The sequence below is a fragment of the Rhinoraja longicauda genome, chromosome 23 (assembly GCF_053455715.1).
Source record: "Rhinoraja longicauda isolate Sanriku21f chromosome 23, sRhiLon1.1, whole genome shotgun sequence".
In the NCBI taxonomy this organism is placed as follows: Eukaryota; Metazoa; Chordata; class Chondrichthyes; order Rajiformes; family Arhynchobatidae; genus Rhinoraja; species Rhinoraja longicauda.
In genome coordinates, this window is record NC_135975.1 from 15,822,880 (window position 1) to 16,976,312 (window position 1,153,433).

Below are 1,153,433 nucleotides of genomic sequence, written 5' to 3' on the forward strand. Positions count from 1 at the left end.
GTACCTGGTCACGTTCTTAAAACCTATGCTCAACAACTTGCGGACATCTTCAACTTCTCATTACTGAGGTCTGAGGTTCCTACCTGCGTTAAAATGCTATCAATAATACCAAGAAGAGTAAGGTGGCATGCCTCAATTTCTATCAACCGGTGGCACTAACATCTGTAGTGATGAAGTGCTTTGAGAGGTTGGTTATGGCATATATCAACTCCTACCTCAACAAGAACCAGGACCCACAATAATTTGCCTACCGCCACAACAGGTCAACAGAGGATGTGATCTTACTGGCTCTCCACTCTGCACCGGACCACTTGAACAATAAAAACACATACGTCAGGCTGTTGCTCATAGACTGCAGCTGATTGCCTGAGCAACGTCATCATCTCTTCAAAAATGTTTTCCAAGCTCAGGCACCTGGGTCTCTGCACATCCTTCTGCAACTGGATCCTTGACTTCCTCACCAACAGAACACAATCATTATGAATTGGCAGCAACACTTCCTCCTCAATAACCATCAGCACAGGAGCACCTCAAGGCTGTGTGCTCAGCCCCCTGCTCTACTCACTCTATACCCATGACCGTGTAGCCAGACACAATTCCAACTCCACCTTCAAATTTGCCAATGACACCACTGTTGTTGAGCTAATTACAGATGACAGGTCAGAGTACAGGGGGTGATCCATTGACTGACCGATTGATGCCAGAACACCAACCTTGCTCTCAACTTCAGTAAGGAACTGATTGTTGCGAAAAGTGGAAGGCCGAGAACCCACAAACCCGTTTTCATCGACGGGACGGTGGTGGAGGGACGCTAACTTCAAGTTCCTGTGTGTTCACATCTCTGAAGATCTGTCCTAGACCCAGCACGCTGAGGCAATCATAAAGAATGGCCATCAAACTTCTGCTCTCTTAGAAATTGAGGAGAATTGGTAGATGGAGGTAGGCAGACGCTTAGTGGCGGGGAGATAATCAATTGTGCGGAGATGGTCAATGATAGGCAGATGGTCAGTGGCGGGGCGATGGTCAATGGCGGGCGGATGGTCAATGGCAGGCAGATGGTCAATGGAGGGGAGATGATCAATGGCGGGCAGATGGTCAATGGTGGGCAGATGGTCAATGGCGGGCAGATGGTCAATGGAGGGGAGATGGTCAATGGAGGGGAGATGGTCAATGGAGCGGAGATGGTCAATGGAGGGGAGATGGTCAATGGAGGGGAGATAGTCAATGGAGGGGAGATGGTCAATGGAGGGGAGATGGTCAATGGAGGGGAGATGGTCAATGGCGGGCAGATGGTCAATGGAGGAGAGATGGTCAATGGAGGGGAGATGGTCAATGGAGGGGAGATGGTCAATGGCGGGGAGATGGTCAATGGCGGGCAGATGGTCAATGGCGGGGAGATGGTCAATGGCGGGCAGATGGTCAGTGGCGGGGCGATGGTCAATGATGGGCAGATGTTCAATGGCGGGGAGATGGTCAATGGCGGGCAGATGGTCAATGGAGGGGAGATGGTCAATGGCATGGAGATGGTCAATGGCATGGAGATGGTCAGTGGAGGGGAGATGGTCAGTGGTGGGGAGATGGTCAATGGCATGGAGATGGTCAATGGCGGGGAGATGGTCAATGTCATGGAGATGGTCAGTAGAGGGGAGATGGTCAATGGTGGGGAGATGGTCAATGGTGGGGAGATGGTCAATGGTGGGTAGATGGTCAATGGCGGGCAGATGGTCAATGGTGGGGAGATGGTCAATGGCAGGGAGATGGTCAATGGAGGGGAGATAGTCAGTGGTGGAGAGATGATCAATGGTGGAGACGGTTAACTTACACAGGAAATCCAAGTTAAGAGGTGCCTGAATCCTTTTAAAATGAGACAAGGTTCTGAGACAACAACCTAGCCAACACAATCAGAAGGACTAACCTACCTCAAGTGCCTGTAATCAGAGTCTAGATTATGCTAACGTCATGCAAGGGGAATTGAAATGAGGTTAAGTCTGTTCTGGTCTAATGAAATCATTTAAAATATAATTTAAGTCACAATCCAAACAACCGTTGTTTGAATCAGCTGATAAATTATTATAAAATCTGATTACATAACCTTCGCATCCAGTTGCAAGGAAGCGTGGCACTTATCCAAAAAAAATGACTTGATGGTTTTGAAGACCATGACACAATTGTTCAAGGAAGGAAAATCAGAAACATTTGGCAGTTTTCAAGATTATTGTAGATAATTTGACTTTGCAAAGTATGTTGTGAGCCAGCAATATGACCCAATGATTCAGTCATGTGAAAGTGAATAAATCTTCTGAAGATTGTTTTTGGACTGAACTCATGTCCAGGAATCTGCCTTTTCTCCTATCCATTAAGGACGTCAAACTTAATTAACTGGAAGATCAGAATGGATCAAAGTTTTAAACTACATATTTCATGCTTACTGTTGCAAACATTTTTTAGAATAGAGAGAGCAGTAGTATTTATCAATGTCGCTTGGGTCAAATTATTTGCAGTTTTGGAAACTGTACAGCAGGTTCATCAGTCAGAGGAAGAAGCTGGAGATCGAAACTAACATTCAACGTCATGGCATGTCAGTTCAAAGCGCCACCAAGTGGAGAAACGTTCAAGTGGACAAGTCCCTGTCCCACCAACACAACAAAACATCTAATGTTTGGGAAAGGCAGCTTGGTTTGTCCAGGGGAACATCAGGCACATGGACTCACTACTCCTCTGATCTGATAGACTGATGTCCAAATAGTTACTGTGGATTACCTTGTTCAATGGCAAGGAAAGGGAGAAATTATTTTAGGAAAGATATGAGAAAACTATAAAGTGTGATTCATCTGTGTTCACCAGTGCACTATTTAACCACATACATTGGGGCTGATTAATTTCAAAACAGACTGTAATGAATCGTGTTTAGTGCAGAAAAGTGAGGACAGGTTGTTCGATATCCGTCGTCAGAAGGCTTACCATTTCAAAGTTAAGGCATTAGAGTAAAAATCAGTTTATTGAAGTATGTTTTAGAAACATTTTGATTCAGACTTGTATTAATAAAATTAACAATTTCAGTGCAAATATATATTTTTATAGAGTAATCCTAGATTATGGATTACACACCACATAATCACATTGTTGATATAGTCTCAGTATTGGATGGGAAAATTAACGTGTGCTGTAAATGAAAGTCCCTGATAAAGGGACTGGTAAAGTAAGATAGACTCCCGAAACCCCACCCATTCCTTCTCTCCAGAGATGCTGCCTGTCCCGCTGAGTTACTCCATCTTTTGTGTCTATCTTTGGTTTAAACCAGCATCTGCAATTCCTTCTTACACACGACTGGTAAAGTAATGCAGGATTCAGCTGCTCTCCTTACCTTTGGTGCAAGCAGTATATACCAGTGGTGTACTCCTTGCCATTTAGAGGATTGCTGCCTGTAGTGAGTTCTAGTTGGTGTTCAGCACAGTTAGTGAATGGTGAGCACTGTATTAAGCTCACCTGTACCAGTTAAAGCCAGCTTGCAGTCCTTAAAGGGGAAGTGCATTATGGCTGTAAAAGGTATTAGCAGGTATTCTCTGAACTGAACAGGGGAAAAAAAAAATTAAGAATGGCACACCATGAGATATAGAAGGTTCCACAGTTGGCCAGGATTACACTGAAGGCCCTGGTGAGGGAGGTACCGAGGAGGTGTGGTGGAAGCTATACTTGGAGCCAGGGCAACCTTCAGGTACACATTACAACAGCTACAGGAGGAGATGGAGTCAAGATCTGACTCCATTGATTCAATGCCACAGGGACTTCAGTGACTTCACGCACACAAGGCCACACTCCAAGAACCCTTCAACACCACAACCCTTCAACTACACTGCCAGCATCAGACACTCCCTCATCACGCACCCACCGACAATCTGAATCAATGAAGACTCTGATACTCAAACCCCTCAGCTCCCTCAACATCCAGCGCAAATAACGTGGTACATCAGGCCAGTGCATGGCTGGTATTCTGCCTCTCCTGAAGCTTCTGACACACATTTCAAAGCTGACCCATGGTGCAAAGTATTGGGCACCAGAGTTTGTAGGCTTCCTTTTTTTTTTTAACAAAATTAAATTTATTCAATTTACAATAATATTTACACAACAAAACACCTACAGCCGTAAAAATTGCCAAGTATTGCTCACTACTAAACACTAAATTACTAGATTACAATCCTGATCCAGGGTGCAGTCCATCCCCCGCGGATGCCCAAGTGCACGCAGCCAACAGGGCATTGAACGATGAGGGGGTCTGCATCTTGCTCTACCAGTTGGTGTCTGGCAAGAGTGAATGAAATATGGCCAGCCTTTCTGAAAACAAAGTGTGTGCGCATTAATGTAATGTAACGGAATGGAAAACCGGGACAAGGTGCAAATAATTCCAGTTGCATGTTTCCAGCTGAGGGTTGCTTATAGTAAATCTTCACAGTAAACTTGACAACCTCTGACCTGCAGCACATTGCACACTGCAGGAGGCAGATGCACAAGTTGAAGACATGCAGGACAATGGAGGGTGAACAGAGGCATGCACATCCCCCCAATCTGTTTTGTGCCTTTTCTTCATGTGTCATATTTAATATACATAAATATGAGCAAGCCCAATTAAGCCTACAATGTCCACGGGCACCATGGAGGAGTTCCAGGTCCAGCAGGCTCCGCGGGGGATGGACTGCACCCTGGATCAGGATTGTAATCTAGTAATTTAGTGTTTAGTAGTGAGCAAGACTTGGCAATTTTTACGGCTGTAGGTGTTTTGTTGTGTAAATATTATTGTAAATTGAATAAATTTAATTTTGTTAAAAAAAAAGGAAGCCTACAAACTCTGGTGCCCAATACTTTGCGAGGTTGGGGAAAGCGATGAAGAAATTCATCTTCAAAGTTATTTCAAATTCATTTCTTAGCCTAAGTCAGACTTAACTGTCATATCCTCATTTAATCTTATGGTCGAAATGAGACTTTAACCAGGCCAGCTTACGTATGTAAAGCTGCCACAGGCTAAAAGCCAGACGTGGAGATGATGCTAGATTCAATTATTACTTTCTGGACCGAGCTACATTTAAACAAACACTTTTCATTATTGCTGACTGAATTGCATTACTGGGGAAATGGTATCATTTATTAGCAGTTTGTATGCTGTGTCATTGCTTAGTTACTAAAATAATAACATTCTTTCACGGCAAATGGTGATAAATTTTTTCACTTCGTCACGAGTATTCCATCAGCATTTACACTTCAAAAATGCAAAAGGCTTGAAATTTTGGTAAGTTGGGTATTAAATTTGAATGTGATAAGCGGCTAAGCAAATAATATGGAAAATTAGAAACTCAAGGGAGACGAGCAGGAGATCAGGAAAAAATAGTGTTATTGTTATGAAAAGCCAACATGTTCAATAAGAAGTATAAGAAAATAACTGCAGATGCTGGTACAAATCGATCTATTCACAAAATGCTGGAGTAACTCAGCAGGTCAGGCAGCATCTCGGGAGAGAAGGAATGGGTGACGTTTCGGGTCGAGACCCTTCTTCAGACCACGTCCTTCTTGGCCGGATTAGATGGATGGTAATTGACCTTTTGACTATGCTAATCCAAAATGTATGCATTGGGAAAGCAAGAGCTAAGCCATCCTGGGCTTTGGGCAATATTAGGTCAGGTGCTGCAGTAGCTAATACACCCTTCAGAGTGTTGGACCTCAAAACATTGCATATCACACCTAGTTACTAAATGGTTGGAAACCGCTTGCCAACAATTGCACTGGAAGGGTGGATACAATGATCATTACATTTATGAGCCTGATTAAAGCTTAGTGTTCACCATGGATAGCTCAGGACACAAGAGAATGTATAATTTATAAATTATCTACTTTTCTTATTACTTTGCTTGTGACTTCTACCCAAGCATTAAGCTAAAGGAAGTGGCAAGTCAGCTGCTTAAAGACAATGAGGATATGTTTTACTTCTCATTTGTTGTTGTGCTCAGTCAGGGGACACGAATGACACTGAGAATTCGATGCCCATTGCTAATTCATCTTGAGAATGTGGTAATAAGGCAGATTATTGAAGCCCTGCAGTAATTCTGGTGAAGGTCTTTCCACTGTGTGGTAGGGCCAAGAGTGCAACATGGTGCCAATGGTGCAATAGCTATAGGAAATCAGAGATGAGTCACTTAATGCAGGATATTCAATTTCCGATGCATTTTAATAGTCATGGAGTTTATATTGGCAATTCATTCAAGTTCCTTGCCACTGGTGGCTACCAGGCATTAACAGTGAATGTTCCTGTGATATGAATCCAAATGTACATCAGACAAATTTTCTGGTCTGTCTCTTGCTGGAGAAAAGCATTGCCTGGCATTTTTGTGCAGTGAATTTTACTTGCTATGTATTAGTCTCCATTGTCCATGACTTGATGTGTGCAAGGTGATGCTTCACTGTCCATGGAAATGGTTGCATTCAGGTCATCGGCAGTCCAGTCTCAGAATCATTTGGCCAGGTAACATTATCTTTGTCTGGTAACATTATCATTTCGTTACTGTACCAATTAGCAGTCATGTGATTAGTTAAGGTATGGCTGTGGAATGATGATTTTGAGCACAAATCCAGGATTGACACATTCCAGCCCCTCCTTGTCATTGAGCTCAGCATGTAGGGAGTGGCTGAGTACTCTAGGGTTTTCTTTAAGCATCTTGTTTCAAGCATTTTATAATTCCTTTGTAGTCAAGCTAAGGTCATGCTCCTTTTACGAGTTACTTGATGAGGTGTTAGTGTTCTGAATGCAAACAGAGCACAATTGTTGTCAGGGAAATTGAACTGCACAGTGTCAACCCAAAATCTCTAAGATGCCTCTAACAAGAACATCCAAAGCGAGGACCCAGTATTCCAGGTGAAATCATTGTTCTCATCTGGTTCTTATTTTTTGTACACAGTTCCCTGGGGTCAAGCATGACTTAGTTAGGTGGTGATTCTGCCTGACCAAAATACCTGAATTTATCAAAGAGTTAATAAAGTATTCTAACAAGGGGAACGTGGTTTATATAGTCTATTTGGATTTCAGTGAGGGCTTTGTCAAGTTGCAACAGGGGAAACTCAGGTTGCAAATGATTATAGCTCATGGGATTCAAGTCAAGTTGGCAAATTATATTCAAAACCAGCTTGGTCATTGGAAATGGTGGCAGAGGGTTAATTTTGTGACTGGAAGCCAGTAACCAGTTGTATATCACAACGTTCACAACTAGAATCCTCTCTGTTTATAAATATTAATGATCTAGATATGAATGCAGGAAGTATGATTGGTAAGTTTGTAAAATACAGGAAAACTAATGTTATCATCAATACTGAGGAAGATAGTCCAATACAATATTGATCATTCGAGAAGATGGCAGATGGAATTTGATCCTGATAAGCGTGAGGCGCTACACTTTGTGGGGGACTGATAAGGATAGGACATAGGCCAAACACAATGAACGAGACTCCCTGAAAAGTAGCAGGCTAAGCAGATATGCTGATGTAGAAGGAGAACAAATATAGTTGTTTATATTAGCCACTGCATAAAATATAAGATTCTATAGAATATAGAATCCAATTTCTTGATTAGTACAGGTGTCAGAGGTTATGGGGAGAAGGCAGGAGAATGGTGTTAGGATGGAGAGATTGATCAGCCACGATTGAATGGTTGAGCCGAACAGCCTAATTCTACTCCTATCACTTATGACCTTATGATAAGAGCAAGGAAATTATAATATAAAAACAGAAAATCTTGGAAAAACTCAGCATGTCAGGCAGCATCTGTGGAAATAGAAACAGTCAATATTTGGGGTCAACCATAGAGAATAGGAAAGTAGGAAACCTTTCTCCACAGCAAAGATGTCCAAAACTAGAAGGTATCAGTTTGAGGTTAGGGGTAAAATGTGCAGAAGAGATCTGAGAAGGATATTTTTTTATTCAAAGGGTGGTTAGATTCTAGAATTCACTGCCTAGTGGGAAGGTGAAGACAAATACTCTTACATTTACCAAGTAAATTTTACAAACCCTTAAACTGCCAAGACATAAAAGGCTTTGGACTAAGTGCTCGTAACTGAAGTTTGCAGAGGTTGGCACTGAATGGATATGATGAGGCTTGTTTCTGAGAGACAATGAATTTTAAGGAATTTGCAGAGGCTGAGTTTGTAGTATCTCTTCAGTGTCTGGAGGAGTCTGTTGTAGGTCGTGCAGGTTTGATGTGGCTCCCATTTGCAGCATCGAATAAAAAGTTCATGCCATCTGATATTCCATTTTAATAGTGGTTTGAACTGATTATTGGGACAAGCAAATTCCTTCTAATCTGATATCCAGTACAGGGCTATCAAATAACCAACTGTAGGATGAAAAATGTAGTGCTTAATATTGAGTGTTTCAGTTAACTTTCAGTTCAGTGGCTTAATCAGTTTAATATTGCACACTAGCCGAGTGTCAAAGTTTAAGTAAACTTAGCGCAACAGCATTTGACAAACTATGCTGCTCTGTCGTTGGTATTAAGTGCGAAAGCAGCAGTTTAAGACAAGGCCAGGAAATTTAGCTCACATTCCACCTGCATATTTATTATCTATTCCAATGAATGAGGAGTCAAAGTGACCAAACATTTAAAAGAATGGCATGCGCTACAAATCACTGTACATTAACGGCATCTAAATAAACAGACACGTAAAGAGCGATTCTCCAAATCTGAAACAGATTGCACTGGCTGAACCATTAAGATATCTCACAGCAAATAGACTGTAATGTTTAACAAATCATCCAAGTTCACTTGATAATGCTTAAATTTAAGACATCTTCTCAGATGTCTAGCCATTAGAAATTCAAGAAGGATAAGTATTAGGATGGTTAGGTAAAAGTTGAGACTGAGTTTCATTATATTTTCCATTTCCAATTCTCATTACTTTGACCGAATTCATTTATTTGTAAGTGAGATGAATTTCTAATCCTGCATCTAATTCATCAGTCAGCAAGTCATCTAGTAAAATACAAAACATGAATATTTCAGCTTTGAATATCAAATAATGCTAAAATTGGTCTTTTATCATAAAACATTTAAGCATTTTGTCAGAAAACTTTTTAAATTAATTTTTATGGGAAGTTATAAGATTTTTCACAAGATGTGAAATTTCTTCCAAGTATTTTAAACTCTAAATGGTCCCAGATTCAAGAAGGTATTATTTAAGAATGAGCTGCATGTCATATTCTCCAGTTCATCTCCTTTAACAGTGCTGTGTCAGCACTTCTTAATTGCCCCCACTTTATGTATCCAAATGATTCATGCACACTGTTAGCTGAATTAAATTTTATTGCTGGAAATGCAATGGTATTAGCAGGCTTTGGAGATTGCACTGTTTAATTTTAATGACTTTGACAAAAAATGGTGTTCATTGCTTGGATTTTTTAAAATTTGAATTCTAAACGAAGCCTGGCTCAGTGGGGAAATCAGCCTGAGATTTGAAGTAGACTAATCTTCAAATTGATCAGTTTGGCAGAACGCATCCAGAAATCTAGATATGCAAAATGCTTTATGTATAATTGAAATGTATAATTGGAAGAGTTAAACGGTTACCCCGTGTAATATATATGTTTAAAGAAATGGCAAGTCCAGTTAAGACAGATGATTTGTCAGCTTCAACAGTTTGTATGTTATCTGGCGGCTATTTCCAAAATTTAGATTCGGGGTGGTTGGGTGGAGAGAGCGTATGTTGTGGTGGGACAAATTGTTTTGGAACAGGAAGACGGCATCAGCACCTTTCGTCTGCTCCACTGTTTAATAACATCACACCTGGTCTGACCATAACTTGAACTTTACCTTCATGACTACCCGTGCTAATTTTTCGCCCCCTTGCTTACAAGAATGTCTTTACTGCTGCCTCAAAAATATTCACAGACTGTTTCGACAGTCCTTTGAGGAAGAGAGTTTCAAAGGCTCACAACTCTTTGAGAGAGAAAAGAAAATCACATCACCGTCTGTCTTAAGTGGACAACCATTTTTTTAAATAAATGACCACTAGTTCTATTTTTCCACAGGAAGCAACGTCCTCTCCACATCCATACTGCCAAGATTCCTCAGGGTTTTATAAGTTTTGGTCAAGTCAAGATTCTGAAGTCAACAATGTTTAATTGTCAAATGCGCCGACAATGAAATTCCATATTTTCAGCAGCCTAACATTCTCCTCTCACTTTCATAAACTGCAGTTCATACAGGACTGACCTGTCCAATCTTTCATCATAAGATAGCCCGCCCTTTCAGTATTTATGAACCTTCCCTGAACTGCTTCCAGAGGTTCTTTATTCTTCCTTAAATAACAAGACCAATACTTCACTTAGTACTCCAGATGTGGTCTCATTAATGCCAATATTTACATTCAATTCTCCGAGTAATGAATGAAGTACTGTTGGCTTTCCAACTGAATTCTATCACTGCACATTTACCTTTTATGAATCAGGGAGTAAGATATCCTGATCCTGCTTCATCGCAGAGTTCTACAGTATTAAATTAAAGACAATGCATCATCGTTCACTTCTTTTACGATGCTTAGATAAAATTCATCAAGATCTGGAGACCTGCCCATCCACTGGTCCACTTCCATTACTTCCGTAATGTTTCCAAGTTCCTTCCTCCTTTCTAATTCATGGCTAACTTCTATATCTGGGATACTACTTATTCCTTTGTAGTGATGTTCGATGCAAAAAGCTTATATAACTCGTCTACCATCTTCTTATTTTCCATTATAAAGCCATAGAGTTTAACAGCATAGAAACAGGCCCTTTAGCTCACTACATCTCTGTTACCATCATGCCTATCTATACTAATCCAACTTGCCCGCACTAATTTCATATCCCTCCATGCCTTGCTAATTCAAATAATTGTCCAGATGTAGTTAACGTTCTTGCCCCCACCACTCCTCTGGCAGTTCATTCCAGATACCAGCTATTACTTATGTGAAAATGTTACCCATTGGATCCTCTTTAAACCTCCTCCATCACTTTAAATCCATGCCTCCAGTTTTTGACACCCCTGCCATGAGAAAAGAACTGTGGCTATGCTTCTCATAATTTTTTATATCTATCATATCACTTCTCAATATCACCTATCATATCACAAATATCAATATCTCACATCACCTTTTGCTCTTGGGGAATCAAAGTCAACTTATAAAATCTCTCTAATTTAGTTATGCTTTCCCTTTAGTGTGGTGACTAGCACTGCACACAATTGTCCAAGTACGGCATAACCAATGCAGCGTGACATCCCAACTCTTGTACTCATTGCCTCAGTCGATGAAAACAATCAGGCACCGTACACCTTCCTCAGCACCCAGTCTACATGTGTGAGCACTATCCGGGAACTAGGTACTTGTACACTCAGGTCCCTCTGTTTAACAGCACACCCCAGACCTTGCCATTCATCCTGTACATCCTGCACTGGCTTAACGTCAGAAAAAACATCAATTTGCACTTGTCTGAGTGAAATTCCGTCTGCCATCCCCTTACCCATTCACCCTTCTTAATTAGTAGAGGTATCAGGGGTAAGGTAGATCAGCCATGATTGAATTGTGGCATAGACTTGATGGGGCCAAATGGCCTAATTCAGTTCCTATAACCTTGATGCATCTTGATGCATTTCCTGGTGCTACCTTAGACAATCTTCTTCACTGTTCACTAAACCACCAAAATTGATCTCATCAATCAACCATACCACCAAAATTGATCTCATCTGCAAACTTCCTAAACATGTCGCCTACCTTTTTATCCAAATCATTAATACACATGTCAACAGAGGGCCCAACACCAAACTACGTGGCACACCAGCAGTCACAGCCCTCCTGCCTGGAAAACAACCCACTACCACCCTCTGTCAATTTTGCAACCGATCTGCTGTCTCAGCTTAGATCCCTTTCAATTCTAATCTTCTGGATTAGTCTATCATGCAGGACCTACTCAAAGCCTTGATACAGTCCATGCTGTCAATATCTATGGCTCTGCCCTCATCAACGCTCTTGGTCACCTCTTCAATGAGCTCAATCAAATTCTTGAGAGACAATGCCCATGCACAAAGCCATGCCCTCTATCTATAATCACCCCTATCCTTTCCAATTGCAAATAAATCTTGTCTCAGAATCCTTTGCATAGCATTCTCACCACAGACGTAAGGCTCATCAGCCTGCAGAATCTCGGTTTATCCCTGATGCCCTTCTTAGAAGAAAAAGCTCAGCATTAATTATTCTTTGTCTTCTAGTACCTCACCTGCGGCTAACGAGGTAAGAAAAATCAGTATCAGGGTCCCAGTCATCTTGTCCCTGGGAAACCTAGCCGTGCTCACATCTCGCTGTTATCATCGGGAAGAAGGTGCAGGAGGCTGAGAACTGCGATCCCCAGGTTCAACAACAGCTTCTTCCCATCAACTCTCAGGCTCCTGAACCACACCTAACAACCATCACCACCAACGTACTTCAGTAATGATCTACTGTGGACTTTGTTCAAGTTGCACTACATACTTCAGTTTGCACTATTATGGTATAGCTACTGACTATTACTAACAAGATATTGTTCTACAGGGTATTGTTTATTTACTCATTGTGTTGTTGCGTTAACGTGCCTGTAAAGCCTCGCCAAATAAGAATCCCATTGTTCCATTTCCAGTGCATATGCCAATTAAACCCTCTTGACACAACACCACTCTTTCCTGTGGCTTAAAACTTACCTTTTAAACCTAGCGTTCGGTTGTTCAAAGTAATATTCATTTACAGTATGTGTGGCGGTGTCAAATTTTGGTTGTAACACTCCTGTAAAGTGCCATGTAGAGTCTTGCTACATTGGAGGCATTGTATAGATATTGTTGTAGGCAGTGGACAAGGCAGATTTTGAACCCACAAGCTGTGCCTCGGAATGAACGTGTCAAAGGTGAAAAGTTAGTGCTCAACTGATTGACTTGTCCAATGCTGTAATGGGCTATTTTTAATGTTCGCTTGGGGGTTTAGACATTGACATAATTCATTGTAACATGTCCCAATCAGATTTAATACATTGGCTTAACAATAACTCAAATAAATGAGGTAATGTTATTTCATTATAGTGCCGACTGAACTGCACATGCACCTTTAAAACACCCCCACCAAGAACCATGTAAATTTAACGTTCTCCATAATATTAACATTTAGCTGACAAGGGAACAGTCAGCATTCATAGTCCATCTGTACCCCAGCATGAATTCTAATTTTTCTTATAATGAACCACCAATTTTTACTAAAAGGTATTAATCTTGGAAAGACAGGCCTTTCATTCTATAACTTATTGGAGTGTGCTGTGGTGAGACACAGCTGATCCAACAATAATCCATTGAGCAATCATGCATTTTTTGGCTCGTCTCAGTTATCAAACGGAAATAAAGGCATAGTTTTATCATAAGAAAACATAACGTATTTATTTATTATATGGAATCTAATAAAGAACCCTTCAAAAATACATTTTATGAAGTAATATTGAGTACTGCACGCTGGAGCGATGCCCAGAATATCATTGTTACATTTTCCGTCATTGTTGTTCTTCATTAATTGAAACAGCACCTTGACATTTCTAGAAGGAATGCTTTTTTTTGGGTGAAGTATGAGCAAAGTTATTTTTTTAAATGCACAACATTTCTGGTTAAATATTTAATCTGGCAGCAACTCAGTTTACATTTATTTCACAACGTTTGCCTCGTATGTCTAATAATAAAGATTAAATGCAAAAGGGATCAGTGTTGAGCTATTGTGTTCTGTGTCCCAATGAACTGATGCTGAGAGGGGTTTCCATAAATGCTGTCTTAGAGCCATCGAGACATACAGCAGGGAAACAGGCCCTTCGGCCAAACTTTCCCATGCCAACCAAGATGCCCCATCTATGTTAGTCTTACCTGCCCACAACTGGCCCATATCCCTCTAAACCTTTCCCATCCATGTACCTGTCCAAATATATTTTATATGTTTGCACAGTGGTCTATGCTGATAGTTACAATGTTGTGACTTCATCAAATCACAGAAGGAGGCTATGTATAGGCCACGTGGAATTGCCCGATATACATGCTAATTAGGGATACATAAACTGGAGCATTTTTAGACTCTCCAAATCAGTGACAAGATATTTGCCAGACCATGTACACATCTCTTGTGAACAGACACAAAGCTCAATCAGAAATACTACTGGAACTTGAGCCGACAAAGTTGTAGGATGATCTAGTTCATCAGTGATATTGCAGATGATCTAATACAGTGATAAAATGATGCAGTAAATGAATTATTTCCTGCAATGGAAGAATGGAGAGTGCAGGATGTAGCATTAAAACATTAAGTAGCATTGTCAGGCCACTTCATGGAGCAATCAGAAGTGCGTTTGCCACCCAAAGAGTAGTGAAAATTTGAGATCTGCGTCTAAAAGACTGAGGATGTGGGAAAATTCAAGGTGAACAGTGACAGGCTTTTAACTCGATCAGGATCCTTGGATCAAAGCGGACAAACTGAGTTGTGGCAGCCATCAGCAGTAACTGAAATGAATGATAGTAAAGGCTCGAACGGTTAAGAATAACGTTATTCCCTTTATCATGCATCTGCACACTGTAAATGTGTGATTGTAATCATGTTCCACTGACTGGTTAGCATGCAACAAAAGATTTTCACTGTACCTCGCTTCATATGCATATAAACTAAAATAAAGTTGCCTGATCCTGTTCTTCACACTCTATGTGCCTCTGCTCTCCATAGGGATCCAAATGCAAACTATATGAACACAGTTGTGTTTGAAAAGTTGAGGCTGTCGCTACACAAAGAGTCTTGAGGTGCTTTTATTCCAATGTTCAACCTGCCATGGAGTCGTGTTTTGAGTTTCAGGCCACCGAGGCTGTATTTTGAATGAGACAATGTGGCTAATGCATGTGATGTCAAACAAGGATGATGACGAGTGCATTCATTTAGTTTGGTTTTAGTTTAGAGACATAGTGTGGAATCAGCCCTTCGGCCCACCAAGTCCATGCCTACTACTGATCACCCGTATACTAGTCCCACTTTCACATCCTACACACTAGGGGCAATTTACATAAGCCAATTGACCTACAAACCTGCAAGTCTTTGGAATATGGGTGGAAATTGGAGCACCTGGAGAAAACCCACACGGTCACAGGGAGAACATCCAAATTCCACGCAGACAGCACCTGTAGTCTGGATCAAACCCGGGTCTCTGGCACTGTGAGACTGCAGCCCTACCACTGCGTTGCCCATTGATTGACAGAAACATGGGAATGTTGGGGAAAAAAGGAGGTTGATTGGCCTACCCTGTCCATGCTGGTCAAAAAGAAATCTAGGTTGACCCCAATTCTCAGCCCTTAATGTAAAGTGTTGTAGACTCTGGCCTGTTCAAGTGCTAGTCTATGTTCTTTCTTCAATATGGTGCCAATTCCTGCCTTCAGTTGGCTTCAGGCATTGTTCCTTCACATGCACTGGGTGAAATAATATTTTCCTAAGTCATTTTTCGTTCCTTCTCTCATTTAGTACAAATCTCTGCTCCATTGTTGATGATTTCTGCTTGGGGAAATAGGTCCTTTCTCATTACCTGTTTCATTACCCAGTTGGCTTGATATACCATCCTTGTTGGGGATCATTTATAATTCAGTCCGACTTTTCTTACTTACAATCTTAATTATTTGATTGAGATGTAGATGAAAATTACTGTAGATGGTCAGAAAATGTTGCTTTTATCATTGTTCTTTGCAAGCTGTTACAAAGGTGAAGGAGACCATCATCAGAGATTTCTTATTTGCTGATGACTGCGCCCTCAACGCCAGCACAGAGCAGAAGATGCAGCATGAAATGGACTGCTTCTCACAGGCCTGTGACAACTTTGGTCTCTCCATTAGCACCAAAAAGACTGAAGTTATGTACCAGCCCGCACCTGGAAAGCCCTATCAGGAACCACACATCACGGTGAAGGGGCAGAACCTACAGGCAGTCGACAGCTTTACTTATCTGGGTAGTACACTCTCGCGAGTGGTGAACATTGACGCTGAGGTCAACAACAGGATTGCCAAGGCCAGCGCTGTTTTTGGGCGACTCCGTGGGAATGTTTGGGAGCAGAGAGGACTCAGCCTTACCACCAAGCTGAAGGTCTAACGTGCAGTGGTACTCACCACTCTTCTCTATGCCAGTGAGACTTGGACTGTCTACAGCAGACATGCTCAGCGCTCAGTAGGAGGACAGAAGAAACGGTTTAAGGACTGCCTCAAAGTGTCCCTCAAAGACTTGGACATCAACCTCAGCACTTGGGAGTCTCTTGCTCTGGACCGTCCAACCTGGCGTAGCAAGCTCACCACAGGAGTCCGTGCAGCAGAAAACAGACGCACTGCAGAGGCCCAGAGGAAACGCACCGTGCGCAAGGCCCGGGCTACCTCCACTTCCACTGCAGCAGCCATCCACTTGTGTCCTATGTGTGGGCGTGCCTTCCGGGCCCGGATTGGCCTCACCAGTCACTTCTGGACCCACAGTCACCAATCCTCCAACTGAAAGTGAAGTCATGGTCATCTTCGAACCCGAAGGACGAACAACATATTGGCCTAACTTTGATAAATTCCTGTTACACGAGTACTCTACAGAAAATACAACCATCCCTGGGTGCTCAGCCTTAGCATCACAAAATTAGATTTCATTTGAAGGTTGCAATCGTACATGTGACATCTAAGTATTAAGTTACAGTTTATGAACAGAAGAAATATTATCCATCCATAGCAACGGACACTAGCACAACAACAAGTACCAACATACAAAACCTTGGATTACATGCAGGTTGCAGTTCGCCTCAGTTTTGTTCAGAGATACAGCATGGAAACAGGTCCTTCAGCCCACTGAGTCCATGCCGACCAACAATCATCTGTATACAATGTTATCCCAGTTTTGCAACCAGGAGTAATTTACAGAAGCCAATTAACCCACAAACAGAACACTCAGGGAAACCCACGCAGTCACAAGGAGAACATACAAACTCCGTACAGACAGTATCTGTAGTCAGAATCTAATCTGGGTCTCTAGTGCTGCAAGGCAGCAACTCTACCGCTGCACCACTTAATTAACGTTGAAGTAACCTTAAGTAACCTGCTGCTTTGATTAACCTTCCTGCAGTTTGAACAAAAATTGACACCACTCAAATTAAGCAATGATTTGCTTGATATTGAAGATCACTCAACAATTTTTCAATGACCAGAGGACGTTTACAGCATGTCCTGGTCGATGTTTATTGAAGGGCTAGTTTCCGTGCTGCAGGGTCCTATGACCTTATGACTCTAAGAACATGGAGGACAGTGAGATCAGTGTGGAGAAAGATTTGGTGCCATTAGTGGAGGATAAGATAACACTTCTGAAAAGTATCTTCTGCACCCGTTATAATATTGTACATGCAAAAGATATTGAAACAGACTTTTGATTTTGCTTCAATAATCTACAGTTAACACATTAATCAGTTAACACAGTTATCAAACATAGTCGACCACTAATTCAGCACAGAAACAAAACCTTCAATAAAACTTGCCTATATGACCAAGGTGGCCCATTTTAGCTAGTCCCATTTGCCTGCGTTTGGCCCATCCATGTACCTGTACAGATGTTAAAAGTAGATGGGTTGGTTAGTAACTTTACAGATTACACCAACATTGGAGGAAATGAGGACAGTGAGGTTGGCTGCAAAGTATACAAATCAGTTACAGATATGGGTAGGGAAATGGGAGGATGAGTTTAATCCAAGCAAATATGAGGTGGTACACTTTGGGAGGAAGTCAAATGTAAGGGGAATGTAAACAGTTAATGACCAGACCCTAAGCAGCAATGATGTACAGAGGGATCTTGGGATCCAAGCATTTAGCTTCCTGAAAGTGGCAACACAAGTAGATAAAGTGGTAAAGAAGGCATATGATATGCTTGACTTCATTGGTCGAGTCATTAAGTGTAAGAATGAGGAAGTTTAGTTTGCAATTTATTCACCTTGAGTGTCAGACCCATCAATTCTATTAAACCGCACAAACAATAGTTTAAATGCTGCAAAATGTCGTGTTACTGGACCTGAAAATGGGAAAAGTGTTCAATGAAAAAGAAAAACAGCAGATGCCGGCAATTCGAAATAAAAAACCCAGAAAATGCTGTATTCAGTAGATCTGATGGCATCTGTCAAAGAGAAACGGAGTTTTAAACAGAGTTCAAAGGACTGTATCCTTTGAATCAGTCAACCATGAGTTGAGGTCTCACTCCAGAGTGTTGAGAATAGACACCCCAGTGAGTGTCACAGTGCCTGTCAGGGTGGAAGTTGAACCAAGGTCCTGTCCACTCTCAGGTGGGTGTAAAAGTTCCTAAAACAGTATTGATAAAGATGAGCAGGGTGCTGACACCATATCCTGGTCACGGCTGATCCTTCACTCAAAATGACTGAAAATGTTTTTTTTGTCAAATGAGTGCGAAGAATTACTACAGTTCAGAAGCACTGCATTATCTGATGATCACTCTAGGACATGCTAATAGGGAAGTAAAAGATAGGAAGTAAATGTGAGTCTTTCTTTACTTTTATTTTCATTCTGAAAGGTTTACTGAATAAGCAAAGACTAGCTGGCATGGGAGATTAACCAGCAATGTTACAAACATTTCCTTCAGCATTTTATAGATCCCAGTGCCACCTCCCCTCCAAAAATCTATATCCTGGCCAATTAAGCACATCAATTTCTGCTGGAACAGTTCGAGAAGGATTTACTGTATCAGAGAGGCAAGAAATTTATTGCGCGCTGAGCAAACAAGACAAATTCCTCACAGGCAATGACTCATTTGTTTAAACATTTAATTCAATAACAAGGTGTTAAGGAATTCAGAAAATAATACTTTCATACTTGACTTTGTTCTATTATCTCAGAGAGCGAGTGCTGCCAAAAATACCCTCCTTATCTCTGTACAGCCAAGTGGAAAAAATAATGGGTCAGTTATTAAATGCTGAGCACTGAGCCAAGTAAGTCAGACAACAGAAACTGGGAACAATGCAAAATGTATCACAACTCGCATCAGATGTGAACCAAAGTCAGATGCTCATAATCTAAAAAATAAGCAGAAAAAGCTGTGGGCATTAACCTGACTCAGTTACAGATATAGACACAAAATGCTGGAGTAACTCAACGGGACAGGTGGCATCTCTGGAGAGTAGGAATGGGTGACCTATCCCGCTGAGTTACTCCAGCATTTTATGTCTTTCTTCAGTTTAAACCAGCATCTGCAGTTCCTTCCTGCACATTCAGTTACAGATATATAGACTTCAAACCTTTGTGGCAGCTGCTGCGTTGCCTATAGAGATATTCCAGTGGTTTTAGTTTTAGTTGCCCCATGAACTACATTGGTATCTGTAGTTCAGATTAGAGATACAGTGCGGAAACAGGGTCTCTCACCCCACCAAGTCCGCGCCGACCAGCGATCCCTGTATATTAGCAGTATCCAACACATTAGGGACAATTTACAATTGTTACCAAAGCCAATCAACCGACAAACATGTTTGTCTTTGGAGTGTGGGAGGAAACTAGAGTACCCAGGGAAAACCCCATGCAGTCACGGGGTGTACAAACTCCGTACAGCAGCACCCACAGTCAGGATCAAACCTGGGTCGCTGGCGCTGTAAGGCAGCATTACTACTGCTGCGCCACCATGCTGTCCAATGTACCCATTGCATAGATTTGCATCTCTGTGGAGCTCCGTTGCACCAGGTAAAGTTTTAGAGCTTGGTCACAGTGCAATAAGTAGCATGGGGCTGGCAGAAGGAATGGAGGGGGAGGGATCTCATGACATTTCAGGAGAGTATTGGAATCTGATCATGGGGAGCGAGAACTGGAGATGGAAATATCTCAATTTAAAAGCAGGATTATGAAGGCATAGCCTGAGCCAACACAGTGGAAGGTCTATAATGTGCTCAGGAGACAAGTTAGTGAATTGTGAATGCAAAGTTGTACAGCAATGGCAGTTGAAAAAGAGAGGGTGGGATCAAGTCCAGTGCCATGCCATTACTGCGAACATTAATGCTACAATTCTATTCATCATGAAGGCAATTTCCCAATTGCTAGAAATAAACTTTCAAATGACCATGCAGCCGAACAGATTCAATTTTAAGGCACAGTTACTAATGGGGAGAGTGTGGGGAAGTGGAGCTTTTCATGGTTTAGTCAGCAAATGAATGGATGCAGTCACCCACCAACTAACAACCCGACTTTGTTACCTTTGTCATCTGTGTCCTGCTCACAGCTGGTCAAACTGAAGACTGGTCAGGTGCTGGGCAGAAAAGGCCGCAGCAGGAGAATAGAGTAGTTCAGGATGGAGCATGGGTTTAGAGCCGCGGAGGCAGGACTGCAGTGGCACAGGGAGACTGTCGAGATGGAGAGGGCACAGGAAGATAGGGTGGATAAATGTGGGGAGGGGGGAGGTGTTACCGAATATTGGAGAATTCAATGTTCATACCATTGGGTTGTAAGCTACCCAAGCGGAATATATGAGGTGCTGTTTCTCCAGTTACAATGTGGCCTCACATAGGTAATGGAGGAGGCCCAGGACAGAATGATCATGATGGGAATGAGAAGGCAACCATGCGATCCAGCAGGCCTTGGTGATCTGAGCGCAAGTGCTAGGCAAACTGGTTGCGTAGTCTACGCTTGGTCTCGCCGATGCAAGAGAGGACACATTGGGAACACTGAAAGCTGTAGCAAAGATCTGTTGTGCAAATAAATGAATAATAAGGATTTAGTGGGCTATGGGCCAATTGTAGGCAGATGTGAGTATCCCAGTTTGCCGACTGGATCGGCAGGGACAAGGTGGGCCAAGGGCCAGCTTCAGTGTTGTGTAACTCTTGTCTTTATTAGCTGCCCCTCTGCTGCTTGTCTGATACAAATGCCAGTGAATGGGCAGAGCTCATATTGCTTCTATTTTCCCCATTGTCTGAATTAGGTTACAGGGCCACAATGGAAGAGCAGAAGAATTTGTCAACTTAGTTAACTCAACCAAAGAGAGCTCAAAAGTTCTGGCTGACTGTCTTCCTTGACATTCTGTGATTGCATCAACGGGTACATTTCTCAAACCAACAAATACTTGAAAAGTCAAGAGATGAACTCCAATCGGGAAGTGAAAAGGTAAAGGCACAGTCGAGGTGAAAGGATTTAAGGAAGATTTTAAAACCAAGGTGACAGATTGCAAGCCCCATTGTCTCATGAAATGATATCCAAGGCCAGGGAGGTAATGGGTGAAAAGGTCTAGTGGTAGGCTAAGGTAAGCAAAGCAGTAATCCAATACAATATGAGCTAACAATCACAGTTCATGCATCTACATACTAAAACTCGTTTGTTTGTTTGTTTGTTTCTGAACTACAGCCAAAACGGTACACGATAGCGCAACAATTTTAGGCCCACCTTACTCACCGTCATCCCTTTGGTGCTAATGGAAGAAGTTTCATTGAAATCGGTGTTATATTTTTAAAGTTATTCACATTTCAAAGTTTAAATCTGTATCCAAGGGAGAGACGGGGGAGGGAGGGAGGGAGGGAGGGGGAGGGATGGAGGAGGGAGGAGGGAGGGGAGGGGGGAGAGGGGATGGTGGGGTGGAGAGGGTGGTGCACCAATGCAGGAGAGATTTGGGTCCAGTAAAGATTAAAATCAGAAGTTTTCACCAAGATAGTTCTATACCAATAGGAGGAAATCCATTAAAATTAAGGGACACCCTCTGAAATTGGGATCACTTTTTCTATTATGTGATTATTTTAAATCCTTCATGATTTTGGTTTTTAAAAATTCATCTCATCACCATTTTGGTTCAGTCTGATGATATATATAGGAGTTTAAAAAAAAGAAGTATTTAACAAGGAACTATGGCAAGCTGTCAACTGTTTTTGCATTGATCCGTAGCAGTTTCTAGGAGATTGAACACAATATACTCGATTCACTGGAGATACACAGAAGCTAAATATTACTTTTACTCTGATGATGCAGAACATTCATTACACGCAAGGCTGTTGTTAAGGCTTTTAATTACCAACTGAAAGGTGGAAATTAAGGAAGTCTCAGGTATCATTGAAAAGACTCCGTTGACTTCCGTCAGTGGAGAAAGGAATATGCCGCAGTGCACTACAAAGGCTAACAGGATCAGTACGAGTTACTGGCTTTGGCAATTGTTCCAAAACTTTCAACATGAATGTTTTGCCCACAGCAGTACTTATACTTCAAGGTATGTATTTTCTTAATCATGAAAGTTTTTCAGAAAGAGATAAACACTTCCAAATACTTCTGAAAAATATGTTAATAAATCGTAGGAATAGCTATGTAATAATTAGATTAACAGTGATACTGGAGTTAAAAAGGCATGTTGATGTTTGCCAGAAAACATTGGTTGAGAAGCAGGGACCATCTCTTTTCAGAAAGGTTAGTTTTACTCAAACATTTCTGATCTTCACTTTTTTGCAGGGATTTTGGAAATCAGTGCTCAGAGTATTACATTCTCGTCTAACCCAGCCAATTTATCCGAGGGAGAACCAATCGGCACGGTGGTTGCTAGAACATATACTAACTTTAGTGCTACAGAATTTGGAATTATTGGAGGCAACTCGTACTTCGGTATTGAAAATGGTGAGAGTTTGTTTTTGCAAGATACATCTTTCCTCATAGTTTAGCAGCACTATTTCAAAATGTTCAAAGGATAGTAGTCTGGGTATCCTTTCCTTCCTTCTTCCCTGTAGCTATCAAACTGTACAACTCATCCCCCTTCTGTCGTGGGGTAGACTGACTCCCCTTCCCACCCCTCTCCCCCATCCCCAATCTTTGCACATCTCCAATCCTTCCCACTTGTCACTTTAATTTCATGTTTCATGTGTTTTGCGTTTTATGACTGTTGGGAAGGGGAGGGAGGGGGGAGGGAGGATGAGGGGGGATTGAGGGGGAAGGGAGGGGGGAGGGGAAGAGGGGAGGGGAGGAGGGGGAAGGGGGGTGGGGGAGGAGGGGGAGGGAGTGGAGGGGGAGGGGAGAGGGGGAAGGGGAGGGGGAAGAGGGGAGGGGGAGGGGAAGAGGGGAGGGGGAGGGGGGAAGGAGAGGGTACTGCACCAATGCAGGAGAGGTTTGGGCCCAACGGGTCCACGGTCTAGTGTTTATATAATTTAGTATAAGGGAGCACTATGTTTAAATTGCTGGACTAGCATTCATAATCCTTGACTGGTGATCTCTTGAAAATTCCAGGCGAACGCGCTGCATGTTAATGACAGTTTCTGTATTTGTGTCTGATTCATATACAGAACCATTTGGGGTGGGGAATCCCCAGTTTTTAAGATTTGTTTTAAAAGGGAAACTTGCTTTATTCTTTTCTAAATGGATGTGAGCAAGCTGGCAGACAGCACTGAATAAAAACTTATTATTGTTCTTTGTTTCAGGAACTGGAATTATTAAAACCATTGTAAATATTGACTATGAGGCTAGACTACCTAACACAATGTATCTTATGGTAATTGCTGCAACCACTTCAATAACGGCCACACTGACGTTGACAGTGTTCATTGATGACGTTGATGAGCCCCCGATCTGTACCGACAATGCAACAGGTAGCACCAGAGTGTAGAAAACACTCGGCTTCAAATACTTAAGTAAACTGTTGTAAAAATGTGCATCCTTGATATGTATTTAATCATAGATTCATACTGCACTGAAACAAGTCCTTCAGCTCAACATAATATATCAAGGTAGACACAAAATGCAGGAGTAACTCAGCGGGTCAGGTAGCATCTCAGGAGAGAAGGAATGGGTGACGTTTCGGGTCGAGACCTTTCTTCAGACTGATGTCAGGGGAGGGAGCGGGACAAAGATAGGATGTAAATGGAGACAGGAAGACTCATAGGAGAACTGGGAAGGGGGAGAGGACAGAGAGGGGAAGCAGGGACTACCTGAAGTGGGAGAAGTCAATGTTCAAACTGCTGGGGTATAAACTGCCCAAGCGAAATATGAGGTGCTCTTCCTCCAATTTGCGCTGGGCCTCACTCTGACAGTGGAGGAGGCCCACGACAGAAAGGTCAGATTGGGAATGGGAGGGGGAGTTGAAGTGCTGAGCCACCGGGAGATCAGGTTGGTTGAGACGGACTGAGCAGAGGTGTTCAGCGAAACGATCGCCGAGCCTGCGCTTGGTCTCGCCAATGTAGAGAAGTTGACATCTGGAACAGCGGATACAATAGATGAGGTTGGAGGACGTGCAGGTGAACATTTGCCTCACCTGGAAAGACAGTTTGGGTCCTTGGATGGAGTCGAGGGGGGAGGTAAAGGGACAGGTGTTGCAACTACTGCGGTTGCACGGGAAAGTACCTGGGGAGGGGGCGGTTTGGATGGGAAGGGACGAGTGGACCAGGGAGTTCCGGAGGGAAGGGTCTCTGCGGAAAGCAGAAAGGGGTGGAGATGGGAAGATGTGGCAGGTGGTGGGATCCTGTTGGAGGTGGCGGAAATGTTGGAGGATAATTTGTTGTATGCGAGGGCTGATGGGGAGGAAGGTGAGGACAAGGGGGAATCTATCTTTGTTATGAGTAGGGGGAGGGGGAGCAAAAGCAGAGCTGTGGGATATAGAGGAGGCCCTAGTGAGAGCCTTATCTATAATGGAAGAGGGGAACCCCCGTTTCCTAAAGAATGAGGACATCTCCGATGGGTGGATGGAAAGTCTTGATACTAAACATGGTGAAACCACAGGAGGAAGAAGGGTCTGGACCCGAAACAACAACTATCCATGTCCCCCAGAGATGCTGCCTGACCCGTTGTGTTACTCTCACACTGTGTGTTTTGGAGCAATGTATAGCTTTGTTCCTTATTTAATGAAGGACAAGCTTAAGTTGGAGGTAGTGCAGCCATTTCACTGGATTAATTGGGATGAAGGGATTGTTCAGTGATGAAAACTGATGAGCTTCACACTGTAAACTATTCTTTATTCTCTATTGGTGGTAAGAATAGGAAGGCAGAGTATTATCTGAATGGTGTCAAGTTAGGAACAGGGGACGTACAACGAGATCTGGGTGTCCTAGTGCATCAGTCACTGAAAGAAAGCATGCAGGTACAGCAGGCAGTGAAGAAAGCCAATGGAATGTTGGCCTTCATAACAAGAGGAGTTGAGTATAGGAGCAAAGAGGTCCTTCTGCAGTTGTACAGGGCCCTAGTGAGACCGCACCTGGAATACTGTGTGCAGTTTTGGTCTCCAAATTTGAGGAAGGATATTCTTGCTATTGAGGGAGTGCAGCGTAGGTTTACTAGGTTAATTCCCGGAATGGCGGGACTTTCATATGTTGAAAGACTGGACCGACTAGGCTTGTATACACTGGAATTTAGAAGGATGAGAGGAGATCTTATCGAAACGTATAAGATTATTAAGGGGTTGGACACGTTAGAGGCAGGAAACATGTTCCCAATGTTGGGGGAGTCCAGAACAAGGGACCACAGTTTAAGAATAAGGGGTAGGCTATTTAGAACTGAGATGAGGAAAAACTTTTTCAGTCAGAGAATTGTGAATCTGTGGAATTCTCTGCCTCAGAAGGCAGTGGAGGCCAATTCTCTGAATGCATTCAAGAGAGAGCTGGATAGAGCTCTTAAGGATAGCGGAGTCAGGGGGTATGGGGAGAAGGCAGGAACGGGGTACTGATTGAGAATGATCAGCCATGATCACATTGAATGGCGGTGCTGGCTCGAAGGGCCGAATGGCCTCCTCCTGCACCTATTGTTTCTAACAGAGAGAATAATTGCATTTGCCCAATTATTACTCAATAAGCCATTTTCTTGCTTACATTGCCTAAGTTCCTTTACATCCTCATTTCAATCTCCTCACTGACAGTAGGTGGGAAATGGTTCTTTTACTCTGAAAACTGATTTAAGTTGTCTATTAGCTTGGGCCATCAACTCAAGGATTCTCTCCCATAGAACAACACAGGAACAGAACGTAGGCCCACAATGTCTGAGCCGAACTGGATGCCAAGACCATCTCTTATCGACCAATGCATTATCTATATTTCTTTATTCCCTGCATATTCCCTGCATATGCCTATCCAAAAGCCTCTTAAGTGCCACTACCATAGCTGCCTCAACCAACCCTGGCAAAACGTTCCAGGCACTCACATCCCTCTATGTAAAATAGTTGCCTCTCATATCTCCAAACATTGCCACTTTCACCTTAAAGCTATGCCATCTTGTGTACAATGTCTGGTCAACCCTCCTTTGCCTCTTATGTTGTTCATTAAAATCTAGTTCTAAGAGCAACATCAGCATTGAAGTCCTCTTCAGTCTAGATGGAACGGTTCAAAAATGGTGCAACAACAGGGAGATTTTGAGCTATATGTGCACAGCCATTGAATAGCACAGGCCAGGTTGAAAGAACAGTTAAAAAGCTTGGGCTTTATAAATAGACACAGAGAGGACAAGTGGCAGGAAGTTGCTATGATCCTTTACACACTCGTTCAGTCAGAATTAGCATATCTCACCTGGGCTTTGGGAGAGGTGGAAAGATGCCAATAAAATTTAAATCTTAGAAGGGCAAATCTAATTCCAGAAATGAGGGATGTTAGTTAAGCGAGTAGAGCATAAAGCTTGGGTTGTTCTCTTTGGAGTAGAGGAGGTTGCAGAGTGATCTGCGGGGATTTAAAATATAGGATGTTATACGCAGAGAAAATCGAGAAAAGCTGTTCTCAATGACAGAGGGGTCAAGAACAAAAGGAGATGCAATGGTGGTAATTTACAAAAGAGCCAAAGAGGAGACAGAGATCTTTATACACAGTGAAAGATTAGAAACTGAAATACATTGAAGAGGCATAGTAGACACAGATTCAATCATTCTTTTCAAGAGAGGGAACTGGATGAGTGCTTGCAAGTAGAAAGATGTATGGGGTGAGGGCAGAGAAGTGGAATCATCTGAATTGTTCAGGCACAGAAACTCGTTAGGTTTATTGTCTTAAACTGGCACAAACTCCATGGGCACAATGATTCTCTATGTTGTAACCCTACTGTGCTTCAATGGGTGAACGTCCACCTTGTCTACTTTCCTGGCCATTCTCAATATCCCCCGATTCCCCATTCTGTCCAAAAATCTTCATACATCAGCCCTGAATACTTAGCGACTGAGCTCCTGTAAGCCTCTGGGATGGAGAATTCTGCAGAGCTACAACTATCTAAATAAACAAATATCCGTGTGGGTTTCCCTTGGGTTCTCTAGTTTCTTCCCAAATCCAAAGTCAGAGGAAACTACTGAAAATCACACCCCTGCTATAAGTGGGAGGCGGAAGAATCAGGGAGAGGAGGTGGCCATGGGAGAGAGAATCACTACAGGGAGATGTCTGGGCCAGGGGGGTGGGGAATGGGATCATTCTGAGAGCCAGCATTGACCCGAAGAGTTGTTTGACCATCTTCTGTGTCAGAAGAGAATATGAAGAAAATAGAATACAATATTATTAATACTTTTGAAACTTTCTATTATCTTTGCCTAGACCTCGATGTGTCAGTTCCCGAGACCAACATAACTAATGTATTTGTTCATCGTTTCTCTGCTTCAGACCCTGAAAATCAATCATTAACTGTGAGTATGAAATTTAAAATCTGATGTCCAAAAGAAAGCAAATTAAAATCAGTTGCAATGTCTAAACACATGCTCTGGCCATTGTATTGTCACGTCCTCCTTAAAGTCCGCTCCGATCCTGGCCACAGGCAAACGAGCCACAGCTGGATCTGATTAATGGTTATGGCACCAATTAATCTTATCCTTGTCCTTGTAAACCCAGGACTCCAACCAGAGGGGAGAGAAGAGGAAGCTGATTGGGTGAATCCAAGTTTGCCTCTGCCTCCCCACTGATAACAAGGGACTGTACCCTTGACCCTTGTGTGGGATGTGACCTTCTAGATGCTTTTATTTACTGTTGGGAATAAAACCCATTGAGCGAGTTCACTTTACTGTGAGTGCCAGTGTGGTCATTGCTGATCTGGCATCATGACTGACGCCACACCATTTATACAATGACTTTAACACGTTTTAATGGCTGAGTTTTGTATTCAGTGATTCGGGAAATTAGGTTCCTAGTGCCACCCTCATCGTCTTCAAACTCACCTTCCATCTCCTAGGACTGAATAATCATCAACCAAATCATCCCTTGGGAACATCTACTTGGAACTTACTATCCTTCAGCATTCATCACGGATTTACCCTCAATCGACCACACCTTCATATAACCTGCAGGATCGCCCTGAATATTGTGTACAATTTTATTTTCTAGGGGTGGGGCATGAGCCGAGTCCTTAAAGTTGTATTGAAATCTAAATTAAGGAAGATTTAAATCAGAAAATAATTGGCATGCATTGAAAAAGATCAACAGTGCACAGCATCTCGTATCCTAAGCATCGCCAAGGATCACCCATTGATTCAACCCTTAACCGAGGAAGTTCCCCAGGAAGGTCCAACTTTTACCCACTTCTCCCTAGATTTGATCCACCCACAAACAATACACATCTCCAGACTCCCATGATGGCTTCATTGTTCAAAAAATGTCCAGCCACCAAAAGCCTCATCTCACCACCCCTTCCTCTCAGAATAGTTTACCGTCAACTTCAACTTTGAAAGAAAGCACCAGCCAACCTACCCTTCACCATCAGCCAGGCTTGGCCAGGCAGCCTGCTCAACATTACAGGAGAGAATAACTCTCCCTCTGCCAGTGATGACCACAAGGATCACACATCTCAGTTATTGATGCATGTGGCCCATCTGTTCCAATATTTATTAACCCACAAAGTACCAGTCATTGTGCAATTAAGGTTTATTCCAACAGTAACTGTTCTAATTCTCTGCGCATGTGCCCATTAAACTATTTTACAGTACAATATTCTCTCAACATCGACATCTGGATCTACCACATTCTTTACCAATAATTCAGTGGGAGTCATTTCTACAATAAGCACTCTGGATTATGAAGCTGTGAGCAGGGTAGGATGATTAATATCTACTCACATTCAGTAATTTGTATGTAAAGGTAATGTAAGCAACTGTACAACATCTATCATTCTTGTGCATATTGTGATTCATACGAAAAATCATTGGTGGAAGTTGTTTATAGGCTTCCAAAGAGTTGTACTGCTGCAGGGCACAGTATAAATAAGGAAATTAAAGATCTAAGTTCCAGGAGTAATTCAGCATATTTGACAATTAAACCTCAGGTTTGGCACCAACCCTGTGATCTACTGGCCAGCGATGATCCCTGGCTTCCCATACGCATTGGAGACCTAGAAAAACAGATTTCAGGGTGGCATGCAGATCAGCGGGGCCATGCAGCAGGAGAACGCAGAGGCTCACACTCTGTGGAACTCTGTACGTGGCAGAAGGAGTGTAGCATCTCACAAACTGCCCATGCATCAGCCCTAATGGCTGCTATCTCTACCATCTGTGTTAGAGTCCTCGCTATCCACATTTACGTTCTCATGCACCTCAGAATCGAGAAAACCAGAATAGAATCAAGCCATTCTTGAACCCAAGGAACTGCACTAGAAGAAGAGGAATTCAATAGTCAAGAGGATCATTGCTATACATATAGACTTGGACAATTCAAAATGGCAGCAACAGGGTAGAGGATAATTTTTAAGAAGTTATACAAAACAATTATAGATCGGAATCTTAAAGAAACATCTGGGGAACAGACTTTCTCCGATCCAGTAGAATGCAATGGGAAAGAGCTATTTAATAAATTTGTTCAAAAGGGCCCCCTCAGAAACAATGACCATTAAATGATATAAACGTAATACATTTTTAAAAGATGCATTTCAATCTGTAACCAGGATTTGCAACCTAAGCAAAGGAAGCAATAAAGATCTCAATGGCAGTGTGGCTGTGGCAGATTGGAATCTATGTTGCAATCGATGACCGTGGGCAGTCAATGGCTAAAATTTAAAGAAGCAGTGAATAATTTGCAGCAAATATATATTTCTTCACACTGCAAAAACACAACAGGAAATCTTGGATTTCAGAAAAAAACTAAAAGTACTAATAAATACAAGGAAAAGACATAGGGTTATTGGAGGGAAAAAAACTGTAGCTTAGGGATTGGGAACATTTGGGAATTCCACCTGGGATCATCACCAAACTGATAAGGAAAATGGGAATTGAAACTCGTGAGAAACATTAAAACAGAGCAAGAGCTCCTCTGGATACGTTAAAAGGAAAACGACTATTGAAGGCACGTACGGACCTCTTTTTAGTTTAGTTTTGAGATACAGCATTGAACAGGCCCTCAGCCCACTGAGTCCATGCTGACCATCAATCACCCATTCACACTAGTTCTATGTTATCCTATTCTATGAACATGCCGCTTCTTCCTGTCAGCCATTGCTTTGTCTGCTCCCCGCTCCACCGCCACATCCTTCTCCTTCGCCCATTGCTCTGTCCACTTTGTCCTGCTCCCCCCTCCACCACCACCTCCTCTCCTTCTCCCTTGGAGTCATCGATATATTCCACGTTGGAAAATGTCGGCAACTGGGGGTGGAGGTGGAGTGGAGAGCAGACATAGCGACAGGCCGACAGGAGGAAGCGGCAGCTGGTACGAGGGGAGGGAGCCCCAGGGTGACCGAGCACATCCTGTCGGTGGCGGCGACCTGACGAAAGTCCTGTCGGCCAGGGGCTACAATGTGAGCCGCAACAACTGCCGCTTCAACTGACCGTGCGATAGCTGGAGAAGGGCTTGCTGGTGCAGACCAGCGGCATTAGCGCCTAGTTTTAAGGTGAAACGACACAAAGTGCTGGAGTAACTCATCACACTGAATCAGTCTGAGGAAGGGTCCCAAAATCATCTATCCATGTTCTCCAGAGATGCTGCCTGGTCCGCTGAGTTACTCCAGCACTTTGTGTCCTTTTGTCCATTAGCAGTTCTTTGTTTCAACTACATACAATGATCATACCGCACTCGGTTATACCGGACAATGGACAATAATGGACACAATCTCTCCCCCTATGGTCCATTATAATGAGGATTTACTGCATATCAATTATTTGGCTGAGAGGACTAAGTGCGATAGTCACAACTTTGCTAATGACACAAAATTGTGTTGAATGTGAAGGGATAAGAGGCAGCAAGGGGATCTAGATAACTCAGAAAGTGAGAAAGAATATTGAACTAAAAAAGACACAAAGTTCTGGAGTAATTCGGCAGGTCAGGCAGCATCTCAGGAGGGCATGAATCGGTGACTTTTCAGGTCGGGACCCTTCTTTAGAGATTAGTTTCACCATTTAACTACATACCTATTTAACTACTTCACCCAAAATATTCTGAGCTGTTGATGTCAATAATAGTTCCAGCTATTTTTAGTTTTGTTTTGAGATACAGCATGAAAACAGGCTCTATTTTCATGCTATTTTCTCCACAATGAAAGTATGTCTTCTCTCTGCAGCCAAAGCGATATGATGTAGTAGTCCGTGTGGATGATCCAGCGGGACATACCTGCACTGGCACTCTAACAATCCACATCACTGACGTCAATGACGAAGTTCCAGTCATAAGGTTGGTTTCAATTACTTTCTGTAGAACCCATTCCAGATTGCATGTACAAAGTGAAGAAGATGGTTGTTATTTATATAATTCATATTTGGGGAGAAAATTAAATTCATACTTCAAATGGATACTGTTCTACAACAACAGCAGAAGATTTTCCTGTCCCACTCCATAGCTTCAACAGTCTTCTGTTAAAAATAGTTGATAATAGGTTGGTCAGATCTACTCATAACAGGCACTAAACCATCAAACACTTATTCATAGCCTTCTCTCGTGTCTCATTTAAATCTTTCAAGAGTTATGTTTCACCCTTACCATTTTTCTCAAAGTGGAGACATATTAAGGCAACTGGGATTTCAGCATTTTATTTTATTTTATTTTCAAATTCCTGGGTGAAAGTGATCAAACTTGAAAAATAAAATGGAGAAAACAAAAGTGAATCAAGATGAGGGATGTATAAAGATTTGAAATTCAGCGAAGGAGATATCATAATGCATTTATAATAAGACCTGTATGAGACAAAGCTAAACTTGCAGGACACAACATCTTGGCCCAAAGTTATGCACCTCTGGTGCAAATTTTGTCCATGTTCCCCTAAATGCTGTGAATTGTAATCTAATTTTAGATCATTAATAATCTTTATTGTGCCATTGGCTTTAGTAGCTGTTCATAACCAGGAAAAAAATAATTGAGATAAGATACAATACAACTTAGAGTATATAATTGGTGAGTGATAGCACATGGCACCCTAGCCACTCTTTCTCCATTGAATATTCTCCAGATTCTTCACACCAAGTGAAACGTTAGACCACATCGAAAGGATGGGAATTTATGAAAAATATGCTTTTACATTATCAGAACAAAATATTAGAACAAAGTACCCAAATAACTAAATAATGAATTGTCATCCCTTCTAGTAATTGCCCTTCGAGTCCAGTCTTGGTGGATGAAGAACAACCTGCCCTGACACAGGTGTTACATTTAACAGCCTCCGACAATGATGACAACGACGTTTTGACTTTCTCCTTTGCAACATCGGTATCTAAGTTCCAAATTAACGAAAGTAAGCAGGTTAACTTCTTTATGTCATGATTTTAAAATGGGTTCAATATCCTAGAGTGTCATCTTATAGCTACTTCTTTGCTCTGTTTTACTCCCGCCGATAGCCCGCAGATATGTAGTAAAATATGAAGCAAGGAGAATATTGTAACTTGGTCTGAAAAGGTATTTTACGCCTCAAATTAATGTTTCTGCAAACCTCTTCATCCCATGTGAATCATAGCAGTGTAATCAGTGCAATCAACTTGTTAAGTCTAAGCTGACAGCAATTGTATAAAAGGATTATTTTGTACAGGTAGGTAAAGGTTAATGTTAGTCAGAAGGGTGAGAATAATCAATCAGTATACAATAAATAACTAAATCTGAGATACGTTCAAAGTGATTCAATTGCAGCTTATTTGTAATTAAAGTACCGGTTATATTGAAACATTGGGGGCAGGCTGCAATTTCTTCTGATTCCATTGAAGTTCGTTTTCATAAGTTCATAAGACATAGGAGCAGAATTAGGCCAGTCCACCCATCAAGTCTGCTCTGCCATTCAATCATGGGTGATCTATCTTTCCCTCTCAAACCCCATTCTCCTGCTTTCTCCCCATAACCCCTGACCACCCTACTAATCAAGATCCTATCAATCTCTGCTTTTAAAAATACACAAAGAATTGGTCTTCTGTGCAAATAAATTCCACAGATTCACCTTTTTCTGCCGAAAGAAATTCCTCCTCCTTTCAAAAGGATGCCCTTTTATTCTGAAGCTGTGCCCTCTGGTCCTAGACTCTCCCAATAGTTCAGAGTTAACTCAGGTACATACAGATAACCATATAACATCCTGTTGCTAATACAGCAGAAATTAACTATCTTCTATTGGGGGTTTAGGGCAAGAGAAAGAAGATAAAATGATTGGAATTGAAAAATTATTCTGAAAGCAAACAAAAAATTTAGTAAAAGACCACAAGAAAGGAAAATGCAAAAACAATGTAGTGTAGGGTTTGGAAATAGTCATACAGCATGGAAATAGACCCTAGGCCCTTCAGCCTCACTTGCCCACACCAACCAACATCCCACCTGCCTGCATTTGGCACATACCCCTCTAAACCTGTCCTATCCAATAGTCCCTGCCTCAACCACCTCCTCTGGCAGCTTATTCCATACACCCACCACCCTTTGTGTGAAAAAGCTACCCCTCAGATTTCTATTAAATCTTTCTGCTTTCACCTTAAGACTATGTCCTCTGGTTCTCGATTTCCTTGCTCTGGGCAAGAAACTCTGTGCATCTACCTGATCTATTCCTTTCATGATTTTATACACCATTATAAGATCAGCCCTCATCCTCCTGCACTCCAAGGAATAGAGTCCCAGCCTGCTAAACCTCTCCCTTTCACTCAGACCCTCGAGTCCTGCCAACATCCTTGTAAATCTAATTAATATTTGGAGTAGATCTACAGATTTGAGCCCAGATGGTCTAAATCAAACATCTCTGTATACATTACACCAAAATAGAGAAGATATCACGGTCTTACTCGAGAATGAATGATGAACGACAACAACAACACATATTTGAAGTTCTCCGTGAAGCAAGTGTCTTGCTGCTGGTTTATCTTTGCATTTTGTTGATCATCATTCGGGGATACTGCAGTGTTGACCAACAATATCAAATGCAGATAAGATTTTTGTGACATGAAACAGCGCAGTCTATTGCATATAAATTGTCAGCTATAGTTTTCCATTGACCTATAAGCACTGAAGTGACACTCGTCCAGCAATCACTGAAGAGTTGCAATCTCAGCCTGTTCTGCTTGCTGACAATAGACAAGCCTGGCCCTATGCAAGCTATACGTCACTTGCCAATTGTTTATGCATGGGTCCGAAAACATCATTGGCACTTGTATGAGGTAATGGTGTCAACACGGAAATCATATATCCACCAAAATACTGCTTTTCAACAATGTGGGCAAGGTTGAACATTTGAATTCCCTGTTATATATATAGTATACTCAGTCTCCAGGGTTATTTAGTGGTTTATTTTAGTTGACTGGAGTCTTAGCAAATCAAAATTAAACAACATGGAAGTTAACAAGGTCCCACAATGCTCATGATAAATCAATGCAATATATTATCTAATAGGAAATCTATGTGATTTTTGTTTAAAATTAAATTAAATTTCAATCCCTATTATTTTAGAGTTTTATTGCCTGTATTATTCAAATACATCCTATGATTACATTCCAACACATCCTCTTGGATTATGGCTTTATCCAGAATAATCCAGAATAAAGTGATCCAGAATAAAGTGGAAATGTATTACCAGCGCAACATTCAGGATGATCTCCTAGCTTTAGCACTTAAAAGCTAACCGGTCATTCTACTCACTTTAAATTTTTACTTTTGCACTAAAAGTGAAGTAAAGATGAATCATTGCTTTACTGCCTTTCGACATGTGGACCAGGCAACATGAAACTACAATAACATCACAAAATAGTTTCAACCATATAATAGACAACTGCTTCAAAAAACAGCCAATATAAAAGCCAATTGCAGTTTACTTCCACAAACAAATGTTCCACTGACTCCATCTACACTTCATTTTGCCTCAGCAAGGCCACCAGCATAATCAAGGGTGAATCTCACCCCGGACATCCCCTCTTCTACTCTCTACCATCAGGCAAGCGATACAGAAGTGTGAAAATGCATGCCTCCAGATTCAAGAACAGTTTCTTCCCAGCTGTTATCAGACAACTGAACCATCCTCTCACCAACTAGAGAATGGCCCTGACCTACCATCTACCTCATTGGAGACCCTGGGTCTATCTTTTATTGGACTTTATTTTGCACTAAATGTTATTCCCTTTATTCTGTATCTGTACATAATGGATGGCTTGATTGTAATCACGTATAGTATTTTCGCTGACTAAATAGCACGCAACAAAAAAGCTTTTCACTGTACCTCGGTACAGGTGACAATAATAAACCTAATCCTAAACCTTAGGTCACTCTCACCTAACTAAACTAAACTCTCCAAATGTGTTCTCAGTAAACCACATTATCCAATTTGTGTCTCACTTTTAGCCGGAAACGATGCCTGGATTATCACTAATTCCTTGCTGGACTACGACGATGCCTCTGCTAGCAAAAGCTATACATTTACAGTGATCGTCAGTGACCTTGCATCTCACATTGCCACATGCAGCTTGACCGTGTCTTTAAATGCTGTGAATGAAGCTCCTGAATGTGAGGCTCAGTTTGTAGCAGGAACAGGTAGGTGCGTGTTAAACTGTCATGAAGAACAGTGAATAAATCAACGTTAACAATGCTTGGTTTGACATATCCAAGGGGAGGTGTGATAGTCCTGGATGTTTTCACTTATATCTATGGATATAAACTTGGTGGGTGTACAATCAGGGAAGGCTGGTGCTAGACTCGCATATTAAACAAAGCAAAAGTCAAAGCAAGGGCCTGCCTTCTATGTAGCGCAGTTGTGAATCAAATCTTCCAATCTCACACTTCCCTGTTATCTTAATGGTTCAATGGTACTTTAATGGCACGTGTACCTAAGCACAGTGTAATTCATTTTTCTGTATACTGTTCAGTGTATATATATTCGGCACAATCATACTAAGTACAGAGTGTAAAACAGTAGACCACATTGAGTCATGGCACAAGAGTCACCACGTTTCAGGTGCCATCTTGTACCCTTCAAGTCCGAAATATTTAAAAAATGTTCGAGTCTGAACTTGGTCATAAAAGCCCGTTATCCCAGCAGCAGCACTGGGTTGGAGTTGCAGGGATTGTCGTGGCCAGGCGATGTGTCAATGTCAATAGACAATAGACAATAGACAATAGACAATAGGTGCAAGAGTAGGCCATTCGGCCCTTCGAGCCAGCACCACCATTCAATGTGATCATGGCCGATCATTCTCAATCAGTACCCCGTTCCTGCCTTCTCCCCCATACCCCCTGATTCCGCTGTCCTTAAGAGCTCTATCTAGCTCCATCTTGATGTCCTCTGCTGCTGCTCCACCACTCTGTGCCATTCCAGCCCACGTCCGTTCCACACACTCGGCCACGAGGAGCGGCGCCCGATCTCATGGAGCTCCAGGCTGATTCAGGGCCTCCAGCAGCCCACTCCATCGACACCACCATTTGACCAAATAAGGATTCAAGGAACCTTGCAAAACTGAAGTCAAAGCCTCCAGAGGCTGGATTCATATCTCACACAAGGCAACATAGTTATGGTTGTAGTCATGGTCATATTGAATAACAGAGGAGACTCAAGGAGTCAACAGGTTTATTGTTTTTTTGTATATCTATGACCTACCCCTCCCCATTTGATGCAGAGTCTACCACATCAAGGCATTAAACTCAAGAAGCAAAATCAGATCGAAAAACCATCCGCTCACAATGGTTGAGGAGAATTACCATCCATTATTTTCCACTATTTAATCTTCATTTCAATATTTTAACATTGCATATATTGAATCCTTATATACTTTTTAAAGTTATGATGAGCTAAATCAATAATCTAACTTATATTGATAATACATATTTCCATCCAGGACCAACAGTCACTATTCCAGAGACTAGTGCAATGAGTGTCTCAGTCTACAAGTTAAGTGCATCTGATCCTGATGGAGATGATTTATTAGTAAGTATTTACTAATAGGAGACTATCTCTCCTTTTGATGACATTTAAAATGTATACTGCAAGAATAAAAGCTATGTTTTGAATCATTTTAATATTTGACGTATGGTGTGCCTAGATAGGGAATTCCAGATTAGCGTAATCCAAGATGAACAACTCGTCAAAAATGTCCAGCATTGTCCAGCTTGCAGCTACAATGGTTAAATGGTTGATATTCATGCCAATAATGAATGAGTGCGAGTGAGAATGCCCGGGAGGTTTAGGCTTATTATTGTCACGTGTACCAAGGTACAGTGAAAAGCATTCTTTTGGCATGCTATTCAATCAGATCAGTTAATACAATGCATAAATACAATCATGGCAGCCTCAAGGATTATAAGTAGAGAGAAGGGGAAGATACAGAGTACGGAATATGATTCTCAACATTGTAGCACCCCAGTCCAGACACAAAGTCCAATGTCCACACTGGGGTAGAGATGAGTTGGACAATATCCTAGCTTATGGAAAGACCATTTAAAAGCCTGATAACAGATGGGAAGGAGCTGTTCCTGACTGGTGATGTGTGCTTTTATCATTGGTAATATTAATGCCAAGAAAGTTGAAGTTCTCAACCCCTTTCCCTTTGGCACCATTGATGCCGATTAGGGCATGTACTCCATCATGCGGTACTGGCTCGAAGGGCCGAATGGCCTACTCCTGCACCTCTTGTCTATTGTCATGCTTCCTGAAGTTAATAACCAACCCCTTTGTCTTGCTGACATTGAGGGAGATGTTGTTGTCCTAACACCATGTTACTAAGGCCTCAATCTCTTTCCTGTACGCCGTCTCGTCATTGTTCATGATCCGGCCCACCACAACGGTGTCATCTGTAAACGTGTAGATAGAATTAGAGATGAATTGGGCCACACAATGCTGAGTGTGCAGGGAGCATAGTAAGGGATTGAGAACACATTCTTGTAGGGCACTGGTATCGAGATTTATTTTGTAAGAGGTGTATCACCCATCCTCACTGATTATGGTCAGAAAGTCAAGAATCCATTGGCAAAGTAGTCTATTCATCAACATTCTGATCTGGAAAACCATTCTCGGCACTAATATGGGTCATTTGGCACATTCCCCAATTCCTCCTCTCATTCCTAATCTGCATCTTCTTTCCCCCCTTTTCCCTCTTCCCAGGCTTCCTACCTTCTATACCTCCTCCCAATCTACATTTCCATTTTCCTTCCCATCCTACGTTTACCTCTGGAGTCTCCTCCTATTCAGGTTTGGTTTATTACAATTGACACATGCACCGAGATACAGTGAAAAGCTTCTGTTTGTGTGCTGTCCAGTGAAACCAAATTATATTGTACATGGGTACTATTAAGCCATACACAAGTACAACGGGTCGTGCAAAGCAAAAAAATACCAGAGTTCAAAATAAGGTGTTCCACCATTATAGTGCTAAAGACAAATCCCAAGGTCTGCCATGAGATAAATTAGATGAGGACTGCACCGCACCAAGGGGAAGGACCATCCAGTACTCTAACAACAGAGAAGAAGCCGTTCCTGAATCTCCTCATCCATGGTTTCAAGCTTGTGTACCTTCTGCCTGATGAGGGAGGGGAAACAATCCTTGATTATGTTGGATGTATCCCGAGGCAGAGTGAAGTGTAGAAGGAGTTGATGGTTGTGAGCCTGGTCTTTGTGATGGGCTGGGCTACATCAGCAACTCTGCAATTTCCTGCAGTCTCGGGCAGAGCTATTCCCAAACCAAGCTGTGTTGCAACCTGATAGCATACTGTCCACAGTGTGTCTGTAGAAGTTGGTAAGATTGATTGGATACTGGTCAAACTCTTTATCTTCTGAGAAAGTTGGTGTTTTTTTTCAGATGTAGCTTGTATATGGTTGGTCCAGGACCAATTGATGCCTGGAAACCTGAAGCTCTCAACCATTTCCATATCAGCGCCATTGATTTTGATTGGGGCATGTACTCACTTCCTGAAGTCTAAAACTAGCTCCTTTGTCTTGCTGACATTGGGGAGAGGTTGTTCTATTTCTACTAAGCTCTCTATCTCTCTCTTGTACTCCATCTCATCATTGGTCAAGACCCAGCACACTGCTGTGGTGTCATCTACAAACTTGTAAATGGTGCAGAAGTTGGCTGCACGGTTCGAGGCTGGGAATGCATCTTCGCGGGGCACTGGTGTTGAGGATTATCATGGAGGATGTTTTGTGTTCTCTGATCTTTATCAGGCTGCTCCAAATCTTTTCCTATCCTCTCTGATCTCAGTCATCATTTGACTCAAGTTATTGTCCAGATTGGTCGGCATGGACATGTTGGGTGGAAGGGCCTGTTTTCATGCAGTATGACTCTGTGACTTCGACACATCAATGCAGAATGATCTGATCGCTGTTTCTGATCCTCGCTCTTCCCCAATAAAAGCACAACAGATTGAGTGTAGCGTGCAGGCAGTGCCCATGCATGTTGACAACGCAACAATGTGTTTGTTGAACATTACACGTAAAGAAACCCAACCTTATTTTTCAAGTATTCATTTCTGTCAACCTTCTCCACCAACACCAGAGAACGAAGCTTTCACTGACATGAATCTAAATATTATTTCTTCCAAGTATTCCATTCTGCCGAGATCCTCGACCAATACCACCGCTCGATTCAGTGTGGATAATGTGGGTCTAATCTCCACAGCAACTGCTTTGGATTTTGAAAATGGCGACACGGTAGGGGAAACAGTATTCTCACACAGATTTTGGCTCCAGCCATTTTAAAGGTCTGCAATTTTTTATTCCTATTCCTCTTTTCCATTCTTTCTCTCCAGGTATTCTATGCAGTGGTATCCATTGTTGAGAATGTGACAGCAAGCCTCAGTTGCACTGGCACAGTGACCATCATAGTTACTGACGTGGATGATGAAACTCCAACCATCAGGTACATTAAATATCACTCCTGTTTTGACAGAGAACATCGGTTCCCTCTTATATTGATCTCACTTTGGTTCATTCATTGAATGGTTCCCTCATTTCAGCTCCTGCCCATCAAGCACTGTGACCATGAATGAAGAAGTGGCTGCAGGAACCAAACTAATTTCTTTATCTGCCTCTGATGACGATAATAATGACAACCTGACTTTTAGCTTTTTGGCCAATGAACCTGTCTTTGAAATCAACCAAGGTAGGAGTAACAAGGGTCTCGAACCAAAACTTCACCTATTCCCTTTCTCCAGACATGTTGTCTGACCCGCGGAGTTACTCCAGCTTTGTGTCTATCTGAGGTAGGAATATCGTTGAGTGTTACCTTATGACCTTATGACAGCATGGATTTACGAAGGGGAAATCATGCTTGACAAATCTACTGGAATTTTTTGAGGATGTAACTAGGAAAATTGACAAGGGAGAGTCAGTGGATGTGGTGTACCTCGACTTTCAGAAAGCCTTCGACAAGGTCCCACATAGGAGATTAGTGGGCAAAATTAGGGCACATGGTATTGGGGGTAGGGTACTGACATGGATAGAAAATTGGTTGACAGACAGAAAGCAAAGAGTGGGGATAAATGGGTCCCTTTCGGAATGGCAGGCAGTGACCAGTGGGGTACCGCAAGGTTCGGTGCTGGGACCCCAGCTATTTACGATATACATTAATGACTTAGACGAAGGGATTAAAAGTACCATTAGCAAATTTGCAGATGATACTAAGTTGGGGGGTAGTGTGAATTGTGAGGAAGATGCAATAAGGCTGCAGGGTGACTTGGACAGGTTGTGTGAGTGGGCGGATACATGGCAGATGCAGTTTAATGTAGATAAGTGTGAGGTTATTCACTTTGGAAGTAAGAATAGAAAGGCAGATTATTATCTGAATGGTGTCAAGTTAGGAGGAGGGGGAGTTCAACGAGATCTGGGTGTCCTAGTGCATCAGTCAATGAAAGGAAGCATGCAGGTACAGCAGGCAGTGAAGAAAGCCAATGGAATGTTGGCCTTCGTAACAAGAGGAGTTGAGTATAGGAGCAAAGAGGTCCTTCTACAGTTGTACCGGGCCCTGGTGAGACCGCACCTGGAGTACTGTGTGCAGTTTTGGTCTCCAAATTTGAGGAAGGATATTCTTGCTATGGAGGGCGTGCAGCGTAGGTTCACTAGGTTAATTCCCGGAATGGCGGGACTGTCGTATGTTGAAAGGCTGGAGCGATTGGGCTTGTATACACTGGAATTTAGAAGGATGAGGAGGGATCTTATTGAAACATATAAGATAATTAGGGGATTGGACACATTAGAGGCAGATAACATGTTCCCAATGTTGGGGGAGTCCAGAACAAGGGGCCACAGTTTAAGAATATGGGGTAGGCCATTTAGAACGGAGATGAGGAAGAACTTTTTCAGTCAGAGGGTGGTGAAGGTGTGGAATTCTCTGCCTCAGATGGCAGTGGAGGCCAGTTCGTTGGATGCTTTCAAGAGAGAGCTGGATAGAGCTCTTAAGGATAGCGGAGTGAGGGGGTATGGGGAGAAGGCAGGAACGGGGTACTGATTGAGAGTGATCAGCCATGATCGCATTGAATGGCGGTGCTGGCTCGAAGGGCTGAATGGCCTACTCCTGCACCTATTGTCTATTGTCTATTGTCTATTGACTATGTGCCTGTTGCCATGCTGCAACTTTTATACTGCAATGCCTGTATTGCAAAAGCGGAAAGGTGAAACAGCTGGTAGTGTTGCTGTGCCACAGGGCCACGTTCAACCCTGACCTTTGGCGCTGTCTGTGCAGAGTTTACACGTTTTGCCCGTGAGTGCGTACATTTCCTTTGGGCACTCCAGTTTCTTTGGGCACTCCAGTTTGCTCCCACATTCTCAAAAATTGGCCTGTTGTAAATTGTTCCCTATGTGTGGATGGATGTGGAATCTGGGCAGTAGTTGATAGGAATGTGGGATGAATACAATAGATTCGGGCAAAATTAGCGTGAAGGTGAATACCTGATGGTCAATGCAGATTCTTTGGGCTGAGGGGACTATCACCATGCTGTATCTCTCTCTCCCTCAGAATCTAATTTGAGTCAAAAGGGATGAAAATACATTGACACACCACACACTGTAAGTAATGAGCATCAGAAGAGACTATCAGCTCACTGTGAGGAATATGGTGGAACATCTGCTCTTTAGTTTGCAGTTAGGAATGTGCTCACAATGTACTAAAGACTGGTGCATTCTTATTGAAGAACATCTTTTGTCTCTATCCTCACCCATTGTCCATTGTTCGTCGCTGCACGTGTTTAGCATCAGCTGAAGATGTATGACAAGGAAATAAGATGTCACCAAACATTGTTGGATTCCAACACATGCCTTTGTATTACAGCTGGGAACATTGCAATAATCTCAAACACCTTACAGCTGGATTATGAAAACACCTCTGTGGTTACATTCTATACATTGACTATAGTTGTCACTGACCCAGGAGGTAATACAGCAATATGTAACCTGAACATATCATTGAATCCCATCAATGAAGCTCCTGAATGTGCTGCTAATTCAGGTAAGCAGATACAGGTGAATATGTTTCAACTATTATCATAATTAGAGTCGAGTATTGATTACTATGAAGATGACATTTTTGATAGCAATTTTTGAGTCTTCATCATTTTGTTTTTCGTGCTCCAATTGCCAGACTAGAATGGATAAATATCCACCTGTTGGCAGTATTCATTGGGCCAAAGGACCTGTTTCCATGCTGCATCTCTGAATAAACAAAAGGAAATTAAATATCCTAGCCATAGTCTTGATACTTTATGCCCCAGAATCTGCCGAACTCGAGCTAAGCATTTTTTACACAATGACTAACACTTGGTCGACTTCTTTTTATCAATGTCTACTGAAACTATTTCACCGAGTTTCATTGTTAGAGCATTTTTGCAGATATGTCATTGTGAATCATAGAGAGTTTTAAAGTGCCCACAGTAGGAATATATTCATCGACAAGGCATCAGGGTGCAATCATTGAGTAGATAGCATTAAATTCCCTTTCTTATATCATATTGAAATGCATAAGACACTAATATCACTTTAGGGGATGGGCTTAATGGGACATCAGTAGTATCTATCAAACTTAGTTGTTTTATCCAGGTCAAAACGTGACTATCGCTGAGACCATCTCTATTGGAGAATTTGTTCACAGTTTCTCTGCATCGGACCCTGACAGTGATGCATTAACGGTGAGTTTTGAACTTTCTTTGACTTGATGTGATACCTGGACCAAATTTCCACCCCCAGAGCCAGAGATACTCTACTCATTCTTAAGCCCTGCCTTCCCACCACTGGGGCACTGACCTCAGATGCTCCTCCATATACACCCAACAGCCACTAGGAACAATGTGTCTACATCCACCAGGGATCCTTTGTCCTCCATTGAAGCCGAACCCTACACCATCACATGGAGATCTTTACCTCATCCCAACCCAAAGACCGTGTAACGTTAATTAGTTCCCACCCATGCAATGACTAACTTCCACATTTCACTAGCTCGCTCAACAGCTGACAGTAGGACTCACCCACCTACTTCATGTAATGCATGTGATTTATTTATTTCTATGTTTGTTAACCCACAGACTACCATCCACTGTATTTTTATGTCAATCATCTGAAGTTGCTTATTCAAACCGTAACCGTTGCACTTTTCACATCAACCTCTCCGCATGTGCGTGTTTAACTATTTTACAGTACTCTATTCACGGCACGTCCACATCTGGAACTCTCACGCTGTTTGCCATTAACACGGTGGGTGTCATTTCTACAGTAATCGCTCTGGATTATGAATCTACCAGCCAGGTAGGACTATTATAATCTATTCACTTATTTTGCACCCGGTATGTAACGGCATTGAACAATTGTACTAGGAGTTGATCAGACTCATATATTCCTACATTAGAGGTAAGAGCATTGGGGTACATGGTTCAATAAAATTGAAATGCTAATTAGCTCACTGATGAAGGGAGTGGATTTGATCAGCAGCCTATTTTTCCTGGGTTTAACTGTCTCTCTCGAAATGCAGGGTTCACCTCATAGCTTGTCAATCTATACTTTTCGCACTGAGACTGTGAACATGTCTTTTCTAACCTTAAGCTCTCCATTATCTGCAATCTTTATTTGTAACTTTTTATGCCATCCAGACTGTTGCCGAAGAAGTGATTAGCCAAGTAATCTGTCTATCTGATAGTATCCCATCTTAAATCCCTGTCCTAATAATCAAATCTGGAGAAAAGGGGAAGCTTTTTTTGTTTTTTAGACCAAAATGAGTTAAGTCATGAAGAGCACTCATTAAGATTAAGCACACCAATGCCCAAGACCTCATGGACCACATTGTTTTACTAATGCAGCAAGAATAAGAAGGGCTGAAGTTTACAAATAGCTAAAGACTGATCTACATATTGCAGTTAAATATCTAAAAAAATCTTGTGAAACAGAAAAGAGTACGATTATGGTGTAAACAGCCCAACATAGAATGGCAGGTGATAGAGGATATCCCAGGTAATGGCTGTTAGATGGCTTGTTAGTCTTGGCATAGAGTCATTGGCAGGTTCAACCACAAGCATTTTTAAACAAGTTGCAATATCGAACAAATATTAATTTACAATTGTTCCAAAACATAAATCATGAATACAATTTTTGTTGGAAAGTCCATGTCTGATCAATTATATAAACTTCAAGGGCCACTAAAAGGCATAAAAATGTCAGAATCTAGTGTGCTCTAACGTTTGGAGGAACTAGGATTTATCCTGATATTTGGCATTCACAAACTCTTTAGTATTTTACCAAAGATGAGGTGTTAACATCATATCCTAAACTCTCCAGCCAGCAGTTTATGTCACAGGCTGTGGTTATTTCACTAGAATGAATAGGCCAAACTTATATCACAGCAAAATAACTGTGGTGATTATTGTTTGGGAGACCACCAGCCTAAGAGTATCTGCAACCTTTGCAATTAGACAGACCCTGATGCCACTGTCTAATTAAGATCCAGGTCAGGCAGCATCTGTGGAGAGAAATGGATAAGCAGTGTTTCAGGCTGGGACTCTTGCTCGCTCTGAATGAAAGTCAATCTGAAGAAAGATCTCGACCTAAGAATTTGTCTGTCCCTGTCCATTCCTCTCCACAGATGCTGCCTGACCCACTGAGTTCCTCCAGCACTTGCTTTTTTTTAACTCAAGATTCCAACATCTGCAGTCTCGTGTCTCTGGTTAAGGTCCACTTGATTGATAGCTCAGATGTTTAAAAGCAAAATACCTTTAAGGTTATCATGCATCAGCGTTTTAACAATAACAGAATGTTGGCAATGTGACTGATATGTACTAGTGATGTTTGAAGGAGCCAGTAACTGATGGTGCTTAACTATTATGCTCTTGATGACTGTGTCTGTATTTCCTAATACTTAACCATTGGTCAACTTTTACCAAGTCACCAAATTCTTTGACATTTTCTATCTCTGCAGCTGCAGCGGTACGATGTAGTGGTTTCTGTGTCTGACCCAGGAGGCGAAACGTGTTCTGGCACTGTAACCATTCACATTACTGATGTCAATGATGAAGCTCCAGTTATAAGGTTTGTTATTAGACTCGTTTGGGGAAGTCATTTGGTCACATGAACTGGTGAGATATAGAGGTTCGTCACTACATGGGGCGAGGAATTTAGTTTAGAGATACAGCGTGGAAACAGGCCCCAGGGCCCACTGGGTCTACGTCAACTAGCGATCCCCACACACTAACACCATCCTACGCATCAGGGACTATTTACAATTTTTACCGAAGCCAATTAACCTACAAACTTGTACGTCTTTGGAGTGTGGGAGGAAACCGGAGCACCCGAGTAAAACCCAGGCTGTCACAGGGAGAACATGCTGTACAAACTCCGTAAAGATAGCACCTATAGTCAGGATCGAACCCGGGTCTCTGGCACTGTAAGGCAGCAACGCTACCGCTGTGCCACCGCGCTTAAAGACAAGAGTCATGATTTTGGTACATGTAACACTGAAGTGAAAAACAAGCACTTTCAGAATAATTTGCTTTTTCTCTTTATTTCATGTCATTTGGTCTGGACTGCCTAAAACAGCTTTAGGAGACTTACTTAAATGTTTTTGCAGCCACCATTGCTCTCACCATTTACCCCACTCCTCACGCTCAGGTATCATGACAATCAGATAATCCACTGCTGTTTTTCTCTTCTAAATATTTCTATAATTATATCCGATAAACCACACCAAATATACTGTGAAACAAATGTTCAAAGAGAAGGGATTAATGAAAATAATTCTTCACAACTGAATAAGATGCAGCTGCGAATTGATAATATACCATCACATTTCTAGTAGCTGCACTTCGAGTCCAGTCTCAGTGGATGAAGAGCTTCCTGTCATGAGTCAGGTGTTAGCTTTAACAGCGTCTGACAACGATGTCAATGACAATTTGACCTTCTCCTTCGCAACTCCTGTATCTCAGTTCCAAATATATCAAGGTAAGGGGATTGACATTTTTCGTGTAGTTATTTCAGAGAGAGGAGTATTTCTCTCTCTTTACAATATTTAGAGGGCATATATTTAATGTTGTCATTGCTTTCTGCTCTATGTTATACACTATGCCCATTGATTGATTGTCTGCTCAAATACTATACCTGATATCCTGTGAAATAAAGGAAACCTAACTCTGTTCAAACCAGCATAAAGGAGAGGTTAGGGATCTGGAGCTATTTTCAGGGTGCTCTCATTTAAAATATTTCCAGAAATTCCCTCTGTTTCATCGTTTACCTTCCGTCAGGAATGTTTAGGTTTATTATTGTTATGTGTAGAGGTACAGTAAAAAAGGTTTTGAGTTACATGTTATCCATTCAAATCAGGTAATCCTCTACATAAATGTAATCAAATCAAACTCAAGTACAATAGATAGAATGAAGAGAAAGATACAGAGTGCAGAATATAGTTCTCAGAGGAAAATCGGATTGTATCCTAGTTCATGGAAGGATTGTTCTGAAGCCTGATAAAAGAGGGGAATTAGAAGCTGGTGGTGCGTGCTTTCAAACTCTTTCAAACGCATGAAAACTGTCTGTATTCTTCAACAACGATGTGAAATGTTTCAATGGAATGGTTGTCTTCAGATTTTTATCATATAATGATGTGGACACTCTGAAAAGCAAAGGAAAGAATGCTTTGTGCCTTGGATCTCGAGAGCTTATTGCCTTGATCACTTATGCTTGATTACTACTGAAGATCATGGTTCTGACTATCTGTTTTCCCTAACGCTGTTTTTGAATTGTCCTCTATGCAGCTAGACTGATTAACCAATGCTGAGTAACATGCTTCAATTGTCCCTCAGATAAGAAGTCCCTCCAGTTTCTGTGCTGCACGCCAAATAGTTGTTCAAATGAGATGGCAACAAAGATGTGCTGATGCCTGTGCTAATTTCACTGTGATTTATGCCCAGATGCACAGAAAATAATTGGCATGATGCACATTGACAGAGAGGGAAGGTGGTAGAGGTTTACACTCAAGTCTAATTTTCTTATTGAAACAGTTAAGTGATCTGAATGAACCAACTTGCGCCTCACTTTCAGATGGAAATAATGCCTGGATTGTCACCAATTCCTTATTGGACTATGACGATGCCTCTGCTAGCAAAAGCTACCAACTAACTATAATTGTCAGCGACTTAGGCCCCAACAGTGCAACATGCAGCCTGACAGTGACCATAAATGCTGTGAATGAAGCCCCTGACTGTGAGGCTCAGTTTGTAGCTGGAACAGGTGAGTGCAACACAATCGTGATAAGCAAGGTGTAAATTAATACATTGACAGAGATTAGCAAACCATAAAATGCCCCTTGGTGGATTGCTGGGATCAGATTAAGATTGTTAGATTTTAACTTATCTTTTATTATGTTTAAATTATCTTTGATGTACACACTACCCATGCAGTAATCAGACTGCCACACACTATTGAAATTCTAAATAACGCATGTGGAAAATATGAATCCTTTCCACCCATTGAACTAGTGAAAATGAAAAGCCCACCATTCAAAGACACAAAGTGCTGGAGTGACTCAAAGGGTCAGGCAGCATCTCTGGAGAAAAAGGGTAGGCAACATTTTGGGTCGGGATCCTTCTTCAGTCTGAAGAAGGGTCCCATCCCTAAACATCACCTCAGGTTACACAGTGGCAAAGTGGTGGAGTTGCTTCCTTATAGTGCCATAGATCAGAGCTCTCTGGGCAGTCACAGTGGCGCAGCGGTAGAGTTGCTGCCTTACAGCGAATGCAGCGCCGGAGACCCGGGTTCAATCCTGACTATGGGTGCTGGCTGTACGGAGTTTGTACGTTCTCCCCGCGATCTGCGTGGGTTTTCTCCGAGATCTTCGGTTTTCTCTTACACTCCAAAGACATACAGGTTTGTAGGTTAATTGGCTTGGCAAATGTAAAGATTGGTCCTAGTGGGTGTAGGATGGTGTTAATGTGCATGGATCGCTGGTCGGACTGGATCCGTGGGCCAAAGGCCTGTTTTTGCGTTGTATCTCTAAAACTAAAACTAAACTTAGCTGACTATGGGTGATCATTAGTCAGTGCAGATTTGGTGGGTTGATGGGCCTGTTTCCACACTGTATCTCTAAACTAAATTAAACTAAACTAACTCACCTATCCATGTTCCCCAGAGATGCTGCCTGACCCATTGAATTACTCCAGCACATTGTGTCTTTTTTTGTAAGCCAGCATCTGCGGTTCCTTGTGAGTGCAGCCAGACATTTTCATCCTCTTAACAACAACCCCTAACGGCCGACCTAGCAACCCTCATCACGATGCCTCCTGCTCCCTATCATCGCTTCATGCTCCACGGGGCAATTGCAATTGTTTTCTTGTTGCAGTAGGATTATTGCCAGGCTAACATGAAAAACTCTCCTCAAGCTGTTTCATTACTGAATCATCAAAAAGTCTGAAACTCAAACTATTCTACTACCAGATTTGTCTATTGATAAAATATGGTTCTACTATCCTCAGGTCCGGCTGTGACTATTCCAGAAACCACTATTAACGGGGCATCGGTCTATAAGTTAACTGCATCTGATCCAGATAAAGATATTTTACATGTAAGTCATTCAAAAAAAAACTTTGACTCAATTCAAATTAGTCAGGCAGTATCAATGTTGCAAAAGCGTTTGAAACCTTTAACAGCAGTAGCCAAGGCGATCTCACAAAGGGAATCCCAAATTAATGGGTGCTGATAGACCACGTCCAGAGGAAGCAACATGTCTGTGATCAGTGTTAGTACATCCATTCTATTGTCTATTGTCTATTGCCATTCACATTTCTGAGCCATGTGTCGGTGTATCTTTTTGCTCTGACATTCCTTTCTTCCAACAGAATTTTGGATTTGATGTTTCTACATTAATGATTTTGATTAGTGTGGGTTGTCGGGGGTTATAGGGCGAAGGCAGGAGAATGGGGTTGAGAGGGAAAGATAGATCAGCCATGATTGAATGGTAGCATAGACTTGATGGGCCGAATGGCCTAATTCTACTCTTATCACTTATGAACATTAATTATCAGTGTTTTTCTATGAGTTCTCTTTCAAATGATTAAGTGATATTTGATAAGGAAACAAAGCTCCACTAAATGCTTTGCCACAGAATGGAACAGGACACATAGGAATCTAAACATTTTTATTTTCCAAGTATTCTATTCTGCCGACCTCCTCTGTCAATTCCACCGCTCGATTTAACGTGGACAATTTGGGTCAAATTTCCACATCCGCTGATCTGAATTATGAAAATGGCGACAGGGTAGGTGATACGTTATTATCACTGGATTACAAGAAAGTTTATACCAATCATTTAACAGATCAAATACTATGTTCATCAATTCAATTCTTCATTCCAGCTCTTCTATGTTGTGGTTTCTATTGAAGACAATGCGACCACAAGCCTCAGTTGCTCTGGCACAATGACTATCACAGTTACCGACGTAAATGATGAAACTCCGAGCATCAGGTACAGCAATTATCATTACCACTTTGATAATCTCTATCATTTCCGATGTGCAATATGGTATTTTGCTTTATTAATTGGAACATTTATCACACTTTCAGCTTCTGTCCGGTGAGTGCTCTGATCTTGGATGAAGGAACAGCAGCTGGGACAACTCTGGTCACTTTATCAGCCTCTGATGGTGATACCAATGACAACCTGACATTCAGCTTTAGAGCAAATGAACCTGACTTTGAAATCCACCAAGGTAGGAAACTCATCATCTATGGCCAGTAACCAGCGACTACGGGTGTGCTGTCTGTATGGAGTTTGTACGTTCTCCCCGTGACCTGCGTGGGTTTTCACCGATATCTTCAGTTTCCTCCCACACTCCAAAGACGTACAGGTATGTAGGATAATTGGCTTGGTAAATGTAAAAATAAAAAATTGTCCCTAGTGTGTGTCAGATAGTGTTAATGTGCGGGGATCGCTGGTCGGCACGGACCCGGTGGGCTGCTGAGCCTGTTTCTGCGCTGTTTCTCTAAACTAAACTAAATGAGACAGAACAATATCAAACCTACTTCAAAACACCAAATTGCACTTTTTGCCATTTTACGTACCTCCTAAGCTTCAGTTTTTGTGACTTTCTTTTGCCTTTGCATTATGTGGATTAAGACCTCTGCCTCTGCTTTCCACCAGATCCAAACATGTTTCTTAGCCCTGTCCTGCAATGTTTGGCTTTGATATTTCTTTTCCTTATAGATTTGTGGATGTGAGGTTTCCAACAGAGTGTTTTTTACTGTGTGCCTGTCTTTGTTTGTCATGATGTTTCCGTTGTGTGCAGATGTCCTATTGCGGTGATTTCATTTGTTAATTGCTGCTGGGTCTAAGTGAGCATACAAGATACGTGACTTATCTCTAATTGTGCTTGTTGCTTGGGTCGCTTGTACCGATTTAATTTTGTGATAGACACAAAATGCTGAAGTAACTCAGTGGGACAGGCAGCATTCCTGGAGAGAAGGAATGGATGGCGTTTCGGGTCGAGACCCTTCTTCAGAATGAAAGTCATGGGAAAGGGAAATGAGAGATATAGATGATGATGTAGAGAAATATAGAACAAATGAATGAAAGATATGCAAAAAACTAACAATGATGAAGGGAACAGGCCATTGTTTGCTGTAGCTAGGTGAGAACGAAGGCTGGTGTGACTATGTTTCTTTCTGGTAATAATTTGCATCATATGTTTGTGATTGTTGGTATACTGTATCTCACTTGCTCTCTATAGTTGCACATGGCTTGCAACTATGAGACCGCTTTTAGTTTAGTTTAGAGATGCAGCGCAGAAACAGGCCCTTTGGTTCACCAAGTCCGCACCAACCAGCGATCCCTGCACATTAACACTAACCTACACACACTAGGGATAATTTACACATACGCCAAGCCAATTAACCTACATACCTGTATGTCTTTGGAGTGTGGGAGGAAACCGAAGATCTCGGAGAAAACCCATGCAGTTCCAGGGAGAACGTAGAAACTCGGTACAGAAAGCACCCGTAGTCGGGATCGAACCTGGGTCTCCGGCGCTGCAAGCACTGTAAGGCAGCAACTCTACCGCTGCTGAGTTGCGGGACCGCATTCTACCTTCTACCAAAATTGTAACTCTTACCTGAGCTTTGTATGCTTGGATTATATACCTCTTTTTCCTTTTAGTTGGTGACATTGCAGAAATTACCAATGCATTCAAGTTCGACTATGAGAATGCCTCTGTTATCACGTTCTATACGTTAAGTATAGTTGTTAAAGACACGGGAGGTAATACAGCAACATGCAACCTGAATGTAACGTTGAATCCCATCAATGAAGCTCCTGTTTGTGAAGCTAATTTTGAAGCCGGAGGTGAATATAATATAATATATATATTCAGTGCAGTCACTTGTTTAAGGTTCTAAATTTTTTAATTTCACCATGGGAATTCTCATGCACGGGTTGATCCTACAGGTAGTAAGTAATTTGTGTAAATAATAGCATAATTTAAACATCAATTGATTAAGTTTTTGGAAAAAGTAACCAAGACGGTTGACGAAGACAAGGCCATGGACATTGTCTAATTTGACGTCAGCAAGCCCTTTGATAAGGTTCCACATGGTAGGCAGCTCTTGAAGGTTAGATTACATGGGAGAGCTAGCTAACTGGATTCAGAATTGTCTTCATGGAAGGAAGCGGAGGGAAGTGGTGGAAGGTTGTTTTTCGGACTGGAGGCCTTTCTCTAGTGGTGTGCGTCAACATCGGTGCTAGACCCATAACTGTTTGTGGTTTATGTCAATGAGTTAGAAACATAGAAACATAGAAAATAGGTGCAGGAGAAGGCCATTCGGCCCTTCGAGCCTGCACCGCCATTCAATATGATCATAGCTGATCATCCAGCTCAGTAGCCTATACCTGCCTTCTCTCCATACCCCCTGATCCCTTTAGCAAAAAGGGCCACATCTAACTCCCTCTTAAATATAGCCAATGAACTGGCCTTCTGTGGCAAAGAATTCCACAGACTCACCACTCTCTGTGTGAAGAAATGTTTTCTCATCTCGGTCCTAAAAGACTTGCCCCTTATCCTTAAGCTGTGACCCCTGGTTCTGGACTCCCCCAACATCGGGAACAATCTTCCCGCATCTAGCCTCTCCAACCCCTTAAGAATTTTATATGTTTCTATAAGATCCCCCCTCAGTCTTCTAAATTCCAGCGAGTACAAGCCCAGTCTATCCAGTCTTTCCTCATATGCAAGTCCCGCCATCCCAGGGATTAATCTGGTGAACCTTCTCTGTACTCCCTTTAAGGCAAGAACGTCTTTCCTCAGGTTAGGAGACCAAAACTGCACACAATACTCCAGGTGTGGTCTCACCAAGGCCCTGTACAACTGCAGCAGAACCTCCCTGCTCCTAAACTCAAATCCTCTTGCTATGAATGCCAACATACCATTCGCTTTCTTCACTGATTGAGAATTCAGTTGATTGAGAATGTTTGATGCATGATTAGTAAGTTTGCAGATGTTGCTAAAGTAGGTTGTATTGTAGACAGTGAAGATAATTATCAAAAATTACATTGGGATCCTAAACAGCTGGGCAAGTGGGTTGAAGAATGGCTAATGGAGTTTAATGCAAATAAAAGCGAGGTGTTGCATTTTGGGAAGTCAACCCAGGACAGGACCTTCACAGTGAATGGTCGGGCACTGTGGAGTGTTATAGAGTAAGGGGATCTAGTACAGGTACATAGTTCTCTGAAAGTGGCATCACAGGTAGATAGGGAGGTAAAGAAAGCTTTTGGTACATTGGCCTTCATCAGTCAGGATAGTGAGCATGGAAATTGACATGCTATGTTACAGTTGTACAAGATGTTGGTGAGGCCACATTTGGAGTATTGTGTTCAGTTTACGTCATCCTTCTGTAGGAGAGATGTCACAAAGCTGGAAAGAGTGCAGATAAGATTGACAAGGATGTTCCCAGGTTATGAGGGCCTGATCTATAGCGAAAGGTTGGGCTACCTTGGACATTATTCCTTGGAGTGCAGAAGGATGAGATGATCTTATAGATTTGTATAAAATCATGAGGGGAATCGATAGGGTTAATGCACAGTGTCTTTTTCCCCAGTGTAGGGGATTCAATAACCATAGGAAACTTGGGGCATTTTTTCCATTCAGAGACTGGTTGGCATATGGAACAAGCTGTCAGAGGAGACAGTTGTGACAGGTACTATAGGTAGCATTTAAAAGGCAGCTGCATAAGCACATGGATAGTAAAGATTGAGGGGTATGGGCCTATCATTGGCAAATGGGACTAGCTTAGATGGGCATCTTGATTTGCATGAACGAATTGGGTGGAAGGGCCTGTTTTTGTGCTGTGTGACTACGACTCTTTCAGAAGAATGTACTTTACATTAAAGCTATTCCTTTTGATACAGGCTTGACTGTGGCTATTCCAGAGACAAGTGCTATTGATACCTCAGTATATAAATTAACTGCATCTGATCCTGATGGAAATACCTTACAAGTAAGTTTTCTCTGGCTGCAGGTTCATTCTGTTCTTAGTTAAGTTGAAGATAGGTAGTGGAAAAACATATCTTGACCCTTGTGACAGCGATACATGTTATTTCATGTATGAAATTCAGATTCAGATAATTTATATTTATATTTGAATATTTTTAAACATTTAAATTTAAAAATATATATTTCTTAAACTTTTTAATGGAATGATAAAAAAGTTTGAATATTTATGAATATTCAAATTTCATGGATCATGGAACAGTACAGCATAGGAACAGGCTTCTCAGCCCGCAGTGTCTGTGATCAACATGATATCAAGTTAACTAATCTCCTCTACCTGCGTGCATCCATATCCCTCCGCCCTGCACTCTTATGTGCTAATCTAAAAATTTCATAAATGCCGCTATTGGATCTGTTTTCATCTCCATCCATGGCTGTACATTCCACATACCCATCATTCTCTGTGCAAAAAAAACCTGCCCTGCACCTCACTTTTGAACTTTCCCCCTCTGACCTGAAAGCTGTGCCCTCTAGTCTTTGACATTTCCACTGAGGGAAATGGTTCCTGCTGTCTATCCTATCTATGTCTCTCATAATTTTAGATATTTCCACTAGGTTGATCCTCAGCCTTTGACACTGGAAAGAAAATGTCCCAAGTTTGTCCAATTTCTCCTTAATACCCTCTAATCCAGGTAGCATTCTGGTAAACCTCTTCTGCACCCTCTTGAAAGCCTCCACATCCCTCCTGCATCTGGAACTGCCCACTCTACTCCAAATGCAGCCTAACCAAAGTCATATAAGGCTGCAACACGACTTCTTGACTCTCATGCTCAATGCCCCGACCAATGAAGGCAAACATACCATACGTTTTCTTTACCATGGAAATAGAAACCTATTTACTCTCGGATATGTTTGTTAATTGATTTAACCTGAACTTGGCTAATTAGGCTTTCAATGCATTTCTCTGGCTAGGTCTTGTTGAGGCCTCAACTGATGATTGCAGTTACAGTCCTTGTGCACTGGGCTGCACATGACCTAACTTAACAGGTCAGAACAGGCTGAATGGGCAACTGCTGAATAGATGTATAGGGAAGAGGCGAGTGCAGGAGGTTTAATAACAAGAAATTAAGATTAAAATAGAACATATAATAAAGCCATTCATAACATATCTACTCCGGAATGGAATATTGCACTGACAGAAATCTACTTTTGTTATTTTCAAGTATTCTCTTCTGACGAGCTCCTCCATCAACACCACTGCAAGATTTAAGGTGGATGATTTGGGTCTCATTTCCACAGCGACCACTTTAAATTTTGAAAATGGCGACACGGTAGGAGAAATATTGTTACCACTGAGAAGATCTTCAGCGCATGTACTTTATTCCAACCATTTATGAACCCGTGTTGTAGATTTCATTACAATCCTTCACCTTGTTCTTTTCCTCCAGGTTTTCTATGCCGCGATATCTGTCAGTGACAATGTGACCACAAGCCTTAGTTGTACGGGCACAGTGACGATCACAGTTACTGATGCTAACGATGAAGTTCCAACCATCAGGTTCATAATAAATCATTTCAGTATTGGCAAACAGATCAGTTATATTGATGGTTCTCTGGTGAACTAATTGGAATGTTTATGATATTTCAGCTTCTGTCCATTGAACACTTTGGCCCTAGAAGAAGAAACAGCTGCTGGGCAAACACTGGTCACTTTATCAGCCTCTGATGGTGACACCAATGACAACCTGACTTTTAGCTTTGAAGTAAACGAACCTGACTTTGAAATCCACCCAGGTAGGCTCTCCCTATCACTGCACAATAACAACTGGCACTGAACAATATCCAGACTATTTTAAAGGATCAAACCACAATATTATAATTCTCCTGGTTTAGCCAAGTGACAGTCATTCGTCTTAGTGAAGCATTGTTTGTATGTTTGGATTGTTGCATTATAGCTGCAACATTTGATTTTAAATCACAATCATGTGTCTCTCTCTGTCACTCTTTACTCTGATCTTTTTCTCCACTTAGTTCTGTGGATATGGTAGTTCTTCCAATCAAGACACAGAACGTAGAACAGTACAGCACTGGAGGCCCTTCAGCCCACAATGTCCATACTGAACATTATACTAACCTCCTTTGGCTTCACAAGGTCCATATCCCTCCATATCCTGCATATCTATGTGCGTATCAAAGAGCCTGTTAAATGCCACATTCATAACTGCTTCCACCACCACCCCTGGTAGCACGTTTCAGACACCCACCTTGTTAAAAAAAAGGTTGCCCTGCAGATCGCCTTTAGATTTTGTCCCTCTCACCATAAAGCTGTGCCCTCTAGTCTTTGACATTTCCACCCTGGGGAAAAAGCATCTATCTATCCTAACTATGCCTCTTGTAATTTTTTTAAATCATTTTGTCAGTCCCACCTCAGCCTCCTGTTTTCCAGAGAAAACAATCCAGGTTTGTCCAACCTCTCCTGATAACTGATGTGATATTAAAAATGAACTGCAGATGCTGGTTTATCCCAAAGATGGACACAAAATGTTGGAGTAACTCAGTGGGTCAGGCAGCAACTTGGGAGAAAATGGATAGGTGACTTTTCAGGTCGGGACACTTCTTTGGACTTTGAAGTGTCACCTATCAATTTTTACCTGGCATGCTGCCTGGCCCATTGAGTTACTGCAGTATTTGGTGTCTCCTTATAGCTAATACCTTCTAATCCAGGCAACATTCTGGATAACTTTTTCTGCACCATTTCCAAAGACCATATCTCCTCTGCAACAGGGTGACCAGCACTGCACATCATAATCCAAATGTGGCCTAACTAAAGGCCTATAAAGCTGCAACATGACTTCCTGACTCCGATACTCAATGCCCTGACCGATGAAGGCAAACATTCCATATATCTTCTTTACACTCCATCCACTCTCAGGGAGCTGTGCACGTGGACCCCCAGGATCCCTCTGCACTGCTGTAATGCTAAACATAAGCTCATGATTAAATTATAGTAACAAAAAAGAGGGATTATTTATTTAACTATATGAATATTGTTTCTGTTCACTTTTGTTAGTTGCTTATGACTCGCTCTGTTAATATCATCTGTGGTCATCGGATTGATCTCGTTTGTTTATTAGTGCTGTGTACAATGGAGCTCTTGTTTTGATTTGTATTTGTAATATTTTCCATATGATATTGTATTGCAAACTATCTTGTTGTTGCGATGTGTCTTTCTTTCATTGCTTCTCAATGGTCCTCACTGCATTGAATTTTCAAAGTACTGCCATCGGTCTTTCTGAGTTATAATGTGAAAAGGTATATACAGGAAATATTATTTAATTGACCCTCTTCTGTCTTTCAGGTGTTAACACTGCAATAATTACCAATGCATTCAAGATGAACTATGAGAATTCCTCTGGTATCACTTTCTATACATTAAACATACGCGTTACAGACTTGGGACATAATACAGCAACATGTAACATTAATGTAACATTGGTTGACATCAATGAAGCTCCTGTGTGTGACGCTGATATATTAGCAGGTAAAATATAATCAAATTGTCCAACACAACCTAATGTTTAAGGGTGTAGGTGCTTTGTTGGTCAGTTTTTTCTTATTCCTTGTTTTGCTGTTCAAGCTTAAAATATCAGCCTACATTGCATATAAGTAAAAGGCAAATGATGAAATGTATGGGAGTTAGAATATTGCCTCAGCTCAAATTGTTCAAGCGGTCACGGAGGACCACACTTAGATACGAACCTACCGACAAAGTTCAGTTGCAGCAGAGTTGGAGGAGCGGAGAGCATTTGATAAACTCAGTACACTGACAGCTCTACTTCCTTAGAAGGCTTATTAAATTGGGCACATCCCCCAAGAACTCTCACCAACATCTACAGATGCGCCAGATAAAGCATTTTATTGGGAAGCTTCAGGGCGTGGTATAGGAACATCTCCATCCAAGACCGCAAGAAATTGCAGAGAATTGTGGATGCAGCCCAGACCATCATGCAAATCAACCTCCCTTCCATTGACTCCATTTCACTTCACTCTGACTCGGCAATGCCACCAGCATAATCAAGGGCATGTTGCACACCAGGTACTCCTTCTCCCCTCTCCCATCAGGCAAGAGGTACAGAAGTGTGAAAATGCACACCTCCAGGTTCAGGGGCAGTTTCTTCCCAGCTGTTATCAGGCAATTGAACCATCCTACCGCCAGAGACTAGGCCTGACCTACCATCTACCTCATTGGAGACCCTAGGACTATCTTTAATCGGACTTGAATGGAGTTTATCTTACACTAAACATTATCACTATTCCCTTTATCCTGGATCTGTACACTGTGGACAACTTGATTGTAATCATGAAAAGTCTTTTTGCTGGCTGGATAAAACGCAACAAAAAAAGCTTTTCATTGTACCTCAGTACACTTGACAATAGATTAAACCAAACTAAATTAAACTCTGGAGGTGTGACCCAGTAATAAGAATACTGAAATCGGGGTCCATTTCTGTTTTAGCACTCAATTCAATTTAGTGTCTGCAGGAATTGAAACCTTGGGCTTAGAAAATCCCTCAGCTGAAGGGAGGCATGAGTTTCTCTGGGAACCTGGAATTGTTTCCTAACCACGACCTGTGTACCAAGAGGATCAGTACTTCCTTTTGGATGCACACACCAACATCATGTCAAGATGTCTCCTTTCTTCTGTGCCGTCCCTCTGATGGACTCGTAGCCTGGTCCTCTGCTCCCTCCTTTTCTACGAGCACGGGGACAGGACAGGTAATGGCCAAGTCTTCTGTGGCAGGCTTTTTACTCAATACCCAGCCAGCTTTCAAAAGTTATGCCAGCTCCTTTCTTTCAACCCAACTACATGGAGTCCACCAAATACATTCCGGCTAAGTCATCGGACAGGAGGAGACGAAACTAAATCCAGCCACAAAGCCTTTAATCTATAATGGACAAGGCATTTACAATGTAGTTATTTACGACTGCAGGATTCATGAAAATAATTCCTAGGTGATTTCAATAGAGAATCATCAGTACGTCGAAAACAAACTAATGTTGTTTATATTAAATGTATTTCCTTTGGTCCAGGCCCATCCGTTACCATTCCAGAGACAACAGCTGGTGCCTCAGTCTATAAGTTAAATGCACATGATCCTGATGCAAATTCTTTGCAAGTAAGTCATGAAAAACAAATTGTGGCTGCTCTTGATTAAATTTGTTTAATTTCACTGTTAATATTACTGTCCATAAATGCGATCCTACAAAACATGCTGGCTTTTAGCCAGGACAGGTTGTTTCAGAAGTTGCAAACATATACTTGCCTTTCCGTGAATCATAGTCCTGCTACCTGGAATCAACACTGCGCACCAGCTGGTCTTCCTGCTACATATCCTGGGACACCTCCTGGTGTTTCTGCTGCATCTTATGGGGGCACGGTGGTGCAGCAGTAGAGTTGCTGCCTTACAGTGCCAGAGACCCAGGTTCGATCCTGACTACAGGTACTGTCTGTATGGCGTTTGTACGTTCTCCTCGTGACCTACGTGGGTCTCCTACGAGATCTTTGGTTTCCTCCCACACTCCAAAGACGCAGGTCACAGGGAGAACGTACAAACTCCGTACAGACAAGAACCCATTGTCAGGATTGAACCCTGGGTCTCTGGTGCTGTAAGGCAGTAGCTCTAATGCTGAGCCACCGTGCTGCCCTGTACCCATATCTCTAAACATACCATTCTCACAAACTGTCTCAATACCGTGACTAAGTCCAGAAAAGTTTCATCCAGACACAGATTCTGGATGTTAAACTAGTACCTCGGAAGAATAGGATTGGAGTTGAGGGACTTATGCTGTTGAATTAATTTAACCAACTCTTCACATATCCTATTTCCTGGTTTGGCTGGAGCAAGCAAAGTTTTTTTATTTAAGCTTTCATGTCTCAGCTCTTAAACCCGACTCTAAAATGAACTTTGTATTCCCTTCTCTGTGTCAATTGCACTGAAAGATGTGCTTTATCGTTTATGTACACCCCATGACCGGATTTAACATGGAATGAATTTGGAATTGTGGTCCTCTAGACCAGTGCTTCTTAAACTGGTGAATGATTCACCCAAGGGTGAATAAAACTCGAGGGGTGCATGAAGGGTGAATGACTTAATATATATAGAAAATTATACACAAGGGAGAATAAGATGAAAATTACCAAAAAACATAAGAAAATTTAGTCGAGGGCGAATGAAATTTTGTGATAAAGGCTCAAGGGTGAAGGAGTTTAAGAAGCACTGCTCTAGACTGCACCACAGGGGTGGGTGTGTGTGTGTGTGTGTGTGTGTGCGCGCGTGTGCATGTGCGTGTGCGTGTGCGTGCGCGCTTGATGAAATGTATACAGGGATTGGGGTTGTGTTTACTATTAAATTGGTATAGAAAATAGGTGCAGGAGTAGGCCATTCGGCCCTTCGAACCGGCACCGCCATTCAATGTGATCATGGCTGATCATTCACAATCAGTACCCCGTTCCTGCCTTCTCTCCATACCCCCTGACTCCGCTATCATTAAGAGCTCTATCTAGCTCGCTTTTGAAAGCTTCCAGAGAATTGGCCTCCACTGCCTTCCGAGGCAGAGAATTCCACAAATTTACAACTCCCTGACTGAAAATGTTTTTCCTCATCTCCGTTCTAAATGGCCTACCCCTTATTCTTAAACTGTGGGCCCTGGTTCTGGATTCCACCAACATTGGGAACATGTTTCCTACCTTTAACATGTCCAATCCCTTAATAATCTTATATGTTTCAATAAGATCCCCTCTCATCCTTCTAAATTCCAGTGTATACAAGCCTAGTCGCTCCAGTCTTTCAACATACGACAGTCCCGCCATTCCGGGAATTAAACTAGTGAACCTATGCTGCACTCCCTCAATAGCAAGAATGTCCTTCCTCAAATTTGGAGACCAATACTGCACACAGTACTCCAGGTGTGGTCTCACTAGGGCCCTGTAATGGTAATGATGGCAATGGCAATGATGGCTTGTGACTGGGAGTATTATTAAAATGAAACATGTTAAGGATGCATTGGCATGTGAACTTTCCACACTGTTCAGATGAAATCAAATGCAGTGCTTTCAGTCAATGTGCCTGCCATGTTCCCCTGACTCTCAGTCCGAAGAAGGGTCTCGATCAGAAACATCACCTATTCCTTTTCTCCAGAGATGCTGCCTTACCTGCTAAGTCACTCCAACATTTTGTGTCTATCTTTGATATAAATCAGCATCTGCAATTCCTTCCTACATGCACTGCCTGTTATGCAAGCAACAAATTTCTCTGTGACTTGTCATATGTGATAATAAAATATTCATTCATTCATTCATGTCAGGTTACCCACCAAGCCAAGGTACAAGTAGTTATTACCCATGGACCCAGCGCTTGCATTAAACAATCCAGAATTCTCTGACAACTGTTGTTTACTGAAATCTCATTCATTGCATTTGATTTCAACAAATTTATTGAAATAAACTAGAAAAAAAAAATTCCCTAAAAGAATCAAACCTTGTACCAAAATAAATCTAATTTTATTTTTATTTTCAAGTATTCGATTCTGCCAAACTCTTCCACCAACACCACAGTCCGATTCAGTGTGGACAGCTTGGGTCAAATTTCCACAGCAACCGATTTGGATTTTGAAAATGGTGACACGGTAGGAGATACATTATTATTACTGAATAACGTGAAGTCCTCTGCACAGATAGCATAGCCAGTTTACACACCTACACTGAGCATTGCTTTCAAATCCTTCACTCTGTTCTTTTCCTCCAGCTTTTCTATGCTGTGGTTTCTATCAGGGACAATGTGACTGGAGGCCTCAGTTGCACAGGCACAGTGACCATCACAGTGACTGACATAAATGATGAAACTCCTGTCATCAGGTACATTAAATATCACTCTAGTATCGACAGACAAGATCAGTTTTTCATAATGATTGTCCTTTGGTTTATTAATTGGAACATTTATCACACTTCAGCTCCTGTCCATTGAGCACTTTGCTCCTGAATGAGGAAACAGCAGCTGGGACAACACTGGTCACTTTATCAGCCTCCGATGGTGATGCCAATGACAACCTGACTTTCAGCTTTGCAGCAAATGCAGCGGACTTTGAAATCTACCAAGGTAGGAAGGTAACTAACTGTGAATAAAAACCGGTGAGGCAGAGCAGTCTCCAATCTGTCTGAAAGGATCCAATTGTAACGTAATAGTTTTCATGGTTATAAAAATCGCTCAAGATATTGCCCTTGCAATATTCTGTTTCGTGGGTTTTCTGACCATTACATTTGTCTCAAGTACATCTCATGCTTTTGTGTGCTCAATATATCACTGTTCTTATATTTGTTCCTGTACTTTGATTTGTTGAACGCGTTTCCTTTGTTTACCGTGATATGCCTGGTGGATTTATGATGAGCTGCCCCTGCTATATGTCACCAACCTCCAAGAAGTAAGGTCCAGGCTATAATCTTGGACAATGTGAGCACTACCAATATCTCAGCAACCACTCTCAATGAGAGCATTACATCCGGTGTGCCTGCATACCCTTTGAGGAATACAATATTTGTAGATCAAGCCCCCAGATCCGACACAAAATCTATGGTCCGCATGGCAACAGCGATCCTTGGTTTCCTGTGCAGTTCTGAGACCTGGCTTCCTTGAGCAGTCACGTTGAAAGACTGGCAAAATACCACCCATGTTTTCTCTGCTAGATTCTCTGGAACTGATAACATCCCGGGTGTTGAGGTCCGGGTCGTGCTCAGGCATTCTGACGGGCAGATCACGCTGTTTGCCTCTCAGAACAGATACCCTGTTCCATTCCATCACATATTTAGAATCAGGCTGAGAATCCCAAATCCATGCATCAGGAACACAGAGAGTGTCACACGAACAATTGATACTATCCACCCACCAGCCTCATTAAGGTTTTCCTGGCCCAATCTGTGGCCAAAACCCAGGATTTCACATTGGTTCCATCATCTTCCGCAGAACCCACAGAACTGAGGTCGAAACAAATTATCTTCAGTCCCCAGAGATTACCTTAAAAGATGAAGGATCTTTTAGTAATTCCTATCTTTTTTATTCAGTGGTGTGATCTCATTGGTTAATTGGTACTGCTGAAATTGAGTTTGCATAGAACATTTGAAGTTTTGCTTTTGAGTTGGTTTTTGCTCTATTTTGTCTTTTGTAGTCATTTTCTATGCAGTAATTAATTGCAAAATATCTTCTGGTCATTGGCATTGCTATCTATTTTGCCTCAGGGCTCACACCTACAAACTGCAGCTCACAGCAAATCTATATTTTTATCAAATGTATTTACCCATGGTTGTTAATTAAAATACAAGCTTCTCTCTTTTAGATTCCAACACTGCAAGAATTGCCAACTTGTTGAAGCTGGACTATGATGATGCCTCAACTGTCAAATTATATACATTAAATGTAGTGGTTAGAGACCTGGGAGGTAAAACAGCCACATGCAATCTGAACATTTCATTAGTACCCATCGATGAAGCTCCTGTGTGTGATGCTAATCTTTTATCAGGTACTTTTTAAACAAGATGAAAATATTGTTCATCCCCTCGCAATGAATAGTGATTGCAATTACTGTTTTTACCTTTCTGATTGTACTTTGTGCTTGCAAATAATTTCCTTCTGCATGACCCAATGTCCAGGCTGGAATGCACGACACAAGGTGGTGTGGTGAGGTTGTATTCAACTTTGTACGTACATAGAGGAGAGGAGAAAATCTGCCGCACTGTAACGAGTGCAGTCTCGTGCTCTGGTTTTGCACAGCTAGAAATATGAAGGCACTAGGGCCATGGCATAATGGGGAAATGTATTTTCACGTGGACTGTGTGAGCAGACCTGTTGTTGTCTGAGAGGTAGCACATTTCTGGAGATCGTACAAGATCGATTGCAACAATGCCAGGCAGGATCTTGTTCGGAAATACTTGCAATTGTCGGGGGAATGTAAATGACGCAGAGTTTTATATGAGAGTGCACATCCAAACTTGCTAAACTCTTTGCTGGAGTTTTTCCTTTGCAATGTAATGTTGGGCATCTCGGGAAATCCAGGGGGAAAGCTTGTTTTGGCTGTAGTTCTTCCAGAAGCAACAAAGAAATCTGTTCTCTGATCCTGTCCATTGGACGATCTGTTCACTGATTCTGTCCATTAAAGAATCTGTTCACTAAGCCTACCCACCGTGTGATCCTTTCATTAGAAGTCCGTTCACTGAACCTGTCCCAAAGGGTGATCTTTTCATTGGAAACCTGTTCACTGAATCTACTCAGCAGATGATCTATTCACTAGGAATCTGTTCAGCAAACGTGCCCACCAGGTGATTTGATCACCGGGGAACTTGTTCACTGATCCCTTTTGCCAAAGGATCTGCCCACTGAATCAGGTTAGATCTGATCCAGGAACAACAAATGTATTTATTTCAGTGGAAAGGATCAGCTGCAAGCCACCTAGCTAATATTAGGTATTTCACAATTTTGAATTAATTGTTTTCCTAGTCATAGAGTCATAGTCATAGAGTCCTACAGCACAGAAAGAGGCCCTTCGGCCCATCGTGTCCGCGCCGCCCGTTACCAAACAGTCTAATTTTAATCCCATTTTCCCGCATTTGGACCGTAGCCCTGAATGTTGTAGCATTTCAAGTGCCCATCCAAATGCCTCTTAAACGTTGTGAGTGTTCCCGCCTCCACCACCACCCCAGGCAGTGAGTTCCAGACTCCAACCACCCTCTGGGTGAAAAAGTTATTTCTCACATCCCCCCGAAACCTCCCTCCCCTTACCCTGTATCTATGTCCCCTCGTTGTTGAACCTTCCACCAGTGGAAGAAGTTCCCCGCTATCTACCTTATCTATGCCCCTCATGATCTTGTACACCTCGATCATGTCCCCTCTCAGCCTTCTCTGCTCCAGGGAAAACAACCCCAGTCTGCCCAATCTCTCCTCATAGCCGAGGCCCTTCCTAGTTAACTTTAAATTAACTGTTTCTTTTACATTTAATAATCTAAATATTTTAATTAATTTTTCAGTTCTTTTTTTTTAAAAGGATGTGTGTAAGTATATTTTGATTGCAAGAGATGCTCTGATGCATTCATATAGTCAACAAATTTGACAGCTGGCTAATCCTCTTAATGATAGCAGAGTCAGGGGGTATGGGGAGAGGGCAGGAACGGGGTACTGATTGTGGATGATCAACTATGATCACATTGAATGGCGGTGCTGGCTCGAAGGGCCGAATGGCCTACTCCTGCACCTATTGTCGATTCTCTATTGTCCTATGGGTGGGGGTTAGCTGTCAAAATCTCTATCTGATCTAGCCTGACGAAGGGTCTCGATCCAAAACGTCACCCATTCCTTCTCTCCAGAGATGCTGCCTGTCCCACTGTTACTCCAGCATTTCTCTCTCATCAGTTATGTGACTGTTGCTTATTCTTTCCATTGGTGTGACATTTGCATTGTGCAGAGCCATGCCACTGTGCAACGTCTTCCTAAACAGGGTCTGCGCATTACTTACTGGCAAGGCAAGAGTAGAGCCATAAAGGGCAATTAGTGTGTGAAAGTGAGCGCAAAGTGGTTTAAATGTAAAAACAAAGAACCGCAGATGTTGGTTAATAAACACAAGGTTCACAGAGGGGGAGCCGTGAGAGAGGGTCTCATAGAACACCGGAGGGTCCCGACCCGAAACGAAACCTATCCATGTTCTCAGGGATGTTGCCTGACCCGCTGAGTAACTTTTAGCACTTTGTGTCCACAAAGTAGTTTGTTGCTAGGAGCAGGGTCAAGCCCAGCATTTACTAAAATGAATAAGGACCTTACCAATTTAGTAGAGAATAATAAACTAGATTTAACATTTACCAGCCTATTAGAACATTAATCAAATGGTGATCAGAACATTATCCGGTTCAGTGAGGTGCTGAAATGAGGAAATCAAAATGCCTTTTAAGATTCTGGATTTAGTTAAGGCTGATTATCCCTGGACCAAGCCAGAGAATGTCCACATGGATGAATCTATATTGGATGAAACAACAACAGATCAGCAGGAAGTGTAAACTGATAGGTACAGCAAGACCGATCATCTTGTTCACAGAGACTTCCAAGATCTCTCAACCCAAACCCTGATCTCGTAAAACCTTTTTGGACATGAATCCTGAACCTTGCACCCATCAACACTGAAGAGTCCTGGAGGAAAGCTCAGGCTGGAAACACCTCCACAAACAGAAACATTGAAACTGGAGATGTGGGACCTGACTGGCCACAGAGTATGATAACAATCCTACTCTGTATCAATAAACAATAGACAATAGGTGCAGGAGTAGGCCATTCAGCCCTTCGAGCCAGCACCGCCATTCAATGTGATCATGGTTGATCATTCTCAATCAGTAACCCGTTCCAGGCTTCTCCCTATACCCCCTGACTCCGCTATCCTTAAGAGCTCTATCTAGCTCTCTCTTGAATGCATTCAGAGAATTGGCCTCCACTGCCTTCTGAGGCAGAGATTCCACAGATTCACAACTCTCTGACTGAATTTTTTTTTCTCATCTCCGTTCTAAATGGCCTACCCCTTATTCTTAAACTATGGCCCCTTGTTCTGGGCAGGCCGTTGCCACTGTACCCACCAATGACGCTCATTACTTCATCGGGTTGTGCCTGGGTCCTGATCAAACCATGGGGCACAATACATCCTATCCTGACCAAGGCTTCAAAGTGGCATCAGAGGGTTACAAATTATGCTGGAACCTGGAGCAAAATACAAACTGACGGAGAAACCCAGGGGGTTGAGCTGCATCTGGTGGATGGGGGGGGATAAAGGACTGGCTCAGTGATTTGAAGATAGCAGTCACTGTTCCCAAAGCCACACAAAAGGGGGGAGGCATTCAAAATAGAACATGTATGGTAGAACCACTTTATATCCTTCAGCCTTGGGAGCTTCACATGCCAAATAGTCACAATGCATCCAAATCTTCTCTGATTGCTGCAATATGTCAGCAAGTGTAGGCTTTCCTGCCATTCTGCCCTAAAGCCTGCTAAAATAAAGCAACACCCTTCTTACTTTTCCCCAAATACATCTCCATGAAAACCATGGCCTTTCACTATTGAGAAAAAACCTAAATCAGCTAAGAAAGCTTGTATTCAGTAGTCATTACAAATAGAATTTATATTGTTGGACAAAAACAAACTGCTGGTGGAACATAATGAGTTAAGCAACGTTTGTGGAGGGAAATGGACAGATGATATTTTGGGTCAAGCCCATTTTTCTGGACTCCTTTGCTGTTACATTGGGATTAATAGCAAGACTGAAGTGAACACGGTTAAGATTATTTCAATACCAAATCATTGGTTTAATTGAAAAGACGCATTCATTTAGTGCCATTATTACCAATATTTATACATCAATGAAATATAATTTACAATGTGGACATTTCTTTTGGTCTAGGACCAACTGTTACCATTCCAGAGAACACACTGAGTGGCAGCTTGGTGTACAAGCTGACTGCCTCAGATCCAGATGGAAATTCTTTACAAGTAAGTCCTTTTTAACATGGATTGTTTCTGCTTTTGATGAAGACATCAAATTCTGGGTTTTTACATCATGTTGGACTATTTTCACCTACGATGGTGTGAATTAGCGAATTTTAACAGCAAGTTAGAGACTTTCCAAGTGTGAGCCCTATTTAGGTTATAAATTATTTGATCTGACTGGGCTATTGGCATTCCCAAGGGATAAGGGATGGGGAGTTGCAATCAGAAAAAGCAACACACCATCATTTGATGGATGTGGACATTGACCATGCCTAGCTATTCCTGGACTGTCATTTCTACCCCTCCACAGTTGGTAAAAACATCAGGGGCAGCACTCTGGCACAGCAGTAGAGTTGCTGCCTTGCAGCGCCAAAGACTCTGATTCAATCCTGACTATTGGTGTTGTCTGTACAAAGTTTGTACATTTTCCCTGTGGGAGTGAGATTTCTCCGGCTGCTCCGGCTTCCTCCCACATTCCAAACATGTGCGGGTTTTGTAGGTTAATTGGCTTCTGTACATTGTTTCTAGTGTGTAAGACAGAACTAGTATATTGGTGAGCATTGTTTGGCACAGACTCGGAGGGTCAAAGGACCTATTGCTACGCTGTATCCTTAAACTAAACAAATATTTTCTGCCCCATTTCTCTCTCTATCATTCTTTGTTCTCCTTTTTCCTGTTCCAACATTATATCACCTCGCTTCATTCCTATTCTCTCCACTGCCATTCATCATTGCACCCTCTCCCTCGTACCTGTCCTCCCCAAGACCCACCCACTTCCACTACCTTGATTTCCCATCCTCTCATTATCCTCAATTTCCTTCTCCCGTCCTGTTGGCTACCTCCAATCATGGCTTGTCCTCCTCACTTCCCAGTTTCAGTAGCACCCAGTCACCTCCCCATACACAAACACTGTTTGACCTGAGCATTGCACTTGATCTGGACTTGTCCTAAGCAAAGAACATGATAAGGAGCTATTAACCTTAAATGTGTGGTTTGCTTAACAAAATCAGACAGGAACTTAAATGATAACAGCATTAAAATCCAAGTCCATCAGAGAATGAAGCTTTCACTGACATGAATCTAATAATTATTTTTTCCAAGTATTCCATTCTGCCGAGTTCCTCGACCAATACCACCGCTCGATTCAGTGTGGACAGTTTGGGTCAAATTGCCACAGCAACTGCTTTGAATTTTGAAAATGGTGATACGGTAGGAGAGACATTATTATTACTGCATAACCAAACAGTCCTCAGCACAGAAAGTCTAGCCAGTTTCCAAATGCACTGTGTATTTCATTCAAATGCCTTCCCTCTTCTTTTTCTCCAGGTTTTCTACGCTGTGGTTTCTATTAATAACAATGTGAACACAAACCTTAGCTGCACAGGCACAGTGACTATCACTGTTACTGATACAAATGATGAAACTCCAACCTTCAGGTACATTAAATATCATTCCACTGCTGTCAGAGAGGTTTGCTTCCGTCGTGATGGTTGTTTTTCAGTTTAATAGTTGTACTGTAATTTCATCACAGCTCCTGTCCGTTGAGCACTTTGTTCATGAATGAAGAAATGGTTGCTGGAACAACACTGTTTACTTTCTTCGCTTCAGACGGTGATAGCAATGACAGCTTGACTTACCGCTTTGCAGTAAATGAGTCTGACTTTGAAATCCACCAAGGTAGGAACAGTGACAAATGAAAGAGAACAAACTTTACCAATTTAGGGTGATAAAATTGCATTGTTATTTATGGAGAGCACCCATTCACATTATTAATGATCAAGCAAAACACATGAAATCCTTGTGTTACATATTTGTGCCTTGTTCTATCTCTGCTTTTGGACCACATTCCCCAGTGCTTCACCCTGAGTGACAACTATCTTTATTCCAAATGTTTATTGCACCAAATTGACCCATAAGTATAAATGTAGATCCGTAGTTCTTCCAGTATTTCTCAATAGGTAATATGTTGCCTTGTGTATCTTATTATCAGCTCCACTCCAATGGTCCTTTTGCATTCTCTGGTCTGAGGTTGTCACTGTGATCTCACTTGTAAACAGGTTCTCCCGAAACATATGGGATATGGTAGGTGGGATCTGAGCTTTTTCCTCATTTTGTCTTACATTTCTTATATATTTCAGTTTCCAACTCATTGCAGCTAAACTATGAGAATATTTCAGCATTAAGACCATTTGAGGTTTTCCTTTTGAATGTTACTTGTTGGGTCATGCACCATTTTGCCTTTGCAGTCATTTCTTTGCAGTAATTAATTGCAAAATATCTTGTTGGTCATTGGTGTCTATTTTGGCTCAGGCCTCCAACCCTACATATAAAAGCATGCAGCAGATCCGTACTGTCATCGATTGTATTTACTGATGGTTGTTGATTAAAGCACAAACTTCTCTCTTTCAGTTTCCAACACTGGAATAATTACCAATTCATTGAAGCTCGACTATGACATTGCCTCAGCTGTCAAATTCTATACACTAAGTACAGTCATTGAAGACCAGGGAGGTAATGCAGCAATATGTAACCTGAACGTTTCATTAAATCCCATCAATGAAGCTCCTGTCTGCGATGCCAATTTTGAAGCAGGAACAGGTGAACACATTTATTATTAATTTGGACTGTGAATTCATGATTGATTACACGTGTTTGGCTCTGTGTGTTTCTTTTTGAAACTTTCTACTTTGTTCTTGGCATCTTTTTGTTTGCATATCCAAGTACCAGTCCTTGGGGAATTCTGGACGGGACATCAGAGGCACTGACTCCATCACTGCTCCTGTGCTTGTCCCAATCAACCTTCCGCTATGATGCCCTCCCTAGTCAGAGGGTGTTGAATCTGTGGAATTCATCGCCACAGGAGGTTGTGGAGGCCATCAATGGTTATTTTTAAGGCAGAGATAGATAGATTCTTGAGCAGTACGGATGTCAGGATTTTGGTGGGAAGGCAGGTGAATGGGGTTAGGAGGGAGAGATAGATCAGCCATGATTGGATGGCAGAGCAGACTTGATGGGCTGAATGGCCTAATTCTGCTCCTATTACTTATGACCTTTTGAATGCTTTCTTTCCTTCCTAACCTTGCCATTGACTTTCAACTGACCAAATGGTGTCAGGCTTTGCTCTCCACTTATCCAAAACAAAGTTTATCACATTCGTTCCCATAAAAAACTCAAGAAGAAAACAAAACTACACTATACACACCTTCCATCGTCATGAGCAATGAGAATGTGTATACTTCTGCAATGAGATTATTCAAAACCCAAGTTGGAAAAATGTGTTTTGATACTATTAACACTGTCTGAATTGTGAATTTACTTACATTAGCTCTATCTCGCATATAATCAACAGAATATGATTAATGTTAAATTGTTTCCATTGTACAGGGCCATCCGTCACCATTCCAGAAACAACTGCAATTGGTACCTCTGTTTACAAGTTAACTGCCTCTGATCCTGATGGAAATGATTTGCTTGTAAGTTTTTTCAGATTAAGTTTAAGATGTAAAACAGAAGCAAATTTCACTCTAATTTTTGAATCAATTTTGTCCTTATAGAAATTGGATGACAACATTATAATGGGTTAAATTAAGGAAATTCAGAGGTTGGCTATTTATGCCTAGTCCTTCCCTTGTTTTGAGCCATAGTGTTATCCAGGATGAATCCAGATAAGTTCTGGCTGATGATAGTACCCAAGGTAACAACTGCCCAAATTGGGGGTGACTAACTATCTCTCGTAGATGTCAATTGTCCACGTGTTCTTTCTTCTCTTCTATTTTGCTTCTTCAGTCATTCTCATTTCTCTCTTTCTTCCTTAACTTTGCTTTCCGCCCCTCCATCCTCATTTCCACATTCTTGTCCCTGTTTGAATTTCTCCCCACCTCTTTCCCCAAAGTTTGTTCACCTACCCATCCTCATCACCTCTTCTTACTCCTCTCCTTAATTCCTCTTCCTATCTCACACTATGTTTGCTCTCTCCAACACTGCTGGCTGTCGCTCTATCCTTCCCTTCCTCCATTTGGATCCTGCGATCTGTGTGCCCTGATTTATCTCAGGTTGCCCTAAGCAGCAGCACAAATGATTAACAACTACATTTTAACTCAGCTTCAGATTTGACTTGCTATTAATGATCCAGATATGTGATTCAACGATCATAAAAATGAGATTCTAAATCCTGAACAATCTTGAATTGCTATTTCTCGTCTTTTACCTTAACTAATTAACATTGAAGATGGACGCAAAATAGAAACCCTCCAGGGCAATGGCAGAAGAACAACATACTGCAGCTGCTGAAAATTAGAATTAAATTCCCATCAAGTCTCCAAGCATGCACAGGGAGAGAAGTGGAGGAATGTCTCAGGACAATGGCATTTCAAGTTTCATATGCAGAAACAACAGGGGAAGTAGGAGAGAACAAAAAGTAATAGAGGAGAGGAGAGTAGTGGGGCAACGGATGATGATAGAGAGGAGAAATATAAATCTGTTGCTCTATGTCTGAATGCTGTTACACTTAAAACTAAAACCTAACCTTGCCATTATTTTCAAGTATTCTATTCTGCCGGAATCTACAGCCAACACCACTGCTCGGTTTAATGTGGATAATTTGGGATTCATTTCCATAGCATCTGCTTTGGATTTTGAAATTGGCGACATGGTAGGAGATCTTTTATCAATAACAATGAGCATATTTTCAGCACAAATGCTCTACTTCAACCATCCTATGGTGCCGCACTAAATATATCATTCAATCCTTCATTCTGTTTATCCCTCCAGCTATTCTATGCCGTGATATCCATCAATGACAGTGCAACTGCAAGCCTTGGATGCACAGGCACAGTGACGATCACAGTTACTGATGTGAATGATGAAGTTCCAGTCATCAGGTACACTAATTATCATTTTATTATTGCCAGTTAAAACCCAGTCATCACGTCTCATGAATGTTTCAGTTAATAAACCAAAGAGCATTCATCATATTTCAGCTTCTGTCCAGCAAGTACTCTGATCTTGAATGAAGAAGTGGCTGCGGGAACATTGCTGATCACATTATCAGCCTCCGATGGTGATACCAATGACAACCTGACTTACAGCTTTGTAGGAAATGAACCCAACTTTGAAATCGTCAAAGGTAGGAACTCCATTATCTACGAACATTGGGAAGCGAGGCAGTGCAAAATAAAACTCATTTGATTACATCAAACTCCAATGTTATATTTTGCATCACTCGGCAGATGTCCTATGATGTTGTTCGTGGAGATTTTCTGTGTGTGTGTTAGGTTTGTGCCTGTTGTATTGCCTCTGAACTCTGTAATGTAGATCTTTGCAGTAATGTGTTTGTACTTAGGCCTCTCAGTGTGATGGCTCCTCACATTTAATTGTGGTCATTGTGTACAACCCCTTTTTACTAATACAAAGTCTGTTGCATGCAAATAATTCTCCCTCTCCCTAATTTATGTATTTGGCATGATTTGATTTGCTGTGTCATAATGGACATTTCTGAGCATTCCTGCTTTTCATGTATATTTCTGATTTCATATGATAACTTGTTTTTGAAGTATTTTTCTGTGTTCTATATTGTATCTTGTAATTATTGGTCTGATTAATATTTACAAGATAATGAATTATTGGAAAGTAATAATTGTATCACTTTTATTGTATTCCGATTCTCATAATCGTATTCTCAATTTTCATAATCAGCAGATATAAATTGTCCATGTTTCGTAAGTAGACAGCAATTACCCAAGTTTCATTTGGTTGTAACGTATCCCTTTTTGTCTTAGTCACCGAGTCTGCGATAATCACCAATGCCTTTAAACTGGACTATGACAATGCTTCTGTTGACAAATTCTACTCGTTAAATGTGGCTGTTGCAGACCGTGGAAGTCACACAGCAACGTGTAACCTCAATGTGGCGTTGCTCCCCATCAATGAAGCTCCAGTATGTGAAGCGAATTTTGTAGCAGGAACAGGTGAATATATTCAACCTGAAGTTAAATGGTTGTGACAGTGAGTGGGCTTTTCTCTAATGGCGGCATCTTTCTACTCAACAGTTTGTTCGTCATTGTCCACATTGATGTAGTTTACATGGATTTTAGTAAATCCTTTGGCAAATCTTGAAAAAAAGAAAATAAAAGCACGCGGAATCCAAGAGAAAGTAGCAAGTGGATTAAAAATTTGCCCAGTATAAGAAAGCAAAGCGTAATGACAGAGTTTTAGTGGCTGGTGAGATGTGTCTCACAAGGGGGGTGTCCACGGGACTCACTACTAGCAGTTTTGTCTTTCATATGAAATGGACTTAAAAACTCGATCAAATTAGTAAGACGCAACCTGCCATGTACAAAGCCACGCTGACTGTCTTTAATTATCACATACTCTTCCAAATGGAAGTAAATGCTATCCCAAACAATCCTCTCCAAATAGCTTCTCTACCACTGATGTGATGATTCAGCTTGTTCGTCCTCCTCAGAATCTTGTACGGTTCAATATGACCACCTCTCATTCTTCCACATGAATGCAGGCACAGGCTGCTTCACCATACATCAAGAATTAGCCTTGTTAACCTTCTCCACACTACAGCCAAGGCAATCACATCCTTCCTCAAACATAAATATGAAGATCAAACTAAGGCACAGTACTCCAGGTGTAATATCATCAGCACCATCAAAGCCACCCTTCTTTTGTACTCCACAGCAAATGCAATGAAGGCCTGCATTTTAACAGCCTTTCAAATAACTTATTCTACCTGTATGTCAACAGCCTTTGCAATAATTCCTAACCTTTGTACTGTGACATTTAAATAATCTGTTTTCATGTTTCCTTCCAAAGTGGCCCCTGTTCATTTACATTCTCCAACAACCCACATTCTGGTCTGATTAAAGGTCACAGTTCCTCGCCCTGACCTTCTACATTAGGCAGACACTAAATGCTGGAGTAACTCAGCGGGACAAGCAGCATCTCTGGATAGAAGGACTGGTTAACATTTCGGGCCGAGACCCTTCTTCAGACTCAAATTATGAAGAAGGGTCTCCACCCGAAACGTCACTCGTTCCTTCTATCCAGAGATGCTGCCTGTCCCGCTGAGTTACCTCAGCATTTTGTGCCTGTCTCCGGTGTAAAGCAGCATCTGCAGTTCCTTCCTACACACTTTTACTGAAGGCATTCCTGGTTTGACAGACAGGCAGATTTTAAAATAATGCGAGCACTTCTGAAAATCCTCATTATAAAAGATGAAAAACTGAATTAAAAATGCACATGCAGAAATAAAAACAGAAAATTATTTTTTTTAAACTCAGCAGCTCAGGCAGATTCTGTGCAGAGAGAAACAATTAACTTTTCAGAATGGTTCTTATCAAGGGTTCCTCTTTCCGCAGATGCTGCTGGACCTGCTGAGTTTTTCCAACATTTCCTGTTTTAGATTTGCCAAATATATTTTCATGAAGTCAGCAGTCCTCTGCTTCTCTGGCAGAAATGTAATCAGGCCACAGATCCTTTCACCCTCAGTAATCAGGACAATACAATTGATTCACTTTTAACAAGTGGATTGATATCAGACCAGTCTTCTCAGGATATTTCAATACTGAATTATTTGTATGTCAGAACCATAACCCAATTAGCTGCTTTTATGTTAACATTTACATCTAATGAATGGCATATTGTTTATAATAAACACATCTCTTTTGGATAGGACCAGCTGTCACTATTCCAGAGGACAGTCCTGTTGGTACCTCAATTTATAAGCTAACTGCATCTGATCCTGATGGAAACAGTTTACGTGTAAGTCTGCTCTTATGATACGTTCTTTCTACTGCTGATCAAGATATAGAGATAAAATACAAACTTTCAATCTCACTTTGAACCACTGTTATCTTTTTTGAAATGGTTCATCGTGATGGTCCTCAGTAAGAAAATCTCTGCTGATGTATGTGGTAAACCACTCTACACAATGTATCCAGCCCCTGTCATCATCATCATATATCATATCATATATATACAGCCGGAAACAGGCCTTTTCGGCCCACCAAGTCCGTGCCGCCCAGCGATCCCCGTACATTAACACTATCCTACACCCACTAGGGACAATTTTTACCTTTACCCAGCCAATTAACCTACATACCTGTACGTCTTTGGAGTGTGGGAGGAAACCGAAGATCTCGGAGAAAACCCACGCAGGTCACGGGGAGAACGTACAAACTCCTTACAGTGCAGCACCCGTAGTCAGGATCGAACCTGAGTCTCCGGCGCTGCATTCGCTGTAAAGCAGCAACTCTACCGCTGCGCTACCGTGCCGCCCTATCGGTTAGTCAGTTAATCCCTGAAACAATGGCAATTGTTGGTTCATCCAAGGGGTTAATAGTGGGAGCTGGCAATCAGAGCAGATGATTACATTATTTTTTCATGGAGATTGTTGTTATTCATCATTTCTCCTAATGTTCCTTTCTTTCTTTCTTGGCCCCTTTCCTAAACTCTACACTTTTTCCTCAATTTCAATCAAACTTTACAGATGTACTTCCCAATTACCGTCAGCATGTTTCCTGCCCCACATGGGGTGTTCACACCCTAGACCACTGTTATATGTCATAAGGTCATAGGCGTTGGGAGTAGATCATAGGCGTTGGGAGTTAGGCAATTCTGCCCATCAAGTCTACTCCGCCATTCAATCACGGCTGATCTATCTCTCCCTCCTAACCCCATTCTCCTGCCTTCTCTCCATAACCTCTGACACCTGGTACTATTCAAACAATTATCCATTTCTGCCTTAAAAATATCCACTGACTTGGCCTCCACAGTCTTCTGTAGCAAAGAATTACACAGATTCACCACCCTCTGACTAAATAAATTTCTCCTCATCCCCTTCCTAAAAGAACGTCCTTTAATTCTGAAGCTATGACCTCTTGTCCGAGACTCTCCCACTCATGGAAACATCCTCTCCACATCCACGCTATCCAAGCCTTTCACTATTCTATATGTTTCAATGAAGTCCCCCCCCCTCATTCTTCTAAACTCCAGCGAGTATAGGTCCAGTGCCGACAAACGCTCATCATAGGTTAACCTACTCATTCCTGTCATCAGGTATGCCCATTGCTCCATCCCTCGCTATCATTTTAGCCAGTCTGATCATCTGTCAGTGCTGGCCCTGCTGGCTTACAGACAGAAAACGAGGCCCCAAATGAAGAGAGTAAAACAGCAGTGGTCTAATGAGGAGGGTGGTCTACTTCAGAACTGCCTTGAGACAATGGACTCAATCATGCTCAAGAACACTTCATCCAACCTAAATCAGTATACTTTCATCGTCACCAGTATCATCAAGAAGGGCATTAATGACTGCATTTTAACAAAGGAAATTAGCGTCTATCAAAGCAAAATTCTTCGACAAACAGGGAAGTTCACTCTCTGCAAAAATCGAGATCTGAGGCTGATCCTGGACTGTACAAGTATGACCTCTGAAAGACTATCAGGGATGCTAAGTGAGAATTGAAGAACAAGCTGGAAGCTCTATTCAGTCATTTAGATGCCTGGCAACTGTAGCAGGGCTTGAAAACCATCACTGACTACAAGCCAAAATAAAGGGCGATCTCTGGCAACGATACATTTCCACCAGATGAGATCAACACCTTTTAAGCCCATTTTAAACAGGCAAACAAAGTTCCTCCAACAAGATATTTCCTCCACCCTCATACGTCTCGATGGTGGAAGTGAGATATTTTAAACTCTCAGAAATCAGTCAGCCCAGAGGATGGACACAAAATGCTAGAGTAACTCAGCGGGACAGGCAGCATCTCTGGAGAGAAGGAATGGGTGATGTTTTGGGTGGAGACTTTTCTTCAACTGTCACCCATTCCTTCTCTCCAGAGATGCTGCCTGTGCCGCTGAGTTCTCCAGCATTTTGGGTCCATCTTCGGTTTAAACCAGCATCTGCAGTTCCTTCCTACACATTCCGTCAGACCCAGAGGAGTTCCGGGACGGCTGCTGAAATCGTGCTCCAGTCAAACGGCCACACAGTCTTCACTGACATCTTCAACTTCTCACTTCAACAGTCTACTATCCCCATCTACTTGAAGGAAACGTCCATCGTTCCAAACACCAAAAAAAGTAACGTGACTTGTTGCAAGGATTACTGCACTTCAATATAGTCTAACACCAACTGTAATGAAGTCCATTTTTAATGGACCACATCTGTACCAGTCTTCTGGACAATTCAGCCCTCTTGCAATTTGCATATAGGTAAAATAAGTCCATGGAGGATGCCATTTCCCTTACACTGTATTCAGCTCTGGATCACCTTCACAATTAAACACCTCTGCCAGGATGCTATTCATTGTCCGCAGCTCAGCCCTCACTCAGCACATTAGACTGGATAAGCTCACCGCAACTCCTGGACTTGGACCTTGACTCCATCAGCAACAGACTTCTGGAGTTCCTGACCAGCAGATCTCAGACGGTTAAAATAGGTCATAACAATGGTGCTTCAAGGTTGTGTGTGCTCAGTCCATTACTCTAAACTCTGTACGCCCATGTTTTGTGTGGCCAAATATAGTGCCAACTCGATCTTTCTTACGATGTTGTTGACCGGATCAACATCAATGATGAGACGGAGTAGAGGAAAGAAACCTGGAACCTTGGGTCATGATGCCAGAACAACAACCTAGCTCCTATTGTCAGCAAGACATCAGAGTTGGTTGTTGAAAGCCCAGGTGTACGTGTAAGAACAACTTCTTGTCTACTGCTATCAGACTCCTGACTTAATTACCTTTCTTTTACCCTCTTCCCAGAGGCATTGCCAGATACTCTTAACTCTACTTCATTCAGTTATTCAGTTATTTAGTTTTTTCCACTACAATTTTTGCACCATTCTGTAATTCACGTTCGTTATTGTATCTATTGTATCTATCATTATCAAGTATACCGTTCTCAGAGCCTCATACGAACAAGAAATTCCACTAATGGTCATTAGTTTATGACCATAAACGAATCAAGTCCAATTTAATATAATCACCTTTTCTCAGTTGATCATCACTATGTCCTGCCCCAACTTCATCCCATCTTCTTATCTCCCTCCCTATTCTCCCTTGATCCCTTCCCTATTTCTTTACCTCACATTTTATTGTTAGCTTACATTCATCTCCATCCTCTTCTTTTTCCATACTCCCTTGCTCTTACCCTGTTCCTTCTCTTCAGCCTCTTCTCAGACTCTTATGAACTCTACTTCCATTGGAGTTCAATTATCTGCCTGAGCGTAATTGATCTGAAGTCTTCACTTTGGAATTGCCTGACCCTATGCAATAGGGCACAAGACATGGCAGAAAGGGGAAGAATTAAGCAGCTAGCAACCAGAGCTCCAGATGGCCACGGTGGACGGAGCACAGGTTCTCGGCAAAGCCTTTGGTCTCATCAATGTGCAGGAGGCCAGATTGAGAGCACAGAATGCAATAGATGAGGCTGGAGGAGGTGCAAGTGACTCTCTTCCTCATCTGAAAAGGCTGATTAGCAGTGGATAGCAGTGAGGTGGAGGTGCAGGAACATTCTTTGGCTGCAGGTGAAGATACCCGGTTAACGGACTATGAGCCAAATGTGGTTAAATGGGACCAGCATGGACGGGGCATTTTGGTTGGCATGAACATGTTGGGCCAATGGGCCTGTTTCCATGCTGAATGACTAGGATACTCTATGATATCAGTTCCTAACAGAGCCTACTTCATGTTTTCCAGTTATTTAACTTGCAGCAAACAGCATCCGTGGCTGAATTCTGAATGATCGATAATTCTCATTCCTTGCGAGTAATCTCAAACAGATTGAAATAAGACATGAAGTAAAGCTACTTTAAATGCTCCGTTATAGAATGAAGCTTTCACTAACAGGAATCTAAATGTTATTTTTTCCAAGTATACCTTTCTGTCGACTTCCACCACCAACACCACTGCCCGATTCAGTGTGGATAATTTGGGTCAAATTTCCACAGCCGTTGCTTTGGATTTTGAAAGCGGAGACATGGTAGGAGATAGATTATTATCACTGTAGAACAAGAAAGTCCTCAGCACAGATCGTTTAGCCAGTTTCCAGACCTGCGCATTTCATTCAAACTCTTCACTCTTCTTTCCCTTTAGCTTTTTTACGCTGTGGTTTCTATCAATGACAATGCGACTACAAGTCTTGGGTGCACAGGCACAGTGACAATCACAATTACGGACATCAACGATGAAGTTCCAACCATCAGGTATATAACATATCATTTCAGTATTGGCAAATTAAATCAGCTGTAATGATTGTTCTTTGTCGACCCAAGGAACGACTGATATTGGTTTAAAAACAAAAATGACACAAAATGTTGGAGTCTGAAAAAGAGTCCCAACCTGAAACATCACTTATCCATGTTCTCCAGATATGCTGCCTGACTCGCTGAGTTACTCCAGCACTTTGTGTCCTTTTTATGATTATTCCCCAGTTTACTAATTGAAATGTTTATCATATTTCAGTTCCTGTCCTTCGAGCACCTTTGCCCTTAATGAAGATGTGGTTGCCGGGACCACCATATTCACTTTATCTGCCTCGGACAATGACAACAATGATAATTTGACTTATAGCTTTGCAGTAAATGAACCCGACTTTAAAATTCAGCAAGGTAGGAATAGTGTTAACTTTGAACAGTGACAAGGTGGGCCAAATTGGGTTGGACTTGGCTTCCTCCAGGATGTTTGCATTGGCAGACACACTGAGGGCAAGGGCTGATCAAATGGGTGGGCAGCCACGGAATGCAAATGGCGAGCAGCATCAATCAATGTGCACTGTAGACATAACATGATCCTCCTCAGGAGAGTGTACTCCTGAACCAGCAGATACCTGCTGTGTGGAGAATGCGTGCGGTTTAACTAGACAAATCAGACGGTTACACTGTGGAATATGTCTTTCTTCTGCCAAGGCAACCTTTATTCTCTGCACTGCTCATTGCTTCTCGTTGTTCAGAATTTACAGACTATTCCTCTCAACAGATGTGGTGTACCTCGACTTTCAGAAAGCCTTCGACAAGGTCCCACATAGGAGATTAGTGGGCAAAATTAGGGCACATGGTATTGGGGGTAGGGTACTGACATGGATAGAAAATTGGTTAACAGACAGAAAGCAAAGAGTGGGGATAAATGGGGCCCTTTCGGAATGGCAGGCAGTGACCAGTGGGGTACCGCAAGGTTCGGTGCTGGGACCCCAGCTATTTACGATATACATTAATGACTTAGACGAAGGGATTAAAAGTACCATTAGCAAATTTGCAGATGATACTAAGTTGGGGGGTAGTGTGAATTGTGAGGAAGATGCAATAAGGCTGCAGGGTGACCTGGACAGGTTGTGTGAGTGGGCGGATACATGGCAGATGCAGTTTAATGTAGATAAGTGTGAGGTTATTCACTTTGGAAGTAAGAATAGAAAGGCAGATTATTATCTGAATGGTGTCAAGTTAGGAGGAGGGGGAGTTCAACGAGATCTGGGTGTCCTAGTGCATCAGTCAATGAAAGGAAGCATGCAGGTTCAGCAGGCAGTGAAGAAAGCCAATGGAATGTTGGCCTTCGTAACAAGAGGAGTTGAGTATAGGAGCAAAGAGGTCCTTCTACAGTTGTACCGGGCCCTGGTGAGACCGCACCTGGAGTACTGTGTGCAGTTTTGGTCTCCAAATTTGAGGAAGGATATTCTTGCTATGGAGGGCGTGCAGCGTAGGTTCACTAGATTAATTCCCGGAATGGCGGGACTGTCGTATGTTGAAAGGCTGGAGCGATTGGGCTTGTATACACTGGAATTTAGAAGGATGAGGGGGGATCTTATTGAAACATATAAGATAATTAGGGGATTGGACACATTAGAGGCAGATAACATGTTCCCAATGTTGGGGGAGTCCAGAACAAGGGGCCACAGTTTGAGAATAAGGGGTAGGCCATTTAGAACGGAGATGAGGAAGAACTTTTTCAGTCAGAGGGTGGTGAAGGTGTGGAATTCTCTGCCTCAGAAGGCAGTGGAGGCCAGTTCGTTGGATGCTTTCAAGAGAGAGCTGGATAGAGCTCTTAAGGATAGCGGAGTGAGGGGGTATGGGGAGAAGGCAGGAACGGGGTACCGATTGATAGTGATCAGCCATGATCGCATTGAATGGCGGTGCTGGCTCGAAGGGCTGAATGGCCTACTCCTGCACCTATTGTCTATTGTCTATTGTCTAAATTATCCTGTGATAATCTGAAGCCGAGAAGTTCATTAAAATATGAGCCTATTTTGTCTTTCAGTTGGGAACACTGCATTACTTATCAATGCGTTCAAGCTGGACTATGACAATACCTCTGCCATCAGATTCTACACATTAAATACAGTTGTTGCAGACCTGGGAGGAAATATTGCAACATGTAACCTGAATGTATCATTGAATCCAGTCAATGAAGCTCCCACATGCGATGCTGATTTTGAAGCTGGAACAGGTAAATATACTCAAAGTATCAATGACAACTTAAAGGTTAACTCTGATTGCAATGAGTTGGATTTTCTCTGGTACCCAATTTCTTTTATCCATCAGTTTGTTCTTGAAATCCCAATTACGGGCCAAGGAAGCAACCTGTAGACAGGTGTGGTCATGAGCCAGCCAGTTCTTTCACAAGATCCCAGCAGATAAAAGAGGGTAATCTACCACATTGCAGTGTGACAATCCCTTTGTTGTAGTCGATACAGATGGACTTATCCGATAATAAGGCCAGACATGCTACCATGTCGAAAAGGCAGAAAAGAATGAACAAGGATACTTCTGTACTAATACTGGTCACTCCAGCTGATCATGCTGATGGAAAATATAATAAAAGAAAATCAATAGATTCCATTATGGATGAGTGCATTTTAGCAAAAGGCAGTTACATTACCAAAAAAAAAAGACAAATAGAGCTGATGGAATTAGAGATCTTGTTTCAGAAGTAATAAATCTTTGGCTGACAAAATCAACTTTGCACAGGAAGTAGTTACACAAGAACTGCAGGAAGGTTGCAAACGGTGGATATTATTTGACAAGAATTGGAAGCAAACTGTTCAATATGGTGTCAAGTTGGGTTCCTAATGTAAACATTTGGAGCAGTTTATTATTAATATACATGTCCTATTTGTCAGGGTACAGGAACTCATTATATTGATTGAAACTACTATTCATGCTTGAGCGCTGCAGTGAGTTACTTTGTCAATTGTGCTCACAGAACTGTTCAGCTGAGCAGTGGCTGGAATTAGACACTGAATTAGTTTGTTCTTAAATGAAACTGATAATTAATAAGGTAGAGCATACATTTGATTTTAAATTCGAAGGATACTCAAGAGTAAAAAATAATGGACAGTGGTCGTTATGTTTCACCTTTCATCTGTATGCTGGACACAGTGGTGAAAGAGAGAGTCACATACTGTAAGGTTAGTCAGAAATTGTCTCCCAGACATGGAACCTCCTGGTGCTCATTTTATTCATGTCCAGAGGTAGAAAGCCCAGTGTTCGAATCACGTCCGGGAATTGGAACATTTCTCTGTTCCAAGGAGGTAGTGGAAGCTGATGTGATGGTTGTCTGAACCAATGCCATGGGCGCTGATCCCCCAGGCTGGCCGGTCAATGTCCACAACTGCACTGCCTGCCCCTCGTCCTGCCATCATGAAATGATTAAAAGGGTTCTTGCTGGGAACTCCAATCGTTGCACCACTGCCTATTTATAAGGTAGTTAAAATTCATTCAATGTACAATTATTTAAAGATTAAGCACTTGCTCCTTTTGTTTGTTCGTTATTTGCAGCTTCTGCGGATATTAACGAGACCCACGATGTTCTGACAGCCATCTACAAAGTTGCTGCAACTGATCCAGATTTTGAGGACTCCTTGACAGTAAGGTTTTTATTTCAGTAACATTTGCCATTTGGAGGCATTAGTGATTTGAGCAGAACGGGAGCAAGTGGAGGCTGAAGTGATGGCTGATCTTTTTACCTTTATTTTCAGTTTGAGATTGTATCCCAGGTATCTGGCCCTCTTACAGGAGGAAATGCCTTCAGTATCAATCCAGCAACTGGAATTATTTACAGAAATATATCAACGTCAATAGATTATGACTCTGGATATCATGTAAGTTTCTTTCAAATTTATGTTATTAGGATAAATTGGAGATGAAAATCAAGAATGGATGTATAGAAAAAGCACTTGAGCTGAATAAAAGTACTTTCACTATTCAGGGCACTGCTGCACATATTTAACATCAGGAGTTGCACATTATAGCAAGGCCTGAACCAACACTGGACTGATCTTTCAGCAAAGGCCTGACAGATTGGCTGTTAATGAGCATATCACAGTTAAAACAAGAGTGATGAAAATGGCTTGTTTTACCCCTATGGGCATACAGATTCTGGTGGATTTTTTGAGGAAGCAACCTTTGGGTTACATGTGAAGTAGAAACAAGGAACTACAGATCTTGGTTTACATGATACTGGAGTAACTGAGAAAACTTGTCATTGGTCAGTTAAGGCCTGTTGGATTTCCCAGTTACTAATGAATTTAACCCCATTCCTATATTTACCACTCTGTCCTGGGTCTCCTCCATTGCGAGAGTGAAACCACATTGAAACTGGAGAAACAACACCTTATATTCTGCTCAGGGTTACAAACCCAACAATATGAACATTGAATTCTCCAATTTTATGTAAAGCCAACCTCCACCTTTCCCGTCTTGCCCCATGTACCCCACATTCTCCCCCCGTCCCTCCCTTGATCCCCACCTGGACTCTGACCTAGTTCTTCCTCCCCATCCATCTACATTCCTTCCTCTAGCTTCACAATTTCCAACTCTTTAATCCTTTTGTTTCACACCTTATGACTTTTCATCTCCAGCCTTTTTCCAACCATCACCCTTTCAAAAACATCTCCTCACCTGTGTCAACCCATTATCTGCTCGGCTTTGTCCTGCCCTTCCCCTCTTCCAACTTTCTTTCTCCTAATACGATCAGTCCGAAGAAAGGTCCTCACCCGAAACATCACCTCTGCATGTCTTCCAGAGATGCTGTCCGACCCACTGAGTTAAGCCAGCACTGTGTCTTTCTTTGGTTACTTGAGATCCATTTAGCCACAGCGCCCTCCAGTGGGAATCCTGGCACGCGAGAGTTGGACCTGCAATGGGTCAGAGAGAATGGACATGCAGGCTCCAATAATTACTGGGAATTCAGAGGGAGAGTGAGAGTCTGAGAGACTTGCAGGGAGTTTGACAACCCGTGCGATTTTCACTCCATAATGTGCTTTTATTTTTCCTCCTTTCGATGGCAATCCATACTTTTGTCTTAGGGTTTGGATTTTCTCAGAGCTGTTCCTCAGCTGGGATAGGGATCTACTTTCTCCATGAAGCTCTCCTTTAGCTGGCAGGTTTCCCAAAGTATGGGTAAAGCTTAGAATATGGTTTAACTATGAAGCTCTGAGGCACAATATAATATGCATTCTGGTATTTTGTTCTTTACATTACTTGTTGTACTAGTTTATGGCTTGATGGTGCTCATGAAAAGCATGATCCAATACAATGTGGCACGGTGGCGCAGCGGTAAAGTTGCTGCTTTGCAGCGCCGGAGACCCGGGTTCGATCCTGACTACTGACTTTGCTGTCTGTACGGAGTTTGTACACGTGGGTTTTCTCCGAGACCTTCGGTTTCCTCCCACACTCCAAAGACGTACAGTTTGTAGGTTACTTATCTTGATATAAATGTAAATTGCCCCTCGTGTGTGTAGGATAGTGTTAAAGTGCGGGGATCGCTGGTCGGTGCGGGCTCGGTGGGCCAAAGGGCCTGTATCCGCCCTATATCTCTCACCTCAACTAAACAATGGATTGGATTGAATAACATACAAATGAAAGCATTTTGTTGTATCTCAGTACATATAAACTTATTCCAATGCCAATTCAGAAGATGGAATCTAATCTCATATCCACTGCAACTAAAACTTCAGAACTGAATCTTTCCCATCGTGATTAATTCAATTCTTCCCATTTTCACAGAATCAATGATAAAAGATAAAACATCAGCATTATACTTCAATATATAAAACACATACATAAAACATGTTAAGGGAAAAAGGATTGGATAAGAGGATGAGAAGTTACATTTTGTTTAGAGAGGCAATAATATTTACAATATGCTGGAGTAACTCAGCAGGACAGGCAGCATCTCTGGAGAGAAGGAGTGGGTGATTTCCCCATTCCTTATTCAGACTGGAGAAGGGCCACAACCCGAAACGTCACCCATTCCTTCTCTTCAGAGATGCTGCCTGTCCCGCTGAGTTACTCCAGCATTTTGTGTCCATCTTTGGTTTAAACCACATCTGCAGTTTTTTCCTACACAATGATATTTACATACTGAAGGAACGACACAATGTATAAAATATCAGAGAAGTTATTTGACAATGTTTCAAAATTATAATGATGTGAACAATTCACCCGAATGCCTTAGTCCTTAGGTTTTCTGCTATGAAAAGGGAAAATATTGCACATACTCAGCAGGTCAGACAGCATCTGGGGGATAGAAACACAGCCATCAGGGACCTCTGATCAAAAGAAAGAGAAGTTGGAAATAAATAGTTTTTTTACATAAATAAGAGGGAATAGAAGTACAGACAATGGGGAAGATTTTGTGATAGTAGATCCCTGGAGAAATTAAAAGACAAGTGATTATGCAAGGTGAAAGAGGCAATAATGATACAGGTAAAGAAATAAAAACGTTGGTGAAAAGTCTGGAGAAAGTGTCAAAGGGAAAAGCAGAAATATAATTTAAAATCACCAAAGAAACACTGAAAACTGGAAGATTTAAATAACCATGCTAAAAATGTTAATGTAATAAAATGATTAACATTGAATTGTTTTTTTACAAGCCAGCAATTGTGATTTCCTCACTGACTATGTAACAGACATGAAAGACACAGCTCCCTGCACTGTGTGTTGGATAGTGTCAAATGCTGCCAAGTATTCCATTACATTGAGGGTCAATAAAAGGCAAAGATCCAGGAGATATGCATGTGATATGACAATCATTCCAACACAACTGTGTTACTGATAATAGACACAAAAAGCTGGAGTAACTCAACGGAACTGGCAGCATCTCTGGAGAAGGAATGGGTGACGTTTCTCGTCGAGACCCTTGTTCAGACTGGTTAGGGATAAGGGAAACAAGAGATATAGATGGTGATGTGGAGAGATAAAGAACAATGAATGAAAGATATGCAAAAAAGTAACGATGAAAAAAGGAAACAGGCTATTGTTAGCTGTTTGTAGAGTGAAAATGAGAAACTAGTGTGACTTGGGTGGGGGAGGGATAGAGAGAGAGAGAGAGGGAATGCCGGGGCTACCTGAAGTGAGTGAAATCAAAATTCATACCACTGGGCTATAAGCTGAAACATTGCCCATTCCTTCTCTCCAGAGATGCTGCCTGTCCCGCTGAGTTACTCCAGCATTTCATTTCTATCCTGGGTTTAAACCAGCATCTGCGGTTCCTTCTTACACATTTCGTGTTCCTGATAATATTGTTCTCTGCAGGTGTTCTCATTGGGTGTTACAGTGAAAGATAAAGGAAACCCAGCTCCACAGATGTCCTGTGAAGGAACTCTCATCATTAACATCCTTGATCTGAATGATGAAATCCCTGTCGTGAGGTAAAGAGGAGACCTGGCGTGGGGGGCCGCTGTGAACAACGATGATCGATATATAACTAAGATAGACAAAAAATGCTGCAGTAACTCAGCGGGACAGGCAGCATCTCAGGAGAAGGAATGGGTGACATTTCAGGTCGAGGCCCTTCAGTCTTCAGACAGCTTTTGTGTCTATCTTTGGTGTAAACCAGCATCTGCAGTTTCTTCTTACACTATATATATATATTATATATATATATATATATATAACTAGTTACATATAAAACATGTTGCAACTAGTGACGTGCCCTTTGCAAAGTGTTCGGGATATTGTGGAGTTACGAAGAATCATTCTTGTTATGCAGAAATAAATGAGTTAATGGAAACTATGATGTGGGAGTAGTGGAGAATCACTCCCAGTGACAGCTTTATAAAACTTCACCCTTTATGTTAAGTTTCAGCCCTGAAAATCCAATAAATTTCACAGAAGACCAACCCATTGGGACAGTGGTGGTGCGGATGAATTCCACCGATCGGGATGCGGATGATGTTGCATCTTATAATTTTGCTACAGCTTCCCAAGACTTTTCCATTGATCCAAGTAAGGATATCACTCAACATACCCATTTATTTAAAATGTAAAAAGCAAACTGTGGTTGTGACGTGTTCCTTCATATTCCTGCTCTACCCACGATGCACATTGTCAGTCAGATCCCCAAGGCCATTACAATTGTCTTGTAAGTTCATAAGTTCTAGGAGAAGAATTCGGCCATTTGGCCCATCAAGTCTTTTCCGTCATTCAATCATGGCTGATCTATCTATCCCTCAATCCCATTCTCCTGCCTCCTTCCTATAACCCTGACACCCGTACTAATCAAGAATCTGTCAATCTCTGCCTTAAAAATATCCATTGACTTGACCTCCACAGCCGTCTGTGGCAATTAATTCCACAGATTCACCATCCTCTGACTAAAGAAATTCCTCCTCATCTTCTTTCTAATGGTACATCCTTTTATTCTGAGGCTGTGGCCTCTGGTCCTAGACTCTCCCGCTAGTGAAAACATCCTCTCCACCTCCACATTATCCAGGCCTTTCACGATTCGGTAAGTTTCACTGAGGCCCCCCCCTCTTGTCGTGACCATGTTACCACTAGTACTTTTGTTCATTGTTGTTCTCACCGCATCCTTCCTAAAGTTGCAACTGCAAAAGATGTTGCAGTGTCATGACAATGGAACTACCAATGTTCATCGTCACTATTCTAGAAAAGCTGACAGCAACTTGGAATTTCTGTAATTCCAAAACTCCTTTTAGTGATTCAAGCAGATCATGGGAATTCATTTGAACAGTTGTGAATTTAAGATCAAGTCCCACATGAAGTACTCTAAAGATCTGCTTTGTTTAGTAAAGTGTCAATATACTAATAATTCCCAACTAGTAAACTCTCTTCTGCCCCTCCTTCCCCCCCCCCCCCCCCCCCCCAAAAAAAATAATATTATTATGCACTCACAAGAATATTCCAAGGATGTAGATTTTTAATTTCTGCTTTCCCTTCCTGGTTTGCACCCTGAGAGAATTATGTAGAACATAGAACAATACAGGAACAGGCCCTTTGGCCCACAATGCCTGTTGTGCCCATGATGTCAATCAAAACTAGTCCCAGCTGCTTGCAAGAGGTCCATATCCCTCTACTCCTTGCCTGTTCATGTGTTGATCTATATGCTTCTTAATTTTCACTTTCATATCTATCACTCCTCCTGGCACTGTGTTCCAGGCATCTGCCGCCGTCTGTATAAAACATTTGTCTTTTAAATCACCTTTTAAATGATTCCTGCCCACCTTCATCCTATTCCCTCTGATGTTTCCATCCTGGGAAAAATACTTTGACCATCTACCGCATCAAGGCTGCTCATAATTGTATATACTTCGATCAGGTTGTCCCATAGCCTCTTACGTTCCAGTGAAAGCAATCTAAGGTTCAGGGCCTAACTGGTTAACGATGCCACAGCAGCAGATGTCAGAAAGAAGGAAGTCCGTGTCTCAGAGATAAATAGATCACCTCCGCACATTCCTGGCACTCTCTCTAAATCCTGTCTAACTCTTGCATCAAATACAATGCAAACCGCATTAAAAAAATATCAAAGCCCATGTCATGCATAAAAATACGTTTTCTTTTAAAATGTATAAAGTGGTTGAAATCTCTTGCCAATTATGTAATCGCTTGGTATGGTGTTTACTACAAAGCGAAGCCTTTATTAACAATGCACAAATCCCCAATACATTGATGATTTGTGATTCAATGCCCTTCCATTTTGTTTGAGTTGTATGTTCATGCACTTTGAGAATGAATTGATCACAATAGCTTATAGATTAATTGACTATCTTTACAGATACTGGGATAATGACTACAAGGACAGTACTGGACTACGATAACAGCACAACAATCAAACACCATTCACTGCAAGTATTTGTCACAGACAAAGGGCTCCACACTGTCACAGTGACCCTGACCATTGTGCTTCAGCCTGTCAATGAACCGCCAGTCTGCACCTCACAGCTGACACAAGGAACAGGCAAGTTTTAGGATCGGTCTTTCATAGAGTCATAGTGTGAAACATGCCCTTCGGCCCAACTTGCCCACTCCGGCCAACATATCCCAGCTACACTAGTCCCACCTACCCGCGTTTGGCCCATATCCCTCCAAAACTGTCCTATCCATGTACCTGTCTAACCGTTTCTTAAACGTTGGGATAGTCCCTGCCTCAACAACCTCCTCTGGCAGCCACTCCCATACACCCACCAGCCTTTGTGTGAAAGGATGTCTTTATTAAGCCTTTATTAAGGTTTCCATTACATTCAGTGCACAGAGGAATCCTCATTTTATTGATATTGCAAACTGTGCTGTGGCTGCGCCAGGCACAGCTCTTCCAATTCCCTTTCATGACGTTTGATCGGTTTTAACCCAACCTCTGGTGAGGTCACTAATGGCTGCAATGTTGGAACGGCCACAAGATCATTGAACGGAAACCCTAGACACTTGCAGTGGTGAAGATTTCACCACTTGTGCCAAGTTGATTTTGAATAGATGGGATGTGGAAGGTTTACTGTCCAATCGACTTCTCACCCATGTGTGCTTGCTAACAACAATCAGCTGAAACATTCAACTTAATGAACAAACTATTTAAAAAATGTTAACAAAATATAAGCATTGTTACCATGGGTTAAGCTGACATTTAATTGTAAATAGTTATAACAGTTAACAACTTTCGACACGATATACAGCAAAATCACAGACAAATGTAAGATAATTTTGCACAATTCCAAGCCTCAAGTAACAATCTTGTTACTTATAATAAATCTATTATTGATTGTTTAGTTTAGAGATACAGCGTGGAAATCGGCCCTTCGGCCCACCGAGTCCACGCCAACTAGCAATCCCGTACACTAGGGACAACTTACAGAAGCTGAAGAAGCCAATTAACCTACAAACCTGCCCGTCATTGGAGTGTGGGAGGAAACCGGAGCACCCGGAGAAAACCCACGTGGTCACAGGGAGAATGTACAAACTCCATACAGACAGCACCTGCAGTCAGGATCCAAGCTGGGTCTCTGGCGCTGTAAGACAGTGACTCTACTGCTGCATCACAGTGCTGCCCCATTATTAGTTGTTACTGATTACAAACAAAAATGAAATGTACCGAAATCAGGACATTGATTTTAATCTGAAAGGCTTTGACTATCCTTGGATATAATCATTGGAAATTGTTCTTTTTGCCCACAAACCCTCACCCCAATACCTCACTTTACTGTTCTTAAACTCAGCCCAAGTTAACACACCAGGTGCTGGAGTGCTGCCAAGTGGGTTCACTAATCTCTTATGCTTTTGGCTGGTATGGCACGCTTCACCACAGAGCTAGTCTCACTGTACCAGTGCTCAGATTATCACAAAATTAGTTCCATCCTGCCAATAACAGCTGAAGATCCCAACCTTCCACTGTCTCAGAGCTTCTGGTTATTCAATGCCATCTGTTTGCTCAGAAGTAATGCAATACTAGAGTGTTTTACAACCTCTCAGATCAAAGAGAGCATCACTGTGTATAATTTATTAAACATCGATGAATGTCAAAGGTAGATGATGCAAAGCATTATCATTGGGCATTAGCAAGTTTGCAAAGGGGATAGGGCCAATACCTCTGAGGTTCTGTTCTAATCACGGCAGCATGACTGAGATCGAGGGCACGGAAGACCCACTTCCTTGCACCTGGTGATTCAGCAGTGCTAAAGCACACATCAAGTGAAATTAGCAGACATTAAGGTAAATATGTTAACATTAAAGAGCTAAACAGCACAGAAACAATCCCTTCAGCCCAACTCGTTCACGCCAACCCAGTTGCCTAACTGAACAAGTCCCACTACGTCATGGGCCTATAACGCTCCAAATCTTTCCCATCGATGTACCTCTCAAAGTGCTTTTTAAATGTTATAATAACTAACTGCTTTCACCACTTCCTCTGACAGCTCATTCCATATACATATAACTGTATGAAAGATACAGACTGTCTGTATCACAGACTAATACAGCCAACTTATCTCTGTGTGAACAAGTCCCTTTTAAATCTTGGCCCTCAAGTCCCCTTTGAACTCTTTCCCCTCTCACCCTAAACCCATGCCTTCTAATTTTAGACCCCACTTCCCTGGGGGAAATTAAAACTATGGCTATTCAACTCATCTATGCCTCTGCAAGTTCACGCCTCGGCCTTTTAAGCTCCAGGGGAAAGAGACCCAGCCAATCCAGCTTCTCGCTATAACTCAAACCCTCCAGACATGGTTACATCTCAAATCTTTTTAGCACCCTTTCCAGTTTTATTCTATCATTCCTACAGCAGGGCCAGAACTGTACACAATACTCTAAATGTGGCCTTACCGACGTCTTGTAAAAGGTGACCTCAGGAAGTGGACAAGGTGCTCAAGGAAGGCCAACGGAAGCAGAAGACAGGAGGGATTGCTGTGATCGGTGATGTGCAGGAGAATAAGGGAAGGCTTGAGGCAATGGGAGGAGATGGTGAGAGGAAAGGTGTGATGGCATCCATCCATCCATCCATCCATCCATCCATCCATCCATCCATCCATCCATCCTCCAGCAAAATACAAACGCAAACCCACAATATGAAATAAATGCATCCAAGTGTTCAGTCATTGCTGGGAACAATAATATTGCTTTTGTATATTACAGCCACTGTGAACATTGATGAGAATTACTCAAATCTGAAATCAGTCTACCAGGTTACCGCTGAAGATCCTGACGCTGGGGATTCACTGACAGTAAGTCCTACCCGATATCTGAACTCAGAACAATATCAATATCACACATTGATATCACACACTTTTAGGCAGTTGCCAATAATATGGCGCTCCTTGTCTTCCAAAATGTTTTAAATACATTTCTACATTAAAACCTGTGGTTTAGTGTGATTGGAACCTTGAGATTTAGCCCTGCGGTCGATATTCATTTCCTATTCCATTTTATAGCCCAGGAATAGATCGCCAATCAAGGATCATCTCCTAAAACTCATTTATGTAGCATGATCTTTCTAATTTAACCCTTTAAGCTGTGAGAACATTGCTGTAAATTTGCACATGATCTCTTGATGTTTAACATGTCCCTTTCTGAAATGCACCACTTCCACCAAGCTCTGCAATCCTCATCATGTTTGACCAAAAGTATAACTTCCACCCATTTGTATTCCAGCCACATTGGGCCCAAATTCAATTTGACTTTATACCTGTGCACAAGCTGAAAATGATTGCATATTTCACCAAGCAAATTTGTTCACCACTAATCTTTTACCATCACGAAAATGCTCAGATTTGTAAATTCTGGGATACACAGTACATGACACATAGTCCCCACTGAACATCTATCATTCAGCTAATCAGGTTGCATCCATTTGTAAGTTCCGACACTTTACATTATCATTACAATTTCAATCTTACAAGCAAAAATTCCATCACTAACTAATCTTACTCTAGCATTATTTAAACCTAAGTCACTTAACGCATCTCCATATTTGTATTAGTTTAGCATTGCGTCCCAGGAATCTAGTCCAGTTGCTGGAGGCAACTTGTTCAACATCGACCCCGACACTGGAATCGTGTACAGAAACTCAACAACAATAATCGACTATGACCACACATATCATGTAAGTCCAGAAGATATTAACAAGGCAATACTAGATCTTTTTATTTGTGTGTGCAAAGGTTTATTGTCATTTACTAAAATAAATTGCAAAGCATTTTCCCCGCAATGTTCCATGTGGTGCTGTTATACTTTCACGTTAGAATGAACTAAAATTGAAATTCTCCACTTCCTAGCATTTTACCCTGAAAAGACTGGAGTCACAGTCTTCTTCTCTAGTAATTAATTTAATAAAATTGTATATTTCATGCATCTTTTGGTAACTGGAGTGCACTGGAGGTTTATTTAGAGTTGGCCGCAGCCCACTGGTGTTCCAGTAGCTTGGACTGGACGAGGAAGTGCAGGAGGGTGACTAATAAATGGAGAACACTCTCAGCCCAGGAGAAGAAAAGGTGCTTGTAGTTCAAGAGCCGAGGAGGGGATAGGGTGTTGGATTAGAGGCAATTGTTCTGTCAGCAATTGGTAAAAATGTTGGAGTTACTGAAGGAAGAAACGTGTACAGCAGTGTATATTCCTCCAGATATGCATGTTCCAATTCTAGTTGTAGAGATACAGCATGAAAACTGGCCCTTTGGTACACCAAAGGGACATCCAGGCTTCTAGTTCTATGCTTTCCTCCACTCTCATCCATTCCCTACGCACTAAGGGGCAATTTACAGAGACCAATTAATTTACAAACCCGCATGTCTTTGGAATGAAAGACGAAACCAGGAGGAAACCCATGCAGTCACAGGGAAATGGCCAAATTCCACACAGAAAGCACCAGAGCTCAGGATTGAACCCAGGGCTCCAGCGCTGTAAGACAACAGCTCTACCAGCTGCGTCACTGTGCAGAGTTAGATTGAGTCAGTGTGACAGAATATCAACACCACTGTCCTGATCCCAGAGTTTCCTTAGTCCAACATTTATTTCTTCCATGTCCATAAGTTTCACAGTCCAGAGATTCCTAATCCTGTTTCTGCCAACCAATAACATCGGCAGGATTCCATTCAGGTAGAGTTCTCACGTATAAAATGCCATACAAATTCAGATCATATGTCTCCGAAATAGATCATATTGCTGGTGCTAAGAAGGGTAATTGAGTCAGGGAAAACCAGCAGACGTAATATATCATGATGAACGGGATGGGGGGAAACCCCCTCATGGTCAGGCACAGGATGGGTTTCAAGAGGCAGCGAGACTAATACTCTGTCATGATGTAGAAACCGTTAAGAACCTGTTCCCTCTCGAATTGCCATCCAATTCAATTCACCTCCTATCATTTACATTCAAATTTCAAATTTGAACTTCAAACGAACTTCAAAGTCATTTCTGCTTTTCTTAAATTGATGAATTTAATGTGTCGGCAATGAAAGAAATGCAATGCAATTTCACTCCCTTTAAACAGCCCAACTGAAAACGTCCACAGTTTGCAGTGGTTGAAGGTGAAAACAGAGCAAAGAACTTTTTTAAAATGTAATTGTTCCTCGTAACTCTGTTTCAAGAGAAATACTGCAATACAATAGTACAATGCCATAATTTGTTTTAGTTTTATCACCAATAAGGATGTAGGGGCTGTGAGACAAATTTCCAAAGCAATAATGATCAACATACTGCTGTCATGCACGTGCTTTCCAAAGGGCATCTCTGAACATAGACAGGAAACTCACTTTGCATGTCTGATGAGGAGTCAGCACCAGAATCTCAGGCAGTATTGTGCACCGCAACTTTAAGCTTGGATCCCATCATCACTACAGGTGTCAGGGGTTATGGGGAGAAGGCAGGAGAATGGGGTTAGGAGGGAGAGAAAGGTCAGCCATGATTGAAAGCGAAGTAGATTTGATAGGTCGAATGGCCTAATTCTGCTCCTATCAGTTATGACATGACCACTATTGTGACGATAATGGAAAATAATTTTTATGCAGAGGTGTGAAATACAACAATTATTTAATGGAAATGACAAGACTGGGAACAGGGTTAACCTCATTATATTAATGTCCGCTGGGAGACCAAGGGGAATTTCTGACACTTGCCATCACAAGGACACGAGGGCATTTATTCACAAAATGCTGGAGTAACTCAGCAGATCAAGCAGCATCTTCAGACTGAAGAAGGGTCTCGACCCAAAACGTCACCCATTCCTTCTCTCCTGAGATGCTGCCTGACCTGCTGAGTTACTCCAGCATTTTGTGAATAAATACCTTCGATTTGTACCAGCATCTGCAGTTATTTTCTTACAGGACATGAGGGCAAGTTGCTGTGTAAACACATGCAACACTGCTTTAAGGCTGGTGACATTTCAATTCTCTTTGGTGGAATTTGTGGAATGTCTACTTTCACAGAAGGTCTATTGAAGACAGGGCTCAGAAACTGACTTTCCAAATCTTCTGCTGTCAGCCCAGCCCTTCCAGCAGGATTGCACTGTGATTCTCTGCAGCTCTTTATCCTAATTGGTACAGTGCCATGAATAGGGACATCTGCCAGTTAAAGTTAAAGGCAAGTTGCAGGAATTATCCATTCCCCAACATTGATGCCGGTGATTCACAAAAGTCAGTCCTGATTTCAGGGAAGTTTAAGCTCTGTGCTATTGTGGGGCTAGATGTGCTGAACTAAGATCAATAAATCACACCTGTAGTAATTCATTTATTATGTTTTGACACAGTTTTTCACACTGAAGATTGAGGTGAAAGATATTGGAAACCCAACTCCACAACACTCTTGCAAGGGAACTTTGACCGTCGTTGTTAATGACTTGAATGATGAAGTGCCTATATTTACGTATGTAAAGCAAGCTTAGCCTTCAGTTTGTAATATGAAGCCCACTCCACACCATAACAAAGAACGGTTGCACTGAGAATAATGCTGTATATAAATTTGCAGGCATTGATTGATTTTAACCAAGGGTATGCCTGATTCAAAAACCAAGTGCAAATATTAAATAAGCAAGGAAGGTGGACAATAGCCGCAGTGGAGAATTAATTTATGGCATTACAGAGCCATCCAACTCCCAAATGTCCAATGTGCAGAAGTTAGAATATTATCAATGCATTTGATGAGAGTTGTGTGCTTTGTGTGCAAGTTTTGATTTCTTTTACTGTTTACTACTGTGGTAGTTGAAGCCATCTCTTTTTGCAGACCCATCTCCTCGGATACAATAAGTGCACAAGAGGAAGTGCTCATTGGAACTCTGCTGGGGAAGGTGGAAGCTTCTGACTTGGATGAGAATGACAATGTTTATTTTGAGTTTATTGATAATCAACCTCTTTTCATTTTGGGCAATGGTGAGTCTGTCTGAACTTGCAACTTGCACCAACAAATAGAACATAAATAATGCCGACTGAATATTGCTACTCCAAAGGCAATTAGATTAGATTCCAGCCACATTAGACCAGTATGAATGTAATAGGCCACCGATGTTGTCAGTAAGCTCTCTCCAGTGTGTTGCTACTGCTGTAGGTACCCAACCTTATTCAATTGTAGCTGGTGAGCTCCTCGCATTAAGCAGGCACTGTATAGGCAGGACATTCTTAAGCTGCTACGAATAGCTGATCAATGCAGAGGAGCAATACTGATGTTTCCACTAGTGAGAGTGTCTAGGATCAGAGGGCACAGCCTCAGAATAAAAGGACATACCTTTAGAATGAAGATGAGGAGGAATTTCTTTAGAGGGTGGTGAATCTGTGGAATTCATTGCCACAGATGGCAGTAGAACCCAGGTCATTGGGTTTTATTAAAGTGTAGATGGACAGGCTCTTGATTAGTAAGAGTGTCAAAGGTTATAGGGAGAAGGCAGGGTTGAGGGGGAAGATAGATTAGCCATGATCAAATGGCAGAGCAGACTCGATGGGCTGAATGGCCTAATTCTGCTCCTATATCTTATGGTCTTACGATCATCCTGACCTTCCATAAATAAACCATTGCTTTTTAAAAACAATCCCCAAAAAATCTGTTAACAGACATCTTAAACTCTGTTAACAGAGCAACTTTCAAGAAATGTTTTACGGAAGGTAAAATTAATCTGAACGTGTTTAAATCCAGTTTGTCCATTTGTCGGTTGTATCTGTGAAGAAGTGATACTATAGATAGACACAAAATGCTGGAGTAACTCAGCGGGACAGGCAGCATCTCTGGGGAGAAGGAATGGGTGAAGTTTCGGGTCTCCAGTGATGCTGCCTGTCTCACTGAAATACTATAGCATTGTGTGCTTATCTTTGGTGTAATCTAACATCATATCATATCATATCATATATATACAGCCGGAAACAGGCCTTTTCGGCCCACCAAGTCCGTGCCGCCCAGCGATCCCCGTACACTAACACTATCCTACACCCACTAGGGACAATTTTTTATTTATTTTTTTTACATTTACCCAGCCAATTAACCTACATACCTGTACGTCTTTGATGACGTCAGGACAGGATGAAGGCAGTTGTGCCTGATGTTTAAATGCCACTCTCCACCAGGACGAAATAGAAGGAATATCCAGTGTAGAGGAAAATGCATAACAGTAAATGTCACTTCACTCTTGCATGACAACATGGAGGAGATAATATTGTCAACCAAAAAACATAATTAATCACTCAAGTCAATGGAAGTAATGCCAGGAGATATTAACAAAATGGACTGAATTAATTTTGCAAAAATTTCTGTTTGGATTGCTCTAACAAAACTTATAGTTCCTAATTTTGAATAGTTTAGTGCCATGTTCACAGCAGGTTTGGGAACACCATGCGATATGGCAGAATTAAGACTAATTGCCATGATACCACATCACCATAGACATTAAGATTTCATATTGCCTTCATCTTAAGGGTGACATGGTTAATGGTTTTATTTTGTCTTTCCACAGACTCTGGTGATATTATTCTCCAGAGCCGGCTGGACTATGACAGTCCCGATGCTGCACAAGTCCACTTTTTGTCCATCAGAGCATATGATAACAATCAGACGCACTCGTCCACGTACACGCTGACTGTCTCGGTGGTCAATGTCGATGAAGCACCGGACTGTGATCCTGCCTTCACTATGGGAGCAGGTATTTACCTCAAGTCTACAGAGGCAAGGACACTGATGCAGGGTCTGTACCCAAAACATCCACCATCCCTTTGTCCCCAAAGATGCTATTTGACCTGCTGAGTGCCTTCAGAAGTGTGCTTTGTTCTCCAGACATCAGCATCTGCAGTCTCTCGCGTCTCCTCTTTATATTTCTGTACGATGCTATTGATTTCAATGGTTCAACAAGATGATTTGTTTCACAAATCGATAAACGTGACCCTCCAATGCATAACATCCAGTCCTAGCCAGCTGATTTAGTTATGTTTTGTGCTTAAAATCAATGTTCATGTTTACAAATTTAAATGTTTCTGAATGCAAGGAAGCATTGAATTTCTTACAATGATTTTACTGAAAAGTCACACATATTGCTAACGTTACAGCTCGGCAAATAGTGACAGCTGGGTGGCATAGCAGTAGAGCTACTACCCGACAGTGCTAGAGACCCGGGTACAATCCCGACTACAGGTGCTTACATGTACGGAGTTTGTACATTCTCCCCGTGACCTGCGTGGGTTTTTTTGAGATCTTTGGTTTCCACTCACAATCCAAAGACGTACATATTTGTAGGTTAATTGGCTTGGTATAAATGTAAATTGTCCCAAATGTGTGTTGGACCAGTGTTAGTGTGCAGTGTTAGTTGGTTGGATCTCTAAACTAGGTAGGTCCTCTGCAAATCTTCTTGGTAACCACAGTGCTGAAATTTACTGTAAACACTACATTACTTTGTGACGTTACCTGGCAAATGCCACATTTCTGTGTGCCTGAAGTAGATAATTGAGGCACCCATTTAATTGATTTTGTTATGCAATGGTGGGTCCAGCTTCATTGACTGATGCTGCCACTTAAAAATTGGGAGGAATACGATGCAGAAAATGACATATTTTTTCAATAAAACTATTAGCATAACCAAAGGAGATTTGCTGCCTTGCATTTAGAGGGCACTCCAGTACATTCCAGTACATATTAAAAATACAAGTGAATAGCTAATTATTATTGGGGATAAAAATACTGAATGGACACAATACTGAACAGAATGTTAGAGGCATTAATAACTTTAAATGGAAAACCAACGTCACAGGTTACTCCTCTTAGAGTAGAGGCAACTTCATGACCATGACCAGGGTAGCACATTAAGTAAAGCACTGTTACGGCTTTCCAGGTTCGAATTACTCAGGGTTTTTTTTCTCACCAGGTGTTTCACTTGCTATTCCTGAGAACTTTCCAACTTCTGCATCAGTTTATCAGATCCTTGCTGTTGATCCGGATATTAATGATTCAGTTAAAGTAAGTAAATGATAAATTACATCCTGCGAGTGAAATCAACACAAGTGACGTTGTTGTAAAGGAATGGGATTTTGTACCTTTCACATTCTGTCCTTTTATAATTAATTTAGACTATGGACAATAGACAATAGGTGCAGGAGGAGGCCATTCGGCCCTTCGAGCCAGCACCGACCGCCATTCAATGTGATCATGGCTGATCATTCTCAATCAGTACCCCGTTCCTGCCTTCTCCTCATACCCGCTATCCTTAAGAGCTCCATCCAGCTCTCTCTTGAATGCATTCCGAGAATTGGCCTCCACTGCCTTCTGAGGCAGAGAATTCCACAGATTCACAACTCTCTGACTGAAAAAGTTTTTCCTCATCTCAGTTTTAAATGGCCTACCCCTTATTCTTAAACTGTGGCCCCTTGTTCTGGACTCCCCCAACATTGGGAACATGTTTCCTGCCTCTAACGTGTCCAATTTAGAAATAAATCTTTCCATATTGCCCTGCATTTATCATTAGGTTTTCTATCTTTAGTCTTTCTAAACCTCTGCATCATCTTCTTTCAAGCCTCCCTAAATGCTTTTCCTTGAGCAAACTTTAACCTGTCCCAATGCCTTTTCTTTTGTCCTGGTGCCAATCTTCATCTGATCATGTCCCGGTGAAGTTCAGTGTGGTGTTGTCCAGCACTGATGATTCAAAGCAAGTACGTTTTTAAAGGTCTGCACAACATTTCAATGGCATTTGTAACAAATGTAATAAACCATTTACCTTGGTTATCTTCATTCTGACAACTAATATATTAAAATACCATGCATTAATTTCCAACTATGTTGGCATATTCATTACAGAGACCCCAATTTAAACCATGCTGTAACGCTCCACAGGTGCAAGAGGCAAACTTATTTAATCCCAGCAGTGAGATTTTACCATGAGGAAAAAGATTCTGGTGCCTTTGTATTAAAGTTTGTTTCTAACTTTGAATATTATTGTTCCTTTCATACATCAATATATTATTGATTTCTCTCACTTCATGTAGCCCTGGCATTCTCTCTCTCTCTCTCCCTCTCCCCCACCCAAGTCGCTCTAGCTTCTAATTTTCACCTTACAAACAGCTAACAATGGCCTTTTCCTTGATCATCGCTACTTTTTTGCAAATCTTTCGTTCATTGTTCTTTATCTCTCCACATCACCGTCTATATCTCTTGTTTCCCTTATCCCTAACCAGTCTGAAGGGTCTCGATCCAAAACGCCACCCATTCCTTCACTCCAGAGTTGCTGCCTGTCCCACTGAGTTACTCCAGCTTTTTGTGTCTATCTTCTATTAAAATCCCCAGGTTTTTTTTTTGGGGTGGGGGTTGTCAACTTTATATTACTGGCCCAATTAAATTAATAGGTGAAGCTTTTGCAGGTTATGTTTGCTGCAAAACACAAAGGGCTGGAGGAACTCAAGTGGGTCAGGGAGCGTGTGGAGGGAACGGACACCATTTCGGGTCAGAACTGGTCTTCAGACTGATAGGAGTAGGGGAGAGACAGCTAGAAAAGAGAAGTCAAGTCAAGTCAAGTCAATTTTATTTGTATAGCACATTTAAAAACAACCCACATTGACCAAAGTGCTGTACATCTGAAGTGGGGGCAGGCCAAGGCCAGGTGACTGGATACAGATGACGGGGATTTGATTGTCATTTACTCTACTCATCTGCCAAAGGTTGGAGGGGAATAGGAGACAAAGGTTGTCAGAGGAGGTGTGAAATGTGATATCTGCTGCTCTCATGCCTTGCACTGAGTAGTACTACAAAATGTTTCAAAAATCATTATTACAAGAAATCATGGATGTTACTATTAAACAAACAATTCCAAGAAGATTTATATTCCTAAATTCTCCAGAGCCGATGTTGCAAATTTTGTTAGCTTTTTAGAAACAGAACCAAACAAAATTCCAATTTCTTCTATGAGAGAGAATGTGAACCACATCCTGCCTTGAGAGTTGCTTCTGTAAAGGTAGATATTGACAATAAATTCACTTTCAGTGTGTCAGTACAACTGAGGAAAAGTATGTTTCAAGATCCAAGTTTGGTATGAAAGTCACACGTTAAAAGAAAACAACAATTCAAATGGTCTTGTCCAGCTGATGGGCTTCATACAACAGGCACCTCGAAGCACCGATTGATACCTCCAGCCTGTTCATACAAAATCCTCCAATAGTGCTGTGCACATTATCCCAGGCTAATAAACACAGCACTAAGATTCCGATTCCACTCAGATAGCTGCAATGGTTACCTAGAATACTGAAACAAATCGTCCGTCCAGATTTCTTTCCACCTGGTAGAGGATGTTGTCAAAATGTTGAAAAGGTGCAGCATCCTTGTCAACTCATGGGAGTTCCATCCCCAAAAGGCTCAGAATGTAGAAGGAGCATTTTGATAGCATTGAGAACGTGGAATCCATGCAATAGGATCATACAGAAACCCAATGTAAAAGTAAAGGACCTCACCACCCCCCAAAGCACCCACTCCATGGGGAACATCCTGCCCCACTTGTAGTATAGTCTTCAGGTCAGAGGTTGGTCTCATCAGCTATCATAAAACCTTCAGAACTGGGGTGGAACTAATCCTTGATCCCGATGGACCGTCCAAGAAAACAAGAGATAAGACACTCATAAAGCATATTAAATTCAAATCAAATGCGGGTAGATTATTCTTTTTGTCAATGAACAAAATAGCGGTATGGTGGTGCAGCGGTTGAGTTGCTGCCTTGCGGCACCAGAGACCGGGTTCCATCCTGACGACGGGGGTTGTCTGTATGGAGTTTGTACATTCTCCCTGTGACCTGCGTGGGTTTTCTCCGAGATCTTCGCTTTCCTCCCGCCCTCCAAAGACGTACAGTCTTGTAGATTAATCAGCTTGGTATCAATGTAAAATTGCCCCTAGTGTGGGTAGGGTAGTGTTAGTGTGCGAGGATCGCTGGTCAGTGCGGACCCGGTGGGCCAAAGGGCCTGTTTCCGTGCTGTATCTCTAAACTAAGACTAAGCAGTAAATCCTATTGCCCTGAAAGTTGCATGGGATTTAAATGTATGCTTTTGTAAACTAATGATATCACCCGACTTCCCACCCCAGTACACTATAACGGATGCAACCTCAGGAGCTACACAGTACTTCATCCTGGATGCAAGCAGTGGACTCATTTCAAGAACTTCCATCTCTCCTTTAGATTATGAAGCTGGCATCAAGGTAAATGACTGAACTTTAGCTATTTTCTGGCTTGCCAATATCCTGTGCATTCTCACAATTTACCTGTTGGTATATGTTGGTTAAATCTTGGTTGAACAAGACTTGAGTTATTGATCGAGAATCACAGTGCAACATTTGTTATACTCTTTTGAACTACATGGAAAACTGAATTCCCAAACTCCTCTGGATATTTGGTACCCAGGAATTGCAATTGGAAAATTTGTTCCAAGTCTTCTGTGCGTATAACGTATGATACCATGACCCATATGCAGTGGTATGTTATTCAAGCAAAAATTCCTCTGCCCATTCGAGACCTCCAAGCACCACTGGTTATGTACAATGAAGCCGACCCAAGCTTTGGGTAAAGGGTCCCATTCTTAAGATGTATCGCCATTCATTAGAACATAGAATAGTACTGCACAAGAATGGGTCCTTCAGCCCACGATGTTTGTGACGAACATAATGCCAAGTTAAACAAATCTCATCTGCCTGGACATGATCCATATCCCTTTATTCCCTGCACTTCTACATGTCTGTCTAAAAACCACTATTGTATCTGCCTCCACTATCATCCCTGGCAATACTGTCCAGGTCCCACTGTTCAAAAACTTGCCTCGCATGTCTCCTTTAAACTTTCCCTTTATAGTGGTTGAACCAGTAACTCACTTTATAGCTATCCCTGTAGCATTGGATATTTCCACCCTGGGATAAAGCTTCTGACCGTCTACCCCGTCTCTGCCTCTCATAATTTTATATACTTCCATCAAATCTCCCCTCAACCTCAGACATCCCAGAAAAAAACCAATCCAAGTCTCTCCAACCTCTCCCTGTAACTGAACAAATAACTGAACTGGGCATCATTTTGGTAAACCTCCTCTGCACCCCCTCCAAAGCCTCTACATCTTTCCTGTAATGGGGTGACCAGAACTGCACGCAATACTCCTTATATTCTTCACATTTCCTTTCACAACAGAGATTTCAGATGGAAATTGAGGTTGCTGAAGCTGGAAAGAGCAGCCCCAAGTCTTGCACTGGCTCTGTCACAATTAACCTTGAAAATGTCAATGACGAGCCACCAATATTCCTGTAAGTAATTTTCATTTTACCTTCCAAAACAAGATGTCAATCTGCAGTTTTGACCCCTTACTTTTTGAATGTTCAGGTTCGGTCCAGTTGATATGGAGAGCAAGCACACCACATGGTAAAGAAGACACAGAGTCTGCTAGCTTTCAAAGGTTGGGGCATTGAGTATAAGAGTCAGCTTTATGATGCAGCTTTATTGGACTTTGGTTAGGCTGCATTCACTGCATTGCATGCAGTTCTGGTCACCCCATTACAGGAAGGATATGGCTACTTTGGAAATGTGCACAGGAGGTTTACCAGAATTAGGGTAGCCTGGATTAGGGATATTAGCTACAGGGAGAGGTTGGACAGACGGATTGTTTTCTCTGGAATTTGCAGGAAGACCCAAGAGTGGTAGAGTTGCTGCCTTACAGCGAACGCAGCGCCGGAGACCCGGGTTCGATCCCCACTACGGAAGCTGTCTGTATGGAGTTTGTATGTTCTCCCCGAGACCTGCGTGGGTTTTCTCCGAGATAGTCAGTTTCCTCCCACACTCCAAAGACGTATAGGTTTGTAGGTTAATTGGCTTGGTAAATGTAAAAATTGTCCCTAGTGGGTGTAGGATAGTGTGAATGTGCGGGCATCGCTAGTCGGCGCGGACCCGATGGGATGAAAGGGCCTGTTTCAGTGGTGTATCTCTAAACTAAACTAAAAATATTAAAAAGTGAGACATTGATAGGGTAGACGGTCAGAACATTTCTTCTAGGATGGAAGTGTCGAATACTAGAGGACATAGCATTAAGGTGAGATGGAAACGTTTAAAGGAGATGTGTGTGGCAAGTTTTTTTAAATTTTAATTACACAGAGGGCAGTGAATGCCCAGAATGCACTGCCAGGGGTGGTGGCAAGTAGAAAGGATGGTGGCATTTAAGAAAATTATTGAATAGGTATACGAGTATGCAGGGAATGGATTATGTGCAGGCGGTTAAGAGTTGGTCTTATCATCATGTTCAGCACAGAGATGTGGGCCGAAGAGCCTGGTCTTCTGCTGTACTGTTCTATGTTCTATGAGATGCGATGGAAAGGCAGATCCAGACAGATAGCAATGGGCAGCTCACTGGCCAAGTTGCAATCCACTGGCCCAGCCTCAGCATCACAGAGGGGTCAAAGTTAGTTGTTTTTTTAAATCCTTATTTACATATTCATACAAATCTCAATTCATTATTTACAAGTAAACATTAAATTAAAACGTCAAGTTTAAATATTGTTGTCCTGGTTCAGGATGCAATCCACTCCTTGCAATACTCAGCAGTCCCAGAGAGCCTCCAAACAGCCAGTGGACAGTGCAGGCCTCCTCTCCAGGGATACCTGGACACAGGCGTAACCTTGGGAAAGCAGCTGGAAGTTGGCTAGGGCCAAAACTTGGAAACGGTGGTCAGTGACTGGTCATCAGCCATGGCCTAAATTATGGCACTGGACTCATTGTGGAGTTCACCAAAGAAGCAGGAGGCTGAGCTAATCCATCAACATCCAAATTAAACTCAGTTTCAAAAGGGTTCGAGGTATCTCTCCCTGTTGATGTAAATGGAAAGGAGCCATTTCAAGTAACTCATTTCCGAGTTTTGTAACTTAAAAAGACTTATTAACAGTCAGTAGATTACAATATATTTAAACCATTCCAACATTGCTTTATGAATCTCAACAAAAAAAAACAAAATTAGCAAGCCATTCAAGTATTTAAAAAGCTATTTAAATGTGCTTAAATATTTTTTGTTTATGAACGGCTTTAAAAGTCTCAGAAACAGAACTAATAATAGATCTCTGACAAAGCCTGGGGCAAGTGTCAACTATTACAATTCTTTCTTATTTTAGTCCATGATATCTGTAACATCCTGGAGCCCTACGTTCTACAGGGCTTATCGCAAGGGTGCTGCATGTTGAGACTGCGATTGCAGGTATAACCATGCAAGCACAAGCATAGAACGATGAAGCTGCATCTTTTCTCTTTCAAGGCCGATATCACCAAACCCACTAATTATCGACGAGAATCTGCCCTGGAAAACATTCTTAATAAAAATTAATGCCACAGACCAGGATGAGGATGACGTCATTTATTATGAATTTGTAAAGACTCATGCTGGCTTCCTGATCGAAGAAGGTAAACGCACAGTATTTAGATGTAGTGGTCTTTGAATATGATGGATTAAACGATAAAAATTACCCTAATGATCTTTGAATAATAGAGGCAAGGGACTGTAGATACTGGAATCTAGAGTGGAAAACAAAGTGCTGGAGGAACTCAGCAGGTCAGGCAGCATCTGTAGAGAGAAATGGAGAGGTGATGTTTCAAATTGGTGCCCTTTTCAGAGTCTGAAGAAGTCCCTCCACAGATGACCTGCTGAGTTCCTTCAGCACTTTGAATTTTTGAATGCTGTGTGATGGAAACCTGGTAAATGCTAATGGGATGCCTATAATTCAGCAAGTTAAAAGCAGCAAGTTCTATCAAGATGCCACAAACACAAATGTTTTGATGATCAATATCCAACTGACCTGAAATTGCCCGTTTTACAGGTTGCCTTGCATTAATAAGGAGAGGGTATTTCCACGAATGGGAGAATCCAGGACTAGGGGGCATAACCTCAGAATAAAAGGATGTACATTTAGAAAGGAGATAGCGATTTTTTTTTTTAGTTAGAGGGTGGTGAATCTGTGGAATTCATTGCCACAGATGGCTGTGTAGGAGAGGACATTCGGTATTTTTAAATCAAAGATTGATAGACAATAGACAATAGGTGCAGGAGCAGGCCATTCGGCCCTTCGAGCCAGCACCACCATTCACTGTGATCATGGCTGATCATCCACAATCAGTACCCCGTTCCTGCCATCTCCCCATATCCCCTGACTCCGCTATCATTAAGAGCTCTATCTAACTCTCTCTTGAAAGCATCCAGAGAATTGGCCTCCTCTGCCTTCTGAGGCAGAGAATTCCACTGATTTACAACTCTCTGGGTGAAAATTATTTCCTCATCTCCGTTCTAAATGGCCTACCCCTTATTCTTAAACTATGGCCCCTGGTTCTGGACTCCCCCAACATCGGGAACATGTTTCCTGACATAGTTTCTTGATTAGCAGGACGTCAAAGGTTATGGGGAGAAGACAGTTGAATAGGTAGAGTGGGAAAAAATAGATCAGCCATGATCGAATGGTGAAGCAGACTTGATGGGCCAAATGGCCAAATGGCCAAATTATGATCACACCTTTAGCAGCCTCAGAACACCCTATCTTGCACGACAGCCTGCGCACTTTGAAGTCGATGTTGTGAGAAGCTAGATCACACATCAAAAATCAGATCATTCAGCTTGTGTGACATTAATGTTAATTGTCTCTCATTAACATGACTTGTCTGGGCTCAGAGTACTTGTGGATATACCAATTAGGAACAGCAGTTGGCTAGTTAGCCCACATCACTCCATAACAGGTCCATGGCCTCAAAACACGTCAAATTCAACCATGAACCACGCTTTACTTAATGTGATCTTATTAGTTGAAGCCAATTTGCATGTAGCCCAGGTAACAATCCAAGAATTATTACCTTTGAGATTATGTTTAAGTTGGTGCCAAACTCATAATGAAATTCAGGACTTGGTCTTCCCCACATTATTGATAGCTAGAGCTAATCACAACTATTGGATGTTTTCCTCGTTCACTCTACATTCATATGGTGCGATCAAATATATGATCCTAGGCACAAAATTATTAAAATTATGGAGTAATTGAGGCATACAGCACAGAAATAGCCCCTTTAGCCATCATATGGCTGACCATCAACCACCCATTCTACACAAATCTCATTTTTAATTTCCCCCATATTTTCACAACTTGATCCAGATTCAACCATGCAACAAGGGGCAATTTACAGTGGCAAATTAACCTATCAGGGTGGCACAGTGGCAAGCGGTTGAGTTACTGCCCTACAGCACCAGAGACCCAGGTTTCATCCCGACTATGGGTGCTGTCTGTATGCAGTTTGCACGTTCTCCCTGTGACCGTGTGGGTTTCCTCCCACACTTCAAAGACGTGCAGGTTTGTAGGTTAATTGCCTTTGGTAAATTGTTCCGAGTGTGGAGCATAGAACTAGTACTAGTGTACGGGTGGTCATAGTCAGCGTGGACTCGGTGGGCTGCTTCTCCAAAGACCTGCCATCTTTGGGATGTGCGAGGACACCAAAAGGAAACCCATGCTGGCACAGGGAGACATACAAACAGAACACACACAGCACCCAAGGTCAGCAAAGAGCCCGATCTCTGGCATCGAGAGGCAGTACCTCTATCAGCTGCACCACTGTGCTCCTGCCAATAAGCATCAGATGCAAATATTGTTGTGTAGTAGCCCGATTATAGGCATTGCATTTTGGACAAATAACAAGCCAATTCTGGGCTAATCATCTGTCTCCGTGATTCAAGGTCTGTATTTCCACAATGTAAATGACAAATCCTGAACATTTCTTATTATCCCTTGCTGCAATATAATGAGACAGACCATTAATTGTTTTTGTATGCTCAAATGATTCTTCTGTCAACATGGTATAATTAAGGTATCACACAAAGCTGGAGTAACTCAGCGGGTCAGGCAGCATCTCAGGAGAGAAGGAATGGGTGACGTTTCGGGTCAAGACCCTTCTTCAGACTGATGTCAGGGGAGGGGGCGGGACAAAGAAAGGACGTAGTTGGAGACAGGAAGACAGTGGGAGAACTGGGAAGTGGGAGGGGAAAGAGAGGGACAGAGGAATTATCTAAAGATAGAGAAGTCAATGTTCATACCGCTGGGGTGTAAGCTGCCCAAGCGAAATAGGAGGTACATAGCCTCATATAGCCAAATGGTATAATTAAGGCTCAGGTCTATTCAAAAGATAATGCATTCTTTGACACTGCAGTGGTGATTGTATTATTTCTTCCCCATTGTGTTTTTTTTTTAAACAGACACTGGTGAGATCAAAATAGCTTCCTTGTTAGATTATGACGATATCAATACACTCACTACCTCAATACTGGAAATAAGAGCTTACGATTCAGATAGAGTGCATTCTTCCACTGCTACAGTTACCATCAATATTGCTGACGTGAATGATAACCCTCCACAGTGTTCCCGGTACATCTTCATGTAAGTACCAGTTCAAAGACAAGATTACACTAAACCCAAGGAAAAATAAACCCACGCAAAGGCAGCACAGTGAGGCATCGGTAGAGTTACTGCCTTACAGCACCAGAGACCCGGGTTCCATCCTGACTACAGACGCTTGTCTGTATGGAGCATGTATGTTCTCCCCATGACCTGCATAGGTTTTCTACGAGGTCTTTGATTTCCTCCCACATTCCAAAGACACAGGTTTTTAAAAAAATTAATTTTATTTAAATTTTAACAAAACAAATACATGTATGAACTCATAGTACGCGATGGTACCTACATTATAAATCCGATTATACATTTTAAATTCGATTATACTTGTATTGTTCTGTATTATCTCGTACAGGTTTGTAGGTAGATTGGTTTGGTAAATGTAAAAATTGTCCCTAGTGTGTGCAGGATAGTTAATATCCAGGGAACGCTGGTCACCACTCACATGGGTAGGCCAAAGGGCCTGTTTCCATGCTGTATCTCTAAACTAAACATAAACTCAATACCAAGGTTTAAAAATCACTGCTATGGGATTGAAGGCAAAGAGGGAACCGTGTCCTTGGTTGATGAAGATGTGCAGGTTGTCAAGTGTGATATTCAGATCATCTATGAGATGAGCCATCTTGCTCCTCAGTGAGGATATGATGTCCAGGCTGAGTAATTGTATTTGGAAGCTATTAGTAATACACCTGATTAATAGTTTGGTTTACTTATCACATGTTATTTTATCCATTTTAACGCAGGTAAAAAAAATATATATATATATTCTCTTCCTTCATGGCATCTGGCATGACAACACCACCCATCTTCAATCCTGCCTAGGTTACTCATACCAAATCACTTCACATTATCCCTGAGATTATCATTTGTTTCAACTAAGAACATATACAGCTCCCTTTGTTGGATAAAGCATTTTTGCTAGACAATTGCCTATTCACAACTTTGCTTGATTCATCTAGAGAGAAGGGCACTATCATCTTTCAGTTTCTGAGATACCAATAATTGAGACACCAAAGCAGAAGGTACATAATGCATTGCCTTGTGACATTGTCACTGTTAAACCCACATCCTCAATTCCCCTACTCCTGGTAAAAGACTCTGTGCACTCACCCTATCTATTCCCCTCATCATCTTATATACATCTATAAAATCACCCCTCACCTCCTGCACTCCAAGGAATAGTCCCAGCCTGCTCAAACTCTCCCTATAGCTCAGGCCCTCAAGTCCTGGCAACATCCCTGTAAAGCTTCTCTGCACTCTTTCTAGCTTCACAGCGTTCCTCCCATAGCAGGGTGAGCAAAACTGAACACAATACTCTAAGTGCAGCCTCACTTTGTCTGTACAACTATGTTTTGAAATATATTTAATATCAGTGCTTTCAGGCAGAATATTATTTCTTGCTCTTTAAAATTCCCGAACACAAATGGAGCTTCAAATGCTTAAATTGTCTGTATTCTTTGCCACTGCATCTCGCAAAGAAAAGTACACTGAACTTACCTCGTACATAATTTTGACTTGATCATCCACACTTTTGAGAGGATCGTGTTTCCAATTGACGAGACAAATTTCTGGATGGCCAACAGTTTTACTGCTTGGCCTGTTTCAAATTCTTCTGAGCCCAAGGCCGATTGATTAAAGTTCGGTCTTTCTGGAGCCTCTGTTGCAGCGTTAACACTGAGCCAGTTAATGTGACTAAACAACAAATCTTCATAACTTAGCAGCAATGACATTGAATTAACTTCAGTACAGCAAACTCTACCCTCATCATTCCAACTTCTCCCAGCAGCAAACTGCTGCTCCTTTCTTGAAAAGATAGTGGTGGGTTTTAAACAAGGCATTACAGATTGTTTGCCATAACAAATCGCTGATAGGAAATTAACAAGCAACCACAAGTTTAATTTGAGGTGATTCAACCTTGTTAAAATGCAGCTGGTGCTCCATCAATATGTTTAATCTATTAATGGAGATTTCTGTAAAATCATTATCTTTTTGAGTCCATTATCCTGGCACAAATACTACCGTTTGTTACTTTGAAAGAAATGTAAACTCCTAATGGCTGGACTGCCAATGCAGGAATGGTGGGCTTTACCCTTAAATTGGTGGCTTATGCCCATTTTTTAAGTAGTTCATTGATTTTGAATTCCCCTTCCCTATGATTAAGTAGTTCTGGTAAAAGGCAAAATACTGCAAATGATTGAAATCAGAAATAAAGACGAAAAATGCTGGAAGTACCCAGCAGATGCACAGTCTCTTTCCCAGAGTAGGTGAATCGAGGACAAGGGGACATATGTTTAAGGTGAAGGGGAAAAGATTTAATAGGACTCTGAGGGGTAACCTTTTCACACAAAGGGTGGTGGGGGTATGGAACAAAGTGCCAGAGGAGGTAGTTCAGGTAGTGACTATCCCAACGTTTAAGAAAGTTAGACAGGTACATGGATAGGACAGGTTTGGATGTGGGACAGACGCAAGCAGGTGGGACTAGTGCAGCTGGGCCATTTTGGCTGGTGTGGACAAGTTGTGCCGTAGGGCCTGTTTCCACACTCTATGACTCTAGTCATGCAGCATTAACAGAGAGAGAAATAGAGTTAACATCTTAGGTTCAAGGTGCATTATAAATTTGGTGGCTACTCATTGAGTCAACCCCATAATAAAAAAGTAATGCTTGCATGGAAATATTACCACACAAAATAGAAATCAGTACCGAGACTAATTCAGCTTTTAAGATAAGAATAGTGACTAATACACATGTCTGCCAAATGTTCAATTTCCAGTCAATCTTTAGAGTTTTATTCTGACCTTAAAATCAAATATGATATTCCATTTCATGAACATGAACCATTCAAATCAGTTTTGAGCACCAGCCAAGAATATTCAACGCCCAAAATGTTGATATGATTTTAATAAGCATTATGTACATAAACATTTGCACATTTGGGCAATGCTGAAGGCCACTCTAAACAGCCAAATGAGTACAAGTATTGTATTGTTGCAAAATATGAAGAGCACTGAAATAAGTCCAAGCTGGTGTCTGCACTTTCTCTGAGTCTCCATCCACCCTCCACTCATTTAAACTCAATCTATTCCTTTCTCCTTCATTTGCCTGTTTAACTCGTCCTTAAACGCATTTGGAATATCCAGCTTTAACCAACAGTAGTGACATCCGCATTTGCACCATTCTCTGGATTTAAATAAAAGATTCTATTATCTTGCCTTTCATATATACAAATATATATGTTATTTCTTATTGATTCTTGCCGTCCCTTTCCCCACTATCTTTTACATCTGTACTCTGAAGGGCTGATTCTGAAATGTCCTGTAGTTAATTGCTGAGTTGGATACAATGTTGATCTTATTACCCACGTTTATTAGGAAGCTTTAACTTTTAACTACATTTCATTTCCTAGCATGGAGCTTGCTGAGACCTCCCCAGAGGGCACTCCAGTTGTGTCGCTAAACTGCTGGGATAATGACAGAACAGCAGTAAATAATATCTTGAATTACAACATGGTGCTTGACTCATATTCAACAGGAAGGTTTAACATCAGTAGAAATGAAATTACTGTAAGTATAAATATAAGGTCATTGAAATTCTGCAGCAACAAATCTGAGTCTTTATGAGTTACTATAATATATGATCCAAAACAATTTCTGCTTGAAGAAACATGACTGAACTGCCAATTTCAAGCTAGTTGTGACTCTTCGAAGTTTGCTACTAAGGCTGTTGGGCCTTCATTTCTTGACACTTCTAATTATCTCAGCCCAAAGTCCACTGAAGTTCTGTCAGCATGAAATCTACTGCATTAGAACAGCAAATGGTGAGACAACAAAGTCTTGATCCCTTGGAAATGAAACTATCCTGGTTTACTGAACAGATTGGAAAACACAACATTAGTTGAAACCAAGTTGCCTAGTTTATGATAACAACCATCAGATGAAGCTAGTAATTAGAAAAATTTATAGGATCTTTACTTTGATAACAATCGACTTAAATAAGGAGTCCCTCCCACTAACACTGTCTGAAGAAGGGTCTTGACCTGAAACGTCACCCATTGCTTCACTCCAGAGATGCTGCTTTTCCCGTTGAGTTACTCCAGCATTTTGTGTCTAACACTCGTTACTTTACAGGTTGGGTCTTCGCTTCTGCAATATGATGATAGCTCATTCGCTGCTGTTCATTTTCAACACTTGATAATTGTTAAGATAACAGATAATGGCAAGCCTCAATTGACAAGTGAGTTTATCTCTATTTATACATTGTTTATTCAAAAGGTCAATTCGCTGATGCCACGATGAACTTAAAATGAACCAATTGATCCATTTACTTAGGTACGGCCAGAGTTATAGTGAAGGTCACACCGGTGAATGAGAGGAATCCTGTGTCACAATCTCGAACATTTAATGTCTTTGAAGACAGTCCTATTGGGGCTCTCATTGGAACAGCGATTTTTACAGATGGCGACCTTCCGGCTGACAAGATTAAATATTCTATCGTAGGAGGCAACAGTGAAATCCCACCTAGGTTTTACATTGAATCTAACTCAGGTAATGCAAAATCATTCTGATGTTCCATTCTTAATTCTTACTCATAAGAGTTTTATGTTTTCCATTAGAGATGCGATTTAACAACTTTTTTCTGGCTTTATGAAAATTAAATCTATTATATACATCCTATTCAGAAAAGCAGTCTGTTTTTTGTATGCTATATGTCACTTATTATTGCCATTACAAGATTATCCTTGCCATGATTTGACTGCTTCAGGGTTTTAGCTGCTGGAATAGGTTTAAGCTTGGTTTCACTGCAAGCAGATTAAAAATAACTTTAAGTACAGATTTAGCCGGGTTCAAAGAAGTGGATGCAATTCAGCAGCCCAGCCTCAAAAGGAGAAAAAAATATTTGGAACCCTTTTAGATAGACATGTTTGCTGAAACTGGTGTGCAAAAACTGAAGGCTGCATCTTTTTGTAAAATTTAACATGTAGTATTTCGGTAAATATTCTGCAAATGTGACATGTCGATTTATAATAATAATAATTATTTTCTACGGCATTCACGGAATAAATTATGAACATTACCAGATAATCATTTCACTTCAGTTATTTTACACTTTTTCAGGTTAAAAGCTGAAATCACGAAGAGGAAATTAAAAAAAAAATCAATTTACATTATTTGTCTTCAATTTGGTTCAGTATTCTATTGATGCCATTTTAAATGTTTATTGCCTCAGTAGTATATGTATTTTTTCCTCTGACAGGCCGGATTAGACTTCTAAGTTCTTTGGATAGAGAAAAGCAAGTGACTTATATCCTAACTGTCAAAGCAACAGACATGAATAATGATCTTCAAATCGACCCACTGAGGCAGAGAAGTGGCTCAGCCATAGTGACTGTCAACGTGTTGGTAAGGTGGTACTCTGAACCTTGCGTTATAATTACTTGCTGCAAATCACCTAAAACAATTAATACAATACAATACAATACAATACAATACAATACAATACAATACAATACAATACAATGCAATTAAAATACAATACAATACAATATACAATACAATATATCTTTATTGTCATTGTACAGGGGGTACAACGAGATTGGGAATGCGCCTCCCATACGATGCAATAAATTAATTAGTTAGTCAGTATTAATTTAAACAACCCAATGAAACAAATTAGAACAGTTTCAAAACAGAATAAAGTGCAAGTAGATCTGTGCCGGTTCACTGTGCGATGTGACCACCCGGCTCAGCAGGGCCGGTTCATAGCAGCTATGGCCCTGGGGATGAAGCTGTTCCTGAGCCTGGAGGTGCGGGCGTAGAAGGCCTTGTAGCGTCTGCCCGATGGTAGAAGTTCGAACAGACTGTTGCAGGGGTGTGAGGAATCTTTGTGAAAGCTGGTGGCTTTTCTGAGGCATTGTGTGTTGTAGATGCCCTCCAAGGCTGGTAGCTGTGTTCCGATAGTTCTCTGAGCTCTATGGACTACCCGCTGAATAGCTTTCCTCTCTGCCTCCGTGCAGCTGAGATACCACACAGGGATGCCATGTGTTAGGATGCTCTCTAAGGTGCAGCGGTAGAAGGTCGTCAGCAGCTGTTGGGGTAGACCAGACTTTTTCAATGTTCTTAGGTAGAACAGTCGTTGCTGTGCCTTCTTGACCAGCGCAGCAGTGTTATTGGACCATGTTAGGTCCTCCGAAATGTGAGTGCCCAGAAACTTGAAGCTGGACACTCTCTCCACACTGTCCCCGTTGATAAAGATCAGGGCATGTTCCCCGTTGTGTGACCTACGGAAGTTGATGATAAGCTCCTTGGTCTTGGTGGTATTTAGGGACAGGTTGTTATCAGAGCACCAGTCCGCCAGGTTCTGCACTCTGTATTTTGTTTCATCACCGTTGAAACCTGAATTATTTACTCCACTTTTGTACTGCTCAATCAATTTATTTCTGTTGTGGCAGATGATTGTTATAAAGATTTTGTGGGTTGGGTTGCAGTTGAATATTTCACCACTATGCTTTCAATATGCATCCACAGTATCGAAAAGTATACGCTACAAACTGTTGCCCCGACTACAACTAGTGAATCAGAACACAAGAACGCATTAAGGAATTCAAAGGAGCGGTCTAAAACAGAGCTGCTGCCCTGTCGTCATTATCAGTTCAGCCCATTGTCACTTCACTCCTGACAATGGCCAACCACGTAATCCTCCCTTCCAGGAATTACATCTTGATCCTACAATGGATGAATATATGAACTTTGTATGGATATATGTCTGAAAAAGGGTCTTGACATGAAACATAACCTATTCCTTTTCTCCAGAGATGCTGCCTGACCCGCTTAATTACTCCAGCATTTTGTGTTTATCTTCATTTTAAACCAACATCTGCAGTTCCTTCCTACACAATATATGAACTTTTCTGTCTGACTTGCTTTGTCATGCTGAAACCTCCACACCACATTTTGCTTTAAAATTATTTAGCTATATTTTCTAAATATCAAGTGAACCACAGTGGTACACCTGGTATAACTACTGCTTCCCACACCAGAGACCCAGGTACGATTCTGATTTCAGCAGTTGTCTGTGTGGAGTTTGCACGTTCTCCCTGTGACCGCGTGGGTTTCCTCTGGGAGCTCCTGTTTCCTCCCACATCCCAAAGGCGTGTGGGCTTGGAGGTTAAATGGCCCTAGAAAATGCCTCAAGTGTGTAGGATGTGGATGAGAAAGAGGTGGTAACATAGAACATGAATTGTACGGGCGATTGATGATTGCCATGGACTCGATGGGTCAAAGGCCCTGTTTCCACATTGTATCTTTAAAGTAAACTAATGCTGGAATTAAGTCCCTAATAAATTAAATTTAAATTAAATCTGCTGAGACAGATCTAAACAAGGGATATGGGAAGAAAGCAGGAACGGGGTGCTGATTTTGGATGATCAGCCTGATCATGTTGAATGACGGTGCTGGCTTGAAGGGCCGAAAAGCCTACTCCTGCACCTATTTTCTGTCTCTATCTTTCTATGAATACAAATAGAGAAAGGAGGTTTAAATATCCATGTTTTGTCCACAATTATTATTCAAACTGCTCCACAGACACAATCCTAAAAGGACATGTGCCTCTGTTCAATAGTTCAATGCTGTGATAATCCATTCTTAGACTGCCATCTAGTGCTACCTCAAAGCACTTGCACGCTGACATTTCAGCCAAGTGGTTCCATTATTATGGAAAAGTTGTACAGGATTTACTCAGTGGCAAAATGAAAATGAATTACAATTAGAGTTTCTCCAAACTCTTGGCTTTCACACTCACCTTTAACCAGAATGAAGCCCAAACCCAGAGAAAGATCTTGCGAAGAGGTCGATAGCTTGATCTGTAGCCTCACCAGTAAATGCAGGATCTGGGTGGGACAAGATCATGACAGGTGCCTGAAAAAGGTTTAGCAATAAATACCAAATTATCATTATGAAAATAATTCAAAGCAATAACCATTTCTTCAGTGGGCAATTCAATGATACATATGGCTGTTTAAACTCACAGTACCAGATAATTTGTTCAAAGGCAAATGCAGAAACTACAAAATGTCTGGCAAAGAGAGAGGCTTGAAATTTAGTTTAAAGCAGGTCAATGATCTTTGCTTGTACGTCCATTGTGTTTGCCACTCTGCCACCAGTGAGCTGCTCAACATTTTCTGATTTTATTTCAGCATTTCAGCACCATTTTGTTTCATCTGGTCATTTCTGAAAGTGTCTGGAAATGTTTTGGCATGTTGGGGCTCCCTGAAGATTTACCACTGGCGTTCAGGGAAGGGTGCTGGCAACACTCACACGGATATCCCTCCCCTCCCCTCCTCTCCCCTCCCATCCCCTCTCCACCAGCTCATCAGCCCCAGAAGACCTGGTTTGCTCTCATTGCTCTCAAGGTCTCTGCGGACGAACACTAATGCAGGCAGTTCGAAGCCAGCCTGGCCCCAGCCCAAGGACAATGTAAACTCAAAAGAAATATGGAAAATAAGAGGGCATTTTAAGTTGCGCCATTAAATATATTTATTTAAAAACTGACAATATCTTGAAACTTACTTGAAAAAATTATAGTGATAAACAGGAAACACAAAGTGATTCAGCACAATTATTCTGCTCTGCAGATTCCATTTTGATGAGAAAGATTATGAATTAAATTGGTAATTTAAAAGTCTCAGAAAAAATTGAAAATTGCAGATACTGGAAATCTGAAATAAAATGAGAAAGTGCTGGAAATATTTCACCGTTCGGGCAAAATCTGAGAAGTGGGAACCAGAATTAACATTTCAAGTTAATGACCCTTCATCAGAGCTGGTTCTGACCACCCAGTAATGCTGAAAGGTGCAAGTAAGAACTGTAGATGGTGGTCTAACCAAAGATAGACACAACAAGCTGGAGTAACTCAGCGGGGCAAACGGCATCTCTGGCGAAACGGAATAGGCGACGTTTCGGGTCTGAAGAAGGGTCTCGATCCGAAACGTCACCTATTCCTTTTCTCCAGAGATGCTGTCTGACCCGCTGAGTTACTCCAGCTTTTTGTGTTAATGCTGAAAGGTCACTGACTTGAGGGGTTAATCATGTTTCTCTCTCCACACATTGCCTGACCTTCCTGAGCATTTCCAGCACCTTCTGATTTTACTGAAAAATCATTGTGCACTGTGAAATAAATTGCTACTTTGAAAATCTATTAATGTCTTTAACCCTGACCTGAAGCACTGTCCTTTGAGATACATTCTGTAATGTACCAATGCCTTTGGCTTAATGAGGCAGTTCTATTAAAATGGTTTGAAGGTACTCTACTGGCAGAGATCCAGCTACAGTTTATTTTTTTCTCCAGTCTTCACCTGAACCTAAATTTTATTCTGTTCTGTTTTTCACCATCGACACACACCTCACCATAGTTGCTCACACTAACTAACTCACTGAATTTCAGAACGTGAACGATGAGGCTCCAGTGTGTAATCCGGAGTACTACGAGAGCACCATCTACTCCACCATCAACACCCCCTTTGTCCAGTTGCAGTGTTCGGATAGAGACTCTCCTGATGATGAACTCGGCTATTCAATCGTGGGAGGTGAGCTTAAAAATCATGTTCTTGGGAGAATATTTTTACGCTGTTTTAATCATTGTCACCAGTAAAAAATAGTTTGATTGGGAACGGGCGGGTGGCCAAGAAAAGTCTTGAACCCATGTGTCCCAGAATATCTGTGGTCTCGATCATTGGGTTGAGAAGGAAAAATAGATCAGCATGATTCAATGGCGGAGTAGACTCAATGGGCCAAATGGCCTAATTCTGCACCTACAGTATGTCTTATGGTGTTATGTCAAGAATGCACTGCGATATTCCCTGTTTCTACTTCTGCCCTCCACTGTGGAGTCACAGTCTCTTACCACTGTAGTTCCTTTAAGGTTATTGAGAAATTCATTCCAGCAGCTTAAGTGATGGGGAGATAGGGGCGAAACAATTCCAGAGGTTTGGTGGCCGTGGTAACTCCCTGAATGTGTGGTTCCTGATATTCAGGCATTAATCTTTGCCAGCACATTCATGGTGCAAATGTATGAAATCTTCAAAACTGCTCCTATGCAGTGGTGGCAGAGTTGTGTCACTGTTGGTATCTATTTCTCCAAAAGACCACTCACAAGTTGTCAGTTCACCCACTGACATAACATTATAGAGTCATAGAATCATAGAGTGATACAGTGTAGAAACAGGCCATTTGGCGCATGTGGCCCACACCGGCCAACATGTCCCACCTACACTAGTCCTATCGGCCTGCGTTTGGTCCATATCCGTCCAAACCTGTCCTATCCATGTACCTGTCAAACTGCTTCTTAAATGTTGGGATAATCTCAGCCTCAGCTACCTCCTCTGGCAGCTTGTTCCATACACCCATCATCCTTTGTGTGAAACCCTTTCTGTATCTTTTGTGTTACAGAAAATAGACATAAAAAGCTGGAGTAACTCAACAGGTCAAACAGCATCTCTGCAAAAAGGAATGGGTGACGCTTCAGGTCGAGACAAGGAGGGTCTCGACCTGAAACTTCACACGTTTCCCCTCTCCAGAGATGCTGCCTGTCGCGCTGAGTTACTCTAGCCTTCTGTGTCTATCTTTGGTTTGAACCAGCATCTGCAGTTCCTTCCTCCACAAGGGTTTGTTATATGTCCACAAGTCCACAAGCATTGAGGCACAGATGCAATGAAAATCTTGCTTGTGGAAGCATCACATGCACAAAGACACAGCCAACACACAAGAATAAACCATATATATATCACACATAATTTTCTGCAAGACAGTAAAAATACATCAGTGAAAAACACAATTAGAAAAATAAACAGTAGTGCAAGAGATGTCGAGATTGTCGAGGTTGGATTGGATTTGTACAGGTTGGTTCAAGAAGTCAGTCACTTACATGCTTCCTTGAAGACATCACAGTTTGGCATACTTACACATTAGGTACATTAACTTCTGATTGATGAGTCTCAGATTGTAGAAAAGTCAATAACATCAGGCAATATTTGAATTCCAGTTAATTTCCTTAATGATCAAATTATGCGAGAAACAAAATGAGGAAAGGAACTATTCGCCTGCAAAAGGCAGTCCCTCCGTGAACAACATGAGATTATTAGCAAATGGAGCAGTCTGCAGCTACAACTCTGGCCATCCACACTCCTCTGCTCTGCCTTAATCATCCCCTTACAGCAGATGGTTGGGCTCAATGATAGAGGCATGGCCAGCAGTGGGAACTGGTGTGCAGCTGGGAGTGGGGCTGACCGCTGGGCCAGGAGTTTTAGCAGATCACAATGAGCAGTGGGGCTGGGTGTGCAGCTGGTACTGGCCACTAGGCCTGTGGGAAGCTGGGCCAGAGGCATGGACAGATCACACTGGGCAGTGGGGTCGGATGTGCAGCTGGAAGGGGTACAAGCCACTGGGCCAGGAGTAAGGGCAGGTCACACTGAGCAGGGGGCTGGGTGTGCAGCTGGGATGGGTACTGGCCACTGGGTCAGGGGTATGGGCAGGTCACACTGGGCAGGGGCTGGGTGTGCAGCTGGGAGTGGTACTGGCCACTGGGTCAGGGGTATGGGCATATCATACTGGGCAATGGGGCTGGGTGTGCAGCTGGGAGTGGGGCTGACCACAGGGCCATAGGCATGGACAGACCACACTGGGCAATGGGCCCAGTTGTGCAGCTGGGAGTGATACTGATGTCTGGGGCTGTGGGAGCTGGGCCAGAGGCATGGACAGACCACACTGGGCAATGGGCCCAGGTGTGCAGCTGGGAGCGGTACTGACTGCTGGGGCTGTGGGAAGCTGGGCCAGGGGTATGGGCAGACCACACTGGGCAATGGGCCCAGGTGTGCAGCTGGGAGCCGTACTGACTGCTGGGGCTGTGGGAAGCTGGGCCAGGGGTATGGGCAGAGCACAAGGGGCAGTGGGCCCGGCTGTACAGCTGGGAGGCAGGGCCGAAGCATTGGCAGGGAAGAGGAGACTAGATGAAGAGGGGAAATGAGGAGCGGACAATGAGTAAATGCAACCGTGCCTGTGCCCACTTGTGTGAGGGTGTGTGTGATAGTGCACTTGAGCTGAGAGTTGCCTACACGTGTCAAAGGGCAGGAACTTGCTGATGCCGTTTTAATGGCGGTTGGGGCAGCTCCATCTCCAATGGATTCCTGCTGAACACCAAAAGGGAATGGTTAAAGGCTTGGAGTCAGAGAGGGAGCAGGGTTTTGAATCCATAGACATGAGCATATGAGCAGGGGTTAAGTGGACTCAATAGACACATGTGTGCAGTTTTTAGATACTGACTGTGTGACCCGTTGGAGGGGATGTAATGACCATTCAGCCAGAAAGCCATGCAACCCTCCATTTGATTCATTTCAGTGGAAAGGTTTCAAACATCCTGAAAACTGTATTTGGCTAATCCGTAAAAAACAGCCACTCAGCAAACTGCCAAATCCATCAGTGAACCATCTTAATGTTTTGTAGAAAACTCAGAAGACCTCTTTGAGCTTCAGAGGGCTGGCAACGATCCTCCGAAAGTGGCCTCCACTCAGCGGTTTCAGTTTGGCACGTTTCGAGGTATTGAGCACTCCCAGGAGTACACCTTGCTGATCCAAGTGACGGATGAGTTTGGCAAAGACAAACACCAGCAGCTCTCGTCCACAGTGACGGTGGTGATACACGTGGTGCCATGGACAACCACACAGCCGACCACAACCACCACCACGCAGGTAATCCCTGCGCCCGCAACACCTGCAGAGGTCACCTGCAGCTCGGGGATTGTGGCCGGTTACTGGGGAGATGCAGGGAGGTCACGGAAAGCACCACCTGTCACTGTTTCTCAGGGTCACTGTACTGGTTGATGTACTGTACTGCACCATGAGCCCCGGGCACTGCCTCTCAACGGGGATCTCGGCACGAGATGTCACTTGGGGTCCTGCACCCTCACTAGGGGTCCCTCATGCATTGGCCATCCCCGGGGGTCCCAGCACGAGATGTCACTTGGGTTCCTGCCGTGCGCTCACTCTCACCGCCCATCACAGAGGTCCCAGCAATGGATGTCACTGGGGGTCCCATTCCCCAACCATCACTGGGGGATGCATGCATTGACCATCACTGGGGGTCCCATTCCCCGACCATCACTGGGGGTTGCATGCATTGACCATCACTGGGGGTTGCATGCATTGACCATCACTGGGGGTTGCATGCATTGACCATCACTGGGTTTCCCGTGCACCAACCTGGGTCCAGCACCCTCACTGTCACCAGCAGTCCCAGTGTCGGCACAGTGGCTCAAGATGTCGGCACAGTGGAGCAGTGGTATAAATGCTGCCACACAGTGCCAGAGACCTGGTTTCAATGGCTGTGGGTGCATTGTGTGCGGTGTTTGCACATTTTCCCTGTGACCGCGTGGGTTTTCTCCGGGTGCTCCGGTTTCCTCCCACATTCCAAAGTCGTGCAAGTTTGTAGGCTAATTGGCTTCTGTAAATGACCTCTAGTGTGTAGGATAGAACTAGTATGTGGGTGATCGCTGGTCGGCGGGAACTCAGTGGGCTAATGGGCCCGTTTCCACACTGTATTTTAAAAATCTAAAGACGTTCCATGCACTGACTGTCACCGGAAGCCCTTGTACTAACTGTTACTGAGAGTCCTGTGCACTAATCCAAAGCTCTCTCGCATTCACGTTTATTGTTTTTCACACTACAATTTAAAAACATGGAAGAAATTTATGCTCATTTTGAGTGAGAGATTTTGACTGCACTACTTGACTGGCCTCGGCCTGATGGAGATTTGTCACTTTTTTCTCCAGTTCACCACCAGCGTGCTGTCTGTAACCTCCACCTACTGGGCTCCTGAGAGTTGGTTTGTGGCGCTGATGACCCTGGCTGCAGCGGTGACAGTGCTGGTTGTCTTTGGAATAGCCTGTGCCTGCATCACAAGGTCAGTGAAACACCGTCAGTGTAACACCATGACGTTCTCTCCCACAGCTCCACCGTTCTTGCAGCTCTTGCTCACTCCTAAACTTACACCGTACTTTAATTGAATCATTAATAAAATGCTTCAACTTTGGCAACATCCTGATGAATCTCTGTGGTACCTTCTCCGTTTCTTATTTTCCGTTTTTATTTCTTCTTCTAAATCTTCTACAGAATGAAATTTGATATTTTCAAGAGAGAGTTAGATTTAGCTCTTAGAGCTAACAGAATCAAGGGATGGGGGGGGGGGAAGCAGGAACGGGGCACTGATTTTGGATAAGCAGCCATGATGATTTTGAATGATAGTGCTGGCTCGAAGGGCCGAATGGCCTACTCGTGCACCTATTTTCTATGTTTCTATGTTTCTCAGATTAGACATTCCTCGAAACCTCTTTACCCAAGTCTATTATCAGGGCTACAGCATCTCCTTTTACATTTTGCCCATTTCTTCTTAAAGTTGAGTGTCCTGGAATATTCCCGACCTTGGTCATTTTGGAGCCAAATTTCTGCAAAACCTCTTAGATCGAACCCCATTCAGTTCTGTTTCCCGGTGGCACAGAATGTAGGTTTAGAAAGTGTGAGAATTGAAGCTTTGACAAGTTGTTGCCAAAGATGTTGTAGATGTTGCAGCCCACATCTGCCTATCAATAGTTGAGGGTGATGATTGCGGTCAGAAGCCACGATCTCTTTTGCAAAGGCCATGAGGGCAGGAATCTGCTTCCCATCAGGTAGAGAAAGAAAATGTCACTATTGTCCACTACTGGGATCACTATCTCAGAGGCTGATTAGTTAGCTACAGTTCTTAACTGTTATAGCACTGAGTCATTCTAGTCAAAATAACTGGAAATGAGAGCCTTAGTTCGACAAATGTACATTTTGTTTAAGGTTAAACATTTCATCCTGTTCCTGAACACTTACTATCCTGGAATCTATCAATTTTTTTTCAAAGCCAGCATCAGAATGTACACATTTGAGTATAGCTGTGTTAAAAGGGTTGCTTCCTTTAATGTGTGATCTGTTTTAGCATTGGAGTCTCTCTTTGCTTTGATCCTCTGAACAATTAGTTTGGAATGGAAGTGTTTAGATCTTCGTGAATGTTTTTAATTTACGATTATGTCTATTTGAACAATGTATAATTAGGCAGAGACATAAGCTATAGCAAAATGTGAGCAACATTCAACATCTGGATTTCACGTGAAAAAACTTTACATCATTTTTGACGCTCCAGTCCTGTTCAGTGCCTGCAACTCCTTCATCGGTATTCTGGGATCATTCCAAATTTCATCAACTAATCCTCCAGTGGAGCTTAATCTGGTTACTGTTCCAGGTCAACAAAACTGATTGGGTATAAAATTGCTGAAGTCTATCCAGTAACTTATGAAGGTATTTCATAACTTCTATGCCTTCGTACTTTGTCTGTTTATTAAGTCAAGGTCCCCACATACTTTAACAAGTTTATTCACCTTCAACAAGTTCTGCACATGTTTGCAACATTTTAGGTTTTTTTGCCCTGAAATAAAATATCAGATGGTGAAAATTGCTCAAAACCTTTATGTATCCGCCCAAATCATTGCTTGAAGTGGATGGCCATTTGATGACGTTTTGTGTTTCAGAACATCACCGGCCCCAAGCGAGCTGAGATCTATCCTGAGGCCATGATACCCTCCACCACAACCAGAGGTAGTTCCACAAATAAAACATTAAATAACACACTCATTTCTTAATCCCAACAATTTTGCTTTTTTTCTTAGAACTTTGATTGCAGGCATCATTTAATGGAAAAACTATAGATCCAAATAATGTGATCTGCCATGAACAATTGATGTTTTCTATAACAGCAGCTATTCCACATGTTATTTAGGTCTCGGACAGGGAACACTATTAACTTGCCTTTCTTAGTTTCAGGAAATAATGAGATTGGGCTGCGGAAATGGATAAGTGAAGGGTAGAAAACAAGAGGAATTACTGGATGCCAAGAACAATGTGAAAGTGGACGTGAATGAATATATGAACGATTTTATGATGCATTGATAATTTAGTTTCTATGTCAAAGTTTGATGCAATAACAGATTTAATTTTAAAATAACTTATTTATTGACATGCCCTGCAACAACAGAATCACCTCTGTCCGATTTGAAACTCTTTCAACACTTTGAACATTTAACACCAACTATGACTTGTTTTCCTCTGACCGATATGTACCTGCAAATCCTGTGATATGTATGATTTATCATTTAATTTACCAGTAGCAGAAATGGAATCTACTGGGATGAAAATTTCCAATTAATTTGTTTTGACCGAAGGATAGAAAATAATGTCAAATTAAAAATAAAAAATCACACTATCTTCTCCATTGAGTTCACTGGAAGAAAAATCAGGCAATGAAGGTGAACTTTGTGACTGATCCCCATTCTTCTGTTTTACAACACTGCCACGGTGGAGAAAGTTGCATCCAGTATTTCTGCCATTCATTTATCAAATGGTGCTAAAACTAATGAAGTCTTAAGTGTTATTTCCTTTGGTATGATTTTTTGTAAAATGTTTGCGATTGTTCTTGAGAATAACTCAGAAAATATTTTTAAAAAGGAACATCAATTCAAAACAGAATTAGGGACCCAATGTGTGGCCACAAATAACTTCATCTCATAACAACAGCAATGTGATTTTTGAGTGTTAACATAGAAACATAGAAAATAGGTGCATGAGGAGGCCATTCGGCCCTTCGAGCCTGCCATTCATCGTGATCATGGCTGATCATCCACAATCAATAACCCATGTCTGCCTTCTCCCCATATCCCTTGATTCCACTAGCCCCTAGAGCTCTATCTAACTCTCTCTTAAATCCATCCAGTGATTTGGCCTCCACTGCCCTGTGTGGCAGAGAATTCCTCAAATTCACAACTTTCTGGGTGAAAAAGTTTTAAAGTGTTCTATCTATAACAATGGCTACCTTTTCCTGGGAAGATTTCCTTTTCAGTTCTCTTCCTGAAGGTTTCCAGGGATGCCTTTGGGAAACAGAAGGCTAAGCTTGCAAATCGTCCTTGCAGTTTTGTTTCCATGTCCCTTCAGTCCACAGTGCCCATGCCAAACGTGATGCCAAGATAAACTAATCTCTTCTGCCTGCACGGCATGATGTCAAAGCAGCCATAAGGAAATGCTACCTTGATTAACGTTGGACTCAATTACCATATACAACCTCCACAACATAAAAGACAACCTGCTGAACCCTGAGCTTAAGTGTTGAGGTTAATTGGAAGCTTTCAAGAGGACCGAATTCAGAACAGGAGTGGAGCGAGAAACTAATAGTTATTTCCAGCTCTGTTTTATTTCAAATGTCCTACATTTACCCCAGTAATGTGCCTTTCAATAACTTAGTTTTAAAAGAAATGACCGTCCTGGATTCAGCTTCTTGCATGTATCCAATTGACATGTCAGTAAGAGAGAATAATGTCAGCAAAGTATTAACTTACAGGTCACTGATTTAGATCCCAGGAGCTGCCATTTTGTGGCAGCATCCTATTGGTGCAGCAAAGTAAACCCATGAACCACAAAGCTTAAAAGAAATGCTAACTCTTTTTGAACGGATCATGGCTTTACTGGCAGCATGTGTTCCCCCAGATATCATGCTGGCAATTCGAATTAATTGTCTGTTCTCCTTCAGACATACAACTTGACTCATTTGTTAATAATTTGCACATATATTTTTGGCACAGTTTACAAAAACTATATCTTTGCTACAAAAGTATCTGGCAATAAGGATTGGATTTTGTGGTTAAGGGAAGAGAGATGCCTGAAATCAGATTTAATAGAAACAGAAACCAAGATCTAATTAATACATACCTGTATTTAATGTGCGCCGCATGTTTTTATTCTTTTAATCAGATTTTGAAAAATACAGAAAATTTTGGCTCATAAATTACAAGACAAAACAAAAATATAATCAACATACTATTCATCATGCTAAGTGCAGGTATTGCAAACAATGAAAAACCTAGATAGAGTGGATGTGGAAAGGATGTTTCCAGTAGTGGGAGTCTAGGATCAGAGGGCACTGCCTCAGAATGAAAGGACAAGCCTTTAGAGTAGAAATGAGGAGGAATTTCTTGAGCCAGAGGATAGTGAATCTGTAGAATTCATTGCCACAAATGGCAGTGGAGACCACGGCATTGGGCATTTAAAAGAAACGGAGATTGATAGGTTCTTGATTAGTAAGGGTGTTAAAGGTTATGGGGAGATGGAGAATGGGGTTGAGAGGGAAAAATAGATCAGCCGCTATCGAATAGAGGAGCAGACTCAATGGGCCAAGTAATCTGATTTTGCTATGTCTTATGATCATATGAACTCTCAACATAAGCCATTAAAGTGCAGATCCTGACATTGGCTCTGAAATTTGTGGTATAACAAATATGGCGTGTTGGCAGAGTATGATTCAAAATACTACCACAGAAAGAGAATCCAGCAAACTTTCCTCTGTGAGTGCTGACCAAAATGCTACGGCAGGAAAAGCAGTTGAGTCATCGAAAAGGGAAATAGTTATTACTCTAGAAAAAGGATTAGAGATATGGAGCCAACAGGGATTACAAATGAATTGTGGCAATGGCTGAGTACATCTCTGGGCCCAGTAATCTGTTCCCCTTCCCTGGAACTGTGTGATTTCCAAATCCTTACATTTCCAATTAAATAAGCAAAAGTGATTAAAGATTTTCTCTTTTTGCCATTCTTATTAACTAAATGGTTTAGAACTTAGATCAGTGTAGCTCCTTACAGTTTATGTGTTTAACTATGTCAAGTTTTCTTGTAGTTGTGCAAATACTCTCAATGCTCCCGTATAACTGAACCATTCCTTTAGTTGATTGGTGGAGTCTTTCATATTGAATGTATTTTCACCCCAAAAAAAGAATAAAGGCCTCCTTGCCCACACAGCCAGCCAAAAAGAATAAAGGCCTCCTTGCCCACATCAGTTCATATTTTTTGAAACGCTAGTGCAAAATTGACCATGCAATCCAAATATTTCTCGCAGTTACAAGAAATGATGTTGATAAAGAAAACAATGTCTGTAAAAGGCCAATAAAACTGCTGAACTATGGGAAATGCAGCCACCCTCACCAGGTAGTGGTGCATGAGAATTATACCAGAGGCAAAGTCTTTATTGCTTTAGTCTTAAATCATTTTTTCTCCATTCTGAAACCCTGTAACTTACAGTTTGTTCAGTGGGTATTTGCAGCCTCGTGTTATTCCTGTTGTCAATTAAAGTAACGGTTCTCTATTCAAGTTTAAAAAGTTCATGTTGGTAATTTCATTAAAGTTGGGGTTACCATAAAAGAGGTTACTTTGGCTCATTATCTAACACGGGGAGTTCCAACCTGGTAGTGACACAAGTTCAAAGCCTTGTTTGATTTCACATATTCCCAGCCGAGAACGATGAAATAAGTGTTGATGTAAAGGGGAGATGACCATGCTCATTGGAGTGCGGAAATCAAAACAGCTCTATATCACTTTGTGGCACACAAACTGCTGGAGTAACTCAACAGGTCAGGCAACATCTCGGGAGAACATGGATCGGTGACGTTTAAGTCCTTGACCCCAAATGTCATCTATCCATGTCTCCAGAGATGCTGCCTCACCTGCTGAGTTGCTCCACAACTTTGTGTTCTTTTGTGTATTAACCAGCATCTGCTGTTTTTTGTTTCTACATTCTCTATCACATTGTTGTTGTAATTACCCATTTGCCATTTTACAACATGTAAATCTGAATAACGCCCACAACATACAAGGTAACACTCCAAAATGCTTCAAAGTAAAGTCTTTGGAGAGATAATCCTTCCCTGTGTGTGCTCTCAAAGTGAACAGTGCCAACAAGGTTAGAGATGTCATGACTTCAGATCGAAAGCACCATGCTGTAAGGAAAACCCATAGTACCATTGAAAATTGTAAGATGGAATTTTAGATTGACTGAGATCAATAGTGAATAAAGAAATTGTTAACTGAGATCTAGCAAAAGTTTCAATACAGTAGCTGCTTAGTCAATCACAAAAATCCCGACGTGTATGATTATTCAGAATGTTTGCAAGAGCACGTACAAAAAACAAGTCCTTTTGAAGTTAAGTGCAAATTGTGTCCTTAATTGCTTCTGGAGAGTTTTCTCTTGTAGATACAAGCTTTAATTGACCCATCTTCTCTGCCCAGTCCGGCTGTTGAATAAATAGGATTTCCCCGACACTAAACAAAGCAGATGGAATTAATCCAAACTCTTATTATTTTATATTCACTGTGTAGCATTACAGAGCAATCATAATCAGAATCTATTCAGCATTACCAATATAACAATGAAGCACTTGAGGGAGAAATGAATAGGAAGCTACATTGAAGTCATTAGGTGTGTGTGTGTGTGTGTGTGTGTGTGTGTGTGTGTGTGTGTGTGTGTGTGTGTGTGCGTATATATGTGGGGTGGGGGGGGCTAGTGAGGAGTATAAATACAGCAAAGATGAGTAGAACCAAATACTTTTTATTTCCTTCTTTGAAATCTTGAGCAAAATGAATATTAGAGTGCCAGACAGTAAATTTAAACTTTAATGTTAAACTGTCACTGCTTTTACTTAAAGATAGACATAAAATGCTGGAGTAACTCAGTGGGACAGGCAGCATCTCTGGAGAGAGGGAAGACGTTTCGGGTCAAGACTCTTCTTCAGACTGAGTCTCGACCCGAAACATCATCTATTCCTTCTCTCCAGATATGCTGCCTGTCCCGCTGAGTTACTCCAGCATTTTGTGTCTATCTTCGGTTTAAACCAGCATCCACAGTTCCTTCCTACCGCTTTTACTTGGTTCAGTGCGTTGCTGACAAAATGTAGAAACAGATTTAAATGGCAAGGGTAGCTGCTGTCCAGTGACCTGGTCCTCAGGTCTCAGCATCAGACTGATATGTCTTAAGGTTTCATTGCCATTTCCTCTTGCTTTTGTGTCAGGGTGACAATGTATTTTCACAAGGATCCACTGGAATTTGATTCTACAGCTTCCTTAATTTGGTGCCTGTTCAACTATCCCAGCTTAATGATTTGGAATGCAAGAGAGTTTGTATTAATAATACGCAAAAGGGTCAGAAGAATTTAATGTCACCGAGAGGTCAAAGCACAAAAATCATACACGTACTTAAGTGTTATACAATTAGAACTGGTATTTAATCCCTGCATGAAATTTTACCGCAATATATGTTTCGTTTGCTGATTGAAAAGTTAGGAAGTTCGCTTGCTGTATTCAATCATCCTGAGAAAGATTAAAATAATCTTTTCTACTAAAACAATAGAAGGGGGAAGCATGTAACTCGATAATTACCTTCATCTACAGTACGTCCATCAAACTGATCGAAAGACTGAAATTGAAGTTAATAAATCAATGAAGCACACACAGTAACATTTTTAAATTGATAACATATTTACATAGCAGGATCCAACTTGCAGATCAAAGGAATATCAATAATACAATTTTAATTGCAAAAATACCGGATATGCATTTCTATTGTGATCACATATGATCTTCGTATGCAAGGAAGCACAGTGAATATGTTAGCTGAAAAGAGTGACCACTAAAAGCATTATTGCCAAGACCAATTCTGCTTTTATTTCATATCATAGATCATAAGACATAGGAGATGAATTAGGCCATTCGGCCCATTGAGTCTGCTCCGTCATTCGATCATGACTTCTCCCCATAACCTATGATATCCTTACTGATCAAGAACTTATTCATCTTTGCTTTAAAAATACCCAAAGCCTCCACTGCCATCTGTGGCAATGTATTCCACGAATTTACCACCCTCTGACTAAAGAAATTCCTTCTCATCTCCATTCTAAAGGTATGTCCTTTATTCTGAGGCTGTGCCCTTTGGCCCTGCACTCTCCCACTACTGGAAACATCCTCTCCATATCCACTATTCGGTTAATTATTTCATTATTCGGTCGGTCACAATGAGATGTCCCTTTCATCCTTCTAAACTCCAGCAAGCTACATCGATACATTTAACAAACCCAAATCAAACACTTTATCAAACTATCTCATCTCTTTTTCTTTCAAATCACCATTATTATCATTCAAACAAATATATTCCCACGAATGAACCAGGACAAAATACGCGAATAGTATTTTGATGAATATAATAAGAAATGTATATTTAATGAGCACCGTGAGGTGGTAATTCAATAAAATAGAAGATAAATATTTTGATACGTTTTCATTCATGAGCTGTTTATGCCACATGTTGGCAATTAGATAAATAATGAATTTCAGATGCAAGAAAGATGAGTTTACAGGGGTACTGTATCCCGAGGTGGTTTGGCCTCTTTAGGCTGGAGGCAGCATAAATGTTAATTAGTTTATGATGTGGATTGACTTTGAACAAAGACAAAATCATCTTTCCCCTTTAGAAAAATCTAACATTTTGAGAGCAAGTGAAGTTTTAAAAAAAACAGCTGCAGCATCCATATTCACATTTGGGATCAATTAAAGTTAATACTTCTGTGGAACCATTTAGTTTTTGAAAGGAATATTAACAGGAGGCGAGACCTGCCTCTGTACTGTACGTACTGAACTTACAGCACAGTAACTGAAACACTGAAAGTACAGTACCAAGTCCAGTCTGCATCTGTATAAGAAGCACATACAAATGATGCTGTGCTGTGCACTGAGACAATATTTCCCGGTGCCAAGATGTACCTGCCATGCAGCTTCAGGTGGGTAGGATGGTGGGGGAAACTAGCTTGTGTGTAATGATGTGGCTACTATAACACTAAATACATGCCAGCGAAGTGATTCCTCTTTCTAACTCAGCAATGGCAACCGGCTCAGCTAATTTTGCCTGCTGCTAATGGTTTCCCAGCTCTTTGGTTGGGGATGAGACTCATGTTCTGCATCTCCTACCTCCCCTACTTCTCACATAGGTTCCACATAGGAGATTAGTGGGCAAAATTAGAGCACATGGTATTGGAGGTAGGGTACTGACATGGATAGAAAATTGGTTGACAGACAGAAAGCAAAGAGTGGGGATAAATGGGTCCCTTTCAGAATGGCAGGCAGTGACAAGTGGGGTACCGCAAGGCTCGGTGCTGGGACCGCAGCTATTTACAATATACGTTAATGACTTGGATGAAGGGATTAAAAGTACCATTAGCAAATTTGCAGATGATACAAAGCTGGGTGGTAGTGTGAACTGTGAGGAAGATGCTATGAGGTTGCAGGGTGACTTGGACAGGTTGTGTGAGTGGGCGGATGCATGGCAGATGCAGTTTAATGTGGATAAGTGTGAGGTTATGCACTTTGATGGTAAGAATAGGAAGGCAGAATATTATCTGAATGGTGTCAAGTTAGGAAAAGGGGACGTACAACGAGATCTGGGTGTCCTAGTGCATCAGTCGCTGAAAGGAAGCATGTAGGTACGGCAGGCAGTGAAGAAAGCCAATGGAATGTTGGCCTTCATAACAAGAGGAGTTGAGTATAGGAGCAAAGAGGTCCTTCTGCAGTTGTACAGGGCCCTAGTGAGACCGCACCTGCAGTACTGTGTGCAGTTTTGGTCTCCAAATTTGAGGAAGGATATTCTTGCTATTGAGGGCGTGCAGCGTAAGTTTACTAGGTTAATTCCCGGAATGGCGGGACTGTCATATGTTGAAAGGCTGGAGCGACTAGGCTTGTATACACTGGAATTTAGAAGGATGAGAGGAGATCTTATCGAAACGTATAAGATTATTAAGGGGTTGGACACGTTAGAGGCAGGAAACATGTTCCCTATGTTGGGGGAGTCCAGAACCAGGGGCCACAGTTTAAGAATAAGGGGTACTAATCCCTTGATTAGTATGGGTGTCAAGGGTTATGGGGAGAAGGCAGGTGAATGGTGTTAGAAGGGAGAGGTAGATCAGCCATGATTGAATGGCGGCGTACACTTGATGGGCCGAATGGCTTCATTCTGCTCCCATCACCTATGACCTGATGAGCACACCTGCATGGGGAAAGGAAAGTCAACTATTTTTGTGGGTCACTAATGATTACACATTCGCAGCCTTTCATTTGTTCTGAAGTGTATAAATCCCAGGGCAAGAACTGTCCAATTGTGCCGCCCTGGTGATATTTGAATCACTGCAAACATGTTAATAAGTCAGCTTGTCCAAATCAGGCTTTTTCTGTTCTGTTTCGGGAAGCCCAGAATCCTACCTTGTCCAATTGTACTGGAGGAACAAGGTGATTTGTGACAACAGCCTAAACTTCATAAACATGTGTGTTTGTGTCTCTTACAACTGTGCTCATTGTGAAATGTATCTGGCAGTGCAAGGGGCCTGTGAACAAGCGATTGATGAGGGTATTTTCCTCCATCTGCTCAGACTAACAATACATTTCAGTTAATAAGAAATATTGTCCCCAGGAAATGACTGAAATGCGGTCACTGGAGCATGAGAGTGGCCTTTTGGATAATGTTCCAAACAAAATATAATTAAAGAACTTTACTCCAGTAACTACTTTACTTATGCTGAAATGTTTGGCTGTGATGAGTACTGGAAAGGAAATCTCCCTAGTATTGTGCAATATTATATACTTGCTGACGTCTTAATTTACTTAGAGTTATAGAGTGACATAGTGCGGAAACAAGCCCTTTGGCCCAACTTGCCCACACCGACCAACATGTCCCAGCTACATTAGTCCCACCTGCCAGCATTTGGTCCATACCCTTCCAAACCTGTCCATTCCATGTACCTGTCTAACTGCTTTTTAAATATTGGGATAGTCCCTGCCTCAACTACCTCCTCTGGCAGCTTGTTCCATACATGCACCACCCTACGTGTGAAAAGGTTACCCCACAGATTCCTGTTACATCTTTTCCCCTTCACCTTAAACCTACGTCCTCTGGTCCTCGATTCACCTACTCTGGCAAGAGACTCTGTGCATCTACCCGATCTATTTCTCTCATGATTTTATACACCTCTATAAGATCACCCCTCATCCTCCTACACTCCAAGGAATAGAGTCCCAGCCTACTCAACCTCTGCTTATCTCAGACCCTCTAGTTCTGGCAACTTCCCCGTAAATCCTCTCTGTGCCCTATCCAGCTTGACACGTGGCGGCGCCTAACGGCAGCGGCTGACTAGCAGTCTGTCCGTCTTTTTTTTGTTGAGTGTCGGTGTTGGGATGATTTTTATATATATTTTTTTGGTTGTGTATGTGTGGGAGGGGGTGGTGGTGTGTGGGGGGTGGGTGTGTGGGTGTGGGGAACTTTTCTCTTCCTCACGGCGCGGGGTGCGGCTCGGCTGCGGGGCCTAACATCCCCCGGTGCGGCTCAGCCGCTGGACTTACATCGCCCGGTGCAGCTCGGCTGCGGGGCTTAACACCGCCCGGTGCAACTCGGCTGCGGGGCTTAACACCGCCCGGTGCAACTCGGCTGCGGGACTTTACTTTACATCGCCCGGTGCAGCTCGGCTGCGGGGCTTAACACCGCCCGGTGCAGCTCGGCTGCGGGGCTTAACACCGCCCGGTGCAGCTCGGCTGCGGGGCTTTACTTTACATCGCCCGGTGCAGCTCGGCTGCGGGGCTTTACTTTACATCGCCCGGTGCAGCTCGGCTGCGGGGCTTAACACCGCCCGGTGCAGCTCGGCTGCGGGACTTAACTTAACACCGCCCGGTGCAACTCGGCTGCGGGACTTAACACCGCCCGGTGCGGCTCGGCTGCGGGACTTTTCACCGCTGGTGCGGCTCGGCTGCGGGACTTAGCTGCGCAAGGCTTGGTCGCGGGCCTTTCATCGCCCGGTTCGGCCGCGAGACGTTTCAGCGCCCGGTGCGGGGACTGTGCGGGTCGGTCGGGGACGAGCTGTCTGTCCGTGGGCGTGGGGAAGAGAGGGGAAGTTTTGTTGCCTCCATCACAGTGAGGGGGTGTTTGGAGTCACTGTGATGGACGTTTGTGTTGGGGTTATGTGTCTTGTGTTCTTTTTTTTTTCTATGACTGCTATGTAGTTTCGTTCGGTACTTCGGTACCGAACGACAAATAAAGCTCTGTTATACCTGTTATACCTGTTATCTTTCCTATAATGCGGTGCCCAGAACTGAACACAATACTCTAAATGTGGCCTCACCAACATCCGAAACAACTGCAACATGACCTCCCAACTTCTATACTTGTTTAAATTATTCTATAATCAGTTTTGCATATTACATTCATACAATGTGTTTTTATTTTGTGCCAGCTTTGCCTTTTAACGTGGTGAACATAATGAATCACTTTCCAAAATCCAGGTTAAATTCCTCTTGAACATCAGTGATACACAAACCATGACAGAATCTCCAATCTGTTCTGCACTCTATTCCATCGAGAACTTGCAATAGTAAGACATAAACTCGATTAACTATCATTCAATTTGCACCAATACATGGGAGTAATTTTACATGTTGGGGAAGGAGATAAAAACAGAAATAGATGTGCAGAAAATAGAAAACAGAAATGTAATGGTTTACATTCTAGTTTCTATAACCATCAGATAACAAGCCAGCACACATCTGTTAGCTTATCCATCTGGGACTGGTAAAGCTCCAAAAAGAAAAAACGCTTGAGAAATGTCTTGTTCAACATTTATTTTGTACTGCCTTTTCTATGGATCTTCACCTAATTCCCTGGAACCTTTACCCACCACTGTGGCCAAAACCCAAGAGATTAGGGCAGTCAGAGTTTTATTTTCCCTATTACATTAAATGAAAATAAACCCTGGCCACATTCTGTGCTGTCCTCAGGCAAAGATCAATCCCTTGGCAACAAAAGCTATTCCAATTCTGTTAATGCTTCACCACCGACTCTAAACACTTTCATGTCACAGTCTCACCAGTTATTGAACATCTACCAAGCCAAAGAATTCCACTGCTGTCAGGGAAGCCTCACTGGCTGTCGATTATTGCTCCCACATTCACCCTGTTGGAGACAGGCAAAGCACTCATCCATTTGTACAATGTGTTGCTAACTAAGAGAGGTCTCCCCACGTGTTGTACACCAATATTATACTAACTTGTTAAACTTTATTAACTAAATTAACTCCAACAGTCACCAGTCAGACAATTGCTAGTTTAGATATAGGTTAAATTCCACAGGGTTCATTGTGAAAATCCTATGCTGATTTTTAAACATAAATTGATTCAATGCTGCCTCATATTCCCAGAGGCAGATGTGGATGACATGGTTGTTTAATTACTGCTTTGTCATCCATGGGAAAGCGAGTCTGTATCGAAGTGGCTTATTTGAAGGATCACAATGGGATTTTCACAATGAACCCTTTATTTTTACAAACAATATTCTTGCAGGTAATTTAGAGGTATTTTAGCTTCCACATTTGATTTCATTGTCATTCAGTCAAGTGAGTAAGCTCAGCACAGCAGTGTTGAAAGTAGGTATCGTGAGTTTGTGTTGCAAGGCACCATAGTGTCCTTCGATGGGGAAATGAGCAAATGAGAATGAAGTGGCTTTACATTGCTGAAATACAGGAGAAGCTTCAAGCATCAGGATAAAGTAGCAGAACTAGAGTTGGTTAAAGAAAATTTACTGTCAGACAATTCAGATAAGGTAACAGTGATGGATCTCCTACGCACTAAGCAACATGGTTCTGAATGCTACAAGCTCAAGCACAAATAGGATTTTAAACTGACAGAAAACCACACCCAGTTCTCCCAAAGTGCAAAGCGATTTGAGCATTGGCACACCGTTTAAAATGACAACAGGTTAATACCATACTTGGCCAAATCCTGTCAGTGAATCGACAGGCAGTAGTGTCCATTTGTCACTTGAGTTTGTTTTTTCATCCAATGGAGGGAAACTCCTAAAAAAAATGAACAAATACATCATTCAGTGCAGTGTTATGGCATTTATCATCCTCCAAGTGAAGTTAAATATTACGGTACCTCGGTCGTTTTGGGCCAGCTTTGGTGATGTGGTTCCCGGGTGTTTTTTCATGGTTCTCACATTTGGGGAAGAACCGGCCATATCTGGGATGACTGCCAGACATTAAAAGATAGGGTTAGCCATTGGTTTATGATAACAAATGTAATGTTCATGGAAGGGAGAGGACCGACGTGAGGACCTCATTGATGTTAACACACACAGGCAGCCTTACTTCTTGAGGAGAGCCCACGCCAGTACGTAGAGTCCTGCAAAAGCGGATGCTCCTAATAAAACCAGCAGGGCCACAAACCAACCCTGCGGCCTCCAGAACCACGAGATCCGAATCAGCACAGCTGTGGTAAACTGTTACAAACAGAAACATGATTAAAACATTACGATGTACCATAATGAATCTACTTATCATGGCCCTGGAAAATAATCGGACTTGCCAATCAGGTTCCATTCCAGTCAAACTGATGCCGATCAAACTGACGGCAGATCAAACTGGGGAATCCGATCCATCCACTTTGCAGGTTTGTGAATGCTTCAGGCATTCACAATAGACAATAGACAATAGGTGCAGGAGTAGGCCATTCGGCCCTTCGAGCCAGCACCGCCATTCAATGTGATCATGGCTGATCATTCTCAATCAGTACCCCGTTCCTGCTTTCTCCCCATACCCCCTGACTCCGCTATCCTTAAGAGCTCTATCTAGCTCTCTCTTGAATGTATTCAGAGAATTGGCCTCCACTGCCCTCTGAGGCAGAGAATTCCACAGATTCACAACTCTCTGACTAAAATAGTTTTTCCTCATCTCTGTTCTAAATGGCCTACCCCTTATTCTTAAACTGTGGCCCCTGGTTCTGGACTCCCCCAACATTGGGAACATGTTTCCTGCCTCTAACATGTCCAACCCCTTAATAATCTTATACGTTTCGATAAGACCTCCTCTCATCCTTCTAAATTCCAGTGTATACAAACCTAGTCGCTCCAGTCTTTCAACATATGACAGTCCCGCCATTCCGGGAATTAACCTAGTAAACCTACGCTGCACGTCCTCAATAGCAAGAATATCCTTCCTCAAATTTGGAGACCAAAACTGCACACAGTACTCCAGGTGCGGTCTCACTAGGGCCCTGTACAACTGCAGAAGGACCTCTTTGCTCCTATACTCAATGTAGTATCCCATATCAGTGGCAGCTTGGACGCAGGTGAGCCTGGGTCAGGGTTTCTCTGGCGGTTTAAGCTGTCCTGGCACTGCAGCCAGTCACGTGTGTGGAGCAAGGTCCAGTGTGTGGTGCTGCATGAACAACATCTCACTAATGAACCAGGAGCCAGGCTCACAGCAGGAGCGGCCAGGACCGCACTGGAGGATCACTGGCAGAACAGGCAACAAAGGAAAAACATCCCCGCTGCACATCTCCCAGACATGGGAACTCCATCTGTTAATCTTGTGGCACAATCTGTTCAATGCACAATAATATCCTAAAGCTATGCTGATCCTGGCTTCTGCATTGGTAATATAACCATTGCATTACCACCAAATATTATTCATTATCCATTTCTATTACTTTTAATTCAGCTCGTTTCTTTAAAGAAATATTCTCAGAAAATAGAGAGCTAATATTTACACATTTGCAGGTATTCACGCATTGTAAACTGAGGTGAATTCGTTAATTGAAATGCAAGCTGTTTTTTCCATAACCTCTTAACATTTCTATTTTTAGCATATTTATACAATTTCTTGAAGATTTAAATAAACGTGCAATTTTCAAAGGCAGATGGTCCATTATAAATCAGGCAGGTGGGTTTCTGACAAAGCGGCACCTGCTCGGTATTGGAGTGTCGGCCGAGATTTCTAATCTCTGTTCTAGAATGTAGCATGAACTAAACCCGTAGCTGGACTCAAAAGCAAGCTTACTACCCATGAGCTACACATGCCTCTGCCTATTTACTGGTGACACGGTGGTTAAGTTACTAATCCTGAGGCTTGGGCTAACAAATCTGGGGGACCCAAATTCAAATTTCATCTTGACAATGGTAACATTTAATTACAATCAATAATCTGGAATTTTGCATTTCTATTGAATTTTTGTTTTAAGGTGAGAGGTGAAAGATTTAGTAGGAAACTGAGAAGCAACTTTGTCCGCACATGTGGGTATATCGAACTGATAAAACTCAAACTGATAAAATGTTTAGATCAAGCGAGCACTTCCTGGAGTGGACCATATTGTTGATGACTGTAATTCAATAGTGATACCAAACTGACCGGAGTGGTCGGTGTACTGGTGGCCGGTTGTGTTGTTGTCCACGGGATAATGTGTATAACGACTGTGGCTGTGCTGGTTAGCTGGCGTGCTTTGGTTCCTCCAAACTCATCAGTGACTTGAACCAACAATTGATAGTCCGTTGGATCTTCCACACCACCAGGAACGTCAAACTGGAAGCTTTGTGTCGTGGCCACGGACAGAAGGTTCATATCCGTTCTCCGTAGCACAAAACGATTGTGTGTGTTGCCTAAGAACAAACACAAAAAAAGAAACACAACGTTAAGATAAAATACAATCTATTCCAAATCCATGTACAGAACATTGTATGTAGTGTAAACATTCACTGATAGGATCCAATGTATAAAAACCTCAACAGTTTCTGGATATATATGGATATATAGCACATTCACAATTTTGCTCAGGGCCAAAGCTCATAGTCACCAAATGATTGTTTTTTTGGGGTGTGCGAGTCCATGGAAACATTGGCGTGGTATCTCCAAGACTGGTCTCCACAGCAGAATGGGAGATAAGGCCCCTTGGAAGGTTCAAAGATGGGCTTCAGTAATTGTACTGAGCAGCTAATTTTAATCCCAAATTAATGATGAGTTGAGTTAAAGTGCCAGGTTTAAAAGTCAAATAAAGTTGAACCAGGAACTTATTCTGCCTCATCCAACATAGAGAATGTCTGACCATTAATAAACCGATAACGCCAGCAATGCTCATGACAGAGTGGAGCTGTCACAGCAGGACAGTAAATCAGCACTAACACTGGTGCTCCCACCTGAACTGTTCATATCAGGAACATGCTTAAATACTAACAGCATGTTACTTCTGTAATTAAGAATTCCAAAAGTACTGATTGTGCTGGTTGGATTTAGTAATCAAGTAGTTTACATAAGCCCACGATGAGCAATTAAAGTTTCGACTAAATCTTTCTAGCCCAATCCCCATGGATAGTCAATTCAGATAAATTCTTTGTGCAGGAAGAAATTGCAGATGCTGGTTTAAACAGAAAATAGACACAAAATGCTGGAGTAACTCAACGGGACAGGCAGCATCTCTGGAGAGAAGGAATGGGTGATATTTCGGGTCGCGTCTGAAGAAGAGTCTCGACCTGAAACGTCACCCATTCCTTCTATCCAGAGATGCTGCCTGTCCCACTGAGTTACTCCAGCATTTTGTGTCTACTTTCAGATAAATTCTTTGCTTGCGAATAACTGATGTTATCAATGCTGTCAGAAATGGCTGAGTATTATTGTGTTCAAAAATAATATTTTTTTTCATGTCTGCATTACGTCTAGAAACCCAAATTAAAAACACATACCTTATCCTAATCCCAAATGTAGGTGTGCAGTGTAAATGGGATGCATCATATCTGATAATTTAGCTGGATATAAAAATTTGGTGAGACTAAAACCCACCCAACAACAAGTGACCCACAGTTAAAATTAGAAATTAGTCTCCATTTACCTCCCACAATCAGGTAGCTGAGTTGGTCATTGGCAGAGTCTTTGTCTGAACAGTGGAGTTGGAGAAAGGGAGTTTTAATTGTGGAATATATAGTGGTTTCATAGTAGGCTGGGTTGCAGATTGGTGGTTCATCATTTATATTCTATAGACATAGAAGAGGGAAATAGAAAAATATGATAATTTAAGTTGGATAAATCTCAGTAACACATGACAATTATATCCATTTCACTGATTTGGACACCCGGACAGCACTTTGTTTCAATTTGCTTGCTTCGGCAATCCCAATATTTTATATCTGTGATTCTCATTTTGCTGATTGTATGACAAAAGGACTGCAGATGCTAGTTTAAAAAACAAAACACAAAGTACTGGAGTAACTCGATGGGTCAGGCAGCATCTCTGGAGAACATGAATACTGTAGGTGAGGTTTCGGGTCAGGACTTTTCTTCAGACTCAGAGTCTGAAGTAGGGACCCAAGCCGAGATGCCTTCCATCTATTCCCCACCCACCTACAGAATGCTGTTGACAGAACATAAAATTGGGGCAGAGTTTTGCCTTCTGTGAAAATCGCTGACAGTTTTTACATTCAGAGACAATGAAAAACTAATATAAATGAAATAATATATATATTTTTAAAACTATGTTAAAAGCACAGAAGTGTGCGGTTGTCTTTGGTTGGTGGTTCCGGAGAGAACGACTTGACTAACTGCAGTGTGTAGGTCTGGTGTTCCCATCCTCTGCATTAATGTATGGCTGGGGCTGCCTGACCTGTTGCTCCATTGCTGGATGCAGCACTGCCACCCAGGGGCAGCGGTTGGTAATGCTGGGCTGAGAGGCTGGCTACAATACATGACGCACAGCCTGTTCAGTTTAATGCGGTCGCCAAGCCGGTTTGATGAGGTGCTTAATATCTGTGGCATGTTTTTAAAACAAAAATTAAGTCAAATTAACATATTTTCAATCAGATCGACACAAAATGCTGGAGTAACTCAGCGGGACAGGCAGCATCTCTGGAGAGAAGAAATGGGTGACGTTTTGGTTCGAGACACTTCTTCAGTTCATTACCAGAGACATTTAGATAGTGATGGGAAGGCCTTTGCCAGCAAGTGTTGTCAAAGGCCCGCCGGGGCAGACTGCAGTGGAGCACCCACCTGAGGCCCAGCATTGCTCACAGATCCCCTGCCTCACTGGACGTCCCTGGGAGCAGGACCTTCAACTACTGGTCAGTGTAGCTCTGAGGACCATGCAGAGGTGTACGCGAGATGTTAGCCAGCCAAGCACTATCTAACCCAGGACAGGTATTCAAAAGCACCAAAGCAATGCAAAATAGTCAAATAATTAACAAACCTTTCACGTTGTCTTCTATAGGCCCAACATTTGTAAGTTAATTTTGATAAATTTTCCCTAGTGTAGTATAGACGTGCGTTGGGTGTGTGTTGGTTAGTGTGAACTCGGTGGGCCGAAGGGCCTTTTTCCACACTGCATCTCCAAACTAAACTAAACGAAACGAAACGAAACGAAACTAAACTAAACTAAACTAAACTAAACTAAACTAAACTAAACTAAACTAAACTAAACTAAACTAAACTAAACTAAACTAAACCAAACTAAACTAAACTAAACTAATTAAACTAAACTAAACTAATTCCTATTGCAATTCCTCAGATCCTAGATCCTGCACAAGATCTGATGCTGTGGATTTTCGGGCGGACTGGGCTGATCCCAGTGAGTCTGTGCCTGTGGAAGGGTAAACACTAGATACACCCTCACAGTCTCTCTGTAAATCCAGACTCACAGCTGTGTGCATCTGTCCAGGACTTACCTTGGCTAGATTGGTGGCTGACTGCCAGGGGCCCCATTCCTTCTCTCCAGAGATGCTGCCTGTCCCGCTGAGTTACTCCAGCATTTTGGGTCTATCTTCGGTTTAAACCAGCATCTGCAGTTCCTTTCTACGTGTTCCATTCTGAACTGTTGGCTACAGCCAGTGTACTTGGACCCTTTCAACTGAAACTTGGGACATGTTGTGGAATTAAGAGTTTCCCCGGTACTTCTTATTTACTGTATTCTGGCACAGATTGGTGATCTGGCTGCTGAATTACATGTCAGTATTTCACATCATAACCAAGCAGAATTGACCTGCCCTCGCTAAGAGCTTTTGATATAAACTGCAACTCTGTCATACTGCACTCTTAAAACAATAGCCATCTTTTGAACATATATTTTGCTTGTGTGTGTATGGCGCTTTGAGCTACAGAAAAACGATATTATAAATTTCAACATAGCACAAAAATGCTCTTTAAATACACAAATGGGTTCAAAGGCATCCTGATTCATTTAAACACTGTAAATGCTAAAAATCTAAAACGAGAGAGAAAATGCTGAAAATACTCAGCCTGATGGAAGCAGAGTTGACCTTTCAGTCAGTGACTTTTGAGTCAGAACTGATTTATTTATTCAAGAACAGTCTATTTTGGATTGAAAATAAGGTAATGGCTTGGCTGATGTGACCACACATGTAACTGCAGTTAGGTTACCGCAGTTAGGTTACCCGAACCCCGTGACAATTTACCCACACAAATTGCTATCAGGAAGCACCTTGAAGAGTACATCAAACCCGACAGCTACACGCCTTTGGGGAACAAAGCTCTCACTTCCATTTGTAATTTTAGCTCTCACTTTCTCGGTGGGATCTGTGATTTTGATTCCCCTAGAGAGGAAATGGTTTTGCTGTATCTACCTCGTTGAATTATTCTATTATTCCAAGCACTTCAATTAACACACTCCTCAATCCTCAACACCCACGAGAATACAAACTAAATTTATTTAATCGGTCTACGTGTCATTATTCAGCTTTGTCCAGTATCGCTGTGGTGAAACCTCAGTCGAGGTTACCATCTCCCACCCCAGTATACTTATTATCTAGGAACTCTTATTTCCTCCTTTTTCCCAAGAAGTCGCACACAATGTTTTGAGTTATAAAATGTAATGCATGGCAGTAGATTTCTGATACTTTACCAGAATGTTCACCGTGACCGTGGTGAAGCTGGTCCTCTGTTTCTGTGGATCAGACTTGAGATCATTATTCAGATCCACCGCTTGCACAGTCAGGGAATAGCGGGCTGCACTTTCTGCATCCAGCAGGTTCAGCACCTTCAGCTGCCCTGGTGTCCACGCACCGGAAACATTTTGATCACGTCAGAAAATGCCGAAAATAACATACATTTCACATATAAACGTTTCTGACATTTAAAAATGTACTGCGATACAAAAATCAATCTTTATGCTCATTTCTAGGACTTCCAATGTTATAAAATCAATGCAAGGGGTTGAATTAAGTTACTGAGTTTTATATCTGCATATATAAAACTGCCCGAGACTAATTTGTGTCTATTGTTGATGTTCCTGCTGCAATTTGGTTCAAAGCACAAAATCTCTAAATTAACAATCATAGACTGAAGGCAAGTAACCGAAGGACGAAACAGCAATCTCCCATGATAATTGCAGGTTATTGGAGATAAAGCACTTAAATCATCCTCCTGGTTGATCCACCATGCATACGCAGAATTTTATGATTTCATTTTATTTGATTGTATTATTTTACTTGTCTATCCTCTTGGAAGTTGGTCAAATACTCCAGAGTCAGCCAATGTGCTTTGAGGAATGAAAGGTGAAGGTAACCTGAATTGGGTTCCATGTAGAATCTGGGAGGGATATCATTGTTTCCACTGGCAATGCTGTACCGAATGCTGTCAGATGGCAGATCAGCATCAGTGAACTTTACGAAGCCCACAATTGTCCCAATTGGGCTGTTTTCAGCGACAGGGAACGTAAAATCGTCGGATTTGGGATTCCATTCATTTCTACGCGTCACTCGTACAATCAAAGTAGCTGTGCCTGTCCAAAGCAGATGGCAAGACACCAATTAGCAAGTCTTAATGAAAATCAGTGATATTTAAATCTATTCAGATTATCACGAGGTTCAATGCATCATACAATCATTTAAATTCCATGCATAGAAGGAAGCAGCTCAACTCAAAATGGCCGTGACAGCCAAATGAGAGCCACTTGAACTATCCCTACTTTTGTTCTGCAGCCATATTGATTGTAAGTATCTCACTACTTGAGTGTTTCTAGATTTATCTTGCCTGTCAGGCAGGCCTCACAGCACTCTTTGGGAGAAAGACATTTTTCCCTTCAAATCCTTCAATCAGTTCACTGGGAATCCATATTCCCTAGTTACTTTTCTCCCTGCAAAGAGAAAAAATGATCTGTTTACTGCACTTCGGTCTCCTAAATCTATCCAACATGGACACTTACTTGTCAAAGAGGGAGCTCCGCCATCTGAAATCTTGATTAGTATTGTATGTTTGAATTGTTGGCCTTCAAATGTTGACTCATCATAGTCCAAACCCTTTAGGCCAATCTGTAAACATATAAAATATGTATAACATGTTATTTTATAAATTATCCATCCATAATAAATGATATCAATGTTATTTTGCAACAATGATTTTCTAAACGATTCCCTCTGCAATGTTTCGTGTGGAGTCACAATATTCTATTGCTGATTCAGAACTGGACAATTAACTCGTTATGGTGACATCCAGTCATAAAATACAAAGATTACCTAAAAATAGGAGAAAACGTGCACAGAAAATAAACAATGATATCAATGAAAATGACGTCAATGTCTCTTTAAAATGACTACAATTTAAACAGGTGATTTTTTGTTTACTGGCTTTTCTCATAAGTTTTGCGTCACCCTTCCAAATATTAGTTTCTGCAGATGGTCAGTCGTATGTGGCTGGAAACATCTGAATGTTGAACGTGTGACATCACAAAGCATCATTTTATTTTTATTTAAACAATGATAGTTGTAGATCAGAGAGTTGTAAATCTGTGGAATTTGTTGCCTCAGAAGGCAGTGGAGTCCAATTCTCTGAATGCATTCAAGAGAGAGCTAGATTGAGCTCTTAAGGATAGCGGAGTCAGGGGGTATGGGGAGAAGGCAGGAACGGGGTACTGATTGAGAATGATCAGCCATGATCACATTGAATGGTGGTGCTGGCTCGAAGGGCCGAATGGCCTACTCCTACACCTATTGTCTATTGTCTATTGTCTATTGATATCATGAATGAGTAACAAAGGGGTTTTGTTCTTACTGACATCGATAAGTCGATTTCATATTCTCATCTAGTTTTAAGGTGTGAAAGGAAAGATTTAACAGGAACCTGAGACATAACTTTTTCACTTGAGCTGCCAGAGGAGGTAGTTGAGGCAAGGACTGTAAGGGCATTTAAAGGACACTTAGATTGGGACATGGATAGGAATGGTTTAGAGAGATATGGCCCAAATGTAGGCAAATGGGATCAGCTTTGAAGGGGCATCTTGGCCAGTATCGACGTGTTGGGGTAAAGGGGCTGTTTCCATGCTGTGTGACTATGACTCTATGCTGAATCTGCATTGCATTTCTAATCAGCAGAAGCACCGAGCCAATGAAGAGAACTTCCATTTCAATTCAGAAAACTATGGGGTTTTTTCCAAACTACTATGAAAGTGGGATGGAACAACACCACACCTCGTCTCCAGTCTTTCCAATGTTTTAATACTTACTTGTATTTCATTTCTACTATTAGAAAATCTGTTTGTTGAAAAGGAATCCAGCACCAGTGTGTAGGTGAGATGATTATTAGATGGTTCTAAATCATTGTCCCAGCAGTTCAGGAAAGTGACTGGGGTGCCTGGTGGGTCTGTTTCAGCAAGCACTGCACTGCAAAACAAGATGAAATGGTCACCGAATGGAAAACTCTTTCTGACTTTATTGACTCAAAAGCAAGTTCTGGAATAATTTTATGCACTTGAGAATCTGATGTGAGGCCACTTTCGACGGTAGAATTGCTAGATATTTTCAGTTATGTTCAGTTACTCCTTCAGAGTTATATGATGATATATGGTCATAAAGATTAAGAATTGACACAAAAATGTGACATTGAGCAGAAGCTATATATTAGATACAATATCCTTGCCAGTGAAGTTATGCTTACAGGAATCAAAGATCACATTTGGTACTCAGGGTGAAGAGAACAGATTTGCAATATTATGTTTCTGTTCTATTTCATTCAGTTTATTTTCTATTGCCAGAAGCCAACTTGGTCTCAGAGTTTCTGTAACAAGGAGAGGTGTGGTCAGAAGACGGACAACATTAATTAAAAAGAGGAACTCTTTTAAAAAAATCATAAAAGGACTAGACAATCTAGATGCAGGAAAAATGTTCCCAATGTTGGGGGAGTCCAGAACCAGGGGACACAGTCGAAGAATAAAGGAGAGGCCATTTAAAACTGAGGTGAGAAGAAACGTTTTCACCCAGAGAGTTGTGAATTTATGGAATTCTCTGCCACAGAGGGCAGTGGAAGCCAATTCACTGGATGTATTTAAAAGAGAGTTAGATAGAGCTCTAGGGGCTAGTGGAATCAAGGGATATGGGGAGAAGGCAGGCACAGGTTACTGATTGTGGATGATCTGCCATGATCACAATGAATGGCGGTGCTGGCTCGAAGGGCCAAATGGCCTCCTCCTGCACCTATTTTCTACATTTCTATGTTTCCATGAACCAGTGAAAGGAATATCTACCTGCAGAAAGGCTTTAAAGGCATTTAAGAGCATAATGACCGGGAGGGGTCAGGATCACACTGGAGCACATCCTCTCACTGCTTTGAAGTGAAAATAATTGACATTTTAGTACAAGAATAATGAAGGCTGAATAGGCAAAACACGTTTTTCGTAAGTTTATGGAAGGTGTGAGATGAAGTCATTGTGGATTGTGGATGCCTTGGTTCTAAGCTTAATTTCCTTAGAAGTCAATCATGTCAATGCGAGGTCCGAAGGGAACTTCATTTTTCCTAATGATACTCTTCACAAATCTGAACAGGACTTTCCAATAAATCAGGACATTTTCAGTGATTGCTGGAGATGATTTTCAGTGATTGCTGGAGATGTGTATCCATTTTAAGGATTACTGTAAAGTCACTGTGACTGAATAAGGAAACATTTAAAGGTCTGTTGCATTCGAGTAATAATCGTTGGTCTATTGCTGGTTTGACGTTAAGTACTCACTTGTAAAGGGTTGGCTGGCACTGAGGGGCATTGTCATTAAGATCAATGATATTAACAGTTACTGTTGCAGTGACGGAGTGGACCCGGCTGGAGTCAAATGCTCTAATTTCCAGTATCTGTTTGTGAGGAAAGGTGGTGTCTTCATAATCAGGGCAATGGGTCAGTTTGAGTTCTCCTGTATCTGTGAAAACCCATCAAGCAAAACAAGAGATTTAAAATGCTTACCAGGAATAATGTAAATATTTGGAAATTCAAATTCAAATTTGACAATTCAAATTTAAATATTTATCAGTGTGGAAGCTATGATTCCAATATAATCAGATTAAGTACAAAAATAGAACGTGCCAAAGGCAGTAGTACTTGAATGATGAAGTAATTCAGCTACTTTGAGGCCAAAGACCTGGCATAGATCAGTTAAAAGGGAAAATTGGGAAAAATAGAACAAGACGTTAGCAATGGAGAATATTCAAACCAGATACAGAAGCAAAGGATTAATAACAAGTACATATCAATATGAAGAGGCTCTCAAACATCAAAAAGTGTAGAGGTGATTTTATTGAAAATTAATCTGGCCACAGACCCGGCAACATCCAACCTCGCTCACTCGCTCTTCATGTCCAAGTGTTTGAGATATCTCTCACAAACTAACAGCGGTAATCCAAAACACAATGTAAAATGAAATATGTAACACTCACTTTCATCAATGGTGAAGCCTTTGTGCTTGCTAGCAAATTCATAGAAGACTCTGTCATTCACATCTCGGTCAGTTGCTGTGAACTTTGCTACAATAGTCCCCGCAGGCTCATCTTCGGGAATGTTTATAACATCAAGTGGATTTCTTAGAAACAAAGTAATCTGATATATTGTCAACTGTCAAGTCTTAATTATTTAATTATCAGCTCAGTTTCTTTGGAAACCGTGTTTTGAAAATGGATACATTTACACAATAATACACACTTTCAGAGTTAAAGATAATCCAGACATAGGTAATAGAAGGGGAAATGAATATCCAGGATTTATCCAGGCTCACGACATTTATTAAATCCTGGATATTCATTCTTTTCAGCAGCACAGAGGCCACTGTATTTCTATGCTGTTTCCACATTAAATAATGGTATTATTGACTTTCCTTTTGCATTTATTAGCAAGCGGCACTCTGACTGAAATGACTATTAACAGAAAAGATTAACATTTGCAACCTCCGATATCCCACTGCAACTTGCAATCAAAGTGATGAAATAGAAGTGCATTGCAGACTCTGAGGATTTTTGTACATTGAGATCCCATGAACAGCGACTTAGAATGAAAGTCCAACAGCACAAATCGTGCCATTCAACCCACCATGTCTGTGCCGACCTTTTTTGCTCAACTACGCTATTTTTGTTTTCCTGCATTGTGTCTGTATTCTTCGAGACCTTGCCTGCCTAAATGTCTCATAAAGAAAGTGATTTTGACTGACTCACCACCCTCTCTAGCAGCGCATTCCAGATATTGACCACTCTCCCTGTACAAAAAACATTCCTGCAGAACCTCTTTGCAACTCCTTCCTCTTACCTCAAGCCTATGACCACCTGGGGGAAAGATTCCCAATATCTATGCTCTGTATGTATAAACATCTGAAAGGAAAGAATTTGCAGGGCTGCAGGGAGATAATGGGGGTGGAAATAGCTGGTCGAGCAAGTATAGGCTTTACAGGCCAAATGGCCTCTTCCTGCAGTGACCAGTTTGTGATTCAAAACCACAGCAGAGGCATTATCAGGATGTGTTGAGGGGTTGCACGTTCTGCCATACAGGATGTTCTTCAGTCCAACTGCCCGTCCTACATTACACAGTGCAATTTAAACAGAAGATGTTGAGTAAACAGAACAGGTTCACTGATAACTGAATGTCATAAGTCAGGTTACTGCCATGTTGAGTGTTTCCATGATCTGCCTGATTTAGTTCGGAGCTTGTAAATGTGTTGTGTCTTTCTGCTATGCATTGATCTTAATTCCCATCCCCAAAATTTACGGGGTTTTCTGACCCTTTCTGTGCCATACCATTCAATAACTGGAGGAAACCTCACCAAAGGTTTATTAATGCCAAACTGGCAACTACTTTGAGACAGCACCTTCAATCACTTCCCTTCAATTGTTTCTCCCTCACGTTCAGATTGCTTGCTGTAAACATTTACTTCTTTGTATGGTGGTGGTGTTCCACGAAGTAGGCTGAGCTGCTGCAGAGATTCGCATGATCAATACCCTCAAGGTTCAAGATTTGTAATTCAATATCCTATCTCAAAATGGCTGCAAACTCTGACAACAAAACCTTTCAACCATCTACAACATATTGACTGGTTGAATCACAGCCTGGATCGGCAACTCAAATGCCCATGAATGAAGAAGATTGCAATATATGGTGAACCCGCCCAGTCCATGACCTCCCCACCATCAAAGGGATCTACAGGAGTCGCTGCCTCAAAAGAAAGATATACTGAACTTTGCTTGTTGTTTATTATGGTGTTTACAGAGTATTATGTTTACATATCAGTTGTGCTGCTCCTAGTAAGAATTTCATTGATACATATCCAGGAGAGGTTTGGAGGGATATGAGCCAAACGCAGACTTGTGTAGCTGGACATGTTGGCCGGTGTGAGCAAGTTGGGCCGAAGGGCCTGTTTGCACGCTGTATTACTCTATGACTCTCTGATCCGTTTCTGGACAAATGGCAATAAAACACCCATGACTCTTGACGCAAGCCAAAAATGTGGTGGAATAATCTTCCAAGCTCCCACAACACTCAAGCTCGATGGCATCTAGAGCAAACAGGACCAGCAGCCCCTGTATCATTTCAATATTCACTCTCCAACATTTCTGGTGCTCTCCAGCCACATTTACCATCTACAGAATGCACTGCAGCGATTCATCATGGCTTCTCTGACAGCACCTCTTGTATCTATCAGCTCACTGCCTGGAAGTGCAAGGACAGTGTAAAGTCTGACAGTTTCAACCTTTCTCTTTATGATTAATTCACACACTCACTCCTGCTCTGAATGTAAATATTGACTGCTTTGTTCTGACCATGCCCAGAATACAGAGCAAGCTCAGAAATAGGCAAACGTCTTAAAAATGAAACACATGCGTAATGTTCTTAAAAGGGAAATGTAACAAGATAACATAACAGTAGCATGGCAAGAATACTTGGAGCCCATGCCTGGGAACACATCTCTCTCAGCTCCTGGACCACCCTGATTTAATCGTATAATTGCTAGTCTTTTGATTTCCTTTGGTTAACATCCCAGAACTTCCAACCCCAGTATTTGTGGCAGCATCTTCATCAATTAAATTGATTGATTCAAGATGAAAATCATTATGTTACATTTTCAAAGTCAAATAGCGGTCGGCAAAGTTGCTGGATTTTCCAGTAACATCCGGAGAATAATTTCCCAAAAGTACAGGGAAAGATGAGGTAGGACACCACGGTCTAGAAGGCAGTGACATGGCACGGGATTCTCAGGAACTGCTCGATCTTGCTGTAAAAAATGTTGCTTATTACTGAGGTTTGTGGTGCTTTGCTAAGTATATTGAAGCTACCTCAGACAACGTTTAGTACATTCAAAGCAATAATAAAATTCAATTGTAGGCATGTGAATAAAAAGTGTTTGCCAAATCAAAAAGATGCATTTTTGGGCCATTCGTTTTAAATGTGGATAAATTGTTGGTTGAGGCCTGAACAGATGGACACAGCATCTCCCAGACCTAATATGGAGATGGTGGGATACTTTTCAAAATAAAGTGGTTGAAAAAGATAGGACTTGTATTTAAAGTGAAAGGTTATGCACACATCCACACAGTGTGAGAAGAAACTGCTTGGATGGGGCAAAAGAATGGGACGTGGTGAATGTCAAAATTCTAGGCTCCCATACCAAACAACACCATGGGTTTAATTTCAACTTGCTAACCACAGAGACCCAAGAAGATGACTAATTGTTTATTTATCAAGGACAACCAGGAATGGGAAATAAGTAGTGGCAGTTCCAGAGCCAGCTACACAGCACGAAGAATCAAGATAAGTGGCATCAGAATTGACCATCATTGACCAGATAGAAAATATGGCCACCACTTAGGCTCTGGACTCCATTTGACTTGTCAGGAATCTACCACTTGAATAGACTTGTTTCATCTTTGGGTTAAATGTATTTTATTGATTGTACAAAACTAGCATATAAATGGAGGCAGGTTTTCACATCCCAGCTCACGGAAAAGTAATTGAATAAGTATTCCGGTTCCCGATGCGAAATGTTACTCACAAGTAAACTGGAGATTCATCATTGAGGTTCTGGATGTTGATGGTAATGGTTCCCGTGCAAGATTTTGGAGGAGTCTTCCCCACTTCATTCACGGAAATGGTGATCTTGTATTGCTGGCATAAAGAGAATTCAGAGAATTCAGCACTGATTACTCTTGGGATCATGTCAGACCCAAGCAAACCCACCTGATGTCCAAACGTACCTTCAAGCCTTGGTCATAATCAAGTGGCTCGTTAGTCCTGGAGATAATTCCATCATTCGGGTCCAATGAAAAATACTTGGCAGCATCACTTTGATCACTTATTATAGTAAACTGAATAGAAAGGGATGGTTAAAAAACTCAGTTGTACTTCATCGATGAAAACTGAAAAAGTAATATTCTGTAACAGAGCAGGATTGACCAAGGTCTATTTGAAAATACTTTTAAAAGCTAAAAGCTCACTTGCACATGCACAACTCAATCTCCTGTAGCCATCATGAATGTAGAAGCAAGGCCAAAATCTCTTCTAAAGGAGGATTAATGACTTGGATTGAGAAGATACTAAGAACAATGATGGAGGAGAAGGTAGGAAAGGCATAGAGAACAAGTAGAGAAGAGATCCTTGAGAAAGAGGTGGAATGACAGTGGCTTCCCCAGCTTCTGCCAGATGCACATCCCTTTATCCGTTGTGTGAAGACGTGTGTGATCCATGTCACCTCCACTTATCAGCATATTTCTTTTTCATGATAACACAAGTGCAGAAAAGCTACTGATAATATGGATGTGTAGAAGATGATGGTTAAGTTCTTGTTTTGAACAAGGCCATCATTTGTGAAAGGCATGTCGTTATGAAGCAATCTCAGAAGGAAGGATTGAGATTCATTGAAACATTTCAGATCTCGGGTGGAGAGGTGAGAGTAGGATTTGCTGAAAAACACAGGTGTCGAGATCGCAGAAGTTCACGTTAATGCTTGGCTGACCAAGCAACATATCAATGCAATCAAAGTGTTCTTTGATTATCCTTTCAGACTTTATTGGCTTTGTTGTGTAAATTAATTGAGAATATTCATATCCACTTTCTTACTTCAATTTCTCCTTGAGGGTCCGGATCTTTCGCAATGATCCTGTAGACGGTTTTAAAGGCAGGGAAGTCTTCTGGAATCGTTGTGGAAGCACCTGTTCAAAATGTCACAGGTTAACACTAAATGTGAATAAATAGCAGAGTATTAACAGAGTAGGGATTTGCAGCAAGTTTTAAGCTTTAAAGAAACATAGAAACATAGAAAATAGGTGCAGGAGTAGGCCATTTGGCCCTTCGAGTCAGCACCGCCATTCAATATGATCATGGCTGATCATCCAGAATCAGTACCCCATTCCTGCTTTCTCCCCTTATCCCTTGATTCCGTTAGCCCTAAGAGATATATAAGAGCATACATCTGCCAATATTGAAGCTGGCTATTGATCCAGAAAAACAAGTTTGAATCCTACCATGGCAGCTGGGATTTTACATTCTATTAAAAAGTTGGAATCAAAAGAAAAACAAAAGGACGAAATTACAGCAACTGTGGAACAACAGTATTGTTCATAAAATCTTGTCTGGTGTGTGGATGCTTTTACGAGAAGAAATCTCCCTGAACTATGACTCAAGGAACTCAGTGTGGCTGACTCCTCATGTCAAGGCAGTTAGAGACGGAGGCTCAATGCTGGGTCTCCCAGCCATCTCCACGTTTTGGGAGAGGATACACATAAAATAGCCAAAACTTACTGATGTAATGCCAAGTCTTAAGATGGTAAACACACAAACATTAGAAATTATGAAATGGTTAATAATTATTTAACAAAATTAGAACATGAGATAAAATGAGAAGATGATGTTACCAGAGAATACCAGTTTATATAATTACATCAATTGCTAAATAGAGCTCCTTTCATAAACATTTGGGAGACAAAGGTGTTTTTAGTCACTGGAGCTAAAGGCAGGCATATTAATTCATTTCTGCATTAGTTATAATGTGGATATAACTGACTGCTGCTGCTCATAAGCACGTTGATGTCTGGGTATTGTGCTGACTGCTATCATTCAATTATACTCTCCTCCAGAGCTGAATTTCTCCTATCACTGATCATCTTTTGCACCACTGTAGTTGTGTAGGAAAGTAACTGCAGATGCTGGTATAAATCAAAGGTATCACAAAATACTGGAGTAACTCAGCGGGTCAGGCAGCATCTCAGGAGAGGAGGAATGGGTGACTTTTTGGGTCGAGACCCTTCTTCAGACTGTTCTTTAAAAAAAAGTGTCTGAGAGAAATGATCAGAGTTTAAATCTTGCGAATACAATAGACTAATTCCAGTCGAGCTGCCTGCAGGGAAATCAGAACCAAATTGTGATGGATTAAACTCCCTCCAGAATCTTTCGATTTGACAACATAGTAAGTCATTGAAAAAGAATCTGCTGCACACAAATAAAAGCCAAATGGCTCATTTATGTCTATTTGTAATGTTGGTTATAATTTATTAATGATCATTACTCTAGAATTATTCGTCCACAGCAGGGGAGAGACCACACATTTCCACAACAAATCAACACTCCGTGGATTGGAATTTAAATCACCCCATTGCCGTTGAACTCACATTTATCATCTTTCTTCCAGGAATAAAGCAAGATTTAACTTTTCTTCAAACACACAACATATGCTTTCTTACTTTTGTTAACTTTGCATGAAAAAAAGAGTTATGGGAAAACAGTTCCAAGTTTCAGTCTAAGTATTGTCCACAGCTGTGTCAGAGGCTTGACACCGAGAAGCCAAATGTGACATGATTCATTCATTCTACGGTTGGGAAGACAGCTGGTCAGGAACAAGTTGCAACTTGCAAGTGGTTATCTGCGCTGTTGAAACCCATTATTAATAATTTCTTCAATTCGAACAAAACAAATGAATAACATTCTCTGGAAGTTAACCGAAAAAAGTAAATACAGGATTATTATGATGAGTCAGTTGATTCTGAATTAATCCATTTGGCTTAAGAGGCTTAAATTTCTGATCCCCATTCTATGTGCTGTTTGCTACAATACTAGGACATCATTTAAGAAATTACTGTTGGCTTCAAAGTTCCTTCAATAGGCAATATGAATCTGACATGATTTTCTGATCTTGACTGCTGTTCAGTAAAACCTTCCATTCTCACGTGCTAATTTTCTTATCTGACAACAATCCTACAAGTGCCTTGAGACATTTTTATTATGAGGGAATTGCTATATAAATGCAAATTGGTATTCTTGTACTTAGATCTGAGCAAGTACAGATATGATTATGATGCTATCTGACACTTGAAACAAATCTGCACAGAGATGTGAAGAATGGGCTGTTGGACAATGTACATGAAGCCAGAGGGTTGTATCCTGGTGGGGGGATCAACACCTTGTGAGGAAAAGAGATAAATGAAAGAAAAACAAAAAAGTCTTCATTTCCTAAGTTGTTCCCATAGAACAATCCTGAATTAATTGAGTTTACCTTTTCCCTACTTTGTTGAAATCAAATTCAAGCATTTTAAAAAAAAATCACAATTCACCAGCTCCTTGTGCAAATGCAGGATCGCAGATTGGGGCTTCATCCACATCGATTACAAGGACTGTCAGGGTGTAGGTGGAGGTGTGCTTGAGATCATCATCTGACGCCAATATAGATAACAAGTAAACCTCCCTCAGATCAGGGTTGTCAAAGTCCAAAGGTTTCACCAGCCTTATATCGCCAGAATCTGAGGAGAGAAACATGTCATTAAAATAAATGTACGACATTTTTCTTCATCATAAAATCTGTGTTCTCAGTCTTAAACTTTAGTTTACTAAACCATAGAATACTTTAGGTTGAACCTGAAGCACAATTGTGATAATGTAGGACGGAACTGCAGTTGCTGGTATACACTGAAGATAGACACAAAATACTGGAGTAACTCAGCGGGACATGCAACATCTCTGGAGAGAGGGAAGGGGTGAAATTTCAGATCGAGACCCTTCTTCGGACTGAGAGTGAGGGGAGAGGGATTCCAGAGATGTGGAGGGGTAAGGTGTGAAAGCGACAGATCAAAGCAGATGGTGATAAGGAAATGTAGAATGGTCCCTTGTGATATTCAGCTAAAAGAGCTGCATCTGGATGAAACGTAGAAACATAGAAAATAAGTGCAGGAGTAGGCCTTCGGCCCTTCGAGCCAGCGAGCCGACGATCATGGCTGATCATCCAAAATCAGAACGCCGTTCCTGCTTTCTCCCCATATCCCTTGATTACGTTAGCCCCAAGAGCTATATCTAACTCTCTTTTGAATACATCAACGTGATGTTGTACAGCGTGACTGCTCAAATGACCTCTGCGTGGAAGGCAGATGCAGACAATCATAGCTGCTCAGAAGTCCAGGAAAGTCATAAACAAGTTGCCAGTCAATACAACCCAACATAAATTATCTCTGAGTCAAAGGCTTGAAGATCAAACACTTGTGAATCCAATGTGTAGCTTAAGGTATCACATGTTATCATTGATTCAAAACAAGTTGGAGATAAAATTAGGCACTTCAAAAGACAAGACAGAATAACTTTTACTTGTACAAGACCTTACACACTCACCAAGCTCCATAGTTGGACTTACTGCACTCCACACACTCAAACTGTCTTACAATTGTAATATGGATAATAACCTCCCACAGATGTGCTGATGACCAGTTCCATATTGGCTAAAATGCCAGAGGTTACTTGCATACTATTCATCAAAATGGTATTGCATGATCTCTTGCATCCACCCTAGAGTTTTTCAGGGCCTCAATGTAACATGTAATTTGAAAGTCACGCTTCTAACTCTGAAGCACCCATCAAAATTGCAATGGATTATCAACTCTGATTCTTCTGCATAGTTCTCTAAACCAGGGTTTGTATAAACAATCTTTTGACTCAGAGTTAGTTCTTGCGAGGTTTTAATGACGGGAAAACAGAAATTTACTAATTGCATCACGTGTTTTCTGATTTTCCTTGTACTTCTGAGCAGTTGCAATTGGCTTCATCTGCCTTGCCCACATGGGTTATTGGAGCATCGATTCCGTAGGACCTCATTCACATTCTGCTCACATTCTGGTAGATGTGCAGAAGGGGATCCTGTTATGAAATTAGTGGTTTAATTCTCCGCATCATTTAAATGCATTTAGCATGAAACACTCAAAAAGGATGTGTATCTGCATTCTTTCTATGAGACGAAGTTACAAAAAACAGAAGCGGTTCCTCTCCATTATCCTGGTCCTGGATCATCTATATGGTTCATACTTGTATTGTTCTACATTTCTTCTTTACTTCCTCACTTAAATACATACTAAAACAAAACAGTAAACACTGTTTTATTATTATTATTACTATTATTATTATTATTATTATTATTATTATTATTATTATTATTATTATTATTATTATTATTATTATTATTATTATTATTATTATTATTATTATTATTATTATTATTATTATTATTATTATTATTATTATTATTATTATTATTATTATTATTATTATTATTAATATTATTGTAAAATTAATAGTTTAAGGAAGGCAATAAGATAGAAAAATAAGCAAATAATCTGCTGGAACAATAGACAATAGACAATAGACAATATGTGCAGGAGTAGGCCATTTGGCCCTTCGAGCCAGCACCACCATTCAATGTGATCATGGCTGATCATTCTCAATCAGTACCCTGTTCTTGCCTTCTCCCCATATCCCCCGACTCCGCTATCCTTAAGAGCTCTATCTAACTCTCTCTTTAATGCATTCAGAGAATTGGCCTCCACTCCCTTCATCCAAGTCATTATTATAGGTATATTGTAAAAGGCTGCGGTCCCAGCACCAAGATTTGCGGTACCCCACTAGTCACTGCCTGCCATTCTGAAAGGGACCCATTTATCCCCACTCTTTGCCTTCTGTCTGTCAACCAATTTTCTATCCATGTCAGTACCCTACCCCCAATACCATGTGCTCTAATTTTACCCACTAATCTCCTATGTGGGACCTTGTCGAAGGCTTTCTGAAAGTCGAGGTACACCACATCCACCGGCTCTCCCCTGTCAATTTTCCTAGTTACATCCTCAAAAAATTCCAGAAGATTAGTCAAGCATGATTTCCCCTTCGTAAATCCATGCTGACTCAGAACGATCCTATTACTGCTATCCAAATGCTTCGCAATTTCGTCTTTTATAATTGACTCCAGCATCTTCCCCACCACTGATGTCAGACTAACTGGTCTATAATTTCCCGTTTTCTCTCTCCCTCCTTTCTTAAAAAGTGGGATAACATTAGCTACCCTCAAATCCACAGGAACTGATCCTGAATCTATAGAACATTAGAAAATGATTACCAATGCGTCCACAATTTCTAGAGCCACCTCCTTAAGTACCCTGGGATGCAGACCATCAGGCCCCGGGGATTTATCAGCCTTCAGTCCCATCAATCTACCCAACACCATTTCCTGCCTAATGTGGATTTCCTTCAGTTCCTCCGTCACCCTAGGATCTCTGGCCACTAGAACATCTGGGAGATTGTTTGTATCTTCCTTAGTGAAGACAGATCCAAAGTACCGGTTCAACTCGTCTGCCATTTCCTTGTTCCCCATAATAAATTCCCCTGCTTATGTCTTCAAGGGACCCACATTTGCCTTGACTATTTTTTTCCTCTTCACATACCTAAAAAAGCTTTTACTAACCTCCTTTATATTATTGGCTAGCTTACCCTCGTACCTCATCTTTTCTCCCCGTATTGCCTTTTTAGTTATCTTCTGTTGCTCTTTAAAAGAGTCCCAATCCTCTGGCTTCCCACTCTTCTTTGCTGGAATTATATCCTCTACTCTTGAAGTAAGGTATTGAGATATGCAAGATGATTGCAGTCAACACTCCCCAAAAAAACAATGTCAGTTGTGTGAAAACACATCAATATTAAATGTTAATAGAGACCAAGCACCAGAAAGCAAGTAGTGATGCATGTTCCTGGCAAGGTGCAGTGTCACAGGATTCATACGCCCCTCTCAAGTTCCAGCCTCCACAGACTCACTCTACATTTTAATGAACCATCAATAGAATCCTGTGCACTCCTTGGATATGTTTGTCTATTTTCTGACTGAGACATTACACAATGAAAGACCACTTAATGACAAAGAGAATCAGGGTCATGCGGCCCTTGACTTCATGAGATAGCAGGAAACATAATAGTCAGATACATTATATTGTCCCAATTGACTGAACTGATGAGAGTGTCACTGCAGATGTAGTTTGGTCACTTCATCGTTTTAAAGGGAAGTATTGTGTGGCTAACATTCTTGAGCCAGTTTATTTTTGCTGAACAATATCGCAATCAGGATGACGTGCAGAGATGTCAAAGTTCCTGGCACTCCTCCAAAAAAGCAAATGTGTTTGCTTCTTAGAACTAAAGGAAAAAATGACAAACAAAACATAACAAATGCTTTTCATGACCTCTATCTGACCAGATTACTTGTGATCTTTGGCGTGTCACAAATCTCCATTGTCATGTGTTTTACTGTGCATGCATTTTTGAAAGTTTTGTCTATGAGGTGGTGAGTGCTTGCAATATTAAAAGGAAATTGAGATGCGGGCATGATTTTCAGGCAGTGGAGTTCAGTCTGCAAGCCTGTCATCACCGATTTATTCCAGGAGTTATGAATATTTAAATAGAATTGCCGAGTGAATTAAAGGACTTCTATCTGGAGAAAGAAGCAGATAGCCTTGGAATTAGGGCTTTAATAGGAATTTTCAGCCAATCAACTGTTGGAATTATTTGTTTCCATTATCATCAATCTCTAGTGTCCACTTCCCTCAGGTAGGATCTTCTCTCAGTCATGGATCTCAGGGCAGAGTGAAATAGTGATGGTTCAGAACCAGCATCCTTCTCTGGCACAAATGTCCTCAGGGTAAATTGGGCTTGGATCTAACAAGCAACATCTCTCACATCTACCTTCCCATTGCCTGGACAGATACATTCAATGCAGTCCTGCAATCTTATCTTCATGACAATTGGAATCGATTGTAGGTGCCACATGTGTGATCTCGATAATGTGCTGGGCTGACACCACGTGGAAACTCAGGAGAGCATCGGAGTCACTGCGATTTTATAAATGTCATGGTAACACTCTTTGATTTCAATGTCATTTGCAATGTAAACACCCCTCTAGCTTTCACAGTTGCCATGCAGTTGTTAAGAAATATCCTGGACTTTCCTCCTGGCAAAACACAAGGCGCTGGAGTAACTCAGCAGGACAGGGGGAATTTCTCTAGAGAATGGTCCAGGTAACTTTTTGGGATTGGACACTTCTACAGACAAACTGTAGCAGGATAGAGAAAGCTGAAAAAGAGAGGTGAGATTTCCTCACTGGGTTGTAATGGTGAAAGTTATTGAACTTTCATTCACTTGTACTTTGATAAATGCGCCAGTGTCTTCTCCTTTGCTCTATCCATTGCACTTGAGTTTGAACTGATTATATCTACGTATGTGTGGTATACCTGATCTGCTTGGAAAGCATGCAAAACAAAGCTTTTTACTGTACCTCGGTACATGTGACAATAATAAATCTTGTGAGAGTTCTGCCCTCAACACCCTCTTACGCTGTGGGTCCAAATTCCAGATGCCTTTCAGGTGGAAGAGTTCTTCCTCAGATCCTCCCTAAACCTCCAACTCCTTAAACTAAACCTATGCCAAATACTACAGTTTCAGATGAAAACCTGCCCTGGCACTTATTTCCTCTTCTGATCCCATGCACGATGGAACCTGGTGATATCTCTGCCTCTGCTGCTCCAAGATCTTTGGGAAGGATTTTGCTATTTCAAGTGACTCAGACACTTTGAGGTCTTTCCTTCATGTTTGCCAAGAATTGATCTGCATAGTTTGCTCTCAGTCAAGACCAGAACATTCCCATTTTGCACCACGTTTTCTCAGGATTCTCAATCTGTAGCTATAATTTCCTTGGGCTTCATCCATATAATTACAGATTTTTCTTACGGTTGTAATAGTTGTAAATAAGGAGCAAAAAAAAAATCATGTAAATCTTCACCAACATAGTGCAAGTTTTCCAACTGCCTGTAATTCCAACCCGGTTACTGTTCCCTCAATCACTTGAGGCTGTTCTTCCCGGAGGAGCAGGATAAAGGATGGCCTGGAATGTGCATTAAATGGTAGAGGCATCATCACCAACACCATCTTAGCAGCAAGTTAATTCAGCATCGCAGCAATTAATTTATGGGCGGTCACGGTGGCGCAGTGGTAGAGTTGCTGCCTATGCAGTGAATGCAGTGCCGGACATCCAGGTTCGATCCTGACTACGGGTGCTGGCTGTATGGAGTTTGTACGTTCTCCCCATGACCTGCGTGGGATTTCTCCGAGATCTTCGGTTTCTTCCCGCACTCCAAAGACGTACAGGTATCTAGGTTAATTGGCTTGGTAAATGTAAAAATTGTCCCTAGTGGGTCTAGGAAAGTGTTAATACGCGGGGATCGCTGGTCGGCGCGGACCCGGTGGGCCGAAGGGCCTGTTTCCGCGCTGTATCTCTAAACATAAACATAATTTTACTGTTCAATTCGGCATATATTTTCAATTTAGAGCGGGTTGCTCCCCAATCTTCTTTTCACACCCCAATGATTTCTACACTTGATTGCCAAAATCAGCACAAATTCAACCCCCCCTTAACGCACCATTCACCACATTCTCCTGCAAAAATCATTCTCTTTAATCATCTTTTACCCTTCAAACACCTTGTTATTCGTGTGGTCACATCCTTTTTAACCCAACAGGCTATAAACTTACCATAAAATCCGAGTCTGCCTTCTTAACAAATATTTCTGAAAAGCCACAGAGCCATTCCACAGTCTTTTCCTTTTTATAATTGTCGATATAACACGCAAGGGATTTTACATACTGGATTAAAAATCAACAGCAAAAGTAGACTCAGAGTGCTGCTTGCAGTGGGTCCAAGATGACAGTAATTGCATTTTCAGTTTATTTATCCTCATTGCCGATGTAAGTGCTTGATATGTATGATTAATAGGACTAATTCACTGTTCAATAGCTTGTTTTCCTTCATTAGCACAGCATGACACCAACCATGCTTGGAAAGTACACTTTCTTAAAGAGGAAATGTCCACAGTATTCTCGAAATGGAAGTGTACTAAACTATACGCAGTGCACACGTGTATTTAAATAGCAAAGCAACATCACCGGGTGGTACCATACATGGCAGCCTCGCCAACAGCCTGACTCAACTTTTTCTTCTTTTGCTGTTTTGATTTGTGTTTACTTGTACGTTTTTAGTGTACTTTAAGTTTTGTATTATGTGGGTGTGGGGGTTGGGGGAAACTGTTTTTATCTCTTTCCTCGAAGGAGATGCGACTTTTTCCGTATCATATCTCCACCCGCACTGCAGCCTAACATCGTGGAGCTGGCGGTCCTTTTGTTAGGGCTCGACTTCGGGAGCGCCAATCGCAGGAGCTTCGACCGCCCCGATTGCGGGAGCTTCGATCGCCCAGATGCGGGAGCTTCGATCGCCGACTGCGGAAGCTTCGATCAGCCCCGACTGCGGAAGCTTCGATTGCCCCGACCGCAGAGAGAACAGGAGGAAAGAAGGTACAAGTGGGGAATGTGAGGTTGCCGAAAAAACTAGATGGACGTGTTGCCTGCACTGGTGGGGGCTCGGAGGGATTGCTGTGAATGCAGTGATCGTGGGGTTTTGCGGGGGACATGGCTCCATGAGAACATCCCGGAGTCTGGTGCGAGTGTGGATGGCTTTCTGACTGTTTGGGCAGGCAGGGACTGCAGAGAGAGTGACAGTGGTCGGTACAACTCTGGTCACATCACGATGAAGGAGTGCGTGTGTGTGGCCCGGACATTGAACTGATGGCTGTTTGTCTCCACTTATGCTGTGTGCCCTGGGGATTCTCACACGCCGCTGTGGTGGCCGTTTAAGTTTATGTTTAATTTTTATGTGGTTATGTATCTTGTTGCTTTTTTGTATGACTCTTGGCAAATCAAATTCCTTGTATGTTTACATACTTGGCCAATAAATTAATTAATGACTGTTACCACACTGGGTGAAGGTGAACTACTGTACATGGTCATTATATTGCCAAGCAGGCCATGTGGACTATTGCATCCACAATGGTATTTATTCAAACACCATCCGCTCATGTTCTGCACTGAACTTGGCATTGGTAGCTCTTGGGAAGAAAAACCCAAACATATTGAGTCAGTTTCTATCATGGCATTCACACTTCTTTAATAATACCTAAGTGAATTCAAAATGCACATTTTGTTATTTTTATCTTTTTCAGACAATGAATTGAACAAGATTGTGCAACATACAATTCCAGCTTGACTAAAATTTTCAATGAATTGAAATTTGATACTTTGCTTTTGTCCTCAAAATGCAAACACAAAGATTTTGTTTGCTAGTCTGTGACTTATTTTGCCCGATTTGCCACCTTTAATACTTCATGCATTGTGTTCTAATTGCTCGTGCCACATCTGCTAAAAACTTAGCATGGAGTTGTCAAGTTATTGAGCTGTATGGCACAGAAACGGATTCTTCAGCCCAATGCATTCACGCCTACCAGGTTATACAACTCAGCTAATCCCATTTGCCTTTATTTGCCCATATTCCTCTAAACCTCCGCTATCCACATATCTGTCTAAATGTCTTTTGAAGATCACAACTGTACCCATCTCTACAGATTCGTCTGGTAGTTTGTTCCATATGCATACCACCCTCTGTGTGAAGAAACTGCTCCGAAGATCTCTTTTAATTCTTTGTGCTCTCACTTTGAACTAGCCAACTGGATTCAGGAGTCCCCTTCTAGTTGTGGACTCATTTACCTTGGTGTAAAGGCTGTGATCATTCTCCTTGTTTAACCGATGCTCCAGAGAAATATCACCAACCTATCTAGTCTCATAACTCAAGCCTTTGATTCTTGGTAACATCAGGGTAATTGTCCTTTGCGCCATTTCCGGCTTAATTGCATCCTTCCTAAAGTAGGTCCATCAGAACTGTACACAATACTTCAATGTGTTCTCAGCAATGTCTTGTTTAGCTGTGGCGTGACATCCCAACTCCTGTACACAGGACCTTTACCAGTGAAGGGACTTGTGCCAAATGACTTCTTCACCACCGTGTCTACCTGTGGCATTGTTTTCATGGAATTGTGTTAGAGCACCTTCAGGCATCTACGCTCTATTTTACTCTCCAGGGCCCTACTATTTAACCTGCCTTGGTTTGACTTACCAAAAAGCATCACCTCACACTTATCCGAGTTGAATCGTTTATTCCATTTGCCATTCCTTGGCCAGTTTTGCCAACTTGAATCGTGTAAACATAGATAGCCCTCCTCACTGCACAATATCACCAATTTTTTGTGTGATCCTCAAATTTACTAACCACGTAGACTGCATTGTCACCAAGATAGTTCATATAGATGACAAACAAGTGGACTCAGCACAGACTGCAGAACACCACTGGTCTCAGAAAAGCAACCTTCCACTACCGACCTGTGGTTCCCTCCACCAAGTCCATTTTGAATCCAGTTGGCTAGCTCACTCTGGATTCCGTCTGATCTACCACGGCACAGTGGCGCAGCGGGAGAGTTGCTGCCTTACAGCGCTTGCAGCACCAGAGACCCGGGTTCGATCCCAACTACGGGTGTTGTCTGCACGGAGTTTGTACCTTCTCCCCGTGATCGCATGGGTTTTCTCCGAGATCTTTGGTTTCCTCGCACACTCCAAAGACATACAGGTATGTAGATCAATTGGCTTGGTATAAATGTAAATTGCCCCTAGTGTGTGTCGGATAGTATTAGTGTGCGGGGATTGCTGTTCGGTGCTGACGGTGGGCCGAAGGGCCTGTTTCCGCACGGTATCTTGAAACATTTTTTTAAATCTAAGCCTACCATGTGGGATCTGGTCAAAGTCCTTGCTAAAGTTTATATAGACAATGTCTACTGCCCTGCCCTCATCAATCATCTCGGTGACCTCTTCAAGCTACTATCAAATTTATGAGACATGATTTCCCATACACAAAGCTGTGCTGACATTCCCTCTGTCTGAGGACTAGACCAGACCATGCCTATCTAAATCCTTTTACATCCTATTCCTCAAAATACCCTCCAGTAACGTATCCGCCACTGATATCTTATCACTGTTATAGAGTTTCTTGGTTTACCCCTGCTGTCTTTTGCAAATAAAGGTTCAACATTAACCAGCCTCCAGTACCTCCTGTGAGGCTAAACATGATGCAAGTATCTCTGCCAGGTCCATAACTTCTCACAACGTCCAAGCATACATTTGGACAGCCCCCGGGGGATATATTCACCTTAAGATATTTTAAGACTGCTAGTACCTCCCCCTTGCTAATTCGGATATGGTCCAAAACATCATTACTCATTTCCCACATTTCCATTGACCTTTTCCTCAGTAAATACCAATGAGAAGTATTCATTTACCATAGTCCCATCTTCCATGGTTCAACCCACATATGACTATGTTGATCCCTGAGCAAACCTATTCTCTCCCTAGCTAATGTTTTACTCTTAATAGACTTGTAGAATCTCTTAAGATTTCCCTTTATCTAGGGATTAGTTCAGTTTAGTTTAGAGAAACAGTGTGGAAAGAGGCCCTTTGGTGATTACCTAGGGGTAATCACACTAGGTAACCCCTAGTGTGATTACCCCTAAATCACACTAGGGGTAATTTATGGAAGCCAATTAACCTGCATGTCTTTTGAATGTTAGAGGAAACCGGAGCCCCTGGAGGAAACCCACTCAGTCATTGGTAGAACGTACAAACTCTGTGCAGGCAGCACTCATAGTCAGGATCAAACCTGGATGTCTAACACCGTAACACAGCAAGTCTACTGGTGCGGCACTGTCCCACCCAGATATCTTATGTTCTCTGTGCCCTGGTGATTTTGCTGTCAAGTGTAATCTAATATTTCTTATATTGCTCAATGGATTCACTCGATGCTTAAACCTAACCCTAAAATGTTTCTCAGAATGCCCTCCAGCATTTTATGTCATTTTTTTGTGAACCAACACCTGCAGTTCCTGTGTCTCCATGTTTTCCCTTTACTTTTAGTTAATTAATTTGCCAACTTCAGCAGTGCATCCAAGTATTGGTTTTCACGAGCTGCAATATTCACCAGGCTCCTCATTCTTGTTATCGGCAGTACTTGCTTTCCACAACTTCTGTCAGAATCATCTCTGCATTTGTTGCCAAGGTTAACACCTTTTGTTTAATTCAAACCTTCCCCTCTCCCATTAAGAACCATTCGCCACATCTTCTATTGCTAAACTTATCTTTTTTCTACCCTCCAATCATCTTGTTATTCATGTGGCTACATCCCTTTTAATGCGACAGGCCATAAATTTACCATAAAACCCTCAACTGACTTCTTAATAAACATTTCTGAAAACCCACAGAAAACATTCCACTTTTTTCCTTTTTTATACTTGTCCGTTATTTTCAGTGGTGTTAAAACTTTGCGACTGGTGCTGATTAGTTCCATTTTGTTCAAATATTTGCTGTTTTTACCCCCTGTTATTAACTTGAAAGAAACGAAACCAGATTTTAATAGGTTTCCCATGAATGTAAAAGTGTAAATTGTAAAACTAATTTAATTACAACTTCCCTGCAACAGTTAATGAAAAACCTAGTTCAATGTGGTTTAGTTTTTCTGCCATAATTTGATCTTTCATTTTCTCCGCTGTAGATTTGTGCATTATCAATGCGTTCTTGATGGCGCTTTTTCCTTAAACTTATGTGTCCTTGAATAATAATCTTCTAGACCCAACTGCTGGATAGAACCAACCCGAAGGGGTCTCAACCCGAAACGTCACCCGAAACTTCTATCCAGAGATGCTGCCTGTCCCGCTGAGTTACTTCAGCTTTTTGTGTCTATCTGCTGGATAGAACAGCTGGGTCTTGAAGACCTGTATGTCTCTCTGTCACTGTATTGTCGACATTGTTACACTGAGTCCCAACCTCTGCCGTGAACATTCTGTCATGATCAACGATGCTACCAAAAGATGCATTCATCACCTTCTTATTTCCATTTTTTTTTATTGGCTCCTTTGCTTTTGTACAGATTTAGTTTTCTTTCATTTTCATTGTATTTGCTAAAATCTTCCACCCTTTTCATTTTAACTTTGATCTAATCTCCGTATTTATGCATATGACCCCAAACTCTGGCTAGCTCCTTTGTGACTGTACAGTTTGGATTCTTTCCTTTTCCTTTTCTTTCCTTTTCCTCTGTTATGCAACTCTGCGGGTTATGTTTTCTTTCTCGCTTATCTGGAAAAGTTGGGAAATAATTGAGGCCATCTCTTGTCTACAATTTGCCTCACTTTCTGATTTCTGTTCTAATACTCATCCTAATTATACTGTTCTCACCAGTTTCCATGTCCTTCCTTGCTCTTTAAACCACCTGCTTTAATCTACTGAGCCATTTCTAGTTTCTTGTTGGGGTTTTCTGCTGGAAGCCTGTCAACTCCCTGCTCTTTGGTTGAATTGAGGCATACATTCTTCAACTCTTGTGTAGGAAAATAACTGCAGATGCTGGTTCAAATTGAAGGTAGACACAAAATGCTGGTGTAACTCAGCGGGACAGGCAGCATCTCAGGAGAGAAGGAATGGGTGACGTTTGGGGTCGAGACCTTTCTTCAGGCTTCAACTCTTGTTCGCCTGGTTCCCAGCTACTCTGCACCACTTCTAGGATCGTTCACTCGACATGGCCCACAATCACTGCAGTTTCTCATTGCCACAAAGAAATTGTTGAACAAATTTCCCATGAAGTTTAGCGCAGCGGTAGAGTTGCTGCTTTACAGCGAATGCAGCGCCGGAAACTCAGGTTCGATCCTGACTACGGGTGCTGTACTGTAAGGAGTTTGTACGTTCTCCCCGTGACCTGCGTGGGTTTTCTCCGAGATCTTCGGTTTCCTCCCACACTACAAAGACGTACGGGTATGTAGGTTAATTTGACTGGGTAAATGTAAAAAATTGTCCCTAGTGTGTGTAGGATAGTGTTAATGTGCGGGGATCGCTGGGCGGCGCGGACTTGGTGGGCCGAAAAAGGCCTGTTTCCGCGCTGTATATATATGATATGATGATATGATATGAAATATGCTCAAGCAAATATGATCAAACACAAAGACTGCTGGTTACTTCACAACACATCAGACATGGATGGATCACTGCATCTTTCCTCCATTTGATGTCAGCTCCTTATGACAGTGGAGGAGGCCATTCAGCCTGTTGAGTAATGCTGACTCTTAGATCAATCCCATTCTCTCACTTATTTCCCAGCAATGTATTTTCTCCCATTTGCCTACCAACTCCCACCATATTCTCTTACTACCACCGATACCAATGAACCTACCAGCATGTCTTTGGTTTAGTGGAAGGAACCCCGAACCCTCGGGGGAATCCCACTTGGGTCATAGGGAGAAATGTGCAAACTCCATATAGACAGCACAGATCTGGGTCATTGAAGCTGTGAGGCAGCACCATTGCTGATGTCACGGTGCCACCTCATACTGCCCCCAGCAGGGATACTCCGCTCATCAAAGATGCCTTAACTGAAATGCCCAGCGTCCATGTCTGAAACATTGACATGTAATATTACTTACTTTCATTCAGATTAAATCTGTCCACTGGTGTTGCAAACTTGTAAGTGACCATATTGCCATCATCCCTGTCAGAAGCTTCAACGGTTGTGATGATTGTTCCAACAGGCTCGTTTTCGGAAACGTCGACAGTATCTTTCGGAAATTTTCTACAGAAGCAAACAAAAGGTTACCGCTTTAATGATATATTTTGTCATCTTGATTAGTTACGGAGCAGGAGTGGCCAGGATCTTTATCTTTGCCTGCTTTTGCTATCAATATTTTAACTTATGCCTCTCATCCGTCCATTTATATTATTGGGCTTGACATTCTCCATAGGAAGATCAAGAGACTGAGTGTTAAGATCACTTTTATACAGGAAAAGGGGATCAAGTAAACTGCTCACTGAAATCAATCAATGGTATTTCTATTACTTGGTAAGGAGAACTGAAGTTTGACACTTGAGTGTACGTTCAAGGGGAAAGTGGACAGCAACTTAACCCTCGAGGTAGTTGTGGAAAGTTGGAAACTTACTTAAACACTGGTGGTTCATCATTCAGGTCTTGAATGTTGACAGTGAGTGCTCCTCGGCAGGAGAGCTTTCCTTTGTCTTCAACTTGAATAGTGAGCCGGCACGTCTATAAATGAAGGGGTCAGTTTTGATTTCCTTTTGGTCCCATGAAGCACATAGAGTAAACATGTTTGAATGTTAGACCAGTAGATCGATCAAACCACAAAAAAAACTTGCTCTTTCCCTTTCCTTAATATATCATCCTTTGAAGCAGGATAGATATATTCAGTGTAAGTTTTAATCTAAATAAAGACAGCAGGGTAGATTAAATGAAGGACTTACATGATATCCCGCATCATAGTCTAGTGAGGAAGCAATAAAGACAGCCCCCGATGCTTGATCAATTCTGTAAACATTTCCACAATTAGTTGGAAACGTATCCTTGCTTTCAATCACGTACTGCGATTCAAAAGAATCACGCAATTAGTTTGAAATGCTAAATAACACAGTGCAGTCATGATTACAGTACATTAAACACCTGAAAATGTAACTGCTTCAGTTTGTGAACAATATTTTATCCATTATGATACGCAACAAATCCTTCCTCTCCACATGGGGAAGAAATTTGCCTCGTGAAATTTAACAACCTCCAGCACTAAGCTGCATTTCAAGGAGCTGAGAGAGTGAGTGAGAAGACAATCATCTCTCAGACGCTTTGGTCATTGAGGTATCAATTGGCCTGTGGCTCTAATATTCGTCTTCACTTCCACGTTTTCCTCTGGCCTGTCCCCTTTCCTCGGAGATGGGAAGCTTCCCCTTGAAACTATAAAAGAAGACAAGGACAGCTTGGGAGATTTGAGAAAATTGTGTCAAAATCCAAGATTTGTGAAGTTTTCAAAATGCACAGCTACTGATCCACAACATGCAACTACTCTTCAGTCTTGTCACAAAGATCTCGACATTATCTCTGTAATTTCAATATCCTTACTTAGACATCTGCATTTAATTATAAGAAAGCCTACTGATAACAATGCAGTGCATATTGAAACCATGATGCACAATGGAAATGAACAGAAAATAAATACCTACGTTCAGAGTATCTCCACTATCATCATCTTTAGCGTGGATGGTGTAAATGTGGGTGCCGACTGCAACATTCTCAGTAATCTCCACAGAATCTATAAAAAGTTTAAAATATTGATTCAGAGAGGGAAATCAATGAAAAATGAAATAGTCATGGAGTCATAGCCTGGAAACAGGCCCTTCGGCCCAACCTGCTCATGCCGACCAACATACCCCATCTACACTTGTCCCACCTGCCTGGGTTTGAGGAAATGGGAAATCAATGGAATTCGCAGAGTTATCACAGCAATCAATTTGGAACAAGCTCATTCATGTTTAAGTTTGCAATGAATCATTCCAATGTAATTGTGCTGTCAGATAAACCCTGCCATACCTCAACAAGCTAATGAGATTAAAACTTCAATAGTATGTATGTACACTGGTAATTGCACTGGAGACTTGCAATCCATTCAGCGGTGAATCGGGAACCTCCTGATGATCTCAAAACTTTTCCATCAACAGCGAGCAATGTCACAATCTCAACCCAATACTCTCCCTGGACCTGTGTAACTCCAATAACCTTCAAGAAGCCAGACTCCATGCAGGACAGAGGAACAGCCTTCTTGAATTGTGTTCCAACTGGTATATTAATTGTTCAAGAGTCAAGAGAGTTTTATTGTCATATGTCATATGTCCCAGACAGAACAATGAAATATATATGTGTGTGTGTGTGTGTGTGTGTGTATATATATATATATATGTGTGTGTGTGTGTGTGTGTGTGTGTGTGTGTGTGTGTGTGTGTGTGTGTGTGTGTGTGTGTGTGTGTGTGTGTGTGTGTATGTATATATTGTTTGTATGTATGTGTGTATACATATATATGATGTATAATATTTATATATACACACACATACACATAAAAACAAACAAACAATAATAGTGCAAAAAGACAAAGACAAACCAATGCATTGTAGTTCAGAGCTTATTTGAGGTTGTAAGGAAGTAGCTGTTCCTGAACCTGGACATTACAGTTTTCAGGCAACATTTAAATGTTCGTATTTTGTACCACCAATACACCAAGGCTGCGAGTCTGTGTGCTACAAGATGCACTGCACTAGTCGGGAGTTCGCCGACAGCACCTCCTGGGAAGGACTAGGCTCCCAGGTGCAAAGGAACACTAAATCCTGTAATCCACCAAGCACCATGAGTGCATTGTCGATGCTGAGTCTAAACCCTAAACTAGCTGATCGTCACATTTTCAAGGGCAATTGGGGCAGGCACTAAATGCTAGCCTCAGCAGTCATACCAGCATCTGAAATATTGGAGATTAAGAAATATTGAATAGGAAGGAACAGATTATTACTGATTTATTATTAATTTTAATTAAATATGATTATTAATTTTCTGCTGACTGGATAGCATGCAACAAAAAGCTTTTCACTGTACCTCAGCACATGTGACAATAAACTAAACTGCAATGGAAAATCAGCAGTTAAAGCCTATTTCAGGCATCCTTCTTCATAAAAGGAAAAACAGACGCATCTCCTCAGCAGCTTTAGCAGCTTTCACAACATCAGTATATTTGACACCCACTGAAATACATTTGAGTACAGTCACTGTGGTGTGGGAGGAATGGCAGTTTTATTGCTTGCCACAATCAACAATTTGATCATGACAGATAATATTTTGTTTAAGTGATGTTAAGTGTCTGATAAATATTGTCCAGAGTGAAAAATAACTCTCGTGCCCTCCTTAAAATGGTGCCATGAGATCATTCAAAACAAAAGAGCAGACATAGGTTCCTTAAAGGTCTCATGGAAACAATGTCACCTGCAACACTGTAGCACTCCCTCAAACCTTCAGTGAACTGTCAGAGAACATATTTAAGCTTAACTCTCAGGTGATGGACCAGAATTGCAGAAGCACTCCATGGCAATGAGGGGAAGGAGGCCATTCAGCCCATTAAAATGAATGCTAGCTCTGAATAAGCATAACTAGGCCAATCCTACTCCCTTGAACCTCCCCGTGCTCCTGCAATTTTTCCTCCTTTCAGGTACTTAAGGTACTCCCTTTTGAACACTGAGCAAATCTATCTCCACCATCACCCAAGATGGTGCATTCCAGATATTAACCAATCTCTGCATAAAATGGCCTTTCTCACACCACTTTTCGTTCTTTTGCTAAACTCATTCTGAGTCAAATACGATAGTTCTTCATCCTTCCACTAATCAGAGGTTTCTCTTTATCCTTCCAGACCTTAAGGGTCTGTCCCATTTAGGCAATTTTAAGGCGACTGCCGGCAACTGTCAAAAACGTAGCAGATCGCCGAACTTTTCTTTTACCCAATGACAATGACAACGACAATGCCGAGTCAGGTCGAGATTACAGCGTCTTCGGAAACATCGCGAAATTCCCACGCTGTCAATGCTTCTCCGGCATCTTAATTTTCGCTGAAATCACTGACAAGTCGGTAAGTACTTGAGAGTTTTGAACTTATAACATCTTGTATGGGTTACTTCAAAACTAAGCATCACTGTAACAAGGCATAAACTGGATTGACTTCCAGTTTACTAATAGCTGTATTAAAAAAATTTTTTTTTTTAAGTGGTTAAGTGGATTTTTGTAAAACGTGTGTGGGCATTCTTTGAAAATGTACGGGAGATGCATATCTGGTTTCTGGGTTGCATATCTGGGTTGCGAGCCCACTTTAAATGTAATGGCTGATAGCCATAAACATCACGAAATTCCCACGCTTACCTGACCGTCAAACTGTCGCCTCCAATCTACCTGTCAAATGTCCTGACGGTAAATAAATTGGTTAAACACAAGCATTTTATGGTATTTTGAAATGACTACTTATTTTAATATAATGTGCTTGTAAATGCATCTAAGAGAACCTATCAAACCTGGGGACAGCAGGCGACAGCGACCACAATAAGCCTGGCGAGAAATTTCACTCCGGATGATTTCTCAGTGACACGCTGATATCCACTACGATTCTTGGAAGACTCTTCACGATCATGCCCGCGACACCCGGCGAACTGTCGGCGACAGCCTAGTCGCCGGCAGTCACCTTAAAATCACCTAAAGTGGGACAGGCCCTTTATCTATCTCCATCAGATGCCTTCTCAAACTCTTCTCACTTCTGTGGAAAACAATCCTTGCTCCTTTAATTTAGTTTAGAGATACAGCGCGGAAACAGGCCCTTCGGCCCACCAAGTCCGCACTGACCAGAGATCCCAGCACGTTAGCACAAGGCTTCACACACTAGTGACAATATATAACTTATGCCAAGTATACAAAGTGGTAGGCAAGTACAACAACAACATTCAAAACATTTTGGACAGGTACATGGATGGAAAAAATTAGAGGAACGTGGGGCAAATGTGAGCAAATGGGACTGGCTTAGATAGTCGGCACGGATGAGTTAGGCCAATCTATACTGTACTATACTGTACAACTCTATGATTCTATGATTTTATTTCGTCTTTTGCACTGTTCTCTATGAACCAAACTCTCCCTCAACCCCCTCCCTCACATCATTTATTGTGGATCTGTGTGGAAATACAGAAGGAAGACACAGAATAATTTTCAATTTTTGATTGTGCTACTGCATGTACTGCTAGTTATTGAAGTTAATTTCACTGAGATTTAAAAGGAATCCATATATTTGAGACATCGATGTAGGAGGTAGCTATCTATTTCAGGTTTTAAATCATACAAAATTCTCCATTATTTGCATTTTATTCTCAGTTCTTTCAAAAACTAAAATAATTTACCGGTTCCTGCAACAAACTTTGGTTCTTCACATACAGGAGGCTCCTTGACATCTTGGATGGACACTTGCAGAAACTTTTTGTCACGGTATTTGTCCTGGTTCACTTGCACTCCCAGCTGAAAGACTTTTTGATTCTTACTTTCAAAGTCAAACACTTCTGTTGTTATTATGAGGCCAGTCTCTGAAATAAAGGAAGATATAACACTTATTACAACTGCAAGATATTATGTTTTTAGGGTGTTATTGCGAGAGATGTTAAAGCATGTACATTTAATTCACAATTGCTAAGTGTATTTCAGGTTAAGTGTTTGAAACCTGGGCAACGCTGTGGAATGAAACTGCTTTTTAATGACTGTCGGAGATGTTTCCACTGGTGCGCAAATGATCATAACATTTTCTTCATGGTAGCAACAGTTACCACAATTGTCATAAGACCCCAAAAATGTGGGACGATGAACAGCCTGCATTTATATAATCTCCTTTACATCCAACATGCCTCATAGGAGTCATTAAACGGAATATGAGACATGGAATCGCAAGGGCGTTTGATCAAATGCCTGGCCCAAGAGGGATCTTCAAGGGAGAGAGAGCTATGAAATGTAAAGTGGGAAATTCAGAGCCGCAGGCACAGAGACTGGAAGGGACACCTGATGAAAGTGGGACAATACTCAGATTCATTAACAGAAGGAGATTTACAGGGGCCTTAATGAAGTCCTTTGTATCCCCTCTAACCACTGCAGGGTCCCTGACGACTGGAAAGTAACCAATCTTGTTCCTTTGTTGAAGAAAGGAAATCAAGATTATCCAGGAAGTTTTAATGCAGTGTGCCTCATGTCAAATGGAGGGAATCTATTGGAAACAATTCTGTGGGAATTGTTTGGAAGAGAGTGGGATAATTAGAGACAGTCAGCACGGTGTTGTTCATGGCAGGAAGGTGATGAAAAGGATTGATGAGGGTAGCGTGGTGGATATTGTTTACACGGATTTTAGTAAATCATTTGATAATGTCCTTTGTGATGGGCTGATCCAAAATAGCCCTGTACAAGCATTGAGAGTGAAGATAGCCAGTATAAAGAGAGGGAGGGGAGGGTGGTTAAGGGGGGTGTGGGTTGTGGGGGGGGGGGGGGGCGTAGGAGAGAGAGAGCAACAAAGTATTTAAAATCTCAAAATAGGATATGGCACTGGAGTATTTCAGTAATTCCTGACATTATATTGAAAATCAAATGCATCTGGTGAAGGGGCTTTGACCAGAAATATTAACTTTGTTCCACTTCCCACACATGCAGCCTAACCTGCTGAATATTTCTTTATTCCGACAGGCCATTTGCTGAGCCACATTCTCGGTAATTTTGTAGGGTTTCCATGCTCCGCCAATACCTCGTCTTCACGACCTTCCAGCATTTAGCAATAGTCCATGCTGGTGCAACCTGGTGGTGTGGTGCTTAAAGCAACCACTGGGACAGGACCGGCTGGAAGGGTGAAGGAATGTCTGGGAAAAGGCGTCTTCCATCAAAAGGCAGCTCAGTGGAGCCTTACCCTTCTTGGGAATCAGGCAGCTCCGACCGTGCAGGGAGCTCAATCACCTCCTCAAACCCTGAAGCAGAACTCTGCCTATGAGCCATGAAAACATATGGCCTTATGTTCCTTTTAACATGCAGAAACATCTTCCATGGATAAAGTCCTCACTTGCAAACCAGCACAGATGCACATTTTGCCATCACTTGGAATTTATTACCTTGCTGGCTTCCAAGTCGGGTGTAAGACCAAAGGTGGTCTTGCTACACATCCACCATAACGTCAGTGGATAATCAGGCAAAATCCTTCTAAATAGGATTTACAGAGTCCTTCCTGGACACTTGCAGCTGTAGAAATAGGTTTTGTGATAATAAGGCAGAAAAGGGCAGTTTCACAGCAGAAAGGAACCCAGGACATCTAAACATCAAATTATTAAAATGGCACCTGTTGTGCGATATATTCTATCCAGGTTAACATTTGGTAAATTAGTCCTTAATTACTTACCAGCATTGATTTGAAATCCAGCAACTGGAGGGGACAAGGAGTAGGCATAGGGGTCCATGGTTATGATGGTGGCATCTTTGGCTGTGGTCACCACTGTTCCAATAGGTTCATTTTCGTTCACTTCTGCCGGATTGCTCTCAAAGGTTATCGCGGCCTCAACCTCTTGAACACCTTGACAGGAGGACATTGGGATTAGTGGCGGAAGAGGAAGAAATAAAATGAGTTACGAAGCAGCAAGGCCAAAAACATTGCGTTAACTTACGTTGGTAGGTAATCAGCTCAATGATAAAAATCAAGTGAAGAAATGAAGACAACATGTTGAAGTGCTCCTGAGAGAGCAAAGTGTGCAGGGCAGTCATGGGCAGTAGGCAACTACAGTGGAACAGCCAAACAAACCTGGTTGCTATGCTGAGCAGAGTGGTGTCTAGCAAATGGCACTCAAAGATTAGAAAGGTATTTCTCTATTTGTACAGGGGCTGTGACCGAGAGGTCATGTCACCACGTGCATTGTGCTAAATATGATAAAGGATGTTATCAAAAGCTTTTAAAACAATTTGGAAAAATAAGGAACAAAATTAATTGCATCAGTAATGGAGAAAAAATGAATGTACCTTTGGAAATTAAGAACTGAGGCAGTCGTTACAAATAATATTCTGAAGCCAGTTGGAGTAAGGTAATTACCTTCTATTATTCAACCAATGGTCTGAACTCTATGCTTATTATCATTGGTCCAATTATTGAAAATAAGCTTTGTTCATTTATATCAATGGCTCAGTCTCCACTGTCTACCGTCCCCCCAACCCCATCAAGAGAGCCGTGTACTTAAGCCCACTATAACTTCCAGCACACTGTTAAACTGTCATGCTTAATGTTTTAATGTTTTATGTTTTATTGTTAATTGTCTACTGCATATCATCTTGTTACTTGCGAGTAAAGTAGCAAAGTGGCTGTGACTGAAGAGGAAGGACTCCAACTGGGCTGCAAAATGACCAGCAAGAGGGGTAAAAACAGAAGGGAGCGCACCTGGGACGCAATGTGTCGCTGTTGGGCCCTCTGGAGATGTCGTGGGCCTATCAACGAAACACCAAGGAAGGAGGGTGCACACCTGATCACCCCAATGAAGTCTTTACCCAGACCCCCTCTCAAGATATTAAGAAGGTGCCAATTATAGGAGGGATTGTAATATCAAGTCCTTTAAGCTCAACCTTGTATGTGTACATACTTGGCTAATAAAATTTATTCAATTCAATTCAATTCAATTCAATTCAATTATTACTTAATGAGGTTAATTGGGGATATATTTGTTGGCACGATGTGATTCGTGTGCATCACCCCTCATCCTGCCAGACTGAATTTGCACATCATTCTTTGACATTTCCACCAGCTTTAACACAATCTCTCCACCTGCCACATTGTCCCCTCTCCATCACTTTCTGCTTTCCAAGAGGACCTCTCTGTCTACGATCCCCACTCTTATCTCGTACATGTGACAACAATAAATTAAACTAAACCAAACAACTTGGGATGGCACAGTGGCGTAGCAGTAGAGTTGATACTTAACAGCACCAGAGACCAGAGTTAGATCCTGACTACGGGTGCTGTCCGTACGGAGTTTGTACGTTCCCCACGTGATCGCGTGGGATTCTCCGGGTTTCCTCCCACATTCCAAAGATGTACAAGTTTGTAGGTTAATTGGCTTTAGTAAAATTTGTCAATTGTCCCTAGTGTGTAAGATAGTATTAGTCTGCGGGGCAATTGCTGCTCAACACGGACTCGGTGGTGCATTTCTAAAGTCTGAAGTCCAACGTCACTGCATTTAAACATTTAATGTAGCCGCTCACAATCAATATTGAAGCCATATAGCCTTGCGTAATCTTTGTGTTCATTGCCATGTTCTAATGCATGAGCTGAACACAAACAAACCCGTTGTCCTGGAGATAAGAGCTCCCTGTATTTGCTGAAGGTTGGTACCTATTTCTGAAATTAAAGTGGTTGATTTGTTTAAAAGGCACCAATAAATCTTGGAGATGTTTCAGGCAGAATTATTCATATCAATCAGTTTTTCACCTGTTCACTGCCTTCGTTTACCTAACAGGAGTGAGCAATTTCCAGCATAAATGATTGTGTGCTCAGATTTTACTCATTAAAAATATTTCAACAGACTATTACTGAGGGTGAAAGAGTCTGTCTATGAATGTAAACGTGAACAAGCATCAACGTCTGCGTTTCATCGTGAGTAATGGTTTAGGTGCAGATTCTTCAGCAGTTCTGGATGGTGTTGCTGGCTGATAGTGTAGGATAACCACTGATTGATCAGCTCATACTAAGCTTGATAAGAACAAAGCAGTATTAAAGTAGGGAAAGATGTAGGCCACTTGGCCCCTCAAAAGCCTGCTCCAGCAATGAAGATGATTGCCAATTTTCCAGCTCAATCTCAGATTCCTATCCAATCTCCGTGTCTATTGCATTCAGAACTTCAGTTTTACACCTGAAAATCTTCACCAACTGAATGTCCGAGTCCCATTAAGCAGAGAACTCAGAACTACACGAGCCCTGAAATGAAGAAATGTCTCCTCATCAAAGTCCTTAATTGCTTTATCATGACATTTTACCGTTTCTTCTCCACACTTAGGAAAATTCTGCCAATCCAACTCCTAATTTTATACGTTTCAAACAGATCAACTTTCAACCTACTCAAAATATCAGGTGGACTTCAGGTGAGTTTCCCTGCTCGCCAATATTTTGGAGTGTTGCTTATGTGTTCTCTAAATTGTTTCACTGAACCTGCATGGAGGGTTGACCAAAATATTCAAGCCTTGACTCAAAACCTTTTCCTACATTGACGAGTCAAGAGTCAAGAGAGTTTTATTGGCATCTGTCCTGAAAAGAAACAATTAAATTCTTGCTTGCAGCAGCACAACAGATATGTAAACATAATACATTTATTACTCAGAAAATATATGTAGACTGATGCGAATAATGTCCACCTAGGATGATCAAACACATTGAATAAAACTTGAAGTTACTAAAACAATAAACTCTAGTCCTTTTAGGGATTTTTGTCATGGTCAGCGAGTTGCTGATTTAAAGGTATTACAAAGTCTACAATCCTATAATGCAATCCTATAATCACAAACATTGAAAATTAATGTGTTATGGTATAATTAGAAATACAACATTTATGATCTGTTACAGTGATCCTTTTAATCTATTCCAGTAAATACCAGAGTAACGGAACCATTAACAGAAATCTGTGTTTTTATACTTTGGTGGCAAGAACAGGAAGGCAGATTATTATCTGAATGGTGTCAGAATAGGAAAAGGGGAGATGCAATGAGACCTGGGTGTGCTTGTACATTAGTCGCTGAAAGTAAGTACGCGGGTACACCAGGCAGTGAAGAAAGCTTATGGCATGTTGGCCTTCATTGCAAGAGGATTTGAGTTTAGGAGCAAGGAGGTCCTACTGCAGTTGTACAGGGCCCTGGTGAGACTGCACCTGGAGTATTGTTTGCAAATTTGGTTTCCTAATTTGAGGAAGGACATTATTGGTATTGAGGGAGTGAATTCCAGGTTAATTTCCGGGACGGCGAGACTGACATATGATGAAAGAATGGGTTGATTGGGCTTGTATTCACTGGCATTTAGAAGGATGAGAGGGGATCTTATAGAAACATATAAAATTCTTAAAGGATTGGATAGGCAAGATACAGGAAAAATGTTCCTGATGTTGGGGGAGTCCAGGACCAGCGGTCAAAGTTTAAGAATAAGGGGTAGGCCATTTAGAACTGAGATGAGGAAAAACGTCTTCACCCAGAGAGTTGTGAATCCGTGGAAGGCAGTGGAGGCCAATTCACTGAATGTTTTCAAGAGAGAGTTAGATTTAGTTCTAAGGGCAAAAGGAATTAAGGGACATGGGAAAAAAGCAGGAACGGGGTACTGATTTTAAATGATCAGCCATGATCATATTGAATGGTGGTGCTGGCTCGAAGGGCCGAGTGGCCTACTCCTGTACCCAATTTTCTATGTTTCTATAATGTTTCAGACACTGAACATTTTCCAGGGCGGAAACCATTAATAAGTGAAAAAAGCCACAAATTCCAATGGGTTTCTGTTCTAAGTGCTGATTGAACATATTTGCGGTTGTTGGGTTTGAAAGCTTGAAGTCATAAACACTGCTCATTCTGCTCGCTTCAGATATTTCAAAAAATAAAAATAAAAATAAAGGTGAATAATAAACAAACACTGTAAAATAAATTACCCAGCCTGGTACATCAAGATCAAATCATCTCACACAATTTAACAGGTACATTCATGTCCATTATTAGTTATTCCCAATCCTTTAGTTAAGTGTCCTACTGTTTTTGTTAAACATATAGAGAATACCACAAATACTGAACTGCCTGCCATCTAGTTCATTTTTGAAGTCGATAAAGACTATCCATAAGAAGAAAATAAATTCTAACATTACCACATTTTTCACAATATGTTTTCCTTAAATATGATGTGACCTAACCCAAGGTCATGGACCCGTAGCCACAGAAGGAGGCCATTCAACCTTTGAGTCCGTGCAGTTAACACATTTTCTGAATTAATTAATCCAATTAATCATTAAATTAAAATGTAGAAACTGTTTAGAAATTTTGTCACAATGTAAGGTTAACCTGGTTCTGATGAGCACAGGCATCATAAACTGGTATCCAGCACTTCCCTGCTATTCTAATTGGTGCAAAAGGTCAAAAAGAGTAGTGGAAGCCAATTAGAAAATGTTCTAATGTAATGCATTGTGGTGGTAAATGGCACGTGGCTGTGAATGTGCTGAAGGAGTTGAGAAATTGGTTCAGAATTAATGCAAAGCTTTTTCTTGTGCATTTTGTGCTCCATATAAGAAACGTAGCCTTGGCATTAATATGTACGGAAGTGGCGGCGCCTAACGGCTGCGGCTCGCTAGCAGTCTGTTCGTCTTTTTTCCTTTTTTTTTGTTGTGTGTCGGTGTTGGGATGGTTTTTGTTTTTTTTTGGGTGGTGTGGGTGGGGGGGTGGTGGTGTGGGTGGGTGGGGGGGGTGGGTGGGGGGGGGGTGCGTGGGTGGGGGAACCTTTCTCTTTTAGGTCTCTTCCTCACGGCGCGGGGTGCGGCTCGGCCGCGGGGCCTTCCATCGCCCGGTGCGGCTCGGCCGCTGGACTTAACATCGTCCGGTGCGGCTCGGCCGCTGGACTTAACATCGTCCGGTGCGGCTCGGCCGCTGGACTTAACAGTGCCCGGTGCGGCTCGGCCGCGGGGCACAACATCGCCCCGCGCGGCTCGGCCGCGGGGCCTAACATCGCCCGGTGCGGCTCGGCCGCGGGACTTTACATCGCCCGGCGCGACTCGGCCGCGGGACTTTTCATCGCTGGTGCGGCTCGGCCGCTGGACTTAACATCGCCCGGTGCGGCTTGGCCACGGGACCTTCCATCGCCCGGTGCGGCTCGGCCGCTGGACTTAACATCGCCCGGTGCGGCTTGGCCGCGGGGCCTTCCATCGCCCGGTGCGGCTCGGCCGCTGGACTTAACATCGCCCGGCGCGGCTCGGCCGCGGGGCCTAACATCGCTGGTGCGGCTCGGCCGCTGGACTTAGCGGTGCCCGGTGCGGCTCGGCCGCGGGGCCTAGCATCGCATGGCGCGGCTCGGCCGCGGGACTTAGCTGCGGGGACTGTGCGGGTCGGTCGGGGACGAGCTGTCTGTCCGTGGGCGTGGGGAAGAGAGTGGAAGTTTTGTTGCCTCCATCACAGTGAGGGGGTGTTTGGAGTCACTGTGATGGACGTTTGTGTTGGGGTCATGTGTCTTGTGTTCTTTTTTGTGTATGACTGCTATGTAATTTCGTTCGGTACCTTGGTACCGAATGACAAATAAAGCTCTGTTGTTGAACTGTTGACATCTGTGTTCATTTTAATTTTAATTTACTGTTGACTTCACTGTAACTTTTCTTCCAGGATTGCCAGTCCTCGCACTTTTGCCACATTCACCCTCAGTGGTTTTGTTCCTTTCCTTTTCAACTCTGGTGAAGGATCGCGGACGTGAAATGTTAACGACTTCCCTTTCCACAGATGCTGCCGGAGGCAGGGATTTTCCAGCATTTTCTCTTTTGCTTTCAAATTTCCAGTGGACCTGTGAAACATGGCAAATCACATGAACAAGAGCCGGAGCACAACCACATCCCTCTTTGCTAAGAGTGGCAATGTCATGATGGCGAAAATGGCAACTGGATAGCAAAATGGCATTAGGCTGCATGAAGCATCGATGGCATCCAGAGAAATCTAAGATGACAACGTGGTTTATATGCAAGCAGCATATCTCACAGATGTGGTGCAGCAGTGTGCAGGGAAGTTATTCCGGCTGCTCTTAACATGATTTATTTTCCGCATCAAATGAGGGGCACAGAAATCTCAAATCAACACAAGAAATCACAGGAATAATAGAGTGATATTTGGATCCAGGTTACAGCCTAAAATTTCAGTACCTGAGTGATGGGCAGACAAATCAGCAACAGCTCATTGCTCACATCTACGTTTGGACGAGCATCGGGAAGCAAGCTGACTCCTAGGTGCAAATGAATGCAGGCAATGTCTGTCGCACATCCACAATATATGCAGTCAGTTACCAAAGATTCTTTCCCCTGATCTTTCAAGTTATTGTTTTCCATAATCATCTTAAAAGGCTTTCCTTGAACCTCACCATCACTAGTTAAATGTGGAACATTGGAACGATCATTGGCATTGGTATTGTTTTATTCATGGCACGTGACCCGCGATGCAGTGAAAAGCTTTGTTTGCATGCTATCCAGTCCAATCATACTATACACAAGTACATGAAATTCTTTGCCACTGAAGGCTGTAGAGGCCGTCAGTGGACATTTGTAAGGTAGCGATAGATAGATTCTTGATTAGTGCAGGTGTCAGAGGTTATGGGGAGAAGGCAGGAGACTGGGGTTAGGATGGAGAGATATATCAGCCATGATTGAATAGCGGAGTAGACTTAATGGGCTGAATGGCCTAATGCTACTCCTATTCCTTATGACCTTATGGAGTTTTATTCCCTGAGATAACTTGGAAACATTCCTTGGTTTGAAAAATAATTAAATAAATCCTATTTAAGAACTATTGACAATATTTCAGAATTCCATCTCAATCCCTGTTCAGGTCCCAATCATTTTATGAGCTTTAAGTAGCATATTTTTTAAAGTTAAATAAAATGTACACCTTCCACTTGCTTGTTGTCTGTTTGTGGCAACCCTTCAACTAGTTTGATTACTCTGCTCGCTTGATTTCACAGGAACCCAATTGAACCCAATCCTTTCAGAATTACTGGGGAAAAGAGAAATGGGCAACGGTACCACTGCAGACCAGATGTCCAGATCCATTATGCATTTGCCATGGACATTAAACACACACCACATGGATCTGTGAGAGACTTCTGCTGCTCAATTGCCAACGTTTCAGTACATAAGATATATCTGGTTCACTGATGGGGGCTTTCAAGTGAGGAACTGCATCTGGTTTATAAGTGGCTCCAGACCCACAGTAACGTACAAACCCTTAACCAGCCTCTGAAATGCTCTGCAAACGACTGCATCAACTCACATGAGATATAAACAGAAAATACCGAGAAGGTCAGCAGGTCAGGCAGCAACTGTGGAAAGAGAAACAAGTCAACATTTTGGCTCTGAAACTCTTTGTCAGAACATGAAGATTCAAGATTCAAGATTCAAGATTCAAGATAGCTTTATTTGTCATCCAATATTGGACGAAATTCAGTCACCCACAGTCCAACAATAAAAGCATTAAATAAGCATTAAAATTACACAACCCCAAAAAACTCCCAAAACACAGTCCAACAATAAAAGCATTAAATAGGCATTCAAATTACACAACCCCAAAACCCCCAAAACACAGCCCAACAATAAAAGCATTAAATAGGCATTCGAATTACCCAACCCCAAAAACACACAAAAAAAGAAACATCCATCAAAGAAACATCCATCACAGTGAGTCTCCTCCAGTCCTCTCTCTCCTCACTGTGATGGAAGGCCACAATGTCTTTCCCTTCTCCTGCTGTCCTCGCCCGCAGTCAGGTTGTTGTGGTTGCAGGCCGCGCCGGACATTGAACTTGGGCAGAGCCAAGAGCAACAAAGTGCCGCTGGACATACAAATGACACGTCAAAAACATCTGGGGACCCAATGACTTGGGGAGCATTCCCATAAAATAAGAAGCAACAAACTGAGAATTCTCAGGCACAGAGCGTAGCTAATGTGCCTGGGTCTTTATCATGAAGCCTGGAGACCCTTTGTCCCACTGATTGGACACAGAAAGTGTCTGCACATGGGTACACAATGTGGTGGCCCGAGAATCTTCAGCAATGAATCAGAAAACCATAAAATCCTTCAGCATTACATCAAATATGAGCATGGAAACCTGCTGATTATTCCCCTCCATCATCTAATGAGAATATTTATCCTTGACTGAAGCACTTAGCAAATGCACACAGAATGGACTCAGGATGGTACTGGCTCATTATTGACTCATGCACTGAGATGCAATGAAAACCTGTGCTATCCAGGTAAAACATCTGCACGTGAACACAATCAAACCATGCAGAATATGGCATTGCAGCAACAGAAATAGTGCAGATCAAAGAAAGAATGTAACGGCTGCAACAAGGTCCATTGACTGATCAGGAATACATCCATCAGCTTATTGAAGGTCCAATCAAGACTCTGGTACCAGTGCGGAAGGAGCTGTTCCCAACCCTGGTGGTACGAGGTTTCAAATTTTTGTATCTTCTGCCTAACTGGAGAAGGGAGAAGAGGGTCCTTGATTATGTTAACTGCTTTCACGAGGCAGCATGAAGTGTGGATACAGCAGATGGAGTGGGCCGGAGGGGGAGGTTTAAGCTGGAAAGCATTGAGGAACTGGTCTGCATCCACAACTCTGCAGTGCTGGGGTACCGCAAGGCTCAGTGCTGGGACCCCAGTTATTTACAGTGTATATTAATGATTTGGACGAGGGAATTGAATGCAACATCTCTAAGTTTGCGGATGACACGAAGCTGGGTGGCAGTGTTAGCAGCGAGGAGGATGCTAGGAGGCTGCAGAGCGACTTGGATAGATTGGGCGAGTGGGCAAATGCATGGCAGATGCAATATAATGTGGATAAATGTGAGGTTATCCACTTTGGCGGCAAGAACAGGAAAGCAGAGTATTACCTGAATGGTGACCGATTAGGAGAGGGGGAGATGCAACGTGACCTGGGTGTCATGGTGCACCAGTCATTGAAGGCAAGCGTGCAGGTGCAGCAGGCAGTGAAGAAGGTGAATGGTATGTTGGCATTCATAGCAAGAGGATTTGAGTTTAGGAGCAGGGAGGTTCTACTGCAGTTGTACAGGGCATTGGTGAGACCGCACCTGGAGTATTGTGTGCAGTTTTGGTCTCCTAATCTGAGGAAAGACGTTCTTGCCTTAGAGGGAGTACAGAGAAGGTTCACCAGATTGATCCCTGGGATGGCGGGACTTTCATATGAAGAAAGACTGGAAAGACTAGGCTTGTACTCGCTGGAATTTAGAAGACTGAGGGGGGATCTTATAGAAACATATAAAATTCTTAAGGGGTTGGAGAGGCTAGATGCGGGAAGATTGTTCCCGATGTTGGGGGAGTCCAGAACCAGGGGTCACAGCTTAAGGATAAGGGGGAAGTCTTTTAGGACCGAGATGAGAAAACATTTCTTCACACAGATAGTGGTGAGTCTGTGGAATTCTCTGCCACAGAAGGTAGTTGAGGCCAGTTCATTGACTATATTTAAGAGGGAGTTAGATGTGGCCCTTGTGGCTAAAGGGATCAGGTACGGGTTACTGAGCTTGATGATCAGCCATGATCATATTGAATGGCGGTGCAGGCTCGAAGGGCCGAATGGCCTACTCCTGCACCTATTTTCTATGTTTCTTGCGGTCATGGGTAACTGATGAACTTCCTGCCCTTGATCAAGAATGGCTCAGCCATGCCACCCCAACACTAACCAGCATGGTCGCCAGCCTGATCCTGCAGTAAATGGTGGGAGGACCAACGCACGGAGAAAGGACTACTTGGCTTTGTCCGGACCAATCTTCCTGTTGCAGGTGTATCCCCCTTGGTCAAATCCATTCACTAACTTTGAAAAACCTCAAGCAAACTATGCCTGTCTTGCTTTTTCTCAATTATTCCACAATAAGAATTCACCCCAACCATGAACTGCAGTCATCATCTATGAATAGAAGCAAGCGTAAACTGATAACCAATAATGTTTCCTATTGATACACTTCATCAGTCTAAATAGCAGTTAGAATTAATCGCATTTTTACAAAGTAATGCTACTTGTGCTGGGAGCCAACATTAACTATCTTATATGTTACTGTTAGCAGTGAGTCATGAATCAACGCACATCATGTTGAGCATGACAAATGGAAGAATAAATGATGTATGAATATTAAATGCATCATCAAAAAATACCTACGTTGTTCTGCAAAACCTTTAAATTACTCATGGTCTTTTATGCCACTGTTCCATTATGATGATGTTTTGAGGTGAGATTGATATTTGGATTCAGGATTACAACATGTATTTAAGTGCCTCTTAATCACTGGAAAAATAATATTGTGAATAACTTATTCCATTTGCAATAAACAATTTGATATTATGAAAACCATTTACATGGAAAGGAAGATTTAAAGCTGAAATCCTGTTGCGTTTTATCAAAGCAATTTGTTCAGCACAATATACTTTGCAATTATCTTAAGATTAATAAACTGCCAACTGTAAACCAGAATGAAAAATCTCAAGATTTTGGAATTACTCTGCAACAAAGCAAATATTCTGCCAGATCCAAAGGGACTGATAGAAGCTGAACAAAGAAAGAGCCAGCAATGCTCAAGGTTTTAGGTTGTTATCTGTTTTTGCTAATATTTATATAGCAGCCTTAACTAAATGTTTGCTTCTAAGATTGAAAATTGTAGTTTTGCTGGAGTAAATGTAAGATGCTGTTTCCAGAATTTAAAACATGATAGAGAAACATAGTCTCTGATGAATGAGCAAATGTCAAAGTTCAATAGATGCTATAATATTGATAACAAGTAATTAAGATAAAATCAAAACCATAGCAAAGAAGGAAATCAAATTCAGTACCCAGTGTTTAGACTATAGACAATAGACAATAGACAATAGACAATAGGTGCAGAAGTAGGCCATTCAGCCCTTCGAGCCAGCACCGCCATTCAATGCGATCATGGCTGATCACTCTCAATCAGTACCCCGTTCCTGCCTTCTCCCCATACCCCCTCACTCCGCTATCCTTAAGAGCTCTATCCAGCTCTCTCTTGAAAGCATCCAACGAACTGGCCTTCACTGCCTTCTGAGGCAGAGAATTCCACACCTTCACCACTCTCTGACTGAAAAAGTTCTTCCTCATCTCCGTTCTAAATGGCCTACCCCTTATTCTTAATGGCCCAACCCGCTACCTGTTTCCGTAGGCCATGCCAGACAAACCGAGCTGCTACCAAAGCAGAGGTGGAGCGGATGGACGGGTGGCCCCTTGTTCTGGACTCCCCCAACATTGGGAACATGTTTCCTGCCTCTAATGTGTCCAATCCCCTAATTATATCATCATATTATGGCGAGTCCGAAAACTTGTTGGTTGTAGAAGAAGTTTATTGCAGCCGCAATATTCGAATACAGAGTTAAACAACAAGGTACAGGACAACCATCAAAAACTTACTGTCTTCTTCGAAGACTTCGCCGAACTGAACATTTCGGGCGCCAAAAGCGCACATGACCACGCTGGCCAATCAGCGATGTCGCTCCCTGGACCAATCCCCATGGTCGCGTTCACACGTGACCTCGCTGGCCAATCCGAGGGTTCGACGACCTGGACCATTCTCTATGGTCGCTACATGACCCCCCCCAGAACCCGAGGTGCGGAACCTAGCAGGGAGCCGGATTTCGCGACCATAACGAGTACGGAGAGGGACAGCCTGAACCACAGGAGCCGGTGGTTCCGGACTTGGCGGGACTGCCGGAACGGGAGGTCCTGGAGGAACTGCCGGAACGGGGGGTCCTGGAGGAACTGTCGGAACGGGGGGTCCTGGACTGAGCGGAACTAACGGAGGTCGGCCTCTCCTAGGGGTTTGACCGACCAGTACTGGATGATCCGGATCCAAATGTGCAGGTTTGAGCCGGGACACCGAGACGAGCTCACTCTTGCCGCACATGTCTAAGGTGAAGGTAGCCGTTCCCTTACGCAAAACCCGGAACGGCCCTTGATAGACCCTCTGCAACGGGGCGCGATGGGAATCTTTTCGCAGAAAAACAAACTCACAGTCCTTCAGGGAAGGCGGTTCATGTACCATGGGACACCCATGACGTGAAGTCGGAACTGGAGCCAGGGAGCCCACCCGTTCCCGGAGAGATGCTAACACTGATGGGACTGTAGGCAGCTGGTCTGAAGGGTCCGGAAACAAATCTCCGGGTACTCGAAGTGTCGAGCCATATACTAGCTCCGCGGACGACGCACCGAGATCTAGCTTAGGAGCAGTCCGGATGCCCAAAAGAACCCAAGGGAGCTGGTCTACCCAGTCCGGGCCTTCAAGCCTTGCACTGAGGGACGCCTTAAGTTGACGGTGGAACCTTTCTACGAGTCCATTTGCCTGGGGGTGATATGCAGTAGTGGGTTGTAACTTGGAACCGTACAATTCTGCGAGCGCGGCCCAGAGGGACGAAGTGAACTGTGGCCCTCTGTCAGTGGTAATAACTGCCGGGACCCCGAAACGAGCTACCCAATGAAGGGCCAAAGTCCTAGCACAAGACGCTGATGAAATATCAGACAATGGGAAAGCCTCTGGCCACCGGGTGAACCGATCCACCACCGTGAGGAGGTGGGTGTAGCCCCGGGAGGAAGGCAAAGGCCCGACCAAATCCACGTGGATGTGGAAAAAACGAACTGCTGGGACCTCGAAATCCTGTACGGGGCGCTGGACTTTAGCGGTCTGACAGGGAACGCAGGAACGCGCCCAACCCGCTACCTGTTTCCGTAGGCCATGCCAGACAAACCGAGCTGCTACCAAAGCAGAGGTGGAGCGGATGGACGGGTGCGCCAGCCCATGAATGGCATCGAAAACCCGGCGCTGAAGGGAGGGCGGTACTACCGGCCTGGGACGGGGAAGAGAAACATCGCACCAGACTTTTGTGCCTTCCGACCCACAAGCTACCTGGGCCAACTTCAATCCCGAAGTGGTGGACTGGTATTCCGAAGCGGTATCCGCTAGAAGCTGTGCCTCCGCAAGCTCCTGGGGATCCACTTCGCAGTCCACCGCCGAAATAGGGGAAAAAGTAGGTCTAGACAGGGCGTCAGCAACGGCATTAAGCTTACCTGCGACATGACGGACATCGGTGGTGAATTCGGAGATAGCAGTCAGGTGCCGCTGCTGGCGGGCCGACCATGGGTCAGACAATTTTAAAAAAGCAAATGTTAATGGTTTGTGGTCCGTAAAGGCCACAAATGGGCGGCCCTCAAGGAAGTACCTGAAATGACGAACAGCTAAATAGAGAGCCAGAAGCTCTCGGTCAAATGCGCTATACTTCAGCTCAGCCGAATTTAGTTGCCGGCTGAAAAACGCTAAAGGCTGCCAACGGCCACCGACCTGCTGCTCCAGAACCCCGCCCACCGCCACGTCGGAGGCGTCAACCGTCAGGGCCGTGGGGGCGGAGGGGCTCGGGTGGACCAACATGGTGGCGTCTGCCAAGGCTGCCTTAGCTGCTGTAAAAGCCGACTCTGCGGCCGGGGACCATATCAACTCTACCGGTTTTCCTGCAAGGCATTGGAAAAGCGGGCGCATGACCCGCGCAGCTGCCGGAACGAACCGATGGTAGAAATTAACCATGCCTACGAACTCCTGTAGCCCTTTTACTGTGGTGGGCCTGGGAAATGCCCGGATAGCCTCCACCTTCTCGGGCAAAGGGGAGGCGCCGGCAGGGGTAATTCTGTGCCCTAGAAAATCAAGAGCAGGGAGGCCGAATTGACACTTGGAGGGTTGGATAATGAGCCCGTGGTCTTGGAGCCGCTGGAACACGGTCCGCAAGTGGACCTGGTGTTCCTGCACTGAGGGGCTGGCGACCAGGATGTCGTCTAAATAAATAAACATAAAGGGTAAACCCCGGCCCACGCGGTCCATCAGTCGTTGGAAAGCCTGTGCCGCGTTCTTTAAACCGAAAGGCATACGCAACCATTCAAACAACCCGAACGGAGTAATCGTTGCAGTTTTCTGTATGTCCTCCGGTCGCACCGGAATCTGGTGGTATCCTCGCACCAAATCGATTTTGGAGAACACCACCGCTCCTTCCAGCCCAGACGAAAAGTCCTGTAGGTGCGGTATGGGGTAGCGATCAGCCGTGGTGACAGCATTGAGACGCCGATAATCGCCACATGGTCTCCAACCCCCAGATGCCTTGGAGACCATATGTAACGGCGAGGCCCACGGGCTGTCAGACTGACGGACAATTCCCATTTCCTCCATCTTCCTGAACTCCGCCCGTGCCACCACCAGTTTGTCTGGCGGTAGTCTCCTGGCCCGAGCGAAAACGGGAGGGCCTTCGGTGCGGATGTGATGGACCACGCCGTGCTTGGCCGAAGACGTGTCAAAACGTTGAATGAGCAGCTCTGGAAACTCCGCCAGGATCTCAGCATACGAGTCAGGGGCCGCGACGACGGCCTGGACAGTAGGGCTGGGCGGGGATGCGATTGTCGGAGCGACGTGCTCATCTCCGGCGGAGGGTCGGAGGTCGTTACCGCGGACATCAGGGACCAGTGAAAAAGCCCAGAGAAAATCTGCGCCCAGGATCGCTTGTCTGACGTCGGCTATGATGAATGGCCATTCGTACGTGCGGAGGCCTAACACAAGGGACATCTTCCGTATACCGAAAGTGCGAATGGGGCTGCCATTAACCGCGATGAGGGTGGGACCTGTCTTACCCGATCTGGTTTCGAGGTCGGTCGGCGGCACTATACTGACGATGGCTCCCGTGTCCACCAAAAATTCTGTGTCCGTGAATCGATCATGGACGTAGAGGCGTCGGTTCTGGCCAATCGTAACTGCCCCTATGTACGATCGGCCGAGGCATTTCCCGCGAAGGTACAAGGCGAGCGGCAGTTGCGGGATTCGCTACCCCATCGTAGGTGATAATAGCACCAGCCGCGCTTGTGCGGATCTTTTTAGCGGGCTTTCGGAGAATTGGCGGGAGACGCGGCGCCATCTTGATGTCGCTGTGGCGTGGTCACTGATGTCGAGACCTTGTTGATCGAACCGCTTGCCTTGTTTTTAGCCGCTATGAGCGCGTCTGCTTTCGCTGCATATGCTTCGGGGTCCTTAAAAGAACAATCCGTGAGCAGCAGTCGGACATCCTCAGGAAGCTTCTCTCGGAATGCCTGTTCGAACATAGGGCAATCCGTATGCTCACCGGCTAGCATCATCATTTCGGACATGAGAACGGAAGGCCGTCGGTCTCCAAGATCCGGTAGGTGCAGAAGTCTTGCAGCACCATCATGCTTATTAAACCCGAAGGTTCGCAGTAACACTTTCTTCATGGCCTCGTACTTGCTTTCCGCAGGTGGATTAACGATGAACCGCATCACGCGCGTGGTCGTCTCCGACGATAGAGCGCTGACGAGGTAGTAATACATCGTGGAGTCGTCCGATATCTTCTTTATATGAAATTGAGCTTCGGTGTGGATAAACCAAGATTGCGGTGCATGCGTCCAAAACAACGGAAGGTGAACGCTTGCCGCGCTTAACTCCGGTGTGCCCGGCGCGGCCATGAACAACGAGGCGTCGTGTTCCTGCATAGTCGGTGATCGTCCAGATCACGTCGGGGTCACCAATATGGCGAGTCCGAAAACTTGTTGGTTGTAGAAGAAGTTTATTGCAGCCGCAATATTCGAATACAGAGTTAAACAACAAGGTACAGGACAACCATCAAAAACTTACTGTCTTCTTCGAAGACTTCGCCGAACTGAACATTTCGGGCGCCAAAAGCGCACATGACCACGCTGGCCAATCAACGATGTCGCTCCCTGGACCAATCCCCATGGTCGCGTTCACACGTGACCTCGCTGGCCAATCCGAGGGTTCGACGACCTGGACCATTCTCTATGGTCGCTACAATATCATATCATATATATACAGCCGGAAACAGGCCTTTTTCGGCCCTCCAAGTCCGTGCCGCCCAGCGATCCCCGCACATTAACACTATCCTACACCCACTAGGGACAATTTTTACATTTTACCCAGCCAATTAACCTACATATCAAATCTTTATTTATGTATTTACATTACTTCACTCGAAATCGCTCTCCTGTTGCTTTCTTAAACCTCAGGTCTCACTGGTTGAGATTACCTCAGATGTCTAGTTGCCCTTGCTGAACATATTTCCAGCGTGTTACTGAGCTAAAGCTGGCAATGGTCAAATGACTGGCTCCACACACTGCTTCTCTGTCATAATTTCTCAAATATATTATGACATTTCATTTAAAGGTTTGTATACTGGCATATTGTACCATTGTGGCGCTCCATATCTTATATGTTTCAATAAGATCCCCCCTCATCCTTCTAAATTCCAGTGTATACAAGCCCAATCGCTCCAGCCTTTCAACATATGACAGTCCCGCCATTCCGGGAATTAACCTAGTGAACCTACGCTGCACGCCCTCCATAGCAAGAATATCCTTCCTCAAATTTGGAGACCAAAACTGCACACAGTACTCCAGGTGCGGTCTCACCAGGGCCCGGTACAACTGTAGAAGGACCTCTTTGCTCCTATACTCAACTCCTCTTGTTATGAAGGCCAACATTCCATTGGCTTTCTTCACTGCCTGCTGTACCTGCATGCTTCCTTTCATTGACTGATGCACTAGGACACCCAGATCTCGTTGAACTCCCCCTCCTCCTAACTTGACACCATTCAGATAATAATCTGCTTTTCTATTCTTACTTCCAAAGTGAATAACCTCACACTTATCTACATTAAACTGCATCTGCCATGTATCCGCCCACTCACACAACCTGTCCAAGTCACCCTGCAGCCTTATTGCATGTTCCTCACAATTCACACTACCCCCCAGCTTAGTATCATCTGCAAATTTGCTAATGGTACTTTTAATCCCTTCGTGTAAGTCATTAATGTATATCTGCATCATTTTTTAAAAAGCCCTCATGTATTATTTGCAAGTAGCCATAAACCAGTTCTAAATATTCAATCAGTTCATCTGCACAAACTCAGGTACCCCAGTCAATCATAAACCTTTCTCCCAAGTCATTTCCAGACTTGAGCAGATACATATATTTATAGTTGAAAATATTTTTTTCTCAGGAAAGCATCGTTGGTTTCTGATCTCTGCTGAAAATAACAGAAGTTCTAATCAGAGCAGCCCATGTGTATAGGAGAGGACATGAGCCAATTTCAACTATAGAGCTGCATTGTGAAGAACATTAAATGCACGCTGTCGGATTCTTGTTTCAAGAGAACCAGAATTTTGCAGAATTTGCAGAAGGCCATAAATATGCCAGAAATATGAATGCAAGGATATGAATCCAATTTGTTGCTATGTACAATAAGATGACAACTATAGTTACTTGCACAAGTAACCAACTATAAATGAAGTATAGTGTGATTTAGGATATGGATCAACAGAGTTTTGGAGGTAAGGCTTGGGGAAGGCAGATCAGGCAATTGTCAGGTTGGGTAGATAACTAACGCTGCCATTTTAGATAACTTTGGTTATCTTTGGTTATAACTTGAGCTGCCAGCAGATATTGAGCTGAGGGACGAGGTGAGGCCGGGGTTGAACTAGGAGCTCCCTGTTTTGGAGTGGATGTGGGCTTGGAATCTCAGCTCTGGGTCAGACAAGTTGGCAGAACTGCCAGAGCACGGTAGTTTGCGAGAGTGGCAAAGGAACGGTGCTTGTGGAGAGAGCTGAAGGCAGTGACTTTGGTCGGGACACTCTGACAATACTGAGGCAGCGCCTCCACAGCTGGATGTAGTTATAAAAACTTTTATTTGCCACTGAAGTTAATTGTTCTATAAAAAACAAGCAAACTGACTCACAGATAAAAGCATTTCTACAGCAAAGTAAATGTCACAGGTCTGAAAAAGACTAACGTAACTATTTTCATATTTCTTATATATTCATCAACATAAAATATACACAAACATAACATCATACCCAAAACGTCACCCATTTCCTTCTCTCCTGAAATGTTGCCTGACCCACTGAGTTACTGCAGCATTTTGTGTCTACTTTCGTCTTACAAAAGAAATCTGTCAGAATATAACATCTGACAGATTTTTTAACCTACAAATTGATACAGGCCGTTCCATCAATGTTAGAGTGGAAAGTTTTTCTTTAAGAAAACTTAAACATAATATTTTGGCTAACCAGTTACTTTCTTCTTAATTAACACTTCAACGACAGATTTGTTTGGAGCAAAACCTTTTGTTTATGTTCTACGTCTGATTGCAGACCATTTTATAGAGGCATCCCTCATTTATTTGGATGCAATTATATGCTTTATACATGCTTTGAAGAATCTGTCCTTCTTGGTTCATCCTTCGTCTGCAGGCTTTGTTCACACACTCGCTCAGAAACGCTATGTGCACATTCATTTAGCGACTTAAACATCCTAATCATCTGCAACATTTCAGAACAATATTCCTGTCCCCGGTTAATGAATGCCCTACAGCGTATAACATTGTCTTTCCCCCGTAACATCTGTGAGACTTTGTGAGACAAGTTGCTGAATTAAAACATAAAAAAGACACAAAGTACTGGAGTAACTCAGCAGGTCAGGCAGCATATCTGGAGAACATGGATAGATGACATTTCGGGTCGGGACCCTTCTTCAGACGTTTTGCTGAAAGAATGATATGTTAATGGCACAGTGAGGGAACAGAGATCCTGTAACCTGGGAGAATAGGCAGAGCAAGGGGACTGCTCCTAAACCAATTTAACTGTAGGAGCCTGAGGAAACTGGGAGAGGGTCAGAACCACAAAGTATCAGGATAGTGAAACTGATGCCAAACTAAGTCATGTTATTTTAAAGTCTACACAATACAATTCAAAGTTGCAGGCATAGGATAGTTGCAGTAATTATATTTTTGTGGTTGTATTGGTTGTATTAATTGGTTATAATTAAATTTTAACACAACATTAAAGTGTGCATTTGCACAAAAACGACAAATCCCACATACTCAGCAAGTTTAGTTCATTTCTAGTGTGGAGATACAAGAAGAAAAATGCCATTTGGTGCATTCGAATGGTTAAAAAGGTTTGCGAGACATCCTTTCACAATGCTTATCATAATACCCGGATGATTATTCTGAGACGAACGTCCAGGTGATGACATATTAAATGAACAAGCCACAATGTCAAATATAATATATATTGATCTAAATCATTCACTTCTATTGATGTATTGTCGTTCTTGCCCACAAAATGGTAATGAAATATTTCTGTTTGCCCCATTAGTTGCATTGAAACATGACCATTTTTCTCATTCAATGGCCTCCCTGATCTACCCTATCATACACCTTCTCCTTTGTTCTCTTCCCTTACTTACCTCTCTCTCTCTTCATCTAAGAACTTGTTGCACCAAACATTGCTCTGTTTTGGATGAAAGGTCTTCACTCAAATCCTTTGTGACCTTTTCAACACAACCAGCTATCTCTGTCATTATCACAGTAGTTTAAATACAATTGTTCTGTTTCAGAACTTGACATAATTTTACATCTGCAAGTATTAAAAAAGCATATGTTCCAAGTAGTCACGCAAGTCAAGAAATGTGGACCAGACTGCATTGTAATTGAAAGTCACTGGCTGAATCATAAAAATCTCTGTAACGTTTTGCAATTTGTGAGAATTGTTTGTTTCTACAGAAATAAATAAATGTTCTTTTTAAATTTAACAATCCACATTAAATATCCTCCAATGTTATTTGCCCTTTTAAAATATCTTCAATGGTTGTTTATCCCCTAATCTTTGTTTATCATAATATAACATCCTATTGATTCTCTGATAAGAAAGCTCTGTGTCTTAATCTAATTCACGTGCAGTCTATTTCTTTGTTAGGCCGTGTAGGAAAATAACCACAGATGCTGGTACAAATCGAAGGTATCACAAAATGTTGGAGTAACTCAGCGGGTCAGGCAGCATCTCTGGAGAGAAGGAATGGGTGTCGTTTCAGGTCGAGACCCTTCTTCGGACTAATTTCTTTTGTTAGGCTTGTAATTTATAAAGCCTGCATACCTTTGAACCTGGTGGTGCGGTGGACAGTGGAAAAGCTGGTCGAAGTTATAACAGGGCATGGATCAAATGGGCAAGGGAATGGCAGATGGAATTTAACCTCGACAGGTGTAATGTGATGCATTTTAGGAAGTTAAATCAGGGCATATATGCACAGTGAATGGCAGAGCCTAGAAAATGACCTTGGGCTACAAGTAGAAGTAGATCTGCTCTAGCATGTTTCAATTACACAAATCAGATATTGCATGAATGATGAATTAGGGAACATTATGTGCATCGCGTGCGCCAAATTAGTTACAATGCAAGCATTCAATTGGGAACTAGAGAATCACTTAAAAGTTACTTTCTCAATTGGCAAGAAGAAAAATGCTGTTTTGGATTAATCAGTATCCGGGACAACAAAACTGCTTCCACATTACTAGAAATAAATAACGGTAGCTAGGATTAGTATAGGTATGCATGATGGTCAGCATAGGCTCGATGGGCCGAAGGATCTCTCTCTGTGTTGTAAAATTCTATGATTCCCTGACCATATTTCATTAAGCACTTCCAGTATAATGTAAGAAAATGACTGCAGATGCTGGTACAAATCGAAGGTATTTATTTCACAAGGGACAGTAACTCAGCAGGTCAGGCAGCATCTCAGGAGAGAAGGAATGGGTGACGTTTCGGGTCGAGATCTTCAGACTGATGTCAGGGGGGCGAGACAAAGGAAGGATATAGGTGGAGACAGGAAGATAGAGGGAGAACTGGCAAGGGGGAGGGGAAGAGAGGGACAGAGGGACTATCTAAAGTTGGAGAAGTCAATGTTCATACCGCTGGGCTGCAAGCTGCCCAAGCGAAATATGAGGTGCTGTTCCTCCAATTTCCGGTGGGCCTCACTATGGCACTGGAGGAGGCCCATGACAAAAAGGTCAGACTGGGAGTGGGAGGGGGAGTTGAAGTGCTCAGCCACCGGGAGATCAGGTTGGTTAAGGTGGACTGAGCAAAGGTGTTGAGCGAAACGATCGCCGAGCCTGCGTTTGGTTTTGCTGATGTAAAGAAGTTGACATCTAGAGCAGCGGATACAATAGATGAGGTTGGAGGAGGTGCAGGTGAACCTCTGTCTCACCTGGAAAGGCTGTTTGGGTCCTTGGATGGAGTTGAAGGGGGAGGTAAAGGGACAGGTGTTGCATCTCCTGCAGTTGCAGGAAAAAGTGCCCGGGGATGGGGTGGTTTGGGTAGGAAGGGACGAGTGGACCAGGGAGTTACGGAGAGAACGGTCTCTGCGGAACGCAGAGAGGGGAGGGGATGGGAAGATGTGGCCAGTAGTGGGGTCCCGTTGTGGGTGACAGAAATGTTGGAGGATGATTTGTTGGATACACTGGCTGATGGGGTGGAAGGTGAGAACGAGGGGGATTCTGTCCTTGTTACGAATGGGGGGAGGGGAAGCAAGAGCAGAGCTGCGGGATGTAGAAGAGACCCTAGTGAGAGCCTCATCTATAATGGAAGAGGGGAAGTCCCGTTTCCTGAAGAATGAGGACATCTCTGATGCCCTAGACTGAAACACCTCATCCCGGGCGCAGATGCGGCATAGACGGAGGAATTAGGAGTAGGGGATAGACTTTTTGCAGGAGACCGGGTGGGAAGAAGTGTAGTCCAGATAGCTGTGCGAGTCAATGGGTTTATAGTAAATGTCCGTCACTAGTCTGTCTCCTGTGATGGAGATGGTGAGGTCCAGAAACGGGAGGGAGATGTCGGAGATAGTCCAAGTATATTTAAGAGCAGGATAGAAATTGGAAGTGAAGTGTATGAAGTCAGTGAGTTCTGCATGGGTGCAAGAGGTAGCACCAATGCAGTCGTCGATGTAGCGGAGGTAAAGTTCGGGGATGGGGCCAGTGTACGTCCGAAACAGGGATTGTTCGACGTACCCGACATAGAGGCAGGCATAGCAAAGGGCCCATGCGAGTGTCCATAGCTACGCCTCTGATTTGGAGGAAGTGGGAGGAGTCAAAGGAGAAGTTGTTATGGGTAAGAACCAGCTCTGCTAGGCGGAGGAAAGTGTTAGTAGATGGTGATTGGCTGGTTCGAGGAAGAAACGGAGGGCTTCAAGACCATCCTTGTGGGGGATGGATGTGTAGAGTGACTGGACATCCATGGTAAAGATGAGGGAGTGGGGGCCTGGAAACCTGAAGTTATCGAGGAGATGGGGAGCATGTGAGGTGTCTTGGACGTAGGTGGGGAGGGATTAGACCAGGGGGGATAGGATGGAGTCGAGGTAGGTGGAAATAAGTTCGGTGGGACATGAACAGGCAGAAGCAATGGGTCTGCCGGGACAGTTCTGTTTATAATGTAAATGTAACAGTATAATGTAACATATGATGTAACATATACCGTGAATCTGAAACTGAGCATTCAAGAAAGAAATTAATACACAACCAAATTTCACTGCCTTAAACTATTAACTGTGATTTGACTGGGTAATATTTTACCCCAATATTTAAAATTAAGTAATGTTTGAAAAATAATAGTACTGATATGGTTAAAGTTATGGTTCTTTTTCTAAACTTTTTGCCTCACAAATCTTGGATCAAAATTCTATCATAATTCCAAATTTCCAAACCTTTAATAAAATTCTACAGATGTTATAAATTTGAAATATGAACAGACATTTCTGAAAAAAATCAGCAGGTCAGGTAGCTTCTGGGGAGAGACACATGGCAATCACTTCAAACTTCACCCTTCTAAAATACTAACTGTGTCTTTCAAGTGTCTATTCTCACCTTGTGATGTAGAAATCTTTTGTCGAAGCTGTTCGACAAATAGAAGCTGTTTCTATTGATCTGGCTGATCATTAGTGATAGGAGCAGATTTAGGACATTCAGCCCATTGTCTGCTCCGCCATTCAATCATGACTGATCTCTCTCTCCTAACCCCATTCTCCTGTCTTCTCCCCATAACCACTGACACCCGTACTAATCAAGAATCTAACTATCTCTGCCTTAAAAATATCCATCGTCTTGGCCTCTACAGCCTTCAATGCAAAGAATTCCACAGATTCACCACCCTCTGACTAAAGAAATTCCTTCTCATCTCCTTCCTAAAGGAACATCCTTTAATTCTGAGGTTATGACCTCTAGTCCAAGACTCTCCCACTAGAGAAAACATCCTCTCCACATCCACTGTATCTAAGCCTTTCACTATCTGGTTCATTTCAATGATAGATGTACGTTTGAACCTTGTGAAAATTCCCTTCAATCTTTGGATGCATTGCGATATTGTAAACATTTTGTGGGTTTCAAAGATTAAATAGACAAAATGTGCTGTAGTGTTGGAATGCACAGACCAGAAGGTCCATGTTTGAATGTTCTGTTGGTTCAGAAGTTATGGTTCTGACCAGAATACAATTTCACGAGTGTCTGGAGATTTCTTACACCATCAAAGCAAGCAGCAGCACATATTTGCAGTTAAATTGCAGCCCAGTGGGGGAAAAAAATCAGTTTGCTAGCCTCCCGGGACCATCCCAGCCTTTGGAGAAGCAAACAACAGTGAAGAAAACTGTGAAAAACATCTTTAAAATGTCTCGTTAAAAGTTGTGCAATCCACAATGCTATCAGACGCATTTGAGGCAGCTTTCATCACATAGACACTTCTTGGTCTGAGACCAAGCCAGTAGAAAGATGTCTTGCACCCAGCTTTGGACGATGAAAAGTAGTTGGAGTCTTTGCTTCTGAGTTAACCTGATTAAACTTGTTTGTTTGTAGATATTCGGAGCAAGGAGTGGATGTCGCATGCTAGGTGCACCCTGCTCCCAATCACTCTCAAGATTCATGCATGAAGATTGTGTGCTGAAATGAGGCAGTTCAGCCTGGGGCAGAGAATTGTTCTGAATGTCATCGTTGAGCAAGAGGCACGCAATGCTATTTTCTTTTTCTCTCATCAGCCCAATCTCCAATCCAGCACAAATTTGATGAAATAAAATTCTCAAGAGCTGCTACACAGAGATGTGCTGTTGGATACACTGCCCTTGGGTCCAGTCTTACAAAGTTTTGAAGGTGATACAAATGACTGGCCATTTGTATCTATACAGGAGGGTCTACTGTATATTTCTGCTCTATCTTGTTATGCCTTTATTATTTCTCATGAAGGTTCATTTTACAAAGTATAATATTTGTCAATATAAATCACATCCTCTCTGTAATATTCTCTCATCATTTGTCACTTAATCCCTCAGGCACATAATTACCAGCAAGCCTTCAATTCAATAGGAAATATTCAGAAAGTTCATAACTATAACTCTTAAACGCCATTTAATTTCTCTCATCATTACCATTCAGTCCCTGCACGGATACCACACTTATTACAACCGCAACATCTTATAGGTAATTTTATCCTTCTGAGAAGGGGGGGATAATTGAAAACTAATGTGTTCCCTCGGCCTGTATGGTTTGTTTTTAATCTTTGAACTCACTGTGGTGCTTTAGCTTTCACAGAAAGTCATCATATTCACATGATTCGCATCATTATTTGCTTGCCACAAATTAATCTAACCTGCAGATCATTAGGGTCAGAGAAGTTCACGGCTACATTTGTGCCAGTTAATGGCCTGTGGTATAATTGCAATAATTATCTTGTAAAAATGGAAATGTATTAAAATTGACTTAAACATAGAACATTGAAAAGTATAGCAAGCATACCACAGGCCTTCTTAACCACTCGAAAGGACGGCGCTGAATTTATAGTGAAGTAACAAAGAAAGTGCAGGGCAGTGCAGGAACAGCAGGGAGCGTTTGGGAGAAGGATGCAGGGAGCAGGGAGAGTTTGGGAGCAGTGAAGAAAGCCAATGGAATGTTGGCCTTCATAACAAGAGGAGTTGAGTATAGGAGCAAAGAGGTCCTTCTGCAGTTGTACCGGGCCCTGGTGAGACCGCACCTGGAGTACTGTGTGCAGTTTTGGTCTCCAAATTTGAGGAAGGATATTCTTGCTATTGAGGGCGTGCAGCGCAGCGTAGGTTCACTAGGTTAATTCCCGGAATGGCGGGACTGTCGTATGTTGAAAGGCTGGAGCAATTAGGCTTGTATACACTGGAATTTAGAAGGATGAGGGGGGATCTTATTGAGACATATAAGATAATTAGGGGATTGGACACATTAGAGGCAGGAAACATGTTCCCAATGTTGGGGGAGTCCAGAACAAGGGGCCACAGTTTAAGAATAAGGGGTAGGCCATTTAGAACAGAGATGAGGAAGAACTTTTTCAGTCAGAGAGTGGTGAAAGTGTGGAATTCTCTGCCTCAGAAGGCAGTGGAGGCCAGTTCGTTGGATGCTTTCAAGAGAGAGCTGGATAGAGCTCTTAAGGATAGCGGAGTGAGGGGGTATGGGGAGAAGGCAGGAACGGGGTACTGATTGAGAGTGATCAGCCATGGTCGCATTGAATGGCGGTGCTGGCTCGAAGGGCTGAATGGCCTACTCCTGCACCTATTGTCTATTGTCTATTGTCTATTGATGCTAAAATCAAACTGGTTCAGTTTCTGAGGGGGCTTGAGAGGACAGGGACTGAATGATTTTTCTCCTCACGGGGACAACTAGAATAGCTTGAGAATAAGGACTCACCCACTGAAGATAGGGAGCAGGAGGAATTTCCTCTCAGAGGATGGTGAATCTGAAATTTGGAGAGAGTCGGCATTTTGCAGACAGCATGCAGGTGAACACCAATATGTTCACGTTTAAGCTATCAAAACTGCAATCAGCAGCCAGTCCCACAGTGGTAGGAAATGGGCATTAAAGCCATTTAAAGGCACTAGCACCACTCGATCCCGACTGATATGGTGGATCCAACCTCCCCAGAACACAACACAGCACCTGGAAGCATCAGAAAAACCTCCATTGTTCTCAAAACATGGGCGCCTTCACATAAGACTGAAGCACTGGAGCTTGCACCTCCCTCACCATTGCCCCCTAACTCCCACCATCCACCATCCACTACCCCACACCTTCCTGGCATCCCTGTATCCTTCTGGCTGGAGAAGAAGATGGAAGACCTAAGAGGAAGACTAACCGCTAAATGCTGGAGTAACTCGGCAGGTCAGGTAGCATTCCTGGAGAACATTTTGGGTTGGGACCCAAAGACTAAGAGCAAATCTGCTGCATCAGAGGGATATGAAGGACTGCTGTGTACTCTGTTTCAGCAGTGATCCCTAACTCTCCAGCCCAGTACTCCAGCCCAAGGGCTTCTCCAACCACTGAGGGGACGAGATGACGATTCCTGGAATGGATGGTAGTGGCAGCTTCTGCATCATGATAAATCACCGTGGGGCTTGGACATGTTGGTCCTGTCCCATTCCTGCTCCCCTGACCTGAAACATCTGGCAGTTCTACCCACTGAGGGAGTTCCTTGCCATCATCTCGACTGCAGTCTCCTTCCCACCTCAGGAAGACATCAAGCCTAAGGATCAAGATGTGTGAACCAGCATATCCTGGCACCTTCCTCTTCACAGCTGGGGTTCACCTCAAGAAGACGGCGTCTCTGATCAAGGATCCTCACCATCCAGCCCATGACCTCTTCCCAAGCCAAGCTGAGTTTAAATCATGTGCATGTACAGTGATGTACCTGTACAATGGAAATATTGCTTGCTGCAGCATCACAGGCAACATAGACTCAGATAATGCAAAAAAGAGATCAATTATGGATAAATTACACATAAATTCTACAAGTCGAAAAAAACAAGACATTAAACCAAAAACCAAAACATTAGTGCAAAAATACACAACTAGAAAACAAGGCTATGGTAGAGCAAGAAGTGGTTCATTGAGTTCCATTCCTCTGTACCTCCAGGCTGGCAGCAGTGAGCAGAGGGCATGGACTCTATGGTGGAGATCCTTGATGATAGATGTTGCCTTAACCATTGTGCAGGAGATAGAGAAGCCTGAAGTTCCACTCCACTGGATTCAGGAGCAACCACGTTCCTGCAACCTTGAACTGACCTGTGCAACCCTAATCCGACCACAGCCATATGACCACTATTTACATTGAAATGATCTGAAATTAAATACCATTTGTCTGAGGCAATCTTCTCGTGCCACAAACAAATCAGTGTTGGTATACATCCCATTGATTTACCTCAATCCATTTTGATGGCTATCCACCAGCACCAACACCACATAGGTGTCTGTCTGTCTGTATCCCACAGAACCTGATGTCACATTAGCAAATTTGCAGATGATACAAAGCTGGGTGGCAGTGTGAACTGTGAGGAAGATGCTATGAGGTTGCAGGGTGACTTGGACAGGTTGTGTGAGTGGGCGGATGCATGGCAGATGCAGTTTAATGTGGATAAGTGTGAGGTTATCCACTTTGGTGGTAAGAATAGGAAGGCAGATTATTATCTGAATGGTGTCAAGTTAGGAAAAGGGGACGTACAACGAGATCTGGGTGTCCTAGTGCATCAGTCACTGAAAGGAAGCATGCAGATACAGCAGGCAGTGAAGAAAGCCAATGGAATGTTGGCCTTCATAACAAGGGGAGTTGAGTATAGGAGCAAAGAGGTCCTTCTGCAGTTGTACGAGGCCCTAGTGAGACCGCACCTGGAGTACTGTGTGCAGTTTTGGTCTCCAAATTTGAGGAAGGATATTCTTGCTATTGAGGGCATGCAGCGTAGGTTTACTAGGTTAATTCCCGGAATGGCGGGACTGTCGTATGTTGAAAGACTGGAGCGACTAGGCTTGTATACACTGGAATTTAGAAGGATGAGAGGGGATCTTATCGAAACATATAAGATTATTAAGGGGTTGGACACATTAGAGGCAGGAAACATGTTCCCAATGTTGGGGGAGTCCAGAACCAGGGGCCACAGTTTAAGAATAAGGGGTAGGCCATTTAGAACGGAGATAAGGAAAAACTTTTTCAGTCAGAGAGTTGTGAATCTGTGGAATTCTCTGCCTCAGAAGGCAGTGGAGCCCAATTCGCTGAATGCATTCACGAGAGAGCTAGATAGAACTCTTAAGGATAGCGGAGTCAGGGGGTACGGGGAGAAGGCTGGAACGAGGTACTGATTGAGAATGATCAGCCATGATCACATTGAATGGCGGTGCTGGCTCAAAGGGCCGAATGGTCTACTCCTGCACCTATTGTCTATTGTCTCACGGCAACAGATTTGTGGGACATTACCACTTTGGATTAGTGCTAAAATTAGCAGCGTTGGCAGATTGTGTGCTTGCTGGTTAGCTCTTTCAGATCCTCCTCTATTGCCGGTTTAATAGCTAATACAAGCTCTTGCGTTTTGTATTAATAATGCCCATGCTTTTCACTGTACCCTGGTACAGTTGCCAATAAACTAAAATGGACAAGCACTCTGATCAATGCTCTTCCATTGTTCTGCAGGTGCAGCTCCTCTTCATCGTTTGAAGTAGCCCTGATATGGGCAGTCAAGTCAAGTCAAGTTTATTTGTCACATACACATACAAGATGTGCAGTGAAATGAAAGGTCACCCACAGTCCAGCAATAGAGCAATAAAAATAAACAATTTCACACACAATCACAACCAACAGAAAACAAAAAAAAGAAACATCCATCACAGTGAGTCTCCTCCAGTCACCTCCTCACTGCGATGGAAGGCCAGAATGTATTTTCTCTTCCCCTGCCGTCTTCTCCCACGGTCAGGCTGTTGAAGTTGCCACTTTCCAGGCCGCGCCGGACAGTGAAAGGTCTGCAGCGGGCCGACCCAAGCCCCGCGACTCGGGGCGGGCGAAGACGCCGCCGCTGCACGTCGGGGCAGTCGTGGCTCCCGACATTGAAGCCCCCGCCAGGTGGAGAAAAATCCCGCAGCCTATTTCAGGCCGCGCCGGACGGTGAAAGGTCCGCCGTGGGCCGACCCAAGCCCCGCAATCCGGGGCGGGCAAAGACGCTGCCGCTGCCGGAGCTCCTGATGTCGGCCCCCACCCAGGGCAGGGCCTGCGAGCTTCCGACGTCCAGATGGTAAGTGCGATCCGCGGGCTCTGCGAACCAGAGCCCATGTGGTCCCAGCTGGAGGCCGCCAGCTCCAGATGTTTGGCCAACGGTAGGCCGCAGTGGAAACGGATACACGACCCAGTAAAAAGGTCGGTTCTCCGTTCGGAAGAGACAATTTTATATTCCCCCCCCCCCCCACATAGTACACAACCACAAAAAACTACATCGCATCTAAACACTACAATCAAGACAAAAAAACAACATGAAACACAAAGACAGACGGACTGCAGGTAAGCCGCAGCTGCTAGGGCAGCTCACTGATGTCTGAATATTCGCATCAAAACATTCATCCTAATCAGTCCAACTCATACACTTGTTTTAATACTGGATTACCTTGCAACAATTTTGCAATAGAAACATAGAAACATACAAAATAGGTGCAGGTGTAGGCCATTCGGCCCTTCATGCCAACACTGCCATTCAATATGATCATAGCTGATCATCCAAAATCAGTACCCTGTTCCTGCTTGATCCTGTTCCCTTGATTCTGTTAGCCCTAAGAGGTCTATCTACCTCTCTTTATGAATCCATGCAGTGACTCTGTATGTAACTCTCTCTTGAAATTATCAATAGGACGATATGGCCACCATACAATGTCCACCACTGTTAAGACAATCATCCTTTACTGCTCATGGGGTGCATTAACCAAACAATAAACTTTACATTCTAAACATTTTGCAGAATTTGTATCTGTTTTTTCACGGCAATATCCACCCAGTAATTAATAGGGTTTTTTCGGTAATTGGATGCATTTGTTCTAGAAAACAAAACAAGATTATATCATCCAGAAGATATTTGCAGATGCTTGGCAATCAAACAGCCATAAAAGGTTTCAAGCATAATGTATTAAAGCAGAAGTTTCCTTCTGGCTAGCATGCATCCCTTCTACGAATGAAGCAGAAATAACTCATGCAGAATTTTATGAAATATGAATAAATCATCCTGAAGAAATTAAACATTTATGTTATTTAATCACCAATTTGTTCTTCATCGTGACAGGTAACGAGTTACTTTGGTGTCATTGAATCTGAGAATGCAAATAATGTCATGAAACACAAGCTGAAGTTGTTTCCAAATATGGCAATAGAGAATTAGAGCTTTAAACCTATATACTGTCTACTGTATGTTAGAGTCATAGAATAATACCACACAGAAACAGACTATTGGGCCAACTTCATCCATGCCAACGAGATGCCCATTTAAACTAGTCCATTTAAACATTAGCCACCCTTCAGTCTTCCAGAACTTCACTTGTGTCTGAGGGTGATGCAAATATCTCTGCAAAGGCCTCCACAATTTCTTACCCTAGTTTCCCATAAGGTTCAAGGATGTATTTGGTTGGGTCCTGGGGATTTATCTGCCCACTGTTCATTAAAATGGCCAATACCTCTTCTTTGACCATTTACAGTAGATATGGTCCAAAACATCACAACTCATTTGCCTCAATTCCTTAGCTTCACCATCTTCTCCACAATAAAGGCCAATCATTAAAGAGATATATTCTCTCCTGAGCCACTCTTTTATTCTCATTACATCTGTAGAAGCTCTTAGGATTTTCCTTCATCTTGTCCATTCTGGTTGAATTTCTTTACTTTATCATTAGTCCAAATGTTACTTCACGTGCCCTTATTTGTTGGCTGTGCTGAAACGGAGCCTACGTCAGGTGACCCTGCTAATCCAGTGAATGAATCAGCCCTTTGACTAACCTGTCAAAACTCAGCGTTAAATTCAATGTTAAGCCGGTGTTTATTTGGCCAATCTCAGTATAGAGGTCGAACCACAGTGATCATCCACATGATATTGGACATGTGAAGATGTGCATGGAGTTAATGTAACATGGTGGAAAGTTATCCTCTGCAGTACCTGATAAATATTTGGTCGAGCAAGGTACGATTCTGAAGTTCAGCTTCTTTGAAGTCATGGGAGTTGAATTCAAAGCATTCATGTCAGCACAAAGCACATTTATAACCACACATATTGCTACCTCAAAGACGTTCTAGGGTTCTGTTTTCTGTTCAATAAACTGTGCTGGAAGGAATGGGGTCATTTGCAAGTTGAACAGGAATTTGCATGGAGTGCTAGTTTGACCACAGCATGGAATGAATGGGTGGTGTGAACCCAGCATCACAGTGATTGTTATTAGTTTCATGCCAGGCAGGTTAAATTAACGTTGTTTCCCATGTATGAATGCAGATAGCATTGACAAGAACCTCTTCTCTTTCCATGCATCTTACTCACCATAATCATCATGAGAGTCCTTGAGTTCCCTGGGGTATTGCATCTGCACCACGCCCATCACAGCTGTTTGAAACTTCATTGCTAACCTGGAAGGTTGGACCATTTAGCCCCCGAGCTGGCTGGCTGAAGCATGGCAGTTCATCAACCCCGGCAACATCAGGCTATTTGGTGCATAGTTCATACTGTATTTTCCTCAGGACTGCCTGAGTTACGTAATTTTAACTGTAAACAATCCCCACAGAAACCAAACAGCTGTCCAACATTGCAGTAATGACAGAAAATCTGATGCAATATGCCCCCTATATTTCTGCCAAATGTCAGCTTTGACACGGCAACAGGAATGTTTGGGTAGGCTGTCACAGCGGGAGTTTGCTGGATTGCCCACGTCCATCCAAAGAAGAAAACGTACCGCCTCTTTGAAAGGATGCCAACAATCAGCAATTCATTTCTCATAAGAATGTGACCACAAGGATAAGTTCTGCTTTTGCCATGCTATTTGTTTTTAAAAAATATATATTTAGTGGCTAAATTTGTGTTGATCAACCAGAACATGATCAGTTTTCACAGTCTCAGTAGAAACCAACTGGCCAGCCCCTAGCGATAAAGCAGAAAGTGCAGGAAGCACTCAGCAGGTCAGGCAGCAGCTGTGGAAAGAGAAACGGGGAGAACAGTTGCATGTCGCTTTTGACCAAAAATTAGCTCTTGTATCTCTCTCAACAAATGCTGTCTGACCTGCTGAGTGTTTCCAGCAATTTCTGCTTTTACTTCAGGCTCAGCACCTGCAGTTTTTAAGTTCCAGATTACCCACACAGGGCAGCGTGGGAAAATCAACATTAAAAAAAACTGCAGATGCTGAGTCCGAAATAAAAACAGAAATTGCCGGAAACTTTCAGCAGGTCAGACACTATTCTTGAGTAAGGCTTGGTGTGACTTTATTCCAACTGGGAATACAGTTGCGAGGCCTGGGATGGAGGTGAGGGGAGACAGAGAATAGCAGACACTAGAAGGGGAAGCCGATGACTGGAATCATCCACGTGGACTAGTACAGATGTCCGAGGTTGTGGAGAGAAGGCAGGAGAATGGGGGTTAGGAAGGAGAGATAGATCAGCCATAATTGAATGGCGGAGTGGACTTGATGGGCAAAATGGCCTAATTCTACTCCTATCCCTTATGACCTTATGGCTTCCCAGACCACTGACTCCAGATGTAAGCCCCTGGAGGCTGGGTGCAGAGCTGCCCTCTGTGAATGTTGCCCCCAAGTACAACAGGGTAATTGTGCCCAGCTAATTCACTATGATAGACACAAAATGCTGGAGTAACTCAACGGGATAGGCAGCCTCTCTGGAGAAAAGAAATGGGTGACATTCCGGGTCGAGACCCTTTTTCAGACTCTACGATAACATTCACTGTGATAACCCAAATACAGGCAGATTACAGCACTATTTACAAACAGATTTCCAGATTGCTTTGCACATGCCACAAGTTCCTAAAGTTTCACAAAGACTGAGAATAAGAGGAGAGTGCTAGTAGAGGCAAGTCAAACAATGGAGACTGTGAAATACTCTCCTTCTCCTGCTGACCTATGATCACTGCTGGATACGAATGCTTCTGCTCCCTTCAGCTGCTGTGTTTTCCATCCATCAGCCTTTAAGTTTCCATCTGTTGAACATGTGTCAGGCTGCCTCATGGTGAAATAACTGGCAGTCCCATTGATAAACAATTTGCATGAAACCAAAGTGGATGCATGCCCAAGGGATGGTTTCCCAACTTAAACTTCTGCCCACGCTCTCCCGCCACCCCCCCCTGATATGTTCATCTTATTTTGATGGCACTTTGCTTTAAATCTGCACCATTAGATACAGCGCTCAGCAGTTACTATCTAGATGATTAAAACTATAGCTGCATTTGGCATATCTGCTCATTACTTAACTGAACTAAAGTTTAACGACCAGATGCTGAGGCGACACCAGACTTCATTCTCAGCTGCTACCACTTTCTGCACAGAATGTTGCACATCGAACCAAGAACCACAAACAGCCATAAAGTATTGTTAATTATACTTTTATTATATGTGTGGTTCATTTTTGAAAAACAGTATACAAAAATCATTTTCAACAATCAGCTTTCGGATCAATACAGAAGATAAAATGAGGGGATATCTGGACAAATCAGTGATGATTTGGCCGACTATTATAGTCACTTTAGCTTGATGTAGTACAAATACTCTCTTTGGATAAGTGGTTAAGCTCCTCCTGCTCAACAGAAGGAATCAAAATTGTATTTAAATATTTGCAGAATGTGCAATTCAAAAATTATTCAACAAGTTACTAATTGTCTACAGAATTGTGCAACATAGATGGTCTTCACGAGTCTCAGAAAACAGCATTATTGTGCATTTGAACTTGTAAATATTAGTATAACATACAATGCAAGCAGCTTTTCTTTGCAATGGCTTTAATCTACAGAAGTACCACAGAGAGGAATACAGTGTGATTTTTTTTTCATATAGACCCGAATTTCACTCTCAAGTTTAAAATAAAATCAATGTTTTTTTCAAACAGTAAGTTAATTTTAAGCCTAGCAGCTAAGCTTGATACTGCTGTGGAGGTTTTGGACAGTAACATCACAATCTTTGCACTACTTGGCAAAATTAACAACTTTGGGGCATATTTACTATTGCACATTAGTATTAAACAGGCATTGTGGATCTAAAGTGAAAGACCCCCTCTCCCCACCCTCTTAACTCCAGAGTGAAATGGGCAGCACTGTCTCTCCTTCAAGGGTTCATTTACATTACTACACTAAAATATGACCATCAGCAGCACACTTATGGAATCTGCAGGCAGGATTCCAAAGACTTTGACAAATTCAGACAAAAGAACAAAAATCCAACATGTGCATTAAATCTTCCCGAGAGCCTGCCTGCCTGCATGTTTTTTGTTCCATTGGGAACTGGGAAACGGACTGAGAGAAGAAAAGCAAGCAAAATATCTTCAACATTATTTATTTAATCTTATACACTCTTTGACAAAAGAAACCAGTTCTTTGTAAATTGCAACTGCATAGTTAAGAAAAAATCGTTTTTCAAGTGAGAAAGCAAAATAACAAACAATACTTGAAGAAACATATCATCAATGTTCAAGATCATTGAAAGTACTGCTATCAACAAGCAGTAAAGGAGAAACTTGGTAATTGTTATGTTTTTTTCTTCTGAGGCAATACTTCGGTTTCGAGGGTGGCTTAGAAGTGGGTTTTGTGGGTTCCAAGATGACTGATGGGAACCACAGACCTTTCCACAAAGGGGGAAGATGGTGCCAAATGAGCTAAATAATTAGATGGTTTGCAAAAAACTAAACTGAGATGGTGAGTTCCTATCTCCATTTATGGCCATCCCTCAGTGCATAGGCTCAAGGTTCATTCTCCACTTTGTGTGGTAACGCAGTCAATGGAACTGTTGCATTCCTTCCAGGGGGCTTTGATCCATTCCACTATCTACCCGCTTACCTTTTCCCACAACCCAGCGTGGAATGAGGTTCCTGCTTTGGGTCTTTGGTGTCGAGTAAGTGAGTGGTGCGTCTGACGGAGTATAACCAGGCCCTCAATGCTGGTGATGTTGGCAGGAAGGGGTCACTAATGTCAGTTCTAAGATCCTTCAAATGGAATTGGGGAATTGTGCAGAGATTGCATTGGTGGCATCTCTCCAGTGCATTGAGATATCTGCTGAAGGTAATCAAGATCACAGAAGCATTCTGAAGGCAGGGATTCGGGCCACCCAGATGATCAGGGATTGCCTGAGGTTGCAGTTTTCAAGTAACCTTTCAGCATAGAAATGTTGCTGGTGGTTTGAATGTGACAGTGGATATCATCAATGAAGTCTGACTTTGTCAAGAGATGCTTCCCAACATGTGGGAAATGGTCCATCTTTTCGAGTCTTGCCTTGAACCTTTATTGTTGGAGGGTAGTGTGGTGTACCTAGGGCAGGTTTGTAGAGGACCTTTGTCTTTCAGACATTGCAAGGCCCATCTTTTCATATACTGCAATGAACAATGGGTCACTTTGAGCAGCCTCCTCTCAGTCAATCCAAATTTGGGCAAATTTCAATACTATGCTTGCTGCCCCGACTCACGTCAGCTCATGAGAGTTTAGTTGAGGATTAAGAATTTAATATAGGACCTTTACATTTGCATTGGTTAGGATGTGGCCCCTTTGTTGCTTTACCATAGAAGGCACTCAAAATCCGAAAATGATCATCTCATTGCTAATATTTACACAAGGTTTCTGCACAACTATTCTCAAAAGATCGCAGTTCACCTCAATCCAGATGCATTGTTCTATAATAGAACAATACATAGAACTGGACAACAAAATAACATGAACTGGTGGCAATATGCAGCAGTTCGAGCATTTTCTCTGGCAAAAGAAACAAGTTAGTGCAGACAATTAAAAAAATCACTGATCAGAAAACTTGACTCTGCTTCTTTCTCCACAGATGTTGTTAGAATTACAAAGATTCTCCAGCTGTTCTTATTTCCGATGTCCAGCATTTGTGGTCTTTTTGTCTTTATCAACACAGTTATACATCTTGTCACAGTCTGATTTGCCATTGCAGTTTAGTGGAAAGTATCCAGCTCAGGCAGTCAAAGGATTTAATTCTTTTTTTGCATTTCAAGAAATGTTTAACATTCTCTATTCTAATGAAAACGAATCATAGACTAAAGATAGAAAGTTAAACATTGTTATATCCATTCTATCCCCTAATCGGCAAAACATGGAAACAAATGTAATTATAACGACAATGAAGAACAAATGAAACTTGGACATTGCCAACCTGTACTTAACGTTCTACCAGTTTGCACAATGCAAGCTCGCTTAACTAATGTAGAAACAAGGAACTGCAGATGCTGGTTTACCACAAAAGACGCAAAGTGCTGGAGTAACTCAGCAGGTCAGGCAGCATCTCTGGAGTGCACGATATGTGATGTTTCAGGTTGGGGCCTTGACTATCTGATGAAGGGTCCCGACCCAAAACATCACCTCCCGATCTTGTTCAGAGTCGCTGCCTGGCCCGTTGAGTTACTCCAGCACTTTGAGCGCTCTTATCTAATTCCTTGTTGATCAGCTGCAAAGTATTTTTCTTTACATCAGTTAAACAATTTTGAAATGTTAATCGGGATCAGAGAAAGAGCAGTCAGTTGAGAATAAACAGTGTTCAGGATTTTCTGGTATACGTCATAGTAGTCTTGCAGATCAGGAGGCAACAGGACAGAAAATTATTGGCTAGCAGTCAAACAAATGGCTGATGTAAGGAGCATTTACATATTTTACCATGTCCGAGAAGTAGCAGAAGCCCCAATGCTCTAATCACAGTGAATGCTGAAGTTGTGACTTGTCTTTTAGGTTTTGTTCACCTTCCCTAATACAACCTGGGTTTAAACTAATATCCACACCTGACCAGCAGACTTGTAAGGAATTAAGGTTCTCTCCAACCGCAGCTTGAGTGGAGCAGTAAAAGGTATTCTGTTTGCAGCTCATTTACAAGAGTGTTGACAATTTCATTCTGACCCAATTTCAGTGACTCGGTGAATCAGTAGAGACTGAGGTGCTGGTCACCTAACTGGTCTTATTAACAAGACAGGATTGAATAGAAATTTCTGCCTTTGAAAAACTTTAAAACTCAAATTAACTTAAAAATAGAATTAACTTTAAAATCATTTTAGTTCTTGAAGGTGAATACTAACCTTTGCAGCAGAATTTGGAATAGGCACGTGGCAATTGATTTTTTAATGATAGCTTCAAAATCCTAATTAAAATCCATTTCACCAGACGAGGAATTTAAAAAAACCTCATTTAGACAAGTACTTTCTTGGAAAATTCATCTTAAACTATGGAAAAATGATAAATAGAGGCTCAGGTGACTTCAAGTGACTCCAATTCAAGACAGGCCTGGTTTTAATGACTGATGTATATTGTCATGGTGTCTTTACAAGGTCTCATTCAATATCAAGGATTTGGATTAACACTCGATCTGAGCAGGAGAATATCCAAGAAATCAGCTTGAAGTAAAGCATTAAATGTTCTGTAGAACATTTTTTCCAGGACAGAGTAGGCAGCCTTACCAAGTGTGCAGGAGAAGATTTACAATTTCAAACTGCATAGTTGCATAAAACACCTTAATCATTCCTCACACCCAGTGACCATTCCAAAAGGTAAACACACACAGACATAGTCTACTGCATACAGCGAGCAACAGTCAGAGAAATCATTCATCAGGGAAAGGATCGCAAGACTTGGCAAGTATCTGCAGCAATATAGCTCTTCAGTTGATAAGTTACATATTTGATCATTCAGGATTTCTGTGACATACAGTACATTCAGCTCCTTGCATGGTTATTTCTTCTGTACATCTTAATCACTTTATTTATCCACGAGACATAGTATGACACCCTCACAAAAATTCCTGGACGCTTTGGTTTTGCACAACCTCGACCAGGAATTATAACTCCTTGTAGTAACTTCTGTCCACCTTCTTCACAGACCAGAGGACCACCATAATCCCTCTACAAAACAAAAGCCATAGGTATAAGTAATTAGATTCTTACAGCAAGTTCATCAGTTTATTATATGTGTTCTTTTCACTTGATATTGGGAATTAGTAGGCATCTTTTTTTAATGAAATCAAGTAATTTTGTGTAGCAATGGCTAAAGTTCCATGTGCACAGTGCCAGATTAATATAAAGCCATTTGAAAACTGAAATCAATATTACAAGCTACTCAAGCACGAAAAGCTATTTGGTTGAGTAATATTTAGAGTCAAAGGATGGAACTGTGTAGAAACACACATATTGAAAAAATTAGGTTCAGAGCGTCAACTTAAAGAGCCACAGATGCAATAAAACCTATATGGGATTTTATGTTGAAAGTTCATGAAACATGCAGAGTAAACAAGGCAGCACAAAAATGTGAACACCACCCTGAAAATGCTCCCAATCCACCAATGGAAACCAAGCAGGTGGCATAACAATTGTTGCCACAACTTAAATGTTGGGATTCTAACATCCTTTAGCTTTCCTCAAACTTTATCGGCTTTAAAGGCATCAGGTCAAATGATGGTGGGGAATAACTTTAGTCGGCCTATTAGAGTCTGATGAAGAAAAGCACCTTAATTGTTGCAAGGGTCAGTGTACAATAGCTGACAATGCAATTCCATCTTTCACAAAAGATATGAGGTTATAACAGTAATGCATAGACTGTTGGTTCAGCACCTATTCAGATTCAAACGAATGATGGCCATCTATTCTATTTTAGATTGCTGGTATTCTTGAGGCAAATAATAAATTGGTACACGTGACAATAAACCGACCGTTGAAACCTTTGAAATAGCACATTTTTATGTAAATTTGTCCAGAGAATTACAATTAATTTTCAAAGTGACATTAATAGCTACTAATGAGCAATGAAACAAAACAATTATTTTGGTAACTATCCCTGGCCATCAGAGGCTGGCAGATCCTGCTCCACGCAGTTCCAGCATCAAGCCTCCTTCTCTTGTCTGCCAGAGATCACACTCCATAACACTGCGTCCAACTATCTATATTTAAACCTAAACAGAATGCAATTAAAAGAATGAAATACTTTATCTGTCAACACTAATTGTGCCTGCATAACCACAGCCTCCCAATTCTGACTATTAGCAGCACACAGTTTCACCATGAGTTGACTGTCATGTTTTAGATAGCAGGTGTTTATTGTTAACTTATTGTAAAATGAAATGGCTTTAAATCTCAAGGCAAACTAGACCAGCCAGTTATTGTTGTTGCCCTTAGGTTTTGAATCTTTCTCAAATTTCTGACTTTGAGGTTCTGCTAAACAGTCTGGATATGTATTGAAAAATGTTTCTCTCAGTTAAAGAAGTTAATCCCAGCAATGCCTCTTCAATTCTATTCCATCACTGTCTCCTGCCAATTTTCAACTAGCACTGACAGGAAAATAAAATCATCCCCTTCCCCAAAACTAGATGCATCACTTTACATTGTGCTTTGTCAGTAGTTGTTACAGTTAGGAAAGGGGCAAGGAATTCATGACATTAAAAATGTTCTTTTCATATACTTGCACAATCTTTCCATTAAGTTGGATTAATTAAGGATTTGTATTATATCATCTCCTCAGTGCAAGGTATGGACAGAGTGGGAGTGGCAGGGCAGGTTATGGCAATCAGTATCCAGTGACCAGCAAAGGGGAGAGACTTAGCCACCTCACCGGCAACTGCCAACAAGGTTTTGCAAACCTTTGAGTGCAGACTTGCCAGTTGTTGATCTAATACTATACAACACATTGTTCAGAGGGTTTGTGTTATGAGGTGAGATGCTGAAGTCATAGCAAGGTTCTTCTAGCAATCAGACTGTTCTCAAGCCCTGCTGCATATAATCCTGCATCTGTCTGACTCATGCAGTCTATGAAACATATTTATGCCATCGGCCCATGAGGGCAAGGCCAATGACCAGCCAGCCGAATCACACTGTTATATGCTTATCACATTAACAACAGGCCCCGCATTATGAAAATATTGTACTGATTCAAGCTAATCTTCTCTGCTTAAAAACAAGATGTGAATGTAATCGTGGAAGTGATCACAACTTGCCAAAAGTAGCTAAACAAAACCAAAACAGAAAATGACCTTGATCATTTCCAGCGTGCGCAGTTTACTCGAAAATCAAGTAAACATGGGAGAAAGGGAACTCCACGTTTTTTGCTGCTTTGTTTTCTCTGCATGTTTCAACATCACACGCAACACGGGAGAGAGGGCATTCCACGATTTTCCCTCACTGAAAATGGTGCAGAGAAAAGAGAGGAGATGTTCGCTGTCCACAGGAAATTACTGACAGATGCAGAGGAAGGCTGTGGGAGGATAATGCTTTGGAAATGAATGAGATCAGTCAAGCCCCAGGGCCTTGGATGTCGTACCAAATGCAAAGTTTGAAGTCTTCACTGTTGCAGTACAGTTGGGTGGATGGATTTTCAATTACCATATCTGATAACTGAACCAGATTTTCCAGAGCCGTTGTTCATTACATCTCACAGCATCATTCACCACTAACTCTTTCTAACAATTTGGATATCAGCAAACGAAAACAAAATCAAGCCAAACTCTTGTGAACTTGAAGCAACACTGAGCAGCAAGCAATGAGTGATAATCTACAAGTAACTGATGATTTACTTCAACACGGCCGATCTGCACAAAGCCAGTGTAACAGTTGCAGAACTGCAGCGAGTTCACACTCCACCAATGGACTCTACATGGCTTCAACAATGGAGCACAGACATGAGCAAACGACAGCCAACAAGTTTGGGACCTCCACATCTGCACAAGGAGCCAGACCTTGGTGATACTCTCACTGAAAGAATCAGGTAGCATTTCCTTGCAGGTTCTGGTCTTCATTATTTCTTTCTCATTTTAGAATATTTACCTTACCAGTTAATTACTTGTGGAGTTGCAAGTACATTAGGTTAAGATTTGATGCACGAGTCAAACTATGATTAGTTTTAACCAATAAAAGCCAATGAAGGTCATCTTTTTAACTTTTTCACAAATAACATTCTGTGCCAGCAATTTAGAGAAAAGGAATTTCACGCATTTTACTTTGCATGTGACCTTTGTAAACATTTCTTAGGCTCCTAACCTATAATCATTTTTTTGTGGATGTGCTGGGCTGTGGTTTTACAATGATGACCCAGTAGGGGGTGGTAAATGTTATAATATTTCTTCTGTAGGTGCTATTAATAGTAATACTGAAAATTGATCCGTTTCTTGACTAAGTTTTCTTAGTGACCAAGAAAATGATTTTGTCAAACACAAATACAAACTGAAAGATACCTCAAATTGAATCAAATTCAATTCAGTTTATTTCCCTGAATAAACAAAAACACATTTATACACAGCCTGGCCTTGGTTTCTGCCCGTGTTGAATTTACACATTCCCCTTAAAGGTTTCCTCAGGGGGCTCCATTTTCCTCCCAAATCCCAAAGATGTGTTGATAGGTTCACTGGTTATGGCAAATTACCCCTTTGTATAGATAGATGAATTGATCGGGCATGTGAGAGAGAATAAATAGCAGGGTCACAGGGTGATACAGAGAGAGGATATGAGACTAGTGGACTGTTCTGCCGGAAGCTGGCATGGACCTAAAGGGCCGAGTGACCAACTTCTGTGTCTTAGCAATTAAGTAACATGGTTTGCATTTAACAGTTTGTCTGAAGCTTCCATTTCACCTCACCAATGATTCTCTTACCTCACATGTACCGACAGTTCCCTCTTCATCACCAGCACAGATTTCAGTTTCATTAATTTGGATTTTTCCCTGATGGTACTCATTGCATTTCTTAGTCCCAACGATGGGGATCTGGGCTATCTTTAGCTCACCTTCATAGCCTGTACCTGAAGGTAAAACAACAGCATCATGAGTTTAAAATGGCAGCTTATCTGCCAGCTACGTAACTTTCCCAGTGATATGCAAGGAAATAATAGGATGCGGAGAAAACACCATTAATAAAAATTCTTTAAGTAGCTTCTGAAGAAAGAAAGATCAGTAGTCTCTTCCAGCTGTCAGCCTTTAATGTTAATACCTTACTCAATGCTGAAAACAAAGTACATTGTTGATAAGAATAGATGAGAGGTTGGAATAGTAATGGAAAAGAAAGAGGATTGGAACCATTGCGTTATCTTCATGGGCATGGGATACTTAAACAAGTATAAAGAGATGGGCTCGTGATTTCAGTCAAGTCAGCTGAATCTTCCCTTAAGGGAAATTAAAATGGTGCCAAATTGTTCTTGTCAGCAGAAACAGGAATGGTTTGGAAACTGTTAAAATACATAGATCTCTCAACATGTGTCAACAGATTGGGGGGGGCTCATAGAAAAGTACAGAATAGTGAAAGGCTTGGATAGAGTGAATGTGGAGAGGATGGATGTTTCCACTCACGGGAGAGTCTAGGACTAGAGGTCATAGCCTCAGAATTAAAGGACGTTCTTTTAGGAAGGAGATGAGGAGGAATTTCTTTAGTCAGAAGGTGGTGAATCTGTGGAATTCTTTGCCATAGAAGGCTGTGGAGGCCAAGGCAGTGGATATATTTAAGGCAGAGATAGATAGATAGATTCTTAGTTAGTACAGGTTCAGAGGTTATGGGGAGAAGGCAGGAGAATGGGGTTAGGAGGGAGAGATAGATCAACCATGATTGAATGGCGTAGACTTGATGGGCCGAATGGCCTAATTCTGCTCCTATCACATGACCTTATGAACCACGGCAAGACCTCCTCATGGCCACACACATCTCCCCAAGCTAATCATGGCAGCAACATCTCAACGTCCCTCAGCCCCATTTACCCAACAGGCCCCCACTAAAATGTATTTGCAAAACTTCCATGAACTACCAAAGTTTAGAGTTCATGGTAAAATCCATATTCTTTCTTTCCCTTTTCACTGCAGTGTAATGTAATTAATATCTGAAAATGCCTCCAGCAACAACAAAAAAGGCATTTTTGAAATGGACACTTCTCCAGCTGTGATCAATCTAATTTTTAAAACATTATTTCAAAAACTAATCTCCCCCATTAATCATTGTATTATTGTCCACCACAGCCCACTTCCAAGCAAATTAAGCATCTTTTGGCATGAAATACACCTTTTAAAGGGTGCCAACTGGTGGCAGTGTGCCTCAAACTTGAAGACCCTTTTGCAAATGGATGTAAACTCCACTGGAGACAAGTCCTATTGTGGAACCTTGAACCGTTCAGACAAGAGCTTTTGTTTGGCCAAGTGGAGATGTGGCAGGAGCTATCTTCAGTCAGTTGACCAGTGAAGTTCGAGTTGAGTTCTACAGGTTTGTCCAGCTACTTCACCACAGCATTGCTCAGGCAGTCAAGATGTAAGTGCACCTCACTATTTTCCAACATTGAACTCACAGACCCATGATGGAAAGAAGTTTTTCCCTTCACATGACTTATTGAATAATACATTCAGAGCACTGAGAGACTGGTTAAAATATTTAGAATGAGTGGATGACACAAGTTATGCCTTCAGTGCCTGGGATTTAAAAATGAGTTAATGACATATCCTCAGGACGAGCAAAACATAATCATTCAGTCTAATAGGCAAGGACAGGGAGAGAAGGCAGAAAAATGAAACTGAAAAGTAGGGGCAAGATCCCTAATTCCCATCGGCCAGGTTTAAATTAATCTTTAGTATTCATTATGCATAAAAACCAAGGGTCCAATTAATGGGACAGTGATGAATGTACTTCATCCGATGCAGGCCACATCTACCAAGTCGTGAGAATCTTTTGGAAGAATTCTCCAACTTTGAAAATAGACAATAGACAATAGACAATAGGTGCAGGAGGAGGTCATTCGGCCCTTCGAGCCAGCACCGCCATTCAATGTGATCATGGCTGATCATTCTCAATCAGTACCCCGTTCCTGCCTTCTCCCCATACCCCCTGACTCCGCTATCCTTAAGAGCTCTATCTAGCTCTCTCTTGAATGCATTCAGAGAATTGGCCTCCACTGCCTTCTGAGGCAGAGAATTCCACAGATTCACAACTCTCTGACTGAAAAAGTTTTTCCTCATCTCAGTTCTAAATGGCCTACCCCTTATTCTTAAACTGTGGCCCCTTGTTCTGGACTCCCCCAACATTGGGAACATGTTTCCTGCCTCTAACGTGTCCAACCCCTTAATAATCTTATATGTTTCGATAAGACCTCCTCTCATCCTTCTAAATTCCAGTGTATACAAGCCTAGTCGCTCCAGTCTTTCAACATATGATAGTCCCGCCATTCCGGGAATTAACCTAGTAAACCTACGCTGCACGCCCTCAATAGCAAGAATATCCTTCCTCAAATTTGGAGACCAAAACTGCGCACAGTACTCCAGGTGTGGTCTCACTAGGGCCCTGTACAACTTCAGAAGGATCTCTTTGCTCCTATACTCAACTCCTCTTGTTATGAAGGCCAACATTCCATTGGCTTTCTTCACTGCCTGCTGTACCTGCATGCTTCCTTTCAGTGACTGATGCACTAGGACACCCAGATCTCATTGTACATCCCCTGTTCCTAACTTGACACCATTCAGGTAATACTCTGCCTTCCTATTCTTACCACCAAAGTGGATAACCTCACACTTATCCACATTAAACTGCATCTGCCATGCATCCGCCCACTCACACAACCTGTCCAAGTCACCCTGCAACCTCATAGCATCTTCATCACAGTTCACACTACCACCCAGCTTTGTATCATCTGCAAATTTGCTAATGGTACTTTTAATCCCTTCATCCAAGTCATTAATGTTAAAAACTCGATTACTCACCTTTAGTTTCTCCCCATCCAGAAATATTGCAGTAGACACCTTCTTGGATTACACATCCAGACGCTGGTAGACTGATTTTGTGGACACGATCGGTTGATTTCACCGGCCTGGAAAGGAAATTGAAAAAGAACAATATTCCAGGGCATAAAACTAGCAGGAAGTTCAGTGCATGTTTAAATTCAACTACTTCTTAAATATCCAAATTAACAACATTCAGAAAAAGCAAAGATTCATTGAAAAGCAGTACAAAAGTTCAAATCTAAATTTCAATCTGTTATTTTTTTTCTCTAAATATACACCATTGAACCTTTCTGTGGGAATGTTTCTCGTGCCAGTAGGGAAGAGGTAATGTCACTGCTTTCAGCATCCATTATTAATCTCATTGGCCTTCCTTCTACTCTGCTATGATGGATGGGTTTCTGCTTGGGATCAAGGTAGTTTCAATCAGGTTTCTCTGGAGCTTTGCACTGCATTCACAAACTGTTGTAAGACATCAACAAATGGACGATCTACAACAAATTGCACTCTGAAGGAAAAAGTCATGGAAGAGAGACAGAAGAAAAGAAAATCTAATGCCCAAAAATCTTCAAGAATGAGAGCTTGCGGAGGATGTTAGCAGCACAAGAGGAGAGCGTCTTAATCAGAATTGGGTTACATTTAGTTTAGGAAACTGTGTCATTCACAACACAACCAGAAACACAAATTCATGAAATGACTGGGGCTGTGAAGCGGCAGTGAGTGTTTGAAGCACTGAATGAGCGGGCAGTAAGAAAAGGACTCTGTTCCACCCACCCACTGGGAGCTCCGATCAGCTTCCATGATCAAACCCCATTGTCAGAGAATCAGCCAGCTGCTGGCACCAGTTGTACTTCTCACTCAGGAAATCCATTAGGCTGCCTGATATTAATAGACTGGCAAGTACAAAGGACGAGGGTGGAACTGAATAGCAGCAACAACTTTGCAAGCCAACAACAGTGGTGAGATCAAACACTGGGTGTCTTCAGTGCCCCAAACACGCATGCAAGTGTTGTTAAAGTGTAAAGATGGAAATAGCTGCCCGATGGCTTGGACAAACCAGTAACCAAGTGTTTTGGTGTGAACATGGTTACAATGTGAATGTTTGGTTCTTAATACTGTCAACCGCAACTGTCACCTTTATATATTGCCACCTTATAGCCACCTGGGCTGTGGGCCAGCCACGCCAACTCTCCAAGCAGGTTTGGCTCTGGTGCTGCCCCATGTTTAGGCATAACTGGATGTTGGCAGGAAGATAGGTCACTCCCCATAGACTTATAGTCCAGACAACTATCTCTTGGTTGGAGACAGAGAAATGGATTCTTCCGCCTATCATGTCCATAACGACCTTGTTACCCATCTACACTAATCCCATTTGTTTGCATTAATAGAGCAGTATGGTTGTACACATCCATGCAGGGTGTTTGTTAAGCATTCAACAATCAATCCATTGCTCTATTCTCTCCCTTCTGACTTGCTTTGCTTCAAACAGAATAATGTGGTGGTTATGTGGTTGATACGCACAAGTTCAAAACCCTACCACAACAGCTCGGTTCTTGAATAATCTGGCATGAAAATCCAGAACTGTGAACAGTTAACCACTGGATTGTTGCAAACAATCCACTGGGTTCCTTTAGGGAAGGTTACTTCTAATCGTCTACATTCAGGCACATGTGTGACTCCAGTTCCATCAGAAATTGGTCTGTTCCTAACTGCCTTTGAAAATAACCATCGAGGTATTCAGATCAAGGGCTGTTAGCAATTGGCAGGGCACTTCGATCCTAATTTCAATCCTCACATCCCATGACTAAATAAAAACAAAACCATTCCTATATCCCTTAAATCCATTGTAAAAAAACGTCCTGTAAGCAGTCGCTGATCAGAAGTGTTTAGCTGAAGAATAAGCACAACGTACATATGTTATTTCTAAATGGAGAAGTAAAGCTTTGTGTAACATTCCACCACACAGCTCTGTGAAAGCATGCACGACAAATAATAATAGAAAATGCTTTAAACGGACTTTGGCCCAGATTCCCTGCTCCTTGACCATAACATTCAAAGCCGAGTGTTAAATAACCAACCTGGATAACCTCAACATCACGAGGTTGGATCCCTCTGGGCCGCAGACCAGCTGAGAAATCCCCATCACTTGTTTGTGGGACTCTTCACGTTTGTCATCTTTGAGGATTCCCATCACAGCTTCGTATCCTCTTAAATCCGGTTTACTAAAAGAAAAGGCACACATTTTATTTGAAACGACTCCTCCAATCGCTGAAAGAAAAATCTGGACAGAAATGTGCAGATGGCTACAGGTCCATAAACTATCACACAATGACAGTTTTCAAAGGTGAGTGGATGAAAGAAAGTCTCAGCCTGTGTGCTTTTTCAAATCAAGTCAAAATTATCCATTGTTCTCCAAATGCTTCGTTTTTAGTATTTAAAATGATCAAGATAAAAACTAGGTTAAAGTCAACCACATGCACAGTTAACCACACCGAAATGGTACAATGGGCAATGATTGCTTTGCTGATTATTTACACACGATGAAATAATCCTCACACACAGTTACAATGACTTTTAACGCCATTCAAATGTGAAAGTGCTCACATATTTTTAGCACCAAATGTTATCACCACTTCAGAATGGATGCACACAAATGTTATTATTATGGGATTGTAAGATTTTTACTTTTGTATGGTTCGGTAATACACTGACTAGAATTGATTGAATGCTAAGTAATTACTAACTTTTCACCATCATCATCTATACAACTGAGAGCTACTATTAAAGTATTATTGAGTATTAAAGACATTAGGATTATAGCAGCTCCACACTTTTGAAGCTGCATATTTTGTTGGAGCTTTCATTATTACATTGTACGCAAGAGGAACCTGTACCCTCTATCACAAGCCAGATTTTGTCCCGACCCACCTCCTATCTAGCTTTCTCCAGCCTCCTACAATCTGAAAAAGGGTCCCAACCTGAAACGTTCACTTTTCATTCCCTCTGCAGATGCAGCTAAGTTCCTCCAGCACTTTGTGTTTTGCTCAAAAGTCCAGCATCTGCAGTTCCTTGTGTCTCCATTGTTACATTCTACTTTGACTGAATCTCTGCTTTTGCAACGTTTCTCAATGAATCCTGAACTCAACATGATGTTGGACTTTTCTTCTTCATCCATGACCATTTCCTTGGCCAGGAGTCTTTACCCCTTGCTGTGAACAATCCCCCGAATTCCTGACTCATCGGGACCCCTTCCTCTTGATTCTTATCCTTCCTGGACGTATTCTCAGCAGACCACTGATGCAATGTCAACAGCCTTGATTTATCCACTCACTGTGCTCACACAACAGAAGTCCTTCTGAACTTATAACACTCCAGTCAATAAAAACAAAACAAATGTGATGCTTTTACCCCTTGGAAAAGAGTCTTCAATAAGAAAGGTTAATTGATTATCTTTTCACAACTGCTGCCAGACTTGCTGAATGTTTCCAGCATTTTATTTGGTTTATTTATGAATGCTCAGGTGGCACTTAGTGCTTCCCTCCTTTGAAATTTCCACCAACCCTGCTGAGATGGACTTCGGGCTTTAGATGATAACTGACTGCATTAGCTTTGGAACAGATAGTTAAAGTGATCAAGCTTTAATACCATGTGGAGAAACAATGCTTCGCTGTGAGAACCCATTCTGCTTCGATCAGCGACCCTCCACAGAAGTGCACGTCCCTGAAAGAGAGAGGGACATATTTTAATTAAAGTTACAGAATAAACTCAAGCCACCTACAAATCAATAAAGTACATATTGCATTTTCTTCCTTTTTGGAGGTGCAAAGTGTAGGAAATGCTCATAAACCTTTTACACGGTAATATTAGGCTGTACTGTTGGTACAAAGCCAACAGTAACAGGGTATAAATCACATCCATTCAATCTGTAGTTCAACTGCAGGTCAAGCGAGAGCATGGCATGTTGCGTAAATGCACTCCTATAGTTAGAAGGTATCTGGGGTAGGGTAGTGGGCTGTGGGGGTGTGAGGGGTAATGGAGAAGAAAAACATCTGCATTTTCATTCCATTAAAGTCTTTACAATAAGTTCATAAAGTACCCAGGAAGTCTAAAGCCAACCTCATGTTGTACTAGAATGACAAGCCAAACCAGTCCAAAGAATTTCTGCAGGGCATCGTGTGTGGTTTAAATGCATTTACATGTCAAAACAGTGCATGTATACTCAAAGCAGCAAAGTGCCACACAAAAGTGTGTGTATTAGTACAGAGAGCAAATCAATAAGGCTTCATCAGCTTATTTTTCTTAAAGTCAACATTGGGTGAAGATTCAAGTCATTCTACTATATTTTCTTAACTTTCTGAGCACTAGAGCCATGGTAATACACTCAATCCCATTATCTGCTGATTTGCTAACTCACATAGTAAGTCCCATCTCAAATAGACAAGGAGAAGATTGGAAACCCCAGAGGAAAGAGCTCGCTATGGCACAACATTTAACCACACTCAAAAAAAGCATCTGATGGAGAATGCAATGGAACAATCTACACACATCTCAGGGTCAATAGAAAAAAAATCTAAATAAAAAAGCCATTATTTGGATGAAGTTCCCACAGTGGAAATGAAACCAAGGAACGGAACGGAGATAGAGGGGAAAATGCCAAACTATTGGGCATCAGACATCAGTGTTGTTTTTACCATGAGTCCTTTCACAGTGAGGGGGGAAAATGAAATCCCTCACATTTGTTTCTGTCGTCAGGAAGGTTTGTTTGCGATTCGGACTGGCTTACCTGTGCTGCAGGCTGACCATCCAGCTGGATGTTCTGGCTTTGGCTCGAAATCCATTGACTATCCTTGTCTCTGCCTTTATTCGTAGGCATTGAGTGTTGGCTGGTGATTGAACTGAAAAAAAAGATTGATATTAACTTTTAGGCTTTGCATGAATTGCTAAAACCTATTGCAGCCCTCCAATAATATGAAGATTCTTACTGTTAATAACGCTGCATTCAAAAAATGATAAGAATTCCGCCTGCTCTATATCAGCCCCCCCTACCACCACCAGCAAAACCCCCATCTGAACAGTTAACCACATGCCCCCCAGAAAAGTGGAGGGGATGGCAGTGGGGCGGGATGTTAGATCGTGCAGCTGCATTCAATTCGTAGCAAAAACCAAATAGAGATAAATGCAAGGTTCAAGGTGTGTGAATGGTGGAATGGGAGTAAATTACAACAGCATTAACAATAAAAGTCACAAGGGTAGATAAATGTTTTGCACAGTGCACATAAATGCATTTTGGAGAGAAAAAACGTGGATGAGGAAGCCACAAGTCATACAATAGCTACAATAGCACTGGCTCTAAAGAGTTACAGCCAGAGCTTCTCCAAAAATCAAACCGAGTATCCACACAACACAGTATTGAAGTACTCACATGCCCTACTCCCCCCCCCCCCCCCCCCCCCCACCCCCAAACCATTGCATTATAATAGTGGTGTAGAGTTTCAAATGAATTATACTGCAAATAATTCTACTGGGTTTGTATTAAGATATTAAGAAGCACTGCACCCTTTCCTGAATGTATTTCTGAATCAGATCTGAAAACGAAAACAGGTTTGAATGGAGAGTATCACAAGAAACGAGGTTCGTAAGATGGACAATGGTCTGTAGAGTCAGGGAGACAGCAGGGAGAAGATAGCAGCAATTATTTGGAGGCAGGAAAAGTATGAAGATTCTGTTGAAACCGTCGAATTGTAATTGTCAGATCGCAGTAGACTTCTGTTTTGACCGAAGAAACTAAATCAGAATATTTCCATTAAAATAACAAAGGATAAGACAAGTTTACCTGTTGAGGGCATGTTGGCTCTCTTGTCACCTAAATAAAAAGAACACCAAAGTTAATATTCCTTGAATCGAAGGAATAAAAGGCAACATGATAAACATGCTTTTAGTATCCATCAGGAACAAAAAGTACAGTTTTAGGAATGCTGAGAGCTCAGACAAAACTCATCTACCCTGAATTGTTCCAATTTTAGTCAAAACCTTGCTAAAACTATCAGTGGTTCAAACGTGGGATTCAAACGAATCCAAAATGGAATACTTAAAATGCAATCAGATGCCAATTGAGGTAAGCTATGATGCAATGTTTGTGTATCGTAGATCCAATGTTTGTGTAGGCATGCACAAACACTCCGAGTGAAAAGTTTGCTATCCTCCAGAGCATAAAAATAGTTAAATTATGTCTATTCCACAGTTATTGCAAACAATTCTTGCTTAGCCTTGATATCTGCAAAATGCTTTCTTGAGAAAGAATGAAAATCCACTTAAACAGCGAGTCAAAAGTAGTTTATAAATAGTGGCTAAAAGTCTTGGATAGATTATATTTATATCCACCATTGCCATTCAAAGATTGATGAGATCTTAAATGTTTTCTCCGGTGGAGCCCTAGAATTCAGGATTAGAAGCATTGAATATTTATAACTGACTTTAATGAATATATTAGTGCACTTCTATGTGCACTAAACAATGGAAACACCTAAATGTCAAAAAGGTTATAACAAATGCCATCTTCTGTTCCCTAGCCTTAGTTTATGCGGTTTTTGTACGTTGATTAATGGCTTGTGTACATGAGCTGTTATGTTCACTATCTTATCAAAACATATAAGATTATTAAGGGGTTGGACACGTTAGAGGCAGGAATCATGTTCCCAATGTTGGGGGAGTCCAGAACCAGGGGCCACAGTTTAAGAGTAAGAGGTAGGCCATTTAGAACGGAGATGAGGAAATTCTTTTTCAGTCAGAGAGTTGGAAATCTGTGGAATTCTCTGCCTCAGAAGGCAGTGGAGGCCAATTCTATGAATGCATTCAAGAGAAAGCTTGATAGAGTTCTTAAGGATAGCGGAGTCAGGGGGTATGGGGAGAAGGCAGGAACGGGGTACTGATTGAGAATGATCAGCCATGATCACATTGAATAGTGGTGGCTGGCTCGAAGGGCCGAACGGCCTACTCCTGCACCTATTGTCTATTGTCTATTGCCTGGAAACCTGTGCCATACAGTGCAGATTGCTGCATCTTAGGTCCGTTCAGAGAGTTCACTGGCATAATAATTATGCATTCTTTGGAGTCTCCAAAGCTGCTTTATGTTCAGTGGATACAATTACAGAAAGAACCCCAATCCGCGGCAAATCTGCTGGAAGTTGTAGATGTGCAAATAAAGGTGGCAGCCTGGCTGGGAGCAGGATTTCAGCAAAATCAGCAGGATTTTGATTGAATGCTTTCAGTGTGTGTTGCATCACCATGAGAGAAAATGCACAAACCTTGAGAATATTTGGTCGCTATATTTATGTCATAGGATATCAGAAATGAAGGCAAAAACTTCAGACGTATTTGAGGAGGACTCATTTGAAGAATGAGTGTTAACCAACACAATGCGAAACATTCCTTTTTTTGTTGTTGCTGAGTTCAATAATAAAAATAGACAGACCACAGAAGCCGTGCTCAGGTTAATAGATTCCCATCCCCCAGTCTTGATCATTGCTACTGTTGAGCAACAGCATTATAGGCCGTGGATCATACGCGATCCGAGCTAGAACTTGAGGTACTTACAAGGCTCAATGGCACAGTAGTCCCACGGGGTGAGAGGATCATTGGTGTAACACCAGGGGCCATGTATGTCTGTATCTGGATTGCGGCAGTAATTCTTCACAAGGCTGACAGAGTTAGTATGCAGTATGGTTCTGCACAGAGTTAAAGGACAGCAGTTACACAACAATTCCTTTCAAAAGATTACAGCAGGATGCATTTTTAACCTTCCCACACAAACATATAATTTCACATCAACAATCAATAAAAGTTCAGTTTAGTTTAGTTTAGAGATACAGCGTGGAAACGGGCCCTTCGCCCCACGCTGTCCGCACCGACCAGCAATCCCCGCACATTAACACTATCCTCACTAGGGACAATTTACCTTATACCAAGCCAATTAACCTACAACCTGTATGTCTTTGGAGTGTGGGAGGAAACCGAAGATCTCAGAGAAAACTCACATGGTCACGAGGGGAACATACAAACTCCGTACAGACAATACAATATATCTTTATTGTCATTGTACAGGGGGTACAACGAGATTGGGAATGCGCCTCCCATACGATGCAATAAATTAATTAACTATCCGTAGTCGGCACCCGTAGTCGGGAACGAACCCTCGTCTCCGGCGCTGCAAGCACTGTGAGGCACTGCAACTCCACCGCTGCACTACACTTACTAAAATAGGGCCATGTGGCTAGTGCTCTTCAACCTACTGAGGAGGGAGATGATCAGCACTTCATTTGGAAATCGGAATGATAATTCCCCACGGCTATATTGGGATAATTGACCAAGCATTCCATCAGTGTTGTGGAATTCATTCACATTGTAGGAATACCGGCAGCACAAAGAAGAGTAGAGCGGATTGGAAAGTTGTCCGCCAAATTGTGGAGGAATCTTCATGCCTCAACTATCCAGTATGGGCCATTACTGCAGCAACCAGTCACACATTTACACTGCTCACAATGTGCTGTGGAGTTGCACTGTGCACATTCAGGCAATATTCAGAAGTGGAAAAATTTTAACACCAATATCAGCACAACCTTGATGGATACATGGTACATGAATAGGACAGGTTTAGAGGGATCTGGACCAAAAGACTAGTGTAGATGGAACATGTTGGCCAGTGTGGGCAAATTGGGTCAAAGGGCATGTTTCCACGCTTAAAGACTCTATGGTAATTTGAGTTTCACTGTACCTTAATTGGTTCGCGTGACAATAAACTGACCTTTGAACCTTTATCACTCTATAACCCACCACTAAATAACTGCCGATTTCAAGGATTTAAATTTCAAATCAGCACAGAATATGTTTGGAAAATGCATGGGAGGGTAACAGACATGTTGATAATAGATTCATGGAATTTTGTTTTTAATGTTTCTTTCTCACAAAGAAGAATGTGAAGGTATTGGCAATTGATGGCAATAAACATTGCATTAGCTTGAAGAATCCATGTGCACCATGGTTAACTGTTTGCAAGAAGGACCACCCCATTATCCAGGTCACTGCTGCAAAAAGCAGTCATTCAATAATCTGTTGCAAGTCCCACCCCAACAAATGATCAGCAGAAACAAACTTATATTCACAAAGGTTAGAAATAATTAATTGTAATAATGTAAGTCTCACCGTTCGAAAGTCTGGGCATAATTTACCCACGGTGCACATGATAAACCAGCCCGAGTTTGAGCCACAGTTCCTCTGTAGGCAGCTCCAGTCCCCTGGTAACACTCTGCACAAAAAGAAAACATCCATTTTAAGCAAAATCTTCCAATATCAACTCATCTTCTCGATTCATCTTAGAGCTTCTTTTCTATTATCGTTGTTCCTACTTCTCTTAAGACCCTTGACTCAGTGTGGGTTTGCTTTCACAAGGACAACCAGCTTGCCTGAAAGTGTGGGGTACCCAGCGAGCTAACACAACATAACTGTGCAAAACACCCACTGTGCACTTCTTCCACTTTATATACCTGATTATATTCAAAACCCAACTTATATCTGGGGCAACATTTTCCCAGATTTTACTCCATGCTCAGAGTGGGAAATTCCAAAACTAACATAGAGTATTCCCACATCTCACTAGTTAACTAGATCCTGCTGCTGAGTCTGAATTGGTCTGTACACTTTGCCAGGTTCTTCAGCTGTTTGTTAGGCTATCCCAGTTCTAACCCACTAAGAATTCTATGTTTCAATAACCTATGGTCCTGTAACATGTTGGGAATAGATCCGAGACCATTTTACTGAGATCATCACCAGGTTTTACAAGTCAAAACAAAATTCAGTTTCTCCATGTTTGAGAGAAGTGAGCTGCATTGCAGAGGAAAGGTAATTTGGAGCACAGAGAATGAACATGGAGACATTATTTTTTAAAAGAAAACTGTTTTAATTTGGTTTCATCAAAGTAAGATCTATTGAATAGTTTAAAAGATTAAAAAATAGCATTGGAGAATTGTCAGTACCAGGTGAAGATTACAAATTTCTGTGGAGAATTCCTGGTCCTTTATTAATTTCCATAACTAAAACCTAGCAACCTAAATCGCATCAAGAGAGCGATTCCTTGAGGTGGGATGACTTGTGAACAACTTTAGTATGGATCAATGCCTGTAAAGCTCACATTAATGTGCAGCAAAGCCTTTCCACAATCTTTTCGATGTCTCAGAATCACCACGGAAAGGAAGTAAAAAAGGAATCAAAAAAGGAACAAAAGATTTATAAAGTAGGTGTTCTTCCAGAGTTGATTTCTGAATTAAGATTGCTTGAATGATTATTTGACCCCTTTGGGTTTTGCCCCCTTTTCTGTCTCAAGTCAACCTGCTTTGGACAAGTCAAGCCAATTCTATGCATCAGCTGGTATAACATAAAAAAAGGAATTGAAATAGCTGGACAGGTAGTGCATCAACAAATCATTGAAATCTCCAAGGTAATGTGTGTAATGGAGATGCTGTGCAAATATTAGTTCTTGGTTTCTTAAATCCTGATGAAGATCAGAAACACATTAGCTGCTCTCTAGTTCCACAAGCCACTCTCAGACGCTGACTGCCACACACTATGTGAAACCAATATGTTTACTATTCATCAATACTGTATGTTACACAGGAACCTGTGCACAGGAATGTGCAGAGGTCAGGACAGGGCATGCTTCTCCCGTCATCTCATATTTCTAATGGTTTTCTATGTGACTGTCCGAAGTTAATTGCTGTGTATATTCAATGAATTGAAGGAAAACAGGAACCCAGATCTAAAGCATTCATCTCTGAATTTAGAAACATCCCCGTTCAGACTTGAACAAATTCTCCACATCCTGAATTTTTATGTAAGTGTAAGATCCAGAGAGCCGTTCGTCCACTTTACCTTCAGACGATGGGGTCGTATCCTCACATCGTGGGATATGAAAACAGTAGGCTACTCGAATCTCATGGTCTGTCGTGAAACACCAGGGGGCTTCTGCTCCATCAGGGTTCCTGCAGTAATTTTTGTTCAGGTCCCTGTGCAGCATCAATGAGTGAGCATTACATGATGAACAAGGCTTGGGTAATGGAACAGTCTGAATGCTTACTCCATACAAAATGACAAAATATAGCTTATATAACTCAATACACAAGTTCTAAGTGAATAGCATATTCAAATACCAAAGTCTATGATATGCACTTACATCTAAATGTCAAACTCTCCCCTTTTCATGTTATGATTACTCATGGAGTTTGGAGCATCACTGACCTAACAGTTCAGCTTTGTGGCGGCAACAAGCAAAACACTGTCCTGGTTCCCAATGTCCCATGTCCTCTACAATTGTTGGGGCAATTGCTGTTAACTGCCGGTAAGGGGATTGTAACAAATTCCTTGCCAGAAAAATGTAAGGACTGATAATGATTTCACACTGTGCCATTTGTTGTCTTCCACTGTCTCGTGGTGTTTGAACTGATTGATATTACCCTCAATGTATGAGTAAAGATATGACCAAAAGTGTCTCTTCTCATCACGCATAGATAACTCAGTTAATAAAGATATTCTATTTATTTTGAGACAATATTCTAAATATAAATATTTCCATGCTATACCATGACTATTTATTAAAGGGAAAAACAGTGTTAGAATACAATGGCGCGTGGATGCAACCATAAGCTATTAAAGATGTTGGAGAGATTATTCAAAAATGCAAATTATGATCACAAGACATAGGAGCAGAATTAGCAGAATTAATTCACCTCATTGAGTCTCCACCGCCATTCAATTACAGCTGATCTTTTTGCCCCTATCAATTCCATTCACCTGCCTTCTCCCTGTAACCTTTGGCACCCTTACTAATCAAGAATCTATCAATCACTGCTATACATATACCCCATGACTTTGCCTCCATAGTTGTCAGTGGCCATGAATTCCACCAGTTTACCACCCTCTGACTAAAGAAATTCCTCATTGTCGCCATTCTAAAGGTATGGCCTTTTATTCAGAGGCTGAGCCCTTTGGATCTAGATTCTCCCATTACTGAAAACATCCTTTCCATGTCCACTCAGTCCAGACTATTCATTCTCCAGTATTTTTCAATGACATCCCCCCTCATCCGAAACTCCAGTAAGTACAGTCCCAGAGCCTCCAAACACACCTAATATGTCAAACCAATCATCCCTGGAATCATTCTCATGAGCCTCCTCTGGACCCTCTCCAAAGCCAGCACATCCTTCCTTAGAGATGGGGCCCAAAACTACTGACAATATTCTAAATGTGGCCTTCCAGCACCTGATAAAGCCTCAGCATCACATCCTTACTTTTATATTCTAGTACCCTTGAAATGAATGCTCACATTGCATTTGCCTTCCTTACCACCAACTCAACCTGCAAATTAACCTTTTGGGAATCCTGCACCCAAGACCCTTTGCACCTCTGATTTCTGAATCTTCTCCCCATTTAGAATATGGTCTATGCCTTTATTCCTTCTACCAGTGCATGACCATACAATTTGCTAGGCTGTGTTCCATTTTCTACTACTTTGCCCACTCTCCCAACCTGTCCAGTGCTTCTGCTGCCTCCACTGCTTCCTCAACACTACCTGCCCCTTTGGTAATCTTTGTTTGATCCGCAAACCTGTCCATAAAGCCATCAATTCCCTCATCCAGATCATTCACAAAAAACGTGACAAGTAGCAGTGCCAACACTGACACCTGTAGGATACGACTAGTCTCCAGCAGACTCCGTCGACAATGAGGAATGGGAGAACAAAGTATTTATATTTGGGGAGTATAAATACTGAGGCAGTCCTGTTGGGCTGAATAGCCTGATGTTGCATGAAGCATTTAAAAAAAAAAAAGTAATGTGATCTTTTAAAATATATTGTGTGGGAAAAGCAGCCACACCATCTGGAAAAGATTAGAAACTCATAAAAATGAAAGGAAGAACCATACGCAAGGTTTATAACCTCAGCTGAAGCCTTAATTACTCACTTGCATTTATAGTCCTCGGGAACGAAGCTGTGACGGTGAGGAGACTGCGAATCCCACCGCTGGCAGGGGATTCCCGAAGGGGTGGTGTTCACTGTCCCTCTGTAGCTCTCCCCGAGCTCCTTGAAACATTTGGTGGTTGTCTCCACATCGTGATCACAATTATGGACTGGAACATGTTAAAAGAAAATGTCCCTTTTCAGAATTGAGTTGTTTTTGTCACTTGGAGGTTACTAACAAGCTCACAAATGTAATGTCAAGGTATTATTGCCTTTGGCGATTAGCACTGAACATATTCCCATCCAGGTAGTCGGTTTCAATGAAACAAACACCCAGCCCATCTTGTTCCAAGGCGGCCAGGCCCATTTTCAAGACGCTAAAGTGCATCTATCACTGCTTCTTTCAGAAATTAATACGCATCCTATTAAATGCATATCGCAAGACAATTTATTGCTTAAACTTAGAGATTGATGAAATGCACAGAACAAAAGACAAGTTTTGTAGACGCCTCCTACTTTGGAGAAAGTCCCTGGAGAAACTGTGGTTCAAACAATTAGCTGAACTCCAAAGGCAAGTTTCTGAGTCATCAATGTGTAGTGCATGAACAGCGCTAAGGGAAGGGTGATTTTGTAAATAACGCTTATTAGTCAGACTATACATCACTGAAAACAACATTACTTTTGCGATTCATTTTTAACAATCCAATGCAAGAGATTTTCTTCTGATCACCAAGTTTTTTTTTGCAGCAATGTCTTTGTGCATTGAGGAAAATGTGAATCATGCCTTGTAGGATTGACTGCTTTTATATACTTTAGAAGTCACCAGCAACGACTGTGAAATTCAACAGAAATTGGCAGTAGGCATGTGGAAAACAACTTATTTCATGTAATAAAAGAAAAAAATGTTTACTCACCACATTCCTTAATTGCACAGTATTCCCACGGTGTGTCAGGGTCAAGTGTGTAGCACCATGGCTTGGTACGGCCATTTGGATTTCGGCAATAATTGTCATCAAGCCCTTTATCGGAAAATCTGCATATTAAACCATAACAGCTGCAATGGCTCATTTCAGAATGAAGCTTAATACAGTCTCAATGTAATAAAGCATATTGGCATGCAGCTCAAGAAGAGGGGAGTGTTGTACAAAACCAACCGAGATTTTCAAACATGACAAAATGTCATGCCAATTCTGTCCAATGTTTCTAGGAAAAGTGTTAATGTAACACTATCATTTCAGGCAGCCTATACAAAGGGTAAGCACATTCAGCAAGGCTCCATTATTCCATTGGCATGGAATGAGTGTAAATGTATAAACTTGTCACTACGTCAGTCCGATGATCTATTTCCCACCTATTAGCTACCTTCAAGGACACCTTAAGCCAGATTTTCATTTCAGCCTTGTGATTACGTTAAATTAAGGGACCTTTTCTTACCAGTCTTACGCTTGGAACAGAAGCTGTAGAGCTCTATCCAAAAGACTGCTTGCATTCAGTATAAGTTGAAATATATTGATGCATTTATTTATTTGCTAATTTGAAAGGGCTGTGCATTTTTGCCAAGGCAGCATCGAGTATCTCGCAACGGCTAGCTCAATGATCAACTTACTCGTGTCAAGTAAAGCATTTTGGTTGATGAAAGATTGCAAAGTAATCTAAACAAGTGTCCTTGCATTTCTCAGTGGTGTCTCACCGTTCAGGATGGAATCTATGTTTATGTGGCTTCTGCAGGTCCCATCTTTGACATTCCTTTCCAGACATCGTGTGGTCCATGGGGCCTCTGTAATCTTCCCCGTTACACGTCATGCATTCAACTGGATATTAGAAGAGGACAACTTTTAAAAAGAAGCTCGGATCTAAATTTCTTTAAGTCAAAAGTGATTAGTAATGGTGTCAGGGGAAGGCAGGAAAATGGGGTTGAAAGGGAAAGATAGATTAAACATAGTTGAATGCTGGAGTAGACCCGATGGGCTAAATGGCCAAATTCTGCTCCTAGAACTTATGAGCTTATGAAGTGTAGGAAAAGGATGAACAGGATTGAATATTTAAGAGCAAGGGGATTTCCTCACATCACTGATTCAAATCATCCAACCAAATCTAAAATTATAAGAAGGTAGACACAAAATGCTGGAGTAACTCAGCGGGTCAGGCAGCATCTCAGGAGAGAAGGAATGGGTGATATTTCGGGTCGAGACCCTTCTTCAGACTGATGTCTGGGGAGGGGGCGGGACAAGATAGGATGTAGTCGGAGACAGGGAGACTAGTCGGAGAACTGGGAAGGGGGAGGGGATAGAGAGGGGAAGCAGAGACTACCTGAAGTGGGAGAAGTCAATGTTCAAACCACTGGGGTGGAAACTGCCCAAGCGAAATATGAGGTGCTGTTCTTCCAATTTGGGCTGGGCCTCACTCTGACAATGGAGGAGGCCCAGGCCAGAAAGGTCAGATTGGGAATGGGAGGGGGAGTTGAAGTGCCGAGCCACCGGGAGATCAGGTTGGTTGAGACGGACTGAGCGGAGGTGTTCAGCGAAACGATCGCCGAGCCTGCGCTTGGTCTCGCTGATGTGGAGAAGTTATAATTATAAAATTTAAAAATTATAAAATTATAAGAGATGCTTGTTCTAAAAACAGGCACTTAACTTTCCTGATCTATTTCTGTGCACCATATTTAGACATTTACAGAATAGATTTCTGCACAGCTCAAAAGAGAGCACGTTACCTTCAGAACATTGTGGAATTGCACAGCTTTCCAGCCGTATCTTTGGATCCATTGTAAAACACCATGGACCTCCTTCATCATCAGCTGGATTCCTGCAATAGTTTTCCTGCAGGTCCTTATTCCGGTTATTTGAAGGCAAAAACCTTGTTAAACAAACAAAATTTGGTTCAAGTCAAGGATACATGCAGCCCATACCCAGTCACAAAATTATAAAATATATTGGGTTTCATAGTGTGTCATCAGATAAATTAAGCAGCATCTGGACTTTATCAATCTCCCTTTCCTTCTTCCTCCGGGAATTTACTTTTAATGCAGTTCACTCTGGTGTGACAAAATGCCGTCTAGCTATAAGAATGAAATATCTCACTTTGGTTCCACGAGTTGAATTAACAGCACAAAAAAAGGTTGATCAAATCATAATTAACAACTTTATTCAAGGATGCCGATGCAAAATAAAGGACGTGCCACCCAAGTTTCATTGCTGTGCTTTTCTCTGCATTTGATCACACAGTATGCCCACAACAGAAAGTGACACCAATGTTTGATGAAAAATGAGCTATCCAGCATGGATATTTCATTAACCTAATGCGGTTAATAAGAATACAAAACATTTCACAAAGAACATTTGCCAGAAAGCTCAAAACACTGGTCCTCACGGCATGCTTTATATTTGCTGCATTTGTTGTCATTCAGAATTGCAACGTATCCAGCAGGGAATTTTCATTTTTGGGGGAAATCATCTTTAAGATTATGTTAACAATTAATATCTTCACAGCATTAACCACGGCATCCATGTGCTACCGAGTCGCTAGGGTGGGGATATGTGTGGGAGACGACAAATTAGAATAACAAAAAAATTCCTTGTGACTATTTTTCTAAACATGGGCAAAGTAGATGCAGAGTCTCAACCTAAAATATTAACCATCCCATCTCTCCAGATGCCGCCTGACCTGCTGAATTCCTGCAACAGTATGTTTTTGTAAGAGAGTGCTAGGGTCTAAAGGACCAAGTTCTGATTCCAGGGTTAAATTTAATATCGGAAAAAAATATCAATGCCAACAATACTACACCAATAATTTCCAATGAAAACCTGCAAATGCATACTTCTATATCATGAAATAAATACATTTGCACAGAAAGGAGTGAACCCAAGAATTGTGCAGTATTCCACTGGTCATTGTTCACAAAAATATCCCATAGGATCTTTTTAAAGTATGAAAAGAATAGTAAAAGTTTAGTTACAAATGATCTTTATTTTCATGGATAAAAAAGTTTGTTACATGGACATTCTGAAAACACCCTTAAAATTTCAAAGATCGGTTCTTTGCATTTTACAATAAGTAGTAATCAGTTCACAAAATAGTTTTGTGAGTAAAATAAAAGCTTATGTACGTCCTCTCCATTTCCTTAAGAACAGTCATGATAAATATCAGAACATCTGCAAGTTACTAATCTTAGAAGAATGAGAGCATTCTTTCATGAGTGATAAAAAGTATATTGGAAGAATCAAAGGTTTAGCTCGAATTACCTCTCTGGACACTGCCTAGTCTGTGTGTGAGCAGATATCATGTGTAAGGAAGAACTGAAATTTTTGTTAATGGACTTATGAAAAGTATGCTTCTCTTCTTGGAAGATTTATCAACAGAACCTAATTTTTTTTAACTGTTTTTCAATGTACGCTTTTGTGTATATTTTTCACAACGTTTTTCAAAAGTTGTTTTTTTAATACAAAGTGCTGGAGTAATTCAGTGAGTCAAACAGCTGCCATTTTGGGTTGGGACCCTACTTCAGAAGGAAGAAGGGTCTTCAGTCTGAAATAGGTTCCCATCCTGAAACAACGGGTGATCACTGGTCACACATGGACTCGATGGGCCAAAGGGCCTGTTTCCACGGTGTATCTCAAAACTAAACTAAACCAAAATAAACTTGATGGTAGTTTGTTACCTTTCTATCCACCCAATTATTTGTCATCGTTCTCTTGTTTGACAATTTTCTATTCCAACAACGCGAGCCTGTTTAATCACCATGAGGTCAACACAATTAGTATCCTACATGCAAGGTTTTGGGCATAATATTTGAAAGAAAAGGGGAAAGGGAGACAATGTTATGAGCTAGTACTTAAATGATCCCAACTTGAGGTTTAAAAATCTATATATTATGAAACAATCAAATAGTTCCTAAGTACTTCAGCCTTCACTCAGCATAGTGATAGATGAACGTCACACGGGTGATATAACTCCTTTGGAGTGGTTGTCACTGGGGAAATAAGCTCTTTAAATTACCTATGATCATGTGGGATTGTGGAATTCCAGTATTGACACGTCTGGCCACTTTCCGTTACTGACTTTGTACCCTGGTAGTTGTTCCCTTTCCCGATAATGCATTCTCTAATGTAATCTGCCAAAACATAAAATTGTGTTCACACGAAACAAGTATCAATTAATACATTTTATCTGAAGCAATATGGATAAGCATTTTTATTAGATGATGAATTTTTTCATGCACATTAAAATGATAAGATGAGGACTGAGCTAGTATTCCCCTTCTATTTCCATCTGACTCCCAATGTACACGAAGAATTTCAAAAATCACAAAAAACATCCTCTCACTTTATATTATGGTCAACTTTCTTTTAAAACTTTAACAAGGGGATTGTCTGGGTATAAAAGTACAACAAACAAAAGTGAACTGGCAAATTAAGTGGCAAGATCAGCCAAGTGCAATGAGAAAGCAAATATTCGAGTGGATCTGGCAATATTTAATGAACAGATATTCAAAAAAACAGAATTACGTTTCCATATTTTTTAAAAAGAGGTGTTAACAGAATCAACATTAGAGCTGAAAGTGAATTCAGGAAAGTAACAAATGAGAGAAGGAGAAATGAATTAAGCAGGAATGTTAAATAGCCAAGTCGAGCTTGTGCTTAGGAATGTCTCCCTGTTGTAAGGACCAAGGTTTCAGCATGACTTTGGGGGCTATTTGTGTGGAGTTTGCACGTCCTCTCTGGTTTCTACTGAGTGCTCCAGATAACTCACTCCTCCAAAGCTGGTAGGTTAACTGGCCATTGTGATTTACCCCTTGGCCAGGTTAATGGTTAATGGGAGATACGAAGCAGAAATGAGCCCGATGGGATTGCTCTGCTATGAACTGGCATGGACCCAATGAGCCAAATCATCTCCTTCAGAAAGTTGTTGTTTACTGTGAGGGGGATTGAAAACCAATGTAGGGAAGTTATGCTTGAGTTATACATATGGTTTGGCCACCTCTCAAATAACAATGAGCCGACAAGTCTATGTTTCCCAAAACGAATTAAGCACTGCATTGATTTTCATTGAGATTACCTTTTCTCTCATAAAGATCACGTCCTGCAAATTGCTTTCCTTTTACTCCCTTGGTTTTGCTATTAAATGATAGCAAATAGCATCGCTTCTCGCTCTTAGCATAATAAAACGACCTGGAAGTTAAAGCACTTCATTTAGACACATCACACGACAATAAATAAACCAATTCCTGCAGCTCCGATATTTGCTGCAAATAATGATGGAATTCCCCTAATCAGTTGCAGGACCACAGATTATTAATGATACCCTTATGAACATACTGGGTCAGCATTCTTGCTTAGCTGTGTGGGTTTCATTTGCGCAAATCATTGAAAACCCCCCATTAATTTGGTGCAAAAGAATGCACAATTTCTAGTACAAATTACATTCAGCTCAACTCCTGGTTCCATGATTTTCTGTGTTTATTTAAAACCATTGCACTAAATGCAGGCGAGGCCCATAAAACTTATTAAATTGAATTAATCATCATTGCAACTTATTGTAAATCGTGCTCATTTACCGAATTTAGAGAGACTTTAACAATAAATTTGATTCTCTTCAACCCAACAACACTAATTGAAATACTAATTAAAACCCATTGAAATTCATTTTTTTCAAATTTGTGAAGAAACCAAGCACTTCATAGCAAAATAACTTGCAAATAAATCTCTATTTTTTAAATGTAATATTGAACTATGTTTGGTAAATTGCATTAGTCTGGAGAAGGAAGAACCTTTGTGCGCACAGGTAGCTGGGATAAAACGTGAGGAGATGGAAAATCTATGTGCGAGAAAGAAGTGAGGAGGGTGTGAAATGTGCCAAATGGAATGGACATAGACTAAGGCCTTGTCTACTGAGACAAAGAGACGATTTAGGAAGCACTACATCACAGGGAGCCCCGACAGAACAAATGCCATGAAGTGGGAGAATGAAACCGAGTCCTTTCAGGGGAGGTATGAGAAATTGAGTTAGAGTCATAGAGCCATACATAGCAGACCCTTCGGACCAACTTGCACATGCTGATCAACATGCACCATCTACACTAATCCCACCATCCAGCTTTTAGCCCTAAACCTGTTCTGTTCATTTACCTGACCAAATGTTTTTAAATGTTGTGTAAGTACCTGCCTCAACCACCTCCTCTGGCAGCTCTTCCATATGCCCACCACTCTTCCTGTAAAAAAAGTTACCCCTCAGGTTCCTATTAAATCTTTAGCCCTTCACGTTAAACCTATGTCCTCTGGTTCTTGAGATAATGGTATTTATGGGAGTCTGTGGGCTTAGGGGATGTATTGGTTGAAATTGAGGCGCAGAAGGCAAGGGATAAACCAGAGGTGGGCCGGGCAAAAAATGGATGGAAGTTGGCAGTGAGGCCGATGACATTTTCCATTGTGGTGCAAGGCGTGGATTTGTCACTACTGCAGTCATCCTCTACTAGAAAGCAGGAGGGGGGAGCCATGGTAAACTACACTACATGGAACACAGCAACATGTTTTATTTGGAGTATTGGTCTCTCTCTTACCAAGAAGCAGAGAGGGAGGGGTTGGACACCATGAAGATAGTAACATATTCGAAGAAAGGCATTTTAAAGGGACAGAGGGCTTCAGAATAGTTCCAGACCATTCCAGGCCCAACTAACTTCACATACTTCATCAATGACCTACTTTCATTCCTAAGGTCAGAATGTAGGATGGTTGTTGATGATTGCACAATGTTCAATTCCATTCACAATTCGCAGGGTATTATGTAATGAGTGGCTAACCTCTTGATATTTGAAAAAAAACATTTCACTATCTACGAGGCATAATTCAAGAGCTTGAAGGAATTCACTGCACTTCCCCAATGAGTTCAGCTCCATTAAGAAGATCATCACCATCTAAAACAAAGTAACCCAATCCGATCTACCCATTCATTCCCTCCATCATGAGCACATAATGAAGTTAGAAACATAGAAACATTAAAAAATAGGTGCAGGAGTAGGCCATTTGGCCCTTTGAGCCAGCACCACCATTCAATATGATCTTGGCTGATCATCTAAAATCAGTACCCGCTTTTTCCCCATATCCCTTGATATTCCTTTAGCCCTCTGAGCTAAATCTAACTCTCTCTTGAAAACAGAGAAATGCAAATCTGTGTATTCTCCAGTGTTGGCTCCCAAACTTACAACCTCGGCTACAAAGAAGGCCAAGGGCAGTAGGAGCATGGGAATACTCTAACCTCCAGGTTCGCCTCCAAGTGGCAAACTCTTTTGATTAAGAAGCACATCATCTTTCCTTCCACATTACTGAATCTAAATTCTGGACCACCCTAGCCATGGGCACTGTGGGGACACCAAATTAGGAAAGACCACATCAGTTTGAGAAGGGGTTCACCACCATCTTCTCAAGGCCATTAAGAATGGGCAATCATTGCCAGTGATGCCTGCATCAGAAAATCTGCGAAGATACTGGCTCAGGGATTGATGTGTAAAAATAGGAAGTGTTAGACAGGAACCTGCTGAAGTAATTGGTTCACCAGGGTAACTGTGCATGTGGAACAACAGGTTTGTGCGGTGGCGCACTATCTTGGATTGCGTCCCAAATGGAAACTTTTCCCTAAGACAATTCTGACAAATAGCGGCTCATCTGCTATTTGCATAGCATCCGTGTTCTGATCATGAGTTTCCAATCTGAAGCATTAGCTTTGTTTCTCACTCCACCGATGCTAGCTGACCAGCTGAGTGTTTCCAGCATTTTCTGTTTGTATTGCTATTGTAGAACTCCAGCTTGTTTAAAGTGAACCCTTTATACAAACAAATCTCTGCATAAATTCCACATGCTCCTCGTGCTAAATTGCCACTGGTGCAGAATATTAGAATCAAAGCAACATAACCTCAGAGTGTCAAGGATGAGGAGTTCCTGAAAGGTCCTCGGTCTTCATTTATTTTGTGATCAAAAGACCTTTAAACTGAGATTAGCTGACCCAGTGGCAATAAGAATAAATGTGCTCTCTCTCTCCCATGTGCCATTCAGTACAAGAGACTGGAAGATCTTGGATGAGGATTTGTGAGGATTTATCCTGCAGATGATCATGATCTTTCATTTGAGAGAGGGATTCTGGAGGAAAAATAGAAATCTGTGCAACTTGTGTGCAAGTGTTTCGGGTTTTCCAGAGGGGAGAGTAAGAAGGATCTCGACCCGAAGTGTCACCTATGCCTTTTCTCCAGAGATGCTGTCTGACCCGCTGAGTTACTCCAGCTTTTTATGTCTATCTTTGATGCACCAGGGATGTTGAACTTGGTCTCAATTTTTTTAACTCTAATGTTGTACAATAGAAGTCCACTTCAAATTACTTCAAAAATACCTTTTCCAATATTCCCTACCCTAGAAAAAATATTACAGAAGCTAATATTCAAGAAAATATTTAATAAGTCATGCTTTCTTTGTTTGTGTCTCTCCCAATATATATTTGTACTCTTGATTAGAGCACACTAATCTCTTTGCTATTCCCACATATTAATTCATCTGAATTAGAACTGTAGCAAAACATAGATCACTTTATAAAATGGGCTGCCAATCCATCATCCACCATTGAGTTTGTATGTGTATATATAATATTCTATATATATTATATATGTGATATGTAAATATGTTAGAATGTGTGTATATATACACACTGATTTTTTTCTCTTGTTTATTATATTGTTTACAGTGTACTATGTTCACATATTCTGTTGTGCTGCTGCAAGTGGAATCTCATTGTTCTATCTGGGACATGTGACAATAAAACACTCTTGACTCTTATCCAATGTTTTCTTAAACTGACTAACCTTTCAAATCACTTTGCCAATTTACTTGTCCCTCAGATTGCTCTTCACTCCAAAGTATTGCCACCTCTGAATATATTGGCTATTTCACTACTACAAACCTCCCTAGATACTACTAAACAACCATGTATGCATTCAGCAGTCGGAGCCCCAGGCAAGGAGGTGTCACAGATTGACGATCTGAAGTGGGGTCCAGCAGGTATGAGGCAGGGGCACCAGTACTCCCATGATCTCATGTTCAGTGCTGGCATTATATTTGAACCGTAGCATTCAATGTTCATTTACCTGCAAACAAACCCTTTGTGTTTTACACACCGCTTTGCACATTGTTCAATGGAGTTCATCTGTTTAGACTTCTGCGGTAGGGATTTCTTGATTAATATAAATCCAGATGTTTTCAAAAAATCATGAAGGGCATTTTTTCTCGCCATGATCACATCCACTAAAAAGAATGGGGAAACAATAAATATTTAACAGATTGAACAAAAGTTTCTACCCATTAAACCATTCATTAATTGACCACGTGCTTTGCAAACACAGGACAGTGTTGAATTCTTTTGTATTGTTTCTATTAAAATTTATATCAAAATTTCATCAACTTTAATTAAGACATTTAATGGATAAAATAGAGGTCAAAATAAAGCTGAACTACTTATCAAATAAACAAGCACAGTAACAGACCAATCAGCCCATCAAAATCTGTAAATCTTTCCAGTTCCTGATTACTGGATATGGGTCCTATGCTTGTGGAGCTCAATCCTTACATTGACTATCTCTAGTTAAACTTTGATAATTATAGTCGAGGGCACCCTTTATATTTATCAACTTGAAAAGAAAGCCTCAACTTCTCACATCTTCCTTTTCAATTCCAAATGGTCATCTCTAGTCATCTGTATTGAATCGTTATCCAACGTTAATATGGGTGCTTAAAATTCTGCCCAATGTATCAGCCCCTGCTAATATTCTTGCAGAAAATTGAAATAGGTTTTATTTCCCTTGTACCATTTACAGAGGACAATCATGTTTGTACACTCCAGACACTCTTTACAAAGTGCAGGTCTTATCTGTACGCACTATTATGGAAGTCCCACAAGGTGTCGAGGGGTACAATTCATTAACACATTAAACAAAGCCGCCAGGTAGTATCTGTTATTTAATATAGCCATCTCCCCTACTTTTGAACTGCACTCCATGTGGAGTTTAGAAGACTGCAGCTAGTATTTGCCATTTCACATACTCACCGTCATTACCATTATACATCATCTTTTTGGTGTTTCTGAATGTCCTACTGTCCGACTTAACTTTGGAGATATGATCACACACAGCCTTTGACTGAGACACTACTCCCCTTGCGCAAGTAAAATAAACCTAATGTTGATGGTTAATGATTTGAGTCCTTAAGTCTTATTACAGGTCACGACTTCGACACTATTCACATGATATAAAGTGCCACCCTTGAATTGTAGCCTTATATCCTTTATTGCCATTTTCATTTGCATGTCAGTGGCCCTCTAATCCATAAATCTTCTCTTTCCTTCTCATGATCTACCTTAACTCTTGCATTTGACCTTGAAATACAATTCCCATTTAGCTGCCCATGTCTACGATCTGTCAGCATAACTTGTCATGTTCCCCACAATTTAGCAAGTTTAGACTTTGGACAAGTCTTGTGCATTTCCACATCAAGGTAAAAATTAACTATATAAGAGTGGCTCCAAATGGAATTCCATTCTTTCCATTTTGATAAAGATCTTTTTATTATGTTTCCTTGGTACCTCCAAATAATCACATTAATCATGTATTTTAATCCCAGATTTAATCCCAGTAGTAACCTCAAATTATTTTCAAAATCCGTATTAACTCTCTATTCCTGTTGAAATTCCCACTGCACATCATTTATTTAAACGGAGCACCCCTTGGTGCACCCAGAGTTTACACAATTACCCCTGCTTCGTCGGAGTTTCCCTTGGGAATTACACTGGGAACAATCCTGTCTCAGGCTTCAGCGGACACCAGTCCCCAATTGACAGTTCTTTAGTTGTCAGATGCGCTATTCTATTCAACAACAATTCTGTAATAATGCAAAAGTGGCGACTCTGCCACTGATTCACTGGATCATGAATGAACCGATCCAGCCGAATCCAACATCACATCAATAGGGCTCAAGGAAACCAGTTCATTCAGAACTTTTCACAATGCAAATTTAGATCTGATTCTAGAAATCCACCCACATTGATCGTAATGACCCTTCACTGACATGCACAAAAACACACTGATGTTCTGATACGGTTCCTGCGCATCAGAGATTTCACAACGCATCGTTGGGCGATTTACCCGGAGGAATCCAGTGCATCTACTCCGACCCACCTACTAGTCAGTAATGACCTTGGCATATCACTGTTAGTTTCAGCAGAATACACAATCAAATTAACATCCTATAATTACCCGCAGTGTTCGTTTACAATTATGGTCCCTGCAGTCATCATTAAGTTATTTCTAAACATTGCAAATACCGCGTTGATGTGCTGTCGTTATTCAAATTAAAACAAAATTGAACATGTGCAAACAAAGAAAGTGAAATGAAAATATTCCCTCTGTAGGAAACATTAACACACCAATCCTGCTTCTACCAAAGGTTCTGCCTCTCTTCCTTCTATCTGTGTTTACACTTCTAATCGGGGATGTGTGGTTCGCCTTCACTCATGGCCAATCTCCATTCACACACTGGGTCTCAGGTTGCCGAGAGCATCAAGATTAGGAGTGAGGAACAGCAGCCCAAGCCGCATTTCTAAACTGACCGTTTGCTGTAAACTGAGCATTGCAGATATTTCTGGGACAATTGCACTTCAACATAGTAAAGAGTTTGTGGATGGACTCAGACCTCTCACTGAAAGTTAAATAAACAGTCACAGCGTCATTCCCTGTGCTGGATATAAAAGGCAATTTTTCTTGCACACTCCAAGCCTCCGAACCAAACTGCAATCTATTTGTGCACCCCGTGCTATGACTACAAAGCATCACTCTTATTTCTACACTGCAATCATTAGCCGGAATCATGTTAAGCTACAATCAAACTTGTGGAATTGAAGGAGACGTGTAGGTTATTTCCCAAGTGTTGCCAATGACAAACTTTGTGCTTAGGTTTTTTATTATTTTTAAAGACACAAAGTTCTGGAGTGACTCAATGGGTCAGGCAGCAACTCAGTAAGACAAGGATAGGTGACATTTCGGATCAGGACCTTTCTTCAGACTAATTTAGACAAACCCAGGCAAGTGATAAGTGGATACAGGTGAGGGGGGGGGCACAGGGTTAAATGGCAGATGGGTGGACAAAGGTCAGAGATAGAAAGAAGATAAAATAATGCAAAATCAGGAGAAAAGAGTGAAGCCAGAGGAAAGGATATAGGTGCAAGCAGATGAGGGAATGGGAAAGGCAGGAGAGTGGGAAGAATGGGTGTGCATCACTTGAGGATTCAATGTTCATACCATTGGGTTGTAAGCTACTCGTGGAACATGAGGTGCTCTGAAATGGAGGTGGCCCAGGGAAGAATGGTCAATATGAAAATGGGGAGGGTCAATATGTAAAAATGGTTAGCAATTAAGAGATCCAATAGGCCTTGGTGGACCGAGCACAAGTGCTCGCCGAAATATTCACCTAGTCTATCCTTGGCCTTGCCAATGTAAAGGAGCCTACATCGAGAGCACCACATGCAGTAGATGAAGTTAAAGAAGGTGCATGTGAACCTCTGTCTCATCTGGAAGGGATGCTGGAGTCCCTGGATAGATGCGAGGGAGAGGGTATAGGGACAGGTGTTGCATCTCCTGTAGTTGCATTGGCATGTATCTGGGGAGGGGGTGGTTTGTGTGGGAAGGGATGAGGGAACCAAGGGGTTATGGAGGGGCTGGCCTCTACAGAAATTGGAAATGGGTGAAAATGGGAGGATGCGGCAGTCAGTGGGATGGAGTGAAGGTGGCAGAAACGTCAGAGGATGATGTGTTGGATGCAGAGCCTGATGGGGTGAAACTCTATTCTTGTTCTGTCTGGGGAGAGAGGGAGCAAGAGCAGAACTGAGGGACACAGAGAAGACATGGGTGAAGGGTCTCGACCCAAAACGTCACCCATTCCTTCTCTCCGGAGATGCTGCCTGTCCCGCTGAGTTACTCCAGCTTTTTGTGTCTATCTTAGACATGGGTGAGGGATCCATCTACAAGAATAGAAAGAATCCACATATACTGAAGATTTGTAAATCTGCACATTTACTTTGTTTTTAAGTGGAACCTTATCTTGGGGGCAGATGCAGTAGAGATGGTGAAACTGAAAGTAGGGGATGATATATTTGTGAGGGGCAGGGTGGGAAGAGGTGCAGTCCAGGTAGCTGTGGGGGTCAGTTGGTTTATAACAGACTTCAGTCGTTAGTCTATCCCCTGTGATGGAGAGGGGGAGAGATGTCAGAGATATTTCAGCAGAATTAGAGGGCAGGGTGAAAGTTAGTGGCAACGCTAATGAAATCAACTATTTTTATTCAGTTATGCAAATGAATAATCGAAGGTATCACAAAAAGCTGGAGTAACTCAGCGGGTCAGGCAGCATCTCAGGAGAGAAGGAATGGGTGACGTTTCAGGTCGAGACCCTTCTTCAGACTTGAACGTTTCGGGTCGAGACCCTTCCGACATCAGCGACCACCCAAAATAAAGTCTCTGCAGAGTTAAATAATTATCGCTGCGTAGACAAATGGCCCAGGGGTTTCACCTGAAAAAAAATGTTCCTTCACTAGGTCAGTCATAACTTAATTCAATTGTATTCGCTCCTGTCAGTCAGACCTGTCGCTGTCGCTAAGTTAATTACATTTACTACATTCATTAATGCCAGAATCTAACCAGGAAAATGGGTCAGTGTTATTTTCTTCCCTCTGTATTTACTTTAGGATTAAGATCTCAAAGACAGGAGAGGAACGCACGGCTGTCCCATTAGCCCACCCCCTGATAGAGAGAATATTGAGTTATGGACAATTGTAACATTAACAAAGGGTGGAGGGCTTCATCCCGTCTTCTGACCCAGCCCCCCCCCCCCCCCCCCTCCCTCTCTCCTAGGTTTGTGGTAACTCCCGAAGACAGCATCTCCATCTTCCTGAACACCTTCGTGCTTATACTAAGATATTCGGGTCAGGAGCGCACAGAACACACTGACTATTAAGCTGGCGTCTCAAACGGAGCAAATAGTGAATTATTCCTAACTCTCCGACTCCACGAACAGATAACAACAGAAGACATAAAGTGCTGGAGTAACTCAGTGGGTCAGGCAGCATCCCAGGAGAACATCGATGGGTGACGTTTCGGGTCGGGGTCGTTCTTCAGACCCGAAAAGTCACCAGTCCATGTTCTCCTGAGTAACTCGGCGGGACAGGCAGCGTCTCTAGAGAGAAGGAATGGGTGACGTTTCGGGTCGAGACCCTTCTTCAGACCGAAAAAAACCCCTGAAACGACAGCCATTCCTTCTCTCCAGAGATGCTGCCTGCCCCGCTGAGTTACTCCAGAATGTTGTGTCTTTCTTCGGTGTAAACCAGCATCTGAAATTCCTCCCTACACGTGTTATTCCCTTGAGGTACGACCTAGCCCGCTGAGTTACTCCAGCACTCTGTGTAAGAAAATAACTGCAGATGCTGGTACAAATGGAATGTATTTATTCACAAAATACTGGAGTAACTCAGCAGGTCAGGCAGCATCTCAGGAGAGAAGGAATGGGTGACGTTTCGGGTCGAGACCCTTTTCCTTCTTTTGTCAACCAGCATCTGCAGTCCCTTTCAACAGGTAACAACACCTAACTCCGCATGGCCCAAGGTTAAACCTGCATCAATGAACCAATGACTTAAAGTGAAACCAAATGTCCAGCGAGAGAGGCGGTGGGGCTGGTGGGTAACATTTTCTGCAGGATTGTCCCAAAGGACTGGAGGCTCTCAATTCGCTTTAAGGAGAAGGCGCCTGTGGGCATTTCCAACACACAGCCTAGCGTGGGGCGATCTGGCGGGGAGGTTTACTAGCCCAGGACCCATTCCAAGTCCGAGGGACAGCCACTGTTTGTCGCCCAAAAGTTCGCGTTCAACAAAACAACGTCATTAAGGTTATTGGCAGCACGTTGTCACAGTTCTAGTCACTCTCGGAGTTTGACTCCTCCGGGAATATTCATTCGCGACCCACCTACCTACCCACATTGCACATTCACCAGGTATCGAGATAGGATCCACTCGACTCTGCCAGTGAGAGTCCCTGGTCACGGCAACTTTCACTCCGCTACACACACACACACACACACACACACACATACACACACACACACATACACATACACATACACACACACATACACACACACACACACACACACACACAAAGTAGGAAACACCAAACCTGACAGGATGAAAGTGCAGACTAAGAGGAGGATTCTCGTTGCCCCCAGCATGGTGACTGTCAGCGACCCTGCAGAGCGTCCCGTCGCTGCGCCTGGGGTTTTATTCCCCCTTGCAATGTTTTGGAAACATAACCGGGAAAATGCGTTTTATTCCCGTAAAATGTGCTCTCAGGCCAACCAATCCCGCTACATCCCCGCCCCTGACCGATCTCCACCAGTCCCGAAGTGGTTCCGCTGATCTGGAATATTTTGGTCAACACAATTATAGAAAGAGGATCCCAACATAAGATGTTTGGGGTCCCGCGTGATTCCTGGCAGTCTCTGGGGGTGATTTAAACGTGCAAATGCAATTCCCTCACCACGGTCTTGTTGCTAATATCTCGCAATACATTGCATCTCCAGTCAACTGGCGATAACACTAGACTAGCCGCGTTAGATAACGGGTTACATAATCCGCCGCGGTGAAGATATTGCCTGGCCGGCCAATTGTTCAGACCGAATTTAGTTTATACTATTTCGAGCAACTGGAACATTCGAAGTTAGACACAAAATGTTGGAATAACTCTGGGGGACAGGCAACATCTCTGGAGAGAAGGAATGGGTGACGTTTCGGGTTGAGACCCTTCTTCAGATTGAGAGTCAGGAAAACTGGAGATATGGAAGGGTATAAAGAGAATATATATGTATATATATATGTGATAAAACGTTCGATGTCTATAAAAGGTGTAGGTACTGTTTAACTGGTTCTCTGACTTTTAAACATTACGCTTGAGTACAGAGTATGATATAATAATTCTGGCAGTCTATAACGGGACAGTTGATAAATGCAGTGAAATGTTGGACTGCGATCAAGAGAAATGTGCATCTGCTTGCTCCTCAAATCACCCCATTGGCGAGTTTGCAACTTGCTGTAAACTTTGCCAGTCTTGTGTGCACCTCTGGCAAGATACGTAAACGTGTAACGATTACATGAAAAATAAATTCCTTCATCTTACTAATATCTTGCGTTGCTATTGATCTAAAATGATAAACCTGTTTCTGGGCAATTTATTACAGGAAAGCAGCTGTACTTCCATATCATCTCAATGTACACTCAATGTACATCCATGTCATCTGCTCCCAGGGTTGTGCTTCTAGTACTTCTTGCAGCCTTACTGACAGGAGCAGACCAATAATTCTTGGGGCTCTGAGACTACAGATATGTGGGGAATCAGGAACCAATGCCACTTTTCACCATGTAACCCCCCCCCCCCCCCCCCCCTGCCTTAATCGAGAATCAGACTTAGATGTAACTTCTTCTTCTGTCGTATGTCTTTTAGACCTGCAGCTCCGTTGAGGCGAGCCAGATATATTTGTAGTCTACCACAATCTTGCACCATCTCAATACATTCCTAGCAGGTACATGGCCTGTCTTCCACTCTCCACCTATCAGCTATTTCCAGTTACAGTAGGATCTTCCTAGTGCGATTATTCTTTAAAGTTCACACAAAAGTTCCCAATATATGATCCTGGAGTTAAGGATTCATAACCTATGAAATTGTTAATAGGATGCGTAAAATCATACCGCACAGAAACAGGCCCTTGGCCCACCGTGTCCATGCCATCCATCAAGTATCCATCCATACTAATCCTGTTTATCAGGACTTGGTCTTAGCCTTCCATGTCTTGGTGATTCAAATTCTCTCACAGAAAGATCTTGAAATGTTATGATGTTATCTACCTCCATTATATCCTCTGTCTGTGCATTTCAAAAAGCAGGAACCGAGAAAATCATCACCAAGGTGCCCCACCTGGACTACCACCTATTTCTCCCGATGACACGGTGGCGCAGCGGTAGAGTTGCTGCCTTACAGCGAATGCAGCGCCGGAGACTCACGTTCGATCCTGACTACGGGCGCTGTTTGTACGGAGTTTGTACATTCTCCCCGTGACCTGCATGCAGGGCCGTCTTAACGCATGGGCCTGATGGGCACTTGCCCGGGGGCCCACGAGCATAGGGGCCCCATGCTGATCTGTGTATGTTAAGTGACTTGCAATAAATAAATATTACTTTAAAAATGTAGGTTCAATAAGTGCTTTTTTCGCAACATTTTCCATCCCTAAGTGCTTATCACAGCGATCTGTAAGTGCTTTTCGCAACAATGTAGCACCCTAAGTCCATCGCTAAGTGCTTTTCGGTAAGTGCTTTTCGCCGGCACGACAGGGGGGGGGCTGGTAGGGAAAGGGGGTGGGGGAGAGTAACGGTAGGGGCCCCAGTACACTGCTTTGCCCGGGGGCCCATAATGCTGTAAAAACGGCCCTGCCTGCATGGGTTTTCTCCGAGATCTTCGGTTTCCTCCCACACTCCAAAGACGTACAGGTATGTAGGTTAATTGACTGGGTAAATGTAAAAATTGTCCCTAGTGTGTGTAGGATAGTGTTAGTGTGCGGGGATCGCTGGGCGGCGCGGACTCGGTGGGCCGAAGGGCCTGTTTCCGCGCTATATCTCTAAATCCAAACAAAAAATCCCCTCCACTCCCCTTTCTGCCAATTTCCTCCTTCTGGGTTTACAATCCTCAACTCTTCAAACCTGTCTCACACCCTCCTTCCTTTCTTATCTCCGGCCTTTATTCCAACCATCTGCCTATCAAACTCACCCTTGCCTATTTTGACCTATTACCTGCCGTACCTTGTCCTGCCTCACCCCTTTTCTAGCCTACTTCTCTCCTCCCTCCCCCCTCCAATCACTGAAGAAGGGTCTCAACCCGGAAAGTCACCTATCGATAGGCACAAAAAGCTGGAGTAATTCAGCGGGTCAGGCAGCATATCTGGAGAAAAGGAATAGGTGACATTTCAGGCGGAGTCCCTTCTTCAAACTCGGTCACCTATCCATGTTCTCCAGGGATACTGCTGAAGTTACACCAGCACTTTATGTCCTTTCCAGAAAAAAACACCTCTGCACATCTCTTCTAACTCTTATCCATCATGTTAAACTAAATAACCTCTCAGTTAGGGGGAAATGTTTGTCGCTGCCCATTAAGTGTTTCTACACTATGAAGATTCTGTGGTAACTGGAAATAGCGCAGGAGAGGGAAAGGAGGATAAAAGGCCATGGCCCTGTCATGTAAAATTGTGACGTACTACAAATATATTTGCAAGACTGATTTTTTTTTCCAATACTTTGCTCAGATCCCACCAGTGAAAATCCATTTGAAATAAATCTGCACTTTTTCACCAGCTTAGCTGAATGATGCATAGAATACAAGGTTGTGTCACAAAATAGGTCATTTGGTTCATACGATCAATGGAAAGGTAATGCTCTTAGGCTATTCGCACATCTCAGAGCCTGATCTGTGGCCTTTTGGAGTTTACATGTTTCTTCGGCATATCCAGATGCTTTCTAAATGGGTTGAGGATTTCTGCTTCTATCACTCATTTAGATGGCGAGTTCCAGATGGCTATGACTTTTGGATCCAGTAAGATTTCGTCATCTCCTCACTAATCAATCTGTCAAATACATTAAATGTAGTTTGTGCTGAATTCTCACATAGAATGCACGTCAGAGGATTCATACTGCTTGAAGCTAGGCTTGTCTGTAAATTTATTGCCAGTTCTTTGATATCTCTTCCTGTTATCTATTGCTTCATTCTGGATGATGTTCACCTACTTGACACATGTGACAACTTCGCTCTGGGTCAAACTTGCTGGATGTTTATCTCCATTAAATGGATAATTGTGAGACACTATCACAATGAATGTGTTTCCTGCTTTAAACAGAGAGTGTCATTTTATTGTGACACTGTTTTAAGGCAAGTTGTGATTCATACAGTCTCATGGAAGGGACTTTGGATTCCCGTAAACCGTTCCATCAAGTGGTCTATTATTGAATGTTTCAATCACACCAGCTCTCCCTTTGTAAGACTTTAAACTAGAAATGAAAATAATCATTTTAAAACGTGTCATTAGAATGTGGTCCTTGGATGGTGTTCTGCCTTTTAATCATAATTATCTATCTACTAAAACTCTTGTTTGTTTGTTTGTTCCTGAATTACAGTCAAAACAGTACACGATAGTGTGCCAATTTTAGACCCACCTTACTTGCTGTGGTCTCTTTGGTGCTAATGGAAGAAGTTTCATTGAAATCGGTGTTATATTTTTAAAGTTATTTATATTTTAAAGTTTAAATGTATCTTCTGGGGGGGAGGGGGAGGGAGGAGGGGAGGGGGGGGTAGAGGGGAAGGGGGAGAAGGGGAGGGAACGAGGGGGGGCGAGGGAGGGAGGGGAGAGGGAGGATAAGGGGGGTTGAGGGGGATGAAGTGGAGAGGGCAAGGGGGGGAGGGTGGAGGAGAGAGCGGGAGAGAAGAGGGTGCTGCACCAATGCAGGAGAGGTTTGGGCCCAACGGATCCACTTGGTCTAGTATCTAATAAAAGTCAAAGATTCATACAGCACAAAAACAGACCCTTCAGCCCAACTTGCCCATGATGACCAAGATGCCCCATATACACTATTCCCACCTGCCTGCATTTGTCCCATAGCCCTCTAAACCTTTCCTATCCATGTACCTGTCCAAATGCCTTCTAAATGGTTAAATGATGAATTGAAATGAACACTGCATTACTTCACCTCCAATTGTAGACAAGATTATTGGCAGCCACCAGTTTTTGCTCAGTCTTACATGCAAGTTAATTGTAAGTCACTTACCAGCAAAGCAGGGGAGCATGTCTAATCCAATATCACCACATCTCCAAAAGAATGCCTTCTGGTGTGCCAAATGCCAACATATTCAGTTATTTTCAGACAATATAAATTTTCACTCACCATATTTAGATATTGGGTATTAACCCGAAATGTTAAAAAAGCATGCATAAACATTTTGGAAATACAATAGACAATAGACATAGGTGCAGGAGTAGGCCATTCAGCCCTTCGACCCCTTATTCTTAAACTGTGGCCCCTTGTTCTGGACTCCCCCAACATTGGGAACATGTTTCCTGCCTCTAATGTGTCCAATCCCCTAATTATCTTATATGTTTCAATAAGATCCCCCCTCATCCTAAATTCCAGTATATACAAGCCTAATTGCTCCAGCCTTTCAACATACGACAGTCCCGCCATTCCGGGAATTAACCTAGTGAACCTACGCTGCACGCCCTCAATAGCAAGAATATCCTTCCTCAAATTTGGAGACCAAAACTGCACACAGTACTCCAGGTGCTATACCTAATATATACCTAATATATATTAATATACCTAATACCTCAGCTAAGCTTCAGGGTGTAAGCTTCAGGGTCAGTATCACTATTGAATGGTGATACAATGGTCAATGAACCATGTAATCAGCAATAGGACAAAAGCTAAATTCTCACCTCCATCATTCCACACGTTGTGCTGCAAGTGTCTGCTTCCAATGTCCAACATCATTTCTCAAAACGGAAGACCTTGAGTCAGCAACACCAGATTACATTTAATTGAGGAGCGTTGCTTTTCCTTCTGACTTCTTGTGGTCCCAGCACCGAGCCCTTGCGGCAAACCACCAGTCACTGCCTGCCAATCTGAAAGGAACCCGTTAATCCCTACTCTTTGTTTCCTGTCTGCCAACCAATTTTCTATACATGTCAATACCCTACCCCCAATACCATGTCCTTTAATTTTGCCAACTAATCTCCTGTGTGGGACCTTATCAAAGGCTTTCTGAAAGTCCAGTTACACTACATCCACTGGTTCTCCCTTGTCCATTTTACTAAGTACTAAGTATTAACCTCTTTTCGTAATGACCATAGACTATTATATAATGGATCGTATGTACAACATGTATTTGGAATCGGCTCCAAACGAGAAAAAGGGTGTAAACGATGTCCATATCTTATCTTCAAAATGTACTTTGTTTTTTTTTGTCTGTTAGGCTCTGCGTGGTGCGTTTAATAAGCACATGTAACACAATTAGTTCAGAAGGAAGTGAAACCATCTGAAGAGGGGTTTCAGCAATGGAACTGAGGCAGAACCAGCGGTGAGCGTCATTGGCTTGGTGCGGGTACATTTGAGCACTAACTTCATGGCTAAAGATTGGTGTCATGCCAAAAAAAGGAAAAAATAGACCATTGCATGGCAGGCCACATTTATTATCATTGGGGGAAAAGACAGCACCAATTGTCAAATAGATATATGCCGCGGAGGTTTAAATTCGGTCCCCCGAGTGCACGGTTCATTTGAAGGGATTTCCTGAATCAGTATCAGTGTTCAGCCTCTGATACCCCGGTCTAACGGAGGGGCAGCTGTATTCCTTCACGATCGCTGCCCCAATGTTTGGCTCCAACCTCGGGAGGTCTTCGCCCGTGAGTGTGAGTGAGCCGCGGCCGGGCAGAAGGTGAGCTGGGCTCCACATGGACAAAGAAAAAAGCACAAAGCTTTGGTGTCATGCCAAAAAAAAGGAAAACATAGCACAGGTTCTGGAGGACATGGAGAGGCCGGGACCCTTCTGTAGACTGACTGCAGTAAGGGGGAGAGTGTGGGGTGGGGGGTACCAGGAGAGAAAGCCCTTGTACGTTTTAGGTCAATGCAGGTGAGGGGGTGGATTGGTAGATGGATGAACAAAGGCGAGAGCTGAAAAGGAAACCAAGGGGTGTCAGATATGGAATGAAGGGACGTGAATTGTGAAGCCAGGGGAATGGATGGCCAGGAGGGGGGAGGGGGGAGAAGAGTGGGGAAAAGACACTCCAAATGGGGTTCAACAGGGACTGTGGACCTGGCGCTAAATATCCAGCCATGGCGAATCCCACCACAAGAGTACACCCCACTAGATTCAATGGGAATCCACAAGAGTACACCCCACTAGATTCAATGGGAATCCACAAGAGTACACCCCACTAGATTCAATGGGAATCCACAAGAGTACACCCCACTAGATTCAATGGGAATCCACAAGAGTACACCCCACTAGATTCAATGGGAATCCACAAGAGTACACCCCACTAGATTCAATGGGAGAACCTCGGGTAACGGGTGCGTTGTTAACATAAACCTTCAGACAGATGGCTAGTTTAAAAAAAAACACTATTTGCAAATCTGTCCACGCTTTGCCTGTGGGGCTTGTTCTGACCATCTCTGGGGTGGGGGTCAGGCCACTGCGAGCGCTGCCAGCGGCTTTCCCGGGATCAGCCCCGCCGCTGCCCAGCCCACAACCCGCCCCAACATGTTGGCAAGGCAAGGTAAATGGACCCGTGGGCCACAGCTCAGCTCGGAACTACCCCGGGAAAACCTGTTGAAATCAACAATGGCCTAATTCTACTCCTATCGCTTATGACCTAAAATGTAGCCTGCCCAAAGTCCTATAAAGATGCAACATGACTTCCTGAATTTTATACTCAATGCCCCGACCGATGAAGGCAAGCATACTATATATCTTATTTACCACTTTGTCTACTTGTGTTGCATCTTTCAGAGAGATATGGACTTGGACCCCAAGATCCGACTGTACATCAATGCTGTTAAGCCTCTTGCCACTAACTTTGGCCGTTTTTCAACAATGATGTCATCAAAATAAAATATATCAACTGTGACCTTTGTTATTCGTTCGAGGGAAGTTACCCACGTGGACATGATGAAGTGGCCAATGTCAACCAGATCAGAACGTCTGGAATCACCGTCGTTGACCAGAACAACACAGGAACAGGCCCTTCGGCCCACAATGTCCCTGCCCAACATGATGCCAAGTTAATCTAACCACTTCTGGCTTCATTGGGCTTGATTGTAATCATATCATCATCATCATCATCATCATATATATACAGCCGGAAACAGGCCTTTTCGGCCCTCCAAGTCCGTGCCGCCCAGCGATCCCCGTACATTAACACTATCCTACACCCACTAGGGACAATTTTTACATTTACCCAGCCAATTAACCTACATACCTGTACGTCTTTGGAGTGTGGGAGGAAACCGAAGATCTCGGAGAAAACCCACGCAGGTCACGGGGAGAACGTACAAACTCCTTACAGTGCAGCACCCGTAGTCAGGATCGAACCTGAGTCTCCGGCGCTGCATTCGCTGTAAAGCAACAACTCTACCGCTGCGCTATTGTATTTCTGTTGATTGGTCAGCACGCAACAAAAGCTTTTCACTGTACCTCGGAACAGGCGACAATAAACTGAATTGAAACTGATCTGAACATGATTGATATCCCTCCACATTTATGTGCCTATCCAAAAGCCTTTTAAATGCCACTAGCATTTCTGCCTCCACCTGATAGCACACTCCAGGCACACTCTCTGTATGGAAAACTTGTCCCATGCTTCTCCTTTAAACGTTGCCCCTTTCACAAAGCTATGCCCTCTAATCTATGAAATTTCCACCCTGAGAGAAAGGTTCTGACTGTCTACCCTATTCATGCTTCACATCATTAAAGGCACTTCTAGCAGGTCTCCCCTCAAACTCCGCCGACATTCCAGAGAAAACAATCCAAGTTTGCCCAATCTATCTTTATAACTAATAGCCTCTAATCTGGTCAACCTCTTCCTCACCCCTCTCCAAACTCTCCATCCCTGTAATGGGGATGAACAGAACTGCACACGACGCATAAAATAACGTTTACAAGAATGATCCCAGGAGTGAGTAGGTTAACCTATGATGAGCGTTTGTCGGCACTGTGCCTGTACTCACTGGAGTTTAGAAGAGTGAGGGGGGATCTCATTGAAACATACAGAATAGTGAAAGGCTTGGATGGAGTGGATGTGGAGATGATGTTTCCACTCATGGGAGAGTCTAGGACTAAAGGTCAAAGCCTCAGAATTAAAGGAAGGAGATGAGGAGAAATTTCTTTAGTCAAGAGGGTGGTGAATCTGTGGAATTCAGAGGCTGTGGAGGCCGTCAGTGGATATTTTTAAGGCAGAGGTAGATAGATTCTTGATTCATATAGGTGTCAGAGGTTATGGGGAGAAGGCAGGAGAGTGGGGTTAGGAGGGAGAGATAGATCAGCCATGATTGAATGGCAGAGTAGACTTGATGGGCTGAATGGCCTAATTCTACTCCTATCGCTTATGACCTAAAATGCAGCCTACCCAAAATCCTATAAAGATGCAACATGACTTCCTGAATTTTATACTCAATACCCCGACCGATGAAGGCAAGCATACCATATATCTTATTTACCACTTTGTCTACTTGTGTTGCATCTTTCAGAGAGATATGGACTTGGACCCCAAGATCCGACTGTACAATGCTGTTAAGCCTCTTGCCATTAACTATGCACTTTCCCATCACTATCAACCTTCCAAAGTTCAGCACTTCACACGTGCACGAATTAAACTCTATCTAACATTTCTCCACCCATTTCTGTAACTGATCAATATCCAACTGTATACATTGACAACCTTCCTCATAATCCACAACTCCACCAAATATATATATATATATAGGTCAGAACGGTTGAGATCAGCCAATGTCCCGTGGAGGAGGACATCTGTGGACCAGGTGAGTTTTTAAGATAACTCAACTTGATCACCATTTGTAAGACTGGGTTCAATTTTATATTACTAGGATTAATCTCCACAGCTGCCGTAGGATTAGATCTCAGGTCAATGGTCCCAGAGCACTGGTTGTTGTCCAGTGGTGGAGAATTACGCTGCTGATGAGAGGAGGAGACTCCAATAACATCCCCACCCTCGATTTCTACTTCCTTCTGAGATCCCCTAGCATCAGAGGCCAGTCTGCAGTTAATTTGAGTTAATCGCATATGCTTTCAAGAAACAGCTGAGAACTCTGATTTTAACAAAGGCAATGGAACTAGCCAACGTTGCAGCTGTAACAGTGAAGACCTCTGCTCTAGCACTGATTGTGCCTTCAACTAACCAGGACTCCAGTTACAACAATGGCATGTACACAATGGTGTGGAAGATAGCACAGGTATGTGCTGCTCACAAAGAAGCAAGATTATTCCCTCTATCATGTATCTGTACACTGTGGATGGCTCGATTGAAATCATGCATTGTCTTTCCACTGACTGGTTAGCACACAACATAAGCTTTTCACTGTACCTCGGTACAATAAATTAGACTCAACTCAAGTCCAATCCAGATGATTACTCCCAACCTACACACAATCATCAACAGTGACAGAAGCTGCCATCAGTAGTGTAGTCAAGCAACATTTACTCACCGATAATCTACCCACTAATGCCCAGTGGGTATTTTGCCGGAACCATTCAGCTACAGTTCTCTGTTGCCTTGGTACAAACATGGGCCAAAGAGCTGAATTTTAGAGATGAGGTGAGAGGTGGGACTGCTATAAGAAAGATGTCATTAAGCTGGAAAAAGTGCAGAAAAGGTTTACATTGATATTGAAAGGACTCAAAGGCTGAATTATCGGAAGAGGTTGGATAGGCTTGGACTTTATTCCTTGGAGTGCACACGGCTGAGGGGTAATTTTATCGGGATGCATAAAATCATGAGGGGGATACATGAGGTTAAATGTACTGTATACCTTTCCCAGAGTGGAGGAATCAAAAATTAGAGGACATAGGTTTAATTTACGAGGAGAAAGAAATTGAAGACAACCTTTTCACACAGGTGATGGTGGGTATATGGAACAAGCTGCCAGAAGAAGTCATTGAGGCAAGTACTATGATACATTTTAAAAGACACTTGGACAGGTACATGGATAGGAAAGGTTTGGAGTGGTATGGTTCAGATACAGACAAATAGGAAATAACTTGGATGGGGCATTTTGGTCAGCAAGGACGAATTGTGTCGAAGGGTCCATTTCTCTGCTGTGTGGCCCTATTCAGAGCTATTCAGATCATAGGTTCATACAGTATAAGCACATAATGGGGAAAAGGAGAACCAGAGAGATAATGGGACCGCTCAGGAATCAAAGCGGTCAACTCCCTGTGGAGGCAAAAGAGATGGGTAAGGTCCTTAATGAGTATTTCTCCTCTGTTTATACTGTGGAGAATGACAGGAGGACTGAGTAACGTGGGGCAGTCAATGGAAGTGTCTTGACAGCAGTTAGCATTACAGTTGACGAGGTGCTGAAGGTCCTGATGCATATGAAGGTAGACAAATGTCCCGGGCCTGATCAGATGTATCCAAGGATGCTGTGGGAAGCTGAGAGGAAATTACAGGTTCCGTGGCTGAGATTTACAAGTCGTCACTAAATGTGGGTGAGGTGCCGGAAGACTGGAGAGTGGCAATTGTTGTGCCTCTATTCGAGAAGGGCTGCAGGGAAAAGCTTGGCAACTACAGGCTAGTGAGCCTAACATCTGTGGTCGGGAAGTTATTAGAGAGTCATCTGAGGGATAAGACATAAGTGCATTTAGTTGGACAAGGGTGATTAGGGATGGTCAGCATGGTTTTGTACATGGGAGGTCGTTTCTCACGGATCTGATTGAGTTTTTTTGAAGATGGGACCAAAATGTTGATGAGAGCTGGGCTTAGACATGGTATATATGGAGTTCAGCAAGGCATTTGACAAGGTTCCACATGGTAAGCTGCTCTATTCACAAAATGCTGGAGTAACTCAGCAGGTCAGGCAGCATCTCGGGAGAGAAGGAATGGGTGACGTTTCGGGTCGAGACCCTTCTAAGAAGGGTCTCGACCTGAAACGTCACCCATTCCTTCTCTCCCGAGATGCTGCCTGACCTGCTGAGTTACTCCAGCATTTTGTGAATAAATCGATTTGTACCAGCATCTGCGGTTATTTTCATATACTACTGGTAAGCTGCTCTGGAAGGTTAGATCGCAAGGAATCCAAAGAAAGATAGCTGAATGGATAGAAAATTGGCTTCATGGAAGGAAGCAGAGGGTGATGGTGGAAGGCTGTTTTCAGACTGGAGGCCTGTAACTAGTGGTGTGCCTCAGGGTTTGGTGCTGAACTCATTGATGTTTGTCATTTACATCAATGATTTGGATGAGAACGTACAAGTCATGATAAGCAAGTTTGCAGATGACACTAAAGTGGGTGGTATTGTAGATAGTGAAGATGGTTGACAAAAATTGCAGCAGGATCTTGATCGGTTGGGCAGGTAAGTTGAGGAATGTTTGATGGATTTTAATACAGAGAATTGTGAAGTGTTGCATTTTGGGAAGTCTATCATGGGCAGGACCTACATAGTGAATGGTAGGGCTTTGGGGAATGTTGTAGAGCAGAGGGATCTCGGAGTGCAGGTACATAGTTAATTGAAAGTGCCATCACAGATAGATAGTATGGTTAAAAATGCTTTCAACACATTGGCTTTCATCAGTCAGAGTATTGAGTGCAGAAGTTGGGAGGTCATGTTACAGTTATTTAAGACATTGGTGAGGCCACATGTGGAGTATTATGTTCAGTTTTGGTCACCATGTTATAGGAAAGATATTGTCAAGCTGGAAAGGGTGCAGAGAGGATTTACAAGGATGTTGCCGGACTCAAGGGTCTGAGCTGTAGGGAGAGGATAAGCAAGCTAAGATTTTATACCTTGAAGTGCATGAGGATGACAGATGATCATAAAGATGTCTACAAAATCATGAGAGGAATAGAAGAGGTAAATGTACAGAGTCTTTTTGCCCAGAGTAGGGGAATTGAGAAGCAGGGGATATAGGTTTAAGGTGAGAGGGGAAAAGATTTAATAGAAACCTTTAATTGAAACTTGAAGATTTAATAGAAACCTTATTTTTGCACTAAAAATACAGTGGGTTTATGGAATGAACTGCCAAGGAGGTAGTTGAGGCTGGGACTATCCCAACATTTAAAAAAACATTTAGACAGGTACATGGATAGGACAGGTTTGGAGGGAAATGGGCCAAACATAGGAAGGTGGGACTAGTGTAGATGGGGCATTTTTGTCAGTGTGGGCATGTGAGGTTGTAGGGCCTGTTTCCACACCGTATAACTCTATAACTATGAACTGCAGATATTTTCGAGGATTGAGTCTAAATATGCTAAGGGCGCATCGAACGTTCCATAAAGAATTGCTGGTTGATTGCAGTCAACTTGGCAGTGAATTCTGGAATTCCACGCAATGCACTGCTGTGCGGGAATTAGGAATGGGCGGGAGACCAGGTGCACACTCTTCTGATCCAGCAGTGGAACCAGTAATAGTGGAATTCCTCCATGGCCACATCAGGAAATTGCCTTTGGATCGACGCTTACTCACACTGACACTGGATCTGAGACAACATTCATATCAATGGGATTTCTAGACGTGGTTTAGGAGGCAAAAGTGATTTTTTAAAAAACTATTTGCTTCTAATAGAGCATGTTTAGTAGACGGAATAGCCAGGGGCTTGGCAAAGAGAGAGAAAGGACGAATGGTTTAAGTTGCATTTACTTTAATGCAAGAGGCTTAACAGGTAAAGTGACAAACACAAGCCGTGGCTTGGACTGAATTGCCAACAATTACGGTAAGTGGGCTGAGGAATGACAAGTAATGTTCAGGTCAGATAAGCTCCCAGATGATCCCATAAGTGCAACAAGGTATTGCATTTTGGGAAGGCAAGCCAGGGTAGGACTTTCACAGTGAATGGAAGGACCCTAAGTGTGTTGTAGAATAGAGGGACTTAGGAATACAAGTACATAATTCCCTGAATGTGACGTCACAGGTAGACAAAGTGGTGAAGTAGATGTTTAGCATGCTGGCCTTCATCAGTCACTGCACTGAGTACAAAAGTTGGAACAGTATGTTGCAGTTGTACCAAAATGTTGGTGAGGCCGCACTTGGTGTGTTGTGTTGAAAGCTGGAGGCCCAGATGGTATATCTGGGCGAGTACTAAAGTCTTGTGCTACTCAGCTTGCTCCAGTGCTCACCACAATATTCAACCTCTCCTTGGCAAAGTCCGTGGTCCCTGCATGCTTCAAAAGATCCATCATTGTACCGGTGCCAAAGAATGCCTCTCCAGCGTGTTTAAATGACTACCGACCGGTGGCCCTCACCTCGGTTGTCATGAAATGCTTGGAGAGGCTAGTCAAGAAGCACATCTGCGCCCTCCTTCCTCGCAACATGGACCCACTACAGTTCGCATACCGTCCGAACAGGTCCACGGATGATGCGGTCTCCCAGGTTCTACACACCGCTCTCTCTCATCTGGACAGCCAGGGGGGCTATGTGAGGATGCTGTTCATTGACTTTAGTTCAGCATTCAACACAATAGTCCCCAGCAGACTGGTTGAGAAGCTGCTGGAACTGGGGCTTAGCACCCCTCTGTGTGCCTGGGTCCTGGACTTTCTCACTGCCAGGCCCCAAGTGGTCAGGATGGGGGAACACACATCTAGCTCCCTCACCCTGAACATAGGATCCCCCCAGGGCTGCGTCCTTAGCCCCCTACTGTACTCCCTGTACACACATGACTGTAGGGCCAGGTTCAGCTCAAACTCCATCATCAAGTTTGCTGATGACACTGTGGTGGTGGGCCGGATCTCCAACAACGATGAGAAGGCCTACCGGGAGGAGGTGGCTGATCTGGCACTCTGGTGTCAGGACAATAGCCTCCTCTTGAATGTCACTAAAACAAAGGAGCTGATTGTGGACTTCAGAAGGGCTAAACATCCAAGGACGTACACGCCACTGGAGATAAATGGGTCTATTGTGGATAGGGTGAGCAGTTTCAAATACTTGGGAGTCCGCATCGCAGAGGATCTGACGTGGGCAACGCACATTGCCGCACTGGTGGGTAAGGCTAAGCAGCGCCTTTACCACCTTAGACAACTGAGGAAATTCAGAGTGTCGCTGAGGATCCTTCATTGCTTCTACTCTGGGGCTGTAGAGAGCATCCTGTCCGGCAACATTACAGTCTGGTTTGGGAACAGCTCTGCCCAGGACAGGATGGCCCTGCAGAGAGTAGTGCGTTCGGCAGAACGCACCATGGGAACTACACTCGTCCCCCTGCAGGACCTATACATCAGGAGGTGCAGATCCAGAGCAAGCAAGATCATGAGGGACCCCTGCCACCCCAGTAACGGACTGTTCCAGATGCTACGGTCAGGCAAACGCCTCCGCTGTCACGCTGTGAAAACGGAGAGGATGAGACGGAGCTTCTTCCCACAGGCCATCAGGACTGTCAACTTTGATAACCCCAGAGACTAAATTTTTGTCGACACTTTTGGTGCTATGTTTAGTAACTTATTAACTTTATTTATTGTAACTGTAATTATTTTTGTGCACAACCCGCAGGCATTGCCACTTTCATTTCACTGCACATCGAGTATGTGTATGTGACAAATAAATTTGACTTGACTTGACTTGACTTATGCTGGAAAGAGTGCAAAGAAGATTTACAAGAATGTTTAGCAGGACTCAAAGGCCTGAATTCTAGGGCGAGGTTGGACAGTCTAGGATTTTATCACTTGGAGCTTAGATGAATGAGCAGGTCATCTAATACAGGTGTTTAAAATCATGAGGGGCAGAGGCAAGGAGAATGCACTCAGTCTTTTTCCCGAAGGTAGGGTAAATCAAAAGCTAGAAGGCATAGGTTTAAGACGAGAGGAAAGATTTAAAAGAGACGCGAGGGGCAACTTCTTCACACAGAGGGCAATGCATATATGAAATGATCTACCAGAGAATGTGGTTGAGACAGGAACAATAACAATGTTTTAAAGTCATTTGGATAAGTACACAGATATGAAAGGTTCAGAGAAATATGGGCCAAATGCAAGCAAATGGGATTAGTTTGGATGGACATCTGGGGCGTCATGAACAAGTTCTGCCAAGGAGCCCATTTCTGTGCTGCATTACTTTATGGCTCAAGTGTTATCAACATTGTCATTAATTATATTTTTCTATAATTTACTTCAATTGTATTCGTTTTTAAAGGATATGTCGGGGTCATTTAAAACTGGCACTGATGATGACACTGTCATTGCTTTACCCTAACTTTGCCTACTGTTAAAGCTTCTTAGTGGCATTTTAGGGCTGAGGCTGGGATCTCTGCAACTCAAGACCCATGGAACAGCCACCTCCTAGACATTGTCACCCCACTGAAGAGTGAAAGGCTGCAAGATCAGCCTTCCATGTTCAGCCAGGCAAGTGTGGGAATGCAGAAACATGGACCTGGTCCAGCACAGTCAAGTATGTTTTCCAATGAAATGTAGATATGTTCTAAAGGACATTTTCACTGCCATATCCTGTGTCGGCAGAAATAAAAAAAACACAACCTTTCTTAATTTGAGGAAGGACATTCTTGCTATCGAGGGAGTGCTGCGTGGGTTCACGAGGTTAATTCCCGGGATGGAGGGACTGTCATATGATGAAAGAATGGAACGACTGGGCTTGTATTCACTGAAATTTAGAAGGATGAGAGGGGATAATAATAAAATTATTAAAGGATTGGACAAGCTAGATGCAGGAAACATGTTCCCGATGTTGAGGGAGTCCAGAACCAGGGGCAAACAGTTTAAGAACAAGGGGTAGGCCATTTGAGAAGAGGAAAAACTTTTTCACCCAGAGTTGTGAATTTGTGGAATTCTCTGCCTCAGAAGGCAGTGGGTGCTGGTTCATGGGATTGATTCAAAAGAGAGGTCGTAGGGCTCTAGGGGCTAGCAGAATCAAGGGATATGGGGAGAAGGCAGGAACGGGGTACTGATTGTGGGTGATCACCCATGATCACATTGAATGGCGGTGCTGGCTCGAAGGGCCAAATGGCGTCCTCCTGCACCTATTCTCTATGTTTCTGCGTTTCTGAGGAATAACATGGGCCTTGCAGAATTTTAAATTAATTGAATTTCCCTTTAATTTCTACTGCAATCTATTCCACATGTTCAAATGTATTCCCAATGCTAACCTTTAATTGTGGCTTCCTCTGTTTGCAATTACTTTTGTTGATCTTTCTATTCTCTGCTTAACAACAGCGTGCCTTTCAATATTGAATCAAAAGAATCCCAAGGCGATTTTGATGGGGAAGCAAAGTGGAATGAGTCTGGATGCTAGAGCAAGAGGAGGTACCAGAAAAACACATCAAAGACTTATAAAGGTTATAGTGAGGAACAGGGAAGGGAGTGCTTTTGTAGAGAGGCTCCAGGGTAAGGGTCTAGGTAGATGAAGACTGCCACTGTCAGCGAGGCAGAGAAATGGGGCATTGAAGGGACTGAGAGTTGTGGGACCAGGAAAATTGGAGTGACCAGGTGGCACAGTTACAAAAAAGTTACAGAATCAGAGGGTATGGGAGGAGATGTAGGGCAAGTACTTATACTTACTTACTTTACTTTATTACAGACTCAGGATCCAGATAAAAGACAAGACATCACATAGAATAAATTACATACAAAAGCACAATAAATTACATGCAAAAGTGCAATACATGATTTAAAACCAAGAATTTAAAAAAAAACAGTGTCCTACAACAAGACAATTATACCAATGTCTCCACAGCTGGGATTGGTAGCGTGTAGTGCTAAACCTTATGTTTGATAAGGCCAAGATGGTTTCATTTTCAGAGTCATTTAACCGGCAAATACATTTATACATAAGATTTCTTAAGACAGTTTGTAAAGTATTGACTCCTGCAGCCACAAACATTTCACTTGCACTACACCATCTAGGTCTCGTAATATTCAAATAGCATCATTATAAGCTACTTGAAGTCTCTGTGAGCTTGCTTTTCTGTAGTTTGACCAAAAGAGTGCAATATAGTGGTGTACAATATGCTCTGAGCAGAGACATCTTCACTCCATCTGCACACGCATTAAACTTGCGTAAGTGAATGTTTGCTTGTGCATACATCATGCGGCGTTGCCTATAAATATCCTCATCATCTGTCATTTGTTCTGTAATAAAGTGTCCAAGATATTTTACCTTATTACAGACACTAAGATTATTATCATATCATATCATATCATATATATACAGCCGGAAACAAGCCTTTTCGGCCCACCAAGTCCGTGCCGCCCAGCGATCCCCGTACATTAACACTATCCTACACCCACTAGGGACAATTTTTTTTAACATTTACCCAGCCAATTAACCTACATACCTGTACGTCTTTGGAGTGTGGGAGGAAACCGAAGATCTCGGAGAAAACCCACGCAGGTCACGGGGAGAACGTACAAACTCCTTACAGTGCAGCACCCGTAGTCAGGATCGAACCTGAGTCTCCGGCGCTGCATTCGCTGTAAAGCAGCAACTCTACCGCTGCGCTACTGTGTCGCCAGACAAATTAAATCAGACAATTTAAAATCAGGAAATTTTAGACATTTATCCTCTTTGGTTCTACAGATCATAACAATAGTCTGACCGGCATTATATTTGATATCATGTTCCACACCAGGCACAGAACATATAGTAAGGAGCTGTCAGAGACCAGCGCTAGATGGACTAAGGACCACAAAATCATCTGCATACATAATATGGTTCACTAGAGTATTACCAATCATGCACCCAGTATTACAGGCTTTCAATTGCTTGGACAGATCATCAATATAGAGATTAAAAAGAACTGGGACAAAATTCCCCCTTGTCTGACACCATTGCTAACCCCAAATGGGGCTGAGACCCTGTTGCCCCATTTTACTTGCATAGTCTGGTGGGAATACCAGTAAGCCATACTTCTCACAATGTATTTAGGCACCCCTCTTTGACTCAATTTAACAAACAACTTTCTATGATTAACACGATCAAAGGCTTTGGAATAATCAGTAAAGCACATACTGATGCGCTTTATGAGTAGCGCATTAGAGTTTTTACTATATTTGTTTACAATTCCCTTGAAAGGCATATATACACAAGGCAGTGCCATGTTTAGCTCGAAAACCAAACTGCTTATCTGTGGAGTCAACAAACTCATCTAATATATCCAGCAGAATTCTTCCTAGGACTTTTGATAGTATGCTGGCTAAAGCTATGGGCCTGTAATTATCTAGGCTGCCTACTTTACCAGCTTTGACCTTAATGACCAACACTAACAGAACAGACAAGATTGATTCTGGTAACAAGCCATGAATCATAAAGCCAGTAAAACAAATAGCAAAGAGAGGAGCGAACTTCATATTGGCATATTTAAGATGTTCAGCAGAAATATGATCAAAACCACTTGCTTTGTTGTCGGACAGCTTGTTTATAGCTTGGTACACCTCATGTGACATAATCGCCATTGAATCATTACTCTCAATATTATCCACCCTATACAAAGGGAGATTAATCTACATTTTTTCATGTACATGGCAGTTTATCAAGGAGTCAAAGTTATCACCTTTCCCAGTTCTCCCACTGTTTTCCTGTCTCCTACTACATCTTATCTTTGTCCCGCCCCCTCCCCTGACATCAGTCTGAAGAAGGGTCTCGACCCGAAACGTCACCCATTTCGTCTCTCCTGAGATGCTGCCTGAGCCGTTGAGTTACTCCAGCATTTTGTGTCGACCTTCGATTTGAAGTTATTTGCAGTTATTTTGCTACTGAGTGGAAGGAGCTTTCCTGGTGTGCCCTGTATCAACGAGACCGATGCAGAAACTCGGTACTCACACTGTGATGCAGTAGAAATTAAATGGGAATTCAACTCATTTCAAATGCTGCAAAGAGCAGGGTATTCCTCAAAAATTGTTGTGTATTTGAAATTGCTACCAACAATTATTTTACCTAGTACGTGTATAGCACAGTAAGATTGGCAAGAGCCTATCACAGTGGCAGCTGAACTGGTCCATACTTGGGTTTAAATTGTCACACTGTTCCAACACACAGGTATATGTCATTTACATGAAAAATACCTGCTCCCTCTTCCTAAGCTAATTGTCTACAGTGACTGATATACTATCCTATCCATCCGCTTCTCAACGTATTGAGATTGAGAACAGCTTAAATTAAACTAATGGAAAACCTCTTGTCCCATTGCAAGTTAGAAATGTGTGCCCCATACGTTGATGATGTCATCACTTCCAAAGTGACAAGTGTGGAATGACATTTGAGCAAGGCGTGAATCATGGCACAAACTGATAAGCCCAATTTCCAATCGAATGGAACTTTTTCTGCAATTCAGAAATTTTGGAAATATAAAACTAATACTTAACCGATCTGATTAACTACTTATTTGCAGTATCTAGGTTGAAGTTCATCAGGACCTTGAGACTTGTCACCGCTCCAATAAAGCACCCACTACCATTTCTCCGGTGATTGTAATATCCCTGTGTTACTCCTTTCCAATTCTTAATTTACTGCTATAGTATTTCCTCGATGTTACTTGCACCACCTATAGTGAAGCCTGATGCTTGTTTAAATCGTTCCCTGTTGGAAAGGTGGGCAGAGAAATGGCACATTGGAGTTTAATCCAGACAAGTGTGAGGTGGTATACCTTGACAGGTCAAATGAAAGAGGAAAGTATACTGTAAATGTCAGGGCCATTAAGATCATTGATGCACAGAGGAATCTTGGGGTGCAGGTCTATAGCTCCCTGAAAGTGGCAAACAAATAGATAGAGTGGAGAGGAAAGCATGGGTCATGTTAGCTTTCATCGAGTGTAATAGTTGAGTTGTCAAGTTCCAACTGTTTCAAACTTTGGTTCGGCCACATTTGGAATAAAGTATGTGTTCTGATCACCACATTATAGAAAGGATGTTGAGACTTTGGAGAGGGTGCAGATGAAGTTCACCAGGTCATTACCTGGATTTAAGAATATTAGCTCTTTGGAGAGGTTAGACAAGATTGCATTGTTTCCTCTGTAATGTCAGAGGCTTCGGGGCAATCTGTGAGGTTTATAAAATTGTGAGATGCATAAACCTGGTAGATAGTCAGGGAGTTTTACCCAGGGTGGAAATGACAAATTCTAGAGGGCATAGCTTTGAAGTGAGAAAGCTTTAAGGGGAATCTAAAAAGGAGATTTATGTGGCGTTGTTTTTACACACAGAGTGGTAGGTATCTGAAACTCGCTGCCAAGGAAGTAGTGGAAGCAGATATGATTGCAACTTTTAAAAGGCATTTGGACAGTCATATGAGCAGCAAGGGCATTGAGGGACATAGGTACATGCAGGCAGATGTACAATTTAAATTGGCATCATGATCGGCACACACATCACTGGCGGAAGGGCCTGTTGCTGTTCTATGTTCTACTTGACCTTTTACAGGTTTACTGTCTGCAGGATTAGCATTCACTTTGCTAGCTCCTTTCGTTGGAAACTGTCTATGGAAACTATATTCTGTTTTAATATTTCTGGTCAGCTTTACCTCCAATGCTGATTTTACCTTCCTTGTTAATATTTCAGTCATTTGTTGCTGCTACTTATATTTTGCCCAGTCTCTGACTTGTCACCCATCTTTGTGTAATTATTTGCATTTGTTTTAAGCTCGATACAGTATTCAACTTCCTTGGTTGATGGCAGGTGGTCGGTGCTGCCCTAGGAACAGTTCAGAAGCGCTTGTACATCCTTGTACATCTACGAGGACAGGATCCAGTGCAGGAGCATCAGACTGTTAACACAATACCTGTACTTAAGAAGAGAGAAAAAAATAAAGCTGGAGTTCTAGACAGTTCAGGGTCTGGAAAGATAATAGAATCGAAAGACAAAAGCAGAACATTTTGTAGCAACCAAAACTTAAAAGCAAATAATCAAATATACACAAAATGCTGGAGTAACTCAGTGGGACAGGCCAGTGGTATGAATAGTGACTTCTCTGACTTCAAGTAACCTTTGCTTTCCCCATCTCTTCACCCCTCCCCTTCCAGTCTGATTGTCCCTCTGATTAAATGTTATCTCTATATGCTTCGTTGTCATCTTCTCCTGGCTAACAGTGATCTATTCCACATTTTCCTTGATGTGCACCCCCTTTGATGTCTTGTTTTCACACCTTACACTTCCTTATCTCTGTCTCCCTCTCATCCGATTCTCAGGCTGAAGAAGGGTCTTGACCCGAAACATCCTTCTACCTAGATAAGCTGCCTGTCCTGCTGAGTTACTCCAGCATTTTGTGTCTATCTTTGGTGTGAACCAGCATCTGCAGTTTCTTCCTACACAAGCAAATAATCAACTTGGATTTTAAAAAAGTAAAGTCTTGCCTGATTAACATCCTGGAATTTCACAGAGACCACTCCGCCCATTGAATCCATGCTGGATCCATCTTGAGCAATGAATTCATTTCCTTTCCCATGCTCTTGCCTTGCAGCCCGAGAAACTATTTTCATTTGCAAAGAACCCATAGAATCCTGATAGTAACCAACTTTAGGATGGACAAAACTGGAGATGTTCAATACACAATAGCCACAAGGAAACAAACAGGGATGTCCAATGAAACTACTGCTCCCAGAAAGTAGTGAAAACATGGAACTCACACCCGTAGATGAAATAAGTAGTTGAGATGCATTTAAAGTTTGATTGGCACTCCATCCATCACCCTAAACATTCATTCTCTCTACCAGCAGTACACCTTGTTAATTGCAGTTACTCATTTCACCTACTCCAACAGTGCCTTCTTTCATTTCTGCCACCAAGAATAGCAAGGGCTTGAGACACATGGAAACTCAATCACCTGCGCGTTCCCCTTTCAAGTCCAACACCAGCCTGCCTTGGAATTATATTGTTGTCTTTCGTTACCACTGGGTCTAAATCCTGGAAGTCCCCACCCAGCACCACCGTGAAAGTACCTTCTTCAGATGTTCTGCAACACTTCCACAGGGCCATTCACCACTATTTTAGCTGGGACAATTATCAGCAGACAATAAACGCTGGCTTTGTCAACAGTACCTACATCCCTTGAGATGAGTGAATCAAAAAATAGTTTGTAAGTGCACAAGGGAGAAGGGATGTTAGAATTATTATGAAAGCGTTAGATGGGGAGAGAGGATTTAATGTCTCACATCCACCATTTGGGCTGAATGGCTTGTTCCATCCTCCAGCCATAAGTCACAGTCCACAGTGGATACTCCTACCATATCCCAGCAGTGCAGTCTAATGCTGACACTAAGCCTTGCAGAATCAGCAAGAGGATATCTTCTGAAATAGATTATTTATTAGCTGGTAATTCCTTCAGTACATTATTACCCATTGAAGTCAGGATTTCCTTTACACTTGCTTGCCAATAGTAGTTATTTATCTTTTCCTTGGGGAAGATTCAGATTTCCATGTCGTTACAAAAACTAATACAGAAAAAGCAAATGCTTCCTTTAAAGTGAAATCACATTGTGTTTTCAGTAAGAAATTGAAATGAACTCTGCCAGATATTTGTTGGTTAAATTGTGTAATGTACTGCATGAAATCTGTCCTTTCAAATGCCTAAATGAATTGTGGGTTGTGATGATCTGATGGTTTCAAATGTTTATTAATTTCCTTCCAAGTGATTTCATGTTGCTTTGTTTACAGCAGTAATTGAAAGCAATTTCTATTCATTTCAACAGAATGTTGTGTTCACCCTGTGAATCTCATCCTAGCCTGAAAGGGAAGTGCTGTCCAATGGCACTGCAAGAGATCTGGTCCATGTTAACAGTCAGGTGATTGTTGCAAGCAGCTGCCCACCTAAAATGGGAATCCAAACAGACGAGGTGGTCTAGAGGTTAAGGCTAATCTGTTGTGCATCGAACGATAGGGTTTGAAACCCATCCTCCTTGTGAACTGAAATGGGAATCCAGGGGCACCTCCCCGACCTGCTGCCGGACTTGCTCCTTCAGTTTGTACAGACAGACCAGAGAACACCAATGCTGAGCACTGCCTTGTACCTTGGTGAGAGGGCTTGACAGTGTTGAAACCAAAATCCCATTGATCCCATAGTCAGGTCAAGAACCCCGCACTTATAACTACTGGACCTTGAAAATAGCGCCAACTGCAACTCTGTATACTGTCTAAATGTACCACTACTACTATACATTTGTACTGTATCTGAGATGCTCATCTAAGATGTGTTTAAATGCTTATGTATAGTGATAGTTGTTCTGAACTGAACTGAACAAAAATGAATTTCACTGTACCTCAGTACATGTGCCAAATAAAGCACCGTAAGTACCATACCATCCAAGTGCTGCCTGATACAACATTTCCATTTGCAGTTTTTAATTCAGTGTATTGCCTTTTCAGGATGTGGGTGTTGATGTCATAGCAAGTTCTTAATGTACATTCCCAATTGCCCAAAAGGAAGTGTCTTCTGAACCAATCCAACAATAATGTAACTGAATGGTTAATGTGTCAAAGGATCTTTGACCTCCAACTTTGGTTCTGCTTTTCTTTCCATGAGTGATGCCTGGCCTATTGCGAGTTTTCAACATTTCATATTCTTATTTGGAATGATCTTTAGAATCAGAATCAACCACATTGCCACAGTTTGGAGACACACGTTGGGGCAGACTGAGTAAGGAGAGCAGATTACATTCTCTGAAATACATTCGTCAACCAGATGAGTTTTGATGACAATCTAGTTGTTTTGTAATATTTTTATTTTTTAAATCCAGATTGCTTAATAGTCTGAACTCAAATTCAACAATTGCAGCAGTGAGAATAGAACAAACATTTCTGGACTATTAGGTCAGTGTTTGGGATGACGTCTAATAACCTAATCACTGCACCATGACTATAAATGCTTTTATTACCCTGTAACACCAGCCAGCTCCTGGATTGTATCCACACTGAAAAGCATGCGATTGGCACAGGGATCCGTGACATTAAACATTCAATATTTAATGAGGTTCCCCTTTGTACCAGTGCTGATGCTGGACGGGATGGAAGTTCCAAAGACATGCCAGCATGTAGAATTAAGAATGGGCTGGTGGGCAGAGCATTGATTACCTTCCCAGGAGAGGGGAGCTGAGGGAACCTAAACAAAATCTGGTTGCAGAGGTAGGGCAAAGAAAGTTGAGCTAGAATGATCTTAGAATGTGCTAGTCCAGACTTGACGGTGTAAATGGCGTCCCCCTGTGCTATAGTCATTCTGTGTCAGCGATAATAGCAATTAGTCCGTTTTGTTCCAATAGAAAGGCATTGCAACATGTGTACTGGCACTGCTGTCTACCACATGGAAAACATCTGCATCCAATGAAAGGAATAAATAAAATTCGTGCTGAGGAGCTGCTCGAGCTGTAAATTCTCGAAACAACTTTAGGTCGCATGATACAATCTCAGCAACTGGAGGACAAAAGGACAAGATCTCACTGTCGCTGTGCATCACATCTCTGAACAGAATCTAGCCAGGAGTTGAATCTTTCCACAAAAACAAAAAATCTAAAAAGCTTAAAAACTGAACACTTTTGAACTCAGTTTCAATCTTTCATAACAGGTGTTCTGTTTACTTCAATGAAAAAGATAGGCAAATAAACTTTGAGCGTTAACCATTCTCCAATCTTTGTCAAAATTTAGTGAGCAACTGGCTGGAGCAGTCCAGCTTTCAGTACTACTTCAGATAGACAATTAACATTGACTCTGATTCCACGGTTTTATTGCAGTGAAGGTTCATACAAGGAGAAATGGCCCATGGAAACACCAGCACATTTTCAATATTTGTCACCGATAACAGGCATTGGAATTCATATGGACTTCATTCTTAATTCATTTTCCTAAGAAAATAGGCAGCAACAATAGCAGGGAATGTTCCAAAACTGGAAGGTGTATTTCATTCCACATTTTTCAGTTTGCCCTCGTTCTCTGATGGTTTACTCAGGAGTAGGGACCTTCTCACGTTGGAATGCCGTCTGATGGAATACTCACCAAAACAGCCATCTAATTTTCAGCGTATTGAAATAAGTGACTCTTCAAATGCATGTACCCAAGGATTTCTGTGGATGTTGCCTACTAGAAACAGAACTATCAATAAAATAACTCGGTAACATTCAAACTGTCTCAGAATATAAAAAAAAATAAAACCTCATTAAAGAAACAGCAGCTTTTCCTTTAACAGTTTGATGCAGGATGGTTTACAATACTCCAACTTTATTTTCCACATTCTTCTGTTTAACCATCTTACGACTGAGTATAATAGTAAAGACAGAAATCTTTGAAGCAGGAATCAACAGGCAAATCCATATGCATCCATGAACTCGAAACATTTTTACTCTTTGACGAAGAGGACAAACTTATCTTGATATTTATTTGTTCGTATAATGTGACTGTTGTTGACAATGACAGAATTGGTGCTTTACTTACACAAATAATGAGTACGCTGAGGGAGGCTGCTGGGTCTATTCTCCTTGGTCTTATCTTTTCCAGTGGACTTGCAGCTTCCTCCATCCAAGATGCCCAACAACCTCCCGTTACGCTTTTTCTCACAAACCCACACAGTGGTGTAATCTACTGTAGCCAATAATCCATGAACACAGCTTTTTATATAATGTTGGAGGAAGCCAGGGCACCTGACAAAAATGCAAGTAGTCACACAGAAAGCATGTAAAGTCAGCATCAACCTGGGACCCTGAAGCTGTGAGGCAGCAGCATCGACTGCTGCACTTCCATTCTCTCCATCCCTGATTGCTTCCATTAATCAGATTAAACAGATATGGTTACCCATTTCTCCCACTATGTCCCACCTTCCCAGTCACTCTAGATAGACACAAAATGCTGGAGTAACTCAGCAGGACAGGCTGTATCTCTGGATAGAAGGAATGGGTGATGTTTCGGGTTGAGACCATTCTTCAGACTGAGTCAGGGGAGAGGGAGATACAGAGATAAGGAAATGTAAAGTGTGAAAATGAGACACAGGGGGGTAGAGATCAAGGAAAATGTAGAATAGATCATTGTTAGCTCGGAGAAGGTAACAACAAAGCAAACCAGAGATGAAATGTAATTGAGGGCAGTCAGACTGGTCGGAGAACTGGGAAGGGGGGAGGGATGGTGAGAGAGGGAAAGCAAGGGTTACTTGAAGTTAGAGGTTAACAAAGAGTTCCCAGTCACCCTGCTCCTTGATTGTGTTGGGTGTTCTCCTGAGGCAGAGTGAAGTGTAGCCAAAGTCGATGGTGGGGTCCGGTGTGTGTGATGGTGGGGTCCGGTCTGTGGAATGGTGGAGTCCGGTCCGTGTGATGGTGGGTCCAGTCTGTGTGATGGTGGATTCCGGTCCATGCGATGGTGGTATCCGGTCCTTGTGATGGTGGGGTCCGGTCTGTGTGATGGTGGGGTCCGGTCCGTGTGATGGTGGGGTCTGATCCACATGATGGTGGGGCGTCCGGTCCGTGTGATGGTGGGGAGTCCGGTCCATACGATGGTGGGGTCCGGTCTGTGTGATGGATTGAGCCACATTCACATCTCTCCTCAACGTCATGCAGTGTTATGCAGAGCTGTTGCCAAAACAAACTGTGATGCATCCTGAAAAGATGCTCTCCGTGGTGCAACTGTAGAAGTTGCTAAGAGTCATTAGAACTCATCGAACCTCCTTAGTCTTCTGAGGAGTTAGAAGCATTGATTATACTTTCAATAGCACCTTATATTATGCTTGGGTAACTTGCTCAATCATATCCCTTTGTTTCTTCCCCCACTCTTCTCTCTTTCTCTCTCTCTTTCTCTCTCTCTTTCTCTCTTTTCTCTCTTTCTCTCTTTCTCTCTTTCTCTCTTTCTCTCTTTCTCTTTCTCTCTCTCTCTCTCTCTCTCTCTCTCTCTCTCTCTCTCTCTCTCTCTCTCTCTCTCTCTCTCTCTCTCTCTCATCTCTCTCTCTCTCTCTCTCTCTCTCTCTCTCTCTCTCTCTCTCTCTCTCTCTCTCCTCTCTCTCTCCTCCTCTCTTCTCTCTCTCTCTCTCTCTCTCTCTCTCTCTCTCTCTCTCTCTCTCTCTTCTCTCTCTCTCTCTCTCTCTCTTCTCTCTCCTCTTTCTCTCTCTTCTCTCTCTCTCTCTCTCTCTCTCTCTCTCTTCTCTCTCTCTTCTCTCTCTCTCTCTCTCTCTCTCTCTCTCTCCAATTTGCAACACTTCAACTCCGTCTCACACCTCCTGCTTTTATCTCTGTCTCTTGTTTCAACCATCTGCTTATCAACCCCCCGCCTCACCTGCATCAACCTGTTACCTGCCAGGCTTTGTCCTGCTCTCCCATCTCCGAGGTTTCTCCTCTCGCCCTACAATCAGGGCGGTCACGGTGGCGCAGCAGTAGAGTTGCTGCCTTACAGCCAATGCAGCGCCGGACAGGGCCGTCTTAACGCATGGGCCTGATGGGCACTTGCCCGGGGCCCCACGAGCATAGGGGCCCCCATGCTGATCTGTGTATGTTAAGTGACTTGCAATAAATAAATACTACTTTAAAAATGTAGGTTCAATAAAATGCTTTTTTCGCAACATTTTCGGTGCTTCTCACAGCGATCTGTAAGTGCTTTTCGCAACAATGTAGCACCCTAAGTGCTTTTCGGTAAGTGCTTTTCGCCGGCACGACAGGAGGGGCTGGTAGGGAAAGGGGGTTGGGGAGAGTAACGGTAGGGGCCCCAGTACACTGCTTTGCCCGTGGGCCCATAATGCTGTAAAAACGGCCCTGGCGCCGGAGACCAGGGTTCGATCCCGACTATGGGCACTGTCTATACATAGTTTGTATGTTCTCTCCGTGACCTGCGTGGGTTTTCTCCGATATCTTCGGTTTCCTCCACACTCCAAAGACGTACAGGTTTGTTGGTTAATTGGCTTGGTAAATGTAAAAATTGTCCCCCAGTGGGTGTAGGATAGTGTTAATGTGTGGGGATTGCTGGGCGGCGCGGTCCCCGGTGGGCCGAAGGGCCTGTTTCCGAGCTGTATCTTTAAACTAAACACTAATCAGTATGAAGAAGGGTCCCGACCCAAACATCCCTATCCATGTTCTCCAGAGATACTGCCTGACCTATTGACATACTTGTGTCCTTTTGGTGGATTCCTATGTAGGATTAATGCACAAATCCAAGAAGTTCTGATAGCATCGAGAGCCCTAGATAATGGGGAGGTGGGGAAGAAGACACTGTTGGCTGCTTAATGCAGGTAAAGCCATTGTAATAGAAAACATCTGAGAAACAGTGGAGGTATGGGGAGGTTCAAGGGACTTGCAGAAATGGATGCAGGGTTGATTTCTCTGTGGCATTGAGAATTATTCTGAGTTCAAGCTTGTAACCTGCCCTCACTTAAAGTCAGCTTATTTTAAGACTGCAAATTTGTTTAGCTGTCTCAAAAATCCAATCCAATCCTCCGAGAGGATAAATAAGCAGCTTCTTACAAGAACTGTGAGCGTTGCCATGAGTACACTTGGGAACAGAAAAGGTCCTAAAGGTAAGGTTACGTCAATTGAAAAAACATTTTAAAAATATATAATCTGAAAGGACGGTTTGACTCCGAACTGCAGTTTATATGGTACTGTGACTAAAATAAAAACTGATTTTAAAATGTGAGTCTAAACCATTTTGAAGGGATTACAGGAGAAATAAGGTCATAAGTTCATAAGTGTTAGGAGCAGAATTAGGCCATTTGGACCATCAAGTCAACTTCGCTATTCAATCATGGCTGATCCATCTCTCCCTCCTAACCCCATTCTCCTGCCTTCTCCCCTGACACCTGTACTAATCAAGAATTTATCTATCTCTGCCTTAAAAATATCCATTGACGGCTTCCACAGCCTTCTGTGGCAAAGAATTCCACAGGTTCACCACCCTCTGACTAAATACATTCCTCCTCATTTTCTTCCCAAAGGAACATCCTTTAATTCTGAGGCTATGACCTCTAGTCCCAGACTTTCCCACTTGTGGAAACATCCTCTCCACATCCACTTTATCCTAGCCTTGCACTATTCGGTAAATTTCAATGAGGTCCCCCCTCATTCTTCTGAACTCCAGCGAGTACAGGCCCAGTGCCGTTAAACACTCATCATATGTTAATCCACTCATTCCGATGCTTATTCTTGTAAACCTCCTCTGGACCCTCTCCAGAGCCATCACATCCTTCCTCAGATATGCTGCCTCAGATATGGTGCATTAGGTAAGGAGAGAGAGGACTCTTATTTCTACAACTCCTTTCAAGACTTTCCAACTGCATTACACCCAATCTGTCCCTTTTGAAAGCGGGCGGCACGGTGGCACAGCGGTAGAGTTGCTGCCTTACAGCACTGGCAGCACCGGAGACCCGGGTTTGATCCCAACTCCGGGTGCTGTCTGTACGGAGTTTGTCCGTTCTCCCCGTGACCACGTGGGTTTTCTCCGAGATCTTTAGTTTCCTCCCACACTCCAAAGACGTACAGGTTTATAGGTTAATTGGCTTGGTATAAGTGTAAATTGCCCCTAGTGTGTGTAGGTAGCGTTAATGTTCGGAGATCGCTGGTCTGCACGGACTCGGTGGGCCGAAGGTCCTGTTTCCACGCCGTATCTCTAAACTAAACTAAACTAAACTAAGTAACCATTGGGTGCTGAGTATTGAAGCAGCTAATCTGTACACAAACAGCAAGGAGACAAAGAATCAGATCCCCCATTTTTCCTTAACCAGTCTGAAGAAGGGTCTCGACCCGAAACGTCACTTATTCCTTCTCTCCAGAGATGCTGCCTGTCCCGCTGAGTTATTCCAGCCTTTTGTGTCTTCCCCCATTTTTGGTGTGGACTATGATAAAAATTGGTCAGAACTCGTGGCTACCTTCCTACTCTCCCTAAAACACTACTGGGGACACCTTGCGCCAGCTCGCTCAGGAAGACAGGGAGCACCCCAGAAGGATGAATCCATTCAAAGTGCAGTGCTCCCTTCATGTGTCACCAATGTGTCAACTTGCATCACATGCCACGAGAAGTGGATGAGAGTTGAGTTTGTGACCAGCTGCCCGACCGATTCTTCAGGAACCAAAACACGGATTCTGCCAGATGCTGAGAATGGCAGGAAGTGCCTGTGTACAAACAGTACTTACATTTCACTGAACTGATGTGACATTTGGAAAGGATAAAACTATCCAACCTTCGTTCCCCGTAATTTTCCTGCCTTACACAGGACATGTGAACCACTCAAAGATGGGAACAGGAGACAGGCAGTGGGCCTCCAGAGACTGCTTTACCATTCTATTTGATTATATCTGATCAGTATCTCCATCTGTGTGTCTTGGTTCTGTAACCCCTCATCCCCTTCTTGAACAAAAATCTATCCATCTCGGTTTTGAAATCTGCAAATAACTGTACTTCAATAGCTTTGGGGAAGATAGAGTTTCAGATTTCGACAACACTTCACATGAGGAAGCATTTCTTTCCACCTTTCATCGATGGCCCAGCTCAAATTTATGGTTATGGCATCAATACTTTTGTACAGATGCTGCGGCTCTTTGTTCGGGCTTCTCCCCTTAGAGGAAGTAGTCCTGTTTCTATTTCAATCCTTTCATCATGTTAAGCCCCTCAAGTACATCGCTATTTAATCTTTTATCCTCAATGAATGAACTCATAATTGTGTCCTTTTGGGCACGTTTCCATTTATCCCTTCTTCTCGAGTTACTGACCCTGGTTTCTGTCCAATAACCCGCCCAAAATGTCCTCTTTCGATGTCGTGTGGAAGTATGGAAATATGAAATATGGTGAATGAGTTGGCAGTGACTCCGGACTTGGCCTCTGAAAATGTTTAGCTCACAGGTTTTAATTTCGGTATGGACACTCCGCAACCCGTGCTGGGAAAATGTATTCTGAACAGCATTCTCTTCAGAAACCACAATCCCACTGAGAAATATTTCCGTTTTCACTACCAAAGAGCATCAGGAGATTGCAGAATATTTTGACAGTCTCCACTGTAATATGACCGTGTGATGTATTTTTGATTGTTGTTCTCTGATTTTTTTTTGTTGCTTAAATTAAATGAATAGACAAAGCATTATTTGAGTTTCAGTACAAAGATTACAAACTAATGCTTCACAATTCAAAATATTCACAATCTAAGACATTGTTGTGGCGATCTATATATAGAAAGTGGTTCATTGAATTCCACTTTAGTTTTTTATTACAGCCCACAGTAATACATACTTTGATTTTAAAGAAGATTTTTTGTTCGACTGATATTTCGCCATTTCAAAAATAATCCTCTTTAAAATCATAATGATAAGTTTGCCAATGGAAGTACAGTTCCTTTTTTTCCATTTGAGGGATGTTGGTGTCATTGAAAGGGCAATCCTATTGACCAACTATGGTTGCAAAAGATGACGATTTACTTAAATTGCGTATTTTCTTCTGCTTCAATTTTACAGTGGAATTAAATGGCTTGTGAGGCCACTTCAGAGGGTGGATAAAATATGTCCATTTGTTTTATTTTATTTTATTTTATTTTACCTACCCTCTGAGCCAGAGCACTGAAACAGTGCCCATCACACCCATTGTGACCTTCTTGTCCATCTACACTAAAAATCTTCACTGTCTACATCAGAGTCACCAAATCAACAAGGTTTATGTTGTAAAGGAAAGAAAAGGCATCATCAAATTAAAGGGGTGTAGCACGAAACGAGTTCTCCTCCAGCCACACAGGAAACTTTATACTTTTTTGGAGCTTATCTCAAAGTGATACAGTCGGAGAGAGATGCAACATGGATCTGCCACTCAGAAGGCAGTGGAGGCCAATTCTCTGAATGCATTCAAGAGAGAGCTAGATAGAGCTCTTAAGGATAGCGGAGTCAGGGGGTATGGGGAGAAGGCAGGAACGGGGTACTGATTGAGAATGATCAGCCATGATCACATTGAATGGTGGAGCTGGCTCGAAGGGCCGAATGGCCTACTCCTGCACCTATTGTCTATTGAAACAGGCTCTTCCATTCACCGAGTCTGTACCAACCATCAAACACCCACTTACACTAATCCCACATTAATATATATCTTTTAAAGTTCCCCTCACATTCTCATCAACTCCCTCCCAGACTCTACCACCCACCGACAAACAAGAGACAATTTACAGCGATCAACTAACTTACCAACCCACATCACTTTGGGATGTGGGAGGAAACTGGTGCACCTGGAGGAAACCCACTTAGTTACAGGGAGCGTGTGTAAACTTCAGGCTGCATTCGAGGTCAGGATTCAACCTGGGTTTCAGGTTGAATGAGGCAGTGACTCTACCAGCTGTGTCACAGTGCTGCTCTGTGTCACTGCTTTTTCTTTGGCAGATGCCATTTTTTAATTAATCCCAGTAAGGGTTGTGTCTTTGTGTCTTCTCTAGCCACAGGCAAGGTCCCTGAAACATAGAAACATAGAAAACAGGTGCAGGATGAGGCTATTTGGCCCTTCGAGCCAGCACCGCCATTCAATGTGATCATGGCTGATCATCCACATATCCCTTGATTCCGCTAGCCCCTAGAGCTCCATCTAACTCTTTTTTAAATTCACCCAGAGAATTCCACAAATTCAGAACTCTCTGGGTGATAAAGTGTTTTCTCATCTCAGTTTTAAATGGCTTCCCCTTTATTCTTAGACTGTGACCACTGGTCCTGGACTCCCCCAACATCATATCATATCATATCATATCATATACAGCCGGAAACAGGCCTTTTCGGCCCTCCAAGTCCATGCCGCCCAGCGATCCCCGTACATTAACACTATCCTATACCCACTAGGGACAATTTTTTTTACATTTACCCAGCCAATTAACCTACATACCTGTACGTCTTTGGAGTGTGGGAGGAAACCGAAGATCTCGGAGAAAACCCACGCAGGTCACGGGGAGAACGTACAAACTCCTTACAGTGCAGCACCCGTAGTCAGGATCGAACCTGAGTCTCCGGCGCTGCATTCGCTGTAAAGCAGCAACTCTACCGCTGCGCTACCGTGCCGCCATTGGGAACATTGGGAACATTTTTCCTGCATCTAGCTTGTCCAGTCCTTTTAGAATTTTATATGTTTCTATAAGATCCCCTCTCAACCTTCTAAATTCCAGTGGATACAAGCCCAGTCTTTCCAATCTTTCCTCATATCTCAATCCCGCCTTCCCGAGGAATAACCTCGTGAACCTATGCTGCACTCCATCAATAGCAAGGTTGTCCTTCCTCAAATTAGGGGACCAAAACTGCACATAATACTCCAGATGTGGTCTCACTAGGGCCCTGCACAACTGCAGAAGGACCTCTTTACTCCTCTGCTCAAATCCTCTCATTATGAAGGCCAACATGCCATTAGCTTTCTTCACTGCCTGCTGTACCTACATGTTTATTTTCAGTGACTGGTGTACAAGGATACCCAGGTCTCATTGCACTTCCCTTTTTCCAAATCTGACACCATTGAGATAATAATCTGCCTCCTTGTTCTTGCCATCAAAGTGGATAACCTCACATTTATCTACATTATACTGCATCTGCCATGCATCTGCCCACTCACTCAACCTGTCCAAGTCACCCTGTAACCTCCTAGCATCCTATTCGCAGCTCACGCTGCCACCCAGCTTTGAGTCAACTGCAAATTTGTTAGTGTTACTATTAATTCCATCATCTCAATCATTAAATATATATTGTAAATAGTTGCGGCCCCAGCACTGAGCCTTGCGGCACTCCACTTGCCACTGCCTGCCATTCTGACAGGGACCTGTTTATTCCCACTCTTTGTTTCCTGTCTGCCAACCAATTCTCTATCCATGTCAATACCCTACCCCCAACACCATGTGCTCTAATGTTACCCACTAATCTCCTGTGTGGGACCGCATCAAAGGCTTTCAGAAAGTCCAGATACCCAACATCCACTGGCTCCTTCATCCATTTTATTTGTCACATCCTCAAATAATTCCAGAAGATTAGTCAAGCATAAATCCATGCTGACTTGGACCAATCCTTTTACTGCTATCCAAATGCGCCATTATTACCTCTTTAATAATTGATTCCAGTATCTTCCCACCACTGATGTCAGGCTAACTGGTCTGTAATTCCCCGATTTCTCACTCGCTCCTTTCTTGAAAAGTGGGATAACATTAGCTACCCTCCAATCCACAGGAACCTATCCTGAACCTATAGAACATTGGAAAATGATCACCAATGCATCCACGATTTCTAGAGCCACCTCCTTAAGTACGTAGCCTGGGATGCAGGCCATCAGGCCCTGGGGATTTATCAACTTTCAGTCCCATCAGTCAACCCAATACTATTTCTCGCCTAATGCAAATTTCTTTCAGTTCCTCTGTCTCCCTAGATCCTCTGTCCTCTAGTACATCTGAGAGATTGTTTGTTGTCTTCCTTGGTGAAGACAGAACCAAAGTACCTGTTCAACTTTTCTGCCATTTCCTTGTTCCCCATAATAATTTCACCTGTTTCTGCCTTCAAGGGACCCACATTTATCTTTAATAATCTTTCTCTCTTAACATACCTAAAGAAGCCTTTGCTATCCTTCTTTATATTCTTGGCCAGCTTACCCTCGTACTTCATCTTCTCACCCTGTATTGCCCTTTTTGTTACCTTCTGTTGTCCTTTAAAAGTTACCCAATCCTCTGGTTTCCCGCTACTTTTTACTATGTTATACACCTTTTCTTTTAGTTTTATTCCATCCCTAACTTCCCTTGTCAGCCACAATTGCCTCTTACTCCCCTTAGAATCTTTCTTCCTTTTTGGAGACTGGAGAGTCATCAATGTTCCTTTATTGGAATCCAGGGGATTATAGAGCCTCACTTTATAGACAATAGACAATAGACAATAGGTGCAGGAGTAGGCCATTCAGCCTTTCGAGCCAGCACCGCCATTCAATGCGATCATGGCTGATCACTCTCAATCAGTACCCCGTTCCTGCCTTCTCCCCATACCCCCTCACTCCGCTATCCTTAAGAGCTCTATCCAGCTCTCTCTTGAAAGCATCCAACGAACTGGCCTCCACTGCCTTCTGAGGCAGAGAATTCCACACCTTCACCACTCTCTGAATGAAAAAGTTCTTCCTCATCTCCGTTCTAAATGGCCTACCCCTTATTCTTAAACTGTGGCCCCTTGTTCTGGACTCCCCCAACATTGGGAACATGTTTCCTGCCTCTAATGTGTCCAATCCCCTAATTATCATATCATATCATATCATATATATACAGCCGGAAACAGGCCTTTTCGGCCCTCCAAGTCCGTGCCGCCCAGCGATCCCCGTACATTAACACTATCCTACACCCACTAGGGACAATTTTTACATTTACCCAGCCAATTAACCTACATACATGTACGTCTTTGGATTATCTTATATGTTTCAATAAGATCCCCCCTCATCCTTCTAAATTCCAGTGTATACAAGCCTAATTGCTCCAGCCTTTCAACATACGACAGTCCCGCCATTCCGGGAATTAACCTAGTGAACCTACGCTGCACGCCCTCAATAGCAAGAGTATCCTTCCTCAAATTTGGAGACCAAAACTGCACACAGTACTCCAGGTGCGGTCTCACCAGGGCCCGGTACAACTGTAGAAGGACCTCTTTGCTCCTATACTCAACTCCTCTTGTTATGAAGGCCAACTTTACTAACTTGAAGATCTTACTAACTTGATGAAGTATCTTCTGAGGGGATGACAACGGTGATCGATTAGGGTAGGTCAGTAGATATTATCTACATGGATTTTTGTAACGGATTGTAATGTAAGTGTTAAACAGGCGATGTCAGATAAAATGGCGTTGTCAGCCATATTAGCAGCACCACATTTCAAACCCTGCTTAGGAAAACAAGTAGATGTTTTCAAAGAATGCTTAGGCTAACTCGAAGGGACCAGTAAATCATGGGGCCACCTCATAAGTTGTAGGAACAGAATTAGGTCATTTCAGCCCATCAAGTCTACTCCACCATTCATTCATGGCTGATCGATCTTTCCCTATCAACCCCATTCTCCTGCCTTCTCCCCATAACCCTTGGCACCCTCACAAACAAGAACCTATTCATCTCCACCTTAAAAATATCCATGGACTTGGTCTCCACAGCCTTCTGCAACAGCCACCTGCAAGGACACTAAGATAAGCTTTGCCTTCCCAGAGACATCAGAGACAGGCTTGGAGTCTGATCGGACACAGAACTTGTGCCATTATGGTACCAGGAAGGATAGCTAGTTTGATACATAGTCACCTGCTGTTCTCAGCGAGTCAGGCAGCATTTGTGGAGGGAAATGGAATTTAACGTTTCAGGTTGAGATCCTCCGTCTGGACAGTCCAAATGAAGGGTCGTAGCCTGAAACATCGGCTATCCCTTTTCCTCCACGGATGCTGCCTGGCTCACTGGGTCCCCCATGCAGTTCTCCAGCATCTGCCTTCTCTTCCAAACAATAGATGAACGTTTATGTTAATCGGTGTACTCTGAAACCCCCAGGATGAGTTTAGGGAATGGGCTAGCTTGTCACTTAACACACAGTCAGAGACATATCTGTTCTGTCAATTAATATATGAGGTGTTTGTTTATCTTGCAAACCAACCTTCAGTGGTTAAAGAAGGGTTTTCTGGGTGTATGAATTCCCAAGGAAAGCTACATGACTGCTCAGTGATGGTCTTGCCCATTGACATGTACTCCCATTGAGGATTGTCTGGACCCAAAACATTGAAGCAAACTTTGTAATTGTCACAATTTGGAAACAAAAAACTGCAGATGCTGGTTTATACCAAAGTTAGGCACAAAGTGCTGAAGTAACTCAGTGGGCCAGGCAGCATCTTTGGAGCCGCAACCCTTCACTGCCATCTTTGGAGAAAAAGTGTAGATGGCATTTCGGGTTTGGACCCACCCTTCTTCAGTCTTCAGCAGATGCTACGTGATCCGTTGAGTTACTCCAGCACTTTGCGTCCACCTTATGTAATTGTAACTGTTCAAACAGTATTTAATTACCTGTTGTTACCTTTGTGTTTACAGATTATAAAACATCAATGTATGTTGAGTTCAGGGAGACTCTATTGAGAGCCTCTTCCACAGATCTACTCCTGAATGTTTGCTTGTACTGAATAAAGTTCTTTTTACATCCACCATTCCAGTCCACGTGTGATCAGTCATAAGCCGAAGTTTACTCACCACGGCTAAAATTTGTTTTACAGGCACAAATACCTTTTGGTAGTTTAAAGCCATCATTGCATGTCACCAAAACATTGTTTGTGAAAATCATTTAATAAGAGAGATGTGAGGTTCACAGAACAGCTTCGATGGGTTTCTATGTGTAACGTGGTGCTGAAGCTGACACTGTCTGGCTCAGTGAGGCTCATTCCACTGATCAGTTTCCAATCCTCCTGGTTGACAGCACTTAATCCCACAGGTGGGACCACTGCAACTGAATCATCCTGCCACATCTAGAGAGCACTCCTGAACGACTATCTACCTCATTGGTGACCCTCGGACTATCCTTTATCGGTCTCTACTGGCTTTACCTTGCACTAAACCTTATTACCTTATCATGACTCTATACACTGTAAATGGCTTGATTGTAATCATGTATTGTCTTTCTGCTGACTGGTTAGCACGCAACAAAAGCTTTTCACTGTACCTTGGTACACGTGACAATAAACTAAACTGAAACTGAACTAAACTGAATTGCAACTGGCTCATGAAGGAAGAAACCACAGTGGAGGAAACACTCCTTTAGAGACAAGGAATGATGCCACTGAATGAGAGGATTCTGCAGTAATGGAAGAGGGGTGCGGGGTACCTTCAGAGGGAAGCAGTGGAGAACAGAACCTTCATGATCGATGGTCATGGAAGTGCTGTAGGTCTGCAGCCTGGTTCACCAGTGTTGTAGTGCAAGGAATAATACTGCACGAGTATAGTCTGTGAAAGCTTGCACTGGATCCCATGCCCACTCCATCTGCTCCAATGACCTACACCTGGCAATCCGTCAGCTGCTATAATCCCGTCTACTTAGAAGGAAACAAAAAGTAGGTGCAGGAGTAGGCCATTCGGCCCTTCGAGCTAGCACTGCCATTCAATATGATCATGGCTGATCATCCAAAATCAGTACCCCGTTCCTGCTTTCTCCCCAGATCCCTTGATTCCGTTAGCTCTAAGAACTATACTGTAACTCTCTCTTGAATACATCAATACATGTCAAGACAGGAACACCACCTACCCTCACGTCACACTTCATACTCAGTGTATATTGAATTCCTTCATGACCACTGGGTCTATCAATCCTGTAACTCTACCGCACTATCTGGTAGTACCTGTGTGTCTGCACTGGTTCAAGAGAAAACTTATCGCCATTTTCGAAGAAGAAAAATAGAAATGTACTATAAATGATTGCCTTGTCCATGTTCCTGAAAATTAAAGAAAAGGAAAGTGCTGCCAGAGTAGGCTGGCAAGTAAATACAGTGCAATTTATAGACGATACTCAAGTGTGTTCTAATGTTAGAGAAAATGGACATTGTGCGTAATAGTCGGGGTCCAATCTAGCAGAGTGCTTTGCACTGGATAACATTCAGCCTCTTCAGTGCTGCTCAAGTTGCACTCATTCAGGCAGGTGGAGGGTATTTATTACACTTCCAACGTACCTTGTAGGCAAGGGGGAGGTATTGCTGTCATCAGGAGATGTCACTTCCATCAGGAAAACAGATTCTGACCTGTTCTGCTTAAAGTTTTGATATGGTTGGTCAGTTTGACTTTCTGGTATCCCCCAGGATGTTACTCATAGGAGATTTGACAACAGTAATGCAATCGAATATCATAAGTACATGGTTACATTCATCCTCCTTTGAGATAGTCATTTAAATGGGGGAATGGGACTGATAGAATTCCACTAAGACCTGACACAGACTTGATGGACTGACTGACCTCCCATGTCAAAAAAGGAAAATACAAGCCTGGCACTTGTGCAGTGAAGTGGAACTTGGCATTTATTAATTCAAGTGTTAATATTTTATTTGGCCTTGATGGATGCAAGTACAGGCTGCACCACAACCTGGATGCAGTGTATGATTCCAGCAGGTGCACAGATTCCCCCCCACCCCACCCCTCCCCTGACACCCACCAACATCCAGACCATATGCAGTCTTCATTTCACCCCTGGAATTCAAACCTCTGATCCACATTTGGTCTAAGGCTATGATAATCTCTGGAACCAACTGCTCTTGTCAAAACCCAAATGTAACAAGCCACTGGGGATAGAAGGATTTAGGAGCTGTATGGGCAACCCGGGCAACAGGTTGTGGTAATTTGCCTGTCCACAATTTGTAAATCACTACCCAAAGATCTGAGATGCAGAATAAGGTTTGCTGGGAGCAACAGTAGCGTTGCTACCTTGCAACACCTAGAGACCTGGGTTTGATCCCGATTACCGGTGCTGTCTGTGCGAAGTTTGTATGTTCTTCCGCTGACCGCATGGGTTTTCCCTGGGTGCTCTGGTTTCCTCCCACATTCCAAAGACGTACAGGTTTGTAGGTAAATTCAGTAAGATTTGTAAATTGTCCCTAGTGCGTAGGATAGTGCTAGTTTACGGGGATCGCAGATCGGCGTGAACTCAGTGGGCCGAAGGGCCAGTTTCTGCGCTGTATCTCCGAACTAAACTAAACTTGTGTTAAAAAAGTAAATATGTCAACACAATTTTTTCCCCGCCTCTCGTTTCTTGATGCTGTCACAGCTTCACCTTACAGAAACCTTACCTTTGGTGGCACGGTGGCGCAGTGGTACAGTTGATGCCTTACAGAAGTTGCAGCGCCGGAGACCCAGGTTCGATCCCGACTATGGGCTGCTGTCGATATGGAGTTTGTACATTTTCCCCGTGACCTGCCTGGGTTTTCTCCAAGATCTCCGGTTTCCTCTCACACTCCAAAGACGTAGGTTAATCGGCTTGGTAAATGTTAAATTGTTCCTAATTGTGTTAATGTGCGGGGATCGCTAGTTGGAACAGACCCGATGGGCTGAAGGACCTGTATCCGCGCTGTATCTCTAAACTAAACTTTTAAAAAAACTAACGTAAAAGCACGTTTTTCTAGATACGCAACCCTCCCGTAACACTGAGGTCACCTGTAAATGTAAATATGATTGGAACTATTTTATGACTTAAAGGTTTAATGTTGATAAACGTCCAAATGGTCTGCCTCTGCCATCCACATATGTCAATAAGTTTTTTAACTCTCTTGCCTTGGCAGGATGAGCAAAACATGGTATTTATAACAAAAGCTGTGGTCAATCCTTTGTGGACAATATCTTTTTTAATAAAACCATATGTGGAACCACACAGTCCAGTCATGCTCTTTCACTTTACTATTGGGAAACATTGATGTTCCACACAGACGTGCCTGGAGTAACCAATCCAAGATACTGTGCTCTCAGCTGTGACGAACGTTTGCAAACAATGTGCAAGAATGTATTGGCACAACTAGTGCAAGGAGTGTACAAACATAAATTTCAGATCTCTATCTACTGCAGCAAAGGCACCATTCCTGCGTTTATCCGGCAAAAGTACAATGATGAATGAGGTAAGGGAGGTAGGAGCACACTCCCTCCAGTTGCAACAACTAACACGACTGGCCAAGATGCAAGACCAAATGAAAGCTCTTACATGCTGAAAAGTCAATTGTGAATTATTTGGCAGCAGTCAAATTAATCTGCTGTCTATTTGGCTTTCTCTTGCTTTCGAATGCCTATGCATTACTGGAATTTCCTCTTAAAAATAATGTTTGAAATGGCTAAACATGACAATTAATCACCGGCGACAACCAGCTTACAACACATCCTAAGGATGTAGGCTGTACAACACTGATAGTATGTGGTCCAAGCTTAGTACACTCCAAGCAATCACTTACTGAACATGTTTATATAACGTTGTACAGAATAATGGTGAATGATGTTGCGGCATTTAACCACAAGATATGCGATTCTCTCTGGGGCTTCAGCTAAAGGACATGAGAAATGATGCACTGGCTCTTAACATGAGACCGTGACACATCATATCATTGTTAAATGTCACAGAAACAAAACTTCATGGACAAATCCTAAATGACCATATGAAAAACTGAAATTTATATTTGCATTATCCATCATTTACATTATCCACATATTCACCTGAAATCCCAAGGGTCACAGCCATAATTAATTGCTGGGCACTTGCCTGAGTGAACACGACTGAATGGATGATTATTACAAATGCTGTAAAGGGATACCTTGAGAATCGAGTACTTTAGGGGGTAGGAGGATACCTGTGAAATTGCTGAACACTTAAGAAGAGCAAAGTTGGAAATATGATTAAAAAAACATAAAAGACACAAAGTTCTGGAGTAACTCAGCAGGTCAGTCAGCATTGCTGATGAACATGGATAGGTGTCATTCCGGGTTGAGACCCTTCTTCAGACTGATGGTGGGTGGTGGGAGAAGGGGGGGGGAGAGAAGAAAGCTGGAAGGGGGAGCGACAGGACACATTGCAGCATGTAATAAATGGACACAGGCAAGGGATTTTGTTTGATAGGAAAATAGTGGGAACAAAGGCCATAGATAAAAGTAGATGTGTGACTGGACTGAAGAATTGTGAAGCCAGAAGGGGGAGAATAGCAGGAGGGAGTGGGGAAGAAGTAGGTGGGGAGTCCAGGTGGGTCACATGGGAGAGGAGGGGAGGGGGAAAGAAGGGATGAAAGGGGGTGTGTGGGTGCGTTGGGATTTTGATATAAAATTGGAGGGTTCAATGTTCATACAATGGGATTGTAAGTTACTCAAGTGGATTATGAGGTGCTGTTCTTCCAGTTTGAGTGTGACCTAACTCTGGCAATGGAGGAGTGCCAGGAAGGAAAGGTTAGTGTGGGAATAGGAAAGGGAGTTAACATGGCAAGTTGTGTATTAACCAGGATCTGCAATTGCTTGTTTCTAGATTTAAGAAAAATCATAATTGATGTATTATGTGGTTAGAAATCTTCACTGCTTTGGTAAGTATGACCTTTTAATACATTCCCATCATCTGATTTGTTGCATGGTTCAATCCGCTTACTCCATTGATCTCACACACATTCACGCACCATAAGGACAGCAATGATGCTCACAGTGTTGCTCATGATGAGTTTAACTCACATGGGGGGTTTACAAGTACGTAAGCCCCTGTCCATCTCGTGCAGGATGTGTAATGGGTCTGATAAGCATCTTTCCTGAATTCAGTTGAGGCAATGACTGATTGTCTAGACATAGGGGGTGATGTAATTGTGGCATTTATAGTTTTTCGCTTCTCGGCCTTTTGGCTAAGATCAACCCTAAATGTTCAACCCTAAATGTTCTTATAAGAGCAATATCTGTATTGAGTCGTGGCCTCAAGTCGTGGATCATTGGCGAGCAGCGGAGGTCAGGAAGGAGTCTGGTTTAGGGGTGGATCCATGCTGGTTGGGTAACCAACCTAACACCCTTATCCAGGTGGGATGGCAGCAGCAAGTGTAGCGGGAGGGCAGGGTATCCGGAACACCCTGCGTGTATCGGTGAAGGACCTCAGGGAGGGGACCCCTTTCTCAAGGGACCTCTTCATCAAGAAGGTGCTGCTGGAGGCCTGTGGATTCAAGGCCGGGGACATCTTCTGCCTCCAGGACTTCCCAGGTAATGGATATTTTGACGTTACCTTCCAGAACCCGGCGGGATGGCAGAAGATGCTGCAGGACCTCCGGGAGAAGGGGGACGAAGCCCCGCTGTCGTTCCTGAAGGTGCAGCCGCTCTTCACCCTCCCTACCCAGAGGGAACGGATGGTCACGGTGCACATGTTTAACCCACATGTGCCCATCGTGGATGTCCTCACCTTCCTTGCTCGCTATGTCGAAGGGGCCGGGAACTGTGTGGACATAAAGGACTTGTTCGGGATCTGGACGAGCATGAGGCAAGTGAAGGTGAAGCTGAGGGTGGACGGGATGATCCACCCTCCCTCGGTGTTCGCCATCGGAGGGAACCGGGGCTACATGACTTACGTGGGGCAGCCCAGGGTGTGCAGGAAATGCAACAAACCTGGGCACGTGGCGGCAGAATGCAGGACAGTCGTCTGCAGAAACTGCAAGTTAGAAGGCCACGATACAAGGGACTGTAAAGAAAGTAAGAGCTGCAACCTGTGTGGGGAGGGAGGCCACCTTTACAGGGCCTGCCCTAAAAGAGCAAGCACGTATGCACAGGCGATAAGAGGGGCCGCTGCCAGCACCCCCAGGGTGGTCGAGACGCCTCCTACCACGGCAAAAGCCCAAATAGGAAAGGAGAGCAGGGGCGATGACAGCTCGACTACCTCAAGCTCCCAACCGCCCGACAGAGCCCCACAGCCCCCTGCCCAGGAGGGCGAGTCAATGGAAGAGGGGGAACAGGAAGAGGAGGATTGGAAGTTGGTACAGTCGAGGAAAACACTGAAGGCTCTGCGCACCGAGAAAAAGCCGGAGGGAGCAAGCAAGCCCCAAAAAAGAGTCCTCTCCCAGGACGAGGCCAGCAACCTCTCCTCGTTGGAGGATGAGGCGACCGGGAGGAACCGACAACGGAGGCAGAGGAAGAAAACGGGGGAGGAGGAAGGTAAGAGGAAGAACATGTCTGTTGTCCCCCAGCCCCAGGAGACTGGGAGCAGTGGCCAATGGGCCCCAGCCCCAGGAGAATGGGAGCAGTGCAGTGGCCAATGGGCCCCTGCTCCGGGAGACCGTGAGCGGCACAACGGCCAATGGGCCCCAGCTCCGGGAGACCGGGAGCATTGCAGTGGCCAATGGGCCCCAGCCCCAGGAGAATGGGAGCAGTGCAGCGGCCAATGGGTCCCTGCTCCGGGAGACCGTGAGCGGCACAACGGCCAATGGGCCCCAGCTCCGGGAGACCGGGAGCATTGCAGTGGCCAATGGGCCCCAGCTCCGGGAGACCGGGAGCAGTGCGGTGGCCAATGGGCCCCAGCTCCGGGAGACCGGGAGCATTGCAGTGGCCGATGGGCCCCAGCTCCGGGAGACCGGGAGCGGCACAACGGCCAATGGGCCCCAGCTCCGGGAGACCGGGAGCAGTGCGGTGGCCAATGGGCCCCAGCTCTGGGAGACCGGGAGCGGCACAACGGCCAATGGGCCCCAGCTCCGGGAGACCGGGAGCAGTGCAGTGGCAAATGGGCCCCAGCTCCGGGAGACCGGGAGCATCGCAGTGGCCACGCCAGAAAATTCACACTGTGCTGAGGAAGCCAACACCCAGTACCTGTGCCACGAAAAGGTGCTGGAACTCACCCAGACGATGTTCATGCGGGAGGAGAAGGACGGCCTGGAACTCAAAAGGACAATGGAGCTGAAACTGGCATCCTTAAACGTGCGCAGTGTGAAGAGCACTGCGCGATGTGTCAACGCCTTGCAGTACCTGGCCAAGGTAAAGGCGGATGTGATTTTTTTACAAGAGTGCGGGCTGCCACACCTTCGCTGCTATCGGAGGTGGTCGCGATGGTGGCCCCACGGACTGTCGGTATGGTCGGGGGGCAATGATTGTCGTGCGTCCGGTCTGGGGATCTTGCTGCGGGGAGGGGGCTTCACCATCACTGAGGTAAGGGAGGTGGTGGGGGGGCGTCTCCTGGTGGTGGATGTAATGTACCGTGGTTCTCCGCTCCGGCTGATTAATGTGTATGCCTCACCCAGGTGGAGCGAGCGGTTGGCCGTCCTCCAGCAGCTCCCACCGCTGCTGGCCACGTCTAGACCGCTCTTTCTGGCCGGTGACTTCAACTGCATCATCGATGCGGCTGGACGATCCGGCAGTGCCAACCACAGACTGGACGGCACCTCCAAACTCCTGGTGGAGACGGTCAAAGATGCAAAGCTGCGCGACGCCTTCAGTGACCCTGCAGGCGGAGCCCAGACGCGGTTCACCTGGTCAGGACCGAACGGTTCAGCCCAGTCCCGGATAGACTTCCTCTTCACATCGAGGGCCGTCACGGTCAGACACACCGACCACGCGCCGGTGTTCTTCTCTGACCACTGCCTCCTTCAGGCCACCTGTCACCTACAGGAGGACCGGAAGGCGGGCAGAGGGACGTGGAAGTTAAACGTGGAGCTGTTGACCCCGGAGAACGTTGAGGAACTAAAGAGGGACTACGCATGTTGGAGAACTGTGAGGCTCCTCTTTGACTCCCCGACACTCTGGTGGGAGGCAACAAAGGAGAACATCAAGAAGTTCTTCGTCTCCAAAGGTTATTCAGAGAGCAAGACAGGGTAAGAGGGAATTGTGTCAACTCCAGACAGATTTGCAGCAACTGCTCCTTCTGCAGAGGAGAGGGGTGGATGTGAGGGAGGAACTGAGAGAGTTGAAGGGCCGGCAAGCTCGGCTCTTTACCTCTGAATCCTCCAAGATCATCTTCCGGTCCAGGGTCGGCCATGTTGAGCAGGATGAGACGTGCTCACGTTACTTCTTCCATAAGGTTCACAGGGGGAGCTCTGTGATCAAAAGCCTTAGGGAGGAGGACGGCTCGGTAACATCCTCGCAGTCAGACATGCTCAAGATCTGCAGATCCTTTTATAAGGATCTGTACGATAAAAAGACCACAGACAGCACCGCCTCCCAGAACTTCCCGTCCTCCATCACGGAAGTCTTGGACGACAGCAAGCGGGAGAGTCTGGACCAACCACTGACCCTGGAGGAGCTGACTGGCTCCATCCGTTCCTTTGACTCGAGTAAAACTCCCGGAGGCGATGGCTTACCGGCAGAGTTGTATTGGGCTCTGTGTGACTGGGTGGGCCCGGACCTGCTGGAAGTGTACAACGACATACTTCTAGCCGGCAGCATGTCAGACTCTATGAGGAAGGGCAGCATCACCCTGATCTACAAGCAGAAGGGGGAGATAAATGACATAAGGAATTGGAGACCCATCACATTGTTAAATGTAGACTACAAGATCCTGTCTAAGGCCATCGCCAACCGGGTCAAGTCTGCTCTGGGACAGGTGATTCACCCGGACCAAACCTGTGCTGTACCTGGCAGGAAAATCTCAGACAGCCTGGTGCTGCTGAGAGATACCATTGCCTACGTGCAGGACAGACGGGTGGATGCCTGCCTGGTCAGCTTGGACCAGGAGAAGGCCTTCGACAGGATATCGCACACGTACATGAGGGACGTGCTCTCCAAAATGGGCTTTGGGGAGGGAATCAGGAAGTGGATACAACTGCTCTACACCGATATCTGTAGTGCAGTCCAAATTAATGGGTGGGAATCAGACAGCTTCCCCGTCGGGTCTGGATCAGGCAGGGTTGCCCTCTCTCCCCTGTCTTGTTCGTCTGTTGCATTGAACCCTTTGCTGAATCCATCAGGAAGGATGCGAGCATAAGAGGAGTGACATTGCCAGGCAGTGGGGGCACTCAGGTCAAGGCCTCCCTGAACATGGACGATGTCGCCGTCTTCTGCTCGGATCCAGGGTCGGTCTGCAGACTGATCAGCGTCTGCGACCAGTTTGAGTTTTGGCCACAGGGGCCAGGGTAAACCGCAGGAAGAGCGAGGCCATGCTCTTTGGTAACTGGCCCGACCGATCTTCCATCCCCTTCACCATCAAGCCTGACTTCCTGAAGGTGCTGGGGATCTGGTTCGGGAAGGCTGAGGCATGTAACAAAAATTGGCTGGAGCGGATAGCCAAGGTGGGGAAGAAGCTGGAGCTGTGGAAGCAGCGCTCCCTCTCCATCACGGGGAAAAACCTGGTCATCAGGTGTGAGGTGCTCTCGGGGCTGCTGTACTTGGCGCAAGTGTGGCCCGTCCCTCCCTCCCACGCCAAGGGGATCACCCGGGCCGTCTTCCGCTTCATCTGGGGGTCGGCGATGGACCGGGTGCGACGAGCCACAATGCACAAGTCGGCAGACAACGGGGGTAAAGACGTGCCCAACGTCGCCCTCATTCTGATGGCCACCTTCGTGTGTGGCTGCATCAGGCGGAGCATAGAGCCAAGGCACGTGGGCACCAAATGCCACTACCTGCTGAGGTTCTACCTGTCCCCGGTGTTGCGAAGGATGGGCCTGGCGCAGATGCCACGCAATGTGCCAGTCAGCTGGACATTGCCGAACCATCTGTCGTTTGTGGAAAGGTTCTTCCGGACCAACACCTTTGACCACAAGTCCATCGGGCAGTGGCAGCACGGAACGTCCTGCAGGCACTGCAGGGGAATGACTCCATCGATCCTGTGGCGTGGTTCCCAGAGCAGACTGCCCAGCTTGTCTGGCAAAATACCTCATCGCCAGAACTCACCAACAAGCACCAAGACCTGGCTTGGCTGGCGGTGAGGGGAGCCCTCTCAGTCAGATCCTTCCTGCACCGCCGGAACCTCACAACCAGCGCACGCTGCCTCCGGGACGGCTGCTACGGAGAGGAGACGGTGGCCCACCTCTTCACAGAGTGTGGATTTGCCAAGAGAGTCTGGAGAGGTCTGCAGGGGTCCCTGTCACGATTCATTCCGAGCAGCTCCGTCACAGAGGACTCTGTGATCTACGGACTGTTCCCAGGGACGCATTCTGAGACTGACATCGAGTGCTGCTGGAAGGTCATCAACTCGGTGAAAGACGCTCTTTGGTCTGCCCGAACTTTGTTGGCCTCCCGGCAGAATGTTGCCGACTGGCCCGCTGCAGACTGCAGGAGTACGTGCTGAGGGACGCACTGAAGCTTGGTGCAGCCAACGCTAAGGCCCTGTGGGGGAGGAGCACAGTCTAGGGTCCTTCCGCTGCTGGACATGGGGGGCAGGTGTGGTGGAGAGAGACGCCCCTCCAAATAAGGGATACTGGGTAAATGTATGTAAATGTCTAAGTGAATGCCTGTATCGAATGTAACCTCCGGAAATGTTGGATGGGCTTGTTAAAAAAAAAGATGTTTTGTAAATGATATTTATTATTTGAATAAAGTATTTTTTTGATACCAAATAATACATCTCAGTTGAGGTTTGTTACAAAGATTCAGAAATGCTGCAGCATTGATCAAAATTTTGTGGACTGACAGAAAGACAAAGGTTAAGATTAAATGATGCTCTTTGGTTTGGAACAAATTTGGAAAGAGTATCCCACAGAGATGGCTGGTCTCTTTTCGTTCTCTGGACATGTTTCTTACTTGCACTTTGATGTAGAAATGTTGCTATCAAAAGCTATAACAACATTAAAGTAAAGCAGTTGACAGTGAGAAAGACTGCATAAAAGGCGTCAAGATCAATGGTACATGCTTTTCAGTCTGAAGAAGGGTCTCGACCCGAAACGTCACCCATTCCTTCTCTCCCGAGATGCTGCCTGACCTGCTGAGTTACTCCAGCATTTTGTGAATAAATTGCTTCGATTTGTACCAGCATCTGCAGTTATCTTCTTATACTCAATGGTACATGCAATTAATTTGGAAAAGTGTAAGACAAGATACATTTTGGGAAGATAAATAATGAAAAGGAAGCTCATGGTAAGGTGCTGTTGGGATGATACTTAGCAGAACATATAAATAATTGCTGCCTCAGTTAGAGTGGATGTTTGCTCATAGAAAGAACATTGTAGCTGCCGAGATCAAACAACACTGATTTATCAAGGTAATGGTGGAGCTGAGAAATAATAGCTAACAGGAGGGTTTTAGTAAGAATATATCCGTAAAAGGGAAGACTAAGAGATCAGAAAATACGAATATTTAAAATCACAATATAATAAGCAGGAAAAGTTTATATACACTGGTGGAACCACAGTCACCTGAAGAGTTACTCCAGCACTGTTTTGTTTTGCACAAGATTTTGGAGGTTGACAGTTGGTGAGATTCCTTCTCTGGTTGAATAGGTGAGTTCCTACTTGCATTTCATTAGATGTTGGAGAAATAGTGGTAGATAAAAGCTTTTACTTATTAAACCGTGCGAGAAGCTTTGTTAATTTATATTGATGGCACTTTACCTTAATCAGGTGGATGTACTGTTTATTTTCCATGTGAAATGTGACACCAAGGGATGATTGGTGTTTGGAAACCCATTGCAGGTTTAACAGCAAGCTCCACATTCTAGCTGACACAATTCATATCTCAATAGACAATAGACATGAACTGCTATCGTTTCTTTCAAAGCGACATGTTATGCCAATTAACCCAGTTAGGCCTGAAGGATATTTGGCCGTATTGCACGGTTCATCTCATGAGTCGTACAATTCGGTGGGTTCACTCTGCACACGGAATCCTTTAAATGTTTATCAAGTTGCTGGAAGTGTGAGTTCACAAATAGCACAGAAGAAACACGAGTTTCTGGAACATAAACTGCAGAGAAAGCCACAGTGCTGCTCCTTGCCCAATCAAATCAAAGGGCAGCAAAGTTTATAAGGACCGAGAAGCCCAGGCAGTTAGTAGAATATTCTTGCAAAATTAGTGGTGGCATAACTCAACCTGGAAAGCAGTTTGTTTGCATATCTGGGTCTAACCACACGTCCGCCTCCACAACCCGATATTTATGACAAACTGTGGACAACCAAGTTTGAGTATCATCAGCTTCACTTCTAGCCAGCACCGCCATTCAATATGATCATGGATGATCATCCAGAATCAGTACCCTGTTCCTGCTTTCTCCCCTTGATTCAGTTATCCGTAGAGCTATATCTCTATGGCGCAGCGGTAGAGTTGCTGCCTTTCAGCGAATGCAGCGCCGGAGACTCAGGTTCGATCCTGACTATGGGTGCTGTACTTCCATCGCCCGGTGCGGCACGGCCGCGGGACACCATTCTGCTTTAGTTAAACATTTTGTTCAAGATGGCCGCGCCGTTGTGTTTGGCTGCCTGCCACTGTATGTTGTTTCTTTTTTTTTTCCTAATCAGATGTGCAGCACTTTGGTCAACGTGGGTTGTTTTTAAATGTGCTATACAAATAAAATTGACTTGACTTGACTTGACTTGACTTGACTTGACAGCTATTTTATAAAATCTGTACAGTAAAACGAGCCTTTTCAGAGAACAATCCAAAGTGCAGTTAGTTAGTCAGACAAACAGTTTTGTTCTATGGTCATTGGGGGGAGTTTTGTAACACTTTTTGCCAATTCCAATTTACAAATCATATATATTGGCCATGAACAGAGTAACATAATTGGTAGTAATTTCCGAAAACATGTTTAGTGGTTCACAAATGTTTTTAATTCATGGCAGAAACCTCACACATCATGTTAATAGTGACTCTTTGTCCAAGGACAAACCAGTATAACATTTTCCAGTGCCCTCCGGACTTTTGTTTCAAATTTGACTGATTTTCTAGTTTAGTTTAGAGATGCAGCGCGGAAACAGGTCCTTCGGCCCACCGAGTCCGCACCAACCAGCTATTCTACCCACACTAGGGACAATTTACACTAATACCAAGCCAATTACTCAACAAACCTGCACGTCTTTGCAGTGTGGGACGAAACCAAAGATCTTGGAGAAAACCTACACGGTCATGGGGAGAACGTACAAACACCGTACAGACAGCATCCATAGTCGGAATCCAACTCAGGTCTCCGGTGCTGCAAGCGCTACAAGGCAGCAACTCTACCGCTGTGCCATCGTGCCGCCGTTAGGATGCTTGAAACTGGCCATCAGTTTGCAGACCACATGTACTTTATATATTTCAATTGCCTTTTGGTCCACACCAATGAGGGGCAAATTACAGGCAATCCCATTTTTTGCATTAGTTATAGATCTAGCCTGATCTATTCCAGGGTAGCCTGAAAATATATGGAGAGAACAAATATATTAAGCGAGACTGACAAGATTAAGAATTTAAAAAAAATTAAGGTTTTCCTTCAGAAAGGCTTCTAGATAGGCCTTTACATAAGAAAATAAGAGTAGGCTTGTAATAATGTCTCCTCGTTCACGATTCTCCCACTTGTGGAATCTCAACATCCTGTCTTGCTCTCGCACACCTCCAACAAGGATCTTAAATGTTTCACTAAGATCACTCCTTGTAAACTTCAAAGAATATAAATGCAATTTATTTAGCTGCTCATGATGGCACAAACTGCTCATCCCAGGAACTACTCTGACAAAGTCTCTTTTTACCTTTAACACTGGTATGTCCTTCCTTAGATCAAGAGATCTCCACTGTATGTAGCACTCCACGTGTGGCCTTAGTGGAATGTGCAAAGTCCAGCCCAAGCTGACGGTTGCACATTCTCTTAAACTTCCTTCCCATTCCCGCACTAATTTATCTGTCCTCATCCTTCTCTGTTGTTATGGAGAGGCCAAATACAAAATGGAAGAACAACACCTCTTATCCCATTTGGGAAGTTTACAACCCAATGATGTGAACATTGAATTTTCCAATTTCAACTTGAATTTTCCAACTTGCCATTCTCCCTCATTCTCACCTACACACCTGGTTTTCTTCCCCCTCTGTTCACCTTTAGTAGCCACACCTCATCATCCTGCCTTGCCCAGTTCCATCTGCCTTCCATTCTGCTTCATCTGGTTTCACCTATAACCAAGCAACCTCTATCTCTTACCTTCTCCTCTATTCCCCCCCCCCCCCTCCCCCCCCCCCCTCCACACACACACACACACACTAACATACTCCATACTCCGACACACACAATCTTCCATCTTAGTCCTGCTGCAGGATCTTGACCCAAAATGTTCACATACTTATTTTGGCTGCACAGACGCTGCTTGAACCATTGAGTTCTTCCATCTTTCTGTTCTCTGTTACAGATTCCAGCATTGAAAGTTTATTTTGTGTTCTGATCAGTCAATAACAAACATTCTGTGGCAGTATTAATCTGCATGTCAGTTTTTAAGCAACACATTTTTTAAAAGACCTGTCCATAATTTCTCTCGAGAAGTTAATGCTGAGCCCTACGCATGAACTACTGCAGCACCGCTCAACCCAAATGTGCCACGGGAAATATTGCATTATACTCCTGAATAATAGATGTTGGAACATGAGGGTGCCCAGGAGTGAATCAGTCATTGCAGCTTTCTCACCTTTGATCAGGTCTTGCAGGTTTTTGTTGGCTGTTCTATTTGAATTTTAGGGAAATAGTGACTCCAAGATACTGCTGTTATTCTACTAAATGTCATTGGCAATTAATTAGACTCTTTCTTGTCAGAGGTAATAAACACCTGCCACTTTTGTGGCAAAATTGTAACTTGGCCTTTACCAGCCATGCTTAGACATCACTGCAGGAGTTTCACGGGGCGGTGTCACGTGCCAAATCATCTTCAGCAGCCTCTTCAACTGCGTTCCTCCACACGTAAAGGTCAGGTCAGAGGAGGGGATTTTGCTGATGATTGCCAAATGTTTAACTCCATCTGCAACTCCTTTACGCAATAGTCAACTTGTTTGCCACCAAAGATAGACACAAAATGCTGGAGTAACTCAGCGTATCAGGCAGCCTCTCTGGAGAAATGGAGTAGGTGATGTTTCAGGTCAGACCCCTTCTTCAGACTGAAATATAGAGGTGGGGGGGGGGGGGGGGGTGGGGGGGGGGGTGCTACTGGATGCGAGAGATGGCCAGAACAAAGCAGGGCTGGCAACAGATTACCTCAGGACGGATAGAGTCCATAGTAGTCCGTTGTTGGCTGGGGAGGATATGCTAACGACAGGGATACATGGAGTTAGTAGGACAACAATAGACCGTTATGGACTCCACCCTTCCTGAGCCATACTGACTCGTTCCATGTAGGAGCTGAAGGTTCCCTCGGTTCAGAAATGTCTGATATTGCCAGTTGAAGCAGTTACATTATTCCTTTCCTTTTCAGCAATGACACAGCTAAATGTAGACACAAAGAACAGTAAATACTATTTAACAAAAAAAGGCACAAAGTGCTCCTGCAGCTCAGTGGGTCAGGCAGCATCTCTGGAGAACACGGATAGGTGACATCTCAGGTTGGGACCCTCCTTCAGATTCATGTCATGTTGGCTCATGTCAATATCATGTTGAAGAAGGGTCCCCGAAACATCATCTGCCCCTGATCTCCTGAGATTGGAGTTAGGAGGCAGAGATAGATCAGCCATCATTGAATGGTGGAGTAGACTTGATGGGCCAAATTGCCGAGTTCTGCTCCAATCACTTATGAGCTTATGACCTTGTGACCTGCTGCGTTATTCCAACACTGTGTCTTATAATAATGCAGCTAAACCTGCCGCAGATGACACTCCTGTTAAAGGTCAATGACATGCTCACTTGCCTCAGAAGCTTGCTGCCCTATTCCCTTGCATTGTCATGTATGGAAGACTCAGACGAACAAGATCCCATGAAATGATTGCAGGGAAATGAATTTTAGTGTTCCCAGCAAAATTAACATTTGCGAAGCAGAAATTATCAATGACATACAACTATTCTTGAAATAAAATTACCTGAAATTTAATTCTTGTCACAATTGACAGAGTTTTTAAAATTCATTAATGATAAATAAATATGTGTCAAAAGAGATTGTGGTTTCTTTGCATGACAGAACTTGCAACCGAACAGAACCTACACGTATGTTTTCCCTTCCAGCTCCTGCTGTGGACAGCCTCTTCTAATCAGTGTCATTGTCACAGCACTTGGCTCTCTGGTTCAACAGGCAGTCTTGCCACACAGAGACATGTCCATGCACGTGAACACACAAACACACTGATTCCACACAGTGGCGACTGAACCAGCAGCAGAGGAGCGACTAGCTGGCTGTCGCCATTTGCAGCCCACTCTATGAGTGATCTTAAGCTTGGTCACAACGCATATCCACGTGCAAGAAGGGGAATGCATGTAATATGTGATGAGACGGGCCTCACTGTGATCTGGCACCCGCCCAGCTTTTCAAATCCCCGCAGAGTTGTCTTTCTAAGTCGAAAATCCTGGTTCATTGCTGCAACTAAAATTCTTTCGTCTCGTTCAAAACTGTTATGAAGAGACTTCTTGATCTGCAAACTTTTATGCGGACAACTTCGCGATCAATTAGTGTCATCAGGTGAAATTCCACCACGACAAAACTGGAAATTCAATTCATTTCAAAGAGAACAATGAAAAATAAAAAATAATTGCTCATAGCTGAGATAACTGTATTGTTAAAGCCTCTCAGAAAATGTCGCGGTCTGGTCTTCAAGTGAACTCACATCATGCTTGATTTCCGATTGCCATCTGAAGTGATAGAGTCAATCGTACGGCTTGTTTTCCCAGGTCATTGTGGAAATTCAGTAGATTCCACCACCTCCTTCTGAGGGCCCACTGACTTGTTTAAGAAACCCCAGCATTGTAGACAACATCCAAAGTCCACAACGCCATAAGGGATCAAAGGTTCAAAGGTCTGTTTATTGTTTCGTGTACCAATTAAGCTACAGTGAAACTCAAATTACCATACAGCCAAACTAAAAAAAAGCAACAAGACACACAACCTCATAAAAGTTAAAATAAACATCCACCACGGCTGATTCCCCACATTCCTCACTATGATGGAAGGCAATAAATTCTAATCCTCTTCCTCTTTATTCTCCCACGGTCGGGGCAGTCGAACCATCCTCAGCCAGAAATCGAAGCCCCCGCGTCGGGGCGATCGAAACTCCCGCGTCGGGGCGATCAAAGCTCCCGCGTCGGGGCGATCGAAGCTCCTGCGGCTTGGAGTTCCAAAAGTTGGCCTCTAACCAGGGACTGCGAGCTCCACGATGTTAAAGTCCACAGGCTCCCGGGGTTGGAGCTCCGAGGTTGATCCCCGACAGGGACCGCCAGCGCCACGATGTTAAGCCCGCGGGCTCCCGCGGTTGGAGCTCCCGGGCAATCTCCAGCAGAAGCCGCCAACTCATGATGTTAGGCCGCAGTGTAGACGGAGACACGATACGGAAAAAAATCGCATCTCCGTCAGTATGAGATTAAAATGTTTCCCCCAACCCACCCCCCATAAAAGAAGCTAAAGAACACTAAAATATACATTTAACACATAATATAAACAACAAAGAAGAAAGGGACGAGACAGACTGTTGGCGAGGCAGCCACTGCAGCGCCACCCGGTGGAAGGTCAAGGAATAGAATTAGGCCATTTGGCCCATCAAGTCTACTCCGCCATTCAATCATGGCTGATCTATCTCTCCCTCCTAACCCCATTCTCCTGCCTTCTCCCCATAACCTCTGACACCTGTACTAACCAAGAATCTATCCATCTCTGCCTTAAAAATATCCACTGATGGCTTCCACAGCCTTCTGTGGCAAAGAATACCACCGATTCACCACCCTCTGACAAAATAAATTTCTCCTCATCTCCTTCCTAAAAGAACATCCTTTAATTGTGAGGCAATGACCTCTAGTCCTAAACTCTCCCACTAGTGGAAACATCCTCTGCACATCCACTCTATCGAAGCCTTTCACTACTTTGTACGTTTCAATGAGGTCCCCCCTCGTTCTTCTAAACTCCAGTGAGTACAGGCCGAGTGTCGATAAACACTCATCATTTGTTAACCTACTCATTCCTGGGATCATTCTTGTAGGGAGAAAACTCTACGTCAACCCCTAAAGCATCCATACAGGTGCTTTCTCTTAAAATAATTAGAGATACTTTAGTTTTAAAACATGAGCAAATAACATGAGATAATATTCACTTCCACCTCATAATCTGTTTAAACCTAATCCCAAATAGGAGCCTTCTTAACCGTTAATTATTCCCTGGATTCTTACAGTCTTCCGGCGTGAAGATTAAGTCCCGACTTGAAATGCATTATTGTTGATTGTCAATGCTCCTCTGCGATACCCTTCGAAGGGTGGTCAGTGTCAACTGACAATTTACCAGGAGGAGAGGGGAGAAAGTTGCTGGGCAGGGACAAGAGAGGCAATAAAAAGCAAATAAATGGAAAGAAGGCAGAGAGCCCCTGGAGGTGAGATAGAGGAGATTTAGAGGAATTTGAAAGGATAAAATGATGATGTTATGGTTAGAGCAGAGGGAAGGAATATCAAGGACAAATCAGGGGTTGGGTGGATTTAGTCCCTGAAGACCCCTGAACTGATTTCCTTGGTTGCCCTCCGAATCACCACAGTCTTCGTTTGTGCAAGGTATGATGTCCATCGTTGGAGTGTGTTTCTCCAATGCTCAGTGAATTCAGTAAAACCAGGGCTCCTCAGTGTCACACTTGGTCAGATGCTACCTTGACGTCAAGAACATTCACTCTCACTCCCCTCTGGAATTCATGTTTACACCGAGCCTGAGATCTGGGTCTAAGTGGCCCTGGGAAACCTCATTGCTGAACAAGTGACTGCAGATGTTGGAAAGGAATTGTCAGAAAGGAACAGTCCTGATGAAAGGTTTAATCCCGAAACATTGACAATTGCTTCCCCTCCCCACAGATGCAACTTGACCTGCTGAGTTCCTCCAGCTGATCGTTTTATTGCTGAACAGATGATTTCTGAGTAAGTGCCATTAGATAGCACTGTTGATGACAACTTCCATCACATGGCGAGTGATTGAGAGTAGATAAGACTGTATATTTCCTGTTTTGATGTGCTTTGTTTATTGGATTTGATTTAGTTATCTGCGTGCTAATCTTCCTTTTCATTTGAAATAATCAGTCCTTCTGCAAAGATTTTCTTTTCAGCTAGTTAAATATCTTTGGTTTAAACCAGCATCTGCAATTCCTTCCTATGCACATCACCCAGCTGGAATTCCCTTCCATTGACCTCAATACATTCAGCAACCAGCAGAGGGCACGCCACTTTAATTATTACAAATGTAATTTAATCAAAAATACCGATGCTCTTTATTTCAATGTATTTATGATCTTTCGGGACTTTCATTGCTTAAAAATCAGTTCATTAAAAAAGCATTTGAAGTATACTTGCAATCTCTTGTCCATGCTTCTGTGCCTCCAACTTCCCTTCCACTGACTCCATGTGACGAGTTGCACCTTTGCCTCTCTCTCTCTCTTCACCCCTCTCCCATCGGGCAAAAGGTATAGAAGTGTGAAACACCTTCAGATTCAGGGACAGTTTCTTCCCAGCTGTAATCAGGCAACTGAATCATCTGACCACAACTAGAGACCAGTCCTGAGCTGCTATCTACCTCATTGGAGATCCTCGGACTATCATTGATTGGACTTTACTGGCCTTATCTTGCACTAATTGTTATTCATGTTATTCCCTTTATCATTTATTTGTACACTGTGTAGGGCTCGATTGTAATCATGTATTGTCTTTCCACTGACTGGTTGGCATGCAACAAAAGCTTTTCACTGCACCTACACTGTACACGTGACAATAAACTGCACTCAAACTCCTCTTGACTAGATCATCAGCAGACCTCAATCAGTGTGGATAGGAACCAACATCCCCTCCTCAAGGACCATTGCGACAGGTGCATCTCAAGATGTGCTTATCCCCCTGCTCAAATCTCTTCGCACCCATGATGGTGGGCACCCATGACATCTGTAAATTCACCAATGACACCACTGTGGTTGGCCAGGCCACCAATGGTGATGAACCTGTGTACAGGTGAGACAGAGCAGCTGGATGAGTGGCACCACAATAACAACCTCTCCCTCAACATCACCAAGACCAAGGAGCTAACAAAATGTGCAGGAAGGAACTGCAGAAGCTGGTTTACACCAAAGATGGATACAAAATACTGGAGTAACTCAGCAGGACAGGCAACATCTCTGGATAGATGGAATGGGTGACATTTCAGGTAGAGACCCTTCTTTGGATTCAAGGAAGGGTCTTGACCCGTAACGTCACCCATGCCTTCGATCCAGAGATAGTGCCTGTCCCACTGAGTTAATCCAGCATTTAGTGTCTATCCAAGGAGCTATTTGTTGATTTCAGAAGAGGACGTTGGGAGACCAAGCGTCATTTTTTATTGGTGGGTCAGTGGTGGACAGAATAAGCTGCTTCATATTCCTGGGGATTGATGGCTTGCGCCGGGCACATTGATATAATCATGAAGAAAGCATGCTGGTGCCTCTACCTTCTTGGAAGTTTAAAGAGAGTACATATGCCTCCAAATAGTGAAATAAATCTGCAGCTGTATTGTAGAAAGTAGAAACAAGAAACTGCTGGTTTACAAAAAAAGATACAAAGTGCTGGAGTAACTCAGTAGGTCAAGCAGATCTCTGGAGAATATGAATAGTTGATCTTTCGGGTCGGGATCCTTCTTCAAACTTCAAAAAGTATCCTGACTGCTTGCATCATGGCCTGGCATGGTCATTCCAATGCAAAGGAATGCAAGAGGTGGATTCAGCCAGGTCCATCATGGGCAAAGCCCTCCCCTCCATCAAAAACATCTCGAGGAGACACTGCTTCAAGAAGGTGGCATCTATCATCATGGATCCCTAGCTTATGGACCTACCATATACTCTCTCCTCACTGCTACCATCGGACACGAGGTACAGGAGCCTGAAATCCCTCACCACCAGGTTCAGAGACAGCTACTCTCCTCCAGCTATCAGTTTATTGAACTAACGTGCACGGTCCTAATCCCACTTTGACATGTCTGTGATGCTGCTACAAGAAGATTTTCTTCGTACCTGTAACTCACAATGCTTGTGCATGTAACAATAAGTGATTCAGCTCGGCAGCAGTTCCTGATGTAAACTGTTCATGTCACACTCACGAAGGCTTGGACTCCTTGCGGGCATTTAGCCGGCAGTAATTTATTCCTAAAACAAAAACGTGACCTGTATGCAAGCAGAGACAGCCAGTGTCAGCTGGTGATTTAATCGTGAGCCGCAGGCACAGATTGCCTCAAGAGATCATTTCCTCATTCAGTGCCATTAAAACACGAAGCATCCTCACTGAACTCAAAATACCAGCGAGGTTAGACTACGGAGCTGACTAGGATTATTGAATGCCTTATCTTATTAGCCATGACGAAGATTGAGATTCATTTTACTCTCTTCTTTTGGGCCTTGGATGTTCCTTTTTCGGCTCTAAATCCCTCATTAAACAGTTTTGGCCCTGAAGATCCAGTCACATTTGAGTCAGTGTTAATTATACTCTCAGCTTACACCCTGCAAGGATTAAATGTAACTGCTCTCTATTCACATCAACATTTCTCGAGAAGTCACAGTATTTCAATTTTAAATGTTTGCCTAACATTTAGTTTGGAAAACTGATCCACAGGAGGTCCATCTGCTCCATATCTCCTCCACTTGTCAAGAGAGGACGAGACTTATCTTGTCTTACAACAAGCTAAGTAGCAATTCAGGATCCAAGTAGAACTGTATTGTGCCCAGCAAAGTGCACAATTCACCAAGGAACAGATCCTTTATGTGACTGACAAAATCTTTCATGATCGACACATTTGTAAAAAATTTGACAAATTATTTTTTGCCAAATTTTCCAATTGGCAAAAAAAGGCCAGGGTTGAGTGAGATATTAAGACCAAAGATCTCAAACCTGCTCTCAACCAACCTGCAACCTCTAGATTTATAGTCTGGGGGATGTCTATTTAAACATCACAAGGCTGGAGCCTTAGTTCCATTGCCCATTATTCAAATTTTCTAGCAAATTCATTCCTGCTTATCTATTTATGATCAGTCTGAAGAAGGGTCTCGACCCGAAACGTCACCCATTCCTTCTCTCCCGAGATGCTGCCTGACCTGCTGAGTTACTCCAGCATTTTGTGAATAAATCTATTTATGATCCTTCTTTTACCAAAACACCACTTTTTGAATAAACCACCATTTGCTTGGATTATATGCCTACTTCAGAGCCCCAGTTCTATTGGACCCAAACTCTGGAGTTCCCTTGGCGTTGGTGCCATCTATTTCTACCTGAAGGTTTCGTTCCCAAATTTCACCACACCTGTCCCAGGACTTGCCAATCCTCCAGGGGCTGTCACATTGCAGCTGTCTGCAGGCGAGTCTTTCTGAGACAAATCCTTAAGAACCTTGAATCAAAGCACTGCTGGCTGGCAGTAGGCAGAGAAGAAATGGGATTAGTTTGGATAAAGAGGGTTCGGGATTGTTGGCCTGTTACTGTTCTACACTCTGTACCTTTATTTCACTAAGCTGCATTGAAATGATAATAAACCATTTTGGATCATTTTTACATGTTAATAAATGCTGCAAGAGGTCACGATCTCTGCATGCTCATGACAATTCAATGATGAACTTTAGTTCAGTTGATGCCTGCAGCACTTCTATATTTTGTTTTGTTGGTTGTTTCAATCAATGTCAACATCCTAGAGCTTACACTTACCATGTCTGTATTTGCCGTATTATCAATATCCTAGAACTTTCACGTACTATGTCTGCAGTTTCCCAATCCCACAGTGAAAACCTACTTGCAGCAACTTTCACATTCCTCATCAGCAAGTCCATGATCTGTGCCAACGCATCTAAAGAAGAATCTCATCGGACAGTAGGGTGGGATAGAGTCACTGGCTGATGCATGGCCTAGGGGCAAATGTGCAGAGCAAACCCTACCCAAAGAAATAATGGAGAATACGTCTGCCACATCTTCTTCCCAGCAACAGCTCAACCAACTTTCAAGGACTTTCTGAATGTTCCCATACAAAAGATAACTTTACATAGGCTTAACTGGACCCAACATTTCATCAAGTGAGTTTGTGAGTGTTTTGAACAGCGATTACTTGTAATTGCTAGACTGGGGTTTTAAAATCAGTCAACGATGACAAATTAAAATGAATTCATGCTAAAATGTTCATTAAAAATATAATCTCTTTTGTCTGTTTTGGATGTTATAGTTTTGTAAGAAACAATGCAAAATTTCTATTGAGTAACCACACCAGATTATCTTTTAGTGAACTAAATAGGACTTGTCTCTAAACTTAAAGCTTAACCCGGAAATGCAAAAGATAATTGCAATAGCATAAACAAGCATATTCTTGGCATCATGTGGCTGCAATTAGATTAAGAATGGGAAATTGTTGGGAAACAGCAAATAACTATCGTTGCGTACGGTATTAAGGCTGAGCCAAAGTGCAGAAAGGGCGATATACGGTTCTAAGCAAAAAACTGTCAACAAACTAGAAGAATTAGTTTGAGATTCCGTGTGCCCTCTTCAAAGTAGAGGCACCTCATTCCATGGAAATTGATTAATTAGCATTTTTTCCCCAAAGAAATAGGGCATGCTGTGATTCATAAGATTCTTGAAGTGAAACTATAAACTCTGGTTAGGTCATTACATGTATGGTTAGAGAGAGAATAGTTACACTGAATACCAAACCTCACATTCAAAGACATAACAACGTTCTACATACACTTGAAATAACCGTGCCTTTTTGTTACAGCTGAAATTTTCATCTTAAAAGATCTTTTAATGCTCAAACATTAGTCTGGGTTTGTCAGTGAAAGGCATAATGAAGACTATATACAATGTGTTTGCTGTTATTTCCACCATTTTCTTCTACCTTCCATTTAAAAAGAAATCACAAATTGTACACGTTCCATGTCTATTTTTAATTACTGGAATATCAATTTATCACATATGACAACAATGAGAAGTAGCACCACTAGAGCAAAATAGAATTGTTTTATACCTGCACGTCCTGATGGTGCACAATTCACCAAGTTATTGAGCCATGGAGTCATACAGTGTGGAAACAGGTCCTTCAGCCCAACCTGCCCGCCAACCAACATGTCCCATCCACATGTCCCACTTGCCTGCGTTTGGTCCATATCCCTGTAAATCAGTCCTATCCATGTACTTGTCCAATTGCTTCTTAAACATTACAATAGTCCCTGCCTCAAAAACCTCCTCCAGCAGCTCATTCCACACACCCACCACCCTTTGCATGAAATGTCGTCTCTCAGATTCCTATAAAATCTTTCCCCCTTCACCTTAAACCTATGCCCTCAGGCTCTTGACTCCCTCACTCTGGGCTAGACTCTCTGTGCGTCCACCCGATCTATTCCTCTCATGCTTTTATACAAGTAACATATACTCTTTGTGATTTACAAAATCTTTCATGGTCCACACATGTTGCTGACAAATTTTACTTCCAGTTTTCCACATTTTAATCTTACTTTTATTTCATCCTGAATGAATCTGTTTTATGTCAACAATCAATACACCCACAGTGAAATAAATAAGACATTCACAATTTCTCTGAGTTCATACACTATTTAACTCTAAACAAGATGAAACAATACATTCTTCACACAGCATGATTTTCTTTTATACTCTAAATTTCTCCATTGAGGTATTTACTTCAAATTTTCCACATTCTTGAGACTTTACCTTTTAATCTTGCAGGAGTTGGAACATCAGTCCACTCTTGAGCGCCTGCAGATGACATCATTCCCAGCATGCCCTCTGTGTGTCAATAGACATTGGAGAGTCCCTTCATCTTCCAGGGCTTCTGCACTTTTTCTAATGGGCTTTGAAAGAAACTGGAAATTGAACCAAGAAGGATTTCTTTCTCAAGCGGGTCTGGTGCTAATTGAAAAGCAGAGTGACGGCTATTTTCAGTAGGAGAGCTAGACAAGGGATTTATTCACAAAATGCTGGAATAACTCAGCAGGTCAGACTGAAGAAGGGTCTCGACCCGAAACGTCACCCATTCCTTCTCTCCCGAGATGCTGCCTGACCTGCTGAGTTACTTCAGCATTTTGTGAATAAATCGATTTGTACCAGCATCTGCAGTTATTTTCTTATATGAGCTAGACAAGGGCATGAGTATGAAAAAAGGGCCAAATGAAAGGATTTCATGAAGGAGAAGTGATTTTTTGTCGAAGCATAAAGCAGTAAGGGTGAATTACCATTTTTGTGTGCTGCCTCTGAAAATTCTACCTGATCGTTCAGTCTAACTGCTGTGTGTTGCAAATCACTGCTGAAAGTCAACTCTATTGGTTTCAGTGGAACTTCAGAACAGGGAATTAAATTATTGTACATGCGTTTTTACTGCCAACCATTGGACGTGAATATCTCTCACAAATACCTGCAAGACTTTTTCTCGTTGTGAACTGATTAGACAAGTGATACCTCTGGGAAGCAGTAACATAACTCGTGCTTTCCCCAATGGCACAGAAAAAGAAAACCACAAAAGTTTGTTTCATAAATATTTATTTTGGATCGTTTTTGAACTGTACAGAAATTTGGAAATTGAGTAAACAAACCTCATAATTGTATTACACCATTTTCATTTGTTTAAAGAAATTTTAATTGCCAAAAGCTTTAAGTGGACAGATGTCATTACGTCACACACTGTATTTTCTTGGCATTGATAAATGCCAGAAATACACAGAAGCAAATTGTGCAACTCATTTATTCATTCCAAACATTTACACAATAGCTTTGAGGCAGGCATGCTATGTTCACCGGCAGCTGGCTGCGGTAAAATTATTGGGGTATAAGAGAAGCTAGCAAAGGCGCAGAGAGAGGGGACGGTTGGTAGTTTGGAGCATGTTTGAATGCCATGGGTTTAAGGGGATTGCTTTGCCAGCTTTTCCCTAAAGCTTCCAGAAGGCATTGTTAACCAGTAACCCTCAATGTATGTGACTAATCAGCCAAACTCCCTACTGCAGAATGTAAAATAACGGCAGCATCTTTTATTACCTCCTCCGAGATACTGGACAGGTTAACAAGTAACAGTTTTAAAGAGGGACAGTATTTGGATGTAGGATAACATAATGGAACAATAACGATGATCCCTCCCTCCCTCCCCATGTCAAGGAAGAATTACATAATTATGGCGAGTCCGAAACTTGTTGGTTGTAGACGAAGTTTATTGCAGCCGCAATACACGAATACAGAGTTAAACAACAAGGTACAGGACAACCAATACAAACTTACTGTCTTCCTTGAAGACTTCGCCGAACTGACTAAAACGGGCGCCAAACGCGCACATGACATCGCTGGCCAATCAGCGATGTCGCTCCCTGGACCAATCCCCATGGTCGCGTTCCCACGTGACCTCGCTGGCCAATCCGAGGGTTCGACGACCTGGACCATTCTCTATGGTCGCTACATGACCCCCCCCAGAACCCGAGGTGCGGAACCTAGCAGGGAGCCGGATTTCGCGACCATAACGAGTACGGAGAGGGACAGCCGGAACCACAGGAGCCGGAGGTTCCGGACTTGGTGGAACGGCCGGAACGAGAGGTTCTGGAGGAACTACCGGCACGGGGGGTCCTGGAGGAACCGCCGAAACGGGGGGTCCTGGAGGAACTGCCGGAACGGGGGGTCCTGGAGGAACTGCCGGAACGGGGGTTTCCGGACTGGGCGGAACTAACGGAGGTCGGCCTCTCCTAGGGGTTTGACCGACCAGGACTGGTTGATCCGGGTCCAAATGGGCCGGTTTGAGCCGGGACACCGAGACGAGTTCACTCTTGCCGCCCATGTCCAAGGTGAAAGTAGCCGTCCCCTTACGTAAAACCCGGAACGGCCCTTGATAGACCCTCTGCAACGGGGCGCGATGGGCATCTTTACGCAGAAAAACAAACTCACAGTCCTTCAGGGAAGACGGTTCATGTACCATGGGACACCCATGACGTGAAGTCGGAACTGGAGCCAGGGAGCCCACCCGTTCCCGGAGAGATGCTAACGCTGATGGGACTGTAGGGAGCAGGTCTGAAGGGTCCGGAAACAGATCTCCGGGTACTCGAAGTGTCGAGCCATATACTAGCTCTGCGGACGACGCACCGAGATCTGGCTTAGGAGCAGTCCGGATGCCAAAAAGAACCCAAGGGAGTTGGTCTACCCAGTCCGGGCCTTCAAGCCTTGCACTGAGGGACGCCTTAAGTTGGCGGTGGAACCTCTCTACGAGTCCATTTGCCTGGGGGTGATATGCAGTTGTGGTTTGTAACTTGGACCCGTACAGTTCCGCCAGCGCGGCCCAGAGGGACGAAGTGAACTGTGGCCCTCTGTCAGTTGTAATAACTGCCGGGACCCCGAAACGAGCTACCCAATGAAGGGCCAAAGTCCTAGCACAAGACGCTGACGAGATATCAAACAATGGGAAAGCCTCTGGCCACCGGGTGAACCGATCCACCACCGTGAGGAGGTGGGTGTAGCCCCGGGAGGAAGGCAAAGGCCCGACCAAATCCACGTGGATGTGGAAAAAACGAAAAGCCGGGACCTCGAAATCCTGTACGGGGGGCTGGACGTGGCGCTGGACTTTAGCGGTCTGACAGGGCCCGCAGGAACGTGCCCACCCTGCTACCTGTTTCTGCAGGCCATGCCAGACAAACCTCGCTGCTACCAAGGCAGAGGTGGAGCGGATGGACGGGTGCGCCAGCCCATGAATGGCATCGAAAACCCGGCGCTGAAGGGAGGGCGGTACTACCGGCCTGGGACGAGGAAGAGAAACATCGCACCAGACTTTCGTGCCCTCCGACCCACAAGCTACCTGGGCCAACTTCAATCCCGAAGTGGTGGACCGGTAAGCCGAAACGGTATCCGCCAGGAGCTGTGCCTCCGCAAGCTCCTGGGGATCCACTTCGCAGTCCACCGCCGAAATAGGGGGAAAAGCAGGTCTAGACAGGGCGTCAGCAACGGCATTAAGCTTACCCGCGACATGACGGACATCTGTGGTAAATTCGGAGATAGCAGTTAGATGCCGCTGGTGGCGGGCCGACCATGGGTCAGACAATTTCAAAAAAGCAAATGTTAATGGCTTGTGGTCCGTAAATGCCACAAATGGGCGGCCCTCGAGGAAGTACCTGAAATGACGGACAGCTAAATAGAGAGCTAGAAGCTCTCGGTCAAACGCGCTATATTTCATCTCGGCCGAATTTAGTTGCCGGCTGAAAAACGCTAAAGGCTGCCAACGGCCACCGACCTGCTGCTCCAGAACCCCGCCCACCGCCACGTCAGAGGCGTCAACCGTCAGGGCCGTGGGGGCGGAGGGGCTCGGATGGACCAACATGGTGGCGTCTGCCAAGGCTGCCTTAGCTGCTGTAAAAGCCGACTCTGCAGTCGGGGACCACAACAACTCTACCGGATTCCCCGCAAGGCATTGGAAAAGCGGGCGCAGGACTCGCGCCGCTGCCGGAACAAATCTATGGTAGAAATTAACCATGCCTACGAACTCCTGCAGCCCTTTTACTGTGGTGGGCCTGGGAAAAGCCCGGATAGCCTCTACCTTCTCGGGCAAAGGGGCGGCGCCGGCAGGAGTAATTCTGTGCCCTAGAAAATCGAGAGCAGGCAGGCCGAATTGACATTTGGAGGGTTGGATAATGAGCCCGTGGTCTTGGAGCCGCTGGAACACGGTCCGCAAATGGACCTGGTGTTCCTGCACTGAGGGGCTGGCGACCAGGATGTCGTCCAAATAAATAAACAAAAAGGGTAAACCCCGGCCCACGCGGTCCATCAGTCGCTGGAAAGCCTGTGCCGCGTTCTTTAAACCGAAAGGCATACGCAACCATTCAAACAACCCGAACGGAGTAATAGTTGCAGTTTTCTGTATGTCCTCCGGTCGCACCGGAATCTGATGGTATCCTCGCACCAAATCGATTTTGGAAAACACCACCGCTCCTTCCAGCCCAGATGAAAAGTCCTGTAGGTGCGGTATGGGGTAGCGATCAGCCGTGGTGACAGCATTGAGACGCCGATAATCGCCACATGGCCTCCACCCCCCAGATGCCTTGGAGACCATGTGTAACGGCGAGGCCCACGGGCTGTCAGACTGACGGACAATTCCCATTTCCTCCATCTTCCTGAACTCCGCCCTTGCCACCACCAGTTTGTCTGGCGGTAGTCTCCTGGCCCGAGCGAAAACGGGAGGGCCTTTGGTGCGGATGTGATGGACACCGTGCTTAGCCGAAGGTGCGTCAAAACGTTGGACGAGCAGCTCTGGGAACTCTGCCAGAATCGCAGCATACGAGTCGGGGGCCGCGACGACGGCCTGGACAGTAGGGCTGGGCGAGGAGGCGATTGTCGGAGCGACGTGCTCATCTTCGGCAGAGGGTCGGAGGTCGTTACCGCGGACATCAGGAACCAGTGAAAAAGCCCAGAGAAAATCTGCGCCCAGGATCGCTTGTTTGACGTCGGCTATGATGAATGGCCATTCGTACGTGCGGAGGCCTAACACAAGGGACATCTTCCGTGTACCGAAAGTGCGAATTGGGCTGCCATTAACCGCGATGAGGGTGGGACCTGTCTTACCCGATCTGGTTTCGAGGTCGGTCGGCGGCACTATGCTGACGATGGCTCCCGTGTTTACCAAAAATTCTGTGTCCGTGAATCGATCATGGACATAGAGGCGCCGGTTCTGGCCAATCGTAACTGCCCCTATGTACGATCGGCCGAGGCATTTCCCGTGAAGGTACAAGGCAAACGACAGTTGCGGGATTCGTTACCCCATCGTAGGTGATAATAGCACCAGACGCGCTTGTGCGGATCTTTTTGGCGGGCTTTCGAAGAATTGGCGGGAGACGTGGCGCCATCTTGCCGTCGCTGTGGCGTGGTCACCGATGTCGAGACTTTGTTGATTGAACCACTTGCCTTGTTTTTTGCCGCTATGAGCGCGTCCGCTTTCGCTGCATATGCTTCGGGGTCCTTAAAAGAACAATCCGTGAGCAGCAGTCGGACATCCTCGGGAAGTTTCTCGCGGAATGCCTGTTCAAACATCGGGCAATCCGTATGCTCACCGGCTAGCATCATCATTTCGGCCATGAGGACGGAAGGCAGTTGGTCTCCAAGATCCGGTAGGTGCAGAAGTTTTGCCGCACCACCATGCTTATTAAACCCGAAGGTTCGCAGTAATACCTTCTTCATGGCCTCGTACTTGTCTTCCGCAGGTGAATTTACGATGAACCGCATCACGCGCTTGGTTGTGTCCGGCGATAGAGCGCTGACGAGGTAGAAGTACTTTGTGGATTCGTCCGACACCTTCTTTATATGGAATTGAGCCTCGGCGTGGATAAACCAAGCTTGCGGTGCGTACGTCCAAAATAACGGAAGATGGACGCCCGCCGCGCTTGACTCCGGTGTGCCCTGCTTGGTCATCGTCAACGAGGCGTCGGGTTCCTGCTCAGTCGGTGATCGTCCAGATCACGTCGGGGTCACCAATATGGCGAGTCCGAAACTTGTTGGTTGTAGACGAAGTTTATTGCAGCCGCAATACACGAATACAGAGTTAAACAACAAGGTACAGGACAACCAATACAAACTTACTGTCTTCCTTGAAGACTTCGCCGAACTGACTAAAACGGGCGCCAAACGCGCACATGACATCGCTGGCCAATCAGCGATGTCGCTCCCTGGACCAATCCCCATGGTCGCGTTCCCACGTGACCTCGCTGGCCAATCCGAGGGTTCGACAACCTGGACCATTCTCTATGGTCGCTACATAATAATCAATATTAAAATCACTAATGTTGAGAAAAGAATGTCGGCGCTGCCCTAGCAGCAGCAGTCCGTTTGTCTTTTGTATTTTTTTGTCTTGACTGTAGTGTGTAGATGTGATGTAGTGTTTTTTGTGGTTGTGTTCTATGTGTGCGTGGGGGGTCTGTAAAATTAACTCTTCCGAACGGAGATGCGAACTTTTTTCGGGGAGGTGTTTCCGTTCCCGCTGCAGCCTACCATCGGCCAAACACCTGGAGCTGGCGGCCTCCACCTGGGGCCACCTGGGCTCTGGTTTGCAGAGCCCGCGGACCGGACTTACCATCTGCGGAGCTGGCTGCCTTCGGAAGCTGTGGTGGCGCTGCGGGAGCGGCTGCGACTCGCCTTCGGAGGCTCCAGGGCCTTCGGCCGCGGGCCGCGTGGATATCGGAAGCTCGCAGCCCCCTGGGTGGGGGCCGACATCGGGAGCTCTGGCAGCGGCAGCATCTTCGCCCGCCTCGGATCGTGGGGCTTGGGTCGGCCCGCTGCGGACCGTTCACCGTGTGGTGCGGCCTGGAACGTGGCAACTTCAACAGCCTGACTGAGGAAGAAGACGGCAGGGGAAGAGAAAAGCCATTCTGGCCTTCCATCACAGTGAGGAGGTGACTGGAGGAGACTCACTGTGACGGATGTTTCTTTTTTTTGTTTGTGTAGGTTTGTGATTGTGTGTGTAATTGCTTATTTTTATTGCTCTTATTGCTGGACTGTGGGTGACCTTTCATTTCACTGCACATCTTGCATGTGTATGTGACAAATAAACTTGACTTGACTTATTTGTGAAGGTGGCTTCTGCTCAAAAGATGGAAAGCACCAAGTATCTTTTGAATGAAAGGGTGCTGGCCACTGAATTAACTGACTGTTGCTTTGTTTTCAATCCTAGGATCAAGCATTTCAGGTTTAACAACCTGAATTAGGGTCGATCTGACGAATGAGGCATTTTGCTTGATGCTTTGCTAACCATGTTATGCTGCAATCACTGAATCTGCTGTGGCACTAACCAAATGTCTTCATGCTTCGTGGAATTTCTTGCTTGCCTATGGCAGGAAGTTCAATATCATGTGCTTCCCTGCATCGGCTTTCTGGGAGTTCCTCTTCGCTGAAATGTTGATCATCCATCTCAGAGGTATCTCTGTAAGATGTCTACTGACAGGTTGGGCAAACATTTGTGTAGCTGGGAGGTAATTTTGTCATTGAACGTACTATTGCTCTGTAATTCTGCAAAAAAACCTGCAAGGTTCTTGATTTTATGATTGTCATACAGTATGAGCAATCCAGATGAATCTCTCTAATTCACCTTTGGCCCATGATCAGTGAGGAGTAATCATGCACTGTGTGCAATCTCAATTAATGGTTCAATGTTTCTTTATTATCACATGTACAGGCGTACAGTGAAATTCTTTTTGTTTTTGCATACAGTTCAGCAAAATATTGCCTTATCTGCCTTTTGTAAACTTCCTCAGGTCACCCTGAATTAATTGTGATCAGTTATAATTCTCCTTTATTTGCTCAAAGATTCAATCGAGTACCGAACGGTTGTTTTCATCAAAGGAGAGCTGACTACTTTTTAAAAATGGGGAATGCATCATGGTCAGCAATAACCATGAGCATATTATCAGCAGAATATGGGTTTGCAAAATCAGTTCTCGAGTTACTCCATGTCGCTTTGAGGAAATCCAATACTGTTAATTGTGGCATATTTTGAATTTGTATTCAGCCACGAGATTGACCCCTGGGATGGCGGGACTGTCATATGAGGAAAGATTGAAAAGACTAGGCTTGTATTCACTGGAGTTTAGAAGGATGAGAGGGGATCTTATAGAGACATATAAAATTATAAAAGGACTGGACAAGCTAGATGCAGGAAAAATGTTCCCAATGTTGGGCGAGTCCAGAACCAGGGGCCACAGTCTAAGAATAAAGGGGAGGCCATTTAAAACTGAGGTGAGAAGGAACTTTTTCACCCAGAGTTGTGAATTTGTGGAGGCCAAATAACTGGATGGATTTAAGAGAGAGTTAGAGCTCTGGGGGCTAGTGGAATCAAGGGATATGGGGAGAGGTTGGGCACAGGTTACTGATTGTGGATGATCAGCCATGATCACAATGAATGGCAGTGCTGGCTTGAAGGGCCGAATGGCCTCCTCCTGCACCTATTTTCTATGTTTCTATGTTTCTATGAAACAATTCCTGCAAGCCATCTTTTCTTTCTTAATATTTAATTAATTTTTGACTCCTTGATTGCCATCATAAGCTATGACTACAGCATGTTACATAACTGACTGGAATGATGTTACAAATAACTCATAACACACGATTCAAGATAGGTGCAATAATAATTTCAATCGAAACTTTGTATGTCTCTCATCATTTAGGTATTGTTCCTATCCAGCAACTATTAATGCAATCTGTCTGTAATTAAGAAAGGTAGAAAACAAAGTGAACTTGATTCCATATATGATTTAAGAAATCATTCACACAGGTACATTGAAAATCTTTCCTCCCATTCTTCCGCATGCAGTTTGAGTTGACTGCTCTTTGTCTGAGGACTGAGGGTTATTACAAAGCATGTGGAATCTTCCTTCCAGCATGGGAAAGTAGGAGAGAGATGGGATGGATGACAATGTCATCTGGGACTCAAGGTTTCCAGAGCCAATTGTCTTCAAAGTAAAATAATTTGTACTTAAGATATTACTCATAAACTAGTAATTTTTATGAGTAATATATTGAGTACATGTTTATCAGAGGATTCTGTGCTGGCAGTAAGGGTTGTTAGCCACAGGGTAGGAAAGGCCAGAGAAGCAGAGACCCAGGTTATTCACGTGCTGCCTCCTGTCCTTGTGCCAGGCCTCATCAGTTACAATTACAATGACCCTGGTCAGAGAAGGCATGACATAGGCTCCTGTACATGTTTTAGGACCGGAGTTCAAGTCATCCTTTGGCCTTCTAATAGTTATCCTTGGGAGATATGAAGGGCAGGTGAGTGGAATGTTAATAGAATGTGAAATGGGGAAATTAGGTTTATCAGACACTAAAAAAACAAATATTAAGTTGCATGTTGTAAAACAACATTTTTGGTGTTATTGCAATGTTATATTTACTATATAGCTCATCACTGTAACATAGGGTTAACCTGGGACAGAATGAGTTATGGGCAGCAATGGGAATGGGAATGCAAGAGGTGAGAGTGAGAATGAGAGGTGGAGAGAAAGGGGAGTAAAGGTAGCATAAGTAGGAAGCATGATAGAGAGAGATGGAAGCAAGCTGTACGCCAAAGGTTTATGGCCTATTAAGTTACACACAAGCATCGAAATCTGGCCTTGAGCAATTCATTTATATAGAAGTAAGGTTCTGTCTCCTTGCAGACAGGAGCAAAGGTAAATAACTTGAAAGAAATTTGCTGGAATTCTTTGAAGAAGTAAATAGCAGGGCAGACAATGGAGAGTCAGTATACCTAGTTTCAGGCCTAGATTTTCAGAAAGCTTTTGATAAGGTGCCACACGGGAGGCTGCTAAGGAAGATGGGAGCCCATGGTATCAAAGGGCAGACACTAGCATGGATATCAAGTTGGCCGGATGGCAGAAGACAAAGAGTGGCAATTAAGGGGTTTTTTTTCTGGTTGGCTGCCAGACTAGCGGAGTTCCGCAGGGCTCGGTGCTGGGGCCGCTGCTCTTCACATTGTACATTAATGATTTGGATGAGGGGATTGAAGGCTTTGTGGCAAAATTTGCGGATGATACAAAAATGGCTGGTGGGGCAGGTAGTGTAGAGAAATCAGGGATCTGTAGAAGGACTTGGATAGGTTGGGAGAGTGGAATGAGGCGGCGGATGGAATATAGTGTAGCAAAGTGTGCAGTCATGCATTTTGGTAGTAGGCATAGATCATTTTCTAAATGGGGAGAGAATCCAGAGATCGGAGGTGCAAAGGGACATGGGAGTGCAGGACTCCCCAAATCACATGATTCTATCACTTATGACCCTATGATCTTATGAATTAAACAGTTGTAGAACATGCCAAGGTTAATTGAAATTTATCAATACCTAACCTGTAATGAGTTTATGATGAATTTAAAGAGCTCTGCTGAACCTGTGGATGGAAGGGAGGGAATGGTGAGAGATGTGAGCTGCAGAATTGAAGAACATTGCTGAGGATTCCAGTAAGCTGGTGGTGTGGTCAATGGCTATGGCGACAGGGTCTTCTCCACAATGGGCCAAAGGTTGCATCTCTTTACCCCTGAAGTGTCCCACTGTATTCTGCTCACAAGCCAGGGTCAGGCTGACCCTGGGCTGATTGCCTTGCACCCAACTGGGTCTCTGGTTTGTACCCAGGGATTGGGTTGGACATCGGAGCTCAAGGCAGACAGATGGGCCGGTCAGGGAAGAAAATCAGGAAGCAACAGGTTGAACCGTGATGCAGTGGACTCACCAGGGTGCCTTGTGCTCGGGATTCATGACGCGGTAGAATGATTTGGGGAATGAGGTGAGGAGGTTGGGCTGGTGCAGTGCCAGGATGTGGAGTGGAAGGAAGGATGAACTTGTTGCCTCTCCTGAAAGGTATCCCAGTCTAGCAGTGCGCCGGGAAGGCTGGGCTGTCTCAAACTGGCAGACATTCAGAGCATGCAATTCACAAAAAGAAACTTTGCATGCAATGTAATGTAAAACTGTTGATCCCCAAAGGGAAATTGCTTCAGAGGTACGAGGGCAACTCATGTCTGGAAGTACCCAGTCCGATTTCCAGAGTAATGTGAAATGGCCATGATGTTTCGCTCAGCACTGAAGAATGTAACATTATGTAAAATAAATTTTTGGCAATGGCGCCAATCAACATTGCACACTGATCCTTCTTGGCTGATCCTTGCATGATCCTTATTCACACAGCGCATCAAATGCCATTTCAGAAGCAATTCTGCACCGATGGTGCTGAACAAGTAACATGCATTCCAGCCAAAAATTCCTTAAGACGCCACAATAAACAAAGCAAATAAATTAAAGGCCTCGCCATAAGGACACAAAAAGGTTTCGAGTGGTCATTCCACCTCCCCTGTGGAGCTCACTTTCCTCTTCTATGTGGAACTAACAATTGTGTGAAGCATTACAAGGAGGACTGAATATAAATCGGCTAATTGTCCCTTTGCACATTCCGAAACTTCACAATAAAATAAAGCAGCTTGGATGTTTTTCTCAATCTTGGGGATTTAAATTTGAACAACATTCAAATGTTCTGTATAACAACCTTGTCCTCAGAGGAGATTCGGCGAGGTTTGAAGTCAGCTTCAATATTGCACTCATTTCACAACATCTGGGCTGTTTCAGAACAAATGTAATTTCCTACTACTGAGTGCTTCATTTTACAAAGCAGAAACAAGGTCTCTAAATCCTTGGTACGTTCAGCATTCTTTGTTGTGGTTAAAATGATTTCCTTCCCGGGAGGGCAGCTTTCATTGTTGCCGGGACTGTATGACATTTTTTGAAAAATGTTCACTGTTGAACTGTTCCTTTTAATCAATAACCTCTTCCCTATTCCTGCCAATCTCACCCAGATATGAACAATAACATCATATCATCAACCTAACCAAGATAGACATTGATATTTAACATCCTCTGCAAGCTGACTGGATCTAATCTATGTATGGATACATGGATAGGAAAGGTTCAGAAGGATATGGGCCACAAAACGGGTAGGTAGGACTAGTGTAGGTGGGTATCTTGGTCGGCATGGGCAAGTTGGGCCATTGGGCTTGTTTCTGTGCTGTAGGACTCAGTGACTATGTATCTGGAAAGGAGGAGGAGGAAAATCAATGGTTCTTCACCAAGTCTCTTATACTTATGTCAACAGAAGGAGCACAATGTTTATGGTGAAATTACTTTGTGGTCCTTACAAAACTATATTTGAACAGTTGTTCAAATAGACGTAGATGGTATTTTATGGTGAAAAGCCCCATCATTTGTTGCCTGATGCTGATAGAGATATCACATCAATTATGTCGCCATTTCCTACTGCGCCTGTCTTCATATTGTCTCAGGAATCTTGGTCATTTATTCAGTTAAAATGACCTTGTCCTGCCATCAGTCAACCATCAATCTTCATTCACACTGGTGCATGTTCAGTTCGGCACTATTCATTTTCTTTTACAGTCATCTATGGATTTTACTTTTTAAACATAAAACCAGATTCCAGAGCCAGTGCCTTATCATTGGTTTAAAAGTTTGCGTATCTCAGCAGAATTCCAGAATTGATCACACAATCCAAACTGACATCAGTGCTATGCTAACAAAGTCCGACAGTCTCCATCGTTTAGATGAGATTGTGTGATTCAGCATACAGACCCTTCGGCATATGCTGATAACCATATATCTGTCTATACTCATCCAATTCATCAGTACCTGGTCTACAACCTACTAAGCCTCAGCAATTCAACTGTTCCTCCAGATGCTTCTGAAATGTTGCGATGCTCACTTGTCTCCACCACCTTCTCAGGCAGTGCATTCAAAACTTCAGCCATCCTCTGTATAAAAATTCTCCCTCAGATTGCATCTAAACCTCTACTCAACTTAAACCGCAGCCTCTGGGCATTGCTCCCTCTGTTGTGGGGAAAAGTTTCTTACTATCTACTCTATCCATGCCTCTTCTGGGGAAAGCCAACAGTCTCATAGTTCTTTCCTCATAAGGGCAACATTTCGTCTCAGGCAACATCCTGGTGAATCTCCTTTGCATCCTCTTGACTCAGATCCATCCACCTCATGTGAGAACTGTATAGATTAATCTAGCTGTGACCTGGCCAATAAAGTTGTACCAAGACCTCTCTGATCTTTCATCCTGTGTCCCAGCTCAGGAAAGCTAGCATCCCAACTACCTTTCTTACCACCCTATCTTCCTGCACTCCTATCTTCATTCGTTCAACTCTCTGCTGGGTACACATCAGTCATAGTATATGTCCTATGAATATATGCAGTATATGTCCTACCCTTATTTGACACTTCAAAATACATCATTTCACAGTTACCAGAATCAAATGCTATCTGCCATTGCTCTACCCGGCTTATCAGTTGAGCAATATCATTCTGTAACCTAAGACCACCTTCCTCGCTATCAACAGCAAACCAAAACCACTCTATCCTACTTTGTTGATACTATTGTTCATTAACTAACATACAGGGACACTTTAAGAAAAGCAGGAATTTCTACCTTTCTCCTCGTTCTCCTTTCTCTGAAAGACCGCACGAAAGCTTCTTGTAAAATCGTTGTTTGCAAAGGGCTAAAATGAAGATAACAATAGCCACTGCGCTTCAACATGGTTCATTGTGAGCACAGTGTAGTGGTTGTTCCTGACAAATGGCAGATTTTGAAGCCTGTGGTGAGTGCAGTCAGCTCATGGTGCACTTTGATATGAACTTGAATGAGCCAAGGTCCCAGTGGGAAATTGCAGTGCAAAGCTGCTCAGATTCTTTGCGTGAGACTCTACACGCAGGGAGGATCCAAAGTGAGAGAAACCATCCCACCGGCACCAGTCTCTGCCCACAAAAATCTGAGTCAGCTGAATCTTGACCTAAGACATAATTGGAACCGTCCATGACTGATGGAATGTAGTTCAAAGGCGTTAAGAAAGCTTTAAAACTTTAAACATCAAATCGACAAACCTAAACACTTTAATGCAATCACATTTAAACTTACGTCAGTATCTTGAGGAAGTTCAGTCAATTGCATCAATTGGGAGCTCTCCCTAGAACAGGATCCTCTGTCGGGAGGTCAGACCATCACGGCCCTCCAGCATCACAGGGTTGTCTGCTGCTCAGCAGCAAGTCACTGGCAGTAACCTTTGGATGTGTGTCCCCACATGGAAATCTAAAGCCGCTCCTAGTTCAAGGTTAGGCTAGAGCCTGATATTAATAATGTCAAATTTTTTCCATAATTTTCAAAGTCTGAATTCACTAAATAAAATACAACTCTTTTTTCTTTCTGCTAATGCTGAACATCGAATATTTTAATATAGATTCCATTATTTTGAGATCTTACTGCCGGAAGCAACCCTGGAGTGTCTTCATTTCTCATTCAGTCCATTCATGAGGTAAATAAAGGTTCACAAATTCAGCATGGTGAAGCATTTTAATGATTTAACTGATAAATCTTTTATTCTGAATATATTTGCACAAGAATAAAGTAACACAACATTTCTAAGATTATAAACTTTTTTTTAAAGAGTATTGTACAAATTTATACAAAATTTCTTTCAGGCTTGTCAGGTTCCACATAACGTTCAGAAAGCACAAGAAGACCATAAATAAAACAATCCATTAAAGCAGGATCTGGACACTCTGCACTATGGTCAATAACAGCACAATTCCCTTCATTCACATTGTAAGATAGCTTTGCAACTTGCAACCCAGTAAGGCTACAGGGCTAGATGATTATTTATTTAAAAAAAGCTATTTAAACCTCATATAAACACACACAAATGGCAGCATTGCTCTTCACCAATTCATCTAACAGCATAAGCTTTAAAGAAAAATCAACATCAAATTGTACATGTAAAAGGGTCTTCAAAGTTTCACAGTTCCAGCATAACTAAAACTGCTTCATTGAAAATGTGTTGGAAACCAATCTGTCCACGAACTGGCTATATGTGGATGCAACAATTCTGTTTAATTTCTCTCAATTAATCTGAAATAATGACTTTTAAGTCGATGATTAGAATGAGCACTGTGTATTTTCCTATTCACAGTTCTAGTTATATAATCTTAATATTGTGAATTAATATTTTACTTATGAAACATTATGCTTCTTGCTTTGTTTTTCATGGAGGAACAAAGGGAGATAAAAGGTATTTGGTGTCATTGCCAACTTGGTTAAGTGAAATGAGTCATTTAGCCACCAATTGAAGAGTGCAGTGCTTGGTTCTATTTGACAAGTGGACTGAACCAGCCCTTGAGCTAATATAAACTTTAACAAGCTGACCAAGGCCCATTTTGATTGGGATGTACTAAACAGAATAACTTTATTAACTAAGAATTTTCAGTTCCATCGATATCATCGAGCAAAACCCTACCTGTGTTGCATGGTATACAATGTTTATTGGAACACTACACAAATATTAATACCGTGTAAATATGCCGTTTTCTTAATATTTAACAGTCCAGGGGTCCTGGATGGTTTCAAGAGGTTTGAGGACTCAAATCTTGCAAATATTTAAAAAGAGGAAGTAATCACAGCTGGGAAACAGCCAGTTAACCTGACAAGTTGTGGTTAAATTGTTAAATCTTAAAAAGTATGTTTAATGCAGGTTCTCTGAAGAGATTGGAGACAAAAAGAGACACTGCAGGTGTTGGAATCTGGAGCATAAAGCAGACTGGTGAAGTCTGCAGTTGATTCGGGTCAAGCAGCATCTGTGGAGGCAAAGGATAGTCGATGTATTGGGTCATGATCTTACTGTTTCCTTTTTGCTCACCAGTGGTTAGAAATTCTCAAGATGTCATTCAAGAAAAGGAATCATGCACCATTAATCCTGCCAAATTTGTTGTACAAAATACTACATGATGACATTATCTCACACGCTTACTGAAAACCATGTAGTACAAAGTGCCACTTACTCGTCTACAAGATGAGTGGCAATGAAGGACAATTTCTGGAAGAAGCAGGGAAATCGATGCAGAGGACCTCTATAATCACAGCATTTCTGTGTTGAAAGCACTCTGTGTTGAAAGGAGTTTACAGCATTTTGTGTTCGGGAGGTTGAAAAACAACCGTGATTGTTTTCAATTGCCATGTACTCTGACTCACGGAGAGAGAGTGTAAACAAGCGGGCAGGAGTGTTCCTCCACCACTGGGAGTGGGAGAATCAAGGAATCCTGCACGCTACAGGCTCAGCCATAATATGTCAAATCCTCTTTTTACCAGTGACACTCCCGGAATGGAATTTGATCTACACATGGAACGCTTCTCATTCTAACAGAGAATGTCAAAACAAACTAAATTATTTTCAAAGTAAAACATAAACTAAAGAATGATTCTGCATTGTAGCAGAGTGAAATAAATTCTAATCATTGGCAAAGCGGAAGGAGCAAACTCCGACTTGTGTCGGAAGAAACTGCAGATGCTGGTTTAAATCGAAGATAGACACAAAATGCTGGAGTAACTCAGCGGGACAGGCAGCATCTCTGGAGAGAAGGAATGGGTGACGTTCCGGGTCGAGACCCTTCTTCAGACTCTGATTTCATCCTCTAAAAGCTACCAACAAATTTGTACTCTCAGATCAGGGAAATTAGACAATTTTTAAGCCACAACAAACAAGAAAAAAACCGTTGCCTTCAGAATTACATGAGTGCAGAAGAATGAGAGGCGATCTTATTGAAACGTATAAGATTGTGAGGGGCCTTGATCGGGTGGATGCGCTAAAGATGTTTCCGATGATCGGGGAGACCAGGGGCATAGTCTTAGAATAAAGGGGGGCTCTTTTAAAACTGAGATGAGGAGAAACTTCTTCACTCAGAGGGTGGTTAGTCTGTGGAATTCGCTGCCTCAGGCAGCTGTGGATGCAGGAACGTTAAATAAATTAAAAACAGAAATAGATTGTTTTTTAATAGACAAGGGAATTAGGGGTTACGGGGAGCGGGCAGGGAAGTGGACATGAGCTATGGTTAGTATAGTAAGACCTGAGTAATCTCCTGGACAAGTTTTGATCGCCTAGCTTGGGGTCGGAGAGGAATTTCCCGGATTTTTTCCCCAAATTGGCCTGGGTTTTTATCCGGTTTTTCGCCTCTCCCAGGAGATCACACGGTTCATTTGGGTGGGAAGAAGGGCGATAGTGGGAAGGGGGTTGGGGTAGGATCAGCCATGATCGTATTGAATGGCGGAGCGGGCTCGAGGGGCCGGTTGGCCTACTCCTGCTCCTATTTTCTTGTGTTCTTGCTTCATTTTCACTTTGTGGGAGGAATCTTTGATGAAATAAATGTTCCCAGAATCAATAGCTATTTTGGAGATTGATTATTCTGACATTGGTTTTCGTGCCTACTCTATGAATTTATGAATGGCAGCGTTAACTTGTTTCCTTGTTCAGCAAAAAGCATCCGGTGTCAATTGGAAGAAACAGGCACCTTTTTGCAAAGCTGAACCATTAGGAAATTAAAAACGGAACATCAGAAGCAGATAGTTGCTTCAGGAGGGAACATTATGCCAATGCCGTATTGAGGTCTGTGTGTCGTACAAGAATAAAACAAGAACTTCTGCCAAGATCTGTTAAATCAGGACCTCATGCAAACCCTGATTACCTAGATTAACAAGGCAAAGACAATCATGGACATGGAGTACTCAGAGTGAACACCATGCATCATTACAGAGTTAAAACCAAATGGAAAAATTAGAACTTGGGGATTATAAAACTATCTAGAAATTTAAAACTGAAAAACACTTATGGGGAGCAATATTTGGCAAAATGAGCTTGGATGGGAAAATTTACCATGCTGCCACAGTGAAACATAGTATAATACAAACCCTGAAAATGCCTAGATTTGATTTTCAAATCATTGGTAATCACATTGATCTTGCTTATGCTTTTAGGTTGAAGCTTTTTCTTTCATGGTAATACTAGATTTAAATGGGCCGAATCATATGACATTGGTAACAGTACAACTACTTTGTATGCATTAGGGTTTTGACTTCATGGTCGACCAGAGAAAGTGAGTTGAATGGAAGACCCAAGAATTTGTGAAGTGAAGTCGACTGCACAATTTATTTATCAACCTGTGATGCTATTTGTGGTGTATTGCCACACTTTCATTATCTATTCACTTTTTTTGTTGCACATCCGACCCTGCATCGTTTAGGAATAAGTTCTGGGAATAAGTTATTTTACATTACAGTATTAGAATTTTTTTAAATGTTCTTTTTTCAACTCATGGATATCGTCACTTACGTCACTGTGAATGGCCATTCTTTAATGCCAAGACGCAGAGATTGTTCTGTGAATGGATTGTGTTTGTGCGAGTATTTGCGATAAAGTGGCCACAATTCTAAAAAGGTTCCATGGAGGCAGTTTGCAACAAAACCTATTCTACTTCCTCATGGATACGTCTTGGCATTTAACTAATGACATGCTGACTGTTTTAAGCATTTTTTTCTACTCGTTAAAAATAGATGTGAAATAACATGTCAGGGGCAGTATTTCTGAACAGGCTTGTGGTTAGTTAACGAGCTAGCACTACAATTACACAGGCAACTAGTGGTTTTCTTGGGCACGCAGTCTTATTATCCAAATTATAATGGTGCCTGCTAATAAAGCAAACCCAAAACAATTACTGGCTTCAGTACAAAATCCCCTACAGTACGATTTACGCAGGGCAATGTGATGGAGCAATGTAAAAACAAACACAAATTGACCTGTTCTGTTTTGGATTGGAGTAAAGCCGGAACCAATATATTTTTGGTTCTCGGTTCCTTGGCACTTCGTTACTGTGTATCAGCTTTCTACAGATATCTATTGCATCAATTTCGGGAGAAACAGGAAACAGAAAGGTATTGCAGAGTATTATTCCCTGAAGCAGGTGGCTAACACTATCAGTGATGGATTAGCATCATTATATTTGCCACTGAGTGTGAGGCAACCTTCATATTTCATTAACTTGTACCTTGTCAGGTTGTTGGTATTCCATAGGGAGCAATTTTTGGGCCTCAACTTTATTACAGTTTATATACTGAACAGCATTAATTATGTTTATAATGACAAAGGTGAGGAAGTCAATTGCAAAGAGAACATAAGGAAGCTACAAAGGGATGTGGGTAAGTGGTGAGAAGACAAAGATCTGTCAAATTGGGCACAATGTGGGGAAATATTAAAATGTGCCCATTCTAGCAGTAAAAATAAAAAAGGACTTTACCTAACCCTGAAAGATTAGAAAGCAGTGAGATTCAGGGGAATCTAAGTGACCATGAGCACGATTCACAAAAGACTAGCTGGGAGACTAGTGAGGAAAGCCACCTAAATATTATTCTTTATTGCTAGGTCAACATAGCACAAAGATAGGTAGGTCATCCCTCACTTATGTGGAGCTACATCTGGTCTTGTTATTAAAGAAAGTAGGCTTGAGCAACTCAGCAGCTCAGGCAGTATCCCTAGAGAACGTGGATATGTAGTGTTTCGGGTTGGGGCCCTTCTACAGACATTGCAGGGGTGGGGGCAAAACAAAGCTAGGAAAGTCATGTTCCACTCTTCCCTCCACTGCAATCAGTCTGAAGAATGGCCCTGACTCAAATTGTCACCTGCCCATGTTCTCCAGGAATGCTGCCTGACCCATTGAGTTACCCCTGCATTTTGAGTCTTTCTTTGGTTAAACCCGCATCTGCAGTTCCTTGTTTCTTCTACAAGTTGTAGGTTTGTTGAAAGCAACTGAAAGAAGGATTTTTCTACCAGTGCCCGGAATGGGGGAGCTGTCATGCAGGAAAGGTTAGATAGAGTTGACTTGTATTAGAAGCAGTTGAGAAAAGTGAGAGACGACTCAGTGGAAAAAGTACAAGATACCGAGGAGTGTTGAAAAGGTGGATATGGGAGGTTGTCTCCTCTAGTCCGAGAATCTAAAAATAGGAGTCACAGTTTATAAACAAGAGATGTTGAATCAAGAGGCCACAAGGTTACTCCTGCATCCTGTTTGTATGTTCCATCAAGTGGATTAAAGGTTTGATTGTACACAGTTAAAATTAATTGGGCGAACTTTATAAATGTTATTGGCATTCTGAAGTGTTGAACAATGTTTAATTAGATAAGTTCTGTTCTTCTTAATGAGAATGTGGTAGCTGAATGCAATGCAAATGAAAAGATTGGCCCTGTCACTGCACTAAAATATTACAAAGTTTAATATAGTTCCTCCAGAATAAAAGTTTGAAAGATGTTAGAAAATTACGGCTAAGAGGATATATTAAGTGTATATTTGAAGCATACATGTTCTGTGAATAGGAAAACAATCATTTTACCAAATTTGAATCATTAACAACCAATCAGGATCATTGCATACAACTCATTTAAGTGCTTCAAATCAGTAATGAATGACCCTTTTGACAGCACAGTTTAACTATACAATATCTGAAATGAACTATACATTCAACTGATCAGAGGATTACAAGAATCACAACAACCGCTTGCAATTGCTCTGAAGCAACATGTTGGGCAAATATTGATTCAGATCCTTAGAGTCTTCATTGGAATCAATTAATTTGCAAGATTGCAGCTATCATCAAAAAAAGAGACTTGAAAAACATTTACATATCAATCCGGTGCTTCAAGCAAGTAAATAAGGAAAGCAATAATCAAACCATTCCTTGTGATAAACTGCATATGCATCTACTCTAATTTCCCTTACAATGTCTCACCAGGCTAACCTTAGCCTATAGAATCCAATCTCAGTAACTAACTGATTGTGCCACAGAGTTAGAAGCATCCTCCTATAATAATTCCAATTCTTTTTGAAAACTAAGCATCTAGAAGTTGAATAAAATCCAAGGTAGGTCAATTTCTTTGTGAAACCCAAATATTTTAAGGTTGGCAAAGAAAAGTTAATGCTTTCTCTTGAATATTGTAAATTACCTTTTGGCAATGGATGTGTGAATTTGGGAGCTGAGGATGTCCATTCTCAATGATGGCAAATACTTCCTTTGCAGTTCATTCTTGACTAACATCTATTTCTCAGAATCTTAAAGTGAAATTGGCTTAGTGTTTAGGACACAATTTACAGCATAAATGATTTACAGCAATTCCATGTAAGCTATTAAGTGACCAAAGCATAGAAATTTGATTGTTTATCCATAAGTTTTAAAATTTGGGGTGAAGATCCCCAAAGACAATCTAAGCTTAAAATAATGTTTCAAAACAATAGGAAATATATATTATTTCTGAAATCATGAAATATTAATGACAAATTCATTGAAATGCGCCTCCAAGATTAATGAACAAGCTAGAATCTCTTTGATGTGCAAAATTATCTCTGTAAGTTGCCAAAATGTCATGGCTGCAAATCTTTGTATGTTTTGAATGTCTTGCCACCTGTTCTCTCCACACTTGAAAACCTGATCAGCAGTGTTGGCCAAAGTACATGAATAATTCACCCTGTTAAGACAGCATTTGTTTCCATTTATACCTCACGCTGCCTCGGTAAGACCAGCAACATAATCAAGGACGAGTCTTGCCCTGGCCACTCCCTGTTCTCCCCTCTCCCATCAGGCAAAAGGTACAGAAGTGTGAAAACGCACACCTCCAGATTCAGGGACAGTTTCTTCCCAGTTGTAATCAGACAACTTAACCATCCTCCCACAACTAGAGACCAGTGCTGAACTACTATCTACCTTTTTGATGTCTCTCGGACTATCCTTGACCGGACTTTGCTGGCTTTACCTTGCACTAAACGTTATTCCCTTATCATGTATCTATACACTGTAAATGGATTGATTGTAATCATGTACTGTCTTTCTGCTGACTGGTTAGCACAGAACAAAAAGTTTTCACTGTACCTCACTACGCGTCACAATAAACTAAACTGAACTGATTTAAATCAAAGTGTGCTAACATTTGATCTAATGTGAGTAACATTTAACTCATTAGAGAATACTTGCATTCAGCTCAGAGAAAGCATCAAATGGAGGCAAGACCTCCTCACTGGAAGAGGAAGAAAATTTGAGGTCATTCACATGTGCATGTTAGCAGTGCTTGCAGAGAGGGTAGGCCATTTACTCAACCAATTAAAAATGGGACATACTTTAAAAAAGAGAGAAATATTAGCATGGCATGTTACTTTGCTTTACTCACTGCTAGTGTTGTACTCACTGCTGAATTAGGCGTCAATCTGTAAATGGAACCACCAAGGGAACATGTGGACAGAGGATAATACTGCCTGGACAGAGATGAAAAATATTGACTAATTGCAAGTGGTCTAGCTTTTAGATTGCCTAAGCCTGATTACAATTAAAATAACATCTGTGTCCATTGGTTAACCTGTTGCCGTGGCTGCGAGGTACCCCACTGGTCACATGCCGTAAGGATATTTTGACGTGCCCCAAATCAGAGTATAATTTTGCATGGCCTACCACCAGAACACGAGGTCTGGGCACTACATACTCAAAAAACGCAGTGTATAATGTTCTGGGCCATTTGAAATAAAGCAATTAATGCCGAGTTAATGAAGTCCTCTGTTAATTTGACGCTGCAGCAAAGAAAGCTAACGACTTAAAGCCTGCAGGCAAAAAGGTCACAGAAAGTCATGGAATCCACTTGCAGGCTGCTGCCTCTGGCAACATCTCGTTTAAAGATCCCATCCAAAGTGATTTTAACCAGCTGCGCAGTAAAACTAACCTTCTCTTACACAAAATGTATTAAATACTGTTTCCGTACACATTAACATTTTATTACTTACACATCATGAAATACTGAATCGCTCTTGCAGACGTTTTACAGCATACCTCTGTTTTTGAATGAAAATAGATGACCTAAACAACCAAAACGTTGCAGTGATCTGCTGCCATCTTATTATTTTTTTTACTGATGCAGTTTAAATTATTTTGTCACTTTAGGAAAATTCTCCCTCCCTATAGCCCCGGACAGCTGATGTTGACAGAGCAATCATTATATTTCAGAATAAATACTTTGGAGCAATGATTTTACATTGAAATAAAGAAGTTATATACTCTCAGTAAATGCTCTGCATCAAGTCAAGCTGAAGCGTGAAATGGAAATCCTTAATATCAGCCCAAAGTCCTCTATTCAACTTGAAGGCACACCTTTTTGGGTTGGGTTTTGTTGTCTTTACAATGTCAGATTGTTTATCAGCAGCATGATTTGTAGGTAAATAAAATGATTATCTGACTCCGATATGAAATCACAAATTGCACATCTCAGATTCTTTAATTTCCCCATAGAATCAAATGGCTTCCAAATGTCAGCTTCATCTATTTTGCAATAAATTCAAATTTCATTTGCTGCATTCCAAATAATTTGGGAATTTTCCTGTACTTCAATTAAATGACTCACCCAACTCTTATTTCTCATGTTACAGACATTCCTCGGAGGTAGACTGTCATAATCCAGCCTTCAAATTAATACTAGCCATTCAAAAATATATAATCTAAATTTTGTAATGGCTTTTAGTATCATTCCCAATCTTTCAGCCTGTTCACTGCACTTTGAGAGAGGTATGTTTGACAATATTCAGTTGCTTTAAGTGAAACAGTTATATTATATCATATTATCTAAATTCCACATCAACAACATTTGACTCACTCAATCGCCCTTGCACATTAACAAAACTCCAATATTGAAACAAAAAGAGAAAATAGTAGCAGCATCTCATGCAAAAAAAGCATCAGTGTCCAAACTCAATTGCCACAATGACAGCTTTTTCATTCACAAGCCTTAGCACTATTTCTTGTGTGGGGTACAACAATCATTAAGCATTTGCTTCAGCAAACATGAAGGGCGTCAGGCATAGAATTATGGCTTAATGGGAGGAAAGAGGAGGGTGACAGGCATCCTTTGGTAACAGAACAGCAAATGATAACATAATGGTATTTAAAGCCACAGAATAATCAGTGGACTTTGGTGCTTGAAATGGTTGCAATTACTCCTTCGTAATGCTTAAGTTTTCTGATGTATATGACCATTTGGACAGGTGGCCATGCTTACATGTTACCTGCCCATTTAAATAGTGTTAAAATTAGTTACAGGCAGCCAATGTAAGCCATGAACTAAAAATATCCTTCATCCTAATTCAAGTCAGCTAAATAAAAAATGAACCTGATGATAAGTAAATCTAGATTTTTTTAATCATTTGTTTCTTTTGTATAAATGCATTAACGTTCCCATAGGTTGCCTGGCAGGTTTCAGTACTGACAATCCAATTTGCTACCATTGTATGACCATTACATTTCTTTTAAACTCATCAATGGGGCACTTTAACCATTCTTCATATGGAGAGTCAACAATGAATCTTTCACACAGTGATACACCAGGATATGGATATGGTCAGTCTTCTACTGCCTGGGGACAAACGTTTCCCTGGTTTAATCCAAGGCTACAGAGTGGTGGATCTAGAAAGCTGAGATGGATGTCCGTTCTCTGCGGTCATGATGGAGAAGGCCTGGCACTACTTAGCAGCCAGAGCAGAACAAGCTGGATTCCTATCATTGACCATATGGATGGGCTCAGACTAGAGCTCCCGCCACACTCAGTGTCATCCTCCTGTTGCAAGGGGAGAAACGTAAAGTTAGTCACCACATCGCATCCTGTAGCGGCAGTTCTCAATTGATCTCTTAAGCTAAGGCAGCATTTAAGCACATTTATTTTTGCAGTCTTAATACCATTTGCATTGCTTCAATTATGGAGAAACAAGGAACTGTGGATGTTGCTTTACAAAAGAAGACAAGGCAAGTAACTAGGCAAGTCAAGCAGCACCCCATGAGAACGTGGATAGGCCATAGATGTTTCGGGTCTGGACATGGATAGACTACAAAACATGAATATTTGTTGTTTTGGTGAAACAAAGAACTGCAGAAGCTGGTTCTGGAGTAACTCAGTGGGTTGGCCAGTATCCCTGGAGAAAAAGGAATAGGCGACATTTCAGGTTGAGTCCCTTCTTTCTCTTCTTCTTCTTTGAAAAAAGGTCCAGAGCCAAAATGTCACCTATCCTTTTCCCCAGAGATGCTGCCTAACCCGCTGAGTTACTCCAGTATTTTAAATCAATCTTTAGTTGACGTTTTGGGTCTGGACCCTTCTTCAAGCCCATCCATAGCCTCCTAATTTGCTGCCTGACCCGCTGAGTTTCTCCAGCACTCAATATCTTCTTCTGCTTCAATTATGGGGCTTTTAAAAAAACCCACATTTGTGAGTCCTACTCTGACATTCGGTATTGAAAGAATTATGAAACGTATAACATTATTTTGGTACAATTGGTGTACAACTCAAGCTCAGGAAAGTAAAATCAAGCTATCAGCACCAAACATGTCCAAAATATCTACAACCAATTGCCTGAATGTTTAGCACTAGCAACTAATGAAGATTTTACCCATTAATCTACAATATTAAATCTATTTAAAACATAGAATGAATAAACTGAAGATACTCACTTTTTGCCTTTAAGACACATACCAAGTAATTGAATATCCTTTTAATTCCACCTGCCACAAGGTAGGTCTGGATTATTAGAGCACACTTGTGGAGATACAGGGCCTAGAACTTCCTATTCCTATTCCAAGGCGCTAACTCATTCAAGCATACACACCAAAGACCAACTACACAAGGACTTCATGTCACCAGTGTTCAATATGAAAGCAGCCCTTGCAGGTAACAGTTCCATCTCATCTCAGCTGTGACTAAAGTTCCCACACTGCCGGAGAAATGAAAGTATTTTACCCTGCAAGCAGTTATACAAACAGGCCCTTGCCGCTCCCTTCTCAAACTGGTGTTCGTACTCAAGAAATAGGCAATGCACTAACAGCATTTTTTAGATTCTCACAACATAATAAAAAAACTTAAAGCTTCATCTTTTCACCCAGTTTTAAAAATGGCAGTTTTAATTCAATTAAATTATATAAGGAGACTTTGAAAGGAAGCACATTGCCTTTTTTTCTGGTGCGCAGAACAAGGCAAACTACAATGTTTCTCATATTTTACACCTCATCCCACACTCTCCTCAAGCGTGAGTAATTTCCTTTGAAAGTAGACTGCTTTAGGTGGGGTATGACCCGATCATTAAACAACAGGGCTTATTCCCTCTCTTGTGGATAACACCCTGCACCACAGCACAGGAACCCGGATTTGCGGACAAAATTAATTGTTCCGAGAAAAGGAGAAAAACTGGGAAATGCAGAAAAAGAAAAACAATCGTTTCTTTTGTTTTCCTGTGCCAAGCTAACCATGGGAAGCCCAGCTGCCAACAAAAAAGCATGGATATGGGAATAAAATGATGCTGGCGCATTGACTCCTCGCTTGATATTTGTGGTAGTGGTGCGTCTGGCTAGAGCCTTTATTATGAAACCTTCAGTGTATTAAGTAACTTGGCCTGCCGAGATGTAGATGTCCCAGTGATGTGGTGTTAATGGCAGGACTGCAGGTGAATGTCAGGTTATTCCAGTAAAGATGGTGATGTACATTCTAATGGGAAAAATACACAGGACTTGAAGAAGCCTGAATTAGTTTGCAGTGTTGGAGGGGGGGGGGGGGGGGAGGGGGGAAGACACTTATTCCAAATCTGATGATTTCTCTGTGCTTGTTTATAATTAGTATGGAAGAAAGTCAGGAGACTCCCTCCTCACAACCCATGGTCTTGGCCTGGCAATGCCCATAAACCTGAAAGGAGTAGGAAAATGGCTCAGAGCAAAGGAGATGCTGCTCAACTAAAGGTAAACCTAGACCTGGTGTCAGGAAGTTCTTCCCTCCAAGAACGATCTACAGTTGAAATGAGGTGATTAAATTATTTCAGGAATAATTCAATTCTGAATGGATAAATTAAGACAAGCTAAGTAACCTTCCTCCTATGTAAGAAGAAGTATTTTGAAGTTTTAACAATAGTCATACTATTGGAAAGTATTTATGTTGAAATAAAATGTGACAAAGTGCTGCCTAACCTTAAAAGAAAATCATTCATTCCAGTTGCCCTGAGCAGCATCTAGTTGTGTTAAGTATCGGATATCATAACATAATGTGACTGATACAATAAATATCAAACAATTTGAAAATAAAACTATACTTCGAGAAAGTCTAATCAATGCTATATTTTTATTGTCACTTCTTCATTATTTGGATCTTTAATAAAATTGTGACTCTTTCTTTCTAAGCTTTGCAACACAGGTTCCAACTTATTGACTCCCAATGTCCGCCCAAAGTTCACAGCACAGAATTGTCAAGGTTTTTTATTTGAATTTGCATCGCGATTCCAATCCTCAATGCTATTTTTAAGGTTAGGTGTACACAGAGCGGATTGAACTATATAATTTTACAGGATATGGCTAGAATGCGATCCTCATTCCAGATGGTTAAAATAACTATTCTAAATTTGTCACTTCACACCACTTGTGATATTAACTAATGATTTCTCTCTCCATTAGCCTCCATGCCTGACTTTGTTGGGCATGTCCAACTGCCGTGCTATGTACGACACCTTTAGGCTTCATTGATTGTATCATCAACCCTCTCACTTCCTCCATGAACCCCACAGCCACCCTGACCTCACCCTATCATAGGTGTTCCCTTTCTCTTAGATCTACCATCCTCTTCTCCACCATCACCCAGAAAATGGAGAACAAGAAGAGCTTTAAAAGGGAAGGGTATTACCTTGTAACGGGAACTCAGGAGATTCATGGCTACATCAAATCAAACTTACTAAACTAAAAAAACACAGCAAGCTAGTCTTTTGAAAAATCTCATGCTGTCTATAAACCATGTTCCATCAAAAATCTGCACCATCTAAACTTATTTTCCAAATATTATTTCTAAAAGCTAAAATACATATTGTAGTGCTGAAAAGTAGTTTTTATGTCGATTTATGATTTAAGAATACTTAAATGTGATTAATATTTGCTGTAATTATATTTTATCTGTTGGGATAAAAACTATGAACAATTAATTTTTGCCAGTGAAAATAAATTCAAATATATCAATAAAGAACACAGAAACAATGCACGATCAATTACTGAGTTCTGAGAAGCATTGAAAATTGATAGCTCGACGAACAGTTACTCTAGTTCAGAAAGGAAACTTAATTTTAAAAACTAATATGAAAATATCAAACCACTCTAAGTTCGCTCTGGACCACAATTATTTGTAGGATGTTAGTTTCATGTTAATATCACACCTAAGAAGGAAACTACAGAACAAAATCCAGTGAAAGTAACTGACCCTCCGCACCACATCAAAACTTGCAGTAAAATGAAGAGAGGAGCTGGCGCCACGGCAGGGGCACGACTTGTTGTGCATATAGGCTCATCCTATTAACAACGGGCAAAGTAGCAAGAAGGAAACAAAGGGAACACAAAAAAAAAGACATAACAAGATGAGTTCATGCATTTTTTGCAGCTGGCAGAGATAATGTGGGCGTCCACCTAGAGCAGAAATTCACAGTGTAAATCACAAAACAGAAAATACCCCACTATTAACAAATTAAAAAACACACACACAGTCACACGTCAATCAGCAAAGACATCAAGCTTGTGAGCAACAATGTTACTGTACTTTCACGCATCGAATTTATGGGGAGCTATTTTTGTCATCAGGAAAGATGAGGAATGTTCAGATCTTTCAGCTAGTTGTAGGTGAAGCACATGCATCAATACACAAAGTGGATTTTTGTTTTCAGTGACTCAATCCCCAAGCACAGTGGCGCAGCGGTAGAGTCGCTGCCTTATAGCACCTGAGACCCGGGTTCAATTCTGACTATGGGTGCTGTCTGTACGGACTTTGTATATTCTCCCTGTGGCCGTGTGGGATTTCTCTGGGAGCTCCGGTTTCATCCCACATCCCAAAGCCGTGTAGGTCTATACATTTTATCTCTGTTTGCTTTGTTGTAACCTCTTAGCTAACAATGATCTATTCTACATTTTCATTGATCTCCATCCCCTTTGCCTCGTTTTCACACCTTACACTTCCTTATCTCTGCCTCTCCCCTGACTCAGTCTGAAGAAGGGTCTCGAGACAAAACATCACCCATTCCTTCTATCCAGAGATGCTGCCTGTCCCGCTGAGTTACTCCAGCATTTTGAATCTATCTTCAGGTCTGTAGGTTAGGTCTGTAGCTTTCGGCTAAATTGTCCCTAGTGTGTAGGATAGAACTAGTGTATGGGTGATTGCTGATCGGCACAGACTTGGTGGGCCTGTTTCAATGCTGTATTTCTAAACACGTGATGACAGCAATATTCTGTCTAATTGGATTATTGAACTTCATTGCTTCGTCCTCAGGCAAATGGATCTCATTCGGGATCTGCAGCAATGAAGTGTTGACTTTGCATGTCAGGATACTAGCTAGTTTCAACTCAAACAAAGAATTCCTCAGTCATATGAGTGGAAGCCACAGCAGAGGCATTGTAAAATTGCCTCATCACAAAATTGAAATAACTTCTACACGTGAGCAGAAAACGTCTCATCTCCGACAGTGCTCCATTACCACAATCGACTATCTGCCTAGATTTTTCCGCTCATCGATTGGGAAGGGATTGCAACTTAGGATCCCTGAGGATGCTTCCTGCTATAACACAGCTGGCACAAGGAAGTGCTCAAAGTTCACGTGGAGTCATAGATAAAAAGTAGTAAAATCAAACAGACTCTTCAAGATGGCCCATCTATGCCAGTCCCATTTAGAGTCATAGAGTCAATGGAACTAAAGGGAAATTTACAACAATGATTCTTCACACTGAGGGTATTTAGGATGACAAATTCTCCTTACAATGCAATGAATGCTTTGTGGATCTGTAAATATTTAATTTTTAAAAAAAAGAGAAATCAAGCAGATTTCCTTTGCTTATTATCCAACATAGCCAGTACCCACAGAGCCACGGACTGACTTTCTTAAATGGAATTCAGTACAGAAATAGAACGATTTGTTATTTGATTGGCCTTCTTTAGTTGGAGGGTCTTATGATATTGCAGAGACGATTTGTACAGGAGGAATTAAACTCCAAGCACTGGGGACAAAGTCGAGTCACAATTCACCAGATTTTTTTGCCTGAAAGTAGAGTATTCAGAGAAAGGATATCGAAAGCTGTAGTTAATTTTATGTTAACATTCCGAAAGAGTTATGATATGTTATCAAAATAAAAAAACTATGGTCCAGAGCAATGTCACATTTGTGTAAGGTTGCTATCTGGACACATCCTTGCCAGATGCTACTTTTCAAAAGTAGCCAACAGCAATACTCCCTGATGTCCATTCACTTCCCTCTTTTCTGTTTGAATCCAAATTTTGCATACTTACATGGTCATCAGAATCAAAGCATACATCGGGACCTTTCCTATGTCTGGGATTCTTAGCTAAAAAACAAGGATCTGGTCCATCAGCTGCAAAGTCTGATTAAGGAAGAAACACAACACAAGAGAAACAAAAACACATTCCATTGTTGAAACAAGGAACTGCAGATGTTGGTTTACCAAAGAAGGCACAAAGTGCAGGTAACCCAGCGGGTCATGCAACATCTCTGGAGACCATGGATAAGTCTGAAGAAAGGTCTCAACCTGAAATGTCACCGATCCTTGTTCTCTAGAAATGCTGCCAAACCCGCTGAGTCACTCCAGCACTTTGCATTCCATTGTTGCTCATTTTAATTTTCCAGGTTAAAATCATTTTGTCCGTTGTGAATTAATGGTGTAGGTATTTTGGCATTATTTGGGGAGGGACTGCATGCTGAAAGGTTCAAGGGAAATTGGTCAAATTTGCAGGGTTGCCAGTATTCACGCATGCTTTCGATGTAAATGAATTTAGGGCTGAGCAAATGCACCATTTTACTCAGTTCACAGTTTTGGCTGGATGCAACAATTTGTCGCTGAAGTTCAAGAAAATGAGAGTAAAATAAGAGCCACACAATGCAAAGAGAAGTTCCAACAAGTCAACTTAAATAGTTCTACAAAACAAAATCAAATTAAGTACATAAGAGTATTTGCAGAAGTCTTAGGATCCGGAAACTGAGCAGTTTACGGGCCTGTCCCACTTAGGCGATTTTAAGGTGATTGCCGGCGACTAGGCTGTCGCCGACAGTTCGCCGGGGTGTCGCGGGCATGATCGTGAGGAGTCTTCAAAGAATCGTAGTGGATCTCGGCGCGTCGCTGAGAAATCATCCGGTATGAAATTTCTCGGTGACAGCTGGCTTGTCGCCAGGTATCGCAGCTTATTGCAGGCGCTGTCGCATGCTGTCCCCAGGTTGTCTTAGATGCACGTAATATTAAATTAAGTAAAGTCATTTGAAGATACCATAATATACTTGTGTTTAACCAATTTATTTACCGTCAGGACATTTGACAGGTAGAATGGAGGCGACAGTTTGATGGTCAGGTAAGCGTGGGAATTTTCACGATGTTTATGGCCATCAGCGATTACATTTAAAGTAGGCTTCCAACCCAGATATGCAACCCAGAAACCAGATATGCATCTCCCGTACATTTTCAAAGAATGCCCACACTCCGCACAAAAATCCATTTAACCACTTTTGAAATTAAATTTCTTAATACTGCTATTAGTAAACTGGAAGTCAATCCAGTTTATGCCTTGTTACCGTGAAGCTTGGTTTTCAAGTAACCCGGGCAAGATGTTATATTTCAAAACTCTCAAGTAATTACCGACTTGTCAGTGATTTCAGTGAAAATTAGGAGGCCGGAGAAGCATTGACAGCGTGGGAATTTCGCGATGTTTCCGAAAACGGTGTAATCTCGACCTGACTCGGTATTGTCGTCGGGTAAAAGAAAATTTTGGCGATCTGCTACGACTTTGACAGCCGCCGGCAGTCGCCTAAAAAAACGCCTAAGTGGGACAGGCCCTTAAAGAACCCATATGGAGGTGTATAATAGAATGAATAGATCAATCAACCAAAGCTATGGAGCCTTTAGTTTCAGCTGGGTGAGTATGTATTCTGTACAAATGCAACACATCTTAAATAATACCAAGAACATCATCAGTGGACCTTCCTCAAATTTTTTACACAACGGAATTGTGGAGGGGGGGGGGGGAGGTGCGGCAGAGTACCTCAAACAGAAAGACTGCAGTGGTTTACCACTACCTCCTCAGGAGCAATGAGACATGAGCAATAAATGTTGGCTTTGACAACAATTCCATAAATAAAGGGGAAATTCCACATAACATTAAAATTCTAAACCAATTGTGCTAGAAACAAGATACTGTAACATTGTCTGGAATTTTGTGGGAATCAGTAAATACCAGGAATAGTCCAACAAGTTTTCCCCAGACAGCGACATAATGCATCTGGGCAACCACAAAGTCTTAATGAAGACTGAAGAGTGAGCTGTGGCTGCTGCACAATCAGAGATTAGAACTGATTACCATGCTTAATAAATCTGCATGAAAATATCCTTCCAATTGTGATCTTAAATGGCATTAAGAAAGTATTTGGAACTTAGATTTCCGAAGCAATGGCATTGACAATCCAATGGGGAACCTCTGACACAGCACAATTCACCACCGCAAGATCTTATTAAATGCAACATAGAAGCATTCTTCATAATGCAAAATCAGTGGAGTCTGAGGGGAAAATTATCTGAATAAAACAAGCCAAAAATAAACATGACTCAAATTTCAAAAAATGGTATCACTGGTTTGCAGTCTTGGCTAAGATTGGTGGGTTTGACATCGGTGTTGGATCATTTGTGCACTTCACAAGTTCTCTTTCTATTACAGTGTAGTTTTGTTTTGTTTAGTTTGGTTTAGTTTAGTTTAGCAATCCCCACACATTAACACAAGCCTGCACACACTTGGGACAAATTACACTTATACCAAGTATACAAACCCAAGCCAATTAACCTACAAACCTGTACGTCTTTGTAGTGTGGGAGGAAACCGAGGATCTTGGAGAAAACCCAAGTGGTCACGGGGAGAAGTTACAAACTCCATACAGACAGCACCCATAGTCGGGATCGAACCCAGGTCTCTGGCTCTGCAAGCGCTACAAGGCAGCACTCTACCGCTGCGCCACCGTGCCACCCATGGAAGTGAAATACTGTATAATGGCCATCAGATCTGCCATTGCTCATTTTGTTCCTCCATCCAAATTATATTTTGACTCCAAAAGATCTTTCAAAGAATTTTAAAAATGAGGACAGTGGATCACTTAGGCCATTTCCCATATTAGCTACTAATGCCATTTCCCATATTCTAGCTTGGTTTGTGGACTTGCAGGTGGGGGCATCAAGTGATGGACAGTGCCTGCCCCACCATTCTTTGGGTAAAAAAATGTTTCCTCATTAATTATCTGTAGTCAGTGACTCCTAATTATTGGGATGTTGTCCACAATCCTTTTTCCCTCCGCACAATTGGGTATTTATGATCAGTATATTTCATTTCCTTGTTTGCTCTCCCCAAAGGTGTTATCTTGCATTTCTCTAGACTGAATATTTTTTTACACACCCGAACAATTCACTGGTCCTTTCCTGCAGTCACAACACTTTTCCCTCCATTAACGAGCTGGTTTTGGTACTGTCAGCAAAACTTAAATCGCGGTCCCTGCATTTACATACAAATCATTTTGACTGGAGGATACATTTTTGCTCTGCTTGCATGAGAGACTTTGTGTCACATGACTGACATGTATGCTTACTCTCCACCAGTAAAAACACCAGGTTTGTGTTGGAGAGTTTCTCCGCGTGGTAAAGCCTGAAAAATAAACGGAGAAATCAATTTATATTGAAACAAGAACAGGAATCATTTTTGAACAAGAATACATTTGTGATGAATAATGGCAAAGGTGGAATGGCGTGTATCGTTTCATGGTCACTTCTGTTCAAAACTATTGCCACAACTATTTCAACCCCACTAGGGTGAGATTTTCATCAGATTCATGGGGTGGAAGTCGATTTCTACCCGCTGTATGAAATGGACTCTCAGAAAAACACCAACATGTTTCATTCCCTTACCTAATTGTACTTTCCCTTGCTTTCAAGGCATGATGTAAAGTGGGATATTAATTCACTGTCAATTCACTTAATGCTACTCTGTTGGGGAAAAACCCAACCATATTTCATGACCAGATAATCTGCAGTCAATTAAAATCCCTAATGGTGGACAATGGTCTAGTCACACTGAAATCAAGGCCTCAGCCTTAATGTAAAGTATCCCACAAGATTATTTCGTAACACGTAGAAAATATCAACAATATCAAATCTCGGCGGTTGTACCTCTCGGTGATTATATCAGTGTGGTAAAATTGAGATTGCAGTTTCTTCTCAACCAGCTATTGTTCCATTTGTCGGGCATGGGAGCAGTTTTATCAAGAGCAATATAGAGATATTATGATGGTGCCAGGTGATGTCTAGATAGTGTAGGTGGTTATTTCCAGTGCCAAGAGCTGCCTGCCACAGGTAGTCCCACCCATCTTCCCATCGGTCACCTCCTGGCCTCGCTGCAGAAGTGTCTCCAGTTCTATAGCGTCCTCATTTGGGAACTCTCAAAACTGGAGAAGAGTAGTATTACACTTCAAATATATTTAATTGGCTATAAAGACGTGTAATGCATCCTGAGATGGTAAAAGGGGCTGTCAGACTTTATTTCTGTTGCCAAATGGGGATTTTTTGGGGGGTATATTTCTTCTAATGACATCTAGTCGTATGTTTTAGAAACATTTCAGTAGGATGAAATATTGTATATTCTATAAGCACTGACCAAGCCACAGTACAGAGAAAATCCATCGGTGCTACCACTTGCTGTAGTCATACCTTGAGCAGTTGCCACAATCCACAAGTCCATTGAAGGAAGATTCATTGTCATAAAAGTAATACTGAGTCTGTTCAGTGATACAGCTTGACTTTGATAAGGGTTCGGCGAAATCATCGATGTCTGCATCAACTGCAAAGCAAGAACGAAAGGTGAATGAATGTCAAGCTAAATTATTCTGCATTCCAAGAGCAGATTGCGGTCAGTGTAAGACACGTGGACCAGTGAGAAAAATCAATCCGCACAATAAATGTTCTAAACAGCACATTTACACTGCAGTTGTAGAAACGTAGCGAAACCTGCAGGGTCAGTGGAGCCCATCTAGACTGAGGGAACTCCAGCTTTAAAGAATAAATCCACTACACCATTGACTGTACCAATTAGCAAGTTTCCCTTTTCTACTGCTCTGACTATTGCAATGTCTTGGTATTCACAGGAGCTTGCCACAGCAATGGTAAGATTTATTAATTTATTGAAGGTCTATACTATCAATACCAGGTTTATTGTCCATATACACTGATTCTATAAACTGATTATGACCAAATGCTTTATGCTGGCACCAGATTTGCCAACCACAGTATGTCGGTTGCTTTCCACAGCTTTCTCCTGCTTCTGACTAAGCCATGCTAACATGAATATTTAGTTTTTTGAACACCTTTTGCTTATTACAAGGAATTACAGGCCGATGAGCCTGACATCAGTGATGGGAAAGTTTAGTTTAGTTTAGCTTTAGAGATACAGCGTGGAAACAGGCCCTTCGGCCCACTGAGTCCACGCTGACCAGCGATTCTTGCACATTAACACTATCCTACACACACTAGTGACAATTTACATTTATGCCAAACCAATTAACCTACAAACCTGTATGTCTTTGAATGTGGGAGGAAACCGAAGATCTCAGAGAAAATATATGCAGGTCATGGGGAGAACGTACAAACTCCATACAGACAGCATCCGGGTCTCTGGCGCTGTAAGCGCTGTATGGCAGCAACTCTACCACTGCACCACCTTGCCGCCCTAAACGTTACTAGAGTTAATTATGAGGGACAGGATCTACCAGTATTTGGAAGAGAAGGACTGACTGAAGAAAGTTAGCATGGATTTGTATGTGAGAAATTGTATCTCAAATCTGTTTGTGTTTTTGGAAAGGTAACCGAGAGGATTGGTGAAAGTGTGAAAGTGGAATATGAACGTCAGCAAGGCCTTAGACAAGCTAATTTAAATTTAAAGTTACATTTAAAGTTAAATTGCGTGGGATCCAGGGAGAGCCAGCTAATTGGATATATAATTGGCATGATGCAGGCAATTAGGGCGATGGTGAAAGATTATTTTGCGGGCTGGAGGTCTGTGAATAGTGGTATGCCTCAGGGATCCATGCTGGGACCATTGTTATTCGTCATTTATATAAACGTTTTGTTTGAGAATGTACAAGACATGGTTCATAAATTGGCAGATGACATTAAATACCAGGGTAGGACTTTCACAGTGAATGGTAGTGCCTTAGGGAATGCTGTTAGACAAAGGGATCTCAGAGGGCCACAGTTTAAGAATAAGGGGTAGGCCATTTAGAACGGAGATGAGGAAAAACTTTTTCAGTCAGAGAGTTGTGAATCTGTGGAATTCTCTGCCTCAGAAGGCAGTGGAGGCCAATTCTCTGAATGCATTCAAGAGAGAGCTAGATAGAGCTCTTAAGGATAGCGGAGTCAGGGGGTATGGGGAGAAGGCAGGAACGGGTACTGATTGAGAATGGTCAGTCATGATCACATTGAATGGCGATTGCTCGAAGGGCCGAATGGCCTACTCCTGCACCTATTGTCTATAGTACAAGTATGTAGCTCCTTGAAAGTAATGTCACAGGTAGATAGCTTGGTGCAGAAGGCGTTTGACATGCTGGCCTTCATCAGTCGCAGCATTGAATCCTGTGTTATGTTTGGACGTTATGTTGCAGTTGTGCAAGACATTAGTGAAACCACACTTGGAATATTGTGCTCAGCTTTGGGTACCCTGCCATAGGAAAAATGTCAGTAAGCTGGAAAAAGTGCAAAATAGATTTATGAGAATGTTATCGGGAGACGAGGACCAGTTCTAGGATGAGGTTGGGCCGGCTGGGACTTCACTCCTTGGAACGTAGAAGATTGGGGGATGACCTGTTACACAGATGGAGAAAATCACGAGTTGATAAGTTGAATGCACACCATCTTTTCCCACGGAAGAGAAATCAAAAACTAGGGCAGGGTTAAAGGTGAGAGAGGAAAGATTTCAAAGGGACCTGAGGAGTAACTACTTCATACACTTCATCACAAAGACATGTGTATTGGCCTCTGTATGTTGTCCCCAGTGCATAGGGAGTGGATAAGTCAGTGGGATGACATAGAACTCGTGTCATGGGTTGGCATGGACTTGGTGGGCCAAAGGGCCTGTTTTCATGCTGTATCTCCGGACTAACACAGAGGACGATGGAATGAGCTGTCAGAAGAAAGTGGTTGAAATATGTACCCTAACAACATTTAGAGGACATTCAGACAGGTGCATGGATAGGAAAGATTCAGATGTATATGGAGCTAATGTGGGCAAAAGGGACCCAGCTCAGATGGACATCTTGGTCAGTATGGATGATTTGGGTCATAGGTTCTGTTTCCATGCTATACTTAAACTCAGACATGCTAAGACTTATTTATAACTACTATATTGATGTGGAAGAAAGTTCAGTTAAATATTCTCCAAATGTGCAACAAAATGTCTACTCATTTATCAGCTGTTGAATGAGGGCAGACTTTGGTAAAGAAAGATGTGTTAAACAACCAGTGTGGGCAAGCTGGTTGGAGGAAGTCCTGTGATAACAGGCCAGGAATCGATCCAAACCACACTGTCAAGCATCCTGTATCCTTATTAAAGCATGCAATCAAAGTGGAAAATCAAGGTGCAGTGCAAATACACTACGACACATCCCTCTTTAGTCTTTGTCACTGCTAACAGAATCAAGGGACCAGCCCCAAACAAAAGCTCATGTACCTGCTTCCAGAAAGTGCGGGAAGGTAAGGGTGAGGAATAGCTGCTGCAGCAGAGACCTAGACAGCAAAAGAAAGATAAAAGAGTGAATCACTGGGCACATAAGGCTCGTCTCTCCCCCTCACAGCTGTCCGTGGTGGGTGACATGTCCTTTACAGCATTGCCAGATGCTCAACCCCATCCCAGTGAAATAAAGAGCAGACCAAGGGTATGAAGGACATGCCCTTCACTTGCTGCATTCCACTCCTGGTCAGGCAATTAAAGGTGAACAGCCCAGCCCCGTCTGCAGAAAGTTAATGTCAGAACTTGGGAGATCATGAATTATTTACCAATTCCTGAGAATATATTTAAAAGAATCTACACCTGGAAAGTGGTTAAGTCTGCCATATTTTTTCCACAAATACATATAACATAAATTTCCATTGTAAAATGATGTATTCGTATCCCCGATGCTGTGTGCAACTTTATCAGATAACTTCAATTTCTGCAATTTTTTGGTAATATTTATGGTAAGCCCTGAAAAAAAAAATGTGGTGCCAACTAACAAAACACCTGCTCCTGCTGTTACTGCCATTAATCAAATCAGAGTGCCAGGCTGGGAGGTCTATATCAAATCAACTTCACAGTCAGAGTCATCAAACAACATCTATCCTTGCTTGCCTGATCTCCAATCAGTCAACCATAGGCAGAGACACAAGAGACTTCAAGTGCTGGAATCTGGAGCAAAAAAACAAAATGCTGGAGGAGCTTAATGGGTCAGGCAACATCTGTGGAGGGAAATGGACTGATAATGTTTCAGGTTGGGACCCTTCATCAGACTTAAAAAGGGTCCTGACCCAAAATGTCATCTGCCCATTTCCCTCCACAGATGCTGCCTGACCCACGGAGTTCCTCCAATGGTTTGTTTCCTGCACCTTACCATGGGCAATGGTTTAAGTTGACATTAGGCTACAAAGTCTTACAGATGAGGAAGGCTGTAGAAAGACAATAAATTCACCTGAAGCTTCACAGTTCAACCTGACACAGTACTCTGTTGCTGTGGATTTTTTATGCTGACTGAGGTGTCTTTATGGGAGAAAGTTGCAAATTGCTGCATCCCCTTCCCTTGCTGCTTCTGAAGAAATGTCAAACCAACTCAGATAGAAATATCACCTACATCTCACCCAAATGACAAAATAAGAATAAGGGTTCGGCCATTTAGGACTGAGATGAGGGAAAACTTTTTCCTCCAGAGAGTTGTGAATTCTCTGTGGAATTCTCTGCCACAGAAGGCAGTGGAGGCCAATTCACTGGATGTATTCAAAGAGAGAGTTAGATATAGGTCTGAGGACTAACGGAATCAAGGGATATGGGGTGAAAGAAAGAATGCAGTACTGATTTTGGATAATCAGCCATGATCATATTGAATAGCGGTGCTGGCTCGAAGGGCCGAATGGCCTACCCCTGCACCTATTTTCTATGTTTCTATGTAAATCACATCTGTCCCACCAAGCACGCTCTGCAAATGCTAGCAGGTAGCTCCAGCATCCCATAGATGGGCTGGGACAGCAGCAGCCACTCACTCATTTCACCCTCACCCTGCATTTTCACCAATATTTACTTTGCTGTTGGGTCCATCTGTTAGGATTTGGAAAGCTTGCTTATTAGAGCAGTTTGCATGTTAGTCCAACGAAATGGATTCAATTAGTGACGAAGCAATGCTTACAATAGACCTCGCAAACAACATTAACTGCACCAAGCCTAAATGAGTCAATCCAGCAACATTAGGCACCAGTGCAGAAGCAGATTTTTATTCACAAAATGCTGGAGTAACTCAGCAGGTCAGGCAGCATCTCGGGAGAGAAGGAATGGGTGACGTTTCGGGTCGAGGGTCTCGACCCGAAACGTCACCCATTCCTTCTCTCCTGAGATGCTGCCTGACCTGCTGAGTTACTCCAGCATTTTGTGAATAAATACCTTTGATTTGTACCAGCATCTGCAGTTATTTTCTTACAGTGCAGAAGCAGAGTTACACAGGCACTGAGCCCATCAGATAAATCACTGCTACATGCACTGGGGGACGACAGTACTCTCACATTTCACAACGGCTGTGCAGCAAGAACTGCGGATGCTTCTTACACAAGCCAATGTAGGCAAAAGATACACCATCAAATTAGATATTCCACAGAGAAGATTAAAACCAGGAAAAGCTTTCCCCAAATGTCAGGATGTATCCCGTGGTAAACTACGTGTGTGAAATCTTAAACATCCGCACAATAGATTCAGATTACTGGGCAGCCTATCAAGGTGACCGCTTCCTGCTGTCTTCAAAACTCACTAAAGCATTAACTTAGCTCAAACAAAGCAAGTGTGATATTGGAGGACATGAATATTATTTTACTCACCATGCCGCAGTGGATGCCCACCAACCTATATTCAAAATTTCGACTATGCTGGGCTAAAAATAATTTCAGAAACAGCATTATTAATTTAGCACATTGATTCCGTAAGCAGTACCTAACCCACCATAATATTAAATGATTTACATTAACACAAGATCATTCAGGAATATACTATTCCGATTTCTCCTGTGGAACATGTACACCTATGTTCTTAGCCTGTCGTGTCAAACGCCTCCCTTTATGTCCAACCCGAACCTTCCCTGATCTTCACAAAGTCCAGTTTTTCATGGTTTCACAAACTTACTTGGCTGAATGCTGTTTGATGCCGCTCACTGGCATCTGGAACATACAAATATGGGATAGAAACAAAATGCTGAAAACGCCTGGCAGGTCAGGCGGTATCTGTGGAGAGGAGAACTGAGTTCACGTTTCCGGTCAGAAATGATGAAGGGTCTCTGACCTGAGATGTTATCTCTGTATCTGTGTCCACAGCTGCTACTTGACCTGTCGAATATTTTTTATTATTTTCATTATCGTTCTTTATGCCAGGCTTCCAGCCTTGGCAGAAGTTTAGATATTCACACCTTGGAGTTGGGACTCCCAAGGTTTAGTCAGCTACCGGCCATAAAGCCATTTTGGACATAGTGCAGTGGTACACAATTAGATTTCAATGCAGCAGACTATTTCGTAATAGGCTTCTTCTACAACTTCTACGGCTTTCAATTACTCTCTCATTATAAAATCAATAAAGATTACCAAGTTTCTTAAGTACAATAAAAAATTTAATTAAAATTTCCTCAAGATAAGCTAGGAAAAAAACCCGTAAGTGTGTGAAGTGTAATCTGTTCCAGTTTGCCATCCTTTCAGCATGCAGTTTTTTTAGAACATAGGCTACATTGGAATTAATATGGAGAGCATCACTTACAACGTAGACAGAACGAAGTCCTGCTGCTCCTTTTGTCGCACTTTCTGGATCACACACTGACTGGAAATCATAGGACTTGTTGAAGGCGTACAGGGATGTGTTGAGAAGACGTCTCATCAAGCTTGGGTCAATCTCACCAAAGAACTTGCCAATCTGAAATGGCAATGGTAATTGAGAAAATAATTTGAACTGACGTTTAAACTCCAGTGTCAGGAAATTCCTCAGGAAATCTCTAGATCAGTCACCAGAAATCAGAGACCATTTATTTTGTGAATTTGGAGTGACTAATCAGGGGAAGCATCAAGGAAATTCCAGACCTACCTCTTTTGCATGCCATGGTTTCTTAGCGAACACAAGTTTTGAGTCGAAGGTACAAAATGCTGGAGTAACTCAGCGGGTTAGGTAGCATCTCGGGAGAGAAGGAATGGGTGACGTTTCGGGTCGAGACCCGTCTTCAGACAAGTTTTGAGTCGATGGGTTTGCTTCTTCCCCTCTGTTATCAGGCTGCTGATCAGTCATTCCATAAGCTAGGGTACTGTCCAATTCACCTCTACCCCATTGCAGACATTGGACTTTGTCTATGGAACTGATGCGCTGCAATGCTGAGAACTATATTCTGCACTCAGTATCTTCCCCTTTGTACTTGAGTTTGACTTGATTGTATTTATGTCCGGTTTATCGGATCTGTTTGGACAGCTTGCAAACAAAACTTTTTACCTGTAGCTCAGTACACGTGACAATAACAAACCTAAACCTAAACTTTCCTGGACAAAAGGCGCCCAAAAGAAAGTGGAAAAGAGATAATGGGTCTCACCTAAAATAAATAGCCCTGTCGGGAAAGTGCAATAATCATAAGCCCTATTCCTGAGACAAATAATCTCTCCAGAAATGCATTGAGGTGATGTGTTAAGCACAGATGTTCACCAGATGTGGCTAGACATAGGAGGCCTTTTGAGCACAAATGACTTCTGAACAAAGTGGTCAACAATAATCAAGTGCTGAGTGAATCAAAGCAAATCTTGTTGTGATCAGATTTTGACCAGAAGCAGGCCTTCAAGTTACACAATGTCCACATAGGGAAAAATGATGTTAGCAGTCATGATGTTAGCATCATGCACCTTCTTACTTCAGATTGGTTAAACGGCGACAGTCAAACTGCTGTACATTGGTGGAATTGTTGCACCTCATCTCCAAAATATCATGCTCTGAAAAATCAGGTAAAGTAAGTGGGCCATGCCCAGAAACTAAAATCAGGACCCTGTCCTTCCTGCAGAAGAGAGCTTGATCGGGTAAATGCCGTGCGGATGATGTGGTGTCCACAACTCTCTGAGGCAGAGCATTCTGAGATTCACCACCCATCGCGAGATGAAATTTCTGCAAACCATGGGGCTCTTATCTTGAAACTAGGTCACCTCATTCAAGACTCTTCCTGTTATGTTCCTTTAGGTTTCAATATTTCTTAATAAGATCATTCCTCGTTTTCTTAACTCCAAAGAGTACAGGCTTTGATTCATTAAGGATTACAAATTGAATCTCTCTTAATAGGAGGTTACTCTCATCCTCAAAATTAGCCTGATGAATGTCCTTTTGACTAACTCCAATGCTAGTATAGGTAAGGGGACCATAACAACATGCAAAACTCCATCAGTGTCCTAACCAGCAGAGTGGACAATTGCTATACAACATCCTATTTCTCAACTCCAACTCCTTTGCAATAAAGACCAATGTGCCATTTGCCTTTTTAAGCATGCTGCTTACCATATAACCATATAACAACTACAGCACGGAAACAGGCCCATTCGGCCCTACCAGTCCACGCCGACCACTCTCTCTGACCTAGTCTCATCTACCTGCTCTCAGACCATAACCCTCTAATCCCCTCTTATCCATATACCTATCCAATTTACTCTTAAATAATAAAATCGAGCCTGCCTCCACCACTTCCACCGGAAGCCCATTCCATACAGCCACCACCCTCTGAGTAAAGAAGTTACCCCTCATGTTACCCCTAAACTTGTGTCCCTCAATTCTGAAGCTATGTCCCCTTGTTGGAATCTTCCCCACTCTCAAAGGGATTACTTCTTGCAATTACAGAGATCCCTCCGCACTTCCCTCTTTTCCATTTAAATTTTAAGGCCAAACGTCATACGGTAGGAATAGAAATAGGCTAGTTGACCACTGAGCCTACTCAGCCATTCAATCATGGCTGATCTATTTTTTCTTCTCAACGCCATTCACCTGCCTTCTAATAATCTGTATTCTGATTTCTCTTACAAAAGTGCATGCCCCCTCACTTTCCCACATTAAACGCCATCTGTCAAGTTCTCACCCACTCACTCAACCTATTGATATCCCGTTGCAGTCACAACATCCTCATCACAACATGCTCATCCACAAAGACCCACAATGTGACTTATTTCTCCCATAGTTCAAGATTATTGTCAATGTTTGTTCTGGATCAAATTGATACATTCACTTCAAAAGCACACTGTTAACATGTATTAGAGAGAAATAATAGTCATCACCCAAAAGATAACAAAGGTAAATCAAAAGATTAAAGTTCAAAGAGTTGTCGAGCATTTACCTTTGCAATATAATCGTCTTGGTTTGACATTAGCAGAAATCCACCATCATCCAATATTACACAGTCGAAGTGCTGCAAAAAATAAAGAGCACCACAGGTGAACAATAACTTTAGAGAAGAGCTTTCGCTAAACTATAACATAGAAACCTAGAAAATAGGTGCAGGAGTAGGCCATTCGGCCCTTCGAGCCAGCACCTCCATTTGATATGATCATGGCTGATCATCCAAAATCAGTAACCCGTTCATTCTTTTTGCCCATATCCCTTGATTCCGTGCGCCCCAAGAGCTATATCTAACTCTCTATTGAAAACATCAAGTGAATTGGCCTGCACTGCCTTCTGTGGCAGAGATTTCCACAGATTCACAACTCTCTGGGTGAAAATGTTTTTCCTCATCTCGGTCCTAAATGGCCTACCCCTTTTTCTTAAACAGTGACCCCTGGTTCTGGACTCCCCCAACATCGGGAACATTTTTCCTGCAAGCTGTTAGTTGTGCGACAACGCCCATAGTTCTAGATTCTCCAAACAGATTAAATAGCCGACAGGCATTCATCATCTGTCGGCCCTGTTGAGGACATTGCATGTGTGATACAGATCACCTCCCAGCGAGAGCAGGCCAATATTACTCAGTTTCTGCACAGGATCACCAACATGTGGTGGGATTCATCCCAGTCAATCTGCCTTGCATTGACTCCAAGCAAACATATCCTTTCCTCAGTACTTAAGCCAAAACGCCTTCGGTCGAAGCCTCACCAAAGCTTTGAATAATTGTTGAAAAACATCCTCACTCTCATTCTCCAGCACCATAGCCATTAAAACATTTGCTTTTCTAATCGTTTGTATGTTTATTTTTTGTGCCTCATCAGTAAACACATCCAGATCCTCGTGGCCCCAATGTTTACTAGTTCTCATTTTCTTTTATTCTTCTCACATTTTCCATTTAATACCCCACCTATCATCTTCTAGCTCACTTGAAATCCCTTTGTAAACTTTGTATCTTCTCTACACTTTCCTTTCCCTCATAAGGCAAGGTCGTCAGCAAAAGTATATACATCATAGAGGCAAACAGCACAGAAACAGGCCCGTTGGCCCAACTCGTTCATGCTGACCAAGATGTCCTGTCTAAGCTAGTCCTATTTACCCACGCTGGACCCATATATCCCTCTAAATCTTTCCTCTCCGTGTACCTGTCCATCCTTTCGTCCATGTCATTTATATAGGATTGAAAATAGGTGTGGACCCAATATTATTCCATATTTTCTTCTGAGTTAGTCCCTAAGGATCTATGATAAGGAACCTCAACTTTGTTTTTCTGCATTCTGAGATGGCCAGCAGAGGCTAACTGGGTGGTTGGGTAGTTTCTGAGGTGGTGCAAGCAAGGGTCTCCACATTCGGCTGATGAATGGCCATCCAATTTGGAACACAGTACAGCTTTAAAAGACTCTCATGAAGAGATCCCATGAAGATTGTGGATGTTTAAGCACAAATTAGATGAGGTAAAAATCAAGTTTCTGCAATCTTTTGCACTAATTTAAAAACACTGTACGAGAAGCTGTCGCCACTCACAACAAGGGTCATCTCCCCCAAGGCAAATCAATCGGCATTTGGCCTATTGAGCATTTCCATTCATTTGTTCATGGAACAAATCAGGAATCTCTCAAGAATTAAACTAACCATTTTGAGTTAAGGGACACAAGAACCAACATAAAGTGACTTGAAGCAATTTGTAAAAAAAATAATAACCGTGGCTTTGAAATATAATTGTGCGGCACATTTCTTCCATGTGCAATGGGACTGGATTGATGCATTAGATCAATTGCTTGTAGGACCTTATAACATCCATAATACATATTGCAACATTAATTCACATGTCTCCTTGTGAATAGTGGCAGGCACCTGCTAGGTACCAAGAATATAGCAGTGATGGTGATCAGCTGGCATGTGCATTGTGCAAATACATGGTCCATGGAGAGGGCAACAGCACAAAATGAAGAAATCCGGCCAGCTCATGTAATACTTCACGAGGAACTCCGTTGCTTACACATTCATGGGAGAGTTAAATACAGCAACAAGCAGCTCATGCCTATGACCATATTTGATGAGCCAAGTGACAAATAAGTCTATGGAAGCTTCCTCCATCTTTATCACAGTGGTGTGAAATAACCTAAGATGATGATTCCTGGTTTTATATGGGCTAAATATTATACCCCATCACCTTACATTCAGCCGATTCAGCTGGGTCAAGGTCATCTGAGTACAGATAACCCCGTAATCAGTTTGAAATTAAAAGGACAGCTTTGCAAACACACAGGTCATCTAGCCTGTGTGTTTGCAAAGCTCTCCTGTCAATTTAAAACTGGTTACTTCTTTCAATGTACACTAGAACAGATATTCTGAAGTGGCTGTTACTTCCACATAATGTTATAACCCCTGAATAATTTTCAACAAGTAACTCAGATGAGGAATTCCATATTTTTAATGGAATCCTCAAATGTTCCCTCTACCATCAAAATCAACAACTTCTCCCTAGAGTGAAGGGCCAGCTCCTATATTAACTTTTGCCTAGAAGACAGACACAAAAAGCTGGAGTAACTCAGCCGTTGAGACAGCATCTCTGGCGAAAAGGAGTAGGTGATGTTTCGGGAAGAGACCCTTCTTCAGACTACACTAATTGCACCAGTTAATCTCAAACTATCCTACAAGTCCCAGCAACTCCTGGAGTTGACCAGGCTGCTATAAGAGTTCAAGGTACAATGTAATGCAATGTCACTGAACGGACCGTGGCTAACGTGCAAAATTACATTCAGTTAACGTGCTCAATTATACAAAAGATTGTGAATCATGACACTTGCACAGAAAAAGATTTCCATGTGGTACACCAATGAAAATTATTCTCCTCCGGCACACAAACAGTGATGCAGGGGCCCATTGCACTGGCTTATTCAGACACGTTTTGAAGTGAACATGGATTTTCAAGTCTGCTGCACCTCAAAATAACTACCAGATGGTGTTATTTGTTTTTTTAAACCATTTTTAGTCATTTACTATCAGATCGACACGGTGATTAAAATTTTTCATCTTTGTGATAAACTATTTTCAGTTATATTTAAACAAACTCTACCAAAATATTACTCTTGTACAACAAGGAACATATCAAGACCATGTTGTTATTTCAATTATGTATTAAAAAGGTGCCTGCTTGCAGAGGTTCATAGTGGATTTTACATTCAGGAAGATCATGAAGTTGAAGTTAAAGTGAACACTTCTCAAAGAGCTGCAATCTGGGCTGGATTGTCAACTGTGCAAAAGGTAGAAACCCTGAACCCTCCCCCACCCTAGTTACTGTTATCATGGACTGCACGAAGTTGGCATTGTGGATTACGCTCAATGTGTTTAGCGTGTCCAAATGGCTCCAATTGCCATTATTCACAAGTGAATATTTTATCAATCGTCTCTCTGAGTAAAGACACTGATCTAAATGAAGGAAGATACTACAACTATATAATTTTAATAAACCAACAAACTCTGTTGCATTGACTGGCCATAGTCAAATAAAGTTTGTCAGATGCTATTTCACCTTGAAAATGTGTTTCTCCAAGAAAACAACTTCTGGAATAATTATGGGATTTACTGAAAGGTAAATCCTGTGCCAACCAGGCAGAAGGTGTGGTGCATCTAATAGGTAATTTTCCATGGACCAAGTTTAATCAGAGAATCATCAGCAGATGATGGGCACACTGCATCACTTATCTCACCCATCTTTCTCTTAAAAGTAATTGACAAAAGTTACACAAATATTACTTTGTTGTATGGTGCTAAATAGTTTCCTTTCCTGGCTTTCCAATCTGGCTGCCATTGCCTTAGGATTAACTCCATTTCCTTTGGCACAACGCTTATTGATCGTTCACGCTTGTCAAATCAAAGCTATTCGTAGCTTTTTTAAATGATTCTTGTTCGTGATGTGCTATTAGATTACGCTCCCACTATTAAAATCCTGTCCGCAGTTTTATAAATGCTAACTGCCTGACTACCACACAATACTTCTTCATCGTCTCTGGGAAAACAACAGCTGGATTCAATTATTTTTACTTTTTGAAGCAAGGACTGAAAAGCTTGTGTTAAATAATATAATTAGACATTCTGGGCAGTGTACACAATTGACCAGCGAAGGTCATATCAAAACTTTCAGTACAGAAAGGGGTCTCTCCAGTTCAGAACTGGACCTCTGGAGAAAAGTATTGTTTTGGCACAGAAGGCTATTCAGTTCATCAAGCCGATTCTAGCTCCTGGTACTGCAATCCCTTGATTACCATCTCTCCACACTGCCCTTGAAGTTATCCTTTCACAATTGCAATTCCTTTGCATATTCTGCCTTTATAACAAACAAATGTATACAACCAGGTTCTGAAATAGAACTTTTCTTAATTGTTCCTCTCTAATGCTGCCATAATCTAAGAAGTCTCCACTCAATCTTATTTTCTCCAAGGAGACCAACCCCAGCTTCTCCATCTTGACTTTGTGGCTAACGTCACTCAACTCTGGAACCAATGCAGTAAATCTTTTCTGTACCGTCTCTGGGATCTTTACACATTTATTTAAAGGTTAAGCCTTTAGAACAGATACAATACTCAATTTATAAATCACCTACTGTTTGTGAAGTTAAAAATAATTTGGCTCTGCCCTCCTTTGGCTCCCAGGCTCTATTTAATAATCACATTTGCTTTCCTAATCACTCATTCAACTTGCCTACACTTACATGGATGTAAACACACATAGTTAGGTGAGGAAATGGACCCTTTACAACAGAACTGGGATAACCCCACCTCTGATGTGGCTTGCGTAACATCAGAGAACTAAACCCACCACCAGGTAGATTTAAAAACATACCCTAGAAAATTAATCTCTGCAAAATTGAACTATCACCGGCCAACACACGTTGACTAAGTCAAATGATTCCTCTTCTGATTTGACAACAGGGGTGTGTGTGGTCAAAAGTCTTACCTTGCTATTCTTTGTGCAGTCACAGATCTCTCGGTAACACTGCAACAAGAAGCAAATAATGAGTACATTCAAAAAGTCTCCGCAATTTACATCTGAAACACATATGCTAAATTCACCGTCTGCTGCTAAAGAGATAATTAAATCTGCAGCAGACGATGCAAAGGTTCTTGGTGATGCAAAATGGATTTTGGGTATAGGAATAGCTGCATAATGATTATATCGTTAGCACCGGTACTATTGGAACTGGGATCAGTAATCTAAAGATCAGTAGACAGGCACTTATCTCTCATTATGACAGATAATGACATCCTGGATTTGGGGCAAGAAACTGCATTACTACATTTCAATGACATTAAACCAACTTTAGGAATCATCCTAATGCTGTTTATGAAAGTTACAACATGATCAAGATCTTCTACATCGTATGGGGTCCAAGGAGAGATATTAGATTGCATGGGATCCAAGGATGACTGATTGGATAGAGAATTGGCTTTATGGAAGGAAGCATCTCGGACTGGAGGCCTGTGACTGGTGGTGTGCCTCAGGGTTCGGTGCTGGCCCTGTTACTGTTTGTCATCTATATCAATCATTTGGATAATGCAGTAAATTGTGCTGAGGAATATCTAGCACTTTAAACTTAATTATATAAATTAGGGTCAAATGGAAAAACAAGTGACCAGGAAACTGCTGGAATGTTGTGAAACCCTTCAGATCACCCCATGTAACTTTGGGTGGAGTACCTGCACTCACTTGGCATTTCTTTGACAGCTGAACCTGCAGCAATGTGGTTGACACTTAATTGCCCTCTGACATAACCCGGCAAGCCATTCAATTCAAGGTTCATTTGGAATGGACAAGGATCACTGGCATTGTCAGGCGTCCCATATTTCATGGTTAAACTTAATGGGAAACGAGGGATGGAAACTGGGGATACGGTTACAATTTTATCTCAGGGCAGGTGCAAAACCCAGGGAGGAGACTTGTGTTAAACAGCACAGCAAAGTACCCGAATTAACTGAGAACAAGACCACTGAGAAGAGGTGCACTGAAACCACATCTCTTCTCACCGCAGCCATATCCAGGATGCTGTTCCACACACCAGCACACCAGTACTCAGCCTTCAGAAGACCTCAAAGAAACTCACAAAACGCTTCAGACATTGACAGTTTTCTATCCATGTATTTGTTTGGTGTAAGTGTCGCTGGCGATGTTGAGAGATTCTTTTCTGCTCCTCAGTTCAGGAACAATTAAAGGTTAATTACATTGATGGGTCCAGAGTCACAAACGGACCAGCCCAGCTGTCACTTCCAGAGACATCAGTGAGCCAGATGAGTTTTTACAACAATCTGGTCGTCGCACACTTTTCACAAGTCTTGCAGAGATGCCTTTTCATATTCACACGCACGTGTAATTACCAGAGAATGTTGGAAACTCCCAAACTTACCCACAAACACAACTGGCATCATTCCACAACTCATCATTGCCCCCCCACAAAGTTTTCAGACAATGTTATGGATGGTAGAGAATTTCAGGTTCTCAGATTCCACCCATATTCCAGTTTGATCAGGTACAAATTCTCAGGTCCAGAAATTCTAAGGCTTAGATATGTGCTTTGGGAACGGAGCGCGTCAAAGTAAAACAAAACTCACACGTACATCAATGAGAACAATTCACACATAGAACAGCTCTGTGTTAAGAACATCAGTTGACAAGAAAGAATCTGTGACTCATTGTCTATCTGCGCCTGATTGTCTAAAGTATTTGCCATTTTCATGACAATTGTGGTTACTGCTTCTGAAAAACTTTAAAATTAAAAGCAGCTTTGCGTTATGCACACCCACATTCCATATCTGACTTCTGGAAATGGCCAGTTTCGTGTTCTTACCTTGCTCTTACTGACGACTTTTGTGAAGTTTTCCATCCAGGCGTTCACTTCGAGCTTCACTCCAACAACTGCAAACCAATCAGAGATACACGTGTCAGTGTCACTGAGGAGGAACCTACAGGAATTGTGCTTTCTTTCTCGAGTTTATTTCAGTCCCCAAATAATCTGCTTGTTGTTCTTCAAACTTGTGGCGTGAAGGGCCAAATGGCCTGCTCCTGCACCTATCTTAGACAATAGACAATAGGTGCAGGAGCAGGCCATTCGGCCCTTCGAGTCAGCACTGCCATTCAATGTGATCATGGCTGATCATTCTCAATCAGTACCCCGTTCCTGCTTTCTCCCCATACCCCCTGACTCCGCTGTCCTTAAGAGCTCCATCTAGCTCTCTCTTGAATATATTCAGAGAATTGGCCTCCACTGCCCTCTGAGGCAGAGAATTCCACAGTGTCACAACTCTCTGACTAAAAAGGTTTTCCTCATCTCTGTTCTAAATGGCCTACCCCTTATTCTTAAACTGTGGCCCCTGGTTCTGGACTCCCCCAACATTGGGAACATGTTTCCTGCCTCTAACATGTCCAACCCCTTGATAATCTTATACGTTTCGATAAGATCCCCTCTCATCCTTCTAAATTCCAGTGTATACAAACCTAGTCGCTCCAGTCTTTCAACATATGACAGTCCCGCCATTCCGGGAATTAACCTAGTAAACCTACGCTGCACGCTCTCAATAGCAAGAATATCCTTCCTCAAATTTGGAGACCAAAACTGCACACAGTACTCCAGGTGCGGTCTCACTAGGGCCCTGTACAACTGCAGAAGGACCTCTTTGCTCCTATACTCAACTCCTCTTGTTATGAAGGCCATCTTCTGTCTTTAATGCAGGAAGAGGTTTTTCTACATCAGGTGAAGTCCTGGCATTGCTCTCCCCCCCTGTGATTCGAGCTGGCTGAGACGAGAGCTTTATTGAGCCATGTATTATCAGTGAAACCATAAGAAAGTTGTCCACATTCATCAGCTGAAATATCTTTTTTGACGAACTTTCCAACAAACCATCAGCTTTGATAACTGTGCTACGTAACAATCTGCAAATGGATACTTCCAATGGCTGCTGGTCAGAGGGGGTTTTGGAATGCTCCTGTATTCCATCTCCTCTGTAAACACACTGTAAGGCAACAACCTACTGCTTCTTATGAAGGAGTAAGGCTTACAAATTGCTCCTTGCCTTCTTTTGACATTAAAACAGCATTATAGGACAGGCTTAAATAACCTATAATGCTCAACAGATCAGGCAGTGTCTCAGAAGAGAACTACAGTGTCAAAGTTTCAGGTCAAAGATGCTTTTATCAGTACCAGGGAAGATGAGAAAGCAAGTTGTTTTGTTGCAGAAAAGGCAGAGGGGTTGTGGCTCGGATATAAAGAAAACATCTCTGATAAAGTAAGGCTGGGGTTTCCATGGGGAATAAACTGCAGCTGGAATTACTTGATCAATAGGTTAATGAGGAATGAAGGTAGTTGGAGAGAACTCAAATGATCATGAAAGCTGCACGAGGCAGAGCTGCAAAAAATGCCTGGCAGATCAGGCTGGGCATTTGGTGAGAGAATAGAGCCAAGATCACAGGTAAATGACTGCAGCAGCACAGGCCAGTTCTGATACAGAGAAAGTGAGTTAGTTAAGTTAAGTTCAGTTAAGAATTTAACTTTAAGAATTTAAAGTTAAGTTCAGGATCAATAAATGTTCTTTCATATAATTTCTAATTTCTCTTGCTCCCTGTCCTATCTTCCCTTACTAACCTATAGACTGATGATTTCACCGATAGCTCATCCTCAATGCACCCAGGCCCCCACCCTATCAGTTATTTCTATTGTCCTATCCATCGTTATCCTTTTCTGTCTGCAATTTAAAATTAACTTCATTTATCTCTTTGCTGATGTGGAATCTGCGACCTGAAACGTTAGCTTTACTTCTCCTTCCACGGAAGCTGCCTAACCTGCCAAGTGTTTCTGGCATTTTCTGTGTGGTTTTTTTTCCGGATTTGTAACACCTGCAAGTTTTTTTGCTTTAATCGTGAGTCACCCTGAGTAAGGTTCAATTGCAAGGTTCATAGAACATGATGCTGGGTCTCCTTCTGGCGCCCTGTGCAAACCTGACACTGCTGGTATCAGCCCTGCACCCTCTGTGCATGGGTTGTGGTTGTTGAAACGTAATTCAGCAGCTGCAAGCTTACCAGGCCGCTCCTAAAGGGAACTGCAACTGCAGAGAGCAGTAATTTTTATAGCTCTTAGTCAGGAGTACTAAAAAATGCATGATGAGAGGGGATTGGAAGAAGACTCCCAGGGGAGATAAGAAGTGCACAGTGCAGAACAGTGACCACTGGAGACGTGTGGATGGTTATCATCGAGTCTCTCTCAGAAATCAACTGAGCACTCCTGGCCACCAGTGACCACTGAGGATACGAGAGCCGTCTATGAACGTCCAGTTTTTGAGGAAGTCTGGAAGCAGGGGGGGGGGGGGGGGAGACGGGACAGTGAGTGCAGGCTTTTTTGTGCACAACCCGCAGGCATTGCCACTTTCATTTCACTGCACATCGTGTATGTGTATGTGACAAATAAATTTGACTTGACTTGACTTGCTGGAACTGGCAGCAAACTGTTCCAAGTGTTGTGCTGCTGGAGTCTAGACCATCCTGTTCCTCCGGCTGCCATCTCCTTTTTGTTTGGCTGCATTACTCTATTACTCTCTCCTGCCCGAATACCTATCCAGGGTAACAAGCTCAACAGTGGTCACTGGCACATGTAGTCGTAGCTCACTCGTCTCTATGCACATAACGATCTGTATAAAATGCTGCAATGAACTCTCATCATGCTGATCCTCTGGTCCTCTTGTTCCCGTTGAACAAGAGTAAAATAAACAAAGCAAAGAATCCATCCTCTGTAATAATTGGTTATTTTTTAGCGAAAAAAAGATTTAATTCTTTTTCAAGTAAATCCACACCACATCATGGAGTTACAGTATTGAAGTTGACTGAGATGCTGCCTGCCTCACCGAGTTACTCCAGCATGTTGTGTCTACCTTCGGTGTAAACCAGCATCTGCAGTTCCTTCCTACACATTTTGGCAAGAATGGATATCATTACAGTTCTGAAGAGTCCCAACCAGATAGGTCACTTATCCATGCTCTCCAGAGATGCTGCCTGACCCACTGAGTTACCCAGCGTTGTGTGTCTTTTTTGGTAAAGCACCATCTGCAGTTCCTTGTTTCAACAGTGGATACTTGCTTGTTTTTCATTTTTGATACAAATCTTTAAAACAGGTTCACACAGGTCCAGCTGCAGCAGCCCAGCAGCATGGTCTCAGATCCAAGCGCAAATCTCTACTGCACTGATTTTAGATGGGGACACACTGGGGCCTGTGCTGTTGGCCATTACATTCATAGCAGAGAAAGGAGAGACAGCCAGGGCTTGTGTTACTCAACCATCATCCTGCAGCATACTGCCAGAATGATCATGTAAGTTGGTGAGCCAACAAAAGCAGTGGGCACTGAAGATACACACAAAACGCTAGAGTAACTCAGTGGGACAGGCTGAGTTACTTCAGCATTTTGTGTCGATCTTCGATGTAAACCAACATCTGGGGTAGCTTCCTCACACAATAGCAGTGGGCAGCTTGGCTGTGATGATGGCTGAAAAGGAATCATCTGGGCAATATTTGCTTTGAAGTGGAATGACGTTCTGTAAATCAACCTGACATTTTGCTTTTCACTCAATGTGCAATATCCTACACCAAAATACACATAGGATCACAAATGCCACTCACTGCCCAAACACAGTCATGCAATAAGATGGAGAAGTGTCAACACTGTATCTCAGTGCAGAAAGGTAAATGGCTGTTGCCAGACCGATGCATTCACAGTGCATTGATGCAGGAGGGACAACTCTATAGGACTCTATTCCAATATAAGACTGCTCCATTAATTTTGGCTGCTTTATCGAGTTGGGCCAACATCCTTTCCATGGTCAGGGCAGCTCCCTGAACACTCTGCTGTCTATTTGAATCCATGTGGTGAACTGTTACAAGGAGCAAATGCAATGGGACAATTTAAATCCTTGGTCCAGCTACCCTGCACATTTCGCACCACAGCACAGTTGATGTTCTGCAGTGCCTCCAGGGACATGTTTCATGCGTCATACTGAACTACACTCAACAGGACAGTATCAGGATAAAGGAGGAACAGAGCTCGGGATTAGCAACAAGACCGCCTCCAGAATTCAGCCCCAAACTTTCCGCATGGCGCCGTGAAAATGTCAAAAGACAAATACCCAAAGGATTAGAACACAGTGAGAGGGTTAAAGCAACTACCAACCCACCTGCAGGCTTCAGATGTTTTCCATCAATTTTGAGTTCGACCGCTCTGCTGACCATGATGCCAGATTCCACGCTGCTCTGTATTCCATCCCAGGTTTCTGTAATAAGAACGATCGGAGAATGAGAACTATTTTGCTACCTGCAGTAATATTCCGCCATGAAGCAGATTTTCTTTGAGCTACGAAGAACTGAAGAAGTGTAAAATATCGTTCACAGCCCAAAATGCCCACTGAACGGCAGGGTGCCAGATTCCGCAAATGTCACAAGTTTAACAGCGAGAATTTTGCCAAGTCCAAAGAAAGGAAAAGCAGCTATTGGTAACATTTCAATGCAACAAAAAAAAAAACCCGCATGAGACTCGTGTAAATCTGAAATAGGAACAAAAAGTGCTGGAAATATTCAGAGGATCACACTTCATCTGTGGAGAAAGAAACAATAGGTGCCGATGAGAGGTCACTTTCCAATGTGGAAACAGTTTATTCACCCAATTAATCCACGCTGAGTTACCCTCCCAGGAGACCCAGTCCATATGTCCATTGCCAGAGTTGCGTTTCATTCTGCAGCCTCAAGCCCAGATTTTAAAAAAACATCCTGTTCGAGAGGTCGGAGCCTGATGCTGTCATCAGCACTCCATCACCATGTTGACTGAGTGGGGATGTTCACACTGTACCCATCCGGACCATTGCACTCTGATGAGAAACACCAGGGCTGGTTGGCAGTGCTAATGTCTTAGACTTTAAAGATATAGTGTTGAAACAGGCCCTTCGGCCCACCGAGACCACACTGACATGCGAGAGATTACAGACTCTGTATAGAGTTTGTATGTTTTACCTGTGGGTTTTCTCTGGGTTCTCCTGTGGTTTCCTCACACATTCCAAAGACGTGCAGGTTTGTAGGTTATTTGGCCTAGTGTAGAGGATAGTGCTGAAGTACGGGATGCTCACAGGTCATCACGGACTCGGTGGGCCAAAGGGCCTATTTCAACACTGTATCTTTACAGTCTAAAGTCAATAGGTTATGTTGCCAAGTAACCTACAAACCTGCATGTCTTTGGAATGTGGGAGGGAATCACAGGAGAACCCGGAGAAAACCCACGCAGTCACAGGTAAACATACAAACTCTGTACAGACAGCACCAGCAGTCAGGATCAAACCCGGTACTCTGGTTAATTATTGTCACGGGATACAGTGAAACACTTTTACTGGTGTGCTACCCAATCAAATCAGATAATACCATACATGAATACAATCAAGCCTTTGTAAGTTTAGAAATAATCATCTGCCTTTGACTTCTCCTGTATGACCAGTATCCTTTCTGAGTCTGAACAAGGGTCTCGACCTAAAATGTCGCCATGTTTTCCAACGATGCTGCCTGACCCGCTGAGTTACTCCAGCACTTTGTGTCTTTTCATGTATTTACCAGCATCTGTAGTTCTTTGTTTCTCAATCCTTTCTGCACCACCTCCCTCAGTGCTTTCCTTAGCAGGTGTCCATTTCCTTCACACCCTCCCCACTCTCACCCATCAGCCCTGATATCACTCCCACTCATTTCGGTTGAGAGGGTGATTGAAAAATTTAGACTGAGATCTTGGTCTTGAAATTCATATGTTTTCATGATTATCTCATTTTCCAAACTTCATTGGTTAATATGCCCTATTGAGCAAAGCATGGTAATCTTACTGTTGATGTAAGGGGCAGTGAAGATGTAAATGTTGTTGTTAAGGCTTCTTTTGTAGTAGCTTGCTTCATAGGTCTCAGGATTTTCTGTCCACTCCTCTCCAGCACTGCAACAGAAAAAATATTAACATAATGCAAGGCCATACATCCATTTGCTGCAAAACCAAAGATGAAAATGTTTCAAATCCTCAGCCTTGTTTTATAATTTCATGAAATGGAAGGAGGAATTTGCAAATACAAAGTGGTTTGGGACTAAATTGCAGTTTAATAGCCCAATGTCCTTGTCATTCCATTAGATATATATTCACTATGTCATCTTACCCCAGCCATCAGCCATCCAACAGGAAATAAAAAAGACACAAAGTGCTGGAGTAACTCAGCTGGAATAGGCAGGCCAAGCTTGACAGGTAATAGGTTGATACAGGTAAGGGGAAGGGAGGGGGGGGAGTTGATAGGAAGATGGTTGGACAAAAGCCAGAAACGAAAGGACGAAAGCTTAGACAAAAGGATTGAAGGGTTGCGAATTGTGAAGCGAGAGGACGGAATGTAGGCGGCAGGGGAGAGGGAGGGGAGAAACAGGGCTTGTCCAGTGGGGCACAGGGGAGAGGGTGAGGTGAGGGGGGAAAGGATGGGAGGGGGTTTGTGAGAAGAAGGGAGTGTGAGGAGAGGGGGTTGCTCTCCAGAGGTGTTGCATGATCTGCTGAGTTACTCCAGAACTTTGTGTCTTTCTTTTTGTAAACCAGCTTCTGCATCTCCATCCGGAAACAAATCGCTTACTATGTAAAAGACCCAGGATTCCAATCGGACTGTGATATTTCTTTGCTTGGATCAAGGAGTGGTTTGGAAATAAGACAGGACTCCACTTCATGTGGGAGGAGGGAATGCCAGTGAAGCTGACATGGAGGAGGCAGGTCCTGTGGGATTCCCAGATTACCACCGGCATTGCACTCAGAACATCCTTTCAATGGTGTCCACAAAACTATTCAAACGCAGCTGAGAAATCCCCCCCCCCCCCCCCACTACTTCACCAGTTGTTAAACGGAGTGATGGAAAGTGATTATCTTCATCTGAGGTGTTTGCTCCATGAGTGGTATTATGCGATCATCAATAGCTGAGAAAGAGGAGCAATGTTGCATTGCTGAGCGTTTGCAGCTAATGGAGAGGGGTAGATACCATTGATATGGTGTTGCGAGTTTCTACGCTCTGTGCAGTTGACCTGTAAAGCCAACTCTTTCTCTTTTCATGTTTATAAGTTCTAGGAGCAGAATTAAGCCATTCGGCCCATCATGTCTACTCTGCTGCTACTTTTGCATCTACTCTGCAATGCCTCTCTCCATCAGAAACAAAGTCTACATAATAAACAGGTAGATTGCAATTGGATACGGGACAGAAAGTAATCTTTATAACAGATCTGCACCACCGATCTGTGCCTGATTAGAAAGGCACATGAGCAGACAGGCTTAGAATGAGGAATATGACCAAACCTACGATTCCTCTTGTGATTTCAGCCTTGTAAAAGTTAACAGCTCCACATCAAAGTCAACTGTGGTCAACAGCAAATGGCAAGAACCAGCCAAAACCATTAAGTTGGTGTTGCTTCAAATATATCTAGTGGAAAAGCTATAACATGCAATTAATTTGTTCTTAGTACAGATTATTCATCAGTAGTGTTAGGTGACATGCCAGACAGCAATGTGTGGAATGTTAAGAAATACAAAACTGAATTAAACAGTTAAAAGCCAATTATTTGCATTTTCAGATTATTTCTTGCTACCCGGTCTATTTTAACCTATTGACACTCACTTTGCCCTGGCTGTTTTTTTAGAGCTAATTGACAGAGCAGCAACCTGAGCTATCTCACCCACTTACCACAGCCCAGAAGAAGGAAGCACCACTCAGGCTGACCAAGGAAGCTAACAATATATCTAAACTGGGACAGGGACTCAGAAATATGGAGAGAGCATGGGAATATTTGGATTGGCCATAATTAGAACCGATTCAAGGAGCTAACAGATGCATCCCACTCCTGTTTCTGTTTCCTGTGCTCTTACTTTTTATTTGTATTCATTTGAACCCTTCAGAATCTGTGTCTGGTATACTGCTTCTGTCTACTGTTACTTGCATGCCTCAAAATTCAATGTCAATGGTTACAGTGGTACTTTATATGTCACATGTACCGAGGTACAGTGAAATTCATCTTTGAATACAGTCCAGTACAAATATCACTATACTTTAGCACTTGGATACATCTTAGATGAGTGCCTCAGATACAGTACACTTCTCCATAATGAGAAGGACTCGTTTATGATCTTGTTGTTCATCAACTATCAAGTGAACTCGTAGTGAAAACCCGAACATATCTGTGCATCCAGAACATAACATCCACTTTTGGACTGCAGACACCCAGAGGTCCAGTTACATGGATAACCCATGACATGGCAGGAATCAGAGCTCTCATAAACCAACACCTAACAACTTAATCACCTGCGAATTGCAGATCTACAAAGATCTGTGAATTGCAGATCTAATAGGTTGATACAGGTAAGGGGAGGGGAGGGTTAACAAAAAGTTAAAGAATATTTGTTTCTTCCCATTCCTTCCTTCTCTCCCGAGATGCTGCCTGACCTGCTGAGTTACTCCAGCATTTTGTGAATAAAAAGAATATTTGTTACTTTCTTTGTGACTGCTTGTGACCATTATTATGCTTCATTCTTTGCATTTGGATTAAAGTTATGCAAAAGACAAGTGCCAATGTCTCTGTTCTTAACATCCAAATCAAAGGGGGTGCAGTCACAAGTTTATAAATAGTGTGACATACATTCTTAGCAAATTGAAGTTGTTTAAATGAAATAATATGGTTGTTTAAATTTGAACCTTGCTATAAAAAAAGCCTCCAATTCAAATCTAATTCAATATTAATTTGAACTGCAGCACGAGGCTAATTGTTCTGCTCGAAAATACTTGATTATTAGACAAATTGTCATGTTATATTTCTCAGGTATCTTACATACAGCAACAAACACACTTATCCAAATGGAAAAACAGTTAACATTATTCTGTTCAGTAAATATTGGTGCTGTAATTGTGGATAGTGGATTTTGAGTATATTCCAAGTATATGGTGTTGTGTATTGGTAGCAGAGCCAAATTATTTACAGTCTTTCAGCCAGATCACAACAGATGGTTTAAAATAATCCCTTGCATCGTTCCATTACATTTGCTGTGTAATTACAAAGGTGCAAAAGTATTTTTCTTTTAAACTTTGGCATGAACTATGAAGGCAAGTTTGTGAAAATTCTATATTGTGGCAGTGAGTGCAACATCAAAAGAATGTCAGTGGTTTTAGATTTAGGGATGTGTTGAAATCATGAAAGATGCAGCATTAACCTCTTCATGTTGTCCTCCCCTATTTCAGTCATCTCCTCCAATCCTATGACCCTCTCATCTAATGTGGGTCTCCCGTTCATCTGCAAAGGCGAATTGCTTCACCATGGACAGCCAGACTTTCAGCTTTCACATTCCTGAGCTTGGGAATGCCACACCTTTCCTTAAACCTCTCGATCATGTTTTGCCATCCTAAGCTTCAAACTTACCTTGTTGACCATGCTTTACATGTTGTAATGGCTTCTAACAAGACTCGGTGTCGAATTTGGTTCTCATGGGGTTCTGCCTAACAAAACATTGCATGCCATCACTAAAACTGTGTGTATTATTCCCACCACACAATTTGTTTCAGTAATCCTACCTTTTAGGGTAAATCCGTGTGATACCACCATCAGTTGCAACGAATCTGGCAAGAACTCCAGCCCTAATTTAGAAAGAGTTGTCAGATTATTATATTTTCTAGGATACTACCATCTCATCAACCACCATAATCACATTATGGACAATTTTTGTTTAACCAAAACCAATTGACCCTCAAACATGCACGTCTTTGAGATGTGGATGGAAACTGGAGCACCTGAAAGAAATCCACGTGGTCACAAGGTGAACAAGTAAACTCCGCACAGAGCATCATCTGAATGGTGATCAGGAATGAACGTGACTCTCATGCGCTGTGAGGCAGCAGTTCCACCAGCTGCACCACCACAAATATTCTTTACTAGTCCCTTGACTGTGTCATTTATCACCTTGCACTTGAGTGCATTAGACTCAGTTTGCATGAACCACCTGCTGCAAGCCTACCAGTCGCCCTGCTGTCTGCACTTCCTCAGCCGGAACAGAAACTATTCATGTCACTTTTTGCGAAGTTAAATATGGTTCCAAATGCAATTTGAAGCCTGTTAATGCTCAACCATAATACTAGGTTTAAATTAATCACAGGAATTTAATTAAAAGTAATGGCAACCAGAAAAGAATATACACATGTAATTTTGCTTCCAGGCACCTGATATATTTGTGTGGGAAATTCAAGGTCAACGGATGCCAGCATTTATTTTGGAAAGCAGATCAGTAAAATCCTGCTTTACTGCTCATGGAACAGCAAATGCAAATTCCACACTCATCGCCAATGTTAATTTCTTTTTAAAATGAAGTGTCCTGAAATTTTTAACAGATACAACAGTGCTTAACGTTTATTCCACTCCAGGCCTGTGCAAAGTAATCATGTTTTTGTTGCCTTCAACCACTGCTCATTTTCTCTACATTTATGTGTCCATCTGGTGCAGACAGAAGTCCTCTGCATGGGAATGAAGTCAAATTAACGAGGTGCAGTTCATTCAAACCAGAAGCTCAAAACTTACGGCTTTTTTTTGCTCCAATAATTCGTAACCAGTTCAGTTGTAAATCCAGCATCAAGCAACAGATTATTGATCAGGTCAGTCTTGCCTGGAAAATTAATGAAAAAAAATCCTGTCAGAAAATAAATGTACTTAAAAAAAAAAGCAGAATGGCTCATTCTTAAATAAATTCAGGCAATAGTGTTTTTTTCCTGTGCAATCTTTACAGCTTCAGTCTCTGTAAAAAAAAAAGCTCATGGAAGGGTGGTCTTTAACCCTCCTAGATACCGCACATTGCCCAGAACCCTATCATGTCAACAACAACACCCGTCTTCAGTGTGATGAAGAACAAAACTGCAGAATTACCAGATTCATCAGACTTCATGTAAACTAGGGAAGGGCAATAAATGCTGACCTTGCAGGTAATGGTCACCCCCCACCCCCATAAATTCATGAAGAAAGTATTGGTAAAATAACAAATGCAATGCAGAATCACTTTACATTGTACATTAATCATATCTTAGAGTCGTAGAGTGATACAGCATGGAAACAGGCCCTTCAATCCAACTGGCCCACACCGGCCAACATGTTCCAGCTACACTAGTCCCACCTGCCTGTGTTTGGTCCATATCCCTCCAAACCTGTCCTATCCATGTACCTGTCTAACTGTTTCTTAAATGCTGGGATTGTCCCAGCCTCAACGACCTCCTCTGGCAGCTTGTTCCATACACCCACCAACCTTTGTGTGAAATATCAACTCTTGTTCTGTCAACAAGAGTTGTGTGAAATATCAACATTTTGTTCTGTCAAACTGTGCTTGATAAAAAAAGATTACATCTACTGAAAAGAAGGAATATATTGTAAACAGATATATGTTGATCACAAGATATACCAGGATTACCATAATCTTAAAGTTTTACATTGATTGTCCATTGATAACTATCTAAAACTCACTGTCAGAATTGTTTTTCTGTCAAGCGGTATTTGCATAATTGTAATCAAAGGAACCAAAGACAGCATTTTTATAATTTTCTATGGTATCTTTATTTGAAATTGAACAGTAATTTAAAGAATTTCTTTTAGCAGAGTATTGCCCTGGATAAGGCCTTGTTTCAAAACTTAAGCTTTGATTTTGCTCATCAGGAGGAGGACAGCAACTCAAACTTTATCAGAAATTGTTCAAGAAACAGCAACGATCGTGCTAAAGCTTGAGAATGTTTGGTAATTGTGGGTATAGATTATGGAGAAGGAAAGTAAAAAGACAAATTGGAAAAAAAAAATTAGGGAGAATGCAGGAAATGAGACTTGTAAATATTTAGAGACCGAGTTGAATGGCTGTCATATGTGGAGCAGGGGAAAGTCAAAGATTCAGCCAACACCGAGCTTAGACAGAGGATTCCAGTAACTCCGGAGAGCAACAAGACAGTATTTGTAGATGTCACGAAGGGATTGTGATAATAGGTTAAATATGAAGCTAAAGTCGGGGACTCCAATGTAAGTTCCAGTCAGATACCAAAACATTGACATGAGCACCTTAATTTGACTCATTTGAAGATTTTAACCAGGAGCCTCTCACAATGCTAGAACTGACATGAGATTTTACTTGGAAGCAAAAAAATTTACTTGGAAGGATTTGACTTTGATGCCTTTGGACAATCAATTACAAATTTATTAACATCGGACTTCTATCCATCCCAAAGAGTTGCAACAATGAAAACAAAGTTTCAAGCAGAAGATGATGTGTGCTTCATTTCACAGGCTGGTTCACTACATTTTCTTGGTCACAATGACCCAAAATCCAATTTATACCCAAGAACATAACGTTCTTTTCCTGAAATCGATTACGTTTCTTGTTCCACTTCACCGTTACTGGAAATCCAATCCACGTTTATATTGTATTTTCTTAAGTTATTTTTAATTTATAAACATCACCGCATCACTTTCATGCTACTCATATCAGAAATGTTCTCGGTCTATTTTGCTGGATTGTTTCATTAATAAACACATCTATCAAAACCCCTCCATGTCCCCATTTGTCTGCAAGAATGTGGAGTAGAATTCAACATAATTATCAGTCCGGAATAGTGTTTCCTGTGTACCATATTGATTTCAGATAAAGGTCATTTTATTAAAGATCTTCCAGTAAATCTTTAAGAATGATGTGCTGGAACACTTCATTCATGAAAGGTTCAGCCACTTGGATCCCGGATCCAAGGGCACGAGCAAATTTAATTAGCAAGTTGACTCTCTAGTTCCAAAGCATGGATTATCGGGAGAGTCAGAGGTCAAGCATTTGACTTCCTTTCCTGGCAAGATCTTTCTGCAGCAATTCTGTAAGGAGGTCAGAAAGTGAGAGCTCCCGTCTAAAGTTTACTCTTTACTAGTTTCAGAAAAATAATCTTATCCGCAAGTATAATTACCCAGAATGATGTTGCATGCACTATTATTTTGTAATGAAGAGCAATTATTCGATGGCTTCTCTGCTCATTGACGTTTCCTGTGCAATATTGAATCAAGTTACTGGTGTGAGGTTTCACTATACTGTTCATCAGCCTACCTTCCTAAATCAAGAAGTTCAATGCCATCAATACAACTTCAAAGTGTACACAGCTCACCTTGGAAACTCTAAGTTGCAAAGTAGAGATTCACTGTGCAGCACAAAGAGCATAAAAGAGCTCACATAACAGTGGTTTTACTGCTATAATCCCAGACATCTTGTGAAAGGGAACTTTTATGTGGGATCTGGAGAGGTTGTGGTGATGATGTCCATGCCCATACATCACATTATTTATTCTCAAAAGCTACAATATCTGCATCTGCAATGCACAATCCACCACGCACCACGCCGCCCAAACACATTTGAAATACAAAGATCCACCTGCTGTAATTTGAGATATCTACTTTATCTTGGTTAAGATTTTAATCTGAAGATTTTTGGGATAGGGTTTGTCGACCATGCCCTCAGGCCTAGAACGGGGCACTAACTGTGTAACACTAGTTGCAAACCCATGGATCAAGTTGGAATTTTTTGTTGTTTTCCATCTGCCGATTACATCTTTCAAATGTATTGACTAAATCGTACCTAAAATTGTGCCTTCTGTGAATCACCTCTGTTTCATCTGCCATGCTTAATGTTTCATACATAGAACACAAACAAACACTAAAATAGTTTCAACTATTGCCACAGCATTCTACTGTAAATTGAGCTGTTTATCTTGGGGATAGATGGTGGCTTTAACATCCAGGTTCAGGAACAGCTTCTTCCCTGCAGCCTTCAGGCTATTAAACACTACAACCTCCATTCAGCTTTGAACTGCCTGTTATTGTTATTATTGCACTATTATTGTTGTTTTTTTATATGTACCTATGCGTGTACCTGTGTACGTGTGTGTGTGTGTGTGTGTGTGTGTGTGTGTGTGTGTGTGTGTGTGTGTTAGGAGGGAGAGATAGATCAGCCATGATTGAATGGTGTAGCCGTGATGGGGCGAATGGCTATATATATATACATACATATATATATACACACACATATATATATATATATACATACATATACACACATATACACACACACACACATATATATACACACATAAATATATATATATATATATATATATATATATATATATACATACTGAACTTTTTTTCTCATTATTATATTGTTTACAGTGTACTATGTTTACATATTCTGTTGTGCTGCTGCAAGTAAGAATTTCATTGTTCTATCTGGGACACATGACAACAAGACACGCGACCCTCTTGATTCTTGCATTGGCAATAAAGACACTACAAAATTGGATTCTTGGTTTGGATCCAGAATTCTCTACGAATGATCAAAACAAATAATATGTGAGCTGCATACTCCAAATGCTTCTGAAAGCAGCTCGTTTCAGATAATCATTACCCTCTTGCTCGAGAAAACGTGCCCCTCAGATCATCTTTAAATTTCTCCACCTCATATTAAATTTGTGGCTTCTAATTTTAGACTCCTTTACCCTGGGAAAAACATATTCTATTTATCCTGTTTAGGTCCCTCATAATTTTATAACCCTCAATAAGATCCCGTTACACTCCTGGGTCCTGTGAGAATAAACCCAGCCTCTCCAATCTTTTCTTAGTAGTAGTAGTCAATTTGAAAAGTCCGGGAGCAGAGCAAGGACGCCCGTTGGCTGAGCAGTAAAGTAAGTGCTAATCACAGTTCAACAGGCAGTTTAAGTGAGAAGTCAGGTAAATTGGACAATCAGGCAATTTAAATTGGTGATATAAGCAAGGCTCACAAAAGGGTGCAGCCCTGTTCAGGTGCAGCCCAGTGAGAAAAGTGCGAGTCTTTGGCTGCGAGTCTTCGGCGAGGAGGCTGAGGTGAGGAGGATACCATTGTTTTAAGCCAGAGCTGGTTATAGGCACAAGGTGATGGCGGAAAAGTTGGTGCGGTGTGTTTCCTGCAGGATGTGGGAAGACAGGGACGTCGCGGGAGCTTCTGGGAGCTACACCTGCAAGAACTGTGTCCAGGTGCAGCTCCTGAAGGGACGTGTGGTGGAGTTGGAGAGGCAGTTGGATGACCTCAGGGCCATCCGGGAATGCGAGAGTTTCCTCGACAGGACCTATTGTGAGGCTGTCACGCCAAGGGTCCAGGTCGAGCGAAGGTGGGAGACTGTTTCAGGGAGGAGTGGACGTGGACTACAGGAGACCCCGGTGGCTGTGCCTATTGCAAATAGGTATACCCTCTTGGGAACTGTCGGGGCAGAAGACGTTTCCAGTCCGAGTGGCGGACCTGTTGGCAAGGATACACGACAGGGGAGACCGAAGTCTGGAAGAGCCGTAGTGGTCGGTGACTCCATAGTCCGAGGGACGGATAGAAGATTCTGTGGCAGCAGGAGGGACTTGAGGATGGTCTGTTGCCTCCCTGGTGCCAGGGTTCAACACATCACAGACCGGCTTCAGAAAATCCTAGCGAGGGAAGGCGATCAACCTGAAGTCGTTGTGCACGTGGGCACGAATGACGTCGGGCGGAAGAGGAAGGAGGTGCTACAGCGGGAGTTTAGAGAGTTGGGAAAAACGCTGAGAAGTAGGACGTCGAAGGTAGTTATCTCTGGACTGCTACCGGTACCTCGTGCTGGTGAGGCCAGGAACAGAGAGATAGAGGGTATGAATTTATGGCTGAGGGACTGGTGCAGAGAGCAGGGATTTAGATTTCTGGACCACTGGGATCTCTTCTGGGCTAGGGGTGACTTGTACAAAAGGGACGGGTTGCATCTTAACAGCAGGGGGACAAACATTCTGGCAGGCAGGTTTGCTAGTGTGACACCTGTGGCTTTAAACTAAGTAGTGGGGGGGAGGGGTTAACAAATTGTGAATATGAAGATGAGGTAAAAGGGAATACAGGAGATATTGCAAAAGACTTTCGGAAGAATGGGAACAGAAGTTCTAGAGCGGAAAAGAAATTAAGGGCAGGGCCAATTGTGAACGATGTGAGAGGGGAGGTAAATACAGAAGTTAAAGTGTTGTACTTAAATGCGCGTAGTATAAAAAATAAAGTGGATGAGCTTGAGGCTCAGTTAGTCATGGGCAAGTATGATGTTGTAGGGATCACTGAGACATGGCTACAAGAGGACCAGGGCTGGGAACTGAATATTCAGGGGTACACAACGTATAGAAAAGACAGACAGGTGGGCAGAAGGGGTGGGGTTGCTCTGATGGTAAGGAATGATATTCATTCCCTTGCAAGGGGTGACATAGAATCAGGAGATGTTGAATCAGTATGGATAGAAATGAGAAATTGTAAGGGTAAAAAGACCCTAATGGGAGTTATCTATAGGCCCCCAAACAGTAGCCTCGACTTAGGGTGCAAGTTAAATCAGGAGATAAAATTGGCGTGTCAAAAATGTAATGCTACGGTGGTTATGGGAGATTTCAACATGCAGGTAGACTGGGAAAATCAGGTTGGAAATGGACCCCAGGAAAGAGAGTTTGTAGAGTGCCTTCGAGATGGATTCTTAGAACAGCTTGTACTGGAGCCTACCAGGGAGAAGGCAATTCTGGATTTAGTGTTGTGTAATGATCCTGATCTGATAAGGGGACTAGAGGTAAAAGAGCCATTAGGAGGCAGTGATCACAACATGATAAGTTTTACTCTGCAAATGGAAAGGCAGAAGGGAAAATCGGAAGTGTCGGTATTACAGTATAGCAAAGGGGATTACAGAGGCATGAGGCGGGAGCTGGCCAAAATTGATTGGAAGGAGGCCCTAGCAGGGAAGACGGTAGAACAGCAATGGCAGGTATTCCTGGGAATAATGCAGAGGTTGCAGGATCAATTTATTCCAAAGAGGTGGAAAGACTCTAAGGGGAGTAAGAGACACCTGTGGCTGACAAGGGAAGTCAGGGACAGCATAAAAATTAAGGAGAGGAAGTATAACATAGCAAAGAAGAGTGGGAAGACAGAGGATTGGGACTCTTTTAAAGAGCAACAAAAGTTAACTAAAAAGGCAATACGAGGAGAAAAGATGAGGTACGAGGGTAAACTAGCCAATAATATAAAGGAGGATAGCAAAAGTTTTTTTAGGTACGTGAAGAGGAAAAAAATAGTCAAGGCAAATGTGGGTCCCTTGAAGACAGAAGCAGGGGAATTTATTATGGGGAACAAAGAAATGGCAGACGAGTTAAACCATTACTTTGGATCTGTCTTCACTGAGGAAGATACACACAATCTCCCAAATGTTCTAGGGGCTGGAGAACCTAGGGTGATGGAGGAACTGAAGGAAATCCACATTAGGCAGGAAATGGTTTTGGGTAGACTGATGGGACTGAAGGCTGATAAATCCCCAGGGCCTGATGGTCTGCATCCCAGAGTACTTAAGGAGGTGGCTCTAGAAATAGTGGAAGCATTGGAGATCATTTTTCAATGTTCTATAGATTCAGGATCAGTTCCTGTGGATTGGAGGATAGCAAATGTTATCCCACTTTTTAAGAAAGGAGGGAGAGAGAAAACGGGTAATTATAGACCAGTTAGTCTGACATCAGTGGTGGGGAAAATGCTGGAGTCAATTATAAAAGACGAAATTGCTGAGCATTTGGATAGCAGTAACGGGATCGTTCCGAGTCAGCATGGATTTACGAAGGGGAAATCATGCTTGACAAATCTACTGGAATTTTTTGAGGATGTAACTAGGAAAATTGACAAGGGAGAGTCAGTGGATGTGGTGTACCTCGACTTTCAGAAAGCCTTCGACAAGGTCCCACATAGGAGATTAGTGGGCAAAATTAGGGCACATGGTATTGGGGGTAGGGTACTGACATGGATAGAAAATTGGTTAACAGACAGAAAGCAAAGAGTGGGGATAAATGGGTCCCTTTCGGAATGGCAGGTAGTGACCAGTGGGGTACCGCAAGGTTCGGTGCTGGGACCCCAGCTATTTACGATATACATTAATGACTTAGACGGAGGGATTAAAAGTACCATTAGCAAATTTGCAGATGATACTAAGTTGGGGGGTAGTGTGAATTGTGAGGAAGATGCAATAAGGCTGCAGGGTGACCTGGACAGGTTGTGTGAGTGGGCGGATACATGGCAGATGCAGTTTAATGTAGATAAGTGTGAGGTTATTCACTTTGGAAGTAAGAATAGAAAGGCAGATTATTATCTGAATGGTGTCAAGTTAGGAGGAGGGGGAGTTCAACGAGATCTGGGTGTCCTAGTGCATCAGTCAATGAAAGGAAGCATGCAGGTTCAGCAGGCAGTGAAGAAAGCCAATGGAATGTTGGCCTTCGTAACAAGAGGAGTTGAGTATAGGAGCAAAGAGGTCCTTCTACAGTTGTACCGGGCCCTGGTGAGACCGCACCTGGAGTACTGTGTGCAGTTTTGGTCTCCAAATTTGAGGAAGGATATTCTTGCTATGGAGGGCGTGCAGCGTAGGTTCACTAGATTAATTCCCGGAATGGCGGGACTGTCGTATGTTGAAAGGCTGGAGCGATTGGGCTTGTATACACTGGAATTTAGAAGGATGAGGGGGGATCTTATTGAAACATATAAGATAATTAGGGGATTGGACACATTAGAGGCAGATAACATGTTCCCAATGTTGGGGGAGTCCAGAACAAGGGGCCACAGTTTGAGAATAAGGGGTAGGCCATTTAGAACGGAGATGAGGAAGAACTTTTTCAGTCAGAGGGTGGTGAAGGTGTGGAATTCTCTGCCTCAGAAGGCAGTGGAGGCCAGTTCGTTGGATGCTTTCAAGAGAGAGCTGGATAGAGCTCTTAAGGATAGCGGAGTGAGGGGGTATGGGGAGAAGGCAGGAACGGGGTACTGATTGATAGTGATCAGCCATGATCGCATTGAATGGCGGTGCTGGCTCGAAGGGCTGAATGGCCTACTCCTGCACCTATTGTCTATTGTCTATTGTCTATTGTCTTATATCTACAGTTCTCCATCCCAGGCAACATTCAGATTAAGCTCTTCTGCCCACTCTCTATTGATACCACATCTTCCATGTAGCGTGGTGACCAGGACAGTACACAATACTCTCAGTGCTTCTAACCAATGTTTTGTACAACAGCAAAATGACGTCCCATCTGTAATACTCAACACCTTAGACTCTGAAAGCAAGTCCACCGAATGCCTTTTCACTACCCTATGACAAAGATTCCCTGCCATGTGTCAGTGTAATGCTTGGCAAAGTAGATTTAAATTCACCGCCAGATTTTACTCAAGTGAACGTATTTTAGATGTATCAGCACTACACCTCATCTGTTCTCCCTTAGTCTTTTCTGCTTTGCATTATTGCAATGTAGAATTGGTTCTGGAACAGAATAACACGGAACCTAAGTTTGCCCATAATACCTTAAGATCTTGAATCAATTACAAATTATTGTATGAACTCAAACAGCAACAATTGCGTAAAATTGGCCTGGCTGGCTTTATTACCCTCAGGCCTGAACACACAAAGAGCCCAGAAACACTCAGCAATGTGCAATGACAAATACTATATACGATGCCACCTCCATATAACCGGGGTGTCACGGGACAACTTTAACACCCATGCATTAAGTTACCTACATTATAAATTAAACTAACTTTTACCTAATCTCTGTCTCGGGGACATGATAATATCCATGGTACTTCAGAAACTGTGATACAGTGACGCTTGTTGGATTGATGTTGCAGTGTACAATGGACCATGAACATGATATAGAAAGTTAAAAACAATTATGGATGAACATGAAGAAAAAATAAATCTTGTTGTTTTGGTCATTTTTCCACTAAAATATTTTGGATCTCCAGAGCACTAGGGGGGTTTGGGAGGAAATTTAATATTTAATAGGCCTCTTAAGTTAGTTTACTCCATTGAAATATCTATCTTAGACTAATTCAGAGAAATGAATTGTTATAAATCAAAAATGTCCTTTGCAAGAAAGATTATTTTATTCCTTCTGGGCCTGTTTTTCCCATTAAAGATGGTTTATGCTTGCAAAAGAGAAAACTTGCAGTCAATAATTTGCAGGACATCCAGTAGCAACTTTCTTAAGATAGTTTATCGTTTCCTTCTGTGCTTACTCAGTTATTGGCACTCCTTGGCTCAGTTGAATGTACTCTCATCTCTCAGTTGGAAGCTCCACTATGGATACAATCAAGACTAATAGAGCAGAGCAAGATAGACCACTCAATCCTAAAAACCGTAGTATCTCATGGCGCCATTTGAGTAGGCAGAAACTTGCAGAAACATTTTAAAAGAAAAATAACAAAAATCTGTGAATTGATAGATGAGATATATTCTGCATTTTTATGGTATCATCACACATAATGATCCCCCAAAACACTGATTACACTGCGAGAGGCATAACGGACGGCGGGTTTTGCCTACTAAAATGGCTCCTTTGCATAGTACACTTCAGTATAGGTGATTTCGACGGAGTGGTCTATCTTGCTCCACTCTATGATCTTTGGATACAATCTATACTGACTCTTTAATACAACACTGAGTGGAGGGAGGGTCAGGATTGAAACCCAACAGTAATGAAGATCTGGCAACATAGTTTCCACGTTAGGATGTTGTGAGACTTGCAGGTGAACCTCAGATGGTGGTGCAGCCATTCCCCGTTCTACTCTCATACTTTGTGGTAATAGAGAGCATGAGTTTTCAACATGCAACCTCTGTAGACTTTGAGCCACAGCGACCTTAGTTTCTGCCACAGTATTAAAGGTCCTTCAAGTTCCGCACCATCCTGAATTGGAAATAGATCAACATCACTACCCCGGGTCAAAATTCTGGAATTCACAATGAAATAGCACTTGGGAGCATTTTCATCACAAGAATATATGTGACCCACTACTGCTCTCTCAGGGCAGCATATATATTGACTTGTTTTTCAGACGGGGTGTCACTGGTAAGGCTAGCTAGTGATGCCCATCCCTGAGTGCTCGAGAGACGGTGGAGAGCTGCCTTTTTAAAGGCCACTGACCTTCTGGTAAAGGTGTTCCTTCAAAGCTTTTGAGGATGGAGTGTCAGGATTCAAAACCGACAGGACTGGCAACATACTTTCTGAGGTAAACACAAAATGCTGGAGTATCTCAGCTGGTCAGGCAGCATCGCGGGAGGAAAGGAATGGGTGACTTTTCAGGTCGAGACCCTTCTTCAGACTTCTTTCCTTCCCGAGATGCTGCCTGACCCGCTGAGTTACTCCAGCGTTTTGTGTCTATCTTCGATTTCAACCAGCATCTGCAGTTTTATTTTCCGACATATTTTCCAAGTTAGACTTGGAGGTAGACCTGCATATGGTGGTGCCACCACGCCCCCTACTGCTCTCATCCTTCTTGGTCCTAGGGAGCATGAATTTTGGAGACGCTATAGCACACACTTGTGGTCACCATGCATTGGTGGTGATGGTGGGACTGAATAATACGATCAAAGTGTATCAGCCTGTTCATACACACCATGTGAGGTCACCTAACTACATACTCCACCTGTTGTAAAACAATTGTGCAATTTAGTACCTTGCCACGGGGTGGCACAGTGGTAGAGTTGCTGCCTTACAGCACCAGAGACCCAAGTTCGATCCTAACTACAGGTGCTGTCTGTATGGAGTTTCTATGTTCTCCTCGTGCCCCACATGGATTTTCTCCGAGATCTTCGGATTCCTCCCACACTCCAAAGACGCACAGGTTTGTAGGTTAATTGATTTGGTATAAATGTAAATTGTCCCTCAAGTGTGCAGGATAGAGTTGATGTGCGGGGATCGCTGGTCGGCGCAGACTGGGTGGGCTGAAGGGCCTGTTTCCGCACTGCATCTCTAAACTAAAATAAATTATACAAGGGTCTCGACCCAAAACGTCACCCATTCCTTCTCTCCAGAGATGCTGTCCGTCCCGCTGAGTTACTCCAGCTTTTTGTGTCTATCTTAAATTAAATTAAGGTACAGTGTAATTAAAGGGGCTAGACACATTTGTGGTTTCACTAGGATCTATCTTTCTGTTTCGATCATTGGGTTTCAGCATCGCTAACAAGACCAGAACTGAATCGATAATCAGCCTTAAGTTTAATAACGTGCAAGGATTTAAAAGGCACGTTGTTTGTGGTCGGCAGTCAACTATTTGCTACAGAAGGAAAGGGAAGCTGATTTTGTCCTTTAAAGTACACGATGGGTACAGATGGGTTTTACAACAATCAGAGTGGTTTTCTCGACATCATCACACAAGATTAACCTTTTTAACCCGGATTTCCTGACTTTACTTAATTAACTGAACTTATATTGCCCAGCTGCTGTGCTTTCAGATCATGCCCTCGGGCTTCTTCACAGTAATATCATGTTCCGAAACTGTTATTGTATAGACAACTTAACCAAAGGTGCCAAGATGAAAGCACAGTGAAAGACCAGAACCCTTAAGCACCAACAAGACTCAATTCTATTGAAGTTGAGATGTAAGAGACGACCCAGACATCTTTCAAAACTTTAGGAACAAGGAACTGCAGATGCTGGCTTGCACAAAAAGTCACAAAGTGCTGGAGTAACTCAACAGGTCAGGCAGAATCTCTCGGACAACCTGGAGAGGTGATGTTTCGGGTCAGGACCCTTCTTCCAGCTCTCTCCCAGCTTTCTTCCCCCCCCCCCCCCCCCCCCCACACCTCCTATAGTCAGTCTGAACAAAAGTCCCGAACTGAAATGTCACCTTTCCATGTTCTCCAGAGATGCTGCCTGACTCGCTGAGTTAGTCACATTTTTGAACACGATTGCCAACAAAATAACAACTGCATATTTCTGTACGAGGGATTTCTGAATTTAAGAAAACACTTTCAAATGTCAGACACTTGGACTATTTGTTCCAGATCCATTTTGATAACAATTGTTGCTGGCTCCACAAATCAGTGAACAAATTTACAGAATTAGATTCTGTATCAATGTGATTTCAAGGGTTAGATCTCAGATTTAAACCAGATTCTCCTCAATGTTATACACCCAGGTACCCCTGCTTTCAAAATGAAATCACAAAACATTTCAGCATGCTCCAAGCCCTCAGCTATTTCTTCAGTCTGTTATTTCTCCCAGTCAGTCCTGCACCTCTGGCACTCCATCAAAACTTTCAAAGTCAATTCCACGGCCTCTCCCATCAAACTGCAGCAAACGGAATAGCAAGGACCCTGAGATCTAATGGTTCATTCACGTGAGGCGCCAACTTGGCCCCAACAATCATCCCTATGACCTGGGAATGTTCCCATCAAGTTCACACTCATTCATTATAATTGTTCACATTTTTCCATCAAGGCTTTTAACTCCACCAATTGTGGCACTTTGTATTTCTCAAAGAAATAGGCGGCATCATGGTGGCGCAGCGGTAGAGTTGCTGCCTTACAGCGCTTACAGCGCCAGAGACCCGGGTTCGATCCCGACAACTAGTGCTATCCATACAGAGTTTGTACGTTCTCCCCATGACCGCGTGGGTTTCCTCCGAGATCTTCGGTTTCCTCCCACACTCCAAAGACGTACAGGCTTGTCGTCTTGGTGTAAGTCTTGGTATAGTCTTGGCTTGGTACAAATATAAGTTGTCCCTAGTGCGTGTGGGATAGTGTTAATGTGCGGGGATCGCTGGTCAGAGCGGACCTGGTGGGTCGATGGGCCTGTTTCTGCGCTATATCAGTAAACTAAACTAAAGAGGGAATGCAGTATTGAAATGTATTTCTATGGATATTGCTATGTAATTTGATGTGTAAATGGTAAGAGGATGAACTGACATTGTTACGTGCATGTAAGTATGTATGTTTGTGTTCATGTGCATTTGCACTTGTGTACAGGCTCCATATGCAGTCAGCTGTTTGCTGTTAGTAGAATAAATACACTAATATGAAGCACTTGTGAGAGTTTTTTTTGTAAATATTCACTCAGGTGTCAATGTGGAAGCCAGAAAAATGTTAAAGGCAAATGCTGAAGTAACTCAGCGGGTCAGGCAGCAGACAGACACAAAGTGCTGGAGTAACTCAGCGAGTCAGGCAGTACCTCTGAAGAGAAGGAATGGGTGATGTTTCGGGTCGAGATCCTACTTCAGACTGAAAGTCACGGGAAAGGGAAACTAGAGTGATAGACGATGATGCAGAGAGATATAGAACAAATGAATGAAAGATATGCAAAAAAAGTAACAATGATAAAGGAAACAGGCCATTGTTCGCTGTTTTCTAGGTGAGCACGAAAGGTGTCTCTGGAGAACATGGATGTGACATTTCTGGCTTGATTATGGTGGTGGTGGGTGAGGGACCCGGGGGTGGGTGGGGGTAGCAAAGCTGGAGGAGAGATGGGGCAGGCCAAAGGGTGGCAAGTGATAGGTGGATACAGGTCAGGGGGGCGGGAGTGGTGGTGTGTCGACAGATGGTTACACACATGCCAGAGATGAAGAGGCTACAGATGCAAGGTGAGGATGGGATCGTTGTGATTTGTGAAGCAAGAAGGAGTGTAAGTCCCTCCTCCTCCCCCTTCCACCGACCTTCCTTCCTCCTTATGGCAACGCCAGCATTTATTGTCCATCTCAGAATTTTGAGGGCAATTATAAATGAACCAATCGGTGGGCCTGAAGTCACACATAAGCTGGGCTAGATATGGGCAGCAGGTTTCATTGGAATTTACCAGAGATCTAGCAGTATCCAGCGTTTATTTTATGATACTTTAGAGTTTTTTTTCATATTTTACTTTCCTGTCCAAGGCTTGTAAACAGTGGGTTTAATTTTCACATTGTGTCCCACAATGGGAGCCCGAATGAGTAATGTCAATGTCTAGAAACTCCGGCTGTAACAGTACTTTTCATTTGCAGAGCACAGATTGAAATCAGTGAACAGCTAACAAAATAAGAGGATAGTCTGGCTAAGTAAAAGATTGCCAACAGTTTACAATTATATGCCATGTTTCAAATGCCTCCCTGTTATCCTCATGTACTTGATGTTCACCAACGAGTCCATAATTTTTGTGCAGTTAAAGTAAGAAACGATCAATCAGTACAAATTGGCAAATCAGCTGGGGAAGCGATTGCTGGAAAAGTGTGAACTATTGCAATGAATGAGTCCATAAATCAGTGATAACATTCCCAGTCGCTTCCATGAATGTGTGGGCCTTGTTGCTGCCACACATGCATGAATCATTAGACCTTGGGATCACTGGTTTTCCATTGTTGTTAGCTTGTTTGATAGGGAAAGCCAAAGAAAATCAGCTTTTTAAAGCTCTTTTGATAAAGTGCCAGAAGTTCAGACTGTCTAGATGATATTACAGACTGAAGAAGTAGTTGTGGTCTTGAGGGGTGCTGGAATATTTTATGATTTCATTTTGGAACCATTGCCGACAGAATGAGTTACACATTAGACAATGTGGTTTGAGTGGGATCTAAACAATGGAGCCACAGATTATTGAATTGAACTTTGTAATTTTTCATCAACTTTTGCTGCCAGCAAAATGTATCATCTTAAGATACGTTGAATCACTTTAATTATATATTTGCACTTTCAAAAATACCCAGTACAGAAACGTACACTTGTTGTTCCTGTTGACCAGTTCTTCCTTGTGACCAGTGTAATGCAGTTTTATTTAAAAGACCAATAAAGTATCCAAATAGCCATCTAAATAAACCTTTCTCTCAGGCCATTGATTTATACAGAGTATTTAGGATTCTCTTTGGTTTGCAAAATTGGTTCAACCTCCTCCACAGTGAACTTAGTTCTGATATATTTAATTCTGGAACACAGGAGCTTGTACACACGCAAATGTACACAGACACGCACGTGTACATGTACACATGCACGTGCATGCAATGATGTCACTTCGCCCCCCTACCATTTACACAGCAAATTACATTGCAAGCTCCTGAGTTCCAGAATTAAATACATCAGAACTAAGTTCACAGTTGAGGAGGTCGAATCGATTTTGCAAACCAGGGAGAAACCTTAATAAATCAATGCCTCGAGAGTTTGGGCGCAAAGTTTATTTAGGCAGCTATTTGGATACTTAACTCTGCACAATTCTGCAGCTTTCGAAAGGCATCAAGAATAAATTCAATCTCATACAGTACTTAACTTCATTGTCCATTTATGTGCCAGTAGAGTAACCTTGCAATGCTTACTACTCTGAGGCAGAGCTCGCTGGCATTTTGTTGGAAACAAATTACCACCAAGGAAGCTATAAAAATCTGATGTTGTTACATTGTCTCAAATAAATGTGCAGGAAACAGCAGTTCATTATCAGGCACTAATTCTTCCAGTGTTCCATGTGTAGCAAAGATCCTTCTCAACTCTTCAATGGCACTTTTCACAATCACACATGTAACCATATGCTTAACCAGTTTATTTTGGCCAATACACCAAGCTCCCGGTAACAGCCTTTGCGTTGGTGAACTCTGCATGTTTGTTGTGTACCTCACTCACAATTTCTTGTCAGGAAACATTCTGGAATAGCTACCTGATGCTCCTATTTTATATAAGAAAATAACTGCAGATGCTGGTACAAATCGATTTATTCACAAAATGCTGGAGTAACTCAGCAGGTCAGGCAGCATCTCGGGAGAGAAGGAATGGGTGACGTTTCGGGTCTGAAGAAGGGTCTCGACCCGAAACGTCACCCATTCCTTCTTTCCCGAGATGCTGCCTGACCTCCTATTTTATATGTTCATCGGTGTTAATATATCAAACCCATGATTCTAGCTTGCATGTAAAGCTTCATACAACTACTTGTCTGGGCAGCTCCATCCTCACGTGTGTATTTGCAAATCTGCTCTGGAGATCTGCTCTATATATATATATATACACACACACACACACTATATACACACACAGTATATATACACAATATATATACACAATGTATATATATATAAATATATATATATATATATATATATACAGAATATATATATATATATACAAATATTGCTTAGGTTCCTGCGCATCCTTACTGACGAATATCAGTAAATCATAGTCTATAAGGTCCTGAATAAGTATTTATCCTCTACTTTTTCCATTTGGGGACAGTTATCGGAACAGGGGATTTCAATTTCCCAAATATGAACTGCCAGTACTTCCCTCGGTGGGAATGTGATTTTTGCATTGCGTCTGAGAGCTTTTGGATGTTGTATGTGGATCAGTGAATGAGGGAAGGAATGTTACTGTCACTGATCTTGGGGAATATCTTTGATCCAGTGAGGGAATATTTAGAAGATAGTGAACATAACTGTATCTTTTAAAGTGGTTGTGGAAAAGAATAAGGATGAACCAGTAATTAAGGTCTTAATTTGAGCTAATTGCAAATTAATTACATAAGGGAGGACCTGGCAAAGATACCGTGCCCTCCATAATGTTTGGGATAAAGACCCAGCATTTATTTATTTGCCTCTGTACTCCACAATTTGAGATTTGTAATGGAAACAAAAAAATCACATATGGTTAAAGTGCACATTGTCAGATTTTAATAAAGGCCATTTTTATACATTTTGGTTTCACCATGTAGAAATTACAGCTGTGTTTATACATAGTCCCCCCATTTCAGGGCACCATAACGTTTGGGACACATGGCTTCACAGGCATTTGTAATTGGCCAGGTGTGTTTAATTGCCTCCTTAATGCAGGGAGAAGAGAGCTCTCAGCACCTAGTCTTTCCTCCAGTCTTTCCATCACTTTTGGAAACTTTTATTGCTGTTTATCAACATGAGGACCAAAGTTGTGCCAATGAAAGTCAAAGAAACCATTATGAGACTGAGGAACAAGAATAAAACTGTTAGACATTAGCCAAACATTGGGCTTACCAAAATGAACTGTTTGGAACATCATAAGAAAAAGAGAGCACTGGTGAGCTTACTAATTGCAAAGGGACTGGCAGGCCAAGGAACACCTCCACAGCTGATGACCGAAGAATTCTCTCTATAATAAAGAAAAATCCCCCAAACACCTGTCTGACAGATCAGAAACACTCTTCAGGAGTTAGGTGTGGATTTGTCAATGACCACTGTCTGCAGATGACTTCATGAACAGAAATACAGAGGCTACACTGCAAGGTGCAAACTGCTGTTTTGCCACAAAAATAGGATGGCCGGGTTACAGTTTGTCAAGAAGTACTTAAAAGCGCAACCACAGTTCTGGAAAAAGGTCTTGTAGACAGATGAGACGAAGATTAACATATCAGAGTGATGGCAAAAGCAAAGTATGGAGGAGAGAAGGAACTGCCCAAGATCCAAAGCATACCACCTCATCTGTGAAACACGGTGGTGGGGGTGTTATGGCCTGGGCATGTATGGCTGCAGAAGATACTGGCTCATTTATCTTCATTGATGATACAACTGCTGATGGTAGTAGCATAATGAATTCTGAAGTGTATAGACACATCCTATCTGCTCAAGTTCAAATGTCTCAAGACTCATTGGCCGACAGTTAATTCTACATCAAGACAATGATCCCAAGCATACTGCTAAAGCAACAAAGGAGTTTTACAAAGCTAAAAAAATGGTCAATTCTTGAGTGGCCAAGTCAATCACCTGATCTGAACTCAATTAAGCACGCCTTTTATATGCTGAAGTGAAAACTGAAGGGGACCAGCCCCCAAAACAAGTATACGCTAAAGATGGCTGCAATACAGGCCTGGCAGAGCATCACCAGAGAAGACACCCAGCAACCGGTGATGTCCATGAATTGCAGACTTCAAGCAGTCATTACATGCAAAGGATATGCAACAAAATACCAAACATGACTACTTTCATTTACATGACATTGCTGTGTTCCAAACATTATGGTGCCCTGAAATGGGGGGAACTATGTATAAACACTGCTGTAATTTCTACATGGTGAAACCAAAATGTGTAAAAATGGCCTTTATTAAAATCTGACAATGAGCACTTTAACCACATGTGATTTTTTTTCTAATACAAATGTCAAATTGTGGAGTACAGAGGCTAATAAATAAATGATGGGTATTTGCCCCAAACATTATGGAGGGCACTGTATACTGGGAGCATCTACTTGTAAGCAAGTCTACATCTGCACAGTGGGTTGCATTCAAAGGAGAAATTACAAGCGTTCACAGCCAAAATGTTTGTGAAAGGGTCTCCAAACTATAGCTGGTTACTGGAAAATGCAGGATTTTCATTTGAACTTGCAGTGACAATAAATCATTGCAAATCTGACCACAAGCTATTAATTATTCCATAAAAGGACGTTACTCCAGCACTAGCTGCGTTTTGTGTATTAATCAGCATCTGTGGTTTCTTGTTCCTAATTATTGCATCATTTGTGTTCATAAAAAAGTTGTAAAACACTTTTTTACAAATCGATCTCATCTGTGAAATAAACAGGCCCTTCGGCCCACCGAGCCCACACCGACCAGCGATCCCTGTACACTAAAACTATTCTACACACACTAGGCACAATTTACAATTTTACCGAGCCAATTCACCTACAAACCTGTGTGTCTTTGGAGTGTGGGAGGAAACCAGAGCACCCGGAGAAAACCTGTGCAGGTCAAACTCCATACATACAGCAACTGCAGTCAGGATGGAACCCGGGTCTCTGGCAATGTAAGGCACCAATTCTACTGCTGCGCTACTGTGCGGCCCAATTATTCCATAAAAGGACACAAAGAGCTGCAGTAACTCAGCAGGTCTGACAGCATCTCAGGAGCAGCATCTCAGGAGCAGCCTCCCAGGGATGCTGTCTGATCTGCTGAGTTACACCAGCACTGTGTGTCCTTTTGTGTATTAACCAGCATCTGCAGTTTTTCGTTCCTCGTTAATGCATAATTAGTGTTTATAGGAACAGGCTGGAGTAAAGCATGTTTTTCACAAATCAATCTAATCTCTAAAATAAACAAATGTATTTGCATGTTTACTGTGCAAAGCGAACCAGGAAGCAAGGATGTGAGCCATGATTTGAACAGGGCAACATGCTGCGATTTCAACCCACAATCTGGGCTGACCGCTGTAGTAACCAAGCATCAGACACTACATTCCCATCAAGTGAGTAGTTAAAACACCAGATTTAAATCACAATTCGGGGTGGGGGATGTTTTTCTTTTCAGGTCAATTTAGCATGTGTTTTAATGCTTCATTCTTTCCCCTTCTGTATTCATGGCATTCCTGTGCTATGACACCTCTGGATACTTTCTTTTAATGGGAGAGCTAACCAAATGATCCTTGATGTGCATTAATCAGTGGTTTGGAGATGGTAGCTTTCCCGAGTGTGGAATGTAAAATTTCCCATTTCGCTGCTAATACTCACATCATGCAAGTTCGATGCATGACCAATTTTCTGAATTAATTACCCAGGGTGACTCACACTGGGGCACCCACAGTCAGCAGCCAGAGGTCTTCTTCTGAAGTGTCATGCGAGCAATTATCATTCCGTTTCCAGCCCCTTCTACCATCTGGATCCCTTCATTTAATATTAATTCGGTTTTTGTGCAAAACAAAATATCAAGGATAGGTCAATTACATTATCATATTTCCCATTTGAGACAGAGTTGTACAATGCTGTGGCCAAGGTGGAGATTATGCATTCATCAGGTAAGGTTGATGGTTGGAGACAAGAAGAGTGGATACACACTGAAACAAAATCACCAAGACAATGGAATTCCTCAGCATAATTAGGTAAAAATAATAGTATTCAGTGTTTGAAAACACGTATTGCTGGAGTAATTTAGTAGCATGTCTGGAGGAGGGTCCCAACCCGAAACGTCACCTGTCCAGGTTCCCCAGAGAAGCTGCCCGAGGCGTTCATTTACTCCAGTACTTTGTGTTTTACACAAGATTCCAGCATCTGCAGTTGCCTGTGTCTCCAGTATTCATCGTTTGTTCAGGAGATAGCATTCCGGATTACTATTTCTGACCACAGAGAGTAATGCTTTTCAGATGAATACAAAATTAATTAAGAGACTTAAATTTTGTCCATCAAACCAAATCATAAGTGCACTCATTCTCAGTTCATTTATCATTGTAGAATGTCTGCACACAGGGCAAAAAAGCTCACAGGCAACATTTAACTGACTGCCTTTACTAACAAAATCATTCAAGAAAAGGGCCAAATTAAAATTAATAAAAGAAAAAAAAACTGCAGATGCCAAAGGCTCAAACAAAAGCAGAAAGCACGAGCAACACAAAGATCCTGTGGAGAAGCTAGGTAGTTCATGAAATGAGTGGCTATCTTCTTTAAGCCAGGGACAAAATGCTGGAGTAACTCAGCGGGACAGGCGCGAGAGTAGTCTTCAGTCTCTCACTGAAGCGGAGAGTAGTGTGCTGTGTGAAATAAAAGCCTTTATGGAATTTGCCTGGCTCCTTGCCTTCATTCCGGGCCCATTTCACGCACCTGCTACACCCTTCGATTTAAACCAGCATCTGCAGTTCTTTCCTCCACATTCTTCAAGATAGACTCCACGTGCCAGCGGCCTTTACTCTTAACTGCCAGTGGTTGGCCTATATGGTTCCCAGCATTTCTTTGAATTAGACTGAGCAAGCACAATAGAATATATTCCTTGATCAAACAGATCCACCACAAACTCCAGAAAGTTAGTTGTCATATCGAATTCCAACAAACAGTCAAGGTGCACATTTTCTTACTCTGCGCACAGCAGCTGATAAAATGCGCAAAAAAGTGTCACTTTATCTTCAAGCTCACTCAAACAATGCTTTCTTAATGCTCACTTCAATCTAAATCAGGATTCAGACGTTAAGCTCTTTGCAAACAGCAATGTTTATTATTGGACAGCGCCCTCAATATTCACATGGTTAGTGAGGCATGAACTGATGTGATGTGCTGAAATGTGACAACAGTAAATCTAAGAATTGCCAGCAAAATAAAATGAAATGTCTGGAACAGCCTTTCTCAAAGTACATAAAACTGGGATAGATCACAGTTTTTAATTCCAAGGCACGAAATTTAAAACTAGAAAACATAGATTTATGTTGAGATGGGAAAAAATTAATACGGAGCTGAGGGGCAACTTTATCGTACAGAGAGACTGGTATTGTATAGAATGATCTGCCAGTGGAAGCTAGAGAGGTGAGCATAATTCCAATGTTTAAACGCTATGTAGAAAGATATGTTGGATAGTAAAGATTTAGAGGGATATGAGCCAAAAGGAGGCAATTGGGACTGGCTCAGGTAGACATCACTGTTGGCATGGATGAGTTTGGCTGAAGAGCCCGTTTCCATGCCGTGTGACACAATAACTCTGAAAAGTCAAATCTAACAATGAAATTACATTTATAAATGTTCAAGTCTGGTTGGTTATTGCAGTGAAATGCAAATCAATACTGTGCACAATTTGCACCAGAATCAACAGTTGGGTCTGATTCTGGAACTCAGCTCCTGCCTGACATAGTTGGAACCTTGGAGCACAAACTGGATGTTTCTGTTTGAACAGCAGAGACCATTACAGAAATTATTGTTACAGAAATGTCTCTCCACTTCCAAGAACTAAAACCACATGAAAAATGTTACAGTTATGGCCCAAAGCAGTTTGGCACATGTATTCATTTTGCTTGTCCCAATATTGTCTATCGCAGCAGAAAAACACACAGCAAATCGGGTAATTTCCATTTTTTGATAAGAGCACTATCGTGGTCCCAAAAGTGGTAATAATTTCCAAATGATTTCTATATTCTGTCAGAAGGTAATCCAAAGTAATGAGAAACAGGATGTGTTGACTTAACAAAGAAGGATTTATTGATGCTGAATGACCTCCGGCCATAGAGAAGTGAAGAATGAGAAGCATCGTTGTTTAAAGCAGTTTCAAAACAAACCTGTCGTTGCCTTTCAAATCTAATATTCCAAACACATTGCCGCAAAGGAAGAAGGCAAGAGGGTCATTTTAAATCCAATGACAGGCCGACAAGGCTGCACCTGACATGCAAAAGTGATCCCAATCCACTAAGAGCACTTCTGCATCCTGATTTAGGGTTGTCCACGCAACCTGCTCTGCAACTGCAGATTAGGCCTTGGATTACAGAATTCCCACATCTCAAAGAGGCAACAAATGCGATATCCATCAAGCAAAAAGCATCAAGACTCTATGACTATATAAATGCCTCTATGACTCTCTAAATGGTTTTATGACTCCATAAACGTGGGCAAGATAAATAACAGCATTTCATGGGAAATTGTTGGGTAAAATTTAATTGATGTGAGTAATTAAAAAGCGTAATTTCAGGGTATGACATATTGCACCGGGGATGTACTCTGTGATCTACTCTTTAGTTCACTTTATCCAAAGAAGTTCTGTCTCGTAAATCCAGCAAAAAGTCCAAAGTTAAATTCCTGGATGGATGCTTTGACACACAGAAAAGTGAGAAACATTGCTCCAAGCAGGTTAATATATATCACTACAGAGCATTTTCTTAGAGTTGAGTAGGAACCTCTGGGTGGTTGACTGAATTTTGCCCAGTTACATCTTGCTTCTAAACCTATAACAGATCCAACTTGGCCATTTACACCCCTATCAATCCAATCACAATCATCAACATAATAACGTAAACCAGCCCTTCATCCCACTGAATGAACTTCACCATCAACAGCGACTTTGATCACTTCAGCACCATTATCATCATCATTTTCCCGATCACCATTTTCTTTACCCAGTTAAGTGCAGCTCAACCTCACTCAAAAGGCTCAACAAGTCAGGCTGCATTTGGAATATTGTGAGCAATTTTGAGCACCATATCTGAGGAAGGATGTGCTGGCTTTGGAGAGGGTTCAGAAGAGGTTTACAAGAATGATCCCAGGAATAAATAGGTTAACCTATGATGAGCGTTTGTCGGCACTGGGCCTGTACTCGCTGGAATTCAGAAGAATGAGGGGGGGACCTCATTGAAACGTACAGAATAGTGAAAGGCTTGGATAGAGTGGATGTTTCCACTAGTGAGAGAGTCTAAGACTAGAGGTCATAGCCTCAGAATTCAATGACATTCTTTTAGCAAGGAGATGAGGAGAACTTTCTCTAGTCAGAGGGTGGTGAATCTGTGGAATTCTTTGCCACAGAAGGTTGTGGAGGCAAAGTCAATGGATATATTTAAGATAGATTCTTGATTAGTACGGGTGTCAGAGGTTAAAGGGAAAAGGCAGGAGAATGGGGTTAGGAGGGAGAGATAGATCAGCCATGATTGAATGGTTTGATGGGGAAAATTGCCAAATTCTACTCCTAATCACTTATGATCTTATGAACATTATTGCTAGCGACATAGCTTTGCTGTGGATTTGAGAGGTAGCAGCACTATCAATGTGTAGCATTTGTAGCAAGATCTAGACAACTTTCAGGCTTGGTCTGATGTGGCAAGCAACGTGCTTCACAACCTTAAACACTTTTCTTAAAATTGATGGTGTCTACTCACAATTCACTGTGACTGCAGTGTGCATTACCAACAGAAAGCACTACAGCAATCAACCTTGGTGTTTTGGGCAGCACCATCCACATCTACCATCTCACCTGCTGAGAAGAATAAGGGCAGCAGGCACTTGGGAAAAACAGTCCATTCCAAGCACCTTCCTAAGTCTCACACCATTCTGATTTAGAAATGTATCGTTGATCCTTCATCATTTCTAGAGCCCATTCCTGGAACTCCCTATCCACACTGCAGGGGGTCCTTAATCATACAGACCATTGCACCATTGCACAAACTTCTCCAGGGGAATTAGGATTGAACAATGAATGTTTGTCCCGATTCCACGAATGAGTAGTTGAAGGAAAAAAACGAACCCAATGCTTCAGGCTGTTTGCCTCGTGGTACTTTGATGTCTATGAAACATCAAGGATTGAATAGTCTGTGTCAGCATTTTGATTGACAATGGGGAACCCACACCAAGCAAAACTGATCGAAGGAACATTCTTGAGATTTTCAGGGCATCTCAAGGGCTACACTGTTGAGAGCACCTCACTAGTATTTAGTCAAGTCAAGTCAAATTTATTTGTCACATACACATACTCGATGTGCAGTGAAATGAAAGTGGCAATGCCTGCGGGTTGTGCACAAAAATAATTACAGTTACAGCATATAAATAAAGTTAATAAGTTACTAAACATAGCACAAAAAGTGTCGACAAAAATTTAGTCTCTGGGGTTATCAAAGTTGACAGTCCTGATGGCCTGTGGGAAGAAGCTCCGTCTCATCCTCTCCGTTTTCACAGCGTGACAGCGGAGGCGTTTGCCTGACCGTAGCATCTGGAACAGTCCGTTACTGGGGTGGCAGGGGTCCCTCATGATCTTGCTTGCTCTGGATCTGCACCTCCTGATGTATAGGTCCTGCAGGGGGACGAGTGTAGTTCCCATGGTGCGTTCTGCCGAACGCACTATTCTCTGCAGGGCCATCCTGTCCTGGGCAGAGCTGTTCCCAAACCAGACTGTAATGTTGCCGGACAGGATGCTCTCTACAGCCCCAGAGTAGAAGCAATGGAGGATCCTCAGCGACACTCTGAATTTCCTCAGTTGTCTAAGGTGGTAAAGGCGCTGCTTAGCCTTACCCACCAGTGCGGCAATGTGCGTTGCCCACGTCAGATCCTCTGAGATGCGGACTCCCAAGTATTTGAAATTGCTCACCCTATCCACAATAGACCCATTTATCTCCAGTGGCGTGTACGTCCTTGGATGTTTAGCCCTTCTGAAGTCCACAATCAGCTCCTTTGTTTTAGTGACATTCAAGAGGAGGCTATTGTCCTGACTGCAACATAGTTATGGCAAGGCAATGGCCATCTAAAACACTGATTGCAAATGATAAAGCATCACTTAAAATCAAATTTGCCCAAAACAGATGCAAACTCAACCTGCGCCAGAGTATAAACAGGCAGTCTTGGCTCCAATAACTGGAAATTGAAATGCACCATTGCAAATTCTTACAGCCAATGCTTAAATATTCAGGCAGCAAATTCCTTTACTGAACAGGGAGTGCGGTGAGAGAAAATCAGCAGAGAAATGAAGCAACACAGAAAGCAATCGAAAAGGCTGCATTCAGGGAAGAGCAGAAAGAGCATAATCGTAAATGGAATGCGAGAGAGGGCAAAGGCAAAGATGGGGGGGATAAAATATCTGCACCGGAACTACAAGAAAAATACTGGAACTAAGGATCCCTGCCCCACTGCTACCACTAGCACTTCCTAGACCCATGGACTACCAAACAGTGGCAAGTACAGGTCAGAAATATTACCAGCTCACATGGTAACATTTTTTAAAGTAATTGTTTTGTATTATTTAAAGCCATTTGTCTTAAAAACAGAATACTGGCTATTTAATGAGCTCTCCATACCCAACGATTCGTCTCCATAAACTTGTATTGAACAGCAGCAGCAGTAAATTGGAAACATTGTCCTAATCCTCTAGAGCCAAGTCTTCAAAAATTTCTGATCCGCAAAAAACTTAAATCATTTTAAACTTTCTTTAAACTGCTAATACTTCCACTGCTACCAGCAGAAATTTAAAAACTCTCTATTATTTCCCCACAGATCAGAATGATTTGTTATTCTAATTAGTTGCAATTTCCACAAATCTACAATTCCAATTAAGAACTACCTCTGCTGAGCTGTGTGCAGCATTTGGAAGGGGTGAGTGAGGACTGCGTGTGCAACTGCATGCCAATGAGTTTGTGGCAGCATCTGGAGTCAGTCTGACTTCCAGATCAGTTAGCGTTTCATGCACTGTTTGCAATCAACCTAAACTCAGGTCTTTAAGGAAAACAAAATTTTGTAAATTGTAGCAGCCTTATGTAATTCTTATTTCATATCATTCAGAAGGAATTCATTTTTCAAGTTATCTGATGAGTAATAGTTCAACAGTTCAACAGTTCAACAGAGCTTTATTTGTCATTCGGTACCAAGGTACCGAACGAAACTACATAGCAGTCACACACAAAAAAGAACACAAGACACATGACCCCAACACAAACGTCCATCACAGTGACTCCAAACACCCCCTCACTGTGATGGAGGCAACAAAACTTCCACTCTCTTCCCCACGCCCACGGACAGACAGCTCGTCCCCGACCGACCCGCACAGTCCCCGCAAGGGGATGGAAGTCCCCGCGGCCGAATCGCACCGGGCGCTGAGACGTCTCGCGGCCGAACCGGGCGGTGGAAGGCCCCGCGACCGAGCCGTGCGCAGCACAACAAGATGGCCACCATTGCTGGCATGTTTTACACAGGGAACTGCTTCAGTCCTTTCACTCTCCCGAGTAGACACCCTATCTGTAAAAGGATGCCACTCGTAGGCAGAGTCTTTTACTATATAAGTTTATTAATGACACTACACATACATTATGCCCTAGCTGTCCGTGGTCATCACTGGCACTAGAGAGCGAGCTGGAGGTGGGGAAGTTACAATTATACCAGAGACAATGGGGAGTGGTTAGTAGTGGTGAGGTCACTATGTTAAAGGAACATGCACTGATCTACATCCTTCCTCTTGGAAACAAAGTGACCACGGCTCATGCGCTAGGCTCAAACTACAAGCAGACTACTCGTACACACCGTACCGGACAGGCGGCCTGACCACTCTCCCAGAGCGGGTGCGCAACCCACCATCCCCTCCGGTCGAAGGGGCAGCATGAACGGGTGCGGGTACAGAGGCTGGGGAACCAGGGGAAGGAGGAGGACTGGGAAGCGATGCACGCGCAGGCGAGGGAGGGGAAGGTGGCTGGGGCGACTGCGGATGTACCGGAGCAGGAGGCACATCAGGCACCGCGGACTGGACGGGAGGTGAATACGGGATCGCGGGAGGCGGTGCAGGCTCGTTTACCAGCATCAGGTGCTGGCGGGTACGACGGTACACGGTGCCCTCGTAGTTGACCAGGTACGACCGTGGAGAGTCAGCATTGCCGACGACCACGGCCAGCCGGTGGTGACCGGAGGTCGACTCCATCCGGACAACCTGGCCAGCGAACAAAGGTGGAAGGGGACGGGACGACCTGTCAAAGGAGCGCTTCTGAATGAGCTGCTTTTCAGTGATGCGCTCCCTGACAGCGGCAGGGCTCCGAGCCGTGGGTTGCAGGGATTGCTGGGAGACGGGGATAGGGGGTCTAGTGGTGCGGGACATGAGGCGCTGGGCAGGGGAACCGAGCGCGGGGTCCCGGGAGATGTTGCGGAGGTTGAGGAGGGCAAGGTACAAGTCCGAACTGTCAAGCCGGCAACGTTCCATCAGTTCCTTAGCGCTGCGGACAGCGCGCTCTGCAAGTCCATTGCTTTGCGGGTACTCGGGGCTGCTGGTGATGTGGCGGAAGTTCCACCGATTTGCGAAAACAGCAAACTCGGCGCTGGTAAACTGGCTGCCGTTGTCGGACTGGAGAGATGCCGGGGAACCAAAGGTAGAGAAGTGGCGGCGAAGCTTCCCGATGACGGCAGCAGACGTGAGGGACGGCAGCAGGTCCACCTCGAACCAGCTGGAGTAGGAGTCCACCAAGACCAGGTAGTGTTTGCCACGCCACTCGAAAATATCGGCGGCAACAGCCATCCATGGCAACTCGGGAGCCGGCTGCTGCAGGAGAGGCTGGCGCTGCTGATGAGGTAATAGGCTGTTGCAGGCAGCGCAGGCGGAGACCCTGTCCCGGATCTCCTTGACCATGCCAGGCCAGTAAAACTGTGCTTGGGCCTGGGATAACGTGGCCTCCACCCCTGGGTGTCCGTTGTGGGCAGTGTGGAAGTAGTGATCTCGCAGCGCAGCCGGCACCACAACCTTGTGACCCTTCACCACCACGCCCGCGTGCAGCACCAGTTCATCCCGAACCAGGAAGTAGGGCACGGCACCAGCCGGCAGGGAAGACCGTCGTTCAGGCCAGCCACGGCGGATGACGCCCTTAAGCTGTTGAAGGTTCGGATCAGCGGCAGTGTGTGTGACCAGGGACTGCATCTGCCAAGATGGAACGATGTTGACGTTCAACACCATCAGGTCAGCCGATTCGTACGGATGGCGGGAAATGGAAGGTAGTGGGGCACGGGACAAAGTGTCTGCCACGAACATCTCCTTGCCTTTGCGGTACACGATTTCGAATGTAAAACGCTGCAGCTGCAGCATCATTCGCTGCAAGCGGGACGAGGCTGCGTGGATGGGCTTGTTTAAAATAGAGACCAGCGGCTGGTGGTCTGTTTCGATGGTGAAAGTTTTTCCCAGAACGTAGTCTCTGAATTTGGAGCACGCGAACACCACGGCAAGGAGCTCCTTTTCAATCTGCGCGTAGCGCTGTTCAGCAGGGGTCATTGTGCGAGAGGCATAGGAGACGGGCAGCTGTCGGTCGTCGTAGAGCTGCAGGCAGGCAGCACCAAGGCCGAACCGAGATGCATCGCAGGTGAGGACAATTGGCCTGTTCAGGTCGAAAAACTGCAAAGTCGGGGTCCGTGCGAGTCTGGACCTCAGGGCCACGAAGGCCGATTGGTGGTGCGGGAGCCAGACCCAGGCATTGTCCTTCTTGGTCAGCTCCCTCAGGGGGGCACTCAGTTCGCTGAGGTCGGGTATGAACTTACCCAAGTAGTTGACCATGCCCAGGAAGCGCTGCAGGCCGGGCACGTCAGTGGGAGCGGGCATTTCGGTGATCGCCGCCGTCTTCGCGGGGTCTGGCTTCAGGCCACCCGCCGTGAAAACGTGGCCGACGTAGGTGACTTCCTCAACGCGGAACCGACACTTCCTTCGATTAAGCTTGAGGTTGATCTCACGAGCCTTGTCCAGGACCTGGCGGAGGTGTCGGTCATGCTCAGCGACGTCCCTCCCGTACACCAAGATGTCATCCACGATGATGGCGCACGGCAACCCAGCAAACAGCTGCTCCATCGTACGCTGAAAAACCTCGCTTGCCGAGTTGATCCCAAAAGGCATGCGGAGGAAACGGAACCTGCCGAACGGTGTGCTGAAGGTGGTCAGGAAGGAGGAACGTGCATCCAGCGGTATCTGCCAAAAGGAGCTCTTGGCATCCAGGACCGAGAAAACCGTGGCTGGACCGACCTGTGCCGCGACGTCCTCCACCGTCCGCATGGGGTAGTGCGGGCGTTTAATAGCCAGGTTCAGGTCCTTGGGGTTGATGCAGATCCTGATCTCGCTCGCGTCCTTCTTGGCAGCGACCACCATGGTGGAGACCCACTGGGTGGGGGCACTCACCTCCTTGAGGATGCCCATGTCCACCATGCCACGTAGTGTGGACTCCACGCGGCCCTTCATGGCAAAAGACACACGGTGGGCCGGTCTGACCACTGGGTCGACCCCCGGGTCCACAACGATCTTGTAGGCACAGGGCAGCTTCCCCAGGACGTCATCAAATCGGTCAGGGTACTCGATCAGGGGGTCCATGGGGGCCTGCACCAGGTGGATGTCGCGGTGAAATGAGACCAAACCAAAGTCCTGGCATGCACGGGCGCCCAGCAGGGTGACGTTTTCAGATGCTAGCAGGAGGAACGTGAGGGGCCGAGAGGTCTCCAGAACAGTACAGATAACCGTTGCCTTTCCCACGGCAATCAGAACGCCTCCCCCATAGGCATGGAGGCGGGAGTTGTCAGGAGTAACCCTCTCCCCCGAACTTATCTGCTCGAAGAGGCGCACAGACATAACATTTGCAAACGCCCCAGTATCGACCTTGGCAGGGAAGGAGTGTCCATTGACTGTAACATGCACGGATGGATCCGTTATCAATGCAGGTGCTCCCAAGAGCGAAAACACCAGAGAGTTTCCATGGGAGGAAGTCGTATCTGAGCCATGGAGTACCTCATGTTGGTTCCGGGAACCGGTTTCGCTATCATCGTTGGCAAGGTTGTTTAGACTCCCTCTAGGAGCAGGGACAGGTCTCCCACGAGAACGACAAGCTGCAGAAAAATGGTTCTGCTTCCCGCAGGAATTACAAGTTTTGCCCTGCGCTGGGCAAACGTTATACCTGTGTGACGAGAAGTTGCAGTTTGGGCATCTGCGAGGGGTGACCATAGCGGGCGCGGAGGGGGCGACCCGGGTCTGCGGGTCATTCAATCGCCGGCGGCCGGTGAAATTTATGTCCTGGGGCGCCGGCCGAGATACTGAGCCAACAGCAGAGGCCATGCGTGCGGCATGTATGGCGTCCGTCAGCGACAGGTCAGGCTTCATCAGGAGCTCATCCCGCAGCTTAGAGTTTAGGAGACCGTTGACCAGGACGTCCCTGATCATCTCGTCGGGTGTAATCGTTTGAAGGCGGCACCGCCGAGCCATATGTCGTAAAGATGCAATGAAGGCGTCAACGTGCTCCCCTGGAGTCTGACGCCGCGAGAAAAATTTGAAACGTTCGATAATGTTATTGGTGGGTATATCGCACAGGGCAGTGAACTTAGCCATGAGACATACCGGGTCGTTGCGGTCCTCCGGAGGGACGAATTGGAACGACGCATAGCGTTCCATTGCCTCCGGACCAGCCAGGTTGAGGAGCAGGTGAGCTTTTATCGCAGCAGTTGCATCAGGATAGGCAATCGCTATATAGTGTTCGTAGTCCCGCTGGAAGACAGTCCAGCGGTGCACTATGTCCTCATCGAACACGAGCGTGTCCGGACGACGACACGAGGAAGACATGGCAAAGTGGAAGGAGGGGACACAATTGGGAGAAACAAATGATAAACTAAAAACCGATAAACAGGAGACGCAAGTCTACCGATCTGACACCATGTAAAAGGATGCCACTCGTAGGCAGAGTCTTTTACTATATAAGTTTATTAATGACACTACACATACATTATGCCCTAGCTGTCCGTGGTCATCACTGGCACTAGAGAGCGAGCTGGAGGTGGGGAAGTTACAATTATACCAGAGACAATGGGGAGTGGTTAGTAGTGGTGAGGTCACTATGTTAAAGGAACATGCACTGATCTACACTATCCATGAATCTGTTCTGTCCCCCTGGCTATGCCCACTCCTTCTCCCTTGTCCATGCGACACCTGACCAGCCCCCAGGCCCGCCATCCCCTGCACTGCACCAAATCCACAACCAGGATTCTGTGGGAAACACTGAGCAAGCATTTGCTGAGAATTGCTGCCACTTTGTCAGTCTAACTTTGGTTTGATGCACAAAGGAACGAGGCTTCAAGGGGCAGCAGCTCTGAGGAAAGCCTCTGCCCATGATAGTAGCACCGAAATGGGTTGTCCTCTTCTGTGCAGGTTGTTTGTGGGCATCAGTCATCCGTGCCTGTCCCTCACACTTCCATCATTCCATTTCATGCAGTGAAAATGTGAAGCACCAGAAACTGAAGAACTGATCGTTAAAAACGGGATGAACACCCAATGGCTATGGAAGTTCATTTCAACACAACCACTGTGATAGCAAGGCCATAAGGCAACCTGGAAAAGGGGTGGTAGTGATGGGCAGGGAAGAAAGACCACAATTATTCACTGTTTACCCCACTAATCCCACTGCAAGTGCCTCCCTGTGCTTCCAGATAAACACCAATCTTGACCCAGTTCCATCCACAGTCCCTTACCACTTTATCCTCAGAGGCTGGGGGCAATTGGAATGAGCACAACATACGCATCCTAGCTTCACAAATTCACAAGTTACAGGAGAATTGGGCCATTCGGCCCACAAAAAGTCTACTCCGCCATTCAATCATGGCTGACCTCTGCCTTTTGAGTCTATCTTCGGTAATCCCTTTTACCCTGCCTTCTCCCCATAACGCTTCACACCTGTTCTAATCAAGAATTTGTCTATCTCTGCCTTTAAGCTTATAGGCTGGACTTTAGGGGATTGGGGGTGACACTGATGATGAAGACTTGGGTAACCGGTACAAGTGAGCACAACTGGGGCTGAGAGTGGTGGGAGAAGCGGGGAGAACCAGAGTTGCCTGGCACAACATGGGAGCTGGCAGTTCCCACTAAGCAGTTCCATTCATCTTGGAGATCAAACCAAAGATAAATAAATTCAAAGGATGACAGGAACTATGGAAATAATGTTCAGAAAATCATGGCAAAAAAGAATTGTAGTCAATAGTAGATTGAACTGGTGGTTATTGCATCATAATTCATGATCTATTGAAGTCCAGAAGAAGGGTCTCGACCGGAAACGTCACCTATTCCTTTTCTCCAGAGATGCTGTCTGACCCGCTGAGATACTCCAGCTTTTTGTGTCTATCTTTGGTAAATATTTCATGATATCTTTGAATGTGATTGAATCTGAACTCAGTCTGGTCTCAGAGAAATGCAAGAATGGAAATTCATAGCTTCCAGTGCACATGTAGCACAGGCTGAAATGTGAACTGAAATGCATATTGATCAACATGCATCCAAAATTATTATTATGAAGTAAGACCATGCCAAGTGTAGGTGGAAACATTTCAAAATGGCCAACAATGACAATGATCAGTGGTATTTATGTTGAGCGGTGGAAGAAATTCTTCAGTAACCTACTTGGAATCTAAGTGCAGATGTCCAGTAACCACAAGAGAGACAAGAAGTGCACACAAGGGTCAAATGTTTCCCCAGCACTCTCAAGGAGGTGAGAAAATTAAACTCAGCCAGCCCACTGCAGACAGCCGAATTGTCCTCAGATTTCACACAGCTCCTGAAATTACATTGCAGCTACTTAGTGTAACCAGCCCACATTACGTAGAGTAAAAAAAATTATGTGTGATATTGACCTCTTCCCGGTACAACGAGGCTTAGACAATAGGTGCAGGAGTAGGCCATTCGGCCCTTGGAGCCAGCACCGCCATTCAATGTGATCATAGCCAATGATTTATATTTTACATTGCAACACACTGAAATCCATGTCAAGTGGTACATTTCAATCTCAAGATGGCCAAAACATTTCATTGAGGATAAACCTGACAAAACACGAAGATTGAGCAAAACACAAAGTGCTGGCGGAACTCAGCGGGTCAGGCAGCATCTGCGGGGGGAATAGACAGGCGGCGTTTTGGGTCGAGTCCCTTTTCCTGTGCCTCCAAAACGAAAAAACTTAACAGTTTGTTCATTCATATTGCGCAATTAAATTCACTGTGTCTTAAACTATATGATCCACGACAGTTAATGAGTGGCTCTATTTCCCTTCAAAGGACGTCCCAAGCTTGGATTTGTTCTGCCAAGTAGTTTTTGCAACAGCTCTTGTGGCGCTGCGGTAGAGTTGCTGCGCCAGAGAACAGGGTTCGATCCTGACTACGGGTGCTGTCTGTACGGACTTTGTACCTTCCCCCTGTGACCTGCGTGGGTTTTCTCTGGGATCTCCAGTTTCCTCCCACATCTCAAAGGCGTACGGGTCTGTAGGTTAATTGGCTTGGTATAACTGTAAATTGTCCCTAGTGTGTGTAGGTTAGCGTTAGTGTGCAGGGATCGCTGGTCGGCGCTGACTCAGTGGGCCGAAGGACCCGTTTCCGCTCTGTATCTCAAAACTAAACTAAGCTCACAACTGATGGAGCAGACCTTAGACATTCCCACTGCACCTGTGTGGGGCCTGGTTTCATACGGGGACCTCCATTTTGTACAATCAGACATCGATGACAGCTCGCTTCAATTTTGTGCAACACCGTTTCTTGGACAAACTGCAACATCTCCCCACTGACAGCAGTAAACAAGTAGCTCGCAGGCAGGTTTGCAGGAGTTTTGATTTCCCAGCAGTACCTTACAACTCACCAGCGGTATATTTTCTTTAGTCAAATGACAAAAAAATTATTTTATTTCCAGTAGAAACAGGAAATGGCCTCATCGTAAATTTTAACTGGAGGGCAGGATACACAAATAAATCCATCCCTGAAGAACACCACTGGAAATATTTCCATACTTCAGCAACAGCAGATTTACGAGTTTGCTCCAGGTTTCTCCAAATAATGCAATCAAAATAATTTTAGAGAAAGCCCTGAGCTGTTGTTTATTTGCTTATGCAGGACAGAATACAGGAAGTTTTACTCATGTGCACATTGAAGACTTGTGAGATATTCATGCTGGTGACTTGGTACTCCATCAGATTTCAAAATGGAGTAAGATTTACTGGCCTGTTAGTACTAGGACTCTGACCTCTATTTTTATAAGGGGATTAGTATCTGCTGTTTGGAACAATTACCGTCCCCAGCAGAAGGCTGCCTTTCATAGACCAAAAGCGCCTGTTCACGCTTGCTTGGTCAGGCTGGATATATTTGGCAAACAATTTAATTATTTGACAAAAAAGTCGCAAAGTGCTGGAGTAACTCTGTGGGTCAGGCATCATCTGTGGAGAACATGGGAAGGTGAAAGGGACCCTTCTTCAGACTGATTTTAGTGGGAGGAAAAGAAATGTCCCAAAACATCACCTATCCATGTTCTCCAGAGATGCTGCCTGACCCGCTGAGTTACTCCAGCATCTGCAATTCCTTGTTTTCTAATTTAACTCTTAGAACAGCTTGAGAAACTCTTAAAGTTAACTTTAGCATTGCATGAATATCATTGGGCCTGTTTTGTAGTTTTTAATTGTCTCTGATATTGAGATATTGTTTGAACTGCTAAAATGTTATACATAATTTAAATAAAAGTTATTTAGAAAAAAAAAAAAAAAAGAAGTTTATCAAGTTGATTAAAACAGTCTAGAACCTTTGCAAGTTAATAGAACATTACATTAAATTAAACAAGTGGCACAGCGGTGCAGTGCGTGGCAGTGATGCAGTGTGTGGCAGCAGTGCAGTGCGTGGAGCAGTGCATGGCAGCGGTGCAGTGAATGGCACAGTGGTGCAGTGCGTGGCAGTGGTGCAGTGCGCGGCAGCGGTGCAGTGCATGGTACAGCGTAGTAGTGCGTGACAGTGGTGCAGTGCGTGGCAGCGGTGCAGTGCGTGGCAGCGGTGCAGTGCGTGGCAGTGGTGCAGTGCGTGGTACAGTGGTGCAGTGCATGGCAGCGGTGCAGTGCGTGGCAGCGGTGCAGTGCGTGGCACAGTGGTGCAGTGCGTGGCAGCGGTGCAGTGCGTGGTACAGCAGTGCAGTGCGTGGCAGCGGTGCAGTGCGTGGCACAGTGATGCAGTGCATGGCACAGTGATGCAGTGCATGGCACAGTGATGCAGTGTATGGCAGCGGTGCAGTGCGTGGCAGCGGAGCAGTGCGTGGCACAGTGGTGCAGCTGGTAGAGCTGCTGCCTCACACTGTCAGAGATCTGGGTTCGATCCTGACCTTGGGTGCTGTCTGTACGGATTTTGCACCTTCTCCCTGTGACCGCGTAGATTTCCTCTGGGTGCTCTGGTTTCCTCCCACATCCTAAAGATGTGTAGGTTTGTGGATTAAATGGTCTTTGTTGATTGCCACGAGAGTGTAGGGAGTGGATGAGCAAGTGGGGTGACATGGGACTGATGTGAACAGGCGATGGTCAGTGTGAACTCGGTGGGTCGAAAGGCCTGTTTCCATGCTGTGTCTCTCAACTAAACTAAACTAAACTGAAGGAAAACAACTGAAAAATATCTGTTCCTGTACCCAACCTGAGAATCCCTGAAATGAATGGGGCTGATCCTGGGCTGAGTTAATTGACTCTAGATTGAAGAGGCCAATTCCCCAGGACAACCTTGCCATTGGACCATGTCAGAGTGGAGAGACAAATGCAGCCGATCGGCTTTGGCTCACTCCCAGCCAAGTGTCATTGTTTCAATTCTGTCACGGTTCCTTTTCTCTTTCTATCACTTGCCTGAATAATGCATCTTCCTTGTCTAGCTGCATCAATCAATTGAGTCACAGAGCATTAAATGCTCAATAATGGAAGTGCTGCCATCTTCTTGCACCCCTCATCAGGGTCACAATTATTGAACAGATTTAAAAAAAACATAATTTCAATTATTTTTGATGTACTTTTGGAACAGCCAGGTTTCAAATAATTTCAAATATTATTTAATTAAACCTTAGAAATGTCAAAGAGGAAGTTTTATTTTTGTTTTTAGCGATCATCCCATACACCAGCACTATCCTTCACACTCAGGGGAATTTACAGGTGGCAATTAACCTACAAACCTGCACGTCTTTGCAATGTGGTAGGAAACCGGAGTACCAGGAGAAAACCCACGTGGTCACGAAAACATACAAACTCCATACAGACAGCACCCATAGTCAGGAAGTAATTGTGACCATTTCAGATGAGGTACTTACATCTGAAGTAAAACAATGTTCAAACAACTGTTCTACCGAAATCATTATCTCTTCATGGTTCAGCTGTGATTATCAGTCTGTTAAAGGCTGAACCAACCTTTATGATGAGCTTTAAACTGGACACTTAAACATTAAACTCATCCAATTGACAGCTGAAACAGGCTTGGCAGTTTGAAACATGGTGCGATGTGCGGTTTCTAAGTGGAGTACACAACCACAGCCCACACAGGATGTTCAGTTTGTACCACAGTTGGCAGTCCAATATGCACAGAACGTACTGCACATCTTAACCAAGTATCGCAGATAGGCCTGGAAGTGGAAAACCCATAAACACATGGTCATATTCTTCAAAAATACCAATTTGGAAGGTTAAGAAACACAACGCCCTCTGTTAGATTGAAGGGATGATCTACCAAGTCCAGCTAGACACTCTGACAAAGATTTAGATTAGCTCTGGGTCAATAATGTATCTGGGACCATGAATCATATTCATATCCTGTAATGCAACTTGCAACACACAAGAAGCTCAGCTTGATCTGACAAAAAGCAGGCTGCCTGATGACCATCGGAAACATCCACTCTGCCCATCCCTGGGCTTTCCTTCGGCTCATTCCACAGATGCAACAGTTCAGCACAATTCTATAACAGCACCATAAAAAAAACGGTGACCAGAAAGACAATGGCAACAGATGCACAGCAATACCACTAACTCCAAGTTTCATTCTTGGTTGCATTTAATCCCAACCTGGACATATCTCACTGCTCCTTCATCCTTGAATCTTGGAATGCACAAGCTATCAATACTATGGGGATGGCTTCACTATTAGACGATAATTAATTCCCCACCTAGCAGTAGTGTGGGAACATATTTGCTATGATAGTTACAGCAGTTCAAGACAATGGCTCACCAACAAAGCCAGCCTTGCCAGTGACACCCACATCCTGTGAATGAATGTGGAAAATTACTCTCTCCAAGATAGCTTGCAAACTTGGCTCCTCAAGGCCAACTTCAAATGCAAGGCATTATCTTTTTTTAAATTACTTCATAAACTAAAAATAATTATAGCACTGCAAAGAACACGAAATCCCCTTGTATGTTTGCCATAGTGAAGATTGTCCTGGGCTACAATATAACTTTTAGTATGAACGTTCTCTATATATCCATGCATGGGTTCATTATTGTGAACAGAAGAATCACGTGATCTGCTTCCTTTCAGCAATACAACATTGTCACATGTGATCGGGAATAAACTATCTACACCAGAGCTGAAAGATTCAACATACTGTTTAAATGTGTAGGTTTGCAAAGTAAAATACTGCCTCCTTGGATACATGCTGTGTCTCATTGTATTCGTCAAAATATGTTCATCAAGAATTCAACCCATCAATACCTGTCATTGACTAAAATAGAATGAGGCCTTGTATTTTTGCTGCAAAACCATCAGCATTCTGGGCAAATACATGGCAAGTTGAACTTCACCTCCTGAATCAGTGATGCTTTCAAGAGAGAGCTGGATAGAGCTCTTAAGGATAGCGGAGTGAGGGGGTATGGGGAGAAGGCAGGAACGGGGTACTGATTGATAGTGATCAGCCATGATCGCATTGAATGGCGGTGCTGGCTCGAAGGGCTGAATGGCCTACTCCTGCACCTATTGTCTATTGTCTATTGTCTACCCTACGTCTCTGTCAACTATGCAAACTGCTTGATTGACTGCCACTTTCGAAAGGAGCAATTTTTAAAGAAATGCTCTCTCTTCCCACCCTATTAGGAATCGGGTTTGGAAAATTACAGTGGAGTTCTGAGAATTATATTAAGGGGTAAAACTGAATCTGCTTCATAAATTCATAAGTGATAGGTGCTGAATTAGGCCATTCGGCCCATCGTCTATTCCGCCATTATATCATGGCTGATCTATCTCTCCCAAACCCTATTCTCCTGCCTTCTCCCCATAAACCCCTGACGCCCGCACCAATCAACCCTTGCTCGGCCGAGTCTGCTGATTCCAACTGCAATCAGCAGTCATGATTATGATTTGATTGAACATTATGATTTGTAAGTATTCCTCTCATGAATGAAATTGAACCAGATTGTTTCACTGGCATCCGTTGGCTTAGAGTGTAGCTGGGAGTGCTCTAGGATCAATAATTCAGTTGATTTGGTGTATTTTTATGCTTTGCAAGCCTGAAGTCTGTGTCACAAAGATGAAGGATACAATCGTACCCTGATAATCTGAAACAGTGAGAGAGTTATCCACTGCACAAAAATCATTAGTAAAATGATCCAGCTGAACCGGAAGTCTGCAGTCCACAACAAGTGGTGTTTGAAGATGGCTGTGGGATTCAACAAGAATTTCTCTAACCTTTCACGTGGCCTTTTAAATTCAGGTTCAGTTTCTCTGCTGCATGATTGAACATCTTCTGCCCTACAGTTCTTAATCTATGAGCATGTAGCATAACTTTTAATCTTTTGGCATGTTCCTGTCAGTCCAAATTTAAAAAAAACCTTTGACCGCCAAAGACATCAACCCACGGTACTTACAGTTCGGTGAGCTGGGAGTCTGCCGGTCGATAAGATGAATAAAGTTCTCCAGGAACGCTGTGTTGTTGGTTGAAGGAGTCAGTCCATGGCAGTATTCCCTGAAAGGCATTGTTAACACACATACACACACTATACTGGTTTTCCCACACGTAAACAAACATTGCCATGATGAGAGAGGGAAGTACGCACGACCAAACGTTGACGACAACAACACACAAGAGCCGGCTGTACACATCACAGCACACAGAGCACAACAAACATTAAACACAGTTAGTTACTCAACAACACTCTCAGGGCTGGGCTCGAAAGGTGCCGGCAATGGGTTGACAATTCCACTTTCTACCCATCTACAGGTAAGCAATATCGAAAATCTGAACCATTAACTCTGCTTCTCTTTCCACAGATGTTGCCTGACCTGCTGAGCATTTTCTATTTTTCTATCTAAAAAAACCCAAACTACTTTAACTTTCTAGGTAGGATTAGAACGACTTTTTAGATAATCAACTATCCTATCATCCCACATTATATCTTTCTGTGGCATCTGAACACTTACAAAGTATCGCAGTTAGCGCTGTCACTACCAGGGTGGGGAGAAAAAATGGTTCTAATTTAGTTTGGTTTCAAAGTTCCAGAGAAAGCATTTATTTTAAAAAGATACAGAAGTGCTGTAGTAACTCAGCAGGCCTGACCGTTGAGTTACTCCATCATTTGGCATCTCCATCATTTGGTGCTAAAGCATCATCTGCAGTTCCTTGTTTATCTAAGGTATTTATTTTGCTTTCTTTAAAGTAACAGCCAATATTCGGACACTCGCTGAAGGGAGACAACTACATTCCAGGGCATTATATATCTGCCCCATGCTTACATGACCATAGGCAGTGAATGGACTATTCATGGGAGGTGGAGTTAAGTCACACTTGGCCTCTCATAACCATACTTTCCAAAAGAGGCACAGATGGAAACCCTGTTCATTTTATTCCTGGGTCGAACCTTCACTGTTCCAACTACGAAAAGTTGAGATAACCATGAGATTCGACCCGTCTACATTCTTGTGTATTCAACCATTTGGCTAATTACCTCTGCCATAAATGCACATATTTTGCAAATCAAAATGTAACAAAATGAATCTCCTTAACAGCTCGTTCAGCAGCGACTAAACAGATTTTTTTTTCCAGCATCAAAGCAAATTTCTACAGCCTGCCACCAGCATTGCTACTGTTAGAACTAAAAATACTTTGTTTCTTAACAAGAAATGAAGGATTTTATATCTGCAGCAGAATAGGGGCTGAGACTATTGTCTGCAGAGCTCGGCAGAACTGTGCAATGCCACCCCTGCTCCAGTCTATAGCTTCTGCTGCTCTAAAGGCTTAAACTGCAAAACATTTGAATAAGATGATGAAAGACATCTGTCGCAGCGTATTCAATAACACCACTCATAAATATAATTCACTGATTTCCCCATGTGCTTGACACATGAGGATATGCGTGTGGTGTAGACTTAAATGCTTCATATTTATCCGTTTTTCAGTTTAACTATGAAAATTTCCATTTCTCTTATTTAGAGTTTGGTGCTATTTGAAATGAAATTATTTTCATTTTGTTGGATAGATTCAAATCTATATTCAGTAAAGGATCATCAGTTTTCCGTGTTACATTCGGACTGATACTCTACCATTGCACTAATAGTCCCATCTATAATGTTAACCCGTCTGTGTTTCGGGTGTCAATGCTGGGTCATTGTGTTGTCAGTGGGCCAGGAATGCAACTTAATGCTTGCAGTCAGGATCCAGGCTGCAGGTGACCAACCAGATAATCACTGCTTCCAATAGATTCTCTGAAAGTCTTTCAAAAATAATCTGACTTCTTTACTTCAATTACTACTTCTGTTATGTTTGATTCTTTCCCCTGAATTACATTGTTTCATTTCTCATAATACTGCTTCTTTTCTGAATCTACCAATTCCCTGTATTTCTTATATCTCCATTTTTGTTTTTGTCTATTGGATAAGTGTGGGGCAATTAAAATGATGCCATGCTTTAATTCTATCACAGTAGAATATTCTGTTATTTGATCATGTCCCTGCTTACTGTGAATGTAGAATCTTAATGCATCGCCGAGGTCACTTGTACTTAAATCAACGCACGTGAATTGTTTTAAGTTTGATATATTCAAGCACACTGCTCACTTTGGATAATTTCCAGGTTTCCAAGACCACATTTTTGCCAAAAATGACTGCTTGTGCTAGGAATGTTGAGCATTCAGTGACTGGTTGCTTTGAAAATCCTCTTTGCAAATGAAGGAGGGATATCCTTTCTTTTGGATGGAAAGCTGGTGAATTTAGGCCTGTCAAGACAGATGAAACGCAGGTCGAAGAACGATGTTTTTCATCAAGAGTTACACCTCAGCATTTTCGAAAACCTGCCCAAAACTCGGAAACCTGTTGAAGTTGGAACTGGACACCTTCCAAAATCAGTTAGTCCAGTGCCATGAGCTCCCAAGTCACAGCAGATCAAGCCCCTCTATCCCCAAACAGTCATGCTGTACATGCGCTCTCACAACAAAGCATTAAACTGAGCTACCTTGGTGCGAGATATACATATCCTGTAGTTTCGAAGTTATCGGGCATTATTGACTCTAAGTCTGAAAAGAAATAATTGTTAAGATGCTCATTATTGCTTCCAATTGTAGTCTTTGCGTAGCCAGATCTTGACATTGAACAGTCGGAAGAGAATTTCTTTTATCAAAAACTGCAAAAATAATTATTTATCATCCAAGTAAATTGCGCAGTGCAACGTTATAAAAAAATGCAGACAGCAAGCAAGAATTATATAAAATAAGTAAACTAAAGCTATTAATGTAATGATAATGAGACACCAAGAGCTAATAGATAAAAGGACAGACACAATAAACACAGGAAAATATCCAACAGGGGTAGGAGCTCTAGTGCATTACAGTATACTTTAAAAGACAATACAATGAGGAAATTGACTAACAAAAAGATACTTGCCCTTGCTTTTGGCTGTCAGAATCCATCAGAAAGAGAAAGCAGGGAACAGGAAAAAGGGTCAAGTAGAAGGGATTATAAAACAATATTTTATTCAATGAGTATTTGAATAAAAATATTGTGCTATACTGGGAGACTTAATGCACAGTAGAAGTCTGAAAAAGACACACTCGCTTGCAGACTGAAAACTATATGTGATCACCATTAATGTTACCTTCGAGAAACCGCATCATTTAAAGGTCTGTTTACTGAGCATCAAAATGTACTCCAGCACAAAGGTAATACAAGTCTGGTGGTATCCAAGGCCCTAAAGCTCGACAGTATCATGCACAGTGTTAAATACAACAGCATTGCAGCCCTGTGAAAGGGACTTCAGCTTTCAATAAAATTTGTTTCTTCAATCACATGTGGAAATAGTGGTTTGCAAAGTGGATGCAGTGAGATGAGCCACAGACATGTGGTGCCTGTTCCCTCTTTGTCATTATAAATCATCCCAATATTAGTTGTGGGCGCGAGGCTGTTTTTAAAACTTACGCCATGGTCAACAATCTTCCTGCCGATCTTGAAGATCAAATTGATCAACATCTAAACTCAGTCCTTTTAAAGAGCACAAGCAAGGATTGGGATCTACTCCACAAAGATGAAAACCCAGAGGAATCGAATGCTCCAGAGGAGATTAATTTCGAATTTCATCTGATATTTCCAATTTTACACATGGCCTGTAAATAGCATTTTAAATTCTTGAAGTTGATGCTTCTCTGTACGTGCTTGTGATATTTACACTTGCACTGAAGAGCCTTTAATATTGCAAGACCATTTCCAGTAACAAGGTCGTCTTCTGAATGAATGCCAGAGCAGTAAAATATAACAGAAAGGACAATGTGCACCATATACTCAGGAGTGTTTGTCTTATGCACCATGCAGTCATTTTCTGATGTCCAACCCCATAATTTATAAGATGTCTGTTGTTTAGCTAGAATTGTGTAAATATAAAAAAATCTGAATGAGCTACTTATAACAGAGTTCAGTTCATTACAATCAGCATTTGAATCTTCTGAGCCAATGTGGTGTCAAAGGAGTTTCCATCACCCAATGCAACATTTGAAGGTCCAGCCCTCACATTATCAATAATCAAGTCCTATTTTCTTAATTATTATTTAGTCTTCTGCATTGATGACCGTGATAGAATTCTATTGCTACGTACCGATCAAACCCAAATAAATCTCCACATAATGGAGAAATGCCAATGGATCTTAGATGAGGAAACTCCCAAGAGTAGAGAGGCTGAGCTAGCGAGAGAATTTGGGCAGACAAGAACTCTATTCAATGGAGTGCAGGAGGCTGAGGGGCGATCTTACAGCTGTGTATAAAATCATGAGGGGAATGGATAGGGTAAATGCATAGAGTCAAGGGAAAGGAAATCAAAAATCAGAGGACAGGTTTAAGGTGAGAGGGGCAAGATTTAATAGGAACCTGAGGGGCAACTTTTTGACTCAGAGGATGGTGGTATTTGGAACAAGCTGCCAGAGGAGGTGGTTGAGCCAGTTACTATAACAGCATTTTAAAGACATTGGACATATATACGTGGATAGGAACGGTTTAGAGCCAAACACTGCCACTGGAACTCGCTTACATGACATCTTGGTCGGCATGGATGAGTTGGGCCGAAGGGCTTGTTTCTGTGCTGTATGACGGTGTAATTTCAAGAAATCTGCCTGGTAGACCATCACTAAAGCAGTGTTTCAAAGTCACTGGCAGGGTGCAAATTCCCAATGATTTTATGCGATTGTAAATCACTTTCCTTGCAACCTTTGGATTTTTTTTCTGATCAGCAACAGTTTTGGATGAATTGATAGGGTTGTGCATGCCGGGTCTTTGCTTATGCATGTCTAGTTTGCAAGCGAGCTGGAGAAACATTTTAAAAGGCTGTTAAAACAATAAACTAGCACAAACTCTGAAAATTAACAATTGTGAAGATCTGTGATTAGCATTGTATTAATTATTTCAATGGATGGTTTAGATTATTGCCATGCCTTACCCACATGACAAACTATTGTTACATTTATCTTGCCCTGTAACAGGCCAAGGAAAGGACATCAAGTGTAATATCAAGTGGAATTCTCTGCCTCAGAAGGCAGTGGAGGTCAATTCTTTGAATGCATTCAATAGAGAGCTGGATAGAGCTCTTAAGGATGGCGGAGTCAGGGGGTATGGGGAGAAGGCAGGAACGGGGTACTGATTGAGAATGATCAGCCATGATCACATTGAATGGTGGTGCCGGTTCGAAGGGCCGAATGGCCTCCTTCTGCACCTATTGTCTATTCTCCATTGTCTATTTTAGCCAAATATTTCAGAAATTTTGGATTGCCTGTATAACATTTTGTGCTATAGATGCCAGGGTATCTGTTAAGTCAAGAACATGTAAAAGGAACCTTGGAACATGTTTAATTGGCACTTTGGTTTTGCTAAGGGTTGGACAATTTGCGCAGGTGTAAGACTATACCATCGTGCTGCTGACAGGCCAGAGACATTACACATGCAAGAGGAGATTTGTTATTTTATTTTGCTTTTGCAACTCATCTTAAAATGTTTAAAGTACAAAATAAAACAAGAAAAATAAGCACAAGGAAGTGGATGAGTGAGACTTGTATCACCTCTGTGCCCATTTCCCCCGTGGAATTCATTCAAGGTAAAGTCAAATTAACTCTAGAAACCAAGTCAAGTCTTGGGAAATATCGTTCTTCAAAATGCAACTGTTTGGATCTTGCAGTCAGTGGCAAATAAGAGGTGCTTGCTCTTGCATTTGCAGCCAGACTCTGTCGGGGCTTTTGTATTGGCAGCCACGATAGTCACAGCAGCCTAGTGCCCTCTGTTGGGTTGCAGAGGGGAGAGAACAGAACTACTGGGTATCTCCTTCATCAATCAGACCGGGAACTGAATATGAACATAGCAGAGATACGCAAGGAAATGTGTGTCAGTGTAAAAATGGGCACAAAACATGAACTAAAGAGAGAGAAAGATAGCGTTAAGATAAATGGGACAGAAAATAAAAAGTTTAAAACTTTTAAGATCCATGATAATGATTAAAATCAGAAGAAATTAATTTTCAATGCCGAAAAAATTTGCTCATCAGTAATTAAAATTGATCATGGTCTAACTTTCTCTGCCACATTTTGTGGGTAACTAACAACTAAGGCTTATAAATGCATGCTTTATATTGAGCTTTTCAGTGAGATATTGGCCTACCTCAGCTTATGAAGAAGCAGAACAAACTCTAGGGGCATATATTGGTGACATTGATAAAATATGTTGTAAAACAACAAATGTTCTGTCGTATAAGTCAGAGCTGGCTTCGGTAATTGAGCTAACAGACTGTGAAGGACTTAATTGACTTCATTGCGTTTCGATGGAATATTTCTGAGATGTAATTGGGTTATAGATCTGTTTGCAAAAGCAATAACCCTCTGTGGGAATGCTGAAGATGTGATAACTTCAGAAACACATATGCTCGCTAGCAGCAATAATAACAAGCTGATGGGTATAAATTATCTTTGAGGAGATGTGAGACTGGTTGAATCAAATGGATGTTTTCGTTTGATCAGATACTGATTGAGGAAAAGATGTCATCTCTGATCAGTCAAAAAATAATCCATAAATCATTGAAGATTGGTCAAGAACATGCAGATCCACAGTGCATGATCTTGGAACTGAATGATGGAGGTTTCATGTGGATGCATCATTAGGGTGTCGCATGCACAAAGGCTGCAATAACCACTGTATGGGTTGTGATTTTAAATGTCCTCGAAGACTGTGTTAGGATGGCTTCCTTGCACACGGCAGAAATGAAATTTGATTTAGACTGATTATCCTGTCGTGCAGAGAACGATTAACTTCCTCAACAAAGTTGAGCACTGACTTCCTGGATTGGCAGAAATCCAGAAAGTTACTTTCTAATCGACTCCTTAACAGCAGTGGCCATCAGTAGCCTGGCCACATTTACGATACAAAACCTGGGCAAATAATTAAGAATTTTATGGCTGGATTTCTTTTCATTTGACAATAGTAGGCCATTCTGTACAAGATATTTATCAATCAACTGCTATAAACAGACCTTTCAATGGATGCATAGAATGAGAAGGTACAGCAGTACAATGATTCTAAAATTACATGGCAAGGGAAATTGTGCATATTCAGTAAGGGAACTTTGATAGAAAAAAAGCACTCTTACAAGTTCATCCATGCAGTCGTTTACATCCTTGCATGTCTGTTTCTCCAATGCTTTAGAATCATTGCTTCACACTATGGAAGACATCTATCTGACAATCTACTTAATCTTTCAGAAACTTTCAAATGTTATTTTATTTTATTATTGAGATATTTTATTATTTTGCAGCATCAATACTTTGCCCTCTCCTGCATGCATTTTCCACGTCAGCCAGCACCTTTCCAATACTTACGTTTAGCCTGAGTGATAACCTCGTCTAATTTGGCTTTGATGTAGTGAGAACTATAAGGTGGTAACACCAATGCCAAACTGGAAAAAACAGACAGATATTGTCATATAACTAATAGATTCCTGGAAGTGAGGAGTTAGCACATAAATAACAGCATGGATAAAAGATGGCATTGTTACCACATGAAACACACTGCCATTAATGCTCCCACATCCGTTCCTTTGCACGAGTGGTAGCGAACCTAGGATTTGATACGTTAATTTTTCCAGGCATGTTTAAACAACCAAATTGGTTGAATCTATTTCCTCTGAACTGAAGACAAAATAACGCAGATGCTGTAAATCAAAAAACATAATATGCTGGAAGTATGCAGCAAGTTAGGCAGCATCTGGGGAGAGAGAAAGAGTTAACAGTTCAGGATCAACCTGAACTCAAGCTCTATTTCACTCTTCTCAGACGTTACAGGATACTGAGCACTTCATACTGTATGTTCTGAAATATTCCCAGCAAAATCACAATTCTCCAATCCATCTGTTCTGATGCTTAGAAGGTTGGCAGACCAGTGTGGGCATCAAGCAGAACATGTTTTCATTTGCATGCCAAATAAATCTACTTAAACATCAATGAACGCCTTTCACATGAACATATCTACTTCAGATTCACATCTCCAACCGCCAACCCCATTCTTCCAAAGATGCTGAGTCCTTGCTGGGTTAAGTTTCATTGTTGTAGTTTTAGGTGATGCTACTCCATATAGTTTAAGTACATCAACTTTATGTCCCTTTGCTGAACTTTATCCAATGTACCCTTTATGAGAGTTCCAGGCTGATTCATAGATAAGTGCCCATGAGGGGAAATTCTGCCTGAGTCTTCCTGCCTCCCATTTTAAAGGAGAGCCTTAGGACTCAATCATTTGGCTATTGCATAGAGTGATGTATGGAGATCTTTGGAAATCAAACATGTTTTGAACTAAAAGTATCACAGAGTAAGGTTTTAATTACCATTAAAATCTATTTAAGAGCGATGAAGCAGCGGTAGAGTTGCTGCCTTACAGACCCAGAGATCAGGCTTCAATCCTGACTGTACAACCTCCCTGCGACTGCATGCAATTTCTCCGGGTGCTCTGGTTTTCCCCTACATTACAAAGACGTGCAGGTTTGTAGGTTAATTGGCTTCTGTAAATTGTCCCTAATGTGCAGCATAGAACTAGTGTACGGGTGATCGCTGGTTGGCGCTGACTCGGCAGTCCGAAGGGACGTTTCCATGCTGCATCTCTAATGTAAAGTAATCTAAACATGTTCCAAAAACAACAACTCAAGAGGAATTATGTTCATTCCAAACTCGATATGGTTAGACACAAAATGCTGGAGTAACTCAGTAAATGCTGGAATAACTGGCAGCATCTCTGGATAGAAGGAATGGGTGACGTTTCAGGTCGAGACCCTTCTTCAGACTGATGTCAGGGGAGAGGGAGATATATAGATAAGCGTAAGGTGTGAAAATAGGACAAAGGGAATGGAGATCAAGGAAAATGTAGAATAGATACTTGTTAGCTGGGAGTTACCTGCATTTTTTTTAATCTCTGTTCAAGTGACAGTAGAAATAATCAATATGGCAACATAATAGGAAAGGCAAAAAAATACTTTCATTGGGAGATATAATTATTATTCCTTTTTAAAAAACCACGGAACCTCAACCTGGGTGCTTCCTTTCAATGGGAAATGTGTGTGGGTCTTGATGCCATGCTGTGACCCAGCCATTGCATCACAGTAGTTCTCTTTGGTCCTAAACTGGTCATCAGACATGAAGCAGAGCGTAAGGTTCAAGGACAGATTTTCCAACCTGCTGGAAGAGCTAATGTGTGGAAATTGACTCCAGAAATCATAACTTCAGTGCCAGTCTCAAGAGGTTCGAGTTGAGCATGAGAAAGGTACCGAATAAAGATCTCTCTGCATTGATACACAATGTACTTTAACCGTTATCCCAGAAAGACATTCAGTACCACCCCACCAACCAACCCCTGCTCAGCCCCACCCCAACACCAATGAAGAAGTGAGGCATGTTTCATCCCCTCACAAATTTAACTGGACTCCACTGAAAGGCAGATTCAGATTCCATTTAGTTTATTGTCAAAAAACCATGGCACGATGAAATCCCTTGCTCACATGAAGCTCGCTGATCAAACAGTATTCCTATATCTGCATTTCCTACATGGCTTCACTCGACATGAGAACAAACTTGCCTTGTGGTAATATTGAAACTAGTGGCATGAAGACAAATAGTTTCAGGTGACTTACTGCTGCACGCTCAGCATGCAGGTCACTTACCCAAATCCCTCACTGCAAAGTTTTTGCATTGCTCGTGCATCATGTAAAAGACAAACAGAAAGGCTGACCCGCTAGAAATGCATATGAAACCGGCTCTGGACAATTGCATGATAGTCCTTAAAATCACCTGCGTTTCCCTCCCAAGAAATAATGAGTTAAACAAAACTTAAATAGCAATTCTTCAAAAACATTATTGAAGACTCTTACCTATAATCTGTGCTATTCACTTGAGTCCAAGTGTACGTTCGAGTCCCTTTGTCAATATATCGCTGAAATAAGAAGAAAAGGTTATTAATAATGAATATGGCTTTATTTTCAGTATCCGTGTCTTCATTATAATTCATGCATTGTGACCTGCAACTGAACATTGCCTTTATATTATCTCCTTCACCACCTTGAGACATCACCAAAATGCTTAGCAGCCATTGAGGTCTTTTGAAGTGTGATCACTGGTGTTGGAATGGTGTGGCTTATTAAGTGCCCCATTACGAGCTTTGTGAATAATTGTCAGTATGTTAGTGCCATTGATTGTGGGATAAATCTTGACCAATGATACCAGGAGGGCTGACAACTCCAGGGATAACTGAGAGGACTAATTTTATGACTGGTTAGAGAGCTATTGCTCCTGAAGAAAAGAGGCCAATAATGGGATAATTGTCACTGGAACTAACATATATTACTTAAGTTCTTTAGTTTAGTTTAGAGATACAGCATGGGAACATACCCTTCGGCCCACTGAGTCCATGCCAGCCAACAATCACCATATCCTACACACTAGGGGACATTTACAGAAATTAATTAATCTACAAACCTGCACATCCTTGGGATGCAAACCAAGGAAGAAATTATAACGTTTGAATTGCTTTTATTATTATAATGCTGATATTTTCAGCATCATTCAACAGGATGGATTGGTTCAGCCAACTGACTGTGGATATCCACGATCCTCAGTGGCGAGAGTATTTAAGAATAATGCCTTGGTAGTATTTTGCAGCTGGTTTTGTGCTTGGGCTGCAGAGATGGCAAGGGAACTCCAAGTCAGGTACACGGAGAATTAGTCCATGGTGTTCCCTTCAAAGGGGTTGTCAGTTTTGGAGAACACTTGGGGGGAAAAAAAATTAGAATGATCAGACTACTGTTTGTATATTCGATGCATGATAATACACGTGATGCCTCCCTCCAGCCTTCTAATTGTAATGCAGATTCGGCAGAGAGCTACTGAAGGGTTGGGAGTGCTGGAGGAAACAGATTCCTGGGAATATCAATTCCTCAGAAGGGAAGAAAAAACCCATATGTGCACTGCTAACTGGAGGGAGGCAAAATTATGAACAACATTTTTATCATTAGGAAGGACTTGGAAACCATGTCCTAGCTTAATGTCCATTCAACACCAACCATTAACCATTTAATGTCCTAGATGCTTGTGGCAAAGGCCATATCTTCAATATTATTTTTTGTTCACCTCTGAAACGTCATATACAAGGAATGCTTTTTCCTTCCTTGAAACAATTCTTGCATGCTTCATCAAAATAAATCAACATCCAATTAGCTGTAGACTGTACCTCATCATATGATTTGATGAGTGTTTCAAGGGTCCTCTCACCATTTTGTCCCTCTATCATGCTATGTCGTATCTAGAAGACAACAAAAAAAATTGACACCCCTTCAATATTGTGCAAATCTCCAAACTGCTTTGCAATACAACTATTTGTAAACCGCAATAAAGCTTTTTCCAAAGCTAGCTTGCTTCTAAATCTATGATGCAAGGGATCGAGAGTACCACAGCAGTGAGTGGCAGTGTTATGGAAGGAACAATGTATCACCACTCATGCAAAAAAGAATGTGTAAGCTTGTTGTCACATATCACAGATATTAGAAAGCATAAGGATAGATAAATAAAAGAAGAAAGAGAATGGAAAAATAAACATCAATGCATTGTAAACTGAACGAAGGCAAAATAATTAATGATGTTTATCATTAGCAAGGATTAACAAAATATATCCCAGCATAACGTCAATTCAACATCAGCACTCCAACAATATCATCTTTCCTGGATGCTTGTAGTGAAGATTAAATCTTATTTAAGGCTAGTGCATCATAAGGGAATTGCTGGCAAAAAGTTCTGAGGACTGTGGAATTCTCTGCCTCAGAAGGCATCTGTGGAATTCTCTGCCTCAGAAGGCAGTGGAGGCCAATTCTCTGAATGCATTCAAGAGAGAGCTAGATAGAGCTCTTAAGGATAGCGGAGTCAGGGGGTATGGAGAGAAGGCAGGAACGGGGTACTGATTGAGAATGATCAGCCATGATCACATTGAATGGTGGTGCTGGCTTGAAGGGCCGAATGGCCTACTCCTGCACCTATTGTCTATTGTCTATAACTTAAATAAAAATTGTAACACAGAAGTACTGGATGTGCTAGAGTTCAAATGCCAATAAATCCATCTCGTGCTCTGCTGTTGAACTCACCACTGTGCCTGGGGCAACTCTGGGACATCCTTGGCTTACAGTCTGGCCTCTCAATCTGTATCTAACAAATCCCCTTTCATTGAACATAGCACAGTGCAGCACAGGAACAACCCCTTCGGCCCACAATGTCTGTGCTGAACACAATGCTAAAAGTCTGAAGACGGATCTCGACCTAAAACGTCACCCATTCCTTCTATCCAGAGGTGCAGCCTGTCCCACTGAGTTATTCCAGCATTTTGTGTCTATGATGCAAAGACCAACTCTTTATCTGCCTGCATACAACCCATATCCTTCCACTCCCTGTATATCCACGTGCCTATCCACAAATGTCTAAAATGCCACTATCATGTCTGCCGTTTCCACACCTGGCAGCATAGTCCACTTGAACAAGTCAGCCAATCTCCATTAAAAAGATAAGAGAGGGTTAAATATTTGTTGCATTTATTTCTTGTTTCATCTTATATTTAATTAATTTATATGTTAATACATTTAACTAGATTCTTTCGAGCGGTTTAGTTTAGTTTATTGATTGTCACGTGTGCTGAAGAAGAGTGTAAAGCTTTTTAGTTGAGGAAGGAACCGCAGGTGCTGGTTTACACCAATGATAGACACCAAATGCTGGAGTAATTCAGCGGGTCAGGCAACATCTCTCGAGAAAAGGGATGGGTGATGTTTCCGATCGAGACCCTTCTTCAGACATTTCTGTTGTGTGCTATCCAGTCAGCTAAAAGACTATACATGATTACAATCAAGCTGTCCACAGTGCACAGATACATGATAAAGAGTATAACGTTTAGTGCAAGGTAAATTCCAGTAAAGTCCGATCAAAGTCAATTCAAAGGCCGCTGATGAGGTAGATTGGAGGTCAGGGCCGCTCTCTAGTTGGTGAGAGGGCCGTTGAGTTGCCTGATAATGGTAGTCGGACTGTTTGTGGGCATGGCCTCACTTTCTGCCACCTATGACCCAGTGCTTGTGGACCAGTCAGCTTCGTGGGACACTGATGGTAGCAAGGCCTGAAAGGCAGAAGGAGCTATGCAGTAATAAAAGCACAGTGTGGCTGTGGGACTAGCACAGGGCTTCCTGGATATTAAGTGAACTATGGCTCAAAGTGACTAATGTTGCCTTGGGAAATGAAGAAATTGTCATATACTGGAAATATTCCCACGACAGGACGGCCATGTCAAATGTTATAGATTTTGTCCAGTTTTAATCCTCAGCATTTTATTTACCCCAAATATTCTAAATATGAGCTATATCTATCTTGATATGTAAGATGCAATCATTTTTTCGTGATACAGCACAGAATCAGAGCCTTCTGCACACTGAGCCCACGCCGACCACCGATCGCCTGTTCATACTAGTTCTCTATTATCCCACTTTCTCATCCATTCTTTACAAAGTAGGAGTCATTTAAAGAGGCAAATTTACCTATAAACCTCCACTTATTTGGGATGTGGGAAACTGCAGCACCAGAGGAAAACCCACACGGTTACAGGGAAAAGAAGCAAACTCTACACAGGCAGGTCCTTCTGCCTAACTTCCCCATTGCCGAATCTAATGCCATTGGCCATGCTAATGCCAGAAGCTAAAAAATAGCAGTGAAGTGAGCAAATAGAATCATAGAGTCGCACAGCACGGAAACACACCCATCAGCCAACTTGTCCCTGCTGACCAAGCTGCCCCATCTACACTTGTCCCACCTGCCTGCATTTGGCCCACATCCCTCTGAACCTTTCCTGTTCATGCACCTGTTCAAATTCCTTTTAAATGTTGTAATAGTGCCTGCCTCACCAACCTCCCCTGACAGCTCATTCCATATATTCACCACCCTTTCTGTGAGAAAGTTGCCCCTCAGATTACTATCAAATCTTTCCTCTCTCAACCTCAACTTACATCCTCTGGTTCGTGATTCATCTTCTCTGAGTTAAAGACTTTGTGCATCTACTCTATCTATTCCCCTCAATATCCTATGCCCATTGTTTTATTTTGAACAGCAATAACTACGCTTAATAATGATGAGATTATTTGAAGAATATGGATAATTGCAGAGTATCTTTGCCTGGAATGAGAAATGTGCAGCTAAATGAAACGATCTGGGATCACTCTTGGGGTTCCAACGTTCCATTTGTGGGATTTGACCAGCATGAGCAGGAACAGCATCTCATATTTCACTTGGGTACCTTACAGCCCAGTGGTATGAATATTGATTTCTCTAACTTCAAGTAACCCTGGCATTCCCTCTCTCACCATCCCTGCCCCACCCAAGTCTCACCAGCTTCTTGTTTTCACCCAATAAACAGCTAATAATGGCCTGTTTACTTTATCATCATTATTTTTTAACATATCTTTCATTCATTGCTCTTTATCTCTCTACATCATCGTCTATGTCTCTTGTTTCCCTTTCCCGTGACTTTCAGTCTGAAGAACGGTCTCGACCTGAAATATAACCCATTCCTTCTCTCCAGAGATATTGCCTGAATTACTCCAGCTTTTTGTGTCTATCTTCGTTTTAAACCAGCAGCTGGAGATGTCCTCATTATTTAGGAAACGGGGGTTCCCCTCTTCCATTATAGATGAGGCTCTCACTAGGGTCTCCTCCGCTCCCCCCATTCGTAACAAGGACAGAGTCCCCCTTATCCTCATCTTCCACCCCATCAGCCGTCGCATACAGCATATAATCCTCCAACATTTTCGCCACCTCCAACGGGATCCCACTGTTGACCACATCTTCCCATCTCCACCCCTTTCTGCTTTCCGCAGAGACCGTTCCCTCTGCAACTCTCTGTTCAACTCATCCCTTACACCCAAAACACCCCCTCCCCAGGTACTTTCCCCTGCAACCGCAGATGCAACACCTGTCCCTTTACCTCACCCCTCGACTCCATCCAAGGACCACGACTGTCTTTCCAGATGAGGCAGAGGTTCACTTGCACCACCTCCAACCTCATCTACTGTATCCGCTGTTCCAGGTGTCAACTCCTGTACATCGGCAAGACCAAGCGCAGGCTCGCCGATTGTTTCGCTGAACACCTCCGCTCAGTCCACCTTAACCTACCTGATCTCCCGGTTGTTCAGCACTTTAACTCCCCCTCCCATTCCAAATCTGACCTTTCTGTCCTGGGCCTCCTCCATTGTCAGAGTGAGGCCCAGCACAAATTGGAGGAACAGCACCTCATATTTCGCTTGGGTAGATCTTGCTTTCCCTCTCTCTCCATCCCATCTCCCTTCCCAGTTCTCCCACCAGTCTTACTGTCTCCGACTACATTCTATCTCTGTCCCGCCCTCTCCCCTGACATCAGTCTGAAGAAGGTTCTTGGCCCGAAGCGTCACCCATTCCTTCTCTCCAGAGGTGCTGCCTGTCCCGCTGAGTTACTCCAGCATTTTGTGTCCATCTGCAGTTCCTTCCTACACATTTGACCATCACGGTAGTTCACAAGCGGGACCTGGACGGGCGGTTAGTCCTGGGGACCACAACTCTTCGTTGCTGAAAGTTTGCCAGCCATAGTCTGTTCACGATTACACAGACAAGCTGTCACATTCAATGAGAAAGCTGCAGAGATTCTTCAAGTAAACACATGACCTGCACCACACAAAAGGCCAGAACAAAAGAAACAGGTTTGCATATAAATCTGTTCACACGACATTTATTGTGTTTAAACTGAATCCAGGCTTCACAGGGTTAAAAGGTTTAGACATGTCACTCTCGGTAGCCAGTGGCCATTCAAGATCAGCTTACCTCAACCTTAATTTCATTCTCCAGTTCAGCATCTAGAAAATCCAAAGTGACGGGCTCCTGAGATTTGGGATTCTAAACCGAAAGAAATAATCATCAAGCAATAAGTGGAAAATACAAGTTGACATAAAGTTCAACATTTGATCCCGAACCAGTAAAGCACGGATATATATATATTTCTTTCCTTTCTAAATAAGGATGTTAAATAAAAGGTTAGCAGCCGATAAAACAAACATTTGTTGAGGAAATCATTTCCCCATGTAATATTCAGCTTGACTGGAGATTATTATGATATACATGTGCATAATATAATTTCTGTTATGAGATAACTGTTTGGTCTACCAACCCGACTACGGTTGCTGTTTGAACTATGCCCCATGTTAACACCCACAGGCATTACACGCTTCCGACTAATCGTGCTGAAAATTAACCTTTATGTAACAAAAAGTATAATTAATTATACCAGCAACGCTTATATTTTCTACTTCATGAATTTAGTAATAATACCCTAAAAATAAGGACAATGCGTTCTCAGAATAGGAAGAAAGCAATTTTGTTTAAGGCAGCTCAGAGTAAATCTTGCAGTTTGTTATTTAGGCCCGTTGGCAATTACAAAAGATCTTGGCTCTCTAAGGTTATGTCTCACTTTTTGTCCAATCTATCAGCAGTACATCCACACTTTTTATTGGTTTGTTTTATTTAATTTATGACCCATTAAGAGCAAAGCTCCATAAAATTAATCTCCACTAACTATCAGCCACCGTGGAGTCAGGTAATCCATTTTAACTGTCCCTTTGGGATCACTGGGAACATTTATGAGACTGGTGGTATCACTGCTAATGCCGAATATACATTCGACTTATGCACCACTTTCAGCAATTTGATGTGGAATTTACTCTGAGAATTATTTCACACAGGAGGGCCATAGAATTACAAGGCGTAGCCAATCGTAAATTAATCCTAATCACAATCACCAGTGAACAGGAGGTTCAACTTTATTTTGCCAAACACTAGACCTTTGGTTGAAGAATTGGAGAACAATTTTCAATTGCAATCTTACAATTTCATTGCAAGCCGCGTTCTGAGCCACAGACAGAGTTGTTTTTCTTACGTACTTAACCATCGCTCCTCCTAAACGCAGCTCTTTGGATTGAGCTGAAGGCGTTCAAGTGAGAATGTGGGTTGCAATGATGTAGGAAGGAACTGCAGATGCTTGTTTACACTAAGGATAGACACAAAATGCTTGAGTAACTCAGCGGGACAGGCAGCATCGCTGGAGAGAAGGAATGGGCGACGTTTCAGGTCTGAAGAAGGGTCTCGACCTGAAACGTCTCCCATTCCTTCTCTCCGGAGATGCTGCCTGTCCCGCTGAGTAACTCCAGCATTTTGTGCCTATTTTCAAGGGTCCAATGATGATCTGAGCACCATCAGCAGAGGGATCTCATCCATCTAATTCCATGCCACACCATTCACATTTAGTGATAAAGTAAACCACCAATTCAAGCTCAGGGATGGAACTCAAAATCACATCAACTTGCTCCGCTTTCTTCTAACTGCATATGTGCCAACAATAAAAATTAACAGGAGATACAAGGAACTGCAGATGTTAGAATCAAACTCAGCCGGTCAGCATCTGTGGAGGGAGTAGACAAGAGACATCTTGGGTCAGGACCATGCCTCAGATCCTCCTCAAGTCTGGAGAAGTGTCTTGACCCTTAACATCATCTCTCCATTTCCCTCCACCGATGCTGCCTGACCCTCTGAGTGCCTTCAGCATTTTGATTGTTGCTCAATAAAAAATAACACATAGTTTCCATCTGTCAATTGTTCTTCCCACAGCATCAGTGAAACTTGTGTTCAATATAGGAAGTCAAAGTGGATTGGTGGTCTTTGCAGTGTTTATCTATGGATCAACGAGCCCCTTCCTGCATCTGCACAGAGTAGATGTTCCCTTCAGTTCTTGCAGGGAAGGCTGCATCTGCACAGAGTAGATGCTCCTGACATAACAATAGAGGTGTGGGCAGTGTTGCATTTCACAAGACAGATTGCCTTCATTAAATAATAAATGAGACAGCATTAAATGACAACAGTTCCGTGCACTGAAGACCCCAGGACATTACCATCCATGCAGCATGCATCAAGATACGATCCGGCAAGCAGGTCACAACACATTCCGATAAATGTGTGGTCATGGAAAAAAAAACTGAAAGTCAGAAGCAAGGCAAAAACTGAAAGTCACAAGCTTAGACAGCAACGAAATACACTGATGAATTACAGAGGAAGACACTGGGCCACTTTAGAATGACTTTTGGCCAAACATAAAACAAAAGCCGATGTGGGCTGGATACAATAAGTCTGATCAAATTATTTTATTATACATTGTTAAGCACCAATGTAAATAATGGGGTGAATCTTCCCGGTTATCGACAGCACTTCCAAAAACATCTTCCCAGTCCTACATGAACACATTGCAAGTCTTAGATGCCACAGCCTCTCACTCCACGATGCAACACTCCACAATGTCACAGAGAAATTGCCTCTCTGGTCCCAAACCTATCAAATATGGCGATAGATTGGTCTTTCATTTTAATGGTGGTTTTTTGTCCGTGAAATGGGGTAGATAATTCATTTATATTTATATTACGTAACTCTTATTTTGTTTTATGCATTTCAAATTATTTTCCATGAAATGTTTTAAGGTGTTTTAATGAACATTTAAAAGAAAAATTGTTTCCAACTTTATAAGTTTTTCAATTTCCTCTGAATATCTGAATAGCAAAGCTTCCCATTAAAACAGTCTGAAGATGGCACTCGACCCAAAACATTACCTATTCCTTTCCTCTCCATAGATGCTGTTTTATCTACTGAGTTACTCCACCGTTTTGTGTCTATCTTCGGTTTAAACCAGCATCTGCAGTTCCTTCCTGCACTGCAAAGCTTCGTCCTGTGCTTCCTCCTCACCTGAGCAAAGGTGCATGCAAGTGGGAGATGACTGTAGCCTGGGGTGTTAGGTGGGGGATAACAGTGGGTGTCCTGGGGTGTGCATTTATATCAGACAAAGCCTGGAGAAAGTTGGCTTAAGCTGAGAGAGAAACCTCATAACATGCAGTTCCAATTCACATCCCATTTGCAGCTATCCACTGCTATTTACTGCACTGCACTGACACCAAGTGTGAAATGTAATATGGCCAATTTGGCAGAAACAAGCAGTTTAGAGCAAAACTGCACATCAGTGCTACTGCAAAATAATAACATCCTGTCAGCCACCTCAATGTGGCGTAAGATAGATCGGGATGTCTGCTTTAATGTATGATTCATAAAAAAGGAAGGGTAATGTGGTTCTGTATATTTGGAAGTGGATAAATCACCAGGTACGGATGAACTGTACCCAAGGGTACTAAACAAAAATCAATTACAAAAGCTTCATCATTTTTCTTTCCAATGATCCTTAACCCGAGAATTGCTGGCAAAAGATTAAAAGAATCTTCTGTTGTAAAAAGAGAGGAAGTACGAAACTGAGTAATCATTTGTGGAATCAATACTGAGGGATAGTAGAAACATTTTCATTTAAAAAGACCCAGGTTAGTTTGTTTTTTTAAAGGCATGGGTGTGTCGAGGGAAGGTTGTTCTCAGTGTTAACATCAGGGGCTGACTGTATGGAGTTTGCATGTTCTCCCCGTGAGTGTGTGGGTCACCACTTGACATTCTGGTCCCTTATGAAAAATATGCTTACAGGTAAATTGGCTACAGCAAATTAAAAAGGAGATGAGGAAAATATGTTCATTAGTACATGTTGATCTCCAGAGAGCATAATTTATAACAACTCTTCCTCTTGAGATTTTAATCTTCATCACCAGTTTAACTACCTGGATCATTACAATGACATGACATGGTGTTACAGTCTTTACAGATGGAGTGCGTTCAATCAACCAAAATTAAACCATGGACATTTGAAATTTATGGATCTCGGACTGCAACTTAGACACGGGAATCCTCACCTCTTGGTTATAAAACAATCAAGAGAAAATCACTTCACCCTTGACCATCCTTAAGCTGGTTCTATATTCGTCCACTGCTTATTCCACCCCATAGTATAACTACCTAGTATTTTACGTCTGGTGAAGATTTGATAGATCCTCTGCAAATTTTAGAACAATGCATTTCAGAAGTCTGTCTTTCAGGGGGTTTCAGCTGCATTACATGTTGAAATAATTAGTGGGGCTTTTGGCAATTGAGGCACAGGTTTTTGTACAGGCATCTGTCCATTTCCCTCCACACACGTTGCCTCACGCGCTGATTTCCTCCAGCGGTTTGTTTTTGCTCAAGATTCCAGCATCTGCGGCCTTTTGCGTCTTCATAAATTTTCATGCCTAAATTTAGTCTCGGGAAGTGGAGCCTCCAAACTTTTCATGGCAACTGGAGTGGTGAAAACTAGATGTGGAAATACTTAGGGGTTAAAACTTGCATTTGGCTACTGGCTTTGACATGAAGTGAGTGTTGGATCAAAGCTTTTTCACTTTTACACATTCAGCTCCAAATGGACTGAATATCTGGAGATGATTGCAGGCCGCAGCCACTTGCAATCATCCATTGGTAAATGAATTTAATGCCCATTACAATTTATTTTTTAGTTAATATGAAATTCCAAAATGAGTGAGTTCTGTGGCGGGAGCCTCCAGTGCATTATCAGCAATGTATTGCAGATTCCTCAGCCTCTTCCACTGTACTTCAATTAATCAATGAGAACTTACCAAAAAGGTAACAACAGGCAGCAAGCTTATATTGCCATCTCGCACAACACACCCATGCAAGTACTTCAAAGGAACACCTACAGAAAGCCTACAAAAGCAGCACATCAAACACAAAATCTATTGAAAGAATCTATCACATTGATAAATCTATCACATTCAATGGAAGGATTCAAAGCATTTCAGGAGATAGCGTTTAAGTTCCACATGCCCTTGCTCTTTTGCATCGACTTGCACCAAATTTCATGCAAATGCTTTGGACTGCAAATGAGTATGACATTGTGATGAATATCTGACAAGGAAATATTGACTGAATACTAACTTTTCATAGCTACATTTCTGAAATTTCAAAGATATTAGCATGGTAAAAGAGTTTGGAAATATGGTCTGGAAATGCAGTGTACAAAACCCTTAATTTTGTTCTCCATACAGAAGAAATGGTCCCATTCCATTACTGATGAAATTATTTTTAAATGGACAAACCATACATTTGTATATATATATGTGTGTGTGCGTGTGCGTGTGCGTGTGTGTGAGAGAGAGAACAGGTAGTAATTTATTCAATAATATTCAGAATAAAAACAAGATTATTTTGCAGACAGTTATCAAGGATGAGTGAATTTGTTTAATTCCATTTTCATGTGTACAAATCTGCTTTGAATTTTACCTTTGTTTATGAAAAAATCTGTAAGAATTTACCATTATTGCCGAACTAATTTTAACATATGCTACTAATTTGCTTTCAATAGTTTACACCCTAGGGGCAGGCTCTCTGGTGTGTGGTTATGAGGCAGCACAGTGTGACATGGTTGGTTCACAGTTTCCACTCGAGGAACACCTTATTACAATTAGGCCATTAGAGAATTTGGGAAATGCAGAGCAGGTACTTAGCCACAGGCAGAATGTCCACAGATTGTTTATTCAATGGAACAGGACTTAAGGCACTACAGGCACTTTCGTTGGGAAGAGGTCGCTGATCAGAAGCAGGTAAATTGGGAAATTAAATAATTCAACATGGGCGATTAAAGACCAGCAATGACGTTAGATGCTGATACATCGTCCAACTTCTGGATCTCTCAAATGAAGAAAAATTCACAATTTAGATATACATTGAGGAAAAAGTGTAAAAATACTTGTTATACATTGAGAAAAATTCAAAAGTTAAGGCATTATTCACATTTTAAAGCAACAGTTAACTCTTTTGTTGCCAAATATACTTATTTTAACAGTTAGTTGCTGCAGCCTCCCATCTGTTTGAGCGGCATTTACCAGGAAAACGTCATGCCATGGAAAATGACAATGATGGGCTGTCCAAACAAGTCTATGAAGATCTAGCCTGAAGCAGAAAAATAACTGTCCATAGTTTCATCACTACACAGGGATGTGTGCCCTGGCCATCAAACAAATGCAAGGAATGCATGCAGTGTCCATGGTAAACCATTGACAGCACCCGTCATAGACAAAACCAACAACTTTTCTATATCTGCAAGCCATCCATTGTAATCTTTAATATTAACTTTCTTTTTAAGCTCGGACTTTGTCCAAATAGAGCAGCTTACTACGAGAGCCAAGAGCACGATCCCATCTGTTAGCTCTAAACTAGTAAAATAGATTAGTTATCATTGAGGCATTTACAAAGTCATGCTCACGTAATTGTTTCGGTAGCCAGTATCACTGTTTGGCCCTTGCATTGCAGCCTGCCAAAACACTTTCCCAAAGCTTCAATCCTGGCAGCTTTGCAGCACCACTGCTATTGTCACCACATTACCTGTGCCTTCGGATGTCTCTCTCTTAAATAAACCTTTGGGATCTCGACACCAATTGGCTGAGGTAATAAGAAAGCAATGTTTCTGCGTTATTATAACAACGATCAACATGAAATGTGTTTTAATGGCTAAAATGCAGTCCAGTTGGCGGGATGGGATATCTGAGTAAGTCCACAGTTGATCCTCTGAAATCATCCTCGTCACTGCAAGTATTCATTTTAGTTTTAGTTTAGAGATATTGCGCGGAAACAGGCCTTTCGGCCCACTGAGTCCACACTAACCAGCGATCCCTGCACATTAACACTATCCTACTCACACTAGGGACAATTTACATTTATACCAAGCCAATTAACCTACGTCTTTGGAGTGTGGGAGATCTCGGAGAAAACCCACGTAGGTCACGGGGAGAACGTACAAACTCTGTACAGACAGCACCCGCAGTCAGGATCAAAACCTGGTTTCTGACTCCATAAGGCAGCAACTCTACCGCTGCGCCACTGTGCCGCTGTTTGTAAAGAGAGTTTGTGAAATTCAGTCACTGCTCCACTGGAGAATAATTTATTTACATTTAAATATGTTTTGCTTTGCATTATAGATATACTTCAATTCTATTCTCATGGAGAATTGGGTTTAAATGCAACACAAACCCAAGATTAAATATCTCCGGCTTGCAAATCAAGTGATTAAATCCTAAAGCTAACAAGTCAAGAATGCCAAGAATGGGCAAGGAGTGAATGGCCTCCCTATTTCTGCCTTCCTTTTTGTCCAAAATGATCCCCGAAAGATGCCTGACTGTTTTGAACTATTTTTTCAAAGTAGAAAATGACTCCAAATGGCTGGGTTGTAGGCATCAGCTGTGTGAAATGATGATAACATTTCAATACTGCCTCTGAGAGGGTAATTCAGTTGTACAGGCTGAGTAAAAGGGCCAATAAATGAAATACCTTGTATGAAATCAGTGGGAACTCTTCCTAGTTCAATGACGCTTTAGTGATAAAACAGTGCACATCTCATTACCAAAGGTCCAGCCACTAGCTCCTGATTCTTCCCCAAGGACCACTGCCTGAGATTTGCTGAAAGCAATGTTTGCTCCTTCTGCAGACTGAAAAACATAACTTGCCTAAATCGTGAGGCCCAGGAGCCAATTTTGAATTAAGCTTGTGTCTACTCACTGAGGCAAGTGCTGCACCAATATCAGAATTTGATCCCAGCTTACCGGTTTTGAATGATAATCATTCTCGGAAGAAAGGATTTTTCTACCTTTGCTATTTTGTTCCAACACACTTTACAGGTGATCAACAAAAGTTTCACTTGCCAAGAAGTTAATGGATCCTGCCATTGATTAAGGTTTGTTAGCATGCTGAGGTATATTGAAGCAGTTCCTATCGAACTTCTGATTGTGCTCCAAAGTCTACTAGTTATGGCAAGTTTTTAGAAAAAGACTGCCCCAAAGGAAGGAAGGAAGAATGTTGGGAATTCTGCAATGAAATTCCACCTCTTCGCAACTAAAAAATTGAAGGTATTGCTTGTTAACAAAGTAAAAATAAATATATTTTCAATGGCATTATTACAATTAGTTGGGTTGTATGAGATAAATGAGTGGGGGAAAAAAAGAAAAATCGACATTCAGAGTAATTAAGATGTTGAAAGTGTTTGCTTGTAGTTCTGGACTATAAACCATGATTTGCATCAAACAGAATGCTAGCCATCTACTCACTTTAAAATTACCTGGCAACTGCCTAACTTACTGCATCTCTTACAAACTAATGTAAGTTCAAACATATTCAACCTTTATATCTAGAACATTCAGTATGCTTATTTTCTTAGTCCAATGATGAACATTAACATTACATTCAGTATGCTTATTTTCTTAGTCCAATGATGAACATTAACATTGTTTGCAACTTAAGAATTAAACACTTTCAAGCAAAGTTGTGCGATCAAGTTTAAATTGAGATGAAGATGGCCATTTGAAAAGTAAACACACAGTTTTATGACGTAATTGAATTGTTGAAATGTCAGGTTACTTCTATTTTCAAGGCACCTCTGGATCACACATCTTTGCCCTGACTGTTCAGAATTAAACAGCAGAGTTAGCCCCATGTTTCTACTCAATTGGCACTGAGGAAGGAGACTTCTTTCCCTCCTTATTCACTTGATTGTCCCTTTAAATAATCTATTTAAAATGAATGATATCAGGCAAAAATGTTACAACTGTGTTTCTGGGCAAAATTAGTAACTTTAGCTGCTTCTTTAGAAATGGTTGTGGTAAATGCTGTTGAAATGTTTGGGTTAATTGCTTTTAGCTTTGTACTGCATTTAATTCACAGTGTTATTTATGTGGGAGCTTTTTTCTTTGTACATTGACGAGAAAAGGGAATGGAGTTCAGAGTGGATTGAAGTTTGGCAAGGATTGGTTGAAATTGTAATTTGTTCTCATTAACCATTTAGTATTGAACACACTCGATTTATCAACATTTCTACATAACACATCTGCACACTCACGCTCACACAAAACATACGATGTTGATTTACAAACACACGAGTCAGGAAAACTAATTCCGCTTATCGAGGTTGGAATGTGGAAACAGCAGAGTATTGCACAGAGAAAATAAATGTTGGTTTAATTCATCTCCAAAATTTATTGTTAATTTCTCCTCCGGCTTAATCGGTGCTTGTAAACTTTGTTGGCTTAATGCCTGAGATAATGGAACCAGAACCTATGGGAGCAGTGGTGGAGCTCATCCCACTCCCTACAGCTTGATCAAGTGAGATTGTAGAGGTCATGGATTAAACAAACAATGTATAAACTCTTTAAAAATCAAAAATAGATTTTGACAGCAATATCAGAGCTATTGGCTAATCATAGGGATTGAAATTTGCCTTGAAAACACAGCAACTCATTTTTGTAAAATGAAAGTTAGAAGATTTTATGAATCAGGCATTAATAAAGTCTGCATAATTAATCCATAACAAATAATCTGTGTAGTGAATGTCCCCTTTTATTGGTATATCAGTTAGTTCATATTTCATTAACATATCTGCCATGGTCAGGCACTGACTGACACTCCTGATCTGGAGGTTTAAGAACAGACTGATGTTTTGTCCTCCCCATTAATTCATCTGCTTCTTAATCTGGATTGCTGATTCTTTTCAGCTGTCTGAACCTCCATTGCACATGCCAATGAGGTGTTACATTTTTAAACACCTTTAATGGTTGCAAGAACCAGAACTCCCTGTGAATGTATTTATTTATTATTTTTATGACATCAAGGATAAATCAATTACTGCCATATGCATTATTCAAACTGATTCAGTTTATCCTTAAATAAAAGGCTTTGCAGCCATCAGCAATCAGACCATGTCCTATACCATGCCCCAGTGCAGTGTACTGAGTTCCAAACTTGGACACACTTCTAAAAGTATAAATATATTCAAAGAATGCAGGGTCCTGGCAGAATGTCACAAGTTTTGTTTATACTGACAGAAACAGTTTAGATTAAATGCTAAATATATAATTGAACCCAATTTGAACTGCTCATGAACTCCCTATAATTCAGACCTAACTTGAATGATGAAAATATAATTGGCTCACATTTTACAATCAGAATAATGTAACACTGTCAATGTGTGCCATCGTGACACCGTGGAACTGACAGCAGGTTCGGGGGGACTCTGTGTGTGTGTGGAGTTCAACACAGAAATCCCAAAGCTGCTGTCAGCAATCAAGTGCTTCTCTGCAGACGTGCTCTTCTTCAACAGTCCCCACTGCAATCAGTGCCCTGGTATTTAGCAATGGTCACTGTCAATTTAGCACTGTCAAAAGTTATGTTTTCTTGCATGAGCTGGAGTTTTTACTGACATACTGCTTGGCAATTTTGGCTGGCCCCAACAAATTAATTTCATGTCTATGCAGATTAGCATTCCATCAAATTTCTTTCAGATTATAATGATATAATATTAATGTATGAGAGTTGTACCTTAATCTAACATGCACGTTCAATTTTTTATTTTGCACACTCAAAGTGCTCAAAGTATTGTGCCACCTGTGGAAGATTGTCAACGTATTTAATCAAACGGTCAACTTCACTGCGCCATAATTATAGTTGGGGGAAAGAGAAATCGATGCCGTAGCAATCACGAGATCACTTTGCCACTGCTTGCAAAATTAATGCCTATTTAAATTAAACTCTCCAGGAGGACATGAACAAATACCAGGCAAATTCCAACCACGTAGATGTGACAAATATGAAATAATAATAATAATAATATTTTATTTCTGCATAAATATAAAATATTATCATATAATTATAATAACTATAACAATTTCATATCTGCCAAATTAAATTCCTCACCAAAATATTAAAAGTATTTAAATGTTTAATGACCACACAAGTGTAGTGAGAGAGATTTCGGCTGAAAAATCACTGATGAGCAATTGTTTAAAAAATGTTTCATGCTGTCAGGTGGTTGCAAACAGACCATAAGTGATGGTGGTTCATAGATTACATTTACACAGGAAACATTGAAGTAATTTGTGCTGAGTTTGCTTATCAATGGATTTACCATAAAATATATGTTCCAGTGGAATGCTTTTTTCGCAGCAGCTGAAGGATTGTGATTTGAGGATGTCGTGTAAACCTCTGATGTGGAAATGTGAAAACAGGGTGTGAAAAAATAGGAGAGAAGGATATTTGATTAAAAAGAGGCTTGCCCTCAAACCTGCAGCAATTTGACAAAGAAGATTAAAGATTGAGGACAGACTGTCTAGGATTTAGGCTTGAACATTTCAGTTTGCCTACTGTTTTAAATGCATGATAAATCCATATGAAGCTCTATAGGAAGGTGTTGGATGAATTGGCAACATTTCAGATAAATGTAGCTGTGGAAGTGGCCTTGACAGTTTAATTTTCGTTGAGATTGAAAAGAGGTGCTGTTGCCCTGGCAACAATTACGCAGGAACTTCAAAACTGAAAGGGTGGTGATGTCTGAGGAACGGAATGATGAGAAACAATTCCACACTTTAGACACCACACAAGTGTTATAAATTGCAACGATGAAAGATTTATTAACTTCCTAAGGTGAGCAAAACAAAATCAGACAAGCAGGTGAAATTACGGGTGACGGCATAAGCCAGAAAGATGACTATCTAATAGGCCATTCAATAAGATTGAGAATTTATGGGCAGAATTCTCCAGTGCACACAGTGAATGTTTGTTCAGCGTTTTTCAGCCCTGCTTCCCAATATTAAATTCTCACCGATGAGATTGGAGCGTGGTGGCATAGAAGGGATAAGTACTCCATCCCCTCTCTTCTGGCATCACGATTGCTGAGGCCTTGACAATTTTGTCCTTCACTAAAGTTCAGAGATTAAAGACCATGGGCGTTAAGGTAAGGCGGGGATTCTGGTTTGCGGGTGACCACAAAAGACAGCATGGAACAGCCTGAGACACGGGTACAGGAATTTATGTGGAAAACATGAGGGAGTCTCGATTGAATCATGTCCGTGCTCATTTCACGAGGCCGACAGACCAGCTAACAAAAGGACCACAACACATGAGCTTGTCGGCCTCCCCATATTAACCATTGACCAATTTGAACTTACAGGGGCACCTGTTGCTCCCTCTTTAGGCCTATAAATGAGCGGATTATCAAATATTGACAATATCAATAATTTTTTGGTCCCAACACAGATATTTATATTATTGATGTACACCAGTGAGGTAGCGGAAGACTGGAGCATAGCCTCTATTTAAGAACGCCTGTAAGGAAAAGCCTGGGAACTACCAGCTCGTGAGCAGTGGTGTACTGGAGGGGATTCTGAGAAATAGGATCTACATGCATTCGGATAGGCAAGGACTAATTAGGGATATGGTTTTGAATTCATGTTTGGAGGGTTTAATCGCATTAGATCCAAGGACAGCTAACAGGATATGCCAGTGGGTTGAAGATAGCAGACTGACTCATGGTAGATGGTTGTAACAGGTGGTGTACATCAGGGATTAGTGCTGGGTCCACTGTTGTTCATTATTTATAATTAATGATTTGGATGTGAATGTAGGTGGCATGGTTAATAAGTTTGCAGATGACACTAAAATTGGTGGTGCAATGAACAGTCAAGAAGTTTACCTAAGAATAGACCAAGTGGACCCGTTGGGTCCCCAACTCATTGGGTTGCCATTGGGAAAATCGCACGTTTTCCTTTAAAATAAATGTCTTAAAAAAACAAAAAATCTCAATGAAAATCACGATTTTTCTTTAAAATTGTGTTTTTTTCTGCATTGGTCTAGCACCCTCTCCTCCCCTCCCTCACTCCATCCCCTCAACCCCCCTTCTTCCCCCCCCCACTTCCCCCCCACCGCCCAGTCACCCACTCCATCCCCCCTTATCTCCCCCCCCTCCATTCTTAGGGGCTCTCCGGCGGCGCCGCCATTCCTGCCCATCTGGTTTCCATGGTGACGTGGAACATGGAGGTATTACTGCGCATGGGCGGCTGACGGGCACAGCAATTGGAAAAGGGATTTATTAAAGTGTAAAATGTGAATAACAAAATATAACAATTTGAATGTAAATAGGATTTCTCGATGCAGGAATTTTCAACATCAGCATCCTTTCCCCTTTTCACAACAGGAAGGAGTTGTCCAAAATCGCCACAACAAAAGGTAAGAATGCCGCCAAAAGGCTCATCGTTCTTTTTGTATCGATCTCAAAGAGTTCTGTCCACCGCTTCAAAGCTCTTCCTCCTAATCGTCGGGCACTCATCCCAAACAATCAGTCTCACACTCCTGATCAAATGAACCATGTTGGAGTTCTTCTCAATGTTGCACATTGTATTATCGGTCACTTCGATGGGTATCTTGAATCGAGAATGTGCAGTTCTTCCACCAGGCATCAATTTAGCTGCTATACCAGTGGATGCTACAGCAAAAGCAACATCAACTTGACCTCGAACTTTGGAGAGGATCAAATTGGTGAGAATTGTTTTGCTCATTCCTGCTGGTGTATCAATGAAAAACATTGAAGGAACATTCCTTTCCAAGCAGCTGCACACATGGTCATACACTGCTCTTTGCTCAGCATTCAGCAGAGGCTCGTTCTCTTCAACAAATCACTGTTGTTCAGGTCTATTGTACTGCAATTCACTCAGCAATTCTGGATTGTCACCATCAAGGGTCATCCTTCCATGTCTTGGTAGTGGCACATGAAAGTATCCCAGTGTCTTGTTGTAATTCACAAGCTTGTCTTGAATATACAACAGAGCCTGATCATGATGCCTCTCATCAATCATGATATTTGGATCATCGATTGTTCTCCATTCTCTTTGAAGGTAATCTTCAGACATTGAATTCTTGAATCGATTCTATAATTGTCGAGAAGTGTTGATCTCAGCAATCGTCAGCAAAACAAACAAATCTCTCATTGCTTCGGGGAGTCTTGTCCGCTCAGCGTCTTCCATCGTCTGTTGCCAATGGTCGTCAGGTTTGCAACAAACCTCTTTCTATGCAGACGTCTTTGAAGGAAGGAAGAATATGTCCGTCATGCGTCCTCGATGAATCGAAGGATACTGCCCCTTTTACGTGATGGAGAAGCAGTCTCAAGTAGTAGAGGTCACATCTTGGAGAAACGGTATATACTCGTCCCAGAACGTTGGCTTCAAAAATACGTGGATGGTCTTCCACTATCTTCCCAACCTTCCTTCTTTGCCATTCCTTATTGTTCCTTGTGTAAAATCGGGGTACATCAGCGTAGTACAGTGTTCTTGCAAATTGATCTCGAGAACACAATTCCATGCATTCAGTTAAAGTTGTTCTCGTGATATCCTCATTTCTCACCAGCAGACCAGCATCGACTCTGATGACAACTTGTTGTTCTTGTGGTAGATGTACCTGGAGTCGAATGACAGCAGGGCGTCTCTCATGAGTTGGAAATCCAAGGATTGATCCCACTGCTTCCGACGGACCAATGTATCTGCCAGTAAAGTACTGTGCAATTTTTGTCATCCCTGTTAACTTCAAAAACTGCTTGCTCACTCCCCTTCAAGGTGTACTTGAACACGTATTTGACCGACTTTACAGAGGAGCATATCTCAACGTTGATGTGACATTTGAACAAATTCAAGAGTTGAGCATTACAGGGCACCACCCATTCAGAAGTAATAGGTTGATCCCGGCGTCCTTCTTGATGTCCCTGAAATCCTCCCATATCCGGAGATCGTCTCCTGTACAGAGGATGTGACTCATCTCCACACCTTGTGCTTTCGATAAACGGCTTCAGGAATCTCTTTCGGCATCTTCCATTCTTCCAACATAGAGAGGTGTGGTCGCAGAACGGTTCATGAACAGACCTCCCAACATTTGATTTTACAAATTCATAATTTTGATGTCCAAAATTCAGAATTTTACATCAAATTCATAATATGGCACGTAATGCAACTTTTCAGCAAAAAAAAGTATGCACACCAAATGCGCATTCGCATTGTGCTACATTCATGTGTGAAAAATGACTATTATTTCCAACAGTCTGTAGTTCTTGGACTACATGTACAATGTCAGGCCTATCATGAGTATATTCTGGTATTTATAGAAAGGATATTGAACAGAAATGCTTTTTACAACGAAGAAAAAATTGTTTTGTTTTGGTTTTTCTATTTTTGTTTTTCCCGACACATCCAATTCTCTTGATATTGAATAAAAGAACAATGGTAATAAAATGTATGACTAAGTTATGAAGAAAGAGTTTCATTTAAAACTGTACATACCTAAGTTCATTGAAGACCTACTTGCTCTAGTGGTCTTCAACAGTAAATCACAACGGCTCAGCGGGCAGCGAGGTGAGGACAGGCAGGCGGTGAGGTGAGGCGAAGCCCGGGGAGCGGCAAGGCGAGGCCCGGGGAGCGGTTAGACGAGGCGAGGCCCGGCAGGGGCCCGCCGAGCGGCGAGGCGAGGCACTGCGAGTGATGAGGCCCGGCCCAGCGGGCGGCGAGGCGAATCACGGCGAGCGGCGAGGCGTGTTCCAGCGAGTGGCGAGGCGAGTCATGGCGAGCGGCGTGGTGAGTCCCGGTGAGCGGCGAGGCGAGGGGCGAGGCCCGCTGAGCAGAGAGGCCTGGTGGGTGGTGAGGCGAGGCAGGCAGGCAGCGAGGCCCAGCGGACGGCAAGGCAAGGCGAGGGCGGCAAGGCAAGGCCCGGCAGGCGACAAGGCAAGGCCCAGCGAGCGGCGGGGTGAGTCGAGGCCCGGCGAGCTTCGAGGCCCGGCCCAGACTGGCGACTCCGGGCGAGCGACGAGGCCAGGCAAGAGACGCAAGAGGGGGGGGGGGAGGGGGGAGGGGGGAGAGGAGGGGGAGGGGGGGAGAGGAGGGGGAGGGGGGAGAGGAGGGGGAGGGGGGGAGAGGAGGGGGAGAGGAGGGGGAGAGGAGGGGGAGGGGGTGAGAGGAGGGGGAGGGGAGAGGAGGGGGGGAGAGGAGGGGGAGGGAGGAGGGGGGAGAGGAGGGGGAGGGGGAGGGGGGAGGGGGGAGAGGATCAATAAAACGATCATTTTTACCATTAAAGCGACAACGGTGAATAAGGTGGGCCTAAAAATGTCATGCTATCTTGTACAGTTTTGGCTGTTCAGTCACAAACAAACAAACAAACGAGAGTTTTAGTATATAGATTACAATAGGATCTTGATCAACTGGGCCATTGGGCTGAGGAATGACAGATGGAATTTCTTCAGATAAATGGGAGGTGTTGAATGTTGGTAAGACTCAGCAGGGCAGGACTTGCGCAATAAATGCTTGGGTCCCGGGAAAGTGGTTGGCAGGGAGACCCAAGGATTCACACACAAAAGGGGTAAGGGTGGCAAATAAGGGGTAAGGGTGGCTGTCCCCATGCTTGCCTTCATCATTCAGGGTATCAAGAACAGAAGTTTGGACATCTTGTTACTGCTGATAGAACATATTTGGAGTACTTTTGCAGTGCTGGATGTCTTGTTATAGAAGGATGTCATTGCACATGAAGGGTTTCTTAGAGTCATACAGCATAGAAACAGGACCTTCGGCCCAACTTGCCCATGCTGACCAAGAATGCCCCTTCTACACTAGCCCTGCCTACCCGCATTTGGCCCATATTCCTCTAAATGCAGAGTGCAAGAAGATTTACGAAGATGATACCAGGTCTGGAGGGTTTAGTTATAGGAAGCGGCTGAGTAGGCTGGGTCCTTTTACCTTGGAGCCCAAGAAGCTGAGGGATGTATATAATCACAAGGGCGAGAGATAAGATGAACAACCACAGTCCTTTCTCCAGGGTTGACTTTTTTTTAAACTAGAGAGTGTTGGTTCAAGGTGAGAGGGGAAAGATCTAAAAAACACCTGATGGACAACGTTTTACACAGTGGTTGGGACATGTATGGAACAGTAACCACAGAAAAAGGTAGAGGTGGATACAATTATGATACTTCAAAGCACTTGGACAGGTACAGGGATAGGATATTTGCTCAGCGCAAGCAAATGGATTAGCTTGGTTTGGCAATTTGCTCAAGGACCAGATTCATGATGATTTCCCTCCTTTTATCCCCATTATCTTTGACAGAAGAGAAACTTCAGTTTCTGGCAAAGCTTTCAGCGCAATATCTGGAAGCGGATTAAAGGGCCCGCTGGTGTTGCAACATCTCAGTAAAATGCCTCTCTTTGCCTTCATGCATCAGATCCTCCTGTTCCCTGTTGCCCAGACAGAGATTGCAGCTCCTGTCAAACTCCAAGTCTCAGCTCAGATGAATTACATTGCACTGGCTCAGTGTCACTTCTGCCATTAGATGCAGTCTCCTGGGACAAGTCCAAACCCAGTTTATTTGACAATTACATTAAACATCAGAACAAATGAATGAAATTCCGAAGAAAGTACCCTTAGAAGCCTGTTCCTGCATTTAAGATGGGAATTGTTCCTCAACAAGGTAGTACAAAAAAAAAAAAAGTCATATTTTTCCTCTGTCGCTGGTTTCTTTGTGCACACTTGCTCAAGGCACAAGTGTTTTAATGAAATGGTGATCCTGACAGGATGCACAATAATGAATGATGGATTCATGAGGAGATATGCCCATGCTGACAGCTGTGTGGAAAACTCATGACCGCCTGTCTCACCAGCAACAATTAATACTCCTTTGACAAAGAGAGATCGGCGGCAGTTCTTAAAGCTCTAAGGTTAGTTAATGAATGTCCTTTCTGGGTGGGAGCAATGGGTATCAATTCTGTGATTAATGATACAGTACATGGTGAAGCATGGACAGAATACTGGACCTTTACAGCTCGAGGCATGCACTACCAATGTACATGCTGATATCTGTGTAGAGAAACAAGCTAACTCCCTCCTCAGCAAGGGAGTTGAAGCACCTGAGGCCTGAAAAACACGGTGCATTTTATTGACACTCTTGGTAACCATAAACTTTGTGTAGAGAAGAGGCATTGTTTCTATTGAACCAACTGAGAGAAATGGCCAAGAGCCTCCACAATTCTTTGTGCATCCATCGGCTTCTTAAGTAGAATTAGTGGGGGGGGGGGGGGGGTTTAATATCTCCCAAGTACCAATGCCTGATAGCAATCACAGCAGTGGAATTATTTGTGAAATTTACTTTTGTGATGATTGATATTATTTACCTTTTGATCTGGCAAATTTCAATCCCTAATTGTGACTCTTTTAGGAAAAGCAATCTTTCTACTATGTATTTCACACACTCAGGCATGCTCACCTGCTTGTACGATATTACATCGATACATTTAGGTTTAAGAAGAACTTTCTAGTGAAAAAATAAAATTGAAGTTTTCAAGTCAGTACATAATTCCTGTTACCTCCGTCCACTGTTCCTTTGCTATTTAATTAAAGACAGTCAATGCATCAGATGTGTTTACTGTGCACTTAGCTCTGGAAGGGGTTTCCTTCAGCAGCTTCTCGACATGTAGCATAACAAGCAAACTGGCCAAACTGCAGAAGCACTTCAACATTCCTGTTGGGAATTTTACAAAATGGGGAAAAACGAGCTTTTTAAAAATGTCTTCGTCCAATGCCATTTCCACAAAGTTTGCACACAGATTTTTTCCAATGTATTTGCATCTATGCACCTATTGCATCGGGTGTTCCCAATAAGGCCTCCTGTACATCGGCGAGGCAAAGTGTAGACTTGATTACCATTTCGCTGAACACTTGCGTTGGTCCGCCAAGGCCCAGTTGCTAACCACTTTAACTCCCCTTCACATTCCCACACAGAGTCTTGGGCAACCTCCATTGCCAGAATGCAGCCACACACAAATTAGGCAGTACCTCATATTTTGTTAGGGTAGCTTGCAACTCAACAGTATGAATGTTGAATTCTCCAATTTTAGGTAACTACTACAAACACCTCCTCCTCCTCCCCATCTTCCTCCGTTAACCAGTTCACAACTATACATCCCCTTGACCAATGACTGTCTCTTGCAAACAATTGGCCTATCAGGGATCCTCCTTGCCTGAGGTCAGCTGTTGCCAGCCCCAAATTGTGCTGCTTTTTGTCTCACTTCCAGTTCCCCCCACCACATTCACTGTGATGAAAGGTCCCGACCAGAAACGCCACCTATCCATTTTCTCCAGAGATGTTGCCTGACTCGCTGAGTTCCTCCAGCACTTTGTGTCTATCTTTGCATTTACTCATGTTCATTTCTGTCCAATTCAGGACCAGTCTCATACCTTGAACTCACTCTGAAAGGTTTTCTCATCGGCCACATTAACCTGCTGTGGCTGTGCAAACAATGTACAAGTTTCACTGCTGCGTCTATCTTCACTAAGCAGAGTGCTCACAAGCACTGACTCAATCTCAGTTGGTGGATCACAAGGCTTTGTTTCCAGAGTGGCCTGATGGTCTTTGTCAAAGATCTTTTCAACTCTTCCTAAATATCTCCTCTGACCAGAAACATCTAAACGTAGTTGAAACTAAGTTAGATAATTTTAAAATCATTGATACAAAATGTAAATTTATTTCAAAATATACTTAATAATTAACCAATGAATACACTTCTGTCTACTTATCCTTTATTTCCAAGTTAGCAATCTGATTCAAATAACCTCCAGCAAAAGATCAGGAGAGTCAGCATTTGATATCCAGAGGACTCCTGGCTTCCTCATTGTAACACAGCACCACTGTTGTCAGATATGCACAGATCTCCACGGATTTACTTTCCTCACATCAGTACAACAGTTAAAACCTTTTATTCCTTATCATTCCTATTCCTATTATTTATCCAGAATAAAATCTCCACAAAAGTGTTAAGTTCCATTCATCGTTATATTCTGCACATATCATTTATCATGTTCGCCTTGATATTATACAATATAGCACAGAGGAGTGGTTAATTGAGAATATCCAAAATATATCAGAAGGTACTAAACTGATAAGATTAATTGGAAAAAGAACCAGTTAGAAACAAGTAGAGCATACATTTCTAAATAGGTTAAACTATTATCATTACAGAGGTGCCACATTATTAATAATTGCGGCTTCTACATAATGCAGTCACATTCATAATTAACTCAGCACGTTCAGCTGGATATTTTATGAGGGCAAGATCACATTATTGCCCTGCTTCCAAAATTCCACCCAGTATCAAACTAGGCTAATAGGCAATTACACAGAAGTTGCATTAAATTGTTCTGACAGATGAAGGCCAATTCAAAGTAAAGGTGCAAATGTGGTCATTTTCTTCTTGCAGCCAACTAAATACCTGTTCAAATAAAAATTGAGCCTAATCTAGGCTATTTAAATCTAAATGTTCTCTACAGTCCCTGATACTTATATTAATCATTGTGTGGTTAAGAGTATTTGGTACAAATCTAAATCAAATCACCAGGTTATATCCTCACATAAAGCACAATAAAAATGTCATCTCCTGTTGTTCTATTACACTTATGTTCCAATGTTCCAATAAAAATATTTTAGAGTCAAAGGGTTATCACAGTCACACAATAGTTATTGATCTGAATAACAAGTGGTGAGTGTCAAATAACCAAAATCAATAAATATCTGGCATGCTACATTCAGGCAATTCTAGGTTATCCCGTTTTAATGATTTCATTACAAATCACTGTCTTCTTAAAAGCCTGAGGTAGTAGGTTCTCATGCATTTATTACGAGAATCTATTTAATTTTAATGTAACTCACCTTAGGCTGAAGATTTGGATGAAGCAATACATAACCATTAGGATCGATTGCAAAATAATATCCATTAGGCCCAAGCTGTTATAACATTAAAAAGACTTTTATAATTCAATATCACGGATTTTATGCAAAATGAAAGAAAACATTTAAATTACTGTAATGTTATTCAACAGAAAATGCAGATCCACATTTAATTAAAACACAGTGGTACGTTACTAATGTGCAAGCATACACTTTCAGAAGATTACAGCTGAACTTGGTGTTTAGACTCTCTTTATGCAGTGGTATAACTATAATTAAGTATAATTACCTATCAAATTCAAAGTAATTAGTGAACACTCATTATGCGAGTAAAGCCAAGCCTGGATCACAGCACAAAATCCATTAAACATTTGATATCATTTTCAATTTAAGTATTTTAAACTTTGAATTAACTATTCTATTCATTACTTGAACCATTTACTGATGCAAACCTACTCTGAAGATAATGCAATTATATTTTCTTCAACATGTAGCCCATTGGATAGAAGGTGATTCACTTGTCTGTGTATAAAGCAGAAACGCGCAGATAATATGTATAAAACAGGCTGCAAGATAGTGATCATGGACAGGTAGCCCGACCCACTATGGACTAAATACTCCGGTCAATAGTGAGGTACCTTTGCTCAGCATTAGGTCCGCATTTATCAGGTGTAATTTCCCAGCCACTACCTCCTCACCCCAATCCCTATCATGGATGGGCCTGGTGCAGCAGGTGGGATGAGGGATAATGGAAGCAGTGTGGTGAGAGTGGGGTAAGGTGCAGAGTACAGCCATGGCCACCAAATTGCTGGACAATATGACAAAAGTTTGACTATTAAACCACATCCCTGGCTCAGCTAGCAGTCTGACATGGTTCTTTCATCAAGATCACCCAGGAACAAGTGAAATAACTCTTTTATCAATGATTAAAGTTTCCAAAACACTTAAATGGAAATTAAAACACTTAAATATTTAAATAAATTCAATGAAAAATAAAGTATATGAGCTGAGAACTACCTAAGTCCATTGGAGGTCATTGAACTGATAGAGGAAGCTGTTCCTTCAGTAGGAACCAGCTGCCACATTCTCTAATGTTAGCACTGGGGAATTGCCAAGACTTGGCCACAGTCCAGGAATTATTGGCAACTAACAACATGGAAGTTTGGGGCTTGTGCATTCAAACATGCAAATCCCAAATTTGCTAGCACTTTCCCACTTCAGCACAGGGGGCAGCACAGGGGGCAGCACAGGGGGCAGCACAGGGGGCAGCACAGGGGGCAGCACGGTGGTGCAGCGCTAGAGTTGCTGCCTTACAGTGCCAGAGGCCCGTGTCGATCTTGACTACTGGGTTACAGAGTTTGTTTGTTCTCCCCGTGACCTGAGTGGATTTTTCCCCGGTTTCCCCCCCACACTCAAAAGGCATACAGGTTTGTAAGTTAATTGGCTTGGTATAGTTGTAAATTGTCCCAGTGTGTATAGGATAGTGTTAATGTGTGGGGATCGCTGGTCGGAGCGGACTTGGTGGGCCTAAGGGTCTGTTACCATGCCGTATCTCTGAACTAAACTAAACTAAACTAAAGCCAACATATCTTTACAACGTCCACGCAATAACTCAGAGCCAGGGTTAAATGGAGTGGCGAAGGTGAAGGTAAATGTCCTGAGAGGATCTCCAAACTATACTTACAGTGTAACGGGGTGTGAGCCTCTTTACATCAGCTAGGGATACATCAATGCCCATCACGCCAAGAATCAACTGGTTCTGAAAGTTCAGATGGTTAAAATACCACTCAATATATTTCAAAAAAAAGATTGTCCCTTACACAAGGTTCATTTATTTTACATTTATATAAGCATTAGGCACCTTTGAAACATAGTGATATGGAGGCAAACAATGTTTTTAATCATTGGCTATTTAAATCTAAATGTTCTGCAGGATCCTTGATACTTACGTTAATCATTGTGTGGTGAAGAGTGTTTTGTCCAAAACTAACTCAAATCACCAGGTTAAACCCTTGCGTAAAGCACTGTAAAGATTTAATCTCTTGCTATTCTATCACAATTATGTTCTGATGTTACAACAAAAATATTTTAGAGTCAAAAAGTCATCGCATGATGGTTATTAATCTGAGCTCAAGTATGTGGCAGATCTGGGAATTTTAGATTGATTTTACTTAAAACCTTCTTGGCGTTGCACTGTTACAATAAAACTGAAATCAGTTATAACCTTCATCTGAGATGTATTGAAAAAAGAATGAACAACATATTTCATACTTCTAATATGTTTATCCCAAGTGATAACTCACTATATTAAAGGCTCTATAAAAATGCAAGCTGTTCTTTGCTGTATTCTACTTCACCAATATCTTTCATTTTAATTCCAGCCACTAATCTATAAAATCTATTAACTATTTTGGTCTCTTTTTCCAACTCTTTGAGCTTGTTTTTCACTTGTCTCACTTGCTATCAGTAGCTTGTGAGAGGAGCTTGGCAGGTTTTCAGCCAGAGTTCAAATGGATTGATCAATGTCAGGCTAAACCATTTTAATGTCAAGCAAGCAGAAATTCTTACTGACAACTGGATGGTGCATTGGGATGGTGCACACTCTTGAGAGCTACGACCATATTTCCCAGGGTGAAAAACCACACTGAGTAATACGTGAGCACTGAAATGTTGAACATTTCACGGCAGCCTCCCACTGTTATTCCATCACCAGGCAGTCACGCCCAATGGATTCCTTACAGTCCTTCATTGGTGGCTGGAAGATGGATAATGGAAAGACAGGAAAAGATAAATTGCTCGCAAGAATTATGTTCTTGTAGCCAGAGTCAAATTGTGATGAAACATGGAGGACATATTATGGACTGGACTGTCATGGCAAACTTTGTCTCTGAAGGAAGGTATGACCACATGGCCTTTTAAACTGGAGATAAAAAATTAGACCCATTAAAAGGCTATCAAGAGAGACCTTCCGGGTCCGCATTGTTTGGGCTCATCCTCGGCTTATGTCATTATCACATCTGAGATCTCTAATTGTAAAAATGTTTCTTTAATTCCTGGCAGGGTTCAAAGACTGCAAGGCAACTTCTCTAGAAGCTCTGATCAGCACGTTCAAATTATGCTACAAATAGCGGTCTCATCTTTGTTGATAAATATGTGAAAATTTGAACAGTCTTTTACAGAATCTCTACTTCATAACAGTGCCAAGTATAATTTGCAGTAGATTTTTGTAGCAAAACTGTTCCACAATATTTTGAAAAAGGCGGACTCTCCAATGTAAAACATACCTGCTTTCCACTAGCATCTCTCGTTTGGTTGAAGACTGGCAGAGTTCCTGTGATAACAAGACCGAGTTCCTATTGTAACGGTAAAGTGACAGGTACATATAGAGAGACAGGAATATAAGACACACAGATGCACATAAAAATAGCAACAGGTTAGAACATAGGTGGAAATAATCCAATTAAAAAAACATACTAATCCAGTTTAGATGAACAAAAATCTCAATTTGCAATGATTGCAATTCATCAACCGTTAAACTATTTAATTCTTATAAAGTATCATGAACTCTATTATTTCCCTTTTAATTTGATTGTCATTCACTGATGAAGAGTAAATTTGTTCTAACTAGCCTGTACTTCATGAATATAAATACAAGAGAGCCAAAGAAGCAGGTCAAGCAAACCATTTTTAGCAGCTGTACAATTAATTTAAAATAAATTCCTTCATGATTAGCAGGAGAGCAAAAGTCATCACTGGATCTTGTGGAAATTCTTGTGGGGAAGGACCGAGTTTGTAGAAACAAGGAACTGCAGATGCTGGTTTACAAAAAAGACACAAAGAGGTGGAGTAACTCAGCGGGTCCGTCAGAATCTCTCGAGAACGTGGATAGGTGAATTTTCGGGTCAGGACCCTTCTTCACTCCAAGTTTGGCTCCGTTCGTAAATTACAAACCTGAGTTGGTAACCTGATTAAAATGTTGGAGAACTTTCATGCCTAAGTATTGCATCTCACCACAGGTAAGGATGAGTGGTGTGTGCCATGAATGCACTACCTGGAGAGGTGATGCAAGCAGATACTATCATGGCTTTTAAGAGGCTTTTAGAAAGGCACATGGATGTGCAGAGAATGGTGGAATACAGGTCACGTACAAGCAGAGGAGATTAACTTGATGTCATGATCGGCACTGAAATTATGGGCGATGTCATGATCGGCACTTTTCTAAATTCTATACGTGGGAAAGGTTCAGGTTTAGAGGGATATGGGCAAAATGGGGACTGGTGGCACTGGTGTAGATGGGGCATCTTGTTCAGCACAGGCAAATTGGGCCGAAGGGCCTGTTCACGTGCAGTATGACTCCTTGACTATTATTCTAGGAGGGCTACTTTGAAAACAGTAGAAGAAAGCTTTTGAGGAACCAGACAGCTGCTTGCGTTGAATTAACTTTCGATGAGGTGGGGTTAATGTACGGGAATTTGTTGGGTATTGCTTTAACATGGCAGTTACGAACTTGTATGTTGTTGATGTATTGATCAAGCCTTTTGCTTTGCCTTCCACAGTTTATTATCCATCCTATTATCGTCATACCTCCTTTCTAACATCATCTACCGGCATGGTACTGATTGAATGCCCCTGCAGGTTTTGATGATATGTAAATTGACGATCTCTGGAGACCCATCTCACCTTTAGCAATTCTCTTTTTACTGACATACTTGAAGGCGATAAGTGGAAATTACAAGCATTTTACAGATTTATGTGCAGGATTCGGCATGGCTTCCAGAGTCATTAACAGGCTACGGCATGTTTGCTGATACTTCAGCTGTGGTGCATGTGGAGACAACACTATCAAAGACAGACACCTGCATTAAAGCAGAATGTGTCGATGCTTTGACGATGAGTGTATATAAGACAACAGTCACAGGGGATAGACTTTCCTTCAAGATTTTTGAAATGCTAATTGGAATGATTCATTTTAATTTTTGTAAATGTCAGATTGGGATTTCTGCAAAGTAAAGTAATCCCCAATTCCCACTCCAATATGGTAGAATGAACAAGGTTGCTCACTCCAGCTGCAGAGTTTAGGATTGGAAAGATTGTCAATCCGCTGATACATTTTATTTTGCATTAATATCAAAGATGTCCTAGATTTCAAATATTAATGAAAGGAGTGTTTAGGTCAGTAAAAATAGTATCTACTTTTAAACGTGACATTGCTTTTAAGTTAAAGCACTAAATCAGGGAGCTTGGGCTACTAGCTCATAAAGTCGGTACGTGCCCGGATTATAAATACAGTATCCATTTCAAAAGATCAATCTAAAACTCAACAGAAATGCCACAATGTGAATTCAGCTTTTAATCTACAGTCTTTCGAAATGTGAACATGATTTTATCACTCTGCAATCTGCTTCATCAAGTCGAAAAGATAGCCACCTTTTGAAGTTCATCTTTATATTCATACTTCGCTATGCTGATAGCCTAATTAGGTGCTGAGAATTCACTACTTGGGCTTGTGATTACACAAATTTCACCCGCTCAAAGGGAAATGTTCATTTTCTACACTACCAGTAAATCAAGCCTTATTATTGCTATTGACAACAGACATAATTTCATTGTCTCTGTTTTAATGATAGAACTTCTCACAGATAATACTTTGTTGGACAGGTGGCAGGGTAATCATTGAGGTGTGCGTCTTATTTAGGATGGATCAAAAGGAAAAAGTTTAAAGCTGCACGAGGTAGAAATTTTGCTTCCGCTGCATGCGTTGAGCTTACAACACGTGTGTGTGTGTGTGTGTGTGTGTGTGTGTGTGTGTGTGTGTGTGTGTGTGTGTGTGTGTTGGACTTCACTTCTGAAAGTCAGTTTCATTAACTTAAGAAATCACACATTTGTCACGAACATCAAAGCAGCACTTTCTATCTTTACAATCAACTTCTTTTTAATTTATCAACGTTATTAAATGCTATGCTTTAATTGAAATCTAATTTTCCTGTAATATGTAAGTTGATATAAAGCAATAAGTGTTAAATTGATCTCAAAATATATAAAGTCGTGCTCCATATCTTTCATATATGGTTTCAACAGTTATAGAAAACATAGCCCCTTCCCCTCCAATGCTCAACATATAAACTGAGCTAATAATTTGTTCCTTTGCTGGTCTATGCTGTTTAAACATTGCAAAATGTAGAACTAAAGAGAGGAAAATGACAGCACTGCAAATGCTGGCAATCTGAAGTAAATAATAGAAAATTATGAAAACACAGGGTATGTTTGCAAATAACTAAAAATGGTGAAAGCAGGCTAATATCCTCATACATTGTCCACATTGTTTCATTGTACAAGGTATACAAAAATAGTGCTGGAGAAACTCAGTGGATCAAGCAGCAACTGTGAAGGATGATGAACAGACAGACCCAAAACATCATCTGTCCATCCCCTCCCCAGATGCTGCCTGACCCACTGAGTTTTTTCCAGCACTTTGGGTTTGTACAAGATCCCAGCATCTGCAATCTCTTGTGACTCTATTTCTTATCTACCAATTGTCAGTTGTCATTATCAAGATGTTTCACTGACTCATTAATCCAGCAAATACCAATTACAAGACAAAAACAAAGAACACTGGTCGCACTCAGTAAGTCGGGCAGAACCAGCAGAGAAAAACAGGGCAGATGTTTCAAGTCAATGATTCTTTTTCTGAACCAGTTATGAAGAAAGTGTGAAAGCAAACGTGTTAGTGGAAGGTGGCACAGTGGCGCAGCAGTAGAGTTGCTGCCTTACAGCGCCAGAGACCCAGGTTCGATCCCGACTACAGGGATGAGGTTCTCAATAAGATAAATAACACGGGCGGCACGGTGGCGCAGCGGTAGAGTTGCTGCCTTACAGCATTAGCAGCACCAGAGACCCGGGTTCGATCCCGACGACGGGTGCTGCCTGTTCGGAGTTTGTACGTTCTCCCCATGACTGCGTGGGTTTTCTCCGAGATTTTCGGTTTCCTCTCACACTCCAAAGATGTACATGTATGGAGGAACATTGGCTTGGTAAATGTAAAAATTGTCCCTAGTGTGTGTAGGATAGTGTTAATATGCGGGGATCGTAATTCGGCGCGGACCCGGTGGGCCGAAAGGCCTTTTTCCATGCTGTATCTCTAAACTAAACTAAACAGTATAAACTGAGGTCACAGGGAGGAGAGCACAGTTGAGGCAATGAGACAAATCTTTTGGACTACATTCTTTGTCTATTCTTCATTAAGAGATAGGTCAAGTAAATTAGCAACATTTGTGCATGATGCCATATGCAAGTTCAGGAAGTTTGTTGAGGGCAACTGAGTAGAGGTTGAACTGTATGTTTAGAAGCAAACTGAAAACTAAATGAGTCCACACACGGCAGTTTGAACATCTGATTAGCAGATGTCTACCCTCCTTACCATCTCCAAGGGAATTGCTACTAATTTACATTGTTAGTACGTGAAAGAATGGTTCCAGTGGTTGGAGATCTATGTTCATTATTTATTAAATAGTGCTGTCTTTTACACCCATCACCTCTGACAAATCCTTTCTCAGTAATGAGCCTTTACCAAAACCCAACCACCATCCTCTGCCACCCCCAACACAACGGAGGGAAAATTAAACGGGTAATCCACACTCACACAACGTTGGCAACAGACCAACAGCAACAATGACTGGTAACCAAAAATACTGGAAATTCAAAATAAATAAAAAAACAAAGATGATGGAATCATCTGGAGGTCAGGCCATAAGTTTTGGGAGCAATGTTAGGGCATTCGGCCCATTAAGTTTACTCCGCCATTCAATCATGGCTGATCTATCTTTCCCTCTCAACCCCATTCTCCTGCCTTTTCCCCATAATCCCGGACACCATTACTAAAGAACAATCTGGCAATCTCCGCCTTAAAAATATCCATTGACTTGGCCTGCACAGCCATCTGTGGCAATGAATTCCACAGATTCACCACCTTCTGGCTAAAGAAATTCCTCCTCATCTCCTTTCTAAAGGTACATTCTTTAATTCTGAGGCTATGGCCTCTGGTCTTAGACTCTCCCATTGGTGGAAACATCCTCTCCACATTCACTCTAGCCAGGCCTTTCAAGTGCACTTTCACTAAAGAGGAACAGAGTCAACGTGTGGAACAATGAACGGTAGCGAGGGGAATGCATGTTTCAGAAAAGGAAAGTCAAAGGAAAAGAGGAAATCACCAGCTCCCGTGGAAGGATAGCATGCTCTTCAAATCATTTCTGGAGGGGAAAGCTTGATAAAATCAAACAGCAACCGTCCAATATTTAAGGAGTTTCTCCTGCAGCCGCCAGCTGGATAATATCAATATTCTTCTGAACTAATTCTGTGCCGACTTAGATCTGCCACGCGAGAGCAGATGTATTAAACCCAGTGATATGCACCTACTTCCAAACTACTTAGGGAGTTTGGCTAATGGATCTAGATGTGATTGATTAACCACTTTATGGAAATCAACAACCTTGCTGTCATTGGATGCAGGTTACAATATTTGTAAATGTCTTCCTAATGCATTAAAAGCGATATAGGTTTGTCCACAAAGCAGAACACTTAACCCAAACAAAGACTGGATCTTTAAGCTCTTCTGTGTAGGAAGGAATGGCAGATGCTGGTTTAAACCGAAGATAGACACAAAATGTAGAGAAGGAATGGGTGATGTTTCGGGTTTCTTCAGTCTGAAGAAGGGTCTTGACCCGAAACGTCACCCATTCCTTCTCTCCAGAGATGCTGCCTGTCCCGCTGAGTTACACCAGCATTTTGTGTCTATTTTTAAGCTCTTCTGTTGGACTGAGAATTACAGCCATGATTAATGTGCATACACACCACTAGACTCTTGCACATCAAGAAATTAATAACTAATCTAGCCTAGTAATTAATCTAACCTAGTAACTAATCTAGCCAAGTAACTAATCTAGTTTAGTAACTAATCTAGCCTAGTGACTTGAGATTTTTAATCTCTTGACAGGTTTTGTTGTTAAATCGCACCTAGATTGTTTGCTTCTGGATTTGAACTCAAGGAAGATTCTGTTTCTTTGTTGGACTTCCGTGGGTTTGACACTTACATTCCTGGAGTCTGCATCGTCTCCAACTCAGATGCAACGGATTCAACTTGCTTGGTACAGGTGATGGGTAAACTCCCTAATCCTTAAATCATGGCTTGTTGTGCTATGCACATTCAGCACCACGGATGAAGCCCTTCAACCAACAAAATTGCATGAGTGGTTATCGGAATTCATTTTGGAGCTCCAAGTTAACTAAAGTTTACCAAGAATCAACAAAGGCCTTAAAAAACATGGATACAAGCAGAGATCCAGTTCTTGTGATATCTGTAAAATGTATTTAGACTGGAGAAGGCATCGCCTACACACATGTTGAGTCTTTAAGCTTCTCTTAGACTCTTATGAAGTAATCACCCCGCACATGAGATCACAAAGTGTCCACACGGTAGCGCAGCAGTAGAGTTGCTGCTTTACAGCGAATGCAGCGCCGGAGACTCAGGTTCGATCCTGACTACGGGTGCTGCTTTGTAAGGAGTTTGTACGTTCTCCCCGTGACCTGCGTGGGTTTTCTCCGAGATCTTCGGTTTCCTCCCACACTCCAAAGACGTGCAGGTATGTAGGTTAATTGGCTGGGTAAATGTAAAAATTGTCCCTAATGGGTGTAGGATAGTGTTAATGTACGGGGATCGCTGGGCGGCACGGACTTGGTGGGCCGAAAAGGCCTGTTTCCGGCTGTATATATATGATATGATATGATATGATAACAGGGTATTTATGCAATTGGCTACACTGCCAGCCTTCAAAAAGAAACACAAACCTGTGTGTTCAAATTAGAGGGAAAAAAGACATAATTTATAATTAGGAATAATCACACTGAGATAACAAATAATATGCTGAGGGAAACGAGCGGGCCGAGCAGCATCTGTGGTGGTGGCATCCTGATGCAGGGTTTCTATCCAAAACGTTAGCCATTTCTTTCACCCCTCAAATGCTGCTTGACCTGCTGAATTCCTCCAGCAAATTATTTTGTTGCTCCAGATTCCAGCATCTGCAGTCTCTCGTGTCTCCATCATCACAATGGGATTTTATTCCCCCCAAGTTAAAATGTTAAATAAGTGCAAGCTTTGTTCTATTTTAGAGACACAATGTCATACAGCACAGAAACAGGTCCTTCAGCCCAACATGTCCATGCTGACCAAGGAGGACACATCTATACTAATGCCATTACTTTTAAAGAGGTAGGGTCTCCAAATGTTCATTTATATCATATTATTCATTTCATATATCGTAATATCATATCATATTATTCTCTGGATGCTTTCGAGTTAGATAGAGCACTTAATGATAGCGGAGTCAGGGGGTATGGGGAGAGGGCAGAAACGGGGTACTGATTGTGAATAATCAGCCATGATCACATTAAATGGCGGTGCTGGCTCGAAGGGCCGAATAGCCTACTCCTGCATCTATTGTCTATATCACCACCCATATGCTCTTTGAGAGATGAGCACCACTGATGCCAAACATTCCATGCTCATTTTGTGTATTCCCAAACCTTTTTAGTCCCAGTTTTACAAGATGAAAATAAACTCTAAGAATTCATCCTTTTTTTGATAGAATTACATCTTTGAAAAAAATGTGCTCTAAATAACTTTCCAAACGTTCTTAAAGGGGATGTTTAATCATAAAATATGTAAATCAATTTGCAGGGGTTCAATTTAAATGTAGCACAATCCTAGATCATGAGACATAGGAGCAGAACTAGGCCATTCAGCCCACCGAGTCTGCTCCACCATTCGATTATGACTGATCTATTTTCCCCTCCAAACCCCATTCACGTCAACTCCCCATAACCTATGATGCCCTTATTAATCAAGAACCAGTTAATCTCAATTTTAAAAGTACCCAATAACTTGGCCTCCACAGCCATCTGTGACATTGAATTCACATTGAAGGCACAAATTCACTGCCTTCAGGCTAAAGAAATTATTTCTCACTTGTCTTCCTTCCTCATCCTGTTACTCACTTTGCATATTAAGATGAAATACTTTGTTTTTTGTTGATCATCCAAATGTCAGGCTTTTCCAACTGAAATGATTCAGTCGACAGGGCAACCTTGCTGGATTTATTATTACTGCAGTTTATTTTTATCTGTTAGAACTGGGACTAAAAGGATTCATCCTTCCTTGAATAAACGTTTCATTAAGTAGAACTCAAGATAACAGGGTTTTCAAGTGCCCACCAGCCACACATATTGTTTATTTCAAGCAAGTGAACAATGTGTCTTACACGCTTTGTTTCTTATTGTCAACTATCTTTATCCTGCTAAATTAAGACGATAAGCTACATGTTACCAAGATTAGTATTATTCCAGTAATCTGTTGTGGCGAGTCCAGAAGCGGGTGAGTGTTCAAAACGGAGTTTATTTGCATGGGCAAAAAACCCGTAACAAACTCACAACTCACAACTATAGACAACCAACGAATACGTCCTTACCGGACGGAGTTCAACACTAGACTAACTTGTCTCTCCCGCGCTGGCCCAACTCGTGACATCGTTAGCCAATCCGAGGGTTCGAACTCTCAGCCAATCCCTACACTGTACTCTTTAGCAACATTGTTATGTTTCTTTTTAACTGCTCTTAAAATAATGTCATGTATTTGCCACCAGCAGTGAAGTTTCCCACCGAGATCTAATGACCTCTGTGGCAAGATCTTCCCGTTTGCTGTCTGGTGTCAGTTCGGGGGTGTCCCTGGCAATAGCAACATTGACATCACCAGCAGCCCCAGCAGCTCATCACATTGAAAATTGTCCAGACAAAGAAAACCAGAATACTAAATTGAATATTAGACTTTAGACTTTACTTTAGACTTCAGAGATGCAGCACAGGAACAATCCCTTTGGCCTACCGAGTCCACACCGACCAGTGATCACCCTGTACACTAGAATTAAACTGCACAGGAGGGACAATTTACAATTTTATTGAAGCCAATTAACCTACAAACCTGTCGGGTGTTTGGAGCACAGGATGAAACATGAGCACCTGGAGAAAACCCACATGGTCACAGGGAAACGTACAAACTGCGTACAGATAGCACCCATAGTCAGGATTGAACCTGGGTCCCTGGCGCTGTAATGCAGCAACTCTACCACTGCGCTCTATACCCCTAGATGAACACTTATGAAACCAGAATATCATAATTTAAACATTTTGAAATCCCCACCTTTGTGAAATACCCTTGGCATAAAACTGCAATAATCATGTGTCAAGCTTTCTTTCTTGGACTAGCAGTAATTTTGATATTATAACACAAATCAAACGAAGATAGACACAAAGTGCTGGAGCAACTCAGCGGGACATGCGGCATCTCTGGAGAGAAGGAATGGGTGACATTTCAGAAGAAGAGTCTCGACCTGAAACGTTACCCATTCCTTCTCCCCAGAGATGCTGCATGTCCCGCTGAGTTACTCCAGCACTTTGTGACTATCTTCGGTTTAAACCAGCATCTGCAGTTCCTTCCGCAAACAATAACGAGTTATTTTCAGGCTAACTCACATCAGTTACATTTATGTCAGTCCTGGTAATTTCTCATGAGAGAAGGCTGCAATCAGGGCAGCCGATGAATAGGGGCAGGTCAACAGCTCAGAGAATTACTAAAGTTTCCTGGAGAACAGATGGCAAATGTTCGGTATTTGTCACCTTTGCCACTAGGATCAGCATGGTGGCGCAGCTGGTAGAGCTGCTGCCTCACAGCACCAGGGGCCCAGGTTTGAAGCTGACCTCAGTGGCAGTCTGCTTGGAGTTTGTACTTTCTCCTTGATCGCGTGGGTTTCCGGTTTCCTCCCACATCCCAAAGACGAGTGCGGGTTTTTCGGTTAATTTGCCTCTGTATAAAATTGTTCCAAGTGCGTAGGGAGGGGACAAAACATGGGGCAACAGACCAGTGTGAGCAGGTGATCAACGACTGGAGTGGACTCAGTGGGCCAAAGGGCCATGATGTGTCTCTAAACTAAACTAAAATTTGGGCCATTGTTATGGCAAGTCTATGGCAATACAATTACTAGATTGTGCAAGTATAAAGTATTCAAATCATACCAGTATATCCAGGTACACGTTGGTCCACTGAACTTGCTTCTCCTTTGTGCCGGCTAAAACCATCGGTCTCCCCAGTACGTCCAAATATTCCTGAATAAATGAATATGGAATAACGTATCACTGAAAGCCGGTCGGCAGAGATTCTCAACAATGTAAAGCACAAAAAATAACTCTACCTTTCTGGTGCAACTTTCTGAATGTGAATCATCAAGGAAACATCGCACTCAGTGTATTAGTGTATTTTAATCCTCATCCACTGATGGCCCCTTCTCCCGTCTCCAGCAGACCCCCTCCTCTTGGACCCCCCCCGGTTGGCTAACTACCCTCACTAGAACTTTTCATCTCCAACTGCCGGCGTGACATTAACCGCCTCAAATTCTCCACTCCCCTGACTAACTCTAACCTCTCCCCTCCTGAACGTGCAGCCCACCACTCACTCTGCAACAACCCCGACTTACAGTCATCAAAACCAGCTCCAGTGTTTTTTTAAACCATTGTTTGGTTCATCAGAAGCACCAAAGTAGTTTCTTGTTGAGAGACGGTGAAGATTGCGAGTGGAATTTTTGTTTTTACTCAGAGGTTTCAGTTGTTGGAAATTGCCACGTTACTACCCTGGAATTAAAATTCTGGTTTATGTGAAGAGGCTGTTTCTAAATAAACCTAGTAGCTGCTTAATCCAAGAAAATGGGACCCAGAAACAACGGAAGCTTGGCAGGGTGTCAGGAAGGAGGTGAAAGAGCCCAGGGGCCCATGAACCCAAATGTCAGGGTGCAGGGCCCTCCAAATACTTGCATGGGAGAGCCCCTAGATTTGATCAACTTCCACCTTTGAGGATGTCAGGAGTAATTCTCCCAACCGCTAGCTTATGGAGATAGTTTAGGTTTTTTGGAGTATCATACATATAATAGTCATTCGTACAACGTCAAAAGGCTCTCCCATGTGCAAGGCAGCCATCTTAGAGGAGGACAAGCCCTCCTCCTCTCCCCCCCCCCCTCCCCCCCACCTCCCAACACCATGTTTTGCATTCAGCGCAATCTCTCCTGAAGCACACTTGAGCCCTCAACAAGAACTTATTGATCTGCATCATGCAAACTTCAATCGAATCTATCGATCGTAAACATTTTCAGATTTCCTCTGTGTGTGAAAAAGTGCACGTTGAATGTCCCAGCCCTCATTTCGGGAATATCCTGACTTGTTCTGCACTGTCTCGCAAGAAATAATTTCCCTGCATTAATCCATCGTATCCCTTGGGAGCATCATCCTTCAAACTTCGACATTCCACAGTTTACAAGCCAGAGTATTGCAGCCATTAATCCAAGAGGCTTCAATTCCTTTCCAGCCAATATATAACCAACCTGAGGTAAACTGAATGCAGATGGAGTCTGGTCAAGGCTCTGCACAATGTCCGTCCCTGGGGTCTAAGAGAGCAGCAAGTGAATCTCTTTGATATTAACTCCTATACCTCCTGGATTTGCAATAATAGGATCATTACAGCATGGCTTATTGCTCTGCCGTTCAGCATGTAGCTGTGTTTGGAACGACCTGCTCCTTTGAAGTCAGAAACTTTAATTGTGGTTTGGTCAGGGAATTTTTGGAGGGACTTCAGCAGTCTCAGATTTAGTTCAGAAGTACCAACATTTTCATCTGCATCTTGAATAAAATGTCTTGTTCGAACTGCAGTGACTCATGAACTAAATATACTGCTTCAATAAAGTTCACTCGGCCAGTTGGTGCTGAACTCGGCTCTGTGTCTGCACTCACTGCCCCAAGGCTGCCTGCCTGGATTCAGTCTCTCTGGATGTGCAGAATCAGACAAACCATGTCCCTACATCCAAGGTGTCTGACCAGATGGAGTGAACTCTCAGCAGTGAGCAGACATCAGGGACTGATCCCCCTCCCTGTCTCTCAGTCTGATGAAGGGTCTCGACCCAAAATGACACCTATTCCTTTTCTCCAGAGATGCTGCCTGACCTACTGAGTTACTCCAGCATTTTGTGTCTATCTTCAGGGATTGCATCCCTGGTACATCCCAACGACCGCTACAATTAGCTGTTCTGTACTATTTTATCCAGTGCAAATGGATCAAAAGCACAATTGCGATGTTTTAGTGTTGATGGAGGTTTAGTGGGCAATCTGGTTTATCAAAGCTCAAAGTATAGATGTCGGAAACCCTGAATATTATAAGAAAGTTTATTAGTGTGAAATATGTTCATCCCAGAGTTTACATTCTGGGGACGCTTGATGGGAAAAGAGCAACATAGTGAAGGGAACTTCAGGATCATGTTAGGAGCGGCTAGAAATAGATTTGTGAGTGCATTTAGATTCCAAGGCATAGCTAGATGAAGTTAAACTATCGGGAGTTGTAAACCAGGCTGAGAGCAATAAAACTGATCAGGAAATAGTGTATTTTATTGCATTCATTTGTTGGACAAATGGGAGAATGTTTTTTTAAATAACAGGGAACAGAAGGTTAAGGTTAACTCTGGGGAAAATAACGATGAAAGGGTATAGAGACATTGATCAACGATGAATTATTTCAAAAATGTAGCATCCATGTGTAACCATTGTGTTATGTGAATTTACAAGTGCTACAGATCTTTGAAACACTTTGGGTTCTCTCAGAGTGCTTACAGTTACAGCCTTGAATAAACTGACGTGTTTGAGAAACACCTCTGCTCCATGATATATTCTTTGTGCCTGTTCCTAACTAAGCTGTAATTAAGAGGGCAACTGGGTCCCATGTACAAGCCAGATTCAGGCCACAGGTTAAATACAAAATTCCCTCTGTTCTGTACTATTTTATTCAGTGTAGATGGATCAAAAGAACAATTGCGATGTTTTAATGTTCATGGAGGTCTTGACAGCAATCTGGATTATCAAATCTCAAAAAGGATCATTTCAATACAATTGCTCAGAAGAACAGCCCAGAACAGTGGCACGAGTGAAACAGGCCTTCATCTCAACTGGCACGAGGTAGAGCTGGACTTCATGAGCACTGCTTTTGGCATTAAGCAAGAAACAAGATTGGTTAATGTCCATTTACAATGCACAGATAGCACAAAAAACAATTTAATCCAGGATTGACTGCCCCTGCAACAACTCCAGATGGAAGACCCCATGACAAGTGTCTGAGGTTAAGGGGAGAAGGCAAGAGAATGGGGTTAGGAGGGAGAGATAGATCAGCCATGATTGAATGGCAGAGTAGACTTAATGGGCCGAATGGCCTAATTTTACTCCTATTCCTTATGACAAGACCTTGAAATGTTCTGGACAAAGTCAGTGACTTTGGAAGATGAGAACATTGTGCTTACACCAGTCTGGGAACATCGTAAATCAACAGCCACAGCTCAGCAACCAATGGAACCACTATCTCCAGTATATTCCATATTTCTGCTCTGCAGAATGCAGACACTGATGCCTGGAACACACCACTGGTACATATAACCGGCTGGCATTTTTAGATCCCATGGCCAGACATCTGCCCATTCATTCTTGGTGTTCAGGAGATATTCCATTTATAACCAATGCCATTAATATCCCCCATCATGGGACTAACTGAAATACAGGCTCCTCTCTCCACTCACAGAGACCTTGCTTTGTGAAGAACAAACAAAGACAAGAAGCCCAATTCATCAATTGGGCCACGAGCAGTGTTTGGCAAAGCAGCTTCCATCATATTATTTTCCAAAATAATTGACCTCCAGAATAATTGTCATAAATGCTAACAACTGTGCATGGATGAGCTGAAGGCTCGTTACCTTGAGGATTTAGCTCAGATTTATCAAATACTGCATTTCAGAATCTTTGGCCTTGGCAGTAAATAGGTCTTCTTCCAGCAATCTAACTAGATTGAAGCTGAGGTCAGACGTGAAAGTTCACACAGCCCACTCAGTGTGCCTGAACTCTCGTACATTCACCCCAGTCTGAAGCAATATCATCCTTCATAACTAATAGGGATGGAAGGAGGTGAGCAGAGATAAATCTATGTTGACAAAATAAAAACAAACGCTTGGTTCTGGTCAGTTCTTGCTATTCTTTGATATTTCAGAGAATTGAAAATTAATTGATATTTTCACTACACCAAATTATTTCCCAATTATTTCCCAACAAATTATTCTTTGTCCAATTCTGCTCATCAAGGGTTTCTCTCCACAGATGCTGCCCTCGACCTGCTGAGAATTTCCAGCTTGTATCTTTTGCTTGGGGCACGTTTGGCAAAATAGCAAGCTCGACACAGTAAATTACACTTTAATATTACTACCTGTGTGTTTATACGAATTGCTCCAATGGAAGGGATTTCAAAAAAGTAGCCTGAAATATAAAACAAAAACACGTTACACAATATCAGAAATCATTTTGGTGCAAATTGGAATAGGAATGATTAAACAGTGACCAATTAAAAATAGATCACTGTTATCCAAACACACTATTGGTAAAATGTCAGGTTACAAATACCTTTATTGGTGCAGGCCATCCACTGCAACGGCCCTTTATCGTAGTTGTGCTGGCCAACTGAAAAAGTGAAAACTCGCACCTAAAATAAAAAGTGACACTTGTTCAGTATATGGGGACACCAATAGGTTTTACACTCTCATTTGTGCAGGGGGCAGATTCTCAGTGAAGACCGAGAATTATAAAACTATTGAACAAAATGTTTTAGCAGCTCTTCATTGTTTGTTTTTTATGAGGAAGGCACAGTGGCCCAGAGTATGACACAATGGGGCGGCCGGTCGAGTTGCTGCCTCACAGCGCCAGAAACCCAGGATCGATCTTGACCTCGGGTGCTGTCAGTCTGGAGTTTTCATGTTCTCCCTGTGACACTCCTCTGGGTGCTCTGGTTTCCTTCCACATCACAAAGATGGGCGGCACGGTAGCGCAGCGGTAGAGTTGCTGCTTTACAGCGAATGCAGCGCCGGAGACTCAGGTTCGATCCTGACTACGGGTGCTGCACTGTAAGGAGTTTGTACGTTCTCCCCGTGACCTGCGTGGGTTTTCTCCGAGATCTTTGGTTTCCTCCCACACTCCAAAGACGTACAGGTATGTAGGTTAATTGGCTGGGTAAATGTAAAAATTGTCCCTAGTGGGTGTAGGATAGTGTTAATGTACGGGGATCGCTGGGCAGCACGGACTTGGTGGGCCGAAAAGGCCTGTTTCCGGCTGTATATATATGATATGATATGATATGATATATGTGACGGCTTCAGCCTTTATAAAGTCCCTGGCGTGCAGGAATTCAATGCGAAAATGGGAAAACACAACTAGTGTGAATGGATGATCGATGGTCAGCATGGATTTGATGGACTGAAGGGCCTGCTTCCAAGCTGCATCTTTCAATCAATCAATAAATATCTATTGCCACTGAAAGGTACTCTTCGGCGAGAGTTTAGCAACATGCTCTCTCACTGCTCCCCTTCTGTGATTCCTCCTGCAGTCCAATTCTACGACCACGTTTTAACACAGACTCGCCCACTAGTCTTCCTGTCTCCTACTACATCCTATCTTTGTCCCGCCCCCTCCCCTGACATCTGTCTGAAGAAGGGTCTTGACCCGAAACGTCAAGATTTCCATTCCCAAGATGCTGCCTGACCCGCTGAGTTACTCCAGCATTTTGTGTCTACCTTCGAATTTAAATCAGCGTCTGCAGTTTTTTTCTCCTACACAATTTAAATGATGTTGCTTTGTGTCCTCTGCCCTCTTTCAGGTACACTTAGTGCAGATGAAATTGAGATATAGTACACTACAAAATTACAAAAGAAATGATGAACTGATAAGGTTACTCATAGTTGGATCACCTTATTTAACTTCCTACTTCTTTCTCATAAGTAAAACTTGACTTCTGTCTTAATGGTTTCCACGCTCTCTGAAAGTCTGCCCTAATCCAGTACCATCCGTTTGCTGCCCGATTCAACTAGGATTTGATTTTGGTTAATATAAACTTCAAATCAATGGCATGGGAGGGTAACAAAAAAAATGTACAAAATACTTCAGACGTGTGCTGGCAATTTGCACCATAGAAGCTGGAAGGATGAATTGCATTGAAATGGGGATTACCACATTCCTTTCACAACATCTCAAAATGCTTTGCAACCAACCGAGTCAATTTGAAATGCATGGAATCTTGGCACAAAACAAATTAATCAATTGTTGACTCAGACATCAATATTGGCAAGGACACCAGATATAATCGCATTTTCTTTGAGAATGGCGTTGCTTACATCCATCAAGGCCTCGTATGTTCGAGTTTCATCTGAAATGGCACCTCAGACAGGGTAGACCTCCTGAGGCACCCACAGAGGTTCCAGCACAAATGCATGTTCAAGACTCCGACTTGAATGAATGAACAAAGACTATGTTGTCACATGTGACTGGTCACCATGAAATTCTTTGTTTGCTTACCGCGGGCATCCGCGATTATATCCGCACCAGGTCCCCCTTTGTTCTCCCCCTCCCCCACCCCACCCCGCCCCCTCACGGCGTTTCTTCCAACGCAGGGTCCTCCATTGTTCATTGTTCTCCCCCTCCCTCTTAGAAGCAATAGCACAACCAATTGAATGACTGCCGACAGTCCATGCAATCAATTCCTTCGTCTTACTTGCAAACCCCTTTGAAGACTCTTGACGTTGCTTTTGGGTTCTCCCTGGGAAATTGGATTGCGTGTTTACCTTGTGGCATAAGGCCCAGGACCCACTCCAAGAAAAATTGTGTATAAAACTTACTAAACCCCTTCAAGTAATTCATATGCAAAAAAAAATCACATGCCAAAGGAATTGCAAAGACTATTCCAGAGTGCTAGGTCTAAGTGGCTGAATCCTTTGGTGTTTAAATTGCAGCTTGTGGCAGGATGCGATGGTAATATGAGTGAGATGGGGAGGAGGGTTTACGGTGGGGTGGAAAGGTGGCCTCAGGCACAGCATTAACTGGAGTAGGAACAAAGGGCTGAAGGGGTTTGCAGAAGTCATATTATAGAGTCAGGGATGGAGGTAACTTCTCATTCTTGGGATGCTGGGGATGAATTTGAGGCTACTTTAGACCCACTGCTACAAAACCATCTGAGTTGGTTACTCCACATCGAGAGTTTACAAGAAACCCACAAACCTTTGGGGTCTGGAGTTTGAAGGAGTGACTTTAATCAATGTGCCACCATCGCCCCCCTTCCCCCCCCCCCCCCACCCTGCCCCCCACCAACCCTAATAAGCAGACCATGTCTGCTGACTCCATAGCTTGTGAACAAAGCAAGGGTATCTTAAATTAAAGCCTCAGATGGGAGTGAATGATGGGAAGGCATAGAGAGGCATGGGGACGAAGAATAGAATGATGAAAGTCTCAGATGTTGAGATAGCAGAGGATTTGCAAAATGGTTCAACCTCATAGTGTCCAATAAATCAATATGTTTCCCACCTACATTTCACTGCAAGGCTTGAACAAACCAAAAGGCAACCCACTGCCCCTAACATGTCAGTTCATCTTAAAAATTATTTACAGTTTTCACTCTCAGCACATTTTATCAGACTTGACAGCGTTATACAATCACAAGCACGACCAAAGAAGATAAAGCAAACATTTATCTTCTGCTATAACCTGTTTGCAACATGCACATAATGCCAAGAACATTTTTATTTCACAAAATGCTGGAGTAACTCAGCAGGTCAGGCAGCATCTCAGGAGAGAAGGAATGGGTGACGTTTCGGGTCGGGACCCTTCTTCAGATTTGTACCAGCATCTGCAGTTATTTTCTTGCACTATAATGCCAAGAACAGCTAATTTTGGAAAAAGCCTCAGTGAAACCTCCTAGTGGAAGATAATCCAATAAAGATCACAGACTTTTTGAAAGAAAGATGCCTTACAGAGGAGATATATTGTGAAATAATAAACAGAGCCAAGTACAACCTGTCAAAAAGGTGTTTCAAAAGGAACAGAATACATACCTACATGGCTATTTTAATGTAACAAAAACTTGCGCGATGCAGGTGTAAAGTTTAAAGGAGCTGACCAGTGGTGTGGATGAGAAGAGAATGCTGGTTCTTAGGTAGTTGAACCATCCAAGCATGTGGTGAAAAGTGATGATCTCAGGCACAAGTGTAAAATCTAAATTAATTTTCTTTAGTCCTTCAATGATTTCAATACATCACTAGATTCTAGACCTCTAAGTTATATCTGCGCAATGTTTTAAGCAACTTTGATCAGAAATGAATCAGATCCAAGAAAAGGCTGCTAACAACGCATTGACCCAGTTCTCCATTCATCAATGTTGCTTGACTTGTTGTGTACACTGTATCGATCATGGTCGGTTTTTAGTTCAGATGCCCAGGATCCATAATATTTTGTATTCTGGTGTATCTGTATTTTAGAGTCAGAGTCATACAACATGGAAACAGTCCCTTCGGCCCAACTTTCTCATGTCCCTTCGGCCCCATCTATACTAGTCCCACCTGCTGACGTTTGGCCCATTTCCCTCTAAACCTTTCCCATCCATGTACCGATTCCAAATGTCCTGTAAATGTTGTATCTGTATTTTGATCAGCAATGTGTAGATTATGTTGGATTGTTTTAGATTAGTTTCGAGATACAGCATGGAAACAGGACCTTCGACTCAATGAATCCATGTCGACCAGCGATCACCCATACATTAGTTCTATCCTACACACTGTGGACAGTTTACAAAAGCAAATGAACCTACAAATCTGTACGTCTTTAGAGTGTGGGAGGAAACTGGAGCACCCAGAGAAAACCCACGTGGTCACAGGGAGAGCCTATAAACTCCGTACAGACAGCACCAGTACTCAGGATCGAAACTGGGTGTCTGGCGCTGTAAGGCAGCAACTCTACCGGTGCGCCACTCTATTGGATAGGTTGATCAATGATCTTATCTTAATTCCCTTTATCTGGAGAGCGTGGTGAAGTGATGGATGAACACCGACTGGTTACGATGTCAGCAGATCTGCAATTAACTTTTACCAACCAATGGATGGAGATTTGAGGTAGAATTTCAGAACTCATAACCCATCAAATGGGGGAAGAGGAACTCTCCCACCAAACGTGAATGAATATTCCTGCGAGATATTGATCAAGAGGTCAGATGCAGAACTCCACTCCACACTTGCCAGGTGTAACAGGCATGTCCTGGAGATCGCAATTCTCGACTCTGAGATGGGAAGGAACAGGACTGGTACACAAGGGCCTGTTCAAGTTAGCTAGCAGCTAAATAATAATAGAAGGGTCTCGAGCCAAAACGTCACCCATTCTTTCTATCCAGAGATGCTGCCTGTCCCACTGAGTTACTCCAGCATTTTGTGTCTATCTTACTAAAATGCTGCTGGCTATCACTCAAAGGTTACAATTAAAGTGGCCACATGGCTTTATTTATTTACATTTCACATCAAAGGCTAGATGTACATCAAGCTTCCAGTCATTAGATGACCCAATATATGCAACCACACAGAGGATTCTCTGAAACATTTAGTTACTGGAAAAGTCTTCAGTTTGCTAGGTTAGCAAGTTCATGTTCACTTTTAGAATCGGCATACATCCAACTTTTAAACAGATATAGCAAACACAACATAACATCACATCTGGGAAGAGCTAAATAATGACAGAACAGCAGCTTGCGTTAAACAACCGCTCATTTTCCAGCCATTTTGTTCTATCTTGATATTCTTCTTATCCTCAGAATTGCCTGGGATAAATATCGTTAAAATGGTTGGATGACAGCTTCAAATTAAACGTTAAGCTGACTGACTAAAAGCTAAATCTGAAATGCAAAGGTTTTTTTTACTCTAAATCAAATTGATGCTTTACTCACAGTCCTGCTCAAAGTTCATTTTCTACTAATTGTTCCTTTGCGAAACAAGTGGAAGCCACTTACACAAGTGGCTTGGTTAGTCCTGACATTGACCAGGTTAAGAAAAGATGGTCAGTAATCTGTGCAAACAGCCACTCTGTTTTATCGAACGCAACTTCGGCAAAGCTTTGCTGTCTGCGGATAAAGTTATTTCCCCTTGAGAAAGCACTTCCCATCCCCAACCCATCAGCCTTCTGGATTCAAGCAGTCCCACTGAAAAGAAACAAGGAACTGTTGATGCTGGTTTACAAAAAGTGTGGAAATGCATACCTCCCGATTCAGAGACAGTTTCTTCCCAGCTGTGATCAGGCAAATGCACCAACTCGAGAGCGGCACTGAGCTGCCATCTTCCTCATAGGAGACCCTCAGACTACCTTTAATTGGATTTTACTGGACGTTATCTTGCACTAATCATTATTCCCTTTATCCTGTAACTGTGCATGATACACAGCTTGATTGTAATCATGTACAGTCTTTCCGCTGAGTGGTTGCACGCAACAAAAAAGGTTTATGAGCCCAGAGAAATTTGTGAAATTTAAAAATGTAAAAGAATAAAACAAAAATGAATGACAGTACTGCATCTTGCAGTAGGATGAGAGCAAACTGCACAGTTAGTTAGTCTGAAGAAGGGTCTCGACCCAAAACATCAGCTATTCCTTTTCTCCAGAGATGCTGTCTGACCCGCAGAGTTACTCCAGCATTTTGTGCCTGTCTTCAGTGTTTACTACACTGTCTCTTGACTGCAATGTTTGTGTGGGCCTTTACACTTGCTGTGTTAAGTTAGCCCACCTGGTGCAACATCCTCTTAGACCAGTGTGACCAGGAACAGCAGCTACCTCTCACCAACCATCACAGATAAAGAGCCATGAGGCATCCTAGCTAGGAACTGATCACTGAATTCTATGAAGAATCGAGTACAGAAATTAAAATAAATGAAAGGCAGAAATAGAGGCAAATTGAAAGTTAGTTTCACCAATAATGAGAATCAGAAGGAAATAACTCCAGATTTCCTTGCATATGCACACACACTGCCTGCCTATCTGATTTCAAAGCTCAGCCATTCTTATAGGGAGTTAGTGCCCTTTATTCATATCTACAGACTAAATACGTGGCAAGATTATTCATCCTAGTGGAATTTGCTCGATCCACGTCTAATGCATTGATGATGCCTTACTTTGGTTAGTGTTTCTGAACTAATATTATTTGACTGACATGCATACTAATTGAATGGGAGAAGTAGCGTTAAAATAACTTAAAGAATTATGTTGTAAAGTGTTGGTAAAAATTAATGGGATTCCAATTATTGTTTTAGTTCTCCCTTTAAAATAATTTGCCCAGCTCTAGGGCCACAAACTGACAACAAATCTTCCATGTCATTACATTTTGAAGTTGTTCCAAGTAATACTTGGATTGAGATTGGGACCAAAGAAAAACTGGATTAACTTTTCTGCAAACAAGACAAAATATGCCCCCTATTGAATTACAAAGTGCTCCTTATTGCGCCAAACTCACGGTTTTAATTTGGAAATTTGACAATCCGTGCCAATACTGTCAAAATCATTTCTATTATTAGAGTCACGGTATTTTTGTATCAAAACTAATAAGCTTTACAAGTACTTACTTTTTTGTCCTGATTGTATGTTGTAAAGATTTCTTGGGCTCGTTCTTCCCCGCCATCTGTAAATAACATGATGATCTTGTTGCAGTTCGCCCGGGATACATTGAACTACAAAGAAATAATAGGGAACATCTATTCAATTTCAATTTTAAATTGCACAAGGTCCTTAAATCACACAGCATGATATAACTAAATAACGGTACATATTTCAGACATCTTGATCTGCAAGCCTGTGGGATTCTATTACAAAGTTGGAGTTTCATCCTAGATATTCTTTTCAAGTTGAACGTTCCACACCATCCTGTGGAACTTTGTTGAGGCTTTGTTCCTAACAGCCCAAGACAAATTATATATATCCTCCCTAATATCCAAGTCATTTGTTGTAAAGATGGGAACCAAAGAGAAAAACCTCATTAGTGGATTCAAGTCCTCTTCAAATATCATTTTTCATGAAATGATCTTCCAGAAGGCAGTCAACCAACATCACAAAGAACAGGGGGAAGACAATTACCTACTCATCTGATTTATTTGACAATAATCTGCCACATGAATAGAAGTAATCATAGAATCATACAGTCATACAGCACAATAACACACCCTTCAGTCCAACTCATCCATGCCCCATCTAAGCTGGGTCTATTTGCCCATGTTTGAACAATATATCCCTCTAAACCTCTCCTATTCGTGCACCTGTCCAAGTCTCTTTTAAATGATGTTATAGTACCTGACTCAACTATCTCCTCCTGCAGCTCATTCTATATACCCACCATCCTCTATGTGAAAAAGTTGCCCCTCTGGTTCATATTAAATGTTTCCTCTCTCGCTTTAAACCTCTATCCTCTGATTCATGATTCCCCCTACCCTAGGTAAAAGACTGCATTTACCCTATCAATCCCCCTCATGATTTTATGCACCTCTATCAGATCACCCCTCAGCCTCCTGCATTCTAAGGAACAAAGACCAACCTCTCCCTTTAGCTCAGCCCCTCAAGTCCTGGCAACATCCTTGTACATCTTCTCTGCACTTCTTTCCAGCTTAAGATCATTCTTTCTATAGCAGGGCGACCAAAACTGAAAACAATACTCCAAATACAGCCTTACCAACGTCTTGTACAACTATAACATGATGTCCAAAATTATGTACACAATTCCCTGACTGATGAAGGCCAGTGTGCCAAAAACCTTCTTGACCACCCGAGCTATGATGCCACTTTCAGGGAACTACGTACCTGTACTCCGAGATCCCTCTGGTCTGCAACACTCCCCAAGGTCCAACCATTCACAGTGAAGGTCCTGACTTCTCAAAATGCAACATCTCACAATTATAGAATCAGACAGCACAGAAACAAGCCCTTCAGCCCAACATATCATGCCGATGAAGATGCCCCATCTCTCTAGTCTGCCCGCTCACGTTTGGTCTATATCTCCCTAAACATTTCCTATCCATTATTCAAATATAACGACATGGATTTTATTGGCATTAAACTCCATTAACCACCCCTCATCACACTTGACCCGCTGATCAAGATCTTTTTTGATAGATTTAATTGTTAATAACCATCTTCACTGTTTACGACACCACCCATTTTGATATTGATACCCCATTTTTGTTTCAAGCTCCTAATACCTTTATCTCCTTATTTCCTTGACGTCAACAAAACATCTACAATGCAAGTGTGGCATCCACAGGAAGAGGTTTTGCACTGGACCATTGCCATAGCTCATGCTTAAATACAGCCAGAATTCAGAGTCTGGTGATTTAAATACACCTTCATTACACATTGGAAACTCTGCAAGTAAAATTCCTCAGTTCTTAAAAGTACTATTTTAAAATAAATGCTGATAATACGCACGCTATTAAAAAACACAAACACTTAAGGAATTTCCAACATTTGAACTACCTCGATTCCCTTGTATTACTCTGGGACTTTACAGAATGGAAATAAGCAGGTTTCAACAAGGACTCGTGGTCTAGATGGTGCAAGGCTTTGTTCAAATGATTGAAATGTGGCTTCTTTGTCTTATGTTTGTAACGACAACTGGATCAACAGAGAATACTTGGAATCACTGGCGTTAAGCTTGAAAAGACTGAAGAAGCAGCCTTCATTCAAACAGAGAAAGTTACATGGCCATACAGGAACTTTGTCACATGTGACAAGACACAGCGAAATTCTTTGCTTGCGTTCCCACTGTATGCAAATAGCGGCCACCTACAGCGCTGGCAAAGTGACAAAGTATGTCTGCTCCCCCTTTGTTCCTCCCTCACCCCCCTCCCTCCCTGTTGTCCATTATTCTTTCCCCCCCCCCCCACGACGGGTCCTCAATTGTTCTTCCCCTCCTCCCCCACTCTGATCGACCGGCAACCACGGGTTGACCCGCGAGGCATCGCCCCGCCAAATGCCAGACTGTCATTATTGTTATTAAGTCATAGACCTAAGACTGCATAGAAACAGGCCCTTCGTCTCACTTCTGCATATCAACTAATTTGTCATATTGGACAAGTTGTCCCATTTGCACACATTTGGACCTCTAAACTCTTCCTATCCACATATATCTATCTAAATGTCTTTTAAAAAACGAAGTTGTATCTGTTTCTACAGGTTTCTCTGGCAGCTTATTCCGGATATAGACTATCCTCTGAGTGAAAAGGTCACCCCGGAGGTCTCTCTTAAATCTCCCCTCTCTCATCTTAAGCCAATGCCCTGGGAACGGAGACTGTGAGTGTTCACTTTATCCATGCCCCTCGTGATCTTGTACACCCTATCAATGTTGTGCAGCTATTTTAGCACGGACTCCATGGCCGGTACGTCCTTCACTGGGCGTTGTGTATCTTTGCAGCCAGACTGAAATGTTTAGGAGGGAAAATCATCTGGAATCTTGTCGCGGCAGGTACCACTTCCACTGGCAAGCTCTTGTTACTATTGACACATGTTGACAGTGATCAACAGAAGTGTTAAAAAATCAGGTAAATTGGGCAAAGCAGCTGCATGTCAGTAACCAGATGATACATTTTGAAGATATTGGTAACCCAATCTGAAGTGGCACGGTGACAATTGCCGTATATGGTAAGTTATCGTTAAAGAACGATGGACAGATTGAATGATAACATTCAAGTGAGGGTGTGGGGGAAACACATGGGGAGTGGAACAGATCAATCACTCTCCCACATTGTGCTGAGGAATAGACCTTCAATGATGTCTGATCATCTGATTCTGCGATTGCTGACTCTCGATAATAAAAATCTGCTTGGTCTATTGCTCATATTAGTCATTGTTAATTTCTTTTTAAAAATCACAGCATGTTTCAGAACAAAATGTCATTTACTTGCCCCTGAGCTGCTCACTGATCACACAAAAGATGTTCCGCTTTTATTTTCTTTGTCTTTTCAATCCTTAAAATTATTACCGGAATCATTTGCAATAATTCATTGTTGCAAAATAGAACATGCATAACAAACACACAGCCTGACTTCAGAACTCAACTCAAAGTGGTGTCATAATCATTTCAAATAGATTAGCTGTACTTACATTCAGCAATTGCTCAAAGGCAAACGCAAAGCCTTTTTTATAGTCAGTGATTCCCTTCGCCTGGATTTGATTTACTGCATCTTTGAGGACCTTCTTATTCCGGACATTAGCTTGCACAAGGTGTCCGAAGCAGCTCACAGATTTTGCTATGTTGTTGAACTGAAAGTAAAAGTTTAAAGAAATCAAATCAGAATATCTATCTATATATATTACTAAACCTCTCATCTTGTATGTGGGTTTGTGCTGATATTTGTTCTGGAAATACAGCCAAAACGGTATACGATACCGCAACAATTTTAAGCCCACCCGACACACAATTCCCCCGCGGTCTCAGTAAATCAAGTTTTGTTACTTTTTATAAACATTTAACTTAATAAACTTTAATAAATTTGTTCTCTGTCCCCCCCCCCACCCCCGCCGGGAAGACCAGCAGGAGCACCGGCGCCTGTCCCGGTGTGCCCCGTGCCTGACCTTTCTCCCATGGTGCAGCGCGGCGGCAGAGAGTCCAACAAGATGGCCGTCGCCGCCGAGCTGCAGGAGAGGTTTTGGGTCCACGGCTCGCTCTGGCAGCAGCACTGGCCACACGGGGCCGAGGTGAGTGGCTCCCTCTCCTCTTCCCTGTCCTCCCTCGCCCGCCCACGGCCCCGGGGGACACTCCCCGCCCAGCAACGGGTCCACGGATCATCAGTTGGGGGAGGGTTGCCGGGCCTGCAGGAGACGTTTGCACCCTACGGGGGTTGCCGCGCCCGCAGGCCAAATTCATACTAAAACTCTCATCTTGAATATTTGTGCGTTTGTGGGTTTGTGGATAGATTTGTTCCCGAAATACAGCCGAAACGGTACACAAAAGCGCAACAATTTTACGCACACCCTACTCACCATTCCCCTGTGGTCTCGATTGATCAAGTTTTGTTACATTTTAAAAGCAATTAACTTAATGAACTTTAATAAATGCACGCACCCCCCTCGCCGGGAGGATGGGCGCCCGTCCCGGCATGCCCCACGCCTGACCTTCCTCCCATGGTGCAGCACGGTGGCATAGGGTCAAAGAAGATGGCCGTCGACGTCGAGCTGCCGCTGCAGGAGAGGTTTCCACCCAACGGGTCCACGGCTCGCTCTGGCCGCAGAGCTGGCCGCCCGGGGCCGGGGTCAGTGGCTCCCTCTCCCCTTTCCTATCCCCCTCGCCCGCCCTTGGCCCCAGTGGACACTCCCTGGCAGGCAACGAGTCTATGGATCGTCAGTTGGGGAGGGTTGCCGGGCCCACAGGAGAGGCTTGCACTCAACGGGGGTTGCCGGGCCCGCAGGAGAGGATTGGACCCAACGGGACCATGCCCGGCTAGTAGGTCATAAAAAAGGAGAAATAATTCTAATCTCACACTTGAATGCTCAGTTAGTAAGTACAACCTAAACCACACAGGCTAAACCACATAGACAACCACCTAAGGCTAGGTGAATCATTATCTTGTGCTGATTAAAGGATCTCAGGGGGAATGGTTGAGCATCGGTTGATCATCCTGGTTTTGTGGTAGGCGTTCTCTGCTCTTCGCTGCCTCACAAAGACCTTTGCTTGAAATTGTGCCAATGGGATAGTTGTGCAACTGGATGACAGATTGTGACTGAAACCCTCCTTGGGCTCATTTAACTCCAATTTCTGAAGGCATCATCTGCTATGGATTCATGCTTTAGCACTATATCTGGGCTTTTGGGTGGCAAAATCCTCCTCATAACCTACAAAGCCCTCCATAACCTGGCCCCATCCTACCTGACCGACCTCCTCCACAGGCACACTACCACCTGCACCCTCCGCTCTGCTGCTGCCAATCTCCTATCCCCCCACATCCGGACCAAACTCAGATCCTGGGGGGACAGGGCTTTCTCCATCGCTGCTCCCACCCTATGGAACTCACTACCCCAAACCGTTAGAGACTCCTCCACACTCACCGCATTCAAAACATCGTTGAAGTCTCACCTGTTCAGTACTGCCTTCAACCACTGAAGGTCACCTCACCTTCTGTCTCCTTTCTCTGTTCGTTTACTTATTTACTTATTTATCTATTTATTCATTTCCCTATGTTCTCTAAATCTCTGTAAAGCGTCTTTGAGTATATGAAAAGCGCTATATAAATAAAATGCATTATTATTATTATTATTATAAAATGCAGCTTATTGCAGCTTATTATTAAAAAGCAGCTAAGCACTTCTTGTATATATGCATACTTTAATATAAAGCAACACACGTCCCAGTATAACATCTGAATACATAATAGAAATTCATTATCACTGAGTGGTGGATGTAGGTAATGAGGTGTCAGAGAAGGTAGATGAGGCAGGGACCAACCCAACATTTAAGCAGCAGTTAGACAGGTACATGGAAACGACAGGTTTGGAGGGATATGGACCAAATGCTGGCAGGTGGGAAGAGAGTAGCTGGGACATGTTGGCCAGTGTGGGCAAAAGGGTCTGTTTCCACACTATGACTAATACTCTCGCTCAAACAATCTGCAAACAACATTTCAATAGAGAGCAATGTTTGGGCACCATTGTTCGGTACGCTAATAAATACACCAGGCAAAAGTCATTTAATTAAAGTGTAAATTAGTTTTTGTTGTTGTTGTAAGGAATCTTCATGAATATACGATAAATTTACCCAGTAATTTTGCCAATAATAATCGCAATTTGGTACAAAATTCAAGTTTGGCTCAAATACAAAAATGAACAGGGTGGACAAAGAATAACATTGTGTTTGACAAAACGATTTTCATAAAGTTAGTTGTATCAATTTTTAATCATATATTTTAATCCAGAATCTGACTAATATGAGACACCATAACTCAATATAAAGCTGCACAATAATGCCCAGCTAATGCCCAGATATTCTGTGAATTTATATTTTAATTTTAATATTTAATAATGCAGGACAGTTTAATTGCATTACTTTATTAGAAAGGAAATATTTCATTCCAGTAGGCGGTTATAAAACAGCATTATCTTGCAGGGGTTAAGACTATTTTTTTTTGTCTTTTATATTAATTTATGCATTTGTGCACCATAGTTCCGACACATAAAAATGAATGTTGTTACAATAACGTAAGTTGCGTTGTTCATTTGGCCTGCATATATGAAAACCATGCACCAGTTCCACAAGCGTCTCTTCCACATGCATTTCATTCAATGGCACAAAAGAGATCTGTCAAAAACATTTCCCTTTAATATGGTGCCAGGTGATTTTTCTCACCTTACTATCAGTAGGGAAGTAACACCAAGAGTCACAAAGTGAGGAAGGATTTTGCACAGGGAGAAATGGATTACTTCCCTGACAGACTTGTAAGGGTATTTCATCACTCCAGGAACAGTAAGACCTTAAGACGGCTCCTGACCCAAAACGTCTATCCATTCCCTCCACAGATGCTGCCTGATCTGCTGAGTTCCTCCAGCACTTTGTTTTTTGACCTAATGGTTGGCCTGGATATTGAGAACGCACTCAATTAGCGATGCTAAACTGGTTTAAACCATTCTAATGAAGTAGTTATCAATGACATGTTGTGTAGGAAAGAACTGCAGATGCTGGTTTAAATCGAAGTTGGGAGGATGTGGCCAGTAGACTACACATCCTCCTACCCTGCTTACTGTAAAGACTCTATCCCCTACTCCCAATTCCTCCGTCTACGCCGCATCTGCACCCAGGATAAGATTTTCCATACCAGGTCATGGGAGATGTCCTCATTCTTTAGGGAATAGGAGTTCCCCTCTTCCATTACAGATGAGGCTCTCACTAGAGTCTCATCGATATCCAGCAGCTCTGCTCTTGCTCCCCCTCCCCCTGATCGTTCCATTCAGTCTGCCTTAACCTACCTGATCTCCCGGTTGCTCAGCACTTTAACTCCCCCTCCCATTCCCAATCTAAACTTTCTGTCCTGGGCCTCCTCAATTGTCAGAGTGAGGCCCAGTGCAAATTGGAGGAACAGCACCTCATATTTCACTTGGGTAGCTTCCACCCCAGCGGTATCAACATTGACATCTCTAACTTCAAGTATCCCTTGCTTTCCCTCTCTTTCCATCCCCTCCCGCTTCCCAGTTCTCTCACCAGTCTTTCTGTCTCCGACTACATTCGATCACTGTCCCGCCCATTCCCCTGACATCAGTGTGATGAAGGGTGTTGACCCGAAACGTCACCCATTCCTTCTCTCCAGAGATGCTGCCTGTCCCGCTGAGTTACTCCAGCATTTTGTGTCTACCTATCAATGACATGGTATCTGCATCAGTGAGGTGAATGGGAAAACAGTCTGGTGCTTTTGAGAGGATCTCAATACTTCAATTTGTTGCCATTTATCAAAATTCTAAGGCCATTTCACTGAAATTGTATTCATAATATTGATTATGTAGGTGGAATAATGGAAAAGCTAATTTTGTGTTTGATTACTCCCTGACAAACGCAATAGGCGACTTATGTACTCAGTCCCTAATACAACCAAGGCGGTTTGTAATTTCCCAAACACTGTAGGATCACTCCAGTTTACGTTGGAAACAACCCGGCAATGGCGGCAGCACTTACCCAGAACGCCGTGCTCTGCGGAAAGTGCCCTGGACGCCACTGTGACTGTTAATACTTTTTTTTAAACCAAAAATAGATTTATTCAATTACTACAATAATATGTGCAGTACTAAACAATACAAACAAACCCACCACCACAATACAAGTAAAATAAATATTCTTAAATAACTATTTCACCATCCACATCAAGGATACATTCCACCCCCCACAGTGCCCAGCGGTCCTGGATAACCTCCAGGGTGCCCATGGACAGCGGGTAGTCCCTCTTTAGTATCACCCGGGCACGGATGTAACCCTGGAAAAGGGGCAGGCAGCCGACTTAGGGCAGAGCCCTCCTGCCTGGCACCGTGACTCGTGGATGGCCAACTTGGCCAGGCCTAGGAGCAACCCAAGCAGTTAATACTCTCAGTGAGTTATTTTGGGCAGAGGATGGGGATTTTATATTAAATCTGACTTACATAAGGGTTCATAGAACATGACCCTTACGTAAGTAAGTCTGGAAGTGCCTGTATCAATATTGAGGAGAGGGGAAAAATTTTTTTAAATACATTTTGAATTTTGATATTTCACATGAAAATACTTCAACATTATCTGGTTATGAAAGCGAGAATGAGTGTCTTAAACTAGTTAATGGCCACTTGTTTTGTTTCAAGGCAAACGGTCAGCAAGAATGTATGGAAAAGCTCCGATTCAAAGAAAATCATCAAAAAGATAATTATTAGGTTCTTGCTGTTTGCAAATTGCTTGCACCTTTTTCTACATCATTATATGAACTGCACATCAGACAAACTCCATCGCTGCAGAGAACTTTGGGAGATTATGAAAAACATTGAATAAAAACAAATTTTCAGATAACAAAAACAAGAAAAAAATCAATGTGCAAAAATAAATAATGAAGTGCAATTTAGAAAATACAACACAATGCGTACCAAGTGAAGTGATTGGCAAAGGAGGGAAGCGAATTGACAACAGCTCCTTCATCTCCAGATGAGTTATTTTTCCTGCAAAACTAACCTCCAAGTGGTGGTAATGTTAGTGTAACAACTGTAGACATCCATGGGCGTTTAACCTTGTCGCCGTAATAGTCTGCGTCTTGATTCATTTGGATTCAGAGATGCATTGACAATAAATTCCTTTCACAGAAACATAGGAACATTAGACAATAGGTGCAGGAGGAGGCCATTCGGCCCTTCGAGCCAGCACCGCCATTCACTGTGATCATGGCTGATCATCCGCAATCAGTAACCCGTGCCTGCCTTCTCCCCATACCCCTTGATTCCGCTAGCCCCAAGAGCTCTATTTAACTCTCTTTTAAAAGCATCCAGTGAATTGGTCTCCACTGCCTTCTGTGGCAGAAAATTCCACAAATTCACAACTCTCTGGGTGATTTTTTTTCTTCTCATCTCAGTTTTAAATAGCCTCCCCTTTATTCTTAGACTGTGGCCACTGGTTCCGGACTCTCCCAACATTGGGAACATTTTTCCTGCATCTAGCTTGTCCAGTCCTTTTATAATTTTATATGTTTCTATCAGATCCCCTCTCATCCTAAATTCCAGTGAATACAAGCATAGTCTTTCCAATCTTTCCTCACGTGACAGTCCCTCCATCCCAGGAATTAACCTGGTGAACCTACGCTGACTGCCTCAATAGCAAGGACGTCCGTCCTCAAATTAGGAGACCAAAACTGCACACAAAACTCCAACTGTGGTCTCACCAGGGCCCTGTATAACTGCTGAAGGACCTCTTTACTCCTTTTCTCAAATCCTCTTATTATGAAGGCCAACATGCCATTAGCTTTCTTCACTGCCTGCTGTACCTGCATGTTTACTTTCAGTGACTGGTGTGCAAGGACACCCAGGTCTCGTTGCACTTCCCTTTTTCCTAATCTGACACCATTGAGATAATAATCTGCCTCCTTGTTCTTGCCGCCAAAGTGGATAACCTCACATTTATCTACATTAGAGTGCATCTGCTATCTCACTCAACCTGTCCAAGTCACCCTGCAACCTCCTAGCATCCTCTTCGCAGTTCACACTGCCACCCAGCTTTGTGTCATCTGCACTACTTTTAATTCCATCATCTAAATCATTAATGCATACTGTAAATAGTTGCGGCCCCAGCACCAAGCCTTGCGGCATTCCACTCGCCACTGCCTGCCATTGTGACAGGGACCCGTACTCTTTGTTTGGCCAACCAATTCTCTATCCATGTCAATACCCTACCCCCAATACCATGTGCTCAAATTTTTCCCACTAATCTCTTGTGTGGGACCTTATCAAAGGCTTTCTGAAAGTCCAGATCGATTACATCCACTGGCTCTCCCTTATCCAATTTACGTCACATCCTCAAAAAATTCCAGAAGATTAGTCAAGCAGGATTTCCCCTTCATAAATCCATGCTGACTTTTACTGCTATCCAAATGTACCGTTATTACTTCTTTAGTAATTGATTCCAGCATCTTCCCCATGTCAGGCTACCTGGTCTATAATTCTCAGTTTTCTCTCTCTCGCTCCTTTCTTGAAAATTGGGATAACATTAGCTACCCTCAAATCCACAGGAACTGATCCTGAATCCATAGAACATTGGAAAATGATCACCAATGTGTCCACGATTTCTAGAGCCCCCTTCTTGAATACCCTGGGATGCAGGCCATTGGGCCCTGGGGATTTATCAACCTTCAGTTCCATTCTACCCAATATTATTTCTCACCTAATGCAAATTTCTTTCAGTTCCTCTGTCTCCCTAGATCCTCCGTCCTCTCGTACATCTGGGAGATTGCTTCTGTCTTCCTTAGTGAAGACAGAACCAAACTACCTGGTTAACTCTTCTGCCATTTCCTTGTTCCCCACAATAATTTCACCTGTTTCTGCCTTCAAGGGACCCACATTTGTCTTTACTAATCTTTTACTCTTAACATACCTAAAGAACCTTTTACTATCCTTCTTTGTATTCTTGGCCAGCTTACCCTCGTACTTCATCTTTTCACCCCGTATTGCTCTTTTTGTTACCTTCTGTTGTCCTTTGAAAGTTTCCCAATCCTCTGGCTTCCTGCTACTCTCTGCTAATGTTATACACCTTTTCGTTTAGTTTGATTCCATCCCCAACGTCCCTTGTCAGCCACGGTTGCCTCTTACTCCCATTATAATCTTTCTTTGGAATGAAATGATCCTGCATCTTCTGAATTGTGCCCAGAAATTCCTGCCATTGCTGCTCCACCGTTATTCCTGCTAGGATCCTTTTCCAGTCAACATTGGCCAGCTCCTCTCTCATACATTCATAGCCCCCTTTGTTCAACTGCAACACCGACACTTCTCATTTAACCTTCTTCCTCTCAAATTGCAGATTAAAACATCATATTCTGCATTTCATTTTCTGCTTTTTGATGAGTGAGTTTATCTTATGACTGTGGAGAAGCTGTCATTCACAACTCCCTCTCTGTGTGATGAATGGCTTGCATATGTTTGTTTCAGGGCCCATAAATCTTTGAACAAAGAAGCATGAAATGAACAGTGAGTAGACCTGGAGAGTTCTTCAGCATTCTTTCCACTTTTGTCCTTTGCAACCATTGCTTTCCAGAGCTGTTTTTTTAACCCAAAGCTTTACCATTAGACTATCAAAAATTCACGTGTAGTACATAATTCAGTTTCTTTTTTAGAGATACAGCGTGGAAACAGACCCTCGGCCCACTGAGTCCGCGCCGACTCCCGATCACCTGTACGCAAATTCTATGTTATCCTACTTTTGGACCCTACACACTAGGGAAAATTTACAGAAGCCAATTAACCCACAAACATGCACGTCTTTGGAATGCGGGAGGAAACAGGAACACCCGGAAAAAACCCATGGGGTCACAGGGGGAACGTACAAACTCTGCACAGACAGCACGCTTAATCAGGATCAATCCTGGTTCTCCGGTGCTGTGAAGCCACAGCTCTACCTCTGCATCAGCTGTGTCACTCAGTGATATTTATCAATGACGTAGTACAATTTTCTGAATGAAAAATATTTGCACCATATGTAAGCAGGAGTGCCTGAGCATGAAGATGTGTGAAGACATCAGTAAGTTGGTGTGAGAGATATGGAGAAGCTGGGAATTTATGGGGTAACACTTTGAAGTCTCTTTAACAGCTTGTATTAATTATCGCTATTGATATGTAATGTCCATCACAAAGAAGTTACAGTTGGACAGTTTAAAAATAACTAATTTCAGGATGAGGGATGAGCTTTGACCTCTTTGCTGGGTGCATGCGGCTTAATTGTTAAATTATGGATGCTCAGTGAATCACTTCTGTGTAGGCACAATTGTAGATTTAAACAGCTTGCATCGAGGAAGAACTCATTTAAAGCACCAGCCCTCTGTCAAGAAAATAATTCCTCCGACAGGTTATTTTGAGAGAGGCAAGCACAGACTGCCCAATGATTGGTAAGTAGTCTTCTGAACCTGTGATAGAATGATTATATCGGGCTGGAGTGCACAGGCCCACAGCCTGCACCTCACACTCACTATCCACACAAGTCCTGCAATCGCAATACATTTTTGTGGCTGTGTGGTTCCCATTCACCGCCAGCATTGCTGGTGCAGCCCTTTGTTTAGCTGGAGTTGGCCGTGTGAGGAGCAACTAGTTTCAACAACTGGACTAATGGCAACAGAAACTAACGCCTCTCTGCTGTGCCATTGCCGTGGTCTCTGACAGCGCATGCTGCTGCTGCCTCACTGCAAAGAGGCGAGAAAATAAATAAATAAAACGTTAACGGGCTTGTCGTCAGTTCATTACAAACATTACGCAGGCATTGAGATAAAGAAACATAGACAACCGTTTTCTAAATTTTTGCTTTAAATGGTGTCCAGTGACCACATTCAAAAGAGCGGGGCGATGACTCGGCGAGAAGCCCAGGTCCAAAGTGTACCTGGGCTCCTTGGCTCAGAGACTTACCAAATGCCCTGGACTCAAACGTGTGCCAAAGGGCAGAGCAACAGGTCATACAGTAGATACTTGCATACGATCTTCAGTGCATCCTGAATCTAGAACTCACTGCTGTCTTTACAGCAACTAGCTTGCACCTCTCTACACTCCTGCCCACGGTTGAATTCAGTCACCTGCGTACAATAACATTAAAAACTACCTCCTCAACTAGCTCTCGCTTTTAAATTGTCCTTAAAGCCTGTGTAATGTCAGGGGGAGGCATCAAGTGCAAGGAGGGTTCAACAGTTGATGAGATGACTTGTTCACTGAGCAAGAATGAGTCAGTCTTTGGTACCGATACATACAATTATTAAAGGATTGGAGAGGCTAGATGCAGGAAAAATGTTCCCGATGTTGGGGGAGTGCAGAACCAGGGGTTGCAGTTCAAGAATAAGGGGTAGGCCATTTAGGACTGAGATGAGGAAAAACGTTTTCACCCAGAGAGTTGTGAATCCGTGGAATTCTCTGCCACAGAAGGCAGTGGAGCCCAATTCACTGGATGTTATCAAGAGAGAGTTAGACTTAGCTCTTAGCGCTCATGGAATCAGGGGATATGGGGAGAAAGCAGCAATGGGGTACTGATATTGGATGATCAGACATGATCATATTGAATGGTGGTGGTGGCTCGAAGGGCCAAATGGCCTACTCCTGCACCTGTTTTCTATGTTTCTAATAAGAATCAGTAATTATTAATCAACGTTGCAGCCTTATCGCCACTCAGTGCCATTACTTGCATGTCTCAACACCAACGAGGAACTTCACAGGAACTGGAACTGGCACTGCTCAGAGCAATAAGTGTGGTGTGGGGAGAACAATATAATATTAAACCAAGCAGTAAATTCCATTTATGAACCATATTAATTCAAAAGTCGGGAGCCTCGATCGCCTCGTGGCGCCACGGGAGAAGAATAATGACTTTTCTTTGCCTTCCATCACAGTGAGGGTGTGCCTGGAACAATCACTGTGATGGCTGTTTGTGTTCAAATTGTATCTGTGTGTCCTGTGCTTTTTGTTGTCTACTGCCGGACCCTGACGTGAGAGGACGCTGGCGCTGTTTGTTCGCCGCTTCTCCGTCAGGATAGTTTGTCTGTTTGTTTTTATGTTATGATTGTTCTTGTAAAGCGCTTTGAGCACCTGGTAAAGCGCTATATAAAATAAATGCTTATTATTATTATTATTATTATTATTATTATTATTAATTTGGTTTGGAGAACTCAGAAACTCTGCACAGAGTGTGCGCGCTTGTCAGAGCTCAATACGCTGGGAGAATAACTCCAACAAGCTCTCATGTGTTTTTGATTTGGAAACAAGCTCGTCGTTTTGCCAAAAGAGTTTATCACCCATGATTATTGGCTGAAAGGAGCATGCATGCAACTGATGCCGCTTCCCTGTCATTTTCACAGAAGGAAAGAAAAACGAGCCCTGCACTCTGCACGGTGCAGTTCCAAAATGCTTCCTGTCATTAAGTAGCACTGAGACCCAGGGAGAGTCCAATCAGCTCCGTCAACAGCCTCAGATTTCATCAAATAATTCACTGAGATTCATTCCCTTGTCATAATATTTCAGGTAGGCTGACGACTGTCAACCTGAGGCGGTCTGAATCAGACCCTGGGGACAAAACCATTCATTTTCTGGAGAGCCTGATCTTTGGAAAACAACCTCATTAAACCTCTCAGGCAAATTATCTATTTCAACTTCAAAATTAAACAACATCGCTTGTTTGTTGTTATATCTAATGCCTAGCATTCATGTTTTTAAAATATGTTGCCAGATAATTATACTGCAGGTATATAAGAAGATAACTGCAGATGCTGGTACAAATCAAAGGTATTTATTCACAAAATGCTGGAGTAACTCAGCAGGTCAGGCAGCATCTCGGGAGAGAAGGAATGGGTGACGTTTCGGGTCGAGACCCTTCTTCAGACCCTTCTTCAGAACCCTTATTCAACGACATGCTATCGACTTTAGGCTAATAATAATAATGCTGAGTATTATTATCGAAGAGAAGTGTGAATTGAGCAGGTGCATAGAGTCTGAAGAAGGGTCTCGACCCGAAACGTCACCCATTCCTTCTCTCCCGAGATGCTGCCTGACCTGCTGAGTTACTCCAGCATTTTGTGAATAAATACTGCAGTTATAGTTTAGTTCAGTTTAGAGATACAGCGTGGAAACAGGCCCTTCAGCCCACTGGGTCCACGCCGACCAATGATCAGCGTGGACTACAAATTAGGTTTTTATTAACCTAGAAACCTGCCGTCTTTGGAATGTGGAGGAAACCGAGGCACCTGGAGAAAACCCACCCGGTCAGATGGGGGAATATACATACTGCATACAGACAGCACCCGCAGTCAGGATCGAACCCGGGTTTCTGGTGCTGTAAGGTAGGAACTCTATTACTGCACCACTGTGTGCGGTTTTATATCTCTTTTTTTGAATAACAAATGCTAATTGTTGTGGAGGTGCTAAGCTACACTGATACTAGCTCCATGCAAAAAATGATTTCTCAGGTCACAAAGGTACCTGATGGTTTCATCCGAAAAATAGTTAAAGTTAACTGTATTGGAATTTATTGTTTTTATGGAGTTGCACTGATTCAAGGGCATGAGCTTAATAGTGCACCGACTCTCAAAAGCTATTTGGCTCATTGGGTCCATTCTGGATCTATGTATGAGCGATTTCACGAGACCCGCTCCTCTGCCCTCTGCCCATATCCTTGAACATGATGTTGTCTGAGATATTAATCCAGCTCCCTTTTCAATACCACAGTCGGATCCGTCTCCACCACTACTTCAGCAGTGCATCTCAGATGCTGAACACTCATTGTTTTGTTTAGAGGTACAGTGCGAAAACAGGACTTTCGGCCCACCTATCTTTCATTATACTTATGTATTTTGGAAAGGATCATAAGATTAAAGATGTCGCCAATCGCAATAATCTCCTGATAGAACATCAATAATCAAAGCTGTTAGTCTGCAGGTGGTTTTGACAAATCGAATGTTAGAGAAACCCTAATGGTTATGGCAAATGTAACTATCACAAGTCTTATTATTACAATATTTTATCATAAAGAATATTGAACATTTTAATTTGTAATGTTAATTTGTAAGATTACCGATCACTTCAATAAAACACATTCTCAAGGCAGTAACATTTGCAAAAACAGAGGTTGATTTATGCTCGTGTAGCTTGTTTTAACAGCATTTCTAAAAATATAATAATATAACCCAACACTCAGCTAGCAGCCTCATTTGTTAGAGTTTCTCAGTATTCTTAATAAAAGCTAGTAGAAGGTGCACAGCATTTTATGGACACTTGTCCTGAAGCTTTTTCCCTGCGGGTAATTACTGAGCCTCCAATTGATGTCATTGCCCTAAAGGGAAGGCTAAAATCAGGCATCAGCATCGTTGCGAGCAATAGCAGATTTGATAGAATGTAATTAATATCATAATCAAGGGAAATATTCTAAATCATACCAATTTAAATTACTATTAGGCATCCTCATCTGGCATTTCTGTTTAATAGACAGAAGTTGTGGGTATCAGTAATCTGCTTTGTTTTCTTTCCATTGTGAACAAACTATTGGAAAAGGTGGAAATTAAGAGGGACTAAGCCCAGGTGGCAGTGGGTAATTGTCATGTTTGGGCACAGAATTCTTCAACTCTAAAGAGAAACAGTGATAGAAAAAATAACTGGCGACAATCTTGATGAATGCAATACTGGGATTATAAATAGGCAGGAGGAAAAATAAGAATCTACAAAATGGGCATGTTATGAAAAGATGTGCACAATGCATTTGAAAATAAAATGGATTCATGTTAACAAGAGATTCTATCGGCAGGTGCTCCTGTATGGAATGATGAAAATCTTGGTTAAAAGAAATGTCATCAGTTTCGAAAATATACAAAAATAGTTTGTGCAAATCGAAAAATTCACTTTATTATCAGAATGTGTTGTAACCGGGGACATAAAAAATATTTGATATTATCTAGTGCTGCCTCTATTTTTAAACCAAATGTGTTTAAACAGAGCTGTCTGCCCAGCTCACCAGGCACACTGATGGAATGGACTCCTGTCAACGTTATCAGTGGAATTGTTCCTGTGTCGAGGTGCCTATTGCATTTGATACAGACAAAGGATCTGACAACCTGCCAAAATAAAAATTCAGCACAGCGCACATGAAATCATCTTTTGATTTTTCTCCTACGGATTTTGTTTATTTATTCCACAATGGTGTCAAAGGATAACGGGTTACTTTACATGAACATATATTAAGGGAAGGAAACCTGCAATAATTCTTCATCGCCGCACAGCTGAATGTGGATGCATAATGTCGCGCTTTAAGCACTTACTGTCAAATAGATGGCATGCATTTACAAACTGCCACAAATCCACACACAGTTCAGAGGCATTGTGAGAAAATCTATTAATGGAATATTAATATTAATATTAATAAGCTCAATGGAATATGCTAGAAAAATAAACAATAATAAAAAAAAGCTTGATTACTTTTTCTGGCATCTATTATATTTATTCATGTTTATATTTTGTTCAGTCGAAAGACTCAGACAGGAGCTAGCAGCGTGAATGGTGCGTTTTGAAGGATGAACTCTAAAGACTGTCAGGTACAATGGTACAAATGCTAAAATAAAATGCGGCTGTGGATTGCAAGTAGTTATTTCATAAAGAGGGCCAGACAAACCCACCAAGTGCTCACATTAACCATCAAGCTTTCTCGAGTTTAGACTGAATGGCAGAGTAGACTTGGCCTAATTCTGCTCCTTATCACAGATGACCTTATGACTGCCAACCAGAACTCCCTCCCATTATTTCAGTGTTTACTTTTAATTATTTTGTTGCTGGAAAGGAGATTCCCGAGACATAATTAAAAGCATTATAGATTATGTTTTCAACACGGCTGCTATTCATGCAAATGTACTTTTCAACATACAGAACAATTTTCATTTCACCAATATCAGTTCTACTTTGTTGGATAATATGCAAGATGACAATGTACGAGACTGGTACAACCAAAAAAAAAACCAACAATATTCCTTTGAACAGCGTTAGCATCCTGTTGAACTTAATTTACTCTTCAGTATTCTCTGATCGATCTCTTCTTCCCCAGAATCTGATATCCCTTCTCCTGCAAGTCTATCTGAAAATGAGAATTCAGCCCTTACTTTGTAACATCTCCCGTTGTTTTCCCAACTTTTACATGTTCCTGCTTTTTTGACCTTGCACCTTCAATCAACATGATGGATTGAAGAAAAAACTCAACTGATACATTTTTCAGTTGATAAATTGGAACAATTCATTCAAGTGTTAGTTTCAATTTTGAGTCTGTGGAAGAAATGCATGAAAATGTTTAGCATTTGGCGTGGATAAAACTGGAGAGAGGACCTCTGTCTGACCTTGCCACGTTGTCACCTGAAAGCTTTTCTTGCCTTTTCCTTCCATGTTACCAATTTCCTGATCGATATCCTTAAGATAAACTCGGCGAATTGGGCAGCATCCCTGGAGAAAAGCAATCCCTCCAGTGATCCACTTAATCACCTTCCACTGTTTTGATCCCCCACCATCCTTTTGATCTATGTGTCCACTCTTCTTTGGCATTGGTCTCTCTGTAACTGATTAACCCAGCTCCACTTCCTGTCAACTGCGCACCAACTGTTTCTGATTCACAGTGCAGCTCAATCCAACTTCAAGAAAACATTTGAGCTGAATCTTACTGGCAGACAGGCAGCCATTCTGATGGGCACCTCCAGCAATTAGCTGCCTTTGTCTCAAAACGTTTCGGACTGCCATGCAGTTCCAGTAAAGGGTGGGCATTGGATTTGTGTTGGAGCTAGGACGTTATCACACCTGGCTGCCCATGCTGCCACTGTCCATCTTTGAGCCCTGAGGAGAGGGTACAGGGATGCATCCACTGGGTGGGTTTATGTCAAAGGAACAGAACATCCATTCATTTGAAATAGGATACCAACCACATTGCTTCACGTTAATAATCTTTTGTTAGTGCACTCAAGGTTGTCAGGGAGTTTTGGGGGACAGGGCCTCAGCAGCACACAGCTTGAGTGAGGCCCCTTCCCTCAGGTTCTGTGCAAGTGTGTGAGGGACTGCAGTGAGCTGACGATGGCCCCATCAGGACCATCAGACATGCGGCATAAGGCAGGAGGTTAGAGGGAGGAACGTGACTGCTCCTTACACAGCAAGACTTTAAATGCAAGGGAGAGAAAGAGTGCACATACATAGATCACCAAACACAAATAAAATGTTGGCAGATTACACCGTTCAAATAAAACAGAAAATCTGTTGATTTTTGAAGAATAAAAAAGGGTATGAACTTACACAAGATCTGTTAGCCAAAATGTCACAATCTGCTTTAATACAGAAGGATTAAATAAATGTTAACTGACCCATTATGGTGGATGGGAGGACATTATTTGAGATACTTGAAGTGTTTTATCACAATGGAGGAAATGACCTGATTGATATCTTCAACACCACGAAGGTAAATGAGAAGCTAAATAATAATAGATTGCTGGCACTGATCAACTCAAAACTAAGTAGGAAAAAAAAACTGCAGATGCTGCTTTAAATCGAAGGTAGACACAAAATGCTGGAGTAACTCAGCAGGTCAGGCTGACCCACTGAGTTACTCCAGCATTTTGTGTCTACCTTCAACTCAAAACTAAGGGAGGGCACAAATCTATGACCAAAAGCGATGGTCATAAAATATTTTTACTCTCCACGGAAAGACGTGTGATCTAATAATAAAATCCAATATTTTAGCAAAGGACATAAATTCTCTCGAAGGGAATTTGATAGCAGCTTTCTGTTGGGACTGCTGTTTGATATTGGGGACTGAGCACGACACAGGGGTAAGCCCAGGTGGCTCTTGTGGGATAAATAGCATCCAAAAATTGGACTGTTGTGACCTGACACGTTGACATTACACAATACCAGCAGAGGAATCTTACCACACAAAGGTAACTGCAGTCTCAGCAGTGGTGTTTGGGTCGGATGTCATCTTAATGTAAATTCCTTCTTGCAAGATTACAATTGCCTCAACATTCACTCCCTCGGTGGATGTGTTTCATAGTAACCTCAGTGCTCTATACTTTAGAAAAGTTACATAGCAATCTCAGCAGCCTTCACTACTTCCAAAACTAATTTCATTGACTTCAGGGGAATGAAGTTGAGAAACTGCATGGTGACATGGCTACAAAGCAAGCTTCAGGCTGTCAGTGTGGAATTAGTTTTTAGCCAACTTCATCTTACAATAAATATGAAAGAACTCACAGAGTTGCTGATTTCAAACCCAGAGCCCGATGGAAATAGCAGAAATGCAACAACTACAGGCGACAAGAGGAACAATGAACACAGCTGACTGCCTAAAACCAAACTGGTGCAGAAATGCTTTTGGAAGACAAAAATGAAATCAGAAAGCACTGGAAATATTCAACAGTTCCGCAATATTCAGCAGTTGTGGAGAGTGAAACTGGACCATGTTTCAGGTCAATCATCTCTGAATGAAATGGTGTTTCCATTTCTTTCTTTACAGGTGCAGACTGACTTCTTGGACATTTAGTGTATTTTATTCCAGTGTGACTGATCTCTTTGTAGTTATGGCTGATGCAAAAAATAAATGAGCAGATATTTTTTTTTAAAGCAAAATCCGGACTTGAAGGCAAGGAGATGGAACTGATTAGGATGGTCCATTCCCACATTTCCCCATAACTTAATAGTCAGAGGGAATATTGAATTAATTGAAAGTTACAACATGATACCAGGCCCTTCGGCCCACACTGACCGTCGACCACCTGTTCACACCAGTTCAATGTTATCCCACTTTTGCATCCACACCCTATGGCCTACAGGCAATTTGCACAGGCCAATTAACCTACAAACCCGCAAGTCTTTGGGATGTGGGAAGAAACCGGAGCACCCGAAGGAAATCCATGCGGTCACAGGGAGAATTTGCAAACTCCACCCAGACAGCACCCCACGTCAGGATCGAACCTGGGTCTTTGGGGCTGTGAGGCAGCAGCTTTACCAGCTGCACTACTGTGCCACTCTCCATGGCTCATCATATCCACAGACCTTTACATTCACCTGTCCTAACACATTCCATTTCCATTCCTCTAAATTGCCCTAAATTCTCAATTCACACAATGGCCAAAAATGATCGCCCCCTCTCGATAAATGATGGCCACGCACAAACCCAGTGGTATCAGCGAGCCTTGTGGTCTCAGTGCACTTTAGCTCTGGATTGCTGAGAAACACAGCAAAGAGAAAGTGAGAAACGGTGCACATTTTCTCGGACACTCTCTCGCCAGAAGCCGAGGCTGAGGGAGCACACTAACCAACATGGGGTTAGCACTGGCTTTCCTTCAGTGCAGAGCTGATTCAGCCCATTTCAAGCACAGAAAGATCGGGAGCTTCTGAAGACAGGAGCAGCTAAGCATCTGAACAAAAGCAGCATGCAGTCCTTAAAAAACACAGATGGTGCTGACTGTCTGAAAAGGTATTACAATCTCACAAAATCGAGGAAACATTGTAGAGCTCCGTTGGTTTCTAATGCCTGGGATCATTCCATTTAGACCCATTATAGACAGCAAAGGGGAAGAAAAATGTCAGTGATAAATTGATGTAATTTATTGGTTGCTGGTTGTTCTTAGCTCCACATTTGTTTCTACTAAAGGGATCAGAGTCAAAACCTCAAGGTGCATGTGGCCGATATACTCATGCATGTTAAGAGCCTGAGCAAAGGTGAATTCCTCACATTAATAATTTGGGAAAGCTGAATTGAAAAAGATAATTCAAACATTAATCAATGATACCATTATCAATTACCATTTAAATGGTTCGAACCACAAGCTTCAGGTTGTGAACACTGCCCAGTCCATCACCGGCTCTGACCTCCCCATCATCGGACGGATTTATTGGAGTCACTGCCACAAAAAGGCAGCCAGCATCATCAGAGACCCACACCACCCTGGCCACACACTCATTTCACCCCTGCCATCGGGAAGAAGGTATGGGAGCCTGAAAACTGGAACGTCCAGGTTCAGGAACAGCTTCTTCCCTACAGCCATCAGGCTATTAAACACTACAACCTCAAATAAGCTTTGAACTACAATAGACTATTATTATTATTATTGCACTGCTGTTGCTTGTTTTCTGTGTGTACGTATGTGTGCGCATATGTGTATGTATATATAAATGTGTATGTATGTTTATATATGTGTGTGTGTATGCGTATGTGTGTATGTGTGGATATATATATATATGTGTGTATATATATATATATATGTGTGTATGTGTGTGTATGTGTGTATGTGTGTGTATATATATATATACACACACACACACACACAGTATATATAGACCGATCAGCTAAAACATTATGACCACCTGCCTAATATGCTGTTGGTCCTCCATGTGCAGTCCCATACGCAGCAGGATGCGATGCACTGTGTCACATTCCTCCCATGACCACCATTAACATTTTCTGTGACTTGTGCCACAGTAGACCTTCTGTCGGTTCAGACCAGACGGGGTAGCCATCGTTGCCCTCGCGTATCGATGAGCCTTTGGCGCCCAACACCCTGTTTGTGGTTTGTCCCTTCTCGACCACTGTCGGTAGGTACTCATCACTGCTGACTGGGAGCACCCCACAAGCCTTGCCGTTTCAGAGATGCTCTGACCCAGTGGTCTGGCCATAACAATTTGGCCCTTGTTAAAGTCGCTCAGGTCTTTACTCCTGCCCATTTCTCCTGCATCCAACATATCAACTTCAAAAACTGACTGTTCACTTGCTGCCTAATATATCCCACCCCTTGACAGGTGCCATTGTAACAAGATAATCAATGTTATTCACTTCCCCTGTCACTGGTCATGTGTGTGTGTGTGTGTGTGTGTGTGTGTGTGTGTGTGTGTGTGTGTGTGTGTGTGTGTGTGTATATACATATATACTTGTGAGTGTGTGTATACTATATACACATTGAACTGTTTTCTCTCTCGTTTATTATATTGTTTACAGTGTACTATGTTTACATATTCTGTTGTGCTGCAGCAAGTAAGAATTTCATTGTTCTATCTGGGACATATGACAATAAAACACTCTTGACATGAAAACAAAGGAATAATTACACAAAAGAAATCCTACGTATTGCCACAAGAGGGCACTGGTGCAGTGGGTCCCTCTGTAATTCCACTTGGACAGGACTTCAATTTTGCAAACTGTTTAAATATTTATTTCCACTGGGCTTTTAATGTCTATTCGCAGAATGGTACTACTTTTTCCCATTTACACACCATTCAGGATGAGCTTTGCGTAATAACCATTTACAATCTCAAAGGAATTTCAATAAGCATGCTACGCTCGAGATGGAATTGGCAAGAAGTCAGGAGTTACGATAATTACAGTGCAAGCTTGCTTGTGCAGGTGGAATAAATTCAATGTATAGCTCCTACAAAGCCACCATTACTTCTCAAACTCAAGGGACATGGACCTCCTTTGCAATACCCCATCCTCTCTCCCTCCTCCCCCTGAATTCCAGCACTGGTACACTTTCTTCTGCAGTTAAGTAATTCCTCAACTTATTTAGTTTTATATAGTTTAGAGATACAGCGTGGAAACAGGGCCTTTGGCACACCGAGTCCGCGCTGACCAGTGATCACCCGTACCCTAGTTCTATTCTACACACTGGGGATCATTTGCAGAAGCCAACTAACCTACAAACCGGCACGTCTTTGGAATGTGCGAGGAAACTGGAGCACCCGGAGAAAACTGACACAGTCACGGGGAGAACGTACAAACTCCATGCAGACAGCACCCAGAGTCAGGATCAAACCCAGGTCTCTGGTGCTGTGAGACACTGCTCTGCCTTATCGAGCCAATCATTCCCCCAAAATATTTTGGCAAGTGGAATTTTATAAGTCAACATGCTTTTTTTCCTATTTGTTTATCATATTACCTATTGAGTGCCAAGTTTACAAACCTGTTGTGCTGTTGCAAGAAAGAAAGGCATTGGTTTGTTTCAGGAAATAAGACAATGAATCACTCTTGACTCTTGAGTTTTAAAGATTGCTGATCAACTGCCCTGGCACTGAAAATGAACTGTGACAAACATGGGAAAACTATTCCTTCAAGTTGCTCTAAAAAAAAGGAAAACATCTCATCATCAGGCAAAAGAGACTACGCTAGTTATTTATATTATTTTGTAAACAAATACCATGGATATAATGGCAATAAACGTTCAACTATTAATAACCTGTCACATGGGTAAGTGGTCCCAACACGAGAGCAACAGGTAAGCTTCATGTATCCAGTTTTACAAAATCAGAATTGAGTGTTGAGACTATTTGCAAAAAAATACACTGTTAAGTTAGGAGGAACAGCACAAAATGAAAAGTAAAACATTTAGAATGAAAAAATAAAGCACTAATAAGCAAGAAAAATGCTTATAGCTTTCACAGAACAGAAGTGGTGTTACCTAGGAAATTAGGCTCTTCCAATTATTATAAATTTATCAACACACTCTGACAGAGGTGTAAAGCGGGTAATATGCAACAATTCAATCATTAAACCTTTTTTAATAAATCCCTACTTAGGGTGCAGAGGAGGTTTACTAGAATGCTACCTGGATTAGAGGGTTTCAGCTACAGGGAGAGGTTGAATAAACTTGGATTGCTTTCTCTGGAACATCAGAGGTTGAAGAGAGACGTAAAATTATGAGAGGCATCGACAGGGTAGACAGTCAGAACCTTTTTCCACAGGTTGGAAATGTCCAACACCTCTTCAAGGTGAGAGAGGGAAATTTTAATTGAGACTAGACCAAGTGGACCCGTTGGGCCCAAACCTCTCCTGCATTGGTGCAGCACCTTCTCTTCCCCCCTCCCCTTCCCCCCTCCCCCCCTCCCCTTCCCCCCTCCCCTTCCCCCCTCCCCTCCCGTTCCCCTTCCCCACCCACTCCATCCCCCTCAACCCCCCATTATCCTCCTTCCTCTCCATCCCTCCCTCCACCTCCTCCCTCCCCACTCCCTCCCTAGGAGATAGATTTAAAATTTAAAATGTGAATGACTAAAACTATGACACCGATTTCAATGAAACTTCTTCCATTAGCACCAAAGGGACGACGGTGAGTAAGGTGGGCCTAAAATTGTCGTGTTATCGTGTACCGTTTTGGCTGTAGTTCAGGAACAAACAAACAAACAAACAAAAGTTTTAGTATATAAGATGTGTGGGGCAAGTTTTTTTTACACAGATTGGTGGGGGCTTGGAACACATTGCCAGAGGTGGTGGTGGAGGCAGATACAATAGTGGTATTTAGGCATCATGTTCGGTACAAACTTTGTGGGCCTCAGGATCTGTTCCTGAACTGTATTATTCGTATGTTCTATTTTCTATGTTTTAATCAAAGTGGGTGTCAGGCAGCCGATTCTGATATTGCCCATTTTACAACCAAACTGGATTTCGAACATTAGATTCGCACAGATGCAACCCAGATTGTTTTCTCATATTTTTAACAATGCAACGGTGGCCATTGAGTACATTGAGTCCATCCCAGCACTCACACCCCTGCTGCCATTGTCCCACTGATGTCCCTGCAAACCTATTCTCTCTCACGTGCCTTGATTCCCACACCAAGGGGGATGATCAGCACGACACGAGATATGGGGAAAAGTTGAAGGGCCTGGGGGAATTCGCATATGGTCGTTATTATGTAAAGAAATGGAGAATCTACAAAATTATAAATTAAAGTCTTTGAGCAAGAGCAGCACTTACCTGCTGCATCTCCGTGCTGCCCAAAGACTTTAATTTATTATTTTGTAAATTCTCCATTTCTTTACATGCTTGTGGTGTGCTGCACTTTTCGTGGCAAAGACACTACAAAGACGTACAGGTTTGTAGGTTAATTGGCTTGGTAAAATTGTAAATTGTCCCTAGTGTGCATAGGATAGTGTTAAGTGTGCGGGGATTGCTGATCAGCGCAGACTCAGTGGGGCTGTGTGGCCTGTTTCCGCGCTGTATCTCAAAATTAAACTGAACTAAACTAAAGCATGAGAGGAAATGCAGTCATTAAAACTGGCCTCAGATATCAGGGCATTAGCGTACACTTTCACGTCGGGGAGAGGTTGTTTCAGGAAACCTTTGAGCTGCCAAGAATAACATGTAGTTTTTTGTCAGGCAGCATCCAATCTGTCTCACATAACATCACCACTAAGTCGGGCTCCACTAATTGAAGGCAGGGACCATCGACGAGAGTGGGATCAGGCAGAACCGGCTTGAGTACTTCAACAAATGTTTAGCTCAGTTAGTTTAAGAAGATAACTGCAGATGCTGGTACAAATCGAAGGTTTTTATTCACAAAATGCTGGAGTAACTCAGCAGGTCAGGCAGCATCTCGGGAGAGAAGGAATGGGTGACGTTTCAGGTCGAGACCCTTCTTCAGACTGATGTCAGGGGGGCGGGACAAAGGAAGGATATAGGTGGAGACAGGAAGATAGAGGGAGATCTGGGAAGGAGGAGGGGACGGGAGGGACAAAGGAACTATCTAAAGTTAGTTTATTGTCACATGTACCAAGGCACAGTGAAAAGCTTTCATTGCGGGCCAACAAGTCAGCAGAAAGACAATACATGATCACAATCGAGTAATTTACTGTTTCAACACATGATAAAGGAATAACGTTTAGTACAAAATCTGATCAAGAAGACTCCGAGGGTCAGCAATGAGGCAGATAGTAGTTCAGCGCTGCTCTCTGGTTGTGGTAGGATGATTCAGTTGCCTGATAACAACTGTGAAGAAACTGTCCCTGAATCTGAAGGTGTGCATTTTCACACTTCTATACCTTTTGCCTGATGGGAGAAGGTAGATTATATAACAAAAAAAAGCTATAAAAAGCTGGCGTCTCACTAAAAACTCGATTCCTGCTTTATCGGCCTTTCACTTTATGGCACTAAAACATAAATTGGAAATTACTGAAGGAGCATAAGTGATCTGCTGCTGCCCACACTCATCCTCAGCTGCAGTCCTATCATCCAGTCCCTTGTCAAGATCAGAGCCAGCAGAGAAATTACAGAGGCGGAGGATGGGAAGGAACATCAATAAAGATACAATCAGAGACCGAGAGCACTTCAGCTTTTCTCTCATGTTAGCTCTATCTGCAAATTCGCTTCTCTCATGCTGTCAGTCTCCAGAAGATCGCAATGTCAATTCGTGTGACAATTTTGCCAGCATTAGTTGGCGAAGGGTCAGAAATATCACAGCGCTGCTAAGATTAATCCTGTCAACAATCTCATCTAAAAGGCCCAATGTGTCCCTTCAAAATATCAGGGGAAAGTTCAATGAATACTAAACATCGATTGCTCAAGTGATGTATTCGACTTAAAATCGACGGGCAACATTATCGTTCACCCGCTGCGCTGGGAAACTTGCTCATCTCCTGCACTGACACATCTTATGGCAGGTTGGACCTTCTTAGAGATGATTCCCCCCTCCTCCATCTCCTGCCCTTTCCAACAGCTACGTCTGATTTCAGTCCGGTTTTGGTGAATCAAAGCACGGTAGCGCAGCGGTAGAGTTGCTGCTTTACAGCGAATGTAGCGCCGGAGACTCAGGTTCGATCCTGACTACGGGTGCTGTACTGTAAGGAGTTTGTACGTTCTCCCCGTGACCTGCGTGGGTTTTCTCCGAGATCTTCGGTTTCCTCCCACACTCCAAAGACGTACAGGTATGTAGGTTAATTGGCTGGGTAAATGTAAAAATTGTCCCTAGTGGGTGTAGGATAGTGTTAATGTACGGGGATCACTGGGCGGCACGGACTTGGAGGGCCGAAAAGGCCTGTTTCCGGCTGTATATATATGATATGATATGATATGATGATGATATGAAAAACTATTGACTGCATCATTTTCACATGGAGCAAAACTAATGAATGGCAATTAATAATAAAAATTCAGAAAGGCACAAATGTGTGGCAAATTTCCACAACCACGCTGTTTCCATTCTAGGGTGGTAAGTAAGAATAGTGTACATTTACATTTAAGGTGGCTACAAAGTTCACTTAATTAACTTGGATTGGAGAATTGCGCAGGTCACTCTTCCATGTAAGAAAGCCAAGGGAGAGAAACCAGGGAATAAAAACCCAGATGGCCTGTCATCCATTATCTGTATCTTGTCAGGATAGAGACAAAACACATGAACGTTTGTGGGTGATCAAAGACAACCTGGATAGATTTGTAAAAGATTGGAATGCCTGAAAAATCTAACAAAATTCTTGACGCACTGGTACAGATGGTGGACTGAAGGACATTTATTGATGTAAAAGGCAGATGCTGGAAAGCTTAAATAAAAATTAAAATGTATTAAGAATATTTAGCAGGCGACATATGCAGATGCTGGTTTACACTCTGAAGATAGACACAAGATACTGGAGTAACTCAGCGGGACAGGCAGCATCTATGGATAGAAGGAATGGGTGATGTTTCGGGTCGAGACCTGTCTTCAGACTGAAAGTCAGGGGAGTGGGAGTTGCAGAGATAAGGATGTGTAAGAGATCAAAACTCAACCCGAAACGTCACCCATTCCTTCTAACCAGAGATGTTGCCTGTCCCGCTGAGTTACTCCAGCATTTTGTGTCTACCTTAAGAATAGTCAGCATCCGTTTAAACCAATAGAATTAACATTTCAGCTTTGTAAATATCCATCTGAAGGTATCTATGGGATGTCATTTGTATGGATTTCAAGAGGCCATTTATTAATATCCTTCTCAACCAAATATTAGTTAAATTTGTACCTCATAAAATTGACGGCAAACTGTTAGGAAATTGGTAGACAGCCAGAGATAGAAAGCATTATCGGGCGATGGGTTGAGTACACTAATTGGCAATGGTGCCACACAGGTTTCATGTTGCATTTATTGACCACTTAGAGGATGGAAGAAGAGAGTTAGATTTAACTCTTGGGGCTAAAGGAATTAAGGGATATGGGGAAAAAGCAGGAACGGGGTACTGATTCTGGATGATCAACCATGATCATATTGAATGGCGGTGCTAGCTCAAAGGACCGAATGGCCCAATCCTGCAACTATTTTCTATGTTTCTATGTTATAGGTCCTGGTTCATTAACACAAACATAGCTGTAATGTAAGCACAGTTGATAGACGTATGAAATCACTAAAAAATGCCAACAGATTAAGCAATTGACACAAAGATGACAAGCAGGTCCCACTGCAAGCAAGTAATATATTCAGCTGATCTGCTAGGAGCTCAAGACTGCAGAGACACAACACTCCTGAAACAGTGAAAGCTATGAGCAGGGGAGGTCCAGTGAGGCTAGGTTGAGGGAGGGATCCAATTGTAAAGATCACAAAGTTCGTGGGCAAATACAGACATATTTTTCTAATGCACTCCCTCCATTCTGAAGATGGCTTGCACCCGTAGCAGGGAAAATGGCTCTGCGGGGGAAGGCTGTTGCATACCTAATCTTGACTAGGCTCTCCTGAACAAGTTTAGCACACAACATGCATATGTCGGCACACACATACTCCTACCCACACCCGAGCCATGCTCACGCACAGTCTATCCACACACACTCATCCTGTTCACCTCCCTCCCTCCCTCCCTCCCTCCCTCCCTCATGAACTGCCTTCCTTTCACTGCAGTCTCTGGGGAAGAGGCAAGGGGGAGGAACTTGGCTCTGGGAGTATTCATCCCTATGTCAAGATAATGAAAGTCATGGTCCATCTTTATGCAGCTCTGGTTATACACCTGAAGTACTGCTATCAGCCTTTAGCTGCACACTTTAGGAAGCCACCACTAGTCTTGCAGAGAGTGCAGTATTAGTTCACCAGAATGATACCTGGATGCTGCAGCTTCACCAAAAAGGAAAGCTTACATAATTTGGGCCACAGTCCATGAAAAATACAGTCCATGGTTAAGAAGTGGTTTGATCAAAATCTTTTGGCACATCAAGATAAACTGACGGGGAAGATGGAGAGAGACACATGTTTGTTGTTTGGGAAGTCTACGACAAATGCCATAATCTAAAAATTACAGTCAAATCCACAGCAATGAAGTGAGTAAATAGACTCATAGAGTCACACAGCACGGAAACAGGCTCTTCGGCTCAATTTGCCCATGCCGACCAATCTGCTCCATCTACACTGGTCCCACCTGCCCGCCCGCATTTGGCCCATTTCCCTCTAAACCTTTACTGTCTATGTACCTGTCCAAATGACCTTAAAACATTGTTATAGTACCTGCTGCAACTATCTCCTCTGTCAGCCTGATCCACATACCCACCACCTTCTGTGTGAAAAAGTTGACCTTCGGATTCTGATTAAATCTTTCCCCTCTCACCTTAAACCGATGTCATGTGATTCTTGAATCCCATGCTCTGGATAAAATACTCCATGCCTGTACTCTTATCTATTCCCCTCATGGTCTTGTACACCTCCATAAGTTCAACCCTCTGCCTTCTGCACTACAAAAAATAAACTCCAAGCCTGCACAACCTCTCCTTCGAGCTCAGGCCCTCATGTCCTGGCAACACCCTCGTAAATCTTCTCAGCACTCGTTCCAGTTTAACAACACCGTTCCTAATGGCAGGGTGAGCAAAACTGAACACAATACTCCAAATGTGGCCTCACCATCGTCTTGTGCAATACACAAGCAAGCATCTGATCTGAAATGAATGGGCAATGTTGAGAAGTGATTGTTTGCTTATGACATTACCACAACTTTCCTGGAAACCTCTGCACAAACTGCTTTAGATATTGTTTAAGATTCTAATACACTCCTGCGGTTAAACGGAATAATTACACTTTTGACTGTATGAAAGTACTGTGGTCAGCATGAAAAACAACTGAAGTGGAAAAACAAGAGCAAAATTGATTTCTCAGAAGGAACTGCATGAAACCAAAGCATAGAAGCAAGTTTTCCATTTCAAACACAGAAGATAAAATACTGAAGGACTTCTCTACAAGCGCGTGCAACTTTTGGAATTAATATTGGAGCAATAAACTTAATATAATCTACCTGTACAGTATAAAATATGCAACATTTAATATATCGTTATATTATACATAATTTAAGATTGATAATACTGGTTTTGCAAATTGTGAATTGGTCTCAAATTATAAATGTGGATTGATCTCAAATTATAATATGGATTGGTCTTGAATTATAAATGTTAATACTTTCCAAAATTAATCATAATAATTTTTTGAAATTAAATTATATTACCTACTGGAAGATCTTATAAACTTAAAACAAGCAATGAAGGAAAATTTGAAACGTGAAAATTGAGCATCAAATTAAATGTCAGTGAATGCAAAGAGGAAATCAAAACCTAGTTGCTACCACCTTACGATATGATATTCTTTATTTCTATGTCTCTACACTTCTCAGTTTATATCTCCATCAATATATTTGAAATTTGTTTCATTTATTTCACTTCTAGATGTGAATGACATGCCAAATGAAAGTCTTCTATTTGAACCAATGAACAAAAGTTTAGTTTAGCTTAATGATACAACGCGGAAACAGGACCTTTGGCCACCGAGTCCGCACCGACCAGCGATCCCCGCACATGAACACTACTCTACACATACTATGGACAAGTTACATTTAAACCAAGCCAATTAACCTACTAACCTGGACGTCTTTGGAGTGTGGAAGGAAACCAAAGATCGCGGAGAAAACCCACACGGTCACGGGGGGAATGTACAAACTCCGTACAGACAGCACCCATGGTCAAGATCAAACTCGCGTTTTCGGCGCTGGAAGTGCTGTAAGGCAGCAACTCTACTGCTGCGCCACCGTGCTGCCCTAACTGAGACTTTCGAGCCAGATAGACGAATAAAATATTTTTTTAAACCATATGAACAAACTTTTTTTAAAACATGTTAAGGCAATTTCAAATTACCTATAGAACTAGAAGAGATAAATCAGTTCAATGTTAACGTGAACGAAAAAGCTCAAATGCAAAAGAGCCCTTCCAACTCTGGTACCTGGATTCAAAAATAAAGTTATAGGAAGTGAAGAATTTATATCCCAGCATTTTCTTCCTCTTGATGCTTAATGACCAACTCCTTACCATGCTACGCAAAAAGCCGTAAAACCCAATTATCAAGTTTGTTTGGATTTAGAATTGATTATATGATCTTGGCAATTTAGTTAGCATAAATAGAGAGAATTACATTAGTTATATTGATTGAATAAATAATACGGTAAAGAATCAGAGAAGTCCTGATACTTCAAGACTAATTTCAATATGTTTTCCATAGCAAATCTCAGGCCAAAATGGGTGACATAGTTGTGCAGCAAAGAGTGCTCTGCCTCACATCTCAAGCCACCCAGCTGTGATGTGGACTTTAGTGAGATGTGGACTTTGGTGCAATCTGCAAGGAGCCTTCAAGCTCTTGTGCCTTCATGAGTTTCCGCCAGCTCCACTGGTCTCCTCCTGCATCCACAAGATGGCCTGGTAGGTTGATCGACTACTGCAAGTTACACTGACCGTAGGTAAGTGATGAAGGAGTCAAAGGTGGTGTAGCGGTAGAGTTGTTGTCTTACAGCACCAGAGACACAGGTTCGATCCTGACTACGGGTGCTTGTCTGTACGGAGTTTGTACGTTCTACCCGTGACCTGCGTGGGTTTTCTCCGAGATCTTCAGTTTCCTCCCACACTCCAAAGACGTGCAGGTATGTAGGTTAATTGCCTTGGTATGAATGTAAATTGTCCCTAGAACGTGAAGGGAAGTGCTAACGTGAGGGGATCGCTGATCGGTGCAGACTCAGTGGGCCGAAGGGCCTGTTTCCACTTAGTATCTCAAAACTAAACTAAACTAAAGGAGAGGTGATGCACAGTGAGAGAGTAGAAGTTGCAAAGCTACAAGGAAATAATATAAGAATGGGATTTATGGAATTGGCCCACCAGAAGCTAATATGGATCCAAATGGACTGCATGAACTACTTCTGCATTGTAGAAAGTAAGTACTGCACAGGATTAACATTATTTACACTGTCTTTTTCAATTACTAAAATGAGTGAAGAACACTGTCAAAGTTTGATAACTTAATTCTCATTTGGGTTCTATCACAATGACTGTTTAAAGCCACCTGCACCAGTTTAGGGGGGAAAAAATTGACTTCACAATTTAGAATGACTTTCTTTTAAGATAGATTTCAAATTTGGTGCATAATTGGTCATTTAAAATCAATTGTTAAAACTTTCTCCACGTCAATTCCAAATGACATTTTGGGCCACTCATTTTTTTAAAAATCAAGGAGACGTCACTAACGTTTCAAACCTTGACAAACTGAAAATGTGAGTAATGGAGACAATTCAGCTTAATCCATATGAAGAAATGCTTGAGTATTATAGCCAGCACTCTCTTAAATTCAGGATCAGAACAAAGATGTCACCTACAACGGGACCCCACCACTGGCCATATCTTCCCATCCCCTCCCCTCTCTGCGTTCCGCAGAGACCGTTCCCTCCGTAACTCCCTGGTCCACTCGTCCCTTCCTACCCAAACCACCCCAACATCGGGCACTTTCCCCTGCAACCGCACGAGATGCAACACCTGTCCCTTTACCTCCCCCCTCAACTCCATCCAAGGACCCAAACAGTCTTTCCAGGTGAGACAAAGGTTCACCTGCATCTCCTCTAACCTCATCTATTGCATCCGCTGCTCTAGATGTCAACTCATTTACATCGGCAAAACCAAGCGCAGGCTCGGCGATCGCTTCGCTGAACACCTGCGCTCGGTCCGCATTAACAAAACTGATCTCCCAGTGGCCGAGCACTTTAACTCCCCCTCCCATTCCCAGTCTGACCTTTCTGTCGTGGGCCTCCTCCAGTGCCATAGTGAGGCCCACCGGAAATTGGAGGAACAGCACCTCATATTTCGCCTGGGCAGTTTGCAGCCCGGTGGTATGAACGTCGACTTCTCCAACTTTAGATAGCTCCTCTGTCCCTCCCTTCCCCTCCTCCTTCCCAGATCTCCCTCTATCTTCCTGTCTCCACCTATATCCTTCCTTTGTCCCGCCCCCCTGACATCAGTCTGAAGAAGGGTCTCGACCCGAAACGTCACCCATTCCTTCTCTCCCGAGATGCTGCCCGACCTGCTGAGTTACTCCAGCATTTTGTGAATAAAAAGATATCAGCTCTTCCACTGTGGTAAGTACAACTTCACTGCTCAATAGATGGACACAAAATGTTGGGGTAACTCAGCGGGACAGGTAACATCTCTGGAGAGAAGGAATGGGTGACATTTCGGGTCGAGACCCTTCTTCCAGCTTTTTGAGTCTATCTTTGCTTTAAACCAGCATCTGCAGTTCCTTCCTGCACCCATCTTCAGACTGGTCTTCACAGCTCAATGTTTGATTAAACAACAATCTGGCTTAGAATCCACAGGATAGAATGCTCTGTGCATACAATACTAACAATAACTTTCCACATTTTTCTGCAACCTTCAATCTTTAATGTGGATTGCAAAACCATGTAGTCTGGCGATGTCAAAGTGGTAGTACATGGAATACAACCTTCACAGTGTTAGCTTGACCTTTCCTCCTTTGAAGAAAACACAATTGTGCAAATATTCAAGGCAAGAACTTTCTTTCAAACAAGCAAGGTCAAATCCAATGCTTTTGTGTTGAGAGTGGAGTGTTTTTGGAGACACCATCTGGTGTATTTGACTTGCTTATTTTTAAACCATATGCTTAGACGACTCTTTTCTGATTTGATTACTTCACAATAGGGATTCCATTGACATTGCCTGGAACAAATAACACTAATGGTTGAAGGTTTCTCCCCATCAGAGTTATGGTCTGAAGAAGGGCCTCAACCCGAAACGACACCCATTCCTTCTCTCCAGAGATGCTGCCTGTCCCGCTGAGTTACTCAAGCATTTTGTGTCTATCTTCAGTGTTATTATCTTATCAGGATCTAGCTGATGTTTCGGACACTCCAGTTACATATAAAAATAAACAATCTCATAAGATTCTCACTCTAAACATCATTAACATTGGAAATCATTAAGACATCCATGCATTGTTTGATATCTGCAAGCATGTTAAGTTGCTTTTTCCTTTCTGTTTAAATTGTTGTTTTCATTTCTTTGTCCAGTGATATTATATGGCAGTAGAATAATATATATCAAAACAAAATTCCATTACGCACTGCAATTTTACAATATAATTTATTCACATTTTGCTTTCATTTTCTGCATTCCCGCAGACTGTAATTTATCCTTCTAAATCACAATTCCCTTATGACTATTAGAATTGAATCTGCTTTGTTAGAAGTCTATTTTACAATTTTAAAACACCGAGCACGGAGAAGTTGGTTTCTACGTGACATTTAGCTTGGGGCTTCTACACTAATCGCATTCTTGGTTATCTTGTTCTGATTGTACACAGAAAGCCTTGCTACATTCATCTTATTGATCCTCCTAATTATTATCATCCTTTAATCTTGTGTTTTTTCCAACAACAGATGGGGCTCCTTTTGTCTCTCCGTGCAAGCTCATGAATGCCACATTAGTGCACATATCACTTCGGAATACTCCCAAGATCAATCTTTGTGACTTTGAAGCAACTGCTGTAATTACGTACTCAATGTCCTGTCAGCAAATGACACCCAGATCCTTAAACTTGTCTATTTTGCTGTTTAATTATAGTTATTATTTTAGTACTGCCACAGGTTGTTTCAAAATGACTACCATTAACTTGGCCAGTTTGAAATCTTCTCAGTTCCTTGCGAATTTTCTATTTTGCAATTCTGAAGTTGTAGGGAATTGGCAAAATACCAACTTCAGGTATTCTGCTGTTCCCCTACAGTTTCATACAATACACCAACTTGAAGGTGATGGTGGTAATTCAGGGACAGTTTCTTCCCAGCTGTTATCAGGCAACTGAATCATCCCACCACAACCAGAGAGCAGTGCTGAAGCTTTGATGATCCTCGGACTTTCCCTGATCGGACTTTGCTGGCTTTACCTTGCACTAAATGTTATTCCCTTATCATGTATCTATACACTGCAAATGGATCAATTGTGTTTCTGCTAACTGGTTAGCACGCATCAAAAAGCTTTTCACTGTACCTCGGTATACGTAACAACAAACTAAACTGAACTGAAAAAGAAATGACAGTGAAGCACAGGTTGAATAGATTATTTCCAAGCATGAGATCGACCTATGAAGAGAGAATGGGGAAGATGACATTTTGTGGAATGAGAACTGATTCTAGAATTTTATATAAACAAGGTATAATAATAATAATAATAAATTTTATTTGTCATATGCAGGTTGGCACAGGGTCAACGGTACAATGAAATGTATTTGACAAGACAACAGGCCACCTCAGCAATAATATTCCAAGGATAAATAAGATTTTTTTTTAATGACATTAGTAAGGTAAAAAGGCAATATTAAAAATAGGTAAAAAGACAATATTAAAAATAATCAACATATATGATTTGAAATGGGTTTATGAATTCAGAAGCCTGATGGCCTGAGGGTAGAAACTGTTCTTAAGTCTGGTGGTACGCGTAGCCATACTCCTATATCGTCTGCCTGACGGTAACAAGGAGAACAGCCTGCGTGCTGGGTGTCTTCACCACTCTCTGCAGTGATTTGTGGCTGTGGGCAGAACAGTTCCCGTACCAGACTGTAATGCAGCCCATCAGCAGGCTCTCGATGGGGCATCTGTAGAAGTTTGTGAGGATGCTGGCATTCATGCCAAACTTCCTCAGTCTTCTCAGGAAAAAGAGCCTCTGGTGTTTCGCTGAAATGACTTTGAAACCAATGTTTTTAGGCTGGAAAGGGAAAAATTGTCCATAGAAAGGCAGGAAATAAATCTTAGTAATCAAAGAATCAACTTTGAAGCAGAAAGAGTTTATTTTTTAAGTAAGCTCAAAGTGAATAAGAATTAAAATCCTCAAAAGTTTGAAATCAGTGAAGCTTGTTCGAAAATAGCCAAAATTTTCAAATGAAAGACGAGATCAATATGTGCTCAGGAGGGGAATTAACAATAATAGATTCTGGACTGAAGGCTGCATTCAGAGGTGAAGTGATGACACTAAATGGTGACCTGGAGGTAAGTGTCTGAGAAGATCAAACAATAACTGTTGTGTAGCCGTTTGCTTTTCTGATGTTAGTTGTTGTCAGACATCAGTTCCCAGGGATCTCTGGCATGGTGTATTATTATGAAAGTATTGTTCTCACCATATCGCTGTGTGTGTTCATACTGTGATTTTACTGCACAGTAGAGTCATGCAGTGTGCCTGCTCCTTAACAATGTCACGTTGTCACATATATTGTGCTACAGCTAAAAATCTTCTCATGCAAATAGTTTAATGCACTATCAAACCAATAAACAATATTTTGCACATATATGCAATGTGTTTCAAAGAAATTGTGAAGACATTGCAAAATGACAAGGTTAATAACTTTCTCTTGAGAGTGTCGATAACTCTTGCTAAAAGATTTGAGTGAGCTTGTAATACCGAAACCAATTCTTTGCAGTCTTTCCCTGTGGCTACTCAAGTGTAATTACATTTCTCCATCATGTCTTGGCAAAAATACTTGGCAGAGCAAGTCAGCAATGACTCGTTTCTGGGCTGTGACATGCAACACAAACAGATGAAGGCTTGAATGGGAAGGGATAATATGGCTGGCCTGAATGACTACATCTTAAATCTGGGCATGTGTGACCAAAACAGAATCAAACAGATGGAAATACTCTTTAAAGCAAATAAAATTATGGAGTTTGAAGGTGAAATTGTGAGAACCCCCAAAAATTGTAAGATGCAGTGCAAAAGACAATACTTCTGATGGGGTATGGTTTGTATCTTAATGCCACCCTGATATTGAGTGCACAAGGCAAAGATGTCTTATTCACAGCGGATGTACAGGGATAGAAGATGACTTTAATTTGGGGCTATTAGAAATAGCTGAAAGATAAAAGCTTGAGCCAATGAGTCAGTTGCATGAGATAATTGGTGACCACACAGTTTTGTGAAAAGAACTTATCCTTGCATTGTAATTTTACTGCTTGTTAGATCATGCCTTATGAGATTGGAGTATTTGATGAACACATTCAATCAAACGCACGAAACAAGCCATTCGGACTTCCATGTGAAGCTGCTGCACTGAGAACGCCAGCCCTCACCAGTGACCTGGTGCAGCCTCATCCACAGACAGTCAGCCGTGGCAAAACTCAATCTGAACACTAATGGAGGACAGATTTACTCATAAGTGACAGGAGCAGAATTAGGCCATTCGGCCCATCAAATCTACTCCACCATTTAATTATGGCTGATCTATCTGTCCCAAGGGCAGATAGGTCTGTGTAGGAATGGGCAGAAGACTTTCCTCCATTGTCAGAGTGAGGCTAAACACAAATTGGTGGAACAGCATCTTATATTTCGCTTGGGCAGCTTATAGCCCAGTGGTATGAATATTGATTTCTCACACTTCAGGTAGCCCCAGCATTCCTTCTCTCTCTATCCCTCCCCCACCTAATTCACACTAGCTTCTCATTTTCGCCCGACAAACAGAAACAAAAAGCCTGTTTCCTTTATCATCGTTACTTTTTTGCATATCTTTCATTCATTGTTCTTTATCTCTCCATATCACCATCTATATCTCTCATTTCACTTATCCCTAACCAGTCTGAAGAAGGGTCTTGACCCAGAAACATCACCCATTCCTTCTCTCCAGAGATGCTGCCTGTCCCACTGAGTTACTCCAGCTTTTTGTGTCCAGCTTCGGTTTAAACCAGCATCTGCAGTTCCTTCTTACACAAGATTGAGAGAAAACATTGTCTCACAGGAAACCTACTCTGGTGAATTTTGACAGAAATTAGGACAAATTAAGTGCCTCATGCAACACAACAGGCAGCAAGTAAGTGACCCATCATTGCAGCAACCCGTGAAAAGCAGCCAAGTATAATTGGGAAGGACTGAGAGACAACTCAAGCTGGATTGGTCAAATGCTTAAAGCGCTGATGATTTTAATTTGCTTATATTATTGGAAAGATATGATAATATATTCAAAATAATCTCCACTGGCATAACAGGGACTGTGTGCACGTTCATATCAGACCAAATACAAAGTGGTTCCTGCATAAACCCAGACTAAGCCCATGAGCTCTAAAGAGTTCAGTTGAGGAGTTGGATCGGCTAATAGAGAAAGAAGTGTGCTTGTGAAAGCCAGTGAAGACATTTCTCCTTATCTCACTTCTGTCTTATCCAGTCTCCAGACATTGCAGTCTTCATCCAGCCTACTTTTCAGTGAGACCCCATCTAAACACCATTGGATATAGGCTGCAATGACCTCTCCTATCCTCGTATGACAGGAAAAGACAAGTGCTGGAGTAACTCAGTGGGTCAGGCAGCATCTCCAGAGAACATCGATAGGTGACGTTTTGGGGCAGGACTCTTCTTCATCTGCAGTTCCTTGTTTGTACATTTTACAGTCATCCATATTCTCCAGAGATGTTGCCTTACATACTGATTTACTCCAGTTATTTGTCCTTTTTTAGAAAAATCAGCAACTGCAGTTTCTTGTATGTTTCTTCTCAGGAGTCAGCCTGATGAAACCTCACTGCATTCCCTCTGTGCCAAGTGTATCCTTTCTTAAACAAGGAGACGCTAAGGCATGTATAATTGTAGTATGACATCCTTGCCCTGTACTCAAAACCTCAAGCAAATAAGGTCAACAATCTATTTGTTTGGATTAGTTTAGTTTAGAGATATAGCAGAGAAAAAGGCTCTTCAGCCCACCGAGTCCACGCTAACCATCGATCACACTTGCACACTAGTTCCATGTTATCCCACTTCCTCATCGACGACCTGCACACAGGGGGTAATTTACAGCGGCCAATTAACCTACACACCTACATTCTTTGGGATTGGAATGGAAAAGGAGCATGAAGAGGAGGCCTATGTATGCGGTCATAGGGAGAACGTGCAAACTTCACCTAGATAGCTAGATAGCAACCTGAGATCAGGATCAAACTCGGGTCTCTAGTGCTGTGAGGCATCAGTTCTACTAGCGCTGTGAGGCATCAGTTCTACTAGCGCTGTGAGGCATCAGTTCTACTAGCGCTGTGAGGCATCAGTTCTACCAGCGCTGTGCGGCATCAGTTCTACTAGCACTGTGAGGCATCAGTTCTACTAGCGCTGTGAGGCATCAGTTCTACCCGCTGCACCTTTTGCTTTCTGAAGTGTTTGCACTTGACAGAATCCAGATTAAAAAATGTGAATTGCATCTCACGCAAAGAGCTCCGTGTGCATTTCACAAAACAACTTTGCACACCACCAGTGTACACGCGCAGAAACCTTGATCAAGAGAAGATCGATTGGAGATTGTCCAACCAAATTTGGCTGCTAGATCAAAAAAGCAGATTTTTCAGTAAAGAATTAATGTGAAAGAATGTAGCTTCAGGCAACATGTTCTGAGCCACATCTCGGCCCACCACACCTCCACCAGCAAGTTGAGCTCACACAAGGGGAGGATGATCCTATTGTCGACATTGTCAGAACTGGGGGATATTTCATTGAGATGATGATAAAGTCCAAGGTCGTTATGCACATCAAGCGATCTCTGCTGGAAATAAACCAAACATGGATGGCAATGCACTCCTTCACGTCGAGACTGGACCGAGTGCACACTTCAGGAAGTGAAGTACCAAAGCTACAAAAGTCTGCTACAGACATAAAACTTTCCTTGAGTTCAAATTCTGTACCCAATGATCCAATGTGAATTCAACAATAGAAGTGGCAAAGAGTTGAGGAATTCACCTGACTTATTTTCTCTCTTTCCCAGTTCTGATGAAGGGTCTCAGGACTGAAGCATTAACTTTTCCTCTTTGCATAGATGCTGCCTGACCCACTGAACATTCCTGGCATTTTCTGTTTTCAAACACTATTTTGGGAATCAGTTCCACTTCAGCCAACAAGGACAGATTTCTCTCCCCCCCCCCCCCCCACACTGAGAGTATATTGTAAAAGGCATGAAACTTGTACAATGCAAAAACATTTTGACAAGATTTCTCCCTGGGGACTGTGACAGCAGTTCCTGTGGAGTATCAGTGCATCATCGACTTATGCTGCCTGATCCTTGCATTTAACTACCCGCATGCACACCTCATTAGGTGCTGTCAATTTCATGGTGTAACAATGGAGATGGTCTTGCAATCATTGCAACTGCAAAATTCCAGGCCATTTAAACCACTTGTCACTTACTTTGAGAAGAGGTAGAATCAGAATATGTCATTTCTTTAATAGTGCATCCTATGAGATGACCTCTTGAGCTTTAATAATCATAGGATTCGTGCTTCTGTACAATGCTGTCAAAAGAGTGCCTGAGGAAGTCTGATTCGCATCTCTCCTGATGTCTCTTTCCACTGACTTCAATTCCTCTATTACAACAGTGACCACACTTCAAAAAATTTTCACAGAGTCAAAGAGAAATACCACACGGAAACAGGCCCTTCGGCCCACCGAGTCCATGCCAACCATTAACCACCCCTTTACAATAATCCGATGGTAATCGCATTTCTTAATCTCTCCTCATTCTCATCAAATCGACCCCAGATTCTACCACTCACCTGCACTTTAGGGACAATTTGCAGTGGACAACTAGACTACAAACTGGCATGTCATTTGGGATGTGGGAGGAAACTGGAGGACTTGGACGAAACCTTCACGGTCTCAGGGGGAATGTACAAGCTCCACACGGGCAGCAGCCAAGGTCAGAATTATGCCTCAGTCTCTGGCGCTGTGAGCAACTGGTTCCATTGGCTATGAGCAACTGGTTCCATTGGCTGTGAGCAACTGGTTCCATTGGCTGTGTCACTGTGCTACCCCTCCTTTCTTTGCTTGTTGCAAATATGTTGGGATGTCCAGAAGTCATGAATAGCACTCCATAAATTCAAGTTGAGATTCACATAATAAATTCACACTACTAAAGCTGGCCCTGATAACCAAGCAATTTTACTGGAATAGTTTTAGTGTTTGTCTTAGCATTGCAATGAAGAAGCTGATTATTTTAAATCTCACTGGATCAAGGAGGTAATTATTTCTTTGGACTGCTGGTAGACTCAGTGCTTTAATATATTTACCTGGCCTTTAGATTTAATCCTGCCAAAATATTTGAGAGCTAACAAAAAGTATTTTTAATCATTGCTCCTTCGGTATTCTAAAGATCACAATAATGGCTCAAATATTAAGGGAGAATTTTAGGCCTCAATGCAATCAGTTTGTGTTCTCCAGAGATGCTGTCTGAGCTGCAGAGTTACTCCAGTGCTTTATGTCCATCTTCACACATAAATAACTGGCCAGTGTAATGAATGGGCATTAGGACCCAGCACAACAATAGCATTAGAATCATTTCATATACAACTGGGATATAGAATCATTTCATATACAACTTACGATATAGGGGTATCCTAAGGTGCTGAATGCAGCTGTAATTGGACTGACTTTCTCCTCAGTATTATCTTGTGACGCGATTACAAATTGATTGCCTAATTTCCCAGTTAACCATTTCACCAGAAACATTCTGCAGTTCAAAGGACTCAAAACCTTATTCAACGACATGCCATCGATTTTAGGCTAATAATAATAATGCTGAGTATAATTATCGAAGAGAAGTGTGAATTGAGTATGTGCATAGAGTCTGAAGAAGGGTCTCGACCAGAAACGTCACCCATTCCTTCTCTCCAGAGATGCTGCATGTCCTGATGAGTTACTCCAGCATTTTGTGTCTATCTTTGGTTTAAACCAGCATCTGCAGTTCATCCCCACACATTGAGTATGCGCATGGTGCTTTGATAATAATAGGCATGAACAACTAACAGATGTAATCCTGAATTAAAGTTGACCAAAGCAGATGGAGATGCCTGGGCTGAGAATCCTTTGCTGAAAGTTCCTCATCAAGATCTGGATTACTCAGGTACGACAACATTTCTGGTCCCATGCGTTCTATAAATAATGACTCCAAAGTCCCTGAGATGCCTGAGCTGAGAACGCTTTGTTGAAAGTTCCTCATTAAGATTGGGGTTACCAAGGTATTATCAAGATTTCCGGTCCCATGCATGCCAGGAGGATGAGGGGTGATCTTGTAGAGGTGTTTACAATCATGGGAGGAATAGAACAGATAGACACACAGAGTCTCTTGCCCAGACTAGGGGAATCGAGAACCGGAGAACATAGGTTTGAGGTGAAGGGGGAAATAGGAATCAGAGTGGTAGTAAAGGTGGTGGGTATATGGAACAAGCTGCCAAAGGAAATAGTTGAGGCAGGGAATATAGCAACGTTTAAACAATTAGACAGGTACATGGATAGGACAGGTTTAGAGGGATATGGGCCAAATGCAGGCAGGTGTGATTAGCGTAGACGAGACATGTTGGTCGGTGTGAGCAAGTTGGGCCGAAGGACCTGTTTCCATGCTGTACCACTCTATGACTTTATCCTATAAGTGATGACTCCAAAGTCTCTTCAGAGCTGTTGTAAAATTCCTAATAAATGTTACCAGTAATATTTTGTATTCACGATTAAGGTAAAAGTAGCACATGGGCTGCAGTGGTTGATCAGAGGTTCACATTGCTGGAGGAAGAGGCACACATTCTACTCCGAAGATTATACAATCTGGCCCCGATGTACAGTGTAACAATATATGAAAGCTACAGCCAGCAGAGATTTGAATCGCCAGGTTTATCCGTGTTCGTTCACACTGTAAATAAACGATGTTTGCTGATTGCTGTGTCACGTATCTATTATTCCAAATGAAGGCTGGGGTGTGCAGGTCTTTGAAAACAGGAGGTCAGAAGTAGTGGATAAAGTAAGTGTGACAAAAGCACTGAAATGTAACAGCATATCCATCACTGCGTGCTCCAGTGCGAATTTGGTCCTTAACCTGTTTATGCATTTTGTGACTGAACCGCGCTGATTGAATTTTGTCTAAAAATATCAAATAGTTCTGTATCGCAAAATGGAAATTTTTAGGCCATTGAAGCAATTCTATTTTCTGAATTTAGTATCAGTATCACTTATCTTCCAGTAGGTTTGACAAGCAATCTTTACCAGATGCTTCTTAAAGGAATCGAACCTCGGATGAGTGAGCAAACTTCCCAAACAAATCACAGAGTCATTCTGTAGAGGAGTTTCCGGAGCCAAAGTTACTATATAGTTTAGTTCAGTTCAGAGATACAACATGGAAACAGGCCATGCCAACCAGCGATCCCCACGCACTCACACTATCCCAAACACACTACGGACAATTTTACAATTATACCAAGCCAATTAACCAATTAACCTACAAACCTGTACGTCTTTGGAATGTGGGAGGAAACCGGAGATCCCAGAGAAAACCCACGAAGGTCAGACCGAGACCCTACAAACTCTGTACAGACAGCACCCATAGTCAGGGTTGAACCCGGGTCTCTGGCGCTGCAAAGCAGCAACTCTACGCTGCGCCACCATGTCGCACTATGACTAACAGTTTTTTTCAACAATCTAAGGTGTTGCAGAAAAAGACACTACTAGTGTGCTGGAGTAAGGCAGCGGCTCAGGCAGCATCTCTGGAAAACATGGATAGGTAACGTTGTTGGTCGGGACCCTTCTTCAGATTGATCGTGGTGAAGGGCGGGGATGCGAAAAAGTCAGGCAAGTGACAGGTGAATACAGGTGTGGGGGGCATTTGGTAGGTTTTGTAGCAGATGTAATACTGTGTATGGCATAGAAACATAAGATATATATTTTTAAAGATTTTACTTAGATTGAAAATTTGAGGAAGCAACATTCCAAAACCAACATTCCTTTAAGAAGCATCTGGTACATGGTTGGTCAGTAAAGGTACAACATTTTACTGATTTATCTTCTGCCGCAGGTAAAACTGGCAACGCAGTATTTGGTTTACTTTAGCTTAATTTAGTTTAGTTCAGAGATACAGCATGGAAACAGGCCCTTCAGCCCACCGAGTGCACGCCATGGGATCACGACCAGTGATCCCTGCACACCAACACGATCCTTCTTCACATGATGGGTAATTTACAATCTTTACCAAAGCCAATTAGTCTACAAACCTGTACGTCTTTGGAATGCGGGCGGAAACTGGAGCTTCCCAGAGAAAGCCCACACGGTCACGGGAAGAGCATACAAACTCCATACTGACAAGCACCCATAGCCAGGATCGAACCCGGGTCTCTGGCGCTGGAAGGCAACAACTCTACCGCCACACCACAATGCCGCCCAGCACTGCAGAACTAAATGTTGCAAGGATGAATACTCCCTTCAGTCGGCAGGTGTGAGAATGTGCGCACTAAATAATTAATACTGAAATCTGTCTCACTCAATTGACCATAATCAGCATTAGAATAGAGCGGGTCAGGGTAAAGAGAAAATGTGAAGTACTAACCAGCCTTGAATGAATTCCAAAGACTTTATAAATCTTGAGAATGGAGTTCTGACTCACCACAGGACACCTCGACAACCACCACTACATTACTCGCTTGAAGTCACTCCAGGGAATGTTATTATTTTCCTCCAATAATATATACTGTTCATTTTATGGGCAGTTCTTTGGTTTATCCACAATTTTGTGGCCCATGGCTGTCAATGGTGAACCTGATCGTTAACACACTAGAGAATCACTGATGCTCCACACTGTCCCACTGAAGGATTAATGACAGCAAGGTGATCAATGGACAATTCGAGAAGAAATAATCAGTGGTTGTTCGCTGGGATAGTCCTAACACTGATTACATCTGATAAAATATCGACAACATAGCTTCACAATAAATAGGTGCTGATTATCACGTTGCAGTTAGACAAGAACTAAGAAATAAGATGTTGCGACGGAAATGAAGCAATAAAATGACCATTGCTGAAACTGTTACTCATGTCACATGAAGGCAGGCATTATTTTCACAGCAACTACTCTGGAGAACAATTTCCAATTTTGTCACAGAGAACAAGATAATATACAGCAGATGGCTCTGGCAAGAAATCCCATTAAACTGGTTAGATCGGAAAGCTAGACAGAAATAAATTATCACACTCCCATTGAGGAATGGAATAATGAGCAGCAAGGGCTGCACGTACCAGTCACCTTATCTCATTAGTTACAGAAGCTTGCCAATAACTTCATTTCATTCTCAGCTTATGACACTGAAGCACCTCCATCCCTCAAGCCTTTCCCAAGCCAAAGCTGTAATCAAACTCTAATGTTGTTACTTTGAACCAAGAAAACTAAACACCTCTAAACCACTCTGCCTTGTTCTGGATAGGCATGGAGCTCATTCTGGATAATCTTGTGCACTGTTTCTCTTGGAGAGCATGTGGACGTCAATATCAAAACAGCAAAACCCAATGTTTATGTGGCCTCTATCACATTTTCACTTCAGATACTTGACATTTCTTTGCCTCAAGTAACCAAATGCAAGATCAGTAAGTGAACCACGTCCACGTCACTGTGGATTCAGGTCTTGTCTGACTGCAGAAGGTGAAGGTGAAGCCAGCCAGTAGTCCATGAGGACTACTCCATGAGGAATTGTTGATCTTTAACCTACTGATGGGCATTAGTTTGATTACCCGGCTTAGCAGTGCAAAGACAATGAAAGAGATAAATAACGAGTCATTGTTATATCGCTGTTGGGATTAGGTGGGAACATTGAACAGTGTGGCAAAGGAACAGGCCCTTCAGCCCACAAGGTCTGTGCCGAACATGATACCAAGTTAAACCAATCTCATTTGCCTGTACATGATCCATTTCCCTTTGCCCCCTGTATATCCATGTGCCTATCCAAAAGCCTCTTAAATGCGTCAGCCACCACCAATGTCTCATCGGCCACCACCATTACCCCAGGCAATCTGTTCCAGGCCCCCATCATTCTCTGTGTATAAACCTTGCTCAGCACATCTCCATTAAACTTCCCCCTCTTGCCTTACAGCTATGCCCTCTCGTGTTGGATATTTCCACCATGGGGAAAAAGGTTCCGATGGTCTGAGAAGATGAAGCGAGATTCTGCTCAACCTCCATCTTGTAGATAAGCGGAGGCTGCCTCTCACTATCACTTGCTACAAACAATAGAAACAGATTTCAATCCGCAAGATCCTCAGTACCTGGGTCTGAAGAAGGGGCTCGACCCGAAACATCACCCATTCATTCCTTCCATACAGAGATGCTGCCTGTCCTGCTGAGTTACTCCAGCATTCAGTGTCTGTCCTGAGATCCACTTTGCACATGAATTACATGTTGTTAAATTGAGAAAACAACAGAGAAACCGACCATTTGGCCCACTGGTCTACATTGTCATTTTAGCATCAGATCAGGTCATCCTTGATTTAACCTTCATGGTACATTCCAGTCCTTACTCCTTCATATGATCCCATCTTCTCTTTAACATGCTGTGCCACAAGCTTGACGAGCTACACTGGAGCTAACTCTCATTAGATTCCTACCGTGTTTCTGTTGGAGAGTGTCAGGATGCAGTTATCAAAACAAAACCCCACTGTTGTAGCCACCTGTATCATATGTACGTCCAAGCTGCTGGATATTCTTTGCTGTAACTAACCAGGCCTGATTCAACTGCTCAATGCGACAGTGATTCACACATCCTTACCATTCTTTGGGTAAACAACTTCATTTTTTAATTTAAATATTATTTAATCCAACTGAGCATTGAATTTCAGATTAATGTTATTTATCAAAACAGCAACAGGGAGTCTCCTCACGCTTTGAGTGATATTGGAAGTGAGAGGGAAATCAGTTTCGTTTCAATGCTGTGAAAATCCCATCATTTTATTTCCCATCCTGAGTTTAGTGGATCATACAGAGTTAGACTGGGACGCTGCAATGGCTTCAATGTTCGAGAACACTCATTCAGAGATTATTGCACCAATATTTATATGTTCTTTATTCATTCCCGCTGGACATTAAATGTGGAGGAATCAAGAGTAACATTAATCTCAGCTCAAAAGACACAAGCGACAGTGGATGCTGGAATCTTGATCAATAAACCAGAGCGCTTGAGGGACTCAGTAGGTCAGGAAGCATCTGTGGAGGAAATGGACAGATGACGTTTTAGGTCTGGACCCTTCAGTCTAAAGAAGTGCCCTGACCCGAAACATCATCTGTCCATTCGCCCAACAGATGCTGCCTGACTGGCTGAGTTTCTCCAGCACATTGTTTATTTGCTTAAACTCTGGGGGGTTTATGCCAAAGTCACCTGCTGAGTTTCCCAACCAGATTCAACCATCACTAACAACTAGGCTAAGAGCTAGATTAGTGTAAGTTTACTCAACTTACCCCTGCATCCTACAGGACAGAAGACAACAGGAATGAACCCTACAATTTGCAAAAAAGCACATCGGCGTTGGGCAACATTTGTAACTGGTAATTTGTTATTCTTCCCTCTCCCCCACTGTGGCCAGGCCGAACCGGCTCGTGGACACTTCCTCATACCTACCCCTTGACCACAAACCCACAAACGAACAGCAGGCCACCATCTCACAAAACATCACGGATCTCTTCATTCCTGGCAATATCCACGGCGGCACGTTGGCGCAGCGGTAGAGTTGCTGCCTTACAGCGCCAGGGACCTGGGCTCAATCCTGACTACGAGTGCTGTCTGTACTGAGTTTGTAGGTTCTCCCCGTGACCTGCGCGAGTTTTCTCCGGGAATCGCCCGTTTCTTCCCACATTCCAAAGACGTACAGGTTCGTCGGCTAATTGGCTCGGTATATAATTGCATAAAATTATTCCTGGTGTGTGTAGTATAGTGTAAGTGTGCATGCATCGCTGGTTGGCACGGACTCGGTGGGCCAAAGGGCCTGTTTCCGCACTGTATCTCTAAACTAAACTAAACTAATTCCTTCTACAGCCTCCAACCTGATAGTTCCCCATCACTACACTGCCTGTTTCTATTTCCTACCCAAGATCCAGAAAGATGACTACCCTAGTGGGCCCATTGACTCTGGTTACTCTTGCTCAAGTGAACTCATCTCCACGCACCTCAACATTGTCTTATTCCCCCTTCTCATGTCGCTTTCCATCTACATCTGGGACACCTCACAAACTCTCCACCATGTCAAGAGAATTTCAAATTCCTGCCTCATCTTTACCATGGACATAATAGAAAACATTCTATCGAGAGACATCACAATTTGGTTTAGCAATTGCTCTGCCCAAGACTGCAAGGCATTACAATGAATTATGGATACATCCTAGTCCATCACATAAATTATTGCACTCATGCACGGTATCACTTGACTGGATAGTACGCAGAACAAACTCACTGTATCCTGGTGCATGCGACAATAATAAACCAACACTGGCACCAAATCTGGATTTAATGAAGAGTGCTAAGAAATCAGATTATGAATGGAATGCCACCAAGATGTCAGCACAGCTCCCCAGGCATCCGTGGAGCCTCACTCACCCTTCAATGGAAAACCATTACAATATCAAAGGTTCTCCCCTGCTCCCACCTGATTTAAAAGAACCCTCCATAATATCAGTGGAATTTAATCAAGATTTCCAGTTTCAGTAGCTATTCCCTTCAGCAATTTGCATACTCATAGTCATAGAGTGATACAGTGTGGAGTCAGGCCCTTCAGCCCAACTTGCCCACACGGGCCAACATGTCCCAGCTACACGAGACCCACCTGCCCGGGTTTGGTCCATATACCTCCAAACCTGTCCTATCCATGTACCTTTCTAACCGTTTCTTAAATGTTGGGATAGTCCCTGCGTCAACTACCTCCTCTGGCAGCTTGTTCCATACATCCACCACCCTTTGTGTGACAAAGTTACCCCTCAGATTCCTATTAAATCTTTACCCCTTCACCTTAAACCTATGTGCTCTGGTCCTCGATTCACCTACTCTGGACAAGAGACTCTGTGCATCTACCCGATCTATTCCTCTCATGATTTTATACACCTCAATACGATCACCCCTCATCCTCCTGCGCTCCGCAGAATAGAGCCCCAGCCTACTTAACCTCTCCGGAGAGCTCAGACCCTCTAGCCCTGGCAACATCCTTGTTCATATTCACTGCACCCTTTACAGCTTGACAACAGCTTACTCAATTTCATTAAATGAACAATCCTTGCAAATTCACCAGCAATCAATTCCTCATTTACTTATATCTTTTTTATAAGGCGAATGCTCCAATAACTGACTAATATACCATGCTCCATTCCTGTATTGATTTGATGTGGCTCCAAAACTGTACATTTATTAAGTCAGTGCAGCTCACTTCTCAATTAATTTGTGGTTGTAGGTGATTACATAAATGCACTGTTGCCCTCCACTCCATTACACTTATAATTCACCTCAACAATTAGTGACTGTATTCACTTATAACTTGATGGTGCCCACTTGTGAACAAACTGCTCGATTTATTACAACCTACAGTTCCTATTAATTTATTAATTCTATTCAATGATAATCTTCCTTTAATGGCAGCATCCTTTCCTCAGAATGTGCATACAGTGGACTCATGTTCCACTCAATCGCATTAACTAACTTGCACATACACTTTGGACTGAAAGGCCTATTCCTGTACTGTTCTATGTGTAGGAAGCAACTGCAGATGCTGGTTAACACTGAAGATAGACAAAATTCTGGAGTAACTCAACGGGTCAGGCAGCATCTCTGGAAAATAGGAATAGGTGACGTTTCGGGTCGAGACCTTGAAGAAGGGTCTCAACCCAAAACGTCACCTATTCCTTTTCTTCACTCTACTGTTCTTTGTTCTAAAGCACACTCTTTCAGAGGTGCTGGCATTTTGTCCACAATTGCACCATTGGAAGAAGAGTAGAGCCTCTCACTGCAATCCCTTCTCAATGCTCCCCGCTCCATCATGAAAATCACAATGGTTCACTTGGGACTTTGCTGCATGCCAGAGGGCTGCTACACTTCATTCCCTCACCTGGCAGTGGCTGCAACTCAAAGTGAGGAAGTAAATGTATTATAAATGGCCAATTTTCTCTTACTTGAGGTTCTACGTATTTCACTATTGGAATTCAATGACTTTAAAGGTAAATACTGCCCTTTAAGTTCTGTTAATGTTAACATATGATGAGCATTAGATGGCACTGGGCCTATACTCGCTGGTGTTTAGAAGAATGAGGGGGGACCACATTGAAACGTACAGAATAGTGAAAGGCTTGGATAGAGGTCGATGTGAAGAGGATGTTGCCATTAGTGGAAGAGTCTCGGACTAGAGGTCATAGCCTCAGAATTAAAGGACATTCTTTTAGGAAGGAGATGAGGAGGAACTTCATTAGTCAGCAGGTGATGAATCTGTGGAATAATTTGCCATAGAAGGCTGTGGAGGCCAAGTAAGTGGATATATTTAAGGCAAAGGTAGATAGAATCTTGATTAGTACAGGTGTGAGAGGTTATGGGGAGAAGGCAGAAGAATGGGGTTAGGAGGGAGAGATAGATCACCCATGATTGAATGGTACAGTGACTTGATGGGCTGAATGGCCTATTTCTGCTCCTATCACTTATGATCTTATGATAATATCTACATTACATTGGTAATAGTATATATTTTGGTGTTTTGGTGTTCACATTCTATGGGTACCTTCAGGATAAAACACTCCATTTTGTTTTGACTGCCCATATGGAAAAAACATTGTTAAAAAAGAATGTACAGCAGTTCAATTTGGAAGAATTGGTAACTATTTGCATTCTCTTTGAATGCGTGTACGTTATTTTCTCCAACAAGGCAAATCACCACAGGGTGCATTGATAATGTTCTTGCCAGACCAAAAAATAGAGCAACTGTAACAAGTTAATTGATGCTAATTTTATATAAATCCACTGAAGCCAAATACTAAAAATATCGAATTATTTTCCATTTTTCCCATAAAGACAGATGACAATATCTGAATATAATATATCATAGTATGTTGATGACAGGTAACGTGCTGGGGATTTATTTAAATCTGATGATCAGTTTTCAATTTGTGACACTTCTCCTGCAGTGCATAAGCTACATTGGAAATGGAGAATATGATTCAACACACACATTATGCCACCAAGGAATATGGAAACAAAATCTGCTGCAAAGGGATCAAACACCTACAGATCTCCCAGAGAAGCAGATTTCACTTCAACTGAGAACTGTGTTTTGCAAACGCCCTGAAACCTTTATCGCAGATCTCAGACAAAGAGATTGACCATTTTTTATGGGATAATTACCGCAGCTGATCAAAGAATAAAACAGTAATAGGTTAAATGCCATCTTAACTTAAAGGACGTGCTGTAGTCACTTCTTAGCTTGGACTTAAAGAAAGTGACACGATAATTATTCATTTTTACCTTTGCGCCTAAAGTGTACCCAGCAAATGCAGCAAGACGTAAGGAAATGTCATGGATCCACTCCACAAATAGCAAGAATTTCTGCACGGAGCAAAGCATTTACTGCAGCTTTGTTGTCGTCCAGCAAAGATAGACACAAAATGCTGGAGTAACTCAGCGGGACAGGCAGCATCTCTAGATAGAAGGAATGGGTGACATTTCGTGTCGAGACTCTTCTTCAGACTGAGCCTCTGAATAGACCCATTCCTTCTCTCCAGAGATGCTGCCTGTCCCACTGAGTTACTACAGGATTTTGTGTCTATCATCAATATAAATCAGCGTCTGCAGTTCCTTCCTACACATTGTTGTCATCCACCATGGAATTAAAGTCAAGCAGGGTTTGAGAGGAGCAGCCATTCTGTCAGAAGCCAAGTTGGACATTTACATCTGCCTCTTTGGTGTCCCTCGGACTATCGCCGATCAGACTTTGCTGGCTTTACCTTGCGCTAAATGTTATTCCCTTATCATGTATCTACATGTAAATAGCTCAATTGTAATCATGTATTTTCTTTCTGCTAACTGGATAGCCCACAACAATAGCTTTTCACTGTACCTCAATACGGTTTAGAGTAGTTTAGTTTAGTTTAGAGATACAGCATAGAAACAGGTCCTTTGGCCCACCAAGTCCACGCCGACCATCAATCACCCGAGAACAGTACCCATCAATAAGAACTGTAATCTGCGCTCTGCATCTTCCGCTTTGCTCTACCTACTGTACTCGAGTTTAACTTAATGGGATTTTTGTATAGCATTATCTGATCTGACTGGGGAGCATGCAAAACAAAGGTTTCCACTGTACCTCTGTTCACATGACAATAATGAACCTAAACCTCAAACACTATCTGCAGTTTCTTGTGTAGGTTTTAATAGGTGGCCTTTTGGTGAAACTCTTTGCTGCATTAGACAAAGTTTTAAATGTTCAATCAATGACAACGATGGCGTACATGGTCACTGTTGGGCTCGTATGCTGCCCAAACCACCACTTAAACTGCGTGGCACAGTGCTTTTCTCCCTGCAGCCACATATTGGATGCTACTGCTGAGAATTTATTACCTTGGAAGACTCAAATGTACATGAGAAAAACAATTCAATCCAACCTTCCAAATGTATTTACTTCAAAAATAAATGCTTTATTTAATCAAAACTGCTGAGCGATCCTTGGAGCTGATTCACATATTGGATATAATTAAGACCTCCCACAGAGCACAGTTTGACACCAGTTAATGACATGCTTCTTACACTGCATTGGCTCCATTTAAAACTGTGTGCAGAATTATATATAAAATATTTTTTATTCCTTCAAACATGCTCTTTCCAGAGCTTCTGCTGCATCTATTTTCATGCCTTCAGGGTGGTGTTGTATTGTAGACTTTAGATGTACTGATAGGGATTTAGGTCGTTGGGGTCAGGAGCAGTGACAACAGGGATGATGTGTTAGAGTAACAACTGTAGAGCTAAACTGTGGAGTCCAATCCATGACCTCCTGTCCTTTTGCATGTGTCTTCCATGCTGGGATTATGAGGCACGATTATCTGAGCCCCATGCAAAAGGATTTGCTGGCCACAAATACCATGGCAGGTTATCACACGGGCAACTCAATACAACTGACTGCTGTAAATACTCACAGAAACCACATTCACATAGTCATCATCAGAGAGCGTTTCCAGCATTTCAGAGACCGACGTCCGAATTAGTCTCAATGTCAGTCCACTGACGCTGCCACTCCTTTTCATAATGGAAAAGAGAGCAAAGAAATTGTCAGACATTTTAACTTCCACAAGGAAAGTACCAACTGCAATATTTTGCATGTACTTCGATAGTACTTACACATCTACAAGAATCAGCATGTCCTTGGGTGAAGCAGCTCCCTGAATGTACCTGTGAAATGAAACAAATCAGTGAGCCATCACAAACTTTGTAACAAGAGATAATGCATATAAGTCACTTTAAACATAGTACGACTACTTGGAGGTGTACCTGGTGTATTATTGTTTACTTCCAGTCTTGTTCATGTATCAAGTTTTAGAGGCAATACAGAAGCATAGCTTGTTTGGACAAAGCATAATAATGTAATAATATGTCTTCAGTGAAAGAACATTGGCTGGCATTCATTGAGTAGATTTTATGAGGAGACAGCGGGCACTTTGGGCTGAATGAACTCATCTGCTGCAAGAGCCAAGGCCTGGGGTTTTAATCAAGTTGACACCAAGGACGCCATTACTTAGTCCTTTTATAAAATGCACTGGGGGGAAAAAGCGATTAATGCCAATGACAATAGACAATAGACAACAGGTGCAGGAGTAGGCCATTCGGCCCTTTGAGCCAGCACCGCCATTCAATGTGATCATGGCTGATCATTCTCAATCAGTACCCCGTTCCTGCCTTCTCCCCATACCCCCTGATTCTGCTATCCTTAAGAGCTCTATCTAGCTCTCTCTTGAATGCATTCAGAGAATTGGCCTCCACTGCCTTCTGAGGCAGAGAATTCCACAGATTCACAACTCTCTGACTGAAAAAAGTTTTTCCTCATCTCCATTCTAAATGGCCTACCCCTTATTCTTAAACTGTGGCCCCTGGTTCTGGACTCCCACAACATTGGGAACATGTTTCCTGCCTCTAACGTGTCCAACCCCTTAATAATCAATGCAGATGGTAAAGGAAGAAAATGTGGGCCGAGGAATTTGAAAGATTTCCACTGATTTTCCTCAGTAGGAAAGAAACCAGGCCAAATAGAAAAGCAATGTGGATCCTTCCAACAGTTCATCACTCTGTGGATGATATATTTTCCATTTCAGTAACACACATCATGGTGTCAATTCCAATCCACACTCAAAATATCTGATGTAGCAAATGCATGATTGGTTCATCCACTCCTACAACAACCTCTCTCCACCTGGTCCTGATCCAGCAACCCTTTGTGTTCCACGGACACTCCCTCAGCATAAGTACAATCTCCAAGCACAAGTTCCTGGTCTGTGACTCCCCTCAAACTTTGGATCATGGTCACTCCCATCCCAAACCCCAATCTGACACCTGAACCCCATCACCTGCCTATGAGGAACCCTTGACCCCATGCCACTCCGGACTTTTCTTACACCTGATCCATTAGCTGCACGGTGGTGAGGCTAATGTTTCACAGTGCTAGGAATCCGGGTTCAGTCCTGACCTCCTGTGCTATCGGAGTAAGTAAGTTCTCCCTGAGACTGCAAGGTGTTCAAGATTTATCCCACGTCACAAAAACGTCTGGGTTTGTAGGTTGACACAAAATGCTGGAGTAACTCAGCGGGACAGGTAGCAAGGAATAGGTGATGTTTCAGGTCAAGACCCTTCTTCAGACTGATGACAGGTAGTGGTTAATTAACCATCAGGAAGTCCAGCCACATTGGCAGAAGGAGCACAAGACCTCCCAAAGCTCCTGCACAAGTTCACAAGAATTAGGCCATTCAGCCCATCGAGTCTACTCCGCCATTCAATCATGGCTGATCTCTGCCTCCTAATCCCATTTTCCCGCCTTCTCCCCATAACCCTTGACACCCCTTCTAATCAAGAATTTGTATATCTTTGCCTTAGAAATATCCACTGACGGCCTCCACAGCCCTCTGCGGCATTGAGTTCCACAGATTAACTATCCTCTGACTAAAGAAGTTCCACCTAACCTCCTTTCTAAAAGAGCGCACTTTAATTCTGAGGTTACGACCTCTGGTCCTAGACTCTTACACCAGTGGAAACATCTTTTCCACATCCATTCTATCTATGTCCTTCATTGTTCTGTAACTTTCAATGAGGTCCCCCCTCAACCTTTTAATCTCCAGCGAGTAGAGGCCCAGTGCTGTCAAACGCTCATCATATGCTAACCCACTCATTCCTGGAATCATTCTTGGAAACCTCCTCTGGTCCCTCTCCAGTGCCAGCACATCCTTCCTCAGATATGGGGTCCAAATTTGCTCACAGTACTCCAAATGTGGCCTGACCAGCGCCTTACAGAGCCATGTGGCCTGACCAGTGCCTTACAGAGCCTCAGCAGGACATCTCCTTCCCAGCTGCCATCACACCCATGGCAGAGTCTGCTGGTCTGATCCTGGCCTCATCACCCATCTGAGATCCAGAGAATAGGGGTGACAACAAGTCATTCTGAGTCAGTCCCTCAGGACCTACCTCAGAAAAAGACATCCTCAGTCTCTCTAACATGAGCACAAAAAGAAGTGCTTGATATCTATGTTGGGATTTACAGCATCAGGCACCTCTATTTACATAGCACCCCTGAGCACTGCAAACATCCCATGGCACTTTACAGACGAGAACAGTGAATCACAATTTAACATTGGGCCACGTTTGTCAGATGAGCAAAACATTGATTAGAAATTTCAGGTTTTAAAGGGAACTCCAAAAGTAGAAAAGTAAGAAAAGGAGGTTCAGAGCCTTGGGTCAAAGTCACAAAGTCATTTAAGGTGCAGTCAACACAAGTCAGCAATTAAAGTCAGGCATCGAGAGGTCATCAATGCAGAAAAGAAGATGGATGTGTACGGTAACACAACCTTTACAACCCTCAATAGGTTTATAGGAGTGAAGGAGATTTCAAAGACGGGATGGGGCAACGCCTTTGAGAGATATTTATGCCAAAATGTGAATCTAGAATCGATACAATGCAGACAGCAAGTGCAGAGATGATGGATGAAGGAGGTGAAGCAACATACACACAGGAGCAGCCATGATCTTACTGAAGGGCAGGGCAGCCTCTGGAGTGCAGGCTGGGTGTGGGGCTGAACACGGTTCTGTTTCTATATGTCCCACGCTGGGTTTAAGATGACATTAGCTTACAGTGAGTAAACCATGATAGGAAAATGTAGACTGCCTTGGAATAAAGCCTAGAGATAACAAGGGCATGGAAGAGAGTATTAATAGCAGATGAATTGAGGCTTGGCAGTGTCAGACAACTTTACAAAGTCCAGTCACAGTGTCAGTGCAGATATGTGGACCAAAACTCATCTCGAGTTAACAAAAGCACCAAGGTTGCAAGCAACCTATCAGGGAAAGTACAGATTCAATGGGGAGGGAGTGGAGTTTGTAACAGTTCTAAAGAAAATGACTGGAGTCTTCCCAATATTTTGCTGGAAAAATGTTCTTCTCTTCCAGAATTCAATGTTGAACCAGCGGCCTGGGGAATCAGAGACAGCCAAGTGGTCGAGAGGGGCAGTGGTGGGGAGTTGCTAATGTACACTTCAAAACTGAGTCAGTGTTATCAGATGATGGGCATCAGGTGTGAAATAAGAGGAAGCCAGGACAAGACCAAGGGAACACATTGAGGACCCTGCAGAATAATTTTCCTACGACTGAATGGGTTAAGAATGGAACCACGTGAATATGATTTTGTGCAACCAGGCCACACTGAGTGCTGGTGCAGGATGACACAATCAACAACAACAAAAGCTGCAGACAGGTGGAAGGACACCATGGATAGACTTTATGTCCATCACAGTCTGTCCGATGTGAAGTGCCTGCACCTCTTGCCAATGCTTCGTTATACTTTTGGCAAAATCTGCCAGTTTCTGAGTCTTATCAACAAGCACCATTCTGTGAAGGATGTCAAAAATCCAATTCATTTTCTCAAGAATTAGAACTATAATTTGGACGATCTTAAAGGACAATTCCAACTTGAACATACACATTTAATTCCTTTAGAATTACCTTCTTCGGAACGAGAAAATCTTTCCATGGCAAATATATTTGAGAGGTATTAGCAACACTTTTGCCACATTTCAGTGCACAGAAATGATAATTAACTGATGCGAAACCGTGTCTAGCTTCCTGGACCATCTCTTTTAGAAACGATCGTAGCTGCCATTCAGAAATGTGCAGGATGAGTGCTCAGCAAGACATATAGCCGTTCTGATGTATTTATAATTGGCGCTCATTAATGGCACTAAAATCAATTTCAAATGACTGCAAATGCATTTGCACTTGAGTGGTAAGGTGCATGTCCATACTTGTGTCAAAAGCAGTGCAGAGCATCACCTGTAATTTATCTAAGTACCAAACCCTATGGCATTCACCTGTCTAAAGTGTAGGCAGTTTTATTTTCTGCTTGCAGTCATTAAGAAGACTGACACTGACTAACTCCTTCAATTGAAACTGAACTTCTTCCGCTGACAGTTATTTTCAATTGTTGGTCCCATAACTTAATTATTGTTGGAGAGAAGGAATGGGTGACATTTCAGTTTGAGACCCTTCTTCAGGCTTCTTGAGTCTGAAGGGTCTCGACCCCAAAACGTCACCCATTCATTCTCTCCAGAGATGCAGCCTGTCCCGCTGAGTTACTCCAGCATTTTGTGTCCATCTTCGGTTTAAGCCAGCATCTTCAGTTCCACCCTACATACTTAATTATTGTTCCTTTATTTACAGCTTCCCTCTTAACCAGCTTTGAATATTATTCAGAATACATAGGAATAACACAAGAAAATAATCATATACTTCAGGTCAAATTCAAAAGGATGTGTGTTTATAATTTAAATTGTGCCCTTGATCAATGGAGCACTTTTGCACATCATTTAAACTATTTGAGGTAGATTCACTCACCACTCACATTATTGTTATTTTACTACCAATTTTTTTCCAATCCTGATCATGTCTAAATATATGGTGATTTCTACATTGATTTGCTTTTGAGAATTGATGCTGAAATTTCTTACACATTTCATTTGTATATCTATTAAGATTTAGAATAAAGTGCATGCAAAAGCAAAGACAGTAAATATAAACTCTCTCCATTCTGTGATCAGAGAATACCAGTGCCTGAAATTTCCAGGTCTCATTCTAGGAGACACCTAGACATTGAAACAGGGTTGACAGCCCCAAATAGGAATGAGGACCCAGTGGAACTTTCTCCCCAATCAGATCAACTTTACTTGACATTTTCCCATTGTTTTTTTTTCTGTAGTGGCTCTTTCTCTCTGCCTCGCTCTGCCTTATGAGAGTTGTGAAGAAAAATAATTTTGCTACACTCCTATCAATTGTGTGTATGAGACTGCAGATGTGTACTTGTAACAAGAATGATAATACAATATCTTCAAAACAAATTCAAACAAATTGCATCTTTCCCTCCGATAATGTGGTTCCTTGAAGAGCAATATTGCTCGTCTGAGCCCAGGTCAAGCTTTCGCAGCCTTCCCAAGATGTCAGCCCTTTAAGATGAAACTGTCAGCCGGTGCATTTTTTCTCTTCCAGACCCACAAAGAGAGATCTCAACCCTTCACAACACATTCCAAGATAAACCAGCGCAGGGTTTCAAAGGCAGCTTCCCACCTCTCACACGTCGTGCTACATTCTGCTGTTTATCGTTTCCATCTTGTGCAGTGCCAGACCTGTATGCGTTTAACTCAGTGTTACAGTTAATGGCAATGAGGAGCTAGCACCAATCAGCTTCACTGCCTCGAATGCACATTCCATCGCACGGCCAGAAAATTCCAATTTCTAAAACCGTTGGAGCAGGGATAATACAGATATAGATGGTTTAAAAACAGATGTTTAATCAAATAACTCAAAACTGCATTTGAATACTGCAATTAAATGTGATATTTCTTCACCGTAGCTATTCTAATGTGTTCCAACATGCTGCGCAATTAAAATGACTAGGTCAGCCCTTTCTGCTCCCAATTCTTTGGCAATTTGCATAAAATTTATACGGAAACATTTATAGGCTTCGTGGAAATGCAGAATTAAAAAAGAACCCATTGAGCACCTCGAAGACCACAGAACATGATATTATGGCGCGGAGACGAGAGACTCAGGAGGCCTGAGTGCATCATTCATTATATTTGATTGGCACTCCCAACATATTGAGCTGCAAGCAATGTATTAATTAATGGATGATGCCCGGACATTTCTCCAATTCCACCCACACAAACCTCCAATTAACTGGCGAGAACAGCATGCAGGACATTCCCCTGAACAACTGCACCTTCATTATCCCCTTCATCAATTTTTAATGTTATTCCTCACCGCGTGACTGAAATATGTATATTCCTCCCTGCTCATCCACCATTTCCTCCTTCCTTTAGTTAACCTGGTCAGGGTTCAATTTTGCTGTCCATCGTCTTCAGAGATAGTAGTCAATTGCTCCACAAGCCAGTTTGATTCTTGCTCCCACTGCTTCAGTGCAGTTACCTGGGACCTCCCCTGGGGCAAGTTCACAGTCTGATCATGTAAGTTGGCATATTTAGTTAGATAGTTAGATAATACTTTGGCTTTGGGCTTGGCTTTCTTAGTTTGAGCACTTATCCTGGAGTCATAGCACGGACTTTGTGTTTTAATTGTAATGGAGAGTAAATCACAACACCATGGATTTATAGATGTCCCCTCAACCCTTCAATTAACCAACTATCTTGAATGGAGGAGTCCACAAACTGAAATTGATGATACATTAATGAGCTCCTGAGCATTAATTTCTTTGGAGTTATTCTCGCATTATTTACAAGATTTGCACGACAGTAACGCCACAGTAAATGTTGAACCAGCTGCCCACGAGGGGTGGGGTGGGGGGGGGGGGGGGGGAGGTGAAAGCCCAAAGTCCCCATTGTTCATGGAGGCTCAGACTTTGTTTGCTGGGTTTTGGCAAGTGATGGGAAAGGCTCCTCTGTTCGTTAACTGCCCCACCTCACAGCTGGGGAAAACGACATGATGTACACCCAAGTAAATGTAATGTATGGACTGGCGTTGTCAGAATGGTAAGGGGGGGGGGGGGGACAGGGAGGGTGGTAAAGAGGGGAAACTGACAATACTTTTACATTTTAAGCTTATTTTAGAATTCTGTGCAGGTTATACACATTTCCATCATCCACGGAGTATTAATGGCCCAGAGTGTCAGAACAAGGGCGAGTGACGGCATTCAACTTCATCAGCCATACTGTAGGCTCAGGTGACGAACAGACACAAGAATAAAAGGTAATATCAGAAATAGCTTTGTAAAAGCAGCATCCTGTTGATTGCCTCAACATAGAATATTCATTGAATGGTACAAGTTTGCTTTTATGCCTTCAGTTTTAATTCCTGGAGAAGTTTAAAATAAAATCTTTTATATTCCTGCTTCGATGCTCTCCAGTTTTGCTCCTTTGTTACAGGACACAAAAGGAGGCTGTTTACCGCCAGCTCAACAGAGATTATATAGTGAAGTGAATTGAACTAGAGCCCCCTCTGTTCTATGGCTGGGTACTATATCACAAGTTATATTTACATCTGGACCCCACGATGAAAGTGCACTGTGATTCAATCAATGTCTTGTAACAATTAAAGGCTTAAATAAAATCCACACAATTGATTTGAGTACATTTTTATGTTGTTTTCACTTCCCTGAAATGGAGTTGCAGTAAACTAAATAAAAGCACAGCAGAGTTACTGATCTCAACTATGCACTTAGTAACCCTTCCTGTAGCTGTACACATTAGTTAAGCTGCTTCCTGCTGTGTTGGCTCAGCAAATCCTCAAAGCAACTTGCACCACTGCCACGCATCAGCGCTCAGAATGGTTTCGTAAAACCCACAAACAAATGCTAGTTTAATTCTTTTTTTCCCCCTCAGTGTTCCCTTCATTGTAAATAAACATTAAGTACTGAGGAGAGCCAAGAACATGTGTAAATTTCTACCGCCGGTCACACTCACCATGGTCTTCTCCGGACATCGTACAGATCAATCCTGTTGGCAGACTTTGTCAGATCCACCCAGGGAGATGCTGAAAAGTAAAGAGAAGATTGAGCCTGGGTGAAAGCACTGATTAAATCGATATCAACAAACCCTGAGAATTCAACGGAGAAACCAACTTTGTACTGGCTGAAACTTGATGAAGCAAGGGATTTGTGTTCCTTTGTGTGTAACCCATTATCGTGGTTAGTGCTTCTGATGATAAATTGAAGGACGTGGAAAGGATGTTTCCAGTAGTGGGAGAGTCTAGAACCAGAAGGCACTGCCTCGGAATAAAACGACTTACCTTTAGAATGTAGATGAGGAAGAATTTCTTCAGGCAGAGGGTGGTGAAACTGTGAAATTCATTGCACAGAGGGCAGTGGAGGCCAAGAACTTGGGCTTTTTTAAAAGTAGAGATGGACAGGTTCTTGATTAGTAAGGCTGTCAAAGGTTACTCGGAGAAAGCAGGACAAAGGGGTTGAGAGGGAAAAATAGGTAAGCCGTGGTAGAATGGCAGGTTAGACTTGATGGCCCTAATTTTGCTCCTATGCCTCATGGTCTTACAATCTAACTGGGTTATAATTGTAGTTAAAGAACTCCTAGTTTATGTCAACTTCTCTACATCGCGAGACCAAACACAGGCTCGGCGATCGTTTTGCTCAGCACCTTCACTCAGTCCGCCTTAACCAACCTGATCTCCCGGTGGCTGAGCACTTCAACTCCCCCCCCCCCCCCCACTCCCAGTCTGAGCTTTCTGTCATGGGCCTCCTCCAGTGCCATAGTGAGGCCCACTGGAAATTGGAGGAACAGCACCTCATATTTCGCTTGGGCAGCTTGCAGCCCAGCGGTGTGAACATTGACTTCTTTAACTTTAGATAGTTCCTCTGTCCCTCTCTTCCCCTCCCCCTTCCCAGTTCTCCCACTGTCTTCCTGTCTCCACCTATATCCTTTCTTTGTCCCACCCCCATGACATCAGTCTAAAGAAGGGTCTCAACCTGAAACGTCACCCATTACCTCTCTCCTAGATGCTGCCTGACCTGCTGAGTTACTCCAGCATTTTGTGATACCTAGTTTGCTTATGTTTCTTTGTCACTAGTTGCTTGTTTAGATGGTTATTTAATGATTGTTAACCAATGCAAAGAATTACGGAATTAGCCCTGATTAGGATCGGAAGGTGCTCTGGATAGTTTTTTTTTTCATTTTTCTCTCTGTGTAGTTGAATTGTGACACAGGGCGATATTTCATTGAGTCACAACATACAGTATTGCTAGCATTCACAGCATTTATTGTATTTCTCTGATTGTTTTGTGTTTGGCAGCTGATATCTGGAATGCGCTGGCAATGAGGGTGGGATGTTCAAAGACAATTATTATGTTTAGTAGACATTTAGACGGACACTTAAATAGGCAAAATATAGATGGATGCCATCCTAATGTGGACGTGACATTCATGTGGATGAGCAAAAAGGTTGGTTTGTTTGCAATAACATGCAAGCCATTTCTTTCCCTGAAGTTCATGAGTGAAGCATATGGGCTTTTCCGTTTTCATGGACATAGTTAATGTTAAATTTAATGTTAAAATGTTTAATGTTAAATAGATTAAACTTAAATTTCCCAGCTGGATTTGAAGTCACATATTTGGATCAATGCTGACTGCTGATCCAATAGCTCCAGTCTCTGAACAACTGCATTGTTATTCTGGAATACCCGACAATATTACAATATTGCAAATTTACATTTTAACTGCTTCCATTAATAAGATACTGCTGACATTTGAAGGCTAATCTTTCATTAATGCAATTCACAATTTCATACGTATGCCATAGTTTATTACTTTTGTTCCTAAAATGATTTATCACAGTGAGCAACTTGTCAGAACCATTACCACCCCCGACATCATTGCATCACAGTGGTATAATGGATACAAATAGTACAGAGAAAGTTGATCGACTATGGTTGTCTCTTGGTTAAGTTATCCAGTTAGGAGGCTTTGGGCCAAGTGGTGCTGAAAGATGGATTAATGTGGCTGGGTACCCACTGGTTGGCGTGGACATGGTGGGAAAAATGCCCCATCTCCATGTTCATGGACTCTATGAACCACTGCCCTGCTTTATCCAAATCTCTGTAAATTCCTCAGACACTGTTGTATTCCTGAAGAGTATCAGTTCAGCCGTCTGAATCTCAGTTCCTGAGATCCCTAATCATGTCTGATACCAAGTACATTCCTGAGATTAACAACCAAGGAAAGACAAAGTCAACCACCAAGAAGTGCAAAGCTGACCGCACAGAAATGTAAATGAACCACAAAGACAGAAGTGACCTAAATACATTGTTTTTTTTCTCCATTTATTAATTTCCAGTTTGTGAACATTGCTGGCAATCCTATTGTTCATTGATCCATCCGTAACTACCATTGTACCGAGGAGCTACTTAAGAAATTATTGTCAATATTACAGTCTGGAAGATCGGCTAATCTGGAATCAATGCAGGCAATGCTGGGTACGAGTTCATTGCCTGATGGATAGGAGGGAAGCAGATGAGTTTTCATGACAATTCAGCTGTTCCATTGTCACTATTACTGATGGTATTGGCGTTTTACTAAAAAGGACCTGGATTTGTTTAGTTTCGTGAATTTAAATTTTCCAACTACCACTGTCTGTTTTCAACCCGTGGCTCTGGATCATTGGCTCGGAGCTCTGCCTGCTGGCTTAGAAACGTAACCATTCCACATCCGTGTAGACTGTGCGAGCACGAGTGGTTCAAGTCATATTGCCTTGATGGTACAATGATGTTCAAGCATAAATCCACCTACACAGGGGAAAAGTTGAAGGTAAGAGGCATAAAGTCATAGAGACATTCGGTATGGAAATGAGCCCTTCAGCAGAACCTGTCCATGCCGATCAAGATGTCCATCTAAGCTCGTCCCATTCACCTGTGTTTGGCCTATATCCCTCGAAACCTTCCATATCCATGTACCTATCCGTGTCTGTTAAATGCCGTTATAGTACCTGCCTCAACTACCACCTCTGGACACTTGTTCCATATACCCATTACCCTTTGAGTGAAACTGCTGCCCCTCAGGTTTCTATTAAATCTTTCCCCTTTCACCATAAACCTATATCCTCTGGTTCTTGATTTCCCCCTCCCTGTGTAAAAGACCGTGCATTCACCCTGTCAATTCCCCTCATCATTTTATACACCTCTATATGTTCATCCCTTAGCCTCCAGCACTCCAAGGAATAAAGCCCTAGCCTGCTCAATCTTTCCCTATAAATCAGGTCCTCAAGACCTGGCAACATCATCGTAAGTCTTCACCACACTCTTTTACCAGCTTAATGCCATCCTTCCTATAGCAGGGTGACCAAAATTAAACACAATACTCCAAACAATACTTCCAGCAATAGATAAGGTTAGAATGAGATGTGGTGAAAGTAAAGCAAGACTTCGTCTCCTAATTGCCCCAGGGCAAGGATCACGTTTCATACGCCGAGTGGCTATAAAAGACAAAGCTAGATCAGAGAGATCAAGAGCTTGAAGAAATTAACTGCATCAGTTATATTGGTCAAGTTCACGGACATATTTATTGCTGAACTTGGCAGCATTCAAAATTGATCTTAAGCAGACTGCTACTCTTTGGTTCTTCGCAGTACAGCATGTAGGTAAAGGATATGAAAGATCAGAAAGTGTACAGGCTGCAGGTATCACGGGACCTGAGAAAGGTGATCTGAAACACCACATTTGGATTGATGATTTGACTGCTAACCTTGATGAAAGATCTGTCCTCACAACCCTCGAATGTCACATGAGTACCAGGGGAATGAATAGGGTGAACTTTCAAATACACACTCAATGAAGAATATTTACCAGCAGCTCCTCTCAGCTACTGACCAGAAGCAAACAAACTTTGACCTACGACATGTTTAAGTTTATGCAGATCCATTCACCGGAGAAATGACCATCATGGTGGATGGACATCCAAAGGAGATAGAAGCAGTTTCTGTAGCAACTGCACATCTCAGCTGTCAATTTAAAATTACTGGTTTACCAGCCCCAGTCCCACCACTCGTTCTCATTTCTTTATCTCTCCTCCACAATCTCAATCCTGATACAGGGTCTTGACCAGAACCGTCAGCCTCCACAGATGCTGAAGCTCCTCTGGAGATTTACAAAGATGTCGTAAGGAGAATTACAGAAAGACTGCCAGACTGCTGGGTTGCTTTGGTCAGAAGGTCACTGGATGTACCCAGAGGTGGATGAAATGTGATCCCAGACCGGGTGGACGGGAAAGGCCATTTTCAATGGCAGAGAGTTCAGTAACAAGGCAGTTGGAGTTAAGGAAAAGACCTTTGGCCTGAAGGTTCCTGGAGTTCACAGCTTGAAAGGTGCTGGAGGCTGAAACTCTCACCACAATTAAAAGATACCAAGGTGACCATATGAAGAACCATAATGTACAAGGCTACAGAACCAAAAGCCAGCAAGTAAGCAAAAGCAAGTTGTAGGCACAAAACACAAAAGTGCTGGAGTAACTACGTAAGTCACGCATCACCTCTGGAGAACATAGATAGGTGAACATCACCTCTGGAGAACATAGAGCTAGATAAGGATAGTGGAGTCAGGGGGTATGGGGACAAGGCAGGAACGGGGTACTGATTGAGAATGATCAGCCATGATCACATTGAATGGTGGTGCTGGCTCGAAGGGCCGAATGGCCTACTCCTGCACCTATTGTCTATTGTCTGTTGTTTTGGGTGAGGCTCCTTCTTCAGAAGGTAAAATAAAACTAGGTTATTTTGGCCAACATGGGCATGATGGGACAAATGGTCTTTTTTGCACTGGATGATTCTACAATTCAATTTCAGTTTTTCCACTCATTCTGTATTTTGCCAGATATTGGAAAAAGTAGTCGTAGTAAATCAATTGACAACCCATCTGTGTAAACATTTCACTTGCCACCATTCTGATTTTGTATTCTGATGGCAGAGCACTGTGAGATGTCATTGCTTTTCACTTGAAGACCGAGCGGGTCTATGGAAATTGAACTTTAACTGAATCCTTAACTGATGGATCCAGAGTGACAGGCACTTGCTATCTCTAAGGCATCAAACAAGTTTGGCAAAATGCAAATCGCGTTCAGTAAAACAACACAAGAGGAAGGAATTTGCAAGCATTATATAAGCTTCAGGGAAACAGATCTGACATTTTATCTCCATGGAATAAGGTTCGATCTTTGTGTCTTGTGCCCACTCAAGTTTTTCTAAGAATAATAGCCTTGCAATTCCATTCTATTTTTGGCAGTTTTCCAGTTTTAAATCAAGGCAAATTATTTCACTGGCCAGCAACAAAGGTAAAATCTGACAGATTTTTGATTCAAAAATTGATTCTCTTGATGTTCCCTGTGGTCTTACTGTTAATGGCTCCAAGATTTGCCACCAAGCTTTTCAAATGAGGCCCAGTGGAGGGGCAATCTCAGGGTTCCTGGGTTTTCATCAAGGTGCAACAACGTTAAGAAAGGTTAAGAAATATGGGACAGAAATCTACCGTCATCACCTGAAGTATGGAGATTCTAACCCGGAAAGGAACTGGAACTGGAAGTTTATGTGACACCTACAATAGCGAATTGTTGGCCCAGTTTCTTTCTCCTGATATTTAGTCTTGAAAACAACCTGCTTGTTGGAAGCGAGAGGTTACCAAAGACCCACCTTTCACAATCAGGGCTGCTCCCGACCAGTATGCCAATGTCTGTGGGCATCCCTGTGTGAGACACTATCATGCAGGAGCAAGCAAGGATGGAAGTAAAGAGAAGCGGGCAAGACCAAAGTTGAGGGCACTGCACAAAGTATTACCCTCTCTTGCTACCTGAGCATATTGAGAAATTACAAGGCTTTGATCTTCAATCTTCAAGGAGAGAGGAATGTCTGGATCACTCCAGTGCCGAGACTCTCAATCGCTCACCTGAAGTAATCATGGATGTGGTTTTGCTTATTGAGTCAAATAGAAGGTCTTCATTTCTCGCTCAGTTCCTTTCATCAGATTTTGGTCAAAGCACCACCTGGTCACCGCACCGCCTGGTCACCGGACCACCGCACCACCTGGTCACCGGACCGCCTGGTCACCACACCGCCTGGTCACCGGACCACCTGGTCACCTGGTCACCTGGTCACCGCACCACCTGGTCACCAGACCGCCTGGTCACCACAACGCCTGGTCACCGGACCGCCTGGTCACCACACCGCCTGGTCACCGGAGCACCTGGTCACCACACCGCCTGGTCACCGGACCACCTGGTCACCTGGTCACCGCACCACCTGATCACCAGACCGCCTGGTCACCGGACCACCTGGTCACCGGACCACCTGGTCACCGCACCACCTGGTCACCAGACCCCCTGGTCACCGCACCACCTGGTCACCGGACCGCCTGGTCACCGGACCACCTGGTCACCGCACCACCTGGTCACCTGGTCACCGCACCACCTGGTCACCTGGTCAACGGACCCCCTGGTCACCGCACCACCTGGTCACCAGACCCCCCTGGTCACCGCACCACCTGGTCACCGGACCCCCTGGTCACCGGACCCCCTGGTCACCGCACCGCCTGGTCACCTGGTCACCGCACCGCCTGGTCACCGCACCACCTGTCACCTGGTCACCGCACCCCCTGGTCACCGCACCACCTGGTCACCGCACCACCTGGTCACCGCACCACCTGGTCACCGCACCACCTGGTCACCGCACCACCTGGTCACCGCACCACCTGGTCACTGCACCACCTGGTCACCTGGTCACCACACCACCTGGTCACCGGACCACCTGGTCACTGCACCGCCTGGTCACCGCACTGCCTGGTCACCACACCGCCTGGTCACCGCACCCCCTGGTCACCTGGTCACCGCACCGCCTGGTCACCGCACCGCCTGGTCACCGCACCACCTGGTCACCGCACCCCCTGGTCACTGCACCGCCTGGTCACCTGGTCACCGGACCACCTGGTCACCGCACCGCCTGGTCACCTGGTCACTGCACCACCTGGTCACCGCACCACCTGGTCACCGCACCACCTGGTCACTGCACCACCTGGTCACCGCACCACCTGGTCACCTGGTCACCGCACCACCTGGTCACCGCACCACCTGGTCACTGCACCACCTGGTCACCTGGTTACCGGACCATCTGGTCACCGGACCACCTGGTCACTGCACCGCCTGGTCACCTGGTTACCGGACCATCTGGTCACCGCACCACCTGGTCACCGCACCACCTGGTCACCGCACCACCTGGTCACTGCACCACCTGGTCACCTGGTTACCGGACCATCTGGTCACCGGACCACCTGGTCACTGCACCGCCTGGTCACCGCACCACCTGGTCACCTGGTCACCGCACCACCTGGTCACTGCACCACCTGGTCACCTGGTCACCACACCACCTGGTCACCGGACCACCACAAAAATACCACTTGAGGAGTTGCAGAAGAGACCAGAGAATGTTCGGGTTGGAGAGAATTAGTTACAGGAAGAGGGCAAATGGGCTATGTTTGTTTTCTGAGGAAATGAGGAAGGATTTAATGGATATATTTAAACAAAGAGAAGCCCAGAAAAGGTGAACAGGAAGGACTGATTCCACATGGCAGGGGAATCAGTAGCTGGGGACAAAAATTTGAGTTAATTCGAATCAGAATCAGATTGAAGTTAAGTTTGATTTTCTTCACTCAAAAAGCTGTGGGAGTCTGCCCAGAGAGTGGTGGAGACATAAACGCTCATCACATTAAAAATGTGACTTGGATTAGCACTTAAAAACCTGTAACCTTTTTATTTCCTTTGCAGAGAGTCCCGTGAAGTCATGGTTGGTTTGTTTTCACTCCAGTTCTGTGGGTTCTAAGGATGGTGATGCCAACATGGGACTCAAAGATTCAGTCACACGTGGGAGGGGAGGAACCTGATGGAGCGGGCAAGTGGTGCATTCCTTCCACTGTTTCTAATGGCTTTCTTTAGTTTAGTTTAGTTTAGTTTAGTTATACAACGGAGAAACAGGCCCTTCAGCCCACTGAGTCCACACTGACCGGCGATCCCCACACACCAACACTATCCTACGCACACACACTAGGGACTATTTGCAATTGTACCAAGCAAATTAACCTGTAGGTTTTTGGAGTGTGGAAGTAAATCGGAGATCCTGGAGAAAATCTACACAGGTCACAGGGAAAACATACAAACTCCGTACAGACAGCACCCATAGTCAGGATCCAACCCGGGCGCTGTAAGGCAGCAACTCTACCGCTGCGCCACCGTGCCAATGCCACCCATATAGCCCTGTTCTTTCACCATTTTGGACAGTCAAAACAGGAAGATATTGAGAATCTTGGGTTCAATATTCTCAATATTCCCCATTGATGGGGAAGTTACATTTGATCACCCGTTCACACTCCTTCTATGTTATCCCACTTTCTCATCCTCTCCCTACACATGGGGGGTAATTTACGGAAGCCAATTAACCTGCAAACCTACATGCCTTTGGGATGTGGTAGGAAACCAGAGTACCCAGAGGAAACCCACGCAGTCACAGGGAGAACGTGTAAACTCCACACAGACAGCAACCACGGTCAGGATCGAACCTGGGTTTCTGCCGCTGTGAGGCAGCAGCCCTACTGCTGCACCACTGTACCGCCCTAATTTTTTTTAACTTCCCCAAATAACAAATGGGCCAATTGTTGCTAATTCTGAGATACAAGCCAAAACCCTCCCATTTTGCAGTGCCTGTGTTTGTGTGGGTTGTTTTGCCAAATGGCACATCAGTTCGGTCACCTTGAGGCTTAGACTACCAGACGAGGATGATTCTGACTCTACTGGGAGGAATAAAGAGGCAGGTACCTCCGATAGGGCTGGGCAATGAGCACTGGGATCACAAGCCAGAAATGACACTAGCCTGTTTTACCTGGTGCCCCATTGCTGTGGCCCCATTGACATGAATCTCATGGTCAGACAGTGTTACGTACAATGCTGCTGGAAAAGAGGTCCAATTTCTTGTACCAGCTCAAACTAGTCAAGGATAATTTTTTAAAAAGAGCAGCAGATTTTCAATGAGTTGGGAATCCAGCCAAAATAGCAGTGTTGGAGAGGCAACAGCTTGTCCCTAATGTTCACTCTTCAGATTAGCATGCAGTTCAGACAATGAAATGCTGCCTTTGAAGCTCTAGCCTGTCATGACAATAGTTGAGAGAACCTGAAAAATAGATCAATAATTGGTCAACATTGTGGAACTGATCCGAACAACATCAATGGACGGAGATCAGGTGGTGCGGAATCAACACAGACTCTACTGGGAGGAATAAAGAGGCAGATACCTCCAAGACTCTCTGATGCTGTCGTAACTCAAGAAAGATATGTGTGTTTGATGTTCTTCATATCACTGTTGCAAAGAGATTTTTTTTTAGTGTATTTTTTGTTTTTTTTGCATCATTATGTTGAAACAATTAATCACTGCACCATCCCAGACTGGGTACTGCGTGGTGGGAAAGCATTAATAAAGAATCATGTTCCCTTGAGGGGTCCCTTGAGAACGAGTGACCTATACATGATGGAATTCTTCATTAAGATGGAGAGTGAGGGAGCCGACAACGAGACGAGGGTCCTGCATCTAGGTAAAGGACACGGTGAAGGTACGGAGCACGTGCTGACCATGATGGATTGAGGAACGCTATTTAAAGGGTCAACTGTGGACGGGCAATGGCAAGCATTTGGAAAGCGCATTGATGAATTACAACAATCATTCATTCCTGTCTGGAACAAAAATAGAACAGGAAAGGTGGCTCAATCATGGATTTCAAAAGCAATTAGGTATAGAACTAGATCCAAGGGAGAGAAATATATAAAGAGCAGAGAGAGAAGTATGCCTGGGGACTGTGAGCAGTTTAGAATTTAGCAGAAAACCAGGCTTGATTGGGTCGGGGAAGGAGAACACTGCAAACCATACTTTAAAAGCTTCTATTGTAATACAAAGCAAAGCTGATTAGTGAAGACAAATGAAAATCCCTTGCAGGATTTCAGAATATAGAGGATTTATAATGGGGAGTAAATAATTGCAGATCAATTAGAAGAAGGGCCTCGACCTGAAACGTCACCTATTCCTTTTCTTCAGAGATGCTGCCTGACCCACTGAGTTATTTTAGCTTTTTGTGTCTTTCTTCTGTTTAAAACAGCATCTGCAGGTCCTTCCTACACAAATTCCTATTTTGGTTGTCTTGACAAAGAGGAAACCAGAGCACCCGGAGAAAGCCCACGTGGTCGCAGGGAGAATGTACAAACTCCGTACAGCCAGCACCTGTCGTCAGGATCGAGCCCGGTTCTCTGGAGCTGTCAGGCAGCAACTCTACTGCTGCGCAACTGATGTTGACTGTAGATTGTGCATGCCAGTTCACCTTCACTATATATATATAGCGTCACATTCATTATGCATGCTGCACATTCCACACACGATCCAGTCCAGATCTTCACTCCCACCTTGACTATATACGCTGCCGGTCGCTGCCTTCCAGGCAGACCGAGACCAGACTGTGAAGATGATAGATAGCACGTATTGTTACCTCTGCTTGAGTACAAATAAACTATGAGTTGCAACTCTTGTGTATTGGCATGAATACACAACATTGACCTAATCAAAATACTGCTTTGTGTAGGACTGACAATGAGTGTCAGATTAAATAAATTCACACTTCTTCCTACTCCTTTTCGCACATGTTAAGTAATGGATGAAATTCCTTGTATTTCTTCTGTTTTTTTGTTTATTTTGTTTTTTAATTGATGTCTTTTAACATGTTCGAAATAAAATAAAAAATAAAAAATGAAGTGTCAGGGAGACAGGAAGGCACGGCATGTTCTGCTTCACACTAAAGTCTCAGGTCTTCAGTCATGTAGGGATCCACATTTCACCAAGTCACCTCCTGACCAGTTGACCTGAGCATGAATGTTTTCCAGGTGGCCCTTTCCTCCTCACTATCTGCAGCTAGTTGCAGAGTTGCCCCGAAGCCCACAGTGACTCAAGCTCCAACATCTTCGAGGCCCACCTGGGGTACTCTCCCCGGGTGGTTATTGATTTGGCTTTCAATGCATTGATTGTTTGAAGAACATCCTGCCCAAACCAGTCTTTTGGTTTCATGGAGTTTTACTCATATTCCTCTGCACAAGCAGCCATTGTTCATTGGTTTCAGGTACTGAAACTCCTACGATCACTCAGGCACCAGGCACACAAAATATTCTCTTCTATCTCTGCTGTCTTGTTAACATTGTTCTCCTGAGCTGCTCCGGTTATTTCTATGTAAAGTTTATTATCACAGGCTGCAGGGCTGCATCCTACATTAACTACTGGCTACAATGAAATATTATATTTATACCACATCGACATTTCATGGTTTTGTGCTGCATCAATAGTGAAAAAACATTCATCTCTGGGCGGTGAATATATTTGAATTCATTATTGGATTTTATGTAGCAGTGGTGCTCTTGATAAAGATACGATCATCTGTAACAAGAGTAGGAGACCCGCCAATGGCAGCAATACAAACACAAACAACGCTACAACACTTTGTCCCAGCAGAAACATCAATAGCTTTTCAAGCTATTGATATGTAGCTGTAACGAAATACAGAATCCCAAAAATATTCAGTAGTGGAGTCTGAAGAAGGGTCTCGATCTGAAATGTCACCCATTCCTTCCATCCAGAGATGCTGCCTGTCCCGCTGAGTTACTCCAGCATTTTGTGTCTATCTTCGCTTTTCAAGTACACCAGTTTAATAAAATGGTGTAAATAGATTTCTCCATGAAACTAGTATGGTTCATTTTTTTATTTCTCGTTCATTATTTTGTGTCTGATATCACTGAATCTGTGTATATTTTATTGTGTTTTTTGTGTTAATGGACCTGTAAAGCTGCAGCAAGTAAGAATTGCATTGTTCTATTGCTGGTACATATGAAATTAAATGCTCTTAAATGCTGAGGCATTACTGTCACCTGTACCGAGGTACAGGGAAAAGCTTTGTTTTGCATGCTGTCCAAACAGATCAGATTTACTATACATTAATACATTCAAGTTTAACTCAAGTACAATAGAGCAAAGGGGAAGATGCAGTGCAGAAGAAAGTTCTCAGCATTATAGTGCATCAGTTCCATGGACTGCCATTTCTGAGTTGCTCAAAATGGGAATGACGAAGAGCATTCAGAGTGATTTGCACACGATTTGACCTCTTTGCAATACAATACAATACAATACAATATATCTTTATTGTCATTGTACAGGGGTACAACGAGATTGGGAATGCGCCTCCCATACGATGCAATAAATTAATTAGCTAGTCAGTATTCATTTAAAGAACCCAATGAAACAAATTAGAACAGTTTAAAACAGAATAAAGTGCAGTAGATCTGTGCCGGTTCGCTGTGCGATGTGACCATCCGGCACAGCAGGACCGGTTCATAGCAGCTATGGCCCTGGGGATGAAGCTGTTCCTGAGTCTGGAGGTGCGGGCGTAGAAGGCCTTGTATCGTCTGCCCGATGGTAGAAGATTGAACAGACTGTTGCAGGGGTGTGAAGAGTCTTTGTGGATGCTGGTGGCTTTTCTGAAGCATTGTGTGTTGTAGATGCCCTCCAAGGCTGGTAGCTGTGTTCCGATGGTCCTATGAGCTCTATGGACTACATAGAGACTATAGTCCTCCAGTTAGTAACTTTGCAGAAAGCAAAAACTGACTATCATCGATTTTTGTTGCAAATCATTGGCCGATGGAAGCGGCTTGTCAATCTGGCAGCTGAACAATGGCTTTCCTTGAGAGAGCCGATATGTGAGGCATTGACTAATGTTAGCCCCGTACAAACAATCAGAAACCAACTGGGGCATGGAGCTACCAACTGATAGTCTCATTACACTGGACATAGAATTTGCAAACTCCAGCTTTTTGAGTCGATCTTCGGTTTAAACCAGCATCTGCAGTTCCTTCTTGCACATTCTCCAGACATGCTGCCTGACCCTTTGAGTTACTCCAACACTTTGTGTCCTTTTGTCAGAATGGTGTGTTCTTGGAGATGCTAATTAGTGCAAGATGTCTGCATTCACTCTTCCACCAATAAAACTAAAACCTGACTAACTAGTCCTAGAATTTACATCATATCCACTTTAATCAAATCATCTCCATCCTGGCTCAGAATGACATTGATACTATCATTTGGGGTTAATAGTCTTCAATGAAAACCTCCACTTAAATTGGCAAAACAAAACAAACAGGAGCCTGTAAAATAACCATGAAATACTCTGGGTTAACCAAAGGATTCATCTCGTGGTAAAATACAATGCAGCTTGTATTATATTTCATCTGACAGTCCTGAACAACTAAAATCAATCCAAGAGTAAATTAGTGACCTAACTTCAATGACTTTGTGTCAATCACCAATTACCATGATTAACCTTTATGCTGGATCATTAATTTAAGTGCTGAAACTAATTTTAAGGGAAATAGAAACATACAGAATGTATAAAGGAAACATATCCATTTCTATTGCTTGTCAATGCAGTCAATTGGTAAGCTTACATTTTAAATGGAAATTGTTTCGATAGCATTTGCACAGTTTGAATGTAACACCAAAGGCTCCTTCAATGCCATTCCCAGACTGAGGTGATAATTGCAGTGTATGAAAAGTGCTTGCCTGACAGGTTCTTGCCTTCAGTCTTCTCATCAGTTGCCAGGCTGGTGGGGAGAATATGGCATCCTCTCCACTCAAGCCACAAGTTCCCTTGTCTAGCCTATTGCCAATGTCTTTGGCATCAAAATCAAAGGTTATGGAAATAAGAGGTGGAATGGGATACGCATTTTAATTGCATGCCTATTCCGCTCCTGCCAGGTTACGATCAGCCCTTTGGTCCTGACACAGGGTGCAATACCTGTGTTTTGGAGATGTTCTGTGATCCAAAATCCAAACATTCAACACAACTCATTTGGCTTTCGAAAAATCACAGCAATGGTATCTTCTCTGGATCATTTACATTACTGTCAGGAGAAAGCTTCCACTCCCTGAGCTAGCAGGCAGTTAAATACATCAGGCTGATTGCAAATACATCAGATCAACTGCATTGAGGCAGCAGATCAACCAAATAGACAGATTCTTGATTAGTACGGTGTCAGAGGTTATGGGGAGAAGGCAGGAGAATGGGGTTCGGAGGGCGAGATAAATCAGCCATGATTGAATGGCAGAGTAGACTTAATGGGGCGAATGGCGTTATTCTGCCCCTATCACTTATGACCTTATGACCAAATCCTGTTTTGTGGTCATTCTGATGATTACAGAAGCAGCACAATGCTTGGCAAACAAATTTGATATTTAAATTTGAAATTTCTGCAATAAAACGTGGGACAGAAAGTTCTGTCTGAAACAGGGAACTCAGCAAGACTGAAAGTGCATGAATGCTCTAGCATGTAAAGTGAATAATGCAACAAATCAAACCAACCTCTACCTGTAAAAACAGATCAAACAATGGACCAGAGAACCACATCTTAGGCTGAGCTCAAATTTAATAGCAACAGCTTTGAAAAGAATTGCCTCTCTGAAAAGGCCATTCAGTGACTAATGAACCATTAACTGATTTTATTTAATGTTATTCCAGCCATACACAAGAATGCAGAGAGACCAGTGGCATTTAGTTCAGAGATACAGCATAGAAACAGGCCCTTTGGCCCCCCGAGTCCATGCCGACCATTGATCACCCATTCACATCAGTTCGATGTTATCCCACTTTCTTGTCCACAGGGAGCCAATTTACAGAGGCCAATTAACTTGCAAACCTGCATGTCTTTGGGGTGTGAGAGTGAACCAGAGCACCTGGAGGAAACCCACTCAGTCACAGGGAGAACGTGCAAACTCTACACAGACAATATCCGAGGTCAGGGTCGAACCCGGGTCTCTGGCACTGTGTGGCAGCAACTCTACCAGCTGCGCCACTGTGCAGCCCCATTTCAACATCACCAGTAAACTTCAATTCCCAGTGCCATTACAGTAGTTAAATATTCATTTTATAAACTTTATTTACCTGGATAATACCTAGCCAGGCCGGTTGCACTTCCAAAAACCTGCCACATTAACGTAGGATCTTCCATCTTGTTGTGCTTGAAAACAGGCTCGAGTGCAGCTGTCCAGTTGAGTTCATTTAAAACAATAGTTGCTGCAAATAAAAAAAACACTCAGTCACTTATCAGGCTATTACTCCAATAGTCAAACTAAAGACAGAAATCCTGACATCTTCTGGTGAATTATTTATGAACGAGAACAGCACGGAGCCAATCTGCTATTATTGAGAGCCAATGAGCTTCATAATGTGGTGCATAGATAGCCACATACCAACCCACACATCATGGTGTAAAGATAGAGTGCTTGGGTAACTCAGCGAGAGAGAGAAAAGTCAAAACTGTAATATTGTGACTGTTGCTGATTACACTGTCCATGAGAATGGCAACTTTAGTTTAGTTTAGAGATACAGTGCTGACATAGGCCCTTTAGCCCACCGAATCCACACCGACCAGCGACCCCCGCACACTAACTCTATCCCACGCACACTAGGGACAATATACAATTTTACCAAGCCAATTAACCTGTACTTCTTTGGGGTGTGGGAGGAAACTGGAGATCCCGGAGAAAACACACGCGGGTCATGGGGAGAACGTACAAACTCCGTTCAGACAGCACCCACAGTCAGGATCGAACTCGTGTCTCTGGCAGTGAAAGGCAGCCCACACTACCACTGTGCCACTGTATAACTATCATGCAGAGATACATTACTGAAACAATGGTTTGGTTTTGCATTAGTTGGCTGTTGCTCTGATCCGACATAAATCAATCGGAACTTCACTGCTACGGCAGGAAAAAATGAATTGCTGCATCTTTCAATGGGGTCAACAGCAACCCCAGAGAGCGTTCCAGATTAGCATCTCCATTCTTTTATCACCAATAAATGACTCAAAATTGCGAAGTCTAGACAAGAACAATCCAAATTTTGCAATAAAATTGAAATCAATAAAAGAGTCTTGTAGAACTGCTTTCAAAGCAGTGCAGATTAATATAAACAGGTGGCTATTTACTTGGCATGCTCTTCCAGTTATGTGTCGGGCAACACTGAACACCTCATTTCAGATAATTTTTCGATTTAGAGATACTGCGCAGAAACAGGCCCTTCAGCCCACCGGGTCCGCGCCGCCCAGCGATCCCCGCACATTAACACTATCCTACACACACTAGGGACAGTTTTTACATTTGCCCAGCCAATTTGCTACATACCTATACGTCTTTGGAGCGTGGGAGGAAACTGAAGATCTCGGAGAAAACCCCGCAGGTCACGGGGAGAACGTACAAACTCCGTACAGACAGCACCTGTAGTCAGGATCGAACCTGAGTCTCCGGCGCTGCATTCGCTGTAAGGCAGCAACTCTACCGCTGCGCCACCGTGCCGCCCGACATGGCATTGCAGTCACTGACAAGGCTGGCATTTATTGTCCAGTCACTTGCACCCTTGAGAAGATGCCCGAGAATGTTCTGAACTATTGGAGTTCACGGGGTGAAGGTTTTGCCAAGGTTCTGATAAACAGGAAGGTCCTGGCTTTTGACCCATTGATAATGAAGAACTCATGATGTACTTTTAAACCAGGATGCTGTGCAATAGCACAGGAACGTTTATGTGGTGGTGATTCGATGCACCAGCTATTGATTTACTTTTCGATTGCCTAGGTTGTGGATTTTGAGTGGTGGTAAGGGAACTTTGGGGAGTTGTTCGCCAATGCATTTACAGATGGCACACACTGCATCAACTCCTGTTGAGCCACTGGGTCACCAGCTTAACATCTTAAAATGCTTGAATGCAGAAACAAGGAACTGCAGTTGTTGATGTACAAAGTGCTGGAGTAACTCAACAGGTCAGGCAGCATCTTTGCAGAACATGGATAGATGACGTTTCAGGTCGAAAAAAGGTCGGGATAATATGCAACTCTTTAAACTGCATATCCCACACCTGCTTTTATCTCTGGCCTGTGTTTCAACCATCTGCCCATTACAAAACCCCCTCGCCTGTGTACACCTATTATCTCCCACGCTTTGTCCCGCCTCTCGTCTCTCACAGTTTTCTTCCTTCCCCCATACAATCAGTTAGAAGAAGAAGGGTCTCGACCCAATACCTATCCATGTTCTCCTGAGATGCTGCCTGACCCACCGAGTTGCTCCAGATCTCTGCATCCTTTTATCTTTAAAAGTTCTATTGGATACAAAGTGTACAGCTGGAAGATACTCACAGTATCAATTAATTAGATATTATTGATACATCGGTCAGTAAAATATTTTGATCTTTTAAAGTTGTCTAAAGAGTAACTTATAGCATTTTCAAGCAAACACAGTTAATGATTTGCTGAGTCGCGACCCGAAACCTCACCTATCCATGCTCCGAGATGTTGCCCGAGTTACTTTGTGGTTTGATTCACAGAGTCAGTTTGGCAGCATCAAGATAAACAAGGCCATGAAGGACAGGATTTTGGAGAGTAATATTTATGTAACTGAGTCGCTGAGAAAGGGATGACAAACAGGCCTTGTGTCCCATTATGTTCTGAGTTTGTGGCAATTTCCAAGACAAGTTAATAAGAGTATGCACCTAATAAAAATTACGATTTGGTGCTTCAGTAGATCTAACATGACATTTGAGCTGATTATCTAGCAACACCAGCAAGACAAATGCACCACAACATTATGAAAAATAAATTCATTTTTTCTCATCTCCTCAAATTGCTTTCAAAAAGCAAATCAGACATTTTGTGGCTCGTCCATCTGTCACACTGAAAAGAACTTGGACGTGTCAAGCAATTCTTGAGTGTAGATGTCGCAGTTGTTGTGCTGTTAAATCGCATAATTAATTTACAGGCAATAAGTTTTCACAAAGATTATTAAGATAAATGACTAGTTCAACTAATTTGCCGATTTTTGGAGGAACGATGGCAGGAACTTTGGCAACAGTGAGCGGCCTGCAGTGTTTTTAATCTACTTCACCAAAGAGATCATTTGTCGGTTCAACGTATAATGTAAAATACATCATTTCTGCTAATACAGCCACAATAAGTTGCACCTTCAGTTTCTCCCATCAGATTTAAATCAATGACTTTCCAACAGAGTTGCGAGTGTCAATAACTTATATTTAAGAAATTGATAAACACAAAGTGCTGGAGTAACTCAGTGAGTCAGGCAGCATCCCTGGAGATATAGGATGGATGACGTTTTGGGTCGAGACCCTTCTTCAAACTCAGCAAGGCTTTAGCTGTATCTGCTTGAAACTGGTTTCTGTGACTCGTTGGACAAGAGATGTACAAGATCATGGGTGGATTAGATACACAGAGTCTTTTACCCAGTGTTGGGGAATCAAGAACCAGAGGACACAGAGGACATTTCAGAATGAAGAAGGATTCCGAACTGAAGCGTCACCCATCAATTTTCTCCAGAGATGCTGCCTGATCCGCTGAGTTACTCCTGCACTTTGTGTCTATCTTTAGTATAAACCAGCATCTGCAATTCTTTGTTTTGTTCATTTAAAAAATTGTTTTAGTGCTTTGCAATTCAGCAACTCAATGTGTAGCAAATGCACCAGGATCATGGGAGATCGAAATCTTGTTTTTTTCCCTCCTTGACTTTTCTAATAATATTAACCTGCATCCCTGGAGATGTGCAATATTGGAAATGATCCTTAACTGACTCCAAACTAGTGGCTGCCAGCCCTTGGAACACATGCTTTTTGTCCCCATTGTGGCCCAGGGCACTGGCTCCAGCTGGGTTGCTGGCTCTGTGTCATTGCAGAGCCCAGCAGAGAATTCACTCCCTCCCAGGCAAGTGTCGAGTTCCACTCACCGAATAGCTCGTCTCTGATCTGACTGCTAGTCAAACCTCTCACTGCAATGGAATTTAAAAAACACCTCTACCCTTTTTAAAGTATTTTAATATCTTCCCAGTATGCAGACATTCCACACAATATGGATAATGGAAAGTCATATTCAAACATATCAAAGTGACGTTAAGGTTTCTAAAAATATATATATTTAATTTGTTACTAAAGACACGTGCACACATCCGCACACTAGTTGAATTAAATCAACTGAAATGTCTATTTTGAGCTCTCCCAGCAGCTATTTCTTCCAATTAAATCAATGAGGCAATGCCAGAGGGCTCGCCTGAGGGCAGATCTCCCACTCAGAACTTTGAAGACCATACAGCCTTGCTGAACTCCACAGGGAATGCAGATGGATGGCAGCCGGATGCTGCTACCCACTGAAGCCAGCGCGGGTGCTGACTGCAGCACTTCTACAAAGAAGCAAGGACAAGTCCACCAGAAGCACAGGCATCTGGCAGCTGGCCCACCCTATTGTTATCATCTGCCCTGGCCTATAATAGGATCCGATGGCTATTTGATCTGCTTTATTTTTGTCTTTCAGCTTACCGTGTAACCAAAACTTTTGGCATTGCAGATGAATAAGTCTGAGGCCAATTCAATCTGCCGGCAATAACAGCCATGAACGTGGTGTATGGAGGGTCAGCTACCGTAACTAACTCAGTGAACTTGACTGGTGCTCTGCTGAAACACAGCTTGGCTCCCCCTGCCATTGTCAAGCACTGCTGAACCTTGACAGAAAGGCTCGGGAACTAAACAGGTTGAGGATCGCCCAGTTAAACCGATGACAGAAAACAGGACAGCAACACATCTTTTAGCTTTTGAAATAGCAGGACTAATTAGCAAGCTGACACTAAGCCTGCCAACCTGGCAAGTGACATTGCATACTCCTTGGCTCAAAACCCATGGAACTGTTCACCTGTTCCATGCTGTGATATTTACTGAAAATACATTGTTCTTATTACTTGAACATATTCACACTTATCCTGAATAATCTGCTTTTGTTAGTAAACTTTTAAATCAATGAAACTTAAAACATCATGAAAAATCTGTAAAACTGCAAAATGCCTTTTCAATTTCACTATTTCTGTGCATATTTTAAATGAAGCCCATGTGTCTAGAGATCACTAATGTAAAGACTTGCATTGCTACTTCCAAAACAAAACTAATTCCAGAGGAATTTTGAAAACACCATTTTTAATGCCTCCACGATTTTTCTTCTGCTGTACAGTTGAGCTGATCTTCAATTTCTGGTGCCTCCAGAACCTAGAGGGATTTGTTGCTTATCATTGTAAATCTATTTCTCCCAGCAGCATCAAAATAAGCAGAGGTGAGGGACATCTCCAGAGCAGGGGTGGGGGACATGTTCATGAACAGACTGGCACTGCAACCATGATCCATCTCCGCCTCCCACAGCCCAAATCAAAATCGAGACATTTAACTAATTATTAAATCATTAAATCTAATTATTTTCAAGTATAGCAATAAAGCTATCCACCTGATTGTGTGATTGAAAATTAGAGCACGGAATGGCTAGAAGCCATTAAGGTGGAACTCAAATTACAGTTCAAAGTAGGCGGATAAATAAAGAGATTCAACTAGTCTTTCGAGTAGCCTTTTCAACTGATCATTTCTTTTCAAATTTTGTAGTGCTCAAAATATCTCTATTTCAACAACATTATGAGAGCAGAGTACACATAATGAATCCTTATATTGTGTCTTTCAATTGCAATAGATATTGATAAAGTACTGATAATAAATGTATTGTTTAGTGTTAGTTTAGTTTAGGGATACAACATGGAAACAGGCCCTTTGTCCCACCAAGTCCTCACTAGCAATCCCCGCATATTAACACTATCCTACACACACTGGGGACAATTTTACATTTGTATACCTAGCCAATTAATCTCCAAACCCGCACTCTTTGGCGTATGGGAGGATACTGAAGATCCCAGAGAAAACCCACGCGATCACAGGGAGAACGTACAAACTACGTACAGACAACACCCGTAGTCAGGATCGAACCCGGGTCTCTGGCGCTGTAAGTACTGTAAGGCAGCAATTCTATTGCTGTGCCACCGTGCTGCCCCAAATTGATTGATTGAAAGATAGACAATAGACAATAGACAATAGGTGCAGGAGTAGGCCATTCAGCCCTTCGAGCCAGCACCGCCATTCAATGCGATCATGGCTGATCACTCTCAATCAGTAGCCCGTTCCTGCCTTCTCCCCATACCCCCTCACTCCGCTATCTTTAAGAGCTCTATCCAGCTCTCTCTTGAAAGCATCCAACGAACTGGCCTCCACTGCCTTCTGAGGCAGAGAATTCCACACCTTCACCACTCTCTGACTGAAAAAATTCTTCCTCATCTCCGTTCTAAATGGCCTACCCCTTATTCTTAAACTGTGGCCCCTTGTTCTGGACTCCCCCAACATTGGGAACATGTTTCCTGCCTCTAATGTGTCCAATCCCCTAATTATCTTATATGTTTCAATAAGATCCCCCCTCATCCTTCTAAATTCCAGTGTATACAAGCCCAATCGCTCCAGCCTTTCAACATACGACAGTCCCGCCATTCCGGGAATTAACCTAGTGAACCTACGCTGCACGCCCTCCATAGCAAGAATATCCTTCCTCAAATTTGGAGACCAAAACTGCACACAATACTCCAGGTGCGGTCTCACCAGGGCCCGGTACAACTGTAGAAGGACCTCTTTGCTCCTATACTCAACTCCTCTTGTTATGAAGGCCAACATTCCATTGGCTTTCTTCACTGCCTGCTGTACCTGCATGCTTCCTTTCATTGACTGATGCACTAGGACACCCAGATCTCGTTGAACTCCCCCTCCTCCTAACTTGACACCATTCAGATAATAATCTGCCTTTCTATTCTTACTTCCAAAGTGAATAACCTCACACTTATCTACATTAAACTGCATCTGCCATGTATCCGCCCACTCACACAACCTGTCCAAGTCACCCAGCAGCCTTATTGCATCTTCCTCACAATTCACACTACCCCCCAGCTTAGTATCATCTGCAAATTTGCTAATGGTACTTTTAATCCCTTCGTCTAAGTCATTAATGTATATCGTAAATAGCTGGGGTCCCAGCACCGAACCTTGCGGTACCCCACTGGTCACTGCCTGCCATTCCGAAAGGGACCCATTTATCCCCACTCTTTGCTTTCTGTCTGTCAACCAATTTTCTATCCATGTCAGTACCCTACCCCCAGCCCTTCAGCCCACTGAACCCATGCCGACCATCGATCACCCACTCACATTAGTTACATGTTATCCCACTTTCACATAAACTCCTCACATACGTAGGGTGACTTTACAGAATCTAATTAACCTGCAAATATGCACGTCTTGAAGGAATTGGAGCACCAGGAGGAAACTCACATGGTCACCGGAGAACATGCAAACTCCACACAGACAGCACACAAAGACAGCGTTGACCTGGATCTCTGGCACTGTGAGGAAGCAGCTCCACAGAAGCCCATTCACAAAAGTCCCAAAGGCCCATTCTATATATTTTAGTCTTGTACACAGGATTGAAGCCAGCTGCAACACAGTACATATCCCAAATCTCTTTATTCTGAATCCGTTTCTGGTTGTCACTTCCATTGGTTAGTTCTCAGCTTAACATCCATTGCTCCATATCCATTACATTTGAAACTCCAAATTAAACATCCAATATTTCTTTTTATTTTGAAAACACAATTACTAATGCCTCCACAATTTTTCTCCTGTTGACCGCTTGAACTGAGAGCCTGATCCCAATTCCTGTTGCCTCCAGGCATATTCAGATGAGTTGACAGCCTGATCCCTCCATTGATACACAAACCACTGAGGTTCCTTGCTCCGAGGGTCATTTCTACCCCACCCTTAATCGCCTCTTAAGTCATCATTTAGATACCCTGCCTGATATAGAAACAGAAATAGGTGCAGGAGGAGGCCATTCGGCCCTTCGGGCCAGCACCGCCATTCATTGTGATCATGGCTGATCATCCACAATCAGTAACCCGTGCCTGCCTTCTCCCCATACCCCTTGATTCTACTAGCCCCAAGAGCTCTATCTAATTTATCTCCTTACTCGGCTTTTTCACACAAATGTCAGTGTTAACACATTTATGTAAATAAATGGGTTTTACCCCTGTTTGGTGAGCCCTGTTTGGTTACTGTTACCCATGGCTTTTTAACCACACAAATTTCCACTAAGTGGAGCTTAATCCTAGAAATTAAATGGTCACTTGGTTGTATCTAGCTTCAATAGTGTTATGGAATGTGATTAAAGATCATGGAAGGTGATCCCACACTCCTTAGCATTAATTATTGATATGTCACCAAACAAATGCACTATCTGGGCATACTCTCCAGTGCAAATGAAGATCTGCCCTAGTTCTCATAAAGGGCTTCACCTGAAACACTATCCCAGTGTCTCTCTCCGCAGATGCCTGCATGATCTGCTGAAGATTTCAATTGTTCTCCCTCTTTATTTCAGATTTCCAATATTTGCAATTAATTTTCTTTTCAGATGTACACACTGTTGCTAACAAATAAGTTATATTCCTGATCACCATAGTCACATACAGGTGGTGTGCTAAATTACTATTTATACACTTGCCCTGATTGGTGGAGATGCTGCCAAGAGATAATCATAAACCTACATGAGAATTTAAAAGGTAAGGATTCTATGCTGGGTCTTTCACAAGGCTATTTTGCAATCTCCGTTGGCTTTCTTCAGGATTTAAACTACTTTGTTGGCAATACAGCACATGGAACCCAAAGAGTTTGTGCGATTTCAAACATGGGAACTTGGTGAGGTTCTGGTAAACAGCGAGTTGTTTGTTTTCATAACACAATGGCAATTCATTGGATGTAGTGACCCAAGAGTGAAAATCCACCCCAGGAGATCTGAAATTTCCCTCGTCGCCATTTAAAACACGACCGGGTTCAGGAACAGCTTCTTTCCTACAACTATCAGGCCGTTGTATCGATCTGCACAATCCCAATCCTCGCTCGGTAATGGATTGCCATGGAATGCCTCCTGCACTCCACAGACTTTCTTTTAGCTGTGTTGTGCATTTTCGTCTTGTTTTTTGCAGTTTTTATTTGTTTTTAACTGCTTATTGGCAATTATGTGTAATTGATGTCCAATTTATTTATAATTTAAGTGTTGTGTGCTGTCCGAGCCTATATGCTGGTGAAGCTGCTGCAAGCAAGTATAACTCACCGTCCTTATGCGTATGACAAGAAAGTCGACTTGTTAAAACAGCTAATATTATACATATCACATAAGAAACAAATCGATAAACATCTATAAAAGGAATCAAAAAGGCTTTGATTTTTCTCCCCTCGTAAGTGCAAATTATTTCCCCGTTGGTTTAGTTGAACTAAAAATGAGTCCTTCATCATTTGCTGGATCATGTTGTTAAACCGGTAAGCTGCGCAGCACAATTTCAGTGAAAATCTGTTTAACAGGCTTGAAAATGCAAAATAACAGAGGAATTTGGGAACGTCTGTAAGCTATGAAAGAGATCAGGATTTGAAGAAATCTCATTAATCAGTCCACTGTAGTCCAGTCGTACCTGCAGCTCGACTTGAGATATTATCATACCAAATTATTCAGACGATCAAGTCCTTTATAATCTAAAAATTCATTTAATTTTCACGTCTTTTAGAAATTGAACCTAAAATAAAATTTGCAGAGATTTTTGTGCAAACAATATGCACAAACTATAACAAGTTCTGAATACAAAGCAGAAAAATACAGTTTTGATAGGTTTAGCTAAATAATAGATCAATTCAAATAACAATCTAAATGAAAATTTAATGAGATTTTCGCAGATAGGCAGGATCAGTTTAATCTTTGTAATCTTACTTTGGTTGCTCTGCACCCAGCATGGGACTTGAACAAAAGCAGCTGACCAGCTCAGAATATTAATGAGAAATATTGAATGCAGGTTGTATTTAAAAACATCGGGGCATAACATCCTCTTGTGACAAAAGGCATCATGGTCTTCCTTTCTGATCATTTTAATTGCTATCAATCACAAGATGATTGTTTTGTGGTCTTTTCCATTTACGGTTACTAAATTATAAAATAATCCGCACTGTTAAAGGTCTAGTCATGTTCTTTTTTATGATCATTACTAGCTCAGTGATTGTATAGCTCAACGACTGACTGTGTTTCTTTTGCAAAACCTTGAAATGAATGGAAGATTTTCTTTCACTTTACAAGTTATCTTTGCACTGAACAACAAATACTGGCTTGAAATGCTTTGTAGCTTCCACCCGTTTCTTCTCCCGTATTGTATAATGTCAGAAACCTTCACTGGGGTCATAATCATTGGAGAGAAATATTTAAACTCTCATGGCAGGTCAGCAGTTTAAGGTTCATGATATTTCATTGATAAACAACACTACTATCTTCAGAACAATCATTTCCCAGGGGAGGATTCAAACCAATGCACATCTACAGAAATAGTGATGTTTGCTGTTTGTCTTTCACTGGCTTATTTTACAACACCAGTACACACACATGACTCATATAACTACAATGTTATCTATGGAACAGTACGAGTAGTTAGTAGCGAGTTAGACACAAAATGCTGGACTAACTCAGGGGGACAGGCAGCATCTCTGGACAGGAATGGGTGATATTTCGGGTTGAGACCCTTCTTCAGACTGAGTCAGGGGAGAGGGAGATACAGAGATAAGGAAGTGTAAGGTGTGAAAACGAAACAAAGGGGATGAAGTTCTGAAAATGTAGAATAGATCATTTGGAGATGATCTAGAAGAAGGTAACAACAAAGCAAACAGAGATAAAATGTAAACGAAGAAAGTCAGACTGGTCAGAGAACTGGGAAGGGGGAGTGATGGAGAGAGAGGGAAAGCAAGGGTTACTTGAAGTTAGAAAAGTCCATTTTCATACCGCTGGGTTGCAAACTGCCCAAGCGAAATATGTGGTTGTTCCTCCAATAATGAGTTCAGGATTGAAGTCCTTTGGGAATGAATGTAGCCGAGGGGAATATTCTGCTGAGGGATATTGGGATCTTGGGATTTTCTAATGCTCATACATTTGCTAAGTTTAATCAAAGTTACATTCTATTCTATTGCAATATTTTCCTTTGATTAAAATAATCAGTTAATCGGCAACAAACCACAGTACATATAGAAAAAGACTCCAAATCTAGCTACCTAATTCACAACCATTGGCTGGCAGGCAGTGTGGCATTTGTTGCACTATTCTACAGATTGATCTGTGCTCAGTAGCTTATTCTTTTTATTTCCCCGCACAACTTAATTCTCATAATTTGTATTTAATGCCTGAGGTTCAGATAATCACAGCAGGTGCAACGTGCATTCTTACAAACCCGATAGTCATTCGGCAATCAATTTTCAATCACAAAAGTATATTGTAAGCAGAAGGGGAAATTAGCTGAACAGAATGTTAGCTGTGCAAAGTTTGAAGCAAAATCAGCATATAGATCTCAGTTTAAAATTATATGAACGAAGTAAAACAGTTTAAAAATTAATTACAATTATGAGGTAGTGAGAAATAACATAGATCCCAGTCTCACCAGTGCGCATTCCCTGTTACCATGCAAGCAACTGCAGTTCCACATTGTAAGTCCATCACTATACACATAGGCACACGCTCATATGTAGCCATGCGCATACACTTGGCAAGTGGCGCTTTTCACGGTAAAGACATATCTTCTTGGGCTCTGTCTGTTTGGAAGTGAGGGTTCGTGATTTCCATTTCTTGTTACTCCTTAATCACTCCAGTGGTGCCACAATTCTTGTCAATATCATTACTGAACTGACACTCCAAGTGTGGCCTCACCAATGTCTTGTACAACAGTAAAATAATATAAAAACTTCTAGCCGGGCGGCTGAACTCGCTTGGAGTCTCTTCGGACGTGGAACCTGCCCGAAAGCACGTCGGATGTGGAATGGAGCCCCTGGATACATCATTGGAAAGCAAGAGCTGGGAGGACGATGAACAGGGGTAATGCCTCCAGTGCCTTTAGGAAGGCTGCAGGAGGTTGACCCCAGGACACAAGATGGCAACGAGGAGAAGAGAGAGATGACGGTTCGTGAATCGAGCCAGCCGGTCGTGGGCAATGGAGGGAATCGAGAGCCGCTCTGGCAGAACGAACATGCGGGATTCCGACTTTGAACTCGACAAAATAGCGCCACACATGGCAGCTAAGCCATTATTAAACGCAAAATCAATTATACTGTGTAATGTTTAATTGCATATGCGACAATAAATATCCATTCAACCATTGAATCATCCTCGTCTGAGACACAAATGACCGCAGATGGTGGGATCTTGAGTAAAAAACTGCTGGAGAAATTTGTTGGTTAGGCAGCATCCATGGAGGGAAATGGACAAAGAACATTTTGGGTCAGACCCCTTCTTCAGACTCTCAGACCGTGTGAATGTCAGCTCCAGAGTACTGCTGTTGGCAGTTGGAGAAGTTGTATGCAGTGAGGTTAGTACAGACAGCCTGCTAACATGCCGCAGGTCCATTTATAATTACACTGTACCTGCAAATGAGATTGAAGTCCTTTGGGAAATGAATGCAGTTGAGGGGAATATTCGGCTGAGGGATATTTCCAATGTTTATTCAGGAATAATTATTGGATATATTTCTCAGCACAATATTCCCTTCAGCTGCTCGTATAGTGTGATAAAAAAGATCACAGGCCATTCCCCCAGGGTTAAGGAATCTAGAACCAGAGGTCATAGATTGAAGATGAGCGGTGGAAGAATTTATCGGAGCCTGAGGGTTTTTTTCTTTGTACACAGGATGATGAGTGTGTGGAACAAGCTGCAACAGCAAGTGGTTGAGGCAGGTACAATAACAACATTAAAAATACATTTGGATCGGTCCATGGCCAGGAAAGGTTCAGAGGAATATGGGTGAACTGGAGGCACATGGGCATAGCTTTGATGGGCATCTTGGTTGGCATGGACATGTTAGGCCGAAAAGCTCCTTTCCCTGCTATATAACTTTTCACTTTAATAGCTTTGAGGAGTCAGGAACCAAGGCATTCATGTAACAGATGAACCCAACCAGCAAAAAAAGAGGACAGCTTTAGGAACGATGTAGGCATGGAGAGAGATCCCTTATAGGGCAAACTTAGCTTTGGTGAGGCTCCCAGCCACTCTTGGGTCCTGTGGTTAACTATTTCAATCTACAGTCTGCTTGCATGACTCGTGCAGTTGTTTAATCACACTTGTTAACTGGATTTTACTCCTGGATATCTAATTGATATTCACAAAGTACAGATTTCTGCACTCTGTATCTTCCCCTTTGTATTGTATTGTACTTGAGTTTGATCTATCTGATCAGATAGCACGCAAAACAAAGCTTTTCACTATACCTCAGCACACGTGACAATAATAAAACTAAACCTAAACCTCTTTGGTCAGATACAGTCCTACCAGCGCACTCCGTCTCATTCCTTGATGGCCATAACTGAAATAGATCAAGTAGTTGAAATAGGTGAGATTTATGGCGATCTCAAAGCTTTCTTGTTCATTTATCTCCATCTATCACATAAATTAGCTGTTTTATTAGGTCATACGGAATAGGAGTAGAATTGGGCCATTAGGCCCATCAAGTCTACTCCATCATTCATTTCAAATTCATGGTGAATTGTGAACTCCGGTGTTGATCTACTCCAAGTCATTACCCTCTCCAAAATTCAAACAAAGAGGCATTAAATGTCGCATGGTGACCCTTCACAGGGCCTTCAGATGCAAGAGGAGAAGCAATCCGTTGGGTTGATTGGAGGGGGTAGATGGGAGGAGGTGCTTTGATTCATTCATCCCTCTCCTCCACAGCTGCAGAAACCCTCATCCACGCCTTCATCACCTCCCGTCTGGACTACTGCAACAGCCTCCTCTATGGCGCACCCTCAAAAATCATCAGTAAACTTCAATACATTCAAAACTCCGCTGCCCGTCTACTCACCCACACCCCGATCCATGACCATATCACCCCCGTCCTTTACAAACTCCACTGGCTCCCCATCCCCCAGAGAATCCAGTACAAAATCCTCCTCATGACCTACAAAGCCCTCCATAACCTGGCCCCATCCTACCTGACCGACCTCCTCCACAGGCACACTCCCACCTGCACCCTCCGCTCTGCTGCTGCCAATCTCCTATCCCCCCACATCCGGACCAAACTCAGATCCTAGGGGGACAGGGCTTTCTCCATCGCTGCTCCCACCCTATGGAACTCACTACCCCAAACCGTCAGAGACTCCTCCACACTCACCACATTCAAAACATCACTGAAGTCTCACCTGTTCAGTACTGCCTTCAACCACTGAAGGTCACCTCACCTTCTGTCTCCTTTCTCTGTTCGTTTACTTATTTATCTATTTATTCACTTCCCTATGTTCTCTAAATCCCTGTAAAGCGTCTTTGAGTGTATGAAAAGCGCTATATAAATGTAATGCATTATTATTATTATTATTTATTCAACACTCTCACAGTGTAAACACAACACTACATTTCCAAGCCCATGGTGCTGGAGCAGCTCGCCAAGGTCTGGCAGCATAGCTAGAGGACATGGATAGGCGACACTTTAGGTTGCGACCCTTCCCAACCTGAAACACTGCCTATCCATATCCTCGGAGATGCTGCAAAAATCATTGAGTTACTCCAGCACTCGGTATTCTACTCAAGATTCCAGCATTTGCAGTTCCTTGTGTCTCCGATAGATTTTAAAAGGTAGGTTCTAATCTCCCAGAGAATTCACAATGATGAACTTTTTAACATTGAATAATAACCATGGATATAATTCAAACTTCTGTCACTGTGAATTTCTATCCACGAAACTAAGGGCAGAAATTCCAAGCTTTTCCCAAGTTGGAACTTCAGGCCGACTACAGCTGCTGGAAATCTGAAATAAAGACAGAAAGTGCAGAAAACACTTGGTGGATCAGGTAGTATCTGTGAAAAGAGAAATGATTCAGGTCTGTGCTGTTAGTGTAAGAATATAACTGCAGATGCTGGTACAAATCGAAGGTATTTATTCACAAAATGCTGGAGTAACTCAGCAGGTCAGGCAGCATCTCAGGAGAGAAGGAATGGGTGACGTTTCGGGTCGAGACCCTTCTTCAGTCTGGAGAAGGGCCTCGACCCGAAACGTCACCCATTCCTTCTCTCCTGAGATGCTGCCTGACCTGCTGAGTTACTCCAGCATTTTGTGAATAAATACAGGTCTGTGCTGTTGGTCAGTCTACTGTAGGTTATCCATAAAGTCATAAAGTCATGGAGTGATACAGTGTGGAAACAGGCCCTTCGGCCCAACTTGCCCACACTGGCCAACATGTCCCAGCTACACTAGTCCCACCTGCCTGCGTTTGGTCTAATATCTCTCCAAACCTATCCTATCCATGCACCTATCTAACTGTTTATTCAATGTTGGGATTTTCACAGTACCTTTTCTCTCTCCAGCATTTCGAACAGCTCTGCCCTGCAGTTCACAGTTTTTACATGATCCTTCATTTGTCATCTCCCTTTCGAATAGTCCATGAACTAGAGGACTTGCATTAACAACTTCTAACCATGGCAATCCTGGCCCACCCGATCAAATATACTCCCATTTGCCCTGTTCATCATCCCCACATCCTCTCTCCAACTTAAAACAAACTTGTTTCCTCTTTCACAATTCTGTTCAAGGGTCTTTAACCTCAAACGATATCTCTGTTGCTCTTTCCACGAACATTCCTGATCCACTGAATGACTCCAGCATTTTTTAGCTTTTAATTTCAGGATGTCAGACTCTTTCTGCTGAACGAGGTGTTAACATTTTACTGTGAAAGTGGGAACCATGTTGCTTTTCAAAGCAAGCACACAACATGATTGTAACAGTTCAAGCTACGGCCAAGCCTCAACAATTAGCCGTGCAGGAAATGCTTGCGACACTGTGTAATTATTCAACTGGTGTTTGCAGAGACAAATATCAAATGCATCCCAATTTGTGAAGCTGTAATTATTCAGGGGCGTCCTGTTCTCTGCTGAGCATTGTGAAGATTACAGCATATCTCTGTCACCTTTACTGCCTAAACAGCTCTTGGCATGTTTCTGGAACGGATGCAGGGAATAATAGATGATTTATTAGCAGCTCATGGTGGGATTTTCAACAAAAAGCCATGACCTCCGAAAGGAAGCTCCAACGGAAAGCAGTGATGATTGAAGTCAAAATTCATCCTCAGTCTTTGGTTGCAGCAGCAGTTACTTATACAATGATTAAGTGTGCCTTCACTTACTCGATATTTTTTGAATTGGTCTTATTTAGCATCTTGTCGATGCCCAGAAGATTTGGTTATTTATTTGATTTCTCTAACAGGACAAACTTAAATCATGTCACTTAATACTGTTAGAAAAAGTCTTTTTTTCTATAGAATCACAGAATGATTACGTCCCATCAAAGGTCATTCAACCCTTTAATTCCATTCCCTGCTCTTTCCCGGTTAACTTTAGCTGGAACCCCGAACAGAAAACAGCTCTTCCCCACAGTCCGCTGACATCATTGATTGTTTGATGTAAGGTAGGGTATGGTAACAGTCCCTTCAGCTCACCAAGTACACGCCATCCATCGATCACCTGTTCATACTAGTTCTATGACATCCCACTTTCCCATCCACTCCTGCTCACTCGGGACAACATAGAGGACAATTAACCTACAAACCTGCATGTCTTTGGGATGTGGGAGGAAACCAGAGCACCTGGAGGACACCCTCACGGTCACATAGAAACATTGAAAAATAGGTGCAGCAGTAGGCCGATGTAAGGCTAACTGGTTTATAATTCCCTGTTTTCTCTCTCCCTCCTTTCAATACACAATAGACAATAGACAATAGGTGCAGGGGGAGGCCATTCGGCCCATCGAACCAGCAACGCCGTTCAATATGAACATGGCTGATCATCTAAAATCAGTAACCCGTTCCTTCTTTTTCCCCATATCCCTTGATTCCTTTAGCCCTAAGAGCTAAATCTAACTCTCTCTTGAAAACATCCAGTGAATTGGCCTCCACTGCCTGTGGCAGAGAATTCCACAGATTCACAACTCTCTGGGTGAAGAAGTTTTTTCTCATCTCAGTGAATAATGGCCTACCACTTATTCTTAAATTGTGACCCCTGATTCTTGAAACACCCAACATCGAGAACATTTTTCCTGCATCGAGCCTGTCCAATCCTTTAAGAATCTTTTCTGTTTCTATAAGATCCCCTCTCATCTTTCTAAATTCCAGTGAATACAAACCCAGTCGTCTCATTCTTTCATCATTTGTCAGTCCCACCATCCTGGGAATTAACCTGGTGAACCTCCGTTGCACTCCCTCTATAGAAGTAATCTCCTTCCTCAAATTAGGAGACCAAAATTGCGCACAATACTCCAGGTGCAGTCTCACCAGGGCCCTGCACAACTGCAGTAGGACCTCCTTGCTCCTAAACTCAAATCTTCTTGTTGAGGCCAACATGCCATTACCTTTCTTCACTGCCTGCTGTACCTGCATGCTTACTTTCAGTGACTGATGTACAAGCACACCCAGGTCTCATTGCACTTCCCCTTTTCCTAATCCACACCATTCACATAATAATCTGCCTTCCTGTTCTTGCCACCAAAGTGGATAACCTCACATTTATCCACATTATACTGCATCTGTCATGCATCTCCCCACTCACCCAACCTATCCAAATCACCCTGCAGCCTCATAGCATCCTCCTTGCAGCTCACACTGCCACCCAGCTTTGTGTCATCCGCAAACTTGGAGATGTTACATTTAATTCCCTCGTCTAAATCGTTAATATATATTAACGATTAATATATATTAATATATATATTATATATATATGGGGTCTCAGCACCGAGCCTTGCGGCCCCCCACCAGTCACTGCCTGCCATTCTGAAAAGGACCCATTAATTCCTACTCTTTGCGTCCTGTCTGCCAACCAGTTCTCCATCCGTGTGAATACCCAATCACCAATACCACGTGCTTTAATTTTGTACACTAATCTCTTGTGTGGGACCTTGTCAAAGGCTTTTTGAAAGTCCAGATACACATCCATTGGCTCTCCCTTATCTATTCCACTTGTTACATCCCAAAAAAATTCCAGAAGATTAGTCAAGCATGATTTCCCCTTTATAAATCCATGCTGACTTTGACCGATCCTGTCACTGCTTTCCAAATGCGCTGCTATAACATCTTTAACAAATGACTCAAGCATCTTGTAACCATTTAGCCTTACCGATGTAAGGCTAACTGGTTTATAATTCTCTGTTTTCTCTCTCCCTCCTTTCAATACACAATAGACAATAGGTGCAGGGGGAGGCCATTCGGCCCTTCGAGCCAGCACCGCCATTCACTGTGATCATGGCTGATCATTCTCAATCAGTACCCCGTTCCTGCCTTCTCCCCATAACCCCTGACTCCGCTATCCTTAAGAGCTCTATCTAGCTCTCTCTTGAATGCATTCAGAGAATAGGCCTCCACTGCCTTCTGAGGCAGAGAATTCCACAGATTCACAACTCTCTGACTGAAAACGTTTTTCCTCATCTCAGTTCTAAATGGCCTACCCCTTATTCTTAAACTGTGGCCACTTGTTCTGGACTCCCCCAACATTGAGAACATGTTTCCTGTCTCTAACAATACAATACAATACAATACAATATATCTTTATTGTCATTGTACCCAGGGGTACAACGAGATTGGGAATGCGCCTTCCATGCGATGCAATAATTTAAGTAATTTAGACAACAGCAACCCAACGAAACAATTGTAACAGTTTTAGACAGGGTAAAGTGCAAGTTGATCTATGCGTTGTGACCATCCGGCTCAGCAGGACCGGTTCATAGCAGCTATGGCCCTGGGGATGAAGCTGTTCCTGAGTCTGGAGGTGCGGGCGGAGAAGGCCTTGTATCGTCTGCCCGATGGAAGGAGTTCGAACAGACTGTTGCAGGGGTGTGAAGAGTCTTTGTGGATGCTGGTGGCTTTTCTGAGGCATCGTGTGTTGTAGATGCCCTCCAAGTCTGGTAGCTGTGTTCCGATGGCCCTCTGAGCTCTATGGACTACCCGCTGTAGAGCTTTCCTTTCTGCCTCCGTGCAGCTGAGGTACCACACAGAGATGCCATGCGTTAGGATGCTCTCTATGGTGCAGCGGTAGAAGGTCGTCAGCAGCTGTTGGGGCAGACCAGACTTTTTCAGTGTTCTTAGGTAGAACAGTCTTTGCTGTGCCTTCTTGACCAGCGCAGCAGTGTTATTGGACCATGTTAGGTCCTCCGAAATGTGAGTGCCCAGAAACTTGAAGCTGGACACTCTCTCCACACTGTCCCCGTTGATAGAGATCGGGGCATATTCCCCGTTATGTGACCTACGGAAGTTGATGATCAGCTCCTTGGTCTTGGTGGTATTTAGGGACAGGTTGTTCTCCGAGCACCAGTCCGCCAGGTTCTGCACCTCCGCTCTATATTTTGTTTCATCCCCGTTGGTGATAAGCCCGATCACCGTTGTGTCGTCTGCAAACTTGACAATGGTGTTGGTGTCGAATGCAGGAACACAGTCGTGTGTGAAGAGGGAGTAGAGCATGGGGCTCAGAACACAGCCCTGTGGTGTGCCGGTACTCAGGGTGATAGTGGAGGACAGGTGCGGGCCCATTCTCACTGCCTGCGGTCGTTCCAGCAGGAAGTCCAGGATCCAGTCACATAATGACGAGCTGAGGCCTAGCTGGTGGAGTTTGGTGATGAGCTTGGTGGGGATGACTGTGTTGAAGGCAGAGCTATAGTCTATGAATAGCATCCTCACGTACGTGCCCTGTCTCTAGGTGAGTCAGGACAGTGTGAAGAGCCAGAGAGATGGCGTCCTCTGTGGATCTATTTGCCCTGTATGCAAATTGATGCGGGTCCAGTGAGTCAGGGATACTGGATTTGATGTGTGAGAGGACCAGCCTTTCAAAGCACTTCATGACTATCGGCGTTAGGGCAACCGGGCGGTAGTCATTCAGGTTGGAGATCTTTGCTTTTTTCGGCACCGGAACTATGATAGCCGACTTCAGGCACTTGGGGACAGTAGCCAGAGATAAAGACAGGTTAAAGATCCTGGTGAATACCTCAGCCAGCTGTTCAGCACAGTCCTTCAGTACCCTTCCTTGAACTCCATCCGGGCCTGCAGCCTTGCGTGGGTTGACCCTTTGCAGAGCGCGTTGTACCTCCTGTGTGCTCAGTTGCAAGACCTGTCCCTCCGCCTCAACTGGGGTTCTTCCACTCAAGGTGGTTTTGCCAGTTTCAAAGCGGGCAAAGAAGGTGTTAAGCTCGTTGGTCAGTGCCTTATCGCTGTGGGGACAGGCAGGGCTGCTCTTGTAGCCAGTGATGTCCCTGACACCCTGCCACATGCTTCTGGTGTCCGTGGTGTTGAAGTGGTCTTCCACCCGTTGCCTATGGGTGTCTTTGGCCCTTTTAATACCTTTGTTCAGGTTTGATCTGGCAACACTGTATGCTGAAGTGTCACCAGATTTAAAGGCATTGTTGCGTGCCCTCAGCAGGTTCTGTACCTCCTTGTTCATCCAGTGTTCCGGTTTGGGAACATCTTTATCTCCTTGTCCTCCGTGACATTCTCCACACAGCAGTTGATGTAGGAGAGCACAGTCGATGCGTATTCCTCCAAGTCTACCTCTGAACCGTAGGTGGCCTGTTGTGCAAACAGGTCCCAGTCGTGCGATCAAAGCAGTCCTGGAGTTGTAGGGTGGCATCCTCGGGCCATCTTTTGACCGTCTTTATTGTGGGTTTGGTCTTGCGGATGAGGGGTTTGTATGCGGGCAGTAGAAACAGTGAGAGGTGATCGGATTGTCCCAGGGGTGGGCAGGGGAGAGCTCTGTAGGCGTCCTTTACGTTGGTGTACACCTTATCCAGTGTGTTTGAGCCCCTGGTAGGGCACTGCACATGCTGATGGAATTTGTGGAGCGAGGCTCGTAGGTCGACCTGATTGAAGTCCCCTGCAACAATGAAGGCACCGTTGGGGTGGGCATCCTGCTGCTTGCTGATAGCCGAGTGCAGCTGTGCTAGCGCTAGGTTAGCATTAGCCTGTGGGGGAATGTATACGGCCATGATGATGACCACCGTAAACTCCCGCGGCAGATAGAATGGCCTACATTTGAGCAGTAGGTACTCCAGGTCTGGGGAACAGTAGCTCTCTATTGCGGAGTGGTTGGTGCACCAGTCATTGTTGATGTAGATTGGACACTAACGTGTCCAACCCCTTAATAATCTTATATGTTTCAATAAGATCTCCTCTCATCCTTCTAAATTCCAGTGTATACAAGCCTAGTCGCTCCTGTCTTTCAACATATGACAGTCCCGCCATTCCGGGAATTAACCTAGTAAACCTACGCTGCACGTCCTCAATAGCAAGAATATCCTTCCTCAAATTTGGGGACCAAAACTGCACACAGTACTCCAGGTGCGGTCTCACTAGGGCCCTGTACAAATGCAGAAGGACCTCTTTGCTCCTATACTCAACTCCTCTTGTTACGAAGGCCAACATTCCATTGGCTTTCTTCACTGCCTGCTGTACCTGCATGCTTCCTTTCAGTGACTGATGCACTAGGACACCCAGATCTCGTTGTATGTCCCCTTTTCCTAACTTGACACCATTCAGATAATACTCTGCCTTCCTATTCTTTCTTAAAAAGTGGGGTTACATTGGCTACCCTCCAGTCCACAGGAACTGATCCAGAGTCGAGAGAACATTGGAAAATGATCACCAATGCATCCACGATTTCTAAGGCCACCTCAAGTACTCTGGGATGCAGACCATCTGGCCCAGGGGATTTATCTGCCTTCAGTTCCAACAGTTTACCTAAAACCATTTCCTGACTAATTCCCATTCCCTAAATACCATTCCCTTTAGCTCCTCCCTCCCACTAGATCCTCGTTCCACCAGTATTTCTGGGAGATTGTTTGTGTCTTCTTTACAATTAAAACGTGCCTCACTCCATGATAAAATCAAATGCGCTCCTTGCAAAACGTTAATGTCCATGTAACTCCTTGCATCTGTTTATTGCAGGAAACATGAGCAAAACTACCCAATGCTAAAGAATATCAGAAACATTCTATACTTGACCTAGATATGGAAACTGCGTCCACTTCATTAGGCTTGCCATTCTGGATCAGGACCAAGATGAAGTATTAGTCACAATGTATTCTCATTCCCCCTTAGCCAGAGCTACTTTGTGAAATAGCCAAAGGCAGCATCTTCCACAATAGAGACACTGCCTGCACTAAGATGGACTTACATAAACTTAGCACATTGATTGTCAACAATCAATAGAAAGTGTAAAAACAGAGACCAGAAGATAAATCACTGCGTATAAGAAGCATTCTGCTTTCACAAAACAGGCACGATCTAATAATGCCCAACCAGCCCTGCTCAGTTAAACTCTGAAACTTAAGCTCTGCACTAATTGTTTCTGAGACAAAGACAGAACTTTCCATGTTAGCAAATTGCCTCTGGACTTTAACAGTGATGAAAGAGCACCGAAAATGGATGCTATGAGAAAAGGAATGTTAGGGGCATTATTTTTCATTTATCAAACAGGTTCTAAACATTTCTATTACTTTATTAGGTACTTCTATTAAATATTTTATTGCAGCCTATTGTGGTTTTGTTTAACACTGTTGTGAGGCTAAAATGACCCACTTGAGAGTATCCTTTCCAATTTGTTTTAAAAAGTGAAGCAGCATTTGACACTTCTAATATGGTTCTTGTTTTCAAGGATTTTGAAACTGCCTAAACCTTCCCTATGTTACCAGTAACATTACAGTGTGCAGCACATACCATTCACATTGTGGATCTATCAAGTGCACTGGAGTACAGATCAACACAGCACTGATTTGTCAACTTTAATTCAAATTACGTCTTCTACAAACTGATTCTCAACAGTTGCATCTTCTTTAGCTAATTCTGTGTACATTATACACTATTCTGTAAATTAACTCTACATTTTAAATATCTTTATTCTGCATCGTATGATTGCAGTACTCAACCCACTCTCAAATGGGTACACCCCTTGTCTCAATGAGCACATCAGTCACAGTTATACCAATCATACAAACATGTAGAAACATGGTAAGGCAACTTTGATCAGACTGGAGTGAAATTGATTGAAATACTGCACAATTTCTTGCTTTGTTTTGGCATTTTCTCTGCATTTCCTGGAATAGTATAAAGATTTATAATGTTACGTGTAGCATAAAGTTTCACCTTTCATGGATCTGCCCAGATCTGACAATGGTGATTATTTTCATGGTCAACCTCTAAATGTGGGCAAATAATTTTGAATAATTGCTGCTTTATAAGATTCTTGCATCAGAGGAGCATTAAAAGCTGCATTAGAAAATATGCGCTGCTTTTATGGGAAGAGAATCCAAGCAACTAATATTTAAGACAAAGAATTTGAAAATATAGCAATAATCTACAATATATTATATTACTAAAACTCTCATCTTGTATATTCGTATATCAGTTTGTGTGTTCCCAAAATACAGCCAAAATGGTACACGATTGCGCAATAATTTTAGGCCCACCTTACTCACCATTGGCCTGCAGTTCAAATGGTTGTTACTCACTTTTTAAACTTTGAAAATCACCTTTTAAAGTTTAATAAATCCCTTTTCCACTTTCCTTGCCGGCCAGCCGTGCCTGTGCAATAATACCTCCATGTTCAACGTCACAATGGGAACCCAACGGGTCCGCGCATGTGCAGTTGGGGCCCGTTGATCTAATACTTACATAAGATGACCACCGGATCCGCACCTGCGCTGTTGGGGGAGGGTTACCGCTCAATATTGAGAAAGAATGCCGAAAAGTGCAGTAAGCTTTCAATACATAGGTCAGGCTGACAGAAAAGTGGCAAAATAAATGCACTCCATATCTTAGAAACATGGTGGAACCCTGGAGTACTTGTTCACACATCCATGAAAATAACAGAAATTGGTAGGCTGATTGAGCCTTCAGGAATACTTATTTTTCTTATTACTGAGGTATGAAACACGAATGTGATGGAATACTCACTATCTGTCTGAATGAATATTGTTCCAACAACTTCTAAAATTAAAAACAGCCTGTTTGCTTGGTACCCCAGTCACCATGTTAAACATACACACTACTTCTCCCAAGAACACACCATTCCTGCTGTCTGTACCATCCAAAAGTTGTACTGCCAGTATTTGACAAGATATCTTTGCCACTGTCTCCCAAAGAAGGTCTTAGAATGTAAGTATGCACTTACTTCCCTCAAAGTAGGCATGATGGCACAGCATTAGAGTTGCCAGCTCACAGCACCTGAGACCTGGGTTCGATCCTGACTACCAGTGCTGTCTGTGCAGAGTTTGTACGCTCTCCCCGTGATCACGTGGGTTTTCCCCAGGTGCTCCGGTTTCCTCCCTCAGTCCAAAGACATACACGTTTGTAGGTTAATTTGGCTTCAGTAAATGTTAAGTATCCCTAATCTGTAGGATAGTGCGAGTGTACGGGAATCGCTGATCGGCACGAACTCGGTGGGCCGAAGGGCCTGTTTCCTTGCTGTATCTCGAAACTAAACTAAGCAATACACTCAAATGACTTGGAAAAGCATCGTTATTTCTTCAATGTTGCCCAGTCAAGATACTGTAAACTTCCTACCTATTGGGGATTTTCCAATGCAGTCATGCATGAAAGCTGCTCACCAGATTTTGTTCACGGAAATTTAAGGATGGTCAATGCATGCTAACTTTACCAGTCCTCAGATCACACTGTAGAATGAGATGCAGCCGTGAGGCTATGCCGTGAGTGTAAAAAAAATATTTAAAATGTTTAGCAAACAGGTGCAACTAACTACCTAACATGACAGATATATGTCATTTTACATGGAGATTTCAGAGAAGACTTATAGAGGACAATACCAGAAGACTTTAGTTTGGGGGTGAGATCAATGATGCTTGTGGTTGGGGTTCGTTTTGAACAGTGTGGACCAAAGAGAGATTTAACTGCAGTTTTATAAAATTACACAGCACATCTATTGCATGGGAAACCCTACTTCTGATCATCGAGTAATTGGATGGAAACAGGCCAACAAATGGGAGTTGTACACTTGAAGTAATTGGTGGAGGGATTTACAGGGATTTAAGGAGATGTTTTTATCTGGAGACCAGCTGGGAGTTGGAATGAGTGGTGGTGGATGCCGAAACCCTGACTACATTAGAAACGCTACAACCAACAAGATTACAGCAAAACAGCTGGAGAGCGGGATTAAGCAGATAGTATTTTCTTGGACAGCATGGCCATGTTGGGCTGTAATTTGCCAGGATTTCAGGATAACTAGTTTATTCTCTGCAGTAACATCGACATCTGCTGTAACAACTGGATTATATGGATGATATCTAATGCTTGAGCATCGAAGGCTAGATTAATCGCTTTATAAACAGACTTTATTTTAGCCTTTAGAGATACAGCGTGGAAACAGGCTCTTTGGCCCACCGATTCCGCGCCGACCACCGGCCAAACCCATACACTAGTTCTATCCTATATACCGGGGACAATTTACAGAAGTCAATTAACCTACAAACCTGTACGATTTTGGAGTGTGGGAGGAAACAGAAGCACCCGGAGAAACCCCATGCGGTCACAGGGAGAACGTGCAAAGTCTGTACAGACAGCACCCGTAGTCAGGATCAAACCCGGAGCTCTGGCGTTGGAAGGCAGCAACTCTACCGCTATACCACCCTTTTTTTTTTACAAACTACTGCCCCTCGAGGATTCGCACATGAAAGTGCATGGAAATACCTTCTCTTACCAATAATGCTCACATCACCCAAAGTAAACAAAAAGTAGCACAAATTGAAGCACTACATTGTAGCAATGTCACCTTTGACACCCAATATATATAAAGCCAAATTAAAAAGCAAAAATAAGATCCAAATAGTGTGACGATCAAAATTCTCGCTGACTCATAATAGGTGGCGCATAATAAACCATGCAAAGAAGAGCTTTGCCTTCCTGTGTTAGCAGGTCAAGGTGCTTTAAGTTAATCACATATTCCCAATAGCATAATGCCCAGAATAAAATGCTAAAGCATTAGCCTTGCCAATAACTTTCCATGGCCTTTTGTGTAAGGAGTGTGTTGCATGTGCAAGTATAATCTCTCTCTCTCTCTCTCTCTCTCTCTCCCTTTATACAATGGCAGTGCCTGGGAAATGGTATGTTTACCTGCCTGGACTTAATATCGTTATTCAGTGTTTAGCATTGCAACCAGTTTTTTTGTGCACAAGTGCGGTCAACAACAAAGAATCCTAGTCTTGGTTGCCTCGTTTAACTTGAGAAGAGCAAATGGAAGTTTTGCGGTACCAGGTCTTTTTAAAAATTACATTCTAAATTAAATAAGCCAGCCAGAGGTACAAGAAAGAGTGACGACTGGAATGCTGATGTGAACCAATTTAAAAATAAAAACCAATATATTGAATAGATGTTGACTTCGTCTGTTGATGGTAACTATTCATGGAATGAAGCATGGACCATACAATTACATATTACTGCAGGCACTGTAAACGTTGTAAGGCAGCAACTCTACCACTGTGCTACCATGCCGCGATTACATTTGCAGTTCCTTGTTTGTTTGGCTTTCTCCACATTTCTGGACTATGAAACTATTTTGTATTCTCACAGATTTTCCATACTCTCCTTTTCTACTTGCTTAGAGAATGTTTTACACCTCCCTATCTTTCGTTCAATGGGAGCCCCATCACTACCCACTGTTTTCCATGCACATCATTCCTTTGATTATTTAATACTCCTGCTCTCCATCCCTGTGCACCATATCCCCCCACCCTTCCCCTCATCCCCTAAAACACTCCTGGCTCTGCTTTCTTAAACAAGGTTGCTCCTTGCAATATCTGGCAGCACAAAGGTAAAGTCACCCAGCTGAAATGTTAATTTTCTTTCCATCTCTGCTGATGCTGCCAGATCTGCCACGCATTTTCAGTTCTTGCTTACAAAATAAACCACAAGATATTTGTGCAGAAGCTGCCGATGGAGAAAAATGTATCAAGTTACGAAAAGCTAGCTTGAGATAAAGCATGCTCAGCAAGGATCACAACGACTGTGTTATAAGCAAAATAGAAATCAAATTAAAGCAAACAGTACCCCGTAATCTTCACAAGGATGCTGAATTGGAGCTGGGACTGCCTCAAGCTCTGATTTACAATGTGCCTTGTTTGATGACTGTAATTCCTTCAAGTGTCTCCAGCCTCATGGATAGGCGAAGAGCTTTTAACCAATTGAACAAAATGAGGCTCTCGCCATTGACGCCAAAAAACTCTAGTGCAGATATCACAATCCATATCCCTCAACAACTTTCCAAATGTGCTGCACAATGAGCTGGCTGCTATTCCAACTCCCAAGATAAATTCCATTTAACAAAAAAACAATCTCAGGTTCAAAATGAAAAAAGGATATTTGTGTCGGATGTCTTGCTAGTCAAATACAGTATTGATTTCCTTTAATAAAGAGGACATGCTTAACCAACATTGACAAATAAAGGAACCTTGCACTGAATGGGTGCTTTCAGTTTGATGAATATAGTTGAATTTGGCAAATCGATTCCAAATAGGTCTACAAGAGGTGGATATAATTTTATTAAAACCTCAAACAAACCGAACAATGGAGATGGTATTCCAAAACCCAGATAGATGAATGAATATTTGTCTACATTTTTTTCACCCTATTTAGATCACAAATTCCCAGATGTAATATTGCAACTCTAATGATTAAACGGTTTGATTTCTCTCAGGAATTACCAGATTTACTCAGTGAGTGGTCATTCATTTGTTCAATTGCTCCTGCCGACTTAAAGTGTGCATTAGCAACATGGTAGCAGAGGAAATGGAATGTGTTTATTTGCCACATGGATATCTATGGACCCAAACAACAGCCTCCTCAGTTGCTGGGTTTAATTCTGTTCTACCCTGGAGTTTCCTCATAAATGAGCTATGTTGTCCAATTCACTACAGCTCCAAGGAAAGTCAATACAAAGGTCTCAGTGGTGAAGACTAGTTGTACACATTTCTTTGCCACATCTTAATCGATGCCTCAGAGTCCGTTCTTGGCTCAGAATCCCACATCGATGAGCAGGATTAGGCACAAGGAACCACTTCCACTGGTTTACATTCCAAACTCTAAAGGGATGCAACGTTCAATTGGCTTCTCCACAGAGGAGGTTGAAAGGGAAAGTGGTAGCAGGTGAATTGAACAGGTAGCTGCGAAGTGGGGTCTTCAGAGACGCTCACAACCGCATACGAGTTAGTAACTGCAGATGCATGAGTGGACATGCGGGGTTCAGGAGGAAAGAGAAGTGAGGAGGGCAGATGAGTGGGGACCTTTGGATGGTTACATTCAGCTCACTGTTCAGGAGCTGCGTGTGATGGCCGTGTAATACGGGCGCAGAGAACACCAATGCAGAGGAAGAACCCCAACAAAGCCTCAATGCTGATGATGCTTAAGAGATGTGCACAGAAAATAGGGCAAAATCCACACCTCGAAAAAGCTGGGGCATGAAGGCAGTCCTCTTACCCTGCATAATAATGGAAGGATTGGACTTCAGACAGAGATGTTGTGGCCATTTACCATGGACAGGCAGATGTGCAGAGCACCCAGTCAATCTGCATCCAGCAATGCTAAGTACTCCAGCCCTTCTCTCTCAAAAGCATATTGCTTTTTCATTATAATCTGATACTCACGTTGTCTTTAATGGATTTATTGCCAAAGAACACATTCATTTTTATTGCAGTAATTTACTTACTGCTTTGCTGCAGGCTCCTCTCGTCTGCCCTAACCACTTTGACTAAACAGTGATCACTGTCTGATGCTCAGCATTCTGAAAGTGACCTGAAATGTATGAAGGGTGCCCATAGAAAAGGGGTCTGCACTTCATCTTTGATGACTCCAGCAGTGGCGATTACATGAGGATAGATTTCATTTCAAAAGCTTGCTTCCTTTATATTTATAAAATGCTTGCACCTAATCCCATTATACAGGAGATGATTGGAAAGGAGATGTTCTTTGCTGACTTGCTGTATTACAGAAATCAGACTAAATTGCAGAGTCGCAGAGACAAGTCAGGCACTGCCAATTTAATAAAGCCAAATAAAAGTGGCTTAATGTTGTCTGCTGAATAACAATGAAACACAGGCAGCGGTGCTCTTTTGCTTTTAGAAGTAGACGTGGCAAGAATACAGAACTACGTTTGGCTGCTGTTAATCTGTACATTATAATGGCCCAGTACAGAATCATCAATAATACTCTGGCTGAACTGACCAACACAGGGTAGCTAACATTTGCAGAGTTGAGCGGAGTGAAAGATATCAATTGTGCTGGGGGAAAAAAATTAAAAAAATTCTGATTATCTCATCGGAGACTGTGAGATAGTAACCTACCAGAATGCACTCCAAGGAGACGGGATTGAAACATGATGAAGGTCTGTGCTTCTCAGACTAAAACCCGTGGATAAAGGTTATGCATCACCATGCCACAGAAAAAACCCATCTTACAATACAAATTCCACTTGAAGCATACAAAATGGAGACAATCGTAGAAAATGCAGAATCCGCACGTTTTTCTTATCTCTCGGTATATTCTCAGCCATAAATCAATGAATTACCTTGAGACCAAAGACTTCCATAACCTCTGCCACACTGGGAAAGACTAAACTACACACTCCACGTCATTAGCTTCTGAAACAAAACCCACAGACCCCTCGTGATGAAGCTTTCTTCTCCACTGGGAATATAACTAATGAAGTCTGGCAGAATTGATTTTAATTTGACCTTTCCCCCTCATAGAACTGAAAAGCAGCCAAAGATTTCCAGCAAAATCAAAATGTAAATAAAGTGGATCCAGAAATCGACAGACATGAACAGTGAGCACGCACTGGCTCAATACACGCTGGTGAAGGAATCCTGCATCGTATGGAAGCTGCATGGAACTGCAGTGAAGGACAGACACAGTCCAAGTGTCACAAGGTTGGAGGCCAGAGCAGCAGCCAAACCTGCTACAATCCTATAGATACGGATCCAAATCACAAACTGGAGTCAAACCTTAGGAGGGTATGATGAGGGATAGTATGTGGATAATAATAGAGCTAAAACTGGACATACATAGCATAAATGTACATGAAGAATCTAGAGTTTAAAAAATCCCTTCATTTGATTACTTTCCTTTCAGAGAACATTATTCCAGCTTTTTTTTTAAACTTCTTGTTTCCTTACATAATGGTAACATGCTTTGAACAAGAAAATGTGAAAAATGGATGCTTTACATTGAAAAGAGACCAAAACATGATTTACTAAAAATGGCCAGGAAGAAGCTCCAGGCCACATTCATATAGAACCAGCAATAAAAACTTATATGGATATTTCAATTTAAAAATATTTTTCCCAATCAACATTTTGGATAGGTCACACTTTGGGTAAAGACCCTTTTTGAACAGGCTTGGAGGACCATTTGCAGATTGGAACAAAGGACTGTAGAGCAGAAATGATACCAACTCTTCTATGTTTATCAATACATGCGCACAAGGATACCACATGCAGGGTGGTGTCAAACAACAGCAGTGGCCATTAGATGCCACTTGCACAAAGGTCAATGTTACACGTGAGGCAGTAATGTTCAGCCAACTGGTAAATTGTCAAGCAGGATGGTGGAAGTCATGTAATCACTAATACTGGATGGAGTGGGATTCCCTTTATAATGCAAATTTAGCTTATGACTTTTCAAAGGATCTCTGCTAAACACCAAGCTTGAAGATTTATAGACAATAGACAATAGGTGCAGGAGTAGGCCATTCGGCCCTTCGAGCCAGCACCACCATTCAATGTGATCATGGCTGATCATTCTCAATCAGTACCCCATTCCTGCCTTCTCCCCATACCCCCTGACTGCTTTCCTTAAGAGCTCTATCTAGCTCTCTCTTGAATGCATTCAGAGAATTGGCCTCCACTGCCTTCTGAGACAGTGAATTCCACAGATTTACAACTCTCTGACTGAAAAGGTTTTTCCTCGTCTCTGATCTAAATGGCCTACCTCTTATTCTTAAACTGTGGCCCCTGGTTCTGGACTCCCCCAACATTGGGAACATGTTTCCTGCCTCTAACGTGTCCAACCCCTTAATAATCTTATATGTTTCGATAAGATTCCCTCTCATTCTTCTAAATTCCAGTGTATACAAGCCTAGTCGCTCCAGTCTTTCAACACATGACAGTCCCGCCATTCTGGGAATTAACCTAGTAAACCTACGCTGCACGCCCTCAATAGCAAGAATATCCCTCCTCAAATTTGGAGACCAAAACTGCACACAGTACTCCATGTGCGGTCTCACTAGGGCCCTATACTGTTTCCTCTCTGTTCCCCAATATGCCCTCAATCTCAAAGTTGTAAAGTTCAAATTATTACCTTGAGGGACAGCTGGAATTTGGAAAATTCAAATCCAATTCATTTTTCTTGCAAAATAAATTAATAATCATTTTCCAAATCTCCCCTTCTCTTCCTCTACCAGCTGTTACTAATTAGGATGGGTTATATTTCCATCAGCAACTCCATATCGAGCAAATTGTTAGACCTTGGATGTCAATGTAATTGAAACAAATTTTCAATGCTTTAACAACTGTTCCCAATTCATTGCCCAGACTGACAATATTACTGATATATGCAAATCCATTTAATGTGAGACAGTGCAGAGAAAATAGTTTCAATGGAAGATATAAACGCTATTTTCTAGATATCCAGATGCACACCAAAGAAAATACGAATGATTTGAATTTACATACTGTAGTGCCCTTTGCAACATCTCAACACACTTTTGAAATAATGAAGCATTTTCTGAAGTCTCTCTTGTAACTCAGGAAACCCAAAGGGCCAAATGCACACACAAAAAGCAACATAATAATCACAAAGCGATTTCGGGAACATCAGGAAGAAATAGAGACATCAGAGATAACTATCCTGCTTTTCTCTAAAACAGCACCCTGGGAATTTTAATATGCATCTCAGAGCCCAGATGGCACATCGGTATGACATCATTTGAGAGAGGACCAGCCAGCAATGCAACTGGACTGCCGTCCAAATGTCCACATCTAGATCCTTGTTCACAGGCCTTGTTCTCTAATGGCCAGTCGAAATGCAAAATTTCAATCAACCTTGCTTGAAGGTTATTATTATATTAATCTATTACTGAAAGTGCTGCTTCCTTCCATACAAAGATCATCTGCCATTCATCTTTCAGCTGGATGTTTGACCTGGAGTAGATTAGTAAATCAATTAGTTCATCCAAGTGAGATCACCATCCACTCTCGTAATATGAATCATCCTTGTCAAAGACCCGGCAGCAGAGATACAAGTGAAACATACAAATTAAAAGGCTTATCTAATCTGGCACAACATCTCTCTGCAAACAAGACAAAGGAAGGGGTATAAAATCTAAAATTTAATAAAGATGTATTCCATTGGCAATAAAAACCCAGGAGTAAATTTAATTTTAGAATACAATTTTAAGAATAACCTTGCAGATTGGAACATTTATCCTGAGGCGGTGTCTTGCACACCTGCCTTTTAGTTTCCACACTTACACAGCAGATCCTTACTGAACACTTCAAACAGTTACTCAGTATCCTGGATAATTTAGAGATCAGACTTTAGTGCGGAAACATGCCCTTTGGCTGCCGTGTCCACAGCGACCAGCGATCACGCCATACGCTAACTGGATCCTATATGCTAACAGGATCCTATACACTAGCAGGATCCTATACACTAACAGAATCCTATACACTAACGGGATCCTATACACTAATGGGATCCTATACACTAACGGGATCCTATACACTAACAGGATCATATACACTAACGGGATCCTATACACTAATGGGATCCTATACACTAACGGGATCCTATACACTAACAGGATCCTATACACCAACAGTATCCTATACACTAACAGGATCCTATACACTAGGGACAATTTACAATTTTTACCAAAGCCAATTAACCTTTGAAGTGTGGGAGGAAACTGGAGCACCCAGAGAAATACCTCTATAAAGTCACCTCTCAGCCTCCAATGCTCCAGGGAAAAAAGACGCAGTCTATCCAACCTCTCCAAAGGACACAAACCATCCAGACCCAGTAACATCCATGTAAATTATTTTGGAAAATGTCCAGTTTAATGATATCCTTCTAATAGCAGGGCAACCAGAACCGTCCACCCCACTCAAAATGAAGCCTTGTGGCGACTCCTGAGAGTTAGGCCACTCTCGCTACAGCCTTTCCGATGCCTTGTACAGCTGTAACATGACGTCCCAACTCCTGTACTAATAACCTGACTGATCCAACTACAAAATCACCACGTGACATCCAAACTGCTGGGACATTCCAAGCCATTTCCAAAGGTAACAGACATCGTGGGCTATGTTAGGGATAATCACATTGGACCAGAAACATTCAACTGATTGAATGCCTAAAAATGCCTCATATGCAAACTGCTTCAAAACGACAAGAGTTCCAAGGTTAAGAATCTTCAATTTTGGTAATTTTTACACTGTTTAGACCAGTCATTTTATGTTACATCACTCGTGCAGCTCTTCTTTGCTGTCTTACATGGAATAGACAAAAACAAAACAGAAAATTAAAATCTCTGTGGGAAATTTTCTTGTTGCTCTGTAAGACTTACAAAAAGTAATTTTATTATCCTGCACTTTTTACCATTTTACAGAATTTTAGTGTAATTTTATGTACAATGTATGTTTTTGTGCGCTTGTCTTAGTCTAAGTGCCTGTGATGCTGTCCATCACTCTCCCCATGTCATGAGCAATAGAGAAGAATTTTGGCCATTATGTCCACCAGGTTTACTCTGCCATTCAATCATGTCTGATCGTTCTCTCCCTCCAACCCCCATTCCCCTGCCTTTTCCCCATAATCCCTGATACCCATATTAATCAACAATCTCTCTATCTCTGCCTTAAAAATATTCATTGACTTGGCCTCCACAGCCTTCTGTGGCAAAGAATTCCACAGATTCATCACTGTCTGACTAAAGAAATTCCTTCCTATCTCCTTCCTAAAGGAACATCCTTTAATTCTGAGGCTATGACCTCTAGTCCTAGACTAGTGGAAACATCCTCTCCACAGCCACTTTATCCAAGCCTTTCACTATTTGGTACATTTCAATGAGGCCCAGCCTCTGCACATTGGAATTACCATACCAGGCATGATGCAGCCAGTCAGGATACTTTCCACAGTGCATCCACAGTGTGGACGTTTGCGAGAGTATGCGGTGACATGCCAAATCTCTTTACACTTCTAAGAAATAGGAGAATTCCACAGATGCACAACTCTGGGTGAAAAAGCTTTTCCTCATCTCAGTCCTAAATGGCCTACATCTTATTCTTCATGATGACATCTGTGTGCTGGGCACAGGCCAGGTCATCTGAGATGTTAGCACCCAGAAATATGATGCTGCTACTTTCTTCACCACTTACCTACCAATGAAAACTGGCATAATGTCTCCCAATTTCTCCCTGTCTGAAGTCAAGGGTTAGTTCCTTGGTCTTGTTGATGCTGAGCAAGAGGTTGTTTGTGAGCTCAGCAATTGCCCGGAAACCTGGAATTCCCACACAAAACCAGAGGAGGTCATCTTTGTGTACAGGTGGCTCCTGGTGGAGCTTCCTGGTTGCACTCTGACATTTTATGTGGTGGAGAGCAAAGTTGAGCAGAATTCACCGCAATAACACTGGAAAATCTTCCATTGCTTCTGGTTTGAGAACACTGAGATCATTCATAAATGGATGAATCTCTCTGCCATAGAAGGAAGTTTAGGCCAATTCAATGGACGTTTTCAAGAGAGAGTTAGATTTAGCTGTTAGGGCTAATGGAATCAAGGGATATGGGGAAAAAGCAGGTACGGGGTATTGATTTTGGATGATCAGCCATGATCATTTTGAATGGCGGTGCTGGCTCGAAGGGCCGAATGGCCCACTCCTACATCTATTTTCTATGTTTCTAAGGAGAAGAATAGCTGCAGAGATGGCCAAGCAGGAGCTAATTCACTTCTCTTAAATGAGTCAGTTTAAGTAGACTCCTGTGTTTTCATCTTTTTAATTTAAAAAAAGACTATGTTTAGATTTAAGTAACTCGAGTGTTTTTCAGTGGTTGTTTTATGGATTGTTTTAAATGTCTTCCTCAGACAGGGTCAGGATTAATGGCAGCCAACATATATATCTCTGTGGCTGTGGCTTGCTATGTACAATCTGAATGGGCCTTAAACAAACCTTCTCAGCACTTTGCTGCTTGGATCGAGCTGACTTAGTTGAAGAAGCTCACACCCGAGGACCTGCTCCTGGGAAAGGCACTTTCGTGAGTAAGAGACCAGCAATTGTGAGATATCATGGGCCACAGTCCGACTGTGGAGAAGAAACTGCAGAAGAGCCAAAAAAATGGACATGTCCTGTAATGTTCCGGGTGAAGGTGGCATGAAGTGGTGAGGAGGTGAGGGGTGGGGAAAACACAGCTTGAAAGTTTGAGGATATTCGTGGAGGTGGATTAATATCAAAGGCTAGGAGCAGTCAGAGAAAGCAGGGGAAAAGATCATACGGTCAGTATCCAGAAGAATGTGGAGTTGTGAGGAGCTGTGTGGAAGAGGGTTCCACTGTCCGTTCATGCCTTACTTGAATTGGGAAAAACACTACTGCGCTCCTGACCCCAGACGCACAAGAGAGGAAAGATTATTAAATTCACCCTTTCCCACATTCTTTAACCTTCATGGGTTAAAAATCAAGGCTTGGTCAATTTGGAGGATGCAACCTCCTTAAATGATTTCAATGATCAAACATCTGATCACAGTTTAGGAGCCCAGCTCCACGTTAAGCTGAAGTGGGTGAGGTTCCTTCTTCAGATCATAAATTTTTATTAACTCCAAAATAGGGAATTGAAACTGGATTAAATGATGCCAAGCTGCAAACATCTGGGGAAGAAACTGAATTTTAACTTTAATTCTCATGAGGTCATTTATCAATTAAAAATTGAAAATCATCTCACATTTAGCGCAGCTTGACATGGTGGAACCAAGATCGTGGTCAATAGTCAATGTCTGGGAATGCCACCATGCGCCGGATATTCAGTTTAAATCTCCCGAGGCAATAAATTTATGACTGTGAGTAAAATCTCATTTCTATTCTGCATTTCATAACTTAATTTATTCCAAGTTATTCTGTTAATGTATTTCTCTTGGTAATTTGAAACTGCATCAATTTTCTCGCTTGCGCTGCAGTGCTCCATCCATCAGGGTGAGCTCACCAAACACACCAAACATCTGCACAATGGCGTGGGCAAACACGGCGTTATTATCTGTGCAAATAATCAGATTTTCACAGGAGACACAAGCTGGCAGTTTTATTAAGGCTGTTGCCATGGTAGCACCAACAATAGCAGTTGTTTATGAATATATTTATGTAGCTTCTGCAATTGAGCATATGATAAATGAGTCTGCCATTGTATTTCACCTGCTAATAAATAATGGAAAAGAGGTCTAACAACCATTTGATGCTGCTACCTTCTGGCAAATTAGTATGGATTACCCAAACAAACATCTCAAAAAAAGTTCCCATGGAATATTAGGATTAATTACTTTTTCATAAATCTCTCAATCCAAATCGCCTCCGATGCTATAGAAAACGGCAACATAATTTGTTTAACAAGACATTATAGTTTACAACAATAATAAGATTCATTGCTCATGCAGGAAGTGGATATCTATCATATGATTTACAAGAGCCCCTTTGCTTGAGGTGTCTTGCAGTGAAATGTCCATAAAGATGTCCCTGTCCGACCTCAGGGAAGGAAGAATCATTATAAACCCAATCATTTCCTATGCAGTCACAGCTGAGTTGCAGCGTCCAGGGCCAATATTAAGTTCATAAAACCAAGTTGATAGAAAACAACGTCTACTTAAATTTGTATTTTGTTTGTATTAAAACAAAGAAAGATTTTGTATTTGTTTCAAAAACACAGAAGTCGGAGAATACAGGCAGCTACAATCAATGCAGATCGATACGAGACACAAACGAAAGTTTAATCTTCAATTCTGAACGCAAGTGAGATTCTATTGACGTTGTACGCATTTAAAAAGCCACAAGGAAATCAACATATTTAGAGAGTCAATCCATCATTTTAGGTAGGTTGGGCAGGCACAATACAAATTGCATGCAGGAAACATAATAGTAAGCACACTGGCCGCTTAACTCAACATTAGTACACATGCTTTACGGATTCATGGTACAAACTCCTCTCCCTACAGCGTTCTGACAGCCACTTGTAAATGGGACGGATAGTTCCTCACCACTAGAAGTTCAATACATGGATAGGACAGGTTTGGAGGGATATGGACCAAATGCTGGCAGGTGGGACTAGCATAGTTGGGGAATGTTGGCCAGCATGGCGAAGTTGGGCCGAAGGGCCTGTTTTCACACTGTATCACTCTATGACTCGATGAAAAGATAAACGGCTTTCATTCACACAACTTGTAGTCCTTGTCCTTTTGATTGTTGTATTTTGAGATTTCATCACAAGCAATCCTTTGGGGTTTTTTCTGGAGAACGTCTGCAACTGATGACGCTTCAGCAAAGTGTGAGTCAGATTCCAGGTTGTGTAACATGCAGGAGTATCACCAGGGGTAAAGGGAATATCATTTACCAAGTGGATCCATAAATTGTCATTCCGTTCACCTGCAGCAGGATTTTCACAGAGAGGTGATGAAAAATAACATCTTATGAAATGCATTCAAATCTTTGATGCCTCAGTGGCACTAAATCTGCTTGTGATATTTCCGTTTTTTATCAACTTCTAGTTTATCCGTACAAAAATAACTCACTGTAATTTCTCCAGGGTTGCTAGCTTTCTCTAGCATTCATAAATAATGACCACTGTCTGTGTTTTCCTTTCCAATATCATAGAACAGTGCAGCAGAAGAACAGGCCCTTCGGCCCACAATGCCAGTGCCGAACATGATGTCAAGACCATCTCTTCTCTACCTGCACATAATCCATATCCTTCCATTCCCTGAATAGCCATTTGTCTATCCAAAAGTCTCTTAAATGCCACTATCACATCTGCCTCGACCACCACCTCTGGCTGCAGGTTCTTGGCACTCACAAACCACTGTACAAAAAAACATGCCCCATTAAACGTTGCCTCCATTAAACTTTGTTCATTGTTGAAAATACCATTGAAAAGAATATTAAAAATGAGAAACTATTATATGCATCTCTAATGACCACTTGTTTTACATGGAGGATGGTGGGAAAATATTTTGCTGGCAATAATCCCAGTATCTTTTCATTGAGCACAGCATATTCTCTGAATTACTGCAGTCAAAGGTATTTCCTGACGACCAATGTGGCTCTCTCTCCAGAGAGCAAAGCATTGCTGCCTCGCCACCCTGTGTCTGTGCTTCCATCCCATATCTTATCTTCCAATCCAGCTTAGATATAGCTCTGAGGGCTAACGGCATCAAGGGATATGGGGAGAAAGCAGGAACGGGGAACTGAATTAGGATTATCAACCATGATCACATTGAATGGCGGTGCTGGTTTGAAGGGCCGAATGGCCTACTCCTGCAGCTATTTTCTATGTTTCTATATTTTTAGCCCATAGTGTACTCATCATAAACTCACCAAAGAGAGAAGAACAGAGCCTAGGTCATGAAACCCAACTGCAAGCAAGTCAGCACACCACCTGTGGAAACAGGTGAAGTGGGCCAAGCGATTTAAGCAGAACTCATCTTTCGTTTTAATGATTATTTTGTTTGAAGATATTTTTTTAACATTCATTTGGAAAATTTAAAGTGATCGACTCCAAAAAAAGGGAACTGAATGCAGCTGAACACTTCCTGTCATTTTCTCTTGTTATTTTAGTACAGGTTAGAGAGTGCTGATACAGTTTTGCCTGATTGAAATGCCAGGTTACATGACATCTAATAAGTGATGGGAAGGAACGGCAGATGTTGGTTTAAACCGAAGGTAGATACAAAAAGCTGGAGTAACCCAGCAGCATCTCTGAGTAGAAGGAATGGGTGACCTTTCCGGTCGAGACCCTTCTTCAGACTGAGGGGAAAGGGAAACGAGAGTTATAGATGGTGAGATAGAGAGATATAGCCGAAACCTTTCCGCCTTCTGCAGAGACCGTTCCCTCTGCAACTCCCTGGTTAACTCATCCCTTCCCACCCAAACCACCCCTTCCACAGGTACATTCCCCTGCAACCGCAGGAGATGCAACACCTGTCCCTATAACTCCTCCCTCGACTCTGTCCAGGTTTGGACAGAGTTTGGCAGAGGTTCACTTGGACCTCCTCCATTCCTCATCTACTGTATCCGTTGTTCAAAGTGTGGAACATGTCCAAAGTCAAGGCTTATCCTCAAAGCGGATGACAGTAATGCCCCTTGCCTTACAGTATGATCCAGGCCTGAATCCACTGCTGCACCATTAATATTCAATTTCTATAATTCTGAATAAAACATTGCCAATTTTCTTTTCTTTAGACTTTTGCCCAACTACTGAAGCGATCAAAGGTTGCTGAGTAGCTGCAGCTTAAGTTGTAATCTACTCACCACCCACAACACTCAGTGCAATCTCCAACCTGCAAACCTCAAGCTGTCCATGAACTGTCAGTTTCATAGTCAATTTTTGTTTTTTACGTGGTTTCTTTTACAAAACAGGCTGAATCAGTCTTTAAAAATGAAGCATCCACACGGGAAACACAGTGGGCAGCACAGTGTCACAGCGGTGGAGTTGCTGCCCTACAGCCACAGAGACGCCGGTTCGATCCTGATTACGGAGTTTATACGCTCTCCCTGTGACCGCGTGGGTTTTCTCCGGTTGCTCCGGTTTTCTTCCCACACTCCAAAGACGTACAGGTTTGCGGATGAATTGGCTTCTGTAAATTGTAAATTGTCCCTAGTGTATAGGATAGTGCTCGTGTACGGGATGATCGCCAGTCAGCGCAGACTCGGTGGGCCTGGGGCTGTACCTCTAAAGTCTAAAGTAAAGTCTAAAGAAACAATGAGATTGTATACAGAAAAGTATTTTGGTATTTAAAGGTATGTTTCAGTAACCAATCACATTCATATGGTGGTGAATCTGTGGGATTCTTTGCTACAGAAGGCTATGGAGGCAAAGTCAGTGGATATATTTAAGGCAGAGATAGATTCTTGATTAGTAAGGGTGTCAGAGGTTATGGGGAGAAGACAGGAGGATGGGGTTAGGAGTGAGAGATAGATCAGGCAAGACTGAATGGCGGAGTAGACTTGATAGGCCAAATGCACTAATTCTACTCCTATCACTTATGATCTTATGATATGAAGTGTGACTAGTCTGAATATTTTTGGGAGGTGTACACAAAATGCTGGAGTAACTCAGTGGGACAGGCAGCATCTCTGGAGAGAAGGGATGGGTGGTGTTTCGGGTCGAGACCCTTTTTCAGACTCCACTACTGAATATTTTTGGTATTCCGTATCTCAATAAACAAACGGGAAACGACTCTTATCTAGAAACAAGGAAAGGCAGAAGCTAGCTGGTTTACAAATATCCCTGTAACTTTATAAGCATAAAAGTTAAGCTTTAATAACCAAATATATCTGCAGCTCTGACTCTCAGAAACAATGAACAATCTTAAACCATTTCCCCTGTTCACATGCATTCAACAATATGAGAGTTAGTTGGAAAGTCACTGAGCACTCCTGCTGATCTGATTGCTTTTGTCAGCCTCCAGTTGCACCTACAAACTGATCCAATTAGTTCAGTGTGACAATGTCCAATTTCCGGGGAAAAAAAAGATTTTCCTTGTTAAACACTGCCGAGCTGTCACATGGGTTGATTGTATGACAGCTGGCATTTGGCTTAGCTGAGAGCATGCTTTTTAAAAAAAAATAGCAAGCTGAAGGAAGAAGTCAGGTGAAATAATTTTCTTCTGCATAAAATATGAGGTGGAACGACCCATTGAAAATGCACTCCGGTGAGACTGGGCTTGAATGTGGAACATGCAATAAATAGTGCAGGACCGGAATGACCCCTTCGGTCCACAATGTTTGGGCCAAACATGATGCCGAGTTAAACTGATCTAATCTGCCAGTACATGATCCATATCACTATCTGCCTTGCATTCCCATATGCCTATTGAATAGAGAGTTCGATACGCTCTTTGGGCAAAAGGAATCAAGGGATATGGGGAAAAAGCAGGAACTGGGTACTGCTTTTGGATCTTCTTATCGAGTCCACATCACAAGATTAGAATTTGTTCAGCCAGAGAGTTGAACACACTTCTTGGCATCTTCGCTTCTTGTGCTTCTTGTGCGTAGTGGTGGAAGGATTGGTGGAAACAGGGCCGTGACGTGAACGCTCTTTCCTTGACCCCTGCTTTTAGATGATCAGCCATGATCATATTGAATGGAGGTCTGGCTTGAATGGCCGAATGGCTGACTCCTGCACTATTTTCTATGTTTCTGTCTAAAACTCTCTTAAACCCCACTTGTATCTGTCTCCACCTACCCCAGGTAGAGGCCCGGCCTCTGTTGCCCCAGGCTCCATCGACACGCAAGGCTCCGTCGACCGCAGCCTCTATCCACCCAGGCCTCGACCGCAGGCTCTGTCGACCCAGGCCTCGACCGCAGGCTCTGTCGACCCAGGCCTCGACCGCAGGCTCTGTCGACCCAGGCCTCGACCGCAGGCTCTGTCGACCCAGGCCTCGACCGCAGGCTCTGTCGACCCAGGCCTCGACCGCAGGCTCTGTCGACCCAGGTTTTCGACCGCAGGCTCTGTCGACCCAGGCCTCGACCGCAGGCTCTGTCGACCCAGGCCTTGACCGCAGGCTCTGTCGACCCAGGCCTCGACCGCAGGCTCTGTCGACCCAGGCCTCGACCGCAGGCTATGTCGACCTGCAAGGTTCCCCCGCCCAGCTTTGCTGTTCCTCCTGGGAGGCGTCTGCCACCGCAGCCTCTCTATTCCTTGGATGAAGTTCGTGACCTAATTGATTTCCATTCTCTGAGTGGCTGAGGTCACATTTCACTCTTTGGACATTTGTGCAGGCAAGTATGTGCCAAGAAATTGTAAACACAAAGTAGTACGTCTTCCCATTCCTGCACTGGTATGCATTGAATTGCTAGGGTGCCAAGAAAAAAGGATAAAACAATGTTGCTAAGCATAGCCTGTCTGCAACTCTCACATCTCAAATTACTGCATGGACTACACCCCAGTAAGTAAATATGTATTCATGAAAGAATTTGAAACACTGATTAATTGTGCTGAGTTAGTTCACTTCTCGCAAATGACAATGGAAGTCACAAATGCACGAAAGTAGTTTTCTACATAGATCCAACTATGGCTCTAGCATGGGGTAACCCTTTCTTGATGATGAACGTGACATTGGACATGCTGGGCAGGCAATCAGATTAAAGAAATATTTCAGACGGCAAAGAGGGAAATGAGAAAAACAATTGCTCAACTATCAGGATTTAGAGTGTAAAAAACAATGCAGAATATACCAGATCAAGACAGAGGTTGAAATATCAAACTTTAAAAATACATATTTCATAAGTTCATATATTTAATTTGAAAATGCTGCAATATTTCAGAAGGATGAAAATTCACACTCACAAAATGAGGATCTCTTTTGAGCTACAGAAGTTGTTGAAATGCAATTATGATTTAGTCCGTCACTTCTAACTTGCCCAACAAAAGATAACATTTGGGAGATTTTTTAAATATAGTAAGTATAGACTGAATGTCTGCATTTCCACATATAATTGTTTATGTGCCTCCTATTAAAATTGTTTTTGGATCCTCTTAATTGTAAATAGCAAGCACAGCTAGCCTCACCATCAGCTCCCACTGCAAACCACAGATGATACATCTTTTCTTTCAAATCATTGGTAAATTCATATTTCTCAAATAAATGACTACATGATGGGAAAATTATTACATGAGGGGGTATTTTTGCAAACACGATCAAAGTTATATGTTAATTCAATCTTTCAGGAGAATGGATCTGAGAAACTCTATATCCGTTCTCCCAACTTCCCTGACAGAAAATCTACACACAGATCAGTCTGAAGAAGGGTCTCGACCCGAAACGTCACCCATTCCTTCTCTCCCGAGATGCTGCCTGACCTGCTGAGTTACTCCAGCATTTTGTGAATAAATACCTTCGATTTGTACCAGCATCTGCAGTTATTTTCTTATACTACTTGTTGCTCCACTGCGATTTCTACACACAGCTTCTCTTTTTCCCCAGAATTTACTGAAATATGTTTGGACAAGGAGTCCAAACTGAAGGAAATGAACCCCAAAGAGAGGCAGCAGCCTTAGATTTGTTACTTGAAGTCTTCAGGTTAATGTGGAGTTTACCGTCCGAACAATTGATTTTGTGCACAAAGACAAAACCATCCTCAAAGATAGATAGATGAATGGGTTAAGCATGGAAATAAAATAAATATTGTTCAAAATAGCACTTGTTACTTCTGTTAGTTTCCAAGTGCTTGAAGGTTAGATTAGACTATTAAATCTAATGATCTAAACCCACCTTCAAGCACTATCTGTAAAACACAACTGTGCTGTCTGCCTCACCAGAGAAATATGTTGTGGTGCTACGTATGGTGAAACTTTTGTATGTGGGATGAGATTCGATCTAATTGTACATGATTTCTTTTCTAAAAGCAAGAAATGATTTTTTTAAATGACTGTCCTTTGTGCCTCTTAATCCAACCATTCTTTCACACTCTATTTTTCTTTCATTTGTTTGGTCTGTGTTGAATTCACCCGTATCTTTTCAATCCCTGGGCTATTTATTTCCTAGTCTTTGAATCCATTTGTTTAAAGAGAAGCATACTGCATGCCTTATTCACTCATTTCCCACCTTACACAGTTATCAGCTCTCCCCTTCAGTAAATCATCATGCAAAACAAAACAAGGAAACTGAAAACACAGGAGACACTAGTAAATGATCTGCCACAGCAATTTATGACTCAATATTTTTCACACCACATCTGATGATCACCATTTAGCTAATTAAATAATGTGAAGGGGTAAACGGCAATTGCATACAATCCCTAGATCGCCTGAAAGACCCACCCTCTGTCTCAACCTTTGGAGACTGTCTGCAATCTCAGTGATCACTTCATGTTCTAGGTCGGAAACGCTGTCACTTTGAGCACATCGTGCTTCGAAAGAATTATGCCCTGCATTTTGCAGCTGGAATGACAGCAAATCCATCAGGGTTTTATATCTTAACCCGGCAAAAATTTACAACAACTCAGAATCAGTGAAAATATACAACTTAGAAGCTTCAGCCATTCGCCTCAATGCCAGGTCAAAGAAAATTTTCATAGTCTAATCGCACCACAGCACTGCAAGTCATGGCTCTTTCTGCACATCCAATTACTTGTTCAACATGCCTCCACTATTTTTACAGATGGCACGTTCTTGACCTAACTATCCTCTGAGAGAAAACGTCCTCATCCCTCCTCTAACCTTTCCAGCACATTGTGTCTTCCCGTGTTAATCCATACTCTTTCTTTGATCATCTTTATCCTATTTAATATCTTGTACTATTCCTCATTAATACGAACCTCATGATTAGCTGAAAACTATAGCAACCCAGTAATCATGGACATGCAGTTAAACGTGGAAACCCAGAAATTGATGTCAGTCGCACCTTATTCCTCCAGTGAATCCATTGCCCGTGTCTTGGGAGAAGAAATCATTACTGAAGAAATACAGAGCTTTAACTTTTTATGGAGTATTGCTGCTGTACATGTTGTCACAAATATTGTCCTGTTCAACGCATGTCGACTTAGATTTTAGCAATGGACTATGTAATCCCATCTATTCCATGATTAAAATGATGTTGATTTTCATGATATGAATTGTAATATTTTTTAATGGTTTATCGTAAGATCATAGGTGATAGGAGCAGAATTAGGCCATTTGGTCCATCAAGTCTACTCCGTCATTCAATCATGGCTAATTTATCTCTTCCCCCTAACCCCATTCTCCTGCCTTCTCCCCATTAACCTCTGACACCAGTATAATCAAGAATCTATATATCTCTGCCGTAAATATATCCACTGACTTGGCCTTCATACTTTCTGTGGCAAAGAATTCCACAGATTCATCACCCACTGACATTGGAAACATCCTCTCCACATCCATTCTATCCAAGCCTTTCATTATTCTGTACGATTCAATGAGATCCCCTCTCATTCTGCTAAACTCCAGCGAGTACAGGCCCAGTGCTGTCAAACGCTCATCGTATGTTAACTGCCTCATTCATGGGATCATTCTTGTAAACCTCCTCTGGACCCTCTTGTAAATCCTTCCTCAGATATGATGCCCAAATTTGCTCACAATATTCCAAATGCAGCCTGACCAGCACCTTATAGAGCCTCACCCGTTTCACACTCATTCTAGTTATCCCACTTTCTTATGAAATCCCTACGCACTAATGGGCAATTTACCTACAAATTTGCACGCATTTCGGATGAGCACCCAGAGGAAACCCACGCAGTCACAGCATGAATGTGCAAACTTCACGTAGACAGCACCTACGGTCAGAATCAAACCCTGGTCTCTGCTGCTGTGAGGCAGTGACTCTGCCAGCTACGCCACAGGGTTGCCAACAATGTTTTCTGCAATGATTCCATCATTATCTGTTATTATTTCAAATTTCGAGCTACCACAATATCTTGCTCATATAAAAAGCAGCAATTTTGCACTAAAAGCATTTGTCTACTGCTTTAAGTCTTTGTTGTCGGGGCTTAATGTCAATTTTAGTAGACTATCACGAACAGCAGCAGAATAAGGGGTAGGCCATTTAGAACGGAGATGAGGAAGAACTTTTTCAGTCAGAGGGTGGTGAAGGTGTGGAATTCTCTGCCTCAGAAGGCAGTGGAGGCCAGTTCGTTGGATGCTTTCAAGAGAGAGCTGGATAGAGCTCTTAAGGATAGCGGAGTGAGGGGGTATGGGGAGAAGGCAGGAACGGGGTACTGATTGATAGTGATCAGCCATGATCGCATTGAATGGCGGTGCTGGCTCGAAGGGCTGAATGGCCTACTCCTGCACCTATTGTCTATTGTCTATTGTCTATTGTCTAAAACACTACATATTTTCCCTGAATAGTGCAATAAGCAGTTCCTCATGTGGATTGATATCTTTGGTTGCACAGGCTATAGCTGATAATTACTCCATTTAGTAATTTACATGGAATTGCTTTATTTCCTGTGTGTTTCGAACCTTTAGTAAGGGATCTCCAAGCAGGCAGCTTTACAAGATAAAATCTTGTAGGATCAATGGGAAGCTATTACAATGGAACAGAAATTAGCTGTTTCCCTTTGGTAAAATGTTGGTGTTAGCAGCAACAGATTTGCCTGAGGTTTGCAGTTTTCTGATCCACTTAATCACCACTGAACAAAATTATCTTAGCAAGAAATAATTTATCTATGAAAATAAAATCATAAGAAAAACATTCATAAAATATACAACTTACTATCACTATTGTTCACATATATGTTCATGAATTGATTCAATTTCCCTTTTTTTTCCTGAAAGCAGATTTTCTTTGCAGCTGAGTTATTAGACATTGACAGCAAAAGTAAGCAAAAGGTTAAATCTTAAAATGCTTCGATAAATATCAGATCTGAAATATATCAGATATTTAGCAGGTCCCCAGAAATCTCATCCAACGTAGAACAATTTGGCATGGATCGAGGATATACTGAAAACAGAGTAAGGATATATGGATATTTTTAGGGTTTAAACAGTGTAACTGGTAGGGTCCCAACGGGAACTAATTCTTGCATTCTGGCTTTTCACAATCTGCATCAATGATTTAAGTGGACTAAGTGTCATGTATCCAGATGGAGTATGCTTTGGGTAGGAGTCAGCCAGGATCCAGAAGGTGTAGATTAAGTGATATGGTAAGGACATCTCTTATGAAAAACATCCACTTTGGTAGGAATAAAAGTGGACATGTAGAGTATTTTGTTAAATGGAGCTAAAATGAAAGGGATTCCAGAGGGACCTGGCTTGATTTGAACTTGGAACATAGAACAGTACAGCACGGAAACAGGCCTTCCAGCCCAAGATGAGATGTGCTGAACATGATGACTCCTTAAACTAATCCCTTCTGTCTGCATGTGCTCCATATCTCTCCATTCCCTGCATATTCATGTGTCTTTCCAAAAGCCTCTTAAACACCACTGTCGTACCTGCCTCGACCACCACCCCTGGCAGGGCGATCCTGGCACCCACCACTCTCTGTGTTAAAAAAAAAGAACCCCACATATCTCCTTTAAACATTCCCCCTATGACTTGATACCTATGCCCTCCAGTATGTGACATTCCCACTCTGGTTAAAAGCTTCTGGCTGTCTACCCCAACTATGCTTCTCATGGTTTGATAAACTTCTCTCAGGCCTCCCCTCAACCTCTGACGCTAAAGACAGAATAATCCAAGTTTGTCCAATCTCTCCTTATAGCTAATACCTAGAACGTTGCACCTTCTTCACGGCCGCCACATCCTTACTGTAATGGGATGATTCAGTACCAGGAAGATTTTACAGAAGTGAAATTAGTAAATTAGATGTTTTAGAGGCTTTTAGGCAGGCACATGGTTATGCAGGAGATGGAGGGATTTGGATCATGAGCAGGCAGATGAGATTAGTTTATTTAGCATCATGCTTCACCTTAGCGTCGCTTCACCTTATTCTTCCTTTTCTGTTCGTTTATTCATTTATTTTTTATGTCTTACTTAACCATGTAAAGCGTCTTTAAGTGTCTAGAAAAGCGCTATACAAATGTAATGTATTATTATTATTATTATTATGTTTGGCACAGGCATTGTGGGCTGAAGGGCCTGTTACTTTGCCTTACTGGTCCATTTCAAGCCCCAGCACAATACTGATGCTGGTGAACATTTCAAATGTTTTACTCTAACAAGAATTGATTTTAGGCCAATTGTTAATTTTAAATCTGAGATTGACAGATCTATATTGGCCAAATGTGTTAAAGGTTTTGGAAAAAAGAATGTATATAATGTCAGGTCACAAATCAGTCATTATCTCATGGATTGCTGGCACATGTTCAAGGATCTAAACTACCTTCTCCTATTTCCAGATTTTCTACTGTCATAGCAACAAGATGGTGCACTGTTAAATCTTTAAAGATAATTCTTTTTGTAATTATCATATCATATCATATCATATATATACAGCGCGGAAACAGGCCTTTTCGGCCCACCAAGTCCGCGCCACCCAGCGATCCCCGCACACTAACACTATTAACACTATCCTACACACTAGGGACAATTTTTACATTTACCCAGCCAATTTACCTACATACCTGTACGTCTTTGGAGTGTGGGAGGAAACCGAAGATCTCGGAGAAAACCCACGCAGGTCACGGGGAGAACGTACAAACTCCTTACAGTACAGCACCCGTAGTCAGGATCGAACCTGAGTCTCCGGCGCTGCATTCGCTGTAAAGCAGCAACTCTACCGCTGCGCTCAACATCCAAGTAAAAAATTCCAGGGTAATTGCTGCCAAACAAGTAATCATCAAAACCACTAAAATAACAACCTTGAACACTGACAAAACCCAAGATCTATTGATTGTGAAACAACATTAATATTTGGCAACTATCATTCCTAACATCTATTCAATTGTCTTGCAGAAGTTAATGATGCCTGCTTGGAATCAAAATGTACCGCTACTGAATGGGAACATTATTAACGGGATATGAGATGACTTAAGGAGAAAGAAACTAATGAGGGAAAAATTGCCCTTAAGGAGGAGCAAAGTTAATTTTGAAGGTCAGGAAAATGTCATGGGTCAACAATCAGTAGAAAATTTGAGTGGAATTAATGGATAAATACTCAAACCACATGAAAAAAATCACAGCAGGAACAATTCATTAAACACAATTTTAATCCCAACGTCAAGATTATAAATTTAACTAGGTTCCACAGAAGTAGGGTTGCCGATTGTAGTTCTTTGATTGGGAAACTAAGATGTTTTTTTCTCTATTCATAAATAGCCAGCTTGAATACTTCATCACATGCAGGGCTTTTTGTTTTTTTCTGCAGACTGTATAGCACGCAACAAAAGCTTTTTGTTGCACCTCCGTACAACTGACAATAGACTAAACTGAACTATTTTTACAATCTGTACCTATTATCTTTAACTCTCTCACTATTTTCCTTTAATAAAATTAAAAATAGAATATTTTCTGTTTAGATAACTGTAACCATAGTATCACTTTACTGCAAGGTCAGGATTATTCTGTATAAAGTTTTAAGGAAACTACATTAAAACCATTGCCTGAGGCAACAGTCTTTGTTCGTCTACAAATGACTGACCTATGAAGCCTTGCAATTCAAAATAGAAAATTGATTAACCCAAATCCTTCGAGTATTATTAAATGTTTTAACTGCCAAGGAAGCCTCTGGCGCCCAATAAGCAAGAAAATTAGAAAATTCATTACATAGATCATGTGAAATGGACATTGAATATTCCAGCCAACACAATGTTAGATATAGATGATAGACATCAAAGCTGGAGTAACAGCAGGCAAGGCAACATCTCTGGAGAGAAGGAATGGGTGACATTTCGGGTCGAGAGCCTTCTTCAGACTGTCAGGGGAGAGGGAGTTATAGAGATATGGAATGGTGAGGTGTGAAAACGAGAGATTAAAGGGGACAGAATGTTAGCTATGATGGCATCACCACCATGCAAGATGAGGGAGCCTTCATCAAAAGGAGATGCAAATAGATGACAAGATACGTATGTTAGTTGTCACTAACTTGACAAGATACAATGAGAATATGATTGTCCTTCTAATTATTTCTCATTGACCCCCAACACATGGATATTAAATATGTGTTTAACATTTTGCTCATTCCATGCAAATGTTTAGCTTGTATTCCAGATCGGTGTTGTATAAAGGCAGATACATTGCCAGATTAATGTTCCTCATTGTTAATGCCCTCCGCACTTGTGCAGGCCAAGCCAAATTTGGACTTATGTCAGTACAGATGGAGAATGGTAAAAATCTAATGACATATTGGAGATAAGAGTTAATGGACAGGGCCTCCAGATTTTGTGAAGCTTATTAAACACTTTTAAGCAGGTGCACAATCGCTCTGGGTCTTCCATATAAAAAGCATTCTGATAATCAAACAAATTGCTATGTTATTTTTAGATCCTTCCTTTCATTTTCTAAATTTTTTCTCTCAGGATATTGTGGGAAAACTAAGGGAAATATCTCACTGGGCAAAGATGATCAACATCTGGAGATGCAACCCAATTAAGTTAATACAATTAACTTGAGCTTAGTGAACTGGATTCCACGTCCATTCTGAAGCATCTGGAAAATGCAAGCCATCTGAAAACATTGCCATGAACAATGGGATTACATTTTTTTTAAATAATAAAAAATAACACATTTCATTTGTTTAGCATTTTCAAACCAATGAACACTTCACTCCCAATTGATTACTTGCTGAAGTGTGGCCTATGTTATTTAGAGGGTAAACTAGCAGCCAATTTACTGAGAACAAGGTTTCAACAACTGTAAAAGAATGAAGCTGTATTCTGGACCACGTTGAATTAAATATGTTGGGAACATTGTATGAGAATGTGAGGAGACAATGAGCTGATGTCAAGATATATTTAAATCAAGATTATTCCCTCAGGTTCACTCTGCGTTGCATCGCCTAAAGGGAAGATTGTTAATAGTGTGAATATTGACAACTGAAATTAAATATTAAGAAGTCAATTTTCAGTCAGGAAAACTGGGAAGCACACCTGATATTGTCACAGAAATTCTTCAACACAATATCCAAGGCTCAAACTACCTGCTTTAATCACTGTTAACCCTCCATCATAGGGTTAGAAGTGGGAGGATTTGGACAATTGTGCAATGCCCAATTCCACTGTTAATTCTTCAACCAACAAGGTAGTCCATGCTTGCACATTTCAGGACCTGGACAATATTCAGCCACACACATTGGATCATGAAGTACTAAAAATCATCTGAATACTACAGGTAGACACAAAATGCTGGAGCAACTCAGCGGGTCAGGCAGCATCTCAGGAGAGAAGGAATGGGTGACGTTTCGGGTCGAGACCCTTCTTCAGACTGATGTCAGGGGAGGGGGCGGGACAGAGATAGGATGCAGTCGGAGACAGGAAGACCAGTGGGAGAACTGGGAAGGGGAGGGGATAGAGAGGGATAGCAGGGACTATCTGAGGTTATAATACAGGTCATAAGCAATGATCATGCCCAACAAGAGAGTCTAACAACCCTTGACATCCAAATATATTTCATTACCAATGCTGAGCTACCAGCATCAATACTCTACAATCAGCACTAATAGAAATGTTAAATGGAACAGCCACAGCAGCAGGTTAAGGCTCGGTATCCCGTGGCAAATCACTCAACACTTGATCTAACAAAGCTTTTCCGTAGCCTACAAAGCAAAAGTCAGAAGCATGACAAGACAACCTTCACTTGTCTGGACAAGTGCAGCAACAACAATACTCATAACATTGAATACCAACCAAGGTAACGGTGGCACAGTGGCGCAACTGCAGCGTTGCTGCCTCACAGCAACCCAGGGACCCAGGTTTCATCCTGACTACAGGTGCTGTCTGCACAGAGTTTGTATGTCCTCCCAGTTACTGTGCAGGTTTTCTCTGGGTGCTCTGGTTTCCTCCCACACTCTAAAATGTACAGGTTTGTAGGTTATTTGGCTTCGGTAAGTTGTAAAATTGTCCCTAAGTGTGTGTAGGTTAGTGCTAGTGTACGGGATCACTGGTCGGTGCGATCTCGGTAGGCCGAAGGGCCCGTTTCTGTGCTGTATCTCTAAAGTCTAAAGGAAAGTCACCACATATCAATGCCCATCTAAGTCACACATAATCCTGTCTTGGAAATATACAATTTTAATTGCTGGACCTAGATCCCTGGAGCTCACATCACAACAGAACTGAAGAAGTAAAATCACCATGGCAATGGCAGCGATAGAAGCTGGGTCAACACCACCATCTCCAATAAAGTTAGGAGCAGACAACAACGTCTCAGCGAATAAAATATCTCCAACATGCTGTCAGATATTTTTATTAAACTACTACTTGTTTCAGGGAGGAAATATAGAAGTTATCAAAATGATATACATATTTTTTTTTAATTTACTGAAAATAACATGTAAGATGCCCAAGAAAATGGGCTGAGAGCACGCTGTCTGAGACATAGCCGAAGACACAAGACGAACAATGTAATGGAAAGGAAAATTTAAAGAAGCACGAGTTGTACACAGAGAAGGGGCAAACCTTGATGGCCCTGAATGAGAGAGCATTCAAGCTGTGAGACATCATGAGATCACGAGGTAGGAGCAGAATTAGGCCATTCGGCCCATCAAGTCTACTTCGCCATTCAATCACGACTGATCTATCTCCCTCCTAACCCCATTCTCCTGCCTTCTCCCCATAACCTCTGACACCTGCACTAATCAAGAATCTATCTATCTCAGATATCTAATATCACAGACATTACCTCCATGAGACACCCGCAAGATGGTTTAGTTTAGTTTATTTCAGTCTAGTGTAGTTTAGTGATACAGCACGGAAACAGGCCCTTCGGCATGCCGACCAGCGATCCCCCTGCACTAACATTATCCCACACACACAAGGGACAATTGACAATTTTACCAAGCCAATTAACCTACAAACCTGTACATCTATAGAGTGTGGGAGGAAACCGGAAAATGGTCAAAAATCAATCACATGTAATTACCATCGAAGGTCAAGGTGGAGTCAACGCTGATATTAAACAGTTTATGAAAGGACCAAGAAAGGGACAGACACATCTACTACAAGTCCCCAGAATCCCCACACTTCAGCCTCAATAACCGACAGCTCAGATTAAAAAACAAAGTGCAATTAACGGATAGCCCAGTCGCTGGTCAATATCAGCAACCAAACCTCATGCCCACTGAGTGCTATCAACCAAAATCAAATATCTCCTAAATATCAAGCATAAGATAAAATTGTACCTTCTCGCCAACAGGTTGACAAATGCTTTCAATCCAACCAAGTTATTTTACAGCAACGTTGTCTTTAACAGAACCAGCATGGACAAAATCTTATGATCAGCACCATCAGCATGTAAATAACTTTTGACTCTGTTGCCTTCCAGTGGTCCAATGGAAAGGTATAACACGTTTTCACATCTGTTTCTGAATAAACTGAAGATGTCACAGTTTGGTACAAGATCATATCTGACCCCTCTCACCCTGGCCACAAACTCTTTGAAGCACTTCCCTCTGGAAGGCGACTCCGGACTGTCAAAGCAGCCACAGCCAGACATAAAAACAGCTTTTTTCCACGAGTAGTAGTTCTACTCAATAACCAAAGTCTGTAGTCTCTTTTTTGCTCTGGTTTATTTCCACCCACATGTTTGGACTGTCATGTGGTATCCTTATTGCTTTGATGTGGTTATGCTTTATTCTTAATTGTTAACTTTATGTTTGTGTTGTCATTTGTGAGCGGAGCACCAAGGCACATTCCTTGTATATGCACATACTTGGCCAATAAACTTATTCATTCATTCATTCATTCATGTCCGGCAAATTCTCATTCTGACGCGGACATCATCCAACAGTGACATTTAACCACATTAGTAGGCCCATAATCACTCGCATAATTAGTTTTTAGTTTAATTTAGTTTAGAGATACTGTGTGGAAACAGGCCCTTCGGCCCACCGAGTCCACGCTGACCCTTGATCACCCGCACACTAGTTCTATCCTAGACACAAGGGACAACTTACAGAAGCCAATTATCCTACAAACCTGCACGTCTTTCAACTGTGGGAGGAAACTGGAGAATCTGGAAAAAACCCACGCGGTCACAGGGAGAATGCACAAACTCTGTACAGACAACAACCGTAGTCAGGATCGAACCCGGGTCTCGGACGCTGTGGCACAACAACTCTACCATTGCACCACAGTGCCGCTCACAGGTTATCGATGAAAGATTAGTTAAGGATGAGAGATTTACATGCTTAACAAGGACATCAGTGCATCATGTGAGTTTAATCAATAAATAATTAACTGCACGATTACTTGGTATTTATTTACTAGGTGTTACTTAATTATTCAAATTTAAATCCTCCCACACTGGCCTCATGAGCTACCTCCAAACACGCAAACCCAGGGTGGGAGCAGGTCATCCTCAATCCCAAAGGACTGCCTTGGAAGAAGAAAGATGTTAGACTATGATGGGATCCAACCCCATTCAAATACATGATGTGCAATGATTTACAATGAAGTCGGGGCAGGTAAGAATTCTTTGCTTGTCTGGAGATTGGTTCAGCTTTAATTCACGTGAGGTAGGAATATGTTAAAAAACAGATGATGAGCATAGCACTGGAAGACCCCCCCACCCACTGTTGCTTTTTGTAAAGATGGAACCAAATTATGCTGCAACATAAGTGTAAGCAGAGTACCAATTGTTGAACACCTGCAGGAAAGGCTCAATAGCCTCATGCCAATGATCTGCAAATAGCATTGGTAGTTTTCCTTTCCATCAATGAGTTAGCTGCCGACACTGGAACACAGGAACAAAGAATTATTGCAATATCTTTCAGCGTGGTTGTACTGAAGGTTCTTGTTGATAGTGTCAAAGGTTATGGGGAGAAGGCAGGGGAATGGGGTTAGGAGGGAGAGATAGATCAGCCACGATTGAATGGCAGAGTAGACTTGATGGGCCGAATGGCCTAATTCTACTCCTATTACTTATGACCTAATGATGGTTTAGTTGCAGGGCAAAACACACCTTAATTTAAATATTTTAGGTAAGAATTCAAATCATCCTCTGGGTATCAGCAGCAGTTCTCATTACAGCAAGCAACATTCATGTCACATTTTATAATCAAATGTTAGGACAATGCAACTTTCAACCTGAGTGAGACAAGATTGATATCTGGAACGTGCTCTGGTGTTTAGAAAGACTATGCAACTGTTGATGCAGTACTTGGATATCTCTTTTAGATTAAAATGTAGTACAACCACTGCCTATTCCACACTGCACTGAGAAGGAAACATGACGACTGTTCAGCCTCATAGGACATTTGCCGAATGGTACTTATTTGTCAGAAGGCCAAACTGTGTATTGGATGGGAATAAATCTGGTCTATACATCAGTAAACAATAAATCAGATTCCAGTTGCAAAACCTCGTGAACAACCTGTACGGCATGCATTAAAAGCATCAGCTCCTAATGAAAGTGAAAGCAGTCACTTGAAGAAGTCATCATCTTCTCACACAATTTAAGATGAAAACTGACTTACCTGCATTAAATACTGAAAATGGGATGGAAAAAAGCCATGACACAACCTTCGCACAGACTCCCTGTATGGCGTTTATTCACAAAATGCTGGAGTAACAGCAGCATCTCAGGAGAGAAGGAATGGGTGACGTTTCGGGTCGAGACCCTTCTTCAGACTGAATGGCGATGGTGCTTTTGATGGTGGTACTGATTGCAAAGTATAATGGATCCCCTTGGGCACTCAGTTATGGATGGAGGCAGCCTTATTCACACCACCATGGGCCACATTGTTTGCTTGTTACAGCAAAATAGGGACTCATAAAATTAATATAGAAATAGTGGACTGGTCAATAAAAAAAGTAACAGGCTTACAGCAGTAAAGTATTTTGAAGACCATCTCCATTTCTTTCAGATGTCAGTGAACACACAGGCGGTGCAATTATTTACCACTCCAGTATAAATCTCTACTCAGCTTCCTTAAATAACCCAACAGAAAAATGAACCCTGAGATCAAAATTCCTCTGCCAGCTGTGTCCCCTTTAACAATTTCTCAGTTGTCCTTCAAAATCCATATGGAAAAATATTTATATTTGAATAATAAGAACGCGTAGAAATTTGCTAGTCTGTTTCCGAGGGTCTCTTTAATACGTTAAGTCTGCCGTTTTAAACTGAGAGTGCTTAATGACAGCAGTCATGTCTCGCCGAGAGTTGGACACATTTTCCAATGAAACGGATACATCAGGCAAAGAGTGGAGAATACTCACAGCCCTCGTAGATGTCGGTGGGGATGTGGACAGCGGTGTGGTTAAAGTCCACACGACGACGGAAGTCTTGGTTGAATTGAAAATCAGGTTTGATCCTTGGTCGGCTTTCATTTCGTTCAGACTTTTGTTGGGGGGAAGAAGAAGAATCAAAGAATGAATATTTTGCAGCTCTGAGTGTTTCACACAATCCTGCACTTTGAGCATGATCTCAGACAACAAGGACATCGCAGCTGAAATGAGATTACTTTATCATGTCGTTAATGCCTGAACAATCTTGCCATTAAAAGGTTCATTTACAGATGAATACTAGTTTTCCATTAGTTGGACAATGATGACATATAAAAATACAAGGTGATTATTTTTGTTGTTTTGGAAATGTCAAAAACACAAAGAGAAAATTTTAGAACCAGCTAAAATTTTTCAAATCTACGAACATGATTGTACTTTTATTTTCCCAGTTGCAAAGCAAGATATTGCAGAGTTGTGCATGTAGTCCAGTCCGTCATACAGACCAGCCTCTGCACAGTGTCTTGGGAAAGCAGCCAAGATAATCAGGACCATTTTCTCCTCTGTCATTTCCTCTTCTCCCGTCATGCATAAGATACAAAAAGTTTGGAGGGACGTGCCACCAGATTCAGGTACAGCTTCTTCCTTGCAGTGATCAGACTACTGAATGGTCCTCCATAAATAAGGTGTACTCCCGATCTTCCAACCAACCTCATTGCGGACCTTACATTTTTTCTCTGAAACTGTAATGCCATAACACTGTCACACGATGCTCTGCACTTTAGTATTTCCGCACTACCCGTTGTACTTGTGTGTGGTTTGATTGTACTAAATTATAGTATAACAAACCGTGGCATACAAGGGCCTCTTAAATATAGCCAATGAACTGGCCTCAACTACCTTCTGTGGCAGAGAATTCCACAGATTCACCACTCTCTGTGTGAAAAAAAACTTTCTCATCTCGGTCCTAAAAGACTTCCCCCTTATCCTTAAACTGTGACCCCTTGTTCTGGACTTCCCCAACATCGGGAACAACATCGGGAACAATGGGGACAGAGAGGGTCCACATGTTAAAATGCTCAACTGGGGTAAGGCCAACTTTGAGGGTATGAGAGAAGGTCTTGCTCAAGTTGACTGGAGCAGGTTATTTGAGGGGGAAGGAATATCGGCCAAGTGGGATGTTTTTAAAAGTGTGCTGGCGAAAGCTCAGGATATGTACATCTCCGTTAGAGTGAAGGGCAAAGCAGGCAAACGTAAGGAAGCTTGGCTGACGAGGGAAATTGAGATGTTAGTCAAAAACAAGAAGGATGCAATGGGACAGGTATAGGCAGCTGGGATCATGTGCACCCCTGGAGGAGTTTCGGGAGCTAAGGAGTAAACTAAAAAAGGAAATGAGAAGGGCAAAAAGGGGCCAGGAGATAGCGCTGGTGGGTAGCATTAAGGACAATCCCAAAAGATTTTATAAATACATAAGGGAGAAAAGGGTATAGACCGAGCGTGGGACCTCTCAGGAATCAAAGCGGTCACCTCTGTGTGGAGCCACAGGAGATGGGCAAGGTCCTCAATGAGTATTTACCGAGGAGAAAGACAGTAGGATGGAGGAAATTGGAACAGTCACTGGAAGTGTCTTGAGAGCAGTCAGGGTTACTGTCGAAGAAGTACTGAAGATACTGTCGTGTTTGAAGGTAGACAAATCTCTCGGGCCTGATCTGATATATCCGAGGACATTGCGGGAAACTAGAGAGGAAATTGCGGGAGCCTTTCATCCTTAAATACAGTAGAGGTGCCGGGAAGGTGGCACATGTTGTACCTCTTTTCAAGAATGGAAAATGCTGGGAACTATAGGCCGGTGAGCTTAACATCTGTAGTTGATAAGTTACTGGAGAGTATTCTGAGGGATAGGATATACAGGCATTTGGATGGGCAAGGGCTGATTAGGGATAGTCAGCATGGTTTTGAACGTGGGAGGTCGTGTCTCATATATCTGAATGATTTTTTTGAAGACATGACCAAAAAGGTTGATGAAGGCAGAGCTGTGGATGTTGTGTACATGGACTTCAGTAAGGCGTTCGACAAGGTTCCGCATGGTAGGCTGCTCTGGAAGGTTAGGTCGCATGGGATCCAAGGAGAGATAGCTGAATGCATAGCAAATTTGCTCCATGGAAGGAAGCAGAGGGTAATGGTGGAAGTTGCTTCTCCAACTGGATGCCTATGACTAGTAGTGTGCCTCAGGGTTCGGTGCTGGGCCCGTTTTTGTCATCTACATCAATGATTTGGATGAGAACATACAGGGCATGATTAGCAAGTTTGCTGATGATACAAAAGTTAGTGGTTTTGCAGATAGTGAAGATGGTTTTGAACAGTTGTGAATCAATTGGCCAGGAGGGCGGAGGAATGGTTGATGGAATTTAATACAGAAAAGTGTGAGGTGTTGCATTTTGGGACATCGAACAAGGGCAGGACCTACACAGTAAATGATAGGCCTCTGGGTAGTGTTGTAGAGCAGAGGGATCTAGGAGTACAGGAGCATGGTTCCTTGAAGGTCGAGTCATAGGTAGATAAGGTGGTCAAAAAGGCTTTTGGCACTTTGGCCTTCATCAGTCAGAATATTGAGTACAGAAGTTGGGAGGTCATGTTGCAGTTGTATAAGACGGGCCGTGTGGATGCCGACATCGGGAGCTCCGGCAGCGGCAGCGTGTTTGCCCGCCCCGGATCACGGGGCTTGGGTCGGCCCACTGCGGACATTTCACCGTCCGGCGCGGCCTAAAATATGCCGCGGGATTTTTCTCTGCTGGGCGGGGGCTTCAATGTCGGGAGCCACGACCGCCCCGACGTGCAGCAACAGCAGCAGCGTGTTCGCCCGCCCGGATCGGACTTATCATCGGCGGAGCCGGCCGTCTTCGGAGGCTGTGGGAGCGGCTGGGACTCGCCTTCAGCTCGGCCCGCTGCGGACCATCCGGCGCGGCCTGCAACCACAACAACCTGACTGCGGGAGAAGACGGCAGGAGAAGGGAAAGACATTGTGGCCTTCCATCACAGTGAGGAGAGGACTGGAGGAGACTCACTGTGATGGATGTTTCTTTGATGGATGTTTCTTTTTTTGTGTGTTTTTGGGGTTGTGTAATTTTAATGCCTATTTAATGCTTTTATTGTTGGACTGTGGGTGACTGAATTTCATCCAATATTGGATGACAAATAAAGCTATCTTGAATCTTGAATCTTGAATCTTGATATCACATTTAGAATATTATGTTCAGTTCTGGGCACTGTTATCGGAAAGATATTGTCAAACTTTAAAGGGTTCAGAAAAGATTTATGCTGGATGTTGCCAGGACTAGAGGTTGTGAGCTATAGGGAGAGATTGAGTAGGCTGGGTCTCTATTCCATGGAGCGCAGGAGGATAAGGGGTGATCTTATAGAGGTGTGTAAGATCATGAGAGGAATAGATCAGGTTGATGCACATTCTTTTGCCCAGAATAGGGGAATCGAGACCAGAGAACATAGGTTCAAGCCGAAGGGGAATGATGTAATAGGAATCCGAGGGGTAACCTTTTCACACAAAGGGTGGTGGGTGTATGGAACAAGCTGCCAGAGGAGGTAGTTGAGGCTGGGACTATCCCATTGTTTAAGAAACAAGTTAGACAGATACATGGATAGGACAGGTTTGGAGGGATATGGACCAAGCGCAGGCAAGTGGGACTAGTGTAGCTGGGACATTGTTGGCCGGTGTGGGCGAGTTTCGCATAAGGGCCAGTTTCCACACTGTATCACTCTATGACTATCGCTCTATGACTCCAACATTGTTCTGTGACTCACTGAGCAGAATGGTCACTGTCAAAGTATTGAGGACATACAAAAGTGGGAGATGTGTGGCTCCTTGCGCCTGCTCTGCCATCAATAAGATCGATGCACAACCTGATCTTGGTCTCGGCTCCACCTTCTTGATTGTGATGTGCTTCAAAGGGACAGGTGGATCTCTGTAGAAGAGCCCTTCCCATTCTGCCAAAGAGAGATGGACAGCATGCATTTGCACACTGCAGCAATGAGATACCAACTGGGTAACCTATTTTACTGATCCTCATTGAGGAGCAACACGAGGGATTTAATTGCCTTTCTTCACAGATTGGTCACTGGTTCTTTCATGTCTGCCTGAGAGAGCAGGTGGAGCCTCAGTTTAATGGTTTGTCAGACAGCGGGCCTGTCCAGCATTAAGCACAGCCTCTTCATAGCACCCGGGTATCAGAATTGTGTATTCAACGCTCTGCAGTCAAATGTGAAGTATATTTGGATTTTGATCATAAATGGAATTTTTTTCTACACATCACCTTGCCTCACCTATCAACTGAGTAAGAAAATGTGATGACGGTCTTTAAAATATTACTTTCTATTTGAAAGAGAACTACCAACCTTTTCAACCTTATCTGATAGTCATAATTTCCCAATTTTCTGAAAGTCCTTAACACGGTTAAATCCTTCTGTGTTTTTTTATAGGATGGAAGCCATTACTGTGATCTCCGAGAACCTTCCACATCCTGGCTCTCCCTAGCAATGCATCAAATGGGTTTTTTGCTGGATAAACAATTTCAGTTGAGCGCTTCTAGATCTCTCGATGCGTTGATCTCTAACAAGGCCACACCATCAATGTCACTTTAATTTTCTTAGTATGCCACGGTTTGTTAATTCTAGACAGACTTTACACTGCTATTTGCATCTTTAGCACTGGAATTATCTCCCAACCCTCCCTAAAGTGAGAAAGTAAACTGCAGACAGCTGGTTAATGGCAAGGCTCATTTGCTTTTAAACCTAGACGTACAGCTATTTAGGAAGGAAAGGGGAAGGAGACAGAGGTGCATCAATTGAAGAAAATAACCACATGAGAGGTGACAAACAAGTAGGTACACTCGAAGCACAAATGAGCAAACAAAAAAAAGAGAATTGATCACATAGTTAGCGGATTGTGAAAGGATCCCCAAAGGTGGAAAGTGAAGGAAAGAAGGAATAGATGAGAAAATAATCACAATCGTTCATGTTCATAAGACATAGGGGCAGAATTAGGCCATTCAGCCCATCAAGCCTGTTCTGCCATTCGATCATGGCTGATTTATTTTCCCCTCTCATCCCCCTCTCTCCACAACCTTCGACACCTCAGCAAACAAGAACCTATCAATCTCTGCTTTAAAAATATCCAATGTCTTGGCTTCCATCTCACCCCCATTCTAAAGGCACATCCTCCGTGCCCTCTGGTTGTAGACTCTCCCATTACTGGAAACATCCTTCCCACATCCACCCTATCTAGGCCTTTCATTACTCTAGGTTTCAATGAGATCCCCTCATCCTTCTAAACACCATTGAGTAAAGGCCCAGAGCCATCAAATGCTCCTCATACATTAACCTAATCATCCCCGGGATCATTCCCGTAAACCTCCTCAGGACCTTCTCTAATGCCAATGATGAAACTGACCATCATCAGGCAGGTAAGAGGAGCAGAATAGGTGATACAGGCTGATCAATTGATACAGGCTCAGTTATTTCACAGAAGTCAGGCAGTTGTATTCAGAGTGATGGTATATACGTTTGCTTATTCAATCGCATGAGGTCTCATTAGCTTCAGAAAAGTAATCAATGCTGATACTGCACCTCATGGAAAAAGCTGCTCACAAGCAACCACATCATAAATATCAACTAGCTAAGCTGGAAAGAGAATGGATCAGATCTTTCACAACCTTTATTTTCCCAATTCGCTACCCAGATCCCCCACAGTAAAATTGATACAAAATGAATCACTCGCATTATGTTTCTGGGAATTGATCTCAATCTGCAGCAGAATCCGAAATGACAGCTGAACCACTGTGGGAATTCAGCAAAATATAAGCCATATAATTAAGCCTGGACTGATTTAAGACAGGAGAAAACATTCTAGAGGAGCCCAGTGGCACAAAATGGCCTCTTGTCCTCTAAATGCAATTATATTCAAAAGAAATAGATCCATCTCCAGAGTGAACTGAAATGCAATCAAAAAACGAATGGAACGTCCCACATGAAATGGTCCCGAGATTCAATTTTTCATCTATTCCAATTTGGCAGTTAGTTGTTGAATTATATTCCCTCAGACTGGCAGTCTTCAAAGCAGATCATGAATTTAAGGGGAATGGATTCAAAGTGCGATTGAATCGCCACTGAAAAAAACCCGTCACATTCAATCAAATTCCATTTGATGATCACTCTTGTGAAGAATCTGGCCATTTTTAAAAGTTAAAGGTGTATAAATACCAGCAATTTGTGCACTGACAGTGTCACTACAGATTTAGGAGTAATTACTGTAAAGTTAATTGCGAGGGAATTAAATGGCTATAATGGGATACCTTATCAGCAAAAAGAATAAATGGGAAGGTGACAATGGGATGGTTTAAAAAATTAATCCACAAGAGGAATCCAAAATGAATAGATGAAGCCTAATAAAAAATTGAACAGCAAAGTATATGCTAAAATAGGGCAGAACGAATTATCAGGTACTAAGTAGGGTCACGGAACAGAACTTCAAAGCTATGTGGGATGAACAGCTAATAAAATGAGTCACTCTTTAAGGGCAGTAAATGTAATATGATTAATTAAACAGGAGAGTTGAAGCCGATGATAACAAGCAAGAAACCTGCCAACATTCAGGTTACTGTGATATGACCACAGGGAATTCAGGAGGCAGAGTTAAATATAAAAGGGTAAACGGCATTTAGCCAATGTAGGGGAAAAAAGGAAAATGTGGAATAGGCAAAGTTAGCAGTAAAATAGGGTCATGGCCGTGGGAAAGATAATGCAAGCATGAGCATGACAAAAGTACAATCCATACACAAAGGTAATCGATAATGAAAGAACTATCACATGAATAAGGAGTGTTCACACACCACAATAGAAGCCAAGAGAGGTAGAAGAAGAAATATGCAAACAAATTAGAGGAAAGAGTAAAAGAAAATTGAAAATAACCACCACTGGAACATGGAACCGTACAGCACAGGAACAGGTCCTTTTGCCCACAATGTCCATAATGCCAGGTTAAACTAATCTCCTTTACCTGCATGTGTTCCAAATCTCTCCCTGCCCTGCATATCCATGTGCCTATTGAAATGCCTCAAATGCTATTATCACATCTGCTTCCACCATACCCCTGGCAGCGTGTTCCAGGCACCTGCCACTTATCTGTGCAAAACAAAAAAAACTTGCCCCGCACATCTCCTTTAAATTCTCTCAAAGTGCAACATCTCACACTTGGTCAGATCATACTCCAGGAGCTATTTCTCCGCACATTTATGAAGCTGATCTACTTCCTGCCATATGATTCCGACAGCCTTCCCCGCAGAAAGGGTGCAACTCCAACAATTTTACTAAATAAGTCATCTATATTTTATGTCCAAGTCATTTATATTTATCACAAACAGAGGAGCCAGCACAGGTCCCTGCTAAACTCCAATTGTCAAAGACATCTAACCAGAATAACACCACACCATCACAAACAACTGCTGTCTTTTATGAGTAAGCCAGTTCTGAATCCAAATGGCAAAGTCACCATCTTAATCTTCTGGATCAACCTACAATGAAGGACTTTATCAAATGATTGAGAATAGCATCAAAATGCAAGGTGGCATTGTAAAATGGGCATAAAATTGACATAAGAGATTACAGCACAGATAGATGTGAAGTTTATGTTTTATTGAGAAAAATAAGGAGGTCACATATTATTTGAAAAAATGCTAGACCAGCAAAGTAACGTGGAAGTACAAATACACAAATCACTAAGAACTAACTGAGTTTATGAGGGTATTAAAATAGAAAGTAAGCAGAAAGCTTTATTTGAAGGGAATATAGTTCAAAAGTGGAGAAGTCATGTTGAAACGTTTATAAAATCTTGGCTGGACCACTGTTTGAGTGTTAAGAAAATAGAGCTGCTGGAGATGATGAAGATTTACAAAGATTATAGCTATGAGGAGAAAATGAACAGATTTGAAAAGATATAACGTGGCAAAATAACAGATGTATTTGAAATTACGGAAAGCTAAAAATTGTCTCAAACAGCGTGACATTTTTATACACTGTGTAATGCTCCTGCTAAAAGGAGCTATTGGCATTTCAATGTGAGCACAGAATGCCAAGATAAATTAGATCATGGCCATCCACAAGTGGGCTTTGCCTCGACAAGGGTTCTGAGTGCACAGCAATGCACTGTTCGGTAATCCGGGATCTTAAACCTAGGAACAGGCCTCACCTTGGCAATAAGGCCCTGTTCCAGTTTTAAACAGGCCATCGTTCACTGTGGCCCTTGCCTCAGGGAGCCTTGTGAATCCACATGAATGGTCCTGAAGGCTTTAATTAAATTGTTTATTTGGGTTACGTTTAGTTTATTTTAGTTCATTTTAGTTTATTTTAGTTCAGTTCAGAGATACAGCAAGGAAACAAGCCGTTTGGCCCACCAAGTCCATGTTGACCACTGATCACCCGATTACACTTGTTCCATGTTATTTCACTTTCTCATCCACTCCCTACACTCAATGCCTCTGTCATTTACAGAGGCGAAATACGCTACCAACCTGCACGTTTTTGTGGGATGTGGGAGGAAACAGGAGCACCCAGAGGAAACCCACGTAAGTCACGGGGAGAATGTGCAAACTCCACACAGACAGTACCTGAGGTTAGGATCGAATACCTGGCGCTGTGAGGTAACAGCTCTAGAAGCTTCGCCACTTGCCATCCATCGGGGCGGGGTAAATGTTGGAGAATGGCTGTAACTATGGAGATCACAGACCCCAGAGAACACTTACAGTACATTGTCCCATTGATCACTGGAGAAGTGTGGTACTAAAGACCATTTTCCACCCATGACTCTGAGGCGAGAAGCTTTGGGAAACCACCAATCCCCAAACCTCCTATCATGCTGGGAAAAGAGTATCCAAAATGTTATCTTCTTTTGAAGCTGCTTTTGAAGAGCCAGGATCTGCAATACTTACATGTACAAGGCATTTCTCATTGTGTGAATAAGAAAAAAAAATCATCTACAGCCCAAAACAAAGTTGAATCTCCATGTCTCCATGTGGAGAGAGCAAAGCTGGAGGTTTTCAGTCGAAGGTAAAGCAACGTTCTTTATCCAGAGAGTGGAATACATGATTAGTGTTAACAGCTTGGACACATGGTTACAGTTGACAGCTTGGACATATGGTTAAGGTTAACAGCTTGGAAGCATTGAAATGGAGGTATGAAATACACTTGAGGGGTAAATGAATTAGGGATATTCAGTGAAGTTAGTCACTGATGCACGGATGGAACTGTTGGTATAGTACATGTTCCTATATTGTGCTAGTTTTGCAATTCCACATATTACATCAAATATTTTATTCATATCAAGTTGTACCTGCCTGATAAATTTCAAAGAGAGTTTGCAGGGAAACCAGTGAGCAAAAATGAGATGCAATCCACGTAAACAAAAAATAATGTAAAATAATTATTTTTCTATAATCTCTTCACCAAATCAGTTTTTGGCTGAAAAGCAACATTCATCCAATGTTTCAACATCATTGGCACGACAAACCTCACCCAAATAAACACCCAAAAGAACATCTTCTAGTAACAGCTCTTGTACCACAAAGGCCCTGAGCAACTGTCTATAGGTTTGGTGTAAGACATGGCATCATCAGTTTCACTGCTACGGCACAATTAGATGTCAATGCCTTGTTGAAATCGGTGTATTTACAGTTATTGTTCATGTCATAGAAGACAACTTTTGCAATTGAGGCTCTCCATTGCTTGGTGTTTGGGAATCAGTTCAAAACTGTGGTTAATTAGAACTTCCCAACTTCCAACTGGAACGAGTAACTGTGGTTTTGCTCAGCTTCTTAAAACCTTATATCTGTAGTCAGCCATAGGTAGAAAAGGAAGAAGGAAAGTTATTGTTTTGTTTTAAAAGCATCTTTCAACAAGTCTGGATATGGGCGAGAGGATATAGTTGTTTTCTGCCCTTTAGCACCCCATAGAGTGGTGGTCCCGGCTTCTGGAGCTGAAAACCAACGAGTGCAGTAAACCAGCAAAGTGCTGACACATTCTGCAGCATGAGTGGGCATATCATAGAAACAAAATCATGGGGACTTGGCTGCTGAAGGAAGTCAGTCTGTACAAGGGAATATTTTCAGAAATGATAAAAGTACAAACATGTTGGTAAAATAGTCGTTATTTGTAGTTAATCATTGAAATGGATATTAAAAACATATACTTTGAATTTGCAGACAAGCAGTCACAAAAAACAACTTAAACCGGCAGAGTTGTTTTTCGTAAAGCTGCAAAACCTGAGAGTTTTTCTTTTTTCAGTTAATTCTAAGTTTCTTCCCCCAGCCATTTAAAAGTGGAGAAAAGTGGCCTCCAACTAACTCCTTTACATCTCTCTGTAAGTCACAAATGCTAACATTTAATGTTAGCCGAAGTTCTTAGTGCTTCAAAACAAATTGCGTTTTGGAAATGAGAATGTGAATTAATTTGATTGTTTTCTCAAATGAGTTGCATTCCTCCTTTTGGCGATAAACAATATGTTGATTAAAAGGACAAAAGAAAACAGCTGCCGAGCCTGATTCCGTGGTATAGGTTCAGTCTCTGTGTGGGTCAGTCGGTCAGAACTGGGGCTGAGGTGATGCCTCTCAAGGTGTAAGAGTTGGCTAAAACCCACCACCACAGGAAAAACGTGATGGAACCCACAAAAACCAAAACCTAATCAAGAGATGGCAAGCCCATGATTGGAGAGGAGACAAATCAGGAAGTGGTTTTAAGATTATAAAAGGAATGCAAATCTTTCAAAATTATTTTTAGAATTTTGGGAAGTACTTCAGAATTAAATTAAATAAAAACTTCAGGTCATTCCACCTTTTGAAAGTTCTATATCTAGTTGTAATCTAAATTCATCAGATCTACGATCTAATAAATCCACATAACCTTGAACCTCCTGAATCTGTAGTCTTGCTTTAACACCTGTAATAATGAACACTGTTACTGAAGAAAGTCACGGAAATGTACAATTATCAAAGTGGTTATCATATAGTGAGGGTAGCCGATGGGTCTCAAACGCCCCGGTGAGTTTAGGGACTTGCTCAGCCCAGCCTGCGGAGACTGTTCTGGAGGATTGGGCAGAGGAAATCCATTGGAGGGTTCAACAGCCGTGAAGGCGGCTCGGCAGCACACCGTGGAATGCAGAGGGCATGTCAGAGCACGGAAGAAGACATGGCCATCCACTGCAGCCAAGGGTGCTCCCTGCCGTTTCGTCTAACCGTGCCACTGGAATCCACCTCCTGTGGCTGAGAGGGTGGAGTTGCTCGTGTGCAACAGCCTCTCCACCTTCATCTCTCCCACGCACAGGTCTTTGTGCAGTTCTTAAAGAGACTGCACAACCACGCTATCGTCGTCTATGACAGCCCACCACCAGATATCATGTAGTGGTCATCTGCCAAGGGGCAGAGCCCTTTACTGCTGAACTCTAGTAACATGCTTAAGAAATCAACCATAATTGAAATTCAGGGTGGAATTTCCAGGAGCGATATATCTAAACCAAGTGGTGCCCATTTGTCAATAGCCATTACTTAGGCAAATACCATGTCAATCATATTAGCATTGGTCAGAGAGCAAGAAACAGGGGAAGATATAACAATTGATCCAAGGGAAAGCATCAAATTCACACTGAAGCTTCCTTTTCTGTACAACATACTGTTTCAATTTCACCCTCGCTGGCCACAGTTTGTGAAGGACATGGAAGTGTCAATGACACAAATTTCAAATGCAACTTCTCGGCATTGATGCTATGTGACAGGAGACAGCAGTGGTGAACTGAGAATATTACGGATCTCAATAGGGTTCAAAATTCTGAGTATAATTTTAATTCTGGTTCGTATCAGCTTAATTGCAGGCCGTTCATGTGCACTGCACTGCACCCCCTCCCACCACCCCCCCCCGGCATTGTAATGAATAGGGATGCAGAGATCCACATATCATATCATATCATATATATACAGCCGGAAACAGGCCTTTTCGGCCCTCCAAGTCCGTGCCGCCCAGCGATCCCCGTACATTAACACTATCCTACACCCACTAGGGACAATTTTTACATTTACCCAGCCAATTAACCTACATACCTGTACGTCTTTGGAGTGTGGGAGGAAACCGAAGATCTCGGAGAAAACCCACGCAGGTCACGGGGAGAACGTACAAACTCCTTACAGTACAGCACCCGTAGTCAGGATCGAACCTGAGTCTCCGGCGCTGCATTCGCTGTAAAGCAGCAACTCTACCGCTGCGCTACCGTGCCGCCCATATGGGCAGAAACAAAGAAGAACAACTGGAGCTGTTGCAATTAAAAGAGGATTTGCAGTTCCTCAACCTCTTATGCCAGCTGTCTGTATCCATCCTAATAACACAACTGAACATAACTAAACAATTTCCCCACCAATGGGTAAGTGTTAGAATTTATTGTGGCCCGTTTTGTTTTATTTTATTAATGTTGTCGCATGAAAGATAACCATCCAGTACTCTGGTCCTCTTGCACATTTAAGCTCCTTTGCCATCGTTTCCAGGATTATCAGCGCATTCCTCAGAAATGTTAATCAATAATTAGTTATTTCCTCTGGAATCATTGATACCCGTGGCGCCTCAAATATAGGGAAGAGTGAGACCATTGATGGTTTATAACCCTGAATGTAAAACAAAACAAAGATTTGAATCATACTTACACTCATCAGGTCATCTTTTGCATTGTAGTATACAACCTCATTATCCTAATGAAAACAAAGAAAATAAATAATAATTAATATATAAAAAGCTGAGCACTCTTCTTGATTCAACACTCCACAGTAATATATTCCTGAAAGGTAGAGAGCCAAAATCCAATATAATTAAATGGAAATATGATGTGCGTGACAACTTAATCAATCTCCTGACCCAAAGATGTGCGTTGTTTGATACATTTGTCATGTCTGTCTTCCAAACAGCACATTGCTATACACTGCAATCAATCTACCTTGTCACCATTTTTTTAGCCATGTTTAGCATGTTAAACATTTGGTCAAAGATATCATTCAGTTCAAAGTAAAATAGAAATTAATTTGAAATAATGCGAGGTGGAATAGCGGCAAGTCGAAAGCAAGAAACTTGTAAAATTAAAGAAAAATACTTTTGTACTGACTTATGAATGTGGCAGATGCTGAACCACTACGCAGGAAATTCCAGCAATTAAAGAAATTCAATCAAGGAAAACAATACAACTACCACAGTAACTGGTCTGAAGAGGGGTCTCTACCAACCAAAATAAGATAAATATGTAATTTTTTTTTAAAATTACACGACATCAAGGTTTATAAGCAACTTCAATAAGATTTTAATTCAGGTGTTTCATTTCTCCCAAAATCCTGCTGGATTTGGGTATTTTGTAGTTTGACTTTTGCAAAGGCGGCTAAAGGTGCAGGCTGATACACAAGCATGTCCTGGATATGGAGCTTTCCAATAACTAATGCTTACATTCTTCCAGCAAGACTTCAAGAGGTTATTTAACCACAATTCAATTACTTTATTCAATCCTGCTATCCACCAGCATAATGTGTATACCATCTCCTTGTGTATGCTCAAGGTTCAAAATGAAACAAATTAATATTAAATAAACAACACAGGAACAAATTAAAAGCAAAAAACCTACAATCTTCACAAAATAATGAACAAAGTTATCTAGTGCACATGTAATCAACTGTGCACTACAGTGCATAATGCCAATTGTGCATCTCATTCTTAGACCTCCAATCCTGGTACACATCTCCTGTAACTCCAGCTGCAAACTGCTGTGTCAGGAACCTGCTGTAAACCTCCCACCTGCTCCGACTCTCCTGGGGCAGTTATGGAGAGGCTGCCGGTGAGGGTTGGTGTTGCGTAGGCTGGGATGGACAGGAGCCGCTAGACTACAAGTGGAGAGCTGATGGCTGCAGGCGGGGTGGTGAATGTGGACCATTGCTCAGGACTGCAGCAGCTTTTCTGTGTGTTCACAAACCACCCCCGGGTCCTCGACTCTCTCTCTCTCTCCAGGATAGGTGGGAAGATGGAATTGTACAAACAATTCGGATGGCACAGTGGCACCACTGGTTCTGCTGTCTCACAGCACTGGAGACACGGGCTCAATCCCCACCTCAGCCGCCGTGAGTCTGGAGTTTGCATGTTCTCCCTATGACCATATGGGTTTTCTCTGGGTGCTCCGGTTTCCTCCCACATCCCAAAATGCACAGGTTTGAAGGTTAATTGCCCCTAGTATGTAGGCAGTGAATGCTAAACTGAGATAACATAGAACTAGTGAAAATGGTGATCAATGGTCAGCGTGGACTCGAAGAGCCAAAGGGCCTGGTTCCATGCTGCATCTTTCAATCAATCAATCAATCAATCAGATCAATTATGATCGTATGAATGGCAAAGCAGGATCAAGGATTCAATCCTGTTCCTAAATTCATATGTTCACATGTTCCTACGTACCCAGCAGGTCAGACAGCATCTGCGGAGAGTGAAATAGAGTTAACAATTTAGGTAAATGATCTTTCATCAGATCTGTAATTTCTGTATTTATGTTTATTTTGTATATCACAAGCATCTTCTGTCCAATGCTGATGATGTTATAGTCTGTTAACATAACAATCAGCATGCTATCGGACAAATTAATCCTTAGTTCATCTAACAAAGCATTGATTTATTCAGATAATAGGCACAGAAAGCTGGTGTCACTCAGCGGGTCAGCCAGCATCTTTGGAGAAAAGGAATAGGTGAAGTTTCGGGTCGAGACCCTTCTTCAGACAGTTTAAGTGAATGTACCACTGGAACGAGAAACGTACAAGATTTCCCATATCAGGCTCAGTACGGATATGTCTGCTTGGCATACAAACTGTAGAATACCTCAAATCTAAATTCATATGCACAAACAGTAAAGCACTCCTCGCTGATTAATTTTTTTGCTGTGATCTTCAGGATAACCTACCCAGCATCATTCATTTGTATGAGCTAGCTGAATACCGGCAGGCTGTCATGTCCAAGGTTCAATGTACAAAGGTTTTTCTTTTTTAGATTTAGAGATACAGCGCAGAAACAGGCCCTTCGGCCCACCGGGTCCGCGCCGCCCAGCAATCCACGCACATTAACACAATCCTACTAGGGACAATTTTACATTTGCCCAGCCAATTAACCTGCAGACGTGTACGTCTTTGGAGTGTGGGAGGAAACCGAAGATCTCGGAGAAAACCCACGCAGGTCACGGGGAGAACGTACAAACTCCGTACAGACAGCACCCGTAGTCAGGATCGAACCTGAGTTGACGGCGCTGCATTCGCTGTAAGGCAGCAACTCTACCGCTGCGCCACGGTTGTGGACTTCCTACGCAGATGAAGGATTACCAATTTTCACCAGATTTATACCTTGAGTGGTTCTGATTGACAATAACACTCCTTCACTACTTTTAACTGACCTCCCTCAAACTTGTACCTGATGTGTGAAATACCTAACTTCACTGAGTGCTCCTGCAATCACCCTGCTGGGATTGTCTTGATTTCAGAACAACGAGCTGGTTCACAACTCAACACTAAATCCCATGTTTATTATTTCACGACAGGCAAACGATTGTTGCACGGGTCGTGGTGCTCAATTGTTGACGTTCTCCTTGCCTTGCTGTGGGCAAGATCCCATGCAGTAACCGGATGAGACATCATTGCAGAGCTCACTATCTGCAACGACGACAGTTTGCCAATTCCAGCTTGGGCCAACCAGTCAGGGTTGACTAACAAATAAAATTCTGCACCATAATATCGGAAAAAGGAAGAAAACTAAGATTCAGCTACCGTGATGTCTCCTCTAAAAATATGATCTAAAACATAAACAAAAGGGATTAAAATATTCAATTGTTGGAAAATAACCAAATCACTCATCCATGTTTCATCCTAAACCCTCTTCCCTTTCCTGGATAGTGCAATATATTATGCTGTAACCTATAGAAGCAACCTTGATCCTGAATGCACGTTCCCATTTGATATAAGACACAGTGTAATTCTCGCGGAGCTTTGTTATGATCACTACAAATAATATAAACAGCACAACTCTATTTCCACTTTCTTGCAATGTAGGCATACAATCATATTATAACTTCAAGACAGATATGATACACAGGTGGCACAGTGGCGACACTGGTAGAGCTGGTGCCTCACAACGCCAGAGACCCAGGTTCGATCCTGGACTTTGGTGCTGTCTGTGTGGAGTTTGCACATTCTCCCTGTTACTGTGTGGATTTTGTCCGAGTGCTCCGGTTTCCCGCCACATCCCAGAGACGTGCGGGTTTGTATGTTATTTGGCTTCTGTAAATTTGTGGTGAGTCGATGAGAAACCGGGATGACACAGAGCTAGTGTGAATGGGTGACCGACGGTCGGCATGAACTCTGTGGGCCGAAGGGCCAGTTTCCATGGTGTGGCTCTAAGCTAAACTAAAGCCCCAGCTTCCCATTCATTCAATTGCTCCCTCTCCAGAAGAAGCATGGTTTAAACTTCAGCTTAAAAACTCAGCCCCAATTTACTGGATCCTTAAAGTGTGGTTTTCCCAACGACATCAAAATATTTTGACATGTGATACAAGACCACCTTACGTATTCGTCTTTATTTGAGCCTCCACATTCTACCAACCCAACAAATGCTCCACAGTCTCACATTGTGTCCGTAACCCTTGCTTCCAGAAATCCTGTCACATCCCTTTAATTCCTCACCTACAAATACTGTTCCCCCATCTCCAGTTAATATGTCTGTCTTCCATGCCTTGTTAAAATTGACAGTAATTGTTTGGTTTTTTTAAAGTCCAATAAAGTTGCTTACATCCTCCAAGAGGCTGGGACATCAATCTAAAATATGCGATCTGGAAGTTAATTAAAAAAACAAATGTAGTTTTGCAATAACTGAACAAATCACCAAGGAGAGATAGAGTACTGAAGTAAACAAAATTGTAAGCCAACTATTACAGAAGAAAAATTAAAAATTAATGTTCAAACAAATTGTGAATAATTAGGGTACGATTCCAGATGGCTAAGAGATGATATTCACTCATAATGTCGGCAATATTTCATCCCCAAGAGGAAAAGTGCTCTAATGCCAGAGCTCGCCTCAACCTGTCCACCCGGACACAAAAGTCCCCAGACCACTTCTCTCAGAGCAGTGCAGGCTTTCTGGGATTATATTGATATTGGGAATATTGATTTCTCTAACTTCAAGTAACCCTTGCATTCCCTCTCTCTGCATCCCGCCCCCACCCAAGTCGCACCAGCTTCTCGTTCTCATCTTGCAAACAGCAACACTGGCCTGATTCCTTTATCATTGTTACTTTTTGCATATCTTTCATTCATTTGTTCTAGATCTCTCTACATCACCGTCAATATCTCTCGTTTCCCTTTCCACTGACTTGGTGTGAAGAAGGGTCTCGACCCGAAACATCACCCATTCCTTCTCTCTAAAGATGCTGCCTGCCCCTGAGTTACTCAAGCATTTTGAGTCTATCCTTCATCAATAATAATACAGCAGTAAGCCTTCCATCGGTTACTGAGATTTTTCGCACTTTAATCTTGTTTGCACAAAAGTGTTCCTAATCTGTTACCAAGTGTAACAATACTGACTTCCATTACCCAACTTTCAGTGATCAGAAACAGATTTGTAGTATGTGTCTGATATGTCTTGTTTTTTGCTTGCTGCCAAAGCTGAACATGCTACTTACAGCATGCACAGATTAGAGTTGTTTTAATTTCACAATCTCAAATGACTTTCTTGTGGCAAATAACATAATTATAATATTCCATTTTTAAATTGCCATGCCACCTTAATTTAGTATTTTAACTATTGTATGTATGTATGTGTTAATGTTCTCTGGTTTGTTTTATGTGGGGGGTGGGGGGGTCGAGGGAAACTTTTTTTCAATCTCTTACCTTGCCGGAGATGCGATTTGTTTCTGGATCGTATCTCCGGTCGCTCTGCGGCCTAACATCGTGGAGCTGGCGGCCGTGCTCGAGACTGACTTTGAGCCCCACTGTGGGGCCGTGGACTTACCATCGGAGCCTGCGATCCCTTGCCTGGGATCGACGCTCCAACAGCGGCCTGCGGATTTCAACATCGACGAGCTCGCAGTCTCGGGTAGAGACTGATGTCGGGAAGCTCCAAGGTGCAGAAGGTTCAACCAGCCCCGACTTGGGAGTCCAATCGCCCGGCACAGGGAGCTGAGATCCCCCCGATGCGGGAGCTTGATCGCCCCGATGCGAAGGGCTCGGCGCCGTTTCTGGGAGCCAAGATCGTCCCGACAACGGAAGTTTCGAGTGCCCCGACCACGGGAGAACAAAGAAGGGAAGAAATTTGAACTTTTTTTTTGCCTTCCATCACAGTGAGGAATGTGGGGGAGTCGCTGTGGTGGATGTTCATGTTAAAAATTAATTTGGGTGTCTTGTTGCTCTTTATTGGTATGACTGTATGGCAATCTGAATTTCACTGTTTGGTACATGTGACAATAAACAAACCTTGAATCCATCGTCATTCCAGATCTCTTCCAAATTCACTTTCAGCTCACCATTCATTCCATACACACAAAATCCATATTCCTTCTGACTTGTGGTAACTCTCCGCTGCAATTAGTCTATCTTTGTCAGTCTTGTTTACAGATCTTATTTGCACCATTTTCACGAACCAATTGTTACTTCCTTGTAAATGTTCATTCACCCTGAATGCAAGTCATTATTGCAAGTCGGAAACACAAGGAGTCCCAACAGTCATCACTGTAAAACATCATTCTATAGCCTTGCTTGCCCCCTAACACCTACTTTCCCAAACAATTCCCCATCAAACAAAGACCCATTCCTTCTCTCCAGAGATGTTGCCTCCTCCATTGTCAAAGTGAGGCTAAACGCAAATTGAAGGCACATCATCTCATAGTTCCTCCAGCATTTTGGGTCTATCTTCGATTTAAACAAGTATCTGCAGTTCTTTTTCCTACACAATTCCCCATTTTTTCTGTCCTTCAGCAAATTTCTCATCCACTACCGCCCTTTAATTTAAATTCCTACTAACATCGAGGGCCTTCACTCATTTAAAATATTCTCTAGATATGTTGTAATATGTTCTCCAGAGATGCTGCCAGACCCGCTGAGTTACTCCAGCATTTTGTGTCGTTCTTTACAATATTAATTTTCCCTCTGGTTCACAGACATTTCATTTGGCATATTTTTCTATCTTCTCCTTTCATTGGAGTTATGGATTTTGTCATAAGAAGGCTGCTATAACATATGGGCCTAAATCAATCATTGCAAACTACATAATGCATATTCCCCAAAGAGGTACTATTACTATTTTTTTATACCTTAGCAAATAAGAGCACAGTTCCAATTTTTTCTTAACTGTATTAATCCCATGGCCCTCTTTATATTGTAGACTCCATTTCATTCTATCGACCATGCTTTCCTTGAGCAGTCATGGACTGTAAACATGTAGGCATGTCATCAATGTCACTTCTTCCTCTTGGGAGAAATTCCTCTGGCAGAAATCGTTTTGTAGGACAAGTAATTCATACTCTCCCCTCCCAACAAACCCCGTTGTCTCTCATTCACTTCCCTCCCCCAGCTTCTGCCCGTTCACATCAGTTAATGGATGCAGATTAACTTTCTCGTCGATAAAACTGAAGCTGAATGCTCATCTGTCCCACAAATCGCCAGCTCACCTCCTGAAACCACAATCTACCACACCCGCTCCATGCTGGCCAATACTTCGGCCGGTTCTACACTTTTGCTTGTCTCTCTTTTGACTTAACTCTATTTCCGACACATTGCAGGGGGGCTCGCAGTGAATGCACTACAACCAACTTGGGATCGTGAAAGGAGAAAAGGAACTTCAGTCAGAACAATGGAGAGACTGATAGATGGCGGAGGGATCATTGTGGGAAGAGAAGCAGTCTGGTGGACCACGAGTGGGGTTCAGATACAGGATAAAAGTTAAGGTGAACAGCTTTTTGGCGACATAACATGATATCAGGGCTGGAGACACCAGGAACTGCAGATGCTGGAATCTTGTGCAAAACAAAAAGTGCCGGAGTTACGCAGTGAGACAGGCGGCATCCGTGGATGAAAGGGTAGGTGATGTTTTGGGACAGGATACAAGATATCAGGGCTGCAGCCAATGTGAGATAATCAGGTGACAGGGAGACTAAAATGCAGATGCAGAGGGATGAGAATTTTGGGGGAGGAAGTGGACGAGGGTTCAGCCAGGTTGAAGTGGGAATGAGGTACGTGGGGAGTGGATACATCGCTTCTCACAGCAGTGGCAGTGTGGCCGGTAACATCAGATGTTCCAGCTGATGTGAAGTGGGAAGGATTCACTACTGAACTAGGAGCATCATGAGCAACATGGTGGCCAGTACCAAGGTAGGAGCAACCAGTAAAGGAGTGAGACCAACCTCTCATGATGGGCGGCATGGTGGAGAAATGGTAGAGTTGCTGCCTTACAACACCAGAGACCCGTGTTCAATCCTGACTGCGGGTGTTGTCTGTATGGAGTTTGTACATTCTCCCCACGACCGTGTGGGTTTTCCCTGAGTGCTCTGGTTTCCTCCCACATTCCAAAGATGCACAGGTTTGTAAGTTAATTAGCATCTGTAAATCGTAAATTGTCCTTGGTGTGTGTCGGATAGTGCTAGTGTCTGCAGTGATCACTGGTCTGCGCAGACTCGGTGGGCCGAAGGGCAGGTTTCCACGGTGTATCTCTAAACTAAACCAAACCCGAAAGATTGTTCGCAACATGGGACACCCCAGTTTAGAAATGATTTATTGGTTTTGGAGAGAGAGCAAAAAAAGAGTTCCAAAATGATAGCTGTATTCGAGTGTGAAATTACAATGAGAGATGAAATAAACTAGGGACTTACAACTTGGAATTTAGGGGGTGCAGCAACAACTTGATCAACGTTGTCAAGAGAGACTGATATGATAGGTACAAAAATGATGAGAAGCATAGATGAAGTAGACAGTCAGAACCTATTTTCCAGGGTGGAAATGTCAAAGACTAAAGGGCAAAGTTTGAAGGTGAACGGGTAAATTTAACAGGAGCTGTGCAAGGCATGTTTTTTTTTAAACACAGAGAGTGGTGGCTGCCTGGAACCCCTGATAGGGGAGGAGGCATATACAATACTGATATTCAGGGGGCTTTTAGATAGACACCTGGATATACAGGGAATGGCAAGATGTGGATCATGTGCAGGCAGATGAGATTAGTTTCGTTTGGTAAAGTGTTCAGCACAGACATTGTGGGCCAAGGGATCTGTTCGTATGCTGTACTTAGCTATGTTCTGTGCTCTATGATAGAGACAGAAACTATTCCTTCGATTGGAGCAATAAACACCCTGAGCCGTAATGTACAAAGGACTGGGCTTTATTTCAATCAAGTGGAAAATACTTCTATCTGGTGCTCAATAACTTCTTCATTCAATTTTGAAATTCATAGATTTTGGTTAACTGGAATTATTAAGATCTTTGGATGAATGGAGTAAGGTGACAGATTCACAACAATCTCATTAAATGGCAGGAAAGATTCAAGGCGTTATGTACCTTCCTTGCCTCACCTGCTGAAGAACACTACATGAAGAACCTGACAAAACTATGTGCAATCTGGAACTATTCTAATTAGTTGTACGGAGAAAATCTGCAATAACATTACCACAATATATCAGGGCAACACTGCAATATCCTGCCCACTACCGATAATGTAATTCACCATGAATCAGAATCATTGGATTACTGTAATGAGTGGAATCTGAATGCTACCATACTGCTAATTATCGGTATAACTTCAGTGAGTTGCTGTTAATTATCAATGGAACAAATTCCTTCCAGCTCCAACTTCCAGCTCCATTATCCTGCATTCCAATTTCCTCCTCTGCCAGTTCACAGATGCCTTTCCCATTCTCAGACGTCCGGACCACCACCGACTGGCTGGAGCAAAGACACGTGAAAATAAGCTCATAGCATTAATTTTCATTGTTAAAATGGTAAACGCGAGGACATCTGCAAAGATCATGGGAAAATAATGGCAAAAGCATTATCAATCTATGCCCCACCATCTTCTGGCAGTTCAAGTGAAAATAATGAGAGAGCATCATAGAAATCCCAATTTTAAAACTAGCATCCTCAAATTATATACAGGTACCTGAGCCAATTCTAGGGCAGGGAAACAGTTAATTCCCCTGTAATTATATTCACTGGTGAACAGTTTAATCACTGATCCTTGAAGAATGTGTACTGTATTCCTTTCAACGTCAGAATTGCATAACAAGGCTCTCTGCTGGGGATTACTGTTGGTTAATGAGTCAATTTGGAGCACCATTCAATTAATGCATGGTAATAGCGAGAATTAAACAAAAAAGAAAGAAATCACAAGGACATTCCGGTAACAATTTTAAAAGAAAACTTCAGATGTGAAAGACCTCTGTACAACTTTGTTTCTTCGAAGGATTAAAACACAGCCAGTTGTCCGAGAACGGGTAATAACCATCTCAAGAAATCTCAAAGGAGGCACGTCTGACTTTTACATAGTAATTAAACAAGAGCTTAGGAAGCCAATGCCACTCTCAGTGTGAGGCTGTAAAATTCTTAAACCTGTTTAATTTTAAATTCCAAATTTGTATTCAGAGATATGACTGAAGTTGGCAGAAAACTTCACCTTAAGTAACCTACCAGCAGACTGATGGATTTTTTTTTTGCTCCTCGCACAATTAATTTCCACCCTTCCTGCTCAATGATTTTCCTCAATGGAAGCCAAGATCAGCAACAAAGCGGGTGATTGCTGCTCTGAAGTAATTGACAATCAACTTGAAGCGACCTTGCGAGGAAATGCACAAAGGTGGCCATTTGCAATATGCCTTCCAGGCATGGACAGGTGTTGTGGGAAGACTTTGGTAAATCTTAGTGAATTAGATCGACTTCTTTGCTCAAGGTTCATAGTACAAGTATTTCATACATTTAACCTTCGGGAGACATTGCAGCTCAGTGGAGAAACCGCAGACCAGTTTGCTCTGAAGTAATAGAAACTCAGTTGCCAGTATACACTTCACTGAAGAAGTATGAAGAAGGGTCTTGTTCCGAGACATCACCTATTCCTTTTCTCCAGAGATGCTGTCTGACCCGTTGAATTACTCTAGCTTTTGTGTCTATCTAGACGTCACTGAGTGCAAGCAAATTTTAAAATAATATTTACATAACTTGCCAAGTGTTCCACGAAAATTGTTCTCCAAAAGCAACTTTACTTTACACACTAATGCCACTCTGGAACCGAGCAGTGTATACGTCCCCAAATTCTATTTAATTATTGTGGATAGTCCAGATTGAGAGGTGGCCAGTATGTTCACTATATGATACGTCACAAAAAAAAAGAGAATAGAACTAAATGGTAACAAAATGAAGCTAGACATAAAATGCTGGATTAACTCAGCGGGACAGGCAGCATCTCTGGAGAGAAGGAATGGGCGGCTTTTCGGGTCGAGACCCTTCTTTAAACAAAATTGTTATTTTTCTGATCTAAGAGCAGTTCCTTTAATTTGAATTCCTGTTAAAAAATTAATGGATTGTGTTGCTATCAACTCCTGTACAGCAGAGAACTCCATGGTGAAGAAACATCGAGGAGAAGTCCAGGGTATATAATAGGAGGAATCCATTCACTTAAACATTTTTTAAAAGTGGACGCTGGAAATCTGAAATAATAATAGAAAATGCAGGAAACATTCAGCAAAGTGCCAAAACTATGGAAAGAGGAACATATTAATTTAATTCCATAATTGTGCAATATTAGATATGTGCAGTGCAATAACTGGTCACTTAAAAAATGTCTTTGTTACTTGTAAGTACATGACACTTTCAATGCCTTGCAGCTGTATCTTTTGACTGGTGGCAGACCAATTTTAAATAAATTTGCATTGTATCGTAAATCATGTTTCATCAGAATGGTTGTTTGTCCGGAAATGTTAACTGCTTCTCTTTCCACAAATGCTGTGTTGCCTTTTGAGTGTTCCCCGTCTTTTCTAGTTTGATATGTGTTCACTTGAAGTTTGACTGCTACACCAGCAATGAAATGAAATGTTCTTTTAAGAGCTCTATTTCAATGGCAGGTTGGACAAATATCAGTCAGGTTATAATTTGGCAAAGCTCCGCCAAATACAACTCTCATATTTAGCAAAAGAGGATGAAAAGCTGTGTATTTGTATAGCAAATTTCCCTTAGAACATCTTGGAGAGCCACTTGCTTGCTGCTTGAAGGCAGAATCCTCCTTGTTGGAGATATAAAGATGTGATTTGTTGAATGAAGCAATTGGAGCTGCCTTCAACCTGCAGTGAGAAGGGTACAATTGTGAGAAGGGTACAATTGTGACCAGTGTAAATGGATGAAAATTGTTATTTGGAGGAAAGAAGGCCACACATAAACTTGTGGAACAACCTATTTAGTTAGCATGGGCACTATGGGCAAAAAAACCTCCTCATATGCTGTCATTTACTATGATATTATGATTACTAACACTCATCCCGATACCTCAAGGACAACGTACTTACAAGTAAAATCACTCAAAATAGCATGCAAGATATGTTGATATAGCCAATGAAGCAGTAATTTGTCTCAACATAGTTATATTTTTGGAAAACGTACTTATTAAAAGGTGTCCCATGAAATTCCTTGATGTCTCTATCGTGAGCTTTTCCAGATTTCATTCTGTAAACTGCAATAAATGTTTATTTTACAAACTGGAGTTATCCTTCCAGCAACAATTCATCAAAAGCTGTAAAATTCTATTGGAATCTCCTCGAGAAACTGCATAATAAGATTGTCAATTTGTTCCCATGCTTTCAACACGTAAAATGAAAGCCACTGAGTCCACAACGACCATCGATCATCCAACTATCTTTATATTGTCACATTAACTCAATCAGCCTGATTTTGGTGTTCCGTTGCCCTCAACAGATTTCATCTGCTCCTCTGTCAGTACCTTCTAAGGAGCAAGCAACTGTGAAAATCAGGAAGTTGGTGTTGGTACAAGCCGAGTCTCTGTAATTAAAGCATTGTCCAGGGTTAAATTTAGCAGGCAGAATTGAGTCTTTCCAGAGGAGGAAACTCCATCTAATGGTGTAGTTATTCTCTGTTACTGCCAACCAATCCAAGATACTAGAAGTCAAGCATTAAAAAACTGCCGTAGGAACTCACGAGGTCGGGCAGCATCTGTGGAGGAAAATAGGCAGATGACGTTTCGGGTCTTCAAATTGGAATTTAACATTCCTTCAACTAAGGGTACAAAAAATATTTTAGAATAGAACAGCCTTTATTGTCATCCAAAAACATGTTTTTGGACGAAATTACATTACCCATTTTATGATTTGCCTCATTTGTCTCTTTTAAACAAACCCTTTCACTTTATTTCGCTTCTAAGCCTGATTTGAAATTGAATTAAATATTTTAAGCATTGCTCAGAATCCATATTGCTACTTATGTATCAATTTTATTGGTTAAAACAATACTCAATTATTTAAGAAAGACACCAAGTGCTGGAGTAACTCAGTGGGTCAGACTGCATTTCTGAAGAACATAGCTGGACGATATTTTGGGTTGGGGCATTCTCAATTATTGCCTGATCTGCAGCTTGCAGCCCAGTGGTATGAACATCGACTTCTCCAACTTTAGATAGTTCCTCTGTCCTTCTCTTCCCAGATCTCCCTCTACCTTCCTGTCTCCACCTATATCCTTCCTTTGTCCCGCCCCCCTGACATCAGTCTGAAGAAGGGTCTCGACCCGAAACGTCACCCATTCCTTCTCTCCTGAGATGCCACCTGACCTGCTGAGTTACTCCAGCATTTTGTGAATAAATACATAAACACAGATGTCTTGTGGAGAGTACTACATTATTTCAATGTTTCACAGATAGCAACCTGCTGTGCAAAATGGCATGGAAAATTAGCATCCAAGTGCAAGTAAAGAAGTAAAGCAAAATTTAGACTTTAGACATAAAGCGTAGAAACGGGCCCTTCGGCCCACTGAGCACGCGCTGACCACCGGTCACCCCATCCACTAGCACTATTCTACACACAAGGGAAAATTTACAATTTTACGGTAGCCAATTAACCTACAAACCTGCACATCTTTGGATTGTGAGAGGAAACTGAAGCACCCAGAAAAAACACACGTGGTCACAGGAAGAACGTGCAAACTCCGTACAGACAGCACCCATTGTCAGCATCGAACCCGGGTCTCTGGCACTGTAAGGCAGCAACTCTACCGCTGCGTCACTGTGCCACCCTAAAGATGTATACCATAATGTCCTAAAAGCCCAGGTTACTCTAATAAACATCAATGATTAATAACACAAACATTGCAAGTCAGTCACAAACTGAACACAATCATTACACGCTTTGAACAGAAGTGAGATTCTGCCATATATGGATTCTGAATGGCCATGTGGACATGAAATGACACAAACTCACCATCCGCAATCAAAGCAATCGAGGAATTCAATGCTAAAGGTAATGCACTTTTAAATCATATCTCTGGGTTCCATTGATACAGGAAAATCCACACCAACAAAATAACGCAGATCTAATACATTATGTATTATTACATGTAAAATCTCGGAGAAAACCCACGCGGTCACGGGGGGAACGTACAAACTCCGTGCAGACAGCACCCGTTGTCGGGATCGAACCTGGATCTCGGGCGTTGTAAGCGCTGCAAGGCAGCAACTCTACCGCTGTGCCACCGTGCATTTTTTCAGTTTTGGGAAACACAATATCAACATGAGATTTTCATGCTTATCAGGTAAATTATTCAAGGTTTGTTTTCCTACCCTATCATAAAATAATTAAAAATAACATTAATAAGTATCCTAATTGCCTTTTGCAATGTAATTTCATGCCATAATGGAGTTGTAAAATGAATCATATTTGAAGTGCGAAGATATGGAATGCATGATATAATCATTTAAAATCTAAACTGCAAATAAAATATTACAAAGAGTTACAATGAAAACTCAGGAGACATTAAAGTCTGCAGAGCTGCAATCTGGAGCAAAACCAAACTGCTGGAGGAACACAAGTACTTGCCTACACTATTCCAATAGCACTATCAAACCACAGCATCTCATTTCTGATCGAGACCCTTCCTCTGGACTGAACAAATGGAGGGGAGATAAGCAGGATAAAGACATGAGTGGGCATGGCAAGAGCTAGCACGAAATAGGTTGATCCAGGTGAGCAGAGGATGGAGTCAGGAAGGAAGTGAGGGCAGGCACCAAGCTGGGGACATGGGACACCAAGGGGTTCAACAGCAAACAGAATTAAAGGGAACCCAAATACAAATGTTCAAACAAAATGTTTGGCAACAGCGGCATATCACAAACACGAGTCCAGTCCAGCCAGATCGATTGATACTTTATTATCACATGTGACCGTCACAGTAAAGTTCTTTGTTCTGCATACCATACACAAAGTAGGCAAAGATTTGTCATGTATTTGGCGCTGACAAAGTTACTAAAGCGTTCAATGTCCAAAATGGTCCCTCTTTGTTCTCGGCGTCCCCCTCCCACCCCAGTCCCGCTGAGTTACTCCGCTTTTTATGTCTTTCTTCGGTTTAAACCAGCATCTGCAGTTCCTTCCTGCACAGCTCCAACATGGTTTTTGGTGAACACAAACAGAGGTTTCCAGCCACCTACACTTCGGCAGTAGTCGGTCAGTACACAGCTTCATTCTGGATGACACAGATATTGTTGCAGAGGGAAACAGAATGTCAAGCAGCTTTGACATCATGCAGAGCAGTGTTCAATTTGGTACGTTTATGTCACAGATGAAAAAGATGGATGGTAGTGGCTTCCTTTCTCAATTTCATATTTTCATATTTCAGATACAGCGCGGAAACAGGCCTTTTCGGCCCACCAAGTCCGCGCCGCCCAGTGATCCCCGCACACTAACACTATCCTACACCCACTAGGGACAATTTTTACATTTACCCAGTCAATTAACCTACATACCTGTACGTCTTTGGAGTGTGGGAGGAAACCGAAGATCTCGGAGAAAACCCACGCAGGTCACGGGGAGAACGTACAAACTCCTTACAGTACTCCTTACTCCTTCCTTCCCTTATCATCACTTGAGCTTTGTCCTTCAGGTGCTGGCAGCCCTGTGTAGCCATCCATAAACCGCCAATCCTTATTTGTAACTGCGCACAGACAACGCGACCAAGTTGCCTGATAGCTCAGGAGAAATGAGGGAAGGACGGATCCTTCAACTTTCTTTCTCTAGCTTGCTGAGTTAAAGGCAGCTGGAGTAAAACGTTATGATGTTGTACACAAAAGTGCTATTGTGTTCTTTGGAATTGGATCTTTTTGAGCAGAAAGTAAAACAAACTCAAGTAGTAGTATGGCCCACTGCTTCTATTTCTCGTGTGAACAGGAATCACTGTTTTTAGCTTTCCTTTGTTTATTTAAGACTGCCAGTGGGTATTTCTCTCTTACTCCAGTCCTCCAAACGTTCTCTCATAGATGAAGCGGGTGCTAGAACTGTATATGTTCTGGGACATAATGAATATTTTATAGTGACTAGTCAGACTATCAAATCAATGCCAGTTCTCAGATAAGTTCATAAGTTCATAAGTGATAGGGAGTAGAATCAGGCCATTCAGCTCATCAATTCTACTTCGCCATTCATCGTGGCTGATCTATCTCTCCCTCCTAACCCCATTCTCCTGCTTTCGCTCAATTCTCCTCATAACTCCTGACACCCACACTAATCAAGAATCTGTCTCTCTCTGCCTCAAAATCTTTCTTTCCCATCAATCCCATTCCCCAGCTCAATTCCCTGTACCAGATTCTGATCAACTTCCCTCTATTCTCTTCCCACCCGCCTATGCTAAGGGGTAGTTTACAGGAGCCAGTTAACCTGCAGATATGTAACAAAAAGGAACTGCAGATGCTGATTTATACCAAAGATAGACACAACATGCTGGAGTTACTCAGTGGGTTAGGCAGCATCGCTGGAAAAAATGGATAGGTGACGTTTTGGGTTGGGACCCTTCTTCAGGCAGATTATAGTGGGAGAGTGGAGCGGGGTGGGATCACCTCAGTCAAGGAGGTTGCCTGATAGGCCAATTGTTGGCAAGAGAGGGCGTGAGTTCAAGAAGGATACATCTGGCAATGGAGGAGGACCTACACATACATTTCTTTTAGATGAAAGAGGAATCCACAGCACCCAGGGGGAATCCACAGCATCCGGGGGAACCCACGCGGTTACAAGGCAAATGTGCAAACTCCTCACAGCCAGTTTCAGAGGTCAGGATCTAAGCCGGGTCAATGGAGCCAAAAGGAGCAGATTGGCTGTATTAATCTAAGATTTAATGCATTGGGAAATATAGTTGCATTTCTAAAAGGATGGAAGGTAAAGAGAGAAAAATGGCACAGTTGAAATGAAGGAAAAAGGAGACCGGAAATGAAAATCACAGTGATGATGGAAACTGTGCCAATATGAGGCTGCAAAAAGAAAAATGAAAAAAGAATAGGAGGAGGCCATGGTCCCCAAGAGTTGCTTCCATCGTAACTATTCTGGTTTTAAATCCAAACCTTTCAACAAATTCATCCACTTTCACTTTCTGTTTGACCATTTACAATACACAATACACACAGAGCATGAGTATTTTCTGAGTACACCATTAATCAGCTTTCTTTAAAGAGTTGGAATATATCCCAATATATCTTAGATTCCCATTGCATTGAACCAAAGTTGTCCATCCCATGTTCCCAGAATAGCTGCAGTTATATTGTTGGTGACTCTTTCCCTACCCTTTGATTAGTAGGACTAGCTGGGGAAGTCCAGAACAAGGGGTCACAGTTTAAGGATAAGGGGGAAGTCTTTTAGGACCGAGATGAGAAAGTTTTTTTTCACACAGAGAGTGGTGAATCTGTGGAATTCTCTGCCACAGAAGGTAGTTGAGGTCAGTTCATTGGCTATATTTAAGAGGGAGTTAGATGTGGCCCTTGTGGCTAAAGGGATCAGGGGGTATGGAGAGAAGGCAGGTACGGGATACTGAGTTGGATGATCAGCCATGATCATATTGAATGGCGGTGCAGGCTCAAATGGCCGAATGGCCTACTCCTGCACCTATTTTCTATGTTTCTATGTTACAATCCCTGAGGTTCTGCACGACAATTGACTTGCATGGTGTTGTTCCTGGGGGTGACCACTAGGTGATGTTGCTACCATTCAGACACATCTTCAGTTGTGTACCTCAATGTCACTGGGTGTTTTGGCCATTTATCACAAGGCACCCTCAGTCGAGGCAGGCCCACCGCAGGGTGATCAGACCTGGGTGTGTGAAACAATAATGATGAGCCAACTGATTGTGAAACACCAGTTGATACAATGCTGGAAACTGGAATTGGGTAACTCCCCCCCCCCCCCACACTGCCTTTGTTGAATTTCATCGGAATTCGATCATAATTGTCATCCACTTTTTATTCAGTGTCAAAACTCTGGTGATTTGTAAAAGAGTCGAACATTTCATTTGATTTGATTTCCATCTTATTAAAAACAAATACTTTCTAAAGGTGCAGACTTATGGCTTTAAAATGTCAGGCGTTCGTTGTTGAAATATCGTTTGAATATTGTAAACAAGATTCTACTACTCTCTTTAGAGAAGACTATACTTCTATTAGCATCTTTTTTGGGTTAATCATCATTATTTCCTCACATAAAACTGGTATTAAATGCAGCGATTTACTGCTGCCTAAAGTTAAACAATCCCAACGTTTCATTAGTGTGACAGATTGGCACTTGCAACTTTGTTGCATTTGAATTATGCGGTCATTGCTGCGTCTCAGATGAAAACATGTCTAGCACAAAATACCACAATATTCATTATATTGTAATTCATTTTCATTATTACCAGCCTCATTGAGGAACATTTGTCTGCTAAGACTTTAAGGTGATCTATTTTTTCTTATTATCAGCCCTGCAGGTTTCTTGCAAATATCTGTTTGACATTCGTTGGAAGCATCTTCCAATTAGAGTAATTACCAAATATTAAATGATTGAATCAGTGATAGTCACAACACAGGCAAAAAGCCCGGTCCACCTCGTCGCCACATATGCTGCTCAGCAGACTTGCCATTCCGCATGCCCCAGGCTTCAGTCACGATCTGCTTCCCTCTGCAAAACCCACAGAGCTGGGATGTGTCATTTATCCTCTCCAGTTCTGACTCAAAACGTTGTAGTTGCAGCAGAAACAAACATCATAGAGTCATAGAGTGATATTGGCCTTGTGGAAACAGGCCATTCCGCCCAACCTGCTCACACCGGCCAACATGTCCCAGCTACACTAATCCCACCTGCCTGCGCTTGGTCCATATCCCTCCAAACCTGTCCTATCCATGTATCTGCCTTACTGTTTCTTAAACGTTGGGATAATCCCAGCCTCAACCACCTCATGTGGCAGCTTGTTCCATACACCTATCACCCTTTGCGTTCAAAAGTTACCCCTCAGATTCCTATTAAATGTTTTCCCCTTCACCTTGAACCTATGTCTTCTGGTCCTCGATTCCCCTACTCTGGGTAAGAGACTACGATCAGTAATCATTTAGCCCATCATATCCCTCATTCCAGCATTACTGTCAAGTCCGGAGTCATCGCTCGTTCAATGAGGTTTGCAAGGAATGATTCCAACCATGGGGTTGTTTTTGTATTGATACCCATTGACTTTGATTTTTAATCAGGGCTCCAACTGGCCACACTTGATCAAACAGCACTTTGATGTCAAGGGCAATCACTTTCATGTGTAGGAAGGAACTGCAGATGCTGGTTTAAACCAAATATAGACACAAAAAGCTGGAGTAACTCAGCGGGTCAGGCAGCATCTCTGGAGCGAAGAAATAGGTGACTTTTCGGGTCGAGACCCTTCTTCAGATCGATGATCACTCTCACCTTGCTCTATAATACAACTCGTTGGTCCCTGTTTGCAGTGATAGTGCTGCTGCCACAAAGCTTCAGAGGTTGTAGGAGCAGAATTAGGCCATTCGGCCCATCAAGTCTACTCCGCCATTCAATCGTGACTGAAGAAGGGTCCTGACACAAAACGTTACCTGTCCATGTACTCCTGACCCACTGAGTTATACCAGCACATTGCGTTTTTATTTTGTAAATCAGTATCTGCAGATCTTTTTGAATACACGTGATCCCAAACATGCAACATGAGGTTCATTGGTTTAATTACCGTCGAGCTGTTGCGCGAGTGAGAGAGAATAAATGGGACGGTTGGGACATGGGAATCCCGCAAGACCCACCAGAGACTTCAGAAGCTTAATTGGTTTAGATTGGTCTCAGAGATACAGCATGGAAATAGGCCCTTCAGAATTAAAGGACGTTCTTTTAGGAAGATGAGGAGAAATGTCTTTAGTCAGAGGGTGGTGAATCTGTGATTTTTTTTGTCACAGAAGGCTGTAAATGGCCATGTCAGTGGATATTTTTTAAGGCAGCGATAGATTCTTGATTAGTACGAGTGTCAGAGGTTATGGGGAGAAGGCAGGAAGGAGAGATAGATCAGCCATGATTGAATGGCGGAGTAGACTTGATGTAGCGAATGGCCTAATTCTCATCCTATGTCTTATAACCTATGACCATATGACCTTCGGCCCACTGAATCCACGTCGACCATCAATCACCCGTTCACAGTTGTTCTATATCAAGTCAAGTCAAGTTTATTTGTCACATACACATACAAGATGTGCAGTGAAATGAAAGGTCACCCACAGTCCAGCAATAGAGCAATAAAAATAAACAATTTCACACACAATCACAACCAACACAAAAAAAAAAGCCAGTTTACAGAGGCCAATTAACCTACAAACCCACATGTCTTTGGGATGTGGAAGGAAACTGGAGCACCGGACGAAACCCACGCAGTCACAAGGAGAAAGTGCAAACTCTCAGCACCCAAAACCAGGGTTGAACCCACAAGTCTGTTGCTGTGGGACACCAGCTCTACCGCTGTGAAATAAACCATGGGTTAGAACATGGGATTTGGAGTGGAGATCAAACTTTTGGAGAGTCTGTTGGTGCCAGAGAAACAAATTAACAACTGGGGCAAAGAGGGGGCCTGGGAGGTGCGACTGAAAGAGACGGAGGTTCTCAGTGGAACGTGGTATCAGGCGATGGTGCCTGAAGAGCATATATGTGTCTAAACTATAGTTAAAGCAAACAGGGGCCGTCCTCCCGTTCTTCATCTTTGACAACTTTGCAGGGTTAAACTGAGTGTGCAATGGGCAACTAATTCTATTTCACACTATCAGAAAATGTTTAGGTTACCCCTTTGCCCAATTCGCTACTACTGGACTTTACATTTCCCAACTTTCTTGTTTCCGTTTTACACTTATCTTTTGTTCTCTCTGCTCTGGCTTACATGGATTTCCTTCCAACTACCCTTGGCACTAGCAGTGTGAAACACAGCCCTTCACCCTGACCTCTCAATTACAATGAGGACAAAGATCAGCATGCAATTCCAAGGAAGGAAATCATAGAGAAATCCATATTTTACGCTTCAGTGCTGTCGATATGCTGGCCAATATTGCCTTTCCATTCTCCCAGGACACAGAGGGTCAACTGCATCATTCACAGTGCTGAATTTAACAAAGATGTGGAGACTCAGTGCAAGCAAGGGACAGAACTTGGGACAAAAATAATGACTGATCAACTTTCCACCGTCTCTCAGCTCATGTTCAAAGAGCCCTCCCTTTTTAAGCTTTCATGATATTACTTGTTTACTGGTGAAATTCATCACATTCTTTTCAATTTTGGAAATCCCTTTTATTTTCTGTGAAATGTTTACTCAAACAGCACAGGAGGTGCAAGGCATGATGTATTGAGTTAAACGTGATCTTTTTCCCTTCATCAATCCGTTTTTACGGAAGTCTTGTTTAGTCCCGTTTATTGTCACGTGTACCGAGGTACAGTAAAAAGCTTTTGTTGCCTGCTAACCAGTCAGCAGAAAGACAATACATGATTACAATTGAAGGTAGACACAAACTGCTGGAGTAACACAGCAAGGCAGGCAGTATCTGGAGAGAAGGCATGACTTTTCAGGTCGAGACACTTCTGCAGACCCGAAATGTTACTCCTTCTCTCCAGAGATGCTGCCTGTCCCGCTGATTTACTCCAGCATTTTGTGTCTACCATTGAATTAAACCGGCATCTGCAGTTCTTTCCTACACACGATTACAATCGAGCCATTTACAGTGTATAGATCCATGGAAAGGGATAAGTTTTGTATTTATTTATCTAGAAATAAACTCTGTGTATGTGATTATTTTAACCACTGAAAGGCAGAAGGTAAAAGACTCATTGGGGAAAATCAAGCTTCCTCATTCTTACTCATGCTGATTGTTTGAGTTTGGAGGCCATTCAGCAACTGCTCTAATTTTCTTCCATTTATTCGTACGCTAGTAAAATTCAGGAAATAAAAATGTTCAATTGCACATCTGAAAAGCTACTGTCAATGGAAAACTCTGCGAGGACCTTTCAATCTGCCATCTAAAAATATTACTGCACATGACTTCAGAGTTATAATCCTATTAGTGGAGTAGCTGTCTGTTTGATTCAGAGGACAGACGAGACAGGCAATTTTTACCAGACATAGCAAGGATCGCAGTTAATTGGAAATAGGAAAGACAAGGTTTGGCAAACTATTCCATGTAAACCAAATAGCTACAATAATTAAATGAGCAAATAATATTTCTGAATCTATTAAAAATGACCAGTACAAATTGCATACTAATCATGGAAAATAGCAAATTAAGCATGTTTAATTGGTACAAGTACAAGGAATGTTACTAACATCCCACGTGTTAAAATTATCATCTCTAACCAACCATCACAAAGCAATCAAATCCTAAACGAAATGCAATTCTGAGAGGTTGTTAGATGAATGAAGACAAATTCTGTCAAAGCCCAAACTGTGAAAGCAAAATGTTCAGGGGTTACTCTGATGAAACAAATGTCACATTTCAAATTATTGATTAGACTGATGCGCTAATTCTGTGTTAATTACACCAGAGAGGATCAGGAAAGTAAAGGTGTTTTAAAGAAGAAATGACATTCTAGCCTTAGAGGGAGTACAGAGAAGGTTCACCAGATTGATCCCTGGGATGGCAGGACTTTCATATGTAGAAAGACTGGATAGACTAGGCTTATACGCGCTGGAATTTAGAAGACTGAGGGGGGATCTTATTGAAACATATAAAATTCTTAAGGGGTTGGAGAGGCTAGATGCGGGAAGATTGTTCCCGATGTTGGGGAAGTCCAGAACCAGGGGTCACGGCTTAAGGATAAGGGGGAAGTCTTTTAGGACCGAGATGAGAAAACATTTCTTCACACAGAGAGTGGTGAGTCTGTGGAATTCTCTGCCACAGAAGGTAGTTGAGGCCAGTTCATTGGCTATATTTAAGAGGGAGTTAGATGTGGCCCTTGTGGCTAAAGGGATCAGGGGGTATGGAGAGAAGGCAGGTACAGGTTACTGAGCTGAATGATCAGCCATGATCATATTGAATGGCAGTGCAGGCTCGAATGGCCGAATGGCCTACTCCTGCACCTATTTTCTATGTTTCTATGTTTCTATGATAGCCACACTTTGATAGGAAGCTCATGCACAATGTATGAAGTGGGGGTAAACTTTTTCTTGGTAGTGATTCATTGCCCAGAGACATGTTTTGGTGGTGTGCTTTGGTTATGAAGGGTGGCATCGCAATGCTTCTTATTTTATATATATGTTGTCCTCCTGGTTTTGAGAAGATAGGCTGCTGGCACGATCCATCATAATATGGATTTAGAAATTCAGTATTGTTAGAACAGAAATGAAACTTTGGAAATTTTTTGTTGTTTGTCTGTCTGGTCTCAGGCTTCGGGTCACCTCCAGCCAAAAGACAGAAAAACAGATCTTAGGTTTCTGACAATGTGGCTCAAAGCTAAACCCTAAGCTTTCTAAAAAACAAAAAAATATTTTATAACTATCTTAAAAGCTAAAACAAAACTTCAAGAACTAAAAACAACCTCTCCTTGGAGAATTAGCTGAAAATCAAACAAATAATGTTTTCTTTCTGAATAAACTACCAGATTCAATTGAAGGTTGCCTAAATGCCTAGAAGTGTTTTTGCTTGTGATTTTATCAAGGAAGAGGTGAACAACGCAGCTGATCTGGAAGATGAAGCGTAAAGAATTAGTTTCTAATGTCACTGCTGTACTTCCAGTGGAAGAGCCAAACTACTGTGTAAACTTGAAGCTAATCTCAAGAGCCAGGTAAGGTATATGTTGTTGTTGTTGTTCGTCCTTCGGGTTCGAAGATGACCATGACTTCACTTTCAATCTTATTATTTCGACCGCTGATTGGGATCCCCGCCAGCCATGGTACGCTGGCCGAGGTTGAAGTCATGACTTGCGTTTGACTTGGATTTAAGTGAGGGGGAGTTGTGCAGATCATCGGCCTCTCTCTCTCTCTCGTCCTGGCCTATCGGGTTCCAGCAGCAAGACATAGTCAAGACGGCTGGGGACAGGTCAGGATGCAGTGGATGGTCAGAAGTGTCCTACGTATCTCATTCTGCCCTGTTTGCGCTCCACGACGCTTTGCTGGGATCGTCTTTCTACCCGTTGAACCTTCTGGTGGTTTCCTCCGCGCCGAACCCAGGCTTCACATGCTAGGTAGACAAGCCCTAAAGCCGCTGGAACCAACGACTTGCCAACTGTACTTGTGGTATGCACACAAGACAGTGGAGACATCATGGGGGCGGGGGTAGTCCTGCGGCTGATCCCACGGCTTGGGGGGACGGTCGAGACCGGGGCGGTCAAGGTATATATAAGACTTGTAAAGGAATTAGGAGAGGGAAGTGCAGGAAATTGATAAGTTTTCCAAAACACGTTGGAATATCAGAAACATGCTCATATACTTCAAAAATGTACATTATGCTTCTATTTGTTTGTTGAAGTGGACTTGGTAACTGCAGACAGCAAGCACAATGTCCATTATAGAGGGAACTATGATACTTTCATGAAAAATAAGAGCATAGCGTCCAAATAGAAGTCCAAAGTGGCAGCCAAGATAGATCCATGAATGGATGGTATTAGCTAGCACACTTGTGTTTTTTTGATAAACAAGTTTGATAGAGATATGGAAATTGGTGCATTGGACTTCTTTAAGACCTTTTTGATGCAATTGGAATCAAAAAGTTGGGACAGAGCACAAATACATTGATTTCTGGTTCAAATAAGCCAAAGGAGATCCAGTATCAATAGTGCCTATCATAATGAGACTATTCAATGTATTCAAACACTGAGTAAAAACAACACTCACAAATCTGCAATCAAACCCTGTGCAGTTCTGTGTGTGAAACCATTCTGATTTCCTGCACTCATTCACTCAAGGACATTGACACTTGTAGGCCTGGATGATCTGCACGGGGTGGGTCACGTGTGGCTGCGCTTAACGGCTGCAGCTCGCTGGCAGTCTGTTTGTCTTTTTTCCTTTTTTTTTTGTTTGTGTGTCGGTGTTGGGATGGTTTTTGTTTCTGTTTTTGGCTGTGTATGTGGGGCGGGGCGGGGGGTGGAGGGGTGGGGGAAACCTTTCTTTTATTAGGTCTCTTCCCCGGGGCGCAGCTCGGCCGCGGGGCCTTCCATCGCCCGCGGGGCCTTCCATCGCCCGGCGCGGCTCGGCCGCTGGACTTAACATCGCCGGCGCGGCTCTGCGGCGGAACCTAACAGTGCCCGGTGTGGCTCGGCCGCGGGGCCTTCCATCGCCCGGTACGGCCGCGGGACGTTTCAGCGCTCGGTGCGGCTCGGCCGTGGGGCCTTCCATCGCCCGGCGCGGCTCAGCCGCGGAACGGTTCAGCGCCCGGCGCGGCCGCGGGGCCTTCCATCACCCGGCGGGGCTCGGCAGCTGGACTTAACATCACCGGCGCGGCTCCGCTGCAGGACGTTTCAGTGCCCGGTGCGGCTCGGCCGCGGGGCCTTCCATCCCCTTGCGGCGGCTGTGCGGGTCGGTCGCCTCGGTAGGGGTCAAGCTGCCTGTCCGTGGGCGTGGGGTAAGAGAGTGGAAGTTTTGTTGCCTTCCATCACAGTGAGGGGGTGTTTGGAGTCACTGTGATGGATGTTTGTGTTGGGGTCGTGTGTCCTGTGTTCTTTTCTTTTTTGTTGTGTTCTGTGATTGCCGTAATTTCGTTCGGTATCTGTACCGAATGACAATAAAGTTCTGTATAACATCGCAAAGACCCCACAAATGGGTCTTAACAACAGGGGTAATCAGTGTCCCCACAGGGTGTTAGAATTGTTTGTTTTGTATGTGATGCACCATCACTGAACATCTAAATGATACTAAAAGGTTGATGAAGACAGAAAATTGAAACGCCTGAATAAATTAAGCCACAGGAGGGTGAGAAATTTCCTGGGATTTAAGTAGGCGACGGTTGAAATGCATTGTTGTGAAATGGTGAGTGGAAGGAAAATAGCTGAGATGGAAAGTAAGTTGTCTTGGGGGACTGGTCGACATTGCCCAGTAACAGTGAAATAAAGAAAATCAGATGTTGGAATGTATTAAAGGAGATACCTAGCCAAATTTACTCGGGAAATCCTACTACTTTAGTAATCACTGGTGCAACCACACCAAGAACAGGTTTTGTTTGTGAAAATATGGCATTCTGTGAGAGAGCACAGAACTGCAATCAAAATGATTGAGTGCTATGAGGGATTGGATGATTACATAAATTACGCAAAATGCCATGTTGTACTGAAAAAATATGGCTTAATAGATATATTTCACTAAATACTATAGTGGAGTATAGAATGCATGTTATTTGATAAATGTGGAATATTGTAAATGTAGAATGCCTGGCTGATTTTGGACCTATGGTTCAAAGTTTCCATTACTGTGGCCTTCTCCCAACCTATATCAGATGACCGGCAAGTTACCAACTCCTACGTTTTCATGTTCCTAATTGGCAGAGACAGGTTGGTGACTGGTGAGATGTCACATTGCATCTTTGCCAGGGATTATAAAATATTCATCAAGTGCTCACACAACCAGCAAGTTGATAAGCTATAAGGCCTTTAAAAGGTTGACTTAGCCTTTCCTGGCAGCATTCGTTCATGTAAAGAAAGGCACAAAGTGCTGGAGTAACTCAACGGGTCGGGCAGCATCTCCGGATAACGTGGACAGGTGACGTTTCGGGTCAGCGTATACTTTTCACGGGCCAACTTCAGGACAGCTGGCCACTTCTGAATATTTCATTGAAAGATAGTTTGCCTTAAGATCACTGCCGTGAAACACATGAAAAGTACTTGGGTAAAAACTTCCACTGATAAACACTCTCATCTGTGGGGAGATCACACCAATGACACAAGAAACACCCGTTCATTTTGTTGAGCTTTAAAGAAGAATTGACAGATGAGCAGACTCCGATCTAAAATACTATTTTGTTTCCTCTGAATTGCATTCAGTCTCCAAAAAAACATCAGTTGATTTCTTACTTCGAACCTTGAGCCTTGCTCTCCTGCAAGAGCTTCCAGCCAATGAATATGTATGTCAAGATACCGGCAGAACACAAAGAACTATTCTGGCTAATGAAGTCAGCATTACAGTAAAGACCGCAAATGACTGCCCAAAGACTCAATAAATTAAAATCCATAGGTCAACAAGTATCGCTGATTTTAAAAAAAAAGAGCTTTGACTCAATCAACTGCTTATTTATTACAGACACTGAGCCTTTAACCACTGATCAAATTAAATTAAATTGCAAGCATTTGCCATGAACTTTATTGAAGATAATAAGAGAGGACAGGTTTGCGTGGAAATCTGAGGCCTACAAAGGCTGCATTTTAAAAATAAAACATAAATTAAACTCAGAGTCGACTGGTCTGTAGAAATGTCCCATCCCAATATGTTGCCTGCCCTTTCCCTCCACAGATGCTGCCTGGAGTGTTGAGATACTGCAGCACTTTGTCTTTTGCTTTAAACTTGCTGTAAACGGACTAAACTCGCACTACCACAACCAGAGAGCAGTGCTGAACTACTATCCACCTCTTTGGTGACCCTCGGACTATTCTTGGTCCGACTTTGCTAGCTTTACCTTCCACTAAATGTTATTCCCCTATTATGTATCTCCACATTGCAAATGGATCGATTGTAATCATGTTTCTCTTTCTGCTGACTGGTGAGCACGCAACAAAAGCTTTTCACTGTACTTCGGTACATGTGACAATAAACTCAACTGAAACTACATGCCCAAGCCTAGCTGTGCTTTCATCAGGATTTCTTTCATCCAAAAGTACATCATCTTTAAAATTGCTCAGAGGTAATGTTTGAGGTGGCCGCTTTCTTTGATTTCCCTCAGTGGTTTCCAGATGGAACCAACATCTTCCCAACTTTCTCCGGATGAATTATAGTGAACTGCACAGGAAGCCGGCACTGGCTCCACCCACCCCAGTGGGAGAAGGGAGCTGAAGGTAATAAACAGAATTACTGGAAGAATATAAAGTGAAGAAGAAAAATACCCCGCATGTTTACAGAATTTTGTTTATTACAGTGTAATAAAGTGAAAAATACACCAAATAATGCAGAAAAACCTGAAACAAAAATGCTGGGAAATACTCAGCAGATCACGAGACATCTGTGGGGAGAGAAATAGAGCTAATGTTAAATAGAGCGAAGGTCAAAGCCCCTTCGTCAGAACCAGGAAGGAGACATTAGAAGTGTTGTGATGCGGGAAGTGTTGTGATGGGGGCAGGGTTGCCAACTTTCAAACTCCCAAGTACGGGACAAGGTGATGTCACCGCCCGCGTCCCACGTGACCTCACCCAGCCAGTGGCCACGTGATCCCGTTCCACCAATGACGGCCGCCAGGCCGGGAGGCGGGTTGCTATGCAACCTCCGTTAGGTGAACACACTCTACCCCGCTCCCCAAACACACTCGCCCCCCTGCACCCGAAACACACTCGGCCCCGCTCCCCGAACACACTCGGTTAGCCTACACTGTTCAGGCCTACAGCGGCCCCCGGGCCTAATACAGGACAAGGGTGGTCCAGTACGGGACAAACATATTTAGCCCAAAATACGGGATGTCCCGGCTAATATGGGACAGTTGGCAACCCTAGATGCAGGTGCCTCTGAGAGAGCATGATTATGCGGATAAACTGGAAAAAAATGAGAGAAATTAGAGAGAGAACAAATGAAAAAACATGAACAAAAGAATGTCCTTCAATCTTCAATAACTTTCAATTTGAAAGCAACTAGGAGATCCAGAAGGCCTTACAGACTAAGCACAAATGTTCAGCGAAACGATCGCCTAGTTTATGCTTGGACTCGCCACTGTACAGGAGGCGACAGAGGGGACACTGAATGATGTAGGTGTGGTTAGAGAGGTGCACATGAACCCTTGGGACACCTGGAAGTACTGCTGGGGTCCGTGGATGGAGGTGAGGGAGGTATAGGGACAGGTGTTACACCTCCTGCGTTTGCTGGGGAAAATACCTGGGGAAGGTATGATTTGGGTGGAAATGGATGAGTGAACCAAGGAGTTGCCAAGCAAGTGGTCTCTGCGGAAGACGGAGAGGGGTGGAGATGGTAAGATGTGATTAGTGGTGGGATCACGTTGGAGGTGATGGAAATGTTGTAGAATGATGTGTTGGATGCGGAGGCTAGTAGGTTGACCAGAGGAATACTTCATCCCCCACACCCCCTCTCTTCCTCCGCTCTTTCACCTATGCCTCAACTGGACTCACACCTCTTCCAACCATCCCCCGACATTCCTTCCTCGAGCTGCACATTTGGCAATTCCCAATCCTTTTGTCTCACACCTTCTGTCTTTTCATCTCTGGCCTTTATCCAACTATCTGCCCCTCCCCCCAATCTGTATCCACCTATTACTTACCAGGCTTTGTCCTGCCCCTCCTCCCTTCCAGCTTTCTTCCCCCACCCCCCCCCCCCCTCCCATCTCCCACAATCAGTTTGAAGAAGGGCCCCGATTCAAAACGTCACCTATCCATGTGCTCCAGAAATGTAAAGGAAGGAACTGCAGATGCTGGTTTACACCAAATGTCACCCATTCCCTCGATCCAGAGATGCTGCTTGTCCCACTGAGTTACTCCAGCATTTCGTGGCTTTCTCCAGAAATGCTGTCTGGCCAACTGAGTAACTCCAGCACTTTGTGTCTTTCTCCAGAGATGCTGCTTGTCCCAATGAGTGACTCCAGCACTTTGTATGCTTTATGTGAGCCAGCATCTGCAGTTCATTGTTTTTATGTTCTATTTCAATTATGTTTAATTCCAGTCTTATTAAACTACACATGTTTCCTAAATTGCTGAGTTCAGGATGTTGCCCATAAAGAAAGATACTGTGAAACCAGTTCAAATAACATGCCATTTGGACAGTGCATACTTTGGGACTGATAAAGCAGCCACAAAGGACTATCTCTTAATGATTAAACTCTGGAGAATGTAAATGACTTGCAGTAATTAAACCATCACTTCTGCTTGAAAAAGCACAAATACCAGATGCTGATTCTACCCCAGAAAATTGGCCTTTGCGTCAGCTGAGGCGAATAGCTGATATCAACTGGTGATGCAGTGAGATATGTGGAAGCAAAGTGAAATCCTGGAAAACAAAGGGTTTAAATTTAGTGTAGTTTAGTTCAGAGATACAGCGCGGAAACAGGCCCTTCGGCCCACCGTCCGCACTGACCAGCGAGCCCCGCACTTTAACACTATCCTACACACTAGGGGCAATTTTTTAACATTTATACCAAGCCAATTAACCTATAAACCCTGCACGAGGGACATGTGGGAGGTAACTAAAGATCTCGGAGAAAACCCACCTGGTCACAGGGAGAATGTACAATCTCCGTACAGACAGCACCCGTAGTCGGGATCGAACTCAGGTCTCTGGTGCTGCAAGCGCTGTAATGCAGCAACTCTACCGCTGTGCCACCGAGAATCTCAGTTCTAATGCTTTAACTTATTTCTATTACTTCCTTTCCTGGAACAAACAGTTGTTGCCATGTAACGGATAAAGCAAAATATTGCAATGGACAATTGTGCTCTTGGTTTAATTTCCTTTCCAGTTTCTGAGCAGCTTTTAATGGAGTTTATGGGCCATTCTGCAAAAGGAGAAATAAAGAAGTGTCGATAGGTTGTGAACCAGCAACTTAGAATTTGATTCCTGTACTAAGACGTGTTTCTGAAAATTAGGGTGTCAAAGATTGTTAGAAATCAAAAGAAACCGCAGCAAAACAGCAAGTCAAGGAGTCAAAGTCATACAGCATGGAAAGAGGCCTTGCAGACCAACTGATCCATGCCAACCAAGAAGCCCCATGTATGCTAGTCCCACCTGCCCAGCCATACTCTAAAAAATGCCAGAGTTGTAGAGCATAGAAACGCCTTTCATCCCACCATGTCGATGTTGACCATTATCCTATCAATACTAATCCCATTAGATAGAGCTCTTAAGGATAGCGGAGTCAGGGGGTATGGGGAGAAGGCAGGAACGGGGTACTGATTGAGAATGATCGGCCATGATCACATTGAATGGTGGTGCTGGCTCAAAGGGCCGAATGGCCTACTCCTGCACCTATTGTCTACTGTCTATTTGCCTATATTAATTCCATATCCATCTATGCCTTGGTGGTGGAGGCAGATACAATAGTTATGTTTTGGAGTATTTTAGATAGGCACATGGATATGCGAGAAATGGAGAGATACGGATCAAGTGCAAACAGAGGAGATTAGTTTAACCTGGCATCATGTTCAATATGGACATTGTCAGCTGAAGGGCACTCTACTGTTCTATGTTTTATAGGTTCTAGCTATAATAAAAGCAGAAAGCACTGTAAATTCTCAGCAGGTCAGAAAACATCTGTGCACAGCGAAATAGGCAAATAATCTGTTTTTAGTTCAGATTTTGAGCATCTAAATATTTTGTTTACAAATTCTAAGTATACTGAACTAATACTGAACAGCGTCCTAGAGCTGAACAAGTGGGAAGAGAACAATTTGAAGCTTTATGTATTTAATAAATCCATGCCATGCTCAGATATCGGCTCAGGTCTATCAGGTAATGGTTTATGAAATTTAGGAGCCACTGGCGATTCTTTTGCATTAATCATTCCTTTTCCGTCCTTGAATATAAAACGTGAATTGGAAAGCTAGGCTATTCCACATGGAAAACGAATGTGGCACATCGTAAATAATAAAGGGACGAATGGGATTGTTGTTAAATTGAGAGAATTTTATGATGGCCAGAATCTAAATCATCTTATATTAAAAATACACTGTAAATTAATTGCATCGGATCAGCCAACGCAACACTTCAGCACGATCGGCTTCTTGATTTCCAGTTAGTCAAGTAGTAAAGATGCACCGAGTCAACTTGAGTCTTGTTTTTCTGCATCAAACCACAAAAGGGCTTTGCTCAACACACACACTGATCAGAACCCGTCCTAAGCCTAAGATGGTTCAGGTCTTTTCATCGTACACACATTCCCCCATGTGGGAAACGTGACCAGCATTTTGCTCTTCCTTAAAAACTCCACCAATGGTGATTCTTAAGCTTCTGTTTTCCACATAAACAGCAACTATTTTCCAGGAGCCATCATTTACACTGGCTCGACGTCAATCCAATATGCACAGTAACAGTTATAAAACAAGAAAAATAGGCAGGGTCCCAATTCCAATCTGCACCAGTTAAACACGATGTCAGCACCCATATCCGAACTAACGATTAAAATAATGTAAATTGGAAAGATAACAGCATTCTGTTGGAAGTAGTTTCACCTGAGAGGCCCAAATACTACTCGCTGACTGAGTGGAGATGGACAAGGTTGACAGATTGTCACAGGTGTCAGCACAAATGGTGCAGATGAAATATGAAAAGAAAGTCGCCACACAAAGACAGCTAGAAATCCAACCAAGTTAGATGATGGGGGGAAAAGTTTTTAGTTCAGTTTAGTTTATTGTCATGTGAATCGAGGTGCGTGCCAGCCAGTCAGCAGAAAGACGGCACATGATTACAATCGATCCATTTGCAGTGTATAGATTAATGATAAGGGAATAGCGTTTAGTGCAAGGTAAAGCCAGCAAAGACCAATCAAAGGTAGTCCAAGGATCATCAAAGAGGTAGATAGTAGATAGACATAAAATGCTGGAGTAACTCAGCGGGACAGGTAGCATCTCTGAAGAGAAGGAATGGGTGACGTTTGGGGCCGAGACCCTTCTCAGACTGGATAGTTCAGCACTGCTCTCTGGTTATGTAGGATGATTCAGTTCCCTGATAATAGCTGGGAAGAAACTGTTCCTGAATCTGGTGGAGTGCTTTTTACACTTCCATATCTTTTGCCTGATGGGAGAGTGGAGAAGAGGGAGTGGCCAGCCTGCGGTTCATCCTTGATTATGCTGCTAGCCTTGCCGAGGTATAAATGGAGTCAAAAGAAGGGAGGTTGGTTTGTGTGAATGAAGTAGTTTACAGTTCCATCAGTTATCTCTACAGCTTCAATGCAATTCTACTTCTGTACTGGAGGTGCGACCTGACCTGCCTGACCTGCCATGCACCTGCCATGCGCAGGTGCGACCTGACCTGCCATGTCAGAGCCTGCACCTGCAAGTTGTCTATGTCTTGGTGCTTTGCTGGCTTGGGCTGCTGCACTATTGGAGAAGGTGGAAATGGAAATGTACACAGGTCCTCCCCAGGATGCGGCAGTGCTCTCTTCCCGTGAACAATTCATAACCCGGACAGTAAGCAAACCAGAAATCCAACTCTGAACTCCATTCCCACATGGCAGAAGATGTCTGTTGTAACCCACAAAACCATCCCACTGGTCTCCCAAATCCATGTTCATGCTGAATGCCTCTTCATTCATGCACTTGTGGAAGACCTGTATTATGCAATTGGACAATATCCCCGCTTTTGATATCATAATGGAAGAAAATGCTTAATGAAGCAATTAAGAATGATTGAGCACAAAGAAATGAAGAACTCCTGCATTGTCATCTCAGACTTAAGATGATTGACCTCAACCTTTATGCCAAAAACAATATCAGCCGAGAAGTCATTTCTGATTGTGAATAGATTATATTTTACAATAATTCCTTCATGCCATATGTCTGCTTTGAAGATCAAATAGTATTAGTTCATCTCTGGATTTCAACTCTTTTGTCCATGTTTAGACTAAAGCTGTGGATCTGTGGAATTCCTTGCCAGAAGTGGAAGCCAAGCCAGTGGATATTTTTAAGGCAGAGATAGATTCTTGATTAGAAAGGTTGTCAGCGGTTATGGGGAGAAGGAGCCATAATTGAATGGCGGAGTGGACTTGATGGGCTGAATGGCCTAATTCTACTCCTATCACTTATGACCTTATGGCCTTATAGCTGTAATATAGTCTGAAGCTGGGTTTCTCTGGCTGACCATTGCTGACTGAGGTTTGGTTGAGTATTTGCATCTTCAAAGCACTATGAGCAAGACCTTTCACCATTTTTCTGCTTAGAGGTGATAATTGGCTAGTATGAATTTGCCCCCTTTTTTTGCGAACAGGTCAAAACTGGTAGTTTTTCACCACATCAAGTAGATGCGTGCATTATAGTTGCACTGGGAAAGCTTGAGTGGTGTGAGTAATTCTGAAGCATCAATGTTTGTTGTGAGAGAACATAGACAATGTGGCATCTTGTGCACTGAGCTATTTATTAGCATCAAGTGGGATGAATTGCTTTGGCTGAACGCGAGGCTTCTGTGAAAGTGGAAACTTCAAAAGGTGACCAACATGGATGATACTCTTCGCACTGACTGTAAGTGGCATCAAAGGCCTCACCCTTGAATTTAACATCTGAATCTTGGACTCCACCATTGTTGACATTGTAAATGATCAGGAAGGTGTCTCCTTCGCTTACTGTTTTAGTTTAGTTTAGAGATACAACTGGAAACAGGCCGCTCGGCCCACCGAGTCCATATCAACCAGCGATCCCCGCGCATTAACACCACCCTACACACACTAGGGACAATTTTACATTTACATTTATACCAAGCAAATTAACCTACAAACCTGTCCGTCTTTGGAGTGTGGGAGGAAACCGAAGATCTCGGAGAAAACCCACGCAGGTCACGGGGAGAACATACAAACTCCGTACAGACAAGCACCCATAGTCAGGATTGAACCCGGGTCTCTGGCACGATAAGACAGTAGCTCTATCACTATGCCACCCTAACTGGTTGTTTAATTCAGAACCGATGTGCTGGATAGCGTTTCTATGTGAAATTACATTGGATAGGTTATGGGGTGTCAATTTAATAGAAGTTATAAAATAATGGGCATTTAATTTATTAATGAAATGGGCAAGTATTTTTGGACATAAAGTGGTGGGTGCCAGGGGTGGTGGTGGAGACAGATACTATAGTGGTGTTTGAGAGGCTTTTAAATAGGCACAATGATTTGCAGGCAATAGAGGCATATGGGTCATGTACAGGTAGAGGAGATTAGTTTAACCTGGCATCATGTTCGGTGCGGACATTGTCAACTAAAGGGCCTGTTCCTGCACTGTACAGTTCCGTGTTCCATTTTCAACGGATTGATACTGCACACAATAAACTATTTACTACGCATTAACTTTTTAATGTCTTGATTATGTTGCTAACTTTACCTTCCACTCTGGTTGTTTCCACACGCCAACTTTATGCACTGTAATGTTAGTTCCCAGCATTAAAAACAACCTACACCATCACCAAGGTCCTTCAAAAAAGTAGACATGATGACTGGGATTCCAAGACTCCAAAATAATTTTAACCTCTCATCCAGATTACAATTTGCAACTAACGCATTATTCATGCAGCATCAGCCATACTTTCTTCTGGCTGTGCCTCCAGCATGTTTAATATTCCATCAGCATCTATTATCCATTGATATTAATTGTACAATTTTTCGGAGAAGGACTCATTTACTTGCATCCTCAGTGAGCTGCAAATCCCAACAGCAATTTCTTGGTCTGAAGCCAGTCCATCAAATCAAAGTTTAAATTGGCTGCCAGGCATATTCTTTGTGGAAAGAGAATGGGGAAATATAAAGACTGTAGACCAGATGCTGAAAACTGCAATGGCCTGTGACCACACTTAAACAGGATCTCGCTGACAAGACCTTGAGTCTTCACAGTATCCAGGACACCCCAACAAGCCTCTTGTCCGCTGAGTTTAAGTTCACTGCCGAGTCTTCATGGTTCACATTACAGATATTTAAAAGAAGGCAAGGTGAAAAGAAAAGCAATAATCTGAAGTAGGACAGCTAATCCCAGGCCCGTGCGCCTGGACTTCGAGATGTATCAGGAGTCTCTAAAAATCCCTGGAACACATTGGCAGACCTGATATAACATCTACCAATGTTGAGAACAATATTGAGAACAATGTTGAGACACAAATAACTGGTGAAGACACAAAGTGCTGGAATAACTCAGGTAAACATGGATAGGTGATGCTTTGGGTTGGGAGCCTTCTTTGAAGAAGGGTCCCAACCCAAAATGTCACCCATCCACATTCTCCAAAGATGCTACCTGACCTACTGAGTTACTCCAACACTTTGTGTCTTCTATTATAAACCAATAACTGCAGTTCTTTGATTCTACCGGTGAGCACGGATGGTCGTCAAAGAAAAACATAAGAATTTGTTCCTATTAAGTGAAGAACCTCCATAATAGAACATCACCTACCACCTCTTGCACTACCATGAACTTGATTAGTTTCCAATTGTAGTTTGCACTGATATCTTGTGTTTTTGCACTTTCCTTCGTTTAACTGTCTTGCAGAATTTTACGTGTAATTTTCGTGATTTTTATGATTTTGCATGTTTGAGTTTATGTGCCTGTGATGCTATTGCAAGCAAGTCTTTTCATTGTACCTGTACATCACCATACTTGTGCATATGACAATAAACTCAACTTGCCTTGACTTGAACATCAGAACAGAATTATAATCTTTGCAGGAATTGTACCAAACGGTTTACGGTTTTTTTTTAAAAATAGGTCACTCCTGCATGGATGGATGACAGAAATCCGGTCATAGCTCAGAAGGTTAAAACAGTTCTCAGGACAAAAAGAGACACACATTTGTTTTCAACCACTATTCGTTCTGCTCATCAATTGTGGATCCCAACCACCCTCCCAGCAAAACAGAGGCTGCATCACACCCAAAGGGCCACTGGGGAAAAGGGAGACTTTAGCCTTACCGCAAACTCTTCTTTCCATGTGTGTCTTTGCTGAGAATCCTCTGCTGCTGTTGCCAGTCTCTGTAAGCAGATAAAGAAGGCATTTCGTTAACTTTATTGTTGCAGAATATACGTCAGTCTTTTCCCACAAGCAACTCTGTGGTACTATAATGTCACCACCCCAAAAAACTGTGGCTGGTTGTACTTTCAGTCTTTGTGACAATGGCCACAAAATGGCATGTCAAATAAAACCTTTTATAATAAATCGCATCGCCAATGCAACTTTAAAGTTGTTTTTTTTAGCAATTTCGGTTGCTATGTTGATTTTGTAGAAAGCAGTAAATGTAAATATGACTATAGTTTATATGGAGCCTTAAGGCCAGGGAATATTATCGGGACAAAGTGAAGAAGAGACATGAAATACAAAAAGATCGCACGTTTGCTGCCTGACCCATTTCATGTTTCCAGCATTTTTCTTGTTTTCATTTCAGATTTATACCACCCCCAGTATTTTGCCTTTGAAGCAAAGATGTGTGGAAGGCAGACAAAATAGTGGTGGTGAAGAAGTATTGTCACACAGATAGGAAAGTTGCAGCAATATCAAAATAATTTTCTGTGGATCGTTGAAGATAGATCTGAGAAAATGTCTGCTTCTATTAAAAGGAATGTATACATGCATTACTAAATTAGTAAGACGCAAACATCCTTCAAACACATCCACTTAATGCTTGATAATATTATCATAACTTTAAATCAATGCTGGTGTCACTTTTATCATCAGTTCAGCAGCTCAACATTAAATTCAGCAAATGTGACTTGCATGGAAGGCATGGACTCAGTTACCGAGTTAGATTAGAAATAAAATAATACAAGAGAGAAAGGCTTTCATTTTTATGTACCATGCATATTTGAGGGAGGGAAAAAAAGCAATGAATTTCATACAAATTAATATTTAAATGCTGTAGCTATTGGTCTCGCAGCCAATTTGAATAAAGCAAAAATCCCACAAACAATGAGATTAATAATTCATCCCCTTATCATGGCGTTGGTCAAAAGAAGGAGGAAAATCTCTGATGAATGAATGCCTTGGGACCTCTCACATCCTCCAGAGCAGGCACGAGGGGTTTCACTTTCCAATCTGCAATTCAGAGGATAGCTACACCAATTTCCCAATGCAAAAAGCAGCAAAATATTTTTTGGGGGCTTTGAGAACTGCATCCAATGCATTCAAAGAAATATGAATGTAGAAATTTCACACTTTGAGCAATGTGCAAATTTGCAATGTGGTACCACCCACATTCACTGCAGGTACAAACATCAGAATGGCCTCAGACATCATACATGAGTGCCATGGAACCAAAGTTACCACGCCTTAGAAGGCGACTAAAAAAATTGTTGCAATATTTAAAAAAAGAAATTCTCCAGATGTTCAACTTTGATTCTCTGATTTGTCTGGTCATTTATGCCATTGCAAGTTGCGTTACTTTGCAGGTTGACCAGCTAGTCTACCTACATATCACTCTGCTCACTTATCTATCATCTATTGACAGTCCTTTTGCAAATGATAGGCTATCACCTCAGGGATGTCCTCGGGCCCAGCCCATCACGGGTTCTGACCTCCCCATCATCGAAGGGATTGACCGGAATCGCTACCTCAGAGAGGCAGCCAGCATCATCAGAGACCTGCACCAGTCTGGACACACATTCGCTTCACCCATCGGGAAGCAGATACAGGAGTCTGAAAACTGTAACGTCCAGGTTCAGGAACTGCTTCTCCCCGCAGCCATTAGGCTATTAAACACTACAACCTCCAAATAAGCTCTGAACTACATAGACTATTATTATTATTGCATTATTATTGTGTGTGTGTGTGTGTGTGTGTGTGTGTGTGTGTGTGTGTGTGTGTGTGTGTGTGTGTGTGTGTGTGTGTGTGTGTGTGTGTGTGTGTGTGTGTGTGTGTGTGTGTGTGTGTGTGTGTGTGTGTGTGTGTACACAATGAGCTTTATTTCTCGTTTATCATATTGTTTACAGAGTACTATTTTTACATATTCTGTTGTGCTGCAAGTAAGAATTTCATTCTTTTATCTGGGACATACGACAATAAAACAATTGATTTTTAAAAATCTGCCAGAACAGTGTGTGTGGAAGGAGGAATTAGAAAGATCAAAAGTTGACCAATCCTCCATGTTGCCTCGGACAACAAAACTTCATCTGTAAATTCAAATTTGGGTTTGAATGTAAATCGATAACATCAGCTCTTAGCAGAATGTTCAACTATAAATAGTATTCTAAGATGCAAGAATTAACATAGAAAATAACAAAACGGATGGCAGAATCCAATGATTATCGAATTCTGTCTGAACCTTTTAAAATGTCAAGTTCTTTCATAAAAGAACCTCTGAAATGACTTTGTCACCCAGAGTGACTAAAGTCATAAAGCAGTTTAGAAATGTACAATAGTCAATAGTCAAGTTTATTTGTCACATACACATTTATTTGTCACATACACATAAATGTGCAAGGATTCTGCGTTGCACAAAGTACAGGCTTTAAGGCAAAAATTAACAACATATACAAGCATTATTACATAAAATATACATGAATAAAAAAACATGTTCCCTTTATCCTGAACAGCTTGATTGTAAACATGTTTTCATGTATAGTCTTTTTGCTGACTGGCTAGTAAGCCACAAAAAAAGCTTTTCACTGTACCTCGGTACATGTGACAATAATATACTAATTAAAAAACTAAATAACTAAATATAAAAAAGTATGCAACATTTTTTTAAATTTGGAAATCATTTGCCTCTGCAACCATCTTTATTGTCAGCCGATATAGGGGCTGTTTTCCAGACAACTTACAAATGTTCCTCTCCAAGCCTGCATGGTTAACAACATTAAATTTTGCCTCATTCTTCTGCAAATGCTATGCTGAATGCATTTACAAAAGCAAACGGTTATGAAGTCATAGTCATACAATGTGGAAACAGCCCCTTCATCCCATCCTGCCTATGCCAACAAAGATGCCTTATCTACACTTGTCCCACCTACCCACTTTTCATCCATATCCCTCTTAACCTTTCCTATATGTGTACTGTCTCAATGTCTTTTAAATGTTGTGATAGTACCTGCCTCAACTACCTCCTCTCTACTCTGCCAATTCATTCCATGTACCTACCACTCTCTGTGTGAAAAAGTTCCCACCTCCCCCCCAGGTTCCCAATACATTTCTCCCCTTTCACCATAAACCCATATTCTTTGGTTCTTGTGTAGGAAAGAACTGCAAATGCTGGTTTAAATCGAAGGTAGACACAAAATGCTGGAGTAACTCAGCGGGACAGGCAGCATCTCTGGAGAGAAGGAATGGGTGATGTTTCGGGTCGAGTCCCTCTTCAGAATCCTTTGGTTCTTGATTCCCTTAGCCTGGGTAAAAGAGTATACACCTCTAAGATCACCCCTCATCGTCCTGTGCTCCAAGGAATAAAGTCCTAGCCTGCTCAACCTCTCCCTGCAGCTCAGTGCCTTGAGCCCTGGCCACATCCTTGTACATTGGTTGTTGGTGCTCTCAGGGCCGTTTTTACAGCATTATGGGCCCCCGGGCAAAGCAGTGTACTGGGGCCCCTACCGTTACTCTCCCCCACCCCCCTTTCCCTACCAGCCCCCCCTGTCGTGCCGGCGAAAAGCACTTAGCGATGGACTTAGGGTGCTACATTGTTGCGAAAAGCACTTACAGATCGCTGTGAGAAGCACTTAGTGACCGAAAATGTTGCGAAAAAAGCACTTATTGAACCTACATTTTTAAAGTAGTATTTATTTATTGCAAGTCACTTAACATACACAGATCAGCATGGGGCCCCTATGCTCGTGGGCCCCCGGGCAAGTGCCCATCAGGCCCATGCGTTAAGACGGCCCTGGGTGCTCTTAGCAACTATTTAATCTTGTTTCCAGCAAGAACCTTCTTTCCTCAGTGCTCACTGTCTCAGGAAGACTTCAATATGTGCAGCCATCCTTCAGTCAAGATAAGTTAAGCCACAGGATCAGGGCTTACATTTAATTTGGCAACAAGAATTTGAGAAACATCTGACATTTTGTTGGCTTGAAAACAAAAGTTGTTCCAGGGGACAAAAACTATGTTCAGTAATTTGTCCAAAGACCACAGAACCAATAGAGTTAGTTTGTTGGGCAAAAACACAATTTGAGACAACAGGGAATAAACTGCTGGCAAGATTAAGACATTTGTTTTTCAAACTCTGACTTTGGGTCAGAGTAACCTGCCAAAATCATCGACAGCACTTGAAAACAAAATGTGACGGATGCATTCAAATCGGCAAAACAATTTCTGCAAGAATTTAATGTAAAAAAACGAGGTAATGTTCACAAAGTATAATGGTTAAAGTATTCAAGGTGCAAACTAATGATGTGCATCATTATCTCCTCAACTGGGAAGCTAACTCAGTCTGTGCTTGGTAGTCCAGGCAACTGTGGGAACACACATGACTGCTGCCCAGAAAATTGAGAGAAAATAAGCTGCTCCCTGCACCACAGGGTAACAAGACAAGTGCGTCACACAGGATCAGCACTTGACATTTTGGTGCTGTATTGTATTTAAATCTAATTTTGGAAGTCATCTTTCGGGGAGTAATTATCAGGTCCAGCTCCAGAATAAGATGGCTTGATTAAAGTTAGCCCACACAAAGTAATTTCAATAAAGATGTAAATGATCCTATTAGCATACTCATTCGACAAAACAATTTTGCGCTAATCCTCCTAGCTGGCATTTCCGATCATGTTGTTCTCATCATTTTTGATCGCTATTGTTATTACAATTCTTGCACAATATATCAGCAGAAGCCCAAGGGGGATATTGAGCTCTTGTCAGATTGCAGTTGCTGCTGTGCATCTCCGAAGCACTGTTTAAACCCCGTCTATGCCAAGACAGTGAAAAACTTTGTTCTCTGCCAGTCATAATTGGCTCTTACTAATAGAAGTTCCACTTTTCCAGACTATTCCCAGCATAAAAATGGCCTGTAGTCAGCCAGACATTAATTGGCTGTCAGTCAGAAAGCATCATGAAACGGAGGAGTGGGGGTCATGTAAATAAATACATTAGTGCCACAAATAAAGCTGCTGTTCTGATTTTTTTGTCGGGTTGCAGTTCAGTTGCTGAATTGAAATAGGGGTTATGTTTCGAAGCCCAGAACCTCACCTTATTTTGGGACAAAATGCACAGCGTGAGCATAACCGTTAAATGCTTTACCACAACCAACACCAGATGCTCAGTGTTCCCAGAGATGAAAATGATCTTCCATGAATGATGAGAAGACTGCTCTCTTTGGAGGACTATAACTCCACGGTTGAATCAAAGATCGCGGGATGACTAGTGTGAAGGTCAGATCTGTATGAAAGGCTGCAGAACCACACAAGCTACTTGGTACTGAAAGAGTTTGGTTGGACTGCAAGAATTAATCTGGTAGACACAAAAAGCTGGAGTAACTCGATGCTGCCTGACCCACTGAGTTACTCCAGCTTTTTGTGTCCACCTTCTGTGCAAAACATGCATCTGCAGCTCCCTTCCTACAGGATTAATCTGGTCTCTGAATTACAAACAGCCCAAATATGTTTGTAGTTCAAGAAAAAAAAAATACGACCTGTGTTGCTGGAAAAAGAAAGTAAAACATGCCAGCGCTGTAAGGAGAAGCTTTGCTTTGAAACTAATGATGCACAGAGTGTTGAGAAGTGCAACTCAAACTTAAAATAAAATCATTGAAATTCTGAGGTAGGAGACATACAAAATGGGAGCTGTTTTGCCCCTCCAGCCTACTCAGCAATTTAATAAAACCATGGATCGTCTGATGTTGACTTCAGCTGCACTTTCCTGCCTGCAAGCCATTACATTTCCCCCCCCAAAGGACCTAAAATCTCTCCTCAGCCTGGACTCTTTCCAATAATTTAGCCTCCACAAATATTTGCATATAACTCTTTGAGACTCTTTCTTGATTAGTACGGGTGTCAGGAGTTAAGGGGAGAAGGCAGGAGAATGGGGTTCGGAGGGAGAGATAGATAAGCCAGGATTGAATGGCGAAGTAGACTTGATGGGTCGAATGGCCTAATTCTACTCCCATCACTTATGACCTTCATATTAATTGGAGAAGCCATACCTACAAATTCTAGATTCTCACAGAAGAGGAAGCATCCTCTAGGCATATACCCTGTCTAGCCCCCTTAACATTCAGGAGTGCTTTAATATATTGAGCTATCCTTTACTGCATTCCATTGAGTATGGTCCAATCTACTCAGCCATTCTTTTTCAAATAAACCTTTCATCAAGATTGAGAGTGATCAGCCATGATCGCATTGAATGGCGGTGCTGGCTCGAAGGGCTGAATGGCCTACTCCTACACCTATTGTCTATTGTCTATTGTCTATCAAGCGATCAATTTGTGAACCATCTCTGAACTGCTTTGGATGAATGTATTTCTGAAAAGATTTGTATGCTGTACACTAGTTTATAGACTCACCTGTACGGTTAGAATAAGATTTTCGTACTATCCGACTCCACCTCTCAAAAGTGCCAAAATTCCATTTGCTTTATCTGCATCATGTATTGTGCCTACACAATGAACTTGATTTTCATGCACAAGGACACACTATTCTCTCCATACTGCATCATTCTTGTCGTTGCCATTTTAATAAAATGTGAAGAATAGATGAACTGAACAAAATGGATAACCTCGCATTTTTCCCAATAGTCATCCACACTGACTTACCCCATGTATACCTTACAGATTTTGTGGCCGCAGAACAACTTGCTTTCGACCTACCTTTGTTTGATTCAGCAAATAGTCTGCACAAAAGCTCTATTAAATATCACGGTGTGGAGAAACTCAACAGGTCTGGCAGCATCTCTGGAGAACATGGACAGGCAATGTTTCAGGTCAGGACCATTCTTCTTGAGTCTGAAGAAGAGTCCTGACCTGAAACATCGCCTGTCCATGCTCTCCAGAGATGCTGCCTGACCCGTTGAGTTACTCCAGCACTGTGTCTGTTTGTTTGTACACGAGCATCTGCAATTAATATCTGTCCAGTGCCAACAGCACAGCCAAGGTCAAGCACGAGTGCCAGAGAAGGTTGGAACTGGGCACAAGGGACCAGCCCGAGCATGGACAGGTCTCCCATTGGCATGACCAATGGTTTGTAGGTTGAGGCGATTGATGAGGCCAATGCGGGAACCACAGAGGAGACAGACGGTACTGAAGGGAGGTCAGGTCATTTGTTCGGAGGCCCACCCCTTTTGTTGCGAATGCAAGGCTGCTCCTGATGCATGGACTCAAGGTTCTCAATACCAATCCAAACACTCCGCCATTTTGAGTAGCCATTGGTCAGAGATTCCCAGGAGTCAGTACAGATATTCCATTTCTTTCCAAATACGGTGTGCACATCTTGAATCTCTCCTTCAGCCTGCCTTGTTTATCTCTTCCCATAACAGAGTTTAAAATTAAGTGCCTGCTCATTGCTGGAATAAATGTATGAGACCTTATGCTCGGAGATGCTCCACGAAACCCCACGACACTATGCCCCGAAGGCACGCGACCTCTTAGCCTCACATCCTTGATCCTCAGATGTGGTCCTACCAACTGTCAACTTGTTTCTCACAATCATAATATCGTTGGACGTTTAAATCATCCTCTATAACAATCCTCAACACTGGTGCTCCACAAGGATGCATTCTCACCCCCGCCCCACTATACTCCTGATACACTCATTACTGTGCAGCCATATACGAATCCAACTCAATTTACAAGTTTGCAGATGACACCACCACAGTAAGCTGGATATCAAACAATAACGAGATGCAGTGCACAAAGGAGACTGACAATTTCATAACCTGCCGCCAAGATAAAAACCTCTCCCTCAATGTCAGCACGACAAAGGAGATTATGATCGACTTCATGAAATTGAGTGCATACACCCTGGTACATACAGGTAGACACAAAATGCTGGAGTAACTCAGCAGGACGGGCAGCATCTCTGGAGAGAAGGAATGGGTGACGTTTTGAGTCGAGACCCTTCTTCAGACTGATGCGCATAGATGGCGTTGACGTAGAGATGGTCGAAAGCTTCAGGTTCCTAGGAATAAATATCACCAGTATCTTGTCCTGAACAAGCCACATTCAAGTTATGGACAAGAGAGCACACCAACTCCTCTACTTTCATAGAAGGCTTAGGAAATTTGACATGTCCCCAACAATTCTCATAAACCTTTATAGATGCACTGTACAAAGCATTTTATTGAGATGCTTTACGGTGTTTGGGAAGAGCTCCTTTTGAGACTGTAACAAATTGCAGAGTGTTCTGGACATAGCCCAGAATCAAGCAAGCTAACCTCCCTTCCATCTTCATCTGCACATCACGCTGTCTCGGCAAGGCCACCAGCATAATCAAGGACCAATCTCACACCTATCACACCCTCTTCTCCCTTCTCCCATCAGGCAAAAGGTACAGAAGTTTGAAATTGCATACCTCCAGATTCAGGGACAGTTTCTTCCCAGCTGTTGCCAGGCAACTGAACGGTCCTCTCATCAGTTAGTTGGAGTGTGGTCCTAACTTCCCATCTACTTCATGGAGACATTTGAACAATCTTTAATCAGACTTTGCTGTACCTTATCTTGCACTAAACATCATTCCCTTCATCATTTATCTGTACACTGTGTACGACTTGATTGTAAACATGTACAGTCTTTCCATTTGACAGGATACCACGCAAACAAATGCTATTTATTGTTCCTTGGTACACGTGACAGAAAGTAATTAAACTAAACAATTTACCCTAATTTAGGCATGACTTCTTTCCTCCAAATTTAAAATGTGATTAATCCACATCTGGTTGCCTTTCTTCACAATGTTGGCAATTTTTTAACTCCATTGAACTTACATGATAATATCAGAACATTGCGTGGGTTGAATTTGTTCCAACGTTATTCTTCTCTCAGACAATTATTGATTTTCACGAAGATTACTTGCACTGTGTGCTATTCATACAATGTTTCCATGATGAGAAAAATTACACAATCCACTAGTTGAATCAAAACCCCAGGAATGAGTAGGTTAACATAAGATGAGTGTTTGACTGCACTAGGCCTGTACTCGCTGGAGTTCAGAAGAATGAGGGGGGACCTCATTGAAACGTGCAGAATAGTGAAAGGCTTGGATGGGGTGGATGTGGAGAGGATGTTTCCAATAGTGGGAGAGTCTAGGACTAGAGGTCATAGCCTCAGAATTAAAGGACGTTCTTTTAGGAAGGAGATGAGGAGAAATTTCTTTAGTCAGAGGGTAGTGAATCTGTGGAATTCATTGCCACAGAAGGCTAGTGGATATATTTAAGGCAGAGATAGATAAATTATTGAATGGGTGTCAGTGGTTATGGGGAGAAGGCAGGAGAATGGGGTTAGGAGGGAGAGATAGGGTGTAGACGATGGGCCGAATGGCCTAATTATGCTCCTATCTCTTATGATCTTATGAAAACATATTTTTATTGTAAAGTTACAAGGAGAGGCCCATGATTTCTTCAGGCACCACTGACAGACCTTGCCAACTCCAGGAGATCCCAGGCATTTGAGGCAGTTGTCAACCTCCAGGTGTGTTCAGAGCAGTCAGCCAAGTACGCATTAAACCTTCTATAATGGCATAACCATGATAAACTATATTGTTAATTGCTGCCTCACGCTAAACCACTCCTCAGCCCCTTCCACAGTCGGGACCTGATGTTTGCGATACTAATAATGGCAAGACTGTCGGCTGTTACTCCTAATGGATAAAACTGGCAGCAACATCACATGATTTACATGCACCACTGAACGCTGACATCTGGAAGTTGTTGCATAAACACAATAATTTTAATCTCTAATCCTCCCTGTCCCACCAGCAATCAGTATAAACAAATTACAATGCATAGATCTTAAATACTCTTGCACATTAATCAATGCAACCATTCTCCCTCATCTCATTATAGAAACTGGTTCATAGATTTCTGATTATAATCAAGACATACAGCAGCAAATCTCTAGTCTAGAAGGAAATGGATGATAGATAGTATTGGTGGGAATTTTATATTTCACCTGTATTCTGAATCTGGCTTTCAGTGGGCCCCAGTTGCCCTTTTAATTAGGGCTCAGATAGGACAGACAGTTGTGGGCGGTATGGTGACACAGCGATAGAGTTGTTGCTTTGTAGCGCCAGAGACCCAGGTTCGATCTTGACTATGAGTTCTGTCTGTACGGAATTTGTACGTTCTCCGCGTGATTACGTGGATTTTCTCCGGGTGCTCCGGTTTCCTCCCACAATCCAAAGATGTGCAGGTTTGTAGGTTAATTGGCTTCGGTAAAACTGTGAATTGTCCTGAGTGTGTAGGATAGTAAGAAACATAGAAAATAGGTGCAGAAGGAGGCCATTTGGCCTCCTTCTGAGCCAGCACCGCCATTCATTGTGATCATGGCTGATCATCCACAATCAAACCCGTGCCTGCCTTCTCCCCATATCCCTTGATTCCGCTAGCCCCTAGAGCCTTATCGAACTCTAGTGCTCGTATGGGGATCGCTGGTTGGCACTGACTCGGTGGGCTGCTGGGGCTGTTTCCATGATGTATCTCTAAACTAAATTAAGAATATCTCAAGAGCAGTGATGAATCTAGTTTCACTAAATTAAGGCCTTGAATAAACAAGTCAGTTTATTCAAGGCCTTAACAATATACACTGAGATACACTGAGAAAACCCAAAATATTTCAAAGATTCACAGCACCCACAGCCTCTTATATTCTGTGTTTCAATGGTTACACACAAATTTTTCCAAACCAATTAACCTACAAACCTGCTCATCTTTGGAGTGTGGGAGGAAACCGAAGCACCCAGAGAAAACCCACATAGTCACGTGGACAACGTACAAACTCTGTACAGACAGAACCCATAGTCAGGATCGAATCCAGGTCTCTGGCGTTGTAAAGCAATAACTCTACAGCTGTGTCATCATGCCGCCCACAACTGTCTGTTCCTATCTGAGCTGTAATTAAAAGGGAAACTGGAGCCCACATGAAAGCCAGATTCAGAGTGTAGGTGAAACATAAAATTCCCTCCAATACTATCTATCATCCATTTCTTTCTAGACTAGAGACTATATATATATATGGGTGTGTGTGTGCATATATATATATATATATATATATATGTATATCTATATCTATATGCGTGTGCCTGTGTGTGTGATTAAGGATGATCAGCCATGATCATATTGAACGGCGGTGCTGCCTCGAAGGGCCAAATGGCCTACTCCTGCACTTATTTTCTATGTTTCTATTTGTGAGTATACACTGAACTTTTTTTTTCTCTCTCGTTTATTTTGTTGTTTACATATTCTGTTGTGCTGCTGCAAGTAAGAATTTCATTGTTCTATCTGGGACACTCTTAACTCTCTTGACTCTAAAACACTCTTGACTCTTGAACCTAAACACAAGATAAATCTATTTATTGCCCCCCCCCCTAACATCCTGAAGTCTCCCCTTCAATATGTTGGCATCTTTTCCCCACCATGCTTCCACAGTAGGTAAGCTCTCAGATGAAACATATTGCAAACTACTCATCTTTCCTATAATTTTCAGAATTTCCTACATTAGACAACACTGAAGGTGATATGTAATACTAGCAGCACATTCCATTCTGCTTCTGAAATTCTATCCCATTGACTTCAGGCGCCAGATATTACGCTGTGAGTTCACCTACGAACCAAAGATAAATTTCCAAGAAAGCATGTTTAAATTCTAAAATATGCTTGAAACCAAATTTCACACTGGAGTCAGGCCAATTCCTCAATAAACAACTCGATTTAGAATTATTTACAAGTTGAATGATAACAAGATTAAAAAATAAAATATATATACAACACTTTTCAGTTTGCAATCAAGAAGAGTCTCGACCCAAAACGTCACCCATTCCTTCTCTCCAGAGATGCTGCCTGCCCCACTGAGTTACTCCAGCTTTGTGTCTATCTGCAATCATATGATGTTGTTCAAGATAGACACAAAAAGCTGAAGTAACTCAGCAGGTCAGACAGCATCTCTGGAGAAAAGGAATAGGTGCTGTTTCCGATCGAGACCTTTCTTCCGACTGAGTGAAAAAGGAAACGATAGACGGAGATATAGAAAGATATAGAACAAATGAAAGATATAGAACAAAAAGATAAACAAAAAAGTAACGATGACAAAGGAAACAGCCCATTATTAGCTGTGGGCCAGATGAAATCGAGTTGCTGACAATGAGACAACAAGATCACTTTCAAGCTAGTACGACTTGGGTGGGGGAGGGATGGAGAGAGAGGGGATGCAGGGTGACTTGAAGTTAGAAAATCAATTGTCATACCGTTGGGTTGTAACCTGCCCCAGTTAATCAGTTGTTTGTGCATGTTACCCCGCAAGTCTAAATCTGGGGGTTTTATCAGATATTTTTACCACAGAACCAAGTTTTCATTTTGGAGTTTTTGATTCTCTTTACAACCCAACATAGAAATACCAATAAAATTATTATAACTGGAACTGTAAAAAATATATACAGGCAAAGGCTCAACGTCTTACTAATATTCGGTGTCAATGTTCTTTACTCATTATTTAACAGCATGTGCTTCAATAGAAGCAGCGATATCAACCCCTTCTAGCATATTGTATATGTTATTCCCACATTAATGTGACTGGTGCTTAATAGCCCTCTGTATAAATGTTTCCGGCATTGCAGCCAGCGCAAAGGCTCTGTTGGTGGACAACCATAGCCTCGGATCCTTCTACTGCAGGACATAAAGGGCCTGAATCTAGTGGAATCTAGTAGTGTCACCCTTTCCTTCTCTCCAGAGATGCTGCCTGACCCGCTGAGTTACTCCAGCATTTTGTGTCTACCTTTGATTTAAACCAGCATCTGCAGTTTTCTTTCCAGCACATGAGTGGCAAGGGTGTTTTGTGTAAAAGCACATGCTATCGCTACTGAGCATCTCCGGAGAACATGGATAGGACTTGCTTCGGGTCGAAATCCTTCATCAGCCAAAATGCCCTCTCCTTTCCTCTGGGACCTCACCTGATGGTAGGTGGGGAAGGGAAGGAAGAAAGCTGGAAGAGGGGAGAGGCAGGACAAAATGTGGCATACAACAGGTGGACACAGGTGAGGGGGCTTTGGTGGGCAGATGGTTGGAACAAAGACCAGAGATAAAAGGAGAAAGTGTGAGACAGGATTGAACAGTTTCAAATTGTGAAGCCAGAGGGAGGAAAACAGCTGGAGGAAGAAATAGGCAGCACTTACTGAGGTCTGCCGATGCCTAGTTCATTCAGCAACATCAACATCCAGTTGGATTGATACATGTTGCCAAAATAACAACGTGCAGTGAATACGTCCCTTTGATTTCTAATACTAGACACAAACACCTTCCTGGTGCAGTACGTTCTGTATGTTTAAACTCCCACGTCAGGATTTACAACACCTCCTGGAGCCTGTCACAGCATGCTAAATAGTTCATTATCTTTCATTTTTAGGAAATAATATTCATTCAAAGTCTACTCAGAGATAGAAATTATTTTTAAATGATAATGGGTCATCAATCAATGTGAAAGGTTATTTTTATTTTTCATTAAAAGCAGGAGGCAAGATTCCTTAATGAATCCACTGGAAATATTAAATTGGATTTAGTGCAGTCACGCTACAGGAATAACGCATCTTTGATTATTAATTTCTAGCTTGATGATACAAAATAAGCTTTAAATTATTTTTGGTTGATTGATTAATTCCCATCAAAAATTGCAACAAAATTAAAATTTAGATAGCAAGCATATTAATTCTTATTAGAATTCTGTCATTATGGCTCAGCAAATTACACTTCAGGGTAAATAGTTTCAGAGCATTTGGAAGTGAAGGGGGGTAAATTGGATTTTTCCCAAAAGTGGAAATAGGGCTCTCAATGCAGGATTAACTCCTGCCCAGTCAACTCCAATGCAGGCAATAGAACAGATCATGGTGTCTAATAAGTTCAGGGTCCAGCGAACACTACACACTCTGCTCATTATAGCCTCAGTGGGGAGCCCGATTTTATGAGTGGGAAGCACAAACCAAAACCAGACTGCATTATTTAAAGCCAGAGCAGACTTAGGGATGCAGTATCTTGTTACTGCAGCAGCCAACCAGCTTGGCTATCACACCTTAGCCCCTGCTTCCCATGACTTCTGCAGCCAACCTCTGTGGGTCACTAATGGCAGTGCAGCATCACAGCAAAGGCCGAAGAAAGGAACTGCAGGCACTGGTTCACACAAAAGGGCACAAAGTGCTGGAGTAACTCAGCCGGTCAGGCAGTATCTTTGGAGAACATGGAGAGGTGACATTTCTTCCATCTGAAGAAGGGTCCCAACCCGAAACGGCACCTATCCATGTTCTCCAGAAATGCTACATGACCCGCTGAGTTACTCCTGCACTTTATGTCCTCACAACAAAGACTCAACTCCCAACCTCCCAATCTCTCATCGCATTATCCTCCGATACATAATCCCTTCTGCATGTGGGGAGCAGTCACCTCTTTCAATCCTTCTCCCCTCACAGGGGATAGTTAATCTCTGGAACTCTTAGGCCTAGTTGGTGCTGGAAGCTGAATCACTGAAAGTATTTGCATTGAGGTGGATAAATATTTGCTTTATCATGGAATAGAGGGGTATGGAGAAAAGCCGCAGAAGACGAGTCCAAAATCGTATGAAATTGGGGGAGGGCAGGTTTGAAGGGCCAAATTTCCTACTCCTGCTCCTATTTTCTTGTAATCATCACTTTGGTCTTCATCTTGCATCCTTTCAGATAGCCACATGTACAACTAGCCCAGACACTGGCAAGAGGAAATTAAAGATGAGGTCAGGTCATCAATTGGTGCAACGCTCACAGCCATCCGCTGAGATACCAACGTTTTATGTGGTTGAGAAGCAGGATGCTTCCATAAGATAGATTAGATTAGTTTACTATGATATATATCAGGGTGCAATGAAATTCCTTATTCACGTGAAGCTCATGGAGTATACTTACAGTAATGATGAATACAACAATTTGGGGCAGCACAGTGGTGGAGTTGCTGCCGTACAGCACCAGAGACCCGGGCTTGATCCTAACTACGGGTGTTGCCTGTAAGGTGTTTGTACACTCTTCCCTGTGACCACGTGGGTTTTCTCCGGGTGCTCCGGATTCCATTCGCATTCTAATGCCAATGAGTGCAAAGAGAGCAGAATGTGCAATAATCTTTGTGCAACATCCCAGCAGTGCAAAAGAATATTGAGGCATAATAAAGAATAACTGAATGAGGGAGAGTGGAAGGGAAAGGCCACCCTGGAGTAACTCAGCAGGTCAGGCAGCTTCTCTGAAGAACATGGATAGATGGTGTTGTGGGTCAGAATCCTTCTTCAGACTGATTGTGGTGGGGGATGGGGGGGATAAAGAAAAGTCCCAAAACGACACCTATCCATGCCCTCCAGAGATGCTGCCTGACCCGCTGAGTTACTTCTGCACTTTGTGCCCATTTGTATATTAACCAGCATCTGCAATTCTTTGTTTCTACAAGAAAAATGGGGAATTGAATTGCAGTTGTGATTATTGGTACTCATGATCTGCCAGCTCTGGCAGCAATTATCATTGCAAGATCCCCTCAAAAAGCCCAAATCAAACGCAATGCCTTGCATGACAAAGGTGTACACACACTGTTCACTGCCTGTTCACACCCCACACCTAAACAACCAGGGCCATGGGGCCTAGATTTCCAGCCAAATATTCTTCAGTCATACCACGACAGCAGAACTCCAGCAAGCAATTGGACGTGGCCACACACTAAAGGAAACTATTGTAAAGTAAGACTGATTCATGAATATTGCATCACTTGCTGGTCAGTGTAGAATATCACAAAAAAGTAATCAACAAAACTGCAGCCAAACCAATAAAGTGCTGCAGAAAAAAACATTGATTCCATCGCATCCCGAGTCAGTGCCACATAATGAGCTCTTGCACATTTACTTAATGGCGCCATAGATCATTGTTTCAGAATTATGTAAATAGCAAAGGCCCTCATGAAGGACAAATATCAGCGGCATTTAAATTCAAATGGTGGCATTTAAAATGTCACCTCTCTTTCACAGCTAAATCAGTGTCGTAACACACATCCTGTGATCAGATAAAATAATCAACACTTTTGCAGTTGCCGAGAACCACTGAGCCTTTCAATAATTCAGAGGCACACCCTGTGCTTCCTGCTCCACACACCTTCAGGATTTCTCATCAGACATCGCCCGCTCGGGGTCAGCCCAAGGCTGCACTCATCATCTTCTTCAGTAATTGGACCATTGGAAGCCTGGATGGTTAAGTATACAGTCATATTCATTAAACACAAAGCGAGTATGCATCTACCCTGAGACACACCTTTAGGGACCCGCAGTGCAATAATGTGGTGTGGTCTTCCACTGCTGATTAGACCCAACATTGATCAAATTAAGCCCAAACTACATTGTAGCATTTGTGCTGGTGGCAAAATATTATCCAGTCTTCAATTGGAAAATAATATAAGGAGCCTGATCGAACAACACACAGCCTCATTCAATTCCCACACTGACAGCTCAGTGACAAGCAAACTCTTTTTTTTAAAGCTTTTCTGTCAATTAGTCTTTTGCCTTCTATTTTTTCCTGCCACTTAGCTCTACTGTTTTCCTTTGCTTTACACAATGATTTAGCCTGATTGAAATGTTGCAATTGGATCCGTTATGTTTTATTCTATCGATCTGCAGCGAGTCCCTGGGTTTTTAGTCATTACCTTAAGTCGGGTTCAGTCAGGTGAGCGGGCAATTGCGTCTGATCAGACACTAAGTGGTCCAAACTCCAGCATCTATCTATGCTGCTTGGTAGCAGGTGGCCCCTTTCTATTAAAAATACATTTTCTTTGCAAGTCTTATCCGAGCAGCAGTCCGATTGATTTTCAAGACTCTCACTGCACAAGCCTTTCCATTTACAGCCGGAGTTAAGAAATGTTTACATACAACTTCAGTGGATCCCCAGCTTGAAATTAGCTTTCACATTTTCTCATCAATAATGCAGCAGACAGGCTGCAATTAATCCACTTTCACTCAGCCTCACAACATTAGGAACACTCGTGAAATCGCCAAAACTATCCGCCCAACCCAGCTGATTTTTTCCAAAATTTATTAATCTTTTATTCATGCCCACGAGTCCCTTTTCATAAGCAACAATGCCAATTTTTCAGGGCACATGAATGATCTTTGCCATGCATCCTCATTCATTTTCCCACCGGTGATTTTTAAAAAGTGCAGATCTGTAAGACCTTGCTCTGAGCTCACAGCCAAGAGATCCATAGATTTTCTGCTTTGAGCAGGATCCTCGCTTAATTCTCAGTGTCCTCTGCACCCAGTGAATTCAACTCTAAATCTTGTCATTTGCAGCTCTAAAGCAAGAACTATTGCCAGCATTAAGCAAACATTGGACATTGTGCCTCACAAGGAAAGATTAGGTGAGATGGCTAAAAGCTTGGTCAAAGACAAAACCTTTAAGGGATGGCTCAACAAAGAAAGACACAGACAGTAAAAGGCGGGAATTCAAGAACTTAGGCCCCTGGCGGTCAAACGCAGGTTACCAATGGGGGAGGAATTAATGGAAACATTGATAAATTGGAGCAGGGCAGGCTATTTTGTTCTTTCAACCTGCTCTGCCATTCAATATGCTCATTGCTTATCCTGTATCTCAATGTCATATTCCTCAAATGTGGATACACATCCATCTTCTTACCCGTGAGAAACATATACATCTGCAAAAAATAAGCACAAAAGATGCACAAACAGGTTCAGCAAACTGCAGCTAAAATCTAAAGTGCAATAGCGTTCCAATTGCCAGCAGGTATCAGGCAACACTGTGCAAAATCCCAGGCGCCACCGATACTCAATATCGGTAGCAATTCCCAGTGACAGGGACACAAGCTGGAAACAAATCCACTCCTGCATGAAATAAGATGCTGTTTGAGGTTGCAATTAAGCCAGGTTGTTTGGGTCGTGTGGGGAAGTCACTCTGCAGCTAATTATGGTGTGTCAGAGCAGCTTTTATCCTCACTAACGCAATAAAAATACTCCATGCCAAAGAAGTGGGCAAGTGGAAGTGCTTGGCTCAACAAGTCAAAGTTTTCATTACTCATCTGGAAATGTTTTAGAAGGAATTTAACACCATTGTCACAAATATAACCCATTCTGTAGCTACGAATCATCAGGGTGTGATTTAATACAGCAAGACGATGCAAAACCAGAATTGTCTCACTGGCTCACAAGATCGTTGGTGAAGAGGACTTGGAGAATTAAAACGTTAAGAAAAGGTTTCAACCTTTAAAGAAGTTCCCAGAAAAATCAATATGAAAAGGCTTTAATCTGAACAGTCTCCCACAGTGGGCCAAGACTGCAACTAGGAAATGGTGCAAGTTCTACTTTTAGACTCATTGGTCATGAGTGTTTTATTGTCATATGTCCCAGATGGAACAATGAAATTCTTACTTGCTGCTGCGTTTAGAGGTTGCGGTGTTATGTTACGTTTAAACAAAACATCTTTGAGACCACATTTGAAGTATTGTGTTCCGTTTTAGTCACCCTGCTATAGGAAAGATGCTATTATGCTGGAAAGACTGCAGAGAACATTTACGAGGATGTTGCCAGGAGTTGAGGGCCTGAGCTACAGGGAAAGGTTGGGCAGTCTAGGACTTCATTCCTTGGAGTGCAAGAGGATAAGGGGAGATCTTATAGAGGTGTACTGGATCATGAGGGGAATAGATAGGGTTGATGCATAATAGTCTTTTACCCGCAACTTTTTCACACAAGAGCATATGGAATGAGCTGCCAGAGGAGGTAGTTAAGGCAGGTACTATAACAACATTTAAAAGATATTTGGATCGGTACATGGACAGGAAGGTTTTAGGGATATGGGCTAAATGTGGGCAGGTGGGACTAGAGTAGATGGGGCATCTTAGTTGGTATGGACAAGTTGGGCCAAATGGCCTATTTCCATGCTGTGTGGCTTTATGACTCTTTAACTCCTTGATGCCACAGAAGGGAGCACTGGCTCCTGCTGATTCACCTCTGCCCACCATCCAAGGGAATTCCCAAATCCATGAGAATGTTACAGATCCAGAAGCAACGTTCCTTACACCCTAAAATAAGGAGCAATAGGCTTTCTTACAGATGTGACTGAATTCTCTCTTACCAAGTGAAGCAGGTGCAACAGCATAAATGTTTATCAGTCGCCAAACATATTGTTCAGCTTGCACACCGGATGACACAGCAAGTCTTGAACATAGCAAAACTGAACAAGTAACTAATGACCCTGAAAATCCTGGACAGAACAATCGAGATTGTTCCTGGTTATTCACCCATTTGCATCTATTTCTCCCAAAACCCGCCCTCTGATCCACACACACCCCACCCCCACATCCCCTTTGACCTATATGCCTCCATCTGGCTTTACATTTCACTCCACTTCTCTCCTTATCTAACACCCTTTGGTCCTCTTTTCATTTCTAGCTTTTGTCCACCCATCTGCCAAAAACACACTGACCTGTAACCACCTATCATTTGCCAGGCTTTGTCCGGCCCCCACCTTTTTTTCTAGTTTTCTTCCCCCTACTACAATCAGATCAGAGACGGGTCCCAATCTGAAATGTTACATATCCATTCCCTCCACTGATGCTGCCTGACTTGCTGAGTTACTCCATTACTTTGTGTTTTACTCATGATTCCAGCAGCTGCAATTCCTTGTGTCTCCATTATTAACTTGTTGTCCTTTCCCTCTTCTGCCTACATGGGTCAAAGAGTATAGGACAAAAGGGCTGTGGAGGCCGTCAATGGATATTTTTAAGGCAGAGATAGATAGATTCTTGATTAGTATGAGTGCCAAGGGTTGTGGGGAAAAAGCAGAATGGGGTTAGGAGGGAGAGATCAGCCATGATTGAATGGCGGAGTATACTTGATGGGCCGAATGGCCTAATTCTGCCTACCACCTCTGACCCGAGGACAGTCTGTAAATCCCATCAGTCTGAAGACGTGGCAACAACTACACACAAATGTTTATTTCAGGGAATACAATGTACATTTTACCTGAATAACATTTAAAAAAGCTTAAAAAAAGATTTTTCTCAAAAAATTTCTTGTGGAAATGAGAATTTATCCATTAATTATAAGCTATTCATGCCTTTTCTTTTAATTAATTCCCTCTGCTCCTCTGCTAGTACAAATCTGATAGATTTACAGTCTCAACACATCAGATAAATGTCAAGCTTGTTTCATGTTATTAGGGCTGCCAGGCTTCATCATTTAAATGTCTTATTGCAAGATGTTTCTCAAGGCACAATAGGCTTCTCTCGCAAAAGACCATGAACATCTTCTCCGGCTTACATTATGAAAAGAAAGTTTATCAAGACTTTGCCAGGACATCCAACGAGTCATTAGGTCACTTCAATGAAAGTTCAATGATTGAATCTCAGAGCCATTTCGACGCAATAAGGTCATGGAGTCTGAGCGCTATGCAGCATGAAAACACATGTTCTTCGGTCCAACTCGAGTATGGTGTCCAAGTTGCCCAACCAAGCTCATGCCACTTGCCTGCATCTGCATCCAACCCTCTCTTATCCAAGTAGTGATTTAAGTGAATCATCCCTTAAATGTTTTAAGATACCTGCCACTATCAATACCTCTGGCAGCTCCTTCCATATACGCACCACCCTATGTGCTGAAAAGTTACCCCTCAGGTCCCATTTAAATCTTTTCCCTTTCCAAATCTATGCCTTCTCTTTTTATATTCCTCCACGCTGGAAAAAAAGACTCCGGCTAGATATTCACCACAGTTACCTCTTCAAGCAGAACCACATCTCATTGACCAAAAAACACTATGGTACATTCTGGAGGTATTAAAAATACTAAATGAAGATAACACTTTCTTTTTGCCTGAATGTTTAGGTCTTGATTTTCCTAATTAAATTGACAATAATCATTTTATTCCTTCTCTGTCTTTGTTGTAGTGTTTCAGAATGCCAAAACGTTTCCAGATTCCTCAAAACAATGTACAAATCGTGTATGTTTTCTCTGAAAGTGCTATCATAATGGTATCATGGTACAAGTCAACATCAGTATCCATTAGACCATCCAGACTGATTACTGGATGGTTTTATTCAGTTTTGGTTGTATTTGTGTCCCGGCAGTGGAAAGCTGCCAGGACACAGACTCCATGTTGCTGATTTATGAAGATACTTGTGCTGAATGATTAAAAAGAAATCTTTCTCGTACGGCAACATTATTTCCCAGTAACCTAATACAGGTTAAATTAGCCAAATATTGATTGTATGCGAGATGACATTGCATAACGCTCACTGCCTCTCAAAATATTTAAGTTGCAAACAACACAAATATGAGCCTCCTAGATTTCAAAATATTTTGGGCAGAGTTGCCTCAAGATGAACAGGGAATATTCCTCCTCTGTACTTAGGCACTGGAAATTTTGACCCAGCCCCCAGGTAGTGCATATTTTCTGAACGAACAGGGAACTGTGAACTGGCAGACGATACCGATCAGGTTAACACTAACCATTTGTCAATTCAGGTCAAGTCCATTGTCATATGCACTAGTACGGTGGGATCTTGGTACAATGAAAGTAAGCAACATCACAAACACAAAAACTCAGACTCTACACAAAAACATGAATCATATGTGAATTACATGAAAAATTCCACAAGACAGTAAAAAGAAAAACAGATTGCAAAAACACAAGGCATTAGTGCAAAACACAATTAGAAAAAAAAGTACAAGTCTTTGGTATTGCGAGAGGCAGTTCTTAGTGTTCAGTTGCCAAGGTAGGATTACAGTTGTGCGGGTTGGTCCAAAACGTGTTGGTTGCAGGACAGTAGTTGTTCCTGAATCTGATTGTGTATGACTTCAAACCTCTGTACCTCTGAAACCAATGGTAGCAGCCAGAAGAGGACGTGGACAGCAAGGTGAGGACCCTTGATATTAGATGCCACCTTCTTCAGGCAGCACCTGAGAAATACTTTTGATGGTGAGGACTGCTGGGAGTGAGGAGTGGGCTGAGGCCACCACTCAACAAAATTACATACAAGGATAAATTAGAACGCACTAATTAATATTTCCTTGATTCCAACCTAAAGAAATTGTTAAATCAAAATAACAAACAAGCCTATGCCATACGTTTTCTATCCAATTAATGCAATACGTTGTAAATAGTTTGCATATTTCTTTACAACTGAAGTTTCATGCAAGATAACAATCTTATGCTTTATCATCTCAGATAATTTCTGAGGACATAATGTTGTCAAGAGGTTTTCGCTTCCGTTTTGAATGTTGGGATAGGTCCCTGTCAAAGTGTGTAGGATTGTGAGACAGACAATTCAGTACGATTCTGTTTCCCACAGCCAATCAATGAGAGTTGAAATGTACTGAAGCCACATTGGGTGTTATCTGTTGTGATGTATGTGTCCAACTTGTTGACTTAGGGGTGCCTTTGTAGGATCATCACTGATATCACAAGCCTAATATTTCAACAGATATATCTGGCCGCATTAAACAATTCCAGCAATTTCCTGGCAGCTGACAAACATGGCCTTAAATGGATAACCCCACACTTCATGCTTCATCTCGGGCGGCACGGTGGCGCAGCGGTAGAGTTGCTGCCTTACAGCGCTTGCAGCACCGGAGACCCGGGTTCGATCCTGACTAAGGGTGCTACCTGTACGGAGTTTGTACCTTCTCCCCGTGACCTGTGTGGGTTTTCTCCGAGATCTTCGGTTTCCGCCCACACTCCAGAGACGTACAAGTTTGTAGATTAATTGGCTTGGTAAATGTAAAAATTGTCCCTAGTGTGTGTAGGATAGTGTTAATATGTGGGGATCGCTGGTCGGCCCAGACCCGGTGGGTCAAAGGGCCTGTTTCCATGCTGTATCCTAAACTGAACAAAACTAAAATCTCGTCAAACAATCGTCAAAAGAACAACACAAATTTCAGCGTAGAGTTCAAACTACACATTAAAGTTCTTGGGGAAAATCTTGGAAAATGTTCTGCAAATCAAATAATAACATTAAAATTGGAATTAGATGTAAAGCTTTAAAATACAACTGGGCATCTCAAGGCCATCCAAATATCTCACAGAATAATGTTATCCAAACAGTTCATGTGACAGGGGAATACTTTTAATATTCTACATAAATCTACACTTCTAATAATGCAAACCAACTTCTGCCATGTTAGTAACCAAGGCCAGTTTCTAATTGAAAGCAGTCCAAATCTAAAATAATGTTAGCATTGTTACTCATCAATTCCCAGACATTTATTGGGCTAGCTACACTGAGGATGTTCCTGGTTTTAACAGATGTGGCAATGTTATAAAACCAGAAGCAACATTTACATTTTAATATATTTCTGGAAGTAATTTGCTCGAAGAGAAAACCTTCAAAGGAATTTATCAAACAAAGAACAAAATCGAAAAAGTTTGCCATAAATATGGAAGCTGCAAATGCAGTGAAGCAGCAATATTGAATCATAAATTAACTGGATCCACGCTGACTCATTACTTTGATTGAATATTGTATTGCTGATTGAATTATAGGATATTAAATTGCTAATGCGCACCTCCGATGTATTGGAGCAAAACTACTGAATTGTTTGTATGCTGTGTTGTAAAGTGCTCGTATCACACTGTATGAATCAAATCCAATCAAATTACTTTGAGACGTCAAGATTCTTTTAAAAGATTAAAGCACTAAAATACATTTTATTTTATTTCTTTTTAAATATTTTAAAGTTATCAGAATATCTGGACTGCCAGACTGAATTGAAACACTCTGCCATCCGTATTAAATCACTTTCATGCACGGCGATGGCTTGATTCCAAACAAATTAGCAAAGTTCAAATAGAATTCTGATTCCAGGCTGTTTTTGATGTGGATGAATGGTAGACAGCGAAGCATGATTACAAGACTGTCTGGCCTGCTGATTGATTAAAAAGGGCCAAAACCAAGCGTGAAAGTAAAGTTTGATCATTTTGTATCTGTCAAATTTGGCTTGGAGACAGTCAGACACCTCTCTTCCTTGTTCCTCATTCGATTAATATTCTCCTCTGTACCTCGCCGATTTGTTCTACTTCTCAGCTGCCGTTTATGTAATCAGGAGGAAGAGCTGCTCCAGAAGTAACCCTTCAGTTTTCCTTCCTCATATTAAAATGTGGATGCCTGCGAGCTTGCTTCTGTCAGCCCCGCTGAGATTGGAAACTCACCACTCACCCAGCTTTATAACCCAGCACACTGTTCATTAATGCGATCCCTGCGCTGGTTGTTATCCTTCTAAACATAATTGGGCTGTAGAAAGCAACATTAGTATTTGCAATGAACAATAACACCGACCAGACACAAATGTATCATGACAGCGACGCTTAAGAGGTTTTTATATTGGTGCATGGGTGCGAAGAAAATGGAGGGATATAGATCATGTGCATGCAGATGAGATTAGTTCACCTTGGCATCGTGGTCAGCACAGACCTTGTAGGCTGAAGGGCCTGTTCCTGTGCTATGCTGTTCTATATTTTATATGGCAACACCACACACTAAGACCCCTCCTGTCAACAATCTTCGATAAAATCAAATTTTAGCATTTCCATCTTTCATCCATTTGAGTCATAGAGTCATGAAGTGATAGTGTGGAAACAGGCCCTTCGGCCCAACTTGCCCACACCGGCCAACATGTCCCAACTGCACTAGTGCCACCTGCCAGCATTTGGTCCATATCCCTCCAAACTTGTCCGATCCATGTACCTGCCTAACTGCTTCTTAAACATTGGGATAGTCCCAGCCTCATCTACCTTCTCTGGCAGCTTGTTCCATACACCCACCACCATTTGTGTTAAAAAGTTACCCCTCAGATTCCTATTAAATCTTTTCCCCTTCACCTTAAACCTATGTCCTCTGATCCTCAATTCACCTACTCTTGTTCAGAGAGAAAGATCAATTCACATCATGCATCTTTTATTTTATGTATTGCCCCCCCCCCCCCCCCTCCCCAGTATGAACTATTGCTGGGTTCAGAGGTTAACAGCCCTGTCAGATGACACCCATGTAGCCATAATTTAAAGAAAAAAATCATTTGTAATGAGTTTCAACAGGAATTCAGCCAGGAGAGAGACAATGTAGAATAGTATGACCCTATTTTCAGTAGCCATTCACTCACATGTACCTCCTGGCAGTCATCACTTGATGTTCTGTTGTGGGGCCTCTGGTCAAATGTGACTAGGTCTGGTCCAGGCCATGATCAGCAGTAAGAGGCTGCCAACAGTGAGCCACCCCTACTCATTGTTGACCTAAGGAGCAAAGGATGGACTCACTTTTCCCAGATTCTTTGCTGAGTTTTGTGTGACTTAATGCCACATGTCAGAGACAGCCTGCCCACACAACACAAGTTTATTTTAAGACCCACCAAGTTAAACCTCCAGGTTTTGCCAACTATCAGGCTTATCTGACTGCCTCTGAATATCAAGCACATTCACTGAACTGCACTCTGCAATAAGCCAGCAACTCTCCACAAAACCAAAAGCTGGCCATCAGCACTGCCCAGCCCCATTACCTTTACAGTCAATGAAGTATGAACAAGAATTGCTCTGGGTTATATTCAAAACTGATTCTCCAAATTCTGGTGAATTATATGTATAATCCTTTTAAAATCTGGCATTAATTTATACCCATTTCAGGGATAGGTACGTAGCTAATTAATTATTCATTTCACTAAAGTTCTTTGGTGCAAGCAAGTGCCAAGAAAATAGAGTATAAATCATTTAGACAATTAAGGTTGAAAAGTTAAATTATCTCCCTCTCCCTGTGTATACCGTGCTGTGGAAACCATTAAGTCATCCCAACCAGTCAGGATGAGAGCTTGGGTCAGAAACAAGCTGACAGACAAAACTATCAGACCGACAATAAAAGTCCAAACCACTGAAACTTCCGTAGTCCTTCTGTCCACCTACCACCCACTCACCTGGATTATTCTGTCCACCTACCACCCACTCACCTGGATTATTCTGTGACACTAACGCATTTCACGACCAATTTTGCCTGCAACTTAATGTATCTTGGTAATGAAATATTTAACTGAATTCAATCTTCCAATGAGGGTGAGCAACAATCCAAATTACTTTTGCGAAGAAAAATCACATCTGTCAAATCTTTCTGCAGTCAGGAGTGAGCTTTAGCTGCACAGACAAGCCCAGTGTGACTGTGTGTGTGAGAGTGTGTGTGCGAGTGTGTGAGTTTGTGTGTGTGTGTGAGTGTGTATGAGTGTGTATGAGTGTGAGTGAGTGAGTGTGTGAGTGAGTGCGCGTGTGTGTGAGTGAGTGCGCGTGAATGTGAGAGAGTGAGTGCGCGTGAGTGTGTGAGTGAGTGCGCGTGCGTGTGTAGTGAGTGTGTGAGTGAGTGTGTGAGTGAGTGTGCGTGCGACCACTGTCATTTCTTCGTGCCAGCAAATTGCCAGCAAATTGTGACTGTACATGCATGGACAGCGGCTCTAAAAGTGCTGCTGATTGTGTGCTGGTGATTCCCTGTGTCCCGATGGAGTACAACCGTGAGGTACAATTCTCCTGGCAATTCCCCATCCCTTTCACTGGCGAATCCAGGGGAGGACTTGCCTCGGGAAGCGTTAAAACTGAGAAAAACAGCTGCAAGATAATTTCAAGGCCAGCAGGATAATCAAGGACAAGCCACACGGGCAAAAGGTATAGAAGTGTGAAAATGCACACCTCCAGATTCAAGGACATCTTCTTCCCAACTGTTATCAGGCAACTGAACCATCCTACCACAACCAGAGACCAATCCTCAGCTATCAACCTCATTACAGACCCTCAGAATATATTTGATTGGACTTTACCTTGCACTCAATGTTATTCACATTATTTCCCTTTATCGCGTATCTGTACACTGTGAATGGCTCAATTGTAATCATGTATTGTCTTTCTGCTGACTGGCAGCACGCAACAAAAGCTTTTCACTGTACCTACACTGCACACGTGACAATAAACTAAACATAAACATAACCATTTGCGTCGCTTTTTAATTGTTTCAGTTTATTTATACTTTAAATGTTTTCAAGTATAGTTTTGATAATTAACCAATCCTGCAAATTATTTTCTCCCTGATACTTATCCACTTTCTCTTTGAATGCTACAACCAAATCTGTCTCTATTGTAACCCCAGCAGTGCATTCTAATCAATCACTGATTGTATAAAAGAAACATTTCCTCAAATTTCAGTTAGATAAAGCCAGAATGCCAAATATAAAACAAAAGGCTCAACGTATTCAGAACGTCCGCACCTGCAACGATGTACATCAGTACTAATCCAGAGACAGATATCGCAGCCATATTGTGTTTGAATCGAGCTGCCAACAGCAAGTATTCAATATTTTCAGCATGCAAACCCCAGTGTGGAGGTTTCCCTTTGGGCTATTTCTAATAAATGTAATGTTCTGAGGGGGGATCATTTTTAAATTGAGTTAAACCAGATGAAGACCAAAATGTAGTTACCAATCTGTTCTGGGATATTTGTTAAAGCTGGGAGGGAAGGATAGATTAGATCTAGTTAAATATAAGTGTTATAATTGCTTGTGCTTTGCAAACTATTATCTTAAGCACTGCATGGGCGGCACGGTAGCGCAGCGGTAGAGTTGCTGCTTTACAGCGAATGCAGCGCCGGAGACTCAGGTTCGATCCTGACTACGGGTGCTGCACTGTAAGGAGTTTGTACGTTCTCCCCGTGACCTGCGTGGGTTTTCTCCGAGATCTTCGGTTTCCTCCCACACTCCAAAGACGTACAGGTATGTAGGTTAATTGGCTGGGTAAATGTAAAAATTGTCCCTAGTGGGTGTAGGATAGTGTTAATGTACGGGGATCACTGGGCGGCACGGACTTGGAGGGCCGAAAAGGCCTGTTTCCGGCTGTATATATATATGATATGATATGATATGATGAAACTTAACTTAGCACCCTCTTGTTATGCCCCAGTTACTAAGTATCCATAGTTTGTTCTGAGCATTTCATTTGTGTGACAGGTGCACTCATGAAAAGGCATACAGACTTGTGCACTGGTGCCAAGCAGCACACAAAAAAGCTTGCAAAATCTTTTCTCAATTTGGGTGGGCTGAGCCCAAACCTACTTCCACAGAAGCAAGACCTCACTGGAGATATAAGGGCCAGGAAATCTAGCCAGAACTATCACCCCCCCCCCCCCCCCCCGCCCCTCCTCCAATAACCACTGTCCAATTTAGGGACACAAAGTGTTGGAGTAACTCAGCAGGTCAGGCAGCATCTCTGGAAAATATGGATAGGTAACATTTCAGGTCGGGATCCTTCTTCACACTATATTCCAATTTAATCCTTCTCATCTATCCGTGATCTGTATTGATGACATGGCTGAGAGAAACAAATGTGATAATCTATGCTTACTTGGAACACAGAGCTAAGTTGGAAAACAAGTAGCAATGAGGATGCAAAGAGACTTTAAGTGAATAAACAGTGAGTGGGACACTCTATAGCTTGAGTGCAATGTGGAAATGTGTGTAGTTATATATATTGGTAAGAAACAGCAAATGTTGAGTGCTGTTTAAATGCTGAGATGTTGGTAAATGTTGATTTTCACTGCGATCTAATTGTCTTTATACGCATCAGAGAAGGCTAACATGTAGACGCAGAAGGCAATTCAGAAGGCAAAATGCGTGTTTCCCTTAATTGCAAGAGGATTGAGTATAAGAGTAACAATGCTTTTTCTCGAATATTTTGTCCCATTTTCATCTCCTTACCCAAAGATGCAAATCCAGTGAAAACTCAGCACGTATAGATTATTACATTTGGTTCTCTGCGCCAAATTATCAACATAGATATTGGATAGATAAGAAGCGATAGATTAGACAGGTGGGGTTATTAGTTGGGGGTGGTGATCCTGGCTAGTTTTTTGGGGACTCAGTTCACTAGTGTTGACAGTCTGATATTTGAGAAGACTATGAGTAAGCTAGGCTTTTGTGTAGGAAGGAACTGCAGATGCTGGTTTAAACCAAAGATAGACACAAAAAGCTGGAGTAACACAGCGGGCCAGGCAGCATCTCTGGAGAGAAGGAACGGGTGACATTTCGGGTCGAGACCCTTCTTCAGGCCTTTGTTCTCTGGAGTTTGGAAGAAGGAGGGGTGACCTCATTGAACTGAATAATTGGAGGACGCAACAGGGTAGTTGAGGGAAGACAGTTCCCCATTTACAGCAAGGGTTCACCGCCACAAAATGGATAAACCATTTAGGATGGAAATTAGAAGAAATTTGTGGTGATTCTTTGGAAACCACTATCACAGAGGGCTGTAGAGGCTCATTTATTGATTACATTCAAAACAGATATCAGTAGATCTCTAGGTATTAGAGGAAGCAAGGGTTACGAGGCAAGGGAAGGAAATGGTTAATGTAGATCATAGACCATCTTGCTCAATGGCAAAACAAGGTGAATGGGTTAGGATGTGGGACTGAATGTGCAACCCCTCTCTCTTATGGTGTTATGCTCTTTGTTTACACACTGGATGATTTCTAGGCCTTAAGCACAATTCGATAGCCTTGTTACCAATCGAAAGATCCATTAAGACTTTAGACAATATTAAAACTATCACAAAACAGAAAACAAAATTAAAGCCTGCAAACATTTTTCATATTAAATTCCTATGAAATTGTAAGTGATTTTTGTTACTGCGGACTGTGTAATTATACTGAGGCAGTGAGGCAACATTCTGATTCAAGCCATGACTAAAGCTAAATATGACAGACAATACTGCAGTATGATTCAGCTACACCTCCAGCCCTGCCACTGGAGATAAAACATGGAATAAACACCTGTCCCCTGCTTTCCCACTCCACCACAGCCAGGAACCTTACTTCAATTAGTTTACAGTACTGTTGTCACAGCTGTTCACAAGTCAATTGCAGTATCCATGGCTGAATCATGTAATTAAGTGATCACCAACATTTTACACAGGTCACCTCATGAACAAAGATTGCGGCAGAGAGCAATATGTATCATCCAGCGAGCAAACTGAGTGAGACAAAGGATTTGATCCAATCTCTTCTCTTCAGATAACATGCAATCTAATTCACAGTATTAAAGTGAGATGACTGCTGAGGCAATAAATATCACCAATGTAATTTACAGCATCTCTGTGCAAACTGGAGACTTGCTGGCTTGGAAAGGATTGGCTTCCTGATAAGTTTGGGTGAGATTGTCTGTTTCTGCCTCCGTGCATAGAGTTTCAGCTCAGAGATAAAAATGCTGGAAGATTTGGTTTGGTGTTAACATGTGCGTGATACTTTTCGCCATTCAACGATTTTTGTCGATATTCTACAGAAAACGAGAGGATTCAAAATCTTTATGGGCAATATTTTTTGGGGGAACCACGCATATTTACATGGAACTGCAGGCGCTGGTTTAAACCGAAGATAGACACAAAAAGCTGGAGTAACTCAGCAGGACAAGCAGCATCTCTGGAGAGAAGGAATGGGTGACGTTTCGGGTCGAGACCCTTCTTCAGACTGGCTAGGGATAAGGGAAACGAGAGATATAGACAGTAATGTGGAGAGATAAAGAACCATAGAATCGGAGAGCAGGAGGAATCACAGAGGAGGAGCAGTGAGAGAGGATGTTGCAGAACTCTCGTCAGAGAGAGGAGGAGAACTTATTCAAAGTAGACCTTGAGGAGATTTTGCAGTGGAGCACACAAAATGTGTAAGAAGGAATTTCAGATGCTGCTTTAAACCGAAGATACTGCTTTAAACCGAAGATAGGCACAAAAAGCTAGAGTAACTCAGCGGGACAAGCAGCATCTCTGGAGAGAAGGAATGGGTGACGTTTGGAGGAAGAAGAAGATGCCATTCACCATGCATGGATACATGGACATCTACGCCATACCTGTTTAAAGTTCCTGTGTTCACACCTGTTTATTTCCCATAGGAAGATACCCAGTCTGCCAGTTGTGTCTCCTTACCTCAGGATCATGTGTTTCATAATGTGCCACCCACTATAAATGCTTCCAAATACAAAATTAAACCAAGTAAAATATCATTGAAACTCATTGGAAGCAGAGCCTGTCCAATCAACTGGGGTTCCCATTCCCTGCAGCTTAATACGCTGCCGGCTAATCTGGACACACTGCACATAAGGCATTTTCAGAATTTACATCAGCTCGCTTTTTCCCCCCATTTTTAGTCACGGAATTCATTTAGTGCGCTATCTACAAAGTAAAACTTACATTCCAAGGTGAAGGATTGCAAGATACTCTCCACTCCTAAAGGCCAGTCGAAAACATGGACCAAGTCTACGTTTTTGTTTACTGTCATATGGATCATTAACAAAACTAAATATTCTTTGAAAATTAATTAAATAACGTTCTTTTCTTTTTAAAAACCCACAAATACTGGCTGGGGTGATCCCCAGAAGGAGCAGCTTTCCATGTTGCCAATATCCCAAAAGCTGGAGTAACTCCCTCCAGTTGGCAAACTGTATCTTGGCTCAATCCAGAAAGACTGTGGGGCAGAGTACTTGGGCCACAAGAAGACCATGAAGTGCCAGCGTCTCGAACAATAACAGTGAGCCAGGTGACCCGACTAAAATAATAAAGCTCCGCTGAAAACAATTGACACCCACCAAGGTTTTGATCAGATCTTTGCCAGTTTGTCAGTCATTATGAATCACTGATATCCCGAAGGATTTAAAAAACCTAAAAATGAGATATAGAATTTTTTAACATTTTAACATCAAACATTAACTTTTTTAAAAAAAATTAACCCAAACTATTTTTTAAAAAACCATAAAATCAAACTACTTAGTTTTGCAAGAAAAATCTGAAGTAGGGTCCCGACCCTAAACGTCACCTATCCATTTTCTTCAGATATGCTGCCTGACCCACTTAGTTACTCCAGCATTTTGTGTCTATCTTTGGTATAAACCAGCATCTGTAGCTCCTTTTTATTAATTCTCAAGAAAATATTTTCTTTCTCCCGCATCCACACAATCGCCGTGAAAATGAAAGGACTTGCAGATCCCGCACCGCCCAAACTGACACAGGATGCAAGAACAAATTCCCAGGATTATGCTGAGAATCCTCAGCGAGTTTCTACTTTGTCACTGGATTTGCTTCTATTCGGATGAAATCATCCTAAGAATGTCACCGGCCTCTGGCCAGAAACGTTGGAATCAACCAGCCCAGACGCCTGCAGGCAAGGGATCAAAAGCATTAATGTTACTGCAAAATCACTGGCTCACTGGTAATGTATTCCTCACCAAATAATACTGTGGGAAGATGAAATGACATTGCCCTCCCCTGGTGGATAGAAAGCTGCATTAATCCAGAACACAAAAATTCAGCCTTGAACAGAGCCTTATACTGTATATTTCTCCAAACAACCCAAATACACATTAAGGGGACATTTAAAATCTTCTTTCTCAATTTTGAGACTTCCACTAAAAATGAATTTCTATGTGAATAAGAATCATTGAAGGTGTAATTCAAAAGGAACAAAAATACAAATGCCAGATGAATTGAAAAAAACATTTATTGTTCAAATATATTCAAGGATAAGCTGCTGAAATCTTTGTAAAGGAGCCACTAATTGATAAACTTGTTCGAAGCAAGGCTCTTATTTAAAAGCAGATTTCTTTGTTAAACCTCAGCAAAAGTTTTCATTTTTTGTTTGGAGAATTCTGAAGGAGAACATGAAGTGGAACAGAATAAGCTCAAGAAGCCATCGGTGACAATTTGTAAAAACAGAATGCTTTAATAATGGCAGCTCGGCTGCATGTTTTAGCTGTTAAGCTGAGGTCTCAGCTGCTGCATACAAATCATGGGCCTTTAGAAACACCATAATATCATCCATTAAGTCAGAGAGTCATACAGCATGGAAACAGGCACTTCGACCCAACTTCCCCATGCCGACCAAGATGCCCCAACTGCACTAGTCTCACCTGCTTGCCCTTAAACTATATCGAAAGTCGCCAACTGTCCCGTATTAGCCAGGACATCCCGTATTTTGGGCTAAATTGTTTTGCCCAGTACAGGATCGCCCTTATCCCTTATTAGGCCCGGGCGGACACTGTAGGCCCGGATGTTGTAGGCCCCGACAGTGTGGGAAAAAAACTGCAGATGCTGGTTAAAATCGAAGGTAGACATAAAATGCTGGTAACTCAGCAGCTCAGGCAGCATCTCGAGAGAGAAGGAATGGGTGATGTTTAGGGTTGCCAACTTCCTCACTCTCAAATACGGGAGAAGGTGACCTCACCCACCCAGCAGCCACGTGCCGGAAGGGTGAGCCCGCGAGGTGGGTTGCTACGCAACCACCGTGAGGCGGTGCCCGGGCCTACACTGTCAGGCATTGCAGCGGCCCCCGGGCTAGAGTGTCCGGGCCTACAGGGTCAGGGCCTACAGGGTCAGGGCCTACAGCGCCGTCCGGTTCTAATATGGGACAAGGGCGGTCCCGTACGGAACAACACAATTTAGCCCAAAATACGGGATGTTCTGGCTAATATAGGACAGTTGGCGATGTTTCGGGTCGAGACCCTTCTTCAGACTAAAAATATATTTTTTGAACTAAAATACTTTATTTCTGAGTGTTGTTTTGCACAAGCCAACCTTACTCTTCCCTCCCCACCCTCTCCCCAGCCCCACGACAGTCAAGACTGAGGTTAAACAGCCCCTGTAACGCACGGCTCAGTTTGGGCACGGCGATCTGCGGACGCGTCTCGGTCCCCAGCGCTGTGCGGACTGCTCCGTCCCACCGGCCGCAACCTGCCTCCCAGCCCGGGCGACCGCCATTGGTGAAGCGGGAGCACCTGGCCACTGGCTGGGTGAGGTCATGTGGGGAGTGAGGAAGTTGGCAACCCTAACTATATCCCTGGACAGGTACCTATGTTCTGGTCCAAATGTCTTTTAAAGGGTTAACATAGAATTCTCCAGATACTATGATTAGTTTTTAAACCCATGCCAATCATGCAAACAGATTAATTAGCCATCAATCTTATTGCCATTTGTGCAACTTCATGTATGCGAAATGATGCCTTTGACTACATTACAGCAGTCAGTCACTCTCACATTTCACTACATGTGAAATGTTTTGAGCTGGTTTCAGGAGAAAAGATAAGGTGCTCAAACAGAAGCTTCTTTCATTTATCTCCAAGAAATCTTTGCAATTTACAACTGTGAGGCCTAGAATCCCTTACTGCAGAATATTTTTCTGTGTAGCACAAAGAAATTCAATGCAAAACCTGATCACTGAATCTGATCAGTCTGAAGAATGGTCTCGACCCGAAACATCACCCATTCCTTCTCTCCAGGGACGCTGCCTGTCCCGCTGAGTTACTCCAGCTTTTTGTGTCTATCTTTGGTTTAAACTAGCATCTGCAGTTCCTTCCTACACATTCTAGGTGTTGTTTTTGTAGTCAGGCAAAGTGGTTGGTATCCACTGTGGAAGAGCATGGAGGCGTTCAGACGTGGAGCGGGGTCAAAGGGTGCTCAGTGCAAGCTTTGGTAACATTCTATCGTTCATTTACCTTGGTGCTGCCTTACAGCCCATGCATTACAGCCCACGCATTACAGCCCACGCATGAGGAAGGAGGCCCTCACACATCACATCCAACACGAAAAACTGGAGTAACTCAGCGGGTCAGGCAGCATCTCTGGAGAAAAGAAATAGACGGCGTTTTGGGTCGAGGTTCTTCTTCTGACTGCATCAGAAGAAAGGGAAACGAGAGATATTGATGGTGATATAGAGAGATACAGAACAAAGAAATGAAAGATATGCAAAAATCTCTATCTCTATATCTTTCTTTGTTCTATATCTCTCTATATCACCGTCTATATCTCTCATTTCCCCTGACTCTCAGACTGAAGAAGCGTCTCAACCCAAAATGTCACCCATTCCTTTTCTCCAGAGATGCTGCCTGATCCGCTGAGTTACTCCAGCATTTTGTGCCTATCTATGGTTTAAACCAGCAACTGCACTTCCTTCCTTTCCATCACATCTGACATCTGCTTCCTAGCAAGTTAGATGGACCTATCCAAACTACTCCATGGAGCTGACAAATTCGGTGCAAGATTCTTGTTCAATCCTGCTGAGATCCATTTATTCGCCAAAAGAGTCCGAAGCCATCAGTTTATTCTTACTGCAAGCTGTATCTGTGCCATTGAGTGAGTCCTACCTCTTCATTAATGGTTTCCATTATGTGGTCCTCATTTTTCTAAGTCCAACCCAATATAGTGGGCTACTCAAAACATACGAGAATTACAATTATTCAATTTTTCTCTTACCCTTTGTATGTGTTAATCAGATGAATGTGTACGGATTTTTTCAGGTTGTCACGCCATTCTAAAAAAAAACTCATGCCTTTCAAAGTGTTTCACAGTTTTTATATGCTCAAAGATGTTCCAGGTTTTTAGAAATGGAGATTAAAACAAAGTTTAGTTTCAACAATTTTATTGAATTCCTGGCCTGACATGATTTTACATTCAAAGCACATTGTGTTTCCCCATCTCCTTGACACCAGAGACTCCGGGATATTTTTTTTTATGTTGCTTTGTTTACTTCATACATTATTTTCTTTTGAGAACTCTTTTGAAGAGAGCGTTCAAAGCATAAATGTCCCAACGTTTACTGATTATTTATTTATTTAGAGGGGGATTTTGGGCATCTCTGGCAAGGCTAGTGTTCATTAGTTCATGAGAAGGTGATGGTGAATGCTCTTCTTAAACCCACATGAAGACAATAAGCTAATTAGCAATGACACCAGGCTGTAGAAAACTATTGCCAACTGTGGGGCTCAAAACAGAACATATTGCAAAGAGCAGGGAGATTCTTGGGACACTGTCCACAGGGCAGCATTCTGAATGATTCACATCAAAGATGCATCCCAATCTTTGGATCTTTATAATTTATTCTTCCTTCAGTCAGATGCATCCTCCACAGAATGAAATCCCATCCTGCCAATAAGCTATTCCCCAGATTGGGCAGGGAACCAGTCACACTACATCAGATCGAGGATGAAAGAAACCAAGCATTGGAAGCAGCCCAAGAGATTTGATGCATTATAAGAGGTCTTCAAGTGTGCCCGAGGATGTTCCATATAATCCACATTTTCCCCAAGTATTGCCTTTCCAGTCATGGTTTTTGAGAGATGTCGCAACCCGTACATTTTTTTCCCAGCGAAACAGCACAGAAGATTACAAAGACAAAAGCACGAGATTTCTATAAAGAATACAAACTAGTGCAAAACCCCCGTATCAGGGCAGATTGGAAAGGCAAGAGAATATAAACTTTAAAATCACACAGGCCAGATGAGAGGATGAGACATAATTGGCAGAGACCTTTAAGCCACTTTCAAAACAACACCAAAATATATTTTACCACTAATATGAAGTGCTGGAATAAACTGATCCAACATTTCAGAACCACCCACAAACACTTTGGCTTCTGCTCAGGAACTTGCACTAACATACAGCAACACGGCCCAAATTTGTTCTGCAAAGATTGCAGGCTGATCCCTTTGGATTTTTCTTTAAAATGAAAGATCGGGGACGGTATTTTTTTTAAAAGTCACATTGTGATTGTTCCAAGGTTAATAAAATTAATAGGCAAATTCCAGGGTACATAATCACCACTCTTCCCCTTCCAGGCTGGTGTATTTGATGGCTGGCTGATGTACAGAAGAGAAACAACACTGGTATTCAAGTGAGAAAAATATCAGCTTTCTTCAGGAACATAAGACTGAATCTACCTGGTAAAATGCCAAATGCCAAATTAGGAGCAACCTCTTGTTTCTATATTTTCCCTGACTGATGGCGCAGTCAGACAATTATCCATGCTGTTAGCAACCTCCACTGACGATTACTTCTATGCTCTGGGGCCAGATTTCCATCTCCCACCCGTTCAATAAGCTGCCACCCAGCCAAACCTCTGTGCCCTTTAGCCTAACCAGTTCCAATTCCAATTCCCAAGTAGTCAACACCATTGCACCTCTAATGGTCTTCAATTCTAAATTTCTTATCCTTATTTTCAATTGTTTTTCTCCTCAATTTTGAAATCCTCATTTTCAAATTCTTGCATGACCTCATCCTAGCTTTGTGATTTTCTCCATGTACGTAACTCTTCCACATGGCTTTAGCTTCAGTTCCAATCTGCCAATTCTCTCCAATTTCAAGCATTTCAACCATTACCTATGTATCCCAAGTTCTGGATGCCCTCGTAAAAATCTTTCTACCTCCCCTTCATCTTTTCCTCCTTTTTGATGTTCTCTAAGCCTTGGCCCAGCATCTGGTCATGTCCTTTTGTTTCGCTACAGGATTATTTGTTATATTCTGTTCAAAAAGCTCCCCTCAAGAAACATGAGGTCTTACTCAATTGCCAATAACATTGCAAGCTGTTATTTGTACTGTTGTTCGAGGACATCAGGTCTCCTATGTTAAAATCTTTCATTTAGTTTAAACTCTGCATGTGATGTCAACTAATTCTAAGAAAATATCAAGTGATGAAGCTTTCCAGTCACAAACCTTCAACTAAACTCAAACCCTGTTGTAGGGGCCATTTATGCTTAATTCAGTTATTGTCATTGTGTAACGGCTATGTTTTAATATTTTTAGTTTGTGTCCTTTTTGCCTGCTTGTGGGTGTGACTTAATACGTAATGGGGAGTATCTGGATGGGAGGAGGATAGTGTGTCGACAGAGGTTGTGGGTCAGTTTAGACTCGGAGGATGGTGAGCATACAGTTCTTTACCATGCGCTCGCACCAGCTATATTTGTAATAATAATAATAATAATGCATTACATTTATATAGCGCTTTTCATATACTCAAAGACGCTTTACAGGGATTTAGAGAACATAGGGAAGTGAATAAATAGATAAATAAGTAAACGAACAGAGAAAGGAGACAGAAGGTGAGGTGACCTTCAGTGGTTGAAGGCAGTACTGAACAGGTGAGACTTCAGTGATGTTTTGAATGTGGTGAGTGAGTATTACCATACGGTAATAACTATAAGAATTCTGAGATATTGTTTGAAGAAGAAATAGTTGATAAAGTACGGAAAGTGATGAATTACTCTTTGATTTGTGCTATTTTAATAAAAACCAATTAATGAAGAAGTTTGGAAGATTTGTTTTGTCATGTCAGGGTGCGACGTGTGCGTAAGCTATAACTACATTTCATCCCCGAGTAGTAATGGCTATCGAAGTGGGACTTTGAGATGGTATAGAAACTGTCATTACACCTGTGTAAGCAAGTTATTGCCTGCAATTCACATTTTATATTTTACGAAACCCTATCCACAAATGTCATGCAAATAGCAGAAATAAGAGCATGGTTTCTAGGACAAACATGCAATTTCAAAGTCAATTTTTTCATCAGGGAAGGTAAAGCAAAGGCTCGAGCTTCAGGCATATCTCCTAGCAACTAATACCGAGGAACTGCTTCCAAGGGTTCAGATTTTAGGGAACCTGGAAAAGGTGGAGCAGTGAGTCAGAATTGTGGAAAACAAGACAATTAAAAGAATATGGCTGACAGGCTGATGAGAAGCACACTCTTGCATGATGAACAATCATCCTAATAGCAAATCCGTATTTGGTGATGGATCCACTATTTCTCCAGTGGAAGCATAATTCTTCACAGTGAGTGAAGCATTACCTATCTGGGCAAACGCAGGCTACAAAAGTTTCTCATTGACATCGCGCTTTCTCGAGCCTCCTGGGAAAAATTGTTTACTGCCCCAATTGTAAATCAATGTCAGGGCAATATATCACTTGCATTACACCTGCTGAATAATGTAATCCTGGAAGGAGCTGGATGTCTGCTGTGGTTCAGCAAGGGGGCTAAAACATCATGTGGATTGCTTCATGCCATGGTTTTTCCTATTACAAAGAATTAGTGAGGCACTGCAACACATCAATTTTAGTAATCCCATTCGCACATAAGGTACAGAATGCAAAGTAGTCAGTTTGAAGCATCTGTCAGTACCCCAAGCTGCAGAAGACAACGTGAATCTCTGGCCTTGCATTCACTAGTGGTGGATGCAAGTATTCTCCTGGGGATCTCTTTCACTAGACAACGCATGAACAAGTGCTGGCCAGGATATAAATTTATGCTCAGCAGCAGCGGCAGCAATCTCAGGCCTACACATCAATTTAATAATACTGAAGATTTCAAAAACATGCCTTCATTTAAATCCGTACAATACCCAGAGAGGCTGAAATTGCACATCATTCTCAAGCTGTATTGGGAGCAGTAATGGTCAGGGACTTCTTGATTCAATCTTAATATTGAAATGCAATTGTATCTAATCTTGTACCTGTATCAAATCAGGCTGTTGAACAAAAGTGCTTTTTCTGGAAGAGTTGCTTTGATTATGACAGGTAAATATAACAGTCACTCCCGCTCTTCATATGTACTTGCAACGCTGTTGCCCATTGCAAACAGTGCAGTGATCACCGTCCATCCTGTTTCCAGGGTAGCTGATAACAAACTGCCTGGTCTACACTCTCTCAAACCCAGGGCCGTCTTAACGCATGGGCCTGATGGGCATTTGCCCGGGGCCCACGAGCATAGGGGCCCCATGCTGATCTGTGTATGTTAAGTGACTTGCAATAAATAAATACTACTTTAAAAATGTAGGTTCAATAAGTGTTTTTTTCGCAACATTTTCGGTCACTAATTGCTTCTCACAGCGATCTGTAAGTGCTTTTCGCAACAATATAGCACCCTAAGTCCATCGCTAAGTGGTTTTCGGTAAGTGCTTTTCGCCGGCACGACAGGGGGGGGGCTGGTAGGGAAAGGGGGGTGGGGGAGAGTAACGGTAGGGGCCCCAGTACACTGCTTTGCCCGGGGGCCCATAATGCTGTAAAAACGGCCCTGCTCAAACCTACCTGGTTTACTGGACACAGACACACAGTTGAAATGATTTGCTACAAAGGAGTTTTTAGCTTTAAGAGGGTGACCGATGCAACAGAGTTAAGGTGAAATAATGTGTCCATTTAGAACAGATTTCCTTTCTTCCACCTATCACCTCACTAACCTTCTCTACTGCCTCAACTGTTTCTTTCTTTCCGATACTAAGAAAGAGGAGATATTAGGACCAGAGAAAAAAATATTGTGAAAATGAAGACTTTAAAACACCTTAAATATAAAGTGGAAGGCGGGTGATGTGAAGGTGGTTCTGAAGATGAGTCAAAGAGAAGAGAAGAGAAAGGGAAAGGAGCCATCCCTGATAACTGCTGGAAGCTAAACATGGTCTCCATCATGAGTGGGTTATTGGTTGTGTTATTGTCACGTGTACAGCGCTACGATGTTCTACATGCTAGCTACCCAATTATGCCAGACAATAGATCCTCTTCTGAAACATCACACAGAGGCGCCACATTCTGACTCCATCTTGCAACTTCTAAGTCTGTTAAATGTCCGTTCTGCGCCTGAGACTCGGCGGTTCTAATATATCTCCCTTTCAGGCCCAGTGTCCCGAGGCCCTGGATGAATGAGGAATATGGATGGGGGATGATGGATGGGGGGGGATGATGATGGATGGGGGGATGATGATGAAGGGGGGATGATGATGGATGGGGGATGATAATGGATGGGGGATGATCTTGGATGGGATGATCTTGGATGGGATGATCTTGCATGGGGGATGATGATGGATGGGGGATGATGATGGATGGGGGATGATGATGGATGGGGGATGATGATGGATGGGGGATGATGATGGATGGGGGGGGGGGGCTGGCCAGGTCCACGTGATGCCGTCGGCTCCTTCCACCGCAGCTCCATACAGCTGTCACAGGCTGCGTGCGATGGGACTTTGCTCTAGGGCCTCCTCCACCAGCAGCAGGACTCGAGAAAGCTTGGATAGCGTGGATGTGGAGAGGATGTTTCCATTAGTGGGAGAGTCTGCAACTAGAGTTCATAGCCTCAGAATTCAAGGACGTTCTTTTAGGATGGAGATGAGGAGAAATTTCTTTAATCAGAGGGGGTGAATCTGTGGAATTCTTTGCCACCGAAGGCTGTGGAGGCCAAGTCAGTGGATATTTTTAAGGCAGAGATAGATTCTCTTGATTAGTGCAGGTGTCAGAGGTTATAGGGAGAAGGCAGAAGAATGGGGTTAGGAGGGAGAGATAGATCAGTCATGATTGAATGGGCCGAATGGCCTAATAGTACTATTCCTTATGAGATCACCATGGATGTGCTGTCCGTTCTATCCAGCGGCTGCACCTCCGCTTCTGAGGTCAACACGTCCCTCACTGCCGCAGACGCCAAGGGCCTAGGGCTCAAATATAAGCCTCATATCTAGATAACTAAACTTTTCACATAAATGTAATATGTCTTCCTCAAGTTGATAGAAAAGATCCCAGGCTTCAGCTAGGTATAAAATATGTGAGTAAAGGGTTCAATTTTAAAACCCGCCCAGAGACAGCAATATACATACAGCAGGAAGATATAGGAGCTTGAAAATGTCCAGGTTCAGGAACAGCTTGTTCCCAACAGCTACCGGACTATTAAACACTACAACCTCCAAGTAAACTCTGAACTACGTAGACAAGGGCATTGGTTTTGTCATTTTGCAGTGTTATAGTTTATGCATACATATACACACGTATACACGCACGCATACGCACACACACACACATATATATATATATATATATATATATATATATATATATATAAACTATAATAGTGCAAAATGACATGTATATATAATTTTTTTTTTTAAATTTATTATATTGTTTACAGAGTACTCTGTTGTGCGGCTGTAAGTAAGAATTTCATTGTTCTGTCCGGGAAATATGACAATTAAACACCTTTGACTCTCTTGACACCCAGCCCCCACAACCTCACCAGGATTTTTTTACCTCGCCCAAAGATGAGCATGTATGTGTGGAGGAGGAGGATGTGGTCCATATTGAACCACAGAACAAACCGGCAGGAGTTTACTTTTGCTCAATCACATGCTCAATCACTTTTGCCAACAGAAATCTCCCGAGACCTCGGGCAGTAGAGCTTCCGGATTCAGCACAAAATGATGCACCTTTGCCAAATAGGCTACTTCAAACCTGGTTTAAATCCACATTTCCAACAACTCACTGTTATTTTTTTTTTCCTCAAGAAAGCTACCAGGAATAATAAAATAAAGCAATTTCAGGCAAATAAATATTTTAAAATAATTGGTGCTCAGAGGATCATATTTATGAATTAACTATTTTCCTTTTGTTTTCCAAAGGCTGGATAATGACACCACAACTCTTTGATAGCAGACTGATGCCTGCTGTGTGAACTGAGAGTTGAAAAGGGCAATTTCCACTGGATGTAAATATGTCCTTACACTTGCGAAATTGAACAGACCACAAAAACCACCCAATTTGTTGCATATCTATTTTAATGTTTTAATCGCAAGCCACGCTCTTGGAGAAAAAGGCACATTTCTTTGTGCTTATTCTATCTGGAAGCCAGGCAATCTGTGTTTCACGTACAAAGGAAACAATGGGATTTTTCATGTTTACAGAAGCCCATTCCATGCACAGAGCAATTTTTTTTCTCCTTCTCATTTTGAAAATTGAATATTGTGATCACCTTGAAACAACTCCCTCCAGATTCAACAGAACAGAGTAGAGGGCCGCACACAAATTTGGCTGATTCAAGGTTGAGTTTGATCTTCGTGAAAATGGTACTAAAGTCGTTCATGTATCTGGCCCGCAGAACATCTGTCAGCCTCCTCATCTGTCGTCCGAGCCAAAAGGTAATGAGGAGATCGCGAGGAGCTGAAAACCAGAAGCTTTTCTGCATGTAGATCACTGGGATTCAATTGACTTCTTGTCTCAAGCATTCTTAATCATAAGAAGATGACTGCAGACATTGCTCTCTGCGACAGACATTTGATTAGAAGCCTCCGTTAGATAATATCTTGCAATTTATCACATTGTTTAAGGTAGCGGCCGTCTTTTTTTGACAGATTTAACATGTAATTCATCAATTGCTTTGTCTTCAGATTCAACACTTCAAGATCATGCTCCACCCAACTGCCCAGAATCTCTCTGCCACAGAAGGCAGTGGAGGCCAATTCACTGGATGTTTTCAAGAGGGAGTTAGATAAAGCTCTTAGGGCTAACAGATTCAAGGGATATGGGAAGAAAGCAGGAACGGGGTACTGATTTTGGATGATCAGCCATGATCATATTGAATGGTGGTGCTGGCTAGAAGGGCCTACTCCTGCACCTATTTTCTAATCATAACCCACAGTTCAGGCATTTTTTTGGACCAGAGGTGGAAGACCAGCCACAACACAAACAATTGTTTTGGTTATGTATTTACCCCATAAAATATTGCCTTGCAGGTAAAGGAGATACAAGGAACTGCAGATGTTGGTTAATACAAAAAAAGGACAGAGTAAGTGGAGTAACTCAGCGGGTCAGGCAGCATCTCCAGAGAAAATGGATCCATGTCGTTTTGGATTGGGACCCTTCTTCAGACTTCAGAAGTTCTGTAGAAGGATCCCGACCAGAAACGCCACCTATCCGCATTCCCCAGAGATACAACCTGACCCACTGAGTTACTCGAGCACTCCTGTGTTCTGCCTTACAGGTAACTTTGCTTATGTAGTATTTTCTGATTTTGTTGACATTAAGATGGACAAACACAGTGCTCAGATTTAAATGTAATGAATACTTCCCACGTTCCCAGGACCTCTTCCCACATTCCCAGGACCACTTCCCACGTTCCCCTCCAGGAAGGTTTCCACCTCCCCCAATGGGAACTGGCAGATTTCCAAATTTCCCTCATGAAGATTGATCAACAGTCAACAGAGCTTTATTTGTCATTCGGTACCAAGGTACCGAACGAAACTACATAGCAGTCACACAAAAAGAAAGAACACAAGACACATAACCCCAACACAAACGTCCATCACAGTGAATCCAAACACCCCCTCACTGTGATGGAGGCAACAAAACTTCCACTCTCTTCCCCACGCCCACAGTCAACAGAGCTTTATTTGTCATTCGGTGAGATGGGATGTAACTTACAATGCCGTCTGGAAGAATTGTGGATAGGACAACAAGGGTGGTAAACATTTACAAACATCCACCAACTGGGTCAAGGGTCTGGGCCTAAATTTGCCCTCACTTGTGGAAATAGGAGTGTGCAGAGGAAAGTAACTCCCTCAGGAAGCAAAGCATGTTGGACATTCCCAGGCCCTAAATGTTTAGACATCAAGTATCTATTTGATTCGTCTCTTTCCAACAGGCAAATTTTCTTTAGCTTGTCCTGAGAAAACACATGATTTACGATGGAAGTGGCAGCTTCCAGAGGCATAACGGCCACAGTTGTATATACAGCAAGTCGAAAAAATGATCTGAAAGAAAGAACTGGTTAGTCTATTTTGAATGCTCCTGAGAGAGAGAGAGAGAGAGAGAGAGAGAGGGAGGAATTTTGGGCATCGTTCCAAGAAACCTATCGTCTTCAATAATATTTTGGAAGTATTAACTGTTCCAGCACCTCAGCAGGCAGTCAGACATGGGTGAAAACTTCCTCAATGATTCAAGCATTGATACTTTATTGTCACATCTACCCAGGTACAGAGAAATGCTTTGTTTTGCATACAACCTGGCAAAATCATATAGCAAACTTCACCTCTGCAGTACACAATGGTCGCCATGTTTTGAGGCTGACAAAGTTACAAAGGTTCACCAAACAATCCTACTATTTAGTGCTGCAGCCCAACGTGGCAACAACCCCCCCACCCCCCATTCCCCTTTGTTCTCGTTTGATGCTGTCCTCAGAACAGCATCTCTAATATTCCAACTTTTACTCAACCCAACCCTAGAATTCAGCTTAGACTTCAACTTCAGACAGCAGAGGAAGACTTGAATTTATGACATTTCGACTCAGATCATGAATGCTCGTAGCTGTGGCCAATGTCAAAAATGGCGCTGTGTGTTTGAAGTGACTGTGATGATCTGTGGGAAGAAAGCAGCTCCCAACTGCGGCGGCAATGGAAGGAAGACAAGCATCCGAGAAGTTCAGACAAAGGATTGCGACTTCATCTGCAACCACAAGAGGAAACCAGTTCACCCTGGCATCGACCGGTAGCTCCTCGCAACCTTCATGAACCTTGCTGCGAACAATAATTATAGCACGTAGGGTCAAAGTGTTGTCCAGGTGGGGCAGATGCAGCCTTCGATCTGCAGATAGACTCCAGTCACCTCGTATGGTTAATTAAAAAAGCAACAGAGCACAATGTTGGTACTTCACGCCTCCAGAGTTGTGGCAAAGTTAATGAGCTGAAATCCAAATTAGAACATTTACTCTACAATTAATATCTCAATTTCAGAAAAGACTAAAATATTTTTTTTAAAGCTCCCTAATTTGAAGAGATGAACTTTGAGGGGCATCATCGAGTCTGGACTGGAAAAGGCAAGGTATAATTCCAATCTATTTTTTCACTCACATACAACCTGCCTGTAATTTATGACACATCTGCATCATATCACAACCAATCCTCCAATAAAAACACAAGAAATTGGTTCAGGACAAGGCCATTCAGCCCCTCATTTGTCCAGGTCACTTTTCAACCAAGTACAGATTTTAAAACAATATATAAAATGAGAACTCATTATCCAATCTCATTCTCCAATCCTCCTATTGCCTGTCAGAGGTTCAGCGCGATGGTTTGTGCAAAAGATTGGATCATTATTCTTTCATTTGTACTTAAACTAATTTTCTCATTGAACTAAACATAAAGTATTCATATTAGTTCCCATGTTGCTGTAGTAAATTTGCCTGACCAGAATTTGGACTTGTATTTCTTCCTGCAGTATCCGTCATGGAATGCCTTGTTCCATGGTTGAAAATAGGGGGTCTGAGGTTATGGGGAGAAGGCAGGAGAATGGGATTAGGAGGGAGAGATAGATCAGCCATGATTGAATGGCGGAGTAGACTTGATGGGCCGAATGGCCTAATTCTGCTCTATCACTGATGATCACTTATGACCTAGTGCCTGCTGCAGTGTTTGATAACACCAAGGATATCTTTATGGAGTTGCATAAGTGGTGGTGGTGATTAAAGACCTCTGAAAGTAGAGAGACAATCTGTGGGGGGTTTGGGGGAGGGGGGTGGGATGGCAGAGAGAACCAAGTCTTGAACAGGGGCTGGTGAATATTCGTAACAAGCTCCCAGGGACAGCAGTGGACGCAAATGCAATATTTGAAGTTTACTGGTAAACATTCACACTTTGACACTTCCTTTTTTTTTAACTCTGGACTTGAATAATACAAAACAATGTTGGAATCGTGGTGATTCATATGTACCCTCAGTGTAGTCTTCTCTTCCGACACTCTTGTACTGAAGTAAAATTGTGCCTATAAATGGTAAGATTATTAAAGATTGTATGCAAAAGAGGAATTTTGCTGTATTTCGGCACGTGACAATAAAGTACCATTGAATTACCTCAGCACCACTTGCACTATCTCCGTTATCCTTGATGCCCCATAATATACAAAATATTATAATTCTCTGCCTTTAATGTACAGGAATTGAACCTTCACAACCTCTTTGGGTGGCAAATTGCAAATATTCTCCGACCTCAGGGAGAAGAGATTTGTTGTCATTTCATTCCTGAATGGCTGACCGCTTGTCTTGACACTGTGATCTCCGATTCTCAATGTCACAGCCTGAGGAAACATCAACTCTGCATCCCTCCATTGTACAGGGTCCCTCATTGAACAGACCAGACTCAATATTAGATTGAAACTATGTTTCACACTGTTCCTCAGTCTGCTGAAGAAGGGTCTCGACCCGAAACGTCACCCATTCCTTCTCTCCCGAGATGCTGCCTGACCTGCTGAGTTACTCCAGCATTTTGTGAATATATCGATTTGTACCAGCATCTGCAGTTATTTTCTTATACTCCTCAGTCTCAGTCCCTGATACTACTATTGTCAACCATGTCATAAGGAACAGGAGTATAATCAGGCCATTTAGCCCATCAAGTCTACTCTGCCATTCAATCACGCCTGATCTATCTCTCCCTCCTAACTCCATTCTCCTGCCTTATCCCCATAACCTTTGACACACGTATTAATCAAGAATCTGATGTATTCCATGAGGGATACTGCAGGAAGAAATACAGGTCCAAATTCTGGTCAGGCAAATTTATTCCAGCAACATGGGAACTAATATGAATTCTTTATGTTTAGTTCAATGAGAAAATGAGTTAAAATAAAAATGAAAGAATAGAGTAATGATCCAATCTTTCACACAAAGCTTTGCGCTATGAACCTCTGACAGGCAACTGGAGGATTGGATAACGAGTTCTCATTTTTAATTGTTTTTAAATCTGTAATTAGTTAAAATGTGAACTCGACAGATAGAGAAAGAATTGTTTCCATTGACCTAATTTTAAGTGTTCAGATTTCAGATACTATCACCTCCCAAATTTAAAATCAGCTTTTGACAGTAAACATATACCTTTACACAAACGTTGAACAGGGAGGATAGTAATATTGTGGTATTCAACCCTCTGTGAAAAGTGCAACTTGATTCATAAACAAATCGTGCTGAGATCAGTTTTACCTTCAAAAGTGAGAATCATACGGGCAGAAAGCCTCCATCTTAAAAGTCAAGAGTGTTTTATTGTCAAATGTCCCAAAACGGAACAATGACATTCTTACTCGCAGCAGCACAACAGATATGTAAACATAGCAATCATATGAAACTCAGGCCACATTAAATCCCGGTCCTCATCTGAATGCCCCTGAACAAGGCAAAATACTCACAGCTCCTAGAGCATTGGAGTGATACAGGATCTACCCACATCCCCAACCCTCCACCCTCGCCCACCTCCACACGCAACCCCGAGCCGTAATCCATCCAAAGCAACAAGGGAAAGTGACTAAAGAATGGCACGGTGGTGCAGGCGTAGAGTTGCTGCCATACAGCACTTGCAGCGCCAAAGACCCGGGAACGATCCCGACTACGGGTGCTGTCCATACGGAGTTTGTACGTTCTCCCCGTGACCCGCATGGGTTTTCTCCGAGATCTTTGGTTTCCTCCCACACTCCAAAGGTTAATTGGCTTGGTATGAATGTAAATTTTCCCGAGTGTGTGTAGGATAGTGTTAATGTGCGGGGATCGCTGGTCGGCACTGACTCCGTGGGCCAAAGGGGCTGTTTCTACGCTGTGTCTCTAAACTAAACTAAATTATAAAATACCCCAGTGTGAAAACTGGGTATTCTCCTGGAAGCAGAACATTCTGTCAGCAAGCTCCAGCTGACAGTTCCCTTTGAAACCACTGCAGCTGCTCTCAAACACCAATGCAGCAAGGTTGTTTTGGCAGGGCATCTGTGCTTCATAGTTAAAATCCAGCGGGAACGACTGGTGCATCAATAGAATGTGTTTCTGACCTGTTAATTGGAACTCCATTTGCATTGGGTGAGTGCCTGGCATGAAGAATAAAAATCCTATCAGGGGCCAACACCACTCGGGAAAGATGCAAAGAGTTGCGCAGGAGAGATTGTCGGCCTGTTCACACTCAACAGCCAGGACAACAATCAACAATTAAGAGCACCCTAGACTACAATCTACAATTAACAATCAAGCAATTAACCCCTGCAGCTAACAGATTTTGATATTCTTTAATTTATCCAATTTTCTGGCAGAAAAATAACATTGAAGTCATTTACGCGAGGTGAGAATAGGGTTGCCAACTGTCCCGTATTAGTCAGGACATCCCGTGTTTTGGGCTAAATTAGCTTGTCCCGTACGGGACCACCCTTGTCCCGTATTAGGACCATGGGGGTGGGGGGGCTGTAGGCCCGTGCGCCACCTAACGGAGGTTGTGTAGCAACTCCGCCTCCCGGCCCGGGCGGCCGCCATTGGTGGTGCAAGGGTGGGGGTAAGAGTCCTGTCCCATCCCATCCCGGTGCGGGGATGTTCAGTGTGTTGGGTAGATGGCGGTGGCTCCCCCACCAACTGCCCTCGGGGGGCCAGAATAAGTTGCTGCGCCGATGCCGCTGGACTCTGCAGCATGGGGAAGGCGCTGAGCCGGCCGGGGAGAGGAGGGAGGATAGGGGGAGCCGAGGGCAGGCCCAGCGCCAGGCCTAGGCCTCTGCCTCCACCAACGCCCGGCCTCTCCGCCGCCGCTGCTGCCGCCTTTCCCCTTGGCCCACCTCAGGCTCATGGTTACCCGGTCACATGCAGGCCCAGGCCCAGGCTCCAGCTGCTTTCCACGGCACCAGGGCTGGCTCTGCCGCTGCTACGGAGCCGGCAACCCCGCCCTCAAGACGCAGAGGAGGGTGAGGAAAGAGCGGCAGCCGGCGGTGGGTCACAGCCCTGACTACGGCAAAAATACTGCGCAAGTTCTGAACCGGGCAAAGTAAAACAAACTGCATCGCTGACAATGGCATCTGGAATCAGTCTGAGCAAAGCAGGAAATGCATCTTGATTTTTATGCAGAAAAAACATTAATTAAAATGTAGATATAAGTGGAATGTAGATATAAGGGAGCTGCATGAGTGGCACAGGTGTTTTATGTAAAGACAGGTGCAAACACTACCCAGTGTGACATTATTGGCTTCTCAACAGTCATTCGGCTATTAAACACGACAACCTTACATAAGCTCTGAACTACAAAGACTATTATTGGTATTAGTATTGTATGTTCTTATTTAGTACCTGCACTGATGTACAGCACTTTGGTCAACATGGGTTGTGTTTAAATGTGCTATACAAATAAAATTGACTTGACTAGACTATTATGGCACAATTATTGTTTGTTTTTTGTGTGGACATATGTGTGCATGTGTGTATACATATATATATATATATATATGATCTATATATATGTAAATATATATGATCTATATACAGTATATGTGTTTGTGAGTATACACACACTGAACTTTTTTTTCTCTCTCGTTTATTGTATTGTTTAGTGTCCTATGTTTGCATATTCTGTTGTGCTGCTGCAAGTAAGAATTTCATTGTTCTATCTGGGACATATGACAATAAAGCACTCTTGACTTTCTCTCTCTTATTCATTGCGTAGACACTAAGAATATATGAAGAGTTTGTGCATGGTTTTTGGTTTTTGTATATATTTTTTATTACGAAAACAAGTTTATTTCTGGAAGAAAAAGATTATCATCTCGGCACTGGAATTGCCTTTAGTTATATAGATATCACTCTGGGACATTGATTAATTTATATCATTCATAGATAGGCACAAAATGCTGGGGTAACTCAGCAGGACAGGCAGCATCGCAGGAGAGAAGGAATGGGTGACGTTTCGGGTTGAGACCTTTCTTCGCTCAAAACATCCTTACCACACAGTCTCCAACCCACTTGCACCTCCAGAAACTTAGCACTAGCTTGACAATAGTGGTGAGGGGATGAAACATCTGTTTTCTGCCCACTTCTGTGTGATCTTTGAACACAGAGCAACAAAAATCAATTCCACCAATTCAGGCAGATCACAGGCAGCTGGCAACTGTACATTCAGTCAATTGTACGATTTATATCAATTTCCCACTGGCTGCATTTTCTCCTGAAGCTGAAGTTCAGCGGGTGTCATCTGACATTCTGCATCCTGTAGTAATTTAAACGTAGCCATGGAACAGCAACAAGCTGTCACACGTTGCAGTAAATCCCAAAGCTGTCCACATCCTGTGTCCACACAAGGACAATTTCCTGCGCTGGCATTTTCATTTTTATACCAAGTGCAGCCAAGGCAAATCCCACAGACGATCTGTGTCAATATGGAGCAAGGAACACCATGATTATATGTCTCCTTCCAGTGTAGGGGACAGCATGGTGGCGCAGCGGTAGAGCTACTGCCTTACAGCGCCAGAGACCCGGGTTCGATCCTATTTGTATGTCCTCCCAGCGACCCGCATGGGTTTTCTCAGAGATCTTCCGTTTCGTCCCACACTCCAAAGACGTACACGTTTGTAGGTTAAATGGCTTGGTATAAATGCAAAATTGTCCCTAGTATGTGTAGGGTGGTGTTAATGTGTGGGGATCGCTGGTTGGAGCAGACTCGGTGGGCCAAAGGGCCTGTTTCCGCGCTGTATCTCTAAACTAAACTAAAGTAGGTTCGAGGCTTAGCAAATAAATCAAAGTATTGTGAGGTGTCTCTCACACATGAAGATCGGCCGTGAACAACAACTTTCCTCTTGCCACCAGCCATTGAAATACAAAGAAACATGTACTCACAAAAACCACATTGGCCGAACATAGCAATGGCAGACATGTGAAATGTTAACCAAGCCCGCGTGTCACCATTCCCTTGATTGCTGAAAGGAATTTCAAAGCCCGAGTTCAGTTCAGTTTAGTTTATCGTCAGTTCAGTTTAGTGTATTGTCACGTGTACCAAGGTATAGTTAAAAAGCTTTTTGTTGCGTGGTAACCAGTCAGCAGAAGATCAATTCATCCATTTACAATGTATAGATACATGATAAGGGAATACCGTTTAGTGCAAGGTAAAGTCAGCAAAATCCGGTCAAGGAGAGTGTGAGGGACATCAGAGGTAGACAGTAGTTCAGCACTGCTCTCTGTCGTAGGATAATTCAGTTGCCTGATAACAGCCTGAGACACTATCCTAATGGGTGCATGTAAATCTCCTGGATTCTCCCCAATGTTTTTCTCTCTGACTCCCTCACCCACCCACACCCCTGCATTCTTGTTCCTCCTTCACGGGCACGGTAGCGCAGCGGTAGAGTTGCTGCCTTACAGCGAATGCAGCGCCGGAGACTCAGGTTCGATCCTGACTACGGGCGCCGTCTGCATGGAGTTTGTACGTTCTCCCCGTGACCTGCGTGGGTTTTCTCCGAGATCTTCGGTTTCCCCCCACACTCCAAAGACGTACAGGTATGTAGGTTAATTGGCTGAGAAAATGTAAAAAAAATTGTCCCTAGTGTGTGTAGGGTAGTGTTAATGTACGGGGACCGCGGGGCGGCATGGACCCGGTGGGCCAAAGGGCCTGTTTCCGCGCTGTATCTCTAAATCTAAATCTTCACTCCTTTCCCCTCTCCCGTGGCTCCCAGTCTTTCCCTTCTCTCAGTCCGCACCATCAGAAATAAATTCATCGCTTATTCAACTCATTCCCATTGCAGAATCCTGCAATACACAAAATAGTCACGGCAAATGAGTATTGCAATCTCATTGCATTCTAAGTTAGGATTTAATGGACATGCATTTAATTGTAAACATTCCTCTTTTCTATTTTTATTGTTGTTTTCTAAAGTGAACATCATCTAATTTATTGCGTGGTCATAACGTTGTGAAGGAGTTAGACAATATTGAGATTTATTCAATTCTACCCCAATAAATAACCCCAACGATAAATTAGCGACAATTGATAATGACGTGGGTGTGCTGGTACTGCTCTGCCAGTCACTAAAACCAGAAAACTGCTCAATAGTCTGACAAATGTCAGTGGCGTGCGTGTGCAGAATTGTTCCCACATTTACCTGCACGATTGTCACCATGCTTCAAAGCAATTCATTACATGTGGAGCATTTTTGGCTCAAGAAGCAATGAGACATTATATAAAAGCAAGCTTTTCCCACAGCTAACAGAGAGAGTGAATCAGTATTTCACATCAACTATGCCCAGTTGATCTAAATCTGTAATGTTACTTGACATCACCATGTAAATCTTAACGGCCACTCACTACTTCATTCATTTAGCAGCAAGGTATTTTGTAATACTTACATTTTATAATCATTTGAACAAATTGGGACTTCACAGAACTCTGCCTCAGGTCTGGATGTTTATTATAAATAATAATTTGCACATTCTATTATTTATACTCATTGAAGCACATGTTCGGATTGTTTCTCTTATTGCTTCTGTTCTTCTTGGTTCATCGACTGAATTAGAAGGCTGGCATTGTAGAAAAATAAAACCCCATAGAATCATGGACAATTTCCAACTCCGAAAGCCATTCATATTTGTGCCGGCCCTAAGTGGACAACATGACCTAACCCACTCACCAGTATTGGGTCCTCAGTTCTGCAGGCCACAGATCGATTGATTGCATTGATTGAAAAGATACAGCATGAAAGCAGGACCTTTCAGACCACCGAGTCCACGCTAACCACTGATCACTCGTTCGCAAGTGTTCCTTGTTATCCCACTTTCACATCCACTACCCAATTTACAGAGACCAACTAACCCACAAACCTGCATCTCCTTGGGAGGTGGGAGGAAATCGGAACACCCAGAGGATACCCACGCGGTCACTGGGAGAATGTGCAAGCCCCAAAAGACAGCACCCAAGGTCTGGATTGATGTGCTCTGAGACAACAGCTCTACCAGCTGCCAATAAAATCTTCAATTGCACCTAGAAGTACAGAATATAGGAGCAGTCTTGGGCTGAACTGCCCTTCATGCCTGCACTGACATTCAACATGATTATGGCTGAAGTATTGTTTAAAGCCAATAAGAGCTTTAAACAATAGTAAACCTTCTGCCTCTCCCACCATGCTCACTATCCGATAGAGATATAAAAAGGTTTTCCCTTTCTCACTTCCAATTGTTCCACTTGAAAAGCTCTCTGTGTCCTAGGTGTATGAAATATCCCTGACCCCATACCACTCTGATCCAACCTAGTTCCACCTCCAGAACGTGGCCCATAGTTCTGCAGATAACAGGTCTTCAAGTACACATAGAAACATTGAAAATAGGAGCAGATGTGTGGGGGAGAAGAGTTGGGAAATAGGTGGAAGGCCTTTCTTCCCTCCTATAAAATGACCACCATTTCAAGAAATGTTCTGTGTACAATGTTCATTCAATAACCAACCCACCTCTCATCCTGTATAAAATGTCCACTAATGGACATTTACTGCAATGTCCATTTTGTCTCCTTGCACCACCCAGTTTAGAATGCCTTCATCTCCATCACCCCACTCCTCAGTGCCCCATCCCACGCTGTACGTTGAATCCCTCCTTATTTGTGCCACTTTTATAGTATGTTCATCAGTGCCACTTGGTAAAACATGTCCAGCCCCCTCCCCCCACCCCCCCCCCCCCCCCCCCGCAACACTCTGCAGGAAATATCTAAGCCCTCTATTTCTCACTCACACCCTGCAACAATCCCAGTCACTCCATATCAAACTTGCAGTATTCAATCCTCAGCATTGCCCTGCTCAACACACCCAGCCTGAACACGGTCCCAACTTCCCTAAATCAATGGCCAAACAACTCTGCTGTACCATTAATAAAACCTGAGATGGATACAAAAAGCTGGAGTAACTCAGCGGGACAGGCGGCATCTCTGGAGAGAAGGAATGGGTGACTTTTGGGTCAAGACCCTTCTTCAGACTGGTTATGGATGAGAAATTAGAGATATGGATGGTGATGTGGAGAGATAAAGAACAATGAATCAAAGATATGCAAAAAAGTAACAATGGTAAAGGAAACAGGCCATTGTTTGCTGTTTGTTGGGTGAAAACGAGAAGCTGGTGCGACTTGGGTGGGGGAGGGATCGAGAGAAGGGGAATGCCAGGGCTACCTGAAGTTAGAGAAATCAATATTCATACCACTGGGCTGTAGGCTGCCCAATAAAACCTGGGATAATTTGACCTTGGCCTTAGATCCACACCCTTACCCATTTCCCCTGATGTTCAACTCTCTGAGAGCCCCAAAAATGATCTGAGCCTTGAAATTTTTTCAAGCCCAACCTATCTTTGCATTGTTAAAATGTAGCTAAGTGAAAGAGTTTTAGAACTGCAGAGGAATGACTCAGGCAAGAAGTATGTGGATACAAGATAAAATGCTGTGATTAGCTGAAATTGCGATTTTGTGCATGACAAAAGAGACAGATCCAAGGTGTGACAAAATAATGAGATGCCCGATTGTTAAGTAAAACCATACAGGAAGACAAGTCTGGTCCAGAATAGAACTGGTTCCAGAAAGGATTAAGATTATAAGTGCAGAGGAGCATGTCCTAACACGAGGGCCTTTGTTTCAAGGGTGCTGGTGATGTAAGAGGTATGGAACCTCCCCCCAGTATAAATAAGCACGGCTTTGGATCAGACCTTTGTATGGGAACACGAGGGACAGTGAGTATGTAGTTCATACTCAGGTTTGCTCTCCCACATCCGCATGCAGGAATAAAAAGGCATTGTTTCATTCTTAAGGTGTCGAAAGTGTTTTTTGTTGTCTGAAAGTGCGGATCGAACTTTAACAGTAGCATATTCAATCTCTTAATCCAAATTGTTAATATTGTGCATGTAATTCAACTGAACCAATAACCTCGACTCTGCAGACAGCATGAGATCCTCCTGCATCATATAAGCAAACCTGCATTCTGCTTTTGTCAGGCATTTCTATTCATAATACATCCAGGCAGATATTTGGCAACTAGAAGCATATGTAGTCATCACCTCATTGCACCATATACTGTAGGTGGCAGTGTCTCTTTCATGTCCTCAGTGGTTTTGTTCTGCCTGTAATACACGTGACCGAAGCAGGAAATATTCTGTGAGCTTCAACCATATGCTCAACTATGGTGCCGAGCTGCAGAGTATGTTTACTCTGCCCACACACAGCAGCAAACCCGGCGTCTTCTTTTCTACCATAGTTCTCAGACCTTATGTGCTGCATTTGCTAAACATGGGCCGACCTTCCAAGTCAGTCATGTCCAACTAAAGCGACAATTTCCTTGGCTGCTATCTTTAGCTGAATCTTCCTATTTTAATCCAAACCAACAGGCATTTTTTGTGGTGCGAGCAGAAAGCCATTTGAAGATTACAGAATTACTTGTAACCCCACTGTCTCATACTCAGACAGAATAAGGTGGAGCAAGAAGCAAATTTATGAATCTCCTGGTAATACTCACAGAAGGTTTAAAATATATTTGCCAAGGGAACAAACAGTACAGATTCAGTAGAGAATCTGAAGAAGGGTCTCGACCCGAAACGTCACCCATTCCTTCTCTCCTGAGATGTTGCCTGACCTGCTGAGTTACTCCAGCATTTTGTGAATATACAGATTCAGTGTTTAGTGTCAAAGCCACAAACCCATTATGAATGCAGTTTAAATCCAGATTCAGATACAGGTTTAGCTCTTTGAAAGGTAAATCTATCTTTTCACTCCATCTTCACATTACTTAAAGCTTATTTAACATCTTTACACTCCAGTCTCTCATTGTTAGCACGAAGCCAAATATTTTATAGCATGAATGACCATTCAAGCCTCTTTGCACAGTTAAAGGCTCTTGGAACTACACAAATGGTAAATATTTAATTTCAGCCTTATTAGCGAACCAGGGTTAACCTCCCCTGTGAAAAACCATAGCAATAGAAGGTGGTCCATATGGCAACAAACAATTAATAAGAGATACAAAAGAATAAGCCAGATATGCTATGCAAGACAATCCATTGTATAGTTGTTGTTTTTTAACAATATTTCTGGTCAAAAATTAACAAAAATGGTTAAGCGAGGAGATATAATCAGTGAAAGTTTTGTCGTTAACTCTCCATGATCAATTGTAGCTCAGTGCCAATTCGTAGCCACATTACTAAAATCAAATGGAAAAACTGAGAACTCTCAATTGAAACAGAAAGATCAATGTGCACAGACGGAGAACTACTGAGCCACAAAAGTAGTTTTTTTTTAAATCATTAGACTATCAAAGTCCACAGGGCAATTGTTCCTGGCTGTGGAAGTTTTGCTTTTCTGTTCAGATTCAGTATGGAATTACAGTAATCCATTTCACTAAAAGATTAATCTTGAACCAAGCATATATAAATCATAAAAGTGAATACACTGAAAAACACATTTTCTATTTTTGTTAATCCTTGTTCTCCCTTTTTTGAAGATTTAACCTGTTTTCAAACCCACATTTTACCCGGGCCATCAAAATTGATGTAATTGTCATCACAAACATATCCAAATCAATCTTTCATTTAAAAAAAAATCTATTTACCTGGAGTAAATTGTTTAAACAGACCAGATAGGATTCAATAGAATTTATCTGGAGTTATCTAAACACAGGAGTTAATAATGAAACAACATTATTGGAAATGTTACAATAATGTCAAGGGTTATGGGGAGAAGGCAGGAGAATGGGATTGAGTGGGAAAGATAGATCAACCATGATTGAATGGCGGAGTCGATTTGATGGGTCGAATGGCCTACCTGCTCTTCTGAACTGCGACTTATGAACTTATGAAGAACAAAACAGTGCCATCGCACCAAATGACTGTTTAATCTGAAATATTTGACTAATAATTATCTCTTTGGAGGGGGTGAAGGGGGGGGGGTCAATAAGCAGCTTGTGGAGCTATTGGCCAATGGATTTTGAGGGAGCAGGAGCCTTTGACCACTCCATGTCTGGGACACAGTTCTCTCAGGAGATATGTAGAGCTTTGTGATTGGGTTTTCAGCTAAGCCACATATTGCTATAGATTAGGAAACTGAAGCCAATCAATATATACCTTAACACACAGGTGCAGTAAAATGTTGCAAAGCACTTCACAGAGCAGGTGGCTAAAGTCTGAGGCAAATAAGGAACTGCAGATGCTGGTTGACAAATAAAAACCCAAATTATTCCTGGCTGGTTGAGAATGAAAATAAATCAGCAGATTCCCACTCAACTGTAGACCCTTTGCCATAAGTTAATATAGTAGCATCCAGGACATCATTGTTTTCACTGACCTATTTGTCAATATTGCAAAACCTCATGCTGATGTTTTGCTTTGGTTATAATTGGTTGATACTTCCATTATTTAAAAACACCCACAATGTTTATTTCCTGCCATTCATCTAATATTCTTCCTAAACTATCTGTAACTCTGGATCTTAGTTTACCTTTTTCACTGTTGTTTGAAATGCCTTTATTCACCCGTCATCACTTTATTGTGCAGTCTGCAAATCTGGAGGGCTTTGAATCTGTGTCCAACTCCAATGTAATTTACATATGCTGCAATTAAGAATGGTGCCCACACTAATCCACTGCTCATGACTCCTTGACATGTTGATCCGCCTCCATTCACAAATCGCTTCTCTGCTTAAGTCAATTCTCAATTTGCTTTATAAGGTTACCTCCACTCTGCAGCAGAGCTGATCACAATTCAACATGCAAAGAGTAACGAGCATGCCTGGGGCTATAAAAATGCAATTCTACAGGAGCCTCTTAACTAAATCATCAGCCAGCAGCACTGTAAGCTCACGCCAGAGCATGAATACACAATGTTCCTCTCTCTTCTGCAAGCCATGTGTAAGCAGGTCCTGCACATCAAGCAGGTGCTGCCATTTCACACTGATCCCCTGCCCACTTTCGCTGTTTCCACTGACTTCCAGCAATCATATCCTGAGACATTATGTCTTGGACATAAAATGAGACATTCAGTTCCATATTGGCAGCATACAGTTCGTTCTGGATAGCTTGAAGGCCACTGCATTTTTAGCTTTCAAAGAAAACGTGATATATTTTAATACTCCGTCTCCTTTTGAAATGACTTGTTCAATTTTATTTTATAATGAAAGTAATACTACTCCTTTATTGAAGCTCAGTAACCCAAGGCCCTTTTTGCTGCAAAGTGAAGGTTATTTGTGCATTTTTACATTTCTCTCCCGGCTAACTTGGGTTTAATCAACTCTGCATTTCCATCATGACAATAAGTTAGTTCTGGTAAGTGCTGCGAGGGACTCTGTTCCTCTGGCATTGAAGGCATCGACACTTGGGCCTTGAAATTGTGTTGGGTTATTAACATTTAGAAGACATTCTAGTGCAGGGGAATGTGTTGGGATGGCAGAGGGACATGTAAAGCCATCAGCAGCTCTTCAAAGGGCATTTATTTGCTAACAAGCCAATGTGTTATAGGACTTTGTTTTGGCTGCATTTGGTGGATTGTATGCAGTTCTGCTTGCCCCGTTACTGGAAAGACGTGGAGGCTTTGCAAAGGGTGCAGAGGAAGTTTACCAGAGTGATGTGTAGAAAGGAATGGCAAATGCTGGTTGAAACCGTAGATAGACCCAAAGTACTGGAGTAACTCAGCAAGTCAGGCAACATCTCTGGAGAAAAAGGATAGGTGACGTTTCGGGTCGGAACCCTTCTTCAGTTTGAAGAAGGGTTCTGACCCAAAACGTCGCCTATCCTTTTTAATCCAGAGATGCTGGCTGACTTGCTGAGTTACTCCAGCACTTTGTGTCTATTAACCAGAATGATGCCTGGATTAGGAGGTATTAGGTACAGGGAGAGGTTGGACAAACTTGCATTGTTTTCTCTGGGACACTGGAAGTTGCGGGGAGTCCTGATAGAAGTATACTGTATTCAATTATGGGAGGCATAGATAGGGTAGACTGTCAGAATCTTTTTCCCAGGATGGAAAAAAATCTAATACCAGAGGGCTAGTATCTGATCACTGTCCACTGTCCATAGAAAAGTCAAATACTACCCCAAAACCCCTTTGCTCAGTAGCACAATTGTTTTTACAATGTGATCTTCAATAACACAAGGTTTCTTAGGAACATAACTATTGGGATACAGCAGAACTGGCTGCATGAGAGATAGTGAGATAGAGATAGAAAAATGAATGTAAATGGGGCACATAGCCTCTCAAGCCTGCTCCACTCTCCAATAAGATCGTAGCAGATCCAATCTTTGGTCTCAGCTCCCTTTTAGACAATAGACAATAGACAATAGACAATAGGTGCAGGAGTAGGCCATTCAGCCCTTCGAGCCAGCACCGCCATTCAATGCGATCATGGCTGATCACTCTCAATCAGTACCCCGTTCCTGCCTTCTCCCCATACCCCCTCACTCCGCTATCCTTAAGAGCTCTATCCAGCTCTCTCTTGAAAGCATCCAACGAACTGGCCTTCTGAGGCAGAGAATTCCACACCTTCACCACTCTCTGACTGAAAAAGTTCTTCCTCATCTCCGTTCTAAATGGCCTACCCCTTATTCTTAAACTGTGGCCCCTTGTTCTGGACTCTCCCAACATTGGGAACATGTTTCCTGCCTCTAATGTGTCCAATCCCCTAATTATCTTATATGTTTCAATAAGATCCCCCCTCATCCTTCTAAATTCCAGTGTATACAAGCCCAATCGCTCCACGTGATCTCTATACAGCTTTACTCCCCTGTAAAACACATGCACAACGCCGTGCTGTGCTCAATATTGCCTATCAGCTGGGCCATTTCTGGGGGCAATAATTTTTTTTATAAACTCTCCAGAGATTTATCAGTAATTCAAACAGTTGGAAAATACATTCACTTTCATACGATAACTGCTTCGTGCAAAATTGTCATGCATGTGGCACAGCGGTAGAGTTGTTGCCCGACAGCGCTTTAGGCAGCAGAGACCTGGGTTCGATCCCAACCACGGGCGCAGTCTGTACGGAATTTGTACGTTCTCCCCGTGTCTGTGTGGATTTTCTCAGAGATTTTCGATTTCCTCCCACACTCCAAAGACATACAGGTTTGTAGGTAATTGGCTTTGTATAAATGTAAATTGTCCCTAGTGTGTGTTGGATAGTGTTAATATTCAGGGATCACTGGTCGGCACAGATTCAGTGGGCCGAAGGGCCTGTTTCCGTGCTGTATCTCTAAACTAAATAGAAACGGTTATTTATCTTTTCATTTGTTCTGCTCGAGATTCAGAAAGGGGTAAGATGCCAATACCAGTAATAAACAAATACCAATATACAGGTATCCCTGAGGCCTTTCGTAGCCACATTCTGCAGAACCAACCCTTGTTTTTGTATCAAAAACCTGTATTGTTTAACAATGTCAAAGAGATGTGTGTGCACACAATTTTCAAACTTGCAATTAGTAATGACATGATTTCATTAACCACAAGAAAATGTTACCCAACCATGAAGTAGTCTTAATAATTACCTCTTTGATAATTTAACTACACAGCTTGAACTGAAAAAACCATCTGAATACCAATTTATCGGAGAATTCCTTCAACCTTTGTGATACAGCTCAGATAATTCCGCAATCTCTGCAGCCATCCAACTGGAAGATAATATTTGTGGTTTGTAGTCTATTGAAGTATTCTATACATAAATATTCTATGATCTGCACAATATACTATATGAATAATCCATACACGTCAATTCATAACAATGTCATAGTTCCAGCACCTGATCACTGTCCAATGATTCTGATCAAATTCCTCGCTGAGCTCCAAGAACTCTGTCCAATACTCACTGAATTAATTCACACATAACAAAGAACCATCCACAGATACCAAACGTTTACGGACAGACCTGCTTGTTCTGTGGTTAATGGCTCAGCATCAGCCTCCTTTCCTATTTGTTTCCCTCAATGCCTGGAGATTTGGTTCATTTGATGTATTTTTTGGGGGCAATGTTGTTAATGTCAAAGCTTTTGTACAAATGAATGAACTGAGAGCAGGGTCGGACCACTTGGCCCCTGAAGCTTCTTCTGCCATCCATTAGCAGCAGGGTTGATCTGGCTGTAACCTATCTCTGTATTGCCTTCATCACAGTAACCGTTCACCCCCATGCTTATCAAGAAACCATCTATCCTACGTGAAAAATATTTAAGGCTCTGAGGAAAAAGTACGAAAAAAAGCCACTCGCCAAGAAAGAAAACAATTCATCTCAACTCTGTTTTAAATGGGAACCTCCCCTGCTAGAGTCCCCTACAAATGGAAACATCCCACCCATGCCCCTTCATGACCCCTTAGGACCTTATTAAGGGGTCTTGCCTGGGTTATTCCGTAGCTCTGCTCCTATTCAAGTAACATCATCACCATTTCAGGATGATACACAGATACACAGACAATTAAACATCAGCCCATTTTTTTCTCCAAAGATGGCAGGGTGGTGTCAAATGTCACAATTGTAAGGGAGAAACACAATCTCTAACAGCCTCTAATCTTCGCAATACAAGAAACACTTCAATTTGGTATGCAATAGAGTAGCAGGACATGACGACATATAGATGCAATAATTTCACTAATTGGTGGAAATTGTCAGTTCAAGTTTCCTTCACTGTGATCACCTGCCTGCATGCCAAGGTTGAGAAAGACTTGCAAATCGGTGCAATACTTTTCTTTTTGCAAAGGATAATGTTGGAGAGTAACATCAAACTTTAAAAGAAATGTACCTTTAGAATGAAGATGAGGAGGAATTTCTTTAGCCAGAAGGTGGTGAATCTGTGGAATTCACTGCCACAGACTGCAGTGGAGGCCAAGTCAATGGGTATCTTTAAAGCGGAGATTGACAGGTTCTTGATTAGTAAGGGGCATCAAAGGTCACGGGGAGAAGGCAGGAGAATAGGGTTGAGAGAGAAATTTAGATCAGCCATAATTGAATGGAGGAGCAGACTCAATGGGTCGAATGGTTGAATTCTGCTTCAATGTCTTATGGTCTTAAGAAAAGCATGAAAAGCGGTTTCAATGAATGAACAGTCTCACTATTACGAGGATGAACTCCGAATGGGTCAACGGGCCAAAGGGTCAGGCAGCATCTGTGGAGGGAATGGACAGACTACATTTTGGGTCCAGTCTCTTCAGACTGATGGAGTAGATCAAGAAAGCTGGATAAGAGAAGTGGGGTCCGGCCAAAGTCTGGCAAGTGATTCAGGTGATGGGGGTGATCGGCAGATAAGCGGATGAGTGACGAAGGTTAGTGGTGAAAAGGAGTCAAAAGGGTATCAGATAAAGAAAAAAGAGGGACAGTGAAATGTAAAGCCAGAGGTAGGAATATGGGTGGACGACGACAGAGGGGAGAGGAAAGAGGGGATAAAAAGAAATATGGGACTAGGAGATGGGAGAGAAGCATACAGAGAGGAGGAGGAAAGGAGCAGGGTGGCTGGTGTGTTAGGAAACGGTGGGAGAGATGGGTTGCCACCAGGGTGGAGGGTGTGGCAGGGGCAGGAGAAGGGAGAGTAGGGGGTATTACTTGAAATTGTAGAATTCAATGTTCATACCAATGGGTTGTAAACTACCTACCTAAGTGAAATATGAAATTCCAGCAGCTTAATGCTGGGAGGAGATCTCTTGAGCTGCAGGAAGTTTGTGCGGAAAAGCCCAAGCACTGTTATTTAGGCAGGAGGGTACATGATAAAAAAATATAACCACTGCCTTTACAAGTAATTCTCAGTGCTTCTGAGCCTAGCATTTTCGCAAGAAAATGACTCAAAGTCATAGGATGTCCTTGGCAGCTGGCATCATTCGGTAAATCAAAGTGGCCCTATTTATGATTTCATAATTGAATCAGCGAGCCATCAAGTTTGGAAGAGGCACCACAGTCAAACCATCTATTAAACAAGCTGTGTGTTCACTATAAACTGAAACAGTCACATTTCTTCATCATTGCACCTTCCACAAGTTCTAATTATTTCTAGTTTGAATAATTTGGCTTCCAAGATCTCATAAATCCTCCTTCCTAATGCAGTCTGGGCAATATCTCACTCCAGACTCACCAATCCAGTCAAAACTGCCAGAAGAAATGACCCCCACATGGCAATAAAGGTAATGGTTAAAAAAAAAAATCACTTGAATTTCGAGATACGTCTTATATTGTTACATCTTTTCAATAACCTTAATGATAATTTATTATGCCTACTGAAGGAAGAACACCTCTGCCAGAAAGAGTTCATTGAAGTTTGGCATTTTCCCCAGACACACAGCTTACTTGCTGTCCAATCTCACCATATCAAAACAGTGTTGGATCCATGTAACATCTTAATAGAAAACTAGCTCAAAGTTTCCCTGCCTCTTTCTCCCAATTTCAAAGCTTGCCAGTGTTTTGTTGCCAAGGAATGTTCCCTCTGACAATGGTATACTTGGCACATATTGTCTACATATTGTCTACATAGTGTAATCCCAGGTTAAACAGAGCAAACTCGGAGGCAGACTTAAACATGAACATTGCACTTTAGTCCACGTTTACCACAAATCCTACTCATCCAATGTGACAAATTCAATTTATATGCTACCTCAAATGGAAGTGGATCCTATGATCCTATGAATTACAATATATTGTCAGTGCGATTATTATTGACTTGTTGCAGCCACACTTCTGATGGGGAACTAGATCACATTTCTTAAAAACAGCAGGAACAGTGCACAGTGGCGCAGCTGATAGAGCTGCTGCCTCACAGCACCAAAGACCCAGGTTCGATCCTGACTTCGGGTGCTGTTTGTGCGGAGTTTGCACATTCACCCTGTGTCCACGTGGGTTTCCTCCAGGTGCTCCGGTTTCCTCCCACATCCCAAAGATGTGCGGGTTTTGTAGGTTAATTGGCCTCTGTAAATTGACCCTGGGCCTATCATATCAGTGTGTGGGGAGTGGATGAGAAAGTGGGAGAACATAGAACTAGTGCGATCGATTCGGCAAGGACCCAGTTGGACAAAGGGCCTTTTTCTGTGCTGCAGTCAAATAGAGGAAATGTATCCAAAACTTAGCATTCCTTTGCACACAGACAATGGAAAATCTTACCCCAAGGTAACCATGAACCTTCCACCGTACACTCCTGGAGGATTCCTCATAACATGAATGGGCACCGCAAATACAACAGATTGTCCAGCTCTCAGATGGGAAATCCAGCTCCTGGTGCCATAACTGGTTAACCTGCCATAAGTGCCAGGGCCCCAATTAAATCAATGGGAGAAATCTGCTGCCAAGAAAGGTAAATACCGTTTTTTTTTGTGAATTGAAGTTGGCTTCAATGTTGGCTTTTTTTTTTTTAAACTGTGAATGTTTTCAGCATTTTTTAAATAATAGATCTAGAGTGGTTTTCGATATTTACAAGTACCGATAACATTCACAAATATTCAAATGAAAGAAAGGTTTTTCTGGCAAGCCATTCCATCAGCACAGACGACCATGCGAACTGGAAGAGGCTCGGGTGCAGTAATGTGCTGCTCCGGCCCATGCCTTTGAAGATCGATCCCAACGGGAAAATGTTTCCCAAGATCCAAAGACGTACAGGTATGTAGGTTAATTGGCTGGGTAAATGTAAAAATTGTCCCTAGTGGGTGTAGGATAGTGTTAATGTACGGGGATCGCTGGGCGGCACGGACTTGGAGGGCCGAAAAGGCCTGTTTCCGGCTGTATATATATGATATGATATGATGATCACATCGGAAGGAACAGAATGATGCAGAAAATAGATGACCAGACATCTGGTGGTTGCTGAAGGTTCTAATCAGTCACATGCTTACTTCCACAAATTAGCTGGGACGTAAACAATTACCAATGTCTGAGATCACAAAGTGCTGGAGTAACTCAGCGGGTCAGGCAGCATCTCTGGGGAACATGGAGAGGTGATGTTTTGGGTCGGGACTATTCTTCACACCCATTCTGTGGAAGGATCCCATCACCTATGAGTGAATGTTCTTCAGAGATGCTGCCGGACTCAATGAATTACCCCTTCGTCAGGACAATATCTGGGATAGTTCGTCCACACACTCTGGATCTCTTCACTTGCACAGGTGATTCTCATTCGCTTCCTGACCCTTCGTGAAGTCCCGAGTTCCCAGCAGTAACGTGGAGATTGGTCCCTAAGGGAAGATGTTTCTCAAGATTACATTGGAAGGAACAGAATGGTGCAGAAAATCGGTGACCAGACATCTCGTGTTTGCAGATGATCCACCTTATTTTGTCTGTTACCGACTAACCTTTACAACAATCCAAGGATGAAAGAGCACGAGATAATAAGAAAATAGGAACCGGGTGCATCAGGCCTGCCCTGCCATTGAATCTGATGGCGGCTGATTTCAGCTGGCCTCAGCTCTTGTGCCATTTTTCTGTATCCCTCAATCTGAAAATCTTTGTTCCTCTCCGTTTTAAGTCCTCCAATGGTGCAGCTTTCACCACTTGCTGGGGCAGAGAATTCAGGAGATTCACCACCCTCTGCAGGATGAACAGTCATTTCTCCCTCAGTTTTAAATGACCAGCTCCTTATCTTGGGTATCACAAAATGCTGGAGTAACTCAGCAGGTCAGGCAGCATCTAGGAGAGATGGAATGGGTGACTTTTCAGGTCGAGACCCTTCTTCAGATTGATGCTTTTGTCCCCTTGTTCGAGACACTCCAACCAGCAAAAACATCCCAACACTTAAAACCCATAAGATCTTATATATTTAGATGAGGTCATCAATCATTCTTCTGAACTCCAATAAATATAGGCCCAAAGTACCTGCTAAGAATTAGCCTGATGAATTTCCTTTGCACTGCTTTCAATGCTACTATATCTTTTTTAGGTAAGGGGACCAAAATTATACACAGTATTCCAGGGAAGGCCTCCATCCATCCCCAACTCTACTTTCAGTCTGAAGGAGGTTTCTGACCCAAAACGTCACCTATTTTCTTTGTTTCTCCAGGGATGCTGCCTGACCTGCTGACTTACTGCAAAACCTTTGTGTCCATCTTCAGTATTAATCCCATCAAAGCCTTCTATCCATTGTTGATTCAAGATGTCAAATGTGCACTTCTTTAATGCTGTTAGTGACTGCTTCCTCCACTCTCTCTGGCAGCGACTCCGGCTATTCCCTCATCCTCTTGGTGAGAAAGGTCCTCAGATCTCCTTTAAGATCCCCAGGAAGAAACTTACCCAAAACACTTGGTCTTAAAAGTCTTTTGATATCTGATGATTTTGTGAATCACACAGCCCAGCCCTTTAATCATCTGTACTTTCATGCAGCAATTAGGAAACGCCAAGGAACTCTCTCATTAATGGAGAGAATTGATTTTTCTCGTGTTAAAACTGGCTCTAATCAGTCAAATGCTTACTTCTACAAATTAGCTGGGATGTAAACAATTGACAACATCTGAGATCACAAAGTGCTGGAGTAACTCCACGGGTCATGCAGCATCAATGGAGAATATGGATAGGTGACGTTTCGGGTCGAGACCCTTCTTCAGGACAATATCAGGGATTGTCCTTCCATACACTCTGGATATCTTCACGAGGTACGAGTTTTTTGTTCAGTTATGAGTATAGTTTATTGTCACATAGACCAAGGTACAGCAACACGCTTTTGTTGCGTGCTAACCAGTCAGCAGAAAGACAATACATGTTTACAATTGAGCAATCCACAGTGCACAGATACAAGATAAAGGGAATACTATGAATGACGTTTACTGCAAGATAAAGTCCAGTGAAGTTGAATCATAGATAGTCCAAAGGAAGTATTAAACTTGAGTAAATAGCAACTCAAACCTGGTGCAAGCATATCTCAATGCAAACTGCTTTGTGTAAGTCCTCTTATAAATGGTTGAGGCTTCACGATGGCATTTCCCACTGCAGCCCTACTTTCCAAGTGAAACTCTTCTAACTTAGACTTTTCTCCGAAGTTGGATGGACTGTTATGTACTTTCTCACGGATACATTTCCGAATATTGCTTAAATACTGTGCCAAGAACCAGAACTACTTCACTAATCTAGCAGTCACCACTAGGATTGGTTTATGCTGATGTGATAGACCCAGGTTTTCCCTATCACAATAATGGGATGGAATATACACTAATTTTTACATTTTCTCAGATGATACAACAACCTAAAGATAGGGGGAAACGGTTGATTAATTCCAAATCATTCCCAACATTATTTGAGATAATTTGCACTGTATCATTCAAGTTGTACCACCTGATGCAAGTCTGATGTCATCCTATTCCCCCCCCCCCCCCCCCCCCCCCCCCGACTCCATCAAAACGATAACAGGCAGCCTTGGAAGCCTATCCTCCCTAGTCAAACCGCATGTCAAAAACCTTGGCGTGATATTTGACTCTGCATTAAAGTTTGACAAGCAAGTCAACGCTGTGGTAAAAGCCAGTTTCTTCCAGCTTCGTACCATAGCTAAAATCAAACCATTCCTCCAATTTGACGACATTGAAAAAATCACCCACACATTCATTTCCTCCCGCCTAGACTACTGCAACTCCCTATACACTGGGATCAGACAATCATCCCTGTCCCGCCTGCAATTGGTCCAAAAAGCCGCAGCGAGACTCCTGACGGGTACCCGTAAAAGGGACCACATCACCCCGATTCTGGCCTCTCTCCACTGGCTCCCAGTACAGTACAGAATCAACTTCAAGCCCCTCCTATTCACATACAAAGCCCGAAACGGGGTTGCCACCCCCCCCCCCACCCCCATATCAAAAATCTTCTAAACCACCACTCTATCTCCAGGTCCCTCAGGTCGGCCGACTTGGGGCTCACTATCCCGCGGTCTAGGCTTAAGCTCAGGGGTGACCGTGCTTCTGCGGTTGCAGCTCCTAGGCTGTGGAACAGCATCCCACCATCGACTGCCCCCTCCATCGACTCCTTTGTCCAGGCTCAAAACCTATTTCTACTCCCTAGCGTTTGAGGCCCTCTGAGGGGGCGCTGTGAACTGTTTATATATGTGCTGTTATGTTTGTGTGCCATTGTATGTTCGTTCTTGTACCTGAACTGATGTACAGCACTTTGGTCAATGTGGGTTGTTTTTAAATGAGCTGTACAAATAAAATTGACGACTTGACTTATGCTCAGCTTTATGAGAACAACATCTTCCTAATCAATGACATGCATGGATTATCTGAAACTGCTGCTTCAACCATACCCATTATAGAATATTTAATCTTGTCCATTCCAGTCTAAAAAAATCTTTGTGACAAGTGCTGGTTAATGGCAATCAACCTCTTTTACCCGACAACAATGACCACGACAATGCTGAGTCAGGTCGAGATTACAGCGTCTTCGGAAACATCGCAAAATTCCCACGCTGTCAATGCTTCTCCAGCGTCCTAATTTTTGCTGAAATCACTGACAAGCCAGTAAGTACTTGAGAGTTTTGAACTATAACATCTTGTATGGGTTACTTAAAAACCAAGCTTCACTGTAACAAGGCATAAACTGGATTTACTTCCAGTTTGCTAATAGTAGTATTAAATTTTTTTTTTTTTAAAAGTGGTTAAGGGGATTTGAGTGAAAAGTGTGTGGGCATTCTTTGAAAATGTATGGGAGATGCATATCTGGTTTCTGGGTTGCATATCTGGGTTGGGAGCCCAATTTAAATGTAATCGCTGATGACCATAAACATCGCTGTGACCAAAATTGCACACAATACTCCAGGTGCGGTCTCACCAGGGCCCTGTACAACTGCACTAGGACCTCCTTGCTCCTAAACTCAAATCCTCTCACAATGAAGGCCAACGTGCCATTAGCTTTCTTCACTGCCTGCTGCATCTGCATACTTACTTTCAGTGACTGATGTACAAATCACACCCAGGTCTCGTTGCACCTCCCCTTCTCCTAATCTAACATCATTCAGATAAATAGTCTGCCTGCTTGTTCTTGCCTCCAAAGTGGATAACCTCACATTTATCCACATTATACTGCATCTGTCATGCTTTTGCCCACTCATCCAACCTATCCAAGTCACCCTGCAGCCTCATAGCATCCTATGAGTGCATGGTGGCGCAGCGGTAGAGTTGCTGCCTTACAGCGAATGCAGCGTCGGAGACTCAGGTTCGATCCTGACTACGGGCGCCCTCTGTACGGAGTTCGTACGTTCTCCCCGTGACCTGCATGGGTTTTCTCCGAGATCTTCGGTTTCCTCCCACACTCCAAAGATGTACAGGTTTGTAGGTTAATTGGCTGGGCAAATGTAAAAATTGTCCCTAGTGGGTGTAGGATAGTGTTAGTGTGCGGGGATCGCTGGGCGGCGCGGACCCGGTGGGCCGAAGGGCCTGTTTCTGCGCTGTATCTCTAAATCTAACAATAAAATCTAGAAAAATCTAAATCCTCACAGCTCACACTGCCACCCAGCTTTGTGTCATCCGCAAACCTAGAGATGTTACATTTAATTCCCTTGTCTAAATCGTTAATATATATTGTAAACAACTGGGGTCCCAGCACCGAGCCTTGCGGCACCCCACTAGTCACTGCCTGCCATTCTGAAAAGGACCCGTCAATTCCTACTCTTTCCTTCCTGTCCTCCAACCAGTTCTCTATCTATGTCAAATATGAGACCCTGATATGGCATTTAAAAGTCGGTGCGAGATAAATGCCAACGTTACAAATCACTGCAAAATGCGTTTGTGCTGTTTGTTGCTAAAATTAGACAACCTCAGATCATCTCCCATCTGCTTACTCAGTTTGTCAGAAGGCTAAGATACCATATGTCTTTGGGTGAGAATTCAAATTAAGACAAGTGGACCAGTTTCTATACGGTTTAGAGAGGTGTGAAGTGTTGAATGAATGAGGCAAACACCATCACTGTTTCTTTGGAGTCTAAATGAAAAACATCACTGCGAATAATCGACATCGTGACTACCTGTCAGATTCTGTGAACCGCAAAGAGTTTCACTATTCTCTTAATGGCTTCTTCAAATTCAAGATGTCAGAGGTAAAGGATATAATTGGGAAAGCCTTCTTGTGTTGGGAATGTCAGTAAATACCAGTGCATGGGCACCCACATCTTTTACAGCGAGATTTGGCCCCCGAGGGAGGGAGGGAGGGAGGGAGGCACAGTGATGCAGTGGTGTATTTGTTGTCTTACAGCGCCAGAGGCTGGAATTTGATCCTGACTGTGGGTGCTGTCTGTATGTTCTCCCTGTGACCACGTCTGTTTTCTCAGGGTGCTCCAGTTTCCTTCCACACTCCAAAGACGTGCAGGTTTGTATAAGAAAATAACTGCAGATGCTGGTACAAATCGATTTATTCACAAAAAGCTGGAGTAACTCAACAGGTCAGGCAGCATCTCAGGAGGGAAGGAATTGGTGACGTTTCGGGTCGAGACCCTTCTTCAGACTGATTTGTAGGTTTGTAGGTTGATTGACTTCAGTAAAATTGTAAATTGTCCCTGGTATGTAGGATAGCGTTAGTGTAAGGGGTGATGGCTGGTCGGCACGGGCTCGGCGGGCATTCTGTGTCCATTCCCTCCACAGATGCTGCTAGACCCTCTGAGTTCCTCCAGCCTTTTAGTTTTTTTGCTCGGGGGGAATTCTACAACTGTTCTGTTGGGGGTGAGGGGGAATGGGTGAGAGCAGATGTCCAGCAAATGGAGGAAATGCACGCGAGGGCTCCAATGATAGCAGAGGGAAGACATGTTTCATAATGGACGTTTCACATGTCTTAGAGTGAAAAGTCTCATCCCGTGAACACGTATGACAGAGACTGAGAAAGAGAGATAGATAGCATTCTGCAAGAAACAGATTGGCAGGTTGTATAGTTGCCTTTTGATTGGAACCATAGAAGATGCAACACCTGTCCCTACACCTCCTCCCTCACCCCCATCCCGGGACTTAAACTGGCTTGGTATAAATGTAAATTGTCCCTAATGTGTGTGGGATAGTATTAGTGTGCATGGATCGCTGATCAGAGCAGACTCGGTGGGCCGAAGGGCCTGTTTCCATGCTCTCTCTCTAAACTAAACTAAATATTGATCATCCCTTTGCTTCCACACATGCTGCTCGACCCATTTCGTTCTTCCAGCATCTGCAACTTCTTGCGTTCCTAGCGTTTTCTACTTTTATTTCCAATTACAAGCATCTGCAGCTACTCGATTTTTGCTGCATTCCTGGCTGTGCGGTCTTACCACGTCTAATTAGGCTGCTCTGTTTTCCAGATTAATCAAAATTAAGTAATTGGCTGTAAATCCTCATGCTAACCCAACACAAGTCCTATCTCGAGTAACGTGGAGAGAGCAGAGGGTGAGCATCACTGACATGATCGTCAGAATATTTCTGCATCATAACTAAAAAATAGCCCGCCATTCACACCAGGAATTTAATCCTGAAATGACTGCATCCTGATACTTAATCTTCCAGTGACAATGATATTACACAGCATGCCACTGCACTGGTTATCAATGTAGCCACTAATATGGAGATAAAATGCAGAAATCGGCATAATTATGGTTCTAAAAATGATAAATATCCTAATATGAGAATGCAGTGATCTATTTGGGGGATTTTGCTCGCAAAATCATCCAAATGTCTCAATCAGATTGTTTCCTTGACATCTCACTCAAGATCCTTTGTTCTCTTCTGATTTTACTTGTCTTGGAGAAGCAGCCCTTCATTATCCAATGCCAGGCTATAAAAAGGTACAAATTACTTCATTAACACTTCATGAAAGTGAAATGACTGTGTGAAATAATTTGAAAGCAATAGGGAACAGCTGCAATAAATTTAAATTAGTTGTTTCACCGCATCAAAGAACAAGAAATAGCCTTTATTTATGAAAGTGGGAGCATGGTATTGGAGTGTGAATGTTCTGCACTTGATTAAGAACTCTTGTATTAATTTACAGGGTCATTTTGGGGTCGCTTCATATCACATTCACTAACCATGTTAATTTATGTGGAGAGCAGCGACAGTTACATATTGGGAGTCAAAACCAGTTCACTCACCAACAGTATTCGTTTATCAAAAGTGTCTTGCAATGGAGAATGGAGCTAGCAGTTTTGGTTTGGAGCGGGAGTAAAGTGTTAAAAAAAAACATAGAAGAATGAAAAATAGCCTAGACGTTGCAAAGGCGCAATTTATTTCTGTACTATCTCAAATCTTTCTCTGGCAGAAATGAACCTCGTACCTGAAGAAGGGTCTCGACCCGAAACGTCACCCATTCCTTCTCTCCCGAGATGCTGCCTGACCTGCTGAGTTACTCCAGCATTTTGTGAACCTCGTACCTTGTTCCTTCCTTTTCAAACAACCACAATTGATAGATACTACAGCTTCCCAGCACTCAAACACCTCTGATCAACATGCTGAACATCTTAATGTTGCTGCCTGTGTTGATGTACATGAATCAGGAATACATTTATGATTAGTAAGCAAGATAAAAGCTCTTTGGCAATGTTGCCTACATTTTTGATGATATCATCTCATGCCTGAAATGAAGACATAATCAGGTCTATAAACAGGATATAGCCTGGACCAAAAATATTCACTGAACTAGAAGTTACTGCAAAATAAAAATCATTTGCCAAGGCAGGAAGTAGTAGGTACAATTAAATATTGTAATCAACTATAAACACATGTATCAATGCTCTGAAGGTCCATTAGAATGGGGGGTGACAGATTTTTTTAAATTTGCCTGTTGTAACAGTAAGAAAATTAAAATACATATATTTTTCAATATATACATTCTGCAGCTGACATGAACATCTTATTGAAAGTCTGCTAATTTGACACAGTGACCCTTGACATGATAATTGTAATGCTAGTGATATTTACGGTCCAGTACAATTTTATGGAATTACATTTAAATCAGTAAGATTGAGAACTAAAGTGAATGATTTTAATCTCCAAAATATGTTGGTGCTCATTAATTAACTACCAAATTTCTGTCGTTTGCAAACATTAAACAAGCCCAATTGACTTTTTACGGTTATTTCCATGAGGCTTGTTTTGCAAATCTCCAGACTTTCAACTCAGTTTGCAGACTCAGCAATTTAGGCTTCATCAGCGTTCCACTGGGATCCCAGGAAGCAGACAAGCTGCATGGGTGGGAAGTGTGGAGAGGGATTGTAACGTAATGGGATCACACACCTGCAGTGAACTTTTGGCAGCACTGTGCGCGTGACAGGGCCTGCTTCAAATCAGAGATGTCCAAATGACTGGTGGCATGAACACAAAACATACCATCATCGCTAGACATAGCCTGTAAAAATGTACTCTGACAGAAATCACTGTAGCTTGTGAATGGACCGTGCCTCCCTTGCCTCTCTACTTGGCTCTTGAACTCGGGTTAGAAAGGTATCTCCTCAAATATTCAGACTGAAGACAACAGCAAAGAACCTGGACTCTAAATTGGATAGTTCCCCCAATTTCCTGTCAATGACACCTCTCGGCCCACTCCTAACCCAAAGGTACATTCAAATTGACCTTTTGTAAATTGTTTTGTAAGGCAAACTTCCACATCAGTGCTCCATAATTAGTTTTAATGGGGGGGGGGGATATGATAACAAGTGGATTTATAAGTCACTCAGGACAAAGAAAGAAAATAAAGCAGAAGGAAGAAGAAAATTCAAGAGTTGGCCCTCTGCCCACATGATACAATACAGCCTCCGATCATTAGCCATTACCTGTATCTAAACATGTTACAAATCAGAGGGCATTAATGCCAGCAGAGGATCCTGTACAACACGTATCACACAACTTGCTTTAAAATCTGAATTTCAGAAACATGAACATTTTTTGCCAACGCTATAATAACACAAGCACAAGGGGCTTATTGCGCCTCTTAATTCAAGAGCAGAATTCAATTGCAATTGTATGTCGTAATGTAATGATATTTTAAAAATACTGTCTGCAGAAGGTTTCAAACTCTAAATCGCTCTAACTGTCCATTTGACTTTCATACTGCAGGACTTCTTATTTCTTCATGGATTTTATATAAAAGTCGCATTTGCATACGACTGCTGGACACGATGTTCTCTGCAATTCAATTAATTTATTTGCCGCTGATCATTTGGAACATTACTCCAAGTCAAAGAAAATATAACTCAGTCCATTCTGGCACATGGGCTGCCTTTGGCTAATCTTTCTGTCACCAGCTTTAATGGAGCTTTATAAATAATTCAGTTTTTAATAATGCAGCAAGCTTATAACCCAGCGAGGAAAGCAGAGTTACAAGCCACACCACGTCAACTGATTTAGATTCGTATCAGAGAACAATGCAGTATGAAAGAAAGATATTCGCCCCATCAAGCTCCGGAGGAACGTTGCTCAATTAGCCCATTCCCTTGTCAAAATTACCCCGATCCTTCATTTACCTCCATAAAACACATGTCAACTAGACCACTGTTAAATATCCAATTTATCCAATCTTTTTGGGCATTTGCACTTTGAAAAAATCCTATGCAGGTCAGGACCAATATCTGATAGATTCAAGCTCAACAAAATCATAAGGCACTCCAGCAAAGCAACAACTATTCGATGACTTGACCTGAAAAAGGTTACTCTGTTTCTCTCACCACTGTCACAGGACCAACCAGTCCCCCTCCCACCACCCCCTCCTTCATCTGGATGAACGTGTTCTCATGTGGATACGGCATACGCACGGAGTGTGTGCAAATATTCTGCTGAGGTTACGGCAAGTAATCAGGAGAAGCCTCCAATAAGATGCATTGTGCATACAATGGGGCAGCACGGTGGCGCAGTGGTAGAGTTGCTGCCTTACAGTGGTTTTCAGCACCTGAGATCCAGGTTCGATTCCAACCACGGGCGCTGTCTGTATAGAGTTTGTACGTTCTCCCTGTGACCGCGTGGGTTTTCTCCGAGATCTTCGGTTTCCTCCCACACTCCAAAGATTTACAGGCTTGTAGGTTAATTGGCTTGGTAAATGTAAATTGAACCTAGTGCGTTGACGATAGTGTTAATATGCGGGGATCGCTGGTCGGCGAGGACTGAGTGGGCCGAAAGGCCTATTTCCATGCTGTATCTCTAAACTAAAAAAAATCTAAACAATAACATTCAAGGTTTTGCTGATAGCACCAGATGGGATGTGTTAAGAAATGGAAAAATTAATTTCTAATTGAAAACCGCACGAGTGCAAATCCTGGAAATCTGAAATAAAAACAGACAACGCTCAGCATATGTCCATTACTGAAGAAGCAACCCGAGCAAAGGGTGAAAAGATAAGTGTTTAAATTGCAAAGATGGAAGTGGGGTGGCAAAAGCAGAGGGTTGTCTATGCTGGGCCAAGTGACACAAACGGTGATGGTGAAGACTTGTTAATCACAGCCAAACAGTTGGGAGAAACTGAAAATAGCAGATGAATGAAAACAGCCCAAAAAAAGCTACCTTGAAATCAAAGGTGGGAAGAATTTGCTGTTGGAACAGATCTAACAGAGCTTGAGAAACTGGGAGGGTAGAAGAGAGGAGGAACAAGAAGGTGGAAGGGAGATAGTGTGGTGAAGTTAGCTGATAGTGTCTATATGCTTGTAATGGATATTAGTCATGAACTGAAAAAAAACAGGGGGGAAATGTGCCCAGAATAGACCACATTTCTCCAGCTAGTCCAGGGTGGTGGGTGTATGGAACAAGCTGCCAGAGGAAGTAGTTGAGGCTGGGGCTATCCCATGGTTTAAGAAACAGTTAGACAGGTACATAGATAGGACAGGATATGAACCAAGTGCAGGCAAGTGGGACTTGTGTAGCTGGGACATTGTTGGCCGGTGTGGGCAAGTTTGGTCGAAGGGCCTGTTTCCACACTATATCACTCTATGACTCTAGTCATAACTGTTGTAACGTTGCCACTTTCCACACGAGTGCTTTCGAGACATCTTCATTATTCATTATTCCTTAATCACAGCTTCCCCCCCACCATGGTTGATAAAGTTCTGAAACACATCTGCTCCCTGTCCCACATTCCTGTCCTCACCTCCTCTGCTCCTGAGGATTCCCTTCTTCTCATCTTCCACATTCAATGGATCATTCAGTGCCACATTCAAAGAAGGTCCACCACCAAGCACACCTTACTACCCATCCTTTTAGCGCTCTGAATGCACCTGCCTCTCCGCAAAACCTGGTTCACTGTTCCACCTCTACCAACACATCCTGCCTTCTCACGGCACCTATCCATGATGCTGCAAGAGAAGCAACCTCTTCCATTCCCATGATCCAGGGATGGGAACATTTCTTCCAGATGAAACAATTAATCACATACTTATTCCAGTTTTGCGTACAGCATTGGGTGCCTCATTCATTAGGGCTGCAGTACCGCCCATATCTCCATCCCACTTCATCTCCAGCCTCTCTGTGTTTGTTCTCTAACACTGTTCCACCAATACCCAACACCAGCTCGAGGAACCATTAACAAGGCTTCTCACTCCACAGATGCTGACTGGTCTACTGACTATTTCCAGCATTTTCTGTTTCACTGATAAAATTCTGATGCACATTTCTTAAAATGGTAATCAAACAAGTCTTTCAACTTATTTCTAACACTCTAAAGAATTAGGTCTAGCTCTTTAGCAAAATTATAATTAACAAAACCACAATATTCTTAATTATAATTTATGAAATTATGCTCTCATATTTCACAATTATCCTTTTCAAACTAAGGAGAAATGGATTTGCATTCTGTTAGACATAATCCGAATATTATACAGCATATAATGGATGTTTTAAAACCTTTATGACCGCAGTACTGTAAAACATCTCAAGGATAGATTAATTGGTTGAATAATTAAGGATTCATTAATTCAGATAATAATGTCACATTTCTGTATCAAGGACATTTTAAATCACAGTTCTTTTAATCTCAATAAAACAGTGACTGCATTTCAAATCAAGTTAATCTCGACGAGCTGTCGTGTAATTGGTACACAAATGCTCATAGTTCACCAGTAATGAGGAGAATAAGAAAGGCTGCAGCAGCTTATGCTTTGGGCCTTAGAGCTGGGGCAAGGGTGGGGATCGTCGCAGTGCATCTGCGAGGCGGAGAACCTTGTGGAGAGCCTTTGTAGGGTGATCACACCATAGTTTGATGCAACTCCCCTTCAGCCCAAATTGCTCACACAGGCCAACATGTCCCAGCTACACTAGTCCCACCTGCCTGCGTTTGATCCATATCCCTCCAAACTTGTCCTATCCATGTACCTGTCTAACTGTTTCGTAAATGCTGGGATAGTCCCAGCCTCAACTACCTCCCCTGGTAGCTTGTTCCATTCATCCACCACCCTTTGTGTGAAAAAGTTACCCGTCAGATTCCTATTAAATCTTTTCCCCTTCACCTTGAACCTATGTCCTCTGGTTCTCGATTCCCCTAGTTCCATTTGTCACTTCAATTTCGTGTTTCATGTATCTTCTTGTGTTTCATGACTGTTGACAGACCAATTTCCCTCCTGGGATAAATAAAGTTCTAGCATATTGTATCATATCATTTAAGTGTGCTTCAGCAGAAGGCAATGGAAGGTAAACAAGGAGCAGAATGTATGTAGCACAGGAATGTCCCGAGTCAAGCTCACTCACTAACAGATTTGTCCTTTCGGATACCATCTGAGCTTGGCGGCTCCTCATGGGAGTACCAGTCAGAGGCAGGGTCGTAGTGTGGCATCACAAGCGGCTGCATTGAGTAAGATGGAACAATTGTGTACAGCTTTCGTTTCCTTACCGAAAAGGATCTACATCCACAGAGGGAATTCAGCGGAGAGTCACTTTAGCAAAGGTTCTAGAGATGGCAGGTTTGCTGTGCAAGTGGAATTTGAGTATATTCTTACAGGACGTGGCAGATTAGGAGCAAAGATGTTTCCCCTGGCTGAGGAATCCGGGAACAAAGTGCAAGGGAGCACAGAGTCGCTAAATAAGGTGTCGGCCATATCGGAGAAATTTCTCCACTCTCTGCTCCTTCTGTAAACTAGGGTACTGTCCGATTCACCTCTACCCCATTGTGGACATTGGTCCCAAATCAATATTTTTCCCAGCAGGGATAAGCCAACGCAATTGAATGTCCAGAACTGACACGTAGGGAACATGCAAACAGCCACAAAGTATCAGTAAGCATTTTGCTCTTGGTCCCTCACTTTCCCAACTGGGACAAGCCAAATCTTCCCATCCTCATCATCCTAGTCCACATCCTTGATTCAATAGACAATAGACAATAGGTGCAGGAGTAGGCTATTCAGCCCTTCGAGCCAGCACCGCCATTCAATGCGATCATGGCTGATCACTCTCAATCAGTACCCCATTCCTGCCTTCTCCCCATACCCCCTCACTCCGCTATCCTTAAGAGCTCTATCCAGTTCTCTTGAAAGCATCCAACGAACTGGCCTCCACTGCCTTCTGAGGCAGAGAATTCCACACCTTCACCACTCTCTGACTGAAAAAGTTCTTCCTCATCTCCGTTCTAAATTCCCTCTTGCTATCACACCTTCCCCAGCCAACAATGGGCCATTGTGGGCTCCATTCTTCCCGACCTCTCGTCTGTTGCCAGCCCGGATTTGTTCTGGCCTTTTCTCACCTTCAGTTTATTCCCCCCCTCCCCCGAGCCCAACCCACCCCCACCTCTACTTCCAGTCTTAAAAGTGGTTCCGACCCAAAACGTCACCTATTCTTTATCCCCAGCAATGCTGCCTGACCCACTGAGTTACTCCAGCATTTTAAGTCTATCTTCAGTATAAACTAGCATCTGCAGTTCCTTCTTACACAGCCAAATCTTCCTCATCTGTATCAGCATAGGTTATAGCAACAGAAACACCAACTAAATCGAGTGAGCCATGAAGCAAACATGTTAAATATTCATACCGGTTAAATTCTCTTTATCATATTTGCACGATAAAGGAAGGTAATGTATCAAGTGTTGTATAGAATTTTAAAGGACAGCACAATACCGTATGAATGTTAGATTATTGTTTTATTGATCATTACAATCTCTTTGCATGCAGAGCGACCATCACTGCAGACAGCACATTGTCAGACTGACCCCAATGACTGAAGCATTAAATAATCATCAGGAGACATACGAGGGTTGACCGTGTCAATCTGTGCGGTCCGCTGGAGTCAAGGGTGATGGGAGGCACTGAATGTGCTGCTCACAACTTTGTACCATTGAAATAATAGGTAAAATGTACATAGAATACAGCAACATCTTGCGATTAGCAACAGCAGGACAACAATCCGAGATGATAGGAAAGTATTGCCAAGGGGAGATCGTGTGCGAAGGAACCACAGGTGCTGGTTTATACCAAAGATAGACACAAAATGCTGGAGGAACTCAGCAAGTCAGGCAGCATCTTTGGAGAGAAGGAATATGTCACGTTTCGGGTCTGAAGAGTCTCATCCCGAAATGACACTTATTTCTTTTCTCCAGAGATGCTGCCTGACCCACGGAGTTACTCCAGCTTTCTGTGTCCAGCCAAGGGAAGATAGTTCTCTGAAGAGGCAGAATCTTTCATTGCCAATAGCTGTGAGCAGGGCAGAACAGCAGTATACCCCATGGCTGTCTGAACACTGGCCTGCCTCATCAATAGAACGCAGGGAGATAGAACTGTGGCTGAGGTTATCTCACCTGGTTAAAGGGTGACGAACCCAAGATCTCCAACCAAACTCCCAGTACCTCAACACGAGTCCCTGCAGGGAAAGCATGTACCCCCCACAGAAACTCTGCATGTTTTTAAACCATGGCGGTGTTCAGAATCAAACGCATGATGTGGAATTACAAATATTACACATGATTACATTAAAAAAAATTAAAAAGCAATCTATCCATAGCCTTTCAATCCTTACTGATGTGTTCATTTGAGTCAGGTGTGCTCCATTATCTTCCAGTCAAGGAAGTGGGGAAAAGATTGCCTCCTACCCAGGAAGCCCATGACCAGTGCTGGCAAAGCTGAGGATGTCAACCCTTAATGTGTTTTGGCCAGGGCTGTGATCTTGCAGACCCAGGGATTCAAGATGTAGTTTAAATAATCCTGTTCTTTTTTTAAATCAACCCTCTAGATTTACTAACGCAATGGTACCAGAAGCCAGGATATTCTGGGTCAATAGCTTAATTGGCAAATGGGCAGGGCAATAGACAATAGACAATAGGTGCAGGATTAGGCCATTCAGCGCTTCAAGCCAGCACCGCCATTCAATGTGATCATGGCTGATCATTCACAATCAGTACCCCGTTCCTGCCTTCTCCCCATACCCCCCGACTCTGCTATCTTTAAGAGCTCTATCTAACTCTCTTTCTTGAAAGCATCCAGAGAATTGGCCTCCACTGCCTTCTGAGGCAGAGAATTCCACATATTTACAACTCTGACCGAAAAAGTATTTCCTCATCTCCGTTCTAAATGGCCTACCCCGTAATCTTAAACTGTGGCTCCTGGTTCTGGACTCCCCCAGCATTGGGAACAAGTTTCCTGCCTCTAACGTGTCCAATCCCTTAATAATCTTAGATGTTTCAATAAGATCCCTTCGTATCCTAAATTCCAGTGTAAACAAGCCTAGTCGCTCCAGTCTTTCAACACACGACAGTCCCGCCATTCCGGGAATTAACAGAGTGGTAGACCTGGTGCCTTACAGAGTGGTAGACCTGGAGACCCGAGTTCGATCCTGATTACAGGAGTTTGTACGTTCTCCCTGTGACCGCGTGGGTTGTCTCTGGGTGCTCTGGTTTCCTCCCACATTCCAAAGACGTACAGGTTTGTTGGCTTCGGTAAAATTCGAAGTTGTCCCTGGGTGCAGGACAGTATTAGTTAGGATTGCCAACTGTCCCTTAACAGCCGGGACATCCCGTATTTTGCGCTAAACTGGTTTGCCCCGTACGGGACCGCCCTTGTCCCTTATTAGGTCTGGGGGGGGCTGTGGGCCCGGACTGTAGGAAAAAAACCGTAGATGCTGGTTAAAATCGAAGGTAGACACAAAATGCTGGAGTAACTCAGCGGGTCAGGCAGCATCTCAGGAGAGAAGGAATGGGTGACGTTTCGGGTCGAGACCCTTCTCCAGACTGAAGATTTTTTTAAAAACTAAAATACTTTATTTCTCAGTGTTGTTTTGCACAAGCCAACCTTACCCTTCCCTCCCCACCCTCTCCCCAGCCCCACGACAGTCCCGACTGAGATTAAACAGATGCTGTAACGCACGGCTCAGTTTGGGCACGGCGATCTGCGGGCGCGTCTCGGTTCCCGGCGCTGTGCGGTCCGCTCCAACCCACTGGTCACGCCTTCTCCTTCAGTTTGCGGATACTTTCGTTGTCCATGGCAAAGTCGTCGCCGCCCGCCTCATCTAGGTCCAGCAGAAGATGGGTGACGTTTCGGGTCGAGACCCTTCTTCAGACTGATGGGTGATGTTTCAGTTCAAGACCCGAAACGTCACCCTTTCCTTCTCTCCCGAGATACTGCCTGACCCGCTGAATTACTCCAGCATTTTGTGTCTACCTCCAGACAGTGTAGGCCCAGAAGCCGCAAAAAAGAAGGTTGCCTAGCAACCCGCTGGGCGCCATTGTTCGAGCGGGAGCACGTGGCCACTGGCTGGGTGAGGTCACGTGGCGGTGATGTTACCTTGTCCCGTATTTGGGAGTGAGGAAGTTGGCAATCCTAGTGTTAGTGTACGGGATATCGCTGGTCGGCACGCCCTCAGTGGGCCGAAGGAGCCGTTTCTGTACTGTATCTCTAAAGTCTAAAGTAAAGTGCTCCTCGCTGTATCAATCTTTGCACACTATCATAACAATATTAAGTTTACGTAACTAAACAAACATGGTATTTTTCATCCTGGATTTTTCACCGTACAAACTCAGTTCAATAAGTCTCAGCTCTGTGATCTCCCTCCTTGTCGCTAATCATCACATGCACTGCACCCAGCCCAAGGCTGAGTAAGCCAGCATGCGTCTCTGAAAAACAACCCAGCTTCCTACAACGTGTCTTACAACAAACAGCATCAATAATTCAAGGAAACAAAGTCAGTGGTGCTTTCACTTACCTAAATGAATAAATAACTGATGAAAGTTGGCTCAGCGCACCATTCATTCTATTATTAGATAGCAGGAGCTGGCGGGACACTTTGATATGGTGGTGGTGTGTGGGTTATTGAGGTTTGTTGATTTCAGGTCTCGTTTTCCCAGGCGTCATCAGCCGGGGCCTTTCCTTTCTGAAGAATAACCAACAAAACTCTCCCGCTGCATTGGTGAAGGGGCTTGGTTCAAAGGCTGCTTTGCAAAACTCTTTATTCAGAAAACAAATACTGGACGGCACGGTGGCGCAGCGGTAGAGTTTCTGTCTTACGGCGCCAGAGACTCGGGTTTGATCGTGACCATGGGTGCTGTCTGTATGGAGTTTAGACATTCTCCCTGTGACCATGTGGGTTTTCTCCCACACTCCAAAGACGTATCATTTTGTAGGTTAATTGACTTCGGCAAAGATTGTAAAGTGCTCCTCGTGCGTAAGATAGAGTGATAGTGTGCGGGGTCGTCGGTCAGCGCGGACTTGGCGGACCGAAGGGCCCGTTTCCGCGCTGTATCTCAAAAACTAAAAGGTAGCCCTAAACGAAAGGCAGCCCTAATTTAAAGATCAGTACCATCGCTGAAATAATAAGGCTATTCAACTATTAAATTCAACATTAGACAGATTCTTTGCACTGCCCACCCACAAAACCCACCATCAGTCATGTGGCCCGGTCTTTTTTCATCCGTGTAAATGTCATGGCCACACGGGAGCAGAGTTGACTTTCTGCTCCAGTAGCCTCACTACAATCACTGTCAGTTGAAATCAGAATGCCCGTCACACAAATAAAACCAGGCACTTGCACAAGAAGCAACATAGTTATATTAGCAGAACTGATTGCATGATAAAGAAATTAGTCAACTGGAACCCCTACATCATTTGCGATGACGTTACCTCTCAAGTATCTGCTCACTTCTTTGTTAAAAGGACACGCTACCTTTCACCAATGGTTAACACATTTCCCAACCTGGACACGAAGCATGAAGATCTGAAACAGTCCAGGCCTGATTTCCAATTATCCAAGTATGTTCGAGAATTGACTCCATTATCCCAGGAAGAGGGTGGGCAGGTTTAAGCGGGCTACCTCGCAAGTCGGCACCTCAGCAACAATTTCTGGCTCGTAGAGTCAGTTCAAGTTCAGTCCTATCCAAAGAGGTGGCTGCGGATGATCAGTAAGAGATGGTAGACAGTATCTGGATGAGTCTCTAGAAAGTCTGCAAGTCCCACAGAACTATACTGGAGCATGTCAATACCTTCAGGACATGAGCGCCAAGATGAGGAGAGCTTCGAAATGTGCAAAAATAAAAGGCACAACATGGTGGAATAACTCAGCGGATCAGGCACCATCCCTGGAGAACATGAATTGGTGACATTTTGGGTTGGAACCCTTCATCAGACTTCCAAAGAGCAGATCAGCAGGAAAGTCGCTGTCTAACAGTGCCACAGACTTATCATATCATATCATATCATATATATACAGCCGGAAACAGACCTTTTCGGCCCACCAAGTCCGTGCCGCCCAGCGATCCCCGCACATTAACACTATCCTACACCCACTAGGGACAATTTTTACCTTTACCCAGCCAATTAACCTACATACCTGTACGTCTTTGGAGTGTGGGAGGAAACCGAAGATCTCGGAGAAAACCCACGCAGGTCACGGGGAGAACGTACAAACTCCTTACAGTGCAGCACCCGTAGTCAGGATCGAACCTGAGTCTCCGGCGCTGCATTCGCTGTAAAGCAGCAACTCTACCGCTGCGCTACCGTGCCGCCCACTTGGGTTTGATCCTGACTCAGACTTGTCCGAACCACGAAACATCATCTATCCATGTTCTCCAGAGATGCTGCCTGCCCATCTGAGTTACTCCAGCTCCTTGTATCTTGTATTTTTGTAAACCAGCGTCTACGGTTCCTCATTCCTACTCCTTAGAAATTTGCAAGCTCATTTTAGTTGAATAACCCATATTCATGGCAGATGCTTTAATTGCTGATTATCATCCTACCCTCACTACACAGATTGCTACACATTTTACTTTCCAGCGGCCTTAGAAATAGAGAAAAGCAGTTTATAAAGAGGTCAAGTCAAGTCACTGCTGACACAGTTGAGGCACTTCTGACACCATAATAACTGGGCAGAAAGGTATATGTAGGAAAGATCTGCAGATGCTGGTTTAAACCGGAGATAGACACAAAAAGCTGGAGTAACTCAGCGGGACAGGCTCCAACTTTTTGTGTCTATCTTGGGCAGAAGGATATGCTGCCCCATTTCTCCAAGTGTCTGCTGTCATTGACTCACGTTTTTAGTTACGTCTTAGCTTTAGTTTTAGTTTTAGAGGTACAGTGAGGAAACAGGCCCTTTGGCCCACCGAGTCAATGCCGACCAGCAATCACACACACACTAGTTCTATCCTACACTCTAGGGAAAATTTACAGAAGCGAATTAGACGATCAACCCCACGTCTTGGAATGTGGGAGGCAACCAGAGCACCCAGGAGTCATAGTTTAAGAATAAGGGGGAGGCCATTTAGGACTGAGATGAGGAAAAACTTTTCCACCCAGAGAGTTGTGAATCTGTGGAATTCTCTGCCACAAAAGGCAGTGCAGGCTAATTCACTGAATGTATTCAAGAGAGAGTTTGATATAGCTCTTAGGGCTGATGGAATCAAGGGATATAGGGAGAAAGCAGGAACAGGGTACTGATTTAGGACGATCAGCCATGATCATATTGAATGGTGGTGCTGGCTTGAAGGGCCGAATGGCCTACTATTTTCTATATTTCTATATTTCACCCAGAGAAAACCCATGAGGCCGCAGAGTCAAGGGGACAAAACTACACACAGCAGTCATGGTGTCATCTCACCAAGGTCTTAGAAAATTGTAATATGACTTCTTCACTTATGTCATCAAACCCTCTTGTTGTGAATGGTTTAATGTTGTGATGTCATCTTGTTGTGACGACTTCTGTCATCAAACCCTCTTGTTCTCAATCAGTACCCCGTTCCTGCCCTCTCCCCATACCCCCTGACTCCGCTATCCTCAAGAGCTCTATCTAGCTCTCTCTTGGATGCATTCAGAGAATTGGCCTCCATTGCTTTCTGAGGCAGAGAATTCCACAGATTTACAACTCTGACTGAAAAAGATTTTCCTCATCTCCATTCTAAATGTCCTGCCCCTTATTCTTAAACTGTGGCCCCTGGTTCTGGACTCCCCCAACATTGGGAACATGTTTCCTGCCTCAAACGTGTCCAACCCCTTAATAATCATATGTTTCGATAAGATCCCCTCTCATCCTTCTAAATTCCAGTGTATACAAGCCTAGTCGCTCCAGTGTTTCAACATACGACAGTCCCGCCATTCCGGGAATTAACCTAGTAAACCTACGCTGCACGCCCTCAATAGCAAGAATATCCTTCCTCAAATTTGGAGACCAAAACTGCACAAAGTACTCCAGGTACGGTCTCACTAGGGCCCTGTACAACTGCAGAAGGACCTCTTTGCTCTTATACGCAACTCCCCTTGTTATGAAGGCCAACATTCCATTGGAATTCTTCACTGCCTGCTCTACCTGCATGCTTCCTTTCAGTGACCGATGCATGAGGACACCCAGATCTCGTTGTACATCCCCTTTTCCTAACTTGACACCATTCAGATAATAATCTGCCTCCCTATTCTTACCACCAAAGTGGATAACCTCACACTTATCCACATTAAACTGCATCTGCCATGCATCCGCCCACTCACACAACCTGTCCAAGTCACCCTGCAATCTCATAGCATCTTCCTCACAGTTCACACTACCACCCAGCTTTGTATCATCTGCAAATTTGCTAATGGTACTTTTAATCCCTTCATCCAAGTCATTAACGTATATTGTAAATAGCTGCGGTCCCAGCACCGAGCCTTGTTCTCAATCATTCATTCAACTTGAATATGTTAAAGAAGCATTCTCACATCCACCTCCATGCTCACAAACTCACCTAGTTTCACAAACTTGGAAATATGACATTTACCACCAACCCATTATCACCCCCTGCCAAACTGAGAAGAAACCATTTATTCTCACTCTTTGCTTTCTGTCCAACACCCAACACAAAAAACTGGAGTAACTCAGCGGCTCAGACAGCATCTCTGAAGAAAAGGTGTAGGTGACGTTTTGGGTTGAGACCCTTGTCTCAGGACTCTCATGATCTGATATACCCCATATCCTCCTGCACTCCAAGGAATAGAGTCCCAGCATACAAAACCTCTGCCTATAGCTCAGACCCTCTAGTCCTGGCAACATCCTCGTAAATCATCTCTGTACCCTTTCCAGCATGACAACATCTTTCCTATAACACAGTGCCCAGAAATGAACACAATACTCTAAATGTGGCCAACGTCATATACTACTGCAACACGACCTCCCAATTATCTGGCCGATGAAGGCCAATGTGCCAAAAGCCTTTTTGACCACACTATCTACTGCAACTCCACCTTCAAGTCAAGTCAAGTCAATTTTATTTGTATAGCACATTTAAAAACAACCCACGTTGACCAAAGTGCTGTACATCTGATTAGGTACTAAGGAAAAAAATGAAACATACAGTAGCACGCAAACAGTTCACAGCGCCTCCTCAATGAGCCTCAAACGCTAGGGAGTAGAAATAGGTTTTGAGCCTGGACTTAAAGGAGTCGATGGAGGGGGCAGTTCTGATGGGGAGAGGGATGCTGTTCCACAGTCTAGGAGCTGCTACCGCAAAAGCGCGGTCACCCCTGAGCTTAAGCCTAGACCGCGGGATAGTGAGTAGCCCCAAGTCTATGCACCTGCACTCCTAGATCCCTCTGCTCTACAACACGACCCAGATCCCTACCATTCACTGTGTGGGCCCTGCCCATGTTAAACTTCCCAAAATGCAAAACCTCACATTTTTCTGCATTAAATTCAATCTCTACATTTAAACACAAGTTCACTGTTGATCAATGCATTGGTCCCTGCCTAAAGCTACAATCTATCAATAACTGGGAACACCCTTAATGCTAACCATTACTTTGACAGTAGATTCTTATGATACACTGATCCGTTGTTTATAATAATAATAATAATAATGCATTACATTTATATAGCGCTTTTCATATACTCAAAGACGCTTTACAGGGATTTAGAGAACATAGGGAAGTGAATAAATAGATAAATAAGTAAACGAACAGAGAAAGGAGACAGAAGGTGAGGTGACCTTCAGTGGTTGAAGGCAGTACTGAACAGGTGAGACTTCAGTGATGTTTTGAATGTGGTGAGTGTGGAGGAGTCTCTGACGGTTTGGGGTAGTGAGTTCCATAGGGTGGGAGCAGCGATGGAGAAAGCCCTGTCCCCCCAGGATCTGAGTTTGGTCTGGATGTGGGGGGATAGGAGATTGGCAGCAGCAGAGCATGCATATCCTATTTAATTATTCACACTTCTGTAAACTTTAATTAAAAGTTGGATCCTTTTCAAAATCATCTTGTGCATTTTTCTTCCTATTCATTTTATACTTCTCGAAAATTAATGTTAGATTTTCCATCAAAAGATGATTGCAGTTCCCCATCAGAAGAGTCATCAAGACCCATCTATTCTGCAAATAGCTATACCAGCTTTGCATAATGATTGTTGTTCTGTCAACTTCATAATGTAAGTACCATTAAAAGAATGCATCATGTCTCAAAAAACTGATTTTGTAACTTGGCCAACATTTCTGCTTGCTTAATGGGTTCTTGGAAACATTTGGGCGAGTCAAAGGTTGGAGCAAAATGCAGTGCATTTACATTTTGAGCTCAAGGTGGTTCACAGAAGGACATTTGAATGCACAAATCCATTCAAGTCATGCTTAACGTAATAACAAGGAGCTGCAGATGCTGGTTTATACCAAAGATAAAGATTAGATGCAAAATACTGGAGTAATGCAGGTGAGGCAGCCTCTTTGGAGAATATGGATAGGTGACGTTTCAGCTTGGGACTGAAGAAGGGTCCCAAACCGAAACGTCACCTATCCATTTTTGCTAGGGATGCTGCCTGACCCGCTGAGTTACTCCAGTTTTAAGCATGGCAAGATAGACACGAAATGCTGGTGGGAAATCTATATCTTATAGTTCAAATTTATGTGACACTCTTGGGGCAAGAGTGTCAACACCTTCTTCTTGGGAACATACTATCCGGTTTGCGCTTCCACTCTGGTTTTGTCCATTCTGAAATGAATGGTGACACCAATGTGGGAACTGCAGGCTCTTCCACAGGAGGTGCCAGGCAGGGCAGGCCAGTGAGTAGCTTGTGATGTGGTGCACTCCTCCCAACACTTACACTGGGCATCTACGTGCTCCAGATGCAGGCAAGGTTCTCAACGCTACCCAAATACTCCTCGTCTCTGGGTCAAGGATTACAGGAGTTAGTGGGAATGCTGCAATTTTTTCTCAAGGAGATTTTGAGTATGAAATGCCAAATGGAGTCAGCTGAGTATAATTGGGGGTCTCAATGCTGGAGATGCTGGCCTGGGAAAGGAACATCGCATTAATTTGGTCACCATTCAGTGGATGTGGAGGATTATGCGGTGATGTTGGTGGTTTCTTCCCAGAGCCTTAAGTTGAGGATCTGACATGGGCAACGCACATCGCCGCACTGGTGGGTAAGGCAAAGCAGCGCCTTTACCACCTTAGACAGCTGTGGAAATTCAGAGTGTCTCTGAGGATCCTTCATTGCTTCTACTCTGGGGCTGTAGAGAGCATCCTGTCCGGCAACATTACAGTCTGGTTTGGGAACAGCTCTACCCAGGACAGGATGGCCCTGCAGAGAGTAGTGCGTTCGGCAGAACGCACCATGGGAACTACACTCATCCCCCTGCAGGACCTATACATCAGGAGGTGCAGATCCAGAGCAAGTAAGATTATGAGGGACCCCTGCCACCCCAGTAACGGACTGTTCCAGATGCTACGGTCAGGCAAACACCCCCGCTGTCACGCTGTGAAAACGGAGAGGATGAGACGGAGTTTCTTCCCACAGGCCATCAGGACTGTAAACTTTTATAACTCCAGAGACAAAATCTTGTCTACACTATAGTAACTTTATTAACTTTATTTATATGCTGTAACTAATTCTTTTTTGTGCACAATCCGCAGGCATTGCCACTTTCATTTCACTGCACATCGTGTATGTGTATGTGACAAATAAACTTGACTTGAACTTGACTTGACCGAGTCTCAGAAGCAAAGAGAGCACACAGCTGGCTGCCAGATCTGAGGTCTTGATCTTCAAATGCCCTTCTCTTCCAAGGACTATGCTGCTAGATTGATGACCATGGCAAATGCCATGATCAACATCTACTGTCACTGAGAAATGGTTCCCTAGGTATGGGAAGGGCCCTATCCTTTAAGGTTTCTCCACAAACCTTTGTTGTTGGAGGAATATGGAACATAAGACAGTACAGCACAGAAACAGGCTCATCAGCCCACAATATCTGTTCCAAACATGCTGCCAAGGTAAAGTAATCTCTGCCTGCATATGATCCCTACCCCACCATTCCCTGCATATCCATGCATCTATCTAAAAGCCTCTCACACGCCACTATTGCATCTGCTGCCATGATCTAGCAGCGCGTTCCAAGCGTACGATACTCTCAGTGTAAAAATCTTGCCAAGCACATCTCCATTAAACTTTGCCCTTCTCACATTAAAGCCATGCCCCCTAGTCTTTGATATTTCCACCCTGGAACAAAAGTTAAACACCATGTCTGTAATCTCTGAATTTTATATCACATCTCCCATCAAACTTCGGCTTCCAGAGAAAACTATCCAACTCTGTCCACCCTCTCCTTGCAGCTAACACCTTTTAATCCAGGATGCATTCTGATAAACTTCTTCCACGCCCTTTCCAAAGCCTCCACCTTCTTGCTGTAATGGGATGACCAGAATTGCACAAAATACTGCAAATGCGGCCTGACCATCATCCTATAAAGCTGCACCTTGACATCCTGACTCTTATACACAATGTTCCAACCATGCTGTATGCTTTCTTTACCACTCCATCTACTGTGTTGCACTTTCAGAGAGTTATGGACTGGGACTTAAGGTCCCTCTCTCTGTATATCAATGCTGTTAAGGGTGTAGCATACTTTCCCCTAATATTAAACATCCCAAAGAGCAATACCACACACCTGCTTGGTTTAAACTGCACCTGCCATTTCTCCACTCATTTCTGTGGCTGATCTCTAACCCACTGTATATGTTGACAGCCTTCCTCACAGCCTACATCTCCAGCTATCTTGAAGTCATTTACAAGAGGACAGTCTTGAACATTAAGGGATCATTAGTACAGGATCCATGCATTGCAGGCATTGAGTGCAAGACCTAGTCTCTTGTGTTCTTCAGCGAGAGTCAACATTGACATAGAGCCCTGCATCTGAAAGTGCGTTAATGGAAGCATTGTTTGCAAGCCAAAGCTGATCTGCCAGTTATTAACAGACTCTGACAATTACTGTTTATTGTCAGAATCAGCTCAGGTTTCTACAAATGACCAACGGCAGAGTATTTCCCTCCAAACATCTTCTCTCACGCTTCCTCTGCCTCAAGATTGTACTTGGACACAAGAATGGCCTCATTCTGCAAGGTACGTTCTTCAGTACACATGGGGGATTGAATTTCTGTTCCCCATTAATCTGAGGAAGGTTATATCACTGGAAAATACGCATGCGAGATATATTCTGACTTTTACATTTTCATTTAAATATACAGAATATTTATTATCACAAGATATAATAGATCATGATTTGGGTTTCCTTTCAGGAAACTGAAGAGAAGTCAGTATTTTATTCCAAGAACAATTTGTCCTCAAACTGCTGGTCAGTTTGTCAGTAATCGTTTGGTAAAATGGTGGCAGATTCAATGCTAGCTGGTCGCAATATTGAGCTGTTCAACCGTCAAATAATTTCCCAAACTCCACCATTCCAGTTTGCGCATGCAAGAAATTGTTGCCCAAGGAAGATTCCCGAGGGTGGAACGGTGGCTCAGCGGTAGAACTACTGCCTTATGGGCAATTGCCTGGTTTGATCCTGACTATGGGTGCTTGTTTATACAAAGTTTGTACGTTCTCCCGGTGACCTGCCAGAGATTCGGTTTCCTCCCACGCTCTAAAGACGTACAGGTTTGTAGGTTAATTGGCTCAGCATTAATGTTAAATTGTTCCTCGTGTGTAGGGTGGTGTTAGTGTGCGGGGATCGCTGAATGGTGCGGTCTCGGTGGGCCGAAGGGCCCGTTTCCACGCTGTATCTCTAAAATAAAACTAAACCACTGTAACCCATTCTGAAGTAGGAGAGGGCAGCACTGAGAAAAGGAAAGAATTAGATGGATCAGATTAATCTTTGAGCTCGACAGTTGTAGACGACACACTAAGCGGATTTAGATTCATCTCAGGATTACGTAAATCACTTTAGCGGAAACACTGGATTACACAGATCAGTTTCAAAATCAATCTACAAGCTGGGGGGGGGGGGGGGGGGGGGAATGGCTAATGTTGAAAATCAAGAGAAAACAAGAGGACCGGAAATAAAAGGCACAAGGAAAATCACCGTTTAGAGAGTAAAGATAGTTTCAGAATGATTTATGAGGTTTTTACTGATTCATCTTACCAAATGAAGAGATAGTCTGCCCGATTAAATGTAGAGTTAAACATTGATTTTAGTGTTTTCAGATACAGATGACTGGGTGGCAATAATGCCTAAAATTCATTAAGGAACAGGAAAGGATCGTGAGAGGAATGAGAAGAAAGTGCATTGGAGAGTCAGAGAGGGAAATGGGAAAAGTATGGGGTAGAGGGAAAATGTAAGGGAAACTGATTTTAGTTTTAGTTTTTAGTTTTAGAGATACAGCGTGGAAACAGGCCCTTCGGCCCATTGAGTCCATGCCAACCGGCGATCCCCGCATATTAACACTATCCAACACACACTGGGGACAATTCACACATACACCAAGACAATTAACCTACACACCTGTACATTTTTGGAATGTGGGAGTAAACCAAAGATCTCGGAGAAAACCCACGTGGTGACAGAGAAAACGTACAAACTCCGTACAGACAGCACTCGTAAGGCAACAGCTCTACTGCTGTGCCTCTGTGCCGCCATGATGTGGTAGCAGTGGGATTCATTTTCAACCCTGCAGCCTAGAAGAATGTACCCATCTGATTTCCATTCCACAGAATTCATATGTTTATGGGATTAGACAGGCTAGATGCAGGAACAATGTTCCCGATGTTGGGGGACTCCAGAACCAGGGGTCACAGTTTAAGAATAAGAGGTAGGCCATTAAGGACTGAGATGTGGAAAAACTTTTCAACCCAGAGAATTGTAAATATGTGGGATTCTCTGCCACCAAAGGCAGTGGAGGCCAATTCACTGGAAGTTTTCAAGAAAGAGTTAGATATAACTCTAGGGCTAACGGAATCAAGGGATATGGGGCGAAAGCAGGAACGGGGTACTGATTTTGGATGATCAGCCACGATCGTATTGAATGGTGGTGCTGGCTCAAAGGGCCGAAAGGCCTACCCCTGCACCTATTTTCTATGTTTCAAGGAGCAGAATTTGGCCAATCGGCCGATCAACTTTACTCTGCCACTCAATCATGGCTGATCAACCAATGAATTCAATGACACAAGCATCAACCAGGCTTTGGGGAAGGTGGTTGACTTACTCTGCCAGGGAACTGCCAAGGCATTGAATTTTAAAGATACCCTCTGATGGCCTAAACTGACGATCATCTCACCCATTTCTTTCAGGATGACAAGGAAGATATCCAGAATCTGTCTCAGCACTTCTAGATTCTACTTGCATTCCTGACATAATCAAAATCCATACGGGAAAAAAAAATTACTTGCAGGTTTGTCATCAGTAGCAGTGGACAGTTAATGCATCGGCTGATGAAACAATAACTTTGAGATAACCGGAATCCTCTGACTTGAGTCATGACCAGCCAAAAGTATTGAAGCTTGCATGCAATCACAGAAACCTGAAAAATGAACTTTTATGCAAAGGTCTACAAAGTTTTGTCATAGATCTGGCTGCAAAACATCAGTCATTTAAAAACAAAAAATATTCCCGTAAATATCGAGATCACATTTCCTTAGTTTAGTTGTTGAATTTCAAAATCTTACACAAGTCAAGACTTCAGTCAAGCATTTGCAGTCCTGGTGATCTCTGAACCAACAAGCAAGGCTTTTTCTTTACATCTGTTGCATTAAAATAAGTGGAACAAATGTGAAACACAGAAAGATTCAGTGAACAGACAAAAGCATGGTGTCTGATTCTGGATCAATGCTTCCAAAGGTCCTGCCCTGAAAAGTTTACGTTCATCTCTTTCACTTTTTTTTGGAATAGGAAACTACATGTATTTTTCAGTAGGTGAGCCAGAGCTTAAAAGTTAGAGGTGTACAAACTATTTTGTTCAGGTAAAAGCTATTTCATTTTTTAAATTCAATGACCCGTTTCCATTTAAATAAAGGTCATATCCGTCAATCAATGTAAAACCTTCATTCTATGCTTGACCTAATTACTGAATCATTAAACATTTAGCAAACTCAATTTTTATGAACCTCCTGAGAATTATAGACTTTAATTGGCCACACTATTTGAGGAAATGGGAGATTCCATAATATTCATGGTGCAGCATCACACAGAATTGTTACGTGTCAAACTGCACTCGAAATGTTACTACCTTCCTAATTTGTGAAACTTATCAAAGGACAATCTATCCAGATACCACTGCATAGTTGAGCTTTAATCTTCTGGTTGCAAGAGGCAAAACTAAGGAATTGCTAATAACTTCAATGAACATATGGGATTTGTTGCAACAAAAAGTGGAAGTGTCATGAAATGAATTTCCACCAATAAATAAACCTAAGTCAATCTAGGTCCATTAGCAATGACTTCATATTTCATATTTTTTCATATTTTTTCATGTTTCAGATACAGGGCGGAAACAGGCCTTTTCGGCCCACCAAGTCCGCACCGCCCAGCGATCCCCGCACATTAACACTATCCTACACACACTAGGGACAATTTTTACATTTACCCAGTCAATTAACCTACATACCTGTACGTCTTTGGAGTGTGGGAGGAAACCGAAGATCTCGGAGAAAACCCACGCAGGTCACGGGGAGAACGTACAAACTCTTTACAGTACAGCACCCGTAGTCAGGATCAAACCTGAGTCTCCGGCGCTGCATTCGCTGTAAGGCCGCAACTCTACCGCTGCGCCACCGTGTCATACTGGGCCAGCATTAAACAAAGCTGATGACGCGACTGGTTTTTGCTACACTGTCTTACTTTGGCCCATTTTTAATAATTCTTGTACTGTCAAGAAACTGCTGCCATTCAACATGACATTCATGTTTCAATGGCACTAAAATGATACAAGTATAATATAATTTAAAGAAAAAGATGGCACGCACACTATTCTCAGATGTGGTTCAGACATATGGTATATCACAAATTAATCAATCAATTAATTAATTAGATGGACTCTGTGCCAATAAATGAATTTTCCAAAAGAAATCCAACCATGAACTTCGAGAATAAATTATCAGTGCAAATGATAACAGATAGAGTCATAGAATCATACAGCATGAAACAGGGCCTTCGGCCCAACTTGTCCACAGCAATCAACATGTCCAGTCTCCACTAGTCCCACCTTCCCGCATCTGGGCCATTTCTTTCTAAATCTTTCCTATCCATGTACCTGTCCAAATATGTTTTAAATGTTGTAATAGTACCTGCCTCAACTATCTCCTCTGCCGTATCCTCTTCCATATACCCACCATCCTTTGTGTGAAACAGTTGCCCCTCAGATTCCTATTAAATCTTTACCCCCTTACTTTAAGCCTATGTCCTCTGGTCCTTGATTCCCCTACACTGGGTAAAGAGTCTGTACATTTACCCTATCCCCCTCAAAATCTTAGACACCACAATTATCCTCCTGCGCTTCAAGAAATAAAGTCCCAGCCTTACTCAACCTCTCCCTCTAGCTCAGGCCCTCAAGCCTTGGTAACATCCTCATAAATCCCTGCACCCTTTCCAGCATATTGATTATTATCTTTTCATAAAAGAGTAGCTATTCATACTTCAGCACGTAGGAAGCACTGCACATTCACTCAGTGCAGTATTTTAATGATCAGAACCAACTACCACAGCAAATCTAGAAACGGTTCATGTTACTGACACCCACAAATGCAGGAGTATTCCGAATTTATTTTTTTATTATGCTAGCCATTTTAATATAATGCTAGTTTTATGTTTGGAGACACAAGGCATTGCAGATGCTGGAATCCTGAGCAAAAGACAAAGTGCTGACAGAACACAGCTGGTCAGGCAGCATCGGTGGAGGAAATGGATAGGCGACGTTTTGGGTTGGGACTTATTAGGCTCTCACTGAAGAAGGATCCCAACCGGAAACGTCACCCGTCCCCTCCCTCGACGGAGTTGCTGACGCGCTGAGTTCCTCCAGCACTTTGCCTTTTGCACAAGTTTCATGTTTGCAGTTTTCCCTAACTGTGACTACTTGTGCACCAGTTTGATTGAATGTTTTTCCACCAATAAATATGGAGGAAAGACCTTATCCTGTCACAGTAATGAAGGGACTGCCTTGCCTTGTCTTCTGTACATATTTCACAACGGATATCCAAAAATGCTGCATGCCCAGCAGCAAATATAAGATTAAAAGTTGATGAACGTGCAAATTAGCAACAAAATCAACAAACAATGGAGATGCAGCCTGTAACTTAACACTGTCGTGACACTGGTCTGAGAATCCATTGTAAAAAATCCAAAATTGCCAATGAATGCTGGTTTTGCCAGTAATGTTTGGATCCTGAAAATGAACATAATAATTTATGGTTTAACTGCATTATTTCATAATTTATGGCAATTATTACATTCATTTTCAGGATCCAAACATTACAAAACCAGCATTCATTGGCAATTTTGGAAGCCAAATATTAGGATAAAGTAATTTAAAATAGACCATATGATCTAAATTGGCTCACTATTATTAAATGCATTGTGCGCACAATGTTTTTAACTACAATTCTGGACCCAGAATCAAAATGGAATATTGTAAACCTACCGTATTTTCAAACAACTCAAAAGATGAGGTCAGGTTACAATAAATTAGGAACATAGGACAAAAGCCATTACAATTTCGAGAAAATGACATTAAAATAAATTCCTCTGAAAATAATCCAGATGCACAAATTTTAGGAGGGATGAGTAAAAGGATAGACCTTGGTTGGCATTTGAGGTTTAAATTAAGGATTTAAAAAGTATATGCTTTTCAGTGCAGTAACACAAAAGTGCTATTTGTAATTTGGGTATGACTAACAAGTGAAGTGATTCCATTTTAACAGGAAGTCTAGCTTTAGTACAAATATTGCTTCAATGGGTTGTTTTCCGAGCTCCTTCTATGGAAGTGCATGAGCTTCACTCAGCTACAGCGTGATTAAAATCAATTCATTATCAACAATGGCCCTGACTTGTCAGCATGACTGCAGCACCAACAGGGCAGATGACTGGAAGCAAGCCCATTGAGATTCAGTACGGTGGTTATTAAGCTCCACACAAACCCTCTCTCTTTCTCTCTCTCCTGAACGTGCTGACTCTAACTCAGCTCTTGCACTTATTCTTTTAAAGAAGAGTTTTGCTTTAATATAGAACTTAAAAGTACAAAATGCATAGGAAGCAACTGCAGATGCTGCTTTAAACTGAAGATAAACACAAAATGCTGGAGTAACTCAGCGGGACAGGCAGCATCTCTGGAGAGAAGGAATGGGTGACGTTTAGGGTCAAGACAAGGGTTGCCAACTTTCTCACTCCCAAATAAGGGACAAAAGGTGTCGTCACCGCCCCGTGCCGCACGTGACCTCACCTAGCCAGAGGCCACGTGCTCCCACACCACCAATGACGGCCACCCGGGCCAGGAGGCAGGTTGCTATGCAACCTCCGTTAGGCAGTGCCCAGGCCTACAGTGTCCGGGCCTAAAGCGCCCCCCCCGGGCCTAATGCAGGATCAGGGCCGTCCCGTACGGGACAAACCAATTTAGCCCAATAAACAGGATGTCCCGGCTAATACGGGACAGTTAGCTACCCTAGTCGAGACCCTTCTTCAGACTGATGTCAGGGGAGTGGGCGGTACAGAGATAAAATGTAATCGGAGACGGTGAGACTGGTAGGAGAACTGGGGAGGGGATGGAGCGAGAGAGAGAGAGGGAAAGCAAGGGCTACTTGAAGTTAGAGAAGTCAATGTTCATACCACTGGGGTGTAAGCTACCCAAGCGAAATATGAGGTGCTGTTCCTCCAATTTGCGCTGGGCCTCACTCTAAATATGAGGTGCTATCTCTGTCATGGTATAGCCGGCAGGGTTTTGGGTGACTTCAGTTTCATGAAGAGGAGAGTGGGTTGGGCTGGCAAGAGTGGGTTGAAACTTTGAAGAAACAAAATTGTGTGCGATGGTTTCAAGAGCTGAAAGAGTGTTGGAATCAGGCAAAGTCATGGAGATGGAAACTGGTGCTTTCAATTATGCCACAATCTGAAGCTCATCTCAGTCAGATATAGAGGCAAAGTTATAATCAGGCCAGTTCAGTGTCAGAAAGTTGGCAGAGTGCAGATGTCCTCCAGTAGCTTTGGTATCCTCCACCCATGATTAGACCCAGCTCACAATGATCACATCTGGCCAAAATAGACTGCCACAATCTAAATGCTTTTCCTTACAGTAGTTTTGAAACAATAGCTAGTCCATTAAATTTACTTTTATATTATTTCCTCTGTAACTCTCTACCTTCTCTGAAAGTTTTGGTTATAGTGTGAACTGAATGTGCAACTGCATCTGCATGTGGGATACTGGGCAGTGAATCACACAAATTGAACACACATTTCAGCTGTGATCTTGCAATTATCCTGCCATTGTAGTTTCCAACAATGAGTAGTGGTTAGAAGTATTTAAAGCAGAATAGTCAAGCTCCTCTCTAGTATGAATATATTGTAACTATGTTCAGAAGTTACAGGAACAGAATTAGGCATTCTTTCCATCGTCCACTCCGCCATTCAATCAAGGCCGACTTATCCTTCCCTCTCAACCCCATTTTCCTGCCTTCTCCCCATAACCCCTGACATCCTCACTAATCAAGAATCCGTCAATCACTGCCTTAAAAAATGTCCATTGACGTGGCCTCCACTGCTGTCTGTGACAATGAATTCCATAGATTCACCATCCTCTGACAAAGAAATTCCTCCTCATCACCTTTCTAAAGGTACATCTTCACAGTACCACAAATCACAGGACAGAACCTGCTTTACACTTGGAAGTCACAGTTTGCATGGCCAACACCAGACTGCTGAAACGCTGAACATTCTGCACTCTGTCATGGGAACAGATTATCAGGCAAAGGAAAAGATTCAGGATGCACACAGAGGCTTTTTGGAAAAGTGCATTAACCCTCCGAACTGCTGGGATTCTGGCACAGGACCACTGAAAACAGAGGACCATTTAGCACGGTGTTGAGAACCTCAAGGTGGTGCATTGGGAGCACACAGTAGATACCTGGAGTGCGTCACCTCACTAACAACGCATCCACCTGCTCTGTCGACACCTCCTGCACCGTCTGTGAGGAACTCTGCAGCTCCCCTCTCATCAGCCAGTTCAGAATCAACACATCAGTGGAGGAAAAGAATCAATCCATCAGTGGAGGAAAAGTCCCAACCAGAAGAGTCACCTCACCTTGTTCTCCAGAGACGCTGCCTGAACCACCGAGTTACTCCAGCACTTTGTGTCCTTTTAAGAGTGGAAGCAAGTCATCCTCAATCATGAGTGACTGCCTGAGACAAAGGATGTTCATATACATATCATACAATTCGGTACAATTACAGATGTGAGCAATACTTTTTCAGAGCCTGGGGCAGTGGGGAATACTTGGCTTTGGGGATTGGGCAATGAGCCACTCAGTGATCCATGCATGGATATGGTTATGCTGGCTACCTGACCATGACAGAGCATGGGCTTGTTCACCATGTGCCTGTCCTGACTTTATCAGATTGTTTACAGTGTACTATGTTTACATATTCTGTTGTGCTGAAGCAAGTAAGAATTTCATTGGTGTATCTGGGACATATGACAATAAAACACTCTTGACTCTCTTGAGTACCAATGGGTGTGAAAAGATTTGAGTGATGCTGATCTAAAGATGAATAAATAAAATAATCTTAGTACTTCCCGTTCTCCCAGTGACCTGCGTGGGTTTTCTCCCGGATCTCCGGTTTCCTCACACACCTCAAAGACCTACAGATTTGTAGGTTAATTGGCTTGGTATAATTTTAAATTGTCCCTAGTATGTGTAGGATAGCGTTGGTGTGTGGGGATTGCTGGTCGACACAGACTCGGTGGGCTGAAGGGCCTGTATCCACCAGGGGGCGCCAGCAATGGCTGCCTCGCCAACAGTCTGCGTGCCCCGTTCTTCATTGTTTTTTTAGTATGTGTTAAATGTATGTTTTTAGTGTTCTTTAGCTTGTTTTATGTGGGGGGTGGGGGAGGGGGTTGGGGAAAACGTTTTCTAATCTCTTAACTTGACAGAGATGTGATTTTTCCCATATCATATCTCCATCCGCACTGCAGCCGAACATCAAGGAGATGGCAGCCTTTGCTGGAGACCAATTTCAGGAGCGTGGAGCCTATGGAACTTTAACATCACAGAGCCCGCGATCCCTTTGCCAGGGATCAACCTCTGAGCTCTACCGCAAGAGCCTGCGGACTTTAACGTCGTGGAGCTCGGACTTCCGGAACTCCAAGCCGCAGGAGTTTCGATCGGCCCGAGGGATGGTTCGACTGCCCCAACCGTGGGAGAAAAATGAGGGGAGAAGATTAGACTTTATTGCCTTCCATTACAGTGAGGAATCCGCTGTGGTGGATGTTTATGTTGACTTTGATGTAGTTGTGTGTCTTGGTGCTTTTTTAGTATGGCTGTATGGTAATTCACATATCACTGTACCTTAATTGGTACACGTGACAATAAAAGACCTTTGAAACCTTTGTATCTCTAAAATAAACTAAATATTATTTATGTACAGAACTATAATCCTTAGTCAGCATTAATGTAGCAACCATAATACATTCAGAAGCGAGATTTGTCTGACATCATTAATTTTGCAACAGGGAACAACCCATCACTGCACCATTCCATTAACACAGGATTAGCTGTGACCAGGACAGCCTTTTTGGACACACGGCTCATGCCTTCAATAGGCCGTGTGCTCCGACTTACACCCGGCTGCCTGCATCATGCATCTTTAACTCGGGCTGCTGACGTCACAGTGGCTGTGTGGTGCGGAGTGCAGCCAGCAGGCATGTGGACCAGCGGTGAGCAATACACGCAGTCTGCCAGTAGCCTTGAGCAGTGACAGGGAAAACATCATCTCTTACATCTGTGCACCAGATCATCACCACTCACCCATCAGAAACCCCCTCAGTCACCAAACAGCAGCTGTTACAACCATCCACTCTGTAAATCTCCAGCAACGTGCTCTCACAGAACCAAGAGAAAGTTAAAGAAAAACACCACCAGCACCGACACAGGCTTCTCCATTTAGAACCAGCAAAGACCGCCAGCGCTTTCAATGGCAATCGCCAGAGCGTGCTGGTGTAGTGAATTAGCAATATCCAGCTCACCCTAGTTTAAAATCTAAATCTATGCATAAATGATCTTTATACCAGAGTCTGATGCGGAGGGTTTAACCCTCTAGGTGTCATATCTCAGAGATTGCAAAAAGAGAAAACTGCCATAAATTATCTTTCAAATGATGTTGGCTGCAGCCTACCTTTCATTAAAGAATAATAAGACTTAGAACATAGAAGATAGAACGGGATCACACCCTTCGGCCCACAATGTTTTTGTGGCAAACATGATGCCATGTTAGACTGATCTCATCTGCAGGAACATGATCCATATCCCTCTATTCCTTGCACTTCCATGTGCCTATCGAAAAGCCTCTCAAACACCAGTATTGTATCGGCTTCCTCCACTACCCCTGGCCCCTACCACTCTGTGTAAAAAAACATGCCCGCACATCTCTATTAAACTCTCCCTCTGTCACCTTGTAGCTACGGCCTCGAGTGTTGGACATTTCCGCCCTGGTATAAAGGCTCAGGATGTTTACCCTATCTGTGCCTCATAATTTTACATAATGCAGGTAATTACATAACTTCACAACAAAAAACTGCCATAAATTGTCTTTCAAAGAATGTTGTCTGTTGCCTGCCCGTTATGAAAGATTAATGTGAAGCACAGGTATTAGAGTACAATTCCCACCTGGTGAAATGAATTGCATAACGCTGGCCAGCAAGACAAGTCTCATGTCTGCACATCTTCTCATGGTACATCTTTGCAGTTCTAGGAGCCGGCCATTTCAAGCTGTCACCTGTCTGGCTACATTGATTAATTCTAACCCTGACCCACACTCTGGTTGTAAAATCCAAAGCAACACAAGCGCACAATCAGACTGACACAAACTAACTGACATCGGTTCAATTACACCAGCACCACTGTGTCATGACATCAGCAGCTGATGTTCCCGCTCCTCTGCAGAACCGGCTTTCAAACAGGTCCACCAGCTCACAATGTATTGGAATAACTCCAGTTTCAAGCTCCTGGATAAATATCAAGCTGAAATGAACTCCAAAGCAGCGAACTATTGCAATATTTATGTGATAACTGGTAGTAATTGCGTTATGTAATCAAAACAGTATGGATGCTGCAAACTAAAATTAAAACGGAAATTGTTTGGAAACACCCAGCAAGTCCGTCAGCATCTGTGCAAAGAGAAAGGGTTAACCATTGCGTCAATTCTGATGAAGGGACACTGTCGATGCAGGTGCCAGAATCCTGAGCAAAACACAAAGCGCTGGAGGAACGCAGCGGATTAGGCAGCATCTGTGGAGGGTATGGACAGACAATGTTTTTTTGGGACAGGACCCTTCTTCAGACTGATTGGAGCTGAAGAGAGAAGGTTGAAAAATAGAGGTGGGGGAATGACAAAGCTTGGCAAGTGATAGACAGATACAGGCAGGTGAGGGGAGGGGAGAGTTTAATGGGCAGTGGGGGGGGGAGAAAGTGACAAAGGTGAGAGGTGAGAAGAAGACAAAAGGGTGCAAGATAAGGAATGAGAGGAGGAGCAAAATATAAAGCCAATCGGAGGATATTGGTGGAAAGCTACAGGAAGGCGGGGAATGGGGATAAAAGGGAAATGGGGAATAAGTGCATGAAGGAGGGGGAGAAGCAGGATGACCGAGATAAGACAAAGATGTGTGTGTGGGGGGGGGTGGGGGGAATGGGAAAGAGAGGGGAGGTAGGAGAGGGTGTTAATTGAAATTGGAGAATTTAACATCAAATTCAGTCACCCTGCCCCCTGCCCCTTCTTTGCACATCTCCCATCCCCGAATCCCCTATTCCCCCCCTACCTCTCCACCCTGTCCCCTTAAACGCATATACCCCCCTGAGGCTTTACATTTCGCTCCTCCGCTTCTTTCCTTATCTGACACCTTTTTATCTCCTTCAGCTTTTGTCAATTATTCCACCCATCTGCCAAACAACAACCATCCCCTCATGTGTATCCACCTATCACTTGTCAGCCTTTGTCCCTCTCACTTCCAGCTTTCTCCTCCTACTCCTATCAGTCTGAAGAATGGACCCGACTCCAAACATAGTTTATCCATTTCCCTCCACAGACGCTGCCTGACCTCCTGAGTTCCTCTGACACTTCGTATCCTGAAACCTTAATGGTTTTGCATTCCACTGATTCTGTCTGACCTACTAAGTATTTCTAGTATTTCCAGCAATTGCATTAAGTTAATTCAGCTGCAATTTGTGCTATGAAGATGAAGGGGAACAGGACGTGTCAAAGTGAAGGAGCTGCATCACGGAAGGCCAGATTAGCATGATCAGATGCAGAGTAAACCTCCTCAAGGCATGTTTGAAACACAAGTCTTCACCCCAGTATAACTGTGAACCTCACCCAGCACTTTCAGCGCCCAGTTTGTCATCTGCACAGCAGCAGATGAACAGGAAGCAATTCAGTGCTGTGTTAAAGCCTTTGGGATATAGGCTGACTCGGACATAACACAATCAGTTCACAACCAAGAGGTTTTCATCACATCAGTCATGGCTGATTAAGAAGTAGCTCCCAAAAGGCATTATAACTGTGTGCGTCCAATGGAGACACCAGCACAATGATATCAGCAAAGTTTAGAAACACAGCCAGGGGTCTCAGAGACCCTGTTTCAGGGTTTAAACTAGAGTTTGCCAGGGAGTGGCAACCAGAGGGGCGGGTCTGCGAATGGCAGGACTGATGGGAAGGTAGAGGTTATGACCAGTAAGTGTGAAATGAAGGACAGGCAGGGAGAGGTTAATGAACATGATGAAACAGATGTTTATTTCATTGCGAGGAGTATTATCGGTAAAGCAGATGAATTTAGAGTCTGAATCAGTGGATGGAACCATGACGTTGTGGCCATTGCAGTGGCAAGAGGGACCGGGACTGAGCTCAACATTACAGGCTTAGTGTGAAGAAGGGTCTCGACCCGAAACATCACCCATTCCTTCTCTCCAGAGATGCTGCCTGTCCCGCTGAGTTACTCCAGCTTTTTGTGTCTATCTTCGGTGTAAACCAGCATCTGCAGTTCCTTCCTACAGAATGCCATCAAAGTTGGCATGACCCAAGTTCAGAATTTTAGCTTGTGGGCCTGCATTGTCTTTATCCTTCAGCTATTTTCAAGCTAATAGAACAGTGGTCGCTGGTCCCAAAAGGCTTGCCCACAGATACTTCAGTCACTTGCTCTTGCCAGATGAAGCTTCGTCCTTTCCCTTGTAGGGCCCTCTACATAGTGCCGAAGGAAACTTCCCCTCACACATTTGACAAATTCCACCACAGCTAATCTCTTGGCACTCTGACAGTCCCAGTCTATATTGGAGAAAATTAAAATCCCCTACTAGGACAACCTTGTTGGTCCTGCAGCTGCCTGCAATCTCCTGGCATTTTTGTTCTTCGAATTGCCATTGACTATTTGGCAGTCTACAGTACACTCTCAACAAGGTGATTATCCCCTGTTTACTTCTCAGCTCCACCCAGGCAGCCTCCCTGGAGAAAGTTCAAGTAAAAAAAGTATTTCAGCCATTATCCCATAGAAGGAGAAGGGGTGAGCAAGGCAAGTTACATCTGCGCTTTCAGTCAGGGTGAAAAGCACTCAGCTCCTGCTTAAAGCCCACTAATACCATAAGTAGCACAAGTAGCACAAATTGCCACTCTCCCGCAGTAACACCAACTGCACAGAGTGCGTGCTAATGGATAATATTCATCAACCTCCATCTGCTTTTTCATTGAGCTTTTTCACAATTAGTGTTGAGGTCTGGACATTTCCCTGAAGTGAATAACTACCTATCTGTGCTGGCTGGGTGCATCTAAACTAATTTCACTTAGAGCTCTTACAACCAACTGAGGGAAGAGCCTTTCATCTAAATAGTTTGGCTCACGAAGCTGCATAATCCACATACCATAGTGGAATCCTAGCACTGCAGCAGGTCGAACGTTAAAACATTAAAGGTCGCTGGTGTGAGGAAGGAGTTATGTGGAGATCAGATAGGACCACACAGGAAAGGGAAAATCATCTTAAGGAAAATGAAACCCTGACGTTTGGAACTATCTAAACAAAATAATTAAACCAATGTCACCCCAGCGGTATGAATGTTGACACATCCCAGCGGTATGAATATTGAGGAATCACAAGAGATGAGAGGAGGTAAGGGGAGTGTAAAAGAGGTTAGAGTAGGTAAGGGGAGTGGAAAAGGGTCTCGACCCGAAATGTCACCTATTCCTTCTCTCCAGGGATGCTGTCTGTCCCACTAGGTTACTCCAGCATTTTGTCTCTATCTTCAGTATAAATATTGACTTCTCCAACTTCAAGTAACCCTTGCTTTCCCTCTCTCGCCATCCCTCCCCTTCCCAGTGCTCTGACCAGTCTGACTGTCCTCTCATTACATTGTATCTGTTTGCTTCGTTGTCACCTTCTCCCAGCTAACAAAGATCTAGCCCACATTTTCCTTGATCATCTCTTTTGATCTCTTACACCTCCTTATCTCTGGAGCTCTCTCTCCCCTGACACTCTGTCTGAAGGAGAGTCTCGACCTGAACCGTCACCCATTCCTTCTATCCAGAGATGCTGCCTGTCCCGTTGAGTTACTCCAGCATTTGGTGTCTCTCATTCTGGTCTTTCCTTCCCCCCCAAACAGGGCAGCACGGTGGCACAGCTGTAGTGTTGCTATTTTACAGTGCCAGAGACCCGGGTTCGATCCCGACTACGGGTGCTGTCTGTATGGAGTTCGGTCATTCTCTAGTAACCATGTGGGATTTGCCCAGGAGCTCCGGTTTCTTTCCACATTCCAAGGACATACAGGTTTGCAGGCTAATTGGGTTTGGTGAAATTGTAAATTGTCCTGAGTGCGTGTGGGATGGTGTTAGTGTGCAGGGATCACTGGTCCTCGTGGACTCGGTGGGCCGAAGGGCCTGTTTCCGTGCTGTATTTCGAAACTAAATTAAATGAAGCTCAGAAACTACAAGTTCCTAATTACAGGGCCCCGAGCAGATGTCACGGCAGTACAGGTGACTACGGAGCAATAAGCAATGCAGTGAACACAATCACTTCACAACGCGAGTCCGTATCCACAAGGATATTTTTGCCAGCTGACTGTTACAAAATTTATTAGGTATCCCACTGGTTGGACTGCACAAATCACTATTTATCTCTGGTTAACTCTTGCAAGGAAGGCATAGTAATTATGCAAAGTGCACCATTTCCCCACCATTTCCCTCTAATTTGAATGTCCATGTTTACTCTGGGCCATTCGCTGTGAAAAAGAAAGGGCTATTTTAAATCATTCCAGCTAAGTATGATATTTATGAATGACCACACAACTAAAATCATCTCAAATTCTCAGTGAAAGCAGTGCAGCAGGTGTTTACTGATGAGGTAAATGGACATTTCAAAAAATCCTTTAAGAGGATAAAGGTTCATTTAAGAATCCCAAACACATTTAGTGGAAGTCTTGAAATCTATTACTCATGTTCTTTTTGGATTTGCTGGAATTATTAAAGATTTTCCCTCTGATGTCAAGAAAGCCTGCAGGTTTGACAACACAGAACACAAGGTTCTTGAAAGTTTACAGACATCTACTCTCTCTACCCATTTGCAATAGAAAGAGAAAACATTGGAAATACTCAGCAGGTGAGGCAGCATCTGTGGAGAGAGAACCAAATTTAACATTTCAGGTCGAAGACCCTTCCATCAAACTGGAAAAGAGAGAATTTTAAAAATGTAGGTTTAAATTGCCGAGAAGGGAAACAGGAATGATGATTGAACTAAAGGAAAATCTGTGATTGGAAAAGTCCTGGGTAATGTAGGTATAAGTTGTAGAGTTGAGAAATGGAGAAAAATAGGAGCAGGATTACATCTCCCGGCCTTTTGAACTGCTCTGGCGTTCAATATGAAGGTATCACAAAATGCTGGAGTAATTCAGCAGATCAGGCAGCATCTAGGAGAGAAGGAATGGGTGACGTTTCAGGTCGAGACCCTTCCTCCTGCCATTCAATATGGTCATATCTGATCGCCAAAATTCTATATCCTGTTCCAGCTTTTTCTGCATTTCTCTCGACCCCCCTGGCCCTTGGAAACAAATATCCAAATCCTTCCTGAATATGTTTAATGATCGGGCTTCAACTGCTTTTGATTTGCAGAAAATGCCACAGGTTCAAAACTCTGGTACAGAAAGAAATTTTCCACATCCCAGTCAGAAATGGTTTACCCCTTGTTCTTAGACTATGATCACTGGTCCTGGACTCTCTGGCCATGAGGAACACTTTTACTACATCTAATCTGTCCAGAAATGTGTAGGTTTCTCTGACATCCCTTGCATTCTGTTGAACTCTCTTGCCTAATTAACCAAATCTGACACCTTACATTATCTGCCATCACACAAATCACTCCAGTCAACCCTCACTAACCTCTCTCAATGGCAAGAACATCTCTCCTCAGATAAGGGGACTGAAACTGCACACAATACTCCAGGGATGGTCTCACCAAGGCCCTGCCCAAAGACAACATGGCATCCCTGCTCCAATACGCAAACCTTCTCGCTATGAAGGCCGGCATAGAATAGGCTTTTTTAAAATATCGCCTGGTGCACCTGCTTGCTCACCATCTGTAAATTGGTGCACAGGGTGACCCAAGTCTTCCGGTTCCAGTGCTGTGCACACGGCAGCCAGCTGCAGCCTCCTCATACCACACCTTCTTGCCCAGTTTTGTGGCAAACCTGCAGACATCACATTTAATTCCCTCCCCCAAATCACCAATATATGTGTGTATCATGAATAAAGGCGATCCGGCACTGATCCCTGCGGTATCCCTATAACCTCCTGCCACTCAGGAAAAAGACATCTTCAAGCCTAATCTTTGTTTCCGGTCAGCCAACCAGTTCTCCTTCGATATCAGCATCTTCTCCCTCCAATCCCCCATCTTTACTTTTGAATGTTAATCTCATATCGCTTAGCCTTCTAAAAGTGTTAGTAATAGCTTGCTTATGAATGGAGAGAGAAAAACTGAACCCCTATCACATGCGCATGCCTTACAGCAGAGGTGGCTAGTTGAAATTGATTCTTATAGCCTATCAGAAAAATCTTGGACCATTGACAGATCGGTTCAAGATGTTACAGATGAAGTGAATTAGTTTTAGTTTAGTTTTTAGTTTTAGTGACACAGCATGGAAACAGGACCTTCGGCACACCGAGTCCACACCGACCAGTGATCCATGTACACTAGCACTATCCTATGCACTGGGAATAATTTATCATTTTACCGAAGCCAACAATCGATCGTCACTTGAATTTCACGTCACTTTAATTTCACGTCACTTTAATTTCATGTTTCATATTTCATGTTTCCTACCCCGATTGCCTAACCCAGAATCCGAAGCTAAATACTGCAGCTGCTCGACATCTGAAATAGAATGGTAAATGCTCCAAGTACCAAGCAAGTTTAACACTCAATAAGACACAAGTGCTGGAGTAACTCAGCAGGTAGGCAGCATCTCTGGAGAACAAGAGGATAGACACAAAATGCTGGAGTAACTCAGCGGGACAGGCAGCTTCTCTGGAGAGAAGGAACGGGTGATGTTTTGGGTCAAGACTCTTCTTCAGGACAGGTGATGTCGTGGATCGAGACCTTTCTTCTCGACCTGAAACGTCACATATCCATGTTCTCCAGAGATGCTGCCTGACCTGCTGAGTTACTCCAGCACTTTGTGTCCTTATGGGTATTAACCAGAACCCACACTTCTTTGTTTCCAAGTTTGAGACCCAGGCTTACTGAAACACTTCTTTCCAAATAGATGCTGCCGAACCCGCTGAGTATTTCCAGTATTTAGGGGTTTTTTCTACGATCCATAATAACTTTATCAGAATTCTGATATGTCACGTTGCCTCTTTTGTACCAACATCACAAGTAAAGGTTCTGATAAACGTGATCTGACATCAACCGACAATTGGAATACAACATCTTATGACATCATTCTTTTTTGGTACTGATCCCAGTAAAAACAAATCTTGTTTCATCCCCTGTTAAGACAGACACCGACAAACAATTAAAAAAGATCAATAGGTTGTGTAAACAACGATTGTAAGGCTGCAAGATGAACTGTAAATTCTGGTGATTCATTGTGAGCTTGTTATGCAAGACAGGCACACTGTGTGCAGTCAGTCAAATCGCTGATATATGGAAACCTGCCACCTTGAGTATCAGTTTCCAAGCTGAACAATTGAGCCATCCACACAAGTAAAGGTTCTGATAAGCTTGATCTGACATCCTGCATCAGCCTTCCAGCTCTTGTCTGCTTGCCTGTAGGTTTCTGAATGGTGCTTGCAGTGAGAGTACCGAGTGCAATCACCAATATCAACAAAGACAAAGGGCAAATTAACATTTTGGATGTGGTCTCTTTGTTATATTTCTGATGCAGCTCGGAGGTATGTCCTGCCTCACAAATGCTGATATGCCCGGTTCACCAAACTGAACATGAACTGCTAGGTATTTCTACCAGCCTATACTCGTGTTTCAGATGTGCAGTTTAAAAAAATTATATTGGTATAACAAAATTCAGATATTAGATTGGCACAAAGTGCTGGAGTAACTCAGCAGGTCAGGCTGCATCCCTGGAGATGTGGATAGTTGACGATTAAGGTCGAGACCCTTCTTCAGACTGTTAGATATATGATTATTAAATCTGTTGCATCCACATCTCAGGAATAAAACCGCAGCACCCAATAATTGTCATTTTATAGCATTTACATATTCAACGACCCAAATGGTTTCAATACTCAGTATTAGACAATAGACAATAGACAATAGACAATAGGTGCAGGAGTAGGCCATTCAGCCCTTCGAGCCAGCACCGCCATTCAATGCGATCATGGCTGATCACTCTCAATCAGTACCCCGTTCCTGCCTTCTCCCCATACCCCCTCACTCCGTGGAGTATTCTGCTATGCAAGAGCTCTTGGCTGTTTTACTTTGAAAGTGGAAGCAAATGTCTGCAACAGATCAACAATAAAGATACACGTGAAATGGAATTTATAAATGATTACAACCCAGCACTGACTTTCAGTATTCCATTTGTACATAAAATATAAGTTTTGGAAGCAACACAGAAACCAAGCTGAAGAAATATCCAGCTCCCTTAAGCCAGACACATATTGTGCATTCATATCACTGGTTCACATCCATGCTTCACTGCTCATTGACAGCCTGGCACTGCAGCTGAAAACCCACTAGATCTGTGCAAAACTAACAGCCTTCAGCTCCATAGCGCTGTGGGAGGTTAAGAGCAATGCAGAGATGCACAAGTCCCAAACGTATGAACAGCTAACTGCCAACGATTCCCCGGTTATGCTCTGAAGTTAAACTCGGGCAGGTCTCGAGTGGTGAAGTTGACCTTTGACCCCAGGAGGAGCTGCTGCATTTGTTGTGCACTCTGAACTTGATTCAGGTGCACAGTTTTACTTTCCACTTGTATCGACAGAACAAACCTCAGGTATTTATTTCACAAAATGCTGGAGTAACTCAGCAGGTCAGCCAGCATCTCAGGAGAGAAGGAATGGATGACGTTTCGGGTCGAGACCCTTCTTCAGACTGATGTCAGGGGGGTGGGACAAAGGAAGGATATAGGTGGAGACAGGAAGGTAGAGGGAGAACTGGGAAGGGGGAGGGGAAGAGAGGGACTGAGGAACTATCTACAGTTGGAGAAGTCAATGTTCATACCGCTGGGCTGCAAACCTCAGGTATCGGATGACCAAGCGTGTCCACCCATATGTTTGGAAAACACTTTCACCTAAAGATTAGTTAAATGTAACACTTGCACACTCAGAGACCCAAATGGGGTCAAGGAAAGAGTGTTCACGTTGCAGCCCTGTTTCCACCAATCTTTCCACCACTACGTACAAGAAGCCATTGTATGCAGAAGTGGAGAAATGTGTTCTGGCTGAACAACTTCGAATCTTGTGATGTGCACTCGATAAGAAGAGACCCAAATAGATTGGCGATAAATACCTAACAACTCAAATATCTAAAATTCTGAGACAAACCAGGATGGATGTCCTTCAAAGCTCTTTACTGCTCTGCTTTAACATTGGAGAGGCAGATGGTCACAATAGATAAAAGGTGATATGTATAAAGTAAAATTCATTCATTCATAAGACATCAGAGCAGAATTAGGCCACCAGTTTTTCGAGTCTGCTCCGCCATTCGACCATGGCCGATTTATTTTACCTTTCAACCATTCTACCACCTTTTCTACATAACTTTGAACATGCTTGATAATCAAGAACCTATCAATCTTCGCTTTAAAAATACCTAAAGACTTGGCCTCCACTGTCGTCTGTTGTAATTAATTCCAAAGATTCACCACCCTCTGATGAAAGAAATTTGTTATCATCTCCATTCTACAGGGATGTCCTTTTATTCTGAGGTTGTACTCCCTGGTCCTAGACTCCTACTACTGGAAACATCCCCCCCCCCCACATTCACTCTATCTAGGCCTTTCATTATTCAGTAAGTGTCAATGAGGTGCCCCTCATCCTTGGAAACTCCCATCGTATGGGAGGCCCATTCCCAATCTCGTTGTACCCCTGTACAATGACAATAAAGATATATTGTATTGTATTGTATTGAGTACAGGCCCAGTGCCATCAGACGCTCCTCATACAATAACCTAATCATCCGCAGGTTCATTCTCAGAAACCTCCTCTAGACCCTCTCCAACGCCATCATCCTTTCTCAGATATGGGGTCCCAAAACTGCTCACAATGCGCCAAATGTAGTCTGACCAGCGCCTGATGAAGCATTTACACTGGGATATTTACACAGTTTCTTTGCCAGGTTAGAGTAAACTACACTAAACCTGTTATAGAAACAATGAAGCATTCATAAGAACAGAAAAGAATAGCTGCATAGAAGAAAGGTAATTTAATGCATTTTTATTTAACTAAATCAATGTAGTCCAATTTCATTGTTGAAAATGCTTTCAGGTGTATATAACTTTTTTTTTTTAATTCAAAAATAGAGTATATTTAAATGTTTTTAAACGGTTCTTGAATACTTGCGGACATTCGAGGCATTTACATATATTTGAGCTCTAACTCTGAGCAGGTCACTGACTCTCAGAGCATTTCAATGGGATTTACCATCAAACAGGCCCTGCACCATTCACCATCCTTCCCATTCAGCTCAGAGACAGCTTCTTAGGGGTCATGTTCCTGGTAAGAGCAGGCTCAGCCTGGAAGTGACTCCAAGTGCCAAGTCATAATTCCAGGTCGTCATTTTTTCCACAACAAATACACATAATCGCTGCAGATATTCGTTTCACATTGTCAAAAGAACACTCGGATCCGTACAATATTTCTGTGTAAATAGATCTCCAACCTGGAATTTAATACTTTGTTGAAGTGACCTGCTTACATTCTTCCCATTATTGTTCATGCATTTCGTTGGCAGTGCATGCCATGTTACGAACACTCCACCAACTGGGAACAGTTCATGCTGCCTGATTTAAACCAGCCATGATGTGGCCTGCCCTGGACTTTAACAATGGAACTCTTGTACTCACCTTTAGGGCCGTCACTTTGTTGCTCAGCAGCTTTTCGATTTCTCTGGCTGCGCTCTCGACCAAACGCCGCGCATTATTCGTTTCAACGGTGTAATATTGTCTGTTTTTTAAGTAAATCTGCAATAAAACGATGAAAACCATTTGTTGTAATTATCATAAGAAGAAAACTGCAGATGCTGGTACAAATCGAAGGTATTTATTCACAAAATGCTGGAGTAACTCAGCAGGTCAGGCAGCATCTCGGGAGAGAAGGAATGGGGGACGTTTCGGGTCGAGACCTTAATTATCCTTTGGCTTTAGCAAGTTGCATTTACGTAAAAGGGGAGGTAAAACAGCATCGTCAGTGAAGGCACCGTATCTACGGAGCATGTGGCAGCTGAGAACTGTCAGATCTAACAAATGATTAACCTCTTTGTTTAACCAATGTTATATGTGACTCTTTGTTCCTGCATTTCCATACATATTTCCATATTTCTTCATGACAGGCATTTCAACTCAATGAGTCTATGCTGCTGCCCAGAGCAGCCCTATATTTTCCCTTATCCTATTCTCCCCACATTCTGATAATTTTCCCCCAGGTTTTACCACTCACTTACACACTGGGGGCAATTTACAGTGTCCAAATAATCTACCAACCAGCAGTAAACCAGAGCATCCAAAGGAAAACCCTGGGAGAATGTGCAACACCTGAAATCAGAAAACGTCTGGAAGAAATTAGCCCGCAATGAACCTTGAAGTGTTTGATGATCCATGTGAACCATGGTGGTGGTTGCCTGTGAACACACATTCACCTGAATGAGGGTAAAGGATCGCACCATCTGGAGATCCAAATTAGTTGCACTGGGGTTAAGTCAGTGTTGCATGTGAGATTGCCCATTCTGGGTTTTGGTGAAAGTGCTAAGTGTGCCAACCAAATGCAAGGTACACCTTTCTGCAAAAAGCAAACACATGCACTGTGGACTCCATTTGACCATGGACGCAGATGTTTCCCAACCATATTTCACCATTCCCTTGGCTTCAACCCATGACAAAACATTAAACTGAGCTCCAAAAAACAATAATTAATCGATATCTTGGTGAATTGCAAAATGACCCTTTGTTATCAGAGGGTACACTTTGCTGATACACCCAATAACATGCTGGGCATGCAGGAAGATGGGCGTTTGAGAATCTGCCATCATTATCCCTACCTGTTCCAGCTGATCGACTCCACTGGCACTACGGACCAACTTCACAAGATCCTCCTTCATCTTCTCCGCCCAGGACCGAATACTGCAAGACAAAGAGAGATCTCTTCTTTCACTTAAGAGTTGCGGCTTTGACTGTCACAAGTACAAAGACAATCTGACACCTGGGCTTCACTGAATCTCTTTGCTTGGTTTCATTGTGTTGATGGCATTCATTAGTGTCCCAGCTTCTAGTACAGATGACATTTTAAACATTTAAATCATTTGTACCATTGGTGAAGCCAATGTTTCCTCTTTTAATGTCTCTTGTTTGAACTTTTCACTGAGGGGAGATTGGTGTTGCAGCAAAAGGTTGCAAATGTTGGATGATTTGAAGTTTTCGTGACTCAAATTGGCAGATCATGTTTGTTCAAACTTGGTCAAATAAAGTTGAAAACCCATTCAGCCATGAACTAACTGTATGGTCTGGCAGATGTAAGGGGTTGCATATTCAATACCTATATTCTTGCATGTTTATCTGCTGTTGTATTTTATTCTAGCATTCCTTGTCATCAAAATAGATTTGCAAAATGATAGGGATGCAGAACTAATCTGTCTATCCCTAACCTTGAGATGGAAACTGAGGGTCTTTGATTTAGTGTGAGTGTGAAAGGGAAGAGTTTGAACAGAGCATCGAGAAGTAGAAATTAGCATAGAAGGGCAAATGGATGTACTCCACCTATGACAAGTGGAGGAACTCGACAATGGTAATGCCATTGACTGTCAAGGGTGTATGATTAGACTATAAGAAGATAAGTGCAGATGCTGGTACAAATCAAAGGTATTTATTCACAAAATGCTGGAGTAACTCAGCAGGTCAGGCAGCATCTTAGGAGAGAAGGAATGGGTGACGTTTCGGGTCGAGACTGAAGAAGGGTCTCGACCCGAAACGTCACCCATTCCTTCTCTCCTGAGATGCTGCCTGACCTGCTGAGTTACTCCAGCATTTTGTGTATGATTAGACTCTTTTGCTGGAAATGGTTCATTCACAAGGCACAGTTTAATGAGCCACTCAGAGTTGAGGCCTGGATCTTGACCAAGTCATGCAGCATGCAAGCAGGGATTACTTCATTTTCTGAGGAATTGCAAGTAACATTGAACATTGTACAATCTTCAGTGACTATTCCCACTTCTGACCTTGTGACGGACGCAAGGTCATTGAAGTGATTACCGGAGGCTGAGGCTAAGGCATAGCGATGGACTGGGGCTGGAGCCGCCCTCTTGTGCAAGTCTATGCACCTCGTGAGGTTGTGTGTCAGACCATGCAGAATCCAGAAGAAATAAGAAAGGCAACATACGTGACGGGCATAAGAGTTTACCTCAAAGTAATTTCTAATGTGCTTAAATGTTGTGACATGCTTTACAGCTTCTGTGTCCAAATATTTAACTGTCTGACGGGAAGATTCGAACAGAAACTTGCTGGTTGAAGCTAGCCGTCAAAAATCTTCCCTTCTCCATCCAAAAATGAAATATGCAAGTTTGAGAAGGATTTAATCAGAGTAATTGCTCGCAAACCTTCTAAACATTCCAGGAAAATGAAAATGAATGCATGGGAAGTTTTAAACTGGCAATCTAAGAGAAAAAAAACCTCAGTCCTAAAAATACAGGATGATTCCTGAGGGAAAATCAGTTGTCCTAAATATCGCAGTGAACACCATTAACCAAATGGTTTACTGCCAGACATTGTTGTAATTGAACCTAATCTACAATTAAACAATTTTCAGAGGAACCTACAAACTTATTGTCAGGACTACAGTGTAAGGGTTATTTTATACTTCTGACAGGATCTAAACATCACCAACGAACCCAACAAAGCTTCTCATTTAATTCAGTACATGTTTATCTGCACGGTCAGAAATTAGGAAAGGACTCTGTTTGCTTGTCCTGCTTCCAAGATTTTCAGGCAATTCCCAAGTGAGTGCAGCTTCTACCTCTTCCATACAAAGCCAGGGCGAAAGACAGAAATCAAGAAACTCCACAAGGTGAGCCTACTTAAGGACCAGCCATTCAATGGTCATTGCTGGCACACCTCTGCCAGGAACAACGGGCAACTGATCACCAAAAACAGAGGCCACTAAAGTTGTCGGGTCTGGTCGCAGAAAATGAGAAATTATTTTGTTTGCAGAATCAATTTACTGTATTTCCTCGGGGATTATCATTTTTAATGTCTATTAGAAATCCTCAATCTCCATTCCTCAATGATCTGAAATGATGTCTGGCCTTGTCCATTTATGCCAAACCTCCTGCAGTGGCTCAGCGGTAGAGTTGCTGCCTTACAGCGCCACAGACCCGGGTTCGATCCTGGCTACGGATGCTGTCTGTACAGAGTTTGTGCGTTCTCCCTCTGACCGCGTGGGGTTTCTCCGGGTGCTCCGGTTTCCTCCCACACACCAAAGACATGCAGGTTTGTAGGTTAATTGGCTTCTGTGAATTGTCCCTGGTGTGCAGGATAGAACTAGCGTATGAGTGATCGCTGGTCGGCACGGATGCGGTGGGCCGAAGGGCCTGTTTTCATGTTGTATCTCTAAACCAAAGTAAACTAAAATCCAACTGTGTTGGATGAAACTATAAATGCTAGTTTTCACCGAAGCTAGACACAAAAAGCTAGAGTAACTCAGCGGGCCAAACAGCTTCTCTGGAGAAAAGGAAGAGGTGAGGTTTCAGGTCGAGACCCTTCTTCAGACACAAGAGTCAAGGAAGAGGGAAACAAGAGATATGAAAAGGTACACAGAAAGAATGAATGAAAAATATGCAAAAGGATAAATTAAGGCCAGCAACACTTTCCTTGATCATTGCAAACTAAACCTTGGATCCTCTCTCTCTCTCTCTCCTATGCCCCAGCTGGACTCTCACCTGTTTCTCCCCTCCCCCTCACTGCCTACATTCCTTCCTCTTGCTTCACAGTTCACAACTCTTCAATCCTTTGGCCCCATACCTTCTGCCTTTTCATCTCCGGCCTTCGTCCAACCATCTGCCTATGGAAGCCTCCCCTCGCCTGTGTTCATCTATTTGCCAGACTTTGTCCTGCCCTTCCTCCCTTTCCCTGCTTTCTTCGCCCCCTCTCCCACACAATCAGTCGTAAGAAGGGTCCCAACCCGAAACGTCACTTGTCTATGTTCTCCTTAAAACTGCCTGACCCACGGACTTACTCCAGCACATTGTGTCCCACCCCCCCCCCCCCTCCCATAAACTAGTATCTGCAGTTCCTTATTTCTATCTTGGATGATCCTCAAATCCATGGAAATATTCTAAATGGCATCATTCCCGATGTACCATGGAGCTTTCGCAGTGTCAGTAGCCACAAGGGTGTTTGCACTTCCTCCATTCTGGAACCAGAAATCTTAGTTCCACAACCTCCGCGATGTTGGTTCGTAGCAACAGCAACATTAGGAAACAAAAAGATGGCACCTATATCAGGTACTGACATTGATGTTTTAATCTTGCTGACATTTCTGCCTGCAGAATATCAACTCAAAATCCACTTATTTATCGCTGTCATGAATGGAAAAAAACCACAATGGAAGTGCTCCATGTGAAATGTGTATCTCACCAGACTAGTTACTCTTCAATGCACTGCATGACAGGCCCCATCCTGGAGTCTGCTGGGTGCTGTCTTATCTCTGACAAGCCACACAGTAGAAGGGCCAAAAGAAAGCAATGGACTTTACAAAAAGTGCAAGCGAAGATGCTGACACCATTGCATAGTTTCACTTCATAAATGAACCACTACTTGGTATTAAGCCTCAGTTGTGCAGGTGAGCCTGGGCAGATGTAATGGACCAGTTCAGTCCTCTTGTAGAGGTGACTCTGCGACTGAAAATGGACCTCTCTCCTGCACACAGAAGCAAACAATTCCAACAACAGTTCAAATTCAGTCAAAGCTTTCCCTCCCATAATATATATATTTATTTATTTTATTGAGGTATCAACAGCATAATCTCTTCCCTTGGGGTTTCTGGCAGGTGGTGGTATAGTGACTGTATGATTGTCAATCCCACTAACATCACTTGTCCCACCTTGTCAAATGCTTGCCTATCATCAGTAGAGTTATAGAGCTACACAACACGGAAACAGGCCATTTTATGACCTTAACTTCTGGGTAGGTCCTGTTCTTCTCCATAACTACTTTAAACCAATAGAACGTTGGTCTCAGAAGTGAGATGCAATCTATGCTCAAGCAGGAAGCCACATTTTGCCAGCATAAATCTGCAACCATTTCTGTTTATTCTCCTCCCCCCCCCCCCCCCCACCCACCACCATGTCCCTGTCCTGTAGACCCAGTTAGCAGCTGTTCCCAGTGTAACCGTCCTGAACCATTGAACAGGGTTTGCCAGACCCTTGCATGCCAATAGCTTGCCGGCCTCTGAGGTAGATCGTTAATTGTGTTAACAACATTTGCTAAGATAAACATCCCTCCCTCCTCCCACCAATTATGCCACGGGCAGCCAGCCCACCAGCCTCTCACTGACAGCTGCCCTGTGGTTCTGTGGAAGCGCGCTGGTTTGCGTTCCATTGTTAATTCTCTGCTCCTGATCGTGGGCCCTGCAGAGCTGCCAGATGGGCTGCTTCACCCCCACCCGTGAATCACAACGTCAAAAATAGGAACAGGCTAAAAACAAAATGCAGCAAAGCAACAAAGACACATTGGCAACCGTAAAAATGAGAGTAAGTTTTCACATAAAAAGAAAACTCTGTTTTGACTACATTTGCTATCCTCGGACAAGAAATGTCCCAGTGCAGACTGGGGGAAAACAAGGCTATATTATCACTCCAATGGCCTTCTCGTCTCCATTGGTACAATACTGTCCCTTGCCTGCAAGTAGGCAGCGGATGGAAGGACCAGCGGGCCTTGACCTGTAGAGGGAAGCTGACAAGCTGGCCCCTGCTCGTCCCTTGAGAACCAGAAAGGAGGTTGGAGGGAGGGAGGGAGGGAGTCGGCAATGGCGGACGCGAGAGCAAGGGCCGGTAAGAGAGGGAGCTGGGGTATGACTTTCCACGCCCTCGAGGTCGGCTACGGGAGGTGTCCCCGGGGAACAAAGTCTGAAATTGGCCGGACGAGGAGAGGGACGACGATTCTTTGGAGGGCTGGGGGGGAGGGGGGGGGGGCATGCAGCAGCGTGGAGAGCAGCACCCGGATCAGACCCTGCTCCAGAAGTCCAAACACATGGACCGGACTGGACTATGAAAACAGGGTCAAAACCTGGCGACTCTTGCAGGTCTATGGTCTGTGTGGACTATTGTTCAGCACTTTACACTAATCGGGGATTGTGCTGAGGTATGGCAATACTTCACTGAACCGTTTGTAAAAATGGAATTTCACTGTACATCTGTACATGTGATAATAAAGAACCATTGAAGTTTCTGACATGGTTCAACTGTGGGATAAGCAGGAAGAGGATCTTCAAATCATGACAGAATCCTCCAAATCCACTGACGGGATCAGCAAGGCAATGTCAGTAATCTCTTCCAGGCCAACACTGTTTCTTTGATCATACTCAACTAGGAGAAAGAATGGACCACATCATCCATATTCTCACCACCAGCTCCCTATGGATAGGGAAAAAAAATTCCGTAGACACTTTCAGAGTCATTAAAAAATAGCTTCCTTGCCAACTCCAGTTCCCCCCCCCCCCCCCCCGGTCCATGGCTACTCCAGATGACACTATGTGTCGCAAAAGCTGTCACAAAAGGTGTCGACCCATCAGGGTCAAGGATGAAGAGGATCCAATTAATAAGATCTAATTAATTTCTAAATAAGCCTACAATCGCTGTCTCCATTAGCCTTGCCAGAAGCCCATTCTAATTATTCATTGCTCTCTGTGTGAAGGTGTTATTTCCGACATCTGTCTTACACATTTCTTTCAGAAGTTTCAACAAATCCCATTATTCTACTACCAGGCACAGGTTGGCCTTAATTAGCTTCATCTTAATTATGTGAAGCAAGATTCTGTGGTCATCCATTAAGAGTCCTTCTCGTTCTTTTCTTTCCAGGATAAACTACTTGGATTCTTCCTCAAAGCTCATACCGTTTCAGTTATTCAGTGTTCATGACCTAGGCATCACTGACAAGGCCAACGTTTATTGCCCATCCCTAATCACTTCCGGACCCACAGTCACCAATCCTCCAACTGAAAGTGAAGTCATGGTCATCTTCGAACCCAAAGGACGAACAACAACAACAGAGACGTTAGCTGGACCATTTAAGAGTGAACAACCTCAAAGTGTGTGGAGTCACCTATCAGCCAGACTGGGTAAACGTGGCAGTATTTGTTTCTTGAAGGACATATTAGATTAGAATTCAGCCTTTAGCCTTCTCTCTATAATGCCTTGAAATGTCGCTAGCTAAAACTGAATGTCATATCACTCTGGTCACCACAGTACAAAATAAATAAGGAGAAGGGAGAGGCTTTCAAGTCTCCTTGCAGTTCATTAAGAATATTGTTAGCTTGCTGCCTTATCAACATTTTCTTCCTTCACAGGATATGAATGTTGTTGGCCAGGTTCTCACTGTCCATCCTTAAGGCCCTCGGAACAGAATGGCACGGGAAGACATTATGCATAATTAAGCATTATTATTGGTATTGGAATTAGTATTTGGTTTATTATTGTCGCATGTACAGAGTTAGATTAGCTTGAAGATATAGCTCTTCAGTCCACCAAGTCCGCAATGACCATCGATCACTCGTTCACATTGGTTCTCTGTTATCTATTTGCTCATCCATTCCCTGCACACGGGGGAGGCAACTTATAGTGGCCAATTAACCTACAAACGCACACAATTAGAGGATAAAGATGAAGTGAAAAGCATTGTTTTGCGGCTATCTCGGCAAATTATACCATCCATGAGTCCATCAGGTAGTGCAAAAGAAAAAATAGACAGCGTGCAAAATATAATCTTAAAGCTATGGTGAATGTAATGTTTGCTACAGTTGGATTCAGGCTCATGAACCATATTCCAAACCTTGGAATAATAATCCAATAATTTAACCACTCTGTATTAAACAACTCAGCAACTTTTTTCGGGGGCTGTGAATTCCAAAGATACATAGCACACTGAGTGAAGTAATTTCTCCACATTACAGTCTTAAATGACCAATGGCTTACAATGTGATGCCAAGTTCCAGTGTCAGCCACTGGGGAAAAAATGTGGCTGTACCTTTGGTACAACCTAGTTAAGATCCTTAATAATTTAACTTGTTTCAGTGAACATTTTTCATCATTGCATACAGGCCCAGATTTACTCAATCTCTATCAGAAGACAATGTATTTCCCCAACCCCCCTTTCCTATTCACATCCTACTAATCATCTAATACTCTCAAGGTATGTCAGGATTAAGAAGGGGGAGATGTTAGAAGTCATGGAAGGCATAAGGGCGAATAAATCTCCACAGCTGGATGAAGTCTACTTTGAAGAGATACAATGCTGAAACAGGCCCTTCGGCCCACCGTTTCCGCACCAACCAGCGAACCCCACATATTAACGTTATCCCACACACACTAGGGGCAATTTACATGTCATACCAAGCCAATTAACCTTCAAACATGTACGTCTTGAGTGTGGGAAGAAACTGAAATGCAAAGTTCTGGAGTAATTCAGCAGGTCAGGCAGCATCTCTGTAAAGCAAGGTTATGTTTCAGGTCAGGGCTATGCTTCACTCCCAGTCTGTGGAAGGATCCCATCACCTTTCAGTGAATGTTCTTCAAAGATGCTGCCTGACCCATTGAGTTACTCCAGCACTTTGTGTTTTTTGCTCGATTTCAGCTCCTGCAGTTCTTTGTGTTTAAGGTATATGGCATGCTTGCCTTCATAGGTCAGGACACACCATGTACAAGTTAGGACATTGCATTACAACTTTAGAAAGCACTCGTTAGATCTCACTTAGAATTTTGTGTGCAGTTCTTGTGGCCACTGTAGAGGAAGGATATGATTGTGCTAAAAAGATTCACCCAGACAGTACTAGGATTTGAAGATTTTCATTATGGTGAGATATTAGATAAGATGGGCTTTTTTACTGGATGAAGGAGGCCTGGGTGACCTGATAGAGGTATATAGAACTACGAGGTATAGATCGTCTGAATATTTTCTCCAAGGTGAAACAAGAGGACATAGATTTAAGGTGAGAGAGAAGAGCTTAAAAAGGGGAATATTTGAGGGGAATATTTTTATTACACGGAGAGTAAATGAAATCTGGAATTCAATGGCAGAGGTGGTAGTGGAATCAGATATAGTCACCACATTTAAGAGAGATTTAGACAGCTAAATGAACAAGCAAGATTCAGCAGAATACAGATCTAATCCAGCAAATGGGATTAGTGCAGATGGGCAAAAAGGCCATTATGGATGAAAAGGCCTGTTTCTGACCTCTATGGCTCTCCGACTCCATGGTTTAATCTATAAGCAGAACCAATTTCTACAACTAACTTGTAGATTTCGCATTTGCTGGGAAAAAAATGAATCAGCTCCCAAAAAGTCTTGGCAATCAAAATATTTCTGTACGTTGTTGATGAGAATGTGGATAATTGCTAGAATTTTGACATAATCTGTCAGAACAATCATGAAGTACAGTTAATCTTTACCTAACCAAAGTCAGTTATATATCAGGAGAAGCAAACAATATCATTCTCCCGTACTGGCCTCATCATTGCATCATCATATCTCTAAAGAGAGAGGAACCGTGCAGTTCCACGTAAAAACCAGGTCAGTGTCTCGTCGAATCTGCCTTTAGATTCACTGTGCTCAGCTGCTGCACACTAATTGGGAGCTGGGACATCTTCAGAATGTTGCACAGTGCACTTTTGTTATTTTTACATAAGCAAATGTCATCTTTCCTTTTGGATAAAGAGTATAAATTTAGCCTCGAGAGCAGAAGCACAGAATTAACTGCTGTTGCTGCAAACCCATGTAAATCTGGAGCACTGAGACTTCTGTCTGCTGGCTTGTCGGCACCAGAATTGGTGCCAATTCTAAGCTTCCTTCCAGCAGCGAAAGTCAAAAGAACTGCAGAGGCAGGAAATCTGAAATAGAAACAGCAAATGCTCAGCAGACCAGGCAGTATCCATAGAAAGAGAAACAGACGTAATGTTTCAGGCCGAAGCGTTTTCTATTTTTACATCAGCCACTGGATCCATTTGTCAATATGTGCACCCCTAGCAACAGGGACCCAGCAGTATCATCACACCTTCGCAGCGCACCGCGTTGCCATGGTGAGGATCCGCTGATTTAAATCTTCATGTCACAAGGAAGTACAATCAATTACAAGAACATTCGAGCTGCCTGCTGCTGCCCCCAGAGACTGGCCACAGCCATTTCCTTTGCCCCACCCCTCCCCATGTCCCTCTCACCCAGCGTTATTCCCATCCCCCACGCCCCGCCTCTGTACTTCCTCGGGGACCATCACCAATGTGTCAAAACACAGCCGTGCCAACTCATAATATTAGATAACTCTGATGATTCAGCCGGCAGATATCACGCTGCCACAGGCTCACACGGGAACGTCTGCTGCAACGGGAAATTCTGCTCCTTTGTGTTTTCGGCCCTAAAATAATATATTGTGTCGCTTTGAAAAGATGACAGACCACTGCAATGAAAATCTCTACCTGCAACGTGCTTCTGGTGTGCATTCTGAGTCATGCGACACTGGTCCCCAATGCCAGGAAGCTTTGTTGGAATTTGTGGCAAAAAGTACCTTTGGGTATTAATCACTCACAAATTAAAGGGGACATGTATGTCATGACTGTAGCCTACTGTGACACTACAGAAGAAGCGTCCTTGCCCCTTGTTAGAGCCCCAAGACCACATTCTTCCCCTTCCACCTATATCTCTCACTCTGGCTTTATATTTCACTCCTCTTTCCTTATCCAACACCCTTTGTCACTTACTCAACCCATCTGCCAATCAAATCCCCCCTCACCTGTATCCGCCTACCACTTGCCTGACTTTGTCTCGACCCTGCCTCCCTTTTCCACCTCAACTCCCCCCCCCTTTTCCACCTCCAAACCCCCCCCCCCTTTCCACCTCCACTCCCCCCCCCCCCACCACCCCGCTGCATCAGTCTGAAGGGTTCCAACGTGAAATGTCACCTATCCATTCCCTCTGCAGATGCTGCCTGGCCTGCTGAGCCACTCCAGCATTTAGTTTTTTAGCTTAAGATTCCAGCAATCTGCAGTTCCTCGTGCCTCTATTCTTTCTCTCGGTGATCAGATGTGAACTCGATCCAAGTAAGCCAAAGGTTACTGTCTTCTGCTGGTTCAGTTGTCAGTGCCAACAAATGCACACAGGGATGAGCTCAGAGAGAGAGAAAAAAAAAATCAGCCTTTGCTGGATATTGACAAATGGCTTGGATTTCACTCTCCCAGCCCACAATGTCATCTGAACCTTACGCCAAGTTCCTACCTATTAAGTTAGCACTAAATGGAATATCATAAAATGGATGGTTTATGAGAATTTCTTTGCCAACCAGTTGCTTGGCATAAAAGGCAAGGGAATGACCTTTACATCAATGTGACCAATTGGCCATCCTTTGCACTTATATCATATGATTTCTGACTTAATAATGCAAAGACATATTTCGTATTGCTGGTTGTTTTGGAAAGTACATGATGCATGACAATGTAATTAACAATAACTTCTGCGCTCAACAGCCATTCATTTTGCATTAAATAGTTTTGCCGATTTATGATCAATTAGTAAAGATGGGCTGCGACATCGCAAGGATGTTTCATGCGACATCTCAGAATATCAAAGGGAACACCAGCAGCCGATGAATATTTAATGTTTGTGCTTGTACAGTAAATCTTCCATTACCTGCCTTCACTTTAATGTCAAATGTCCTTTTCTTTCATTTTCATTCCATCAAGGGAATTCAATTTAAATATCAGAAGATCAACCAAGCTCCATAAAAGTGCCCATTCTAACTTTATCTTGAAGTTCGTTGTTTTTTAAAAAGAACTGTGACGTTCGAAATTTGCAGACAATAAGGAAGATATTTTACCAAGTCACACTTTCGGCTCAATTCTGGGGTGTTGCTTTCGTTATTTCTCTTTAGGTTTGGAGGGATATGGACCAAACACAGGCAGCGGGGACTAGTGTAGTGGAGGTCGACACAAAAAGCTGGAATAACTCCATGGGACATGTCGGCCAGTGTTTAGCAAGTTGACCAGAAGGGCCCGTTTCCTTGCTGTATCACTCGATTACTCTATCCGGTAAAGTTGATTTTATTTTAATAATTTAAATATTTTAAGCAAATACATTTCCAGTTTCCACAGCAGGTTCCCATGTACGATAGAAAATGACAATTCAAAATTGTCCATTGCAATCCGAGTTTTTATTCAGAGATTTCATCTGCTCTACTCCAATCACATGACCATATTATTCCCACAAACATGATTGGGCAAAGGTTTACGTAGGATACCTGCATTCTTAAAGCAAAATGTGGAGTTGACATTAAGAATTATATTGCCTCCACAGCGTCTGAATTATCGATTTAGGTTTTCCTGGTTATTACTAGTTAAAAACAAAAACAGCCCGAGTTAAGCAGAGCAACAGAGACATATGAAACTGCAGATGCTGGGATCTTGAGCAGAGCTCAAAGTGCTGGAGGAACTCAGTGGGTCAGGCAGCATCTGCAGAGTGAATGGACAGACAACTTTTCAGGTTGGGATCCTTCTTCAGACTCAAGGCAGAACTAAGCAGAAATATAAGAAAATAACTGCAGATGCTGGTACAAATCGATTTATTCACAAAATGCTGGAGTAACTCAGCAGGTCAGGCAGCATCTCGGGAGAGAAGGAATGGGTGACGTTTCGGGTCGAGACCCTTCTTCCTCTGCTGCTACTTCACTGGATCCTGTGATTCTGCCTCTCTTTCTCAAAGTGTTATCATACCATATCATATATATACAGCCGGAAACAGGCCTTTTCGGCCCTCCAAGTCCGTGCCGCCCAGCGATCCCCGTACATTAACACTCTTCTACACCCACTAGGGACAATTTTTACATTTACCCAGCCAATTAACCTACATACCTGTACGTCTTTGGAGTGTGGGAGGAAACCGAAGATCTCGGAGAAAACCCACGCAGGTCACGGGGAGAACGTACAAACTCCTTACAGTGCAGCACCCGTAGTCAGGATCGAACCTGAGTCTCCGGCGCTGCATTCGCTGTAAAGCAGCAACTCTACCGCTGCGCTACCGTGCCGCCCCGTGTTAAGTCCAGTCTACCTACATCCCCGTACATCCAATTGGCACAGCTTCATAAGCCACTTCAGACTGTCAACATCAACAGAACATTTTGACCATGGGGAATATCACAGCTGAGACCTACCCTGCCTTGAAGTGGGATCTTTAAAATGCAGAGATTGTGTCAGGAGGCATCAGACAGCTGTCAGAATGCAAACTCTAAGAGAATGCAAAAATTGCCAAAGAAATGCATGTTCCTACTTTCATCTGAAATTGTTTGGGGTAATCCTGAATTTGACTATTTTACCAATTTAACATACTTGTACTTCTGAGGCTTTGAAGTTTTCAAAAGGGAACAATATTGATGAAAATCAACAAACTGTTACTTAGGTAATAAGGTACAGTAAACACAATATTTCTAATAGCCATCAGTAATACTTTGTCTGAGCATGAGAATGTGTATTGAGACCAGATTAGAGTGGGATGGATGCTTTGGAAGCATTTAAGGCTTTAGTTTGTTGATAATACAGGTAGAGGTTGCATTTGCCCCATCAGGCCGCACAGTACATGTGCAATAGACTCCTGTGGGCCCAGTCAGCGAAACATTGATGAAAGTAGGAGCCCACTTGATAACCCCAATGACGTGTCTGCCCAGCCTTTCTCAACATCGGAGGAGCGTAGGTGAGTTCTTAAGCCTTATACCACCACCGGGAGCAAGTTAAGAGTTGGCACTTTGGATGTTAACATCACGTCCTGTGTATTTGAAAACATCTTTTACTGCATTTTCCTCCACTCAGCGACCGACCCAGTCTAGAATGTTAGGTTGAATGAGGTGGGAATGTAGTCAGTCAGCACAAAAGTCAGCACAATGAACATTTTTCAACACGTCATTTTCTCGACATTGTTTGACAATACATGAATCTTTTCATGCGAGGACCAATTGATGTTTTGTTTCAGGATCCTCTTCAGACCCTTTTAGTCCGACGACGGTCCTGACCCAAATCACTATCTGTCAATTCCTTCCGCAGATCCTGCCGAACCCACAGTGTTCCTCCAGAAATGTGTTATTTGTTTAATTCAGACAAACATTGTGAGGTCGTTCCATTTTATGTTAATGTATAATGGAGACGTTAGTCAAATCTTTCTGAGAAGGAACTGCAGAAAACTACCTGCAATAACATTCTTGTCACAACTTAGCTGAATGTTAATGTTTAGGTAGAGTCATGCAGTCATATAGTGGAGAAACAGGCACTTCAACCCAACTCATACATACTGACCAAGATGTCCCATCAAACCTGGACCCATTTGCCCACATTTAGCCTTCTCCCCTCTAAATCTTTCCTATCCACGTACTTGTCCAAATGTCTTTTGAATGTTGTAATTGACCCTGTCTCAACGATTTCCTCGGGCATCTCGTTCCATATACCTAACATAATTTGTGTCAAAACGTTGCCACTTAGGTTCCTATTAAAGCTTTCCCCTCTCACCTAAAACCTATGCCCTCGACTTGCTGATCCTCCTACACTAGGAAAAATACTTTGTACATTCACCCCATCTATTCTCTTCTTGATTTTATATTCCTCGATAATATCAAGGAATAAAGTCCTAGCCTAGCCAATCTCACCCTATAGCTCAGGCTCTGAAGTCCTCCCAATATCCTTGTGTATTTCCTCTGCACTCTTTCGCTTAGAGTCATCTTTTCTACAGCAAGGTGATCAAAACTGAGTGCAATACTCCAAGGTATAGAAACAAGGAAACAAGGTGCTGTTTTTTTTTTTTTAAAGTCACAATGTGTTGGAATAACTCAGCGGGTCAGTCGGAATCTCAGGAGAAATGGATAGGTGACATTTTGGGTTGAGACTCTTCAGAGAGAGAACTTCTTCAAATTAGCCATAGCTTGCGGAGATGTCACAGTGGAACAGTAAAATGGAGAAAACAAGAAACTGGTTTACAAGGGTCTCGACCCGAAACGTCACCCATTCCTTCTCTCCCGAGATGCTGCCCGACCTGCTGAGTTACTCCAGCACTTTGTGAATAAATACTGGTTTACAAGATGCTGGTTTACAAAAAAAGGCAACTCAGCGCATCAGGTAGCATCACTGAAGGGTCTCAAATCAAAACATCACCTATCCATGTTCTCCAGAAATTGTGCCTGACCCACTGAACTACTCCAGTGCTTTGTATTTTTTGCCTTATACTTTCTATTCCACCCCATCTACCCATGTTACCACTTTAAAAAAACGATGGACTTGAATCCCAAGGTGCCTCAGTTCAATATTCCTCAGCGCCCTTCCATTTACTGTATATGGCCAATCCGTATTTGACTTCTCTAAATTCACCAACTCAATGTCCAAAATGCAGAAGCACACACTTACCAGAGTTAAACTTCATTTGCCAATCCTTACCCCACTTGCCCAGCTTAATAACCATCCTCACTATCTGCTTTACCACTTATTTTAGTGTCATCTGCAAACTTACTAGTCATGCTTTGTACATTCTCATCCAGATTGTTAATTGTAGATCACAAATAGCAATGAATCCAGTACTAATCCCCGAGGCACATCATTAATCACAGAACTCCGGTCTATGATAAACAACCTTCCACCACCACACTGCTTCCTACCATGAAGCCAAATCTGTATCCAGTGAACAAGCTCTCTTTGGATCTCCTGCAATCTCACTGCCAGAGCAGACGATGATGTGGAACCTCATTAAACACCTTTCTGTAATCCATAAATACAATGGCAATAACCCTGCCCTTATCAAAATTCGGTTACTTTTTCTTAAATTCATGAGATATGATCTTTCACACACAAAATCCTGCTGACTATTCCTAATACACCTCGGTCTTCTAAATACATGCTACTCTTGTCCCTCAGAATCCTCTCCAGTAACTTTCCTACCACAGTTGTCCTGAATACCATTGTCTCCAGGATTTTCTCTGCAGCAGATATTGGAGTCACAACATTAGCCACCCTCCAGTATACACTGATGAGCCAAAACATTATGACCACCTGCCTAATATGCTGTTGGTCCTCCGTGCGCCACCAAACCAGAGCCGACCCACCGAGGCATGGACTCAAGACCCCTGAAAGGGCTCCTTGCAGATTCACCTGCACCAAAACTTCATTCTTGTGGTGGAGCTTTGCTGTTCCACAGAGACAAAAACTATTAGCAGTGCATATAGTTCACCTGCGCCATAGTTACATTCGCCATGAACCTCACTTTGTTAATATCGTGTTATAAAAACAAATGCGTCATTGGGGAAAGGGTGTTAGGGGATTAGCTTGTCTTGACATTATGTTCGGTACGTACATTGTGGGCTGAAGGGCCTCTCCTTGTGATATACTCTTTATAGAAACATATAAAATAGATGCAGGAGTAGGCCATTCCGCCCTTCAAGCCAGCACCGCCATTTAATATGATCATGGCTGATCATCCAAAATCAGTACCCCGTTCCTGCTTTCTCCCCACATCCCTTGATTCCGTTCGACCCAAGAGTTAAATCTAACTTTCTTGAAAACATCCAGTGTATTGGCCTCCGCTGCCTTCTGTGGCAGAAAATGCGACAGATTCTCAACTCTCTGGGTGAAAAGGTTTTTACTCATCTCAGTCCTAAATAGCCTATCCCTTATTCTTAAACTGTGACCCCTGGTTCTGGACTCCCCCAACATGGGGCACACTTTTTCTGCATCTAGCCTGTCCAATCCCTTAAGAATTTAATATTTCTATAAGATCCCCTCTCATCCTTCTAAATTCCAGTGAATACAAGCCCAGTCGACCCATTCTTTCATCATATGTCAGTCCCGCCATCCCGGGAATTAACCTGGCGAATCTATGCTGCACTCCCTCAAGAATGTCCTTCCTCAAATGAGGAGACCAAAACTGCACACAATACTCCAGGTGTGGTCTCACCAGGGAGTATTGTGTGCAATATGCTCTATGGAATGCAAATGCAACCCTTGTGGAGATCAACCAAAAAATTATGTTTGCCAAAGAACAGAACAGCAAGACAAGTTAGGACCCAAAGCATAATGTCCTTGATTGGCTTGGAGGAGAACAGTATTTAACGACATGCAGAACCACGATAAGTTTTTTCCAACAAGATTTTCAAAGAGAAAGGTCTTTTCAGTGACAGATGCTTTTATTATTGCAAGCTAAAATATCTAAGCTGTTTGTGACATTGTTTTATATTGTTCAAGAGTATCAATGCACAAGTGGCAATAGAAGGGATTGCTTGTCAATTTCCATGGCCTCCCACAATTAGATAGCAGCTGTGTTCTTCAGGGACAATGGTGTCTAGTTACTGTAGGGAGGTTACATGGAAATAGGCATTTTTTCTCTAGACTGTTTTTTTTCCCTAAGATAGCTTTTTTTTTTCCTGTTGTCAGTTCCTAAAGTAACTTTTTAGTACTCAGTCAAAATAACATTATAACGAAATCGGCCCGAGTAACACAAACAGTGTTCCCTGATACCTCAGTTGAGTTATATCCAATTTGCATTCTTGAAACATGTGTATAGCTGACCCACCCATAATATATGCAATGAGATACATATAATTGAGTGCCTGTAGTTAAAACCGGTGTCCTGCAAAGCAATAGAAGTCATGGTACTTTTGGGTCCTGATCTGTGTCGCTTGTGCTCTTTGGCAGTGGAATTCCACAAAGGGGAAAATAGACCAACTGAATGATCACAGAAGAGCGAATGGATTAAGTGTACAGCTCTGAACAGTGGGACCACGGCCTGTATAATTTTGCAGCATCGTTCTGATAGTGGTTTGCAGTCTCCTGCACAATTGCTAATGTACGTTATGTCTGATATTCTTCTCCAATTACACGTGCAAGTAAGCTGCTCAAACCAGCATAAAGCAGATTAAACTGGAACTTATGATATTTGACTTTTCTCTGGTAGAATTACCACTTAATCCGATTTGGCTACATGAAGGATTTGACTGGTTATCACTGCACAAAATGCTGTGGATAACTTCATGACCTTACCAGTAGCTTAATATCGTCCAATAATCCCCATAACCTACTTAAATTTAAAAAAGATACATTTCACATGCGTCAATGGAATGAGATTAATATTCTTACACTTACCAAATGAGGAAGAAATATTGTGTCATGTGAAAACATAATTTCCTAAATCTGAGCAAGTCTAATCAGAATATAATTTTACATTTTGCTTTCTTTATGATGAGATGAATAAGGGTTTTCAAATAGATAGCTCGCCAGTAAAATAAATTATATTAAGTCCAGTAATTACAAGGAAAAGAGAAAACACCGCACTATCTTTACCAGGATGGAAATGACAAATGCACTGAGTGTGTAGATTTAAGATAAAAGTTTAAAGGGTTTGTGCAGAACATTTTTATTATTATACAGAGCCTGAAAGGTGCCGGAAAGCTTCTGCCATGGGTGGTGTTGGAGTGAGCTAATTATAGTGGTGTTTAAGATAGGCACATGCAATGCAGGGAGTGGAGGGATATGGATCATGTGCAGACATAGCAGTTTGTCTTGGAGTCATATTAGGCCCAGACATTGTGAACAGAAGGGCCTGTTCCTGTACTATACTGTTCTATATTCTGCATTTAATCAGAGATCCCAATTTCAGCATCAGTGACTTTTTTAACCAAGCCTTTGACCTTGTATTTTCCAAATACATAAGCAATTGATGGCTACCTCCAGCTAGCTAACGCTACCTCAACCTAGAAGAAGTTTCTTCTAGCTTACCACAAGCAATCACACTGAAGTTCCTGATGAGACCCGACTGCTTCGAGTCAGTGGACTGGTCCATATTCAAGGGCTCTGTAGCTAACCTGGATGAATATGTCACTGCTGTCACAGACATCACCAGCAAGAAGGGTGAAAATGAGAAACTAGTGAGATAGAGTCCTTGGCCACTTTGTCAGGGCCTGTGTGATCAGCTGGCAGAGGTATTCACAGATATCTTTAACCCCTCACTATTCCATTCCGACGTCCCTTGCTTCAGGAAGAGTACTTTCATCCTGGCGCCAAAGAATAGTGAAGTAGCATGCCTTGGCAACCACTGTACAGTGGCTCTGACATCCACCATCATAAAGTGCTTCAAGAGACTGGTGATGGCGCACAACAACCAAAGCCTCCCAGCCAGCCTCGATCCACTGCAGTTTGCTTCCTGTCTCAACAGGTCCACAGCAGACACCGTCTCCCTGGCCCTAAACTCATCTCAGGAACACCTAGACAACAAAACTCCAGTCTGAAGGATCTCAACCCAAAATGTTACCCATTCCTTCTCTCCAGAGATGCTGTCTTTCCCGCCTGAGTTACTCCAGCTTTTTGTGTCCATCTTCCTACATTAGACTCCTATTTTGTTATTACAGCTTTGCCTTCAACACCATTATCCCATTCAAACTCATCTCCAAATACCTGGTCTCAGGAACGGGCACTCACTCTGCCAGTGGATCCTCGACATTCTGACCCACAGACCACAATCAGTGAAGATAGATAACACATACTCCACTTTCATTCTTAACAACGATGACCCGCAAGGATGCGTTCTCAGTCGTCTACGGTACTTCCTGTGCACTCACAACTACATAGTCATATTCAGTTCTAACTCCGTCTGCAAGTTTGCAGACGACACCACTGTGGTGGGCAGGATCATGAACAATGGCGGAACGGAATACAGGAAGGAGATTGAGAACCGACAAACTGTCGTGGACCGCATTGATGCAACAGCGGAGAAAGCACATCAACACCTTGACTTCCTGATGGAATTCGGCATGTCTACAGTGACTCTTACAAACATCTACACATGCACCATAGAAAGAATACCGTCAGGTTACATCACTGCCTGGTTGCCTTCTACCTACTCCCATCCAGCAGAAGGTACAGAAACTTGAAAGGGAGCCCTGCCAGACTCCAGACAGCTTCTTCTCCTTTGTTATCAGATGTCTGAACAGTTCGGGTACTGACCGATTCACCCCTTTCCCATATGGACACTGGACTTTGTCTATGGACCCGATGTGTTACAATGCTAAGAACTATTTTCTGTACTCCATCTTCCCCTTTGCTCTGTGGTGTTCGAGTTTGACTTGATTCTATTTAGGCATATAATATCTGATCTATTTGGATAGCATGTAAAATATGGCTTTTCACTGTATCTAAACCCAAAGTGCAGAATGGTGATCTGAGGGTAGATCTGAATGGTGATCTGAGGGTGATCTATAGAGTTTGACTTGATTCTATTTAGGCATATAATATCTGATCTATTTTGGCTAGCATGTAAAATATGGCTTTTCACTGTATTTAAACCCAAAGTGCAGAATGGTGATCTGAGGGTAGGCATATTAGATGGAGCTTAATCAGGACTGTGCATAGCTTCTTTCAGCTGGCCTTTAACCTTGTGATTGTTATACAATGACCTGTGATAGAAAGTGCACAGGTGAACACTTTAACACAGATTTTGTGGTGGTAATGATAAGACCAGGAGCATTCACATCCATTCCTCATGAACCTAATGGCAACTGCTGGTGGCAGCAGAGTTAGGTTTTGAAATACAGAGGTTGCTGTTGGTGATCTCCTCCATGCTCAACCACACACTGCAACGTTTGAGTCTGCCAAAAATCAGTGAAATGAAGAGAACTCAGAGTTCACATAAACTGACCATGAAATACATTGGAAACGTACTGGTTCGTTGCCTGATATGCAAGTGAGATTTAACTGTAATTAGCATTTGGCAAAATCCCCAAGGATTAAATTTTAAGTGTGCAGATTGCAATTCCCACAAATAATGTTTCAAGATGAGTGGGACAATGTTTAAAGGAGAGGTGAAGGGCAATTTTGTTTTTGAAATACTCAGAGGGTAGTGGCAGTGGAGACATATATGATAGCAACGTTTAAGAGGCTTTGCGATCGGCACATGGAAAGGCAGGGAATGAAGGATATGGATCATGTGCAGGCTGATGAGATTATACTATAACAACATTTAAAAGACATTTGGATGGCTACATGATGGTTTAAAGGGATATGGATCAAACTGGGCAGGTGAGAGTAGTGTAGATGGGGCATCTTGGTCGGCATGGACAAGTTGGGCTGAAGGGCCTGCTTCCATGGTGTATGACTGTTTTCATTTATCTTGGCACAGTCATGTGAGTGAGGTAAAAAAAAAAAGAGGCAAAGAGCACGAGATGTACAGCAGGGGTCAAAAAACTGGAAAATTTACACACAAAATTACCAGTTAAGCCTCTTAGTGCATTTCAAAGTAAAAACTATTTGGTCTCGCATTCATGTATTTGCCACAAAATAGTCAGATACAAAATGTTCAGTTCTGACCAATTTTCAGATCAATTAAAGTAGACTTGTGAAGTTCATTCAGTGAAATAGGCTGAGAGAGCAACCTACAGCAAGCATTAAAACGAGCGCAGATCATGGGTCAAACTTGAGCAACCCAGAGCCAGGCTGATGGACAGAGCGTTGCATGATAGGTGAAGGATACTGATGGAGGAAAACCACACAAGACAATAAAGTTATATTATTTAGACCATGATAGAGCTTTGGAGTAATAAACAATATTAATCTCATCATTAAAGGGCAATGGTATGAAACAACTAATAAGACATATAAAGGTTAGAAATAATAAAACTAATACAAAATATCTAATGCCATCTCAATTGGACAGTGGCAGTTTTCAACCAAGACTTGATCTTTGTTTGAAAAAAGGTCCCAACCCAAAATAACACCAATCCATGTTTTCCAGAGATGCTCCTTAATTTCAGCACTGGTTTTTTTTTTTAAATGATTTTACTTTGTTCAGTCGGTGATTCTGGACCAAGTTCGATCCTGACGATGGGTGCTATTTGTATGGAGTTTGTACATTCTCCTGTGACCTGCATGGGTTTTCTCTGGGTGCTCTGGTTTGCCCCCCACACTCCAAAGATGTACAGGTTTGTAGGTTAATTGGCTTGGTATAATTGTAAATTGTCCCAAGTGTGTGTAGACTAGTGTTAATTTGCGAGGATGTCTTATCAGTGCAGACTCAGTGAGCCGAAGGGCCTGCTTCCACGCTGTATCTCCAAACTAGATTAAACTAAAGTAAACATCTTTGGGATGAAACAGGAGAACACCGAGAAAATACTCGCTGTCACAGGGAGAATGTGCGAACTCTACACAGATATAGCACCAGAGGTCAAGATCAAACCAGTGTCTCCGGCACTTTTACATCTCTACTCCGACAGCAACATTTCTTACTTTAACTGTGATATCTTTGATCAGACTTTACTGGCTTTACCTTGCACTAAACATTATTTCTTTATCATGTATCTGTACATTGCGAATGGCTCGATTATAATCACGTATTGTCTTTCCGCTGGCTGGTTAGCACTCAACGAAAGCATTGTACACTGTACCTCAGTAAGCATGACAATAAACTAAACTGAACTGGCACTGTGAGGCAGCAGCTCCACCAAGTGCACCATCGTACCGTGCTAGCAGTTTCTGCATTACACTTTATAGGTGGCACACGCCGTAGTAGCAGTGGACCACTGATGGGAGTGAATGTTTAGGGTGGCGGATTGTGTTTCAATCAAGCAAGGTGCTTTGATCTGGATCATGCTGAGCTCCTTTGATGTAATTGGAACTGCAATCACTCAGACAAGTGCAGAGTATTCCGTCACACCCCAGACTCGTGCCTGTGTACGTTCCATCCACTTGAAGACTTCAGATATTTAATTTTACATGTTCATTTCTTTATTCCAGCGTCACGATCCCTTCATACTTTTGTAAATTAATTGTTATTTTTGCGACTAATCTGTACAAAAGCACTTGGGTAATTTTCGCTCTGTGCCATGACAACCCATATTACAGACATCCTGATTTTAAAAATAGAGAGGGATGTAAACGCTGTCAGCTCAGATTCACCTGTTCTGTACCATCATACAAACCCCAGATCCACCCCGGTCAGACTTATTTTTAACCACATTGCTCATCTTAATCAAATACAAAGGTTACAAAAGCTATCAGTGCTCTCTTGAAAACTATAATCATTCTTTCAAACACCCACGCACATGTACATCGCGTATCAACACAGAAGATTTCAAAGGTTGCGAGTCTTCATTTTAAAGAACTGTTGCCAAATAGCTTCTCAACCTTTGCTTTATCTGCTATAAACTTGGCAGTGCTGCCAAAGCTGTGGCCTCATACTTATAATGAGGCCATTCAGGCTGTAGGGTTCATACTGGCTTCCACCAATGTACCCCATTTATCCCAATCCCCCACCCCCCCTTCTTATGTCCCTGCATCCCTACTCTGAATTCCCTCTCGCACATGTAAACCCCCATTTTATTTTTTCGGGCATTACCCTAAAGTAAGGTATAAATTACAAAGGCCAATTAACCGACCAGCAAATCTTTGGGAACTTCACCTTGAGTGTTACCTCCACCTCCTATGGAATCGTAGACTGTCCTCAGTCAAATTGCGTTTCCACACGAACACAGTGGGGTTACAATCTCAACATGTCAAAGACCAAGATGCAAAGCGATATTCTGGCTCACTGTGGCACAGCACCTTGATACAGTGACAAAGTGCTGGAGTAACTCAGCGGATCAAGCAGCATCTCTGGATAACATGAGTTTGGTCGGGATCCTCCTTCAGACACAAGACCCATGCTCTCCTGGGATGCTGCCTAACCTGCTGAGTTACTCCAGCACTTTGTGCCTTTTTTGCACACCATTATCTGTGGTTCCTTGTGTCTCCTTGAAACAATAGCATCCTGAAGTACATGTCGGATAACAGACATCACCAAAAGGTCAGTGATGGCTGTATCCTGATGATCTGTGATAGCTCAGTTGGCCAAATCAACTTGCAACAGAGTCAAATATACCAACTGTACTTGAATTTCTGAAAAAATACCCAGCCAGAGCATACTTGGTGCTGCATCTCCAGGTTGTGAGAATACTGAGCGCGTTTCTGTCCATCTACAACTCACAGGCCTCACCACCATGGTGCGCATTAACATTCTGAGCAAATGAGATGCTGGAAGCTGACAGCCCCAACTGGGTGACTATTCGTAGAAACAAGGAACTGTTGGTTATTACACAAAAGGAAACAAAGTGCTGGAGTAACTCAGTAGGTCAGGCAGCATCCCTGGAGAACTATCCACACACTGAGGAGAGGATGCAAATTTGTAGCCGAGGGCAAGAATGCACACGGGCCGGCGACAATCGGAACCAGCACTCGGTGTCTTTTGGGTGGCAATTCCTCCAGTCCTGATACTCTCAGGACTCTGCGGACATGCACTCAGGGATCTCTCTATTCTTTTAAATGTCTTAGTTTGCCAAAAACAGCATCACTTCACCTTCCATGGAGCAAATTGCACGGGCCACCTAATGACCATTAACACGTCAACATTCCCAATCCAGGTTTCCAGTGAACTATGGGTTTGCCGAGTCAACGCTGGAGGTTACAGAGCACCCAGAGAGCATTCTGGTCAGCAAGCTCTTTAAGAAGAGGACCATTGGTGAAAAAAAGTAATAAAAAAAATCAGGAGTAACTCAGCGGGTCAGGCAGCATCTCTCGAGAAAAGGAATAGGTGAAGTTTCGAGTGGGTGACGTTTCAGGTCGGGACCCTTCAATGCTCCGTTTCCCCATTGGCATTGGGACATGAAACTTCACCCATCCTTTTTCTCCAGGGATGCTGCCCCACCTGCTGAGCTACTCCAGCACTTTGTGTCTACCTTTGGTATAAACCGGCATCTGAATTTCTTTGTTTCTACACAAAATATCAACATCTACACACAGGACAGGCAAAGAATGGCTATTTAGACATTGTTCATTGTTGCTGTTTGATCCACAGTAAACCCTCACCGAATCTAACGAGAGTAAATACCATCAGCTCCAGACACCGGATCAATTTGGCATATCATCGAACTCCAGAACGATAAGGAGAGCTGTGTACACTCATCAGTTATGCTGTGCAAGCTCCACTGACATTTAATAACAGGTTCCTCAGCCGTTTGGCTGCAGCTGCTTTTTTAAAAATTCAGACGCCAACAGATCAATGAAAGCACCAGTGGCTATGACCACTGATATTGTAAATTGCTGCGCACACTTACTTGTATAACTTACTGCATCAAAGAACGAACCTGTGAAGGGTACTTCATGTATTTACATAATGAGCTAGCACATTAAATCCATCAGCGACACACTGCAATTTTATCGATAAAATCCTCATATGATATTAAAACCTTAAATGAACTTTGGTTGCAGACACCCAGGTGTTTACCCATCTTGCTACCTCATTCCTCAGGCAACAAAACAAACATGTTGAATCTTCAATAAATTTTCATTCAATATAAATACTGCCACAGCAGTTCAAATAACAGCATTATTTATTCAGTGCAAAAACTCTGGAAGTCACAGCTTAACTCATTAAAACCTCCGTTCGGTCGACAATCTGAAGCTAAAGCATCCCCATATGTTGAATGGTCGCAGCAAGATTCACCTCACTTTGCCTCCACTGCAGGAAGAAATGCAATTTCTTCAAGTGCAGGATTGAGAACCGGCACCAAGCAGTTGCGCATTTCTTCAAGTGCAGGGCAGCACGGTGGCACAGCGGTAGAGTTGCCGACTCACAGCGCCAGAGACCCGAGTTCGATCCTGACTATGGGTGCCGCCTGCACAGAGTTTGTACATTCTCCCCGTGATCTGTGTGGGTCTTCTCCAGGTGCTCCAGTTTCCTCCCACACTCTGAAGATGCACAGGTTTGTAGGTTAATTGGCTTGGTACAATTGTAAATTGGGATAGTGTTAGCGTGCGGGGATCGCTGGTCGGCGTGGACTCAGTGGGACGTAGGGCCTGTTTCCGTGCTGTATCTCTCATCTAAATGGTTTCACCAGCCACCACAGTCACTAAGCTGAAACTCTGTACCTCGATAGAGTGGATGTGGGGAGGATGTTTCCACTAGTGGGAGAGTGTGGGACCAGTGGGCATAAAAGGATGTACCTTCAAAATGGAGACGAGGAAGAATTTCTTTAGCCAGAGTGCTGTGAATCTGTGGAATTTATTGCCACAGACAGCTGTGGAGGTCGTCATTAAGTGTTTTTAAGGCAGAGATTGATAGGTTCTTGATTAGTAAGAATGAATGAATGAATAAGTTCATTGGCCAAGTATGCATATACAAGGAATGTGCCTTGGTGCTCCGCTCACAAATGGCAACACAAACATACAGTTAACAATTAAGAATAAAGCATAAGCACATCAAAACAATAAGGATACAACGTTACGGTCTAATCATGTGGGTGAAAATAAACCGGAGCAAAAAAGAGACTACAGACTTCGGTTATTGAGTATCATATCATATCATATATATACAGCCGGAAACAGGCCTTTTCGGACCTCCAAGTCCGTGCTGCCCAGCGATCCCCGTACATTAACACTATCCTACACCCACTAGGGACAATTTTTACATTTACCCAGCCAATTAACCTACATACCTGTACGTCTTTGGAGTGTGGAAGGAAACCGAAGATCTCGGAGAAAACCCACGCAGGTCACGGGGAGAACGTACAAACTCCTTACAGTGCAGCACCCGTAGTCAGGATCGAACCCGAGTCTCTGGCGCTGCATTCGCTGTAAAGCAGCAACTCTACCGCTGCGCTACCGTGCTGCCACCGTAGAACTATCACACGTGGGAAAAAAGCTGTTTTTATGTTTGGCTGTGGCTGCTTTGACAGTCCGGAGTCACCTTCCAGAGGGAAGTGCTTCGAAGAGTTTGTGGCCAGGGTGAGAGGGGTCAGAGATGATCTTGCCCGCTCGCTTCCTGGCCCTTGCAGTGTACAGTTCGTCAATGGGGGGAAGGTTGCAGCCAACAACCTTCTCAGCTGTGCGAACGATCCGCTGCAGCCTCCGGATGTCGTGCTTGGTGGCTGAGCCAAACCAGACCATGATGGAGAAGGTGAGGACGGACTCAATGATAGCAGTATAGAATTGGACCATCATTGCCTGTGGCAGATTGTGTTTCTTCAGTTGCCGCAGGAAGTACATCCTCTGTTGTGCCTTTTTGACTGTGGAGTCGATGGTGGCCCCCCATTTAAGGTCCCTGGAGATGATGGTTCCAAGGAACGTAAATGACTCCACAGATGTGACTATGGTGTTGCTGATGGTGAGTGGGGGGAGGGGAGGGGGATCTCTACAATTAGTTCCACTGTCTTGAAAGCATTGAGCTCCAGGTTGTTGCGATGTCACCAGGACGGCAGCTGTGTCACTTCCCGTCTGTAGGCAGATTCCTCCCCATCCTGGATCAGTCCATTCAGGGTTGTGTCATCCGCAAACTTGAGAAGCTTGACAGAGGAGTCTGTGGAGGTGCAGTCGTTGGTGTAGAGAGAGTAAAGGAGAGGGGAGAGTACGCAGCCTTGCGGTGCTCCTATGCTGAGGGTCTGCGGGTCCGAGATGTGCTTTCCCAGCCTCACATGCTGCTTCCTGTCCGTCAGGAAGTTGATGATCCACTGACAGAGGGGTTCAGGCACAGTCAGCTGGGAGTTTGTGGTGTAGTAGCTCTGGCACCATGGTGTTAAATGCAGAGCTAAAGTCCACAAACAGAATCCTGGCATAGGTCCCCTTGTGGTCTGGGTGCTGCAGGATGAAGTGCAGGCCTAGATTGACTGCGTTATCCACCGATCTATTGGCCCTATATGTAAACTGCAGGGGGCCCAGCAGGGGGTTTGTGATGTTTTTCAGCTGGGTCAGCACGTCTTTCAAAGGTCTTCATGACTACAGTGATGAGTGTGACAGGCCTGTAGTCATTAAGACCAGTGATCCTTGTGTAACCACAAAGGTTACAGAGACAGAAGGCAGGAGAATGGGTTTCAGAGGGGAAAATATATCTGCCATGATTGTATGGCAGAGTAGACTCGATGGGCTGAATGGCCTAATTTATGGTCCTATGTGTTATGGTCTTATTGTCACCTGTACAGCAGCAATATGGTGGGAAGCTACAGTCTATGATGACCTATGATCGGGACTATTTGCTTAGTTTGAATTTCAGTTTTCAGTAAAACTGCTTTGGAAAACAACCTTGAAAAGAAACAGCCCCCGAAAGAAAAATGCTGCAAGATAGCAAAATAATGTGAAATGCTTAAACAAAAGCAGCCAAACTGTTACTTAAAAAATAAAACACTAAGCATCACAATATAATGCCCAACAGCATTCGTACAAAGTCAATAGAGGAGGCTAAAGAAAATGGAGTCAACTAAATTAAGGAAAGTAACACGACTGTTGCAGCCAACAGAAAGACAAACAATTTTTATAACTCAGCTTAAAGGTTAAATGTGGAAATATACAGCTGCACTCATGGATGCTTAAATGTGCTCACTTCACGACTGACTCATAAAGCTTGTATTCTAGAAGTCGAGATGTAACATCTTCTGTGAAAACATGTGTTGAATGAATAAATGAATACTTTGTCACGTGACAAGTCACAGCCGACAAAGTTACAAAGTATTCCGCGACAGGTTTTCCCCCCTCACCCCCTCACCCCCCCCCCCCCCTCCCACCCGATGGCGGTCCCCTCATGCCAGGTCCCCCTTTCTTCCTCCTTCGCAGCTAGACAGACTGCACTTTTGCCAGTCTGTAACCTTCTCCTTCTTGATCCAGCCACGGGTGGAAATGCATTATATATTTCAGGTTTTAATGGAAACCAGTAGATCGCTGGTGGCTTTACTTATGGCACGTTGAACTGTTTGCTGTTTTGGAAGCAGTGACCTTTGCCATGTTGTTTATACCAGGGTACATTTTCAACCCACCTGCTAGGCTTAAACTGGCATTGAGGATCAGGGCCAGAGAGAATTGTAATTTCAAGTCATTTTAATTGAAATGAATTTTCAGTTTATACACTGGAGAAATCTTGCTAAAGGTGGGTTTGACTCTCTCCAGCCAGTCAGTGCACTCCAGCACACCAGAATCCGCAGCTATTGTTTTTAATCCAATTTTAACTTGTACAGTTGGGGGCAAACATTCCTTAACCTACACTGGCCTCTGAACAATGTTGAGCAAGGGGGCCCAAAACCTAGTACAATCATCACCCATCCATATCAGTGTCAGCATCTAAAAGAGTCAGTGGATCACTCACACGACATTGGTACAGTATAAAGAGACTACTTTCAGCAGCAGTCATGGATGGCTGTCGAGGGGCCTGCCCATTTTCAGGCCATATGTATCAGGTATCCTTGAGCTACAGGATATTGAATCTCAAAACCTCTTGATATTATGCTGGAGAAGGGTCCTGACCTGAAATGTAACCCATCCATATCTTTCAAAGATGCTGCATACCCTGCTGAGTTACTCCAGCACTGCGTTTATGATATCGTGCCCTTTTGATAGCAGAAAAATAGGTATGATCCTATTCCCGATGTTTGTCAGATGCAGCACAGTTAGCCCCTCGAGTCTGCTCCACAATTAATGTAATTGTACCCTTAACTCTACATCCAGTTGTGGTCATCTCCAACCCCATTGCTTATCAAGAACCTATTTACCTCGACCTAAAAATAACTGGGAAATAAACTCCCAAATATAGCCAGTGTCGCCTCATTATTAAAGGATTTCATTCTTAGAAAACAAATCTGTTTTATGTGCTTTTAAGATTTGTGATATGTGTCATTTGTTTTAATCTAAATGATTGCATTTCTAGTAAACTGTGATATCAACTCCACTAGCATCTGACAGTGACTAGGTCTCGACCCAAAACGTCACCCATTCCTTCTCTCTCTCCTGAGATGCTGCCTGACCTGCTGAGTTACTCCAGCATTGTCAAATAAATGACAGTGACTAGAGATCAGTATTTCTCAACATTATTCTTTGCTGTTTAACTGGCAACAAACCAATGAACTACGACTGAGAAGGAAATTGTTGAGTCAACTGCTAATTATATGTCACAAAAGCCAGTGCCGACACATCCAGGAATTTCAATTGGAAGAAAAGAGATATATGCTGAAATGAGGCCAGTCTGTGATAACTCCCACATCATCTGATTGAACTGTTTGGAGTAGATGTGTCCATTAAGACAAAAGGACATTGATAGTAAACAAAAAATGGCATTCTAACAATTTAAAAAAATTAATATCAAAACTCAAAATTACCAAGTGCCCAGGTTCCCCAGTCAGCACTTTGCACTGGGCTGAGTTTATGTCACTGCCAGTACAAATTGTCACTTTTGTTACACAGTGCGTTAACACTGCTTTGTTCTTCACTGCAAATGACACCGCTGCCTACATAACAAATGATTTAACAGTGAACTACCATTAAAATTCTACATCATTAATTTTGGAAAATGTTTAAATATCAGGGGAAAAAAAATTAGTTGCAATATCATGGATTAAAAAGCAGAAACTTGAAATGTAGGTGACAGGCTAAGTAATCTGGGCCTGTGATGCATTCTCCACACTTTTGTTCTGCTTCACGTTTTGCTGTGGCTGCTATTAGTGTTGTACATCTGCAAAGCTACTGAGCTATTTAGACAGCTCCTTCCTCTTTAAATAGAACAACTCCTTTCAGGTTATCTCCTAAAATGGTTTCAAATTGCAGCCTGGTTGTCAGCTGAAAGGAAAGCCAGATGAAAACAGCAATCAGCAATGTTTAAATAAATGTTTCAATTTTACAATACAGGGTAAAATATTGCAAAGCACCATATTATCAATGGATAGTTTTCTCATTTGCATAAGTAAATTATAAAATGTGTTTAGACCAGCCAGTTTAAATTTAGTAAGATCTGACATCGTTTATATAGATTGTAAAAGAGCACCATTTCATACTTTGATTTTAACAAAATATTGAAGATTCTTGTTTTAATTTATTTTCAGAACCTCATGTAATCTGCATCACGTAGCAGCTACAAGATATTGTTTATGATAACAGGATTAAATAATTTAAGGAAATTGTGTGCTTTGGATTAATTACCGTTTAATGATTTAATGCACGATATGGTTGCATGAATTGATAAAAATATTTTGTGACGAATAGCTATAAAAATAGCAAATTTGTTCTTCAACTCCAAACTACTGTTTCTGATGGTTAGCGAGTTTAACATTCTTTCTTGACATGCGCAGTTGTTGCTTATTCCCCACAAATACATTTAATGTACAGTATGCTGTTAAGATGGAGCATAGGCAAACTGCCCTGTTTATTCTGAGCTCTGTAACAAAATACAACTGACAGCTGCCTCAGTTGATGTATCCCTAGAAGGGAGGAATGAACTTTTATTAGGCACATTTCCTTATGCGAGCTTAATGTGAGCCTGCCGCTGATCCAGCACTGGAACTGGGCTGGATCCATGGTCTAATGCTGAGATTCACCAACATTTCCCCAATAATCAACCCCGTGTCCAAAACTGCCATGGCCCGAAGCTGCTGATGACATCTCTCTGCTCTCGAGGCTGCCTTCTGCTCCTGTACTACACCAATGGAAAATGAAACAGTGTGCGCATTCACAATCTCCATAGATATAGAAGTCTTCACCCAGTCTGCAACACAGCAGACCTGAACAAAGAGGGACCCTCAGGACTATATTGACTACTTTTGCAACTTCATCAGTTCCCCAGACGTGGTGATCCTTTGCATACTTGTGTATTGTATGCAAAACAAAGAATTTCACTGTACCAAGCACATATGACAATAAAGTATTAATCAAACACACCAGTCCCCATTCAAATGAATAGGTGAAATTTCTTGATTAGTACAGGTGTCAGGGGTTATGGGGAGAAGGAGGAGAATGGGGTTAGGAGGGAGAGATAGATCAGCCATGATTGAATGGCAGAGTAGACTTGATGGGTCAAATGGCCTGATTCTGCTCCTGTCACTTATGACCTTAAATTGGCTGCAGGAAGAAAGGTAAATGAAGCTTTTAAAAAAAAAATTAAGTTGGCTTCAAAATGCATCTTTTAGTTTTTAAATGTCAGAAAAAACGTCTACATTTTGAAAGCGCCCAAGTGCTGCTGAGAATTTGTAAAACGCACCATCTTTACACTCACCGCCAGTGGTTCAGATGGCCAGTGGACCTTATGGGGGGGGGGGGGTGCTTGCTGCTGTCAAACCTTGTATGGAGGTAGCCAGCCCTCTGTGCTACCATGGCACCTACAGTGCCCTCAGCCTTGCCAATGTGCTGGGAGCAGGATTCCCAGCAGAAGACTGTGTTGGTGTCCGTGCCAGAGGAAGCAGTGCCTCTGGCATAGACAGCCAGCGATCCCAGGACACAGGACCCCCGATATATAAAGACACAAAGTGCTGGAGTAACTCAGCGAGTCAGGCAGCTTTTATAGAGGGCATGGGTAGGTGACATTTCGGGTCAGAACCTTTCTTCAGACTGATGTTGTTCTCACATCAGCACATTGTGTTATTGTTGTCACTGAATTGTGTTTTTAGGTGGTTACCCCAATCATTTCCACTTAGATAATGGGCAGAGAAACAAGAAAATTAATACCCTTTTCCCTTTGTCTCCTTCGATTTCCATGACTATTTTGCAGTTTGAAACAATAAATACCACCTTGGAGAAATGCGAGGGTGCAGAATTATACAACACAATTGACACAGCCACCAAATAACCGGCAGTTAATGACTACATCTACTGCTGTTCATTCTACTCCCTTGCTGCATCAAGCTTAGTAACTCCAAGCTTACTGCTATCCCGATTTCAGAGGATCAAGCACATTTTTGAAAAAAAATAGATGAAAGCGAGAATAATCACTAAAATATTTTGCATTTTATAATCAACGAAGAACTTGGTTTCCAGAGGAGTGTGAACAGCTGTTTTCCCTTGACCAGCCTACTCTCTTGTTCCCGTTTCCCATGGTTACGACCAAAGCCAGCTGAACTCCCACATTCTTCACTGCTTCCTCACTCTTGAGTTATTGCAAACAAATTGCTCACAAAGTGTTGGAGTAACTCAGCGGGTCAGGCAGCATATCTGGAGAACATGGGATAGGTGACCTTACGGGTCCCAATGCCGCTTGATTCGCTGAGATACTCCAGTACTATGTATCTTTTTTTGTAAACCAGCATCTGCAGTTCTTTGTATCTGCAAACAAATTGTTTATCCATGCTCTGTTCTCACGAGCACTGCTTGTGCTTACTCTAGTATCAAAAAGATGAGATAGTTTGCATACCTAGTGTTCCTTTCAAAACCTCAATAGACAATAAACAATAGGTGCAGGAGTAGGCGATTTGGCCCTTCGAGCCAGCACCACCATTCAGAATGCCCCTACATATGCACTAGTTGCACTCATGTAATAAAGAAAATATGAACGTCAGAGGCTGAGGGGAGACGTGACAGGGATATGAGATCATGATAGACATAGGCAGGGTAGACAGTCACAACATTTTTCACAGGGTGGAAATGTACAACACTGGAGGACATAGCTTCAAGGTATGAGGAAGAAGGTTTAATGGAGTTATGTGGGGGAAGTTTTTTTTCCATACACAGAGTGGTGGGGACCTGGAACGCATCACCATAGGTAGTGTAGAAGCAGATACAATATTGGCATTTAAAAGGCTTTTGGAGAGGCACATTGAGGTGCAGAGAATAGAGGGATGTGGGTAGACATGAGATGCTGGAGTAACTCTGCGGGTCAAGCAGCATCTCAGGAGAGAAGGAATGGGTGACGTTTCGGGTCGAGACCCTTCTTCAGACTCTACCTGAAACGTCACCCATTCCTTCTTTCCTGAGATGCTGCCTGACCCGCTGAGTTACTCCAGCATTTTGTGTCTACCTTCGATTTAAACCATCACCTGCAATTATTTTCCTACAGAGGGATATGGGTAATGTACAGGCAGATGAAATCAGTTTAAATTGGCATCACGTTCAGCACAAACTGTGGCCGAAGGGCCTGTTCCTGTGCTGTACACTATGTGACAACAACTTTATGCACAACAACATGACAATGACACAATGAGCAAGTTTTTTTTAAGTGCTGTTGATTTAAGGATAGATATTAGCCATGGCAGATTTTCCCTTCTCTTCCTCGAAATAATACAAGTACACACAAAACAGAAACAGGAGTAAGGCAACTAGTCCCTCAAGACTACTTCACCATTCAATATGATCATGGCTGATTCAGCCTTGGCCCCAGCACCACTTTCACTTACCCCTTGTAGCTCAAATGACCATCAACATCTGCTTTGGGAAATATCTTGGCCCAAACCATACATAGAAACATAGAAACATAGAAAATAGGTGCAGGAGTAGGCCATTCGGCCCTTCGAGCCTGCACCGCCATTCAATATGATCATGGCTGATCATTCAGCTCAGTAGCCTGTACCTGCCTTCTCTCCATACCCCCTGATCCCTTTAGCAAAAAGGGCCACATCTAACTCCCTCTTAAATATAGCCAATGAACTGGCCTCAACTACCTTCTGTGGCAGAAAATTCCACAGACTCACCACTCTCTGTGTGAAGAAATGTTTTCTCATCTCGGTCCTAAAAGACTTCCCCCTTATCCTTAAGCTGTGACCCCTGGTTCTGGACTCCCCCAACATCGGGAACAATCTTCCCGCATCTAGCCTCTCCAACCCCTTAAGAATTTTATATGTTTCTATACGTGTTTCTATTGTGTGCAGTAACCTTATCAACTGCCTTCTGGAAAATCAAATACATTGCAACTTATGATTCCCCTTCACCCACCTCCTCAAAGATTTCTATCAAATTTGTCCAACACATTTTCCCTTTCCTAAAACCACATTGATTCGGTGTGGTTGTTTTAGAATTGTCTAAATATCCTTCCATTATATTCTTAGTGGATTCCAGCATTTGCAAAATAATTGGTGTTAGGCGAAGTGGGCCAATTTCCTGCCTTCTGTCTTCCTCGTTTCTTGGATAGTGACAGTACATTTCCATTTTTCCAAATCCTCTGGGACTTCTCCAGAATCCAGGAAATTTTAATACATTATCACTACCTCTGTATCCTTTAAGATGTCAAGATGCAGGTCATTAGATCCTGGTGATTCATCGGCCTTTAGCTCCATTAGTTTGCCAAGTACTTTTTTTAAACTACTGATGGAGATTATTTTAGCTTCTTCCCTCTCTGGAGCCTCTTGATGGGATGTTATTATTGGGATGTTTTAAGAGTCTTCTCTCATGAAGTCTAATATAAAAATGATTAGATTATCTGCTATTTCTCCATATCCACCATCAATTTTCCAATTTTATGTTCAAGAACCAACATTTTCTTTAAATATTTCCCTCCTTTTTATATATGCCCATAGAAACTCATTGCTTTTCTATTATTTACTAGTTTACTCTCATATTCAATCTTCTCTATGTTTTTTGGCTGTTTAAAAAAAAAAAATTAATAAAGGTACCCAATCCTCTATCCTGCTCTTTATCTTCACAATATTGGAAGCTTTTTCTTTCAATTTGATACCATCCGTAGCTTCCTTGATTAACCATGTTGCTCATCACACTTCAGGGCATTTCTTTCTCACGGGAGCATACCTTTGCTGAGATTTACGAGTGGATGGGAATGCGGGGAGAGATGATTCCACAGGAAATCAGTGGGGTAATGGGATTTCTCTGTGAGCTGGCATCGATACAATGAGCCAAAGTTCCCTCCATCTTTGTCACAAGGAAAATGGGGAAATTAATTCATCTTGTCTCATTACAAAATAACAGATCCAAAATAGCCTGCTCCCGAGTAGTTTCCACAAAGTATTGTTTAAAGAAACAATTTTGGATACACTCTCAAAGTGAAGATAACATGGAACTGCAGATGCTGGATTTTACCAAAGATAGACACAAATTGGCACGATTTTGTGTCAATCTCAAAATGGTGGCACCTTTTTGATCCACCGGAGAGAGAAAATAATGGGGGTTCAGTTTGGGGTAACCCCGAAAGCTGAGCTCTGCATGGGTGCCACACTGCTTCCGTACGACACTGGGGTATCTGCAGGATAGCCAGGCTTGGACCAGGATCTAAATTCATGCCCTGCAAACTCAGAAATTAGGCAGCCTAAGACTAGGCCAGACCCATGCCCAGACGAAGAGAACTCCTAATGGTTTCCTTTAGCTTTTTTTTTAAAAAAATTTTTTTTTAAACAGTTTAGTTTCGGAAACAGGCCCTTCGGCCCACCGAGTCCGCACCGACCAGCGATCCCCGCACATTAACACCATCCTCGGGACAATTTACATTTATACCAAGCCAATTAACCAACATACCTGTACGTCTTTGGAGTGTGGGAGGAAACCGAAGATCTCAGAGAAAACCCATGTGGTCACAGGGAGAACGTACAAACTCCGTACAGACAGCACCCGCAGTCGGGATCGAACCCGAGACGTTGGCACTGCAAGGGCCTTAAGGCAGCAACTCTACCATTGCACCACCTTGGTTAGTTAGTTTTTGTAGATAAGGATATTACATCCAAGAGTAAGAGTAAAGAAAATAGCTGTATTATAGGCATGACAAAATTACTTTTCAACATTGACAGTGCAGAAGTGCAAATAGATAGTTGTGTCAAATAGTAGACTCTACCATTGTAAAATAGTTTAGAAATGAATTTCCAGAACTTCCTGGAGGTCCAATGGGTCTTTCCTCGAAGGCTGCAGATATAAAGCACAAAGTCCAAAAGGTGTCAGCTCGGACTTCAAGGGGAGTCTCACATAATTTACACTCAGAATTCGATTCACTCCACACTCTCCCGAGTCAGTGTAACTTTCATATTGTTGCCCATATGAAAGCTTGTACACACACACACAAACAACAGGGTAGAGTAGATCTGCTTTGGAATATGAAACCGGGTCAAAGCTGTGCAAAGATTATTAAATGTCACAGAATTCACCTAATTCGAAACACATATTTAGACTTTCAGGTATACCCCTGACACCAAGGCCTGAACTAATGAATAATGCTATGCCCTCTGCTCTGTAGCCTGGCTTTGTTGCATAACATTAAACATAGAAAATAGGTGCAGGAGGAGGCCATTTGGCCCTTCGAACCAGCACTGCCATTCATTGTGATCATGGCTGATCATCCACAATCAGTAACCGGTGCCTGCCTTCTCCCCAAATCCCTTGATTCCACTAGCCCATAGAGCTCTATCTAACTCTCTTTTAAATTCATCCAGTGAATTGGCCTCCACTGCCTTCTCTGGCAGAGAATTCCACAAATTCACAACTCTCTGGGTGAAAAAGTTTCTTCTCACTTCAGTATTAAATGGCATCCCCTTTATTCGTAGACTGTGGCCCCTGGTTCTGGACTCCCACAACATTGGGAACATTTTTCCTGCATCTAGCTTTCCAGTTTATAAGTCTCTATAAGATACGGGTTTCTAGTTGGTAATCCTCCTCAATTTGCCTTAGACACATCTCTGTGCAGGAGCAGAGGACACGGGGCTGAGCACCCAAAGCAGCAATTCTATTAAATTAATCGAAATGCAGACAAATAATTTGAAAGCTGCTCCTTTCAGAACAATATGAAGCTTATTATTCATCATATTAATGGCTTTCTTATTACACCCTTTGTACTTCCACAACTATCAATGATCAGAAATTAATAACTTGATTACAGTGTGAACAGAACTGTGAACAATTACCTTTTTCATTGCACATTATTACCTTCTGGATTGACAACACAAATTATAGCTCAGGGGCCAAGAAACTGGATATAACCCGAATTAGGCACCATTAAACATTGTGATAAAGTCCAACAGAGCATATTAACAATTATTGCAGTAAGGGAACTTAAACCGCTCACTTCAGGTTTGGTAGAGCTCCCTGTGGTTGCTGAGAGCTCGCTGAAGCCAAGAACATGAACATTCATTTACAGTGTCTAGGTGGTCAAACACAAGTCACTTTTGCACAAGCACCTGACTTCATTAGTTATAGGAGCAGAATTAGACCATTCAGCACATCAAGTTTACTCTGCCATTAAATCATGGCTGATCTACCTTTCCCTCTCAACACATTCAGGCTACCTCGTCAGCATGCAGTGTCCCAGCATTAGCTTCAAACATTTTCCACTGACCCTGCAGAGGAGCCCCATGTAATACAGCAGACAACACAATTCCAATGTGGCATATGCACATCACCCACTGTGCCTGGATCCCAAGGTACCATTTTTAGTTCCAGCAATTTAGTACTTTGTGTTTTAATTGTAATTTTCAACTCAACTCACTCCTGCTGACTTGTGTAGCTTATTGCCTGCAGCTACCTCATATCCCATCAAATCCATGCCGACCATCAATTACTTGTTTATACCTCTATGTTATTCCACTTTCTCATCCACTCCCCACGCATTTACGACAATTTACATAAGGTAATGAACCCACAAACCCGTACCTCTTTGGGACATGGAAGGAAGGCGGAGTACCCAGAGATGACCCAAATAGGCAGCACTCGAGGTCTCAGGATCGAACCCGGATCTCCGGCACTGTGAGACAGATGCTCTATCACCTGTGCTACTATTTTTCAAACCTTTCCATAGTCTCTAATTAAATTCAGTATGTCATTGCATTATAATTCCCACAGCCTGGTCATATTAAATGCTAGAAACAAGGAAATGCAGATGCCAATTTACAAATAAAAAGCGCTGGAGTAACTCAGCAGGTCAGGCAACTTCTCTGGAGGACAAAAAAAGGTGGCATTTCGGTTCAGGACCCTTCTTCAGACAGGTTGCAGTGGAGGGAGGGGGGTGGAGGAAGAGAAGAAAACTGGAAAGGGGGGGGGACAAAGCCCAGCCGGTATTAAGTGATGGGGTTTGACAGGGTGGACAAAGACCAGAGATGCAAAGTCAGAAGGTGTGACACAAAAGGATTGAAGAGTTACAAATTATGAAGCTAGAGGACAGAATGACGCTGGAAGATGGGGGAGGGGAGAAATAGATGCAAGTCCAGGAGGGGCACAGTGGAGGAGGGAGCAGGGTAGGGGAAGGTTGAGTTGTGGGGAAGAAGAGGAATATATATCAGGCGGGTCCCATTGTATATCTTGATCTGTCGGGATTATATATATAGGTTGAGTTGTGGGAAAGAAGAGGGATATATATATATCCCTCTTCTTCCCCACAACTCAACATATATATATATATATATATATATAGCCATCAGCCGCGTTTGTCGTCACAATGGGACCCACCCGAGTGATGGGACTGGCAGCCAATGAGGGGGGGCGGGTGCACAAGATGGTCGCCGGGGGTGGGACCTGCCCGTGATGGGAGTGGTGGCCAATGGGTTGGGGGGCGGGAAGTGCCCATCTTTCTGCTCAAAACAACAGCCGTTGCCGTCAAGCTGCCGCTGCTGCCGAGCCATCGAGTTGGGGGGGAGTGCTGGAGAGCCCCTAAGAGTGGGGGGTGAGGGGAAGAGAGGTGATAAGGGGGGGTTGAGGGGGGATGGAGTGGGTGAGTTGGGGTGAGGGGGGGGGAGTGCTACACCAATGCAGGAGAGCTTTGGGTCTACCCTGTTCTAGTATTTACCTAAAATTGGAGAATTCAATGTTCATACCATTGGATTGAAAGCTACCCAAGTGTAATGTGAGGTGCTGTTCCTCTAGTTTGCATGTGCCCTCACTCCAGTAATGGGGGAGGTCCAGGACAGAAATACTTTTCAACTCTCCTCAATCACATCTAAAGTGATTTGAAATATCAAAACTCCAAGCCATCTTTGCTTTTTAAGAAAGTCATCATCATTGTTTTTAAAAAAAAAAGTATTCTGGATGTCAATAAAATAATGAATCTTAATACATTTAGCGAACGGATAAACCACAGTCACATCTTTCTGTTCACCCAGTGTCATTGGGCAGGAACCTGTTATTTGCAGCACATTTTCATGAGCGTAGGGCAAGCCTGCTTTGTCACAGCTTCAGAGACTATCTGAGAATCAATACATTGAATTTTCAAAAATCTACTTATTTCTTATGATTTATGTGCAGCATCTGTTATTCTGCTTATACTCCTGCCACTGGGTTGATTAATTCATTATATTTCTAATTGTGTATAAATTATTCAAACCGCCTCAGTTTCTGCACATTCGACATAAAACTTGCACATTCTGACAGCTCACACTTCCCCATGCAGTCACCAGCACCCCACAACTAAATCAATACCAAAGCAAAGATGAAACAAAAAATAGAATATCAGTACAACAGAGAGATTGGAAAGAACAGGGATGTAACACTGCCAACCAGGGCAGGATTCTCCCCTTGGATAAATAGGATGAAGACTCTGTTTCCCCCCTCCCTTCCCCCCAGAAAAACATTTTGTACTCAACCCAACACAATGTTCAAAAACCTCAACGATTTTCTGAAGATATATGCACAATTAATTCTGTAATTCTTTATTCGGGGTTAAGCGAAGAATCTACATTTGGAATATCATCGGCAGTATCCACCTTTGTGAGCCTAATCCCATTACAATCAATCACTTATGATGTTTCAAGCCGTCATATTAGCAAGTCCCTTCAGTCCCGGCAAAATTACATCCGGCTCCTGGAACAGAAGTCTTAGTTTTAAATACCAGCTCTAACAGTCACTCAATCTCCATTCCTTACAGTGGACCAGTGACATTGTGTTGCTGGGATTGCGACATGGAATATCAGCAGGCCAGTGGAGCACGGTCTATTAACAGCACTATACCCCCCAGGAACCTGTTCCGATTCAGAAACGATTGAAATGTCAATCTACAACATCTGTGACAAATTTCACCCCGTCTTCCTCCCTGTTGGAACCAACTCAGCAGATCAACCTGCTGGAAGTCTACACCCAGGGAATCATCACAATTATCACTGCAGCAAAATAAAATGAATAGAAATGAATAACAAAAGGTTTCATGAAGGTTAGAAATGTGGAATCCACTGTGGTGGATGTATATGTTAACTTTTATGTGGTTGTGTGTCTTGTTGCTTCTCACTTAGTATGGCAACTCAAATTTCACTGTACCTTAATTGGTACATGTAACAAAAACTGACCTTGAAATGGAGTATAAGAAAATAACTGCAGATGCTGGTACAAATCGAAGGTATTTATTCACAAAATGTTGGAGTAACTCAGCAGGTCAGGCAGCATCTCAGGAGAGAAGGAATGGGTGACGTTTCGGGTCGAGACCCTTCTTCAGACTGATGGAGTGATCATCACAAGCATTCTGAATAGGAGATTCCAGAATTGTTAACTTTGCCAGAGATGATATTTTTATGTAATGAGTGTAACAAATCTGTGTTGAAAAGTGATACAACAGGAGTCAGGGGTTATGGGGAGAAGGCAGGAGAATGGGATTAGGGGGGGGGGGGGGGGGAAAGAGATAGATCAGCCATGATTGAATGGCGGAGTAGACTTGATGGGCCATATGGCCTAATTCTGCTCATAAGGGGAGCATTTGAAAAGGAGGCAGCACAAAGTAAAGACATACTGTAGCTAAGTCATTTAAAGGGATATAGAAAAATCCCGACAGATCGAGATATACAAATTCATGATGACTCTAGGTCTGTTGCTATCGATCATGACAATGACATACAAAACTCCAGGACCATAAACAGAGCCCTCAAAAATTGATTGAATAGGCCATTAATTTGCAAAATATGCAGTAATCTTGCCACAACAATCACCCTTGAAACCTTAACTATTCAATGCATCAATGTAATGTGTAAGCAAATATTTGGTTTTGGCATACTTTTATTTTATTGTTTTGGGGCAGCACAGCGGTAGAATTGCTGCCTAAAGTGCCAGAGAACCAGTTTCAATCCCGATTACGGGTGCTGTCTCCATGGAGTTTGTATGTTCTCCCTGTGACCGCACGAGTTTCCTCCCACACTCCAAAGACGTACAGGCTTGTTAGGTTAATTGGCTTAATTGGCAAATTGTAAATTGGCCTGAGTGTGTAGGATAGTACTAGTGTACACCGTTGGTCGGTGTGGACTGGGTGGGCCAAAGGGCCGGTTTCCCCCCCTCTAAGTCTAAAATCTATAGTTCAAAATTTAAGGATATCAGCGTTACTGGCAAGGTCAGCACCTAGAACCTGTTCTTAACTGCACTCTGGGATGGTGCTGATGAGGCGTCTTCTAGCATTGCTGCCGGTTGTCAGGTGAAGTTACCTAATCAAGATCCTATCGTTGATCAAGATCCAACGACAATGAAGAAATGGCAATGTATTTCCAAGTCATGAAGCTTTGTGACTGTGCAGAGAACATTGTTCCCATGCGTCTAGACCGCCTTTCCTTGCTGATGGTAGAGGATGGTGTTGTTGGCGAAACTGAAACAAGTAACTGCAGTGCATTTTGTAAATGGTGCACATTGAGGAAGGGTGCTCCTGTGGTGGAGTGAAAGAATGGCAAGTGTGGTGGGTGCGGTGCCTGTTCTGCAGAATGCTTTGTCCTGCATATGGTCAAGCTCATCTTGGCGATGTTGTAGCCATATTCTTCCAGGCATAGCAAGCACTGCATCATGCTCATGACTCATGTCTTTTAGGGACCGGAAAGGCTTCATGGTGTTAGCAGATTAGTTTACTGTTAAAGCTATTGGCGTTATTTTTAATGTTAAGAGTCAGATTCATGCAGCACAGAAAAAGGACCTCTGGCCCAACTTGCCCAAGCTGACAAAGATGCCCCATCTACACTAGTCTCACATGCCCGCATTTGGCCGATATCCCTCTAAACTTTTCCTATCTACGTACCTGTCTATATGTCTTTTAAATGTTGTTGTAGTAGTAGTACAGGTTCTTGCCACAACTACCTCCTCTGGCACCTTGTTCCATGTGCCCACCACCCTCTGGGTGAAAAAGATACCATTCAGATTCCTATTAAATCTTTCCCCTCTCACCTGAAATCGAAGTCTCCTGGTTCTTGATGAAACTCTGAGTAAAAGACACTGCATTTACACTATCTATTCCCAATATGATCTTATACACCTCTACAAGATTTCTCCTCATCCTTCCTGCTCTTCAAGGGATATAGTCCTAGCCTACCCAACCTCTCCCTGAAGCTCAAGTCCTCAAGTCCTGGCAACATCCTCCTAAATCTTCCCTACACTCTTTCCATTTGAACAACATCTTTTGGCTATAATCTTTTAGCTATTATTCACAGGAGTTGTCCTCAGCCATACAATTTGAATCAGGTTAATTTGTTATATATTACCATACTGTGAGCATGAGGCTTGAATTATCTGGAGTACTGCGGATTAACTTTATTTATGAAATTAACTGATCCAATTCAGAAAAAAAGAGCACCGTTTAGTAGGGATTCAGGTCAAGGAGGGCATATTAGAGCTAAGCCATTCAAAAACTACCTCAGGTACAAGATGGAAATCTGAAACCCATTTAACGAAGCTAGTTCAATTAAAAATAAGATGTTACATTTCGATCAGGCAAAAGTTCAAAAGGTTGTGGAAACAAGGCAAGTAAATGGGAGGGTTGCACAGCAGTAGAGTTGCTGCCTTACACCACTTGCAGCACCAGAAACCCGGGTTCGATCCTGACTACGGGTGCCGTCCGTATGGAGTTTGTACGTTCTCCCCGTGACCGCGTGGGTTTTCTTTGGTTTCTTTGGGAGATTTTCGGTTCCCCCCCCACCACACTCCAAAGACGTACAGGTCTGTAGGTTAATTGGCTTAGTAGAAGTGTAAATTGTCCCTAATGTGTGTAGGGTAATGTTAATGTGGGGGGGAATAGCTGGGTGGTGCAGACCCGGTGGGTCGAAGGACCCGTTTCTAAAATAAACTAAACAGATTACCAAGTTTCATTGTCTTGAAGGTCTGAATGGCCTGTCCCAGCACTTCTTTTGAGAAAACTAAATAATGTTTTGACTTAACTGAAAACATTTTGACAATACTGAGAGTCAGCAAAACCTAGGAACTAAACGTTGACGAGAAAGGAGACCACATGCCAGTTTCCATTGGTAGACCAACAGTGAAGATAGTTAGCAGCTTCAAATTCCTGAGCGTTAACGTTGAGTTAGAGAGTCATAGACCATCACCAACCAAAATGCCCCATCTACCCTCAGCCCACCTGCCTGCATATGGGCCCCAGCCTTCTAATCGTATTCTATCCATGTACCTGTTTAAATGTTTCTTGATAGTATCTGCCTCAACTACATCCTCTCAAATGGCGTGTCCTGGGCCCGGAAAAAGATGTAATCACAAAGAAGGTGCCGCAATGTCTCTAATTTCTTAGAAGTTTAGAGGTTTGGTATGTCACGGAATACTTAGACAAACTTCTACAGATGCACTTCAGAAAGTATCCAGCATTCTCTACAGGAACATTATGCCAGCAAGTGACGTTCATAGTCCCTCCTCAGGATGTGGCTCAAACTGCGTGGAAATCAACTGACTTTGCATAATCTTCACATGATTCCTGCCACCAAAGCAGAACACATAAGTACAAAGACGGATGTGTAGACAAAGCTCATGGACCAAAAGCCTATCGTGCACCAGGAGAGGAAGTAAGGGACCTTGAAGGGAAGAACTACTCTAAAGATCATATCATTTAAATGTTAAATCTTGGGGAGGAGGTTACATTCTCAGTTGTAGATTGATAAGAAGTCTGCTTCACACACTATAATAACCAGAAAGTGATACAGTCTGAAGCTGCTATTATATACTGCAGACTATTATCAAATGGGAGGACTGTAACACCAATTACCCCCTGATTTTAAAGCTGCATTATTCACCAGCACTTGGTTCTTCAGCTCACAGCTATCGCAGGAAGGCAAGTTAGACAGTGGCCAGACCACAGAGGGTTTGTTCAGTTTCAGATCCAGTTAAATCCTAGCCTGGCAGGCAGATTGTGGAGCACATTTAAAGCAGTGCAAGCATTGGGCCTACCCAACCTCAAATGTACAACAAAGATCACAGCCCTCAAATACTTCATCAAAACACAAAATGCAGGATGAACACAGCTGGTCAGGCAGCATCTGTGGAGGAAATGGCCAGAGTTTCGGGTCGGGATCCTTCTTGAGATTGAAGAAGGGCTCAGACATGTTATGTCGTCTGTCCACTTCCTCTGCAGATGCTGCCTGACCCACTGAGTTCCTCCAGGGCTTTGTGTTTTGCTTAAGATCCTAGCATCTGCAGTTCTTGGAGTCTCTCTTTTGCAGTTTTGAACTCCAAATTTGAGGAAGGATATTCTTGCTATTGAGGGCATGCAGCGTAGGATCACTAGGTTAATTCCCGGAATGTCGGGACTGCCGTATGTTGAAAGACTGGAGCGACTAGGCTTGTATACACTGGAATTTAGAAGGATGAGAGGGGATCTTATCAAAACGTATAAGATTGTTAAGGGATTGGACACCTTGGAGGCAGGAAACATGTTCCCAATGTTAGGGGAGTCCAGAACCAGGGGCCACAGTTTAAGAATAAGGGGTAGGCCATTTAGAACAGACATGAGGAAAAAACATTTTCAGTCAGAGAGTTGTAAATCTGTGGAATTCTCTGCCTCAGAAGGCAGTGGAGGCCTATTCTCTAGATGCTTTCAAGAGAGAGCTAGATAGAGCTTTTAAGGATAGCGGATCAGGGGGTATGGGGAGAAGGCAGGAACGGGGTACTGATTGAGAATGATGAACCATGATCACATTGAATGGTGGTGCTGGCTCGAAGGGCCGAATGGCCTACTCCTGCACCTATTGTCTATTTCATCCTCATTCAGTCTATAGGGCTTATCAACGGCATTAGAACAATTCTGATGAAAACTTACTGATCCAAATATTAACTCCCTTTCTTTCTCCACAGACACTGTCTAACCTGCTGAGTATTACCAGAGGTGCGAGTTTTCATTTCAGATTTCCAACATCTGACATTTTCTGCTTTTTGTTCATTTTGCTTTTCTTTGGTCTTCTGAGTAGACAGTGTCCCGCCATTCAGCAGATCATAATTTTAAACAGCTGGAAAGCTTCCTTGCTCAATGCAAAGGGCAGTTCAGTCAACCACATTAACACAAGATCAACTTCAGAGACAGGTCAAACAGAAATGAAAGAAAAAGCCAGATGTACTCAGCCAGTCAGGCAGCAGTTATGAAGTGAGAAATGGAGGTGACTTTTCAGGTTGATGGCCTTTCACCAAAACTAGAAGTTGCAGATCAAATAAATTTTAAGACTCAAATAAAATGGGAGGGGAGGTACGAGCTTAGGGGAAGATTAATGATAAGGACAGAGGCAGGGAAATAGATAGAACTTCATCCTCTGTGGCAGGAGTGTTCTTGCACTCCACTTCCCAAATTTGATTTCACATATGAAAATTGAGGTAAAGATCAAAGCGACCAATAAATTTTGGGAGTTCGACCAAATCTATCACAAAGGTGTGATAAAGGGATGAATGATGAAGTGAAGAGCACTGAAAAGAGGATTGAGCATGGAAGGCAGGAAGAAAAAGATAAATCAAGGAATGCTGGAATGGGCAGTGGGTGGAGAGTGCTTCTGTGCACAGCAGCAGCTGACTGTAAGAGTGTCACACAAAGCAATCTGAAGGGGTCAGACCCAAAATGTCACCTACTCCTTTTCTCCAGACCCGCTGAGTTACTCCAGCATTTTGTGTCACACATTGAATGGATAACAAAGAACATAGCCTGATTGTTCACTTTACTTCACTGTTTATCTTGTTATTATACTTTAATATTATTTTCCACTGCTCAAGTTTACACTACAATCTTGCACCATTCTGCTGTTTTGCACTCTTCATATTTATTGCTGTATTTATCATTATTGGATCCATCCTGTTTACTCTGTGGGCATCATGTGAACATGGAATTTCATTGCATCTGTTGTGTATGACAATAAACTAATCTGAATAATCTTCTAATATCTCAATAATAAGTTCACTCACAGGTAGTAACCATCAATGTCCACAATATACTCAAAATCTTCTGCAAAAATGCAAACAAATGCAAGAATACTTGAACATTTTTCCAAAAGAGCTGGAACAAAGTGTTAAAACATACAATAAAAAGATGCAAATCAATCGAATTTCTGTAGATTTTTTCTTCTTTTTATTCTATCAAAGTGAATAACGGCACATTTTCCCGCATTACAATCGTTTACATCCTTACCCACCCATTTAATCGATCTGCATTCCATTGCCAATTCTTTGCATTAATGTCTGTTGGCTCTCCTTTATCTACCCTGTTTGTCATGTCTACAAACATCGTTAAACACAATTGTTAAGCACAATATTTATTTTATAAAACTTTGTGATGCTTTTCCTTAATTCTATACTCCCAACATTTTCCTGAGAACTGATGAGACTAATTGGCCGACCGTTCTCTGTTTCTTCTCTTCCTCCTTTCCTGAACATCAGGTATATTTACTGTTTTCTAATCTGCTGAGGCTGGGCCGTCTTTTGAAGTTGCCAACTGATTTATCCACTGTCTCTTGAGCTGTGGCAGGAAAATCCCTATGTCTTTTAGAGTACAAGTGATGGAATTAGGGGAATATCTCATCTGAAGTTTCACAAGTCGATTGGACTTTCAGTGCAACAAACAGTCATGTATTTATAAATTGTTTGCTTTTGTGAAACGGCTAAACAGATTTTGTTAGCTTTCTGGTAGGCGTAAAAAACTATGAAATATGTCGTCACCAGCCACTGCATGTTGTGAAACAAACTTTGTGAGGCCAACCAAATGTACAACAATTTATTCCACTGTCAGAGAGAGACCAAATGCAAATTGGGAGGAACAGCAGCTCATATTTTCTTTGGGCAGCTTACAACCCAGCGGAATTAATATTGATTTCTCCAATTTCAAGTAACCCTTGCATTCCCTCTCTCCCTATCCCTCCCCACCCAAGTCATCCTACTAGTTTTACTGTCATCCTATTTAGTTTCACTGTTCGTATCCCCTCGGTATCACCTTTTCCACAGCCACCAATAGACCATTGTGGGCTCCACATTTCCTTGATCGTCGATGTTGGCTTTGATTTGTTCTTTTCATACCTTTCATTCATTTTATACTTCTAATTTCCCTCTCCCCCGAGTCTCAGTCTCAACGTCTGTCATCTTCTGCTTTTTGTTTATTTTGCTTTTCTTTGGACTTCTGAGTAGACAGTCTCAACCCGAAACGTCACCTTTTCCTTTTCTCCAGAGATGCTGTTTGACCCACTGTTTTACTCCAGCATTTTGTGTTTATCTTCAGTGTAAATCAGCATCTGCTGTTCCTTGCTACACAAATGTACAACCAAATCATTCAGCTCAACCCAATGGCACATCATGGACAAGGTAACCCATGGCTGGAGCACATGTCAACCATCTAACTGTGAGCAATTGGCCACGAGTGTCTGTTTATATCCATTTACTCCTCACTTATCCGTATACAGATGTTATCCAAATGCTTTTTTTTTAATGACCACTTACTTGAACCGCATCTTGCATGTCTGCCACACTTTTGAACAAAATGTATTTTAATCCTTTGCCCTTTGTGAGAACAGCCCCCTTCTAGTCCCTCTGGCTTTGTGATTTACAATTCTCAAGCTGGGTCACCAACACCCCCCTATAGTGCAGCTGTGACATTAAAGTGACATATGCTGTCATCGATCCCCTTGTTGCTACTGCACCCAATTGTACTCCCTTTACTGTCAAAACAAAAATGTTATTTGGCATTAATATTGATGGCTTTCCTCTCGGCATAACTCCGGGAGGTAGAGGAGGCAATGAGTGTACAAGTGCGGAAAATAGAATCAGTGGTGGGAATGTCGTTGTCAACAAAGATCGGAGGAATCCTTAACCGACCAGAGAGACACATCAAAACCACTGGTATAGAAGGTGGCATGACAGGACACTGGGGATAGTGATGGAGGTACGAGGGGTGGGCGAGAGGAAATGGTCAGCATTTACTTCAAGCTAGGCTGACCTGCCACAGATACTGGGAGGCACTGATGCGGGGAATTGATTGTAAACTCAAATAAAACCAAATATATCTATCTCCTTGTCAGTATTAAAAGTAGTCTCAAAATTAGCTACTGTACTCACGTTTCTAAAAAATTATAAAAACAAAGATATCCCAAGATACCCAGCAATATTAGATGCCACATTCCCATCTGTGACAATTCTCCTGGATCAGACATTTGATTTGGATATTGGTCAGAAAATGGTGTTGGGTCTGAAGGCAGATAAATCACCAGGGCCTGATGGTCTGCATCCCAGAGTACTCAAGGAGGTGGCCCTGGAAATCGTGGATGCATTGGTGACCATTCCCCAATGTTCTCTCGGCTCTGCATCAGTTCCTGTGGACTGGAGGGTAGCCAAAGTAACCACTTTTTGAGAAAGGAGGGAGAGAGAAAATGGGGAATTGTAGACCAGTTAGCCTTACATCGGTAGTGGGGAAGATACTGGAGTCGAATATTAAAGATGCCATAGCAGAGCATTTGGAAAGCAGTGACGGGATCGGTTAAAGTCAGCATGGATTTATGAAGGGGAAATCATGCTTGCCTAATCTTTTGGAATTTTTTGAGGATGTAACAAGTAAAATGGATAAAGCAGGGCCAGTGGATGTGGTGTATCTGGACTTTCAAAAAGCCTTTGATAAGGTCCCACACAAGAAATTAGCATGCAAAATTAGAGCACATGGTATTGGGGGTAGGGTATTGACATGGATAGAGAATTGGTTGGCAGACAGGAAGCAAAGAGTAGGAATTAACGGGTTCTTTTCAGAATAGCAGGCAGTGACTAGTGGGGTGCCGCAAGGCTTGGTGCTGGGACCCCAGCTGTTTACAATATATATTAACGATTTAGACGAGGGAGTTAAATGTAACATCTCTAAGTTTGCGGATGGCACAAAGCTGGATGGCAGTGTGAGCTGTGAGGAGGATGCTAAGAGGCTGCAGGGTGACGGATAGGTTGGGTGAGTGGGCAGAAGCATGGCAGATGCAGTATAATGTGGATAAATGTGAGGTTATCCACTTTGGTGACAAGAACAGGAAAGCTGTGCTTGTACATCAGTCGCTGAAAGTAAGCATGCAGGTACAGCAGGCAGTGAAGAAAACCAATGGCATGTTGGCCTTCATTGCGAAAGGATTTGAGTTTGAGCAAGGAGTCCTACTGCAGTTGTGGCAAGACCGCACCTGGAGTATTGTGTGCAATTTTGGTCTCCTAATTTGAGGAAGGACATTATTGCTATTGAGGGAGTGCAGCGTAAATTCACCTGGTTCATACCCGGGATGGCGGAACTGACGTACGATGAAAGAATGGGTCGACTGGGCTTGTATTTGCTAAAATTTAGGATGAGAGGGGATCTTATAGAATCATATTAAATTCTTAGAGGATTGGACAGGGCAGATGTAGGAAAAATGGTCCCGATGTTGGGGGAGTCCAGAACCAGGGGTCACAGTTTAAGAATAAGGGGTAGGCCATTTAGAACTGAGACAAGGAAAAACGTTTTCACCCAGACAGTTGTGAATCTGTGGAATTCTCTGCCACAGAAGGTAGTGGAGGCTAATTCACTGGATGTTTTCAAGAGAGTTAGATTTAACTCTTAGGGCTAAGGGAATCAAGGGATATGGGGACAAAGCCAGAATGGGGTACTGATTTTGGATGATCAACCAAAATCATATTGAATGGCAGTGTTGGCCCAAAGGGCCAAATGGCCTACTCCTGCATCTATTTTCTATGTTTCTATGATCTTCGGGTGCTGTCTGTGTGGAGTCTGCATGTTCTCCCTGTGACTGCGTGGTTTTCCTTCGGGTGCTCCGGTTTTCTCCCACATCCTGAAGACGAGCATGTTTGTAGGTTAATTGGCTTCTGTAAATTGCCCCTGGTGTGTAGGACATAGAACGGGTGTGAACAGGTGATCGACTTGGACTAGGTGGGCCGAAGAGCCTGTTTCAATGTTGTATCTCTAAACTAAAGTGTTTAAAATAATGGAGCAAGAAATAGGTGCATTATCTTTCCAAGTTTATCATAAATAAAATGAAGAATGAGGAAACTGCATTTAAATAACACCTCCCACATCCCTTTCAGGAATTCTAAATCGCTTTACAGCCAATAAAGCACTTCTGAAAGTTATTTTTGTAAAGACGTAAATGCATCTAATTCACATAGAGTGAATTATTCTTTAGTAATGTTGACTTAATATTGCTCAAGGATAATTCTCATGATCTTGAAAGAGCCCCGAGATCATTGACATCTATGTTAGAGAGCCCGAGTTCGGTATCTCATCTGAAAAGTAACACTTCTATCAGTAAAGCACTTCTGCAGACCTGAAATAGAGTGCATCTTAAATTTGTACGCTCTTGTTTCTGCAGTGGAATTTTATCCCGAATCTCCACTCAGTGAAGAAAGTACAGCAAATGTTATCACACTGACGCTCCAAATGAAGTGAGCTCGGAAGCTGGGGTTGATTTGGTACTTCAAGAGTTAATGTCGCTGTTCTGGACAATGCCACTGATTGCTGGGACAGCGGAGAAATTCTCCACTTCTTTATTTAGGCAACTCTGGCTTGGCAAGCAAATTCTTCCTAAAATATAAATCTAAGCACATGCACTAGCTAACAGATTTAAAAATATACTACTGCAGATGAAGAGTGACTGAAAGTTGGCCCCATTCCTCCACGCACTAAAAATTCCAGGCATCTGTGACGACGTGGCTAGTTACAACCTTACACCATCTAGGCGGAAAGTGCAATGCAGAAAGGGCCGTCCAAACTACAAACCTAAAACTGAGATAACCTAACCATAAAATGTGGCCAGATGCCAGTGTTGAAAGTGACAAATAGTTGGCAAAAAACCACCCCCAAAAGAATGGAATAAAAATTGGACTTTAACCATGGGTCGTCCAGCTCAAATAATTTACATTGAACTGCTCAATCCCAATCTTCCCGGGGCTACCACCACAGTAGGAGCCACTTGTTCTCAGAGCCAAGGCCCACCTGCCTGAAAGGGCCATTAGATGCCATGAAACTACACGTCCAAACCCTGTACTTCTCTGGCGAAGACCTGTTGCTCAAGTCACTGACCGTGAGATTTGGATGACAATTCAGGGGCTGACACGATGTGCTCTGTAACATCTGTGTCAATGCTGACCTGTGAGGGAAGATCATCCTACAACAGGTACAACGGCCCTGTGCCACCTCTGGGATTGCATGCCGACTTCAGTACCAGTTGCCAGACAGGCACTGCATGTGGTCTGGCCGGCTTCATCAACACCGCAGCAGCCTAATCAGGGCTCCGCTGTAGTTTTGCCACAAATAGCTCGACACGATTCCTTCAGCTTAAATTCTGTAGGGTCGGAACTTGTATGGTATTTATTCTTTGGCCTTCCAATAACCAATGGTCACCAGGGAATACAGTCAACTTTGAGCTGCACAATTTATATATTTTTATAACAACCTACTGGCCAAGACACAGAGCACTGCTCTCACACGCCTCCTAGTGGCTTACTATGATCCTTCCAGAACCAGAGGCTGAAGAACAGGTCACCATCCATCCCAGTGGACCAATAATGCAGGCGGAGAAGACTGGACTCGTTTCTTTGAATGACAATGCCAAGGGATAGCTATCATCAAATCTTCACCAGCAGCATCAAACAGAACAACAGAACTATAATGAAGGCAATACATCGGAACACCAGCATCTGTCACAGGTGCCTGAGCATCATAAGCAGACACTGGTAGTCTGTCTTAATGTTTCACCAATTTAAAAAAGTTATGCTCTGCTCATAACAACATCAAGGTAACTAGCTCTAATTTATGATTCTAATCCAAGCCTTTCCATCAGTGGCTTCTCCCTTTATAGGTTCTCATTGCCTGCACCAAACCCAAAAGATGTTTTAATAAATGCTTCAGATCTCGAGAGGAAAACAGATCAGCCCAAATTGCTTGACAGGGTAAGCTTCATAGCAACACAAAACGCAGCCATAGAGTCATCCATTTGCTCTATTTTGTTCCCAATCAAATGATTACACCAGCAACTGCACACACCTGCAGAACAACCTTTCTCCACAGTTGTGCTGCACAAGGATTACTCTGTTTAAAGAGAGAAGGACCCTGCTGGGTCTTTCACTGAAGTGAAAATAATGTCACATTCTCAATTCAAATAACCTGGGGTTATATTACAGAAACAGCATGGCCCTGCTACAGCGTGCCATCCAAGCAGAAGCGTGCTCTTCTTTGACAGCATCTAATTACGGTTAATGCCTTAAAATTGCTTTTGCTTCCTCCTTCGTAAAGGTTAACCATGTTTTCTGAAGGAACAAAGTTCATTAATTGGAGGGGAGAGATCATAATCACCCACAGTCGTCACTAGATTATCTTATGCCACCGAATATTACAAAATCACTCCCTCCAATCCAGTCATCCCGAAAATCCCAGCTAATTGCCCAATTCTGGACCAACGAACATTTATGCTCTGTATCTCATATCTCTCTATCTCACCATCTTGCACCTCTCATTTCCCTTTCCACTGACTCTCCATCTGACGGGTCTCGACACAAAGCATCACCTATTGCTTCTCTCCAGAGATGCTGCCTGACCCAGAGTTACTCCAGCATTTTGTGTGTAACATATGTGCTCTTCTAGATTCCCTGTGGGGAAAGTAACTGAGCAGACTTATCGCTTTCTGCTAGAATGTGCAGGGGCGGTAAAGAGGAGGATGTCAATGTTCTTCTCAGTGCTTTCACATGGCAAGCAAGTGATGCCACGGTGCATTTCAGCGCAGTGGGCTAATTGCACCTTGTGTTTATAAACAGAAGGAAAATGTGGCAAGCAAACCCTTCACACAGACTGCACGCAGCTCGGTAAGTGTCCATGAGTAAAAGCTGACAGCATCAATCTCAGTGACGCTAGCAAATGCAAACCTTTCCTCCCATCAACTACCAACGTGCTCCTTCTCAACTTCTGCAACAAGTTTCTGTCAACATAATGCAATGCAATACAATACAATATATCTTTATTGTCATTGTACAGGGGTACAACGAGATTGGGAATGCTTCCTTAAATTCTGATTTACAAACCCATCCTTCCATAAAACATGGTAGCTCGCTCGGAATCACTCACAACCTTGCGTTGGATAAATATCGGTCTCTAAGCGACGCTAAACTTTGTTGGATGTGTCTTTACTGATCAATGGAAGTGTTTGGGCGTATAATTTATGTGCACACACTCAACATATTCAGGGTCAGCCAAAAGAGGGGCGTTTCTTTAAGCGTGCTAAACACATCTCTAGGTCAGTGACCCGGTGACCAGATTGCAAACACATCCCAAGGTTGGGTTTTTTCCCCCCCAGCCTCGCTTCTAATGCATTTTGTTTTTTTGAATCAGCGAGACGCACACAGCGAGCTACAGTGAAGCCCTGATGTAACAATCTCTCAGCGAGCGCCGGACACAACACAGCGGGCACCAGACACAGTCAGTCAGTCACAAGGACAAGCAACACACGGGGGTTGTTGTTACTTACTCGTTCGCCGGTGGAAAGCTCTCTTGTGATGTGCAAGATAACATCAGGCACAACTGTATGACTGCTATTAGGCAGGCTGAGCTCCTGGATGTAGCCATCTTCTACCGTCAATGTATCTCACAAACAAAAGTGCGAGGTGGGGAGGAATGTATAAATCCCCCCCTAAAATCAATCAATCAATCTGCCCCAAGTTGGTAACAGGGAGAGAGGAGGAGGGGGGGGGGGGGAGAGGAGGAGGTTCCAGCAGTAGTAATCTCAAACTATCACATTAGCAGGTGATGTGAGGAGCCGCCATCAGACCCGGTTCGATCTCCACAAGAGCTGAGTTTTGTTGTTGTTGTTGTTGTTGTTGTTGTTGTCTCCTGGGTTGGAGGGTTTGGCCTGGGTGTCGCCGGCAGCCAGTGGTTCCACGCTACAGCCGCCCAGTGTCACCCGGCTGCTCGATCCCCGTCTCTGTCTGTCTCGGTCCCGCACCAGTTTCCATACAAGGAAGACCAGGAATACTCTCTCTCTCTCTCTCTCTCTCTCTGCTCCGTGTGCTGTCGGGGAGCCAGCGGCTGATCGCTGTCACACAAACATCGCAGCCAAGCCCCTGGCTTATATCGGCGCTGTTAGAGGAGCAGCGAGCTGCTGCTGCGTCCCGGAGTAACGCCTCGCAAACACTCATTAGGCGGGTTCATCGCTGCGCCTCTTCCTCCCAGGCTCTCTCCTCTTGACAGTCATCCTGATCTCTACACACACACACACACACACACACACACACACACACACAGAGAGAGAGAGAGAGGGGGGAGGGGGGGGGGGGGGGGGAACAACGAACCAACAAATTATTCCTTATAGTCAACGGATCCAAATGCACGACCGACCGACCGACCAGCCAACCACAGGCTGCACACAACAGCCCTGGGGAGTTTGTCCAACCCTGTTATTGTGCAGAGTAACGGCAAATTACACCCCAGCCACATGGCAGCAGTTGGTTCTTTGATAGAGCCATCTCCCAGTCTGACATGTGCAACTGCGGAATAAAACCCACTTCCAAAGGCTAACTTTTAGCAATATGTGCAGCATTGTACATATATATGGGCTTGTACTCGCTGGAATTTAGAAGACTGAGGGGGGATCTTATAGAAACATATAAAATTCTTAAGGGGTTGGAGAGGCTAGATGCGGGAAGATTGTTCCCGATGTTGGGGGAGTCCAGAACCAGGGGTCACAGCTTAAGGATAAGGGGGAAGTCTTTTAGGACCGAGATGAGAAAACATTTCTTCACACAGAGAGTGGTGAGTCTGTGGAATTCTCTGCCACAGAAGGTAGTTGAGGCCAGTCCATTGGCTATATTTAAGAGGGAGTTAGATGTGGCCCTTTTTGCTAAAGGGATCAGGGGGTATGGAGAGAAGGCAGGTACAGGCTACTGAGCTGGATGATCAGCCATGATCATATTGAATGGCGGTGCAGGCTCGAAGGGCCGAATGGCCTACTCCTGCACCTATTTTCTATGTTTCTATTGATAGTGAACAATTATTGTTGCTCTCATGGGTTTCATCATATGACTAGGACCGAGATGAGAAAACATTTCTTCACACAGAGAGTGGCGAGTCTGTGGAATTCTCTGCCACAGAAGGTAGTTGAGGTCAGTTCATTGGCTATATTTAAGAGGGAGTTAGATGTGGCCCTTGTGGCTAAAGGGATCAGGGGGTATGGAGAGAAGGCAGGTACAGGTTACTGAGCTGGATGATCAGCCATGATCATATTGAATGGCGGTGCAGGCTCGAAGGGCTGAATGGCCTACTCCTGCACCTAGTTTCTATGACTAACTGCTCTCAGGATTGCAACAAGGTGTGTAGAAAGTTCCGGGGGGGGGCAGCTTCTGAAGGACTTTGGAATAAACACACGCCACGCACTAGTGGGGCTGTTGGCGTGAATCCTGACCTCTGGTGCTCTCTGTGTGGGGTTTGCACGCTCTCTTTGTGACTGTGTGGGTCTCTTCTCGATGGTCCGGTTCATTTGTTTCCTGCCCAATATAAATTGGCCCTCGTGTGCAGGTGGGCGGTGGAAACTGAGGGGAGGTGGAGGAATGCAAGGGGAATAAAATGGGATTGTTATAAAAGGGTACTGGATGGTTAACATGGGTTTGGTGGGCCGAAGGGCCATGTTCCACGCAATGTGACTCAGTAAATTTATTTGTGTGGTCTGCTCTATGGATTACTGGTCTTTAGAGTTTGTGCACACATTCTATACATTGGCAATACTCTACACTGCCCTATGGATTACTGGTCTTTAGAGTTTGTGCGCACATTCTATACATTGGCAATACTCTACACTGCCCTATGGATTACTGGTCTTTAGAGTTTGTGCGCACATTCTATACATTGGCAATAAAATCACTGCCCCCACCTCCCAGAGCATCCTGTCAAATTTACCCTCCGTGCCACATCTAACAGGCATGAAAACTGACATTTGTGGAAATGGCATCGACAAATGCCAAGTAATCTTATCTGGCACAGAATGCAAGTGGAAACACCATGTCAGGTAGCAGGAGTGGGAACTATGATGATGAGTTGGGGTCATGTGAGTGGTGAGAAAAGCAGGTGTGGAGGATAAATGGAAGGCTGTGAAGGCCACGTCAGTGGATATATTTAAGGATAGATTCTTGATTAGTAAGGGTATCAGGGGTAATGGGGAGAAGGCAGGAGGGAGAAATAGATCGGCTATAATTGAATGGTGGAGTAGACTTGATGGGCCAAATGGCCTAATTCTACTCCTATTACTTTATGATCTAATGAAAAAGCAGCTCCCAATGCACTGGGACTCATACAGCACAAGTAGGTCAATCAGCGCAGCAAGGCATTTCACTTGTAGAAAGCAAGGCCATCTACTCTCTTGATGCAGGGCTAAACAAAGTAAAGCAAGACAGAATAACGGTAACCTAGCAGTAAAGTGGTTGCATCACATCGAGGAGAGTGACCAAGGCAAGGATCGCATTTTAAATAATGGTGATAAAAAGCCATTTCAAAATTAAGGTAAAAATTAACAATCAAGGCATAAATACTGCTGAAAAACTGCTTCATCATGGGAAGGCATGTCCAGTTCAGGATGGCGTCACTAAACAGAAGTACATCGAGGCTGAGAACATATTCGAACAAGAGCCTGAAAATATTAAGACCATTAAGGTGTTGAATTAATTAGATCTGTGAACAGCTGAGAAAAGGTTACAGCCACTGAGTGAAAATTGAAACTCATCAGAGCCATGAAACCCAAAAATGTTACCGAGTCCAGTCATTTATTGCTGTGATCCAATTGCTGCACCTCATTTCTACTGATTTTTTTTTAACCATAGCGTTGACTCCACTTCATCAACCATTAAAGAAAATAAACCATGGTGGAGCAAAGATAAAAGGATAACAATTTGTGCAAGAAAAGTCTCAACAGCAAGCCTTTTCAAATATATTAAGGTTCAAGGTTTGTTTATTGTCACATGTACCAATTAAGGTAGTGAAATTCAGATTGCCAGGCAGTCATACCAATAAAGAGCAACAAGACACCCAAATAAATGTTTATAGACAATAGGTGCAGGAGTAGGCCGTTCGGCCCTTCGAGCCAGCACCACCATTCAATGTGATCATGGCTGATCATTCTCAATCAGTACCCCGTTCCTGCCTTCTCCCCATACCCCCTGACTCCACTATCCTTAAGAGCTCTATCTAGCTCTCTCTTGAATGCATTCAGAGAATTGGCCTCCACTGCCTTCTGAGGCAGAGAATTCCACAGATTCACAACTCTCTGAATGAAAAAGCTTTTCCTCAACTCCGTTCTAAATGGCCTACCCCTTATTCTTAAACTGTGGCCCCTTGTTCTGGACTCCCCCAACATTGGGAACATGTTGCCTGCCTCTAATGTGTCCAACCCCTTAATAATCTTATACGTTTAACATGAACATCCACCACAGCGACTCCCCCACATTCCTCACTGTGATGGAAGGCAAAATAAGTTCAATCTTCTTCCCAACCATGCGTTTATATATGCTTAGGATGTTTCTAACTAGTCAAAAGTGTTTGATTGTCAAATGTATGACAAAAGAACAATTAAATTCTCGCTTGCCGCAGCTGAACAGGCCCTTGTATCAATATGCATAATAATCAAAACATACAATAAATTAATAACCGTAATAGCAGGTAACCATGATTGTTCAATAAACTAAAGTTCATAGTGCCACCAAAGACAATAGCCATAGACGTTCACGGCTGTCGAGATGTGTGTTGAGTGGTGTTCAAGGGCCTGATGATTGCAGGGAAGAAGCTGTTCTTCAACCTGGCGGTTATTGTTTGCAGGCTTCTGCACATTCTTCAACCGGAGGGCTGGGTAGTCATTAGACATACCACAGACAGTGGCTATTGGAAGCCTATTACTTACACCTCACGCACACTGCCCAAAAGCAAAGCAAAAATTGCACAGAGCAGCTTTGGAGTTACAGGATCTTAAGAATTCTAGCTGGGAAGACCATTTACAATAAGATTTTTAGTTTAGTGTAGAGATACAGCACGGAAGCAGGCCCTTTGGCTCACTGAGTCCACGCCAACCAGCGATTGCCGCACATTAACACTATCCTACAAACACTGGGGACAATTTACAATTATACCAATCCAATTAACCTACATACCTGTATGTCTTCGGAGCGTGGGAGGAAACTAAAGATCTCAGAGAAAACCCACGCGGTCACGGGGAGAATGTACAAACTCCGTACAAACAGCACCCGTAGTCAGGATCGAACCTGGGTCTCCAGCGCTGTAAGCGCTGTAAAGCAGCAACTCTACCGCTGCGCCACCGTGCCGCCCCTGACAATTCTGGGACTGACACAATGTGCTCTGTAATATTTATGTCAATGTTGTCCTGGGAGGGAAGATCACCCTACCACAAACACCACAGCCTCAAAATTACTATTGTTGTTGGTAAGGACACACTTAACAGATTTGTATGACATTCCTCTATCTGATTATTCAGTGAAGTCATTTAAAAGCAGAGGGTTAATGCTGGTAGAGATTAGTTTGTTGTAAAATCAGTCTGTTTATTTCACCAACAGCAATTGGTTTAAATCTGCCACAATACATGCTTTTATCGGGAAGACTTTATATCTTGAGTATATTAAACGTGAAGTCTGAGTACAATAAAATAATATTGCCCAATGAAATCAGTAGCAAAGCAATTTACCGTCCTCAATACCACATGAAAGCAATATTTTCAAAGGGAAATACCATAAAGTGAGATTCGATCCTTTCAGAAATCAGTCCACAGTTCGTGATCTTGTGTCAGTGAATTATTTAAGCTTGTTAGAGTAAGAGAATGAAAAACATTCCCATACTTAGCCCTCAGTATCAGTGAGTGATAGAGGACAGTGCACTTTGTCCTCCTCACATAGGCACACGGTCACATAGTTTTCTCACATGTAAACCTTTATGACTTCAAGAATTTATCCCGTCAATTAAAATGAACTTATGCTAAACACCGCATGACACATGTCCCAGCAGGGCCGTCTTAACGCATGGGCCTGATGGGCACTTGCCCAGGGCCCCATGAGCATAGGGGCCCCATGCTGATCTGTGTATGTTAAGTGACTTGCAATAAATAAATACTACTTTAAAAATGTAGGTTCAATAAGTGCTTTTTTCTCAACATTTTCAGTCCCTAAGTGCTTCTCACAGCAATCTGTAAGTGCTTTTCGCAACAATGTAGCACCCTAAGTCCATCGCTAAGTGCTTTTCGGTAAGTGCTTTTCACCGGCACGACAGGGGGGGGGGGGCTGGTAGGGAAAGGGGGGTGGGGGAGAGTAACGGTAGGGGCCCCAGTACACTGCTTTGCCCGGGGGCCCATAATGCTGTAAAAACGGCCCTGTGTCCCAGCTCTTGCCAGAAAGGAAAGGTACATCGAAGGACATGACAATTATATTTCAACTAATTCAAAATGTTGCCCATTAAACTGGTGACAGTTGTGCTGGTGGTGTTGGGATGTTTAACTCCAAGTTTATTCTGGAATGGCAGGAGGGTACTTAACTTTGTGTCAATGACATAGTTCTACCTCAGTAGTTTCTTCATTACTACTGCTAAGATACATTTTAATTTAACAAAGTCTATTTTTTTCATGTTGAACTTCGCAGAATTATTTGACCTATGCAGATATCCAGCTCTCTGACCAGCACACAGAGGTCAGCCAGACTGAACAAAAACCCAAGCACTGATTGGAGATGGTTTGGGTATCAGGGTATATGATGCATATGTTTAAAAAGCCAAGTGCTTTCATTTGTCAAATTATCAATTAATTATAATTGCTTAGCAATGCAGTATGGAGACTGGTCCTTCGGCCAATTAAACTCACATCAACAATCAACATCCATTTTCCACTAATCTTGCATTAATCCTTTTTTATTTTCTCCACAATCTCATCAACTCCTCTTGATCCTGCCACTTATCTGTATACTGGGAGCAAATAACAGCGGCTAAACTGACCCAACAACTCACATCTTTGGGGTATGGGCAGAAACCGAAGCATCCTGATCCTGACGAAAACCATGCAGTCACAGGAAGGACATGCAAACCCATACAGCCAACAACCAAGGTCAGGACTGAACCAGAGTCTTAGCACCGTGGGGCAGCACCACTGACCTGCCCGCTAAGTAACGGATACAGAAATAAGTTGTGGGCGCATGGTGGCGCAGCAGTAGAGTTGCTGCCTTACAGCACTTGTAGCGCCGGACACCTGGGTTCGATCCTGACTACAGTAGTCGGGTGTTGTCTGTATGGAGTTTGTACGTTCTCCCCGTGGGTTTTCTCCGAGATCTTCGGTTTGTTTCCACCCACACTCCAAAGATGTACAGGTATGTAGTTTAATTGGCTTGGCCTATGTGTAAATTGTCCTTCGTGTGCATAGGACAGTGTTAATGTGTGGGGAATGCTGGTCGGTGCAGACTCGGTGGGCCAAAGGGCCTGTTTTCATACTATATCTCAAAACTAAAATAAACTAAAGTCAGTTATATGACTTCAATTGTGAAAGTCAAAATGGCCATGTCTGACGAGAACCTAATGTTATTGTTTATAAAGTTAAATGAATTAAATCGAGATTTGTTTCGCATCATTGCTCAAAAGAGAACAGGAGGTTGCTTTGTCTGCAAGTGATTGAATTTGCATCTCCCATGGGCTTGGCAATGGCAATGGCATATACATGCGTGTTGTGTATGTATGTTATGTGCAAGAGAGCAAGAGATAGTTTATACTTGATTAATTTAGACAAGAGGGAATTATCCAGCACCTTCAGAAGATTAAATTGGAGATATAAAATCTGTGATTGATTAGATTGTGCATCAAATCACAGGAAGACAAGAGAAAGCAGGACACTCAGTATTCCCACCTGCTCAACCATTCAATAAAACCCTGGCTGATCTTTTATCTCACTACTACTGCCGTGTAGAAATTTCATGTAAATCGATTCCCTTAATCTCTAAAAATCAATTGATCTCTGTCCTGAATATTCACAGCAACTGAGCCTCACCGGCCCTCTGAGCTGGTGAACTCTACCATCGTCCGGATGAAGAAATCTAATCTCCTTTATGGCCTGCCCAACCCCTTATTTTATAACTGTCACCCCCCCCATTCAAGACACCACAGCCAGGGTAAACATCAAGTCTGCATCTATCCCATTAACACTTAAGAATTCTGTATGTTTCTAATGAAATTACCACTCATTAGTCTACCTAATTCTACCTGTACAATCTCACAGGCTCATTACAATAAGAGCAAAACAATTCTATTTTTATTCACAAATCCTGTGTTAAAGGCCTACTCATTGCTTGCTTTCCTCATTGGTTGCTGAATTTAAATGTTAACTCTACATAATATGTGCACAGAGATTTGCGCTCCAAGGCCTTTACAATCTCATTTAAAAATCTGTCTGTTTTCTACTGTGGCATTAGTCATGACACCGAATTAGCTATGAATGTGCAGGCACACACAGTAAGGTAAACTCACCCAATGGGCTTTATTTCTAACAGCAAACAAGAGCATCTAGAATCATCCCAGCAGCCTCCTGTCTCTTGCTGGGTTCTTGTGTTTAAGGACAAGGATCAGATTAATTGGTCCAATAAACATTAATCCAATCCAGCTGTGGCCCATTTGCCTATGGGCAGAATCAGAGAAGACCTTAAAAGGGACGTCATCAACACCCACCCCCCCCCCCCCCCTCTAACACGCCCCCACCACCAGGGGACGGGAAGGTGTGACTGGTGGTGGGATCACGTTGGAAGTGGTGGTGAATGATGTGTTGGATAGGGGAGGCTGCTGGGGTGATGGTGAGGTCTTTCTTTGTTCTGTCTGGGAGGGGAGTGAGAGCAGAACTACGAGACACAGAGGAGACATGGGTGATGGATCCATCTGTGATAACAGGGCGGAACCCATGTTTACTAAAGAAAGAGGATATCTCGGATGTCCTAGGGGCCACAGTCTTGGAATAAAGGGGAGGCCATTTAAAACTGAGGTGAGAAGGAACTTTTTCACCCAGAGAGTTGTGAATTTGTGGAATTCTCTGCCATGGAGGCAGTGGAGGCCAAATCACTGGATGAATTTAAGAGAGAGTTAGATAGAGCTCTGGGGGCTAGTGGAATCAAGGGATATGGGGAGAAGTTGGGCACAGGTTACTGATTGTGGATGATCAGCCATGATCACAATGAATGGTGGTGCTGGCTCGAAGGGCCGAATGGCCTCCTCCTGCACCTATTTTCTATGTTTCTATGTTTCTATGAATGGAAAGTCTCATCTTAGGAGCAAATGCAGCGAAGGTGGAGAAATTGAGAATAGGGGATAGCATCTTTGCAAGAAACGGGGTGGGAGGAGGTGTAGGCCAGATACGATGTAGTGGACATCAGTTAACCAACTGTCCCCTGTGATGGGGACAGAGAGGTGAAGAAAGGGGAGAGAGGTGTCAGAGAAAGTCCAAGTAAATTTGAGGGCAGGTGGAAGTCAGTGGTAAAATCAACGAAAGCAAAGAGTTCTGCAGGGGGTGCAGGAGTCAGCGATAGTGGAGAAAGAATTGGGAAATGGTGCCAGTGTTCATATAGAACTAGTAATATGCAACAGAACCAAAAGAGAATTTGTTGAGAGTGACGACAAGTCCTACCAGGTGGAGGAGAGTGTTTGCAGGGAGAAATCCACTTAAGTAACCTGAAACTCAGAATACTTCTTCACACCACACTCCAAAGACATTCCTAAAAAATAAGTTTCATTTCATCAGTCAATGGGAGGTTTAACTATTTAAAGAGTCCAATCCCTACCTACTTATATATTAAATTGCCACTGGGATAGTTTAAGCTACACTTGCCTAATAAGATTTTGACTTGAAACTTTAATCAAAATGTTCTTGGTTTTAATATTAGGAATCACTCAAATGTCATCATTTTTCAGTTTTGAAAAATTGAGACAATTACAATTGCAGCCCACGATCAAAAATTAAAAAATCCATCAAATTTACTTCACCACAGGTTCTATGGCATTTTCATGATGTTTTCAAGGCATCATAAGTGATTTTCATGGCCATTTGACAGCAGTTGGCTACTTTCACACTGTTATTTTTATTCATGTAATTGTAAGGTTAGAGATCCAATTGGATTCATTGCATTAACTTTTCTTTTATTAATGCCTCAGACCCATAACTCACAAACTCATGCATTTCCCATGGGTTAAGGAACTACAATTTTGCAATGTGGACTGCAAGCAATAATTCATCTCTGTGGCTCGTTGCTTTAAATTTTTCAAAAGTGGATTTAAAATTTAAATTCCTTAAGATCAGTTTAAAGAAAAGTGACCCCGATGTGTGAAATTAGATATTCACACTTCTGAAAAGAATGAGGTAACAATTATTTAGTTTAGTTTAGTTTAGTTTAGTTTAGAGATACAGCGCGACAACAGGCCCTTCGGCCCACTGAGTCCGCACCGGCCAGCGATCCCTGCATATCAACACTATCCGACACACACTAGGGACAATTTACATTTATACCAAGCCAATTAACTTACAAATCTGTACGTCTTTGGAGTGTGGGAGGAGACTGAAGGTCATGGGGAGAACGTACAATCTCTGTACGGACAGCACCCATAGTCAGGATCGAACCTGGGTCTCTGGCGCTGTAAGACAGCAACTCTATCTCTGCGCCACCATGCCGCCCATCACCGTGCTCTGCAACAAGGCAGGTTCAAGAGGGCCTTGCTCTCCCCAAATCTGATAACCAGGACCTTGAGCAAAAATCAAAGTGCTGGAGGAACTTAGTGGGTCGGGCAGCATCTGTGGAGGGAGGTGGACAGACGACAATCTGGGTCCAGGGATCCTTCAGTCCTTGATCTACATTTTTACTTTGAAATTTGGGCATTGACAAAAACTAATTCTCAAAGCAAATGTTCCTCGCAGATTCTCCCAGAAGTTGAAATGCTATTTTATTTTCCCACCGTTTCTCAGAAAGTTAATTCCACATCATCACAATCTTCTGAGGAAAGTAACTAAATTTAAATAATATTTGTATCTTTTCACTTCTAACTTTGTCTCAACCTAACCACGGGTGTTCAAAACAACTTCTGACATATCATTGGGGTTCTGTTGCTTTCCACTAACTTGATTCAGCAGTAACTATCTTCTTCTTGACAAGAAGAAAACATCACTCTTCATCTTCCCTTAGAGCTGTAGCATGTTATGTTCAGGTTCATTCTGGTTCCATACTTCTGCACACTCACCTGTCCCTGGATATCCTTGTAATAAGCGTGGCAACATGATTCATACACAGGCTATGCCATTCCAGTATCCTATACAAGTTCATTAACACCCCATGAAATACAGCACAGAAACAGGCCATCTATGCCAGTCCCACTGCTCGCATTTGGCCCATCTCCCTCTAAACCTTTCCCATCCATGTACCTTTTCCAAATGTCTTTTAAATGTTATTATAGTACCTGCCTCAACTACCTCCTCTGGCATCTCATTCCATATACCTTCCACTGCCTTTGTGAAAAAGGTGCTCCTCAGGTTCCCTTTCTCCTCTCACCTTAAACCAATATCCTCTGTTTCTTGATTCCCCGACTCAGGATAAAATACTCTGCATTCACCTTATCTATTCCACTCATGATTTTATACCTCTCTGTAAGATCACCCCTCAGTTTTCCGGAACTCCATGTAATAAAGTCCTAGACTACCCAACCTCTCCCTGTAGCTCTTTCCATGCTGTATCCCTAATCTAACAAAAATGAAAACAAATGCATATATAAATCATCCCTCAGAATCCTCTCCAATCCTCTCAGAATCCTCTTCAATAACTTACCTACCACAGATGTTAGGCTCGCTGGTCCATTGTCTTTATATCTCATCGTGACTTTACTATTGCTAAATAATAGACTGTGGGGATTAGCAAGCTATCAAGTCAAGAGACAAGAGAGTGTTTAATTATCATATGCACTGACACTTGGACGATGAAATTCTTACTTGCAACAGCACATCAGAATTATAAACCCAATACACATAGATAATCAAAACAGACAAAATGTAATAATTCAATTCAGTCGAACATAATTTCCATATTATGGTCTCAAGTTGTGTGCTGAAGGCTTGAGTCATTGGGTTTATTTTCCCACTACACATTTCCCCTTTTTAACCTCATTACCTTGTGGTTTTCCATATTTATTACCATTTGTCCACCTCCCATCTGACCTTTAAATATGTATTTGACCATCACTGTTTGAAATTCTATCCATTCCTGACTTCCTGTCATCCGTAAACCTAAAAACATTTTTTTCACTCCCACGACCTTTAAGTGATTCACATGGTGCATTAAAACATAGGTTCCCTCGTTGATCTCTGAGATTGCTGCCAGGGGCCCTGTGTGCTGTGGTGACTCAGCTCCATTCAAGATTGGTATTTTTGGTTTAAAACGTTTAGTCAATTTTCTCTTCAGTTCAGATGCCACTTCTTATTGCACAAACTTATTATAATTGAAACTAGTTGCTTTTGATTCAAAGCTCTTACTTTAAGTGATTAAAATTTGTAGCCGAGACTTTGCTTCTACAAATCCCTTTCATAAAACCACACGTTCACCTTCTGGTCCTCAATGCACAATAAATATGAAGGCACTGAGGAGAGGCGTTATATTTCCTCAGTGTAGCAAAGGAGAAGTTGAAGACTGAGTCACTCTTGTGAGCCTCTTTATGGTCATTCCAGTGCGTCCCTGGCAGATGGCTGAGAATAGGTGAATGTACATTAAGCAAACCAGCAATAAAAAAGAACAGAAGCTTTCAAATACACAGCTGGTGAAGGGCAAAGTCAACTTCTGACCTTCAGGATGTCTTCAGGAAGACCAATGGCCACTGATAGGGATTGGAGATATGAGTGAACGTTTCGAGTGTAACACAGCTACAATGACCTTTCCTCACTAAACTATAGTTTCTGATGCAGCTGCTTCACCAGTTCTGTTCAGACCACATTCCAGACTGCAGGAGCATGTGCTGAGGGAGTCGCTAAAGCTTGGTGCAGTCAACACCAAAGATCTGTGAGTGAGGACCATTGTCTTGGGTCCTCCAGCTGTGGGGCATTGAGGGACAGAATCCGATGGAGACACACCTCAAACAAGGGAGGGGATATCACCCCAGGGGACATATAAATAGCAAGGCTGCTTGGTTTAAGGACAGGTTGCGAACACTACTGAATATGACAACAATGAATGTATAGACACTGAGAATGTCAAAAGAGCTTTTGCACTGTTCTTGTTTTGAATATGTATTGTATATATGTTTTATTCTGAATATAGTTTTTAATTTAATTGAATTTTTTTTTAAACTTGTCTTTTATAGCCTTCCTTGGATTTTATCTTCAATTGGAGAGCAGCATCTTGCTCTATGGACAATACCCACGTACATACATGTATGTACACACATACTTGACATATTTGACTTGGCTGAACAGCTAACCAATTAAAATATGTTGACAGGTACATTGCAGGAAGTGAAACAATGTTAATTGTCACATTTATACCAAGGCAAAATACTGTAAATATTGGAAATCTAAAATAAAAACAGAAAATAGTGAAAATATTCAGCAGGCCAGTCAGAGTGTGAAATATAGATAACATTTTGGGTTTAAATGTTCATATACTTACATATAATTTGCACGTTTATCTTATTTTCCAGTTCCTGCTGCTTGCAATTTTTTTTCAGAAGTGGGAAAATTAGAAAGCAAGTTTTAAGTTGCTGTGAAAAGGAAAGAGGGGGGAAACAAAAGGGAAGCTTTTATAAATATTTATAAACGTTTTTCAGAGAGCAAAATGAAAAAAAAACTGGGAGAAATACAGATTAAGATGAAAGACAAAATATAGATCATCCATGGGTTACAAACAAACAACATACAAAGAAGCTCTGGTAATATTATTAAATTCAAAAGTCTGACGTATGCACATACATTCGTTCCTACAATCAGCAGAACTAGTTTCATCTCTCTCTCCACTTTTAATCATTGTTCTTTTTTATCAGTCTTATATGGTTTTGATGCCATTTATTAAAACAACAATGGAAGTGTGGCTGCTATATCAAGTGATATTTGTGCATATTCTGGTTTATGGACCAAATCAATTTAACAGACAATTGTGAAAACAGAACTCATTAATTACTAATGAGTTGCCTGCAGTGTCCTAGAGTTAAAGAGTGACCCCCACATAGAAACAGGCCCACCAGCCCAATGAGAACATGCCAGCCATCAAGGTCCCATTCACACCTATTTATACTAATCCTATTGTGATCCAATTTTCTCTATTCTCTTGACATACCAAACAACTTGTTCTAGATTCTACCAATCATCAACACACCAGCGACAATGTGGCCAATTACAGTGGCCAATACCAACCCGCACGTCTTTGGCCTGTAGAAAGAAACTGGAGCACCCAGAGGAAACCCATGCAGTTACAGGGAGGACATGGAAACTCCACACAAATAGTAGCAGAGGTCAGGATCAAACCCAGGCACTGGAGTCATGAAGGAGCAATGCTACCAGCTGTGCCAATCTGCTGCCTATTCTATAAAAACACAAAACCAAAATTATTTTTATCACTTTAAAATCAGGGGTATTCTGAAATATTTATTTCTGAAGGCATTACACATCAACCATAACAATTTAATTCTTAAGGCTAGTGACACTTTGTAGTAGTAATCAAGAGTTTGCATGATGTTATGAAAAGTTCAGTTGCAGTTAATTAAACAAGAATAACATCTTCATTGATTATTTACAGTGGAATAGTGTGGAAAAAATGTGAAGTGAAGTCAGTGCAATGATTCGGTCAATGAAGAGCACACCGGTGTGGGAGAGCAGGGTATTACTGACAACAAGCTGAGCATTTCCTCATCTAGTCGCGCATGTGTAGATGCTTGAAATTACTGTCATATTTTCTCCAATAATAACGGTGACCTCCAACAGGCCCAATACTATTCTTGTTGCAAGTTCAAGCCTGATGTTTTAAGGCAGAAGTTTGGTAAGTTGCGGTTGTTTGCCAAATTTAGATTTAGATTTTTTTTTTAGATTTAGAGATACAGCGTGGAAACAGGTCCTTCGGCCCACCGGGTCCGCACCGCCCAGCGATCCCCGCACATTAACACTATCCTACACCCACTAGGGACAATTTTTTTAAAACATTTGCCCAGCCAATTAACCTACAAACCTGTACGTCTTTGGAGTGTGGGAGGAAACCGAAATAAATATAGTGAGAGGATCTCATTATTACATTTTATTGTCTATTAAGAAAAACAGATTACATTTGAGGCTTCATCTACAATATACAGTACCATATATAATATAACCCACCACCATGTGCAAGTGTGCTTGTTTGCATCTGGGTAATGCATTTGCTAATTGTTTAGTGGGGCAGTAACTTCACAATTCTTTTATCTGACTGATTAAATGGAAAGGTGGTGACATTAAAATCAAATTACCAAAGGACAGATCCAATCCAACCGTGGCAGCTGTGGAATTTAAATTAACTAACTCTTATTAGTAATGATAACTACAAGTCAAAGAGTTTACTAACATATCACAGAAGCAATAACTTCTTCAATGGAGTCAATGCGCTATTCTTACCTGGTTTGGAGCTGATTCCAGATCAAGTAATGCGCTTGACTCTCAAATGATATCCAAAACTTCCTTGCAAGCTGTAAAATTCCACAGTAATCAGATATGGACAATAAACCCTGGCCTCGCCAGCAACACCCAGAACCTGAAACATGAATGTTATTTGAAAGCACCAATCCATATTCCCTTAGGATTAAACATGTCTAAAGATCGTTGGCACATTGATATACTGTATGAAGCCATCTTTAGCTTATTTTTGCTGTTCTCTGTATAGAACGTGCTTCAAGTGATGAGCATCCTAACAAAGAATGGTTGGATAGATATATCTATTTGAGAACTACTTTTTCACGGATGAATAAAACCTTATTGGAGGCAATTCTGAGAGATGGGATCTACATGCATTTGAAGAGGCATGGGCAGATGGTGGATAGACAGCAGAGCTTGGCAAAATGGGGAATTGTGTCTCAGAAATGTGATTGTTATTTGAATTGGTGACCAAGAAGAATGATGAGGGTATTGCAGCAGATGTTCTCTCCGTCGACTTAATCAAGATCTTTGTCAAGGTGCTGCATGGTCCGGAAGGATAGATCATAAGGGATCTATGGGAAGCTGATAAACTGGATATAACATTTGCTTGAAGATAGAAAACAGGTGGTGGTGGAGGATTGTTTTTCTGACTGGAGGCCTGCACTGTATAGTGTACCACAGGGATTGGTGCTGGATCCTTTGTTGTTTGTTATTTATTTTGATGATTTGGATGTGAATGTAAGCGGCATAGTTAGCAAGTTTGTCGATGAAACTTGTGGGCAAAGAGGGCATTTGTCACACTTACTTTCATCCCTTAGTGTATTGAGTGCAGATATTGGGGCATCATGTTATAGCCAACCATACAAGACTTGGGTATGACCACATCTGGACTACTGTATACAGTACCCTTCTATAAGATGGATGTAATTGAACAAGAAAAGGTGTGAAAAAGATTTACAAAGATGTTACCAGGTCTGAAGAATTGTTGTTATAAGAGGAGGCTGCATAGATTGGGTCTTTTTTCCCTGGAGTGTGGGAGGACGAGGGGAGACCTTATAGAGTTATATAAAATGATGTTGGACAGGCAGAAGATGATTTGTCACATTCTTTCCCCAGGGTAGGGGAGAGTCAAAGTAGAGGGCATAGGTTTAAAGTGAGAGGAGAAGTTAAAGGGGTCTGAGGGGCAACATTTTCCACACAGAGCATGTTGCGATGTGGAAGAAGCTACCTGAGCAAGTGGTGGAACCATGTAAAATGATGCCATTTAAGACACTGGGGCAGGTACATGGATAACACAGCATTGGAGGGATATAGGCCAGGCACATGCAAGTGGGAGCAGCTTGGGTGGGCAACTTGGTCAGCATGGACGAGTTGCAATGAAGGGCCTGTTTCCACATTGCATAGTTCCATGACGCATGCAAGGCTATTGGCTTTGATATGATTTTGACATATGTACACAAGTTAAATCGCAAGGATTAACGCTTGTCTCTCCAACAACATTAACTTAGATCTCCTCGCGCTGTCACGTCCTATCAGTCTCCAAGAGAGTGACTCTGGTCAATGCATCCACACCAAGAGTAAGAGAGAGACAAACAATAAAGTTTCATGAAAGTGGCATTTTATATGGCAGATCACTCCAACTTTTAAAGTAGTTGATAATTATTATTTGCAATTGTTATCAATTATTTCTAAAGCCTTTTGTGACAGAAACACAGTATAAAGCCTAAAACTAGTTCTGTTAGCAGGAGCACACGTAGGGTTGGAGAGTGCCATATCCAACTCCCTGCTTCTGCTCCATCTATCTTAGTTTAGTTTAGTTTAGAGATACAGCGCTGAAACAATACCCTTTAGCCCACCGATTCCGCACCGACCAGCGATCCCTGCACATTAACACTATCCTACACACACGGGGCAATTTACACTTCTGCCAAGCCAATTTAACTGCAAACCTGCACGTCTTTGGTGTGTGGGAGGAAACCGAAGATCTCGGAGAAAACCCACGCGGTCACGGGGAGAACGTGCAAAGTCCGTACAGACAGCACCCGCAGTCAGGATCGAACCAGGTTTGCCAGCGCTGTAAGGCAGCAACCACTGCCACTGCTCTTCTACTGTGTTTTTGTGGCCCTGTGGAACCGATCAAACCCGGAAATCTGGGGGTCACCACCACCATCATGTGGCAGAGAGACCAGGAGCAGCAACCAGCCCCAGGGTGGTGGACACTCTGACCCCACCCCGGGCAGTCCTGATGGCCTTTTGACAAGGAATGAACAGAGGCATTGAAAAATTGTTCAATTGTATTTAAATATTAAACATTTTAGAATTAAAATGAAAAAATAAATTTGCTGCAAAACACCCTGTGAAGCTTGAAATTAAATTGTTGAAGGTAACTATAATTAAATGAAACAAATCACATACTTTCATTCATCCTTTCAATCATAGTCGGTGATTACATTTAAACGAATGGGGCCGTATGTCTTCCAACCCCTCGATCATCTTGCCTAGAGTTACGATACGATACGATATGATATGATACGATGCGATAGAACTTTATTTATCCCAGGAGGGAAATTGGTCTGCCAACAGCAATAACATACAACAAGATGCATGAAACATGAAGTTAAAGTGACGTGGAAAGTCTAAGATTTGGGATGTGTAAAGATTGAGGGGGGGGGGGGAGGGGGTCAGTCTACCCCATGACAGAAGGGGAGGAGTGGTACAGTTTGATAGCCACTGGGAAAAAGGATTTCCTATGGCGTACTGTGCTGCATCTTGGTGGAACCAGTCTATTGCTGAACGTGATCCTCAGGTAGACCAGTTGAAGTGCTGTTTAGAAAATGAGTTGGACGTTCATAAGCCAGTATGGAATATTGCCAAGTGTAGAAACAAGGAACTGCAGATGCTGGATTACAACAAAAAAAAGACACAAAGTGCTGGAGTAACTCAGCAGGTCAGACAGCATACCTGGAGAACGTGGATAGGTAACATTTTGGGTCAGGACCCTTTTTAGTTTAGTTTAGTTTAGAGATACAGCGTAGAAACAGGCCCTTCGGCGCACCAAGTCCACGCCGACTGGCAATCCCCGCACATTAACACTAATCAACACACACTAGGTACCATGTTTACAATTATACCACGCCAATTAACCTACAAACCTGTACGTCTTTTTAGAGTGTGGGTGGAAACCAGAGATCCCAGAGAAAACCCACAAAGGTCACGGCAAGAACGTACAAACTCCGTACAGACAGCACCCGTAGCCAGGATCGAACCCAGGTCTCTGGAGCTTTAAGGCAGCAACTCTACAGCTGCACCACCATGCCGCCCTCTTGAGTCTGAAGAAGGGTCTCCCCATAATGTCACCTACCCATGTTCTGCAGGAATTCTGCCTGACACGTTGGGCTATTCCAGCACTTTGTGTCTTTTTTTTAGAATATTGCCAATACAAGCAGTCCCCGGGTTACAAAAGGGCTCCGTTCCTGAGAACTCTCCATCAACAATTTCTCTGGAAGTCAGAGAAACCTGTTACCTCTAGCTGCCCATATCATATTGTGCTCATACACTTGCTATAATTCTTTTGTTTCATTGAATAATCACCCTAAGACTGCCCATAATTAACTTGTTAATTAGAATGTTCATTTATTACGATAAAAGGTTTTGTTATTATCATTATTCCTAGCTTGAAAAATGCTTTGAAAGAATTTGCGAAAAGTCAGATTTCCTTCTGTCAGGTCATTCATAACCCGGACGATCCTGTATTCTCGTTGCAGACATGGATTCTATCCCAAAGATTGCTCCAGTGAATCTGCATGAGGCAGGATGGGCTGATGGGGTCCATTGGTTGATCTGAGTTATCTCACTTACAGATGGAGCAGGGAACGATCTGAAACATATATATTTAATGGCCACGTTGTTGTGCCCATTCACACCCCATGCAGAATTCCACATGTCGTTTAAGGTTGGTGAGAGCTAGGGTGCTTTGCTATTAGATCTTGCAGAGACTCCTCGTGTTGGATGGTTCATTTGGTTCAGGTTTTAATCCATTTATTGTTGCTGTTGACAAACTGACAATAAAATCCCTGGTCAACAGAATATATTTTTCCCTTCGGGTGGACACTGCACCATTTAAAGAAGAGCGGGAGATGGTGCAGATAAGGGGACTAGAGGTAAAAGAACCATTAGGAGGCAGTGATCACAACATGATAAGTTTTACTCTGCAAATGGAAAGGCAGAAGGGAAAATCGGAAGTGTCGGTATTACAGTATAGCAAAGGGGATTACAGAGGCATGAGGCAGGAGCTGGCCAAAATTGATTGGAATGAGGCCCTAGCAGGGAAGACGGTAGAACAGCAATGGCAGGTATTCCTGGGAATAATGCAGAGGTTGCAGGATCAATTTATTCCAAAGAGGTGGAAAGACTCTAAGGGGAGTAAGAGACACCTGTGGCTGACAAGGGAAGTCAGGGACAGCATAAAAATTAAGGAGAGGAAGTATAACATAGCAAAGAAGAGTGGGAAGACAGAGGATTGGGACTCTTTTAAAGAGCAACAAAAGTTAACTAAAAAGGCAATACGGGGAGAAAAGATGAGGTACGAGGGTAAACTAGCCAATAATATAAAGGAGGATAGCAAAAGTTTTTTTAGGTACGTGAAGAGGAAAAAAATAGTCAAGGCAAATGTGGGTCCCTTGAAGACAGAAGCAGGGGAATTTATTATGGGGAACAAAGAAATGGCAGACGAGTTAAACCGTTACTTTGGATCTGTCTTCACTGAGGAAGATACACACAATCTCCCAAATGTTCTAGGGGCCGGAGAACCTAGGGTGATGGAGGAACTGAAGGAAATCCACATTAGGCAGGAAATGGTGTTGGGTAGACTGATGGGACTGAAGGCTGATAAATCCCCAGGGCCTGATGGTCTGCATCCCAGAGTACTTAAGGAGGTGGCTCTAGAAATAGTGGAAGCATTGGAGATCATTTTTCAATGTTCTATAGATTCAGGATCAGTTCCTGTGGATTGGAGGATAGCAAATGTTATCCCACTTTTTAAGAAAGGAGGGAGAGAGAAAACGGGTAATTATAGACCAGTTAGTCTGACATCAGTGGTGGGGAAGATGCTGGAGTCAATTATAAAAGACGAAATTGCTGAGCATTTGGATAGCAGTAACGGGATCATTCCGAGTCAGCATGGATTTACGAAGGGGAAATCATGCTTGACAAATCTACTGGAATTTTTTGAGGATGTAACTAGGAAAATTGACAAGGGAGAGTCAGTGGATGTGGTGTACCTCGACTTTCAGAAAGCCTTCGACAAGGTCCCACATAGGAGATTAGTGGGCAAAATTAGGGCACATGGTATCGGGGGTAGGGTACTGACATGGATAGAAAATTGGTTGACAGACAGAAAGCAAAGAGTGGGGATAAATGGGTCCCTTTCGGAATGGCAGGCAGTGACCAGTGGGGTACCGCAAGGTTCGGTGCTGGGACCCCAGCTATTCACGATATACATTAATGACTTAGACGAAGGGATTAAAAGTACCATTAGCAAATTTGCAGATGATACTAAGTTGGGGGGTAGTGTGAATTGTGAGGAAGATGCAATAAGGCTGCAGGGTGACTTGGACAGGTTGTGTGAGTGGGCGGATACATGGCAGATGCAGTTTAATGTAGATAAGTGTGAGGTTATTCACTTTGGAAGTAAGAATAGAAAGGCAGATTATTATCTGAATGGTGTCAAGTTAGGAGGAGGGGGAGTTCAACGAGATCTGGGTGTCCTAGTGCATCAGTCAATGAAAGGAAGCATGCAGGTTCAGCAGGCAGTGAAGAAAGCCAATGGAATGTTGGCCTTCGTAACAAGAGGAGTTGAGTATAGGAGCAAAGAGGTCCTTCTACAGTTGTACCGGGCCCTGGTGAGACCGCACCTGGAGTACTGTGTGCAGTTTTGGTCTCCAAATTTGAGGAAGGATATTCTTGCTATGGAGGGCGTGCAGCGTAGGTTCACTAGGTTAATTCCCGGAATGGCGGGACTGTCGTATGTTGAAAGGCTGGAGCGATTGGGCTTGTATACACTGGAATTTAGAAGGATGAGGGGGGATCTTATTGAAACATATAAGATAATTAGGGGATTGGACACATTAGAGGCAGAGAACATGTTCCCAATGTTGGGGGAGTCCAGAACAAGGGGCCACAGTTTGAGAATAAGGGGTAGGCCATTTAGAACGGAGATGAGGAAGAACTTTTTCAGTCAGAGGGTGGTGAAGGTGTGGAATTCTCTGCCTCAGAAGGCAGTGGAGGCCAGTTCGTTGGATGCTTTCAAGAGAGAGCTGGATAGAGCTCTTAAGGATAGCGGAGTGAGGGGGTATGGGGAGAAGGCAGGAACGGGGTACTGATTGAGAGTGATCAGCCATGATCGCATTGAATGGCGGTGCTGGCTCGAAGGGCTGAATGGCCTACTCCTGCACCTATTGTCTATTGTCTATTGTCTATAATGTGATGCACTTGAGTAGAACGTGGAAGCAAACCGCATTCATGCACTGAACCACATCAGTTTCTGGAGGGACCATTGGAATACAAAGATGCCATCTCAAAGTGCAGAACAAAATCTCCTAACTACCCCACGTCTTCTGCTGTCTTCCTTTCCAATAGATGGTACATTGGAAGGAATAAAGTATCGTCAAAAGTTTGAGCACAACAGGACGCAATTCATGTGACGATGTTTGTACTGATCAAAGAAGAGCCATCGGCTTTATTCCACATCGCAACTCCCGTCCCTCAGCTGTAGGTTAGTGTGCTTTGAAATCACGAGTATCCAAGTTCATTTTAAATGAAAAGAAGGCTTTTGATTTCACTGCCTTTTGATGCGGTTGGTCCTTTGGGTAAAAAAGCATCTTCATCTTTATAGTGATCCTTACACCAGTTACTTTAAATTTATTCTCCTTCCTTATTAACCACACTGTAAGAAAATCAGACCCCACTCTGTCAATGTCCATCCTAACATTTTGCATGAAGAAGTTTTAGCCCGGGCTCCACGATTCCATAGAAATCATGAAATCGTAACATGCAGGTTTACAGGTTAATTGGCTTTAGTAAAAATGTAAAAAATTGTCCCTAGTGTGCAGGATAATGGTAGTGTGCGGGGATCGCTGGCCGGCACGGACTTGGTGGGCCGAAATACCTGTATCTCTAAACTCAACTCAAGCAATTCGAGGCGATCAAAACAAAGCTAGAATTCTCCAGTCTTTATTTTATTATTATAAATCTCTTCATTGCTTAATGTGATGACAAGAGCTAGACACAGTATTCTAACTGGCCGAACTTGTTTAAAAAAGATCGAATGGAATCTCCCTGCTCATATACTCAAAGCACCTCATAAGCAAAGTTTCCTGTAAGGCTTCCTAACTCTGACCTTCCTGAAAAGTGTAAAGTGATAGACCTGAAACACTAACCCTTGTCCTCTCTCAGAGACAGAAGAGACTGCAGATGCTGGAATCTTGAGCAAAAGTCAAAGTGCTGGAGGAACACAGCAGGACAGGAAGCATCACTGGAGGGAAATGAACAAACATTTCAGATGTGTATCTTTCATCATATTGAAAGGCTGTCTGTCCATTTCCCTCCACGGATGTTGCCTGGCTCGTTAAATTCCTCCAGCATTTTGTTTTTTGCTCTTGTTCTCTCTCCACAGATGCTGCTGGATCTTCATACCCCGTGTAATGCATATTAAAAAATGCATTCCGTCTATTGTGCTCGAACAGATAGAGAGGAAGAGTGAATAATCGCTCATGCAATCTGTTTTTCATATAATTGGATGTTACTCTGTGGTATTCTCAGCCAGCAAAATAACTTTCACGTTTGTCTTCTCTGTTGAATATGGAAACAATGCTGATTCGGGAATTAACTAGAATTCAAGCCCAGTGTATAAATTATTTAAATCTATAAAGTTGCCGGGAATACATTATTTTCACAAACTTTTCATGCTTTTGACATTCTAGTGGAGTCAGAATCATAAATGACATTCTTGCATGGTGCTGAAATTCAATGACTTCACACCACACCCTTATTTGAAGGGAGGTTGCAGAAGCTCTTCAGCCTTATAATTAAACTCCTGTCATGGCATGTGTTCAGGCCAGTAACTAGAACAAGCTGGCTCCAAGGTAATAGAGAGAAGGATTATCGGAGAGCTGCTGAAGATTTGCTTTCACCCAGAGAAAGCAAATCTTCCACAGATGAGGTGGAAATGAGAGGAATAGATTGAGTAGATGCACGGGTAGAGTCTCTTGCCCAGAGTAGATGAATCCAGGTCCAGAGGACATAGGTTAAAGGTGAAGGGGAAACGATTTAATAGGAATCTGAGGCATAACGTTTTCATACAAAGGGTGATGGGTGTATGGAACGAGCTGCCGGAGGAGGTAGTTGAGGCTGGGACTATCCCAACATTTAAGAAACAGTTAGACAGGTACATGGATAGGACAAGTTTGGAGGGATATGGACCAAACACGGGCAAGTGGGACTTGCGTAGCTGGGACATGGTGTGAGCAAGTTGGGCCAAAGGGCCTGTTTCCACACTTTATCACTCTATGACTGAGTGGTGGTGTTCTGGAACAGATTGTCTGAAAGAATGGCAAAAACAGGATCGCCCATCACAATCAAGAAGTGCTAAGAAGAGTATTTAACATCTGGCAACCTGCAGGTCTGGTGACCAAGAGCTGCTACAAGAAACAAGCCAAAATATCTCCCTCTAACCACTGATGGAACAACTTTGGTTCTCTGATTCTATTAAAAGTACCATTAATTGATAAAAACGATGCTGCTCGAGAGGTTAATAATGGCTTTTCAGAACTAGGACATATCCAATCTGGTCTAATAAGATAAAGATCTTTCTATTTCTGCTAACTGCGTAGATCATACAGGCAATTAGTGTAAGAAATTTGTATTCCTGGCAGATGTGGTTCCATAGAACAAAGCTGCTTGTAAATTGTGAATCTCATGACAACAGGCCACAACAATGAATGGGCTGGGAAATTTTGAAAAAAAAACATGACTGTGATAAAACAGGTTGTTCGTCTGAAAGGTACATCTTCCAGGTGTGGCAGACAAGCCCTCCTGTGCATATGATTCATGTTAGAGCTGAAGTTTGAGCCCCAAATGCTTTCATTAAGTGGGAGAAGCAGGAAAATGTTCCACTGTCCAGACATGTCAACTTTTACATTGATGAACAAATTCACCAAGGAACATGAAATGCCTGAACTACTTCTTCTTTTGTACTTCTGCTCATCTTTTTTTGTGTCTTTCTGATTTTTTAAGCTGCTGGAAGGAGGCGGCAGTTTCATCAAGAGGAATGGGCAGACATTTCCAGAGCGGAGCATTTGCGATGGCATTGAGAACAACAAAGCACAGAGAAGCTCTGTTAATGCAGCACAAAGAGCACATGTCCTCATGAACCACCCACTCAACTGCCTCGTTAGTCACCTCCTACCTTATCCATGCAGTTCTCATTTTGGCCTCACTGGCCAAATCAGAACCTAATTAACTGGAGATACGTGGGTTGTGAAGGAAATCATCTCCAATTCTATGGCCTGCCTACGAAAGTGGACGAAAGATGGCTGACCAAGACCTAGTGTGAAGTGGGGAATGGGCAGCAGAATTTTGCAATACCTCACCGGGGCAGCACGGAGGCGCAGCAGTCGAGTTGCCTCCTTACAGCGCTTGCAGCGCTGGAGACCCGAGTTTGATCCCAACTACGGGTGCTGTCTGTACATAGTTTGTACGTTCTCCCCGTGTCCGCATGGGTTTTCTCCAAAATTTTTGGTTTCCTCCCACACTCCAAAGGTTTGTTGGTTAATTGCCTTGGTGTAAATGTAAAAATTGTCCCTAGTATGTGTAGGGTAGTGTTAATGTGTGGGGATCACTGGTCAGCGCGGATTTAGTGGGCCGAAGGGCCTGTTTCCGCGCTATATCTCTAAACTAAACTAAACTCATATTGTAGGGGGTGTCAGATAAAAGGCCAGCAAAGGAGCACACTGAAATAATCACAGCAAAGTCAGTCCCAGAAAGTTGCACGATCAAGTTAATTCTGGTTCCATGGAGGCTGGTGACAGATTCTTCAGCGGATTTGATCAATGTTCCCTCTGTTGACTTTTGCAAGACCTGCCAATAAAGATTTTTTTTTTTCAAAATTAATGAATAACTGGATCCCAAAGAAGTGAGCTTCTTGGGATTTGCTCTCAGTCCTTGCTTATCAGCAATAGCATTGTCATTGCAGATGGCATGATCCATCCCAGACAAATACTTGCAGCACAGTAACTCTGATGGGAGCAGCAGCATTGGAACAGAGACAAGCAACTGCCTTTGAAAAACGATTGTAGATTACAGTTCAAAACGTATCAAAGATCAGGTGTGAATGATAAAACCTTCATTTCAACCAGATAGGAATCTTTGCTCTACAAAGTTATTCAGAATTTTTCTGAAAAATTCTATGGCAATACTAGTTTGATCCAATGTCTGTCAGAGGCATTGAAACCGGGTCTTTGCGATAATTGAACAGCACAGCAGTGCACAGAAATAGGACAAAAATCGTTCATTCTATCTCTGCTTCTGGATGGCGAAAAGTCAGAGGAAATTGTGAAAAGGAAGTGACTTTGGGACAAAAACAGGGAGAGTACATCACGTTTTAAATCACAGGAACTAAGGACAGCTGATCAAACAAGGAATACATTCGTTGTTTGGTCCTATCTAAATTCCTGGTTTAGGTATGCAGATCAGATTGCACCAGTATCATCATGATGAGTTCAATGTTAACTCCCAGAGCAGAAGCCAAAGCCAAAGCCCAAAGAGGTCCAGGAAAGTTCTCCATCTGCCCGAGGCATAAACCTTGGAGTTCTTCTCTTCATCGTTGTTCCGTGACCTTATTCTTCAGATTATTCCTCAGAGGCCTGGTGAAAAGCTCCTGTTTTCACCTGGCAGTCTTATCTTCCCTGAAGCATTTGATCGTGAATGGTGGTAAAATGCTGGGCTTTCTCAACGAGAGAGCCTGTCTCTCTCGAGGCCATCTTTCTGCCTTCAGAAAACATTTACTCATGGGACTAGGGTGAGCTGAGGCCAACTGAGTTTAGAAAGTCATTCCAAAGCAACATATGGTCGGTGATACACAGCACCCATTTTGATCCCAGTTAATTCAATAATTTTATTGAAACATGACAAGAAGGTTGGAATTATTGAAAGGACACAAAGTACTGGGGTAATTCAACGGACAACATCACTGGAGAAAGTGGACAGGTGATGTTTTAGGTCGGGACCCTTCTTCAGATTGGAACTATTGATGTAGACTGTAATTTCTATCAGCCTAAGACTTACTCCAACAGAGAAAATTTCGTATATATTGAATGCAGCTTTTTTTTCTACTAATTAAAAGTATAACATGAGGCAATTATCCCAACAATAAAAGTCTGGCGGGGAATAAAGGTATGCTGGCTATTATTGCAAGAGGATTAAAGTACAAATGTAAAAGATATACAGCCCGAATGAGGTTGCACGCAAAGTATTGACACCTCACCTCACCAGAGGAAGGATGTACTTGCAATAGAGATGCAACAAAGGTGATTCCTGGAAGAAAGCAGATTGTGCTATGAGGAGAGATTAGGCAGCCTGGGCCTACAGTCTCCAAAGCTTCGAACAATGAGTGGTGATCTGAATAAAACAAGCATTTTATTTTTAAGGGGTTTGACGGGGTACATGCAGGAATAATGTTTCCCCTGGCTGTGGCATGTGGAATTTGGGGTCAGAGTCTCACAATAACTTGCCCGGCATTTCTCCATTAAACTTTCCCCCTCTCACCTTACAGCTGTGCCCTCTAGTGCTGGACATTTCCACCCTACAAAAAAGGTTCTGACTGTCTACCCTATCTATACAATTTCAAATACACCTCAATAACTTTTATTTCCTCGGCCTCCGTTTTAACATGGATGCTATTACTCAGGGCCAAACTGAGAGAAAATGCTATCAATGGCACCAGGAGTTGTTGAAGGGAGGAAAAGGCAATTTCAAATTCAAAAAACATTCATTAAGCAGAGCTGCAGCAGTTTGATACATTAAAAAAAAGTAATGCCCGTTGTATAAATGCATCAATTACTGGGCCTTAAATATGATGTGAGAGCAGTAATGGACTCTGGTACCAGCACAAGCTCTTGCATCTCTCAATGTACCTTTACACCCACAATAGACTTTAGACTTTAAAGATATAGTGCGGAAACAGGCCCTTGAGCCGTCTGAATACACATTGATCAGTGATCCCCATACACTAGCACTTTCCTACACACGAGGGACAATTTACAAGTTTTACTAAAGCCAATTAACCTACAAACCTGTACGTCTTTGGAATGTGGGAGGAAACCGGAGCACCCGGAGAAAGCCCACGTGGATACATGGAGAATGTACCATGCACGCGTTCCATACAGACAGCATCCATAGTCAGGATCGAACCCAAATCTCCGGTGCTGTGAGGCAGCAACTCTACCGCTGCACCATTTAAGCTATATTTCAAAACTACTTGGTAATGTTTGAAAATGTTTGAACAGCACAAAATGCTCTGTGTGTTCAATTGTTTTAAACAGGTATCAGGTGACATGGTGGCGCAGCGGTAGTGTTGCTTCCTTACAGCGCCAGAGTTCAGGGTTCGATCCTAACTACGGGTGCTGTCTGTACAGAGTTTGTACGTTCTCCCCGTGACCTCCGTGGGTTTTCTCCGGGTACTCCGGTTTCCTCCCACACTCCAAAGACGTACAGGTTTGTAGGTTAATTGGCCTTGGTATAATTGTAAATTGTCCCTAGTGTGTGAAGGATAGTGTTAATGTGTGGGGATCGCTGGCCGGCGCGGGCTCTAAAAGGTGTCATTGGCTTTATGCAGGGCCTTCACAAGGTAACGTCAGGCAGCTGGCAATTTCATAAACATTTATCATACACTCCCATGTGCACGAGCACCAGGGCGGATGCATCTCTGCTGAGGGAGTTGTGCATAGGCACACAGCAGAGCAGCTGCAGCAACATCTGAGGGGGAGCATGTGGATGGAACCCGGGAGGAACAGAAACAATCCGATCAATCAATGAAGCCGAGGCATTTGTCTGCCGCGGGTTCTGTGATCTAGCGACTCATGTCGGCTTCTTACAGCGAGAAGCACATCAAACAACAGAAACTCTATAGGTAATAAGAGCAAAGATCAGGGGAACACTCAGCAGGTCGGGCATCGTCTGTGGAGGGAGAAACAGCATCAGAGGAGAGAGAAACAGAGTGAACGTGTTGGGGCTCACGTTGTCGACCTCCCCGTGGTGAGCCCTGTCAACTGACCTCAGTCAGGCGAACGACAACAAACAGAGACAGCAGAAGCAGAAGCAGCTTCATAACTTCTGCTGCCTCAAACGCAAGAAGAAGAAGAAGAAGACTAGCCTTTCATTCGAATTAGAAGATAATAAACTAATCGGTAATAGTGCAGCGGAGGAAGGAGGGGTGGAGGGTAAAAAGGAAAGTTTCCATCAGCTCGCTGATATCGAATCAGACCCAAGGAAGGATCATTGACCTGAATCCTTAGCCCTGTCTCTTGATTCACTGTTGCCTTCCATCCTGAACATTTCCAACATTTTCTGTTTAATTTTCATATTTTCAGCAATTGTAGCGTGTACTTTGTCCCTCAAGGTTGGTTATTACTTCCTGAAAACTATGTTGGAGATTTCTGCCTCAACTATCTCCTATGGCAGCTCGCTCCATACACCCACCACCCCGTAAGTGAAAAAGTTGCCCCTCAGGTTAATTTTAAATCTTGTGGCTCTCACCTTAAACTTATGTCCTCTTGTTTTTGATTCCCCTACTCTGGGTAAAACACTCTGTACGTTCACCCTGTCAATTCGCTTCATGATTTATTTCTTCAAATAATCCCCCCAAAAATATTTTATAACAAACTGCTCCAGCAGATGTTTAAAAATTCATTATGCAAATGAAATTCAGCACCTCTGACAAAGCAGTATTCTTTGACTTGAACATCATCTCAGACTATCTGCTTAAATCTTTGACAATGATTAGGGGAATGCCACAGTAAGCAATAGTGTTGTGGTAAAGATATCTACAGAAAATAGTCTGGCGCAAAATTCAAGCTTCAAACACCAAGTGCCAATACAGCAGCATGAAAAACAAAAATGTCCCAGTGCTGCAATATTGAACTGTTTATCATAAATCTAAGAAATTAGCTTCTAAGCATTGGAACATTGCAGAAATGTCTGATTTTCAGGGGGCAAAAATTAACTGATAAGAAATTATGCTGATTTTGAAATAGAACCAATTTCTCAATTAAATTTTTTTTAAATGAAAGGATGACAATGAGGCTTCTACATCTAGAAATTTGGTAAATTATAACCGGTTAATATTGGTACCCTACGGTTTGATAGTTCAGCTGTTTATAAAAATAGAAAATGTTGGAAATGTCAGCAAGTCAGGCAGCTACTGGGCAAAGAGACTCGGAAAGTGTCTTCAACAGAATTGTTCCTAAGGCCATGTGATCGGAGCAGAATTAGGTCATTCGGCCCATCAAATCTATTCAATCATTCAAATGGCTGATCTTTCTCTCCCTCTGAAAACCATCCTCCTGCCTTCTTCCCATAACTCTGATAACCTAACAAATCAAGAATCTATCAATCTTTGCCTTAAATATAACCACTGACGGCCTCCACAGACTTCTGTGGCAAAGAATTCCACAGATTCACCACCCTGTTAATTCTGTTCGCTCTATAGATGCTCCCTGAGTGGTTTTCAGCATTTTCTTTTACTATTTCTGACTTCCAGCATTTACAGCCTTTTGATTTTAATTTATGGTTCATATCCATTGCGTGACTCAGTGAAGTATTTTTCCTAGATTGTCAGATATAAATGATAAGTGTACTATAGACAATAGACAATAGACAATAGGTGCAGGAGTAGGCCATTCAGCCCTTCGAGCCAGCACCGCCATTCAATGCGATCATGGCTGATCACTCTCAATCAGTACCCCGTTCCTGCCTTCTCCCCATACCCCCTCACTCCGCTATCCTTAAGAGCTCTATCCAGCTCTCTCTTGAAAGCATCCAACGAACTGGCCTCCACTGCCTTCTGAGGCAGAGAATTCCACACCTTCACCACCCTCTATCCCATCTAGTTCTGATGTTATTAATTGGACATTTTAACGCAAAAGTAATCAAAACATCATATAGTTAGAGAACACAATCATAAAATTGGCAAAACTCAAACCAAATTATGGATTGGAAACATGATTCATCTTTACTTAGAAAATAGATCGTTTTATTAACTTGTGCCACATTGTTCACAGCTCCTTTTCCATTCTCACTTATAACATAGAAAATATACCTACATGACTGTAAATATTACAGTTACTATAAGAATATCATCTGTGGATTGTATGAGATGTCAAGATTTCTTTTTCTATTTCATTTGGGTCTAAATTTCAAATCTTTATCTCCTCCAAAGTATTTATTTCTGGTTATTTCTAGTCATTGCCGGTGTGATTTTACAAGAACTGAGCTCCATCTATCACATGATCTGTTTCCCTTCTGTATTTTATTCTGCAAAGAATTGATCACGAACTGCATGATTCTTTCTTTTTGTCTAGTCCCTTAATCCCACAACATATAAAAGAGAACAGAAGCTGAATCAAGGAGTAAACTACACTCAGTACCGCAGATGGCAGTACGTGCTTTTGCACAATGAAAACTCATACATTGGATATGATGAAACCATCTCCTCTCCAGGGCAATGAAAAATCAATCCAGCCACCCACTTTTTCTCCATATTCTTAAGTCTTCCCCTGTTTCAAGTATGTTCACTGTTTTTCTTCAAATTATCGAATGGCCTCTGCTTCTCAAGAATTACTTCACATTGCCTCCATATTTTTTCTTCAGTTCAAGCACTTTGGGAAACCTTAACCATTTATTTCCTGAACGAGTTTTGCAGAACCCAAAATATATTGAATGGAACATATCATGAATTGAAAGTGCTGAACAGTGTAGCTGGAAAACAAATCATCATTTTTTCAACTTTTTTTGTCTGCCAATTTAGCCGTGCAATTGAAGAAACAGATATATCTTGCATTGACCCAACTCAAGGAGATAACCCTTACATTTTAACAAAGATGTGGAATGTCTGAACCCAGTGTGAATTAACCTGCATCTGAAACTTACTACTGTAATACACAATATACATACCTGAAATTCTTGCAACAAGTTGCAAAGGTATAGCTTCTATGAAACTAGCAAGCATGAAGTAAACATTATCCAGTTATTGTGTGTAGAAGTTTTGAAATATATACTTTGTGTTCCTTTAATTGTTTTTATCAAAAGGCTAAGGATTCCATTTTAATTGAACAGTAAAGATCACGCACCATTGCACAATATGGAATACTCAATGCTCATTGCAATCTTCTTTGGTAAAGCTCACACCCTGCCATGGGATGGAGGTGGCAGAAAAAAAGAAATAGGGTTGAGAGATTCACCAAGAGGTGAATATAGTCTTAAAACTATGTTTAGACTTACTATGGAAAACTATTTATTCTTCGTCACAAACACTAAATTGTAGCTGGGAATTACATTCTGAAATTCTGGAATTGGAATTTAATGGAGCCAATTTTTGAAAGTGGAATGTTACATATGTGGGCGGCACGGTAGCGCAGCGGTAGAGTTGCTGCTTTACAGCGAATGCAGCGCCAGAGACTCAGGTTCGATCCTGACTACGGGTGCTGCACTGTAAGGAGTTTGTACGTTCTCCCCGTGACCTGCGTGGGTTTTCTCCGAGATCTTCGGTTTCCTCCCACACTCCAAAGACGTACAGGTATGTAGGTTAATTAGCTGGGTAAATGTTAAAAAAAAAAAAAATTGTCCCTAGTGGGTGTAGGATAATGTTAATGTGCGGGGATCACTGGGCGGCACGGACTTGGAGGGCCGAAAAGGCCTGTTTCCGGCTGTATATATATGATGATGATGATGATATGCTTGCATTAACAATCCAGTATATTGCCCTATTTCCAATCTGTTGATAGAATTTGGCAATACACTGTAAAACTGGGTGGAGATTGTTTTCAAACCCTGACTGTATTTTCTATTGATTTGCTGAATTTATGTGACTAAATTCACTTAGTTTCCTCCTGAAATGCACAGATTACACCATGGGGATAGTTTTGCTGATGCAGGTACAAACTTGGAGATATGCAGAAGTCATTTGAAATTGTTTGAGGTTCACTGTCATCGATTGTCTCACTCTGCCTTCTCCTTCCACCTCCCTTGTGCCCTGGAGGCTGTACAATAGGTCACTGAGTTTCAGGGACAGTCAAATTCCCTTAAGTGTTATTTCCCTCCAAATTAAATAATTGCAGAGCTGTCTGATGTCATTAGATCGTTAAATGGATCCGTGAAATATCTCAGCTCTGTAAAACTATTTATTTTTTCTAAAATTGGGCTCATGGTGATTAAATCCTTATTACTGACGATAGTTTCAGTGGCTGGCATTTGAAAACCTTAATACTTTGTTAAATCATCTTAAGTAAATGTTATTAAATTTGCATTAGAGACTCATTCTATTTCTCCATTGTGACACACTGCCTTGCAATGATAGCCTATCAAATAAAAGTATGAACATGGGTTCAATGTTGCGCTTAACTGCCTGGTAACATTGTTCACTTTGTTGTGAGACCGTAATTAAACTAATTTTGCAATAGGTACCGAGCTTCACTTAGATCTGCAAATTGAGCAATTCTAACAAAGAATCAATGGTTGTCTATAAACTGCTTGTGAGATTCTAATAAGGGTTGTTGTGGTGAGGGGGGGGGGGGGGGGGGGAGGAATGGTGGAACATTAATAACTACATTTGATATTGGAAGGAATGGGTGATGTTTCGGGTCAAGACCCTTCTTGGATAACTGGACAAGTTTCAGCTGGAATTTGTGGGTATGTGATGGAGAAAGAATTGTGCATAATATTTTGGCTGTCCACTTTTAAATTTCTTTCACAAGTTCCCAGAATGTGTGTTGGCATTAGAAACATAGAAACATAGAAATATAGGTGCAGGTGTTGGCCATTCGGCCCTTCGAGCCAGCTCCGCCATTCAATATGATCATGGATGATCATCTAAAATCAGTATTCCGTTCCTGCTTTTTCCCCCTATCCCTTGATTCCTTTTGCGCTGGGGGCTAAATCTAAAATACCGTTAAATACAGAACTTTATTGTCATTCAGTAGAAATACCGAACAAAATTACAGCAGTCACAAAACACAACAAAAAAAAGAAAAAAGTACACAGGACACACGACCCCAAGACAAACATCCATCACAGTGAGTCCAAACACCCCCTCACTGTGATGGAAGGCAACAAAACTTCCACTCTCTTCCTCCCACACCCACGGACAGGCAGCTCGACCCCTACCGAGGCGACCGACACGCACAGCCCCCACAAGGGGATGGAAGGTCCCGCGGCCGAGCCGCACCACGTCCCGCAGCCGAGCCGCGCTAGCGATGTTAAGTCCAGCGGCCGAGCCGCGCCGGCGATGTTAAGTCTAGCGGCCGAGCCGCACCAGGCGCTGGAAGGCCCCGCGGCCGAGCCGCACCGGCCGGCCACTCCCTCTTGAAAACATCCAGTGAATTGGCCTCCACTGCCTTCTGTGGCAGAGAATTCCACAGATTCACAACTCTCGGGCTGAAAAATATACATCTCTACTCTTCTTACAACCAAAGAGCTGAGTGTCACAAGTAGTCTGCATTGGGTAAGGATGGCAAATATCCTTCCCATAAGGACATTAATGAACCAGATAGGTTTTGACAATAATCTGGTATTTTGATGGCTACTGGCCATTACTGAAACAAACCAACCATTTTTTAAATTCCAGATTTTTTATTTACAGCTCAATTATTATTTGAAATCACAAATGTATTTGGGTCAGTTGCATTCTTGGTAATCACTATCTAAATTTTAATTATGCTATTTATCCCAATTATTTCCTTTCACTATCAAATTCTGATGAACTGTTATCTCCTGTAATTGCACACTTTGTTGCTTACATAATAGCAACCACAAAGTCTAAAATAAACTGAAAGCAATTTTAAAATTAATGTATTTGTACAGACCATGTAATATTTTCTAAAAATATCATTAAACCTTAACGTGAATATTGCTTTCTTTAATCACAAATTACCTCAGAGAATTTGATGGTCCATAAAAGGAGTTCTCAAGTGTCAGAAATTGTGGCAATGCCCGTTAACAGACGTAGAATGTAAATGCAGGAATATAAAATCATGTAAACAGTTGCACGATGTAAATCAGCAGCACATCACATTGACCATAGACCAAAAGTTTGCTGAGAAAAATAATGCTGCATACTGTTGCTGTCCTGCAATTCAGCAACTGGGGACAAGGAAGAAATGCCCCATGATTTACAAGTCACCTCATGATACTCTTTCCTACTTTTCAGTTGCTTGCCCTTGGTGAGAGTGATGCAGGCCCTGTGAGGTGTTGCCAAGCAACCCTGTCCTGAGCGTGCCCGCAAGCTGAACACAGCCCAAGTCCATGATGTTTGAGGTCAGCGCCAACCATGTGTGTCACATCAATTAAGGTTTTCCCCAAGGTTAGCTTCAGTCCCATGGCAGACTATGGATGACGGTGCACAAGCGATTCACTTGAGCAACCCATCCAAAGAAACAAAGTCTCACACTCCTCCCCATGTTAATCACGTTAGACATATGGTTCAGCATGAGACCTTAGTGTCAGCGATGTGCTTAATGAATGGATGCAAATATCCATCACAGACATCATTGCTCATTGCTGATCCCAGGTATGAATAGGTTAACATATGATGAGCGTACAGATTATGAAAGGCTTGGATAGAGTGAAGTGGAGAGGATGTTTCCACTAGTGGGAGAGTCCAGGACTAGAGGTCATAGCCTCAGAATTAAAGGACGTTCTTTTGGGAAGGAGATGAGGAGAAATTTCTTTAGTCAGAGGATGGTGCATCTGTGGAATTCTTTGCCACAGGTGGCTGTGGAGGCCTAGTCAGTGGATATTTTTAAGGCAGAGATAGATAAATCCCTGATTAGTGCAGGTGTCAGAGGTTTATGGGGTGAAGGCAGGAGAATGGAGTCAGGAGCCAGAGATAGATCAGCCATGATTGAATGGCAGAGTGAATTTGATGGGCCAAATGGCTTAATTCTACTCCTATCACATGACTTAGTTATGACCTTATGATCGTTCGTTGAATGCACCAACTTCCTGTGCTGAAATGTGTGAGACAAACAGGCGTACGGGGAAGGTGTCACATGCAGGTGCACATCTTGTTGTCATAGTAATGTTGGAGCACCAGATGTGTCTGTTCTCCGGCTTCACTCACTCATCCACACTTGAGATTTACCTTTCAATTTCTGCTCCATTGCTTCCACTATATTGCAGGTAGCTGTTAAGATGGACAAATGACTTCAGCTTCACTGCCCACTACCTGGATGTTGGTCTGATCTTGTGGTTGCTCTTCTTCATAGTTTTCACCCAGAAACTTGGAGGTTAATAGAGTAGCCAGATAACTAGCGGATAGAAATGCAATCTCCCGTTTCACTGAGGCCAATCCTGTATTCTCTCAGCAGGAGAGTGGATCAAAACCAAAAGGGTTAATTCCCAAGAGTTGTATAGGCTGGGACCATCATGTCTTTCATACATGCAATAGAAAACTTGTTGCTGTACAATGTGAAATAATAGCTACATTCTTTATCTATATATTACTATAACTCTCATCTGGTATATGTATACGTGTATACATAAATTTCATTGCATATTTGTATGTACCCGAAATACACCCAAAACGGTACACGATAGCGCAACAATTTTAGGACCACCTTAATCACCATTGTCCTGCGGTTCAAATATCATATATATACAGCCGGAAACAGGCCTTTTCGGCCCTCCAAGTCCGTGCCGCCCAGCAATGATTGTCATATTTTAAAAGCTTTTCACTAAATCCCTTCTCCACTTTCCCTGCCCGTCAGCCGTGTTCGACGTCATAATGGGAACCCAACAGCCGCCCGGCCAATGAGGGTTGAGGGCGGGACAGGATCTGACCAATGGAAGCTCGGAGTGAGGCGGGACCCGCCCGAGATCCCCTCCGGGAGTTGAGGGGGGGATGGAGTGGGTGAGGGGGTGAGTGTGGGGAGGAGAAAGGGGGGAGGGGAAAGGGGGGAGGGGGAGTGGGGGAGGGGAGGGTGCTAGACCAATGTAGGAGAGCTTTGGGCCCAAAGGGGTCCACCCTGTTCTAGTTTACAAATAAAGATACCAGGCATACTCAGAACTGTATATGGTCTTATAAAAAAAGCAAACACATGCAAGATTCTAAAAATAAGAAATGTGCTCATAAAATATAGCTCAATAATACTTTAAATTACACACATAAATATATATTTGCTGGTTTTTCACCATTTATGTTTGGACTTCCAGGACATAATAGAATGCCACCCAGTGACTAACAGGCTCCAAAAATTAAACAAAGTGCTGGAGTAACTCAGCAGGTCAGGCAGCATCTCTGAAGAACATGGATAGGTGAGGTTTCGGGTCAAGACCCTTCTTCAGTTTGATTGGGTGAGACGGGGGGGGAGGGGGTGGGAGGGTGGGGGAGAAGAATGCTGGAAAAGGGCAGAGGCACGAAAAAGCGTGGCAGGTAATAGGTCAACATAGGCGAGGGGGGTTTTGATAGGCAGATTGTTGGAACAAAGGCCAGAGATAAGAACAGAAGGTGTGCGATAGGCAGTGATGTGACATTTTGGGTTGGAACCGTTCTTCGGACTGAAGAAGGGTTCCGACCCGAAACATCACCTGTTCCTTTTCACCAGAGATACTGCCGGACCTGATGAGTTGCTCCAGCACTTGTTTCTTTGGTATAAACCAGCATCTGCAGTTCCTTCCTACACATTTTGGTCCATCTCCTGACAGCTTTCGCCACCTAGGGAAGCTTCCACTGTACTCCCATTCAAACCACAGAATGATGGCACATTGCTTCAGAGATAAGTGCTCAAACTGTACCATGGCAGCTGGTAAATTTCAATTCAAGTCATTAAATATGTCTTGACATTTTTTTAATAAGCTAGTCTCAGTAATGGTAAACATGAAACTACTGGATTTGATGTAAAATACCATCTGGCTCACTCCTGTTCTATCAGAATGGAAATCTGCCATCCTTACCTGTTGTAGCCGAGACTTGACTGCAGAACAGAGGATTCACCTCTGCGTCCTCAATTCAGGGCAATTGAGGATGGCCAATAAATGGTGGCATCCTCACAATGTCCACAGCCTGTGAACATATGCACTTTAAAGCCAATTTATGTGTTAAAGAGCATTTTCACATAATCAGACCAGGCATTGTTTATTCTCCAAGCATAGTTTTTTCTTTTTGGTAGTTGTGGTTTAGTTTAGAGATACAGTGCGGAAACAGGCCCTTCGGCCCACTGGGTCAGCGCCGACCACCGATCCCCGCACATTAACACTATCCTACACACACTAGGGATAATTTACATTTATACCGAGCCAAATAACCTACAAACCTGTACCCCTTTGAGAAGGAAACTGAAGATCTCGGAGAAAAGCCACACGGCCATGGGGAGAACGTGCAAACTCCGTTCAGACAGTACCTGTGGTCAGGATCGAACCCTGGTCTCTGCCACTGTAAACGCTGTAAGGCAGCAACTCTACCGCTGTGCCACCTTGGTTGGGAGGTGCTCAGGGTGGAGGAGGAACTGGTTGGTGACCATGATCAAAATTTTAACCAGAATATTTTGCTGTTTGTGTTTTGCGCTCTTTTATTAACCTCACTCTACTGTGGCTCATTCAACAGAGGTTGAATGTGCCCTTGGTATGTGTCCAGCACTCACTAATTGATCTGAAGAAGTGCTAAGTGATTTGCCAACTAATAAAAACTATTTATTAATTTGCGTGAGGTATTTTGAGGACCAACAACAATAAAACAAAGTTAAGACCCATCGGGCATTCCTAGTCCGGTTTATCTTACTTTCTGTTGTTAGTACAAAGATGATCTAGGGACGTCAGATCTTTGTAATTTGCAACTAAAAGAAAAATAGAGCATCTGGCATCCTATATTTAATTGAACATGGAGTCCTGATTAGAGCTCAGTAAAATATGTGCCTCCATTGATGCTCGTTCCCTGGTGGTTACTTCTTCTAAATTAGTTGTGAATCATTAATGGCACGTCTTCATTGGCAACACTCCTTAAGAAGGGCCTTCATTCTTATTCCCTGCAGGAAAACATTTTGCCTCTGCAACTGACAAAACCAAAGTCCGAAACTCAGGCGCAAGGTAGCAGCAGAGCAATGCTGTAGATTCTGTCATCCTTTGCCACAGCAGTGTCACGGTGTGAGTTGTTCACAAATTAGAGTACTGTTTGGTGTTCTTGTCAACATTTATCCCGTATTCAACTGTAATAAAACGTTAGTTAATCATTTTCAAACTGTTGTTGATGGAAGCTTCCTGTGCACAGATTGCGTGTTGCATTTTGGTTTCATTCAACCGTCTTTCTGGCTGAGCCAACATTTAGTTGCCCATCCCTCATCGCCCTTGAGTAGGTGGTGGCGAGTTGCCCGCTTGAACCACTGCAGTGCTTGAGGTGTGGGTATGCCCACTATATTGTAAGGGGGAGAGTGTTGATAAATTGATTGAGAGAAACAGCATGAAACAGGCCCTTCAGCCTTCGAGTCCATGCCGACCATCGATCTTGCGTTCATCTCACTTTCTCATCCACTCCCTACACACTATGGGCAATTTACAGAGACCAATCAATGAACAAACCCACACATCTTTGGGAAGAGGAAGGAAACTGGAGCACCGTGGAAATCCATGAAGTCACAGGGAGAGACGAGCAAACTCCACACAGACTGCACCGAGGTCAGGATCAAACCGGGGTCTTTGGCCCTGTGAGGCACCAGCTCTTTCAGCTGTGCTACTGTGCCTTCCTAGTATGCCAATGCACGCAATAGTATCTACACTTCAAAATTATTTCACCAATTGTAAGGGATTTGAGTTCAAAGGCCACAAAAGCCATTGTAGGTGCGTCTTTTTTTTCAATGGAGCAGAACACTTATGTCAAGTTCAATATTCAAATAAATCCAATATCCAGAGTAAGGTATGATTCAGGGCCACAACGTCAACCCCCACGACAGCAGCAGTAGTGTTTCCATTAATTAAATAATATGGAACAACGCGATTAAAAAAAATATGACTGAATTATTGGAAAAGCCCATCTGTTCACTAAAGTCTTTCAAAGAAGGAAATAATGGCTCATTACCTGGTCCAACCTCTGGAGATCCGCAACAATGTGTTTCCTCTTAAATCAATCAATCAATCAATCAATCAATCAATCAATCAATCAATCAATCAATCAATCAATCATTCATTCATTCATTCATTCATTCAATCAATCAATCAATCAATCAATCAATCAATCAATCAATCAATCAATCAATCAATCAATCAATCATTCAATCAATCAATCAATCAATCAATCAATCAATCAATCAATCAATCAATCAATCAATCAATCAATCAATCAATCAATCAATCAATCAATCAATCAATCAATCAATCAATCAATCAATCAATCAATCAATCAATCAATCAATCAATCAATCAATCAACCAATCAAGTCTGTCTGTCTGTCTGTCTGTCTGTCTGTCTGTCTGTCTGTCTGTCTGTCTGTCTGTCTGTCTGTCTGTCTGTCTGTCTGTCTGTCTGTCTGTCTGTCTGTCTGTCTGTCTGTCTGTCTCTAAAACTCTCATCTTGTATGTCTGTTCCATATGTTCCGTATGTTTGTTCCTGGTATTTCTGTCCCATTGTCCCTGTATGCCCTTCTTATCCATAAAAAAATGGTACATGACCCGCACAATTTTAGGCCCACCTTATTCATCATTGTCCTGGGGTCACATTCATCCAAGTTTCATTCAAATTGCTCTTATAGTTTTTAAGTTAGAGAGATTTTAAAAGTTTTAAAAAGTTTTTTAATTACCTTAAAAAAAAAACTTGCCATGTTCAGCGTGTGACGTCCAATGGGACACCAATGGGGCGCCTTTATTGGTCAGGGACTTGAGGCCACATTTGGAAAGTTGTGTGTCTTCCTAGGAACCACACTATACAAAAAATGTGGCGTTCTTAGAGAGAGTGCAGAAGATGTTCACTGGCTGATACCTGGATTGGAGTGTTTTAGCTATAAGGAGAGGTTAGACAAATCTGAATTTGTTTCTCTGGAATGTCAGAGGCTGAGGAGCAACGTGATAAACGTACATAAAATGACAAAGTACACAGATAGGGTGGACAGTCAGAATCTATTTCTCAGGATAGAAATGTCAAAGACTCGAGGCCATAGGTTAATGTGAAAGAGGAAAAGGTTAAAGTGGATTTGCGAGACAAATCTTTTTTTTACACTAAGTAGCAGATGCATGGAACACACTGCCGGTGTTGTTGTATGTTCTAAGAATTATGTTCTAAACCTGCACCCGATGAACAAACAAGCTCTATATAGGGCAATGTCTGCAAGAGACGTCAATGTTCCTAATCTGCTTGTAAGATTATAGAATTTGAGAAGGAAAGCAGAGTCGTTCCATTGCTCAAGGGCCCAGTTTGTAATGCAGATGTCAACTTGGTAATGCTTGTTAGAGTGATGATCCAGTAGCATTAGGCCTCTGTGCACAATGCATCGAGCTGTCTAATTCTTGAGGCGCAAGCAACCTCTTGTGGTGAATGTCATGATTACAGCTCATTGTCGCTGGATGTAAACACAAAATGCAAAGCTACAGATTCCGTCCAGAACCTCAAACAAGTGCATGTTTTGCACAGAAAGTTGAGATTGCATGTTGTAGTGACAAGCATCAGGCAGCATGTTCACATTGCAGCAGGAAAGCACAGATCACATTCCTTTCTGGCAACGCAAGGCACTGCAGATGCTGCGATCTGAAGCAAAAAGCTAAGCGGTCAGGCAGCATCTGTGGAGGCAAACAGGTGGGCAACGTTTTGGGTGGAGACGGTAACGGTGGTGGTGGTGGTGGCGGCAGGTGCGGCTGGAATCGGCCGAGGATGCCAGGTGGGCCGACGGTGGCAGCTACAGGTCTGGCCTGGGCACAGCCGGCAGCCCAGCCTGACAGCGGCCAGTGTGAACCACGGGATGGTGTCAGCAGCCCAGCCTGACAGCGGCCAGTGTGAGCCGTGGGGTGGTGCCGGCAGCCCAGCCTGACAGCGGCCAGTGTGAGCCACTGGGTTGTGGCGGCAGCCCAGCCTGACAGCGGCCAGTGTGAGCCACTGGGTTGTGGCGGCAGCCCAGCCTGACAGTGGCCAGTGTGAGCCACTGGGTTGTGGCGGCAGCCCAGCCTGACAGCGGCCAGTGTGAACCACGGGATGGTGTCGGGAGCCCAGACTGACAATGGCCGGTGTGAGCCGTGGGGTGGTGTCAGCAGCCCAGCCTGACAGCAGCCGGTGTGAGCCGTGGGGTTGTGTCGGCAGCCCAGCCTCAGAGGGGCCGGTGTGAGCCGTGGGAGCCAGGGGTGCCATAAGGTCATAAGGAATAGGAGTAGAATTAGGCCATTCGGCCCATCAAGTCTACTCTGCCATTCAATCATGGCTGATCTATCTCTCCTTCCTAACCCCATTCTGCTGCCTTCCATGTTTTCAAGAGAGAGTTCGGTTTAGCTCTTGGGGCTAAAGGAATCAAAGGATACGGGGGGAAAAGCAGGGTACTGATTTTAGATGATCAGCCATGATTATATTGAATGGCGGACCTGGCTTGAAGGGATGAATGGCTTACTCCTGCACCGATTTTTCTATGCTGCTATTTTTCTCCCCATAACCTCTGCCACCCGTACTAATCAAGACCCATACTGTGTCGGCAGCCCAGCCTGAGAGGGGCCTTGTGAGCCATGGGTGTTGTCAGCTGCCCGGCTTGGAAGCGGGCAGGAAGGGGGTACGAGCAGGGGGTGGCATCAGCGGCCCTGCCTGAAAGCAGGGAGGCGGTGCGAGTCGGGGGGTGTGATGGGATGTCAGCAGCGTACGGTAGGTCCATCCGTTATAATCAAAATCCGTTCTGTAGAGGTCCGTTATGCTGAGGGTTTAGTGTATTCCAAAAGGCATGTAAAAGAGTCAGAAAGCACAGAAACAAGCCCTTCTGCCCAACTTGCCCATGCTGACTGCAATGCCTCATCTACGCTGGTCCCACCTGCCAGTGTTTGTCCCGTATCCCCTCTAAATCTTTCCTATCCATATACCTGTCCAAATATCTTTTAAATGTTGTTATGGTATCTGCCTCAATTATCTCCTCAGGCAGCTCGTTCCATATACCCACCCTTGAGGCTTGAGCTGTACACCAAGGCACTTAAGTTATAGAATTTTCTGAATTCTTGCCCAAGCTGCAACAATAGAACAGCATATTTAAGGATTAAACATCATTAGAATGGTGCACAGCTTCACACTGCTCTTTAGATTTGCATATTTCAAAATGTATCCTTCTCAAAAGGTAATTAACCATTGTTATAGCTTGGAGAGGTTATAAAACATTCAGCCCATTCCTTACACTATGGCTGAGAGATATGAATAATAGAATTATAGACTAACACAAATCATTGAAATACTGCATACAGAATAACAAGAAATAGCACGATTCTGCTGATAAAGAACAATTTGATTCAATAACAATATGAACTTGTTTGTTGTTTTCATTTTTCATTTGCTAAAGATTTAAGGTGGCACAGTGGCACAGATGGTAGAGCTGGTGCTTCACAACGCTGGAGACGTGGGTTTGATCCTGACGTCAGGAGCTGGCTGTGGAATTTGCACATTCTCTCCGTGACCACCTGGGTTTACTCTGGTTTTCTCCAATACCCCATGGATGTGCAGGTTTCTAGGTCAATTGGCTCCATAAATAGCCCCTGGTGTGTACAGAGTGGATGTGAAAATAGGATAACATAGAACACGTGTGATTGGGTGATCGCTGGTTGGCCTGGACTCAGTGTGATGGAGAGCATGTTTCCATGCTGTACCTTTCAATCAAAGGTGTGGTACATTTTTCAATTATATTTTTCATTTAAATTCAATCAAGCACCCTTCAAAGATTAACTTCTTCTCGCTAGTACGAGTTAACACTTTAGAAAAACTCACCCGTCATTTGCAAAATCTGCATTGGTTATTCGAATTCACAAGTCACACAACAAAATAATTTATCCCTCCAATAAATGTATGGATTCTTTGACAGAGGCATAATAGTTTGATTTGCTATAGCTGGCTTGTGTTTTATAAAACTGTTAAGAGTATGCATATAACCAGTTTTGCACATTTCATTAACTTTTGGAAATAGTTTTGAAGTAATTTTCGTAGTGCAAGAATTTCTTGAAACGACGACAATATCAATCATGATCCAAAGCAGATCAGTGAGTGGTGTTATTTGCCTACCCAACCGAGTCTATTTCACATTGGCAGTGGGAATAGAGACAGTGATAAATCAATTTTCCACAAAAACCCCATTGCTCAAAAATACACATTTTAGATTTCAATGGAAGTAGGTAAAATCAAATGTTACGTCAAAACATGTATCTTTGCCTTTTGAAATATAATACCCAATATGTTTGGGGCCCTGATTACTGTTACTAAAAGGTCAAGCTTAATGGGGTAGAACGAATGCTATCTAAAGAGGAAAATTGGAGCACAATGTCTGCTTTCAGCTTGGGTTCAGTGGAACGTGCATCTGGGAGCACTTAATACAAAGATTGTTTGTTGCATTACCTTCGTCTATTGCAGGATTTGAACTGAATGGGTCATTCATCTGATGAGAAAAGTGGATACTAACCGTTTTAGAAACACAATAAAAACTGGATACAAATGATTATCTGCTTGAAGTGCTTGTACAGATATAAGGAACACACTCAAGTGGCTTATTGCACCTGTCTGATGGGTGCCATTACTGATTTTGAAATAATGCAATGAATGACTAGATTTGATCCTGAAAATTGTGCAGATAAATAATATTTGTTCGCATTGTTCACTGTTCGTTCTGAGTAATAAGTAAGATATATTTTATGTATGCAAATGTTATTAAGATGTTGGTTTTTACAGAGCAGGATAGACCATGTTTAGTTTTATATATACAGATCAATGATAGGAACACGTTATCATTATTAATAGCTATTGTTAACCAAAACCATTTAAATTCTAGCCATAGAATCCTAAACTGATTACTTGAACATTTCAATGTATCAGATAATGGACAAGATCAGCTCTGCTTGATACACTGGACTACACATCTGTTAAATAAGGTGGCTAATGCAACTAATTTGGGAAATTTCATTTTTTTCATTCTATTCTGCATGGGAACCAAATCTTCACAACTAAGTCCTCTCTAAAAACCTGGTCAATTCCAATAATTTACTGTGTGAGGTGATATTGTCCTCCACACTCTGCAGTGTAGCACCACTTCTCCTCCTGATGTCAAAATTCTGATCTTGCATATTTTAAAGGATGATTATTTCAGATGAAATTCAGATTCGACAGGTTAATATCCCAAGGATTAATCCCTTGTTCACCACCTCTATCACAGTTGCAGTGTCCTCCTCTATTTTCAATAGTCATGTGCATGGATTCTCATGAGATGGTGGTGGGGTAGGGGAATGCAACACCATTTCAGGGACGCTTTGAAAACCTTGTTCAATTGTTTCCTCTGTCCATTAAGTAACTCTTGCCATGCCAAGATGAACAAAACATGTATCAGTTCCAGGCCGTTGGATATAGTACTCCAATGAGCAAGATATGTGATTCTTATGCTAAATGGTGTCTGGTTTGCAAACTAATTTGCCCATCAGAACATATGAATATAATTAAGGACTCATGCCGGGAGCGTTGACCTTGAAGAGATACTCCTACATCTCTCCAATCTTTTTAAGATGTTTTTTTTTGTTTGGAAGTGATACATTCAACATTGTTAGATATCAAAACAACAGGAAATAATCATTTAGGAAGCAATCATGCCACAATCATCCACTTAGATCATATCCTTATCTGTAAATGCTTACACTGTAGCAGACTTGATATGAGCTTAACTCAAATGGTCAGACAAGATAACATATAAAAATAGTTGTACATAGTTTCTTGAAGAATGCAATCTATTTAGAAGAATCATTGTGAAAGTCTTTACCAGGGATGATTTAAAATGGTTGCAGACACATCTACATTTGTTTGGCTGTTTCTATGCATAAAGAACTATGAACACAAGTGCAATATGCAGCTGTTATCCAGACTTGCCGCTGTCAGGCATCAAAGTGATCATTGCTTGCAGAGTTTTACCAGTTGCCAACAAAAGCCATGGTTTCCAGATCAATACTGGGATGTATTAACTCCCTGCTGCTATTTAGAAATCTTTCTGAAGTGTTGTTAAGGAAGAAAAATGACTCACGGGCAATATTTCAATGGTTGAGACATGGACTGATGCATACAAGATCTTTGCGCAGCTTCACAAAAAGATTTTGAAAATACAGAGGCATCAGTACTGATCAGGATTTGTAGAACACACCCTCTTAACATTAAGCATAATGAGATCCAAATCAAAATGGAATGTGGGATTTTATTTTAAGAGAATTACCTTTTCAATAGCATTGGTTTGAAGAGTATAATTAGGATAATCTTAATTTCACACAAAATAACTGTTCATCCTCCGAGAAAGTAGGTTTTAAAGTACTGAAGTTGTCTAATTCACAAAAATGAATTGCACCTGTTTAGACTGCAATTTAAATAGATTGGAAATATATACATATCTGATAACACATAGCTTTGTAAATCTTCCTACCTGTTTTTGTAGCTGAAATGACTTCACTCCAGACGGATGCAATAAAAGTTTCAATTTACATTCCAATGTAGTCACTTGATTGAGTTAACCAAATTACTATTTTAAAGCTGAATTAGCAGATGCTGCTGCCATTTATTTTAAGAAAGATTACTTTGACAAATGAAATAAAGTGCATTCACTGCAAACTACAAACAGGCAATTCATCCAGAAAACAAGATGTGATGTGGTTCTATATTTTCTACTTGTCTTTAATCTCACAGAGCAATGAATGCAAACACTGGGAACAATTAATATTATTGTTAATGGCCTTATTTTCCCACTGTCACCTTTGTGCTCAGTTATGCTTCCATCCTCAAATAGCTGATTGGGGCAAACAATTTGCATTCTGAAGTTAATTCATTTGAAAATGGAGCAATATTCTGGAGAAAAATACATATTCTAATTTGTCAGTCAAATCTGGAATTAGAATTTTTAGTTTAGTTTATTGTCACTAAACTAAAACTACAGTGAAAAGCTTTTTGTTGCCGGCTATCCAGTCAGCTGAAAGACAATACATAGAAACATAGAAAATAGGTGCAGGAGTAAGTCATTCGGCCCTTCGAGCCAACACCGCCATTCGACATGATCATGGCTGATCATCTAAAATCAGTACCCGATTCTGGCTTTTCCCCATATCCCATGATTTCCTTAGCCCTAAAAGCTAAATCTAACTCTCTCTTGAAAACATCCAGTGAATTGGCCTCCACTGCCTTCTGTGGCAGAGAATTCCACAGATTCACAACTCTCTGGGTGGAAAAAATGATTGCGATCAAGTGCATAGATACATGATAAGGGAATAACGTTTAGTGCAAGGTAAAGCCAGCAAAATCCGATCAAGGGTAGTCCAAGGGTCACCAATGAGGTAGATGGTAGATCAGGACTGCTCTCCGGTTGTGCCAAGGTTCGGGTTGTGTTACTTAATGGCAAGGCACGATCTTGAACATACTGTTGGATTTTCCCCAACGCTAAGTTTTGCAAAGTGAATATTTTTGGTTTATTTTGGTTTATTTTCACACAGATTAATTTGTTTTTCACTAAAATAAATGGTTTCCTAAAGAAGTGGAACAGTGATTTATGTAAACCATCTGGCTCTTGAGAGCTTGGTTGCCAATGCCCAGCCTCAGGTTTGAACTGTCACACCAGAGCTCAGGGCTTTCTGGCTGCAATATCCAAAGGTAGCCAACTGGGGCAATAACTGTATCCATCCGGTGCATCCAACGGTAGCCAACTGATGCAAGTGCACGCAACATCAGCACACCTGGGCCTCAAGGTCAATTCCCAACTTTCACTGGTATTGCATCTACACAAAGCACAAAAGAAAGAAAGCTATAGGAAGCAAAATAAAGGAATTTACTGTTTGATCTTCAAGGAAGTAACAATATCTAATTTCCAATTTCTGAACTCTCTGACTCCGGAAGGTACAGGAGATTAGTGTTCCCCTGGTGGACAGCACTTTAAACTCAGGGGCATGGGCAAACATGGGCATAAGACAGTTCTAGGCTGAGCAGAGAGAGGCAGGTTCCATGGGCTTCCTGCCCACATGCAGAGCCAACTTCCTCCAGCAGTTCCTTATCCTTATGGTGTAGCACCTTGTAAAGTGATTTAGGTTGGATTTCTATATTCTTTAACCCCGTCGTGCCGTCATAGAGTCATAAAGCATGGAAACAGGCCCTTCAGCCCAACGTCTCCATCTGAGCTAGTCCAATTTGCCTGAGTTTGACCCACATGGGATGAAAGTCCCGTATCGTGTCTCTATATACTGTAAATGGCTTGATTTGTAATCATGTATTGGTTTTCCACTGACGGGTTAGCACGCAGCAAAAGGCAAGAAAATCCAAGCAGAACAATAATATTTTGCACAGTTTGATGCATTGCCGCATTGCCACTGTGATACCATTGCTGAGCATTTACTTTCATTTCCTCTCCACAACCTCTTCCCAAATTATATGGCAATGGACAACAACAGCCCTCCCTGCCTCAGCATCTCCCAGTGACATCAATACCTGATGCTCAAGCACCCGACCCCATTATATTTCAGTGTAAGGAGCTGCAGTGAAATGCATCATAATCCATCAGTTTAAATATACTAACAATTCATCTGGTTCGGGGGGGGATGACTCACCAGCTCAACTGAGTCCAGCTTGTAAGTTATATCTAGCACAATCATAACATAAGCAAAAATGTATTTGAATCTCAGAACCGTGTAGCTTCTTTATTTTTCCTCTATATGATATCAACATGCCAGGCAAGTCCAGCATTGTCGCACAATTGTGAGCCAACAGGCAGAAAATAAATTCCCATTGTACGATCAGCATGCATCATTCACATTTGTGAAATATACACCATGATAAAAGTTGGAAGCTTCTGCCCTCTTATGGTGCAATATAATTGTGACAAATATGCTTTTGCAATCGCCATAGATTCTTACTTGCTGAATGAGAACCAGTCACATTACAGATAAATTGAGGCGGTATTTTATGATGTAGGAGGAGAAACTTAATCCCAGGTGTGTGACAATGATTTCAAACATTGATACAGCATGTCCTTATTCAGGATCGAGAGGCCCAAAAACTGCACATAAATAACATTGGAGTATAAATATTATGTACCCAGCTTAGCTGCACGATTATACAATCATTTTGCTGGAGAATATTGCTGTAAAGGATTGTTTAGTTTAGTTTAGTTTAGTTTAGTTTAGAAATAAACGCGAACAGAGGCCCTTTGGCCCATCGAGTCCACACCGACCAACGATCCCCACACATTAACACAATGTCTACACACACTAGGGACAATTTATACTTATAACAAGTATACAAACCCAAGCCAATCAACCTACAAACCTGTAAATCTTTGGAGTGCGGGAGGAAACCGAAGATCTCGGAGAAAACACTCGCGGTCACGGGGAGAATGTACAAACTCCATACAGACAGCACCCGTAGTCGGGATCAAACCCATGTCTCTGGCGCTGCAAGCACTGTAAGGCAGCAACTGTACTGCTGCGCCGCCATGGTTGCTTGTTAGAAAGTTCCATTGTTGGAAAGTAGGATTACAAACCAGTTCTTTCAAATGCTTTTGTAAGAATGCACAAGGGAAACACATTCACCAGAAATGCCAGTCATCAATTCTGAAATCAAGACGACTTTGCAGGTTGATTCCACTGATTTTATATTTATGATTTTGCATATTGCTTCCAGTACATTTTTGTTTGTTACTTTGTGAATTAATGTTCACCACTGCACAGAAAACCAAAATTTCATCAAGATCTTTTGCCTAGTGTAGATGGTACATGTTGGCCGGTGTGGGCAAGTTGGGCCGAAGGGCCTGTTTCCACGCTGTATCACTCTATGACTCCATTAACCTCAAAGCTAATGCAATAACAGCTGGTTTGGGGTGAAAGTGACGACAATCATCCCTGAGGCCCCCTTCAAAATCGCACCTACTTGAATCAAGACAAAAGCTGATAAGGGGTTGGAGTATAATTGCTCTATTGAGCTGCACCAATTCCTGTTTCTTCATTGCCAGGTGGGTTGGGGCATGCTGAAAGGGAATGCTTTCTTATTTACTAAATATCTTCCTTTCATCCTACTTATTGTGGATGCTGAGGTACCAATCAAGCTCTGCTCTCATCATGGTGTCACGCTTCTGTTGAAATTGATTTTGGATTTGGTAAACAGTAGAAGTTTTAGTGGAAGTCTTTCAATATATGTAATCTTTCCAGTGACGCACTCTTTTCATGAATGGCCTACAGAAAAGCTCCTTTTACCATAATATTTATTAATAATGGTGAGTTTATCTCATCTGTAAGATCCTTTCTGTTTCATTTCTGGGTTTACTTTGGTTAAAGAGCTTATTTTTCAATGCCTACAGTCTGTTTCCATCTGTAAATATAATCCTGTTGACTGAGACGGAGCACATTTTCAGTACAACCAACATGATCATGCATCCAGCCATTGCAGACAGAGAGGGATACAGACTAACCTAATGTAACACTCAGAAAGGAGCGGCGGAGAATAAATTGGAGGAAAGGCAAATCAAACTTTGGCCAAAGCGAAATTGAAACGGAAACACAGCAAGCTTTACATGGTCACGATTTTATTTGTTTATTTAAATTGGTCTCACAGTCTTTCCATACAGAATATACCACAAGACGTGTCGTCTTGCAATGGCCAGGTGAATCCTTATTACCCTAAGGAGTCATTTTATCAGATGTAGCAAAAAACGAAAGAAGCAAATCTACTGTTATTGATGACAATTTATCCTTGTCTTTCCTTTTATTTATAATGAATGATCTCTTGCTATCCACTTTGCTGCTGTAACACTGTAAATTTCCCCGGTGTGGGACAAATAAAGGAATATATTATTATTAAGCTCTTTTGCTGCAATGTGAAAATTTGCGACAGTGAAAATAATTGTTATGTTTACCATCAATGCCAAAAGGCTCAAATCACATCTGACCTACCCACAAAGGAAATTGCACCGTTTTGTGTTTCATTAATGACCTTTCTTCCAAAATAGAGTGGGTGGGGATGGTCTTGAATGATTCACAAGGATAATTCCACTCACAACTTCTTTGCAAATGAAGCAGCCCAATTTTGTGTGCGGTAAGCCCTGGACATCATTCAACCAGCTGTAGTACTGAAGACCTGCACTGCAGAATTATTTGTAATTCCAAGCTTTTCCAAAGCAGTTACAACACTTGCAACTACTTGAAGATGTGAAAGAATTGCCCAAGTGTGCAGGGTGCAGTAGAACTGGGCATTTAGCACTCTGTGGCTTGAAGGTGGTGGTGTATAAATTCAAAGAATTTACCACGTTGAGAATTGTTGTGAAATTATATTGTTTGCTGAAACCACCATAATTCTTACCGCAAGTATCACAACAGGAAGTAGAAACAAGGAACTGCAGATGGTGGTTTACACAAAAGAACGCAAAGTACTGGAGTAACTCAGCGGGTCAGGCAGCATCTCTGGAGAAAATGGATGGGTGACGTTTCGGGTCAGGACCCTTCTTCAGACTGAAAAGACCCAAAACATCACCTATCCGTGTTCTCCAGAGATGCTGCTTGGCCCGCTGAGTTACTTCAGCACTTTGTGTCCTTTTACCACAGCAGGAGTTGGTGCTGTGGTTTTGTTCCAGGGGCCACTGTCTAAGAATAAAGGGGAGGTCATTTAAAACTGAGGTGAGAAAAAACTTTTTCACCCAGAGAGTTGTGAATTTGTGGCATTCTCTGCCACAACAGGCAGTGGAGGCCAATTCACTGGATGAATTTAAAAGAGAGTTAGATAGAGCTCTAGAGGCTGGTGAAATCAAGGGATGGGGAGAAGGCAGGCACAGGTTACTGATTGTGGCAGATCAGCCATGATCACAATGAATGGTGGTGCTGGCTCAAAGGGCCAAATGGCCTCCTCCTGCACCTATTTGCTGTGTTTCTATGTTTCTATGTTCCCTTTCATCAGAAAAATTGGTAACTGTCAAGATTATGTCACCTCCAGCAAACTGTACAATTACCACCACCAGGAGATTGGTGTACAAACTTAAAGCACACGGTATTGAGGGTTCAGTGTTGAGGTGGATAGAAAATTGATTGGCGGACAGGAAGCAAAGAGTAGGAATAAATGGGTCCTTTTCGGAATGGCAGGCAGTGACTAGTAGGGTACCGCAAGGCTCAGTGCTGGGACCCCAGTTATTTACAGTGTATATTAATGATTTGGACGAGGGAATTGAATGCAACATCTCTAAGTTTGCGGATGACACGAAGCTGGGTGGCAGTGTTAGCTGCGAGGAGGATGCTAGGAGGCTGCAGAGTGACTTGGATAGATTAGGCGAGTGGGCAAATGCATGGCAGATGCAATATAATGTGGATAAATGTGAGGTTATCCACTTTGGCGGCAAGAACAGGAAAGCAGAGTATTACCTGAATGGTGAACGATTAGGAGAAGGGGAGATGCAACGTGACCTGGGTGTCATGGTGCACCAGTCATTGAAAGCAAGCGTGCAGGTGCAGCAGGCAGTGAAGAAAGCGAATGGTATGTTGGCATTCATAGCAAGAGGATTTGAGTTTAGGAGCAGGGAGGTTCTACTGCAGTTGTACAGGGCCTTGGTGAGACCGCACCTGGAGTATTGTGTGCAGTTTTGGGCTCCTAATCTGAGGAAATACGTTCTTGCCTTAGAGGGAGTACAGAGAAGGTTCACTAGATTGATCCCTGGGATGGTGGGACTTTCATATGAAGAAAGATTGGATAGACTAGGCTTGTACTCGCTGGAATTTAGAAGACTGAGGGGGGATCTTATAGAAACATATAAAATTCTTAAGGGTTTGGAGAGGCTAGATGCGGGAAGATTGTTCCCGATGTTGGGGAAGTCCAGAACCAGGGGTCACAGCATAAGGATAAGGGGGAAGTCTTTTAGGACCGAGATGAGAAAACATTTCTTCACACAGAGAGTGGTGAGTCTGTGGAATTCTCTGCCACAGAAGGTAGTTGAGGCCAGTTCATTGGCTATATTTAAGAGGGAGTTAGATGTGACCCTTGTGGCTAAAGGGACCAGGGGGTATGGAGAGAAGGCAGGTACAGGTTACTGAGCTGGATGATCAGCCATGATCATATTGAATGGCGGTGCAGGCTCGAAGGGCCGAATGGCCTACTCCTGCACCTATTTTCTATGTTTCTATGTTTCTATGAAGTCATTGTAATTATGCAATGAAATTAGCAGGAGAGCTTTGCGTTAATAAGGAACTGAAAAGCATCAGCAATAGATTGCTCAAGCTTAGTTGTTGGCGTTATTGCACAATTTAGCCTCAATGCGAATTTGTGTGAAACTGTAAAAAAGGTAGAAGATATGGTCTTTAGTGGATTCGCTGTTTAAGTTACTGCATATCAAGGCCACGTGTAACCTAATTCTGGAGCTCATTGCTTCTTTAAATAGACAATCACGAGAAGAGCTTCAATATTGAGTGAAACATTGCCACATCACATCAGAATACAAATGACTTCCTAAACATCAAGCATTGTAAAACCCACTCACTAGTGAAAGACTACTCCATGTTTCGAGTACATTTTCATGAAAGAGTGCTTGCAATACTCGGTATTAGTTTTTAATATCCACAGCTGGATGAGTGTGCAGGGACTGTTCTAGGCAAAAGGAAACTGAAATGAGTGATCACGGCTTCTGCAGAGAATAAATTGATGCAATTGAAATACTATTTACACCATGCTATAGAACTCTGTTATTACATCTTCAAGCAGAAACCACTACAGACTTGCAAAGAATAATAAATATCCTCCAATATTCCTTCCATCTAGGCTTGACATTCACTGGATAATTCAGATTTGTTGTTTTAAAATTCTGCTGGTGCAAAGCTTTTATGGGAGCTGGTGCAATGAAACATTGATCCCCAAGGCTTCAAGATGTGATCAAAAAATGATTCATCTTTATGAAGATTAGACCATCAATTTTTTTTAAATGGAATACAAATGGAAAATGTTTATTCTTCAGCTATTCTCTTTAGAAATATTTTTGTTAATTCTTTTCCATTCAATTCCTGCTCAGGTCCTGAAATTGCATAGATTCTGACGATGTGCACGACATATTTTAACCTATAGAAAAACATCAACAGATTACCAGCAACGTGACCCTGCTGCCCAGAAGCACAGCCATCCACGGCATGGACAGTGAATCAGAATGCATGCAACACACACTTTAACATCACTTGCATAAAATATGGAACCATGCACTCCTGCAAAGGAGAGCTGAGACCTGCTTCGGTTTTAGTGAAAGGGATGCAAGCTGACCTGTTCTGATTTTGTATTCAAGGTCAGCCTGCAAGTTACTCCTTCCTTGCTGTTCCTATCATCGCCAACACACCGCAGCACCACCCTCCAACCTCTCTGTTTCTATCACACCTGGGTAAATCATGCAGACTTCCTGTGCCCTCTCCCACACCCATTGCTGCTCCATCATATGATGCTTTCAACCCACAACTAACCTCAGGCCTGATTCTTAATTTCCCCCAAACTCCCTGCACCATTACCTTCTCTACCATTACCCCTCTCCACGCGGTAGAATGCACTAGTCTGTGTCCTTCTAACAACTTTGTAGGGCCTTGATCCATTGTTGTGCCAGATACAGCCATCTAATTCAAAATGGTTGCCCTCAATGAAGTCTGCTGTCATGAGATTGGCCTAATCTGAGTGCTCATGTTTATACCAAAGATGTTTATAGTAGCAGTGAAGAGACACACAGAGCATAACAACCTCATGTTATATCCTACTGGACCTTCGTTAGCTCTGCAATGGCAGAATTAGCTGAGGGAGATTGCACTCCATCCATGCAGTGTAATGGGTAGCGATGTTTAAATGATTTGCATTCACTTCCTTATTTTCGTTATTTTAATTGAATGGGTACATGTTTTTGCTTGCTTGGTACCATGTAGCCTGTATATTCTCAGTCTGAAGAAGGGTCTCGACCCAAAAACGTAACCCATTCCTTCTCTCCAGAGATGCTGCCTGTCCCGCTGAGTTACTCCAGCCTTTTGTGTCTATCTTCGGTTTAAACCAGCATCTGCAGTTCCTACCCACACTGTATATTTGAAGGCTTGTTGCAGTACAGACGGCTTGTCACTTGGTGACAGTATAACAACATTGTGAAACCTACTACACTACCCAGCGGCCGCTGTACAGATCCCGAGCAGGTTTATGTGTCTCAATCCGCTCCTTGGAGAGTTAACTTTTGATTCCTCCTTCCAGCATGATTTTTGCATCAGTATAAAATGTCATTATGGTGCTAATTGCAAGCGACTTAAATTAACAGATTTGCCCATGGCCGCAGTTCATCCATTCGTAAATCCTGTCCCAACCTAATCTCACTGTAACACTGGGACTCAATGAGTGAAAGACACCACTGCATCAATCACTGCAGTCCATTGCTGGGCTCCATGTGGGGTCTCACGGGGATTCCCCATCATTAGATCTCTCCAATCTACACCAGCCAGACTGACAAAATGTCAGTGACCACAGCAATGTCAACGTGAATTCCTGACCAGCATAATAAGGAGGAAGTGAGTCTTTTAATATAAAATTATTTAATATTTTAATATAATTATTTTAACAAAAAATAATATAATATATATTTTTAATTAAATGTGATCTTATAATTATTAAAGGTTATTATTTTATTAGTTATAATCGGAAGAAGGGTTCCGACCCAAAATATCACCTTTCCATGTTCTCCAGAGATGCTGCCAGACCTGCTGAGTTACTCCAGCATTTTGTGTCTATCTTTGGATAAACTAACATCTGCAGTTCTTTGTTATTGCATGATACTAAAAATAATATTTAATGATTTAATCTGTTCTAATTAATTCCTCTTTTCAGTGTGGTTTAAGTTGTTTTAAATTTCATGTATTTATTTGCACCAATTTTCATCGTCTTTAAATGTGCCTGAAGTCAGAGACATTGGAATAGGTCCAAACTGTCAGCTTCTCCCGTCTGTCAGAGTGCTCCAGGGGGAAGCACCTCAGAACTCCAGCAGCTGCGCCCATCTTCACCAAGGCTGCCAAATGCCTCCGGCTTGCAGAGTGCCGGCAGCAGGTCACCTCCACATCCGCGGCAGCTTCTCGCCACCATGAGAGCAGGTGGTGAATCCAGGCTGTGGGCCAGTGTCTGCACAATCGTTAATTATTCCCCACCTCAAATTTTCTGGACTATTGACTTCCCAGACACTGACTCCATCTGGTGCTTTTCCAAGGTGACAGACTTTATGTATTACTGATAACAGTTGATGGCTCGAATCTTCTAGCAGAACTCCAAAACCATGTGGAGCTGCCTGAAAAATTGGGAAGTGTCTCCTGCCTGTTTTCTGCCCAACCTATTTGCTCCCATTTTAAGGAGACGTAAAGGAGGCTCCCTATTTATAGGTGGTACAATGCAAATTAGACTAAAATACAATTTCCTCCCCTTGCCCCATCCTTCCCACTTGCTGTTGGCTCTTTACGCCCTGCTGTTCAAAGTAGAGGCGTTACGAAGGAATAGGAGGATGCTTTAAAGAACTGAGGAGCAGAAATTAATAACATGATTCTTAACTCCAGTTAGGGAGTTCACTTTTGCAAAGAGTCGTGTATCTGTCATGTTATTCTCCCCGACATCACACAGGTTTCCTGTCAGGAATGTTTTCCAACATCTCACCTTGGTAGAGAAGAGCAGGAGAGAAAGGAGGTAAAGCTGATTGGACGGCACTGAATTCAGTTGGTTCAGTCCTTGCTATGCTCCGTGGTGTCAAATACCAGCAAGAGTCAAGTGTGGTTTTTTGTCATATGTAATAAAACGAAACAATGAAATTCTAACTTTCAGCAGCAGCATAACAAGTTTGTAAAAACATACTCAATAGCTCATGCAATAAACAAACCAAAAAGTTCAATAATTTTTTTAAAAATATATATAATGCAAGAACAAAATAAAGCCCAAAGTCCCTCGTGCAACCTAGGCAGTTCATCGTTCGGAGTTTAGTTGGAGTTTGTAGTGCTCAATAGCCTGATGGTTGTTGAGAACCATCCTGAGCCTCGGCGTAACAGTTTTCAGGCTCCTATATCTTCTTCCTGTTGGCAGGAGTGAAATGAGAGTGTGGCCAGTGTGGTGTGGGTCCTTGATGATGCTGGCTGCCTTTTTGAGACAGCGCCTCCAGTGGATTCCTTCGATGGAGGCGACCATTGGCAACAGTACATGCCCTTGTCACAAGAGCAGGGCCTGCAGAGACTTTACACTTCCGGGGGCTAATACCAAATGCTACGTGATTGCTGCAGTCTACCCACCACAGACACTGCAGTGCCAATGTCATTCAAGGTCACTACCAGGCTTAAATGCAGACAGCAGATGGACAGTAACAGCAATGGTCACTCGACTGATTACCTATGCATTAATCAAGCATTGTTTCATGGAACAGGACTTTTAACAGGACTTTGAGTCTGAAGAAGGGTCTCAACCCGAAACGTCACCCATTCCTTCTCTCCAGAGATGCTGCCTGTCCTGCTGAGTTACTCCAGCACTTTGTGTATATCTTTTATAAACTTCCACACAACCTGGACAAATAGATGAGATCTCATTTTAGTGAATTAAACCCACTTCTAAATTTACAAAAGGGATGTATTTTGTTCAGTAAAATGTTGTAAATTAGAAGACTTGAGCAACATGCATTCTGGTCATGGACACAAAATGCTGGAGTAACCCAGTGGGTCTGGTAGCATCTCTGAAGAGTGGCACAATATTCATTTGAGTGAATGGCAACTTTGAATTGAATTAAATTGAATTTAATTGAATTTTGTAACACGAAAGACTGAAAAAAAAATCAATTGTGTCAGAACAAAAATTAACTTTTTTTTTTTTAATTTTAGAAGTGCACCTATCTGAAAACACAAACCACCAGCAATGCAAGACATTCTCTTACTCAACCAATGGGCCAGCATACAATGAGGCTTGACGCTATGGTTAGTGCCTCAGCATTGAGAAGACAATAACTTGGTCAAACTGAAACAGGGAACTGAAAGTTGCTGGTCGGAAACTTAGCCTTACGGGTAGCAATTAAACTGGTTTTAATTCATTTTAAAATAAAACCCTGGCAATTAAGCTGCTGACCACATCTATTTATTGTTTATGAGATAATAAATGACTTTAATCAGTCAATTATTCTCTGGTGATTGATATGGATGAACTAATTCAAATTATAAGATTAATTTTTGAACATATTTTTAAGAGGTGGCTCCCTATTTATAAGTGGTACAATGCAAATTAGATTAAAATACCATTTCCTCCCCTTGCCCCGTCCTCCCTACTTGCTGTTGGCTCTAAAATTCCTGCTGTTCAAAGTAGAGGCGTTGCGAAGGAAAAGGAGGAGGTTTTAAAGAACCGAGGAGCAGAATTAATAACATGATTCTGGACTCCAGTTTGGGAGTTCACTTTTGCAACGAGTCATGTATATGTCTTTTTTTTCCCTCCCTACATCACACAAGTTTCCTGTCAGGATTTTTTTCCAACATTTCATCTTGGTAGAGAAGAAGCGGAAAGGATGGATGTAAAACTGATCAGACAGCACTGAAGTCAAGTTTCCTAGTTTTGTCCTGTTAAAATTGTTCACCAGTGTTAATGAAATTCTGATGTATGTCTCCGTGTAATTGTTCTGAATGTGATCTCTTTGGTGTGGTGAAGAGGCTTGCGTGCCCCCATGATTCCGAGAGCGATGCCGTCGGAAGCACTAGCTTCTGGTAGGGCCACCCATGGCAGTAAGGTCGAGGATGAGGGTCCAGACTCAGAACGACCGAACCTACAAGACCTCAACGGCGGACCAGTTGGACGAAGTTATCTTGAACTCAACGGTTGTTAAGGCGGATGAAGACTGCAATAGATCTGTCAGCTCCAATCATCTTGGTTCCCTTGCCATTGGAAGTAGTTGATTGATTTGTGAAGGACCGTGTGCTTCTTGGAGTGGAACATCAAGTACACGTTAAACAAACACACGCACAGGCGTCTTCGTTCTGTGAAGGAAGGTAGACCATCATCCTTGACCTTGAAGGATAGCCACGCCGACGACTGAATGTGAATACTCATCTCAGCAACTTTCTCTGCACAGCAAGCATCCTGTTGTATCTCATCCTCAGAGGATGTTTAGATTGTGGTGGTGCCCGGGGGCTAGGCCACTCCCTTGGTCATTCCCCTCGGCACTGAGTGGACAGGGGGGATTAGGCCACTCCCTGGGTCATTCCCCTGGGGACAGACTGGTCTGGGGCTATGGGGTTTGCTGGAAGGGGTTATTGTTTTACTTGTGTGGGTGACTGAGTGAGTGAATGTTCAGATACTGTATTAAAGTTATTGTTACTTCTTACCTGGCGTCTGGCCTGATTCCTGTCGCGTCCAGACTCACTACAAGATTCTTTTTGGTTTCTCAGTCATTCTGACAAGCGGCGCTTGTGTTTCTCATCCCCATGAAGGTCAATGCTTCCTCTACGTCAGATCATGAACCATATTTTGAGATGTATTGCGTCCACTTGCACCATTCGTCTTCTTGAGATTTGTGAATTTCTTTCAGAAGAAATTATGTAAGCCCCCAATACATGTTTCAACCACCCTTCCGAGTTGTGTTTCCCCTTTTCCAATTGTTGCATCTTGCACCCTGAAATCCTTGTTTTGTTATCCTGCACAGCCCGCTATGACTGACTTAAAGCCCCATACAATAGGTAACGAGCAGACTTCAGAACCTTGGAGAAAATCAATGTCAGGGGTCATTGAAATCCTGTTATAATTGTGGTGTGCATTTTGCAGGACAGAAAATCCATATCAGTGACTGGTGGGAATATTAATATTAGAAATAAAGTATGGAGTATTTTCACTGTCACACATTCACACGAACATAAACACACTGTCTCTCTGAATTCAGTTCGTTTAAATGAGGCATTGCAGCCCCATGATGCATGGTAATGCATCATGCATGATTTAACCAGAAAGGGAGGATCACAGTGGATAATTCAAGAACACGTTCAACAACAGGTTTTGTAAATTAAGCTCCCACTACACCCAAGATGTCTTTTCTTCATTTCTCCAAGCCTATCATCAGTCGGGAACACACATTTTGAAGAACGGTCTCAACCCTAAACGTCACTTATTTTTTTCCCTCAGAGATGCTGTCTCACCCACTTTTTGAGTTACTCCAGCATTGCACAACTATCTTTGGTGTAAACAAGAATCTACAGTTCCTTCCTACACTCTGTGTAGTTGCATATCCAGTGCGTAATTTTCTGCCCCTGAAAAAAAGTTAGCTGTTTGAACTAATGGTAACTTCATAAGAAATAAAATGGGATTAGTGTAGGATTTGTGTAAATGGCTGGAAATTTGGTTGACTGAAGGACTCGTATCTGTACTGTATAACTCTGTGATTCAAGAGGATTCTGGGGGAATGGAACTCAACAGTAAGAACCAGGCAAGAAATCCAGTTCTTCTGTTGTTCAGCGACCTCTGCTGGAAGTAGGCATATGTGCACATTGAGTATAGGATGGCATTTAGCTGTAATATCATTCTCTGCTCTACCACACCTGGAGTATTGTTTGCTGTTTTGGATTCCTAATGTGAGGAAGGGCATTCTTGCTCTTGAGGGAGTGCAGCGTAGGTTCACCAGGTTAATTCCCGGGATGGCGGGAATGACATATAATGAAATAATGGATCGACTGGGCTTATATTCACTGGAATTCATAAGGATGAGAGGGGATCTTAACGAAACATATAAAAATTCTTAAGGGATTGGACAGGCTAGATGCAGGAAAAATGTTCCCGATGTTGGGGGAGTCCAGAACCAGGGGTCATAGTTTAAAAATAAGGAGTAGGCCATGTAGGACTGAGATGAAGAAAAGCTTTTTCAACCAGAGAGTTGTGAATCTCTGGAATTCTCTGCCACAGAAGGCAGTGGAGGCCAATTCACTGGATGTTTTGCAAGAGAGAGACAGATATAGCACTTAGGGTTAACAGAATCAAGGAATATGGGGAGAATCACTGTTCTACTGATGTAGAGCCTCAGAGTTAAAGGATGTTCCTTTAGAAAGAAGACGAGGAGGAATTTCATGAACTTGAATGACCAAGAGCTTTGGAACCATCCAAGTGCTAGGAGGTATAATCAGGGGCTAGGTTCAACAGGCACCAACACAGTGGACTGAACGAGCTCTTACTTCTGATTCTGTATGCTGCACAGTGGCACAGCAGTAGAGTTGCCTTACAGTGCCACTGACCTGGGTTTGATTCTGACTACGGGTGCTGTTTGTACAGAGTTTGTACGTTCTCCCTGTGATCACACAAGTTTTCTTCTGATGCTCCGGTTTCCACCTACATTCCAAAGACATGCAGATTTGTAGGTTAATTGGCTTCTTTAAATTGCCCATATTGTGTAGGAAGCAAAACTGGGATAACATAGTATACGGGTGATCGTTGGTTGTTGTGGACTTGGTGGGCCAAAGGGCCAGTTTCCACGCTGTACCTCTAAATTAAACATGCTGGCTGGCAGTGGCTGTGTAAGGGAGAGAGAGGGTGGATATACCCAGACCAGAGTAATGTGGTGGTTAGGGTTTGGTAAGCTGCTATGGTTGCCAACGATCTGGTTCGACCTGCATGGGTATCAGGTGAAGATACAGTCAGCAGCAAGTATTGGAGTTGGTGCAGGAGCCTCACAACAATGGCCTGAACGAAGACGGGAATAACTCCTGATTTATGATGACCTGATTTGAATAACTAAGAACTTTGGAACCATCCAAGTGCTAGTAAGGAAAATCGGGGGCTAGATTCAACAGGCACCAACACAGTGGACTGAACAAGCTCTTCCTTCTGATTCTGTATGCTGCACAGTGGCACAGCGGTGAGGTAAGGCAGAATTGTGTGTGATAATGCACGGCTGACAGTTGGCTGTGTGTGCAGATGAAGTGGGTGAGGGACAGTACAGAGATAGGACAGACCTCGGAGGGTCTGTGTCTGAATGTAAGAGTTAGGAACAGTTAGGGAGTAATCCCATCTGCCCTTCAACAAGATTGTGTCTGATCTATTTTGGCCCCTTCGCCATTTTCCTCCTGACTCACTGGAATTTAGAAGGATGAGAGGGGATCTTGTAGAGACAGATAAAATTCTTAAGGGATTGGACAGGGCTCACGGTTTAAGAATAAGGGGTAGGCCATTTAGGACTGTGATGAAGAAAAACCTTTTTACCCAGAGTCGTGAATCTGTGGAATTCTCTGCCACAGAAGGCAGGGGAGGCAAATTCACTGGATGTATTCAAGAGTTAGATATAGCTAGATATAGGCTAACGGAATCAAGGGAAATGGGGAGAAAGCAGGAACAGGGTACTGATTTTGGATGATCAGCCATGATCATATTGAATGGCGGTGCTGGCTTGAAGGTTCGAATGGCCTACTCCTGCACCTATTTTCTATGTTTCTATGATTCCCAGAGACCTCGGCTCCCCATTGTCCAAATCCATTGGACGGAGTCCCCTTAGCAACGTTGAAGGAATGGGGGGAGGGGGTGAGGTGTACAGAGACCCCAAGTGCTGGAGTATCTCAGCAAGTCAGGCAGCATCTTTTCAGAACAGGGGTAGGTGAACTAGAATGTGGAATACAATTTGTTTCATTGGGTTGTTTAAATTAATACTGACTAGCTAATCAAATTATTGCATCGTATGCGAGGCGCATTCCCAATCTCGTTAAGATAACAATAAAGATATATTGTATTGTATTGTGTTCCCCAGAAGGAATGGAAGATTGATCGAGATAAACTGGGATCTGTTGAGGGAAGAAGGGGATTCTGCAAAGACTTCAGAACAAACACAGTGGAAATTCTCCGAAATATTAATGAGTTTCACATAGAAACCAGGTGCAGGAGGAGGCCATTTGGCCCTTCATTGTGATCATGGCTGATGATCCACAATCAGTAACCCGTGCCTGCCTTCTCCCCACATCCCTTGATTCTGCTAGCCCCTAGAGCTCCATCTAACTCGTTTTGCTGTTGAGGTTTAGCAGAAGCAGTTTAAGCAGAAGCAGCTGCAATCTCCCACACCACCCCACCCCACCCCACCCTTGAATGTGCTGGCGGCGGAGTGAGATGGGTGAGGTGTGTGTGAGGGAGAGGAGTGTGAGCGCTGAGTGCAGTGAGTGCCCGGGATCCGCAGGGCTGTTGTTGCTGTTGCTGTTGCTGTTACTGCAGCAGAGCGGGGCGCCGCCGCCGCCGCTTCGTCTCTCTAATAAAATGCCATTGCGTGGCTGGAATCTCTAATTCAGTTTCGATTCGGCGCTGACTTTATTGCCTCGGAGGGGGTCCGGTTTGATGGAGTGAGTGAGAGGGAGAGAAAAAAAAATGTCAGTCAGGACTGGCTTTTACAAGCAAGACTTGAACAAGACGATATGGGAAGTGCCGGAGAGATACCAGAACCTGAGCCCAGTGGGGTCTGGGGCTTACGGGTCGGTCTGGTGAGTATCATGTCTCAGACCCTCAGTGATCGTCCCCAGCCCCGGTACGGTGTAGGCAGTGTAGTGCAGGCACTGTGGGCATGGATGTCTCTCCCTAGACTCTGCATGTTTGCAATCCTGCTTTGACAATCGCAGGCTCAGATGTTGCAGAATGCTCACAAACACAAAGCAGTGTGGGGTTTGAGCAAGAGGGAGAGGGGTCATGCTTCGGCTGGGCCCGGCTCCTGACAACGCCGCCGACATTAATAATTGAAGCGCTGATGATGTTGAGAAGTGTGAGCGTTGCAATTCCTGCAATTGTGGATTGCGACCCCTTGCTTTTGCCGGGGTTGAGTTGACTGTGGGGGGGGGGTGGGGGGAGACCATGTCGGAATGGGGCCCTATAGGCGTGGTTAATGCAGTCAGTTCACATGGGGGACGTGGGAGTGTGGTATTCTGAGCATTTGAAACAAAATCTGCTTCTTATGTGGGTGGGTGGGGGGTATTAACCGTGAGAAGAGAAACAACGACCGCATCCCCCCCCCCCCCTAGGTCAGGTGAGCCTACAAATTTATACAAGCAATGAATGCACATTTTGGGTTCTCGGAGCCTAGTGCCCCTGGTTCACTGTCAATTGTGTGTCTGACCTGAGACTGTGACTGCCCATCGGCAGAGACCGACTTTATAACGGGGTTGAAAGCACCTTCGTTAAATTCATCTATTGTGATTATTTAAAACACACAGTGCTGGAGTAACACAGCGGGTCAGTCAGTATCTGGGGAGGGAAAGGATTAGGCGACGTTTTGGATCTGGACCTTTCCTGGAGTAAGGGAGAGGAAAAAAAATGGGTAGTGGCGAGATAAAGCCTGGCAAGTGATAGCTGGGTCCAGGCGAGGAGGGTCTGATTGCCAGATGGGTGGACAAAGGCTAGAGATGACAATGGAGACGTCAGATAATGAGAGAAGAGGATTGAAATGTGAAGACAGGGAGGGATATAGGTGGAAGGGGATGGGGAAGAGGGAGAATAGTGGGAGAAATGGCTGCACACTGGGATGGGGGGAACACAGGAAAGAGGGGACTGTCACCCAAAATTGGAGAATTCAATGTTCATACCATTGGCTTTATTTATTTGTTTTCAGTTATCATTTAGTTTGCCATCTATTTATGCCCAAATGTGTCAACGTTTGAGTTAATGCTGTGGCAACTGACTTATTACACATTGTTTTTCCTACTAAAATATGTGAAATGTGTTCCTTGGGTATTTTTTCTGCAAGCTTTGTAACTAAACACAGATATATTGTTGACCTGGTGATTTCCATCTCCATTGGACAAATCTTGATGTGGCGACTCTATCATTGAGCTCTCCAATATTTCTGACTACTGGATGTGATTGCTATATATATATATATATATATATATATATATATTAGCAAGAACCATTGAATGGCACAGCATCAGAGGCTAATCAGCCTTAAGCTGAGCCAATTCTTTGAAAGCCCCTACTTACTTAGTGTGACCCCCTCCCAGGTCCTTGTAGCTATGTATCTTCACACTTTCGTGTTTCACTCCAATTCCTTTTGGAAAATTATTGTTGAATTGCTCCATCTTTCCCCTTGTTCTTTTACCAGTCACCTTAATTCAATGTCTGTCGTTTGCTATTGCATCTGCATGGTAATAGTTTCATTTTATTAATCCTTTCAAAATCCATCATAGTTTTCAACACTTCTATCAGAATCACATTTCCTCTTTAACTATCTCTGTCTTAAAGCAGAACAGCCCCAGACTCTCATGTATTCAATATAATTGAGGACTCCAATCCCTAATACCATGCTAATAAATTCATTCTCATACCCAGAAGTTTACACGTCTTGTGTTTTGTTGGGGCTAGCATTGCTGCTGCTCATTGATGAGATGGACGTTTATCTGTGCATCCATAACATTGTGCAAAACAGATTTTACGAGATAATTACTTGGGAGACCTTGTCCCTTTTACCTGCCAATGTGCACACAGTCCTAAATAAATCTAATTTGTCTTGACATCTTTCCTAAAATGTTGCATGCAACTGAAAAAAGTGTTGCAATACTTTAGAGCAATGCATAAAACTGTGCAACACAAGAACAGGCCCTATAGCCCACAATGACCATGCTGAATGTGGTGCTGTTAAACTAAACTCCCATGACTGCATCTGCACCCTTCCTTCCCCTACATATCCATGTGCCTAACTAAAATCCTCTTAGTTGCTGTTATTGTGTCTGCCACCAACAATACCCCTGTCTCAACAATACAATACAATATATATTTATTGTCATTGTACAGGGGTACAACGAGATTGGGAATGCGCCTTCCATACGATGCAGTAAATTAATTAGCTAATCAGTATAAATTTATACAACCCAGTGACACAAAATTAGAACAGTTTTAAAACAGTATAAAGTTCAAATAGGTCTGTGCCGGTTCACTGTGTGATGTGACCATCCGGCTCAGCAGGACCGGTTCATAGCAGCTATGGCCCTGAGGATGAAGATGTTCCTGAGTCTGGAGGTGCGGGCATAGAAGGCCTTGTTGCGTCTGCCCGATGGTAGAATTTCGAACAGACTATTGCAGGGGTGTGAGGAGTCTTTGTGAATGCTGGTGGCTTTTCTGAGGCATCGTGTGTTGTAGATGTCCTCCAAGGCTGGTAGCTGTGTTCCGGTAGTCTTCTGAGCTCTATGGACTACCCGCTGAAGAGCTCTCCTCTCTGCCTCCATGCAGCTGAGGTACCACGCAGGGATGCCATGCGTTAGGATGCTCTCTATGATGCAGCGGTAGAAGGTCATCAGCAGCTGATGGGGCAGACCAGACTTTTTCAGTGTTCTCAGGTAGAACAGTCGTTGCTGCGCCTTCTTGACCAGCGCAGCGGTGTTAGTGGACCATGTGAGTGCCCAGAAACTTGAAGCTGGACACTCCGAAATGTGAGTGCCCAGAAACCTGAAGCTGAACACTCTCTCCACACTGTCCCCATTGATAAAGATCAGAGCGTATTCCCCGTTGTGTGATCTGCGGAAGTTGATGATCAGCTCTTTGGTCTTGGAGGTGTTTAGGGACAGGTTGTTAACTGAGCACCAGTCCGCCAGGTTCTGCACCTCCACTCTGTAGTTTGTTTCATCACCGTTGGTGATCAGCCCGATCACCGTTGTGTCGTGTGCAAACTTGACAATGGTGTTGGTGTCGAATGCAGGAACACAGTTGTGTGTGAATAGGGAGTAGAGCATGGGGCTCATCTTTCCCCTTGTTCTATTACCAGTCACCTTAATTCAATGTCTGTCATTTGCTATTGCATCTGCATGGTAATAGTTTCATTTTATTAATCCTTTCAAAATCCATCATAGTTTTCAACACTTCTATCAGAATCACATTTCCTCTTTGACTATCTCTGTCTTAAAGCAGAACAGCCCCAGACTCTCATGTATTCAATATAATTGAGGACTCCGATCCCTAATACCATGCTAATAAATTCATTCTCATACCCAGAAGTTTACATGTCTTGTGTTTTGTTGGGGCTAGCATCATTGCTGCTCATTGATGAGATGGACGTTTATCTGTGCATCCATAACATTGTGCAAAACAGATTTTACGAGATAATTACTTGGGAGACCTTGTCCCTTTTACCTGCCAATGTGCACACAGTCCTAAATAAATCTAATTTGTCTTGACATCTTTCCTAAAATGTTGCATGCAACTGAAAAAAGTGTTGCAATACTTTAGAGCAATGCATAAAACTGTGCAACACAAGAACAGGCCCTATAGCCCACAATGACCATGCTGAATGTGATGCTGTTAAACTAAACTCCCATGACTGCATCTGCACCCTTCCTTCCCCTACATATCCATGTGCCTAACTAAAATCCTCTTAGTTGCTGTTATTGTGTCTGCCACCAACAATACCCCTGTCTCAACAATACAATACAATACAATATATATTTATTGTCATTGTACAGGGTACAACGAGATTGGGAATGCGCCTTCCATACGATGCAGTAAATTAATTAGCTAATCAGTATAAATTTATACAACCCAGTGACACAAAATTAGAACAGTTTTAAAACAGTATAAAGTTCAAGTAGGTCTGTGCCAGTTCACTGTGTGATGTGACCATCCGGCTCAGCAGGACCGGTTCATAGCAGCTATGGCCCTGAGGATGAAGCTGTTCCTGAGTCTGGAGGTGCGGGCATAGAAGGCCTTGTTGCATCTGCCCGATGGTAGAATTTCGAACAGATTATTGCAGGGGTGTGAAGAGTCTTTGTGGATGCCGGTGGCTTTTCTGAGGCATTGTGTGTTGTAGATGTCCTCCAAGGCTGGTAGCTGTGTTCCGATAGTCTTCTGAGCTCTATGGACTACCCGCTGAAGAGCTCTCCTCTCTGCCTCCATGCAGCTGAGGTACCACACAGGGATGCCATACGTTAGGATGCTCTCTATGGTGCAGCGGTAGAAGGTCATCAGCAGCTGTTGGGGCAGACCAGACTTTTTCAATGTTCTCAGGTAGAACAGTCGTTGCTGCGCCTTCTTGACCAGCGCATCGGTGTTAGTGGACCATGTGAGTGCCCAGAAACTTGAAGCTGGACACTCCAAAATGTAAGTGTCCAGAAACTTGAAACTGGACACTCTCTCCACATTGTCCCCATTGATAAAGATCAGAGCGTATTCCCCGTTGTGTGATCTACGGAAGTTGATGATCAGCTCTTTGGTCTTGGAGGTGTTTAGGGACAGGTTGTTAACTGAGCACCAGTCCGCCAGGTTCTGCACCTTCACTCTGTAGTTTGTTTCATCACCGTTGGTGATCAGCCCGATCACCGTTGTGTCGTGTGCAAACTTGACAATGGTGTTGGTGTCGAATGCAGGAACACAGTTGTGTGTGAATAGGGAGTAGAGCATGGGGCTCAAAACACATCCAGCCCTGTGGTGTGCCGGTACTCGGGGTGATAGTGGAGGACAAGTGAGGGCCCATTCTCACTGCCTGCGGTCGCTCCATCAAGAAGTCCAGGATCCAGTCGCATAACGACGAGCTGAGGCCTAGCTGGTGGAGTTTGGTGATGAGCTTGGTGGGGATGACCGTGTTGAAGGCAGAGCTATAGTCAATGAATAGCATCCTCACGTACGTGCCCTGTCTCTCCAGGTGAGTCAGGACAGTGTGAAGAGCCAGAGAGATGGCGTCCTCTCTGTTTGCCCTGTATGGAAATTTATGCGAGTCCAGTGAGTCTGTGTAAAAATAATAATAATAGCGCTGCTCATCTCCTTTAAAGTTTATGTAGGAAGGAGCTGCAGATGTTGGTTTAAATCGGAGGTAGACACGAAATGCTGGAGTAACTCAGTGGGTCAGTCAGCATCTCTGGAGAGAAGGAATGGGTGACGTTTTGGGTCGAGACCCTTCTTCAGTCTGAAGATGACAAGAGATGTTACAGATGGCATCAGACCACAGGAAAAGGCTTAAAGAGCAGTAAAGACAAAGGGTTGGGGAAAGTACCAAATTTCCACAAGAGAAGATTCAGGAAATGTAGATCACCAGAGTAAATTTGCAAGAAACACATAAAAAGACAGTTAACGCTCCTGCAGATATGTCGGAATGAGAAAGTTTGCAAAACCTGATGTGTGTCCGTAATGAAAGGAGAAATGATATTGGGAAATCACAAAGGAAATGGCAGAGAAATTAAACAAGCTGGAGTCTTAACTTTAGAAAAACAAATTGAAAATAACATCTGGAAATAGTGAAGAACGGGACAGGCGGCATCTCAGGAGAGAAGGAATGGATGACGTTTCGGGTCGAGACCCTTCTTCAGACTGATGATGGTAGCTTTCAGAAGGAGGCCCAGGTTGATACAGGAGGCTGCACCAATACCAGGAAGCATTTCATGTGTAATTGTGCATCCTTCACTAATAATAATATAAATATTGTTTTCAGCATTGGTTCATTATCAATAAACCTGTTTTACAAAATTATTTGGCTGGAAGCCAATATCCAGGCTGCAACAGATGTTCTGTAACGGATGCTTATCTCTACCACAATATTCCAGTGAAGCACAGTGATGTCAGTTTTTAAGCTAATAAGTAGGAACAGAATTTGATCCATTAAGTCTACTTAATCAATCATTCGATCTACATTCAATCATGACTGATCTATCTTTCCCTCTCAACCCCATTCTCCTGCCTTCTCAAGTATGACCATTCCCAAGTCCCTCTGCACCTCCAAGTGAAAGTTAGTGAAATCAACTGTGTTTCTTTGAAGAGGATAGTTTCCTTCAAACTCTCAACCCACAGTCCAGGTTGTTTGCAAATTATCGAGCACTATCTTTAAAGATTATTGGGTTTGGAAGTCAGTTTCTAAATTCATGCATGTGATATGGTAAATTTTTAATACTTGTCTAGGGTCATTCACAGTTTGAAAAATAAAGTTTACACATGACAATCTCAATGGCTTATCTCAAATCATAGCTGTGTTTATTTTCCTGGAATCGGGTGTTGATAATGGAAAGAAGCACACTGGGACTATTCTCGCTCATATCCTTGATTTGAATCAGGCCCACAAAGAGCCTCCTCTGGATAATACATTTAGAACCAAATTCCAAACTCAACAGTTAGATAGTCTAGGGGCTAGTGGGATCAAGGTATATGGAGAGAAGGCAGGCACAGGTTACTGATTGTGGATGATCAGCTATGACCACAATGAATGGTGGTGCTGGCTCAAAGGGCCAAATGGCCTCCTCCTGTACCTATTTTCTATGTTTCTCTGGCCAAGTTTAATGACAAAGAGCATCGTGAAGTCCAAATTGGAAAGTACCCTGAATTCAACATGGCAAATGGAAAATCGAGATCTGTGAAATGGTCGGGGCATCTGAGGAGCCTGTCTGCAGAAGGGGCTAGAATGGTTAAACCTACATTTTAGCTGCCCTGGGAAGTTCATTTATCTTTGCACAATGCGTGGTGCTTTGTTCTGCGAGCTCTTGTGGGCACCTGCACTAGCAGAGTTTGCTACACTGAAACCCTCCTTACACAGGAACCTCTGGCAGATGGTTGAATATCTGGTTTCCATTTATAGTTCGGCCCTTTTTTTCTTTGTTCTTTATGTCTTGAAATTTCACAACATGCCAGGATGTGTGCAGGCTGCAGATATTCAGTTAGGAAAAAGGCAATACTTGACTACAATTGCGGCATCCACAGTGCATGATAAAGGGAATACCATGAATAACATTTAGTTCAAGATAAAGTCCGATCAAAGATAGTCCAAGGGTCTCGAATAAAGTGGGTAGTAGCTCAGGCCTTCTCTCTAGTTATTGATAGGATGGTTCAGTTGCCTGCTGATAGCTGGGAAAAAAATTGTCTCTGAATCTGGAGGTGTACATTTTCACACTTCTAAATCTCTTGCCTGGTAGAAGGGGGAGTGACTGGAGCGAGACTAGTCCTTGGTTATGCTGGTGGCCTTGCCGAGGCAACGTGAAGTGTAGATTAAGTCGATGGAAAGGAGGTTGGTTCGTGCGATGGTCTGGGCTGCGTTTGGCAATTCTCTGCAATTTCTTGCGGAGTTGTTCCCAAACCATGCTGTGATGCATCCCGATAAAAGGCTTTCTACGGCACATCTGTCGAAGCTGGTGAGAGTTGTTGGGGACATTCCGAACGTCTCAAGGCTTCTAAGGAGGTAGAAGCGTCGGTGTGCGTTCTTGGCCATTGCTTCAATATGGGTGATCCAGGACAAGTTGCTGGTGATATAACATAAAATGTGGGCTTGTTTGCTGAGGCCCTAAAGAAATCAGCTATGCTTGCCGTTTTTCAGATAATGAGCCACTGCATGCCTGTGTGCCCGACCCGTGCCAATGGTGATCTTTAACTTGCCAAAGGCCAGGTACTTGCACATTGAATGCACCTGCACATTCAACAACATCCACAAGCACAAATGTTACCACCAGTGCAGCATGACTGTAATGTGTTCTGTTTACTGAATGCATCATTGCATCTTTCCTGGCTCTATATCACATCTGCTCAATTCTGGAGATTGTTTTAAACAATTGTATAGTCTCCTCCTGGTCTTCCGTGATGTCCTAAAATAAATTCCAAAGACAGACCATTCCAGGGCTATGTGTGAAGGAAGGAACTGCAGAGGCTGGTTTACACTGAAGATAGATAGAAAATGCTGGTGTAACTCAGCAGGTCAGGCAGCATCTCTGAAGAAAAGGAATAGGTGACGTTTGGGTCCGAAGAAAGGGCTCGACCTGAAACGTCACCTGTTCCTCTTCTCGAGGGACGCAGCCGGACCCACTAGTTACTCCAGCTTTTTGTGTCCATTCCAAGACTAGCAAGACCTGGCTTTGTGGCCTTATTTTTCATTTATTGTGACATTGTCTGATGACACCGACATTATTGTTGGGTAGTCATTTTATTTAACAATAGCTGGAACTGACCGCAATTGAATGAGTGCTGTAAAATGGCTGTAAATAGATTTTCATCTTGTAGAAATGAAAATGCAGCACTATTTACATGGTGGCCTTTATGAATCTGAGACAATGACAAATAGATCTTGCTTCTTCAGAGAATCTAGTTGTGATGTTGGAAAATTCATGTCTCAGCCCAAGGAGCCACATCCCATGACAAATAAATCGTATTTCTTCTCAAATGTAAAGTGTGGAGGTATTTTACTGAATAAAGGATCTGACGACTCCTTAAATAATGCTTGTTTTTTCATTGAGCTTGTGAGCAGCTAAACGCTATACTTTTTAAAATCCTAATTAGAAAGCTTTCATCGTACACAGCCCATTTGTGACAGTGGCGATGCAGTAAGATGCCAATTCAGACTTTGGTCTTTCGTTGATTTAGCTCTGCCTACGACACAAGAACATGCCAGAAGGTAGCTATAAAAAAACTATCAAGACCATTTCAATCTCTGATCCATGCAAGGAGAACATACCGCGAGCTGAGACTATTAAAGCACATGAAGCATGAAAATGTAAGTCAATTTGATTCCATACATTGCTGAATATATACAGTACAGAGTTAATGATTTTGTTAAACATGGTGATCCATTTTCTATCCTTACAATTCAAGTAAAACGTTTAGAGAAATGTTAGCAATATAATTCTGCAATAATAACTTCCTTACAATTGAACTGTTGTTTCAAAATCACAAATGTTATTGCCTTTATTCTCTCGGGTATGACTTTCTGGCATTTAAAAAAACAAAACAATGTGAAGACCTTCGTACGATCAAAATGCCTAGTTTCTGTTCATATTCTTTACATATGGTGCTCTCTATTGCCATCCCCAACAATTGGGAAATCATTGGGGATGTAGAAACAAAGGACTGGAGATGCTAGTTGATACACAAAAGGACACAAGTGCTGGAGTAACTAGCAGGTCTAGCAGCATCTCTGGAGATCATGATAGAGATCTGGAGATAGGCAACATGTGGGAGTGAGGATGGCTGGTGCCTGAAGAAGGGTCTCGACCAGAAATATCACTTATCCATGTTCTCCAGAGATGCTGCCTGACGCGCTGAGTTACCACAGTACTTTGTGTCTTATTGGGACTGCATATCAGTTTTAAGTACAAAGTTTCCATGTGGAACACATTTTGGAAAACTGTCCATGTATGCTATACACGAATTGCAAAGTAGATAAATGAGTGATCTCTTACGACTGTACCAATTTAATGTCGTCACGGAATCACATATAGATACAGCTTGAAAACGGATCCTTTAGTCTGCAGAGACTGTGTCAACAGGAAAAAACACACAATTACACCAATCCTATGTTGGTGCCATTTTTAATTCTCCCCACATTTCCACAATCTCCGCCCAGATTTTACCACTCACCTGCACGCAAACCGTAACTTACAGTGGCGAATTCACCTATCAACTTGCACGTCTTTCGGTTGAGGGAGGAAACTGGAGCACTGGGGAAGCCCATCCGGTCACAGGGAGGACGTGCAAACTCCACACAGGCGGCACCCGAGGTCACCGATTGAACTTGGGTCTCTGGCGCTGTGAGAGTGATAGCTGTGCCACTGTGTGAGTCATGGTGTATCACACCCCTCAAAGTGCTGTTTGAAACTTTTCCTCCCTCACTAGCAACTTGGTTTGGAAGAAATGCTGCATCATATTTTAGTTGTCAAGTGGTTGTTTCACAAATGGAACTGTTCGTGTTCCTTTGTTTGCAAACTGTTAACGCTAAATGTTCATTCCATAAACTGCATTAATCTGTTGATTTATTTCAGGTAATTGGATTGTTAGACGTCTTTACACCAGCAATTACACTGGAGAACTTCCGTGAAGTGTGAGTAGAATGATTTAAAAAGCAGTGTGGTGATGAATCCTTCTGCTTCATATTTATAGCTCAATGTGACGTTTTCTGCAGTCCTCTTAACAGTCAGAAGGAAATAGCGGTGAGGAGGCAATTCTTCAGTCCGAGGGTAGTTAATCTTTGGAACTCATTGCCACAGAGGGCTGTGGAGGCCAAGTCAGTTGATATTTTTAAAGCAGAGATAGACAGATTCTTGATTAGAATGGGTGTCAAGGGTTATGGGGAGAAGGCAGTAAAATGGGGTTAGGAGGCAGAGATCAGCCATGATCGAATGGTGGAGTAGACCTGATGGGCCGAATGGCCTAATTCTACTCCTATAATTTGTGAAATAAATTAAATCCCAAAATAACCAAGCTCATCATTATTGAGTTACAAGGAACTGCAGATGCTGGAACCTTGAGCAAAACACAAAGTCAGGCAACATCTGTGGAGGGAATGGACAGATGACATTTTGGATCAGTACCCTTCTTCAGACTGATTGTAGAAGGGGGCAGAAAGCTCGAAAAGAGAGGAGGGGATAGGACAGAGCCAGGCAAGTGATAGGTGGATACAGATAAGGGGGTTTGGTCGACAGATGGGTGGAGTAAGTGACAGGCTGGAGGTGAAATGGAGACGAGTGTCAGATAATGAAAGAAGAGGAATGAAATGTAAAGCCAGAGGAAGAGATACGAGTAGACAAGAGATAGGTGGAAGGGGGAGAGAAGAGGGATAAAAAGGAAATGAGGGACGGAGAAAGGAGATGAGTGTACTGAGTTTATTGATGTACCCTTTAAATAGTGCACTATTTGGAGTAATTTTAACACCAGGAACAGTTCAACGAATTTATCTTGTGGTGAATCACAAAGCAATAAGAGTAGGATTGGTGGTTAAACTGTATGCTGAACAATTATAACATCACTGTAGACACGAGGAACTGCAGATGCTAGTTAATAGACAAAAGGACACTGTGCTGGAGTGACTCAGCTTCTCAGGCAGCATCTCTGGAGAAGACCCTTCTTCAGACTGAAGCAGTAACATTACTGCATTTCTGCTGCCAGTTCATGGGATTAGTAAACCCATCAGACATGGAGGCATTCATCTTACAACCATAGAAAAGGCAAGGCCAGGTAGAATTTTTTGAATCTTAAGAAGCTGCAACTCCACTCTCATGTTAATTGAGATGTCTTGGTAGCTGAACTGTTTGAGATTTGGATGGACAGTTTCCATTGTGAAAATGGACATGGGAATTTAATACTGAAGTGAAACAGTGAGAATACAAGAATATCCACAATCATTTGTGGCACAGAAATGTCTGCATATTTGGGGAAAGGTTTACAATCGCCCTCCATCAAAGTGCAAATGTTGGCAATATCTGTGTCAAATTGTTTTAATATGTTTTTCCAAAACGTTTTGTCTGTTTTACGACTGCAGGTATTTGGTGACCAACCTCATGGGAGCAGACTTGAATAACATTGTCAAGTGTCAGAAGCTGACGGATGATCACGTGCAGTTTCTTGTGTATCAATTACTCAGGGGACTTAAGGTACAGAAACAATGTCATAAATAGAAACCAAATTAGACCAACACTGGGCAACTAATGAGATGCGTGATTCATATAAGACGTTGGTGTTGGAGTATTGTGTTCAGTTCTGGGCACCACGTTATAGGAAAGATGTTGTCAAGCTGGAAAGGGTACAGAGAAGACTTACGAGGATGTTGCCAGTACTAGAGGGTCGGAGCTACAGGGAGAGGTTGAGTTGGCTGGGACTCTATCCCTTGGAGTGCAGGAGGATGAGGGGTGATCTTATGGAGGTGTATAAAATTATGAGAGGATTGGTTCGGGTAGATGCACAGTCTCATGCCCAGAGTAGATGAACCAAGGACCAGAGGACATAGGTTTAACTAGTAGAACAAGGGGATAAGATTTAATAGGAATCTGAGGGCTAACGTTTTCACACAAAGGGTGGTGGATGTATGGAACAAGCTGCCAGATGAGGTAGTTGAGGCACTATCAGATATCACTAGTTGAGGGACTATCCCAACGTTTAAGAAACAGTTACAGGTACATGGATAGGACAGGTTTGGAGGGATATGGGCTAAATGCGGGCAGGTGGGGCTAGTGTAGCCAGGACATATTGGCCGGTGTGGGCAAGTTGGGCCTAAGGGCCTGTTTCTACACTGTATCACTCTATGACTCTATATTGCTCCTTCATATCAGTCTTTTCCATGCTTTTCCATTTGTCCCGTTGTCATTCATGCACTTACTCCTGCTCCTTACACTTAGCCATGTTTCAGTTTTATGTTCTGTCCAGTGGAATGATTAGCTCCAAGAATATAATAGTCCATAAACACAACTTCAGTAAGCTTTGCTCCAGGCTTTGACCCATGATTTCAGCACTAATCACAAATCACTGCATAGAAAATGTGCAAAAGAGTGGTGAGGTTATACACGTGGATACAGGCCCTGCGGCCCAATTCATCTTCACAGACCAAGATGTCTATCTGAGCTAGTCCTATGTGTGTGCATTTGGCCCATATCCCTCTAGGCCTTTTCTATCCATATATCTGTCCAAATGTCTTTAAAAATTGTAATTTTACCTACTTCTACAGCTTCTTCTGGCAGCTCATTCCATGTACTCCCCAGGCTTTGAGTGGGAAAAGATGCCCCTTGGATCACTTTAAACTCTTTCCCCTCTAGGTGGCGTAGTGGTAGAGTTACTGCCTTACAGTGCCAGAGACCCGGGTTCAATCCCAACCACGGTTGCTGTCTGTACAGGGAGTTTGTACGTTCTCCCCATGACCACGGGGTTTTCTCTGAGATCTTTGCTTTCCTCCCACACTCCAAAGACATACAAGTTTGTAGGTTAATTGTCTTGGTATCATTGTAAATTGTCCCTAGTATGTGTAGGATAGTGTTAGTGTGCGGGGATTGCTGATTGGTGCGGACTCGGTAGGCCGAAGAGCCTGTTTCCACGCTGTGTCTCTAAAACAAAAAAACGATATATCCCCTAGTTTTAGAGTCCTTTACCCTGGAAAAAAAGACTGAGTATTCACCTTATCTATGTCCGTTGTGATTTTAAATACCTTAAAGGTCAACCTTCCACATTCTATGGGAAAATAAAGTCCCAGCATATCCAACTGGTAGAACAAGGCCCTCCATCCTGGTAACTTCCTTGTGAATTATTTTCATCACTCATCTACATTAATGACATCCTTCCTTTAGCTGCACAACCAGAACTGCACGCAATGCCCCAAACGTGGTCTCACCAATGACTTGTACTTCGACGAATAGTTCTTTCTTAAATTTGCACAATGATAAAGGCATTGTTTTTTGTTAAAGAAAATATTTCAGATGATTTCTTGTTGAGATATTGCTCTCTCCCAAAATGAAATACTGATGCAATAAGTTTGTAAATGAAACCTTTCAGGTCTGACTAATAATTAACTGGTCTATCATCGCACACAACATAACCATGTTAATGCTATCTCATTAGGCATTAAAATGTTGGTAGATCTATTACCATGGTTGGCAGTGGGTACATTTTCCACTTTGGAGGAAAGTAGGAAAAGAAAATTGCAGATGCTGGTCAAAATCGAAGGTAGACACAAAATGCTGGAGTAACCCAGCGGGTCAGGCAGCATCTCTGGAGAGAAGGAATGGGTGACGTTTCTCTTCCACGTTGGATGTTATTCTGAATGAAATCTAAATCAATGATGAGCATGTAAAATAAACAGTTCCGGGGGATGTTTCCCAGTTGCCTTATTCAAACAGAAAGTCATACATCTATTCAAAATAAACGTTTAACTTATTTTAAATGAGTTCTAACTTGTGGAAAGGCAGGGAATAAAGGGAAGAGGATCGTGTGAAGGTTGAGGAGAGTAGTTTAACTTGGCATAATGTTCAGCATGGACATTGTGGGCCGAAGGGCCTGTTCCTGTGCTGTGCTGTTTTATTTTCTAAAAGTCAGTTGAATGTTGTGACAGAAGACGTACACAGTAGGACTGTAGTTACTGGTAATAGTAATATTGTCACCAACTAATTAATGTGTAATGGTGCAATCCACCTTAATATTATCTTGGCTTTCCATGGCACAGACCCAACATGCATATTTATCTTTATCACAGCTTTTCAAAATTTGTTTTTTTTTCACTCATTTTCATCGTCTGTTAGTTAAATATATTTTTTTTAATAAAGTTCTTTTCAGCTACAATGCATACTTTAACTTGCAAATTTTGAAAGTTCTCAATTGCTCACAATAATAGCGAACTATCATCGTCTGGGATCTTAGACCCTCATTCTCATTACTGGGGGAGGAATTTCTGCCGGGAAAAGTAATTTAATCAGTGGAGACTGGCCCCAATAATATCTCCCTGTTGATTGAAAGCAAGATTCCTGATCTGATTGTCAACGGGCAAGTCCTTTCTCTGGCACAGAAAGGGCGTCTAATCGAACAATGAGACCTGGTCAGTGAGCAGGATCATCCCATCACACAGGTCAGTGCTGCTCCCAAGGCAGCACGTGCAAAACTGCAACTTATACCAATCCTTATTTGTCTTTGGTTTGTTTGAAAACAAAGTCAGACTAAGGATTGGTTCTGGGGAGAGTAAAGCCATTCACCTCTGCTTTGAGTCAGGGTAACATTGCGGCAGCCACAAATGGCATCTAATGCTTTCAGAATGATCTTGCTCCAGTTCAGTCTAGTTTATTGTCAGATGTACCGAGGTACAGTGAAAAGCTTTTGTTGCGTGCTAACCAGTCAGCAGAGAAACAATACTTTCAGTGCAAGTAGTTTGACGTGGTCAGTCGTGCTGTAATCCAGGTCAGCAGTAATAATAATAATAATAATACATTTTATTTATATAGCGCTTTTCATATACTCAAAGACGCTTTACAGAGATTTTGAGGACATAGGGAAATGAATAAATAGATAAATAAGTAAATAAATAAATGAACAGAGAAAGGAGACAGAAGGTGAGGTGACCTTCAGTGGTTGAAGGCAGTACTGAACAGGTGAGACTTCAGCGATGTTTTGAATGTGGTGAGTGTGGGGGAGTCTCTAAAGGTTTGGGGTAGTGAGTTCCATAGGGTGGGAGCAGCGATGGAGAAAGCCCTGTCCCCCCCAGGATCTGAGTTTAGTCCGGATGTGGGGGGATAGGAGATTGGCAGCGGCAGAGCGGAGGGTGCAGGTGGGAGTGTGCCTGTGGAGGAGGTCGGTCAGGTAGGATGGGGCCAGGTTATGGAGGGCTTTGTAGGTTATGAGGATTTTGTACTGGATTCTCTGGGGGATGGGGAGCCAGTGGAGTTTATAAAGGACGGGGGTGATATGGTCACGGATCGAGGTGTGTGTGAGTAGACGGGCAGCGGAGTTTTGAATGTATTGAAGTTTATTGATGATTTTTGAGGGTGCGCCATAGAGGAGGCTGTTGCAGTAGTCCAGACGGGAGGTGATGAAGGCGTGGATGAGGGTTTCTGCAGCTGTGGAGGAGAGGGATGGACGGAGACGGGCAATGTTTTTGAGGTGGAAGAAGGCTGTCTTTGTGATGTGTTTGATGTGTTTGTCGAAGGAGAGGGTTTGATCAAGGATGATTCCAAGATTCCGGATGTGAGGTGAGGTGGATACTGGGAGACCATCAATGTTGAGGATGAAGTTTTGGGTGGATTTGGTGAGCATTTTTGGACCAATGATGATGATTTCAGATTTGTTGTAATTGAGTTTGAGGAAGTTTGATTGAAGCCAAGATTTTATTTCAGTAATGCAGTTTGTCAGTGTAGAGTGTGTGGTGGAGGAGATTGACTTGGTGGAGATGAGGAGCTGGATATCATCTGGATATCAGTGCTGAGTGCAAACCCATCAGCTTGACTACAGAAACCCATGGCTGACATTTTATCGGGATTTTACTGGGATGCATCGGCAAGCATGATTTGGGAACAGCTCCATCCAAGACCGCAGGAAATCCGCAGAGAATTGTGAGCATAACCCAGACCATCACACAAACCAACCTCCCTTCCATTGATTCCATCTACAGTTTATGCTGTCTCAGCAAGGCCACCAGCATAATCAAGGATCAGTCTCGCCCTCTTCTCTCCTCTTCCATCAGGCAAGGGGTACAGAAGTTTAAAAACACACACCTCCAGATTCAGGGACAGTTTCTTTCAAGTTGTTATCGGGCAACTGAATGGTTCTCTCATCACCTCGAAGATAGACACAAAATGGTGGAGTAACTCAGGCAGCATCTCTGGAGAGAAGGAATGGGTGACGTTTCGAGTTGGGACCCTTCTTCAGACTCTTCCTCTCATCAGCTAATGTTCGGTCCAAACCTCCCATTTACCTCATTGGAGACCTTTGAACTATCTTTAATCAGACTTTATTGGACTTCAATGTTACATTTTGCACTAAATGTTGTATCCTGTATCTGAACACTGTGGACGGCTTGATTGTAACCATGTCGAGCCTTTTCTTTGACTGGATAACAGACAAACAAAAGCTTTTCATTGTACCTCAGTACACGTGACAATAATAAACTAAAACTAAACTAAATATTCCAGAGTTCACCATGACACATTGATGTATTTTACCTCCTTCAAGCAGTTGTCGATGATATCAGGAGGCCATGGCCCTCGCTTCCTCCCCGGCCATCCGCTGACCGGGCCAGGCTCCTGTTCCCCGCGGGCCTCCACCAGCGACTGTGTTGACCCTCACCGCTCCACCGCCAAGCAGCAGGCCACAGCCATCGCCGTACCCGGCTCACAGGCTCAGCGCCAGCAGCAGGCCGCAGCCATCGCCGTACCCGGCTCACAGGCTCAGCGCCAGCAGCAGGCCGCAGCCGTGCCCAGCTCACAGGCTCAGCGCCAGCAGCAGGCCGCAGCCGTGCCCGGCTCACAGGCTCATCGCCAGCAGCAGGCCACAGCCGTGCCTGGCTCACAGGCTCATCGCCAGCAGCAGGCCGCAGCCGTGCCTGGCTCAGAGACTCTGCGCTGGGCACATAGTCCCCATGAGGCAGAGTCCCACAGCGCGTGGTCTGACTCCGCTGGGTCCTACTGCCCACCCCCTCCTACAGGGAACCTCAGCAGCGGTTCCAATGGGTCTCCCCCTTCCCCCACTAGCCAGGCGGCCCTAGCTAACCCCCACCCATACATAGGTCCTCCATGGCAAATAGAGTAGGGAGCTCCTCCCCAGAGCTCAGGACAATCATTATCTTGCTGTCACTGTCGCCAAACTACAGATCATCTGGTCATTGCCACATTGCTGTTTGGGGAGGGTCTACTCTGCAATTTACACTTGGATGAATCCATTGACTGCCAAGCACCTTCATGATCAGTGCGATGTCAGTACACGCCTTTCTCTCCTTTAATACTCAATGGATTTGCTTACAGCAGACGGCAGTCCCTGCTCCCTTGGTTTCCCTGCAGCCAGTCTCCATTGTCATTTAAAGCAGATTCACTCCCCTGCTCCCGACCTCACTTGGCAATGACCCTGCTGAGCTCCGACTGATAGAGGTCTACCAGCAACAAAGTCAGAGCAGTCACTAGAAGGCAAAGAGTGCAGAAAATGCAAAGATGCAAAATGTGCATTAAATGTTTTTTTAAATATCATCGCTCAGAAAGTCAGTCAGCATCCATGGTGATAATGAAATGCATAGATAGAATGGATGTGGAAAGGATGTTTCCACTGGTGGGAGAGTCTAGGACCAGAGGTCATAGCCTCAGAATTAAAGGGGACTCTTTTAGAAAGGAGGTGAGGCAGAACTTCTTTAGTCAGACGGTAGTTGATCTGTAGAACTCATTGACACAGAGGGCTGTGGAGGCCAAGACGGTGGATATTTTTAAGGCATAGATAGACAAATTCTTGATTAGAACGGATGTCGAGGGTTATGGGGAGAAGGCAGGAAAATGGGATTAGGAGGCAGAGATCATCCATGATTGAATGACGGAGTAGACTCGATGGGCCGAAGGGCCTAATTCTACTCCTACAACTTGTGAACTTGTAAAAGACAAACTACTGTTTCTGATAGAATCTACTCTTACCACAAGAAAACTTTCAATGATTGAAGGCAAACATTGAAAGTTTCGCCAAGGCAAACTCCAGGCATCACCCCCTCCCCCCTCCCCCCCCTTAGAAATACAGGCTCTGGGTCGATGGTTGATTTTCAACGTTTTATCTGATGCATCTTTCAGCACTTTGGAGAGAATGCACTGCAATTCTGTTGCTCGTGTCAAAAATAATTATCTGTGGTTCCTTGGGGCAGTGTTAAATATTTTAAATCGGAAAGATAAAAAGTATCCCTCATTCAGTTAGTCACAGTTAAAACATTAAAGTTTAAAATATTATGCAGCTGCCAAAAATGATTTTATTTCTGATGGGGATATTTAAACAGTGCATCTTGACACTGGAAATATTTACAGAAACGGGTCTGTATTTTTATACTCGAATCAGCCATTTGTATCAAATGTCAATGTTAAAAAAAACCTTTATCCAGACTCCAGTCAGCAACCTCCAGGTTAATAGAGGCAGATGATGGGGAATCAGGGAGTTAACCTATTCTGAGAAGGTAGGCAGGCAGGTAAAATACTTGAATGAGGCTCAAAACCTCTACGTGAAGCCAACCCATGGTCTGCAGTCATTGTTTGGGCTTCCCGAGCCTCGGCTAATGAAGTAGGGCCAATTCAGGAAAATGTTTGTGAGCCAGAAGTGACCCATGTGCTCCGCTCTGAGTGTCTCACTTCCTCTCACTTCTCATCCCACACATCCCACTGCTGGGATGGGTCATGGATTGGTGCTGTCTATTCATGTGGAAGCCCTGCCTGAGGGTTAAGTTGGCTCTCGGGAGAATAACCTTGTCGGTAAACCCAGGCTTCTGGGCGTAGATTCTTATTTACCTGATTGCCATTATGTAGAAACAAGGAACTGCAGATGCTGGTCTACCAAGGAAGGATGCAAAATGCTAGATTACTCAGCAGGCCAGGCAGCATCCCTAGAGAACATGGATAGGTGACATTTGGGGTCGGGGCACTGCTTCTGACTGAGGACGGGTCGCAACCCAAAATGTCACCTATCCATGTTCTCCAGAAATGTTGCCTGGCCACTGAGTTACTCCAGCACTTTGTGTCTCTACATAATTGCCATTGTAGGAATTGCCCCGGGGGGGGGGGGGGGGGAGACTGAGCCCTACAGTCTGGGCTGGCTACTGTAACCTCCGTCACTCTTCATGAATACATTGGTGGAGTGGGCTGCTTTGCCATTCACTCTCAGTAATAGAGGAATATCAGTCTTGTGAGTTGAAACAAATGCTCTGATGGCCATGCCGAGGTTAGCAGCAGCTCTGACAAAGCAGGGTGTGCTGAGGTACTTTAGAGTTCCTGATTGTCAGGTATGATAGTTCACAGGTAGTGGTCTGGGCAAAGGCACCCTGCACTGGGAGCTACCAGGGGATCTCTGACGCAGAGCCCCAGCTGAACAGTTAGCTGCTGGGCATGAACCTCTCCTGCTCTGCAACCTCCTGGATGTGGTTTCTTCATCGAGAAACGGTCCTCTTTGTCACCCACAAGACGATAGGTGTGGACACAGGCTGCTGCCAGCACTCCAGCAGAGCTGCGCTGAAGTAAGCCACAGGTACTCTTCCAACAACCATGCAGATCTGTGGCAGAACTGCAGACGCTGGTTTACACCGAAGATAGACACAAAATGCTGGAATACTGGAATGATGGAAAAGGAATAGGTAAGGCTTTGGGTCGAGACCCTTCATCAGACTGATTCATCTCGACCCGAAACATCACTTATTCCTTTTCTCCAGAGATGCTGCCTGATCCGCTGAGCTACTCCAGCTTTTTGTGTCTGTCAACCATGCAGATCTTCTCGTTTATGACAAAGCGCTGACTCGCCCTCCACCCTGGGGAAGGGGAGGCAGAGGTCCACCTGAGGGTCACTCCATTGCCAGGGCCAAGGCCTTCAGTCTCTCTCTGCAGTACAACTTGTTGCTTCTTCCCCTCGGCACTCCGCAGTTACTTCAGTCAAGTATTGCTAAGTATATTAATCAGCAACAAAACACATTTTATCTCCTGTCAGCTTCCGGCCTCTCCCTCAATCCCTGTCCTTCCTATCACTCCTACTTGTGTAAAAACACAGTTGTTGGACTTTTTTCAATTGGCAAGCTTTCACTAATACTTGGAACAAGAGACCCTTGAGGAAACAAATAGTTGATTTCAACAAAGTAGACCTGATGGGTTTTAAGCTCCATTTTTGAACTAGCAAATCTAACAAAGTTTGTGTAGTGTAATACCACTTTATCTCTTCTTTCCTGCAGTATATCCATTCTGCCGGTATCATCCACAGAGTAAGTACAGATTTATTTATAATGCACTCCAGAATGAAAAGATAACGTATATATATTCAAAAACGTGTGCAATGTGAGGGGAATTTCATTCAACGCAAAATGGGTAATGTGGCCCAATCGAAAACATATTTGAGCTCATGGAAAAGAGAGGGTTTTCAGGCAACTGACCAAGAATGTGACCAAGAACACTTGCAAAGTGGCGGTTGATTCCTGAAGTCCTTTCAACTAGCCTGGCGAAATACACTGCTCAAAGACTTTTATCACTAGGCATTGAATGCCCATATTTAGATTCTAGTTTAGAGATACAGCATGGAAACAGCCCCTTTCGTCCACCAAGTCCACACCAAACATTGAACACCCATTCGCACTAGTTCCATGTTAACCTTTTTGCTACACACTAGACACATTCGAGGCAATTTAACCTAACCTAATTTTAACCTAAAAACCCGCAGGTCTTTGGGATGTGGGAAGAAACTGGAGGACACAGGGAGCACATAGACGGCACCTGAGGTCAATCTCTGGCGCTGTGAGTCAGTGGCTCTATCTGCTGTGCCTTCTATCAATGTAAATACAAAGTCCTGGCAAGTATCATCATCTGACCCATGGCCCGTCCTTTTCATACAGCAAGATTCAAGGGGCAGACATATCTCCCATGTTTCCCTACCTCTGGAGATTTGCATCTCACTTGCTCCTCCTTGTTCTCTCCCATCCAGCAGACCGAAAGTAGAGGAATTTCAATGCAAGATATGGTTAAAGGGCATGACTTGAGTTAAATGCTAGGGGACCCTGGGTTATGTCAGGATTCCGTTCCTGAGAACTATCCGCAAACTGCATTTTCCGCAAGTCAGGAACAAAACATTTTCCCCCAGAGTGGTGAATCTGTGGAATTCTTTGCCACAGAAGGCTCTGGAGGCCGCCAATGGGATATTTTAAGGCAGAGATAGATAGATTCTTGATTAATATGGGTGTCAAGGCTTATGGAGAGAAGGCAGGAGAATGGGGTTAGGAGGGAGAGATAGATCAGCCATGATTGAATGGCAGAGTAGACTTGAAGGGCCGAATGGTCTAATTCTGCTCCGATCACTTATGACTTTATGAAAATCGGAACTTCAATCTTTATCCTCGACAGCCCCATGGGAACCGATTTGCAAAGAGTAGTCTGGGGAAGATCAGTGTAGATGATATGGGCGGCACGGTAGCGCAGCGGTAGAGTTGCTGCTTTACAGCGAATGCAGCGCCGGAGACTCAGGTTCGATCCTGACTACGGGTGCTGCACTGTAAGGAGTTTGTACGTTCTCCCCGTGACCTGCGTGGGTTTTCTCCGAGATCTTCGGTTTCCTCCCACACTCCAAAGACGTACAGGTTTGTAGGTTAATTGGCTGGGTAAATGTAAAAATTGTCCCTAGTGGGTGTAGGATAGTGTTAATGTACGGGGATCGCTGGGCGGCACGGACTTGGAGGGCCGAAAAGGCCTGTTTCCGGCTGTATATATATGATATGATGATATGATAGGAGTTGTTACCAGCAGGTGAACTGTGACAAATGCTTGTCTCAATGTACCGAGATGGAGGGAGGTGGGGAGATGATCTTCTGATCAATGGTAATTTAATAAAGGCAACTGTGAGCCGATGAGAGGTAGCTCCAGTTTGGTCCTTACCTGAAGGGGAGCTTAAAGAGGGCATTGGCTTTGTCTATGGTTGGTCGCTGCATTGGTTCCTGGTGAAGTGATTCGTACTATACCTGAGAATATTGTGGTACAGTGCTGCGAACACTTGCAATAACCCAGCATTTCAAATGTCAAGTCTACTGTAGCCTGGGGACTGCTTCCAATAATCAGGTCAAATGAATCCTTTGAACCATCGTGACGATGATAAAATATAGCCATATTATTTTAATTGGACTCCAGTCGGGGATTTTATTTCTGGAAAGCCAATTTCAATAGGTGAGGCTACAGCTAAAAAGAAGTGCTGAATGTGAATGCTTGTATAGCCCAAATAATGCCGCAGTTATGGAATCAAAGGCATAAGGATTATTACTAATGCTACGAGGTTTGTTGAGTGATAATGAAAGCGGAATGACTATAAATACACAGAAAGAGAAGTCTTTGCAAAGCCTTTGTAATGTGGACCAGTGTACACCAGTGTTTCTTGGATTGTTATGAACTTGTTGCAAATACTCATAAACATTATTGTTTCGTTGCAGGACCTGAAACCAAGTAATTTAGCAGTAAATGAAGATTGTGAATTAAGGGTAAAGACAATTTAACCCTTGAAAGAACAACATTTTCTTTCTCGCTTCATCTCTTCATTGTAATATATACTGCATTTAAAAGTTCTAATGTCTTGCAGATTCTAGATTTTGGCCTCGCTCGGCAGACCGATGATGAAATGACTGGTTACGTAGCAACGAGGTGGTACCGGGCTCCAGAAATAATGTTAAACTGGATGCATTACAATCAGACAGGTAACACTGCATTTAGTCCACCAGTGATTTTGCACAACTTGTGTAGATATAGCTCTTAGGGCTAACAGAATCAAGGGATATGGGGAGAAAGCTGGAAAGGGGTACTGATTTTGGATGATCGGCCATGGTCATACTGAATGGCCGTGCTAGCTTGAAGGGCCAAATGGCCTACTCCCTATTTTCTATGTGTAAACAACCCAAAGGTATTGAAATCTAGGAAACATGTTTCAATGATTGCAGTGATACAGGCCCTGTGACTAAACTTGTCCATGCCGACCAAAATGCCCCGTCTATGATAGTCCCACCTGCCCGCGTGTACCTGTCCAAATGTATTTTAAATAGCAGGTAGTACCTACCTCAACTACCTCCTCTCATAGCTCGTTCCAAATACCCATCCCCCTTTGTGTGGAAAGGCTGCCCTTCAGATCAATGTTAAATCTTTCTCCTTGCAACATAAACCTATGTCGTCAGATTCTTGATTCACCTACTTGGATAAAAACTTTTTGCATTCGTCCTACCTATTCCTCTCGTGATTTTATACACCTCTCAGCCTCTTGCACTCCGAGGATTAAAGTCCTGGCCTGCCCAACCTATCCCTATAGCTTGTAAGGCCCTCAACACATCACCTGAGGAAACTTTCCTGAACATTTGACAAAGTTAAAATCCCGCACTATGGTAACCATATTTACCCTGCAGCTCCCTGCAATATCCTGGCATGTTTGTTCTTCTATTTCCCGTTGACAATTTGGGGGCCGAAAGGACACTCCGAATAAGGTGAGAATCCCCTTTCCCTTTCTCAGCTCCACGGATATAGCCTCACCCTATGAACCATCAGTAATATCATCTCAGATTATTGCCGTGACAATCAATTAAGCTGCACTCCCTCTTCTTTTACCACCTCTATCGAGTCTACAGCACCTGTACCATGGAACATGGAACTGCCAGTCCTGTCCCTCATTTAGCCAGGTTTCCATAAAGGCTACAATGTCCCAGGCACCTGTAGCAATCCAGTCCCCGAGTCCAATCCACCTTTCCCATCAGGGCCTCTCATATTAAAATAGATGTGATTTAATCCAACCTCCCTTCCTCGCTCCCTGCTGTGCTCCTGCCTATCCTATCCACTGAACATGCTTTCCTCACCTTCCATACCAACTACCAGCCTCTCGTCTAAAAATCCATGCAGTCACGGGAAGAATGTACAAAGTCCGTACAGACAGCACCCGTAATCAGGATAGAACCTGAGTCTCTGGTGCTGTAATGCAGCAACTCTACCGCTGCGCCACCATGCCGCACATGCAGGTCATCCAGCTGCAGTTACAATTCCCAAACACGGTCTGCAAGGAACAGTACCTGGACACACGTCGCATGCTGTCCCCAGGTTTGCTAGGTTGTCGCAGGTGCAGTCATCAGTCTCCAGCAGTTTCCCTGACATTTCCCACATCCTGCAGGAGGAGCGTTGCACCATTGTACTAGCCATATCTACTGCACTAAATCCACGAGCTAAAATGGGTGACACAGTGGCACAGCGGTAGAGTTGCTGCCTAACAGTACCAGAGACCCGGGTTCGATCCTGACTGTGGGTGCTGTCTGTACGGAGTTTGTCCGCTCTCCCTGTGACCGCGTGGGCTCTCTCCTGGTGTTCCGGTTTCCTCCCACATTCCAAAGACGTGCTTCGGTAAAATTGTAAATTGTCCCTAGTGTGTTTAAGATAGTGCTGGTGTACGAGGTGATCGCTGGTCGGCACGGACTCGGTGGGTCGAAGGGCCTGTTTCGACGTTGCATCTCTCGTAAAGTCTAAAGTCAAAAAGAAAAAACGGCACCACAATAACATGCAAGAAATAACAGACCTTACCTTTACGTCCTATCATCCTCTGCTCAGACACCTCACTGAGGCCTCTTGAGCCAAAGCCTCACATTTACCCTCAACACTGGCCTTTCTCCCAGCACCGCTGCTTCAGATTGGCCGCTCTGCCACACCTTTCCTTCTTTTTATTGGCCACTCTCTCAATGGCAACCTTTTGTAATGTCTCACTGCTGGTCTGACACTGCAATTCTCTCACTCGGCCAAGCATTAGATGCACACGTGATTATAGTGGCATCATAACAGCAGCTCAAGAATCAGGCACTTTATACATTAAATGCAAGCCCCCTTCCTGAGCTGGGTCTTCCACCACCAAATCCCAAGGGGATAGAAAACTCTGTACAGCTACAGGAACAAATGGAAAAGTGGATATATTGTCCCCTTCCTTTGCATATTTCAGCTCTATAATTCGAGTAAATAATTTCTCTGTGTTAGGAAAATTGGACAGAGACATTTCTGTCACTTGTCCAACAAATTTGTTCGTGAATCAGTTCACCCTAACCCACGTTTGCACCTTTTAGGTCTAGCAGTTTGTCCCAAGGAACATTTTAATGAGACCCAAATGAGATTGTAGCCGTTTCGATTTAATGTTCTTTTAAAATTTGTTTTATCTAGCACAGCTTTGAAAGCTGAGGCCGTGCCCAAGATATCAATGTCACAATTCAGAATCACACTTCTGATCTCGGTATAACTCTATCATAGTAATTCTGTGCATGTATAACACCAGTCGGAGGTTGTGCCTTAAAGTTCCATCAAATGCAGGCAAGTGAAGAAGCAAGTGTAAGACGTGCTCACAAATCATGAAGACATGTAACTGACTAAAGGTGCAGTGTACATGGAAGTGCTTGGACCAATCTTCCAATATCCAAAATGTTTTTTATGCATTGTAATTTTAGAAATCGTACTGAGACTAAATGTTTCAAAGGATTAACATGGTTTATTAAATGGTTACAGCGGCTCTTAATGGCAAAACTGCAATGCTACTATTTGTGACAAGGGATTTGTGCTTACATAGAATTTCTCCTACAACTCTTTATATTTCCTTTCTAGTGGATATTTGGTCTGTTGGATGCATTATGGCAGAGTTGCTGAAAGGAAAAGCCCTTTTCCCAGGAACTGATTGTATCCTTGAAAAATGTAACTCTTTCTACAGTACTTTTTCCTAATTTTAGGCAGAAGGATGGAGTGGGCTGAAAGTATAATGGCTATGCTCCTCAAAGGTGTTAAACGGTCAGTTCACTGGAACTGTATGTGTACATGACCCAAATATACCCATGCACATCAGTCAGGTATGTGCCATCAACCAAGATCCCAAGCAGAATACTGTGATGATCTCAGTGATCCTAGGCAACTGTAGAATAGTGTCACAGCACAGATACAGGCCCTTCAGCCCAACTTACCCATGCCGATCAATATGCTCATTTACACTAGTCCCACCAGCCTGCATTTGGCCCATATCCCTCTAAACCTATCCTATTCAAGTACCTGTCCAAATATATTTTGAATGCTGTCACAGTACCTGCCTCAACTATCTCCTCTGGCAGCTCGTTCCATGTATCCACCATCCCATCTATGTGGAACAAAGATCCTCTTGGATTCCTATTAAACCTTTCCCCTTTCATCTTAAACCTATATATTATGGATCTTGATTCCCCTACTCTGTGCATTAACCCTATCTATTCTCATGATCATATACACCTCTATAAAATCACCCCTCAGCCTCACCAAGGAACAAAGTCCCAACCTGCCCATCCCTCTCACTGTAGTTCAGGCCCTCGAGTCCTGGCAACATCCTCGTCAATCTTCTCTGCACGCTTTCCAGCTTAACAACATCCTCCCTATAGCAGGGTGACCAAAACGGAACACAATCCTCTAAATGCGGCCTCACCAAATCTCCCATTACAAAAGAGAGTCACCTTCCTGTTCCAGGTTCAGGGCCGGGGTCCCACTGAAGCTCAGTTGTGATCTCCGAAACATCATTCATGAAAATCTCACCCTGTTATTTTGATTCACCGACTTTTCACTCATTAGGAGCAAAAACTTGCAAGTAGCAACCAAACTGTTTATGAAGAACCCCATCCAAAAGCTGGGCCAGGAAGAGAAATATCGCAGAAAATAACCACACATAAAGTCCTCCCTCCTGCACTTTTAGAGTTTGAAATGTTTAAGTTTCAAACTAAAAGTTTGAAGGTATGACAAAGACAACTCTCCATCAATTAACTTCCATGACTTCTCTTCCCTTTTTACACAGTAAATGTTTGGAACAGAAACAGGCTATTCGGCCCAAATGTTTGGAACAGAAACGGGCTATTCGGCCCAACCACTCTGTGCTGTTGATGTTGCTCTGAAGTCTTCTTCAGTCTTTCCTCTTCCAAGTCTGTCAGTGAGTCCTCCGTTTCCTTCTTCACCTCAAGGGCCCAACTGCCCCTTAAATGTAACTATATTACTTGCGTCAAACAGTGTTCTGTAGTCCAGATTAGTTTATTTATATCTTTAGATTTTTTAGATTTAGAGATACAGCGCGGAAACAGGTCCTTCGGCCCACCGAGTCCGCTCCGCCCAGCGATCCCCGCACACTAACTAGAGGTCATAGCCTCAGAATTAAAGGACGTTCTTTTAGGAAGGAGATGAGGAGAAATTTCTTCAGTCAGAGGGTGGTGAATCTGTGGAATTCTTTGCCACAGAAGGCTGTGGAGGCCACGTTAGTGCATATTTTTAAGGCAGAGATAGATAGATTCTTGATTAGTATGAGTTTCAGAGGTTATGGGGAGAAGGCAGGAGAATGAGGTTAGGAGGGAGAGATAGATCAACCATGATTGAATGGTAGAGTAGACCTGATGGGCTGAATGGCCCCTAATTCTACTCCTAATGACCTTATGATGCCTCATAAGGGCCTCCTCCATCAAGGCCTCCAGCACGGCAGTGATTAAAAAAATAAATCTTGTGTTGAACCATTCCTCACTGCTTCCAAGGTGAGAATGACTCCCGCCAGTCCCCTTTAAAGGGTACATATAACTGGAAACAACCAACGTGATACACGGCTTCTAATGAACTTTCAGCCTGTCAATAGCACAGCCAACCCTGTGTAGAGGCTGAAGTAATCAACACTTTACAGCCTGCTTGTTACGCTGAGCTGTGTTCTGCATGATTTACCTTTGTTCACATTTCAGTTTAGGCTGCACTGTGTGGCTCATATATAGGAAGGTTTTTCCTATAACAGCACAGATATCGATCAACTGAAGCGAATAATGGAAGTTGTTGGAACACCCAGTTCAGAGTTACTAAAGAAAATATCTTCAGAACATGTAAGTTAATGTTTAAATCTCATGCTAACTTCTGTTCAGTGACGCTAAAGTTTTAAAAAATCTCTTTGTACAGTCATAAGATCCTTAGCTGGAGCATATTGGATTGATTGGACGTGTCTATATTGGACATCCTCCATTCATGTGTGTGTGGACTATTAGGATATGTTGTGTTTTCAGGCTAATTGGACGATACTGACCTTGTGAACATCAAAAACAAGCCAGCAAAATGCAGCAGTTATCAGAAGCAAACCCATTCCTGTGCTCAATCTGTACAAACATATTGACCGATCACCTGCGCAGTCAGCCACAGGGACCCACAAACCCCGTTAATGCCTGAATCTGGAGTTCATACGGCCAATTCTACGGTCTTATAATAACATGGTTTTTATTTACGTGGCAAAACATCCCAAAGAACTTGAAAGGAGTGTCATCAACCAGGCAATTGTGTTGCCTGTGAAAGCGCTCCAGAGGGCCATTGACAACGCCCAGAGGATTGTCGGCTGCCCTCTACTTACCTTGGAGGACTTACACAGTTCCCGCTGCATCAAAAAATCCCAGAGTATTATAAAGGACATTTCCCACCCCGGACACTCCCTGTTTGAACTGTTACCGTCAGGCAGACGGTACAGATCTACAAGGACAAGGACAAACAGATTTAAAAATAGTTTTTACCCCACTGCTATAAAGGCACTAAATGTAGCCGCCAAGGAACGCAGGGGCGATACATAATAAGAGACTGTGAAATCGACAGAAGGATGTAGGGTTGGGTGTTTATGCGTGCTATTTTCATGATATTTATTTTAGTTGTTTATCTGTTTTAAAATATTTTACCTTGTATGTATCGTTAGCTTTTAGAAATGTTTGAATGGTGCACTGACTGGCTGACATTTTACAATTTCGTTGTACATGGCTCATGTTACAATGACAATAAAGGAACTATTCTATTCTATTCAATTGGTGCCAGGCCATCCACTATTGGGGAAGTATATTCTCAGCAGTTCAGGCAGCATCTGTGGAAATAGAAACAGTTAATGTTCCAGTGTGTTGGAAGGAACTGCAGATGCTGGTTTAAACCGGATAGACACAAAAAGCTGGAGTAAAGAAGGGTCTCGACCCGCAACGTCCCCCATTCCTTCTCTCCAGAGATGCTGCTTGTCCCACTGAGTTACTCCAGCTTTTTGTGCCTATCTTCAGTTAATGTTTCAGCTCAATATTCCTTTTTCCATTTGCTGTATTTCTGATTTTCAAGTGCATTCACTACCTTTTCTCCATCTCTTCATTCTCCACCACCATTATTTCTACGTGATCCCAAAAACCTACCAACTAAGTTTACAATTACATCATAGATTCTGTGTTTAGCATCAGATCTGATTTGTCAGCGTGACTGCTTTTGTTACCTTGCAACCTTGCATCAGTCTTAAGGTTGGATTAGAAATAAAGCAGCCATCCTGGGAAAGTCATTAGTGCCTTTTCCTGGCAACAAGCTTATTAAATGCAGTGAGATAAGTTTTAACTCATGCTGAACTATTGGAGGTGCAGTGAGTATCAACCATGACTCATCACAGATATTTCATGCAGTGGTATTGTAACTCTGCACAATGGCAAAGCAGTAGAGATGCTGTCTTGTAGTGCTGGAGACCCGGGTTCAATCCTGACTACGGGTGCTGTCGGTGTGGAGATCGCACGTTCTCCCTGTGCCAGTTTTCTCCGGGTGCTTCGGTTTCCCCCCCCCCCCCCCCCCCCACTTTCCAAAGGCACGTGGGTTTGTAGGTTAATTGGGTTCTGTAAATTGCCCCTAGTGTGAAGAATGCAAAACTGGGATAACATAGAACTAGTGTACGGGTGATCTTTGGTCGGCATGGACTTGTTGGGCCAAAAGGCCTGTTTCCATGCTGTATCTCCAGATCCTGTAGTCATGATCAAACCCGGGTCCCAGGGGCTGTACGGCAGCAACTCTACCACTGCGCCACCCCTTCCTCGTCCCTCCAACTCTTCCGTGCTCAAAAACAACAAAGTTAGGATGGCACACCTGGCAAGCTGCAAGTACTAAATTAGACAATAATTAAGCAGGAGGTAGGGAGAGAATTGTCCACAGTTAGTCATAACTTTAGTTTGTGGTGCTTATTATAATGATTCCATGACTATTAAATGCTGAATTGTTTGCATTCACACAAGACCTGAATGAGTGTTATATTGGGAGAAATATTTTGCAGGTTTGTGACATTTCTCACGGCTGTTTTATTCTAAGAGTAACTTAGGAGAGTGGGTTTTTTCTAGAAATTCTAATCCGTCGTGGTTAACTCCTTGCAGGCCAGAAAATATATTGAATCTTTACCATACATGCCTCAAAGAGACTTGAAAGAACTATTCAATGGTGACAATCCTTTAGGTAAGATTTTTACATTTAAATTTAATTTAGTTTTAGAGATACAGCGCGGAAACAGGCCCTTCAGCCCACCAAGTCCGCTCCGACCAGCGATCCCCATATATTAACACTATCCTACATACACACTAGGAACAGTTTACAATTTTACCAATCCAATTAACCTACAAACTTGTACGTCTTTGGAGTACAAATTGGATGTAAGGATTTTGCAGGAGGATAACTATTAAGTTTTAATGCGTCTTTCCAGATGTGAAAGCAAGGTGGCAATTGAGCAGCTTATCTATGGCAGACTCAGGAGTTTTGGACTGGACCCTTTTACAAATTCACAGACGAAAAATAACTTAGAAGATGTAAGAAATCTTCACTAATTTTAGCAATCGAAAAGATTCAGTCATCACGCATTGAATGACATACGCTCAATAAAAAAATTTGCAGAAATATTTAACAGAATACACAGCAAATGGTCTGCACAAAGCATGCTATAATTCAGAATGATATGTTCAAGATTCAGTGTAACATGTTTAAATGTAGTTTACAGCACTATCAAATGTGTGTTTTAAATACACTGCTCAGACCACATTTAATCTACCACATGGTATTATTAAGCATTTAGCCTTTACCAGTGGAAATAAAGAACTGCAGATGCTGGTTTATACCAAAGATAGATGAAAAAAGCTGGAGTAACTCAGGCAGCATCTCTGCAGAAAAAGGATGGGTGACATTTCAGGTCGGGACCCTTCTTCAGACTTTACGTCTGAAGAAGGGGCCTGACCTAAAACGTTACCCATCTGTTTTCTCCAGAGATACTGCCTGACCCGCTGAGTTACTCCAGCACTTTGTATCTATGGGCTTTACCAATACTCTATATAGAACCTTATCCAGGTCAGAATAGTTTCCTTTGTCATTTTACACTGCCCGTTATTGACTTGCAGCAATAATGGCAACACAGACACTGTCAGTGGTCTGGCCTGCACATCACAGGGTTATGCAGATGCTACTCCACTGGTTTTGCTCCCTCTGTTGGAATGGGGAACACAGCTGCACCCTGCCAGAAACAGAACCACTTGTCAAAGTTATTGCTGCTGGTAGAAATACAGTCCACTAAATGGCATGTGACGATGGACATTGAAGGATCTTCCAGTTATTCAAGTGGTCCTGTTATGAGTTGGGGGAGGGGCGCTGAACAACAGTGGGGGAGTGTTTCCCCCGAATTTCCCAGAGACAGCATAAAGATTAGAAATCTGGTCAAGAGTGTTTTATTGTCAAATGTCCCGAAATGGAACAATGACTTTCTTAATTGCAACATCACAACAGATATGTAAACAGCATAATAAACAACAAAAAGAACTTCAATATAATGGTTCAATGGTCCTTTATTGTTACGTGTACCGAGGTACAGTGAAATTTGATTTAACATAGTTATACCAAAAAAGCAACAAGATACAAATGCACATAAAGATTAAACATAAACAGCCACCACAGCGGTGTGTGAGAATCCCCAGGGCACACAGCATAAGCAGAGACCCACAGCCATCAGTTCAATGTCCGGGCCACACACACACTCCTTCACCGAGATGTGACCAGAGTTGTACCGACCGCTGTCACTCTCCCTGCAGTCCCTGTCCGCCTGAACAATCAGAAAGCGGTTCCACACTCGCACCAGACATGTTCTCATGTCGCGATGTCCCCATAAACATCGAGATCACTGCACTCACGGCAATCCCGCTGAGGCCCCACCAACGCAGGCAGCACGTCCATCTTGTTTTTCAGGGACCTCACATTCCCTACTGTGATGGAAGGCGAATAACTTTTACCTTCTTCCTCCTTTTCTCCCGCGGTTGGGGCGATCAAAGCCCCCACATCAGGGTGATCGAGGTTCCCGCGATCGGGGCAATCGAAGCTCCTGTGGTTGGAGCTCCCAAATTCGATCCCTAACAAAGACTGCCAGCTCCACGATGTTAGGCCGCAGTATGGACGGAGATAGGATACAGAAAAAGTCGCATCTCCTTCGGGGGGAAAGACCCCCACATAATACAAAACTAAAGATACACTAAAACATACAAATAAAAAAACTAAAAACAACAAAAGAAGAAAGGGACAAGACAGGCCGTTGGCGAGGCTGCCATTTACGGCGCCACCCGGTGGTCTTATTAGAACAAAAAGAAGAATATAGTGCAAAGACAAAAATAAAGCCCCAATTCCCCAGTGCTTTCAAGGCAGTTCATTGTTTAGGGTTTAGTTGGAGTTTGTAGTGTTCATTAGTCTGACGTTTATTGGGGAGAAGCTGCTCTTGAACCTGGATGTTATAGTTTTCAATGCAGCATTTGACATTTCACAAAGGTCATTGAGATGGAGGGAACAGTTTCTACAACTGCCCCCCCCCCCCCCCCCCGGTTTTCCGTCTAATAATGAGCGCAATAATGATATTTTTGGACCATAAATCTGACACTAAAATCTACATTGTGGTTGGAAATGTATTACGCGCAGGCTGCTTAAGCCAAACGATGATGTTTGGATGATTGTGTGGAGCGCAGGATCACGAGCTGAGCTGTCCTGGGTGGTACACTAAACCTATCATGTATCTATACACTGTGAATGGCTCGATTGTAATCATGTATTGTCTTTCTGCTGGCTGGTTAGCACGCAACAAAAGCTTTTCACTGTACCTGGGCACACGTGACAATAAACGAAACAAAAGTGAATACACTGCACAAGGGCGGTTGGGAGGGTTTGCCTGGTGCAAGGGTTTGCTGGATTCGCCACTGCTGTATACTGAAGGGGAAAGGAAGATAGAATATTGTGGGGTTTTTTCCTTTTCATTTGCCCTGGTGACTGAATGACAGAGAGCAGCTGCTAATTGTTTTGTTCCCCTCCAATTAAATGTTTCCTCAAGAAGGTGAATGCTCGAGGAATTTACTTGAAATTGTAATGTGACTGTTGTGAGGGGCTGACTAGAAAACTGGATGATGTGCGGAAATCTTTTATGTAGTTGATCTTGGTCCCTTCCAATCATAGCTGTAGATCTGCTTCAGAAGATGCTTATTCTTGACACTGATAAGAGGATAACTGCAACAGATGCTCTGATTCACCCTTACTTTGCTCAGTATCACGACCCTGAAGATGAACCAGAAGCTGAACCATACGACGAATCAATAGAGAATAAGGAGCAGACTATAGAGGAGTGGAAAGGTGGGTCTATCTGTGGAAAGTATAAGTATGGATGTTTTTTTTATTTTTATTGTTGAATTATTCCAACTGTTGGACAATCTATTATTGTTTTCAATTGTTGAGGAAAGAGCAATAATTTCTCCTGATGTACGAGCTTGTGTTGTACATAATATTACCATCTCTGGGATAAGATTGCCAGAGCTTGTGTTTCTGTTTAAGACCTAGAGACGTTTATTGTAACAAACATTTTACTCAGCTGCCAGGAGTGTGCCAGATTAGCCTAAACAGCAACTCAAAGCCTGATACTTATACTATTCTTTATTTCCGTCCAGTTGTTATAGTTTTAACATGAAAATAATTGCATTTAATTTTGAGAAGTTCTGCATGAGATTTTCTCCAAACGCAGTTGTAATGATGAATATTGGTAGATTCCCCACCATGTCCCCAACAACCCTAACCAACCTCTACAGATGTGCTGTAGAAAGCATATTGTCAGGATGCATCACAGCCTAGTTTGAGAACAGCTCAGTTCAAGACCAAACAAAATTGCAGAAAGTTTAGAACGTAGCCCAGAGCATCATTCAAACCAACCTGCCTTCCATTGCCTCCATCTATACTTTATGTAGCCTCAGCAAAGCCACCAGCATAATCAAGGACCGGTCTTGTCTCTTCTCCCCTCTCCAAGGGCAATAGGTACAGAAGTTTGAAAACATATAACTCCAGATTCAGGGACAGTTTGTTCCCAGCTGTAATCAGGCCAATGAATGTTCCTCTCATCAGCTCGAGTGGGGTCCTGACCTCCCATCTACCTCATTGGAGACCTTAGGACTTTATTGGATTTTATTTTACACTAAATGTTGTATCCTTTATCTGTACACTGTAGACGGCCTGATTGTAATCATGTCTAGTTTTTTCAGTGACTGAATAGCACGCAGTCAAAAGCTTTTTGCTGTACCTCGGTACACGTGACAATAATAAACTAAACTAAACTTCTGTATCCACAGAGCTAGTGTTTGAGGAGGTCAACAGCTTTGAGTTGCCACAATGTACAATGGATAGTATGGAGATGGAGCACTGAGATGGACCTCACCATTATGTCTGCACTGGGAGATAACAGGACGTTTTGGCTGCCTGAAGCTGCTTGGAAATATATATATATATATATATGTGTGTGTGTGTGTGTGTGTGTATATATATATATATATAGTTCCACCATTGCAGTTCATTGCACCACAGGCCCGAGTTCTCCATTCGACATAAAGCATAATTTGTTTTCAATGTTATTTTCTTTTGTTTTTTGCACGACCGCCTTCTGTAAACAATTGATAAACCAAATGCTCTGTCGTTCAGGCCAAATTTTTCGATCATGTTTTAATATCCTGAAGTGTACGTTACCCACATTATGATAAAGGCCATTGACTAAATAAAAATGGTTCTTAATAAAATGTTCTTTTGAGATAAAAAAATTAGCAAAAGTACTGTTTATTTTATCTGTAATTTATGCTTATTCTGTTTTGGGTTCTTAAAATATAGAATGAGGATCAAAGTGCTGGCTGGAATTGTTCAGAATAAATGACTAATTTTATTGTTTTTGTCATTGTCACTTTGAAAGCATTATCTCTTTCCTGTCATAACTCTGCTTTTTTTTTCTTTATAAGCAGTAAGGAAGCACTTTATTTTTACAAAAATGCATTGAATTTGGCAGCTCACATCAAAAGAGGAGAGCATATTATCTGTTCTTTATGATAACTTGACTCGCCTTACAGTACTTTGCAATGTTTGTTTTAATCAATTAGCACTGTTTTCTTGGCATCAGATACCTAAAATACTGAATTTTTATCAAGAGACTCCCATGCAAACAAGAAATTCCTATTGCACTTGGACTTTGCATGTACAAGAGATTGTTGCTAGGATTACATTACGGTATACTATCACAGTATATTAAATAACTAAGGAGGAATGGTTCCTCAGTGAATGTCATGCAAACAACTGCAAATATATCATTGCGGGCAAATTGATTATTTGATTGCACATGCACATGGAGGGAATTTTTTCCTTGTCCATGTCAATGCTCTGAAGACGCGCTGCTTAATTTTGGAAGTTCCCAACCTGGTGCGATTGCTGGCTATTCATGCTGCAACAGAATTGCATTTTTCTTGTGTCTAGCCTGCCTCCACTCAATGAATCCTTGCACGCATGCCTTAATAGCAAAATACTATGCTGAAGAGCTAATAACACTCAAAACTAGTGTGCACCACTTATTAAAGTCAGGGTGCACATCTGTAAGTTAGGGTTGCATTCATGGGTGAAAAACTGTTCAGTCTTTCTGCAACTTTGCGTGAAGTGTAGGAAAAATGTGCCCCATGCTTGGGGAGTCCAGAACCAGGGGTCATAGTTTAAGAATAAGGGGTAGGCCATTTAGGACTGAGATGAGGAAAAACTTTTTCAGCCAGAGAGTTGTGAATTTGTGGAATTCTCTGCCACAGAAGGCAGTGAAGGTCAATTGCGGGATATATTCAAGTGAGAGTTAGATATAGCTCTTGGGGCTAATGGAATCAAGGGCTATGGGGAGAAAGCATAAACAGGGTACCGATTCTGGATGATCAGCCATGATCATACTCGGTGGCGGTGCTGGCTTGAAGGGCCAAATGGCTTACTCGTGCACATAGTTTCTATGTTTCTTTAGTGCGGGCCAGGCACAGTACTGCTTTTGGTTTGAAACTTTCTGATGTTTCATCAGGGAGCTGGAGTGCAGGAGGATGAGGGGTGATCTAGAGGTGTATAAAATCAGGAGAGGAACAGATCGGGTAGATGCACAGAGTCTCTTGCTCAGAGTCGGTGAATCGAGGACCAGTGGACATGGGTTTGAGCTGAAGGAATCTGACAGGTAACTTTTTCACACAAAGGGCAGTGGATGTATGGAACAACAATTGACAGAGGAGGTAGTTGAGACTAGAACTATCCCAAAGTTTAACAAAGCGTTAGACAGGTACATGGATAGGACAGGTTTAGAGGGATGTGAACCAAACGCTGGCAGGTGGGACTAGTGTAGCTGGGACATGTTGACTGGTGTGGGCACATTGGGCCGAAGGGCCTGTTTCCATGCTGTATCACTCTGACCTCAGAGCAAGTGGTGGGCAGGGGTGTGGGAGTAACGTGATATGTCCACTACATGGAAGACATATTTACCTCTTTCAGGGCCTCTTAAAAAGCACCAGTCATTGTAGAATCAGCCAACATCGGTCTCAATAACTCAGCAGCTAATACATAACAGTATAACAGAGCTTTATTTGTCGTTCGGTACCGAAGTACCGAACGAAACTACATAGCAGTCATAGAAAAAAAAAAAAGAACACAAGACACATAACCCCAACACAAACGTCCATCACAGTGACTCCAAACACCCCCTCACTGTGATGGAGGCAACAAAACTTCCCCTCTCTTCCCCACGCCCACGGACAGACAGCTCGTCCCCGACCGACCCGCACAGTCCCCGCACCGGGCGCTGAAACGTCTCGCGGCCGAACCGGGCAATGAAAGGCCCGCGACCAAGCCTTGCGCAGCTAAGTCCCGCAGCCGAGCCGCACCAGCGGTGAAAAGTCCCGCAGCAAACTTGACCTTGAAGTGCCTTGGTGAGCTAATGATTGCCCATTCAGTTCTGTGGAGCAACCTCTGTGTCACACGGGCGGGAAGGCCCCAAAGGGCACACCCAATGATGTTACATGTGAGGGCATTATTAATTATTGTGGAGCTGATCAGTCCAGCTGACAGCTGTTCTTAACTAATTGCCAGACTGCTAGTCAGCCGCTGCCGTTAGGCACCGCCATATCAGAGTTTATGAGAATCGGAGTTATGATTCCTTTTGCTTCCAGCTGGCAATTAGTTAAGAACAGCTGTCAGCTGGACTGATCAGCTCCACAATAATTAATAATGCCCTCACATGTAACATCATTGGGTGTGCCCTTTGGGGCCTTCCCGCCCGTGTGACACAGAGGTTGCTCCACAGAACTGAATGGGCAATCATTAGCTCACCAAGGCACTTCAAGGTCAAGTTTGCCAAAGTGAGACGAGAAGGTATCACGACGCACCGAAAGCCACTGACGTGAAGTAGACAAATGAAGAAATAACTCCTGTCGGCACCTGGCGGAAAGGTTCATGAAGCAAAGAGTCAAGGGCTGGATGAGATTCGAGAGTTGTTGGGGCTGGTCAGGGAAGTGAGGTTGAGGCTAAAGATCGGAGTAGCCATGATCTTCCAGAATAGCAGATCAGGCACCTGTGAGCTGCCAGCCATGCCCCACTTAGGACACAAAGTACCAGAGTACATCAGGCCTGACCCACTGAGTTACTCCAGTACTTGGTGTCCTGTTTTGTAGCCCAGCATCTATGGTCCCTTGTTTCTTCATGCTCCTATTTATGTTCTTTATCAAAAATGAGGATTGAAAATCTTTATCCTATTCCAATCTTCTTTTTGTATCATTTGTCATTTTACAATTTTATGAATGATGCGTTAATTGTAGCAGATGCACAGGATGTACGGGTAGAATGCACAGGTGTGTTGAGATACATGTTTGTTTTACATTTCATATCATATCATATATATACAGCCGGAAACAGGCCTTTTGGGCCCTCCAAGTCCGTGCCGCCCAGTGATCCCCGAACATTAACACTATCCTACACCCACTAGGGACAATTTTTTACATTTACCCAGCCAATTAACCTACATACCTGTACGTCTTAACTCCTTACAGTGCAGCACCCGTAGTCAGGATCGAACCTGAGTCTCCGGCGCTGCATTCGCTGTAAAGCAGCAACTGTTTTGAATCGTGGCAAATGTTAGAATCAAAACAGGGCAGCAAGGTGTGGCAGGCAACACTGTAAATCACTTAGAGAGGGAACGTTGAGGCATCTATACGTTAAATGTCCACGCCAGTAGAATCTGCAGGGCCAGAAGCATTGTGCACAATGTGGAAGTTGCTTGATAAGTTTAAGAGAATGATAATCATCCTAATCATGCGTGAACAATAAATGGAAAGGTAATGTTTTGGAAAGGAGATGCTAATCAGACTGAAGAAGGGTCTCGACCCGAAACGTCACCTATTCCTTCTCTCCTGGGATGCTGCCTGACCCGCTGAGTTACTCCAGCCTTTTGTGATACCAAGGAAGTTAGGTCATCTCTGTACAAATGAGCACTTTAATCACCCAGTAATCCAATGTGCCAGTGGTTGTCCATCCAGTAACAAGGTCGTAAGAATTAGCATTTATAGTAAATATAGTTTTGGCAAAATCTACTTGTATTTACACAGCACCACAACTGCAAACATTTCCACCAAGATGTCCCCACCACACGACTATCCCAACATTTAAAAAGCAGTTAGACAGGTACATGGATAGGACAAGTTTGGAGGGATATGGACCCAGAGCAGGCAGGTGGGACTAGTGTGGGTGGGACATGTTGGCCGGTGTGGGAAAGTTGGGCCGAAGGGCCTGTTTCCACACTGTATCACTCTATGACCTGTCAGTTCACAGGCTCCAACTGGTACAGCCCCGAAACTCAGATGTGTGTGAGGCAGGTGGGGGTAATTTAATTGAACACGCAAGTGGAGAGAGAAACAACAAAGATGTTTCAAGCTAAGCACTTTTCTTCAAAGGTGGCTGAGTGGTGCAGCATTTAATGCTGCTTCCTCACAGCTCCAGTTCATGAGTCATGAACAATTGACTCATGTTCAATTCTGACCTGAGGTGCTGTCAATGTTGAGTTTGCAGTCTTGCTTGTAATAGTGTGATTTTTCCCAGGGTGGTCTAGTTACCTCCCAAATCCCAAAGTTGGGTTATTGGCCACTCTAAATTGCCTGAGGATAGTTGAAAAGCAGGGGAAGTTGATGGAAATGTAGAAGAGAAAAGGTTACAGAGAAAAAAGTGGGTAGATGTAGATTGATAAAGATGCACTGTATTCCAGTGCAAACTCAGTGGGCCAATTTGCCTCCTTCTGTACCATCCGTAAATACGAGATGAGAATTGTAAAGGTGGGAAAACAAACATGTTTTAATTTTCAGAGGGATGGATAGATAAAGAAAGCAGAGGGAATGAACAGAGAAAGATAGCAAGAGATTCCTCTCCAGCATAATCGCATCCTTCCTGGACACCGTTAACCAGACCTGCAAAGAATATCCCAGGTGCAATCTCACCAACATCCTGTACAGATGTAACATAATATTCCATCTTTTCTACATCATTAATAGTTGGCAATTCTCTTGGTGCCCTTGTCAACCTGACAATTACAAATTATGCTAAATATTTGGGTGCGTGCAGATTGGATTGCTTATATATTGATTTCAAGTCGTCAAGTTTATTTGTCACATACACATACACGATGCGCAGTGAAATGAAAGTGGCGATGCCTGCGGATTGTGCATAAAAAAGAATTACAGTTACAGCATATAAATAAAGTTAATATAGAGAAGACAAAATTTAGTCCCTGGAGTTATAAAAGTTGACAGTCCTGATGGCCTGTGGGAAGAAACTCCGTCTCATCCTCTCCGTTTTCCATCCATCCATTCCATCCATCTCCGCTACAAGATGTTTCCGATTATTTTCAAACAGATTATGTCTCGAACGGCCTTGTAAATGGCAGTGGGCCCACTCAGAAACGCAAAAGACTCAGGTTCGTTACCGTGGTCATCTGAAACCTGATAAGAGGCCAGGTGATAGTGCCAGGTCTGTTTGCTTTAGAACTAGCAGGTGTTTGCAGCAGGTGATAAATAATTGTGTTGAAACACCAACCAAATCAAGACAACTGCAGTAGATAGATTTTGACAATTAGTCAGTGGGAAATGATGCAACTGGATTTCATATTACAGTTTCCATGGGGTTTTTTTCTCAGGTGAGTCCCCAAAGTCCTGTGATGTTGTGGTGAGTGCCTGATGTTTTACAAAAATACCATTTTGCATTAATTTCTGTTGATGGATTTATGTCCTTCTATCTTCACGAAGTTTCAAAGGACTCCAGAAAAAAATCCAATCCGTGTAAAGAAATAACAGACCCCAAAAGTTAAACAATTGGTACCTCTTTAAAAATATATTAATACTTTGGCACCCTCCACCCACCAAACCCGACCCTATAAACAATCTAGGTTGGAGGTTGTTATTCTTTTTGCAGTGTGCTTCCTTGCCTTGATGCGTAGTTTTTTTTAATTGTCTGTACTTATCGCCATGTTGAAATTGCCACGGCACACAATTACAAGGTAGTAGCAGCTCTCACCATTGCCAGCGGCTGCCTTCCATTATGTTTGAGCTCATCTGCGGCAATAGTGTGCCACATCGCTGCAGTTCATCACTCAGCTTACAAGATTTTCTGAAGTCTTCTTGGGATTCAGTACCTTGAGTGTAGTTCGCTTATATGTGTGTTCTTCAATTGAAAATGCTTTTGAGGTGTTGGCTTTTGTTGGGTTACACTGAGACTACTCAAACTGACCCCCCGCATCATCCAAGTTAAAATGGGTGCAGGGGTCAGCTGCAAGCAAACCTAATTGGTTGGGTCCCTAGAAGACTGATCCAGCAGACCTGCTGAGTCAGGAACAGAACAGGACACTGCCTGAACAAGACATCATTTAATTAAAAAAGAGCAACTGGATATAATTTTTGTGAATAATGAGTCAACTGGCAAGGGTGTATAATTGCCATATGCACTAAGAAAAGAACAGTAAAACTCTTGCTGCAGCTTTACAGGCGCATTAATGCAACATCGCAACAAACAAATATAAATATATGAAAAACAATAATACAATAAATTACCAGTTATATTCGATAACCAGACCGTTATAGTGCAAGCCCAATAAGGTAGTGCAACCTATAAAAAGTCCATCATAGCCTGACAGTTTATGGGTTAGTTTAATTTACTTTAGTTTAGAGATACAGTGCAGAAACAGGCCATTCGCCCCATCGATTGCACCGACCAGCGATCCCCGCACACTAAGACTATCCTTCACACACTAGGGATGATTTACAATTTTACCAAGCCAATTAGCCTACAAACCTGCACATCCGAAGTGTGGGAGGAAACCAGAGCTCCCGGAGAAAACCCATGCAGGTTACGGGGAGAATGTACAAACTCCCTACAGACAGCACCTGAGGTAGTTTATTGAGTGAAAATAAAATGGGATGTTAATTATAAGGAGGATATGCGGTGAAAATAGAAAAATAGAATAGATGGGATGAAATTAAAACAAAGTAAGACACAAAGTGCTGGAGTAACTCAGCGGGTCAATTAAGGTCCTTGAAATTGGTGCTGGATATACTCACCTGGTCAGGTACCATGGTGTGGAGGAAGAAACATGATTAACAGTTTGAATTAATGGAGAGGGATGAAAGTTTTGATGAGGAAGTAACCGACCTGAAATATTAACTGTTTCTCCATGTCTATTGTCAGTTTACAGTACTTTGTTCTTATTTTCGATTATCAGCATCTGTGATTTTTATAAAATTTTACAATAGATGGCATCATGTTCGGCATAGACATTGTGGACTGAAGGGCCAGTTCTTGTGCTGTACAGTTCTATCAAGAGTCAGGTGTGGTGGGAACTATCAGTATGTGATAGTTCACCACTTTTGGTAATATCTTTTATTCCTAGGCACTCGAGTTGCTGAGCCAGGCTGTGATCAACCAGTCAACATGCTCTGTACTGTACACCTGTAGAAGTTCACAAAGCTATTAGTCGACATACCAAATCCCCTCAATCTCCAAGGAAGTAGAGACATTGATGGGCTTTCCTTGTGATTGTATCAATGTGCTGGGTCCAGGACAGATCTCCAGAGGTATACATGCACAAGAATGTAAAATTGTTGATTCTCTCCACCACCGGCCCGTCGATGAAGACAGGTTTGTGGATTAGCCTTCCTTTACTAAAGTCAACAATCAGCTCTTTGGTTTTACTGAAGCTGTTGATCTGGCGCCATTCAATCAGACAATCGATCTCCCTCCTATACGCTGACTCATCATTACCCGTTATCCGCCCAACAATGGTGATGTCGTTGGTGAATTTAAAGATGTCGTCGGAACTGTGTCCGGCTACACAGTCGTGGGTATGGAGTGACTAGAGCAGGGGGCTGAACTCAAAGTCTTGAGGTGGTCTTGTGCTGATGGTTACAGGGGAAGAAGTATTGCTGCCAATTCGTAATGATTGTGTTCTGTTGATGAGGAAGTCAAGGATGCAGTTGCAAAGAGATGCACAGAGACCCTGAGCTTGGTAACAAGCTTGGAGGGAATGATTGGGTTGAATGCCAAGTTGTAGTCAATGTACGGAGTTTGTACATTCTCCCTGTGACCTGCGTGGGTTTTCTCCGAGATCTTCGCTTTCCTCCCACACTCCAAAGATGTACAGGTATGTAGGTTAATTGGCTTGGTAAATGTAAAAATTGTCCCTGGTGGGTGTAGGATAGTGTTAATATGTGGGTGTAGGATAGTGTTAACATGTGGGGATCACTGGTCGGCGCGGACCCGGTGGGCCAAAGGGCCTGTTTCCACGCTGTATCTCTAAACTAAACTTTTAAAAAAACAGCCTGACAGATGTGTTTTATTGTCCAAGTGGTATAGTGCAGAGTGGAGGGACAAACTGATCACATCCCCCATTGATCTATTGTGGCACGAGGCAAATTGTAGTGGATCTAGGTTCTTGCTAAGTTGATATGTGCCATAACCAGCCTCTCAACGTTGATTAATTGGTCTTATGGTTTAAAGTGGAGATGGATAGATGCTTGATTAATACGGGTATCATAGGTTACAGTGAGGAGGCAGGAGAATGGGGTAGAGAAGAAAAGATAGATCAGCCCCGAATGAATGGCAGAGCTGGCTCAATGGGCTGAATGGCCTAATTCTGTTCCTATGTCTTATGGAGTTAGTTGGGTTGAAAGCACAGGGAAAGACAAGGGTGGGATTAAGGTGCATATGCATCAGAATAAATTGTATCTTCATTTTAAGAAGTGTGACTATTAGGAAAGTTGAAGAGAGCACCAATCTTGTGTGAAATATCCCAAATGAAAAAGATGGACTGAGATCATGCATATTAGTGAAGATTCTGCAAGATTACTCAAGATTCTGCACGATAAAAACACCTCTAATATATTGCGACTTTCCTAAGTGCATTTTGATTTGGGCACAAGTGCTGATCTCATCGACAGTAAGACTGCATTTAAAATGTGGGAGCATTCACTGCTGGAGTTAACATCAACCCAGCGGGATGAATATTGATTTCTCTAACTTGAAGTAACCCTTGCATCCCCTTTCTCTCTCTCTCTCTCTCTCCGTCACTCGCCCATTCTAGTCGTCGTACTAGTTTCACTTTCGTCCTGTAGAGTTTCACTGTATGATTCACTCGTTATCGCCTACCCCACAGCCAACAATGGACCATTGTGGGCTCCACCTTTCCTTCATCATCGTTGCTTTTTGCTGTTCTTTTGTTCTACGTGCATGTCTCTCGTTCCCCTCTCCCCTGATCCTCAGTCTGCAGAAAGGGTCCGGAACCCGAAACGTCTCCTATTGCTTTTTCTCCAGAGATGCTGCCTGACCCGCTGAGTTACTCCAGCTTTTTGAGTCTATCAAATGCGACACCCTTTTTTTTTGTTGTTGTTGCATCTGACTTGCAGTGATGGGTTATTTCCATTAGAGGGTGGCTGCTGATGTTTACTGAGACCTATTGAAACACCTCCTCGCAGCAAATATTGATCAGACACGTGATCTTTTTTTTAAAAAAAAGTTCAAAGATTTTTTTTTCTCTCTCTTTGAAGGAAGCGATTGAATGTTACAGTCAGTGCAAGGCCTCGAGGGAGCTGCTGGAAGACAGACAGCAATCTGAACAAAGGAGTGTGAGCGCCAGGGGTAGTATCCCAGGTCGAGTTGCATTCATTCATAGTCAATGAAGGCACGTTCAGAGCAGCCTTGATAGTGGATGGCGAAGGCGATTACAGCGGCTGGGACACACTGGAGTGAGTGTGGAGGGAGGGCAGCGCTGGCGTTTCTGACACAGGGGACATCGGTGTGAAGCATCATTGAGAGTCGATACATAGATTAGATAGATAGACAGATAGATAGATAGATCGCCGCAATGACAACGAGGAAAGGATTCACCCAGCAGGAGGTTAACAAAACGGCGTGGCAAGTGTTGGAGATATACACCGGGCTGACTCCCGTGGGCTCGGGAGCCTATGGTACAGTTTGGTAAGTCAGTTTCGTTTTGTCTTTCTTCCTTGGCTCCCCCCCCCCCCCCCCCCCCCCACCCTTACAAATGGTCAAGAGCGAGTTTGTAGCGCGTTAAGAAGTTTCGTGCTGGCGAAGGTTTACGTGCAACCTGCGGGCTTTCAGGGGACTTGCACACGTTTACCTCTCTCTGTGTCTCTATCTCTCTGCCTGTGGTGCTGGTGCTGGTGCAGGGGGGCAGCTTCACACCCACTCACCGTCCACCCCCCTCTGATTCTGCCCCACAGCTCAGCCACTGACAAGCGCACCGGCGCCAAGGTAGCGATCAAGAAGCTCTACCGACCCTTTCAGTCCGAGCTCTTCGCCAAGCGAGCTTACCGGGAACTGCGCCTGCTGAAACACATGAAACACGAGAATGTGAGTACATTGTCCACTCCCCAACCCCATCCCCAACCACAACCCCACACCCAACCACAACCCCATCCCCAACCCCATCCCCAACCCCATCCCCAACCACAACCCCAACCACAACCACAACCCCACCCAGAATAATCGCATGAGAAAATCCCCAAACACTTTGATGTAGCAGCAGCGTGGGGTTTTCCAGCCCTGGGCTTCGGTGCAACATTTCTCAATCAGGGAGTGCCAATGTTGTGTTGTGTGTTCAATCGGAAACCAACGCCTCGCCGAATGAGGCTTTGCGAAGGGGTCGGTTTCCATTCCACTTTCGCTTTTGTGGCCAGTTATTTCAGTTCCCAGTGCCTGTCACGCAAAGACAGCGTTGGTTAGTAGGAGGAGGAGGAGTGTTGGACAGGGCAGGAGAGGAGGAGGGCAGGCGTCACTGGATGGCCATTGAGGAAGTCTGAAGAAGGGTCTCCACCCGAAACGTCACCCATTCCTCTATCCAGAGATGCTGCCTGTCCCGCTCCAGGTGTGTTACTCCAGCATTTGTTGCCAGGAGGATTTGGGGGCCTGAGCTGTCGGGAGAGGTTGAGCAGGCTAGGTATTCTATTCCTTGGAGCGCAGGAGGAAGAGGGGTGATCTTAGAGAGGTGTATAAGATCATGAGAGGAATGAGAGACTCACAGAGCCTCTGGCCCAGAGTAGGCCAATCAAGAGCCAGAGGTCATAGGTTTAAGTTAAGGGGGGTCAAGATTTAATAGGAATCCGAGGGGTAACTTTTTCACACAAACAGGGGTGTGTGGAACAGGCTGCCAGAGGTGGTAGTTGAGGCAGGGACTATCACATTGTTTAATAAACATTTAGACAAGTACATGGATAGGACATGTTTAGAGGGATATGGGCCAAACGCAGGCAGGTGGTACTAGTGTAGATGGGACATGTTGTCTGGTGTGGGCAGGTTGGGCCAAAGGGCCTGTTTCCACGCTGTATCACTCTATGACTATGACTAACCTGTAGTCACACGGAACTGCAGATTCTGGTTCATACACAAAAGGACAAAAAGTGCAGGAGTAACTCATTGGGTCAGGCAGCATCTCTGGAGAACATGGATAGGTGACGTTTCAGGTCGGGACCCTTCTTCAGGCTGATTGCAAGGAGGGGGGGAAGAAAGCTGGAAGAGAAGAGAGGCAGGACGAAGCTTGGCAGGTAATAGGTGAACACAGGCAAGGGGAGGGGGATGATAGGCCGATGGTTGGAACAAAGGCAGAGATTAGAACAGGAGGTGTGACACAAACAGATTGAGAGTTGTGAATTGTGAAGCCAGAGGAGGGAATGTAGGGGGAGGGGATAAATTAGTGCCAGTCCAGGTGGGCCACAAGGGAGGGGGTTGGGAAGAAGGTCCGTGGGAAGGAAGGGGGGGGGGTTGTTAGAGGTTACCTAAAATTGGAGGCAACCTTATCCTCTGCAGCCTCCATTTATGGAGTAACCAGCCTTCTCCACATCATTGGTTTGTCTTGAAATCCACTCCACGTGATGGCTTCTGATGTGAAGAACACACGGATATCAGGCAGAAGGTAGAGGATGCTAGAATCACTCAGTAGCTCAGGCACTGAGTAACTGACGGAAATAGAAACATATATAACATTTCAGGGCAAAGACCCTGCACAAGAACCCATTCATTGTCTGACGTCTGGCCTCACTTGATTCGTGTCTTAGCTCACTGAGCTCTGTTTTATCAGGTTTACTATGCACCTTTTAATTAGTATCTCTCCAGTCACTGTGCCTTTCTAGCAATAAACATTAATAGCTCCACGCTGGTTCCACATCTCTCCCTCTGGGTAGCAGTCACTTAAACTGCATCATCTTCCTGATTGGAACATGAATTTTCTTTGTCTTGGCACACCTTGCATCTTAGTATGGTCTGCCTCGTGTTTAAACATGATTTCCTTTCATTTATCCCATTCAGTTGAGGTTTAGCATTTTGTCCTATTTATTAACTGGATATATTGAAAAGCATGCCTGGTTCGATCCTGATTTTCACATAACCAATTCAGCAACATTTATAGGGCATTTAATGCCTTCTCTCAATTTTTTTAGATTTATCCGCATTGTTAAATCTTTCACAATTTCACTGATTACGTATTTTCTGCAGCTCAGAAGGTGAACTGTTATGAACTCGCTATTATGTCCCTGGATGTTCCAAACTGAACCAAAGGTTTGGAAACACCCCAGTTCCAGCACACTAGGTTTAGGCCAAGGCATCTAGCGTAGCTAATGTGTCTCAATGTCTCAATTCATGTCAGTGCAGTCACCAACCTCAGTATGAAAAGGAAAGTTGAGCAAAGTTATTTTTTCTATGTATGTTTGTATTTAATTAAGCATAAGACCATAAGACAGGAGTAGAATTAAGCCATTTGACCCATCTCGTCTACTCCGCATCCCCTCTATCTAGTTCCCACACTTGATCCAACCCCATACACGTTCTCACAGGTCCTTCAGCATCTGTGGCTGTGTGGTGACCAACAACTCCGAGGCCTTGTTTCTATGATTGTCTGAGGAGCAGATTAGGCTGCAGGTCACAGCCAAGCCTCCAGCCATCTCGTTGTTTGGATCTACCCCCCTTACCTCCCTGACAGGCTGTGATAGCTCTTGCAGTCAAACGCCTGGTCCATGTCTCGGAGAATAAATGCATTTATGTGTGGTTGACACTAAATTAAGAAATGAATATTATAAAATTAAAATCATATTCAATTTAAAGGTGCAGTAGTGTTGACGGTTATGGGGAGAAGGCAGGAAAATGGCGTTGAGAGAAAAAATAGATCAGCCATGATTGAATGGCGGAGCAGACTCGATGGGCCGAATGGCACTAATTCTGCTCCTATGTCTTATGAACTTATGAAGCACAACCCACATTACATGTGGATCCACTGTTTGTTGTCCCAATAACAATCCCAGATCACCCCTTCACTTTGTGCGTTGTGATTTATAATGTAACTGGACATAAGGCCAATGCGGGGAAAATAATCATGACAGGAGGACTCTAGCATTGCCCTAACCTGCAGCCTTACGTGCATCAGTGAGCTTGCCAGTTATGTTTAGTTTAGTTTAGTGATACAACGTGGAAACAGGCCCATCGCTCACCGAGTCGGCACCGACCAGCGATCCCTGCACGTTAACACCACCCTACATACACTAGGGACAATTTTACATTTTATTCCAAGCCAACTAATCTGCAAACCAGTATGTCTTTGGAGTGTGGGAGGAAACTGAAGATCTCAGAGAAAACCCACATCGGGCATGGGGAGAACGTACAAACCATACAGACAGCACCCGCAGTTAGGATTGAACCCGAGTCTCTGGCGCTGTGAGGCAGCAACTCTACCGCTGCGCCACCGTGCCACCCCGAGTTATTTATATTAACAGTATGAACTCCCACAGAGTTGAATATGGTGAATTCCCTAAGCTGTTTCTTAAGCTAGAAACTGTTGCTGTGTCATTCGACACCTGGTAACTTTGAATTGTGTACCTTTCTTCCTTAATGATAAGTAAACTTCTTTTCGGACATTGTAGTGGGGCCCTTGTAGAGGGAGAGAGCTTCTCTAACATAGTAACATTCACTGATCCTAATCTGCACTAAGGCACTGGGGCCATGTGGCTGTTGGAATTCATTTTATAAAGACAGTGCAGCTTCTTTGTTCTGTCCACGTTAGGTAACAGTGTTCTTCATCCAGATACTGTTACCATGGTAACACATTTGTGTTCATCCAGGCTGTTCCCACACTTGGTGCTAACATTCACACAATGGCAGAGTGCCTTTAAGAATGACCACAAAATTTGCTGTATTCATGTGAAATGCTTCCTGTCGACAATCGTGCTGGGAAAAAAAAGTGTGATTAGCGAGTTTATTTCTTCCAGTGCTTTTTTGTTTACTTCGGTTCAGTCACTACATATTAAAGTGGAAAATAATTCGGAATCCATACAAGCAATGTGTATTCAAACAAATAAATTATACATATTCTTCCCTTTTTTAAGTGCAGCATGTATTAATTATTTATCTGAATACCAGTCACAATTGCCAATGACTGCATTGCATGTAACTGCATGGTAATTTGGATAAAGAATAATTTTCTGGGGTGTTTCAGTGAGGAGAAGGGGCTACGATCCTGGTACAGAACGGTGTGAAGGTTAGCTGGTTAGTCCAGATCTCAGGGACACTGTCTGGGAATAAAGGATTGGAAACTTAAGACAAAGAGGAAGATAACATGCAAAGTGTTGCACGTCTTTGGGGTTTTTTTTGTCTCGGAGATCGATAATTGTTCATCCTTGGAGTGTGTTCAGTGCTGAAATCAATGGATACAAATTAAATCAAGGCAAGGAAAATGGACAAGGCACTTGATCAATCATGATCTCACTGAATAATGAAGTCAGCACAGAAGTATGTTGGCCTATTCTTGCTTTAATTCCTTTTGGTTTCTGAGGAGCATTTCAGGGAAGCTATTCAAGATGTGGTGAGTTTTTGAGGAAGAATTTCCAGAGAGTAAGATTAGGAGAGCTGATGTGTCTAGAACTAAAGTGTAGCACAAAGGTGGGAGAAAAATAACTGTGGAAGACCACAGTTAACAGAGCAGAGGAGTGGAGGGAGTTTCGGGCTTGGGTGGGTTTAAGGGTGTGCAGTTAAAAAATGTGAAGGGAAGCCACATTGAGATTGAACAAAATATGGAGTGCAAGAGTCCGTGCCAGGTGACTGAGAATGGTAAGGTGTGCGTACATTCAGTGGGACATTCCATCAAGAGCACGGAGGAAACGTTTTAATACTGACAAAATTCATTCCATTTTGGGATTGGAGTATTCCTGAAATTACTAACTTAACACAGGACAGGTAGACTGATAGGACTGAGGCAGGGATGGGGTGAAATGTAATATCATATGGTCATAAGTGATAGGAGTAGAATTAGGCAATTTGGCCCATCAAGTCAACTCCGTCATTCAATCATGGCTGATCTATCTCTCCCTCTTAACCCATTCTCCTGCCTTCTCCCTATAACCTTTGTCACATGTACTAATGGAGAATCTATCTATCTCTGCCTTAAAAATATCCACTGACTTGGCCTCCACGGTCTTCTGTGGCAAAGAATTCCACATGATGTGACATTTATGGAGACTGGTCAGGTACCAAATCACTGAAGCAAAGCAACGTTGTTTGTATGAAGAGAGGACCAAAGCAGATAACTATTTCCCTTTAGAGCTTGGCTTACCTTCATAGAACAGAGAACAGTGCAGGAACAGGCCTTTCGGCCCGCAATGTATGTACCAAACATGCTGCCAAGATAAACTAAATCTCATCTGCCTGCGCATGATGCATATCTCCATTCCCTGCATGTCCATGGGCCTATCATAAAACTTCTTAAGCGCCACAATTGTATCTGCCTCCCCCACCACTCCCGGCTGCTCATTTCAGGCCCCCACCACTCTGTGTAAAAAAAAATTGCTCCTTTAAACTTTGCCCCTCTCACCTCCTTCACATTTTCACCCTGGGAAAAGAGTCCTGACTGTCTACCCTATCTATGCCTCTTATCATTTGAGATACTTCAACCAGGTCTCCTCTCAACCTCCGGCATTCAAGAGAAAGCAACCCAAGTCAGTCCAACCTCTCCTGTGCGTAAATGGTCAAATGATTGCTGCACATGCACTGCTAGGGTGGAACAGCAACACTGACCATTCGTGGAGCAACCGAGGGTGAAGATTATGGCTTAGTCTTTTGTACTCTGCATAGTATTCCTCGCCCCATCCCACCGGAAGAGTTGCTCCTTATTCTGTTATCCCAGAATTTAATCTCTGAATAAACTATCAGTTACCATCTGTGCTTCGCTGAGTATTTTCTGCATTATCTAATGGGATAGCTAATGCACAGGTGTGACCAACAGAAACTCCAATAGTGGTATTCTGCTGATTTATCAACCTATCAACTCCTCCACATGCATTTACAGCCAGGCACTGTTCCACCTTGCAATGTATTGATGCTGGTATTGGTATCGGTTTATTATTGTCCTGTGCACTGAGATAAGTGAAAAACATTGTTCTCTCTCTTCTTAAATGATGTTCCAAACAGTTGATTTTGGTAAGCCTAGGGTTTGGCTGATGTCTCCAACGGTTTTATTCTTGTTTCTCCGTCGCATAATGGCTTCTTTGACTTTCATTGGCACAACTTTGGTCCTCATGTTGATAAACAGCAATAAAAGTTTCCAAAGGCGATGGAAAGACTAGGTGCTGAGAGCTCTCTTACACCTGCATTAAGGAGGCATTTAAATACACCTGAGCAATTACAAACACCTGTGAAGCCATGTGTCCCAAACATTATGGTGCCCTGCAATGGGGGGGACTATGTACACACACAACTGTAATTTTTACATGGTGAAACCAAAATAAATAAATATACCCTTTATTCAAATCTGACAATGTGCACTTTAACCACATGGGATTTTTTCTTTATATTTGAATGGCGTTGCTTGCCTAGTGCTGGGATGGTTTAGGGCTGGGCCACTTGGAAGTGGTGGGGGAGGGGAGATGGCATTATTCTGGGCTGTCTTTCATTTAAGCAATAAAAATTAATGGCAATATTAAGAACTGGTTTGGTTATTACTGAACTAAAAAAAATGTTTATTAAAGCTTTATTATCCGTATACCAAAGCTTTATGATCAAATAATTTAATTCAACGCTCTAATGGGATTCTGTATCTATGGTAGGCTTGGCAATACTATTGCCAGTGCTCAAGGAATATTTGAGATAACCATATCAGTATTTATTTTTGACTTCATAGTATTTTGTGAATCTGTAACTTTAATTTCTGTAAGAATCAGTCCAAAGAAACATTGGTTCGGTGAATGTGTCTTGTGCAGTAGCGATAAATTCACAGCTCTTCTGATCACCTATTCTCCATCAAAGTTAATGGAAAAGAAACAGGCAGAGTTTTAAAACAGGCTGCTACTTCACTACCGTCACTCGTAGATTTAAGGAAAGGATGCATTCCTGGAAAACATCTTGTTCAGTTAAAGTTTGCAAGTTGCAACGGTTGAACAATATGTATGAGGGGCATGTGGATGCGTGGTATACTTATGCACAGAGAGTGGCGTTGGATATATTATAATGAAAGTGTAAGAAAATAACTGCAGATGCAGGTACAAATCGAAGGTATTTATTTCACAAAATGCTGGAGTAATAATAATATGCCTTTATTGTCATTGTTCGCAAGGTACAACGAAATTAGTAACTCAGCAGGTCAGGCAGCATCTCAGGAGAGAAGGAATGGGTGACGTTTCGGGTCGAGACCCTTCTTCAGACTGATGAAAGTTATAAAAATGAAAATTATTATAATGAAAGTTAGCTTCGTAAATCAAAGAGCCAGTGATATTACAATTAGATTGTGGAACAATAAAAATGAAAGACAATAGACAATAGACAATAGGTACAGGAGTAGGCCATTCAGCCCTTCGAGCCAGCACCGCCATTCAATGCGATCATGGCTGATCACTCTCAATCAGTACCCCGTTCCTGCCTTCTCCCCATACCCCCTCACTCTGCTATCCTTAAGAGCTCTATCCAGCTCTCTCTTGAAAGCATCCAACGAACTGGCCTCCACTGCCTTCTGAGGCAGAGAATTCCACTCCTTCACCACTCTCTGACTAAAAAAGTTCTTCCTCATCTCCGTTCTAAATGGCCTACCCCTTATTCTTAAACTGTGGCCCCTTGTTCTGGACTCCCCCAACATTAGGAACATGTTTCCTGCCTCTAATGTGTCCAATCCCCTAATTATCTTATATGTTTCAATAAGATCCCCCCTCATCCTTCTAAATTCCAGTGAATACAAGCCTAATTGCTCCAGCCTTTCAACATACGACAGTCCCGCCATTCCGGGAATTAACCTAGTGAAGCTACGCTGCACGCCCTCAATAGCAAGAATATCCTTTCCTCAAAAGTGCTTCAGATTTTTAAATAAATTCATGACTTTTAAAAATGAAAAAAAATCTCATCGGAAACATTCTCAATTTCTATTTGTCTCTGAGAATAATCATAACTAAAGTGTAACAGTGTTCTGTATTTTCCTTTAGGTTATTGGGCTGTTGGATGTTTTCACACCAGATCTGTCATTGGAGAAATTTCATGATTTGTAAGTTTTTGTTCATTCATTTATTTGGGAATAACAATATTATCCCATCCATATGTGTTTTATGTTTAAAAAAGCACCTAAGATGTACACATAAAAAGGTTTCTTTGATTAAAGGGGTCACATCAAAATATGACCAGCACTCTTTCAGCGCAGGGGAGTGCTAGCAAAGAATAAGGTGGAACTACAGTGAAGGGAGGGAGGTGTTGAAGTGAAACGTCAGCAGTGTGAAAGTGGACAGCAGAGCCAGATGGGATGATCGTGTGGGAAAGAATATGTTACAGGGAATTTAAACAGAGGAGAGAGATTGTTCTGAGGGCTGGTATAGACTCGATTGGCTGAATGGCTTCCTGTTATAAGAAAATATGAATAAACGGATCTGCGTTTCATTCCTGGAGCACTGATTAAACAAAGAGGGAGATGACAATTGATTATTGTGAAACCACAAATTAAAGTGAAAAATTTAGAGACTTCTTTTTTTCTCAGTTTTAATTAGTTTAGTTTAGTTTACTTCAGAGATACAGCGTGGAAACGGGCCCTTCAGCCCACCGAGTCATCGCCAACCAGCGATCCTCACATGTTTACACTATCCTTCACACCCAAGGGACAATTTACATTTATACAAAGCCAATTAACCTACAAACCTGTACCTCTTTGGAGTGTGGGAGGAAACCAAAGATCTCGGAGAAAACCCACGCGGTCATGGGGAGAACGTACAAACTGTACAGACAGGACCTAGAGTTGGGATCGAACCCGGGTCTCTGGCGTTGAAAGCGCTATAAGGCAGAAACACTCCTAGTACTCTACCCTACACCACCGTCGAAAAATTTGGTTGGCAAGTTTTATATGCAAAGTGAAAGGATAAAGCATTGCCAATTAAATTTATCATACTGTTACAGTGTAACTTCCTTCTTGACATGGCAAAGAGAACTCATTGTATTATTACTTTATCAGTCATCATGGGTAAAATTGCTGTGTTAACAGACTTTATTTGTTATGAGTAAAGATAATTACGTGAACAGTAGCTAAAATAATCTTCATTTTTCCTGATTAACCAATGAATTTTAATCCGTGTCACATAAAGTGACTTTAACAAAGTAGAGAAACATTTGTAAAAAAAAGCAAGACTGTCCTAAAAATGAAAGGCAGAGTTGAAGTATGTTCAAGGTCAAAATTAACATCCAAGATTGTTCACTGGAGAGCTCATTCATTGGCAATTCTGCCAAGGATACTCTCCATTCTGGCAGGATCCAGAATTGTTTCTAGAACAAAATCCAATTGCAGACAAAACATTATAATAGACTCTGTCCAATATGAAACTAGAAGCAAAAACGCTGCATCTTTGTCAGAACTCTGTTTCTCCTCCTACACATGCTGACTGACTTGCTGAGTGGTTGCAGTATTTTCTGTTTTTATTTCAGATTTCTACCATCTGCCTTACAGCACCAGAGACACGGGTTCGATCCTGACTACGGATGCTTGTCTTTACGGAGTTTGTACATTGGGGAGGGCCATAGTGTAACCCACGCACGGCCACACTAGTTTAAACCCTCCTGAGCAGCAAGAGCAAACATCCCTGCAGGAATATTGGTGCCCTCCAGTTTAGGGGGGTGGGGGGGGACCTTTCCTTCTTGTGCCAGTCCCACCTGCCCTGGAAGAGGCACAAAGCTCCATAATTGGATCTCTTCTCAAAGTGTCCACTCTGCTGTAGCTTTTTTAAAGCCTTTTTAAACCACTCCTTTCCCTCCAGGCCAAAGGAGGGAGAGGAATGATTTTTTAAATAGTTATTTCTCATTTCATAGAAGAAAACTGCACCAGGCAAGTGTGCTTTGTTCCAATATCTAGACAATAACGTTTGCAGTTACGTCCTTTACAAAATCATCAATGGGCACTGTGAGGAATTATTTCAAATTTCAATATAATTGATGAGCAATAAATGATTTCTTTTTACTTTCCATACCCAGCACGTGATCCTCAAATGTTATTGCTTCAGTTTTTAAATGTAGCACCTTTAGATAACTGAGGGACATCAGCGTTAGGCAAATGGTAGAAAATGTATTGTAGGGCATTAGAAAATCCATTAAAAAACATATGGGGTGAGTTGGTCCCTGCTGACGATATGATTGCTGAAATGGTTCAGTAAGTAAATGTACCACTGGGAACTGATCCAATTGAAGATGACTGAAGCTTAGTGCAAAGTCTCTCTGGGGAAAACCTACAATATAGCTCCTCCTGCCATTGTACACTGATGGGCTGCGTCCTTTGTAGAAATGTCTCCATGCTCTCACTGATAACATGTTTGGGAAAGAACATTGTGCAAATAGCGGCGACAGTGAATGTTGATGTCCTGAAAAGTACAACTGCACATTTTATCGATAAAGAATGTTTTGAGAAAAATCATGGTTCAATCCCTGGCAACTGTGGGGGGAGGGGGAGCAACCGCATTGCGTATCCCACCATTATCCCGTGATCCCACATCTGCAGAACTTTGAACGTTAGATTGATTGGCGAGATAATGTAAGGTTGTTTGTTTCTTTTGTATGGGACCCTGAGCCAGCGGGTTAACGAGTTGTACTGGAGCCAAATATGGACAGCATTTTTGATGTTGGCTGCTAAAGAGTCTGGTGCAGAAGTGAAGAATTGCAACATGTTACACAATACCTCAACAGCTAATATATTGACAGGGGCTGTCGGTTAACAATGGAAAAGGTACCCAAGTGATAGTACAGTAAAGGTGTAGCAGCATATTGGGATGGTTTTGATTATGAATGGTGAATTGAGTTTTTTTGTTCCGAGTACTGTTGAGTAAAACCAGTTTTCATCCGTCGTTTTACATATTGTGTGAGATCTTATCCAGCTATAGTGAGTGAATTATTCAACGCGTGCAAGTCTGACAGTTTTGACTTAGTCACTCATATAAAAGCTTACTATCTTACAAAGCTTCCGTTTGAGTTTGAATCAAAATAGTTCCTCAATCTTAAGCCAAATAATTTACTGTGGTCCTTAGAATGCAAATGAGCAACTATCTCTGGGCGATGTTCATCATTAATGGAGGAACGTCTTTGAAGGGTAAAGAAAGGAAGGGCAAGATATAAAGAAGCATTCTAATGGAACAAATAACTCCATTAAGCAAACGTAATCAAAAGCTTCCCGATATGCTGCTATATCTTCACCATACTCCATTCACTACCATCCGCCACTAACACTCCATTTATTTCATTCTTAGTCTTGTAATCGATGCACCACTTGCCTTCTGCCCGTGGGTAATTGTTAATGAAGCCATCTGGTGTTGGCTCCTCCAAAGCAATTATTGAGCAAATTGGGGGCTGCAGTATATTACACTACAAGAAAAAAATAAGCCACAAGACGCTGCACAGACAGACATGAGTTCAAACCACAGCTGGAAAATTCAAATTTGGTTAATTAAATGACCAAATTAAATTAATTAAATCATTTGAATAAAGAGCCAGTCTCAAAGGGATAACCACAAAGCTACCTGATTGTTGTAAAATAGCATCTGGTTTGCTGGCGTCCGTCAAGGTAGCTTGTCTGCAGTTCTTATCCAGTCTGGCCTTGATGTAACTCCAAACCCTCAGCAGTATTAACTGCTCTAAAACCTTTCTTTAGTCAGAGGGTGGTGAATCTGTGGAATTCTTTGCCGCAGAAGGCTGCAGAGGCCAGGTCAGTGGATACATTTAAGGCAGAGATAGATAGATTCTTGATTAGTACAGGTTCAGAGGTTATGGGGAGAAGGCAGGAGAATGGGGTTATGAGGAAGAGATAGAACAGCCATGATTGAATGGCAGAGGAGACTTAATGGGCCAAATGGCCTAATTCTACTCCTATCATTTACGATCTTATGATCTCTCTGAAATCCCCTGAGCGAGCCATTCAAGTTCAGGCCACAGACTTTGCCAACAATGATCTTGCCAGTGATGCCCACGTTCCTGAACAAACAAATTAAAAATATGTCAGTGCTGCTCTTTCGTTAGCTCACTCTGAAAAACACATCGATGTATTAGAAAGGGTTCAGAAAAGAGTGTGCAAGTTGATTTCTATATTTAGGCTCATGAGCTGTGGAAAGAAATGTTTCAACAATATACAAAACATTTAGGTTTATAAAGTTATGAGGGACTTTATAAATCTCTTGCCCAGGACAGGTGAGTGCAGAACTAGAGGGCAGAGATTTAAAGTGAGGAGGGGAAATTTAAAGAGGATCTGAGGGGTACATATTTCACTCGGAAGCTGGTAGCTATCTGAACACGAGCTGCCTAGAGGCAGATGTAATTACAAACAAGTGTTTAGACAGGTACTTGGAGAGAAAAGATTTAGTGGGACATGGGCATGTAGCCAATGGGATTAGTGTTGATAGACCTTACAGTCAGCATGGAAAATGTGGGCCGAAGGGACTGCTTCTGTGCCATGTATTCCTGTCCATTTTTTGATTGTATGATTTTGTTAGGGAAAAGACTGATGTAAAATAATCTTCAGGTTACGTGATTTATAGATAAGTAGAAGGATATAAACTGCTTTTGCAAAGCAAAATATTCCAAAGTTTGGGATAATCACTTTATTGAGAAGTGCTTGAGACAAGTGCTTGCGTGCTACTGTATGTTTCATTTTTTTTTCTTCCATTGGAACCTAATCAGATGTACAGCACTTTGGTCAACGTGGGTTGTTTTTAAATGTGCTATACAAATAAAATTGACTTGACTTGACTCAAAGAAGGAGTCTGTAAACACGTTTCTGACATGTGTCTCTGACACATTTCTGGGGTACCGCAAGGCTCGGTGCTGGGACCGCAGCTATTAACAATATATATTAATGACTTGGATGAAGGGATTAAAAGTACCATTAGCAAATTTGCAGATGATACAAATCTGGGTGGTAGTGTGAACTGTGAGGAAGATGCTATGAGGTTGAAGGGTGACTTGGACAGGTTGTGTGAGTGGGCGGATGCATGGCAGATGCAGTTTAATGTAGATAAGTGTGAGGTTATCCACTTTGGTGGTAAGAATAGGAAGGCAGAGTATTATCTGAATGGTGTCAAGTTAGGAAAAGGGGACGTACAACGAGATCTGGGTGTCCTAGTGCACCAGTCACTGAAAGGAAGCATGCAGGTACAGCAGGCAGTGAAGAAAGCCAATGGAATGTTGGCCTTCATAACAAGAGGAGTTGAGTATAGGAGCAAAGAGGTCCTTCTGCAGTTGTACAGGGCTCTAGTGAGACCGCACCTGGAGTACTGTGTGCAGTTTTGGTCTCCAAATTTGAGGAAGGATATTCTTGCTATTGAGGGCGTGCAGCGTAGGTTTACTGGGTTAATTCCCGGAATGGCGGGACTGTCATAGGTTGAAAGACTGGAGCGACTAGGCTTGTATACACTGGAATTTAGAAGGATGAGAGGGGATCTTATCGAAACTTAAGGGGATCTTATTCAAGAGAGAGCTAGACAGAGCTCTTAAGGATAGCGGAGTCAGGGGGTATGGGGAGAAGGCAGGAACGGGGTACTGATTGAGGATGATCAGCCATGATCACATTGAATGGCGGTGCTGGCTCGAAGGGCCGAATGGCCTAATCCTGCACCTATTGTCTATTGTTTATTGTGACATGTGAAAACAGCAGGGCAGAAGCCTCATGAAGTAACAGACTTCTGTGTCAAATTATTGACATCCTTTTGCAAGACTGGAGCCAAACCCAACACGGACCTCCAGTGATGTTCATGTTCATAGGTTCTTGGAGCAGTATTCAGTCCATCGAGTCTACTCTGCCATTCAATCATGGCTGACCGATCCTTCCTTCTCAACTCCATCCTCCTACCTTCTCTCCATAACCCCTGACACCCGCACTAATCAAGAATCTGTCATTCTCCGTGTTAAAAAAATCCATGTACTAGGCCTCCACAGCTGTCTGTGGCGATGAATTACACAGATTCATCACCCTCTGACTAAAGAAATTCCTTCTCATCTCCTTTCTAAAGATGCATCATTTTATTCAGAGGCTGTGGCCTCTGGTCTTAGACTCTCCCACTAGTGGAAACATCCTCTCCACATTCACTCTATCCAGGCCTATCTGGGCTGACCTCGAATATGCCCAGTCTCGGCCTGTGCTCAGCAAAGCCTGTGTTTCACAACCGCTCGATGTAACCAAGAGCATGTAAACCAATAATATTACCTGCACCTAGATGCTTGCAATGACTTATCACTGATCTGGCTAAGTGTCAGAATCATGATACTATCCCTTGGTTATTGCATCCTTAATTAATTTTTACATAAAAATGTAAAAATGGTTCTGTTCAATGCACAAATGCGATCAACTGTGAAGTTGCTAACAATTTTATCGAGTGCGCACATCTTTCCTTGAATGCGAATCTTTCCCCAGGAGAGTAGGTGATGTCAAGAAAAACAAGAAAAACAATTTGAAAAAGATGTTTGTTCCAATTGTGTCGTTTTGTGTGAGTGGATCCGTGAAGGATAAATGAATAAAATGGTCAACACAACAATTAAGTCCAAATTAGAATGCATTGCAAATATAGAATTGTTATGACTAACATTTTCGGCAATGAAATGGATTTGCTTTGATTATTTCGCTCGGAGTGCAGTTTGCTGTACATGTTTATCTGTACACTGTGAATGGCGCGATTGTAATCACGTATAGTCTTTCCGCTGACTAGTTAGCACGCCACAAAGCTTCTCACTTTACCTCGGCACACGTGACAATAAACTAAACTGAACTGTTTATTTTTATATAAATATAATCTTTCAATACAGCTTCTTAATATTGAGCTTGTACAACGTATAATTTGGAAAATCAAAAATCTTTCATTTTAGTTCAATTTTTTTAAGACCCTCACGTGCAGCATGGTGGCGCAGCGGTAGAGTTGCTGCCTTACAGCGCTTGCAGCGCCAGAGAACCGGGTTCGATCCCGATTACGGGTGCTGTCTGTACGGAATTTGTACGTTCTCCCTGTAACCTGCATAGGTTTGCTCCGATATTATCGGTTTCCACCCACACTCCAAAGACGAACAGGTATGTAGGTTAATTGGCTTGGTGTATGTGTAAATTGTCTCTAGTATGTGTAGGATAGTATTAATGTGCGGGTATCGCTGGTCGGCGCGGACTCGGTGGACCGAAGGGTCTGTTTCCACGCTGTATCTCGAAACTAAACTAAACTAAACTTAATGTGTAGGAAAGAACTGCAGATGCTGGTTTAAATCGAAAGTAGACACAAAACGCAGGAGTAACTCAGCGGGTCAGGCATCATCTGATCTGCTGAGTTATTCCAGCATTTTGTGTCTAAACTAAACTTAATATCTCCATGCTGCGTCTAGACATGGCTTACCACTGAGAACAACTTCACCTACGAGCTCCTCCTGATCTAGCTCCTCAAACCAAGGTAGCAGGGGGATGCAAGAACCCTTCTCCTGCATTATGTTGATGCTACATTTATTATTTTACTTTGTTTCTGCAGTTATTTGGTTATGCCTTTCATGGGAACGGACCTCAGCAAACTAATGAAGCATGAGAAACTGACTGAAGATCGGATCCAATTTCTGGTGTATCAGATCCTAAAAGGTCTAAAGGTCGGCTTATCCACCTCTTTCAAAGATTGGCTAAGTAACTAATCTGTAATTTGTTTAAAAATGATAAATTTAAACTTAAAGATTGCTGAAATGTTACTCCAGATTTTCACATATCACGGAGTGTTTTGTTTTATATGCCTATTACAAGCTAAGAAATTTCACAGAGAAGTGCGAAGTGATACAGTTTGAGAAGTTAATCCAGGGCAGAACCTCCACAGTGAATATCAGATCCCTGGGAAGAGTGTTGAACAGAGAGACAATGGGGTACCAGAAATAGTTCCCTGAAGGTTAGAACAGAGGTAAACAGGGTGGCATGGAAGGTGTATGGTCTTGATCTGTAAAGTCACCCATTCCTTCTCTCCAGAAATGCTTCCTGCCTTGCTGAGTTACTCCAGCATTTTGTGTCGATCTTAGGTGTATGGTATGTTCTCCTTCCTAGGCTGAGCTGCTGTGTATAAGGGTTGAGGCATCATGTTACTAAATATTGTACAAAACATTGGTTAGGGCCAGCTTGGAGTCGTGTGTGCAGTTCTGGTCGACGTGCTCCAGCAAGGTTGTGATTAAACTCAAGAGAATGCAGAATAGTGCACAAGGATGTTGCCTGGTTTGAGGAGCTTGAATTTTCAGGAAGGATTTGATATTCTAGGTCTGTTTTCCCTGAAGTGAAGGACGCTGAGAGGTGACAAGATAGAGGTATTTAAAATTATGAGAGGCATAGATAGGGTGGATAGTCAGTGTCTGTTTCCCATGAGTGGGGGGTGTAAAACTAGACTAGGTTTAAGATGAAAGGGAGGAGTTTTAAAGGTGTAAATTGTTTACTCATAGTTCGTGTCTGCAGAGAAGGTGATAGAGGCGGGGATATGATATTGATGATATTTAAGAGGCATTTGGTCAGATATTTGATGGGGCAAAGCATAAAGGATGTGGAATTAATTCAGGTAAGAGGAATTAGTGTAGATAGTCACAATGGTTAGCATAGAAATGCTGGGCTGAAGGGCCTGCTTTACGCTGTAAAACTCCATCTACGAATTTCTCCACAATTTCCAAACCGTATACTTGCTTTTCAGTGCACACGGATTGTGGAGCAATGAAGTTGCTGATAAATATGTGTATTTTATTACTGAAAAGAAGAATCTCTAACTAGGACCTGATATATGTGACTCTTCCTTATTTTAAAACATGTTTTGTCTTTTTAACAGTACATCCACTCTGCAGGGATCATCCACAGGGTAAGTCCTATTTAACCTCTGATATAACCGATAGGATTTATTGACTGTAATTGTATGGCCATTGGACAATACAGAAAATAATGAAAGTAACAAGACCATTGAAAGCGTTTGGTTGATAGCAATCGGAACAGAAACCAGGCAGTAAATAGTCACTCGCGTTTTGGTAGTAATATACCTGACTGAAAATGTGGCTTGTGGTTATTGCAAAATACACTGGCTGTGGACTGTAGAACTGACTCATCAAATCTTCAAACTGGTCCTCACTGTTATTTTTCAACATGGTACTCAAAGTAAGGGTTTCTCTGTCAACACTGCAACTTAAATGAGGTCATTAAGGAAGAAATGTAGGAAAATAACTGCAGATGCTGGTACAAATCGAAGGTATCACAAAAAGCTGGAGTAACTCAGTGGGTCAGGCTGCATCTGCTGCGATGCTGCCTGACCCGCTGAGTGACTCCAGCTTTTTGTGATACCTTCATTAAGGAAGAGAGATCTGTATTTCTCCAGACATTCCAGGATGACCCAAGACCCAAGTGATCATAAGGTCATGAGTGATAGGAGCAGGATTAGGCCATTTGGCCCATCTAGTCTACTCTGCCATTCAATCATGGCTGATCTGTCCCTCTCCCTCCTAACCCCATTCTCCTGCCTTCTCCCCATAACCCGTGACACCACCCAATGACTCAGTCATTGAACTGTAGTTACTGTTCTAATGAAGCGATCGGGGAGAACAACAGCTCACACAAGCACATAATCTATCTTTGCAATGTTGATTGAGGAATATGTATTGGCCGAGGCCGAAGTATATTTCGCCTGATTTTCTTGAAAATAATGCTAACTGGTTTTTAATGCTTACATGAGGGAACAAACTGGTCTTTGCTTTTTCTTTCTCACCCAAAAGATGGGCCACCAACAGAAAAATACGTCCGCTCTACCAAACTGCGATGTCACTGTGGATTTTTGTGCTCAAGTCTTGAAGTGGTTTTCGTGATTTTCATAACTCAGAAAAGAGTGCACTAGTAATGGAATTACACATATTAAAAACCACATCCCACCAAAACTCTGTCTCCCTGGACTAACTTAAGTGTCTGATTGTTCTGTTGTTAGGATCTTAAACCCGGAAATTTGGCAATCAATGAGGACTGCGAGTTAAAGGTAAGCTTAATATTTGATTTAACGTCAGCGAAACTGGTGTGATGCTGGGGGATCGCAATGTGCTGGGGTTCAGAATAACCTGGATGTACTTGTCATTGAAAGTCAACATGTAGTTGCAGCAAACAATTAATCAATGGTTTGCTGGTCTTTATTGCAAGAGAATTAAAGTACAGAAATAGACATGTGTTGCTCCAATTGTAAAGAGCCTTGGTGGACTGCACGGGTATATTGTGTAAATATATGGTCACCCTACTTAAGGAAGAATATTCTTGTGATAGGGGAAGTGCAGCAAAGGTTCACCAAGTTGGGATGGAGAGTGTGTTACTTGCGGATAGATTAAGCAGATGTAGCCTTTATTCTCTGGAATTCATAATAAAGGAGAAATGATCTCATGAAAACATGTAAGGTTTTCAAGGGGCTTGACAAGAACGGCACGGTGGCGCAGCAGTAGAGTTGCTGCCTTACAGCTCCAGAGACCCGGGTTTGATCCTGACAACGGTGCTGCCTGTATGAAGCTTGTATGTTCTCCCCGTGACCACGTGGGTTTTCTCCGGGTGCTCGGTTTCCTCCCACACTGCAGAGATGTGTAGGTTTGGAGGTTAATTGGTCATATCGTAAAGTCTGTAATTCCTTCCCAAAACATTTTACCTTATTCCCTTTGGTATTGCTTTAAAATATTGAACTTTTGTCCATGTGCCCTCATATTTTCATTTATAAGACGCTTGAGGAGTGCTTTGGGACATTTTACAATGTTAAAGATGTTACCTGAACAAAGGAGTTTCCTGTTGTTCCCCTACCACTTATTGAAAGCTTGACATAGTGCTGGCGATGTGAATAGATGTTGCCACTCTATTTCATTACTTCCCATTGTACTGTTACAATCAAGTACTTCGGGTGTACAACCTGACACAAATCACTGTGATGATGTATTAGTAAGAAGCATTTTAATGTATTCAGTTGAGACTCCCTCATCTCATCCTTTGTCAAAGAAGCTGACTAATTTATTTTTAATTAATTAGCACCTTTAATAAATAACAGGCAGAATGTTCATACTCAAGCTGTTCGTTAGCACAATTCCAGAGTCATTTATTTTTCCCAGTCAGTACATACTTATATGTTATATGTCAGAAGGAACTGCAGATGCTGATTTGAACCAAAGATAGACACAGAAAGCTGGAATAACTCAGCGGGACAGGCAGCATCTCTGGAGAGAAGGAATGGGTGATGCTTGGGGTGAAATCTGTAAAAGGGCCTCGACCCGAAATGTCACCCATTCCTTCTCTCCAGAGATGCTGCCTGTCCCGTTGAGTTACTCCAGCTTTTTGTTTCACACATGTTATATGTTCTCCAGATCAGCTCTTGTCTTTCATTCTTTTCTTTCCCTAAGTTTTACTCAATCTATATTCTTATCTAGTTCTGATTAAATAAACAAATTATTAGTATTCTCCTTTACTGTATACTTGACATTGTGAAAATTGATTTGCAATTGGTGTCAGTAAAAATGCTTCTGACTCGATGTTCATGTTCAGCCTGTGGAATGCTTCAGGGCAAAGCAAATTGGGAAAATAAACCATCTGCCAGAGGGACTAAGTGGGTTGAACATAAGGTCATAAGAAGCAGAATGAGGCCATTTGGTCCGTGAAGTCTGCTCTGCCATTAGATCATGGCTGATCCATTTTTCCCCTCTTAACCCCATTCTCCTGCCTTCTCGTAACCTTTGACACCCTTGCTAATCAAGAATCTATCAATCTCCACTTTTAAAATATCCAATGATTTGGCCTCCACATCATCTGTGGGGGAAAGGAATTGTTGCCATTTCGGTCTAAACTTTGCATCAGGACCTGAAACATTGACAATTCCTTTCTCCCCACAGATGCGGAGATACTGCTCGACCCACTGAGTGCCTCCAGCAGCTCGTTTGTTGCTCCAGGTTCCAGCCTCTGCAGTCTCTTATGAATCCAAAATGGGACAGTTTCTTCCAAGCCATATTTTTCTTTGCTCTGTTATCCACTGAAACCCAAATTCCAAATTGATTTATGCTCTAACTATAGTGTGGGAATGAAGTTAAAGAACTGCCTTGCTACCCCGGTGATATTGTGACTCTGATAATGGAAGGGTGAAATGGTAAAAGGACAGGAAAGCAGTATTTGTTCACTACGCATTTGTATGCATTCAGCAACTGCTTGTGAATTCAATGCAAAACCTGTTCATGACAGAGAAAGGGATGTGTTTAACTTGTGGCCTTTTCAAAGCGTGTCACCTTGCATTGCAGATTCTGGACTTTGGGTTGGCAAGACATGCTGATCAGGAAATGACTGGCTATGTGGTAACCAGATGGTACCGTGCCCCAGAGGTGATACTTAACTGGATGCATTATACTCAAACAGGTAACTGGTGTTAATTAGTCCCGCGGGATTACGGGTGGCTTGCTAGTACCCCAGCTTTATGTGGATAAGGCCAACTTGGGATATGGCCACAGATGATCACAGATGGTACAGGAGGTGCCAGACGGGATGGGTGGTGATAGTTTGTGTTCTTTCACCATTTATGCTGGGCTTCTGTGTGCGTTTGAATGCTGCTTCTCCACTTTGAACAGTCTGTGCCAGAGATTCCCAAAGAGTCAGTAGGGATATTTTACTAAAGGGGAATTTGTAAATATCCTTAAATCATTATTCTCTCTCTTGCTGTTAGACTCTTCCGATGATAGATTTTTTTTTAAAATCCCTATTTTCACTTCAATCTGAAGAAGAGTCCTGACCAGAAGCGTCACCTATCCATGTTCTCCTGAGATGCTGCCTGACCCGCTGAGCTACTCCAGCACTCTGTGTATCCTTCTGTAAACTAGCATGCACAGTTCCTTGTTTCTACATTCCCAATTGTATAATCTGGTGACAGGCAAGCAAACAATGTGGCCTGTCCAACATAGCTAACTGAGGAAGGAGTAACACAGCGGGTCAGGCAGCATCCCTGGAGAACATGCATAGGTGACGTTTTGGGTGAGGGCCATTCCTCAGACTGGTGCAACTAGGGATGTTGGCCTGGGAGAGGACACTGATGTGGGTTTGCTTATCCTGCCAACGAATTGGAGAAGTGTTGGTGGTAACTCTGGTGCTTTGAATGTCTGCTGTAGAAGGTCCAAACCTGTAATCTCATACACTCCGCCTGACTGTGATAAAGGATTTCCACGGCTTGTTTCACCTGTTGAGAAGGCGGTGTGCTGCACCTGTGTGGTGGAGCTGCCAATGGGTCTTGGTCAAGACGCTCGACGAGTTCCAGCACTACACCGACTCTAAAAGCAGCTTGCAGGAGTGTTGCTGCCTCTGGTGCTCCTGAAGGAATTATGAGACAGGTCTGGGGATTGACCTTGTTACCAGGCAGATAGACTCTCACTGTCAGTGCGGACGTGGAGTGTGAGACTGCATGGCAGATCGGCACACAAGTGGACCTGTGTGTTGAGCCCTTGTGTACTTACTAAGTTTATTACTCACTTTGCCAGAACGTTATGTTTCCAAAATTGCATACTGATGATTGTGTGATGAGAGATTGACAATGTTCATGTTTTTGCAGTGGATATCTGGTCTGTTGGCTGTATCATGGCAGAGATGATCACAACACGCCCTCTTTTTAAAGGCATCGATCGTATCCTTTACAACCACGTCAAGCACTCCCTGATAATTACTAATACATTTTTTTTTAGATTTAGAGATACAGCGCGGAAACAGGCCCTTCGGCCCACCGAGTCCGTGCCGCCCAGCGATCCCCGCACATTAACACATTTACCCAGTCAATTAACCTACATACCTGTACGTCTTTGGAGTGTGGGAGGAAACCGAAGATCTCGGAGAAAACCCACGCAGGTCACGGGGAGAACGTACAAACTCCGTACAGACGGCGCCCGTAGTCAGGATTGAACCTGAGTCTCCGGCGCTGCATTCGCTGTAAGGCAGCAACTCTACCGCTGCGCCACCGTGCCACCCTAAATGACTAAATATTTCTTGGGGAAGTACAGATAATTAGCGTTTAGAGCCTGAAGTTTACAATTGATGGCCACGTTGGATTTTTTAAATGACTTGAGTAAATCAACTCTATCTGAGGCCAACAGTGTTGCCGACCTCCAGAGCAGAAGAGTAGTAACCTCAGTTTAAATGTAAGCATTTAACTTGAAGGTGGACCCCACCTATTTCAGATCAGCAGGCTCCGACTAGTCTCTCATTCCATTAAATTTGGCTGGGCGACATTTAAATAAGAGCTAGCAAAGCATTTCAGGCTCCATGCTGAGCCAAGGATGGAGGATATGATTCAACTTTACACCACCCATTGCTGACACTTGCAGCATTGCCCCATTCATTCAAATAGATTAATGGAGAGTCATGGAGTCATACAGCACGGAAACCGGACATTCAGCCCACCTCATTCATGCTGACCTTGATGCCCCATCTAAGCTAGTCCCACTTGCCCATGTTTAGCCCATATCCCTCAAAAACATTCACATCCATGTACCTGTCCAAGTGCCTTTTAATGGGTATCTTTTAATAGGGCTGCCAACCTTCATTTTAAAGCTAAATATAAGTATGCATTTTGTTTACTTTACATTTCAGAATAGCATTTTCCAGCAGGTTCATAATTCGTTTTGATTTTTCATTTGTTTTTAGATGTTTTCAAATGCCTCTCCTTGTCAGGGGCACTTGAGCAGAAGCCATTGGGACAGCTCCCCAGCCTGGTCTCTGCTCACCACCTGCTGCACCCATTGGAAGGGCTGCTCAGCTGCACCAGCAGTGCATTGGAAGCTGCGCAGCTGCAAAATGCAGCAGAGGCGTGGGACCAGCTTGCAGCTTGACCACATCCTGGGTCTTGTGTGACGCAAGACCTTGCACTTGTAATTGATCTCTGGTTCTCACCAGAACATCCAGCGTTGCAGAAGCCATTTACTGGAACCTGCATGTCTGGATGCCTGCTCTACATTTGGCTCTTGAGTGGTTCTTTAAACATGATTCTTAACCCATAGTTTACAGATCTAGATCAATTGACAGAAATCATGAAAATAACAGGGACACCAACCCAAGACTTTGTTCAGAAGCTGCAAAGTCAAGACGTAAGTACAACATTTAAAGCCTACAAAAGGGACGAATGGAATGTGTTACCTTTTTAATATTAGTTTTTGTCTAACACTCTCTTGGCATGGTAGTATTTTGCAGCCCGACACACCGCCTCACTCAAACTACCCATTGATTTATAAAAGTCCCCATGATCATGGAAATTCCTTTAGCCAGATGGTGATGATTCTGTGGAATTCATTGCCACAGACAGCAGTGGAGGCCAAGTCATTGGGAATTTTGATTTTTAAAGGTCTTTGTGATCATGGGAATTTCTTTAGCCAGAGGGTGGAATTCTGTGGAATTCATTGCCACAGATGCTGGGGGAGCCCAAGTCATTGGGTATTTTTAAAGCGGAGATTGATAAGTTGAATAATAAGTGTGTCAAAGGTTCCAAGGAGAATGCATCAGTCAAGCAGAGACTGCACAGGTAGTGTAAAGATAGCTTCATGAACCTGAAAATTAATAAATCCATATTATTTTTCAGAATTGAACAGATTGGAATCATTGCTTTATTTTTAGTAACTCCATACCATGGTAAATTTTGTTTATGTATGTATTAATATACATATTAATTCTGGAGCAGTTATGATTTTGCCAAATTTTAAAATGTAAATGCAAGCACATACAATCTAAGAGGCGTTGGAAGATGGATGTACAGCTGTGGAATGGGCAAGTCTAGAAGTAACAAGAACAAATTAAAATACTAACATGCAAATCAGGAACAGGAGGAGTCTCAGCTCTCAAACCTGCACTGCTGCTTACTTTGATCACGTCTGATGTGACTGCAGCCGTGCACTGCATTCCCATCTACCCCTGTAACCTTTCACCCTCATCAACAATCTATCTCTGTTTTAAAAACATTCAGAGACTCAACTTTTATTGTCCTTTGAGGAAGAGAGTTGCAAACCATGAGCACCTGACAAAATGGGTGACCCCTTGCTTTAAAACAGTGGACCCTCATCGTAGATTCTCACATAAAGAGAAAACATCCTCATCTCATCCCACCTTGTCAATAGCCCATTGATCTTGTATGTTTCAATCTGGTCCCCACCTCACTTTCTCAAACTCCAGCCCAAGCTGATCGTTCCACAGAAGCAAACTGACCATTTCAGATACTTATCTGATGATAAAAATTTACTTTGGGCAAATTATTTAAAAAATTTTAACTTGTTGAAAATGTTCATATGTATCTTGCAACACTCTATATTATTGAATCCTAAATGTTTTGGGAGTCCTTGTGTAACTATTAAATATGTATATAGCACCGGTAAGTTCTGCGCATTGAAAATAATATATTTTTTGTGCTCTACAGGCTAAAAACTACATCAAAAGTTTGCAAAGTGTCCCAAAGAAAGACTTCAAAGCTCTGTTTGGAAATGTTAATCAAGTGGGTAAGAGACACTTTTCATTAGTTAGCTGCTCAGGAATTAAGTAGCACCTGTTGAAGCACATTAATGAGTGGTGTACAACAGAGTCAACTGAGGACTGCCAACAGGAAAATTCAAAGGCTGAAAAGGCCCAGGGAGTTATGTATTACCAAGCAGGCCTTATATCGTGAAAACCCTCTCCCTTGCTTTTTGTTTGGTAAATTCATAGAAACATTAAAAATAGGTGCAGGAGGAGGCCATTCGGCCCTTCGAGCCAGCACCGCCATTCATTGTGATCATGGCGGATCATCCACAATCAATAACCCGTGCCTGCCTTCTCCCCATATCCCTTGATTCCACTAGCCCCCAGAGCTCTATCTAACTCTCTCTTAAATCCATCCAGTGATTTGGCCTCCACTGCCCTCTGTGGCAGAGAATTCCACAAATTCACAACTCTCTGGGTAAAAAAAAGTTCCTTCTCACCTCAGTTTTAAATGGCCTCCCCTTTATTCTAAGACTGTGGCCTCTGGTTCTGGACTCGCCAAACATTGGGAACATTTTTCCTGCATCGTGCTCGTCCAGTCCTTTTATAATTTTATATGTCTCCATAAGATCCCCTCCCATCCTTCTAAACTTAAGTGAATAGAAGCCTAGTCTTTTCAATCTTTCCTCATATGTCAGTCCCGCCAACCCACGGATCAATCTCATGAACCTACGTTGCACTGCCTCAATTACAAGGATGTCCTTCGTCAAATTAGGAGACCAAAACTGTGCACAATACATTCAGTTGCAAGAATTTTTAAGTAACATGTGGGAAAACAGGGGAGTTAGAAATATAGAGTTGTACAGTGCACAAACTGGTCCTATGTCCCACCATGTCCACGCCATTGTCAGATCTACCTACACATCCCATTCACCCACATTAGGTGACTGAGTACCTAATCTAAGTGTCTTATTCTTTACACTTCTGTGAAATAACTGGATACATTTTCCTACACTGGTGTTTCAGTGTAGCTTAGTATAGTACTGGTTTGTTAATGCTTGTGATGCACACCTTTTTCGGAGTACAGAATTCTATTTGTTTTCTGACATGTTTTGTTGACCTTTTTTTTGTTTTGGTAAACAGCTGTCAACCTTTTGGAAAAGATGCTTGTGCTCGATGCCGAGAAACGGGTAACTGCGGCAGAGGCCCTGGCTCACCCGTACTTTGAGCAGTACCGAGATCCTGAGGAAGAGACCGTGGCAAAAGTGTACGACAATAGTTTTGACAACGTAGAACTCACCATTGAAGAATGGAAATGTAAGAACACTCATACAATTTTTGTTTGTAAAAATTACCCAGGTGGTGGATGTCACTGACGATAACTCATGTTCTGCCCATTCCTTCTGGGTATCTAATCAGTTTCATTATTTACAACACAGGAGGCCATTCTGTCCATCTTGTTTATGCCAGTCCGAATGAAAACTCCCCATCCTAATTCACCTCCCAGCACCAAGTCTGTGACACTGCAGATTACGGCTCTAGGACTTGAGTTTCTATCACTAACACACTTTCAGGTGACGAGTTCCAGATCCCCACCATCCCGTGAGTGGAATATTTTTCCTCATCTCACCTTTAATGCTGCAGAACCAGAATCATGAGGGGGTTGAAAAAGTAATTGGATTCAACCATTTGCTGTTAGTACTCCAAGGCACGAGTTAGCCACTCACATTCTTCACGCTACAGATACAAAATATTTCAGTCGCTCCTCCTGTTCTTTCCCCCCTCTCTGTCTTTTCTTCCTTTCGGCTGGAAACTGTTCGGTAGCAGCTATATGAAATAATTTCTGCTTCCAAAATACTTTTCCAGTGAAATTAATGGAATCAATTTTTGGAAGCATGACAGAATACGTTTGACAGTGCAACACGTTTATTGCTGCCGACTGGAGTGAATTTCTCATCCCATGTTTCAGGCAAACTTCATAACTGAAGTGTTGTATGTAATTCATAAGCTCCTGGTTTTTAGGGAAACTTTGCTTGATCTGTGATTGGGATTTGTGTATTTGCTGCTTTTGTGAGGAAAAATGTTTTTTTTTAAATGGTTGATGACCCACTCAGCAAAAGCAAACAAGGTATTGCAGTTTACATCTAGCGGGATTGTATTGAAGCTCAGACTTTGTAATGTTAGATTTGTTTTTAATCTTAGTTAGTTAGTCTGCACTATGTGCAGTTATGTCCTCCATCTTATAAACAATAAGCAGCCCACTGAAAAAAGATGCAAGGAAATGTTTAAAGGGATAAAGTGAAAGGGTGCAAATATCAGCAAAGAGGGGTAAAGTAAAATTATGAAGAGATTTGTTTGGGTAGAAAATGTGATGTTTCTATCTGTAAGGAATATCAGAATCAGGGACAACGAACATACTGTTGTAGAAACAAGGAACTGCAGATACTGGTTTACCAAAAATGACACAAAGTGCTGGAGTAACTCAGCGGGTCAGGCAGCGTCTCTGGAGAAAATGGATAGGTGACGCTTCAGGCCGGGACCCTTCTTCAAACAAAGGGTCTGAAGAAGGAACTCAACCTAAAACATCACCTATCCATGTTCCCCAGGGATGCAGCCTGACCCGCTGAGTTACTCCAGCACTTTGTGACTTTAAAAAAATATACTATTGTACTTGGGTATTGTTGTACTTCGTGGTCCGGTACCTGTTGTACCTTTAGTGACTCTGGACGGACCACAAGTACACGTGTATAAAAGGTTACAATGCTGGAGCTCAACTCCAGGCTGTTTATTCCGTGGTCATCTGGATCCAGAGTGACCACCCAATCACACCAACCTCTTATATACGCACTCCTGCACATGCAAACAAAGTAGTCCTTGGGATACACAAAGTAGTCCCAGGCAATATCACAACATCCCCCTTGTCTTATAAAAGAAATATATATATATATATATATATATGTAACAACAAACTCTAAACACAAACGTTTTTTTGAAACACCATATAACATTAACAAATATCAACGGTAACGTGCAGGTTTCTTACTGGCACGTCCCGAGCGTGTCACATAATCCCCATCATCATTACGGGCCGGTCGTTCCTCCGCTTCACATTGGGTCTCAACCCTATCGCTGTCTGGGGGGACACAATGGGGACCAACCCCTGGCTTCTCCAGTGGAAGATCTCTCAACTGCACTCGATTCCTCCTGAACCGATTTCCATTCGGCGTCTCAATAATGTAAGACCTTGACTGGGGTTCGTCGCAGACCGATCTCACTTCTGCTGGAACCCAGACCTGATTCGCTTTATCCAGAACCCGGACCTTCTGTCCAGCGTGCAATGGCAACAAGTCATGTCTCTTGACCGAACTGTCAAACTGTGCCTTCATATTCTGCTTACGCTCCTCAAGTTGCTCAAAGGTCCTCTGCCCTTCGTATGCCTTGTTCATGTCAAGGTTCGTGGGGAGAGGCGTCCGAATCTGTCTTCCAAACATCATCTCCGCCGGTGACGGTAACTTGGAATCAATCGGTGTAGTGCGCAAGTTGAGTAAAGCTGCTGCTACACTCTGTCTCGTTGCCAAGGACTTCTTGATAACAGACTTCACCGTTCGTACCATGCGCTCAGCCAGCCCATTCGACTGAGGGTACCTAGGCGACGACGTTGTATGGGTGATTCCCCATTGCTTGCACATGGACTGGAAAGCTTCACCCACAAATTGTGGACCATTGTCGGAGATGATCTCCGTCGGTGCTCCTAGCAGACCAAACATTCCAGTCACCATATTAGCAACCATGGCACTCGTGGTGCTAGTCAGTCGGTTGACCACCGGAAACTTGGAATGGTAATCCACCATGACAAGATATTGAACGTTGTCAATTTCAAACATGTCCATTGCTATTTTGGTCCAAGGTGTGACTGGTATCTCATGTGGCATGAGTGTTTCCCTCATTTGCTCTGGCATGTGCATCTGGCACGGACTACACCTTCGGACAAGGTCATCAATGTGTTGGTTCATGTTGGGCCAATAGACCATTTGTCTCGCTAGAAGTCTCGTCTTCTCAATGCCTTGGTGGCCAACATGAAGTTGCTGCAATACATCCTGTCTCATCGACTCAGGAATGACTACTTGCCGTCCTTTGAAAATGGCCCCATTTGACATGCCCAACTCATCTCGAAAAGACCAGTAGGGCCGCAGGTCGGTAGGTATCTCCTGTAGGGTCACCGGCCATCCGGAATGGACATACTGCATAACCCTATGCAGTATAGGGTCACGACAAGTTTCTGTCTGCAGCTCCACCCTTTTGAGTTTGCCGAAGTGTATCAAGTCGACACCTAGCGTGTCCTCGATGTTGTCGAAGAAGATGCTCTCTACATGTACATCGAGATCTATGCTCTCTGTCTTCTCCGGATTGGGCAGCCTGCTGAGAGTGTCAGCAATGATCATCTCAGCCCCAGGTCTGTGCTCTATGGTGAAGTTGTATCCTTGCACCTTGATGAGCAACCGCTGCAGTCGGGGTGGGGCACTCACTCGTGAGTGGTTTGCCGCAGATAGTGACAAGAGGCTTGTGATCAGTCAGCACCTTAAAATCCCGCCCAAATAGGTATGTATGAAACCTTGTGATGCCAAAAACCAATGCAAGGGTCTCGCGTTCAATATTGGAGTAGTTGGACTGGCATGAAGACAGTGCCTTCGAAGCGTACGCAACAGGCCGTCCTTCCTGCGAAAGGCATGCTCCCACTCCTTTCATTGACGCATCTACCTCAAGGGTGACAGGAGCATCAGGGCGATAGTACTGGAGGACAGATTCCCCCTGTATGCAGCTCTTCAGGTTACAGAACGCCGTTTGCCACAAGAATGGGACATCTTTCTTCAACAAATCCCTCAAAATGGCGACCAGGTCAGCATACTTTGGGATGTAGGGCGATAAAAAATTCATCATCCCCAGGAACCGTTGTAAATCTTCCTTATCTTGTGGTGTTGGCATCTTATGAATGTCCTGCACCTTACCAAGATCTGGCCGAATGCCTGTGTCTGAATACATTGTCCCGAAGAAGTTGATGGAGTTAGCCTTCACTACGCACTTAGCACTGTTGAAAGCTAGTCCTTCCCGGGACGCTGCCTCTAACAGCTTCTGTAGATTATAATCATGTTCTTGCGCTGTGGATCCCACTATGACAATATCATCCGCAATGCAGACGCATCCAGGAACCTGTTCTATGATCGTGTCCATACGCTGCTGGAATATATCCTGACTCACCGACAAACCGAAAGGCAACCTCCTATAGCAATACCTGCCAAAAGGCGTGCGGAACGTGGTAAGTTCCTGGCTAGCCTCATCAAGTCGGACAGACCAATAACCCGCTTTAGCATCGAGTTTGGAGAACAATTTCCCATTGGCAAAAGCCGGATTGATCTCCTCAAGTGTCTGGATCTTGTGCGGGCAACGTTTGAGACTTGCATTCAAACGCTTCGGGTCTAGGCATACCCTGATTGACCCATCCTTCTTAACGGAGGTGGTTATTGAACTGCACCAGTCCGTATGGTGAGTCACCTTTCGGATGACTCCATCATCTTCCATTTTGTCCAACTCAGCCCGCAACTTGTCTTTGAGATGGATACTACATTTCCTTGGCGCATCAATGTGTGGTGTGGCCTCCTCCTTGAGATGAAGGGTGGCTGGCCCCTTGAAGTTGCCAATCCGATCAAACTGATTAGGCCACCTCTTCATTAGGTCCCCCACCGAGTTGAAACTGTCTTGCTCCTTCCGAGCATCTGATGGGTGCTCCTCTGTTCCCATAGCATGTATCGTGACAACCTGAAGTTGCTTAATACCTGGGAGGCCGATGACAGCGGATCCTGCCACGTCTACCACGAAAAATTCCTGAGGACACCACATCGACCCTTGGTATCGGCACGAAACGGATATAGTGCCAACACACATGATTTCCGTCCCATTATATGCTGTCAGACGGACTTTGCATGGTTGTAGGTGCTGCTTGTATTTGTCATTGGGATACATGTCTCGTATGATCCGAAGGGGAAGAGTATTTCCTCCAGCCCCGGTGTCTATCTTCACCTTCAGTCGATGTTGCCCCTTCATTGACGGGCATTTGATGTTCAACACCGCAAATGCCTCATCACCCATTGGAGGCATCCTGTCCATACCTGAAATGGTGATATTATGGACATACATATCCGATCCTTCCTCTTGACTGTCACAGCACGATGCATCACCGTCATGGGACTGCTGCTGCACCTCGTCAACTCGCTTGTATTTGCCCCTGGACCATTTAGATGGGCACACAGGATCCACTTTATTCCTACAGCATTTTGCCCAATGCCCTTTCTTGCCACACTTCTTGCATGTGTCGCGATACGCCGGGCATTGCCTGGGCTTATGAAACAAATCACAGTAGCCACAAGGGTTTTGTCTCTCATCCTGCGACTTCTGTTTCGTCAACCCTCGTGTCTTGACAGCATCAATATGGCTAGACCCGGGCTCTAAATTTGCAATGCGCTGTCTGCCCGCTGCAATGGCCTCATACTGCCTGCCTAACGTAAGCACCTCTGGAATGGTGTGACCTTTAGGCTTCTGTATAAGCTCTCGCTGTAGACCTTCATGGGGCGTGGACGTGATTACCAACTCCATGACTCTGTCAGTGAGCTCCTGCTCAGTGAAGTCACACTGGAGGCTTTTTTCGCGACACCGGGTCACAAACTGAGCAAGCAACTCCCCCGGCTTCTGGCGATACCGCATCAACTCCAACCTGTGGACCCTGAAATTTACCTTCGTCCTCAGCTGGTCCTCAAAAAATGCCAATATGCACTCCGGTTTGCTCCGATCCTCCACACTCAGACCTGACGCATTCAAACGACGAAGGCCTTCCACTCCCAAAGCGATTTTTATCTTCGTGGCCTGCTTAGATTCCGATGCAACTTCTAAGTCTTCCAGGCACAGTTGCAACCTTTCCTTGAACAGGGAGAACTCAGTGGGGATGTCCAGCACTTGCCAGTTCATTTCAGGTAACCGAGACATATTATTTGCACTATATGGCGGAAACACGGTAACTTGAACAATTATAAATAAAACCAAAAACAACCGTATCACAGGACCCCAACCCTTGCTATCAGCAAATCTATAGCACTATATGCATTCACAGAAATAAACATACATATACCATAGTATCAAATGCAAACAGTAATCTTGCAGTATTACACACAGATAAGCACACAAAGCAATGTCCAAATCTTCCCTTCAAGAAGCAGACTGGCCGTGTAGATCAGCGTAGCGTAGGCTCTAGATGGGTAAAGGTCGCTGCTCCACTGCGATGATCTGCCTCGCAACGATGGGCCCGCAACGATGGGCCCGCAACGATGGGCCCGCAACGATGGGCTCGCAACGATGCAGCTCCCAGCTGCTGTAACCGCGGTGCGATCGGGCCTCGGCTGCGGTGCGCGTTGGCCCCGCCCACAGGTGCTCCCGGCCGCTGCTACTCAGTCGACGCGTGCTGCCGCTGCCTTGGGCCCAGGGCCTTCCCGACTCACCGGTTGCCGCGCCTGGGTAAGAATGCAGTGCCTCGACCTTACCGGTCGTCGCGCCTCCGTGGGTGGTCGGTCCCTCCGGTCGCCGAACTCCCCCGCGATGTCGGGTCTCACCGGTCTCTGCACTCCCCCGCGATGTCGGGTCTCACCGGTCCCTGTCGGTGACGGTGTCGTCGTCGGTGTGGGCCTTCACACACCTCCCTCAGCAGCTTGCAACGTCCCGTCGGCAGCTCAGCGCTGACTGCAGATCAGGTAAGTGCACATACACGGTAGGCCCTGTCGAGAGGCAATCCAGCGTCCCGTACGAGCTGGAAACTACTCTTTATTTCTGTTTCTTTCCCCTAGGGCACTAGTTTAATTATTTTCGTAGTATAGTTTTCACCAAAAAAAAATTCTTTTAAATTTAAAATTTTTTTTTTTTTTTTTTGACTTGTGAACCTTTTCCGCTTGGGTTTCTCTTTACCTTTCTAGGCAAATCACCAAACCGCTGCCACCATGTTGTACTTCGTGGTTCGGTACCTGTTGTACCTTTAGTGACTCTGGACGGACCACAAGTACACGTGTATAAAAGGTTACAATGCTGGAGCTCAACTCCAGGCTGTTTATTCCGTGGTCATCTGGATCCAGAGTGACCACCCAATCACACCAACCTCTTATATACGCACTCCTGCACATGCAAACAAAGTAGGCTGTTTCCGGCTGTAGATATATGATATGATATGATATGATACACAAAGTAGTCCCAGGCAATATCACAACAGGTATGGGTTGATTGTACATGTGTATATTATGTTTTAATTGGATAAGATGCAAAAGAAGCTTTTTAGATTTAGATTTTAGATTTAGAGATACAGCGCGGAGACAGGCCCTTCGGCCCACCGAGTCCGCGCCGCCCAGCGATCCCCGCACATTAACACCATACTACACACACTAGGGACAATTTTTTTAAAACATTTACCCAGTCAATTAACCTACCTACCTGTACGTCTTTGGAGTGTGGGAGGGAACCGAAGATCTCGGTGAAAACCCACGCAGGTCACGGGGAGAACGTACAAACTCCATACAGACGGCGCCCGTAGTCAGGATCGAACCCGAGTCTCCGGCGCTGCATTCGCTGTAAGACAGCAACTCTACCGCTGCGCTGCCCTTTTAACTGTTTCTTGGTACACGTGACAATAATAAACTATTATCAATACAATACCAATAAGATTGTCAGTCCTAAACCAAAAAATATGTCAGAATATGATACCTACAATAGTCAGCAGAGCAGCTATAAGAAGGCATCTAGAGGTGCAGGCAGTCACCAAAATAACTACCAACCATACTGAAGAAAAATTAATATACTTTGTGCTATCATAGTCAACAACTGAATTGAATAGCAGAAGTGTATTGAAGGGGAAATTTATGAAACATTAGGAAGTGTTAATGAATAGGGAGGTGGAACAATGTGTCGAGCACTAGCACCTACAGAGAGCTAATGAGATAAGTGGCTTGTTTGCACTGTACACTCTATTTAATAAAGCAGCTGCAACATCAGGGAGCCACCCAAGAATATGATGTTCTCACTCACTGTCTCACTTGCTCCAGGGTGGTGATCATTAAAATTTGTCCAAGACTTATCTGAAAGAAAGAAATTCAAACAAAATACCTAATTCATCAATTCCCAGATTCCCCAGAAAGCCCTGCGCCCTTCTGAATGTCGTGTGTGCAGTGAATCTGTAAAGGATCCTATTTTGGTTTCCTGTTCCTCCAAAGGTAGACACGAAACGCTGGGGTAACTCAGCGGGACAGGCAGCATCTCTGGAGAGAAGGAATGGGTGACGTTTCGGGTCGAGACCCTTCTTCAGTTCCTTCACGTCATTTTCACTCTTTGATTGCCAACTTTGCGCTCATTTTATCTCCATTTTAATCCTCTTCAAACACTTGTACTTCTCACCTTCACATTTCATCTCTTCCTCCACCGGGTTTTCGGTGTTCAGAGTCATAGAGCCATATAGTAGGGAAATGGGCCCTTCGGCCCAACATGCCTATGCCGACCACGATGCCCCCTCGACCACACTGTAAAAAAGAGGAAAAATGAAAAACTTTGACCTGTGTGGATCAGGGTGATCTTCTGATATTTGGGTTAAATCATATAGTTGATATACAGCCAAGAGGTTGTTACTGCTTTCATCTGTGGAAACACAACTTTGTTTGATCCTGAAGCTCTATTTCAAAGATAGGAAGAGTCCGATGCTCCTTTTATGGCCATTATCTTCCAGGTGAGTGCTGCTACTGTAAAATAAACCAGTCTATCGATTAAATAATTTTCAGACAGTAATTTTGAAGTATAAAAACTGAGATGAAACGCTTCTTGGACTTTATCTTGATTTAATAAACCCTTGCATTCCCTATTTAAATTTCTACCTGGATTTCCCCTGAGATGACTTCACTGCTTGTTTGCCGTACTCTTAGCTCCCTGTTACAGTTCCATTTGTGGTAGTTTCTCTGATTTCTTTGTTGGATGTGGTTTCCTTTGTAATTCCACTCTGAATAGAGCTCCACAGCTGAAAAATTAATTCTCAACCCAGCTGCTGTCTAACCATGAAGGATCCAGTTCTGGGGATATGATTTCCATTCAAATTAAGAGATGAAATGTAATAATTAGCCCTGTTAACCTTCGGGTGCAGAGGGCAGAAAACCAACAGTGTCCACCTTTGTTTACTCAATGGGTCCAGTGTGTACTTGTACAGCCCTATTAGAGGGTCATTATGTTTCTTCGACAGTTGAATAGCCGAAGTTAAATGTTTTGATAGTCACCTAGAGTCATATAGCACAGAAACAGGCCTTTCAGCCCAACTCATCCATGCCGACCAAGATGCCCATCTAAGCCAGTGCAATTCGCCCACATTTGACCCATATCCCGCCAAACCTTACCTATCCATGTACATGTTCAGATGCCCCATAGAACATGAAGGATGACTATATTGGGAAAGATATCAATAGACTTGCACCCTCACACCAATGATGCAACACTACACGCAAAATGGGGAAAAGGGGGAAATAACCAAGCCCCGTCTTTCCCGATCTCACTGCACTCATTGTCAAGTGCAACCTCTTCACCATCCACCTGTGTTCCTTCCTTATTGCCCTGCTCATTGAGACTAGCTGCATTCGGATCCACTCTTCCTGATCCAGTCAAATTGAGGGCAGTACCACCTAGGGTTTCTTTCGTTCTTCTCCACCCCGAGCACCATTATCCTCCAGAGGCCTTTGACTGGCTGCTGCTCGACCTCTTCTGCACTTGGTCCCTATCAACATGGGGATTGTTACGATGATGATGTGGAAATTGGTGAATCCTCTGTAGGATTCAGTTCTTCATAGATGGTGTGAGACAGTCAGATTTCTTTGAATGTCAAAATTGTCAAAGAACAATAGGAAATATATCAACACAATATGTAAAATATAACCTATTCCAAGAAAAATAATCAATTTCTATTCTGTCTAGGTCATACATATGAAGAAGTGGTTAACTTTAAGACTTCAACAGCAGTACCAGAGTCTAAAGAAACTTCAGTGTAACTCTGGCTTCATAACCACACAACAAACCAGGCAAAGTATATATTTGTGCAGCAAGGAGCTGTGAAAACATTAATTATTTTAGATGTGTTTTGTTTTTAGCCTTTGGAAAAATATGTACAGTACTGTAATTCTATGCCGATGGCCTCCAGTTCAAATACAGAGTGATTTGTTTCTTGCAAGGTCAAACTGACACTATCAACGTTCTTTGAAAGGTGCCTTCAGAGTTAGAATATTCGTAAACATTCCTCTGCCTAGCATTTTACAATTCCAGACAGGATTTTCTCCTGTTAGATAAAGTTAAGTTAGAAAAAAAACAGCAAAGGGAATCTTGTCCTCACACCAAACTTTCCCCCCAAAAAATCAGTCTGAAGAAGGGTCCCAACCCAAAACGTCACTGTTTGTTCTCTCGAGACGTTGCCTGACCCGCTGAGTTACTCCGCCATTTTATGTTTATTTTCCACTCACCTTAACAGCTTTGAATATCACCCTCATTATTTGCAACTTCAGATTCATTGGAAATATGAAAAGCAGAACCAAATGCTCTCATCCTGTTTTAACGGTGGATTTTCTGTAGCATTTTCTCATGGGGTTGCCAACTGTCCCGTATTAGTCGGGACATCCCGTATTTTGGGCTAAATTGGTTTGTCCCGTACGGGACTGCCCTTGTCCCATGTTAGGCCCAGACGCTACTGTAGGCCTCGACACTGTAGCCCAAGGGCCACTGAAGGCCCGGGCGCCGCCTAACGGAGTTTGCATTGCAACCTGCCTCCTGGCCCGGGTGACCGCCATTGGTGGAGCAGGAGCACGTGGCCGCTGGCTGGGTGAGATCACGTGGTGCGTGGGGCGGTAACATCACCTTGTCCCTTATTTGGGAGTGAGGAAGTTGGCAACCCTACTTTTTCAGCACAGTTTTCCAGGCCTCGTGTGCTAAGATACTAAATAATGTCATTAATCACACGTTTGTCCAATAATGCGTTTATGAAGGGCCTTGAAATGTTCCCCTATATTGAAGGTGCTTTAGTTACTAACATAATGCAAACTGTCCCATCTGCATTATATCTGTCTCCTGACTACACTAATTCCATGTTATATCACATCTTTCATTAGGATTCTGCAGGTAATCTTGGTAAGGTAATATAAAGCTGCTGCTAATATTTGATGAATTATTTGAATTATAACATCAAAATGTTATTGAAAATTGATCTAATCAGAAGTCCACCGTTACAAAACACTGAAACGCTTACTGGAAGTAATTATCTGAGCTTAAATAGTGCAATCCTTGTGTAGAACACGAAGACGAACTGACTTGAGGAATTTGATAATGATCCCATGTGGCACTGCCCAGACTTTATCCACATTTCCTTTTCTTCATTTTCAATTTTTCTAGATAATAACAGGCACTCAATTCCATTTACTTAACTGACATTGAGGTCACAGTGTAAATGACTGTCAAAACTCATTGTATATTGTTCAATAGACTTGAATATCCCCATTGACTTTCTAAGGGTTTTGTATAAAAGTTCTTTGAAGTCAACTGTAAGAGGAACAGTACATTCTATCGTGCATCTGACCCTCGTGTTTACAAGACAAGCAACTGTGCAACAGGTCAGAGTACAGAATTGTTCATGAACAGTCTCCATTCTGAATGTGAAGGTGCTCTTTGGAATATGTAATTCAATGTCCAGGTATTTGCAAGAAGCGTAATAAAGAGGTTGGATTAAAATTTAGACAAAATGAATGAAACTATTCATTTTTAAACCTTTGAAGTTAAGATCCAAAGGAATGCAAACCTTTTTAACATTAACTTCCAGCCAGAGTGGTTGTTTGGCAATAATTAAGACTATTCAAACCATTGAAGGTTTACTCGTATTAGACTGAATAAGTTCTAATGTTTAGAACATAGAACAGTACAGTATAGCAAAGGCAGCCCTCAATATCTGTGCTGAAATGATACCAAGTTAAACTCATCTCATCTGCGTGCACATGCTCCATATCCCTCACTTCTCGGCATATCCATCTGCCTATCTAAAAGCCAGTATTTTCTTTGTCTCTCTCTGTTTCTCTGTATCTGCCTTCACCATCATCCTTGGCAGCTCATTCCACCACCCAATATGTTTAAAAAAAACTTGCCCTGCACATCTTCTTTAACTTTTCCAGCTTTCACCATAAAGCTATGTCCTCTAATCTTTGACATTTTCGCCCTGGGAAAAAGATTTTCTCTCCGCTCCTCCAACTCTTTGGGTAATCTGGCAGAAGTGGGGGAAGTGCAAAGAGAGCCAGGCACCATTACCAGGCGATTGAGGCACGCACTGCCAGGGCGACACAGGTGCGCTGTGCTCGCATCCAACACGCGGGACCTCGTTTTGTAGCAGCCGCTGCAAACCCGTCCCCAATGCAACGTTCTTCAAGGGTGTTTTATTGCTCGCTCTCTCCTCGCCACCACCCTTCCATGGCCGATTGCTGCATTGCGCACGGCCCGCCAACCGTCACCACGAATGGACACCTCATTCCACCATAAGCAAAATCCGTTATATAGAGGGTTTACTGTATACCCCAAATATAGCATAACCAGTCATAGAGAGCTGCATCAACTCTGCATAAAGTCTAATCAATACATGGGTAGCTGTAGAAAACAGAAGGCAGTGCAATGCAGTACTGAGAAAACAACAAAATAGCATATCATCAACATGTGGCTCAACTATTTCGGGCAATGGATCTTTATTTTGGTTTTGAGGGAAAGTGTTCTTGGTATTGGGGAGAAGTGTCCATTTCAGATTTAAGGAAAATCTGCTTACAGATATTTCTCAGGAACAGGTAGTGTAAGAAAATAACTGCAGATGCTGGTACAAATCGAGGTATTTATTCACAAAATGCTGGAGTAACTCTCAGGAACAGAAGCTTTATGTACCCCAGGTACTTCGATCAGAAACACAAATCCAAAACGTTTTTAATCGACTTTATCGATTAGTATTAATAGGGAGACAACCCTCATACGGTAGGATTCATCCCCACCTGAGGCATCCAAGCTTCAGATAGCACCAAGCATTTTGAAAACTACTAAGAGTGAAGAGCCATACTTGCAAACATAATTGATCTCACTGAGATTTCACAAATAATGAGAAATTTGAGAACGGAGGGACAAAAATATATCCCTTACTAGTTCAAAACAAACTTCTCTCCAGATGTTTGGCCTCACAAAACATTAAGATAACACAACCACACAACCAGAGGCATCTTATGTTGCTCAAGAACAGAAAGTATGATTAACAAAGATGACGCATTGATATAAACCCAAGTGATATGCAGAGCTTGGGAAAGCAGATGTAGAACTGATTTTCTCCAACTGGAAGTTAATCCCATAATGATAGGGTAAACATAATGAACAGGCAGGTGTGTGTTTGGTTGTGAAATGCTGCAGTTTTAGCCGATTAATCCTACCCTCACTCCTGAGCACGTTTGAGGAACCAAACCCTTGATTCTGCCAACCCGATCTATTTATATCCATCCTCTTAAAACCTCCTGATATCCCAAAGTCTGAAGAAGAGTCTTGACCCGAAACGTCACCCATTCCTCCCCTATAGTCAATAGTCAATAGTCGTTTATTTGTCACATACACATAAATGTGTAGTGAAATGAAACATTACCCGCAGTTGAACAATAAGACCAATAAGAATAATCAATAAAAATGCAATAACACGCACAATCATAAACCAACACCAAACAAAAAGAGAGATGCTGCCTGTCCCGCTGAGTTTCTCCAGCATTTTGTGTCTATCCCAAAGTGATTTAAAGGCCATGAAGTACAATGTGAAGTGAAGTCACTGTTGGAACATATAAAATACAGCAGTCAATCAGCACAAAATGGACTCCCTCAACCAGCAATGTGATAATGGCCAGATAATTGCTGGCTGAGATAAATATTGGTCAGGCTTTACATGATGGCTCCATCTGATTCAACAAATTCAGTTTAACACCTCATCTAAAAAATGCCAAGTATGTTTCTTCTGTACAGTTAAAGTCCTTCAGTTAAGAGTTCTTGTGCTCAAGTTTCCTGGAGAACAGACCTGAACACTGAACCTTTTAACTCAGAGTCAATTGTGCTAATTCTGAGTGTCATCTGGAACTATCAATCTTCAAAATGGTTTCATCAAATACCTTTATGCCACACAGCACACATATTAAATATTAATGGTTTTGATGCGATAAGGTACAAATTACAGAACAACCAAGGCGAGTGGTTTGGAGTAAAATGTTTTTTGATAGCTTGTATCAGAGCAAGTAACATTAATTCAAACCATGGTCTTGAAAATGTAATCTCATTGCAGCCACACTGTTCAATTCAACTCCATATTCACTTTAGAAACAGCAAGAAAAAAATTGATTAAAAGATTAATTAAGTAACATTTTGAGAAAAATAACTGTTCAATCATGATCTAATTGTCTAAGGAGCTATTGAAGTTGTGGATAACTTGCAATCCATACAATCATGAATAATACGTTTGCAGATTACACTAAAATAAGACGTATCATAGACAATGAGGATGGTTGTCAAGAATTACAGAGGAATGGTTAATGGAGTTTAATTCAGATTAGTGTAAACTGGTGCATTTTAGGAAGTTAAACCAGAGCAGGATCATCACATGAATGGTGGGGCCCCGGGGAGTGTCGTAGAGCAGAGGGATGTAGGAGTGGAGGTACATTAGCACTTTCAGGGAAACTTGCAAAGAGGTAGGGTGGTGAAGAAGGCTTTTGGCACACTGGCCCTCATCATTTAGGGAATTGAATAAAGAAGTTGTGACATTAAGTTGCAATTGTACAAGATGTTGGTGAGGCTGCACTTGGAGTATTGTGTTCAGTTTTGGTCATCCTGTTGTTTGAAAGATGCCATAAAGCGGGAAAGAGTGCAGAGAAATTTTATGCGGACGGTGTCAGGACTTGAGAGCCTCAGCTACAGGGAGAGGTTGGGCAGGCTAGAACTATATTCCTTGGAGCAAAGGAGGCTGAAGGGGGATCTTATAGAGATGTATAAAATCATGAGGGGAATAGATAGGGTGACAGCTCAAAGTATTTTTCTCAAGTTAAGGGAATCACAAATTATAGAGCATAGGTTCAAGATGAAAGGGAGATGATTTAATAGGAACCAGAAGGACAATACGGAAACAGGCCCTTCAGCCCAACTGGTCCATGACAATCAAAATGCCCCATGGAAGCTAGTCCTATTTGCCCGTCTTTGGCCCATACCCCTCAAAATCTTTCCCAAACATGTACCAGTCCAAATGTCTTTTAAATGTTTTTGTACCTGCCTCACCTACCTCCTCTAGCAGCTCGTTTCACACCGCCCTCCCTGTGAAAAACTTGCCTCTCAGGTTCTTCTCTGAGTCCTTCTCTGCATCGTCCCAATTAATGCCATCTTCCCAATCGCGGGCTGACCAAAACGGAAGACAATACTCCAAGTACAGCCTTGCCAACCTCTTGTGCAACTGTAAAATAACGTCGCAACTTCTATACTCAGTACCCTGACTGATCACCCTAACTACGTGGAACACCACTTTCAAGGAGCTGTGTACTTGTACTCCAAGATCCTTCTGCTCTGCAACACTCCCCAGGGCCCTATTATTTTCCGTGAGGGTCTTGCCTGATTCAACTTCTCAAAATGTAATACCTCATACTTTTATATTTTAATATGTGTGAAATGCTTCACTTCTGAATATAGCAATTTGGCAAGCATGATTTAATTATTTATTTCATTTTCAAATAATTTTACAGCGAAACAACTGACTCATTTTTACTTTGCAAAAATAATCCTTTATGAAATCTTTACAATATGCCTTTTCTTATTTGTCCCGAGGCTGTGAAATTAATTATTGCAATAATGGGAGATGATGTAATAAAAGCTACCTTAATTAAAATCAGACAAAAACTGATCAAAGAAGAATTTTACCAAATTAGACTTCATTTCAGGACAAGGACATTGAATTGAGATTACATAAACAACCTTGATTTCTAAGTGTTTTAGAACTCTGTTTGTCACTGGAGAATATTTGGGGTTTTTTTTAATCTGTATATCAGGATACATGAGGTAGTTGACCTATGGTATCATACGGCTAAGTTACAGCTTCATGCAAGTAGATACCTACATCAATGCCAAGTGTTAGCAACCACACAGACAAATTCCATAACATAATTAGGGAGGTTACATTTAATTAGGGAGGCATTGCCACTGGTTTCAGTCTCTGTGCTGTTCAATTCCAACAATAAATAATACTGAAGTGCACTTCCAAAAAGAAAAAGTGTAGCTTTAAAGGAATTTTGTAGTAATATTTTTAGAATGTGACTTGTTATTAAACATTGCAACTTTGTTTAGTTAAATGAGCCATTTTGTTAGTGTCTTTAATCTTTGTGCCCACCTCACACCCCTGCTCAGGAGTGAGCAGGAAAATATCTTAATTTCTGAAATTGTCTGATGTCTGAAGAAGGGTCTCGACCCGAAACGTCACCCATTCCTTCTCTCCAGAGATGCTGCCTGTCCCGCTGAGTTACTCCAGCATGTTGTGTCTATCTACAGTTCCTTCCTACACACCTAATTTTCAAAGTTTATCTCGTGACACCAAACTGTATTCACCCTCCATTTGAAGGTTCATCAGTTGGCAGTTTGCTTGGTATTGCTGTCGATCAAAGCGTTCTGGAAGTTTTTTGTGCGTTGGGCTTGTTGTCATCCATCCATGCATCTCAGTTACATCGATCAAAGCCCAAGCATTACGCAGAGCACCGCAGCTCAACTACAGGTCTTCCTTCACTGTGCAAAGTGGGGTATCAAACCACATCAGGCTGGATCAGGTTTGGGCCTGCTCTTTGTTCCATGAATAATGTTTGGCTCTTTTTAAGATAAGTATTAAAACTTCACTAAATCCAACTCTGTGGATCAGCAGCTCTAAAACTTTGAAAGCCAAATGGTACATCTTCAACAATTTTCCACTGCAAGCAAAAAGTGCAAAGGTTTATGGTTAACTCAACTGACTTGCGACATACAAGTTAAATTCTGCAAGGTTGTGTTAGCAATCCTCATTGTTCCAATTATTTTTAAAGGTTGTCCCAAAGATTAGAATCCATCTTTCTCTTGGCCATCCAGGCCATTGAGTCACAAAGCAATCCTATTCCCCCACTATTTGTTGCCAGTAACCTATTTTCCCCACATTCCCATCAACATCCCCAGAATTTGCCACTTATCCATACCCTAGGGGTAATTTACTGTGGGCAATTAATCTACCAACCCACAAGTCTTTGGAATATGGGAGAAAAAGGACACCCAAGCAGTCAGAGGAAGAATGCACAAACTCCATACAGACAACAAAAGATGTCAGTATTGAACCTAGGTTGCTGGAGCTGTGAAGAATGAGATCTACTAGTTGCACAACTGTGACACCCCTTAACAATGGATGGAAACAACTTCACTGTCGTTTGATGGTTTCTTCTTGTGGATTTGTGTCTCAACCATTCTGTTGCCCTGTTTGCTAATAGAATATCTCATTGGGGTCAGTTTTCATATGCTTGGGTTTTGATCTTCACTAACTGCAGCAAGATTACCTTGTCAACAGTGGTGATTTTGACCCCCATATTGCTGCCACACATGCCCTAAGCTGGAAATTGCTGTAAACATCTCAAAAAACAGTCCTAAAAGCTCAATAGGCCAAAGAGCTCTTCTGTGCAATAACAATTGTATGATTGTGCTGAATGGTATGGCCAGCTTCAAACGTTACACCTACACAAAATTCAAATTAGCTAAAACCAGAAGAACAGGTATGTTCAGGTACACTGGAGTTGGATGTAACCTGGCAGCATACACACGTCCTTGGCCTTTATAATAGTTTGGCCACACTCCAAGCAGATTTCTGAAATCACCTGAGAACTTATTCACTTGACAGCAAAACCAGGTCTGAATAAATTAGAACAAATGGGATGTTGATTCATCTTGGATCAATGTGTGAGGCAAGTGTCATTTCTTCAGGGCCCCAAAAAGTATTTATTTCTATTTCATGAGCCAGTGTGATGTTCTGCTGCAGTTAATACTTTGCCACAAAGCAGTTGGTAGGGGCTTAATGCAAGTCAGTTAGAAATCTATTTGAGACCAAACAAATGTAGCGAAAAATTATAGGTCAGGATGAAAATAAAATCAATATTAGTTTAAATACACCGATGAGCCAAAACATTATGACCACTGACAGGTGAAGTGAATAACATTGATTATCTTGTTACAATGGCACCTATCAAAGGGTGGGATATTTTAGGCAACAAGTGAACAGTCCGTTCTTGAAGTTGATGTGTTGGATGCAGGAGAAATGGGCAGGAGTAAAGACCCGAGCGACTTTGACGAGGGCCAAATTGTTGTGGCCAGACGACTGGGTCAGAGCATCTCTGAAATTGCAAGGCTTGTGGGGTGCTCCCGGTCAGCAGTGGTGAGTACCTACCGACAATAGTCTGAGGAGGGACAAACCACAAACCGGCGACAGGGTGTTGGGTGCCCAAGGCTCATCAATGCACGAGGGCAACGAAGGCTATCCCATCTGGTCCGAACCGATAGAAGGTCTACTGTGGCACAAGTCACAGAAAATTTTAATGGTGGTCACAGGAGGAATGTGTCACAATACACAGGGCATCGCACCCTGCTGCGTATGGGGTTGCGTAGCTGCAGACCGATCAGAGTGCCCATGATGACCCCTGTCCACCATCGAAAGTGCCTACATTGGGCATGCGAGCGTTGGAACTGGACGGAGCAGAGAAAGAAGGTTGCCAGGTCCGATGAGTCCCGTTTTCTTTTAGATCACGTGGATGGCCATGTGCGCCACTTTAAGACTTCTTAATGGTAGTACATTGGAAGAAAAATTCTGAACAGTAGCAGTAAGCTTTTTAATCTCTCAACAAAATTAAAATGCAAATGATAAACCAATGTTAAACAAGAACAAGTCACCAATATGATTAAGATCAATATTTGAATTTTTTTTTATACCAACTTAAGTTTTGTACCAACTGTGCAGCACAGTGGCGCAGCGATAGAGTTGTTGCCTTACAGCACCTGAGACCCGGGTCGATCCTAACTACGGGTGCATGTCTGTACAGAGTTTGTACATTCTCCCTGTGTACATATTCTCTGGGAGCTCCGATTACCTACCACACACTCCACAGACGTACAGCTTTGTAGGTTAATTGGCTTGGTATAATTGTAAATTGTCCCTCGTGTGTGTAGGATAGGGTCAGTATGCGGGGATTGCTGGTCGGCACAGTCTCAGAGGGCTGAAGGGCCTGTTTCCCCACTGAAATGCGGTCCTAATGGGGAATTATCTAAAACTGAAGTGTGGTCCTAATGGAGAATTATTATCAGCTCAAGTATTCAGCATTTCTTCCTGAAATAAATGTCTATGTCATATAGCCTTTTAAAGAGCACCATCTTGTGGCCTAGATAGAGTGGATATGGAGAGGATGTTTTCAGTAGCAGGAGAGTCTCGAACCAGAGGGCACAGCCTCAGAATGAAGGATGTACCTTTGGAATGGAGATGAGAAGAAATTTATTTAGCCGGAAGGTGGTGAATCTGTGGAATTCATTGCCACAGATGGCAGTGATGGACGAGTCAATGGGTATTTTTAAAGCAGAGATTGATGGGTTCTTGATTATTAATGGCATCAATGGTTTCAGGGAGAAGGGGTTGAGAGGGAAAGCCATGGGTCAGCCATGATTGAATGGCAGAGCAGACTCAGTGGGTCGAATGGCCTAATTCCCCTCCCATGGCTAATTCTAATGGCTGAATTAACAATCTGCAAATAACACTGAAGAAGGCTCCTGACCCGAAACACCATCTATACATTCCCCCTTCACAGATGCTGCTTGACTTGCTGAGATCCTCCAGCCATTTGCTTTTGCTAAAGATTCCAGCATCTTCTATTTGTGCACTAAAACTATATTCCATTTACTGCTGATCTCATTTTTTTTTAATGGAGGAAAGAAGCGATGTCCTTAATTAATCAAAATCATAAAATCTAAATTAAAATCTTGAAAACTGTGTGATGCTGTTTTTTCTCATTCTTAGACTGTGCGGATCCATTGGTCCACACTAGAATTGGTGGAGGTAACCATTGTGCACAATTTTATTGAAGACAAAATCCTATTTTCACACAGAGGACACCCTCTCTCACGTGACACTACAATTATGTTAAACGGGATAGACTCAGAACAGATCTGGTGGCTTTAAAATAAACATGCTGGAGGCAGTGGGGACCATCAGCGGCAGAATTAGTCACCATCGCAGCCTGTGAACCCATGCCCCAGCATAACCCTCACTCTGTCATTACCATCCAGCCAGTGAACAGCCACTGTTCAGTCAGGAGTGCCCTGGGTGTATGTTAAAATGATGATGTGCCAATTTAATGAAGAGACAGCACGACCAACATTATGATAAATAACAAAAATAGCATGTAATGGTTAGTACCAAGCAACCACAGAACAGGCTGAAGCTCTGAGTCCCACCACGTCCAGTCATGAACGGTGGTAGACAATGTTACAGCTAATGAGGCAAGGAAGCTCCAAGAATATCTCCATTCTCAACAATGGAAGCACCTGGCATGTGAATGCTAAAGACAAAGCTGAAGCATTCATAAACTTGCGCAAGCAGAAATGCCAAATAGATGATCCATTTCAGCTTCATCCTGTAATCCCCATCACAGGAGCCAGACACCAGACAATTCGATTCACTCCAAACAGTAATATCAAGTAACAGTTGGTACTGCAGCAAAAGATACAGGACCAGACAAACATCCCAGCTGTAGTACAGAAGGCATGTGCCACAAAACAAGCTGCATCTTGAGTCAAGTTGTTCCAGTACAGAAGCATCTACCTGACAATTTGGAGAATTGGCCAGATTCACCCCGTTCAGAAACCCAATCTAATTACTACCCAGTCGGTTTACTCGCAGTAATCAGCGACAAGGTGGTACATGCTGTCAAACGGGGCTTATTTGCCAATAACCTGCTCAGCTACAAATGGTTTGGCATTTGTCAGAACCACTCAGCACCAGAGCTTATTACAGCCTTGTCCATTCTCAGTGATAGCATGGGTTTCCCCTGAATTCTCCAAGTTCCACCCACATGCCAAGGTGCAAGTAGGTTGGCTGGTGATTGTAAATTGCTCTATGTACAGGTGAGTGTATTGGGAGTGAAAGGCTCTGTGCAGAATTGATTGGAATCTGGACAAAATAAAAGGACATGCAGGGAATGGAGGGATATGGATTATGTGCAGGTACATAAGGGATGGTCTTGGCATCATATTTGGCCTGGATGTTCTTGTGCTGTACAGTCTATGACATTTACCACATGGCAATCCTAGAAAAACTATTAGAAGGGATGAGAGGATACTAGCTATGAGAGGTTGGACAAACTTGGATTGTTTTCTCTAAGAGCTCTGGAAGTACATAAAATTATGAGAGACATAGACAGGATAGACAGTCAGAACATTTTCCCCCATGGTGGAAATATCAAAGACTAGAGGACATAGCTTTAAGGTCAGAGGAGGAAATTTCAAAGGAAATGTGTGGGGCGTTTTATTTTTAGATTTTTTAGATTTAGAGATACAGCGCAGAAACAGGCCCTTCGGCCTACCGGATCCGCGCCGCCCAGCGATCCCCACACACTAACACTATCCTACACCCACTAGGAACAATTTTTTTTAGATTTGCCCTGCCAATTAACCTACAAACCTGCACGTCTTTGGAGCGTGGGAGGAAACCGAAGATCTCGGAGAAAACCCACGCAGATCACGGGGAGAACGTACAAACTCCGTACAGACGGTGCCCGTAGTCAGGATCGAACCTGAGTCTCCGGCGCTGCATTTGCTGTAAGGCAGCAACTCTACCGCTGCGCCACCGTGCCGCCCTGCGAATGGTGGGTGCCTGGAATGCAGTGCCGGGGTGGGATGGAGTTTAAGAGGTAGGCATATGGATATGGAGGGATATGGATCACATGCAGGCAGAGGAGATTAATTCATCTTGCATCCTGAAAAGGGGTTCGAGGAACTGAAAGAAATTTTCATTAGGTGAGAAATAGTATTGGGTAGACTAATGGGACTGAAGGATGATAAATCCCCTGGGCCTGATGGTCTGTATCCCAGGGTCCTCAGGGAGGTGGCTCTAGAAATAGTGGATGCATTGGTGATCATTTTCCAACGTTCAATAGATTCAGGATCAGTTCCTGTGGATTGGAGGATAGCTAATGTTATCGCACTTTTTAAGAAAGGAGCGAGAGAGAAAACGGGGAATTACAGACCAGTTAGCCTGACTTCAGTGGTGGGAAAGATGCTGGAGTCAATTATTAAAGAGGTAATAACGGTGCATTTGGATAGAAGTAAAAGGATAAGTCCAAGTCAGCATGGATTTATGAAAGGGAAATCATGCTTGACTAATCTTTTGGAATCTTTTGAGGATATGACAAGTAAAATGGATGAAGGGGAGCCAGTGGATGTAGTGTATCTAGACTTTAAGAAAGCCTTTGACAAAGGTCCCACACGGGAGATTGGTGACTAAAATTAGAGCACATGGTATTGGGGGTAGGGTGTTGACATTGGTAGAAAATTGGTTGGCAGACAGGAAGCAAAGAGTAGGAGTTAACAGGTCCTTTTCAGAATGGCAGGCAGTGGCGAGTGGAGTGCCGCAAGGCTCGGTGTTGAGGCCGCAACTGTTTACCATATATATTAACGATTTGGAAGAGGAAATTAGAAGCAACACTAGCAAGTTTGCGGATGACACAAAGCTGGGTGGCAGTGTAAACTGTGAAGAAGATGTTAGGAGGCTGCAGGGTGAACTGGACAGGTTGAGTGAGTGGGCAGATGCGTGGCAGATGCAGTATAATATAGATAAATGTGAGGTTATCCATTTTGGCGGCAGAAACAAGGAGGCAGATTATTATCTCAATGGAGTTAGGTTAGGTAAGGGGGAGGTGCAGCGAGGCCTGGGTGTACACCAGTCACTGAAAGTTGGCGTGCAGGTACAGCAGGCAGTGAAGAAAGCTAATGGAATGTTGGCCTTCATAACAAGAGGATTTCAGTATAGGAGCAAAGATGTTCTTCTGCAGTTGTATAGGGCCCTGGTAAGACCACATCTGGAATATTGTGTACAGTTTTGGTCTCCTAATTTGAGGAAGGACATCCTTGTAATTGAGGCAGTGCAGCGTAGGTTCACGAAATTGATCCCTGGGATGGCGGGACTGACAAATGAGGAAAGATTGAAAAGACTAGGCTTGTTTTCACTGGAGTTTAGAAGGATGAGAGGGGATCTTATAGAAACATATATAATTATAAAAGGACTGGACAAGCTAGATGCAGGAAAAATGTTCCCAATGTTGGGCTAGTCCAGGGGCCACAGTCTTAGAATAAAGGGGAGGCTATTTAAAACTGAGGTGAGAAAAAACTTTTTCACCCAGAGTTGTGAATTTGTGGAATTCTCTGCCACAGAGGGTAGTGGAAGCCAAATCACTGGATGGATTTAAGAGAGAATTAGATAGAGCTCTAGGGGCTAGTGGAATCAAGGGATATGGAGAGAAGGCAGGCACGGGTCATTGATTGGGGACAATCAGCCATGATCACAATGAATAGCGGTGTTGGCTCGAAGGGCCGAATGGCCTCCTCCTGCACCTATTTTCTATGTTTCTATCTATGTTTCTATCATGTTCAACACAGACATTGCGGGCCAAATGGCTGTACCTGTCTGCATTGTTCCTAGTTTAAAAAATGCCTACAATTTGGCACAGAGAAACCAGAAACGAGAGCCTTATCACCAAGAGCACACGGAAGCCCAATGAACACAGTGGAAGGGACATATCATCTCTATAGTTCTGACAGCCCCACCAGAAGCAGCAACTGAATCCCACACACGATTCTTTAGCTACCTCAGAACTGGAATGAAAATGAATCAGCCTCAACGTTGAAGGCCTTCCAAAGACACCCATGTTTACAAACCCACTGAACACGTTGTTCCTTTGCCACAGCACACGCTATAAAGAATGTCTGGATCCGTGTTCACCTGATTTTCTGATTGATGGAAAGATACAGCATGGAGACAGGCTATTCGGCCCACCTAGTCCACGACAACCATTGATCATCCGTTCACATAAATTTTATGTTATGCCACTTTTGCATCAATTCCCGACTCACGAGGGATAGACAATAGACAATAGGTGCAGGAGTAGGCCATTCAGCCCTTCGAGCCAGCACCGCCATTCAATGCGATCATGGCTGATCACTCTCAATCAGTACCCCGTTCCTGCCTTTTCCCCATACCCCCTCATTCCGCTATCCTTAAGAGCTCTATCCAGCTCTCTCTTGAAAGCATCCAACGAACTGGCCTCCACTGCCTTCTGAGGCAGAGAATTCCACACCTTCACCACTCTCTGACTGAAAAAGTTCTTCCTCATCTCCGTTCTAAATGGCCTACCCCTTATTCTTAAACTGTGGCCCCTTGTTCTGGACTCCCCCAACATTGGGAACATGTTTCCTGCCTCTAATGTGTCCAATCCCCTAATTATCTTATATGTTTCAATAAGATCCCCCCTCATCTTTCTAAATTCCAGTGTATACAAGCCTAATTGCTCCAGCCTTTCAACATACGACAGTCCCGCCATTCCAGGAATTAACCTAGTGAACCTACGCTGCACGCCCTCAATAGCAAGAATATCCTTCCTCAAATTTGGAGACCAAAACTGCACACAGTACTCCAGGTGCAGTCTTACCAGGGCCCGGTACAACTGTAGAAGGACCTCTTTGCTCCTACACTCAACTCCTCTTGTTACGAAGGCCAACATTCCATTTGCTTTCTTCACTGCCTGCTGTACCTGCATGCTTGCTTTCAGTGACTGATGCACTAGGACACCCAGATCTCGTTGAACATCCCCTCTTCCTAACTTGACACCAAGTTACTACGGCCGATTGACCTACAAACCCGCACGTCTTTGTGAAGTGGGAGGAAAGCGGAGCACCAGGGGGAAACCCACCCGGTGAAGAACCCGAGGTCAGGTCGAAACCTGGGTCTCTGGTGCTGTGAGGCAGTAGCTTCAACAGCTGTGCCACTGTGCCACCCATTGGTCGCTTCCACGTTGCAGGCAAATTCAATGCAGTGGTCTTCCATAAACTTTACAAAGGGCTCAACTGGACAAAGAGATTATACAAACTAGGGTTACATTCACTAAAACTTTGGAAGTTAAGATGTGCTTTGAGGGAAGTTTTCAAGATACCGGGTGGCACCACTAGTAGTGGCTGCCTCGCCAACAGTCTGTCCTTTCTTCTTTTTTGTTAGTTTTAGTATGTGTTAAAAGTATGTTTTAGTGTTCCTTGTTTGTTTTATATGGGGGGTGGGGGTTTGGGGGAAACTTTTTTCAATCTCTTACCTCGACGGAGATGCAATTTTTTTCCGTCCGTATCGTATCTCCGTCCCCACTGCGGCCTAACATTGTGGAGTTGGCGGTCTTTCCTGGAGACTGACCGGGCGCTCCAAGCCGCGGGAGTCTGCGGAACTTTAACATCGCGGAGCATGCGATCCCTTTGCCGGGGATCGAAGTTCCAACTGCGGGGCCTGTGGACTTTAACATCGTGAAGCCCGCCGTCTCTGGTAAGAAGAGGCAGATTCAGGAGCTCTATGCCGTGGAGTTTCAACCGCCCCGATGCGGGAGGTTCGATCACCCCGACAGGGGATTCGATCGTCGGCTGCGGGGGCTTTGACTGCCCCAACTGCGGGAGAAATAAGAGGAAGAAGCTTGAACTTTATTGCCTTCCATCACTGTGAGGAATGTGGAATCCACTGTGGTGGGTGTTTATGTTAACTTTTATGTGGTTGTGTCTTGTTGCTTTTCACTTAGTATGGCTGTATGATAACTCAAATTTCACTGTAACCTTAATTGGTACATGTGACAAGACCTTGAAACCTTGAAGATATTAAAGGAGTCTCATACATGAGACAGAATGACCTGCTGGTGAAGGAGGCTCAGACCACGAGACATAAACTAAAACATTTGCAGCCAGACATTCAGTAATGAAGTAAGAAAATCCTTAATGTTACCAAGTTGAGACTCTTAGAAATGGCAAATAATGATTATAGAAACCTAGAAAATAGATGCAGGAGTAGGCCATTCGGCCCTTCAAGCGAGTACCGCCATTCAATACGATCATGGCTGATCATCCAAAATCAGTACCCCATTACGGCTTTTTTATATCAATTGTTAACTTTAAATATAAGGTTGATGCAGTGTTAAGGGATACAGAGAAAAGACGGTGAATGGAGTTATGTCAAACATTTGCCATAATCTCACTGAATGACAGAAGTGTCGTGGAACTAGAGTCTCTTTCCATTACTTTGCTCCCGCACAAGGATCCTCTTTTTATTTTAAAAAATCCAATAAAATTCTAATTATACAGGAAAATTTAGTAAAGAATAAAATTACACTACACATAATTTTCCCATTCAGTAATGTAGTTTGTACATGGAATAAAGGAAATAAGACAAGGTATGAAATGCAAGTAACTTTCTCCTGCTCTCAGCCCCTCCCCTTAAAAGATTCAACAAAATTCCACACTAGAATTAGGTTTTGAACATGAAACTGCTTGTGGAAATTTATAAAGGAAGGTAATCTAAAAATCAAATTTTCAAACAATATGTTTGTCGATCTTTGAGAATAATTTAATTTACATTAACATCCAGCAGACATCGTAGATTACAAATAACACTGGGTCATTTACTTGAACTAACTATAACATCACATTGCTGGCATGTAATTAATTATAGCATCAAACTAAAAATCATTTCCTCTTACACACAATGCACTTACAAGTTCATACATACATTTTATATATTCAACCGATTTAATCAATGTTATTAACCTGAGAGTGCCCTTTGATTTAATTTACAATCCATTCAATGATTAGGAAACAATTGTCTTTTTTAGAGTTACAGTACTGTAAATATTTTTCACTCTTGCTTTTATAAAAATCGCAGACCTTTGTTCAGTCATTTTTGTCAAATTACAATCCTGCACGTTTTCAAGGAATCGTTTTAATGTTAATGGTGTAAAATGCAATGTTGTAAGTTAAGAACAATTTCTTATTCATATGCACACATGTGATTAGCATAGACGAGCATCATTATTGGCATGGATAAGGTGGGCCAAAAGATCCCCCTGCTGTGCTGTAATTCACTGATTATGTATTTCTCATGAGATAAAAAGCCCCACAATTAACGCCTGCTTTCAGAGCATTTCACTCCATCCTATTCCCTCACGTATTTCCCTGTAATAGTTTCTCTCTCTTGTGTCCATCAACTCCCACCTTGATTCTCCCAGCACCACCTATATTCGGCATATATTAGAGTAACCAACCAACCTACCATCCAGCACGTTGTTAGGGTGAGGGAGGAAACCAGAGCACACCGAGAAACTCATGTGGTCAAGAGAGTGCAAGGAAACTCCACACTGACAGCATTGAGATCAAGATCAGATCCGAATCACTGGAGCTGCTTGGCAGCGTCACTACCTGCTCTGCCACTGTGCTGATTTATAAATTAGAATCACATAAATCAGTTCTCCATTCCTCATATGCCCAGTGGTATGAACATCGACTTCTCCAACTTTAGATAGTTCCTCTGTCCCTCTCTTCCCCTCCTCCTTCCCAGATCTCCCTCTATCTTCCTGTCTCCACCTATATCCTTCCTTTGTCCCGCCCCCCCTGACATCAGTCTGAAGAAGGGTCTCGACCCGAAACGTCACCCATTCCTTCTCTCCTGAGATGCTGCCTGACCTGCTGAGTTACTCCAGCATTTTGTGAATACATACATTAATAAGGTCCTTTCTATAACAACTTAGGCAAAGCCATTTTACAAAACTTGGAAGAGATTTATGAAAAATAAAGCAAAACAGTGGAATTTAATACCAAACCATGAACCGAATGTTCTTATCTTATAGTTTCAATGACAGCTGAAGTGAACTGAGTAGAGAATAGGAATTATTCAGTTTAGGCAACAAATGATGACTTGGTTATTGTTCAAAACACACATTATGTAATGTAAATATTCAGGGCATCAAATCATAACCACCTGGAAAGAAAATAATTTAGTCTTTGGGTCTGCTCTTTCTGGTGATAGGAAATGTATGTTTCTTGGCCTCTGGTATCTGCTCATCAATGGTAACCCACTGACCTTGTTCATTTTTAATAAGGACCCCTAAACACCGGACACCATCTCCTTTCTTACGCTTCGGAATTAGCTGACCCATAATACTTTCCAGCATCTTGTTGTTTGACAAGCTCATACAGTACAGTTGAAAGTCATTGATCACATCGTCGGTGTAGTATTTTAGGATTTCCTCCCTTGGATACACAGGAATACATTCCTCCCTGTGACCATGTTTCCAGTGGTATCTCTGGCAGGCTTTGCTGCAGTAATATGTAAGGCGACAGGAATCACAAGTGCGAAAGTGACACTCTCTAGCTTCCAGTTGATTGCAAGGTGGCGACGAACATATTGTAGGGAACGTTTCAGGTGGTTTGGTTTCTGTGTCAGTAATTGTAGATATGTACCTTGCTTTTCGGTTATAATGCACATAAGGGTCTTTCTTGTAATCTCGAGGATTCATTACTGCCGAAATGGCTTTTTTAGCAACATGTACGCCAGCCATTTCATATTCATCTTCCAATGACAAATACCTAATTATTTGGGGGAAAGAGGATCTATCCCAGGTTTGCTGACAAATTGGAATGTGATAATGCTCAGCAAGGACCAGCCATGCTTTTACAAGTAACCCAAGGTTTAATCTTTCATCGGATATTTTCCAAGCTACTTCCAGGCAGTTAAAGATTTGCAATTGGCAAATATATTTTATGTCGTCTTCAGTGCACAAGACAAGGCAATTGTAGAGAATTTTCAAACATTCTTGCCAGATGAAATGGCGCAGGTGAGTAATTTCACCATCAAAAACAAGCATGATGCCAATATTTGTTACAATTCGGTATCGTTTATCCCACATTCGTTTAACACAGGGCATGTAACAAGATATTCTCCGTAAAAAACCCAAAGCCTGAAAAAAGGTAGAATGAGAGTGAATCAGCTTCAAGCTGCCTTCTGCGAAGCATTCGTCCACTAGGTCAGACCATGCGATTTCAGCAAAACGCTGGAAAAAGACGTGTGCTTCTGGGCGACAGTCCTCGGCTCCAGTAATACCAATCTTCTCAAACAGATCCAGCATGGTTGTGTGTAGTTCCGACTGGGCCTCATAGGTGTCTTGCAGAATGAGTCGCATTATGCGTTTAATCAAGTTGTCAATGGAGTCTCCAATTTGCATCTAAAGGGTGGCACAAAGTTAATCAAAACATCTGCCAACTCAAATTGGGACTTGGTGAGGTGAGAAATTACATTTACAATGAAAAAGGAATTACATCTGAGGTCAATTTCAAATTAACTGTGTGTATGCATCTTTTTAATATCTGACTGTGGAGCACCCTGAATATAAACAGATCACATTTGCAGGATATCTACCTATCTTCTCACCAAACAAAGTTAGCATGATTTTATTTTCCCCCTTCCTTCTCCGCCAATTAACCTGAAACCATATCTAAAGACCAAAGAAAAGCAAATGCAAAAAAAAATCTGAATGTCAATATGTATCTAATCCAAACTTAGCTTGAAAATGAATGATAAAAGGTGCAGAAAAGATTCACCAGGATGGTATCTGAGATAGAGAAGTGAGATATGACCGCCCCCCCCCCCCCCCCCCAAAAAAAAAATGTGTTATGTATTTTCTCCCTGGAGCAAAGGAGGTTAATAAGGTACATAATTGAGGTATATAAAATTATGAGGGATGCAGATAGGATACTTTTCCCCAGATAATTGGGTAGATGACACGGATTTAGATTTAGAGTAAAGGGATTCAGAGGGAATATGACAGGAACCTTCATCAGCCAGAAAGTGGCAACAACCTGGAATGCACTCACGTAGTGAATGGTTTAAGCTGCATCACTGACAGCATTTAAGATGTGTTTAAGTGAACATACGAATCACTTATTCACAAAATGCTGGAGTAACTCAGCAGGTCAGGCAGCATCTCAGGAGAGAAGGAATGGGTGACGTTTTGGGTCGAGACCCTTCTTACGAATCACTTAAGTAATCACTTGTTAACTGTATGTTTGTGTTGTCATTTGTGAGCGGAGCACCAAGGCACATACTTGGCCAATAAACGTATTCATTCATTCATTCATTAAGTACAGAGGGCTGTGAACCAAGTGTTGAGCAATTGGATTGATACAGAAGAGTGCCCAACATGAGTTGGACCAAATTGTGTTTCATGCCACAAAATTCTATGATTCTGACTCTTAAAAATACAAACCCTAGGGCTCAGGGAGCCAGCTTTAAAGAGAAAAACATTTAATAACCAGTGATTCGTCTCTCCATAAATGCTACATTTCCTGCTGAATATATCCAGCACCAAGTAGTACTTTGCACTCGAAATGTTTATAACGTCTCAGTTAATTAACACGTCAGAGTGCCTGATCTCTGGTCCACAGAGGGGACCCTTGGAAATGTTTATCGAGGTGACAGTGGGATTGTCAGAAAGGCTAAACAGTTGGCACCACTTTCCTCTGGAGGAATTTATGGCGTGGACCCTTTACCATCCGTTAAATAATAGAGAATGAAGGGGACTGACTGACTGAGACGTACTTTAGACTTGTGGGCAAACCCGGGACCACTGATATAATTCTGTCTGGTGCTATTTGATGAACTGTTTCATGGAGTTAATGGACATCATTGAGAAGGGACGGACGGACGGACGGGCGGGCACCCACCGAGGGAGGCCCAGCTTTACAGCCCGCCTCTCCCGCCGGGGGTGGGACAGCGCTGGGCCGAGGCCACCCTCGCCAGGGTCGGAGACTGGAGACGGGGCCGGGGCCGCAACCCATCCCTGGGCCCTCACTGCTACCCCGAGCCCCTGCTACTACCTCAGGCTCAGGCCCGCCGGCCGAGGCCCGCAACCCCGCCCCCATCCCCGGGCCCTCACTGCTACCTCCGGCCCGCCGGCCGAGGCCCGCAACCCCGCCCCCATCCCCGGGCCCTCACTGCTACCTCCGGCCCGCCGGCCTAGGCCCGCAACCCCGCCCCCATCCCCGGGCCCCGCCGGCCGCATCTACTCCCCCGTCCGGTCCGACCGCCGGTGGTTAATGTCCGCCCGCTGACCTCCAGTCGCTCCTTGTACCGGACCTCGCTCCTTTCCTGCTGCGGCCGCGGGCCCTGCTTTGCCGTCTCCGCCGCCGCCGCCGCCATCGCTACTCCAGCGGCCACTGCCCGCCACCTGCAGCCCAGGCACTGCAAGCGCACCTCAACCCCAACTCACATCTCACACCTAACACCTCATACCTGAAGATGGAACTTACCCAAGTCCTCCACAGATGCTGCCTGACCCGCTGTGTTACTCCAGCACTTTAAGTTCATTAGAAAAATAAAATCTGCCTTCAACATTGAACAACACCTCATACCCCCAACCCAACACCTCATACCTACCCTCGACCCAACACCTCACCCCCAACCCAACACCCCACACTTATCCCCAACCCAACACCCCACACCTACCCTCAACCCAACACCTCACACCTACCCTCAACCCAACACCTCACCCCCATCCCAACACCCCACACTTATCCCCAACCCAACACATCACACCTACCCTCAACCCAACACCTCACCCCCAACCCAACACCCCACACTTATCCCTAACCCAACACCCCACACCTACCCTCAACCCAACACCTCACACCTACCCTCAACCCAACACCTCACCCCCATCCCAACCCAACACCCCACACTTATCCCCAACCCAACACATCACACCTACGCTCAACCCAACCCAACACCTCACCCCCACCCCAACACCTCAAACCTAACCCTCAACCCAACACCTCACACCTATCCTCAACCCAACCCAAACCCTACCCTCAACCCAACACCTCACACCTACCCTGAACCCAACCCAACACCTCACACCTAACCTCAACCCAATCCAACACCTCACACCTACCCTCAATCCAACCCAACACCTCACACCTACTCTCAACCCAACCCAACTCAACATCTCACCAACTCAACATCTCACCCCCAACTCAACTCCCCACCCCTACCCCCAACCCACCTCACCCCTACCCTCAACCGAACACACCACCCCTCCACTCAACTCAGCACCCCACCCCTACCGCCAATTCAACAGGACACAAAGTGCTGGAGTAACTCAGTGGGACAGGCAGCAGCTCTGGAGAACATGGATAGGTGACACTTCAGGTCGAGGCTCTACCTCAGACTCCGCTTGGAAGAACAAGGGCCTGTCCCACTTAGGCGATTTTAAGGCGACTGCCGGCGACTAGGCTGTCGCCGACAGTTCGCCGGGGTGTCGCCGGCATGATCGTGAGGAGTCTTCCAAGAATCGTAGTGGATCTCAGCGCGTCGCTGAGAAATCATCCGGTTTGAAATTTCTCGGCGATAGCTGGCTTGTCGCCAGGTATTGTTGCTTATTGCGAGCGCTGTCGCCTGCTGTCCCCAGGTTTGATAGGTTCTCTTAGATGCATTTAGAAGCACATAATATTAAAATAAGTAAAGTCATTTTAAAATAACATAAAATGCTTGTGTTTAACCAATTTATTTACCGTCAGAACATTTGACAGGTAGATTGGAGGTCAGGTAAGCGTGGGAGTTTTCGCGATGTTTATGGCCATCAGCCATTACATTTAAAGTGGGATCCCAATCCAGATATGCAACCCAGAAACCAGATATGCATCTCCTGTACATTTTCAAAGAATGCCCACACACTTTTCACAAAATCCACTTAACCACTTTAAAAATCCTTTTTTTTTAATACTGCTATTAGTAAACTGGAAGTAAATCCAGTTTATGCCTTGTTACAGTGAAGCTTGGTTTTTAAGTAACCCATACAAGATGTTATAGTTCAAAACTCTCAAGTACTTACCGACTTGTCAGTGATTTCAGCGAAAATTAGGACGCCGGAGAAGCATTGACAGTGTGGGAATTTTGCAATGTTTCCGAAGACGCTGTAATCTCGACCTGACTCGGCATTGTCGTGGTCATTGTCGTCGGGTAAAAGAAAATTTCGGCGATCTGCTACGACTTTGACAGTCGCCAGCAGTCACCTAAAAATCACCTAATTGGGACAGGCCCTTTATCCTCACCCTCAACAACTTCTCCTTTGACTCCTGTCACCTCATTACACTCTCAGTCAACTCAACAAGCCAGCGGCAAAGCTAAAGTTATATAATATTAAACATGAGGAATAGTTCAGGCTGCATCTGTAGAGAGAGAAACCGGATTAGCGTTTGGTCGAAGACATTGATAAATTATAGGCTTTATACTTTTTTTCCAATCACCTATTCAGTCATTAAGAGGCACCAAACAAAATTAAATCAGATAAATATCTTTACATAAGATAACTCACCATAAATGGTAAACACTGAACTCGATAAAACATAAAATTACATCTTGTTTATATTTTAGAATAGTTCTGCTGATTCGACTGATCTAGGATTCCTCTGTTCAATGTTGAAGGCAGATTTTATTTTTCTATTGAACTTAAAGTGCTGGAGTAACACAGCGGGTCAGGCAGCATCTGTGGAGGACTTGGGTAAATCCCATCTTCAGATTTGTGTCTCGTGCTCTTGTGTCTCTCTATCTGTTTGCATTTATCTTCCTGGTGTTCACAAGCTGCAAAAATTACTCCCAGCTATTAATCCAAGGCTGAATATTGTCCAGCTCTTGCTGCATGCAGGTACAGACTGTTTCATAATATCTGAGTGGTTGCAAATAGATCTGAGCATTGCCTTGGCTTCCCCATCATTCGCATCTACTTCACTTTTACTCAACTTCTGATAAGCACATCTATCAAACATGGTTGCCACGTAACTCCCACCCTACCAGGAGAACCCAGTTATATTGTCAGTGTTTGGACCAAGGCTGTTATAATGAAGGGTCCAATAAAGTAAAGTCTTTGTAAAAAAGAATTTACTTGAACAGAGCGAACATAGATATATTAAAGGAAAGTCATGTTCAACAAATCTATTGGAGTTCTTTGAGGATATAACAAGTAAAATAGAAAAGGGGAACAAGACTATGACTTATTTGGATTTATACAAAATGTTCAATAAATCCTGCACAGCAAGGTTAGAACACTTGGCACTGGGGTAATATACAAATATGGATATAGAGTCATACTGCATAGAACAGGGCACTTTGGCCCAACTAATCCATAGCAACAAAGATACCCTTCTCAGCCAGTCCCATTTGACAATAGACAATAGACAATAGGTGCAGGAGGAGGCCATTCGGCCCTTCGAGCCAGCACCGCCATTCAATGTGATCATGGCTGATCATTCTCAATCAGTACCCCATTCCTGCCTTCTCCCCACACCCCCTGACTCCGCTATCCTTAAGAGCTCTATCTAGCTCTTGAATGCATTCAGAGAATTGGCCTCCACTGCCTTCTGAGGCAGAGAATTCCACAGATTCACAACTCTCTGACTGAAAAAGTTTTTCCTCATCTCCGTTCTAAATGGCCTACCCCTTATTCTTAAACTGTGGCCCCTGGTTCTGGACTCCCCCAACTCCCCCAACATTGAGAACATGTTTCCTGCCTCTAACGTGTCCAACCCCTTAATAATCTTATACGTTTCGATAAGATCCCCTCTCATCCTTCTAAATTCCAGTGTATACAAGCCTAGTCGCTCCAGTCTTTCAACATATGACAGTCCCGCCATTCCGGGAATTAACCTAGTAAACCTACGCTGCACGCCCTCAATAGCAAGAATATCCTTCCTCATTGCCCATTGTTTGGCCCATATCCCTCCAAACCTTTACTGCCCATGTAGCTGCCTAAGTGTTTTTTCAAAGTTGTTATAGTACCTACCTCAACTGCCTCCTCTGGCAGTTCCATCCATATACACAATGAAAAAGTTCCCCCTCATGTTTGTATCTATCATGACCCTCTCACCATAAACCTTTGTTCTCTGATTTTTGATTCCCCTACCCTGGGTAAAATACTACATTCAATATGAAATTTGGACACAAAGCAAAGAATAGGAGGGAATTGATTATTTTCAGATCGGCAGGCAGTGAGGAGTGGGCTATCGCAGAGATTGGTGCTCGGACGTCACTCTTTCACAATCTGAACATCTCCTTTAAACTTTGCCCCTCTCACCCTAAAGCTATGCCCTCTAATATTTGACATTTCCATCATGGGAAAAAGGTTCTGACTTTTCACTCTATGCTTCCCACAATTGTATATACTTCTATCAGGTCAGAAACTAAGGACACATGGGACAAATATTGAGTTTTCAAAGTTGCCAGTAACTATGTCACTTCACAACAGAGACTGAACGTGAAGGTTTCCAGGTTTGTATTGTGCATGAACACATCAGGTGCATTTACTCTCTAATCAGGTAGCTGGTGGGAAATAGAACAAATGTACAATTTTAATCCTGCGCAGGGCATTTTTACACCCACGTTTTTATACCGTAACTCCGACAACACTGCAAAATTATTTCCCTGGCTCAGGAATGCTTTGCGGAATCCTGAAGTTGGGGGAAATTCTGGATAAACATATCCCTTCATTCACTGTAATTTTTGCTCTCCATGTTTGAACTTGAGAGATCATTAAAAAGAAAACATACCATGTTGCTTCTTCGATGTGGCAAGAAAAACACAAGTGGAAGTGGGCTTTTTCCTTACCTACATGTTAAGCATTACGTTGACAGGTGTAAAGAGGAAAATCAGGTGGTGGGAAGGCAGCTTGCCTACTTTTATTCTCACTCGTTTTAATGTCTCTGGTGCTTCTCCAATACTTCATTCTGAAAAAGGAGGAAAGATTTGCACCATCAAGGTACTTTCCACATCACTTTCAGAACATCCCAATGTTTTTTACAGTCAGTAAAGGCTTTGTTTGAATCATGGGAAATGCAGTGGTCATTTTGTCCTCAGCAAGTTAATTCATTCATATAGTTATGCAAGTTATAGTTTCCCTTCATTTATTTCATAATGGTAAATATCTTACAATCCTTTTTGTATGAAATATTAATGGCCACCAAATTTATTTTTCCCTTGTACGTCACTTAAAGCCGCTGTCGGGCTGGAGTCAATAGGTTGATTACTTAAATGTTTTGTTAAAGCATGCAATTTGTTTCTGTGTTGACATTCCCAAGGCCAGACAAGATGCCCATGGACCTTATCACAAGTCATCAGCAGCCGACTACAGCAGCAGACAAAAAGAGCACAAGAGCAGACAAGACAATCACACTTATCTAATTGTACACGTAATTCTAATGTACCTGTTGTCTACTTTGAAGTGAGTCAATAGGCTGTAATGTTTTGGTGTTGGGCATCCTGTGTGGGAGTCGTTTCTACTTAACACAGCATTGCTAGTGACGAGTGTCAGTAATTCCTTTACCTGGCTTCTACAATACAATACAATGCAATTTCTTTATAGTTATTGTGCAAGTACAACAAGATTAAGAATGCCACTTCCATATCGATTGCTATAAAATAAATAAACCGCGGCGAAAACAAAAACAACAAAGGGAGGGGGAAAAAAAGGAAACAAGGTAAAGTGCAAAAAAAAGGTTCATGCAGGGTCAGTTGTGCCAGATGACCATGGGGGCAGAGACAGATCATGGGGGGCACTCAACAGGTCCGATTCAGAGCAGCTATAGCTCTAGGAATAAAGCTGTTTCTTAGTCTGGGTGTAGAATGCCTTGTAACGTCTGCAAGATGGAAGTAGTTCAAACAGACGGTGGCATGGGTGTGTGGAGTCCTTGTAGATGCTGGTGGCTTTCCTGAGGCAACGTGTGTTGTGGATGTCCTCCAGGGCTGGTAGCTGTATCTACAGGATTATTTTTAAAGTTTAATTTCAGTGGTAGTAACTTTGAACAGCAGCAGCAAATTTTCATTTATTTTGACTGTTAAATCTTTCGTATCTTTGAAAATAATCCTGAAAATCATTGTCAGCTGAACCAGTATTTGACTTTTATTTTGTTTCCCCAGAGATGCTGCCTGACCCGCTGAGCTACACCAGCATTCTGTGTCTATCTTTGATGTAAAGCAGCAGCCAATGTTCCTTCCAACACATTTTGACTTTTCGAATATGTTGATGCTTTAGAATTCTAATCGGGTTACTTCAGTGGAAGAGTGCTTGATTGTTGAGCTTCTGTGATGGCGGCACGGTAGCGCAGCGGTAGAGTTGCTGCTTTACAGCAAATGCAGCGCCGGAGACTCAGGTTCGATCCTGACTACGGGTGTTGCACTGTAAGGAGTTTGTACGTTCTCCCCGTGACCTGCGTGGGTTTTCTCCGAGATCTTCGGTTTCCTCCCACACTCCAAAGACGTACAGGTATGTAGGTTAATTGGCTGGGTAAAGGTAAAAATTGTCCCTAGTGGGTGTAGGATAGTGTTAATGTGCGGGGATCGCTGGGCGGCACGGACTTGGTGGGCCGAAAAGGCCTGTTTCCGGCTGTATATATATGATATGATATGATATGATATGGCATTATTCTGAGGGACTAATGCCTGATCCTCCTGGCTATACGGTGGGTCTGTCAACAGAGTGCAGGCACACATGAACATAAAGATGAGTCTGGCACAGGATCGACTGATTACAATTAAAAAAATTCTGCTCCAAATATCCACAATCCAAATACGTCTAAAATCTGAATGATTGTGCAATCAGCATTTCTGATGAATCAGATTATAAATCATAACTCTTTAATGTGCTCCTATTTAGACTTTAGAGATACAGCGTGGAAACAGGCCCTTCGACGCACAGAGTTCACTTCGACCAGCGAACACCCCATACACTAGCACTATCCTACACACTAGGAACATTTTACAATTTTACCAAAGCCAATTAACCTACAAACCTGTACGTCGTTGGAGTGCGGGAAAAACCGGAGCACCCGGAGAAAGCTCAGCTGTCACAGGGAGAATGTACAAACTCCGAACAGACAGCACCTGTAATCATGATCGAACCCGGGGCTCTGGTGCTGTAAAATTTGTTGGGATTTGCTTAAGGCTGCAGTTAGTAATATGGGGTGTATTCAATCTGAGTCCCTCAGCACGTACTCCTGAAGTCTAGAATGGGCCAGTTGGCAGAAGGGTCTCAAACCGAAACATCACCTATTCCTTCTCTCCAGAGATGCTGCCTGTCCCGCTGAGTTACTCCAGCATTTTGTGTCCATCTTTTGTTTAAACCAGCATCTGCAGTTCCTTCCTACACTTTTCTGCAACATTCCCTGACAGACACCTCGCTCTGCTGGGAATTCTGATAGCAAGGGAGTCACTAAGCAGTGCCACACAATAGCATGGCTAAACTGCCTCCCTCACACAGACAATACAATTGTAGACTTACATTTTTGTCATTCCAGTTGAATGGTGTCAGTGACTCATTGTCTGCGACATTTCCATTTGCATTGAGTACAGAGCAGTAATGAAGGTGAGTCAATGCTATTTTAATGATCACCTATGCATTGGTTCCTTCTGCAAATGTTGCTTGTGATCAGGCATGAATTAATAAATAAGCTTCAGCACGCGTTAATAATTTAATATATTCCTGACATCTGGAGTTTTCTGCTCTTCCCTCTTTCCCTTGAAGACAGTAAACAATAGACAATAAGTGCAGGAGTAGGCCATTCGGCCCTTCAAGCCAGCACCACCATTCAATGTGATCATGGCTGATCATTCTCAACCTGTACCTGGTTCCTGCCTTCTCCCCATACCCCCTGACTCCACTATCCTTAAGAGCTCTATCTAGCTCTCTCTTGAATGCTAGGACAGTAAGGGGCAATCACATACTGTAAAACCAAAGCTGATCATGGGACAGACCAGATACAAATAGCCTGAAAAACATCAGTAATTGGTTATTTTTATTAAATAATCCATTATTTTTTTTACATTTTCTGAATTCAGCCAAGATAATTAAAATAAACCTAACATTGAATAACCACTTACTGAATGCATTTACAAAGTCCACAAACTCTCTATCTTTACGCTACTATACCTACCTGGCCTACACTGATTAACTGAATGCTTGCCCTGATAACATTTCAACTCAGTTGCATATTCAAGAACATAATTGCGGAAAATTTTACTTAAATTAAGTATATAACATTTATAATAGTTTAAAGGTTCTCTCTCATTTCCTCTCCAGAGTCAAGTGTTTTATTGTCATCTGTCCCAGATAGAACAATGAAATTCTTACTTGCAGCAGCACAACAGAATATGTAAATATAGTACACTGTAAACAATATAATAAACGAGAAAAAAAAGTTGGGATCAATCATTTTTCTTGGACACAGTCCCACATCAATGCCTGGGCACTGCTGCTGCTGTTGATGCCCTCAGCCACATTACATCATGCTCTTCCTGCCATTTAACTTTTATATGCTTGTGAGGGAATAGGGATTTCTTCTGATGGCTGCTTGGTAATTCGATGAATCAGAACAGGTTGCTGATGTGACCACTTCTCCTTAATGCAAGCTGGATAGGACAAGTTTGGAGGAATATGGACCAAACACAGGCAGGTGGGACTAGTGTAGCTGGGACATGTTGGCCGGTGTGGGCAAATTGGGCCAAAGGGCCAGTTTCCACACTGTAACACTCTATGGCTCTAAGCTAATGGGACACATGATGTTATAACAGATTGGAGAACATGACCAAGCCCAGGCAGCAGAGATGAACCATTCGGGAGGGAAACAACTCTCTCAAGATAATGGACTGGAAATCTCTGTTGCAGCAGCTTGTAAAAACGTTTGCTTCTCTCACCTTGAATTTTAGATCATCAATGATTTTGTTTGGAAGAACAATAATACAGTGCAAATTATTTTGTGTGCTTACAGACAAATGTGCCCCATATTCTTCAAAACCAGCTCTCAATTCCCCATGTAAAAAACAGTGCTGGAGGAACTCACCGGGTCAAACAGCATCTGTGAAGGGAAATTGCCTAGTCTATGCTTTGCCTCGCTGATATAAAGGAGGCCACATTGTGAGCACTAAATGCAGTAGGTAAGGTTAGAAATGGTGCAAATCAACCTCTTTCTCACCTGGAAGGACTGGCGGGGTCCCTAGATGCAGGTGAGGGAGGAGGTATAGGGACAGGTGTTACATCACCTGAGTTTGCTGGGGAAAATATCTGAGAGAATGGATGGGGTTCAAAGGGATGAGTGAACCGAGGAGTTGCGGAGGGAGCGGTCTGTGGAAAGTGAAAGTGCGGATGGGAAGCTGTGACTGGTGGCGGAATCACATTGAAGGTGGCAAAAGATTCAAGGATGTGCTCAAAGAGTCCCTTAAGAAATACAACATTAACACTGACTCCTCGGAATCTCTGGCCCACGGACCATTCACATAGCTGTTAAGAATATTAATCCCATGTACTGGAATCACACAGAAGCATTGCATAAACACACACCTATCCTGCCTCAACCTTCTGCCCCATAGATGGGAGAGTCTGTGGTATCATTGTACTATCAATAGCCATTGGCTATTAAACACTACAACCTCCAAATAAATTCTGAACTACATAAACGCTTGTTATTATTGCACTATTATTGTTTGTTTTTTATGCATACATATGTATGCATGTCTGTATCTATACACATGTATGTGTACTCATGTGTATATACATAGATATAATATGTGTATATGTGTGTGTATATATCTCATTTATTATATTGTAAGAAAATAACTGCAGATGCTGGTACAAATCGGAGGTATTTATTCACAAAACGCTGGAGTAACTCAGCAGGTCAGGCAGCATCTCAGGAGAGAAGGAATGGGTGATGTTTTGGGTCGAGACCCATCTTCACAGACCCTTCGGGTCGAGACCCTTATTGTTTACAGTGTACTATATTTACATATTCTGTTGTGCTGCTGCAAGTAAGAATTTCATTTTTCTCTCGGACATATAACAATAAAACACTGTTGACTCTCAACATTGCCCTCATCAGCCATCTTAGAACCCACAAAGCAGAGTGGAAGCAGATCATCCTCAAACTCCAGTCCTCAGAGCTGTGAGGCACCTAACATTAAGATTCAGTGAGGCAGATAAGGACGAGATGGGACTGGCTGGTATTTAATGCACTTGAAAATGAAGTGTGAACGCCATAAATATTTATAAAGGACATTCAGACTGACCTCGATGTTGCCACTTCTTTAAATTGGCGAGGGGGTCAGGCATGTCCTCTGTCTTTGTATCTAGCGCCTGAGAGCCAGAGTTGATACCGAGGAGTTTAATCACCTGATTTAGTTTAATTGAATCAGAGTATGCATGCCAATCATCTGTTATAACTTTCAAAACTTGGATGCTGAGATACTTCATTTTTTTAGCATTTCTTTCCCCACAAACATGTTAATAGACAATAGACAATAGGTGCAGGAGTAGGCCATTCGGCCCTTCGAGCCAGCACCGCCATTCAATGTGATCATGGCTGATCATTCTCAATCAGTACTCCGTTCCTGCTTTCTCTCCATATCCCCTGACTCCGCTATCCTTAAGAGCTCTATCTAGCTCTCTCTTTAATGTATTCAGAGAATTGGCCCCCACTGCCCTCTGAGGCAGAGAATTCCACAGATTCACAACTCTCTGACTGAAAAAGTTTTTCCTCATCTCTGTTCTAAATGGCCTACCCCTTATTCTTAAACTGTGGCCCCTGGTTCTGGACTCCCCCAACATTGGGAACATGTTTCCTGCCTCTAATGTGTCCAACCCCTTAATAATCTTATACGTTTCGATAAGATCCCCTCTCATCCTTCTAAATTCCAGTGTATACAAGCCTAGTCGCTCCAGTCTTTCAACATACGACTGTCCCGCCATTCCGGGAATTAACCTAGTAAACCTACGCTGCATGCCCTCATATGTTAAATATGTGAACTATGACAAGTTCGCCGTCTGGAGAAGGGTCTCAACCCGAAATGTCACCTATTCCTTTCCTCCAGAGATGCTGCCTGACCTGCTGAGTTCTTGGTTCTTGGTCCTCCAAAATATTCCAAATGGAATTTAAACTGGAGCTGGAGAGTTACTGCAGCTTTTTGTGTCCATCTACAACATACAAAGGAATGGTTTACTGTTACAATTATTTGAAACCAATTATTTATCTTGTCTTTGGATCCGAGGATTCTGAACTTTGGCTCTGACCATGTAATCCTGATTTCTTTCCTCCTTGCTTCCACTCCAGTTTTGTGGGTTGTGAGGGCAGCTGATGAGGCCACAGACTACCAGAGATGGGGCAGAAGGTGGCTGACGCAGCAAATTAAAGTTCTTCTTATGACAATCCAATGATTCAGGTGGACATTGAAGATGCAACAACTTTGCTGAAAGAGAAAATACCTTGTTCAGCTATCCACCAGAAATATTTATTCAAATTGATCATTCACATCATGCTTTCTGATATTGCCTGATTTGCCAATGTAGAATAAAATAGCTAAACTCAGGTATATATGAAGTTCAGGCGTGAGAAAGAAACAAAGACGGAAAGTGCTGGAGTAACTCAGCAGGCCAGGCAGCATATCTGGAGGACATGGATAGGCGTCATTTCTGGTCAGAACACTTCTTTAGAAACTTTTAGTTTGGATTTCAGCACAGGCACCCAGCAGCAGGGCTGATCGATTTCCATAAGGTTTTGATCCTGCCACTGAAACAAGGAAAATGGTTTCAAGTTCAAATCCTCACTCCTGATTCATATATTCTTATCTCCTGAAATCTAAAATGTGCTGGAACTGCAATAAAACCCAATCATGTGAAACCGAAATCTGCAGGCCTGCATAACTAGATTAGGATTGATTTATTAATATCCAAAGATGCTGCCTGACCCGTTGGGTTACTCCTGCACTTTGTGTCTTTTCTTATTGACATGTTGGTCCATTTTTGAAGGAAAAACTGTTCCCCTGCTGGTTGTAAAATGTTGCAGTGGATGGCAAGTGCGTGCGCATTTCAAGAGTGGGTTTCGCGATTTAAAATAAAACGTTAAAAAGTCCATTCATTTTGGGTGACCCATCACTTTGGGTTAATTAGATATGAGGGCGCTGGCGGGAGAATGTTGGCTGACCGAAGGGAGGGCGGCCAGTCTGGAGATAACTCACTTAACACAAAAAGTATCAATTCAGATTTAACTCTGAGGTTTATCTTCAATTCTTCCAACCTGTTGCAGGAACAGCAGACGCTGCGGCCTCCAAGAGTCAGAGGAGGTGTCTCCAGTGAAAGGCTGGCATTCGATATAAACATAGCACAAAAAGTAAGGAAATTTGTGTTTGGTAGATTATTTCTTTGTTGTAACAATGCTTCTTGGCAATAAATCTTATACCGTTGGAAAGCCTGTTTATTTCCCTTTTAAATGGTGCCACATTTGTAAGGAACATGCATTTGTGGGATGAGCAGCAGAGCTGAGTATATGGGTTGCGCCCATGAAAAAATTGCGAAATCTTCTCTGCCAATGCCAAACAGCTTATTCTGCCATTGACTCTTGTTCGGTGTTGTTTGGTGGATTGGATGATTGAAGTCTGAAGAAACAAGACATATTGGCAATTTAACAATTTATTCATTTAATAAACAGGAGCCACAGTAGCGTGTGGAAGAACCATACACAGCCATAACAGCCTGGCACCTCCTCCTCATGCTGGTCACCAGCCTGGTCACACACTGTTGTGGGATGGCATCCCATTCTTGTCAGCACCTGGGGGTACCAGAAGCTCAAAACAAGAGTCAATAGCAACAGCAGAATAAGCTGTTTGGCATTGGCAGAGAAGATTTGGCAAATTTTTCATGGGCGCAACCCATATACTCAGCTCTGCTGCTCATCCCACAAATGCATGTTCCTTACAAATGTGGCACCATTTAAAAGGGAAATAAACAGGCTTTCCAACGGTATAAGATTTATTGCCAAGAAGCATTGTTACAACAAAGAAATAATCTACCAAACACAAATTTCCTTACTTTTTGTGCCATGTTTAGATGAGACGATAGATAGTTCGCCTGGGCAGAAACTCCACTCGGCAATCCAGCCCTTTGTTTTATTTCTCACTCAGCCGTTTGTCAAAATACCACAGAAACAAAGAAGACGCTGGCGTCTGTCTGTCTCTCCACTGGAAATTAACGCGAGTGGAGTTTCTTAAATTGAAATTGGATCAGTGTGGGGGCGGTTGGTGATGCTTGTTAATTAACGCTTAATGTTGTACACAGAGACTACACCTTGCCGTCCAGGCCAGGGAGCGTCGACTGAAGACTACTGACCCCTTGTGCTGATGACTCCGTCCAGACTGAAGAGGGTGGTATTTACAACTCCCGCCTTAACTGTAATCACAAACGATCAATAGAAATTAAGTATCTGAAATACTTTGCCGGGCCACTGACGGAGACAGAGCAGGGCGCAAACTATATAAATATAGCAACAAGCACGGAATAGTTCAGAGTTACTGTTCTCAGTGCACTCTCTCTGCAGGGATGGCGCGTTGTAACAGGGGACATCTCCTCTCGCTGTTGTGCGCCCTACACGCGGTGCTCAGCAATAGCTTTGACATAGGGATATCGACCAAGTGCGTGGCCGTGCCGAAGGAGATGGCGTTATGCCAGGATGTCGGCTACTCAGAAATGAGGCTTCCCAATTTGTTGGGCCACACCACCCTCGGAGAAGTGGTTCCCAAATCGGCCAAGTGGGAGTCTCTGGTTCGGACCGGCTGCCACTCGCAGGTTGGACCATTCCTCTGTTCCCTCTTCGCTCCAGTTTGCTTAGATACGTGAGTATTCTATGGCCATGGCCTGTGTCCTTGTCCAGTTATTTATAGAAACATTGGAAAAAATAGGTGCCATTCGGCCCTTCGAACCCTTGGATCATTTAATATGATCATGGCTAATCATCTAAAATCAGTACCCCATTCCTGCTTCCCTCCCATATCCCTTGATTCCGTTAGCCCTTGGAGCTAAATCTAACTCTCTCTTGAAAACATCCAGTGATTTGGCCTCCACTGCCTTCTGTGGCAGAGAATCCCACAGATTCACGACTCTCTGGGTGAAAACGTTTTTCCACATCATCTCCGGACATCTTATTCTTAAACTGTGACCCCTGGTTCTGCTACTGTGCCTGTGGTTTGTGGTCGCTGAATAGTTAAGGACATTAGACTGACGCTGAAGAATAATCATTGAAGTGTCATTGTGTTGCAGCTTCATCCAGCCGTGCCGGAGCATGTGTGTAACTGTTCGGGACAGTTGCAGTCAGGTTTTGACTTGTCTGGGTCTGTCTTGGCCAGATGCCCTCTCCTGCGACCGATTCCCAGCGGATGAAGACACTTGCCTGACATCGACCAGCTTGGAGTCCACACACTACCGAAAGAGTAAGTAAAATAATGGGAGACATTTCATGTGGACACTGTCATTTCCAATGTTAAACACCAGTTGGAAACCGTTCTTTTGTTATAATTTCCATTTGCAACACTTGTTTGTAATATTTTGATTTTGCTGTTTAGTTTTTCCAAAGCCGACCTGCCAGGGCTGCCCAAGTACAGAGGAGCCGGGTGCTCTCAGGAGAGTTTTGCAGACATTTTGTCAAAACAATTTTGGTAAGTTTTTTTTTGTTTGTGGGAGTTTTATTTCAAATAAATTGCACCCAAAAACGGGCAATTGAAACTGCCGTAGAAGAAGCAGACGGCATTATGTATTGCCTTCAATGTTACCTGCGCCTATCTGAACATTAATGCGTTGTGCGTTGTTGCTCTCTCGGCAGCTGTGAAAGTTACACTGGCCAAAAGGAGGAATGGGTCGGAAGATGCCGAGTATAACGTGGCAGGGCGGGTGGAGTTGATCAGCCCCGGCTCGTTGTTTCCGTTTGGTACCCGGACTGTTATTCAGCAGTGGCTTTTCGTCAACGCAAACTGTGTGCAGAAGATGATGACCCGCAACAACCGAGCCGGCCAATACGTCCTCATTGGCGACGTTCAGGACTCGAATATAATAGTAAATAAAATCTACCTGTGGCACAGAAAAGACACTCAACTGACGCTTGCCACTCGGAAATGGAAACATCATAAATGCTAACTTGATGCCATTGTAACATAGTATTTGCGAATACATTAATGCACTCCTTTAATATACACCTAGCTATTGTAAATATAAATTCGTATAAAATAATGTATACATTGTGAACGGGTGGATTTACAGTAGACCCCAGTAGCTGGAAAGTATGCCGTGATGATAAGTGTTGATGTATACTGTTGTACATAAATATAAATTAAACCACAAAATGGTAAGCTTTCTTTGATTTCAGCGGCATCTCCAGCAACTAAAGATAATTATCATTCAAATTAAGAAAGTAAATAGTGCTTACTTAGTAATCCATGTGAGAACAGTACAAAAGACGAGGATAAATGCTACAAAAGTGACACAATTGCTGGTGTCTGGAGAAGGGTCTCCCCTGAAACATAATCTATCCGTTTTCCAGAGATGCTGCCTGACCCGCTGAGTTACTCCAGCATTTTGTCCTTTTGTGTGTTAACCAGCATCTGCAGTTTCTCGTTTCCACAGCGATAAATGCTAGTTGAATGCAACAATACAATTGCCACTTTCATTTCAATCCCTTTCATGTTGTTTCTCTTATTTAATTTTGTACTGAATGTTTTTATTAACTTACTCATCATCAATCCCGATAGCAGGGAAACAGGCCCTTCAGCCCAACTTGTTCATTCTGATCAATATGCACCATTTACGCTAGTCCCATCTGCCTGCACTTGGCCCACATCCCTCTAAACCTTTCCTATCCAAGTAACTGTCCAAATGTCTGAAGAAGAGCAACTCTACCTTGCTTGAAACCTCACCCATTCCTTTTCTCCAGCATTTTGCGTCGATCTTAAATGTTATACTTCATGCCTCAACTACCTCCTCTGGCAGCTTGTTCCATATACCCACTTGAAATATGAGCCTTTTTCTGTTCTATCCGTCAGATCCATGAACCTGTTCCCTGACAACATCTGGGGAAAAAAAATCACCCTCAGGTTCCAGTTAAATCTTTTCCCTTAAACCTACGTCCTCTTGTTCTTGATTTCCCCCACTCCGGGTACATAAATAAATACAACAGGAAGTGCAAAATAGCAGAATGGTGAAAATTTGTAGTGCAATGTGAAGTACAATAATGAGGTAGAGTTAAGAGTATGAGTACGTAGCAGCATATCTGGGAAGGGCATGTGAAACATGTAATTAGTTCAGTAGTCTGATGAAAGTGGGGAGAATCTGTTCTTAATCTTCTCCCAGAAGATAGAAGAGAGAAAGCGAATGGCCAGGATGGCAGGCATCCTTTAGAATGCTTCCAGCCTTCCCGGTGCAGCACACTATGAAGATGGACTGGATAGAAGGAAGTGACGAGTCTGTGATGGGCTGGGCTGTGTTCACCACTCTGCAGGTTCAGACAGTAAAGAGAAGGGCAGTCGCCATACCAGGTTGAGATGCAATCGGAATACTTTCTATAGCACACCGGTAGAAGTTTGAGAGAATCCTCATGGATGTGTCGAATCTTGTCAGATGCCCGAGAAAGTAAATATACTGATATGATAAATAGATCAAAGTCAGCAAGGTTTTATCAAAGGGAGATCTTGCCTGACAAATCTGTTGAAATTCTTTGAGGAAGTAACAGACAGGATAGACCAAGGAGTCAGTGGATGTTATTTACTTGGATTTTCAGAAGGCTGGATTATATACCTTGGAGGATCAACATTTTTGTTGTCTTTCAATAATAAATTGTATTTGCGTAACAATTTTCATGCATCAAAAAATACCTTGGTGTTTCACATTAGTTGCATAATGTGATGCTTAATGAGCTACATTAGGAGATATTATGTTAAAAGACCCACAGTTATTCAAAGAGATAGTTAAAATACAATACATAGAGAAATCATTGTGTGTCTTGCTTAGTTGTCAAACCCACCTAGTTAAAGCTTGCTTTTGCCTAGGGCTATTTTGAGCTTTGTAGTACTGCTGGAGTTCCATCATACGATCTATAGGCTTCAACCATCCTTAGACTGCTGTATGAGCCACATCTCCAACCTCATTCTGCACTACTTATGAATAGGTTGATTACTTATTGGACATCTGATCACCAATTCAGTTTGATTTATTCATAGTTTGAACACATGCTCTCTTGTCCATGCAGATCAAGCTGAATCAATCCCATATGCCTGTGTTTGGCCCTCATCCCACTAAATATTTCCTATTCTTGTCCCTGTCCAAATGTCTTTTACATGATGTAGTAGTGCCTGCCACTGCCACTTGTGTGAAAAGCCTGCTCTTCAGATCTTCTCAAGCCTATGTCCACGAGCTTAAAGTGTCGGAAAATAACTGCAGATGCTGGGTGACGTTTCAGGTCGAGACCCTTCTTCAGACTGAAGAAGGGTCTCGACCCGAAAAGTCACCCATTCCTTCTCTCCTGAGATACTGCCTGACCTGCTGAATTACTCCAGCATTTTGTGATACCTCCATGAGCTTAATGCTCATCTGCCCTGGGAAAGAATGAAGGTGTCTATCTACCCTCTTTATGCCTTTCATAATGGTATATGTCGTTATAAGGTCAATATTATGATGACATATTTTTTAAAGATATTAAAATTATATATTTTTATTGGTGCCATCTCCCAAATTTAGTTTAGTTTAGAAATACAGCGGAAACAGACCCTTTGGCCCACCGAGTCCGCGCCGATCACCGTTTCAGTGCCCGGTGCGGCTCGGCTGCGGGCCTTAACATTGCCGGCGCAGCTCGGCCGCGGGACGTTTCAGTGCCCGGTGCGGCTCGGCCGCTGGACTTAACATCGCCCGGTGCGGCCGCGGGACGTTTCAGTGCCCGGTGCGGCTTGGCCGCTGGACTTAACATCGCCCGGTGTGGCCGCGGGACGTTTCAGTGGCCGCGGGACGTTTCAGTGCCCGGTGCGGCTCGGCCGCGGGACGTTTCAATGCCCGGAGCGGCTTGGCCGCTGGACTTAACATCGCCCGGTGTGGCCGCGGGACGTTTCAGTGCCCGGTGCGGCTTGGCCGCTGGACTTAACATCGTCAGCGCTGTTCGGCCGCGGGACGTTTCAGTGCCCGGTGCGGCTCGGCCGTTGGACTTAACATCGCCCGGTGCGGCCGCGGGACGTTTCGGTGCCCGGGGCGGCTCGGCCGGGGGGGCCTTCCATCCCCTTGCGGGGGCTGTGCGTGTCGTTTGCCTCGGTAGGGGTCGAGCTGCCTGTCCGTGGGTGCGGGGGGAAGAGAGGGGAAGTTTTTGTTGCCTCCATCACAGTGAGGGGGTGTTTGGAGTCACTGTGATGGATGTTTGTGTTGGGGTCGGGTGTCCTGTGTTCTTTTCTTTTTGCTGTATTTTGTGTGACTGCTGAAATTTCGCTCGGTGTTGTGCCGAGTGACAATAAAGTGTTGTTATTTTATGTTATTTTATGTTATTTTATTTATGTTATTAACACTACACACTAGCGACAATTTTTACATTTACCAAGCCAAATAGTCAACAACCTGTATATCTTTGGAGTGTGGGAGGAAACCGAAGATCTCAGAGAAAACTCAAGCAGGTCATGGGGAGAACGAACAAACTCCGTACAGTCAGCACCCGTAGTTGGCATCGAACCTGGTTCTCCGGCGCTGTAAGGCAGCAAGTCTACCGCTGCGCCACCGTGCCGCCCATTGCAGCAATGTTCCTGGCTACTAATGGGTAATTCTGAAGTGTTAACTATCCAAAACACAACTCCAAGAAGATGTTAAATAATTATAATCTGAGAATTAAGCAGATTCCAATCACATTTAAAAGAAGATAAATGGAATCTGTGTTGCATGATTTTTAAGAGGTTTCTTGCCACAAGTAGGAAAGAGGGCAAATTGATTACTGTCTGTGCAACCTTCTCTTAATCTTAATAGATGTTAGCTTGCAACTGGAATAGCTTTATTAATTAAATAAAAATAGACAGGAATGAATTTGCATTAATACAGTAACTTTATTTGTTGAGGATATTTTGAAAAACTTCACAGCAAGTCTAGTTACAACTGTTGTGCACAGTAGAATGGTGACCAGCTTGCATACAGTTAGATCCTGATAGCAGCAATTAGATGATGGCTCAATTATAATCATGTGTTGTCTTTCCACTGACTGGTTAGCACGCAACAAAAGCTTTTCACTGTACTTCGGTACATGTGACAATAAACTAAACTCAAACTAGATCTTTGATCTTAATGGTTCCATTAGTATTATTCAGGGAGAAATTATGGTGATACAAAATCATAAACATGAGTAGTCTCAGTCATAACAGGCAGTGAATAGATTTGAAAAGAAAATTTATATATGGTAACTTCACATTTCAACCTAAAAATGGACTCTAGTCCTGTTCTTCTGGTTTTATGATGCATAAAAGCAGCAGGTAATTCCATAGCTCTGAACATTATGAATCCCTGATAATGCATTTGTTCCCTTCATGCAAATAGTGCAGAAGAATATTGTATATGCAATCAAAAAAACTATACCTGATCACTACTACGAATGTAAATGAATGAAATATATTAGACTAAACCTAAATTGCACTCCAACAATGATTCTATATATCATCTGTCTAATCAGTTGATTAATGTAGTGATTGTCACTTCATCTTCATGAGGTATTGATTAATACTATGGAAGAGCACACAATCACCAGAATAGTTCTATAGGTGCCCCAAAGGTGATGCTTTGACATTAGGAACAGTACAGATTAAAGTCATTATTTTTACTTTTGCATATCAATTCATTTTTAAAGACCTACTACCAATTAACAATCTCCATCAAAAATATGATGTCAAAATATCAATGTCGATGTGGTTTCCAAAATCTTGAATCTGCATATTCCATGGGTTTTCTTTCCATGTGCAATTTCAAAACAGACTCAACTGTTTAATGCACTGCATTTAGGATAAATAAAAATGGTATTACATATTCAGCAAAAACAATGCGTAATTTAAACTTGAAAGTATAATTGAAGTTTCATACCATATTAGTTTTGTGATGTAAAGAATTAACCTTATAACTGTTGTACTTTTCACAAATGGATTCCTGAATAACCATTTGTTAAATGTTGATTATTCAGTACTACAGTTCTACTGGCTGCAGAAGGAGCCACTGCCTCACAGCACCAGAGACCTGGGCACAGGCCTGAGCTCCAGATGCTGTTGTATGGAGTTTGTATGTTCTCCAGGTGACCGCACAGGTCCCTCCAGGTGCTCTGACTTCCTCCCACATCCCATAGGTCACGATATTAATTAGTCACTTTAAATTGCCCTTTGTGTCTAGTAGAGTCATAGAATCAGAGAGCATGGAAACAGGCCCTTCAGCCCATCAAGTCCAAGCCGATTATCAACCCCCATTTACTCTAATCCAGAACTTATCCCATTTTATTCTCCTCACATTTCCAACACCTCTCCCCATTTTTTACTACTCACCTACACACTAATGTTAATATACAGCAGCCAATTAACCTACCAACCTGCAATCTTTGTGCTGTGGAAGGAAACCCGCACAGTGAGATAGAATGTGCAAATTACAGCTAGTATCAGAGGTTAGTATCAAACCCAGATCAGTGGAGCTGTGAGGAGGCTAACTGTGTCACTGTACCACCCCTAGGTTGATAGAGAGCCTTCGTTTTGAAGCTGTTTAGTTCCAGGCCCATACTCAAAAGAAGCGTTGGTGAGAATGTGGGGAGAATTCAACATAAGATTAATGTGGTATCGGTATTAATGTGTGGCCGATGGTCAGTTTGGATTCAGAGGCCCAAACAATCTGTTTCTGAAACGTATCTCTCTATGATTCTAGAACTCTAAGAGGCTTGAAGGTTCACCCGTGTCTTCTTTAGACAGGCTAAAGCTACAAGGAGTTGTGGAGAGAATGTGGGAAGCAGAAAGGGGTGGAGGCAGAAGATGTGTGGGAGGGTGGGGTTGTGTTGAAGCTGGCGAAATGTTGGATAATGATGTGTTGGATAATGATGTGTTGGATGTGGTGGCTGGTGGGATGAAAGGTAAAGATCAAGGGAACTTTATCCCGGCTCTGTCTGGGAGGTCGGGGGCGGCAAGAGCAGAGGAATCCAGGATGAGGGCTCCATCCACAATTGCAGAGAGGAGAACTATGTAACTATGTTTGTGGTAGAAAGAAAACCTCATCTGGAGAGCAGACGCAGTGGAGACAGTAATTGCAAGAAAGGGATGGTGTCCTTTGGTGGTTGGAACTGTAGTTTAGGTTGCTGTGATAGTGAGTTTGTAGTGGATGTTTGTGGATAGTCTGTCTCCCAAAATGGAGGCAGAGAGATCACAAAAGAGGAGAGAGATGTCAGAGATGGTCCAAGTGAATTTGAGGGCAGGATGGAAGTTGGTGGTAAAGCTGATGATATTGATGAGTTCTGCATGGGTACAGGTAGTGGCCCGAAGCAATTAATCGATGCAGCGGAGAAAGAGTTGGTGAATGGTGCCAAAATATGTTTGGAACAAAGAGTGTTCAACTAAACTAAAGATCAGGCATAGCTGGGGCCCTGCTCCTTTACCATTTTCCATTTCAGAATGGTGAGGCAAATGCATTTTCCATAAGGGTAGCACAACGATGCAGCTGGTGGAACTGCTGCCTCACAGCACAAAAGACCCAGGTTTGATCTTGATCTCGAGTGCTATCTGTGTGGAGTTTGCATATTCTCCCTATTTCAGGTTTCCTCCAGTTGCTCCGGTTTCCTCCTACATCCCAAAGACGTGGGGATTTGCACATTAATTGGACTGTGTAAATTGCCTCTCGTGTGTAGGGAGTGGATGCGAAAGCTGGATAATATAGAACTAGTGTGAATGGGTGATCGATGTTTGGCATTAATTCGATGGGCGGAAGGGCCTGTTTCCATGCTGCAACTTTCAATCAATCAATTAATTCAAAAATCAATATATTTTGAGAGAATTTTTAAAAAAAATTGTTAAAAAACACAAAGGACCATTGATCAATTAGCTTATGTAGTCTTTCCTGTTTGAGGTAGCTATAGCAGTTGCATGTATTAAAAAAAGACTGGTCTTGGATTGCTTTACTGATATTTGAGCTTCCTGGATAATCTAATGTAAAGGCTTTTTTTGCTTACCACTCTTCTGAAGTAATTTCCAATGCTGGTTCAGTTCTTGTGTAAGTTTCATCAACATGAATGCATTTTCTTGATTTAAAACAAAAGATCTTATTGAAGGTAACGGATCACCTAGCAAGGAACTTGTCAAAGTCTCCACAAGATCAGAGGCCTGAGCAAAAAAAAGTTAACATCTATTTTAAGGTCACATTGAATTATATTTAAAAAAATCTTTTCCAATAATTTTAAGACAAACCAACTCATTGCTCTCGTATCAATTTAAAAGCTCAGTTTTTTCCCATTCATTCCACCTTTCCCAACATCACGTATTTTCCCCCGTGAAGTGTTTTTACTACTTTAGCTTCTCATGTCCATTCACCATAGTCATGGAGTCTTCCATTGGCAGTGGTTTACTCAGTGAATGGTGACAGCAGGACCTGTAGTCAGAAAGACTCCCAGTTCTGAGGAAGGGGCGTGGATATTCCTGCTGCAGCCCAAATGCTATTTGTCTTATTTTTCTTTAGTTTAGTTTAAAGATACAGTGCAGAATTAGGCCCTTCGGCCCACTATATCCGCACCGACCAGCGATCCCCGCACATTAACACTACTCTGTACGCACAAGGGATAATTTTACATTTATATCAAGCCAATTAACCTACAAACCTGTACATTTTTGGAGCGTGGGAGGAAACCGATAAAACTCGGATAAAACCCACGCAGGTCATGGGGAGAACGTACAGACAAGCACCTGTAGTCAGGATCGAACCCGGGTCTCTGGCGCTGTAAGGCAGTAGCTCTACTGCTGTGCCACCATGCCTCCCTTGGTTTCAGAATACTGTTAGTCTTACTGTGTGAACTTAGTAAATGTAGACACATTACTTCTGATCTGCATATGTACATTTTATTACAGTGGTCATAAATACAATGTTTAACTCAGCAAATTAGATTGATTTTCTCCCTAACTTCCTTTTCGTTTAACTGGTGGGGTTAACTGTCACATCCCTGCTAACTATTGGTAATTCAGCCAGAATTAAACCTGCAGATCTTTTATTGGAATTTGACAAACGGACCCAATCTGCAAAAAAGTGGCTCAGAATATCTACAATATTTGTTTTGTAGTGGTAGTTAATGATGCATTGCAGCAACAAATGTGCAGCAACAAAGCTTTTGTAATTTTGTTTTAACATACATCAGACAAGAGATCAGAAGTCTAGTATAAATGTGACAAGATTGACAGTTTGAAACTTAAAAATAATTCAAAATAATGCAAATCAAATATGTTAAATTACAGCAAACACAAATGAATCTGTAGCCCCCAAAAATCCAATTAATGTTAGCATACCTGGCTCATTACAAGGATTCGACCTTCAGCAAGCAACTGGAGTAAATGTGTCAAGTGAGCTAGTGTAACTGCTTGAATGCCAGTATTATCTCCCACGGCAAAAATCACCAGTTCAGGCCTGTGTTCATACGCCAGAGGTAAAATTAACTCAAATGTTGCATAAAGAAGGTCCCCATCACATTCATTACCCTGCAAGAAATAAATTGCAAATAAATTGCACTTATTGCATATGTTGTTTCATTTCTTACACTTTGATTAAAAATCTTTTGAAGCTGTTGCATCTCTTCATTGGGAAGGGGTGCTCAAAGAGAAAGCACATGCAAGTTGGGCCGAAGGACCTGTTTCCACATTGTATCATTCTATGACTCTATGACTCTATGGCTCTAAGTGGCAATGGACTGCGGGCTACTACAGTTGGGGTGGTAGTCTCAATGTTAGCTAGATTTTTATTTTCCCAGCTCAGAGGAGTTCTTCTGTTTCATTAAAAAAAAACTCTGAAAGTTTCTACTTCCAAGATACAATTTTTCCAAACGCTGGAAATTATCTCTTAAAATTGCAAGAAGTGTCAAAAGATATTTTGATCAGGTAGAAACAGAGAAAAATGAAAAGGTTCTAAAATCTGCTCTTGCTGCGGTGACAAAAATGTGAAAAAATGTTTTAAACCTATGAGTCTACACTAAATATTTAAAAGAAAAAGATACACATTACATACAACTTTGCAAGGACAATGAGAATATTTGTGGGTGACAGCAAGAAATGATGGAGGCGGTCCAATATCAGAGTTTTAACCTTGGATAACTTGGGATACTTTCTTACAACAAATGGACAAATATTTCATAGGCACTGTGCTTTTCTCAACTTAATTCTATTGTTCTGAATGCTGAATTATGATCCTAATATTAAGTCAAGGGCAATCTTTGTTAACGTTCAGTTGTCACTTTGATAATGAAATCTTAATCTATTTTTTTCATTTTCTAAACCTTGAAGATTTCAGTGTTTGAACAATTCACACCATTCAGAAACTTACATTGTAAATTCCTGACTAAACGTCAGTGAAAAAACATGTAATTTTGTTGCACGTCAGTTTCTGTTCGTGTCATATCAAAGACCAAAGTCCTATATCATTGTTCCAGTTTGTTTTCACCCGAATCACTTCTAGGACCAATAAACATGATTTACTTGTGTAGTATTCTGTACATTCCATGCACTATCGCTAAAGTGCTAGATTTAAATATGGGCCATATCAACGAATCCATCAATGAAGATTTCTCCTTTTGGCAGTTTTAAAAGATAAATATTATAATTTTTATCATAAATAATTTTCTCAATAATAATGGCTTTGTATTTCATTAGGTTACTTCACAGAAACAAAGATTGTTGAGATTGCTTCAATTCTTTTTATCAAAAACATTTTATAAACAGGGAGATTCTGCGCGTAATAAAGTTTTATTGCCATATGTCCTGAAACGGAGCAATTACATTCATACTTGCAGCAGCACAACAGGCATGTAAACATAGTGCTCAGTAGATACCATAATAGACAACAAAAAGATGTTCCATATATTAAAAAAAAACTAATATATTGTAGAAACAAAAACAAAGCCCAAAATTAAGGCAGTTCAATCACGGCAATCGTAGTTCAGATTAATGATTACTGAGAAGAAGCTGTTCCTGAACCAGAACACTCGTTTTCATGCTCCTGTGCCTTCTTCCCAATTATTACAGAAACGAAGTTTGAGTTCCGACAATTAAAAGAATGGGAATCCTTTTTTTAAATTGAAATATAGTGGAAAGCCAGCCAACTATGATCTTGGGGGAATTTGATTATTAATTTCTATAAAGATTTTTTCTAATAATGCCCGGTTGTTAGTTCCTTATCTTTCCTATGGTGAATGAACATCCTGATCACAAGTTGGCCGATGGGAACAACGCAAAGTGCATCGACAGTCTCTGCTGGCTATAGATTTTTGGTCTGTCCAATTATAGCCAGGATTATGATTTTATTTGATTTCATTACCATGTTTTGTTTAGGGAACTGAATTTTGTGGTATGTCACATAACGCCAGAGGAGATCGATCCTTCTTCCCTGTGGCTGTCAATCTGTACAACTCCTCCCCCTTCTGTTGTGGAGTAGACTGAGACGGACTCCCCTCCCCAATCTTTGCACATCCCCAATCCTTTCCACTTGTCACTTTAATTTCATGTTTCACGTATTTTGTATTTTTATGACTGTTGGCAGATCAATTTCCCTCCTGAGATAAATGAAGTTCTATCGATTCGTATCGTTCCTTAATTATTCACATATTGGCTCGCATTGGACATGACAACACTGGAAAAGCTGCAGAGTAGATTTATCAAATGTTTCAATCATGAAGAGAGATGTTTGTTTTGTTATTTTCAGAGCAGAGGAGTCTGAAGAGGACCTGACACAGGGACATTAAATTATGAGGGGCATAAATGCTTAATGTGACCTTTTTTTCGCCACTAGGGATATGTCTAAAACTAGAAGACAACGGTTTAAGCTGAGGTGCAAGAATGTTAGAGGGGAGCAGAAGAATTTTTTTTCACACAGAGGGTGGTTATAATGTGGAAAGGTGAAGGTATTTAAGAATCAGCTGGATGAGCACATGAATCACTCAGGCATAGAAGGCTAGAGACCAAGTGCTGATAAGTTGGATTAGGACAGAGGGGCATTTGATGATAGACATGGAAATAGTGGGTCTGAGGGGCCTGCCTCTGCACTGTATTTTCTTTTCCACTGTCCTTAGTATTCCTCAACATTCACCTCCAAATACTGAAGAAGGGGTTGTCCTCGAGGCGGTACGAACAAATCATGATGCAGGTTTATAGTGGCTGAATAGATCAAAATGTGGGTGCCTGCAGGGGTCCCAAATCCTTGTGTGGAAGGATCAAGTTTGTTCACTGTATTCCTGTATCCCTGATCCATCTAACCAGTTACCGCAGAGTTTTCAACTATGAGGAATTCCAAATTGTCTCCTGAACTTAAATTGCATGCATTTCCATGATAAAAATTATGTCATTGACATTTTTTGCACTTACCTCTTTCCAACAAATTGGGATAAAGTAATTGTTTCCCCCCTTCTCCTTCTGTTTCCCACATATGTTCACCACTAGGATTTTTCTGAAAATTACATTTTTAAAAAGGATTTTAAAATATCAGTATTTCTTAATTCGCACAATTAATCTTGTATTAGTTTGATCAAAACAGGTAAGGAATTCCAAGGATCTGCAACACATTTTCATCAAATTATGATATGACAATTTATAAAATAGCCTCATAAGAACAATATATGGACCCTGAATGTTCGATTGTTTCTACAACAAGATCTCATTGGTTCAGAGTACAAACCACATTTACACCAGTAAAGGGAGGTGCCCACTTGATAACTCCAATGATATACTGGCATCTATAAGCTAATTTTTGTTGTCTCATTGTTTAAATGTGTAAAGGCATCTTAGATACTCATGTGCCATTGGGATTGAGTCTCTTGGTTAAACATTTAGCTTATGTGTTTGTTAACATGTTGATAGCTTATCACTGAATGTGAAGTTAGTTATTGTCCAATTGCAGAGGTGTGTACAAGCAGTTTAGATACTACTTTGGCATTGGACTTGGCTTTCTTGATTTAACGCTTATCCCACGTAATTTGCGTTTTAACAATCATTTCATTTATAGCTCCTGAAAACAACCATTTGTACACTGTGGGAACAATTTTGAAACCCCTTCTGTTCTTCATACTGGCTTAATTCAGTGAAATAATGTCTTTATCCTAGATTCCTTAATTCTTTTGGTTTACAATTTATCCGTTTCAGACTTAAAATTAACTAGGTGACTTACCAATACTTCCTGTTTGCCACATTCCTACCACTCCCTGCATTTAAAAAGATGTCCTAACTTTAGGAAAGAACTGACTGTAGCTTTAAGGCAACATTTCCAAGGAGCAGGAACAGCGAGGACAGATAAAATAAGCATAATTCATCCTAATTCCTGATAAATTAATCAAATAACCTAAATTTCAGGAAATAATCCTACTGTGCACAGCATGGTTTATTCATTGAAGTCCAGGTATTATTTTGGGAACTCTATGCTGCTCTCCCAGAGATGATCATATGTTTTCTAGGGTGTAGTCTTTGAACTTGTCTCTGTGTGATCCAAATATGATCCATTTTGGATAAAACAGTGAGCAGGTTTTGAACAGCAATGACATAATTTCCTAACAGTTAAAAAAATTAAATACTGTTTGAGATAAGCAGGAGAAACTTACTCATCAGCATTAACATCATCTGGAATCTCAGCATCTCCAAGCACCAGAAGCAAAACTCTGAAGAAAAAAGATACACATATTTCACAGCATTAATATACAACTATTTTTCAAAGTCCAGACAATAACTGAAACATTATAAAGGTGAAAGTAACATTATGTTAAGACCACAATAACAATGTCACATCCACTTTTGACTACATTAATTATTCCATTATGCCACAAAAAAGATTCATTGTTATTATATTTGCTTTGGAACAAAACTTTTCAAATGATAAGTGGGTTTATGATTATCTACAAGGTCAGAGAAGTACAATGTATGGCAAATACTGCTTATCTAAGTTGAAAGAAAGCAAAGACTTGAAATCAGAAAAAAAGATTGTGAAATTAAATGTTGAGCACGATACATTTGAGGCTTTACTTAAGAGTGAAAGTTGTTTGGCTCAGTCGTCCTTCCTTGAATTTTTCCAGCATCACTGTAAATATTTAAGCAAATATTTCCTTATGTTAAAATAAGGCAACCCAGAGACAGTCTTTCTTCACCCTTGACTTTTCAAAGTTCTCCCTTCTCTCTGAAATGCAGCAGTAAAAATAGGGAACAGTGGAGACACTGGTTGGTACGTAATTCTGGCCTTCTCTCTCTAAATTTGAATATGTTATGTCAGTAATATGTTCAATTTTTAATCAATGTTAACCAAGCTGAATTTAACACAGTTACAAGAGACACAGAGGTAATATAGACAATGAACTAGACAGGAGAAAAATGGTGATTGCATTGGTCCTGACTGTTATTCAACATTTCCTACATGATGCAAAGGATTTTTTAGGACCAGCCAGCAAACATTCAATATCTAGGTGAGGGCAGGTGATTTAAATATACATACATTTATACTTTTATAACAACAGGCACTAAGAGCAGCAATTTGATGAAAACCAAGTTATCTATTTAGTTAAAGCTCACAAATTATATACCTGCTTGATCCAACAGTAATGCTATACCGTGCTGCCACAACACTAGATGACAATGAAGGGGCTACCACAATGCCATTTCGAACCTAAGTAACAGGAAACAAAGTTGTAAGAACACGATACTGGTTCTGCAATAAATAAACATCTTCAGCAAAGAGGCTGAGCTCAAACTCTTGCAATAAGGATGCCACATAGGTCTTTTTGTTAAAACTTACATTTCCACAATACACTTAGTGTGGTGAAAAGGCCCAAGGTGATTTACAGATAACCAACCACATTTTCAGATTAGACGATACAGCAGAGGTGACCAAAGTTTAGTCAAAGAGAAAGTGTTTAAGGAAGAGCCCCTAGGAAAAAAGGAAGAGATCTGTAGGGATCGAGGAAGGAATTCAGAACTTGCACCGCAACTGCAACTGCTTTATAACCTTACAAGCACAGCAGGCAAACCCTATATTGAATATTTAAAAGTCAAGATCGGCTCGAATACAGCAGCCTTTTTGGAGCAGCCATTGTGAGAAGGGCTGTGTTTAAATTCCAGCTTCAATGTTCGATAAGCACGTGCTGAGACTTTGGCTTGTGCGGCTGTGGCAAGGAGGCTGAGCTGAGGTATAGTCGAGAACTGTACTCTTCAGACTTAGTGTAGTCAGAATGGCAGTTAGGGCAGTGGCATGCACCACCTGCTTGATGTGAGAGATCAGGGGAACTTTCAGTGTAGAAAAATAACTGCAGATGCTGGTACAAATCGAAGGTATCACAAAATGCTGGAGTAACTCAGCAGGTCAGGCAGCATCTAGGAGAGAGGGAATGGGTGACGTTTCGGATCGAGATCCCTTCCTCAGACTGATGAAGACTAGGGGATGATGACAGACCTAGGGGAACTTTCAGAGTCATTTGGTGACTCCATCTATGGGAACTGTGCACAGCTACAGCTCCTCACTGCCCTGGTCAGGGAACTGGAACTGGAGCTGGAGTTGGACACACACAGGCTAATCTGGGATGCTGCAAGAATCATAGATAGGAGTTTATGTGAGGCGGTCACATCTAAGATGCAGGCAGTGGGTAGTCGGATGACTACCGAGAAAGGGACTAGGCAGACAGTTCAGGGTGCCCTTGTGGCCATTCCATCTCAGGTATACCTCTTCAGGGTATACTGTCGAGGGGGTTGACCCATTTGTCAGAGCGCAACAGCAGCCAGATCTGCAGCATTGTGACCGACATTGAGCCTCAGCAGGGAGGTGTGGACATTGGGAGTGGTGATAGGAGATTCAATGGCTAGGGTGACAGATAGGAAATTCTGTGGCCACAAACATGACACCAGGATGGTGTCACCTGCGTGCCCAGGTCAAGAATGGCTCTGAGAGGTTGTAGAGCATACTCAAGGGGAGAGTGAGTAGGAGGATGTTGTTGTGCACATTAGGACCAACGACATAGATAAAGGGATGAGGTCCTGCAGCATGAATCTCGGAAATTAGGAAAGAGGTCATAAAGCAGGAAAGCAGGACCCCAAGGGTGGTAATCTCTGGATTATCCTCAGTGACATGTACTAGTGAGGGGATAAATAGAAAGGTAGATCGGAAGAATGTTTGGTTGAGGAGCATGGGGCAGGCATTCCGGTCCTTGGATCTGGGAGTTCTTCTGGGGCAGAGGTACAGGTTGCACTTGAACTGGAGAGGGACCAATATCCTGAGAGGGTGCCTTGCCAGTGCTTATTAGGAAGTTTAAACTAAATGGGCAGAGTTTGACCATATATTTCTGCAGAGTAGAAATGAGGCAGATGAAAAGTCTGGAGCAAACACTGTACTGAAAGAGATCAAATTTAATAGACAACAGCTAAGAAGCAACATCTTCACATCGAAGGTAGTGTGTATATGGATCAGGGCTGCCAGAGAAAGTGATTGCTGCTGGTATGATAACAACACTTAAAAGACATTTGGTCAGGCACATGGATAAAAAAGGATATGGGCCAAATGCATACAAACATGTTGGTATGGACATGTTTCCGTGCTGTATTACTCTGACTATGCAAACACAGTTGCGTTTACTGAGGCAAAGCAAAATTAAGATGCACACGATGCCATCACCGGTGGATTGCACAGATTTCAAGACCGCAAGCAGGAGCCAGCTGCAGTGAAAGGAAGGAGTGAAACCAGAGGTGGTGTGAATACAGGAATGTCTCAATTCTCCACCAGTTTTAGAATGATTATATTCTTTGATATTCATTTTCCAAGGCAATTTGCTGCTAAATTATCTCCAGCAAAGTATAGAATATGATTTCATACTTCGATTGCCCTCAATGGGTATTTTCCATCCAGTTCATAGTGGCAGGTGGTCACAGGTAATAGTTAAGGCGTTACAGTATAATTGATCAGGTGCTCTCCAACTATTATTGTTAGATCATGCAGCAACAAATTTTAAAAAAGACACAAAGTACTGGAGTAACTCAGTGGGTCAGGCAACATCTCTGGAGAACATTAGAAAGGTGACGTTTCGGGTCCAGACCCTTCTTCAGCTTGAATTTAAGGGAAATTCCCAGATGTTCTAGATTCCAATTTTCCCCCATGGCAAATATTCTTGCTCAAGTTTCATCACCAACACCCATTTGGTTCAAAACAAGCAATGTAATTAATAAATGAATGCAAACAATGAAACATATATACAAAATAAATTATGTTCATTATTATGTCCTTATCAGAACATAAAGAATGGAAGGATTAATCATTTGTTCTCTCCCTGATTACTGGCAATTTGTTTTAATATTACAGTATGGATGTATGTGTGTCGTAGCAGGGCAGAGATGGCACCTACCTCTCTCTTGACTATTTTATCAATGAGCGGAAAGATATGCCCCAACGACGGTAAAAGAGTTTTGTTCTCCAGATCTGCAGTATCACCACCACTATGAAAAAAGTTAAGAGATTATGTAAAATCGTCTGCCGATTTTAACACGTCCCACCTGCCTGTTTGGCCCATATCCCTCTAAACCTCTCCTATCCATGTACCTGTTTAAATATCTTTTATTGGTGCTTGTAAATTTCTCATTTCAGAAATCTTTCTGAGTATATACATTGATGAGCCAAAACATTATGACCACCTGCCTAATACGCTGTTGGTCCTACATGTGCCGTCAAAACAGTGCCGACCCGCCGAGGCATGGACTCTACAAGATCCCTGAAGGTGTCCTGTGGTATCTGGCACCAAAACATTAGCAGCAGATCCTGTACGTTGCGAGGTGGAGCCGCCCTGGATCGGACTTGTCAATCCAGCACATCCCACAGATACTCAATCGGATTGAGATCTGGAGAATTTGGAGGCCAGGGCAACACCGTGAACACTTCATCATCGGACCAGGCGACCTTCTTCCACTGCTCCAAGGTCCAGTTCCGATGCTCACATGCCCAATGTAGGCGCTTTCGACGGTGGTCAGGGGTCATCATGGGCACTCTGACCGGTCTGCGGCTACGCAGCCCCATACGAAGCAGGGTGTGATGCCCTGTGTATTGTGACACATTCCTCCCGTGACCACCATTAACATATTCGGTGACTTGTGCCACAGTAGATCTTCGGACCAGACGGGATAACCTTCGTTGCCCTCGTGCATTGATGAGCCTTCGGCACCCAACACCCCGTCACAGGTTTGTGGTTTGTCCCTCCTTGAACCAGTCGGTAGGTACTCACCACTGCTGACCGGGAGCACCCCACAAGCCTTGCTGTTTCAGAGATGCTCTGACCCAGTCGTCTGGCCATAACAATTTGGCCCTTGTCAAAGTCGCTCAGGTCTTTACTCCTGCCCATTTCTCCTGCATCCAACACATCAACTTCAAGGACTGTTCACTTGCCGCCTAATATACCCCACCCCTTGACAGGTGCCATTGTAACAAGATAATCAATGTTATTCACTTTGCCTGTCAGTAGTCATAATGTTTTGGCTCATTGGTGTATTCTTTGAATATATGCATTTAACTTTAATGATAGCCAGTAGAAATAGTCCATTTTACTTTTCACCTGTTTTTTTAAACAATTTTTACCCGCCTCTCCTGAAAATTTTGAATTCTTGTTGAGGTATGCACTCAGTATCTGGGCTAGGCAAAACATCTTAGGAACAGATTTTCTATGATTGCTAGCATTACGCAGGAGCAGATGGTGGCTGCAATTATTCAGCACATTTGGCTCCACTGAAGTCAACAGGCACCGAATGTCATAAATGACAAAATATGGATTTCACCCCCATTAAGTCTAACTGTTTAAGCAGGGATGTATTTCAATTTCCACTCGTACACTTCCAACTGTGATAAGTGAAACCAACTGTGATAAGTGAAAAAGAATGGCCAATTTCTCATCTGTTACACCCACAAATATAGCATGCAACCTTTGCACAAAGGGCAGCAAACTAAAAGCAACGTTGAAATTAAACCAAAAAAATTATTTGATGGAAATTTGATATCAAATTTCTTTGATATTTTGCTCAGCAAGGACCTTAACTAATACATTCACAGGCACCAATCCACAGGGACTGCCTCATTACCCTATTCTCCCACACATTTCCTCCTCTTATTACACACTTTATTTTCCGAGGCCCTCATTGATTACACATTAACTATTTCTTCTCACACACATGGTTCCTGTGTAACTTAGACAACCTGAGGAGAATGCCAGCTTCTTCTAAGGAGGTTTTCTTTGCTTCTACTTTAAGGCATTGGTCCAACTTTGCCGACTTCACTTCATCACCAGCCCATGCGGTTCTTACAGAGGGAGTTAACACAAGAACTTTCTTCATGTGGGAATCCATGAATTCATCAAAATCTTGCTTCTCTTTGGAAAGCGTTGTAATTTCTTTCTCTGTAGTTGTGTTATCTGATTCAAAATTATGCTCTTCAGCACAGAAGTTCAATTTCTTGGTGCTTGGGTCTTTAATAATGATACCTTCTGAAAATGTTGTGCAAAGTAGAACACCATTTAGTATTGCTTATCAGTTATTCCGTATTTAGCCTTATATTACCATACCAGAATGAACAAAACAAAATTATTAAAAAGTATATATTTGAGAAAAAACTAAAGTTTCTGCTTTCACAATGGAATATGACTGTCTACTCTTCCATTTCAGAGCTCAACCGGACAGATTTAAGGAGCTCAATTTAATAAACAGAAAGTACTGTAGTGTTCAGATACTACATCACTGGAATAGCTCTACTTCCATAGTCACCGAAGGGGTGTCAGATTATTTAAATAATCATGTGTATGAAAATTTATTTTATAAATATATTGGTACAAATTTAAAAGAAGCCCTTTCTACAAAAATGCCGCACGCAAGTAGTTTATAAATGACTGAAAAAAATATTACCGTGATACTGCAAACATTTCCAGTATGGCTGATGTACAGCTGTTACATTTTGAATTGTTTCCACAGCACTGTATTAAGGGAACAAAAAAAGTGATAATTTACAGTACACTTCAAAGTACAAAAAACAGAAGCTCTGCCATTCTGTAAGACAGAACATAGGCCAAGGTCAAGGTCAGTTTATCGTCACGTGTATTAATTAAGGCACAGTGAAATTCGAATTACCATACAGCCATACTAAAAAAAAACAAGAAACACAAGATAACATAAACATCCACCACAGCGGATTCCCCACATTCCTCACTGTGATGGAAGGCAATGAAGTCCAATCCTCTTCCTCTTTTATTCTCTCGCAGTCGGGGCAGTCGAACCACCCGCAGTCGGAGCGATCGAAGCCCCCGCGTCAGGGTGATCGGATCTCCTGCATCGGGGCGGTCGAAGCTCCTGCGGCTTGGAGTTCCTGAAGTCAGTCTCTAATCAGAGGCCGCGAGCTCCGCGATGTTAAAGTTCGCAGGTTCCTGCGGTTGGAGCCCCAAAGTCGACCCTGACAGGGATCGTGGGTTCCGTGATGTTAAGTCCGCAGGCTCCCGCGGGGGAGCTCCCAAAGTCGGTCTCCAGCAAAGGATGCCAACTCGATGTTAGGCCACAGTGCGGACTGAGATTCGATACGGAAAAAAAAAAAATCGCATCTCCGTCGAGGTAACAGATTAGAAAAAGTTTCCCCCAACTCCCCCCCCCCACCACCCGCTAAATAAAACAAGCTAAAGAACACTAAAAACATACATTTAATATATACAAACAAACACCAAAGAAGGGACAGACAAACTATTGGCGAGGCAGCCATTGCTGGTACCACCCGTTGGGTCATCCACCATAGAATAGTAAACATAGAACAAAGAATAGTAAAGCACAAGAACAAGCCCTGTCAAACATGATAGCAAGACCAACTCTTATCTGCCTGCAAATAATCCATATCCCTCAATTCCCTGCATATCCATGTGCCTATCAAAAAGTCTCTTAAATGCTACTATCATATCTGCCTCAACCATCACATCTGGCAGCATGTTCCCGCCTTCACCACCTTCTGTGTAAAATGGTTAGGTCTGGTAGGTCTTCAGCAAACATTTGCTCTTGGTTTAACTCCGCTTCCCATTCTCACACTGACCTTTCCATCCTGGGCCACGTTCATTGCCAGAGTGAGCAAACTGAAAGAACAGCATCATAGGAAAATCTCATTTTTCCTTACAAGGCCATGGTATGAACATTGAATTCCCCAATTTTAGGTAACCTCTAACAACCGTCCCTTCTCCCTCCCCTTTCTTTCCCACCCCCAACCCCTCCTGCTCCCACCTCGACTTGCTCAGAATTCTCCCCTTCCCCTCCCCCCAATTCTTAACTCTTCAATCCTTTTGTTTCCCACCTTTTTGTGCACCTCTGGCCTTTGTCCAAACAGCTGCCTCTCAAAGCCCCACCTCAACTGTGTTCACCTATTACCTGCCATGCTTTGTCCTGCCCCTCCTACTAGTTTGCTTCATCCCCGCCACAAACAATCAGTCTGAGGCAGAGTCCTGATCCATAATGTCATTTATCCATGCTCTCCAGGAGTGCTGCTTGACCTGCTGAGTTATTTCAGCACTTTGTGTCCCTTTTTTGTCACTACCCAAACGTGTGTTGGAGAAATGGAATGGCACTCCCATGTCTCAGTTCTCTCCCATGTCTCCAATTCTCTGAGATAAATCATCCTACCACTGGGAGAGGGGTTCTGTCATCAACTGTCACCTGAAGAGCCCCTGTCAAGATGGGAGACAGTAAAGAAATGCGCGTGCTTCTTACGTAATTCCTGAGAATATGTATAATTATTGTGCATAATCATTTATGGCACAACTCTTTCCCGAGTCTTTACACAATCCTTAAAGAAGCTGGCAAGTCAGCTGAGCAGTAGTACTGGAGCCCATTTTCATGCCTATTACATTCTCTGGCATGCGAATATTTATGTTGGCATGAAGTCAATGCAGTGATGTTCATCGTATAGTAACAAATAAGGGGACAAAAATTTCACAACAATGCAATGGAGGTCATAGGGTCATAAGTCTGGCACACCACCAGATTCGGGGACAGTTTCTTCCCAGCTGTTATCAGGCAACTGAATCATCCTACCACAGCCAGAGATCAATGCTGAACTACTATCTACCTCTTTGGTGTCTCTCGGACGACCCTTGAATGGACTTTACTGGCTTTACCTTGCACTAAACGTTTTTTCCTTATCATGTATTTATACTGTATGGATCGATTGTAATCATGTATTGTCTTTCTGACCGATTAGCACGCAGCCTGTCTTCTTCCCATAACTCCTGACACCTGTACTGATCAAGAATCTATCTATCTCTCCCTTAAAAACATCAATTGACGGCCTCCACAGCCTTCTGTGGCAAAGAATTCCACAGATTCACCACCTTTCAGGTATTTTTATCAAAAAATTGTAATTTGACTCCAATAAGGTAGAATAGACCAAAGCTGACTATTTAATCTTAGTTCATTAATTTGATTAAAATTATATTATGTGTGGCAATTGTAAAATCTTTACTCTTAACGACATTAACCCCGCTTTATTAAAAACGCTCAACCTTGCCCAACACTTAAAATGTTCTATGACTGAATCTTGTAACCAATTCATTTTCTTAAGTATTGTAAAATGTTTGCAGCACAATGTAATTGCCATGGCAAACAGTGCTGAGTAAATATTTTCTCCCAAATGAAGTGCTTAATAAAAAATAAGTTTGCCAATGTTTAATTTGGAAAGTGATAAAAATATAAAGTGTACATTGATTAATTAAATACCTTATGCATGGTGCCATCTGGCCAACCAATGGAGGGACAGGGTCCCCTAATAACGCTCGGACAGTCATGCAGACAGATTCAGAAAGGGAACGCAAGTTGTATCCTCCCTAAAAATAAAGTACTTTAAGTTAAGAACAGTGCAAAATAGATATGGAGATGACAGACTGTGCATGCAATAGACAATCTCCCGAAGAACAAGAAGAAGGGTCTCGACCTGAAACGTTACCCATTCCTTCTCTCCTGAGATGCTGCCTGACCTGCTGAGTTACTCCAGCATTTTGTGATACCTTCGATTTGTACCAACATCTGCAGTTATTTTCGTACATTTTATTTATACTAGTACAGAACTTTGGTTAATATAAATACATACAGATTATTTTAAATAATCGGTCAAAGCTATTAGAATAAAGTTTTTTGTCATCATTTTCCATTCTGAGCTCTGTCTCAGCTAGAGAATACTGTGGACAGACCAGCAGAAGTGGAGTGGAAGCAAATTATTCTTGATGAAGGGAGAGCTCAATGATTTCCTTCCTATTTTACAAATAAAATTCTTATTGTGAGAATTAAATTCTGAAAAAAAAGCAAGTTTCAATATCAAACTGATACAAATAACAATCCCGAATGAACTACAATTCCCCCCAAAAAGTTTTTAAAATATTGTACAAAGTGTGTGACACAGATTTGCATTTTCTTAAAGTCTATTTGGAGTTACAGAAGGATACAGTGGTGATATACCTTGTCAAAGGCTTTTAGGGAAGAGCAGCATTAGTTTGCTAGCAATGCCTGGATCCCCCAAAAAATGAATGCATTAAAGAAGAAAGGAAGAGAATGAGTCCTGGCACTGCAAGGTTAATGAGAGCTGAGGTTCAGCGTGTTTCAACACCAAATACTGTGGGTAAGTTGGAAAAGAACTCCAATTTCAATCAATAGTGGAGCAGAGTGGTCTCAGTTAAGGCTCAATGCTAACTTCAACACTCCATGAATGGTAATAAAGTCAATAATGCCCAGCATCAGGACACATTAAAGTCCAGCAGCAATCGTTCCATTGCATTGCATTCTATTTTCAATCAGTCAATACAATGCACTGTCTCAATGTTTATGCTCATATAAATATACAGTAATCCGCATGCTTGATTTTAGAGCATCCAACTGCTATAAAAGGTTAAATAAACAGTTTTATATACAGCAGAGCCATTTATCCAACACACTTGGGACTTTGGTGCGGCCGGATTGGCAGAGAGAGGCAGCAGAGTTTAAAGGGAGTGTAGAAAATGAACCAGGCGACTTTAAATATAGCATGGGTACCAGAGCCTCAGTGTGTTTAAAGGAGCATGGAAAGCAATGCCCAGGTATATCAAAGGGAGGGTGAAAACCCTTCCCCAAGTGTGTCAAGGTGAGTGCAGGAAATAGGGCTGCATAATATCATATGGTGTATGGGAAGGTATGTGGTATGTCAAAGGAATTCTGGGTTCAGCGCTCGAGTGTGTTTGAAGAGACGGGTAACAAATCATCAATGGGATGGCATATTAACAGAGTTTAACTGTGTTATGTGTACTTATGCAAAATTCAACAAAACGTTTTGTAAGATGCATCATCTAGAGTTGGAATAAACATAATTGCATACCTCTAAGACAACACACAGTTTCCCATTGGCTAATGGCATCAGTAACTGAGTCAGATGAGCAAAGATCTCAGGCGTAGCGCACATTTCACCCTGGAAGATGATAATGGAAATTATTATATATTACCAGTGATATATTGCTATAATTAGAACACTAAGATATTTTAAAGAAGCTTCCGAGATAAAATTCCCTTGATTTATTGTTAAGGAGTTGCCTCTGAATTTTGCTTCAACTTTCATAAATTATTCATAATTAATTAATTATCTTAGTTACAGCTCCCATTGAATTACAGATAGCTTAAGCACAGTTCAGACAGAAAATATTATAACATTGCTTTAAAATAAATTAGGCATTTGGGTATTTCATGCAAATATATGCCATTTGTAGGGAAATATCAAAATCAAAATGCACCATTATTGGCAAATACGAAAGGCTTTAGGAGCTAATGCAAAACAATCACGCCTCTCTAAAGATGGAGATGTGTCAAATAACATAAAATATACCTCAGGATCACCAACGACGGAATCAAATCCAGCTGAAACCAGAATTAATTCTGGATTAAACTGCAATAATAATGAGTGAAATAATTTATTAACAACAAATAAACACAAATAAGTTCCATAAACTTAACACATGGGTCTTTATTCAACGTAATATGAATTACCTCATAAGCCACAGGAAGTAAAATGGAGAGGAAAGCTGCCAAATAGTCAGCATTTCCCATTCCCACCTGTTGTAAATGAAAAATAAAATAAGATTTAAATTGAGAAAGTAATACAAAGGGTAGGGCAGCATCACACTTGGGAATAACTGGATAATTGTCTTCCTAATGTGGGTGACAGTTTAACAAATTTTCTGTCCTACCACTAAATTTCTTTGAGGCAATTAAATAGAAGCCATGTGGAGCTAGCTAGACCAGACTCACATTTAGTTAGCAGCTTCCTTTCCTTGCAAGACATTATTGAGAACCAGGTCCAACATGATTCAGTAAGTAGACACAAAAAGCTGGAGTAGCTCAGCAGGACTGGCAACATCTCTGGAGAGAAGGAATGTGTGATATTTTGGGTTGAGACCCTTCTATGTCACATTTCTATTTTGTGTCTATCTTAGGTTTAAACCAGCATCTGCAGTTCCTTCCTACATATGATTCAGTAAGTACAGAAGTGGCCCCAAAGAGAATCTTACTGTCAGAATATTGGTTACAGGATCTTAGATGAACCGAATTATATGAGAAACCCTCCTCAACATCATTAATAAATTCAAATCTGAATGTGGCAAAAGCACAGGCAAGGGTTTGGACAGAAGTAGGATAAGCTCAGGCTGATGTTAGAGAAAGGAGATGGCAATCTTTCTGATGAAATGTTAAATAGGACAGCAAAACTGAGAGGAGTCTCTGCAATCTGATATCGTGCTCCAGAGAGAATATGGAAGCCACGATAGAGGCAAAATATAATGGTATTAGATTTTAGAACTCTTAACTGAGGTTTATGTGCAAGGCTAAATATATACAAGAGATTAAAGAAAGATGATGGGACCTCAGGCCAAACTTTTATCAGCGTACTTATGGAACCTAGTATTATGTCTTCTCGTGATGTTGACAAGGAATAGTATGTAGCTAAGAAATAAGAAGGTGCCAAGTTCAGTTACTTGGGCAACTACTGAGCTGACATTGTGACAGGAACAAGAGCTGAGGCTTTGCTTAGATGGGAAGTCATTTGAAAGCTTACAGGAAAAGAAAGTAAACTTTTGTTGAAATGTTGTCACAGCACAAATGTGACATACTGAATAACCTCTTCAGCACTATTAATGTCTGAAACATTAATGACCACAATGTCATTTAAGATAATAAGTTAAAAAAAATCAAATCAAAATCACCTTATTCCATGGAAGGTTTATGGTGAATCCTGCACCATTGCCTTTTCCAATAGCATCGTAGTCAGAGTTCTTTAAATTAGGCCAAAACTGCTGGTGTTCATAGCGATGCCATGAGAAGTACAGAATACTATAAAAAAAACATTAAAATACGTAAGTCTTTACATGCAAATATAAAATCTATGACATACTGCGATGTCAAATGAATTGCAGAGTGAAAATTCACACCTCAGATAGATCAAATATCATAACAGCAGCCAAGTACTGAAATGTTCAGTTTATTTTTAACCAATTGAGCAATCCTTATAGACACTTGGGTCTCTTCATTAATAACAAAACCACTGCTGTTAGATGGATTTCTCACCAGTAATGATCATAAGCATTAATAATTCTTCAAGATTTGTGAAAAGATGAATGGAAAGGTACCGACCTTGAGTCCTTCTCAAATATGTACTGAGTTCCTTGGCCGTGATGCACATCCCAATCAACAATCAGAATCCTGGAAGAGTAAAAACAGTACAAACTATTTTATCTTATCTATCTTATCTTATCTATCTATCTATTAAAAAGCTCGATTGTTTGTTTGTTTGTTCCTGAAGTACAGCCAAAACAGTACATGATAGCGTGACAATTTTAGGCCCACCTTACTCACCGTGGTCGCTTTGGTGCAAATGGAAGAAGTTTCATTGAAATTGGTGTTATATTTTTAATGTTATTCACATTTTAAAGTTTAAATCTATCTCCTAGGGAGGGAGGGAGGGAGGGGGTGGGAGGATAAGGGGGGTTGAGGGGGATGGATTGGGGGGAATGGGGAGGGGAAGGGGAATGGGGGGAGGAGGGGAGTGGGGGAGGAGAGGGTGCTGCACCAATGCAGGAGAGGTTTGGGCCCAACAGATCCACTTGGTCTAGTATATTATTAAAACTCTCACCTTGTATGTTCTCGAAATACAGCTAAAACAGTACACGATAGAGCAACAATTTTAGGTCCACCTTACTCAGCATTCGCCTACGGTGTGCAGTATCAAGTCTCGTTCAAATTGTTGCACTCTTGTGTACAGTTTTAGCTATATTTCGGATACAACCCCCATAAAATAAACATTGGCATTTTAATCTAATACTTCCGTCTTCATCTTGCGTCACAACGGGAACGCAACGTGTATCCGCACGTGCGCAGTTGGGGGAGGGTTGTCGGGCTCAGCGGCGGCGCATCCGCACAGCAGCGCCGGGAGGACTGGCGCCCGTCCAGGCGTACCCCGCGTATGAGCTTCTTCCTGTGGTGCAGCACGGCGGCAGAGAAAAGGTCAAAGAAGATGGCTGCCGGCAGGACGAACATGGGGCAGCGCCTTGCGCCCGCTCTCCTGCTACTGGCCGGCGTGATGGCCGCCCAGGGCCGGGGTGAGTGGCTCCCTCTCCCCCCTCACCCGCCCCCGGCCCTGGGGGAGTTTCAAAGCCACAGGCAGCCGCACCTGTGCAGTTGGGGGAGAGTTGCGGGCCCGGTATCCGCGCGTGTGCAGTTGGGGGTGGGTTGCCAGGCCCAGCGGCTGCTCCCCTGCTATGGGGCCGGGGTAAATGGCTCACTCTCCCCTTTCCTCTCCCCCCTCGCCTGCCCCGCAACCCAATGTGTCCACGTGTCATCTCGTCTAGTTATCAATAAAAGTCTGGCTTTCTACCACAGTCAAGTTCGCAACTTCACCTTTTTGTTCCATGTCTTTGTTTTGCATACTTGGCTGCAATTGCTACATTATTAAAGATGCAATATCCACAAGCATCATTCTTCTGGCTGTGGTGTCCTGGAGGTCTGGGGAGGGGGGAAAAAAGTATACATTTTGTAAGTGTGCTGTGTGAAATTAATCACCTGCATAAATGTAAAATTATATTGTACCTGACCAGTGCCATCCCATTTCTTACTCTGCCCGACATGACTGCGTCAACAAGTTGAAGAGTTGCTCCCACAGATAACGTGGCACAGTGATATGAATTCTAAAACAAAAAAAGGCTTTCTTAAAAGACAGATCTAATTTGAAATGATGAAAAGTTTTGTGAGCAATTAATTCCTGAAGCAATCTGGCTTTCAATTAATTCAGCTATTATCTTTTAACAACCTATCTTATTAATAGAGCCCCAAATATTTCATGCCTCAGTCCACAATATTTTATATTTCATTTGCCTATTTAAAATGTTTTGACTACAGGTCTGAGATTTTACATTGCCTTTCAGTTGAGATTAGAATATTAACTGGGTAGAGAAAATCTACCCTCTCTGAATAATAAACTGTGTTGCATCTGATAAATGGCAACAGTGATGAAGTGCACTTGCACAATGCTCTCTGTAAGCCTCAGTCAAAATCAAAATTCAACCTTTTTTACAATAAATTATTACACTTACATTTCTACCTATGCAAATACAGTCTTGTTCAATTAATTGTTCAATTAAATCTTTATTGCAATACTTTTCAATTCATGGAGCCTGTGATTATATATTTATGCATTTTAATTCATGGAACGCAATGCTTTTCAATTCATGGAATCTGAAATTATATATTTAGAACTACAATTTTCAAAATTTTAGTACTTTGGTCTTTAACCTTCACAGTTCCAGCCAAAATCATAATCAATATGCAGAGTCAAATTGTGTGACCAATGCCGTGGGTCTTGAATCCAAAAAGATGGTGCTTTCAATCTTATAAAAGTAACAAAACTAAAGCAAATTGAAACATTACTTTGCTGGAAATCAAATCAGATGTTTTGTTGCAAGTCCAATTTTACTTACAGGGTGAAAATATACATCGCTATATTTGTATGAGAAACTCTTCAATTCTTCAACATTCATAGATGCAGTTGATTTCACAGCTTCCAAATATTCCAAGCTACAAAAATGAAATACTAATGTGATCTCATCCAAACATCAGTTAAGCAAATTAAAACTGTTGGATATGCTCTGCTAAAATGCTTTCGCTTACTTGCAATCAAATGAGAACAAGAGTACGAGTTTAAATTGTCAAGGCGGACAAGTCCAAGGAACAAGAGACTGGCAGAATTGTGGTAAGATACATGCTCTGGCTCGATACACCTGGTTACTCCATAACGTTTCATTTATTAAGGATGTAAACTAGTATATTTGAATCCAAATAACGCAATGGCATTAAAGAAGAAATTTGATGTCAATATAATTTTAACAAAGTATTTGCTGAACCACAAACTCACTACCAGAACTTATATACAAGATGGTGACAGAGTATGATGACTCTTTGGGTGCACACAAAGATCTACTATTATCTACTATTATCACTCCACTCTTTTACTTGTACTTGTGTATGGGTAGATTGTATTTCTATGTGTAATATTACCTGATTTGATTGGATAGCATGCAAACAAAATCTTTTCACTGTATCTCAGTACATGTGACAATAATAAACCAATACTAATAGTGTACTGTTTGCATAAAGCATTAAGATCAAAAATCCAAAACCTGAATCTGATTTAAATAAAATTAGAGATGCCAAATTGATGAGGAAATTATGTAAATAGCTTGAAAAAAATGATCTCAAAACCATTAATATGACACTGATGAACCAATGCTTTAATATTCAAAGCCAAACATAACTACTGCATGAAATTACAACTCAGGTGACCCCTGTGTTATGGCTGTTCGGCTAACAGAAATAGATTTCACAAATCACTACCTAAAAATCTGAGATATGGAATAAAATTTGTCCTCATGGAATTTATGAGAGAAAAAGTAAAGAAGTACATACAATTTTTTTAACCAGTCGTGTTTCTTGAGGCATACACGGTTGATGAGGCTTTGTGTTATGGAAAATCACATTGTAGAATGTTTTCTTGGAACGCAACCCCTCCACCCTAAGTAATTCAGGAGTCGCATTTGTTGAGAATAAACTTACAAAAGACTTTCAAGGCATGTGGAAATATTGTTGAAATTTTAGTAATTGTGAATAAAACTATGAAAATAACCCTGTGCTCTTACATAATGGACATAAATTGGTGTCACAAAGGCACAGTATCTGGTCTCCAACATGACTTGAGCAATATGCATGGCGAAACATTATACAGCAAGCTCCTGAGAACCTCATTACCGTGTGAGAGAGATGTAATTAAGAGAATAAGTGTTCATCTAAAACAAGACTGAATAACGTTTGTTCAAATAGAAGCGAGAGCAGTGAGGAAAGGGAATAGAAACAAAGAAAATAGGTGCAGGAGTAGGCCATTCGGCCCTTCGAGCCTGCACCGCCATTCAATATGATCATGGCTGATCATCCAGCTCAGTAACCTGTACCTGCCTTCTCTCCATACCCCCTGATCCCTTTAGCCACAAGGGCCACATCTAACTCCCTCTTAAATATAGCCAATGAACTGGCCTCAACTACCTTCTGTGGCAGAGAATTCCACAGACTCACCACTCTCTGTGTGAAGAAATGTTTTCTCATCTCGGTCCTAAAAGACTTCCCCCTTATCCTTAAGCTGTGACCCCTGGTTCTGGACTTCCCCAACATCGGGAACAATCTTCCCGCATCCAACCCTTTAAGAATTTTATATGTTTCAATAAGATCCCCCCTCAGTCTTCTTGGACTGCTGCCCAAATTTTCACGCAAAGTAAAAGAAGGGGAATGTACATAACAGTTTAGATGTATGTCTAACCTGTGAACCAATGCAATTTCCTCTTCAATGGCTTCTCGAACTGGTAATTCGATACATCTTTCCACAAGACCATACTGTTTTAGTTTGTCAAATGAAGCAGAGAGTCGTTCTGGTATTTCAATCCTGCAAGCTGGGCTAAAATTTAAGCAAAAGAGAATGTTACCACAATTACTGAAATGGATCATAATGCATTCTTAATTTACCAGTAGCGCAATCTTTGTTTAGGCAGCTTTGACCCACTTTTCTAAAAAAGAGAGAAACAGAGAAATACTACTGGAACTGAGATTAGTAACATAACAGTTGTTGGAAAACCGGAAATAATAAATAATATTCAGCAGATCAAGCCGCAGCTATGGGGAGGAAAAAGAGAACAACGATGATAGGACCGCGTCGGATAATAAATGTATTAAACTATAATAGTGATTTAGCTCTTAGAATGTTTTGATTTAATTAACCAAACCACCTAAATTATGAACAATTTGAACGTACAGATATCTGGAAGGTTTGTAAAGCTATAAGACATTACAAGGGAAAGGGGGAGGTTTTAAAATTTGAGGCATTGCTTAATCTGATATCTTACAAAGTCTGCAAATTATGTATATGGAAGATCAGCCTAAATAAAGTATGTTAAAATAATTAATGGTTCAGGTAACAAAAACATTAATACGTTTCAGCAGCAAATGTGTTGAGGCATAACCTATTAAACAACTTACAAATCCCACAGCAGATGATAGCTCATCATTTGTTCATCGTAGATCAATCCACTTCCTGAAGCCATGGCTAAAGAAAAACATATTGCACAAAAATGTTATATAATGATACCGACCATTGTGTGAATCAAAGTAAACCACTTGAAGCTTCGAAATATATCCTATGACAGATCTTCAACTGGAAGTCTTAAACTGTTGATAGACACTAAAAGCTGGAGTAACTCAGTGGGTCAGACAGCATCTCTGGAGAAAAAGAATAGGTCACGTTTCGGGTCGAGATCCTTCTTTATCCACTGCTAAATCTGTTGGGCTTTTCAGCATTTTCTGTTCTGTTTTTATTTTGGATTAAACCTCTTTGTCTGCATAATATGTTGTTAATGGTAAAGCTGTGGGACATGTCCGGACGGCCAGAACATACAAAAGAAAAAAAACTGAGCCAAATGGCTGGCAGGCAGAAATGTCTAGTTCCAACACAAACAGAAATAAAAAGTGAGCTACCTAAAATTGGTGAATTTGATATTGAGTCCTGCAGACTGCAACAGGCCTACAGGCATTGCAAGTGGGGTTGAATTTCATCACTCATGTCTGACAAGGGGCTCATAAGAAATTGAAATGGTTCAGTTTTCCCAGGATCCTGTCATGAACTTTCATTGACAGAAGGCAGCATTAGGGGCAGGTTTAGTAAAGGATCTTGGTCTTTGGCTCTTGAGTGCAAGGCCCATCCTCACATATGCTTCAGTGTGTGAGTTGCTGATGTCTCTGTGCAAATGTGGTCTGTATTTTGCAGCTTTATGACTGAGGTTCAGATGACAGTTCTGGAGCATGGTCATTTTCTCCCATTAGCTCAGTGGATCAGCTTCACTGTCACCAGATGTCAACTTCGCTACATCGGCGAGACCAAACGCAGGCTCGGCGATCGTTTTGCTCAACACCTTCGCTCAGTCCGCCTTAACCAACCTGATCTCCCGGTGGCTCAGGACTTCAACTTCCCCTCCCACTCCCAGTCTGACCTTTCTGGCATGGGCCTCCTGCATTGTCATAGTGACGCCCACCGCAAATTGGAGGAACAGCATCTCATATTTCCCTTGGGCAGCTTACACCCTTGATTTTTCTAACTTCAGATCGTTCCTCTGTCCCTCTTTCCCCTCCCCCTCCCAGTTCTCCCACTGTCTTCCTGTCTCCAACAACATCCTATCTTTGTCCCGCCCCCTCCCCTGACATCAGTCTGAAGGGTCTCGACCCGTAACGTCACCCATTCCTTCTCTCCAGAGATGCCGCCTGACCCGCTGAGTTACTCCAGCATTTTGTGATACCTTCACTGTCACAGGAGGTTTGTTGGAGGTGACGTGCAATATTGCAGTGAGGAAGAGTCAGAAAAGAGTTGGGGCAATGATACAGCCTTGATCAACTTTACACTGAGATTGTTTCGGTTGTGTCCTTGGGCTAGCAACTTGACTTGCATGCACTTATTTGGTAAATGTGAGATAGGTACGTATTTCTGTGAATGGCCAACTTTGAGGAGGGATTTCCACAGTGCCTTTGATTAATAGAGTCAAAGGGTTTAGTGAGTTGAAGAAAGCAATGTTCAGTGGCTGGTTCTGTTTGCTGCATTTTTCTTGACAACACAAAGGTTTATTTTAACAGCACTGTGTTATCTGGATTTGGAAATTAGCCTTTGCATCAAAATAATAGCTTGAGAGGGGTATATGAGGAACATGCTGAAGTGGAATGACATATGCAGTTGCCTTTCCAGTTGTCAAACAAGAATGACCACCATTCAATAGATTTCTTTTTGACAAACAAATGTAAAACAAATAACCTAACTAATATCTGATTGGAATGCAGACAAAAGACTGTTTTTTGATTGGTGGAACAATCTTTTTAGGAGGTAGACAGAAACGCTGTGGAATAATCATGATTTTTTGCTAAATAAATTGGGTTCATATTGTGTTTTCCAACAGCAAAGATCCAACGAATGAGTCTATTCAAAAATAGTTTGGCCACCTGAAAAGTCATGAATGAGCGGGGGGGTTTTCGCGACTATAGCTATTTTTTCACTTAGATACACTCTGACCTTGGTTATGCGATTTTCCACAATAAATTGGAGAAACATAAACCGAGATAGATTCAGAAGAACATACAACCAAAGCATTACATTGCAAACATCACAATGACAAAAGGGAATGACACCGCAGGGCATCAGCTGTCTCATTGAACCTATTGCCATAGTTTACTTATTACTGTCAAAGCAGCCACAGCCAGACATAAAACTGCTTTTTTTCCACGATTGATAGTTCTACTCAATAACCAAAATCAGTCGTCTCTTTTTTGCTCTGGTTTATTTTCACCCACATATTTAGACCGTAATGGTGTATCCTTATTGTTTTGATGTGTTTATGCTTTATTCTTAATTGTTTGTATTGTCATTTGTGAGCAGAGCACCAAGGCACATTCCTTGTATCTGCATACTTGGCCAATAAACTTATTCATTCATTACTGTCATAGTAATCACGGTGGCGCAGCGGTAGAGTTGCAGCGAATGCAGCGCCGCCGAAGACCCGGGTTCGATACTGACTACTGGTGCTGTCTGTACGGAGTTTGTACGTTTTCTTCGAGATCTTCGGTCTTAATTGGCTTGGTAAAATGTAAACATTCTACCCTAGTGGGTATAGGATCGTGTTAATGTGCGGGGATCACTGGTCGGCGCGGACCCGGTGGTCCAAAAGGACCTGTTTCCACGCTGACTGTATCTCCAAACTAAACTAAAAAAGTAGGTGGATGCTTTTAATGGGAAGTTGGCGAGAACCATCTCACTTGCCGCAGAGTGGGCAGGGGAAGCCCGCCCAATTCCAGACTTCGGAAATCGTTACCAACTCAATGAAGACGTGTGAGAAGTCACCTGCCGCCCACAGAGATGGAGTGGAAACGAGCCCCGAGACGAGACGTGCGAGGGTGAAGCGCCAACTACCTGCGAGCTCCAAAACGACCCACGCCAGCCAGGCACCGCCAGAACCGCCGCTTCCGGTGCAACCAAACCTCACACCGGCGGAACCGGGCCCTGAGTGACAGCGAGATGGACCAATCACACGGCGGAACGACCGTCCATGAACCAATGGAGCGTCAGCGCGGGACGAGCCCCCCCATAGCAACCAGGTTAGGTTGGCCTTGCAACCGCGAGGATCGAAGGTGCTGAGCAAGGTGAGCGGGGAAGGGAGGGAGACTGGGAAACCTCGGACTAGTCTGCTTCTCTGATCTTGGGTCTGGCAGCTTTTAGCAGTGTCTGGACGTTTCAATTCGATCCCAGATAACACCCGGAAGGAAACTCAAGGTGCTGGAGTGATCTGCGGGCCTGGCAGCATCTGTGGAAGGAATGGGCAGGCGGCCTTTCTCCAGACTGATGAAGTGAGGGGAGACATCTGGAGAAGAATTGGTGGGACAAAACCTAACAAAGTGACAGGTGGACAGACAACAAAATGTTAGAGTAAGGCCAAACGCAAATTGGAGGGACAGCATCTCATATTTCGCTTAATTCCCAACTGCTGGAGTAACTCAGCAGGTCAGGCAGCATATTTCGCTTAGGCAGCTTAAAACCCAGCGGTATTAATATTGATTTCTCTAACTTCAAGTAAACCTGACCTTGCATTCCCTGACTCCCACCCCCATCCTAGTCGTCCAACTAGTTTCACTGCCCTGCTTAGTTTTCACGGTTTCACTCGTTAATTTCATTCATTCTCACCTTCTCCACAGCCAACAGTGGACCATTGTGGGCTCCACCTTTCCTGATCATCGTTGCTGCCTTTGATTTGTCCTTTCATTCAATTGTTCTTTGTACCTCTTCATATCTCTACTTTCCTTCTCACCTGACTCTCAGTCTGAGGAAGGGTCTCGACCTGAAATGTTACCTGTTCCCTTTCTCCAGAGATCCTTTTCCAGAGTGGATAAGGGGTCACATGGAAGTGGCTATAAATGTTAATTGGAAGCGGACATGGGAGTTGTGGTTTGGCTGGTAATGAATGTTGTGATACTTCTGGCAGAGCTTCACGTGATTTTCATTGTGAATTGGGTTTATTAGGAAATTGTTTATTTTCTATGTATGGGAAGGAATCGTATCAGTAAGTTAGTTGTTAATGCTGAAAACTGACAGGCGTGTACGTTGACCTCAAGTGCAGTTCATGTTGCTGTCCTGGAAAATAGCACTAATAATGCTGGAATCTCCCATTTGTGTTGTTGGAGCCTGAACAAAGGGAAGGGTTATTCCTGCTCGGTGCATTTGACACCTATGCAAGCATGTGATATGCATGATTAATTATAGCTTTCCTTTGATTTCCTCCTGCAGTGACATTTTCCTCCTTTCCTTGGTCCCAACCAGTGTCTTCCCTTTTCCATGTCTGAAGGGGATGAAAATAAGTTACAGTTGCTGGGCTAGAAGCCTGAATTAATGATCCACAGATATAAGTTTGAACTTCACCATGACAGCTGAGGAATTTAAATTCAAGGGATTAAATAACTCTGGAATAAAAAAAGCTAATAGCAATCGCCATGAAAACTGCAATATTGCAATGTAATATATATTCCCCTTCTCCTCCCAAGATCCAGTGATATTGTGCAGTTTGAGATGGCCGTGATGGGATCACTATCAATTTTTTATTTATTAATTAACTTAGTACTGGCATTTGTACAAAGAATCTCTTGTAACGTATACATGAGAAATATATTTTTAAATAGTAATTGATGATGAGGAAACCATACACTTTATTGGTTCTAACAATATATGTGCACAGTTCTAGAAAATTAGCAACCATAAAATTCATGGCTGATACCAAACTACTTTGCAGCCAAAACTAGCATTAAATTGACTTGATTTTGGTCTGAGCTTGTTTTGATACTTGGACAGGAGACTGCCTGCAAATATATAAAAATGAAGTTTACACAAAAATAACTTTGGACAAAGTGTTCTGAAATAAAATCTTAAAAGTGTGAATGCAGTGGAGTTTTAATGTTAAAATTTTGTAAAGTATTCTTTAAAAATATGTCGCTTTTCTCATCTTTTTACAGTCTGCAAGGAAAATCTCCAGTGCTTACTATGCAGTATCAAAGCATTCAATGTATTCATTTTTAACATAAAGTTGACCCATATAAAACACCAATGGCAAGCATTACGCAATTGTTTGGAGACCTTTGTGAAGCCCACATGATAGGCTTATCATGGAAATGTTACTTGGGGAAAAGGCGGCTGAACCGATCACAATTCAAGGAAAAATTAAAAAGAGTAGCTTACAATACACTATTTATGAATCTCTTTCGCGATGAAGCAACATTAAAGTCTCAGTCTGATGTCAGTAAGTTGCCTGTGAAAAACAAAATCTTGATGTTGTCCTTCAATTTGAGGGTGGCTGGGATGGGTATGGAAGCTGATAACTTGGAGGATCTTACAGAAAAAATAGAAAAATCTACATGCATGCCGCAGACTGATCTGAACTCTGTTCTGGAACTTCTAATTGAGCTTGCAGGGACTGGAACTTATCAACCTCTACCAAAGAAAAAAGATTATTTCTTGAACAATAAATATGTTGGAAGAAATGTAAAATTTCAGGGCTACGACCACTATGATGCAAGTCTATTTGAATCGGGGCTGCTGTCCTTCATTTCCACTGAAGATTTGCAATTTCATGACGATGTACAACGTACCCTTCAGATTATGGATGCAAAACCTGGAACTGGATTACCTGGTATTGGACTATTCTCCCATAATTACTTAGCTGGTGATAAATATGAGAAAGAAACGCGAGTATCGCTCTTTGGTGCTTTAGTACATAGCCGTACTTGTGAGATGGAAATTAAGTTGGATTTGCCTGCAGTGCCAGACAACGTGGATATGACTGGACTTAAAATTAGGGTAAGTAAAAGACAACACGTAACTACAAGTCGGGGTGAACTTTTCTGTGGACAGAATTTTTGCCTCATCAGGCACTTATTTTGCTGAAAACAGTTTACTCAATTTTTCTGTCAAGAGGCTAAGTCATAGCTATCAGAGGAAAGCAAGATAAAATCAGTACAAACAATCCAAACTTGAACAAAGGTGTGGAACTCTTACCACATCAAGTTTAAAGGCAGTAACCACCACTGTGGGGAGAAATTGAGTAGGTTGGGTTTATTTTCCCAAGAGCAAAGGAAGCTGAGGGGTGACTTGTTAGAGATAGATGAAATTGTAGGAGCACATATAGAGGGCATTTAGTCAAAATCTTGGTCAAAAGTATGCATTTACTCCAGCGACAAAATATATAAATTGTACTGTTAATTTGAACCATTTCACAAAAATTATGATTTTATCTTTGATTATTACTAATTTAGATTAGAAATTTCAGTGGAAGCACTTTGTGCCTCTTTCAGGCTTTACACCTTAATCTTGATCATTTAACTCATGTTTGATTGATGGACATGCTGTATTAAACGTCATATTAGGAGCTAGTGACTAACTGAATTGAAGTACTCTCAAACAATACAAATTACCCTCTATGTTTTCAGTAGCATGCACCAAGAGAGAAACAGTTAATGTTTGGTCAATGATAACTTATCAGAACACATCGCTGAAGGAAGACCATTGATCTAGAATTTTAAATGCCTTCTCGCCACAGATGCTGTGAACATTTACAGCATTTTCGTTTTTTCAATCACAAAATCATTAGAGACTGAAATAAACATAGAAACTGTTGGAAACACTCTGCCGGTTATAGAAAGAGAAACAGTGTTGTTTTCAATTGCTTTTCATTAGATGATTTCCAGTTTTATTTACGATTCCAGCTTCTGCACTTCTTCGGTTTTCTTTTTAGAATGGTCCCCCTATGAATGTAACTGAAAACGAATTTTCAATTTAAGTTGTTGCACCAAGGACGAGTATCCTATTTATATTATATTAAATAGATTTCCACTGAAGAAAATGTATAAATTTAACACAAATAATGTAGCAAAAATATTTCTTGTAATATGAGTACCTGAAATACATTATGTCCAGAGTATAATAAAATCTTAAAATAATGTAATTACCTTTGATCTCTGGATTCCTAGGAAACACTTCCAGTGCTTTGTTTTTCAACTTGCATTTAATGCTTACTCAGCTCTGTCATCCTTGAGCAATATTTTCTTATTTATTGTGATTATGTTTTGCTGCTGGAAGTACATTAGCTCTCATTTATCTTATAAGTTTGCAACACAACTTTGGCTTGGCCTGTAGAATATTTTTATTGAATTGGAAAGTTTAAAAATTTAAGTTCATTTCAGAGACCAAAAGGCAAATGCACGACCAAATGCTGCATATTTCGAGGTTACATATTTTCAATAAAGTGTTCAAGTAAAAAATGTTTGGTTTCTCCAGTGGTTATAAAGGATTTCGTAGCACACTTTTGGAAGAAAAATAAGTGAATTACTTCTAATGTTCTGACCAATCTTTGTTCCACAATCTTCATTCTGTTATGGAAACTTGTAGGAATTGAATTGGTGACAGTGGTTTCCACATTTGTAGCAATGACTACATCAGAAACATTTCATTTGCTGAAAAATCCCATTGAATGGCCTGAGAATATGAAAGGTCCTACATCTCTTTTAATATTCACTTGTCATTTGGCTAACAGTTACCATGTGTTGTGTCTTTATTCAATTCTGGAAAGGGGGGTGGCGAGGGAGGGTGGGAGAGAAAATAGCACATGTAATTGAAATTTTAGAAGCAGTTGATTTCCATATAACCATTATGGGTTTTATAACTGTTATTCACGTGGAGCTAACTTTTTAATTTATACTATCACTTTAACAACAACTTTATATGGTTTAATTTGTTTTCCCATGATTAATACAATAAATCTATACAGGTTCCTCAAAGTATTGACCAGTCAGAAGATGAAGGATTTCAGTCTGCATCTAATCTTACTCCAGATTCACAGTCAGAACCCAGCTCATCTCCTGATATTGATCTCTGGAATGCAGTGCTTTCTTATGAACCTAGCAAGTATCGATGTTGGGAATTAATTGGCTGGTAAGTGAAAAATAAATGGATTTTATTGATGGCTGTTTGATCTTTAAAAATACTGGAATTTAATCCATGTAAACTTTTACAGCCATGAACTGGGGTAAGCGTTCATGTTTTAGAACTAAGTGGTTCTGTAATTCACTGGAACCATATAGGATGTCAAAGATGGTCTCCTGGCTACTTCACCAATGAGATTGTTAATGCTTAAGGCAAACTAATTGAATTGTTTAGATGTAACAACATGGTCCCGATTGTCTAGTAATAACTGATTACTTTAATTCTGGTTTTACCTGGAATTCTTGTGGAAACAGTGGGTATTGACCTGAGTTAGGACTTGCAGCATTTTTTAGTTTTAGAGATGCAGCACAGAAATAGGCCTCTCGCCCCACCGAGTCCGCACTAACCAGCGATCCCAGCACATTAACACTATCATATACACACACGAGGGACAATTTACATTTATACCCAGCCAATTAACCTACATACCTGTACGTCTTTGGAGTGTGGGAGAAAACCGAAGATCGCGGAGAAAACCCATGCAGTCACGAGGGGGGAAACGTACAAACTCCATACAGACAGCATCTGTAGCCGGGATTGAACCTGGTTCTCTGGTGCTGCTAGTGCTGTAAGGCAGCAACTCTACCGCTGCCCTGCCCATTGTCTCGCCAGAAACTAGTAGTCATCGTAGCATTTGGATGTCAATATGGAACATCACTCGACAGGTTCCTGCGACTTGCCCCCTCAACCCCCACCCACTCACCCCAAACTTCATACTATTGTTGCGGTTGAGAAGAATGAGGATAAGATTTTGAAACAATGCAAATTAAGTAGCATTTTCTGTTTGTATGTAATACATAAGAACTAACTGTTACTTGGCACAGTTTCCCTAAAATTGCTTTGGATAGCATTTCAATTCTGCTTCCTGAATGTTCTAATTATGTTAACAGCATTAGCTAATGACAGGGATTATTCAGTGCATTGACCTAAGCACTCAGCTCATCTTCTTAATAACTTTGCGGAAAAAATAAGCATTCTACTCAGGAGATGCATTGCATTTCAGCCTAAATTTTTATTTGGAAAGATATCAAAAACCTAGGTTTGCTTGAATTTGAGAAACAAATTATATACAATTATTGTTTCCACCCTCTTGATGCACTTCAGCTCCATCTGTTTTTTTCAAGGACAGCCAAGCTAATGTCTGGTTGGTTATTTGGGTGAGCATTTATGCTGGTCACACAGCTACAACGATGTATTTAATGATTGCAGCAAATGTTAACAGCCACCACTGTTCTTTGATTGTAGAACTGTCTTTTGTTATGAAAACATAAAGCTTTGAACAAAATGTTGAATACGTGCATTAAGATGAAAGAGAAATGGTGTCAAATAATTAGTCTTACAAAATAGCACCTATACTTTGAAGCATTAAGCAATTGGAAGTGAGCAGTTTTATTTCCAGCACTTTGAAAATACTTATTTGAGGTACCACAGTTAAGGATGGTCATGAATGATTGTTTTCTCTGTTCATTTTTACTACATGAAATCTGTAAAGTAGCACTTAATTAAGTGTCTGTCTATGCAAACCATCAAGATTATTTCTCTTTTACAAAATGCTGGAGTAACTCAGCAGGTCAGGCAGCATCTCGGGAGAGAAGGAATGGGTGACGTTTTGGGTCGAGACCCTTCTTCAGACTGAAGAAGGGTCTCGACCCGAAACGTCACCCATTCCTTCTCTCCCGAGATGCTGCCTGACCTGCTGAGTTACTCCAGCATTTTGTGAATAAATCGATTTGTACCAGCATCTGCAGTTATTTTCTTATATTTCTCTTTTACATATTGCTTTGCTCTCCCTTGTAAATTTATGCAAGACAGTTTACAATTTAAAATGGAAAATGGGATTAGGATTGGGTTGACCATGACCATGAATGTGAATTTTTTTCCAGGAAATATTGATTTATGAAAATTAGTTATTTTTTTCAATTATTTATTTGAGATGATAATTGACTTGCGAAAACTAATTTTTCTCTCTTATAGTCCTCCAGGAAAAAAAGAGAGACCATATCTCACTGAAGCAGGTCGAGAAGCTTTTGACAAATTCCACCAGTTACGTGTAGGTCAACTGCAGCTCATCAGTGGTACACTGTTGCAACCAACACCGGTTATACTCCTGAAAGAATCTGAATTAGTCAAATATGTCCTGAATGTCCTAATTGGTGTAGCATCAATGACCTTCTTGCTGAATGAGGTAGAGATTTGTGGTGGAAATTTGTTGTTGTCATAATAATCACCTTTTTAACTAAGTGGTAATTTCTAAGATTGTATTTAAATTGTGGTATTACAAAAGTATTGCAATTGGTTGAATCATTTGGCCTGCTTGCACTTCTGGACACCTGGTGTTCATCTCTGTTGCTCCTGAGGTCTCTTGATCTCACTCTTGCCACTCCTAGGTGGTCTACCTATCCAGACCTCATAAGTCAAGCCAATTACACCCTTACTTTGGAGAAATGAACTGCAGTCACAGAGTTATAAGATAAAACATTCTATAGATGTGATGTAATGGCATATTTTAAATGTTTTTTAAAGTATTAGAAATATTTATTTCATTTTAGTTGTTTTTTTCCTAGGAATGAATAAGCCAATTGATGTCCACAAATGACTGCAGTTAATATTTCATTTTCCCACAATTCTCATTAGCAACTTGGGTGCAATTTATTGAAGTTTATCCTTCAATTTGGGTAGCACATTATCTGTGGGTTGAACCTATATATGAATGATGTTGATGTTTTATTTTACTGGTACTTCTCTTTTCAGTCTCTCCAGGCATTTGTCGTCAAGCAAGGAGTGTATATTTCAGGAACATCCCCTGAGAGCATGTATAACCTCCTCTCCGAACTGGCAGAAAATGGAACATATTACACCCGTCTTAGTCACTTCTCTCTGCAGCCTATACTTGACTCCACATATAACAAAGGACTTGTTTTCCAGGTAACAATCAGTTTTTAATATATTTTATTTTGTCAAGTTTACCAAAGCATTTCAGAATCTTTGCTTAGATAAACTAGGTGGTGTAGTGGAAGTAGAACCACTGCCAGTAGATCCACTGCCTCACAGTGCCACAGACCTTGGTTCAATCCTAATCCCAGGTGCTGACTATGTGGAGATAAAAATTCCTGTAACTAAGTGGGTTTCTTTTGGAACCTCTAGTTTCCTCAAACATCCCAAAGATGTGCGGGTGATAGGTTAATTGGCCACAGTAAATTATCCCTGCTGTGCAGGTTGTGTGTTAGAATCTGAGGAAAGTAGATGAGATTGCAGGGTGAATGGAGAATGGGATTAATGTAAATTAATGTTGATGGTTGGCAAGAACCCGGTGGTCTGAGCAGCCTGTTTCCATGCTTTATTTCTCTATGGGGGAAAAAAACGATTTTTGCTTGAAATATTGATTATTCCACATAGTGCTCAATTTATCTTTTTGTGATACCATTTTCTATAAATTGATGTTCTTATCACTGAAGCTCAGATAGCTCTACAATTAAATTCACATCACTGGCCTATTGGTATGGTTTTTATTTATTGTTTTAATTAAACAACAACAAAAACAAATAGTTTGGATATATGGGATTTTGAATTCCATAAAACAATGGTTAGGAGGAAGAATCAAAGAAAAAATAATAGAATTTTAAAAATGCCTTGGATTAAAGAGCTTTTTATACATGGTATACATGAAGTAAAAATGTCATTGTTCCAGTTCATATCCGGTGCATGTGACAAAGAAACACTGACTTGATGGCTTTCCAATGTAAGATATGGTTGTAAGATTTGCAATTGAATGTAGAACACTAGTTTTTAAAAAGATAGTTGATCATGAGGTAATATATTCGACCAATCTTTCCGCAAGTTTTAAAATATTGAATTCTAACAGTAAAATATCAGTAAAGGTTACCAGTGCAAATACAATGATAAACTCTTATCCTTTTTAACCAGGCTTTTACAAGTGGCTTGAGGAAATACCTGCAATATTATAGAGCTTGTGTGTTGTCAACTCCTTCCACGTTGAGTCTTTTACCAATTGTCTTTCTGTTCAGGAAACTGGGACGGCAACTAAGGTCAATATATATATTTTTTTATATGGCGTTACATTTAGACTTGATAATTTGCCATGTTTATATAGTTTTTAGATAGGATAAAAGCAGGAATCCTCCATTTTATTCACATTTTATTACTTCAATTTAGATTAAAATATTAATTTCATGAAACCTGAAAATTTTAATATATTCAATCGTTTGTATCCCAGATCTTTCCTATCATTTCTAAAGACAAAAAAATACTAAAGGTATAAATTTGCTTTTTAAAGTGTCTAGAAGAATTCTTGTGCTAAGAACAATGTTCAATTAACAAAATATATTCTTGTTCCATTCATTCACCTTCCCCTTACATAGATTACTGACTGTGTGTAATTAGCAATATGATTCAAAAACTCAATTGGCATAAATTTGAACCTCCATGTCTCAAGGTAACCTTGAATTGAAAGTGCTCTTAACCCATTTCAAATTGAAGTGGAAGGACAATTAAGCTGTTTTCAATTATGGGATAGTGATTCAGTGTGAATAAAGGGTCCGAACCATAATGACACCTATGTTCTATGACTCACTGCGTTATTCCAGCTCTCCGTCTTTTGCAAACCAGCATCTGCAATTCCTCGGTTCTGCTTAAGATATGTTGAGATATTTCCACAAGTGGGAGAATGCTAAATGAGGGTTCATATACACACGATTAGGGGGCACCGTTTAAATATAAAATATGTAGGAAATTCTTACAGAAGGTGGTGAGCGTCTAGCATATTCTACTGTAAAATTGTGGAAGCTAGATCGTTAGGAGCATTTAAAGGGAAAATAGATAATTTTTGAAAGATCATAGAATTGAGAGCTATGGAGAACTGGCACGAAGAGGAGGCGATGCCCGGAGAAGATTAATCACAATCATATTGAATGGTTGGACAGACTTGAGGGTCGAGTGACTTTCTTCTCTTGGAGTATGGGTGGTGGAGAGGAGGTAGGGCAAATGTCAGCCAATAATCTAATCAGGTGGTGGAGCAGACTTGAGAGGCTGAGTGGCCAATTGTGTTTCCATTCTTACTAATTTTACTAGCTATATTTGAGTATTATATCCTGTCATTGGGGGGGAAGAAAATAACGGAAGCAAGATCAGTATAATGAAGTGATTAAATTGTATTAAATGGTTTTATTATAACTTCTGTGCATTGTGCAGAATATTTTAAATGTTTTTATATCAACTTTAGATTTTAAAGCAATTCATTAGATTTATTTTTCTTGATTTTTCACAAGTTCAGCAGCATTTATAGAGTAGTTACAGGAATAATAGTGAATAGTAAACCTATCCTTTACAGATATTTATCTGAATTATGTGGGATTGGATCAGGGGTATTGGGAATAAATCGAGGAAGTCCATCATCATTCCCCACTGTGAGTATCATAACTTTTCTTCCACTCTTGTTTGTTGATGTCTTTTGAAAATGTTTCCTCCTGGCTTGAAGTAATTTTCCATAAGTAATAATTTACCTCCAATACATAACCTACAGTGGACTAAGTACTAGATGGCTATACAAATGTATGATAAATACAGCAAACAACACATACCCTATTTAAGATGTCGAAGGGTGGAGCTGATCAATGATTCACTGTTTCACCTGTGTGTTTATTATGAGTGGATCTGCTCTCCATTATGAAGTGACCTGAGGGTCAATTTCCTCAAGCAGGAGGTATCCAAGGGATACAGTCCAAATACAGGCAATTTGGACAAGTTCTGCTATTAAACCTTAGTTGTGGTCACCCTGCGATAGGAAGGATGACATTAAGTTGGAAAGAGTGCAGAGAAGATTTACGAGGATGTTTTCAGGTGTTGAGGGGCTGAGCTGTAGGGAGAGGTTGGGCAGGCTAGGACATTATTCCTTCGAGGGCAGGAGGCTGAGGAGTGATCTTATAAATGTTTATAAAATCATGAGGGGTGTAGTGGCCTGGCGGAGGCCAGAGAAAAGGCAAGACGCCAGGCAGTGTTTTGTTAGATTGCTTTATTAGGCTGTGAGCTGGTGCCCACAGCGTAGTTCTCCAAGGGATGATCCACGCCTTCCCTTGGTCTGGCTTTTAACTCCTTTCACCTGTCCGTCACGTAACGAGGGGGCTGACCCGAGGAGTGGCCTGATCCGCCACAGGACCCCCCCCAAGAACCGGAGGTACAAAACGGACAGGAGGGCGCACGAGGCGACCAGCCCGGGTGCGCACCATGACCGGCGCAGGGACCGGCGACTGACCGACAGGTGGAGGGGTCGTAGCAGACACTGGAGGGGGTAGCTTGGACGGGGGGCGACCGCGCGGGCGGGGCTGTGCAACCGGCACCGGCCGATCAATGTCCACGTGTGCCGGCTTCAGCCGTGCGATCGAAACAGTCTCTCTGCGACCCCCCATGTCCAGAACGAATGTGGCCGAGCCGTGTTGTAGGACCCGGAAGGGGCCCTCGTATGGCCGCTGGAGAAGTGATCGGTGTGCGTCCCTGCGCAGGAACACGAACTGGCAGTCCTCCAGAGCGGCAGGGACGTGTGGCTGGAATGACCCATGACGTGATGTGGGCACAGGTGCCAGCCTGCCCACCGTCTGCCGAAGACGTTGCAGGGCGTCAGAAGGCTGCTCCACTCGACCGTGCGCTGGTGGGATGAACTCCCCGGGAACCGTCAAGGGGGCCCCGTACACCAACTCGGCGGAGGAGGAGGCCAAGTCCTCCTTGGGTGCGGTGCGGATCCCCAGCAAAACCCACGGTAGGGCGTCCACCCAGTCTGGGCCCGTGAGCCGAGCCTTCAGGGCAGCTTTCAGCTGGCGGTGAAAGCGTTCCACCAACCCGTTCGACTGTGGATGGTACGCCGTAGTGTGGTGTAGGCTGACACCCAAGAGTCTTGCCATGGCCGACCACAGTTCCGAAGTGAACTGTGGCCCCCGGTCGGATGTAATGTCCAGTGGCACCCCGAACCGGGCGATCCAGTGCGCCGCCAAGGTCCGCGCGCAGGTGGCCGTCGAGGTGTCTGCCAGCGGAATGGCCTCCGGCCACCGCGTGAAGCGATCTACCACAGTGAAGAGGTAGGTCATGCCCCGGGACGGCGGCAGCGGCCCCACGATGTCTACATGAATGTGGTCGAAGCGCTGCCGAGGGACACGAAACTCTTGCAGAGGCGCACGCACGTGTCGCTGGATTTTTGAAGTTTGGCACGGGATGCAGGTACGTGCCCAGAGTGCGACCTGCTTACGCAGCCCGTGCCACATGAAACGGGAGGATACAAGGGCCACCGTCGCCCGAATGGAGGGGTGAGACAGCTCGTGGAGCACCTCGAATACCCTGCGACGCCAGACGACAGGGACGATGGGCCGCGGCAGGCCAGTGGAGGTGTCGCACAACAGTGTTGTATCCCCGGGGCCACAGACAATGTCCTCCAGCTGCAGGCCGGACACGGCTGTACGATAGGCGGCCATCTCCTCGTCCCCCAGCTGTGCGGCTGCTAGGGCGGAATAGTCGATCCCCCCGGCCATTTGTAGGACGGCGTGGATCGCGGGTCTAGACAGGGCGTCGGCCACCCTGTTGTTTTTTCCCTCCACGAACCGAATTGAGGTGGTGTATTCGGACACATAAGCCAATTGTCTCCGTTGCCGCGCAGACCACGGATCCGAAACCTTGGCGAACGCAAATGTGAGTGGCTTGTGGTCCGTGAACGCGGTAAAAGGTCTCCCTTCTAGGAAGTACCGAAAGTGGCGTACCGCGAGGTAGAGGGCGAGGAGCTCCCGGTCGAACGCGCTGTAATGCCGTTGGGCCCCGCTGAGGTGCCTGCTAAAGAAGGCGAGTGGCCGCCAACACCCGTCGATGTGCTGCTCTAGCACCGCGCCGACCGCCACCTCCGAAGCGTCCACGGTCAGGGCGGTTGGGGCATCCTCTTTAGGATGGACGAGCATCGTGGCCCTGGCCAGGGCCTCCTTAGCCTGCTCAAAGGCCGCTCCTGCTTCGTCGTCCCACTCGACCTCCTTGCGGCGACCCGCCATGAGGTGAAAGAGTGGGCGCATAGTTCGGGCTACCGACGGCAGGAAGCGGTGATAGAATGAGACCATCCCAGCGAATTCCTGCAGGCCCTTGACAGTGGTCGGTCGGGGGAAACGGCGGACAGCTTCGACCCTGTCCGGAAGAGGTACCACCCCTTGTGGGGTCACCCGATGGCCGAGGAAATCGATGGCCGTCACCCCAAAACGGCACTTGGAAGTGTTGATGGACAAACCGTACTCGCTGAGGCGTTTACACAGCTGGCGGAGGTGGGTGCAGTGCTCCTGCTTCGAGCGGCTGGCCACGAGTACGTCGTCCAAGTAAACAAAGACGAATTCTAGGCCACGGCACACACAGTCCATAAGCCGTTGGAAGGCCTGTGCGGCGTTCTTCAACCCGAACGGCATCCGTAGGAACTCGAATAGGCCGAACGGGGTGATGATGGCAGTCTTGGGGATGTCATCGGGGTGGACCGGGATTTGATTATATCCGCGCACAAGGTCCACCTTGGAGAACACGGATGCTCCGGCCAGGTGGGCATTAAAGTCCTGGATGTGCGGAACCGGGTACCTGTCGGGAACGGTCGCGTCATTTAAGCGCCGATAGTCCCCGCACGGTCGCCAACCCCCGTCCGCCTTGGGGACCAAGTGGAGTGGTGACGCCCACGGGCTATCGGAAGGGCGCACGATGCCCATTGACTCCATCCGATGAAACTCCTCTCGAGCTAGACGGAGCTTGTCTGGAGCGAGACGCCGCGCTCGGGCGTGCACGGGTGGCCCGGTGGTGGGGATGTGATGTTGCACCCCGTGCTTGGGAGTGGAGGAGGAGAAGTGGGTTTCCACAATGTCCGGGAAGTCCGCCAGGATGCGCGCGTACGTCGCATCCACGGACGACAGGTGTCCGACGTCGGGGGAGACCGGCCTCAGCGTGCTGGAGTGCACCAGGCGCTGCCGCCCGACATCCACGAGCATGGAATGCGCCCGCAGGAAGTCGGCGCCCAGCAGCGGCTGGGATACATCGGCAATGATGAACTGCCACGTGAACCAGCTGTCGCCGAAGTTAAGGGCGAGCTGGCAGACCCCGTAAGTGTTGATGGGGCTACCGTTCGCCGCAGTGAGGAGGGGGCCGTGTTTGCCCGTATGGATATCGGCGGTGGAAGGAGGTAGGACGCTCACCTCTGCTCCAGTGTCGACGAGGAACCGACCCCCGGTGCGGCGATCCCGAGCGAACACGCGATGGATCTGGCCGGCCGCCGAAGGGATCACTGACGGCCGGCCCTCGCGTTTCCCGGAAAGGCACAGGGTAGGCGACATTGCTTGGCGTTCGGTCCCCAACGACGGTGATAATAGCACCAGCTTTTGCTGGTGTCCGGTGGTGGTGCAGACTGGGATGCCCACCAGCGACCTCCGGTGGTCTCCAGCGGTATTGGAGGTGGTGCTGCTTGGGCCGACCACCAGCGACCTCTGGTGGCGTCTGGCTGAATTGTCGGCGGGCCGTGCGAGAAGGACGTGCCGGCACCGGGGTTCCCGATGGCGGCCGGATTTCGCCGCGGGGGTCGTCCTGAAACGGGGTCGACGGCGGCCCCAGCTTGCTGTTGGCCTCCCGACGCCGCGGAAAAGACGGCTAGGGCTGCCAGGTCCTCCCGACGGGACATCCAAATTTGGTCAGCGCGCTCGCCCAGCCGCTGCGTGTCGGTGAAGGGGTCTTCTGCGAGCTGAGAACGGAGGTCGACGGGGAGCTGCCGCAGGTAGGCCTGCTTGAATAAAAAACAGGGCGGGTGGTCGCCCATAAGGGCGAGCATGTCCTCCAGAAGGGCCGACGGCCGTCGGTCCCCGAGCCCCCCCTGGCTCATAACGCGAGTTGCCCTCTCGGCATCGCTGAGGCCGAACCTCCTGATAAGGAGTTCTTTCAGGCCCTTATATTTGTCATCCGCGGGGGGTTCATTAAGGTAAGGCTTTACTCGCCTTGCTGTCGCCTGGTCCAGGGCGCCGACGACGTAATAGTACTTCGTCAAGTCGACGGTTACCCCTCGCACAGCAAACTGTGCCTCTGCCTGCTGGAACCAGACCTCAGGCTCTTCGGTCCACAGGGTCGGGAGTTTGAGGGAGACGGCCTCGAGGTCGGCAGGGCCGAGGGCGGCAGGACCGGGTTGCACGAGGGCGGCAGGACCGGGTTGTCCATTGTTCGACATCACTACTTGTGATGTCCGTCGAGGTCACCAATGTAGTGGCCTGGCGGAGGCCAGAGAAAAGGCAAGACGCCAGGCAGTGTTTTGTTAGATTGCTTTATTAGGCTGTGAGCTGGTGCCCACAGCGTAGTTCTCCAAGGGATGATCCACGCCTTCCCTTGGTCTGGCTTTTAACTCCTTTCACCTGTCCGTCACGTAACGAGGGGGCTGACCCGAGGAGTGGCCTGATCCGCCACAGGGGCATAGTTAGGGTGAATGCAGGGTAAGGGAATCATGAGCCAGAGGACATAGGTTTAAAGTGAGAGAGGCAAGGTTTAATAGGAATCTGAGGGGCAACGTTTTCACACAGGGTGGTGAGTATATGGAACGAGCTGTGAAAGGAGGTAGTTGAGGCAGATACTATAACAGCATTTAAAAGACACTTGGACAGATACATGGATGGGGAAGGTTTAGAGAGATATGGGCCAAATGCAGGCAAATGGGACCAGCTTCAATGGGGCATGTTGGACTGCATGGACGAGTTGGGCCGATGAACCTGTTTTTGATGCTGTACATCTATGATTCTAATTTATATTCAGAAATGTTGAAGTGTATTAAGTAATCGTCAAAAGATGTTGTTCATAGGTTACATTAGCAACTTGGCATCAGACCATAATTATTTGCACCAGTTACTTGGTAGTGACTGAAATTGGAAGACTGAATTCTCACAGCAAGTGTATGTACAGAGAAAGCTAGAGACACCATTGTACTTGCTTAATATTAAAAGTACTGCTTTTGGCATGCATACGTGTGTTCGGATTAACATTCATTTTTTTAATCAATGCAGCCGTAATATTACCAAATCATCATTCCCATTTGCAAGATTTTATTGATGTCATGTTGCAAAACTAATGAACGTGAAATAAATGACTGCCTTATAACTATTCATGTAATTATTTTAATAACCACAATTGCTGCTTTAACTCTTTACCTTCTTTTATCAGGGAGTAAAACTATTGTCCTACTTGTACAAGGAAGCTCTGAACAACTGCAGTAATGAGCACTATCCAGTGTTACTCTCTCTGTTGAAAAGCAGCTGTGAACCATATACACGGTAAATAATAATATAACATTTTTTTACCTTAATCTAGTTCTGTAGTTTTTTGTTACTGCTTTTCTTCAAGTAATAAATGTGCTTTTTCTTTAGGTTTGTCTATGACTGGGTTTATAGTGGTATTTGTCGAGATGCTTATGGAGAGTTCATGATACAGGTGAATGATGACTACCTCAATTTCAGAGGTAAGGTGAAAGAAATTAAAATGTCCATTTATGTACCAGAAATAAACTATAATTTGTCTGCAGTGGAAATTTAGCTACTTGTAATTTCCAAGAACAACCAATTTTCATAATACTTGAATACTTACATTCGGATTAGATATTTAAAGTTTATTTGGGAGAAAGGTGCCTTTGTTATTTTAAAATGACTTTTTCACTAAGTGCGAGCCATTGAATTGTGCAGCACAAACACACGATTCAGCTAATTTTGGCTCACTGATGAACCTTTAGAATAGTACAGCTGGGCTCAGCAAGGTTACATGGCTCATTTGACGAATTAATCTCACTCTCTTATTCATTATCTATCATCCTGCAAGTTATCCTGCTTCCAGTCCTATGAAAGCTACAATTGAATTGACTTGCACTGCCCTTTAAGACAACGCAATCCAGATCAAAACATCTCACTATGTATAAGTAATCTTCTTTTGTTACTGAATGCTTGGTAAATCTTATTTAGTGATTTGGCAGAGTCTATTTTCTGATTTGTGAGTCATCCCAGTTGTGTATACAACTTCTTGGTTTGAAGGGGATGGGGAAACAACCGACGAATAGCTATGTAGTTCTCATAAGGTAATAAATAATCGGAGCAGAATTAGGCCATTTGGCCTATCAAGTCTACTCCGCCATTCCATCATGGCTGATCTACCTCTCTCTCCTAACCCCATTCTCCTGCCTTCTCCCCATAACCCCTGACACCCAGTTCTGGGATTACCTTTCTAATTAGTCTTCTATGTTTGAAATGAAGAAAAACAGGCAAAAATAGGTTGCATTTACAATATTTCCCAATCTGAGAATGTCCTTTCTTATTTTTCTTCCATAATGCTTAAATACAAATCATAGAAATGTTGGTTTAATTGTACTAATTCCATTATTTTTCTATAATTGTCTTTATTTTAAATGTTTTGAGTTTGGCAATGGCATGGATATTTCTCATTGCTTACGATGAACAATATGGACCCAAAATACATTTGGTTTTGAAATAGTCTATGGAAAGTTGCCAGGGTGTTTTATTATTTTAAGTATTTGAAGTTCGTCTGGATTTCAAGGAGGAATTCCAGTAACAAAAGAAAACATTGATCATTGTTTCAACATTTGTTAAATAGATAAACACTACTGGACCCATGGATATGTTCTCGCTTCCAAAGAAGTTGAAGAGAGTGTTCCCCTTTTCCTTGCTCATGTGGCTTATGATATCTACATTTGTGGAAAAACTATTAATTTGCTGAAATTGTGCTGTCCAACGGTAAGAACTGCATTTTATAGAATGGGCAAGTTGTCATCTATATTACATAGCGTGTGTTTGCAGTATAGATTTAATATCGCTGTTTTAAAACTCTTGTATTAATTGATGATGCTTATGTGTGTCATTCTGGGTACTTTGCAACGTATTGCATTTCATGCTCAGAGCATGGAAAAAGGTCGTGCAGCCCATTGCATGGAAAACGGTCATGCAATAGGGTGCCAATTATCCAGAATATCAGATTCCAAACAATCTCCTCCCTGGCCTCGCAGAGCAGCCTGGGACAACTCTTATCAGGCCCAAGAGATTTATTCACCTCAGAGTACCCTAAAACATCTAAAACCGACTCTTTATCAATGGTAATTTATTGTAGAATTCTGTAGTCTTTCTCCCAGAATTCTACAATTAAATTACTGGGAAATATTAATTTAAGACATTCATTCAATTACTTATTAATTCATTGGCTAAGGAAATGTAAGGCGAAAAAGAGTGCACTCAAAGATTGAAATTAGATTGAAAGACTTATCATCTGTTAAAGTTCTGAATCTCTATTTTCCTTTCTTTACTACAGCACTGTACTGTTCAGTTTTATTCTTAAATATGGAGGCATCTGAGTTAACAATTTCAGTACAGTTTTGACTGCTTTTCTCCCCACCGCCATATGTACAACCATTCTAATGTTGTGTTCTCACTGAGAAAGCAATTAAAATTTATTGCAATTTGTATGAGCATTAAACTTTTCATAATTTCTTAAACCAAGTCATTGAAAGTAATGGTAGTATCTCAGTATGTGTCCTGCCAAAAACCATGTAATTTGGCATGGATCTCAATTAGCCTTTCTCGTATCATGACTCATAAAGCTTCTGAAGTAATCGTGTGTGACTCTATTATCAACTGTTTACTACTTTCAGGGAAATTATGATTCAATGATATGTAACACACGCTTGTTGTTCAGTTTGGGATTCTTTGATGAATATAATGAAAGCAGTTTGTTTTTATGTACTTGTCTTTTCAAAGCATTACATCTGCTGGTCTGACATTCCTGTCCCCCGCATCTCTGTTACCTTTTCCCTGGAAGAGTTGGAGGAAATAGAAAGAGATTCTATTGTTTATGTCAGTCGAATGGAGAGAATAGCTCGTTACAATTCTATCAGCAGAGAGGCAAAGGTGCGTAGAAATGAAGGTATCCATTAGATTATAAGTTTTAAACCACTGAGAAATAGAATTTTTCACTTTGATTTGAAAATTAACATTTTTTCAGTGCAATGGTGTTAGCGTGTCTTCAATGTAAAGAATATTTTTGATTTCCATTTTGATTTTTTAAATGTAAACACAGTGGTTAAGATATGGGACTAATAACCTGGAGGTTTTTATTATCAATCCAATTCAAATCCTACCCTGGCAACTGTGGAACTTAAATTCAGACCAAATAATTTTCAACCTAGGCATTGAATTTGTACAATCATGAATATTTGAGGACTGCTGCTAACACTGGCTAAACTATCCCATGGTCTAGTCCAGCAGCATTCTGACGTGGTTATCTTCACAGAATCTTACTTAAAACAATGTGGCTGACTTCACTGTCACATTCCCTGGATTTGCCCTATTTTACTAACTGATTTGACCTACCAAAGGGGCACAGGCAGAAGGGAGCAATTGTGCAAATTTTCAACACTGATTCCAAAGGCCTAAGTTCATCATATTAGGTAAACGTAGGCAAGCAGATCCCCTGATTACCACCTTCCTCTGCTGATGACCCAGTTCTCCCTGAAGAGGGAATGCAAGTAACAAGGGCACAGAATATTCGCTTGATGTTAGACTTCATTGGCTAATCATCAAATGTGGCATGACCACTGATCAAACTGGCTGAGTCTTGAAGGATATAGTTGCCAAATGTGGTCTTCCTAAGTAGTAAACTAACCAATATGAAAGATCATTACCTCACCTCGTCCTTGCCAACCTAGTTGTGGCCGATTTATCTGTCCATTATAGCACTGATGGGAGGATTACCACATGGTCTTTCAGGAAACAAAGTCCTGAATCCATATTGGATGTCTGCTTCATTATATTGCAGAGTAGTACCATTATGCAAAATGGAGTGGACTCAGAGTAGAGAATGCAACTCAAAACTGGGAATTTATGAGGTGCTGAGGGTCATTAGCAGCAAAATTGGATTCAACTGTAACCTCGAGGCCCAGCATATTCTTCATGGTAATATTGGAATCATGCCAGGAATCAACTGTTCTAATGAGGTGGATTGCAGGATATGCGACGAGCAACATTAGTGAAGATGCAACGTGACACTTAATGTTTGTTAAACTGAATGGTTTTCGCTGTGAGCTGCAGTTATGCATATCTGCCTAGTCTTCAGGAAATATGACCTACTGCAGGCTCGCTCACTGTGTGCTATAACTGTGTGGGATTGTCTTTATTAATGGTATGTTTGGATTACTTGTAAGATTTGGGAATTAATCATCCAGTGAAACAAGTGCATACATCCTTTTCTCATTTAAATAATTGTATCTTGTACCTGAGTCACTCTTCTACAATATTCTGAATGATTCCTCTAAAATCTTTTTTTAAAAATGCATTTGCAGTTTGTTAGTAATGCAAGTGTTGAAGAGTACATGATTGCTCCATGTAGTTGATTGACCAATAATCTATCTTTCAGAATCTGGAAAAGGTGATTGCTCAACAGGAGTTGATTGTCCAAGCTCAACGAACAGCTACAAGAGCCATGGCTACATTTAGAAGTATGTCTAAATCACTAAGTTATTTGCGATTTGAAGCAGTATTTTATAGAATATTTGATGCTATTTGAAACTAGTTACAGTTTTTAAAGTATAATTTTTTGTCGTAATTGATGCAGGTTATGTGAATTGCAACTCCGTCTCCTGATGGGGTGCACTGTGACTTGCTGAAGGAATGGTGGAAGGAATCTTCCTTGTCTGCTGGAAAATAGTACATGTATCATTCTTGTTCTGAACACAAAACAAAAAGTGTGTGAGGAAGTCTCCAGCCGTACAGGCTAATCAGTGGTGGGAAAGTTCTCAGCAGCTTGAACTGTGAATAACCAAATTTTTTTTTTTTTTAAAGGAAATAGTGTTTGACTAACCTGATTGTATTCTTTGATGAAGGACCAGAAGATCACTTGAGAAAATGCAGTAGCTGTTGACTATATGGATTTTCAAAAAAATGTTTGGCAAAGTACCGTTCAAAATTATGGCTAGCAAAATTGAAGTATATGATATAAGAAGGTTGGATGTAATAAGATACCAAACTTATTTAAAGACAGAAAGTAGACAATCATGGTACATGGTTATTTTGCAGACTAAATGTTGATGTTTGTCAAAGATGAATGCAGGAATTTTTCTTTTAATGTGTATATTACTAATTTGCCAATAGGGTAGAATTTTGAAATTTGCAAATGACATAATGTGATGTGGTAAACATTGAGGATAATAAAAGAGGGCCAGAGGATGTGAGTTGGAGACTCAGACAAATGACAGGTGAAATTGATTGTTATAGCAGCACGGTAGATTGGGAGATCATAGTCTTAGTTTATGAGAGGTCTGATCAATAGTTCTAATAAAAGCATGGCAGAAGCTGTTCTTGAATCTGGTGGTACATGGTTGAGGAAGATACTGCTGTAGAACAATATTGATCAGTTGGTGAGATGAACAGTGGTTGGCAGATAGAATTTAATTGTGAAAAATATGAGGTGATGTATTTCGAGAGGATTAATAGGATTAGGGTAAACACAGTCATTGATACAACCCTAGGAACTACAGACATACAGAATGGCTTTGGATGTTCTTGACCCAGGATTGCTGAAGGCTGCAATACCTTGGTTAAGAGGGCCTAAAGGATACTTGCCTTTGTTCGGGCATGGAATATCAAAGAGAGCTTATGGTTCAACCACATAGAACAAAAGTGCTGCAACACTGTGCAGTCTCTTTGGGGCACAGAGGTGATTCACCAGGATACTGCCTGCGATGAAGAGCTTCAGTTATTAGGAGAAGCTGGATAGATTGGATTTATTTTCTTTAGAGGAGAGAAGGCTAAGGGATAACCTAATTGAGGTTTGCAAACTATTGAGGGGAAGATGATGAGAGACATTTTTCCCTTAGCAGAGGTGCATCTCACCAGAACACAAGAGTAGGACATTTAAAGAGGATTTGAGAAATAATCATTTTCATCCAGAGGATGGTTGAAATCTAGAGAGGGTGATAGAGGCAGGTACTCTCACACCATTTACTTAGAATTAAGATGAGTACCAGAAATGCTTTAGCAAGGTTATGGGATGAGTGTTGGGAAATAGGATAATTGTAGATGCATGCTTGATGGTTGGCATGACAGGTTTGGCTGAAGGGGCTTTTCCCATGCTATATAAATATGACTAGTTCACAACTATTAACGGTTGTGGTAACGGAGTAAAGAAAAAAGTAATAGCACAAAACGCTTGACTCAGCAAGTCAAGCAACGTCTCTGGAGAGAGAAACAAAGTAAATGTTTGGGTTGTTAAATTATGATCAGGATATTTTCTCTTTACGCAGATGCTGCCTGGGCTGTTGAACATTTCCAACGTCTTCTGTTGTCTTTTATTTCAGAATACCTGTGCCTGCAGGGTTTTTTTAAATGATAGTGAACAGATAATTGATTTCACTCTGAAATTGATATGATGGTTTTATTGTCATGCAAAGTCCTAAATTGCACTGCTGAGGTACTAGTATTCTGTTCACCTTGGGTTTTTGATCATTGATCAAATCATTTAAAAATGGCACATTATCTTCTACCTTTCTTATGCTCTAATTTTCAGATAATCAGTTAGCTGATAGGAACGCTTTTGAAGTAAGGAAACGGGAGCGATTTCTGGAGCTAAAGAAACATTTTGAAAAAGACATAGAGGTGGGTCTCTTATGGTTTGAAATGTCTTTTCTAAACAGAAACCTGAGCTAGTTGGTATAATTTCCCTTGTCATTGACATTGTCAACACGTTTTTGTCTTTGAAGAACACATCCCATAAAGATTTCCCTTTTTACTAAATAATGGAGTATTGTTGCCATGAATAGGGATTGATTTGAAGATTAAGTACCATTAAAAACACAATTTCATGTGTGCATTGACTATTGGTCAAATTCCAGATTGAAAAACTGAGCGAGATCCTGCTGTCTATGATGCACCTTGTGTTATTTAAAGGCAACTTGGTGAATGGCTAAATATTCAATTGAATTGGTTAAATATTAGGCATTTACAAATGTTTTTATAAAACTGAGGAGCACATTCTTCTGAACGCATGATTGTACATATATTGAAACTAATTAAATCATTTCATTCTTCTTATACTTAGCGACGAAATGCAATCAAACAACAAGGAACTGAAAAAGATTTAATGGAGGTTCAAACACTTAGAGAGCTTGAAGAAAGGCATAAAGCACAAGAGGAAGAATTGGAGAGAAGGGCAAGGTAGCTAAATGTGTTCAACATAAACAAAGAAAGAAAGGGATTTTTTTTGTTTTGTGTTGCACTGTACAATTCTCAGCGTGCATTTTTTTACTAGAGTGAACCCTTCAGAAAATTTTATTGCACTCTGTAAAAGTACCAATACTTGCTTTTTATTTAATTTATAGTTCTCCACTTATTTTACTGCTTTAGCTTATTTCTACTGCTATCTCTGAAATGTCTGCTGGCCCCCTTAATAATTTCCTTCTGATTAATACCAATTTATTAATTATTCATCACATCCCCTTTTTGCTTGCTCAGACAAGCAGCTTGTGAATGTAATCACTTAGAATATTGTCTATTTTGTAAGCTGAAAGGACAATGTTAAGTTCACTCAGGTGTGCATAACCTTTGCAACAGTTTTAAAGCATTTGTCAAACATGTTAGCTGTACCAGCATTTTCTTGAATACCCCTGACATGGATTATTGGACCAGATAGATGACAATGATTTAACGATGACAGAACTACCAACATTTAGCTATTTAAGTAGCACCTAAAGCCCAGACTATCGCACATGCATTTTTAAACAAGAAGTCCAGACTTGCTAACAGATTGTGTGTCAAATTCAAAATTGCTTGTTGATCCCTGAGCCAGGGTAGATCTGGTATAGCATATAAGACGCCATTGATTTTATTAGGAATTTTAGGATCTTAGATTAGAAGTCAAAAGAGGAAGCAAGTTACTAAATTATTTTGGTTTGATTCTCTTTGTGTATTGTATTAACTGATCTGATTAGATAACATGCACAACAAAGCTTTTCACTGCACATCAGTACATGTGACAATTTTGCTTCAGTCCCATTATTGTCATGCAGTACTAAGAGAAAACATATTTATTCAACTCTTTTTCAGACAGCAATTGATTGAGCATTATAGCAACTTATCAGAGGAAGCAGCAAAGCGAGAGCGGAAAGCCTTGTGGAAAATTCAAAGGCACAAGTTAGAGTCTGCACGCATTGACTTTCTTCTTAATGATCAAAAAAAACTTCAGGTAGTTGGGCAAGTACTTGTTTTATATTTCAACTGGATGACTTGTAAAATGTGTTTATTTTTAAATTCTATTGCTTACTTGACCTTAGATTAACTTTTTTAATATCTCAGGCATTGCTAGAGGAGTTGCCACTGGGAGAGCAAAGAGAAAAATTGGATGTTGTTCCTGGATTGGACCTGCAACATCATGAACCATTGACTAAAGGTTTTGATTCTCAACAGTTGCGCATTGAGGTGCAGTACTACAGCTGCTTTTCATCTGCAAATATTTCTTTTTCTTCTCTTCCTTCCACTCCAAATAAATCTTGATAATTGTTGATATCTGACAAACTATGGGATAAAAACATTTGTCTCATAATTTTAACAGATCGACCAAAAATTTGAAAAGTGACATTAACTACTTTTTATGCTTGACTTTTTCTAAAGTTAGTGATTAAATGAAATATTGGACCCATTTAAATATTGTTACATAATTCTCTGTTTCAGGTAACATCAAATGAAAATAGAATATTCAGTCCAAAAGAGTACTTACTTGCACCAGTGAACAAAGAGGCTTCGATTGCTGTCGTACCAACTGAATTACATCCATTTCATGAGGAGTCCGAACAGTCTATTCAAAGTGATATGGTGGAACCTGGGCTTGAAACTTCACCTGATGATGGGGTGCAGTATTTACCTCAAACCTCTAATCCAAGCCAGAAGGAAGTATGCTTGCTTGATATAACATTTGAGGATTTTCTCCCAGAGCAATTACAACCTGTTGCTGCCATTCAAACAGTTAAACAAACTACGATACTTGATGAGGCTCTGAAAGAAATAGGGTCAGAGCTATTAAACGAGAAAAAAAACATGGCTTTTGACAAAGATGAATATGATTTCAGTATTTCTTCAACAGCATCTGGGGGTGCTCAGGATAAAGCATCAGAAGGCAAATACTTTTCACAAATAGATTATCTGGAGAAAGTACGCTCTGATCCATGTATAGTGTCAGATAGTAAGTCTTCAGGGCCACATGCAAATATTTATGGCCATGTGTCTGATTCAAATCTGAACATAGGTGGGTATACATCCAATGTTGAACTTGCTAGGCCACGGTGGAATATTCATGGACATGCTTCACAATCTAACATAAAGGTTGGTGATTATCTTTCTAACGTTGAACCCTCTAGACCACAATGGAACATTCATGGACATGCATCACAATCCAGCATACAGGTTGGTGAATATGTTTCAGATGTAGAGCAATCTTGGCCAAAAGCAAACATTCATGGACATCCATCACAGACCAATACACAAATTGGTGATGATGTTTCCAGTGTGGAATCATGTAGATCACGATGGAACATCCATGGACATGTGCCACCAGCCAATGCTACACTTGGTAAAAATGGATCCAGTACAGACGCATCTGGGCCACAGTTGAAATTTCCTGGTAAATCATCACCCACTTTGCCTAAAATAGATGCAGAATCTCCTTCACTTGATTGGATATCTTTGGGGCAGTCTTCTCATTCAAATATCAGAATAGGTGAATGGTCACCATATATGGAAGCAAATTTGATCCCAAGACTGAAATCAGCTGCTGGTCATTCATCCGATTCCACCATTCAAGACATAATATACAATAACCAATCACCATCAGAAATAGTGGTGCCAGATGAAAATCTGAATGCTGAAACTGTACGCCCCCCCATTTCGAAAGAAGAAATGAACATCACTGAAGAATCCAAATTGGTTACAGATCTACCAAGTCCAGAACCTGAGCTAAATGGAAATGAAAACAAAAGTCAGGGCGAATCACAAGGTGAGAAATGCTAGGCTTTTGCAGGATTGTTCTTTTTTTTATGAACTGAAGCTTTTTTTTCATAACAAATGCATCAATTGACCTAACATATACACGCCATCTTGATGTAATTAACACGGAAGATAAAACAGTACAGCACAAGAACAGGCCCTTTGGCCCACAATGTCCTTGCTGAACATGATGTCAGACCCTCTCTTATCTACCTGCACTTGATCCAAATCACTCCATTTCTGTATATCCCGATGCCTATCCTAAAGTCTCTTAAATTTAACTATTGTATCTGCCTTAAACATGGCCCCACTCCTTTAAACTTTGTCCCTCTCGCCCAAAAGCTATGCCCTGTAGTATTTGATTTTTACATCCTGGGAATAAAAGGTTCTGACTGTCTACCCTATCTATGCCTCTCAAAATGTTATATATTTCTATCAGTTCTCTCCTCAACCTCTGGCGGTCCACAGAAATTCCAGAGATATTTAGATATTTTCTAACAAATGAATGACATTTTATATAGTTACCAATTTATTGTCTTTTGTAGGTAACTATGAAAAAGACACCATTAATGAACATCCACAAAAAGCAGCATCCACTCCCACTCTTCAAACCACAGGCTTTAAAGATGAGGTATTTTATTTTAAATACAAAATTCATTTAATATTTTGTAATCGACACGGAGAGTCATTCTTGACTGAAATATGCTTGTTTGAAATTTGTGATGTGGTATAATAATGGCATTACTAAATCGTTTGGATTGGGACACACACATGGTGGTGGAGAGAGAAAACCTGGAGGAAGGAATTTTACACATCCCTCTTAGGTGGGAATGCCTTCAAGTGGTAATGAGGATTTGCAAGCTTTGAATTGTCTGCAGGGAGAATCTTGCGTCGAGGATTTGCATTAGTGAGGCCAGAAGAGAATAGGAGCTAGAGTTTGGACACATTGCTGAGACTTGATTGATAGCCCGAATGATCACTCTAGCTAATGGTGGGGCAAAAATGAGAGAATGGGAAATAATGGTAAATAAGTATTTCAGTTTCTCTTCATTGTTCAAATATTTCATGAAATTTCACGCTGAAATGAGAAACGTTCAGTCACAGCACAGCAGTGGTTGAAGAAAGCCTATTAATATCATCTAGGACCGTCGAAGGACCGTGACCAGGAAATAAATTATTATTTGGAAAATATAGATATAGTGTGGATATAGTTTGTGTGCTATAATTTACATTTAAAAAAATACAAAACGTAAGAAGTGCTGACGGGCTAGAATACCTGACTAGGTAGTGGTGAAGTTTTTTCCTTTTAATAGTTTGATAAGCTGAATGTTTTATTGAGCAACTTCTGGGAGAAGTTATGAAGTGAGACTCGGTTTGTGCCCCAGGTGGGTTTATACATCATTCCGACACTTCAAAGACACTTACTAAAAGGCAACTGTAGGAATTGAATTTCCTCTTAACAAAAATATATCCCAGACCTCTAGATTACTTACCTAGAAACAATTTTATCTTTGTTTTGTTCATGATTACAATAAGTGATTTAATTGTTTACGGTGTGTTATTATGTTTTAATTTTCCATTTTCCAAACAAGTTATCAGCATGTACTTAAGATCTTTCTAACCCAAATCATTTCCAGATCTGTAAATGATAGATTATGTTTAAATTTTCTTATTGAATTTTAATTTTTTTTAAATTTTGCATTTATTCCTGGGCATCTTACGTAGTAATGACTCTGACAAGTAGTTTATGTTTACCTGTTCGATAGAAGAAAGATCCTTTTGAACCACAAAAGGATTGTTTTCAAGATAGAAATGCACATGGCGATCAATCAGAAGATCTAATGCATGCAGCTACTGACCTTTTGAGTGCGCAAGTGGGCCCTACGCAAGAAGATGCTGTTGAACTTTCTTTATGGGACAAGGAACAGGCCTACCTCAAAAGCCTGGCAGACCAATACTGCATTGAACACTACCAGGACAACTATGAACTGATGTGTAAGCATGCAATATTTATTGGAATTTAGCAATGGTAACAATTTAATTCTTAGCATTAGAATCATGATTTTTTTTTAAATTACAAAATTGTAACATTTACTGATGAAGAATATTGATGGCATTTTTCTTTTATATCTGCTCTTGTAATATCTCTGCTCTGGTCCTCCAGTTGAAACAAAGTTTTAGTGCCATTACTAGCTCAAAACGTGCATCAATGTGATATTATTTATCACAAATGTTAAACTAAGTGTTTTAATCATTACCTATACACTCAAATCATTACCTATATACACAAATGGTCACTAGTCAGGACATGAGAAATAATATCTCTGGTGTTAATGCCTTTGAGAATTTGATGCAGCTAGAGGAAAAATACAGTAGGAAATCAGAAAATAGGTCAGTAACTTTGTACCAGTGACTAATCACAGAAATGGTATAAAATTAATGTATAAGTAACATGAGCATGTCATATTTATAAGTCATAGGAGCAGAATTAGGCCAAACAGCCCATTGAGTCTACTTTACCATTCAATCATGGCTGATTTATTTTTCCCTCGTAACTCCATTCCCCAACCTTCCCCCCCAGAACCCTTACTAAACAAGAACCTGTCAATCTCCACTTTAAAAATACCCAAAGACTTGGCTTCCACACCCATCTGTGACAATGAATTCCACAGAGTCACCACTCTCCAACTAAAGAAATTCCTCCAACTCCTTTCTAAAGGTACGTCCATTTATTATGAGGCTGGGCCCTCTGGTCCTAGACTCTCCCACTAGTGGAATCATCCTCTCCACATCCACTTTATACAGGTCTTTCATTATCTGATCAGTTTCAATGAGAAGCTGTCAAACGCTAATCTGACGCTAACCTAATCATCCCTGGAATTCAAAAGCTCTGTTTTTAATTTGCATTATGTTTCTGAATCACCTCCTTTTCTCCTTGAATATTCTGATATCTCATATCCTGCTCGGGTGATGTAAATGTTTGCGTGCAAATCTATTGAATTCCTACCAGCAGTGTGACGCTGCTCTCAAGGGGACAGTTGGATGGAAATAACTTTAGAAAACTTGTCATTAGTTTTCTAACTTATTCTCTCATTGAGTGTTTTTATTTTGGAGAAAATGTATAATTGGTGAATTAGTCTTTTTATCTTGACCGTCTTAATATTCTGTACTTTATTTACTGCTCCAGCTGAGCCTCCCATCTCGCATCTGCTTCAGAATATAGTAACTGAGCCCTGTTTACCACCCTTGGATCCTTCTGTTCGAAGAGCAACAGATGCAACAGCAGTACAAGCAAGCAGTCTGGTCTCACTTCCAGTACTGATGAAACACTCCATAACGGCACCTCTTATAGCTCAGTAAGTATTTATTGAAACTGCCATTGCTGTTTAGTACAGGTTAAATCCTGGCTGAAAAAACAATTTTTGTGTTTCTGACATGGACACTTTTCACTGACCCATTCTACATAAATCTGGCCATTTTATTTACACAGAGTTAGAGGTAAGTAAAATAAGTAGAGGAGAAACAGAGAATCACACTACAGATAAAAAATATAGTTTCTTAATGCACCTGACAAAGTTTGAAATTTTTCCGAGTAGGATTACTGTCTATGTGGATTTTTATTTTTAACAAATAAGGTTCCGTCCGCATCAAAATAACCAAAGAATACTGAAATACTAAGAATTTTTTAACAAAATTTGGGATATTGCATTTAAGTACCTCTCTCTCTTTTCAGTGCTTCTCTGGTAAATAAAGCCATAATTGATTATTTATTTGTGGAACTGGACATTGAACAGAACTTTGAAGCGTTAAGACATTTCCTTTTGATGGAGGATGGAGAGTTTGCTCAATCACTTAGTGACCTGCTTTTTGAAAAGGTAAATTTGATTACCTAGGCTACACTTCACGCATCCATCAGAATTGCTCCTGTGTGAAATGCAGAAAACATTTTACAAAACACATTAGGCTGAAATTTTTTAATTGAGAGTATTGATGTTTATATTTATTTGAAGCTCAATTTTTTAAACTGTTAAATCACTTATTATGGAGTACTTAGTTCTCTACAGGATTTTAAAATGATTAAATCTTAATTAAAACGGCAAGATTTTTCTGCGTGTCAAAAAAGTGACTACTATTCTCTATACAACCACACAAGTCGATGTGGGATCTGCGATGTTCGTAAAGAAGTAAGACTTAATGACCCCTTGAGGAAATAGCTAATGCCACTAAACTCATTTTTCTTAGTACACACATAAATGTAAAGTAAAACACCCAAGTCCATAAACATGCAAGGATAATTCATAAACTAAGTTTCCAGCATGGTGCAAAGTTGCATGTTTTTATTCTTTCACTGGAACTGTAAGGCAACATAAACAGGTGTTTCTTCAACTCGATGCAGCCCAAATCACTGAACATTCTTCATTCACTTGCTTGACGTTTTTTCATTTCTACAATAGTTTCCTATACTTCCGTGTCTGAGATTAGCGATTAGTCGGTTTCTGGAAGAACTAGATTTAAACGTATCCCAGCACTGACTGGTACAGTAAACCCTCATTTTAACAGACCTCTCTATAACCAATTTTGGTTATAACAGACAGACCTGAGCTTCCGCTGCCCTCACAGTCCGGTTTTCATGGGTTATTGTGGCTCAAGTTGTAGCTGCTGAGGGCTGCACTTTCTTCAGGCCGCTGCCAATGACAAGAATTGCTTGGTCACAAAGTCGGGCTCCCTTGCCTATCACCAGCTACCACTTCTTTCTGTTGTCCGTCACTTTGTCTGCTCCCCTTGCCCCTCTCCACTGCCACGCCATCCTCCTTCTCCCATCACTTTGTGCACTCCGCCATTGCCTCCTCCCTTTTGCCCAGAATCGCCAAGGTGAAGTGCGTCGGGGGAGAAGCAGGAGGAGGCAGTGGTGGGGGAGGGGGAGAGGACGTCAAGGTGCACAGCAAGCCTTCTTCACCAGCTGCCCACCGTCCAGTTGATGTGGCTGTTGTTGCAGTCACATTGTAGCCCCCGAAACAATGTGCTCAGTCACCCTGTGTCTCCCTCCCCTGCCGCTTCCCCTTCTCCACTGGAGTCCCTGACATCCCCCACCTTGGAATCTGTTGGCGACTGCAGGGGACAAGGAGAGGGGGGGGGGGGGGGAGGGGAGGTGGGAGTGACAGAGTAGACAAAGCGACGGGAGGAGGCAGCAGTGGTGGAGTGGGGAGCAAACAAAGCGATGGATGACAGGAAGAAGTGCAGCTGGTAAGAGGGGAGGGAGCCCCACGGTGATCGAGCACGCCCTGTTTGTTGGCTGCAGAAAACTTTGCTGGCCAGGGGCTACAACATGAGCCGTAACAACAGCCGTGTCAGCTGGACTGTGCGGCAGCGGATGAAGAAGGGCTCACTGGTACAGACCAGCAGTATCAGCGCCTAGTTTTAACGTGAAGCAGCACAATGTACTGGAGTAACTCGGCAGACTGAATCAGTGGGAAGAAGGGTCCCAACCCGAAAGCTCACCTATCCATTTTCTCCAGAGATGCACCCCGACCTCCAGCACCTTGTGTCCTTTTGTGTATTAACCAGCATCTGTAATTCGTTGTTTCTTATGACATACAATGATAATCCCTTGCTCATTTATAGCGAACAATCGGCAATAATGGACACCACTTCCCCCTCTCCCATTGTCTGTTTTAACGAGGATTTACTGTATCTAATCCACTATTACAGAATTGCTCAGTGAAATAAAAATATATTTTCACTTTATGTTTGCCAGCTGGATTCAATTGTACATGTGTGAAAAGTGAACATTTTAAACAAATTAGTTAACTAAAGTTTGAAAGCATTCACTGGAGTACTGATTCCTGATCTTATTTTACTTAATAAATGTAACTTTATTCTTGTGCACTGAAAAATCCCATTGTAATGTGTATTGAATTGATGCTTCTTCTTTTAATAGCTTGGATCCGGACAGACACCAGGAGAACTTTTGAATCCTTTAGTTCTCAATTCAATTTTGAACAAAGCTTTGCAGTATAGCCTTCATGGAGACTCTAAGATGGCTTCTAATTTGACTTTTGCCCTCAAATATCTGCCAGAAATATTCAAACCCAATGCACCTGATGCCTTGAACTGCTTGGAACTAAGATACAAGGTCACAACTCTTTCTTGCGAAATAAATATCTTTTGTATTTTTTTGTATTTTCTTTTCGGAAAGTTATTTAAATGATTTAGTACATTTTCATTGAGACAATTTGACTGTCAATAAACTGGCTAGATTGCTAACAAATACAGAGTGAAATGATGGAAAATAATTTACTTTAGTGAAACTATAGAGAAAGAACAAATGATATGGAACAATGCCACAAATTTCAAAATGAATGGGAATTCTTGGGGGAAGGAGAGTACCGACTCAGCAGGTACAGCTCAATATCAATGTAACTGGAAATCAAAATAGAGACTAAATGTTAATGTTAAGAAAATAGTCATACACAAAACTGACTGGTTGTAGAGTTATACAACACAAACAGAATGGTTCTTGGCACTAAGATTGGAAGACATTTTGTCAGTTTGGAGTTTTTTGGGGACACTGGATTGGAATATGTCAGTCAAAATGTATGCAAATGCATATGAAGTGCATTTTAAAGTCACATGATTAAATCAAATAATGGATATATAAATCAAATAATGAATAATGATTTCAATAGATAACTAGAATTAATACTAGTTACATTGGGAAGATGGGGATTGAGATCAAAGAATGGACGTTAAGTAAATTCATGGTTTTTATCATGTTAAAAAGAAAATTATATTTTGGTGATAGTAGAAAATACTGGATATTGAAAGCAACTATATTGTTATCATTGTAGTTATACACTTTTTGATTTTAATTTTTGTACTGTCCAAAAATGTTATGACATGGTTCTCTCTAGTCACTCATTAACTGATTTTTTTTCTGAATAGAGCTTAATTGGTTCCCAAATGTTGTAAACACATTAAATGCCTGTATAAATGTTTTATTTAAATAGTAAAAGAGAACTACAGTTATGAAAGTTGCACCACAACACTATCATGAATGCAGTATTGTATAATTTCACATGCATTTTACTGCTTTTCTAATTTTTTTGTAGGTGAATTGGCCTCTGAACATTGTAATCACCGAAAACTGCATGAACAAGTACAACAAGATCTTTTCTTTCCTGCTGCAGCTAAAGCATATGGTCTGGACATTAAAGGACGTCTGGTTTCATTTAAAACGTGCTGGTGAGAAAAATATTAGCTCTGGTTTCTTGAACATGGGTTAAGGATCATTGAAATGCTACAGGAAATAGTATTTATAATTGCATTATGACTCGCATTTATTTGGTTGCAATGAAAGAAAAAGGTTAGATTTTAAGCAGAAGAGTAATTACATATTTAATAATGTGTATGCAGTAGTAGATTCATGTAAACAGCAAAGATTTTATGGATAATCTGACTGTTGTCAATGTTAGCACATGGTGAAAGATGATAAAATGATTGTAGTGCAACTTAAGTGCCTTCATCTAAGGAGCTACATTTGAAGTAGAACCTGTTTTTTTCAGTTGTAGGACCATTTTTTTTAAAGATTTAGAATCATTGAGGAAGGTCAGAGATGCCCAAGAGGTTCATAGATAGTAGTAGATGCCTACAGTACAAATGGGACTTCAGCCCAATGTGCCAAAACCAACCATCAATTTACACTAATCCCATTTTTCATCTCTCATTACCATCAACTAGCACCCCTCTCTGATTCTCTTGTCATCGACTTGCACCAGGGGCATTAACCTACTGGCTATCATATCTATGTGAGAGGAAACTGGGAGCACCCTGAGAAAACCCTAGGAGATGTACAAAGCCCACACAAATTGCTTTGTGTCATTGATGGCTGTTTCTCTCTTTATTTAGATGCTGAGTGCTTCTAGCATTTTTGTTTGTGTTGAGAAGAGGGATTATCTACTCTGAAACTTCATTCTCGGATAGGGAGAAGGGAAACTTGATGTTAATTATTTACAAATATGGAAAGTATGGATTTAGCACAGCTGTCTGGCTACAAAATTCATTGATTTGGTGAAAATGGTTTAAAGTTCTGAGAGATAAAAGGAAATTTGGGAAATTTAGTCATTTTTCGGCAGACCAAAAAAATGTAGATTTGTTCCCATTGGAAAGTAGCAGAGTGTCTCTTGTCAGCTAGGAAACCTTCTACACAAAGCATAACTTTAAGTTCAGGGAACGTAGTATTAATGGAGTGCTTAAGTTGTGAAGAGGGAATACAAATTTCATTTACTGTTATTACCACCCACAATTGCAGGTCCCATTCGTTTTGTGTCATAATTCCTTTCAATTTTGCAGATTGAAATTTTTAACTTGTTTTTATTTTAGCTTTAGTTAACCGTTCTTCAAATTCAGTCCAGTTGCACCAGCTTCAACTCTATCGACATGAAATGCAGCATTTTGTCAAAGTCATTCAAGGTTACATTGCTAATCAAATTTTGCACGTTACTTGGTGTGAATTTGGACACAAGTTGTCATCAGTTGGAAATCTGGATGAACTCCACAGAACACATGCAGAGTACCTCAACAAAGGCATTTTCAGGCAAGAATTTCTTGTACTTTTGTTGGCAGTATTTTGAGAGAGTTGCTTAACATATTTTTTGTAACTAAATTTATTAGGTTGCATGTTTCCTTTGATAAATCAAGAAATGTTGGGGGAGAAGCTTAACTAATGAGACCTTTCAAAGCAGGAGCCTTTCTGGCTGTCAGCTAATCATTGTGTTAGATGTGAGATAAACTGTGACCTTTTGTTTAATTATGATGATCTGACTATTGAACACAGTGAAATGAGAAATATAACATTAATCTGGAGAATAATCCAAATTATTTGCATTGTTCTAAACAGGTAGGAATCTATTTTGACAATGTGATTCTGAGGTAACTGCAATTAAAAAATCACATGGGAAAATGAAATAAGGTCATTCAAGTTGAACTTAATGTGGCCATTAGATACACGTCTAATTTCTGTGATTAAAAGGGGGGAGGGAGGGGGAGATTGAATAGAAATATAAATAGTGCATATCCAGTTGTCTGGTTGACAAAAAAAGCACTTTGTAGTTTTTAATCTCTATCGGATTAAATACTTCAATTTTGGACTTTAACAACACCAATTGAATTGTCACGAAAGCAGCATCCAAAGTAGAAAACAGAATGATGTAGATTGTATTGTTCTTGTAAATGGTAATATTGTGTATTTAGACCCAAATCTTTGTCTATTTTCAATTACAGAGGGTTATTGACTGAGAAAGCTGCTCCAGTGATGAATATCATTCACAATATTTTTAGCCTGATTCTGAAATTCCGCAGTCAATTGATCTCTCAAGCCTGGCAACATGATGCTGGTGATCAAGTGGCAATACATCCTAACTTTGTTATGATGCAGCAGTCCTACAAAACATTCAAACATTATTCACACTTCCTATTTAAAGGTAACATATTTTCAAATACTGTCAATCCGTTACAATTAATTTGGAGGTAAAGTATATTGAACATCTTACTAATTCTGTAACTGAATGTAAACATTTCAAAATAATGGTGAAAATGGATATCACAGGCAATGAAGTCCACAATCTCTCACCAATTTTGGTGATAGCAGTTCCCCGGCCTCTTGCAGCCCCGCGGCCCTCACAGTCCAGTTTTCATGGATGTTGTCATAGCTCACGTTGAAGCCCCTGGGGACAGCACTTTCTTCAGCACTTGGTCACTGTGGGGCTCCCTCCCCTATCACCAGCTGCCGCTTCTTTCTGTTGTCCGTCACTTTGTCCACTCCCATCTCTACTACCACGGCATCCTCCTTCTCCCATCTCTTTGTCCATTCTACCACTGCCTCCTCCTCGCCCGGAATCGCCAACAACTGCCAAGGTGGAATGCATTGGGAGGAGGAGGCAGTGCTGGAGGGGAGAGGGGGAAAGAAGTCGTCAAGATGCACCAACGAGCCCTTCTTCACCAGATGCCCACCATCCAGTTGACGAGGCTGTTGCTGCAGTTCACATTGTCGCCCCTGACAGGACGCGCTCGGTCACCGTGTGTCTCCCACCCCTGCCGCTTCTTCCCGTCACTTTGTCTGCTTCGCTACTGCCGCCTTCTCCTTCTCCACCGGAGTCCCCAACATTTTCCCCCCTTGGAACATGTCGGCGACTGCGGGGAACGAGGAGACGGGGGTGGCGGTGGAGGAGGGAACGGCAGAGTGGACAAAGCGATGGGAAAAAGCAGCAACAGCGGTGGAGTGGGGAGCAGATAAAGTGATGGCCAACAGGAAGAAGTGACAGCTGGTAAGAAAAATAGATATCACCCGCAATTAAGTCCACTATCTGATTTTTGTATTAGATCAATGAGTGAACATAGGAGTGAACAAACCTAAAACCAGTAGCATTACCACAACAGTAGACAGTTTTGACTTTTTTACAGTTACAGCCAATGGTTTATTTTATAAAACAAAATTATTAAATACCCAGGAATCAGCTTAGGACAATTAGTGGTTTTGATGCAATGGAAACAATAAAGCAGTGCTTTAAAATATGTACATTCACTGAAGATTTGAATGGGATGTGGGCATTATTACCCATTCCTAATTGTCCTGAAGGTGTTAGCCACCTTCTGCATGGCTTCTGGTGACAGCTCATGGGAATAGTTTGAGGATTTTGATCCAGTGTCTTTGAAGGAATGCTGATATTATGACATGGAGGCAAACCAGCAGATAGTTGTGTTCCCCTGTGCCACGTTGTTCTTAGTGGGAGAGATCACAGGTTTGGACATCATGTAATTTCCAAAAGGTAGGATGCAAGACAGTAATTTTATTAAATACTTTTGCTTATGTTGATGTAACTACATTGTGATAAGACAGAATTAAAAGCCTTTCAAAAATATTCTATTTTACATTATACCAGAGGCAAACTTAACTTGAGTAAATTTCAGTGTAAAACTTTTTTTGAATTACTACATGTCACATTTTCATTCTGATTTAGGTTATTCATATTCAGCTCATTGAGTCCATGTTGGCCCCCAGCGCAACCTCATTCTTGTCAACATTATACCCTGCTTTTTCACTGTGATCTGTTTTCTCATAGATATCAACTCCACCTTTAGTCTCTTGTATAAATATTATATGGTTATATAGCTAGACTAGGGTAATTAACCTAGCAACCAGCTCATCGTAGGGATGTGGTAGAAAACGTCAGCAACCAAGGGAAGCCCAGGGTCTCCAAAGTTGTGAGATGGTAACCATAATTGCTGGACCACAGTGCTGCCCTTATTTTTCTGGGATGATCATCTAGCCATGGCAAAATTCCTAAGAATGTGCAGAATTCCTTCACTCTCAAAGCTGCCGGTGTTTCTATTAGATTCTGCTTATTCAAGGACACCCAGCTACAAAATGAACAGTCTGCATTGGTGCTCTATGAAAGGAAATTCAAAACATTCTGCCCAATTTTTTAATTCTTCAAGGATCTTTCGGACACAATTCCATGTGTGTTGTCGATCAATTAGTACTTTTTTTCCCCACTCACTAAAATGAACAGTTGGAAGAATCACAGGTATGGACCAAATAAACTAGCATTCATGGACTCTTTTCTTCCTCCCAGCCTATGAAGTGGGGTTGTTCGGCACAAATAGTAATTGCATTTCAAACATCTGACATTACTTACTGTTTGTGGTGTGGGAAGATCAGCTATTTAAATTAGATGGTTTTTGAGATCTTGTATGTGGCTATTGTGCATATGCCTGCCACCTAGTGTTGAAGATGCAGATGTGACTTTAAGATCTGTTGGAGCCAGCATAAGAGGTTTTAACATGTTAATGTTTTGGAAAAATATGGTTCTGTTAGATCAGTTTGTTTGGAAATGTAACACTCTTTCCCAAAGTTTTCTGATCTTTTAATTTTGTTTTCATCTCATCCCTAGTGGTCACCAAACTTGTCAATCGGGGATATCAGCCACACCTTGAGGACTTCCTGCTGAGAATTAACTTCAATAATTATTATCTAGATGTTTAGCTTTTATGATGTGTTATTGAAAATGGTATCTAAATTACATTGTTTAAATATTTAATTTTTAAACATAATGCATCTAAGTATTTGTCCATGTACATATTTGTATATCTATGTGATATATCAACATCAGTGTTGTGGAACACTATGCCACAGTTACACAAATATAAAGAGATTTGTGATGACACAGATCAGCATTTATAACTTATTATGCAGGAGGAATTAGCATGACATTCTGATTTACTAATCTGCCATATTTATAATTAAAACAATGTTTTTAAAGCTGTATATCTTGATGCACGCTTATTTTTAACTGTCTTACTGGATTTTCTTTCAATAAAATAATCGTATCTCAATCCTGTTACCAATTTGTGGTCACTTCTTACCAGTCTGAAATTTACACAACCATCATTTACAAAGGCACAGCTAGGTGTGGGTAATCTTTGATTATTTTTCTCATAAATATTGGTGAGCCAATCAGTGGATGCACAGATTAAAGGCTATTGGCATCAATGTTGTCCATTTAAAACTTTGTACATCAACTGCAAAGAGTTTAAATTCTGCATTCTTTAAATAGGCTCTGATTCTATATTCTAATAGGTATAAGTACTGAGTGCTTCTGTTTTTAAAATGTTAACTCCATGGTAAAGGAACAAGGAGTTCACAGAAACAACTATTGAAGGCATTGGTGACTCACTTTAATTTCCTCAGGAAATCTTACTTGTAAAATTGGAATGACTAAATCTAGGCAGGATTTTTTGCTATTAGATTGAAATATAGTAATTGTAGTCTTTGACATTTTTTATATTTACTCTTCTCATCAATCACATCAGATTAAAGCACCTAAATAGAGCTATAATCTGTTGCAATAAATACCCATATTTAAGGATTAGTAAATGTTATTTAACTATGTTATTATCAATCTATTTTTAATCTGCAGTAATCCACCAAATTGTAGGATACAAATAATTGTGGGAATGGTAAATTCATGTGCACAACTGTTTTATCCTAGTTAGAATAGATTGGTGTAGAAGGACTTAAGAGAGACGTTTAAAGAATTTGGAAATAAAACAATTACCTTGAAATATAACACTAGCTTCAATCCCGCATTTTTGATGGAACTTTAGCAAAGCAAGACAAATTGATATCAATCTTACTTTAGACTTTAGAGATGCAGTGTGGAAACAGGCCCACCGAGTCCATGCTGACCAGCGATCACCCCCGTACACTAAATGGTAACTCAGGGAGCCAGTTATGTGCATATCAGTTGCAATGATTTGCTACAATAGATTTCAATTAATGAACTGGTTATGAAGCATTTTAACGTTCTTACAATGTGAAAGAAGTAGATTTCTCTCATTTACTGTTCCCGTCTTGATATTTATTGCTGCATTGCAAAAGCAAGACATCTATACAACTTGCATAAATTTTAGAAAACATCAGTTTAAGTTTACAACCAAATTACCATTTTAAATAGTGTATACATATATAAAAGGTTCCTCAGAAAAGCAGAGTGCAAATTATCATGCAAAGAATTAAAGTTGATTTGTGCGTTAACATTAAAAATGTTGAGCATTTTAAGAGTACAACAGTTTCCACATCTTACAAAAATAGCTCTGTGTCAGAGTTGATATGTTTGTATTCATGATAACAGATTTTAGCTGGAGAGCTTTCATTTCAATCTTAAACCAGCACCTTTGTCCCAATAGTTCTACATCCTCATTTGCACATATTTAATTGGTGAATTACTTGAAGTAACTGAACACAATGAAAATATATTGAATTAAATGGCCTTAAGCTTAATAATTTTTTTTTGTCTTCAAAAACTTGTAAATCATCTCTGCACGCGTTATTCAACATAACTTAGAATAAGCAGTGGTCTCAAATGGTGTTAATGTCCAGCCACCTGTATTCTTATGAGCATCACCACTTCCTTACTTATTTGATGTCAGTGTCGGCAACATTCCTCCTTGGATACAGCAATTTGCTTTCTGTTAGCTGTACAAAAATTGAATCCTCATCCAAATGTTATGAGGTTTTTTTAACATGAATTTAGCAGTTAGAGATTTATTGTGAGTGAGCCTGTATATCTTTGCTGCGGTTGCAAAATAGGACATCTTGAAGGGATGGTGGGGACAGATACTTAAAGACCTTGATTACCTTAAAGAACTGTGGAGCTGAGCACTTGAAATACCAAGTGCCATAGCAGAGTAATGGAAAATAAGATTGCTACATGTAGGTAGGTGGCTGGCTCAGGCTGCAGGCCCAACTCCATGCCATACAATTGTGTGCTAATAAGTGACTTGTATAACAATCAGTATTTCATTCCAACAATCTAAAAAAAATCCATCTCAAACAATTCTTGCCTTAAGGACATGATAAGGATAGATCTTTCAAAAAAGCATATCTTTTTAAACTAATATTTGAACCACTGTTTTCACCAAGTGGTTGTGGCTGTGATTTGGCTGACCACATTATGGTCAAGGGAATTCATGCTTTAACTATATCAGTGAGACAAAGAATTTAGAACCATCTGGTACTGATTTACATAATGGAAAAATCTCCATTTTACATCTGTTGTGAGGAAAAAGTAGCACTCTCTAGTTATCTTGTTTTGGCTTCTCCATCTGTAAAGAAAACCTCAGTTTAACAGTCCATCCCTAAAGATTATGATTTAACCAGAAGCCAAAACAAGGTGTTTATGAAGATCAGGTAACTAAAAGTTTCCCAGACCAGTCTGGTGGCTTGCTGTGGTATGGTATTCTCTTGGTACTTAAAGTCTCACATGAAGCTGCAGCCTCCACTGTTGCTTCTTGCATCAGCTCTTCTTCCACACAGGCATCCTCACTGTATGGATGCTCCAGAAGCTTGAGAACCCGTCTGACCTAAAGGAACATGATCACCTTTGAGCATTCCAACCATAGTTCATTGTGATATTTGCTAACTACACGCAAGTCAAAAATTCCAAGAAATTTTAAAGTTAGCTTAGATTCGCAAGATTTCAAATGGCATTTTTTTCTTTTTACTATTGATACTTAAATTGGCCCACTTTCTAGTTTCCATGAGTGCATTTGTAGAATGTAAGAAATGTTTCTTGGCATCATAATAAATTGTACAAGGTAATTTGCTTGAGAATTCACACAGTCCTGATTGTGTAGGAAAATAACTGCAGATGCTGGTACAAAGCGAAGGTATCACAAAAAGCTGCAGTAACTCAGTGGGTCAGGCAGCATCTATGGAGAGAAGGAATGGGTGACGTTTCGGGTCGAGACCCTTCTTCAGTCTGAAGAAGGGTCTCAACCCGAAACGTCACCCAATCCTTCTCTCCCGAGATGCTATATGACCCACTGAGTTACTCCAGCTTTTTGTGACAGTCCTTACTGATGATTTAAACAACAGTCAACCAACAGCTTGTTCTATGAAGCAATAGTTGTGTTCCTAACCTTGTTATAGAAAATCATGTTATAATGACAATTTTGTAAATGAGGGATTGGGCTATTAACGCACAAGCCTCCTGTTACATTGTTTCAACAAGTATCATTGCACAAATGTTAATGGAAAATATTGTATGTAAAAAATGGCCACCCGCAGTTAAAGTAGCAGCTATGTTCTTACGAGATGATGGTGTCCGATTATTGTGAAGAGGTTACACGAGATGTTTGTTCCTTATACTGTTTAAATCCAAGATAGTTTTTTTGCTTTCAATTTCCAATGTAATATTTAAGTGGTTCTCTAGTTCCGAGTCAAAATCACATTATGACCAATTCAACCTGCATAATATAAATAGTGATCCCCAATTCATCACTCATTATATCTAACTCACGTTATGAAAGCACATTGTAGCAGAATTACCTGTATAATGAATGTTGTTTCCTATAATCTATGAACATGCTTAAACTGAGAATTTGATCTTCACTGTAATCAGACATTGTTGTTTGATTACAGCTACTACTTTAACTGTGGATATATATCTGCAGGGCAACTCATTTTAGAACAGTTTCATACAAATCTCACGGTTGACCAAACATCTTCCATCAATTATGGAAGAGCAAAAATAAAATGATCTTTGATTAAAAATTCTAAATATTGACATAAACAGTATATTACAATTATTTCAAAACATGGTATTTTAGAAATTTGGGAGATTTTTGCAATGGAGATTCTTGCTTTAAAGAAGAATCTTCAATGCTGCACCAAAGTCAGTGAATACAGCAGAGGGTAAGGGTTGCATTCACAAAAGGTTCTGAACCACAATTCCTGGGTGAATTGGAATGTTTTTTGTACCTTACCCACACCTATTACTGTGCAAACTTTAAGAGTACCTTATCATCAGACACTAATCTGCAGAAGGATTGTTACTTTGCACTTAACCTTTGAAATTGATGTAGTGAAATCTACCCACCTCCGAGAAGTCCCCATCCTCTGCAGCCGATATTGCATTTTGTGCAATGTAATTTCTCAGGATAAATTTGGGGTTGTTTGCATTCATCATCTTCACACGTTCAGTGTTTAGTTCAGCAACATCATCCACACCTTCTGCTTCATTCTCCAAACGAGACCTGAAAGGGATCAAAAACAAATATCTACATTTTTTCAGGTAAAAAAACCATTTTGAAAGCTCAAAGATGAACGATTGTAATTAACAGCACAGAATCTAACCCTTAGAAATACATATTAAAACTTTCTGTCATTACCACAGATGTATTTATGCCATAGGAATAATATAGAAATTAAATTAATTTTTTTAGCTTGAACTTTGTGCAAACATATTAAAAAGGATGTTAAATACAGAAAGTGTTTTTTAATAGGTTTTTAGTAAACTGAAAGATGAACTGCAATCCAGCAAAAGTTGAAAAATGCAATACAAATTGTGCACTTGTTGAACATTAAGTAGTCCAAATTATTTATAGATTCATACCTTCCAGGAAAAACAAACTGAGAATCACCCAATATTTACCAAGTAGAGATTTAACTGAGGTGTATAAAATTATGAGTCATAAAGATATGCAGCATGAAAACAAGTTCTGCAGCTCAACTCATCCGTGCCAACTAAATTGCCTAATCCCACTTAGAAATATAGAAACATAGAAAAATAGGTGGAGTAGGCCATTCAGCCCGAGCCAGCACCGCCATTCAATATGATCATGGCTGATCATCCAAAATCAATACCCCGTTCCTGCTTTTTCCCCATATCCCTTGATTCCTTTAGCCCTCAGAGCTCAATCTAACTCTCTCTTGAAACATCCACTGCCTTCTGAGGCAGAGAATTCCACAGATTCACAATTCTCTGGGGAAAAGTTTTTCCTCATCTCAGTCCGAAATGGCCTAACTCTTATTCTTAAACCGTGACCCTACCCCTGGTTCTGGACTCCCACATCGGGAACATTTTACCTGCATCTAGCCTTTCCAATCCTTTAAGAATTTTATGTTTCTATATGATCCCCTCGTCCTTCTAAATTCCAGTGAATACAAGCCCATTCGACCCATTCTTTCATATGTCAGTCCCACCATCCCGGGAATTAATCCGGTGAACCTATGCCGCACTCCCTCAATAGCAATAATGTCCCTCCTCAAATTAGGAGACCAATTGCATGCAATACTCCAGGTACAACTGCAGTAGGACCTCCTTGCTCCTAAATTTAAATCCTCTTGCAATGAAGGCTAACATGCCATTAGCTTTCTTCACTGCCTGCTGTACCTTGCATGCTTACTTTCAGTGACTGATGTGCACTTGCCAGCACTTGGCCTATAATTCTCCAAACCTTTCCTATCCATGTCCCTGTCTTAAGCATCTTTTAAAAGCTGTAATTTTACCACTTCTGGGAACTCGTTCCATGTATGCATCACTCCAACCACATAGGTTGCTTCTCGGGTGTCTTTTAAATCATCCCTCTCATTAACCTGTGGCCTTTAGTTTAAGACTACTCTTATGTTGGAGAACAAAAACTGGTTGTTCACTGTATCCAAGCACTTCATCATTCTATACAATTCTTACCCTTCAGCCTCCTATGCTCCAGGAAAAAGACCTAGCTTTTCCAGCCTCTCCTTATAACTCATATCCTTCTTCCTGCCATATATATATTTCTTTAAATCTTAAGAAATCTATTTCAACACCAGATTTTTTTCAGTTGCAGCTTCGAACCTGTACTTCTGTAGCCAGTCTGTCCATGCTTTCTTGAGTTTTCTCAGTTGCTCTTCTGTTGTCATCTGCTGAAGCTCGGAGAAGCGCTCTATGCGATCCATTTCTTTAGCAACTCCTTGCTTGTCTCCAATCAGTTCAAAGAGTTGTGGGTTGGACTGAGACAGGGCCAGCAATATGGACAGCTGTCTGGGTGGACAACCAAGACACGATCATAATTTAGCTTACAGCGCCTTAAAATATATGTACATCAAAACAGACAAATTACTGTGTATGAAACATAATACAGGCAAGAAGCAGGGTAACAGTGGTGTTGAAACAATTATAAAACGCGCCAACACGCTCAGCTGGATAGACAGTATCTAACCAGCTGGAGAGACAATAAAAGTTTACCTTTTAGGTTAATGATCTTTCATCAGAACTGAAAAAGTGAGAAAACAAGTGCTGTAAACTGTAAAGGGAGGGAGGGAAGGATGTGTAATAGGAAGAGTAGCGCCAGCAATGGCTGCCTCACCAACAGTATGTCTGTTCTTTCTTCTGTTTTGTTATTTAAAGTACGTGTTAAAGAGTGTGTTTTAGTGTTCCTTGGTTTGTTTTAAGTGGGGGGTGGGCTGGGGAAACCTTTTTTAATCTCTTACCTCAATGGAGATGCGATTTTTTTCCATATCGTATCTCCGTTCCCACTGCGGCCTAACATCGTGGAGTGGCGTGATCTTTCCTGGAGACAGACCCGGCGCTTCAACCGTGGGCGTAGCGTGGACTTACCATCGTGGAGTTTGCGATCCCTTTGCTGGGGATCGACTGTGGAGAGCTCCAACCTTGGGCCTGTGGACTTTAACATCGTGGAGCCCGCGGTCCCTGGTTAGAGACCAATTCGGGACATCCAAGCCGCGGAGAGTTTCAACCGTCACGACGTGGGAGTTTTGATCGCCCCAACGCGAGGGCTTCGGATCGCCGGCTACGGGAGCATCGATCGTTCCAACCACGGGAGAATAAAGAGGCAGAAGATTGGACTTTATTACCTTCCATCACAGTGAGGAATGTGGGGAGCCACTGTGGTGGATGTTTATGTTGACTTTTATTTTATGTGGTTGTGCGTCTTGTTGCTTTTCACTTAGTATGGCTGTATGGTACACAAATTTCACTGTACCTTAATTGGTACACGTGACAATAAACTGACCATGAAACCTTGAATATATGTAATAGGGAGGAGCATAATTTTGTGCTACCTATGCAAATATTTTCAATGTTGGCAGCTGGAAAGAGAAATTAAAATATTGGCTGTAAACCTGAAACAAAGGAGATTGCTGAAAATACCAAGCAAATAGGCTGTATCCATGGAGGGAATTAAAAAAAACCTTAGTTAATGTTCGAGATGGATGACTTCGCATCAGAACAACTAGTTAATGGAAATTGCTAAATTCAGTAGAATTACAAGATTTACGAAAAAGGTCTGAAGAAGGGTCCCGACCCTTAACATCACTCATCCATGTTCCACAGAGATGCCTGACCCACTGAGTTACTCCAACACTTTGTGTCCTTTGCTGAATTCAATGCTCTGGAAGCTTGCAACCTGCAGCAATGGAAGAGTTAGTGCTGCTCCTCGATTTTATGTTGTACATCAGTGGAAAAGTGTAAGATGCCAGAATCACACTGCTGGACTGAACATATGGTGATCATCCACCCTGTGCTTGATTTCGCCAATGAAAAAGAAACTGCATTGTGACCACCAAATGTAAAACACGGCAGTAGAAAATTCCAGTCCCCTGTTACTTTCCATTTTTGATTTCCAATGACACCCAACCTAAGCTTGAGGAACAGCACCTTTTCTTCCATTTATGCATGTTACAGCCTTCAGGACTCAATGTTAAATTCAACAATTTCATCTAACCTTTCCAGTTTGTATTAGACCCGGCCAGCTCATCTACCTCGAACATTAGCTTAATTTTTTTGTGTTTGTGGGTTTTTCCGCTTTGGTTTCAGATTTGCAGCAACTAAATTTTTGTGCTTCAATAACCACTGTGCTGCATGGACGGAATTAATCGGGTATTTTTACAAAGCAATATTCTTTTAATTGTTTTTATAACAACATTGAGTACATTTTAAAGAAACAACTAAATAAATCAAAGTAAAATTTTAATTAAATGGTCAGACACAACCTTCCCTTAATATAGAAATTGATGACAAAGCACCACACTTTCTTACCGTGGGTCCATACTTGGTGTGAAAGCTAATTTCAGCTCTTCCAGTGATGCACACTGTTCAATCAATTTTGCAAGAAATTCTGCAAATGTGAAAGAAGTGGACGATCCAGGAATTGGAATATCACTAAGTAAACGGAAGGAGTTTGTAAAATCTGCACCTGAATGGAGCAAAGAGATGTCATTTAAAATGTGCTTGCAATTCTAGCTCAATTAATTTGCAGTCTTCTCTGCACAGATGTGGCATTAAGCATATATGTCTGGATTTTGTGATTGTAAAGTAATTGTGAAAGTCGGGGCAACCCTGGAATTTCCACGTATGATATGAATTACTGAATACTGAATTACTGTTGGTAAAATCCTTCGCACTAATATCTAATTATATTGGAATTGGATTACAATTACCACAGAAAAAAATATTTTAATAGACCTAAAAGTATTTTGTGATGATTATTAGGTATTTATTCACAAAATGCTGGAGTAACTCAGCAGGTCAGGCAGCATCTTGGGAGAGAAGGAATGGGTGACGTTTTGGGTCGAGACCTGAAACGTCACCCGTTCCTTCTCTCCCGAGATGCTGCCTGACCTGCTGAGTTACTCCAGCATTTTGTGAATAAATACCTTCGATTTGTACCAGCATCTGCAGTTATTTTCTTATATTATTAGGTATTTGCACATTTCAATCGTTAGTTTATAGTGTGTTTATTAAGTCCAGTATACAGTGTGGGAATCTTTCAGTGGGATTCACCACCGCTGATTTACAATCACATTTGTATACTCTGGTTCTTCAGAACCATTACCTGACAGCAACTAGAATCATAAAAGAGGTGGTGCATGCAAGATCTTTTGGTGACAACTTTCTTAATGGCTGGTGGTAATCGCAAATTCCACAATGTAAAAAATACCAATTATATTTAATCTGGGTGTATTAAGCACTGGCATTTAGGATATGCCTCTAGCACCCATGGATGAATGGCATGTTTAAAATCAATCCTCCCCCACCCTGTCAAATCTCCCATTCGTTACTTCACTACACCTATTTATCACTTAACGAGGAGATGAAAAAGGTGCACGGAATTACATAGAATGATAGCAGGGTTTTTTAAAGGAATGGTTAGAAAGGGAAAATAGAATAAAGAATGATGAGCAGTTTGTAAATAATCTTAGATATAGGCTTTGAGGATGTATATAAAAATTTCAGAGGTATGGTTAATTCTATAGGAAGCATAAAACTATCCTACAAACCTGTTGAATGGAAAACATACAATAGATCAGAAACTAACGCTTCATCCTCTGCCTTCTCACATCTAAGTAGACCCAATTTTTTTCTCATCTTTTGCAGGAAGTGGTGGTCAAACTCTGACTTAAATTCCTCTTCAATGATAGACTGACCCACTTCCAGGGTAAGCTCAGGAACCAAGACTTCTGCCAGTTTGCCCAGATTCCATTTACAGATTTCAGGTTGTCGGTTATAAGCATAACGGCCTCTATTATCAGAAGCATTACATACAAAATCCGGATCAAACCTTTGATTGGAGGAAGAAATGTATCATTATACTGACCATGGCTCATGCAATCTTTGCAATAAAATAGATTACTGAATTTGGTTATCTATGACCTTATCTAGATTATTTGGACATTGAAAAGCAGCACTTTTGCAAGTAAAAAAAAGCAATATGTGGCTACCAAACAAAAATCATGTGCAAGCTACTGCAAAGCCGTAGAAAAAGTTGTTCTTTGTATTAAGTAAACAATAACAAAATAAACAGTTCAATTCAAAAAAATTACGTCATTTCTTTTCTACAATGCAGCTAAATTACCCAAAGTGCTTAAAAAGAGCACTTTTACTTAGCAAGGATACCAAGCAATTCCAGATGTTAAAAAGTGAGACAAAGTAAAATTCTATCATTGTCACAGCGCAAGATCACAAATCAGTTCCAGGTTAAGAGACCCAAGATCACTAGGAATCGAGTTCAGCTACTCAACCTAAAAGTCAAGCTTTTAATAGAATGGCACAAACATTGTGCCTCTAAGTTATTTGCTTTACATCAGAGGCAGGATAGTTAATAGATAATCTGATATAAATTTTCAAGATAATGAAATGTAACGGATAAAATAAATTTCAAGAGGGATTTAGATTTAACACTTGGGGCTAAAGGAATTTAGGGAAAAAGCAGGAATGGGGTACTGATTTTGGATGATCAGCCATGATCATATTGAATAGTGGTGCTGACTCGAAGGGCCGAATCCTACACCTATTTTCTACGTTTCTATGATGATAGATTGCATCTATTGGTTAAGATCACAAAAACAGGAAAATTAGAATGTGGACAGCCTATTGCAAACTATTATTGAAGCATTAAATAAAATCCTTTGTATTATTAAATGTACTACAGACACTACAAAAAAATTGAAAGCGATGTGAATAACATGGATAAGAACACTAGCATGAAAGGGACAATTTCCCATTGCTATGAATGAGTCCAACGCAGATTTATCAGTTCATTACAGATATCATCCAGTTAATTAATAGCACAAACTGCAAAACTATTTGTAAAAATTTAACAAATAGATTAAATACTATAACTTAGTCAAATTTGTTTTCGCATTTTTAATTAGCATGAATTAAGAGTTGCCTAAATTGGTAGTCTGGTATTGATCATAATTAGAACAATGTGTGGAGGTATTCCATACGGTATCCAGCACAGGATTCATAGATAAAAACGTTAACTGCTGAGTTGGAAATTTGCCGTCATACAGATCTCATGCTTTGATTCAGAAGACAATAGACAATAGGTGCAGGAGGAGGTCATTCGGCCCTTCGGGCCAGCACCGCCATTCAATGTGATCATGGCTGATCATTCTCAATCAGTACCCCGTTCCTGCCTTCTCCCCATACCCCCTGACTCCGCTATCCTTAAGAGCTCTATCTAGCTCTCTCTTGAATGCATTCAGAGAATTGGCCTCCACTGCCTTCCGAGGCAGAGAATTCCATAGATTCACAACTCTCTGACTGAAAAAGTTTTTCCTCATCTCAGTTCTAAATGGCCTACCCCTTATTCTTAAACTGTGGCCCCTTCTAAAACCACAGGTTGAAACCAGTTTTGTGTGGGTCCAGTAAATGGCCAAATAAAATTATTGACTAGGTAAATTTTGATTTTTAGCTGATGTAAAACCAAAGGATCAGAACTCAACATAAGTTTTCATTAAGAATCCAATTTCAGTGACACAAAATCAATAATATGTGCAAGAGAAAATGAACCTTAAAAAAAAACCTGAAATGATGTGTTGACATTAGTTCTTTTCAAGGTACTGAACTTTTAATAGCCATGACGTAAACTGTCTGTCCCGTCTCAGCTTGATAGGCACTAAACAGCCTGAAATCCTCCGAAATTCCTTCACCCAGCTAGAGAAAAAGCAGCACGAGGCAGAAAGATAAATAAAGAGCAGACAGATTTAATAAATTCAAAACCAAGGAAAAAACAAATCGGCAGATGCTAATAAACACGTGTAATAAAAACTGAAAATGCTGAAAACACTTAGCATGTCAGGCAGCATCAGTGGAAGGAGAAACAACGTTAATGTTTCAGGTTTGTGACTCTTCAGAACTGGGCAGAAATTAAGATTAATTTTCATTATGAAAACGTTCAATGAAACAAAGTTAATGACCAGAAGTACAAGAGAAAATTAACATACTGTTCCGACAAAGGGTCTCCCAAATAAAAAGTTAACTCTGTTTGTCTTCCCGTAATTAGTGTTTTCAGCATTTTCTTATTTAATAACCTTATTGCAAGCCATCATCAATATTAATATGGCATGCCTTAAAACACAGAGGAAACAACTTGTTACACTCAAAATTATGGTTTATTTGGCAACAATATTTAGAAAAATTATCACCCTAAAACTATAAATAATTTCCAGTTACATTCAAAATCTATATACCTGTCCATAAAGCCAAAAGGTCCATAGTCGATGGTAAGTCCTACAATGCTCATGTTGTCTGTGTTTAGTACACCATGACAAAAACCAACACACTGCCATTCAGCAACCAGTCGGGCTGTCCTCTTGGTTACCTGTAGATTTAGAAACATAGAAGAGTGGGAAGGCAGCAGGTCATTCAGGCCTTCGAGCCTGCTCCACCATTCAATACCATCATGCCCGATTCTCAGTCAGGATACCAAATTCCCAGTCTCTCTAAAATCCCTCGTTATGTTTTGTGCTGTCCAAAAATCGATTTACCACCGTAAATATATTCAACATCTTAGCCTCCTCCTATGGTATAGAATTCCATTGGTAAACTAGTTTCAGAATAACTTTTATGTCTACATATATTATCCCACATCCTGAGACAACAACCCTCTCCCTCACTCCATTCCCCTCCCTCCCTCACTCCATTCCACCCCCATTCCATTCCTCCCCTACTAGTTCTAGACCGTACCCCAGACAGGGAAAACATTTTTCTTACACCCATCTCATACAAATAAGATCAGTTATGTGCACGGGACCCTATTTCGCCATGCAATAAAGTCCACTATTCGATTTAGTACTCATATTTTGAAAAGTACTCCAGTTCTACAAAGTTAATTACCAGTGCGCGTTTAGTATTGGTTAAAGGAAATGCTGGGAAATGCATCTTCAACCCAATTAAAGGAATCAAACATTTAAGCATCAGCATTTCCTGCTTCCAATTAAATATCAGAGTCAGAAGTGTTAAATGCACCAAAGCTTGTCATGTGATCAAGGTCACCCAGCCTGCAAGATTACTCATACACTATTACTACTTGTCTTCTTCATTGATAACAGACTTTGAATTGTATTTTTGCCCTGAACTCAGATCCATTGAAGCAGAGACTTTCCAGAAATTAATTTTGCATTCATTTTCATTTTGCTTAACTACCTCATATGAAGAGTCTCAATTTATGCTGACACCTTGAAAAAACAATCTAAATAAGGTTCTTCGCAAATGATTCCATTTATTTGGTTAATCTTGTCTAGCATTTGCTGCTGCCTCAAATATAGATTGTTAACTTTTTTTAAAGACACAAAACACATGAGAAGGACAACACACAACTCACAGATAGGCAGCAAACATGTCTTTATGCAGCCACTCTGACCTGGTCCAGTACAGGTGACTAATTGTCCTATCCAGTCTGCTCCCAAAATTTGCCTTTGTCACAACTGCCCATCACCATAAAAATAAGATTAATCCAAGGCTAAATATTTCCTGTTATAAAATACAGCCAAAAATTATCCCATATATTTTTCTCTTAATGGGAAAACATGTCACTGCATTTAAGATTAGCAAGCTTAAATACTGTTAAACAATAATGTTAAACAATAATGTTCATTTTTCATTGAGTATTTTTCACATCTAATTTTCATGTACGAAGTGGAGGAGTGACATGGAGGAGAGGGTAAATAACCACCCCTCCAATTGGATGTAATCAGACAAAAAGTTTTAAATTTTGCAGTCAACTTAATTTTGTGATACTTAATACAATTTTGAATGCACCTCAGGTGAGATCAATTAACGTGACCAGGAATCAAATTTGGAACCTTCCTGGCTTGCGAGATTTCAGATTTGAAATGTGCATGAAAATGAACATTTTTGCATGGTCACAATTTCAAAATATATAGCAGTATAGCACACTTGTATTCTCTTTGGATGTTATGTTGCAACAAACAAGGTCATTAAGAAAAGCTGAAAATTCTTACTTCTCTGAAGAAAGCAGCATTCCTCTGTGCCTTGTCCTGAGGGTGTGCTTGCTGAATTTCTGGATAGAATGTCCCAATGACATAGTCAAGCATTTGTATTTTAATATCATTTCTACCAGAACTAGGTCCCCTTCGACCTGTCTGCTCGTCCACATCTTTAAAGATCTCAAAAGATCCAAATCTAGTTTAATTAAACAGGATGTATTAATGCATCGTTAACGAAATAAGACTAAAATATATGTTTGTAAAGCTGTAAAAGTTTGCACAGATCATATCTAAAATGGAAATACCGTAGAAATGTAGGAGCAACACGGAGGACAATAGTGCATCTTTCATATTTTGGATGCCCATCATAGAATATATCCCTGATTACTTTAGAATCGGATGTTGCACAAGTTCCCCCTCGTGTTGTTGGTATTCCAAGATGGTGCATGGCCTCACTGCAGATAAATTCTCTAATGCTGGAGCGAAGCACTTTTCGACCATCTGATTGCCTGCAAATGTGAACATAGTATGAAACATTATGAACTGTACAAATATATATTGAATCCAAGATTACTACATACTATGCTTGCTGAGTACGTTGCCTTGTCCTGATACTATATATCACCACAGAAAGTTGAAGTATATTAGCATTTAAATAGAAGAGGAATATGTACTATACTTCTCCCCATTGACGTTGAACAAAGCATAATTGAAAAGAATTAGATTTAGAACCAAATGAAATATTAGGATGCGTGACTCAAAGTTAATGTTGAAAACTTGCATTTTATCAACAGTTGATTGTATGTGAGAGGAAACTGAGGCAAAAGAGTCTAAGTAGTGAATTCTACAGCTTACTAAATGGGCATATATTAAACAGTCCACATGTGTGGCAAAATTGTGCTTGGTGCCGTAGCAGGAATTGGGAGGCGGTGATGGAGGAACAGCAACATAATTCCAAGTCAGAAGACTGTGCTTCTTGGAGATGGGGGGGGGGGGGGGGGGGGGTCGTCGTTTGGAAGGAGCTGTTGGGAGTACACATTACAGCCACTGTGCTGCCATGGCAGAGGCAATGAATGTTTGGATGAGGGATGGGGAAATCAACAAAGCAGATTGCTTTGTCCTGGGTGCTGGACTACTTGATGTGTTGGAGCTGTACTCAGAGACACATAGAAAATATTCCATCGTGCTTGTAGGAGCCATTTATGTTTACTGGCTGTCCTAGCATATTATATTATTTTGCATCTTGTATTATTTTTGGGCACTTGGGGGTTGTCATGAGATGAATACATATATGGGCATAAGGGGCATATATGGGTATAACGTACTGGGAGGAGCCAGAATTAGGAATATTTGGGAATGCAGAGATAGGAGATAGACACGGAGAAGCTATGGCTAGATACAGTTCCTCAGACTTATGATGGGAGAAATACAAATCTGTTTGTACTACTACTACTTCAATAAACTACTTAATTAAACTGAAACGTCGTGAAGATTTCTCTGTTGTCGGTTTGTGTCAAGATCTATCACTGCAGCTGTGAAATGGTGGTAAGGGGAAAGGACTTTATCATAAGGACTGAAGTTGCCTCTTCTCTACAACACTTCCCGGAGCCCTGTCATTCACTATGTTGTACCTGCCCTGGTTAGACTTCACAAAATGCAACACCTCCCACTTCCCTGTGTTGAACTCCAGAATGAGGCAGGAATGTCGAAGAAAAGCAGATGATCAAAGGGAAAAGCTGGAGGAAGACAAGGAGGTGTCAGGACAGGAACCAGGGAGTGTCAGGACAGGGAACAGGAGGAGACAGAGATCAGGAAGCAGGCAGATCAGGACATTGATGCATGTGAAGGTGTCTGAAAAGGACTCATGGATCAGGAGGATGGATCTGGGATCAGGACAGGGACCAAAGGGATCAGGGAGCAGGCAGAGGCACCAGGGAGCAGGTAGAGAGAGGCATCAGGGAGCAGGTAGAGGCATCAGGGAGCAGTTAGAGGCATCAGGGAAGCAGGCAGAGCCATCAGTCTGATGAAAAGTCTCGACCCGAAATGTCACCATTCCTTCTCTCCCGAGATGCTGCCTGACCCGCTGAGTTACTCCAGCAATTTGTGTCTACCTTCGATTTAAACCAGCATCTGCAGTTCTTTCCTACAGGCAGAGGCATCAGGTACAGGTGTCAGGGCAGGGATCAGGAGGAAAGATCAGGACAGAGATTCGGAAGCAGGCATGGGGATCAGATTCAGGTAGAGGTATCAGGGCAGGGATCAGGAGGAAGGATCAGGACAGGGATCAGGAAGCAGGCAGGGGGATCAGGACAAGGTTCAGGGAGCAGGCAGAGGGTCATGCAGCAGAGGGATGAGGGATCATGCAGCAGAGGGGTGAGGGACCATGCAGCAGAGGGGTGAGGAATCATGCAGAAGAGGGGTGAGGCAGCAGAGGGGTGAGGAATCAGGCAGGGGAGGGGTGAGGGATCATGCAGCAGAGGGGTGAGGGATCATGCAGCAGAGGGGTGAGGCAGCAGAGGGGTGAGGCATCATGCAGAGGGGTGAGGCATCATGCAGAGGGGTGAGGCATCATGCAGAGGGGTGAGGCATCATGCAGAGGGGTGAGGCATCATGCAGAGGGGTGAAGCATCATGCAGCAGAGGGGTGAGGAATCATGCAGCAGAGGGGTGAGGCAGCAGAAGGATGAGGCATGATGCAGCAGAGGGGTGAGGGATCATGCAGCAGAGGGGTGAGGCAGCAGAGGGGTGAGGGGTCATGCAGCAGAGGGGTGAGGGGTCATGCAGCAGAGGGGGGGTCATGCAGCAGAGGGGTGAGGGGTCATGCAGCAGAAGGGTGAGGGGTCATGCAGCAGAGGGGTGAGGGGTCATGCAGCAGAGGGGTGAGGGGTCATGCAGCAGAGGGGTGAGGGGCTCTGACCTGGAGTAGGGTGTGGGTCCGGCGCCTTTGATCTGGAGCTCCCAGCGGCGGCCGCGGGGGCCGAGCACCTCGCCCAGGTAGATGGCGGCGCCGTCGCCCAGCTGCCCGGCGAACGAGCCGAACTGGTGTCCGCAATAGCAGTGCGCGGCGGACTGGGCGCCGGGCGGCAACCGGTTCCCGCTGAAGCAGTGCGCCAGCTCGGCGTCGGGCAGGTCGCCAAGGCCTAGGAGGCGGAGGGCGGCGACCGAGCGGGCCACCAGCCGCGGCGACTCCACCGGCGACGGCCGCACCAGCGAGAAGCAGGCGCCGTGCACCAGGCGGCTGCCCGCCTCGCCGCTCTCGTCCACTGGCAGCGAGCGCAGCGCCAGGTTGTCGAAGCGCAGGCTGTGCAGGCCCAAGCCCGGCCCCCCGCCGCTGCTCATGGCCGAGGCCCCGCCGTTGCCCAAGGCCGTGCCCATAACCGAGGCCCCGCTGCCTGCTCCCCGTCCACAGCCACACGCGGAACGGACGGCGCAGCGCACAGATACCCCGGCCATCGGCGGCTGCAGCGCCGCCCCTGGGCGGGAGGAGGATGTGCATCTCTCGGGTCGGCCCCTTTCGTCAGGCCTGAAGTTGAAGTTCTGGTTGAGGTTAGGGTTGAAGTTCTAGTTCTGGTTGGTTTTAGTTCTGGTTGAAGTTCTGGTTCTGGTTGAAGTTCTAGAACTGGTTGAAGTTCTAGAACTGGTTGGAGTTCAGGTTCTGGTTGAAGTTCTAGTTCTGAAGTTCTGGTTCTGGTTGAAGTTCTAGTTCTGGTTGAAGTTCAGGTTCTGGTTGAAGTTCAGGTTCTAGTTGAAGTTCAGGTTCTGGTTGAAGTTCAGGTTCTGGTCCTGGTTCTGGTTGATTACTGTGCCTCATAAGTGGTTATCTCGTGCAGGTCGGGGTGAGTAGAGCAGTGATTAAATTTTGAAGTGGACCTTTTTGACCAAGTTGAGGAGATCGAGTTGCTCAATCCCCTTTTTGAATGATTTAACATCGGGAGCAGCACGTGTATTGGGTGGTAACATATTCCACTCCCTTATCGTCCTTGGGTAAAGGGAACATTGGTAGCAAAGTTTACTGAAATTTAGCGAGTTGATGGTATAGGGAACGATATTTTGTCTTGTTTCATGGCAGTTGATGCTTTGGGTTAACGGAAGATTAGATGGCGTGATTTTGTGAATCTCCTTGTAAATTGCAATGTCTTAGCCTGGTTCTGCGGAGCTCTAGGGTATCCCATCTGGGAAGTCAGCATGTTATTCACGCTTGATTTGCACTTGTAGTCTTTGACATACAAAGCAGGCTGCCGGGCGTTGTACTTTCTCCAGGGTGATCTTCTTGTTGTTGTTGAAAGGATCCCATATGGCACCAAGTACTCCAATTTGGGCCTGACCAAGTATTCTTCGGTGTGTGTGTGTGTAGGAAGGAACTGGAGATGCTGCTTTACCCCGATGATAGGTACAAAAAGCTGGAGTAACTCAGCGGGTCAGGCAGCATCTCTGGAGAGAAACCAATGGGCCCTTCTCCAGACTATTGATTATTCATAATCCTGCAGCTTTTGCCAGGAGGTGGCAACATTGAAATGCACAGCAAGTATGTCTTTTTAATTTGACATTATTGCCAACCATCTCAGTGAAATATTAGAAGATGAATATCTGAACATTAAACACTTCGAGATGTTGCTTGTGGCAAGGATGTTTTATTATATGTACAATTACACAACAAAAATAAAGAAATTTAAACAGGACAGGGCTTGCTCAGACTTCCACCACACTCAGTAAACTCATAGTACAACTTTCCTGCACTAGCCCCATTTCTCTTGATTTCCTTAATATCAAACATCTGTGTTTGAGCATGACTGAACCACCTTCAGTGATCCCACCACCAGTCACATCTTCCAATCCCCACCCCTTTCTGCAGGGATCACTCCTTCTACACCTTCTTGTTTCGCTCACCCCCTCCCACCTAATCCATCCCCATTCCCAGGTACTTTTTCTGCGACCGTAGATGTAAAACCTGTTCCTGTACCTCCTCCCTCACATCCATCCATGGACACCTGCAGCACTTCCAGGTGAGACAGCAGGTTTACATCCACCTCATCTACTGCATTTGATGCTGCTGATGTGGCCTTTACATCGGCGAGACCTAGCGTAAACTAGGTGACCATTTTGCCAAACATTTGTGCTGTGTCCACCAAGGCCTGCTGTATTTTCTGGTTGCTAACCATTTGAACTCCTCTTCCAATTCCCATACTGACCTCTCTGCTCTGGGCCTCTTCCATTGCCACAGTGAGACCACACGTAAACTGGACAAGCAGCCCCTCATATTCTGTTTAGGTAGCTTACAATCTAATCATATTAACATTGAATTCTCCAATTTTAAGAACCAACATACCAGCCCCGACACAAAAAAAGGCAGCAGTGATGTCTGTCCTTCCATATACTCCCAAGATCAGGATTACCTACAGCCAGCATGTCAAGGGTCTGGAAAAATACCAACGCACTTTCTGAAAGATCCTCAAAATGCATTAAATGTACAAGTGAACCAATATCTTTGCCCTCTCCCAGGTCAACATACCTTGCATCAAGTCCCCAGTTACTCCCAGATGCCTACATTGGGTAGGTCACATTGTTTGCATGCTTGATATCATACTACCAAAAAGAGTTCTGTAATGGGAACAGATTATCACGTGGACAGTTGATTCAAGGACGTATTCAAAGCCTTCTGAAAGAAATGCAATAACATCACCGACTCCTGGGAGCCTGTAGCTCATGACTGATCAAAAAGGAGACTTAATGACTACCATCCAGTGGCTCTGATATTCACCATAATGAAGTGCATCGAAAGATTGGTGATGGCACACATTAACTCCAGCCTCCCAGCCAGCCTGAGTCACTGCAGTTTGCCTACTGTTGTAACAGGTACATTGCTCCGGCTCTAAACTCTCTGGAACATCTAGATAAGGACACCTATGCCACACTCCTATTTATTGACTATAGTTCCACCTACAACATCATAATCCCATCCAAACATCTCCAAACTCCCGGAGTCAGCACTCCCCTCATCCACAGATTCCGCTTTCTTACCATTGCCAACCACAACCACGGAGCAGTGCTGAACTACTATATACCGCTTTGAAGACCCTCGGACTATCCTTGATCGGATATACATGCTGGTTTTACCTTGCACTAAATGTTATTCCTTTATCAGGTATCTATACATTACAAATGGATCGATTGTAATCATGTATTGTCTTTCCGCTGACTGGTTAGCACACAACAAAAGCTTTTCACTGTACCTCAGTACACATTTTAATAAACTAAACTGAACTGAGGCTACAATCAGTGAGGTTAGAGACGATACTTCCTCCACAATAATTCTCAACACCGGTGGCCGTCCAGGATGCATTCTCAGCCTCCTATCAGGCTCACTGTACATTCCCTTATGCAATAGGCTAGCAAACCACATAATAGGCATGTGATATCATGAGAGGTAGAGTCATAGAGGGGAAATACATTTCCTCCCGGTGGATGCAACAAGGACTACAAACCATCATGGCTGCCAGCAAAAGACTACAAAACCCATAGTCAGCAGGGCTGCCTGCCCTGCTGACACTGATTCTGCTGACACTGATTCCTGCTGACACTGATTGCTGCTGCCACTGATTGCTGCTGCCACTGATTGCTGCCCAGCTGAACCAGTTGAGCTGATTGCCTCTAAAAGGGAAGGGAAGCAGTATATTTAAAGAGAGAGACAACGACTGGAGCAGAGAGGGAGAGAAGCAGTGCTTGAGTTATATTTTGTAAGAAGGCAGCAAGCTACAGTTTTGATTTAACTACCTGTTTTGGTTTTGTGTACCTGTCTGCAAACAATTAAGTTTACCTGTTTTTGGAAAAGACTAAATATATGGAATTTAAGTTTGAAAACAAGAACTTTTCTGTCTTCATTTCCGGCACCCACACCTCCCAACCTTCAAGAGAAAAGCTCCCGACCTCTCAAGACATCACAATGGTGGAGAATGCCAGATAAGGAGGGGTGGGTGAGTACGAATGTCCATCAGTGATTTGACTATCCGCTTGGCACAATTGAGAACCAGTGAGAACAACATGGAGGAAATGTTGAAGATGCTGGCTCAGAGTAACCAGATCCAAATAGAGACGAGCTGGGCTCTTTTGGAGGAACAAAGAAAAGCCAATATGTTGAAAGAAGAGGAACTCAGGTTACAGAGGATCCAGTCATCAACCACCAACCCGAGGGTCTGTGCCAGTGATTTTATTCCTAAAATGGGACCCACCGATGATCCAGAGGCCTATCTCCATGCATTCGAGATTACTGCAACCAGAGAAAAGTGGCCTAAAGACCAGTGGGTTGGTATCCTAGCCCCGTTCCTAGCCGGGGAATCACAGAAAGCTTTTCAAGACTTGGACAGTACAATAGCGAATAACTATGACATCTTGAAGCAGGAAATATTGAGCAGAATAGGACTTACAAAGTTTGGAATGGCTCAGCGTTTCCATAATTGGGGTTTTAGGAATGACCAACCCCCCCGGACTCAGATGCATGAACTTATTCGTATTACAAAGAAGTGGCTTGATCCGGATAAAAACTCTGCAGTAGCCATTTTGGAAGCATTGTTGTGAATTGATATTTACGTGCTCTGCCCTATGAGGCAAAAAGGGTTATCAGCCACAGTGCTCCTGTTGCAGCTAGTGCCTTAGTGGATGCAGTCGGACAGTTTCAGGCTACTAATGAAATGCTCCGTATGGAAAAAAAAGAGCAACCTATCGTTCAAGGACGTCAAGCAAATCCTCAGCCACAGCCCCAAAAACCCATACAGGGCAACCCAACCAGACAGGTTAATGTACAGGGATTATATCAGGCTGAACGAAGGAGAACAATCCTGGACAGGGACACCAGAACATAACATAAACATAACAACACTTTATTGTCACTCGGCACAACACCGAGCGAAATTTCAGCAGTCACACAAAATACAGCAAAAAAGAAAAGAACACAGGACACCCGACCCCAACACAAACATCCATCACAGTGACTCCAAACACCCCCTCACTGTGATGGAGGCAACAAAACTTCCCCTCTCTTCCCCCCGCACCCACGGACAGGCAGCTCGACCCCTACCGAGGCAAACGACACGCACAGCCCCCGCAAGGGGATGGAAGGCCCCCCGGCCGAGCCGCCCCGGGCACCGAAACGTCCCGCGGCCACACCGGGCGATGTTAAGTCCAACGGCCGAGCCGCACCGGGCACTGAAACGTCCCGCGGCCGAACAGCGCTGACGATGTTAAGTCCAGCGGCCAAGCCGCACCGGGCACTGAAACGTCCCGCGGCCACACCGGGCGATGTTAAGTCCAGCGGCCAAGCCGCACCGGGCATTGAAACGTCCCGCGGCCGAGCCGCACCGGGCACTGAAACGTCCCGCGGCCACACCGGGCGATGTTAAGTCCAGCGGCCGAGCCGCACCGGGCACTGAAACGTCCCGCGGCCGAGCTGCGCCGGCAATGTTAAGGCCCGCAGCCGAGCCGCACCGGGCACTGAAACGTCCCGCAGCCGAGCTGCGCCGGCAATGTTAAGGCCCGCAGCCGAGCCGCACCGGGCACTGAAACGTCCCGCAGCCGAGCTGCGCCGGCAATGTTAAGGCCCGCAGCCGAGCCGCACCGGGCACTGAAACGTCCCGCAGCCGAGCTGCGCCGGCAATGTTAAGGCCCGCAGCCGAGCCGCGCCCCGGGGAAGAGACCTAATAAAATAAAGGTTTCCCCCCGCCCCACCCCCCCACCCCACCCCACACCCCCACCACACACCCCCACCACACATACACAGCCAAAAACAGAAACAAAAACCATCCCAACACCGACACAAACAAAAAAAAAAGAAAAAAAGACAACAGACTGCCAGAGAGCCGCAGCCGTTAGGCGCAGCCAACTCCTCCAAGATGCTACAGATGTAGGGAAATGGGTCATATGTCATGGCAATGTGACAAAGTGGATGAATTGATGCCCACTGCAGACTCCTCTGGCAGCCAACCCACAAACCTTTATGCTGCCTTGATGGAGGGTGCTGAACACCCAGCTTTTATGTGCCCTGTGAAGCTAAATAACCAAGATGTGGAAGCTTTGCTGGACTCAGGGAGTAATTTCACACTAGTTCACAAATCTTTAATAGATGAAACAGACTTGCTGCAGGAAAAGACCCGACCCGTCTCCTGCGTCCATGGTGACACTCGTGAGTATCCAACTAGTAGTTTGAAGCTAGTAACAACCCAAGGCATGTGTGAAGTCAACGCAGGGGTTTTGGATGCCCTGCCAGTCCCACTCTTAATAGGACGAGACTGCCCCCTGTTCCACAGACTCTGGAGGGAAATACAAGAGAGACGATCTAGGGAGACATCACTGCCCAGAGGTAAGAACAAGCATAAGAGAAGCAGTCCTAAGAATAGGCCAGTGCTAGTTTAACGCCTACTTCTCCTCCAGTAAATGCTCTCCTGGGCGCGGTAGCATCATCCAATGATACGGGGACGGCTTCTGAAGGGGAGGGGCCGCAAGGAAACAATTGGCCATCATCAAGTAAGGATTCCAACCGGGTAGCAGACAGACCACCCCCGCTTTCAGGCCAGTATGGTACTGCTCAGCTCAAAGATCCTACATTGATAAATGCTTTAAAAAATGTTAGAGTACTAGAGGGTGTGGACCAGGGGCTGGGAAGTGGTTTAACTTATCCTCATTTTGCTATAAAGAATGGGCTTCTGTACCAGATGAAAAAAGGGCAAGATGAGGTAACAGAGCAGTTGTTAGTGCCAAAAGCATTTTGTCTCGCAGTGTTACAACTGGCCCATACACACTTGCTCGGGGCACATCTAGGAGTGGAAAAAACAAAAGACAGAATTCTGCAGAGGTTCTTTTGGCCAGGCATCCACAAAGAAGTTGAAAATTATTGCCGTAGTTGTCCAGAATGCCAGCTCACTGCCCCCCGGCCCTCATTTAGGAATCCTCTTATCCCACTACCAATCATTGAAGTCCCCTTTGAAAGGATTGGGTTAGATATTGTGGGCCCCCTACCCAAAAGTGCTCGGGGACATCAGTATATTCTGGTCCTGGTAGACTATGCTACCCGTTATCCCGAGGCTGTACCCCTCAGAAAGGCTACAGCCCAGCATATCTCAAAGGAACTGTTCCTCCTGTGCAGTAGAGTAGGGATTCCAAAAGAAATATTAACAGACCAGGGGACCCCTTTCATGTCTCGTGTCACCAAGGGCCTGTGCTCCCTCCTAAGGATCAAGCACCTCAGAACATCAGTATACCACCCTCAAACTGACGGTCTGGTAGAGGTTCAACAGGACCCTTAAAGCCATGCTAAGGAAGTCAATTGAAAGAGATGGGCGCAACTGGGACCAGCTCCTTCCATACCTGATGTTTGCAGTTAGGGAGGTGCCCCAAGCTTCTACAGGCTTCTCACCCTTTGAGCTCCTATACTGTCACAAACCCAGGGGGCTTCATGACCTAGCTAAAGAAGCATGGGAGAAACAGCCTTGTCTTCACCGCACTGTTATTGAGCATGTGGAGGCCATGAAAGACAGGGTGGCTACTATATATCCTATTGTCAGAGAACATATGGAAAAAGCTCAAAGGGAACAGCAAGCATCCTACAACCGCCCTGCACAGCCCCGAGAGTTCCAGCCAGGCGACCGGGTTCTGGTACTGGTGCCCACTGTTGAGTGTAAATTTTTAGCCACTTGGCAGGGGCCATACGAAATCATCGAAAAGGTGGGAGAGGTAAACTACAAGGTAAAGCAACCGGGAAGGAGAAAACCAGAACAGACTTACCACGTGAACCTGTTGAAAAAATGGCACCCGGCAGAGGTTCTATTAATTTGTTTACCCCCAAAAGAGTCAGGAGCACCACCAAGAGATGACATAAAGGCGGGCCCAGAGCTGTCACCCCAGCAACGTCAAGAGTGCATGGAGCTGGTTGACCGTAACCAAGATGTGTTCTCGGCCAAGCCGGGCACTACACATCTCGCGGTACATAAAATACGCACTAAGCCTGGAAAGGTAGTCCATCAGCGGCCCTATAGAGTTCCAGAAGCCCATAAGGAAACAATTAGAGAGGAAGTTAAAAAGATGCTTGAACTAGGAGTTATTGAAGAATCCCATAGTGCCTGGGCAAGCACAATTGTACTGGTCCCCAAACCTGATACGTCGACTCGATTCTGCAATGACTTTAGAAAACTAAATGAAGTGTCCGAGTTCGACGCTTACCCCATGCCCCTGGTAGATGAACTAATAGACCGTCTGGGAATGGCTCGCTTCATCACAACCCTTGACCACAAAGGGGTACTGGCAAGTTCCGATTTCCCTTGAATCCCGAGAGAAAACAGCCTTTGCAACAAGTGAAGGGCTTTTCCAGTACACCAAGTTACCATTTGGTCTACACGGAGCGCCTGCCACCTTCCAGCGGCTGATGGACCGGGTCCTGCGGCCCCACAAAGAATATGCTGCAGCCTATTTAGATGACATAGTGATACATAGCACAGATTGGGAAAGTCATTTGCCCCGAGTACAGAAGGTACTGGATGCTCTTCGTGTAGCAGGTCTCACAGCCAATCCCCGCAAGTGCAGGCTAACCTATAGTGAAACAGAGTACCTTGGTTACACAATAGGGCGTGGCCTTGTTAAACCTCAAGATGCTAAACTAAGGGCCATCCAAGATTGGCCACGACCTGTATCAAAGAGACAAGTAAAATCCTTTATAGGCCTTGCAAACTACTATAGACGCTTTGTTCCCAACTTCTCTGATCTAATTGCCCCCCTAACAGATCTGACAACTAAAAGACAGTCCCGAATGGTGAAATGGTCACAGGAAGCAGAGGAGGCTTTCACCAGCCTGAAGAAGGCCTTGTGTTCCCACCCAGTTCTGGCCGTCCCAGACTTCAACAAGGAGTTTGTGGTGCAGGTAGATGCCTCAGAGGTGGGTCTTGGGGCGGTACTCTCTCAGATACAGAAGGGTGAGGAGCACCCAATCCTCTACAGTAGCAGAAAGCTTTTAGCCCATGAGAAAAGATACTCTGCACCGGAGAAAGAATGTCTGGCAATTAAGTGGGCCCTTGAAACCCTTCGCTATTACCTTATTGGGCGCAAATTCACTCTACTCACAGACCATGCTCCTTTGCAAGAAATAGGGAAACGAACAGTCGAGTAACAAGATGGTTTCTCAGCCTCCAGGCTTTTAACTTCTCGGTTGTCCACAGGGCAGGTCGGAAACATGGGAATGCAGATGCCCTTTCCCGAAGAGACGTCCTGTGGGCCTCCTTCCCCAGTCCGGAGGCCTCAAGTCAGGGGAGGTGGAAATGTGATATCATGAGGTAAGAGTCATAGAGGGGAGATACATTTCCTCCCGGTGGATGCAACAAGGACTACAAACCATCATGGCTGCCAGCGTAAGACTACAAAACCCATAGTCAGCAGGGCTGCCTGCCCTGCTGACACTGATTGCTGCTGATTGCTGCCCAGCTGAACCAGTTGAGCTGATTGCCTCAGTGAGAGAGCTAAAAGGGAAGGGAAGCAGTATATTTAAAGAGAGAGACAACGACTGGAGCAGAGAGGGAGCGAAGCAGTGCTTGAGTTATATTTTGTAAGAAGGCAGCAAGCTACAGTTTTGATTTAACTACCTGTTTTGGTTTTGTGTACTTGTCTGCAAACAATTAAGTTTACCTGTTTTTGGAAAAGACTAAATATATGGAATTTAAGTTTGAAAACAAGAACTTTTCTGTCTTCATTTCCGGCACCCACACCTCCCAACCTTCAAGAGAAAAGCTCCCGACCTCTCAAGACATCACAGGCAATACAATACCGGCCTTGCCAGAAATACTCATATGTAGTGATTGAATTAGACATTGTTTAAATATCAAATGTTAATATTTCTGTTCAATTGTTGTGCTTACAGCAATCTCATTTTCCTCTGGCTAGCATTTGTTAGCTTCTTACTCCAAAAATTATACTGCAAAAATGCCGAGGAATAAATAATGTTGACCAACACAGTCCAGAAGGAAACTATAATCTCCAACCTGTAATTTCTCAGTTTAAACAGTTTTACCCCTCTGCCATTGTGTTCGAGTTGCTGACTTAGAAAGTATTTAAAAAAACGGTTCTTCACTCAGCTTGTCCCTGAAGCAACGTGGCATAATAAAACAGTTGTTTCTGTGAGTGTCTTTAAAAAAAATTATATTCTTTATCATATAATTGACACCAGAATTTTTTTTAGAGGCATGTGTAAATGGTACAGGGACCATTTTCCACAATAGTTTGTTTGCTCAGTTGTTTAGGGGGGGAAATAATCAGACATTGGAATCACAAACACACGAGTGCTTTTGATTAAGAATTAGGGATTTTAATTTTTTTTAAAGGATAGAAAATAATAGCAGATTCTTCATTCAATATAGCGTGATGGCTCACAGCTTGATCCCTACAGTAATTTTTTTTGTTGAAATTATCTTTGTTCAACACTTCTGTTGCTCATGGTAAAAATAGTAGAGCAACTCTGGGATTTCCACAACAAAACATGAACCCTTGCTTGGGCTAGTGGGAAAGAATTTAATAATACTTGTTCAGTTGAAGGATATTCAATGAAAACAAAACGCAACTGAAACACAAGTAAAATCTCTGCAAAACTTTATTCTTACAATAATGATACCATCATGATCTGCAATATCTCAGAATGCTCAGCAGTTTAAAAGGCACAATCCTACAGAAATTGAATATGGAGATATTTCAAATTTATATTACAACGGAAAGACATGATACAGAAATGACTTAATCCACAGCATGATGCCGGGAAACCTTGAACAACTTAAAGTCCAACTAAATGAGAGTGTAAGATTCCATTTAAACGGGTACAATACTTGAGACACAGAAATGAGGCCCTGCGAGGCATTTTCACACAATAGGTAACTGAAAAATTAATTTTTGGGGGTACATTAAAAATAACTAAGGAATGTCGCATAAATATATATTTCAGCAAGCAATCTCAGTAACAGAAATAACAATGCTGGTATTTAAATTTTGATGTACCCCAAATTTTTAATAATTTATAGGTAGTGTTAAAGTAGTTACCATTTGGAACAGTGGGAGGCTTAAATATTGTTAACTGCCAAATCCAGTGATCAGATCAACGTTATGGCCCATTATCTTAGTTTCCCAGCTTTGCCAAATAGATTTTGAATTTAACTCAAATGTATAATACATACATGAATACATTCATTAATTTTTGTCAGCCAGGAATAGGCCCACTTTATTCTTGTCATTTTATAATAAATGTACATTTTCTACTGGAAAAGTATGGTGCAAGAATACTATTTTGACAATTAATAGACAAATGCTTGCTGAACTCTTGACGTTTACATTTTGCATGAGCAACACAGGTTATGTATATGGAAAAAGAATGTTCAGTATCAAATTTTACTTATGGATAGATTTGCAATTTTTAAAAAGTTTTCAGGGTGAATCTAAATTGCTGTATAGAAAAATATCCAGCAAGAGCAGGCTTTACACGGAAAGCTTCAAAATAACAGAAATCATCAAATTAGAAAAAATTGCAGTTCCATGTGAAGCAGGATGTGCTTATTTACACACAGGCACTACTGAACACCCAATTTCAGTTCAAATGAATTCAGTTATTAATCTATTTAGTGCATCACAAGAGACACAGCTCATCTCGGTCTTTAAATACTGACTAAAATCACAACACTTGCGTGTCCAGCTAGAGTGTTTAGTTTGACAAAATTAGAACTCAAACAAAGCCTTTTCTGTGGGATTACATGTGTAGAAAAGAAATGCAGATGCTGGTTTAAACCAAAGATAGACACAAAATGCTGGAGTAACTCAGCGTGACAGGCAGCATCTCTGGAGAGAAGGAATTGGGTGACGTTTCAGGTTGAGACCCTTCTGACTAGTCTGAAGAAGGGTCTCGACCTGAAACGTCACCCAGTCCTTATCTCCAGAGATGCTGCCTCCAGTATTTTGTGTCTGTCTTCGTGTTAAATTACATGCTTTTCACATTTTAGTTTTATTTTCAAGGAAATTAAATAGTACCATTAAAACAAGCAAATATGAAAGCAGCATTTAATTTGCTGAAAATGTTTTACGAGAACCTCAGAGGAAGTATCTGCATTCCACCAGAATGAAACACCTCAAAAGATATTCAAATATGAAGACCTTTGAATAACACTTCAAATGCCTTTGTGATCCATGATTTTATATTTAAACCTGCTGACGCTTTCTGCTTCAGATCTGATTAACAAAACTATACACCAATATGGTTAAACTCTCAGCTTATTCAAATCAACAGATTATGTGGCAGTTATTTTAACATGAGACACACTTGTAATACATTCAGATTCCAAATGCAAACATGCATCTCCACATTATTTTCACTCTTCCCCCATTTCCCTGACACTTTGAATCAAAACAAAATTGTTAAATTAGTTGTACCGGATATACACCAGGTGTTTGTCGTACAACTTACACCCACCTCCCCAAAAGGCATCAAGGTGCACTTTACATTTCCTAAGCATTCAAAAGCTAAATAAAAAACGAATTGAGCCCTTTACTTGTTAAGAAAATTGCACGGTTGGTTATACCTAAGTATTACCCACGCACAATTCCATTGCTCAGATGTAATTTGGAATTCTGACAAGGAAATTATAAATTACTTTCATTTCATTTTCTTTTCAGCACAATTGGCAATTGAGACGTTCAGATGGTAATGTTTTGCTGCTGAAGATGATACTAGATCTGCACATGTGAAGCAACAGCAGCCGAGCAAGCACCATCTAGGTAATGCTGATTCACAAAAAGTGCACATAATCTACATTGTTAAGGTTAATCTTGCTACAATACCTGAATGATTTGAAAACAGACATTTAACGGAGGTACAAATTCAGAATAAGGTAATCTACAAGATTCAGCAAATCTTGCAAACCAAACAAGATATCTTTTATCGCCGTCTAGAAATAAAATTGAATGTAGCATGATATAACTTATAAAAACACTTCGAAGTTTATGTTCCCAAGTCTGATGGATAAATTTGTCTTTAATCAGATTAATGTCTGCCATAAATTGGCATTTAACTGGCTGTTAGGAAAACTACAATCACTTGAAAAAAAGGCAAGAGGAGTAAAGCATTAAAAGTAGAAAATGTCATATTGTTGCATTACATGTTTTTAATTTCAAATGGCTCAGAAAGTTGAAGCAATTGTTGGATGGAAACAGGTATTCAATCTACCAGGCAACTGGAAATCTGCATATTTATCGAGGCCAATGATGCTCCCTCATTGGAAAATTGCCCAACAATATACTCAACCCGATTTGAATCTTGGAAAAATCAACCAAAGTAAGGGAAAATACCCAGACATTATAGGGCACTGCCTGCAAGGTGTCAATACCTTCAGAGATCTGGAGACTAAATCTAGGAAGTGGAGGGAGGGAGTGGGAAAGGGAAGAAGTCTACCCCTCTGTTTGAAATGCATTGCAAAATGGCAAATTTTCAGAGGGGTACCCAAAATAAATTGTGAATGCACGTAGGTTTTGAATGAGTGAATCATAAATAATTTTAAATACTTATTTTAATAGAATTCCACCACCTTTCAAAGTAAGAGTTAACAAATGTTTCTAAATTCTACTGGTTGCATTATCAATTTGTAAACCATACAGGTGCTACCTTATGGATAATACATAAAAATCTTAAAAGTTATGAGTTTTGTGCAGTTTCAGTTGTAATCACGATTGCCTCAGTGGCATCTCAACATGATTTTAAAGTAACCGTAGGTCTATTGATGTTCCATTAAATGAAATAGTAATATTGCAAAATTTCAAAATATGAATTTATAAATTTTCTACGTTCTTCCACACCTATCCCCAAACCGATAGGCTTAAAATACAGTGTGGATTAAGTTCAAGCCATTCACAGATATACTGCATTAAAATAGAGGCTTTTTTTACATAACATGGAATCAGTACATTTTATGATGTTTATTTCTTCCCACTCCCAGATGGTGTAGCTTTTCAGTGACGAGAACTCATCCATGTTACGAATCATGTCTGATACGGAATTCAAAGTGTAAATTAAACATGGGGAAAATACAAAGATTCCTGCATATTTTCCTTCAGCACTTCTCAAACGATAGAAGGTCTTCAAAATGTTTTCTTTCAGTTAGAATATTTGATTTGTATATTTATGGAGGTAAATCTGTACTAATGGCCTTGACAGCATCAGCTTAATGGTCCCTTTTCCCAAACGGTAGCAGCCGTAACCCACAAGTCCAATAACAGTTGTTTTAAGGGAAAACTTCAATACTTTAGTCGCCAAAGATGGCGGAGGAACACTGTAAAATAAAAATTGGTTTATTAGTTATTCAGGGAAGATGCAAAAACAAAACAAACGTATTTCATAATAAAGCCAATGTTGAAAATGTACCACAAATGTTCCACTTCCCAACCTTTACATTCCTTTGTTTATATTCTCTCTACTAACTGTCCCTGGTCACCCATCAAGCACACAACCATCTCAATTTATTCTCGTAACAATAGACAATAGGTGTAGGAGTAGGCCCTTTGAGCCAGCACCGCCATTCAATGTGATCATGGCTGATCATTACTCCTTCAATCAATACTCCTTTCCTGCCTTCTCCCCATACCCCCTGACTCCACTATCCTTAAGAGCTCTATCTAGCTCTAACTAGCTCTCTCTTGAATGCAACAACCCTGAACTTGCCCTTAGATATTCCATTTGTCTACGTGTTCCTCTCCTGCAGAGCCTGAAGAAAAGTCCGAACCCGAAACGTCACCTATCCATGCTCCCCAAAGATGCTGCCAGACCCGCTGAGTTACTTTAGCATTTTGTCATTTTTGTAAACCAGCATCTGCATTTCCATGTTTCTATATTTTAGTAAGTCAGAGCTTATTAATTTTTTTTAAATCGAAGCTCCATGGCATTAACAATTTGGATAGGTATTCCCAATACTAGTAATGATGAAACCACATACTGGTATTGAAGAAGCCCGGAACATTATTGTAATTCTATTCTGCAGAATGTTCTTTGGTTAGGCCTAACATGCCGTTATGATTATGTAGTTGCAGTTGACCTGCTGTGCTCTGGAACGTCCACTTTCAATCTTTAAATGCTTCCCTGATGAAGGAATCTACCATCATCATTTCAATCATTCCTCACTGCTGCTTCAGCCAAGCCTCTAAGTATTTTGTTAAGAGTGTCTCAAAACAAAACACTTATGAGTTTAAGGCCATCCTCCCTGGACCTTCCAGTTATCAGAACCCCTCTTAAATCTGAACCCTTCTTAAATCCATTGGTCTGACTACCACCTACACTGGAAACATTGGAAGCCTGGCTGCGGATGCTACTTGGAACCACCCTCTGGTTCCCAGATTGGTACGGCATGCTGCTGTTCAGCTCTGTGTGATAGTTTCAAATATTGGCAACTTCCCCGTAATATTTCATAATACAATCTGTTTTCCAGGAGGAACACTCCTCCTTTGGTCTTGATCCCCCACGGAGGGGAGTGGGGGGCGAGTGGGTGGAGGGTAGGAGGGGGGTGAGGGTTGGGGGAGGAGAGAGTGGGGGAGGAGAGGGGGGCTGGTGGGGAAGAGGGGGTGGGGAGGAGAGAATGGGGGGGGTGGGGGGAAGAGAGAGTGGGGGAAAGGGGGTGGTGGGGGGGTGGGGCAAGGAGAGGGTGGGGGTGGTGGAAGAGTGAGGGTGGGGAGGAGGGAAGTGTGGGGGTGGGGAGGAGGGAAGATTGGAGTGGGGGAGAGTGCGGGAAGAGGGGGGAATAGGGGTGGAGAGGGGGGAATGGGGATGGAGACAGGGCTGGGGGGAGTGGGGGCAGCGGAGGGGCAAGTGGGGGTGCATAGGGGGGATGGAGTGGGTCAGTGGGAGGATAAGGGGGATTGAGTGGGGGGTGGAGGGTGCTACACCAATATAGGAGAGGCTTTGGGTCCAGGGCTCCTCAGTCACACCCTCTCCCCTTCCCTGTCCCGCCTCTATATATAGAGAGAGAGATACTACTAAAACTCAGATCTTGTATATATAAATATATTTGTATGTATGTATATCTCTCTGAGAGACATGTGGACCTGCAGCCAAAACGATAAACCATAGCACCACAATTTTTGCGCCACCTTAATCACTTAATCACCACTCTCCTGGCGACTGTTAAAAACAAGTTTTATTTAAATTGATCCTATATTTTTAAAAGTTAGAGATTTTGAAGTTTAAAACTTTCATTTCTGAACACATTTTTTCAAAGTGCAGGCTTATGACGTCACCATAACGCACGCATGGCCTCTCCTCATGCGTGCGAATGAGTTGGGGGGGGTTGAGGGTGCTACACCAATACAGGAGAGGCTTTGGGTCCAGGGCTCACTCACTCACACTCTCTCCCCTTCCCTGCCCCCCCCACCTCTACGAGGAATGGGCCCAACTTGGTCTAGTACTCATTAAAGTTTTTTACTACATTTGAACTGCCCCAGAAGCTTTGGACGGCAACTCTGATAATTTAATTTGAAATATGAAAGGGGAACATTTGAAAATACCTGTCCTCGATACCAAGTTTTCCCTTGACCTCTCTTTTCCTCCACCATCCCCCCCCTCCCCCCACCCACATTAAAAGTCATTATAAATAGGGTGAAAATGATAACTACCCAGGTATAACATGCTGCACTTGCAGGTAATTCCTGTACAAGTACTATGTTCTTGGATTCAATCTAAATTTTGAGATTCCAGTTGTATGAATCTTTTCACCAAATGTTATATTTTGAATTAACAAGGAAATCTGTTCACAAATAACAGTATTTAGTCAATTCAAAATGTATGCAGACTTCTTCATAAACACATCAATTCCACTGTCTCTTATTAGAATAGTAATATTAACTCAAAACGGTTAAAAAGACAGATTTTACCTCATTATTTCTTGAATGTTTAATAGGCTATTCCAGTTCTTCTCAATTCCTGGCACATGACCCATTCCAACTACTCCCACCACAACAGAAGGCATTCGTTGGTTGGGCTCAGCTATGGTACAAACAGAAAAATAATTTAACAAATCTGAAAATGGTAATTGCGGTGTACTTCAGTCATCAACCTTTTAAGTACCTGGAAAATGTAAAACTTTAATTTCCATCCACAAGGTTGTCCAATAATGGCTTTTAAATGTTATTACTATATCACTTCCTCTGGCAGCTCATCCCCTATATATACAATTTACTACATTAAGATAGACACAAAATGCTGGAGTAACTCAGTGGGACAGGCAGCATCTCAGGGGAGAAGGAATGGGTGACGTTTCAGGTCGAGACCCATCTTCAGATGAGAGTCAGGGGAAAGGGAAACGATTACTCTGTGAAGTTGCCCCTCAGGTCCTATTAAATGTTTCCCCCCTCATCTTAAACCTGTGACCTCTAGTTCTCGACTCCCTCAACCTGGGAAAAAGGCTGTATGCATTCAGCCTATTTATGCCCCTCATGATTCTATACACAGCTAAGATCATCGCTCCGTCTCCCTCACTCCAATGAATAAAGTCCTAGCCTATAAATTACTGTTATATCCTGCCCTTCCATTTATTCTCTCCGAGCACAACTCAGTGAAAAGAACCTGCAACACAAAATGTAGCTTCTCTTGGTTACAATTAAGAGATCAAGACTTGGAGACCAAACCAAGAAGTATTTTTGTTCATACAGACTAGCAGCAAAAATTGTAATGCAGACTTGGCTCAAAGGGGGTGGGGGCACATATTTGACTACCAAACAAATTCCATCAGTAGATTAGAGAATAACAGAAGCTTATCCAGGCTAGTTTGTGTGCTTACATCCTAAAGCCAGAGGTAGTTCTAATGGCTTTGCAGCTTGCTTTAGCATATAGGCCAGGTAAACATCCCGTTCAGCAACAATGGTTCGATGAAGATCAGGAAACTCTCCGATCATTTCGGACATCATCTGCTCCAGAAGATCTTTCTGTTTGCACTTTTCTACGTCATCTTTACTGAAACAGATAAATCAAATACATTTTTTAAAAAACATTCAATGCTTAATTTTAGTTACATTTTGCTTCCTTCAGCAAATAATTTGAGAAAAACCGTATCCTGTCGGTTCAAAGCACTTAATGCAGAATGCACGTCGCAATGCGCCATATTTACATTTATAATAGATGTTAAACAGTTATGTCTCTAATACTGCAATGAACACGGGAAATTAAATACGGTGTGCACCATGGCGAGAAGCAACGAGCTATATTAACCAGGGGGTGGTAGTGGCTCCTTAAGTTTCAATTGGGTGTGCATAGATTGTGACAGAATCACGAGTAGGAAAAGCAGAGGGCATGGATTTTGGATTAAAAAGAGAGAAAAAAATTGATACTTTAATTGATAGATAAACAATGAGTAAAGATCTTTGTCTCCATATAAACCAAGCCTGCCCATAAGAGTCTGTTATTTAATAGTTCTAATGGAAATAAAGGGTTATTATCGAAGTATATAGGGACCTTTCAGATTCCAACAAAAAAAAATTCTAATTTGGGGAATTCATTGCCAAGAGGATTTGAAATATATTTGGGTATATTAGAGATTTGCCAGAATTATATCCGAAAAAAAGTTATGAGGAATAAATTTGTCTACATAAATTTCCAAGAGATTGGAATATTCGAGTGTGATTAAGTGTTTCAAACAATTTGATGCAAAAAAATGAAGCAGCTATGTCGTGCTTCATTTCAAAACGTGGCAAAAGTTATAAATTAGCAGTAACTCTAATGACACCAGGAATAATTTTTTCATGAAGTATCAATGGAGATTTTGGATCAATAAGATTTGTTAAGCCCCCTCCCACCTCGAATTCTGTCAGGAGTATCATGGGACAAGGACTATGGTCGGTAAATGTAGGCAAGGAATAAACTCACCCAGCAACTAAAAGGAATGGCATAAACGTTTGAGGGACTGAGTTTTGTAATGTGCTCCCAGATTTGTGTGTTTTATGATAGACAATAGACAATAGGTGCAGGAGTAGGCCATTCAGCCCTTCGAGCCAGCACCGCCATTCAATGCGATCATGGCTGATCACTCTCAATCAGTACCCCGTTCCTGCCTTCTCCCCATACCCCCTCACTCCGCTATCCTTAAGAGCTCTATCCAGCTCTCTCTTGAAAGCATCCAACGAACTGGCCTCCACTGCCTTCTGAGGCAGAGAATTCCACACCTTCACCACTCTCTGACTGAAAAAGTTCTTCCTCATCTCCGTTCTAAATGGCCTACCCCTTATTCTTAAACTGTGGCCCCTTGTTCTGGACTCCCCCAACATTGGGAACATGTTTTCTGCCTCTAATGTGTCCAATCCCCTAATTATCTTATATGTTTCAATAAGATCCCCCCCTCATCCTTCTATGATGGTGTTGTTCTCAATTCCAATAAACTGCCTAAGAATATATATTCAAAATTATTTCAGGCAGTTTGAATTATTTTTCATATAAATTGGCAGACGACTTAGCAGAGCAGCAATCAACTTTGGAAATATAAATGACGTAATTATGAAAACACGGCTGAAACTTGCAAAACCATGAATTATGACATACATATTCATACCTGATGGGATCAGACAAGAAACAGAGGCCCCAGGCTAATTTGACCTTCTGCCAGAGTGAAAGTGCAGCAATGGCCCTTTTAAAGGTGATAGGGATGGGCCTGTCCCCAAGGTGAAACTTACAGAAAGGCACTTTTCCAGCCTGAAACACACAAGTTTTTTAAATGTACGTTTCATAAGACGTTCAATGCACAGTGGAAAATTAAGGGATAAACAATCCATTCTTTAAAATGTAGATTTTGTTATGGTAAACGTTGTTGTAAAGCAATAAGCTATGGTTTAATGAGCCATTAAAACTAAAGCTGGCTCCGTCCTGGAGGCGGAGTTGGATTCATGGGAGATGCTCTACGAGGGGAGGATGCTCCTCAAACTGCATCTTGGACAATACAGCTCACCCCCCTCAATGACACACTGGTCAATCTGAGGAGTACCTCCAGCAACAGACTGATTCCAGTACAGAATGCCACAGGAGATACTTTTTTGCATGTGACTATCAATCTGTACAACTTCTCCCCCTTCAGTCGTGGGGTAGATTGAGACTGACTCCCCTCCACCCTCCCCGAAATCTTTACACATCCCCAATCCTTTCCACTCATCACTTTAATTTCAAATATCTTGTGTTATGAATGTTGGCAGATTAATTTCCCTCCTGGGATAAAGAAAGTTCTATCGTATCGTATCATTACACCTTATTCTATGAGCCAGAACATTTAACATTTTTGGCATAAGAAGGAACTGCAGATGCTGATTCAAAACGAAGATAGACACAGAAAGCTGGAGTAACTCAGCGGGCAGGCAGTTGGAGAGAAGGAAGGGGTGACGTTTCGGGTTGAGACCCTTCTTCAGAGTGGTGTCTGTTAATATTTTCTTTTTCATCCATGAGAATAGATCACAAAGTCTTATATCCTCGTAATCCATCTATTTGGCCTAGAAAACGCTGCAACAATACCCTCCAAATACAAGGAGAGGATCATTGACAAAAGTTTCCAGCTTTCCCCATTAAACAGCATAAAGGCATAATCCAGATTGCTACCAGATTTGCTTCCTTGATGATGAGATCAGATAACTTTAATATTACTGCAAACTCAGGCCACGGTATTTAAATGGCATCGCTGACCACAAAATAGACTGTCGTCACCTTCGAAAGGGATGAAATGGATGAGGAATACCCACCTCCTTGAAGGCTTCCCTGAATTCACCCCCTGGGGCCATGCCAAGCTGTTCTGTGATGTGAGCAGAGACCTTCAATAGCAGCATCTGCATCAATCCAGACATTACTCCATTCTATCAAAACAAGAACAGTTAAAAGTTTTTAAAAGGTACATAAAACTTTGCTAATCAATAGCTGTTTGCAGACAGTGATTATTACATTGAGAAGTTAAAACACAGTATTATTCCACACAATACAAAGGATATGTGGCCTGATCTATTGATTTATTTGGAAGAGGTTCAAAATCTCAGTCAGGCAAAAACTACTGGAGGAACTCGGAGGATCAAGCAGCATTTGTTTTGGGGGTGGAGGTGAGAATTGAGAGTTTTGGGTCAAGACCCTGCATATGGACAGTGGTAAAATTGCCACTATATAGATAAGCGAGGTGATGGGGGGGAAAGACAGGGGCCAGTAGGTGATAAGTGCACAGAAGGAGGGGTCAAGAATGGTGGAGAAGTTAGAGAAGGGGGAAGTCGCGGGTTAGGGGTTTGAAAATGGGCGTTGTGGGATTGGAATAGAAGTTGAGAGAAAGAGAACAAAAATGGGAGATGGAGGGTGAGAAGTGGTAAGGGTTACCCGAAATTGAATAAAATCAAGATTCAATGTTTAAAATCCCAGCTTTTTAAAGATATATGCCCTCGTGCCATTTTCAAATGTTGAAACCATTTGCAATTACATTCATGTTTGCAAATACAGATGAAATATTTCTAACCAGATCTATGATAATGTTCATATTGTCACGTAACTTTCTTGTACTGATGAGAGCCATTTGGTTTTAAATAACTGAACTGATGATCATTTGCACTGGAGAAGATTGACTGAGATATTAAAGATTCTTACTGATTCGAGGTATTAATAACCCAGATCTCAAAGTAATGAGTGGGGAGTGGATGGGACAGAGGTATGAAGAGGAGTTAAAAATGAATCAGTGTGGCAAAAATTACCATCAAGATGAAATAAGACCAGTAATTGAGAGATGGATTGACACCTAGGAAGAAATTGATGATTTGAGGGATACTGTGAATGAATAAGTTATTCTATTCTTTCTCGGAATCTATTCTCGTGTACCAAGGTGATCTTATCCAATCATGTTACTAAGGAGTTTTGCACAATCATTTAAAAGGGAAAAAAACATACAGAATAGTGGCAGAGTCCTCAATGAAGAATGCTGCATGGTTTACATGCAACATGGCACTAAAGTTTTTTAATGTCCAAGAGCGAAACAGATAGCTTAAGGCTATCAAAACGATGCTGTTCTTGCAAATAGTACTCAAATTCAGTCCCATTAACCAAATCTCTCCCTCATAAGCATATAACGAGTTATTTTCAAAAACACCCATTTGTCTCATGCTTTTTGTATGTAATCATTTTTTCTGTATGTTTTTCATTAGGTTTCATTTGACTAGATCTTGCTTCCATAAATCAGCACAGAACATCAAAATTAAGTATGCATACATCAAAAGTACAAAAACAGAGTTGACCTTAAATTCAGACTTAAATACAGAACCTGTTTTATAGCTTGCTGCAACTTGTCCAGATTGATTTCTCTGGCTTCCTTAAGTAATGTTTTTTCATCCATTTTGAGCATGGAGACTCTGTACTGACAGAGTTCTACAACCACTATATCTGGCTGCACTTCTTGAATAGTCTGGAAAAAAATACAAAATATTAAGCATGCCATCCTTCAAGAAACATTGATGCTACAGAAATATTACAAGATGGAATGTTGATACATTGAGGACAAATCAACTGGATTCAGCGAAATGCTGAAAGTGCAGAACTGCTGAACTTTTCTACACATGGACCAAAGGATCTAAAGTGGGTGGTATCATAGATAAAGATGCATATCAAAAATTACAGTAGGATCTTGATCAGCAGGGCAAGTGGACTGAGGAATGGCTCATGGAGTTTAATTTAGACAAGTGCAAGGACCTTCACAGTGAATGTTAATGGTAGGGCTCTGTGGAGTGTTTTAGAGCAGAGCAATCTAATACAGATACTTAGATCCCTGAAAGTGATGTCACAGGTTGAAAGGGGGTCAAGGCAGCTTTCAATACATTGGTCTTCATCAGTCAGGGTATTAAATATAAAAGTTGGGATATTATGTTATAATTGTACAACGTGGGCGAGGCCGCATTTTGAGTATTACGTTCAGTTTTGGTGTGACTATGCTATAGGAAAGATGTCATTCAGCTGGAAAGAGTGCCGTAAAGATTTATGCGGATGGTGCAGGATTCGAGGGCCTGAGCCGAAGGAAGAGAACGGGCAAACTAGGACTTTATTCCTTGGAGCACAATAGACTCCAGGTTGATCTTATTGAGGTGTATAAAATCATGAGGGGGATAGCAGGGGTAAATGCACCATCTTTCATCCAAGGTAGGGCAATCGAGATTCAGAGAACATAAGTTTAAGATGAGAGGGGACAGATTTAATAGGAACCCGAGGGGCAAACCTTTCCACACAGAGGCTACGATGGGTCTATGGAACAAACTGCCAGGTAAGTGGAGGAGGTAGTTGAGGCAGATACGATAACAACATTAAAAAGACATTTGGATAGGTGCATGAATAGGAAAGGTTTAGAGCAATTTTGTCCAAATGCAGGCAGGTGGGACTAGTGTAGATGGGGCTGCTTGGTTGGCGTGGACAAGTTGGATCAAAAGGCCTGTTTCCGTGCTGTATGACTATGACTCTAAAAAGAATGTTGCAAAAGGACGATGCTTTAACACCAAGTGCTATAAAAATTCCAATACAATTTTTATTGATATGCTATTCAAGTCAATATTTTTGTCCTCAATGCAGATTATTAGGCCTCCACTTTCATGCCAATTGTCTATGTTAATTTGTGCAAAATTACACCCAGAGTGGCATTTTTTCAGTTTTGTACAGCCTTGTTTGTCAACTCACATCAGACACCATTAAAGTTTGAACCTGTGCAACTAGTGTTTGTTATCTATCCAAGGACAATAGACAATAGGTGCAGGAGGAGGCCATTCGGCCCTTCGAGCCAGCGCCGCCATTCAATGTGATCATGGCTGATCATTCTCAATCAGTACCCCGTTCCTGCCTTCTCCCCATACCCCCTGACTCCGCTATCCTTAAGAGCTCTATCTAGCTCTTTCTTGAATGCATTCAGAGAATTGGCCTCCACTGCCTTCTGAGGCAGAGAATTCCACAGATTCACAACTCTCTGACTGAAAAAGTTTTTCCTCATCTCAGTTCTAAATGGCCTACCCCTTATTCTTAAACTGTGGCCCCTTGTTCTGGACTCCCCCAACATTGGGAACATGTTTCCTGCCTCTAACGTGTCCAACCCCTTAATAATCTTATACGTTTCGATAAGATCTCCTCTCATCCTTCTAAATTCCGGTGTATACAAGCCTAGTCGCTCCAGTCTTTCAACATATGACAGTCCCGCCAGATTACAGAGCAAAGTCAATGGAATACAAATGTTCAAAATGATTTGATTTATCCTATATTAGTATCATACACACATTAAGTTTCCAATTTTATGGAAACAAGTCTTTTGGCGATTCATATTGAGTGAACAATATATAGGACAATCAAGAGTGCGTTTTAATCATTGACAGGCTATTCAATTACATCAAAGTCTGTCAAAGGTTCCAATTTTGTCCCAAGCCAGGATCCATTTTCTGCGAGGACTCTTCCATCAGGTGAAAACCAAAACAATTTTCTTACTGAAATCATTTGTGAAGGATCAAAACTTGGCTGATCTTTCTCTCCTTCCTAGCCCCATTCTCCTGCCTTCTCCCCATAACCTCTGACACCCGTACTAATCAATAGTCTGTCTATCTCTGTCTTAAATATATCCACTGACTTTCCCCCGCAGCCTTCTGTGGCAAAGAATTCCACAGATTCACCACCGTCTGACTAAAGAAGACGGTAATGACATAGTAAATTTAAAAATAATATCCTGGTATGTCTACTTCATTTTTAGAGCAATGAATGCAAACAGGATACAAAATAGGTCAGAGTGTAGTACCGTTTAGGTCACAATGATTTCATGAACTGATTAGGCTATGTATCTGATAAACTGATTAAAATAACGTCATGAAATTATACGAGTTAAACAATGTACTGTATATTTCAACCAAATAAATACCCCAAAGTTGATTAAAAAGTTAAATACAAATAATACTCATACCAACTTGACACTTGCTTCTCACAATCAAAAATACACTTTTCTAAAACCAAGGTATATCACATCTCACAACAAAGATCACAAAGTCATTTCCAAAATATTCTGATTTTTGCAACTTGCACCCATACTTCACTATTATCTCCGAACTCGGTGTATTTCAAGTTTAATAAATTATTTATATCATACAAGCTTACTTCCAGGAACAGTTGCCAGCAAAGAATATGAAAACAAAATTTTGGCATGACTGAATTGAGAGGATAATACAAAATCAAAACTGCAGCACAGCTTTCGGAACAGGCCCATCAGCTCAAAATGTCTGTGCTGAACGTGATGCCAAGATGAACTAACTTCATCTGCTCACACATGATCCCTATCCCTCCATTTCCTACACACCATGTGCCTATCTAAAAGCCTCTTAAATGCCACAATAGTATGTGTCTCCACCACTACCCATGGCAGCACATTCCAGGCATCCAACACCTCTCAAAAATCTGTCCCACATTTCTCTTTTAATATTTGCCCTCTTATCCTAAGGCTATGCCGTCTATTCTTTGACATTTCAATGGGAAAAATGTTCTGACTGTCTTTCAATCTATGATTATTACTGTGATTATTCTCATTAAAATTGTTACATTAATAAACCACTGACCGAAAACTAAGTGAGAAATCCACGCTGAAGGGTGATGGAACCTTCTCTAACCTCCACAGCCCTCAATGCATAATACTGTCTTCTGAAATTAGTTTATGGCCTGAAGATTGATTTACATTAAATTATGCTTAAAAACATTTGGATCCTACGATGTTAATGCTTCAGTATTCCTGTACATAATTTAAACGTGAACACGTTTTCCGAAATTTATAATTTTTTTCACTTTTACCTTCACAACATCGTTTCTGCTATTCTCGCTAAAGTGGGCTGTGCCAACCAGGTACACCTTACAACCATCTTCTGTGCTGAGTTCAGTGACAGTGTCTGGTAGATTTGGCTTCCCTTGCCTTTTTCGCATCTTCATTTCCCACAAAAGTTTAAAAGCATCTTCATCTGCTGTAAGGAAATAAATATGTTACAACAATTCACATTAGCAAATGGAGCTAATTAGTTATGCCAATTAGCTCAATAATAACTTTAAAGGATTCTAATATTTTCCTTCCTCGAATAGAACAGAGAACAGTGCAGCACAAGAACAGGCTCCTTGGCCACGATATCTGTGACGAACATGATACCGAGACTTTCTTTTATCTACCTGCACATAACCATATCTCTCCATTGCCTACATTTCCATATGCCTATCCAAAATCCTCTTAAATGCTTCAATCACCAATCCTGGCAACGAATTCCACACATCTCCTTTAAATTTTACCCCTCACGCCTTAAAGCTATGCCCTCCTGTATTTCAGTTTTTCATCCTGGGAAAAAGGTTTTGACTGTTTACCATATTGATGCCCTTTATACACTAATTAAATAATCCACAAAGGTAGAATTTTTATTAATGGGAAAAAAAAGACAATAGACCATGGCTCATTGAACTTACTCACGGTTCATTGAGAACATGGCTGACATCAACTCTACACTCCTGCCTATCCTCAGAAACCTTTCACCTCCTTCCTTATCAAGAACCTATCATCTTCATCTTCAAAATATTCAGACACTACTTCCACACACTACAGGTTTTCTGAAGTCTCTCAATCCTCGGGAAAGAAAATACAATTTATATGTCTTAAATGGATTCCATTTTATTTTTAAACAATGATTCTTAATTTTCGATTTTCCCAGAAAAGGAAACACGCACTCCATACCCACCCTCAAGATTCGTTATAATGAAGCCACTTTTCCTAAACTCCAGAGAATACGTCTAGTCTATACAAACTTTCTGCATAAGACTACCTGCCCAATCCAAGTATGCCACGTAAACCTTCTTTGAACTGCTTCCAACAGATTTACATGCTGCCTTAAATCAGGAGACAAACACTGTGCAAACACAGACATAGTATTCCAACAGTCGTCTCGCCAATGCCCTGTTACTGAGGCATAACGTTCCTGCCTTTGTTGGATTCCATGGCAATTACTGAGAGCAATTTGTAAGCTTTACTGATAAATCATGTACTTGCACACACATCTTTTGCAAATCAAGCAATTGCAAATCCCACTGCAACCTCTTACCATCTAGATAATCTGCTTCTACGGTATATGAAGTATATGTTACATCTCATATTTTAAGCACTATTATTTAAGAATAATGGATTAACCTAAAGGGACAGTACAGTTTACAAGAGGCGACTGCAATAAAAACCTTCTGTGATATTACGTGCAATTACTTTCATTCTTATTTTTTTAATTATCAATAAATACAAAAGGCTTACACAGGTTTTGTGGAATATCTGACATATTGTGTGAATCATCGTCAAATACTGCTGATGGCGTTGGGCTTGCATCTGCCTAAGGATCAAAAAGTGATTTTTAAATTGTTTTAAGTTTCTAAGAGAACATAGCTTTCACTTGCATTAAACACAATAGACATTCTGACAAGAAAAAAAACAAACATTACATGGTTTAATATTTACAACAAATATTACTATTTAGTTTTTTCTTTCAATATTGGTAAGTTTTGAAGTCCGATTTCCTCAAATACACATTTATTTCCACCCGTACCAGGTAGATGGTACCTCATTATGTACCATCTACTGATATTACTATTAGCAAGCTTTGTAGTGAAGGATTAAATTAGACATTGTGAAAAGGGCAAAGGCGAGGTCTTGTGAGACAATTGTTGGAGGATCAAGCACTTAAGTTACCACATTTGATTCATATCACCCTCAAAGTCAAAATCCAGTGATTTATTTTGATGTGGGAAATTAGTAATGCCTTGTCGGGCACTATTATTGTTACACTATCAGATCTAAGCATGTTTTTCAAAATAAATTATACATCGGGGTAACATAATCAGGCACAATTTATAGCGATATTTTAAACAGCTTTTTTTTCACAGCAGCTTTGCTCTAGCTTGGGAGACATCTTGTTAAAATGCTCCCCTTCATTATCTGGTTTCTAATCCTTTGGAATTTTTCTACTTGGCTGCTCATCACAATAAATGCAAATGCACTCACACGACATCTACATTCTTTTCTGAGTCCAGACACATTCCAAAAAACTAGCTGGGAGACAACTCATTAATGAGCTTGCTGCATGATAAAACTTCTGAATAATTATGCCTTTCACTACAATGTTTTTCTGCAATTCTCTTATGTGCTTTATGTTCTTATCTGCACGCAAATATGCTGGCACACCTCTGTACTGATTCTTTGCATTTGATGATACTTTCAAAACTCCATACATTTAAAAAGATTGTCTGAACAAAAAGCTCAAAGTCTACAGAGGCACAAATTTAGCCAGAATTTATCCATACTGGCCTTACCGAGGCCATCCCAACACATGATTTACAGACAACCTGTACGTACGAGCACTCCCAAATTAAATTCAAACGAGAACCAATCTTGAAAATAAAAACCTGTTTACATGTAACCTCCCCATAGTAATCAGATAATGTCTCTTAAGAACACCGGCTGTCAGTTTCACTGGGCAAGGCCACTTAAGAGACTTCCATTGGAAATTGACAAACATTTGCTTCTACTGATACTTGTGCAATGATACTCTTAATACTTCAAGCCCACTGAACCCACGACCAGGCCTGCGACATCCAGATTTTGTACCATTTCAACAAGGCAGGGGAAGATGGTGATTTATTGTTCATGTTAATTGGCCCTCATCAACACCATTCATTAAAATGCTGTGGAGGCAGTTACAATATCAAGCAATTCTATGCATTTTCTGACTGACGGTTATACGTAAAAACAGAACCTGTCCATAATGAGGATAACAGGAATCAATAAATGCACAGTCACCTGAAATCAAGCACAGCCAATTTAAACTAAAAATTAACCTTTCCACCTAAAATTTATGTAAATACTATTAAAACAAAAGATGGAAGATAAATACATAAATGACTTACATCGTGCTGGTCTTCCTCCATCCCTGGATTACTCCTCAGTCACACAATAGCAATCTGCTGGACAGACAAGAACAATTAATGTATAATCAGCTGAACACTGTGGTAATGTGGAGGAACGTCTCAATTTGAGCATTGCAAAATTGCAATAATAAGTGATAAGGGGGGGGGGGGGGGAGGAATTAAAATATATTAAAAATTCGTATGATTGAGTCTTATGAACTAAGATGCATAGTGAAAACAAGCATTTTCTTTTCTCAACATTATACTTGTGGACGTGGCGCAAATTAAACAGTGAGAATGCAACAAAAAAAAAAACATTCTCACTTTGTGCTGGAATAGCTCAGTGGGCCAGGCAGCATAAGACTGAGGAGCAGAACTAGGCCATTCGGCCCATTGAGTCTACTTCACCATACAATCAGAGCAAATCTATTTTTTCCTTCTCAACTCCATTCTCCTGCCTTCTCCCCAGAACCTTTGATAAGGCCATAGACATTGGGTGATTTCTGGAGGATATGGATAGGTGACGTTTTGGGTCAGGACTCTTCTTCAGACTACAATCTACTATCAAATGCCGAGATACTTGAAATGTTATTGTCGTAAACCAGTATTGCAATTCTTTGTGTCACTATGTGAGAATACAGTTTAAGGAAATTGATGCATTCACACAACAGTGAATTTATCCAACCCAAACACACATAGAGAGTTGAATTGAGTTTAGAAATTGTACCTCTCAGTTCAGTACACAAAGCAGCATTCAGTGTGGACCTTTCATTTCAGAGGCCATTTGACAATCAACTATTATCTGGTAATCATAACCACAAAATTACCAATCACCACTATGTCAATTCCTAATTTACTGAATTTAAACGCCACATTTGCCAGCAAGGGATTCCAACTCATACCCCAAGCCTCTAGATCACCTATCCATTTTCTCCAAATCTACTGCCTGACTTGCTGAGTAATTGGATTGTTAGTCCAAGACTCTAGATCACATGCCCATATTCTCCAGATATGCTGCCTGACCTGCTGAGTTACTCCAGCACTTGGTGTCTACTTCTAGATCGTAATCCAGTAATTTAATCACTCCACCATTATGGCACTGCCAATTATGGAGCTAATCCAAAATAAGATTTCTGTACATAAAAAGCACAAAAACAGATAGAGGCATATAGTGATACAGTGTGGAAACAGGCCCTTCGGCCCAACTTGACCACACCAGCCAACGTCCCAGTTACACTAGTCCCACCTGCCAGCATTTGGTCCCTATCCCTCCAAATTTGTCCTATCCAGGTACCTATCTAACTATTTCTTAAATGCTGGGATAGTTCCTGCCTCAACTACCTCCTCTGGCAGCTTGTTCCATACATCCACCACCCTTTGTGTGAAAAAGTTACCCCTCAGATTCCTATTAAATCTTTTCCCCTTCATCTTATACCTATGTCCTCTGGTCCTCAATTAAACTACTCTGGGCAAGAGACTCTGTGCGTCCACCCGATCTATTCCTCTCATGATCTTATACACCTCTGTAAGATCACCCCTCATCCTCCTGCGCTCCAAGGAATAGAGTCCCAGCCTACTTATCCTCTGCCCATTGTTCAGACCCTCTAGTCCTGGCAACATCCTCGTAAGTCTTCTCTGTACCCTTTCCAGCTTGACAACATGGACGGAGAAGGGAAAGCAATGACCATTACATACAGCCTGCCGTCAGGCCTCTAATCCGCAAGTTAAATATTTCAGGCCATAGAACTTTTAAGAGCAATAGAACGTTCGGAAAAAAATGTGTTTTGATAAATGGCAATTGGACAAGGATGATTAAATAGTGTAAACTGGATAAAGATTCAGTTCAGTTTATTGTCACGTGTACCGAGGTACAGTGAAAAGCTTTTGTTGCATGCTATCCAGTCAGCCGAAATACAATATATGATTACAAGTGAGCCATTTATAGTGTATAGAAATGTTGCTGTAGGAGGAGAGATTTAAGTGTGGAGCGATTGTACTATGTGATTGTAGATCTACTTCTGTGGCTAGCATGCAAATAGTCGCCTGGGTTGGGCGCCAGCTTCAGAAAAAGCAAGAGGCATGAGCCTCTGACAAACATTATGCGATGCATGACAATCCATGGGATTGGCGACAGAGAACCTTGGAGCAAAAACAAGTTGCAATTAATTAATTTTTCAACATTTTTTATACGAGTTTTGGAACAGGGAAACAAATCCTATTAGAATTGCACATTGAACGAAAAACAGAGGCAAATATTTGCAAATGAAGCATTTCAATGGGGTGGAGGAGTAAAAGATTTTAAAGAAAACCATTCATTTTGATCTAATCCTGGAGGAACAGAATTGAAAAGTTGATAATCTGTCAATAATGTATTGAACCACATCACATTTTACACAAAGAAAAATAATTCATGGATAATACCAGAATCACACAGATATATCAAATCAGCAAAGGTTGAAAGATTGGGGTTTCAATTCTCTTGAAAAACAATCGAAGGCTGGGAAGCAATCTAAAGAGATCTAAAGTTATGATTGGTTTTGATACAGGTGTGTTTTATACCGCAGGGGAAAAGGCAAAAAAATGGCAGTGATAATGCAAGAGTAATTGGATGGAGACATGTATCATGGTAATTAGAAACGTTCACCAATAGAGTGATGGGAATGTGAAATCCCTATTAAAAGCCGTTAATAGGTTGGGGAGGATTAGAGGAAAGAGATGATTGTTGTCTTCATTTTTCCTTCTGCTCTGCTATTTAGAACACACTGGTTTCTCCCTCAATGAAAGCTCATCAAACCAAAGTGATGACTCTTTCTCTTTCTGCAAATAGTACCAGCGGAGTATTTCCAACATTTTCTGCTTTTATTTCCAGTTTCTAGCACCTGCACAATTTTACATCTTGAGGAGCTAACAGCCGCACTATGGTTTCTCTTTTCATTGGCCAACTTATTGGTTGTGAGATTCCTCATATTCCTTCTAGTCAGATGACACTCCTTTGACAGAAGGGTAATGCAAACCTCTTTTGTGCAAGTAAATGAAATTTCCACTGCACTTTTAATGCCAATGGAGAGCAGATCCAAAGAATTCCATTGCTGCTATGATGCCAAAGAATTATTATTAAAAAGGTAAACCACAGACAAACTCCTTCTGGTTCAGGAGCATGTCCCGAGGCAGTGGAACAGCATGCAGTCTGGTTGTTTGGAGAATTTATCAAAGTAATGAATTATTCGGTCCTCTGAAAGATGCCAAATACAAGCACATGTTTTTTGCTCCAGACTTTTAAATCTCAAGTTGCCAAACTCATTAATTATGATTTCTCAATTAAAATTACCACGCAGGAACAAATTAACCTTTCCAGAACACTGCACAATCAAGTGCCATTAGTTGAAACAAGATCTTTTATAAACAGCACTAGAATTCAAGGGATCTGATGCAGAAAAAGAGATTCAAACATTTCCTGCAGGATTCATGGTATGTAACTTTTTACATATTTTCTAAAGTAGAGTTGGTGGGTGGAGGGAGAGTGGTAAGGCAGCTGTTAGTTCATTGGTGAGGATAAGGCTCTTAAATACATTTAAGAATAAATGTATGCTACAACGGTTTGCAAACGTATAGTTTTAAACATTTTAAAACATTAATTTCAGTCACAATAATATTCAACAGAAGGTGATGCAAAGCAATACTTACTACACCTAGCACATGCAAATTTCTCCAGGTGCCGTAAAGATGCCACCGAAACAAGTGGATACTGATAGTGGCAGACGTGGTGAAGCCTCATCACCATCGGTATTATTCTGCAAATAAGAAAATTCAATACAATTTCTGGCGGAATCCCATCTGCGGTTTTATGATCAATCAAACCACACAGCTTTGAAAGGCCCAAGACAGTTCTGAATAAACATGTACTCATTTATTGAACTATTCTTTCTGGATAACAATGTATTTTTCCCATTTTCTAACAAACAAAGTAAATGAGTCACTCTGGCACCACGTGCTAGTGAGAGTAGGAATAGAAGGATGGTACAGATGAATGCCTGGCTGAGAAGCTGGCGCTCAGGGATTCCGAGATAGAATCTATATGCATTTGGAAAGTCAAGGACTGATTAAATATAGCCGGCATAGCTTTCTATGTGGCAAATCATGTTTCACCAAATTGATGAAGGATTTTGTAGAGGTGACCAAAACGATTAATGAGGACAATGCAGTCAAAATCTACATTTAGAGAAATGTAAATGCCTCCAAACATTTAGAGACATGTTTTGTCTCTGGTCTCTGTTTAGTCTTTAGCAAGGCCTTTGACAAGGCACTGCATGGTAGGCTGGTCTGGAAGGTTAGATTACACGAGATACAGGCTGAGCTAGCCAATTGGACATAAGTTTTGAAGGCAAGAAATAGGATGGTGGTTGAGGGCTTTTGTTCCAAGCTAGAGGCCTGACAGGTAATGTGCTACAAGGGTCTACTGGTGATTTTTATTTATATTAGCAATTTGGATGTGAATGTAAAAGGCATGGCAAGAGTATTGCATTTTGGTGAAACAAGTGAGGGCAGGACTTGCACAGTAAATAGTAGGGTCTTGGGGAATGAGAGTCAAAGGGGTACAGGTATATAGTTCAATGAAGATGGCAATACAGGTGAACAGGGTGATGAAGGTAGCATTTGGCATGCTAGCTTCCATATCATCAGGGTAGTGAGTGAGGGTGGTGGGATGCGACGCTACACAAGATGCTGGAAAGACCACATTAGGCGTAGTGACAGTTCTTGTCGTCCTGTTATAGGAAGGGTGCAAAAGTAAAAAGGGATGTTACTGCGTCTATTGGGTTCGATCTATAAGGAGAGACTGGTTCTTTTTTCCCTGAAGCGCAGGACGCTGAGGGATGACATTATAGAAGTATATAAAACCGTGAGGGGCTTGGATAAGGTGAACAGCCACAGTCTTTACCTCAGGACAGGAGAGTGGAAAATTGGAGAGCACAGGTTTCAGACACGAGGGGAAAGCATTTTAAAAAAAAGATGGGGTGGCAAGTTTATTCCAAAGAGACCCGAGGGGCGCCTTTTTCCATATAGATGGTTGAGAGAACATGGAACAAGCTGTCTGAGGATGTGGTAGAGGATGGTACAATTACAACTTTGAAACGACACTTAGACATGTACATGAATAAGAAGGGTTTGTTTGGATAATGGCCAGGCATAAGCAAGTAAGACTAGGTTGGTTCGGCAACTTGATCTGCATGGACAAGTTGGGGCAAAGGGCCTATTTATTCTATGACCATCTCAAAAGTAGTTTCCATGAAAGTACACTCAAGTAAACATCCATAATATTTGTCTCCAATCATTTTGGCCTGCTCAGATAGACACAAAAAGCTGGAGTAACAGCTGTTAAGACAGCTTCACTGGAGAAAAGGAATAGGTGACGTTTCGGGTCAAGACCCTTCTTCAAACTTTCATTTCGCTTTCCCCCGATTCTCAGTCTGAAGATGGGGCTCGACCCGAAACTTCACCTATTTATTTTCTCCAGAGACACTGTCTGACCCGCTGAGTTATTCCAGCTTTTTTGTGTCTATCTTTGGTTTAATCCAGCATCTACAGTTCCTTCCTACACATTCTGACCATTTAGTTCTTTTACATTTCCATGTTTATACATTCCAGTCCAAACATGGAGAAAGGAAAATTAAACTCATAACAGCTGGAACTCAGGCTCATCCTTTATACAGAACAGAGTGCAACAAAACAATCCCTCAGTCCGAGTTTGGTTTCCCCACTAAGTGAATAATTCTATTCAATCCACGACAGTCTCTCCCAGAGTTTCCACGTTTGTCATTTTGATTCGCTATTGCATTTTCACTCTGATCTTTCTTCCTTTGGCTTCTCTCACTGTTCCAATGAAAGCCAATGCAAGCTTGAGCATGTTTCTCATCTTTCAAAGATCATGATACAATCTTCAGGATTCAACACCAAATTCAACAATTTCAAATAATCAACCTTGCTGATGAAAGATCATCGAGTTTTGTAACATCAATCCATTTTTTTTTCTCTCACACACCAATACACTGTGTTGTTCAGTCTGTCTCAATTGCTATGCTATACTAAATACTTGTCTGAAGGGTCTAGACCCGAAATGTCACCCATTCCTTCTCCCCTGAGATGTGACCTGTTCTGCTGAGTTACTCCAGCATTTTGTCTATCTTTGGTGTAAACTAGCATCTACAGTTCCTTCCTACACACTAAATATTTCCAGTTTAAAAAAAATTAGTTCACTTAAAATTTGAGACTGTCAGACTGGTAATTATCTTTGGTTGACAGAGCAGGAGGAATACTGTGGGAAAAAACTTTTCACAGAAACCTGTCTGATTAAATCCCAATTATTTGAGATTAAAGTATGTTCCCAAACTCTGATGAAAGATTCTTACCCAGAAACATTAACTGTATTGTTCTCTCTAAAAGGTGTAGCCTGACCCAAATACTTCCAACATTGTGTTTTATTTCACATTGCCACCATCTGCAGTTTTAGTGCTTTTATTGCTCCCATTTCTGCTTATAAATGTACCATATTAAATTCATCAAATTCAAGCTCATTAATCTATTACTTAGGACCTAGTGTGTATTCTTTTAGATTAATTTAACAATATCACTTTATGCTCTTGGAACGGGCAATTTCAAATTAAATACTTATTGCAGAAATTTGTTGTAATTGTGGATGCTCCTAAAAAGGTAGAACTTAACATTGTGCAAATCAATCATGACGCAAGAGGAATATGATAAAGGAGACCAAAACATTTGTAAGGAAGCTGACAACATACAAAAGTCAAAATTTATGTTTGCAATTATAGAAACTAGAACATACTATACTTAAATAGAAAATGTAATATCTACATTTAAATAAACATTCTAAGCAGCTGTTTGAAACAGTTATGTCCTGGTGAGAGTGAGTGACTAAACATAGTTGACGCATTGTCACTTTTCGCCTCATTCAGTTTGTTTGGTGTCGATGGGACAACAAGATCATTAAAAGTTTGTCGTTACAATTTAAAATATTGCACATATAAATATCAACACATTATCACCATGTGAAATTTCTCAATGTTTTTTTTTAAATGTACAAAGTTTTACAAATACATCACCAGACAATCAACCAATAATTACGTATCGCCGGAAATCAATGAAATAAAACTTTTTTTGTCAGTTTCACAAGAAATTCGTTGAAGTTTATACTTGGATCAAAACTGCTGCCGCTGCCGCCCACCGTATGGTTAAAATAAAACGCTCTTCGCACACTTGAGAAACATTGATTACCTCCCATATCGATCCCACCGCAAGACCAGGGCACCGTAAATTATTATTATTAGTTGTGGGATAAATCACAGAAGACCGTGGACATTTGCAGACGCCTGGAGACTTTGAAGAGACGGCGAGTCACAAAGAAAGTGCCACTGGAATTGAGGGAGCGCTCTGCCAGAAGCTCCGTGGCTCCGCAACGCGGGGCGCGCTGGGAGATGGAGTCCCGCGCATGGGCGTTTCACCCGCGACCAGAGGCCGACCGTGAGCAGGCGGAACTACAACACCCAACGGCCCCCGGTCATGCGCAGACGTGCCCCTCGCCTCTTCCCCCCCCCCCCCCCCCCCCCCAGGGCGGACGCCAGGCCTCGGGCTCCGCGGCCACGCGCTTACACATCGCCAGCGGCGGCGGTGACGAGCCCGCGGAAACGCTGGCGGGGACCCACCTCTGACGATGTTCCTCAATGGATTCACTGATGGAGGGGCGGCGGCGGCGAGGCCCCGCGCATGGCAGCAGCAGGACCGCGACCCCGCTCCTGTATGACGTCACTCCCGGGGAAAGTTGCTCGCTGCTGCTGTTGCAAATGTGTGCAGGAAGCAACTGCACTAGATGCTGCTTTACACCCAAGATAGACACAAAATCCTGTTTCTTGTTTTCTACTGCACAACCGCCAACAGCTGCCTGGTCTATCGCGAGCGTGGGTTTCGCTCACGTGGGTGCTGGTTGCAAAAAGGTTATTTAGATTTTTATGTGGGCAGGTTTGGTGAGAAGATTTGGTGAGATCACTGTAGAGAAGTCTGAAGAAGGGTCTCGACCCGAAACGTCACCCATTCCTTCTCTCCAGAGATGCTGCCTGTCCCGCTGAGTTACTCCAGTGTCTACCTCCCATTCCTTCTATCTAGAGAGAGACAATAGACAATAGGTGCAGGAGTAGGCCATTCAGCCCTTCGAGCCAGCACCGCCATTCAATGCGATCATGGCTGATCACTCTCAATCAGTACCCCGTTCCTGCCTTCTCCCCATACCCCCTCACTCCGCTATCCTTAAGAGCTCTATCCAGCTCTCTCTTGAAAGCATCCAACGAACTGGCCTCCACTGCCTTCTGAGGCAGAGAATTCCACACCTTCACCACTCTCTGACTGAAAAAGTTCTTCCTCATCTCCGTTCTAAATGGCCTACCCCTTATTCTTAAACTGTGGCCCCTTGTTCTGGACTCCTCCAACATTGGGAACATGTTTCCTGCCTCTAATGTGTCCAATCCCCTAATTATCTTATATGTTTCAATAAGATCCCCCCTCATCCTTCTAAATTCCAGTGTATACAAGCCTAATTGCTCCAGCCTTTCAACATACGACAGTCCCGCCATTCCGGGAATTAACCTAGTGTACCTACGCTGCACGCCCTCAATAGCAAGAATATCCTTCCTCAAATTTGGAGACCAAAACTGCACACAGTACTCCAGGTGCGGTCTCACCAGGGCCCGGTACAACTGTAGAAGGACCTCTTTGCTCCTATTGTTACGAAGGCCAACATTCCATTGGCTTTCTTCACTGCCTGCTGTACCTGCATGCTTCCTTTCAGTGACTGATGCACTAGGACACCCAGATCTCGTTGAACATCCCCTCTTCCTAACTTGACACCATTCAGACAATAATCTGCCTTTCTATTCTTACTTCCAAAGTGAATAACCTCACACTTATCTACATTAAACTGCATCTGCCATGTATCCGCCCACTCACACAACCTGTCCAAGTCACCTGCAGCCTTATTGCATCTTCGTTATTGCTGCCTGTCCCGCTGAGTTACTCCAGCATTTTGTGTCTACCTCCCATTCCTTCTATCCAGAGATGCTGCCTGTCCCGCTGAGTTACTCCAGCATTTTGTGGCTGCCTTGCTGCTACTGCAAAGCCAAGCTTTTCACACCAACGTGTCGGACCAGCATGTTTCATCTATCTTTTACCCCAATGCTTATTTCCAACGGCTTGCAATTGGAAAACCAATGGACTGGTTGTGCATTATTAATAATTATTAGCTTCTGACTGCACTAAGATGGCTTTTGGGGTATGTGTAGGAACTGCAGATGCTAGTTTAAACCGAAGATAGACACACAAAGTTGGACTAACTCAGCCGGGCAGCATCTCTGGAGAAAAGGAATAGGTGACGTTTCGGGTCGAAACCTTTCTTCAGAAGGAGAATCATGGGAAAGGGAAATTAGAGATTATAAATGGTGATAAGAGATATAGAACAAATTAATGAAAGATATGCAACAAAGTAACGATGATCAAGGAAACTACCTTCTGATTATTTCTTTTGTGATTATTATCTCTTCTGATTATTTTAATAGTGTAAAACATTGCTTGGCAGATACAGTAGGGCCTGTTCTTGTGATGTCTTGTTCTATTGTTCTGATCATGTCTTCCGTCTAGTGTGGATGGAAACCACCGATGTTTTCTGAAGTAGCGTCATCGGATTTTTAACACTAAACTGGGACAGGACTATTCCTTGGATTAGCATCCCGATGTACGGTGGCTGTAACTGCCGAGTATTTCCAGCATTGTACTGCTTATAATTTAAATTAAATCGATTTGTTTGACTCCTGGAATGTACAGTTAATGACAAAATAAAGTGCATACCGACCCATCAAACCAGCAGACGAGGCTGAATAGCAGTTTGTGAATCATCACCTTGTTTGTGAACCCGTGATGTGTAGCGGAATGTGTGGCCAACACTGTAGGAAGGAACTGCAGATAGACACAAAAAGCTGGAGTAACTCAACGGGTCAGGCAGCATTTATTGGAGCTATCTAGTCTGAAGAAGGCTCTCGACCCGAAACATCACCCATTCCTTATCTCCAGAGATGCTGCCTGACCCGCTGAGTTACTCCAGCTTTCTGTGTCCTTGTGTGGTCAACACTTGCTGGAAAACAAAAGTCCAAAGAGGGAAAACCATAAGTTCAAGTTTCAAAATTGCTGGTGGACAACTGAGCGTATATGCATCTTACATTATTTTAACTTTAAAAATAATAATTCCTTCTAGTTTACGTTTAATACATTATACTCAAAGGGTATTTTGAAATTCCCATTTGACTCCCACATAAACAATGGATCCAAATCTCCCCTGACTTCCCCATCCTCCTTTTTAGTTCCTATCTTAATCATTCTTATGTGTAGGAAAAAACTGCAGATGCTGGTTTAAACCGAAGATAGACACAAAAAGCTGGAGTGACTCAGTGGGGCAGGCAACATCTCTGGATAGAAGGAATGGGTGACGTTTCGGGTCGAGACCTTCTTCAAACTGGTGATCATTCTTATCATTCATTGTCATCTAATTCCTCCCTTTACCTATCAAATTTGCTTTGCATTTGTTTACTTTTCCCTTCAATTCTCCTGCCAGATTCCTGTGCTGATGGTTTCAATTAATGCAATACAAAAATAGAGTATAATTCTGATAATATGATCAGCCATCAGGGAACGAAGAAACTAAAATCTAAAATAAAATTAATAGGCAACCTGAAAATAAGGCCTCTTTAATTAAAGTTAGCATGGATTTATTAAAGGCTAATTGTGTTTGACTAACGTGGTTGCAACTGATATGATTAAGAAGGTTGATATGAGGCATGTCGTTCATCTTAACATTCCGAAGAATGACAGAACCACAGCATATACTTGCAAATATAACTAAAGCCTAGGTTACTTTGGCAATGTGGCTACACAATTGCCTAAGAGATAGACATTGGGAAGCAGCAGTGAAAGGATTTTTTGAGATTAATAGTATAACATTGTCTCCAGGATAGAAGTTGGCAACTGATGGGAAGGAAGTTTTCCATAGAGGTAGATTTTAAGTTCACTGTTCCTTTTGGTACGTTGTAATAATCTAAGGATTTATGTATTTAAGATGTTTGGCAGAATAGCTGGAGGCAACAAAAAAATATGGGTTAAGGGCAGATTTTCAAAAGGAAATCTGATCAATATATGAAGGGGGAGAACTTGCATGGCTGTGGGGACTGATTTCAGAGTGGGAAGGTTTGGTTAATTAAGTGCATGCACAGACATGTTTGGTTGAACTGTGTCCTTCCATGATGTATCATTCTATGATTCTAAGTACGCCACAGGCAGTAACTCTTCTACGAACAATAGAACAATTTCATATTGGGTATGGAGGACAATAGCCATCTCGTTATGCCTAAGGATGGTGCTAAAAGAACGATTACCAATGTGCACCGGCATCTTTTTTCAGTGAGCACAAACTCTAAGTACGAAATGGTGACTGCACGATTGCATATAATGTTTTTATCATAAAATAACCAACACTTGATATTGATATTTACTTTTCATTAGCTTTCAAATGTTTTGTGAAGGTCTACTTTTCTGACTGAAGTAATAATGTGGGTTATTTTTAATATGTTACTGACAAAATAAAACTCACAAAAAGGTAGTAATACCAAAAGATCTCAAAAGCATTACTAAATTTTGTTACTGTTTTATTATATTGGAAGCATTATACTATTTAGCATTGCACCATTTATGGGCCTAAATCCTGTGATAATAGCACGACTTTCGCACTTCATGCTTATTCATGGGTAAAGCTGACAGTAACATCTGGCAGATAGACACAAAAAGCTGGAGTAAATCAGCGGGTCAAACAGTACCTCTGGAGAAAAGGAATAGGTGATGTTTTAGGTTGAGACCCTTCTTCCGACCCTTCAGAAGAAGGGTCTCGTCCCAAAACGTCACCTATTACTTTTCTCCAAAGATGCTGTCTGACCCGCTGAGTTACTCCAGCTTTTTGTGTCTATCTTCGGTTTAAACTAGCATCTGCAGTTCCTTCCTGCACAATAACATTTGGCAGGTCCAAATATACAGAAACATGTGGAAATATAGAACTTGCAACTGGTGGTGGGGGACGACGACATGTGAATGGAAGTTGTGAACCAGTAAAGGACACACCAGAAAACAAAACATGAATGGGAAGTGAAATCATTACTGGTGAGTGAGTAACAAGGGGCAGTCAAGGATGGAGACCAGTTGCGTTACTCCAGCATTTTGTGTCGAGGTAAGGATGGAAGTGGACGAACTCAGTCCCGTCTATCTAGACCTCATACCAATTTACACGGAGCATTTTTAATCCGTAAACATAGTTCTCTACGCATCACCAAGCAAACGGCAAACGATGGCCTCGTCACTTTTTTGCATATCTTCCATATCTCTACATCCCCGTCGATATCTTTCCCCCCAATTCTGTCTGAAAAAGGGTCCCGACCCGAAACTTCACCTATTCTTTCTGTCCAGAGATGCTGCCTGTCCCGCTGAGTTACTCCAGCATTTTGTGTCTATCTTTGTTTTAAACCAGCATCTGCAGTTCCTTCCTACACATCTCTACACATTAACATGTGAAAACAAGGAACTGCAGACGCTAGTTTACACGAAAAAGGACACAAAGTGGTGGAGTGACACTGCGGCCCAGGCAGCATCTCTGGTGAACATGGACCATTTAGATCGGGACCCCTCTTCAGTCTGAAGACCCGAAACATCACCTTTCCGTGATCTCGAGAGAAGATCAACACTTTGTGTCCCTTTCTCAACAGAAAAAGGGATGCACGTATTTAATAAGTGAGAAGTAAATGAGCGAGCTTTACCTCGAATGGAACATGAATATTCTTTGTCCAGGAAAGGGAATTTAAAATAAAACGTAATTTGCGGTCACCGGTCGGATACTGGAAATAGAAACCATCAATATATATCATTTTCACCATTCACATGGGACAGCGTCTGTGATATTTGATATGACCAGTGGATAAGTAAAGCACACAAATATTTTAATGTTTCGATGCAGATAAACCGCATTAGGATAAAACACACGGTTTAAGATAGGGCAGTCCATGTAGGGCGGAGGGCGAGGGCTAAGTTTGAAGATCCTTGCTTTAAATTCACACTCCTGCCATGTTTATCTTGCTTCTGCAGCCGCCGCATCTATTCAGAAAACTCACAATGCGGAACTATCGGGGGAAGTATTAATCAAAGTAATGTGCAGTCAGTCCTCTGTGGGCTGCAGTCAATAAAGATACAAGGGCCGCTGCTGTTTCCAGCGAGTCGCCCAGTCATCAGTGTAACTGGTGGATAACCACCGATAGCTGAACCCAAAATAGAAGTGTTTAGCATCCACGTTTCAACTTAAAGTGTTCTTTAATTTATATGGTGGGCTGTAATTTTGAAATGTTGCCGCTTACTTTTCCCGCAGCGGGCTAAATGTAACATAACAAATATGTTTTCAAAAGCACAACTATGTTAAGGTGCAGATGCTGCTTCACCAAAAAGACACAAAATGCTGGAATAACTCAGCGGGTCAGCCAGCATATCTGGAGAACATGGATGAGTGACTTTTCGGGTCGGGACCCTTCTTCAGACGGATTGAAAAGGTGCAATATGGGTTTTGTTTTTGCAATTAATATTTCCAGTTTACCCTCTAATGCAAAAAGGAAAGGTATAGAATTAATTAAAGATGAATCATAAATTGTAGTCCTGGAGAAGTTTAATTTCTAAGCTGTAGTCAGTTTAATTAGCAAATTGATTTTGTATGCGTGTGGTGTTCGTGAAATCCCTGTTCATCTCCTCTGTATTTATAAATGTCAAGCGGCTTCTGGTCGACCTGAACGACCAGCGCTTTAAATTGTGCTATTTTCCGCGCCATTTCCTACCGGTCATCCTTCATGTTAAGAGTTTGCAATATTTATAACAGTCTATAAAACATAAAACCATGACAAACGAATTACCATTTGAGGATCTTCCAAGGATGAACCTATTGTCTGGAAGGCACGACTCGCTGGAGGCGGTGAGCGACAGACAGGGGAAGAGGACGCCCTCTCCACGAATACCCAGTGGGACAACCCAAGCTGATCCCGGACTACATGTCGACAGGAGCTCCATAGCTGGGCTGCGGAAATGCGAGCTCCCTGCTTACAGCGATGCCATCAGCGTCTGCGAGGCGATGCAATGTGATGTTTCCCAGGGCCGCGCTTGTCACGGGCAACCACGGGAGGAATCGCTTGCCTCTGAGTCTTCTCACGCTAATTGCAGCCACAAAGTGTTGGGCTTCCATTCTTGTACATGGCAGCCGGCGAGGACCAGTAAAGGCACAATGGCTCTGCTCAAACTGACCTTGATGGCTTTTAGCTTCGTCTTCTGGACAGCTGGTCTCACCATGTTCACCATTGGTATCTGGGCGAAGATCTCACTCGGCAGCTATTTGGAGTTGTCCACCAATGACTACCCCAACACCCCCCACATCCTTCTCGCCATGGGAGCCACTGTCATTCTCTGGGGCTTCCTCGGATGCTTCAGCGCTGCCACGGAACACAAATGCCTTCTCAGGACTTATGGGGTGTTTCAGATGGCGCTCCTCATCGGGGGACTGTCCGCCGGCTTCTCTGCCTTGTTCTACCGTAAGGATATCGCCGAGGGGTTTCGCAATGGCTTGGGCGAGACCATCCAGGTCTACGGAGAAGACGAGAAGGCCGACGCTATCGACGACATTCAGCGCACCCTGGACTGCTGTGGGGTGGAAAGCTACAAGGACTGGGTTCTGTCTCCCTGGTCTGAGCAGCAAATGGGCAATGGTTCGGTCCCTTTGAGCTGCTGTACGGCGAGGAGAGGATGTGAGAACAATCCGGTCACTCCAGGTGCCCAGGGCATTTACAAGGAAGGTTGCTTCAAGAAAATCTACAATTTCGTGAACGACAACCTGTTTTACATTGCTGTCGGGGCTCTGGGGTTGGCTGTGGTACAAGTGGTTGGAATTGTGTTGGCATGTTTGCTGGCTTCAAGAATCCCCGGCGCTGAGTTCCGGGAGGACAGAACTGCCCCGTTCTGAATTTGGACTCTAGACATTTCCAAACATCCCCAGTGGGGGAAGAAAACAAGATGCAAATCCCCCAAACAACCAGTCTTGTCCAAAAAAGAACGGACGATGCAACCGTACTGTTTTGCCAAGTTTTAGATGATTACCAATTTAAATGCGAATCAATTAAGAGAGAGTATAAATGAGAATGCCTAATACTATTCCCATTACAGGAATGAAGGGAATATTGAAATAGCAAATTAATCTGCTGGGTTTACCGCGTTGCATTAAGTACAAAGAGTACGACAAACTACCTTTTTTGGGGGCTCGCGTTGGAAAGTACAGATAATCCCACCTTTTGTTTAAACGAAAAGTCGGAGAGAGGAGAACCTTGAGATCTTTAAAGTAGACAAACTTTTTGTTTTTAAAATGATTTGCAAAATGCGTAGTTGTAGGTTGCTAGCTGGTCGACACACGGCGAAACATCCCGGAGATTCAAGGACCATGCAAATCACAGGTTAAGCATTAAAGACAATATATTAAACAAAACAAACAAAAAATGACTGGGACTTTAAAATTATAACACCTTCCATGGTTAATTCTCTGAAGTATGTTGTTTTAAAAAAAAGCGTAAATTGCATTTATATAGCGCTTTTAAAGTCCTCAAATATTTCATGGTGCAATGGGGGATTAGAATGTAAATAACCAAATTCATCGAGGTAACTCCGAGAGCAGAAACCCTTATGACAATGCCCATATCCCCATCGTAAAATGAATAAAGATACCACATTCCTGTGCTTTATTGCTGATTCAATACGAGTTATTTTGATTGCTTCACCTATTTATCCACATTTCCGTTGCAGTATGGATACAAACACGACCACAACCCTTTGAATTCCGTTCCCTCCCACCAACCATTCTATGAACGACGCCTACGTGAGTGGATCAGGCACCAGTACGAAGAGTCCACTGGATCCTATTAAATCATTCATCAGTGGTATATCGTGATGATGTATTCCTCATTGTGTATTTTTTGCATTATGTCCCTTTTTTCTTTTCATTGGACTATAGAATTTATTGTGTGATTTGTGTTTTGTGTGCTGTCTGAATCTATGTACCTGTGATGGTGCTACAAGCAACATTTCCCTCATACCTGTACTTCACCACACGAGTGCATATGATAATAAACTCGACTCGACATGACTTGCCTTGACTTTATTGTTTATTTTTTTCGAAAAAATGTAGAAAAAAAATTGTTTGGAACTTGCACTCAGATTTTCTTGAGATATGTGTAGGAAGGAACTGCAGATGTTGGTATAAATCGAAGATAGACACAACATACTGGAGTAACTCACCGGGCAAGCAGCATCTCTGGAGCGAAGGAATGGGTGACATTTGGGGTCGAGACCCGAAATGTCACCCATTCCTTCTCTCCAGCGTTTTGTGTCTATTTTCTTGAGATTTGCCAACAGTTCCACAAGCGGCCGCTGACGTTTCCCAACCTAATCGTCAACAAGTTTGTCGGGGTCATCGACAACCCCGCGTCTTTGGGATGTGGGAGGAAACCAGAGCACCCAGAGGAAACTCACGCGGTCACGGGGAGAACGTGTAAACCCCACACAGGGTCGAATCCGGATCTCTGGAGCCATGATGCAGCAGCTCTACCAGCTGCGCCACTGTGCCACCCTCTTTATTCACTTAAATAGCGATACTTAAAACAAGATGGAAGTCCTGTGGAATAGCTCCATACAACGGGTTATAAGCATCCCCTTGTCCCTGAGTAATACCCCTTTGCTAATAACCCAGCATCTACTTTACTGCTTCGTCCACAATCTCTAACGCAAATTATTCCATAAGAAGTACATTTTTAAAAATTACATTACCTTGCTGTTACATATTGTGAAGGTGGGCTACTTACCGCCTGCCGAAGAGTTCATGAGCAACGCCGACTCGTACTGTTTAATTTGGAAAACAGATCTAGGTTAAATATCTGTACAGGTCTTGTGAAGTCCAGGAACGAGAACGTTGTTAGCGAAATCCCCCAAATACCCATCCATGTTAAATATCTATACAGATCTTACCAAGTGCAGGAACCATTACTTTGTTAGCAAAATTCCCCCAGATACCAATCTAAGTATCTATGCTTGCATGGAAGTCCTATAATTCCCAACACTTAAGAGGAGAAATGCCAGCAGTTCCACAAAAAGTTATTAATAATTCTCTGTGAAATTCAGGCCAATGAGTCAAGCAACAAGATAGTATTAACTTTGATTATTTACCCTTACTTTCAGTTATGTGCCAGAGGGGGATTTTCAAATGGAGTTCCCCAGAAATCATAACATATTTTTAAAAATTCCCTTTTGAACTTAAGCATTTTTTTCAAGCAAGGTGGTGACACATTTAAGGGAAGTTTTATAAATATGGCACAAGTCAAAACCAGGCTAATTACAAAAAAATCAGAGAAGAAGACTCCTTCCTGTCCATCCCTTTGATGGTGGAGAGGTCAGTATCTGTGATGGACTGGGCAGTGTTCAACACTTTTTGTAATCTGCATTCCTGGGCTTTTGAATTAGTGAATCAGGCCGTGGTACAACCAGTCAACATGCTCTCTAATTATGTTGCCCTGTAGAAGTTTAGGAGGGTATTCGCCGACACACCAAATCTTCTCAATCTTCCAACAAAATAGAGGCGTTAATGGGCTTTCTTGATGACTGCACCAATGTGCTGGGTCCAAGGACAGAATTTCAGAAATATGCATGCCCCTGAAGTTGTTGACTCTTTCCACTATCGAACCGTTGATGAAGACAGGTCTGTGAATCCTCGGCCTTCCTCTTCTTAAGTCAATAATCAATTCCTTGGTTTTGTTGTTATTGTGTGCGAGGTGGTTGTTCTGGAACCATTCAGTCAGAAGATTAATCTCCCTCCGATACTATGCTTTAGTTTATATATTCTTGTCTTAGTTTATTTTATTATTGTCACGTGTACTGAGGTACAGTGAAAAGCCTTTTTTGTTGCGTGATATCCAGTTATATAGTAACTATTGCTACAATCATTGAAATGCAACTAATGTACAGCACAATCCCACACATGGTAAACTAATAATGAGCAGACAATTTGTCATGGACAACAAACCCCCTGCACTTTATCAAGGATCTTTTACTTCCACCTGAGTATGCAGTGTTATTTCAACATAGTCATTCTCTTAGAGAGTAGTAGATTTCTTTTGGATGCCAGAGATCTTAATAGGATAGTTTACCTGAAATATAAATGCATGTGTTTAATTTGCCCACAGAGTACTCAGGGAAACCCCAACTCCACAGCTCATATTTTTACCAAGATAAGAACCTGATGATCTGAGAACGTGAAATGCCAGTTCTAAATTAGACAAAGCTAAATTAGTCAAAGAGCCGGCCAGGCCCATTGGAAAAGAAAGAGAAGGCACTGAAACTGAAAGAACGTGAAAGGAGACATGCCAAAGTTGGATGAGTTATTTTCAGTTTCATTTAGTCTACCTCAGAGACACAGAGTGATTAATGTGCTGGTGTTATTTGTCCAGGCAGAAAACTAAGGATTTGTGGCTGTGCAGTCGTGAGTAACACTTATTGAATATTTCAAAGGATCCTAACCTCGATAAACGGAATTACATAATTTTAAGAATGTAAAAACAGGAATCTAAAGTTGTTTCGCCCATAGCAGACTTGGATTTACATAGCAGGTCTATCTATGCAATATTCCGTATGTATTGTTTACTTGTATTTTCCTAAGTATTTTGATTCCTGTGTACCTTGTATATGTGGCCCTTAAATTAAGCAAATAACACTGTTTATATTCATGATTATGAATGAAGCTCACAATTTAGCAAGTCGTTGGACCTATTTGTTGTTACACAGCAATAATTTTGTGTAACCTTAATTATTAACCAGGCTTTTTTTTTGTTAAGAGGATTTGATGGGTCATGAAAGGGACATGATTGGAGTATTGATCTTTTATGTGGTGGTGAGAAGCATGGATCTCAGATTAAAGGCACAAATAGATTGTGTTTTGAAATAATTAACTTCTTCAGTTCTATATCTTTTATGTATCTGAATAGAAATGGTTACCTTTTCAGCTGAGCCAACAACAATATAACTGTAGTGCAGAATGTAAAATTAAATCTTTTTAATTTAAAAGGCTCCTGAAATCTCACTGTTTGCCAGCACACATGCTGTGTCAGTGCCATGAGATTCATGCACAAAATGCTGGAGTAACTCAGCAGGTCAGGCAGCATCTCGGGAGAGAAGGAATGGGTGACGTTTCGGGTCGAGACCCTTCTTCAGACTGAAGAAGGGTCTCGACCCGAAACGTCACCCATTCCTTCTCTCCCGAGATGCTGCCTGACCTGCTGAGTTACTCCAGCATTTTGTGAATAAATCGATTTGTACCAGCATCTGCAGTTATTTTCTTATACTACCATGAGATTCATGCATGTCTACTGCAGCAGGTGATGTATAAGTCATGGGAAACTGATTTATTCCTTAAACAGGTTTTCATGCACAGAGGAGACATACAATTTCACAGCAGTGTAATGGGGAGTTGGCCGTGACAGTGGAATGAATTTCAAGATAATTATTACTTGCTTCAGGTCACACTTATTAAAATCAGTTCCTCTTGGTTAAAGAGGCCAGTCAAAACTAAGAAAGCAGATATGTTGCCCTAAAAGTTGCTGTCAGAGTAACAGTGGGGCAAACATCCATTTAAGAGCTCAGTGACCCCCAAATGAGAAATGGCGAAGGTCAGGTGAGCACGAGTTCTTATCCAAGTTCCCAGAGACTCTGGGTCAAATCTGCACAGGTCTCAGGTATTTTTGTTCTTTCTACATTGTATCCCCAGCAACTTCTAATCACAAAATATCAATGGAGGTTAAATGGGTAAGGCCAGATCTGATCACTGGTGTCTGGTGTTCATTGATTTATTGCAGGGATTTTAGATTTAGTGATATGGCGCAGAAACAGGCCCTTCGGCCCACCGGGTCCGTGCCACCCAGCGATCCCCGCACACTAACACTATCCTACACCAACTAGGGACAATTTTTAATTTTTTTTTTAATTTTTAAAAACTTTTGCCCAGCCAAATAACCTACATACCTGTACGTCTTTGGAGTGTGGGAGGAAACCGAAGATCTCGGAGAAAACCCACGCAGGTCACGGGGAGAACGCACAAACTCCATACAGACGGCGCCCGTAGTCAGGATCGAACCTGAGTCTCCGGCGCTGCATTTGCTGTAAGGCAGCAACTCTACCGCTGCGCCACCGTGCCGCCCTAATATTGTTTGTCTAATGATGGCCGTGTGAACACAATTGTATAACATTGCTTTCCTTTGCACTTCACAGGTGCTTTCTGGACAGATGCAGGTTCCTGTCAATAACTGGACAAACATGTGTAAGTCTTATATAAACTGCACTTTTAGCAAACTCAGAAGATGTATTACTAGGAAAGATAGTTAATGTTGCCTTAATTTATGCATGCATTTGAAGGTAAATTCTCTCTTAAATTCCACTGGCTGAAAAATAAGACTTTTATTTCTTGTAACAAAATGACACATCTGTATCAGGTGCTAATTTTTAATGGGGAATGATGGAACATGTAATTTAACTCATTGTTTGGGCTCTTCCTATAATATGGAACTAAACCACTGAAGGTCACCTCACCTTCTGTCTCCTTTCTCTGTTCGTTTACTTATTTACTTATTTATCTATTTATTCATTTCCCTATGTTCTCTAAATCTCTGTAAAGCGTCTTTGAGTATATGAAAAGCGCTATATAAATAAAATGCATTATTATTATTATTATTAAATTCACCACTTAGACTTTGAAATGGCACATTGAGTTAAATAGATTGTGAATTTCACCACTCCCTTCTAGTTATCAAAACGTTTTGCATCATTTCTGGGGATCATTTGACGATACTGAAAGTAGCCTGGAATTATACAAATACGGATGATACATTAAAGGAGCAACCATTTCAATGAAAATATGCATGACAAAGTGACTGAGTTGGAGAGTGAGACAGATGTGGCGAGATGTGAGAGAAGCAGAGAGAACTCTCCCCCTCCCTCTCCCCCTTCCCCTCTCCCCCTTCCCCTCTCCCCCTTCCCCTCTCCCCCTTCCCCTCTCTCTCTCCCTCTCTCCCCCTCTCCCTCTCTCTAAAGATGAAATGTGCATCTAATTTCAATCCGTGATACATGGATGAAATACTAGCTAGCTTACAACTGTCTCAGTCCCTAATCTTGTCATACCAGAAATACAGATTCTGTGCGAGCATAATAGTCTGGTTGTGTTTCCACAGAACAAGTAGACCACAATGTTATAATTCCCTAATGACATTTTAGGATCTCACCAATTGATAATTGGTAAATTTTGATGTATTTTTCTGTTTTATTAGCCGCACTTGGCAATAATTAATAACCAATGTCAATGCATAATCAGTAATTATTAATAAAACACATTTAAAAAAAGTTTTGTCAGCATTAGAGAGCAGACACTGCATAAGCACTTCCTGAATTGGAAATTGTAATTAGATCACAATTCATTTATCTTACAGCTTATAACAAAATTTACAGGATTCTGAGGCACACAAAGATTAAGGAAAGAAGGGCAAGTTCAAATCTGCCAAGCTCAGTAAGTGAACTTGTCACTGAAGATGGGTGCAAGGTCTACCTGGTTGGCACAGTCCACTACAGTAGAAAGAGCGCAGAGGATGTAGAGCAGGTAAAGTAATTATTATATAAGATTTGGAGTGGCATAATGCAAAGAAATGTATGTAAATATTTTTTTTATTGTAAATCTATTTAGTTTAACAAACATGGTTGTGCAGCATGAATACAAGGAACTGCAGATGCTGGTTTACAAAAAAAGACACAAATTGCGGGAGTAACTGTATGGGTCAGGCTGTATCTCTGGAGAGCATGGATAGGTGATGTTTCAGGTTGGGACCCTTCGCCAGACTGTATCTTAGATAATTAAACTACTGCACTTATATTTCTGTGAATAATGAAGCTGTCCTGCACTTGTGTGTGGGATTCACACTGGAATGAAAGACCTTGTGATCAGAAGGTGGCTCTTTTCAAGTTGCCACCCTTTGGACTCTGGTACATCGCAAAGTAAAACCATTGGCATTTTGACCTGAGGACTTGGCGGGGGTTTTATGAATCTCTGGTGTGATTGCAAACTGATAACATTTTAAAAAGCTCAACAACTTCCAGGATAAAGCATTTAGGTTCTGTGCTCCCAATCGAACTAAAATAAAATAAACTAAAATAAATTAAACTAAACTAATGCAATGTATTAATTTATGAATACCATGCCATATTTTCTTACTATTATTTTCAGTTTGAAAATGCTTAAAAAATATATGCAAGAATTTGTGTCAGGAGGGGATTCGGTAAGTCAGGTCATTTGTAACCCGGGAAAGCCTGCAAGATGTGTGACTTGGAATAAATCTTGTGGATTTGCTTTCCTCTTGCAGCCCTCTGCCTTGGTGGTAGAGGTCGCATTTTTCGGAGGTGGTGTCGAGAATCCTTTGGCATGTTGCTGCAGTATATTTGTGAAAGATACCTCTGCTGCGCTACCAGCAAAGGACGGAGTTTCCATGCTGCAAGTCCCCGTGACTGTGATTTCTAGAGGGTTATCAAATGTATCACTATCAAGTTTATTTCTTCCAGGTTATTCAGAGTGTGCAACCCGATGCAGTGGTGGTAGAACTTTGTGAAGAGAGAAATTTACTTTTAACATTAGATAAACAGATATTACTACGTGACATTGAGATGCTGAAAATATACAGAATATTACCATTAATGAAGCAGGTAATATTGTTTCCATTATGTCTTTAATTTTTTTATTGCCATATCATTTAAAATTCTAATGTGTCCCCTTTATTTTGCACCCTCTGGTTAAATGATGCAAAATGGAAGTTAGCAAAGGACGTCTTTATGTTCAGTTTAGTTTAGTTTAGAGATTCAGCATGGAAACAGGCCCTTGGGCGACCAATGATCACCCATACACTATCCGACTACCTGAACTTTTACACACTAGGGTCAGTTTACAGCAGCCAATTAACCTACAGACTTGCACATCTTTGTAACGTGGGAGGAAACCGGAGCACCCAGAGAAACCCCACGCGGTCATATGGAGAACCTACAAACTCCATACAGAGAGCACCAGTAGTCAGGATCGACCCCGGGGTGCCTGGCGCTATAAGGCAGCAACTCTATGGCTCACCACTGTGCCACCCTATGTCTAAAGGTTGTGGGTTCAAACCCTGCCCCCTTGAGTGCCATTATCTCGGCTGAAACTTCTACATAGTGCTGGGGAAACATTGTACCATTGTAAGTGCCATCTTTCAGATAAGAATTTGATCTGAAGACCAGTCTTATCCTCCAGATTTACTTCAAAGTCTTACGGCACTACTTTGAAGATGTGTAGGGTAGCTTTCCCTAATGCCCAGACCAATGTTTATCCCTCAGTCAACATTATAACACAAGTTATTAGCCATTCAGCCCTTCGAGCCAGCACCGCCATTCAATGCGATCATGGCTGATCACTCTCAATCAGTACCCCGTTCCTGCCTTCTCCCCATACCCCCTCACTCCGCTATCCTTAAGAGCTCTATCCAGCTCTCTCTTGAAAGCATCCAACAAACTGGCCTCCACTGCCTTCTGAAGTAGAGAATTCCACACCTTCACCACTCTCTGACTGAAAAAGTTCTTCCTCATCTCCGTTCTAAATGGCCTACCCCTTATTCTTAAACTGTGGCCCCTTGTTCTGGACTCCCCCAACATTGGGAACATGTTTCCTGCCTCTAATGTGTCCAATCCCCTAATTATCTTATATGTTTCAATAAGATCCCCCCTCATCATTCACCACTCTTCTGTTTATGTTACCTGTGTGCAAATTGGCAGTTTTATTTCTTATATTAAAACAGTGATTACACTACTAAGGTACGTTATTGGTTTTGAGGTGCATTTGGGGTGTTCTTTAAGGGTTATAAAATGCAATTCATGATCAGTCAAAATGAAGAAGGTACATTTGGGATGGCTTTGAGACCTCAAGTCCATGTGTCAGGAGCACATGGAAGTCCAAGATAAATGGCAGAAAGAGCAGACCATGTCCCAAATTAACCATCCATCTTTTGCCTTTCACAGCTTGGTGTGTCGACCACACTATGGTTTGTTCTGTTACTGAAGATATCAGCTATTCTGGCGAAAGAGATGGGTGTTTTCCCAGGTGAAGAATTCAGGAGAGCTTTCAGAGAAGTAAGGATTCTGCCTATGCTGTTCTGTTGTTTTTGATCCTTCCAGTTTCACTTATAACATGCAAGCTGCTTTCACTACTATTTAATCACAAAGCTCCAAGCTATTGTTAAAATTGCAGCATAACGTTTCAATGTATTCAACCTTAGAAATTCTGTTGCAGTGACTATTTGGGAATACCCGCAGGACAATTACGACAAGCAGCAAAACCTTCTGTGGATAGACAAATAGAAAGAGGGCACTAAGTTAAATTTAGAGAATGAGACTGGTGAACAGATGACAGCAAACAAAAAAATAGCAGAAATGCTGAATATTTGTTTGGCAACATTCATCATCATTTGAAGACGTTACTAATATTGGTATCAGATGGGCTAATTTCAAATAATATGTTAGAACTTACACAAATCCCAATTATAAGGGATAAAGTATTGGAGTAGCTCAGGGAACTAATGTTGGACAAGTTGCCAGGACCTAATAGATTGCAAATAGACTAGAGTTTTAAAGGAAGTGGCTGCAAATAAAGTGGAACTATTCGTTGAAACGTTTCATAACTTTTCATACCCAAAAACTTGGAAAACAGTCAATGTAAGTGCCTTGTTTAAAAAAAAAAGAGAACGACAGAGGGCAGGGAACTACAGACAGGTTCGTTTAGCAGCTATCATTGGCAAAATTCCAGACAAAAATCAGAGAGGAAATTGCTCATTATTTAGGAAAGCTGAATATAAGTAAACTAGTCAACATGGTGTTATGAAAGATTAATCATGTTTGAGAAATGTGCTAAAAATCTTTGAGGATGCAACAAGGAGGGTTGATCGAGGGAAACATGTAGATGTAGTGTATTTAGATTTACAAAGAAAGGATGCTACATCATAGGAGGTGGGGGGGGGGGGGGGTGACAGGGTAGATGGTGGGATATTTTCACTAGTAGGAGTGTTTCAAACAAAGGGATATAAATACAAGGGCCAGTCGGCTAAAACAGGGATACATAGAAATTTCTTCTCGCAGAGGATTGTGAATTTCTGGAATTTACTCTCCTAGTTGTAGGTGGAAGCTGGATAGTTAAAGGATTTAAAGTGGAAGTAGACAACTATTTGATAGATCGAAGAATAGAGGGGGTATGGTGAAATGGCACAGAGGAGTATTTGAGGCCAGCATAAATCAGATTGAATGGAGGGGGTGCAGGCTTGGAGAACCAGTTGGTTTACACCTGCTCCTATCTTGCGTTCTTTTGTACAATGTGAAAATAAACACCCTAAACCGCTCTGCTTATTTTGGACATCAAGAATTAATAAATATTATGAATGAAGAAAATACTTTTCCTCACTTCTCAATGTATTCGAGTGGATGTATTCTATTATAGTCAACTAGCTGGATAAAATGTTAGGAAAAACTAATAGTGTTCAGTATAAGAGACCGTGATACAATTTGTGTTGAGAACTACAGAGAATGTTTTTACGCTGGAGACTTTCACTGTAGCCATTGAGCAAATCTGCATCTTTTGCAGGTAAAATTGTCTTTATCAGATCTTGTAATTAATTTTTCTGTCAGTTTTGTTCAGATTATTATAAGAACAGTTTCAATCTGATTCTGAATCTAAATTTTTGCTTTTTTATAAGAAACTTTGCAGCAGATTTCACGCTTGGATTTTCATATTAATTATTTTTAAATAACTATAGCATTTCTATTCCCTACTGCCAATCTGCATTAAATTCTCATGGTTTGTTTCAATAAAAACTTTGGCAATTCATAAATCTATTCATTCCCTTTCATGATGTTGTAATGAGGGCAAGAACTCAGATATAAATAGGCAATTGGTAAATAAATACTTTTAAATTAGTTTGTTCTTCTGGTAAATCACATCTGCAGGTATAAAGTTCAATTGTGCAAGGAAATAATGTGATACAAGTTTCTATAAATCTCTAAATAAACCTCTATGTGACTATTACATGTTCAAAATATCTTTAGGCTCAGAAAGTACCATGCTGTAGTTTCTACCTTGGAGACCGGCCACTCTTGATCACGTTGAAAAGATGTACTGCTGCATTTTCCATGTGGGATGTGGTGAAAATACTTCACAGTCTTTGCCGCACTCTTCAGCCTGGTGCCATTAGATTGGAGTAAGATTCTGTTTGATTAAATGTTAGCCATGTCCTGGATGACATTACTTGTTGTTTATTCTTGTTGGGCAGTGCCACTGAAGAAACACAAGATTCATACTAAAATGTGTGCTGAAGTGAAGGTCACAAGTTATAGGAGTAGAATTAGGCCATTCGGCCCATCGAGTCTACTCCGCCATTCAATCACGGCTGATCCCTGCCTCCAAATCCCACTTTCCTGCCTTCACCCCATAACCCTTGGCACCTGTTCTAATCAAGAATATGTCTATCTCTGCCTTAAAAATATCCACTGACTTGACCTCCACAGCCCTCTGTGGTAATGAGTTCCACAGATTGACTACTCTCTGACTAAAGAAGTTCCTCCTCACCTCCTTTCTAAAAGAGCGCTCTTTAATTCTGAGGCTATGACTTCTGGTCCTAGACTCTCCCACCAGTAGAAACATCCTTTCCACATCCACTCTATCTATGCCTTTCATTATTCTGTAAGTTTCAATGGTCCCCCCTCAACCTTCTAAACTCCAGCAGGCAGAGACCCAGTGCTGTCAAGTGCGCATCATATGCTAACCCACTCATTCCTGGAATCATTCTTGTAAACCTCCTCTGGATCCTCTCCAAAGCCAGCACATCCTTCCTCAGTGATGGTGCAGAGGTGACTGCAATGCCTTGCAAAGGATTACAATAAAAAACAAAGCAACTATTTTTGAACGACACAAAGTGCTGGAGTAACTCAGTAGGTCAGGCAGCACCTCTGGAGAACATGGATAGGCAACGTTTCGGGTCCCAAACTGAAACGTCACGTGTTCTCCAGAGATGTCACCTAAACTGCTGAGTTACTCCAGCAGCTATGCCCTTTTGTGCACCAACTAGCATCTGCAGTTCTTAGTTTCAACTATTTTTGAACTTGCCGATGGGTGTTGAATAACACTGATGAGGCTGCATTTACTGCGCAGCCCTCGAATCCTCTGTAAAAGTTCTTCTTAAATTGTTGCCACTCCTCGGCTGAAGGTGGAGGGAACCATAAGATATTGACCCAGTGATGAAGGAACAAATGTGTAAGAAGGAACTGCAGATGCTGGTTTAAACCGAAGATAGACACAAAAAGCTGGAGTAACTCAGCGGGACCGGCAGCATCTCTGGAGAGGAGGAATGGGTGACATTTCGGGTCGAGACGAACCAGAATCTGAAGAAGGGTCACGACCCAAAATGTCACCCATTCCTTCTCTCCAGAGATGCTGCCTGTCCCGCTGAGTTACTCCAGCTTCATGGGTCGATCTTCGATGAAGGAACAAGTACTGTTTTCAAACTATATGGACATTAATTGCTTATTGATATGATTTCTACTGTTTCAAACATTTAAATAGCTGGCAAATTCCCCCTACAGCCCCAGGCCTTAACTAACCAACTGGCCCTGGTTGGGGTACAGTTTCTTTGACCTTATATTGTCTTTCAAAAGTTCCATTAATTTCAGCTCAGCACCTCAGAAGGTTATTAGATTGCTGGTATATATCAAATGTACAAAGTGCAACCCCCCCCCCCCCCCCCCATACAGCATAATTAGAACTCCTCCATTCTGACTGACTCATCGAGAAATGATAAAAATAGTTTTCTACTAATTTGCACTAAATTTGTTTTGGGTATGAATTAATGAATTCTGTCAGGCTATCACAGGCTATCAATTAATTTGTGTTTTAGTAATGAGATGATGGAGCAGATAAAGGAGAAGGATGTGTTGGATCAGACACTCAAATTGATGAAGAGGTTGAATCCTGAGTTGTATCACGTTTTTGTATCCGAACGGGACATCTACCTAACCCAGTCACTGAAGAATGCAGCAAAACCTATTGTACTACCTGCAATCTCACCATGTAAGTGTATGAGATGTTACTGTACGGTTCAATGGGATTGAAATATTAAATCAGTAGGTTGCATGGATATGTATGGACATATGAATTAGACTCTTAGGAAAGAAGACATTAAGCTGGAAAGAGTTAAGAGATTTACCGGGATGTTGCTAGAACTTAAGGGCCTGAACTACAGGGAGAGGTTGTGCAGGCGAGGACTTTATTCCTTGGACTGCAGGAGGCTGAGGGGTTGCCTTGTTGAGGTGTATAAAATCATGTGCAGAATAGATAGGGTGGCTTTTCCCAGGATAGCTAGCGGAATCAAGAACCAGAGGGGATAGGTTTAAGGTGAGAGGGAAAAGATTTAATAGGAACCTGAAGGACAACCTTTTCACATCGTGGGTGGTGGGTACATGGCATGAGCTGCTGGAGGAAGTTTAGAGATACACTGTGGAAACAGGCCCCTTGGCCCACCGAGTCCCCACCCTCTGGATGAAAGATCTCTTCTTATCTCTGTTTTGGATAGCCAGCCCCTTATTTTGAAATTGTCACGTGGTTTTTCCTACCTCCACCAGGGAGAACATCAGCTCCACTTCTAACACAAATACTGGAGCTCTAAGTTCAAAGTCCCTATTCAATTTAGTATTGATTCCTGACCTGGAGATCTGGAAGACAAAGGTAAGAGTCCACCTCCAGTTTAAATGCCATTTGGAATATTTTGGAGGACCAAGAACCAAGAACCAATGGGTCAAGCAGCATCTCCGGAGGACATGGATAGGCAATGTTTCGGGTTGGGTCCAGTCTCAGGAAGGGTTCCTGTCCGAAACATCGCCTATCCATGTCCTCCAGGAATGCTGCCAGACCCACTGAGTTACTCCAGCACGTTGTGTTCTGTGCAAGATTCCAGCATCTGTGGTTTCTTGTGTTGCCAATTCCACATCTATGCTGTCAAGCCCTCAAAGCTGTTTGTACTTTTCAATGAGAACCATCTCATTCTTGTAAATTCAAGACATTGTAGATTGCCTGTGCTTCATCCATCCTCGTCAAAAGGACAATGATTGACGTTTTATTCCGATCACAGCTGATCCCCAGCAGATTGTACCATCGGTCGTGGTTGGGGTTGTTGGAATTGGTCACGTGGCTGGAATAAAAAATAACTGGAACAAGCAATTAAATACCCAAGAATTGTTAAGGTAATATATTCAGCATTTCAATTTACTACATTTATACTTTTAAGTTTCCCCAACTTTTTTTCTGTATCACATTTATTTTATTTTCCATCTATAAATCATCTTCCTCTACTCCCCACATCCCCTGATCCATGGACTAGGAAGTGGAGTGGGAAACCTTCTCTCGGCTTATACTTCGCTAATTGTGGCTAAGGATTCCACCATAACTCTGCAGGTTAAATTCCCCTGATATTAGAACTAAGTGTGAGGCATGGCAAATTGTGTAAGTTACTGTTTGACTTGGGTTGCAGTGTAGTCAGCACTATAATTGCACAATGCCGGTGACCCCTGTGTTACAGATGTTTGGGTTACTGAAATTCGCCCATAATGTCTTTACAAATCCAAATTTTGTCTGACGCACAAGGCTTGTGGTTTAGGAAAGGGTTTAGGAAGTGGGGATGTCAGGGAAAGGAATGAGATTCTCAGAGCGGATTTTATGGGAGAAAGGCGGCGTAGAAGGAGTTCAAGGGATAATGGGTTAAAGTGCAGTGACTTTGTGGAAGTGGAGTAAAGGCTGAGGGATTACTCGAAGGAGCAGGCCATGGCTACTGCTGCTCCCACATTGCAGCACGTCAGAGAAGTGCCTCACAGATGAAGAATGTGTTAGCGCTGCACTCTGAGACGTCTGTTCACACGTCTTAGGACCAAGGACGGCGTGGCAAAGGAAGGGCTCGGCTGTGACTGCCAACCCACATTGTACTCTCCTAAAACATGTTAATGCATGTGCACAGCTGCCAGTTGCTGTTCGATCCTTTGTAACAAGAGGGCGTCTTGCCTAATCATAGAGGGCATCCATTTCTCAGTTGAAAGCTGATTAGTGGTGGGTGCAGCTGGAAGAGGGGTATGGGGGGTGGGCCTTCATTAACAACACATTAACATTTACAGCCCCCCTATAAAAGCACATGCACCTCTCCGTCCTCAGGTTCTGTTTTATTGTGCAAAGTGCCCTAAAAAATAAGTGTTTAAAGTGTTCATTGTGTTGTCAGCTCAGGTACTTAGTAGTCTAAAAATTGCTGCTTGAAGGGGCAATAAAATACCACTGCAGGCAGTTTCAATAGGTTTCAGGGAACTGGAAGCCAACTGGCACGATTGGCCAATTCTTCAGAATTTCATCCCAAAATCCTGGAACTGGACGCCTGCCATTTCTACCCATTGGACCAGCTGAGCATTCGTGTAGCACAGAAAGCTTGGCTATTTTGTGTTGTACCACTTGATGTTTCATGAAGTTCAGGAAAGGTTTCCTGACTATCAGTCTCTTGACATCAATATTGAGTAGTGAGTTACTTAAAACAAAATAGAAGAGCTAAATTC

The 1,153,433-nt window shown here is 42.5% G+C and overlaps 11 protein-coding genes and 1 pseudogene across 23 annotated transcripts; 5 read left to right on the top strand and 7 right to left on the bottom strand.

Moving 5' to 3' along the window:
• Nucleotides 1-136,752: 136,752 nt before the first annotated feature.
• Nucleotides 136,753-176,622, bottom strand: LOC144604769 (cadherin-related family member 3-like). The gene is made up of 22 exons (XM_078419414.1): nucleotides 176,436-176,622; nucleotides 174,418-174,597; nucleotides 170,667-170,755; nucleotides 169,920-170,036; nucleotides 169,601-169,704; nucleotides 169,091-169,236; nucleotides 155,969-156,154; nucleotides 153,483-153,574; nucleotides 152,621-152,731; nucleotides 152,419-152,531; nucleotides 148,826-148,968; nucleotides 148,131-148,311; nucleotides 146,631-146,787; nucleotides 145,335-145,440; nucleotides 144,696-144,911; nucleotides 144,033-144,178; nucleotides 141,018-141,159; nucleotides 139,547-139,794; nucleotides 137,510-137,640; nucleotides 137,298-137,390; nucleotides 137,131-137,215; nucleotides 136,753-136,917 (listed from the first exon to the last, which is right to left on the bottom strand). Exons 1-22 carry the CDS (start codon nucleotides 176,620-176,622, stop codon nucleotides 136,753-136,755), a joined length of 3,138 nt encoding a protein of 1,045 aa, XP_078275540.1.
• Nucleotides 176,623-214,117: 37,495 nt separating this feature from the next.
• Nucleotides 214,118-250,729, bottom strand: LOC144605095 (hepatocyte growth factor-like). The gene is made up of 18 exons (XM_078420147.1): nucleotides 250,626-250,729; nucleotides 244,506-244,662; nucleotides 240,437-240,549; nucleotides 239,378-239,492; nucleotides 237,096-237,238; nucleotides 236,073-236,193; nucleotides 235,297-235,415; nucleotides 234,387-234,552; nucleotides 232,300-232,433; nucleotides 230,578-230,680; nucleotides 228,973-229,103; nucleotides 227,213-227,242; nucleotides 226,163-226,274; nucleotides 225,025-225,099; nucleotides 223,458-223,601; nucleotides 221,362-221,468; nucleotides 218,290-218,435; nucleotides 214,118-214,559 (listed from the first exon to the last, which is right to left on the bottom strand). The coding sequence occupies exons 1-18, from the start codon at nucleotides 250,675-250,677 to the stop codon at nucleotides 214,374-214,376; spliced, it is 2,154 nt and encodes a 717-aa protein (XP_078276273.1). The 5' UTR covers nucleotides 250,678-250,729; the 3' UTR covers nucleotides 214,118-214,373.
• Nucleotides 250,730-327,430: 76,701 nt separating this feature from the next.
• Nucleotides 327,431-825,275, bottom strand: LOC144604905 (voltage-dependent calcium channel subunit alpha-2/delta-1-like). 3 transcript variants are annotated; one of them, XM_078419762.1, is made up of 38 exons: nucleotides 824,530-825,275; nucleotides 771,026-771,107; nucleotides 769,836-769,952; nucleotides 657,117-657,176; nucleotides 620,543-620,587; nucleotides 607,794-607,914; nucleotides 551,686-551,817; nucleotides 536,603-536,672; nucleotides 528,780-528,830; nucleotides 528,578-528,677; nucleotides 478,043-478,201; nucleotides 474,520-474,624; nucleotides 467,516-467,594; nucleotides 467,322-467,371; nucleotides 463,061-463,150; nucleotides 453,229-453,297; nucleotides 451,629-451,703; nucleotides 449,927-450,001; nucleotides 429,259-429,330; nucleotides 424,619-424,690; nucleotides 423,264-423,325; nucleotides 420,733-420,809; nucleotides 415,851-415,911; nucleotides 413,272-413,369; nucleotides 374,274-374,358; nucleotides 373,277-373,339; nucleotides 369,536-369,639; nucleotides 367,859-367,954; nucleotides 363,495-363,562; nucleotides 361,610-361,648; nucleotides 356,610-356,681; nucleotides 354,026-354,178; nucleotides 353,104-353,156; nucleotides 350,723-350,778; nucleotides 347,713-347,842; nucleotides 346,542-346,654; nucleotides 343,256-343,338; nucleotides 327,431-337,534 (listed from the first exon to the last, which is right to left on the bottom strand). In XM_078419762.1, exons 1-38 carry the CDS (start codon nucleotides 824,625-824,627, stop codon nucleotides 337,418-337,420), a joined length of 3,252 nt encoding a protein of 1,083 aa, XP_078275888.1. In that variant the 5' UTR covers nucleotides 824,628-825,275; the 3' UTR covers nucleotides 327,431-337,417. The 3 variants fall into 3 exon arrangements, with proteins under 3 accessions (XP_078275888.1, XP_078275889.1, XP_078275890.1); XM_078419763.1 differs by lacking the exon at nucleotides 620,543-620,587; XM_078419764.1 differs by lacking the exons at nucleotides 327,431-337,534; nucleotides 343,256-343,338; nucleotides 346,542-346,654; ... (11 more) ...; nucleotides 413,272-413,369; nucleotides 415,851-415,911 and adding an exon at nucleotides 416,217-416,290.
• A 61,916-nt stretch (nucleotides 825,276-887,191) lies between these two features.
• Nucleotides 887,192-922,926, top strand: mapk11 (mitogen-activated protein kinase 11). Its single transcript, XM_078419765.1, has 12 exons — nucleotides 887,192-887,549; nucleotides 896,368-896,497; nucleotides 897,762-897,820; nucleotides 899,258-899,369; nucleotides 908,129-908,158; nucleotides 910,361-910,408; nucleotides 910,507-910,621; nucleotides 913,533-913,604; nucleotides 915,708-915,787; nucleotides 918,098-918,176; nucleotides 921,189-921,362; nucleotides 922,346-922,926. The coding sequence occupies exons 1-12, from the start codon at nucleotides 887,437-887,439 to the stop codon at nucleotides 922,417-922,419; spliced, it is 1,086 nt and encodes a 361-aa protein (XP_078275891.1). The 5' UTR covers nucleotides 887,192-887,436; the 3' UTR covers nucleotides 922,420-922,926.
• A 9,186-nt stretch (nucleotides 922,927-932,112) lies between these two features.
• mapk12a (mitogen-activated protein kinase 12a) lies at nucleotides 932,113-975,018 on the top strand. 3 transcript variants are annotated; one of them, XM_078419766.1, is made up of 12 exons: nucleotides 932,113-932,549; nucleotides 932,816-932,945; nucleotides 941,036-941,094; nucleotides 948,560-948,671; nucleotides 949,871-949,900; nucleotides 951,008-951,055; nucleotides 953,328-953,442; nucleotides 954,623-954,694; nucleotides 956,068-956,147; nucleotides 957,464-957,542; nucleotides 958,645-958,818; nucleotides 968,530-975,018. In XM_078419766.1, the coding sequence occupies exons 1-12, from the start codon at nucleotides 932,437-932,439 to the stop codon at nucleotides 968,601-968,603; spliced, it is 1,086 nt and encodes a 361-aa protein (XP_078275892.1). In that variant the 5' UTR covers nucleotides 932,113-932,436; the 3' UTR covers nucleotides 968,604-975,018. The 3 variants fall into 3 exon arrangements, with proteins under 3 accessions (XP_078275892.1, XP_078275895.1, XP_078275893.1); XM_078419769.1 differs by lacking the exon at nucleotides 932,816-932,945 and having other exon boundaries at nucleotides 932,539-932,549; XM_078419767.1 differs by lacking the exons at nucleotides 932,113-932,549; nucleotides 932,816-932,945 and adding an exon at nucleotides 933,359-933,459.
• A 10,098-nt stretch (nucleotides 975,019-985,116) lies between these two features.
• LOC144605097 (uncharacterized) lies at nucleotides 985,117-989,954 on the bottom strand. Of its 2 annotated transcripts, none has more exons than XM_078420148.1 (2): nucleotides 989,843-989,954; nucleotides 985,117-987,956 (listed from the first exon to the last, which is right to left on the bottom strand). In XM_078420148.1, the coding sequence occupies exons 1-2, from the start codon at nucleotides 989,927-989,929 to the stop codon at nucleotides 986,730-986,732; spliced, it is 1,314 nt and encodes a 437-aa protein (XP_078276274.1). In that variant the 5' UTR covers nucleotides 989,930-989,954; the 3' UTR covers nucleotides 985,117-986,729. The 2 variants fall into 2 exon arrangements, with proteins under 2 accessions (XP_078276274.1, XP_078276275.1); XM_078420149.1 differs by having other exon boundaries at nucleotides 989,867-989,940.
• A 13,182-nt stretch (nucleotides 989,955-1,003,136) lies between these two features.
• szl (sizzled) lies at nucleotides 1,003,137-1,004,758 on the top strand. The gene is made up of 4 exons (XM_078420150.1): nucleotides 1,003,137-1,003,429; nucleotides 1,003,854-1,004,023; nucleotides 1,004,156-1,004,248; nucleotides 1,004,413-1,004,758. The coding sequence occupies exons 1-4, from the start codon at nucleotides 1,003,137-1,003,139 to the stop codon at nucleotides 1,004,721-1,004,723; spliced, it is 867 nt and encodes a 288-aa protein (XP_078276276.1). The 3' UTR covers nucleotides 1,004,724-1,004,758.
• A 3,886-nt stretch (nucleotides 1,004,759-1,008,644) lies between these two features.
• On the bottom strand, nucleotides 1,008,645-1,038,397 carry LOC144605099 (polyamine deacetylase HDAC10-like). 3 transcript variants are annotated; one of them, XM_078420151.1, is made up of 21 exons: nucleotides 1,038,354-1,038,397; nucleotides 1,035,389-1,035,455; nucleotides 1,034,676-1,034,810; nucleotides 1,032,790-1,032,886; nucleotides 1,031,903-1,032,000; nucleotides 1,031,714-1,031,818; nucleotides 1,030,451-1,030,519; nucleotides 1,030,024-1,030,150; nucleotides 1,028,813-1,028,878; nucleotides 1,028,652-1,028,711; nucleotides 1,028,151-1,028,240; nucleotides 1,026,527-1,026,633; nucleotides 1,023,692-1,023,759; nucleotides 1,022,991-1,023,276; nucleotides 1,021,159-1,021,249; nucleotides 1,018,357-1,018,439; nucleotides 1,017,388-1,017,444; nucleotides 1,016,162-1,016,243; nucleotides 1,013,102-1,013,290; nucleotides 1,011,781-1,011,931; nucleotides 1,008,645-1,009,582 (listed from the first exon to the last, which is right to left on the bottom strand). In XM_078420151.1, the coding sequence occupies exons 2-21, from the start codon at nucleotides 1,035,451-1,035,453 to the stop codon at nucleotides 1,009,575-1,009,577; spliced, it is 2,034 nt and encodes a 677-aa protein (XP_078276277.1). In that variant the 5' UTR covers nucleotides 1,035,454-1,035,455; nucleotides 1,038,354-1,038,397; the 3' UTR covers nucleotides 1,008,645-1,009,574. The 3 variants fall into 3 exon arrangements, with proteins under 3 accessions (XP_078276277.1, XP_078276279.1, XP_078276280.1); XM_078420153.1 differs by having other exon boundaries at nucleotides 1,038,285-1,038,354; XM_078420154.1 differs by lacking the exons at nucleotides 1,032,790-1,032,886; nucleotides 1,035,389-1,035,455; nucleotides 1,038,354-1,038,397 and having other exon boundaries at nucleotides 1,034,676-1,034,783.
• Nucleotides 1,038,398-1,038,531: 134 nt separating this feature from the next.
• Nucleotides 1,038,532-1,076,876, top strand: tubgcp6 (tubulin gamma complex component 6). 2 transcript variants are annotated; one of them, XM_078419770.1, is made up of 26 exons: nucleotides 1,038,532-1,038,583; nucleotides 1,040,441-1,041,281; nucleotides 1,043,248-1,043,411; nucleotides 1,045,437-1,045,647; nucleotides 1,046,214-1,046,387; nucleotides 1,047,387-1,047,508; nucleotides 1,048,810-1,048,885; nucleotides 1,054,665-1,054,774; nucleotides 1,054,868-1,054,959; nucleotides 1,056,099-1,056,238; nucleotides 1,057,253-1,057,402; nucleotides 1,058,907-1,058,988; nucleotides 1,061,055-1,061,143; nucleotides 1,061,586-1,061,701; nucleotides 1,062,590-1,062,728; nucleotides 1,062,839-1,062,961; nucleotides 1,063,214-1,064,531; nucleotides 1,065,067-1,065,152; nucleotides 1,066,288-1,066,516; nucleotides 1,067,709-1,067,877; nucleotides 1,068,255-1,068,396; nucleotides 1,070,460-1,070,654; nucleotides 1,071,631-1,071,763; nucleotides 1,072,901-1,073,114; nucleotides 1,073,801-1,074,000; nucleotides 1,076,470-1,076,876. In XM_078419770.1, the coding sequence occupies exons 2-26, from the start codon at nucleotides 1,040,532-1,040,534 to the stop codon at nucleotides 1,076,559-1,076,561; spliced, it is 5,316 nt and encodes a 1,771-aa protein (XP_078275896.1). In that variant the 5' UTR covers nucleotides 1,038,532-1,038,583; nucleotides 1,040,441-1,040,531; the 3' UTR covers nucleotides 1,076,562-1,076,876. The 2 variants fall into 2 exon arrangements, with proteins under 2 accessions (XP_078275896.1, XP_078275897.1); XM_078419771.1 differs by lacking the exon at nucleotides 1,062,839-1,062,961.
• Nucleotides 1,076,877-1,077,578: 702 nt separating this feature from the next.
• Nucleotides 1,077,579-1,094,047, bottom strand: selenoo1 (selenoprotein O1). Its single transcript, XM_078419772.1, has 9 exons — nucleotides 1,093,512-1,094,047; nucleotides 1,090,901-1,091,104; nucleotides 1,090,611-1,090,791; nucleotides 1,088,838-1,088,968; nucleotides 1,086,141-1,086,421; nucleotides 1,084,900-1,085,056; nucleotides 1,082,698-1,082,883; nucleotides 1,080,958-1,081,114; nucleotides 1,077,579-1,079,440 (listed from the first exon to the last, which is right to left on the bottom strand). The coding sequence occupies exons 1-9, from the start codon at nucleotides 1,094,045-1,094,047 to the stop codon at nucleotides 1,079,255-1,079,257; spliced, it is 2,019 nt and encodes a 672-aa protein (XP_078275898.1). The 3' UTR covers nucleotides 1,077,579-1,079,254.
• An 11,453-nt stretch (nucleotides 1,094,048-1,105,500) lies between these two features.
• On the bottom strand, nucleotides 1,105,501-1,130,449 carry trabd (TraB domain containing). Of its 5 annotated transcripts, none has more exons than XM_078419776.1 (11): nucleotides 1,130,261-1,130,449; nucleotides 1,126,230-1,126,336; nucleotides 1,122,546-1,122,602; nucleotides 1,120,900-1,120,975; nucleotides 1,119,417-1,119,583; nucleotides 1,115,887-1,116,027; nucleotides 1,114,343-1,114,453; nucleotides 1,113,172-1,113,311; nucleotides 1,111,411-1,111,583; nucleotides 1,110,506-1,110,617; nucleotides 1,105,501-1,107,918 (listed from the first exon to the last, which is right to left on the bottom strand). In XM_078419776.1, the coding sequence occupies exons 3-11, from the start codon at nucleotides 1,122,564-1,122,566 to the stop codon at nucleotides 1,107,747-1,107,749; spliced, it is 1,113 nt and encodes a 370-aa protein (XP_078275902.1). In that variant the 5' UTR covers nucleotides 1,122,567-1,122,602; nucleotides 1,126,230-1,126,336; nucleotides 1,130,261-1,130,449; the 3' UTR covers nucleotides 1,105,501-1,107,746. The 5 variants fall into 5 exon arrangements, with proteins under 5 accessions (XP_078275902.1, XP_078275900.1, XP_078275903.1 ...); XM_078419774.1 differs by having other exon boundaries at nucleotides 1,122,546-1,122,599; nucleotides 1,130,261-1,130,448; XM_078419777.1 differs by lacking the exon at nucleotides 1,130,261-1,130,449 and adding an exon at nucleotides 1,129,833-1,130,014 and having other exon boundaries at nucleotides 1,119,417-1,119,580; nucleotides 1,122,546-1,122,599.
• A 6,119-nt stretch (nucleotides 1,130,450-1,136,568) lies between these two features.
• Nucleotides 1,136,569-1,138,115, top strand: LOC144604913 (tetraspanin-7 pseudogene; annotated as a pseudogene).
• Nucleotides 1,138,116-1,153,433: the final 15,318 nt, after the last annotated feature.

Excerpts from the sequence above, each read along its gene's own strand:
- szl (XM_078420150.1), top strand. The coding sequence starts at position 1,003,137 with ATGGCGCGTTGTAACAGGGGACATCTCCTCTCGCTGTTGTGCGCCCTA. Across the intron at positions 1,004,024-1,004,155 it reads GTCCACACACTACCGAAAGA|TTTTTCCAAAGCCGACCTGC; the intron begins GTAAGTAAAATA and ends TTTGCTGTTTAG. Across the intron at positions 1,004,249-1,004,412 it reads ATTTTGTCAAAACAATTTTG|CTGTGAAAGTTACACTGGCC; the intron begins GTAAGTTTTTTT and ends CTCTCTCGGCAG.
- tubgcp6 (XM_078419770.1), top strand. The coding sequence starts at position 1,040,532 with ATGGCAAGCATTACGCAATTGTTTGGAGACCTTTGTGAAGCCCACATG. Across the intron at positions 1,043,412-1,045,436 it reads TGTTGGGAATTAATTGGCTG|TCCTCCAGGAAAAAAAGAGA; the intron begins GTAAGTGAAAAA and ends TCTCTCTTATAG. Across the intron at positions 1,057,403-1,058,906 it reads CTATCAGCAGAGAGGCAAAG|AATCTGGAAAAGGTGATTGC; the intron begins GTGCGTAGAAAT and ends TCTATCTTTCAG.
- mapk12a (XM_078419766.1), top strand. The coding sequence starts at position 932,437 with ATGACAACGAGGAAAGGATTCACCCAGCAGGAGGTTAACAAAACGGCG. Across the intron at positions 957,543-958,644 it reads TGGAAATGTTAATCAAGTGG|CTGTCAACCTTTTGGAAAAG; the intron begins GTAAGAGACACT and ends TTTGGTAAACAG. Across the intron at positions 958,819-968,529 it reads CACCATTGAAGAATGGAAAT|GTCATACATATGAAGAAGTG; the intron begins GTAAGAACACTC and ends TATTCTGTCTAG.
- LOC144605099 (XM_078420151.1), bottom strand. The coding sequence starts at position 1,035,453 with ATGGCTTCAGGAAGTGGATTGATCTACGATGAACAAATGATGAGCTAT. Across the intron at positions 1,032,001-1,032,789 it reads GCGATGTATATTTTCACCCT|AATTCATATCACTGTGCCAC; the intron begins GTAAGTAAAATT and ends TTTTTGTTTTAG. Across the intron at positions 1,028,712-1,028,812 it reads TACTTCCTGTGGCTTATGAG|TTTAATCCAGAATTAATTCT; the intron begins GTAATTCATATT and ends TTATTATTGCAG.
- LOC144604905 (XM_078419762.1), bottom strand. The coding sequence starts at position 824,627 with ATGGCTACATCCAGGAGCTCAGCCTGCCTAATAGCAGTCATACAGTTG. Across the intron at positions 424,691-429,258 it reads AGAATGAAATTAAGGTTGAG|ATACGACATAGCATGATAGA; the intron begins GTAAGCTGATCT and ends GTTGTCTTCTAG. Across the intron at positions 374,359-413,271 it reads GACTCCCAGCTCACCGAACT|GCAAGACTGACCTGATCAAT; the intron begins GTAAGTACCGTG and ends TTAATTTTCCAG.
- LOC144605097 (XM_078420148.1), bottom strand. The coding sequence starts at position 989,929 with ATGGCGGCGGCGGCGGCGGAGACGGCAAAGCAGGGCCCGCGGCCGCAG. Across the intron at positions 987,957-989,842 it reads GGTACAAGGAGCGACTGGAG|ATGCAAATTGGAGACTCCAT; the intron begins GTCAGCGGGCGG and ends GCCACCCTTTAG.
- LOC144604769 (XM_078419414.1), bottom strand. The coding sequence starts at position 176,622 with ATGTCCTCCTGTCAAGGTGTTCAAGAGGTTGAGGCCGCGATAACCTTT. Across the intron at positions 153,575-155,968 it reads TGCATTTGCACAAGGAGCTG|GTGCTTCCACAACGATTCCA; the intron begins GTGAATTGTGAT and ends CATTTTGAACAG. Across the intron at positions 148,969-152,418 it reads GATGAATCTCCAGTTTACTT|AAATCCACTTGATGTTATAA; the intron begins GTGAGTAACATT and ends TTTGTTTCTAAG.
- LOC144605095 (XM_078420147.1), bottom strand. The coding sequence starts at position 250,677 with ATGCTGGGGGCAACGAGAATCCTCCTCTTAGTCTGCACTTTCATCCTG. Across the intron at positions 230,681-232,299 it reads TACGACCCCATCGTCTGAAG|AGTGTTACCAGGGGACTGGA; the intron begins GTAAAGTGGACG and ends CTTTTTGTGCAG. Across the intron at positions 229,104-230,577 it reads TATGCCCAGACTTTCGAACG|AACCATACTGCATACTAACT; the intron begins GTGAGACTTACA and ends AACTCTGTGCAG.
- trabd (XM_078419776.1), bottom strand. The coding sequence starts at position 1,122,566 with ATGGAGGAAGACCAGCACGAT. Across the intron at positions 1,113,312-1,114,342 it reads TCAGGGAAGCCTTCAAGGAG|GCTGGAAAAGTGCCTTTCTG; the intron begins GTGGGTATTCCT and ends TGTGTGTTTCAG. Across the intron at positions 1,111,584-1,113,171 it reads TTCTTGTCTGATCCCATCAG|TAAAGATGACGTAGAAAAGT; the intron begins GTATGAATATGT and ends TATCTGTTTCAG.
- mapk11 (XM_078419765.1), top strand. The coding sequence starts at position 887,437 with ATGTCAGTCAGGACTGGCTTTTACAAGCAAGACTTGAACAAGACGATA. Across the intron at positions 897,821-899,257 it reads CTGGAGAACTTCCGTGAAGT|GTATTTGGTGACCAACCTCA; the intron begins GTGAGTAGAATG and ends TTACGACTGCAG. Across the intron at positions 913,605-915,707 it reads CCTTTTCCCAGGAACTGATT|ATATCGATCAACTGAAGCGA; the intron begins GTATCCTTGAAA and ends ATAACAGCACAG.